Source organism: Mustela lutreola, chromosome 3, assembly GCF_030435805.1.
Source record: "Mustela lutreola isolate mMusLut2 chromosome 3, mMusLut2.pri, whole genome shotgun sequence".
In the NCBI taxonomy this organism is placed as follows: domain Eukaryota; kingdom Metazoa; phylum Chordata; class Mammalia; order Carnivora; family Mustelidae; genus Mustela; species Mustela lutreola.
Genome location: NC_081292.1, coordinates 70,721,456 through 71,874,888, shown reverse-complemented (window position 1 = coordinate 71,874,888; position 1,153,433 = coordinate 70,721,456). Strand labels below are relative to the sequence as shown.

Sequence of the window (1,153,433 nt, the reverse complement as noted above, 5' to 3'; positions counted from 1 at the left end):
TTAAAAGACAGTCTTTCCTTTGGATGTTAAGGAACTGGAGGGATCAGTTTCCAGTTTCTCCCCAGATGCTGATTTTCTTCCTTTTCTTTTCCTTTTTTAAAAGACTTTATTTTTATTATTTGACCGAGAGAAAGAGCGAGAACAAGCAGTGGGAGCAGCAGGGAGAAGGAGAGGGAGAAGCAGACTCCCCGCACGACAGGGAGCCCGGGGTGGGGCTTGATCCTAGGACCCCGGGATCATGACCTGAGTGGAAGGCAGACACTTAACCGTCTGAGCCTCCCAGGCGCCCTGACACTGATTTTCTATATCCTCCACAAGAGATCACCCCTGGAGCAATGATAGAAGGCAAACGATACAAATCCATTAAGAAACCACAGAGCGGGCAAGAACTGGCCCAGCATATGAGTGGGAGGAGCTGTGAAGCAGAGAAAGGCATGCTGTGGAGGCCGCAGCACTTCTGCTAGCTGATGCCTCGGGCCAGGCAGCATCTGCCTGGACACCCGCAGAAAGCTGGAGTTCCAGCTCCAGGGGCTCCTGAGGACAATCGGGGCAGCATAGATGACCCATAGCTTAAGAGGACCCGAGAAAAACAAGTGGGGACTGACATGGGGGCAGTGTTCTTCACAATTCTGTGTGTCCGAGGACCCCAGCTGGGGAATTATAATCCAGGGTCCCAGGCCTCACCCCTCGCTGCTTAGAGCAGGTGAGGTGGGTCTGGCCAGCAGGGGTGAAGAAGCCCTTCTGAGGCCTGAGGACTGGTTGGTTGACACGGGATAGTGGTTGGGGCTTCCCACCCATGGCTCATCTCCTGAGCTCTCAAGGCTCATGCTGTCTGGGTTCTCACCAGATGTGCTGGCCTGTAGCTTCCAGTCCAAGAGGAGTTCACCAAACAAAATCACAAGACATGTGAAGAGCATTTCAAAAGAAAATTCTTCAAACTCTTAAAACTCTTAAAACAGAGGGCCAAGATAGCCTGATAAACAAAACCAAAACAAAACCAAAACAAAACAGCTATAGGGGAAGGTATATAAATACATTCTAAATATTTAGAAATTTAGATATAAAAATAAATAAAATTTATTAAATTCTATAAATTTATTTTACTTGTATATTTATAAATAATTAATACATTTTACAGAATTAATAAAAAAATGGGGCTTAGTTGAAAAGATACACAGAGTACTAAACAGGACAAGTAAGGAAAAACATCCACACTTTGCAGTGAAATTTAATTACACCAAGAACGAAGAGGAAATCCTAAAAACTGCATATCTAGAGAGAATACAGAGGAATAAAAATCAGATTACCACAGAGAGTGAAATCATGTTTTAGAGGTACTAAAGAAAAAACTCAGAACACAGAATTTTGTATCCAGGCAAACTGTCATTTAAATATGAGGGCATGATAAAAAACCAAAAAACCAACCAACCAAACAAACAAAAAAAAACCAGGGGTGCCTGGATTACTCAGTGGGTTAAAGCCTCTGCTTTTGGCTCAGGTCATGATCCCAGGGTCCTGGGATTGAGCCCTGCATCAGGGCTCTCTGCTCAGCAAGGAGCCTGCTTCCCTTCCTCTCTCTCTCTCTCTCTCTCTGCCTGCTCTCTGCCTACTTGTGATCTCTGTCTGTCAAATAAATAAATAAAATCTTTAAAACAAAAGAAAACAAAATACCAAAAACAATATCTTGCCATTTGCAATGACATGGATGGAACTAGAGAGTATTATGCAAAATGAAATAAGTCAATCAGAGAAAGACAATTATCATATGATCTCACTGATATGAGGAATTAGAGAAACAAGACAGAGGATCATAGGGGAAAGGAGGGAAAAATGAAACAGAGAAGGAGTCAAGCCATAAGACTCTCAATCTCAGGAAACAAACAGAGGGTTGCTGGAGGGGAGGGGGCAGGGGAGGGATGGGGTAGCTGGGTTATGGACACTGGGGAAGGTATGTGCTATGGTGAGAGCTGAGAACTGTATAAGACTGATGAATCACAGACCTGTACCGCTGAAACAAATAATACATTATATGTTAATAAAAATTTAAAAAATAAATATGAGGGCATGAAAACAATATTCTCAGGAATGTAAGGCTTTGGACACCTTGCACCTCACAGAGAAGAATTTTCCGTAAAGTATTAAAAGAAAAATCGAGGAGATGTTGTAAGAGATAAGTCTGAAGGAAAGGTGATCAAATATGTTGATACCGTTTGCTGTCCTAACAGATTGCTATGACCTCCCAGAACAGGTTTGCACAGAATTAGCCTGATTGAGTACTGGGGGTCTAGTAGGCCCACGGATGTGGAACATGAAAAACTCATCTTTAGAGCTGACTAAAATGAAGCCAAAAAGGAGGGGGGGGGAGAAAGAAACAAAAAGAGTAAGGACAAATTGAAATAATGAATAACTATGGCAGAAGGAGAAATCAGTATCAAATCAAACAAGAAATCAAACAAATGAAATGTGCCAGTTGAAAGGCAAATATTGACAGATAAGTGCTGTTTGCAGAAGATATACCAAAACGTATTGGATCCAAAGGTTGAAAGTAAAAGTATTTTAAAAACATGTCAGAAAGATACTGACTAAAATAAGACTTGGTGTACTCATTTTCACAGAGCTTTTAAGACAAAGAGCGGAAGACTGTAATGGCAATGGAGAAAAGATTCAAGTCATTAAATACCAAGTAAGACCTTCAGAATATGTGAGCTCACAGCTGACCCAAAACAATAGGAAAACAATGAAGAATTCAGCATCAGAAGGAGAGGCTTCAACTCACCTCACTTCATAATGACTGAAGGCTAAGAACACAAAAATTAGCAAGTCAATAGAAGACCAAAATACCAAGAACCATAGGTTTGATCCAGTGGACGCTTAGTTAGGAGTTCTACTTCTAACAAGTCCAGAATATATGTATTTTCCCAGCAGACATAAAACATTTAAAAAAGCTGATCATATACTACATGTAAAATAAGTCTCTAATATCTCAATATAGACCTACTGTATTGGCTGTTTAACCACAGGGCAAATAAGGCAGAAATTAGTAACAAAAAAGATAAATTAAAAATTCCCAGATAGTTGAAAAAAAATAACACCATTGAATAGCACATGAGTTACAAATGGCACTAAAATGGAAAATTAAGAATACCTAGAGTCACCTGATAATGTCAATGTATTGTTATTATATTTTAAGAAGAGCATAATGGTTATTTTTATGTATCAACTTAGCAGGGCTCAAGGATATCTGCAAAGCTGATAAAATATTATTTCTGGGTATGTCTGAGAGAGTATGTTTCCAGAAGAGATTAGCATTTGCACCAGTAGACTGAATAAAGAGATCCACCCCCTCCCAATGTGAGCGGGCATCATCCAATCTTGTGAGGGGCTGAATAGAACCAAAACTGCAGAAAGGACAAATTTTCTCCCTCTTGTTGAACTGAGACATCCATTTTCTTTTGCCCTTGGACATCAGAGCTCCTGGTTTTCAGGCCTTTGGACTCTAAGACTTACACCAGTGTCCCCCCTGTTGCCACCTCATCCCCCGCACCCACCATAATATGAAGGGAAGATAATACAGAGAATTTCCATATACCCCACACCCATTCCACTTATTAACTTCTTACATTTGTATGGTATAATTGCCTCTACTAATAAACCAAATAATACATTGTTGTTATCTAAACCTATACTTTATTCATATTTTCTAGGTTTTTCCCTAATGTTGGAATACCACATTATATTTATTAGTCATGTCTCTTAAGCTCCTCTTGGCTGCAAACGTTTCACAGACCCTCCTTGATTTTGCTGAGGAGCACTGATCAGATATTTTGCAGGATGCCCCATTCTTAGAATTCGTCTGATGTTTTCTTATGATTAGCCTGGGGTTATGGTATTTGGGAGGAAGACCACACAGGCAAAGTACCATTTTCATCACATTGTTTCAGTGGTAATTACTATCAACATGATTTATCACTGTTGAGGTTGACCTTGCTTGCTTGACTAAGGTAGTTTTTGTCAAGTTTCTTCACTGTGAAGTTACATTTTTCCCCTCTCTGTAGTGTATTCTGTCAAAGAAGTCACAAAGAGGTCACCACTTACAGAGTAAGGAATGAAAATACTGTACAAAAATGATGGCTTGAAGGAAATTCACAGCTTTAAATACTTCTACTGGAGAAGACTTAATCATCAAAATTAATGATCCAAGTGTCCATCTGTAGAAGCTAAACAATGAACAACAGAATAAACCCAAAGAGTAGTGTGAAAGAGAAAACTTAGAGCAGAAATCGGTACAATGGAAAACAAAGATAGGGATGGCCATCGACAAGTTCAAGTTGGTTTTGTAAAAACGAACTAAACTAGGCCAATCTCTGGAAACACGGATCCAGAGAAGAGAGCAGACTTGACACAATAGTATGAAATAACTGGAGTCTTATAGTCTGTGTGGTGGCCCCCTGCTTCTAGCTCTTGAATCCATCTTTCTTTTCTTCCTGCATTTATTAGTTATTAGTTATTAGTGACAAAGCCATGTTTTATATTTCTGAGTTCATGGATTTTTTTTTTTTTTTTTTTTTTAACCACAGTGCTCATGATTTGCTTCCCATTACCCCAGCCAGCAAACTGACCCTTGGATCTCAGTTTCAGTTCTTCGCACTGAAGCCAGGAGAGCAGTGGGTGTCAGAGATAAGGTTTTGAATGCAATTTGGGGTCTCCAGAGGCAGATGAAGAGATGGACTTTGGGGAGTGACATGTTTTTAAGGATCAACATCTATGAAAGGATGGGCAGAGGGAGGTGTCCAACCAGCCTACAGTTTAGCCAAACCTCAGCTATCCTGGTAGGGAGCTCAGGGGTTAGTAGAGCCCATCAGTTCATCCTGCACTGGCTGAGATGGCCTCATCTTTCCGGATTTCCATGTCTCAGGCATGGGATGCAGGCTGTTTCAAGAAGGACAAAAGGGCTCTATAGTCGAGGGATACCCTAAAAGAACTGACAGCTGGGCACTCTCAAAACTTAATCTTGAAGAAAATGAACAAGATGAGAAGATTAACACCATTGATGTCAAGATTTATTTTCAAGCCAAGTAGCAAAGACAGTTAGATATTGGCCTAAGGATGGGCAAATATACCAAGAGATCCAGTGGATTCAATTGTTGCATGCAAAATGATATTAGAGTACATTGGAAGAAAGAATGGTCTTTTAAGACATGATGCTGGGTTATTGGATATTGTGTCAGTCAAGGTCCAGTGAGGAAACCAGAAATCACACCATTTATCTTAACAGAGAGAACTGAGGTGGGGACTGTGGTACTCAAGTGTTGGGGTACTGCAGTGGCAGAAAGGACACAGTTAGGTAACAGAGTATATGCAGGAGGCAGCTGCCATTGTTAGAGCTCAGCAGTCCAAGAGGAAGGGCTTGTGATTATTAGCATCCAGAAGCTTGGAGAAGAGGTCCATTAGAGTGGGGCCCCACATTTCAGGAGATGGGGTGCCAGCTTGCAGTCTGATTTCCCTGAAGGGGCACAATGAGGCTGCTTCTGGAGATATAGGAATAACTACAAACCAGAACAACTACTACTGAAAACAAGGCCATTGTGCTGAGGGTCATTGCTAGGGTGACACTAACAGAGATAACAGAAGGGAGCATGTTCCTGGCCCATCTCAAATTTCCCATCTCCCTCTATGGTTTCCTACTGGTGAGATGTGACAGGGAGCAGGGTAGCAAAGGAGACAGGGGTTTATGGAGTATCGCCCTCCCCCGCCCTCCCTCCCCGCCCCGCCCCCCCACCCCGCAATCCAGCATCACAGAGCAGATAGAAACAGGAAGGTTTATTGCCCAGAAAATAGCATTAAGCAAGAGGGCACTGATATCTACACTAAAAATTGGATTTTGAACCCTACCACATTATACACAAAAATCAATGTAAGGTAGGTTTTTAATTTAATTATAAAAGGAGAAATATAATCCTCTAGAAGAAAACAGACATTGCATGAGAATATTTTTGAGAGAGATAGGAAGAGCCAGTGAAAGCAATACGATGTTGACCAAGGAAGAATCTAGATAGAGGGCATATTAGTGTTTACTGAACTATTTTACAACTTTTGATGGTTGGAAATGTTTCAAAATAAAAATTTGAAACAAAAAGATTGTGATCAATGACAATAAAAAGATAGAGTAGTATCCTCATTTTCTAAATTACTTCCTAGCCCGATGCACTTCTATAGATATTTGGAAACATGTTTGTTCAATACCAGTATGATATTTGGAAACGTGTTTGTTCAATAGCAGTATTACTACACTTTGCCCAATAACTGGCTTTAAAATCTTCTTTGCCAAACAAAAACAAAAACAAAACAATCAAACCCAAACCAAACCAACCCCCTCAAAACCAAAAAAACCAACTTCTTTGCCAGCAGAATAAAACTTAAACTTCAAGAGCAATTTGAGGGCTCCTGGGTGTCTCAGTGGGTTAAGCCGCTGCCTTCAGCTCAGGTCATGATCTCAGGGTCCTGGGATCAAGTCCCGCATCCGGCTCTCTGTTCAGCAGGGGGCCTGCTTCCCTTCCTCTCTCTCTGCATACTTGAGATCTCTCTCTGTCAAATAAATAAATAAAATCTTAAAAAAAAAAAAAGGAGCAATTTGAGAGAGTAATCTCAACTGCAGTGGGAAAAAAGATATTCATTCAATGTTTATGGTAATAAGTAAAAGCTGATTTAATTTGACTACTACCAGGATCTATCCATTTTAAGTTAATACAAGTACAGTGGCCACAAATGATTTTAAAATATTTTAAATATTAAATTGTCAAAGAAAAGTCAAAAGGAAATGTAATCAAAACCGACGAATTCTTAAGTGCACCTCACCCAGTTCTCTGTCTCCTACACATTCTACAAATGTCAAGCTGCTTCTCTAACCCTGAAACATCTATTTCTCAGTTCCAATGCAGGCTCATTCTCTCCAGGCAGTTCCCTGCAGTTTAAAATCTACGTTCTTTTTCCTCTACTATGTGTTTTCATTTTCAGTGTGGTCATTCAGCCAACCAGGCTTCCTCCTGAGGCAATGTCATCATTGACATGATTGGCTAATCTGGATTCCAATAGACAGAAAGGAAGAATAGAATACTGAGGAGGCTTTTACCAGCAGATACGTAACTTCCACTTGTCAGAACTTACTTACATGACCACATTCAAATATAAGGGAGTCTGAGAAAAGTGATCTAGCAAAGGATCCAGGAAGAAAGGGTGAATAATGAATAGATTTGTTGGGCAATCATTGTAGTTTCTACATATACCTACTATTCTATAATTTAAAAAATCTTGAAGAACAGTAAGGGAGTAGTGTGTGTGTGTGTGTGTGTGTGTCTTGGGGGTGTCCAGGATTGCAGTTGTGAACAGGCCAATGATTGTGAGTAACCCATGCTTTTCTTGCTATCTGCAAGTGATTTTAATGAATATTTATCTGTTTGGTTTAAAAATATTACTTGATCATCTGCTATGTGCTAGGTACAAAGTTAGACACGAGCATTATGAATCAGAATATCATATAATTCTTCTTTGGAGAGTTTGCCACTAGGAAGAGACAAACATAAAAAGGTGATGTCAAAGTACTGTTGTATGTTAAAGGGACTTTTTGATGGAAGAAGATACATTCGATTTAAAATAGTAAGTTTTGGGGCACCTGGGTGGCTCAGTGAGTTAAAGCCTCTGCCTTTAGCTAAGGTCATGATCCCAGGGTCCTGGAATCGAGACTGGCATTGGGCTCTCTGCTCAGTAGGGAGCCTGCTTCACCCTCTCTGTCTCTCTGCCTGTTTGTGATCTGTCAAATAAATTTTAATTTTTTATTTTTTCAGCATAAGAGTATTCATTATTTTTGCACCACATTAAAAAAAACCCTTTAAAATAATGAGTTTTATTCTCAAATATGTTTCTGTTTACATTTTGTCATCTGTAACTTCTATTAACATTTACTTTTACTTATAACTCCTCCCCCTGCCCCCCACAAGCATTCCTTTAATACACTTAGGTCTATCAGTGGCCACCAGTCATGGAAGGACAGCCCCTAGTCCTGTACAGGAATTGGACCAGAGATTATCACATGACAAAGGGTGGGCCAATCAGAATTCTCACCTAGGGAGCTTTACACAGCTGATCTGGGGAGAGAGTACTTTCCTCCCCGGTTGCAAAACTATTGGGATGTGGACTGTCTGACTTTCAGAGGGTCTCTGCCACGTCTCCAGTCCTCTGAAGATACCTGCAGCTTCAGAGAACTAGAAGAGGGAAATCAGAAACAAGAGACAAGTAATTGTCAGAAAGATTTTACTTTAATTCTTGTCTTACCTAAGTTCATGGGGTGTAGGGATCTGAGCCAATAAAATCCCCCTTTTCTGCTCAAATTAATTTGAGCTTTGTTTCACTCAATACAATCAAAGGAGTCCCAGATAATTCATTAAAAGAATGTATAAATGGCATAATATTTTTAGGTTAGAATTTTTCTAGGAATAAAATTATTTCTAACTTTTGGAGAAAAGGCAAAATGAAAATAAGATGCTATTTTAAAAATGGAAATAAATGGCTATGAATGACACAAGTATCTCAAGGCAAAAATTCATTCAAAAAATGAATTCATCAGAATTCATTCAAAATCTGTTTAAACATCTGAAAGTTCTCCAAAAACCTATATAATAGATTAGAAAATATAAATTAATCTCTTGGATTTATTTATTTATTATTTTTTAAGATTTTATTTGTTTATTTGACAGACAGAGATCACAGGTAGGCAGAGAGGCAGGCAGAGAGAGAGAGAGGGAAGCAGGCTCCCTGCTGAGCAGAGAGCCTGATGCGGGGCTCGATCCCAGGACCCTGAGATCATGACCTGAGCCGAAGGCAGCAGCTCAACCCACTGAGCCACCCAGGCGCACAATCTCTTGGATTTAAAAGTGGAAATTTTATTTTAGGTCAAATTTGGGGTCTACAACTCTTTTCTCCAAGTACTAAGTTCTATTTTTGTAGTGTTAAGAAATGATTCAATTCCACATGTTGGTCCTTTTTAAAAATACTATTATTATGATAGTTGAAGCAAAACAGGTGTGAAAAAAGGACATTTTAAACTTGCAATCCCTCAGCCTAAATTAACTGTACCAGTCTTGAGTTAAATATTACCTTGTGCTAAAATGTAAAATGGAGCTGAAATTTTGGTATGTGTACTTTGTGGGCAGCAAATGAAAGGATAAACATCAACTTCTGAAACAGTGGCAGCTGCTGTAACTTTTTAAATGTAATTTGGGGGCGCCTGGTGGCTCAATTGGTTAAACATCTTACTCTTGATTTTGGCTCCCATCTTGATCTCAGGATGCAGGGATTATGTACCACGTAGGTTCCCATGCTCAGTGGGAGTCTGCTGGAGATTCTCTCGTTCTTCCTCTGTTCCCAACCTGCTCATGCTCACTCTCTCTAAAATGAATAAATCTGGGGCACGTGGGTGGCTCAGTGGGTTAAAGCCTCTGCCTTTGGCTCAGGTCATGATCCCAGGGTCCTGGAATGGAGCCCGGCATTGGGCTCTCTGCTTGGCGGGGAGCCTGCTTCCTCCTCTCTTTCTGCCTGCCTCTCTGCCTACTTGTGATCTCTCTTTGTCCAATAAATAAATAAAATCTTAAAAAAATAAATAAAATGAATAAATCTTAAAAAAATAAAATGGAATTTGTTTCTCTATCTTCTGCTTTCTGAACCTTTGAATTTAAATGTTCTGCTCGGTTCTTATTTCTAGAAGAACCAGCCTTCTGAAGGTGTCCTTCAATCCATCTTCAAAATTCTTCCAGTTCTGGCTCATCTGGAGGACTTCACCTTTTCAAATGCTTGCTGCTTACTTCTCTCCTCCTTCACCCTTTGTTGTGTAAAACTTTATCTGGTCTTTGTCCCTGATTTCCTGGTAGAGAGGTTCTTTTTTAAAAATTAATTTAAAAAAAAATTTTATAGACATATAATGTATTATTAGCCCCAGGGGTACAGGTCTGTGAATCACCAGGTTTACACACTTCACAGCACTCAACATAGCACATACCCTCCCCAATGTCCATAACCCCACCACCCTCTCTCTACCCCCCTACCCCCAGCAACCCTCAGTTTGTTTTGCGAAATTAAGAGTCTCTTATGGTTTGTCTCCCTCCTGATCCCATCTTTTTTCATTTATTCTTTTCCTACCCCCAAACCCCCAACGTTGCATCTCCACTTCCTCATATTAGGGAGATCATATGATAGTTGTCTTTCTCTGATTGACTTATTTCGCTAAGCATAATACCCTCTGGTAGAGAGCTTCTAAAACCTTTGGAATTTCTCAAGTAGAAGTGTCTTTGTTGGGGCACCTGGGTGTCTCAGTGGGTTAAAGCCTCTGTCTTTGGCTCAGGTCATAATCTCAGGGTCCTGGGATCAAGCCCCACATCGGGCTCTCTGCTCAGCGGGGAGCCTGCTTCCCTTCCTCTCTCTCTGCCTGCCTCTCTGCCTACTTGTGATCTCTGTCTGTCAAATGAGTAAATTAAAAAAAAAAAAAAAAAAAAAAGAAGTGTCTTTGTTATTCACCAGTCTCTTGGATCACTGAGTTGATGCTAAGGATTCACCCTTAGATCTGTAGACTGGGGGTCAGTCACCAGAAAGACCAAACACAGGGCTGGGATTTTTCAGCTGACTAACCTTTGGGGAAGGGAAGGTGGCTGGAGATAGAGCTCAGTTACTTGGGCAATGATTTAATCAATTATACCCATTTAATGAAACAATTCGGAACTTTGCAGCTTAGTAAAGTTACCAGTTGGTGAACCCATCGATGTGCTGGGAGGGTGATATACCCTAATTCTTTGAGGCAAGGACACAAGCCTTCACATTTGTAACCCCACAGTCTTAGCTCATTGTTTGACTATCTCTGAGTTGTGTCTTTTATAAAACTCTAATGATGAGTGATGTAGGAAAGACATTAGGACATAAGACATAAGAATTCAAGAAAGAGGGGTGCCTGGGTGGCTCAGTGGGTTAATCCTCTGCCTTCAGCTCATGTCATGATCTCACGGTCCTGGAATTGAGCTCCGAATTGGGCTTTCTGCTTATCGGGGAGCCTGCCTCCCTCCGCTCTCTTCCTGCCTCTCTGCCTACTTATTATCTCTCTCTCTGTCAAATAAATAAATAAAATCTTAAAAAAAAAAAAAAAAGAATTCAAGAAAGAATTCTTGAGATGTTTTTGGTGCAAAAGGTGATTTTATTAAAGCACAGGGACAGGACCTGTGGGCAGAAAGAGCTGCACCAGGGTCATGAGAAGTGGCCCATTATATACTTTCAAGTTGGAAGGGAGTTTGGGATAGCTTAAGTGTCTAAGGAATTTTGGAAGTAAGGTTTCTAGGACCTTGAGGAAGCTTGCTTTTGTTGGAAAAAGGTCATTTATTACCGTCTAATAAAACTTTAGTCATGAGACCCTTCAAATGTGTATCGGTGGACCATATGCTTGGGGGATGACTACCAACACATATCTTGGGAGGTTTAGAGATAAAGCAAGTTTCCAAAGGAATTTTTATATGTTAAAGTAGACTTACAGGATCCTGGGGTGGGGATGGACAGTGGAGGTTCAGGCTAGGATTGCCTTTTGCCCTTAGCAAAGTATTAACATCGAGACTTTTGAGTCCCTAGAGGAGTGTTATTCTGCCTCTTTCAAGGAGTTGTCAATGGGTTGTAGGTAATAAGGAAATTTAGTATTTTTTCTTCTGCCTTTATTTCTCCCATCAATAAGTATACTGATTTCTTAAATCCTATGAGTCATTCTGTTGAATTATTGAAACCAAGGGGGTTTGTGGGAACCTTCTCAATTGTAGACAGTTGACTAGAAGTGTTGGTGATGTGGGGACCCCTTGAAATTACGGCTGGTGTCTAAAGTGGGGGCAGTCATGCTCAGGACCAAATCCTTGACACAAACATTATCAAGGTCCACATAAACCCACTGAAAGCCATTTTATAAGTATATTTATTTAAATTTTATTGTTGTTGTCAATTTTATTTTATTGAGTTATAATTGATATATAACATTATGTTATTTCAGGGGTAATACAATGATTTAATATTTGGGTATGTTAAGAAATGATCGCCAAAATAAGTCTAGGTAACATCAGTCACCATACATAGATATAAACATTAATCTGGGGGTGATAAGGACTTTTAAAATTTACTCTCTGAGCTTTTAAAACTCTGCAACAGAGCATTATCAACTACAGACATCATTCTGTACATAACCTCCCCATGACTTATTTAATATAAAAAATTTTAATTTAAATTCAATTTAGTAAATATATGCTATATTATTAGTATCGGGTAGAATTTAGTTGCACATCAGTTGCACACAACACCTAGTGCACATTACATCACGTGCCCTCCTTAATGCCCATCACCCAGTTACCCCATCTCCCCACCTCACTCTCCTCCAGCAACCCTCAGTTTGTTTCCTAGAGTTAAGAGTCTCTTATGGTTTGCCTCCGTCTCTGTTTTCATCTTATTTCATAATCGGAAGTTTTTAACTTTTGAGCTCCTTCGCCAATTTCATTTACTCCTTTCTACTCCCCCCATCCCCCCTGGCAACTACCAATCTGCTCTCTGTACCTATGAACTTGTGTTTTTTTGTATCTTTGTTTTCTTTTGTTTAGATTCCACATGTAAGTGAGATTATATAGTATTTTTTGTCATTCTCTGTTTGACTTATCTCACTCAGCAAAATGCCCTCCAGATTCATCCATGTTGTCACAAATGACAAGATTCCATTCTTTATATATAAATATAAGAAATTTATATATATATATTTTTCATAGTTGTTATATATTTTTATATATTTTTACAATTTTTTATGCATTCATTCATTGATGGACATGTGGTTGTTTCTATATCTTGGCTATTGTAAATAATGCTACAATAAATATGGAGGTGAATGTATCTTTTCAAATTAGTCTTTTCATTTTCTTTGGATAAATGCTCAGAAGCAGAAATAAGGGATCATATTGTAGCTCGGTTTTAAATTTTTTGAGTAACCTCCAATTGCTTTCCACAGTGGCTGCACCAACTGACATGTCTACCAATAGCACACAAGTGTCCCCTTTTCTCCATATCCTTAACACTGGGCTGTGTCTTGCCTTTTTGATAATAACCACTCTATCAGGCGTGAGGTGATATCTCATTATGGTTTTAATTTGCATTTGCCTGATGATCAGTGATGATGAGCATCTTTTCATGTACCAGTTGGCTATCTGTATGTCTTCTTTGAAGAAATGACTATTTTCTGTCCATTTTTTAAAAAATTAATCCTCTGTCCATTTTTTTTTTTAAATTAGAGAGAGAGAGACAGAGAGAGATGGGGGAGGGACAGAGGGAAAGGGAGAGAGAAATTGAATTTAAATAAAAATTTCTAAAAACATAAGCAGGCTCCACACCCAGCAGGGAGGCTGCTGCAGGGCTCTGTCTCATAACCCTGAGATTATGAGCTGAGCTGAAATCAAGAGTCAGACACTTAACTGATTGAGTCACCCAGGCACCCTACCTTTGCCCATTTTTAGTTGAATTATTTGTTTTCTATCATTGAGTTGCATGAGTTCCATATATATTTTGGATATTAATTCCTTATTGAATAAAAGATTTGCAAATATTTTCTTCCATTCCATGTTTTGCCTTTTCATTTTATTGATGATTTCATTGCTGTGCAGAAGCTTTTTAGTTTGATGTAGTCTCATTTGTTTATTTTTGCTTTTGGAATCAAACTGAAAAAGCCATTGCCAAGACTAACAATATGTAGCTTACCATCAATGTTTTCTTTGAGTTTTATGGTTTCAATGCTTGTATTCAAGTTTTAAATCCATTTTTGAGTTAATTTATGTGTAGGGTATAAGATACTGGTCCTGTAAAAGGCATTTTAAATGGAATAAAATGCTGTCCCTTTTCTAGTTGGGCATTTGAGAGTGATAGCCAATTACATTTGTGCATTTTCCCATTTATTTCATGTTTCTTAGAATTTGGACTTGGTTTTCTGTGAGTTTTATTTCATAACTTTTCTTAATTTTTCTAATAGGTTATTGATATTTCCTTTAAATTCTCAACCACCTTACATTAATTATAGACATTAAGCTTTTAGTTGTTTCCTATATTAAAAGCAATTTCTCTGGTTTTATCTGGATATCTTTGTTCTGCAGAGTCAGTGTTCGGTATCTGTGCCTGCCTCATATACTCATTTTCAGCTATCAGCGAATTTGATACCAGCCCAGCCTAGCATAGTTTTATGTGATTGTCAACATTTTAATTCTGAATTTCTTTTTTTTTCCCACTAATTTAGTGGTACCATATAAATACAAGATGCCTGGTTAAAATTGAAATTCAGAATACATGAATTTTATGCCTTCATTTGCTAAGTCTGTTAGCTCTACTCTAATTATTCTTATAATAATGGAAAAGAATAACTGGCTTTTAGAAATTTTCAGGTAGGGTGCACAGCTTCTGCACACAAAAACATCAATCATACTTAATTCCACACTGAATTCAGTATTATTAAACTAGAAATGTGAGATTTAACATTGAATTTAACACCAAAGGTGTGAATTTTAAAGCAGATTATGAGACATTCAAGATTCACTTTATCTAATTGTCTTTTGTATCCTGAATTTTGAAAAAAATAAAACAAAAAACTTTTTAAGTTCCCAAAGAGTTTATATAAACATTATTAGATGAGAGCCGGTTCTATCCCCACTACTGGCTTTCTTATAAAATCTGTCCAAACTCACACAGCTGCCAAAAGGTTTATCAGAGATGAAATCTCAAGTTTCTCCTCCACCTCTTCGGTTCAGTAGCCACTTAAGATTGGAATAATTACATACATTTTAGGGGTCCAGTGGTCCCAACCAAATCCAAAATCATCGTCAGCTCCTCCCCTTCCTAAAAGTTGCATACTTCCTGCTGAATTGTGTGGTGGTGCTTTCTGTCAGCCTCTTCAGCCTCTTCATGTCAGGAACCATGTAGCTTTCCTTCTTCTTCTTTTCCTTTTTATCAAACAAACGAGTATAGTATGTTTTGAAAGGAACCTGGAAGTCGAACACATTTTAGTTGGCCGATCTTGGAGCCATCTCTCTCGAAACTAGATTCCTTGCGAGCCTGGGGGAATGATAGAGGTCAGGGAAAGGTCAGGCGGTGGGGTGTGCTCCTTGGAACTGTCATAGGATGAAGAAATGGCGGCTTATGGTCTGTCAGTTTGTATTAAGTTTCAGAAAGAAAAATAAAGGTTACTTTGATCTCTTCCTGGTCATGCATGATAATAGGGCTCAAAATCCTTGTCCCAGTTCAGGGACACACCAGCTCCCAGATCAAATGAGTCATACACACAAACAAGTTGAGTCTGTGGCTGTGAGTCACATGAAATAGTTTAGAACAAAATTACGCACATCTCATGAGTTGAAGAATTTTTAGAAAAACTTTGGTACTGCCCAAGGTTCAGATGTACATAAAAGTGACAATTCAAATTTAGAACTATTTGACTCAAAAATATTGGTTAGTATTTTATAAGGCCAGCCATTTTAAGGTAAATATCTCATTTAATCTTCACATAGGTACACAGTATTATTCTCATTTTATAATTAAGAAACTGAGGCTCAGCAAGCAAGCTTACTTGTGCTCAATGTCACTCAGCAAATTGTAGCAAGCAGGTTAGGGTTCCAAACCTGCCCTTTCAGCAGTTCTGTATTGCCTATGATATGTGTTTTCTATAGTTACGGACTTCTTACTTGCTACATCAGTGGTGGCATTGTTTTGTTTTTTTTTTAATGTTTAGAAATGCCACACTGACATTGATTTTGAGAACTAGTCAAACTTGGTGGTTTTGAATATCTCTGTAAATCATTTTAATCTTAAAATGAGATTGTCTTCTCAGCAATGCAATGAGCATGGGAACAGAAGCAAGCAGAAATTTTAGAGGAAGGATAAGGTTTTTGGCCTGTTGAAAGCTATTGGTCCAGCATGGGCAATACACAGTAAAAAGCTATTTCTGAGAAAAAAAAAATAGATTGTATCTGTTCATTTGTCAAAGAGAGAGAGCATAAGGAGGGGGAGACGCAGAGGGAGAAGCAGGCTCCCCACTGAGCAAGGAGCTCCACGTGCATGTGACCTGAGCTGGAGGCAGATGCTTAACTGACTAAGGCATCCAGGCATCCCAGTAAAAAGCCATTTAAGCTAAGTTTAATTTGTTTGAGTTTGGTAACAGTTGGGGAGTAAGGATGAGGAAAAGGTATGTTGACAGAGAGACATTAAAAGGATTATAACTCATAGAAGAGGCTAGGAACAAGAAACTATTATTTGTGCAATAAATTATATATACAATAAATAAAGCACAAATTAAAATACACACATACATGCATTCATACATACATGAGCTCCATATTATGACTAGTTGAGGCAAAGATGCACAGAGCCAGAGAGGCTGACAGAAAGAGAGTGTCAGGAGAGGCTAACTAGAAGCTAACCAGAAGCTCCTAAGACCTTACAGCTCAGACATCTCTGATTGGCTAATAAGAGCCATCATTACCAATAATATCTAACCTCAATGACTTCTTGTTACGTGCCAGGACCTCTTGTCTGTGTTAACTCATTTAATGCTGATAAAGGTAATTCATATTGGGGTCCACAAAATGGAGGCCTCCTCAGTGGCCCAGCCTACATCACAACTTAAGTTAGCCTGAGCTTACAAGGAACACCTGTCATAATCCCCCATATCGTAACAAACACCAGTCATAATCCCCCAAATCAGCTTTAGCTCACTCAGCCCGCCCTGGGAAATAGAACTTGCTAGCCTTTTAAGGAACCCCCCGAACTCCTAGTCAGTCATGTGTGTCTCCACGTAGTCACTTCTACCATTCTATAAAACTGGCTCTTGCCCTGCAATCCTCCGGATCAGTGCTCCACTGCTTGTGATGCGCTGTACTGCCCCAGCACATGGATTGTTTTTCCTTGCATAAAGGACATCTCACGGGTCACTAAATTGTTTCAGTTTTGTCATTGGGCAATACTAACAACAATTCCAAGCCTTAGAACTATTATGGTAAACGGGGTTTACCTTGTGGTGGACATTGAGTCTAAAGACACAATTAAGCCAAAGGGTAAGAAAAGGAATGGTTTACTTATTTTACTTATTTACAACAAGTAAGGGAGAACACCGGGGATCTTTCCCAAAGCAATGTCCCCCCCTGAACAACAAAACTGGGGAAGTTTTAAGCTAAGGGTGCATGCATATTCATGAATGGGCTTTCACAATGGGGAATAAACATGGAATTGGAGCAGAAGTCATCTAGAGGTGACTGAGTCCAGGTCAAGGTCATGCAGGTAGCCGGGGTCAGAATCATCAGTTCTCTGGCTCCTACTGATCCATGTCTGAGTGCTCAAAGGGGTTTAGATCATGCAAAGATAACTCAAGAAGGTGCCTTGGATCAGTCTTCACTTTTGAATCAGCACTGGGAGTTTTGCCACTGATTTGCTGTCCTTCGTGTGATTAGGCTATTTCCTGGCCTGATAGTGGCTATTTGTTGTTACATTCTTTCACAAGGTGGATGGGGACCTAAATTGACTTTTCTTATCTCAAGAGAGCTATGTCTGTCTTTTTCTAGGAACCCCTAACTCTTTCTGCTTACAAAACTATCATTATTCCCATTACAGACAAGGAAATTAAGGCAGAGAGATACTCTATTTGTCCAAGTCTTCACAACAATAAGGACATGTGTATCTGTTTGCAAGTCCCAAATTAACTTCTGCTGGAATTTTCTCACACTACTCAGAAAACAGGTGAAGTGTGTCAGGGAGGAAAAATAATTTTCCCTCTACTCTTTTAGGTTCTTGGCTGAGATACTGTTACTGAACCATCTATCCAAGCTGCTAACTCAAGAAATGAATGAAATTAATTAATAAGCTTTGGTACATTGCCACAGCCACCTGCTCCATCCTGGAGATCTTGAAGATGCTGGACAAATCAAAAGCATAGTTCCTGGGCTGGGTTTACCAACACTGTTGCTGAACACACTCAGATGACTCTTTGCAAGATAAACTAGTAACTCCAATAACTCAAGAGACAAGAGTTTGGAAAAGAGAAAGGGAGATATTTATTTTGGATGCTGGCAGCCAGGGGAGGTGGCAGGCTAGAGCCTTAAAAACTAACCTCTCTCCTGGCAAGACAGACTCCTAGAGCTTTATAAGGAGAGGTTCAGAGGGGCGAGTGACAGAGAGCCAGCAAAAGATCATGGGTGGGGGGGTCAGCCATGTGTTCAATCCATGATCATGGGCAGGGGAGGGGATTTGTGGGGTGTAGTCTTCTAGGCATTCCATTGCTATAGGGCTTTTCTGCTCTGGTGATTGGGATGTTCCAGGTCATTGCAAAACACCTTCCTCAATTCCTCAAGAAAGTGCAATTAGAAATAAACACAGTGGGTTTTAGTTAGAGTATGAGTTAAGCAGTTTTATCTATTTTTGGTTTTAATTGTTGGAATCTAGTTGAGCAAGAGGGCTGGCCAATAATACCACTGTAATAAAAAGACAGATTAATAGAAGAAAAACAAAGTTTACTAACACGTATACTTTCCATGTACATGGGAGATACCAAAAAACAAAACAAAACTAACTCTCAGAAATGCCCACGCTGCCACCTTAAATAACCAGTAGCTTAATACTAAAGAAAATATGGAGGGGAGTCTAGTTATGGGAGGTTACCAGGAAAAGCATCAACAAGGGTAAGGTTGTTAGGAGATTTAAGTTCTTGCCTTTTCCTTTGATAAGAGTTTCTAGAGATTTAAGAGTCCTTCTCTTCTTGGTGCAGAGAGGGAGACACCTTACAAATGGAGATTTCCCTTAAAAATGTAAATGTCTCCTACAAAAGGGTAATTTTAAAAGATTTTCAGAGCTTTCCCTGTGCCTGCAGTTTCATAAAAATAAGCAGCTCAAAATAATCAATATGTCAGAGGTAAATTTTGGTGAGGTGTATTTTGCTCCCCCACGAGTGGAAATGGGTTAGTCTTTTTAGCTTTGATTACTGTTTTTTTATATAGTTCCATAATGATATTCTTGGTGCTTTAAAACCCTTAAATAATAAGTTTCTTAAATTTTTAATGTACAGAGAGATCCCTTATATTCATTACCTCAGTCTCCCTAAAAAACCTTATATAAACTATTATTTCACCCATTTTATTATTTATTTATTTATTTATTTTTAAGAAAGATTTTACTTATTTACTTGACAAGAGAGAGACAAAGTGAGAGAAAGAACACTAGCAGGGGGAGTGGGAGAGGGAGAAGCAAGCCTCTTGCTGAGCAGGGAGCCCCATGCCAGGCTTGTGTGTCTAGATCCCAGGACGCTGGGATCAGGACTTGAGCCTAAGGCAGACCCCTAATGACTGAGCCACCCAGATGGCCCTATTTGGTAAATTCAGGTAACTCATATTTGGTCACTGGATATATTGGAAAACTGGTCCTCAGAACTTGGTCCTGTAGGGGATGAAATTTTTTTTCCTTCTACCATCGTAGGTTCTCTAGCAGGTTTCCTTGAGATGAGACTGGCCAGAGACAGATGAACAAGACAAAAACAAACAGAAGTTTATTAGCACGTGCATTGGCTTATACAAAGCAACATCCAGAGATGGGTAACTCTAAGGGGTTAGAATTTTGGATTATATGTCATTTTCAGCTAAAACCAAGGCATCAGGATTTTGGTCTTCCGGGCTGGGGCAGCAAGCTATGGAAGGCGACCTGGGAAAGTAGGGTAAGTAGACATTATTTAGGCATGTTTCTTATGCAGATTGAAGTCACTGCCTCTCCATTGATGAAAGTAGGAGTCTACTTCCTGGTAAGGGAGAGAGAGAGAGAGAGAGAGAGAGAGAGAGACATTTCTACAAATGGAAACTTCCTTTTAAATGCAGATTTCCTCCAGAAAAGGAACCCCTGGCCTGTTTTTAGAGCTTTTCTTTTATCTGCTGGTGCTCAGTGACCTTTGCTCAAATCCATATGTCAAAGAAACATATTTTGGGATGGCATACTCTGGTACCCTCAGCCCTATGGAGAAGTCCTTGGATGTGGTGATGACTTTTAAAATACAACATCAGGGGCGCCTGGGTGGTTCAGTGGGTTAAAGCCTCTGCCCTCAGCTAAGGTCATGGTTTCAGGGTCCTGGGATCGATCCCCACATTGGGCTCTCTGCTCAGCAGGGAGCCTCCTCCTCCTTTCTCTCTGGCTGCCTCTCTGCCTACTTGTGATCTCTGTCAAATAAATAAATAAAATCTTAAAAAAAAATACATCAAAGGCATGATCCCTGAGAAAAATTAATTGATAAACTGACCTTCATTAAAATCAAAACCTTCTGCCTGCAGAAGACACTGTCAAAAAAATGAAAAGACAAGCCACAGACTGTGAGGGAGAAAATGTTTTCAAATGCATATCTGGTAGAGGATTGTTACCTGAAATGTACATAGAACTCTTAAACCTCAACAGTAAGAAAAGAAGCAACCTGATTAAAAAAATGGACCAAGGACCTGAACGGATGCCTCACCACAGAATTTATTGTAGGGGCTAAAGGCAGGACTCCTCAAGATGGGCCACTTTGGTATGAGCATTATTTTGAGTTAAAAGAAACCCAAACCCAGCAGATTCAAGAAAAGCTCTTTGCCTCCTTCTCAACTTCCTGCTTATACCAGGAACAGGGCTATGATCAGAGACTCCCCTTTACTACCTAACAGAAATTTATCTACAGAAATTTATCTACCTAACAGAGCAACTTTTGTTTTCCAAACATCTCCTTTCACTTTGTGCTAACCGTCTTTCTCAGAAATTTATCTACCTAACAGAGCAACTTTTGTTTTCCAAACATCTCCTTTCACTTTGTGCTAACCGTCTTTCTCCCCTTTATAACCTCGGGCCTTACTCCTCTCCTTAGCTTGTATAAGCATCAAGTTGCCTGCCTGTCTTTGAAATGTCCATGTCTGTGTGGTCTCCCTGTATATATGCTATTAAATTTGATTTTCTCCTGTTACTCTGTCTCATGTCAATTTGATTCTTAGTCCAGTTAGAAGGTTCTTAAAGGGTAGAAGAAATTCTTCCTCCCCAACACTATGCAGATGACAAATAGGCACATGAAAAGATACTCAAGATCACATATCTTTAGGCATATGCTGATTAAAACAACAAGATACTACTACACACCTATTAGAATGGCCGAATTCTGGAAAACTGACAACTTCAAATGGTGGTGAGGATGTGGAACGATATGAAGTCTCATCCTTTGCTGGTAGGAATGGAAAATGGTACATCCACTTTGGGAAAACAGTCTGGCACTTTCTTGCAAAACTAAATATATTCTTAGTGTATTATCCAGTCATCATGCTCCTATCCACCCAAGTGAGCTAGAAAATTATGTCCACAAAGAAACCTGCACATGGACGTTTATAGAACCTTTATTCATAAGTGCCAAAACCTGGAAGCAATCAGGATGTCCTTCAGTAGGTGAATGGCTAAATAAACTGTGTATTCCCAGACAATGGAATATTAATTAGCACTAAAATGAAATGAGCAATCACACCATGAAAAGACATGAAGGAATCTTAAATGCAAGTTTTAGTTAAAAGAAACCAATCTAAAGGGGCTGTCTACTATAGGGTTTCAATGATATGGCATTCTGTAAAAGACAAAATTATAGAGGCATTAAAAAAATCAGTGGATGGGAGGGTATGGGCTATGGTGAGTGCTGTGAAATGTGTAAGCCTGATGATTCACAGACGGTACCCCTGGGGCAAATAATACTTTATATGTTAAAAAAAATTAATTAAAAAGAAAAAGATCAGTGGTTGCCAGGAATTAGGAGTGAAGGAGGGAGGGACAGGTAGCACACTGGGATTTTTAGGACAGTGGAGCTACTCTGTATGGTACTATTATGGTGGACACATGCCATTATACATTTGTCAAAACCCATAGAAAATCCAACATCAAGACTGAGCCCTAACGTACTGTATGGGCTTTGGGTGATAATGGTGTGTCAATCAATGTAGGTTTCATCAGTTGTGACAAATGTGCCCCTCTGGTAGGGGATTTCGAAAACAGGAAAGGCTGTACCTGTGTTGGAGCAAGGGATATATGGGAAGTCTCTGTATTTTCTGCTCAGTTTCATTTTGAGCCTAAAACCGCTCTCAAAAAGTAAAATCTATTCAATGACAGCAGCAAGTAGGTCCTATGGATATAAATCCATTTCTTTATTGGCCTAAACTCTTGCCTTAGACTTTATATTGGCCTGGGACTTAATAATGTCTTCTTGGTGTGATTTTCTTCTGGTCCCAGGGAGCTGGAAATCTCTGCTGGCCACTGTGTGTGGATGTGTGGCCCTTCTGACTCAGGTACCACTAGGGTTACCTGAGAAGCCTGCCCTTCTCACCCCTTCCTGGCTCTCAGACAGCGTCTCATCTTCTTGGCTCTGACTTCTCACTCTTAGCCTCCTACCCCAGCATTGTCTGGGAGTCATGATCAAGAGAGATATTGAGAACCAAGAGAAGCAAATTGTTTTTTAAATATACACCTGGTTGCCCACCTAAACAAAAGCCACTCGAGGACAGAGAATATGCTCACATTTTTTTTTTTTTTAATACCAGGATATCATGCAAGTTAAGAGCATAAACTAAGAAAGACCTGTATTTGATTTCTATACTATAAATAAAGCTGCTCCAAGCATTCTTGTACAGATCTTCTCGTGGACATATGTTTCCATTTCCCTTGGGAAAGATTTCTTGAGAGGAATTTCTGCACCATAATATTCATTTAGTTTTATGTAAAACTCTTAAAATGTTTCCAAAGTAGGTGCATCATTTTATCTTAATGCCATTTGATCTTGGAGGAGTAAATTTAACTTCTTAGAGTGTTAGTTTTCTCTTCTGAGGATAGTGGGGATAATAAAATCTACCCCAGGATTTTGAAAGAATTAAAGAATAAGGTATGATAGGGATAACAGAGAGCTTGGCACAAAATAATTTCTCAATAAAAGCAACTTTTCTCTTTTGGTTGCCATTCTTGATTTTCTGAACATTACTTTATGGAGAATTTCAAAGCCACTGAAAAGAGGACACAGTAAGCACCATATACCAAGTCCTAGATCTTACAAGTCACATTTTCCCACACTTACTAAAGTAAGTATTTGCATACATTAATCCATTTTTTAATGTACTTCATGGTAAGTTATGGACTTTAGTACATTTCCCACTAAATACCTCATTATATGTATCATTAATTAGAATTCAATACCTGTTTATGGTTTTTTCTTTTCCCTCCGAGGTAAAATTTACACAGAATGAAATACACATATCTGAAATATATCATCATCAGTTTTGACAGATGCATAAAATTGTGGAACCCAAAACTGGTCAAAATACAGAATTTTTCCTTCACACCCAGAAAGTTCTCTCTTACCCCTTTCCAATCATTATCCTCACCCCCCAACAAGACAATCATTCTTTTTCATTTCTCAATTACACAGATTAACTTTGTGTGTCCTAAAATTCATGTAGAATTTACTACATTCTCTTTTGAGAAGTCTCCTCTTGCTCAGCCTAGTATTTTCACGTCAATCCATGCTTACTACTTTATGGAAATACGCTGGCATCTATTTACCTGTTCTCTTACTTATGGCCACCTGGATGGCTTCTACATTTTGCCTATTCTGAATAAAGCCAGTAAGAACACTCTTGTGTAAATCTCCTGGTGGTCATATGTCTTCCATTGGGGAGGAACTGCTGAGCCATGAGTGTTGTTCAGCTTATATAAAACTGCTAATTCCTTTCAAAGGGGTTGTACCATTTATACTCCTACGAACTCCCATTACTCTTTTGAATTTTAGCCACTTGAGTGAGCATGTAGGGTCTTTCCCTTTCCCCCATGTGGATCCATTTCCCCCAGGACTAGTGATGTTGAGAACCCCTTCTGTGCTTACTGGCCACATGCATGTCTTTCTCTGGGAAGAGTTTATTCAAATCCTTTTGCCCGGTTTTTGTTTGTTTGTTTGTTTTTTAACTGGACTGTTTGTGCAGTTAGTATCATTGCTGGCAGGACACAGAGGAGAGGGGCAGCCAGACACTCTGATGGGGAGATAAGGAGAATGAAAGAAAGGGAGGCTCAGGCAACGGGACACATGCATCTTTGTGAGTCCCAGAGCTCCCCGGGTAGCCCTACTCCTTTGTGTGGGACTCGGCTTCCAGAGAGGCACTTTCTCCTGTGCTTTTTGTCAGGCTGAACTCAGGGCAGAGTTTCCTGCTGCGAAGGCTTTGCATTCGGCTCACACAAAAGCAGTGGAGACCGGTTCCGTTTGGGGTTTTCCCCAAAGCAAACCAAGACAAGACTTGAGTGGGGGGAGCCCACCTGGCAGGTGCTCTCGGGAAGCAGGCCCAGGGAGTAGGCGTGGGAGTGGCCGAGGGAAGGAAGGTCGGTGGGCTGTGCTTCCGGTTGGGGTCGCTGCTGCAGCCCCCAGGGCTTCTTCCTTCTGGAACGGCTTCTGGGAACCCCGCAGCCGGCCTCTGGAGCATTGTTCCCAGCAGGCCTGTCCCCTCCGGCAGCTGACCGGTGTTGTGAACTCCCCTGCACTTCCAGATCCCACGCTAGGGGAGTGGGGCTGTGACCCGAGGGCCCAGGCACGTGACTACACAGGCACAAGCCAGCTAGTGAGTATGCAGGGCAGTCCTTTCTGAGGACCTCAGCCTGGAGATGGAGATGGAGGATCGCCTAGCTCCCTGTGCAGGGACAATTCAACGACCCCCCGCCCCAGGCACTGAGGCCCTCCCCTGAATCAGTCACCTGCTGGCTCTGGCCTCCAGGGCTCCCTTTCTCTCTCCTCTCCAGTACCCCCTGCCTTCTCCCCACTGCCAAATTCCTCTGCTCTCCTGCCCCAAGCATGGGACGTCTGGTACTGAGGCCCTGGGGCTCAGCTTCTACCCCAGAGTAGGTGCATTCACTCAACCCCTCAATATAGACAGCCTCAAGTATTTATTCTCATTTTTACACTCCATTTCCACAAGCTCACCTGCCCAGATCCTGGCTGGCTTCTTCAGCCTACTTGGGTTTTCATTCTTGCCGGTCTCATTCCTGTCTATGTCTACTCTGTGCTCCACCCAACTGTGCCTATCACCCAGTTAGGAACAACAGATCTTGTTTTCTTCAGGGATACAATTAGGTCACTTGATGAAGAAATTTCCACTGAGAGCAACCGTTTAACGACGCTCACCATCAGCCCATTCGCTCCTGTCTGTCTTGCACCCTCTCTGAGCCAGCGCCAGGACTCCTTCCCTCTGGTTTATCTTTACTATTTCCTCCACAAAGTAAAAACTTTGCCTTTTAATTTTTCCCACGTCTCTTTCAATCTACCTGGCTCCCTGCTTCTGTTTTTTCTTCCCAGGCCCCAGCAAACTTCCCCTGTAGTTAACTAAATATATGCCCTTTCAAAAGTATCACCGAGCTTAATTATAACGATGCCTCTCCTTTCTCTGTTCTGCTACCCTGTGTTTCAGATCTGGGTCACGTCCAACTACAGACTTCTCTTTAGGAAGCTATGGCTTACCTATTCTGCAACGAACTGAAACCAGTCCCCTTGCTGTTTTGGCTGGTGGAGAACAAGGCTGGCAGGATCTCAGCTTCCTCAGAAGTAGAGCACAGAGCCTTAAGAGCCGGGAGGTAGCTGACCCACCAGGTTCCCACAGCAGCCCTGCAATCTTGTTGTGAGCACACCCTCAGGAACAGAGCTGCCTGCGTCCAAATGCTGGACCTGTGATTTACTTAGCTGTTGACTCAGAGCAAGGACTTAACTTTGCTATATACCTCAGTTTACTCATCTTGAAGATGGGTGCAATAATAGTACTTATCTTTTTTTTTTTTTTAATTTTATTTATTTAGTTGAGAGAGAGCACACAGGAGCTGGGGAGAAGCAGAGGAAGAGGGAGAAGCACACTCCTTGCTGAGCAAGGAGTCCAAAGCAGGGCTCCATCCGGGACTCCAGGATCATGACCTGAGCCGAAGGCAGATTCTTAACTGAATGAGCCATCTCACTGAGCGAACATTAACGGAAACAGAACACTTAGAGGGGGCTTTATACAGCAAGTACTGAACATGTATGTTCTTATTACCATCATGTTGCTCCATCAGGGAGACACACACCATCTGTAGGATTTTTTGGCTCTTTTGCTTCCTGAGACTTTTAGGTTTGGGAGCAGAGCTGCCTTGACAGGATAAGGCATTTGCTCATTCCTCTGGTCAGTGCAGTTTTCAGACTATGCAGGGGAGGTAGATTAGAACTAAATCTTAAAGATGGAGAGAAGAGACCGTCCCATCCCATGGCAATGTGCTAGCCTCTCTTCCAACTTGGGAGACTCTTTCCTGTGTCTCAGGTAGGCGTAGCGATTGGCGCATAATACAGAGTTTCTTCAAGTCTTGTAACTTCTGTTCGGTGCAGCGAGAGGGACTATAATGTCTGCTACCTGTTTTTATGGTATAGGGAATCTTTTCTTCTCTTTTACAAAACAGCTATGACTTTTCCACCTCTCACCTTCAGAAATCTCAACATCAGAGACAGAGCAACTTCTATATCCTATTTTCTAGCTCTGCACTTCTGCTGGATTTTCATTTAAACGGCTTACGTTTAGCAATTGCTTATCACATGGCAGGAATCTCACATGGATTATCGCATTCAATCCTCCCGGTGAGCCTGGGGTGGGCAGTCCATGACAGCAATCAACTGGGAGCTCTCTGAAGCCTACACAAGGTCACATCGTGGTTCCCCCATGTTCTTGGGACTTGGTGGAGAATTCTTAAACTTCTCTGTTTTCATTTCTTCACTTGACAATAGTGTTCAACTGTGCCCTCCCCATTGGGTGGTTGTAAAGAAGTAAATAAAATACTTAAAACAGCATCTGGAACACAGTAGACATAAGTCAGCAAATATAAGCTGTGATCATGCAGATGAGAAAACAGAGAGAGAGAAAGGTAGTTCAGTGGCCTCGATCACACAGCTCATCAGCTAAGCGGGTAGGATTTGAAAACAGGCACTCCAAGTCCAGAGCCCACACTTCTAACCTCTATGGTACCGTATATCATGAAAACACAAACTGACGGATTTTGTCCCGGTGCTAAACAATTCTAAGAGGAAGCAAAATATTGAGACCAGACAAAAGTAAGTTAGCTGCTTACTCCAAGAAATAATTGCTCCTCAAAGATAAGACTGTGAACCAACTGAAATTGTTTATCAGTATGAACATCATTGACGGGAGCCACTTTAAGACTTTCTCCTCACTAGGGAGAGTCCCACCCATTCGAAAATATGGCATCCCTTCTGCCCAATGCTGGCTATTTTCTTGCTTTGCGGAAAATCCCTCAGCCAAGCCCCTCAAATGCCATAAATATCCTTCCCCGCCTTGTCCTTCTGATTTCCTATTAAGACTCTGTCAAGGTGTCACCCCCTCATTGCAGTAAGCCTAATAAACTTGTCTTTGAGTGATAAGTTTTCCACATGGTATTTGGGGGAGCCATTAGCCAACCATCCTGGAAGTTCCACTGAGATGTACATAGGAGCCCTTGGCTGTTGAGGCCCAGGACGCTTGACTCGTGAGTGGGTGCTCCTGTGGGGCCCTTGAGCCTTCCACTCAAGACTTGCTTCCACTGTGAGAATTGGTGGGACCCAGGTTCTGTCTGAACTCCTGACTTCTTATTTGATATTGCTGAGTTTATTTCAAATAAGTTTATTTTGTCTCCTAGAATGAGAGACCGTTTTAAGAATCCTTTCATTATCTCATTAAATATGAACATTATTATCTGTGGTAAAAAAAAAACTGCCTCAGTATGAACACCTCCACTCCACTTGTTGCCATGTACCCTCCTCACCTTCTCCTGTGAGGTAGGGGCGGAAGTCTAAAGGGAAGGATGGGCACAGGCTCCAGAAACTCATCCTCCAGACAACTCTAATGGTTGATGATCAGTCATTAGACTGATGTTCTTTGGACAAACTTTGGTTTGGGTCACCTCTTCAAAAACGTATCAGAACTTCCCTCAGTCTTATCTTTGTATCCCTGAGAAATGTTTTATTTTGTTTCTTCTGCCCTTTGTTTAGGAAATTCTTTGGGCTTCCAATTAGTGATGACTGGTCTGTAGGCATACTCTAGAGACAAGAAGTTGTTCAAGAACCATTCCTACTGTCTGTTGCAGTTCTCGTGGGACCTTCTCAGTGTGTTTGGCCCTCTGGGACCAACACCTGCTCCCTTAAAGCTTCAACTTAAGTGTATGCCTCTCTAATTGGCATCATTATACTATGTTTGAACTGGAATTGCAATGACCACTTTGAGAAACTTTTGACACAATCATGATTTTCTATTTGAACTATACATTAGAACATAAAGGGGAAGAAACCCTCAGAAAGGATCATCTGCTTTTTTGATCTAAGAGATTATTTAAAACAGGATATTCCTTTTTACTTTATAGTGTTGGTGCCTAAGTGTTTTGTCTGAGTGTGTGCATGTGTGTGTGTAAATGAGAGAGAGACTGGTCTTCCTTGCGCACCTTTCTTCTCTGTGAGGAAAGAAGGTAATTAGCTTTTTACAGTGATGATTTCATATTTGAAGCCAGCGCCCTCTCTCCTATCTTCTTTTCCTTCCTCTCCATTTTCAACTTCTCTCAGAAAACTTTGGAGATTAATGGATCATACATAATTGAGTTTCATTTTTAAAAAGAAGACTTTTACCACATAAGGGTAATTTAATTTTAGCTTATAGAAACTCTACATACTTTTCTCTGTTCTTGTTACCTCATAAAAAATGTTAGCTTAATATTTTAGGTAAAGCAAGATATGGGTATAATTTCTCATGATTAAAATTTGAAAAAAATTCTGTATTAGCTCTATGAGCCCAATAAGTTATTACTGTAATCACAAATTATTTAATTTTTAAAAATACAAAATTGTACTTAGTCCAGTTAAATTTTAATTATGAATATGCTCTAATCTTATGAGCCTTGTGAAATTGTAAGGGCTTAATGCATCGGTAAATTTTGTAATATCTAGACCTTCAGTTAGCTTTAAGACCTTAAACTAATATTAGTTTAAGCTAATTAGTAAATAATATATGTATACTTCAACCATGTCTATGTAAGAATAAAAAGGTCAACAGCTTTTCAAGAAACATGCTCTTTCTAGTGTGTTCTTCTGCTTTGGAAGGAGGAAAAATTTATTCATATGATTACGATGATGAAACTCAAGTCTTAGTGAATATTTAAAATAATACTTTCAGAGAAAAAAAAGGATTTAAGTCAGGCTAATAAATGGTAGAGCTGGGCTTGTATCCAGGCTTTACCTCAAATCTGGCCCTTCGTGCATTTCATCAGAACCTGTGAGCTGCACCATGCCACACACCCCCATTTAATTCCGTATGACATTACATGTGGGTTATAGTTCAACAAGAAATGTTTATCCTGAATAAATAATCAGTTGTTCCAGAAGAAGCTGCTTCTCTTTCTGTACCAAGAAGTTTCTGGTGGCATTTTTATGTCTCTGGAGACACAAGGTAGAGTCCACTGGCTGAAGAAGATAGAGGATCCTGAAACTCACATCATCTGTGGCTACTAAAGAGCAGAAATTTCTCCATCACCTAAGATTCTGCCAACCACCCATATGTATGTGACTAAGCTATTGGCGTGTGATGGTTTGTCCAGCTGGACTGCACCGTTCATCCTCGGCATTAGATCCCAATGAATCATCCTCTACCTGTGGTCTGATCATCTCAGCCACCCCATCTCCCAGCTCAGAAACTTTCAGTGCTATACCTTTATCCCCTGAAGTTTTAACTTTTTTTTTTTTTTAAAGATTTTATTTATTTATTTGACAGAGAGAGATCATAGGAGGCAGAGAGGCAGGCAGAGAGAGAGAGGGGGAAGCAGGCTCCCTGCTGAGCACAGAGCCCAATGTAGGACTCGATCCCAGGATCCTGGGACCATGACCTGAGCCGAAGGCAGAGGCTTAACCAACTGAGCCACCCAGGTGCCCCAAGTTTTAACTTTCTGATCTGACTTTCAGGCTTCCCAGGATATGGCACTGGCTGTCCTTTTTTTTTTTTTTTTTTCTTATTCTTTTGCTTTCCTTTCTCCCTCCTTCCTTTCCCTACACAAATGATCATTAGACATTGTAAAAGCCTCTATACTAAGTGCTGGGAATATGCTGATGAACAAGACAAACTCCATCCATGCCTTTCTAGAATGTGCAGATAGATAAAAGAGATAGACTGATAAGCAATTCCTGTCAAGTGTGATAAATGCATTGATAGAAAAATGTGGGAATGAGGAGAGGATGCTCAGGGAACCCCAACCAACTGTGTAGTGTGATTCCCCTGAAGAAAAAACATCTGAGTTCATTTATTTATTTTTTTCAAGGATTTATTTGTTTATCTGAGAGAGAGAGAGAGAGTGTGCGTTCGTGTGTCATTGGGGGAGTGGCAGAGGGAAAGGGAGAGAGAATCTCAAGCGGACCCCGGCTGAGTGTGGAGCCCTGTGCCAGGTTTCATCTCACCACCCTGAGATCATGACCTGAACTGAAGTCAAGAGTGGGACACTTAACCAAGTGAGCCACCCAGAGGCCCCAACACCTGTGTTTAAATGTGTGAATATTAACCAGCAGAAGAAAGGGCTTAACTAAACTTACATCTTAGTGTCTCACATATATTTCATATTTAATTCTAGTTATTATGAGTAATTTCCTAATTTTCTATTTCCTATTTTCATAGACACTGGCTTTTTCCCAACAGATTTCATTTTCCTGAAGGCTAAACACGCTATGCTTTTCTGTGTTTCTCTGCTTATTCTGCTTCCTCTGTCTAGAACTTCTTTCTCTTTTTCCTACCTATCTCTGCACATCCCAGTCATACTTTTCAGGATTTAAATCAAATGCCTCTTCCTTGATTGCTCTCTGGACAGTGAACTCTTTCTTCTTAACTTCTACCACACTTCATTTTAGAACAAACCATTTTCAACCCTGTGTTTGCTTTCTTCTCTGTATGCCCACTGACAATATTGGGTCCTATCCTGTTTTAGAAATTTCATTTATACACTAATCCACTTCTTGAGTGAATTCTGAAGTTAGTTTTAAATATTGTAGGAGCTCCTGCTCTTAATTTTCACATACAGCTAGATTTGGAGCTGGGGATACCATCACGATTACTTTGTGTTTAATAAATCACACTTGCACCCACAGAAGTATGGGTTTGTTTGTGGTTTAGTAATTCTGTAGTAATTCATCATATCAACAAATTCTCTATTGCATTATTTTCTTCTCCTTGGGGAAAATGATTTAGTGATAAATGAGAATACTAGAAATCAATACTGCTTTCAGGTTTTAAAAGCAAATACACATTTTTTTTTTTTTAAACTGAGTAAGGATACTTCTCTTTCTCTACACACACACACACACACACACACAGTGGTCTCAGTAATTCTCAATACTCAGTTCTGTTTCGATTTTCTGTCTCAGTAGCATTTTCAACATGTTCCACACATGGAATATGCTGTTGTTAAAGAAGCTTGTTCCTGCCATCCCTGCTTCATTTCTACTAACTAATATGTTCCAGAATTTTTTTAAATTACAAAACAAATGGAATAAATCCAGAGCATTTACCAAGAAATACTCTTTGATCATCTTTTTTTCCCTGAGGAGAGTGTAAGTGGATTGCAGCACTAAAAACAGGAAATACTTTGGAAATTGCTGAAAATCAGTGTGGGAAACTAATAATGCAAAATATTATTCTCTTAAGGTTTTTTTTTCCCCTTCTGATGATCATGATGCAGGGAAGAAAATAATGCAAATATTTCTATTCTTGAATTTAATTATTATATTATTCCTTCAGAATGATAAACTCACTCTAATAAGTGCAAACTCCTCTCTTCTCTGGGGCAAAAGGAAAGGTCGGGTATAAAATGAGAAAACTTATGGTTAAAGAATTTTTTTTTCCTAATTAGACCTGTGCCACATTAGGTATTCAAAATAAAGGGAAGCCTGATATTGCTACTATACACACTCATGGTCTTTCCTTTCCTTTTACATCTGGGGAGCTCTAACCTGTGTTTGTCTGGGCCCGAAATATTTGTCTTGCTCCATTCACAGTTTTCCAAGCAACTGCTCTCTTGCCCAGATGCACCAGCAAATATGTTTCCTTCTTCCAAAGTCAGGCTTTGCATGTTTAAAAAAATTGCATTAACAAGACCTTGCAAAGTTTGAGAAAAGCCAGGGCCAATCTCCTGGGGAGTCATCACAAAAAGTGTTTTTCCATTTTCCGACATTTACCCATCATGAGTTCAGATATAAACAGCTAGTAGCTCTGGGACAAACCGAAGTCCATGCCACTGGTGCTCGGTGGGTAACAACAAAGCTTACAACTTCCTCCCTCTTGTTGGCAACAATACTGTGACACTTTGGGTCTGATGCTAGATGTAAAATGAAATGCATGGAAATGTTTGTACATCTGTTACAATGAAAACACATCCTCATTCAGTACTAGCTAAATCCCCTACGGTGTTCTGTTTGGCACATCTGGGGGAACTATCGATTATGCCAACAGAGAGCGTGGCCCCGTTCCTCCTGCCTCCTCCCCATTCTTAGTAAGGCTGCACTGAGTTCCTTCTTCTACTTAACCAGGGCACCCTCAGCTCAGACATGGCTTCCCTGTGGGTCAGCTACTTCCTCTTCCGAACCTTCCCTCCCCCACCATCCCTGATGCAGCTTTAAAGCTCTGCATATACAGCTGTGCTTTGTACTTTTTGACAATGTCTCCTTCCTTCCCCGTCTCCCCCCTTCCATGGCGGGGTCTCTGTGACTCTCATTCCTCACTCATTTCCCCCAAGGGGCTGCACACTCACTCTCTTTTTCCTGGGAAACAGGACATTTGGAACATTTGGACACTTGGTGCCTCCTTTATCCCATTCTTAACTTTGAGGGGTTTATTTGGTGATGCTTTTCCTCTTTCACTTATGAATCTATTTTGCACACATTGTTTTAACTGTTTGAGGAAACCTGTGGCCTTTATGGTATCTCGGATGGGTCAGAAAAGACCCTGGGTTTCCTTGCTCTATTGCATTTGGAGAAAATGGTTTCCCCACAGACTCCTTAGCATAGGCTTTGGTTTGCGAAAGAGTACTTGTGAGTACTCTGCGCTGTAGTGATGTGTGACTTTCTGTTGCACTATCCAGCAATAACTCCTCACAAACAGTTATGGGGCACCTGCTGTATGCAAGACATTGTGTTCCTACTGGATGCTGTGCAATGATGAATAAGAAATGATTCCTGTTCTCAGTAGTGATTGGAGGAGGCAGAAACATCTGCAACTAGCTGGGAATCAGATTGGACTCCACCTTCATTTTCTTTTCCACATTGCTTTTCATTGAGGCACTTGGTTTTTATCATAGTCATTACAAAAGACATAGCTTTGGGGCACCTGGATGGCTCAGTCAGTTAAGCATCTGCCTTCAGCTCAGGTCATGATATCAGGGTCCTGGGATCGAGCCCTGCATTGGTCTCTCTGCTCAGCGAGTCTGCCTCTCCCTCTGCTCCTCCTCCTGCTCCTGATCTCTCTCTCTCTCAAATAAATAAAATCTTTACTTATTTTTCATTAGTTAATTTGTTTATTTGACAGAGATGGAGTGTGTACAAGCAGGCAGAATCAGGTAGAAGGAGAGAGCAGCAGTCTCCACATTGAGCAGGGAGCCCCATGTGGGGCTCAATCCCAGGACCCTGGGGTCATTACCTGAGCTGAAGGTAGACACATAACTGAACCACCCAGGTGTCCCTAAATAAAATCTTAAAAAACAAAAAATAAAACAAAACAAAAAAACAAAAGACATAGCTTTGCAAAAGTACAAGTGTCTAAAGAAATGTAGCCCAATCTGTTGTTGAGCATGGGAACTAACTGGAGCTAGTAGTTTGTAGGGTGACTGGCAGATGCCCAGTAGCATCGTGTTTCCCTTGAACATTTAAAATAACCTGCTATATTCCTGTAAGTATGTTGTGGTACCCAGCGATGTCTTAAAGCACATTTTGAAAACTGTAGATATTTTAAATACAATCAAATGATCATCTCTCCACGATCTCACAAGTCTTTTGTTGGGGTTGCTGTTTGGTAGTCCCCAGCAATTTGCCACGCTGTTTAAGCATACCATTCTGAGCATGTTTACTCTACACGCTTTTATGTACTTACGATACTTCTTTCCGCATGTATGATCCTTGGAGGAAGCCAGTTGCTACTGTTGAGTGTAAGGTCAAAAAGCTGCACACTGCATTTTATGCACACAACTGTGAAAGAAGAAGGAGTTTTTGTTGGACATTCTTAGTAAAAATGGCCTTACAGATTTTTTTGTTTCTTACAGTGGACAAGTACTTTTAGATTTCAGTTAGACAACTGAAGAGGAATGAACATTCAATAACACTCCAGTGTGCTTGATGTCTCTCTCTCTCTCTCTCTCTCTCTCTCACACACACACACACACACACACACAGAGCTCTCCGCTCTTCTCCCTTTGCTGTCAGCCTCTGTCACCTTGATGGAGATACTGCTCTACCTAGTGTTGGGTCTTGATCTCACAGAGATGGGAAAACTTGAGCCATTGCTGCAGAAGAGGGTCAAAGGACATCTTGTTTTCTCCCTTAATCCCCTCAGCCATCCACTTCCCTCGAGTCACTGCAGGGCTCCCTTGGAGTAGGAGTTCCCCAAGGCCACTTGCCCCAAGCTGTTTTGCACAGAGCTCCTGGTCTGTAGACATGACTCCTAGCACATGCTTTCCAGCAGTAGCTCTCCTAATCTTTTTTTTTTTTTTACTTTTTTTTTTTTTTAAATTTTATTTATTTATCAGAGAGAGAGGGGGGGAGAGACCGAGCACAGGCAGACAGAGTGGCAGGCAGAGGCAGAGGGAGAAGCAGGCTCCCCGCTGAGCAAGGAGACCGATGTGGGACTCGATCCCAGGACGCTGGGATCATGACCTGAGCCGAAGGCAGCTGCTTAACCAACCGAGCCACCCAGGTGTCCCTCTCCTAATCTTTATCATACAACTCACAAGGGTCCTGTGAAGAATGGGCATTTGTTCCTTTTCTTGCTTTTATGGACACCTGCTCTCTCCAGTCGATGTATAATTAGTGGTAGGATTTAATGATGGTAATATAATTCTCATACTCACTATTAATGTGATTCACCTGCTTGCGATCATAACTGGCAGATGATAGCACATTATTTGGGCCTGAGTGAAGACGAGCTCCCACGTTCTGCATTACATTAGACCATATTATCTCCGACGAGCTAATTATTAAGGGCAAGATAAAAATAAATACCAATGTGTACATGAAATTCTAATGTGTTCTTTATAATACAACTTTCTATAGGTTACAAACTGTGTTACTTGTAATAAGAAGTCAGCCCTGCTGTTAGAAGCCAGACATTTGGACCTTCTCTGCTTTCCCTGTGCTACTTTCTCCTCAGTGAAATGGTGATAATCACGCTATAAATTAAATACTCAAGAGACCTGTTGTGCCAACTGGATTTACGCAAGCACAAAAAAGGCAAATTAACATAAAATGTAACATTATTTTCAGCTGTACATCTTACACAGAACCTGTTCTTATCCACTTTTTATAAAAGCATAATTGTCATTTTATAATCTATAAACTTTGCAAATAAAAGCTCAGTTTTCAAGGAGCAGCTTTTCACTGCACCCTGAAGGAAGCACCGGGCAAACATTATGTGTGCAACTTGCTGGACTTGGCAAATCCCCTCGAAGGTCAGCTCAGAATGGCCGTTTGGGTCTGAGAAAAGGGAGACTCTTTAAAGGGGATCTCTAGATACACAGTCTCTCTTAATTCCTCAAACATTACCGATTAGTCAGATATTGATTGACATTGCTGATAATTTGGGATGTTTCATTAGAATGTCCTTTAAACATGACTCACTGTAGAAAATAACCTGGGTGTTACTCCAGGAATCAGGCTTGACACCCTTCTCGTGTGAATTCTGGAAGCTGAACACAGTGCACTTTACTAGTTGTGGAGTAAAGTCTGCTTAAGTGTGGAGGAAAGAGTGGCTCAGAGTATGAAAATTTGTACATGTGCAAGAACATGAGATACAGGTACGAAGGTGTTTATCAAGAGAAACGTTGAAAGACACGAATTAAGAAACATTTCTATATAATTTTTATAAATTATAAATTTTGGTAAAAGACACAAAATGCATAATTTACCATTTTAGTGATTTACAAGAGTAAGAGAGAGAGAGAGCCCTGGGGCTTGTGCAAGTGAGGGGATGAGCAGAGGTGGAGGGAGGGGCAGAGGGAGAGAGAATCGCAAGTGGACTCCGCCCTGAGCAGGGAGCCCTCGGGCTCCATCCTATGACCCTGAGATCGTGACCAGAGCCAAACTGAGAATCAGAGTCTCAACCAACTGAGCCCCCCAGGTGCCCCCGCATTTTAGCAATTTTTAAATGTATAGTTCAGTGACATAAAATCAATTCATAATGTTGTGTAACCATCGCCACGATTGAGCTTCAGAATTTTTCTCACCGCCAATGGAAATCCCTTATCCATTAAGCAGTCACTTCCTATCCCACCTCCTTCAAGCCCTTGCAAGCCACTAAGCTGCTTTCTGTCTCCTTGGGTTTGTTTAATCTGGATATTTCAAATACAGGAAATTATATACAATATGTGGCCTTTCGGGAAGGACTTTTTTCACTTAGCACAGTGTTTTCAAGGTTCGTCTGTATTGTAGCATTATCAGTACTCCATTCCTTTGATGACTGAATAACATTCCACTGTGTGTATCTACACATTTGTTTACCCGTTCATCCACCGATGCTTGTGGGCGTTGCTTCCCCCTTTCACGTACCCTGACTTGTGCTGTTATGAACATCATACAAGTTTTTGTTTGGAAAATCTGTTTTTAATTCTTTTAGGTATATATCCAGGAGTAGAATTACTGGGGCCTAGGGTAATTTTATATTTAAGTTGTTGAGGAATCATCAAACTGTTTGGCATGGAGTTTGCACCACTGTATATTCCCATCAGCAAACTATAAGGATTCCAATTTTGCCATGTCCTTGTCAACCCTTATTATTTTCCATTTTTCAAAGCAGCCATCCTAGTCAGTATGAAATGGTGCCTCACTGTGGTTTTGATTTGCATTTTTCTACTGACTGATAACACTGAGCATCCTTTCCTATGCTTTTTGATCATTCACAATTCTTCTTTGGAGAAATGTCTACCTGAATCCTTTGCTCATTTTAAAGTTGTGTCGTTTGCTTTTTGTTAGGTCCCTTTTGTTTAGAAAAAAGAGATATAGTGCCAATTGTTTTTGGATACCACAGTAGGTGGACTGGTCTCCCAGAGATGTTGATTTCCTAGTCCCCCCAAGCCTGTGAGTATACTACCTTATATAAAGGGACTTTGCAGATAGGATTAAGGTATGGATCTTGAGATGGAATGACTGCTCTGGATTATCTGGATGGGCTCAGTGTAAAGGCATGGGTCCTGAGAAGAGCCAGATGAGAGTGTCAGGGTGAGGGGAAACATGGCAATGAAAACAGAGGTTGATGTGGTGGACTATGAACTTGGACCATATGCCCCGCAGGCCTCTAGTAATTGGAAAAGGCAAAAAACCAGATTCTCCCTTAGAGCTTGCACAATGGACTATGGCCAGCCAACATGTGGACTTTCGGCCTGTGCAACTCATTTCTGATCTTTGATCTCCGGAACTGTAAGATCATAAATTTGTCTTGTTTTGAGCCACAAAAGTTGTGGTCAAATTTGTTGCAATGGCAATAGGAAACTAATACAAATCCAGTCGTTTTGAGGACAGGAGATATATTTTTAAAATATAATAAAACAATTTAAAGCTCATTGGAAAAATGTGTGAGAACGATTTCAACAGACTCTACCCTAAGGCAAATCAGTTTTAAGTCCACTAAGACCCTCCAGTGAGCACAGGATGACCTGGACCCTGCAGATCCCTCTATGAGACTTTCGAACAGAAATGTATTACTTAGGTGCGATAGTTGAGATACACAGATGTATTTGCGGGGAAACAGTAACTAGTAGAAAGGATATTAAGATGAGGATTTATAATAAATTTTTCTGTAAAATCCACTTAGTGCTCAGTAGAGGTCAGTAATGGAGCATGGCAGAAAAAGATAAAGCCATGAAAACAATAAATATGAAGAATTTGGGGACATATGAAGAGTTTTATGTATGATTCTCAAAATGAAGTTAGAGATATATCTTGATTTTAATATGCATATGTATTTTTAAAATGTAATAAATATAACAAAACATAAAATATATGATATATAAATATTTTATTATATTTATTATGTATTAAATATATATTTGAAATATCCATATCTTTGTTTTGTTTTTTTGTCATCTTTATGGAAGCATAATTTACATTCAGTAAAAGTCACCTTTTTTAAGTGAGTGATTCAGCAGGTTTTGACAAATGTATGTATCCATGAAACTATCCCCACAATCAAAACATGGAATATTTTCATCACCACCAAAATTTCACTTGGGCACCCCCTCAATTATTCTCTACACCCATTCCCCAGCCCAGGCAACCACTGACCTGCTTGCCAGCACTATGAATTAGATTAGTTCCTTCTAGAACTCATGTAATTGTATCTTACCTTTAACTTCATGTCTTAAATAATATTTTAAATGTGATAGGAGGGGCATCTGGGCGGCTCACTCAGTTAAGTGGCTGCCTTGGCTCAGGTAATGATTCCAGAGTCCCTGGATAGAGCCCCCAGTGGAGCCCTGTTTTGGGCTCCCTGCTCAGCGGGGGTCTGCTTCTCCCTCTCCCTCTACTCTTACCCTCACCCCCACTCACGTTCTCTCTTTCTCCTGCTCACTCTCTCAAATAATTTTAAAAATCTTTATAAGTAAATAAATACATATGATAGGAGACCCATCCATTAAATTATGGCAAAAATCCTAAGTGAAAGGTAGAGTAAATTCTTTTTTTTTTTCTCAAAGATTTTATTTACTTATTTGACAGAGAGATCACGAGTAGGCAGAGAGGTAGGCGGGGGGGTCGGGTGGGGGAAGCAGGCTCCCTGCTGGGCAGAGAGCCCAATGTGGGGCTCGATCCCAGGACCCTGACATCATGACCTGAGCTGAAGGCAGAGGCTTAACCCACTGAGCCACCCAGGTGCCCCAAAATGTATAGTAAATTCTTGATAGGAATAATTTCCTCTGAATTCTTATTTAGGCTTCTATTAAATTCTGTTAAAAATACAAATATAGTTATCTTGTTAAAATAGTTCTCTGACTCTAAAGCAGTCTTTTCCCCTTCCCATAAGTAAAAGAATATTTTTAAAGTCCTATTCATATTTTAATAGGTTTGATATTTTCCTTTCTCTCTCTCTTTCTTTTCTTTCTTTCTTTTTTTTTTGATATTTTCCTTTTCATTTTATGTTTCCTGATGAAGCAATCACTTGGTTACTTTAGAATCCAAGTTGGTGCTTATTTTTCAAGCAAGCAGTCATGGTTGTTTACAGAGCAGATGTGGGTTATAGGTAAGCAGAGCAGAACGTCTTGGAAGGATTCCCAGCTAGGGCACATGAGAAAGATTTTCAAATGAGCCCTGATATTTCCCAGGAGATAATTGCTTAAAAGTTAAGAAAAATACTCTAGTAATGAGCTAGATATGTAGTCTCCCTTACAAGTGTACTATTCTGATAAAGAGTAGAATTTTAAAATTTAAACACCTTGTGTTTGCACATATTTCCTCTCTATGTCTTCCAGTTTTAGTAAATCTGAAATATTGGTGTTGCTGGTTTTAGCAGGTTTGGGCAACTGAATTTAGAGAAGAGGATTATAGTGTATGTATCACATGGGACATTACTGGGAAGTCATTCTAAATTTCTTTCTTTGCGAAAATTGTACATATTGTACAATTTTGTTTTGATTTGTTTTGATCATCTTAAAAAGGAATTCTAAAAGAAGAAAAAAATGTGCTTATGGATTATTAGGTCTTGCACCATTGAATCACTATTTGCCAAAGATTGTCACTCAGGGTATGGGTGGAGGGTTAGCAGCTTCCCTAAACAGAGTACTATGAATGCCAGCACAGTTCTAGAAAGTAATCAGCAAAACATATCTAATTAACAGACCATGGAGAAGGGCCTTTTCATGTGCTCATCAAATAAACAGAGCTGACTCCTCTGGGCCCTTGCTAGGAATCAAAGCCTCTTTCTATAAACGGATAGTTCTCACAGGTAATCTGAAAATTGCAGCTTCTGAGAAAATGACCATTTCCCACATTAAAAGTCAGTAATGCTGACACTGAGAAAGGCAATGCACATGGAGACCTTAGTTGAAGTGGGCTGAGACACACGGATGGCCGAAATGGCAAGGAAGAAGCTGGCCCGGTTCGAGTAGGTTGGCCTGAACAGGGGCGGTCGAGGGCTCGGGCTGCACCTGCCGGGCGGCAGTAATCCAGGGGATGGGCAGGACACGCAGCCTCATTCCTGGGTGGTGGTTCTGGGCCGGTCAACCTGTCCTGTGCGTAGGCAGCTGATGCTGAAACTTCTCTTTCAGAAGATTCCTGGCTCCTGGTAGTCTCTTTTCTGGTAGCCAACCCAGCTGGAGATTAGATGACCTACACTTTTTTCCTATTGGAGGTTGGGGAAGGGGCCTTCTGCTGTCACTACAATGGCTCAATGGAAGGCAAGAGAACATACTAACAGTGGGGAAACCATCCTGACTACTGGGCCTCCCAACATCCTAGCACTTCCATTTCTGTTCCTTTAGATTTTTCCCAAGAACTCTGTAGCGCTCAATTCTCCTCAAAGTACTCTCCCGCACACCACTTGGAGGCAGTTTAGTGAGTGAACGATTTCCACTTTGTTCCACTGACCTCAGGGCTCTGTGGGGGGATTTCTTAGCATCGACACGCTCATTAAACCGTACAAGCTGGGCTTGCCAATTTTATTTATTAGAGATCTGGGTGACACTTCGATAAAAGGCATTTGCTGCTGAAAAAAGGAGAAAAAGTTTGGAAAACACACATAAAATGGGTAAAAGGGCTAGATTTGAATCCTGGCTCTACCACTATCCAGGTCTCTGATCTCATCTAAGCTTTCAATTATCTGTCTGTAAAGTGGAGGTAATAATATCACATAGGGTATTCTGCGGGTAAGAGCTGACAAGGAACTCGAGACTTTTACTGCGATGCCTGATACACAGTCAGCATTTAGTATGCAGTGGTGCTTGTTATGCCATCACTATTAGTTCAGCTCTAGAAATTTAGGAAGGCTCTAGAATGGTCTTCGGCATTCTGGGATCATAGTGATCCTTGCGTTCGGTTTCAGCACAGAGCATTCTGGTCTGTAATGCATCTCTAGGTCCAATGGTGGACCCTACTTATAGTGACCTGGGGTCCTTGTGGTAGTCTTGCCGTGAAGAAGGTGTGACATTGGATAACTAGCAACTCAGGTTTGGAAACGAGGAGGGCTTTTTCATGGAATTGGGCTCTAGTGTGACATAATGGTGTAGTATGCTTTTAGTTACTTTTTTGTTTTTTTTTAAGAATTTATTTACTTACTTGAGAGAGAGAGTGTAAGTGAGAGAGAGAGAGAGCACGCGAGATTGAGCACAGGTGTCAGGGAGGGGCAGAGGAAGAGGGAGAACCAGACTCCCTTCTGAGAGGGGAGCCCCATGTGGGGCTCTATCCCAGGACCCCGGGATCATGACCTGAGCTGAAGGAAGACGCTTAATTGACTGAGCCACCTGGGTGCCCCTGCTTTAGTTAGTTCTTTTTTGATAAACTAAGCTGGTAAGCAGGTATGTCACAAAATATTCCAGCAGCCTGAAAACTAAAAACAACAACAATAACAACAACAACAAAAACCCACTATAGAGAAATCATTTAAGGGTATTTCTTAGTTTTGTGAATCATATTTGGGGCGCCTGGGTGGCTCAGTGGGTTAAAGCCTCTGTCTTCAGCTCAGGTCATGATCCCAGGATCCTGGGATCGAGCCCCACATTAGGCTCTTTTCTCAGCAGGGAGCCTGCTTCCCTTCCTCTCTTTCTGCCTGCCTCTCTGTCTACTTGGGATCTTTATCTGTCAAATAAATAAATAAAAAGTAAAAAACATATGAATTCATAATATCAGCTACAGATGCAATAACAGCTACCATATTTTATTCTTTACTTACATTGTTATCCTCATTCTTACACCACACGCATGGCAGGTAACATTGTAAATATGAAGACAGTGCTCAAAAATCTGGAGTGAGACTGTAGCAAAGTCTGGATTAGGACCCAAGTCTTTCAAAATCTAAAACTTGTGCAGTCCATACGCTACCACATCTTGGTTCCCCCAGAAAATGTCAAAATCCCTGAGGATGGGAGCTCTTGCTCTGGGGACAGGTGCTCTGTGTCTATCTGCTTATGTAGGACTTTTTGCTGCACTTTCTCTGGTTCATTGTTCTCAATGTTCCCTCCTTACACAAGGTTTGAACAAATGTGGGCGTCAGCCAGGTTACAGGTCATGGCATCTTCTTCTGGTTTAGTGTTGGCATGGTGAAGAAGAGTGAAGAAGAGAGAAACTGCTTTGCTTATTTCCTCCCATTTATTCCTCTTCTACGTGGCCCTCATTTAAAATGACAGGAAATAGGGACACTTGGGTGTCTCAGTCGGTTAAGTGTCTGACTCTACATTTCGACTCCCATCATGATCTCAGGGTCTGGTCAGTCTCGACGTTGGGCTCCACACTCAGTGAGGAGTCTGCTTGAGATCCTCTCTCCCTCTGCCCCTCCCCCTGCTTGCTTTCACTCTCTTTCTCTAAAACAAATAAATATTTTAAAATAAAATAAAATAAAATGATCAGAAATACTCTTAACAGAGAATATCAAAAATTCTAAGTCCCTGCGGCATATCTCTGCTAGTGTCTTCCTAAGGATGATTTCACCTTAACATTATGATAAAAAATGTTAAAGTTTGAATTAAAAAGGGAATATTCATTCTGAGAGATGCACTTAGATTTGGTGGACATTGAGTCATGCCCTCTCTTGCTGTTGACACAGGGGTATGATGTCACTATAGGAAGATAATTGTCAGAGTGACTCAGTTTTTTTTTTTTCTAGGAAAGCTTACTGCCTCTATAGCTTTTGGAGAGTGGCAGTCAATAGGTGAGACTAAATGGAAAGTTCAGTGCTCAGTTCTCAGCCTAAATTCTGATCTGGGTTTGCAAGTGAATATTCAGGAGAAAGCCCATGGCCTGGAGAGAAAGCTTGTGCACAGGGAAGAGCAGGAGAGTGACATGCATGCCACCTGCCATGACACACTGCCACTGGCCCAGCGGCTGGCTCTGCAGGTGCAGTGATTGTGGTGGGGAAACAGCCCTATGAGGCAGCAGCTGCCAGGGACAGATTCGTGGTCACACAAACTCTGGAACTTTGGAATTCGGGAAGGGTTTTGTTGTCATTTTTATCTGGGACCCCAACCAGATAATGAAAGTTCCCACTAAAGGAGAACTTGAAATGACTATTATTTCTAAAGTATATGGAAAGTTCATGAGAAAAGATTGTCCCCAGAGAAGAAGCCCGTAGACCCAGGTCAAAGGACATTCACTTTGTAAAGAGCACACAGAACCAAGTAAACAGAGAAGGCTACTCTTCAGGTAATAAATAACAATGAAATCAAGAGCTTCCTGGAAGTCACTGTTGAGACTTTGCAGATATAAAGTCTAATAACTTACTACAAGTAGTAGTAAAGACCCTAATGGAACACAGAGAGAGGGCACGGCTTTGTGTTCAAGATCATGTTTCAATTATTTTTCCATCATGTGAATGATCACTTTGCACCTTTTCTTTTCTTTAAAATATTCTAAGTTGAAGCACTGGTCTGAACCCCACCCCCTTTTTTAATTAAAGTTTTTATTTATTTGAGAGAAAGACAGCACAGAGGAAGAGTGAGAGAAAGAAGCAGACTCCCCGCTGAGTAGAGAGCCTGATGTGGGGCTCAACCCCAGAAACCTAGTATCAGGACCTGAGCCAAAGGCAGGCACTTAACCAACTGAGCCACCCAAGCACCCTACAGAACCCCTTTCTTGAAGAACCAGATTTCTGGGCATTGTGTGTCCTGGGATTCTGGTCAGATTCAATGAGAAGTGGGTGGATATGAAGAGAGGCAGTCCTCTGTGGGCTGTACTGCATAAACCCAGGATCAGGAAACCAAGTAGTAGGTTCATGGGGACAAATTTCAAATGAAATTCTAGTAGACCACTCAACCAACTGATTTGTGGGAGAGAACTAGAGAAGAGAAGATCCAGGTATGAGGCAAAGATATAGACTCTTAGGAACATAGATAAAAGCATATGGATTCTGAGCAGTGGCTGGCTGGGGGACCCCAAGAAATCCTCTGAACCTGAAAGAGTAGCTGTAGTGTTGTGATAGAGAACCAGCATGGGGTGTTTCAGTGATCTACTGTTGGGCAAATGACACCCAACAGGGCAATAGTGATTGAGTATTTCTCATGATTTTACTGGTGTGTGACTTGGGTGGTTCCTTTGCTGATTTTGAATGGTTTGACTAGGGCCTCACTTACAGGTCTGGTGGTGGATATTGGCTGTGGACTAGGCCAACTTGGTTCTCTTCCATGTGACCTCTCATCCCCTAATAGTTTAGACTCAGATTCTTCACAATGCATTGGCTTCTGTCTTCCAAGAGAGCAAGACTGGAATTGGCTTCTGTCTTCCAAGAGAGCAAGACTGGAATTTGCAAAATCTTTTGAGGACTCTGCTTTGTAATTGATAGAACATATCTTACCTTATGCTCAATTGGTCAAAAAAAAAAAAACCACCCTTACAAAGTCAGACTCAAGCAGGATAACATTTTCAGATTTTTACCCAAACTACCTATAAAGGAGGATTTCATCCTTCCAGAAATCAACTTAATTTTGCCCTTTTTTCAGGCATGATCTGACTTCAAATAAGGGAAAAGTCAGTGCTGGGAGTTCTTGGTTCTGGTGGGAAATAGCTTCATTGTTCTGGGACATCTCCTAGAGGAAGGAGATGTCGTGTGACTGCTCAGAACCATGGTAAGCCAAATGTGGGTCATCCTTGACATTTGCCAAACTCCAGAGTTAATGCCAAGTCCGTCCATCCTAGCCACTGTGCCCCAGGACTGCCTTTCTGGAACAATCTCATATGTATCTGGAGCCATGGCCGATCTCCTGGGTATGGCTGTGGGGAAGGAGCTTCCTGCACTGGCACATCTCATGGGCGCAAACATGCCATCTGTCGTTTGTCTGGCCCACAATTACCCCTTCAAGTATGCCAGCATGGATGGGATACAGAAAACAGAGCCTGGCTATGTTCACTCCTTTGTCAAGCAGAAATGGCTGGCAGGGTGCCACCCACTCCACTGCGAACCACCAGGGTTGCAAGCAAGCAAAAATCTCATAGTCCTCAAATCTCATGCTTTATGTTGCCTAAAGAATTCATAGAAAATGTCCTGTTCCTGGTACCATGGAGATCGAAGTGGATTTATGACTTTCTAATGTGAGATTACAACTCAGATGATAATAATTTACATAACCTTCTGTTTCCATAGCACTCAATTGTGGAAATATTGAAGATAACTGAACATCCTTTGTGAAGCTTTGCTGTGTTCTCTCAAGGCAGATGGAGAACAAACACCTTCATTACAGGCGCTCAGATGATCCACTGGGCTGGATTATACTGAGAAACACCTGGTACATTTCTTGATACACCCGTGGTCACTCACGTACCCTGCTCAGAGATCAGGATCGCCCTGAGTGGGTACCCATCTCCCGTGAAATAGCAATTACGTTTTCCACAGCATCTCAGAACATCCCATAGTGCTGCCTAAACAAATCCTGGAGTAATTAGGCAGTTCTAATGTAAATGTTTAATAGAGGCATAGGATTCTCATCTGATTACTTTGCTGCTGCAGAGAAAGAGGATCTAATTTAACATTAAGTCTGTAATTAGTGAACAGAGCTCTTTTGCTAGGGTAAACTAAATCCCTTGCATTTTGATAATGACTTGTATTCAGAATTGAAATTAAACTAACCTTAAAAAAATTATAACTTTACCTGAGGATTGCACATCAAGTCAATGTTGTATAGACTATTTGCAAAGTGAATCTAAATCACAATGTTCTGCAGACACCTGGGTGGCTCAGTCAGTTAAGCATCTGCCTTTGGCTCAGGCCATGATTTTAGGGTCCTGAGATCAAGTCCCACATTGGGTTCCCTGCTCAGCGGGGAGCCTGCTGCTCTCCCTGCTTGGCCTCTCTGTCTCTCTCTCTGACAAATAAATAAAGATCTTCTGCTCTTCCCACCTTATTTGTGTATTTATTTGCTTATTTCTGTTTGTTGACTTATTTAAATGACCTTGTGGAAAATGTGAGTAGATACTAGAGAGTCCATATATTTTATTAATTTAAGAAAACTGTGGCATAAATAATACAAATAGGCACAGATGTTTGTTTTCACGCACGTCCCTCCATATGGAACGAAAAGACCACCCATCTTTTATTTTTCAAGTAGAGGTTGGCTAGATTAGTGTCTGTAAGTTCCTGGACATTTATTCCCAGGGGTTGCTGTAAGCTTTTATGGATGACCAGAGCTGTTCTGCTCTCTTTTATCAGGGATCTAGAGCTATAGTCTCAGGCCTGAGCAGAGCCTGTTCTCCTTTTCTGTAGTGACTGGTAAAGACAGACTTAGGGAAACTTCTGGGGGAAGGCTGATATATTCCATACAACCAGACCTTTTCAGTCCTGATGATTTAGCCCTGATCATAGGGATAGAAGTCTTATGTAGGTAAGGCCTTCACCCAGTGCTCCAGCGCATTTAAGACTGGGTTATTATGCTCTACTGCCAGAATTGTCCAGAATTTCAGTTCTTTTTTAAATTTGCAGGGATGTAAAATATTTAATGGATGAAGAATCTAGGAAAATTTAAAGTTCATCTCTCAGTTTCGCAAGACAGAAAACAGAGGCTGAGAAGGATTGAGAGACTCAGCTGAGTTTTTTCTAATGATAATGAGGACTATATGGGGCACCTGGGTGGCTCAGTTAAGCATCTGACTCTTGATTTCAGCTAGGTCATGATCTCAGGGTTGTGAGATCAAGTCCTGTGTTGGGCTCCCTGCTGGGTGTGAAGCCTGCTTGGGATTCTCTCTCTCCCGCCCCCTGTGCCCACCCCTAACCCCCTCAAATGAGGATTGATGGTATGCCTGGGTTGCTCAGTCAGTTAAGTGTCTGCCTTCAGCTCAGGTCGTGGAATCAAGTCCTGTGTGGGGATCCTTGCTTAGAGGGGAGCCTGCTTCTCCCTCTGCCTGCCACTCCCCTTGTTTGTGGGTTCCATCTCTCTCTCTTTCTCTCTGACAAATAGATAAATAAAATCTTTTTAAAAAATTTAAAAATGAGGACTGTAACCCTAAAACTCTCTTTTCTACTCTATGACCTCTTAAGTACCAACCACACCACACTGTGCTGATGCTTAGATGTTCGTAGTTTTAATTAAAAAACAAAACAAAGCAGATCTTTTCCAGTCAGAATATTATTATTACAGACTATTACTCAAATTAAAGGCTTTTTTAAAAAAGATTTTATTTATTTATTTGACAGACAAAGATTACAAGCAGGCAGAGAGGCAGGCAGAGAGAGAGGAAGGGAAGCAGGCTCCCTGCTCAGCAGAAAGCCTGATGCGGGGCTAGATCCCACGATCCTGGGATCATGACCTGAGCTGAAGGCAGAGGCTTAACCTACTGAGCCACCCAGGCGCCCCAAGGCTTTTTTTTTTTTTTAAGTTGTGTCTTGAGAACAGGAAAAAAGAGTTGCTATATTTCAAGCATTTTTCACGAAATATGAAAAGCCATTCATTCCAAGGATGACATTAGCATATGTTTAAGAGAATATTCTTCCAGGGCGCAAAGGCTGAGAGCAGAGAGTGAAGGTGAGGTTTCTATGGAGACCCTACCTTAAGAAGGTCTTTTAAATTGCTCAAAAAAAGGAAAGCCTCTTTTTCAATATCCCTGGAGGTATAAAACGCATTGGGTGGTGAGGATTCCTGCATTTTACATCTGTCTTTTCACTCAACAGTTTTTGAACTCTCTTTTGAGGAGCTCCTTCTTGGGTGACCTGGAGCTTTAGACCACCTATTTAGAACAGCAGTGGATAGTCCTTGCCTGGCACACCTTTATACACCTGAGGCATCGGGATAGTTACGTTGTTAATGCTTTCATTTTAGAACGTTAGAATTGTTCTAAGAAAGAAAGAATGCTTTCTAAGAAAGAAAGAAAGCTTCAAAGAATGCTTTCTTTGAAGATACTGTAGCTTGAATTTATCTGCTCATTTGCAGGAGGGATTCAAACATATGGGATAACGAAGGATATAGGTTATACAAGAATATAAGGATTATAAAGAATCAGATGGAAAAATTTATGTGTGCTACCTTTGAAATAAAGTTTTGCTGACATAGTTCGCATACCATAAGATCCACCAGTTAAAGTGTAAAATCTGTGTATTAATTTATGTAACACTTAGTATGATATTGGCTATATATAATATATGGTATATTAAAGGCTTGTGTAATGAACCCCATGACCTAATATTACAACATTTTCATCAGTCCCAGTAGAAACCTCATATCCATTAATAGTCGTTCTCCATATACATTTCCTCCCAGCTTCTGGTGACCATGGAGCATTTACCTCTATAGATTTTCCTCTTCTTGACATTTCCTCCAAGTGCAGTTTTGTAATAGGTGACCTTCTGGGACCAGGTTCTTTCATTCAGCATGTTTTCAAGGTACATTCCTATTGTTACATGTATCAGTATTTCATTCCTTTTTGTAACTGAATAATATTCCATTACGTGGATCTACCACTCTGTTTATCCATTCATCTACTGATGGACAGTTAGATTGCTTTTCTTTTTCACTTTTGTAAACATACTGTTATAAACATTATTGTACCAATCTCTGTTTGAACACCTGTTTTTTTATCTTTTTGGTGCATGTAATTAGAAGCAATCTTGTCAGAGGATTAAAATGTTTATGGAACTAATCTGTCGCTAATTTGATGTACAGAATTTCTTCTGTTGCCTTTGCCAAGGACATGTATCACGCCTTCCGGTATAAATTTTTTGAAGTTTGCATGTTATGCCTTGCCATTTCTCAAATAGAAAATCCTTGTGTAGAAAACAAAAATATGCTCCAAAAAATATGCTTTTATTACAGTATATGGTGCATGTCTAATGATGCTCTTCCAGTGAACTAAATGTACTTTTCAGATTATCTTTTTTTAACCTGAAGGTTTACTTTCTTTCTAATTCAAGATTTGCATTTGTGCTATATTCATAATGGATATAAAAGAACTTACATATTAGCTTGTGCATTAGCCTCAGAAGTGTGATGTAGTTTCACATTTTTCTTTTACAAACTGATTGCTTTAACTTCAGGGGGATATCTAAATGGGAATTTGCACGAGAGGCATCTGTCATTATGGAAAACTGTGGAGACCTACTTTCTTTGATGCTGATATATCTGAATGATATATTTCTTAAAGATTTATTTATTTATTCTATGGAGCGAGAGAGGGCAAGCATGAATCAGGGGAGGGGCAGAAGGAGAGAGAGTGTGAATCTCGAGCAGACCCCTTGCTGAGCACAGAGCCAGGGGTGGGGCTCTATCTCTGGACCCAGAGATCCTGGACCGAGCCAAAATCAAGAGTCAGGTGCTTAACTGAGCAACCCAGGATCCCTTGAATGACATTTTTGAGTCTACTTTTTGAACTGATGGAAAATGAATACACACAAATATACAATGTTAAGAAGCTAAACTCACTTAGGTCATTGGTGAAGTAATCAGTCCTGTTTTAGTGGAATTAATCCTATTTGGTGAAAACATCATGAAAAAACTGAATTCTCTTAAAGTTCTCTTCTCCCTCAAAGTCCTCTAGACTCAAAATTCAAGTCACAGAATTTCTGTAATATGACCAGACTTCAGAATCATTTTTATATTAATTTGGTGAGATCTAAAGCAGATGCCCTATAATGTTTATTTAGAGGGTGTGTGTTGCTTGGATTCGGACAGATATAAAATAAGAGAAACAGTTCAGTCATTGAGCTGATACCATCTTCTATCAGAAGCAAAGCATAAATATCAGCAGTCTGGATCAGACTTTATGCCATTATCAAAGAAGACCATGACTTAATAACACTCGAAGTAAATAATTATTTAAGTAGGAAAAATAAATAGTTTTTTAACCCAATTAAAAAACCAGTTGGCTGGTGGTTTATTTGTTTCCCCAATTTTTCAGTTGATTGTTGTGGCATTGTATAATCCCAGCAAAAGCCACTGTGAAAATATCTCAGGAAAGAAGAAGACATTAATGCTCGATGCCTTAACTTATTAAATTATATAGCAAGTTTGTATGAAAATACCTCAGATAGAACACGAATTTACTTTTTAATTTTTTCCCCCCAGCTCCCTCATTTAATGGCTTCTGTGGTGAAGGTTATGCTTCTTAACAGCAAAGACAGCAAACACGGAGGTTTAATGCCACCTTACTTGGCTTTAAACTTCAGCCAGACTACTAATTACTTGTGTGATGCTGGGAAAGTCACTCAACCCCTTTATTCTTAGTTTTTTCTCACATAAAATGGTGATAATAGTGGTTACCTCAGACAGTTGATAATGAAGGTTAAATGAAATAATATATGTCAAATACTTTGAACAGTGCCTGGCATATAAAACATGCTATCTGCCTTTGCCTATATGATTGTTAGTAAATCATTTTATAGGGGACAACATATTTAGAGATTTTAAGAATAATTTATTAGTTATCATTGCTAAAGAATATCCTAATATATTGCTTTTACTTCAAAGATCTGGTCACCATTAATTTAAAAATAAATACTTTTTTTTGAACCTCTTCTGAGCCTTTTGCAGAATGGAAACCTCTGGGACATTTTCACTAAATCACTCATCAGAAGGTCCATTACCATTAGTTGAACTAATGGCTACTTACACCATTAGCTTAAATCAACTAATGGACAGCAGCAATTTCCTCAGCCTTTTTTTTTTAATGAGGGACTTTTTTTGTTTTCTGCTTGAACACTTGTTTTGGTTTAGGTCTAGGTGAGTTACTTAGGATTTCTTTCTCTATATATGTATTTTAAAACATCTTGAAAAATACTCATACATTTCCTGCACTAGATTCAGTGCTTCTCTTTTAAAAGCCGAAAAGCCACAATGCACAGAACAGAAAGCGGGCAACTATACTCTTGGAGGTGGGGGTTGAGACACAGTGCCTATGAACCGTGCTTCTCTGAAGGTCTGGGCAAGTACCAGCTTTTGATGTGTTTCCAAGTTTCCGTCCTTTTGTCCACCAATCCTTTTATTAAATCCAGTAAAATTAAAGTTCTAAGAAAAGTGACCATGGGGATGCCTGAGTGGCTCAGTCAGTTAAGCATCTTCCTTTGGTTCAGGTCAGGATCCCAGAGTCCTGGGATCAAGTCCCACACTGGGGTCCTTGCTTCTACCTCTGCCTGCCACTCCCCATGCTTGTGCTCTTTCTCTCTCTCCGTGAAAAATAAATAAAATCTAAAAAAAAAAAAAAAAAGCAAAAGAAAAAGAGAAAAATCATCATGCAGTGAGATGACATGATAATCTCAAACAGCTATAAAAGTTTCTAAGCCCCTGCTCATAAATCCTATATGTATCTTGAAATGGAATGGTAACAAACACTGTGTGGGCTGGTGCCTTGAGTAGTAGCCCTGATACAGAGGTATTCAAATAGGCACGTTTGTGAGGTTTATTTTAGGATATCAGAATTGGTTTCATAAACGAGTGGTAACACATTTCTACCATCCTTCACCGAGCTGACTTTATACAACTTATTTATTTCTCATTCAGAATATATGCTTTATTTTATTTTTTAAAGATTTTATTTGACAGAAAGAGAAAGAGAAAGAAAGAAAGAGAAGGAGAAAGCAGCTGTGAGTGGCAGAAGGAGAGGGAGAAGCGGGCTCCTGCTGGGCAGGGATCCTGATGTGGGGCTTGATCTCAGGACCTCAGGATCGTGGCTTGAGCCGAAGGCAAATGCTTAACTGACTGAGCCACCCAGGGACTCCTATTTTATTTTTTAGAAAGATTTTGTTTATTTCTTTTATAATAAACAGAGAGAAAGCACAAGTTGAGGGAGAGGCCAAGGGAGAGGGAGAGAGAAAAGCTCAAGCAGACTCCCTGCTGAGCACAGAGCCCAATGTGGGGCTCTATCCTACAACCCTGAGATCACGACCTGAGCCAAAACCAAGAGTCAGACATAACTGACGGAGTCACCCACGTATTCCTTTATTTACATTTTTTTTTTTTTTGAAATCTAATCCATGGTAATAGAAGACGGATCAGTCGGGTGGGAGGGTATTGACTGCAAAGGGACACAGAGAAATTTTGGAATGCTGGAAATGTTCATGTCTTGCTTGTGCTGATAGATAAACATAAATGCACTTTCTAAACTCTTTGTATGCTTATAACGAGTGCATTTTATTGAATTTAATAACTCAATAAAGTTGATTAAAAATACAGATTTTAGAAAGTATGCTTTTTACTTTGGGAAGAGTGAAGACAATTGAGTGGTATCTTTAATTCTCTCCTGACCTCTTTAAGATAAGGCACTGTGGGCACTCATCCCTTTCACTCTGTCCCTTCCCACCCAATCCCACCACCCACCCTGTACCAAGTGGCACTGCTGGTGCTAAGAACTTCAGGGTTCCAAAGCTCCTTCAGAACATAGGAGTAGATTTTGTGTTCATTGCCTCAACTTTCCTGGTTGGCTATGAAAGTCCTTCCATTTTCCCAGAAGTCATGTCTTTAAAACAAGAAGATCTTAAGTTATTTTATAAGAAACTTTGGAATTATTTTTGAACTTACATTCACCACAAATGTAGCTACCATTGGTCACCATACAACACTATTACAATACCACTGACTATATGCTGTACCTTTTATTCCTGTGACATATTCATTCCATAACTGGAAGCCAGTATCTCTTACTCCACTTCCCCCATTTTGCCCATCTCCTAACCCCACCCTCGGGTAATCACTTATTTGTTTTCTGTAGTTATGGGTCTGTTTCTGTTATGTTCTATATCTGAAACTAATGTAGCATTGAATGTCAATTCTATTTCAGTTTAAAAAATGTGTGTTAATTCTGTTTCAGTTAAAAAATTATGTAAACCTGAAATCAATCTACATTAGAAAATCACAGAACGAATACAAGGAGTCCCTCCATAGTGTTTATATTACAGACCCACTCATGATTTTGTTACTAGCAATAAAACTCTTCTAAATCCAAGTTGAGAATAAGGATTGATTCCTCAAGGAGGGCTAAGAATATTTTTTTCTGCCATAACTACAAAGCAGGTAATTCCACACTATGGATTAAATGAGCAGGAAATGTCTTTTTAAAGCAATGTACCATGGATTGCCTAGAGCCTCAGATTAGATGGGAAAGTCATTGTCCTCCAAATTCCTTAGTGAGGGCCCACAGGAAGTTGCCAACATTTCCGATGTTTCTGTCTCTCTCTGCCTGTCCGCCCATCTTTCTATCTTCCTGTCAGCTGTATAGGCAAGAGAGAATTATTTTCTTTATATCCTTGGGGCTGTTTCATTAGTTGCGACAATGACATTTCATATCCAAAACAGTATTTGCTTTTCCCTGATTACGTTTATTGCATGGTAAAGTGCAAGAAAAACTAATTTAACTCTTAATCCACAATAGAGATTACTAGTATTAATATTATGGTGTATATATTTTCACTTTTCCCATTGACCGCATACACATACGTAAAGCAGATATTTGACACTAGCATGTTTTTAGGCGTGTGATTGGCTTGAATATTCACCCAGATTCACAGTATTGTATTATTAATAATGAAATGTTTAATCTAGCCCATTATCTATTTTATTTGACTTGATTTTTAAAACACAATTAAACAAAAATAAAGTTTTATTTCCCTCACAAAGAACTTTGAAATGAAGCATGAAAGGAAAATAAAGATGAGATTATGGAATGATCAGCTATATACCAGTGTACCGTAATAGAGTCAAAAAGTAAAGGAAGGCGTGTTGGTACTCGGGACTAATCCACCCAGGATAATTCCCCTAAAAGCAGAAGAAATATGAAAAGCATCTATTGACAGCATTGTAAAAACTAATCTTATTGGGAGAAATTACTGGGGGAAATAAGAATCCAGAGACAAGTTCACTACTCAAAACTACTTTCTTTTGCCAATATCGAAGAAATTTACAGACCTGTGTTTTTCTCAGCAAGGTGGAAGGGAAGTCAATTGCAGGGTACTTAGGGTGGGGAGTTAGACAACCTCCTTTCTTTCCTCCCCACTCTTGGCACATACACTTTAAACTGGGTTTCTGAAGGACTATGCCTATCACATGAACTAGAACTAAAACAAAGCTCATCCTGACTTACAGTTCTTGTTTTCATTATGAGAACCTCAGTCTTTCAACTTAAGCTACTCCTTAGTAGGTTCCTAGAAAGAAAAAACAAAAAACAAAAAACCTTTCTGGGAGGAAGATATCTTAACCCAAGCCTCAGATATTTTCTAAAAGTAAAATCTAAAAATGCTACGTTATGACATAGCTAAAGGTATCCATCCAGCTGTAAAAAGAATCAAGACACTATGAAATAATCTGCATAAATGAAATAATAAGGCTCCCAACTTTCAAATATAGGAATTATTAGATATAGACCATGATATAGGATATGCTTATATAAAAATAATGCTTGAAAATATCTAAAATTGGTAGAAAAGTATAAACAGTGACAGAGCAGATTTGAAAAAGGAATTGAGAACTCATTGGACAGGTTAACAGCAAATTAGGCAGAGCAGAAAATAGAATTAATGAATTGGAAAGTAGATCACAAGAAGTTATCCAGACTGAAATATACAGAGATTAAAAAAAAGATTAAAATACAGAAAAGAAGGTAAGAGGCATACAGGATAGAATGAGGAAGTCTGAATATGGGTACTTGAAAGAGAGGAGAGAAAAGATAATAGCTGACAATACTTATGTATGTATTTATTTATTTAGAGAGTGCATGTGCATGTGAGTGGAGGCGGGCAGAGGGTGGGGGACAGAGAGACTCTCTAGCAGGCTCCACGCTCAGTGCAGAGCCTGGCACGGTGCTTGATCTCACATTTAGATCTCTCTCAACGTGATCAATCTTTAGTCTACATCGTTAATGAAGCAACAATAATTGTATGTTAGGATTCTTTGTTGAAAATAGGATACTTTGTTGGAAATCCAAGTTCTGGATATTTTAAACAAACAACAACAACAAAAAGAATTTATTAGCGGACATCAGGAACTCAGTTTGTATGAGAAATCTTGGACAAAGAAGAGGAATCCAAAGAGCTCTGGAAGACTTAACACTATGTTCTGTAACCTTATTCATACAGCAGGTGTCAACTTAATGACTCAGATGGCCAGCTGTCCTCTCTTCCTTCAGTCACTTCAATCTCACCCATAGAATAAAATTTGTCACAAACCCAGAAAGATGGGCAATCAGCAACTCTAGATTCCACAATGGTAAGTGGCTATCTCTCTCCTCAGACTCCTACAATGAAAAACTTCCCCAGAAGAGTTAGGGATGTGGCAGAACTGAATGCTTGGGTGCTAGATAGACCAAAATTGATCAATGCCAACTCTGGACTTCACATTTGCCTATCCAGCATCTGCACTCACCATATTTATGTATTTATGCTTCATAATAAAACTACTTCCACCAAATAGGGTGAGACTATTTCTCATACAGCAAAAGGAACAGAGGATGCAAAGTCCAGTCAGATCCTATAGGCAGGTCGGAGTGATCCCATGACTATCACCAATGATTATGAACAAAATTGAAAAACCGTGAAGTGAACTACCTGCGATACATCATCTATTGAAAGGCTGGGGAAAGAGGAGATGAATTTTCTTTGCTCGAGCTGCTAGAGCACAATACCATATAATACCATCTCAGAGTCATTAAATTCCACGGTGGAGAATTCCTGAGGAGGATAATCAGAGGAAGGTGTTAGAGAAGGAAGTATGATTAGAGTAAGTATTGGACAACATGCTAGATGTGTACATACAACAGATCTATTTCTGCCAAAAATACAAACTCAAATTTCAGGGATTTAATACCACAAGGTGTATTTTCCATACACATCCTAGTCTATTGTGTCTATTCATAGATGGTGAGCAGCTTTCCTGCATTTGGCAATTCGGGGGTCTAGACTCCTTCCAATCACACAGTCCATCACCCTACAAAGCTATGCACTTCTCTGCTTCCAGACAGTCTTAGGGAAACTGAAGAAGCCACATCTGCTTTTCAAAATTCCTTGGCTCAGAGGAGGCACGCATCTTTCTCATTCATATTCCACCTGTGGGTTATACCTTGGTGCAATTGGTTATACCCTGCCCTTGCCCCTGGGACAAGGTACACTACTCTCCTTCCCATCGGGACATGCATGCCACGAGAAGGGGGGAAGGCATTCTGGTAGATGTCTAGCTGTTTCTGTTATAGTTGATTGCTGTCTTCTGTATCTGCCTAGACATGGTTCTATATGCTACCCCCTTACCTGATGGTGTGCTGTGGAGCATGTCCAACTTTAGGGCAAAATAGATCAATTAATGTTCATGGGGAACATCTTGATTATGCATTATTTACAACCTACTGGATGGTCATTTGATATCCACCAGAGCAAATTGTCAAGCCATAAACTACTCTCAAAAGAATAATTATTTGCTGAAACCAGCAGCGCTATGCAACATGATCTTAGAGGACAAATATCATTGGGGCTTGTCACAGGCTCCGTATAACTCTGTGATTCCCTACAGAAAATTCAGGTGAATTCCTATGTTAGTGTGGAGGATTAAGATTAAAATGGAGTATCAACTTTCACTGCAATTTGGACCAGATACATTTCTTCTCTTGCTCTGGGCCCACTCTGATTTCTGATTTTAGTACATGTGCTGCTGAAGCGAGCACACACTCTGATTTTTGAGGCACACACTCGGGGGCTCAGAGCACCACACCAACATATGTCTTACGTCTTTAAAATCCAGAAATGTCACATTTTCCTTAATGTAGAGAAGCTGGAAGTACAGCATTTCCTTTCCTGTTTTCTTTTGAAACAACAACTTTTTTGAAGTGTAATTTATATGCCATAAGTTCCACTCACTTTAAGTGTCAACTCAATGGTTTTTAGTAAACTTGGAATTTTACAATCATCATCATGTTATTATTTTTTAGAAGATTTTATTTATCTACTTGAAAGAGAGAGTCAGCAAGAGAGAGAGAGAGAGAGAGCGCACAAGCAGTGGGGAGAGGGGCAGAGGGAGAAGAGAAGCAGACTCCCCGCTGAGCAATGGGGCTCAATCCCAGGACTCTGGGATCATGACTTGAGCTGAACGCAGATGGTTAAGGGACTGAGCCACCCAGGCACCCCACCACGATCTCATTTTAAAATATTTTTTTTATCCTAAAAAGAAACCTCATGTGCACTTTCCTTTACATTGAGGCCACAGGGTAGTCTTTTTAATCTTGACACCACTGGCGTTTAGGGTCAGATAATTCTCTGTTGTGGGGGTTATCTGGCACATTATGACGCTCAGCAGCATTTCTGGCTTCTATACAGGGGACGACAGTAGCATTGTCTCTCTCACTTGTTGACAACCAAAAACGTCTGTAGACATTTCCAAATGGGAGAGTCACCTCTAGTTGACAGCTACTACCCAAGATTAAATTTCAATTTCAGGGGCGCCTGGGTGGCTCAGTGGGTTAAGCCGCTGCCTTCGGCTCAGGTCATGATCTCGGGGTTCCGGGATCGAGTCCCACATCGGGCTCTCTGCTCAGCAGGGAGCCTGCTTCCTCCTCTCTCTCTTTCTCTCTCTGCCTGCCTCTCTGCCTACTTGTGATCTCTGTCTGTCAAATAAATAAATAAAATCTTTAAAAAAAATAAAAAAAATAAATTTCAATTTCAATGAGATGGCCACTTTCTGTATCATTAGATATATTCCATACCTCTATATACTATAAGGCTACTATTCCTGCTACTATACATACCCCAAGTCCCATCAGCTTGATGTTACCAATATAGCAGTCTAGTGTTATATTTTAAGGGACTGTGCAAGGATCCAAAGATCCTGTGGAATCAATTGTATCTTTGAAGCTGTCTATAATGGCTTACTGATGCCCATGTCAGGTGAAAGTAAACTGTTTTGAAATTTCTATATTCAGTGAAAAAGAAAAGAGAACATTTGCAAGATAAAAAGCTGTATACCACACTGTGGGTCTGTGTGGATTTGCTTTCCTGAGATAAAATCTGAAATGTCAGCTTTTATTTCTGTCATCACCTGACATTAAATTTATGATTATTCAAAGTCATTCTCAAAAAACCATTCATCTTTGGTGTTAATATACCAGAGGATTAAATGCAGGACTTGAGAGAAATCACTACCTCTGTATTTTTTATGCTGTTAATTGTATTTTTATCCTTAGGATTATCCAGGGAATGCACACTTACTAGGAACAAGGAATTCTGGAGACTTCCACTTGGCCCTTTCTTCCATAATACCATTTATCAAGGAGTCAATGTGGGAATTCTGACAATTTTTAAGAACATCTACTCAAAACATGTAACATTTAATGGATTTACTGTAGAATTCTTCTTGAAGAGTACCTAGTCTTCTCTTTATTCAAGGAACTCTTTGTTTATGAAATAATTGACATCTAAGGATTGAATCAAGTCTCCATTGTTGTTGCTGAAAAGAAGCTTCTGTTTCTGAGATCTGGACTTTGTTCCACCCTAACAAAGCAGGACTTGTTTCCTCGAGAGCCCGTTGTCTACAACTCATACTTTAGAAATAATGTCTGTATCATGTAGGGTTTTTTGGATGCAGTCACCCTTAAAAAAAAAAAAAAAAAAGATTTATTTACTTGAGAGAGAGAGCCTGAGCAGGGGAGGGGGAGAAGGAGAGGGAAAGAAAGAATCTCAAGCGGACTCTGCACTGGGCACAGAGCCTGACACGGGGCTTGACTCCATGACCTTGAGAACCGAAACCAAGAGTTGGACACTTAATCAACCGAGCCATCCAGGTGCCTCAGCAGAAATCACCTCTTTTCAAAAAAAGATTTTTCAGTATACTATTAGAGGAGTTCACAAAATTGATGGGGGCTGGACCATGGCCTGGAAAGCTGGCTGGGATTAGGAAATCCAGCCAGGCTGGAGAGGAGTGACAGTTTGCTGAGAGAGGGACAGTGATGTCAGAGTCCACTGCGCCTCATGGTTGCATACTTAAGTAGGTCTACTCTTAGAAATGATTACTCTTAGCATGTGTGCACTGCTTTTGACCCCAGCAGACCTTGAAACAGAGCATGCAAACTTAAATATACATATATCCTGTAAAATACTTGAAGAATTTTATTAAAAGCAGTTTTCATTATCTCTAAAAAGAGTTTTTATATTCTAAATATTCAGTCTAGGAGACAGAGGCACCTGAGAACAGAGATGAATAATTGCCCAATCTTCAAGCATGACCTTCTGTGAGCCATTTAGCAGTATTCCCAATGAAAGAAACGAGTGTAACTGGAACACTAGATACATTGACATCTGCTACACAACCAACCTGAAAGGTCATGTCTTGTCTAAAGTATCTGAAAACACCTGGGGGATAATTTCCTGGTTTAGAGTTAGAGAAATTAATTAGGACAAATGCTCTTATTAATTTGGAAACAAAGTTGAGTTATTTGAAGATGTAAAACTAGACAAATACTTTTGGGAAAACATCTATGAACTGCCTGAGTTCAGCATTCAGTAAAGAGGATAAAAATTTGAATAAAGAGTATTTTAAGAAGGCAGATTTGGGAATTAAAGGAAGGATGGTATGAAGTGCGAAGGGGCATGTGCCAAAGGTCATATGCAAGAAAATAATAAAGAACCACAAACCAACAAGCAGACAAAAGGAGAGCGATCTGTTCTCCTTTTTGGTTTTCGGAGCTCTACAGCGAAGCAGAACCGACTGGTTGATGAGGTCACGTGGTTTGACAGTCCATGCAAATCTTCAGGGGTCTTCCAATTACATGAGGGGATTATCCACAGGCAGAGAAAATGGCGAAGAAAACTTAATGGGTTGAATCCTAAGAAGCTCTGTGTCAAAAAGGAAAGCCATATCCATTGCGATTGTTGGGGAGCAATATTAAGCAATGACTTCAGTTTGCCATAAGGAAAGCAGAAAAGACAGCCTCCCTGTCTTTCACTCTGCTTGAGTAACATCTGTTTGTCTTCATAGCCACCGGGAGGAGAGAGAACCGGTTTCGTGGAAAGAGAGGGAGTTGTCCTGGATGACATTCCTTATCTTGGTGATGATGGTGATTCTGTTTAGGGTGGTAGGGTAGTGGTAGATGGGTCTGAAATCCAGAAGATTATTTTCCTGCACTGGTAGAATGGATTCAATACCAGTGGAATGAGGGAGAAGTAAGGGGACTCCACAAACCAATCCAAACTGCGCTCCATGGCCTTGAAATCAGTTTCTCAAATTTCCTTTCTATCAGATTCAGAGGCCGACTTTGAAAATGTCTGGGTTCTAGGTTTCTGTTTCTTTGCTAAGTGTATGGTTTAGTGAATTATTTTATCCAGAAACACATTTTTCTTGTTTTTTTTTTCTTAATTTAATTTGATTTTATTTCAATGTTCCAAGATTCATTGTTTATGCACCACCCCCAGTGCTCCATGCAATACATGCCCTCCGCAATACCCACCACCAGGCTCACCCCACCCCCTATCCCTCCCTCCAAAACCCTCAGTTTGTCTCTCAAAGTCCAGTCTCTCTTTTGAATGAAACAAAATACCACGGATTAAAACAAACTGCCAAGGTTTGCCTTTGCTGTTTCCTTTGCCACACTTACTCTCTGTGAACAGTAGGGGTCAGGCAAAGAATAGTTGTATTTTTCCTGTTGTGCTCGAACTTCCCCTCCAATTGTTTTACCTTCTGTGAAGATTTATAAATAAGCCATACTGAAGTAAAATAAAAGAAGTCATATTGTAAGTCCTGTGGATATTTAGATATGTGCTTTTTTTAATGAAGTCTTTTGGATTCTCATTTTCTATTACTTTAGCACACATTCACAATTTGTTCATACTGAAAGATCTTTCTTAAAAGTTTAAAAGTCAAAGTACTAAAATATATACTTTCAGTACTTATGCCAAAGATTTCCCTTATAATAGCACACAAAACGTAATAATTTGAATAATATATAGATAGAAATCTTGGAATCATATCAATAGGGGCACCTGGGTGACTCGGTTGAGCATCCATTCAGCTGTTGGTTTCTGCTCAGTTTATGATTTCATGGGTCCTGAGGTTGAGCCCTGACTCAGTGGGCTCCACTCAGAAGGGAGTCAGCTGGAGGATTCTCTCCCTCTGTCCCCACCCCAACTCACCTGCACAAGTGTGTGTGTGTGTGTGTGTTACTCTCTCTCTAAAGTAAGTAAATAAATCTTTAGAAAAAAAAGAATCATATGAATAATAGTAAGCAATCCACATTCTCTTATATCTTTTCTTATGCTAACTGCCCCAATTCCTTTTCCTCATCATATTACATAATGAAGTCACAAGTACAGTAAGAATGGCAACTGTATTTTCCTATATACTCAGAAACCCTTGAAAACCAAAAAAAATAAGTCACAGTGAGATATAATTTAAAAAACTCTTTTTAAACTTACTTCCTAACTGATTTTAATATCTAGGTTGTGTTGCACTTACATGGTCATTTTTTATTTATTTAACTTTAGTACTAAGTGACACTTGCTTATGTATTTTAGCGTACCACACACAGCCACACTCACACACTTGGACACACTGGAATAAATAAACATCACAAGAAGTTCTTCATGGTTCCATTGCTGTCAAGATGAATTAATTCATTGCTAGTTAGACTAGCTAATCCAAAGTAACAGCAAGACAAGTATATTAAAAGAGTAAAAGTGCATAGGAAAACAATTTTTTAAAAATGCAACCTGGATTGAGATGATTCAAAGAGCAAATGGGGAGGTTCCAATTCCTGATAATCCTCCAGAACAATGAGGCCAGACAGGATTAAATTTAGTTGGAAAAATTTCTCTGCCGATCAAATCTACCTCTTACCTTATATAAAAAGAACTGTTAAAGAAAAAAAAATTAACTTTTTTTTCTTTAAAAAAATACATATATTTTCCCCTAATTTAGAGTACAAGTTTCAAGAGAGCAGTCATAAGCCATTTTACATTTTGCCAACATAACACCAGGCAAATGTGCATCCTTAAGAAGACTGCAGTGCTCCATAAGAGAGGGGGAGTCACCCACAAAATATTTTTCAACTTCCAGAAACATTGGTTGACCACTATGATCAACCATCTCTCAATGAGAGGGTCTTTACCAGAAGAATCATTTGATAAAACAGTATCACGATGTGTCCAGAGGGAAGCTTTTCCTAAGAAGGCTCTTGGTACTGAGACAGTCTGAGTGAAGAGGAAGAACTTTCCTGGTCAGTCATCTGTCTTGTGCCGACCCAGTCCTTCATAGCCTTGCTTCCAGGTCACTGAGGCTGACTTGTTGGGCTCTGGCTGCCGGACAGTTTGGATCCATTGACCTTTAATGGTTTTATTGTTTACAGGGCCCTTCAAATTATCTATCTACCTTTTTTTTTAATTTGAGTCTAGGAAATCTTTCCAGACCTACACAGGTAGGATGCCTCCTCCTCTATGGACTCTTCGCAGAGCCCATAGGTGGAGTTGAAAAGCCTGGGGTAAGGACTAAGAACAGGGCAGACAGTCCCTCCTTCTTTCTGAGTCTGCTGATACAGAAGGGAAAATAAAACAAAAACAAAAACAAAAAAACACAACCCAACACTATAAGTTTTTGCTTTGGGGATGATCTCTTGTTTATGTTCACAGAAAGTTCATAACTTCAATAAAAAAAAAAAATATATATATATATATATATTTATATATATATATATATACATATAGGCAGGTGAGTTACTTTTTTTTTTTTTAGCACATATTTCCACTTGTTATCCTTCCTTCCCCAAGTATGATAAGGAGGTGAGACATTTTTATTGCTCTTGTTCCTGAGCAGTCCCTCCACCAAGGTATCTTGAGTCTCAGGGTGTCATGTCTCTCTTAATAACCAATGGCATCATGCATGTCTACCTGGGCCATTGCAGAACCTTCTCTTTTTCCAGACCTAACTCAAAACAAGCAATTTTCCAGCTCACTCACTCAGTAAATGGGCTGAAGCATCGCACCCAACTAAGGATTATCACACCTGAACAAGGAAATAAATTCCCTCCCAAACCCAAAGAGGCCCACTCGGTATTGTGACCCTTTTTTGAATGCAGGATGGGCCAGATACAGTAACTTCTCCTTCACCTTAGAAGAGTACCTTGACTTCATGCCGCTGGAGCTCTACGTTTCACTCGGGTAGAAGGCCTTCGGTATTTTGTAGGATTTATTGTGCTCTTTTCTGACAGGCAAATGTCTTATAAATATATAGAGAGTAGTGGCTACTTCCTGCTCACCAGCTCCAATCACCATAATGCCATCAGTGTAATGGGCCAGTGTGACGTCTTATGTCTAATGATGTCAACTTCCCTATGGACTAAATTATAACTGGGTTAATATCTAAATATAAGGATGGGAGTCAATACACCCCTGAGGTAGGATTGTGAAGGTATATATATTAGTGGCCTTGCCAGCTAAAAGGAAACTGCTTCTGGTGGTCATTACTATCAGATACCAAGAAGAAAAGCACGTGCCAGTTTAAGACCCTGAAGGTACCAGGGGATGGATTAATTTTCTCAACAATGAAACCACATCCCAAAACAGCAAGTGGGATTTGAGTTACTATCTGGCTCATCTTAGGAGAATCCACACTCTTCTTCTAAGACCTATTTGTTTCCTGCACTGTTAGAGCTGGCAGAGGACCCTTGACTTTTGATCCATTGGAACTGTGAGATAACAAAGGTGTGTTGTTTGAAGCCATTATGTTGTGGTCACTGGCTACACAGCAAGAGAAAATTAACAGTGGTATATGAATTCTGTTCTATCTGGTCCCAAGACTTTTTCTTTTTCTATAAAGCTGTACTGTACCAAATAATATAGAACACTGCTTTAGATGACGGTGCTCTGGGTCACATGTAAGTGGTCAAGGACACAATGCTTATATTAGTGCTGAATTAGGAATATTCCTCTGGGATGCCTGGGTAGCTCAGCAGGTTAAGCATCGCCTTGGGCTCAGGTCATGATCCCAAGGTGATGGAATCAAGTCCCACATCAGGCTCCTGGCTCAGTGGAGAGCCTGCTTCCCCCTCTCTCTCTGCTCCTCCCATCTGCTCATGTTTTCTTTCTCTTAAATAAATAAATAGAAACCTAAAAAAAAAAAAGGAATATTCCTCTACTGAAAATTTGTGCAGATGACTGAAGTTTGTAGAGAAGCCGACAGCTATAGTTAGAGAAGTTCTGCAGAAGCAGTTGGTGTTAACCATGTTAAGGATGACCAGAAGGCAGAGAAAGATCAAGACAAATGATCTTGCTTCACAGCATAGAGACCTTTGGAAAATGAGAAGAGGATTGTGTCTGTGGACTAGAGGGAGATAAGTTAGATTAAATCAGGGAGAGAATGATGAGGTGTTCGATGTAATGTTTATCAACATAAGAATGCAGACATTCCAAGTTTCAGGGAACTGACATTGGAGACTTCATGTGGCTTTTACCTGTAAATCCTACTTTTCTGTGAGATAATATATTAAAGAATGCAATAGGAACCGTGAGTCCATGAATTCTTTTCACTGAGCTTAAATCACTGGGAATATTACACAATTTTGAAAAAAGTTTTCAATTAGCAATAATCACACCTCGGATAAACCTCATTGGCTACAATAGTGCCACTGCACAAAGCTTATAATTTTGAAAATAGAAGGGGACCTGACCATTATAAGAAGTATCCAATAGACCAGAGCAAAAGTTAATCTTGCTCACTTGTAAACTGCCAGCATTTGATGGGAGAAGGAACAGCAGAAACGCTGGATTACAGAGCTGGGATCCCCTGACAGGTGGGCAGGAGTTCCTGCAGGGTCCTTTTTTGATCATCTCACACAAACCTGCTATGGTTGTTTCAGCAGCATTGTGTAAAGTGCTCTAACATGCAGCCTTCTGGGAGAAGGCATGTAGACTGCCATGCTCAAAACCAGTGCAAGCCACCACATGAATCACGGACACATACTCAGACACACCATTAGAATTTTTAAAAATATTATCTTGACACCAGTGGTAAAGCAGCGAGGATATTTACCTTTCAAACATTTCTGTTAGGGGGTGCCTGTGTGGCTCAGTGGGTTAAGTGTCCAACTCTTGATTTTGACTCAGGTCATGATCTCAGGGTTGTGATATTGAGCCCCTTGTAGGGACTCAGAGTAAGCAAGGAGCCTGTTTGAGATTCTCGCTAGCCCCCTCATGTTCTTTCTTTATAAGAATAAATAAATAAATAAACTCTTATTCTTTTTTTAAAAAAGATTTTATTTATTTGTTTGAGAAAGAGAAAGAGAGAGTTTGCACAAGCAGGGTGGGGAGGGACAGAGAGAGAGGGAGAAGCAGACTCCCCACTGATCAGGGAACCTGACATGGGCCTTATCTCAGGACCCTGGGATCATGACCTGAGCTGAAGGTAGATGCTTAGCCAACTGAGCCATCCAGGTGCCTCAATAAAGAAATTCTTCTAATAGCTAAATTCCACCTTCTTCTTGAAATGGGGTAAAACTTACTAAGTATTTCAACATCACTTAGCATCAGGGAAATACCAGTCAAAACCACAATGAGACACACCCCACACATACCAGTAAGAATGGCTAAAATTAACTACTCAGGAAACAACAGATGTTTGACAAGGAGGCAGAAAAAGGGAAACCCTTTTACACTGCTGGGTGGGAATGCAAACTGGTGCAGCCATTCTGGAAAACAGCATGGAGGTTTCTCAAAAATAGAACTACCCCCATGATGTACTATACACTGGCTAACTAAACATGAAAAAATAAGTAACTACCCTATGACCAGGCAGTTCTTTACCAGGCATTTACCAAAAGGGTACAAAAATAGTGATTCGAAGGGGCACACATGCACCCTTCTGTTTATAGCAGCAATGTCCACAATGGGCAAAATACGGAAAGAGCCCAAATGTCTACCGACAGATGAATGGATAAAGAAGATGTGGTATATGTCTACAATGGAATATTACTTGGCCATCAAAAAGAATGAAATCTTGCCATTTGTAATGACATGGATGGAATTAGAGCAGATTATGTTGAGTTAAATAGTCAATCAGGGAATGACAAATAACCATATGATTTCACTCATATGTGGAATTTAGGAAACAAAACAGATGAACAGAGGAAAGGGAAGGAAAAATAAAGTAAGATTAAAAACAAAGAGGGAGGCAAACCAGGAGAGACTCTTAATGACAGGGAACAAACTGAGGGTAGCTGGAGGAGAGGTGGGAAGGAGATGTGGTAATTGGATGGTAGCATTAAGGAGGGCACATGATGTAATGATCACTGGGTGTTACATGCAACGGAGGAGGAACCTCTGAATTCTACCCCTGCAACTAATAATGCACTATATGTTACATCAGTTGAATTTAAATTATTTTAAAAATTTTTTAAAAAATCAAGAAAAACCCTTAATGAGCATTTTATTAAAGCAAGATCCTACTTCATCACACTTTCAGAATGGACAGAGTTACATCATCAACAGACATTTTCTAAAAGATTTAAAAGACAATGGGTAAATATAAGGAAAGCTTCTTTTCTCAGGTCAAATATTGTCAATAATATTGAGGAAAGTAAATTGTAAATGAACCTTTAAATTTGGGGAGAATTTATGACTGTGTTTAGAAAGCAAACCAGCACCAAAAAACCTCGCTAGCTCATATAAGTCAGAGTCAGTCAACTTGATCCAAAATGCCAAGCAGGGATCATTTTGGGGACAGAGAACAAGAGCAGTGAGAGCACTTTCTAAGGAGTCTCTACTGGAGGTTTGGCACAGGAAAGGCTGTTCCACGTGAACATCTCAGGAGTATGCCTTTAGCACTTCACAGGTATATTCGCATATTACAATCAATGTCTAAAACTCACTTTATTTCACAGAAGGCATAATCTGTTATTGCCATTTTTATATAAAACACTGAGATGTGGGGGTTAGACCAAGCCCTGTAGATCTGGGAGTTACTTTTTATAATTTATAGGTCAACGTAGATAAGGTAAATTTACACTGGTATCAAAGGAAAACAGTGTTTCCTGTAATAAGAGAGAACTTTACCTTTCTATTAGGTCTTAGAACTACATAAAGCCATGAAGCATTTGACCAAAAACAGGGTCCATGAATATCTCTAAGTAGAAAATGTGACAACCATTTTTTTCAGTTTTATGAAACATGTTTCTTTTCATTAAAGAAGGTTTTTTTATTGCCAAAACCTTCAAATAAACACAAAAGCAGAGAGGATAGTCAAATGAAGCCCCATGGGTTCATCAGTCAACTCCAAAAATTATCAATTCATGGCCAATCTTGTTTTATTTATAATACCACCTACTTTCCTCTCCACCTAGATTATTTTGAAATAATTCCCAGACATATCTTTACATTGATGAATGTGAAGCATGCTTTAAAAATCGGTATATATATTTTAAATCTCTATCACTGAAATGTGAAAGTGAGCCAAGAATCCAAAAAATGCAGGGCCTGGGTCATATTGCATGGTGCAATCCTTCTCTTCCATAAACTTTTACACAAGTGAAATCATATTAAATATATTTCAAGGGAGGTCTAAAAGCAAAAGATGATAAGACCTTAAAAAACCCGGTGATTCACAGACCTGGGGATAAAAATATATGTATATAAAAAATATATGTTTATAAAAAATAAAAAATTAAAAAAAAATTTAAAAAAAAAAATACTGGAGAATATTTGCAAGGTATTTGCAATTAATTTTGTGTGTGTGTGTGTGTGTGTGTGTGTGCATATGTTTCTGTATTCATCCATTATCTATCATCTATCTATAATTTACTCAAAATTAGAATGATAGTTTTGTGCTAAGGAATAATACGTCTTCTTTTCCCACACTTACCACATTCCTAGATACCTTCTCTAGCTCAAGAGGTCGTATGTACCCGAGCACACCTCTGGATCAAGATAGAAATGCGAATGATGAGGAGAGATCTGAGACTGACTCAAGTCCAAGAGAATCAGATAGCTAGTTTCTAGATGTCTTGGTTATTTGCTGTTCTTTGTGGGTTAACTAATAATTCATGCAGTCATGTGGCGTCATGTCTCTATCCTCCCTACTCTCCATTCCCTGTAACGGGAAGCTCCATTTTGGTTCTTCCCCCAGGCGACCTACCTTCCTCTATTCAGCCTCAGCTCAGCACTTCGAATCACCCCAGACACCTCCTACTTCCTCATGAATGTTATCATCAAATGGATCCTCCTAGTATAGTTGAAATCCTAGTGCTGTTTTACCAAGCAGATCCTAAATACCTGTGGGCAGCCCACTGTTAAGAGCTTAGCCTTTGGAATCCAACAAAGTCTTGACCATTAAATTTGCCCTGTATTATCTGACAGAGGTCCCCAACCTTTGATGAGCCATGGTTTCCTTATCTGCAAAATGGGGATAATACCATATATTTTAGGATTTATATTTGAATTAAGTTGGATAATACAGGTTGGTATATAGGTTGTCTTTGAGTATCAGTCGGCTACATAATATGTTCCATTGACTCTAAGGCACATCTTTTTATACATCTCTGAAATGGGGTGTTGAAGTCACTGTTTGACAGGTGGCATAAAGTTGTCGTTGTCTTTGCATACATCAGAAGAGCTGAGCCCAAACTTGCAGAATGGATGAAAAGCCAGGAAGCAATACTGAAGCAAACAATCTTTAGCCTCTAGTAATCTCTGGTTATTAGTCTCTTTGTACTAATTGTGTTTTAGGAAAAATGCATTTTCCTAACAGCCAAGTTACGCAGAAACTTTTAGAACCCAACCCATGTATGAATGAAACAACTGCATGAACAGTTTAACTATGAATATAAAAAACTGAGAACATTTTTGTCATTTCAAAAATATGGCATATTTGCCAGTCAACTTATGTATTCATATCCTTTTATAGTATGAATTTAGTGCTATTCCTTTGAATGACTTTTAACTATAGATTGCTATTAAACAAGCACATGATTAGAATTACACTTGGAGTTTGATACATTTTCTTTTAAGGAAAGACTGCTCATCTTTGCCATTTTCATTGGTACACTAAATGCTCTGGGCACTTAAACTTTTCCCCAAGTGTGTTGGCGTCTCTCTAATCTTTGCAATCAAAGGAACTGGGTAAATCACTTTGCTAGGGAAGCAACACTTGCTTAGTGCACAATAAATGGTAATCTAGAAGATTTTAGATTTATTTTTTTCACAGACTGGTAAGATGTAATTTTCCTCAACTCAGTGTATTGATTTTATAGATCCTATCATAAAAATCCCAAGCTTGAGAAGCAAGTATTCAGCACCTCTGGTTCCATAGAGAACCAACAAACCTCACACGAAGACATCCTGCAATTTTCTCCGGAAGCACATTTTAGTGTTTAATAATCCGTACGATTCTCAGAAATTTTTTCTTATATCCATATTAAATTACTAATGGCATATAGGTTTTGAGTTTCAATCCTAAATCACTGGAATGAATTACCTTTTCTAGGGAAACAGACATCCACAGAGGCTCTTGAAGAAGTGCTGTCTGTGTAAAATAAACGGAAATTACTACCTTTCTGGCCTGGAGCAAGAAATTTTCAGTCAAGTGCTCAACTCCACAAACTGCTTGTGCTGCAGGAAGCTGGACCATTGTCATCAAATGATCTTAGTCATAACCCTCTTGAACTCTCACGAGTCATGTTAGCACTGGGACTGACACTGACAGCACAAAATGAACTATGACACAAAGCCAGACAAGTCGTAGTTGCGCCATCGGGGTGATGGGTTATGCGCACAGACACACATTTCCAGCCCATCTCAGGAGGCACTCTGAGTCTGAGCTGATGAGGACGGGCTGTGCCAAGCTTCCTGTTAATGTCTGTGGCCCCTGAGCCCAAGCGCCCTTACCCCGGTACTACTGGGAGTCATTTCCAGGGCAGGACCTCTTTGTTTGTTTGTTTGTTTGCTTGCTTTATGCTTGTTCTGGTTTGTCTGATGTTTGACATTGACATGTTTGATGATTTCTGCTTGTGGACAGTCACATGTTTATAGGGACAGGAAGAAACTCTAGTGACTGGATTGCACGATGTTTCCAGGAGGGATGCCATTCATCCTCCACTCCAGCAAAGCAGCAGGAGTGATGGACAAGACAAGGGACAGCAGCCGGGAGAACCTCCTGAACATAGGACACAGTCCTTGCGAGTGGTAAACAAACCTTTATTGTCTTAAACCACTATGATTTTTTTTTTAAGATTTTATTTATTTATTTGACAGAGAGAAATCACAAGCAGGCAGAGAGGCAGGCAGAGAGAGAGAGAGGAGGAAGCAGGCTCCTCGCTGAGCAGAGAGCCCGATGCGGGACTGGATCCCAGGACCCTGAGATCATGACCTGAGCCGAAGGCAGCGGCTTAACCCATTGAGCCACCCAGGCCACTATGATTTTTAAGATTTTGCTTTGTTTTGTGACCTAGCCTCTCCTGACCAATGCAATTTTGAATCACAATGTGAAAGTGTAGCATTCTGCTTTTCTAATCTCACATTATGTCATTAGCATTTCTCACAATGTGCAGTATTTTAAAATAATTATCCTTTCCAAAGTGAGGTAATAATCCTTCAAGGAGATGAACCATCATTTACTCCACAAATCCTTTATGATCAATTATGTAGACCCCTCCCACCCTTTTAAAAACAAATAATGTTGAAAACAGATGAGTAAAATTTTTTCAGATAATTATCCAGGAGTTGGCTACTGATTTCTTTATTAAATGATAAGTTAATGTATTTCTTCGTAGTCTCAAGCTAGGTAAAGGTTTGAACATTTACAGTGGGCCATGGGGAGTGGGCCAATACACTACCTAATAGTTGAATTTTACAATGGTTGTAAGTGTGTCATTTAAGATAACACGAGAGGTCTACACAAAGCACTGTGCTCCAGTCTACGGTGGACTCCGTCACTAGCCTTGCTTTCTGGCCCCAGAGATCCTGACGGTGGCTAGTGCTGCTGTCACGGGCTTGGCCTCGCTGTCCCCCCAGCAGCCATCAGCGCTGCAGACCAGGGCGAGGTTCCTTACTCCTGCGGTGGAACCCTGACAGCGCTCACGCTCTCAAGCTCCAGGAAGGGCGCTCAGCAGGGCTTCCACTTACCGCTTTCCAATCCCTGATGCTACAGAGGCTGGGGGCTACAAAGGATCTGATTGGTCAGGAGGTGGAGAGAGGTTACTGCCCCAGGGGAGCTGAACCAATGAGAGATGGAAGCAATGGACATGCTCCTCTACTGTCCTCTCTCAGGCAGAGTCTGGAAACGCCCGTAGTTTCCTATATAGCCTCTCTGAGGATGCTGGGCTAGACCAGACTCAACCTGGAATCACCAGGCCCTGTCCTCTAGCAGTGCACTCTCTTGTTCACCTTTCCTGCTTCCCTCCCGCCTGCATTTCCCCTTCATTCTTGCTTCCCTGGCTGAGAGATGCTCAAAACATGTTAGCACATGAACTTTTGCTTTCTAGGGACTTTGTTTTCTCGGGAACCTAGGCCATGGAGATTGTTATTACTCAAAGAGACACTGGGAAGAATGAGAGGAAAAAAGTTAAATGACTCTTTGTGTTAGCACTCTGATACTATTTCCACTCTTCTAACATGGCTAAACGTGTTGCAAAGGAGACCAAATGCTGAATTCACACTCATGTTAACTTGTGTATGTCACCAAAAGGCTTTGGGGTGGGTAAAGCTAGGTGAACGGGGGCTTTTCAATATTCCATAAGCACGAGGGATACGCTTCGTGCATATAAGAAGGAAAGGAAAGGAAAAGAAAGGAAAAAGGAAGGAAGGGAGGAAGAGAGGGAGGAAGGAAGGAAAACAAACAGATGGTGTCTAAGTGCTAAACCAACTATTCTGCTCCTAGGACTGTTTCTTTCTTTTAACTCTAGAGCTAACAAGATGTGTAATTATAAATACAAAGTGGAAGTAGTTATTAGTATATTTTATGTTAAACTATTAAAGAGAATATGCAAAATATAAAAATCCCAAATGTAATACATTTTGCTACAATGGCTTTTTTGGTTTCCTGACCAGGTAGTTGGTATATCTGGGGTTTACGGTTGAAAAGTAAAACTGTGAGAAAGAAAAATCTTTTATAGTGCTTGTCCAGCAAACTTAAACCTTTGAAATCATGTGTTCAACTAAAGCAGCAAGCAGAATGATTATGTCATGCCCTTGGATAGTTCTTGCTCACCAACCATGTAAACCGCGAGGCTTTCACCCAATCCTTGTCATGACAGATTAGGGGGAGGATGGGCAAGACACCCACCCAAGGGAGGTGGTGTAGAACATGCTTCACGTCGATGCTCTGAGAAGCTGAGTTATCCTCCAACTGGCCATCTGTCATTGACTGAATGCTGTTTCCAGAGTCATTAACGCTCTTATCTCACATGGGGGCACGGTGAGTTCCCACACCCAGCAACAAGCTGTGTAACAGATGCCCATATTCCTTAAGGCCTATTCTCCTGTCATTCGGCTGTGCTCTGTCTTTCTGTGTCTGGGAACTTTTTCAGGATTTCCTGAGGGCTGGGCCGCCTGAATATACATAGCAGACTGGACGTATCGGGGAATTGACACCATCAAATCCCTGGTCTCTCTTTAGAATCAGTCACCCTGGGGAGCTGCTCCATCTCTCTTTTGGTGAATAATTCTAAAATTCTGAGATGTTTGTTTTTACCAGTGCTACTCAAAACATGCTCTGTTGTCTGGTGCAAAAACGTTAGAGTCTGCTAGGGAAAGCATCAGTCCATTTGGCTAGGTGACACGTAATGCAAACCCATCAGGGGTCATCTCTGTTCTTTCTCTGTATCAGTCTGCTCAGGCCACTATCACAAATTACCAGAGGCTGGGTGCCTTCACAACAAGCTTTTCTACCTCCTAGGACTGGGAAGTCCAAGACCAAGGTGCTAGCAGTTTCTGTTCATAGCGAGGACTCTCTTCTGATTTGCAGATGACTGTTTTCCCACTGTGTTCTCACTTGCTGGAAAGAGAAAAGCTCTGGTGTTTCTTTTTGGAAGGACACTACTCCCATCACGGGGGCCTCTGGATTCTTGTGGCTTAGTTAGTTACCTCCCAAGCTTTCACCTCCTAAAGCCATTACCTTTAGGGTTAGGTGTCCTACATAGGAATTTTGGGGGGAAATAAACATTCAGTTCATAGGACAGTGCTGTCCTCTCTTCCATCTTCACGTATTTGCTTTCCATGGTGCCTCTCTCCTCACATTCACAAATATCCTCACCAGCATAAAGCCTGTTAACAAATTGCTAGCTCAAATCCAACTTTTAACTATACCTTTCAAGGGAATTATAGTCATCCAGTGCTGGGTTCCATGAAACGTCAAGATCATTTATAAGGTAATATCTATTTCGCGTGGTAACATTTCAAGCACAGTGCCAGGAACGCGTTAGGTACTCTGTAAATACTGTAGTCTTTCCCTTTATTCAAGTAACATACACATGAATATACCTATGGCAGTAAATTAAAGGGAGCATGTGTCTCAGTTAAGAGTTAGAACTATGATGCCAGAATGCCTAGGTCAGAATCCTAGCTCTATTACTTGTCAGGTTGGTAATTTCAAGTAACTGTGGTTTCCATAATTTCCTTATCTGTAAGTGGGGATATTAACCATATGTTAGTTGCAGGATTATGAGGATTAGATAAACTAATACATGTAGAGTGCTTAAAGGAGTACATCAGTCAGAGTAAGTGCTACTTATGTGTTATTTTGAATTATTGCTACGGACAACCTCCACCCTTGATGCTTTCTTTTGAGAATAACACAGTGCCTCCTTTTTTTTTTTTTTTTTTTTCCCTTTAATACTTTTGTTCCTCCATAGTTCCATCAGAATTTCCCTATTTGGTCTGGGATTTTTGTTCTTTCTCTCACTTTCCCTTTTATTTTACAAAGTTGGTAAATCTTCATAGATGATACTACAATGGGTAGTAAAAGCCATTGCTTTTTCTATTACTTTACTTAGAAAGATCATTGACTACCCCATTCAACTACCTGCCTTCCAGACCTGCATCAGCATCCCCTGGGGTGTCTTCAGGCACACAGATTCCTTTAGCCCCATCTCAGTCCAGCTAAAAGCAGAATATCTGGGCAGTGGGACACAGAGAACTGAATTTAATAAGGTGCTTGAAGAATTCTCACGGTTCTGTTTCTCCCCTGTCTGCAGATGGATATTTGCTTTGGTTCTTTGGGAATGGATCCCAATATCAGCCTCCTTCTGCTCACTTTACTAAATGCCCTCAGTCTTGCTACTGTAAATCATCTCTTGTCATTAAGAGTTTTAGGATGAGCATAAGAAAGGGAAGAGAAGGCAGAGACTGCTGTATCATTTATTTGCTCTTGGAACAGAGAACTCAGCCCCAGTCTTATTCTGATCACCATGGTCCCAACAGTTCACAAGTGAAATCACTAACGTGCATAGGGCTAGAGGAACCCAGCTTTCATGACATCTAAAAGTGGAATGTTTTGGCAGCGACATCTGTGACCAGACTCTGCCATTCCCCTTGTTCTTAAAGCTGTAGAGGCTGATTTTAGCCCTTCAAGTGCAAGAATATCATCCACCTCCTTCACACAGGATTCACTCTTTTTTTTTTTCTCCTGGTACACAATTTTAAAGTCCATAGAATGTATATGCCCTTCTTTGTTTTTAAGATCACTTTGATGCAAAAAATATATATGACTTAGTGCTTAAATAGTTCAAGTAAGAATTAAATAGTTTGGAAATCTCCTAGATTTATGGCTAGTATTGTTAATTTTAATGGAGGCCTACCACCTCTCTGGTACACTGAAAACACTTCATGTGATATGATGAGCTCTCGGTGTTACAGGCAACTGATGAATTATTGAACTCTACATCTGAAACTGATGATGTACTATATGTTGGCTTTTAATTTAAATAAAAACAAAAGGAAAAGACTGCAACAGGTACAACTGTGTTACACGATGGATATTACAGCAGTTATACCCATGAAGTACCGATGAGATAATACAGTTCACTCCCTCCTCCTGCTGGCTCATAAAGAGAACCAATAGTTCATAGAAGCACCAGTATTATGCACAATTTTCTTTAAAATCCTATACAGAAATGTTAAAATTCTATTTTAAATTGTAGCTAGGTAGGGGAGATTTTAAAGTTCCGATTTGAAAACATCTTTGAAGAGGTCTTCTCACTTGTCTATAGAACTTTGCAATGCCGTAAAACTGAACAATCTTGTGATAACAATAATATCAAATTGGGACAGCTAGAAATGTAGTGCATAACTGTAGTGCACATTGTGTACATAACTGTAGTGTACATCACTGTAGTGCACAATGTGTAGTGCACATTGTGCTGGTTATTTGCCTTTTTTTTTTAAATTTATTTTTTATTTATTTTCAGCATAACAGTATTCATTGTTTTTGCACCACACCCAGTGCTCCATGCAATCCATGACCTCTCTAATACCCACCACCCGGTTCCCCCAACCTCCCACCCCCCACCCCTTCAAAACCCTCAGAATGTTTTTCAGAGTCCATAGTCTCTCATGGTTCACCTCCCCTTCCAATTTACCCTAACTCCCTTCTCCTCTCTAACTCCCCATGTCCTCCATGCTATTTGTTATGCTTCACAAATAAGTGAAACCATATGATAATTGACTCTCTCTGTTATTTGCCTTTTATATCAATTCTTCTAAATATCTGCTATGGAGATTGGACTACTTGGCATTTAGTATTCCTTTCAGGTCACGTCTTATTTGTTTGACATTCAGATGAGTCCATCAAGACTTAGTTCAAGCACTGTGTTGCCCCAGAAGGCACTGTACAGCTTCCCCCACAGGCTCTCTACTGAACACAGGTGTGAGTACATTCTGCATAATCTGCCTCTTAAGAGTCCAAAGCAAACTCTGTGTCAAGAGGAAGTGCCCTTTCTAGTTTTCTTTTATATTCTACCTGCTGAAATAATTTCTCACTATTAATCACATCAAATTAAGAATGAAGTAACATTTGCTCCTAACTGGACGTTGATTACACCAACATTCATTTTTAAAGGATGTGGTTTCTTTACTCCCGTGATTTCTCATTCATTCACAAAATGCCACTTCATCAAAAACAGGATCTTAAATATTGGTTGAGTGGGAGAATGTTGAGTTTGACAACTGAACATTAAAAGCAGTTTTGTCATACATAACGACTAATGTTTTGTCAAGAGGCAGAGAATAATGTTTTGACAGGAAACTCACAGTTACCCTAGTAAAATAAGATGATTTCTGAGAAGATAACACCAGCTACTTACTAAAACCTGATTATGTGCCAGATACTCTTAAACATTTTACATAGGTTAACTGAAAGTAACCCTATAAAGTAGATGCTATTATTATACCCATTTCATTGATGAGGACATAAGGTAAGGTAAAGTTGAGTGATTTGCCTGCAGTGAGATAATTAGTATTAGTAGAGAGTCAGCATTTTCCCTCAGATAGACTCTAAAGTATGAATTCTTAACCAACACAGTATATGGCAGAGCAATTTTCTAAAAGATGTTTAACCAATATTTATTTATTGCCACTTAGTAATTAGGACAAAAATAATAATTAGGCATGTTGTCTGGGATGACTGGGAAAAATAAGTAACATTTTGTGCTTGCATTTTCAATTCTTTGGTTTATTCTCATCAGCTGTTTCTTGCATATTCAATATTAAGAGTTTCTTCCCAAATTTATGTTATTGAAATTATTAAAAGTTATGTTAAAGAATGCCTACCTTCTACTTTGTAACATCTACCAAAACTCCTTTCATATTATTTTCTTTTTTAATGTCTTTGTCCTATGTGTTTTTTTTAAAAAGCTTTATTGTGACATAATTCACATACAATAAAATTGATCCATATAAAGTATATAATTTAGTAGTCTTTAGTATATTTAGAGTTGTACAATCATCACCACAACCCAATTTCAGAACATTTCCATAGCCCTCAAAAGAGACTCCATATCTACTAGCAGTAACTCCCTATTTTCCCCCTCTCACCTAGCCTTGTAACCACTATTCTTGCCTTTCTGATCCACTCCTAAAAACAAAGGTGCTAACTATTTGAAGAAATAATACTAGACCCCTTCCAAAATAACAAAAGCATGAACCTACGATTCAAGAAGTTGAGTAAATATCAAACAAGAAAAACACAAGGAAAAAAAATCAAAAAGACACATAAACTCAGGAAAACGAAAGACAAAAAACAAAAAGCCAAACACTGAAATCAGCAAGAGAGAAGCATCATTTTACTGAGGCAAAGCAATTCAAAAGTCAGATTTTTTCTTTTTATCAGAAACTACAGAGGCTAGAAGGAAGTAACAAAAACATTTCTAAGTGTGAAAAAAAGAACTGCCAACATGAATCCTACATCAAGTGGAAATATACTTCAGGAACGAAGGGGAAATCAAGACATTCTCAAATGAGGGAAAAATGGGAAAATTTTTCATCAGGAGACTTATTCTAAAAGAATGGCTAAAGGAATTACTCTAAACATAATAAAAGAAAAAATATCCTAACATCAAGGAGGAAGAAAAATATGGCAGAAAAATATGGCTTAACTTAATAGACTTTGTCCTTCTCTTGAGTTTCCTAAATTATGTTTGATGGTTGAAGAACAATTACAGTATTGTCTGATATGGTTCTCAATATATGTAGAGGAAACATTTAAGATAATTGTAAGTGGGGAAAGGTAAATAGTATAAAGAGAGGCAAAATTTCTATACTTCACTCTTACATCAGTAGATGTTTGACACCAGCAGACTGATATGTTTTGTACATAAAATTTAATACCTAGTATAACCACTAAAAATTCTGTAAAATGAGACATACTTAAAAACACTGCATATAAATCAGAATGGAATTCTTAAAAAAAAAAAAAAAGTTCCACAGAGGGGCTGCTACCAAAGGGGCAGGTAAAATAAACCTACAGGAAGGCAGATTAAAAAAAAATAGGGAAATGAAAAACACAGGGAAGGACAGAAAAATATTTAAATGGCAGGCTTCATACCTAACACCAGTACTTTCACTAAATGTAAAATGATCAAAATACATCAATTAAAAGACACAAGATGGAGGAGTGGATTAAACATACCCAAACTTTGATGAAAGGAATCAAAAAACAAAATAAGTGGAGAGATATTCCATATCCATGGATAGGAAGACAACAGTGTCAAGATGTCAGTTCTTCCCAACTTTAGAGATTGAATGTAATCCTGATCAAAATCCCAGGAACTTACTTTTGTGGATATTGACAAACTAATTCTAAAGCTTATATGGAAAGCAAAAGACCCAAAAGAGTCAACACAGTATTAAAGTGGAAGAACACATTTGGCAGACTGACATCATCCAACTTCAAGACTTACTGTAAAGTTACAGTGATCGAGATGGCAAGATATTAGTGAAAGAACAGATAAATAGGTCAATGGAACAAACACTGTATGATTCCAAATGTATGATATTCCAGGAAAGGCAAAAATATAGAGAAAGTAAAAATATCAGTGATTGCCAAGAGTTGGAGTGAGAGAGGGATGAGTAGGTAGAGCACAAACAGTGTTGAGGGTAGTGAAAATTTATGTATGATAATATAATGGAGAAAATATTTGTCATAGTAATAGAATATACAACACCAAGAATAAGGCCTAATGTAAACTATGGACTTTGGGAGATGACGTGTGAACTTAAGTTCTTTGATTGCAATAAACGTACCACTCTGGTGCAGGATATAGATGGTGGGGAAGTTGTCTGTGTATGTGTGTGTATGTGAGGGAGTAGGTGCTACATAGTAACTCTCTGTACTTTCTGCTTAATTTTATTTATTTATTTTTGCTGAATTTTCTTATGAACCTAAATATCCTCTAAAAATAAATTTTTAAAAAATGACCCAATTACATGTCTTGTACAAAAAATTCATAATAGTGTAGGAATATAGGCAGTCTGAAAGTAAAAAGAAGGAAAATGATGTATTATGGAAACATTAATAAAAGATAATGAGGAGTAGCTATATTAGTATCATATAAAGTAGACTTCAGAGCAAAGAAAATTATCAGATAGATGGGGGCATCCTTTAATAAAAGGGTCAGTCCAAGAAGAAAACAGTAATTCTAAATATGCATGTAACAAACAACACAAATGAAGAATATAAATGAAAAAAAGGGATGATTCTTTGAAAACACCAATAAAATTGAATATACTCTAGCAAATTGAAGTAGAAAAAAAGAGAAGACACAATTTACCAATATCAGAAATGAAACATGAGATACCACTATACATCTTGTAGACATCAAAAGGGTAATAAGAGAATACTGCAAACAAGTGTACACACATAAATTTGATAACTTAGACAAAATGGACCCATTCACTGAAAAACAAAAGTTGTCAAAATTCACTTATTATGAAATAGATTTAGCTCAGAAATAATTGAGGAAATTGAATTTTTAATTTAAAAAGTTTCTGAGAAGAGATCTTCAGGCTCAGATGACTTCACTAGAGAATTCCTATAATGCTTAAGGAATTTAGTGCATTGTTATACAGTCTCTCCCAGTAAATAGAAGAGGGAACGCTTGACACTTCATTATATGAAGCTATTAATACCTTGACACTAAAACCAGACTGAGACAGTATTAAAAAAAAAAAAAGCCTACAGATTAATATCACCAGGTATAGATACAAAAATTATACACCACGAACAAGTGGGGATCATTCCAAAGATGTAATCCTTGTCTAATTTTCAAAACCATTTAATATAATCCACCATATTTATAGACTAAGAAGAAAAATAACATGACCTATTCATCAATACAGAAAAGATATCTGAAAAAAAATTCAACACCTATTCATGATTTTAAAAAGTACTGTCGGGGTGCCTGGGTAGCTCAGTGGGTTAAAGCCTCTGCCTTTGGCTCAGGTCATGATCCCAGGGTCCTGGGATCGAGCCCCACATCGGGCTCTCTGCTCGGCATGGAGCCTGCATCCTCGCTCTCTCTCTACCTGCCTTTCTGCCTACTTGTGATCTCTCTCTGTCAAATAAATAAATAAAATCTTTAAGAAAAAAAACGCCAGAAAAAGGGAATAAAGGAGAACATTCTTAGCTTGGTAGAGAGCAACTACAAAATACCTACAGCTAACATAATACATAACAGTGAAAACCTCTGTGGTTTCTTTAAACACTCTTATTTAACAAAGTTCTGGAAGATCCAGCCAGTACAAGATGAGAAAAGATCAGAGATGAAGAAATAAAACCATCCATATCTGCAGATGGTATGAAGGTCTATGTAAAAAAAAAAAAAAAAAATCACCAGGCAACTACATAAACATTCTCAGAATTCACAGGCAACTTTGGTCAGATTAAGGAGACAAAACAAAATACAAAAATTAATTATATTCTATATACTAGCAATAAACACATAGATATTGAAATTAAATATAGACTTCATTTATAACTACTCCCCAAAATTAAAGATTCAGGTGAAATCTAAGGACTCATGTAAAGGACTTTATAAAACACAGATGAAGAAAATCAGAGAAGACTTAAATATATAATGTTTCTCTCCAAATGGATACAGATGTTCATTGCAATTCCTATCACAATCTCAGCAAGAATTTTTTTTTTTTTAGATACAGGCAAAATCATTTTAAAATTTATATGGAAATATATGGGTCCTAAAACAATCTTGAGAAAGAATATAGTAGGAGGAATCATTCTATCCAATTTCAAGTTACATAGCTACAATAACCACGAGTGTGGTTTTGGCAGAAGGATAGACCCACAGATCAGTGGAACCAAGTAAGTCATATGGACACATAGATCAATAGAATAAAGTAAAGAATCCAGAAATGGACACATACTAATATGCCCAACAGATTTGTGACTAAGGTGCAAAAGCAATTACATTTAGACAGGATAGTTTTTCAACAAATTGTTCTGGAATATTTGGATATTCATGGGCAAAAACAAAAATAAGAAGAGCAATAAATTTCAAATTACATTTCAGATCAATGGAAAAATTAACTTAAATAAATCACAGATATTAATGCATAAATACATTGTTTAAAACTATAAAACTTTTAGACAAAAACTTTAAGAAAAAATTTTTAGGATCCAGGCAAAGAGTTCTTGGGCTTGACATGAGAAGCATAATCCATAAAATAAAAAATTAGTAAGGTAGAATTCATGAAAAGTAAGAAGTTTTGATCTAAAAAGACCCTTTCAGAGGATGGAAAGACAAGCTACATCCTGGGAGAAAACATTTGCAAACCATCTATCTCACAAAGGGTTAATATTTAGGCTATAGAGAGAACTCTAAAAATTCAAAAGTAAAATCAAAACAAACAATCCAACTAGAAAAGAGGCAGAATGACTTAAGAAACATTTCACAAAATAGATGTAAAAATGGCAGATATGCGTGGAAAGATATTCAATGTTATTAATCATTAAGGAAGTATAAACTAAAACCACAATGAGATGTTAATAAACATCTATCAGAATCATTAAAATGAGAGTGGCAATGCCATACGTTACTGAGGATGTGGAGAAACTGATTAGTTATGTAGTGTTGGCAACAAGGTAAAATAGTATGGTTACTCTAGTAAAGCTTTTGACTATTTCTTAAAAAACCAAACATGGAGCTACCACCATATGATTCAGCTATTTATCCCAGTGTTTATATATCCTGAGCCTTTATCCTAGAGAAGGAAAAACTTATGAATACAAAAAAGCCCATACACAAATGTTTTTAGAAGCTTTATTTGGAATATCCCAAATTGGACACAACCCAGGAGCCCCTCATCTGGTGAATGGTTCAACAAACTGATTTGTTTGGAATATTACTCAGCAATAAAAAGGAATGAACTACCAGTACCCACAAAACCTACACCTAGATGAATCTCCAGAGAATTATGCTGTGTGAAAAAGCATCCTGAGTGGTTCTATAATGTAGGTTCCATTTATATAACATTCCTTTTTATTAATATTTTTAATAACCATAAAGATTTACCTATTTAGACTGTACTATTCAATGGTTGTAGTATATTCACAGAGTTGTGCAAATATCACCAAAATCTGAGTTCAGAATATGTTCATGACTCCGAAAAGAAATCATGGACCCATTAAGCAGTTACTCTAATTCTCGTCCTAGAACCATGAAACTTCTTTCTGCCTTTATGGATTTACTTCTCCTAGACATGTCATATCAACTGAATCATGTAATAGATGGTCTTTTATGAATAGGTTCTGGTTTCAAGGTTCATCCATATTGTAACATGTATCAACACTCTATTTTTGTTGAATACTATTATATCATAGGAATATGCTCCCTTTTGTTTATCCCTGTATCAATTGATGGAAATTTGGGTTATTTCCACTTTTGGGCTACTATGAATATGTGCTATGAACATTTGTGTGTAAGTTTTTGTGTGGTTGTATGTTTTTGTTTCCCTTTGGTATCTGACAAGGACTGGAATTGCTTGTTCATATGGTAACTATGTATTTCACTTTTTGAGGAAGTGCCCAACTGTTTTTCAAAGTGGCTGCATAGTTTCATAGTATCACCAACGATGAGTTTATTTTCTAATGTCTTTATGCTCTCACTAAAACTTGTTATCTTTTTATTATAGCCACCCTAGTGGATGTGAAATGGTATCCCATTGTGACTTTAATATGGATTTAACTAATGGCTAATGATGTTGAGTATTGTTTCATGTGCTTAGTGGCCATTTGTAAATTTTACTTAGAGAAATGTTCATCAGAAATTGCCATTTTAATTGGGTTGTCTTTTTATTATTGAGTTTTTACATTATGGATACAAGCATCATATCAGATATATGATTTGTAAATATATTTTCCCTATTTTGTGGATTTTTTTTTTCACTTTCTTTATGGTACAATTTGGAGCGCAAAGTTTTTTAATTTTGATGAAACTCAACTCATTACTTTTTTCCTTTGTTGATTGTGCTTTTGATCTCATAGGCAACCAGTCAGGTCAGCTGAGTGTAAGAGAAGGGTTCAACTTTATCATTTATTTATTATTTATCCATTGTATGTGGATATCTAGTTTTTTAGGGTCTTTTGTTGAAAATGCTGTTCTTTCTCCATTAATTATCTCAGCACTCTTGTCAAAAATGATATATCATATGTGAAATAACAGAATTATTGAAATGGAGAAGAGATTAGTGGTTACTAGGGGTTTAGGAAATGGTGGAGACAGGGAGGAAATTTGAGATATTTTTATAAGATTATAAAGCATGTAACTAAATATGAACATAATGTAAGATACAGGCCAAAAGAGAAAAAATAATAAAGGAAGAATATGCTGAAGATAGGCTTATTAATTTTTTTTCTATTAGGAAGAGAAATGACAGAGGAAAAATTGTAATCTAAAGTACTCATTACCCAGTAATTACACTGTGCTTTCTAAAGATAAAATGGTCAATAAGTTTTAGGGAAGAGAAAAATATTGCATGATATGTCTAGGGAGATTGGCCTGGAATCAGTATCGGAGCAGGGGAATATCTGTTCTGCCCTAGAGTGACACAAACTTGACATAGTGAGCTAATGATGGGGAAGAAAGTTTATGGTCAGGAGGAAACAGCAAATGACCAGAAGAAAACAGCAAATGACCAGAAGGGAAAAGGGCGTGTTGGTGGCTGCTAGTCCATAGATGACAAAAGACATCAACAAATTCCATCCTATTCTTTCCACTTCCAACCTGAGGTCTTGGCATCAAGGAAATCCATATAACACAGTCACCATTCTGGAGAAGTTGATGGGGAAAGACCTTAATTTAAGATTAAGCTTTAAACAGCCCACAGAATGAGTTCTCTAAAATGCAAATTATGTTGCTGTAGAAATGTCAGAAAAAATGCTTTTGTAGTATACATGAGTTTGTAGACTGAGATTTTATCTGCATTAAAATTTTAATATAACACTAAGAATCAGAATTATAATTTAAGAACACATGGTTCTTTTAATTGAAAGGATATTCACAGGTGCCTGGAAAGCTCAATCAATTCAGCATCTGACTCTTGATTTTCACTCAGGTCATGACCCCAAGGTCATGAGATGGAGCCCTATATCAGGCTCTGTGCTGGGCACGGAGCCTGCTTGGGATTCTCTCCCCTCTCTCTGCCCCCCCTCCCTCCCTGCTCATGCTCTCTCTTTCTCTCTCCCTCTGTCTCTCTCTCTCAAAAAAAAAAAAAAAAATAAGACTATTCAAAATAAGACTATTCAAAAAATAAGACTTTTCAGATAAGAATATCTGAAAATCTCTCTCTAATGTATATTTGATCTTCAGACATCTTATTTTTTTAACCCCTACAGACAGATTGGCATGGTTATGATTAAAACACAAAGGAGTTATAAAACTTCTCTAAACTTTTCCAGACCTTCACATTCAGTTTGAGACAAAATCATTTCTAGTTGTTTTACTGGACCTCAAGTTTTGGTAAACATAGTTACTGTCACATTTTATATACTTAAAAAACACTTTAAGTGAAGAAAATTTATTTAGAATTTATAAGCATTTTTTCTTACTAAAATTTATTTCATCAAACTGATAATTACTCTCCTGTAAGCTTATAATATGAAAATATTATTATGTTTTTAGACACAGAGGCAATAAGAGATACAAATATAATCATTACATATATATATATAGTTTTTATATTTATATTATATATATAATTGGGTTTTTGGGGTTTTTTTTTTTTGTGGTATGGAAGCTTTGACTCACTGTATTATACACCAAAACCAATATTACACCATATGTTAATAAACTGGAATTTCAATAAAAACTAAAAAGAAATCATATTTTCATTCAAATTATCATTATGTTTAACTTCATCAACTTTCAGTATTGAGGAAATGGATACTCCTACCATAAAAGTTTACACTATGAGAGTATATTCACAATGGGAAGTCATTTTTGCCTCTCTCGTGGTTATGAATATGAGACATTTTTTTTAGAATCTTAAAACATTCCCTTGTTTTCCTAAAAAGAGGAAAGAAAAGAAGGGAAACAGCCAGCTCCCTCCACAAGTGACTTAGGTAAGGTCTTGACAGCTCTATGGAGTCGGTTTCTGTTCAGGGCAGGTACTTTCTTTGAAGTGTTGATCTTCTCCCTATCTTCTTACCTCTTGTCACTGCCAAATTTGCCCCTGACATTCACGGATGACTGAAAAACACTTCTCAGAAATGGCCTCATATTCAACATCTCTTCATCCTGGCCCCTCAATTCCACTCTTCTGGCTGCTTCACTGCATCCCTCCAGCTCTGGCAGATCTATCTGTTTTCAACTATCTGCTTGGACACTGCAGTATCTGGTATTTCTCCCTACCCAGTCCCAGGGGTCAGCGTGGCTTCTGAACCCATGGTCCTCATCCTGGGACTTCCCAGCGTGTCTTCCTATTCCTGTTTCCTCAAGCCACACTTTAGTTTCTCTGGTCCTAGCCCCAGTCTTGCCAGTACTGAGATGGAATTTTAACACTTTTATTAAATATAGTTTAAGCAATAATTCCTATCCTATGATGATATGATAATCTCAATTATTTTCTAAATTTCTCATCTCTGAATGAATAGAAGAAAAAAAAACAAAGCATATACCATTTGGGCCAACTATTTATAAGATACTCTTTGAATAAATAGTTAAATTACTTTGCAGTTGCACTAATAATTCCTGCTAACATGTCAGAAATGAGTGGACTATGATTTAATAAACAAACTGGATCACCAGTGTACTAATCTAACCAGCTATTTGGTGATCAGTTATTATGGGGTCAATGGATAGAGTTCAGGAGATACTGCTAAAAAATTTCTTAAAAGATGATGTCAAGTGTTACATGACTTTACTCAACTTATACTCTTCATCATGTATAAAACACTGCACTATAAGTGAGCAGACATGGATTCTACCTTCACTGGTTTATAGTCCATTTAGAGCTGGCAGGCCAGCTGCCAGTTTTTATCAATAAAACTTTACTGGAACACAGCTACTCCTATTAAATTACATTTAATAAAAATAAAAAATATAAATTATATATAAAAATATAAAAATATATAAAAATTTTAATAAAATATATAATTTTTTATAAAAATATAAAAATATAAATTATATTATAAAATATAAATTACATTTAATATTTTTCAAAAATATTTACAGAGATACCTCACCTTTAGTAAAAGTTTGCTGACTTCTGGTCTACAATAATGTCACAGATATAATAACAATATCACATGTAAATCATTAAAGGAATTGAGAAGAATGTAAGAGGCATTCAGGCATTAAGAAAGATGCCTATTCTAGGGGCGCCTGGGTGGCTCAATGGGTTAAGCCTCTGCCTTCAGCTCAGGTCATGATCTCAGGGTCCTGGGATTGGGTCCCGCATTGGGCTCTCTGCTCTCTCTCCGCCTGCCTCTCTGCCTAGTTGTGATCTCTCTGTCTGTCAAATAAACAAACAAAATCTTAAAAAAAAAAGATGCCGATTCTAGATGAGACACTTAGCAAATATATGTATATATTTATTTGTATACGTATTATTATTTACATATATGTTATTTACATATATGTTCAATATATAAAACATATTTAAGCTGTCATTTTATTTGAACCTTGAGATATTTGAATTGGGGAAAGAGAATTATGCTGGACATCCAGTCTAGTGGAACAATGCAAAATGTCTTCCTCTGTGGTCTCTCTACATCCTACTTACCTGTAGTTAGTTACTCCCTGTATTCCGTGCAGTAAGACTTCTTGCTCTTCTCCTTAACACTTCTACCCTGTTGCCTGGCTCACATGCATTGATTCTATCAAATGCCTCTTCCCATTCTCTTCTCATTGTTCACCCGTGGAATCCTACCCACCCTTCAAGACTCACATAATGTATTATCCTGTTCCTATAAAGCCTCCTTTCTTTGTCCTCATTTTTGGAAGCATGTCCTCTGACATTTATCTTCTCTAAACTTTACCCACACTTTTCTTGTGACATGCACACCCACATGCATACAATAGTCTGTGTCACTGTTAAATTTTTAGAGGGCAAAATTTATGGTTTACTTGTTTTAGTTCTTCTCAATAGTAACAGCTTATCAGTAAGAATGTAATAAATGGTAACTGCTACCTGGCCTCCTCCTTGTTTCAACCCTCTGCAGAACATTTATTGTTATCTAGTATTTTCTTATTGATTGTTTTGGTGAAGGGCTGTGTCTCACCATCAAAATGTGGACTTGATTTGAGTAGGGACATTGTCTTTTTCCTTGTCATGTTCCACTGGCTAGTACATTTTAAATGCTCGATCAAAATGTTAAGTGAATTGATGATTGAGTGACTAAATGAAATCCTAAGTAGATTCAGGAAGTATCGGTAGTGACTTCATACACTAAAAGAATTTTATTTGGAGTCTATTTATTTATTTTTGATGTTTAATGTTTAGTAATAACTTTAATAAATAAGATTCCCTCATTATCTGAGCTAGCATTCTTATAGTTACAGTTTCCCGAATAATTATATGGGAAATAATATGCAAATCTGAAACCATTAATTCTTAAAATATAAATGTCAATTTATCTGTAGAAAGGTATAGCATTCTTCAAGATTAATTATTATAAAATATGGGCATTTTTAAAGGTTTTGTACTGATGCTGAAGTTCAGGAGATTGGAAAACTCAGTAATTATCTACTAATGCTTCCTACTGCCTTATAAATTCTAACAGGGTAATTACTAATATGCTCTATTACTATTCTTCTCTGGTCTGGTTTGAAGGTACTAGGCAGATAAAGGGACCATTTAATCATTCTAGAAAAGCACCCATTTACTGAAAAGCCCTGATAGAATTTTATCATGACCCTGGAAATATAAAAAGGCACTCCGGGTGGGGAAAAGCAACTATTGCACACTATTGACATGGCTGCAGAGATGATAAAGGGAAGAGATTTCTGGTAAGTCATTTGTTATAAAAGCTCAGGAAAAACAGAAGTTTCTACTTAAAATATTCTCTTTATTGCTTGCTCATTTTCTTTGACTTGCTAAACTCACATTTAAATCATAACCATATGTTCTCAGTTTAAACTACAACCATATTTCTAATCTCACCCATTTCCCAGCTCGGAAAATAACTCCACATCACTTTCAGTGCCTCCTTTTATGTTCATGTGTGATAGAGAGTATGCACACTTAGTGTGTGTGTTGAGCAGAAAAAGCTTAAAATAGCAAGGCACATTTCATACTTTCCATTGGCAAGTGGAATGATGGAGCGCTCAGACTCTGATCTCAGACAGATTCGGGCTTGAATCCTGGCTCAGACAACACTAAATTGTTGAGCAATTTATTCCAATCCTAGTCATCTGTAATTGGGGGCAACAATAGTAGTTATTTCATTTTTTTTTAAAAAATTATTTATTTATTTATTTAATAGAGAGAGAGAGAGAGAGAGAGAGAGCGCAACCTGAGGGAGCAGCGGAGAGAGAGGGAGAAACGGGCCCTTGCTGAGCAGAGAGCCTGATGCAAGACTCCATCCAAGGACCCTGAGATCATGACCTGAGCTGAAGGCAGAGGCTTAGCTGACTGAGCCACCCAGGTGCCCCAACATCACCAATTTTAAAGGGCTGTGGGGGGATGGAATAAGGTAATGCATTGAGGTGCCAAAAGCAACTCGTGTACCTTGCCATATGCTGAGCATTTTTAATGTACTGTCTCACTTAATTCTCAGAACAGCCTTAGAAAATCAGTAGTATACCCCACTGTCAGATAAGGAAATGCAGGCACAGATTATTGACAGTGACGTAGTAAGATCTCAATAAATATCATTTTTGTTGGTATATATGAAGGACTTTTATGTATTACTTGATTAAAAATATGCTAACATGGAGTGAACCAATATCACATTAACTGTTGAACTAGGCTGAACATTGTACATTAATTTCTTCTTTTTTTAATATTTTATTTATTTATTTGACAGAGAGACATAGTGAGAGAAGGAACACAGCAAGGGGAGTGGGAGAGGGAGAAGCAGGGCTCCCACTGAGCAGTGAGCCCGATGTGGGGCTCAATCCCGGGACTCTGGAATCATGACCTGAGCCGAAGGTAGACACTTATCGACTGAGCCACCCGGGAGCCCCTGTACATGGATTTCTAAATGAATCCTCCCACCTTCTGTCTGCAATACTGCGTTACACCCATTCTACCAATGAGAAAATTAACGTTTAGAGAGGTTAAGTTATATGTCTGAGGTACTAGAGTTCGAAGGAAAAAAGGCTAAGATACAAACCCAGCAGCCTGATTTCAAGGACTGCAGAAGGAATCTGTGTTACTGGTGTTACTCCACCAGCTCCAGCCCTTCACCCACTATCCAGGTCATTAAAGAAGTCAAGTGCCATGGCTTTAACAAAGAGGTAGTTTGTGGAATAATAATAAGAAGAGCTTCTAGAGCGACTTTAATGCAATTTAGCATACATATTAATCTAATTACACTAGGCCAAGGTCTTGGGGAATACAAAGTGATACGATATTTAATTGACTCTAAGATGCCACCACTTGTCATACAGATCATTACTTTATTTTCAATTATGGAACAAGTGCCCAGGGTGGGGGATGAGTAAGAGGAGACCCTACCGTAAGTTGAGACAAAGGCTATACACTCGATATAAGAGTTAACAAGAAATAAACATACCTGAGTGGCTCAGTCAGTTAAGTGTCAGGCTCTTGATTTTGGCTCAGGTCACGATCTCAGGGTGGTGAGATCAAGCCCTCCATCAGACTCTGCACTCAGCGGGGAGTCGGCTTAACGATTCTCTCCCTCCTTTTCCCACTGCCCCTCCCTGCAACATGCCGCATGCACTCTCTCTCAAATAAATAAATCTTTTTTTTAAAAAAAGAAACTACCTTACCTTTAGAGAGAGTGTGTGTGAGTGGGGCGAGAGTCAGAGGGAGACAGAACAGGAGAGAATTTCTGCTGAGATGGAGCCCAGTGTGGGGCTTCATGACCTGGCCTGAAATGGAGAGTCGGAGGCTTAACCAATTGAGCCACCAAGTCTCCCCTAAATAAATAAATAGGGTTTTTTTTTTCTTTCTTTCTTTCTTTTTTTTTTTTTAAAGGCTTAAACAAGAAATAAACCTGACAGGCAGAAAAGCGCGAGGGAAGTTGCATGTTTCAATCTTGCCATTGTGTGAGGGAAGGAAAAAAATCTCCTCTGAAAAATGTGAAGCTGGTACTCACTCATCTTTGTGGTCTAAATATACAACCCAGATTTAATCTGAAGTGGTTTCAGATCTGTAGTTTCTGGCAGAAGCAAACTCAAATACTCTCCACGAGAACACGGACCATTCAAACCTATGATGATCCAAATTGCCACTGATTATAAAATGCATTCTGATTTCAGAGGTGCTAAAATGTGCAAAAATGCATCTTAGAATAGATGAAAGAGGAGGTGAACTGCATTCCTGCTTTAAAAGCGTTTAGAGACATCTGATCTCATTATGATTAACAAGATAAAACACAAGCAACAACACAAGTTAGTATATTAAAGGGCAAAATGAGTGTTGCAGATGTGTAGGAAAATGAGAACTCAAACTTGACAAACTTCTGGGAAGAACAGTAAGGTGGGAAGTCTTCATGGGAAGGTGGGACTCAATCTGGACCTTAATACCTGGGTTGGGTTTTGGTGGGGGGGAAGGAGGAGAGACATAAGAAATATGGTGTGGGGTCAGAGTAAATTAAACTATCCTTAGACTGTAGGAAATGAGGAGTGGAGTCCGATGGAATGGAGATCCGGCATTGAGCAGGGAAGTTTAGAAAGATATTATAGAAGACGTTACAGAAGACTATTAAGAGAAGGCCAAGACAAAGAATTAAGAATGGAAATGACATTGGTTTATTCTGTTAGCCACCTAATCAAACAGTGGCCCAACCAATAAGGATTAAGTGGCTGCTACATGCCAGGCGCTGTGCTGGGGAGTAAGTATAAAATGATAAATAATAGAGTGTTCCATCTTGTAAGTTATAATTATTTAGCAGAATAGTCAAATAGACAATTGGGATTATGCCACAGTATGTCCTATCATATTAGCTGCAATTTATTGAGCAAATATTATTTCCCCAAGTACCATCTAGGGAATGTATATGTCACATATCCTTAATTAAAAGGAAATATATACTTATTTTAGAGATAAGAAAACTGAGGCTCAAAGAGATTGAGATTTCTGTATACCCCTTCCTCATACCTAATTAAAAATGGATTCTATTACTTATGATATACTCTCAATTACACAAATTATGTAAAGCCACAATCACAAAATATGAAAACTCTGGAGAATAATTTTGCAATTTGTTTTATTATATCTCGGTATTAGGAAAAATACACTGAATGATGATGCTCTAATTCCATTAATATACCTCAACTCTATATAAACTCTGGGGTTTACACACATTGTTCCAATTCATCACAACTCTGAGGGGTCATCTTCTCTGTAGGATAAATGAATTTATTTCAGTTTCTCTTTGTAGGCAGAGTAATGCTTTCCTCCCTCACCCAAAAATATCCACAACCTAATCTCCTGAACCTGTGAATATGTTAGTTTCAATAGAAGAGAGGAATTAAGGTTGCACATAGAATTAAGGTTGCTAATCAGCTGACTTCAAGATAGGGTGATGACCCTGCAAGATCTGAGTAGAAGAGGGACACAGGAGACCAGAGTGATGCAGTGTGAGAAAGATTCTACAGGTTACACCTGGATTCAAAGATGGATGAAGGAGACAGGAACCAAGGAATGCAAGTGGTTTCCAAAAGCTTGGAAAAGGCAAGAAAATGGATTCTTCCCTAGAGCTTCCAGAGGAATGCTCAGCCTATCCTGGAAGCCCTTTTTATTTTAGCCCAGTGAGATGTGTCAGACTTCTATGGAACTGTAAGATAATAAATTTGTGTTGTTTAAAGCTACACAGTTTGTGGTTATTTGTTACATTCTCCTGATCAATTCTGCTCCCATTCCTCCCTCAGGGGTATTGATTCTGAAAGCATTTTCTAATCAACTTCTTGCAGCCAATCCTTTCTCTAAGTCTTATTCCCATGGGACCTCTGACACTAACAAGCAACATTTTTTCCCCATTTTTCCTACTTGAAGTATAGATTCATGTTCACCTAATCACTGTTGGCGTTGATGAGACTATTATCTCAACTCACAGGCATGAAATAGAACTGTTTTATTTTCAGTTTTGCAACTTGGATAGACTCGGTCAATCTAGGAGGGACCATGGTCAACAGTGTGGCCAAATTCTGTGAGTCTGGTGAACCAAAGACTTTTTCAGCGATGTCAGACAAGCTGCATAGGCTTGGGGTCACATATAGGAAAATCCCCTAAAGAAGATTCCAGGAACTCAGTGCTGAAGACTGGTAAGCAGAAGACTAAGAACCAAAGAGCCTGGTCAGTAAATTTCCTGTGTGAAAGGACTGAGGCAACTAATAAATGTTAGGTGCCTATTTCTATCCCCATGTGGATTTCTGAGAAATTCCTCTACTGCTTGGGAATTTTCTTTAGACTGTATTTTCCAGAGAGCAACAGGAGAAAGTATCTTTTGTTTGTGGGTACTTTAAAGCAAACAAAGCTATTATAGAAGGTGAAAGGAAAAAGTGTCAAATTGTCTCCTTTCTAACTTAAAAACAAAACTGAAATAACAAGACCCTAAAGGGAAAACAAAATGTGCTCGGCATTACCACCTGTCAGCGCAACGTATGGTGTACAGTGGAAGTGGGGATAAAAGCTACCATTAGTGTCATTGAGTCTGCACTGGGACCTGTGAGACATAGGAAATGCATTAGGCACATAATGTGCTCATCTGAGCGCTTTTCTGAAGATGTCATGAGGCTTTTCACATTAGTCTGCATTTGAGGCTCACAGCCTTCTGAAGAGAATTCACCAGATACCAAATGGACTATGGTGCAGACTAACTTCATCCATGTTGTGAATTCAACTCAAGGCTGGAATTATCCCATCCCCCGAAGGAGGGATAGTGGCTGCGACACTTGTGCAAAGAGATCCAGAAAAGGCGACTTCTTCGTTTCTTTCTTTAATGCTGTCATTTCTTTTGAGCATGCTTTACCTGCTTTTCACAAATTTTGATATGCTGTGTTTTCATTGTCACCCACTTAAAAATGTTTCCCAATGTGTCTTCTGATTTCTTCTTTGACCCATGGATTATTCAAAAGGATATTGTTTGATTTTCAAATGTTTGAGCTTTTTCTGAAATCCTTTTATTATTAATTCCTAGTTTATTTCTGTTTCCTTCAGAAAACCTACTTTGTATGCTTTCTTTCTTCTTAAACTTACTGAGACCACTTTGAGTGTCCAGAACGGTCTCTAAGTGAATATTCCCTATTGAAGAGAATGTGTGTGGGTGGAGTGTTTTTTCTATAAAGTCAATTAGCCTTAGGTTGGGTTTGTTAATCATATTATTCAGCTATTCTTTATCCTTCCTGATTTCCTCTTGGCTTGCTCTATTAATTGTAGAGAAAGTGATATTGAAACTTCCAAGTATAACTGTGTATAGGTCTATTTTAATATCTAGATGAGTTTTTATTTCACGTGTTTTAAAGCACTATTATCGGTGGCATACATATTTAAGAATGTTATGTGCTCCTGATGAGTTCATCTCTTTGATATTAGGAAATACACCATTTTTTAACCGAATAATATTCCTTGTTCTGTAATCAGCTTTGTGTTATATTAATTAATGGCACTCCAGCCATTAAACCATTATGGTTAGTGCAATTATTGTTATGGTTGGTTTTATACCACCTTGCTATTTTTTCTTTTTTGTTGTTGTTCGTTTTTCTTCTGTTCCTGCCATCCTGTGATTTCATTGAATATTTTTATGATTTTTTAAAATCTTTACAGTTGGCCTATTAGCAAGGCCCCTTTGTTTTGTTTCTAGTGATTGTTCTAAGATTAACAAAATACATTTTTAATTGTCATAGTCTACCTCCAAACAATAATAAACTACTTTATTATACTACTCTGCAGTCTACTTCCATTTACCCTTCTCAACCTTTGTACTATTGTTGTCAATTACCTTACTTCTACATTTCACTCATAAATCCTACAAAAAAACGCCATTTTTGCTTTAAACAGTTTTCTATCTTATAAAGAAATTCTGTAAGTAAGAAAGATAAAGTGGAATATGTCTTTTATATTTATCCAAATAATTTCCGTTTCTGTTGTGTCTCATGACTTTCTGTAGACACCTGTGTGACATTTTCTTTCTTCCTGCCACACATTTCTTAAAAGTCCAATGTGATGAATTTTCTAAACTTTTGCATATCTTAAAAGTCTTACTGGCTTTTATTATTTTTAAAGATATTTTCATTCTTTGTGTCTTTGTAGGTAATCTTTTTTTCCCCCCAATATTTTATAAAGATGTGCTATGTTATCTTTTGGCTTGCATAATTTCTGACTAGAAGCCTGTAGATAAGAAAAGAAAAAAAGAAACCTGTACTCATCCTTCTGTCTTTTTACATATCATGTTTTTCCTATGGCTGGTCTAGATATATTTTCTCTTTATCACTGATTTCAGCAATTTGATTATAACTTGGTTTGGTTTTTTAAAAAATTTTTATTCTACTTGTTTTTCTTTCATTGTTTTATTTTGGTTGTTATGCATTTCTTGGGTCAGTAGGTTTATAGTTTTCATCAAAATTGTTTACATTTTCAGCTATTATCACTTCAAATATTTTTCTGAACATACCCCTACCCTCAACTTTTTCTCTCCTTCTTGAACAATCTAATTATTTGATCAGATATTTGATAATATCTGATTATTTGATATTGTACCACAGGCCATTTTTTTTTTCAGTATTTACTCTCTATTTGCTTCATTTTAGATAATTCCTATTGCTCTATCTTTATGTTCACTAATCTTTTCTTCAGCTGTGTCTAATATGCTGAAAAAATATTATATTTCATCGGTAGAGGTTTTATTTTAGTCTTTTAATAAAAGTTTTAAAAAAGATTTCTTTCCTCATATTGTTCATGTTTCCCTCTCTTTTCTAAAACATATGTGGAACATATATTTAATAGCTATTTTAATGTCCTTGTTTAATTCCATCCCCTTGGTCACTCCTGGGTCTATTTTATTGATTGCTTTTACTGGTTATGGATCATATTTCTCTGCTTCTTTGTAGGTCAGGAAACTTTTAATTGAATTCTGTACATTGTGAACTTGCTATATTGTTGCAAGCTAGATTTTGCTGTGTTCCCTTAAAAAGTATTGGGTTTTGTTCTCGCAGGCAGTTATTTGTAATAGGTTTGGTCCTTTGAAGTCATGCTTTTAGGCTTTGCTAAGGCAGATCCAGAGTTGTCTTTAGTTTAGAGCTAATTTAGCCCCACAGCTAGTATACTTCTCATCTGAGGATGAGTTCATCTCTTTGATATTAGGAAATATACCAACTTTAGTTAGTAGGAAAACAACTATTTACAGTCGTGCATGAGCTCTGAGAATTGTTCACGCTATTGCTTTGTGTTGGTTCTTTGCTCAGGCTCATATGTGAACCAAAGCCTCTATGGGACCTCTCTCCACAGATCTCTGGATCTCTCTCTGTCTGTGTTTGTGTCTCTCTCTCTTTCTTTCCATAGCTCCCTCTTTTCTCATACACATCCCTGAAACTTTTATTTGCCTTAGCCTTTTTGATATATGATCTCTGTCTCTTAAGTCATTGAGAATGCTGACCTCTGCCTGGTTACATAGCTCTGCTCTGCAGCCTGGGAACTGTTTCTAGGAAATAAATTTGAGGGAAATCTTTAATGTTTATCTCATTTTTTCACTTATCTCAGGGATCACAGTCCTGCACTTCTACACCATAACCATTAATTAATATGCAGTTAAGTATAGATATTTGAACCATTTTTTAATTATCCTATTTTAAGATCATAGTGTATCTTGTTTTTTTTATTATATACTATGCAACACACAGACTTGCTCACTATAGGCATGGAAGAAATACTATAACAAATGCACACTTTTCCATAAAAATGATACAGTAAATTAAGAATTTTAATTTTCTCCAGCTATCAAGACTTTGACACATTAATAGTTTTAGAAACGGTAGGAGAACACAAAGCCCATCTTAATATGTCCTCCCAGGTAATACTCATTGAAAGGGCACTGATGTTAGAATCACAACACATAATCATGATAGGCTAGTTGAAGTCTATATCTATCAACTAATTAGATGTTGACCTTGAGCAAGTTGCACTGACTTCTTCGAGTTTAAGTGTCCTTTACTCTAAAATAAGAATCATGCTACTTGCTTTGTTTATGCTTAAAAATGATCACATAGGTCAAATGCCTAGCACTGAACCAACAGTGGACGCTTAACTAATTACATCTCCCTTAATGAATTAAAAAGAAAATGAAAATTACATGATACATAAAAGATAAAATAAGATTCTACTAGTTTGATTGACTTTGAAACATAATAGGCCAAGATATATAAACTTATTTCATATAGATGAGTTCGTCAGTGGAAAGGTTTGATTGAAGATAGTTGTCTAAAGAAAGAATGAGGCATTCAGAAAAAAGGATGTTGATCAGTCACAAAGTGGAGAGTTACTGGCATACATGAGTAGTGCCCACCAGAGCCTTGTTCTAAAGAGAAGGTGTTCTAGAAAGAAGGGCCACATGAAGGCCCCAAGTCTATGTTGAGGAGATGCAGGCATCTGACTTTAATAGTATGATGGTACTAAACATCTAAATTATAAAACTAATCACCTTGTTCTAGTTCCCCATATATGAGGTAATATTCAAATAATAATTTAGCTCTTCCATGTAGCTTACTTATAGGAGGAGACTGTATTGCTCAGAGTATGCAAGTGTTTGGCCCTTATGGTTAGTAATCTATTTTTTGCTTACATAAATTGTATTTTTCAGGAATACATTGATGTTGTATGAGCTCAATCAGCAAGGATCAGTGCATCAGTATCTATTGTTCCAATTGCTCTGAGGCACACACAAGGTCAAAATTCTGAAACTGTAAGAGAAAGTGGCTAGAACAAATTCAATGCCAGATAATCTTTCCAGATAGTGTCCAATTTTGAGAATTTAATTTGTTCTACTTAATATTTTATGTCTATGAGTAGAGAAAAATAGGTATTTACCTATTAATCAAGTTCCATAAAGTGAAGTAGAGTTGAGAGATAGTCTGGAAGTATTATGGTACTACTGAGGGAAGTAAAGAGAGGAGAGAATTTGCTAAAATACAATCTGTACTCTGAGGTAACTTTATCAGTTACCTTATCAGTCGATAAAACACTAAGTCCATTTGTTTTGCATTTCACACTGTACAAAGTAGGAAATTCACATTCCATGAAGAACATCCCTAAAAATGTTGCTTAGCAAGGATGACAAAAGGGAAGAGAAAGGTTTCAGTGGAGCAATTCATGGCTCTGAATTAAAATTAAAATGCCTGGGATATATTAAAAACAGATCTTTGTCATATTTAATCTCTGCAAATATTCTCTATATAAAGCACGCTCTTGTTGATTTACATCACAAGCTCTGGTGCAAAATGGTGAAGATATACATTACATGAAACATCCAGATGTCACTCATATTCCCTTACAATAGCAACATAATGGAGGATCACTGGACACTTGTTGGCCAGCTGCCTGTGAAGTTTCCTTTTCTTCCTGACCCTTTTCAACAGCTCCCAGTTTTCTTTTAGGGGGGATTCATGTGCTTCTGGAAGAGCTGTATCTACCCACCACCACTGCTATGGGGGTGGAACAAATGATGGAGAATTAATGAAGCAGTACATTTATCTCATTACTCCCACTACAGTAATTAATTCAGGGGTGGATGTGTGATTGAATTCAATTAAATTGAAGTGGATATACAAAGTTTTGTTTCGAACTGTGAGACACGGGCATATGACTGTCATCCAATTGATGTAAGGTATAGATGTGAGGCCTAGGAGTAAAGCAGCCAATTTTAACACCACCAACAAAGAGAAAGGAAGAACCAAGAGAATTAGGAAGACAGAGACAAAGTCCCTATGACATCATAGTCCTAAAGATGAATCTGTGTCTAATGATGGATTTATATTTGTACATCTCAGTTATATAAACTAATACATTCTCATTTATTGATTAGGTCAGGTGAACTGAATTTGTTTGCAGCATAAAGTTTCCATGTGAATACAGAAACATATTGTACTTTAAAAAAAAAAAGATTTTATTTATTTATTTGATAGACAGAGATCACAAGTAGTCAGAGAAGCAGGCAGAAAGAGAGAGGAGGAAGCAGGTTCCCTGCTGAGCAGAGAGCCCGATGTGGGGCTCGATCCCAGGACCCTGAGACCATGACCTGAGCCGAAGGCAGAGGCTTTAACCCACTGAGCCATCCAGGTACCCCATCATATTGTACTTAATAGGACATTATTATGACTGGATACTTATTTTCTCTAATTTTTAAATAAAAAACAGAGTTAAATAGAAATTTATAAACCCACATCAATTTTATCTTTTTAGGAAAGATTCTAACAGTGTGAACAATCTTCTAATAACCCAAGTGCTTACTTATCTGCGCCATCAAATCGATTTAATCTTGGCACTAAAATTTCAGTTTCACAGTTTAATCTTAAACCACTATGAAGAGCACCTGAAAGTAATAACAGAATGTTCTTGGGCACAAATAGATTTCTTAAACATACAAAGTTGAGAGATAAGCTCTCAAAAAAAAAAAAAAAAAATTGAAAGAGAGAAAGAAAGAAAGAAAGAAAAAAGGAAATAAAGAAAAAGAGAAACTCAAACACTCAATTCATCAAGGAAAACAGGATGAGAGAAAGCCTAACAGCATTTTGTCTCACAATCAAATTGGTTGTGCCCTCTCACTTCCCACATAGATCTAACATTTCAAATGTTCAAGAATGAAGGTAGCACACTGCAACATTTCATGTAAGGATGGAAGTGTTCATGAAAACATGATTGCATCCTAAGATGCTTCATGAACTTTTTTATTCTATCACACCACTCATGCCACACTTCCATTTTTCACAAATTTAATTATGAATGTTCAACTTTGGAGGACTGGGTCAAATACACACCCTTAGAATTTTGGTTATTTCCTGTTCTATAAGATTTAGAATCATGGTATCAGTATTAGGGATTTATTTATTATTTTTTGTCACAACAGAAACTCATTCTAACCTGAGCAAAAGGTATTTGTAAAAAAGGATATTACAGTTAGCGTATGTGTGTGTGTGTGTGTGTGTGTGTGTGTGTGTGCGTGTGCAATCCCAGGTATGAAATCTCACACAACTGATGCAAGGCTAAGGTAGCAAGCCTGGAAGCAGGAAACAGCAAAGAATAACAAAGGGACACATACATGCATACAACTGGAAACAGGCAGCACCGTAACCATCTCTAAACAGCTCTTAACACCTTGGGCAGGAATCCTGTCCCCCTACAAGAGGGATGAAATACTGTCAACCTTCCCTCTTTTTGGGTCAGGATGCAAGTTCCCAGGAGACATGGATCATATGGTCAAATGGAAGCAACATGCAAAGAAAAAGAGGTTCAGGTCTCTTTGGCTTGTGCTTCTGCAATGAGAAGTAAACCCCTGGAGTTCCTCTCCCCAGAAGAAATTGGGGTACTATTAAGAAGAGGCCTGGGCTCTATTCAGATAAACTGGTGCAACTGGCAAGTGCAGGATCTTCAGAACAGGAATCCAAAGGGATTCTTAGCTTCTCAGATAGCCAGGATACTAAAGGAGTAAACAGCATGATTGCTCGCATTTTGTTTTGTCATTTTAAGCTGGTCAGAAAATTGCCATGTTTCTAGAAATATACATCTTGAAGGTAAAATGCTACTCCTCTGGTAGGACAATTTTGAGGAGGGAATTACATAGAGATCATGCTGTGTGACTCTTTGAAATGTAGTATGAAGAAAAGCTTGAGATTGTAAGCCTGCAAGCTATGCTCTGCCTCCTAAGGCGACTGGCCCCTTTTAAGTCCCATGCCAGTCCTAAAGAGCACTCTACTGAAGAGAAAGGGCTGGTTTCTCAAATCCACCTTTAAGGAGAAAAGAGCAGATGAAGTCAGTTAATTCATGAAAATGTCTTTACAAGTATCCCTCTTTTCTGAAAGACCTGCACTAGGTGGTGTGACTTTGTAAAGGCAAAAATCCAATTATTTCTCTTGGTTAGAGAAAACAGGTACTAATGTAGGACTTTCAGAAAAGCAAAGTAGCCCAACATGAACCTTCACACTTTCAGAAAGTGGAGGACATGAGTCACTTTACAGAAGGTTTCATGGGAATGCCCTAACTTTCATAGGATGGCAAGGGTGGGCGGTGAGAAAGGGGGTCTGTCATGGAAATGGCACGCTGTGAAAGAAAATAAAGTGGTGTATTTATTCCAAGTCTTTGTCCTCTAAGTTTCTAGTAAGCAATGTGCTTTATTTTTCTTGTCTATAGAATCTGCCGTGAGGAACCTGATTTCCAAGTGCCTTGCCTTTGCTGTATTGGATTGTATAAAGCTAGCGGAAGGAGTGTTCATCCTTAGACTAAAGCCTGTGAACAAAAGCTTTGGAGTTTGCTTCAGTCGTAGCTAAGCAACACGGAAGAGGTGGTAGGATGAGGAAAGGGAAAAATGCATCATTGTTCTTTAACTCCCAGGCCCTGTCCTTAACGCTCAGAAGAATAGTCACAGAAGAGCAATCCCACTTTCCTATGACACAGCCCTTTGTAAATGTAATACACTAGTGCAATATCTAAATACTCAGTGTGTCCGACGGTTCCATCCACCACATCCCGTCACTGCCGCAGAGGAATGGATGCAAGATGACAGTCATTCAACCAGGCAAATAGAACGCACCAGAGAAAATATATAATGTGAAATCACTTAAGCCCTTTGATATAGCTTTGCAATATGTATCTCTTCCCCCATCCTTTTGTTGCCTGTGTGTAAAAGCCAGCATGATTACACACTTGGCACAAATTCATAAACAAAACTCATTTCCCTAAAATAGAAAAACATAAACTCAGAAAAGGCCGTAGCTACATTAAAATTGATTCCGATTCTGTTACTACCTACGCAAGATTAGTCAAAGATGAAGGTTAAAAAAAAAAGTGTCACCTCTTTACTTTGTCCTTTTTTTATATTGCTGTAGAGAAATACGGTCTAAAATTTGTAGTCAGGTAGAGTATAAAAGTAACAATTATAGCATTTACTCTAATTTTTTTCCTTTATGCAATAATTCCAGGAAAAATGGACTATGTTTTTATGTACATTTAAATGTTTATAGAGTCACTTCAAAATAAGTATAAACAATATGGATATATAGAGAGCTATATATCTATAATTAATAAATAAAATAAACGGAAAGAACCAGTTCTCTCCTTTTCTTTTCCTATGTTTGTTTTGAAATACATTGCCCTGCATATATCACTATTTAAGATTATCAGGTGTTGACTCAGCAATAAATCTAATTTTTCAACCAGATAGCTTAGTGCAGACTATTATACAAATATATGTCATCTCAAACCAATACATTTTTATTTAGCATACCATCGAGGAGAACAGCTTGAGTGGTATAATGGAAATCATACCAGGCATAAAGTGAGAAGACAGCTCTGGTCTCAAAGTCTTCTCTTACGGTTCATAAAACTAGTTAATATCTAAGTTTCAAAATAAAATTTATTCTGTTGCACATTTTGATATGCACTTTTATTTTAATAACATTAAAATGTACACTATCAAAAATCATTAAGGACACTATTTCATCTGAGGTACTGGGGATATTCCAGTGAACAAGACAAAGACCATGCCCTCTGGGAGCCTAAATTCTAATGGGGGAGTGAAAGTCAACAAGAAAACAAGTGATATTATTTGTGATAGATAAATGCAATGAAGAAAAATAAAGCAACAGAAGGGGAGAGAGAATGCCATTTTATTCATGGTCATTCGTGGTCAGAGGAGGCCTCCTCAGACAAGAGGGAGTTTGAATGAAAAAGACAGTAAGATGTGGGGGAAGAACATTTCAAGCCCAACCAGGGAAATACGAGAAGTTACTTCTGTCCTGGAACAACACAGTAATTTAACAAGACTCATATGTGTCTGTGAACTACACAAACAAAAGCCATTGAACTCGAACGATGTGCATCCCCAACTCAATTTCTCACAGACTAGCATTTCTTCTTACATTACCTGACACAGGAAAACTGACGGAGGTGGACAGACAGGATTGCAGAGCCTCAGTGGGTCTCATTTTGGCATAAGCTAAGTGACCCCGAATCTAAGGGCTGATGGATGGACCCCTCAAGATTCACAAATGACCCTGACAGGTGAACTTTACTGGTTGGAGCCAGAAAGAGGCCTGCTCAGCAGTGGGGTGCTGGGCTCCCCCGGAGCATGCCCTGACTGAGTGAATACACTGGGAGATACATCCACTAGGCTGAGGAGAGACACAGGCAGACTCTACAGTTAAGACTGGATCTATTTCGTCTCGACAGAGATCAGCCAGAAGATAGCCAGAACCAAAGAGCTGGTGCAGGGGGACCAGCCCAAGACCTCATGTAGGGCCAGGACCTCTTTCCTTATCCCGACATCAGGAGGACAGGAAGCTGTCACTCCCGGGAAGCCAACCACCTTGTGGGGAAGGCACAGGGGAGATGGGGAGGAGCAGGTATGTTCAAAGTGAACCACATCCACAGGCTTTTCACCCAACAGATGTGATCTAGACTGAAACTAAATGGGGACTCATCACCTACATCTCCCCGACCTTCTTGGCCCAGCCCTGAGAAGCAGAGGTTGTTAAGCAGGAGTAGGTCAGCCAGAGAAAATAAAAAGGTGCTATTTTGTTTTTATGAATTCAGTGTGTGAAACTGTGACCTGTCAACTTGGAGGTCCAGGGCTGTGAGAAGGGCAGTTTCATCCAGAAACCAAGGGGTGCCCTGTGGCTCAGACAGAAAAGGACACGGTCCTCAGCATTCATGGTCACACAAGGATAGTGGAGCCTAACTCGGAAGGGTGGGGAGACAGAAAACAGCAGAAAACAGCCAAAGGTCCAGACCGTAGCATGAACTTACTGACCCAGGGAATACAGCTGACTGGCCTGGAGGAGGGTTATCTGTGTTTTGAATCTGCTTTCAACACCCTGAATAAAGTAAGTGTGTTTGTGTTAGGATTCTACATTGTGGAGCACCAACTCTCCCAAACTGCCTGGGCTGAGTATTTTGAAATCCCTTAAAAGGCAGTGAGATTCAATTATGTACTTGACACCATGCCCTACGGCACTGTGGGTAGAGGTTATTCCATTGCAGGACCGGAAGGGGAAAAGGTAACAAAAGGAAAGTCTCTTGACGCCCAGAGGGTTACAACATAAAAGTTCCCAAGACAGCAATGATTAAATGGGCTCCTGGTTGTTGTTGGGAAGCCTTCCTTGTTCCCACAGCATTCCATTCTTGGCGGGATCTGAAGGATGTGAAGGAAGATGTAAGGAAAGGGGCTTTCCGTTGTTTGCCAAAGGCTCTACCGTTTAACCTTCCCTCATAAAATCCCCATAGCCAGAACTGGGTTAAGACTCCATCTTTTTCATCCTTTAATGCCCTCCATACTTTTCCTTTGTGAGCTACAGAGTTAAATGTTTAGTCTAGAAGATCTGATGGGTTATTCTCCATGATCAGCTTTGTTATCTCCCTGGAGAGTCCAAAACGAAGGCTGCGTTAAGGTCACAATCTTTGTGTTTTTCCAGTTCATCATCTCTCTGGATGCGATCAAGTAACTGTCTTCAGGAAGATTTTTTAAAATGTGAACTCTCATTTTTAAATGTATAATTCAGGTGTGGCTCTCTCCTCACTATTTATAGACTTAATTATGGATTGTAAAACTAATTATAATCTCTGTGGTGTTTCCCTGTGAAATTGCTCCAGATTTCCTACATTAATCTTCACTACATCTTTGTGAGGCGTGGTCATAAAAATCTATTAAAATTCCTCTAATAGAAAGAAGAGAAGGGAAGTGGTTTTCCCAAGGTCACTTGCCAAATCAGTGCTGGGACCCGGCATAAAGCCCAGGTCCCATGATTCCTGCCCTCATGTTGCATCCAGGAAAACTTGTTGCCCCCAAACCATGACACTGACTCAAGCCTGGCTCCAGTTCAGCTAAGACATTCCCCCAAGGTGTCTGGCTGGCCAGAGAGCGTGCAAGGCCGAATCTTTTTGGACCCTTACACCAGAAAGCAGCACAGACTAGAAGGATTACAGAATGACAAAGAAGCAGTTGGCCATCTCCATTCAATGCGACAGACTGTGCTGGGCCACGTCAGTCTCATAAACCCTTCATCGTCACAGTGACAGCAAACACAGAGATGCAGTGTTCCAGACAGTCACATTAATCTATTAAAAAATTGAGAGTTTAATACATGCATGACTCTGATGTATTTCTCATGTCGCATTCCGTTTAATCCTTCCAAAGCATCACAAGATACATGTAATTATCCTGACACCCGGCCCGTGTCCTCTGTTCAGGATCTGAACCCAAGTCTCAGGGCATCCTCCACTCTCAGAGCAGAAGGCGGGTCCTTACGGAGCGGGTCAATGCTGCTCCTAGGGATGGGAGAGACGAACCAGGGTAGGTCTTTCAGAAGCCGGCTTGCTAGGGACCAGGAGAGGGAGCGGAATGTGTGTCCCTCATGTTACCTCCGGCTGTGGTGCTAATTTAACTTTGTGACCCTAGAAATTTGGGGATGAGTGTGAAAGCGAGATTGCACAGAGATATAAATGATATTTAAACAAAATAGATGCTGGAGGAATGAAATAACGATAACTATCCTTATGGGGGAGGGATACATGGAGAAATGTCTCTACGATAGGTCTGGCCTCTGATATTTCAGGGTATCACCGCTCTTTTTCCAAGACAATGAACAATCCCTGCTTTGCAGACAGATTGCTGCCTATACATGCAGTATATTCTGACATTTAAAAATATGCCCATCCAAACTGGGACTGGTTGGAATGAAAGTGTGGCCAGTAGGGATAAGGAACAGAAATGAGTGGGGGATATGTCACTTTCTGAAGTCTAGAAGGAACGTTTCGCCTGCCAATGGTTGCACAGTGAGTGTATCAGCCATTTCTACGTAACAAGCTACCCCCAAGCAAATGATTTATTTAGCTTATAATCTGTGAGGCAGAAAATGGGTCTGGGATCAGCTGAGTGGGTCTTCTGCTGGTCGATGAGCCAGTATCTATCATACATGTGTCTTCGGTAGCTGTCAGCTAGGTGGTTCAGACTCCAAGTATTTATGGGATTATTTAGCTGGTACAAAGGTGGTGATTTGATCACATCTTTCAGATCACCCCCACCAGCCAGCCCGGACTTCTTCACAAGGTTCCAAAAGCAGCAAGCGAGGAATTCCTAATGCCCTTGCACTTTTAAATTTTCTGTTTATATCATGTTTACTTCTAATTAATTAGCCAAAGCAAGTCACAAGGCCAGTCTAGACTCATGGAGATGGAAGTAGATTTTACCTTTGGCGGGAGGAGCTACAAAGCAACAGGGGTGGTTCTGCAGTTACCTGTGGCTGCAGTAACTCGTGCTGTTCTCACTTGCAACATACGTTCTTCATCTCAGATCCCTAAGAAGTCTTATCTGGTTAGGGCATCAGATTTGATGTCCAAGGTCTCAGCATCTTTTCTAATGTGCGTCCCTTATATCCAGAGACAAAAGAAGATAAGATATATGCCCCTGCCACACACACTCCCTACATCCATGCCATACAGACAGACCATACCTTATCATACCGTGTCATGCCAGATAAATATGACATACCATAACAGATTCTACCAATAAAAAAAGTGACCATTTCATAAGAATTCTGAAATGCTGTAGGACAAACACACCAGAAGCAGAGGGCACTCCTTAATTAGAGCTTGGTTATGCTCCCTCTGAGTACTTGGCAGCCCATCTCCTTGACCGTGACCTGGCAATGGCTGCCTGATCCATTGTTCTTTTTTGGGCTTTTGGTTCCTTCTCTGAAAAGTCTTTTCCTTTTCATGAAAAAAGTGGCCCATTTTGCAGGTGAGCAGCAATTTCAACCTGCTTTCTGCTGATGCAGCTTTGGGAGTCTAGAAGCATTTTTGCAATTTGAACAATCTCAGTCTCTGTAAATTAAAGCTAGTGTTCTTTTGCTTGAATAAAACCCTTAAAACATGTTTTTCAGTTTTCTTAGAAGCTTTTTTATGTAGTTGAAAGGTGTTTCTAGGTATTATCCTAAATCTTTTATATAGGTCTTAACAATTTTTCTTAGAGCCACCTTCTTGATTTGATCTTTACCATTAAGATAGAATTTTTTACTGTATAGAAAAGCAGAATGTGAATTACTGTCTAACTCAACAGGTCCTGAGCCTTGTAAATTCCCTCTAAATTCTGTTTTAAAACTAAATAATTTTTAAAAGATTATATCTATTTATTTGGCACAGAGAGAAAGTACTCACACCCACAAGCGGGGGGAGCGCCAGAGGTAGAGGGAGAAGCAAGCTCTCTGCCCAGCAGGAGCCCGATGTTGGGCTTGATCCCAGGAGTCTGGGATCATGACCTGATCCAAAGGCAGATGTTTAACTGACTGAGCCACGTAGGTGCCCTGAAACTAAATAATTCTATTAGAGATCCTCTAAAAACTACATCTTTAACTTATCTCCCTCTTCCCACATTTGATCACAAAAGAAATTTCTGACACGTCTGAGATTCTTTCTGGTGATCTCCTTAGCAGATATAAAAAGTTCATTAGGTACCTCCTCTTTCCCAGGTCGTGACAGGTGTTAGTTTTGTCCGATGTACTCGTCTATATAATGCAGGTCACTGTCTTTCCAAATTTGCAAACAGCTGTTCATGCCTGCTGCCTCGTCTCAAAGCCAGGGTCACATCTTCTAACTTTTTCTTTCGGCAGCACCCCGCATCTAGCTCCCAATTTCATCATCAATTGTGTTGTACAGTAGGAAACCTGCCCCCACCCAAACTCAGTTGCTTAACACAATCACCATTTATTTGACTTATAGTCTTCTGAATCGGCACTGTGGATTCACTCTGGGTCTGAATGAAACTGAGCCAGGGACCTCTGTGTTACCTGGTTGGGCAGGAGAGATGGGAGTATGGAGGGGCCATGTGGTTTTCATCATACAGTGGGCAATGGTTTTCCTGCACAGTGGAGATGGTAGGGGTCCCCAGCATAGTCTTGAGAAAGCTCTAAGACAAAAAATGAAGGCTTTGCTTGTGTCACTTTTGCTACTGTTTTACTGTCTTAAGAAAGTGCCAGGCCAGTCTAGATTCAAGGGGTTATGGAGGAAGCTCTTCTCTATCACTTATCATCTCTTCCCTTTACCCATGAGTTGCTCTTTTTCTTTTCTCTTTCCACTTCACTCTTTTTTTTTTTTTTTTTCATATTCTCCTAAGAAACGGTGTTCTTTTTTGTTTTGTTTGAAAACTTTCTTATTTGAAAACATCCTTATTTTGCTCTGGCTTGATTCATAGTTTGGCTTGGTGTATAGTCTAAATAAGAAATATTTTTCCCACTAATGTTTGAAGTGTCCCTTCATTGTTCTCTGTCTTTCAGGGTGACTATTGAGAAATGTGATGAGCCTCTAAATTTTGATCCTTTGTATTTGACCTGACTCTCTTAAGTTGTGAAGCTGGGCCTCAGCTTCCTTCTGTATAAAAAGTATAAAAATCTGGTGCACCTGGGTAGCTCAGTGGGTTAAGCCTCTGCCATTGGCTCAGGCCATGTTCCCAGGGTCCCACACTGGGCCCTCAGCTCAGCGGGGAGCCTCCTTCCCTTCCTCTCTCTCTGCCTACTTGTGATCTCTCTCACACTGTCAAATAAGTAAATAAATTCTTTAAAAAATGTATAATAATCTCATCTTTTTCAATGTGTTATGTGGAACCACATAAGAAGGTGACATGAATAAAGTGGTTGGCAGAGGTCTGGCAGATAGGAACAGTGCAATACTCTAACTTCACCCTCGTTTACCGGCATAATTAAAAACAAGGAATAAGGACTTGGCATGTCTAAGGCCACTTCTCATTATGCCCCATAACTACCCTCTTCAAAATGTCCTCAGAAATATTTTGCAAATTAACTGACAGAGAAGGAAGAAAGATGGTTTCGGAGCTTTCTATTTGTTCTGTCATTTTTGGAAGGGGTTTTTTCCTTGCCCTTCTAAGAAGGCTTTATCAGTTATTAGCATTACACGGCTTTGGCATCTGTCTGGCAGTGCCGCAGACTAAGCTGCTCGATCAAAAGTGAGAGGAGAGCTTTTGGATCATATGCCAACCAAGCTATGCTGACTAATGGTAAGGAACAACTTAGATGATTATTGTTATCACTGAAAGCCCAAACTTCCATCCCAGAGGTGATCCCATTCGAAAAGAGGGGGTGTGGGGGAGCTGCCATTACTGAACTGCCATGAATCTGAACACAGTGATGAAATATTCATTCCAAACCTTCCAGGAGGAAGATGGTTGTCTGCCACTGCTAATTAGTGCTGAATTCTGGAGGATTAGGGAAGTTGATCCAATATGAGATTTTAAAAATCCTTACCCGTTTTCATCCCTTACTTCTTTTCCCTCGGTTACTCAGATGATAAAAAGGCGTTTAAAAGTGACATAGCATCTTTTTATCATGCAAATGTGAATATGAAATGCGAATAAAAATTAAATCATGAGTTATAAATTAAAGAAAAATAAAAACGTTAAAATGGTTCTGAAAACTCCACTTTTCCCTGAGGAAATGAAGCTTGCAAATGTGTTCCTTTTTCTTTTAAGAAAATATTTTTTCCCAATGCAGATGGGAAATCAGAAAATATATTCAAATGCATTTTGATTTTCAGCATATACATCTTATTGTTTACTGCAGGTAGTACAGAAATAGCTTACTGCAGGTAAGAGTCTGAAGAAGAATGTAAAGTCTCAGTTAAGATCTTGCAGAAATAAAAAGCAGAAGGAAATGGGGCAAAGAATGATTCATCTAAAGTTTTAGTCAGTCATCACTGTTACTTGTGCTCCACCAATTTTTCATGATCTAAACCATGATGACTCAATTTATTAAAACTGTAGGACCAAGACTGACACTGGATTCCCTCTTGACCTGGTCCATGTAGCAAAATGATAAGCACTCAGATTATACTTCCAAGAGCTAAATTAAAACTTGATATTGGGGTGCCTGGGTGGCTCAGTTGGCTAAGCGTTTGCCTTTGGCTCAGGTCATGATCCTGGGGTCCTGGGATCAAGTCCCGCATTGGGCTCCTTGCTCAGCAAGAAGCCTGTGTCTCACTCACCCTTCTCACTCACGCAATGGGGGAGAGAATGACGCTCCCCCATTATCTTTCTTGCTCTCTCTCTCAGGTAAATAAACAAATAAGATCTTTAAAAAAAAAAAAAAGGAAACTCAATATCTACTTGCCACATGAGTATTTAAGGACATTTCTTTCCATTTAATTGCCTTGTGGCCTTATTAATGAATTGAAGTCCACAGAATCATTCTCCAACTTCAAAAAATTTACAATGCTTTATGGAAGATCTGACAGATAAACTGAAACACACAAATGCCTACAGCTACTTTTGATAAAAGGTTGGCTACTACACATGCTATAACAGAAGTATAAATACACTGTAGTTATAGGGTTATCTAATACCTCTGCATACTAAGGCTCAGACATTTGGCGAAATTACGAAATTATTAAGCTGTATAAGGGCGCAGTAACGCAGGCAGTGGCTGGAGGCACAAAGACCAATTAGGACTCTGTTCCTTTATTCTAGGCCAGTGGTTACGAGCACCTGAATCTGGGAATGCAACTTGAATGAGAAAGGAGCAGATATGAGAATTATTATGACAGAAAACGGGGGTTCCAGTAACTGATTTGTTACATTTCTAAGAAAAAAAATGAAGGAAAGAATCATAAAATGGATCTAAACATTTCTACATCTAGTCTTGAGAGTGATCAGACTTTGGAAATTTCACCAAAATAGAATCTTTTCAGGCCTGAGGGGGACACCATATTCTGTGAAAACTGCAGACTGAGTGATCCTGTAGGCCAAGCATCTCAAGTGAACCCATATTCCACAGAAGTCCAGTCCTAATCCCACAATGGGATTAGGTACTTTGGAGAATACACCTTAAAATCAAACCTAGTCTTTATCATGGATTGCCTGCAATCTTTCAGAACTGAGGGGTCTGCTATGTTCTGGCAGCCCTCCTGACCCCAGAGGTCCAGAACCATAGGTTCGAGGATGCCAGACACGCTGCATTTGTCAATTTCACTTTATTTCAATTTGTCATTTTCACTTTATTTGTCAATTTATTATTTGTCAATTTCACTTTATTTCAATGTCCGTCTAGGATTGTCCTTCTTAGTCCTTTGGCAAGTAGTGAAACAGCTTTCTAAAGCTTGTGGAGAGAGGATGAAGAAGTGGTTAGAATCATCCTGACTTCTCCAGTGCTGCTGCACTGCAATCATCCTCACCAAGACCAGCGGTTTCTATCATGAAATCCAATGGACGCTTCTCCGTCTCTGTAGCAGTCAGGAGTGGCAGATAGGAGAGAAACAGAATTCTAACGGACCTCAGCAAAGAAAGGAAATTCACTGGTTCATAAAACTTGAAAGTCCCAGGCCTCCAGCTCTTTACCAGTTGTTCCAGTGAAATTCCTGGCATGGAGTCCCATTGGCCTGGTGGGCTCAGGAGGTCACCTGATTGGTTGGATCTGGGAACCAGTTGGGTGGGGCTCACTGGATCCAAACTATATGAACCAAGAGTGGGGGAGGCGTGGTTTCACAGGAAAACTAACGCGTATCACCAGGAGCAGAAGGAAGGCGTGCCTCTCCAGGTCAGTGATTATTGTGTATGACTAGACAGAAAGAAACCTTAGACACACTTCTTCCTTTGTTCTCTGATATTCCTTTTTCCACTCCAACTTCCCAGTCTTCCTCACAGGATGTATCAGACCCACTTTCACTTTGCCCTTTTAAAACTTTCTGTACTTCAGAAAGTTTTTCTTCCTCTCAGTGATTTGTCTGTATTCCTAGCTCTAGAGGCTCCACTGAGACTCACATCATTTCAACATTTGCAAAAGCCCAACCCCTGCCAACAGGGCCACAACACCTGACTATCATTTGTCTGGGACCCCCTGAGGGCTGGGCTTCAGCAAAGCCCCATTGTGCCCATTTGGAGAAGGAACTAGAAGTTCCAGCACTGAGACTTGAAAAAAACAGACCCGCAAAGACTTTTGTTTCCTCAATGGCTGCCTGGAAGGACTGGTTCTAGTATAACTAGGAAGTGCCAGGAAGTTAATTCACAGGGAGGGTAAGTGATTTGTAAGAGGCAAGAAATGAGAAGGAACGAGAAGTCTGCCTGACAGAATATTTCAAAGGCAACGTTTACACAGGGTCTCTCTCTTGAGACTGCATGACCAAATGCCAGGCTGTGTTTTCTTGTGAGGCTGTGACCACCTAGATAATGCACCCTTTGTATTTGCTTTTCTGTCTTTCCAACCTTATTCCTATTTTTGTCTTATTCTTACTGCCCTGTCACAGTGCCCCCACAGCCCTCCAGTGAAGTGTTAGTGCGTCCCTTGCTTTGGCTTTGCTTCTTAGGGATCCTGGGCTAAGACACAGGACTGTCTTTCCCCTCGGGTTTCTTCCTAGACCACTTGTTTTCTCACAACACATGTTCTTCTGGAGAGACACTGCCCACTTCTGAGGTTCCTGTGATCTATATTTTTAAATTACTTATTTAATTATTTATCAATTAAATAGTTTAATTAATCACTTAAATTAATTAATTATTTATTGAGATATTCATAAATTAAATTAAATATATAATATTTTCAAATATATTTATATTGTGTATATTTATGTATATTTATTTCTGTGATATATCTGGGTATATATCTGTGATATATATAATATATATCCTATATAATATTATACAGATACACATACACATATGTTATATATATCAAATCATACGCTATAATCTGCAATCTGATGACCCCCAGACCTCCACCTCTATCCTGGGCTCCTCTCCTGAGCTCCAGTCCCATGGACCCAGCTCCTACTGGAGGTCTCTCCTGGGAGGGCTCACAGGAATCTCCAACTAACATGCCTCAAACTTATCTATGGGCCAAATCCATGCTGCTCTTCCCTTGACATTTCCTCTTCTTGTTTTTGACATGTCCTTTCCTAGTAAATGGCACCACCATGTTTGCCTAAATCAGACACCTGGAGCCACCTTGACCCCTCGCTGTCTCTCATTCTTCCTGTCCACATCGTCTCTCACCAGGTCTTGATAATTCTATCTTCTTATCGACATTATCCCACCTTCCCTACTGTAACCTCTCTAAGCCATCATCCAGCCTCTACTGCGGTCCTCCAGCCCATTCTTTAGAGAACGATCCCTGTGAAACACAAATCTCAAAGGCTCTTTGTTGTCCTTTTGCAAATATTCTTTGATGTTATGAAGTCTGCTTTTTATGTCCTTCCTTCTACCTATATGTTCAGGTTCATTTCTTGCCTCTTAACAATCCAGGTGATCTCCAACCTTACTGAACTTTTATTTCTTTGGGGGCCCATGATTTTTCTCCCCTCTGAGTCTTCTTATAAGCTATTTTCTCTGCTTGAAACAATCTTGTCTCTCTTTACCTTGCTAATTTCTACTTATACTTTGGGTTCCAACCTAGTTATCCCTTCCTCCAGGGAGTCCTCCTGGAGGACTCTCTACTCCTTCTCCCAGCATAGCAGGGCTGGGTTTCCTGCTATGCTATCATTGCACCTGTACCTGTGTTCCCACTGTACTTACCCAGAGAGGGTTGTTTAGATATCTTTCTTTCTGTATAGAGGGAGGGCCTCTGTCTACCTTACCCATAACTGCTTTACCACAAACCTGGCACAGTGATAGGCTTAAAAATATGTCTGATGTTTAAGCACATTTGTGAATGTTTTTGTCTTCTGATTTTGTCAACTCTAGAATATCCAGTTTCCTTTCCCAAGAATTTCAGGAAACTAGCATGAATCATTGTGCTTTTGCAGATTCTTTTAACAGCTTTCATTACAGAATTATATGAGGTAGAATTATAATCACTTTTAAGATATCAAGCTTTTAGCTAGATTATAACATCAATTATTAAAAGATATCACCACATAGATGTGAATGAGATTGTTACTCCATGTTTCAAAGTTCGTTTGCTTTCTGTTTTACATTCTGGTTTTGTTGAAACATAGAACTTAAAATCTATAGTCTTTAAAAATTGATTTCAGTGCAAGTGACTCATTCGCCTTTATTGCCAGGACCTGTCACTTGTGCTCAAAGAGCCCAGGACACAAGTCACATTATTACACACTTATTTTATAGTGCAGACGTTTTACTCGTGGGTTTCCCCCCCCCCCCCTTGGACTTTTTATTTTGTGATTGGCTTAGCCTAATAGACCCTTAAAAGTTTCTTTTCTTCCCCTTGTAGTGCTTGTTTCTTTTAGCATGGTAATTATTTAATGCAGTGGTTTAGACCTGTTACTTAAAAGTGGCCAAAAGGCACATCAAAATGTTTCCAAAAAATACTTTTTCACTTAAAATAAGCAAGTTACCAGACTCTTTTTAAAATATTTATGACACTATTTATGATGCTGTTAACATAAGTGTTTTAAAAATTCCAATGCATAAATATTCTCTGTGCCATATAACACAATGTTTAGCATAATACTAATTTCTTTTTTTTTTAATTTTTTAAATTAACATCTAATGTATTATTAGCCCCAGGGGTACAGGTCTGTGAATCGCCAGGTTTATACACTTCACAGCACTCACCATAGAACATACCTTCCCCAATGTCCATAACCCAACCCCCCTCCCCCTACCCCCCCTCCCCTGGCAACCCTTAGTTTGTTTTGTGAGATTAAGAGTCTCTTATGGTTTGTCTCCCTCCCGATCCCATCTTGTTCCATTTATTCTTTTTCTACCCCACAGACCACCCACGTTGCCTCTCAACTTCCTCAAATCAGGGAGATCATATGATAATTGTCTTTCTCTGATTGACTTATTTCACTCAGCATAATACCCTCGAGTTCCATCCACATCATTGTAAAAGACAAGATTTCATTTCTTTTGATGGCTGCATAGTATTCCATTATATATATATATACCACATCTTCTTTATCCATTCATCTGTTGATGGCATCTAGGTTCTTTCCATAATTTGGCTATTGTGGACATTGCTGATATAAACATTCGGGTGCATGTGCCCCTTTGGATCACTACATTTGTATCTTTAGGGTAAATACTCAGTATTGCAATTGCTGGGTCATAGGGCAGTTCTATTTTCAACTTTTTGAGGAACCTCCATGCTGTTTTCCAGAGTGGCTGCACCAGCTTGCATTCCCACCAACAGTGTAGGAGGATTCCCCTTTCTTTGCATCTTCACCAGCATCTGTCATTTCCTGACTTGTTAATTTTAGCCATTCTGACTGGTGTGAGGTGGTATCTCATTGTGGTTTTGATTTGTATTTCCCTGATGCCGAGTGATGTGGAGCACTTTTTCATGTGTCTGTTGGCCATCTGGATGTGCAGAAATGTCTGTTCATGTCCTCTGCCCATTTCTTGATTGGATTAATTTGTTCTTTGGGTGTTGCGTTTGATAAGTTCTTTATAGATTTTGGATACTAGCCCTTTATCTGATATGTCGATCGCAAATATCTTCTCCCATTCTGTCAGCTGTCTTTTGGTTTTGATGACTGTTTCCTTTGCTGTGCAGAAGATTTTGATCTTGATGAAGTCCCAAGAGTTCATTTTTGCCTTTGCTTCTCTTGCCTTTGGCGATGTTCCTAAGAAAAAGTTGCTGTGGCTGAGGTCGAAGGGGTTGCTGCCTGTGTTCTCCTCAAGGATTTTGATGGATTCCTGTCTCACATTGAGGTCCTTCCTCCAGTTTGCGTCTATTTTCATGCATGGTGTAAGGAAAGTTTCATTCTTCTGCACGTGGCGGTCCAATTTTCCCAACACCATTTGTTAAAGAGACTGTCTTTTTTCCATTGGACACTCTTTCATGCTTTGTTGAAGATTTGTTGACCATAGAGTTGAGGGTCTATTTCTGGGCTCTCTATTCTGTTCCACTGATCTATGTGTCCGTTTTTGTGCCAGTCCCATACTGTCTTGATGATGACAGCTTTGTAATAGAGCTTGAAATTTGGAATTGTGCTGCCACCAACTTTGGCTTTCTTTTTCAATATTCCTCTGGCTATTTAAGGTCTTTTCTGGTTCCATATACATTTTGGGATTATTTGTTCCATTTCTTTGAAAAAAAAATTGATGGGATTTTGATAGGGATTTCATTAAACGTGTAGATTGCTTTAAGTAGCATAGAAATTTTCACAATATTTGTTCTTCCAATCCATGAGCATGGAACATTTTTCCATTTCTTTGTGTCTTCCTCTATTTTATGAGTACTTTATAGTTTTCTGAGTATGGATTCTTTGCCTTTTTGGTTAGATTTGTTCCTAGGTATCTTATGGTTTGGGGAGCAATTGTAAATGGGATCCACTGTTTAAAACTTCTCTTTCTTCTGTTTTGTTGTTGGTGTATAGAAATGCAACTGATTTCTGTGCATCGATTTTATATCCTGACACTTTACTGAATTCCTGTACAAGTTCCAGCAGATTTGGAGTGGAGTCTTCTGGGTTTTCCACATAAAGTAGCATATCATCTGCAAAGAGTGAGAGTTTGACTTCTTCTTTACAAATTTGGATGCATTTAGTTTCTTTTTGTTGTCTGATTGCTGAGGCTAGGACTTCTAGTACTATGTTGAATAGCAGTGGTGATAGTGGACATCCCTGCTGTGTTCCTGACCTTAGCGGAAAAGCTCTCAGTTTTTCTCCATTGAGAATGATATTTGTTGTGGGTTTTTCATAGATGGCTTTGATGATATAAGACTAATTTTTTAATAACATATTCAGTTCATATAAATTATTAATTTTCAGGGTCCTACAATGTTTTTTAAACTTATCTAACATAAAATGAAGTAGAGGTAGGGATAAGGGAGTCAAAACAGAGAACAATTCAGCTCTCTAACTGGTTTTGGATTGGAATTCCCTAAAGAGAAGTTGTAAAATTTCTTATACATCTGTGCTGAAGTTTCTATTTCAATTTTGTATGTAAACATGACTTATTTTTTTAAAGATTTTTATTTATTTATTTCAGAAATAGAAAGAGTATGTGCACAAGTGGGGAGGGGCACAGAGAGAGGGTGAAGCAGGCTTCTAGCCTTGTAGTAAGCTGGACACGGGGCTTGATTTCAGGACCCTGGAATCAGAGTCTGAGCCAAAGGCAGATGTTTAATCGACTGAGCCACCCCAGGCACCCCAGAACTCTATTTTTTTTTAAAATTAGTCTAAGCTACATTTGGCAAAAACTAAGCTGTAGCTTCCCCCCACCCCCAACAACACTAGGTTCCTTAAGTCTATCTCTAAAGGCCTACTCAAAAATAAAGTGGGGATGATTTATTAGATATTTTTTTCATGGCTAGCTTTTCTTCTCCATTTAAGTTTCTGGTTCATTAGACTATTTCCTTCTTTGACAATGACCCAGCAATTGCACTACTGGGTATTTACCCTAAAGATACAAACGTAGTGATCCAAAGGGGCACGTGCACCCAAATGTTTATAGCAGCAATGTCCACAATTGCCAAACTATGGAAAGAACCTAGATGTCCATCAACAGATGAATGGATAAAGAAGATGTGGTATATATATATACAATGGAGTACTATGCAGCCATCAAAAGAAATGAAATCTTGCCATTTGTGACAACATGGATGGAACTAGAGCGTATCATGCTTAGCGAAATAAGTCAAGCAGAGAAAGACAACTGTCATATGATCTCCCTGATATGAGGAAGTGGTGATGCAACATGGGGGCTTAAGTGGGTAGGAGAAGAATCAATGAAACAAGATGGGATTGGGAGGGAGACAAACCATAAGTGACTCTTAATCTCACAAAACAAACTGAGGGTTGCTGGAGGGAGGGGGGTTGGGAGAAGGGGGGTGGGGTTATGGACATTGGGGAGGGTATGTGCTTTGGTGAGTGCTGTGAAGTCTGTAAACCTGGTGATTCACAGACCTGTACCCCTGGGGATAAAAATATATGTTTATAAAAAATTAAAAAAAAAATAAAGTGGGGAAAAAGGCAGGGAGAAACAACCTAAATAGCTTTTAACTTCATTTTTTAATAAGTGTATGTGTCAAATTGATTTATAATGTTAGTTTTAGGGGTTAGCAGGAATTACTCTTAAGACATCTTCCCCATCTCCTTTCTATCTCCTGAGAAACCTACAGTTTGTCATTAAAAAGTTATAAGTGAGGGGCGCAAACTCTAATCTCACTAGCAACAGCACCCAGATTAACCTTGTGTATCACAGCCACATTAAGAGTAGTAAAAAATAGAAGTTAATTATGAAGGAAATAAAGGTCTGTGAACAAAGAAATTTAAATTGTCAAAGAAGGAAATAGTCTAATGAACCAGAAACTTAAATGAAGAAGAAAAGCTAGCCATGAAAAAAATATCTAATAAATCAAATTAGGGATTCTACCATTTATAATAGTGCCTACTCTTGGCACGAATAAAGTTTGGTAGGCTCAAGGAAAATAAAAAAATAATACTCAAATGATCATAAAATAACCACTTTGGAAAGTTAATGCTGAACTAATTACCATATTTAAAAAATATTAAATATTGGTTACTTATTTTTTAACATTATTGCAGCTACCAAATCTTTGGAATTTAGGGTACTTGATAGTAAATCATTTGAAGTCTGGGATGAAAACTACTTTTTTTTTAAAAAAAGATTTTATTTATTTATTTGACAGACAGATATCACAAGTAGGCAGACAGGCAGGCAGAGAGAGAGAGAGAGAGGGAGGCAGGTCCCTGCTGAGCAGAGACCCTGACGTGGGGCTTGATGCGGGGCTCAAACTCAGGACCCCAAGACCATGACCTGAGCCGAATGCAGAGGCTTTAACCCACTAAGCTACCCAGGCACCCCTGAAAACTACTTTTTTTTTTCTTTTCTTTTTTTTTTTTTAAATATTTTATTTATTTATTTGAGAGAGAGACAGTGAGAGAGAGCATGAGCGAGGAGAAGCTCAGAGAGAGAAGCAGACTCCCCATGGAGCTGGGAGCCTGATGCGGGACTCGATCCCAGGAATCCAGGATCATGACCTGAGCCGAAGGCAGTCGTCCAACCAACTGAGCCACCCAGGCGTCCCTGAAAACTACTTTTTAATCTGTGTTCTTCCCACTAGAACCTTCAAGCCTATCGTTATTAAGAACATAAGACAGCAAAAGCCTTTTTTGTTGAGACCACACTAAAATCATTTATCCTTATGAGAAAGATTTTCTGTTTCTAAAAGATGGTGAATAAAACATCATCACCAGGAAATCTGGTTTTATATGCTCCATTGGTCTTAGATATGTTTTTGCTTTATCAGTTTGTATATGAAGTAAACTGATTCTTAAAAGTAATGAAAGTTTCAACTGGTAATATGAATTAGCAGGAAAAAAAATTCTACATTTCTAAAACAGGATTTTGTTATTTTGGGGAAATAGAATTAAGAACAAAAACTTCTCCCAATCCAAAAACTGTTCTCCATTAAAGTATCAGAGACAGAAAACAGTTGTTATTGAATGAGCATTAAACCAGAATGTGATGATTAAAGGCAATTTACGAAAGGACTGCAGAGAAAGAAAGAAATCTCATCCTTTTGTAAAGCCAAGCAGATATAATCCCCATGTTCTCAAGAGAAACCATAAGTCGTCCTCAAGTTAGAGGAGTTGGCATCACCGCTTATTAGATATAGTTCCTCCTAAAATCACCTGATAATTCCAGTGACCATATCTCTCTATTGGTTGGTTTTAGACAAAGGAAAATAAACTTCTTCTATCTTTACTACAAGAAGTTGTTTTGTAACTGGGAGCCAGGAGCTCATCCAAATTAGACTCCTATCCTCACGAAAACTGGGAGAGAGGGGTATAAGCTTTCTTGATGATTACATTTCATAAGAGATGGCTCACAGGTCCTAGAGAAAGACACTCCTGGGTCACAGTGCTTGCAAGAAGCTTATTCAGCTTCTAAAAAGATTTATAAATATTTCAAAGGCACAAGTTTTTTAAGATAAGTGTTCTAATAAAAAAGAGGGGAGAGATATCTCTTCCATTATTTTCAACAGGGAAAATTAAGCACCTCCCTTTTTTGGACATTATAGCTACCTTAATTTAGTTTTTTGTTGTTGTTTACTAACTGTGGACATTTTTAAGTGAAAGTCATTTATATATTATTTCAATGAATGTGTACTTAGTACTTAAGGGGAAAAAACCCTTGTCCCAAATATAGAATTACCACTTATCAAAAAATATAGATTTTACTGAGGGCTCTAGTGCTAGTAACTCTGGTGTTAGTATCAACATACTGACTGACAGTGCGAGGAAAATTGAGAAGCTAAAGAATTTTGCTAAAATGAATGTTCTCTCTCTTTTTAAAGATTTTATTTATTCATTCATCAGAGAGAAAGAGAATGCACGTGAGAATAAACAGGGGGAGTGGCAGGCAGAAGGAGAAGCAGGCTCCTCGTCAAGCAAAGAACCCCATGCAGAACTGGATCACAGGACCCTGGGATCATGACCTGAGCCCAAGGGACCCACTTAACCAACTGAGCCACCCAAGAGTCCCATTTGATATAGTGTTATCTTGGACTACACTGACTTAAAAACATGAATTGTCTAAACCTTTGAAAAATACCTGATTTATTGGTCAGTAATTCTCAATGTGGTCCAAGGATTGTTTGTAGGAGAATTGCCTAGGGCAGTGGTTCTTAGATGTTAACATGAGTAAGCCCCACCTGAAGGGATTGCTAAAATCCCGGTTGGGATTGCTAAAGGGATTGCTAAATCCTACCAGTTTTCCTCTGGTAGGTCTGGCATGGAGCCCAAAGATTTCCATTTATAACAAGTGTCCAGGTGATGCTGCTGCTGCTGGTTGGAACCACACTTTGAGAACTGACGTAGGGTATGTGGTAAGTACACATGCTCCAGGGGCCCAAGCTAGCACCAGATTTTCTGGAATTGGGTTCTTGCTGTCTTCATTTGAACAAGCACCTTAGTAAGAGTTCACAAATCACAGTTTGAGAACCACTGTGACAATTTGTTAGGTTAATTTAACTATCATTAACCAACAGATCAGCCACATGTCATCTGTGAGGCTGGAAATGATACTAAATGACTAACCCCATGCCTGGCATGGTGAAAAGAACACACGAGACTTTGCATACGAACCCTAATCTGCTACCCACCACCTTTGTGACACAGAGAATGTTTCCCAAATTATTATAATAAATGTAAGAAATAGTGTCTTTAGTATTTGATTTGATCAAAGTAGGCTTTTTCATTCATTTGAATGACAGTCATACTCCAATGCAACAGAATAATAATTAAAACTTATATTTATTAGCCACCTATTCTGTGCTGGGTTGTGTTCTAGAAGCCTTACATATATTAGCTTGTTTACTCCTAATACATATCTTCTGAAGTGTGTGGCAGTGTCACCTCTGATTTATAGAGGAGGAAACAGGAGCACAGAGAGCCCAAGCAAGTTGCTCAAGGCTATTCATCATGTTAATTTTAAGGTTTGTGTGTAAATTTTAAGGTTTCTTATTTACCAGAAACTATGTATACCTACAGTATAAAAAAGTACAAATAAATTGATGTCCACATTAATATAAAGAGTTGTTCACAAAAATGGATCTGAATTCCTTCAAATTCTGGTCAATGCTACCATTGCAAAAATAAACTTAATGGGTAAATATTAGTGAATGTTTTGGGGATAGTACTCTGATTTATCACTAAAATGAAGATCCTTTCTCAATTCCAGCCAAAGTGGTCATGATTTTCATAAGTTTTTGCAAATAAATATAAATCACTCAGTTATTTAAGATTAGCAACAAGATTTTAAACATGTAAGAATTTGACATCTATAACTTTGAAGATAATCTTAGGAAGTCTAAATTATCCTGTTACAATGTATTTGGATACTATTGGTAAATTCAAAAAGGATTCAACGTTTAATTTTTTTTCCAGAAACTTTAAACAGAGGATCTCAAATTTATTGAAAGACCATTTTGAATGAGTATCTCCTTAGTTATTATCCACTCGCAAAAGTTATCATTCAGAAATAGTAAAAATCAGCAAACTTCAGTCTACTGTTCATAAATTATTTGGTCTTTTAATTTCTGACTTTTTTTTTTTTTTGAGAAAGAAAGTGCACAAGGAGGGTGTGAGGAAGAGGGAGAGGGAGAATCTTAAGCAGGTTCCCCACCTGGTGCAGGGCTCGATCTTATGACCCTGAAATCATGAGTTGGTCACTTAATTGACTAAGCCACTCAAACACCCCTAATTTCTGATTTTTAAAAGTTTCTTTAAGCACTAAAAATTTTCTAATATTTTTAATTACTTTTTAAATCAAAATTCTGCATTCAGACTATTTTGTCAGTATAACTGGTGGCCACAACAGATACTAAAAAGGAAGGATTTAAAACCACTTTATGTAAGTCCTGAAAGACATAAATAAGTTTTCAGCTGTCAACATGATAAGGATACAAACAACCACAACTATGTAGTTGGAAAGAATTCTGATTAATCATTTATGAAGGTGACTTAGGAATCTCTGAGAGTGGTACTAATATAAGTGACACCGATCTAAGAAAAGCATTGAAATGATACCCCTGTAAGAAATAGCATTACATCTACTATTTATCAGCTATTCAAAGCTAAAAATGGGTACATTTGGGACAAGAAATTTAAAAGGCATGCTTATAGAGTGCTGTTAATATTTGAGTAAATAAATATTAATAGTGGAGAATGAAACTCAAGAAGTGGTAAACCAATTTTTAAAAAAAATATATTTATATATTTATATATTTATATATTTATATATTTATTTATTTGAGAGAGAGAGAGAGGGAGATTATGGAGGGAGAGGGAGAAGCAGACCTACTGCTGAGCAGAAAGCCCAAGGCAGGACTTGATTCCTGAGATCATGACCTGAGCCAAAGGCAGATGCTTAACTGACTGAGCCACCCAGGCACCCTAAGAAGAGCCAAATATAAAACACAATCAAGACCCATAATTTCAAAATGTGATTTCTTTAGTGTATTTTAGAACAAGCAGAATTCTTATTCTATCTTTTTTTTTTTTCTGGAAGAAATACCACTAATTATAAATAGTCACAACAAAATTTCTATTAGAAATGATGTGGGTAGAGGTGAGTTCAGTTCATTTATATCATATTGCAATTCAAACACACATCTTGAGTTTAAAAACATGCTGACTGTTGGGGTCTGTTATCAAAGGAACGAGACTGAGACAAAGTGAAAGTTATGCAAAGCCTTATTCTATGCCAAGCATTAGAAGTCAGACTGACTGGCCAGGGCTGCCTGCAAAGAGATCTCATAGGCTGGTTTTATAGGGCATAACCCCAAACCCAAGGTATGTGGCTTCTATTGCTAAAGCGTTTACTCCCATAATCATACCCAGAACCGATTTTAGGAACTACGGGGGCGTTTATTCCCGGAATGAAGTCCGTGGATGTAAACAACAATATGGCTACCTAGGCAATATGGAGTCGCTCTGGCTAAGTAGGCCCTAATAATTAAACAGATTTTAACATTAAATCAGCCCTAACATTGACCATCAATGCTTCCTTCTAGAACTTTCATTAAGACAAATCTATTTATTATCGTGGATGTTTTACTTAACATGGTGAACTGTAGGTTTAGTAATTTAACTGCTTTCTCTCCCCCCCCTTTTTAAAAAAAGATTTTATTTATTTATCTGAGAGCACAAGCAAAGGGAGAGACAGAGGGAGAGGGAGAAGGAGGCTCCCTGTTGAGCAGGAAGCCCGACGCAGGGTTCGATCCCAAGACCCTAAGATCACAGCCTGAGCCGAAGGCAGATGCCCAACCAACTGAGCCAACCAGGCAACCCCTAGCTACTTTATTTTCTTAGTGCCACTAAACATCTGGTCAGAAACAGGAAACAATATCTCTCATCCTGACCACTGTTTTATTTTATTTTTTTAAATTTATTTTCAGCATAACAGTATTCATTATTTTTGCACCACACCCAGTGCTCCATGCAATCCATGCCCTCTATAATACCCACCACCTGGTTTCTCCAACCTCCCACCGTTTTAAAATACAACATGTAAGAGTACTGTACCAAAACATATTTTAAAATACTCTACCGCTCCTGCTAAAGCTTCAGTTTGCAGCCATTTTTATGGAAAATTCTAGTACCGTATACTCACTTAGAAAGAATCGCTCACTGGGACCCTAGTGTTGCCTTCAAAGATGCAGAGGTCTTTTTTCAGTGTTACATTACACACCTTTGTTCTTTTATGGGTTTCTTTCGAAGGTTTTCCTCAGTTTGCTTCTGCACCTTTATTTTTGTTTGTTTTACTCATTTCCTTTAGTAGATTCTCAGGTAAGGCAAGTTGATAGCCATATAAATAATCATATGGATGAAAATGATCAACTACGTATTTAACACAGGCATAGCTGTACCTTTCCATAGTGAGAAGAAATTGCAAAATCAGAACAGCAACTGGAATCCTCTATAGGAGGGATGTAGTAGTTACATTTCCAAAGAGGTCTGCCCAGAGAAGCTTACATTAGATGGTGCAGGTTTTTTTTGTTTTGTTTTGTTTTGTTTTTGTTTTTTATTTTTTTGCAAAAAGGGATAGAAAGCTTCTTTTCCAACAGGATTTCTGGAATTCCCTTGTTCTATGTTTAGTATTTCCATGCATCTCCTCAGGGCTATGACTTCAGAGGTGGAAATGGGTATAGATGTGGATTTAAACCACATGAACTAATCTCAAGGGGTCTTTGCTCAGCGCATTCCCGCCTCCATTCACAGTAGCCCTGCTTCACATCACACTTGCATCTTCTCCCATGTAGACAGTTCTTCAGGATCACAGGTTATAAGCAGCCATCTCAAGTCACCCAGTATGACATATATATCATCATCTGCTTTCATGAACCAGTCAGCATATTCTAGACAATGATCACAGACATACTGGAGGGCTTTAATTGTCTTCCAGTGCAATTGATCTCTGCCTACTTTGGTGCTTAATTCTGTAGTAGAAAAGTCTTTATTTTCTTCTGGGTTCATAAACCATGCTTTATTACAACAATGGGTCCTTGTAGCTCTGATATATTTGGACCCAGCAAAGAATTTTCACCTGATATAAGGTTCCAGGTCCAGTGAACAGTGTTTCCATGTTTATGATAACTAGTATCTGCTGTCAATGTCATCTGTCTTTCTAGATGAGTCTGGCTGGTATCATCTAGAAGTCTTACATGAGGGTAATTCTTCAGAATATTAGGCTGGACATTACCCTGTTCTTCCAGCAAAATACTAAATAACTGAGAACCTAAGAAAAATAGGATTGCTGATCCAGAGAGTAAAGTTAAACAATGCAGCCAAGAATTTGAGGCCATTTTCATTAGCATATATTTGACTTACTAGGGTGGTGAGACCAGTCCGGTTGGCAGAGACAGCCCAGTGTGCTCCCACGCATGTGCTCTACTCTCCAGCATTATTTTTAATAAGCCGTTTGTATGTGTACATGTATGTGGGATTCTGTGTTACTTTATGCGAACATATACATAGTTTCCATTAAATTTGTTGCTCTGTAACAACTGTGAAAGCTGTCAAATTTATCACTTTGAATCAAAGTTGCTCGTGGCAATTTTCAGGGTTATTAAATATATTATAGGCTCAGATCATAAATGAGAATTTTAGAAATCTCCAAAACTTCTCCCCAAAATCAACTTCAAAACAAAGATAAGTCTGTTAGGAATGGGCATTCTAATGACTTTTAACAAACTAAAATATGTAAATTGAGTTTCTTTTTCAGTTTTATGTTCAGAAAAAGGTATTATAGGCTTAATAAGGATATTTTATTTTGAAGCATACTCTCTTCTAAATTGATTTGTTTTGTATTATGTCTCTGAAAAATCATTTCTAGATCTTCAGTTATTTAAATGTTGGGGTTGAGTTGATTACAGGGGTGGAAGAAGGGTGATAAATTTAAGGACCTTTCTTGTAAGGAATATTAAACATAGAGTCCCTCTCTGGGTGTTAGTTTAATCCATCTAATGAGACAATGCAAAATAGGTCTCATTTTTCAGAGGTAATAAAAGTAAGCATGGTCTGCCTGCATACACAACCAGAGCCTGCAGACAACCGTATAAACAATTAATTATGCAAATAAGTCAATCTGCCTGCAGTTATTAATCAACTATTCTGCACCTAGCAGTGTGCTAGATGGCACATGATGCAGAGTGATGGCCTTCCAGATACATGCTAGTTTCTCGGGAATTATTTTGGGAAATAAAATAACAAAAGCTATTCAAGTTAAAGGCAATTGGTATTTAAAAATCAATGTGCAGTCATTATTTGGTTTTCAGTCATAACCCCAAATCACTGCTCTACACTTGTCCTTTCCACTGACTTGAGGAGGTCATTTAAATTTACAAAGGGCCCTAAATCACAAACATAACTGTCTAGTAACTTTGGGATGGGTGGATGAGACTCAGACAGAAAGACAAATTGAGTTATGTTCTTCTGGTTGTCTAAGAATATCACTTTGAAGGATTTGGCTGCTTTAAGTACTTCCTTAAAAACAAAACAAACTACACCCCAACACCAACAATAAACCAGCTCTCCTCCTTAAAGAGAATGTTGTGCTTTAGCTTCCTTTTTAAACATTAGGATATAAAAATCTGACATTTGGATCAGCTTCAGGATTCCAAGAGGAAAGAGATGGCATGCTCAAATTGGGTATTTCAAAGAGCCTTTTATTGACAAAGAAAAGAAAAGAATTACCATGGTAGAGTCAGGGTATATGGGACCACAGGGGACAGAGCAGGAACCCAGTAGCAGCTGACGTGCCACTAGTCCCGGACCTGAGAGGCGGAATCACAGATGCTAACAGAAAGGAAGCTATGCAAGCACGTCTTGTAGAGATGACAAGCAGGATCCATTTTTGGCTGTCATTTCTCCTTCCTCCTGCAGATGCTTTAAACATTTTAAAGTTGTCCTTCTTAGTTCTTTACCAGTAGATGAACTGGCATTTGAGGAGCTGAAAAGAGGATAACGAAACAATCACTTCTTCCAGGATTTCACCACTGCTACTGTTCTCTCCAAGACCCCTACTGATCTGACATGCAATCCAATGGACAACGATCTGCTCTTGGAGTTATCATGGAACTCTCAGTTATAAATGATAAAAATCCAGCTAAAATTGGCTTAGGAAAAAGGATCATTTGGATCATGTAATTGAAAAGTCTCAGTTCATAGCTTTTCCCCAATTGTTGTGAAATGACCTGGCTGGTTGGCAAGCCATTCCTATGAGCACAGAGATGACTGTCTGATGGTATGTGCCTGAGTCATGTTCTAACTCTGGGGCTATTAGGGGAATTTACTCCAAATAGAGCACAAGAGCCAAAAGTAGAGGAAGCATGGCTCCCCACAGCAAAGTTAGAATGTCGTTGCCTGAAGAAGGGACAATCCATTAAAATCCATTAGAGTTGTTACCTTGCTTGTCTTACTTGTGAGAAGTATTTGGCATAGATGGCCCCTCTATGAAATACTTCTTCCCTGCCTTCTTTGAGATTATTTAACTTTTTGACCACCTTGGGCCATTTCTATCAGTACTCTCCGTAGTTCATATACTCGTGCCAAGATTTGTTTAGACTAGTGGTGGCTCATATTCCAACATTTCTAAACTCCTGGCTTCCGCTGCCATTGATTGCTTTGTCAACTTTTCCACCTTCGGTCTTTGCTTCCAGTGGGGACAAGGGTCTGACCTCTGCAGATCCTGTATAGTGCTTACCATGGGGATGCTGTAGCAGCTCCAGCACCCAAGTTGAACTTTGCCCTTTCTTACCCTGAAACAAAATCCCTTTCATGGGCTTCGTATGACTTTTCTGAAGAAGTCTGGCATGAAAAGGCCTGTGATTATTTTGTCTTGTGAGTCTGTGGCTAGTTGGGCAATGCATCACCTTTTACTTGCTTTCCCTATTTCCTAGACTTACTTGTGTTTTTATCCATACTGTACTTATCCAGGCATGGTACCCTAAAAAAACTACCAGCACACAGCTTTGTCTCAGCATTTACCTCTCAGAGAAACTGGCATAAGATACAAGACTCTTTCTTTGCCTGTCATGCAAATTTGATATTTATCGGGGGTACTTCCCAGGTCCTCTCCATTCCTCACAACCCACATTCTGCCTGGGGAGGCCTCATCTGCTCTCATGATTGGAATCCCTGAGACTCCTAGGTCTCCGTCCAGGCTTTGCTCCTGAGTTCCAGAACCAGCTCCAAGCGAACATCACTACTCAGATGCTCTGCAGGTATTCAAACACAATATGCCCATATGTCCAAAAGTTAAGTAATAGAATCTTGCACTTATTACTCCAAATTGCTTGTGCTTTGACGTTTCATATCTTGTGAATGACTTCTTCAAGTAGTCAGGTGCCTACGTTAGAAATCAGAATCATTGCTGACTCCATTCATCCCACGCAGTACAGCCTGTCTCTCCCCAGGCTTTGGCACTTCCATCTCCTAAGGGCACCTTGGTCACATCCATCTTCACTTCATCTTCACTGTCACAGCATGTCCAAGCCATTCCCCCATTTCTCCTATAGCTCTCCAGCCCATTCTTTAGTGAGCGGCCCTTGTAAAACATATCTCAAAGGCTTTCTTTTGTTCTTAAATTTTCCTTAGTATTATGTCGTCTGGCTCTATTGTATTACTCCTGCATATCTTTCTGGCTACTTTTTCTGTCCTTATGAAATCTAGGCTTCAGCTCTACTGATTTTTTTTTTTCCCCACAGTCCCATGATCTTTCTCACTTCTAAGTCTTTCCATATTTATTTTCCTTGCTTGAAATGGCTTTCCCTCTCTTGAAATGGCTTTCCCTCTCCTCTTCACTTTGTTGACTTCTACTCATACTTCAGTTCTCAGTCTACATATTACTTTCTTCAGGAAGCCCTCCTGGATCTTCTTTTCCATTAGTTCATGAGGACTGTTCTTGCTGTAGATTCCATGGTCCCCTGTATGTCTGCTCTCATTGCACTAGAGCATTTAATCAGAAAGGTTCACTGTCCTTCTCCTTTGTATATAGGGATGAGGCCTATGTCTACCTTGTCCATAACTGCTTCCCTCAAAAAGTGTCATGGTGACCAACACACAGTAATTGATTAAATATATACTGGAAAAAATAAAAAAAAGAAAACCAACACAAAAACCTCACTTAAAATCATTTTTCTGATTGCAGGTTTCCAAAATTTCAGAAAACAAATGGGGATAGTCTTGCCTTTTTAGATTATTTTAGAAGTTCTCCTTAAAAAATGACAGGAGGTGGCATTTTAATGACTTTGAAGACACTGAACTCTAGGGTAAAATGGACTATCACTCATTCTAAGAAATAACACCACTGAGATGTGGATGCAATTCCTATTACATAATCCAAAGTTTCTCTGGTTTCTGTTTTGAATGCTGGATTTGACAAAATATAGAGTGTAATGCTTATCATTTAAAAAAAGTTTTTAAGAATGGGTTTCACAGGAAGTGACTGTTGAAGGACTTGGGGTGGATTGCCTGCCAGGACATGGACTGTCACCCATACAGATGTTCCCATGACACACACTGCATTCTTACACACTTAGTGTCTTTCACTTTTAACAATCCATTGCTTGTCCACAATAGCCCAACTATGGAAAGAACCTAGATGTCCATTAACAGATGAATGGATAAAGAAGATGTGGTGTATATATATACAATGGAATACTATGCAGCCATCAAATAAATGAAATCTTGTCTTTTACAACGATGTGGATGGAACTAGACGGTATTATGCTGAGCAAAATAAGTCAATCAGAGATAGGCAGTTATCATGCATTGTTTCCATCTTATGTATTCCTGTATTTACAGTTTATCATCACTTGAATAGAAATTAATGATAGTGATTTGTAGGGTTATGAAATGAACTTTGGGTTCATAAAGAATGAGAATTTAGAAAATGTGGTAAGTTTCCAAAGATATCAAAATTAATAAAATCTACAAGTGTTGAACATAATACAGTGCTGTATACATATAATAGTATAGCTTTAAACTATAAACACCGGAAATATATAAATGCACCTGCATGATAGGGGACGGGTTTGACACAGGGAGGGGTCTGCCCAGAGGGATTTCCACTTCTCAATTCTAGGTCTAGAGCAAGTTCTATAAACTCAGCAAGGGATTCTTAATATCTAAGCATATTATCTTCTAGAATTGCTTTCTCTTTAGTATTTAAATGCTTCAGTTGGCAATTTTGGAAGCGAATGGAAAAAACAGAGGGCAAGCACCATAAGACAGATACAAAACCTTGTCCTGTGCACTGTTTTGCAGTTTTAAATGTAAATAGGTGTCTCATATATTATGAAGAGAATTGGTTTAAGTCTCTGAAAATCATTTTCTAAGCTCTATTTTACTTGTACCTCTAAATTAAGCCAGGCTGCAGAAATTAAACTGTCTAGGAGATATATGACCAAAAAAGTCCTGTCAGCCAACAATTTCTACATTTACTTTCCCTACAGGATGAGAAAATAACTTTAAATTTTAGGCCATTTCATCCAGGCTCTGTACAAAGAATCATTCAAAGTAGTATCTTCTTCAGTCTCAAGATTAACTCTGTCTTCTAGGATGGCTCAAATGTGGCACTTTCCATGAAACTGCCCCATCTTTTCCTCCCCAGGCAGATCTAGCTCCATGGTCCTTGGAAATGCCTGAGACAGCTCTCTCTCCCATTTGGACTTGGAGTGATTCAAGTGTAGAGGATAGTATTTTGTCCCACATTGTAGCCCTGGGTCAAGCACAGTACCAGTCTTTTTATAGCTCATCAGTAAATATACGCTGAGTGGTAGATGACAACTAAAGAGGCCTCTTGGAGAGACTATTAGAAAACCAGAGGCTGTGATTGTTGGGATGCTCTATTAACACATATTTAAAAATATAACCTACTGTTAAGCCATGGTTCCATTATTTTATTCATTTTGTGGGTAGTTGATTATCTGAAATATGTCTAAGAGATATGATGATATATCCCAAAAGATCCTTCAATTCATTTCAAAGTAATAATTTTGAAGAGTAAATTATAAAACAAGGCAAAGTTTTGGAGAATAGTAACATCTTAGGGAAGTATATTTTTGGGGAAATAATGTCATTTTTTGTGTATATTTAAGTGGATTTTGGATTAGATGGGAAATGTGATTTTTGAAGTATTTTGATTCAAAACTGTCACATGTGAAATCTGAGTTAAAGATCATTCACATCACAAAATTAGTCCAAAGTCTCCAAAATGGAAATATAGCATGGGAATCCCAGCAGACCCCTAGTTGTCCAAACTAAAACAGACACTACATCAGTAATGCACTTCATTCACATAAACCCCAGAGTAGATCTACTTAAGAAGATCTTTGGGTTTCCACAGAATCAAGCTCTTACTATAACTTGCATATTTAGCAAATACTTAAAATAAGTATATTCTTTTATCTTCAATTTGGGAAGATATTTGAAAAATTGGGATCTAAAAGTATCTGTGCGTGTATGTGTGCACATTCATGTATATGTGTAGAAAATACTGTCACCTCTTTATTACTTTAAGCATAGTCATGCTCTTTCATATGTAAATAAGATCCCATTCAGAAAAATTAGTTTTCATTTTACTACCACCTTCTACTCAAAAATTAGTATGATTTTGTTATTTTATTAAATGTAGGTGAATAAACTGTATCATTTACATATCATTTAATTGATTTAGGCTTTATTTCCCGCTCCCTAAAAAATGTACAAAAAGTGAAGTAATAATTTTGAGAAAATGCAGGAACTTTGGTTGAGTTCTTGCTAAGTATGAAGTAAAAAATCATCCTCAAAAAATAGCTGCTTTTCTGTTGAATTATCCTTGATCTTATGATAACTAACTTTGAGATCAAAATGAAGAGGGGGTGAAGAGGTATTTGTAGTAGTTACCCAATCTCTATTTTTATACTGATAAGCTTCCCCTTGTCCAATTAGCATTGAGAATGGTCAAGATTCTGCTGTGATTTGACTTAGGAGGGTATATCATTATCGAAGTAATGTAGATCCCTTCTATCAGTAGTATTGGTCACACAATTTCTCTCTGGATGTTAATTTAATCTATTTAGGAAGAAATTCTTTAAAAATCATATTTTTAAGATAGTAAAGCTGTGAATAGCAAGCTGCACATATAACTACACAGCTGTATGCAGATGACTGCGTGTATAATTAGGGAAACAAATCATCTGCCTGATGTCTAACACTGTGCTAGGTGTTCTAAACAGTGCAGAACAAAGACCTTTAAAATTTATATTGATTTTTGGGAAACTACTGTAAATAAACATTATAAAATCATTCAGAAAAAAGGCAGGATCAATATTTAAAATCGATGCATAGCCATTACTTTGCTTTTAGTAGTTACTAACATGGCTACTTCATACTTGTTCTTTCTAGAGCCCTGACAATTAGGTAAATGTCTGATTGACTTAATCTTTCAAAGGCTCTCAGAGTCATAAACCCAAATGTCTAGTAACTGGGATAGTGTCAGATAGATAGACAGATGCCTGTCTGGGAATGTCATTTGGAAGGATTTCACTGTTGAATGGCCCACTTTCCAAACATAGAAACACAAATCATTTTTAAGTCCTACCTGAAGACTGGTACTGATCAGTGTTCCCTAATAAAGGTAAGGATATAAAACTTTGCCATTTGTATCAGTCAAGGTCACACGAGGAAATAGATAGCACACTGAAATTAGAGTATGTTGAAGAAGTGTCACTGACAAAGGAAATAATTAAAAAGATAGGGGGAAAGTGTAGGGAACCACATAGGTTAGTGCAGAGTATGGAATAGTAGTGCAAATGTTGCCTTTGCTTTGTCTAAAAGAATGAGGGATTATTGACATGAGGAAGGAGAAAGTTCTTTCATAAAGGTCAGACCGAGCATAGTAGTGACCTTTGGGGAATACTCAGTTAGCCTGACACGAACTCACAGGAGCTAGGCAGGAGAATAATCCCTGTCCTCTCTCTTTCTCCTCTTTTTCAACTACTGACTCCCCATTGGCCAAATAAGGCTGAGAACAAGTGAGTTCTTTGTGTCCTTTAAATTTGGGCTAGACATGAATGGATGGACAAGGCATGGATAAGGGGAGTGGAAGGGCAAATGGAGGATAGTCAGCACAATGTCAAAACTAATTGTTCTTTTATGTCACTAGGGTTAGTCCTTTAGAACAAAAACACACCTAGTGACTTCACAGCTTCTTTGACAGGAAGAGTTCTTTCTCAATAGAGGGGAGGCTATGTTACGAACGTTTGAAGCCCCGAATGGGAAAATTCCCTTAGGTGGGTGTTAAACTATAAAGGCAAGTGACCTAACAAGGAAGACAATGGGTCTTATCGGTGGAGCAGGTTAATAGGACCCCTTTCGTCCACTGTTCTCTGGACAGCCCATGGGAGGCTAATAAGGCCCAACATCAGACTCTACGAGGGAGACCCAGCCCTTGAGCAATGTGGCTCTTAAGCTCTATGACTGTGGCAGAACCAACGTGACCCCGGCACAGTTAGGAACTGGGTCTAAGCTTTGCTGCTGAGTTAGTATGATTTGGTCTTGTGGTGTAACATGCTGCCTCAGTATTCTACAAGGCTTAATTGCAGTGAGGGTTAGGATAGGACACAATTTCGTAGGAGACCAGCCACAGAGAATTGGCCTTACTTCTGTGGGTAAGGTTTTGTGTAGTAACTTCCCAGCTGATCAGGACATTCTTCCGTTTCTACCAGATTGAGGGCTCTTTAAGCAATGCTGGAGTTCTGTGGAGGCTTTAAGTACTAGGACTCAGACACGCTGAGTCACAGGTTCTGATCTCAGGACTGATTCTAATGAGATGAGCTTGGCCAAGTTCTTTCCTTTTTCTGGCTTTAACTTTTCTCAAAATAGTAGTTGGGGAATGATCAGGTGGGTGCTGGATCAGGTTACTGAGAATCATTCCTTCTGATCTAATATCCTGTGGTTGTACCCTCTGTAATTGTTATCAGTGTCTAGTCCTCATCAAAGTTCTTAAAATTATGACCTGAAAAAATTTTTTGAAGATAACCTGTGTCTGTTTAATACTTTGTAAATGCTAGATAGTGAGTACTGGGAGAATTTTGAACGTACCCATGACGTTATAGGAAATGTATGCCTCCTTTTGGGTTTACCAGCAAAGATTTGTGTTTAGGATTGGCTTCCCTATGAATTACTTTAAAAAACACCAGGACATTGAAAATCAGCCCCAAATGTCAGCTAAGGTAAATAGGAGGGATATACCTGAGAAAAGGCTCAATTCTAGTTGACCTGCACTTAACAGGTGATGAAGTGATTTGCATAACACCTCTGTGTTTAAAGAGAGTAAGACAGAAAGAAACCAAAAAACAAAATGAAATAAAAAAACTCCTTTAAATATTTTTGAAGTTTTAAATCACATAGTAAATATGTTTTGATTCTTCTAAATAATAATAACTAGTTTCTATATCAAGAGATTAAATATCCTTGTCCCTGAGGGATTGTCTTTCACTCTTTATAATTTTCTGAATTTCTGGAATTTTAATAATAAACTTGAATTATTTTTATTCTAAAAAGTTCCCATTTTCCTCACTGATGCATGGTTGCATGCTAGTGTGGCTTAAGGTCCCAACCTATCCTTACCCGTAAACACTGGACCTCTTCTGGCCACTAACTCTAAGGACCTGCTCTGTGGCTGCTGGCCATTTTCTCATACGGGTTTAAAAGCATAGAGGGGATTTATGTGTCATAAAATTAAGTGGAATTAAGTGGAGAATAACTCCTTCAAAAGAAGGCTCTGAAAAAAATTTGTGAGATTTGTGGCACAGGGGAAGGTTATACCTAAAGGTTTTTTTGTTTGTTTGTTTGTTTAAATTATTAGTCCTCCCAAGTACTTCCGTGAAGGTAATTCTGTGACTTTCTTATTTTGAAGTAATCTCTTCCTGGATTTACACTATATTCTATCCTGGAAACATTTCCCTGTGCTTGGGAACTTAGTGCCAAGATTAGCCTTTAATTGACACTGATGTAATTTTCCTGAATGCCAGCTGTCCTCGGACTGGCTTACCTATGACAAGCCTAAAAGAGCAAACATGGTATAAAGCATCTGCGGGCTTCTGAGAGCATTGTTGTTATTGCGACTAGGTATTTCATGGTTCATTTCTTAGCCTCAAAGACCCATCCATGGGAACAAGGCAGCTTCTTCTAAGCAAAGTTCCGCCAGCCTGACAATTACTTCGATCACCTTCCTGTTTTGTAGGTCAGTATTTACCCAGCAGAAATGTAGCAGTACTGCATAACTTTATGAACACTAGTCAAAAAAATCCATTAAGTATTTCAAGTATTCTCTAAAACCATTAGCATAATTGCATAATTGTATTTGGAGATTTCTTTCATCTAGAAAATAAAGCTGTTTTCAATTCCTATGGAAAAGTCTATGATTTTTCTACCATGTTCTTGGGAGATAGAAAAATTTGGAGGACTGTGATGTAACATTCAAAAGAAGTAAATGGTGTAGACCAAGACTGATGGACCGAAAACATAGCTAAGTTGGACCTGCCTCAGGGATCTTCAGAAGGGACCCACTGGATTCCTTTGTTGGCACAAGTCAGCATACAAAAGAATACAAAAGCAGCCAGAAGAAAATCACAGCATCTTGCCTTAACCAAATCTAATTCCCTACTTCCCTTGCATCCGTAGTTCCCTCCTTCTCTTTTTCAAATACGTCTCTGTGCCTGAGTCCAATCCCTCAACCTGTTCATTAGACTTCATCACCTCTAGTTCATTAGACTTCATCACCTCTAGTTCACTCAAGATCATCTCTGAAATTATTGCCTTCTAAAAATCATTTTTTTCTCCGAAATGGATCATTCTCATTGACACTCTTTCTATATTTCAATAAACAAAACCAAAAATCCAGCGCTCCCTTGAATGTTTCCCTTTCCTCAGTTACTACTTCATTTTTTTACTTACCTGGGTAACAAAACTGGGAATATGGTTTCCAAATCCTTCTCTTCCATTCCTCTTTCTGTACAGTGTTAGGGAGCACCACTCCTCACCTGACCATGACAGGGTTCCTGTCGAAGACAACAGAGATTTCTGTTCTGTCAAAACCAGCGGTCAATCCTCCCTCCTTATCTTATTACAGTTCTCAGCAGCATTTGGCCTGCTTCACTGCACCTCTCATTCTTAGAACATTCTTTTCTCTCCAAAACATCACTCTCCAGGCTTTTCTCAGGCTTCCCTGTCTCACACTCTTTCACATCTTTTGGTGACTTCCCTCTCTCTGATCAGCCTTTGCATGCAAGAATTCCGTTCCCAGGACCAGCCATGTTCTCTTTCTCTTTTCTCTCTATCCTGCTCATAGGTGAGCTCATCTAGTGCCCTGGCTTTCAATACTATCTTAATAGGAAGTGTGGAAGTCTGAGAGTTTTTCCTGCCTCTGGAGGTGACAGAACAGTGCTGAGGTTTTAGCTGACAGCACACGGATGCAAACAAAGTCGTTAACATCTCCAGGGCCAGTTCTAAGGATGGCTAGCTGTAGTATGGGACGCTTCCATGCTACAGGGACAAGAGGGTTAGAATCACCTAAGTGTGTGTCTCCTGGATGGCTCAGTTCATGACCTCAGGGTCACGAGTTTGAACCTGCTCGGAGGCCAGTGCCTAACCCTGTGTGGGCTCTGCACTCAGCTGGAAGTCTGCTTGAGATTCTTCCTCTCCCCTTTGCCCCTCCCCATGCTCACATTCTCTCTTCCTCTCTCTCAAATAAATAAATAAAATGTTTGTTTGTTTGTTTGTTTGTTTGTTTAAAAAAAAAAAAACCACTTAAGCATCAAGACATTTCCAAGGAGAAGGAAAAGTGAGGAAGAAAGAAGTGGTCTTTGAGAAGAATGTGGGGGATAAGAGGACATCCAAGATCCTTCATATAAATTTATGGGAATCTGAATCATTGGTGATTGATTGTCTCTGTTGGGAAAGTGGTTTTACTTTAGGTGAACTGGCCAGACAGCATTTGATTGTGGAGTGAAGTAGAATCAATAGCATGTGACAAGCAGCCTGCTATTGAACAATTAGAAGTGGGCTACCTCTTTTCTTTTTTCCCCAAAGATTGGTCGATCAATCGATTGACTATTTATTTATTTATTTGAGAGAGAGACAGAAAGAGCATGTGTGTGAGCATGAGCGAGGGGTGGGGCAGATGGGGAGGGTAGGGGAGAGGGAGAGAGAGAATCTCAAGCTGACTCCGTGCTGAGTGGAGAGCCTAATGCGGGGCTCAATGTCATGATCCTGAGATCATGAGCTGAAACAAAGAGTTGGTCACTCAACAGACTGGGCCACCTTTGGTAATAATTATTTACTTGGGGATTGGCTTGAGAAAAAAAAATAAAACATATCAGAAACATTAGTAAGTGTTGCTGCATTTGGCAATCAGAGCCTGGTCCTACACCAGTCTAGAGCCCTGCTTTATCTATTAAATCTGCGACCATGAGGGTTAGCTAGGTGCATTCACCTGTAGATCAGAAGATCCTCTCAGGCAACTTAGAGAATATGATATCCCTTTTACACCCAGGACACACATGGGAGATACATTTCACAGCCTATCTCATCTCTGTCTGACTCTGTGTCTCATTTCCACTTACCTTCCCCTTACCTCTGGCACCAGGAACGCAGGTGTGGAAGACCTATATAACCTTGGATTCACAGGGAGAATGAAGGGCAAAAGTGCTTTTCAAAATCACTTATTTTAAAAAGCACTTTTATGTTTACATATATTTTAAAATATGCTTATTTCACCCTGTAGAAAACTGACCCTTTCACTATGCATTCTGGCTCTTTACCTCTTCTTTTTGTTTCTTACTATCATGTTTGAGACATTAAGGCCTTGATCCCAGGCCCCAGGTGATTGCCCCAACCCCTGAATTCTGACCTTTGGAACATCTCTTTCTGTCCTATTATATGCACTGTCATGCACCTTGATCCTCTAGAATGCATTCACCATGGACTCTTAGGAATTACAGAATTCTCTCCTTTGTAGAAACAGAAAGACCGAGAAGTCCATCTAGGCTCAAACACAAGAATCCAAAGAACAAGAAGAGTGGACACAGAGGATTCCTTTTGATGGACCACTAAAGACAATTCTGAACAGCACTTTCTGTGAGGCCTGCTACTTCTCCATGTCTTTATTTCCTTTCTAGGCAGTGAACTCTGGCTTTCATCTCCATCGCTCATTCCACTGCGACCTTAACAGTATCTTCCTACTGGAGCTTTCCTGTGGGGTAGGATATAAGTAGAAGCCACCTCATCCGGCAGGGTTGGCTGAGATAAGAAGCTCATTGCATGCATATCCTACTGCAAGAGATGCCCAGCATCTCTCTCTAAAGCTTGCTTGTCGTATGTAGCAAAGAGGTGACAATTACAAGGAAACTTTGAGCAATCTCAGAGGTGCTCTTCAAAGACTCCTACTCATGAAAGAGGAAATATACTTGTTTTATGTCTGGTTTTGTCTTCATTAAAATAGTCTTCATTAGAATAAGAGACTTTAAACAATACTTTCCCAACAAAGTACTGAAATGCATTTAATTTAAAAGAAAAACTTGATTTCTGTTGGTGTGTATATGAAATAGAAAATTCTGCATTTTAAAATAAAAATATAAAGATACAATTCATTACAAATAATCAAATTTTCTTTAAACAGTGTAAAAGCATAGCTTTATGTTTCTCCAATGCAGCAACGAGATTTGGTAATAGTTGTGCCATTTACCAACAATAGATACCATCATCATCCTCAATGAATTTAAAATTTACATTCTTAGTTCTCTCTTGCCATCCTTTGCAGCAGAATTTATATGATGGCATAGTTTCCTCTCATTTAGGAAATCAATGCACTGAATGACGTACAAATAACTTACTTCTCTAGCACTTGATAGCCACACTTCTACAAGTGCCATCCAGTGTATGAGGACAGTCCTGGAGAAAGGAGATAAAGCATTCAATAAGTGTCAATGAAGTTACAGAAGGACACTGACCAAAATGTGGCCACATGGGCAGTTATGATTTACATAGACTCAAATTAGCCTTAAATTTACATATCCTCGTATTGAGTATTTATATATATTCAATTTACATATACTTAAATTTAGTCCTAGAGGGAGGGTTTTATATTCAAGCTAAGACTTTTCTTTGAACTGCTAAGGACATGACTTTTCAAGATTTCTGAGAGATTTATACTTTAAAAGTTGATGCTTACTAATGCATATTTCATCTTTTTTTTTAAAAAAAGATTTTATTTATTTATTTGAGAGAGAGGGAGAGGGAGAAGCAGAGGTAGAGGGAGAAGGAGATGCACTGCTGTGCAGACAGCCCAATGTAGGACATAGTCCCAGGTCCTCAAGATCATAACCTGAGCAGAAGACAGAGGCTTACCCAACTTGGCTGTGCAGGTGCCCCTACATATTTTATCTTTTAAGGGCAGAAAGGTATTTCATCTAGAACTACTTGGCAGGAAGGGGAGAATCATAGGATGAGTATGTGGTTGCATATGTGTCAGTGTATGTGCATGTGAATTCTTGTGTGGCTTTAGATGTTAAGTTATTTGACTCTGGAGTCCGTAATAGAAACACAGAACATACACACATACACACACATAAAACCCAAAAAGTAATTAATGACATGGAGAATCAGAAGAAGAGGAAAGTGTATCTTCAGAAATCATTTCATTTTTAATTTCTAAAATATTGTCTAATAAGAGCAATGTTCACTGTGTAATAAACTTCCTCCTTCAAATAATGCCCATGGCAACCGTGTGAGATTTGAGCTCATTTTTACAGAAGCAGAGACTGAAGCAGAGTGAGGTTAGGTGGCTGGCTTAGGCGGCCAGCTGTTCGGGCCCAGAGTGACGGTCTGCTGCATTGTAGCTCTGCACATATCATCTAAGAATCCTGTGGGAGCTGTCCGGCTCTGTCCCTGTAGCAGAGGGCCATTCAATCTCCAGTCCTTAGCCTCTCCCAGCAGAATGAGCTAGAGATGGAATACTTCCCCTCAGGTAGGAAAAACCTGACAGTGATGTGTTTTAATTAAGTTTCAGTAAAATTTCCATTCTAATAAAAGTGTGAATTTATTTTCTTTCATAATCCTTCAGGGCCACTTATATCCTATCTTCTAATTAAAGATATTGTACCAAAATTGTATTAGTGGATACTTTGCTCTTCAAACTCCATTTCAATCTAAGAATATATTTTCAAACCTACAGAACTTAAAAGAGTAAAGCACCTTAAAATTCATGTTGATATACTCAAAAGGAAGCTTGGTATTTTCACTTAAAACCTTGGCTCAGTGTTTCACAAGGTATTATGGAGGGAACACTAGTGTTTCTTGAGTCCATTTCTAATAGGAATTCCTAATTAGGAAAAAAAAAATAGGCTAACACTATATTATACTATACACACATACATGTGTACAAACATATGCATATATAAAATGCAAAAACTATAAAATTTTATATTTTAAATAATTTACATGAGGAGTTGTTTTTCAGAAAAAGGGTATTGTGTCTGTGAAAGGAGCATTACCTGAAAGATGCTCTGATAAAGAAAGATCAATTTCCTGGGCATGAACTATAAGCAGCCTTTCTAGCATGTTCTATGAGTGATGCCATGCTCATCTTTTCAGTGTTCTGTGCTTCCATATCCATGATTATGTAACCATGTTAGACATATGACACATAATTTAAGATGTGACTGAGACTTTATTTGATGTCTTCTCTGTGCCAGCCATTTGCTGTGTCCCAGGATTATAAACACAAATAGGACATTTAATCTGTCTGTAGAGGCTTGGCAACTGGTCAGAGACAGTGAGCCAATTTATGCTAGACCATAGCATCCCCCGAGCTGACATACAGGCACAGGAAAAGTGATGCTTGAATGGAATTTGGAAGGTTAAGACATTAAGCATGGAAGACGGAAGACGTGCAGGCTGGTGCCAGAGAAGCTAACATTCTCCTCTGAAAGGACTTTCAGACTTATATTTCAGGACTTCTATTATGCTTACTCCATATCTTTAAGGAAAAAACAAACAATGAAAAGTTATATGATTTCATTGATTAGTCTCAACTGTCAAATTTTTAAGAAGAATTTAACAATACTTTTCTGCTTGTAATAGTTTTTAATATATTTATATATTTATTATTTTTGTGGACCCAAATGGTCTAAATGGTTGCCAATTGCCATTCCAAAACCATGCTGGGCTTTTACCTAATACAACATAAGTATGCTAGCAATTCATAACCTGAAATCTGTAATGGAGAGCCCTGCGTGGCAGAATAAAAATGACAGCTGAGACATTTTAGAGCTGAATCTGTCATTCTTCAAAATAGTGTTTTGAGAGTAGACCAAAAGCTCCCAGCCAATTTATTTTCATGTTGTATTTCTGTTTCATCTGTCCCCTTATCTGGGTGCATAATCCATCTTGTACAGTACAATGTCAATTCTGATGATTTGTTTTAAAGAAACACTTGTGTCCTTTTGCAGTAGTGAAAAAAAAATCCTAAGCAGAATCAAGGTAATGGTCTAATATCAATTTTTACTCACAAGACACTTCACTGTTTGACTTCTATCATCAAATCTACCATTTTATATTTTACCTTTGAAAATTGTGATCAAAGATAAGACAGTAACTTATTAAACAGTCTTCATTCTTTTTCTTTTTGAGGAAAAAATAGTGGAAAAGAATTATTGAAACAAATCATCAGAGTTGACAGTAAACTCTAAGACAGAAGAAGCTATATGTGTCACTCTTCAGATTTTTTTTATTGCTAAATAAAAAGGATGTATTGCCTTGTTTTCATATGAAAAACAAAATTTCAGCTTTTATTTTAATGATAACTATTGGCACATGCAATTTCATTGTAAGAACTGCAATTAAGAACCTTGGCATACACGCTTTAAACTGCCTGCAAAACATCGAAGAATTTAATAAATTAATATGAACACTGAAAAAAAGTGTACATACACAGCAAATTTATTTTCTTCCCAATCACAGAGAAATGATCAAACATAACCTGTACCCACAAGTGCATTTGAATTATGGTATCTCTGCTCCTCCTTTGAGGAGCCACCATCCCTTAGGACAACTGAGGCTAATAATTTTTACTTTTTTTTAACTTTTTCAAAATTCAAGAAAAAATAATTTTTGTTCTAGCTCTAACACCAGTCAAAAAGAAATTAAGGGGCGACTTGGGTGGCTCAGTGGGTTAAAGCCTCTGCTTTCGGCTCAGGTCATGATCTCAGGGTTCTGGGATCGAGCCCCGCTTCGGGCTCTCTGCTTGGCGGGAAGCCTGCTTCCTCCTCTCTCTCTGCCTGCCTCCCTGCCTACTTGTGATCTTTGTCTGTCAAATAAATAAATAAAATCTTTAAAAAAAAAAAAAGAAATTAAAAGAGCACATACCAAAAAAAAAAAAAAAAAAAAAAAAAAAGCATGGAGAGAAACTTACTCTATTTCTCAATTGTACCAGTTTCCTAATGTAACAAAATGCTACAAACTGGGTGGTTTAAAACAGAGAACAGTCTCACAGTTCTGGAGGCTGGAAAGTCTCTACTCAAGATGTCTGCAGAATTACATTACACTCCCCTGAAACCCATAGGGGAAAAAACTTTTTTGCTTCTTTCTGGCTTCTGGGGGAGACCAAGGCTTGCTGGTCTCCTGCAAGTGCTCATACCTGCAGTGCTCCCAACTCTGCCTCTGTCTTTTCAGGGTTCTCTTCACTGTGTGTCAGTGTGTCTTCTCAAGAGGACACTAGTTATGGGCCAACTGTGTGGCTCAGTCAGTTAAGCATCTACCTTTGGTTCAGGTCGTGATCTCAGGATTCTGGGATGGAGCTCCTCATCAGGCTCTCTGCTCAGCGGGGAGTCGGCTTCTCCCTTTGTGCTCTTCCTGCCTGTCTTTCTCTCTTAAATAAATAGGTGAAATCTTAAGAAAAAAAAAAAAAAAGGACATCAGTCATATTAGATTAAGGGCCCACCTTACTTCAGTTTTACATCATCTTAACTAATTATGTCTGTAAGGATCCTATTTTCACATCAAGTCACATTTGGGTACTGGGGGTTAGGACTTCAATATATCTTTTGAGGAAGACGATGCAACCCATAACATCCACTGACCTTTTTCTTCTTTAAAATGTTTTTCTAAAATTTTTGTATCGAAACAGTTTTAGATAATCACAAACTTTCAACAATAGTACAGACGTTTCTCCCACCTAGCTCCTACTAATGTAAACAACTTTCATAGCCCTGATATAGCTGTCAAAACTAAAACTAAAAACTTAACGTTGATAAACTCTATTAACTAAGCTAGGGATATTTATTTGTACCTCACTGATTTTCCCACTGATACCTGATTTAAATATTTTTAAAAATATTTTTGTTGTTCCAGGATCCAGCCTAGGATATCAAATTTCATTTATTAAACTTAGTTGCAGCTCCAATCTATGAAAATGTTTTGGTCTTTACTTGGTTTTTATGAGCTTGGCATAGAGACTTTTGAGGAATACTGGCTATTTTTTAGAATGTCCTTCATTTGGGCTTTTCTTCATAATTACACTAGGATTATGAATTTTGAGGAAGGATATCAGAGTGGCAAAGTGTGCTGCTCATCACAGCGTATCAGGGGGGCATCTGATACCAACATGGGCGTATTCTTAGTGATACCATCTTGGATGATTTGGTTGAGGTGCTGTATGACCGATTTCTTCACAGTAATGCTGTCATTTCCCCCTTTCTGTGCTCTATTTTTGGGAAGCAAATCCTATGTCCAGTCCACACTGAAAGGGAGGAAAACAAAGGTTTATCTCCCAGAGGGAAGAGGAATGTCAAGAATTTGTGGACATAGGTTAAAGCCAACACAGTAATTAGAGAATAGTTAGGGGTAGATACTTTGAGGTTGTGCAGATAACTTACTTCTCCTCAAATTTTTGTCCATTAATTTTATCCATCCTCAGTGAAGCTTGCCCACAGCAATTATGACTGTGCCATCCAAAGGTGATTTTCTACTTTGTGCATACCATATTCTTTTGAAAAGCAACTAAAAAAATAATTCTGGCACAGGATTAAAGTAATTATAATTACTAGGATAGTTTAGGACTAAATAGGATATATTCATAGTGTTTTCTTTGAAATAGCGTCAGTTCTAAGAAATAACGTCCCATCACCGTGCTTTCTCCCGGACAAGCCAGTGCATTAGAGCACTGAGTCATGCAAAGGTGCTTAATGGCACTGAGAGAAGGTGCATCACCTCGCTGACAGGGCTCATTTGCATACACATGTTTAATCCCAGCAGGAGGTGTGCTTTCAGGGGTCTCCCAGAGCAGAAATATAGACATTCTCAGGTAAAAGCAGTTCCTCATAAACTTTATAACCTCATTCCAAACTCCAGTTGTCAGTTTACAGCTTTCAGAATGACATCTTAAATCAGGAAAATGTCATGTGTGTACAGTAACTGGCCTAATCTTTTCTGTAAATTGCTGCCTATGGTTTTCAAAAACATAGTAAATTGCTGGCAACTGACATTGTGTCTCCCTGCACGATTAACTTCACTTCTGCACAGCTAATAAATCAGTTTTAAATTATTCATCAGATCGCCTAGTGTCTAGGCTTTGATTGACAGCCATTGATTTGAGGGACCCATAATTCTAACTGTTATACTGAAGCAAAATTTGCCACCTTATTATTTCCATTCTCTTCAAATGCAAAATTAAAACTGTAAGCAGAAAGACGGCAATGTAGGAAGATCCTGAACTAACTTCCTCCCAAGGACACACCAAATCTACAGTGACATATGGACTATTTCTTCCTGAAAAGGATCTGAAATCTAGAGTGACTGTTCTGCACAACAAATAAAAGTACCACATCAAGCCTGGTGTAGTAACATACAATAGGGTGGAAGCTCACCAGATAGTTGTTTCTGCCAGAGGAGTGGAGAATGGTGCCCCACACTGGGCATCCTGGTTCCTGAAATCTGCACTAGAGAGGTGAACCCCCAGAACATCTGGCTTGGAAAACCAAGGGGGCTGAAATCAGGGGTTCCAAAGTGCTAGAGGAAACCAGAAGTCCCTTCTTGGAGGGCTTGTGTGCAATCACACTCACCACTAGACCCAGTGAAAAAAACCCAGCAGTTTGTTAAATGTCTAGACTATATGTGAGGGAAGACTCAATTGCTGATCTGGGGATATTGGCTGGAGGTGGGGGGCATTAAGGTGTTCCCCAGAGGTAGAAGGGTTGGCAGATGACATTGTTGCACACTCCACATAGCCTGCTAGCACAGGTCGGTAAGCTTGGTCATGGCACACCCCCTTGCTGGAATGAGTTGGGGGAAAGTGCTCAAGGCACTTGCTGAGGCAGGGGAATGTCAGTGGTTGTGGTGCTCCTCTGGCTGATGAGCCAAATAGCTGTGGCATTCTTCCAATCCCAGCCCAAAGGCAGTGCATGTGAACAGACAAAGCACACTCATACTGCACTGCTGAAACCATGGGTACATGTAGTCAAGACATTTTCCTACTGTCCTCCTGAGGACAGTGAGTAGCCTACCCACTATACTCTCCAGTAGTCTTGCTAAAGCCAGAAGGTAAATACACATAAAGAGTATCCCTTCATTGCCTGGCCGTGGTGGACAAGAGAGATGGTCTTCTAGAGTTTTGTGGGGCTTTAACAACTGGGAAGATAGTACCTGGCAGGCCACCACTGCCAGGGAAGTGCACAGATATAGATTTACTTAGCCTGGAGCTTCAGCCTAAGAAACTTGCTTCAGGTTTCCCACACATGTAGAGGCTCAGGAGGTGCTTCCAGGAAACATAAGCAGGGAGACCCCATCCCTGACTTCACTATAGCTCAATGAAACTTCCTATAAAGGACCTTGTGCATTTATCTGGAGCCCTGATTTTTGCAACTGTCACTTAGGGGACACCTTCAGGCCTCCTGGTCTGGAGGTCAGCAGGGTTTACAACTGGAGGCCCATGACACTGTATATATTGACACTGCTGCTTGAGAGTCTGGCTTCCAATCAGCCTGAAATCAGGCACTAAATGAGATTCCTCCCTTAGGACCACTGACAGGTCTTGGCGCATCCTCCACAAACCAACATATAAAAAAATAAATCCTGTAGTTTGGACAATCACAAAAGTTCATTAGAAAACCAAGAGCTGGGGCAAGGTTGAATTAATCACCTACACACAGATACTCTTTCAACACTAAGAGAGGAAGCTCTTTTGCCTCACACATAGAAACAACACAGAGTCAAGCCAAATGAAGAAAGAGAGAAATATGTTTGAAAGAAAGAACAAGACAAAACCTCAGAAAAATACCTTAATGATATGGACACAAGTAATTTACATGATAAAGAATTCAAAGTAATAGTCATAAAGATGCTAACTGAATGTGGTAGAATGGATTAACACAGAGAGATACCTAACAAGGAGATAGACCACATAAGAAAATACTAAACAGAAGCCACAGAACTAAAGAATACAATAACTAACCTAAAAAATAGGTAGAGGGTTTCAACAAAAGACCAGATGATAGCAGAGTGGATCAGGCACTGGGAGACAGGACACTGGAACTCATCCAGACAGAACAGTGAAAAGTGGCTGGGTGATGGACATTGGGGAGGGTATGTGCTATGGTGAGTGTTGTGAATTGTGGAAGACAAATGATTCACAGACCTGTACCCCTGAAGCAAGTAATACATTATATGTTAATTAAATGTTTTTAAATGAGAAAAAATGAAGATAACCAAGGTGCAAGGACCTCTAGAACAACACCAACTATAAGGATGTTGGCATGATAGAGGTCCCAGAAGGAGAAGAGAGAGAAAAGGGGGGGTGGGGAGAGCAATTATTTGAAGAAATAATTGCTGAAAACTTCCCTAATTTAGGGAAGGAAACAGACACCTAGGCCTGGGAAGCCCAGAGAGTTTAAAATAAGTTGAAACCAAGTAAGAGAGCTACATCAAGGCACATATAATGTCAGAAGTTAAAGAGAGAATCTTAAAAGCAGCAAGAGAAAAGCAAGTAATTACATACAAAGAAAATTCATATGGCTATCAGTAGATTTCTCAGCAGAAACTTTGCAAGCTAGATGGGAATGGCATGACATAATCAAAAAGCTGAAAGGAAAATAATCTTACTTTAAGAATATTCTTCCCAGCTTGTTTTGTGAGATTAAGAGTCACTTATGGTTTGTCTCCCTCCCAATCCCATCTTGTTTCATTGATTCTTCTCCTACCCACTTAAGCCCCCATGTTGCATCACCACTTCCTCATATCAGGGAGATCATATGATAGTTGTCTTTCTCTGCTTGACTTATTTCACTAAGCATGATACGCTCTAGTTCCATCCATGTTGTTGCAAATGGCAAGATTTCATTTCTTTTGATGGCTGCATGGGGGGAGGGGGTTTGGGAGAAGGGGGTGGGATTATGGACATTGGGGAGGGTATGTGCTTTGGTGAGTGCTGTGAAGTGTGTAAACCTGGTGATTCACAGACATGTACCCCTGGGGATAAAAATATATGTTTATAAAAAATAAAAAATTAAAAAAAAAAAAAAGAATATTCTTCCCAGCAAGTTTGTCATTCAGATTTGAAGAAGATAATCAAAAGAGTTACCCAGACAGGCAAAAGCTAACACTTTTGCATTTTGTTATTGTTACTGCTGATGTTGCTATTTTTTGTCTACATTTCCTATTATATAGAAAATTTCATGCAGATAGAAGCTGACCATCTAGACCATCTAGTATATTCTTATGTTCCTGTTGCCATGTTTATGATCTCTAAAGTAAAATTTGTGTGCATTTGTTTTGTTAGATTGGGTTGTATACTACAGAAAAGCTCTTAAAACAATAGCTTAAGAGATATTTTCTCATATAAAAGAAATCCAATATTAGAGATGATATAATAGCTTCACAAAGATATAAGGTCCCAGGCAGTCCTTCTATCTTTCCATTCTATTATCCTAATCAATAACTTATCTTCTCAAGGTTATCTTATGGTCCAAGCTGTTCAGGCTCCAGCCAATCTGTTTCCCCATCCTTCCCTATATAATTGGTTTGATTTCCTCATCATTCTGCGTGACCAGCATTCTCAGCCCTGCTCTTTTGGAGTGAAGGATCTGGGCATCCTGTGACTGCCATTCCAGAAAATCACACATCAAATGCACAGCTACTCTACTGCTTCTCTTGTTCAAGGCCACTCCAAAGCCTTTACTCAAAATTTCATGCATCAATAATAAACCTTCTCTGCATGAAGAGAAATTTTTTAGAACTGATTAAAAGAAAAATGTGATTTATGTCAAGTGAGTTGCAGAGGCAAATTTGTATATCTAATTCAATGGCTTTTTTTCCTTTATAATTTCCCAGAAGGTAGGGCTGCATAATCATACTGTAAGCTCTATGCCTGTTAAGCTCTTCGACTAAATGTTCATCAGTTATATAATCTGTGGTAGTACTCTTTGTTATTGTACAAAACTACTTGAAGGCATAAATTGCTATTCTGTTAAGGAAAACAAGAAGAGACATGCAAATAAACATGCTTATCAGGCTCTCTTCTATAATCTTTGGAACCACTGTGAATGTCATCCAAAGTTCTTTATTTGGATTTTCCTCTTAATTGGGGTTTCTCAACCATGAGATTGTATCCATTAAAAACACGAATTAACATCACAGCAAGAGAACCGACAATCTTAATGGCATTTACTAGTGTTCCGTTTGTTCTACACACTGTTACTGTAGAATGACCTTATTTCAATTTGCTCCATCATGACTTCCACCCATACTGCTTGAATTTCTTTTAAAAAAGCAGAGTAACATGTTGTACTAGACTGTTATTAAAGCTGCATTTTCTGGAGCACAATATTGCTTTCATTAACCCCGATCAGCCACCTCCACAGTCCATTCTCAGTGGTGTATTTTTGACAAACTGTAGCCTACTTCTCATATATTGAAACAACTAAAGATTTATTGAGAAAGAAATCTTGCTTTCACTGATGAAGTGACTGACTTGGATATATCTGGAGATCATCACAAGAGCAGAGCCCCAGTTATATCAGGAAAGCTGAAGGAAAGCAGGATCCCTTCCCCACCTACCTCCAGTTTTAGTCTGGCTAAGTAAGATGAGCACCACTGCTCTATTCTGTCCCCTGCCCAGGTGGCAAAGTCTGGGGAAGGAAGTGTGGGGAGGGGAGTAAACCCTCGAGCCACAAGCCATGCATGTGGTTTTTTTTGGTCAGGGGAGGAGACATGAGAGCATGTTTTAGCAATGAAAGTTTTAACAGGTAAAGTTGATGCAGACTCTATGCCTGGAGCATTAAGGAACTGGAAAGGGGGATTTGACACAGAATCATTAGGGAGGGAGTTAGTGAAGATAATATAACCATTTCATGCTTGTATAGTCCTGAACTGACACTATTAAACAATTATACAGATAAAACATTTACTTCTTTTTTAAGATTTGTTTTATTTATTTGAGAGAGAGAGAGTGCACACACTGGTATGAGAGGCAGAGGGAGAGAGAATCTCAAGCAGAATCCACAAAGAGTGTGAGTCCAATATGGGGCTTGATCTCACAACCCTAAGATCCTGACCTAAGCTGAAAACAAGTCAGCCACTCAACCAATTGTGGATTCAAGTGCCCCCAACCCTTTATTTCTATTTAAAATTTGTTCATTCTCATTTCTTAATTTGGAGAGAGACTAGTATAAATTAAACATGGCAGAGACAATATACTGTGGTGTATTCAATTATATTTGCACAGACCTGTTCAATACAGTGATGCTAACATAGAGCAATAAATGCTGCTACTATGTATAGAAAATTAACCCAACTGCTTGAAAAGGAAAAACAGCCACCTGCTTGCACTAAAGGGGGGCATATTATTCATATTATTCATAACAGCAATTCATGCAACCTAGGCTACAGTGATTACTTGCAAGTTTGGACTGATTCTACTTGCCATTAGACTGTATATCCTGGCAGTAATTTCTTGGTTGTCTCCTGAGAAAACATTTGTCAAGATCTTTGTATTTGCATTTAATATAATGCTAAGGTACCATACAGATTTCAACTTGCATATGTCTTTTCTTTATAGGTTACAAAGGAAAAAAAATAGATAACCACATCAGGGAATGTTAGAACTTTATTTTTCAGAAATTATATTCACTTAGAACAATAGGGTCTTTGGAATAAGGAGTTTAACTATGTACCTTTAAGCTGATTTCTCCTATTTTCTTTAATGTAATTGCATCCCTTGATTTTGCTTGCTTGTTACCCCTATCACCACCCTTCTGTCACTCCTCTCTCCCATCTACATTTGAGAATAAAAACAGAAAAGCAGGATATATACAATAGTTTCTCAGACTTACAAAAAAGTTCTGGTAACCAAGAAGTGTTTATGCATTAAAAAATGCCTACTTGATACTAATTAGAATATTAAGGGAGACATGATTCTTGTAGATCAAGAGAAGGCATAGATTTTGCTTCATTTACAGAATTTTTTGATAAATGCTTCTGGATCACTTTCTAGAGTAATTATTCTTGAATGCAGGTATTAGTAGTTTCTAGACTTTCACAAATATCATATTTCAAGATTTCTTTTCACAGTTCCTGGGTAGGAAGAAATCACTCAAAGGGAAAGCCAAGACTAAGTAGTAGTAAAGTATATCTATTTTATTAATTTAAAAATAAATTAATTGTAATAAATTGATTAAATAAATTTTACTTGAATAAAAATAAAATATGCCAAGCACAGTTGCCCAAGTTTAGTCAACTGAAAATAAAAAGGAATCAATGAGGCATAAACATATTTAGAAATTTTATTAAATATACTAGATGAATTAGAGGATGCCAAAATTTGGGTTCCCTATGTTTATAGAACTCTTACTTTGTTCTTCAAAAATATTTCCAGTTTAAAATATCATGCCCTCTGAATCAGCAAAGAAGAAGTCAAACTCTCACTTTTTGCAGATGATATGATACTTTATGTGGAAAACCCAAAAGACTCCACTCCCAAACTGCTAGAACTCATAGAGGAATTCAGTAAAGTGTCAGGATATAAAATCAATGCACAGAAATCAGTTGCATTTCTATACACCAACAACAAGACAGAAGAAAGAGAAGTTTTAAAGAGCGGATCCCATTTATAATTGCTCCCCAAACCATAAGATACTTAGGAACAAATCTAACCAAAAAGGCAAAGAATCTGTACTCAGAAAACTATAAAGTACTCATGAAAGAAATGAGGAAGATGCAAAATAATGGAAAACCCTTCCATGCTCATGAAATATTGTGAAAATGTATATGCTACCTAAAACAATCTACACATTTAATCCAATCTCTATCAAAATACCATCCATTTTTTTCAAAAAAATGGAACAAATAATCCTAAAATTTATATGGAACCAGAAAAGACCCTGAATAGCCAGAGGAACATTGAAAAAGAAAGCCAAAGTTGGTGGCATCACAATTCCAAATTTCAAGCTCTATTACAAAGCTGTTATCATCAAGACAGTATGGGACTGGCACAAAAAACAATACATAGATCAATGAAACAGAATAGAGAGCCCAGAAATAGACCCTCAACTCTATGGTCAACTAATCTTCAACAAAGCAAAAAAGAATGTCCAATGGAAAAAAGACAGTCTCTTCAACAAACACTGTTGGGAGAATTGGACAGCCACATGCAGAAAAATGAAACTGGACCATTTCCTTACACCACTGCACACAAACAGACTCCAAATGGATGAAATATCTCAGTGTGAGACAGGAATCCATCAAAATCCTTGAGGAGAACACAGGCAGCAACCCCTTTGACCTCAGTCACAGCAACTTCTTCCTAAGAACATCGCTAAAGGCAAGGGAAGCAAGGGAAAAAATGAACTACTGGGATTTCATCAAGATCAAAAGCTTTTGCACAGCAAAGGAAACAACAAAACCAAAAGACAACCGACAGAATGGGAGAAGATATTCACAAATGACTTATCAGATAAAGGGCTAGTGTCCAAAATCTATAAAGAATTTATCAAATTCAACACCCAAAGAACAAATTAATCTAAATCAAGAAATGGGCAGAGGACATGAGCAGACAAAAAAGACAAAGAAGACATACAGATGGCCAACAGACACATGAAAAAGTGCTCCACATCACTTGGCATCAGGGAAATACAAATCAAAACCACACTGAGATTCCACCTCACACCAGTCAGAATGGTTAAGATTAACAAGTCAGGAAATGACAGATGCTGGTGGTGGGAATGCAAGCTGGTGCAGCCACTCTGGAAGACAGCATGGAGGTTCCTCAAAAAGTTGAAAATAGAGCTACCCAATGACCCAGCAATGGCACTACTAGGTATTTACCCTAAAAATACAAATGTAGTGATCCAAAGGTGCATGTGCACCCGAATGTTTATAGCAGCAGTGTCCACAATCTCCAAACTATGGAAAGAACCTAGATGTCAATCAACAGATGAATGGATCAAGAAGATATGTATACATACACATATATACAACGGAATACTATGCAGCCATCAAAAGAAATTAAATCTTGCCATTTGCAATGACGTGGATGGAACTAGAGGGTATTATGCTAAGTGAAATGAGTCAATCAGAGAAAGACAATTATCTTATGATCTCTCTGATATGAGGAATTTGAGAGGCAGGGCAGGGGGTTTGGGGGGGGCAGGAAAAGGACAAAAAAACACAAGATGGGCTTGGGAGGGAGACAAACCATAAGAGACTCTTAATCTCACAAAACAAACTGAGGGTTACTTGGGGGTGGGGGGTGGTAGAGAGAGGGTGGTTGGGTTATGGACATTGGGGAGGGTATATGCTACAGTGAGTGCTATGAAATGTGTAAGCCTGATGATTCACAGACCTGTATTCCTGGGGCTAATAATACCTTATATGTTAATAAAAATATTTTTTAAAAAATAAAAATAAATATCATGCCCCACAGAAAAATGAACCAAACCCTGAAATTTAGAAAGAAATTGAATCTTAATTGGTATATCTAAACCAATTAAAGTAATTATTGATACAAATTGAATCTTAATTGGTATATCTAAACCATTTAAAGTAATTATTGATACAAATAGACTAATACTATCCTGTTTGTAACTGCTTTCTATTCATTGCATTTGTTTTTTGTTCCTTTTTCTCTCATTTCTGCCTTTCACGGTTTTTATATTTTTTTATTTTAAAAGATTTTATTTATTTATTTATTTGGGGTGGGGGAGAGAACAAGCAGGGGAAGGGGCAGAGGGAGAGGGAGAAACAGACTTCCTGCTGAGCAGGGAGCTGGATGTGGGGCTTGATCCTAGGACCCTGGAATCATGACCTGACACTGAAGGCAGATGCTTAACTGACTGGGCCTTCCAGGCACCCCTGCCTTTCATGGTTTTAATGGAGTATTTTTTATGATTCAATTTTATCTTCTCTAAGCATATCAATTAGACTTACCTTTAAATTGTTATTGGTTTCCCTAGTTTAAAAATACCCATTTTTTTTAAAATTGTATTTATTTATTTAAGAGAGAGATGGAGAAAGAGACAGAGTACAAGAGCAGGGAAGGGTTGGGGGAGAAGGAAAGAGAAGCAGACTTCGTCTGAGCAATGAGCCTGACACCGGCCTCCATTCCAGGACCCTGAGATTATGACCTGAGTTGAAATCAAGAGTCAGACGCTTAACTGACTGAGCCACCCAGGTGCTCCTAAAATATACATTTTTAACTAAGTCCATCTTCAAATACCACTATACCTTAACATATGGCACAGCTACTTTATAACAGAATATTCCCAATTTCTCTCTCCTATCCCTTGTGGAAATGTTGATATTTATTTTACTTTTCCATATACCAATTATGTTGTTATTGCTTTAAACAGTTATATATCAATTAGGAAGAAGAAAAATAAGAGGTTTTTTTTTAAAACCTTCATTTATTCTTTCTCTTTATGTAATTCTTTCTTTTCTTTATGTACATCCAAGTTTCTGATCTATATAATTTCCTCCCACCTGGAGAACTTTTAACATTTCTTGGAGGGTGGGTCTATTATCAATGATTTCTCTGATTTTTTCTTTATGAGAAAGTATTTGTCTTTTATTTTCCAAAGCAATTTTTCTGCAGACAGAATGCAAGGTTGAAAACGGGGTGGAAGGGGGGGCGGAAGAATTCACAGTTGGTGCTTTTTCCTTTAACACTTTATATATTTCACTCCATTCTCTTTTGCTTCATGCTTTCTGATGAGAAGTCCTTATTTTCTACAGATAACACTTTTTTTTCTCCTTTTTTTGGCTTTTATCTGCAGTCGAATGGTAGTAAGACTGAATGTGTGTCTTTTTGTTTTTTCTTTTAAAATTTATCCCATTGGTATCATCGGAGTTCCCTGGGTCTGTGGCTTGGGGTCGATCTTTAATTTGGGAAGTTTTTGGCCGTTACTACTTCAAATATTTTTTCTGTTCCATTTTCTCCTCCACTTCTGATCTCCCAATTACATGTATGTATGTATGTATGTATGTATGTATGCCTTGGATATTGTCTCACAGTTCTTGGATGTTCGATTTTTTAAAAAAATTTTATTTCCTTTTCTCTTTGCATTTCAGTGTAGGAAGTTTCTATTCCTGGATCCATTTCTCAGCTATTTCAATACTCATTGAATACTCATTCAAAACTCATTGAAGGCATTCTTCATTTCTGCTACAAAATTTCTTTAGCATTTCTTTTTCATTCTTTCTTTGAGTTTCTATCTTTCCATCATTTCTGCTACAAAATTTCTTTAGCATTTCTTTTTCATTCTTTCTTTGAGTTTCTATCTTTCCATCTACTTTACCCATCTGTTCTTGTTTGTGTTTACTATTATAGCCCTTAACATATTAACCATGGATTTTTTATTCTTTAAAAGATTTATTTATTTATTTATTTGAGAGAGAGAGAGAGAAACAGAGAGAGAGAGCGAGCGGAGGAGGGAAGGGGAAGTGGGAGAGAGAGAGGATCTCAAGCAGGATCCCTGCTGAGCTCAGGAACTGATTTGGAGTTGGATCCCAGGACCCCGAGATTATGACCTGAGCCGAAATCAAGAGTCAGCTGCCCAACTGACTGAGCTACACAGGCATCTCAGACCATGGTGATTTTAAATTCTCTGTTTGATGGTCCCCACATGTATGCTACACCTGAATCTGCTTCTGATGATTGCCATGTCTCTTCAGAGAGTAGTTTTTCTTGTCTATTGCATGCCTTGTATCTTTTTTTTTTTTTAAACTAGACACATCATTATCAGATAGTAGGAATTGAGGTAAACAGAACTTTCATTGGAGAATTCCTATCAGTCTGGTAGGATTAAGGCATGTTAAACATTTGTTGAAGTTATGGTATCCAGAGTCTTTGAATTCCTTTACTGTCTTGTCTCCTCTCTTGACTTTGACCCCCTCTTTGTAATCCATCTCTGAGAGTTTGTGTCTTGCAGTTTTTTTTTTTTTTTTAAAGATTTTATTTATTTATTTAAGAGAGAGAGAGAGAGACAGAGAGGTCATAGGTAGGCAGAGAGGCAGGGAGAGAGAGGGAGGAAGGAGGCTCCCCACTGAGCAGAGAGCCTGATGTGGGGCCTTGATCCTAGGACCCTGAGATCATGACCTGAGCTGACGGCAGAGGCTTAACCCACTGAGCCACCCAGGCACCCTGTGTCTTGAAGTTCTTTGAGCTGTAATCCTATTATTATACTAGAAAGCTACTGATTGGTGGCAAGGTGTTGGGGAGGGGAAGTATTTATATTTCAATTAAACCTAAGTCGCTCAGTGAGACTGTCCCAGGACTGTGACTTCACAATATCTCTGCTATTTTGTTGCTACACCCCCTCCCCCAAATGTCCTCCTATTGCCTCCTCCCTTCCCCGGTTCCCAATCTCTTGCCTCAAAGCCCTGACCTCTTCTGAGTGTTTTCTTCCTTCTTTGCTGAGACTAGAAGTCTGGAGGGGGTAGAGTCAGGAGGAATCCTCTTCTTCAAGCTGGAATAAGGCTCTGATGAAGTCCTTTCTTCCAGGGTGGACTTCCTTATTGAAAGCACTCTGGGGGGCGCCTGGGTGGCTCAGTGGGTTAAAGCCTCTGCCTTCCGCTCAGGTCATGATCCCAGAGTCCTGGGATCGAGCCCCGTGTCAGGCTCTCTGCTCAGCAGGGAATCTGCTTCCTCCTCCCTCTCTGCCTGTCTCTGCCTACTTGTGATCTCTGTCAAATAAATAAATACAATCTTAAAAAAAAAAAAAAAAAAAAAAAGAAAAAAGAAAGCGCTCTGGGCCCGTTCCACAGTGGCTCTTCTTCCTCACTTCTCACCCTCCAAGGAAGCCCTAGGAGGCAATTCTCAAATCTTCACATGAGAATCCGGTGGGTTTCCCAGATGAAAAGGCCTTGGAAGTGTGGGAGCCCCCTAAAACTATGGCTCCATCATTTAAGTGTTCCTATGAGTTTATGATGCCAGAAGTTCCTGCTGCAAGCAGGCAAATCTTAGTTCTGTCCCTGAATGTGCCTGAAACCTCTGTTTTCTGATAAGTCCAATAAAAATCTTGATTTACAGTTTGTCCAGCTTTTCTTGTACATTTGGAAGTGAACTGCAAGGACTTCCCAACCTATTCTTAACTATTTACATGACCCAATTTTTTCAAACCTCCAGAGTCAGGAGCCTGTGTCATTTTTTTTTTTTTAAAGATTTTATTTATTAATTTATTTGACAGAGAGAGAGAGAGATCACAAGTAGTCAGAGAGGCAGGCAGAGAGAGAGGGGGAAGCAAGCTCCCCACTGAGCAGAGAGCCCCATGTGGGGCTCGATCCCAGTACCCTGAGATCATGACCCGAGCCGAAGGCAGCGGCTTAACCCACTGAGCCACCCAGGCCCCAGCCTGTGTTATTTTTACAGCGTATGGTCTTCCGAAATAAGTTGAACTAGGCAAACCTTCACTTTCAAGGCAAAATGAGAGATACAATACCTGACTTAATCAAATTGGGAACTACACATTAAAAAAAAATAAGTGACAAAAAGCGCAGAGAATATAAATTAAATTTTGTGACTATGATGAGCCTCTGAGAATAATGACTGTAATTATGGACAGGCACTGCCTACAATTCACAATTCTAATAATGGGTAGAGTACAAAATAACTTAAAGAAATAAATATAATAAAACAAATATAATATTCTTTTTTATTTTTTAATTTTTAAACAAATATAATATTCTTTATAATTTTATATCACTTAAAATTCATTTGTCATCATGATGGCTAGGGAACAATTATAGAATCCATGTGCCTACATAATGAAATTAAAGAAAAGCAAGAATTCGTGATCTTTTATGATAAAGTAAAATAAATGAGAGAAAATTGTATTTAATGCAGTGATAGTTTTCCAAGGAAATTATCATTTTTAGTTATCCAAGCTATAATTAAGTTCTCAGGGGCACAGTTTCTTTATCTGAATCTAAAAGTGGCTGGTGAACCTCAAGATTTCTATCTATGGGTAACCGGTTAAGTTAAAGATAACCAATGCTCTCTAGTAATTAAGGTATTTTCTTACGCGAAGAGTCATCAATAAAAACTAATTTGTGATATCAACAGATTTGCAGCTTGCTGGGTTTGATTGGAAGCCTTTCTTTTATTACGGAAATTTGTGTTAATTTATTCATCCTAATCCTATTCATCAAAATTCCATGGCCTCTTTTAGTTAATATTTTTCACCATATAATCCACAGAAAGCATATTTTCCACTTTTATAAAATTGACCAAAAAAAAAAAAAACCCCAAAACCCAGCTTTACTTACTTAAGTCTAGATATCTGTTTTTATTTTATTTATTTTTAAAATATTTTATTTATTTGACAGAGACACAGCAAGAGAGGGAACACAAGCAGGGGGACTGGGAGAGGGAGAAGCAGGCTCCCCGCTGAGCAATCCCAGGACCCTGGATCATGACCTGAGCCGAAGGCAGACACTTAACAACTGAGCCACCCAGGTGCCCCCAAATATCTGTTTTTAGAACTTGCTTTCTATCTGGACTATGGTAATGCTGTCATTGACTATCTCCAGTCCTGACAGTTTATTAGTATAATGTATTTTGATATCATGGGTGGCTTCATAAAATTTGCATAATGGTATAACAGGAGAATCCTCAGAAAACAGTAATCAAGGGAGCATTCAGGATAAAGTCATAGTTTCAGGACAGCAAAGCACTTTAAAAATTAATGTAATTTTACTGGCAAGTACTGAAAAGAGAAACTTTGAATTTGAAAGGTCTTAGTGGACCTTATAAACAGCATACTTTGCTGAGGGCTCCCTGTTTCTTTCTTTCCAGAAGATTCAAACTTAGTGATATTTTGACTATTGATCTGTTTTGTATATATACCTTTCATCCCAACATTTTTCTTCTTTCTCTTTTTATTTTTAGTCTTGTGTACAGTGTGAACCTTTCTTTGAGGCACTTGGATTGTTTTTGGTTTTTTTATTATTTTTAAAAAAATATTTTATTTATTTGACGGAGACTGAGAATGAGAGAGAGAGAGAGAGAGAGTGCGTGAGGAGGGGAGGGTCAGAGAGAGAAGCAGAGTCCCTACTGAGCAGGGAGCCTGATGTGGGGCTCAATTCCAGGACTCCAGGTTCATGACCTGAGCAGAAGGCAGTTGCCTTAACTGAGCCACCCAGGCACCCAAAGAATGTTTTTATTACCTATTTTGATTTGGACGTAGGTAGTCTCTCTAAAGTAAATTTTTCATGCTGTTTATTGTAGTTTATCATCTATTAGCTTGAAAAAACACACTTAAAATTACAGCACACAATATTGTTAATGTAGCAATTGATATAATATGATAAAGAAATGCTGATTTAAACAATAAATAATGATATTGTAAATACGTAAATATAAAGAACTTCAAAACAGCAGTCCATGTTTTGGTTTTTTCATGCTGAAGTGGGAATTGCCTCCCAGATATCCTCATGCACCTTTTTTTTTTTTTAAAAGATCTTATTTATTCGAGAGAGAGACAGCACAAGCACAGGGGGCATGGGGGTGAGGAGGGGCAGAGGGAGAGGGAGAAGCAGACTCCCCACTGAGCAGAGAGCCCAACATGCGGCTCCATCCCAGAACCTGATATCATGACCTGAGCTGAAGGTGGAGGCTTCACCGACTGAGCCACTAGGGTGCCCCTGTTAACACACATTTTTCAGTGAATTCCTACCAGCTTGACCATGGCTCCAAATGGGTAAGTGATACATTGTTTTACACCTTCTTGTTATTAAAGCAGGAAAAGGAATTGAGTAAGAATGTCAATACCACAATATGCATGGCAAATTGCTGTCACAGTTTGTATAAATCATGAAAACTATGCATATTACATAGGATGACATCTTTGCATCTTTAGGTAGAACATTTACTTATGAACAACTGGATATTTCACTGTAGCGATTCATATTTCTAATTCGTGATCAGATAGCAGAGAGTAGCCCAGACACACCCCCTTATGTCAGTCTATCTAGCACAAACGTCAGTAGAGCACAGGATTTTCATGATGCCTGTAGAAGCAGTAATGGATTTCCATGCAAATATGAGAGCAGCTTGTGTTGAATTTTTATTTAAGTGATTTAAATATTTTCTTGTATACAACATAATTTGTCACTGTAAAGAAGAAACTAAATGGTATAATTAAATAAAACACCATATCTATTTTCAAATTCCCCATTTCCAATTATAGTTTTTAGATGTCTGCTTTTGTTCTAAGTCACTCCCAGAGCTTACTAGGTACCATGAAGTGCCTCTGCTGGCCCACATGGTTTACAGTTTAGCGAATCTGCCTCGACCAGCATAGATTCTTATAGAACTGTCTAACAAAGACTCCAGCGGGAACTTTTTCCAGTAAAGGGCATTTGATTCAGTAAAGCAGCAAGAAACCCCCAGAGGAGTTCCTCTAGAACCCCAGAGATAGTTGGTTTCTGTTAATCCTCCATTATAATCACTGTACAGTTAGAACCTGTCACTACTTCTCATGTCAATGAATGTGTTAGTGAACTATACAGTGATTTTCCACCCTAAGTTCAATATCTCTAAGCTACTATTTCCCTTTAATAATGTGTGATTATTTAGTAATTGCCGAGTTGTCTTCTATTGCATGCAGATTAGAAAATAATTTCAGAATTTATGAATAAAATGATTATATCCTTTAAGTTTTGTTTTGTATTTCAACACATTTTGCATCTTGTAATTTGAATTTACGTACTTCTATGCAACATAGATTTGGGATAGATCGTCAAATTAGACTAGAGAAGGTGTGTCCTACAGGAGTGGTAACATATAACCTGTTTCTCTACTTGCTAAATTCTTCAGTATCACCCCGTTTCCCGAGATGTTTCCCTTCTTCCACCCACTTCTGTTCTGTCAGAACTACACACACAGGACTGCTGTGCATAGCAGACACTTACTGGAGACTTGTGATAAAAAAGTAAATGAGGGGCGCCTGGATGGCTCAGTGGTTGAGTGTCTGCCTTCGGCTTAGGTCTTGGTCCTGGGGTCCTGGGATCGAGCCCTGCATTGGGCTCCCTGCTCTGCAGGAAGCCTGCTTCTCCCCCTTCCACTCCCAACGCTTCTGTTCCCTCTCTTCCTGTGTCTCTCTGTCAAATAAATAAATAAAATCTTAAAAAAATAAAAAAAGTAAATGGAAGGACACACTGTGAGTAAGAATTTGACTTAAGCAATAGATTCAGTGAACCTTGACCATCTCCTTCACAGGAAGTTTATCACTGGTCATTTTTTCCTTCAAGAGCTCCCACGTGTCACCATTGTATTTGCTCCCTCCCGCCCCCACCCCCACCACGCCATTTGGTTCTCTCCCTACCATCCTACAACTCCCCTCTGTTTTCTCAGGTACCGCCACACAGATTTCCAACATTTCAACAACCCAAATATCTGATCTTGCTCCATTCTGCAGGACCACGGGTGCACAGTGGGAAAGTGTCTCCAGTTGGAAAGCCAGGGTGATCTATCTTATGTATCACATGGTGTATTTTTCTTCTTTTGAGATTCAAATTCCTGAGCTGCCTGATGTTCAATGCCTGAAAACAGTTATTTTGTATTTTTTTCCCCAGTTGTGCTGTTATTTTTATCAAAAGGACAATTCCAGAACCGTTAACATCTCATAGCCAAAAGTGTCCCATTATATTTTAAGTCTTTCAATTATGGTGATCATATTGTAGGTAAAATTTATATACTTTCTTCTGTTTGACATAATGTGAACATTATTATAGACTTCAAATGTTATTAAACATTTTGTAATAACCAAGTAGATAAATAATTTTCTTAACTATTTCACTATTTTTCACCAGTTATGTTGCTTCCAAATTTACTACTAAAATGATTTCTTACCTCTGCTACTTTGGTAGTAAAAAACCAGGATTTTTTTAAAATTTCAATTCTTTGAAATTTATTCAAAAAAATTTTAGTACACTTATCTTGATAAAGATATCGGGTATACAATATAGTGTATACCTGAAACTAACTATATTAGAATTAAACTTTTAAGTAAAGAAAATATTTTTATGGGCCAGCATATAGTTTATCTTTGTATATATGCTACGCATACTTGCAAAAAATATGTATTCTTCAACTGTTGCATGCATTGCTCTATAAGTATCAATTAGGTCAGGATAGTTGGATAATATCACTCAGGTCATCTGTGTCTTTAGTGTTTTGTGTGTGTATGTGTGTGTGTGTCTAATTCTATTAATTGCTGAAAGACGTGTTATAATTTTTTTTAAAACATTTTATTTATTTATTTGACAGACAGAGATCACAAGTAGGCAGAGAGGCAGGCAGAGAGAGGGGGAAGCAGACTCCCCACAGAGCAGAGAGCCCAATGCGGGGCTCCATCCCAGGACGCTGGGATCATGACCAGAGCCGAACGCAGAGGCTTTAACCCACTGAACCACCCAGGCGCCCCTGAAAGATATGTGTTATAATTTTTAACAATATTTGTAGAATTGTCTCTCCTGTCAATCTTTGCTCCATGATTTTAAAGCTCTGTTATCAGGTGAAAATAGGTTCCTGAATGTTTTGTGTTCCTGACTCTTATCGGTATTCAGTTTCCATGTTGAAGCTGATAATTCTTTTGCCCTAAGTCTATGTTGTCTGATACTGACATAACTGATATCAACATAATTGATTTGCTTTCTAATACATACTGTTTGTAATGCAGGGCTGGGAGTTTCTTTGTTTATGCATATGGCTGAACATCTTCTATATACTAAACAAACAGTTCATTTTTTAATATCTGCTAATGTGTATTTTTAACATTTTACCTCTAGGTAATACAAGGTTTTGTTTGGTTTTGCTTAACTCCTCTGGAGTTTAATTTTGCAAACAATTGTATGAACAATATTTACTTAGCAGTCTTCCCATTGATTTGTCATACTTTTTCAATGATATAATAACTGTTTTAGGGCCTTTTCCTAAGATATATATTTGGTTTCATTGATTCGTTATATATTATGCCATCAGTACTATGTTAATTTGGTTTTGTAAGAACTTTAATATATTATAGGTTTTACCAGTGTTTCTCTTCTACCAAACTCTATGTTTTCTATTTTCTTACCCAAATAATCTATACAATAATGTTACCAATAATATTCTAAAAATACATAGAAATTTCTGTGCTCTAATAGGTCTCATTCCATTTATTCTTTTTGGGATGTGATGTTGACACTCCTTACAAGAGCTGAATTTGTGTTCCTTCCTCCTACGTGTGGAGATGCGAGGCCTACGTGGAAGTGACATTATATGACACCTGAGTCCAAGTTTAGAAGCCAATAAAACTTCTTCCTAGTTCTTGGTTTCTTTCTCTCAGCAGACACACCTTGGAATCTTTTTTTTTTTTTTTTTTTTTTTTTTTTTATCCTTGAACAATACCAATTTTAATTGTGTGGGTTTACTTATAGGTAGACTTTTTTATACTATAGTACTATAATTTTTTTTGTTCCTTATGATTTTCTTTTTTTTTTTTTTTTATACTTTTTTTATTTTTTATAAACATATATTTTTATCCCCAGGGGTACAGGTCTGTGAATCACCAGGTTTACACACTTCACAGCACTCACCAAATCACATGCCCTCCCCAATGTCCATAATCCCAACCCCTTCTCCCAAAACCCCTCCCCTCGGCAACGCTCAGTTTGTTTTGTGAGATTAAGAGTCACTTATAGTTTGTCTCCCTCCCAATCCCATCTTGTTTCATTTATTCTTCTTCTACCCACTTAAGCCTCCATGTTGCATCACCACTTCCTCATATCAGGGAGATCATATGATAGTTGTCTTTCTCTGCTTGACTTATTTCGCTAAGCATGATACGCTCTAGTTCCATCCATGTTGTCGCAAATGGCAAGATTTCATTTCTTTTGATGGCTGCATAGTATTCCATTGTGTATATATACCACATCTTCTTGATCCATTCATCTGTTGATGGACATCTAGGTTCTTTCCATAGTTTGGCTATTGTGGACATTGCTGCTATAAACATTCGGGTGCATGTGCTCCTTTGGATCACTACATTTGTATCTTTAGGGTAAATACCCAATAGTGCAATTGCTGGGTCATAGGGCAGTTCTATTTTCAACATTTTGAGGAACCTCCATGTTGTTTTCCAGAGTGGCTGCACCAGCTTGCATTCCCACCAACAGTGTAGGAGGGTTCCCCTTTCTCCGCATCCTCGCCAGCATCTGTCATTTCCTGACTTGTTGATTTTAGCCATTCTGACTGGTGTGAGGTGATATCTCATTGTGGTTTTGATTTGTATTTCCCTGATGCCGAGTGATATGGAGCACTTTTTCATGTGTCTGTTGGCCATCTGGATGTCTTCTTTGCAGAAATGTCTGTTCATGTCCTCTGCCCATTTCTTGATTGGATTATTTGTTCTTTGGGTGTTGAGTTTGCTAAGTTCTTTATAGATTCTGGACACTAGTCCTTTATCTGATATGTCGTTTGCAAATATCTTCTCCCATTCTGTCAGTTGTCTTTTGATTTTGTTAACTGTTTCCTTTGCTGTGCAAAAGCTTTTGATCTTGATGAAATCCCAGTAGTTCATTTTTTCCCTTGCTTCCCTTGCCTTTGGCGTTGTTCCTAGGAAGATGTTGCTGCGGCAGAGGTCGAAGAGGTTGCTGCCCGTGTTCTCCTCAAGGATTTTGATGGATTCCTTTCGTACATTGAGGTCCTTCATCCATTTTGAGTCTATTTTTGTGTGTGGTGTAAGGAAATGGTCCAATTTCATTTTTCTGCATGTGGCTGTCCAATTTTCCCAGCACCATTTATTGAAAAGGCTGTCTTTTTTCCATTGGACATTCTTTCCTGCTTTGTCGAAGATTAGTTGACCATAGATTTGAGGGTCTATTTCTGGGCTCTCTATTCTGTTCCATTGATCTATGTGTCTGTTTTTGTGCCAGTACCATGCTGTCTTGATGATGACAGCTTTGTAATAGAGCCTGAAGTCCGGAATTGTGATGCCACCAACGTTGGCTTTCTTTTTCAATATCCCTTTGGCTATTCGAGGTCTTTTCTGGTTCCATATAAATTTTAGCATTATTTGTTCCATTTCTTTGAAAAAGATGGATGGTACTTTGATAGGAATTGCATTAAATGTGTAAATTGCTTTAGGTAGCATAGACATTTTCACAATATTTATTCTTCCAATCCAGGAGCATGGCACATTTTTCCATTTCTTTGTGTCTTCCTCAATTTCTTTCATGAGTACTTTATAGTTTTCTGAGTATAGATTCTGTGTCTCTTTGGTTAGGTTTATTCCTAGGTATCTTATGGTTTTGGATGCAATTGTAAATGGGATTGACTCCTTAATATCTCTTTCTTCTGTCTTGCTGTTGGTGTAGAGAAATGCAACTGATTTCTGTGCATTGATTTTATATCCTGACACTTTACTGAATTCCTGTATAAGTTCTAGCAGTTTTGGAGTGGAGTCTTTTGGGTTTTTCACATATAGTATCATATCATCTGCGAAGAGTGATGATTTGACTTCTTCTTTGCCGATTTGGATGCCTTTAATTTCCTTTTGTTGTCTGATTGCTGAGGCTAGGACCTCTAGTACGATGTTGAATAGCAGTGGTGATAATGGACATCCCTGCCGTGTTCCTGACCTTAGTGGAAAAGCTTTCAGTTTTTCTCCATTGAGAATGATATTTGCGGTGGGTTTTTCATAGATGGCTTTGATGATATTGAGGTATGCGCCCTCTATCCCTACACTTTGAAGAGTTTTGATCAGGAAGGGATGTTGTACTTTGTCAAATGCTTTTTCAGCATCTATTGAGAGTATCATATGGTTCTTGTTCTTTCTTTTATTGATGTGTTGTATCACATTGACTGATTTGCGGATGTTGAACCAACCTTGCAGCCCTGGAATAAATCCCATTTGGTCGTGGTGAATAATCCTTTTAATGTACTGTTGAATCCTATTGGCTAGTATTTTGTTGAGTATTTTCGCATCTGTGTTCATCAAGGATATCGGTCTATAATAAGAGATGAGGAAGGACACTATATCATACTCAAAGGGTCTGTCCAACAAGAAGATTTAACAATTTTAAATATCTATGCCCCCAATGTGGGAGCAGCCAACTATATAAACCAATTAATAACAAAATCAAAGAAACACATCAACAATAATACAATAATAGTAGGGGACTTTAACACTCCCCTCACTGAAATGGACAGGTCATCCAAGCAAAAGATCAGCAAGGAAATAAAGGCCTTAAACGACACACTGGACCAGATGGACATCACAGATATATTCAGAACATTTCATCCCAAAGCAACAGAATACACATTCTTCTCTAGTGCACATGGAACATTCTCCAGAATAGATCACATCCTCGGTCCTAAATCAGGACTCAACCGGTATCAAAAGATTGGGATCATTCCCTGCATATTTTCAGACCACAATGCTCTAAAGCTAGAACTCAACCACAAAAGGAAGTTTGGAAAGAACCCAAATACATGGAGACTAAACAGTATCCTTCTAAAGAATGAATGGGTCAACCGGGAAATTAAAGAAGAATTGAAAAAAATCATGGAAACAAATGATAATGAAAATACAACGGTTCAAAATCTGTGGGACACAACAAAGGCAGTCCTGAGAGGAAAATATATAGCGGTACAAGCCTTTCTCAAGAAACAAGAAAGGTCTCAGGTACACAACCTAACCCTACACCTAAAGGAGCTGGAGAAAGAACAAGAAAGAAACCCTAAGCCCAGCAGGAGAAGAGAAATCATAAAGATCAGAACACCTTGGAATCTTTAAGCCCACAGTTTCAGAGATCGCCTGGTGAGACAATATAGAGAATGGAGGAGATGCCCAAGGCACCTCAGCTGCTGGTCTTCTCAGCCCATGTGCCACATGTAGAAGTCACAAGTGATCCTAGGCCCAGTGCTCCAAGTCCTGCTAGCCCCATAGAACAAAGACAAACTATTCCTACTGAGCCCTGTTAAAGATGCAGATTGAAAGGGAAATAAGTATTTTTATTTTAAGCAACTAAGCCTTGTTGTTTTTTTAATGTACCCATAATACCTCAAACAATATGTGGATATTTTATGTTCATTATATCTAACTTCTACAGTAATTAAGAAATGAATGACAGAAAGTTGTTTCATAGAACTCCAGGAAAGGATTTGAGCGACTTTGTCAAATACCCATGAGGGATCACATAACATGAGAACTAAGCCAAAGTCACAAACACTTGATGTCCACTCAATAGCCAACCCCTTTTCCTTTCTTACCAAGAGTACTATGATTTTTCAGATATCAGTCCTCTGCTATGTGCCCTTATCCAACATAAAATGCATCCCCTCGATAAACCTCTGCGGATTCAGGGCACGAGCCTGTTTTTTGTTTTGTTTTGTCTTTACATTAATCATGGCTGTTATATTCCTCATGTCTGGCTTAGAAATGTGCACATGATCCAAATCTAGCCAATGAAACATAATAAATTTGTATAGGGAGTACTTTAGGGAAGTCTCCTTAGCTCTTAAAGAGTGAAGGGTAATTGACCAAGAAGGCAACAGAGGAGACTCCTCAGCTCCCCTCTTTTCATGGACACACTGAACGCACAGCTACACATGGAGCAGTTCCCTAGAAGCAGCCTAATTGTCAGCTGATAGAGGAACGGATAAATAAAGTGTAACACACACACATACACACACACACAGGACTATTTTTCACCCCTAAAAACAAGGAAACTCGGCCACTTCTGACAGAAGATGATGAAAGAGATGAAACTGGAAGGCATTATGCTGAAGGAAGTAAACCAGACAAATACTGCATAGTATCACTTATATGTAGAATCTTTAAAAAGAAGTGGGGGAGAGAGAAAAGGAAGAAAAGAAGAGAAAGACGAGAAAAAAGAAAAGAGGATGGGAGGGAGGTAGGGCGGAAGAAACAAGTTGAAGTCATAGAAAACAGTGGGAGAGTGGTTGCCAGGCTAGGAGTGGGGGACATGGGGAGAGGTTGGCCTAGAAAGTACAAACTTTCAGTTACATGATGAATAAGGTCTGGGACACTTGGGTTGCTCAGTCCGTTGAGTGACTGACTCTTGGTTTCAGCTCTTATCTTGGTCTTCAGGCTGTGGGCCTGAGCCCCGTGACAGGCTCTGTGCTCAGTGGGGAATCTGCTTGAATGTCCCTCTCCCTCTCCTTCCTCCCACCTTCTCTTCCCCTCCCACATTCACACTCTCCAAAAAAAAACATAAAGTCTAAGGGTCTAAAGTATAACATAGTGACTATAGTCGATAACATATATTGTATAACTGAAATTTTCTAAGATAAATGTTCTCACCAAAAGGAATAAATAAAAGCAAGTGAGGTGATAGAATCCTTTCACAGTATTACCTCAGTGAAGCTGGGAAAACTAGAGAGAAAGGAAAGTTCATTATTGTTTTCTGCTACTGGACACCAATATGGGGGAAGATATGAGGGCTGGAGCTACTCGGCCACTTTGAGATAATGAGGAAAACTGCTAGTTAAGGATGGCAGAGCAGGAAGACAGAAAGAATCTGTGGCCTTAATAACATTTATTGTATGTCTGAATTGAACAGTCTTGAAACCATGGGCTTCCAGATCCTTATTAAACAAAATGATAAATTATACAGTTTGAGCAAATAAATTCATTTGGGATTTTCTGTTATTCACTGTTAAAAGCATCTTAACTGATAGTAGTAAGTTACATCATGTTTACCCCAACTCCATTGTATATCAAACCGTCTAGTCTTAGGATGAAGAACAAGTTCAAAGTACCCTTGAAGGGGGCACCTGGGTGGCTCAGTGGGTTAGTGCCTTTGGCTCAGGTCATAATCCCAGGGTCCAGGGATTGAGCCCCATATCAGGCTCTCTGCTCAGCAGGGGACCTGCTTCTTTCTTTCCCTCTGCCTTCCACTCTTCCTGCTTGTGCTCTCTCTCTTTTTCAAATAAATAAATAAAATCTCTAAAAAAAAAAACAAAAAACAAAAAACAAAAAAAACACAACAAAGTACCCTTGAATTTCTAGTGTCCATTCTAATGCGTAACACACAGTAGGTCAATAGTTTGCAGAATGATTACTTCACTCTACCTCCTTCTCCACTTCAAGGTGATCTCATAGCATCTCCTATTAATGTCTACAACACAGTATAGCATGCTGGTAAAAATATGGTCTTGAGTATCAGGCAGACATGCATTTGAATCTCATTATTTATCTTTTCTAGCAGGAAAACTTGATATGTGGATTACGTTTTGATATATATATATATGTATATATATATTTTTTTACTCTCAGTAAAGGTATACCCAGACTCAAACAATTCTGATTTCAAGGGAATGTACTGTTCACAAAACAGGAAGTCTAGCAGTAAGATAATTGGTTAGTTCAGCAGCTCAGTGATCCTGTTCTCTGTTGTTTGTACTCTTGTCTTCAGCAGAGCTTTCCTTGTGGCAGGCACTAGGTACTCAGGATACATTAGTGAAACAGACATAAAACCCTTGCTCTTGGGGGAACTGGTAGCTCAGATAATAAGTGTTTGCCTTCGGTCTGGGTCATGATTCCAGAGTCGAGCCCCACGTCAGGCTCCCTGCTCAGCATAGAGTCTGCTTCTCCTCTCCCTCTGCCTCTCCCTCTCTCTCTTTCAAATGAGTAAATAAAATCACAAAAAAGAAAAAGAAAAAAAAAAGACCACTGCTCTTGTGGAACTTGCACTGTTGCCAAGGGAGTGAAACTATAAATAGTGAATATAATAATAATATATTGCTAACATATAAAAACAAGGATTATAATAATATATAACATATATAAAACATTGAATATAATAACAAGAAATTATATAGTATGCTAAAAAATGAGGATGTCTATGGAAAAAAACAGAGCAGGTAAGAGGAACTGGCATTGAGGTACTGGGTAGGGGATGGCTTGAGGCTTTTGACTTTACATTCATTCATCCTGTAGTATCAAGATGCTGATAGATCTGAGTCTTACAACCTTCTAACACCCAAGTCCCAGAAATTAGAACATTTGTTTTCATTTGTTTGTTTGCGTTAAAGAATGAGAAAATTTACCCACAAGTGGTACAGCAAACGTAACCTTAATAGTTCTTTTGGAGATACGTGTTCAAGCTCACTTCTCAGTCAGTCCCAAGGGGGATGGAAGGAACGTGCTGGAATGAGACTGCTCAGTTTTTAGTCCCTGGAGACGGAGAAAAGACATCTTTAGGTGTTTTCATTCTTGAAACAAAACAAAACAAAACAAAACAAAAACTGATGTTCCTTGGCAAGGAATAAGCTTGTGGGAACAATGAAGAGTGTCGTTTGGGTATTTAACCAAACATGCCCTCCTCAGAAAATTACTCTTTACACTAAAGCCTTCATTTCCTTTTCTTCAAGATAGAGATAATGACAGCATCAATTTAACTGGGTTGCTAAAAGAATCAAAGGAGATGATGTATAGAAAGTGCTTAGTAAAGACCCAACACATTTTGATCATTTAATAAATGGTAATCATGCTCATCATTACTGCTCTTATTAACAGCCATCACACTCATGCAGTACTTTCAATGTACATTCATTACCATGCATTATTATGAAAGGGGAAACTGTGGAACAAAGTGGCATGTTAAGTACATATAATGGTCCTTTGTGATAGAATCTCAGATCTGCGCATTAACCTCACAGTTGTAACGCTATTAATTAATTCTGTCCCTTAACATGTAAATAGCTTTTTGAAATACATTCATAGCTAGATTCTCCTGGTGTCTCTATTGCTCCTTTTAGGAGTGCTTTGGGCATCTTTGGAAGTCTCCAAGGCCGTTTTTCATGCTACACTTTAAGATTAACAAGGGCACTATTAAGCTATTGCTGCTTCCTTGGAAATTACATGATGTGGATCATTTTCCTTCCAAGTAATAGCTACAGCATGTAAATATGAAGTCATGTTTCCTCTGGCACATTTAAGATACAAAGAAATATAGTGAACATTCTATATTCTCCAAGGAAACTAGCTTGACTTTGTAGTGACATCTTGATGATTACTAAAATTACCGGCTAATTTTCCTATTATTTGTTTTTCTTCAGAGGTGTGGAATTTTTACCTTAGTGATTCTAGACAGTCTTTAATGTGTCAGATTCTTAAAGCATTCAGCATGTGTACAATTATGCCTAAAAAAGATATACACAGAAATAGACCAATATGAAGACATTCTAAGATTTAGCTTATGTTAATCATGAACTTTGATCAAAAACCTTCTAATAAGCAATGATAAGAGGGATGGGGGGCATTTACTGATTGTCTACTCTGTACACATTATTTTACATTTATGTGTTTTATTTTAGTCTTACAGCAACCCTTCAAGGTAAATATTATACTCTTTATTCTATGAGGGACTTCAACCCAAAGAATCTAAGTAAGATGCCAATTTACATATAGTAAATTGGGCAGATGGGCTTTATCTCCAGGTCTCGACAACCAGATTTGGGCCCAATACCACACACCACCATCCACACAGATTTAGTCCAAATATGATACATTTTAGCAAATACAGGTTTCTGACTAGGTACTTGCTTTCTTTTTGTTATGTACAATGTTTGTGATCTTTTTATATAGTGGCTTGTTGGTCAGTATTTTGACTCTTTAAGAAAGAATCTTTCAAAGTGGCAACAATAGAACCTATCTTCGTTTTTTGACTTGACACCATTACCTGTAAGAGCTTACTTTTCCATGAAATGCTTCACCTGTACATTTCACCTACAAATCCAGTGAGGGTCAATGACATAATTTTTCTTTTTCAAGTCATTCCTATTACATAATTTACATGATTGCTCTGAACGTGGCTGAAAAAGCATTTTGTCAAGAACTGTTAAAAGCTAAACGGAGGCACATTAAAATTTTCAACAGTTTAGTCGAGCATACTTTGATTCGAGTCAGGCAGTGACAAACAGAAAGAAACATTTAGGAAGGATTCACTGACAAGAACTAGGGAAGAGGGGCACCTGGGTGGCTCAGTGGGTTAAAGCCTCTGCCTTTGGCTCAGGTCATGATACCAGGGTCCTGGGAACCTGCTTCTTCTGATCTCTCTGCCTGTCTCTCTGCCTGCTTGTGATCTCTGTCTGTCAAATAAATAAATAAAATCTTAAAAAAAAAAAAAAAACTAAGGAAGAGACTTTTATAGAACTGACAAGGGAGAAGAACAGAAAAATTATTTGATTGTCTATAGCTTAAGCAGTTGCTTTACTCGGGAAAGCCAGTTGGCTATTTATGATTGGTTGTTCTTAAGTTTTATTTTCTCAGATTCAAGTGCATTGACTCTGGCTTAGGTTCTGGTTTACTCAGGCCTTAGAGCCTGAGGCATTGCCAAGGCATTAGAGCCACCTCAGTCTATTGGCTTCCCTGTTGCATTACTTTAACCCAACACACTTCTAAATAACACACAGATCAAGCAATCTGAAGAAAAATTAAAAGATATTTTGAACAAAATTAAAAGTAAAACATGGACATTTGTGGGATATAGCATAAGCAGTAGTGCTTATGACATTTATAGCACTGAATGCATACATGGGAAAAGAGGAAAGATCTAAAACCACTAATCAAATCTTCTCCACCAGAGGAGGCCAGAGAAAGAAGAGGAAACAAAACTCAAAGCAAGTAGAAGAAAGGAAGTAAGAATTTTAAGAATACAACATGAATCAACGAAATTGAAAGTAAGGAAACAATAGAGAAAAATCAATGAAACCAAAAGCTGGTACATTGAAAAGATCCATACAATTGATCAATCTCTTGTCAGTTTTAAAAAGAAAACAGAGAGAGGACACAAATTATCTGCTATTATCTTGTCATCCTTGTTGGGCTTTCAGACTTCCTCATCTGTCACTACCACGTCCTCCAAGTGAGCCCACAATCCAGCTTCTGCCTCCCTAATTTGGATAATTAACTACTAAATAGAGAGTAGAGGCTCTGTATTTTGTATTGTTTTTTACTTCCCCAGCACTAGCACAGTGTAGTAGGTCCCTAATTGAATAAATGAAAACCACCAGTTATTGATTCCATGTGGCAGAAGAAAGCCTGTAAAATCTTCCTGCCCTGACCCCTTCTGCCTAGGAAAGGAGGAGGAAGGAGAGGGGGGAGAAGAAGGAACAGCGTAAGAATATTTGGTCGTGTAGGTGGGCAAGGAAAGAGGAAGGTGGGCTACATTTTACACTTTATCCCGCTGACAGATCTTACCAGCTATCTTCTCTGATGACAATATTGGGCAAATAAGAAATTACCGGCAAGGAACAATATAGTTTAGGAAATGATGTGAAAGATGGACGGTGCTGGAGGGGAGGTAAGAGCTGAAGTCAAACAGCAAATCATAGCCGATGAAAGAAATGACAGAAGGAAGAATCAAACCAGGAGTTGTGTAACAATTGTGAAGGGCTGGTGTTTAGAGGGCGAAAGCAAAAGGACTTGAAAACAATACTATCCTGTGCATTCTCTGTCTAATAGAAGCAACTGGCCATCTGGCATTTAGTGACTAAGCAGAGTACCTGTATCATAAAATAAAAAGCCACTAAAAAGTAAAGTACTCTATGTTCCTAGTAACAGAATACAAGAGTCATAATTCAATAATAGTTTCATATTCTGAAAGGCATCATCACACTGGCAACCCCAACACCAAGGGACACATCTTCAGGAGACTGTGCAGAAGACAGCAGAGGATAGCTTTGGCAGAATTAAAAATAATGCAGAACTTTCTCGCCCCAGGAAATAAAACAGCTGATATCAACGTCCCCAGTGTGTCCCATGGCAGGAATTTTATGCACAGAGACTATTCGGTAGTCCTAGTTATCTTCACCAATGTGATTTGATATAAAATAAGGTCTATTTTGAGTTTTAGAGCTGAAAACTGTTACTTTTGGAGAATGATTTGTGGCCTTATTTTTTAGAAAGAAAAGGATAAATTTAAATCAGAACTGAACACAGGCATGCTTTGGGGAGAAAAAATATTCTATAAAACTATGACCTTCAGAGTAAAATACTCAGTAATTCTGAGTATTATATGTTTAAATAATTACATTGAGAATTTTATTCACATTTACTTATAGCACTAGCTTTTTTGCCCATTTCCTTTTTTCTTGCACATGTAATCTTAAATATCATCTTTAGAGAAGGTGAAATTAAGTATAGTAATACTTGATTAGACTGTGGCTCATAGTATATTGTCTTCATCTTGCCCTAGGGTATGTATCATTCATGTCTGAAAGAATATGGAGTTTTTGTGTATTCTTTTTTTTCCTCAAAAATCAATGATTTGCAGAAATGTTCTATAATATGCAGGAAGCCATTTATCATTGATGTGTCAGAAATAAATTCACTATATGTACTTATAATTTACTAAATCAATTATAATTTGAATTACCTTACTGTTTTCAATCTTCAAACAAAAATGATATTAAATGAGTTTCAGGGTTTTTCCATTTATTATTTATATTCTGATCAACACTGTGTTCTTTTCCTTATTACAAGGCCAAAAATCCAACCCCTGATTCTGATCAGATTCCATTCTAGCCTTTGAGACTTCTAGCTCAACCGCAGACACCATGGAGCGAAGGCAAATTTTGACTTTACATATGTTGTTAGACAAAGTATCAATTTATGCTCGGTGATCTGTTCTGTTCTCACTGCGGAATATTCAACATGGGAAAGCCATTGCTAACCTCCTTGCAGACAATCTTTTCTTAACATAATTTAAAATTTGAGTTCTAGGTTAATAATTCTACAGTAACATGTCAAAGCAAATGAGCAATTACTTCATTCACCCTCTTGTAACAATTTGGTAGCTCTTTTCAATGAAAAGATATGATAAAAATAAGACATTTCCAACCATTAAGAATTATACTGACTGTTTCTAAGCTAACCCATACAGCAACCGATGTGGGAAACAAAGGCAGAAGAAAAGTTGTTAAATTTCCTTACTACCTACAGCCATCAATAAGTCCTTGAAACAGGCACAATGATATTCCTCTAGGAACGCAACTGCCTCAATGTTAGGTGTTAACACTTTGCTAAGGGCAAATGGTAATCCTAGTCTGACCTGCCCCTCTTCAGGATCCTGTAAGTCTACTTTAACATATAAAAATTCCTTTGGGGGCGCCTGGGTGGCTCAGTGGGTTAAAGCCTCTGCCTTCGTCTCGGGTCATGATCCCAGGGTCCTGGGATCGAGCCCCATGTCGGGTTCTCTGCTCTGCGGGGAGCCTGCTTCCTCCTCTCTCTCTCTCTCTCTCTCTCTGCCTCTCTGCCTACTTGTGATCTCTCTCTGTCGAATAAATAAAATCTTTAAAAAAAAAATTCCTTTGGAAAATTCCTTATCTTTAAACCCCCCAAGATACATGTTGGCAATCATCCCCCAAGCATATGGCCCACTGATAGACATCTGAAGGGTCTCATGACTAAGGTTTTATTAGACAGTAACAAATGACCTTTTTCCAATGATAGCTGGCCCTTTCAAGGACCTGGAAACCTTGCTTCCAAATTCCTTAGAGACTTACGCCATCCCTAACCCCCTCCCAACTTGAAAGTATATAATGGGGCACTCCTCATGACCCAGGTGCAGCTCTTCCTGCACACAGGTCCTGTCCTTGTGCTTTAATAAAACCACCTTTTTGCACCAAAGATGGCTCAAGAATTCTTTTTCAGCCAGTGGCTTCAAAACTTAATGTCTTTCCTACATCAGCAACTACTATATGTAGGAAATTACCAAAGACAGAAACCAGTGGGGAAAAAAAAGTCAGGAAAGCAAAAATATCCCAGGGTCTTCCAGAGACTTGCTATTCACCTGTCAACCTTCCTTCCCATCCCCACCCTTGAAAGTAGGCAGGCGACGGTTGCCTTGACAAGGAGAATGGGACAGATTTGGTGTTTTGGGAACTCTGCGCTAGTTCATCTGTTGCATGACTTTTACCGGGCTCCTCAATCTTTAAATGATGTTCTTCCTTAGACTAATCCACAGTGCTGTGAACAAGTCCAGGACACTTGGTGAAACTTCTTAAAGGGATTCTGATTGACAGCAACACCAGCTAAGGTCTCAGCCAGTAGCCTGAATTAACTGCCAGACTTGTGTGCGAGGGAGCCATCAGGTACCCTGTTTTCTAACCTTTGAGACTTCTAGCTGAGAGCCCAGACATCATGGAGCAGAGGCAAGCCATCCCCACAGGCCCTGACTGAATGTCTTACAGCCAAATGTGTGAGCATAATAAATGGTTGCTTAAGACACTAAATTCCACAATCATAATAAATCGAACAGCTAGTGAGATCTACCTATTAAATTTCATATAATAATAGATGTTTATTACTAATTTCATATACTATTTTATGCAACTTTCCTCAGAATATGCCAAGCATCATGTGAAAATTATGATTTCAAGTATACAATAGGTGTTGAAGCTATATGGAGAAACACATGCTTAGGTTTTTGTCCATATTAGCAAAATTGGGAAAGACTTATGGTTTAAATTTACTACTGTGCTTGATAAAACAGTTGGCTTATTATACCTTCTGAACAATATCTGCAGGCTTACAACAGCAGAAGTAATGCTATGCGGAGGAAATTATTTTACATTATTGTCTCCCTATGTGCAAATACACACTTTTTTTTTTCTCAAAAGAATGGTAATTTTGATGAGAACTAACCATTTATTAAAAACAAACCTTGCAGGTGCCTGCAAGGTGGCTCAGTGGATTAAGCCTCTGCCTTCGGCTCAGGTCATGACCTCAGGGTCCTGGGATCGAGTCTTGCATTGGGCTCTCTGCTTGGCAGGGAGAATGTTTCCTCCTCTCTCTGTCTACCTGTCTCTCTGCCTACTTGTGATCTCTGTCAAATAAATAAACAAAATCTTTAAAAAAAAAAAACCCTTGCTTATTACTTACTATATTCTGAAGCCCTAGAGCAAATTAGAGAAAAGCAGTCCCTTTGAAGCACATTTTGTTGAGACCTAACCTTTATAAGAAAATTTCTCTTGTGTGTGCCTGGGTGGCTCAGTGGGTTAAGCCTCTGCCTTCAGCTCAGGTCATGATCCCAGGGTCCTGGGATAGAGCCCCACATTGGGCTCTCTGCTTAGCAGGGAGCCTGCTTCCCCCTCTCTCTGCCTGCCTCTCTGCCTACTTGTGATCTCTCTCTGTTAAATAAATAAATAAAATCTTTAAAAAAAAGAAAATTTCTCTTAAATAAAACTCTTTAGAAATAATCAAATTAAAATTACACAACCATGAGAGTGTTCAGGTATGTATGAGTCTATTTTCATTACCTATGTAATATTGTTAAGCAGTTATGAAAAATGCTAAAAATGCACTCATCTAACTTATGATGATGTGACTGAATTTTATCAAGTTCAAAAATTATGAACAAGATCACTATTATGTATAAATGAGTTTTACATTCTATGTCTATAATTTTTATAATCCCATCTGCCATCTTAGGATACTATCTGACATATTTCAGTCCTTGTCCTCTGAGATTTACAGTGATGATATAATAATTCCAAAAAGTGAACCAATGATTAGCTATGCTAATGGCACTAGAAGCAACAGATTAGCAGGGAAAATGGAACGGGAAGTATATTGATAGGTATGCACAGCAGGTGTTTGAACTGAATAGCTTTAATCTCCTTTGACAAAAAGAAATGTCCTTCATCCAATAAGCTGAATTTATCCTGGTTAAGATTCACCTTCAGCAAGCTGTGGAGAAGATAAAAGAGCAAATACCTGAAGACAACCACACCAGAACCACATGCATTTCACGGGTATCTCCCGATTAGTAAGTGACTTGTCACCATCTCCTGTATCCACATATTGAAAAATGTACAAAAATGGCCAAAAAGCAAATGATCAGTGTAATGTAAATAAAAGGGTAGCCTTTTGATTTTCTGTTTGTCTCTACTTGTGACTCTAATTAGTTGCCAAGAACAGTTTCTGAAAAAGCAGCCAGTTGCTTCTCAATCCATTTGTGCAATAAAGGTACAAAAATGAGTGCTGTGCTCAGAGAGAGAGGGAGATAGAAAGAGAGAGAAAAAAAGATCCCCGAAGAGCAGCTGCAGGCAATACAGTCTGAAAAGCAACATTATTTTAAAGCTGTCATGTAGGACAAAATGTTCAAGGTAAAATTTTCAAACAGATAAAAACACAATTTCCTATTCTGTCAGAAAATGCATGGGTAACATTCCATTTTGTGATACCAGGCAATCAGTACATAATGAAAGAGACTAAATAATGACACCTATTTGGGGACCTATATTCTTTACTGAGGAAGACTATTATACATCATCTATCTATCTATTATCCATCGATCTATTCCATGAATACCTCAAAAATACACTTGAGGTGCCTTGAAATAAATGCACAAATGAAAGGTCACCTAAAATAATTCATGCAAAATGAGATAAAACAATAGGAAATGAAATGAGCAAATCATACCAAGAAGCAGACCAGTTGAAGAAAACTTATAATACATGCTATCAAACCTATTAAAAGTAGATTTGGGTGCCATACTAGTGGAAGAAAACTATTACTAACAAAAAGAAAGCAAGCAAACAACTTTTTAAATCATTTGGCCATTTAGTCATGTAATTTTCCAGCAAAGGTATGTTTACATTTCAAAACTTGTCTAAAGACATCATTTTATTACATTATATATAATGTAATATATATATAATAAATTACATTATATATAATGTAATAAAATGATATATATGTATATATGTAATAAAATGATATAGATTCATATACATATATATATATATATATCCATCCTACTGCTCTGTTAGCTCTGAAAAAGTTTCCAATATATATTGAAAATATTTTTGTTAGTTGGTTTTAATAAAAAATGGGGCTAATCCGTAACCTTACTATCAAAACTAACAATTTTTTCAATTAATTACATAGTATTAGTGAATAAGGATTTCTTGTTCTATAAATTTCATAGCAAGAAATATTTACAATAAACATATATTTCCAAACTGACACAGTACCACCAAAAAATATAGAGTATAATAAGATCATAGACTTAAATAAAATTTTGCAAATTTAAAATACTTACTTTATATATAATGTTTATACCTATTTATGTGTAAATCATAATCACCACTAAAAGGAAGAAGAATTTCTAAACCCTCCAAAGGGTCTGAATACAAACATTCTTCTAACTTTGAAATAGACTTATTTTCTGGATCTTGCATTTTCTTGTGCTAGAGACTAAGGTAAATAGTTGAAACTTGGGAAAAAAGCCAAAGTTTGAAAAAAAGAAGTTGAAGCTTAGATATAAATTTTGTGGTTATAAACGCTAGAAGAAAAATAAAACATTTATGTTATAGTAAACCCACTTTCCAAAATCATGAGTATATTTACTCCATGTGTAAATAGAAAAATCACTTTTCCTGAAATCCAACTTACTGAAACTTGGAAGCTAACACAGAAACACCAAGGCTTTTGTAATTGTATTGCTACTTGCTTAAGAAAAAAAATAATATCTAGATTACATCATATAAATTAAAACTACTAACTAGTAACTTCAGGTGTTTTATTTCTTGAATCCTTGATATGCAGTTCTATTTGGGTCCACAGAAGAGAAATAAAGGTCAGAGTTCAGCATTTGAAATATGCTGGTTCCGTCCCTTGGACTCTGCAGTATATATTTATGCTTGATTAGATTACAGAACCAGTTCAGAGTAAGTTTGATGGAGTTTTATAGTTCTGAAATGATCTTAAAATCATCTTGATGCATTTGGAGGACAAAACAGATTTCATGATTTATAGGTTATTAATAAGATACCATTATTTTAACCTTTATATTGGCTGATGATTTCAAAGATACCTCCTAATTTAGAAGGTGTGGGAAAGAGGTATTTTTTCTTTATACGCTGATTATGAGAAAATGAACAGTGAAGACCTTCCTCAATCTTAAAAATGCTAATCGGGGTTTCCAGGTCAAATGGAAAGTATTCGTACCTACCCTTACATGGCAGTTCCTAAAATTTAGAGAAGGACTGGAAACAATTTACTTGAAAGCAATGAAGAGAATGATAGGGGTGTTCATTTGCAGATGAGAAACTTCACCACATAACTGGAAAACAGAGAGCAGACAGAACTGGGCTCTCAGATGACAACTGACCAGAAGAAATGCAAAGAGTCCCAGACTCAAAACACTGAGCAATACAGAGAGTGGTCATGAAAACTGGAGAAACTCTCAGTTTGTGAATAAGAAGTTTCCCCACACTTCACCTTGCGTGCAGAATCTAGCAGCCAGTCTACCTTTATCTACTTCCACTATTTATCTATGTCTTTGTCTCTCTTTTAAATACACACACACACACACACACACACACACACACACACACACGGGGCGCCTGGGTGGCTCAGTGGGTTAAGCCTCTGCCTTTCGCTCAGGTCATGATCTCAGGGTCCTAGGACTGAGACCCACATCCGGCTCTCTCCTTGGCAGGAAACCTGTTTCCTCCTCTCTCTCTGCCTGCCTCTCGCTGACTTGTGATCTCTGTCTGCCAAATAAATAAATAAAGTAAATGTTTAAATACACACACACACACACACACACACACACACACTCACTCACGGATGCACATGGGCACACATGTACTGTTCTCTGAAGAAACTGAATGAACTGCATGGTGAGAACTATAGTGGATAGTGTGGGTGGTGAAAACTTGAGAACTCTCCATGTTCAAATGTTTCAGTTCCCCCCCACACTAGGTACCAAATTCTTGCACACTCAGCTCCAAGCCAAGTGTGCCAAGTGACACAGTTTGCCCATATGAACTATGTTCCCAGTCTGTTTCTTAGGTGCCACATTATGTAGTGATGAACAAATAATGAAGGCTCACTTGTAAATAGAGAAAAGCCTGGAGCTCAGCAGAATAAGACTAAGTGCGTGAGAGAAAGCTAGATCCGGAGAAAGCAAAGAAGTCATGGAAAGTCTTTTTTAAATAGGGTGTCTGTACCTTCAGAGAAAGCTAGAAAGCTTTCACGCTCATAAGAATAACAGAGTGGTAAGAAAAATAGAGAATTAGAGAAGATAAAGGACCTGGGCACTAGAAATATGATGAAATAAACATTTTAAACATTTGGGAGTTAATACTGTGGGAATTTTCCTGAACACAAATGGACAAGAATTAAAATTTTAAGATAACTGATGAAAAACATAAGACAAAAAAATCCATTTTCTGCTAATAAAATTATTGGTTTAGGACATTTAGAATCAAGCTACAGAAAAAGCATGAAAAACTTCATTAGAGTTGTGATTGGAGTGTAAGCATAAGCATATCCAATAATATCTAAGTGTATTACACAAAAGGCATGAGTTGTGGAAAGTTCTGTCATGTACCATGTGTGGCAAAAGGAGAATGTTTTTTTAACCCTTTTTACAATGCCAGACATTTTTTTCATTTGGCATGACAGCAAAAATCACGATCTTAACTGGACACCAGTTTATTTGCCATAACACCAATCATTAAACATATCTCTATCCATTTTCAATTTTTTGTTCTTAATAATAAGAGATTCAATTTAGTAAGAGCTTATTATGTTCCAGACACTGTACAAAAGGTTTTACACTGTTATATTAGTTTCAGGTATGCAATATAATAATTCACCAATTCAGTACATTACTCAGAACTTATAAGTGTGCTCTTAATCCCCTTCACCTATTTCACCCCTGCACCCCGCACCCCCCACTGATCTCCCCTCTGGTAACCACCAGTTTGTTCTCTATGTTTAAGAGTTGTTTGTTTTTCTCTTTTCTTTGTTTTGTTTCTTAAGTTCCGCATATGAGTGAAATCATATGTTATCTGTCTTTCTCTGACTCATTTCACTTAGCATTATACCTTCTAGATCCATTGTGTTGTTGCAAATGGCAAGATGTCATTCTCTTCTCCATTGAGTATAACGTTTGCTGTGGGTTTTTCATGTATGGCCTTTATTATATTAAGGTGTTCCTCTAAACCTAACTTGTTGAGTTTTTTTTTTTAATCATAAATGGAAGTTGTGCTTTGTCAAATGTTTTTTCTATATATACTGAAATGATCATATATGGCTTTTGTCCTTTCTTTCATTAACGTGATGTGTCACAGCAATTGACTTGTGAATATTGGACCACCCTTGTATCCCAGGTATAAATCTCACTTGATTGTGGTGAATAATTTTTTTAGTGCATTGTTGGATCTGGTATGTTAATATTCGTTGAGGATTTTTGCATCTATGCACAGCAGAGCTTTCGGCCTGTAGATCTGTATCTTTGTAGTGTGTTTATCTGGTTTTGGTACCAGGGTAATGCTGGCCTAAAAGAGTGAATTTGGAAGCTCTACTTCTTCTATTTTTTGTAACTGTTTGAGAAAAATAAGTATTAACTCTTTAAGTGTTTGGTAGGATTCACCTGTGAAGCAATCTGGCCCTGGACTTTTGTTTGTTGGGAGTTTTTAAAATTTTTGATCCACTTTTATTGCTGATAATCAGTCTGTTCAAATTTTTCTCTTCCTTCCTGAGTTAATTTTGGGAACTTACAGGTTTCTATTAATTGAACCATTTCTTCTAGGTTGTCTAATTTGTTTGCCTAACTTTTCATATTATTCTCTTATAATCCCTTATTTCTGTGGTATTGGATCTATTCTGGAGAATGTGTCATGTTTACTTGAAATGAAAATGTATTCTTCTGTTTTAGGATGGAATGTTCTGAACATATCTGTCCTATCCATTTGGTTCAATGTATCTTGCAAAGCCACTCTTGTTGATTTTCGGTTTGAATGATCTAGTCATTGATGTAAGCGGGGTTTTAAAATCCCCTATTATTGTTGTATTACTATCAGTTATCTTCTTTCTGTTTGTTATTAGATGCTTCATGTATTTGGCTATTCCCAGGTTGGGTGCATAAATATTTATAATTGTTTTATCTTCTTGTTGGATTGTTACCTTTATGATTATCTAGTATCCTTCTTTTCTCTTGTTGTACTCTTTGTTTTAAAGTCTATTTTGTTCAATGTAAGGATTACCATCTTGGCTTTCTTTTAATTTCCATTTTCATAAATGTTTTTCCATTCCTTCGATTTCAATGTGCGTGTATCATCTGAAATGAATCTCTTATAGGTAGCATATAGATGGGTCTTGATTTTTTTATCCATTCTATTACCTTATGTCCTTTGATTTGAGTGTTTAGTCCACTTACGTTCAAAGTAATTATTGATAGGTATATGGTTATTGCCATTTTGCTGTTTGTTTTATGGTTGTTTATGTAGTTCTTTTCTTTCCTTTCTCTTCTTGCTTTCCTCCCTCATGGTTTGCTGGCCCTCTTTAGTGATATACTTGGATTCCTTTCTCTTTATTTTTTGCATATCTATTACCAGTTTTTGATTTGTGATTACCATTAGGTTTATATACAACATCTTATGTGTTTAGCAGTCTACATTAGGTTAATGGTCACTTAAGTTTGAACTCATTCTAAAAGCACTAAATTTTTACTCCTCTCACACTCACATTTTAGGTATATGGCAACATAATTTACACCTTTTTATTTTGTGAATCCCTGGATTGATTTTTATAAATATACTTGATTTTACTCTTTTGTGCTTCCTACTTTTCCTACCCTCACTATGATCTTTCTTTTCCACTAAGTCCCCTTTACCAATTTTTGTGAGATTGATTTAGTGATGAATTCCTTTAACCTTTTTTTTTTCTTTTTTTGATACAGGAAACTCTTTATCTCTCCTTGTCTTCTGAATGATAGCTTTGCTAGATAGAGTATTCTTGATTGAACTTTTTTTTTTTTCCTTTCAGCACATAGACTACATCAAGCCACTCCCTTCTGCTCTGCAAAGTTTCTCTGGAAAAATCAGCTGACAGTGTCATTAAGTTTCCCTTTTATGGAACTGTTTTCTTTTCTCTTGCTGCTTTAAAAATTCTCTCTTTATCACTACTTTTTGCCATTTTAAGTATAGTATGTCTTGATATGAACCTCCTTCAACCTCCCTTGATTTTGTTGGGCACTCTCTTGCCTCCTGAATGGATCTTGATATCTGTTTCCTTTCCCAGATTCAGGAATTTTTCAGCTATTATTTCTTTAAATATATCTTCTGTCCCCTTTGCCTGCTCCTTCTGTGATCCCTATAATGCAAATGTTATTACATTTGTTGGTCACTGAGTTCCCTTAATCTATTCTCATTTCTTACTATTCTTTTACCTTTTTGTTGTTCAGCTTGGTTGCTTTCCATTACTCTGTCTTCCAGATTGCTTTGCTCCTTGATTCTACTATTTATTCCTTCTAGTGTATTTTTAGTTTCAGTTACTGAGTTATTTATCTCTGATTGCTTCTTTTTTTATGTTTTCTGTCCCATTGTTGAAGGTCTCCACTGACGTCCTCCACTTTTTCTCAAGTTCTGTGAATATCTTTATTACCACTACTTTAAATTCTCAATGGGGCATATTACTTACCTCTGTTTCATTAAGCTCTCTCACTGTGATTTTGTCTTATTCTTTCACTGGAATATCTTCCTCTGTTTCCACATTTTCTAACTCTCTGTTTCTATGTGTTAGGAAAGTCAACTATGTCCTCTTGCTTTTGAAAGTAGTTGCTTTGTGAAGAAGTGGTCCTGTAGTGGCCTGCAGTGCACTATCCCCTATTCATCAGATCCTGGTGCTTCAGCAGTGTCTCTTTTGCATGTTGCACATACCCTACTATTGTGACTGAGTCATGTTTGCCTTCAGTCCAGTCATCTGCCATGGTTTTCTTTGCCTATTGTGGGAAGTGTTCGGTCCTGGCATTAGTGGGCCTGTCTGGGCCTGCCTTGGTCAGTCTAGGCATTTGCCAGAGATGTAGTAGCACTGAATCGCAGGGGCACTCTCCCTGTTTTATTCCTTGAAAAGCTTTTGTTGGTAGGATGGGCCTGAAGTCAAGCCAGAAATCTACCCCAGCCTACTACTGGGGCCACAGTTGAACAGTGGTTTTCTTCCACTCTCCCTCAATCTGGATCCACTTTAAGGTAGTGCTGATCCCTGTTGTGGCTGCTTTCATACTACCATGCTTGCGGTGCCACTTTGGATGTACTCCTGCCAAGACTGGGATAGAGAGAATGTGTCCACAGAAGAATGTCATGGTAGAGTTCACAGTTAGCAAGCTAGGTGGAGTGTTCATGCTCTGCTGGTTTTCACAGGTGTCCATGTATCTAGGAAGTGGGGTAGAGCAGGGAAACACCACCTGCCAGCTCTTTAATTCTTGGAAAAGTCTCCCGAAGATCTCTGGCCCTCCAGTACAAGTTATCTGAGGTTAGTAAACAAATCTCCCTTCTATATACCCCAGGTGTTTTGTTTTGTTTTTTAAACTGCTGCTTCTGTGTTGTATCTCAACGGGGCTGTTTGTTGTGCTATCTCTTTAAGGGCAAGGACTCTGTTTCCTATCACCCTCCGGCTCTCCCAGAAGCTAGGGTCTGATTTTTAAAGTTCCAGAGGTTAAAAAAATAAGTTAAAAAAAAAGTTCCAGGTGTTAAGCCTCACTAGCTGTAAGAACTCAAGAATTTAAGTCCCTCTGTTTTTCAAAGCTCAGTGTTATAGAGATTTGTCTTCCTAATGTGGTGGGATGCCTAATGTGGGGTCTGCTCATCTTCTCTCCCCACACCTGTGACATCCTTCATGGACAGTTCCAGAGATCAGTTTGGCTCCCAACTAGGTCTCTGCCTTTGTACGCACTTTGATGTGTCCTCTCTCTCTACATTTAGCTGTGGAGAGTTTGTTTTGCCAGTCTTTGGGTCATCTTCTACATTATTTATTCTGATGTGGGTGTTATCTTGATGTATCCATGGAATGAGGTGAGCCTAGAATCCTTCTATTCTGCTATCTTCTCTGGAAGTCCCTACCTATCCATTTTCAATACCTCCAGAGATGGACCTACTTTGGTATGTAATGCCCAAGGTACACACACACCCACATGCACATGCAAACTCCTAAGAGTAGTCTTTTTATTGGCCTCTGTGTTGCCTAAAATACCTAATATACTTTGCACATCTATGCGTAACAAACATCTGTTAAATTCAGTTTTATTTAGATAGATACTGAAAAAAATTCCAGATAACAGAGCACGTTCCTGGACACTAACCTATGCTGAATCTATGGAATGCTTTTTGTCCAAAACAAAACTGGGTAAGAGTATTCTTTTTAAAGAACTGTGTATCTTACTTTTGGAAATTCAACTTTATTGTAAATAAAGTAAACAGTCTTTTATTCCTATCTTTCCTGTTGACTAGAGGCAGAAAGAACAAAATCACTGTAACATGAGGATCAATATAGGCCCACTCACAGCTGTACTACCAGTCATGAATCAAACAGAAATTTAAGCATATTGTGTAAACTGATGCTGTTTTCTCAATAACTCTACTTAATAGGTTAGGAAGTCAGGTACAAAATTATTTTATAATCACTGTACTATGAAGCATATATTCTTTCTTTAAAATGGAATTTAAAAGCTTTAATTGGGATTCACATTAGTTAAACTGATAATTTCCCAGAGAATTTCAAATGATAGTCCTGGGTTATTAATACAGCACATCTTTAGACCTGGTTCATCCTTATAGCCCACAAATCTACCACTGCCACCACTACTGCTTGCTGTTTCTTTATGTGCTCTAAAATTTCCCAATACTCCATCATTCCCCCAAAGATTTTTTTTTGTTTGGAGTTGATTCCTAACTTCTGTGCATAGTCAGGGTATAGACAATTTATGTTCTCTTATATTTCAAGTTATGCTTCTCTGAATATTGGTTATGATCCGAAAATTAATAGATACAGTGGCCCTTATATCACAGATTTCATAGAGCTTTGCTACCAGTAGTGCTAGTGACTTGGAGAATCTGAGGTGGCTCCAATTCTGGAGAACATTCTATGTCAAGGGTCTTTATGGATTTCTTTAGGTATAGAGATGTGATGGGTTCTTTTTCATGAAAAGAATTCTTTTCATATGCTAAAGTGGTAGTATTAAGTTTTTCACAGTTTTTATGACTTTATCTTTTTTTTTTTGCATTCTTTTAATTATAAAAGTTATATCTCTAAAATAGGAACCCAATATTGAGTGGAACTAAATGAAGTAGATAAAGGGCAAAATAATTTAAAATATTACTTATTTTTCCTATTCTTTTATTACAGCTCTAGTGGCCTAAATGACCTTTAATTAGCACCTATGTAATGCTTACGAATGAGAAGGGACTATGAATATATGGATAGGGCAATTTTTAAAAAATATTAAATATAATTGTACAAATTGTTCTTCAAAATAGCATTACTGGGTGAGTAATTATCTTGGAATATTTGAAAGAGTTTCCTGTAAATTTGCTTTCCAATTTAAGTCCATATACATTAAGGGAGTTTAATGAGCACAACCTGTTCTTGGAATTTAGTCAATGACTCATAATAGATGTGTGAATTACATGATCCTGACAATTTTGGAACCTGGAGAAAAGTTACATAAAGTGCTGCAATTTTTCTCTCTGGAAATAGAGAAAATTTTTCTCTATATGGAAATAGGGATTGGAAATAATATATTAAAGCACTTTTCATGTGATGTTATAAACTTCATTGTGAATGGACAAATTCATGGAAGCTGAAGTGCTGAAATGGTACCCCTGAATGGCATCTGTGCACTACAAACACCCTCAGAAAGGTTCTTCACGGTGATGCAGTGCACTGACTCAGCATTCAACTGGCAGAGTGACAATGAAATCATAGGAAACCAGTAACAACTACTCCACCAACTTCTCACTGTGTGTAGGAGGAAGATGAAGTATTCAAGAAATGCTCTAATACCTGAAATAATAGCAATACTATGGGTAAGAAATCATTTAACATGTAAATTTTTCTGCATCTGTTAATCTCAAATAATGATGCTAATAAACGTATGGTTATTTCTACTGAATATATGAGAACAGAAACAATTGCCAATTAGCAACAGAGCTAAGAATATTAATTTCATTTTAATATATTTTATTTCTATCATACCACCCTGAAATTAGGCAGCAAAAAGCTCTTTGTTTAATGAGAATGATTTCCAAAATAAGTTTTACTACCAGAGATGGAAATAACACAGGCAGCACGATGGAGCTTTTCCCATTCTATCCTCTCCTCTTCCTAGTTTGAACCTTTAGCACTTAGTTGGGGCAGTACAAATCTCCCTATCCTTTAGAAGAGTAATATGGCACTTAAAAAAAAAAAAAAAAAGAAAAAGAAAAGAAAGAAAACCAACTTATTATCTGTGTAAGGTTGCCCAACTAACAACTCTGAGTTTCAGTTTCATTGTCTAGAATATGTAATGTTAACTGTTTCCTTGCAGGTAGTTATTAGCACTTGAATGCTTGTAAAACTTAGATACTAGTCAGTAAGTGAAAGATGTTATTTGCTGCCTGCTCAACCTAGAGATCCCTCTTGGATGGCACTGGTGAGCCATCATATGACCATAATCATCATATGACCATAATTCAAGGGGAAAACTCAGAAAACATCTTTCCTCAGTAGGCACATAGCAGCCCTTGCAAAATTTATACCCCCCCTTTCCTCACTCAACCCCAAAAATCTATTTCTGAGTTAACATTATTATCTTTTCCAGCTGCAACTGCCATCAATCCTGTACTGAGCCGACCAGTACTTCTTTAGCAAACCTACCTGCACCGAAGTCACTTTTACTGACAGGAGACATTGTTTCATGAAAATTGCATTTGATATAGCACTATTCCGTAAAACTTATAATGTATCAATATTAGCATTTGACATAAATAAATATAGAACTGACTCTATAAAATATAAAATTCTAACAATAGGATTTAGATGAAAGGAAAGATAAGTCTTTTTAGCATGTCATGTCTCCTAGTATTACACTTTTTAAAATGTCAATATTGTAAGTCCTTACCCTTTGCCTAGAGAAAATTGCTTTCATGCCAGTAATGAAGAGAAGCACTTCTGATATGTCAAGTGATTTTTAATGCTCAATAACAATACTTAGCACTTATGTAGAAGTTTTCATCTTCAAACCACTTTACTGGCATTAAACAAATTCATGACGTTGTTATTTTACTCACAAGAAAATCCATGGAATAGATTTCAGATTCCAAAATAGGAATGGTACAGGCATATATTTCACACAAATCACATGATGATAGATCATTTTAGGAAGTTAGTGAATATTATGTCAGTTGTAAACTTCATTATTTGTAAAAGTAACATGTTTTTTTTACTGTCAAGTATGTGAGAATACAAAGAAGTGTCAGGAAGAAAATAAAATCACATGAATTATTCCCAATATCATGATACATAAATAGATATTCATGTTAACACAGTTTTTTTCTCATTTCTAAATGTAAATGTATGCATGTTTATGACATGTAGACTTATTTTCATAATGTGCATATTCTTTGTAAATGTGATCAGAATGAGTATCTAGTTTGTTGCCCTCTTTTTTCACTAATTTGTATGAATATTTTTTAAAAACTCAAAAATGATTCTTCATTCTCATATACATTAAAATTATGTGAAGGCACCAAAATTTACTTTGTTATTTTCTCTTAGACATCTAGGTAGCTTTCCTTTCATTTTTGCTTAATAGTAATGGATATCTTTTCACACATTTTTCTGCCTTATTTATTGATTATTTAGGAATATAAATATATCTGTTAAATATATCTTTAAGATGTCATCTCCCCCTTCCACCCCTCCCCACGCCATATTTAGGTTAAGTTTTAGGAACTGCTGGGTCATAGCTGCAGTACATTGGTACAGGCGCATAATTCTGAAAAGATGGTTTGGTGGCCAACATTAAAGAGTACTGTGGACTTAGTAGAGAGTTTGGGAGTTACAGATACAGGGAAAAAATGGCTAAGGTCTTTAAATAAGGCAGTGTCACGATCAGACTTGTGCTTTAGGAAAAAAAAAATCACTCTTCACAGCAGTTTTGAAGAGTTTTGTTTTTGTTTTGTTCTGATGGAAGGGATTTTGCACTGGAAATAGAAGATGCTGGCAACTACTGTAATCATCCATGAGAGAAAAGGGAATGGCTACTATACACAGTATCAAATAAAGAAGCCAATGATAAGACATCCTCTTCCTTTAAGGATGCTTGAAGCCACATGTGAATCATCAACTTTGATAATGCCTCAAAGCTAGTAGTTTTGAGCTTCTTCATCTTGCTCAGTAATCGTCCTGCTCTTCCCCTGCTTTCAATATGCATGTAGAGAAGGTAAATCCATTTCAGTCTTTTAGTAAGTCAAATATAGAGATTAAATATTTGCAAATGGACATGAAATATCATATCAAAAAATGTAATGTGTAGAGCTAGGATTTAGGATTTGGGATTATTCATAGTTCAAGATTTTTTAAACCAGTTCTTCTCCAGTGTTACAATTCCCTTAATTCAATGTACAGACATTTAAACTCAGGTGATTGAATTATAGGAAATCAGTTTCCCTAAGTCAGTAAACTCTTAAAATAATTTAGTTGAGACCATTCTTACTTTAAGTCACATTTTAAAAAGTCATGCATTGTACCAATAGCTACTTTGAAAAAGGAAGGGCTCAGTGTTAGTTTTCTTTTTTTTTTTTAATCTAATTTAATTTGATTTTTTTCAGTGTTCCAAGATTCATTGTTTATGCACCACACCCAGTGCTCCATGCAATATATGCCCTCCTTCATACCCACCACCAGACTCACTTAACCTCCAAACTCTCTCCCCTCCAAAATCCTCTGTTTCTCAGAGTCCACACTCTCTCATGGTTTATCTCCCTCTCTGACTTCCCTCAATTCACTTTTCCCTTCCTTCTCCTAATGTTCTCCATGTTATTTTTTATGCTCCACATGTGAATCTACATGATAATTAACTCTCTCTGATTGACTGATTTCACTCAGAATAATCTCCTCCAGTCCCGTCCATGTTGATACAAAAGTTGAGCATTCATCCTTTCTGATGGAGGCATAATATTCCATTGTAAATATGGAGTATAATCTCCTTTATCTATTCATTTGTTGAAGGGCTTCTTGGCTCTTTCCACAGTTTGGTAATTGTAGCCATTGTTGCTATGAACATTGGGGTACAGATGGCCCTTCTTTTCTCTACATCTGTATCTTTGGGGTAAATGCCCAGTAGTGCTATTGCAGGGTCATAGGGAAGCTCTATTTTTAATTTCTTAAGGAATCTCCACACTGTTTTCCAAAGTGGCTGTACCAAGCTTGCATTCCCACCAACAGTATAAGAGGGTTCCCTTTCTCCACATCCTCTCCAACACTTGTTGTATACTGTCTTGTTAATTTTGGCTATTCTAACTGGTGTAAGGTGATATCTCAATGTGGTTTTGATTTGAGTATCCTGGATGGCTAATGATAATGAACGTTTTTTCTTTTGTCTGTTAGCCATTTGTATATCTTCTTTGGAGAAGTATCTGTTCATGTCTTCTGCCCATTTTTTGACATGATTATCTGTTTTTTGAGTGTTGAATTTGAGGAGTTCTTTATAGATCTCGAATATCATCCCTTTGTCTGTAACATCATTTGCAAATATCATCTCCCACTCCATGGGTTGCCTCTTTGCAGAAGCTTTTGATCTTGATGAAATCCCAAAAGTTCATCTTCACTTTTGTTTCCTTTGCCTTTGGAGACATATCTTGAAAGAAGTTGCTCTGGCCAATGTCTAAAAGTTTACTGCCTATGTTCTCCTCTAGGATTTTGAGATTCCTGCCTCACGTCGAGGTCTTTTTCCATTTTTGAGTTTATTTTTGTGTATTGTTTAAGAGAATGGTCGAGTTTCATTCTTCTATACATAGCTGTCCAATTTTCCCAGCACCATTTATTGAATGGACTCTCATTTTTCCACTGTATATTGTCAAAGATTATTCGACCACAGATTTGAGGGTCCATATCTGGGCTCTTTACTCTGTTCCACAGGTCAACGTGTCTGTTTTTTGTCTGTACCATGCTGTCTTGGTGATCACAGCTTTGCAGTAAAGCTTGAAATCAGGCAACATCATGCCCCCAGTTTTGTTTTTCTTTTTCAACATTTCCTTAGCAATTCGGGGTCTCTTCTGGTTCCATACAAATTTTAGGATTGTTTGTCCCAGCACTTAGAAAATTGCCGGTGGGGGCACCTGGGTGGCTCAGTGGGTTAAGCCTCTGACTTCAGCTCAAGTCATGATCTCAGGATCCTGGGATCGAGTCCTGCATCAGGGTCTGCTCAGCAGGGAGCCTGCTTCTCCCTCTCTCTGCCTGCCTCTCTGGCTACTTGTGATCTCTCTCTCTGTGTCAAATAAATAAACAAAATTTTTTAAAAAAGAAAGAAAAAGGAAAGAAAATTGCCAGTGGAATTTTGACCAGGATGGCATTGAAAGTACTAGAAGTCCTAGCAATAATAATCAGACAACAAAAAGAAATAAAAGGTATTCAAATTGGCAAAGAAGAAGTCAAACTCTCTCTTTGCAGATGACATGATACTTTATGTGGAATACCCAAAAGACTCCACCCCCAAACTACTAGAATTCATACAGCAATTCAGTAATGTGGCCAGATATAAAATCAATGCACAGAAATCAGTTGCTTTTTTTTTCTAAAGATTTGTTTATTTATTTGACAGAGAGAGAGAGAGAGAGAGAGCTCTCACAAGGAAGCAGAGCAGCAGGCAGAGGGAGAGAGGGAACCAGGCTGTCCACTGAGCAGAGAGCCTAATGTGGGACTTGATCCCAGGACCCTGAGATCATGATCTGAGCCAAAGGCAGAGGCTTAACCCACTGAGCCACCCAGGCATCCCAATCAGTTGCTTTTTTATACACTAAAAATGAAATAACTATAGAAAGGGAAATGAGAGAATCAATTCCATTTACTATAGCACCAAGAACCATGAGATACCTGAGAATAAACCTAACTAAAGAGGTAAAGGATCTGTAATCCAGGAACTACTGAATGATCATGAAAGAAATTGAAGAAGACACAAAAAGATGGAAAAGCATTCCATGCTCATGGATTGGAAGAACAAACATTGTTGATGTTAGTTTCCTAAAGAATTTAAAGAATTAAAATTATTAATATAAATATGAAACACATTATGCCATATTTGAATAAGGCATATTGGCCTTAATTGGCAATAATTGTTGTCTCTTCATACCTAACAAGTTGTTAATATTCCAGGCAAGAATCTCACAAAACATGTTCCAAAGGAAATAAGTTACTTGCTGGGGGATGTCTTTAACACAATGATGACTGGTAAGATGCTTCTATTAGTTTGTTTCTGCAATTGTATGATTAATATAGTAACCTAAGCTTCATAAGTATGTATGATACTTTTCCATATATTCTAAAATTCTACATAACATTTATACTGAAAGACATCATTCATCCTTTGTCTTTACTCAATCATCACCATTGGTATTTTACAATCTGTCGCTCCAAAGTGATGCTCATTGACTTAGAAGCACAGTTGCAATTGTGTCAAATTTTATCTAACCCTACACCTGTCAACCAGGAATCTACTTTTCTTTCTGTTTTCAGAGTCCCTTTCAACAGCTGTGTTGCTGCATTTTAGAGCACTTGACAGAGGGCTGGGGTGGGATTATAAGGGAAAAATACTGTCATCCTGAAAGCAATTTTATGGCCAGAACTACTGCATCAGTTTTGCTCTTGTTTCGCTGTTGTTTTTGTTAAGAGTAAAGATCTAGCTAGCAACTGAAGTGCTCATGGTATAAACAGCAACAGCTGAGATCCAGCATAGTAGCAATATTTTGGAAAGGAAGGGGAGCTGGCATGAAGGTTAGCCTGGATATAATATAGTGAGAATGGACTCACCACTTAGTCATAGAATGGCAACCACTACAACAAAAATGGGTATAAGTTTCATATTGAACTTAGAACTTACTTTCAACTGTGTAGCTCAACTAAGAGGAATCCCAAAAAGATGAGTTTCAAAGTTTCGCATTATGGCAGATACCCAGGAAACAAAGTTTTAAGCTGTTAAGAAAGATATCATATCTGTGTTGTCAAAAGCTGAAAATATAATGACTAGTTCTTTGACAATGATGATCTAGGCACACATGTACTATAATAATTATTTTTATTTCAGATGAACTTCACATAACATAAAACCTCATCAGGTTCATCATTTTAAAGCATATAATACAGTGGTTTTTAGTACATTTTCAATGCCATGCAATCATTACACTATCTAGTTTTGAAACTTTTTCATCACCTGGAAAGGAAACCTCTTGCCCATTAAGTAGTTATTCTCTACGCCTCCCTTCCCCAGCCCCTGGAAACCACTAACTGGTTTGCCTCTAATAGAGACAAATCATGTAAACAAAATCATATAAAATGTAGCCTTTTGCACCTGGCCTCTTTCACTTAGCATGTTTTCAAGGTTCATCCATGTTATATAGCAGGTATCAGTACTTCATTCTTTTGTACAGCCAAAAGATATTCCATTGTATGGATACACTTTATTTTCTTTATTCATCTATTAGTTGATGAACAGTTTGGTTTGTCTCCACTTCTCCCCTATTACAAATAGCACTGCTTAGGAACATTCTTGCACAGGTTTTTGTGTGGACATATGATTTCATTTCTCTTGGATACATATATAGCAGTGGAATTGCTGGACCTGTGGCAACTCCATCTTTAACTGTCTGAGGAACAGCCATATTGCTTTTTACAGACACAACCATTTTACAAGCCAATTAACACCACATAAGGGTCTAATATTTCCAAATCCTTGTCAAAACTTGTATTTAACTCCCCCCCTTTATTAGAGCCATGCTAGTGGATATAAAGTGGGTTTTCTTTGTGGCTTTAATTTGCATTTCCCTAATGACTAATGATGTTTAGTCTTTCAAAGTGCTTTTCAGGCATTTGTTTATCTTCTTTTGAGAAATGTCTATACAAATCCTTTGCCCATTTTTATTGGAATTGTTTGTTTCTTCTTGAGATTTTTTTAAAATGTGGTAAAATATAACAATTTACTCTTTTGACCATTTTAAAGTGGTTAAAATTCAACTCAATGGCATTGAGTACATTCAGAATGTTGTGCCATCACTACAGTCTAGTTCCAGAACTTTTTCATGGCCCCAAACAGAAATCCATACTCACTGAGTAGTTATTCCTCATTCTACCCTTTCCCTACTTCTGGAATCACAAATCTACTTCTTGGTTTTTTGGATTTGCCTATTTTGGACATTACATATGAATGGAATAATAAAATATGTGATATTTAATGTGTAGCTTCTTTTACTTAGCATATGTTTTCAAGGTTCATCTGTGTCATAACATGTATCAGTATTTCATTCTTTATAATGACTGTATAGTATTTCATATTTAGATATACCATATTTGGCTTATCCATTCATCCCTTGATAAACATGTACATTATTTCTATGTTTTGACTGTTGTGAACAGTACTACCATGAACATTTGTGTACAGTTACTTGTTTGAATACCTGTTTTCAATTCTTTTGGGTATATACTTAGGAGCGGCATTAGTGGGTCATATGGTCATACTATCTTTAAATTGATGAGGAACTGTTTTCCACAGTAACTGCATCTTTTTGTTGAGTTTTAAGAGTTATTTATATGTTCTGAATACTAGAACCTTGTTAAACACATAATTTGCAAGTATTTTCTCCCATTCTGTGGGTTGTATCTTTACTACATTGCTGTGATGTGCAAAATAATTTTGATGAAGTCTAATACATCTATTTTGTTGTGGTGGTAACAGTGTTGTGGTTTTAGTTGTTTGTGCTTTCATTTCCTTTTCCAACATTATGAAGATTTCTATCTATATTTCCTTCTAAAATTTTCATATTTTTAGTTCTAACAATTGGTCATTGTTCAATATTTAATTAACATTTTTGCTTAGTGAGGTAGGTGTCCAAATTCTTTTTTTTTTTTTTGGGCAGATGGCTATCCATTAATCCCAGAATCCTTTGTTGAAAAGACTATTCTTTCCCCATTAATGGTCTTGGCATCTTTGTCAAATACTATTTGGCTATAGATGTCTGGCTTTCTCAATTCTCAATTACATTCTATTGGTTTATTTATATGTCTATCCTTATGACAGTACCTGTCTGGTTTTTGAAATAAGAAAGTACAATAAAAAAAATTGTTCTTTTTCAAGATTGTTTTTGCTATTTGGAATCCCTTCCAATTCAATATGAATTTGAGGATTGGCTTTTCAATTTCTTCCTCAAAACTGGCTGTTGGGTATTTATAGGGATTTCACTAAATTGTAAATTAGTTTGAGGAGTATTGCCCTTTAACAACATTAAATCTTCTGATTCATGACTATAAGATCTTTCTATTTATCTGACTCTTTAAATTTCTTTCAATAATGTTTTTTTTAGTTTTCAGTATATAAGTCATACACTTCTTACTAAGTATTTTCTTCTTTTTGACGTTATTGTAGATGGAACCAGTTTCTTCATTTTTTTTCAGATTTTTTGTTGCTTGTATACAACAATGGATCTAATTTTAATATATTAATTTATATCTTGCAATTTTGCTGAACATGCTCATTAGCATACTATTAGCTTTAAGAGTGTGTTTGTGAGTACTTCAGGGTTTTCTGTATATAAAATCAAGCCATCCATAAATAGAAAATATTTCACTTCTTCCTTCCCAATTTTGATGCTTTTTAACTATTTTTCATATCTAATTGCCCTAGTTACAACTTCTAGTTCAGCGTTGGATAGGTATGATGAAAGTTGACACTTATTTTTTTCCTGACTTCAGGGGGAAAACTTTCATTCAGTCTTTCATTATTGGTTTTTCATAGATATCATTTATTGGGTTGAAGAAGTCCCCTTCCATTCCTGGTTTGTTGGGTATATATATATTTTTTAATCATAAAAGGCTGCTGAATTTTGTCAAATGTTTTCTCTGTATGTGTTGAGACGATCTTTTTTTTTTTTTTTTTTTTCCCCTCTTTACTCTATTCACATTGAGTGATGTTGGAAAAAAACTTGTATTGCTGGGATTATTTCTCTTGATCATTATGTAACATTTTTTTCAATATACTGATAGACTCAGTTTGTAAGTATATGCTGAAGAATTTTACATCCATCTTTGTAGGGGATACTGTAATTTTCATTTCATCTGTAATTTTCATTTATTGTGCTATTTGGATTTGATTTGCAATCAGTGTAAGGCTGGCCTCAGAAAGAATGAAAAAGTGTTCTTTCTATTTTTTGGAAGTGTTTGAAAATGAATAACATTAATTAATCTTTAAATTTTTGCTAGGAGATTTCTGGAAAGATAGCAGAGTAGGAGTATGCTAAACTCACTTCATCCCATGGACACAGCTCGGTAACAGCCACTTGAGTGTAATTAACCCAGAAAACAGCCTGAAGACTAGAAGAGCAGACTTTCCACAGTTAACCCTAGAGAGGAGGCCACACTGAAATGGGTAGGAGGGTTAGAGATATGTGTCAGGAACCAAACTCCAGCTGAGACTAACCATAAATGGAAAGGGCAACATAAGCATAGAGAAGGGAGAGGAGCATACCTCACATTAGTCAACCCAGACACAGGGGACCTGCACTGGGAAGATGGGTCCCTGCAACATTTAGATTTGAAAACTAGTGGGCCTTGACTTCAAAGTGCTCAAAGGAAAAAAAATCTGCAATTAAGAATACTCTATCCAGGGGCGCCTGGGTGGCTCAGTAGATTAAGCCTCTGCCTTCACCTCAGATCATGATCTCAAGGTTCTGGAATAGGGCCGCACATTGGACTCTCTGCTCATCAGGGAACCTGCTTTCCCCTCTCTCTCTGCCTGCCTCTGTCTACTTGTGATCTCTCCCTCTCTCTTTCTGTGTCAAATAAATAAATAAAATCTTAAAAAAAAGAAGAATACTCTAACCAGCATACTAAGAGGGATGAAGAGCTTCCCAGACAAACAAAAGTCAAAGGAATGTATCTCCACTGAACCAAGCATACAAGAAATGCTAAAGGGGTTCTTTTTGAGTGAAAAAAAAGGGTCGTAACCAGGAATAAGAAAATTATGAATGGAAAAAATTTCATAAGTGAATACAAATAAAATAATAGATTAATTGCTTATAAATATAATAATTGATTAATCACTTATAAAATAATAGATTAAAGCACAAAAGCAGCAAAATCAGTTATATCTACACATTATCAATCAAGGGATTCACAAAATAAAAAGATGTAATGACATCATATACATAAAACATGGGGGGGCAGAGTAAAAATTTTGTACTTTTAGAATGGATTCAAAATTAAGGGACCATCAACTTAATACAAACTGCTATATGCATAATATGTTTTATATGAGCCTAATGGTCATCACAAATCAAAAACCTGTAATACAAAAAAAAAAAATAAAAAGAAAGGAATCCAAGCATATTAATAAAGAAGTCATCAAACCATAAGGAAAAAGAAAGAGAAGAAAAAACAGAAGAACCACAAAAACAACTGTAAAACAGTTAATAAAATGGCAGTAAGTAACTATCAATAATTACTTTGAGGGGCACCTGTGTGGTTCAGTCAGTTAAGTGCCTGCCTTTGGCTCAGTTCATGATTCCAGGGTCTTGGGATTAAGCCCTGCTTCAGGAAAGGATAAAAACCATAAGACAACTCAATAGATTCAAGAAAAGCATATGACAAAGAGCAACTTCTGTTCATGATAAAAACTCAACAAAGTAGGTATAGACAGAACATACCTCAACATAATAAAGGCCATATATGAAATACCCACAACTACCATCTTAATTCAAAGGTTAAACACTGAGAGCTTTTCTTCTACCATCAGGAACAAGACAAGGATGTCCACTCTTACCACTTTTATATAATATAGTACTGGAAGTCCTAGCCACAGCAATGAGACAAGGGAAAAAAAAGGCATCCTAATTGGTAAGGAAGACATAACACTCACCATTTGCAGTTACTGTATATAGAAAACCCTAAAGACTACACCAAAAAAGTACTAGAACTTATATATGAAATAAGAAAGTCATAGGATATAAAATTAATATACAGAAATCTTTTGCATTTCTAGACATTGATAATTAAGTAGCAGAAAAAGAAATTTAAAAAAAAAATTCCATTTACGATTGCACCAAAAAGAAAAAAAGCACTTAGGAAGAAACTTCTCCAAGGAGGTGAAAGATCTGTAGTCTCAAAACTATAAAACACTGATTAAATAAACTGAAGATGACACAAACAAATGGAAAGATATTCCATGCTTGTGGACTGGAAAAATACCAACATTGTTGAAGTGCCCATACTACCAAAAGCAGTCTATAGATTTAAAACAATCCCTGTGAAAACACCAACAACAGTTTTTACAGACCTAACTGAAATAATCCTAAAATTTGTATGGAACCACAAAATACTTTGAATAGCCAAACCAGTCTTAAAAGGAAAAGAACATAACTGGAGGTACCACACCCAAGATTTCAAGATATACTATAAAGCTGTAGTAATCAAAACATGGTACTGGCACAAAACAGAAACATAGATTTGTGGTACAGAATAGAGAGCTCAGGAATGAATCCACAATTATATGGTTACACTGTATGGTTAATTAATCTTCCACAAAGGAAGCAAGAATATTCAATGGGCAAAGGTGTCCTCAACAAATAGTGCCGGGAACACTGGACAGCTACATACAAAAGAATGAAAATGGACTGCTTTCTTACATCATACACAAAAATAAACTCAAAGTGGAAATCACAAATCCTCGAAGAAAAAAGTCGGTAGTTTCTTAACATAGGCCACCGAAAACATTTTAAAGGGGGACCTAGGTGGCTCAGATGGTTAAGCGTCCGACTTTCCATCTCAGTTCAGGTCTTCATCTCCAGGGTTGTGAGTTCAAGCCCCACAGAAAGAAAGAAACATTTTTCTAGGTATGGCTACTGAGGCAAGGAAAACAAAAGCAAAATTGAACTACTGTGACTAAAAAATTAAAATCCAAAATATGTACAGAATTTATAGAACTCAATATTTAAAAACTCCAAATAATGCAATTTAAAAATGGGCAGAGCACATGAATAGACATTTTTCCAGAGAAGGCATGGAGAGGGACAAGAGACAAATGAAAAGGTGCTCAACATCACTAATCATCAGGAAAATGCAAATTAAAACTATGAGACATCATCTTATACCTGAAAGAATGACTAAAATCAAAACCCCAAGAAATAACAAGTGTTGATGATGATGTGGAGGAAAAGAAACCCTCATGCCTTGCCGGTGGGAATGCAAATTGGTGCAACTACTGTGCAAAATAGTATGGACGTTCTTCAAAAAATTTAAAATAGGATTATCATAAGAATAATTAATTCTATTACTGGATATGTATGTAAAGAAAATGAAAAAACTGATTCAAAAGGATACATTCACCCCTATGTTTATTGCAGCAGTATTTATAATTGCCAAAATATGGAAACAATCCAAGTGTCCCTCCATAGATGAATGATTGAAAGTGTGACATATATACTCTGTAATGTTACTCCACTATAAAAGAGAATGAAGTCTTGCCATTCACAGCATCAGGCTCTAATGTAAAGTGAAATATATCAGACAGAGGAAGCCAAGTACCATATGATTTCACTTGTATGTGGAATTTAAGAAACAAAATGAACAAAGAGAAAAAGAGACAAACAAAAAATACAGACACTTCAATGCAGAGAATCAACTACTGGTTGCCAGGGAGGTGAATGGAGAGATTGGGAAAACAGATACAGGGGATTAAGAGTGTATTTATCTTGATAAGCAATGAGAAATAGATAGAACTGTTCAATCATTATATTGCATGCTGAAGCTAATGTAACACTGTAGGTTAATTTTACCTGAGTAAAAATGTAAGAAAAAAAGAAAAAGAAAAGCGCTAAAAATAAAACATAATGCTAGAAATACCATCTGGCCCTGGGATTTTCTTTGTACAAAGATTTTAAATTACTTGTTACAAGTGTATTCAGATTTATTAACTCTTTTTTGAGATTGCTTTGGTAGTTGGTGGTTTTTTTTAAGCTATTTGTCTATTTCAACTATGTTATCTAAGTTGTACAATTGTTTATAGCTTCTTTTATACTTCCTTTATACTCTTCATATGTTGTTATTACCACAAATTATATCTTTATACAAAGTATGGTCATGAACATAAGTTAACAAGTATTGCTTTCTGCAATTGTCATTTAAACTAGATAGGAAAATAAAACTGTTACAAACAAAAACACAATACTACCTTTTATATTTATCTGTGTAGTTATCTTTACAGGAGTTCATTACGACCTTTCATTTCAGCCTGACAGACTCCATTTATCATTTCTTGAAGAGTGAGTCTGCTTTCACTCTTCTCTCTATATTTTTATAAGGAAATATCTTAATTTCTCTCACTTTTGAAGGACATTTTAGCAACATACAGGATTGATGGTTTATAATTTTATAATTTTTTAATAATTTTTTTTCTAGCACTCTGAATATATCATCCCATTATCTTTTGGCTTCTACAATTGCTGATGAAAAACCAACTGTTAATCTTATTGAACATCCTTTGCATGTGATGAGTTGTTTCTCTTTTGCTGGTTTCTACATTCTTTGTTCTTGGCTTTTGATAGTTGATGATGTGTCATGGTCTCTACCTCTTTGAGTTTATCTTGCTTGGAGTTCATTGAAATTTTTTAGGTAAATATAAACTTTTTTCCATCAAAATTGGTAAGTTTTCAGTCATTATTTCCTCAAATAGTCCTTCAGTCCTTCCTCTGCCTTTTCTGGGACTTCTATTGTGCTTATGTTGGCATAGCTGGTGGTGTCTCACAGGTTTCTTAGGCTTGGTTAATTTTTCTTTTTTTTTTCCTTTATGCCCTTTAAGTTGAATAATTTCAATTAACTTATTTTCAAGTTCACTATTTTTTCTGCCAGTTCAAATCTGTTGTTGTGCAACCCAGTGAATTTCTCATTTCAGTTTCTGCATTTTTTAACTTCAGAATCTCTATGTGGTTAATTTTTATCATTTCAATTTCTGTTAATATTCTCTATTTGCTGAAACATTGTTTTCTTATTTTGCTTTAGTCCTTTCAATCTAAAATGATCTTTTGCTCTTCAAACATATATTTATTTTATTTATAAATTAATTTATTTATTTTCAGAAAAACTGTATTCATTATTTTTTCACCACACCCAGTCCTCCATGCAATCCGTGCCCTCCATAATACCCACGACCTGCTACCCCAACCTCCCACCCCCCCGCCACTTCAAACCCCTCAGATTGTTTTTTGGAGTCCATAGCCTCTCATGGTTCACCTCCCCTTCCAATTTCTCCCAACTCCATTCTCCTCTCTAACACCCCTTGTCCTCCATGATATTTGTTATGCTCCACAAATAAGTGAGACCATATGATAATTGACTCTGTCTGCTTGACTTATTTCACTCAGCATAATCTCTTCCAGTCCCATCCATGTTGCTACAAAAGTTGGGTATTCATCCTTTCTGATGGAGGCATAATACTCCATAGTGTATATGGACCACATCTTCCTTATCCATTCGTCCGTTGAAGGGCATCTTGGTTCTTTCCATAGTTTGGCGACCGTGGCCATTGCTGCTATAAACATTGGGGTACAGATGGCCCTTCTTTTCACAACATCTGTATCTTTGGGGTAAATACCCAAGAGTGCATTTGCAGGGTCATAGGGAAGTTCTATTTTTAATTTATTGAGGAATCTCCACACTGTTCTCCAAAGAGGCTGCACCAACTTGCATTCCCACCAACAGTGTAAGAGGGTTCCCCTTTCTCCACATCCTCTCCAACACATGTTGTTTCCTGTTTTTTAATTTTTGCCATTCTAACTGGTATAAGGTGATATCTCAATGTGGTTTTAATTTGAATCTCCCTGAGGACTAGTGATGATGAACATTTTTTCATGTGTCTGATAGCCATTTGTATGTCTTGATTGGAGAAATGTCTGTTCATATCTTCTGCCCATTTTTTGATATGTTTGCCTGTTTCATGTGTGTTGAGTTTGAGGAGTTCATTATAGATCCTGGATATCAACCTTTTGTCTGTACTGTCATTTGCAAATATCTTCTCCCATTCTGTGGGTTGCCTCTTTGTTTTCTTGACTGTTTCCTTTGCTGTGCAGAAGCTTTTGATTTTGATGAAGTCCCAAAACATATTTAAAAGCTCCATCTAGGGCCTTTGTTGAGTAAATCCAATATCTGTGCTTCCTCAGAAACAATTTCTACTCTTTGTGATTCTTCCAGTGCATGGACCATAATTTCTTATTTCTTCATGTGCTGGTGAGTTTATAGAAATATGGACATTTTTATATTGTAATATGGCAACTCTGCAAGTCAGAAATCTCCTCTGTCCTTGTTCCTCAGGGTTTGTTGTTGCTCATTGTAGTTACTATTTGTTTGGTGCCTTTTCTTAATTAATTCCATAAAATCTGCTGTTTTTATTGCATGTGACCACTGATATCTCTGTTCCATTACCTTAGTGGTAAGCTAATAATAGGATAGGGATTTTCTTAAATGCTTGGAACCAGGAAGAATTTCTAGTCTTTGCCAATGTGTTCTGTTTTTGTTGGAGTATGCCACTAACACTCAATCAAGAAGTTTACAACTCTCTTTTCCTTCACTTCCTGCTTGCCCAGTGTCCCAGGTTCAGCTAGAGGTGAAAGCTTAGGGACTTCTCAGGTCTTTCATGATCATATGCACAATGCTGGGTATGCATGTGGATTTTAGATTCTCTTAATATATAAGGGCTTTTCAAAGAACCAATTCCTCAAGCTATCTCATTTCTTAGCCTTCCCACTCAGGATTTTGGTTGGTCTATTGTTTGCACAACAATTATCCACTGTTTCAGAGAACAGTAAATATTTTTAAATGTTTTTAAGAAATGCCCCTGGACAGCAGTAGACCAAAGGACAGTTTCAGTCAGATAAGATAAAAACAAGCCTTCTCACTGTTTCTTATAGGGAGCCTCTAGGAAGATGAAGTAACAATAATTTGCAAACCAGATTTGTTCTTTTCTTTACGGTACTAGTAGAAGAAATTCAGGGTTTTTTGTTTTGTTTTGTTTTGGTCTTTTATTTATTTTCAGCATAACTGTATTCATTGTTTTTTACCACACCCAGTGCTCCATGCAATCCGTGCCCTCTATAATACCCACCACCTGATACCCTGACCTCCCACCCCCCGCCCCTTCAAAACCCTCAGATTGTTTTTCAGAGTCCATAGTCTCTCATGGTTCAGGTTTTTAATTTCAAGGCTTTAACTGAGCTGGGGAGTGAGAGATGGGTTTATAGTAACTTAAAGTACTCACTATTCTTACCAGGCTAACTGGGTTGTTGCAAGCTTCTCATTATTTTCCATAGTTATGAAAGTTGATTCTGATAGTTCTTGCCTGTTTTTTCATGGTTTTTATGGAGGGAAGGGTTTAGAAGTTTTTTACTCAACCATTTTTGCTGATGCTTTCTTGCATTATTATTTTTAACTGTGACTAAGATAATTAAAATAAACATTCATATAAATAAATGAGAAATGGGAAGTAGAAAACATGAAACATCACAATTGATCATAAATTGTAAATGTTGCCCAAGTTAACATCTGGGCAACATCTGATACTAACAAGGTTCTTGTTCTGTGTTTTCCAAGCTATATATGTATTGCAGTACAATATGTATGACATGTGCATAAGCTAAAGTTGCACCTTAAGTAAACATGTATCCTAATCAAAGAATAACAAATCTGGTGTAAAGTCCTCAACTATGTTTATATTACCAACGTACCTACTGGCACATATTAAGGATTCTCAGAATATGCAGCTTGAAAGAAATTTGACCTAAAAATTATTTTTTTTCTACCTAATTAAATCAAAGTGATAATTAAGTATTTCCAGAGAGGGCTCATCAAACTCAATAAGCAAAATAATAAAAATGTTCTTGGTGAGATATATCTCTGACAGCAAGATAATTTGTTAAACTTTAGGGGATAACTTTTTTTTTCCTGTCTGACTTCAGAACCCAAAATATTTTCTTAAAACTACAAGGTAGTTTTAAGGTGGTGTTCATTGTTTTTTTGGGGGGGATGATTAAATCCTGTTTCCTGTGAATCAAGTTATAAATACATTTCAAAAGCTTAAAAAACAACTCTTCAATGGAAAAAACAGCTTTTGGTCCTCTCTGACATATGTGGACAGGATCAAAATTTTACAAGAAATAGTTTACCATATTCTAACAATAAATTTTGAAACAAATTCTTTTATTGAATTTTTTAAAGATTTTTATTATTTATTTATTTGAGAGAGAGAGAGAGAGTGTGTGTGTGTGTATGCATGGAAAGAGGGGGCAGTATTGGAAGGAGAGGGACAAGCAGACTCCTTGCTGAGCACAAATCCCAAGGCACAAAACCTCCATCCTAAGACCTGAGTTCACAACCTGAGCCAAAACCAAGATCTGTTGCTCCACTGATTGAGCCACCCAGGTGCCCCCCTTTTACTGATTTTTAAAAATGTTTAAGACATCTTTATTTTTCATTTTAGTAGTAATTACCAAGGCACAGATTATCATAGGTGCAAAACTATTCAATTGTATTAATTACAAAGTAAATATTTTCAAACCTGCAGGGCGGTTACCAATAATTTTACCTTTTCATAAACCTTCTCACCTTACTTCAAATATATTGCCAGAGATCTAATTTGGTTTCTTAATCCCCTGTTGCTTAGCATCCTCAGACATTTGAGATATATATAAATGCACTCTTTATGACCTAGTAACTGAAATGTATCTCAGATTCAGTACATTCAGTTTTTTAAAAAAATGTAACCATAAAACTTTGGCATAAAGTAGATCTTAAACAAATGTGATGTAAATTTAACACTTATGAAGTGAACTAAAGCAGAGTTAGAAACCAAGCCTAGAGTATTCCACACTTGTTTCTTCCCCACACCAATGCCTTTTGCCCTTTGCCTTCTTCCTAGGAAGAAGTTGCTATGACTGAGATTGAAGAGGTTGCTGCCTGTGTTGTCCTCAAGGATTTTGATGGATTCCTTTCTCACACTGAGGTCCTTCATCCATTTTGAGTCTATTTTCGTGGGTGGTGTAAGGAAATGATCCAGTTTCATTTTTCTGCATGTGGCTATCCAATTTTCCCAACACCGTTTGTTGAAGAGACTGTCTTTTTTCCATTGGACATTCTTTTCTGCTTTGTCAAAGATTAGTTGACCATAGAGTTGAGGGTCTATTTCTGGGCTCTCTATTCTGTTCCATTGATCTATGTATTGGTTTTTGTGCCAGTCCCATACTGTCTTGATGATAACAGCTTTGTAATAGAGCTTGAAGTTTGGAATTGTGATGCCACCAACTTTTCAATATTCAATATTTTTCAATATTCCTCTGGCTATTTGAGGTCTTCTCTGGTTCCATAGACATTTTAGGATTATTTGTTCCATTTCTTTGAAAAAAATGGATGGGATTTTGACAGGGATTGCATTAAATGTGTAGATTGCTTTAGGTAGCATAGACATTTTCACAATATTTGTTCTTCCACTCCATGAGCATGGAACATTTTTCCATTTCTTTGTGTCTTCCTCAATTTCTTTCAAGAGTACATTATAGTTTTCTGATTACAGATTCTTTGCGTCTTTGGTTAGGCTTATTCCTAGGTATCTTATGGTTTTGGGTGCAATTGTAAATGGGATTGACTCCTTAATTTCTCTTTCTTCTGTTTTGTTGTTGGTGTATAGAAATGCAACTGATTTCTGTGCATTGATTTTATATCCTGACACTTTACTGAATTCCTGTATGAATTCCTGTATGAGTTCTAGCAGATTTGGAGTGGAGTCTTTTGGGTTTCCCACATAGAGTATCATATCATCTGCAAAGAGTGAGAGTTTGACTTTTTTTTTCCTGATTTGGATGCCTTTAATTTCTTTTTGTTGTCTGATTGTTGAGGCTAGGACTTCTACTACTATGATGAATAGAGTGGTGATAATGGATATCCCTGCCATGTTCCTGACCTTAGCAGAAAAGCTCTCAGTTTTTCTCCATTGATAATATTTGCTGTGGGTTTTTCATAGATGGCTTTGATGATATTGAGGTATATACCCTCTATCCCTACACTTTGCAGAGTTTTGATCAGAAAAGGATGTTATACTTTGTCAAATGCTTTTTCAGCATCTATTGAGAGTATCATATGGTTCTTGTTCTTTCTTTTATTAATGCATCATATCACATTAATTGATTTGTGGATGTTGAACCAATTTTGCAGCCCTGCAATAAATCCCACTTGGTCGTGGTGAATCATCCTTTTAATGTACTGTTGAATCCTATTGGCTAGTATTTTGGTGAGAATTTTCGCATCTCTGTTCATCAAGGATATTGGTCTGTAATTCTCTTTTTTGATGGGATCCTCGTCTGGTTTTGGGATCAAGGTGATGCTGGCCTCATAAAATGAGTTTGGAAGTTCTCCTTCCATTTCTATTTTCTGGAACAGTTTCAGGAGAATAGGAATTAATTCTTCTTTAAATGTTTGGTAGAATTCCCCTGGAAAGCCGTCTGGTCCTGGGCTTTTGTTTGTTAGGAGATTTTTGATGACTGCTTTAATTTCCTTGCTGGTTATGGGTCTGTTCAGGTTTTCTATTTCTTGCTGGTTCAATTTTGGTAGTTTATATGTCTTTAGGAATGCATCCATTTCTTCCAGATTGTCAAATTTGCTGGTGTATAGTTGCTCATAATATGTTCTTATAATTGTTTGTATTTCTTTGGTGTTGTTTGTGTGTGATCTCTCCTCTTTCATTCATGATTTTATTTACTTGGGTCTTTTCTCTTTTCTTTTGGTAAGTCTGGCCAGGGGTTTAGCAATCTTATTAATTCTTTCAAAGAATCAGCTCCTAGTTTCATTGATTTGTTCTATTGTTTTTTGTTTTTTTGTTTGTTTATTTCTATGTCATTGATCTCTGCTCTGATCTTTATTATTTCTCTTCTTCTGCTGGGTTTAGGCTTTCTTTGTTGTTATTTCTCCAGGTTGTGTTTTTGAGAACTTTCTTGTTTCTTGAGAAAGGCTTGTACCCCTATATATTTTCCTCGCAGGACTGTCTTTGCTGTGTCCCACAGATTTTGAATGTTGTGTTTTCATTATCATTTGTTTCCATGAATTTTTTTCAATTCTTCTTTAATTTCCTGGTTGACCCATTCATTCTTTAGTAGGATGCTCTTTAGTTTCCATGTATTTGGATTCTTTTCAGATTTCCTCTTGTGATTGAGTTCTAGCTTCAGAGCATTGTGGTCTGAAAATATGCAGGGAATGAACCCAATCTTTTGATACTGGTTGAGAACTGATATGTGACCCAGGATGTGATCTATTCTGAAGAATGTTCCATGTGCACTAAAGAAGAATGTGTATTCTATTGCTTTGGGATGGAATGTTCTGTATGTATCTGTGATGTTCATCTGGTCCAGTGTGTCATTTAAGGCCTTTATTTCCTTGTTGATAATTTGCTTGGATGATTTGTCCATTTCAGTGTGGGGAGTGTTAAAGTCCCTTACTATTATTGTATTATTGTCGATGTATTTCTTTGATTTTGTTATTTATTGGTTTATGTAGTTGGCTGCTCCCATGTTAGGGGCATAGATATTTAAAATTGTTAGATCTTTTGTTGGACAGACTCTTGGAGTATGATATAGTGTCCTTCTTCATCTCTTATTATAGTCTTTAGGTTAAAATCTAATGGATCTGATATAAGGTTTGCCACCCCTGCTTTCTTTTGATGTTCATTAGCATGGTAAATTGTTTTCTACCCCCTCACTTTAAATCTGGAGGTGTCTTTGGGTCTATAATGAGTTTCTTGTACACAGCATATTGAAGGGTTTTGTTTTTTTAACCATTCTGGTACCCTGTGTCTTTTGATTGGGGCATTTAGCCCATTTACCTTCAGGGTAACTATTGAGAGACATGAATTTAGTGCTATTGTATTGCCTGTAAGGTGACTGTTACTGTATGTTGTCTCTGTTCCTTTCCAATCTATTACTTTTAGGCTCTCTCTTTGCTTAGAGGACCCCTTTCAATACTTCCAGTAGAGCTGGTTTGGTGTTTACAAATTCTTTAAGTTTTGTCCTGGAAGCTTTTCATCTCTCCTTCTATTTTGAATGATAGCCTAGCTGGATATAGTATTCCTGGCTGCGTGTTTTTCTCATTTAGTGCTCTGAATATATCATGCCAGTTCTTTCTGGCCTTCCAGGTCTCTGTGGATAAGTCTGTTGCCAATCTAATATTTTTACCATTGTATGTTACAGACTTCTTGTCCCAGGCTGCTTTCAGGATTTTCTCTTTGTCGCTAGGACTTGTAAATTTTATTATTAGATTATGGGGTGTGGATCTATTCTTATTGATTTTAAGGGGAGTTCTCTGTGCCTCCTGGATTTTTATCCTTGTTTCCTTTGCCATATTAGGGAAATTCTCTACAATAATTTCTTCCAATATACCTTCTGCTCCCCTCTCTCTTTCTTCTTCTTCTGGAATCCCAATTATTCTAATGTGTTTCATCTTATGTTATCACTTATCTCTTGAATTCTCCCCTTGTGGTCCAGTAGTTGTTTGTCTCTTTGCTCAGCTTCTTTATTCTCTGTCATTTGGTCTTCTATATCACTAATTCTCTTTTTGCCTCATTTATCCTAGCAGTAAGAGTCTCCATTTTTGACTGTGCCTCATTAATAGCTTTTTGGATTTCAACTTGGTTAGATTTTAGTTCTTTTATTTCTCCAAAAAGGGCTTTTATTTCTCCAGACAGGGTTTCTATAATATCTTCCATGCCTTTTTTGAGCCCAGCTAGCACCTTAAGAGTCATTCTGAACTCTAGATCTGACATATTACCAATGTCCATATTGATTAGTTCCCTGGCCTTCAGTATTGCCTCTTGTTCTTTTTTCCATGGTGAGTTTTTCTGCGTTGTTATTTTAACCAGATAAGAATATATGAAGGAGCTAATAAAATACTAAAAGGGTGGCAAAGACCCCAGTAAAATGTGCTTTAACCAAATCATAGGAAACCCCAAATCATGGGGGGAAGAAAGGGGGTAAAAAGAAGTTCAGGAAAAAAAATAGAAAGAGAAAAAATTAAAGAAAAAATATAAAAGAGAAAAAATATATATATTAGACTGGTGAATAGAACAGGTTCACTTAATTTTGGGAGTATTTTGGTCTCTTAGAAGAAATTACCTCCCCAAATTTTAAAGAATGAGAAACACATATAAGGGTAAACACGATGAAGGAATGGAATATGACTATAAAGATGAAAATTTTTTTTTAAATTTCTAAAAAAAGAGTTGATAAGTTGGTTGGGAGAATAAAGAAAAAGAAAGTGGAGAGAATTTGCTCAGGCTGGAGACTAGAACAAAGCCCTGTGCTAGATTTAGGGTATATTTTGATCTATTAGAAGAAGTTGTATCCCAAATTTTTTTAGAAGAAAAAACTCTATGTGTATACAAAAAATAAAGTTAGATACAATGAAGGATAAAATGTGACTATTATAATGAAGTTTCAAAAAGATTTTTTTTTGGAAAGGTATTGTTAAGATAAACTAGTTAAAAAAACATTAAAAGAGGAAAGGGTAAAGGTTTAAAAAAATTAGCACAAGAAAAAAATAAAATTAAAAAAAATTAATTAACTTTGCAAGACTGAAGAATCATGGGGAGAAAGCCATGAATTCCATGCTTTGCTTCTCTTCCTCTGGAATTCCACTGTTCTCCTTGGTAAGCGAACTTGGTCTTGGCTGGATTTCTTGCTCATCTTCTTGGGGAGAGGCCTGTTGTAATAATTTTCAAATGTCTTTGCCCAAGGCGGAATGGCACCGCCCTTACCAGGGGCCAGGCTAAGTAATCTGCTTGGGTTTACTTTCAGGAGCTTTTGTTCCCTGAACGCTTTCTTTAGAGCTCTGGACGACAGGAATGAAAATGGCAGCCTCCCAATCTCTGGCCCAGAGGAGCCAAGAGCTTGGGGCCCCACTCCTCAGTGCGCCCTCAGAGAAAAGCGCTCAGTCACTTCTGTCTCCCTGGCCTCTGGCTGTGCTCCAAGCTCACCCAGCCTGTGACCAAGCATCTCTGTTTTTGGCACACAGCCCTGCCTGGAGTCTCTGAACTCTGCAGATCTCTGAGTTCTTCTAGGGGAGACTCCTCGAGTCTTGTGGGGTCCCTACACACAGAACAGTGACCTGTGCCATGGATCACAATAAGGTAACCCCAAGTTGAGAGCTCACTCCTCGACTCTGTCTCTGTAGCTGGCTTCCCTGCTCTAATACCTGTAAGCTCTGTGACACTCAAACACCCCTGATCCTTCCATGACCCGGTGGGACCTGAGACCATGCTGTCCCCACATGGGCTTCACCCATATTTAGCCTATGGATCGATGTCCCTCAGTGGAGCAGACTTTCAAAAGTTCTGATTTTGTGCTCTGTTGTTCCACCACTTGCTGGGAGCCGGTCCCTCCTCTCCGCTGTGGTCTATCTTCCCATGGCTTTGGATTCACTTCTCCCGCCGGTCCTACCTTTCAGAAAGTGGTCAATTTTCTGTTTCTAGAATTGCTGCTCTTCTTCTCTTCAATCTCCTGTTGGATCTGTCGGTGTTTGGAATGGTTTGAAAAGCTATCTAGCTGATCTCCTGCTACCTGATGTTCTCTCAGCCTGCTACTTCTCCACCATCTTGACTCCTTGCCAATATTTTCTATTTAATAACAGCAATTCTGTAGAAATGAATGTCTATTGAATTTACTTCACCTTTTTTATGAAAAAAATGTGAATGTGTAAGAAATAATTGTGCTCTTTCTTTCTTCCTTTCTTCTTTCCTTCTTTCTTTCTTTAAGGTTTTGTTTATCCATTTGCCAGAAAGAGAGAGAGAGGGAAAGGGAGTGAGTACAAGCAGGGGAAGAAGCAGGCAGAGGGAGGAGCAGGCTCCCCACTGAGCAAGAAGTCCCATGTGGGACTTGATTCCAGGACCCTGGAATCATGACCTGAGCTGACAGCAGACACTTAACTGACTGAGTCACCCAGGGATCCCTTACATTTAATTTTCATTCTTATTTTCTAGTCACCAATCCATCTTACTGAATGATTAATTATTCAATCCCCACCAAAAAATCTGTAGAAATTTTTATTTACTGGACTTCTTCATATTTAAAGTGTGTTCTAGTTTATTCACCAAGTTCTACTGATTCCATCTCTCAGGTTTATCCTGAGTCTACCCACTTCTTTCCATCACTATAGCCCCATCCTGAAAGAATTACTAGCATTTCACCTGTGGACTGCTGAAAATCCTTCAGACTGGTTTTCTCACACTCTACCCTCACTTTGCTTATATTCTCCACAAAGCAAGATGAGAACTAACGTTAAGATACTATCTCACTACATCACTTCTATACTTAACATTTTTAAATGTCCACTTACTTGTTTTAGTGTAAAGTTTAAAATCCTTAACATGAATTTTAGACCACATTGAACTCTCTCTAGTATTGTCTCCTGTTTCCTGGGTATTCACACATACTGTCCTCCTCCCAAATGCTTTTCTTTCCTCTGTCCCATTGTTACATTATTCTCTGTTCTCAAATCAAAAATAGTATTTATGACACACCTTACTGATTCTTTCTTGAAAGCTAAATTATTTTGTGCATCGTCTGTTTAGAGTGTGCAAAGCCATAACAGAACATCACTTCCATCCTAACAACCAGGAAAAAGCTGTAATTTACAAAATCATAAATTTTCTTGAGTCCATCAAAGAGCTGAGGTAGCAATGTTGTCAAGTGAAATGAATGCCAAATAGAAACAATCAATCCAAGGGGAGACTGAAAACAAACTCTTTCACCTTTGGCTGAATAGGAAACAGAAGTAGTTCCCCCCCCCCAAAAAAAAGGATAATAAGAAATTAGCTAAAATTTTAATGAATTCTTAATGACCAAGAATGGGCTAGCATAACAGTTTTTAATAACTAAAGCTATAAATACAAGGGAAATGTGTATTAACTTTAAAAAATCTTTTCCATAGGTCTCCACTGAGTGCTTATGTAAAAAATTGAGGGCTGGGCAAAAGACCAGTGGGTTAGGCATGCAAGCTGTGATTCGTTATCTGTGGAATGACATACTTCCTGCACAACTCTCTAATAAAAAGCAAAAGACTTGCCTTGAGGTAAGTTTTCTTCAGATTGGGAAGGAACCAAAGACCAGGCTGGGAGAACAGAAACAAAAGTTTTCCTCTTTGAGGAGGTAGACGAGGAATATTTTTGTATCCAGTTTCCTACACAGCTATAAAAGCAGAGGTCTGATGCCACTGAAGGAGGCGCAGGAAATGCTTAAGATCCATCATAAAGTTAGCTACTTTGGTGAAGGAGGTAAAGGGATGCTTAGAAAACCACACTCCAAAGTCCCATGTCCACAGGGCCTGCTTGAGTCTGAGATGAAGCCACAAGACCAAAGACCTACCGCACCTTACCCCTACTATGATCCTGGCACCAAATAATGAGCTGCAGCAGAGTACTTCCAGGGAAGGAACAAAAGCTCGGAGAAGCCCTCAGTATAGCACAGTTACTCAAGGCCAGCTGAAAACTGAGGTAAGAATAGGGACAATAAGAAATATGTTCAAGCACTCCGAGCCCTACACTAAGCCCAAGATGATAATAATCCATCACTGGAAGAACTTCAAGCTTGTGATGCACTGGAGATAAGCAACAACAAGGGAACTGAAACACCACTCAACTTTGAGTTAGATTATCTCAACTGTTCACACTAATGGCACAGAAGAGGAATGCCCAGTTTCCGGTGTAAACATTCTCTACCTAATTCTCTGGGTTTTTACTCATGATGTCTATATTTCAGTACACATTATAAGACATACAAAGAAGCAAAGAAAATAATCTATTGTTAGGAAATAAAGCAATCAAAAAACTCAGACTCAGAAATATATGAGGTATCATAATTATCTGACAGGGACTTAAGAATAAACATAGTTTATATGTTGAAAGACTCAGTGGATCTAATTTATGAACAGATTAGGAATTTTACAGAGAGGTGGAAATACTATAAACAGCCATGTTAGTTCCTCCAAGTATGTGTTACCATAGTGTTGTACTTCCCTGATATGATACTTAGCACAATGTGCTATTTTTACTAAACAGTTCAATTGCCTGTAATTGGCAAGAAAAGGAAATTTAACTATTTTACTAATCCTTGTATTCCCATGTACATCCTTGTAGTTCCTATTATGAAGCTTGGCCCATACAGTAAGTGATTTATAGATATTTGTAAGAATGAATGATTGACTATGAAAGTGATACACTTAATAACTTTCATACTGTATTTTGTCAATTTAGTTTAGATTCAAATATATCCTCCACAAAATCTGGCTGGCTTATCCCTATAATACATTTAACTTCAAAAATGTATGTGAAGGCAAAAGGAAACTGTTTCAATATTTTTAAAGAATTATTTGGGGTATAAATAAAGAAAAAATAAAACAAAACAGGATTATGAGATTAGAAAACAAAGTTATAGAATACATAAGACTTGATAGCTTTATCTAGACTATCACATTTCCATGCCCGCCCCCACCTCCATCCAGGCTTTATAGCATCTAAAAACTATAACGACCTCCGAGGGACAGTGGTGCAAATACTTATATGTCTGCAAGACCTGCTTCAGATAGACATATACACCAAAGACATAGATGTATACACAAAAGCTAGATGGCAGCCACACCAAAATGCCTAGGTTGACATATCTAGCCTGCTTTTCTGCTAAAAAGTTTGTCTTTAAAACCCAGAAGTGGGGACGCCTGGGTGGCTCAGTTGATTGGGCAGCTGCCTTCGGCTCAGGTCATGATCCCGGTGTCCTGGGATCGAGTCCCGCATCGGGCTCCTTGCTCAGCGGGGAGCCTGCTTCTCCCTCTGCCTCTGCCTGCCATTCTGTCTGCCTGTGCTCGCTCTCTCCCCTTCTCTCTCTCTGATAAATAAATAAAATCTTAAAAAAAAAATTTATAAAACCCAGAAGTGATTCTCAGGTTAATGAGTTCCAGGGGAGATCGCTCAGTAATTGACAAGGAAGCATTATGCCCCTGGATCACTGGTTCCAAATACTTTGCTCTTCTGGGTTGTAGCCCAGCAACAGAAGTGTCACCTGGAAGCTTGTTAGAATTGCAAAAGTATGGATGCCACCTCAGACCTACTGAATGGGAATCTCTGCATTTTAACCCTCAGTAACCCTCTGAGGGTTACAGAAGGGAAGGGGATGGCGGGATAGGGTAACCAGGTGATGGGTATTAAGGGAGGCACATGTGGTGATTGATGTGTGCTGCGTGTTATATGGAACTAATGAATCACTGAACACTACATCAAAAACTAATGATATACTATATGTTGACTAATTGAACATAGTAACAAAACATTAAAAAAAGAAAAAGAAAATAATCTTCCAGTTAGAAAATAGAGCAAATATTAGTGTGAGGGTGAGAGAAATTGATGGGGAGGGGAATATAGAAAAACCCCTTAGCAACTAGAAATATTTAACTTTTTTTTTTTAGTTCTGAACAACTAACCTAATCTTAGAGTAGAATAGGTCAAAAGTGAAAATAATACCTACAGGTTGTTCTCCTTTGAATTGATCGACTACAATTGGGCATGTTCAGTAAGCATTTAGGATAAGCAGGAAGAAAGACTGAAAGACCAAGGAAAGCACAGTCTTGACAAACTAAACTTATCATAACTGAACTACTTTAATTTAGGACATCAATTACATAAGCATTTCCATGTCTTTCAGATACTCTAGTTATAATGCTCAAAGCAATTCATAAGGATGTTTTTGATTATGTTTACTCTCCCCTGATTGTCCACTATAATAATAGTTTTGTAGAATATGATTATAGTTACAGTTCATATAAGACTGTACAGACCTTTTGTATTAATTTTATTTTCTGATAAGCCAGAATAATTGAAAAATAATGAAATGTAAAAAATATGAATTTAAACATCAAATAATAATTATTAACAAAATAAGAAAATAAGAAAATCTGTGTTTTAACAGGATGTCAGGTGATTTGTGTATATATATATATATATTAAAATTGAAAAAGCAACCCCTCATTTCCATTTCATGACACCCTGTGTGCCAATTAATGAAGCAATTCATGACTTACTCTGCAGCCTGAAGCCCAGGAGAGTTGATACCACATCAGGATTTTGTTCGCTGTTAATTGGAGTAGCAATTTATTCCATTTTAATCCATTTCATGGATGTGGGACACCTGGGTGGCTCAGTTGGTTAAGCGTCTACCTTCAGCTCAGGTTCATGATTCCAGGGTCCTGGGAACAAGTCCCAAGTCTGGCTCCTTCCTCAGCAGAAGCCTGCTTCTCCCTCTGCCTGCCGCTCTCCCTCCTTGAGCTATCTCTCTCTCTCAATCTCTCTCTCTGGTAATAAATAAATAAAATCTTTTTTAAAAAAAAGAATCACTCATGGGAATTCTTCAAATATTTTAAAACAAAGTCAAACATTAGAACATTTCTAGTCACTAATATTAAGAAATACAGATTTGTATGACTAGACACCAGTCTCTGAGTTCTTCTTGACCACATACAGTCTACATGCTTGACCAGGAATAAGTTAGGAGGTAAGAAAAGAAGGCACTAACAGTCCACTGAAGCTATCGCAAGTTGAAATGTCATTTTTACTAAATGTAAATGATACTTTTCTTTGAACAAATACTCTTAGTTTAATTGGAATTTTGCTTTTGGGAAACTCACGAAAGAGAAGTATGTGTGTGTAAATATTTACATATACACACATATATAAAACATTGTATAATATTATATGCTAGAAAGATGTGAATAGCTAAATCCTTTAATAACTAATCAAAAGGTAAAAATGAAGGTCTTAAAATGGAGACCTCTAGAGAGACAAGAATGAAAATACCATGGTACTTAATGTTTGAAAATCCAGGCATGTTGGCAGCTCAGATAAAGCGCAGATCACAAGGGACACCAGCAAGTCATTCAAAATGTATTTGATTGTAGCAACTGCCAGTGCCATTTTGGGGCACAGCTGTAACTCATGAACAACCTCCCCTTTGTCTGCCTCCCTCCAGGGAGTCCTTCAATCCATCATGAGATCTTATATACCAGTGATGAAAAAAGGGGAGTCTGTAACATAGGCTCAGCTGCCCCAGGCCTCTACAAACCCACTTTCTCCCTGGCATCACACACCAGATAATAGAATATTCATTGTTCACATAAAACCATATGCTGCACTGGCACAAATCCCATCGTTCAATATTTACAGCTGTGCCAGCCCCGTGGTACTCTTCTGTCAGAATCCTGGGGATAGAATGCAAGCTTACAGAAAGCTCTAAACATTTGAAATGCTATTTTCCTCTTCCTCTTTCCCAACATGCTTAAAATTTACACTCAAATGAAAGGAAAATGACAAATAGTTCAACTCACAACTCAGAGAATTCTGGTGTTCAGTGGTGACTGACTTGGAATTATGTAAGCAGATGAAAAACACAATGGGTGGCCACATGGGTTCGCTGATCAGAAACAAACCAAGCACAGAAGTAATTGACAGAGAACCCAGCCCAACACTGCTTCAGTTGCTGCTCCTGAGTTCAGATGTGAGTTCAACTGTAAAACTGACTTTGGTTTTTGGAGGCAGCCAGTGTTCTCTATGAGCCTTTTCTAGCCCACCTGCTCAGACAGTGATGGCCAGGAAAACCCGGGGTTGTTAGTAGACTTAAAACAAAACAAAACAAAACAAAAACAAAACAAAGAAACCCTGTTGAATTTTTATTTCTGAGTTATAAAGTCTCACAACGAAGGTATTAACAATGGAGGTTTGGCCAACAAATGTCCTTGAAGCAATGCATATGGGGGAATGGATTTTTCATACACTGTTGACATTCTTAGACAACTAGTGGATTTCTGTTAGGTGCTTAATAAAATATGGCTCTTGGGTTAAATCCAATTCACTGGCTATTTTTGCAAATATTGGTTTCGTTGAGCACAGGTACACCCATGCATTTATACATCATCATAGCTGCTTTGAGCTGTAATGCAGAGTTGAGTACTTGCAACATATTGATGTGTTAGCAAATTAAACTCTATGAAAGTTTTAAACTTTAGTTAAAGATAGCAATTGAAAGCAGGGATTTATCTGAATTCCTACTTGAAACCCCACTAAGCAGAAACCGATGTAACATGTGCAAGAAAACTGATCAAAGCGGGGAGTGGAAAAAACGCTTGTAACCTGATTTGCATTGCAGAACCTCAGGAAGTAGTGCTCTCTGCAATTTCTGGGTGGAGATAGGGTAGTGAAGCACCAAGGTAGATGTAGAAAATTTTGGAAACACTTCTGATAAGCACCGTCAAAGGATCTGAGGCAAAGGAGCAAAGGAACACTTGTACATTGCTAATGGGAGGGTACATCAATATAACTACTTTGCAAAACAATTAGTCAACAGCTAGTAGGGGTGAAGACATATATTTTATGATTCAGAAATTCCATTCCTAAGTATATAACTCCGAGGAACTGTAAAATAGGCACACCTAAAGACATGAACAGATGCTGTTTGTACAGAAAAATATGAATGCAACTGAACTGCCTATCAAGAGTGAAATGGATAAATACATGGGATATTATTCAGAATTCACTAGTTATACATATAGGTTATGAAAATAATGTTGATTAAAGAGTTCCATGTTGTTGCTGCATGTTTTAGAAGATTTTATTTATTTCTTTGAAAGAGAGCGAAAGTGAGAGAGATCACAGAGGGAGAGGCAGAAGCAGACTCCCAGCTGAGTAGAGATCCTGATGTGATGATCCATCCCAGGGCCCCCAGATCATGACCTGAGCCAAACGCAGACGCTTGACTGACCAGCCACCCAGGAGCCCTTAAAGAGTTCCATGTTTAAAGAACAAGCAGATATATAATGTGGCCTGGATATGTACGTAGTAAAAATATGATGTGGAACCATATGAAATTGCCAGTTGGTAGGTAAAAATGGTGAATTATCAGAAATTTCATAACTGTTTCTTCTAGAGAGGAACAATTAGGACTAAATGTGGGCAAAGGACTGCTATTTGTCATTAGCATTGTTAAAGTGGTTAATTTCTAAGATACAAAAGTGTCCTTTTTTGATAAAAATTCTAGGACTCAATTAACTACAATAAACTCTTGGAGTGTATTATTGCTCCTCACAGGGTCAACCTGATTCAATATTCACAAATTGAGTCAGGATAGTTCCAAACCCCTGTGAGAATGATTTGCCAAAGATTTGATGGCAAAGACAGTGGAATTAGTGTGTAGAGTATTTCAGATTTTAAAATAAGGAGAATTGGAACATCTATTAAATGCCTCCTCTGTCACTGGCACTGTTAGGGAAGGGGGGCAAAAATCCCCATTCTAATGGTAGCGACAGTGTGTAATATTTCAGATAGAATAAAGTATACTATGGGAGGAAGTGATGCTATCTTATATTTCATTGACCTCTTAAATGCATTTGAACATGTTCTTTTTCTTCCTCTCCTCCTTCTTTTCCTTTTTATTCTTGGAATAAATTCTAAAAACTGGAAAACTTAGAATTTCACCATATGATAAAGTTAGTATAGAAGAATATTAATGACATAGAATAGAGAAATCATCATTAACTTTATTTTTATTTTTTATTTTCTTTTTTTAAGATTTCATTTTTAAGTAATCATTCATTAGCTTTAAATAAATGCTCAGGGTTGAAATCACATTCAGTGCTATAAATTATTTGAAATCAGTTCGTAGCAGAGAAACCCGCTTATCACACCATAAGGCAGAAATCGAACAAGAATCACTTCTATGGGTGAAGTTAATGTGAATTTTATGACAATAACATTCATTCTGAAACTGCTTCTTTGTTGAACATCCATTCTCAATCTATTTTGGAGAAAAAAATAATAAGGGAAAGAGAAAAATATGCAACCTATCCCACAGCAAGGACAATTATTGCAAAGTATGTGTTTACAGGTTGGTCAGAACTATTGTTTCCTGAAGCTCCTCAAGGCTGATTTCATTCCCCAATTCCCAGTGCTCAGACATCTGCTTTCTGTCAGGGGTACCAGCTTCTGGGGACTTGGTCTGGGGAGACTGGTCTGTAATCAGAGCTGCAATTACTAAGGGCCGTGGCACAGAGATGACACAGATTTGCCCTTGAACTCAGACTCTCTGAGGTTGTGTCAAGAAGTGAGGAACATACACTATTCTGCATAACGTTCTGAAAAGTACATTGTTGACCAGAATCTGATCAATGTGGCTTAGAAAATCTAAGTCGATTTTAGAAGTCACTTGCTGCATTTTTGCATGTTTTGAAAGATTTTATTTTAAAGCTCTCGTATCTTCTGTTAGAACCTAACTTCTCAGATTCCTGAAGAATTCATAACAGCCTCTGTGGAACTGTGCATGAAGTTCAAAGGAATTTCTGACTAAGGGCTGTTATAGCAAAGATATAAATATAAAAAGGCACAAGGCAATTAGGGCATTACTAAACATAATGAGATCCAATTAGGTAGAAGTTGTGGGGAATAAGAAAGTAAAACTAAGAATCTTTCTGAGAAGCTTGGAGAATTTGTTTCTGATTAGATTCATTCTTTGATTTGTGGCACAGTACAAGTTCTGGACAAAATACTAAGCTAAGGCTCAATTTGTATTCTTTTACTCATAATAGTGACAGCAAAGAGGGGTTTGGAATATCTTTATACCCCTAATATTCTCCAAAAATAATCCCAGCTGCCTCACATATAGAGAAAAAATACAATAGCTATGTAGATATATAAATATAATTTATATTATTTCAAACAGTTCAATATTTATTTATATATATACATATTTGTATGTCATTAATATTCCATAAGGTATAACTAAATTATCTTTGGAAAACTTTGCTAGTATACCATAAGTAAAAACAGTACATTTATTTAAAAAGTCACTCAGCATATCCTTCCAAACATATTCTTCTTAAGCTTCACCCACACAGAAACTGTACAGGGGCCCCTTCTTAAATGACAACTAAGTTACAAAGGTACTTCTTCCTAAGCACTACGATGTATTAGTATTTTTCCATCATTGGAAATGTGCCTTCACCCAGAATCCATGCTAAAGAAAAGTCAGTGGTAGAAGCCTTTTTCTCTTCTGCATTACTATTGTATTTACCATAAAAATCCAACACTGCATAATGCAGTGCCATGTCTGTCAGTAATTTTATGTCTGACTTTTGGTTCTTTCCCTCTGAATGTAGCATAGGGGAAATAGAGATGTTTGGTGACGCCGAGTGTAATGAAGAGATCAGTTCATTTTGGTATGAGAGCATGGGTGGTATCAGAAGTTAGGCTGAGAGGATCTTGGTTTGCATTTTAGGTAATAAAGACTGCTGAACTGAGGCCCAGTGCCATTGTGGCTAACATCAATTTAAAGAGAACTCAAGCAAGTTGCTTGACTGAATGAAATTCAGCCATCTCCTTTGCCAAGTGAATACAATTCAGATGACAAAAAGAAGTGAGAAATGCCTCAAGAGAGGTTGATATGTTGTTCTGGAGTGAGCCATACAGTTACAGAAGCCTTTTCTGGATACATGTTTTTCCAGTCCTTCTTAGGACTGTGTCTGGAGCTCCTTAGAAGCCAGAACACTAGGGAGAAAATCCAGGGAAAATGTCTCACCAGGCATTGGTGGTTCAGTGGTAGAATTCTCGCCTGCCAGGGAAAATGTCTCTTACTACTCCTATATCCAAAAAATATAGCTAAAGTGAATAATGTAAGTTTTCTTTTACTAGGTTCTATATCATTGCAATATGGAGATAGCTATTTGAAAGAAGGGATTGTATATTATCTGTCAATTTTAAGTCAGTGCATAGCAGGTATCTTGCATACAGTATTTAATAAATGTTACTGGATGTTATACATACTTTTCCAAAATAAGGAGAGAAAGCAATGAGGGCTATACTTCCATACTTTTAGGCCAATGTTATATGTTACTTTTAGGCCAATCATTATAAGAGCCTATGAGACCTAACTTTTGAAAGTAATAAAACCAAATTTTAATGTAATTTTTTTCCAAATTTTAATTTTGAGTGAGTCTTGTCTTCAGAAATTACTACAAAATTACTTAAGGGCAGTGAGTTTTTTTCTTTAGTTATTGGAGTGTAGTTGATCTAATAATATTATATCAGTATTATATTAGGTATACAACATAGTGATTCAACACTTACATTATGAAGTGATCACCATAATAAACCTACCTACTATTTGGCCCCCTATACAGTTGTTACATATTATTAACTGTATTCCCTCTGCAGTACACAGCATCCCTGTGTCTTATTTATTTTATACGTGGAAGTTTGTACCTTTTAATTCCCTTCCCCTATGTCACCCAACCCTACCTCAACCCCCTTCTCTTGGGAAAACAACTGGTTGTTCTTTGTATCTATGTCTGTTTTGTTCATTTGTTTTGTTTTTTAGATTCCACATAGAAAAATCATATAGTACCTATCTTTCTCAATCTGACTTATCTCAATTAGCATGAAACCCTCTGACACAGATGGCCAGATTTCATTCTTTTTCATGGATGAATATTATTCCATTGTCTCTACACACACATCTTTATCCATTTATTCATCCATGGACACTTAGGTTGCTTCCCTATCTTGGCCATTACAAATACTGCAGTAATGATCAGAGGGGTACATACAACTTTTCAAATTAGTGTGTTCACTAAAACACTTGTTTTTTAAATTCTAGACAATAGTTCCCATTAACTTTAATCTTTACCTTAGAAAGTTTAAGTGTTAAGAAGAAAAAGGTAAATACACCACATGTACTTCAAAGTTTTTGTGGCTTTCACTCAGTGCTTACCTGTCAGCTCTATCAATTCTTGATGCAACAGAGAAATTACTGAGTAATTATTTAAATGTCAAGAATGACTCCATGAGGGGGTTCTCCTTCACTATTCTATGCATAATGCTACTTAAAAGCAAAGTGTTCAAGCAAAAGAATTTGAAATCCAATGAGCATGTACATATGCAGTGCATATGGCTGTTCTACCTAACTCTGTTTCACAAGTGACTGTTTACAAACACTTCCTTTGGAACTGTCTATGTTACTTTTAGATAATTAGAAAATGCACAAAGAGAGAAAAACAACTGGGGTGTTATTAAAAATTAATAGCTATTAAAGCTTATATTAAAAGAAAAGAAAGATGTCAAATAATAACTTAACTTTCCACCTTAGGAACTGGAAACAGAAGAGCATACTTATCCAAGAAGATGCAGATGAAGGAAATAATAAAGATTAGAGTATAAACAGACCTAAAAAGAATAGACAATTAATATCATTAACAAAACCAAAAGTAGTTCTTTGAAAAATAAGGGGCCACCAGAATGTGAGGAGTATTCCCTTTCTTGTTCCTGACTTTAAAATTTGAGTCTTTTCTCTTTTTTGTCAGTTTTGCCAATGGTTTGTCAATTTTGTTTTCACATTGAAACACAGATGTTTTTGATATTTTAGAAAATCAGTATATTCCCAAATAAGTGAGCCTGACCTAGGAGATCTAATGATGTTGCCTAGAACAATGATCTCAAACCATCCATGGTTTTTAAATTTTTTTCTCCAATTTGTTGTGGATCAGCATGTCTGTAAAATACAAAAAAATAAATTACAGTAAATCCAATGCTTAGACTTCTTCAAGGATGGTTTCTGCCAACTTGGTTTTCTTCTTGTGAATTGATCATACTTTCCTGTGTCTTATATGCCTTTGTAAGTTTTTGGTGAAAACCTGACATTTTGAATATATAATGTGGTAACTCTGTAAATAAGAGTCTCTCCACTCCCCAAGGTTTTTTGTTTGTTGAGAGCAAAAGTTAAGTTGTTTCTTTCTTTCTCAACTATTTTTTTGCAAAGACTGTATTCCTAGTCATATGTGTCACCTAAGTCTCAGTTCTGTTATCTCCATAGTCAGTCACCACCCAGAGAGCTGGCAGAGAGATTTCCTTAATGCCTGGAGCCAAGACAGTTTGGAGCTGGGACACTTCTTCAACACTAAACCAGGCTACTTACAACTCTACCTATGCTTTATACCTCTTGCTCACATAGAGCACACAGATTAGCAGAAGATGCAAGCCTATCATCCTCTCATGCATTTTCTGAGCATGCTTATGGTCCTGGGAATGCACACTGCACTCTGGCTTCATTGGTACACATAGGAACCCTTCAAAGCCCTTTTTCCTCCAAGAATCCTCCTTCCAAGACCCCTTCTCAGGCTTTGGAGTCTGTCTGCAGCTTGCCCCATCTGCTATTGCTTGCTCCAGGTAGAAGCAGACAGTATATGTCTTTAGATGCGTTTGACAAATGGCAGCACTGCCAGAAAGCTGCTCCAGCCCTGAAGGAGTCAAAAGAAAGTTGAGCCTCAGTGCCAATCCCTCAGGTAAATATCAGACATATCAAAATTCACAATTGCAGTTTTTTGAGAACAAGGTTTCTATTGCCACATTAGCACCACCAAGTCTCCCTAGTAATGTGGTTCACTGTCCAGACAGGCACTACTGAGCTGGAGAATGAAGGATGGTAGTTAAGCAAAAAACGACAATGTTTTCATATTGAAATTTATGGTATTTATTTTTCCCTCATCAAGCACTTGCTTCATTGCAGTAGCTTTTGTTTAGATTGCAGGGTTCCAAAAAAGTTGATTATTATCAGTTTTTGCCAGCTTAAGGGTTGGTCCAATTGAAGTACTAATTATTTTAGCTTCCAGCCTTTTCATTTTCCATGATATCACAGTTCAATTCAATGGATGGAGAATAGATATTTCAATAAATGATGTGAAAAAATGGGTTTTCTACATGAAAAAGAATGGAGCTGGACCCTTATCTCATACCATATAGCTCAAAATTAAACAAAGATCTAATGTAATGGCTAAAACTGCAAAACTGAGAGAAAATATAGGAATACATTTTTGTGACCTTGGATTTGGCAATGGATTCTTAGATATGACATGAAAAGCATAAGCAACAAGAGAAAGTAGATAAATGTGGTTTCATAAAAATGAAACACATTGTGTTTAAATGGATACTATCACAAAAGAGAAGGACAACTCACATAATGGGAGAAGATATTTGCAAATAATATATCTGATGAGGGAGTGCAGAATATGTAAAGAACTCTTACAACTTAGTAATAAAAAAGACAAATAATGTAATTAAAAAAGAAAACAAGGAATCTGAATAAACAGTTCTCCAAAGGAAAACCATAAATGGCCAACAAGCACATAAAAGATGCTCAACATTATTAGTCATTAGGAGAATGCAAATCAAAACTATAATGAGATACCATGTCACACCTACTAAGATGACTAAAGTCAAACAAAAAATTGCAAATGTTGGCAGGAATGTGGGGAAATTGGAACCTTCATAAACTGCTGGTGGAATGTACAATGACAGAGCCACTTTGGAAAACAGTCTGGAAGTTCCTCAAAAAGCTAAACATACAGTTACTATTTCACCCACCAATTCTACTCTTAGGTAGATACCCAAGAGAACCGAAAGCATATATCCACAAAGAAATGATTTTAGTGTCCTTTTACAACAGCAGCCAAAAAAAATGAAAGCATTCTAAATTTCTATCAATTATGAATGGATAAACAAAATGTGGTGTTTTACACAATAGAATGTTATTTGACAATAAAGAAGAATGATATACTGATACATACTGAAACACGAAGAACTTGAAAATATTGTGTTAAGTAAAATAAGCCAGTCATGAAAGACTACATATTACATTTTTCCATTTATATGAAATACCTAGAACAGGCAAAATCTATAGAGACAGAAAACAGATAAGCGGTTGCTAAGCCTGGGTGAGATGAGGAGTCTGGGGGATAAAAGAGAAAGTGTATAGGTCTTCACTTTGGGGTGAGAAAGGTATTCAAAAATTAATTGTGGTGATGGTTGCCCAATCCTCTGCATACAGTAAAAATCATTGAATTCTATACTTAAAAAGTGCAAATTATATACAATGTGAATTATATTTCAATAGTTACTACAACACATAGATTATAAACCCCTTAATAAATTAAGAAATCATGAGTCCTGGGGCGCTTGGGTGGCTCAGTGGGTTAAAGCCTCTGCCTTCAGCTAGGGTCATGATCCCAGGATCCTGGGATAGAGCCCCGCGTTGTGCTCTCTGCTCCGTGGGGAGCCTGCTTCCTCCTCTCTGTCTGCATCTCTGTCTACTTGTGATCTCTCTCTGTCAAATAAACAAAATCTTGAAAAACAAAAAAAAAGAAATCATGATTCCATATTGATGTAAATGAGAAATGGATAAACTGACATTTTGATGAAGAACAGGACATTTCATAATCTCAAAGTACCTCCAAAGCATCAATTCAGAAATCTCATCCTTAAGATTCTGTCCCTTTTAAACCACTCCCAAATACCAAAACCCCTATCAGTCAGATCAGTCAAGGTTTTTTAGAGAAATAAAACCAAAAGGATTAGATATATATGGACAAAATATATATTTCACTTAATAATTAAGCAGTGATTTTTACTATGTTATATTAAAAGATTTATTACAAAGAATTGGCCCATGTAATTTTGGGGGCTTGCAAGTCCAAATTATATAGGGCAGGCAAACAGGCTGGAAACTCAGGTAGAAGTCTATGGTTTTGAGGCAGATATTATTCCTCAGTTTCTGCTCTTAAGGCCTTTCTACTGACTTAATGAATCCCACTTCATTATCTTGGGCAATCTCCTTTAACTGAAGTCACTGATGACAGATGCTAACTATACCTTCACAGCAACACCTAAATTAGTATTTGATTAAATAACTGGGTATTATAGCCTAGCCAAATTGACACAGAAAACTCTCTCTACAAAAGGCTTGTTATTAAATACAGATAAAGAAAAAAATACATGTAGATAAAGGGAGTAACCTCACAGTGGATTCTGGCAGATATCACCACAACAAAGTAATCAAGATGAACATCATCAGTAGTGGTACACATAGAAAATGTGTGCCAACTGATGGAATACAAAGAGAAAAATGCTTCACATCAATTTTGTGATATCCCTGTTAAAGAAGAATAAACTGTAAGTAATCAGAAAAAAATCAGTAAAACTCCAATTGAGGGAGATTCCACAAACTCTATGTCCTTTATCTTCTTAAGCATCAACAGCATGAAAGTAAAGTAACGTGTCTGACTCTCCAGTGTGACTTGACAAGTCTATGTCTACATCTCTGGCAAATAGGGGAAACACTGGTAGACTAGGTAGACTGTAAGGAATCTTATTCTTTCAGGACAACAATCCAGATTTCTATGTGGAAGGAAACATAGGTGATTGGATCAGCAGTTATTTCTTTATTTGAGAGCTCCTGCAAGTGTTAGGGTGGGAGCAGGGGTAGAAGAAGATGGAGAAAGAGAATCTTAAGCAGGCTGCACATCCATGCAGGAGCCTCTGTGGGGCTGAGAGTGGGATGCTTAACTGACTGAGCCACCCAGGTGCCTGGCAGTTAGAATTTGACTCTTAAAAGGTGGGGAATTCCTTCAGTCAAAAGTCATTATGTAGTGACTTCTCTGGGCCATCAACAATACTCGTTGAAGTTAAGGTTTTCCATTCCCATGTAGCACAAATGCTACTCATTGGGGGTTCTATAATTTTTTATTTCATATCCTGTCCTGTTGATTGTGACATACTCATCAGCTATAATATGTACTTTATTTCTTTTTTAAAGCTTTAATCTTGAAAGAACTCTAGTAGACCAAGTCAAGATTATATCTATAATAGCATCATTATCATTTATGTTTCCATGTACTCTTTTCTCAAGTCTCAAAGGAAATGGTGTAGAATTACAGTTGACATGTCAGAGGTTGATTACTCTATGTATATCCCATAGTAGAAGTGTACTGCATATAAAAGTCATCTTCCATGTTTATTGCTATAGAGAAAACGTAGGGAACTGACTTTACAAAAGATCAATTTACCTAAAGGATCTTGAAACCTGCTATTCATTCAGGTTAAGTTGAATGATAAACAAGATTAAATTATTAATAGAAAAGATAGGGGCCGAACAAACATTAAAACAAAAGCTTTTGCAATGACTTATATGCCAAATGGCTACGGGAAAACTATCCCACTTTAAAAGCTTCTGATGTAAATAACTCAAACTAATGCCAGTGCCTTTTGCACTCTCAAGTAGACCAAGAAACTGGTATATAAAACAAGAGAAAGAGATGTTTGCCATGGAATGCCTTCACAAGTTTATCAGAAGGAGGGGCTCCTTCTGAGGATACCTTTTTTTCTAGTTATGAAACTGTCTCTCCCTTGAATCCTCTTCTACTTCCTCTTATTCAATTATTTTGTAATTTCAATTTCTGAAAGGTTGCAATTCACCATTAAGTATGCCTCTCTGAGTAAGCATTTGAAAAAACTGTAATCATCTCTAATTAGGAGGTTCTGTGTCAGGATTCTTGGTACACAACTCCCCGTTAAAGCTAATCTGAGGACAGTTGATGGCTTCAAGCAGGAATAATAAAATTGTTCGTGACTTTTAAAAAATGCATTTGGGTTTATTTACCCTTCATTGGTTGCTCTCCCTTCCAAACTCCTGAAAGGAGCCTTTACAAAGAATAAGGAGAGCAATAAATAACTGTGTGTGGGCTCTTTTTCATAGACCCTTCAGTCAGAGTTAATCCTGAAGTGCAATTAGTACCTCTTTAATATGATCATACATATCACTAAATAAGAGCAGGTGTGAAACCTGAATAAATTGCACTTTCTCGTGAGGCTGATACTTATTCTCAAATGTCAAGATGCATTCAGTTGTGAGCAGAGTAACTACACTTCAAATGAATTGGACAGAGAGCTCTTAAAAATAGTTTGAATATAAAAGAGTTTAAATATCACACTTGTTCTGATTAAAACCTTTGAAAAGAAAAGAAAACAAACTTGAAAAGTTCTGGATAGCTACATAAAGTATGGAAACATGATTAATTAAGGAATGCTATTAAAAATTGTTAATATCAGGGGCGCCTGGGTGGCTCAATGGGTTAAAGCCTCTGCCTTCAGCTCAGGTCATGATCCCAGGGTCCTGGGATCAGGTCCCATATCCAGCTCTCTACTCAGTGGGGACCCTGCTTCCTCCTCTCTCTCTCTCTCTCTCTCTCTCTCTCTGCCTGCCTCTCTGCCTACTTGTGATCTCTGTCTGTCAAATAAATAAATAAAATCTTTTTAAAAAATTGTTAATATCAGGGTGTCTGAATGGCTCATTCAGTCAAGTGTCTGCCTTCAGCTCAGGTCATGATTCTGGAGTCCTGGGATCAACTCCTGCACCGGGATCCTTGCTTGATGTGGAGTTGACTTCCCCCTTTCCCCCTGCCCCTCCCCCTGCTTGTGCTCTCTCTGTCTTTCTCCCTTTCAATTAAATAAATAAACTTTAAAAAGCTTTTATATCAGTGGGATAAAGTTAATGGTCAACTAAAGGCAAACAATATTTTTCTTATATTCTTGTTTTATGATCATCAGTATGGAGTCACTTATCACTGACAATTTCTCTTCATGAATGAATGTTCATTTGTCAATCTGATCTCAAAATGAATCTAATCAGTAATTCATAATTAGACCAGTGGCAGCATAAATCACAATAGAAAATCTTGGAGATGCCACTGGGAATATTTATAAATCAGGAAAATAGCATGTTGTCTTTTTAAAATAAATATATCCTTAATCTAATATCATCTTTTTTTTTTTAAACCATAAGATCAATTCTTAGTTACCCGAAATCATTCAGTGGTAAACCGACTAGAATTTTATTTGGATGGATGCACTCTCATAACTTCTAATTATTTTTCCTACTATTTCTATTTTGCATATATATGCAAAGGCACTGTTAAAGATTAGTGAGTTTTCAGTATTACTAATATAAAATGTCTTGTCTTTATCTGGGTATGTGATACAAAGCTTACCCCTGCCCCCAAAAAATCCATGAACTTAAAAGATTGAAATAGACCTTTAAGACTCTATCATCAATCTTGATTATCAAAGCTACATATGAAAAATTTGTTAAAGTTATTGTAATACTTCATGAACCATAAAAAGCCAGCCAGATTTCTACTTAACCTTCCAGTCTAAAGGGTTTGATGCAGTTCCAGCTTTTAACTTAGTACTATTGGTATCCAATTCAATATCTCTACATTGGTTTTGGGTCATTCCACCTATGTAAATACAGCTAAACATACACAAAGCGTCAAACAGACAGACTGCTTATTGGTACTTAATGCCTTCCCCTCTTCCAACATTTAGAGTCCCAATGTCCTTGAGACTATATAATGTTCTGGCAGAATTAGCATCTGTCACCCTCAAAATTTGTTTGGATGTCTCTCTCATGCACACACACGCGCACGCACACACACACACACACACACACGCACACACAACGGTATGAAAAGGTTTATTAGCTACATAAGGGGGAGAGCAAGGCAGGCTTCCCAAGCTGGTCCAAAAATGGCTTGAGAGAACAGGAGTTGTTATTTTGGTTAGTGAGGGGGGTGTGTGTGAAGATTTTTGTACGTGGGAAAGCAGGGACTTACATTGTATGATTGTCCCATATGTGCTTAAAGAGGGAATGTTTGAGCTTTCTTAACTTTCCCAGATGCGATGCACAAAAAAAAAAGCAGAGGGGTGAAGTTTAAAAGCAGTTATCAGTGGAAAAAAGTAGAGAGCCCAGATATGGACCCTCAACTCTATGGTCAAATAATCTTCGACAAAGCAGGAAAAAATATACAGTGGAAAAAAAGACAGTCTCTTCAGTAAATGGTGCTGGCAAAATTGGACAGCTATATGTAGAAGAATGAAACTCGACCATTCTCTTAAACCATACACAAAGATAAACTTGAAATGGATAAAAGACCTCAACGTGAGGCAGGAATCTATTAAAATCCTAGAGGAGAACATAGGTACTGTAACCTCTTCAACACTGGCCACAGCAACTTCTTTTAAGAAATGTCTCCAAAGGCAAAGGAAGCAAAAGTGAAGATGAACTTTTGGAATTTCATCAAGATTGAAAGCTTCTACACAGAAAGGAAACAGTCAACCAAACAAAGAGGCAACCCACAGAATGGGAGAAGATATTTGCAAATGACACCACCGACAAAGGGCTGATACTCCTCAAACTCACACACATGTCAAAAAGTGGGCAGAAGACATGAACAGACACTTCTCCAAAGAAGACATACAAATGGCTAACAGACACATGAAAAAATGTTCAACTTCATTAGCCATCGGGGAAATTCAAATCAAAACCTCATTGAGATGCCACCTTATACAAGTTAGAGTGGCCAAAATTAGCAAGACAGTAAACAACAAGTGTTGAAAAGGATGTGGAGGAATGTGAACCCTCTTACACAGTTGGTGGGAATGCAAGTTGGTGCAGCCACTTTGGAGAACAGTGTGGAGATTCCTTAAGAAATTAAAAATAGAGCTACCTTATGACCTTGCAATTGCACTACTGGGCATCTATCCCAAAGATACAGATGTAGTAAAAAGAAGGGCCATCTGTACCCCAACGTTTATAACAGCAATGGCCACAGTCACCAAACTGTGGAAAGAACCAAGATGCCCTTCAACAGATGAATGGATAAAGAAGATATGGTCCATATTTACAATGGAATATTATGCCTCCATCAGAAAGGCTGAATACCCAACTTTTGCATCAACATAGACGGGACTGGAAGAGATTATGCTGAGTGAAATAAATCAAACAGAGAGTCAATCATCCTGTGGTTTCACTTACTTGTGGAGCATAAGGAATAACACAGAGGACACTGGGAGATGGAGAGGAGAAATGAGTTGGGGAACTCAGAAGGGAAGACAAACTATGAGAGCCTATGGACTCTGAGAAACAAACTGAGGGTTTTGGAAGGGGTGGGGAGTTCTGTGAGCCTGGGAGGCTTGTGTCACATGGAGCACTGGGTGTGGTGCATAAAAAACAAATTTGGAACACTGAAAAAAAAATTAAATTAGATTGAAAAAAACCCACCAAGCTAATAAAATCAAAGTCCAAATTCTATTAATAAATAAATAAATAAATGAATGAATAAATAAATGCAGTTATCAATCAAACAAAAAACTTAGGAATTGGTCCCTTTATTACCTGTAGAAACCATAGCATTTCCTCTATGGTATCTTGTCAACTCTAGTGGGTCCCACTTTGGGCACTCCTATGGTGTGGTCATTTCTATTCTTTCTCTGCATGAACAAGTCTTTCCCCATGCAGATCCCTGCTGGATAACAAAGGGTAGTAGTTGTTAGTTATTTAACTATTCTGTATTAGGGAGTTAACTGTTCCTTTTCCTCTGAACCACTTTACTATGTTTTATGGATTGAGTTGAATTAATAAGAACTACTGTGAAAGACAAGATATTGAGACAGTGTGTCAGGTAAGCAAAAAACAAACAAACAAAAAAACAATTTGGGGAGACTCCTGGCTGATTCAGTCAATAGAGCATTCAACTCTTGATCTCAGGGTTATGAGTTCAAGCCCCACATTGGGCATGGTGCCTACTTAAAAATTTTTTTAAAAAGGAAGAAATTTGGTTCAAGCTGTAGCAGTTGCCCTATCTCTTACCAATATTTAAATAAATTCTTATTTCATATATGCATATGATGAGGCATCTTAGCTCCTTGGGACCATGATATGCCTTCTAAATTATTTCTCCTACTCAATTTCACCTCTATGCTGTCTTTCTGTAAATCTTGATTCCCTATGGGCAACACAACGACTCCTCTAATTTCTATATTAAGTTAATTAGTTTTGCCTGTTCTTGAATTTCACATAAATAGAATCACATAGTGTAAATTCTACGTCGGGATTTTTTCATACAACATATTATTTGGGAAATTTATCCTTGTTTCAGCATGTACTCCTGTTTGGGCTTCTAAAGGATTACTAATTTCTTGCCCCTTCAGGTTCCCAATGCAGGCTACTTGGAAGCCCAATCTTCAGGTAACAGCTGGAAATGACAGGACATTAAATACACAGTCTAGCCCTATCAGGGATAAATACAGAACTTGGTATTTTTATGTTCTTCCTCTGTGCTGAGCCAAAAGGTATAACCGCTGGGACTACTTTTTTACCCAAGTAAAATTGCCTCTTTGTTTTGTATGGTCCTGTGGGACATATGCACCCAGAGCTAGATGATTTAGGTGCCAGTTACTCAGATGGTTCCGGTGGTGGGAATGCTAAAAGTGTGCACAAATTCCTTCCAGGGAGAAACCAGCGACTTCGTCTTATTTTTAAAGGGAGCCAGAGGGAGAAGGTGTGGAAAGTGCCCACTGGCTCTTTTGGGCTCCAGGCAGGATCATAGGTAGATCTACAATGCAGGCCAGGTATGTGCTAGCTGTCCCCTCAGACTGGGGAAGGGTGCAGTCACCAGCTTTATTGAGATATAATTTACCTATCATACAATTCATCCATTTAAAACATATAGGTCAGAGGCTTTTAGTATATTCTCAGAGTTGTATAGCCATCATCACAATTTTACAACATTTTTAACACCTCAGAAAGAAACCCTGAATCTTTTAGCTCTTACCTCCACCCTCCCATCCTCCCCACTAATCTACCTTTTGTCTCTGTAGATTTGCCTCTGAACATTTCAGGTAAGTAAATCACAAAATGTGTATTGACTGGTTTCTTTTACCAGGCATAATGTTTTCAGGGTTCATCCACATAAGCAAATAATGCTCCACGGTACGAGTATACTACATTTTATCTGTTAATCAGTTGATAGACATTTGGATTGTTCTAACTTTTTGGCTATCCTGAGTGATGGTGCTATTAATATTCATGGGTAAGTTTTTATGTGGGTATATGTTTTCATTGCTCCTAAGTATATTCCTAGAAGCGGCATTGCTGGTTCCTATTTGAGTCTATTTTTGCAATCTGAAAAATGTCAGACTGTTTTTCAAAGTAGCTGCACCATTTTATATTCTGACCAACAGTTTATGACAGTTCTAATTTCTCCACATTCTCAACAAAATTTGTAAGTATTTTTAATAGATATTCGAATGGTTGTAATGTTGTATCTCATTGTAATTTTCATTTGCATTTGTAAGAGTTCTTTATATATTCAGGATACAAACCCCTCATCAGAGATGTGATTTGAGGTATTTTCTCCTATATTGTTCGTTGGCTTTCACTTTCTTGTTAGTATCCTTTGAAGCACAAATGTTTTAAATTTTGATGAAATCTAATTTATCTATTTTTTTCTTTTGTTGTTCTTTCTTTGATATTATATCTAAGGCTGTATTGCCAAATCTAAGGTCACACAGATTTAATCCTACCTTTTCTCCTCAGAGTTTTGTAGTTTTATCTATTATATTTAGGCATTTAACCCATTTTAAGTTAATTTTTTTGTATATGTTTTGAGATAAAGGTCAAACTTTATTATTTTGTGTGTATATATACACTTGTCTCAGCACCATTTGTTGAAAATTCATGAATTATTATCACATATAATGATAAAGAGAAATGATTCACTAACATTTTATGGAATTTTGCATCCATGTTCTTGAAAAATATAATAAATAGTTTTCTTGTCATGTCTCAATGCTTTGATATCAGAAATGCTGCCATCCTAAAACGAGGATGGGTTTTTCTATTTTTTTTTTTTTGAAAGGTTTTAATGTAATGGGTATTACTTCTTCTTTCTTGGGAATATTCACCAAGAAAAACTCCAGTTGGGGTTCCTGGGTGGTTCAGTCAGTTGAGCATCAAACTCTTGGTTTTAGCTCAGGTCATGATCTTGGGTTCATGAGAACGAGCCCCACATTGGGCTCAGCACTCAGTGCCGAGTCTGCTTGAGATTCTCTTGCTCTCCCTCTTCTAGTTGGCCCTCCCCAGCACTCACTCTCTCTCAAATAAATAAAATCTTAAAAAAAAAAAAAAGAAACCTCTCAAGTTTATAAATCTATGTGAGGATATTTATAATTATGAATTCATTATTTAATAGATACTTGACCATTCATGTGTTTCTATTTCCTAATCATTGAGTTTTAATATTTTATATCTTTCTAAAATATGTTTATTTCATTTAAGTCACTGAATTCAATGGAATAAAATTTGGTTCATAATATTTCTTATCTTTTTGATATCTAGGTTCTATAGTGAGGGCCTATCTTTTTTTCCCGGTGTTAATAATTTTTTTGAATGATTTTATTTATTTGACAGAGGGAGAGAGATCACAAGTAGGCAGAGAGGCAGGCAGGGGGGGGGGGAAGCAGGTTCCCTGCTGAGCAGAGAGCCTGATGTGGGGGCTCCATCCCAGGACCCTGGGATCATGACCTGAGCCGGAGGCAGAGGCTTTAACCCACTGAGCCACCCAGGCGCCCCTGGTGTTAATAATTTTTATCTTCTTTCTGGGTGACCTACAGGTAGGTGGATGGGGAGGATGGGTGAAATAGGTGAAGGGGATTAAAAGTACACTGATCTTGATAAGCAGTGAGTAATAAATGGACACTATATTGCCCACCTGAAGCTAATATAATACTGTATGTTAACTATACTGAAAAAAAAAACAAACTGTGAAATAATAAATTTAGGTTGATTTCAGATGCAAAAAAAAAAAAAAAAAAGACTTACTGAGAAGCAGTGACTTCATGGCCAATGCATGTTTAAAGGATTTTTGTTTTATTTCCTTTTCTATGCCACATGGAGGTTTTGGGACCAGATTAAGGTAAACAGCTAGGGTAGTCATTTACTTAAGCTCCTACTGAGGTCCAAAATTGAAATCTCTCTTTTCTGACAGAACTTTATTAAGAACACAATTGTAGCCATCTCATTTACATGGTTGGTTTTGTACATAGCACAGTCTCAGAGCTCTTTCAAGTACCTCCAACAGCACAATGCTTCCCACATCCAAACATTCATCTTTAAAATTGACATGCTACCATCTGTTAAATTACAAAAGTCTGGGGAGGGAAGATCTGTAATGAATTAGACCACTGGTTGCATATACCTGTACCAGGACTGAATGCAGACATCTTTCCTGAGAGCAGGTTTGTGCAGAAGGACAATGAAGCAAAAAGGGAGTGGATGGTGAAAGGCCTACCTGGGGCAAAAGCAAGTCTGGATAAAGGGAAGTAAAAGATCTTAGGTAAGAGTTGGTTTTGGGAGGGAGACAAACCATAAGTGACTCTTAATCTCACAAAACAAACTGAGGGTTGCTGGGGGGAGGGGGGTTGGGAGAAGAGGGGTGGGTTTATGGACATTGGGGAGAGTATGTGCTTTGGTGAGTGCTGTGACGTGTGTAAACCTGGCGATGCACAGACCTGTACCCCTGGGGATAAAAATATATTATATGTTTATAAACAATAAAAATATCAAAAAAAAAGAGTAGGTTTAGAAACCTCATCTACGGTACAGTTTGCCTAGACCAGTCTGCATTAGAAAAACTCAAGGTATTTCTGCTTAGAATAAAAGATGAATATATAATCTGTGGGGAGCAGAATAATGGCTGCCTGAAGATGTTCAAGTGTGAATCCCCACAACCTATGAATAGACTATGTTATATGACAAAGGGGACTTAAGGTTGGCAATTAGCCAACTTTAAGATGGGAGTACTATCTTCGATTACACAATTGGGCCCACACAAGGCTCCTCTGAAGCGGAAGACGAAAATGAAAAGAGAAGGTCAGAGTGATGTGATGTGATAAGGACTCAAACCTTATTGCTGGCTTTGAAAATGATAGAAAGCCATAAACCAAGGAATGTGGATGCCCTTTAGAAGATGGAAAAGGCAAAAGAAAAGATTATCCTTAGAGCCTCCAGAAGGAGCACACCCTACTGGTTTATCGGTTTTAGTGCAATGAGACACCTATTGGACTTCGGATGTCCAGATCTATTAGATAGTTAATCTGTGTGTTTCAGCTACTAATTTTGTGATAATGTGTTATCGCGGTAATAGAAAGTAAATACACTACCCAAAGTAGTTTAAAGTACAGTTCAACTGCTATTTCTCTACATTTAAATTATTATTGAAATGACTGTAAACTCATATTTGCTCTTATTTTAATAATGAACTCTTTAAAATACACAAAATGAAATAATTTTTTTGAAACTGTTTTAATCCAGTAACTTGTTGAACTTCACTATTGTCTCTAGGATCTGCTGTTGAATACCTGCATTGTATATGTGTGTAAAATTTAAAATATAATTCTATCTTTTAAAGTATTTAATGTTTTTATTTTACTTATCTTGTTCATTTTATCCTAATCATGTATTTCAATTCCAAGACATCTCTCATGTGGAAGCTGACCACAATGCATATTTAAGGGATGATTTTATTCAGGCTATTGAAGTAGGAAAAATATTCATTAATGCAGAATGTCTCAAAGAAGGAGAAAACTTGGGGTCTTGTGAAGACAACTAAAGATGGCCATCAGAAAGTGAGTCATATGGGAGTCACAATCTGGGGTGGAGGTGGGTTTTATCACTGAATAAGAAAAGGTGGTTCTTTGTGATTTAGTTATTTCCAGGAACATAAATGGATAGAGAGATTTCTTAACCATTTCTGTTTTCTGGGGATAGAGGGCTCAGAAATGTTCAGTATTTCACACTGAAAATAGAATATCTCAGAGAACAGGGTTTGGTAGCATTGTCAATAAATACAGTGAATAATACAATTAATTAATGTATTAGAGTAAGAGAAGCACAAATAATCATCACCACCAGACCTATTTAATTTTACCTTCATTTATTCAATAAAAATATTTGTGTACAAATAAAAAAATCACCCTTATTTTCACAATGAATTAAAGTTTTAATTGATACCAGTGTATCAATACTAAGCATTAATTTAATTAATTAATTAATTAAAAATTTGTTACATCTCTACTTAGTGCCTAGGCATGTAAGATACTCAGACATTTGCTTTCTAAGAGCTCATACATTAATGCACGTACAATGCAAAACAATTTAATCCGTGAATACAGGCCCGTCTATGAGACAAAATGGAATGTAAGTTATTTCCCTAATTGAATAAACCTGGCTCTACCCTTCCTCACTGCGCAAATAAATTGTTTGAGAAATCTGTGGAACAAAATATGTGCACCTTTAGCTATGTTCTAATAGAGAAAAGACAGTATCTTAAAAAACACAAAACAGAGAAATTCAGATGAATGTATACCATGTCTTCTGGCCACAAGTGCACTAAAGATAATTCACTTTAAATGTAAATGTTCTTGTTTCCTCTCTCTTTTTAAGTTTGATACTGTGTTAGCTGATATGATAGAATGTAATTTTGTAGAAGTGTGAAAGAAATCTATGTTACAATTGGTTGCAATAAATTAGTTTTTTTTCTCTTAGAGAGGTATGATGCATCTATTTATCATAATGCCTTATAAGTATTTATAGTAGGCTAAATAGCAGTGCTTTTGTCCATGTGTATCAATGCTTTGACAAGGAAGTTATTTTCCCCCATTAATTGCCTTGGAAAGGAGATATGCCATCCAAATCAGTTTCCTTTAAGAGTCTGTATTTTTCCATTAATGGTTTTCCTGATGTCAGTTGGAACCAATGCTGTGATGAAGTCATTTTCATAATGATATTTTACACACCTTGCTGCCACAACTTTTTAAACATTTACTTACGTCTGAAAAATTGTTGGTAATGTACTCTGTGTTCAGAGAAAGTGAAAATGAAAATGATAGTAAAGAGAAGTTTTTTCTGATAAGATAGGATAAAGATACAACGAAGAATTCACCTAAACTTAAATATGTTACAAAAACGGACTCCACACACAAGAGCCACATTTGAAATTGATGCAGCAGCTCAAATATAAAAATTATGATTGAACTAATATAATATATAATTAGAACAATAATTAAGACTGGCTGTTCAATGCAAAGTAAAGCAGATTTTCTTGTAGAAACTACCTTGGCATACTCGTGAAGTTTAGCATCTAGACCCACAGTATGGCTGAAAGCTCCTTCCAGACACAACATCTTAACAAGTATAATAGTGGAATTTCAGATTAATGGATGAGACTGAGAAGATTCAAAAGTACAATTTAATAATAAATAGTCTTTTTACAACTATTTTTTGTTTTTTAAATTCTAATTCCAAATATAGTTAACATACAGTGTTATATTAGTTTCAGGTGTACAACAGAGCTATTCAATAATTCTGTGTACTCATGATGACAAGTGCACTGTATAATGCTCATCATCTATTTCACCCCTCCCCAACTCCTCTCCCTCTGGTAACCATCAGTTTGTTCTCTATAGTTAAGAATCTGATTCTTGGTTTGTCGCTCTTTTTTTCCTTTGCTCATTTGTTTCATTTCTTAAATTCCACATGTGAATGAGATCATATGGCATTTGTTTTTCTCTGACTGATTTGTTTTACTTAGCATTCTACTCTATAGCCCCATCCATATTGTTGTAAATGGCAAAATTTCATTTTTCTTTATAGCTGAATAATGTTCCATTGTATAGGTATAGATATAGATACAGATACAGATATAGATATAGATATAGATACATATACACCACATCTTTTTTTCCATCCATCTACTGATGGACACTGGGCTGTTTCCATAATTTGGCCATTGTAAATAATGCAGCTATAAACACTGGAATGCATGTATCACTTAAAATCAGTGTTTTTATATTTTTTGGGTAAATACCCAGTAGTGGAATTGCTAGATAAACTGTTCTCTTTTTAACTTTTTGAGGAACTTCCACACTCTTTTCTAGAATCAGTGATTCCAGCATGGTTGCACCAGTTTGCATTCCTACCAGCAATGCAAGAGGGTTCCTTTCTCTCCACATCCTCACCAACACCTGCTTCTTGTATTTTTGATTTTAGCCATCCTGACAGCTGTGAGGTGGTATCTCATTGTAGTTTTGATTTGCATTTCCCCGATGTTGAGTGAGGTTGAGCATTCTTCATGTGTCTGTTGGCCCTCTGGATGTCTTCTTTGCAGAAATATCTGTTCATGTCTTCTATCCATTTTTAATTGAATCATATGTTTTGAGGGGTGTTGAGTTGTATAAGTTCCTTATATATTTTGGATACCAACCCTTTATCAGATACATCATTTGCAAATATTTTCTCCCATTCAGAAGGTTGCCTTTTAGTTTTGTTGATTATTTCCTTCACTGTGCAGAAGATTTTTATTTTGATGTAGTCCCGATAGTTGATTTTTGCTTCTATTTATCTTGCCTCATGAGACACATCTAGAAAAATGTTGCCATGGCCAATGTTAAAAATATTACTGTCTATACTATCTTTTAGGTCTTTATGTTTTTGCATCTCACATTTAGGTCTTCAATCCATTTTTATTTCATTTTTGTGTATGGTGTAAGAAAATGGTCTGGTTTCATTCTTTTGTATGTAGCTTACCAAAGTTCCCAACACCATTTGTTGAAGAGATTAATTGACCATATAACAGTAGGTTTATTTCTGGGTCTTCTATTCTGTTCTATTGATCTGTGTCTGTTTTTGTGCCAGTACCATAATGTTTTCATTACTACAGCTTTGTGATATAACTTGAAATCTGGAACTGTGATACCTCCACTTTGTTTTGCTTTTCCAAAATTGCTTTGCTGTTCGAGGTCTTTCAAGTTTCCATATAAATTTTAGGATTATTCTAGTTCTGTGAAAAATGCTGTTGGTACTTTGATAGGGATCCCATTCAATCTGTAGATTGCTTTGGATAGTATGGTCTTTTTTAGCAATATTCATTCTTCTAACCCCTGAGCATAGTATGTCTTTCTACTTCTTTCTGTCATCTCTAATCCCTTTCATTAACGTTTTCAGTGTATCGGTCTTTCATCTCTGGTTAGGTTTATTCCTAGGTATCTTATTATTTTTGGTGCAATTATAAATGGGATTGTTTTCCTAATCTCCCCTTCTCTCCTTCATTATTAGTGTATGGAAACAACAGATTTCTGCACATTGATTTTGTATCCTGTGACTTTTCTGAATTCATTTATCAGTTCTATTAGTTTTTTGGTGGGGTCTTTTGGGTTTTCTCTATATAGTATCATGTCATCTTCAAATAGTGAAAGTTTTATTTCTTCCTTACCAATCTGGATGCCTTTTATTTCTTTCTGTCGTCTGATTGCTGTGGCTAGGACCTCTAGTACTATCCTGAATAACAGTGGTTGAGAGTTGATATCCTTGTCTTACTCCTGACCTTAAGCAGAAAGCTCTCAGTTTTTCCCCACTGAGAAATATGTTCACTGTGAGTTTTTTCATATATGACTTTTACTATGTTGAGGTATGTTCCCTTGAAAACTACTTTGATGAGGGCTTTATTCATTAATGGATGTTGAACTTTGTCAAATGCTTTTTCTGTGTCTACTGAAATGACCATTTGGTTTTTATCCTTTTTCTTTATTGATGGGATATATCATGTTGATTGATTTGTGAATACTGAACTACCCTTGCATCCCAGGAACAAGTCCTACTTTGTTGTGGTGCATGATTTTTTTTTTTTTTAATGTATTGTTGAATTCAGTTTGCTAGTGTTTTGTTGAGGACTTTTGCATCTATTTTTATCAGAGATACTGGTCTGTAGTTTTTTTTTTCTCTCTTTCTTTCTTTCTTTCTTTCTTTCCTTTCTTTCTGTGATGCCTTTATCTGGTTTTGATATCAGGGTGATTCTGGCCTCATACAATGAATTTGGAAGTTATCCTTCTATTTTTTGGAACAATCTGAGAAGAATAGGTATAAATTCGTCTTTAAAGTTTTGGTAGTATTCATCTGTGAAGTCATCTGTTCCTGTACTTTTGTTTGTTGGGAGTTTTTTGATTATTGATTTGAACTCCTTGCTGATAATCAGTCTATTCCAATTTTCTATTTTTCCTTCCTTTGGTTTGGTAGGTTGTTTCTAGGAATTTACCCATTTTTTTCTAGGTTGTCTAATTATTGACATATAGTTTTTCATAATATTCTCTTACAATTGTTCATATTTCTGTGGTGTTGGTATTTTTCCTCTTTCAGCTGTGATTTTGTTTATTTGAGTCTTTTGTTTTAATGACTTTGGCTAGAAGTATATCAATTTTGTTGATCATTTGAATAAAAATCTCCTGATTTCATTGATCTGTTTTATCATTTTTTTTAAGTTTCTAGATCATTTATTTATGTTTTAATCTTTATTATTTCCTTACTTCTGCTGGCTTTAGGTTTTGGTTGCTGTTCTTTTTTAGCTTATTTAGGTGTAAGTTACATTGTTTGAGATTTTTCTTGCGTCTTAAGATAGGCCTATATTGCTATAAACTTCCCTCTTAGAACAGCTTTTGCTGCACCCAAATGGTTCTGGACCATTGTTTTAGGCCATTTGTGTGTGTGTGTGTATATATATAATCTCTCACATGATTTGTTGGTTGACCTATTCCTTGTTTAGTAGCATGTTATTCAACCTCCATATATTTGTGCTCTTTCTACATTGTTGTTCTTGTGGCTAATTTCTAGTTTCATAGCATTATGGTCAGAAACTATGCCTGGTATGAATTCTATCTTCTTGAATTTGCTGAGGCTTATTTTGTGGTCTAATATGTGATCTATTCTGGAGACTGTTCCATGTGCACTTAAAAAGAATGTGTGTTATATTGCTTTAGGATGGAATGTTCTGAATCCATCTGGTCCAGTGAGTCATTTAAAGTTACTGTTTGTTGATTTTCTGTTTGGATGATCTGTCAAAGGATGTAAGTGAGGTGTAAAAGTCCCCTACTATTATTGTATTACTATCAGTTAGTTCTTTATGTTTGTTAACTGTTTTATGTATTTGGTTGCTCCCATGTTGGGTGCATAAACATTTACAATTGTTTTATCTTCTTGTTGGATTGTCCCCTTTCTTATTGTCATATACTGTCTTTCTTTGTCTCTTTTCACAGTCTCTGTTTTAAGGATTTGTTTCTACTTTATTTGAGAAGGTGAGAGACAGAGTGGGGAGGGAGTGTAGAGGGAGAGGAAGAGAATCCTCAAGCATACTCCCCACTGAGCACAGAGACCAACTCGGGGCGCAATCCCAGGATCCCAAGATGATGACCTGAGCCGAAGTTAAGAGTCTGATGCTCCAATAATTAAACCACCAAGACACCCCTACAGTCTCTGTTTTAAAGTCTATTTTGTCTGAGTGTTGCTACTCCAGGTTTCCCTTGACATCAGTTTGCACCATAAATGTCTTCCATTTCCTTTCAGTCTAAGGAATCTTTAAGTCTGAAATGAGTCTTCTGTAGACAGCAAATAGATGGGTCTTGTTTTTGTTGTTGTTGTTGTTGTTTTAATTTTTTTATCCACTCTGTCACTCTATGTCTTTTAATTGGAACACTTAGCTCATTTACATTCAAAGTAATTATTTTTAGATATGTGTTTATTGTCATTTTGCTCTTTGTTTTGTGATTGTTTTTGTAGCTTTTCTCTAACCGTTTCTTATCTTTCTTTCCTGGTTTGCTGGTTTTCTTTAGTGATATACTTGGATTCCTTTTACTTTGTTATTTGCACATCTATTACTGATTTTTTATTTGTAGTGACCATTAAGCTTATATATAACATTTTCTGCATATAGCAGTCTATATTAAATTAATGGTCACTTAAGTTCAAATCCATCCTTTACCCCTATTCCCCCACATTTTAGGTATATGGTGTCATACTTAGTATCCTTTATTATGTAAATTCCTTTAATTTTTTACAGGAATAAACTTATTTTTACTGCTTTCGTGTTTCTTAATTTACATACTCTCTCTTATGGTTTTTACATTCAACTCAAAGAGTTCCCTTTAATATTCCTTGCAGGACTGCTTTAGTGGTCATGAACTCCTTTAGTTTTTATTTGTCTGAGCAACTCTTTATCTCTCCTATTCTGAATGAAAGCCTTGCTGGATAGAGTATTCTTGGTTGTAGATTCCTCCCTTTCAGCACTTTGAATATATCATGCCATTCACTTCTGGCTTGCAAGTTTTCTGCTGATAGCCTTATGGGGTTTCCCTTGTATGTAACTGTCTTCTTTTCTGTTGTTGCTCTTCATATTTTTTTCTTTATCACTACTTTTTCACATTCTGATTACTGTGTATCTTGGTGCAGACCCCCTTTGCTTACGTTTGGTGGGAGCTCTCTGTGTCTCCTGGATCTAGATATCTGTTTCCTTGTCCAGATTAGGAAAGTTTTCAGCTATTCTTCAAATACATTTTCTGCCCTTCTTTCTTAAAGGTGGTGATATTTAAATGTGGGGATGGTAAAGGAACCTAAGTGGAAGTTAGGTTCCCACATTCCACTCTAAGTGGCAAAATACTGATATTAGTAGAATCTAACAAGTCACATATATATATTATAATATCCAAAGCAACCAATAAAAATTATGCAAAGAGACACTCAAAATATAAACAAGCCAAGATGGAATTCTAAAAATATTTCAAACAATCTTTAGGACAAGAAGAAAAAATAAATAGAGCAATAAGAACCAAAGGAACATAATAGAACATATAATGAAATGGCAGACTAAGCTCAAACATATCAGTAATTCTTTTAAATAAGAATATAACCTATATATAAAAAAAGAATGATCTATATACACATCTATATACACAGACTTAGACTGACAGATGGATTTAAAAAAACACAACCTGACTGTTCATTGTTTACAAGAAACTCATTTCAAATTCTGCAGGCTAAGTAAGTTGAAAGGAAATGATAGAAAATGCCATGCCATGCAAATATTATGTACTAAAATATAATGCATGCTAATTATACATGGATTATATATTATATCTGACATTGATTATGATATATGTAATATATGATATCCATATATTATGGTACATATGGTATATATGTATATGTATATATAAGCTATTAAAAGACTGAATGAGAAGAGAGTGAAGGAGCCATATTAGTGTGCATCCCTGAATCAGGGTCAGAAGTTCACTTTTGTATAATGCTACAGAATTCAGCAAGCATATCCAAAAACACTCCCACTGGGTTCTCCAAATACATCTAACTGGGCCTCTTAGGTTAACAGCATGTCCTTTCCCAAACAAGGTACGTAGGGAATGTCACTGGCTGGTGTTTCAGGTGCCATAGACACTTTAGGAGTTTGGTCAGAGTTTGACATGTGCAGCAAAAGGAAACTCCACAGGGCTGGGGGTGAGATTGGGCAAGAAAGAAAATGGTACCCAAAGCAAGCTGGAAATATAGAAAGAAGCTAAAACGAGCAAATATGATTCTGAAAACTTGACCTGGAAAGACTGAGACCAAGGGTGGATTTCTTTTATGAGATGGTGGTAGAGAAACCCAAGGGCAGAAGAAAAGCTATTAAGAGTTCAGTTGGAAGGGCCAAGAGGATTCCCATTTTGTCAAAAAATGAAATGAAGTGTCTTGCCTAAAATCAAATCATAATTGGTGGAGTCAGAATTAGAATTTAGGGCTTCTGGTTCAAGTGCCTGTTCTTTAATGTCATATGACTTCTTTGAAGAGGGCTTCTTAGGGAATAGGACATTTGAGGAATTATTCCCTGGAAGTAATGACTTATGATTTTCCTTTAGTAAGCCTTATTAACAAAATTGTAATTTAGCTACGCTTCTCAACAGATCCTGTCTTGCACATGTGAAGATGTCTTTTTAGTACTTTTTGTGCCATGAAGGTGAACCTTGGCATTTTACAGGCAGTGATACATGAGCTGGAAGAATCCCTTCACTTTACTACCACTCCACCTCCCACCTCTTTCATGGATCCTCCTGCAAGTTATACCCTTTGTGATATTTGCAATGGGCAGTCTAATACAGGCATCATGACTGTTTAAAATTCCATTGAGCTTTTAATATGCAGACTAATTTGTTTTAACTGTGGCTGTAACATGTAAACAAGAGATAGTTGAAGAAAGAAAGAATAGTATTAATATTGAGTCCTTCATCTAATTAGTGGGTAATTCCCCTTCTACTAAAAAGCAAACAAAAAAGAAATCTATTGTTAAGCTTCCTGTTCCCACCTCGTGGAGTATAATTTTAATTACTATTAATCATTTTAATAACTTAATTTAATTATTTAAAACAGTAATAGTTATTATAAATATTATAATATTTATATTACTATTATTAGATCAGAAAAAGAGCTAGTATGCTGTATTCTTTAGAACAATAAAGGATGTCTTAGTATGGGCATTAGCTCCAAAGATGGCATGTATGACTATACTAGTGTTATCGGATCATCAGTGTTAATTATTTCTACCTGATTTCAGATTCCATGTGACTTCCATTGGCAAGAATATGAAGGTGACAAGGGAAAAAAAGAGTAGAAAATACTTCTTTTATTTATGTATTCAGCATTTATTGAATTCTTGCTATGTGCACAGAACTAAACAGTTGCTGATGCAGTGCCTGTGTGGGTTTTAAATAAGTCCCAGTGAGTAACTCATATCTAGAAGCAGCATGTTATGTTTTGTTCACATTCAAGACTCAAATCAAAAATCTTCACGCATCTGGATTTTTTATCTACAGTATCCAAGATTCTTAAAATTTTGTAAAATGAAGCAAGTAGACTCAAAAGCAGTATGTCTTCTAATCACTCAGATGCTTTGGCAAACAATGGAAAATCATTCACACAGTGCAAAATTATCATTATTCAGGAAATCACATAAGGAGCTTATTCACAACTAAATACATCTTACTGTAAGAATGAAAGTCAGTTGTTATAAGAGCTAACCACTGTTTGTAGATATTATTATTATTGTTTCACTTTGCTTCAATCAAAGAAATAAACTAGTTTCAATCCATAATCTATTACACATCAGGTGAGGAGATCTAGAAAACTAGAAAGACAGTGGGCGTAAGGTAATGAAGATAATCCCTAAGAAGGACATTCAGACATTCAGGGAAGACATTCATGGGAGAAACCTACCAGAACACACCAGCTTACTCTTTTCTGATTCCAAAGACCAACACTGAAAGTCAGAGAAAAATGCTCATGTTCTAAATTAAAGATACACATACAATTACAAATTTAAGGCAAACTAAGACATATTTGTTCCAAGAGGTGGGTGCAGACTTATTTTATCAAGTTTACATATTTAAATAGTTAATTAGTAGTCATAGTCACTATTACACACAATACTTTGAGAAAGGCCTATAATAAAAGCTATCAGTTAAGTATTACTTAGTGCTTAAACATAAGCTAAATGGATAGACACAATTTGACTAATGTGTCAAAGACACTTGTCAATAGTTTGGCTATACATTTAAGGAAAACAGTGATGAACTAAGATGATAATGCTTCTGAATATTACATAAAATATAGTGGTACAAATAGCTTTTTTAACAGTGATCTGGATCTTTGCTTCCATATTTTTGTGAAGAGAACTGCTGAGGCTTCTCTTCATTTTTTTTTTTCAATGACCCCGTTATAAGGTTCAGAATAATAAATCTCACTCAAACATTAGTATTGAGAGAAATTTTACTTCTTATGAAGAATAGTGGGTTTTTTTTCTCAGAAAATTTGGGGTATCTAAGTTGCTACTTTAAATCCTCCATGAACTATGCATTTGTATCCCCAGTATCTAGCATGGTGCAAGACTAAAGGAAGATATTCAAAATGTATTTATGAAATGAATAATTGCATTTTATTCAGCTAGAAGTTTAGAGCTTTTAATTTTGTTATAGTCTCAAAAGTTTATTTTTTATTTATTTAGTTTCCCTTGCCTGAAGAGACATATCTAGAAAAATTTGCAAAGACCCATGTCAAAGAGATTACTTTATGTTTTGTTATGTTTATGTTCGCTTTTAGGATTTTTATGGTTTCACATCTCACATTTAGGTCTTTAATCAATTCTGAGTTTATTTTTATATACGGTGTTAAGAAAGTCATCTAGTTTGATTCTTTTGCATATAGCTGTCTAGTTGCCCAGCAACACTTGTGAGGAGACTGCCTTTTGCCCATTGTATGTCCTTGCCTAATTTGTCATAGATTAATTGACCATACAAACATGCATTCATTTCTGGGCTCTCTAATCTGTTTCATTGACCAATGTGTTTATTTTCCTGCCAGTCCCATACTGTTTTAATTACTACAGCATTGTAGTTTATCTCGAAATCTAGAATTGTGATATCTCCAGCTTTGTTCTTCTTTCTCAAGATTGCTTTGGCTATTTGGGGTGTTTTGTGAGTCCATATAAATTTTAGAATTCTTGTTTCTTGAAGTAGTCTTGTATTGCTATATACTTCCCTCTTAGAACTGCTTTTGTTGCAGACAGAGAAAGACAAAAGACATGATTTTACTAGAGTGGAATCTAAAAATAAAACATAACAAACAGATTTTTAAATACAGAGATTATTAGATTATCATACTGGCCGTTGACAGAGAGGGGATGGGTGAAATAGATAAAGAGGGTTAAGAGGTACAAAATTCCAGTTATAAAATAAGTAAGTCATGAAGATGAAAAGTATAGCATAAGGAATATTGTCAATAATACTGTTATAATGTTATATGGTGACTATAGTTATCATGGTGAGCACTGGGTAATACACAGAATTGTTGAATCAATATGTTGTACACCTGAAATTAATATAGCATTGTATATTAATTATAGTTCAATTTAAAAAAAAGTTCAGAGCATGTTTGGCAATAATCACAGCAATTATATTGGGCCATAATGTTGGGGTTGTTCTTTTTCTTAGTCATGAGTTTCTACTTTTCTTTGTTTTGCGAGCTTTATTGCCTTGCCATTTTTGCTTCCAGTGGACTCAGATTGTAGTAAAGATACTCAAGCCTAACAACAATATAAGAGAAAAAGGAAAAAATAAAGCACTTAACAGAGATATAAGCAACATGTTACATGAATCTTGAGGAGGGAGCAATTGTGTCTAATTTATTACAGTTATGTCACAGTTATTACACAAGTGTTACAGTTATGACACAATTATTAGTTGTGTCTAATTCCACACAAGCAGTTGTGTGGAATTTATTAAGGGAAGAGAGACCTTGCAAGGGAGGAAATGCACTGAGCTTGCTTTACTGAGCTTTTTTGGAGGTCAGTTAGTTAACCTAGCTGGCTAGAGGGGAGAGTTTATGAAGACTAGCAGTAAGAAATGAAACAAGAAAGATAACTAAAAATCAGACCAAGAAGGACTATGAATGCTTATTTAAGATTTTTGGTCATTATACTTCAGGCAATTAGGAGCCACTGAAGCAATCTGAGGGAAAATGTAAAGCCCTTATTGCTGTTCCTTAGGAAAAAAAATGTCAATGACAGTATGAAGGATGCAAAATAATGTCAATGACAGTATGAAGGATGATTTGGAGCAATGAGATACTAAAAACAAAAGAAACAATTGGTAAGTTTTGCAATAGCGTGAGTTATGGATACTAAGAACCAAGGCAGAGAAAGACAAGTATACATATATAAGACAAAATGAAAAAAATACAGTCAACATAACTTGACTACCAATAGAATATGAAGATAGAATAAGAAGAAACTGCTATAGTGTTACAATGATGCTACTAAGGGATACAGAGTTCCAGTAAGAGAAAGAGACATTAAAGAGGGGATAGTAACAGAATACTCCTACATACTGAGTGCCACCTTATTTCAGGCAGTGAGTTACATATCCTCACAGTAATGCAGAGTAGAGTGCTTTCCCCCCAAATGATAGCTGTATTTACCATTTAAGTGTCTAATCCATAGGTGCACAGAAGATAAGTGGTCAGGGCAAAATTTTAAGCCAGATTTGTCTCAGTCTGAAGGCAATGTTCTTCATTGCCCAATTTCATTCTGAACATGTTGAGTGTAGGGATACGTTAACAAAAATCCCTGTGTAGAAAGGGGTTGCAAATATTAAGTGTTGTGTCTAAGAGAAGAAACAGGCTGGAAATACAGAGATAGAATCATTTGAAGGGAGGCGAAAATTGCAACTCTGGTGGCCCCAGTTTCAGCTGGGAGAGCATGTAAGAGATCAAGATATAACCTTGAGAAAGTTACATCGAAAAGATAGATGAAGGGACAGAGATCATAGAGAAGGCTGATAACTCACAGAACAAGAGTGAGGAGATTACAAAGAAGCCAAGAAGTAGCAATGTGCAGAAGGAAGGAAGGAGTGGTCAGCGATGTCAACTACTGCAGAAACTTACCTTAGTGTCAGACCTGGGAAGAGGCACTTGGACTTTGCAAGTAGGGATTTATTGGAGACTCCAAAAGAGCAGCATCATCCAGGTACCAGAGACTGTTAAGCTCAAAAACAAGTCTTCAAGAGTACCGGGTGATGAAGATGTAGTAAAGAACTACAAAATTTTGTGATTTTTGTCAGTGATCAAAGAACAGATGGAAAAGAAACGCATTATGGAATTTTTTCATTGTGGATTATCTGGGTTTTTGTTTTCCTTTTTTAGTCAGTATGATGAAGACTTATTGAAATGTCAGAAGGCAGTGGTGAGAAAGATATAAAAAACAAAAAGAGGAAGTGAGGGAAGATATATTACCCTGTGTACTGACTATATGACCCCGGACATGGCAGTCTTCGGGTAGACCTGCATGGTCACCAAACAATGAACTCTACAAATTGGAACATTAACTCTCTTCAACTTAGATGTCATATTTAATTAAGTTTTTCCAGCATGTAAAATGCATCCACTGTGAAAAATGGTGTATGTCAGATGTGACTCACCATTCAGCATATTTATACCATGAAGAAATATTAAAGATGTTTCCTGAAGCAGATGACTATATTATACACACATGTAACAGCACTTACTGTAGCCAACAAAGAGTTGAAACCAGCAGCTTCTGTTTGCCAGAGAAATCTCGGTATTTCACCTTCTAAATAAGCAATCATAAAATATATCTCCAGCAGTCAAAAAAGAATTAAGGACCATGACAATAAGACTATTTGTAAGGACCACAGGCTTTTGGTCTAGTTGATGGCACACAGTACACACAGTACCATTAACACACATTTTTGCATAACAGGCAGAGGTAAGAGAGAGTAGAATATAGTTTGACTCTAAAAGAAGAGCTACATCGATAACTTTGCAATCAGCAACTTTGAAATCATGAGAAATGAGAACAGAAAAATACATGAATAAACAAAGTTAGTAATTGGGGGAGGGATTGAAAAACAAATAAAAGATAGCAAAACAAACAAGGCATCTCTAAGGAGAAGCCCCAAAGGAACAAACCTTTTTTTTTTTTTTTTTTAATAATTCACTTATTTATGAGGAGCGCAGGGAGAAGGAGGAGAAGAGGGAGAGAAAGCAAATCTCCAAGCAGACTCCCTATTGAACACAGAGCCTGACATGGGGCTCTATCCCAGGACCCTGAGATGACCTGAGCTGAAACCAAAAGTCAGATGTTCAACCAACTAAGCCACCCAGGTGTCGCAGAACAAAACCACTTTTGCATCCTAGATAAAAGCAAATGATTCTTAGGAATGGCAATGCTATTTCTTATGGTATATATTTCACTTCACAAGAAAATGGAAACCATGTCCCAAAGTGACTGAACTATTTTGTGATCCCACTGGCAATAAAAGAGATCCCATCAGCAATATAATTCACTCTGAATACTCACTAGACCTAGTATATTCAGGATTTAAAAATGTAGTCATTCTAGTATGCATTAAGTGTATTCAATATTTTGTTCTGACATACATCACTGTATAAGTTTTAGGTATAGGTCATGATGGTTTGATTTACATTTATTGTGAAATTATTAGCACAAAATGTCTAGCTAACATCTATTTTCTGAAATAGATACAATAAAAAAGGAAGAAAAAAGTCCCCTTGTGACGAGAACTCTTAGCATTTACTCTCCTAACAACATTCTTATATATCAAATAGCACTGTTAGCTATATTGATCATGCTGTACATTACATCTCAAGTACTGTTTATCGTATAGCTGGGTGCTTGCACCTTTTGACGGACTTTGTTCAATTCTTCCTGCTTCTACCCTGCACCTCTGGTAACCATACATTTGATCTCTTTTTCTATGAATTCTTGTTTTTATATTCCACATATAAGTGAGATCATACAGTATTTGTCTTTCTGACTTATTTAATTTAGCATAATGCCTTCAAGTTCCATCCATGTTGTCACGAATAGGATTTTCTCATTTTTTATGGCTGAGTAATATTTCATTATATATACCAAAACACACACACACACACACACACACACACACACACACACACACCCCTACCTCACATCTTTATCCATTCATCCATCAGTGGGCACTTAGAATGTCTCCATGTTTTGACAATTGTAAATAATGCTGCTATGAACATGGGGGTGATGGGAGTGCAGATGTATTTTCTATTTGGTGTTTTTCTTTGGATATGCTTACAGAAATGGCATTGCTGTATCATTTGGTAGTACTAGTTTTAATTTTTTGAGGATCCTCCATACTGTTTTTCAGAATGGCTCTGTCAACTTACAAGCCACCAAAAGTGTACAAGGGTTCCCTTTTCTTCACATCCCAGCACTTATTATCTCTTGTCTTTTTCGTGACAGCCATTCTAATAGGCATGAATGATATTTCATTGTAGTTTCAATTTGCAATTCCCTAATATTAAAACTGACCTTTCATTTGGCCTGTTGGCCCTTTAAATATCGTCTTTGGAGAAATGTCTAATCAGGTCCTTTGCCCATTTTTTAGTTGGGTTATTTGGTGTTCTATAAAAAATAAAGAGTTGTAAGAGTTCTTTATATTAACTTGGATATTAACCCCATATTATATATAGTTTACAAATATTTTTTCTGTAGGATGTCTTTTAACCTAGTTGATGTTCTCTATTGCTCTTTAGATGCTTTTTAGTTTGATGTAGTTCCACTTGTTTATTTTTATTCCATTGCTTGCCCATTATATGTCATATACAACAGATCATTATCAAGACCCATGTCAAGAAGCTTTGTTCTTATTTTCTTCTAGGGGTTTTATGGTTTTAGATCTTACATATAAGTCTTTAGTCCATTCTTTGTTAATCTGTGTGAATGGTATATGATATGGTTCCAGTTTTATTCTTCTACATGCGAATATCCCATTATCACAGCACAATTTTCTTGAGGAAACTGTTTTTTCTCCATTTGGTGTTCTTGGATCCCTTGTTAAATTTATTTGACTGTATGTGTTTGGGTTTATTTCTGGGCTATCAATTCTGTTCCACTGTTGTTTTTATGCCAGTACGATGCCATTTTGATGATTATAGCTTTAGAGTATAGCTAGAAATCAAGAAGTGGGAAACCTCTTGCTTTATTCTTCTCTTTCTCAAGATTTCTTTGGGTATTCACGGTCTCATGAATGGGTATTCATGGTTTCATAAAAATGTCAGGAGTATTTTTTCTACTTCTGTAAAAATGCCATTGGAATTTTGATAGGAATTGCAATGAATCTATAGATGGTCTTTAGTAGTACTGACATATTAACAGTTTATGAAGATGAATGCATGAACACAGGATAGCTTTCCACTTATTTATGTCTTATATTATTTCTTTAATCAGTGTTTTGTAGTTTTCAGCAAAGAGATCTTTCACTTCCTTAAATTTATTATTAAGTATTTGTTTTTTTTTATTTGTTTTAATGCTATTCTAAATGGGATCAATTTTTTTTTCACAAATTTTGCTGTCAGTATATAGAAATGCTATTGATTTTTTTAATGTAAATTTTATATTGCAAAAACTGCAGCTTTACTGAATTCACTGATTAGATATAGAGATGATTTTACTTCTTCCCTTCCCATTTTGATCTTTTATTTCCTTTTCTTGCCTGATTGCTCTAGCCAGAACTTCCAGTACCATAATGAATAGGAGTGGTGAGAGTGGGCAGCTTTTCTTGTTTCTGATCTGAAAGCAAAAGCTTCTTTCACCATCGAGTACGATGTTAGCAGTGGGCTTGTCTTACGTGGACTTTATTACGTTAAGATACATTCCTTCTTTGCCTAACTTGTTAAGAGTTTTTATTATGGATATATGTTAAGTTTTGTCAAATGCTTTTTCTATATCTACTGAGATGATCATATGATTCTTGTTTCCATTTTCTTAATGAAATCACACTGATTGATTGATTTGTATATGTTGAAACATCCTTGCAGCCAGGTACAAATCCCATTTCATCATAGTGAATGATACTTTTGATATATTGCTGAATTTGGTTTGTTATTATTTCACTGAGAATTTTGCATTTATATTCATTGGGGATATTTGCCTGTAATTTTATTTTCTAACAGAGTTCTTTTCTGATTTTGGTATCAGGATATGCTAGTCTCATAAAACAAGGGCCCTCCTCTTCAATTTTTTGAAGCAGTTTGAAAAGAATTGGTATTAATTCTTTAAATGTTTGCTAAAACTCACTAGTGAGATCATCTACTTCTGAGCTGTTCTTTATTGGAGGATTTTTTTTTTTTTTATTACTGATTCAATCTCGCTACTAGTAATTGGTCTGTTCAGACTTCCTATTTCTCCTTTATCAGTCTTGCTAAGTTACGTTTCTAAGAATTTTCCCATTTTTCTAGGTTGTTTAATTTGTTGGCTATATGCCAGCAGTTGCTTACAGTTGTCTCTTAGGATCGTTTGAATTTTTATGTAATCAATTGTAATGTCTCTTTTTACATTTATAATTTTTTATATGGGTCCTTTCTCTTTTCTCCTTGGTTAGCCTAGCTAAGAGTTTGTCAATTTTTTCAAAGAACTAAGTCTTAGTTTGGTTAATCTTTTCAATTATTTCCCTGTTATTTATTTCATTTATTTCTGCTCTCATCTTTATTATTTCCTTTCTTCTGCTAACTTTAGATTCAGTTGACATTTTTTCTAGTTCCTAAATGTGTAGCATTACATTGCTTATTTGGGATCCTTCTTGATTCTTAATGTAGATGCTTATTGCTACGAATTTCTCCCTTAGAACTGCTTTTGCTGGGGCCCCTGGGTGGCTCAGTGGGTTAAAGCCTCCACCTTCGGCTCGGGTCATGATCCCAGGGTCCTGAGATCAAGCCCCACATCGGGCTCTCTGCTCAGCAGAGAGCCTGCTTCCTCCTCTCTCTCTGCCTGCCTCTCTGCCTACTTGTGATCTCTCTTTGTCAAATAAATAAATAAAATCTTAAAAAAAAAAAAAAGAACTGCTTTTACTGGATTGCATTATTTCTGGAAAGTTGTGTTTTCATTTCCATTTGTCTCAAGAAACCATCTGTATTTCTTTCTAAATTTCTTCTTTGATCCACTGTTTGTTCAGAAGGGTATTGCTTAATATTCAGGTGTTTATGAATTTTCCAGTTTTCCTCTTGTCATTCATTTCTAGTTTCTTACCATTGTGGTCAGAGAAGATTCTTGGTCTGATTTCAATCTTCTCGAATTTGCCAAGGTTGTTTCATAGTCCAACATTTCGTTTATCCTAGAAAATGTTCCAAGTGTGCTTGAGAAGAATGTATATTCTGCTGTTGATGGATAGAATGCTCTGTGTATGACTGATAGGTCCATTTTGTCTACAGTGTTGTTCAAACCCACTGTCTCTCTCTCTTTTTTTTTTTTAAGATTTTATTTATTTATTTATTTGAGAGAGAAACAGAGAGAGTATGAGTAGGCAGTCGGGGCAGAAGCAGACTTCCCACTGAGCAGGGAGCCCAATGCAGGGCTCCGTCTCAGGACCCCAGTATCATAACCTGAGTTGAAGGCTGGTGCTTCACCAACTGAGCCACCCAGGCATCCCTGCCCCCACACCTCACTATCTCTTTATTGATTCTCTATCTGGATGATCTATTTATTGTTGAAAGTGTGGTATTAAAGTTCCCAAATATTATTGTATTACTATTTATTTCTCTTTTTCAATCTGTTAGCTTTTGCTATATTTAGGTGTTCTAATGCTGGATGCATAAATATTTATAATTGTTATATCTTCTTGATGTATATACTCTTTTATCATTATATAATGACCTTCTTTGTCTCCTTTTTGCCATTTTTAGTTTTTTAAAAATATCTTACTTATTTATTTTGAGAGAGACAGCATGTGAGCGTGAGTGACAGGGAAGGGTAGAGGGAGAAAGAGAAGCAGGCTCTCCACTGCCCAGGGAGCCTGATGGATGTAGGCTGGATCCCAGGACCCCGGGAATATGACCTAAGCTGAAGACAGACACTTAACCAACCGAGCCACCAAGGCACCCCTGCCATTTTTCGCTTAAAGATTATAAGTAGTCTGATAAAAGGATAGCTATCCTTTTTTTGTTGTTATCATTTGTTTTGAAATGTCTTTTTCCATCTCTTCCCTCTCAGTCTACATGTGTCTTTAGGTCTAACATGAGTGTCTTATAGGAAGCATAGTGTTGGATTTTGTTTTGTTTGTTTGTTTTTAGAGGGGAGGGAGGAGAGAGAAACTTAAACAGGTTCCATGTCCAGTGCAGAGACTGATGTGGGGCTCAATCTCACAACCCTGAGATTATGACCTGAGCTGAAATCAAGAGTCATATGCTTAACTGACTGAGCCACCCAGGCACCACTATTTGTTTCAATCACTTAGCCATTCTATGTCTTATAATTGGAGAATTTAATCCACTCACATTTAAAGCAATTACTGATAGGTAAGGATTTACTCTTGCATTTTGTTATTGTTTTCTTGTTGTTTTGTAGATCTAGTGTTCCTTGTTTCTTATTCTGTTGCCTTTCTCATGTGTTTTAGTGTCTTTGGGTATTACTAAGCTTTGAAAGGGAACCTAACCAGGCAATGTACTGATTTCCAACTGTCACACAAGCAGAGGCTTGAAATGACCTGACACAATAGGGCTTATTTTCTGGTATTTTTGCCATTTTATGAGAAAAATATGCCAGCTAGCCTGATAATCCCAGGGTCAGCATGAGAGACATGTGAAAATGATCCATTGCAGTGATTGCAGCCTGAAGTTCAGTTCCTGCCGACTCACTAACTTAGGAGGTAAAAACCAATGCTTATTGTTCTAAGCCATGAAGTTTTGAGGTTATTTTTTATGTAGCAGTAACTGACAGATTTCACACTTGTACATGACGAAGAATAGATTGATTAAGATAACTAAACAAGGCATTTAGGGGAAGGAATATAAAGAAGTCAAAGAGTGTTGATGCCCTGTGTGTGTGTGTGTGTGTGTGTGTGTGTGGGTGTTGGAGAGTCTGTAATGAGGCAAGGGCAGAGCAACTGAATATACTAATTTAAAAAGTTTATATTTCGTTGGAGAAATTGTTGGGGTCGATTCCACATTAAAACCTGTTAAACCCCTAGGGCCTGCATGGGCCTACTTAGACAAAGTGACTCCATGTTGCCTAGGTAGACATTTTGTTGTTGAATAAATGCCTCAGTAGTTACTGATACCAGTTCCAGGTAACCGTTGTTAAAACACATACCTAAAACAAGGCCATTTTGTTGTTTAATAAATACCTCAGCAGTTATTAGTATCGGTTCCAGGTAACCGTTACTAAAACACACAGGTAGGAGACATCCAATCAGCCAAAGCCACATATATAGAGGTCTGCGGTTGTGCCCTATAAAACTAGCCTGTAAGACCAAAGCGGGGATCACTCTCTTTGGAGGCTGCCCTGGCCAGTCAATCTGACTTCTAATGCTTGACATAGAATAAGGCTTTGCATAACTTTCACTTTGTCTCAGTCTTGTTCCTTTGATAACAGACCCAACAGAATCTGTAGGGGAAAAGAATGAAATAATCGAAACATTGTTATGAAATAACTGAAACATTGTGTTTAAAGTGAAGTTAAGTAAGATGAGGACAGAAACTACAGGATGCATAAATTAAAAAAAAAATTTTAAGGAACATTACAATACACAAGAAGAAGGACTATAACTCACTATCTTTCTTTGGCAAAGCCCAGAGTTCCTACATTATGGCATGTATTTCATCCATTATTCTAAAAATGACCCTGTCTAAATGATACTCTCATTCCACACATACATTTTAATAGCACAGTAAATTTCTGGCACCATTCTAAAAACCAAATAAAAGTAGCCAAGCAACAATATATTAAAAAGTATTAGCCATTTATAATGTCAACCACACAACCAAATGCTTCAAGCAGTGTGTGCCAAAGTGTTACCAACGTTAATGCTAAGCCTTTTGTAGATAATAAGTCCAAGCTGGCTGAGAACCTGAAGAGAAGTCCAAAACAGTAAAGTTAAGTCCTGAGTCCACTGTGGAAGACAGCTAGACATTAGCTCAAATTTGAATATATCTCTTGGGTATTTTGATAGGAATGATATTTGTCCTGGATGAGGTATTTAGGATCCTCTACAAATTAGAATAAGCCTCTTATAACAGGAAGACAATTCTTGGGGACAGGACTTTCCACTGAAAGTTCCTACCTTCAAGATCCTGTTATCCCCCATGGCAAGAGTCTAGTATTCTAGTTAGGCTTCTTGAAGGACTGGAGACACATATTTGCAATCTCTGTGAGCTTCCTGAATAGAAAATTACCAGGGGTACACTCATGATAACTGCGTAAGTACCGTGCATTCCATTGGGCATAATTTAAAAAGGATTGTTTGAGTTATCTTTATTTCTCAAACAGAAAATAAATATAATTAGCCTTTTCATTATTACTAGTCTACACTGAAAACAGAATTCCTATGTGTGTTGATTCACTCTTTAAAAATAGTGACTTTTTCTTCTCAAATTATCATATTAATAATTAAAAATAATTATGTACATTAATATATATCTATTCTACTATCATATATATTATATATCATAATAGATGTACATATAAATGCTATATTATGTATATAGTATAGTAGATATATATACAATATCTTATGATTGACATAATTCAATATGTGAAATGTCTGTTAGACACCTATCACACAAACCATTATAAATGTATATATAGTATATCTATTTGGTTTGATACATATAGATACAGATACAGTTTAAGTACAGATACACTTTACTATATTTAGATACAGATATAGTTTATCTGTATCATATATGCTATACTAATTTAGTATTTTATAGAAATATATACACAACCACGAACACACACACAGGTATAGTTTCATGATTTTTCTCCCTTGCCATTTACGTTTACATTTGTAAACACTAAGCATATTATATAGTAGTTTTCTGTGATGGCAGTTAAACAGATTTTCATATTTTGAATCATTTCAAGGTCAGGAAGAAATAGGAGTACCCTCATGTCTTTGAACTGTAAATTAGAAGAAATGGACTACTTGGATTACTAACAACTTAGATGGCTACTTTATGATTAGGAAAATGTCTTTTTTTTTTTTTTTTGTAAGATCTTGAACCTCAATGCCTTCTTAATTGTGAATCTTGTAAAGTGTTCAGAAGTGACATTATTTTTTAAAGTTCATGTCCATTAAGCACAGTATAGCCATTCCATTGTAGTTAGGAAGATACTAGAAAATGCTGTCTTAGAAGAGAGGCTGGTAAATTAGAGGCCAATGAACAAAAATAAAACACTTCTGGCTAGGAAACTAATTACATAAAACAATGTGGAAAAATGAAGCTTTTATTTTTAGAAAGAGGAGGAACTAAAGTTAGTCTAATCTACTCTAATTATATTCCAACATATTCTGACTCTGTTTCTTTGAAAGGGCATGTCTGGTAGTCTTTCAGAACATTTGCCATATTTCTTTCACATAATTGCAACTTACCCATCGTATGAGCTCCATCATGGTAACAAATTGAATAAATACATGCACAAATGAATTAATGAATAGTCCTAGCTTTGACCATAGAATCCTGGAGAGGCTTTCTGCCGAACTTATTGCAGACATTTGATGTATTAACCAGAATCAGTGGATAAGACGACAGTGAATGGCACTCTTTCCCACACAGTTCCGGCTCTTTTTGTAGGAGCACTGTCAGTCTCTTGTGACCTCTTAGGTACACCGTGGCCATACCTTTATACTCTGTGCTCGCACCCGTATTTAGAGAGAGACAGAAAAGGACATCACTGTAGCTATTAATCCTGATATTCCTTACCCCCCACCAACCTGCTTATGCTACATTAGGCATGTCCGCTATTTTTCATCCTGATTAGAATGCTATTACTGGTCTAGCTTAAAATAACTTATTTCATTGGGTATAGTTTCATGGTTTTTCTCCCTTGCCATTTACGTTTACATTTGTAAACACTAAGCATATTATTAAAAGCTGTTAAATTAATAGGACATGATAATCTTAATAAAAGCATATAAGTATATGTTATAACCTACACATAGAGGCCACCCAAAACTTTCTACCCAATTCCTGGGCTCCAGATTCCCATGTAGGCTGTTTCCAAGGTCCAGGTACTGTTTTTCAGTGCTGTGGAGTGAGTACTAGGCTGGAAGTCAACAGAGCTAGACCCTATCGCTGATGAGAAGCATAGCAGTGACCTTGGACAAGTTTCCTAACCTTGCTGAATTTCAGTTACCTGATACATAAATTGAGACTCATGTCATAGAATTGCTGAGAGCATCAAACATGTGCGATTAATTTAAGACAATACAGTAGATGTGATCATTAGTAGATGTGATTAAAATAGTATGGGTGAGTTGAACCTTTCCCTACTTTCATCTTTTCATTTAAAATGGACAAATTAGACTGAAAGATAAATTTAGGTCCTTCTATTACTACAAGGCTACAAATTTAATATACTTCTTACTGGGCTGCACCAAGAGTAGAAACAGTTTCTACTTTTGTGTTCTTACCAAGGACAGTGTTGCCTGAATGAATTTCCTACCATACAAAAAAAAAAATACAACAAAAAATGTTGATTCTTCACTGTCAAGATATGTGCCTGCGTGATCCCCATAACCCTTGGAGCCAAATCTTATGAATCCCAAGACAGCAGTATTTTTAATATGCAGCTTATATCCTACTATCCCTCATTTTTCTTAATCTCAACCATACATTTCCTCTCCTTTTGCAGGAATCATGCCCACGTCAGTGTTGTTTAAAATAAGCACTCTCTACTGCTTATAACATAGCAATTGCCTTCTGTCATTTAATCTATTTTTAATTATTAATTCAACAAACATTTAATGAAGACCCCCTTATCTTAGGCAGAAGTGGGCACAAGAGAGTGAAAAAGCAAAATCCCAGTGCAGCATCAAGCAAACAATTTTAGCTACAGCTGTAATAGCTGGAGGGGATTCTGTATGAAGAGAAACATAAAGTAAGATACAATAAGGGATTTCTGAGTGATAGAAAAAAGATGTTTTTCTTTTCCCTCCAAAATTGCTACCAAAAAATTCACTAGAAGTACGCTTTGATACTAAAGTACCACTTCAAAAGGGATGACTACAAATTAGTAGAGGGTTGTATTGGGGATATTTTCCAAGATTTATGAAATACCAAATCAGAATATTCGCAAATCTACAGCAGTATAATTATAGTCGGCATGTGTTTATGTATTTGCCACATGACCAAGCTCAGCTGGTACCACTGCAGCAGAGGTGAGCTGTCTAGCTGAGCCTTGATCAAACTGCCAGTCTACAGAATGGTATTATGTTGCAAAACTGGGAGCTAAGCACCCATCCTGAGACCACAGGAGGAGGCCGCTGAACAAGATGAGTCTATACCCTATGAATATGGAAATAAAATAGAGACTTTGGTCCTTAGTGACATAACAAAGTAAGAGGAATTACCTAGTTGTCAGGATACTGACAGTTAGATAAATTGGCTTCCATTGTCCCCCCTACATTGGCATTATTTTATTCATCTTTCAAAATCACAGGAGATTGAATCCAATCGGTTTGCCTTAGGCCACATGTTCTTGCCTTGGCTCAGAGAAGGCAGGCCATCTCAACAGACACTACCACCACATTGCATTATTGTCTTTTTTGTCTTTCCTCAAGAAGAACATGGTAATGGGACTGATTTAATAGAAGATAGGAGAATAGATGCTTAAGAGTTACAAAACCAAGTGTTTACTACATGAAAAGTCTGTTTTTCCCCACAAACATATACCTTTATATAAACTAAGCATTCTTCATAACTTTATTAATTAAATTGGAATTAAATCAAAATAGCATTTTTTAAAGATTTATTTTTAGTGGGGGAGGGGCAAAGGGAGAGAAAATCCTCCCCTAGTGGGGAAGCCCAACATGGGACTCGATCCCAGGAGCCTGACATCATGACCTGAGCTGAAGTCAAGTCAACCGCTCAACAAAGTGAGCCACTCAGGCACTCTCAAAATTACATTTTTTTAATCTTTTTTTAAAGATATTGTTTATTTATCTGACAGAGAGAGAATGTCATTGAGAGAGGGAATACAAGCAAGGGGGAGTGGGAGAAGGAGAAACAGGCTTCCGCTGAGCAAGGAGCCTGATGCGGGGCTCAATCCCAGGGCCCTGGGATCATGACCTGAGCCTTAGGCAGATGCTTAATGACTGAGCCATCCAGGTGCCTCTCAAAATTACATTTTTATAGAAGGATTTTAGGTATGCCAAATAGTATACCCTGAAAATTATTTAGTTCCATCTAGATTTTTTTTTTTTTAAACATACATGATTATCCGTATATACATCTCATAAAATTCCACCATCCAAGTTAGAGGGTCTTGCTTTCTTAAGATTTTATTTGTTTGACAGAGAAAGATACAGCAAAAGAGGGAACAGAAGCAGTGGGAGTGGGAGAGGGAGAAGCAGGCTTCCCGCTAGGCAGAGAGCCTGATGCAGGGCTCTATCTCAGGACCCTGGGATCATGACCTGAGCCAAAGGCAGATACTTAACCACAGAGCCACCCAGGTGCTCCCAGGGGGTGTTTTTGAATGGCATTTGTAATACTGTCACAAAGGCATTCCATTTAAAGTAAGTCCACAATATATTTGTCAAAAACATATAAAAGCAAAACTTTCATTTTTAAAGTAGATTGTGTAAGAGAAAAAGGGAGGTGAGGTTTCCTTCCTTCCATTATTTCCAATACACTTTCCTAATAGTATATAGTAACTGAAAAGTAATGAGAGATGCAAGCAATGATGAAGTCAACATGGTCAGGGATTGGGTCAACAGATTTATAATAAGTTTTTCTACCAACTTGAAGAACTTAATCCAAAATACTATTCTTTGGACATTTAATGTATCTCCTTTCCTTGTAGCAAAATAGACAGGGAATGTTGACTGATGGTAATAGGAAATGATAAACTTTGCTACGGAAACTTGGTGATCCATTTCCAAGTTTCCTTGGAACCTTGCATCAAAGACAAATGATGTATTTTATGGTGACTAACATAACAATAAAAATTTAAGAAAAAAAAGACTAAGTACAATCCATGAGGAGAGGAACAGGGAACTGGGAACATCCAGTCCCAAGGGATTAACAATCAGCTGTATTTACAGACTGCTTATTGCAGGTTAAGCACTGTATGGGCATTATTCCTTTTGATTCTCACAGCCTCCCATAAGTTGAATGTTATGATCCCCAGTTTACTTAAAAAGATGTTGAGACCCAGCAAGCACAGACAGCTCCCAGTAATTCACCAAAGCAGGATTCCAATGCAGGCCCACCTTACCTTGAACCCTTCTTTCCACAACAACGTGCCACCCCTACCACTGTGACTTCATGGGAAGACTGAGCCTTCCATTAGCTTCTCAGATCTAATCATCAATACTTATGAACTTCTATTACTGGTTATTAAGCCCAGCATCATGTAACTAAACTGCTGATTGCTGCTTATTTGTATCCTTTTCCAATGCAGTCCCTCTCACGGCAGCTCCTCAAAGAGGTTTCCATCAGGTAATCTTAACCCTTTGTCTCACTCTGTTCCTATCACTGCTTTCTCTACAAAGAAGAAAGATGTGTACAATTTTATTATTATTACCATTATTATTATATTAAGTCTTAAAACAATTCTGAGGTAACCTGAAAAAGGTTGATTATTCCTAATTTACTGAAGATAAGACAATCTGATGGTGCAGATATCCAGCATCCTTGAGTTAGAAAACAATGTCGTTGCTACTTGACCCTGTGTCTGCTCTTGCTGCCGCCTCCTGATGGAGGTCACTGCATTAATCACTCAGTCAAGGCACTGGGCAATATTCACAAAGGGGCAATGCTAAAGCTTCAATTTGCAGTTTGCCTCAAACCAAACTCTGGCCAAGTTTACATTATGTGAATTATGTCCCTAAGTTTATCGATTGCTTTTTGCTATTTATTTTGTGAAAAGAACATAATTAAAATGTGATACCACCTGGGGCGCCTGGGTGGCTCAGAGGTTTAAGCCTCTGCCTTCCGCTCAGGTCACGATCTCAGTCAGGGTCCTGGAATCGAGCCTCTGCTCAGCAGGGAGCCTGCTTCCTCCTCTCTCTGTGCCTGCTTCTCTGCCTGCTTGTGATCTCTGTCTGTCAAATACACAAATAGAATCATAAAATAAAATATGATACCACCTTATAGCACTTCAAAGAAAACTAAGTGCTTCATTTTTATTTTTCCTTCTTGCTATTCCTTACAATCTATCTGTACTGAGGTTTCAATTTTTTGTCTCTATTTTCCAGACAGTAAAAACAGGGCAAAGTGTGCCTGCTAACAAAAACCATTATAGACGATGAGAGTTTTCTTCTAGCTCATTGCTCCTGCTCTTATCTCTCCCAATGCAATATATAAGAGATGATGTTGACATGTTGCCAAAATCTAAAGACTTTCAATATCCAAAATATTTTAAAATATATTTTTACCAAAAAAAAATATTTTTAAGTAAGTGGTTACCCATATTAACTCTAGCCTCAGATATGAAAACCCAAAAGAGCAGAAATAGGATGGAAGGTAAAATCATACAAAAAGAGAATAATAGCTACAATGTACCACTGAGCATGTGCCAGGCATTTTGATAAGTACTTCATATGATATTTATCTTATTAATCATCCCTTGCTATGGCCTGTATGTTTATGTCTCCTACCCCCCAAATATATGTGTTAAAAATCTAACACCCAATGTGAAAGTGTTAGAAAGTGGGGCCTTTGAGAAGTGGTTGGTCATGAGGGTAGAGTCCTCATGTATGGAGTGAATGCTCTTATAAAAGAGATCAGATGAAGTTCCCTAAGCCTTTCTACTACTTTAGTGTAGAAAGAGGAGTTTATAACTGGAAGAGGGCCCTCACTCAAGCATTCTGGCACTCTGATGGCAGACATCCAGTCTCCAGAACGGTGAGAAATAAATCTGTATATAAGCCACTCAAGCTGTGGTATTTTGTTATAGCAGTCCAAATGGACTAGACATTACCCAAACTTTAGAAGGTTGGTTTATAGAAGAAGAATCTGAGACTGTAAGAGGTTAAAATAGCTTTGCTGATAAGTGGCAAAGTCACAGTTTAAACAAAGGACTTAAATGGACTCTAGGGCCATCATTCTTGGTCTACTGGCCCTACCACCTCTTTGATAAATGCTGCCTTACACCTACTTCTATAAAAGCTCAAGTTCCAAGGACACCTGGGTGGCATAGTAAGTTAAGTGTCTGCTTTTGGTTCAGATCATGATCCCAGAGTCCTGGAACTGAATTCCTGCTGAGCAAGGAGCCTGCTTCTCCCACTGCCTACTACTCTCCCTACTTGTTTTTTCTCTCTCTCTGACAAATAAATAAAATCTTTAAAAAAAGCTCAAGTTCGACAAAGATTCTATATTGTTTGGTACCTACTGTTTTTTCATTGCTACTAATAATAGTTCTTCTAGATATTCTCATTCTTTTTTAATCTATTCAATTTTTTCCATGTCAAGATAGCTCTATATTTGAAGAACTTCTCCTAAAATCTCCCCATGAAATTTTGAAAAACAGAACTCCCAGCAGATAGCATTCTTAAATTATTAACACCCATATTCACTCACTCGTAACCAACTACTGACTTACTGTGCCACACTCAAATAAACACTAGGGATATAAAGATGAGCAAGAAGGAATCTCTACACTTAAATAACTTGATATCTGGTAAGAATGTGCTGCAGAGTAGAAAATTACATAAAATGAGAAACAAGTGTTATAATGTAAACATACAAACAAGCTTCCAGAGATTGGAGGTAAGTGTTAGGGGAAAATAACGCTTGAGGGAATCTAAAAAGGCTTCTTTGCTGGGTGTCATTTGAGCTTATCCTTGAAGGATGAAGAAAAATTAAGCGGAATAATGAAGGAATAACTCAAAGCATCTACAAAAGTGTGTTTTCTGAACTGTAGATGCTCTCTGTGTATTACTAAGAGGAAGAAAACATACATGATGAAGAAAAGACACATTTGGATTAGAGAGATCTTTGGACTCTGGACCAGATGGTGAACTTACACATGGATAGGTTATTTTCAAATAATGACATCATTTTATGACTTCTAGGTAAAATGTTTTACATTTTTTAAAGTTCCAATTTAAAGATGCAATGTTTATTTATTGAAATAAAAATAATCAAAAAACACTGCATACAATGAAATGGATCAATAAATCCTACAGTGATCCAGTTGTGTTCCTCAAAATGTTATGTTATAAAAGTGAATTTTTCACATTTATTAATATTACCAAGACCCCCTCTCAAGAGTTGTACTGTTATTGATGTTTTTTTAAATTGTCATTTTCTAGATTTACTCCCCAATTCTATTCTTATGGGTAGTCTGTAGCTGGTGATCAAGAACTATATATGAGGTAAGTGTAACTTTCACAGAGAGTGATGTGCTACATGTATCAGAGAGTGTGACTGGCTTACGAAACATATGGTAATAATAAGTTTGAGAAAGATACACACAGTAATGGCTTTAGAATATGCCGCATTTCCCAAGCTCTTTGTAAATTAGTGAGTTTTAAATGTATTTGTTTGTCATCACATCTGAAAATGCAGATATTCCATCTTCTTGAGAAAAAGTCAACTTTAATGAGGCTCTCAGCAAAACATTAAAGTAATAGTGTAGCCATTAAAGCCATGTGGAAATTTTTGCCATGATTTTTCATATCTGCACGTTATATTTATTTGCAACAGAAAATGTTGTAGCCTCTAAAAGTACGTACTTAAAAAAAAAAAGATTTTATTTATTTACTTGAGAGAGAGAGAGAGAGAGAGAAAGAGTGCACAAGTGAGGTGAGGGGCAGAGAGAGAAGCAGACTCCCTGCTGAGCAGGGAGCCTGGCACAGGACTCCAGCACCAGAACTCTGGGATCGTGACCTGAGCTGAAGGCAGACACTTAACTAGTTGAGCCAGCCAGGTGCTCCAAGTACATACCCTTTTTAAAAGATGAATTTACCTTACAGAAATGCTTCTTAAAGAAATTAACAGGACCACTGTACATCAGATGTTGCTTCAATGTGTGACTCTTCATGAGGCCTTTTTCCAACTTGCCTTCCCCAAGTGGCCCATTGCTGTCCCTTTATTCCCTGAACTGGCTACCATAGTTCTGAGTTTGTGCTGTTGAAAAAATGAAGCACAGATCCTTTCAATTCTTTAGCACATTCTGTGTCACCTTGGAAACTAAATGTGTGTATCAGAAATCCCACTCTCCAATCTCAAGCTCATCAAGTGCTATAACCCTGCCCTAATTACAGCATCCACTGCCAAGTGCTTGTCTGAAATGTAGGTGAGTCCTCAGTGTAATGAGGATAATTATTACCTTTTAAGATATTTTAAATGGTTAAGCTCTTACTGTAATTAATTACAAAGAATTTTCTTATCTGGCAGGGCCAGGGAATGGGGTATCCTAGTTAATGGATCAACTGAAAAAAAAAAAAGAGAAAATAAAAGATCTTAGTACTCCAGAGATTCAGTCTGGGCCTGTATGAGATGATTGGATTTTGCCAGAGTGCTCTCCCTCAGCCTGAAGACCATGACATTTCACCATCAGATATCTAAATAGCAGCAAAAGAATTTTGAGAATTGTTACCAACCCCAGGTTAAATGATCTCCCACATTCTTTCCCTCTTCTAATTTATAGGCTTTCCTCGGAGAAAAGATGTGGGATTGAATTTGTTGCCAGTCACCATTTACTGAGCTTAAGACAATGTGAAGCAGTAACAGGAACAGCAGCAGAACTACCATGGGGAGATTAACAACGTCTTTTTCACTTTTCCATTCATGTGGCATAGGAAGGTCTGTGTATTTGTCAAGCTGTACTAAAGTATATTGCTTTTTCTCATTGGTTTAGGTCAAGGATTCCATGTCAAAAATCAAACCAAAGTGATCAAAATGGCCCATTCTGGTTAGCAGTGCAAGAGGTCAGTCTTGTTTCTGAATTTCATTTGCACAATATTTCAAGTTTCCTTCCTACCCTGTTCCAAATATATAATATATTGTTTGAACACCATTGTTTTTAAAGTATTATGAAAGTTTTTAAAAAATGTAGTTGAGGGACGCCTGGGTGGCTCAGCTGGTTGGACGACTGCCTTCAGCTCAGGTCATGATCTCGGACTCCCGGGATCGAGTCCTGCATCGGGCTCCCAGCTCCATGGGGAGTCTGCTTCTCCCTCTGACCTTCTCCTCGCTCATGCTCTCTCTCACTGTCTCTCTCTCAAATAATAAAAAAAAAAATGTAGTTGAGGGACGCCTGAGTGGCTCAGTTGGGTAAGCAGCTGCCTTCGGCTCAGGTCATGATCCAAGCGTCCTGGGTTCGAGTCCCACTTCGGGCTCCTTGCTTGGCGGGGAGCCTGCTTCTCCCTCTGCCTCTGCCTGCCACTCTGTCTGCCTGTGCTCGCTCTCTCTCCCTCTCTCTCTGATAAAATAATCATAATCATAATCATAATCATAATCTTTAAAAAAATGTAGTTGAAAAAACACTGTGACCCTAGCTAAGATTACAATGAACTGCCCTCCTTACCTGACTGTGTCACTGAGCATAGTGCCCACTTAGAGGAGCCTGCTTTCTTCTGGAAGCTGTGGAGTATGCTCATTTCTTGAAACTTCTTCCATAACCTCCACTATAGCATTCACTCTCACCTACTTGTCTGCTGCCTGGCTTTTTCAATCTCCTTTGCTTGCTCATTTTCTTCATCTTGCCTCTTAAATATTGTTGTCCCTAGGATGTTGTCCTCAGCTCTTTTTTGTTTCTGTTCTGCTCTCTCCTTATGTGACACACTCCTTTCATATAGCTTAAATTATGCACCAAAACGTTTTCAAATCTAATTTGATCTCCATTTCTGGAATCTCCCCTTAGCACTGTCCCAAATGCCATCATACGCTTTAGCTAAATAGCATGGAACACGGAGTTCTTGCCACACTCCTCAACCCTGCCCCTCCACTTATATTCTGTAAAGCAATTAATGCATTGTAAATACCTGGTCATTTAAGTTGAAAACATCCCCATATACTTCAAAACTGATTTGTTACCATGTCTTCTCAGATATTGTCCAGAATGATTTTGAACCCATTCCCTCTCTAACTTTCCCATAATCATTAGGCTTTGGTTTCTCCACCCTGAGTTCATGCTAAAAGCTAAAAGCTAAAGCATAAACTAATCTCCCTGACTCCTATATGTTCTCTTTCCTATCCACCCTTAATACTGATACCAGGATAATTTTTATGATATAAGGTATTATTTTGTCTGTCCTCTGAGATATTGCTTCTCCACTTTCACTGAACAATGACCAATATGAAAAGTCCTCAAAAATCTGAGCCTAAAATACACTTCTAATCTTTAGTTCTCCTACAGTAAAAACAAATTATAAGAACCTAACCCGCTGATATAAATCTTTTCTGTAGAGTCAATGCAACTTCCCAAAGCCTTCTAAAAAATAAACTTTAAAATATTATGGTTTAGGGCAGCCTGGGTGGCTCAGTTGGATAAGCTTCTGCCTTTAGCTGAGATCATGATTCAGGGTCCTGGGATAGAGCTCTGCGTCGGGCTCTCTGCTCAGCAGAGAGCCTGCTTCTCCCTCTCCCTCTGCCTGCACCTCTGCCTACTTGTGCTCTCGCTCATTCTGTCAAATAAATAAATAAAATCTTAAAAAATATATATTATGGTTTGGAGTTAACTGTTGAGTCCTATCGCCATTACTAATACCTTTCTCTAGGATCTTTGTCAGCAAACTTTGTGATGACAAAACAAGCAATAAGGAGGTCTGGGCTGTATACACTCCATCAACAAAGGATCCAAGCCAGAAATGGTCATGACTTTGCTCACCTCCTCTTGGAATTTTATATCCAATGAAAATATTCTTCAGAGTTGGTGAAATAAAGACATTTTCAGATGAACAAAACCTGAGATAACTGAAAGCCCACACATCTGCCTGCAAAAAGTGCTTAAAGAACACCTTTAGGCTGAATAGAAATGTCTACATAGTTCTATATCTAAATGAAGGAATGAGGGCCAGCAAAAAGGGGGAAAAAAGTTTGCTAAATATGAAAGACCTATTTTTAAGGTCCTAATTTTCCTTTTTCTTTTTTTTTTAAATAATTTATTTAAAAGATTACTGGAAAGCGATATCAGCAAGATGGCAGAATAGGAGGTCCCAACCTTCATTCACTGTCCCTACCCCCCGACCATGGAATTGCCAATTTAACAACCATTCATGGATGAAAACAGCTTTATCAGGGATCTGGAAGCCAGGTGAGAGATTACAGCACCCCGGTGGAGAAGGGAGAAGAGCTGATTGGAAAGGGTGAAAACCTGGCACAGTGCAAGAGAGAGAGAGCCCCCCACACCCCGCCCCAGCCAGAGAATTCTCCCCTGCCTTACATGCAGGGACAACAGCTCCTTTTCACTACAGAGTAGAATTCCTTGGTTTCAATGTGTGATTGTTTAACTATTCACCCTTTGAAGGACATCAGGGCTTCTTCCTGTTTTGGCCTATTATCAATAAGCTGCTATGAACACTGACACATGGATTTTCGTGTGGACATTTTTTTGTTGTTGTTGTTTTCATTCCTATGAAATAAATGCCCAAGTGCATATTCTAAGTCATATAACAATTGCATGTTAATTTTATAAGAAAGAGCCAAGCATTTTCCAGGTGGCTATACTATTTTACATTCCTACCATCAATGTATGACTAATCGAGTTTCTCTGCATCCTTGTAAGCATTTGGTGTTGTCACTACTTTTTATTTTACTATTCTGAAAGGTATACAGAGATACTTCATTGTGGTTTTAACTTGCTTTTTCCTAATGGCTAACTATATTGAGCAACTTTTCATGTGCTTAGTCTCATTATAGGTATATGTTTCAGTGAAGAGTCTGTTCATGTCACTTGCCCATTTCATAACTGGATTGCTTGGGAATTTTTACCTTTAGGTTTGAGAAATTCTTATGTATTCTGGATATCAGTCCTTTATCAGATAGATAGCTTTCAAATATTTTTCCTGAGCTTGTCTTCTCATCCTTCTCAGAGGGTATTTTGCAAAGCAAAAGGTTTTAATTTGGATGCGGCCCAGGCTATTAATTTTTCCCATTAGAATCATACTTTTTGTGTCAAATCTCAGAGCTCCTTGCTTCATTATAGATTAGTAAGACTTTCTATGTTCTTCCTCCTAAAAATTGTTCAATTTTATGTTTTACATTTAAGTCCATTATCTATTTCAAGTTATTTTTGTTTAAGGTGTGACATTTAGATTGTTTTCTCCGCCCCCCGCCCCTAGATTTTACAATTGTTCTAGCTTTTGCACCCTTCTGACAAACCAGTTGTGTGGGACTGTTTCAGGGTTCTCTATCAAGCACTACCTTAGCACATTTATTGAGCAATTGCTCTTTTAAGCAATATGTGTACTTCACCAATATATACTGTCTTGATTACTGTAATATCTGTTAAAACTTAATGTAAGATAGAGTGATTCCTTCTTTTTTATTCCTCTTAGTCAAGACTGTGATTTTCCATAACAATTGTAGAATAAGCTTGTCTATGTCTTCAAAGACCGTACTATCTGATAGAAATTGCACTAAATCTATCCATCAGTTTAGAGAGGCCTGACATGCTTACTCTGTGAGTCTTCCAATACATGAACACAATATGCATCTCCATCTATTTCATCACCCTTTTGTAATTGTCCACATACAGATCCTGCACGTGTTTTATTAGATTTATACCCAAACATTTGATTTTGGGGATAGCAACTGTAAATGATATGTTTTGAACTTTAACATGTTTGTTTTAAATGTATAAAAATGTATTTAATTTGGTGTATTGCTATTATATACTGTGACCTGGTTAAAATTACTTGTTAATTCTATTATTGTTTTATTTCTTTAATCCCAGAGATGTTCCATACAGAAAACCATGTCTGAATCAAATCTGAAAAGAGAGGGAGTTTTATTTCTTCCTTTCTAATCTCTATGCCTTTTCTTTTTCTTGTCTTATTCACAATGGCCTGAATTTCCACTACTATATGGGATAAGAATGATGAGAGTGGGGTCCTTGCCTTGTTCCACTATGCACTGAATTGTTTCCTTCCCCCAGTTCATATGTTGAAGCCTTTACCCCCAATGGGATTGTATCTGGAGATAGGGTCTTCGGGAGTAATTAAGGTTAAAGGACATCATAAGGATGGGGCTCTGATCTGACAAGATTGTGGCCTTATAAGGAGAGAAAGGTCGCTGTTCACCTTCTGTCTCTCTCTGCCATGAAAAATGAGAAAGTGCCCAACTGCAAGCCATGAAGGAAGCTCTCACCAGAAGCCAAACATGCTGGAGTTCCAATCTCAGACTTACAAGCTCCAGAACAACAAGAAAACAAACTTCTGTTGTTTAAGCCACCCTGTTCACGGTATTTTGTTATGGCAACATGTGTTAAGACGTTATCAATCTTAGGAGGAAATATTCACTCTTCCACCATTGAGGATGAATTTAACTGTATGTTTTTGGTAGATGTTCTTTATCAGGGTGTGGAGATTCCAATCTATTTCTAGTTTGCAAGAGGTTTGTTTTGTTTTTCATCATGAATGCGTATTAGATTTTGTGAAATGCTTCTGTGTCAACTGATACAATTACAAGAGTTTTTTTTCTTCATTCTGTTCATATGATGGATTTTCAAATATCGCACTAGGCTGGTATACCTGGAGTAAGTTCCATTTGGTCATGCTGTATAATTCTTTCTATACACTGTCAGAATCAGCTTACTGATACTTTGGTGAAAATTTTTGTGCTTTATTTCATGAAATATATTGGTCTCTAGTTTCTGTTTTTTTATATCTTTTTCTTATTTGATATAAGGTTAATACTGGCCTTGTAAATGAATTGGAAGATATTCTCTCTCCCTTCTTTTTAAGATCATGAAAAATTGGTGTTCTATTTTAAATGTTTGGAAAAATTATCTACTGCAGTCATCCGGGCCTGGACATTTTTAGGTGTTACATTTTCCTTTCAATGTGTCTGTTCTGATAGATTATGCACAAATACCATCATGCAGATACCTACCCCTTTAATTATATTATTCATTGAAAAGAAATAGGAAAATATTAGCTTATTTTTTCCAAGTATCTTAATGTCCTCTCCTTATAATTTTTCTATTTATTCATTTACTTATTTACAGTTTGATTGAGGTATTATCACATACTATACAATTTACCCATTTAAAGTGTCCAAGTCAATGATTTTTAGTATTCTTAGAGCTTTGTAACCATTATGACCATCAATTTTAGAACATTTTCATCACCTCAGAGAAAGTCCCATACTCTTTAGTTAGCACTGTCCTAGACGCCACTTCCTCTCTTAGCTTTAAGTACGTGCCATTTTACACCTAAAATATTTTATTCTGGGGCGCCTGGGTGGCTCAGTGGGTTGAGGCCTCTGTCTTCGGCTCAGGTCATTGTCCCCGGGTCCTGGGATCGAGCTCCGCATCAGGCTCTCTGCTCAGTGGGGAGCCTACTTCCCCCTCTCTCTCTCTGCCTGCCTCTCTGCCTACTTTTGATCTCTGTCGAATAAATAAATAAAATCTTTTAAAAAATTTATTCTGCATGAAATCATGTAGTATATTTTTGAACTAGCTTTTTTTCACTTAGCATGTTTTTAGGGTTCATCTGTGTTGCAGTGTGTATCAGGTCTTCATTCTTTTTTATGGCCAAATAGGATACCATTGTATGGATATACTGTAATTTTTTATCCAATTGTCTATTGATGGACATTTGGATTGTTTCCATATTTTGACTAAAATGAGTAATGCAGCTAGAAATATTTCCATACAAGGTTTTGTGTGCACATGTTTTAATTTCTCTTCAGTATATACTTAGTGGAATCATTTGATCAAATGGTAACTCTATGTTTAATCTTTTGAGAAATAGTAAAAGTGTTTTCTTAAATGGCTGCACCGCTTTCTGTTTCCACCAGCAATGAATGAGGGTTCAAATTTCTCCACAGCCTTGTCGACATTTGTTATTATTTGAATATTTGAATATATGATTCTAAGTAGGTTCTACTTAGAATCATATATTCCAGATAAGTGTGAGAATTATCTCAATGTGGTTTATATTTCCCTGAAGACTAATGATGTTGACAGTCTTTTTGTTGCTTGTTGGCCATTTTTATATCTCTCTTGGAGAAAAGTCTATTCTGTGGTCTTCCCCGCCCCCCCCCATTAGTGTCATTTATTACCCTGGTTTTTTTTTTTTTTTTTTAAAGGGGTGAGGGGGCAGGGTTTATTTATTTATTTGACAGAGAGAGTGAGCACAGGCAGATAGAGAGGCAGGCAGAGGTAGAGAGAGAAGCAGGCTCCCTGCTGAGCAAGGAGCCCGATGTGGGACTTGATCCCAGGACCCTGAGATCATGACCTGAGCCGAAGGCAGCTGCTTAACCAACTGAGCCACCCAGGTGTCCCTATTACCCTGGTTTTAAATGGTCTTGATTTCACTTATTACCTCTAATATGATTTCATTTTTGCATAGCTTCCCCCCTTCCTCTGCCAAAACACATAAAATGTACACATATTTTGTGAGCTATTCCTTCCCTAATCTTGTTTCCTATGTGGAAATTTCTCTTGTAGGTCACAGGAGAATCTCAGATAAAATAAGATCTTTCTGCCCTCCCCTCAATGACAAATCTGATCATCTTCATGTACAAACTTATATAGGGAAAGTGTTAAGGAAGCTAATGGCTTGTAACTTTGTAAGTACTTAGGACATTATGTATCTTTATGGTCACATAATCATTGTTTCTGTAATCATTGTTTAATTAAGAAGTTTCCTTGGTGTGAAAATTTTTTTGATCCATTTAGGAGAAGTAAAGATAAAGGAAAATAAAACGAAAACACAAAGTAAGGTAGTAGAAATAAGCCTAATGTATTAGTAACCACAATAAAATTAGAGTGAACTAGTAAATATTATTTTAAAAATTAAAATTATAAAATTAAAAAAATAAGATCTTATGTCCACAAAATCCAGATTATTCTCCATCTTTTGTCATATTATATTATACATAAACCATAGTGAAACATAGACTCTCTCTCTCTCGCTCTTTTAAGATTTTATTTATTTATTTTCAGAGAGAAAGAGAGAGAACAAGCACAGGGAGCCGCAGGCAGAGGGAGAAGCAGGCTCCCCACTGAGTGACCCTGATCCAGGACTCAATCCCAGGACCCCAGGATCATGACCTGAGCTGAAGGCAGCTGCTTAACCAACTGAGCCACCCAGGCACCCCTGGAATCCCTTACCATTTCTTTTTGTCTGTGTTCATATTCTTTCAGTGTGGTGTAGTATATAATGCTGTTATTTTATAGTTTTTCTTTTTAGGCCTTTTTATTAAATTTTTTAAAAAATCATCTTATTCTTTTTAGCTCATGAATGCTAGTTCATTCCCCTAGAATGAATTCGTGTTAGGCAAACAAAACTTTGGTAGTTGTTGAATTTCTGATTTACTAGAGTAGTATTCTCCTTTCCCTGTTCCCATATGCCATTTCTCTTATTCTCCAATTTCTGGGCTACCTTCAATATGTTTTATAATGTCCCTCCTCTGTATACATTATATCAGTGTCACAACTATTCTCCATGCTTCCTGCAGTGCATTCATTTATTTTTAATTCCCCTATTTTTTTTTTTTTCTGCATCTCTATGGTGATTCCTGGAACCTGCAAGAAACAACTTCAAGCACCCTTCTGCAGGGCTGCATATGAAACCTACATCCTTGTCTATACATAATGCTGCTTCTAAAAACCAAAATACAAGAGTGCTGAGTGTGAAAATAAAAGGCTTAAATAATTGACAACGGAGAGAATAAAATGAAACAACCACTGCTAAGAGTTCTTTAACATGGAACCAGGAAGACATTAAGGATGTGGGGCTTGTGCATATCTGTCTCAAATTCTTAGAGATTTTTGCTGAGCTCAGCTAAAAACCAAGCCATCTACTTATGTTATAATGAACATAAATGAACTTTCTGCCTAACATTAGCGCTCGCAACCAATCACACTTAGATTGATGTAAATGTGGATAATGCAGCACCCATCACCCTTTCTTCAAAACAGCTTATGTAAATCACCCCCCATTTCTCTTTAAAAACTAACTTCTTTTGTCTCTCCAGAACCCATTTTTTATTTCAGTCAAGTCTGCATCCCCCAGATTGCAATCCCTAAGACCCCAAGTAAACACACATATATTATTTTGCAGCTTACAGTTTTGCCTTTAATTGTTTGATAGTACCATCCATGTGGAAATTGTTTCCTTGGCTCATGGGCTGGATGTGAGCAAGAAATCAGTCAAAGCACTAGTAGAAGGACCCGACCTGCAGTTCCTCACCTTCAGAAGCCATGAACAGAAAAGCAGTATATGATGGACTGGAGCAAAATGGAGAGCTCAGGGACTATCTATCAGGGCCTAACTTATGGGAATTGTGAACATCCCAGCCTGTGCCGCCTGTGCAGTGTTGCCTCTGCAGGGGCCCACGTAAAGAAAGCCCACAGCTCTCCACTCATACCATTCACCAGGTCACATTTCTCACTGCCAGGAGTGCATGGTTATGCTGTTGATGCTGTCCTAGTCAGAGGACCCTTGTTAGTCCCGAGTTTTCGCGTCCGAGAGACCACCAAGGAGCCAAGCACCGATGCAATCACATGAGGGTTTATTTGACAAGCTTAAGCTTGGGCCCAAGTATACCTGACACAGCGAAGTAGGAACTTGGGCCCAGAACCAGATTACAGTCAGAGTTTTAAAAGGCAGAGCAGGGGTGGACTCCGCAGTGGGTGAGGACCAAGGGGATTAGGGATGATGTAAATCTCCAAGGATTTTTGGAAGCAAGGTCTCCAGGACCTTGAGGGGCTAGCTATTGTTGGGAGAAAGGTTATTTATTACCAATAATACAAATCTTTTTGTGAGACCCTTTAGGTGTATATCAGTGGGCCATATACTTGGGAATGATTCTGGACACTATCTTGGAGGTTTGGAGATAAAGGAATTGTTAAAGTAGACTTACAGGATCCTGGTCAGACCTGTTGGGGTAAGGGGTTGGTCAGGCTAGGATTGTCCTTAGCAAAACCTCAAGGTGAGGGCAGTTGAGTCCCCAGGGGAGAGCCACTCTGTCTGTGTCAAGGGCTTGTCAGTAGGTAAGGAATTTTAATGATTTTCTTCTGCCTGTTTCCCACATCAGCTCAACTTGAGGTGGGATGGCCTTAGTTTTCTCAGCCTCCACACCCCAAAGATACATTTGTGATGGTGCGTGTATGTGAATGCGTGTGTACGGGGGGTGGGGGAGCAGGTACTTCTCCTCCCATGCTTGCCCTCACTCCAGGCCTGGCCAGGAGTTTATGCTCTTACCTGACTCAACTCCTGTGCACTTCCCCACATGATTGATACGCTAACTCTTTACCTTCCCCCTATGCAGGAACATTTCTGCCATTGAGTTTTCCCACTGCTCAGGAGATCTGTAACAGTTTCCTCTGGTCATTCCTGGACCTTTCCTAGGTTGTCCTCAATCCAGGCTGCCTCTGCATTTGCAGCCAAGCCACCTATCTTTCCATCCTAACGTTACATTATATTCCCTTGTCTCTCCTTTCCACCTTGATAGCTGTATCAATTTAGTTTAAAGTCCCCATGACCCCTTTAGAATGACAGAGAAGAGCTATATATTATTTATGAAAGAGGTGAAAGGAGACAGGGACAAAGGGGAAAGTAACACATAAATTACCAAAAAGAAAAAAATGGGTGATAGGAAGGATATACTTTTTTTTTTTTTTTTAGAGCTACTGGATACATACTCCTACTGTATAAATGTGCACACTCATACCAATGTTTAAGCAATAAAAATACAAGAGTCGTTCACTTCTACCACCCCATAAGTCTTCAAATGTGCAGACTTCTCTGTTTTAAGTCCTAGCTAAAAGAAAAAGTTACTTTCTTGATACGTCCCTATGTTTTTATAAATCTATTTCCGAGTGGTCCAATAGTCCCATAAAATAAGTATCATTGTACTGGTTCTAAAAATTTAAGCCTTTTCATTTGATCCTGGTAGAGAGTAGCAAAGTGCTTTAGACTGGTGCTAGTGCAAGTCTAACTAGCAATTTTATAACTAAACTATACCAATAATGATAACAAATGTTTATGGAGTGCTTATCACCTGCCAGGAACACTTCTGAGCACTTTACTCATTTTGTTTTATTTAAAGCTCATCTCAGCCTTGTAAGGATGTATTCTTGCAATTGAGTATATTAAGGCACAGAGAGTTTGAGCAATTTGTCCAAGCTTTTCCGTAGACACAGGCAGAACATGATTTGTCTACAGGGAATCAAACCATAGAGCTATTAGTCTCTATCACACCTTTATGCAACTGCTTAATAAGATGCACTACTCTGTAGCAAGCCATTTTGTATTCAAATTGACCTGAGTTTACCCAGACAAACATGTACAACATTAGGGGGCACCACACACATAAATACAATGTAAATTGTGTGCCTTGGAGAGAAGGACAGCAATAAGGCCTTCAGCAACATGAAATTTCCATGGGATTGTTCTCATCTTCATAATACTTCTGGACTTCTTTAAAAAAAAAAAAATTATTTATTTATTTGGCAGAGAGAGAGAGAGAGAGATTAAGCAACTTAATCCCAAGTAGGCAGAGAGGCAGGCAGAGGGAGAGGAGGAAGCAGGCTCCCTGCTAATCAGAAAGCTGGATGAGGGGCTCGATCCCAGGACCCTGAGATCATGACCTGAGCCAAAGGCAGAGGCTTAACCCACTGAGCCACCCAGGTGCCCCGACTTCTGAACTTCTAAAGTCGAGTCAACAGGTCAAAAGAAAACAAAGTTTGATTAGAAGAGAAGTACTGGGGTGTACCTGGGTGGCTCAGTGGGTTAAGCCTCTGCCTTTGGCTCTGTCATGATCCCAGGTTCCTGGGATCGAGCCCCGCAATCTGGCTTTCTTCTCATCAGGGTGTCTGCTTCTCCCCCTCCCTCTCTCCCTGCTCCTGCTTGCTCTCTCTCTCTCTAATAAATAAGTAAAATCTTAAAAATTCTTAAAAAAGAAAAAAAGAGGAGAAGTATTGGTGTAATGTTTCTCCAACTCCAGTCAAACATGCAGATTTCTGGGTCCACCTTCCAGTGTTTAGTGTCAGTGGGAAGGCTAAAAAGGATTTACAGTAGTACTGACACAGGCAATGCCCCGAAGGTACAGGAAATGCTATGGTTTGACAGGGGGGTGACAGGAGAGGAGTGCGGTAAGCAGAAATTGTATTGTCATCTCTGGCATTATTTCCCCCTTGCCTATTCCATCATTATAAAGCTTAAGCTTGTGTTCCCTTTTCAACCCTTGCTCTCCCATATTCACTTCATCCCTATCAACTTGGCTGTCCACCAGCCTTCATAATTTTATGCTTGGGTGGGTTCCATGGTATATTGTTACTGTGACCCTTATGGGTTGGCCCACATTACAGAACTGGGCAGTGGTATTAGTCCCTGCTCTTAGGCAGCATTCTTTCAGACTGTTCATTAACTACTACTTTGCGGCCATGAATTCCAGCCTGCATGGTAGACTGTCTAGTAGCTTACGTGGCTGTTTCCCACTCCCCTCCTTCCTTATCTAATGCAGGAGACCTCTTTGACCAAGACAGTTCCTGTTGATTCTCTTGCTTTTATGCTTTGCCCACAATATCAGGCTCACTATCCCTTCTGGACACCAACTTTCCCCCTGTGCCTTGACATCATTTTTCTAGAAGATGGCTGTCCTCTAGAGCTAGTAACTCAACCACCCAATGTGCCTAGAAAACACTCAACTATCATGGAGAAAGTAAAATGTGATTTTATTTTAGATCCCAATTTGTCTTATTTTTTTCTAAGGAAAACTGAGCCGAACTACCTTTGGATAGATGCAGAATCCAAGGAAGTATTATTAAAGGACTTGGGAGGAAGTAGGTTTTAAAGACACTGACTTTTAGAAAAGGTTTTTTGACTCTAGAGAGAAAGACAGCTTTTAGAACAATAGGATTGTTTTCTAACTTTTCTATGAAAAATAAAAGCATATTCCAAAGAGAAGATAAGATGACATGATTTCTATTCTTAATAAGCTGGTAAGGCTGACTGAGGATATAACACTGAACTTGTTCGAAAATAAGAGGTGACAAGTGACAAGTATAGATGCTACATATCACAGGATTTCAAAGGAGTTGGGGAAAAAAAACCCCACAACAATAGAGGCAAGTCCTGAAAGGGCTCAGAAAAGAAAGAAAAATTGAGTTAAGCTGTGAAGGATGAAAATAATTGGAAAAAAGCATCCCAAGATGTCCTATTTAAATGTCATATGACGTCCATATAGGAAACTCGGGAGGGAAATGATGAGAGAAATTTATTGCAAAGTTAAAAAACTGCTGAAATTCTTGAGTGCCAGTAAAAATATAAAAATAATAAACTTCATTTTACTGTCAAAGGGCAATAAGGAAGTTTTTTCAATACATTCTTCAAATCTGACCTCTTTGAAGATAGGCAGTAACAATAAGAATAAATGTTGTGCCACAGACCTTTCTTAGAGAAGTCCTCGTCAGGTTTTATAAAGCTCTTTCCTTCAGTGAAAAATCCAGTTTTTTGTGTTCCTTTTATTCAGCTAAAAGAATGATGATGATTCCACCATCAGGAATGTGGAACATACGGTTTTCCATTTTCTATCAGAAAACTCAAAATCTAAATGTTATAGAAATTGTAAATGCTGAGCAGAAGACATTGAAGCAACTTGCTGTACTTCAGTGTGTAATTACAAATCCTCCCTGTGGTCTTCTCAGATATTCAGACCTGCCAGGAACTAATTAGCTGCTGCGGCTATGGGAAGACATGGCAACACAATTCCGTATCTGAATCTGAATGGCTGCAAGGTACTTAATTTGAACAACAGAAGAATTAGAGGGCAGCTGTTAGCAAGTGTATCAGCAGATGGAGTATGCTGCCCAAATGGCTCTTATTCAATTTCAAAAATGAATTGCCTGAAGATTTATTTGGGGATTTTTTTCCCACCCTTTAGAAAGACTTACACTGTAAATACCAACAAGGGAAGCCATCACTCTGTGGTGTTGCCCTGGAGAAGCCAGTATGAGTTTCTAGTCAGCAGCAACATGTGAATGAGGATTAATGGTTGAGGACATCAGGGTCTCAACAGCCAGGCTTCCACGAAGCCTGTGTAACTGAGGCAAATGACAATACCAGCCCACCTGGAAACAACTATCTTTGAATATTTGGGAAATATATTCTCAGTCTATTACCTATGAAGTACCCACACCACTAGTTATTGGTTTTGAACACCACCCTGGCTGGTCCCCGAAGAAGCAATTCACTTTTTAAGTTTTTCTTGAATCCCTTTGCTATTATCCAGAGTTCTCCAGAGAAGCAGAATCAACAAAGAAGATTTATATCTACATCCCTATTCATATCAAGAGAGACAGACACAGGAGAGACAGACAGACACACATACACAGAAACAGACACATAGAAAGAGACAGAGAAAAAGATTTATTTTAAGGAACTGGATCATGCAATTGCAGGGCCTAATAAGTCCAAAATCTGTAAGACTAGCAGGCTGGAGACTCAGGGAAGAGTTGATGTTGCAGCTTGAGTCTGAAAGCCATCTGGAGGCAGAATTCCCTTTTCCAAGGGAGTCAGCCTTTTTCTATTCAGGCTGTCAACTGATTGGATGAGGTCCACTTACAATAAGAAGAGTATTATTATTATTATTATTTATAGCTAACTTTTTTCAAGTGAGGCAATTAGATGTGTACATGTAATACATCCCTTCATCTGACTCTAAAGCACTTTGGATACCTCTGGATTTTCTTTTTTAAAGAGTATCCTAAAACTATTCATTAGAATGTAAGATTATTTTCTAAATTAAGAAAATAATAAAACAAGGGAAACAATAAACCAATAAACAGATACCTGTATAATCATCACTAAGACTAGACAGATGTTTTCAATTTTCTGTTTGTTATTGGTTAGTTTTAAAGAAGACATGGTAAAGACACTGCTAGGCCTTACCTCTGCCCTTCTTAATCTCCTTCCATCCCCCAAAGTAACTACTATCCTGAAGCCAGAATAAATCATTTGCATGTACTTTTGTGCCTCTCTCCAATAAAACTTGTATCCATTAAGAGTGTAGTGTTATAAAAATTTATATCAATTTTATCCTACCATGCCCATTCTTTTGCAACTTTTTCTTTTCCTTTTTTTTCTTGGTGTCTGCTCTAGAGAAACTTGTGTACAGTTTATGCGTAAGAGTTTTAAAAATTAAGTGGAATACTATTGGGGTGCCTGGGTGGCTCCATTAGTTAAGCATCCAACTCTTGATTTCAGCTCAGGTCATGATCTTGGGATTATCAGATTGGGCCCCATGTCAGGCCTAGCATTGAGCACAAGTGTGCTTGTCCCTCTCTCCCCCAGCTCCTCCTCACACTGCCTCTCTCTCTAAAATAAATAAATAAATTTAAAAAAATATTTTAAAAATGGAACACTATCTACCAGCTAAAGTAATTGTATAAAAGATACAGAATTTAGAATTTTTTTTAGAAAAATTTAGAACAATAAAACAATGTAAACTGATTTCTTTAAAACTTCTAATTTTAAAAAGATGACTTCTTTGATAATATAAAATACAGAATAACTTCATTTAAAAAAAAACTTGGTGCTATCACTACTTTATCACACAATACTTCTCTATATATGTAAATCCTTTAGTTCATGTTTTGAATCCTGTATTAAAGTCAGCTGAAGGATGCAGGATTTCAATATTACATGTGATAAAACAACATGTAAGCAAAACCTCATCTAACAAAAACATGAGAATAACTTTTCAATTTCCAAAAACAGTCCCCCATAGGCTATAGTTGTGAACAACAGATCAGTGATGTCTCGGGGCACCTGGGTGGCTCAGTTGGTTAAGCGGCTGCCTTCAGCTCAGGTCAGAGTCCTGGGATCAAGCCCAGTATTGGGCTCTCTGCTCAGCAGGGAGCCTGTTTCTCCCTCCCTCTCTGCCTGCTTCTCTGCCTACTTGTGCTCTCTTTCCATCTCTCTAATAAATAAAAAAAGAAAAAAAAAAAAAAAAGAAACTCCATCTCTCTCAGCATCTTGATTGATATGCCAACTTAGTTCTGCGAAAGCTTTAGATAACTCACTGTGTACATTTCCAAATTGGCAGTTCCAACTGTTACAACATCTAAACTGCCGTAAGTAGACAACAGTACATTATTTTTACTATTACCTTCAGACTATTAAAGCTATAGTGGTATGAGAAAAATGTATGTGCACAAATTGCTGTTGTCAGAAGGTATGAAATCAATAAAATAGTATTGTACAGTATTTCAATAGAGCAGATGTCTGGTAAAGTAATGGTAGCTTGAAATCTGTTAGTAAATAAATGTTCTGTAAAACCATGCAAGAGAAAGCAAGTGTGTCAGAGTGTAAGTAGTACACCCTCCAGTTCAGGGGATGAGGCTTAGCAGACATTCTCAGACTTGCCAGCAGGGTCCAGGTAGGTCACACTGAGTATAATGCTCTTCCATAATAGAACTCCTCACAACAGCAATTACAGTGTTATTTGTGTAATTATACAATTAAGGCTTTTCCCGCCTATCAGACACAGGTGAATGAGGTCAGGAACTATGTTCAAACTTTCCAAGACATCATAAAAAGGAATCAAGGTGAAAAAATTTACCAAAATAATTAAAACCAATGATGTCAATGAATATGCATAACAGATCAGATTATTTTTCTTTGCGAATAGTCTATTGCTGCATAGTAAGAAATTCTGCAAAAATGGTGAGAAACTTAAAAGAGTTACTGACAACCATTATCTTGGCCAGAAATGACCCATGCATGGCACACCTCCTGTGACATCCCAGTACTGAAACTTTGGCAGACTTCACCCAGAAATCTGGGGATTCTGCCCAGGTGAGCCCATAAATGGCTTCAAGACATCTCATCCCAGTGCAGTGGCCTCTTCCAACCAGTCAGGTTTGGCACATGAGAGAGGACCTACTTGCCATCGAAATCAACCACTCTGTTTAAACAAGAAAAGCTAGGCCTTAAGCAAAACCTCTTTCCCCCTAAATCTGAGCCAGCTCTCTAACCTCTTCCAGTTAGTATATGATCTTTTTAAAAATGATCTTCATTTTGATTTCTATGTTTATTCTATTAATTTCATTCTAAGAAGCTATCTCAAATAGTAAGCAAAATGTCAGTGTATAATAACGTACAAATATAAGAATTTTTCTGAAGTCACATAACTAGGTCTAGGCCAATACTCTAGTCAAATAGTAGTTGTACTTGTGAAAAACACATCTCAATGGGAGAAACATAACATTTGAGGATCTTCACTGTCTTTTATTGATGCCAAATACAGATACTGAAAATGAACACCTAAGTATATGCTACTTTCTATAGAGATCTGGACATTTCCAAATCATTTTTGCCAAACTCTTGTTAATTTAAAGCAATAAAAATAGGTAATTAATATATAAAGGCTGATTTTACCCTCCTGGTTGAATTCAGATCAAATTTGTTACAGAAAAATTATATTTTTATTTCAGGTACTTAATTCATATACTGGTTCAATAGGAGTTGCAACTTTGAGGTATTCCAGCATTTTAAAAATGCCTAAGGCATTTATAGTGGATATATCTGTTTTGTCATAACATTTTTCACATGACTATGATTTGTTGTGAAATTCTTGGTTATAACTGCCTCAAATTATATTCCCATGAGAAAATATGATCTATTTGTGATATATATATATATGGGGGGGTGTATGTGTGTATGTGTGTGTGTGTGTGTGTGTTAGCATACAGGACTGCTGCTTCAATCTTTGACCTGGGTGGGGCTTGGTGATAGGGAAGTAAGAACAAGCCCTCTGGATACAGGGAAGAAAGCTAGGGCAAATGCCCCGGCAAAGGGGAGTTTGGCATCTTTGGGAATAAAACATTTTGCAGTGGCTTCAGTGGATATAGGAAAGGTGATACAGTCAGAGAACTATGGAAGATTGTCTAGGCCAAGTCTAGGTTATAAATTTAGATTTTAATGCAAATCAATTACAAAGCCATGATTGAGTTTTAAGTAGTGAACTGACATGACCAAACTTACCTTTTAAAATGATTTTATTCCTTTTAACTTTGAATTATTGTTATTTTTGTAAATGACTTCTTTGCAAACTGGCCAATAAGTATCTCAAGGTCAGGAACAGGTTTCAGGTAATCTCTTACTCTTCCACTCATAACTGCTTGTGGTGGTTGATTTTAGATATCAACTTGACTGGGCCAAGAGGGCCCAGATATTTGGCTGAACAGTATTTCTGGGTATGCCTCTAAGGGTGTTTCTGGATGAGATTTACATTGGGTTCTGTGAACTGAGTAAAACAGATTGCTCCCCAGTGTCATTGGACCTCATCCAATCCATGTGTAGCCTGAATAGACTAAAAGAATGAGTAAGGAAGAATTCTTTCTCTTTGTGTTTGACCTGCAACATTGGTTTGCTCTTGCTTTTGGACTTAAACTAGGACTGGAGCTCACACCATTCATTCTGCTGAGTATGGATTTCTCATTCTCCATAACTGCATGAGACAATTCTTTATAATGAACTTATTCTATATGCATAAAATATATAATCATGTAATTTATAATTACATACATATTTCATATATTTAAAATATATAACATCACATATAATATGTTATAAATTATAAAATAAGTATATATTAGTATTGATTTGTATTGATCTATTAATTATATTATCTATTTTACAACATATTACACATTATAACTAAGAACTCTATATATGAATTACTGTACATTATATATTATTGCATTATATAATAACATATTATAATATATTATGTATGATATTACTATATATTATAATATGTAATTATATAATGCAATAATATATAATATATAATAATTCACATATAGAGTTCTTAATTATAATATATTATAAATCCCCTATTGTTTCTGCTTCTCTGGAGAACCCTAAAACACTATTCAGAATTATGACCAAGAGTAAACAATCATAGAATGTATGAAAGAACAAAGAATGAATGGATTACTGAATAAATAACCGAATATAAGAACAAAATTTTAATATGAATAGGATTAAAAATGCATATTGGACCAATTCTGATCACCTCTAAAAACTGAATGGAAATGAATAGATGTTTACATTAGTGGGCACTTAAGATTTATTGTCGGAGATGTAATTAGTCCCTGAAATTATCTTTCTCCAGAGGTTTGTTTATTTTCTATTCCTTGCATTAATTTTCTTGTTTTACTTAAGTAATCTCTAGCTGATTAGCATGCATTTAAATAGCTAGGATAATTTGTTAAATTACATCTTTACAGAGTTTAAATTATTATAATTATATATTATAACAAACAATTATAAAATAAATATGATATTATAAGAGTAACAATAGGTAGGATAGCGTCAATTCAGTAAAATATTATAAACTTGGAATATTAATGTTATTGACTTGAACTCAAATATTATCAAAAATAAAAGCTTCAGAATAATAACTTCTTATTTTAGTCTGAATCTATTGTATTTTGTCTACCTAAATGCTTTCCAAATGGGTACAATGTAATTAAAAAGGTTTTTTAAAAGCCAAAATTCTCTTTAGATGATGAAATCAGTGTATTAAAATATTCTCATGCTTTTCTAAATATGAATGACAGCCTCAGATATTTTTCTGAAGTCTGATTTTCACTGTCTATAGTCTTAGAATAGATAACTCAAAATATATCTCTGTTACCAGGTGGCAAGAATTAATCTGTACATTTAGGCATGTAAACTGTTGTCAAATGTATTTTCCAATGGTTGCCACATCTCATGTGCTCTTCTGCATGTGGCCTGGCCACCCCCCACCAAGAGGGGGAATCTATTCCTCTCTCCTCTTGAAACTGGTTGGGTTTGTGACTGCTTGGACCAAAAGAAAATGAAGGAAGTTCTGCTGTGCATCAGACAAGCACTGACCTTTCCTTTCTTGGCAACTTCTGCCTTCTATCTTCTGGAATGTTCAACCTTAGAATTTATTCTCTTACTTAGAGGTATTCCCTCCATAGTATACTTACGACTGCCATACAGATGACATATTTAATCAAATACATATTTATTTAATGTTTGGCTGCCTCCAAAAGAATGCAAGCTGCTTTTCACTGTAAAATCTCTGGTACGTGACAAGTTCTCAATAAATATTTGTTGAATCAATAAAATAATGCCTGGCCTGAAATCATGCCTAGTCTGAAGGACCAGAATCAGTGGAAGCTTCAAGCCCAGACAGAATGCCTGATTTCCTGTAGTTGAGACCAATGAAGATAGATGAGAATAAGACTCTAAGAAACCAACGGCATTTTCAAGAATAGAGTTACGAGAACCCAATTTCTTTTCCTTTTACATTTAATAGTGAGAAGGAGTTAAGCCCAAGAAGGGATTTTTTTTTTTTTTTTTCTGTTCAGCCTGATAGGCATGAAGTCCTGACGGATATACGCAGTGGTATGTTAATTAGGGGAAGGAATTGATGAGTTTCTACAAAAATGCAAATTTAAATATGCTTCTAACTTAGTAAGTTCACCAACATTAATGTAATAAGCTCTACTTTTTAACAAGGATACAACATAAAAATATTTCGTATATACAAGAGAAAAACAAGCTTCCATTTTGGGTGACAGAGTAATCAGGATCAGACCTACCTTTCCTACCCTAAACAACTATCAAACTCTGCTAAATAGATGAAGCAGCTATTTTTAGCATTGGATAACAGGAAGAACAGGACTATGATTCATAAAGAAGAAAACATGAGATAAGCACTACATAGACTCTACTCTCTGCCTGGGAGTGCTGTGTAGATCCCAGTGTAAGAAGATGGAGAATGGAGAAAAATGACCCAACCAACATGGTAAGACAGAGATGTGAGTTTATGAAATGTAGGTGAGGAGGAAGGAGTTCTATCTTTTTGATGACCTATGCTGGGAGTCTCTGGTGTCATTTCTACCACAGTCAGAGGCCCACTCAGATTCTAGGGAAGGGAACCTAGGACCCATCTCTCTCTTTTTTTTGTTTTTTAATCATCTCCGATTTTTACTTTTTTTAAATTTTGTTTTGTTTTGTTTTTAAATTTTTTTATTTTTTCAGCATAACAGTATTCATTATTTTTGCACCACACCCAGTGCTCCATGCAATCCATGCCCTCTCCAATACCCACCACCTGGATCCCCCAACCTCCCAACCCCCGCCCGTTCAAAACCCTCAGATTGTTTTTCAGAGTCCATAGTCTCTCATGGTTCACCTCCCCTTCCAATTTCCCTCAACTCCCTTAAAGGAAATAGTCAAAAAAACAAAAAGGCAACCCACGGAATGGGAGAAGATATTTGCAAATGACAGTACAGACAAAAGGTTGATATCCAGGTTCTATAAAGAACTCCTGAAACTCAACACACACAAAACAGACAATCATATCAAAAAATGGGCAGAAGATATGAACAGACACTTGTCCAATGAAGACATACAAATGGCTATCAGACACATGAAAAAATGTTCATCATCACTAGCCATCAGGGAGATTCAAATTAAAACCACATTGAGATACCACCTTACACCAGTTAGAATGGCCAAAATTAGCAAGACAGGAAACAACATGTGTTGGAGAGGATGTGGAGAAAGGGGAACCCTCTTACATTGTAGGACCCATCTCTTGAGGGGAGAAATGTTAATGGCACGTTGGTGCAAGAGCTTGTAAAATGGAGGAGCTAATTGTAGCCATTCAATTTGCCCTAATAGTAGTAATTACCAAGAAATGGACTAAGTATTTTGTCTCAGATCTGATTCTCCAGGAAATTTTACATAAAAGTCAAGGAACACTTAGGAAGCATTTGCTGTATCTGGGACACCGATTTCCCCTTTAGAATTCATGGACTTCACTGACAGAGGCAAATAAATAAATAAATAAATAAAAATTTAAAAAAAAAAAAAAGAAAGGATAGAACTTCTCTTCCACAGTCCAGGGTGCCCTATGTGAGTAGGGCCAACAGTGCACACTCTACTGTGGAAGAGGCTGCAGGTCTTCATCTACATTGACAAGTGTTAGTCTACACTCTCCTCTCTTTCTAATAGCTACATAAATTAGACTCATATGTTTCAAGATGGAACTGAATGTAGCCAATATTGCTGTTAACCCCAGGAACCACTTTAGCTGGTCTTTCCTTATTTTATAATCACTCATTACTGTGATCTTCTTCTTCTTCCCCCTTCCCCAGTCATGAAGTTAGCTTTACTTTATTCAACAGGATTAAATTTCCTTCTGTGTATCTTTGCCTTTGGACACAATCATTACCTGAAAGGCAAGATTCTTTGCTTGCACTGGGATTATCATTTGTTCTCTTTAATCATTATACTTAACCTTCAATGGCAGTTTCCTTTAAAAATTACACATAAAAAAGTGCTTTACATCACTTGGCATCAAGGAAATACAAATCAAAACCACAATAAGATACCACTTCACACCAGTCAGAATGGCTAAAATTAACAAGTCAGGAAATTACAGACGCTGGCGAGGATGTGGAGAAAGGGGAACCTTCCTACACTGTTGGTGGGAATGCAAGCTGGTGCAACCACTCTGGAAAACAGTGTGGGGATTCCTCAAAAAGTTGAAAATAAAGTTACCGTATGACCCAGCAATTGCACTACTGGGTATTTACCCTAAAGATACAAACATAGTGAATCGAAGGGGCACCTGTACCTGAATGTTTATAGCGGCAATGTTCACAATAGCCAAACTATGGAAAGAACCTAGATGTCCATCAACAGATGAATGGATAAAGAAGAAGTGGTATATATACACAATGGAATACTATGCAGCCATCAAAAGAAATGAAATCTTGCCATTTGGAATGACGTGGATGGAACTAGAGGGTATTATGCTCAGTGAAATAAGTCAATTGGAGAAAGACAGCTATCATATGATCTCCCTGATATGAGGAAGTGGAGATGCAATGTGGGGGGGGCTTGGGGGGTAGGAAAAGAATAAGTGGAACAAGATGGGCTCGGGAGGGAGACAAACCATAAGAGACTCTTAATGTCACAAAACAAACTGAGGGACCAGAAAGGGGGGGGAGGGAGAGGATGGTGGCATTATGGACATTGGGGAGGGTATGTGCTATGGTGAGTGCTGTGAAGTGTGTAAATCTGGTGATTCACAGACCTGTACCCCTGGGCCTAATAATACATTATATGTTTATGAAATAAATGGGGCAAATGATGAAATAGAGAATGAAAAGAAATTAAACTACCAGCATATAGTTTTACATTCTAAAATTAAAATATATATATATATATTTAATCTTCAAAGAGTTGTATTTCTCATGTCCTTGGAGAAAAGATGTGTGAAAGGGAAAGTGCCAACATTACTTAAGTCACAAAAGGGCTTTATTAATTCATTTGTGCACACCTTCCCATATAATTTACCTTTTCCTAGATAAAGGCTAGAAATATTTACATGTAATATACATATGTCAGCCCATATCACTCCTAATGTGTGCATTTCTAATGCCAAACTTGAAAATACCTTAATTGTTTTAGTAATATCATCAGCCTGTCTGAATGTTATGTGTGTGTGTGTGTATATATATGTATATATTTTAGCAAATAGATTTTTTTCAGCAAACAGACTTCTTCAATTTGTATTATATTCCATGAGTTTCCAGAAAAATACAACTTTTGCTGTGATTGGCACAAATTTTGATTTAGCTGTACTTTATAAGGAATGTATTAATACTTGAAGTAGTGATCTATGGGCTAAATCAGCCCATTTCCTGTTTTTTGTCAATAAAGCTTTATTAGAGCAACTACAACCACTTGTTTATGTATTGTCTATGGTTGCTTTTGTGCTACAAATGGCAGAGATAACTGGTGGAGACAGAAACCATAGTGCTACAATGCTTAAAACATTTACTCTTTCTGGCCCTTTACCAAAAACATTTACAAGTCCTTACTTTAGGACAAAGGAAATCAAACTCAAAAATGAAAGTCAAAATATTCATAAATTCTCATCCTCAATAGCAATACCTCTGGTGGAATGTAAGTACTTCAAGAGGGTTCCCAAACCCTTAAGAAGTTCTCAAACAAAAAGTACTTTAAATTTAAGCCAGCACACATTTTTCAGGTATGTCGTAGTAACAGGAATGATTATGGTGTCTTGGAATGCAGAATAAGTTTGTCCTTAACTAAAACATCACTTTCTGGTGATTTAATGAGGTTATCCAGGCAATTTATCTTTATCATATCATTTTTCCTATGCCCCTGCTAATCTGTATATTAGTCTTTTATAAGTAGCAAAAGCAATCTAGGGCTTTCAATGCCCATCAATACCATCACTGGCTCAAATTAATCATAATCACAGTGATAAAAACAAAGAAACAAAAGAACTTTCTTCAAATTGAGGACACTGATACTTTATTACTTTGATTACTCTGATTCATTAAGAAAGTGACTTTATAGATTGAATGAAATTTTTAGAGTACAAATTACTACATTATCCTAGTTTCATTTCATAACTTCAGTTTTTTTTTTTTTTTTTTTTTTTTTTTTTTTTTGAGTCAAACTTATTTTTTATTTTTTATTTTTTATAAACATATATTTTTTATATACATATATTTTTATCCCCAGGTCTGTGAATCACCAGGTTTACACACTTCACAGCACTCACCAAATCACATACCCTCCCCAATGTCCATAATCCCACCCCCTTCTCCCCAACCCCCTCCCCCCGGCAACTTAAGTGGGTAGAAGAATAAATGAAACAAGATGGGATTGGGAGGGAGACAAACCATAAGTGACTCTTAATCTCACATAACTTCAGTTTTTGATTTGAAAGACCATGACATTCTATAAGAGCTACCAAATTATACTGGAGGGTCAAGAAGGGTGAGACAAACTTCACAAATGTGAAGTACCAAAAAATACAGATAACCAAAGAAGGTTATAATTGCTACATGAAAATCACATGGAGCCACAAAACTCACCAGAAATCCAAATGTAAGGAATATTGAAATTAATATTAGTTATTTTTGTGTCTTAGAGATCTTGTTTTAAGAGACTCTGATATTCATTCATTTCCTTTTTAAGATGCACTCAGCCAAATCATGTCAGTGCATTATTGACATGTGGCAGTCCCAGCATGGAAGGACTGCATAGACAGTGATAACTTTATTTGTGGTCCATGTGAAAAATGAATAACCATGGGGTGCCTGGGTGGCTCAGTGGGTTAAGCCTCTGCCTTCAGCTCAGGTCATGATCTCAGGGTCCTGGGATTGAGCCCCACATTAGGCTCTCCACTCAGCAGGGAGCCTGGTTCCCCATTTCTCTCTACCTGCATCTCTGCCTACTTGTGATGTCTCTCTCTGTTAAATAAAGAAATTAAAAAAAACTTTAAAAAAAAAAGAGAAAATGAGTAACTTTAATATGGCTCATTAGACATTTATATAAACACAAGTTTAGTTCTTTCTGACCACATAGTAAGACACAACAACGGCAAGAATTGAATGGGCTTGGGGGGGGGGGGTAACATGAAGGTAATTTTCTCCCTTAAACTATAAATGTATTTTCTAGGTATTTTTAATACTTAAAAATTACTCCTGCAGAGAACGTAATAGGCTACTGCAAATCATTTACACGTGACCTGAGGGATGCAAAATAAAAGGAACTTTAATATGTATCAAAGTTTATTGTTACTTTTACAATATAACTAAATGTACATAAGAAAGCAGCACTGTAAGCTATAGCCAACATAAATGGGCAATTCTGACCTAAAAGCCATAGCATAGGGCTGTATGAGCAAAATAGATCATTCTGACGGTCTTAAGTGCTCCATGGGCTTTAATATTTTATACCTTTCCTATTTGTTAATGTTCCCAGTCAAACACAGTTATAAATTGGAATACAGCAGGTTGACTGGGACAGTGGTTCAGGAAATCAGGCATGTATTTAATGGATGATGGATAAAGTTAAGTTTAGTTTCTAAACTCTGTTTTCATGCACCTATTTCTCAAACATTACTTCTTAAAAATTTAAATAATGATACTGTTATGCTGAAAATAAATAAATGAAAATAAAATAAAATAAAAAATTTTTAATGCTTTTATCATTTCATTCAAAAAGAACCTATCCTCATTATAGAAATTCAAACATGACAGAAAAATATGAAATATATAAAGTAGAAAATGCACCATCCCTGTGACTATCTACCTCCTCTTTCAGCCAGAAAACCAATTGTTAATTGTTTTTACATGCATATACTAATATAAACATAAATATATATGCATACTATGTGAGGAAATGCATACATACATAACTTTTTTTTTTTTTTAATAACAAACATTTTTTGGAGCAGCTTAGGTTCAGAGCAAAACTGAGCAGAAAGTAGAAAGACTTCCCATATATGAATAGCTTCTCCCATTATCAGTATCCCCCACCAGAGTGATAAATTTGTGGCAATTAATTAATATACACTGACACTTAAACTGGAAGTCCATATTTTACTTCATTTTTGGTGTTACATATTCTATGGATTTGGACAAACGTATAATGACATTTATCTACTAAAGTAGTGTCACGCAGAATAGTTTCACTGCCTAAAATACTCTCTCTGTTCTGCCTGTGCCTCCCTCCCTCCTAGCCCCTGGTAGCCTCAATTTTTTTTCACTATTGCCACAGTTTTGCCTTTCCTGAATGTCATAGAGTTGGTTAAACAGTATGTAGCTTTTCCAGATTGGCTTCTTTCCCTTTGTAATACACATTTAAGGTTCCTTCCTGTCTTTTCACCCAGCTTCTTCTGATGCTATCCACTTATATAACCATAGTTGAATTATCAGAACTAAGAAATTAACATTGATATGATACTATTAACTAAACTATAGGCATTATTCACATTTAATTCATTTTCCCCCAATGTTCTTTTTTTCTGCTCCTGAATGCAATCCAGGATCCTAGAATACATTAAACTGTTGTTTTTTTAGTCTCTCCCAATTGGCTAAGTTCCTCATTCTTTCCTTTTTTCATGACCCTGACACTTCTTATGGGAATAGTCACATGGTTTACAGAATTTATCTCAATTTAGATTTCTCTAATATTTTCTCATAATTAGACTGAAGGTTTTATATTTTGTCAAGAATACCATAGAAATAATGTTTGCCCTTCTTGGTACATGATGTTGCCATATTTACTACTAGTTGTCTTAACCTCAGTCGCTTGATTAAAGAGGTGTATGCTAAGTTTCTCCACTATAAAAATAACTATTTTCCCCTTTATAACCAACAAACATCTTGGGAATTTATTTTAAGGCAAGGTTAATATCCTATTTTTAAAATTCATTTTATTTCTTTTCAGTGTTCCAGAATTCATTGTTTATGCACCACACCCAGTGCTCCATGCAGTATGTGCCCTCCATAATACCCACCACCAGGCTCACCCAACCCCCTGCCCTCCAAAACCCTCAGTTCAGTTCTCAGAGTCCATAGTCTTTCATAATGCCCTCCTAATCCTCCCAATTCACTTCTCCTCTCCATCTTCCAATGTCCTCCATGTTATTTCTTATGCTCCACAAGTAAGTGAAACCATATGATAATTGACTCTCTGCTTGACTCATTTCACTCAGCATAATCTCTTCCAGTCCTATCCATGTTGACACAAAAAAAAAGTTGAATATTCATCCTTTCTGAGGGAGGCATGTTTCTCCATTGCATATATGGACCATATCTTCTTTATCCATTCATTCCCTGAAGGACATCTTGGTTCTTTCCACAGTTTGGTAACTGTGGCCATTGCTGCTATGAACATTGGGGTACAGATGGCCTGTCTGTTCACTACATCTATATCTCTGGGGTAAATATCCAGTAGTGCAATTGAAGGGTCATAGGAAAGCTCTGTTTTTATTTCTTAAGGAATCTCCACACTGTTTTTCCAAAGTGGCTGCACCAACTTGCATTCCCACCAACAGTGGAAGAGGGTTCCCCTTTATCCACATCCTCTCCAACACACGTTGTTTCCTGCCTTGTTAATCTTTGCCATTCTAACTGGTATAAGGTGGTATCTCAATGTGGTTTTGATTTGAATTTCCCTGATGACCAATGATGTTGAGCATTTTTTCATGTGTCTGTTAGCCATCTGTATGTCTTCTTTGGAGAAGTGTCTGTTCATGTCTTCTGCCCATTTTTTTGAGCTGATTATCTGTTTTGTGTGTGTTGAGTTTGAGGAGTTCTTTATAGATCCTGGATATCAGCCCTTTGTCTGTAATGTCATTTGTGAATATCTTCTCCCATTCCATGAGTTGCCTCTTTGTTTTGTTTAATGTTTCCTTTGCTGTGCAGAAGCATTTGATCTTGAAGTCCCAAAAGTTTCCTTCACCTTTGGAGATACATGTTGAAAGAAGTTGCTGTGGCTGATGTCAAAGAGATTATTGCCTATGTTCTCTAGGATTTTAATAGATTCCCACCTCACATTTAGATCTTTTACCTATTTCGAGTTTATCTTTGTGTATGGTGTAAGAGAATGGTTGAGTTTCATTCTTCTGTATATAGCTGTCCAATTATCCCAGCACCTTTTATTGAAGAGACTTTTTTTTCCCACTGTATATTTTTCCCTGCGGTGTTGAAAATTATTTGACCATAGAGTTGAGGGTGCATATCTGGGCTCTCTATTCTGTTCAACTGGTCTATGTGTCTGTTTTTGTCCCAGTACCATGTTGTCTTGATGATCACAGCTTTGTAGTAAAGCTTTAAATCAGGCAACATGATGTCACCAGTTTTGTTTTTCTTTTTCAACATTTCCTTAGCAATTCAGGGTCTCTTCTGGTTCCATACAAATTTTAGGATTGTTTGTTCCAGCTCTTTGAAAAAAGCTGGTGAAATTTTTATTGGGATGGTTGAGAAAGTATAGATGGCATTAAAAGTATAGATTGCTCTAGGCAGTATAGACATTTTAAGAATGTTTATTCTTCCTATCCATGAACATGGAATGGTCTTCCATCTTATTGTGTCTTCTTCAATTTCTTTCATGAGTGTTCTGTAGTTCTTCAAGTACAGATCCTTTACTTCTTTGGTTAGGTTTATTCTTAGGTATCTTATGGTTCTTGGTGCTATAGTAAATGGAATTGATTCTCTAATTTTCCTTTCTATTTTTTCACTGGTAGTGTATAATGTCATTATACACTGATTTCTGTACATTGATTTTGTATCCTGCCACATTACCGAATTGCTGTATGAGTTCTAGTAGTTTGGGGATGAAGTCTTTTGGGTTTTCCATATAAAGTATCAGGTCATCTGAGAAAAGAGAGTTTGACTTCTTCATTGCCAATTTGAATATCTTTTATTTCTTTCTGTTGTCTGATTACTATTGCTAGGACTTCTGGTACTATGTTGAACAAGAGTGGCAAGAGTGGGCATCCTTTCTTCCTGTAAAATTTTCACCCAAGAATTTCAGCATCCATTTGTGGAGCTTGCCTATAAACATTATTTCTGCAGTGTTTCCTTCATTTTTGTATTTTGTGTTTTGTAATTTTATATTTTGCTCATTTCTTCCAAAACTATTATTAATTAGAATTCTTAAGTCAAAACAAAACAAAACAAAAAAACCTGCCCCTTCTCTGCCATTCATCCACCCACCCGTCCATACACACACACACACACACACACACACACACACACACACACACATATGGACTCATGGATATTTATTTGATTCTATGGGTTATAATCCATTACTATGGTTACTTATTTTATTGATCAGTTTCTCCAGCTTTGGCCAAACCTGGGTTTTTCTAGTAGGCTTTTATGTACTTTTGACTTGTCTCTGTGCTATAAGTACTTTTTTATTCTTTGGCATCTTAAGATGTTCTAGGCCTGTCTTTTATTTTTCTCTGCCCCGGTCCTGGAATCAACCAGGTCTCCAAGGAGCCCAGGTTTCTTTGATTGGAAAACAGTATTTAGAAATCAAGATCTAGACAATAATATACTCATTCAACAGGCATTGCTTATAGGTCCTCTCAGTGAACAAAGCAAGGAAACATGTGCGGGTATAGTAATCTTTATGTGCATGTGCAAACACACAGGTATATATGCATGTATGTGTGCATGTACATATATATATACACTTATACACATATGCATACATATATATGTATGTGTATGTATTTGAATCAGAGGTATCTATATTACCTCACAATTATGTGTGTGTGTGTGTGTATAGCCATGAGTTAATATTGATACCTCTGATTTCAATCAAATACTGTGAAGTTCTTTCTAGATTCCTATTCTTTACCTTAATTCTAACTACTTTGTTAGTAAGAAATCTGGCTCTTCTTATCTGCTATATATATTCACTTATCTGTTTCATGCTAGTAAACACATAAAGTACTTACAGAGCTAACACATACACTTGCAAGAAACAAATATACTAATTAGAATACAGTATTTCTGTACAGATTTTGTTGCTATAGTTGTTGTTATTGTTGCTTTTTTTTTTTGCTTTAGCCTTACAGAGGTCCATTAAAATACTGTCTTCCAAAGTTCAGAAGGTTAGTTCTCTTCTTTTCCATACTGTTCAATGTGATTGTGATATTTGTTATATATGTGAATTAAATTGTTACCATTTGTTCCTCATTTTGGACTCCTTCATATGCTACTTGATTTAATTAATTAATCTATTTATTTAGTTACATATTGATGTTTGGAGGTATGTAAAACATTACTATGTTTAATGGTTAAATTATTTTAAAAAAACTCATTCTGAAAAGCATAACTCCCTTTTCATTTCTACCATTCTACCAAAAATACCATTTTTATTCTCCTTTTCTTTCCCGTCCAACCCCTTAGGCAACCAAATTCTCTTTAGTTTCTGCTTTATCCAGCATTTCCTTGAACAGATGACCAGATATATGAATATTTTCTTATATATCCCTTTCTCTTACATGAAGGGTAATATACCCTCTTTTAGTCAGCTACTTTCTCTCCACAACCCTGATTTTATACCCATAATTCTGCCTTTTCCACAATGTTATGTTCCATATAAATGGAAGCATATAACGTGTAGCCTTTTAGGGCTGACTTCTTTCACTTAGCAAAAACCATTTGAGACTAATCAATATTGGTGCATGAATCAACAGATTACCTTTTTTATTGCTGAAGTGTTCCAATGAATAAGTATACTACATTTATCCATTGATCTGTTGAAAAACATAGGGCTGTTTCCATTTTTTACTGACTACAAATAAAGATGCTATATAAATATTGGGGTACAGGATTTTGTGTGAACTGAAATTTTCACATCACTTGGGTAAATAACTAAGAATAGGTATGCTGGATTATATGGTAAATTGTATGTTGAATTTTTTTTTTCAAAAATTGCCAAAGGATCTTCCAAAATGGCTATACTCGTTCATATTTCTACCAGCGATGACTGAGAAAACTGACATCTTGCTGAGTCTTCCAATCCATGAAAGTGACTATCTTTCTATTTGTTTAGATATTTAAATGTTTTCATCAATGTTTTACAGTTTTGAGCATAGAGATCCTGCATTATTTTGTCATTATTTTAAACTAGTTCCAAGATATATGTAAGTAAGAAGTACGTACTTTACAAGTACGTACAGGTACGTACTTCTTACTTACATATATCTTGGTACTAGTTTTTAAAGTATTTAAAAGTATTTTTAATGTATTTAAAGTATTAAAATGTAGTTTAAAAAGTAAATTATATTAAGTAAAATTTATTAAGTAAAAATTTTTAAGTAAAATTCCATTTTTTATAGTTGAATATAGGAACAAGTTGACTTTTTTTTTTTCCTTGACAAACACTGAAGGTATTTAATGTATACAACTTGATGCATTTGGAGTTAAGTATACCCATTATACTATCACCATAATCAAAATCATAAATTTACCTATTAATTCTAAGTTTCCATCTGCTTCCCTTTATGGAATATTATTTAATTCAATTTATTTAAACAAAATAAAACAAAAACAGTTCTCCCATTTCCCCCACCCCCATTCCCTTACTTTGGCAACCACTACTGATCTGTTCTCTGTATGAATATGCATATATATATACCCATATAATGTATATTCATAATATATATCTATTAGATTCCACATGGAAGAGAGATCATACAGTAGTTGTATTTCTCTGATACCTCTATTTGACTTATTTCACCTAGGATAATGCCCTCAAGGTCCTATGGCTGAATATATATATGTCAACTTCCTTATTCATTCATCCATCAGTGGATACTTGGGTTATTTCCATACCTAAGCTGTTGTAAATAACACTGCAGTGAACTTAAGGGCACATATAACTTTTCAAATTAGTGTTTTTCTTTTTGTCTGATACATACCCAGAAGTGGATTTGCTGGATCATAGGGTAATTCTATTTAATTTTTTGAGAAACCTCCATACTGTGGTCCATTGTGGTTACACCAATTTACATTACCACCAAGAGCACACAAGGGTTCCCTTTTCTCTATATCCTCACCAACATTTGTTACTTCTAGTGTTTCTGATCATGGTCATTCTAACAGATATGCCGTGATTACCTCATTGTGGTTTGGATTTACAGCTCCCTGATGACTAATACTGTTGAGCATCTTTTCATGTACCTTATTTAGAAAAATGTCTATTCAGATATTCTGCCCATTTTTTAGTCAAAGTGTTTGAGGTTCTTATGCTATTAACAGTTGTTCTTTATTTTGGATTTAAGTTCCTAATGAAATATATGACTTGCAAAAATGTTCTCCCATTCAGTAGACTGCAATTTCATTTTATTGATGGTTTTCTTTTCTGTGCAAAAGCTTTTTAGTTTGATGTAGTCCAACTTACTTATTTTTCTCTTATTGCCTTTACTTTTGGTGTCAGATTTTAAAAAATCACCACCAAGACTTAGGTCAAAAAACTTACCACTTATGTTTTCTAGGAGTTTTATGGTTAAAGGTCTAATGTTCAAGTCTTTAATCCACTTTGAGTTAATTTTTGAGTATGGTATAAGACACTGTGCTTCTTGGATGTATATATTGTTTCTTCTTCAAATGAAGAAAATTTTCAGCTATTATTTCCTAGACAGTTTTCCTGTTCCTTTCTCTCTCTTCTCTCTTTGGGACACATATTTTGTGTCCCACTCACATGCTTAATGGTTTCCAATAAGTCTCCAAAGCTCTGTTTATTTTTTTTATATTTTATATTTTTACATTTTTTTTAACCTGTTTATTTTCATGAACATTTCCCTTTCTGTTCTTCAGACTGGATAGTCTCTATTCATCTGTCTTCAAGTTTAGTGTTTATGCTTGCTCATACCTGCTACTGAGCTACTCTACTATATTTTTTGTTTCAATCATTTTACAATTTTATAACTGCAATGTTGGGAGAGAATTTCCCAAGTCCCTCATTCTGGTATTTCAGAAATACTGCTTCGGTGAATTCTTTAAAAATTTCTCATTAGCACTGTCTTTCAACAGTTTGGTTTGTCAAGGCATGATTTTCTTTATATTCATTTTGCTTAGGTTTTCCTGAACTTTTTGAGTAGGCATGTTAATGTCCTTCATCAATTTTGTAAAATTCTTGGCCATTATATTTTTAGACAATTCTTCTGTCCTCTTTTCTAGATCCTCTTCTTCTGGGACTTAAATTTCAAGTGTGATAGATCACATGATATTGCATCATGTATCTCTATCATTCTGCTATTATTTTTTATATTTTTTGCAATCATTTGGTTTTATATTTCTTTGGTTTTTGCTTTTGTTTTTGTTTTTTTTCCAAAGATTTTATTTATTTGAGAGAGAGTGAGAGCATAAGTAGGGAGAAAGGGTCGAGAGAGAGGGAGATTCAGACTCCTCTCTGAGTCTGGATCCTGACACAGGGCTCTATCCCAGGATCCTGAGATAATTACCTAAGTCAAAGGCAGACGCTTAACCAACTGAGCCACCCAGGACCCTCCTGCTTTTGCTTTTATAACATCTTTCAATAATTTCCCTTCAAGTGTTCTTTTTTTTTTTTTTTTTTTTTTTTTGCTGTTCAATGTACTGGTCAATGTACTATTAAGTCACTGAATAAATTTTCTACCTCAAATACTGTCTTATTCTGTAAATTTTCTACTGAAAATCTCATTAATTTTATACTGTTAGTACAATATTTTTAAGTTTCTTAACATACTTTAAAGTGGTTATTTCACTTTTTTTTTCTGTTAAAACAAATCCTTGGTTCTGCTATGGTTCTATTCTTTATAACAATTTTTTCTTTCATTTTTGGTCATACTTTCCTGAATTTGTGTTTTTTGTTTGTTTGTTTGTTTTTGCACGTCATGATGTCTTATCGCATGTTGAAACTTCTGCATTAAAAAAAAAAAAACAGTCGGTAGGAAAACATTATATCTAATTTCAAAACAGAGGACATTAAAGTTCCTATGGAACTGGATCTGATATGGATTGTGGCTTTTTTCATTTAGTTCACTTTTGGTTTCAAATGCTTTGAGGGTAAGATCAAGATTCCACATTTCAGAAGGAATTGGGGTCTATGGACTATGAACTCTCAAGGTCTTTTTATGCTTTACATGCATCTTTTGGGGATGCTGGTGAGTTCAACAATACCCTCTCCAGCATCATACACTTCAGGAAACTGTTATCTGACTTTCTGTTTTGGCCTCAGCATGTAGCATATTTCCATATATTTGGAGCCTTTTGGGGAAAGAATTATGGACGGCTGAAGAAATATTTTGCTTCTGGGAATTTTTGAAATAGAATTCATCTTGTCATCCTTCATGCTCCTTTAGAAGTTTGGGTAGTTTCTTCTTATATATGGATTGCCCCTTGTCTATAGAATATTTTACCTCTTGTCCACTCTGCCCTAAGCATAAAAGTAAGCAGTTTCTCTTTTTCTAGGAAGTTTTTATTTTTCTCAAGTTTAGTTATTTTAAGATTCTTTGTATCTTCACATTAAAAAAAAAAAAAAAACCTGGGGAAATTGGAAGGGGAGGTGAACCATGAGAGACTATGGACTCTGAAAAACAATCTGAGGGTTTTGAAGGGGCGGGGGGTGGGAGGTCGGGGTACCAGGTGGTGGGTATTGTGGAGGCCACGGATTGCATGGAGCACTGGGTGTGGTGCAAAAATAATGAATACTGTTATGCTGAAAATAAATAAAAAATAAATTTAAAAAACCTGAAAATCTTTTAAAAAATGACTTTTTAAAAATCATCCAAATTCTTTGGTTGTTATAGTGAAAGCTATAGCTTCCTGGAGCCTTTGAATACTAACCAGAAGTAGAAGTTTAACTCCAGTGCCCTTGCTAGGAATAAACAAAGAAAAAAGGAAGTATGCCATTTAGAGGACAATGGGGGAGGGCAACAATGGGGGAATTTCTATGTTCTATTCAATCTGACAAACTGAAATCCATATACAGTTAGCCCCTGAACAATATAGTCAAAAATCTATGTACAACTTCTGACTGCCCCAAAACTTAACTACTAATAGCCTACTATTGATAGGAAACCCTACCAAAAACATACACAGTTGATTAACACATATTTTGTACATTACATATCATGTACTATATTCTTATAATAATGTAAGCTAAAGGAAAGTTATTAATAAAATCATAAGAAAAAGAAAATATATTTACAGTATTGTACCGTATTTACTGAAAAAATTCACTTTTAAGTGGACCTGCCCAGCTCAAACCCATGTTGCTTAAGTATCAATTATACATACATACACATATCAGATTATATTATATACCAGATCACATATATATGATATATATATATCAGTCAACTATATATATATACATATATATATCAGATTAAATACAAACTATATATATATGTATTTTTACATATATATATATATATATATATATATATGTTTCAGATTAAATACAAAGATATTGTTGGAACAGAAGTATTTTCAGTATAGTAAAGGAAAAATCTTTCCTCAATACAGGTAGGTATATTACCAAATACCAACAATAAACACAAATTGTTTTTTCATTGATTGCACCTCATTTTCAGTGGCAATGGCTGTTCTATGCAAATACACTGAGGAAGCTATGCCAAGAAAATATCTGATAACATCTGTCTGAAAATGTTCAGAGCACTCAACACTTGAATCTATGTGGGAAAGAACAAGTGTAAATGTTTTTAAATTATACTGAATGTGTATGGAGACTGCCAAGTCTGACTCAGCAGGTCTAACATAGGGAGATACAGTCTGAGTATGGAATAGTCTCTGAAGGGTGAATGCTTCATGCAAAGACCTTTGTGGGAAGTATATTGGTTTGCCCCTCACCGGTGCTTGTTTTTTGGTTTGGACTTTTATTTTGCACTCAAATGCTGCTAAGTTTGGTCTTTCTATGAACTGAAGAAATGGACTGAAAGCAGTCAGAATAATATTAAAAGAGAAGTTGGAGCTGCACAGTAATTATCCTAACAGGTCTCTAACATGTACCATCTCTGTTATTACTAGGTTTATGAATAGTATACTGCACATAAATGAGCCTTCCTTATGGAAAGAGAATATATTTTGGAAAACAGTGGAACCTGGATGTATATCCAAGTATATTCTTCAGCAACTGGGTGACTTTTGACCAGATGCACATTAAAAGAGATCACCCTTTTAAAACTTAAAACCTTTCCAGAGCTTCTTAATGAGATTACTTAACATATTCTACAAGACTGTACCATCCTCTAGTCTAAGTTAGGTTACACGACAGTTTAACTTTTATAGCATAATCACACTGGTCTTCTTTCACTTCCCCAAAGCTCAGCACTCCTCTGGCTTATAAGTTATATATTATATATGTTATATATATATATATATATATATATAAATTTAACTGTATGTTGTCTACAAGGACTTCACTTAACTATAAATATTCAATTAGTTTCAAAACAAAGGGATGGAAAAAGATATACTGGGATAACATGAATCTAAAGGAAGACTAAGTAGTTACATTAATTTCAGACAAGTAAAACTTTGAAAGCAAGAATTTTCAGAGATAAAGGGTGGTATTATATAATGTTAATATATCAGTTCTCCAGGAAGGTATAATCCTCTTAAATGTATATGCACCCAACAGCAGACTGTCAAAATACAAGAGGCAAAAATTGACAGAACTGCAGGCAGATAGACAATTCCACTATTCCACTTGGAGATTTCAGTACCACATTTTCAGCATTGATAGATAAGACAGACAGGAAAGACTTAAGGATATAATTGACTCGAACAACACTATCAATCAATGGTATCTAACTGACATTTATACACTACTGCTTCGAAGAGCAGAATAAACATTTTTCTTAAGCTTGCATGAAACATTTATCAACATAGACCTCATTCTAGACCATAAAAAATACTTTACATGTATTAAAAAATAGAAGTCATACGAAATGTGTTTCAGACCACAATGGAATTAAACCAGAAATCAGTAACAGAAAGATAGCTAGAATAGCTCCAAATATCTAGAAATTAAGCAACATAGCTAGACACGAGTCAAAGAAGTCTCAAGAGAAATTTAAAAGTACTTTGAGCTAATTAAAATACAACTTGTTTAAATTTGTGTGATACATTGAAAGCAGTGTTTTGAGGAAATTTTATAGTATTGAATGAATTTGTTAGAAAAAAAGGAAATGCTTAAATCAATAATTTATATTTCTGTCTTAGGAAACTGGAGAGATTAATTTATGTCTAAAGCAAACAGAAGAAAAGACATATTAAAAATTAGACCAGAAATCAATGAAAATGAAAATAGGAAAACAAGAGAAAAATCATAAACCTCAACGCTGGTTCTCTGAAAATAGACACACAAAATTATTAAGTCTCTATCTAGATTACCAAGAAAAAAAAAAGAATACACAAATAACCAATACCAAAAGTTTTATAAAAGGGTTTATCACTCTGAATCCCATGGACATTGAAAGAAAAAAGAAATACCATAAGGAATTCTATGTCCATAAACTTGATAACTTAGATAAAATGGACCAATTGCTTAGAAAACAGAAACTGCCAACACTTACACAAGGAGAAATGGATGATCTGAACAGATCTATCTGTGTTAAAGAAATGGAAGCATTAGTTTAACATCTTCAAAAAAAGAAAGCACCAAACCCACATAGTTTTAATAGTGAATTCTACTAAATATTTAAGGAAGAATTGATACCAATTCTTCACACTCTCAACCAGAAAACAGAAACAAAGTGAACACATCCTAATTCAAGTTCTCCAGCATTACTTTAATGTTAACCAAGACATTATGAGAAAGAAAAACTGCATCAAGAATACAGATGTGGGGCACCTGGGTGGCTCAGTGGGTTAAAGCCTCTGCCTTCGGCTCAGGTCATGATTCCAGGGTCCTAGGATCAACCCCCACATCAGGCCCTCTGCTCAAAGGAGCCTGCTTCCCCATCTCTCTCTCTCTGCCTGCCTCTTTGCCTCCTTGTGATCTCTGTCTGTCAAATAAATAAAATCTTAAAAAAAAAAAAAGAATACAGATGTATCAGATGTATCTTGATACAGAATACAAACTGTATCGAGAATACAGATGTAAAGACGTAAGAATCTTCAAAAAAATATTATCAAATTATATCCAACACTGTATGAAAAAACTATGTCTTATAACCAATTGGGATTTATTCCACTTATGTGAGAGTGATTCAATATTTAAAAATTAATCAATGGAATCTCCCTATCAATAGTCTCAAAATGAAAAATGATACGACTATATCATTTGACACAGAAAAAAAGATATGACAAAATTGAACACCCTTTCATGATAAAAGGTCTCAGAAGACTGGCATTAGAGGGGAACTTCCTTAGTTTGAGAAACAGTATCTCAAAAAGCTACAGATAACATCACACCTAGTGGTGAGGAATTGAACATTTTCCCCTGTGTTCATAGACAAAACAAGCATGTTCTCTCATCACTTCTGGTCAATGTTTTACTGGAATTCAAAACTACTGCAATAATTCAAGACAGGAAAAGAAGGGGCACCTGGGTGGCTCAGTGGGTTAAAGCCGCTGCCTTCAGCTCAGGTCATGATGTCAGGGTCCTGGGATAGAGTCCCGCATCGGGCTCTCTGCTCAACAGGGAGCCTGCTTCCCTCTCTCTCTCACTCTGCCTGTCTCTCCACCTACTTGTGATCTCTGTCTGTCAAATAAATAAATAAAATCTTTTTTTAAAAAAAAAGACAGGAAAAGAAGAAAGTATTCAGACTGGGAAAGAAGGAATGAAACTGTCTTTGCCCACTGATGACATGACCCTTCATGTATAAAATCCCAAATAATCAACAAAATAAAATTTCTAGCCCCAATAACAGGTATAACAATATTATTCCTTCAAACATTTTTGGCTTTTCTCCATTTTGGGAACTCAAATTAAACATGTTAGACTGCTTTACATTTTCCCACAAGTTATAGAGGTGTTACTTGATTTTTATAGTTGTTCTTCTCTCTGTGCTTACCTACCTATCATCTAATTTTTGCTATGTCTTAAAGTTTATTGAATAAAATTTTCAAAAATATCTGATAACATGTCAAACCTATAAAAAATTTTTTCATCTCCCACATTGTCTTCTTCTTGTCTAGAAATAATATTTGGTTCATTTTTATGATTTCTCTCTCTCTTGACTTTAGGTTTACATTTTCTTTAAATTCTTATTTATTTATTTTAGAGAGAGAAAATGGATGTGTGTTTGCATGAGTAGGGGCAGGGCAGAGGGAGAGAATCTTCAAGCTGACTCCCAGCTGAGCACAGAGCCCAATATGGTGCTTGATCCCATGACCCATGAGATTATAACCTGAGTCAAAAACAAGAGTCAGAACGTCAACCAACTGAACCACCTAGGTGCCCCTACATTTTCTTTAAATTCTTAATTATGTTTGTAATTGCTCCATCAGAGGCCCTTACTGATTCCATCATGTCTGTCATATTTGCTTCTTTCTATAGTCTAATTTTTCTTCTGGTTGTGGCTAAGACTGTCCTGATTTTTCATATTCTAGTAAATTTTAATTGGGTACCAGCCATTTTGTTCATTGTATTTTTGTCTAGAGTGTTTTAGTGTAGTGTCTGCTCTTAAGAGTTTAAAAAATGGTGAAGTTTGTCTTGATAAGTAAGTTATTTGTGGAGCAGCTTGATCCTTTTGAGGCTTATTTTTAAAACTTTTTAGGGTGGGTCCACACTAAATTTACTATAGGTGTAAATCTGCCTTATTTCTGAGAGGTGATTACCCAGATTTCTCTGCTGAATACCCTAATTGTTCAGTGAGGCATCTCCACTATGGCAAGTTGTAACTTGAACATTTTAAAGCACTGGGTGATCTCTGGGAATTGTTTATCTTATAACAAAGAGTATATCTTTGCTTGACTTCAGGGTACTTATCCTATACATGAACAAATTATGTTCAGCAGCAAACTCAAGTGGCACTCTCTGCAGATTTCTGGTGCTCTTTTTCTGCACACATCTCTTCGCTTCCTTACTCTGCTTTTAAACTTTTGGCTACTACAGCCTCATTAAATGCAATTTCTGTCTCCTAAATTCAGCAAATTCTACAAGGTCTGCTCTTATATTGTGATTCTGAAAGTACCTCCATGAAAAACCTCAGGATGACTTATAAGCTTCTTTGTTTAATTTTCTCAGGATCATAATCCTGTCGTAGTTGTTGTCCAATGTGTAAAATCACCTGTTTCATAGATTGTGTCCAATTGTTTTTCTAGTTGTTTATGCCAGGAGGCAAAATTTAACACTGGTTACTCCAACATGGTTTACTGTGATATTGGAGCTTTTCAGGCTTATTCTCCTTGTTACAATCAAAAAAGCCGTCTCCTGAGTCTTTTTGCCTTCTGGCTAGATGTTAAACTCGTGCAAATATAAAAAGGTTCCATGAAATTATAAACTGTTATTCCACTTGGGGTTGTACCATTCTGCTATGAGTTGTGAGTGGTCTCTTGCATATCTCTGAGGGAGGGAGATTTGATTTCCCAGTTCAATATGTACTAAGTCATCAGACAAGACTTAGGGCATAGAGTAATGCTTAGCACTGACCCTTGATCAAGTATAAAGACAATGTGGAGGTGAGTGCTGAGCAACTCTACAAATCATTGTAGTTTTCTAGATAGCAATATTAAGGAACACAAATACTCATTTCTTGGATTCATTGCTGCATGCTAATGTTGACACATAATTACTCTTTGGTGACATAAAATCCATATTCAAATCACGTGGTCCAGGACAAGTGGTAATTTTTAAAGTGCAATACCTTTCACTTAGGCTATTCCCCATGAAAAGATCAGAGACAACATTACAAAGTATAATGTATAATATTACAAGACATAGAAAAGCATGTTAATGTACCATGTTTTCTCAGGTAACTGAAGCATATACCCTTGATTTATACCAATGTCACAGAGACCCTTTCTTCTTACACAGTAGTTTACTAAAATAATTCTGTAACAACAAGTAATTAAAAAAATACTCCCAAATTTCTTGTTTAAGAACTCAAAATTATTGAAGAGGGCTAGGCTGAAATATTCCTCTACTAGGAAGGGAAGGCTGAGTGGAAATTCAATAGTATGTCCAGAGGGACAGTTATCCCTCTAGAATTTGTGATGATTACAGACTGGAAAAAAAAATTCACAATGACTCTGTTTCCCCTGAGAATCTTTGAAAGGTCAGAGACCTGTAGTGTGCATTCCCATGATTACTTTGATGATCTGGCCATTTCCCAGGAGAAAAATTAATAACTTAAGGGTTAAATAAAGAGAAATGACTAAACTAGAGACCATTATTTTTTTTATACATTCCATTTTCTTTTTCTTAAATTTTTTTTCAGTGTTCCAAGATTCATTGTTTATGCACCACACCCAATGCTCCAAGCAATACATGCCCTCCTTAACACCCACCATCAATTTCCCCCAACTCATTTCTCCTCTCCATCTCCCAATGTCCTCCATATTATTCCTTATGCTCCATAAGTGAAACCATATGATAATTGACTCTCTCTTCTTGACTTATTTCACTCAGCATAATCTCTTCCAGTCCTATCCACATTGATAACAAAAGTTGAGAATTCATCCTTTCTGATGGAGGCATAATACTCCATTGTGTATTTGGAACATACTTTCTTTATTCATTCATTTGTTGAAGGGCATCTTGGCTCTTTCCATAGTTTGGCGACTGTGGCCATTGCTGCTATGTGGCCATTGCTACCATCTGGGGTACAGATGGTCCTTCATCTGGATCTTTGGGGTACATACCCAGTAATACAATTGCAGGGTTATAGAGTAGCTCTATTTTAAATTTCTTAAGGAATCTCCACACTGTTTTCCAAAGTGGCAGCACCAACTTGCATTCCCACCAACAGTGGAAGAGGGTTCCGCTTTCTCCACATCCTCTCCAATACATGATTTTTTCTGTCTTGCTAATTTGGGCCATTCTAACTGGTGTAAGGTAGTATCTCAATGTGGTTTTGATTTGAATTTCCCTGATGGCTAATGACGTTGAACATTTTTTCATGTGTCTGTTAGCCATTTATAGGTCTTCTTTGGAGAAGTGTTTGTTCATGTCTCCTGCTCGTTTTTTGATGTGATTATCTGTGTTGTGTGTGTTGAGTTTGAGGAGTTCTTTATAGATCCTAGATAGCAGCCCTTTGTCTGTAGTATCATTTGTGAATATCTTCCCCCATTCCATGGGTTGCCTCTTTGTTTTGTTGACTGTTTCCTTTGCTGTGCAGAAGCATTTGATCTTGATGAAGTTCCAAAAGTTCATTTTTGCTTTTGTTTCCTTTGCCTTTGGAGACATGTCTTGAAAGAAGTTGCTGTGGCTGATGTCAAAGGTGGTACCGTCTAGGTTCTCCTCTAGGATTCTGATGGATTCCAGTCTCACGTTGAGGTATTTTATCCATTTTGAGTTTATCTTTGTGTATGGTTTAAGAGAATGGTTGAGTTTAATTCTTCTATACATAGCTGTAGATGACATATCTTTTAAGAGAACCAGGTTAACTAAAATAACAGTCTAGTTGTAAAATGTTTTGATACATGGAAACAAAAATGAAAACACAATGGTCCAAAACCTTTGGGATTCACAAAGTGAATTTTAAGTGATTTTAAGATGGAAGTTCATAGCAATATAGGCTTACTCAGGGAGCAAGAAAAATTACAAATAAACAACCTAATCTTACACCTTAAGGAGCTAGAAAGTGAAGGACAAACAAAAGCCAAAACCAGCAGAAGGAAGGAAATAATAGAGATTAAAGCAAAAATAAGTGACATAGAACCTTAAAAAAAAAAAAAAAAAAAAGAACAGGTTAACAAAACCAGTAACTGATTCTTTCAGAAGATCAACAAGATTTATAAATCTCTAGCCAGACTTATTAAAAAATAAAAAAAGGAAGAGAACAGACTTAAATAAACAAAATCACAAATGAAAGAGAAGTAACAACCAGTACCACAGAAATACAATGATATGAGATTACGATGAAAACACTATATACCAACAAATTGGACAACCTAGAAGAAATGGGTAAGTTTCTAGAAACATATAACTTACCAAAAGTGAACCAAAAGGAAGTAGAAAGTTTAAACAGATCAATTACCAGCTGGGAGAATGAACCAGTAATCATAAAATTCCCAACAAACAAAAGTCCAGGACTAGAAAGCTTCACAGATGAATTCTACCAATCATTTAAACACAAGTTAAGGGCACCTGGGTGGCTCAGTGGGTTAAAGCCTCTGCCGTCGGCTCAGATCATGATCCCAGGGTCCTGGGATTAAGTCCCGCATCTGGCTCCCTGCTCAACAGGGAACCTGCTTCCTCCTCCCTCTCTGCCTGCCTGCCTCTCTGCCTACTTCTATTTCTGTCTGTTAAATAAATAAATAAATAAAATCTTTAAACACACACACACACACACACACACACACACACACAAGTTAATACCTATTCTCCTCAAGCTCTTCCAAAAAATAAAAGAAGAAAGAAAACTTCCAAATTCATTGTATGATTCCAGTATCACCCTGATACCAAAAATAGATTAAGACACCATAAAAAAGAGAAAAATATCTCTGATGAACATAGATGCAAAAATCCTCAACAAATTACTAGCAAACAAAATACAGCAATACATTTAAAAAATCATTCACCATGATCAAGTGGGATTTATTACCAGGATGTGAAAGACCCCTCTCCCCTTGCTAAAGGCTTGTTTAAGTAACCTGATGTCCCCACAGCACCCCCTCTCCCCTTGCTGAAGGCTTGATTGTCCCCATAGCCGGATGGCAACACATACCAGGATGTCTATTGTCTGTGATCACCCGGTCTGTCAAAAGAAAAGACAAATGAGGAATAGAGTGTACCTGGGACTTTCCAGAGTGCTGAGCCAAGGCCCACCAGAACAAACCGTTGTGTCCTTGCCTTAAACCCAGTGCCTGACAATGCTTGATTTAAATTTACCAATCAGATTCCTGTAACCAAGCATCTGCTTCTGTAAGCTTGCTTCCCGCCACCCCAACCCTGCCCTATATAATCTGCTCCCCAACTTAGCCCGGCGCGCTCAGCCCACAAAGGCTGATGCGTCCGCAGGCGCCTGTGTAACCAATAAACCTCTTGCAATTTGCATCCAGTGGAGGCGTGCTGTTTGATTCTTGGGTGCGGCTCCAGGGTCTTTCATTTGGAGGTTCCACCGAGATCTCTTGAAGTCCCACCCAAGACTCCAGCCGGTCCCCACCGGGAGGTAAGCTGGCCAGTATCCGTGTCTCTGTCATCCGTGTCTCTGTCTCTCTGTTTGTCTGTTTTTCTGTTCCATACAACAACGTTGTTGCTCCGTATTTTGGGGCAGGCTGAGAAGGAGTTGATGAACTCAGACTTCTCCCCTGCTGCAACCGAGGGACGCCTCGGGGGTTTCAGTTTACTCCAGGGGACGCCTTGGGGTTTCCGAAGAGGGCCATTATCTTGGGCCACCTGTCGGTCAGAGAGGATCTCTCGTTCCTCCTGACCATAACCCGTAGTCTCGATTTCTGAACCGAAACCGCACAGCAATTTCTATTTTTGTCTCTTGTGTCCAGGCTATCCTGTCGACGTCCTAAGTGTCTATATGTTCTTTGTATCAGTTATGAAGGTAACATTCTGTTTAGGGGAAAATGTCTGATCCGCTTGAATCTGAGGAATGCCTGACTGTATGAATGTTTATGTGGCTCCACCGCCTTTGGCTACGGAGTCTGAGTGGGCTGCACCCTGAGTCTCGCGGAGCGTCATATGGCATAACGGTCATCTACTCCATGGAGTAGCCTGGTCCGGGGTTTATACGGATAGACCTTAGCTAAGACGCTCCTAAGTTCCCGCGAGGGACGCGAGCAGCACAGCACCTGAAAGGTCCCCCTCCCCTTGTCTGCAACATTGTACATATCGGAAGGAAATATAAAAGATAGGTATTAAGAGCTAAAACCAGATTCAATGAGTCAGCTAGTAAATTTCCTCCTGACATATTGGATAATAATTATGTAAATAAGCCTTCTTCTAGTAAACCCAGGTTGCTGGGCCATCCCTGGCAAAGGGGACTCTGGCTTTATTTCTCTCTGTTTCTCCTAATAGATGTGGGAGCTTCTCCCTCACTCACTTCCTGTGTTGATGGCTATAACTGGAGCCAACTGGGGTTGGTCTGACTCGGGACAGAGACTATAGGGAATATTCCCAAGCAGCTGCTGAAACTCTTTGTTTCGGGGAGGTTTCCATGTGTTCTCTGGCCTGACTTAGACTGCCTAACCCCTCCCTGGCTAATGGGAAAGCATGGCGTCTGCTCCTCTGTTGGGCCTTATGAGCTCTAAAACCGGGAATCTTTTCTCTGCCTCCTGGCAGCGCTTTGTTTCTTCTGTTTCCCCCTTACGTGTTTCTGTACCAACGTGTGTGCAGCCTGCATGACTGGCCTCTAGATCATGCACCACAGCTCCTTCTCTCTTCACTGTCAAGGAGCAAGAAGAGCACCCCCTGGAACTAACACCCCCTCACTCCAGATCTTCCCAACCATGTCTCAGGTAAACATTCAAAGTGGAGTGGGTCCAGATGGAACGTAAATCAGTGTTGGAACTAAGTTAAGTTTATTGGTTTAATTAAGATAAAACCTGTCTTTTAAGTTATCAGCAGTAAATGTAAAACTTCGAAGTTTACTGAAGGTCAAATAAACTCATGTTATTTATTAAAATTTGTTAGCAAAGAAATAACTAAACTGATGGTTGTCTGTCTCAAAGTTCTAATGGGTAATTGCTGAAGTAGCTTTCAATGTCTTGGGTAACCTGAAAGTTTTAAAGTTTTGCTTGGATGACAAATGGAATTAAATTGTGGACATCTAGGTCTTAACCAAACAGAATAAAATGCTAAGTCGTTAATTACTGGTTGTAGGTTTGTGCTTTTGACTTCTTACTGCAAAGAAACTAAGAGTATTTAAATTTGTTGGTAAACTTGTTTGCCACTTAACTGATTTATAAATTTGCCACCTGAAGAATTCTGTTGAAACAGTTCACAATTGGTTAATACTTAGTCTTCACTAGAGATTAAGGGGTTTCTAAGAGTATCAAATTCTGCTTAGTGTAACTAAGACTGATGGAAATAAGGGAAACTCTATAAAAAATAGATGATAAATAAAAAAAAAATTTAAGGAATGGGAATACATTTTGTTGAAGATAAAGGAAGGTAATTTTATCCTAAATGAGATGGTTGCTTGGAAAAAAATGGCTTAGGACAAAACCTGAATGCAAAGGAAAGTTATAGAAAATTTATAAAGGGAAATCTTCAGAAAAGGAATTTTAGCTATGGTCAGGACGGACTAAGATAGACTAAATGAATGGGTTTTAAAGGTACATTACATTAGTACAAGACTAAAATTCTCTGTTCAAAGGATAAAGTTTTCTTAGATTAATTGATCTCCTGTTACGAGAATGTAAATGATTTTCTCTTTGCCTGCCCAGAAAAACCAGTTTCTATGTTTTGTTTTATCAGGTGTTTAACATCCCTAATTATATTTAGGCATGTGCTTCAAAACTTTCTAAGATCTTAACAAATGTTGACAAGATTTAAATTGTAAAATTTCTTTAACTCAGGCTTTTCCTTGATATATGAAGTTGCTCATAAAATACTACTGAACCAATGATAAACCTTGGATTACATTTGGGAAAATACTATAATTACTCTAGAGATTCTATGCACTTCCTAAAGTTTTAATGTTTTGAGAGATCATCGCTTGATACTGTAATTATGGAAATGTTATATATCACAAAAATAACCTGATTTCCTTGCAGCTAAATTGTAAACTCCCGTGTCTCTTTAGCTGTAACCATATCCATACTGGGTTTTTGTCATTTATAATTATTTTAATTCTCTTGAAAAATGAGTTTTATCTTCAAGGAGATTCCTATAAAGGACTTTCAGGACAAATACAGATTTTTGATCTACTTAAAAATCCTAAAACTGAAATGGGTAAGAATTTCCAAAACAGACTAAAGCCGCATTCACTAGATTTAGTAACATGGGACTAAATGAACTAAAAAAAAAAAAAAAATTATAATGTTATATCTCTTAATGTTTTGTCTTACTTTAAACATTGCTGGTTCTCTCTGATGTTTGCTCTTCCAGACTAGGGATACTTCCTCCTAGTTATCTGTAACTTATAGAAATGTAAAAGTGCTCATTTATAAAAGAGCTCAAAGCATTCAAGCTTTTCTCTCTATCTGAACCCTCTGAAACCAAAAGGTCTCAGTAAGTAAGCATTCTTCCATGACAATCGGTCATTTGCATAAGTCCAATAAGAATCTGTTCTCCTTGTAACAGGAAAGAATTGGAAACACGGGTTATTTTACCAAGGCTTTGACTGGAATGTCATATTTAAAAAGACTCGGATATGACCAGACAGTTTAAAAGAACTAAGGTTGACTTTATGAAACCTGGAGCCATAAAGCCCCTTGGGACTGTTGGCCTGATACCTTGCTTACAGAGTTCCCAGCAGCCTCACCAGGTGAGTAAAGAATGTCACTCCTTGGTAGGTGCGGTCTCAGAAGAGGAATTCGCCCACTGAGGAATTCGCCCAAATCGACAGGTATTGCAGGCATGCCTGATGGCCAGTACAGGGCTTGGCTTCTGGCCCGGAGAGGCTACTAAAAGTTCAACCTAGAGATTCCTTATTAAAAGTTCCAGCAAAGCAGATGCTAAAAGATCTATTGATTACACTCATTGTTCTTGCTGAGCTTATGTAAACAATAGGCCAAGTTTGTCAAAACTAAACTTGTTTCACAAGTGAATTAGTCCTGATTTGGCTATCTCTGTAAATGAGGGTTATTTTAGAGAGAAAAATTCTGTTTTAATAACACACCTTTATGGATGTTAAATTCTAGATTTGATTGTCTTTAAATGTTTGTTTACCTAAGCTAAACAATTTGAGGTAAACTTCAGAGAAGTTGTACAATAGCTCCTTTAGTCAATCTTATTATTTTGTGGGGATATTAGCAGACCCCACGGCACATGATTAAACAACTGGAATAATGAAATTGCCTAAAAGCCAGCATACCACACTCTTCTCCCACTTGACAATGATCCTCTGTAATCAGGATATTGTTAAGGTTGGACCACTCAAAGATCTTCTTATTGGTTTCATCCCTTAATCATATTTATCTAGAGGCCACCTCCGTTGAGGTACAATTGCAAACAGATGCTTTAGCAAAACCTAAAACAGCCCTCATAAAAGAGCCTCAAAGCTCACTATGGGACAGTCCCTAACTGTAATAATGTCACATCAGGTCCAGATTTGTCTTAGTAGCCAAAGGTCACCAATGGATGATGGAGGCCGACTTATTAAATACTGGGCTACACTAACAGAGATGCCAGAAATAAAACTTAAAATTTGTCAAACTTTAAACCTAGTTACCTGTATGCCTGAACCTGACCACTGTACTTCTTTCTCTATAGAGCAAAAATGTTCAGAGATTATTAATCTAGCTTATTCTATATGACCAGGTTTAAGATGCTCCTGTTAAAATTACGAATGACAGTTGGTTTTCTGATGAAAATAGTTTTCATAGAAAGAAGAAGAAAAGTTAGGTGTGCCATAGTGCTCACTAGCACTTTGCCATTGCCAAAGCCTAAGAATTAACATTTATACTGACTCCAAATATGCCTTCCTGGTACCACATGCCCATGGAGATATTTAGAAGGAAAGGGGATTTTCCTGGAATCATGGGCGCATTACTAAAACCATTACAACTCCTGCTAATCTCCCCGACTTGAAACAAAGATGAACATGATCTGTTTTTAAATGGTATGATCACTTAGCATCCATTTTTGTTCCATCTGCGGGACTAGGGGATATCATGTGGCATGTAGAAGCCCTTAATAAATATACTACAAAGGCACTCAATGATTTACTAAATAGCATCTCCCAGCTTAATACCAAAGTGTCACAGATACGCAAGGCAGTCCTACAAAATAGGATGGCCTTAGATGTCCTGAGAGCAGCCCAGGGCAGCACATGTGCAATTATCAAGACAGAATGTTGTGTGTATATCCCAGACTATCACAAAAATGTCACAGGACTAATAAAAGATATGAATACCCAAATTAAGGCCTACAAGATCCTTCTCTCTCTCTCAGTAAATGGTTAAGTTCCTGGTTTGAAGGAGGACTATGACTGAATCTCTTTTTTGGGCTTCTCATTCTTATCGCCTTATTAACCTTAATATGTTGCTTTGTTCCATGTTTCTCTACTTGGTGCCAAGACTCCATTGCTACAATGACTACACCACGACAGACGATCCTTGTCGCGCGCAAGGACACCTCTTCACTGTCAGTGCTGGATTCAGCTGCCTCCACCTTTCAAAACTCCCTTATACATTCCTACCCTGATCAATATTGACCTCAGTAGGTAGAGACAGCTCTACGCCCCTATTCAGCACGAAGAAGTTATAGAAGATGAGACCTTCCACCTTCAACCACCTTAAAAATTTAAGCGTCAAAATTGTTCAGGGGGGAATGAAGGAGCAGGAGGCTGGCTAAGGACAAAGCAAGAGCTGGCGCCTTACATCCCCCCTTCACCCGTTCCTCTCCATATGTGTAGCATTCCTCAGGCACCCCTGACTGCCATAAAATGATAAATAGTTGACTTGCTGAGATCACAATCCTGCAGGACAGGAGCCTCCCTTGGTTTACAAATGTCCTTGAGATTACAACAAAGAAGTTACCTTATCAATAGCCCAATTTTCAATCGGCCCTTGTATCTTAAATAAACTCGTACAGTTTGTAAAAGGTCACTTGTCAGTAATCCAGACAATGGTACTGACACAGCAATATCAACTAATTAAACAGACCGGCTCTCAAACTGACTTACTTCATGAACAAAGCGAATGGATATAGGATTCTATCCATGATAAAGAAAAAGGGGGGAATGAAAGACCCCTCTCCCCTTGCTAAAGGCTTGTTTAAGTAACCTGATGTCCCCACAGCACCCCCTCTCCCCTTGCTGAAGGCTTGATTGTCCCCATAGCCGGATGGCAACACATACCAGGATGTCTATTGTCTGTGATCACCCGGTCTGTCAAAAGAAAAGACAAATGAGGAATAGAGTGTACCTGGGACTTTCCAGAGTGCTGAGCCAAGGCCCACCAGAACAAACCGTTGTGTCCTTGCCTTAAACCCAGTGCCTGACAATGCTTGATTTAAATTTACCAATCAGATTCCTGTAACCAAGCATCTGCTTCTGTAAGCTTGCTTCCCGCCACCCCAACCCTGCCCTATATAATCTGCTCCCCAACTTAGCCCGGCGCGCTCAGCCCACAAAGGCTGATGCGTCCGCAGGCGCCTGTGTAACCAATAAACCTCTTGCAATTTGCATCCAGTGGAGGCGTGCTGTTTGATTCTTGGGTGCGGCTCCAGGGTCTTTCAGATGTAAGGGTAGTTCAGTATTTACAAATCAATCAACATGATACATCATACCAATAAGAAGAAGAATAAAAACAATATGATCATTTCAATAGATGTAGTAAAGTATTTGATGAAGTACAATATCCATTCACGATAAAAGCCCTCAACAAAATAGGTTTAGAAGGAATGTACCTCAACGTAATACAGGTCATATATAAAAAACCCACAATGAACATCATACTCAAAGGGGAAGAATGGAGAGCTTTCCCCCAAAGGTCAGAAACAAGACAAGGATATGAACTCTCACCACTGTTATTCAATATAGTACTGGAAATCCTAGCCACAGCAATCAGAAAACAAAAAGATAAAAATGGATCCAAAATGGTAAGGAAGAAGTAAAACTTTCACTATTTGAAGATGACATAATACTATGCACAGAAAACCCAAAAGACTCCACCATAAACTACTAGATCTGATAAATGAATTCAATAAGTCACAGGTTACAAAACAAATGTGCAGAAATCTGTTATATCTCTATATACTAATAATAAAGCAGCAGAAAATTAGGAAAACAATCCCTTCAACAATTGTACCCCAAATAGTAAAATACCTAGGAATAAACCTAGCCAGAGGTAAAAGACCTATACCATTTGAAAACTATAAAACATTGATGAAATAAATCGAAGCTGACAGAAAGAAATAGAAAGATATTCTATACTCATGGATTAGCAGAACAAATATTGTTAAAAAGGCCATACTACGCAAAGCAATCTACAGATTTAACGCAATTCCTATCAAAATACCATAAGCATTTTTCACAGAACTAGAAAAAATTATCCTAAAATTTATATGGAACTATGAAAGTTCTCGAATAGCAAAGCAATTCTGGAAAAGCAAAGCAAAGGTGGGGGTTATCACAACTGCAGACTTCAAGTTATATTACAAAGCTGTAGTAATCAAAACAGTATGGTACTAGAAAAACAAAAACAAAACAAAACAAAAACACCAAAACCCAAAACCAAACAAACAAGCAAACAAACAAACAGACACAGATCAATGGAACAGAATAGAAATATTCTATGGAACAGAATAGAAATAAATCTACAATTATATCGTCAATCTTTGATGAAGCAGGAAAGAATATTCAATAGGAAAAAGTCTCAATAAATTATGCTTGGAACTCTGGTCAGCTACATACAAAAGAAAGAAACTGGACCACTTTCTTACACCATACACAAAAATAAACTCAAAATGGACTAAAGATTTAAATGTGAGACCTGAAACCATAAAAATTCTTAGAAAGGGGAGCATGGATGGCTCAGTGATTAAGCATCCAACTCAATTTTAGCTTAAGTCATGATCTCAGGGTTTTGAGATCAAGCCCTGCTTTAGATTCTGTGTTGGTTATGCAACATGCTTCAGATTTTTTCTCTCTCCCTCACCAACATGCTTTCTCTCTCTCTAAAAAACAAACAAATCAAAACCATTGAGAAGAGGCAGTAATATTTCTAACATCAGCCACAGCAACATTTTCCAGATACATCTCCTGAGACAAGGTAAACAAAAGTGAAAATAAACTATTGGGGGACACCTGGGTGGCTCAGTCACTAAGTGTCTGCCTTGGGCTCAGGTCATGATCCCAGGGATCCTGGGATCAAGTTCCACACTGGGCTCTCTCCTCAGCAGGAAGTCTGCTTCTCCCACTCCTTCTGCTTGTGTTTCCTATCTTGTTGTGCCTCTCTCTCTGTCAAATAGATAAATAAATCTTTTAAAAAAATGAAAAAAAATGAACTATTGGGACTACATTAAAAAAACAAAGAAACAAAAAAATTCTGTGCAGAGAAGGAAATAATCAATAAAACTAAAAGGCAAACTATTGAATGGGAGAAGACATTCACAAATGACATATCTGAAAAAGCGTTAGTATTCAAAATACATAAAGAACTTCTATAATTCAATACTCCAAAAACAAAAAATCCAATTAAAAATGGGCAGAAAACATGTACAAATATTTTTCCAGAAAAGACACAAGATGGCCAACGGACACATGAAAAAATGCTAAACATCACTCATCATCATAGGAATGTAAATCAAAACACAGTGAGATAGCACCTTAACACTTGTCAGAATGGCTAAGATCAAAAACATAAGAAACAAGTGTTGGTGAGAATGTGGAGAAAAGGGAACCCTCTTGCACTGCTGATGGGAATGCCAACTGGTACAGCCAGTCTGGAAAACAGGACAGAGGTTTCTCTAAAAATTAAAAATAGAACTACCCTTGTAATGCACTAATCACATTACTTGGTATTTACCTTAAAATACCAAAACACCAAAAACTTACCAAAACACTAATTCAAAAGTATATATCCAACCCTGCGGCACTTGGGTGGCTCAGTCAGTTAAGAGTCCATCTCCTGACTTCAGCTCAGGTCATGAAATCAGGTTCAAGAGATGGAATCCTGCATCAGGCTCCCTGATGAGCAGAGAGTCTTCTAGAGATTTTCTCTCTCCCACTCTGTCCTTGTCCCTCCATCAAATAAGTAAATAAATCCTTAAAAATAAATTTTTAAAAAACCCAAAGCAAAAACAAAAAACAAAAAACCCAAAACAATACACACAACCCTATGGGGTTTTTTTTGTTGTTGTTGTTTTGTTTTGTTTTGTTTTTTGTTTTTGTTTTTGTTTTTTAAATTTCCTTTCAGTATAACAGAATTCATTGTTTATGCACCACACCCACTGCTCCATGCAATATGAGCCCTCCATAATACCCACCACCAGGCTGGTCTAACTTCCCACCCCCAACCCCTTCAAAACCCTCAGATTGTTTTTCAGAGTCCAAGACTCTCATAGTTCATCTCCCCCACCAATTTCCCTCAACTCCCTTCTCCTCTCCATCTCCCCATGTCCTCCACGTTATTTCTTATGCTCCACAAGTAAGTGAAACCATAAGATAATTGACTCTCTCTGCTTGACTTATTTCACTCAGCATAATCTCTTCCAGTCCCATCCATGTTGATACAAAAGTTGGGTATTCATCCTTTCTGATGGAGGCATAATACTCTATAGTGTATATGGATCACATCTTCCTTATCCATTCATCCGTTGAAGGGCATTGTGGTTCTTTCCACAGTTTGGCCACCATGGCCATTGATGCTATGAACATTAGGGTACAGATGGCCCTTCTTTTCATTACATCTGTATCTTTGGGGTAAATACCTAGTAGTGCAATTGCAGGGTCATAGAGTAGCTCTATTTTAAATTTCTTAAGGAATCTCCACACTGTTCTCCAAAGTGGCTGCACCAACTTGCATTCCCACCAACAGTGGAAGGAGGTTCCCCTTTCTCCACATCCTCTCCAACACAAGTTGTTTCCTGTCTTGCTAATTTTGGCCCTTCTAACTGGTGTAAGGTGGTATCTCAATGTGGTTTCAATTTGAATCTCCCTGATGGCTAGTGATGTTGAACATTTTTTCATGTGTTTGATAGCCATTTTTATGTCTTCATTGGAGAAGTGTCTGTTTATGTCTTCTGCCCATTTTTTTTTGACCTGATTATCTGTTTTGTGTGTGTTGAGTTTCAGAAGTTCTTTATGGATCCTGGATATCAACCTTTTGTCTGTACTATCATTTGCAAATATCTTCTCCCATTCCGTGGATTGCCTCTTTGTTTTGTTGACTATTTCCTTTGCTGTGCAGAAGCTTTGATCTTGATGAAGTAACTAAGTTCATTTTTGCTTTTGTTTCTTTTGCCTTTGGAGACATGTCTTGAAAGAAGTTGCTGTAGCTGATATCGAAGAGGTTATTGCCTATGTTCTCTAGGATTCTGATGGATTCCTGTCTCACATTGAGGTCTTTTATCCATTTCGAGTTTATCTTTGTGTACAGTGTAAGAGAATGGTTGAGTTTCATTCTTCTACATATAGCTGTCCAATTTTCCCAGCACCATTTATTGAAGAGACTGTCTTTTTTCCACTGTATATTTTTTTCCTGCTTTGTCAAAGATTATTTGACCATAGAGTTGAGGGTCCAAATCTGGACTCTCTACTCTGTTCCACTGGTCTATGTATCTGTCTTTATGCCAGTACCATGCTGTGTTGGTGATCACAGCTTTGTAGCAAAACTCCAAATCAGACAACGTGATGCCACCAGTTTTGTTTTTCTTTTTCAACATTTCCTTAGCAATTCGGGGTCTCTTCTGCTTCCATACAAATTTTAGGATTATTTGATCCAGCTTTTTGAAAAATACCAGTGGAATTTTGATCAGAATGGCATTAAAAGTATAGATGGCTCTAGGCAGTATGGACATTTTAACAATGTTTATTCTTCTGATTCAAGAACATGGAATGGTCATCCATCTTTTTGTTTCTTCTTTGATTTCTTTCATGAGTGTTCTGTAGTTCCTCGAGTACAGATCCTTTACCTCTTTGGTTATATTTATTACCAGGTATCTTATAGTTCTTGGTGTTATAGTAAATGGAATCATTTCTCTAATTTTCCTTTCTGTGTTTTCATTGTTAGTGTATAAGAAAGCAACTGATTTCTGTACATTGACTTTGTATCCTGCCACATTACTGATTTGCTGTATGAGTTCTAGTAGTTTGGAGATAAAGTCTTTTGGATTTTCCATATAAAGTATCATGTCATCTGAGAGAGAGTTTGACTTATTTATTGCCAATTTGGATACCTTTTCTTTCTCTTTGTTGTCTGATTGCTGTTGCTAGGACTTCTAATACTATGTCAAACAAGAGTGGTGAGATTGGGCTTCCTTGTTATGTTCCTGATCTCAACTGGAAGGCTGTGAGCTTTTTCCCATTGAGGATAATATTTGCTCTGGGTTTTTCATAGATAGATTTTATGAAGTTCAGGAATGTTCCCTCTAGCCCTATATTTTGAAATGTTTTAATCAGGAATGGACGCTGGGTTTTGTCAAATGCTTTTTATGCATCAATTGAGAGGACCGTGTGGTTCTTTTGTGTTCTCTTATTGATTTGTTCTATCACATTGATTGATTTGTGAATGTTGAACCATCCTTGCAATCCAGGGATGAATCCCACCTGGTCATGGAGGATAATCTTTTTAATGTGCTGTTGGATCCTATTTGCTAGGATCTTGTTGAGAATCTTAGCATCCATATTCATCAGTGATATTGGTCTGAAATTCTCCTTTCTGGTGGGGTCGTTGCCTGGTTTGGGGAATCAGAGTAATGCTGGCTTCATAAAAAGAGTCTGGAAGTTTTCCTTCTGCTTCAATTTTTTGAAACAGCTTCAGGAGAATAGGTGATATTTCTTCTTTGAAAGTTTGATAGAATTCCCCAGGGAATCCATCAGGTCCTGGGCTCTTGCTTTTTGGGAAGTTTTTGATCACTGCTTCAATCTCATTACTAGATATTGGTTTATTCAGGCTGTCAATTTCTTCCTGGTTCAATTTTGGAAGTTTATAGTTTTCCAGGAATGCATCCATTTCATCTAGGTTGCTTAACTCATTGGCATATAACTGTTGATAAGAACTTCTGATGATTGTTTCTATTTCCTTGGTGTTAAGTTGTGATTTCTCCCTTTTAATTCATAATTTTATTATTTTGGGCCTCCTCTCTTTTCTTTTGGATTAGTTTGGACAATGGTTTATTGATCTTATTAGTTCTTTCAAAAAACCAGCTTCTAGTTTCATTGATGCATTCTACTGTATCTCTAGTTTCTATCTCATTGATCTCTGCTCTAATCTTGATTATTTCCCTTCTTGTGTATGGAGTTGGATTAATTTGTTTTTGATTCTCCAGTTCTTTAAGGTTTAGAGACAGCTGGTGTATTCTGGATTTTTCAGCTTTTTTTAGGGAGGCTTGGATGGCTATGTATTTCCCCCTTAGGACCGCCTTTGCTGTATCCCATAGGTTTTGGGCCAAAGTGTCTTCATTTTCATTGGTTTCCATGAATTGTTTAAGTTCTTCTTTGAGCTCCTGGTTGATCCAAGCATTCTTAAGCAAGGTGGTCTTTAGCTTCCAGATGTTTGAGTTACTTCCAAACTTCTCCTTGTGGTTGAGCTCCAGTATCAAAGCATTGTGATCTGAGAATGTGCAGGGAATAATCTCAATCTTTTGGTATTGGTTGAGCCTTTATTTGTGACCCAGTATGTGGTCTATTCTGGAGAAGGTTCCATGTGCACTCGAGAAGAATGAGTATTCTGTTGTTTTAGGGTGGAATATTCTGTATATATCTATAAGGTCCATCAGGTCCAATGTGTCAATCAATGCTCTTGTTTCCTTATTGGTTTTCTGCTTGGATGATCTGTCTATTACTGAGAGTGGCATGTTAAGATCTCCTACTATTAATGTATTCATATCAATATGACTATCTTGATTAACAGTTTTCTTACATAATTGGCTGCTCCCATATTGGGGGCATAAATATTTACAATTGTTAGATCTTCTTGGTGGATAGTCCCTTTAAGAATTATGTAGTGTCCTTCTGTATTTCTGACTACAGTCTTTAGTTTAAAATCTAATTTATATGATATGAGAATCTCTACCCAACCTTCTTTTGAGGTCCATTGGCATGAAAGATGCTTCTCCATCCCTTCACTTTCAGTCTGGGTGTATCCTTAGGTTTGAAATGGGTCTCTTTTTGACAACATAAGGATAGGTCCTATCGTTTTATCCAATCTGCAACCCTGTGTTGTTTTATGGGCACATTTAAGCCATTCAGATTGAGAGTGATTATTGAGAGATACGTTTTTATTGACATCATGTTACCATTAAGTATTTGTTTCTATAAATTGTCTCCATATATTTCTGTTCAATGATATTCTTAGTATTTTTCCTCTTTTATAGAACCCCCCCCCTTAATATTTCCTGCAGTGTTGGCTTGATGGTCATATACTCTTTTTTAAACCTTGCCAGTCTTAGAAACTCTTTATCTCTCCATCCATTTTGAATGTCAGTCTTGCTGGATAAAGTATTCTTGGCTGCAAGTTCTTTTTATTTAGTGCCTTGAATACATCTTCCCAGTCCTTTCTGGCTTGCCAGGTTTCTGTGGACAGGTCTGACGTTATTCTGATGGGCTTTCCTCTGTACATAAGGAATTTCTTTGTCCTAGCTGCTTTCAAGAGCTCCTGTCTGCAATTATGATTCATCATTTTCACTATCAGGTGTCTTCAGGTCTTTCTAGATTCTGTGATCTTGGGGGCAGACCTGTCTGCCTCTAGTACAAGAATGCTGGTTCTATTTGCCAGATTGGGAAAATTTTCATGGAGAATTTGTTCAACTATATCTTCTAGTCTTCTTTATTTCTCCTCCCTTTCAGGGATTCCAATAATTCTGCCGTTGGAATGTTTCATGGTGTCATTTATTTCCCTAATTCTGTTTTTGTGCCTTCTAAGCTGTTTGTTCCACGTTTCCTCCTGATCCTTTTACTCTGTTTGTCCTCCAGATCACTAATTCTACCTTCTGCCTCAGTTACCCTAGCTTTTAGAGAATTTAGATTAGATCAGAACTCATTGAGAATATTGTGAACATCATCCCTGGTGGCTTTCACTTCTGCCCTAATCAATTTCATTTTGTCATCCATGGCTTTCTCCAAACTACATATTGCCTGGATAATTGTTAGCCTGAATTCCCTTTCTGACATATTGTCTATGCCCATATCTAACAGCTCTGATGCAGAAGGCCCCATCTCTAAATTTTTCTTCTGTTGGGCATTCCTCCTCCAAGTCATTTTGGTGAGAGAGGGCTGAAAATGAGTAGCTGAATGTATCGACCATGGTGCAGGCAAGGTGTACCCTGGAACACTTCTGAGCAATCCAAAGCCCCACCCAAAAGAAAGAAAAAAGAAAAAAAAAAAAAAAACAAAAACAGAGAGAGAGATAGAGACAGGAAAAAAAAAAAAAGAAAGAAAGAAAGAAAGAAGAGAAGGCCCAGCCCAAATGGGCCCCAAGGTAAGATTTATGAAGTATACAAACAAAAAGACTGACAAAAGTAGATGATGAGAAAAATAAATAAATAAATAAATAAATAAATAAATAAAAATGAAAAGAGCCTGGTCAAAAAGAACCCCAAGTGTCAGATTTATATACTACCAGGACAAAAACAAATACACAGAAACACTGGAGGAAGAAAAAGATAGGAGAGTGGTTATAAATTCTCAGTGTGGGCCAGGAAGATTATTTTGATTCTTCCTGGATGTATCATAATATCTTTGTTAAAGGACTCAACTTTCCTAAGATAAAGGGGTATTAAAAACTAGTTTACCTATAGGGGTACCATTGATTGGGGAAAGGGGATTTCCTTGAAGCTTAATTCTATATGAATATTAAAAAAAGGATAAACTAAACTAAAATTAAATTTAAAAAGTTAAAAAATAAAAAAGCAAAAGAAAAACACAGGTATATGTATCAAAAAGTTCAGGTAAAAGGTTATTATGGAATTTGATGTACTGGACATCTGACTGTGATGGTAAACAGGTTAAAAAATTATATATATATAGGGGCACCTGGGTGGCTCAGTGCATTAAAGCCTCTGCCTTCTGCTCAGGTCATAATCCCAGAGTCCTGGAATAGAGCCCCGGGACCTCTGCTCAGCAGGGAGCCTGCTTCCTCCCTCTCTGGCTGCCTTCCTCTCTGCCTGCTTGTGATCTCTGTTAAATAAACAAAATCTTTAAAAAAAATTATATATATATATATATATATATATATATATATATATATATATATACAAAATGAACCAGAATAGTGGGAACAAATTAAAAATAAAAGTTGTATCTATGAAGTACTGGTGGTTGTCCTCTTGTCTTTGTTGTTGTTGTTGTTTTCATTGGTTTCCCAGGGGAGGGGCCTGCTGCATTTGTTTTCAGGCAATATTCCTAGAGTTAAGTCCTCCTGCCCCCATCAAGGGGGTGGGCTCTGAGGAAACCAGTTTTTCAGGCTTTTGTTCTCTGGAGGTTTTTTTTGTTTGTTTGTTCATTTGTTTTTCTCTCCCCTTGGCAGCTTTTGATGATTTTTGGAGGGTTAGAGGAAAGCAAACTGCACCCAGACTTCCCTCTCAGAGAAAAGCCTGTTCCCCTCTGGGTGCTCTAGAGCACATAAATTTCCCCTCAGCCACTGGCAAAGCACGTTCCCAGTCACAGTCTCTGGGGTCACAGGAACTCCCGCTTGTACCCCAAAACTACGATAGCCATGGCTGTCTGGGCAGCTCCAGACTGCCAGAGAGGTCCCAAGCAGGGATAGTGCCCTGAGATTTTCCCACTGGCCCAGGTTGGGAGTGCTCAGACTCTCTGGGTCTGAGAGAGTGCCAGGGGGTGTCTGCATGCACCTCTGGGGGTGTGGGGGGAGCGTGACTCAGACCCTGGTAGCGCAGTGCACACGTGGAGAGAGCAAAAGGCTGTAGTTCTACCAGCTGGTGAGGCTCCCTCATCCTCATGGGAGCTGCCACCCAGAAGGTCTCAGGTGCGCCGGTGACTCAGGGACAAAAACCTGGCTTCTTTGCCACATTCCCTCTGGCTCAGCACCAGCAGTGACTGTCCTGGTGATGAAGTCCCAGAACCTAAGTCAGGTTCGGTGGGGTGAGGAGGTTCGGAGCCGACGACTAAAGAAAGAATTCTTAAGACGTCGTTGGTGCAAAAGGTGATTTATTAGAGCACGGGGACAGGGCCCGTGGGCAGGCGGAGATGCGGCTGCCCCGGGTTGTTAGGAGTGGTTGGTTATATACACAGGAGTTGGGTAGGTGAGGACAAAGGGGTGTTCAGAAGGGCTATTGGGGCAAAGAATACTATCAGGATATTGAAGGCTTAGTTGCTATCAAGTAAAGACAATTGAGAGTCTCCTGGTGGAATGTTACATTCCTGCTATCAAGCATCCTTGTTAATGAGATTTAAGTTTAGAAGAAATTTGACTTTATTTACTTTTCCTTCTACTTCCACCTCCTTCGGTATTTTTATGGAGGGGAGGGTGACATTAGGCTTGAGGAACTGAGTTCTGTGTCTTTGGAAATTGGGCTATTGATAAGGTAACTTCTTTGTTGTAATCTCAAGGACATTTGCAAACCAAGGGAGACTCCTATCGTGCAGGATTGTGATCTCAGCAAGTTAACTATTTATCATTTTATGGCAGTCAGGGGTGCCTGAGCAATGCTACACCTATGGAGGGGAGCGGATGAAGGGGGGGTGCAAGTCGCCAGCTCTTGCTTTGTCCTCAGCCAGCCTCCTGCTCCCTCATCACTGGGTTGAGGGACTTAAGCCCCTGTCCCTAACTGCCCCGATTCCTACAATCCCCCCACACCATGATCCTTTGCTCTTTCTGAGTGCTTTCAACCAGACTCCAAGTTAATGCTGGTCCCCAGTCCCAGGGCACTCTTGTATTGGGGTATTACTTTCCAATTGGTCACTTTTGGTGGCTGCCTCTCTCTTTTGTTTACCTTCCGATTCAGTCAGATGTTCCCACTCCTCTGTACCTGCCCACTGGCATCTTCTGCCCCTGTAGAGATCCAGACGTGTATAATTCTAATCTCAAGCAGATTTCATGGGGGATCAGAGTTCTTGGGTAGGTAATCAGCTCACTTTAGGGTACAGGTTGAAACAGCGCCTCCTCCTACTTCCCCACCATCTTGTCTCCTCTCATCTACACAACCCTGTGTTTACAGCAGCATTATTTATAATAGGCAAACTATGGAAGCAGCCCAAGTATCCATCGAGAGGTGAATGGATAAAAATATGGTAGATACTTATATATACAATGGAATATTACTCAGCCATAAAAAATACTGAAATCTTGCCAATTGCAATGACATGGATGGGACTAGACAGTATAATGCTAAGCAAAATAAGTCAGTCAGAGGTAGACAAATAACCGTATGATTTCACTCATATGCTGAATTTAAGGAACAAAAAAAAGAGAGAGAGAAACAAACCAGGAAGAGAGAGAGAGAGAGAGAAACAAACCAGGAAACAGACTCTTAACTATAGAGAAGGAACTGATGGTTACCAGAAGGGATGTGGGTTGGTGGATGGATGAAATAGGTGAGGGCATTAAGGAGTGCACTTGTCAAGATGAACACTGGATAGTGAATGGAAGTGCTGACTCACTACATTGTATACCTGAAACTAGTATAACACTGTATGTTAACTATACTGGAATTAAAAATATTAAAAAATGTTTTTATTGCTTTTTTTCATCTTGCATAGATTATCATACATCAAATGACTATACAACATTTTATTTATATTTCATTAGATACGTATAGTTCTTAGCACAAGTTAATTAACTTTCCCTTTTTATAAACCTCTATCAATTGTTCTCAGAGGATTTCAAACGATAATTAAGCTTACTCTAAGGCATTTTCACAGTCTTTATTACCACCGATTGCTAATAAGACAGTAGAAAGTAATTCACTTTTTTCAGGTAATTAGAATATTTTTGAGAAGTCTTTGTTATTTTTGAGTATGATAAAATCAATTACTATAGCAACTGTGCATTTCAGACACAAGCTGGCATTTCTTAGAACAAACATAGGATGTCATTTGTTTCATTTTGTTATATTTAGATCTTTCAATAGGCTTATGTACATAGAATTAGGAGTTTCCCCATCGTCCACATTTCAGAATTCACAAATTCAAATTCAATAGTGGTTACTGTAAGTTTTATACCTCAATAAATTCAGCACAAATCAGTTAAGCCTGAGCTCCAGGCATGTAAAAGAATATAACTGCCAGAGAAAAAGAAGTGTTACTAATATTTTTATTCTGAATTACAAACAAGTTGCACTTAGCTGTAGTAGAGAACTTTGTAATACATTTATATTAATTCATGATCCTGTCTCTAATGAGCATTCTAAATGACTGAATAAAAATTCAGCACATTTAGAAGAAATTTTTATAATAAAGAACCACAAGAACATTTAAAGAAAGTAAAAATGCCCCTGTAGCTGTTTCCAAACCAAATAAAGAACAGACTTTATAATTCCCCATTTTTCTTTTTTTCTTTTTTTTTTAACCGGGCAGTCCCCATAGTTAATTGCAACCATTCATTCATTCATTTAGCAGACTAATAGACAGCAAAGTAGTCTACCTCACCCTGGTAATTTTTTTTCTTTTTTTAAAATATTTTATTTATTTGATAGAGATGTAGCAAGAGAGGGAATACAAGTAGGGGGAGTGGGAGAGGGAAAAGCAGACTTCCTGCTGAGCAGGGAGCCCAATGTGGGGCTCAATGCCAGGACCCTGGGATCATGACCTGAGTTGAAAGCAGACACTTAACCACTGAGCCAACCAGGAGCCCCCTTTTCTTCCTTTTTAAATTTTTAATTTTATTTTTCTTACTTATTTCAATTTAAATTCAATGAGCCAATATATAAAGTACATCATTAGTTTTTGATGTAGTGCTCAATAATTCATTAATTGCATACAATACCAAGTGCTCATCACATCATGTGTCCTTAATGTCCATCCACCCAACTCCCTTTCCATAACCCTCAGTTTGTTTCCTGAAGTCACGAGCCTCTCATGGTTTGTCTCCCTCTCCAATTTCTTCCCATTCAGTTTTCCCCCCTTTCCCCTATGATCCTCGCTTTATTTCTTATATTTCACATATGAATGAAACCATATGATAATTGTCTTTCTCTGATTGACTTACTTCACTTAGCATAATACCCTCCAGTTTCATTCATGTCAATGTAAATGGTAGGTATTCATCCTTTCTAATGTCTGAGTATATCCCATTGTATGTATGAACCACATTTTATCCATCCATTTGTTGAAGGACTTTCAGACTCCTTCCATAGTTTGGCTATTGTGGACATTGCTGCTATGAACACTGGGATGCAGGTTCCCCTTCTTTCCAGTACATCTGTATGTTTGGGGTAAATAACCAGTCATGCCATTGCTGGGTCTTAAGGTAGCTCTATTTTTAACTTCTTGAGGTACCTTCAAAACTGCTTCCAGAGTGGTTGTATTAGCTTGCATTCCCACCAACGTGAGAGGGTTCCCCTTTCTCCACATCCTTGCCAACATTTGTTGTTTCCTGTCTGGTTAATTTTAGCAATTCTAACAGGTGTAAGGTGGTATCTCATTATTATTTTGATTTGTATTTCTCTGATGGCAAGTGATGTGGAGCATTTTTTCATATGTCTATTAGCCACTTGTAGGTCTTCTTTGGAGAAGTATCTGTTCATGTCTTCTGCCCATTTTCTGACTGGATTATTTGTTTTTTGGGCATTGAGTTTGAGAAGTTCTTTACAGATCTTGGATACCAGTTCTCTATCTGTTATTCATTTGCAAATATCTTCTCCTATTACATAGGTTGCCTTTTAGTTTTGGTAACTGTTTCATTAGCCATGCAAAAGCTTTTTATTCTGATGAAGTCCCAATAGTCCATCTTGCTTTTATTTCCCTTGCCTTTAGAGACCTGTCCTGAAAGAAGTTGCTGTGGCTGAGGTCAAAGGGGTTACTGCCTCTGTTCTCTAGGATTTTGATGGATTCCTGTCTCACATTTCGGTCTTTCACCCATTTTGAGTTTATCTTTGTATATGGTGTAAGAGAATGGTCCAGTCTCATTCTTCTGGATGCAGCTGTCCAATTTTCCCAGGACCATTTATTGAAGAGACTCTCTTTTTGATTAAGAAAGTAACACATGTTGGAGGAAACCTCTACCCCAGACTTTAAAATCTAGGCATAGGAAGCAGAGGTGTGTTTTTCAATCTGAAGAAAAGTGTTGCAAACTGCTAGAGAACTACTCTTCACAAAGTCAATATCCTGGCATATACTGTTATAATGGGTACATCATGCTACTTCACACCTTCATGCTTTTTTGCCCAACTTCTCCTTCACTTGGCAGGTCTTTGTCAATCTCTGCATCACATCATATATGCCTGGTAAGCACACTCATTGCTGAAGATTGAGTTCAAGCTCACCTCATTTACTAAGTCCTCACTGAACATTCCCTAATTTCTGTCCAATTGACAGTTCTATTGTTTAAGAGAATTAGGGCATGGCGTATGTCTCTGATTAGTCAAATAAATTCATATATTTTTTATTTACATAAATACAAACATCAGAAATGTAAATTCCCATTCATCAGCACTCTTTTCTGTAGCTACTTTACATAATGGTGAAGAGTGGATGTTCTGGATTGGACCAGATTTGTTCAAATTTCAGCTTCATTATCTACTAGTTGCAGAACATACAAGTTAAAATTTATTTAACTTTGCTGTGCCTCAGTGTTCCCATTTAGAAGCTGGGGATAACAGCAGCTATGTTTAAGGTAACTTGAAATTAAACATTAAATTAAATATGTATAAAGCAATAAAGTATTTATGCATTAGGCTATCCAGTAAAGAAATTCTGCATATCCATATCCACAGGCAAATTCAGAAAGGAAAAGACACCAAGGAAGAATCCTTTGAATGAGAACTCTCCCAGTTTCTCCAGAAAATGAACTCAGCCTAAGAACAGGGGGCAATGTTACCCAAATAGGCTACTTTTCTAAAGAACAAAGCCACGGAGCATCAGATTCTTTCCTGGCACCAATGCAGCACAACACAATCATGTTTAATTAAGTAACTGGTGTTTGGGAGGTCACCAGGAAACAGACCCTTTCATACACACATTGGTGCATGAATTTAAATTAGTACAAAAAGTTTAAATGATGGTTTGTTTACAATATATGCAACATCCTTGAAGATTTGCATATACTTTAGCAAGTAATTGCGCTTTCAGAAATATATCCTGATAAAACCATCAGTCATGCATGCAAATACATATGAAAGAATACTAGAGCTTCATATGCATTAAAAAATAAATAAAACTATACAGTGTCCAATAATAAAGTTAATATTTAAATTTTCCAACAACAGGGTTATTTTCTTTCCATAAAATAAAATTTTATGCAATCAATAAAGTTACATTGTGGGATATGTACCATAAAGAATGTTTATAAAATATTATACTGTAGTCATAGTTTGTACTTCCCTTATACACATGAGGCAGAAAAGAATGAAAGATTTATCTATATGTCTAATCATAAATTTCTACACACCCACACAAACATATACACACACATGTGCAGCATGTGCACATACAACTCAAATGGGTCTGAACAGATCTGTACCAAAACTCACTGCTGACAATGATTATCAGTAGGTAGTGTCGTTATGCTTACCTGTATTTTCCAAATTTTCTACCATCAATTTTTATGATTTTTGTGAAGAAAACAATTAATGTTCAGAATTTGACCTGTGCTTCCTTTCTCTTTGGTAATGCTATTTAAGTCAGGATCCTAGTACTTTGTAAAAGGTTCTCACCATTTATTCCTCCATCTTTATTAGGGGTGTGATCCTGGCAGTGCCAAGGAAGGAACTGAAACTTCCAGAGGAACTTCCTTTGTAGAAGGAGCTTCCTTTGTGGAACAGGAGTAAGATTTCTGAGTTAATCTTATAAGAATAGTTACCTCTTCTCTTGAAAATATTAACCTAGCTAGCTGGGTGCCAGGTGAGTCTGCATAGGCACAAACAAATTAATAATGGCTTGCCTGGGACCAAGAGAGCTGGGAGAAAAGGTCCAGTTTGGAAGAAAGTTGATGTTGGCTGCCTGGTTGCTTTGGATTATGCCCTCGAACTCTGTAATAAGTTTGTTGGCCTATAAACAGTGAGGATGCCTAACCAAGCTAAATGTTTTAGCTTGTTTTAATGCTTTTGTTCACAGTCAAAAGTGAATCATTGAAAAAAATATTTAATGCCGAGTAAAAATTAAAGAGAATAACAGCATTTTTTCTAGTAGGAACAAGAGGGTAACCCTCGTCTTACATCTACAAAACTCTTCAGGTAAATAAGAGCCAACATAGTCATCTGAAGTGATAAAATTTGCCCTTTGATTTTTATGCAATAGTGTCTAATCTCTATAGGACAAAAAAGGTCACTGCACAAAATAATGCCACAGCAAATTTTTATTAAAGACTTACACAGTAAATCATAGAAATTATATAATACAAATGATGAATATAGTATTAACTATCATTTATTGCTTATCTACTTGTGTCAGATATTTTATATGATATCCATTCATCCATCCTACAGTATATATTGAACAGTTATTGAGGGGATGCCATTAACAATACAGAAATGACTTCTGCTCTCATAAACAGACTAATGAAGGGTAGAGGCATTAAACAATCATCACCATTAGTCAATTTCCATTGTGGTCAAAACCATAAAAGATAAGTCAAATGATAGGGGAAGACTTTGCTGAAGAAGTGATATGAAAACCGTGAGCTACAAGATGGGGACAGAGAGACATTCTAGGTAAAGAATGTAGTATGTGGTACACTGAAAGTCAGGTATTATCTCCATTTGACAGAGAATAACAGAGAAACTTGGGGATTTAAGTAACCACCATCATGTGATTTAATTTAAGTCCCAATGGGCAAACAAAAGAGCCAAAATTTGGACCCAGATCTACCTGACATCAAAATCCATCTTCTGAAATTTTTTATAATAATTGGCTTGATTTCATCTGAAAAAGGTTCCCAAAACTCTAATTCTGTTTGTTTACTCATTTTCTGCTCAAGTACTTTTTTTTTTTTTTTTAATGTATGGGGTTTTGCTTTTCTTTCTCTACTTTTGATTATGTGAAAATCAGGATAATTGTAATGCTTATTAATATTTAGTGGATTAATACAAAGATACACCTTGGAGTAGCAGTCTAGGGTAATCACATCATCAGATACAATGAGCATTTCAAAGGATTTAAAGAGACTCTAAAGTTTAGAGCCCATTTTCAATACCCAAGCACATATATCTCCTATATTATTAAGATATATAAGCCAGGGGTGCCTGGGTGGCTCAGCAGGTTAAGCCTCTGCCTTCAGCTCAGGTCATGGTCTCAGGGCCCTGGGATCGAGACCCGCATGGGGCTCTTTGCTCAGCAGGGAGCCTGCTTCCCCCTCTTTTTCTGCCTGCCTCTCTGCCTACTTGTGATCTCTCCATCAAATAAACAAATAAAATCTTAAAAACAATAAAGATATGTAAGGCAAATAGTCTTATGTGGACAATGTGAAAGTTTTATTCAGACACCATTTTTTAGTAAAAAAGTTTCATCATATTGGTTATTGATAAAACATTTTAAGTGTGACCAAAAATTCATTTCAATATATTTTGCATCAAAGAAAGACTCCATAAACGATAAACAAGACTTATTAATAAACATAGCATCAGATCACATGTTTTTGGTTGTAATTTCACTGTGCTCTATTCATCTTCAAAAGTATTACTACAACTATCTAATACTAATAAGATGGCATTATAACTCATCATCTGAAAATTTCTCTCAAAATACAAAAGAGGCACATTACTTTTTGGAAAACTGGCAGATCATGTATAAGATTTTCATGAGAATTCACTTTCATCACCCCAGTACTGACTCTTTTGTTTAGTACAATATTAGACTGAAGGCTGTCATTTGATACCTCTGGCCGCCTTCTGTTGTGTAGAGAATATATTAGAAAATATAAATTTTGACAAAAATAAAGCCCTGGGACTTGACTACTAACATTATACTTTTATAGAAAAATACTCATTAGGTAATAGAAGTTCTAGCTTTGGGCCCAATTCTACACTGGGAGTTGACATTTTTAGAATCATCCCCTGAGAATTGAATCTGCAAAGAAAAATATTAAACTCTACTTGTACACAAAGCCTGTTCTTTGATTACAGTGTTCAGTTTTTTAAGCACTTGGAGAAACAGCATTCTTGTTTCTACTATTCCTACTGTCCATTCCTTTGCATTCCTTCCTCTCCATTGTGCTAGCAAAGTCTTTACATCTCAACATTTTTAAAGGCAGACCATGTCTGAGTCCAGGATTTAGTCATACAATCATGTAAACTTTCAAATACACCCACTAATACTCACCAACTTACTAATTCCTCATAAGTGCACTCACATCAATCATTTTGGTCTGATCCTCTGTTATATTCTCTTTTGTCTAATACCCTGAAATCAACTCCAGGATATCTTTCTCTATGCTTTTGCAATGCTTCTGTTGTATTATCTGTTTTTTCCTGATTTAGACTTTGTACATATCTCCTGGCATGCTGACACAGATACAAACACTAGCCCAGTAGGACCTTCTCATTAGTCATCAGGTTCAGAATATAGGTTCACTCCTCCAAGAGCTTGAACTAGCCAAACAGAATCAACTCTCATCTCTGAGGTCTGAATTTTGGTTTAGTGGAGCTCATTTTCCATGATTCTAAATTTTAATAGTTCCCACTTCCCCCCAAATTACCTTTCCCTGTGAGAATATACACTTCCTATAGATAGGTATAAGTATATAATATACCTAACAGGAGATGTACTACCATAATATCTTAATGTATTCTTTTCATATTGTTATCTAGTTTACAGTTCTGTGAGCTAAGCTAACAACCCTCTATAGTAAAGTCTGTGTTAAAATAACTGCTGCAATCTCTGTCTTCTGAGCAGACAGACTGACAACAGAAATTTTTTTCAGGAGTGGCCCCAGGAAATGTCCCTCAAAATGGGATTTAAGAATTGGCTTGCTCATTTCTCAGAGCTTGAATACAATCCCATGTTCCTTGCTAATGTCATAGGATGCTGCATAAATATGACTAATCACATGTGGTTAATATTAATGAAGTGCCTTCTCAAGCAAGTATCTTGGGGACCATGAGGTTTCTGCCCTGAATCTTATCACAATAATGCTGACTAAAAAAAGGTGACATGGGATTAATGTCAGGCTGGTTAATGTTTAAACAACTGATTCTTAAAAAAAAAAAAAAAAAGCCAACCTCTTTGGTGAAAATATTCCTACCTGGCCAGTATCAAGTTGTAAATGTGATGCTACTGAACATGGAGTTGGGAAGAGATGCACACGTCATCTTCTGCTAGCTGGTATAAGGCAGCTCTGATCTGCGGCTGCATGAGATTGATTTTTATGACTGCACTGGAATTCTTAAAAAAAAAAACAATTACAAACTCAAGTCTGTAAATTCTTTTCTTAAAAGAATTTATTTATTTATTTGACAGAGAGAGATGACAAGCAGGCAGAGAGGCAGGCAGAGAGAGAGGAGGAAGCAGGCTCCCCGCTGAGCAGAGAGCCTGATGCAGGACTCCATCCCAGGACCCTGAGATCATGACCTGAGCCGAAGGCAGTGGCTTAACCCACTGAGCCACCCAGGCGCCCCACAAGTCTGTAAATTCTTGGGTCAAGTTACGATCAGAGAACTAAAGAACTTCTATAGCAGTCTTTAAAGAATCTTATGTATGAAGCCACAGGGAAAGTTTTTTCTGAAAAAGTAAGATTTTTGTTGTGAAGGTTGCAGACCTATAAGATAAGCTGGATTCACAGTTTTTTTTCAAAATTTTTACGTGAAAGTGAGGACTATCACTGGGAAAATGTGAGACACCCTGAGGCTTAAAACAGGGATATCTGTGTAGGCTAGTTGAAGCTGAGGCCTCCAGGTCACATTAACACTTCCTTGCAAGTAAGAACAACCTGTCCTCCTATTTCTGAGAAAATCAGTCTCCCCTTGTTAGAATATCTTGCCTTAAATAAAATAATCATGAATATTATCACCATGGGCCTTTTGCCTTCCTCTGTCATGGTTCTTGGAACATGGGTGGTGCTGTAACTGAAGTAGTTGATTTTTTTCTTTATGAGAAAGAACACTTTATACACCGATTCTTAAAGCATGTTTTTAGGGACAGTAGCATCTGCATCACCAGATAACTTAGAAGAAATGCAAATTATTGGATCCCACCCTGGGCCTACTGAATCCTACAGAAATTCCGGATGTGCTCAGCAATTTGTTTAAGAAGCTCTCTAGGAAATTCTGATTCACGCTTAAGTTTCAAAATCACTGTTTAAATTCTGCGCTGAGCAATTTACAACTTTATTTCCTAGATTAGGGGGAGAAAAACTTTAGCATCAATCAAATTATGTTTTTAAAAAGTTATACAAGCTCTTCTAAGATTTCACATACACATTTCACATATTATAGGCAAATGCAATCTTTAATGAAGGATATTATTCTCCCTTTTTATAAAAATATATGTATATGAAATTTATATATTTGCCATATTAAGTCAGTAAGTACTTACGGGATACCATATATGTACCCACTCAAGTGCTAGGCACTAAGGGACAGAAGAAGAATAAATATATCTTTCCTGAAAAAGACATCAAAATGACATTCTATTTATCATTTGTGGTGATTAAGATAAATATTCTTTAGTTTTACTCTAGCAAGCTCCATTGATTAAAGATCTCACAATCCTATTAAGGAAATGAGGCTTATAAAGTAGAAACAGTTAGTAATTAGTACAAAATAATTTCTAGTCAAGTGACATCTTGTATAGTATAAATCATGAATGCTTCATTTGTTAGAGTAGAGGAATTATTGTGAGTTAAAAGAGTAGGAAGTCTTCATTGGAAACACTTGAAATGCGGCTTAACTATAAGCAACATTTCTAGAAAGAATAGGATGGAGGGTTTAAGCTACAGAAGAGCACATTAAGTATAATGGCAAGAAGGGGGAAATGAGCAGACGCGCAAGGCAACAAGATGAATGTTTAGAGTAGTTGAAGATATAATTTAATTAAATGAGAGCTTAGTTATATTAGATATTAATACAATGTAGACATAGTTATATTAGTAATTTAACCTCTTTTTACACTACGTAACCCATGACTTACGGAGGGTTTGAAAATGTGACCAGAAATGAATGGATGTAAGCTAATTTGCCTGAGGCCGGTGACGGGCAATAAAGACTAGGCAGGAAAATGGAACAAGACAAGAGAAAATACTGGAGTCGTAGTGGAGAGATGTACCATTTGATCTTTGATTTGACCAACAAGAGATAAATCTAAAACAGGAGACTAGCATTAGGAAAGGAAACAGTATGACTGCTGAGACCACACAAAATGTATCAATGCATTATCATCTCATGCATTTTTGTCATTCCATCAATGAGTAGGCCAAACTTCTTTGCTCAGTTTTCCCCCTTACCTACCATATTCACCCTTCTGAATTTTATACTGCAGACTGAAATGAGGAGGGGGTCACAGAAGAAAAGACATGAGTAGAATTGAACTAGGAAAGACATTTTGGGGATGGTGGAAATAAGCCATAAGGCATAAGGGATTTAAATGAGAAAGGAAAGCAAGAAAACTAAGTACTGCCATGGCCTATGTTTACCATTCACTGCATGTGCAAAATCAAAGAATACTTGAGTTATTTTGCAGTTGTTTACACTTACTGTAAGTGTTCTGTGTGTTCTTTGCTCTGAGATTGGACCACATGATTCATGTCAGGGTATAGTGAGCATCAAGTTTATATACTATATCTGGTACAAAAAAATGGATCTCTTAAGTAGATCATGAGTTAAAAGACTAATCAGTGTTACCCTTCAGCTTGTTCATACCTCTAATGTCTGAAGGAGATCTACACTCTTCGTGACTTCCGAAGAAAGTCACCTACTGCTTCCCAATCACTGCCCGAGAACTGTCTCAACGCTGGGAAGGGAGAGGGAATGGAGACAGGCACAAATGTCCTGGAACCATTTGAAACAAGCCTAGAATAGCCTTTAGATAAACCCCCTATTGTGAGTCATGCCATCCTGACCGGGACCCTGAAATAATCACTGTAACTTCAATCATGACTTATATTACTATTATTTTTAGAAAGTATATTTGTGGTTCTCTGAGAAGAGAAAAATATTTTTCTTTTTGGAATCATCCACAAGTTACCAGTAGTTTTCTGAGTAGATAATTATAACAATAACAACACTAAAAATGTTTATTGAGTACTTACTATGTGGCAGGAGCTATTCTAAGTGCTTTACAGGTTTTACATGTAAACCAATCCTCATGAGAAGGGTTCTATTATTCTCACCACTAATCCCAGCTAGTGAATGGTATCAGTAGGATTTACCATCAAGGCCATCTACCATAGATTCTTTGTTCTAAATATTGAAATAAATTTTAATTTGTCAGTGATACATCTAAAAAGATTCCTCACAAAATAGCTGCAAATAAGCCATCCTGAAAAGATGTTCTTAATCTTTTCCTGGAAAGTTTTAAGAATAGAATATTATTACTTCCCATGATTAAATATAGCCTAATATTTGCACAATTATTATAAATGAAGTTTCATTTTATGTTTCAAATCCAGTGTTTCTCAACCAGGAAAGGTATCATTCCCTGGGGACATGAGGAAATGTCTGGAGACACTGTTCATTGTCAAAATCAAGGGTTGCTGCTAACATCTAGTGGGTTGAGACCAGGGACAATATCCACAAAAAAGAATTATCTAGATCAAAATGTCCATAGTGCTGAGGTTTAGAAATCATGATGTAATCTAAAACTGTTCTCTTTCCATTATTGTTAAAATAAGAGAATTCATTTCAGTAAGTACTTACTAATCTCTTTCACCTTCTACATTTAGATTATTACATGCTTTCAGGACTCCATTTGCCAAGTTACAACCAGAATCGTGACCTTTATCACTAAATTGTGGGTCAAGCCATCATTTCTGCTTCCATTCTTTTTGTTCCTACGTTTCATTTGCAGCAGTGTAACTTCTCTAAAGCCTATAAGACAATGACTCTCTGCTCCATATCTACCAGTAATTTCCTTTATGGTATAAAATCAAACCCAGCGTGCCTGGGTGACTCAGTTGGTTGAGTGTCTGCCTTCGGCTTAGGTCATGATCTCAGGGTCAAGGGACTGAACCCTGTATTAGGCTCCCTGCTAGGTGGAAAGTGTGCTTGTCCCTCTCCCTCTGCCCTTATCCTTGCTTGTGCTTACTCTTTCTCTCAAATAAATAAATAAAATCTTAAAAAAAAAAAGTCAAACCCAAACTGAAAACTATGACATGCAATATGCCACAGGATTTGGCTGTTACCTAAGCTCAGCTCTTATTACCTACCCAAGATGCTTAATTGTCACTATTTTCCAGGCCCTGGTCTTTTCACTGTCCCATGAATACACCAAGTTTAACCTCATTTCAGGGCTCTGTACTTGGATTTCCTCTGCTATTTATCATTTTCTGAAATAATCTTCTGTCTTTATGTCTCAGTGTTCCATGTTAATTATAAAAGTGTAAGCTTTATGATAAAGCACTTTGTCTTACAAAGTCCATTACATTCCTTATGTCTAGAACAATGTCTGAAATGTAATAGTCCATTAATAAATATTTGTTGAACAATGAATGGATTACTGAAAGAATGAATAAAATCTAAAGGCTAGATTGCTTAATACTATGGATTCAACAAGGTAAACAGTATCTATCCCCCAATCTTCAAAAATGGCCACTTTCTATTCAAGGATGTAAAATATAAAATGACACTCAAAGAACAAGAATGAATTATCCAGGTGGAGAGCAAGGAAAAGGGCTTTTGGTGTGAGTCTCAGGGTTAAGAGGTAGTTGAGCCTATGGTAGGGGCAGCATGGTTGTGCTGGACAGGTACAGAAGAACCATAACTGAGGCTAGATGTTAGAAAGGCACATCACAAAGACCTTATAGACATTAAGAATATGGACTTTATCCTGAGTGACTGGAAGGGTTTTAAATCAATAGGCAATGCTATCATTTTACATAGTGATCAAAGCTTGGAACCTGAATTAATCAAGCCTGCAACGAAACCTCATCTGCATAAAGGGTAGAGAGTTGATGATGAATGGAGGGTTCCTGCTAACGTTTATAACCCAACATTCAGGATTGAATTTAATTCTGTCATTCACCAAGTGAATGACAAAATAAATGGCTCAGTGCCAGTCAAATTCTGAATCAAATGACACTTTTCTACCATCTACCATATATTAAACATTTCACAAACTGCAGAAGACATATTTTTTAACTAGTGAAATCACTTCAGTTGTGAACCCTCCCAGAATTTTCCATTTTTAATAAATTGATTTAATTTTTCTCTTCTATTCATGTGCAAATCTGCTAAATTATGTTTTGCAAAAAGTAAAGTGGTCAGATTCAATCAGACCATTCATTCATACCAGCCAGGGCTCTCAGTAATTACTTTTTATCTGAGATAATTTTAATTTGCCTTCCATTTACATAATAAAATCATTTTGTATCACTCTACCTAGAGCTCAGGAAGAATATTTTAGAATATCAATACTGTGTTTTTTTCATTCTTTCATTTGTTTAACAATATTTATGTATATCCTACTATGTGCAGGGTGATCTTACTGTAGTCATATTAAGCACAAAGATTGTGATTATTTGTGAAGCTCAAATATAAACAGTAATTTGGATGTCTATGAAAAAATAATCCAGATAATTTAGGAACAGTTTGATTTTGGGGGGGTATATATAAATTAGATTGGATTACCTTCACAAAATATAAATAAATAATTTTATTTCAGTTTGTAATTTGTAAACCAAAATTAATGAAAAATAATTTATATGTGAGTATGTTTTAAAAAATGGCTTAGTGTGGTGCATAGACAATGAATTCTGTTACGATGAAAAGAAATTAAAAAAAAAAAAAGGCTTAGACCGAGTCCAGGAGATCCTGTAGCTGTAATTGTTTTAATTAGAAAACAAATCTTACTTACTATTGTATTCTCTTTATCTAGCAGTGTTTGACACAGTGTAAATGCAAAATATATCTTTGTTTAATGGAACAGAGTAGAAATAACTATCTTTTTTCCCCCCTACAAATCATTTGGTTGTTAAATTTGACTGATGGGCAATTTATTTAAATGTCTATGAAATCTCCTATTGGAAACTGACTCCACATAATTATGTTCTCACTCTAGTTAGCAACATTTGATACTTACAAAATCAAGGTTATTATCATTTTCCCCCTTTCATGTGTATGCTATTCAATCACTTTTATCACACGGACACCTGTGATTCCCTAAAGATGAGCTTTTGTTTGTACATAAATAATTTATATTCACATTTTTTCCAACTATCAATTTTAACTGATGTTGAAATATGGACAATTTAAGGCATATCATTATTAATATTGAAATAATGTGAAGCTAAGATAGGAGTTTGTTCTGCATTAATGAAGCCCTTATGCAAACTATTTTCTTATTGTCAATTAGCAGGGTAGAAATGTAAATACCAATCTCCAAGGATTCACGAACTTGAACACATGGCAACATCAGGCTTTTAATAGCTGATTTAAAAAAAAAAAAAAAACTTTGCTGAAACTATATGCTTAATAAAGTTTTAAACCCTGAAGTAAAATTTAAATTTTAGATTAAGCAGATGTGAGAAATGAATCAGTCAAAAGAAAAGAGAATGAAATAAATACATCCAGTCAATGCATTTCCATGGCTTCCTTATCTATTGTAGAATAAATCACAAATCTTAGACTTATACTATCTAACCCCTGCACCTCTCTGACTGCATCTCTTTGTTTTCCCTTTACTAACGGCACTTCAACCACAATGGCCTTCATCTTTTTTTTTTCAGTTGTATTAAGTTATAATTAACAAATAGTAAGCATATACACTTAGAACATTCAACTTGATATTTCAGTATATGTGTACATTGTGAAATAATCACCATATCAAACTAATGAACATATCCATCAATACACTTAGCATTTTTCCTTCCTTCCCTCCTTTCTCCCTACCTCCCTTTCATTCATTTGTTAGTTCCTTCCTTCCTTCCTTCCTGTGGCAAGAACACTTACCTCTTTCTGTTCTTCTAACACATGAAGCTCATTTAGCCATAAGCTTCTCTTGCTTGGTGAGTAACTCCTTCCGATCAGCCCATGATTTCCCACTGGTATTTAGAACAGTTAGATCAATACTATATTTTAATTTAAAAACCAAATCCAAACCAAATAATCTGATTTAAGAAAAAACATGGAATATCTGGATTTAGACAAATGAAGGTTTAAGTCTAGACAGACACTTCTTGGACTTAAACCATCCTTAAGCCTTCTTAGTTTCAACTTCCTCATTGTACAATCTAGGTAATAATAATCTTGGCTTCACAGGCATATTATATTACAGGCATATTATTGAAGTTTTAACATATAGTAAGCAATCAGTTAGTGGCAGCTAGTAATAAAGAGGAACAAAAAGACAAGTGTGGTTTTACCCACACACACTCTTTCAATATAAGCATTCCTTAGCTTCCTTTACATTATTCTCTGTCCACTTATAATTTTAGTCTGCCATTTTCTTATACTAGTCAAAATGGAGGCTGCCAGAAGTTTAGCTTGTTTCTACTAAGTTTGTACTTCTCATTTTTAATAAATCTGTACAACTGTTTGCTGCACATTATTTGTATAAATATATATGCTAATTAACATGACAGTCCATGTTTGACTAACAATGCTTGCATTCTAAACGCACGGGGTGCAGCCAAATTGGGCTCAGGGTAATTTTGTTCAGCTAAAACTGCCACCAGCATCTGGCTTCCTCAGGCTTTTCATTCAGGGGCCACAGTGAGAGGATTTTGGAGGCAAAATGAAGAGAATCTGCATATGAGCCTTTTGTTCAGGTAGGACAGGTCTGAGCATTTCAGTGATCTCACCCAGAGGGGGTATCATGACACCTCCAAGATAATTGTAATCAAAACTCCTAAATATAGCTCTTCAAATGATAAAGTAAATTCTAACAATGGCTCATGCAGGTATTTTTTTTTTCTTACAATGGGCATCAGTAACGTTTTCACCACCAGCACAAAGATAGCAAGTATGTCATCCATTAAGAAAATTAATCAAATATACTTAAGCTGGGTAACATTTTGAAATTTAACTAATTTTTACTGCTATTTTGAGTAATTCTTCTTCCCTTATGGACTTGCCACAATCAAAATTAAATCTTAAATTGAGACTTACTATATAAGAGGAGCAGAAAGTATAAAATAAAACATGAAAATTTGATTTTTGACCTATAAAATAGGCCTTAAAAGCCACATTAGATCCTATTTAAAACTCAACTTTAAAAGCTTAAAATTAGGCTTTTCTTTGGAGAAACATTTCTGAAACCCCAAAATGGTGACAGCATAAAGAAATAAGAACACACGTTTAAGAAGAATGCATCGTGATATAAGAACAAATGCTTCTGCAGCAGAGATGAAGCCTCAGGGAAGGATAAATTGGATTAATAAAAGCAAGAATTAGTGCTTCTTTCCCCCTTCTGTGGGTAAATCTCCAAGGGGATAGATGTGAGAAAGAAAGAGCCCTTAGATACGTTTCCATATATAGCCCTTAAATATATTTAGAGAGAGATATAGGCCTTCGATGTAGAAGGGCACTCTAAAAATAGGAAGTCTGAAGATTTAGTGGAAGGGTGAAGAAGCAGACAAACAAAAATGGTGGCCAGACAGAAGGAGCATATGCCACTCTCCTCAATCCTCTGGATCCACAGAACATCAAGGAAGAGCCTAGGAATGTCTTCCATGACTCTATAGAGATTTAGGTATGGCACTGACCTAGTAAAAAGATCAGCACACGTAAAGTGTTTGTGCAGTGGTTCTCAAAGTGGGGTCTCTAGATCAACAGAATCAGCATAGGCTCGTTCTATCCTCAGACATAATGAATCAGAAACTCTGCGAGCAACGGTGGAAGTCTGCATTCTAACAAGCCCTCCAAGAGATTAGCAATATTGGAAGTGTGTATTCTAACAAGCCCTCCAAGAGATTTTGGAGTGGTTTGACAACCACTGCTAGTGGATGCTTCCAGAGAATAGAGGATTGCCAGGAATTGTGCGACAGGAACCAAGTCAGGAGGCAGGATGGATGGGCAGAACTTTAGATTGGTTGAGTTTAAAAGTGAATTATCTGTGAAATTACTAAATTTGTAAAAGATCAATCTGTGATTGATTGGATTCAGTTTTCTGCATCAGAAAAATAGGGACTTAAATATATATAGAGAGAGATATATAGGTCTTCTTATTCTCTTAACAAAAAGACTTAAAATTTTGTATTTCTTGTGTACCTTACGGGTGACATTGGAAATCCATGCATGCTACATATACAATGTTTTTATCCCAAGATTTTAAATTATTCTGTATGAAAGGTATATATGTAAGATGTCCATATATATATAATAGATATTATATGAACTGTGTATAATATATACATAATATATACGAGTTCTATACATCACAAATATATTTGAATTTTTTACCATTGTCTATATAAATACATATATACAGGTAATATCTCTCTATATATGTTATATATGTGTGTAATATCTCTCTAGGTAGTATCTATTAATCTATTAATCTTTCCCTCTTTCCCTCCCTTCCTTTCTTCCTTTCCTTTCCCAAATCTCTAAACGCCTTTAAAAAGTTACATAAGCCTGTTATGGGAATAATAAATAGTAACTGACTTATCTAATTCATTGTCACGTGTGTGTGTGTGTGTGTGTGTGTGTGTGTGTGTGTCTGGTTATGTCTATGGGTATGTGAGTATATTCATGCATGTGCTTTCTTGAATACACAAAGTTTTTTTTTATCTAGCACTTTGTCTAATTACTGTGGCATACTTTAGTTCGGGAGAGCACAGCCACAGGTCATTAAAATGTTCTGTAATCATTAATTTTTGTACATACTTTTGAAGAGTAGCAGAATATACCACCCCAAATATGCCTTTGGGGCATAAAAAATATATTGAGGTGTTTGAAAGATAGCAAACAAAAACCAAACAAACAACAACAAAAAAGATAGCAAACAGAGTAGCAGTTCTGAAAACAAAGAAGTTACACTTCTGTAACATTAGAAAGGGGAGCCTGAACCAGGAAGAAATCTACTACCAGAGAAATTTTTTTTACTTGAGAAAATCATGTACATATCAGAGCAGCCCCTTACCCCAACTTCAGAAACCCCAAATTCCTATCCCTTTTCTTAGCTCAGGATGGTATATATCCTCAATAGTCTCAATTCTCTGGGTACCTTTTGAGTTTCATATCTTTGTGGGACTCCCATATAAACAAACGTGCCTAATTAATTTTTTTCCTCCTGTCAATTTGTCTTTTATAACAGGTGATGGGGGGGCACTGAGCCAAGAACCTAGAAATCTAGAGAGAAGGGTTTTTTCCTCCCCTACACTTTCTTTACAAAATTCCATGATGCACACAAGAACTGGAAAACATTAATTCCATGACTATTATTAAAATAGTAAAATGGCATTAGGAAGGAAATTTTTTCCGTAGCCAAAAATAATGCATACACACAGAGAGGGAAGGAGGGAGAGTGAGCGAGCTACTGATAAGAGAGGGAGGGAGGAAAGGAGCAAAAGTCAAATACCTCACACTGAGGTAAACAATTTTCTCTATATTTCATCTGTGGAATACTGAATTGTATTTCAGATATTTTGGTCCCTCAAAAAACAGTGACAGCACATTACTGGATTGTCCTTTATTTGCCAATACTGTTTATCCTACACTTTCCCTAAGCACAACCTCTGTGAAACGGCATATAGGATTGCGTTTCTATCCTGTCTGTTCAGTGAGTCTTTCGTGCTGATACATCAGTGCCTCTGCACTTGCTGTCAGGGCGAAGATGTGTGCAACATGTATCCTCTGGTGTTGCAGTTCAAGAAACCATCGTGCTGAATAGAAAATCAATTTTCATGTTTCAAGTCCTGTAATTTATTAGTGTTACTGTTGAAGAAGGTGGTTATAAAATTTTTATTTAATTCTAATCAGCATCTTTTAAAGAATACAACCACACATAAATTATAATGGTTGAAAAAGGAAAGACAATTAAAAAAAAAATGCTGTTTCTTCATTCACCCTGACCAACAGAGGTATAACTTGGTGGATAATCTCCTTAGGGTTTTTTATTTGTTTGTTTGTTTTCCACTCCTTTATGACCAACTAATTATTCTGTATGCTGGACTCTCATTTAATGGTTCAATAAATATAATATATTTGTGGTTTTTGTTGCATAATGTAGGTAAAATAACTTTTTGAAGTTAATATACTCACAGGCTCCCAGAACAACTCAAATATCTCACATTTCCACTAATACTATTAATAAAATTACATTGTAAACTCCCTCTGTAAACTTGTAGTCTAACCCCAAAATGAGCTTTAACCCACTGAATGAATCTCCTGATAACAGATTCAGTTTTATTTTTTTTCTTTACGAGAGTACAAACTTTCCATTATAAGATGAATAGGTCTGAGGATTAAAAGTATAAGATGATGATTATAATAGGTAACAATTATCATATAGCTGATAAGTAGAGATGCTATTGCTAAGAAAGTAGAACTTAAAATAGGCTCATGTTCAGTGTCACTTAACTCTGGATTAAAGAATATGTTGTATTTTATACCCTCCATTCTAAAGCAGGAAGTATATCTCAAAGTTGGTATTGTTCTCTTTTTAAGAAATTATTTTTCTACCTCTAGAAATACTATTTTCACATGTATTTTTATTTCTTGTCCATAGGATTTTATAATTTTTCCTATCATTCCATACTCAAACTTTTCTCCTTATATTCAAATAAATTTTCTTCACACTTAAAGTCCTTCTTCCTATGCTTATTTCTATGTTCTCATTTTCAACTATTCCCAATTCCAGGTATCTTTTTAATTTTACCTTGTCTCTGGAATTCCTATCTTATTTCACAGTCTGGATTATATCCTTAGTTCCATCATCAAGTTAGTGATTTCATTTAACTCCTTTTTTTAAGGATGGTAAAAATGAACCATCTCTTTGTCTACTCGTATCTTCAACATTCAGAAAGTACAGAACATCTAACTTGGTTCCCCCCAAAAAACCCAGGGAAGTCATCAAGATGCCATCAGTGGCATTCCGAGAGGCGGGAACTACTATTCTCCTCATCTACCTCCACAAAGTGAAAAGGTATATGAAACCAGGCAGATAACCGTTGCTCTCAGAATGTTTATCCTTACATGGGATAAAAAAGCAAATGTTCTTCTCAGACTAAACTGAATATCCAGTTTATTCATAGAAAAAGCATTTGAAAAAGATCAGTAGTGGTGGGTATAATGAGGGCACGTGTTGCATGGAGCACTGGGTGCGGTGCATAAACAATGAAGTCTGGAACACTGAAAAGAAATAAAATAAAATTTTTTTAGAAAAGAACACTAATTCTCTAAGATAGTGCATTACATTGTTTTAAATAATCCCCAAGGGGGTCTGAAGATTTGACTGGATTCCTTTCAGTTATGAAATTATATCAGGAAGCAACTTAATAAACAAGATATTTTGCTCTTTGCAAGAGCAAAGGCATTGAATAATTTTCCTTTGTAACTCACATGCCTACATCTATTTAAGGAATGCCAATACAGAACAGTATTTGTAATTTCCCTGTTTACAGAATTGTCTATTCATTAAATTTTAAGCAAAGGAATGGGTTAACTATTCAGTGAGATTGAGCCTTTCCTGAATCCTAAAATGAATAATGCCTTAAAGCACGATTTCTTCATTTCATATGGCAGATTATCCAAATTAAGATGTGTTTGAGAGTAACTTGGAAAGGTTATGGGAAACCATTGCCATGCTTATCTCATATTCTATTTCAACTTACAAAGTTAATTAGTCCCAGATAGAGGAAACTTTCATCTTTTCGAGAGAAACGTCTCTTTCCCTAGCTGGGACCCTCTCAGAGACCAGGTCAGCCATGCTGCAGCTTCTCCAGCCATACAGAGGGCGTAAATTCAATTCAGGAATGTCTTCGGAGTCCTACTGAAGCCTTTTTCCTGGCTTTATCAGAGAGCCCTGTACTTTGTGGTTTTGGGATATTACTATGGCCCATTAATAAAACTGGGAAGCTGACTTATCATTTGGCCATAAAATTCTTTGCTTGTAAGTGACTAGACCATGTAAAGGTCAGGGTCATATGGCAAATAAAAGCTCTTGTAATTTAGGTACAAAAAGAGCAGGGATGAATTCCCAGTTCAGAGACTACCTGTGAGAAACTGAGAAGTTTAAGTCCACTGAGGCCTCGTTTCTAAGTTAGGATAATTTTACCGTAATGCTCATTTGAAAATTACAGATAAATGTAAATTGCCTAGAATAATGCCTTATAAACAATATATACAGAATTTGATAAGAGCAGCAGATTAGGTGTGAATAAAAATTAGTTTTCTTAATGGCTTGTGATAATTTACCACATTCATGATTTTCCATATTCATTAGGACTTAAAAGGGAAGAGGCATTATAAGCAAAAATTTACTTGGAAAAAGAAAATAAAATTTCGAAATCATGAAATAAATCCTGGCTCCAAATGAAATCTCCAATTATTAAAGACGGAAATAGTCTAAATGTCTAAAAATCAGAATTACAGGTTTTGTACGTCAAAGCTAAAAAGATAAAAAAGTATTGTGAAAAGGCACTTGCAATGTTTCAAAGTAACTCAGAGGCAAAAGCTTTTGCATTCAATTTCGAAGAGTATAGCAAACAGACATGACATTTTTTTCTAGTACCAAACCACTACAAAAAGTCTATACAGCTCTGGGTAACCTGGGTGGCTCAGTTAAGTTGAATTCTTGATTTCCGCTCAGGTCATGAGCTCACGGTCCTGGAATGGAGCCAGGCCTTATGCTCTGGGCTCAGCTAGGAGTCTCCTCCAGATTCTACCTCCAACTTCCTCTGCCCCTCCCCCAGGCCCCTACCATCTCCCACCCCGCTTGTGCTCTTCCTGTCTCTCTCTAAAATAACTAAATAAATCTTTCTAAAAAGTCTATATAACTCGGGGCACCTGGGTCGCTCAGTGGTTTAAAGCCTCTGCCTTCCCCTCAGATCATGATTCCCTGGAATCAAGCCCCGCTTCCGGCTCTCTGCTCAGCGGGGAGCCTGCTTCTTCCTCTCTCTCTGCTTGCCTCTCTGCCTACTTGTGATCTCTGTCTGTCAAATAAATAAATAAAACCTTTTAAAAAATAAATAAAAATAAATAAATAAGTCTATATGACTTATAGAAGATACGCAGGAATAACGAATTAATTTTTCAGAATTCTGTGCTCACAGGTTATAATTTCTTCTATTAAATAATAGGGTACAAGAGTTAAATATACCAATGACGAACAGTGTAGCCTTTGAGAGGGTTTTTGAAAAGTGATTTTCGTTTCTATAAAGGAAATCATTAATTTCACCAGCTATTTACCTAGGCAACGGAAAGCTTTAGTTGCGCAATTATTTAACTCATGCAAACTATTAAAAGTACTCCCAACTGGCTCAGGCTCACCTGGAATTCCAGACGACCTCGGTAAGCCAGCAAGTGCACTTCCGGAGGACCCCGGGGCCTAGACAACCTGTGTGCCCCTCGGAAACCCTCTCAGCACGACAAGTGTATCCAACATGGACCCACGTGAGCCCTCCCCATCCCCCGCACAGCCCGCACTCCTTCCCGGGCTAAGTTCTTCGTGAGCTGTTGGAGACTGTCCGAGAAGATGTGACTGCCACGTGACCACTGGTTGCCAGGAGAGCAAGCACAGGCTCCTCCCCCTCATCCCTCTCCCTGAAACCACCCAACACCAGGACCCGCTCTGGGAGGCAACCTTGAGTGAGCAAAGTGTTGTTAAGACAGGCTGGTCTGTACGTGCTTGTTACATGATAAGCCTGTGGAAACCTCTAAAAACAAGACTTAGGCCAGCAGACAGGCATGGAGATCTGGACTTGTCGCCGTGCAAGACAAGTCTTGTAAATTCCTTTGCTTGTGAAACCTGGCACGTACAAATCTGGAGTGACCTGCCTCTTTCTTGAGGCTCTCCTTGCCCTCCGTGTACTGATTTTGAATGTCACCTTGGGAATGACGCAAGGCTGCAAATCAGCGTGTTTTGTTGTATTTGATATTGTATACACATTTGGATATTTGTTACATTGTTGTCCCTTTTCACACAGAGAGTCTTGGAGCTTGAAGAGGTTAACTCACCTGGCCAAAGTGAAGGATTGATGTAGCAGGGCTAGAATACAGATCCAGATCAGTCTGTCCCCTGAGCACCCACTCTTTGCCCCCTGAACAGGTACTCTTTCCATCCCTGAGGACCTTGGGTCCCTTCAACACTGCCTTCCACTCCAACAGAATGACTGGCCTCAACTTCTTGATGAAATATTGCACAGCAGGTTTGGATGAAGATATTTGAAGTGAAAGTTTACATTGCTGATTTGGTGAGTTTATTTTTTGGAAAATACCCTTTACTGTGATATTTTTCTCTGTAAGTGCTTGTTTAGTTGCATCCTACAAATTTAGAAATGTTGTATTTTTATTTTCAGTTAAAAATATTTTACAGTTTTCTCTTCTGAGCGCACATTCATTTGCTCAAGAAGTCTGTTCTGAAAATCCTTAACTCCATTAGATTGCCTTGTAGAAAATGGGTGAGCTGTGTAAGTGTGGCTCTGTTTCTGGAAACTATAATGTTTCATTGACCTATTCTTTATCTTTATGCTGGTGCCACATATTCTTGTTTATTTTATGTTTATAGTACACTTGAAATCTGATAATGTAGTCCTCTACCATTTTTGTTTCTAAAGAAAAAAGTTATTTAGAATATTCTAGGTTGTTTGCATCTCCTTATAAATTTTAAACTCAGTTAATCAACTCTTAGCAGAAGGAAGATGTGGAGGAGAAGAAAGTAAAAGAAAAGACTTCCTAGGATTTTATTGAATTTATATAGCAATTTGGAGAAAACTGACATAATAATGCTATCTTTTAATCCACAAATATGATCTCTTTCACTATATTTAGGTCTTCTTTAATTTCCCATGGCAGTATTTTGTACTTTTCGATATATAGACTTATATGATTTCTGTTAAATTTTTATTTTTGTGCTGTGCTAAAGTTTTTTTGAATCATTTTTCTTAAATTTCATTTTCTAAAATTTTGCTACTAACAAAGATTCTCTCATTGACCAATGCTACTCAGCCTACCCTGAACATTTCAACTAGGCCTTCACATTCAGACTTCTGTGTTCATGTCTACATTGTCCAGTTTTAGTAGAAATCCTGCTAAGATAGTTTAGCTACAATTCCCCATCTTTCCTTTCTGATCTCCCTTGATACCTACTCAAGTTCCTCATCCTCCACCATACCCCAGGTGACTTCTGGTCTCCTGGCTTGCCTTCTGCAACAAATTGTGAAGTCACTACAGCCCAAATACCCCTAACCCATGTGCTTCTTAGTAATTTTCCATCTGCTGACCCCCAACTCTCCTTGGCTATAAATTCCCACTGGCTTGTGCTGTACACAGAGTTAAGTCCATTCTCTGTTCCCCTGTAAGGCCCTATTGCAATGGTCCCTGCACCAGTCACATGGCCTCCCTTGAATAAAGTCTTTTACAGTGCTTTAACAAGTGTTGCTGAATAACTTTTTCTTTAACAGTTAGAATGAATATTTTTCCTTAATACTGCTACTTTTAAAAACATAGTTAATTTACATATATATATATATATATATATATACAGGGAATTTATTTCTGATATTCTGTTAAAGGTCCATGTGCCCATGTTCATGAGGGATATTTGTCTGTAATTTTCTTACTTTGAAATTTCTTTCTCAGGTTTGGTTATTAGGGATAAGCTAGCCTCATTAAATGATTAGAAGAGGGTTCCCTCCTTTTTTCCTTCTGAAGGAGTTTGTCTGCAGTTTGTGTCATTTCTTTTTTAAGTGTTTGATAGAAGTCACTGGCAAAAGCCTCTAAGCCTGGAGTTTTAATTGTGAGTATGGTTTGATCAAGATTTCATTTTATCAGGTAGGTGAATATATTCATATTATTTTTATCTCATCTTGTGTCTTATTTGGTTTTATTTTTAAATGAATTTGTCCATTTCATCAAAGTTATTGTATTTGCTGTGATAAAATTTATATAAAGCATATATACAGTCTAAAATTCATAGTCACTATTTTGTGTAGGATTAGCCTGATGGGAGCAAATACTGGAAACCATTATTGATTTGATTTGATTATGGTAATCATACATAAGTGCCTACATTTTAAGGAATTAAAAATGTAAATAATAACTGTCAAGAATGCTAAAAATATATCTTGTTTGATTAACTGAGAAGGAAATCTTTGTATTCATTCTCTTTGGAATTCTAAATCCTTTAAAAACTAGTTACCTGATGGGATATAGATTAACATGTAATGTTTTTGCTCTCATAATTAGTTATATAAAAGTTTAGATATCCTATTGTGTACTGCAAATAGATATTTTCAGAGTTCTATTCCTTTTTCATTTTCAAATGACAAAAACAGGTCTACACAGTAAATATTTAATTTTAGCTATAATACTTCTCTTTATATTTACTTTTTTTCCACAAATGTGTTTTATTATTATCTGCATTGTTTCTTTTTTTTTTTTTAAGATTTTATTTATTTATTTGACAGACAGAGATCACCAGTAGGCAGAGAGGCAGGCAGAGAGAGAGGAGGAAGCAGGCTCTCCGCAGAGCAGAGAGCCCAATGCAGGGCTCGATCCCAGGACCCTGGGATCATGACCTGAGCCGAAGGCAGAGGCTTTAACCCACTGAGCCACCCAGGCGCCCCTGCATTGTTTCTATCTTTGTTGCTTTGCTTATGCTGGTGCTTATGTTTACAATTTAATGTCCCCATTTTTATCCTTCTTTGCATGTGTGAATCTTGCTTGTCAGAAGTCCTAATCAAAGATATTTTCTCCATGCAGACTTGTCTGATAATCTTCAGTCATAGTGATTTCTCACTTCTCAACCTCTGCAGACTTATTTATTACCCACTCTGTGGCCAAATCACTTTCAATCTTGTCTCTAAATTTTACCTGTATATGCCTCAGTTCCTCACACTAGAAAGAATTGTATCTATGATATTGTAATTTATAATAAAAAAATACATATTTGGTGTTTGCCCTTGTTTCTGGCACAGAGCTCATAGGGATATCCTAAGTAATGAGAGAGTCTAAGTGATATGTCTTTTGCTATATTAATGAGAAGAGTTGGGCAAAACCCCAGGCAGCCTAAGGATGGGGGATGGTTGTCCATGAAGCCAATCCTGTCATTAAAGGGTTGGAACTTTCAGTCCCTTCCCATACCTCCAGGGTAGGGAGATGGTCTGGAGATTGAGTTAAATCATTAATGGCCAGTGATTTAATTAAGCATGCCTATTAGTGAAACTTGCACAAAAACCCCAAAAGAGAGTGTCCAGAAAGTTTCCATATTGGTAAACTCATTCAGAATTGGGGAAAGTGGGTTGCTCTAGAAAGGTCACAGAAGCTTCACATGCTTTCTCCATCTATAGCCCTATGCATCTCTTCCACTGACCCTTCCTGAGCTATATTCTTTCATAGTAAACTGGCAATCTAGCAAATAAAATATTTCTCTGAGTTCTGTGAGCCCCTCTAGCAAATTAATCAAATCCAAGGAGGTGGTTATTGAAACTTCCAATATCTGTAGCCCATTGGTGAGGAATACAGGTGACAGCCTGGACTTGTCACTGGTATCTGAAGAAGGAATGAGTTTAGAAGGACACTGTTGTGGGGTGGAACCCTTGAGCCTGTGGAGTCTGATATTGTCTCCAGGTCAATAGTGTCAGCATTGAGTTGAATTATAGGACACCAAGCTTGTGCCCAGAGCATCTCTTGATGGTGTGGGAAGACAACCTCCTCCCACCCACACAAAGATCAGATTTGGTGACCAGAACTTTTAGTATCCTGTTTAATTTCAACTGTATTCCAGCCCATTTGTGCAACTTCTGAAGTTAGTGTGTAAGAGTTGAAAGAAATGACTATTTTTACTTTTAGGCATATTTGGAATTGGGATTGGGATATTCTGATGGTTGCTTTGGGTTTATTTAATCACACTTGTGTTTTTAAAGGCCTGGGTTCATTTGTTGTTTATTAATTCAAAATTTATTATATAAACAAATATCATAGTATTCCATTGTCTTACATGAGGACAATGATTTATTGACAAATACCATATTTAAAATAATAATGCTTTGTACTTAGAAAAGATAATTCACATTTCTTGTATTGAGTAGTTGTATTTCCCCCTCAGCCTCTCTTTTACACACACACACACACACACACACACACACTCACACACAAATACAGTATGGTTTTTAATGTTCCAGGTTTCATAAGACTCTATTCTATTTTGATTCTTTGCTCCAGTAAAGGATTTCAGTGAATTCCATATGCAATAAATGCCCTCCTTTTGATCCTATTGTTCCGTCTTCATTATAACCACTCATGATGTCAGGGATGTTTTCTATTGCCCCCTCCTTCATAACCCCCTCCCAAAAACAAATCTAAAATAATTACAAATCATTTACCAGGATATATCTCCTGATCACTTTAGATTTTATTTCTAAAGTAATAAGTAAATTATAGTAGCAGAAAGAGGAAAGATATAGTAAATTGCTGAAGATCACTAGGAGAAAATTGTAAATATTACAAAATAATACTATTTTTATGTTATTTCTGAAGACATTGCCTAGGTGCTAAAATGAATTCTAAAATCCCCTGAATTTAATTTTTAATAATGTTCCATCACACTATTCCTGTGGGAAAATAGAAATATACTAATAAATGCAAATAACTCTTTTTTGTGTGATAAAGGGAAAAGAAAAGAAATACAAAATCATACAATTTTTTATTTTTTTATTTTTTCAAAATCATACAATTTTTAAAAAGATTTTATTTATTTATTTGAGAGTGAGAGAACAACAGAAAGAGCAGAAGCAGGGGAGGGACAGAAGGAGAGGGCGAATCAGACTCCCCATGAGCAGGGAGCCCAGTCAGGGGCTAGGTCCCAGGATTATGACCTGACCTGTAAGCAGACATTTAACCGACTGAAACATCCATGTACCCCCTAAAATTACACAGAATTTTTTGTTATAGAAATTCTTTTGTTTTTAAATTAGTGCCACCAAATATATTCAAAGTATCTATATAACTCAGGATGTTTTTTCCTTTCCTCTATGGGGAGGGAGTAGATGACTCTTTCAATTCACTTAATACTTTTTCAGTGCAACCTGTTATACACCAAGATACACTACCATTTTCTCAAAGTTAAGCATTCCATGGCAAAAAAAAAAAAAAAAAAAGTCAAAAAAAGAATGTTTAGAGTTTTAATAAAGCTAGAGTACTTCTTTGGACAACTGTCAGTTTAAGATATTGTTTCTCAAATTTCATTCCTTATATACTCTCTTCCTGAATTTATCCATACGCCCAACCACAGCGGGGGTATATGTGTGATTTACTCTGTCTCTGTTGGATGGATGAACACAGCACAGCTTCCTTTAGGCATCCTCTAATTAATAATAACAATAAAATTGGGTATTAGATACTAGATATAAATACATGAAGTATAAAATAAATAAGTTTTAAAAGTCTCTTTCTGATATGATTTAAAATTAGCTGAGGTCCCCCCAGTGGTAGAAGAAACATTGACCACAGTGACAATATGGCTAGCCCCTCCCTCCCCTCCCACATCCTGAATGCAACTGACCCTTTGTGCCAAGTCCCTTCTTTGGCTTCACAAGTCCAGGTTTAACACCGGACTCACATCTCTCTCTGGTCTTAACTATTTCTGCCTACGTACCTTACCCAGCCATTCCCTGAAATTGCTACCGAAGTCAGACACATATTATATTTTATTTATTTTTCAAACTTTTTTTTTTTGAATGCCATTTCCCTTCTTCTCTCTCCCTTCTATGGTGAAGTCCCTGATCGTTATTTCCTACACCTTTTCGGAGAGACCGCCCATTGTCTGAGACAGACACTTCTCTGACACTTGGAAACACTGTGCTTCCGTTATCCTATTCTAACCATTTAGTAGTTAATTTGTTACGACCCTTTTCCCTCCGATTACTAAACTTTATTCACACATTATGCCAACATGCTGAGAAAGCCTGCTGCTGATATAAAAGTTTAGATTGTTTGGAAAATACCAGGTGGCTATTAGTGCTTCTCACAGTCTGGAAAAATCTGATTTCCTCACCTACTATTTGAATAGATCCTGCCTTGCATAAATTTGATAGTTTTGTATAAATAATGCCAACATTTTGTTCTATCAAACATTGAATTACAGTCTCGACACTGTTACATTATTCAACTATTTCAGGGGTAAAAAATATAGTGTAAAAAATTGGTGTCAGAGCTCAGGATAAAAGCTCCATTATATTTGAAATAGCCAAGAAGGTCTTCTCAGAAGAATGGGAGTTGAGTTGAGATGACTGACAGACAAAGGCGGAGGAAAATGCAAGAGGTCAGGGAGGTCAAGATGCTTAAGAGGAGTAGTAAGGAATCCTTTGTGTTGCAAGCTTCAGATACTGGAGATAAATCTGCACATTAGACCAAAGATGTTTTATAGAGATTCTTTGACTCCATACTAGGAATCTGAAGGAGTGATCGTGCTGCAGGATATAACCATCTTAGTAGTAAATTATACAACTGTTGGGAAAGCTGGGCCATATTCAGATGAAAAAGAGTGCAAAGAGGAGATAAATTGAACTCCCAGCTTAAAAGTATTCTGTCATGAGCCATCATCTATTTATTGAGTATTTATACACAGAAAACATTGGCTGGTTTTAAGGGCAAACAGAAAACAAAGGTAACCCAGACACAGATTCAATCTTTTTCAGGTTTACTCCTTTTAAGTAATTAAGTCTTGTACACAAATAAATATAATTCATGATAGCAAGTATTAAATGCCATGAAAGAAATAGAGTAAAAATATTTTCAGAGTGCAAAGGATGACAGCATTCCTTCCTGATAAGGAAGGTAAGGATGGCATGAGAGAAAAGAATGACATTTCATCTAAAGACTTAAAGTTAGGAAAGCGTAACCACACTCAGTCAAGGAGAGTGAATTTCAGCTGTGGCAAAAGGAACATGAGTAAATGCAAAGATTTGGAAAGCTTGGTGTCTGTTTGGAGAAGAACAGATAATTCAGTTTGAAAACTATGTCAATTCCGCAAAGGATGCTCGCTTCAAGGGCACATTGACAGGTTGGACACTATTTATTCAAGTAATCGTTAATGAGTAAACAGTTCTTTTTTTAAAGCTCTAGTCATCCTTTTATTCATATTTCACTGAGGTCAATTTTACAAGTGAGGTAGAAAGTGGAGGTCAAAGGAATAAAGAGTCAAAGTCAGCTAGTATCATCGTTGAATTTAGTGTCTCTCTCTGTTTCACACACACAGTTTTTACAATCCCTTCCTTATATTTCCAGCCTCTGTCAGAGTTGACGGTCATGCTGAGATGGGAAAACTCGAGCTTTCGTTGCATGTTTAATTGAAAGGACGCTGCCTTCTGTCCCTTGCTGCCCTTGGCTTTCAATCCATCTAAGGCAACTCTGAATGGGAGTCCCCCTCAGCTACCTGCTCTTGCAGCTCTCTGTCCATAAGTATGACTACATGTGGTATCAGGCAGTGGTTCTCTATTGCTTTTACAGTATTTCTCAGGAAGATCCTATAAAGAAAGCATTTTCTCGGGATGCCTGGGTGGCTCACTTGGTTAAGTGGCTGCCTTTGGCTCAGGTCATGATCCCAGCGTCCTGGGATCAAGTCCCACATTGGGCTCTTTGCTCGGTGGGGAGCCTGCTTCTCCCTCTGCCTCTGCTGCCACTCTGTCTGCCTGTGCTCGCTCGATCTCTCTGATAAAATAAATAAATAAATAAATAAATGATAAAATTTTAAAAAGAAAGCATTTTTTCCTTCTATTGCTCTCTTCATAGGTATATAATTAGTGCTAAAATTTAATGAGGGTGATAAAATTCTTAGAATCAATGTTTATGTAATTCCTTGTTGCAAATCATACTTGTTAGCACATCACTTGGAAGTTGGGCTAAAATAAGTTCCTGAGTCCTAAACCCCTCCAGTCTATAATACTTTCTACTTAGCTATCAAGAAAAGAAAGGAAATACACACAAATACCTTGGGGATTAGCATTCTAAGGTGTGTATTAAGAGAGTGTGTTGTCAGCAAGATGGCCAAATAAGATGTCCATCACTCTTATTTCCCCCTCAACAGCAATACTTTGGTATCCATCCATGGACAAAAGTGCTTTGTAGGAGTTTTCGGATCCAAGTAGGGAATTGTGAAACCCTGGTGCAGTCCAAGACTTAGGAGAGCCATTTTGAAAAGGCATGCCCATACCCAGATAGCTGACTCACTAATCGTGGTCCAACAATAGGCACAGAAACAGTGCTATCCCCTTGAGGACTTGGCCACACCCCATCTGGCTTTATTTCTATCACAAGCACCATAGCCAGGGGACTCAGGAAGAGTTTCACCCATCTCTGCATGGGGTAATAGGCATACAGACCTTAATCCCAGCTGTGGCCCCTGAATGGCCTATCAATGGCCCCAGCCTCTCTTAGTCATGGTTGAGGAGCCCCTGAAGAACACAGATTTAGTCAGTCACACAAAGAGCCTTTAGGAAGTCCAGGAGACTGGCAGAGAAGTTCCAGCACAGCACTGGAGGAAAAATATCTGAGATTGGATGCTTCAGAGAGGGTAAGAGGAACAGTCTGACTTTCCTTGCAACACCTCTCCCTCAAGGCAGCACAGCTCCCATGCAGAGAGAGCCCTTCTCAGGTCATCTTTTGCCTTGCAAGGAAGTGTGAGCACGTGAGTGCTCACCTTCCCCGGCCATGTAGGGTGATGCCAAACAGGCCATTCGTGTCGGGGCACAGAATGGAATGTATCAAAGGGACTTGTCTTCCACTAATTAGTTATTGGCCTCCACTGGGAGGCCTACCCATGAACTTCCGGGGATGCCTCACGTGTGAATTCTCCCAGCTGGCCCAGGGGCATTCCCAGCCTTCTGTGTGCCTCACCCACACTGACACTTGTCACATGAGATACTCCCTGTGCATGTTCCCAGTGACAGCAAGAGCTTTTGCAGATGGTTAGTGATCATGTGCAAAATCCTGGCCTGAATCTGCAGGCCTGGGGGGAAAGAAAACAAAGCAAAACTTGAGCACACAACACTGCCCTACAGAAAGCAAAAAGAAGGTTGTCAGCACCTGGTCTGGCTTTACAGGGTAGAGAAAAGGCATGAATGTTTAAGAATTCTGCCACTAGAGGAAGTGAAAAGTATGGAGCAAGCATATGCACAGATCTGAGAAAGTCTCCGGATCTCTAGTAGGGCTGTTGGAATTTCTCTCCAAAAGTCAGACAGTAAAGACGAGAGAAGGTAACTTCTCTGTTTTCCATAGTGTGAAGATTTTAAGGAACACACAAAATCAAAGAAGTATGAAGGAACACAATAATTTACTAGTAATTGAATCCAAACATGTAGAGATGTGCAATTACAAAATGAAAAGGCATTCTGTGGAATGGGAGAAAATATTTGCAAACCTTCTATCTGATAAGGGGTTAATATCCAAAATATATGAGAAACTTATACAATTCAAAAGCAAAAAAGCAAATAATCTGATGTAAAAGATAGGCAGAGGGGCACCTGGGTGCCTCAGTGAGTTAAGTGTCTACCTTCGGCTCAGGTCATGATCTCAGGGTCCTAGAATCGAGCCTTGCATTGGGCTCCCTGCTCATCAGGGAGCCTGCTTCCCCCACCCCGCCTACTGCTCGCTCTGCATACTTGTGATCTCATTCCCTGTCAAATAAATAAGAAGAATCTAAAAAATAAATAAATAAATAAAAGATGGGCAGAAGACTGAAGAGACATTTTCTCCAAAGAAGACAAACGAATAACCAATAAATACATGAAAAGATGCCCAACATCACTAATAATCAAGGATGTGAATATCAAAACCATAATAAGATGTCATCTTACACCTTTTAGAATGGCTATCATCAAAAAGACAAGAGATTACAAGTGTTGGCATGGATGTGGAGAGAAGCAAACCCTTGCACACTGTTGGTGGGAATGTAAATTGGTGTAGTCACTATGGAAAACAGTATAGAGGCTTCTCCAAAAATTAAAGATAGAACTACCATATGGTCCAGCAGTTCCACTGCTGGATATTCATCCAAAGAATATGAAAACAGTCTCTCAAGGAGAGACCTACATCCCCATGTTCATTGCAGCATGATTTATAATAACCAAGAGTTGGAAACAAGCTAAAATGTCTGTTTATGGCTGAATGGATAAAGAAGATGTGTTATATACATGAAGTGAATCTGCACATGTCATTTGACCTGCTCTTTGCCAAATATTGACATTTGGGATGAAGGTGGTTCAGCAGTTTTGCTAAACTAAGGACTGTGAGTTCCAATACAACTCTAGAAGTAATTACCAAAACAGCTAAAATCATTCAGATAGTCAAGAAGGACCTCTTCATGTAATCACCAAAGAAACTGGAGATCCTCTTGGTCCTCATGGAGAACCAGAGCACTGAATGCATTGGGCATAGCTGCTGTCAGTAAGCTGACAGTTCTCAGAAAATAATCAGTAAATCCCAGCTTCTTAAAAAAAAAAAAGTCATTTCGTCATCAAATGTTAGCAATGTTGCAGTTGAATAAAAGCAGTAAAAATGAAAACAAAGGTGGAAACAGAGTCCTTAGAAACAATACAATGAGGAAAAGCTGTACAAAAGGTTGGAAGTGTCCAAACTGGTCATTCTGGGTAACATCAATCTATAGTCCTTGCTACACTGGGTACATTAGCACAGACTCCTAGAAATTTGTATTGAGTTGATACTGGATGGGGAGTTCCAAATGGGCAGTGGCAGTATTGCCCCCAAATTATGTGTGGAATTCTCAGTAGAAAGACAGTCTAACATTGTTTTATTAATGCTCTGAAAATTCTTCCTCTGAGTTCTGCTTTTTCCAGTTCTCCCAGTTGGAGAACGAGTGATCCATGTTCTCTTTCTTGATGGAAGACCAGTAGTTAGGGCTTCTGCTGCCACTCAAGTGGCACCATGAGCTTGTCTCAACTGAAGGAACCGAGGAGTGGCAAAAGCACGCAGGTGACCAGGCAACCAGATAGGGCAGCACTGCTCTCCCCATTACGTTAAATATCATATGACAGTGTATAGCCTGTTTATACTTCTCAAGTAGTTCCTGGGAAGCAGCTTCTACTGAAGTGAATGTTTTCATTTTGTTCTGCAGGCCCTGGAGTTCTGAGCTGGATTTGCACCAGCTGGATTTTTTTGTTTCATTTATTAAGGATCTGAAGAATATGATGAAAGATGGGATTGTGAAACATTTTGATAAAAGGAGCCTGGATGATATTTTGATGAAAAAGGATGTGCTGGCTAAAAATACATTTTAGAGGGGCGCCTGGGTGGCTCAGTGGGTTAAGCCGCTGCCTTCTGCTCAGGTCATGATCTCAGGGTCCTGGGATCGAGCCCCGCATTGGGCTCTCCGCTCAGCAGGGAGACTGCTTCCTCCTCTCTCTCTGCCTGCCTCTCTGCCTGCTTGTCATCTCTCTCTGTCAAATAAATAAATAAAATCTTTTTTAAAAAATAAAAAACAAATAAAAAATAATACATTTTAGAAAGACTAAGATAGTTGTTAAAAGGCTGATTTGGCATTAGAGCGAACTGGATTAGGGTCCCGGCTCTACCACTTGCTATGGGAGTGTGCTAGAGCAACCTTAAACAGGCTTCCAATTAACCAGCCCAAAAGAGGGTTAGTGATATTCCACAGGCTCGCTGTGAGAACTGAAAAGGGTGATGGACTTAAAATTCACTATAATTCCTGACTCACAGTCTGCACCCAGTGGCAGTTGTTATGCTTATTGTTCTTTTGTAGAATAAGGCTGGAAGGGCTCTCAGTTTTCTTAGGTTAATCATCACCCTTATATGTGATGTTAGCACAGAGTCCAACCTAGGGTAAATCCCTGGTCACAAAACCAGATCCCACCTTTAGAGAGTCCCAGGCAACTTGTAGATAATACTGTGAAATGGATTATCAGTAATAATGGAGGCTGGGAGGTATTTTAGAGAACGTTCTAGGCAAGCTGAGAAAATTGTTTCAACAAAGCAATCGATCGATGTTAATTGATGCATTTGGTTTTGTGACTTCTACATACTCTGAACTCTTGATTGTTTCTATGATAGCAATTATTGAATAATTTGTATCCACTTCTCCCCCAAATCTTATAACTATATTGTAAGGCAGATATTATTAACCACATTTCAAACATTAAGACACAGAAGACCAAAATGATTAGGGAACATACTCAAGATCAGAAGCCAAATTGGCAGAGCCCAGATCTAACTCCAACGTGCAGCTCATTTTGTTCTCTCTCAGCCTTGGATTCCTAGCAAATCCTAAATACCATACTTGGATGGGAGCTCCAGTGTTTGGCAGGCACTCTCATGGCTATTTGCTGCATTTGGTGGGGGGATGCACTGCCATTCAGTGCTGTTTCCCTGAGATCAGTTCCCAACGGCTGTATCAGTGATTACAGATTGCAACAGCACTTCCTTTGGCTTGCCTCTGGGAGTGGGGCGTAGGGACAAATGCCCCCAACATGGTCAGTATAAACAGAGGAAATTGTTTGCCTCACACTTCTGGAGGCTAGAAGGCTGTCATCTTTGTCAGTAGGACCATATTCCTTCTGAAACCTATTGGGGAACCCTTCCTTGCATCTTCTAGCTCCTAGTGGTTAGCCGGCAACTTTGGCTTTCCTTGGCTGTCAGGTACAGCATTCCAATCACTCACTGCCTTTATTGTCACAAAGTGCCCTCATGTGTATCTGTCTTCACATGTTCATCTTTTTATAAGAACATTAGTCATATTGGATTAGGACCTATGCTGCTCACGTATGACCTCATTTTAACTTACTTTAATTACATCTGCAATGATCCTGTTTCTAAATAAAGTCACATTCTGCAGTACAGAGGGTTAGGGATGTCAACCCTTTTTTAGGGGACACAATTCACTCAACAGAGAGACCTGCTTCTCTCATTTCTCTTTTCCATACTTCCTAAAGCATGGCCTAATCTACAGTCAGGACCACCCTGGTTTAGAACAGAAATGCTGTCTTCATAGAATAAAATAGAATTCCAAGAGTCAGGAAAATATGCTGTTGATCCTTATGGGATATCCCTGTTGGCTTCTTTCTAAGCATCATTACATGTATTAAAAATAGGATGGGAAATAAATAAAAATTAAGTGTGCCTGATACACTTAGGCAGAGTGGAAATTAAGCCATACCCCTTCTGTGTCCTAGCCTTTATGATTCCTCAGTAGAGCCAGTCTTTGAGACTGCATGGAAATGTTAGGAGTTGGGTTAGAACCTGCATCAAAATGTCACTTTATGATCAAACATTTAGGAGAGAGCCCATAGCCTAGAGGGAGTGCAGATGGGCAGAGAAGAGCAGATGGAATGAACGAGTGACTGCAGTGGCCACCTGCAAAGCCACGCTGTCACAGGCACAGCAGCCTAGTGCGCAGCCGTACACACTGTAATGGGGACATGCATCAAGCAGGAATTAACCTGGACCACAGCTGCTGTGAGAGCAGTTAACTGGGATGATTCTGGGACTCAGACCCCAAGCAGAAAACAATCATTCCCACTAGAAAGAACTTGAAACGATCAGTAATGCCACACTGTCTTGAAAATTAGTGGAAGTAGAAAGATACTATCCAGACTTTTTTTTAAAGGAGCTCTCTGATTGCATCTTTGAAAGATGGCAAACAGAATCAAGCCAACAGAGGAGGTCGATCATAGGATAATAAGTTAAGATAATAAAAATCAACATGCAGGATTTCCCTTAATGTCATTTCTGAGTACTCACAGATGGAAAGGAAAAAGAATGAATTCTGCACATTTTTGGAAAAGCCTTAATGGGGATTAGAGAAGAGGGTGAACTTTATGTTCAAAGTAATGCTGTACAATGTTAGTCCAATTATCATTAATAAATAACTACTTGCAAAAGTCTCACATTAACATATTCTCACATATAGGTATTATCTGAACCCCCTTTCTAAAAATGTGGGAATCCTGGACACTGTTTATTGCAGAAACTTAGTCCAGTTCAAGGAAAAGTGGGCACATGTGAAAAGGGGTTCAGTCGGGGCACCTTGGTGGCTCAGTGGTTTAAAGCCACTGCCTTCGGCTCAGGTCATGATCCCAGGGTCCTGGGATCGAGCCCCGCGTCAGGCTCTCTGCTCTGTGGGGAGTCTGCTTCCTCCTCTCTCTCTGCCTGCCTCTCTGCCTCCTTGTGATCTCTGTCAAATAAATAAATAAAATATTAAAAAAAAAAGAAGGGGTTCAGTCTTGCCCGGGCCACACTCTGTGGAACCCTGGGGTGTTGTTGATTCACAACCCTTAGAGCCTACCTGGTATAATCTGGAATTGGCCCCTATACTCAGAGGGCAGGGAGAGACCAAAGAAAGAGGTAGGCCACCCCAGGTTGGGAGGCGGCGATTTTAATAAGCAGAGAGAACTTAATAAGTGGGGCCTGTCTTGGGCAATAGCAAGATAAGTGGATCCCCACACCTGCCATTCAAATCTTTTAAAAGTTTATGAAGATGCTCTGAATTTAGCTACGTATATCATGTAGGTGTTTTCAACACCACACATCACCTTCTCAAGGCAGTGTTCTTGATGCACTCTGGGAGCAGGAGAGGCAAGCAGAACCACATGGGTCAGTTGGCAGTCATGCCTTTTTAATGACATCTTCCAACAGGTGTCAGGCTCTTGGGGAAGAATTTCAAATGAAAATCAGGCAGACCATCCAACCAGTTTATTTATCAAAGGGAGCAAGGTAGAGAGGGAGGTCCAAGTTTGAGACCAAAAGTACAGCATCAGGAACGTGGGTGAGAGCAAGTGTATTCTGAACCCAGGATGTTCAGAGACGCTGGAGGAATGTCCCAAACCAGGGAAAGGATCTTTTATAGAAGATTCTTGGGTGGATCTCAGGCAGAGGAGCAGGAGAAGACACAGAGTAAATCTGGACTGGGAGCTCATTTCTTTGTCATTTGTTATGTGACTTATGGTCCCAATTCTACCTCCTTTGGTTTGTCCGACCTACAATTAACCCTACAAGCATGGCATCATAAAGTGAAATAGAGGAAACAGAGCCAGCAGCACTCCTTTTTGAATGGCAGTGACTGGCTGGGTGTCATCTACTCTACTATGAACAACAAGGGCTTATCACAGTAAAATGTCATAGCATTACAAACATCATGTCTTTGTGCCGGTAGAAATAGCTTGAGGAAATATGTGGTCATTTGACACCAAAGTAACCTATGTGAATTTTATTTTCCAATGTTAGGGTTCTGTATACAGGAATTTTTTGTTTCCACAACACTGAATTTTAAAAAACTTAAAGACTTTTGGGCTTGTTTTGTGAATCCTTGCAATATTTTCCTGAGGCAGATGGAGAACAAACACCTTCAACACAGGTGTTTAGATGATCCATTGTACTAAATTATATAATTACAATTATAATTATATTGAGAAGCACCCAGTACGTCTTTTTTTTGGTGGTGTTGTTCCATGCATGCACTCCCATACCTTGCTCCCCTATCAGGATTGTCCTATGTGGGTGCCCATCTTCTATGAAACAGTGACTGCATTTTCCACAGCCTTTCAGGACATCTGCCAGTGCTACCCAAACAAATCCGCTATAATTAGTGAGTTCTAATGTAAATGTTTAATGGAGGCATGGGATTCTTGTCTGATTACTTTGCTGCTGCAGAGAAACAGGACCTAATTTAACATTAAGCCTGTAATTAGCAAATAGAGCTCTTTTGCTAAGGTAAACTAAATCCCTTGCATTTTGACAATAACTTGCACTCAAAATTTAAATTTAAATAACCTAGATAATCATAGCCCTAATTTGAACAAACTAACCTGGTCAATCTCATTTTAGTTGCTTTCAAAAGGTAAATCCAAATCCCTAATTTCTTGAGTGGATTTTACTAGGAGCTATTACTTTGTTTGCTTTTATATTTTTTTTAGTCCTATGGAAATCTTCTACTCCTTCCATAACTCCTCCTTTTCTTTTTCTTTTCTTTTTTTTTCCCCCCCAGTTCTACAGGTACATGTCTGTGTATTCAAAGCTTATGGATTTTACAGTTCATATTAAAACAGCTCAGATATAAATGGTATAAAAAGTCTTAATACACATCTTTGGTTCCCTTTATCAAGAGAAAAAGGTGTCCAGTGGCTCCATGTTTTATGTTCCAAAAGGAGCAGTAGTTTGAGCCATTCTGAATTCTCAGTGTCTCAGAGCACTTGGCCATGGCTGTTGTTGAACATCAGTGTCTGTTTATGACCAGGGCAGCTGATTTTCCTGTATATTTAGTGACATAGATTAGGATGTGAAGACAGGATGTCATTTTTTTCTGCAGTTATTGGTAATGGCAAGATCTTGGGTGTGGCTGTGAAAATGTCTGAGGAGAATGGATGGATGCGACCATGTTGGAGAAGTGATCTAGTGACTGAGAGGCTAGAGTATGAGGAAAATTAGCTACATGTATGCTGAAATTGTCAAGAATAAAAACAGTAGAAAGCCTCTTTCATAAAAGGAGCTAAGAACAAAAATCAATAGAAATGAATAGAAATAATAAAGAAAAAAGGTTATAAAGAGAATTATCTGATACATGAGACTGCAAGCCTGAGGGGTCTTTAGAAGGAAGTAAAAATAGTTTGAAAATAGTAAGGAAGAACAAGTTAGTCACCTGCTCTACCTTCTAGCACAATGCACAAGGTAAGAGAGGACAAAGAGGAAGTAAAGTCTTTGGGGGAGAGCCAGGTTTTATAACATCAAGAACATGGAAAGGAGGATTTAAAGAAGGGGCTAAGCATGTGGAGAGATTTGCTGATAATGGAAGGTGAGGTCTAGAGGGCATGGTGGAAAGGATTCAGAAGTTAGAAGTGGGAAAAGGGTTCAGATAAAGGGATCTGATAAGGGTGTAGAAGCTCTAGGGGCATCACCGTTTTTAGACCCAGCATGCTTGTGATGCCTGTTGAGGGATAAGGAAATGCTCTTGGCGCATGCGTGCTTTGATTGCCCCCTCAGTGATGAAACAGATTTTGGAGAAGACTGCTGTTACAGCAAATGAGTAGGCCAAATTTTTCTTCTGATGTTGAAGACAGAACTAGGTGTGACTCAGTAACAGTGCCCTGGTCTATTCCAGATACTCTCTATACAGCATTGCCTTCCTTCATTCTCCAAAATACGGGACTTCCTCGAATTCTGCAATGGTCCCTATCTCAAATACATTATTGGGAGTACAAGGGAGCTAAGAAATATTCAAGTTTAATCTTCATTTTACAAATGAGAAAATTGAGACCGAAAAGGATTAAGTACTTTGGAGAACATCTTGCTGAAAGTTAATAGGTCAGAATTATAATTCATATATCTGAATTCTTAAACTTTCAGTTAGGTTTTTTTTTATTGGTTTTTGGGTTTTTGTGTGTTTTTTTTTCCTTACTTTCAGTAAATTTTGAAGTGCCATCTGTTGGCTTCTAAATTATAATAGCTTTAATCACTTAAAAAAAACAGTTTGAGTCCGAAAATACACAGATTATTTAATTCACAAACTGAAGCTTTTAATGTGGTAGTGTTTTGATAATAACACGGAATGTATTCGTATTTCAAACATTTTTTTACAAAATACCTAATACTGTTGAATGAACAATATTAACTTGTGGCCAAGGTGATGTTTGGGGTGACCTAAAGACTGAATAAGGAGTGTAAAATTGGAGTTAATCTAGGAACTGCATGTGATGATAGTCTGAGTTCTCTCCTTCAGTCTCCCTGACAGTAAGGAACAAGTAAGAACCGGCATTCCTGCATTGGAGACTGTATCTCTTCAGTCAGTAGGTTTTGAGCTTCCTTTATGAAGGGTTTTTCTCAGGGTGACATTGGACACTAATCTATATTTTTTAAGTGACAAACATAAAGCCCTTGACTGGTATGTTATTACACACCTGAGACATCAAGGTGATTGTATGCTTAAATTCACCATTTGCTGTGGTTTCCTTGTTGCAAAAATTCCATCTTTTTTTTTTTTGATAGGATATAATGCCTGAAATATGATTTTATACTGGTCTTTTTGTTTTGTTTTGTTTTGTTTTGTTTTGTTTTGTTTTAAGCGGACAGAATTCTAGCATAGAAGGCAAAGAGTAGAATTTAGAAAAGGATAAAAGAAATGTAAAGAATTAGGTGGAATAATATGTATATTACATTGCTACTCTGTGATTTTCCTTTTTCTATAATGAAAGACAAAAGATTATTTAGGTTGAATTTTATCCCCCTATACACAACTTTCAAGATAGAGCAGTATACACATTCAGTCCAACTTAACTTATAGATGATTGAAGGTTTGAATATACTGGTTTCCAACATTACTACATCCCCTGGACCTCCTAGGTGATATTAAGCAATTAACGTCAAGACATCAGTTCAAAAATAAAAGATATCTAATTCGTCAGGTTATGGCACATTAAATCTTCAGCATTAAAATATAATTTTTCTGTAAGTGCTAATTTTCTGTAAAAGATTTCAGTTTCTAGAGAAGCGGCTTTCAAGCTGTCTTTGGTATTCTAAATCAGTTGCTTGATAACTTCATTTTGTAGCTGATAATTGCGGTATGATAGAGAATCTCCATTTCTGTGTTCTGCTTCTCCTGCCTTTATATTTCCTATTCTCTGTACATTTAGTGGGGAAAAAAGAAAAATTAAATGTAAACAACTTATGTATTAACTGCCAGCATTTGCTTTGCATTCTTTTTTTGTTTTTTAAGATTTTGTTTATTTATTTTTCAGAGAGACAGGCAGAGTGAGAGAGGGAACATGAGCAAGGGGAGTGGGAGAGGGAGAAGCAGGATTCCTGTGGAGCAAGCAGTCCGATGTGGGGCTCCATCCCAGGATACTGGGACCATGACCTGAGCTGAAGGTAGACGCCTAATGACTGAGCCACCCAGGTGCCCCTACCTTGCATTCTGATACAGTATTTTTTCACCCTATGGAGATATCCTTGTTACTATTAAAAAAAAAAAAAAAAACTGGCGAAAATAATGTTCCATTGGGAACAATCATCCAAACTCTTTTACCCTTGTTTCAAAAGAAGGTGTAATGTGACATATCAAACATTGTGTTTTTGACAGCTCAGGAGAGCACTACTTGCTCCATGGAAATTACTGTCAGTTAGAAACTGAATTTCTTGGCTCAAGCTGGCCATATTTTCAGAGGCATCAGAGTAATTCAAGAAAAGGAGGCAGGGGAAAGGCTCTGACTCTTAATCTAGCTTAAAAGACGTAAATAACAGGGTCATTAGACAGAAAGTTAAAAACTACATAAATTAATCAGAACTTCTGGAGGCATATTATGAATCCTAGATGAGAGAAAAATATTAGAGCTAAACCATTTCAAATTTTGGGGACATGAGATTCCAGTGTCACTTCATATTTTTCCTACATGTTCCTTACAGCAATATTTGCTATTTCATTCTCCTGCAGATGAATTGGTCATGTGTCTCCAAGGGACTGGGCAATCTGCTTATGTGGGATTTTCTTCACATGACCTGCATTAAAATTATTTAATTATAACACGAGCTGTATTTCCTTTCTGAATTGCAACCAGTTTGTATGTAGAAGTATAATTGATTGGGACAAAACAGAATTTTACGGGAAAGCTTAAACTTACTATACTTGCTTAAAAATTTAACATGAAATTAAGGATGAGAAACATTAAATTCAAGTTAAGAAAGGACTCTCCATATAACACTAATTTCCTTGAATATTTCTCTTTATAGTTTCCTTGCCTCATGTCTTTTAAGTTTTATAAACAAAATTGAGAAAAATAAATCACCCATCTCTCCCCTTTCTCAAAACTTTTTATATTTTTCATTACAACATAGAAGTTTTTTGTATTGAGGTAAGGCAAAATGCATCAGTCATTCAGACAATAATAGGCCTAAGAAGAAATAGAGAAGATGTACAAGATTTTTTTTTTTTAATAATCTTGGGTGATATCAAAGAGCTATCAAGTTTATGGAGAATTAAGGGACTAATATCTAGGGAAACAAAAAATATCCAAGAGGTGATCTGGCTATTAAGAGGGACCAACTTTCTCCTAGATCCTGGATGTCTTAAGAAGGTGAAGAAATCTTCAATCAATTCACAAACTCATGGAGCAAAAATTGGAGTTCAAGGTCTGTAAAGGTGCTTGTTAAGTGCCTAGGGCTCTGAAAATCACTCTAAAAGAAAAGCTAAAGTGAAAACAGATCAACCTCCTTAAAGATTTAAACTAGATGAATATTGGGCACCTGGGTGGCTCAGTGGGTTAAGCCGCTGCCTTCGGCTCAGGTCATGATCTCAGGGTCCTGGGATCGAGTCCCGCATCGGGCTCTCTTCTCAGCAGGGAGCCTGCTTCCTCCTCTCTCTCTCTCTACCTTCCTCTCTGCCTGCTTGTAATCTCTCTCTGTCAAATAAATAAATAAAATTAAAAAAATAAAATAAAATAAAAATAAATAAACTAGATGAATATCATCTTCCTCCCTGATTGGATTGAGATTATATGACATCTCTTTTGTTTTTAGGCTCCTGTCAAAAGTCAGTGCAAATTTTCTCTAGAGAGAGATAATGTCATTATAAGTGCCAGTGACCTTCACAACTATTCAGATTTAATATCCACTGATAAGAAAAAAAATACATAAGTAATAAGTATCATGGCAAAGAGGTGCCTGAGTGGCTCAGTTGGTTAAACATCTGCCTTCAGCTCCGGTAATGATCTAAGGGTCCTGAGTTTGAGCTTTGTGTTAGGCTTCCTGCTCAGTGGAGAATCTGTTTCTCCCTCTTCCTCTGCCTGCTGCTCCCCTACTCCCTCTGCATGTGCTCTCTCTCTCTCTCTCCAGTGTCAAGTAAATAAATAAAATTAAAAAAAAAAAAAAGAAAAGAAAACATGACCAAAAACTAAGAGAAATGATAAAAACTGAAGCTATCAATAAATTCCAATAATAAAGTTACTGAGTAAGTGTTATTTCTGTTTATGATGAAATACCTGTGATTGGCATGCACAGGGAAATGAAATGGAAGATTGAGAATTTAGCTGAATAACTATAAAAAGTACAAAACAAATTCTACAATGATAACATACAGTAACTGAAAATAGAAACTTAATCAATGAATGTAAAGCAAATTAGACATGGCCATAAAGAGAATTAGTAAACTGAATATTACATTAGAAAAACATCTGATAACATTGCCTGTAAATGCATGAAGCAAGAATTCATATTATAAGATAAACTAGGCTTGGGGTGCCTGGGGGGCTCAGTGGGTTAAGCCTCTACCTTCAGCTCAGGTCATGGTCTCAGGGTCCTGGGATGGAGCTCCACATCTGGCTCTCTGCTCAGCAGGGAGCCTGCTTCCCATCTCTCTCTGCCTTCCTCTCTGCTTACTTGTGATCTCACTCTCTGTCAAATAAATAAATAAATAAAATCTTTAAAAAAAAAAAAAAAGAAAAGAAAATTAAGAGGGAGATAGGTGGTATAAAAAACAATCACAGATTAGAAGGGACCAAAAAAGTCAAATGTTGTTGATACGAAAATAGAATGTTTCTGTAAAAGAATAAATAAAATAAAACTTTTTAAAAAGCTTACTAAGAACAAAAGAAGAATAGATACAAACAACCTATACTGGAGTGAAAAGGAGATCTTACTGTGTATCCTACAGACAACAAAAATATAATACAAGAACATTAGGAACAACTTCATGCCAATTAATAGCATAAGGAAAGTGCAACTTTCACAAGTGAAACCATATGATAATTGACTCTGCTTGACTTACCTGTGGAGCATAAGGAATAACATGGAGGACATTGAGAGATGGAGAGAAGTGAGTTTGGGGAAATTGGGAGGGGAGACAAATCATGAGAGACTGTGGAATCTGAGAAACAAACTGAGGGTTTGGGAGGGGAGGGGGATAGAGGGTTGGGTGAGCCTGGTGGTAGGTATTACAGAGGGCACATATTGCATGGAGCACTGGGTGTGGTGCATAAACAATGAATTCTGGAACACTGAAAAAAATAAAATAAAACGAAAACAAAAACAAAACAAAACAAAACAAAAGTGCAACTTTCCAGAATACTACTACTTACCAAAGCTCACTTAAGACAATGTAAAAAAATCTTAACAGTCCTATAGCTAGTCTTTCCACAAGGAAAATTCCACAGCCAAAATACAACAATGAAAAAATTCTACCAATTTTGAGGCAAGAAATAACACTTTTTTCACATAAACTCTTCTACATATAGAAAAAGGGGAACATGTTAAAACAAATTTTCTAAGTCCAAATTCTTTGAAACCAAAATTTGTCAAGAGCATTAGTAAATATTATAAGCCTATACATCTTGTGATTTAAATGTAAATATTCTAAGTAAAAATCTAGGAAACAGCATCTGGCAATATTTATGAAACTTAATGTATCTTAAATAAGTTGGATGTATTTCAGGAATTTAAAGTTAATTTAACATTAGAAATCCCATGCTGTGGAGGAGGAGTCAAGATGGCAGAGAAGTAGCAGGCTGAGAATACTTCAGCTAGCAGGAGATCAGCTAGATAACTTATCTAAAGATTGCAAACACCTGCAAATCCATCGGCAGATGGAAGAGAAGAAGTACAGCAATTCTGGAAACAGAAAAACAACCAGTTTCTGAAAGGTAGGACTGGCAGAGAAGTGAATCCAAAGCGACAGGAAGATAGACCCCGGGGGAGGGGCCGGCTCCCGGCAAGCGGCGGAGCAACAGAGCACAAAATCGGGACTTTTAAAAGTCTGTTCCGCTGAGGGACATCGCTCCAGAGGCTAAACCGGGGTGAAGCCCACGCAGGGTCAGCGTGGCCTCAGTCCCGCAGGGTCACAGAAGGATTGGGGGTGTCTGAGTGTCGCAGAGCTTGTGGGTATTGGAACAGGAAAGCCGGCTACAGAGACAGAGCCGATAGTAAGATCACAGCTCAGGGTTACCTTGAACCAGTCACACTCTCAGTGAACTCGGAGCGCGGCCCAAGGTCAGGCAGATGGGAGTAACTGGGTGCTGTTCTCTGAGGGCACAGTGAGGAGTGAAGCCCAGGTTCTCGGCTCCTCCGGGCCGGAGACCAGGAGGCCGCCATTTGTATTCCCATCCTCTGGAACTCTACGGAAAGCGCTCAGGGAACAAAAGCTCCTGAAAGCAAACCCGAGCTGACTACTCAGCCTGGCCCCTGGTAAGGGCAGTGCAATTCCGCCTGGGGCAAAGACACTTGAGAATCACTACAACAGGCCCCTCCCCCAGAAGATCAACAAGAAATCCAGCCAAGACCAAGTTCACCTACCAAGGAGTGCGGTTTCAATACCAAGAAGAGCAGCAGAATTCCAGAGGAGGAGAAAGCAAAGCACGGAACTCATGGCTTTCTCCCTGTGATTTTTTTAGTCTTGCAGTTAATTTAATTTTTTTCTTTTTCATTTTTTTTCTCTTCTTCTGCTAAAAATTTTAACTTTTACCCTTTTCTTTTTTAACGTTTTTTAACTAGTTATTGTAATATATATTTTTTCTTTTTTATATTTTTCTTTATTCATTTTCTTTTTTTAATTCTTTTCTTTTTTTCTTTCTTTCTTTATTTTTGAACCTCTTTTTATCCCCTTTCTCCACTCTCACGATTTGGGATCTCTTCTGATTTGGTAAAAGCATATTTTCCTGGGTTGTTGCCACCCTTTTAGTATTTTACTTCCTCCTTCATATACTCTTATCTGGACTAAATGACAAGGCGGAAAAATTCACCACAAAAAAAAATAACAAGAGGCAGTACCAAAGTCTAGGGACCTAATCAATACAGACATTGGTAATATGTCAGATCTAGAGTTCAGAATGATAATTCTCAAGGTTCTAGCCTGGATTGAAAAAGGCATGGAAGATATTAGAGAAACCCTCTTGGGAGATATAAAAGCCCTTTCTGGAGAAATAAAAGAACTAAAATCTAACCAAGTTGAAATCAAAAAAGGTATTAATGAGGTGCAATCAAAAATAGAGGCTCTCACTGCTAGGATAAATGAGGCAGAAGAAAGGATTAGTGAGATAGAAGACCAAATGACAGAGAATTTTGAAGCTGAGCAAAAGAGGGACAAACAGCTACTGGACCATGAGGAGAATCCGAGAGATAAGTGACACCATAAGACGAAACAACATTAGAATAATTGGGATTCCAGAAGAAGAAGAAAGAGAGAGGGGAGCAGAAGGTATACTGGAGAGAATTATTGGGGAGAATTTCCCCAATATGGCAAAGGGAACGAGCATCAAAATTCATGAGGTTCAGAGAACGCCCCTCAAAATCAATAAGAATAGGCCCACACCCCGTCACCTAATAGTAAAATATTCAAGTTTTAGTGACAAAGAGAAAATCCTGAAAGCAGCCTGGGAAAAGAAGTCTGTAACATACAATGGTAAAAATATTATGGATAAGCTGACTTATCCACAGAGACCTAGCAGGCCAGAAAGAGCTGGCATGATATTTTCAAAGCACTAAACAAGAAAAACATGCAGCCAAGAATACTATATCCAGCTAGGCTATCATTGAAAATAGAAGGAGAGATTAAAAGCTTCCAAGACAAACAAAAACTGAAAGAATTTGCAAACACCAAACCAGCTCTACAGGAAATATTGAAAGGGGTCCTCTAAGCAAAGAGAGAACCTACAAGTGGTACATCAGTAAGGAACAGAGACAATATACAGTAACAGTCACCTTATAGGCAATACAATGGCACTAAATTAATATCTCTCAATAGTTACCCTGAATGTTAATGGGTTAAATGCCCCAGTCAAAAGACACAGGGTATCAGAATGGATAAAAAACAAAACCCATCTATATATTGCATCCAAGAAACTCATTTGAAGCCCGAAGACACCTCCAGATTTAAAGTGAAGGGGTGGAAAAGAATTTACCATGCTAATGGACATCAGAAGAAAGCAGGAGTGGCAATCCTTATATCAGATCAATTAGATTTTAAGCCAAAGACTATAATAAGAGATGAGGAAGGACACTATATCATACTTAAAGGGTCTATCCAACAAGAAGATCTAACAATTTTAAATATCTATGCCCCCAACGTGGGAGCAGCCAACTATATAAACCAATTAATAACAAAATCAAAGAAACACATAAACAATAATACAATAATAGTAATGGACTTTAACACTCCCCTCTCGGAAATGGACAGATCATCCAAGCAAAAGATCAGCAAGGAAATAAAGGCCTTAAATGACACAATCTACCAGATGGACATACAGATATATTCAGAACATTTCATCCCAAAGTAACAGAATACACATTCTTCTCTAGTGCACATGGAACATTCTCCAGAATAGATCACATCCTCGGTCCTAAATCAGGACTCAACCAGTATCAAAAGATTGGGATCATTCCCTGCATATTTTCAGACCACAATGCTCTGAAGCTAGAACTCAACCACAGAGGAAGTTTGGAAAGAACCCAAATACATGGAGACTAAACAGCATCCTTCTAAAGAATGAATGGGTCAACCGGGAAATTAAAGAAGAATTGAAAAAAATCAAGGAAACAAATGATAATGAAAATACAACGGTTCAAAATCTGTGGGACACAACAAAGGCAGTCCTGAGAGGAAAATATATAGCTGTACAAGAAACAAGAAAGGTCTCAGGTACACAACCTAACCCTGCACCTAAAAGAACAGGAGAAAGACCAAGAAAGAAACCCTAAGCCCAGCAGGAGAAGAGAAATCGTAAAGATCAGAGCAGAAATCAATGAAATAGAAACCAAAAAAACAATAGAACAAATCAATGAAACTAGGAGCTGGTTCTTTGAAAGAATTAATAAAATTGATAAACCCCTGGCCCGACTTATCAAAAAGAAAAGAGAAAGGACCCAAATAAATAAAATCATGAATAAAAGAGGAGAGATCACAACTAACACCAAAGAAATACAAACTATTATAAGAACATACTATGAGAAACTCTACGGCAATAAATTTGACAATCTGGAAGAAATGGATGCATTCCTAGAAACATATAAACTACCACAACTGAACCAGGAAGAAATAGAAAGCCTGAACAGACCCATAACCAGTAAGGAGATTGAAACAGTCATTAAAAATCTCCAAACAAACAAAAGCCCAGGGCCAGACAGCTTCCCGGGGGAATTCTACCAAACATTTAAAGAACTAATTCCTATTCTCCTGAAACTGTTCCAAAAAATAGAAATGGAAGTAAAACTTCCAAACTCATTTTATGAGGCCAGCATCACCTTGAACCCAAAACCAGACAAGGATCCCATCAAAAAAGAGAGTATAGACCAATATCCTTGATGAACACAGATGCGAAAATTCTCACCAAAATACTAGCAAATAGGATTCAAAAGTACATTAAAAGGATTATTCACAACGACCAAGTAGGATTTATTCCAGGGCTGCAAGGTTGGTTCAGCATCCGCAAATCAGTCAATGTGATACAACACATCAATAAAAGAAAGAACAAGAACCATATGATACTCTCAATAGATGCTGAAAAAGCATTTGACAAAGTACAGCATCCCTTCCTGATCAAAACTCTTCAAAATGTAGGGATAGAGGGCACATACCTCAATATCATCAAAGCCATCTATGAAAAACCCACCGCAAATATCATTCTCAATGGAGAAAAACTGAAAGCTTTTCCGCTAAGGTCAGGAACATGGCAGGGATGTCCATTATCACCACTGCTATTCAACATAGTACTAGAAGTCTTAGCCTCAGCAATCAGACAACAAAAGGAAATTAAAGGCATCCAAATCGGCAAAGAAGAAGTCAAATTATCACTCTTCACAGATGATATGATACTATATGTGGAAAACCCAAAAGACTGCACTCCAAAACTGCTAGAACTTGTACAGGAATTCAGTAAAGTGTCAGGATATAAAATCAATGCACAGAAATCAGTTGCATTTCTCTACACCAACAACAAGACAGAAGAAAGAGAAATTAAGGAGTCAATCCCATTTACAATTGCACCCCAAACCATAAGATACCTAGGAATAAACCTAACCAAAGAGGCACAGAATCTATGCTCAGAAAACTATAAAGTACTCATGAAAGAAATTGAGGAAGACACAAAGAAATGGAAAAATGTTCCATGCTCCTGGATTGGAAGAATAAATATTGTGAAAATGTCTATGCTACCTAAAGCAATCTACACATTTAACGCAATTCCTATCAAAGTACCATCCATCTTTTTCAAAGAAATGTTACAAATAATTTTAAAATTTATATGGAACCAGAAAAGACCTTGAATAGCCAAAGGGATATTGAAAAAGAAAGCCAACGTTGGTGGCATCACAATTCCGGACTTCAAGCTCTATTACAAAGCTGTCATCATCAAGACAGCATGGTAGTGGCACAAAAACAGACCCATAGATCAATGGAACAGAATAAGAGCCCAGAAATAGACCCTCAACTCTATGGTCAACTAATCTTCGACAAAGCAGGAAAGAATGTCCAATGGAAAAAAGACAGCCTCTTCAATAAATGGTGCTGGGAAAATTGGACAGCCACATGCAGAAAAATGAAATTGGACCATTTCCTTACACCCTACACAAAAATAGACTCAAAATGGATGAAGGACCTCAATGTGCGAAAGGAATCCATCAAAATCCTTGAGGAGAACACAGGCAGCAACCTCTTCGACCTCAGCCGCAGCAACATCTTCCTAGGAACATCGCCAAAGGCAAGGGAAGCAAGGGCAAAAATGAACTATTGGGATTTCATCAAGATCAAAAGCTTTTGCACAGCAAAGGAAACAGTTAACAAAATCAAAAGACAACTGACAGAATGAGAGAAGATATTTGCAAATGACATATCAGATAAAGGACTAGTGTGCAAAATCTATAAAGAACTTAGCAAACTCCACACCCAAAGAACAAATAATCCAATCAAGAAATGGGCAGAGGACATGAACAGACATTTCTGCAAAGAAGACATCCAGATGGTCAACAGACACATGAACAAGTGCTCCATATCACTCGGCATCAGGGAAAAAAGAAATCAAAACCACAATGAGATATCACCTCATACCAGTTAGAATGGCTAAAATCAACAAGTCAGGAAATTACAGATGCTGTTGAGGATGCGGAGAAAGGGGAACCCTCCTACACTGTTGGTGGGAATGCAAGCTGGTGCAACCACTCTGGAAAACAGCATGGAAGTTCCTCAAAATGTGGAAAATAGAACTGCCCTATGACCCAGCACTTGCACTACTGGGTATTTACCCTAAAGATACAAACGTAGTGATCCAAAGGGGCACGTGCACCCAAATGTTTATAGCAGCAATATCCACAATAGCCAAACTATGGAAAGAACCTAAATGTCCATGAACAGAAGAATGGATCAAGAAGATGTGGTGTATATACACAATGGAATACTATGCAGCCATCAAAAGAAATGAAATCTTACCATTTGCGACAACATGGATGGAACTAGAGCGTATCATGCTTAGCGAAATAAGTCAAGCAGAGAAAGACAACTATCATATGATCTCCCTGATATGAGGAAGTGGTGATGCAACATGGGGGCTTAAGTGGGTAGGAGAAGAATCAATGAAACAAGATGGGATTGGGAGGGAGACAAACCATAAGTGACTCTTAATCTCACAAAACAAACTGAGGGTTGCTGGGGGGAGGGGGGTTGGGAGAAGGGGGGTGGGGTTATGGACATTGGGGAGGGTATGTGCTTCAGTGAGTGCTGTGAAGTGTGTAAACCTGGCGATTCACAGATCTGTACCCCTGGGGATAAAAATATATGTTTATAAAAAATCAAAAATTAAAAAAAATTTTAAAAAAAAGAAATCCCATGCCATGTTTTTATAGAATATAAAGAATATAACGATAATTATGAGCAATCCTGTACCTACAGAAAAACACTTTTTATGTTACAGATTTTATTTTGTTTTATTTTATTTTTATTATGTTATATTAGTCACCATACAGTGCATCATTAGTTTTTGATATAGTATTCCATGATTCATTTGTTGTGTATAATACCCAGTGCTCCATGCAATCCGTACCCTCCTTAATACCCATCACCAGGCTAATACATCCCCTCACCCACCCCCAGCTCCCCTTGAAACTCTCAGTTTGTTTCCCAGAGTCCATAGTCTCTCACGGTTCATCTCTCCCTCTGATTACCCGCCTTCATTTTTCACTTCCGTCTCCTAATGCCCTCCATTCTTTCCTTATGTTCCACAAATTAGTGAAACCATATGATAATTGTCTTTCTCTGCTTGACTTGTTTCACTTAGCATAACCTCCTCCAGTTCCATCCATATTGATGCAAATGGTAGGTATTTATCCTATTGGCTGAGTAATATTCCATTATATATATATATGGACATCTTCTTTATCCATTCATCTGTTGAAGGGCATCTTGGCTCCTTCCACAGTTTGGCTATTGTGGACATTGCTGCTATGAACATTGGGCGTGCATGTGGCTGTTCTTTTCACTACATCTGTATTTTTGTGGTAAATACCTAGTAGTGCAAGTCCTGGGTCATAGGGTAGAATTATTTTTAATTTTTTTCTTTTTTTATGATTTTATTTATTTATTTGACAGAAATGGAGAGAACAAGCAAGGGGAAGAGAGGGAGAAGCAGGCTCCCCACTGAGCAGGGAGCCCAATGTGGGGCTCAATCCCAGGACCCTGAGATCATGACTTGAGCTGAAGGCAAATGCTTAACCATATGAGTCACCCAGGCACCCCTATTTTTAACTTTTTGATGAGCCTCCACACAGTTTTCCAAAGTGGCTGTACCAACTTGCATTTCCACCAACAGCGTAAGAGGGTTCCACTTTCTCCACAACCTCTTCAATATTTGTTGTTTCTTGCCTTGTCAATTTTTTCCATTCTAACTGGTGTAAGATGTAAGTGTGGTTTTGATTTGAATTTCCCCAATGGCTAATGATATTGAATAATATATTATAATGTTATTGATTTTTCATGTGTCTATTAGCTGTTTGTATGTCTTCTTTGGAGAAGTGTCTGTTCATGCCTTCTGCCCATTTTTTGGCTTGATTATTTGTTTTTTGGGTGTTGAGTTTGAGAAGTTTTTTATAGATCTTGGATACCAGCCCTTTATCTGTAGTGTTATTTGTGAACATCTCACATTTTCTGGGTTGTTTTGTTGACTGTTTCCTTTGATGTGCAGAGGATTTTTTTCTTGATAAATTCCCAAAAGTTCATTTTTGCTTTTTTTCCCCTTGCCTTTGGAGACATGTCTTGAAAGAAGTTGCTGTAGCTGATGTCAGAGAGGTTACTGCCTATTTTCTTTTTGATGGATTCCTGTCTCACATTGAGGTCGTTTATCCATTTAGAGTTTATCTTTGTGTACAGTGGAAGTGAATGGTCGAGTTTCATTCTTCTGTATATAACTGTCCAATTTTCCCAGCACAATTTACTGAAGAGACTGTCTTTTTTCCATTGAATATTTTTCCCTGCTTTGTCAAAGATTAGTTGACCATAGAGTTGAGGTTCCATATCTAAACTCTTAATTCTGTTCCATTTATCCACGTGTCTGTTTTTTTGTCAGTACCATGCTATCTTGGTGATCACAGCTTTGTAATAGAGCTTGAAATCAGGCAACATGATGCCTCAAGCTTTGTTTTTCTTTTTCAACAGTTCCTTGGTGATTCAGGGTCTTTTCTGGTTCCATACAAATTTTAGGATTGTTTGTTCCAGCACTTTGAAAAATGCCATTGGTATTTTGATTGGGATGGTGTTGAAAGTATAAATTGTTTTGGGCAGCATAGACATTTTAACAATATTGATTCTTCTGATCCATGAGCAGGGACCATTTTTGTGCCTTCTTTTCCACCTTTTTGTGCCTTCTCCAATTTCCACCTTTTTGTGCCTTCTTCAATTTCATTCATAAGTGTTCTCTAGTGTCTAGAGTATGGACCCTTCCAGTAATTTGGGGGTAGAATCTTTTGGGTTTGCCACATGAAGTATTGTGCCATCTGCAAAGAGAGAGAGCTTGACTTCTTTGCCAATTTGAATATCTTTTATTTCATTTTGTTGTCTGATTGCCATCACTAGGACTTCTAGTAATATGTTGAACAATAATGGTGAGAGTGTGCATCCATGTCATGTTCCTGATCCTAAGGGAAAGGCTCTCAGCTTTCCCCATTGAGACTGATATTCGCTGTGGGTTTTTCATAGATGGATTTTATCAAATTGAGGAATGTTCCCTCTATCCTTATACTCTGAAGAGTTTCAATCAGGAAGGGATGCTGTATCTTGTCAAATGCTTTTTTTGCATTAATTGGGGAGACCATATGGTTCTTCTCTCTTCTCTTATTAGTGTGTTCTATCACAATGATTGATTTGCAAATGTTGAACCACTCTTGCATCCCAGGGGTAAACCTCACCTGGTCGTAGTGGATAATCCTTTTAACTTACTGTTAGATTATCTTAGCTAGGATCTTGTTGAGAATTTTGGCATCCATATTCATCAAGGATATTGGTCTGAAATTCTCCTTTTTGTTAGGGTCTTTGCCAGGTTTGGGGATCAAAGAAATGCTGTCCTCATAGAAAGAGTCTGGAAGTTTTCCTTTTGTTTCTGTTTTTTGAAGCAGTTTCAGGAGAATAGGTATTATTTCTTCTTTGAATGTTTAGTAGAATTTCCCAGAGAATCCATCAGTCCCTGGACTCTTGTTTATTGGGAGTTTTTTGATCAATGCTTCAATTTCGTTACTGGTTATTGATCTATTCAAGTTGTCAATTACTTCCTGTTTCAGTCTTGGTAGTTTATAGGTTTCCAGGAAGGCATCAATTTCTTCCAGTTTGCTTGGTAATAATTTCTAATAATTATTTCTATTTCCTTGGTGTTAGTCGTGATCTCTCCCCTTTTATTCATCATTTTATTAATTTGGGTCCTTTCTCTCTTTTTTAGGGTAAGTCTGGCTAGTGGCTTATCAATCTTATTAATTCTTTCAAAGAACAAGCTTCTTCCAGTTTTGTTGCTCTGCTCTACTGTATTTCTGGTTTCTAATTTATTGATCTCTCCTCTAATCTTAATTATTTCTCTTCTTGTGCTTGGCTTAGGCTTTATTTGTTCTCTGTCTATTTCTCTAGGGTGTAAAGTTAGTTTGTGTATTCAGGATTTTTTCATTTTTTTCAGTGAGGCTTGGATGGCTACGTATTTCCTCCAGGACTGCCCTTTAGTATCCCATAGGGTTTGGACATATGTGTTTTCATTCTCCTTGATTTACACAAATTGTTTAGGTTCTTCTTTGATTTGCTGGTTGACCCAGACATTCTTAAGCAGAGTGGTCTTTAGCTTCTAATTATTTGAATTTCTTCCAAATTTTTTCTTGTGATTGAGTTCCAGTTTCAAAAAATTATGGTATGAGAATATTCAGGGAATAATCTCAATCCTTTGATATCAGTGAGCCCTGATTTGTGACCCAGTATGTGGTCTATCTGGAGAAAGTTCCATGTGCATTTAAGAAGAATGAGTATTCTGTGGTTTTAGGGTGGAATGTTCTGTATATATCTATGGAATGTTCTGTATATATCTATAGATATATATATCTATATCTAGTCCAGTGTGTCATTCAAAAATCTTGTTTCTTTCTTGGTTTTCTGCTTAGATGATCTGCCTATTGCTGAGAGTGAAGTGTTGAGATCTCCTACTATTAACATATTATTACCAATATGTCTCTTTATTTTGGTTAACAGTTGGTTTATGTAATTGGCTGCTCCCATGGTAAGGGCATAGATATTTAAAATTTGTTAGATCCTCATGTTGGATAGACCCTTTAAGAATGAAACAATGTCCTTCTGTATCTCTAACTACAGTCTTTAGCTAAAAATCTAATTAGTCTGATATGAGAATTGCTACCCCAGTTTTCTTTTGAGGTCCATTCACATGTAAAATGGTTCTCCATCCCTTCACTTTCAGTCTGGATCTATCTTTGGTTTCAGTGAGACTTGTCGACAGCATAGAGATGGGTCATGTCTTTTTGTCTAATCTACCACTCTGTGCTGTTTCATGGGAGCATTTAGGCCATTAATGTTGAGAGTGATTATTGAAAGATATGATTTTGTCATCGTGTTGCCTGTGAAGGCCTTGTTTCTGGTGATTGTATCTATAAATTTCTGGTCTATATCATTCTTGGCATCTTTCTTCTTTTACATTTCTTGCAGGGCTGGCTTAGTGGTCATGTATTCCTTCAGTTTCTGCTGGTATTGGAAGCTCCTTGTCTCTCCATTCATTCTGAATGACAGCCTTGCTGGATAAATTATCCTTGGCTGCATGTTCTTCTCATTTACTACCCTGAATATGTCTTGCCAGCCTGTTCTGGACAGGTCTACATTGTTCTGATGTTCCTCCCTCTGTATGTAAAAAAAAAATCTCTTCCCCCTCGCCACTTTCAAGATTATTTCCTTGGATCTAAGATTTGCTAATTGTACAATTATATGTCATGATGTCAGTCTGCTCTCATGATCTTGGGAAGGGTCCTCTCTGCCTCTTAGACGTAAATGCCTGTTTCCTTCCCCAGATTAGGGAAGTTCTCAGCTACAATTTGTTCAAATATATCTTCTAGACCTCTCTTTCTCTCACCCCCTCAGGGATCCCAATAATTCCAATATTGGAATATTTCATTGAGTCACTAATCTCTCTCAGTTTGATCCCTTGGGTTTTAATTTGTTTTTCTTTTGCCATCTTGATGTCTTTCTTTTCTCTCATTTTATCCACTATCTCACTAATTCATTCTTTGCCTCATTTACCCTGGTAGTCAGTTTAGTATCCAGTTTAGACTGCATTTCATTCATAGCATTTTTAAGTTTGGCCTTATTAGATCTCATCTCTGCCCTTAGAGATTCTATATTGTTGCTAATATTTTTCTCAAGCCTAAATATCACCTTCATAATAATAATAATTGTTGCTCTGAAGTATGTCTTGGACATCTTGGTTATATCCATATCCATATCCATTAGTTCTGTGGCAGAGGCACAGCCTCTCAATCTTTCCTTTGTTAAAGGTTCCTCCTCTTAGTCATTCTGTTGAGGGGTAGTTGATGGAATGTACAGAGTCCAAAGTATTGACCACAACCAAACAAGATGCACCTGTTTTATAGGGACCTTAAGGTTGTCAGCCTCTTGTTCTTCCAGCCTGTCTTCTGGGAGAGGGGCCTGCTACACTGTTACTCAGGAAGCCCTGTTTGGGCAGAGTTGCCCTGCCCCCTGTTTGGGGTTGGTGATGGGCTCGGTAAAAACCAGTGTTTTGCAGCTTTTGATCTAGTCTCTTCCTAGAGTCAGAGTGGAAGTGACCATATCCAAACCTTTGTCTCAGAACAAAGGTTGTTTATGTCTCAGAGAGATCACAGTGCACTCTTCATTGAGCTCTCCAGGCCACAGTGTCTCTCTTTCTGTCTGTGCTACTAAGAACTGCAGCATTCTCAGTTGTGTGCCCCACAGCAGCATTCCCAGCCCTCGCTCCCAAGGTCAGACACATCTCTGCCCTTTGTGCCTCTAAAACTGCAAACCACTGCTGGTTTGCACGTGCACCCCCATAGCTCCAAGTTTCAGTCTGGGAGCTGCCCTAAAGTCCTTTCCCCACAGCTATCGGTCTGCAAGTCTGTGCCTGGTCCCCCATATGGGAGGCTTTGCCTTCCTGGTGCAAGGTCACAGAGGCTCCTTTCCCCTTCCATTATCTTCTGATATCTGCCCACAAAATCACAGCTCCCCACTTCATACCTTGAGACCAGCTGCTGAAGATATTCCGTCTGTAGAGATCCATTTATATCTTCTTACATCTCAGGATGATTTTGTGGGTGTTCAGAATGATCTGGTAGGTATCCAGCTCAATTCAGGGGACAGGCTGAAATAGGGTCCCCTAATCCTCTGCCATCGTTTTTCCTCCTCCTGGAAAAACACTTTTGATAAAATTCATCATTGATTTGTAATCATTTAAAAAAGGCTTTATCCCTGTAGGAATAGAAGGAAACTGCCTTAATCTAATAAGAACAAGTAACTAATCTGAGAATAATCTGTTGATTAGTTGCTGTGAGTATTGTAAATAATGATATGCATAATTATTTTAGATGCCAGCCAAGAACATATTTATTAATGAAATATTGATCACTCCACTAAGATTAGGAATGAGATAAGGATGTCTACTATTACCATTTCTGTTCCACAGAGTACAAATGGTCATAATCAATGCACTAATGCAAGAAAAACATATAAAATACATGAAAATTGGAAAAGTAGAAATATCACTCACAGTATTTAAAGATGGATTTAATTATATATTAAATTATTAACAATAAATTATAAATTATATTAAGATAATTTACACAATCACACCAAAAAGAATAAAATACTGAGGAATAAACTTGACAAAGGATATGAAAGACCTGTACTCTGAAAACTATAAAATATGATGAAAGAATCTGAAGATGACCCAAAAAAATGGAGAGACATTCCATGTTCATGGATTAAAAGAATTAATATTGTTAAAATGTCCATAATAATTACACAAATTGCATTACAGGTTCAATGCAATCTGTATCAAAATACAATAACATTTTTCACCAAACTAGAATACATAATCCTAAAATTTGTATGGAACCACAGGAGGCTCTGAATAACCAAACCAATCTTAAGAAAGAACAAAGCTGGAGGTTTTACAATTTCAGGTTTCAAGATATATTACAAAGCTATCATGATCAAAATGGTATGGTACTAGAAAAAAACATACATATAGATTGAAGGAAATTGATAGAAAGCCAAGAAATAAACCCACATCTATATGTTAAATTAGACAATGACAAAGGAGACAAGGATATACAACAGGAAAAAGATAGTCTCTTTAATAAATGGTTCTGGGAAAACTGGACAGGTGCATGCAAAAAAATGAAATTGGGCCACTGTCTTGTACCATACACAAAAATAAAACTCAAGGGGTGCTTGTGTTGTTCAGTTGGTTAAGGGTAATTTCAGCTCAAGGTCATGATCTCAGAGTGGTGAGATTGAGCCCTGTGTTGAGCTCCATGTTGGGCATGGATCCTGCTTAAGATTCTGTCTCTCTCTCCCTCTGCCTCTGCCCTCCACCGCTCACATTCTCTCTCTCTAAAAAACAAATCAAAACAAAACAAACCCTCAAAATGGACAAAAGACCTAAATGTGAGACCTGAAACCATAAAACTTCTAGAAGAAAACATATGCAGTAATCTCCTTGACATCAGCCTTGGCAACATACTTATGGACATGTCTCCTCAGGCAAGAGAAACAAAAGCAAAAATAATCTGTTAGACTACACCAAAATAAAAAGCTTTTGCACAGTGAAGGAAACTATCAACAAAATGAAAAGATAACCTACGAAATGGGAGAACATATTTACAAATGATCTATTTGATATGTGGTTAGTGACCAAAATATATAAAAACTTACACAGCCTGACACCAAAAATCCCAAATAATCCACTAAAATAGGCAGTGAACCCAAATAGAGATTCTCCAAAGAAGGCATCCCGGTGGCGAACAGATAAATGAAAAGATGCTCAACATCACTAGTTATTAGGAAAATGCAAATCAAAACTACCATGAAACATCACTGCACACCAATCAGAATGGCTGTACATCACATAGAAAAGAAAAATAACGAGTGTTGGCCAGGATGTAGAGGAAAGGGAATGCTCATGCACTTTTGTTGGGAATGTAAATTGGTGCAGCCACTGTGAAAAACAGTATGGAGTTTCTCAAAAATTAAAAATAGAAATATCATACGATCCAGTAATTCCACTGCTGGGTCTTTTATCCAAAGAAAATGAAAAGACAATTCAAAAAGATATATGCCTGCCTATGTTTATTGCAACATTATTTATAATAGTCAAGATGTTGAAACAACCAAGAATCCATTGATAGAAGAATAGATAAAGAAGATGTCTACATACATACAATAGCCTATTATTTCACCAATAAAAAAAATGAAACCTTGCTGCTTGCAGCAACATGGATGGACCTAGAGGGCATAATACACAGTGAAATAAGTCAGAGAAAGACAAATACCATATGGTTTCATTTAATTTGTGGAATCTAAAAAAAATAACCAACTGTACAAACAAATAAAAAAAGCAGGAACAGACCTGTAAATACAGAGAACAAACTAATGATTGCCAGAAGAGAGGAATATGATAGGGTGTGCAAAATGGGTGAAGGGGACTGTGTGGGAGGTACAAGCTTACAGTTCTGGATGAAAGGTATAGCATAGGGAATATAGGCTATGCTATTATAACAGAGTTACGTGCTTACAGATGGTAACTGTGTTGAGCATAGCCTAATATATCAAGTTGTAGAATCACTATGTTGTGCACCTAAAACTCATGCAATATTGTATGTTAACTATACCTCGATAAAAAAGAAAGATATAATTTATATATCTCTACAAATAACTTGTAAGAATTAATTTCTAAGTTATGTAATAATGCCAAATAAAATATCAATGTACAAAAATTATTTGCATTTCAACATGTTATCAATAAGGTGTTTAAAAATGAAATAAATTTATCACTTATAATTGCAAAAACATCAAATAGTCTATCTAAAAATTCATGTAAAAAAACATGGATCCATATACACTTCTGCATATAGAAATGAATTTGGGGTGGGTACTGCTGTGAAACATGAAGTAAACAAAAAGTTTTTCAAAGATAATAGCATGAAGAACAACAGAAATGCTCATTCATTACTAGTGGGACTACAAAGTGGTATGTTTACTTAGGAAGACAGTTTGACAGTCTTTTACAAAGTTAACACAGTCTTACCATATGATCCAGCAAACATGCTCCTTGGTATTTGCCCAATTGATTTGAAAAGCCAACCCCATACAAAAACCTTCCTATAAATGTTTATTGCAGCTTTATTGGTAATCTCCCAAAAATGGAAGCAACCAAGATGTCCTTTAAAAGCTGAATGGATAAAATGTGATTCATCACAATATTATTATTCAGAGATATAGAGAAATGAGCTAAAAGGTCACAAAAACAGATGGCAAAATATCAAAGGCATATTACTAAGTGAAAGAAACCAGTTATGTAACATTCTAGAGAAGATAAAACTATAAAGACGTAGATCAAACATAGTGGATTTTTAGGGGAATAACGTGATTCTTTGTGATAATATAATTGTGAATGCAGTATATTATGCATTTGTCAAAACTCTTAGAACTATGTATCACAAAAAAAATAACCTTAATGGATGCAAAATTTTAATTATCATTTAGGAGTTTGGGATATTCCAGAAAGAAATGCAGACTGTGACAAGGAGGTCTAACTGTATTACAAACAAAACAACCGAAAGAATCTCCCTGAAGGGGTTGGGGGGAAGGCGATAAGCTGAGTATTGTTAGAAATGAGCCACATCTATGAGACAAAAGATATAAGGAACTACACAGAAGCACTGTATTCTAATCGACAAAGTTGTTTCCCATGGGATTATGTGTTACCAATTCTGACAGTTCTATACATGTATACCAGAATGGAACAATTAAGTAAATGTGTGACAGATAGTGGGAGCCAGATTCCTCACTGTTGGAGTGGGAGATTACAATAAAGTGAAAAGAAGGGCCTAAAAATACCCATGGTGGCATCAAACGAATTCATGTTTAGCTTAATGTAGGTACAGATGGTTGTATATAGAAATATTTATAGATCTATTTAAATACACAGGTTATATATCATGTATATTTTCTGCTTTTTGGATAAAATGGCCTAAAAGAAATGACATCCCTATTGTAACTTGCATAGATAGCATCCACATTTTGGTTTCTAATGCTATTCTCTAAAAAAGGGACCAAGGCTCCTTGAAGAAATGGCTGATTCTAAGACTGGGACAGAAAATATACAAGATGAGCCTGGAGCATTTGTAGTGCCAGAAAATAAGAAGTAGCTTAAAAAACAAACCAAAAAACCCAAACCATATTGATAGGAATATCAAAAAAAAAAAAAAAGGGGAACACTGACAGAGCTCCCAGTGACCAAAGCTGAAACAGTATGAGCAACAAAATGAATAAATAATACTGGATTATTCAGAAATAAATATCACATTTATACATATATAAATAAGAGATTGAATAAATTAATAAATGCAGAAGAGATAAATCTCTCATGCAGAAGAATTCCAAATAATTTAAATAAATACTCTCCACTTCAGGAGGGGAAGCATAACTCTCACTCTGTAGGTATGTGTTGCACATAGTGATTTTCTCCCAAAATGTATGGTAACGGGGCTAAAACTTTACAGCGGAGAAACCTGGCAAACACTAACTTCAGCCAAGTGATTAAAGCCAGTGTCGACAAGTCATTAATCATACTGGTAGTATGTGTGCTTATTATGACGTAATGATAACAGCTCTTTACCTCTGTGATCTCCTCCAAGTACCTATAGTTCCAGCTTATCATGAGAGAAAACATCAGACAAATTCCAGTAAAAAGGTATTCTACAAAATACCTGGCCTATACTCAGCAAAACTGCCAAGGCCATTAAAAACAAGGAAAGTCAAGGGGTGCCTGGGTGGCTCTAGTTGGTTGAATGTCTGCCTTTGGTTCAGGTCATGATCCCAGGGTCCTGGGGAGCCTGCTTCTCCCTCTGCCTGCTACTTCATTTGCTTTGTGTGCTCTCTGTCTCTTTCTTTGTCAAATAAATAAAATCTTTAAAAACAAAAACAAAAGCAAAACCAAGGAAAATCAGGAAACTCTCACAGCCAAAGAGAGAGGACAGCTAAATTTAATGTGGAATCCTAGATGAGATCCTGGAACAGAAAAAGGACATTAGGGGAAAATCTAAGGAAATCTAAATAAACTATGATCTTTAAGTTAATAATAATGTATCAACACTAGTTAATTAATTATAACACATTTATTGGGGTGCCTGGGTGGCTCAGTGGGTTAAAGCCTCTGCTTTCAGCTCAGGTCATGATTCCAGGGTCCTGGGATCAAGCCTCACATGGGGCCCTCTGCTCAGCAGGGAGCTTGCTTCCTCCTCTCTCTCTGCCTGCTTCTCTGCCTACTTGTGATCTCCATCTGTCAAATAAATAAATAAAATCTTAAAATTGTAACACATTTATTATAATAATGTAAAATATTAATAATAGCAGAAACTGAAGGTGGGTATATGGAAACCGTACTAGCTTCTTCATTTTTCTGTAAATCTAAAACTTATAAAAATAAGTTCCCTTAATTAACTAAAGTTAAATTAAAAATGTGATGAACATTTAATAACAAATTAGATATAAATGAAGAGAAAATCAAAAGAGATCAGAAAATATCATCCAGAATAAAAGAAAGGAGACAAAAAATAGATAAAATAGAAAAGAGGTTAAGAAGCTAACAGAAGAGAGTGAGTGCCAGACATGAGTTCCTGAAGGAGAGAAAAGAAGGAATGGTGCAGGGCAATACTTCAAAAGGTAATAGCTTACCATGTTCCAGAACTGATGAAAGATCTCAGTCTTCACATTCAAAATCCCAATGAACCGAAGCAGGTTAAATAAGAAAAAACACATACCAAGAATCATCACAGTGAAACTGTAGAAAAATCAAAGAAAAAAAATCACAGTAGCAGCCTTTCGGTTGACAAGTGACTTCTCTAAAGCAAAAATGACAGCTAGATGAATGTCTCTGGTGTCCTAAAAGAGAATGACTAGTAACCTTGAATTAATGTCCAGAGAAGTTATCTTTCAAGAATCAAAGTAAAATGAGCATTTTTTTCAGATAATCAAAACCCCCAGATGCCTGCTACTTTAAGCCTGTTCATTTTTGCATCAAACTGTATAATTAAACGAGGCTGTGAAATTACCACTCTTAAATCTTTTAAGTTTGTGATGATTCCCCTAATCCCTGCTATTTTCCCTAACAAGGTAGAGTACTGAGATTTATGATGTGCTGCTCAATAGGAAGAGAGGTGTCCAGGGACTTGGCCCTATATAATCATTGGTTTTGGTCGATGGCATCAATGTTGGGATGTTGCCTGCTGTCTACTCAAGATATTACATTCAGGAACTGTTAAAAATAACCATGAAATGGGATTGGAGTTTAGTTTTTCCAGGAGGTTAATGTGAAAACTTCACTGCCCTTTTATAGCTCATAAGCCCCAAATAAGACTCGGGGTTTGAAACAGTGTTTTGGGTTCCCAGCAGTTAGCTCAGAGACAGTGCCTGAAAGCATGTGAAAGATTTGGTATTTTCATTACACTAAGGAAGTACCCTGGTAAGTGGCTTTCGGACCCTCTGATTATGGTTAGGGAAAATCGCACTAGGGCATACATAATGGATATATTTCAGGGTTCATTTTTGAAGTCCACCTTGCTTTCCTTTATTAAAGAAGCTCTTGCCTGTGAACGATTTCAGGATTGGGGAATGAGGGAAGATTGAACCCATTTGTTGCAATGGCACCTGACAGCCTTTTGTTCCCCAAACCCGAATTTTTATTTTCATTTTTGATTTTCTTCCAGGAAACTATGTTCAATTGACCATGACAATACTGTGAATCAAAATGTGTTTACTGTGCCTGTCCTACTGCTTCTTATGATAACCATGCTTGCCTCATACGGTGCTGTGGCTTGGCATTTTGTCACCCTGGGGTCTGGAACATCTCTTATTCTCCATAGCAGAACAGTGCGATCTCCCCAAGTCTTGCTATAAATAGGAATTTGATTTTGGATAAGCACAGGTGGTGATTTAATTAACTAATCTAGCCATTTTATTCCATGGAGTGTTACATTCCTTTCTGGGTTTATGGATAGGAATTGTCACCGCCACCTGCCTTATTTTGCCTGGAACCAATTCCAGCCTTTGCTTGTTACTTGTAATGTTGCTACCCTGGGTTAATTAGGGTTTTGGGATGCAAGCAACAGAAACCCATATTAAAAAACGAAGGAGGTTGATCAGGATATTAGTGGAGAAGCTCACGGAATGGTTAGGTTGCTGGGCGCCATATTGGGAAAGCAGAAAGGAATTAAGGATCTCTGAAGAGGGGGCACGGGTGGAGGTGAAAGGGATAGCAGTTAAGGGGGGGCGATGGGGATCTGAGTCACCATAGTTCATGATCTGTGAATTAGTAGTCCCTCAAAAATTATCATGTTTTTTGCTTCTTTAATCCTGGCAAACTTCTAAACACAGCAAAAATTCAAATGTATGTAGCATACTCCATTGTAATTGCTCTATCAAAAATTCACAAAAGTGTTATTGCAAGTCTATTTTGACATTTCTGAAATCACTTTTTTATTCATCTATTTCCATCAATACAGTAAGAGACAAGAGAACAAATAGTTAAGACAATGAGAATTGTGTTCTATCAAAACTAGTAACAACTATGCTACCTCTAAGCATGACCTTCTTTAATCAGCTTATAAATATCTACCCTCCCCCCCCAAATAATCTTAAGGTAAGAAACTGAGTAATTATTAGAACAGTAGGTACTCAGATTTCTGGTAAAAAATCAACTTGGTAAGTTTTATCAAAAGTATTCAAGAACATGCTGTGGCAATTTCCAGGTTTAAGAAGTAAATGTGCTTATTAGATTGGTAATAGGATGCAAAGTTGAATTATCCTACATCTAAAACCAGGTAATTACCATTAGGAAGGCTTTTATAAACTGAATTCAGGAACAAAAGAAGTAGAAAAGTTCACAAATAAGACCAAAAAAATGCAGATTTAGGATATTGGAACAAGTATAACAGGAGCGCTTGGGTGGCTCAGTCATTAAGCATCTGCCTTCTGCTCAGGTCCTGATCCCCGAGTCCTGGAATCAAGCTTTGTATTGTGCTCCCTGCTCAGTGGGAAAGCTGCTTCTCCTCTCCACTTCCCCTGCTTGTGTTCCTGCTCTCGCTATCTCTGTCAAATAAATAAATAAATGAAATTTAAAAAAAAAAAAAGTATAGCATATAAGAGCTAAGGAGACAAAAAGAACTGGATGTTTCAGATCTTCAGAAAAATAAGAAACAATTCACATTTCTTCTTTTCTTTATCTGCTGAGAATATATTGCCTGGATAAATTAAAGTTGATCCCTGGCTGCTAATGTCATTTGGGGAGACACCCCGTTCAAAGCTTCTGGGGGCTTTCTGCAGTAAGAAGAGAGTTCCCCCTACCAGGGAACAGAGAGAAACATTTGGATTGGTTGAACTATTTAGAGCTGTATCTAGAAATATCTTGTAAATGGATGGATAATTACCTAAACTGTCTCAGTTGTTTAGAGAAACATCAGACAATTCTAAACTCAGACTAGATTAATGAAGAATAAATTCTTTCTCCGGCCCTTTCTGCTGTGGCTTTTGAGTAACTTGAACTTGCTTGCCAACTTCAGGGCAGGCAAGGAATGAACGCATGTCTTAGCCATAGTTGTGCTCGGGGACTGGTGACCACAAGGATTAAAAGTCAGAGATTGTCTTCCCGAAGTTGTAAAATAGATTCATGGTCAGTGGAGTGGGTACAAAGACTGAAGTGCAGCTCCATGAACTAATTCAGACTAATTATTTCATCCCAAAACAATCAGACTCAGGTTTCCCTTTAATCAAATGGAGATGCTCATCTCTGAGCTCATTCTGGATTGATGTTCCCATGCTCTGTATTTACTCATTAAGGGAGAATTATTTTATAATGAAAAAAAATTACTGTCACGTATTTCTTTTAAACAATTTTGTCTTCGTCCAGTACTGTCAGACTGCATGCTTATTCGCTGTTAACACTAGGGGTCAGGCTAAGAATAGTCGTTTTCTATGCTATTATGATCTCTATCAGATAGTATAAGTACCTTGACATTTCAATTTTTTTAGTTATGTGTTCTGAATTTCTATTATATATTGCCAGATTACTCATGCATGATTTTAAGAAAAAAAAATAAAGATTTTCCCTAAAAACTAAAAAAGTAAGGAAATAAAAATACACTTTCAGAGTTTTTAATGCCAGTATTACAAATGAAAGTCTAACAGGCATTTTGAAAGTAAATCTTACAACCCTATGCAGAGTTAGCAATCTCCATTACCTCTACCGAAATACACTACTGTTATGTGCATTTTCCTAACCTTCCCTACTTCTTGCTCCTTCTCTTTTCTCTACCCTGTGGAATTATACAGACTATGACAAAAGCAAGAGTTTGCCACAAACTCAAAATAATCTTGAAAGTCAAATAAATGCAGTCATAAAGATGGGAAATTAATAGGATCCACTTTAAAGTTATTTTCCAGTGGATTTTTACCATCATTTTAACATCTTTACGGCTCTAGGTATTTATGTTTGTTAACTGATTAAGAGTATAGGGGCTCCATATACACAAGCGGTCTCTCACACAAATGCACACAGAAATACACACAGTTTGATTTTGCATAGAATTGGTAAGTTATTTCCCTTTCCATCAGTAATTCAAAGCAGAGCAGGGAAAAGTATAAAGGTGTGGGCACAGCTCAAAAGAGTTCAGAAAACATTTACAGCTTCATGGGCTATAAAAGTAGAACTGTTCTCAAAGACAATATAAACTGCATTCCTTGATCAAACCTGCAGGGAAATGAAAAAAACATCTTCTGTGTGCATCCCCATCATTCATTTGTCACTTATGTGCCAAGGTAGTGGCAACTGTGCTTCTTTTTAACCAGTATGAGTTAGTGCTAGTGGATCTTTAAGACATTTGTACCCACTGAAAGAAGAGATTCTTCAAGAAATTATTCTTTTTTCAAAGAACCAATGTAATCAGCCATCTCCATGTGACAGTTTTTGCCTGAAGAAGTTTGTTAAGAAGTTAAGACACTGTGCAGCAGACAGGAAAGATCTTCCTAAGCGAAGTTTTTGCGCTTGAGGCAAATACACGGAGCTCCAGGAAAAGGAGCCATTCCCCTGTCAGTCACTTCAAGCATGCCCTGACCCAGTGTGCTTCCTAACTGCTTTTCATGCTCTCAGAAAGCTGAGGGCCGGGCAAGCTCTGGCAGCCAGAATGTTTGGATCAATTGACCTTTATGTCTTTTATTGTTTCCGCTGCCCTTTAAATTCCCCATTAATGCTCTGTTTTCTCCAGAGCATCTTTTCAAACCTAGAGAGGTAGGGTATCTCTTTGTGGACAGAAAATGCTGACACCTCACAGATGAAGCTTGGCAGGTGAAGGGCTAAGAACAGAGCAGACATTCCCTCCCTCTTTCTAATGTTGCTGGTGGAATAGAGAACATCTCTTCATTCACCTGAAGTTTTGGGCAGAAGCCCTCTGCCTTCTCTTCCAGTGGTGAGGTTAGAATAGAATGGATTTTTTTTTTTTTTTTTTTTAAGTTGAGTACATTTCTTAGAACTGTTGCCACCTTTATTCACTGACCACACAGTAGCTGGGTGAGATGCTTTTCTGTTGTTCTGGTCCTCTTGACCCTGAGAAGCTACTCTCCTGGGCTTTCTACACCATCCATGCTTATGCTCTCTCTAAACCTGAACAGTGTGGACCATTGAACCCTGAGGATGGAGAACTTCTTTGTTCCCTGACACAGTCAGCCAGAGGGAAAAGCAGATACCAGACAAAACAGTGGATATTTTTCTGTATATTTCACACTTGAATAACAGCGTTAGTTTGGTGAAACATTGGAAAATACCAGGTCAGCCTGTTGACATTAACATTTTTTAGTTTACACAAATGCAAGGCAAAGAAATTTCAATTTAGTCTTTGTCTGTCCTCCAGCTGATTATGATCTAGAATGTCCCCACTGATACAGATAAGAAAATATTCAAATGCTTTAGCATTACTAAGGATGTCTGGAATTATGTGCTCGTGATGTGCATATTCTTCACGTGTATAGATCTTAATTGCTTGGTTCTCTTTATATATACATTTATGTGTTCATTAAACATCTTGGGAATTATTCATAATAAGTAAATATACTATAGTGACTTCTGATTTAAGAAGGTCTTGCTGTGGATCTGTTTGGTAAAGTAAATAATCCTTGCCTAATTATTTATCCCATGTATTTATATTAGTATTTGGGGTTTGATACATTTAAATAACATGAGTTACATAAATACATGGAGTATTTTGTGTTTATAAGAGATAAGTAAAAATGTAAAGGCACAATTGGTATCATGAAGATATATTATTTATGTACAGAATTGCAGCATGGCATTACTTTGTTAATAAAATTAAAAGCTTTCTTTTAATAGCTGAATTAAAGCCCACCTATGCTTACTGATATACTGATAAGACAACTCGTATTTTGTAATTTTTATACATTTTTACAATTATGTATTTAATTATACAATTGTTCTATGTGTCGTGTCATTTCTTGCTGCATTGATTGTGTTTACTTTCCATTTTATATTTCATTTACTATTTAGACTAGTTGATTTTTTTTTCTAGTAATAACCTTGTACTTAAGCCTTTCTAATGCTCTTAGTGCCCTGATTTCTTTTATAAACATAATTATTTGTTGATTTTTAGTAGTATCTTTTGGCTTTGCCTATTGCCTATACAAAAATCACTGAGCTTATTACATGTTCCTCTTTTGCTCTCCTTTCTTCCATTATTTTAGTTGCATTATTTTTACTTTGTGAGAACACAAATACTTATTTACCATTGTTTCACCTTCCTGCATACCTTAGCCTCAATTTTAGTTCTACATTTCAATAGAATAAATGCTTATCACAATTCCTTTTGCTGAAGAGTTTGCATTATCTCTTGGTTGGCTCATTCTCTAGAAGATTCTTCAAGAGCTTGAGATTAAAGTATAACCTGGGTTCCTGAACATGTAAAGCCATTTTTCTATATCCTTGATAGTTAAATGACGGGTTTTCTGAGTATAAAATCTTTGATTCACTTTCTTTTCATGGAAAAATGCTACCTTTTTTTTTTTTTTTTTTTTTTGCTTTTTATGTTGCTTTTAAGAAATCCATTGTCAGTCTAATTCTCTTGTCCTTTTAAATTATTGATCATTTTACCTGTAAGTCGAAAGGATTTGCTTGTAAGTCCTAAAGATTTTTTTAAATCATTAAAGTCTTATGGATTTATTAACATACATCTTGGAGTTAACCATTGTTAAGGTCCAATCTGGCCAGCTCTCTCGCCTTTAAAAGTATCGTATGTCAAAACATACCTTACCACAGCGAGTGAGTGCAAATAATTCAAAGGATGATAGCTCAGGCAAATGCAAAGTGAGGGGAGTCCCTCAGCCAGGACCTTTTGATGTCTAGGCCTAGAGAGAGACAAAAGGTCTTGGTTCTATGTATATATGACAGGAACCCACCAGGGAATTTTGAATAATGCACACAGAAATACACACAATATGCCAAGGGTGGACCGACTTCTAGCAGTAGCCCTAGTGTGGGGTAGGCAGATGAGGAGGTAGAGCAGCTGTGATTCCAGCTGAGGTATCTGCTGCTGTCATCCTAGAAGTGTTAACAGTTCAACCCCAGTGTCACTTTTCTGTGAGTGACTTACCACCTCCAGCTTTATTTCTCCAGAGGCATTTCCAGAAAGGCTCTCAGGTACCTACTGGGTGTTTTCTATAGTTAGAAAGAGTTTTCATTTTATTTCCAGGAATTTTTATATTAAGAAATTAAATATGTGTTCCGTTTTATTATTTTGTTTTTCAATGTCAGAGACTCCCTATTATATGATTTTTTCATATTTGTTTATTTTGCATTTTAACCATTTTGCTCCTCACCCTTTTGACTTCTTAGGTTTACTCATTTTTATTCCTCTGATTACTTTCCTACCTTTCTCCAAAGTCCCTTATTAAATATTTGTTAAAGTCTTTTCTCCCTGGGGCACCTCATATCATTTAGACATCGATGCTATTATACTTTCTTCTCCTCCCCCACTCCCTCCTCCCCTTTTTCACCTTCCCTTCTTCTCCTGTCCCTTTCCCTCCCCCACCTCTTCCTTCTTTTCCTCCACTTCTTCTCTGAGTCCGATCAGCTTATATTTTATTTCTTTCTTAACATATACTTTTCTTATTTGGGCTATAGGTTCACAAATGCTTGTCTGAGGTTATATAATGCAGTTTGCAATATTATGTAAGAGTTTTCTTCTGCTTTGTGATTGGTTTCCTGAGAGAGGACTTGCATCAGGTGAAACATTTGATTCCCTCTGTTTTCCTCCTGCAGGAGCAGTGCGTGGGTATGACAGTCCAAGTCCGTGCCCTTAGCGGACAGGGTGCCGGTGGAATGGGTTGCAAAGTTCCTGTTTCACGAATGGGAAATTCTTGGTTTGTTTGGTGTATTTGGTTCGTGTGAGAAGAGCTTGTATGCCCTTGATTTTATTGTTTTTATTCTTTTTTCTAGCAGGATCCCAATATTCCCCCTTTGCTTCTTTTTTTCTTCTTTCGCCTTTCAGCCCACAACGGAGGCCACTCCCTTTCTGGTACACTCATCCCTCAAAAACAGTGTTTCTCAGTCTCGTCACTTTGAGCCCCACACACTCTTATGTCCCTTCTCTGCTATCAGTGCTCTGATTTATCAGAAATACATTTCAGGGGGCGCCTCCGTGGCTCAGTCAGTTAAGCATCTGCCTTCAGCTCAAGTCATGATCCCAGGGTCCTGGATCAAGCCTAGTGTAGGGCTCCCCACCTAGCAGGGAGCCTGCTTCTTCCTCTCCCTCTGCTGCTCCCCCTGCTTCTGCTCACACTCTCTCTCCCTCTCTCAAATAAATAAATGATCTTAAAAAAAAGAAATATTTAAATATTTTTCAGTTATTTCACACTTACAGTGGACTTTATCTTTCTGAGGGGATCTTAGATCAATCACAGACATTTCTCCTCCAATCCTCTCCTCCTCAGCAGCCTTCACAGCCTTCCTCCTAGCGCCCTCCCCGTCTCCGCCTGCTGAAAATTGGCATTTACTTACAGGTCACTGGAAGTTTGTGGTGTTCTCTGAATTCTAGTTAGGCCATTTTCCTGGTTTTATTTGTAATATTGAGTGAGAAATAATACAAAGGAGTAGCCAGTGGGGAGAATGTAGTGTCACAAAGGCAAGGGATACAATTGTCTCAAGAACAGTGGAGTAGTCTATGTGGCTACAAGAAGGTTGATTAAGCTGAAGATTAAAAACGAAACGTTGGTTTAGCTTCATCAGTGGCCTTAAAAAGAGTCTCACTATTGAGCAGTGGGTACAAAAGACAGAGAAAACAACAGGAGAAAATGGATACAGTACATACAGCAACTACAGAACACTTAATTGAGAAGATTAATTATAAAAGGTGTTTATATTAATTATATTTATATTAATTAGGTGTGTATTTAATGTGTGGTAACTGAAGGCACTGGGGGGTCAAAGTTTTTGCTTGCTTGTTTCAACTTTTAATTTAAGCGTATACTTCCAAAAGCTACATGAATCTTAAATATACTTGATGAATTTTCAGTAACTCAGCAGCCTGTAGACCAAAGAATAGAATGTTACCACCTTCCTACAAGCCCCAGAATTCCATGCTGTCATTAATTACCCTCAGGAGATCAATCTCTATACTAATGTCTGACACTAGTGTTGACAACTCTTTCATGTCTTTCTTTGCAGTGCACTGTATTTGTGATAATTACTCACTTTGTTGTAAGTTTTTCATTCTCATTCATTGATGTTTAATGTCCTACTATTGAATATACCACAATTTATTTATTTATTAATATGTTGAAGGGAATCTGGGTATTTACACGTGTTGGACTATTATGAATAAAGTTGCTAGTACTAGTCATAATTTTCTAGGTTATAGCGGCGTATTTTCTAGTATATGACTTTTGGTGAACACATGATGAATTTATCTAGAAATGGAATTGCTGGGTCATAGAAGACATACATATGACTATAGCCAAACAATTCTACAAATTGTTTTTTCTTAAAGCACTGTATAAGAGTTCCAGATGTTGAATAATTTTGTCAACATGCAGTTGCCATTTTAAGATTTCATTTTATCAATTGCGCTATGGTTTTAATTTGCATTTCACTGAACACCAGCGAAATCATCTGTTTATTGGCCCACTGCACATTGTCTTTGAGAGGTGTCATTTCTAGCCTTTTGCTCATTTTTCTCTTTGATTAACTCTCTTTTCCTCACTGATTTGTAGATATCCTTTTTACATTCTGAGTATGAGTGATTCACTGATGTATACAAATCTATTTTAGGATATGTGAAATTTTAAGTATATTTGTGTATTGATGACAATAATTTAGCACCTCAAAATACAGAAGTAAAATTGCAGGAGAGAAAGTCTTGAGTAGGCAGTAGGTGATAGGAACGTCTAGTAGGAGGGGTTGGCCATTGTGCCTATCTTGTATTTAACTTACATCTTTGTTTAGAGTTAAATGTTTCTATTATACTATTGTAGATGTGATATTTTAATTCAATAAAATTGTATCCATGTATTGGAATACCTTTACCTTCTACATAAGGAGAATCTTGATTTAAAAAATAATAAAAGAAAGGCTTTTTGCATGTATATAGAAAGGTCACGTATTTTCTGCTGTGCTCACTGGCTTTCTCTTATGAGAACATATGCCACTGTGCCATGGTATTAAGTCTTAGAATATTATCATTGAATCATTTAACATTTTCTTTTTTGCTGTTCTTCTTTAAGCTAGTCCTTCAAAAAATATTCATTGTATCTGATTATATTCTTGTCTTCTTTTAAAATTTCAGTGGTTTTATGGAATATTCTGAAGTATATTTTCAATTACTCACTTGAAATTTTCTTTTTTTCTTACATTTTATTTTTGTCTTTATTTTAGCAAGCTTTTAATTCTTTGGAATTTTAAATATCTCTCTTTTACCTCATTTATTTATATTAGTCTCTATGATTTCTTTCATATTTTTATTTTTGCTAATTTTTAAGCTTTTTAAATTTAACTATATATAGAAATATTTTAAGAGCAGGCATTTAAGTAATTCATGCCCTAGTTTGAACAGTTTTGTTCCTTCATTTGGTTTTCAATGGATCTTTGGCCCTTTCCAACCCTTTCTGTAGCAAAATGTGTAATCTAAAATCCATAGTCTCGGCTTGCACAGTTATGGGTCATAAGACAATTTTTATAATAGGTGGCCATTGAAAAGAAGAAAGAAGTTGACTGATAATTAATTCTATTCAAAGAAGGTGCCTCCATTCTAGATTAATTTAATTAAATCATAAGCCTTTGTGAGGTTTAGGTGATTTCTTTTACACTTCTGTATACTAAGGAGAGGTTGACTAGGGCCAAGGTTCTTCATTATATCATCTCAGATGAAGACAGTTTCTTCTCTGTGGGATCACCTAACAAACAAAAAACAATCTCCAGAAAAAGCAGCATGACCTTGTTTGATATTTCAGAGCAAAAAGAATCCTGACTTCCTCTTTTACTTTAGCTCTCAGCTGTCCTGAGAGGAGGGTAAACTTCTTAGTACTTATGCTTATGATTTTAGAAAGCATCATTTTTTAACAAGACATCTGTCTCTGAAAAGTTAGCTGGAAAGCATTCAGGAGATAAGTCTCAGTGGCCTTTCATTGATAACCAAACTCATTATCATCTCATTCTGAGTCCTTCTCTGAGGGAAATAGCTTTCCCTCAGTCGGTTCTGCCCCACTTCCTCCCTCACTCTGGGATATTTTCCATCTGCCTTGTGCTATAATCGCCCCTCCAAATGTCCTCTGTCCGGTAGGATTATAGATCCTTAGTTATCTTCATTGTTCATTATCAGTTACCCAAATGTGAAAGTTTATATGGTAATTCTCCTCAGCTGACTTCTCAGTTTGCCATGCACCTCTGCATAAAATGTACTCTAGAAGCTGGAGGACTTTTCTACCAATAGAACTGGTGAAACTTGAGGTGTCTTAACCTGCATTAGGCTTGCCATATCCAGTAAGCAAATATGTCTTTTGAACCATGGTTGCATACTTTTTTTTTCTAAATTTCTGTAAAGCAAGTGATAGCCTATTTTTATATTGGAAAAACTCCCAGACAATACTTCCCAGTGGCTAACATTACAATTATAATAATACAGGTCTTTTATTTTTCCTCTTTGACTCCAATATTTTTCTTCTTCTTCTAGATGCCTAGATTTAAAAATATAAATTCTCTTTCTCCAAAACTTTTGGCTCTTTCCTCTCTGGCTATAAAGGGAAAAAAAAAAAAAAAAGTAGAGATAAGAGACCTGGCCATCTTAATTCTAATTAGTGAAGGTGGGAGGAAGGTGGCAGATTATCATTGACCTCACAAGCAAACATTTTATTTTTTTCCCATTTTGCTGTTGATACTTCATAGCGAAAGATAGCATGCCTTATCATTTATAGCTCTCCTACCAAAATTATCTAGGGTCTTGCTTTTACAAAGAATGCTTCTGTCGGTGGTATCATCTATATCCTGACAACTGGCATAATTATTTCCCATGATCAGAATACCATACTTGGTAATGACATTATTAAAGACTTATGATTGGTCGATCGAGACTTGGAAGGTTGATTTCCCGTGGGCTGCTGATTTCCTGATACCCTTCTGACTCCAAGGAAAATACACCTGACCAAATAGACCAATGAGTCAAAGAAAGAAGTCAGCACTCGAAATCTAAAACAGTAAGGTGAATTTGTTGCTTATTGGACAAAGAAGAACTGCACTTGCAGGATACAGTCTCTCTGAATAAAGCAAATGCTATTCTCATATATGTTTGGAGAAGCATGAGTTTCGGGATCAGTGATGTACAAAAGCAAGACCTGTTAGGGATTCACTGATCTTTAGCTGTGGACCGTTGTTTATTAGACTGTGGCCACTGCTGCTACTTTCAGAATATGGGGCTGTCACAAAATGTCTGGCATCCAGATGTATGATTACTGATTTATGGTTTTCATTGATCAATTGAGATTGTTTAATGCCAGATCTGGGAGTTACTTGTTACTATGACCAAAAAACAATCAATCTTTTCCTAGGGAAATTAAAATGTTTTATTTTTCATGAGATATTTTTACACACTGATTTGTACTAGAGTTATAGGTGCCATGTTTCATCTGCTTGACTATATTTTAGCTCCTTGAGGGACCTTGCCTTATAAAATGATATCCCCAAAGCACCCTGCATAGCACCTTATAAAAGCAAGTCCTCAGTGTGTTGAGAGATGCTACATGACCAGCCTCTGTAGGAACTTAGCCACAGTACTATCAGACAAGAAGCAGAGAATCCTTTTCATGGCTTCAAAGAAACATGAATGTGTAAATAAACAAAATATTCAGGCAGAGGTTGCTATAGTCACATCAGACATCAAATCCCCTAGGATACAGAAAAGAGAAAGAAAACTGGGATAGAAACCAAAGCAAAACTAGAAGGCACAGTTCTATAGGATCTTCTTAGTCTCTCTGGCTCCTCAAACCTGTATTCCTCTATGAACTCACCTGCAAGTCCAAGTCTGGCCTAGCTTCTCAGCGAATAAGATCCTCCGCATTTTTCTTTGCTCTACCTTTCCCCAGCTCAACAGCAACTCAACATAATTAAGCTAAGTTTTAATAATAGATCAAAAAGCTAATAGAGATGTGATCTATTGCAGAACATAGGGCTCTCTTTGTGTCTCCACAAGCCGTGCAGTGTTGAGCACTGTGTACTCATGCTGGTAGCCCTGAGTCTTACACACTTGGTCCACCCACTGATGCTAATTTAAAAGATTAGGCATCTTTCAGGGCTCCAGACCCACCTGTGAGTCCAGAGATTCATCTTAAAAGTTTCTGTACTCTCGTTTACTCTAGCTTACTTTGACTTGCAAAAACAAGGCTGGAATTGTTGAGGCTCCTTGAATATCTGAGAATGCCTAGTTTTGTGCTCTGAGACAAGCCTCTAAGACCAAATCAGCAACTGCCAGATCCTCAACTCAAGGAGGAGCGACCCTAGGTGTCCCGTGTCTTCTCTCATCGCGCTGTGTATTTTTCAGCATTCTTTTCATCCTGAACTCAAACACTCACAAGATGTAACCGACATTTAAATATTTAAAAGGTTGGCTGATGAGAAGCGGATACAAAAGCAGTTTTGAATATTAAGAGGCATTGCTCTAACAACACAGTTTATAGTGCTGTGCGACCATGTGAACACCTCTATTAGAAACATCTGTTATAAATTGAATAGTGAGTAAGATAAGAGGCAAAGTAACACAATCCATGCTTAGTATCAAATTGAAAACCAATAGAAAGGGGCGCCTGGGTGGCTCAGTGGGTTAAGCCGCTGCCTTCAGCTCAGGTCATGATCTCAGGGTCCTGGGATTGAGTCCCGCATCAGGCTCTCTGCTCAGCAGGGAGCCTGCTTCCCTCTCTCTCTCTCTCTCTCTGGCTGCCTCTCCGTCTACTTGTGATTTCTCTCTGTCAAATTAATAAATAAAAGCTTTTTAAAAAAATTTTAAAAAAATAAAAAAGAAAACCAATGGAAAAAAGTTTTGATAGATGTCAACTATTTATACTCAATATGAAATATATAAAGATGATGGTATTATTATGTGGTTTTAGAATATGGTATAAGATGGGGGTATAAACTGTCCCTGTGGCTCACTCACACTTTGTGGCAGGTAATGAGTAATGGAAAAAAAAAAGTGAATTGGAGCAATAAGACATCACCAGTTATATACTGTTGCCCCCTGGGATCCCTCAGGAATTCTAAGCAGTAGGAGCACACCAAAAAGGCAGGAGTCCAGCATCTTTCTTATCCTGATGAATATCTCTTGGATAAACAAAAGAATGAATGAATGGATGAGATCCCAAGACTTGCTTCTTTGGGGCCTGAAAGAAGACTATGGCAAACTGTGAGCATAATGGAGAAGAGTTTAGTATTAAGGAAATTGTGCAAGTGGAAAAGAAATTAATAAGGAAAGGTTACTTTGAGTAGATTAATAAAGCTAAGATCAATAAAAAGGAGAGAGAGATAGAGTCACTTCAGTTCCATAGTTCTGAGTTATAAATGAAGCACAGATGTTTGGGAAAGATGGATGTGGGTCTTTGGCCTAAAGGTGGGGAGGTCCACAGAGCAAAGGAAGAATGTGGTCAAACGATGATTTGTGCATATGAACACATTACTAAGACTCAGAATTTTCTGGTTTGCTCTGTAGTGGCTCTTTTTAACCCATGGGTTTATGCAGGGACAAAGCCCAAAGGAAAGCCATCATGCTTGAGATGGAAAACAAGCACAGAAATGATAAAGATTTGGCTGTAGAATTGAAGAGCAAGAAATGAGTGCGTGCAAAAAAAGCTACAGTGGTAGTCGTGAGAAGGCATGATGAGACAGGCTGTCTGATTCATTAATGGTGGGAGAAGAAATGTTTAATATTGTTCTGCAAAATTAATTTGTAGACTGAACCACATATTAATTTGACCTTGTAATTCCATTTCTCAGTATCAATTCTAAACACTTAGAAGAGAATTGAAGTAGAAGTAATAAGACATGCGGTGCAAAAATAATTATCCTAATTAATACTAAGTTTAAAAATAAAGGTAAATTAAAGATGTTAGATCTATTGAACAGATGTAGATAACTTCTACAGTGATGTTTTTGAAATAATTTTACTGATGTCGTTCAATGGCTATAAAATGAAACCAAGAGAAAATAAGAGTTTACTATATTGTTTATGTATATAATATATAAACATATTCACAAAAATGATTCACAGACCTGGGGATAAAAATATATGTTTATAAAAAATTAAAAAAAAAGAAAAAAAAATATATACATTTAAAAAATAAAACCAAGGAGGGAGACCTGCGTGGTTCAGTTGGTTAAGTGCCTGCCTTCAACTCAGGTCATGATCCCAGGTTCCTTGCTTGGCAAGGAGCCTGCTTCTCCCCTCTCCCTGCTGCTCCTTCTGTGTGTGCTCTCCCTCTCTGACGAATAAATAAATAAAATCTTAAAAAACTAGATAATATACAAAAATGTTAGTATTGCTTATTTCTGTAGGGATAAACTTTATATTCTTCCTTTTCCTTATTATTTCCTGAATTGTCTACAATAAGTTTAACCTATGTATTACAACTTAAGGAAATGAAGTAATAGGATTGAGTGACGGCCTGAAGGAAGAAGGGAATAAAGAGATATATCCTATGATTGGTCCTTCCAAAACTGGACTGACTAAATTTCTCTCTCTGATGATGAAACTGTTTCTAGGCTCTGACATGACTGTTCATTATTAGAGACCAAAATAAAAAGTTAAAAATTTCAGTGTATCCCCCAACTCCTAGGCAATTTTTTAGCAACCCTAGAAATTGCATAACTAACCCAGATGGAAGATGACTAACATAAGCTCATCACCTAAAATAATAGAATAACTAATTATACAAAAGCAATAGTTGATGATAGTACTTTTAAATATGATTTGAGTAGGACAGACAAGAGGAAAGGAGTAACATGCATGCAGTTTCTGATTCAGGCCAAGTACTTTACATGATTCATAAGCCCATTTCTTTGGTAAAAGACAAACGTCTCTTCCCCCAACCAGAATGTGGACTCTGAAAATTAGTAGAAACAGGGGTGCCTGTGTGGCTCAGTCATTAAGCGTCTGCTTTCAGCTCAGGTCATGATCCCATGGGATCGAACCCCACATGGGCTCCCTGATTAGCGGGAAGCCTGCTTCTCCCTCTCCCATTCCCCCTGTTTGTGTTCCCTCTCTCGCTATGTCTCTCTCTGTCAAATAAATAAAATCTTTTTTTTTAAAAAAATGAAAATTAGTAGAAACAGGCCATGGAGTCCCCCAGTTATCTTTACTCTGCATAGCTACAAGACACTTAATTTGATAACCATTTGTATCCCCTAATTTGCACAAGAAATAAAAACGAGTCTTACCTACAATTGAGGTTCAGATACACAGTGACAACGTACAACTATGTCTGGCAGACATCATGGTAAAGAGGCTGAGCTTTCAAGGTCATCTGGGTGAGAAAGCAGATGAGCAGTAAGAGGCAGGTTGTGCAGTAAACCTCCAAGGGCTTATAGAAACTTTCATTCATTGAAGATTGGCTGGACCACACTTCCATAAAGTGTGGAAATGTTTGTGTCACAGGTTAGTACACTTCGGAGAGGCCCCACTGCAGAGGAGGCATTAAACATTGGAATGAATAGGATGATTCATCTGGTACATGTCAGGCAGCCTATGTTATCAGCCATCCCAGTGCCTAAACAGTGAACTCCAGAATGGAGTAACCATTTCAGCAGAAGATGGAGAACATAAATGTGGCAAGATACAGTGTTTTTCTTACCAAGGCAGATCTAGCTGCTGCCATTACTGAAACATAAATCAGTAGGAGTATAATAGTCCAGTCTATGAATCTAACACCATTTTTTAAACTTACCTCTATTTTTAAATCAATTAAAATATTTTTGTACCATGTGTTTCTTATCTTTAGAATTGTAATCACTAAGTAAAATGGTATTAATATTTGGCTGATTCTGCAAGGTAATTTTGCTGAGAAGATTTTTTTTTAAAGATTTTATGTATTTATTTGACAGATTGAGATCACAAGTAGGCAGAGTCAGGCAGAGAGAGAAGAGGAAGCAGGCTCCCCACTGTGCAGAGAGCCCAGTGCAGGGCTCCATCCCAGGATCCTGAGATCATGACCTGAACCGAAGGCAGAGGCTTTAACACACTGAGTCATCCAGGCACCCCTGAAAATATTTTTTTAAAAGATTTTGTTTATATATTTACTTAGAGAGCACACGTGCGCATTAACAGGAGGAGGGGCAGAGGGAGAGGGAGAGAGAAAATCTCAAGCAGACTCCACAGTGAGCACAGAGCCGCATTGGGGGCCTGATCTCACAACCCCAAGATCACCAAGACCAGAATTGAAATCAAATGTCAGCTGCTTAACCTACAGAGCCAACCAGGTGTCCCAGTTTTGCTGAAAATTTTAAATAATTTTCTCTACCAACGTTAATGGTTGGGAGAGCCAACTGTACCTTCTCCTGACCTTTATCACTATAGTTTCCAATTAACACACATTCACTTTCCTGTTCCCCAACTCTTTAGCCAAATCCTTATAATTTCCATGCTTATTTTCCATTTTAAGCATTACAACTTCTCTTCTAGATACCAGTACCAGGTTAAAGTATACTCTGTAAAGAAAGAAAACCAGCAACTTGCTAGTAGGTTGATTATACCTGACATCCTCTACATTTTAACAGACATTTTTTCATTGTGATCAGATTGATCCCTATTCTAGGCCTGGTTTTGTCTTTCTTGCCTGCAGTATGTCAGTCAGGACCATTATCAGAAGGATTCCTAGAGTATCTGATTGCAAACACGGCACTTCATGTAACACTGCTGTAGCAAAGAAGATGCAGCAGTAGGCACGTGATTACGGTATCCTCTGGTTCCACATATACTGCACCATGAAGTGTTTGTTTGAGGTAGTGTAATGTTCCCTTGAATTTGCTAGCTTGGGAATGACATCCTGTGCTATGCTCTTTGCCAGTGTGTTGTAAACACTTTAAATCAGTGACCACTGCACATGGTGCATTATCCACATGTAAAATACATGGGTTCAAAAATCAAAGTGGAGGGGTACCTGGGTAGCTCAGTGGGTTAAGCTTCTGCCTTCGGCTCAGGTCATGATCTCAGGGTCCTGGGATTGAGCTCCTCATTGGGCTTTCTGCTTGGTGGGGAGCCTGCTTTCCCCTCTCTCTCTACCTACTTGTGATCTCTCTCTCTGTCAAATAAATAAATAAAATCTTTTTTAAAAATTATAAAAATCAAAAAAGAAAATTATAAAAATCAAAGCGGAGTGGTAGGAGTGGCTCAGTCACCATCAATTTCAGTGGCTGACTTGGTGAATTTTTGGTACAGTTCTAGGATCTGCAGCTCTGGAGATCTCAGGTAGCAGAGGACAGCACGATGAAGGTCCCAGTGAAGGTCCCGCTAAACATTAAAGCTATGGCAGTGGACAATCATTGTGTACTTCAGTAAGTCACTTCATCCAATATTTACCTCTGAGAAATCTGAGGTAAGAAAAGATGAATCTTTCATTCATGGAGTGGGTCTTCCAGGTAGTTGTTGGTGGAAAGTTAGTAGTTCTTACATAGTACTCAATCCTTGCACAAAATGTATGTGTTTCAGAAACACCAGCAAGTAAGAGCTTTCAGAATGAGTGACAGTGGCATGGAAGAAAATTCTAGGGACAATAGTTCCACACTCTCAACTCCTAGGAACTCAGTACTATGGAGATAGAGTCCTAGAAATTGTTAATCGTATATGTCCAAGGATAGCCTTGAAGTGGAAATCCAAAAATTGATTTGCTCTACATACATGCAAAGCAGGCTCAAGAGCCCAAACACTGGAATTCATTGTTTTATAAACTCGTTAAAGAAATATTGCATTATCCACACTGTTGATGACAAAGAATGATATTATATGGGGAAAAAAAACATGGAAATAGAAGACTATGAGTAACAAAATTACTTAGTACAACTGTACATTGAATGTGAAGATGTTTTAGGGCACTATAAGAAATTTGCTCCACTTATTTTCTGTAATGTATTCACAGATGGAATCAGTGATAAAAATTCATATGTTTTTAAAAAGAAAAGAGGTTTTTTCAGAAGTATAAAATACAAATTACAAGTGATAAGAAACATTTTATTTTGTGCATCTTGTGGCTTATTTTCTTGCTCAGTAGTATATCAAATAATGATACAATTAAATAATGATATAACTTACAATCAGTTGCATTATGTATTTAATGAAATAAAAAAATAACTGCCTTAGTTAGCATTTTATTCCTCTATAAGTATCAGAAAGCCTGTCCAACAGTGGAGTAAATAAGAATGTTTATTATGTCCTAACAAGAGATCTCACAGCTGGTTTGGAAACTCAACAATGTCATCAATGACCCAGATCTTTCTTTCCTTTTTCTGTCATCCTGAGTATGTTGGGTTTTCATTTTCATGCCGGACGCTTCATTGTTGCAAGATGTCTTCTGTGTTTTTAGACATCACATCTATTTTCAAGGTAGCAAGAAGGGAAAAGAGGCAATTTATGAAACCTCTTCTTAAAGGAAACAAATGATCTTACCTATCTAACTAGTGGAGATTTTCTTATGTCTCCCTGATGAAAACTGCTTGATAAACCAGTTTATCTAAACCACAGTGGTAAGAGAGTCTGGGAAAGTAAGTATGGAGAGGAACTATCATTTAAGAAAGCATGACTTTTTTTTTAAAAAAAGTGTGTATATTATTGAACAATGCAAATAGCCATACTTGGTTGGAAAGCAGGGCAAGGTTGGATTGCAAACACGGGGGAAGAGTCCTTTGGATTGAGTGATACAGGACACAAACAATTTGTAGAAAGAGGAGGATTGGGTGAAAACAAGAGAGCAGGAGTGAGAATGAGGAGAGTTCTGGCTCTGGGATTCAATCGGTAGCATTCATCATAAAGTCATGGACAAACTGTGTCCAACTTGTTCAGTATCTCACTCTTTCAACAGGAATTATATTGGAACTTCAGGCAGCAACATTTTCATGGAATTATTGATGTCTCATCTACTATTACTGGTTCTAAGCTCAAGTGGTCCTCTGATTTTCTTAGTTGGAGTGACTTGACACTTACTTGAAATTCCTCTAAGAGGTAGCCTCTAGTATGTTTCGGGTTCTAAAAGCTCCACGAAGAAGCTAGGGATCAGGATATAATCACTCTGTCTTCAAATTGCATGGAGATCTGGTTAAAATGTTTTCTAGCAACTGGCTTTTTGCTTTATTCTTTTGTCCTTGTATGGTACTTAAGTCTATTCAGGAACTAAGTTCTTACCTCTTAAACTTAGGAAGCTCCTTGACTAGGTTCCAAAATATAGTCAGTCGACCCTCTCCAAATGCTGGAAATCATTATTTTCTTTCCTGCATTAGAATTATTTCAGTTCCTTGTCTGATCCTTTCCACCGTGCAGTAAATCCATTGAATTCAAGAACAGCATCTCCTTTCTATCCTTAACAGAACTTCTCACTGAATGTACATAGGCAGGGGATAAATCTTGTTAAATGAATGGATATAATGAATTAAGTAAGAATTTTCATCAAGTGTCAGAAAACCTCTGAGAGAAGTCAAAGTCTCAGAAGAAAGGCCAATTGCTCTATAGGATCTGAACTCTCAAAGACCTACCTAATTCATTCTTCAAATTCATCTAGAACCATGGCCACTTCAAAGTTCTTACAATGATAGCCGCAATCATACATTATACACACCAACATTAATTACCCATATGGCCTTCCAGAGATCTATCAGTCATCAGCTATTTGCTTATGTGGATTATAAGCCTATAAATAATCCTCTTTGTCTTGCGGTCATTGTGCCCTCTCACTAAAGGTCTATCCTTCTTTTCAATCCTCAAAGCTTCTATCTTTCCTTTAATTAATGCTTCCACTGATACAAATGCAAGCTTCCCACAGTTAAGGCTTCCACTGATACAAATACAAGCTTTCCACTCAGATATCCTCAGTTCTTCCCAAGTCAGTTTTTTAAGGGGCTGCACCAGCTATCTCCTGCTGCAAAACTAACTTACTTCAGAATATAGTAGCTTGAAACAGAAAGCATTTCATTATGTTTCATGATTTTGTACATCAGAATTTGGGCAGTGTTAGCTGGTTGGTTCTTTTCTGTATAACTTTGACCGTAATCTTTCAATGGAATTCAGCTGGACTGTTCTAGAAAGTCCACTGGCTTTACTCACATGCCTGCCAATTGAAGGGTCATATCCAGAGAGGTGACCTCAGCTGGGCTCTTCACCTTCCCCATGTAGTCTTAGATCTTCCTGTGGTATCTCCAACTGGGAAATCAGATTTTATAATGATAGCTCAGAGATTTAAGATATCAAGACAGAAACTTACAGTTCCTAAAGTCTAGGCTTGCAACTGTTATAGTATCATTCCAACCCATCATGCTGGAATGCTCCAAGGATCTTGTCCAGTGTAGATTCAATGGAAGGGAAATAGATCCAAACTCTCAAAAGGGAAATTTTAAGTAACACAGACATGGTTTCTTTGCTATCATCTTTCCTACAGCCGCAAGTTATTTACATTTCTTCTCCTTGCAGAATTCATTCACCTCCAGCAAGATGCCCAAAGTTTCGTCCCATTTGATCCCATTATGGCATCATCTCAAAGTCCATAATCTAGTTATCTAAAATCAGGAGCAGGTTTGGATGAAGTTCCTTGAGAATGGTTCCTGGAATATGGTTCCTCTTGCTCTGAAGGCTCTGAGCTAAAGAGACAAGTAATCTGTTTCCTACACACTCAGTATACAACGTGAGACAGTTACGGCAACCACAACAGACATCTACCTTCAAAACGGGGAAAAATAAGAGGCACATAGCTGATTCATAGTGACTCTGAATCTGGCCAGGTGCACATTTCCAGTTCTGGATGCCTGGGAAATATCCTCAATGGTATTTGGATCCACCGTTTGTGAATTTGGGTCATCCTTCCTTTCCCATAAGATATGCACCAGGTGCACTCTATGTACTCTTCTCAGGGTACTTCCTTTCCATAGACTGTTAGGAGACCAATAACAGAATTTTTCTTTTTCATTTCATACTGTTTTAATTCAGTCTTTCAGCTAATACATTCTGCAGGTGTCTAATTTATCATATTATTTTTCCCTCTGTTAGGTAAAAGCATACTTACATTACTTCTCAAGATGGCCACTTACCTGTCTTGGGCAACTGGTGAGGGTCTTGGAAAAAACAACAACAACAACAAAAACACTTTAACATTCTTAAAAATACTATTGCCCAACAAAACAATCTGTGAAGCATACCCTTATATCTTTCTGAAGTATTAAACGAAGGGTTGTACAACCTCGTCCTGACTTCAACCTTGCCCAGATACTGAGTCTTACTGACTTTGGTTTGAATTTTGCTTTAAGACCAAATCCTACTTTGAGAGTCTTTTGCTAGCTAGAAAAACGTTCCTGGGAACTCTTTATCTTCTCCAAATTCTTCTCAAAAACAGAATAATGCCCACTTCTTTTTTCATGTTTTGTAATAGACTATTTTATCATAGCCGGCATAGTCAACGTTTCAGCATTCTGTCTAGAAATCCACTTAGCTAGATCAATTAGTTCAATAGGTACATTTTTTTAATTTCATTTCTGCAGGTCATAGGCGTTGCCAAACTTCCTGGCATTATATAACCAAAGTTTCCTTTTCTTCAGTTCCAATAATGTGCTCCTCAGTCTCTCTCAAGTATTCATGAACCTCCCAAGGCTCTTCCAGCTTTCACTTCTAGCCTCCTTGAGGCCATTCTAGGTTCTTTCTGCCAGGTCCCAAAGTCACCAGTTTTAGATTTCTGTATGGCAACACCTCACTCCTGGCAACAAATGTGATTCCAGTTACCTTTTTCTCTGGAACAAAGTACCCAAACTTAGTGGCTTGAAACAGCAATCATTGACTGATAACCCCCAACTTTCTGAATCAGCAGTTTAGGCAAGGCTAACCTGGGTGATTCTTTTGCTCTGGGGAGCATCAGTTGGGATCAACCAGTGGTATTCAGCTAGTAGGGAGGCTTATCTGAAGAGTTCAAGTCACCTCACTCACTGGCACCTTGGAGGGAATGTTGGGAACTTTGGGCTTCCTTGAGCTTCTCTTCCTCTTCATGTAGTCTCAGAGCCTCTCCACATGGTTTTTATAGCAGAGTAGTCAGATTTCTTAATGTGGTGGCTTAGGAATCTAAGGCAAAGACATAAATGGCCATTCTTCCTAAGGGAATGACTCCGAACTGGCATAGATTACTCTCACTGTTTTCTATTGGTCAAACAGTTACAGACAAGCCCAGATTCAAAAGAAGAGAAAATAGAGCCCACTTTTTGATGGGAGGAATGTTATTTACAGCCCTGGTCTTACTTTTCCCTCAGTGTTTATTTTCATAACCTAATGTCATGCTATGAGTCAGACATCTGAAAGCCTTTGGAAAACAGCCTGGTACCTCAAGGTTCCGGCAGCATCAGTACCAACTTCAGAGGTTTGCACATCCAGCAGACATGCATTTTTATTTATAAAAGCAGTTTCATACCGACTCACCTTCCTCTGTCCTCCTCCAGCATCACTCTCCTTCGTTTCTTATACGTAACATCCATTTCCTTCTTTGCCCCTTCCATTTTCTCCCAGGTAACTGAAGAAAGTCTATCCAACGGTTTCTCCCTCTTTCCTCTCTGGTGTATCCTTTCTCTTTTATCTATATGCTAAACAAAATATTTTGCTTAGTTCTCTTCAGTGTGTCCTCACTTCGTTTAGCCCGTCCTCCATCCTCATCCCATCTCTGGACCTTTCCCTTTGCTCTCTCAAATTCCCTCTGAGTTTGCACTTGGCCAGCCCTTCCTGCCTAAAACACATGGCACCTTTGAAACAGTGTTCTCTTACGATTCTCCTGTCGGCGTGTGTCTTCTAGTGTATTGTAAGGCGTACCAAGACAAGGGCCTCATCTTTTTGATCACTACTCTATGCCAGCAGCCAGAACCGTGCCTGGAACACATTTGGTGCTCAGAAATTGTTTGTTCAGTAAATAAATTAAAATGATACCATCAAAATCAAATGAAAATTATCAATAATGTTATACCCATTCACAGGAAAAAATAAGTAGAAAGTGTTAAAATGAAATGACAAAGGTACACACTGTCAAACCAAGGAACAAAGCCGATGAAAATGCTAGTATGTTCTTTGCAGCGTTTCTACATAAATGTCCTTCTACCTCTTGCAATTCCACTGTTCAAGATGAAAAAGCGCAACACAAAAAACCTACTTCCAATCCATTCATTCACTTATTGTTAAGGTTAAAGCAGTGTTATATTCATTCTTTAGGCTAAATAACTTTTTGGAGGCTCAGCAGGCAAGTAAATCAACATTGTTCAACAATAAAATTCATTATCATTTCCCAAAGCCTCAGATTTTGGAGTACAGCCATGCTACATGGAATACTGCCTAAACAATCTATGAGAATGAAAGAATAAAAAGGCTAGATGCCATTTAAAAATAGCATGGTACAACCTCATTTACATCTTCAGGTTCATGTATAATATGAATGGAGGGACATTTTGGAAGGTTCCTAACACTTCTCTTGTTTACTGAATATAGGCAGTAAATGAAGGTCGCATGTTTTGGAAGACTATCTCCATTCTCACTGCATGAGTTTTATTTTATTTTTTTATTTAAATTCAATTAGCCGACATATCGTACATCATTAGTTTCAGATGTAGAGTTCAATAATTCATCAGTTGGGTATAACACCCAGTGCTCATCCCATCACAACTGCATGAGTTTTAAATGCTACATTAAAAACTGGTATATTTCCCCCTCCAGAGTGTAGTATCAATGCCACATTTGCAATCAGTGAAACTTGGTAAATATCTTCCAAGGCAGCAGGATTGGTTTAGTACACCATAAATGCTCATCACTGCCTCTAGAATATTTTATGTTTGCTTTCTTCACATACTGATAAGATATAATTTTTTTCAACACAGATCATTGATTTTAAAGCAAATGAATCACAGAATGCCAGCCCTGTAAAGGACCTTGAGAAGTCATCTCTCCCATATCCTTGCCTTCATATGAGTTCACCCTAGCCCACTGTGGATAATGTTCATTGATTCCGGTTTTGAACACCTTTGTAGGAAGAGGGTCCTTCAATTTTCTTCTATAGCACATTTCAGTGTTTAATAACCCATAAGGCTCTCAGGAAATTTCTCCTTATATCCATCCTAAATTACCAACAGCACATGGATTTAGAGTTCAGTCTTAAGTAACTGGAATAAATTACCTATGCTATGGAAACAGACAACCACTCTGAATTTGAGAAAGTGTTGTCTGTGTGAAATAAACTGAAAATATTACTTCTCAGGGATGGAGTAAGTGATTTTCAATCAAGAGCCTTCAACTCCACAAGTGCTTGTGCTGCGGCAGCCTGGATGATTGTCATCAAATGGTCTTGGCGAAGCCCTTCAGGGCACTTGTGAGCAACCTGAGCACCAGGGCCAACACAGAAAACAAAATATGAGCCATGACAAGGAGTCAGACAAATTGTGGTCAAGCCGTACAGGTGATGAGTTATGCATACAGGCAGGCATTCCATGCTGATCTCAGCAAACACACTATGTCTGAGCAGACAAGGACAGGCTGAGCCAAGGCTCCGCAAGAGGGGACATCGCCAACAGAGACTCTCTTCTTAGGAATTTTTTTTCTCGTAAGGCTGCATTACTGTGATTACACAACTTAAGTATTCTCAGGTGAAGTTCTTCCTTTTTGCTTACCTTCTAAATTCTTTTTTTCTTCATGTTTGACCTTAGCGTTTTTGATAAATTCATTTTGATAAATTCTGATGGTGAAAAGTCAAGAGTTTACATGAACAGTATATGCTATGGATTGAAGAAGATGCTGGTTAAAAAAATAAGCTACTTGAGTTGGCTGGTCATGGAGCAGAGTCCTTATTAGTGGTGTAGCTTTGAGTAAATTATTTAACTTTTTTAAAGCTAAGTTTCTTCAACAGTAAAATAGAGATAACTATATCTAGATCATGAGTTTGCACAAGGATTCAGTGACATATTTCATGAGAAAAGCTTAGTCCTTTTAGCTGTTATCTCACTAGTTAATGTGTGCAAGCATGAACAGTTTACTGTTGAACACAGTTTAGTGTTGACTAAAGTAACTTCATTTATTTTTAATTCACTGAGCACTTGCCTATTATGTACATAAGTATAAAATTCTGGTTCAGACCCTTTGGTGGAATCAAGAATAAATTAGAGAAGGTTCTCAATCTCAATCATAAGAAGAGATATGAGGCTACCTAGCACAATGTGGGTACTCAGTAAATATCTGTCAATCAATATTTATCTCAAAAAATGAAAAACAATCACTATAATGCAATATAGAGAGAGATTGGTACCAAAAAATGTAGAGATAAATGTCATGTAGTTGGGGGGGAGGAGGGAGTAGAAAATTCCAGATGTGTACATCAGAAAAGTGTCATGAAGAGGAATATTTAAGGTTTATGTGGTCTTTTGGACTGAGGTATATTTGTCCCATTTGTCTTCTGAACATCACACATTATTAGCACTTCTCAATATCTTGTTTTTCTGCTTTAGCTGTCCCCTTAAAAAGAGATTGAAATGAAGTCTTCCTATGTTTAAACATCTACAGATCAGTAATGGAATCAGCAATCTCCAGTGAGGAATGTTTCACTCCTCAATTCAAGAATACTTTTTTCATCCATGCTCAAGACTGTGTTCCCCAATGTGTGGTTCTCCCTGTGGTCCCCCCTCTTCTCTGTCTGCAGCCTCTCCCATCTCTTGATTTATTCAGTGCAGCTCAAGTCTCAAGCACTGAATGAATAAAATCCCTTGACCTTCATCTTCATTACCTTCTTTCACACATCAGCTCTACTGCTTAAAAAACCTAGTTCGTGAGATTTCTGTTTTCAGTCTATTGTGCAAGGAACTTAGATGTTGCTGCTCCATTCTAAAAACAAGAAAAACCCTGAAGAACTCTTCTTAGAATAAGAAAAGATGTGAGGCCACAGGGCAAATACTAAACCAAATGGACAAGTTTTTTGAAAGATGCAATCTGCCAAAACTCACACAAGAAGAAACAATCTGGATGGACTATATCTAGTAGAGAAATTGAGTCAATAAACAGTAATCTTCCAAAACAGAAAGCGTCAGTTTCAGATGGATCCACTGATGAACTGTACCAAACATCTAAGATATAAATTATCCAGTTGCCATCCCAAAGGGAAGAAAATGGAAGGAATAAAGAAGTCACTATTCCCAAGCAATTTTGAGATTCAATTTTGAGATGAAAACCTCCATCAGTTTCTAGGCCTAAGAATAATCCTCTGCACCTCCTGGCTCCATCTTCTTAGCCCATGGCTCCATCCTCTAGGAATGAGGTTCTACTCTGTGGTCCTCCTTATGCCCTCTGAGTCACTCCTCCTTTTTTTTTTCCCCCTAAGATTTTATTTATTTGTCAGAGAGAGAGAGAGAGAGAGAGAACACAAGCAGAGAGAGCAGCAGGCAGAGGGAGAAGCAGGCTTACCACTGAGCAAGGAGTCTGTTGTAGGACTTGATCCCAGGACCCTGGGATCATGACCTGAGCCAAAGACAGATGCTTAAGTGACTGAGCCATGCAGGCATCCCTCATTCTTCCTTTTTAATGAAGAGGAGTGTATTTGTAGCTGAGTGAGTTATACCAGCCTGGTTCCTATTTATGGAATCCAAAAACATTTTTAAATTTCATCCTCTCTGTCCCTTTCAATCAAATCTGGCAATGTTTCTGCTGATATAACAGTTGCAAAAGCCTTGTGGGTTTCCCACATATGTCACAGGAATTCACTCCATTAGACAAAGGCTCATTCAAAGGTCTTTTCTGGATAATTTCATCTCTATTCCTGGCTTCTGCTGATAAGACTGAGAGGATCAATGATTCATATGCATTATCTCTTAAAATAGTTTTTCATGTGACTGAATGCTTTGACCTTTTGATTCTTCCCAGGTACTGGCAAAAGGTTGTCTAGCACACCCCAGGCTTTCTCTCCAGAGCTTTGTTTTCTGACAGGGAATCTCCTACTGTTAGCATCTTTAACAATCCGGTTAAGTGAGAATTTCCCAAATTATCAAATCCAGACTCCTTTTTGCTTACTAGTTCTTCGCTCAGTTTACCTCTTTCCTCCCTAACTTGACTACAATCAACATGAATAAACGAGGCCCTATCTTCAAAACTTTGCTCGGATAAATATCCACATTTATCACCTAGAAGTTCTGCTTTGCACATAAGTGTATGAAACAATTAAGCCAAGATTTCTGCTACTGTATTAGAAGGATCTCCTTTCCTCCAGTTTCCAGTAACATGTTCCTCATGTCCTCTGAGTCCTCACCATCAGCCATATTTCTACCAAAATTTTGTTTCTGATGATTTAGATATTATAGCAGCACCCCCACTGTTGGTACCAAAATAAGTACTAGTTCCTTTTTGCTGTTGTAACAAATTACTATGAACAAAGTGTCTTAAAACAAATCACATTTGTCTTATATTTTTGAAGGTCAGAGGAATAAAATTAGTTATACTGGGCTAACGTGTTATCTGTCAGAGCTAATTCCTTCTGGAGGCTTTGGGGAAAATCAGTTCCTTGCTTTCTCCAGTTTCTAGAGGCTGGGGTATTCCTAGACTCTCGGTGACTTACTCCACTTTCTGGTTCCTTCATCACATTGCCTTATGATTGCTAAATCAGTCAATATTAGCACATATGCTTTTTTCTTGATTTCTCTTTGCTGGGGGACCTGATCAAAAGCAACCATTGTTACTGAAAAAGCCAGTGAAGAAATCAAAAGAGAAGAAAAAGGATTGAATTACTCTTTCTTGTATGCCTCATGGTTATTCTTTTCTGAAAGTTCAGGTGGTTAAAGAAGTGATGTTAAGAAGACCCATACTCCTAACAAAGTCGAGTTAACAAAGATAATAAATTTTGCTACTGACTTTGCCTGTTATCCTGAAATGCATTTGGTTATCTGAGATTTTGGCTTAGAGTGTAGATATGGAAAAACCTCTGTAAGGAATGTTCCATGACCTTAATCCTTTTTAACGTTAAAAAAAAAAAAAAAAATACCGCATCAGAATCTTTATTCCATGAACTTGGATCATTCTTGCTTGTCGTTTAAATACCATGACCTTGACAATATTTCTTTCAAATGGTATATTAGGAATAAGCATTGGAGAGAAAATTGAAGACTGTTTGTCAGCAAACTGTGACATAAGCTAATAAACACTGCTAAACTTGTGGCTGGTGGAAAAGCAAGGGGAAGGGCAACATACTGATTTGGTGGAGTGTACACCATTTGGGGTTCTGATAAAGATTATAATAGTTTGTATAATGGTCACAGTGTTGGATGTGTGAAGGAATAAGACTAGAAAAAATGTCCAATGAGGAGAAGTCAAAATCTGAAGAAGTGATAATAATAAATGGAGCTTTTTCTTTTTGTGCATGAGATGAACTATTTCAGTATTTTCAAGATGTGGTGGGAGAATTTAGGCATGGGATGTTTAGAGATGGAAGAGCAAAAACTAATGACAGGTTACACACATTTCTGTACTGTCAGGGAGCAAGAATTCTTGTCCTCTTCAAGGATCCTTCTAGCTAGATGAAGAATCAAATTAACATGAGACAGATTAACAGGAGAAAAACTTATTAGAGTATATATGGGGCATCTGAGCAGGCATGGAAATTGCAAAGACAGGCAAAATGAGGTACATATGTCATACGGAAATAAGGAGAAGGAATTAGGGGTCTGGGACTTCAGATGAAAGGAATGCAATTCACGGGGCAGTAAGAAGTAGAGCAGATGTTTGGTAATTAGATGTTCGCCCTGCCATATAGATAGGTCACTCAGATAAAATTTATCTCTGCTAATAATCCTTCTTCTGGGAAGGTCCTCAATTTGCATTCTTCTGTGTAGTTATGGAAGGGGCAAAAGTTTCTCTTGAGCTGGTAGGGTCTCAATGACCTTTAGCTCAGAATCATCTTTATGCAGCAGCAGCCCATCTTGGGGTTGTCGGCCTTTGGCCCCTACAGTTCTAAGAGATATGCATTATAGATGAATTTTAGAAGGAAGAAGTGGAGAAGGAGCATAGGACAATGAGGAGGAGGAGAAAGGAAAGGTGAAGAAGGAAGAGAAGGACACCAGCAGTAATAGCAATGACAATAGGAAAGGTCTACTAGCCCGTTGAGTTGCTTTGATCGCATGGCTCTGGAGAAACTGAACCGGGAGCAGTCTCTTGAAGCTGCACCGGGGCTTGCACAAGGAACAACTCCACAAAACCTGTGACAAGGGCTCCTCCTGGAAGCGGGTGTCCTTCCGGTCATGGTCAGCACTCAAAGTTTAATCTCTGCTCAGCACTGTACTAGGCGGTTTATATCTATTAAATCATTTAATAGTTACAGCAATATTATGAGATAGGAAGAATTATTATCCTTATTTAACCAATGAGGAAAATGAAGAACCAAGAGATTAAGAAATTTGCTTAAGCTAGTCAGTGTCGGAGCTGGGATTTGAACTAAGGCCGTCATGTTCCAGTCATATTCGCATGCTCTTAGCTACTCTGTTACACTGCCTCTCACACTAAATTAGAAGAGGGAGCATATTGTAATGGAAGTTTTAATTAGTATCCACTCAACCCCTTGACCTCTGGCCACCTGGGCAGGGTGAGGACAGATCAATGCATCTCATTTAGAAGCATGGCTAGCAGCGCTGATCAAATTCAGGGAGAACAACAACAGGAATCTAAAAGAGTCACAGTCTGATAAAAAAAAAATGGTAATGGCTTGTGTTTGTTTAGCAATATGTATCATCTCATTTAATTTCCACAAACATGCTGGCATCAGATGGGAACTATACTTATTTTACAGATGAAAAATAAAAATAAGATTCAGTGAGAGTGGAATTTGCTCAGGGACATTATTTCCAAAAAAGCAAAGAACAATAGGTTTTTTTTTTTTAATCAAATCATGTTTTCTTTCAATTGTGTCATGCTGAAAAATTATTATCTGTTGAAAAAAATTATCAGTGAGCATATATGGAATTTTCTATATCAGAGGTAAGTATAAAGAATAGAATTGTGAAAGCCACTGATGAGAGGTCATAGAAGACATTCTTTCCCAGGGTCACCTCTTCCAACATGCCCTCTCGGGGACTGGCTGTCCTTGTTAAAACAGTAAAAACAGGATTGCAAGTGATTTCATTGGCTTTCTGCTCTCCTAAACCAATAAAAGTTAAAAGTAGAAAATGTCTATGCTATCTAAAGCAATCTACACATTTAATGCAATCCCTACCAAAATCCTATCCATTTTTTTTCAAAGAAATGGAACAAGTAATCCTAAAATTTATATGGAACCAGAAAAGACCTTGAATAGCCAAAGGAATATTGAAAAAAAAGCCAAAATTGGTGGCATGACAATTGTGGACTTCAAGCTCTATTACAAAGCTGTCATCATCAAGACAGCATGGTACTGGCACAAAAACAGACACATAGATCAATGGAACAGAATAGAGAGCCCAGAAATAGACCCTCAACTCTATGGTCAATTCAGGGAGAACAACAGAGGATGTTGCAGGAAAAGAATGTCCAATGGAAAAAAGACAGCCTCATCAACAAATGGTGTTGGGAAAATTGGACAGCCACATGCAGAAAAATGAAACTGGATCATTTCCTTACACCACACATGAAAATAGACTCAAAATGGATGAAGGACCTCAATGAGAGACAGGAATCCATCAAAATCCTTGAGGAGAACACAGGCAGCAACCTCTTCGACCTCAGCCACAGCAACTTCTTCCTAGGAACATTGCCAAAGGCAAGGGAAGCAAGGGCAAAAGTGAACTATCGGTATTTCGTCAAGATCAAAAGTTTTTGCACAGCAAAGGAAACAGATAACAAAACCAAAAGACAAATGACAGAATGGGAGAAGAAATAAAAATAAGATTCAGTGAGGGTGGAATTTGCTCAGGGACATTATTTTTAGAGTATATATGCAATCAACATATCAGATAAAAGGCTAGTATCCAAAATCTATAAAGAGCTTAGCAAACTCAACACGCAAAGAACAAATAATCCAATCAAGAAATGGGCAGAGGACATGAACAGAAATTTCTGCAAAGAAGACATCCAGATGGCCAACAGACACATGGAAAAATGCTCCACATTACTCAGCATCAGGGAAATACAAATCAAAACCACATTGAGATACCACCTCACACCAGTCAGAATGGCTAAAATTAACAAGTCAGGAAATGACAGATGCTGGCGAGGATGCGGAGAAAGGGGAACCCTCCTACACTGTTGGTGGGAATGCAAGCTGGTGCAACCACTCTGGAAAACAGCATGGAGGTTCCTCAAAATGTTGAAAATAGAACTGCCCTATGACCCAGCAATTGCACTACTGGGTATTTACCCTAAAGATACAAATGTAGGGATCTGAAGGGGCACGTGCACCCGAATGTTTATAGCAGCAATGTCCACAATAGCCAAACTATGGAAAGAACCTAGATGTCCATCAACAGTTGAATGGATAAAGAAGATGTGGTGTGTGTGTGTGTGTGTGTGTGTGTGTGTGTGTAGTGGAATACTATGCAGCCATCAAAAGAAATGAAATCTTGCTATTTGCAACAACATGGATGGAAACAGAGGGTATTATGCTTAGCAAAATAAGTCAATCGGAGAAAGACAACTATCATATGATCTCCCTGATATGAGGAAGTGGAGATGCAATGCGGGGCATTTGGGGGTAGGAAAAGAATAAATGGAACAAGATGGGTTTGGGAGGGAAACAAACCAGAAGAAACTCTTAATCTCACAAAACAAACTGAGGGTTGCTGGGGGGAGGGGGGTCAGGAAAAGGGGGTGGGGTAATGGGCATTGGGGAGGGTATGTGCTTTGGTGAGTGCTGTGAAGTGTGTAAACCTGATGATTCACAGACCTGTACCCCTGGGGCTAAAAATACATTATATGTTTATAAAAAAATGTTTTAAAAAGTAAAAAGTAGAGGGAAGTGGGACTCAGTTCTCTAGATCTCTCCTCATTCTGTAAAATCCTCTGGCTCTACTGAAAGAAATTCACTATCACTATCCATTTTAGGACTGATATTCAAAATTTTGTAACAGTTGGTATGGTTCAGGCCCCCACCAACCATGCAGAGGTTGACTGTGGGGGTCAAAGTTACTCCTCCAGGTGGGCCACAGTAGGTGCAGAGAAAGCTCCAAGAATCCAAAAGATGGGTATGTCCTTGAATGGCTTAGGATAATGGTCGCTTACTCACTAGAAAAAAAAATATTTTAATATTTTAACACCAGCATTGGCCTACCAGTATGAACTAGCTAAATATTAACACTTGTTGCGTTCCTTGAGAGCAGAAACTATGTTCTGTTTTTCATTAAACACCACAGGTCCAAAAGCCTTGATCTACAATTGTGGGGGCGGGGGGGGGAGTAAAATTGTCCCTATTCCTCATTTGGCTGCAAAACCTTTTCTATCTTGTAAGAGACCATTTATAAACTTCATGATTCCCAAGTGAATAGTCATGATTTCCACTGCTGACACATTCATGTGTGTGATTACAGGATATAGCTCAGGGTTACCCTATGAATATATATATATTTTTTAATGGAAGATGCATGCACTGTTTCACTTTCCTAAAATATACAAAATTCTACATTCAGAAGCACATCTGGTCCCAAGGGTTTAGTTTGAATCAAGGGCTATGTGCAAATACCATCTAACATAGTATATGTTCTGGGATACAGTGGCTTTGAACACCAAATTCTACACTGTTGAATGTACATGGCTTTTAAAATTTTGCTTTTATGAGAAAAAAAGTGGTAAAGAGAGTGAGAAAAACCAGTTCCTGCTCAGATGTAGTTTACCTAAAGTCAGAGTCAATATTAATGGGATTGGCATCACTTCATTGTTTTCTCCATGAAGGACAGGATTAATCATTCACATATGGACCATTTTCAAACAGAGATCCTAGATAAGAGGTCCAATGACTAATTCTGCACATAGATAATTTCTTGTGGTCATATGTAGAACCCCACATACAGAGAATATTCATGACCCTTTAAATTAGTTATAATGTTAAAAAGCAAGATCAATGTCAATTCAGGGAACAGGGCACTTCACTTTGCCCAGAAATGTTTCCAGTGTTCAAAGATACTCTTACAATACATTGTGAATCGTCAAATTAACTTTTATATGCTTAAAGTGATTTAAGATATATAAGGTCTTAGCCTTTAAAGCTACCAGAAATTGTCTCACTGGAATAATGTGAAAGAAGTATCATTGAAGATTAAAAAGAGAAAGGTAAGAAATCCTAGTGTTTTAAAACAGAGTCATGTGAAATTTCTGCAAGATGATTTATCCTGAACCCACTGGAAATCAAGTTTTATCAATGAAGCATTCTTATGGAATCACATTCACTATAATTTGGACAGGAAATGAAAGGAATCCCAGAATAATATGATGATGGGAAGGTGATGGAGGTTTTGAAATCTAAAGAGATTGATGGCAGAGTGTGGGGGAGGGGATATTCCCTATGGTCAGAAAGGGAAAGTGGGAGTGGGATAGAGAGAGTCAACAACCTAAAAGGCTTGGAAATTCTGGGCAGTGAGAGTAGAGCTGACGTGCTGTCTTGAAACATGTGAAGAATGAATTCACAGGCAAGACACAGGAAGCAAGCAAATCCACTGCAAGACCATTGCAATACAACAGGGCTAGAGAAACTGAACCAGAGGAGTGATAGTGAGGGTTCCAAAGCAGAGGAAATATAGAATATATTCCATTTCTCATGTTGCCCTTCTATTTCAGATCTCAGAATCACGCTAATGGGATGGTGACTTGGGGCTGATGGGCTGGAGGCTGATCTACTTTGCCTCTTTTACATATTTCTACATATATATAGAGAGAGGGGAAACCCTGAAGATTAATAAGTATCTACAAGGCAGTGGTTAGAAATGTGCATGCTTCATGAGCAACTGAAGACACACAGCAGTCCTTGCACAATTGCCATAATCTGATGTATTTCTCCATTGTTCTCTGTCATGGTTGTAGGGAAAAGAGCGAAGAATGATGTGCAGGCCTGCCCTTGGTGAGGTCCAACTACAGCAGCACTGATGTTCCTTTTTTAATCAAAGCATCATTATTCTTCTTGATAAACTCTGAGAGTAATGGAAACTACATTGAAGAAAGGAGACTACAATTATATGAGATCCCTTTTTGCTGGGCTGAAAACAAGTGGAAGATAACATTTCATAGAAATCACTTGCATTATACCATAATCCATCAGGTTATTAAACATTTCTTTGAGGATAAAATTCTAAGGTTATTAATCTATATAAAACCAAGTTCTTTAGCCTTGAGGAAAGCTGAGAAAATTTCCCATGGGAACTTCTACTCTTCTCTAAGCCTGAAGAAAAGAACCAATTCAGGTTTTTATTAATAAACGTTTAAATAATATAATGCATATTGTTTTTTAAATGAAACGCCTCTTCAATTAAGTTTCTTTATGTATTTGATCTGCTGGGAAGCATTTGTTAGAGCTTTTGAGATATGAATAATTTAATGAAATATCAAGAACTGGATAAATACGTGTTTACCTGTCTCTTATAATTCCCTTACTGTCTGTTACAATATATTGATATTGGGAGATGTTGCTCCATTGCATTTTGTAACAAATCTTATAGATACTTTAATATAGCTAAGTTGTTTACTATTATTGATGATGTAAAAATAAAAACTATTTCCTGATATATAACTTATGAAAAATGAGGTTGCGTATTTGAGTGTTGAGCAAGTTTATTGCTCCAAGTAGTATGGGAATTAGCTTGTTCTGTCACTTTGGGCACCTCACAGCTAGGCCTCAATTTTTCTATCAGTAAAATTAAGAACAAATAAGAGTGATTCTGCCCTCAAGGTATACAGTATATATTCTGGGCACATTTTTTCATCATAATTAAAATATCAGTAATAACACCTATTGTGAGGAATACTTAGAAACCCATTTGTGATATATTATAGGTAATTAATATATATGTTTTAATGAATATTCTTTCATTCATTTTTTTTTCTGGGGCTTATTCCCAGTAAAACTGCTTGTGTACTATTTTTTCAATCCTCCTGGGCAGAGACAATTAAGAAAACCTAAAGACAGAGATATCTTTTCCAATTGAAAAATTCAGCATCACGATATGGATACTTTCTAATACACTAACAAGTGATTCTGGAAATGCCAGTAGATTTTTTTTGGTTAGGTTCCTTTCAGAGTCTCCATTAGCAGTTCCTTAGAGCATTCTGATTCAATGATAAAAACATAAACTTGGAGGGCCTGGCTGGCTCAGTCAGTTAACATTTGCTTTAGGCTCAGGTCATGATCTCAGGGTCCTGGGACCCAGCCTCACTGCATCAGGCTGCCTGTTCGCAGGGAGTCTGCTTCTCTCTCTCCCTCTGCCCCCACCTCCCTCTCATGATCTTTCCCTCTCCCTCTCTCTAAAATAAATAAACAAAAATATAAACTCAAGATTTTACTCTCAACATTGAATCATGAAGTTCTGACCACTGGGAAACACGGTCAGAGAAGCTTATCCAGGGAAGAAATAATTCAGCGATATACTTCAGAAGATGATCTTTACAAGTACTTTTTATTACAGTGCCTTTACTCATTTGGAAGTGATGGCACGTAAATCAGTTATTGAAATGTCTCTTTAATAGCTATTCTTAATCTTTTGAGATGAAAGAAATTCACCAGGTAGGTATTTGTGAACAGATCTGCACTATCCTTGTTTCAGTTTCAAGTTAGAGGAATCACTGATTTGTTGAACCTTTCCTCATATGCCTTCTTAACTCAAATCTTTATCCCCACTGGGATTTCTTTGAAAAATAGAGCAGTAACTTCAGCCTGCCTATCCATTCTTATTCCTTCAGTGTTTGTTGAGCTATATCTGTTGTCTTATATCAGCTGTCCGTATCTAAAAGACATTTATTTGCCCTTATGTATTTGAGAATTCCACTCCATGATTCTAGAAGCAAATTGGATTTTTCAGAACTTAAACATCTTTGTTGGGTCCCTGAATCTGATAGATCTTTGGCTTTTTCAAGCAATGCTATATACTACTTTGTATATTAGACCGCCTTTAGTTTGGGTGAGTACTAATTCCACTCAACATGTATATAACAAGCATCTTCTATAAATTCAGTATTGTATTAGACTCTGTAGAAGACTGCAAAAAGAAGAGAAAATCATCTCCTCACAACTCCGAGTCCGGGGTGTATTCCCTCTGCAGTTTTCTTTCACTGTACCTGAGTTCGGAGATGTCCTGCATCTGCATCTTCCTCTGTGCTCCAGTTCTCAAGCCAAATTTCATATTTTGCAGCTAGAGTATCAACAACTATGTGACAAACCTAAGCATACCAGTAAACTGTGTTCCTCACATGTCCAATTCAGTAATCTGATCCGCATGGCTGGGTGCCCACACGGTGCACCAAATATAGATGACTACAAATCAGAGCAAGAACTGGGGCAGAGTGGGTGGCTCAGTGGGTTAAGCGTCTGCCCTGGGCTCAAGTCATGATCCCAGGGTCCTGGGATTGAGTCCCGCTATTCGCTCCCTGCTCAGCGGAATGCCTCCTTCGCTCTCTCCCTCTGCTGCTCCCCCTGCTTGTGTGCTCACTTGATCTGTCAAATAATTAAATAAAATCTTAAAAAAAAAAAAAAAAAAAAAAAAAAAAAAGAACTGGAGCTGAAGTGACTTCTTTCCGGGCTAACTAATTTTAGTTGGGTAATTAGCCTTGGTCTGCCTGGTAAATTACTAAGTAAATAAATTATCTAGTATCATGATTTCCCTCACTTTTACCCTTGTACACACCCTTGTATCTCCTTGATAAGCTCTCATTCTCCATCTTCCTTTTAGTTTGGACTGGGTTTTTTTTTTTTTCCCATTGTCCCAATCGAATGCAAGTAACTTTTGCCTGAGTGCAACCATCGGTCTGTCTGACCTGTTTCGTTGAGTTGAGACACAGAAATTATTATTTTATCTTGTTCCTGGGATTGGAGCTTCTCTTCCCAATGGTCCCTGGAATCAGTTCCAATGAATACTGCACATTGAGCCATGTGCTGGGTCTCAGTGGCTTTGGAGTTTCCTTTAACATGGGGAGGAAAAAAATTCAAAGCTGAAATCAGATCTACCAACCAGAGCCAACTCCTGCAATGGCAGTGTGAGGGTGTGAGTTTTTTACCTTTCAAGCACCTTCCTTTACAAATCAGTCTGCACTCCCAACAAATGTCACCTTTTAATAACATCATTATTCTTCCAGTCACCCAGACTTCAAACTGCAAAGTCATCTTTGGCTCCTCTTATTCTTTCTTGTCCTGTATTCACTTATTTTCCCAAGATCTAATTTGCTATGCTTGTCATTTCCACTGCATAATGACTGTGTCGCTTCCTTCACCTTACATGTCATATATCATTCTCTTCATTGTTCATCTAAACTCCACGTTTTCTGCTCCAACCCGTCGTGCATACAGCCAATCTTTATTAGTATTATGTTAATAATATTAATTTGCTGCTCAAAAGTTTCCAGTGATTTCTTTTTTCCGCACAGAAGAGTGACCTGGTTTTAGAAATTGTGACCTTGCTGAGTATGTCCTCACTCGACCTTATTTCTCACTTACTCACATTATAGCTTCTTATCCCAGTCAAGCTGGCCTGCTTACTGTCCCCAGAACATACATCCTCATGAGTCTTCACTCACTGTTTTATTAGGATCTCTGCATGAAAGGGATGGAAGATTTAACTTGGATGATTTGAAAGATTTTAATTGAAGAGTACTTTAAAAAAAAGTATGGACAGAGGTAAGGAACTCTCTTACCTCTGTAAGGTAATTCCCTCGGGCTAGTATCAGTGGGAATTGTGACCAGGACTAGATCAAAAAGGATCAGAGGCAGAAGTAAATGCTGTAAATTGCAAAGGAAGATTCACATTGCTAGGATGACCAGAAGAGTTTTTGTGATGGGTGGAAGATCACAGGCAGCCTGAGGCAGTCCCACAGGGAATGAGCCAGGAGAATCAGTACCCTAACATTGCCTTCCGCCCTCCTTTGGTCTCCTGATGGGAGCTTCCTGTGGCTATGCCCACCAAAAGACTGATGGAAAAGGAACATGGTAATGTCTCCTAAAAAGGTCAGCCTGCTGGCACACAGAGGGGAGTGAAGGCATAAGAAGAATTTTGTAGCAAAAAACAGGAGATATCCAGCATATTTATTTTATTTTCCTTGAATGTGTTTTTACCTTTACTCTATACCCTCCTGCTTCCTCTCCACTTATTATTTTTTTTTAATTTCTATACAATGATACACTCTTACTGGTGCACAGTTTTATGAGTCTTTACTAGTGCATAGAGTTGTGCGGTACTATGGCAGTCAGGATACAGAACATTCTGTTATCCCCTTGACCTGCTCATGGAGTCACCCCTTCTCCCAATCCCCCAGGCTGGTCACCAATGACATACTCTCTTCCCCTGTAATTGAATCTATCCCAGACCATAAATACATATATAGATTTTTAAGTCTGGCTTCTTTTACCTATCAGATCATATTGGAGATTCATCCCTATGATGTATGTCAATTGTTCATTTGTTTTGAATCACTGGAAAGTATTTCATTGTATTATATTATAATTCATTATATTATTTCATTATATTAATGTGCCACAGTTGAAGTAATCCATCCACCAGTTGAAGGACATGAGAGGTGTTTCCACTTTGGTATTATCATAAATAAGTGTTTATAAACTTTCATACAGCTGAGAATCTTACCTGGGGGTGCTATTGCTGGGTCATATGTAAGTGACGTTTTACTTACAAAGCCTTTTGTGGTTGCACCGAGTAATGTTTGGTTTTCACTTGCTTCACTCTCACTATAGTGCTTGCTGTTGGCATTTTGTTTGTTTTGTTTTGTTTTTTTTGGTCATTCTAGCATCTGTAGAGTAGTATCTCATCATTTAGATTTCCAATTTGTGATGACTAATAATATCGAGACTCTTTTAAGTGCTTAGTTGATAGTCACATTTATCTTTTTTGGCTCTGTCCAAAATTTTTGCTCATTTTATTTTATTGGACTGCTTGTTTTCTCTTTATATTGATAGTCATTCATATCTTATTATTTGGAAAGTGATTTATATATCATATATATTATTTTTATAGTCATATTTCTTATTATTTTGATAGTCATTTATATATTTCTTTTAAAAATAATTAAAACTATACAAAAGAGAATCTGTAAACTAAAACAATATTCAGAGACAAATTCATGACTCTTAGTACAAATAATAAAAATGTGAAGTATTGAGGCATACATCACATATAGTGCTTTCAAATGTTTCTTCTAGTCTGAAGCTTATCTTTTTGTTGTCTTAAAAGTGGCTTGGAAGGAGCAGGAGAGCAAAAGTTTATAATACTGAAATTATAAAGGGAATTAACCATAAAATAGAGGATTTTTTAAATAATAAGATACATGTTTTATAATACTATTTGTATATGTTTGAAAAACAAAATGAAACACTTGGTCTTATTGAAAAAATGCAATTCACCAAATTTGACTTCAGAACAGTCACCAAAGAAGTAGAAGAGGTAGCCAATAATTACAGAAAAAACACTGGACCCAGATGAGGGAGCTCTGACAAACTTTTAAAGATGAGATAATAAAATGCATTATAAGATGCTACTTAAGCTATTTGAAAGCATAGAAAAAAGAAGAAAATATTCCAGTTTTATATTATGATTTCCTTCAACATAATGCAGGGGAAACAGGTGGAGGGCTGGTGGGAGGATACAGATGGAACAATACTTATCTTGAGTGGACAACCATGCAGGTTAGGTGGTGAGCACATGAGGGGCAGTTGTGCTCTTCTCTGTAAATTTGAATTGCCTGAAATGCTGCGTAAGTGTGGTCTTTCGTAAACGCATAATTTTGCAGTGACTATATAAAACATTTCTGAATTAAAAGTAAAAAAAAACCACAGTGATTAATAATAATAATAATAATAATAATAAATAACAGAGCAAAAAATCAGAATCCTATCAATAATAAGAGATTTGAGCAAATAATTGGCAATCTGAGACAAGTAAGTAATTGAAATAAAACTTAATAAAAAAAGGATACGTAAGTTCTAATATATAAAGATAGGCCAAATCTAAATGTTTCTTTGAAAAAGAATAATGCAGGGGCACTTGGATGGCTCAGCTGGTTAAGCATCTGCCTTCAGCTTAGGTCATGGTCCCAGAATCCTAGGATCCAGCCTCACATTGGGCTCCCTGATCAGCAGGGAGTCTGCTTGTCCTTCTGCCTCTCCCCTCCTAGCTTATGGTGTCTCTTCCTTTCTCTCTCTCACTGTCTCTGTCTCAAATAAATAAATAAAATCTTTTAAAAAAAGTAATGCAAATAATATTCTCTGACCATGATACATTAAACTAGAAGTTAATTTTTAAAGAGGGTGGAAATTCTTTATAGCCATAATTTTAAAACTTCCTTATAAATATCTATTGAGTCAAAAGGAAAAACAAATTAAAATGGAAGAATTTCTTTTAGAAATAATTAAAACTGTACAAAAGAGAACCTGTAAAATCAACTAAAACAGTGTTCAGAGACAAATTCATGGTTCTTAGTATGAATAATAAAAATCTGAAAGGTTGGGGCATCTGGGTGGCTCAGTTGGTTAAATTTCCAACTCTTGATTTCAGCTCAGGTCATGATCTCAGGTAGTGGAACTGAGCCCCACATTGGGCTCCCCACTCAACACAGTGTCTTGTTCAGATTCTCTTTCTCCCTTTCCCTTGGCCCCTCCCCCTGGTAATGTGGACTTGCTCTCTCTCTCAAATAAATAAGATAAATCTTTTTTTAAAAAGTGTAGAAGAGGGGCCTGGTTGCTCAGTCAATTAGGCATCTGCCTTTGGCTCAGGTCATGATCCCAGAGTCCTGGAATTGAGGCCCACATCTGGCTCCCTGCTCAGCAGGGGGTTCTGCTTGTGTCCCTCCCTCAGCCCCTCCTCCCATTCCTTCTCTCTTTCCTTCAATCTCTCTCTCTAAAATAAATAAAATCTTTAAAAAAATGAAGGGGAATTCACTTCATAAAGCAAGAAAGAACAAAATAAATACAAAGAAAGCAGCAAGAATATAGTAAGAAAGATAAAGGGGAAATTAATAAACTGGAAAAAAAGAACATGTAATATACATAAATACACAAGCTGGTGTTTTGAACTAATCACCCTAATAGACAAATCATTAGCTAAGGTAATCAAGAAAAAATGAAAGAAACATGAAAACACAAAATAAAAATGTCAAGAAAGGTACCTTTTAAAATTATAGGCATGTTAAATTTGTAAGAAAAGACTACACAATTCATTGTAAATCTGTTTGAAAACATAGATTAAAAAGCTAAATTTCTGGGAAAACAAAATTGACAAAACCAACCCCAGGAAGGAGGGAAATTTTGAATTTCAGTGTCCTTAGAAGAAGTGAAGAACTATATCAAAGTGTTGCACCCCCAAAAGGACCTCACTCACGTTTTCACAGAGACTTTTTGCAAACCTTCAAAAATCAAATAATGCTATTGCTATAAAGCTATTCCAGGGTTTATGAAATAAAGAAAACTTACAAATTGATTTCATGAAGGGAATGCATAATGATCCGCAAATCTGACAATGATTGCAACAACAATTGCACAAACAACCAAATCACAGATCAATCACATAGATATTGATGAAATTTATAAAAAATCATTAGCAAATAGAATCCAACAGTGCAATAAAAAAGATGCATCATGACTAAGTGGGGTTTATTCCAGGAAAATGAAGACAAATCAACATCAGCATCTTTTTTGTAAACAAGATTTTATTTATTTAGTGAGAGAGAGCAAGAGCTTGTAAGTGGGGAAGAGGGGCAGAGGGAGAGGGAGAGAATCTCTAGCAGATTCCATGCTGAACATAGAGCCAGGTGTGGGACTAGTCTCACCACCCTGAGGTCATGATCTGAGCCAAAATCAAGAGTCAGTCAGTAATATCCACTACTGTTAATTATTATTTTGGAAGAATAAGCCAATCCTTCAGACAAGATAAAAAATTTTAGGCATAACAATTAAAAGAGAGGAAAAAAATTATTTTGATATGTAGATTTTATCATAATATAGCTTGGAAATCAAAGGCAATCAATGAAAAAATTAGTACAAACGACAGGAGAATCAGTAATTCTCAGGTTGTAAACTTAAAATACTAAAAAAAAAAAAAAATGGCCCTTTTATAGATCAAACTAAAACAGGAAGTATGTTAGGAAAGAAAACCACCAGTTACTGTATTCAAAATTGTAGAAGGTCTGCCCATTTGATTGAACCCATTTTTTCTGATTTTTAGTGGTATTTTAGATTTTTCCTCCTTTAGGCTTTGCATGTATATTGTTAAAGATATTTTTGAATATTTGGTGTTGCTGTTACAATAATACTTCAATCAAAAGATGTCCGTATTTCCCAAGTTAATGTGTAAATTTCATGTGATAACACATTCCAACAAGTTTAATTTTATTTTCTTGGTCTGGATCCATACAAACTAATCCTAAATTAGTAATATTTTAAAATATTAAATAATAAATAAAGGAGAACCTTCTGGAAAACCCTGAAAAATTAGAATAATTGAGCTGCAAGAGACCAACCATTTAAAAACATGAAACCTCTATAATTAAAAGAGTATACCTCTTAAACAGATTGATACAACAATTAAACAGAATGGAATCTAAAAACAACTAAAACGTGGAAAATATGTGCAATCTCAGGTATTGAAATGATGGAATTTTTAATGATTAGTTTGGAACACCTTAATAGCCATTTACAACAAGGTAATTTAGAAAGCATACCTTACATGACTCACTTCAATGAACTAAAAATGACTGAAATCTAAATGTATAAATTAAATCACAAAAGTATAAGGGGTGAGTGAGTGAATTATTTTATAATATGGGAATGAAGAATGCCTTTCCAACTAAGATTCAAAATCCAATAAGGGGAAATGATTAAATAAGATGTGTGCAATTTCATTTTAAACTTTCATTCTAGAATGATACACCACAACTTTATAAGAAGACACATGAGAAAATACTTGCAACTAATACTATAGATAGAGATGCAAATTCTGTAATGTGTTCACAGGTCTAAAGAGTCAGGAAAAGAGATGACTTCTAAAATGGCAGGGTGAGTACCTCCACGGATGCTTGCCCTGCAATACAACCTAATGTTGTGAATATTAGTTTAAACCACCCTCCTAAAACACATATAAAGTCCCTGGAAACTGTGTTAAAGGTGTATAAAAAATGAAGAAATATATTTTTAAAAAATCTAATAAATCTGGTTTAGAACAGTCTTTGTCACTTGACAATGACCTACTTCCTTCCTTCCTACCCAGCTCTGCAAGAAGGACACTCCACTCCTCAGGCAAACGTGGTTAAATGTGATTAAGAAACAGTCAACAAACCAAAAGACAACCAACAGAATGGGAGAAGATGTTTGCAAATGACATATAAGATAAAGGGCTAGTATCCACAATCAATTAAGAACTTACCAAAGTCAACACCTAAAGAACAAATAATTCAATCAAGAAATGGGCAGAAGGGGTGCCTGGGTGGCTCAGTGTGTTGAACCTCTGCCTTCGGCTCAGGTCATGTTCTCAGGGTCCTGGGATCGAGCCCCGAGTCGGGCTCTCTGTTCAGCAGGAAGCCTGCTTCCCTTCCTCTCTCTCTCTGCCTACTTGTGATCTCTGTCTGTCAAATAAATAAATAAAATCTTAAAAAAAAAAGAAATGGGCAGAAGACATGAACAGGCATGTCTGCAAAGAAGACATCCAAAAGGCCAACAGATACATGAGAAAGTGTTCCACATCACTCAGGGAAACAAAAATCAAAAGCACAGAGAGACACCACCTCACATCAGTCAGAATGGCTAAAATTAACAAGTCAGGGAACGACAGATGTTGGCAAGGATGCAGAGAAAGGGGAACCCTCCTACACTGTTGGTGGGAATGCAAGCTGGTGCAGCCATTCTGGAAAACAGCATGGAGGTTCCTCAAAAAGTTGAAAATAGAGCTACCCTATGACCCAGCAATTGCACTACTGGGTATTTACCCTAAAGATACTAATGTAATGATCCGAATGGGCACATGCACCCAAATGTTTATAGCAGCAATGTCCACAATAGCCAAACTATGGAAAGAACTTAGATGTCCATCAACAGATGAATGGATAAAGAAGATGTGGTATAGACACACACACACACACACGCACACACACGCACACACAGGAATACTATGCAGATATCCAAAAAAGAAATCTTGCCATTTGCAAAGATGTAGATGGAACTAGAGGGTATTATGCTAAGTGGAAATAAGCCAATCAGAGAAAGACAATTATATAATCTCTCTGATATGAGGGATTTGAGAGGCAGGGCGCAGGGTCGTGGGGAGAAGGGAGGGAAAAAATGAAACAAGATGGGACCAAGGAGGGAGACAAAGCATAAGAGACTCTTAATCTCAGGAAACGAACTGAGGATTGCTGGGGTGGGGCCGGCGGCGGGTGGGTAGGTGAGAGGGATGGGGTAGCTGGATTATGGACATTGGGGAGGGTATGTGCTATGGTGAGTGCTGTGAATTGAGTAAGACTGATGATTCACAGGTCTGTACTCCTGAAGCAAATAATACATTATATGTTCATAAAATTTTTAAAAAAAGAGAGAGGAAGAAAAGAAAACAGGGCTCCCTTTCCTCCCAGTTCCTAGTCAAGGGCAGTGGTATCTTCTGGGGGAGGAACTGGCTGCTAGGATTTCTTACTATCTTCTCAGCTCCATGTTGCCTAGGCTAAATTCCAAGTATGCTTCGGGGGTTGGAGCTTTCCTTGTCCTGGACCCACTGAGAGAGCAAAGTCTCTGCTCTAGGCCTGGCAGGTCCTAATCCTCTTCCCCCTAGACCTCTCATATATGGAGGTTCAAAGCTGAAAGAGGCCAGCTGAGATGACCTAAGTCTGCTACCTCTAACCGACATCCTGCTCATGAATCAGGAGTGTCCCAGCTCAAGAGGGGCTCAGAGAGAGAGAGTCATGTCAGGGCTCCATGGCTTTCCCAAAAGAAACAGATTTTATTTGGAGCTGAGTGTTGGGGTGTTTGAGTCTATTTGGGGCTGAGTGTGGGGTGTTAGAGCCCAAGGTTCTTTCAAAAACAATGCAGCCATTTCTGGAAAGCTAGTAAGAAGACACTGGTAGCTGCACTATAACAGCAAGCTAAATCGAAGGCCAACTACCTCATCTGAGAGAACCAGAGAAAGAGACAGAGGGGAAAAAAAATGTCCTCTGGGGATGAGAAGAGAATTCAAATACTGGCCTAAAAAAAAAAAAAAAAAGGAAAAGAAAGGATAAAAGAAAGAAAGAAAGAGAAAAAAGAGAGAGAGAGAGAAGAAAAGGAAAAAAAAATCCCTCACAGAGGCTAGCCTATCTTAGAGAAATGTATGTATGCCCCAAGGCATTACTGAAAACAATAGAGCAATTGATCAGCTATTAGTGCATCCAACAGCCACAGGCACAATCAGAGGTGCATGGAAAGATCAGAGAAAGAGACCAAGAGAACCCTGCTCAGATGGCAGCCCTGGAGGGACTGCCCCTGTCCTTGGGCTGCACCCTCTGAGAGGGGATGGCAGATGCTTTCCTTGTCCGCTGGCCAGTATTCCTCAGGTGACAATCCTGAGGAAGAGACCAAGAGGTCCTGCCTTCACTGGCCCTGACGTCACAGCACTGTAGGAGCAGAGCCAATAAGCACCTACTGATGGGTCTGTGATCAAAGGAGCGAGACTGCTACAAAGCTAAGGCCAAGCAAAGCTTTATTTCCAAGCATCGAGAATCAAACCAATCGGTCAGGGCTGCCTCTCATAGAGAGAGCGACCACTCCCTGCCTCACAGACTAACTTTTATAGAGCAAAGTTTATGTGGTTGAGCATGGCCATAGACAGGGGCCAATGAGATTGCAACACACAGAGAAAGCTGCACAGTCATGCTAGGTCACACACGGGTGGCCAATTGAATTACAGTTCACCCTATAGTAGCTATTTGAACTAACCTATCACCTTGGTCAGAATTGGTGCCCAAAAGTCAGGGCCCACATTCTTTTTATTTTTTTTTCTTTTTAAAAGATTTATTTATTTATTTATTTGACAGACAGAGACTACAAATAGGTAGAGAGGCAGGCAGGCTCCCCGCTGAGCAGAGAGCCCGATGGGCTCTCTTATCTTCACCTGACCTGACCCACCCTTGCATTTGGGCTCTGTTATCAGGAACTGGTCGACCATATTTTACTGGTTTCCCGGACTTGCTTCTAAGCAAGTTCCTCGGGGTAGGGGGCAGGGCAGGGTCAGTTTAAGTTTTACTGCATAAACAACAAAATCGCTGTTTAACTGGGATGGAATCGCACTGGCTAAATAGGCCCTTACACTACTGGCAGCCTTTTTGATATGGGAGAGAATAAATCCCAACTGGACTGTAAACCAGACCTCATGCCTGCAACTTGCTGCTGTCCATACAATGGGGAGGAAGGATACAAGGCTCAGAGTTTTGTTTCTCCAAACCTCCTAGGACTCTGTTGGTAAGTCGTATGTGGGTAGAGGGGAGGGGTAGGAGTGTAGTTTGCTTAAGAGTCTGGGTACCTGGGGGTGCCTGGGTGGCTCAGTTGGTTCAACATCTGCCTTAGGCTCAGGTCATGATCCTGGAGTCCTGAAATAGACGTTGGAGCCCCACATCAGGCTCTCTGCTAGACAGTGCGCCTGCTTCTCCTCTCCTTCTGCCTGCTGCTTGCCAGCACACTCTCTGTCAAGTGAGTGACTACAAATCTTTAAACAATAATAAAAAGAAGCTAAAAAAAAGAGTACAGGTACTAGGACATTCTGATTCAATGGTCCTTGGTGAGGTCCCGAAACCTGTGTTTTTAATAAGCATCCCAGGGACTTTAAAGACAATGACATTTAGGGGCTCCTGGGTGGCTCAGTGGGTTAAAGCCTCTGTCTTGGGCTCGGGTCATGATATCCGGGTCCTGGGATCAAACCCCGCATGGGGCTCTCTGCTTGGAGGGGAGCCTGCTTCCTCCTCTCTCTCTGCCTGCCTCTCTGCCTGCTTGTGGTCTGTCAAATAATAAATAAAATCTAAAAAAATATAATAATAAAATGAAGACAAGGACATTTAGATCTCAGTGCTTTACTTTAAACTTACTTTATATTCGTGTATTTTACTTTATGTTAGTGTAATTCTCTTCTATACTTTTTAATTTTCCTTAGATTTATATATGTTGAGAAAACTGTTAGTCTTTTGGGGATGTAACTATGACCAGAATTTCAGGAATTACGTCTATGTGAAAAGATAACTTAAAATCATTTAATTAATGGATTCATTTTATCCACATTTCAAAGGAAACTTGGTAATATATAAAAAAAGAAAGTTCTTGTACACACCTTCTGCATTAAGCACTCTAAATGAGAAGTTATTCAACTCAGTTGCTTCATAAAGGAATACCTTAATTTCAGATTACTTGTGGCACACAACAAGATGTCAGTTCTCCTCCTGCTCCTGTCAGTCTACTCCTAGTCTGTACCTCTTCTATTGTCTATTCAAAATTAGTAAGGAATAGTAAATATACTTTTCTTGTCTTCAGCAATGATTTTCGAGTTCTCCATGACCTCCGTTGGCCTGTGGAGTGCAACAAAAACATTCCTCACTCTCAAAAGCTTGAAGCCAGAGCCTCCCATTCAAAGAACTCATTGATGGCATGTGCTTCTAGAAAATTGCAAGAAATAGCATACGGGGGAATTAAAAAAAAAAAAAAAAAAAAAAAAGAACTTCTTGGATGACACATCAGTCCAGCTTGAATTCTAAACAGCTGCAAGAAAAAATGTCCCTGAACTCAGGACCTATTAAACTCCAATGTAAAAAATTTTTGTCCACCCTAACAATGAAATGTCACTTTTCATCCCTTTTCCTCTATTTAGAAAAATAAGAGCCATATCCCATATCTCAAAGGCATGGCTGTGGAATATACAAGATTTCAGTAAATAATTTGGGACTGGAAACTGCTAAGTGCTAAGTGTTATTTTAACTGCGGCGCCTGAGAGCATCTGTCAGCATTCCTCCGTGTTGCGTTTGGGTCTGGGAGTTCGGTGAAGGCTAGTCATCCCATTTAGCTTCTTCATGACTCATTGATCTAAGCTTTTAGACACTGCTTGAACTTCATGTTTCTTAGAAAGTTGTTAGAGCTAGTCGCAGACGGCTCACTGGGGACACCTTGGAGTGCCCCAAAGCAATATTAATGATAGCTTGAACTGGATATGTAAGGGAATCTGAAAGGTAAAAAATTATAGGCCTATAGGGTATATTTCCTTCCAGTGCTTCCAATTTTGCTCTCGGGTAGACTTTTTCTAAAAATATGTTATCTGAGTGACTTAAAAATTCCAGTAGCAATAACTCGTCTGGCTGTGACTGTGGGTTTTCAGCATCTCCACCAAGTTTTATGGTGAAGATTCTGCAGAGCAGTAGAAATCTGAAATCTGGCACCGACCCCAGACTCATACTGCTCCTGGGCTCTAAATAATAAATATTCCTTATCCAGTATTCCATCCAGCTACCCTTCCAGCAGGCACGGGCACATTTGTTATCAGTAGAAAACCTGAAGATTCTGGAGCCATTTTGTGTGTTTTAGTTTGGTTTCCTCTGAAAGCAGAGCTTGAGAAGGGGTTATAGGCCAGGTAGTTTGTCTGAGAGGTGATCTCAGGAAGCATGAGTGAAGAAGGGAGAGAAACAGAAAGACACAGAAGGAGGAAAAGGATATAAGTATGCATTATTGTTTCCACCGCCAAACCTGGCAGTTTGTTCAGAACCTCTGTGAAATGAGCAGACTTTCTAGAAATGTCCTCCTGAAAGTCAAGAGGCTAAAGCCGTTATTCACTGGCACTCATCTCCCATTGGTTGAAGGTCACTTCCAAGGGTATTTGCTTCAGGCTATGCCTACAAACAGACCAAGCAAGTTCCACTGGCATCTCAGAAAGCCCTGGAGGGTTGATGCAGGCCATGCTCCTAAGAGGTACAGCAAGGTGAGTCAGAGTCCTCACACCTCTGTCCACTGCAGGTGCAGCGGGAGATGAAATGCACCAGTGGCATCTGCTACAGTCCAACCTCCTGCACTGTTCACACAGCAGCATGTCCCTTACTACATCCACTCAGCCAGTACATTTTCAAGGTGGAGACTGGTTGCAGTTTCTAATAGAAAGCTTGATGTGGGCAGGTATACTAGAAGAAGCTACTGTCCTCCCTACTGTAGCTGGTGTCAAGTCCAAGGTCGGAACTTACCATCTCTCTCTGCAGCTGCGCCTTCTGGATTTCCCGCCCCCTCAGCCAACACTGCTGCAGAGCTCAGTTGCTCACCTGGTAGGGAGATACAGACCTTCATCCTAGAGGGATCCACATTCTTGATTGCTTTGCCCCCCCCCCACCTTTTTTTTTTTTTTTTGGCAATGGTTGTTAGGATTATCCAATAATCATCAGACATAGGAAGGCCCCCGGGGATCCCCAAGTTGCAGCCATACTCCTCTCTTGAGCTTCTGATAGTAACCAGAAACAATTACACTAAAAACAGAATACCTTTTTTTCCTGCTGAAAAGGAGGAGTCTAAAATTTTAGGAGTCTAAAATTATGAATCAGAGCTCCAGTTTCAGGGGAAATCAGCCCTCACTGTTCGTTGGTAGAATATTTGTTGTTGCTTCTCCTCACCTCCCTCCGCTCCGGACCTCTAATCCAGTGGGTCCTTAGATCTGGAGAGCACCTGTCCTGCAGCTGTGTTGCTGCACATGATGGAGAGTGAGGACATCCACTTGTACCTTTGTTTGATGCGGATGTCTGAGAGTCCCCACCGCAGGCTTCAGGGTGCCATTATTTCCTATGAGGGCCCCATGAAGCTACCTCTTGAGATTATACATTCAGCCTCCACTGAGCTCTGAGCCCTAGAAATGAATTCTGGGATGCATTTATGGTACATTTTGCTCTATGGTTGCAGGAGATAGTTCAAAATGTTGCCATGAGCCCTAGGCATCACTGCCCCAGGCTGAAAGCTGACCAACCTGCTTCTAGATTCTCTCTTCTGTTCAAGCCTTCTAACCTAAGGCAATCAGCAAAAGTGAGGCAAATCCATAGTCTTCCTATTTCCCATTGGCTCATATGGCTCAGGTGCTGGGGCCACGGTGTCACGTGACGCTTGCCTGCGTCCACCCCTCATCCCTATCATATCACCTCACATATGCTTTAATAATCATGATGCGGGCACTCCAGGGATGACGGTCCTCATCTAATCAGAAATGGGGTGATGCTCTGTCGTTGACAAGATCCTGTCCTTGATCCCGTTGTTCAAGAATCACTTCCTGTTCCTGTCTTAGCTTCAGTTACTTTACCCTAAGAAGAGAGCCTGTGACAAGGATTATAACCCAACTGTATGGGGGTTTTTTATTGTTGTTGTTTTGTTTCTTTTTTCAGAGGTGATCGCAAGGGAATGAGGAAGCAGGGAAACGGAGACAAGAATGAAAAGATGAAAAGCCAATACAAGAGCGCATTTTGAGGAAGGCTACTGTAATCAGCAGTAGCTCAGGGTTGCCGGGACTGCTAGAAATGGAGAGAATGCCTCCAGAACTGTCTAGGGCCACCCTTCACCTGACAGAGCCACTATGTTTTCTGCCCTTCGACGCTGCATGTATGCATAGACTGAAACGAGATCCTACTAAGCTGGATGAGAACGAAGGAGAGAATGGCAAAAGATGCAGGGTGCTCGGTCTGTTGAGCTGGCGGCACAGAAGCAGGCTGAGCTTCCCGGGAACTGGCCACCACAGTCAAAACCTAACGAAGCTGCTGTGAAGGGAGCCTGTGTCACTTCGCTCCCTGAGGTGTTCCGGGGAGGAGTAATCCCATCACCCAACCTAACACCCTCCCCACAGTGAACCTCATCCAGGGGGCTGCTCTGCCCATACCACACCAGCACGGTGGGTGGCTGTGTTATTCATGTGTGGAGAGCAGCCCAAGATTCCCAGCGTGTTCTGCACTCCCGCGGACTGCCCTGCAGAGGACACAGGCTGCATGTACAAAGGGCTCACAGGTCTTCTTGCAAATTGTGCAAAAAGCATCCTAGGGAGCAGAGCCTCATTTCCCACCACTCCTCACATCACACGTCGGGGTCTGACCACACTGACCTTGAAATCCCTCCCCAAAGACAGGAGGCTGGGGGTGGTGGTTAGCACAGGGCTTGAGGGTGATAGACCGACCGGTTTTAGATCCTGCCCCTAAGCCATGGTACATTCTTGGTCAAGTTAAATGAACTGCCTGTGCTTTTGCTTCCTCAACCTGAACCTGAGGAAATTACCTCTTCCAGAGACTTATCTGAAGGATTACATTTTGGTTTTATGTGTTTATGTACATACGGTACGCAGTGTGTTTTGTACATGGCCTGGTGCATAGTAAATGGCCTGAAAACATTCCCTGTGGGGAGCAGCTTTGGCCTGCTGGGTCTGCCCAGTCTTCCCCATCTTCCCCCTATGCACTTCTCCCATGCATCCTTCACAGCCTTCCCTCTGATCTGTCCTGTGATGGCCTTAGTCAGGGTTAGTCACCACACGGCGCTAACAACATTCACAGACACACACATGGCACTAACAACATTCACAGACACCTGTCATCATACAGGAGACATTGCCAGGTGCCTTGTGAAACACAAATGTCTTCTGCATTCCCCCCCCCCACCTGTATCATGCTAGTAACCCTCTTATAAAAGAAAATCACTTAACTCTTATTGACAACACGTTACCATTGGAAGACCCAGGCTATACTTGTCCATCTCTCAACAAACATTCTGGTAAACCAGTCTGGTCTCTTCCATAGGTAGAATCTGCAGTTTGTACAATCAAAGTCTGATGGCCCCCTTGGGTTTGTAGATGGCAGGCTTATGCTACCTCGGGTCCTCAAAGAACCAGTTTCCCAGGCAGGATTAGACATGCGTGTGACTTACCCGGGAAATGTCAGGAAGGACGGGTGTGGGAGGGAATAGGTACAGGAGAAAAGAGCCTTTAGGGGTGGTGCCTTGTGAAAAGAGAAGGGACTGTAAGGGCTGGTTGGGTGGGAAGGGCCTCAGACCATCACGCAGTTCTGAGGTATCTCACCCCATTGATAGGAGGTCCCCAAGCAAATATGGCCTGTCAGAGGACTCCCACATGAGGCAAGGTGGCCTGCTGTCATGGCCCTGCCCTTCTCCAGCACTGATGGGGGCAGGAGGGGGAAACAGGGCCTCAGCATCCGGACTGAGCCTCAGCAGTGTAGCAGCTGGAGGTTCTCAGGAGGCTCTCTAGAAGGGACCCTCTCCACGGTTGTCACAAGCCTCTCTCTTTCCAAAGCAGTACTCTCCCATTTTGCATCTTCGAGCACACATTATTCCTGGCTCGAAGTCTCTCAACAGCTTAGAGTAACATTTGTCGAGCCCAGAAGACTGGGACTCATTCCGAGCAAAGTGTTGTAGGCCTACACATCTAGACCCCATGCGAAGTCCCAGATGATCTGAGCAGAGCGTAATCTGCAAGGACGCTTTGAGTCAGGCAGGCAGAGATGATCGCTCTGATACTCAGCACTCATTATTTCTCCCATGAATGACATTTGGCCCAGCTCATCATTCAGGCTTCCCCGGCCCCAGATGTGTAGAATTTTAAATGAATAGTTAGCTAAGTTTGGGGTGTACTGAATGTTGATCTCTTCTGAGCAGTTGATTGCAGATGTTTTTGCTGCATCATTGGGCTTTGGCTTCTAACCAAGTCCAGGCATCTCAAGCAATGCCTTTGACGGATCTGGAGCTTTCTGTCTCATTCAGTGAATCGTTCCTTCATTTTTCCATCCCCTACACATTTCTTGTTAAGAGATGTTCATGTGAGCCGCGGTTGGCAGGTTGAGTGGAGAGCCTCAGACGCTCTTTTAACGGAGAGCTTTGTCTCTGTCCTGTGCTTTATCAAACAGCTTCACTGGCACTATAATGAGTTTGCCAAGTTCATCTTTTGTCTCTATTGATGAGCATTTTACTGCTTTTTTTTTTTTTTCCAGGAGGGAATCTTTCTCTATCTATGGATCAATTTGGACTTGACGTTGAAAGCTAAGACTTCCTTCTATTTCTGGGCAGTTTTGCGGATAACCACCTTCTACAGTCTGTCAGTTCCAATGCTATTTAGTATCTTTCCTAATTTAGTGTTAAGAGCATTGCGGAAAATATAAACAACCTGGCACTTCTGAGACTTGACACTCCAGTATTAGTCAGTCGCAATTCATCTGTTTGCTTGTTTGTTTCTTTTTGATAACCAGGGACACAGAGAGGCTTTATCTTGTCAACACCCTCTACCATGGCAAATCGAATGCCATGAGTTTTCTCTTTTAGGTGGAGTGACATAGTTAACTAATTTTCTGTTTGGGGGTTGAGGATGCACGAGAGACTCTTGATTTTATCTCCCCAAAGAGAGCTGTGAGTGGCAGCTTCGATCTGTTGAGGAGATCATGCTCTCGGGGTCTGAGAATCTCTGTGGGTAACTCTACTGCTTCCTAAGCGATGAGGTCCAGGTAGAAGAGTGTCCTCCGGAGGAGGCAGCTGGAGACTCTGAGATGAAGTCACTGGTTAAAACCCATTCAACGCTGAAAAGAATACTTCCTCCTTTGACCACCATCTCCCTTCTTACTACAATCATTATTTAAGGATGTAAGTGCTTCACAAACAGCAGCTCATTGTTTTTCAAATCAATTTGTGAGGTAGAAAAGGAAATGGAAGCTTAAAGGCATCATCTTTATCAAGTCTGAGATGGTGATTTAAAGCGATGCCCTTCTACTGCATGAAAGTAGTTTGATCATTCTACATAATGTTTGGTGTCACCTTTCTTTTTCTACATCGTCTTATTTTTAATTAGGTTCCAACTGTGGCGTCCCAAATCAAGGAGTAGTGTATCACTGACAAAAATACATGGATAATAAGTCATGCGTTACAGACGGTCTTGCATTGTGCGTACACTTTTCTTCTGCTGGCTCTTTCATTCTCTTTATTTACGGCAAGAGAAAAGAGCTTTTTGTCTTTTTCCTTTGGATACATTTTATACGCCTTGTATTGCATGTTCTGCCTTGTTCTCCTGGGGACAATGCCTGCTGCTTTGGCTCTTTGTTTCTTGCCTTCCATCAGTGTGGCCACTTAGCACACTTTTTCAGGACGGGAAACACAAAGGCAGTGTTCTCCTCTCCTTGACCTTGAGGTCTGATATTTAAGGGGTCTTCTTGCACTGTGTCCCCCACATGACAATGAGAACACTATGACTGCCTGGGACCCACTGGCTGTCCAATTCCATTAAGTGAAAATTTATGGAGAGTAGTTCCATGGAGTTATAGGGACACATGCTTTATGATGATTATTATTATTGATTGTATAGGTTTCAGTCCCTTTCTAAACCTGGTATCCAGGGTGCACGGTGAGGATGGAGAAGGTACCTGTGACCTTGGACGCAGCTGTTTGCTTTCCTATCATTTGTCCCTGAAGTCTAAGTGGTAGGAAGTCTTTTCTCACTCTTTTATAGACACTGAAGTGGATTTTAATTTTTCATGGTGGTTTTACTTCCTTAAAAGTTACAGTTTTTAGGACTAATCCTCTTTAGATTATGATCTCCAGGCCCTAGAGTTTAAAGTGGAGTCAAGTTCCAATGGTATACACCAAATTCAGGTATGGGCCCAGGCAGACTGCTTCAGGGAAAGCACTTTCAGGCTGGAGGCTTTTATAAAAACATTCCAGAAGAAGAGAAGAAATTATCAGAATTTATTTCTGGCCCTTTATTGTTTTACTCTCCTCTCCAGTTTCATATAGAGTGACTTTTTTTTTTTCCTTTTGATCAAAAACAAAGATTGCAGTACTTTGGGGAAGACAATCATTCTATGATATAATCCCTTTCAATAGATGAACACACTGAATTGTAACAATCCAGAAATAATAACTGATGCCCCACAGTATCCCCAAAGAGGAAACTTAGCGTGATTGGGTTCCCCTATCTGACACATTTCATGTCAGGTAAGGAGAATATCTGTGTGCCAGAGGCCACGTCTGGTCTGTCAGCAGGGGTTTCAGGGAGGGCTGGAAGTGCCTGCCTATGGAATGGTCATCCTGGTCAGTGACTGCTTTGGAAGCCATTGACCTAGTTAACGGTTGTGGGGAGGAGGAGGTCCCAGCGCTGGGTGACCTGTGTTAGAGGAAAAAAAAGTCCTGGGGGATAAAAAAGAGCCTCAGGGATGGAATGGTGAAAAGCTCACAGAGAACCATCCAAATGGTGAAAGCCTCTATAGGCTCCATTGTCTTTGCTGCAGGCGGTCTGGGACCTGACACCCCACTGCGATTTTAGGATGAAGTCAGCCCAATGCACAGGGTTCCGTATGTTAGCGCTTTTGCCAGTGGTCCTAGGGTGAGAAAAAAAGGAGCTGTGAATTCCACAAGATGAAGAGAGAGCCTCACCTCTCTAATGCCCCATCTCTCTACTGTATAATGCACCGGAATCTCAGCACAGTGATAAATCATCTTCCCTACCTCACGACCTTATACTCCTCTGTCCCTGCTATTCTCATTACATGGAGATGGAGAATAAGTTAAAGAACACCAGGAGGTTTTAACCTGGGCAAGAAAGGAAGGGTGGGCAGTAGTGCAGAGAAATGGCTGTGACCTTGAAAGTAATGAGAGTCCATGACTTTTCCTGCTTCCAGCCTTACAGAAGCCTTTCCAGCAGGATGTGTGTACTGGTTATTTTATTTTGGGTGCTTCTGGATATTCTGTATATTTCTGTATATTTTAAGATGTTCCGGCATCTTAAAAACCTTTTTTGGCTGGGAAGAAACCACACCTCCTAAAGCCAGGAGCATCTAGACCAAGCCTGCCTTTTATATGCAAACTCACCAACCCAGAGCCCCACCTCCTCTCTCTGGTTGGTGCACCCGGAGAAGCAACTTGCCTCTGCCCAGATTACAACAGGGCCAGGTCGTGGGAAATTAGTGACCACGCCTTAAACCTAAGGAACCTACCGGAAATCATTCAAACAGCCAATCCTAGCAGTCAGTCCTAACCCGTTTACGTCCTCCTTGCCTTGCCTTTCCCTGGGAACTCCCAATAAAGGGTCTAACCTTCGCTTCCCCTGGTCCTGCTCTCAGCGCCCTCACCACCCTGCATCTTCTCCACATGGTCCCGCATGCCATGTCTGCACCTGTGAGTGTAAAATCTTAGTTTTCCCAAATCTTTCCTGTGTCTCCCATGTCCAGCCACACCTGGATGAGTGATCATTACATGCTTTAAGTGTGCTCTGAACAGTTGGGAAATATCTGTAGACGTCTATGACAAGGGTTACAAAAGTGGCTTTTCTTTTAATAAGAGAATTTTTCAACTATCCTTTTCACTTTATTGGACTCAGAAACCAGGCACTGTGCTTGGCCCTGGGGGGATACAAGGATAGGATGTTATGGATGGATCTCTGGAAGATCAGAGAGTCTATGGGAAAAGATGCATAGAAACAAATAATTGGATATTTAGTGCTGAATGAGAGGTAGACAGCTTGGGGGGGCGAGGCCAGAAGGGAGGGGTTGCCTCCCTTTACGTATAGGAGAAGATAGTCTGGGAAGAAGGATCCTTGTTTAGATCCTTGTTTATATACAAAGTCAAGTCACTAAATATATATATATATACACACACACACACACACACTTGACTTTTTAAAAAACATTTTATTTATTTGTCAGAGAGAGAAAGGAGCAGAAGAAGAGAAAGCTGCTGGCAGAACAAGCAGAGCAGGCAGAGGGAGAAGCAGGCGCCCCATGGAGCAGGGAGCCGGATGTGGGATTGGATCCCAGGACCCTGGGATCCTGACCTAACCGAAGGCAGACGCTTAATCCACTGAGCCACCCAGCTGTCCCTGTACTCGACTTTTTAAAGCAGTTGTATTGACAGATGTCCAAGTTAAGAGGCTGTATGTATGAATTTCCAGGAAAAGTCAAGCATTGTGAGGAAGTTCCTTGAAGAAACAAGTTCTCAGGCTAAAGGTTTCAGGACTGATGGTGCTTGGCTAGTAAAATAGATGCAGAATAAAGCACTTTTAAAATGCTCTATTCTCACTAGACATAAAGCTTATGAAATGTCTGATTTTTCATTACAGATAATTTCTTTAGATTTTACTCTACTCCTGTAGAAAATACTCAACTTAAAAGAAAAAAAATTATTATCCTCGTCTCTACACAATAATTTTTTCCACTTTGTATTATATATTCTGACTAATGTTCGTATAGTTAAAAAGAGAGAAGAAGAAGAAGAAGAAGAAGAAGAAAGGAAGGAACTGCCAGTCCTATTACACTGAAAACTGTGAGCAAATACCCCCTCGACCATTGAGTCCCTAGTAGTGTCAAAGGCATCTATCCTTAATCTTGCAATTTTTAGAACATATAATACATATAGAGTAGGAGACTGTTTTCTTATTACGTAACTCATGAAAATGACTCTTATTGCTTTATGGTCCCCTTACACACATAAAGAGTAAGGAAATAAGGCTTTTCTCATGCCGTCTCCTAAGAAAGTGCTTTGTGAGCTGCGAAGGCTGGGGTGGGGAGCCCACTGCTGCTTTAGCCAAACTCATGTTGCAAAGAATACAGGATGTGTGTGCCATCTGGATGGGGAGATGGTGCACAGCCTGGCTAAACAACTCCTTCATTTAATTCTTTCCTTTTCATCTGTCGGTAACACAATAAAGGAAATTAAAATCAGTGATCGATTGTGTTGGAGTACATTATCATCAGGACTGAATCCGCAAACAGTGCACCCAAATGAGAAGCTGTTAATCACATTCTTTTTTTCCATGTATCTAACTCGGTGTATCAGTTATTTATTTAACAGTTATTTTATTCAAAAGAGGAAAAGAAATTTATTTATTCCATTTGAGTGCTTCTCCTGTGTTAATATGTTCTATTTTCCTTGATGAATTTATTCTTAGGAAAATATACAAAAAATTTTATTTATTGAGGGGAAATCATTAGCATTTAACCCCTTTGATACTACTATTTCAGTTTTCCCCTTTAACTATTTGTTATTACTTTATTTATTTTAGTTCATAGAGGTTGTGGGTATGAATTCTGACATTTCAATAGGAACATTAATTTTCTTCATTAGAAATGGCAAAGGGGTGCTAGTCCTTTTACTAATTCAGACTATCTTAGTACCTTAGCTTTCAATGGGGAATTAGTTTGATACCCCAAAAATAGAGGGGAGAAAACAATCCAAAACCCTTTAATGATCAGATTTTTTTCCAAGATAATGTCCTAGAAAAATGGCTGATCTGTTGCCTGATATTTGGTTAATTACTCATGTGCTCACAAAGACATTTCATATTTCTAAACGGGTTATGGTACCGAGAGTGACTAAAAGAAGCTGGTGTTATACGGTGGTTCACTTAAAAAATGCAAGATGAATCTGGACAAAAGTTTGAGATTGTTTTAAAAGAATGTTCTTCTCTCCCCCCTTTTAGAGTATTCTACTTGATAATTGGAACAGTATTCATGTACTTAATTAACAAGTATATATAGAGATCAATTTCGGAGAAGGGAGCACCCCAACTTCAGTGTTTCTAGTCTCTTTAAAGTGGATTACAGTTGTCCATAGTAGGTAGTTTCGATGATGATGATGCAGCATTTCCCAGAATTCACACAACTGTCACATTTCCAACCATCTGCCTAACCCCTTTGTTCAAAAAGAAGGTCCTAGGATAAGAAGGAGCATTGTGGCTTTGGGTTAGGACTCAAGTATGTTACACTATCCCGGGTCATAGAAGAGACTTATAAATGTTACATTTATAAAATAATGTTTTCTAATTGGGTACTGTTGTTTTATAACAACTTCATTGATTTTTTTTTTTTTACTTCAATTTTATGCATAAAAAATCTGTTGAGGGACGCCTAGGTGCCTCTGTCAGCTGGGCATCTGTCTTCTGATCAGGTCATGCTCTTGGGTTCCTGGGATGGAATCCCACATAGGGTTCCCTGCTTAGTGGGGAGCCTCCTTCTCCCTATGCCTACTGTTCCCCCTGCTTGTGCTCTCTATAAAATACTGATTATGTTTCAACCTTCAACATGATAGCATTGATTGTTTTGTTATAGATAAACGTATCAGGTTAAAAAAGTTTTCTTCTATTCCTACTTTCAAACGGAGCTTTTACTATACATGGATATTGGATTTCTCATGTATTTTTTCTTGCATCTTCTGAGATGATCCTATGGCTTCTCTCCTTCAATCTGTTAATGTGGTAAGTAACATTAAAAGACTTTCTGTTGTTAAAGTATTCCTGCATCACTGGATATAAGCAATGCCATTATTCTGTCTTAACTGAGGTAGATAGATATCCATCCATCCATTCATTCATCCATACATGTGCCCGAGCATACACACCAGTCAACTTAGTTTTGTCACAGCGTCAAGAGAATTTTGCATCTGTATTCTTAAGGAAGTTGGCATAGCATTTCTGTGTCATCTGCCTAGGGGAAAACAGACTGAAAGCCACACGCTAGAGGGACGTGCCTCTCTTTCTGTTCCCAGTATCTGAAGCTATCTCCACTGGTGGCTCCAGGCATAATAAGGCTGCAGTGGCAACCATTCCGGAAGTACTAACAGCATTGCTTTCAGCAGCAGCACTGCGGGGTCCCCCATGGAGCAGGCTACAGGGGCAGCAATGGGAATAATTTAGGAAGTAATAACAGTATTCGCTGCAGCTGGAGCCCCTGATGTGCGAGTCCTCATGGTGGCAGCGCCGACGACAGCAGTAATGGCCACTCCCAGAAGTGTAACTTTCCTAGGCTTTTGCTTAAGGAGCTGGATTTGGACTTCCGAAGCCTTGGGGCACCTGCTACTGACCTCGGGACGACATGATCACTCTTCCAAATGAGAAGAATCAGATTTCTTGTCGTTACAAATTTTTGAACAACCTGACCTTTTCATCCGTTGCCCCAGATAGCCCTGTATCTGGATTTCTCTATGAAATATGATAAATAGGACTCATTTGTGAGCCTGCACAGTGTTTAAATTCTTATTTAATTGCCACTGTCGAAAAATTGGGAGAGATCACATAAAAATACAGTTTTCTGCCTTCTCTTGACAGTTTTCAAGAGAGGGCAGTGCTGATCCAGCTCCCTGCAATGCAGCAGTTGGGTGATGCTGAGCAATGGCTGCCCTCCCCAGTTCACCAGTTTCCCCAGCCAGACTGCTTCCACCTCATACCTCCCGCCAGTCCTGTGCACCTTTTTATTTGCCACACCACTGTAAATGGTGAACAGGCATAGCAGAACTCCAGGAATATTATTTATTTTCTTCGCTTACAAGGCAAGATGTATTTTATACATGACATAAATTGACTTAAACTTGAGTTGTAACGTTGAGAGCCACCTGTAGCTGTTAAATAACAAGTAATTAGATTAATCACATCAATGTCATTTTAAAATTAATCCATAAAGCAGGGTTTTTGTAGTAGTCATTGGTGTTTTCTGTTTTGTTTTGTTTGCTCTTTGTCTTAAGCCTAAGTTTAAAAAAAAAAAAATGACATTATTTGTGCCAGATTCCTAACTCTTTTTGGCTTTGGATTTTTTTTTTCTTCCATGTGTATGAATCCTTTGAAGTCAACCAGGGCTGACTGCGAGAGGACTCTTTGTGCAATCCAATCAGGCTAATTTCAATTTTAAGTGCAGGAGACAGGCATGCTTTTCATCGTCTCCTTTGTGTAGCTATGATGGATTGGCTACTGTTGAGTTAGTAAGATTTCCAGGAAAGGACAGTACAAATGCTGTCCTAAGCAGCCTGTTAATAAATAGACCTCAAGTCTTAAAATCTCCCACTTGCTATTTTATTTTAACAGTAGAATAAAGGTTCACTAAAGCACAGACTACATTTCACTTTGCAGTTTCATCTCAAAAGCTACCAGTATTTACATTCCCACATGATTCTAATAAGAAGTGCAAGTAAGGAATCCCTGTCTAAAAAAATTTACAGATTTGTAAGAGTAAGAGAAAGGAGAGTTTCAAGTTAATTTAAATATACTCTCTAAACATATTCCTGTTTTTCCTTAATTATTTAAAAATACTTTCTAGAAATCTCTTTTCTAGGGATTGTTGGTAGAATACAATGAGATAAGCTCTTTGATACCTAATTAAAATTATATTTAAATTATTATCGTGCGTGTGTTTGTTTTTTGTTGTTATGTGTAAAAAAAATCAAATCATAATATGACAAGAAGCATGAGCTATATGAAACTTAGGGAATAATTAAAGTGTTTCCTGATGAGTTTCTTTACTTTTTATTGCTGGAATTATTCCAAAAGAAAGAGAAAAACAGAAGTATAAAATAATGATCAACAAAAAAAGAAAACCAAAATCAATTATGTAAATGAATTCAATATCAATTTTCAATTAAAATCAAGAGAATTAGAAAAAAAAACTGTACTAATCAAAATAATACCAACCTCTTACTGCACATTCACCATAGGTGTGGGGCATTTCTAATGGCTTTATGTTAATTTACTCCTATAATCTTCATAATACTTCTGTGTTAAATACCTTTATCATGATTCTTACTTTACAGAAAAGGAAACAGAAGTAATCTGTTTCTCAACTTCATGGAGCTAATCCCTGATAGTGGAATTTGAGCCTAGGCAATAGGAGTTTGGAGGTTTTACCACAACACATTGCTGGCTCTCTTTTGCCATGCATACATGTTTACATGATTATTCACAATCACACTTTGCTAATGCTTTTTCCATTAGAAATGCACATTAAAAACACCTTTAGGGATCTCAGGGTACATTAATTCTATCTAAATCTGTCCCATACCCTCTTCCCCAGGTCAATTTCAGTTCGATTGAAGTACTTCAAGATCTTTGAGGTCAGAAGTAGGAGTCTGGTGAAGCTTGGAGAAGGGAGGAACAGTTAGATAAGACTTACAGAGCAGTGGACATCTAGTAAATTCATGGGATATAAAATCAATGTACAGAAATCTTTTGTATTCTATACATTCATATTGACACAACACAAAAAGGAATTAAGAAAACACAGGGCACCTGGGTGGCTCAACACAGGGTTAAGCCTCTGCCTTCAGCTCGGGTCATCATCTCAGGGTCCTGGGATCAGCCCCTGCATCAGGCTCTCTGCTCATCAGCGAGCCTGCTCCCCCGACCCTGCCTGCCTCTCTGCCTATCTGTGATCTCTGTCTGTCAAATAAATAAATAAAATCTTAAAAAAAAAAAAAGAAAGAAAGAAAAAGAAAACAATCCCATTTACTGCACAAAAAATAATAAAATACCTAGGAATAAATTTATCCAAAGAAGTAAAAGACCTGTACTCTAAAAACTGTAAAACACTGATGGAAGAAATTGAAGGCAACACAAAGAAATGGAAAGACATTCCATGCTCACGGGTTGGAAGAACAAATATGGTTAAAATGTCCATACTATCCAAAGGAATCTGTAGATTTAACACAATCCCTATGAAAACACCAACAGCATTTTTCACAGAACTAGAACAAACAATCCTAACATTTGTATGGAATCACAAAACATCCCAATAGCCAAAGCAATCTTGAAAAAGAAGAAACAAAATGGGGTATCATAATTCAGACAGAGTTATATTACAAAGCTGTAGTCATCAAGGCAGTCTGGTACTGGTACAAAACAGACATATAGGTCAATGAAACAGAATAGAGAACCCAGACATAATTGTATGGTCAATTAATTTTCAACAAAGGAGGAAAGAATATACAGGGGGAAAAAGTCAGTCTCTAACAAATGGTGTTGGGAAAACTGGACAGCTGCATGCAAAAGAATGAAACAAGTCCACTTTCTTATACCATACACAAAAATAAACCCAAAATGAATTAAAGATCCAGATGTGAAGCCTAAAACCATGAAAATCCTAGAAGGAAGCATAGGCAATAATGTCTATGACATTAGCCATAGTGCCATTTTTCTAAGTATATCTACTGAGGCAAGGGAAATAAAAGCAAAAATAAAGGATTGAGACTACTTCAAAATAAAATACTCCTGCACAGAGAAGGAAACGATCAACATAACTTAAAGACAACTTACTGAATGGGAGAAGAAATGTGCAACTGACATCATTGATAAAGGGTTGGTATCCAAAATATATAAAAAGCTGATATAACACCCCAAAACAATTGAATTAAAATTGGGCAAAACACATGAACTGACATTTTTCCAAAGAAGACATCCAGATGGCCAACAGACACATGAGAAGATGCTCAGCATCACTCATTATCAGGAATGCAAATCAAAACGACAATGAGATCTCACCTCACATCAATCAGAAAGGCAAGATCAAAAACACAAGAAATGACAAATGTTGGTGAGGATGTGGAGAAAAGGAACCTTTTTGAACTGTTGGTGGGAATGCAACTGCTGCAGCCACTGAGGAAAACAGTATGGAGTTTCTTTTTCTTTTCTCTCTCCTTTTTCAAAGATTTTGTTTATTTCTTTGATAGACAGAGATCACAAGTAGGCAGAGAGGCAGGCAGGGGTTGGGGGGAGCAGGCTCCCTGCTGAGTGGAGAGCCTGATGCTAGGCTCGATCCCAGAACCTTGAGATCATGACCTGCACCGAAGGCAGAGGCTTAACCCATTGAGCCATCCAGGTGCTCCAGTATGGAGATCCTTAAAAAGTTAAAAATAGAACTACCCTGCAGTCCAAGAATTGCACTACTGGGTATTCACCCAAAATACAAGAACACTAATTCAAGGAGATGCATGTACCCCTGTATTTATTGCAGCAGTATTTACAATAGCCAAATTATGGTAGCAGCCCAAGTGTCCCTTGAAAGATGAATGGATAAAGATCTCATACACACACACACACACAAGAACATTATTCAGCTATAAAAAGGAATGAAACTTGGTATTTGCATCAGTATGGATGAATATAGGTAGTATAGTGCTGACTGAAGCTTTTCAGTCAAATTTTTCTGTCAGTCAGAGAAAGACAAATACCACATGATTTCACTCATATGTGGAATTTAAGAATCAAATGAACAAAGGAAAAAAAGAGCGAGAGAGACAAATCAAGAAACAGACTGATAGCTATCGAGAATGACTGATGGTTACCAGATGTGAGAGGTTGGGAGGACACACTAAATAGGCAGTGGGGATGAAGGAGTGGGTGTGTCCTCAGGAGCACCGAGGGATGTATGGAAGTGTTGAATCACGCTATTGTACATCTGAAACTAATAGAACACTGTATTTTAAGAATAGAGGAATTAAAATTTAAAAACTTAATAAAAAAATCAATAGGTTAGGAAAAAAAAAAAAAAAAAGATTTCCTGGAAGGTGGGAGCTGTTCCTGGCCCCACATTACTCCCAATTTCTCAACCTAGAGCAATCTACCCGAAGTCCATTCAAACAATTACTGTTCTATTCTAAAAAAAAAAAAAAAAAAAAAAAAGGAATTGAATTCCATGGGACCAGGATGTAATAGCACCTTTCCTTCCATCTCTCTATGATCTTTGGTCTCTGGGTCACACTTTTACATTTAGGAAGAAGTGTAGTGCCTGGTTCATGGATTTTGTTGTTGTTGCTGTTCCAATTCTTGTCATTTTCAGGGAGGCAGAGTTCCTTGACCGCTTGATATCTAACTATTTCCATTTCTAATCAATGTTTTTCTCCCTCCCTACTGTGATTGTGATTTGGACCTTTATATCAGCCAGCATTCCTTTATCTTTGGAATGACCTAAACCACTTTCTGCATCTAACACTCAATAGAAATCGATCCTGCCAAGGATGCTCTCTAGTCTTCTTCCGACTGAAATACTGGCCTTCCTTTCTCACTTTATGCTGCCATGTCCCTCCTTCTGGAAGTCTCCTCCTGGGTCTCTCTGCCTTCTATTTGTTGAGGATAGTGGAGTCCTCTTTCCTATATAGACTCCAGCAGACAGTGCCAGGGTTTCATAATGTAGTCACTAATGGAAATTGCACAACAGAGGATAAATACCTAATAAAATTGCCTATAGGAAATGGCTTAGGATGGTGACTTTTTAAAGCATGTATTATTAATGGAAATAACAACTGGTGAAATTTCAGGGTCCTGCTGCGGTTAGACTACACCAAAAAATTTTATTCGAAGACATGTTTATTTTGGCTTAATAGTCAACTGAACATGAAAAAATAATTGAATTATCTACATCAAGTCATTAAAATCTGTCCTTATGCACCCACATGTAACAATTCTACAAACAAAACAAGTTTTTATGTGTGCTTCTCTTAGAAGACACTTTATGCAATATAAATTGTTGAATCATTAACTTTCAATTCAGCCAACAGCACTATAACTTACACCCGAACCGAGCTTGTCTAACACGTGCATTTTCTCCATAGGTCGGGTAACAGCCTTCTAGTGCTTAGGGGTACTAGACAGCACTTCTGTACTATGCTTGGAGGTCATTTCAAAAACAGCAGAAGTCCCAGCAAGAAGGACAAATGAGCAACCGACACGGCTTTAAAATAAGCTGTGAAAGGACACTTGTTTACAGCACAAGAACTGACACGAGAAGGCGAAGTATCACGTTGCTTGCTTTCAGATGGGTCCCTGTGCCGCAGGCATTGAAATTTTCCCCTGCTCCGCACATGTCCCAGAAGGACTGCAATAGTGCTGGGTGTTGACTTGGGGATTACAAATAGATTTTAGCTAGCTGGTGAATTTGCAAATATCAATTGTGTGAATAATGAAGACTACGTATGTTGTACGTGTGTAGTCATTAGTGTATTCTCAGGGTTTTTGTTTTTTTAAGATTTTAGTTATTTATTTGAGAGACAGAGAGAGAGAGAGAGCTCATGAGCCGGGGCGGGGGTGTAGGAGGAGAAGCAGACTTCCCACCATGCAGAGAGTCCAATGCTGGACTCTATCCCAGGACCCTGGGATCATGTCCTGAGCCAAAGGCAGATGCTTAACTGACGGAGCCACCCAGGTGCACATGTTCTCAGGTGTCTTTTACTGATAATGGTACATGATAAAGCATGTTTAAGAACTGACCTGTAGACTCAGGCTCACGTTACTCATTCAGGCATTCCAGAAGCTTAATAATCCAGTCACTAATTATCTCTTCCCACTAGTCTTTTGCTACTACTGCTACTGCTGCTACTATTACTACTACCACTTAAATGTTCCGAGGTTTGCAGTCATTTCTTTGTAATCTTCCTTCTTTCAGACCGTGAGCTCTTAAAAGGCAAGGGCAAAGGCAAGTTTGTGTACCCCAACACTTGTTACAGTGCTTGATTCATTGCACAGTCTCAGGAACTATTAGACCTAGCACTGTTGTCATGACATTATTTTGGGGAACACTGTACTGGATCATACGAGAAAAGAATGCTCTTCCATGTAGAAGAAACCAGTAAAAGAAACCAGTTAGAAGTGTCCAGTGTCAAAGAGAGATTCTGAGGAAACAGAAACTCAGGGCAAACATGCAATTTGGAGATGGCTCTCATTGAAAGGGCACCTCTGACAGCCAGGAAGTGGAACAAAGGAGATAAATTCAGATGTGTCCATTTTCAAAGCTCCTGTTCTTTCTCTCAGGTCATGGTGTCTCTGTTTCAGATAGAGGCATGGAAGGAGAGGAAACCAGATTTGTAGTTTGCAGTAGCTTTTGGTGTTCTATATTAGGAAGGGGTGATAGTTAGGTTTGGCTAAGTGCCCCGGATTTAGCCTATTCAAGTCTTTGGATTCCCAAAGGAAATCCCAAAGACAATGGAGTTTCTAATTTCCTGTTGGGAAAGCACAGTTCAGACTGGTCTTCCTTGGTGAAACTTGCATCCCTGAACTGAGAACTTTGTGACAACTTTTGACTAGGGAGAAGAATGTCTTAGAAATAGACTGTCTTCTGGGCAGAGCTGCCGGGCATCACGAGCTAGGCTTTTGCTCCAGGCATTAAAAGATACGCATTAAGATTGAAGCCAAACTTGTAGTTAGAATCTGGATAGGAGTGCCCAAAGTTTTCCTTTCTCATTCAGTATCACAAATTAGTATTGTCATGTACTTTGTAATATGAAGACAAAGCCATCTACCTCCCCACCCTTTTTTTTTTTTGATTGTCTAATGATGTCTATGCTTAAAATGATGGTGATGCACTCAGAATATTTGTTGTATTTACCTTCACCTGTATCCTATGACTTAGATTCAGTAGTGGTGAGAGGAAGTTTTGCCTGAATTCTTATGCCTTTGTTCAAGTAATCACATGAGAAAAAACTGCCTGTCATCTTTATGTTAAGTTCAGAGGACCCACTCCTCTCTTACGCAGAATAAGTTAAATGTACACAGGCGACTCCTTATGTTGGTTATGATAAGAAGATTGCTTTTTTCCTCCACTATCCCTTTGCAAAGCATTTTGATAAAACTTCCTCTCCGTTTGCTTACAAATACTTAGTAACTTCATCATTTTACATAAACTGTTAATTTCCACGAAAAATGTTCTTTCCCAGCATAAGATAGAAGCATGTGTGAATTTAAAATTAAATCATCTTTATGTCTGTCTTTGAGAGGCTCTACTGAAAATAGGGTTTGCCAGAAACACCAATGATACCATAAAATATTTAGCGCTGTCCATACCAAAGATAACAGCAGACAAAAATCTTCCAAAGCACTTATATCCGGCATGGGGCCAGCCAGTGTTTGAGGGAGTGACAGGGTGGTCTAGAAGACTTACCTGCTGGGGCATCTCAAGTACTCCAGACAGTGGGTATGAACATGACCCCTTCCTTGCACAGGGACAAAGGGCAAAGCACCTGGCAGCAAATGTTGGTTTAACCACTGACTTAGCTTTTTGGATTTGCATCCTCACTGATTCCCATTTTTGCTCCGCGGAAATCTCCCTTCCCCCCCACTGTCCATTTGCCCATGCACTCATTTAAGGAATGTTTATAGAATGGGGAACTATAAGGAGGAAGGCAGCACAAAGAATGAGCCAGGATGCTGCCTTCGACACTCCGAAAAAGTTCTGGAGGACTTGGGCATGATAGGCCTGTCCTTTGGGATTATAGCTCTCTGTTCATAACATTTTCGTTACTGTCAACTATTTTTAAAGAAGTATTTTAATCTCCCGACCTAATGGGATTCATGGATGTGACAAAGTTCTCAGTGTTTTTATGACTGCCTCCTTTACCTTGTCTACCATGATATAAGGAAATAAGACATAGTATTTATAGAGTTAAATATGTTTCTTCCCTGCATACCTTCTCTACTCTGTCAAGGAAATAGCAAAAATCAAATTCTTATCACTTATTGAATCACAGTACATAAGAACAGCTATCGTGGATTCAGGGTCTTTTGTACCTAATGCAAATCCTCAATTCATGAACAGAGAACATAAAACTGGAGAATTGGAATGTGGTGAATTAAGTGGGGGAAAAAAACAAAAAGAAAGAAAAAGCATAAAAAATCATCTAAGCATCTTTTAAAAAATTTTTTTAAAGATTTTTTTTTTTTAAATTTGACAGGCAGAGATCACAAGTAGGTGGAGAGGCAGGCAGAGAGAGAGGAGGAAGCAGGCTCCCTGCTGAGCAGAGATCCCAATGGAATCCCGGGGCTCGATTTCAGGACCCCAGGATCATGACCTGAGCCTAAGGCAGAGGCTTTAACCTACTGAGCCACCCAGGCACCCCTAAGCATCTTTTTAAAAAATGGCCAATGGTAGCATCCCACATGCCAGACTTAAAAGGGGGAAAAAAAAAATTAAACACAACAACAAAAAACTTGTAGACATGAAATAGTAATGATGTTAGTCATAGATAACTGTATCTCTTATTGCAAGACTATATGTGGGACAAAATTATTTTGCCTCTAAATTATATTACCTAATGATTAGAGAGAATAAACTGATCATATAAGATTTCATAATCTGGCCTACATTACTACTGTGACAGAACAGTGAATTTAGCCTGACGGAACAACACAATAGCCTACATCCTACCCAGGCTTATACAGCACCATTGCCCACACTAGGATACAGGTGTATACACTTCCTGTTCCTTCCGTCTCCTCAGCCCCCCACTGCAGCAGGCTTCAGGTTCAGCTGCCACTCGAGAACAACTGGAATTCCATCTGGAGTCATGTTCTCTAGCATAGGATTGGGGAAATGGGTGACAGTAAAGTATGTAAGGATGGGCTTAACTCACATGGGCTTAAATATTGGGTGTTTCTCCTGTTGAGGAGGAGACTAGTGTGCACAGTAGTTTCTGCATGTAGCTGGCTGAGCATCTAAAAAAAAATGCAGATTTCTAGATCCCACCCTGACTCATTATAAAAGAATTGGGTTGGGATTGTTTATTATCTTTTGCTTGAATAACACTGTAACAAACACTGCTAAAAGGCTAGGTGGCATACAAACACTATCTTCTTGCTCAAAAGGTGTGCAGGGTAGTTGGGTCCAAGCTGGGCTGGGTTGGCCTTGGGTTCAGCCTTGCCCCACATGTCTCTCATTCTAGAACACACCCTAAGAGACAGTAGCCATATGGGGCTGTCATTTTCATGGCAGAAGGCAGAAGCAAGGGGAATGAAAACATGTGATGGTCCTGAAAGCCCAATTTTGGACTGACCCATCCTCACTTCTGCCTGCATTCCATTGGTCAAAGCAAGTCACATGATGAAACCCAAGGCCAAGACTTGGAAGGTATACTCTGCCCCAAAGGGGAGAGGGAGGAGCAATAATCACTTGGGGTGGGGTGGGGAGTGGGGAGGTCTGAGGGACTAGATGTATCAGTTCTACAGGTTACTTTCATGAAGTCAATCCTATTACCTGTTAGAGGATTGCCATTTGGGGTCACTAGAGAATGTGTCATAGCAAGAGAAATGATGGGCTCCATTCCTTCAGGAGCTCAGCAAATACTTATCATCACTAACATGCACTATCCAAAGATAGAAAAATGTTAATAGGCCAAATATAAGTCCATAACAGAGGACAATTAAGAGTAGAAAGGTTAACAAGAAAATAGACACCTTATACACATTGAGGATGGAAATACGTGTATCAAGGAAGGCTTCTCAGAGGAGGCAACACCTAGCCTCAGCTACATGATGGATGAATGTTGTATAGAGAAGGAAAGCATGCAAATCCCCATTTTCTCAGGCTTTCCCCCTCCATCAGCTAAATGGGAGGTGAGTGGCGCCTGTGATGGAAGGACCTGAGTCATGTGCTTGCTGGTGGTAGGCGAGGACTAGGAGGGACTATAAGAGCCCTCATTGACTGGCTGTGTCTGTCCCTTATTCTGGGTACTTCTGGTTATTTTAGAACCAAGTGAATTAAAAGATATAATAGCACCTTAGAATTATAAACCTGGGCAAAACATTAACATGGGATCATGCCCAGCTTAAGAGGCGGTTCACATTGCAGAGACTGTCAGTCAAGCAAAATCATTGATTGTATGCATTTATGGCAGCAGAACCATGACAACATTGTTCTTCTGGCAGCCTTTTTATTTTTAATGTGCATTGACGTGTGTCCCCAAAGGTTCAAGTTTAACTGCAGCTGAGCTGGGCCTCTCTCTCTCCATCTTTCTACCTGGGGAGTGTCTGTTATCCATGAGACGTAAGGAATAAAACCCAGCTCATTAATCAGTATGTCATCACATGACTGGAATTAACTAGTAAAGCAGTAAAGCCTCTGAGTTGATATGATAGCAAGTATCACAGGTGTATGTTTCTGCTTCCGTTTCAAAGGAAGACACCATCTGGAAGTTATCCTTCCTGCCAAAAGGAGTAGAAACATAAAGGCTCCTGTCCTTTTCCCAATTAGAACTCACAGACAGAATGAACTCTGCTAAATAGAGCAGCTCTCGTTGGAGATCTCAAGGACTGACGAGAGGCAAGCACGAGAAAACTCTTCTCAGAAGCAACTTTTTCTGCATACAAATGATAATAACTTTGTATTGGAAATGGAATTTGAGGGGCACCTGGTTGGCTCAGTAGGTTAAAGCCTCTACCTTCAGCTCTGGTCATGATCCCAGGGTCCTGGGATCGAGCCCCACATCAGGCTCTCTGCTCAGCAGGGAGCCTGTTTTCCCCTCTCTCTCTCTGCCTGCCTCTCTGCCTACTTGTGATCTCTCTCTCTGTCAAACAAATAAATAAGATCTTAAAAAAGAAAGAAAGAAAGAAAATGGAATCTGAACTTCACACAAACAGAGACTGAGATTGTTTGGCATGAGGGCAAGATTACTCACTGGAGATCATTGTGATACAGAGTCTTAGAAGTAGGCTTGGCATAACCTATCAATGCTGGAAGAGAAATACAGACACAACCGATACAGAGCTTTTTGTTTTTTGTTTTTTGTTTTTAAGATTTTTATTTATTTATTTGACAGAGAGAGAACACAAGTAGGCAGAGAGGCAGGCAGAGAGAGAGGAAGGGAAGCAGGCTCCCTGCTAAGCAGAAAGCCCGAGGCCGGGCTCGATCCCAGGACCACGGGATCATGACCTGAGCCGAAGGCAGGGAGTTAACCCACTGAGCCACCCAGGCACCCCGCAATACAGAGTTTTTATAGCCACCTCTCACTAAAAGTGTTCCTAATCCTTAGTGAGGAGGAAATAAGAAATTCATGTCAGCATTCCCACTGTAAAATCTCTCTATGTGGTATATTGTGATGCTTGGTTTAATGAGCATAAATTAGATGCAGTTCTGAGTCTGTGTTGTGGGTGAAATCATTATCTGCCTGCCTTAGTTTGGGCTTTTACAGAAGCAGACCCTTGGATGAGACTTCAAGTGGGAGTGCGAGCAGGTTGTTTGCGAGAGAATTCCTGGAAACCACAGCAGGGGAGTTTGGGTGTGAAACCAAGGGGAAGGGAGAGTGAAAGGTGGGCGATGAAACCCATTACTCCCATGGGCTGGGAAGCTGGGCAACTCTGGAAATGGTACAGAATATGCACTTCAGAGTCATCTCTGAGGGCCCAGGCAGCTAAGGTATTTGCATATCAACTCCTACCAGTCGGGGCTCAGAGTTGCTCTTGGGAGGTGATTTCCAGAACTGCAGCCTGCTTCATATGCAAAGTATTGGAGCTGCCAGAAGGAAGTGGAGCCATGTTTCCTGAATGGGATGGGCAACAGGATGGGAGTGAGACAGCCAAGGGCAGTTTGTATCCCCTGTTGGATGCCATCTTAACAAGGCTTTCTCTACGCAGCATGTACTGCTTGGGAAAATTACTTTTGCTCATTTCCCACTCTGTCCCAGAAGCAGAGATGTGGCCACTAACCTGAGGACCTCCTCAGGGTTGTTGATAACCCCAAACTTGATTTCTACTTTTTACTTTAATCAATTTATTTTTATATATATGACTTACATTAAAAACTGAACTGTACCATATTTACACTGTACTCAAAATTTGTCAGTTCCATGGCTCAGTATACACGCACTGTGGAAAACGTACTAGGTGAACCTAAGGGGAAAAGACACTGTCTAATAAAATGTACTCTTCTGTGGTCACATGTATATATGATTGTTTTCTTCTTTTTCTTCTGTGGTGATGTGCATCTCTTTCAGGTGAGACCATGGCCTTACTGAAGGCACATTTGGGATCTAGTGAACACAAAGGGAATCTATGCTAACTGGCCTTGAATGCCATTCCTAATTTTTAAGACTGCCTCAGAAGATCACAGTGATCTTACTAATGACTATTCATTTTTGCTCATTACCAATCATAGTCTCTTATTTTGCCATTCAAAAAATAAAGGGAAATTATATGATTGTACTATCTTTATGGTTTAAAAATGTCTAGATTTCTTAAATAAAAATACAAGGGAAAGGGGCACCTGCATGGCTCAGTTGGCTGAACATCTGCCCTCGGCTCAGGTCATTATCTCAGGGTCCTGGGATTGGGCTCTGCATCAGGCTCCCTGCTTGGTGGGGAGCCTGCTTCTCCCTCTGCCTGCCACTCCCCTTGCTTGTGTGCTTGCTATCTCTCTCTTTCTATCAAATACATAGTCTTTAAAAAAAATGCATGGGAGGGGTGCCTGGGTGGCTCAGTGGGTTAGGCCGCTGCCTTTGGCTCGGGTCATGATCTCAGGGTCCTGGAATTGAGGCCCACATCGGGCTCTCTGCTCAGCAGGGAGCCTGCTTCCCTCTCTCTCTCTCTCTGCCTGCCTCTCCATCTACTTGTGATTTCTCTCTGTCAAATAAATAAATAAAATCTTTAAAAAAAAATGCATGGGAGAAAGCAAAAGCTGGTTCAGTATAAATTGTAAGCTTATATCACTGATTTTTAAAATAACACAAATGTATTTATGTGCACTGGTATAATTTTGAGGGATTTTAGATGCATATTAAATTACCATGGACAAATAAAAATTCATCATTCATATATTACTAAAAAAGAATTTGCCCCACATTAGCATGAGCTAATGTACTTTACGTTAGGCTTTACATATCTGATGGACAGCCTCTTCAGGACTGTATATGCCTACTCCACATGTGTAACACATTTTATGTGATTGTTTCTTATTTTTAATGATTTATTTTGGAATAAAATCTTAGACTTACAAAAAAGGTGCCAAAGTAAACCAGAGAGATCTCATATGTTTTCCTTAATGTTACCATCATGCGTAAGCATTCTGCAATAATATGGGACTGATCCTTAAAACAGACAGATGTGAGGAAACTGTAAGGGTTCATTATCTTTAGAGACAAATTCTCTCCATAGATGGTACTGCAGTGGAGAAAAGTGTCTTTTTGTTGTTGTTGACTTCCTTTGTTGGCCCATGGAAATGATCTATTTCATAGTCTGCCTTTTACTGGCCCTCCTAAACATGGGAGAAAAAAGGGAAAAAAAAGCCTTCTCTTTACGTTGGAATACTTAATGCAATCCAGTACATATATAGGCAGATAGAAGAACGCATACATACATACCAAAATGGGTTGGTGGCATTGGGATTTGCTAAGACTTTGTATTAATGTTTTCTTTTTACTTTGAGTTATGCTATCTTTTCTCTTCCTTTGTTTCTGCCAATTATTAGGGGTCTAGCTAAGCCACCATGCAGAGAAATCGGATCTGATCTTCTGGAAACTTGAGAATAACAGAGGGCAGGAGAGCAAATGTTAATGGTAGGAAGGAAGTGTTTGTCTCCAGTTTGAGGACTCTGACATAACAGGCGTGCAGTAATGTTTGTTGCATAGAAATCAAGAGTAGTTGCCAATACTCGGCAGTAAATTAAATGGTGAGAAAAGCTTGAACTTGTCGGTGTCAGTCAGGGCTGCTCAGTGCATGACATTTAAAAAACTCTAAATGCATATCACTGCAATACTAATTATGATAATAGCAACAACATGATCAGTGTTGTTAGACCGCTGAAGAGTTATGATAGAGAAATATTAATGGAGGCTTATTTTTTAACCCAAACAGAAATAACAAATGGTGTTTGGTTGTCCCTTTCACATTTCAAAACTAATTATTACCAACATTTCTTGAAGCAAGATATACCAAAGGAATTTCCTCACTCTTTCTCTTTCATAATTCTTGCCTCCTCCAGGCTTTCCAGCGACCTTCAAAACTCCCATACCACTTATCCACACCCCCTTCTTCCTCACTTCACCTCCCAATAAAACAGCCCCTGGGGAATCACTTTTAAGTGGTGTGATATAGAGTGCATTCGATAGCAAGATGTATCTCTCTCCTCAGGGAGAAAAGGAATATTGAAATGATAACTGCCCCCTCTACCCTTACCCTCAACCTTCCGGAACATTCACTGCTATGCATTCCTCGAATCACACCTAACTCTACATGCGTTTGGCCACACAAGTGTACTGAAACCTTCACAACCAGGCTTCAAACCCTGCACACGTGTGTCTCCAAATTTTGCTCCAGTGTAAACTTGATCTTTGCTCAAACTGAGCAGTCACACCATTAGTACAGTGTCTGTCAATTAGGACATTGTCTATTCTAATCATGAACTGAAGCCAGTTGTAGGAAGAGGTGTAGACGATTATAATTTGCTGACTCCAAGAAGATGCCAAAGAAGGGGCCCACCATCAAACAGGTGCTAAAGAAAAAGCACGTATTTCATGCACGTTTAGCAACTTTTCTCAGTGAAGATAGAAAAATGCTTGAGCAGACTGTACATTATCTTCGTCGAACAAAAATGCAGAACTAGAAGACTTAAAAAAAAAAAAGTGAAATAATTAAGGTGGCACTTTAATTCCTTCAAGCTCATGAATCCAATCCTTGTACAGCTGACCCTTGAACAACACAAGTTTCAACTCTGGGGATCTGCATATACATGGATTCTTTACAGAACAGTACTGTTGATATACTTTCTCCTCCTATGCTTTTCTTTTCTTTTTTTTTTTTTTTAAGATTTTATTTATTTACTTGACAGAGAGAAATCACAAGTAGATGGAGAGGCAGGCAGAGAGAGAGAGAGGGAAGCAGGCTCCCTGCTGAGCAGAGAGCCCGATGTGGGCCTCAATTCCAGGACCCTGAGATCATGACCTGAGCCGAAGGCAGTGGCTTAACCCACTGAGCCACCCAGGCGCCCTCCTATGCTTTTCTTAATGACATTTTCTTTTCTCAAGCTTACTTAATTGTAAGAATACAGTAAAGAATACAGTATATAACACATATTACATACAAAATATGTGTTAACCAACGATGTAATCACTAAGGCTTCTTAGTGGGCTATTAAGAGTCAAAAGTTGGGGGCGCCTGGGTGACTCAGTTGCTTAAACATCCAACTCTTGGTTTTGGCTCAGGTCATGAACTCAGGGTCATGAGATCAAGCCCTGAGGGGCTCTGAGCTCAGCGTGGAATCTGTTCAAAGATTTTCTCCCTCTGCTCCTCCCCCACTCATGCACTTGATTTCTCTCTCTCTCTAGCAAATAAATAAATAAATCTTTTAAAAAGTTATACTTGGATTTTTGACAGTGGGGGAGTCAGTGCCCCAACCCTTGAGTTGTTCAAGGGTTGACTGTGTTTGAAAGTCCTATGAAATTTAGAAATTTGCATTTTATATGTGGTCTCTAGATGAGCTCCCTCCCACCCAGTCCTCTTACTATTGATATAGACAATTTGATTCACTCTGGACTTTAACGGAGATAGGAGTAGAGTCTCTCAAAAGAAATTTTATTAGGCGTACCTGCTGGACAGGCTCAGTCAGAATAGCATGCAACTCCTGATCTTGGGTTGTGAATTTGAGCCCCACATTGGGTGTAGAGTACTTATTCACTTAAGTTAAAAAAAATAAATAAATAAATAAAAATCAAAACCCTAAAAAAAGGATTTTACTAAGAAATTGAGAAAGAGGAGAAAGAAAAAGACAGACTAGAATGTCCTGTATGCATATATATACACATATGTTTAGTACTTACTATCAACTACATTTATGTGTGCATAAATATATCTGTATACATGATGTGGGAGCTCTGATACTAAAAGTGTCCATTATTATAAATTAACATTATTTCTGAGTGGAGGAGACAGGAAATTACAAAGTAAACAAAAACCTGTTTTGAATGAAAATGCAGCAGAATGGGGTGCCTGGGTGGCTCAGAGGGTGAAGACTTTGCCTTGGGCTTGGGTCATGATCTCAGTGTCCTGGGATCGAGCCCCGCACTGGGCTCTCTGCTCAGCAGGGAGCCTGCTTCCTCCTCTCTCTCTCTGTCTGCCTCTCTGCCTACTCATAATCTGTCTGTCAAATAAATAAATAAAATCTTTTAAAAAAGAATAGAAAAGAAAATGCAGCGGAGTGACTGGAGTGTGATTTCGGACAGTGTGGTCAGTGAGGCCTCGCCGGGACATGACATATGGCTGAGACCTATGTGACGTGAAGGGACAAGGCACATGTGGCTGGAAGATAAAGAACAATGCAAGCCTTAGTCCTCTGGGGCAAGGCATACCGTTTATGCCCACTTTACAGAGGCAAGCTAGACTGAGGGAAACAAGGTGACTTCTCCGAGATTGATAGCGAGGAGGTGGCATAACCACTCACACATCAGATCAGCTGTTCTACTTAGATTATCATTTCTTCCTCATCTTACCCAAGTCCTCTCCAGACCTCACCCTTTCCATTGTTCTGTCATTTGCTACTGTCTTCTCCACCCCTGTCCCCGAGAGACAGGTCATTCTTCTTTTAAATCTTCCCTACCCTCACAGAAAGAAAACTCCGTGATAGCACTCAGCGCTAACTTTCCTCACACCAGGCTCTACTCCATTCACTCCGCGGCTCTCCCTTCCCACCACCAAGCGCTTGACGGGAAGGGAGGGAATATATCATTTTCCCTCCTTTGCAAACCTGGCAACCAGCATGGCCCTTGACCTAATAAGCAATGTAGAAATGAAGCAAGTAAGACATGTTTGAGGGTGGGAATGAGGAAGGAAGGAAATGAAGGGAGGGAGGAAGATTTTTAGTTCGCAAAGCAGTTCAATTTAGCAAATGAGAGTAAGAGACTGCAGTGAAAAATAAAGGTAACTTCACACAATTTTTAGACTTTTATAGCATCCTCTTATCTTTGCTTCTTCCCTCTTTGAAAGCCAAATGCATTTTCAACTGTCTTCAATGATTCCAGGAAGAAACTCCAGTCCTGGTCTATCAGTAGAGGGGGCAGTGGGAAAGGGAAAGATACTGAAGACTGAATTGGTCCCCTGAAAGGACACTGCCTGGGTGTACTGACTGGGGGTGGAGTCAATGCAAATTCTTATACCTACTTCCTGGAGAGCGGTTGGCTCCAGTGCAGGTGTTTCTTGGGTCCTAAGCTTGAGAGGCAATGGTGAATGGGGTAAATGCGTAAATCATGGAGCTCTTGAGTCAGATTACCTGGCTTTGCCTTTCTTTTCATCTGTTCAGTAGCCATGAGACTCCCTGTTCCCATTTCCATATCCTTTTACTGGGGATGCTCAAGGTGGTGCACGGATCTCCTAGCTCTTGTGAGGATTAAGTGAATATACATAAAGCATTTACACTGGTGCCTGGTGCCTGGCAAGGACCCAGGGTGTGCTAGCTACAAGTTTCATACTTTCTAAATAAGTAAATAAATGATGATAAAAAAATTTATTTTGAGGAGAGCATATGTAATGTGGAGAGAAAGCAGGGACACTATGTTTATTATCATCATCCATCACAATCGTTGGACACAAAGAGACTATGATAATTTCTGGAAGTTGTAGATAAATTTGTTCATTTCCTCTGCTTCTTCAGCTGCCTCCTACAGCTTTCAGAGGGGCTGATGCCTGAAACTTTCTGTCCTGCCCTTTAAGATACGCTAAATCATTTATTTGTCAGGGTCCATTTTTCCTTATTGTTTTCATTCATCATAAATCGTGATGGTTACATTTATTGTTGATAAAAGAAACGTTGATCCTTCATCCCTTGATGCCTTAAAGATTGGGTCAACAACAGTAACAACAACAAAGGGTTCTGACTCCATTTTCTTCTTCTCTATGATAATTGCCAGAAGTGGAACCTAAACAAGGAATGTTTTTGGCCTTTTTATGGTCCCAAATCCTGAGGTTAAACCTATTTGATAGGTTTGTCCCTATCAAAATTTCAAAGTTACCATGCAAAGATTTTTCTGGGAGCTATAACTGTTTTCAGTTACAAATGTAGGTCCTGAAGGTACAGTTCAGAAAAAGGCAGTAAATCGCAAAACAAAACAAAACAAAACAGCCCATAACTCCCTTTCATGCCTGCAGGAATGACCTTCCATGTGTAGAATGAATGTTTTAAAAATGCAAAGATCTCTCCTTTTCCTGCTAACCTACCACGAAGGAGGGCAGCAGTAGGTTAGAAACCGGGTTTCTGTGCCAAGTCCTGAAGAAAGCCTCTTGTGACAAATGGCCCGGAGGCTTGCTCCCTGCTCTTCCAGCATGCTGGAGCGACTAGCGTAGTTCCACCAGGTATGGCAAAAGTGCCCATGAAATTTGACTTTGGGCCCCAAAACATTTGATCCGCTGCAGACCTCCTCTGCTCTCTTCTATTACGTGAGCCAGAACCAGAGAGTCTCCTTGGGATTCATGGAGAGTTAGTCTGGGATTTTAACTCTTTCTGGGACGAGGTCTTATTTCCAAACCCTTTCTCAATTTTTTTCGGAGGAGAAATCACATCCTTATCGCGGAAATATTCTCCATTCCTCGAATACAGACACGCATCCACTTCTCTCTCGCCTTGTCTCCTCTCCTGCCTGGCGACAATTTCAAAGAGCCCTTAGTTGGGAAACCCAAAACAGAGCTCCTCGTGGCGTCCCGGCTCACCCCGCGCTCCAGCCGGCGCTGCTCTTCGCTGTCTCCTGCTCGCCTCTAGCCACGCCAACTCGCTCCAACTTTGGCTCCCAGGCTCCAGCAGGGGCGCCCTCTGAGCAACCGCCTGCTGCGGGCCGAAGCGTCCCCGGCCCCGGGAACCCCGAGCCGCGCTCCCAGAGTCGGGCGGAGTAGACGCGCCAGCGCAGCGCCCGCCCGCCCGCTCCTCTCCGGCCGCCGGAGCTCGCAGCCTTGGGTCCCGGAGCTCCGCCCGGCGCTGTGCGACGCTCGCCCCACCGTCCCTGGCTGCTCGCCTCTGGGACCCGCTTCTCCGGACACCAAGCCCTCTCGACTCCCACCCTCTCCACCTCTCGGGCAGCTCAGCAAAATCCAGTCCCCTCCACTACACACGCCTCCGAGGGCTCTCCCCAGCCCCAGCGCAAGCCCCAGAGAGAAAGCCCAGGCCGGGTCTCCCCAGCTAGACCGGCCGCCGAAGGTCTCCACCACCGCCGCCAGCCGCCCCAATTCACGCTCATTCATATTCATCATTCTCATTCTCTCTCTCCCTCTGCCTCTCGCTCTCCAAAGACTCCTAACAAGACTGGCTGAGCCTCCTCAGCGGCACTCCCTTTCATTCATCGCCTCCCAACACACACACACACACACACACACACACACACACACACACCCCAACCCAGACAGCCCACTCCACTTTTCAGACGCCCACCTCCTCATACTCCCCTCCCCTAAACAGACTTCCACCCACTCACCATCTGTAGCCTCCCTTCCGCCCCCCGCCCCGCCCGCCCGGCTCCCCCTCCCCAAGAAGCAGACCTGCACAGTGGGAGGCAGGGACCCCGCCAGACGCTCGGGTCGAGCGCGCCGGACCGACCTCTGCCCGCCCGGGAAACTAACAAAGGCGGTGCGCCAGCCCAGACCCAAAGAGCCGCGAGCGGCGGCCGCGGGCCGGGCGAGCGCCGGGCGGGGGCTGCTCCGGAGTCGGGAGCCGCGGCGCCGGAGGACGCAGATCTCTCCCCGCGCGCGCCGCTCGGACGCCGCCGGCACCATGGGCTGCTGCACCGGGCGCTGCTCGCTCATCTGCCTCTGCGCGCTGCAGCTGGTGAGTGCCCCGCGCGTCCCCGTCCCGGGACCGGCGCCTGCCCTGGGACCGGCCTCCCCGGCCCCTCTCAGCGGACCCTCGGACCCGCACCTCCTGGCGCCGGGTGGCGTGTGAGCTCGGAGCTCCCGGGGGCTCCCGCCTCCCCGCCGCCTGGACTCGCACTGCCCTCCCGCCCCCGGCGCTCAGCCGGTTGCCCTTGCCTGGCGGGAGGGCGCGGTCTCTCCCTCTTGGCCCCGCGCTCGGGGGGTCACCGCGCACCCTGCGGGCGTCGCCTTGGAGGTCCGGGGGCCGCTGCGGCGGTGCGGGAGAGTGAGCGATTTCCCCGCACCGCCCCCCCCCCCGCACCCCACCCCCGGTTGGACCGTTGGCTTTAGCAGCCTCCGCATTCCTGCCGAAGTTTCCCCGGGGCTTGTGGGCTTTCTTCTCGGGATGATTTCCAGTAACGTTGTTTAATTAGAAGGTGCTTGCGAGTGCTCAGGCTCTGAGCAGACAGAAACCGCTTTAACTCTTAGAGTTAAGACTAGGGTGAGTCTTACCTTCAGCAGTTTGAAAGGTGGTGCTTGAGGAGCCTTGGATCTCCAGGGAGGAGGTCTGGCTGTGTGGTTTTTAAACAGAGTATTTCAGCCCCTGCGCTATCAATTTCCTTTTAGATTTTGTTGAAATGTTGCTGGTTCAGACAGCGACAGACTGACAGTTGTCATCAGGGAGAGAACAGAGTGGAAGGCTCCATTGGCAGGGTGGCTTGCCGAGGGAGAGCCTGTACTGGGAGGTGAGAGATCCAGAGTGAAGGGGAAAAAGGCTTTCATTTTAGTGTGTGTGTGGGGGATTGCGTTTCTAACATATGTCCTATAGGGACCTGGATCTGTGGTCTGTTCCATTGTCACTTGAGGTCAAGACTACAGACCCATCGTGTCAGACTTGTGTGTGTGAAAGATTCATAGACATCTCCTTTTACACTTAAATTCTGTACATGCTTGGCTAAGCATTCTTCAAAGTGTTGTTTTTTAAAGTCACAAACATTAACTAGTGTATTTTGACTAGCAAGGGGAAAAGCTTTTCAGTGAACTTTACTGAGTAATGTCAACCCTTGCAGGATTCATTAACTGAGAGATGAAATAATGCTCTTTCTTCGGTAGTTAGCCCTTGTTCCCATGAATGTATTAAAAGGTTTTACTTTTCTTTTGCCTCAGTATTCCACTCTCCCATTAAAACCTCACTTTAGACCTGTTCTTCATTGTTTACATAATAGGTGCATGATTTATGTATTTATAGACTTGCAATCAGGGGCAAGTTTTCTTTATGTCTATAGGCTAGTCCCTTCTATCCTGTTGAGGACATATTATACAAGAGGAGTTTCCTGAAAAATAACTTAAAAAATCACCTGTACATGAATGTTTTCTTTCACTAAGGAAAGAAGGTCTTTGGATAATTTATACTTCGGTTCTTAGAAATGAACATGGCTTATAAATTGGAAAAAACTGAATAAATATTTAGTCAACTCTTGACTATGCAAGATTATCATTAGGCACCCTGGACTGCATAATGTATAATGGCATAATTCTTTCTGTTGTACATGCAAATAACACGTAAGGGTTTTTGATGCAGTGGATTTATCAATACAATTATGATTTCCTTAGTTGGTGGTATAATACATGTGATGATGGTATGTTTGGGTTTCAACTATCAGCCTGGAATGCCTCCCCTTTTCACATACACCATCTCAACTGGTACAAACGCAAATGACTCTTTAAAACTTACCTCATAATTCTATCTTCTCAGTGAAGTGCTCTCTGGTGCTCCAGGTAAAAACATTCACTTCTTTTCCTCGAGTTGCATAGCACTTTGCTTTTTTCTCTGTTGGATCACATTTCATCTTCTTCTATCATTTTATTTGCCTCTCTCATCTCTAGACTGTAAGCAACCTGAGGAGAAGGATTAAACATTATTCATCGTTGCAAAACTTGAGAATTCTTAAGAGAGCTCATATTAGGAGCTGAAATGTATTTTTTGAATGTTTGATAATAATTAACATTTGTAATCCACACAGGGTTTTAGCATAAGCTGTTTTATTTTACTCCTAAAATTATCCTTTGAGGAAGACACTCATATCACTAGTTGGCAGATAAGGAAGATGATACTCAGAGTTAAACAACTTTTCCAAATCAATAGTTTTCTCATGGTAGACAGGTGTGATGGTAAACCTTTAATAATTGGGTCTCAAACAAAACAAGTATGTGTTATATTACATACATTATTACATTATGATATTGTATAATACATTATGTAGAGTGTATTTAAAGAATGTGTAGCATTCACTTGACTAATATTACTATGTCTACTAATATATGTAATGTTCTTTATCATAAATTTTATATAGCCAGTTTAATGCTGCAGATCTTTTTGTTGAATTTGGTTAACACTTGGTTCTGTAGTTCTGATATGAATGATGGATGATGTCTTTATTTACTTTGAGGAGTAATAGGAAAGTGAAACAAGGAAGCCAGTATTGGAATTTCACTCCATCAGTGATGTGATGTTGGTTCACAACCTCAGAAACCTCTGGGGTGAAATTCAGAACTGGCCCTATCTAGAGAAAGGAGGAGAGACTGAAGGAAGAGGCAGGCCACTCCAGATTGGTAGGTGGTAGATTTCATAAGCAAGGTAACTTACACATGAAGTTGCTACAAGATGAGTAGGTCATTGCCCCACCTTCTAGAACTTAACAGAGTCCTTCACTGGGATCACTCAGGTATATCATCTGGATGGTCTGAATAGCACACTGCTTTCTCAAGGCTGTGTCCTTGAAACGACACCAACAGTGGGAAGATGTATATTCCAACGATAGCAGAATATAGTAAGGAGGCTTGTATAGTCCTGGTCCAGCTCAAGGGTCAACTGGCAGTCACGTCCTCTCAATGACCTCCTTCTTCATCAGATTTCTTTGCTGAGTTGGGTAATCATTTTCACATGCTGGAAAATTTCCTCAGTTTTTTTTGTGTGCTATTGACAGGATAATGACATGGCACGTTTTAGGTTTAATGTATGTTACTAGAAAACATTCTCCATGGCCTTCTGAAGCCTAGATCATCAACAGAACAGAGTTACACCCTGATTTTTAGCATTTGCCAATTTCTTTGGTGTAAATATTCCCACCTTGGCCAGTTTTAGGTACACCATTACATAGTATTTCTAGCATACAGATAAAATAGGCATAAATAACCTCAAAAGCATGGTGAAACTAAGACAGTAAAATTGGAAGGGATATGTTTTAAATATTTAGTACCTTTGTTTTAATATTATTTACTTAAATTTAAGTTTATATAATTTAATTTTAATAATTGCTCTAATTTAATAACTGGCTCACAAAATCGTAAAAATGTAACTGACTCTGAGCAGGTATAAGCCAACTCCAACATGCCACTGGGTAAAACCGGTAAAAACTGGGTAAGAAGATCTAGTGTTCTTTCCACTGAAACCAGCTGTTATTTTTTTCCCTTTCATGTTTTTTTTTTTTTTTTCCTGCTCCCACCAACTGTTGGAAGTTGGAGGTTATGAAGCAGTAAATAAGAGTAGGTGTTGAGAGGGGAATGGCATGTGGTGAACACATTTGCTGAAAAGAATCTGCATGCTAATGACTAAGGGTAACTATGCAGGTCATTAAAAGATGGCACATTAACTCTTTCTAAAAGTTAAAGAAACAAGGGAAGGTTTTTATTATCTCATTCGCATTTCCTCCACACCCTGCTCTGGAGTGAAACATTAGGCTGGGAATAGGAATTGGAGAGAACTCATTTTTAGGCTTGTGTATTTGTGAGCTTTGCTTTGCAAAAATCTCGGTCTTTCTACTTTCTTTCTCTTGGTCATTTCCCATCCTTACTTTTTCCCCATGCTTCTACCCCTAAGCAAATTTGTGTATTTGCCCCAGATTTTACATTCCTGTTCTTAATTCTACTAAATGAATTTACAGAGGAATTGAGAAGCCTGAATGCGCATCCATAGAAAACTGTGCCAAGCAATCCTTTCTGAAAAAGCCATTCACCACTGTGTAATGGATTCATCGGGTCACCTAAGGACTTTTAAATATATATTTTTGTAAGGATACTTTTAATTTTCCTTGTTTTCAAATAATGTGTATTCTATGGTCATGTATGTGTAATCTAGAAATAAAAAGGAACACCTGATCATTGGCTTTTAGTAAATCATTTTTAGTCGCCACATTTAAAGAAGTCTTAATTGCATTTTTTTAAAGTCTAAAATTGACTCCACACGCCACAGAGCCATCTTCTTATAGGGGCCCCACTGACCTGTTGAACTTACTAGGTTGGCAGAGATTGTTTCCACAGAGCTTAAGACATTTTCTTCATATCACAGAGGAGACTTGAAGACACATTCGACAGAACTTTTGTCCCTGGTTGTTGTATGATTAGAGTAGATTTATTGCGTCACTTTATGGAAAGGTGACAGCCATATGCCTTTTAGACCTAATAATCAGCAGAACAAAATTGGAAACTTTTGCTTTACAGACCTATAGTAACAGAAACCTTTAGAAAATTTATAGAAAACACACAGCTTTGATCACATTCATAGTCTGTATGTTTTTATTTTAGAGACCATCCTTTCACATTAAAGAAAACTAGTGTTTTTTTCCCTCACAGGGAAAACCAAGTTAACTTTCTCTCCATACCACATTCAAGCTATCTTGTCACCACCTGTGACCCAGTCATGCTGAGGTAAAATGTGTTGAGAGGTGTCTGAATGATGATGGTGTCCTTCTGGTAACATGTTTTAAACTTAGTTTTATGAAATGTAGCACTCATCTGGACGACATATTTGGCAGTGGATGCAGAGATACATTTATTTTGCTATGTAGATATACTGATACTTTTGCTTTAATATGTTTTTCATTTTATCAGCTCTTTCTTTTCTCCTGTGAAATATAATCCTTAATCATTTAGTTTCCATTCCTCCTCTTTATGGAAAAACTCTGGTTCATTTTATGAAACTGAGGAACAGTTAAGGAAATGAAATTATGCTTAGTAACGAGACTGGTGTTATAACATGGTTGCCATTGAAATCCTTAAAATATTCTGCATTAGCAATTTTTTTTTAACAAATCCAGATCCATTTATAGCTTTCTTATTATCTTGTTATTTAAGTATGCATTCGAAGTATTGGATTTGCTTGGGAAATAGTCTATTCTTATGGTGTTGATTTGTGTGTCCTACCTCCCCACCCCCTGCTTCCCAATTTTTATTTTGAAGTCTTCATCTCTGGTAATTTAGAATCTGATCTTATTTGTAAAAAGGATGATATTGGTCATATTGGAATAGGGTGGGCTCCTAATCCGAATGACTGGTGTCCTTATATAAAGAGGAAACTTGGACACGGGTATGCACGGAGGACGAATGCCATATGATGAGGAATGCAGAGGTTAAGGTAATATTTCTACAAGCCAAAGTTTGCCAGAGAAGCACCAGGAGCTAGGACAGAAGCATGGAACCGATTCTCTCTCCTGACCCTCAGAAGAAAACAATCCTGCCAAAACCCTGTTAGTCTAGCCTGCAGATATCCAGCCTCCAGAACTGTGAAACCACATAATTTCTGGGGTTTAAGCCACTCAGTGCTATTGTATTATGATAGCCTTAGCCAACGAATACTAATCTTTTATTTTTATTCTTTTATTTTCTTAGGACACTAATCTTATATTTCTTTGCGTTTATCTCTTTGTGTATGTGCTTATTCTTTTAATGGACTTTAAGTGCACAAAGGGCAAAGACTTTGATTTACTCACGGGATCTTTCAATCTACCCTACAAAGGGTAAGCACTCAGTATATATTTGGAGAATAAATGAATACATAGATGAATACTAAACTTTATTGAATTTTTTAATGTGCCAGACATTATTCTAGGTACTTTATGTCTCTGAAATCATATCGCTCTTACCACCACTCATTTTAGAGATTGAGAAATTAAGGCAAAGAGAGTTTGAGTAACATGCCCAGAACCATACAGCTGGAACCAGTGTTCAGATTCGAGTCTGCACTCTCTTTACTTTGTTCTATGCTTCTTGGACCTGAAATAATCAACAACATTGAACAAATATTCAGAGTCCCTAAGCAGGGGGCATACTGGTGTGAATTATATCTGAGGGCTGAAGGGCTGTCAATAAATATGTAAGCAAAGATTAAGTACTCACAGATGTTGTCCCGTGTCATTAAGGAGATGAAAAGTGTTCTTAGATGGGGTGGTCAGGACGACTTCCCAGAATCTGGAAGCTGAGTCTGAACGAATGACCAGGAGTTGGTCATGCCTCTCTTCACATGACGACTCTTGGTCATTCTCAGCAGAGGAAACCAAATGGTCAGAGTTGCCAGTTTTAAAAGAGCATAGTGTGTTCCTAGGTGCACAGGAGTCCAGTGTGGCTAGGGTGCAGTGGGAGAGACTGTGTGCTGTGAGCTGGTGTTGGCCACGTGCTTTAACACCTGACTTTGTTTAAGGAACAATATGGAGCCATTGGAGCACTGTATTTTTTTTTTTTTTAAGGAATTTTTATTTATTTGTTTGTCAGAGAGAGAGAGTTCGTTCAAGCAGGGGCAGCAGCAGGCAGGGGCTCCCCGCCAAGCAGAGATCCCTACACCGGACTCGATCCAAGGACTCCAGGATCATGACTCGAGCTGAAAGCAGCCACTTAACCCACTGAGCCACGCAGGCGCCCCCATTGGAGCATTTTAAACAAAGTCGTGCCATCATCTGACTTATATTTCAAAATACCCTCACTGCTCAGTAGAGAACAGATTAGAGGGAAACCAGAGGAAACGGGAGACAGGATGCTCTTCGTTATTCTGAGCAAGAGATAATGCAAGTCAGGCACATGTCATAACAGCACAGATGGGGAGAGGATGGACTTGAGACATGACTTAGGAGGCGGGACACCTAGGACTTGCTGATCTACACATCTTGTATAACAGAATATAACTGGTGCTTTTCACTGAGAGTGCGAGAATTGGGTGTTGTGGGGGTGAAGGTGGAGCAGGAGTGTTTGCCTGGAAGCATGAAGGTTCTGTTGGAGACACTTTGGGATTCTGATACCTAAGGCCGAGTACCTGTAAGGTTTATGAGCTTGGAACTCAGAGGGTAAGACTGGACTAAATATTCAGAATTGAGGCTTATGAGCAACACTGGTCTTTAAAGCCCTGGATGAAATCACTCAGAGAGAGAGAGAGCGGAAGTGCTCCAACATGGAAATATTTGTCTATACTTGTCTTACTTTATTCTTCATAAAATGTCAAGTGCTATTGATTTTTTTTTGGAATTTTCCCCAATTTTAATCAAATCATTTTCGTTTTGGTCACTTCCATGTTGGTTTTTCTTTTGCCTAGTTTGTTTGTTTTGTTTTGTTTTCCCCTAAAAGGGTAATCCATATCATAAGATTTTGAGAAATAAATTACTTTCTTTCCCCAGAACTTCATTAGTACTTTCTACTTAAAAACAAAAATTACTTTCGGGGCGCCTGGGTGGCTCAGTGGGTTAAGCCGCTGCCTTCGGCTCAGGTCATGATCTCAGGGTCCTGGGATCGAGTCCCGCATCGGGCTCTCTGCTCAGCAGGGAGCCTGCTTCCCTCTCTCTCTCTCTGCCTGCCTCTCCATCTACTTGTGATTTCTCTCTGTCAAATAAATAAATAAAATCTTTAAAAAAAAAATTACTTTCTTCATCTTTTCCACCATTCTGTTAAAAATTTTACAATGTATATTTTGGGATTCTAGGAAAAATTTGGACAATTATCTTGATTACATAAGGAAGACTTTCAAATACTTTCAATATAAGCAATTCTGACAATATTACTTGAACTTTGGGTATTAGAGACAAAATGCACATTAATATAAACTTTGCAGAGTTTCTTTGCAAGAGTTTGCACGCATGAGCAGAAGAAAGAACAGATCTATATATGTATATTTGGACTGTTTTCTTAAGCATTTTTTTTTTTATCAGGTGAAGTATGTTTTGCCTAAAATAGCAGGATTCAATTGTTACTTAGTAACAATGACTTATTAAAGATAAAAACAAAAGCCAGAACAGAAAACACAGAATTTGAGGGCTTTTAAAGCAAGATGATAAACAAGTAGAAGAATGTCCCCCTTCCTTTCTCCCAAGGTCCCAGTGTCCAAATGAAACAATAATAGTGCTAGGAAGAAAAAAAAAAATGGAGCCAACAGATGACCAGCACAATGGAAGAGTCCAGGAAGAAAGGAAGCAGAATGTATTTGAGAGAGCCGAGCCTTAATCTAAGGTTGTGTGCTTTGTGCGCTGTGTTGAGCTGTGTTCTGCTTGCTTCAAGGGGAGCCCTGACATGGGGCTGCAGAATTGGCTGCCTTTTAGTTTAGTATTTTTTACAGTTAGCTGCCTAATGTCATTGTGGAGGTGATATGGAATAGGAGAATAAATATATTAATTGTTTCGAAAGGAAAGCTCATTAATGGGTAGCTTTTTAGGACTGTTTGGTAGTTCAGACAACAAGAAGACGAAAAAGACAATGGAAATGATTATTTTTAATTGCTCATTTTGATTTTCTTGTAATACTTCTCATGTCACACTTGGAGGTGATTTTAATATTAAAAAGTGAGATTTTTCCAACATCATTTTGGAGGTGTTCTAAATGTCAGTTTTAGGGAGACTATTTAGCAAAAACTTGATAACGTTCGAGTGGACCTTCTTTCTTAGGTGCCTCAAAAATTCATGCTTGCTAAGTCCCCATTAACACTAATTGATATTAAGTGTGTGAATCTTCATACATTTACAACAGAATATAACATTAGACTAAAAGATAACACTTTATCAATGATTAGTATTCACAATGCCAGTTAAAATGTAGTACAAGCAAATGACACATCACACAAACTCATTTACATTTTTAATTTGGTACATTTTACAAACATACTCGAATAAAATAGGACACAGGCCCTAAATCCCTTTGATAGAACATTTTTATTGTACGGTCTAGGTAGAGAATTGGAGAAGAGATATTTTAAGATGGGCCTAAATAATTCTTGTGAAAGCGTTGCATCTTACTTGATGCCATAGGAAAGGTGAAACTTTTGAACAAGTGGATTGTTGTGTTTGCTGCCAGTGAAAGAATCCCCAGTTCCTTGATTTGGAGGAAAAGCGTCTGTCTATTGAGAAAGAGATACAAGAGTGAAGGCCAGTGGGCAACAGGGGTTGGGAAGCAGGGCAAGATCATGGCAGTGTTAATGATCTTGTTCTTTTTTTTCTGGTGGTTTTTTTTTTCCTTTTCTGCATAGAGGAGTATTCTTTGGAATGGTTTTCCTGATTAATTGTATTTCAGAATTATAAAGTAGAATTAAGTGTTAGAGTTTCTTCTCTCCACTCTCTTCATGGGTGGAGAGAACGCTTTTCTACAGATGCTTTCCTACAGATGCCCAGTTCCTTTATTAACAAGAGGTATTGGAATAGGATTTTCTATCAGATTCTCGTAAGAGATATGAGGTCAATGGATGTGATGATAAGTCGTAAATCTGTTTCTGACGGTTTCTTTCGATTCCAGTAATTAGAGACTTGGCTCTACTTTGCTATTGATTAATATGTAGTATAATAAGTGCTTGCATGTGGGAAGCCCTGGGCGATAGAGGTTGATTGGTTAAATCGGTTAATTAAGGTACAAAGAAGAATGCTCTACACTCATATGTTTCCTGTACTGATAACTAGCTGTAAGTGAGCATAATTAAGATAACGGGAAATAGAAAATCCTCGTTAATGGCAACTCTTTATCAATTTGTATTTAAAATATAAATTCTTGATGAGGGAGCTCTTGTAAGTGATAGTTTAAGAAAGGTAGTGCATCTTAGATTTGTGGGGTGCTTAAGAAATTAATCTAGAGCTGTCTTTAGCACCATGGCAGGACTATGCATGATTCTTCAACACTGAAGACTCTCTTGTTGGTTCTAAAATATCTCTGAGAATGGAAATTTTTACTATTAGCAAAGTCATCCTTATGTTTTTTCTTTTGTTTTCCTCAAATATTTTATTTATTTATTTGACAGGGAGTGAGCAGGAGAAGAGGGAAGGGGCAGAGAGGGAGAAGCAGGCTCCCCGCTGAGCAGGGAGTCCCAAGTGGACTTGATCCCAGGACCCTGAGATCACATTCTGGGAGCCTCAGGTCACAACCGGAGCCGAAGGCAGATGCTTAACTGACTGAGCCACCCAGGCACTCCTGTGTTTAAATTGAATTTCTCGGGCTTTGATTTCTAATTTCTCTTCTATACACATCCCTTTTATATGGATGAGGAAGAGCGGGTGGAGGGAGTGAGGCCCTGGAGCTGGCTTGTACCAGCTGGGGAGAGTTCGCGGTTACATTTCTAGAAATTCTGTGAGTCGGTTGTTAAACCCAGCCTTCATTAAAAATTAATTGTATACATTTTAAATTAAATTAAAAACTCAACCCTTCCTGGTTATTTTACTGCATCGTACCATGAACTGTGCTATCTATTGTGTCCATAAGATAGAACATTCTATAGAGCAGGGTGCTGTTGACCTTCTCTTTCCAACTCCGCATCTAGTGAGATCATATTGGTAACTAAAAATCTATTATGGTGGAAGTATTTACATCAAGAAAATACACAAACAAAACAACTCAGGCCCTCCCGCCACCCCTCAGAGGCAGATATTAAACATTTACCAGCATGCTACGGGGCCGGGGCTTTCCTCAGAAGAAAGCCAGTTTTCTTGTCCAAGGAGGGTCTGATTTATACGCCCTTAATGTAACTAATTAATGCATGAATACAAAGTATATTTCCTAGCCTAAATGTTTTATTTATTGCTTTGAGTGCATCTGTAAAATTGTTTAAACATAATGGAGGAGTTTTTATTTTCAGAAGTTCCAATATTAACTGCTTTCATATAATAGCTCTCAGACCTCCCTGTACATTGTAGTTGGTAACTGATTTGTGACTACAGGATCCAGAATTGATAATAATTCCTGAATTTCATTTCTGGGTGACCGACTGTGCTCTAGAATCCTTCACTACAAGGGAAAGCTGTTTCTCCCTTGTGCGTATTAATCGATTCCCATGAGTGCTGGAGGACTTACTCCAGTGCCTGGCTTGGCCACCTGGTTGTGTTAGTGGTTCTAATTAGCTCCTTCCACAGGGATGCCAACTAATCAATGGCAAAAAGATCAGAATACCTCCTTGCATCACATCTGGTTCTTCTAGGCTTCAGATGGGCTTCAGTTTTCTGTTCTCACACTGAAAATCCTCAATGTCATTCCTGAAGGAGGCTCTCAGAAAGAGATTCATTTGAAAACACACTGAAAGATACTTATTTTATTTACTTACTAAAAGTTATTTTTTGAAAAGTAAGCATTGTCACAAATTGGAATAAAATCTTATGGCACCTCAGTTGCCTTGTTTTATTCTTTGAACATCTCCGTAGGCAGATAATTAATATAGTCCCATTTCCAGATGAGCAAACTGAAATACAGAGAAATGAAGGAGTATATGAAATTGTTAAGATATGGCTTAAGCCATCAGAAATGTAGGAATGTGGGTAGCAAAATTCTATGTGTGTTACTTTATGACTGGATTAAAAGAGTCATTTTTTTCTGGGCTCAGGCCAAACCTGCTGGAAAGACTAATTATTTAAGCAAGCAATTTCTTTACATGAAAGATAATTTTAAAAATGTGATCCAGGTGATTTAAGTAATAAGAAGAGACACTGTAACTCTTTGAAACAGCAAACAGCTTTTATATCCCTTCTGCTTCTGTTAGTAGAAGGTAGCTTCCTCATGATTGATAACTATATTTGGAGTCCCTCGGGAGGCCCCCATTTTATCCTAAAACAAAAGAATGAAATGCAAGTGTTCTGCCAACCAGATACTCCACAATTTTTGCATGCTCTATTTTCTTCAACAGATAAACTGCTTCTGAAATGCTTTCACTGTCCAGATATAACTTTCTTATACCATCGAGACTTCTACTCCCAAATATCCTTTCTCTCCGTGAGAGTTTAAGACATATATATATATATATATATATATATATATATATTTTTTTTTTTTTTTTTTTTTTTCCTCTTGATGGGAAACAACTTCTTGGCCTTGGAGTGTATGACTGTCAAAGATGGGAATGTTACAGTCACACCACTGTCTGAGAGTCCTAAATACAGAGCCAATTAGAGAAAAATTAGGTGAAGCCTCTGAACAATTAGGAAGCCTGCAAAGATCCTCTCACCGTCTTTTCAGCTGAACAGAGAGCTGTGGTTGGAAATACAGATGGAGTCGTCCCCGGGGATCTGTCCTTCACACACATGGTTCTGTTGACGCATTTCACAAGTAGGAGACTTAACGTTTTGTAACATTTCATGGACTACATCACACAGAGGAACATTGCTCATCTATTTTTAATATGTTTGTTTGACTAGTCCTGAAGTATCTGTATACATACTTTTTAATTCCTTCTCCACTGATTATATTTTTATTGGAGGGCAGAGGTTTGGGGGAGTTTTTTAAAGATAAAAGTGGTAGTTTGATTTTCTTTTAACACAATACAAAGTACAGAATGCCAATTTCCTTCATATACTTTTCGATGACAAACCCACTTGATAGTTGAAAAAAATATGAATGGGGTCAAATTTAAGATGCTTTGTTTTTGTCCTATTATATTGAGGAAATAATATGATTCTCCTATTTTAGAGGAACATATCAAAACTGATGAGATAATTATTTTTAAACATTTTCAGACATCTGAACTTTATATTTAATATTTATTTATTTATTTATTTAAAGATTTAAAAAATTTATTTGACAGAGAGAAAGAGGGAGAGAGAGACCGTGAGAGAGAGCACACAAGCACAGGGAGTGGGAGAGGGAGAAGAAGGCTTTCTGCTGAGCAGGGAGCCCCATGTGGGGCTCGATTCTAGGACCCTGGGATCATGACCTGAACCGAAGGCAGACGCTTAACGATGGAGCCACACAGGCACCTCTGTATTTATTATATTTTTAGTCATTATAAAATTTGATTCAATTAAAAAATTTGAAATGTTGATTAATGGCCATTCTACCAAGGAAAGTTTGAAATGCCCATAGGGAAGGGTAGTTAAAGCTCTTTTCTAAAAAGAAATACACTTCTTTGGTCACTCTGTATTTTGCATTATATTTAATTACGAGGTAATCTGAAATTCAGATTTGAGTCAAGCAACACCTGCCATGCCTATGTGCTTTCTGTGACTCAAAGCGAAAGGAAAAGCAGTGGAGAACACTTATCCCGCAGGCATCAGATTTGTGGTAATGGATGGTTAGCTGCTGCGTAGCCATGATTTTCTTCAGGGTGGTCTGGAGCCCTGGAGGTTGACCTCATAGGGGCAATCACAACTAGGTGGTAGGATTAACGCTGTAAGAACAACATTTAATGTGATATAATTTACCCCAAGATAGCAGCAGAGTCAGATGACATTAGAAGGATGTTGTCCAGATTGAACTAAATGTGAGTTAAATGATAGTGCAGTAAGTCATGGCAAATTTTATCAGCTTTATCTATGTAAGCCTAAGGACTAAAATCATTGAACATTTCTGGGAGTGTCTGATAATCAGACTTATTTTCTTCTATTACGTTCATGCACAGGGGAAGTGGTGCTTTTGGTGGGACTAAATAAACTACATATTCATGTATAAAGTCCGTTCTATGCAACAAGCACAATCTGCAAGAAGGTTCTGGAGATAACGATCTTAACAGTAATAAGCTACGAACAAAAGAGGAATGACCATCGAATATTGGAATGCACAAATACAGACATGATATGTAGCCATCCACTCTTGTTGGCATTTATCAGATATGTTTAAAGAAAAGAATGTGATAGTTTCATGTTTTCGTAGTGAAGTACTTTGAGAAATGTACAATCAATTTTAAAGGGAATGCTAATTCGAAAACAGTTCAGAAGGAAAAATGAAGGAATTCGGATTACTTAGCTTAATGGTAGATTGTTGGAATAACAAGATGCTATTTCAAAACGTTGAAAGGAAAATAACCCCACCCCCCACCCCCACGGCCGTTTTCTGCATCCCTGGAATCCTGGTCCTACTGTGCATATTCTGACTCACTCTAGTTACTGAGCCAGTGTTCACAGAGTCAGTTCACAGTACATATGTCATCTTCAGCTTCTCATTGGTTGCCAGTAAGACTTTAACTCATAGACTTCAATATCTTTTTTTTCTTAGAAACAGAAAGAATGGAAGACAATAGTATAGCAAGATTGCGTATTAAAGATGACCTTTCCAAAGGTGCCCCATGTTGCTCCTTACCCATGTGGTTCCTGAGCTTTCTTGGTGGTTCCTAAGTCGGACAACTGATCCCACACATATTATTGGCTTGGGCCTATTCGTGTAATAAGATGCAATAACTTAGCACTGTATTTAGTTACATCCTTGGCCTGTGCTTTTTGCATCAGTCTTTGACCACCATGAGAAATGCAGACACGGAAGTTTATACACCAAGTGTCATCACAGACCCACCTCACTCTGCAAATCCCAGCTGCAGCTTGATCTGTTCAGCTATACATTGTGATGATAAAATTGCAACATGACAGTGCCTATGCTACTGCTCCTGTGACCACCGTCTGCTGCTGTCACCCCATGAATTCTCTCCTCTGTTGTATTTTTGTGGATGTGACACTCTTATGGAGACTTTCAGAGGCCACCTGGAACAGTGTTTTATGATCTGGCCTTTTCCATCCATATGGCTGAGAGAGGAGCCATGTGACATTATCCAGCGTGGTCACTTCCTTGACAGAAGAGAAAAGTGACATCAGAAACTCGTACCTTACGGCAGCACATGACAGATACAAACAGGTGCATAAATGGTACCATTACAGAAAACAAGTTTGATGTTAATTTAGGTGTGTAAGTGATCAATTAACTGTCTACTTCTCGAATCATTGTTTAAAATTATCACCCGGACTTTGAGAGTAAATGCACATTTCTTTCTACTACTCCATTTGCTATAGATATGTGTGTGTGTGTGTGTGTGTGTGTGTGTATAAAGCCGCAGCAGTGACTGCTCTATAATTACTCTCAGGCAAAATGGCAGGCATGATCAAATTCTATAAACATTTTTGTCTGAACAATGTGTGTTGTGAAGCTGTGGAAGGAGGTTTTGGAAAATATCTCTATGAAGATTTGAAGAATAGAGTAGATCGGGGCTACTTATTTCTAAAAAGATAGATGCAGCTTATATTTGTCATTTCCCTTAATTGTGATAGATAGGTGTATATATTAAGTACACACACACGATTTATTATAGAAATTGGTTTATGTGGTATTGGAGGCTGAGAAGTCCCACCATCTGCCATCTGCAAGCTGGAAGACCAGGAAACCTGGTGATATAATTCAATCTGAGTCTGAAGTCTTCAAAACCACAAGGGCTGATATCCAAAGGCAGGAGAAGATGGATGTCCCAATGCTAAGAGAGCAAGTTCTCCCTTCTGCCCATTTGCTTTACTTGGCCCTCTACAGACTTGCTCAATGCCCACCAGCATTCATTCCTGAGGGTGATTTACTTTTTTTTTTTTTTAATTTAATTTCTTTTCAGTGTAAGAGAATTCATTGTTTATGCACCACACCCAGTGCTCCATGCAATACGTGCCCTCCATTATACCCACCACCAGGCTTCCCCAACTTCCCACCCCCTGCCCCTTCAATACCCTCAGATTGTTTTTCAGAGTTCATAGTCTCTCATGGTTCATCTCCCACTCCAATTTCCCTCAACTCCCTTCTCCTCTCCATCTCCCCATGTCCTCTGTGTTATTTCTTAGGCTCCACAAATAAGCTAAATCATATGATAACTGACTCTCTCTGTTTGACTTATTTCACTCAGCATAATCTCTTCCAGTCCCATCCATGTTGACACAAAAGTTGAATATTCATCCTTTCTGATGGAGGCATAATACTCCATAGTGTCTATAGACCACATCTTCCTTATCCATTCGTCCGTTGAAGGGCATCTTGGTTCTTTCCACAGTTTGGTGACCGTGGCCATTGCTGCTATGAACATTTGGGTACAGATAGCTTTTCTTTTCACTACATCTGTATCTTTGGGGTAGTGCAATGGCAGGGTCATAGGGAAGCTCTATTTTTAATTTCTTGAGGAATCTCCACACTGTTTTCCAAAGTGGCTGCACCAACTTGCATTCCCACCAACAGTGTAAGAGGGTTCCCCTTTCTCCACATCCTCTCCAACACATGTTGTTTCCTATCTTGCTAATTTTGGCTAATTTTGGTGTAAGGTGATATCTCAATGTGGTTTTAATTTGAATCTCCCTGATGGCTAGTGATGATGAACATTTTTTCATGTGTCTGATAGCCATTTGTATGTCTTCATTGGGGAAGTGTCTGTTCATGTCTTCTGCCCATTTTTTGACATGATTATCTCTTTTGTGTGTGTTGAATTTGAGAAGTTCTTTCTAGATCCTGGATATCAGCCTTTTGTCTGTACTGTCATTTGCAAATATCTTCTCCCATTCCATGGGTTGCCTCTTTGTTTTGTTGACTGTTTCCTTTGCTGTGCAGAAGGTTTTGATCTTGATGAAGTCCCAAAAGTTCATTTTGGCTTTTGTTTCTTTTGCCTTTGGAGACATACCTTGAAAGAAGTTGTTGTGGCTGATATCGAAGAGGTTACTGCCTATGTTCTCCTCTAGGATTCTGATGGATTCCTGTCTCACATTGAGGTCTTTTATCCATTTCGAGTTTATCTTTGTGTACTGTGTAAGAGAATGGTCGAGTTTCATTCTTCTAAATATAGCTGTCCAATTTTCCCAGCCACTTCCATCCAAAATCTATGGGATACAGCAAAGGTGGTCTTAAGGAGGAAATACATAGCCATCCAAGCCTCCCTCAAAAAAATTGAAAAATCCAGAATATACCACCTGTCTCTACACCTTAAAGAACCGGAGAATCAACAACAAATTAAGCCAATTCCACACACAAGAAGGGAAATAATCAAGATTAGAGCAGAGATCAATGGGATAGAAACTAGAGATAGAGCAGAACCTATCAATGAAACTAGAAGCTGGTTTTTTGAAAGAATCAATAAGATTGATAAACCATTGGCCAAACTAATCCAAAAGAAAAGAGAGGAGGCCCAAAATAACAAAATTATGAATGAAAAAGGAGAGATCACAACTAAAACCAAGGAAATAGAAACAATCATCAGAAGTTCTTATGAACAGTTATATGCCAATAAGTTAAGCAACCTAGATGAAATGGATGCTTTCCTGGAAAACTATAAACTTCCAAAATTGAACCAGGAAGAAATTGACAACCTGAATAGACTGATATCCAGTAATGAGATTGAAGCAGTGATCAAAAACCTCCCAAAAAACAAGAGCCCAGGATCTGATGGATTCCCTGGGGAATTCTACCAAACTTTCAAGAAGAAATAACACCTATTCTCCTGAAGCTGTGTCAAAAAATTGAAGCAGAAGGAAAACTTCCAGACTCTTTTTATGAAGCCAGCATTACCCTGACCCTCAAACCAGGCAAAGATCCCACCCAAAAGGAGAATTTCTGTTCAATATGGATGCTAAGATTCTCAACAAGATCCTAGCAAATAAGATCAAACAGCACATTAAAAAGATTTACCATGACCAGGTGGGTTTCCCTGAGTTGCAAGGATGTTTCAGCATTGACAAATCAATCAATGTGATAGAACAAATCAATAAGAGAAGAGAGAAGAACCACATGGTCCTCTCAATTGATGCAGAAAAAGAATTGACAAAATCCAGCATCCGTTCCTGATTAAAACGTTTCAAAGTATAGGGCTAGAGGGAACATTCCTAAACTTCATAAAATCTATCTATGAAAAACCCAGAGCAAATATCATCCTCAATGGGAAAAAGCTCACAGACTTCCCATTGAGATCAGGAACACGACAAGGATGCCCACTCTCACCACTCTTGTTCAACATAGTATTAGAAGTCCTAGCAACAGCAATAACACAACAAAGGGAAATAAAAGGTGTACAAATTGGCCATGCAGAAGTCAAACTCTCTCTCTTCACAGATGACATGATACTTTATATGGAAAACCCCAAAGACTCCACCCCCAAACTACTAGAACTCATACAGTAATTCAGTAATGTGGCAGGATACAAAGTCAATGTACAGAAATCGGTTGCTTTCTTATACACTAACAATGAAAACACACAAAGGGAAATTAGAGAAATGATTCCGTTTACTATAGCACCAAGAACCGTAAGATACCTGGGAATAAACCTAACCAAAGAGGTAAAGGATCTGTACTTGAGGAACTACAGAACACTCATGAAAGAAATAGAAGAAGACACAAAAAATGGAAGATCATTCCATGCTCTTGGTTTGGAAGAATAAACATTGTTAAAATGTCTATACTGCCTAGAGCAATATATACTTTTAATACCATTCCGATCAAAATTCTGCCGGTATTTTCAAAGAGCTGGAGCAAATAATCCTAAAATTTGTATGGAAGCAGAAGAGACCCCAAATTAAAAGGAAATGTTGAAAAAGAAAAACAAAACTGGCAGCATCACGTTACCTGATTTCAAGCTTTACTATAAAGCTGTGATCATCAAGATAGCATGGTACTGGCATAAAAATAGACACATAGATCAGTGGGACAGAGTAGAGAGCCCAGACATGGACCCTCAACTCTATGGTCAAATAATTTTTGACAAAGCGGGAAAAAATATAGAGTGGAAAAAAGACAGTCTCTTCAATAAACGGTCAGGGTGATTTACTTTACTGATTCCAATGCTAATCTTTTCCCAAAGACACCCCCACAGGCACTTCTAGGAATAATGTGGATGTTCCCCCTACTTTTGTTGAGAAATAATTGAAACACATCGCTTGTATAAGTTTCAGGTATACAACACGATGGGTTTGATTCACATATGTGGGAAATGGTTATTAAGTAGGTTCAACTAACATCCATCATGTCATATAGATACAATGAAAAAAGAAAAAAGAAAAGAGAAAAAAGAAAAAAAACATTCCTTGTGATTAGAACTCTTAGGATATACTCTCATAAGAACTTTCTTAGATATCAGATAGCAGACCCCAAATTAAAAGGATGAAGTCATCATGTTGTACCTCGAATCTCTAGTACTTACGTATAACTGGAAGTCTGTACCGTTTTTGCCCACTTCCTCCAGTCCCTACTCTGGCCACCATGCCTGACCCCTACCTCCAGTAACTGATTTCTTTTTCCAGGAGAGTTTTTTTTTGTTGTTTTTTTTTTTTAAAGATTCCACACAGAAGTGATATCATATGATATTTTATGTCTGACTTATCTTACTTAGCATAATGCCTTCAAGGTCTATCCATGTTGTTATAATATGTAGAATTTCCTTATTTTTTATAGAATAATATTCATATATTTATCACAACTTCTTTATCCATTCATCCACCAGTGAACATTTAGGTTGTTTCCATGCCTTAGTTGTTGTGAATTTGCTGCTATGAGCATGGGGGTTACAGATATCTTTTCCAGTTAGTGTTTTCATTTCCTTTGCCTATATTCCCAGAAGTGGAATTGCTGACTCACATGATAGTCTTTTTTTTTTTTTTTTTTTTTTTTTAACTTTCTGAGGATCCTCCATATTGTTTTCTATAGTGGCTGTACCAATTTACAATCCCTCCAACAGTGCACAGGTGTTCCCTCTTCTCCACATCGATGCCAGCATTTGTTATCTCTTATATTTTTGCTGATGGGCATTCTAACAGGTGTGAGATGAAATTTCATTGTGATTTTAATTTGTATTTCCCAAATGACTAAGGATGTTGAGCATCTTTTCATGTACTTTGGCCTCTTTCTTACATTATCTTTGGAGAAATATGTATTCAAGTCCTTTGTCCATTTTTAGTCGGATTATTTGAGGTTTTGTTTTTATTGTTTTTCTGTTTTTTTTTGCTGTTGAGTTGTATGTATACAATCTTATATATTTTGGATATTAATCCCTTATCAGCTATATGATTTGTAAATATTTTTTTCACATTCTATTGATTGTCTTTTCACTTTGCTAATGACTTTTTTGGAGGGGGGTATATGGAAGCTTTTTAGTTTGATCACTCCCATTTATTTATTTTTTATTTTGTTGCATGTGCTTTCGGTGTCCTATTTCCAAAATCATTACCAAAACTCATATCAAGGAACTTTATTTCTGTGTTTTCTTCTAGGAGTTTCATGGTTTCGGGTCTTATATTTAGGTCTTTAATCCATTTCTAGTTAATTTTTGTGAATGGCATAAGATGGGGTCTAGTTTAATTTTTTTTTAAGTGAATATCCATTTATTGAAGAAGCTCTCTTCTCTCCATTTAGTATTTTCCTCCCTTGTCAAACCTAGTTGACCATATATACTTGGGTTTATTTCTGTGCTCTTGATTCTGTTCCGTTGATCTGGTTGTTTTCATGCCAGTACCATACTGTTTTGATAACTGTACCTTTATAGTATAGCACGAAATCAGAAAGTTATGACTCCAACTTTGTTTCTCTTTCTTAGGATTTCTTTGGGTATTCAGGGTCTTTGTGGTTACACATAAATTTTAGTAGTGTTTTTTTTCTACTTCTGTAAAAAATGCTCTTGGAATCTTGATAGGGATTGCATTGAAACTATAGATGACTTTTGGTAGTATTAATATTGTAACAATATCAATTCTTTCAGTCCATGAATACAGGATGCCTTTCCATTTTTATCATGTCTTTTTCAATTTCTTTCATCAATTTTTTTCAGAATACAGGTTTTTAACCCCCTTATTGCATTTATTCTCAAGTATTTTATTGTATTTGATGCTACTGTAAATGAGATTGATTTCTTTATTTGTTTTTCAGAGAATTTATTATTAGTGTATAAAAATACTACTGATTTTTATACATTAATTTGTATCTTGCAACTTTACTGAATTCCTTGATTAGATCTAATAGTTTTTTCATTGACTCTTTGGGATTTTCTCGATATAAAATTATATCAATTGCAAATAGAGTTAAATTTACTTCTCTCTTTTTAATTCTGATATCTTATTTCTTCTTCTTGCCTGAATGTTCTAGCTAGGACTTCCAGTATTATGTTGAATAGGATTGGTGAGAATGGGCAGCCTTTTTTTGTTCCTGGTCCAAAATGGAAAGCTTTCAACTTTTTACCATTAAGAATGATGTTAGTTGTGGGCTTGTCATGTATCGGCTTTATGATGTTAAGATATATTCCTTCTTTGACTAATTTGTTAAGAGTTTTTATCATAAATGAATATTGAATTTTGTCAAATGCTTTTTCTGGATCTATTGAAATGATCACTGGATTCTTTTCCTTCATTCTACTAATGTGGTTTTTCACGTTGATTGATTTGCATGTTTTGAAACATCCTTGCATCTCAGGGATAAATCCTATTTGATCATGGTGAATGATCCTTTTAATGTGCTGCTGAATTTGTTTGCTAGTATTTTATTGAGAACTTTTGTATCCGTGTTCATCAGGGATTTTAGCCTGTAGAGAAATAATGTTTTATCAACTATCCAGGGATCTCTTAGCCCTGTCAAATTGACACATAAAAATTACCATCATGCAGCCATTATTGAGGAAGAAAGATAAAACAAGAATCTTTCAGTAAGTGTTTATATGCATTTATTAGGTACATTCCACTTGCAAAAGCAAACATTTTTGACATTTGTTTATTTTTAAAATTATAAATTTTAATTATGTGATTTCACTTAAATGTGATATAAAGCATATTTTATATTTTAATGATGTCATTGAGTCAGTTCCCTTCTTTTTTTATTGACACTTAAATTTTACATTCTTCTGGGAAGCTCTGCATTGCTGAAACTTCTTTGGTTGCATTTTCAGGACACACTTCAGTATGTGGCATCAAAACTGTAATTAGGTGGCTTTAAATTTGAAGGTACAAGGAAATTTGAAACAATTCCAAACTTTTAATATTGCTTACTACCTTCCCAATCAGTTTGGCTTAAGATTTCAAGTATCTGGAAGTCTGTGGATTCAGATATGCAGTGTAATTCCTGCATTATCATATATAACCATAGTGAAAATTAACAGCACCCTGGGGACATATTTCTCAGGATATTCCATGCCCCACAAAACTGATCTAAATTGAGCTCTCCTTTACTTCAAAAGGAGCTCATTTTTTCTTTCCCTCTCTCCTCCTTCTCTTCTTTCTTCAACTGTTCTGTTTTCTCTTTGTCCTTTTTTCTGCCTTTCCTATCTTACATTTGTTTTCCACCTTCTATTAACTTCATGTAGAAAAAAGGGAGTTTGAAAGGTTCATAATATATTTTATAATGTTATGTATTATTCCAAAGTGCCAGTTTACTTTTGTACATTATTATTCCCATTTGATATACTTGTAGCATTTAAAATTAACTCATTCCTAACAAAAAGACTATCTGTGAGGCTTTTTAGAGCTTCATCTATGAAAACACAACAGCAAGTGCGATTTGGTAGATATAAACCAAATTTCAGAAGCCATTCCATTCATTCATTCTCCCAATCATCTATTGATTTATTCATGACTTTATTCAGGTAAAATTACTGAGGGCTACCCATGCGCTCTGCACCGTGTCAGACAGCTGAATAGGGCAGACATAACTTCCCCCTCAAGGACTGGGGTTGTGTAATGATAAAACATAGTTTAATTAAAACATAGACCAGTGGAACAGAGCAGAGAGCCCAGATATGGACCCTCAACTCTATGGTCAAATAATCTTTGACAAAGTGGGAAAAAATATACAGTGGAAAAAAGACAGTCTCTTCAATAAATGGTTGCTGGGAAAATTGGGAAGCTGTGTGTAGAAGAATGAAATTCGACCATTATCTTACACCATACACAAAGATAAACTCAAAATGGATAAAGGACCTCAACGTGAGGCAGGAATCTATCAAAATCCTATAGGAGAACATAGGCAGTAACCTCTTCGACTTCAGTCACAACAGCTTCTTTCAAGACATGTCCCCAGAAGCAAAGGAAACAAAAGCAAAAATGAACTTTTGGGACTTCTTCAAGATCAAAAGCTTCTGCACAGCAAAGGATACAGTCAAGAAAACAAAGAGACAACCCATGGAATGGGAGAAGGTATTCACAAATGACACTACAGACAAAGGGCTGATATTCAAGATCTATAAAGAACTCCTCAAACTCAACACACACAAAATGGATAATCATGTCAAAAAATGGGCAGAAGACATGAACAGACACTTCCTCAAACAAGACATACAAATTGCTAACAGACACATGAAAAAATGTTCATCATTGTTAGCCATCCGGGAGATTCAAATCAAAAACACGTTGAGATACCACCTTACACCAGTTAGAATGGCCAAAATCAACAAGACAGTAAACAACAGGTGTTGGAGAGGATGTGGAGAAGGGGAACTCTCTTACACTGTTGGTGGGAATGCAAGTTGGTGCAGCCACTTTGGAAAACAGTGTGGAGATTCCTCAAGAAATTAAAAATAGAGCTTCCCTATGACCCTGCCATTGCAATACTGGGTATTTACCCCAAAGATACAGATGCAGTGAAAAGAACGGCCATCTGTACCCTAATGTTCATAGCAGCAATGGCCACGGTCACCAAACTGTGGGAAGAACCAAGATGCCTTTCAATGGATGAATAGATAAAGAAGATATGGTCCATATATACAATGGAGTATTATGCCTCCATCAGAAAGGATGAATACCCAACTTTTGTATCAACATGGATGGGATTATGTTGAGTGAAATAAGTCAAGCAGAGAGAGTCAATTATCATGTGGTTTCACTTATGGAGCATAAGGAATAGCATGGAGGACATTGGAATGTGGGGAGGAGAAGTGAGTTGGGGGAAATTGGAGGGGGAGAGGAACCATGAGAGACTGTGGACTCTGAGAAACAAACTGAGGGTTTTGGAAGGGAGTGGTGGGGGTTTTGGGGAGCCTGGTGGTGGGTATTAAGGAGGGCATGTATTGCATGGAGCACTGGGTTAGGTGCATAAACAATGAATTTTGGAGCACTGAAAATTTTTTAAAAAATTAAATTAAAAAAAAAAGCATAGTTAGTTACAGTAAATGTCTGAAGCACAGAGGATTATAACATGAGTAATTGTTTTATGTCAGGGTGTTTTTGGCTGGGTTTATAGTAAGATTGTGGTTACTATTAACATGACCTAAGAAAATATTTGGAATAATTTTTGTTTACTATTTTCCATTAATGTATGACTGTCTATGAGAAGAATTAAAAATCAGAGCCTAGCTGGCTCAGTTAGAAGAGTATGCAACTCTTGATCTCAGCTTTGTGAGTTTGAGCCCCATGTTGGGTGCAGAGATAACTTAAATAAATAAAACTTTATATAAAATAAATCATCCTGGGGTGCCTGGGTGGCTCAGTGGGTTAAAGCCTCTGCCTTTGGCTCAGGCCATGATCCCAGGGTCCTGGGATCGAGCCCCCCATCAGTCTCTCTGCTCAGCGGGGAGCCTGCTTCTCCTCCTTCTCTCTCTGCCTGACTCTGCCTGCTTGTGATCTCTGTCAAATAAATAAATAAAAATCTTTAAAAAAATTCATCCTTATCCCAAGGAGTTTATATTCTTGTGACTGGAGACAATTAAGTAAATAGATAATGTCAATGCAATGTTCTCTAATACAGAACTTAACTCTGTGGCTGTGAATAGGCATCCAGCACAGGTTAAGAGCAAGGCACGAAGGGAGGCTTCCAGAAGAAAGTTGTACTGGTACAAGGTGTGCAGGATGGTGGCTCAGTGTCAACCAATTTGGATAAGATGACTGATTAATATGGTCATGCATAAATAATTCATGCACAATATTATTGTGAACAAAGTAGCAGGTCAAGCCACATGGAATGCAATGATAACTGAAAGAAAGAATTATCAATAAGCAATGGAGTTTTCTAGTACAAAAACAATCTACCATACCTCCTCCACTAGAGGGAATAATAGGTGTGAGCATTAAAAAAAAATGCTATTGCACCAATATGTTCCTTCACAAATATGCTAAAATTTCTTGATGGGAGTCTTAGTGCCTCTTGGCCCCTCAGAGGGACGTGATAAGGGAATCCCAATCAAGGAGCCCTGGACTCCACTCTTGATTTTATTCTGTAAGACATAGAGGCTATGAACATTTTCAGCAGAGCAGTTAAGATTCTATGTTTTATAAAATACTGACATCTAACTAAGACTTTATTTGGGAAAGTGGTTTTACCGCTGAGAAGACTCTTAAACCCACTAGTTTAGAAAGTGTTAAGTGGTTGACTTATTGAAATCTAGATTATTTATTTTTATTTACTAAAATTAAAAAAAATCTTTATTAAAATTCTTACTAGGAAGTTTCCAGATTTAAACAATCAAGATTTTTCTCTTCACATGCATACCTTCTCAATAAATGATGACAAGTTCATTTAGAAATATGCACACATATGAAATAAAAATGATTATTTTAAATACATATTATCCAAACTTCAGACATGTTCAAAGGGGAACATAGCACAAAACAGTTAATCTACACAGTATGGCTTTTAGGGAACTCTTGAGAATTGTGACACATATTCCATTGAAGAAGTGAAGTAGCCTGCATCCATCACTGCCATTATACAATAATTGTATTTAAAGCAGAATTTTTTTAAAAAATTTATTTTTATTTATTTGACAGACAGAGATCACAAGTAGGCAGATGGGCAGGCAGAGAGAGAGAGGAGGAAGCAGGCTCCCTGCTGGGCAGAGAGCCGGATATGGGGCTTAATCCCAGGACCCTGGGATCATGACCTGAGCCGAAGGCAAAGGCTTTAACCCACCGAGCCACCCAGGTGCCCCCTACAACATACTTTTTTTTTTTTTTTTAAAGATTTTATTTATTTATCAGAGAGAGAGAGAGGGAGAGAGAGTGAGCACAAGCAGACAGAATGGCAGGCAGAGGGAGAAGCAGGCTCCCTGCCGAGCAAGGAGCCCGATGTGGGACTCGATTCCAGGATGCCAGGATCATGACCTGAGCCGAAGGCAGCTGCTTAACCAACTAAGCCACCCAGGCGTCCCTACAACATACTTTTTACTACACTGTATTATTTTCAAAAGTGTAGTAACTCTGTTTTCTGAGTTATAACAGATAACAAATAGAACTTTCTTTTTGTGTTCCACAGTTGAAATTTTGGCTTGTGTAGATTATTCAGGATTTTAGCAATAGAACAAATGAATCAATTCGATTTTCTTTCTTTCTTTTAATCATGAAAAAACTGTATTTAGATTTAGCCAGCTAGACTCAGTTTAGATGATCCCAATTTTGTTGGCAACATCCAAAGCATCATAGTCAGGGGCCAGTCAAACGTATGCCTTCTTCTCTCCATCAGGCCTGATTAAGGTGTTGACCTTGGCTACATCAATGTCATAGAGCTTCTTCACAGCCTGTTTGATCTGGTGCTTGTTGGCCTTGACATTCACAATGAACACAAGTGTGTTGTTGTCTTCTATTTTCTTCATGGCTGATTCAGTAGTCGGGGGAACTTGATGGTGGCATGGTGATCAAGCTTGTTTCTCCTGGGGGCGCTCTTCCGAGGGTATTTGGGCTGCCTTCGGAGACGCAGAGTCTTGGGTCGTCGGAACGTAGGTGATGTGTGGATCTTCTTTTTTTTGTGACTGTGGATGCCTTTCAGCACCACTTTCTTGGCCTTCAAAGCCTTTGCTTTGGCTTCAGCTTTGGGAGGAGCATGGGCTTCCTTCTTAGCTTTTGGCACCATCTTTGTGAAAGGGCTCAATTCGATTTTCTTGCATATATTGTTTCCTTACAAGGAGCCCATTTGTTTACTTTTTAATAGATTACTTAATCAGTGAGCTCTGGTGAAATTTCATTGGGATTTCAATGTTTTGGGGTCAATTATTGGCAGATTCTTCTGTTTTCCCCATTTGTCACATTGCTATTGGCAGATAATATGCTACCTGAACATGAGTCTATTTTATATTTGAAAATGGTTATCTTCTCTAAATTATTAGTCTGTGCCGACATTCCAGATGATCACTTTTTAGTTTATTTTTTAATTATTTGTATGTATTTCCCCCTATTGTAAGGATGGAAGTTTTCTGTTCCACTTGGTTTTGTATTCCTCACAATGCACCCTGATTTACACGTAGGAGCTGCTCAATCGATATCTGTTGAATTTTGGATAAATGAGTTATTGTTTCCTGTAACATCAGGATGCTTTCGGTTATACAAAGCAAAACACATAGATAAAAGTTACTTAAAACAGTGCTATGCAAAATGTGATCCACAGATGGGTATCAGCACACAAACTTCATTTCTGATCTGTAAGGAGCTAAGTAATTAAGTGTTTAGAAACATTCATAGCAATTTGAATTTATTGTGTCATTCAAGTGTCTGACAATTAACCTAAGAATTTGTTTTTATTTTACAACAGTTTTTGTTTTCAACGGATCAAAAAAAAAAAAAAAAAAGCACACAGTTTATTACAGAGTGTTTGAGAAGCCCACATTTTGACACTGTTTCTTATTAGATCTCACATAACAAGAAATCAAGAGGGAAATAGGTGCTGGGGTTGGTTTCCCCGTTCAGCAATGTTAGGACTGAAGGTTGGTGTTTCTGGGAATCCTTTTCTTCTACCCTGGTAACGATATGCCTTCAGTGGTTTCAAGTCTCATGTTTTCTCACCAAAATACTCATCTCAGATAAGAAAGAGGTAGATGAAAAAGAGCCTGCCTTTCTTGTAGTGATCTTTTCATCTAGAAAGGGAATCTTTTCCAGATTTCTCCCTGTGCTTATTTGACTAGATTTGGGTCACCCGCCCTCCCTCAGTCAATCCCTACAGAACTCTCAAGGGCCAGTCGAGCATGACCCATCCTCTAAGAGGGCTACCTCCCTGCACGAACAGAGCCGGGGTTCCAACAACAAGGACTAGGGAATGGCTGTTCTGCACATTTCTCTACAGACCTAACATTATCAGAAATTGACACAACCACTGAGGATATTTTAGTAAGTGGGGAGGTATAATAATAGCTCCAGTTGATAGAATGCCTGTCGTCCTAGGTATTTTATGTGATTCTTCGTATTTTGTACAACTATCCTGTACATAGCCAGTGTTACCCTATTTCACAGATAGGGAAAGGGAAAGAGAGAGTTTAACCATCTTGCCCAAGGTCACATCCCTGGGAGGTAAAGCAGAGCTTAGGAATTGAGCCCTGCATCACGAATGTGTCCACCCAAGTTCTTTCTACTGTGCCATGAAGGCCAGTTTTGTTTAATGCCATTGGGTGATCAGGCAGTGCATGTGGTATCAGAAACCTGGGAAGGGCTGACCCAAGGAAGTGACTTGGGTAGATGCCCTTATTTATTTATTAGAAGATTTTATTTAGTTATTTGAGAGACTGAACAAGAGAGAGCAGGCACAAGTAGGGGTAGGGGCAGAGGGAGAGGGAGAAACAGACTCCCCCCTGAGCAGGTAGCTCAATGCATGATTTGATCCCAGGACCCTGGGACCATGACCTGAGCCACAGGCTGACGCTTAACCGACTGAGCCACCCAGATGCCCCAAGCGATGTTGTCTTTTAAATAGGTAGTCTGAACTAACTTAACCTTTCCAAGTGCTCTCTTGTACATGGGTCTATACTTTCTTACCTTCAGGGAGAAGTCACTCTGCTGCTGTCTGAAGATCACCCTGCCCCATACAATGGCTGTCACTATCAGTTGCTGACCCAAGTGTCAAAGACTCCCTCTCTTGTCACAGAGTTGGACCTAATATGCAGATAGATGTATTCTCTGTAATTTTGCAATCTGAAAGACCATTGCTCAATAAAACTCTTATACATGGTGGATAAGTAGAGCTTGAAACTTGACTAATATGTCAGTACTGTGTATCAGCCACACTGAAGTTTACCTAGGCTTTCATGGACTTTCAGAAACCATTTTGCACCCAAAAGCATGCCAAACACCCAACTTTGAAACACTTCTTTACAACAAAGCTCTTTGGTAAGCTGAAAATTGCTCAGTTTATGGGGTTTTGTCTCAGTCCTATAGTTTTTCATATTCCAATTCCCTAGAAAATTGCTTTTGAGATAAGTTAGATGATATATCTCTGGAGCAGTCCTTTTTTTCTTTCTTTTTTTTTCATTCTACTGCAGATCTGGGCGTATGATCCTAATTATCTTTGACCATGTTCCTTTCTGCAGGTGAGACTCTGTTCTGGTTAATGCATGCCACATAGCAAAGTTTATAGGTCTGTGAAAATAAGATTTGGAACAGTTATGTTTAATGCCCAAATATGTGGATTTTATTACCACTGAAGATTTTAGCATTTATCAAGCTATGTGTGTCCACCTTTAGGTATGTTTTTCCTATCACAGCCATTTATTATCAATTATACTCAGTTGTGAGATAGTTCAAGTCAAAATTTTAACATACATGACATTTGATGATTCTCATTAATGTTGCCGACTCTGCCTTTGGATGGAAAACTCTAGCATGTACGTAATGTATAATTAAATATCTTCCTCAGATTCACCATTTCATCAGAAGTTATAAAAATAACAGTTGGGGTAAAATAAGTCCATCCATTGTCTAAAAATTTCCATGCAGTTTAGGTTACATAAAATAAAAGTAATAATTTATATTGAAGCACAACTAATGAAAAAAAGTTTAATGAATTAATTTCCTTTTAGCTCATCTGGAGGTCTTCATGCTTTTTCCATTGTTTGGTAACTCAAATATCAAATGTTTATCTTGAAAACATGTTGTAATATTGGTATTGCAGTAATGAGGATGGCTATGTTGAAATTTGGGATGTCTTGTGAAATAATTTATTATTCTTCTGAAAAGATTAAAAATTGGTATTAAAAATACAACTGATATTTTTAGATGTTATAGCATATATATTTCTCATATATTCCTAGTGTTGAACATGAAGCATATTTATTCTGTCTCCAAAAAAAATCTCAAAGTACTTATAAGGCTGCTTTAATTTTACTTAAAAATAATACAGAGAGTTGAAGATTGAAATTATAAATCAGAGTGGATCTATTTCTACCTGGATTGGAATAAATAAGATTTACTATGACCTAAAGTTGCAACAGAGTAGTTCATGACAGCAAGATAGAGCCACAAATGAGAATTTTTTTTTTATTGCAATAAGCTCTATGACTTGTCTGTTCTTACTATTGTCTTTACGCCTGAGATTTGTGGCAAGCCCAGAAATTGGGAATTTTAGAAAGAAGGCTCTATGTGGGACTGACTCAGGGAGAGAAGTGAGGATAGCTTGGTTTTGTTGTCTGTGATGAAATGTCAGGGTGTGCCTAAGTATAAATAAACCCCAGCTCTCGACTTGTAGTTTTAGGAGGTTTGCAGGGTAATATGAGCTAAGAATTTCAGTTACCATTTATCAAGCCAATAACATAATGCTTTCTTAGTGTTATATTTTCCATGTAGTGCAGAGTATCAAGAACTGTATTTTAATTCTTTTAGGATACCAAGGGTTCCCTTGGTGTGATAGCGTAGGAAACGATTTAGAATCTTTTACCTTTTCTTTTTTTTTTAATTATGCTTTAGAAGTCGTCTACTACAATCCCTTTCTTCTGAGAATATGGAACTAATTTCTGCCGTCATGTTTCTTCAGTGGGCTGAAATCCTGTGGTTCTTCAGCTTTATTCTTCCATAACACTTAGCAAAAGTCCACAAGGATCTGTGGTGAGCCAGGGGCAATTTGCCTCCCTGCTGCGGTTCGAGGCAGGATTTGAGGGGTGCAAGTGTTGCTCTACTTGCATAGCTCAGCCAAGCAATTCATAAGAAGATGTGGCTAACGATGGAGGCAGTAATGGGTGGTTAAGCAGTGGGAAAAGTCTGCCCTCCAGCCAGCCTCAGGTGAAGTGGTGGGATCATAGTGTCTTGCGTGTAAGGGGCGCTCAGTAAGTATTTGTTGTATAAGTGAGTGAAAGAGGGAATAGATCGATTGACTTTGGGAGTGGAAGTGGATCCTAGATTCAGATCAGTCAATATTTTTTCTTTGGAATTCCAGAAACATTATTATCACAGCTGGGTTCTTAACCTAGGACAGTGGTGCACCCTTCTGCATAGCTAGGGCATTTAGACTTGTGTGAGGACATTTTGGTTATCATGGTTTTTGGAGTGGTGGGGTGTAGGGGGGCTACTGGCACTTAGGGGCTATCAAAGGGCTGAGATGTGAATGCCCTTCCATGAACTGGGAATCCGGCACAGTGAGGAATTCGTGCATCAAATATTAAACAGCATCCCACTGAGAGCTGAGTCTCCATCTGAGTTCTCAGAGAGGAAGCTTAGAAACAACAGAAGTCATCTCTTTATTAAGTATCCAAATACCCTGTTGGACAGATAGCTTTCAGAAGATGGTCCCTTCAGTCTTGGTAGGCCATTTAGTCTCTGTTGGGACAGCTCAAAGCCATTGTAGCTTAAAAGCAGCCATAGGCAATACATAAATGAATTGACGTGGTTTTGTCTCAATTAGATTTTATTTACAAAAACAGGTGCGGGGATAGATTTGGCTCTTGGGGATAGTTTGCCAACCCTTTTTCCATACTTAAAGAATTACTTGGTTAAAATCCAAGTGTAGTATTTTCCTATATCCGTATTATTGTATTGGTTTCAGCCAGTCATTCAAACCAGCTGAGAACCTCTTGAATTTTAATTATCCCAGTTCTGGTTATCCAATAAAAAATTAAGCTCTTTTTCACTTTGTGTCACCTAATACATACATCTATACTTCTGTCGAGTTATTCTCCAAACCAAAACACAGACACCTTAAACAGAATAAAGCCTACAAGTGACTCTGTACCATGTAACTAGTTTTTTAGTTTAAAATGATTAGCGGCAGGGGTAATAACTATGTCTGACTAGCATCGTTTAACCATCAGTTAATTCATGAAACTACACTACAGTTATATTACATGGTATACTTGCTGCTTTTTCTCCCATGAATCAAAAGGGGATGGTCTGTACTGTATTTTCTCCCTGAAATCAAGATGTGTGCCTTTGACATGTTCTTGCTTGCCACTCTATTAATGCCAACAAAATTAATCTTGCTCATATAAGACCAACTTTTGGTAATTCATCTCTTCACTCGTATATCTTACAGTTTGCCAAGAAAAGATGTAAATCTGATCAGTCTGGTTCCTGTACCTGCTCCTTTTAAGATATTTACCCAAATGTGTAACATGACGACACAAATGTCTGACTGTGGTCCTGAGCTCATACTTATGGATCCAGTAGGGCCCTGGGTGGGGAGGAAGGAGCTAACATAGTCCCAGCTCCTTCCTGCCCTTCTCAAGGACATTAGGGCCAAGGGCTGACCTCAACTACACATCCTGTGAACATTTCAAGGAGATGTAGTCACAGATTATCTAAGAAGTTTATGGCTAAGAATGTTTTTTATAGGGTTTTCTAATTGAGCTGCCTATTATAAATAAACCAGGAATTTACATGATATAGAAACCTGAAGAGTGCTAGTCATAGGCGTTCTTTATCTCCATGAGGAATAAAATATAAAAACTAAGAAACCCTAAACTTTTTTTCCTGAGACAATTTGCGCAGGTGCGCGTGCACGCACACACACACACACACACACACACACACACACACACGTGTGCGCAGCACTCATCTGTTACTCTGAGACCAAATTGTGTCCCGTTTCAGAAAAGGAATTTTTTGGAAAATGTGATAGATCAGGGCTCTTGAGATTACAAGTGTGCCTGTAGTTACTTTTACTGTCAAAGAGGAACAATGCCTGACATTAAAGTGATGAGAACAGATCTTAATTGGTACTAACTGTTGTTACTAGTTACTAATGGAACTCAAATTCAATTTATACAGAGGCTATGGGCATTTTATGATTATTATTTTTTAAAGATCTTGTTTATTTACTTGAGAGAGAGAGAGAGAGTGCGCATAGGGAGCCCAATGTGGGGCTCCATCCCAGGACCTTGAGATCAGGACCTGAGCTGAAGGCAGAGGCTTAACCAAACTAAGTCACCCTGGCATCCTGAGATGGGACATTTTAAAGGGAGAAGGAGGGAGTGGGAGTGAGCAGAGGTTTTGTAAAGTCAAGGAAGTGAAAAATTATAAAAAAGCAGGAACTGGGGGTTGGTCCCTGTGAATCCCTTCTGGGTTTGCCAACTGGCACGTATGGAAGTCCATCTCCTCCCACAGAGACTGCGAGACACATATGTTCGGGTGTTGCCTGGAATGAACAGTAAATTTTTTTGTCAACCTTGAGTTTTCTCAGGCAGGCACTTTGAGGAGGATGAGGGTCATTCTAGGGATGTGACCTAGACCTGTTAGAAACTATGTTAGTTTAGGTCCTTTTAGGTCAAACAAACTATGTTTGTTTAGGTCCTTTTAGGTCACAGTGGATGGGCCTATTCAAGAAGCAGGCTCAAAGGAACCTGACTAGAGTTTTCCGACAGACCCTTTGTCACTACACTTCACTCATCCTTTGTGAGATTGATGCTGTCTAGGATCTATGATTCCCTGAAGTCAGCTATGATGATGTCATTCTGGGACTCAGCACTGGGAAAATTCAGTTGGGCCTGAGACTTCTTTGAGTTTTTTCTGCCATTTTCCCTAAGCTGTAAGCCTACTACTTCAGTTGTCACATAATTACTTCAGTTTTTTTTTTTTTTTTTTCTTTTTAAAACCATATACTCTTGTCTTTTCCAGTTTAAAGGCCAGTTTCATGAAGAACTAGTAGAGTAAATCTAGGTGCTATGAAACATGGTCAAATATTATTTATGTTAAAGGAGTAGAGTGTTTTGTAACTTGTATTTAAAGTATTATTTAGTATAATTTAGTGAATCACAGTATACATTTTTTGTCTTTTATAACTTCTCTAATACTAATATTAGTATAAAATGATTTCTGTGACTATTACCATAATGTGAGCCTTATAATTATTTTAATGTTGAAATCAAGAAAATATATTGAACAATATTCACTCTTCTGAATTTTGAATCTTACCATTTATTTTGTTGGAATTTTCTATGACTTTTTAGATGCTGAAGAAGAATAACTATTCAAGGCCATAGCTGTGTAGGCCTTAGCTGTGTAGAGACTCAGGGTGTCTTTTCCCTGGGTTTAAATAGGACCCAATCAGTTGGAAATGTAGGAAAAAAAATTCAGATTGAAGAGCATGGAAGGTTACTAGTGTAGGTCTATTATGTCGGTTCTGATTTTTATTTCGTAAGTTAGTAATTGAGGAGAAGTATTTTAGAATGGTGACAAAGCTCTACATTGCTAAGCAACATCACTGGGCTTAACGAGAGAAAACTAGAAATAAAGCAATTATTGTACTTCATATGACCTTAAGCTTTATCCTAATGACCATTTATAAAAATTAGAGATGATGTGCTGTGCACTATGCATATGCTTCATATTAATTTTGCATTTACCTAGATATTCAGCTTTGTCTATTAAAATTATGTTTTTTGGTGTGTGTATTAGGTTGACATATTTCCCATTTTATTAGTTCATCTATTCATTTCAGGCACTATTCCATAGAGTGCTAAGAAAAGTTAAAATTAAAAGGCTAGGAATTTATAATTACTAGCAGTCGTGCTTAAACTAATGGGAATGGCAATTTTCAAAGCTTTCTTCAGTAGGAATAGGTTTGAGTTATTTAAGTCAATCATCACAATAAAATAATTATTTTGACTGTGTTTATTTTATTTTTTTTAAACATGTTCTTTATTTGAGAGAGAGAGAGGGAGAGAGAGAGCACAAGCTTGAGTGAGGGTAGGAAGACATAGAGGGAGAAGGGAAGCAGACTCCCCGCTGAGTTCAGAGCCCAAGGTGGGGCTCAATCCCATGATCCTGAGATCATGACCTGAGCCAAAGTCAGACAGTTCACCAAGTGAGCCACCCAGGTGTCTCTTGATTCTTTTAGAATTCAGCTAGTATTTCTACAGTTTATTTTCAGTGGTTAATAAATGCATATTTTCTATTTTTCTGAATTTTATCTTTCCTAGTATTCCATACTTTTACCACACAGGATACTGTTCTTTTGATCTTTGATATGCATATTTTTCTTTTGATTTGCATAATTTAATGAATTGTTAATGGTAGTTAAATTTTATTGATCACTGAATTTCAATTTTAATAATTATGTATAGAATATACTTTTCAAGAGAAAATGCCCCCAAACTACTTTTGAAAATCAAGGATAAATACTATTGAGTTTGTCATTAAAGAATAAGTGTATTTCAGCTAAGTTTTTAACGAACCTGCAAACAGTATTGGGTAGAATATTCTATACATAAGATAGCTCTTTCTTAGGGTATTTTCTGAACTGTGTAATTAATTACTAGTTTGTAATTCAATAGGAAGAGATTCGTATTTTTGAGCATCTGGTTTTCTCCATTATTAAATTTAGACCTGCGCAGGTTTGTGGAGATGTATAGAAGTGTAAGTGAATGAGTGTTATTGATGATGGCTATATCAGCCACGCAGACTTCTGACCCTTCTGGGCAGTCGAGTGTTGCAAACTCTCCCTCTGTGGGCTGTGGGTTGTGGGTGACGACTGACCTCTTAAACTGGAAAGGAAGATAAGTCATTATCCTTCATGTGACATAGCTTGTGTGGTATTAAAATTTATCACCTTCTCTGAAACCATCTACTATATGGCCATCTTTAAAGTTGAGATGAAATTTATTTGTATAAAGCTATTTCCCCAATTAGAAATCCAAAACAAGGGGATTTAAATCTTCTTTTGATTTACGGAAAGGATTAAGATAAGTTAACATGGGCTTAGGATATGGCCTTGAATAAAATTTACTTTATTTATTTTTTAAATCCTGCTTTAATTACCTGTAGATTTCTGCTTCTGGAAGATGAAGTGACCAATATTGAATTACTCTTTTGACATAAACAAGTATAACGCTGGGCAAAATAGATGAGGCAGTGGTTTTCAGGTGTCAGACATCACTTAGTCCGGGACTGTGACCTTGAGAGAAGAGACACTGTAGGGTGCTTCCTGAAGGTGAAACAGGGGCCTCCCCGGATAGCAGTGGTGACAGGTACTGGGGACTCAGGACTGAAATTTGTGGAGCAGAATGTAGAGAGAGTCTGTGGAACTAAGGAATTGGTGTGATTATGTCTCAAGACACTGGCTGTGGACTGGGCCACACACACTCGTAGTAAGGCTCGGTGTAGCCCAGCACAGAGGCTGCTGCAGGACCAAGAGATGAACATAGAGATGATGTCCTACCGTCCTAGGAGACACTGGATTTCTTGTGGAGCATGATTCAGGCAATTGGTACCACCAAAAGCCATGTTCAGGAGAAAGGGTCATTACTCTAACTAAAATAAAACAAATAGTGAATAAAACAAAACAGACCTGCTATATAAAGCATAAAACCATTTGTGTCAGGATACAGAGATGCCGCCACTAGTGTAACAAATACCAATATCCTTTAAAGGAGGACAGTGTAATTCAGACCCCACATGACTTGACTCCATGATTGCCAGAATAAAAAAAAAATATATTAGATATTCAAAGAACCAGCACAATAAATAAAAACATGATCCAGAATTTAGAGGAAGAATAGACAACAGAAATAGACTTCTGGTTGGTTAAAGTATTGGAATGAAGAGACGAAGACTTTAAAAACTTTATATTATAACTCTGTTCAAGAATATTTAAAGGAGGGGCGCATGGGTGGCTCAGTGGGTTAAGCCGCTGCCTTCGGCTCAGGTCGTGATCTCAGGGTCCTGGGATCGAGTCCCGCGTCGGGCTCTGTGCTCAGCAGGGAGCCTGCCTCTCTGCCTACTTGTGATCTCTCTCTGTCAAATAAATAAATAAAATATTAAAAAAAAGAATATTTAAAGGAAAACATGTCAATGATGCATGAATAGAATTCAGCAGAGAAATTGAAAGTAAAAAAAGAACCAAACAAATTCTGAAACTTAAAAGTAATACATCAGAAATGAAAAATTCCTGTAATGGGCTTATCAACAAATTACTCATTAAGAGAAAAGAACTTAAAGAAAAACCAATAAAAAGTGTAAAACCTTAAGGAAAGAGATGAAGTATTATAATAAAAAATGAATAGAACCTCAGTGACATGTAGAGCAATATAAAATAGAGAGAAGAGGATGAATAAAGAAATAATATTTGAAGAAGCAATGACAGAAGTTTCCCGAAGTTATAAAGAAAAATCAACTTACAGATTCAGGAAATTAGTAAAGCCCAAGAAAAATAAATACAAAGAGAACCAAATGTTATAATCAAACTGTTGATTACCTAAGATAAAGTCTTCAAAGATGCCAGAAAAAAAAAAAAACAACAAAAAGACTCATGATATATAGGGAGTATATATACACACATACATACATACATACATACAAATTATGGGTAATATTTCATCAGCAACAGTGAAGGCCAGAATGACAATGGATGTCACCTTTAAAGTTTTGGAAGAAGAGGGTGCCTGGGTGGCTCAGTGGGTTAAGCCACTGCCTTCGGCTCAGGTCATGATCTCAGGGTCCTGGGATCGAGTCCCGCATCGGGCTCTCTGCTCAGCAGGGAGCCTGTTTCCTCCTCTCTCTCTCTGCCTGCCTCTCTGCCTACTTGTAATCTCTCTCTGTCAAATAAATAAATAAATCTTTAAAAAAAAAAAAGTTTTGGAAGAAGAAAAGGTCACGTGATAACTTAGTGTACTACACCAAGTTAAAAATGTCCTTCAAAAGTCATGATAAAATAAAGAAATTTTCAGATAAACTAAATCTAAAGCAGTTTATTGCCATCGGAACTGTACTGTAAGAAATGCTAAAGGAAACTCTTGAAGCTTGAGAGAAATGATAACAGAGAAAATGAGATTCACAAATAGCAAAGAATAGCATCGGAAATTACAAATATCTAGATAAATATTTTTAATTTATTTCCTTAAAAGACAAAAATAAAATAATGGCATGGCATTATGAGTATTATATTACATAGAGATGTAAAAGATATGAAATAGGAATGGTATGAATAAATGGAATTATATTGCAATAAGATTCTTATATTTTACATGAAGTAGAATATTAATTTTTAAGTAGACTGTGATAAGTAAAAGATGCATTTATAATCCCTACAAAAAATATGAAAGATAGTTCAAAGAGGTATAGCTTTGAACCAACAAAAAACATTAAAAAAATGACTATGAAGAAAGCCTAAAGAGGACTTGACAAATTAGCAAATAAGTTATGATGCTATAGAAAATTTCAACACAAAATAATTGCATCAAATAAATTGATTAAACACTCCAATTAAAAGCTGTATATTGTCAGACTGGATACAAACTCAGAACCTTGATATATGCAATTAAAAATCAGAGGTGGGAGTAGTGCCTAACTGGCTCAGTTCATAAAGCATACAACTCTTGATCGCGACTGGTGAGTTCAAGTCCCATGTTGGTGTAGAGCTTACTTAAAAAAAAAAAAATCAAAGATGGGAAATAGATGAATGAATAAAGACACACACACACACACACACACACACACACACGGAACATTGTGCAGTCATTTAAAAAGATGAGATCTTGTTCTTCGTGACAACATGGATAGATCGAGAGAGTATATGCTAAGCGAAATAAGTTAGACCGAGAACAATAAGACAAATACCATAGGATTTCACTCTTATATGGAATCTAAAAAACAAAACAAATGATGAAACAAACAATCAAGAAGCAGAATCAGACATAAATACAGAGAACAAATTGATGTTTGCCAGAGGGAAGAGGGAGAAAGGGATGGGCGAAATAGATAAAGAGGGCTGGGAGGTATAGGCTTCCAGTTATGGAATGAGAAAGTCATAGGAGTAAAAGACACAGCATAAAGAATATAGTCAATGATATTGTAATAATGTTGTATGGTGACAGATGGTAGCTACACGTTTGGTGAGCATAACAACATGTAAAGATGTTGTGCACTTGAAACTAATGTAACATTGTGTGCCATCTATATTCAAATAAAAAAAATTTAAGTGTGTGGATAGACACATCATACTGCTTTGTTATATTTGAAAGCCAGCCACTAAGAGAGTAAATATCAAAAGTTCTCATCACAAGAAAAAGAAACATTTGTGCATGTGTGTTTATCTATATGAGAGGATGGATGTCAACTAAATTTATTGTGATAATCATTTCACAATGTATCACTGTATACATTATTATGCTGTATACCTTAAACATTTACAGTGTGGTATGTCAACTGTATCACAGTACAATGAAAAAATTAAAAATTAAAAAAATCAAAGATAAAGATAGATATACTATGCCAATAATGAACATCAAGAAGCGAATGTGCTGGGGCACCTGGGTGGCTCAGTGGGTTAAAGCCTCTGTCTTCGGCTCAGGTCATGATCCCAGGGTCCTGGGATCAAGCCCCGCATCAGGCTCTCAGCTCGGCGGGGAGCCTCCTTCCTCCTCTCTCTCTGCCGGCCTCTCTGCCTACTTGTGATCTCTGTCTGTCAAATAAATAAATAAATAAAATCTTAAAAAAAAAAAAAAAAGAAGCTAGTGTGCTTTATGAACATTAGACGCAATGGAAATCAGAAAAAAAAAGTATTGCCAGTTACAAAGGGGTATTTATAATGATGAAAGGGTCAATTCAAAAGAATCTTAAAGTGCATTCAAATTTTGTTTACTTATTTATTTGACAGAGAGGAGAGAGAGCACAAGTAGTCAAAGTGGTAGGCAGAGGGAGAGGGAGAAGCAGACTCCCTGCCAAGCAGAGAGCCCCATATGGGTCTCAGGACCCTAGAATCATGACCTGAGCTGAAGGCAGATGCTTAACAGACTGACCAACCATCTGACCCCTTAGTGTGCATTCAGTTATTAACATAGTTTTAAGACATATTAAGCAAAACCACCAGCACCAGAGGGAAAATTAGATAAAGTCACAATCAACAATTTTAACAACTCCTAGTAAACAATAAGAAAATCAGACAAAAAGTTAGTCAATAAGGATGAAAAAGAGTTAAACTACACTTTAAGCCAGATCAACATGACTATTATTTATAAAATAATATACTCAAAAACTGCAAAATATATATTCAACATAATCCCAATAAAATAATCTTAATTTTTTAAACAAATTGATAAGCTGATTCTAAAACATATATGGTAAGTAAAGGACCCATATATACAAAGTAATCATGATAAAGAACAAAGTTAGAGGACTCATACTACCTGGATTTAAGATTTGCTATAAGCCTACAATAATCAAGGCAGTATGGCTTGGCAGAAAAACACACACACAGATTAAAGGAACATAAAAGTATACAATAGATTCACATAGCTGGTCTATTCATTTTTGACAAAGGCCCTGAGGCAACTGAACGGAGTAAGAAAAATCTTTCCCACAGACAGTGCTGGAACACTGGATAGACATATGGGAAAATATAAGTTTTAGCCCCTATTTAATTTCATTCGTGAAAATTAATTTGAAATGGATCATAGACATAAACATAAAAGTTGAACTTGTAATTTTTAGAAGAAGACATGGGAGAATAGCATTGTGACCTTGGAACAGGCAAAGGCAATATACAAAAGCATTAACCTTAAGAGAAAAAAAATTGATAAATGGTAGCTCATCATTTTTTCTTCTTTTCAGAAGAAAAGATGTTCATCAAAAGACAAATTTTGCAAATGAAAAGACAAGCCTCTCACTGCAGAAAATATTTGCATTATACCTTCCTGACAAGGGACTTGTATTTCGAATATTTTAAGAACTATTGAAACTGATAATTAAAAGACAAATAGCCCAATTTAAAGATGAGCAAAAGGCTTGAAGAGATACACAAGAATATCTGCAAATGACAAATAAGTATATGAAAAATACTCTCAGTTATTGTTCATCAGGAAAATGGGAGTTAAAATCGCAACAAAATCCTATTTTCTATCCTCTAGAATTGCTAATGCTAGGGCCCCTGGGTGGCTCAGTCGTTTAAGTGTCTTCCCTAGGCTCAGCTCATGATTCTGGCATTCTGGGATTAAGCCCCACATGGAGCCTCCCTGCTCAGTAGGGAGTCTGCTTCTCTCTCTGCCTCTTTCCCTTCCTCTCCCGTTCCTGTGTTCTCCCTTGTTCTGTCTCTCAAATAAATAAAGAAAATGGGGGGGGGGAAAAAAGAATAGCTAATGCTAAAAGACAGAGAAATGGTGGTGAGGATGTGGAAAAACTGAAACCCTCACATATCAGGATATAAAATGGTACAGATGCTTTGAAAAACTGGCAGTTTCTTGGAAATGTAAGCATACACTTCACCCCAGAGTTCCACACCTTAATATTTACACAAGAAAAACGAGAACATATATCTCAAAACAAAAACTTGTTCACGGTTTTTATAGTTATTTTATTCGTATTATTCCCAAACTGAAACAACCCAATGTCCTTCGATGGAAGAATGAATAAATAAGTTTTTGTATTACACACCAAAGAGAGACTATGGATACACACAATAATGTGAGTTTCAGAAATATTATATTGAGAGAAAGAAGCCAGACAGAAACTTCTAGAAGGAAACATGGAAGTTCTTACTTTATAATATGTGTATTTGAAGTTCAAGAACTTTTATTGTGATAGAAATCAGAATGGCAGTTCCTTATGGCTCCGGGAGGAGGAAGAGAAGTTGAGTGGAAGGTGGCAAGTGAGAACTTTCTGGAATGGTGAAGTTTCTGGATCTTCACTGGGTGGTTAGCTAAAGCAGTGTATACATTTGTCAAAGCTCATTGAATTGTATAAGTAAGATTTTTGCATTTCACTGTGTGTAAATATTTCTTCAATCAAAGAGATGTTTAAGTATTCAGTTGTAGATTCCCTTTTATGCACTACAAGTCCGAATGTTTTTGATGTTCCCAATTGTAGAAAAATTGTTTTTTGTGTGTTGCACGGTTACCTGCTAATTAGCTTTCCTAGTGCCTCATTTTCATGGCTACAGACATTATACTGTCAGCACTCTTTAACTCAGTTCTGCATTTGTCCTTTCATTAAAAGTCGTGTTAGTGCAGAGACCGTTTCTTCCATCTTGTTAACCATTATATCCATTCTCTGTAATGGCCAATTGATTGTTAATAAATTTCCCATGGACTCCTGAAAACAGGTAATTAGACTATTTTACTTTCAAGGTCTGACTTTCCGTGTCTTTTGATCTGAGGCTCCTATTCTGGATATAGGGAACATACTCCTGCTAGAGTTGTGGATACTTTGTTTACTAGGCAGATGGTTTGACAGAGTGGGCATGACCTGTGTGAGGAGGTTACCTGGGCTGACTTAGTGGCTCTGAGGGTGTCAGGAATGGGAGAAGAGCCCATGACATGACCAAGCACTCACCAGACCTGCTGAAACCGCCCCAAACAGAAGCTGCACTCATTATATAACTTCCGAAAACCAGTCATCTGGAATGCTTTTGCTTACTGAGTTTCCAAATAAACTGACAATATTTATGCTTAAAGCTTGCAAGTATGGCAGGGTTGCTGCGCTGCTCAGTCGGTTAAGCATCTATCTTCAGCTCAGGTCATGATCTCAGGGTTCTGGATTGAGCCCCCTGTCCGGCTCCAGCCCCCTGTCTGGCTCCCTTCTCAGCAGGGAGTCTGCTTCTCCCTCTTCCCCCGCTGCTCCCCCAGCTTGTGCTCTCTCTTTACTCTCTTTCTTGTCTCTCTCTCTCAAATAAGTAAATTAAATCTTAAAAACAAAAAACTTGCCAATGCAGTTATAGATTGGAAAGTTCTTAATTTCAAGCCATGACTTCTAATAGTCTACATTTTAGGTGATCCGTGGGCAAACACTTTATTTAAAACATTCTATGTTTTACATATTTTAGAAATAAATGTAACAGGCCTGTGAAACTCTATGATTCATCTAGGGATACATTTCCATATTTTTTACAATGAATTGATTTAAAGGAAAATCATACAACAGGCAGCACAAAAGTGGCAGGGATTATGAAGGTGATACGTGAAAATGAACGTCTGAAAATACATTCATATGGTTTCACTTATGCATGGAACATAAGGAATAGCATGGAGGACATTAGGAGAAGGAAGGGAAAAATGAGTGGTGGAAAATCAGAGCCAGGACAAACCATTAGAGACTATGGACTCCACAAAACAAACTGAGGGTTTTAGAGGGGAGGGGCAGTGGGGAGAGGGGTTAGCCCAGTCCTGGGTGTCAAGGAGGGCACGTATTGCGTGGAGACTGGGTGTTATTATGCTAACAATGAATCATGGAACACTACATCAAAAACTAATGATGTATTACATGGTGACTAACATAACATACACACACACACAAACACACACATAAATTAAAAAAGAGAGATTACTGTACCAATGTTCATTGTACCAGCGTTCACAGCAGCCAAGATGTGGAAACAACTTACATGTCCATTGGCAGAGGAATAAATAAGGAAAATGTGGTATATACATACAATGGAATACTATACAGCCTCAGAAAAGAATAAAATTTCGCTATATGCCACAACATAGATAAATCTTGAGAATGTTATACCAAGTGAAATAAGCCAGTCAAAGAAAGACAAATACTGCATCATTCCACTTATGTGAGCCGTTAAAATAGTTAAATTAAAAAAGAAAGAAGGAAAGAGAGAGAGAGAGAGAGAGAGAAAGAATGAAAGAAAGAAAGAAAGAAAGAAAAAAAGAAAGAAAGGAAGGAAGGAAGGAAGGAAGGAAGGAAGGAAGGAAGAAAGAAAGAAAGAAAGAAAGAAAGAAAGAAAGAAAGAAAGAAAATACTATTCTTGTCCATGGAAAAGCTGAAATGCCTTCCTGGCCTGCCTTGCTAAGAATTATGAACTCCTTCTTCAACTTTTTCTCTCTTACACCTGAGATGTCTCATCCCAGAATGCCACCTGCCTCCTGTATGTCTGAATATGTTCCCCAGAGGAGAGGCAGCCCTGAATGCATTTGAGAAGTGGGATCGCTACTGGGTGGGGTTGGTCACTTGACACTGGTGCTGGCTGGTTTGGGAAACTGTGGAACTCTGGGATATTGTCTGTTTTTTGGTCATCATCACCCCTGTGACTAGGATTTAGGGGGACACAGTGGTGGCCCTTTCTCTTTTTCTGCTTCCCGTGGAGCACCACTGTTCTGGTTAAAATGGCGGACCCTTGTGGTACTTCGTTTCCAAGAGCATGGCTCATTCAAGATCCAGCAGTAATGAAGCACAGTGCAGAGAATTTCAATAGGAAGAAGGGGGGTAAAACATGGTGTAAGTGAGAATGCAAAAACTAGAAAATCTTGCGTGTAATTAGCTAAAGAGAAGCCACTCAGAATTCTTAGACAAGTGTAGTAGAGATGGCCTCAGTGACATCCCAGTTCAGTCGTATGGATGTACATGCATCTGTGAGCAAGCTCTTGGGGGAACATTGACCTTTTAGTCTTCAGATTCTTTTAGTGAAAAATGGCAAAACAGTATTTTAAAGCACTGGTCCAGGAATACTCTGGAATGACTGTGTCATTTCAAGTAGATAGATGTCTATTTCTGGAAGATAAAAAGACGCTCTTCTAGGATCCTTCAATACTCATTATAAAACCTCTTCTTTAATCTTTCCCCTGGTATATCCCACGCTTCACCAATTTGAAGGCCCCCAAATACAGGTATTCACAAGAGAAGAAAAAGCCACTGTAAAATTGAGAATGTATGCCTTCTAAGCCATTGATCTGAAGTTGCCAGCTATAAAATCTTGACAAAATATTGCTTCTGCTACGTTATATATTTTATGACAGAGAAGAGACGAGAGAATACACAAATACATATTGTGCACCTCACCTACAAAGATCCTGTCAGCTCCTTTTTGGAAATTCTGGTTTTTGTGTATCTCATTATCAGGAGCTCTGATGTCATTTTAAGGTGTCCTTGGAATGAAAATTACAGTTTAAGAGGCTGAACCTATGACCAACAAAGGCCAAGAGCAGATTGTTACATGGAATAGAGTCGTCAGAGGTCCCTGAGCCCCATCCTGGGCTCTGTCCTGTGCTCTGGTCTAGCCTCTCCTGTCCCTCGCTGGGCTCTGCGTTAGGATTTTAGGTTCCCCTCCATGTGGTTTTCAGAGCACTCTGTGGCAACACAACAGTTATTGCTCTCACTGCCCCTTCTTGAGCCATTTTCTGAATTTTGGAAGAAACTCAACCCCCAAGGCCTTTCGGTTCCATCCCTGACCAGTCCTTTCTCTGGAGTCGATAGATCAGCTTAACACACATCCCTGCAGACCTACCTGAGCCAGGAAGCCTGAAAGTAGTAAACTTTTTTTCTTTATTTAGAGCTTTACATGATTTATCAACTCAATTTTCTATACTTGTATGTTGGTGGGGGGAAGGGAAAAGAAAGGCTAAATTAGATACAACTTTTCTCCTAGAAAATGGAATGTGTATTATGCATGTGGGCATATTTATTTATGATGTACAGTCTTCCATTTACTGGACTTGCAGTAGCTTACATATCTTTTTAAAGTGCAAGATAAGATACTTATTTATGTCTGCATCCCAAATGTCTAGCCTAGTGCTTGGTATATTATAGATACTCAGTAAATGTTTGTTAAATCAAATTGAATTTTAAAATAGAGCAGAGATGGTTTATAGGAAGGAAGTGATCATACCAGATGTCTGAATGCAACAGAATCTTATCACTGGGCCATTAATTTGACTCTGAGCTTCCTAAATTCAGCACAGTATTCCCTTTGTAATAAATTGTTCAGGATTTAGTTTCTGACAGAACAGCATATAAGCCTTATTTTGAAAGTATAAGAATATAAAATTTATCTTAGCAGGCCAAATATAAAAAAAAAGGTAAAACACAGTGGTCAGTATCTTTGACTATGGCTTTTTGGGGTCCTATTTATATAAAAGAAGAAATAATTTTAAAGTGCATAGTTCTTATTTCTGTACTCTGAAAGTAGAAGGCACAATACTATACCGTATTTCAGTGCGGAGATCCTCTGTGGGCCAGAGATAATGCTGTCTAGGAATCTTCTACTTATATTCCACTTAAATATAATAGGACTTGTATAATTTAAATGAATGGATTCCTGTTAAACTATCACTTTCAAATATTAATATTCTTGGCAGGTTCCCAGTGCCAATCAGTTTGTGATTCCCTAGCAAGAACCAGCAGCCCAGCTAGTCTCGGTTTCTAATTTACAGAAACAATCCCAACATGAGGAGGCCCTGTTGACATTCAGTGGTGGGCAGATTAGGAGCTTGATTTGTGTTCTTACTGGAGAGAAGCCAGTTCATTTCAGTATAAGATTGAGATGCAAGGGAGTTTTTACGGGGGAGCTAATGGAAAACAAGTCAGTGGACTTTGTACTTAGAATATAGATACTTGGACAAATGTTTTCTACTATTCTTTGTTTGTTTTTAGAAAATTTATTATGATATATTTCTAAATTTCTTGCAGATCTCTTTCCAGAAAACATAAGAAAGAATGAAAGGACAGTCTCAATGTATTTCAAGTGTGACAGAGAAATTCCTGGATTATTCCCTCACAATCTATTTAAAAATTCGTGGTGGGTCTCCATAGCCTAAAGAGAAGTACAGATTCTTGGCATACTCCTTTCACAATCCAATTCTATTCTTGCTTTCTCTGTCCCCTTTTCTCCACCCTCCCCATGCTATCTCCCTGCCCACCTCCCCTGTGAAGCACACACATCTCATCCCAGCAGTTCATGCTCTAACCATGTTGGCTTGCTCAGCCTTGGCATAACCTGTACTTTCTAGTCTCTGTGAGTTTTCTCATCTAATGACTTCCCATCCTCACCTGTCAAGAGCCTATCAAAGACTTCCATTCCCACAACTCTATATACATATGTATGTTTATTATATACATAGGTATATTTATTTACAATAGTCAAAATATGGAAGCAGCCCAAACATCCATCTATAGATGAATGGATAAAGAAGATATAGTGTGACAATGGAATATTATTTAACCATCAAAAAGAATGAAATCTTTTGCAATGACGTGGATGGAGCTAGATAGAGTATAATGCCAATAAAATAAATCAGTCAGAAAAAGAGGGGCACCATATGATTTCACTCATATATGGAATTTAAGAAAAACAAGTGAGCAAAGGCAAAAAAAGAGGGTGAGAGTGGGGTCAGCCAAGAAACAGGCTCTTTACCATTGAGAACCAATAGAGGGGAGTGGGGTGGGGGGGATGGGTTAAATAGTTGATGGGGATTAAGGAGTGCACTTGTCATGGGGGAGCACTGTGTGATGTATGGAATTGTTGAGTTAGTATACTGTATACCTGAAACCAATATAACACTAAATGCTAACTCTAATGGGATTAAAACAAATCAAATATATATATATTTTTAAAAAGGAAGACTTCCAATCCCAGTTTATATAGTTCTTCCTTGAATCCTCTTAGTAAAATAAATCTTTTCACATGATTTTGCTTCCATTGTGTCTTTTGGTACCACCCCATTATTTCCTGAGGTGTATATTCTTCATCTACACATGAGATTGTCAATTCCCTGAGAACAGTATTTTAATCAGCTTTTATTACACATAGTCCAGTTCTTCCCTCATAATGGATACTCAGACAGTATTTATTGAGTTTATTTGAAGAGCTTTGACAAAAAGTATCTTTCCTCATTCAACATTTCTAATTGAACTGCACAAAATAATCATAATAAAAATTGTAACATTCAGCACTTTGCTCAGTAGGGGTTCATTAACAGATATGTCTTTCTAGTCTGAAGCTTTCCTATAGAATTGAGTCAAAGTAACCGATTAATTGCATAGTTCAGATTCTTGAGAGGACCCAAGGCTTCTACCCTTCCCCAAACACACAATCATATACCTTTTCCCATTTGGGGTCATGTTCTGATATTTGTATCAGTTTTTAGGAGTGAGATTTTAAATGGATCCTTCGATAACTTTTCTCTCCTGGAAATCCACGTGCCCTCTGTGTCCTCCTCAGACTTTAGGAGGTCTAGCAATACCAGGGTTGGTTTGCAGGGAAAAGATGCAAAGTCTTCAATAGAATGGTTTCTTTCCTTGAATTTCTTTTTGTTCATCTCAGTATCACAGTAGTCGGCCCTTGCAGACCCAATTAGGACATGGATATAGAGGAATATGTCCTCGCCTACGACAGGGGAAGTAGAGTAGATGCCTGGCTTATATGAGTAAATAAACTTTATTTATTGTAATTTATTATATATAATTACATAGTAAATAATAAAACTGATTTAGTAGTAAATAATTAGTAAATTAAATGAGTAAATTTTAGAAAGGGTAAGATTGTTTCGGACTCTTATTTTTATATCCAACAAAATTGTTTAATAAAATGGTTTAATATTCAACAAAAATGCATTGGTGCAGCTGATAGGTGTGTCAGACAGTCATCCTAATAATTATAGACTCAGTGTGACTCCATGACAATAATCTGTGCTTTGGAGTTAGGCTGATTTGAATTTGAGTCTTGGTTCACTGACTAGCAATGTAACCCTGGACAGTGTAATAACTTCTGAGCTTCTGTATTGTTATCTCCCAAAATAAGAATATTAACATATTTCTTTGGGGATTATTCATATGCGTCTATTTCATAGCTTTTAAAAAGACATTATTGAATGCTTTCATATAAAATTTAAGATCACTTTTGTAAAAAATCCTGGCTGCTGGATTTTAATAAAAGCTAGATTATATTTGTGTATTAGAGGACTTGGTGTGGGTGTGAGTGTGTGCATGTGGTATTAAGTCTTTTCCTCCAAGAAAAAAATTGTATCTTTCCACTGGTTCCCATCAATAAGATTTTCACTTTTTTTTCATAGATTTCCTGTCTTTCTTGCTATAAATGTATTCCTTAATATTTTATAGTGGTTTTCTGGTTTTTTGTTTGTTTGTTTGTTTTTGTTTTTTTAACCAGCTGAGGATGAAATACATTCTGATTTACATTTCCAAGTGCATCTTGTGAATAGAGAAAACCTACTGATTTGGGTATATTCATCTTGTATCTGAGCACCTTCCCCAAATTATATATTAATTCTACCAGTTAGTTTATAGTAGAATATCTTATACTTTCTGATCCTATCAGAAAAAGATGCATTTTAGATTTTCTTTTTTCTAAAGGTTTGTATAGATTATTTAATTTTCATGATTTACTGCATTCAGTAGAACCTCCGAGACTATGAAGTAAAAATGGAATAGCAACCATTGCTTTCAGCTTTCTGATATCACATGGGTTGATTTCAAAAAGTTGAGGATAATGTATACTCTTGGTTTTTGTAAAATCTTCTCTTCTGGTTTTACACAGTGGTTTCCTTGGGATCAAATGCTAATTTGAGTTTTGGTTTTTTTTTTTTTTTTTTTTTCAAGTGCTTCCTTGGCATTTGAAAAATGTGAAGTGACACATGAATTTCCTTCCTTGAATTTGTAAATATGGTGGATTTTGGTAGCAGACTTTTTGGTTGCTTACTTCATTGCCATTCCTCCTTCTCCCTTTTTATCTTGCTAATAGAACTCCAATTTATACCTTCATCTGGAAAAGGGTGGCCTCTAAGAGCCCATTCCTAGGGATGGTTAGTGTTACCCCTAAGGTAATTGGTGTAATTGACATCCCATTTCCTTTTATCAGAGCTCAGTCTAAAACCAGGCCTGTGGCATAGTCTAATCAATGAGACCTAAGACGAATCCTTCTCTGGTTAACAAAAGAAGAAGAAGACCCCACAGATCGTCAGGAGAGAAAGGTTTTATATTTCTGCCTTCATTCCTGTGTGACCTCTAGTGTGAGGACATGATTCCAGGAGCTGCAGCAGCCCTATCTGCTGGGAGGTAAGGGAGAATGAAGGCAATGAAGAGTCCGTGTTCTAAGGATGGAGCAAGAGAAAGGTTAGAAAACAGCTTGGCAGAGATTCTGGGCAACTGAAGCAATGTAGCAATGTAGCTGCATGATTTCTTTTTTTTTTTCTTTTTTTCTTTTTATAAAAATTTTTAATTTTTAATTTTTTTATAAATATATAATATATTTTTATCCCCCGGGGTACAGGTCTGTGAATCGCCAGGTTTACACACTTCACAGCACTCACCATAACACATACCCTCCCCAATGTCCATAACCCCACCCCCTTCTCCCAGCCCCCCTCCCCCCAGCAGCCCTCAGTTTGTTTTGTGAGATTAAGAGTCACTTATGGTTTGTCTCCCTCCCAACAAAATCCAAAATCCTGCATGACCTGGTCCCTGGCTTCCCTCTTGTCTTGTTGCCTTTCCCCATTGTCACGGTGCTCCAACCTCACTAGGCTTCTTGCTGTTATAAAACACAGCAAGAGGGGTGCCTGGGTGGCTCAGTGGATGAAGTGTCTGCCTTTGGCTCAAGTCATGATCCCAAGGTCCTAGGATCGAGTCCCACATCGGGCTCCCTGCTCAGCAGGGAGTCTGCCTCTCTCTGCTCCTCTCCAGGCTCATGTTCTCTCTTGCTCTCACTTTCTCAAATAAGTAAATAATATATTAAAAAATAAACCGCAGGAATAGTCTTAATTCAGGAATGTTTCAGGGACTCCCCCTTTTCCTTCTGCCTTGCTAAACTCCCCCAGGTATGTGTGCTGCTTCCTGACTCTCTTCAGGTCTCCGCTGGATTGTCGCTTCGACAGAGTATTTACAAGAGCATCTCCCATCAGGTTCTGCTTCCTTATCCGCTTTTATTTTTCTTCAGACATCTTTACCATATGAAAACGCATTATGTATATATCTTATTTACTGTCTTTCCTTAATTTAATAAAAACTCCATGAGGGCAAAAACTGTATGGCTTCATTTATTGTTGGATCTGGAGTACTTGGAAAAATAACTTGTATCCAGTAAGTCAATCAATACATAGTTGTTGAATAAATGAAAATACATTTGTTATAAAGTTATCCTTTCCCTCTGCCTGCCCTCCTCATGAGATTATTTTCATTGCTTTTACTTTTCCATTTTTCTCTACCTAGAGGTACACCAGTCTTCACTGCGATTCTAGGGTTTACTGAAATAATTTGGCGCTCTTAATTCTACCCTGTATTAGTCTTTTTCTTGCAGTGTATATCTTCAATTTCAAGGTTCTTTATTAAGTTTTTTTTTTTTTTAACAAATCCCCAGTCAGCTTATCTTTACTCATTTTTGTAAAAGGGAGCATTCCTTGCTCACCACTGTTTCTTCTTCTTTTTATCCTCTTTTTCCTCTTCTCTCTATCCTCTTCACCACTTTATCTTCTATCTCTTTGTCCTCTTTTTGCAGTGTCAATGTCCTTTAGCGGAAGACCACCAGGAACACACCTGAAGTCGAGCAAGTTGAATCTGTTTGTGACAGTGAGTCGGCTGATACCATAAGAAACCCATGGGGAGCCTGAGAGGATGATAGAAAGGATTTACAGAATTGAGGTTTATGTTTAGGGATTGGGGGAATGGTTTAAGGAATTAGGTTGGATACTGCAAGGAGCAGATGTAGTTGTATGATTATGCATCTTAATAGCTCTTATCTTCAAGGAGGGTAGGTATGAGTGAAGCTACAGTTAAAATTGCTAGAGTAGCAGACACCATTGGTATTAGCTGGGAAAGGAAGATGTCTGCTATTTTCTGGTTTGGACAGTGTTCAGATTTTGGTCCGAGTCTGGACATGATTATAGAGTAGTCTTGTTTTTGACATGACCGTCGAGGACAGAAGGGTTTTGTCTGATGCTCATGTGCTATGAAATTGTTTATGTTCAATGGGAGAATGCCAAGACCTGGCTCTGAGCTACTGGAAATCAGGGGCTGCTTTCCTCTGTTACCCTATCTTTACATCTCTATTCTCTTTCAATTATTATCTCCTTAAGTTGATTTAAGTATTTTTTCTCTTGTAAAGAACGTGGATGATGTACTATCTGAATTTTGCTATTCCCCAATATCTTCCTTTCACTCTGATATATAGATGGTATAAGATTTTGAGTTTCGTTCTCTCATTTCAGTAGATAGTAAAGGGCATTCCAGTGGCTTGAGACTGTACAGTTGAAAACATAGTCAGATGACACTCCTATATTATATCCTTCGTAGGTGGCTTATTCTTTTTGTCTGGAACATTGGAAGATATTCCCTATTTTTGAAGCTTAAGAACTTTCACCAGAATTTGCCTGATCTCTTTTTTTTCTTATTTTCATTCTTAGATTGTGTTTCCATTATTTGTTTAATTACTGTGACTCTCCCAACTATTTCTTTTTCTCCTTCTGAAACTTTTTATTATTATTATTTTTTTTAAGTTAAATCTTCTGTATCTATCCTCTAGCGTGTGTGTGTGTGTGTGTGTGTGTGTGTGTGCTCATATCCTTTGGTGATTGTTCAGAAATCTCAAGTATTGGTTTTCTGTAAATGAAGGAAAAGAAATGTTGAAGGACTTTGGGCATTCTCCTTCCTGGAAGCATTCTTCCTGTCCCCTGCTTCCCTAGTCCCCTTGAAATCTCACTGCTTCAGGAGTTGGGGGCACTCAGCCCACTGTTTCAGCTACTTGTTGCTCTTCAGAAGGACAGGATGATGTGGTCCTTTGGTGGGGAGCTGATGTCACTCTTCCCCTAGGGGTCTATAGGTCTCTGTGATCCAAACTCATGCTTCTTAATGCTGATCTCTGTCTGAGAATGGGGATAAAATTTTCTACTAACCATTTTCATAGACCTTACAATAGACTGAGTCCTCCCTCACTGCCCATAAACCTAGAAACCATAGACTCTGGAAAAGCTGCCATACTGGAAGGGAGGATAAGGGAGCTGCACTTTAATTTCCGTGTTCCCATAATTCTCTGTGTAAGATTTTTAGAGCACAATTCTGTCTTTCTTGCTACCCTCTTTGGTTGGCAAGTCTATTAGACATGACTTTTCCTTAAATTTTATTTACTTATGTATTTCACAATGTTTATTGAGTAGTTACGTTGGCCATCAAACCTCTATGTACTGAAGCTACAGCAGTGAACAAGACAGGCAAATCTGTGCTTCCATGAAGTTAGACTCCTAGTAACCTCACACCTGACGTAAATGTTCTGCCTTAGCCAATACCAACTTGCACATTGGGGAATTAAGCTAGTACATGTTTTTGTTTGATCTGCAAGATTACGTCAAGTCATTTTCAGAAAGCACCCCAGTTTTGACTAGAGCAACATTGCCTTGTCTTAATGTTTGCTGTGATTTATAAAATTCCATTTGGGACTAAAGATATTTTTATGTTTGGAGAAGAGAATCCATATGAGGATTCCTTCAGGGAGAAATGGAAGAAATGGAGGCTGAGAAACTTGCTGTTATTTCCTGCTGGGATACAATTAAAGGAGGAAAAAGGAGAAATAGGGAGAGTCTGAATAACTTCCAGGAGGCAGCCATGTGAACACAACTGCTGGAAAAGCGTTTGACTAACTAAATTAAACGTATCAGTGTGAACTATCTACAACCTATTTCATCACGAACCATCACTAATTTGTAAGGGGATTGAGCATGATGGGAACTTTGAATGTGCTATCCCGAATAAGCATTTAAAAGAAATTCCATGTGGTTGTGTTTGGAAATCTTTGAATTCATCATCTCATATTCAGGGATGGATATAGCTTATTTACTGGAGTAAAAAATTAGAGATAGTCTACAGTTATTACGATTAACATCTTCAAAAAAAAAAATCAAGAAAGGACAAGAGTTCTTTCAAGTGATTGAAAACTTGGATTTTCACAGTTAAATGTTAGAGAAACTGTGTTAGACTTGTAAATCTGCAAATCCGCATCCAGAGGATAGAAAATAAATACGTTCCTTTGGTGTCCAGTTGCTGTAGAAAGGCCATCTGTCCACAGATGTTCATCAATTAGGGAAACTAGAAATATCTAAATATTTGTGAGTTGTTACAATAAGATCATATGTTGAAAAATAAAATCCCTTTCGTCTACCTTTTTAAAAGTCTTTCTAGATTGAATTTGTATTTCAATCACATCAAGTTTCCTTTTGAAGTAAAGCGACTATAATGAATTTACTCCTATTTGGTCACAAGACTTCTCCCACCAGATTCCATTACAATAAGATGGTTAATCTCCCCATCCACTAATCTGTTTCTTATCTCAAACAGTATTTGATGTAACAAAATTAAACATTATTTATCACTGTAAAACAGTGGAACAAAATAATTACAAAATCCTTTGGAGTTTACTAAAATAGCTTTGTAAAGATATTTTTGAATTTAAAAAGCAAGCTAATAATCTTCAACTTGCATTTTCAGCCTGTCTATTTAATTTTCATGAGAATAACCCCAACCAGAGTGTATTATAAGTTTAAATAGGATTGTTGGGAAAAAATATTTTTTCAGCATTAATAAGTGTCCCTTATAGTGATAAATATTTAATTTCTTATCTCTTTTGTTGAAAATTAGAAAGTGTTTAAAATGTAACATGGCAAATGATATTTTTTTCCTTATTTTGGCTCTCTAAATATTTAGAAATATTAATCTTTATAGACTTTCCTCAAAATGAAAAATAAATCCTAAAAACCATGTATGTCGTAAGAGCATTTTCTGCTAAAAGACATCTGATGTTGCCTGTCAGCCCTCAGTACTGTTATAGAGATATATTTTCCAGAATCAAATACTGCAGCTGGAAAAGTTATTATTTTATTAGAGCCAGGCAATTTTATTTTTAAAAGTGTTTGGTTTGTATTTGTTTTTTTGAGGGAGTGGGAATAAACCCAAATTGGAAGATAAGAAATAGTTTTACGTTTTTAAGATTTGTTTATATTGTTATTAGTGTAGTCAGAATTTCACGAATAGTTATTCTTTATTTTATAGGGGAGTAAACTGATATTGGGGAAAGAAATTTATTAGGAAAATTGAAGACACTTTTGAAGGTCGAAAACCTTTTTCCGAATTTTCTTTTAATTAAATCTAGCTCTATGTAAAGTAGAATAGAACATTATGAAATTAACCCAGAGAGCTAGTATGTTTAGGCCAAGAAAACGGAAATTGGTTCAGTTATTGAGCACAAGATAACCCAGCTGGCTAGCTGAGATCATGCATCACATATGAAATAGATCTCAGGAGTATGTCGAGTGAGGTTTCTAAATAGTTTCTCTATGATTTTTTAAATAAAGATTTAATTTATTTATTTGACAGAGAGAGATCACAAGTGGGCAGAGAGGCAGGCAGAGAGAGAAGGGGAAATAGGCTCCCCGCTGAGCAGAGAGCCCGCTGCGGGGCTTGTTCCCAAGACCCTGAGATCATGACCTCCAGCCGAAGGCATTGGCTCAACCCACTAAGCCACCCAGGCGCCCCTCTCTGTGATTATTAATTTATGTATCCCTAATGGATATAGGAAAAATATGAACTAACAGGTGTTTGGTACGATGTACTTTGCAGTCTTTTTCTCACTCAATTTTTAAACTAGTTTCAAGAGGAAGGTACAGATACTTACCACCTGTCAACAGAAGGCTTCTGGTTAATATGTAACTTAGCAAGACAAGGAGTGGCCATTTGGTTTCCAGAGCCTAAGCCCTTAACCCAGGCACCGTACTGGCTTCTGTGCTTTTAACCACAGCATCACACTGTTCTTTTCCTTATTGGTTAAGTGGATACTGAGGGCCCAATCACTCATATTTCAGTACAAGGCCTGGGGAGGGAAACCATGTCTGTTCAGATGTGCAGAAATGCAGATTACAAATTTCTTGAGTTTAGGACATGGAATTTTTTGTCTTTGCATTTGCAAGGCCTACCACCCGGTGAAGCTCATCATCATAAGCATTCAGAAAGCCAGAATACTGCCCCACATAAGTCGTGCTTATATTTTCTTTTGTCTACCTAAGCCTCACTGTTTTGTTTGTATGGTTTTAACTGAAGTAGAGTTGACAAGCTATGTTGTTTCAGTGATTTGACAACTTTATATATTATGCTATGCTCACAAGCATGCTACCATCTGTCACAATGCAGTGCTATTACAATACTACTGACTGCATTTCCTATACTGCGCCTTTCATCCTCATGACTTAATCATTCGATAACCAGCAGCCGCTACCCCCTTTTCCTGTTCACTCATTTTGCCCATCTCCTCACCCCCTTCTTTCCCTCTAGCAACCATCAGTTTGTTCTCTGCATTTATGGCTTTGTTTCTGCTTTTTGTTTATTTATTTATTTATCTTTTTATTTATTTATTTATTGTTTCTTATTTTTGTTTTGTTAATTCTTTTTTTTTTTTTTTTTTTTTACTCCACATATAAGTGAAATCATATCGTATTAGTCTTTCTCTAGCATAATACCCTCCAGGTCCATCCATGTTGTTGCAAATGGCAAGATCTCGTTCTTATTTAATGGTGGGTAATACTCCATTGTGTATCTCTACCACATCTTCTTTATCCATTCACCCAGCAATGGATACTTAGTTCCTTCCATATTGTGGCTACTGTAAATAATGCTGCAGTAAACAAAAGGGTGTCTATGTGTTTAAGAATAAGTGTTTTTGTTTTCTTTGGGCAAATAATTAGTAGTAGAATTACTGGATCGTAGGGTAGTTCTATTTTTAATTTTTAAAGAAACTCCATAGTGTTTTCCACAGTGTCTGCACAAATTTGCATCCCCACCAACAATGCAAGAGGGTCCCTTTTCCTTCATATCCTCACCAACATTTGTTATTTCTTGTCTTTTTTGACTCCAGTCTTTCTGACAGGTGTAAAGTGATATGTCATTGTTATTTTTAAAAATTTATTGTTATTCTTTTTTCATAATTTTGGTTTACGTTTCTTTGATGATGAGTAATATTGGGTATGTTTTCATGTATCTTTGGTCATCTGTATGTCTTCTTTGAAAAATGTCTATTCAGGTCCTCTGCCCATTTTTAGTCACATTATTTATTTTTGGTGTTGAGTTGTCTAAGTTCTTTATATAATTTGGATTTAACCCCTTATCAGATATATCATTTAAAATATCTTCTCCCATTGGGTATGTTTCCTTTTGTTTTGTTGATGGTTTCCTTCACTGTGAAAAAGCTTTTTATTTTTGTGTGGTCCCAGTAGTTAATTTTTGCTTTTGTTTCCCCTGCTGGAGGAGCTATATCTAGAAAAGGCTGATATCAAAGTGATTACTGTGTATATTTTTTATAGGAGCTTTATGGTTTCAGATCTCACATTTAAGTTGAATCTATTTTGAGATTATTTTTGTGTATGGTAGAAGATAGAGGTCCAGTTTCATTCTTTTGCATGCAGCTGTCAGTTTTCCCAGCACCATTTACTGAAGAGTCTGTCTTTTCTCTGTTGAACATTTCTACCTCCCTTGTCATACATTAACTGACCACATACGTTTGGGGTTAGTTCTGGTTGAGCCTCATTTTTTTGAAACTCCTTGTTTAATTATAAATTCATAACTTAATATTCATTTAAAATTCTTCTTGTTCTTTTTCAAAGGGGACTCCTAGAGCTCCTAACAGATACTGAATTTATAAATAAAGAGCATCACCTGGGTGTTCTGAAATTCACTCATATCTTCCTCTTCTTGTTTTTCTCCTCTTCCTCCTCCTTTTCCTCCTCCTCCTCCTTCTTTCTCTTTGCTAGCAGGAGAGCTTATCAAATGGGTTGAGACTTGAGCATATGTATGGATTCTAGAATTTTAAAAGTATGGGTGAGAAGCTGTCTAATGCAATCTTCTCATTTAGAGATTGGGAAAGTCAAGATCAAAAATATTATCTAAGATCAGACAGCCAGTTTGTATCACATATCACATCTAGGGCTCTGTGTATCATAATATTGGCTTACCAAATGAGGGATTATATCTAAATGCATTTAGCTCTCATTAAGTTCTGTATTTATGCATCAGTGATTCCTTGAACATGCTATCCTTCAGGCACTTGGCTTGTAGGGCTGTCTTCGTGCCTCTGTGACTTGTGTGGCTGTCCAGACCCTGTGCTTACTTTAATTGCCATTCTGATATTCTTAATAATCTTGTAACAAGGGGCCCTCATTTTCATTTTGCACTGGGTGCTACAAATTTCATAGCTGGTCCTGTATACTGGACATTGGTGACACAGAGGTGAACATTCGATCTTTCTTTGAGGAATACATAGTCTGATGAGGAGCTGGACACATCGAAGAACAGGACTGGAAATGAGGGAGTAAATTAACTTTGCCCAGAAAGAGGAGGGGAATTCCAGGAGAAAAGGATAACAAAGAGTTATAGAAATCAGCCAGTGTTGAAATGAACTGTTCCAGTGGCTGTGGTGAAAAAAGCAGTGGGGTTGGGTAAGATGTCAAGGGAGAAGAGAGCCTGGAGGATGGGAAGCTGAAAGTTATTGCCCTTGTCTCTGCTGGCGATATTGAGGGACTGAACAAGTTCAACAGCTATGGGACTGGGAGGTTTGGGGTTTGAATGCATAGGGTTGATGAGAAGTTCACGTGGAGAGTGGGCCAAGATGACTTCAAGACTTCATGTCCAATGCCTGGGTGGGTGATAAATGCTATTAATTTAGACAGCAAATAGGGGCGGGGGGCGGCAGCAAACAGAGCATATTGGTGCTGGTATGAATTTCGTCTCACCCATTTCACCAGTGAATCTTTCTGTGAATTCTCAAACTGCAATGACTTCCACGCATTGACCACCTTCTGCAAACCTTCTTGACTTTTCTGTCTCATCCTTCTGCCCCACCTTTCTTTCACCTTCACATATTTTATACATTTACCGAGTGAAAATGGAAGCCACTATATTCCCCCTCTCCCTACCATCTATCATCATATTTCCCTTCTTTTTACCATTGAACCCACCTTTCCAAGGGTGGCTTAATCTACTCCTGATCCCTTAGCTTCTGGTTTCTCAGGTGGATGTGTTTTCTCTCCATTTTCTTCTTTTTCTACTTTTTCATTCCTGTTAATGTATAAAGATGCCTTTTATCTCCCATTTAAAAAAAAAAAACACAATTTCCTCTGTTCTACATCATAAGAATATTTCTAGGATATTCTCCTAAAAATCTCTCTCTACTTATTTTGACACTTATCTTCACCCTTTTCCAGTTTACTCATCAACCCACATAATATGGTTTCCAATCCTGGTAATCTATTGAAATGGCTCTTGCATGTGGCTTTCTTTCTTTTTTTTTTTTTTTTTTTAAGATTTTATTTATTTATTTATTTATTTATTTATGAGAGAGAGAGAGAGAGAGAGCGCATAGGCAGGCAGAGTGGCAGCAGAGGCAGAGGGAGAAGCAGGCTCCCTGCCGAGCAAGGATCCCGATAGGGGACTCGATCCCAGGACGCTGGGATCATGACCTGAGCCGAACGCAGCGACTTAACTAACTGAGCCACCCAGGCGTCCTGCATGTGACTTTCTTATTGCAAAGTCTGATATTCACCTTCCATTCTTCATTTTGCTGCTCCTGACCATTTTCCTTGAACTCTCTTTTTGATGAACTTCTGTAGTGCTTTTTTACTTTCTCTCCTTGCAAGATCTCTGCATATGGTGTCTGCATGTTATTACAAGGCAAGAATCAGCCCTGAAGGTGACCTTCTTTCTTACTTCATCTCTTGTCACCTGCTGTCCTCTCTTCAGTAACCTCTACCTCCTAAATTTACCTCCCTGAACCAGCCCTTCCTTCCTGATCCTTGCAGTCTGTTAGCTGTGTACTTCCTCACTGGTCTCTCTAGTGTAAGACTTCCAAAGTGCAGCCCTTGATCCCCTCTCTGTCACCCATGTCAACGTCTTTGGCCAACTCATCCATCTCTGACACCTGTTCCAGCCAGTTCTTCTTGACAGAAACCTGAGAGTCTCATGCTCCCCCTCATTTCTTATACCTGGTTCATCAGCAAATCTTTTAGGGTTCATCTCCCAACAGCTCTTGAATGTATTTGCTTTATTCCATTGCCATGACCGTTAGCCTGTGATAAGCCACCACCCCTTGCTGGACGACTACTAGCATCGGCTAGATAGACCGCTCTACCTCCTCTTATTCTCCATATGGCAGCCAGGATGCCCTTTCAAAGAATAGCCCAGATCGGATTCTACCAACAACATCCTACCCCAATTACAATCCTAAACCCCAGTCTATAACTGAGATTGTATAATCCATGCCTTTCCCTATAGCCTGACCTCCTGCTGGCCTGACCTCCCTGTGTCTGCTTGGCCACAGCCACACTGGCCTTTTTTTCTGTCCTGCAAAATCCCATGTTCTTTCTACCCAGAGCCTTCCCATAAGCCACACCTCAAAGAGTCGCTTCCCCTACTCTTTGTTTTTAAGGGTCAGTGTAAGGTCACTTTTTCTAGAGAAGCCTTCTGTTACTTTCTAACCTCATTTTTGTCTTTCATGGCATTTTCCCAAGTTTAGCTGCATATTCATTTGGTGGACTGCATGGATCCCCAAGACCATGTGCGGTCCATGTGCGCCACTAGATCCTGATCACTCACGGAGTCCCAGCGACAGAGTGGGTCCTCAGGAAGTCCTTGTCAGATGGTTGAATGAATCTGGAGAAGTTTAAGGATGAGAAGAGAATGTTTTCCCTGTACTTCTAAGACATAGCTTCTCTGAGTTGAGGAATACCCATCTCTTACAGCTAAGCAGTTGGTGTTTTGTGTACTAACATTAAATTGCTACCAAAGTCAAGTAAATGTTTGATTTGGTGATTTCTCTCTTGTTCATAAAATGTATGGGGATCTGTGGTAAGAATTGTACGATTCTATCATTTTTTGCTGTTTTTTTTTTTGTTGTTGTTGTTTGTTTTGTTTTGTATTCTTTTAATTTGGTTCAGTTTGGTTTGGTTTTTGGAATCAATTCTGAAAACTTGGTGAAGAGAAGAACCTCCTTTCTCATCCGTAGCTACTTGCATTGCCTCTGTACTCTGTGGGGCAGGGTGTCGGGGTGACAGGTGCCGGATAAAGCCCTGTCATGGGTCTGTGTTACAGGAAATGGAGCCACATGCAGTGGTTCTGTGGCCCACCACAAGGACAACTACTGACCACAGGTTATGAAGTGCTCTACCCCGTTTATGCAGGTCTGTCTTCCAGGGCAACTGAGTGTCTGGTTATCTTGCTGGAGTCAAGGCTCCTCAGATGGATAACTTGGGGTTAAAGTGCAGAAGGGTTTTTTCTGCCTTCACAGAAAGGTTTGGCTTCAATCACTTTGTTGATTGTTCCTGCATAGATAAGATCTATATTAAAGATCATTTTAGGGACACATTTTTATGAATTTAAGAGTTAATCGTAATTCAAAACAAAATCTATGAAATAACTCTAGGTTGTGGTGTGTCCTTTATGTAACAGACCTGTATGAAGATGTTCACAGATGGTATATTCAAGGGTTTTTTTAGTTCCTCTTAGAAATGGGACACTAGGGCGCCTGGGTGGCTCAGTGAGTTGGGCTGCTGCCTTCGGCTCAGGTCATGGTCTCAAGGTCCTGGGATCGTAGCTCCTTTAATATAGGTCCTGGGATTGTAGCTCCTTTAATATATGAATCATTACGGGAGGAGTCAAGATGGCGGAGAAGTAGCAAGCTGAGACTGCTTCAGCTAGCCGGAGATCAGCTAGATAGCTTATCTAAAGATTGCAAACACCTGAAAATCCATCGGCAGATCGAAGAGAAGAAGAACAGCAATTCTGGAAACAGAAAAACAACCACTTTCTGAAAGGTAGGACCGGCGGAGAAGTGAATCCAAAGCGACGGGAAGATAGACCCCGGGGGGAGGGGCCGGCTCCCGGCAAGCGGCGGAGCAACCGCGCACAAAATCAGGACTTTTAAAAGTCTGTTCCGCGGAGGGACATCGCTCCAGAGGCTAAACCGGAGCGAAGCCCACGCGGGGTCAGCGTGGCCTCAGGTCCCGCAGGGTCACAGAAGGATCGGGGGTGTCTGAGTGTCGCAGAGCTTGCGGGTATTGGAACGGGAAAGCCGGCTACAGAGACAGAGCCGACAGTAAGCTCGCAGCTCCGTGTTACCTTGAACCGGTCGCAGGCTCGGTGAGCTCGGAGCGCGGCCGGAGGTCAGGCAGACGGGAGTAACTGGGCGCTGTTCTCTGAGGGCGCACTGAGGAGTGGGGCCCTGGGCTCTCGGCTCCTCCGGGCCGGAGACCAGGAGGCCGCCATTTGTATTCCCGTCCTCTGGAACTCTACGGAAAGCGCTCAGGGAACAAAAGCTCCTGAAAGCAAACCCGAGCGGATTACTCACCCCGGCCCCGGGTAAGGGCGGTGTAATTCCGCCTGGGGCAAAGACACTTGAAAATCACTACAACAGGCCCCTCCCCCAGAAGATCAACAAGAAATCCAGCCGAGACCAAGCTCACCTACCAAGGAGTGCGGTTTCAATACCAAGGAGAGCAGCAGAATTCCAGAGGAGGAGAAAGCCAAGCACGGAACTCATGGCTTTTTTCCTGTGATTTTTTTTAGTCTTGCAGTTAATTTAATTTTTTCTTTTTCATTTTTTTTTTTTTTTCTCGCCTTCGGGTAAAATTTTTTTTTTTTTAACTGTTACCTTTTTCTTTTTTAACGATTTTTTACTAGTTTATCTAATATATATATATATTTTTTTACATTTTTCTTAGGTGTTTTCTTTTTTAAAAAAAAAATTCTTTTCTTTTTTTTTTTTTTTTTTTTTTTTTTCTTTTTTCTTTCTTCCTTTTTGAACCTCTTTTTATCCCCTTTCTCCCCACTCACGATTTTGGATCTCTTCTAATTTGGCTAAAGCATATTTTCCTGGGGTTGTTGCCACCCTTTTAGTATTTTACTTGCCCCTTCATTTACTCTTATCTGGACAAAATGACAAGACGTAAAAATTCACCACAAAAAAAAGAACAAGAGGCAGTACCGAAGGCTAGGGACCTAATCAATACAGACATCGGTAATATGTCAGATCTAGAGTTCAGAATGACAATTCTCAAGGTTCTAGCCGGGCTCGAAAAAGGCATGGAAGATATTAGAGAAACCCTCTCGAGAGATATAAAAGCCCTTTCTGGAGAAATAAAAGAACTAAAATCTAACCAAGTTGAAATCAAAAAAGCTATTAATGAGGTGCAATCAAAAATGGAGGCTCTCACTGCTAGGATAAATGAGGCAGAAGAAAGAATTAGTGATATAGAAGACCAAATGACAGAGAATAAAGAAGCTGATCAAAAGAGGGACAAACAGCTACTGGACCACGAGGGGAGAATTCGAGAAATAAGTGACACCATAAGACGAAACAACATTAGAATAATTGGGATTCCAGAAGAAGAAGAAAGTGAGAGGGGAGCAGAAGGTATACTGGAGAGAATTATTGGGGAGAATTTCCCCAATATGGCAAAGGGAACAAGCATCAAAATTCAGGAGGTTCAGAGAATGCCCCTCAAAATAAATAAGAATAGGCCCACACCCCGTCACATAATAGTAAAATTTACAAGTCTCAATGACAAAGAGAAAATCCTGAAAGCAGCCCGGGAAAAGAAGTCTGTAACATACAATGGTAAAAATATTAGATTGGCAGCTGACTTATCCACAGAGACCTGGCAGGCCAGAAAGAGCTGGCATGATATTTTCAGAGCACTAAACGAGAAAAACATGCAGCCAAGAATACTATATCCAGCTAGGCTATCATTGAAAATAGAAGGAGAGATTAAAAGCTTCCAGGACAAACAACAACTGAAAGAATTTGCAAATACCAAACCAGCTCTACAGGAAATATTGAAAGGGGTCCTCTAAGCAAAGAGAGAGCCTACAAGTGGTAGATCAGAAAGGAACAGAGACCATATACAGTAACAGTCACCTTACAGGCAATACAATGGCACTAAATTCATATCTCTCAATAGTTACCCTGAATGTGAATGGGCTAAATGCCCCTGTCAAAAGACACAGGGTATCAGAATGGATAAAAAAACAAAACCCATCTATATGTTGCCTCCAAGAAACACATTTTAAGCCCGAAGACACCTCCAGATTTAAAGTGAGGGGGTGGAAAAGAATTTACCATGCTAATGGACATCAGAAGAAAGCAGGAGTGGCAATCCTTATATCAGATCAATTAGATTTTAAGCCAAAGACTGTAATAAGAGATGAGGAAGGACACTATATCATACTCAAAGGGTCTGTCCAACAAGAAGATTTAACAATTTTAAATATCTATGCCCCCAACGTGGGAGCAGCCAACTATATAAACCAATTAATAACAAAATCAAAGAAACACATAAACAACAATACAATAATAGTAGGGGACTTTAATATTCCCCTCACTGAAATGGACAGGTCATCCAAGCAAAAGATCAGCAAGGAAATAAAGGCCTTAAATGACACACTGGACCAGATGGACATCACAGATATATTCAGAATATTTCATCCCAAAGCAACAGAATACACATTCTTCTCTAGTGCACATGGTACATTCTCCAGAATAGATCACATCCTCGGTCCTAAATCAGGACTCAACCGGTATCAAAAGATTGGGATCATTCCCTGCATATTTTCAGACCACAATGCTCTAAAGCTAGAACTCAACCACAAAAGGAAGTTTGGAAAGAACCCAAATACATGGAGACTAAACAGTATCCTTCTAAAGAATGAATGGGTCAACCGGGAAATTAAAGAAGAATTGAAAAAAATCATGGAAACAAATGATAATGAAAATACAACGGTTCAAAATCTGTGGGACACAACAAAGGCAGTCCTGAGAGGAAAATATATAGCGGTACAAGCCTTTCTCAAGAAACAAGAAAGGTCTCAGGTACACAACCTAACCCTACACCTAAAGGAGCTGGAGAAGGAACAAGAAAGAAACCCTAAGCCCAGCAGGAGAAGAGAAATCATAAAGATCAGAGCAGAAATCAATGAAATAGAAACCAAAAAAACAATAGAACAAATCAACGAAACTAGGAGCTGGTTCTTTGAAAGAATTAATAAAATTGATAAACCCCTGGCCCGACTTATCAAAAAGAAAAGAGAAAGGACCCAAATAAATAAAATAATGAATGAAAGAGGAGAGATCACAACTAACACCAAGGAAATACAAACTATTATAAGAACATACTATGAGCAACTCTACGGCAATAAATTTGACAATCTGGAAGAAATGGATGCATTCCTAGAAACATATAAACTACCACAACTGAACCATGAAGAAATAGAAAGCCTGAACAGACCCATAACCAGTAAGGAGATTGAAACAGTCATTAAAAATCTCCAAACAAACAAAAGCCCAGGGCCAGACGGCTTCCCGGGGGAATTCTACCAAACATTTAAAGAAGAACTAATTCCTATTCTCCTGAAACTGTTCCAAAAAATAGAAATGGAAGGAAAACTTCCAAACTCATTTTATGAGGCCAGCATCACCTTGATCCCAAAACCAGACAAGGATCCCACCAAAAAAGAGAGCTATAGACCGATATCCTTGATGAACACAGATGCGAAAATACTCAACAAAATACTAGCCAATAGGATTCAACAGTACATTAAAAAGATTATTCACCACGACCAAGTGGGATTTATTCCAGGGCTGCAAGGTTGGTTCAACATCCGCAAATCAGTCAATGTGATACAACACATCAATAAAAGTAAGAACAAGAACCATATGATACTCTCAATAGATGCTGAAAAAGCATTTGACAAAGTACAACATCCCTTCCTGATCAAAACTCTTCAAAGTGTAGGGATAGAGGGCACATACCTCAATATCATCAAAGCCATCTATGAAAAACCCACCGCAAATATCATTCTCAATGGAGAAAAACTGAAAGCTTTTCCGCTAAGGTCAGGAACACGGCAGGGATGTCCATTATCACCACTGCTATTCAACATCGTACTAGAGGTCCTAGCCTCAGCAATCAGACAACAAAAGGAAATTAAAGGCATCCAAATCGGCAAAGAAGAAGTCAAATTATCACTCTTCGCAGATGATATGATACTATATGTGGAAAACCCAAAAGACTCCACTCCCAAACTGCTAGAACTTATACAGGAATTCAGTAAAGTGTCAGGATATAAAATCAATGCACAGAAATCAGTTGCATTTCTCTACACCAACAGCAAGACAGAAGAAAGAGATATTAAGGAGTCAATCCCATTTACAATTGCATCCAAAACCATAAGATACCTAGGAATAAACCTAACCAAAGAGACACAGAATCTATACTCAGAAAACTATAAAGTACTCATGAAAGAAATTGAGGAAGACACAAAGAAATGGAAAAATGTTCCATGCTCCTGGATTGGAAGAATAAATATTGTGAAAATGTCTATGCTACCTAAAGCAATCTACACATTTAATGCAATTCCTATCAAAGTACCATCCATCTTTTTCAAAGAAATGGAACAAATAATTCTAAAATTTATATGGAACCAGAAAAGACCTCGAATAGCCAAAGGGATATTGAAAAAGAAAGCCAACGTTGGTGGCATCACAATTCCGGACTTCAAGCTCTATTACAAAGCTGTCATCATCAAGACAGCATGGTACTGGCACAAAAACAGACACATAGATCAATGGAACAGAATAGAGAGCCCAGAAATAGACCCTCAACTCTATGGTCAACTAATCTTCGACAAAGCAGGAAAGAATGTCCAATGGAAAAAAGACAGGCTTTTCAATAAATGGTGCTGGGAAAATTGGACAGCCACATGCAGAAAAATGAAATTGGACCATTTCCTTACACCACACACAAAAATAGACTCAAAATGGATGAAGGACCTCAATGTACGAAAGGAATCCATCAAAATCCTTGAGGAGAACACGGGCAGCAACCTCTTCGACCTCTGCCGCAGCAACATCTTCCTAGGAACAACGCAAAAGGCAAGGGAAGCAAGGGAAAAAATGAACTACTGGGATTTCATCAAGATCAAAAGCTTTTGCACAGCAAAGGAAACAGTTAACAAAATCAAAAGACAACTGACAGAATGGGAGAAGATATTTGCAAACGACATATCAGATAAAGGACTAGTGTCCAGAATCTATAAAGAACTTAGCAAACTCAACACCCAAAGAACAAATAATCCAATCAAGAAATGGGCAGAAGACATGAACAGACATTTCTGCAAAGAAGACATCCAGATGGCCAACAGACACATGAAAAAGTGCTCCATATCACTTGGCATCAGGGAAATACAAATCAAAACCACAATGAGATATCACCTCACACCAGTCAGAATGGCTAAAATCAACAAGTCAGGAAATGACAGATGCTGGCGAGGATGCGGAGAAAGGGGAACCCTCCTACACTGTTGGTGGGAATGCAAGCTGGTGCAGCCACTCTGGAAAACAGCATGGAGGTTCCTCAAAATGTTGAAAATAGAACTGCCCTATGACCCAGCAATTGCACTATTGGGTATTTACCCTAAAGATACAAATGTAGTGATCCAAAGGGACACATGCACCCGAATGTTTATAGCAGCAATGTCCACAATAGCCAAACTATGGAAAGAACCTAGATGTCCATCAACAGATGAATGGATCAAGAAGATGTGGTATATATACACAATGGAATACTATGCAGCCATCAAAAGAAATGAAATCTTGCCATTTGCAACAACATGGATGGAACTAGAGCGTATCATGCTTAGCGAAATAAGTCAAGCAGAGAAAGACAACTATCATATGATCTCCCTGATATGAGGAAGTGGTGATGCAACATGGAGGCTTAAGTGGGTAGAAGAATAAATGAAACAAGATGGGATTGGGAGGGAGACAAACCATAAGTGACTCTTAATCTCACAAAACAAACTGAGGGTTGCCGGGGGGAGGGGGTTGGGGAGAAGGGGGTGGGATTATGGACATTGGGGAGGGTATGTGATTTGGTGAGTGCTGTGAAGTGTGTAAACCTGGTGATTCACAGACCTGGGGATAAAAATATATGTATATAAAAAATATATGTTTATAAAAAATAAAAAATAAAAAAAACCTGCCAAGTGAAAAAAAAAAAAAAAAAAACAAAAAAACAAACAAACAAAAAAATATATGAATCATTACGAAATATAAATTACAGTGGAAAAGAGAGTGTATAGAAGAAAATAAAGTGTATATTATAATAGTAGTAAACTTCATAGAAATGGTAAAGGTCTACAAATAGAAGACTACCAAACTTTATAAAGAATAAAGATTTTAGTACACAAGGTCATTGCTCTATTTTGCAAATATTAAATATATAAAAAGTATGAATTCTCTGTAATCTACTTCATATATTTAAGGAAATTAAATCACAATTTAATTTTAATTTGCATCAGGCTCTCTGCTCAGCAGGGAGCCTGCTTCCCTCTCTCTCTCTCTCTGCCTGCCTCTGTCTATTTGTGATCTCTGTCTGTCAAATAAATAAATAAAATCTTAAAAAAAAAAAAGAAAAGAAACGGGACACTAATGGAACAATACGTGGATGTAGAAAGGCTGTATTTTATTACTTTTGCCAAATTTTTCTTCATTAAAAAAAAACAACAACACTACTTTGTTATCAATCTGGGAGTATATTGTAAACTGAAAAATGTGCTACTTTGACCGTGAGTGTGGGTTAGGAAATCGTAAAGTAGAGATTTGAGGAATGATGGTGCTGTCAGTGTTGAAACCCATAATCAGAAAAAGAGTCACTTCTCTTTCACTGGGAGGAGCTGAGTGCCTAAATTATGTTCACCTCCTGTAGTACTTTTAACAGGTTGCTGTTGTTGACTGGAAGCAACATTCGCATCATCTGTTTGGACCCTAGTTTGTATGTGTGGTTGTGGCTGTAATGTCCATGTGTATGTGGGTGGGGAGGGATGGGGGGAAGCCCTCCTGAGAAGTGGCTATGCAATAAAGATGAAAAAAAAAAAGCTATAATAACCTGAAACATAATTATATTATTTTAATTCAAAATAGACAAGAAGAACCCTTTTGGAACAGATGTATAAACAAAATTAAATTAAAGGAGAAGCAACAAATGAAATTATAATCCTACTGATATATCTCTTATCTCTATCTGGGGAGCATAATTAAATAAAGTTAGGTATGGATCGTAATGAGGTTATCCACTCAAATGGAAAAGCAAAGACAGACTTCAGTAAAAAGTTTTATTTCTAATTATAAAAAAATAAAAATCATGGTTGATTTTAACCTATTATTACCAGCTTTGAAATATATAGTTCTAGTAATTAAAATTAAATGAAGTAAAAATGTAGTTGGGATAAATAAAAGTTAAGAAAATCCTATTTAATTAAAATATATCTTTGTATTATAATTTCTAGAATTTATCCTAATTTTAGTGCTTGATATCAGATGGGAAAAGTCACAAAATACCTTTTTCATATAAATAATTTAAAACGTTTAGAGAATTCAGCTAGCAAGGAACACTTGTGGTGGGGCAGAGAGTGTAAGATAGTGTCAGAAGGTGCTCTGAGCATTTTTGGTCGATTGAATCCTTAATATGATCCTTAAAATGTTTACTTTCTTTTCTTCTCAGTCAGATTTTGTAGCTCCTTTAATATAGGAATCATTATGAAATATAAATTACAGTGGAAAAGAGAGTGTATAGAAGAAAATAAAGTGTATATTGTAATAGTAGTAAACTTCATAGAAATGGTAAAGGTCTACAAATAGAAGACTACCAAACTTTATAAAGAATAAAGATTTTAGTACACAAGGTCATTGCTCTATTTTGCAAATATTAAAATATAAAAAGTATGAATTCTCTGTAATCTACTTCATATATTTAAGGAAATTAAATCACAATCTCAAAGAGAAATTAATTTTTTAAAAAGATTTCATTTATTTATTTGACAGAGAGATAGAGAGAGAAAGACCAAGCCCAAGCAGGGGGAGTGGCAGAGGAGGAGACAGAGAGAGAAGGAGAAGGCTTCCGCTGAGCAGAGACCCCCCAATGCAGGACTCCATCCCAGGACCCTGGTATCATGACCTGAACAATTGAGCCATGCAGGCACCCCACAGAGAAATTATTCTGAAATTCACTTGAAGTAAACAGTAGTAAAATAAAAATTAAAAAAAATTTAAGCTAGTGTAGGTATATTAAAAAAATTAATTTAAACACAGACTTTTCTTGTTTGGATGAAAAAATAGAGCTCTAAAACAGGACAGGTTTCCTACAACTATTTCTTTCTATTTTGGAATTTAGTAAATACTGAAAGAAGCATTACAAAACAATGAAGATGGAGGAGGAATACTTACTTAGTGGAATTGTGAGACTGATTAGAAATTTAGGGAAAGATCCCTATAAAACTTACCCTAAGCAGTCAGTTTCTGCAGAAAGATAGTTCTCTCTTTTTTTAAGATTGGGAAATCACAAAAGAAAGTATCTATGATTACCAGAAGAGTAAAAATTGTGTGGTGAAAATTAAAAAGTCAAGCAAAAGATTAATATTTGCAACAGTATAATGAAGATTTTTTATACTGAGTTCAAAAAATAACGAGAATTATTAAAACTTAATAAATGAATGCCAAATGACATTTCTTAAAAAATGAAGATAAGACAATTTTCCAAGAATAAAAGGGATACTCAAATAAATTATAGAATATCTTCTTCATGGAAAAATAGGCAGCATCTTAAAATAATGGTAAAAAACACAGGTAACAACAACAACAACAAAAAACAAAATAAAACAAAAAATATAGGTAGCTACAAACAAAAATTCTTGGTGCAAAGCAATAAAGAAGAATGCAAGACACAAATTTGGTGCAATCTTATTATGAGGTATAAAAATGTCTTAAAACACAAGAAGGGAATACACACATTATGAAATTTGCATAAAAAAGTTGTATAAAGGCTACAGGGTGTTTTATTTTTCCTCTATTAGAAAAGCTTTCATTGTCATCATTTTATAGTTTCTAAATTAAGGATAAGCTTAGAAAGTTTACTAATAAGAATCTGAACAAGTTCATGTACTTGAAAAATAAAAAGCAGAAAAAAATTATAAATTTTTTATAATTACTTTTATTCTCAAAAGTTATACTGTACCCATAAATATAACATTTCCCATTTGATTATCATGATAAATATCAATTTGAAATAGATATTTTATTACACAAGAGAATACAAGTGATATTTTTAGGAGTGGATGATATAAACTGTGAAGTATATTTTTAGCGCTAATAGGGTACTGATTTTATTTTTCATTTGAACTACTGTTTCTTGTAGAGTGCCACTGGTGGGAAATATGATAATTGTGGGTGTCCTTATTTGTCCTTCTTTTTACATATCTAGCATGCTTCTCTCAGCCAGCTTCCAGTATAGACCCATTTAATCACCTGTGTGAGAACCATCCCCACAATCTTCCTTTAGCTTTATTGTCCACTGTCTTATATACTCAGTGTCATTTAGCTCTATACCTCTTTCCTCTTCATGTCTCTTTTGTGTTACAGGATCCCTCTGGGTGCTTGGCGAGAGGCACTGGGTGTTGTCTGTAGGGCCAAGGAGTTGGGTTGAACTTTATGGGAATACATATTAATCTGGAAACTACGGAAGGGAGGCCTAGTTCTAAATTCCAGAGTGGCGAGTCAGGGAGAAGCTAAGTCCAGGAGGGAGTCTGGTGGGTAGAGAGGATGAATGAATTCAGAGTAGGAAGCCAGGAGATAAGATTTTACAAAAACCAAATTCTAATTAAATGGAAGGAGGACCGTGCTAGAAGGCTCCAGAAGCAAAATAAAGAATAAAGAAAATGAATAAAGAAAAATATTTTGTGAATAAGGAAAATATTTATTAATAAATAAATATAAATAAAAAATATTTAAATGAATAAAGAAAAATATTTTCATTCATGTCACAAGTATTTCCTGACGGCCTGTGCTGGGCACACCCTGGACAGGACTGTGACAGTGTGATCATTCAAGAGTGATGGAGTGTGAGAGCCTGAAAAGGATTTGTGTAGTGAGAGGACAAGCAGTGAAATGATCTACTGGAGGTACGACATGAGTGTGTTCAGTGAGCCTAGTCCGGTCTTACATGTTGTGATTGGCTCTCCCTTTCAGGAAAAGTTCAGACAGCACTAAGAATACATATCATGCCTTCAGGAACAGGGAAAATTTTTCTTTACATAAACAACTATCTGAATCTTGTAGTGCTTCAAGCAGTACATATTGGGAATCTATATATGTTAATGCTATAGTTGCCATTGTTTTCTGATAATGTTCGATGTACTGGAGTGGGCACATTTGTGTACACATTACTGCAAATAGACCTTTTCTATTGCTAACCTTCCCAGAATTGGGTTTCCATCTTTCTCAATAGACATTTCCTAGCAAAGAAGGGGTGTGTGTCAAAAGTATACTCCTTTAGCATATTTTGTGATGAAGCATGCCAGTCAAATAGGGAGAAGAGTGGTGACTCATGATTCTTGCCCTTGATTACATCTATGTCCAGTGACAGATTGTACAAAACTTTACAGATTGAAAGGGAAAACGTGAAAACACAAGCTCACGCTGAAATACTAGTTTAAAGAGATGAACTAGATATTGAGAGGGATAAAAGCTATGATGTTTCATTCGTTAAGCTTTAGCGTCCCAAGGATATGAAATTAGGCTACTACTTCTCAATTTGTTGACTCAGCCATTTAAAATACTCATTGGTGCACTTGGGGAATTGTTAAGAATTATAGCTTCTTAAAGTGCTGGCCACTGCGGTCCTGTTCTCCTTGTCCCACTTCAGGTCCCAGGGAGTTAGTCTGAGCACTTTTTTCCTATCTGACTATGGTCAAGATTTATGGTTTTTCTTTTAAATGTGTTAGCTATAACTCTAGGCTCTAACAGTGATGACGATGATGGTGACCATAGCTACGGCCACATTTCTGGAGGACTTATTTCTCCAATAGGAGCATTTCAACTTGAGCCCTCCTGTCTCTTTCCCACTGGGAGTTGGGGAAGATGACTGGCCTGAGGCTTGCAGTTTGGGAATGGTGTGCAAATTGCAGGAAAAATGAATTTTTATCTGTTGATATGTGCTAGGTAAAATTAGAGCTTAAATTACCATGTCTTCCAGGAAGTGAAAGTCAAGATCACAATTTAAAGTAAAGATTATACTTTATGAAAATATTTTAGTGAGATGTAATATAAATTAGGAGTAACATAGTATCTATATGGTAATAAAAGCTTCTGTACTTTTGAACTCGTGAAGTTGATTCTTGCAAGTCCTGTGAAGTAGACTTGAAAGGCACAATTCTGTCATCATATTTTAAAGTGAGGGAACCAAGGTGTACAGACCCTAACTGACTTGCTTGGAGCAGCAAACTAGACAGGGAAAAATCTTCATGTAGGGAAACTGCAAACTGCATGCATAAATCATTCAAAAACAAAACAAAACAAAACAACAAAAGGAAAAAGAATATCTTGTTTCCATGTTACTCTGTCAATTTCCCTTTGTCTCACTGAGTCTTTCATAAAGTCTTAATATTTTACAACTGGTCCAGCAGAGCCAAATATGATTAAATTAAGCAATTTCACTTGGCCCAGAGTTGTGGCGAGGAGAAGCTTGGATCAAGGCCTGTAGCAGCAGGGGTCTTTGAGAAATCCCTATGGAGAACAAGTATCAGAGCCATCGGGGCTAGCTGTCCCAGTTCTCACCACACTTCTCCCTGGAATCCCGGGGAGGCTCAAATTCTTGTTCTATGGAAGGAAGCCAAAGATACCCTTCTCCAGGGAGTACATCCACTCTTGATGGTCATCCTGGCTCTCAACCACATCGTGAGTGTCACTGGGAACTGCCCGACCTCTACTGTCTTAAACTCTGTTCTCTGGATCCCAGCTCCCACCACCTGCTTCTCAACCACACTGAGTTATCAATGTCACATTCCCTGTCAATTCCTCCCTTCCAGTTTTCTCGTTCATCTCGGGAGGTTTACCTCTTCCACCTTAACCATGAATCTCCAGTTCAGCTGTGCTTCTGTCAGTCATTTCAATGCCATTTACCGATCTGCTGTAGCTACCCTACAGATTATCAGCCCTGTGTCAGTCTAACCGTCCACCTGCACTCGGGTTTTTGAACGATGTGGAGAAAGTGAGTCACTGTTGTATAGTTTGTTGCCGATACACATTTAGAGTCTATAATTAAGCTAGACCTGTAGAACTTTTATGGGAATTATGCTCTTTTCCAAAGATCATGTGTTCACATTCCTCAGAATGATTATTCCAGATCTTAATGCATCACTTTAAGCACTTATGTCACTAACAGCCTTTCTCATACTGAATAAAAGACAGGCTGAGCTGGCTTAAATGCTTATTTTCAGACCTCTAGATACATCTATATTCATAGTCCTCCTCCCTGTCTTCTGGTAGGATTGTAGTGGTGTCTCATTATTTTAACATGCCTTTCCCTGATGTCAGCTTGGTTAAGCACCCTTTTCATATACCTGTTGGCCATTTGAATCCCCTCCTGTATGATGCCTGTTCAAGCCCTTTGCCAATTTTTCAGTTTTTTAAATTAATTGATATGATGGCTGTTTATGGATCCTGGATATAAATCTATTAGTATTTACCTATGTCACAAATATTTCTTCCCTTGTGTGGCTTTCATTTTTACTTCTTTTTTTTTTTTTTACTTTAAGGATTTATTTATTGATTGATTTGACAGAGACAGAGATCACAAGTAGGCAGAGAGGCAGGCAGAGAGAGAGAGAGGAGAAGCAGGCTCCCTGCTGAGCAGAGAGCCTGATATGGGACCCTGGGATTAAGACCTGAGCTGAAGCTGCCTCCTTCATGAACCTGATTCCTTCTAGTTGTTAATATATGTGTTCTTAAAATCCGCCTCCTTTACCCGTTCTTAAAATGTCTCCACATGCCCTCTCTTTTTCCTCCACTTTTATTTACTTCTCAAGTAAACGCAGTCTTCTTTTACCTGTCGTTCTTTGAAAGCTGGCTGTAACAAATGCTTCCTTACCAACAAAGGCCATAGATACTTTTGGTTTTCTTTTTCCTTCTGGTCTGATTTGAACTCCCTGGAGTAGTTTACTGACTTCTCCTTCCTACTCGACTCTCCTCTGCATCCCTTGACTTTCTTGTCCTGACTGTCATCTCCTGTTTACTCAACATTTATTGAGCAGCTGTTGTAGTCCAGGTGCATGGAACTGAACCTCATGGAATCTCCAGTCAAGTGGCAAAGATTGAGTCTGGAGAAGCAGATCATGGTTCAGGATGCAAAAGAGAAATATCAAGGTTTTGTGGGAATAAGAAGGATCCAGACTCGTTTGACGGATTGTAGGGAATGAGGAAGGCTTCCTGGAAGAAGTGGTGTTTCTACTAAGACTTGAAGGAAAAACAGCACAGCTGCCATCAATCCACCACATTTTATAAGACTACAGAGTTTGAAATTATAAGCCTGTTTGTTTGTTTGTTTGTTTTTCTCATTGAAGATAGATGTCTTATTCTTTCTTGTACTGCTCACACCACGTGCTATGGCCCACCAGTAGTAATAACTCATTGAGTAGTCAAATCATATGTTATGGTGATTTTGAATCGTACCAGATATATATATAATGCTTGGATCTTTAACCAGGAGTTATATGAAGTTTGGGATGACCTTAGTGATTGCAAAATACATTTGAAGGACCACAAATGTATTTGAGAAGGCTGCAAATACAGACGCTCCCCTTTAATTCTTGTAGTGAGGCCCACTGCAGTTTTTTCTACACAGCACTTGGCTTTAATCTTCCCCATATAAAAGTGATTTAGTGGGTTACTCCAGAGCCTGGCCATTTGGTCTAGGTCAGTAATGGTCCCGAACGAATAACCTTGTGCCACTGGACTCAGACTCAGACACAAAACACATTTCCTCTGATGTATTTCTCCTCCATTGTCCTTAAGTATCTTGTAAATAATAGCCTTTACATGTTATGAGCCTTCTATGGACCAGATTTTGTACAAGGTGTTTGGTTAATATTATCTAAGACCTCAACTAGTTCTGTGAGATAGGTATTTTATAGATTAGGAAAATGAGGCACAGAGACACGATGTACCTAGTACTGGATCCCACTGCTAGTGGTGGTGGGCGATTTGAGCTCATGCGTCTCTGACTCTACATCCTTATCACTTAACACATCTCTTTTCAAACTTGGCACTGATCTTTTCCTCTGGTTCTTTAAGGTGTCATTTACTCTTTGGAGACTGAAGTGTTCAAGAGGAGGGAAATCTGATTGAAACTTCAATCATCCATTCATTCCACAAAAGGTTTTGTGCCTCATGCATGGCTGTGTGTGCCACTCGTCATGCCGTGTACTGAGGTTGTATGAAGAGGAATAGCACGCAGACCCCATCTTCAGTGAACGCACAGGTGGTAGGGAAGAGAAGCCAGTAAACGAGTTGTTCCATACAGGGAGATAAGGGCTACCAGAGAGACCCATACAAGGGTTGGAGTACAGCACAAGCAATGAGCGGGGATCTTTCTTAGCATGGCCGGCATTAGGTAGGCTCCTTGAACTTAGTATCACCGGTCCAGGGACCTCTAATTATCACCCCAACATGCTGAAGTATATGGCTAGACTTGTTCAACTAAAAGACAACTGGCTTAAGTGCCAAGGTGATGTAGCCTGGCCCGCAGGGGTTGTAACTCTTTGAGCTTCTCGGTACAGGTCTATATTCCAGCTTCCCACACTGGTGGGATGAGCAGAGAGGCCAACCTTTGGCTCAAAAGGATTCCTCTGGCCTACTGTGAAGGTGTTTTGTTGCTCTCTCTGTCACCCTGGTCCTCCTATCACTGTTGTGTTCTAGTGTTTGTGCACATGCCACCAACCAGCGCCAAGCTGCAAGGGGCCTGAAGGCTGCTGTGGTGAGGAGTGCACACCCCCGTCGCCTGATAGCTCTCTGATTACCTTTCCCAGGAGATCCTCGGGCTTCTTGCAACTTACAGCCTCTCGGTCCTGGGGAAAGAGCAGAATCAGGATTTAGTCACCTTAGGGCTCCTGAGTGGCTCAGTCGGTTCAGCGGCTGCCTTTGGCTCAGGTTGTGATCCTGGGGTCCTGGGACCAAGCCTCACATTGGGCTCCCTGCTCAGCGGATAGCCTGCTTCTCCCTCTCCTTCTGTGCAACCCCCCCGCCCCCAGCTTGTGTGCGCGTGCGCTCTCTCTCTCTCAAATAAATAAATAAAATCTTAAAAATTAAAAAAAAAAGAAAAAGGATTTAGTTACCTCATTAGACCTTCCCGTGCCTCAAGCTACACAGGAAATAAACAAAAGCTACTCAGCCTGGGGAGGTAAATGGGAGCATCCTCAGATTTTTCTGTTTTGGACTCTGCCTTTCTGTCTGACCCCTCCCTCTCTCCTGCTGTGTCTCATCAGGATACACACACACACACACACACACACACACTCTCTCTCTCTCTCTCACACACATTCTGTGGTTCCTGTGGGTCTTAATATGGCAAAAACAACACAACAACACTCCAAAGTCAGTCCTTCCTTCCTTTATATTTTATTTTATTTTATTTTATTTTATATTTATTTGACAGAGAGACAGAGAGAGAGAGAGATTGAGAGCATAAGAAGGCAGAGGGAGAGGGAGAAGCAGGCTCTCCACCAAGCAGGAAGCCCGATATGGGGCTCGACCCCAGGATCCTGGGATCATGACCTGAGCCAAAGACAACCACCTCACTGACCGAGCCACCCAGGTACCCCCAAAGTCAGTCCTTCCAATTTGAGCCAGTCCTTTAAAAGAACAATGGCATATAAAGGAGTGGCATATAATGGAAGTAAATATGAGGGTTACCTGGCGCAAAACCAAAGTCAAAATTAAACCAGGGATATTAACAGGGCCTTTAGCTCTGGATTTCATCTACAAAAGCCCTACTGAGTGTTACCCTATCCCTGTACCCTTTAGAAAATTCTAGGTTTTCAGCAGCTGCCACCACAGGCTGTCCCAAAAATAGCCTGAATGCCACTCCTTACTCAATCTGAGTGTTCCCACTTCCCTAATTACCCTATAAGGCTTCCAAGATGAATAAAAACATGCCCATCTAGCACTGCCCCCTTGACATGTTCAGAATTCTCAAATGCAGCTATTCATTGAGGCATGACTTGGCAGTGTTTTCTGTTTCAGGTTCGCCAAATGGGTAAACCAAGGGCATTCATGTGGGTTACCTATTCATTAGAAAGAAAGCACTTCTCTCTTCTTGCTCATTAGACTCTTCTCCTTCCCTAAACCACATGAATAAAAGGCACCCTTTCTTCTTTTACCTCAGCTGGGTTCCCAACTTCTTTTGCAGCCTTCTTTTATCAAAGGGAAATTTACAGGTCAGGATTTCAAAGAGGAGGCATTATTTCTTGGTGCTATACAGAAAAAATAATTAAAGTTCATTATACAAAAGCTGTTTCTCTTTAGCTTTTTTGAAAGAAGTTGTATCAATAACAAGGAAACTGTAAACATTAATTTCAAAAATATCATTTTTTAAAAATTTATTTTTTAAAAAGATTTTATTTATTTATTTGCCAGACAGAGATCACAAGGAGGCAGAGAGGCAGGCAGAGAGAGAGAGGAGGAAGCAGACTCCCCGCTGAGCAGAGAGCCTGATGCGGGGCTTGATCCCAGGACCCTGAAATCATGACCTGAGCCGAAGGCAGAGGCTTAACGCACTGAGCCAGCCAGGTGCCCCTTACAATGTCATTTTAACTAACCTTGTGCTTTGTTATAGTCACAGACTAGCCCAGGTTAGTTGATCATCAGGCATGTGAATATGTCCATTGGAGGCTTGGGAGTGATTTCCAGCTTTTGTCCATAGAAGCTACTTGATGAATATTTGCTGCATCACGATGTAACCCTTATCCTCTCCATTGTCGCAGAGGTGAGAAAAACTAACAGCAGGTCACCAAAGAACGTGCTGCAGAGGCTCATTTCCTTCTCAGTAACCAAAGCATGTTCTTCTTAGTAAACAAATGCATAAGGGAGAAACAATGATGACAGGACTTAATGTGGTGCTAAGATACTATTATTTGAGGCGTCTTTGTCGAAAGATGCGTGTCCTGGGGTTTCTCTTAACAACAGTGACCTACAAAGGTTTGGGCTGTTAACTCCTCCCACTCGTGCCTCCAGAGAACACTGTGGCGTCCTGACGAGTTCACGCAGCAAGTCTCTTGAGCTGCACCCTGAACTCCAATGGGTGGAGTGGGTGTACAGTGTCACAGTTTTGTTCCCTGGTCCTGATTCTGGACTCCTGCAGACGTTTAAAAACAAGGCCTAGAATTCAAATAGAGCAGGGACGAGTGGGAAAACGTGTTCTTCAGTGGCTGATTTACTGTTTCTTTTGAAAAGAGCTGAGCTCTTGGGTCACTAATTCTGTAACAATTAAAATGAAATGTGTGAAGCTGTTGAATGATGCCTGGGTGAGCCTAGTAACCCAGGGAGGGCTCCAGTGTGTGAGCTCCAGTGTGTTCTCATTTACTGAAGTCATCACAGGACTCTTAAAATATAGCCAATGACTGAGGATCTAATTTTTAGCCTACTCATTTCCTACCTCAGACATTTTTGAAAAAATTTTCCTCCCCAAGACGTGTTTGCTAACACCTAACTGTTCTTCAGGGTGCCCACGTGAGCTTTGTCCAGACCAGCTAATGCTAATTTTGCAGAAGAGATTGCCTTACAATGAGGACCATTTGGAAATGGTAGCTTCATGGGGTGAAAGGATTTGCATACATAATTCAGAAACCATGAGAAAATATGGTTGACTTATCAAACAATAGTATTGACAGGCACTCTGTTACTTTTCTCTTAAATTGGAGATAATACATCGAACGTAGGAATCAACTTATTTTTCAAAAACTTCAGTGTGAAAAATAAGATCATTTCAAAAGTCAAGTTGCTAAGATTGCAGAATCTTTCAAAGTAGATATTGAAAATATTGCCTGGTCCATAAAAGAAATGCAGCACCTAAAACTCAAGGCCTAATGTCTTTTTCTTTTTTTTAAAGATTTTATTTATTTATTTGACAGACAGAGATCACAAGTAGTAGAGGGGTAGGCAGAGAGAGAGAGAGGAGGAAGCAGGCTCCCCATGGAGGAGAGAGCCTGATGTGGGGCTTGATCCCAGGACCCTGGGATCATGACCTGAGCAGAAGTCAAAGGCTTTAACCCACTGAGCCACCCAGGTGCCCCAAGGCCTAATGTCTTAATTTTAATGTTATAGGATTCTAGGTGTATAGAATAAAAATAACCCACGTAAGCTGCAAAAGTTGTTACAATTTCAGGACACATAGACACTTAACACATATTTGATGAACTGTAAGGATGCAAATAGGATAAAGAAAGAACAAAGAAATTGAGAGCCAACAGGTATGAGAGACTGGTCTCACCGTTGCCGTGTCCTGGGTCGATGACTTCAACACTCCAGGACTAATATTCTGATTTAGTTGTTTCACCTATCAGGAGTTTAAGCACCGTGGAATGCCACAGAAAATATCTGCCTCTGTTCAACTTGACGAGAGGGACAGACAGCATCCTGCTGTGATCTGTGATCATGTCCTTGACATACGGATGTTCAGGGTGAAGTTCCTACGTTGGCAGAAGCTACTCCAAAGTCACAGGAAAATTTATTTTTGGGTGGACCAAACCTTGCTTTGGAAAGTCTGGAAAGATGAAACGTAGGGAATAGCACATTGCCTGGCACCGAATAGCTTCTCCATGAGCAGTGACTATTATTAGCATTATATTTACTGTAACACGTCTTACCCTTGATTATACAAATCATAAAGAAGTATTTTCTTACCTTTTAACCCTCAGAGTTGCACATCCATTTTATTGCTGCTTTAATTATTGGTAACTGTTTTGAGAAGTGATATTTCTATTAAGTATGACTTGAAAGCTTTGATGGTTATAGATCATTCAGCAGAAATTGGATTTTAGGAGAAAATAGAATTTGAGCTAAGATATTTCATAATTTATACAGATAGTAACGTTGACAAGAGGATATTGCAAAAACTGCAACAGCCTTAAAAACTCACGTTAATGCGGAATATGGTTGTTTATTCATTAGGATGGACATGTACCGGTAAATTTCACAAAGTGTCCACTGGCTTTGTTGTTTTTCACTGACAAATGTGCTCCCAGAGTTTTTATGTACTTCCACTAGTTTTTATTTATTTATGCATCTATCTTTATTTTTATTCTATTTGTTTTCTTTTTTTAGTTTAAATTTTGTTAACATCCAGTGAGGCCACTTTTTTTTTTTTTTAAGGTAAATAACTCGTGATTTCCTTTCCAAAGACAATGGACGCCGTACTTCTTCCTCTGCATGTTTCTTTAAAATACCTGTCCAGTGTCCTGTAAATCTCCCCAAGGTCTAAGCATGACAGTGTCTCCAGGCCCACCTTCTTTGTTCTTGGGCGCTAATGTGTGGTAATGGATGGAAAATGGTAATGGTGGAAAAAGAATGAAAGGCCATTCCCTCCTTAGAACCCCTTCTGGGTTCTAAGAACTTGTGGTTCTTGGGTATATTGTTAGGTTTGAGGACCTTGATTCATTGTCATGTGTCACTTTGACAAATGGGCAGCTTGGCCTGAGCCTTGAACCCTCTCTACTCTGCTCTCTAATGATTCAGCCATTGCCCTGAGTTCTGGTCAATCAGTATGGCCACAACATAAGAAGTAGGGGATGGTGACTCATCCTGGCCTAGCACTTCAATCTAGTCAGCTTTCTTGAACTATTCACATCGCTCTTGGAATTTTGTTCTGTAATCAAATACTGTGATTGAGCTTCCTTTCCATTCATAAGTTTTAAACTGTTTCAGCATTGAAAGATGCAGTGTATACCTGTCATTAATTTGCCTCTACTTGTACTTTTTCCTTGTATTTGTTACATTTCTTACTGTTCTAAGTGCTTGATGATTTTTTCTTACTCTTTACATTACTGAATTTTAGTATAGTGAGAATTAAATTTTATAATTTTTTGCTAAGGAGTTATTTTTATTGAGATATAATCAACATATGATTTGATGTTCAGGTGCCTGATAAAACAATTTGCTATTTGTATGTACTGCAAAATGATCACCACAATAAGTCTGGTTACCGTCCATCGCCACACACAGTGACACACTTCTTCCCTCATGACGAGAACTTGTAAGATCTACTCTCTTAACAACTTTCCAAAATACAAAATAATAATGTTAACTACAGTCGCCATGCTGTGCATTACTTCCCCAGGCCTTATTTCTGGTATAACTGGAAGTATGTACTTTTTGGCCACCTAGAAAGTTCTTGAAGGAGCTCTTGAAAGGACTTGTTTGCCTTGTACCGTACATGGCAGGTGGGTAATGTTGAGGCATTGCCCATGAATTCAGAATTAAGAACAATAAAACAGCCAAGAAAGGTAAACTGTTAAAGCAGAATACAGGAGGTAAGAACTGAGCTGTGAAAACCTTAATGAGAGTTTTCCCCAGTCAGAGAAACATCTGACTGAATATATTCATTACCTCAAGAAAGGATGTGTCAATCACGAGAAGGAGGAGGGGCAGAGGCAGGTATGGCTTGGCAATAGAACACAGAAGACGGAATCAGAGTGTCACATTTGGACACTGATCATTCAATAACTGATAGTTTTGGTGAAGTGATAGCCTTGGCCAAAGAGCCAGGTAATAGAATTTCATGTTCAGGATGAGTGACTCACCACTGAGCAGATAGACACCTCAAACCATCCTAGCCCCAAGGCTATTACCCTTTGAAATCATAGAACTTGCCTGGTTCTGATCCCTGGACTCACCAAGAACTATGAACAGGGAGAGCGGATGTGGGTCATGACCTCATCAGTTCTGCTACAGTCTTATTCCTCCCTGTACTTTAGAAGAGTCAAGCTGCATTCTAATCTACCACTTTGGTTTTTGTGAGCTTGGTAATTTGAATACCCTCCCGAGAAATGATTCACCGCTGTAGCGTGCTCACATTTCTGAGTCTCTGGAGCCGAGGGGCCTGTCCTTGTCTTTCTGCTACCACTCCAGAGACGTTGGGTAGCTAAGCAGCTGGCTTCGGGGGACGAACTTACCACCCCGCAGGTGATTCCATTTTTAATGCCCTCTTACCTAATCGCTTTAAAAGAAACAAACAGCTCTTTTTCTCCTTATGGTCTAACCCTCACTCCTTTCTATTAAAAATGTTGCACAAAGAGTTTTATTGTTCTGAAATTCAGTGGAGATCAACAAGTCAAAATTTTACTTATGAACATATTCTCTCTGCTTTTTCTCTCCATTTTTTTCTCTTGTCTTTTTCTTCCTCCCTCCCTCTTTGTTTCTTTCTCTCTTTTTCTTTCCTTTCTTTTTTATTTTTCTTTTTGACTTCATTTCATATGCATTTTTTTGAGCACGACTGTGTGCCAACTGCTAAGTTTTGTATTCTAGATATACAAAAACCATATAATCTTGTAAGAAGAAAGAGACACATGATCAAATATGCAGTAAAAGGTTAAACATATTTTTCATTGTGGCATGAATTCAATTTAACTCCACAAGTGTGGATTACACTTCTCTTGTGTGCAAGCACTCTTTTGGGTTTTGTGGGAGATGCAAGAAACCAGAAGGCTTGGTTTTAGGTTGTTATGATATTAAACATGCAGGAAATATAAAAAAAAAAAAACAACTCTAGGCAGAATGTGAGAAATCTTATGTGAATTGTACAAAATATTTTTGTAAGCAAAAAGAGATAGTGCTTCTAGCTGAGGTATTCTGGGATAAGGTGACTGGTGTCAGGTTGTGCAGCAAGACTGTTAACTGAATTTAAATGGAATGGCGTGAAGTCAGGGCAGAGGGATTAAGGTAGGGGGGCAGGATAGGGTAAGGTAAATAGAGCAGGTCAGAAGTGACTGAGGTGCTTAGGCTTAGAGATGACATTCCCTCAGCATAGGACCGTCCACATGTAGCTGGTCAGGAAAGCAGAGCACTTAGTTGGGAGCTGTGGTCCAGGGTAAACAGATAGGGCAGGCTTGGCTGGATGGCTAGGTTGAAGCCAGAGCCAAAAGCGGTTTCCTCAAATAGCTGTGGGAGAAGCCAGTTATTCTGAAAATTGTTTAAAGAAAATTATACATCTTTCACTGCGTATAGGCTGGAGTAGTCTAGTCAGCTGCAGCCCTGACAGACTCCTCAGACAGCCAGCTTTCCTCACACTCCGTGTCTGAGGATGATGTGGTAGCTTGAGGACTTGGTGTTTGTGGGGAATGATGCGTATTTCCTTCAAGCTTGTGCAAGCGTGGATGTTGAGACAGCTGAGTCAGGGACTCGGGAGAGCCTTAACTCAAGGTAAGGAACTGGAAGTCAATTTGTATGGCGATGTTTGTCAGAGAGGTTTTGTCAGAGAAGGCAATGATGAAGAGCTATAGTTGAGGAAGATTATTGTTCCAAAAGCAAGTCTGGATACAGGAGGACTTTTATGGGTATATTGCCACCTCTTTGGAAGAGGTATGAGCGTGGTCAACTAGAATAATTGTATTCTATATGAAAGGTTATCCTCACGGGACATGATGGAAATGGAATCAATAGAACTTGGCGATCAGTTGACTATGGGCAACAAATGAAAAACAAGAGTCATGTCATGCAGAGAACTTGAGTCCAGGTGATAAGCCAACTTCTGTAAAAAGGAAGGTACCATTAGCGGAAGTGGGGAAGCCAGCAAGTGCATAAATAGATTTGGAAACAGAACTTTCAGATCTGCTGAGAAATCTTGTGTTTCACAGCTGAAAGGCTACCTGTACAGCCCACTGACAAATGGGGTGGAGGTACTTTGCTTACCATCAAAATAAAATACATATCCTCTTTTGCATCACTCTTGGAAAAGTGAAGCATCTATGTAAGTTTATATTGCAGTTTGAAAAGGCATTGTTATTAGCCTCAAGTTACCTCGAAAATTAGTGAGATCTAGACCATTTAGAAAATACCCTTTTTTATCCAAATAAAGAAGATTGAATAATTCTGTAACTCAAAATATCCACCCATTATGAAACTGTGCTCAAGTTATATACCAAAAGTTGCTTTGCTTTATCAAAGTGGTATTTATTTTACTTTGGATTTTGAATTTAAAAAATAGTAGTGTTCACACATACCTTGTATGTGAAAATTGAAACAAATTTGTTTAATCATGATTTAAGAAGTTGCAAGTGTAACATTAAAAATGTTATGAACTGCTGAAAAAATTTCATTTGAATTGCTAAATTATATGTGCTTATAAGAAGCATCTTATGTTTATTGTAACAGAAAGCTGCTCTGTCTAAATATTTCCTATTTTGAAAATGTGCATTCAAGTCACATTTAGGTCTTGAAAAGCAAGGAGCTGCACATCTTCTAAATTACTACCTATAACCTCCCAAAGTCTTGAGTTTGTTACCTCCAGAGAACCAACCATGAGACTTCAGAACTTTCTAGTTTATTTGTATGATTTTTGGTTGAATGTAGATAAGTATTGATCATTGACGTTTTCGGTACTGTTGAAAATAGAGATATGTTCTATATCATGACTTAGCAGGAGGCAAGGATTTTTAGGTTTTTTTGAAGCCATCTTGGTTGTTTATATTAAATTTTTGACATATCGGTAGATCTCTAAAAATACCATGCAAAGTTTAAGCTATGCACCATAAATTAGAAAAAATGGAAAAAATTCCTGAAATTTTTCTGTTTTCCACAATTCTGCTTGGAAATATGTGTCTTGTGTTATTCCTCAATTATACATTAATTTCATAAAGCCTGATAAACAAAGAAAATTATTTTTTAAAAAAGATTTATTTATGCATTTTAGAGGGAGGGGAGGAGCAGAGAGAGAAAATTTCAAGCCGACTCTCTGCTTAGCTCAGAGCCCAACGCCAGGGCTCAGTCTCAGGACCCTGAGATCTTGACCTGAGCCAAAACCAAGAGTTAGACGCTTAATCAACTGAACCACCCAGGGGCTCTGTGAAGAAAATATTCTAAAAGTAATTTTTATAAAACAGAAAATTATTATTGATACAATGTCAGGCTGCTGATCTAGTAGTATAACTTGTTCATTGTATTCATAAAATAGCTTTTGTTTTTTTCAGATTGCCTTCTTTATACTGAATCCTGTAAAATACCTTAGTGTGAGAGATAATTATAGGCTAAAAGAAAAGGGAAGATTTAAGTTAAACTAAAAAAAGGAAAGGTACTTAAGGACTTACAGAGGAGAGTAGATGAGGCTGGTGAAAGCAAGCATTTGGTTCCTCTTTTAAGTATTAAAACTTGGTCATTTAAAACCATTGATTAGGAGAAGAGCTAAAGGACAGGGAAGATCTCTATGTTTAAAACATTACAAAGCAGGCTGTAGATATGAATCCTTAAATTGTGGAGAAGAACAATTTTATATTAGAAAGTATTTAGAAAATAGTCTCATTATATAAATATTACCACACTATGGTAGATGCAAGAGTACATGGGACTTCCTCTTTTTATTTATTTATTTTTTGAATATTTATTTTTTTATTTTAGAGACAAATTGTGGAGAAGAACAATTTTATATTAGAAAGTATTTAGAAAATAGTCTCATTATATAAATATTACCACACTATGGTAGATGCAAGAGTACATGGGACTTCCTCTTTTTATTTATTTATTTTTTGAATATTTATTTTTTTATTTTAGAGACAGGTGGGTGGGAGGGGTGGAAGTAGAGGGAGAATGCCAAGCAGAATCTCCACTGGGTGAGGAGCCCAACCCCGGGCTTAGTCTCAGGGTCGTGAGATCATGATCTGAGCAGAAATCGAGTCAGATGCTTAATTGACTGAGCCACCCAGGTGCCTTGGGTCTTCTTCCTTTCAGATAAAATAAATAAATAAATAAATAAATAAATAAAAAATAAAATCATTAGCTTGTTAGCTGGTTAGTCTGTAAGATTCTCAGGGTCAAATAAAATAAAAGTGGGTATTGCCTTCCCTTGGGTATCTGGATGAGCCACTGATTAAGCAAAGAAGCTGGTTCTGTTGGCCTATCCTTACGAGTTGTGTAATAAGATCTGCATAGACCCAGAGTCTGCTGTCATCTGAAATGCAACAAAGATGTATGCATGAGACCCACCACCAACCAGGGAGTGACCCCCCTGCCGCAGAGTTCGCCATGAAGTTGGGAGTGCGTGGGGCCATGGTAGTGACTCCAGGATCACTCTGAAGGTGAGACGGTTTCTCTCCAGGCCTGGAGAATTTCAGCAGCCAATCTAGAGTAAGAATCAAGACCACCCAATACCCACAGTCAGAAAAAAAACAGCACAGCACAACTTCTGGTCAAAAGGGAGGCTCCTTTGTTTCTCAGATTCATCTCATGACTGAGTCATACCTGAAATCTCAGCCCTTGAAGAATCACTGCTTAGATGCAGGCTTGGATAACTTATTTGAAAAACCTGTTCAAACCAAATCAAACCAGCGAACCAACCCACAAAAAAATTCAACCAACACAAACTGTCAACATGTGGAAAATGTAACATTTAAGTTGTTTCCTGCCATTTTACATCTTAACTTTATGGCAGAACTGACCAAAATTTGTGTGTTTTGGTGAGGAGATTAGCAGAGAGGGATGCTGGGTAAATGGTGGAGGAGGATAGAAAGGGGAATAAATGGGCTGTGTGTTCTGTGCCAGGTACTGTCTCATTTATTCCTCAGGAGAGTCAGTATTATGAGCTTTATTTTTAGGATGAGGAAACTGGACCCTGGAGATGTGAGTAGTTCGAAGTTCATTCTGATCATAGGTGGCAGATCTACCCTTCCAAATCATGTCTGTCTGACTCCCAACTCCATGATCATTTCGGTGCCTGAGACTGCTTTACCATGGGAAGCCAGGAATTAGGAGAGGAGCCCACAACTCTGTGAGGCCATCTTGATGACTTCTACGCTGATGGCGCAAGAAGGCATACATGTGAGGGCTGCACCTTAGAAGCTATACTTGTCCCAGGTCACCCTTTATCCATTTTCCAGACTGGCTCAAGTCCCATCTGCGATCCTTGGTACCAGTGAGCATTTATCTTAGTGGTTTTCACGTGGGGATGTGCATGCTACCCAGGACACATGAAGACTACTGGAGGTGTGCTTTCTCATGGAGACTTTTAGGAGGGGCAGTTTCCAAATTCTCACCTTCCATATTGTCTTTCATAAAATTGTTCTACCTGAAATATGCCTGTGGCTGAAATGGGCTACGTCTCCCACATTCCCATCATCAAGTTTCATTCTCCCATTCTGCAAATTAAAGGCTCAACTCTTTCCCATCCTTTTTTTTTTTTTTTTAATTTTTATTTATTTAAGAGAGAGAGAGTGTGTGTGCACAGAGGGAGCTTGAGAGGGAGAAGCAGACTCCTCGCTGAGCAGGAAGACCAATGTGGGACTGGATCCCAGGACCCTGAGATCATGACCTGAGCTGAAGGCAAATGCTTAACCCACTGAGTCACCCAGGCACCCCATCTATCCCGAATTTTATTGTAGTGTATGGTTCTAAAGGGTAAAAATCACTGGAGGGCCAAAGAAAGGAACATTCAAAATAGTGATGTTAGTATTGAGAGAAAAGATAATATACAGTGACAGAAAATGAAAATCTTAATTATAGACAGATTTTTGGAGAAAAGTAGAATAGATTGAACAAATGTTTTCAGAAAAAAAATACACATGGAAATCAAATTTTTAGGGCATGTGAAATGTCACTATGAGTTCAAGTAGAGAAGGGAGCTATATAAAATTTCTGATCCTTAAAGATCATTCATGTCTTTTGAAATAGATGATGTTAGGTTCACTATAACATTTAGATTCAATGGAACTTCAAAGAACTCATTAGAGTTCACTGATACATCAGTTGCATATAATACCCAATCTTCATTACATCATGTGCCCTCCTTAATGTCCATCACCTTGTTACCCCATCCACCCCCACCTCCCTTCCAGCAACCCTCAGTTTTTTTCTTATAGTTAAGAGTCTCAGCAATTTTATTTTAAAGTACTTTAAAGTATTTAATTATAGTATAATAACAATTATATCTTTTGCAACTTTTTAATCTTTTTAGATGTCCAATCCATAGAAATAAGTTAGTTTGGGGGAAAAAAGATTGAGGTTATGTAAACAAGCAATGTCGGTGCTCAGTTGGTTGAGCGTCGGACTCTTGATATTGGCTCAGGTCATAATCGCAGGGTCATGAGACTGAGCCCTGCATTGAGCTCTGTACTCAGCATGGAGTCTGCTTGAGATTCTCTCTCCCTTTCCTTCTGCCCCCACATTACCTTTGCATGTGCACTTTAAAAGTCTTGCTAGGTTATGGGAGATGTTCTGAGTTTATAATCACAAAGACTGCCATTCCCAAGAAACTACTGGTAGAAATCTGAAGATTTGAAGCTGAATATTCAAGTCTTCTTCCTAATGAATTACCATACGTGTTTCTGTCTCCAGTTTTCAGTAGACAGAAAACTGATAAGAAGGGCTGTATGAAAATAAATGTCAGATGAGCAGTGAGCTGACATGGGAACAAAGCAAGTTTAAATTAGCTACTTCTAGCCACCACCACCCCCATCCTGTTATTAACTACTGTTTCCAGCAAAGAAACAAATGCTTTTTCTCTTTGTCTCTTACAGGCTAATTATGCATGGTTTTAGATCCTTAAAATTGTTGCAAAATGCAAATTTGTGTAAACTCTCTTCAAGCCCTTCCTACTATTAATTTAATAGATAATCGAGACTTTTCCTTCAGGAAATCAGTTCTACAGGTTGAGCAAAGTTTTCTCATTGTTAAAGGTCATTTAAACAATGAAAGTTGTGTCTTTGAAAAAAAAATTTTTTTGCAGAATTTTATTTAGTATCTCAATTTTCTTTCCCTTTATTCTGAAAGCTGGAAAAATGATAGCACAGGTATTGATACACAACTGGCATATAAACTTCCCCATGATGTAAGTCAGAATATTTCTTTGGAAGAGCAAGTGCTCAAGGCATAAATGTCAGCAATTTTTTAAAAAGCTTGTATTAATTTTAAGGAGCTGAAGGGGAAGGAGTAGATATTACTGATGGGAATAATAGACACAAAGGGCTGAATGTATAAGGAGAATTTTTTTTGTTGTTGGGGGGGATTTCTACATATTTCACTGCAGGCTCCGTAAAGCATGAAAGTCTGTCCTTTCAGAAACGGGATGGATAAGAATTCCAGCACCTTTTGTAAAAGGAAGCAGACATTAGCATACCTGTTCACAGTGTACGAAAGCCCACATGCAGACCAACTGCCAAGCTGCTTATGGTTGAGTTTCTGTGCTGTGGAGTTTATTTATTTATTCATTCACAACGTATTTCAGGGGGCTACTGTGTATCTAGCACTGGAGATCTTGCTGTCAATAAGAGAAACCCTATCTGTGGCATGAGAGAGAGACACAGCAATGTTTTCAGTTAAAGAGAACTGCAATAAAATGTGTGTGTGCACTGTTATCAGAATTGTTTACGTTACTTGTCTCTCTCTGTTAGACTGATTATGAGCATCCTTTAGTGGGTGAATCCATCTGAGAAATTACCTCTCTCAAGTTCCCATGAAGGCACTTAGAATAAGTTTATAAATTAAGGAAGGATTTAAAATACTCTGAGTTTAATACAATTTTGAAGAAAGTGTAGAAAGCATAACTGGATAAAAAATTTAATTTCCTAAATTACTGGGCACATTTTAGCTCTTTCAGTTTTTCATAGCACACCAGAAAATTCTCCTGCTGTATTAAACTGTCATTCTGCTGACATGTTCCCGACTTGCAGTCTAGCTGTAATGGTGGCCAGCGTCACTTGGGTGTGCCATTATCCAAGCCTTCAGTCAGGCCTTATGGTTCCCACTGCAGTGAGCAAGTGAAAAGGCCCCGTCTTGCTCTAATGACAGCCCCAAGATATATGAAGAAACCAGACCCCTGTCCTTGACTTTAGATTATTGTTCCCTGTTAGGCAGCATCAACCAGATAGGAAGCTGATCTTTCCTTGTGAAAGTGATTCTCCCTTCTGTAATCATTACCTGGCTTCCATTGGGATGTTAGCCTGTATGACATAAATCTTCCTCCTCAGCAGGAGTAGAATCTAATGATCAGCTCCCCCGACCCTCAGTTATGTTACATTAGGTTTCAGAATTTTCTTTGATAGGTAGTCTTATTCTTAAGTTGAAGAGAATTCTGTCCATTTGAGGTACCCCTATGATGACTGTATCTTGCCAAATAATATCTTTGCCAATAATCAAAACATTGCATCCTTTACACCAGATATTTTAATATGTAATTTACACTGTATTTCTTGGTAGCAAACACTTATGTGACAAGGCTCTGTAATCATGAACACTAAACCCAAAATTCTCCAGTGAAGGGAAGTTCTTTGTTACAGGAGATTAAATCTTGAGAACTCAACCTCGTGAAATTTGAGGATGAGATGATTTGCCCGGCTTGCTTGCCTTCACTAACTGTGCTCATCTTGGAGGACTTTCCTGGGGATAGAATGGCCTGGTGTTTGGTGTCACTTGATCTTAAAGGAAGACTTAATAGATTTTTTAAGACACAATCATCATCATACAGGACACATTTCCTTTTTCCGACAAGGATAGCAAATCTGTTTTGGCCCTTGTTACGGAAGTAACAACACACAGCTTAGCTGACTTACAGTAGTTTAAAAAACAAACTAGAAAGGGAAATATTGATGAAAATGGAGTTCAGAGAAAGCTCTTGTGTAGTCCATTTCCAGAGTTCTACAAATACAAATTGTAATGTGAACATAATATCACGCATATTATTATTTTACAGATTTCTGTTACATATATTCAGAGCACTTTCAGCCCAGGACCCACCCATCTATTGAATGTCTTGACCTCAATTTCCAGGGGAGCCTTAGGGAGCCTTTAGGATTTGTTGCAAATGCTAAGGATGGATGATTTTTAATGCTGTTGGAGTCACCCAATTGTCCATAATACTTCCCGGCAGCTGATTTAGCAAGGGAGCTAGTTTTTGAAGGTTGTTTGTCTTGGGCAATTAGAATAAGAGGGTATCCCTGCTTCCAATATCTAAAATATAAAATGTATCTGAAAGTAAAATATAAATATATCTGAAAGAAGCATATTAACTTGGGGCAATGACAGAGGTCAAAGATGTGGCCACCTTGGTCTAGTGCAGCAATGTAATAGTGTAAATCACTGCACTGGCAGTGAGTTTTCTTAACTGAAGTGCCAGTAACACTGTGAAATAAATGAGTGAAATAAATAAGAGCAGATTGATGTATTTTCATCAAGCTTCCCTCTGTTACAAGCAAACTCAAATTTTGTTTTTGAAGAGTGGATGCAAATATATTAGTATTTGTTCTCCCTGGTTACTGCAGAATATTTGAATATTTCAAAACAAGTTTTTTTTTTTTTCCTGCTAAGCCATATTATAAAGGAAAGCACTATTTAATAGGCATCTGCAAATACTTGCTGAATAAATACTGTATGATGAACCTACTGTAAGTTTTGAAGATCTTATAAAGGTGAATGAGAAAATTAGTTAAGGTAATAAAATTGGGTCAGTGTGCCTGGGTGGCTCAGTCAGTTGAGTGTCTGACTCTTGATTTCTGCTCGAGTCATGATCTCAGGGCTGTGGGATTGAGCCCTGTGGTGGACTCCGCTCTCGGAGGGGAGTCTGCTGGAGAGTTTCTCTCTTCCCTCTTCCTTCACCCCTCCTCCACGCTATCAATAACTCTCTCTCAAATAAATAAAATACATCTTAAAAAAAAGATCATGTCATAGATGGGAAGAAAATATTTATAAAATATATATATTATGAAAGATTGTTATCTGAAATATACAGAGAACTCTTAAAACTCAACAATAAGAAAATAAATGATCCAATTAAAACAAGGGAAAAAGATCTGAACAGACACTTCACCAAATATGGGATCAGCATCATATGTCACCAAGAAATTTCACATTAAAACTACATGCTTATATAAATTTACCCAAAGAGGAGATGGACCCTTGGGTTGCTTCCATATCTAATCTTTTCTAATCTAAAAAATAAACTTATTTGTAAAAAATTACATTAAAAATCTGATTGCATACTCTCTTTCTCTCCCAAATTCAAACTGACCTTTCTACCAGTAATTAAAGACTAAGATTGATTTGATAACAATGTGTTGAATTAATAACATGCATGTTGGAGATGAGGTTTTTTTTATATTAATTTATTTATTTTCAGCATAACAGTATTCATTATTTTTTCACCACACCCAGTGCTCCATGCAATCAATCCATGCCTTCTCTAATACCCACTACCTGGTTTCCCCAACCTCCAACCCCCCTCCCGCCCCTTCAAACCCCTCAGATTGTTTTTCAGAGTCCACAGTCTCTCATGATTCACCTCCCCTTCCAATTTCCCCAAACTCCCTTCTCCTAACTCCCCATGTCTTCCATGCTATTTGTTATGCTCCACAAATAAGTGAAACCATATGATAATTGACTCTCTCTGCTTGACAATGCATTAATTTTTTCGAGTATAAGTTGACACACAGTGTTGCATTCTAATGCCTTTTTTTTTTTTTTTTTTTGGGAAACATTACACAAGAGAACTAAAACTTTAAGTGCCAGTCTCTTTTAAATGGCCTATGTTAAGCTGAAAAGAAAAAAAAAAAAAGCCAGAAAAAGCAGAAAGAAAGCACTAAATTCCCAACCAGTCAACAGAACAACAAGGCACATTTAAACCATTTTGATTGCTCCCTGGTAAAGGAATGGGATCTTTGAAGATTAACAGTTTGATAAGTCACAGCATCCAACCCGTGAAAATGAAATGTAGCTTTCTATTTTGCTGATAGTCCAAAGTAGCAAATTGGTTATTCTCTTTCTTGGCTGCAAGCTTGGGCATCTTGGACATTTATGTCCTTTACTGGTCTAGGAGAAAAGATAGTATATAAAAAGAAATGTCATCTTGCAGTGTTTTTCTGTCCCCTAATCCCCTAGTTATTAAAGTATACAGATATAATGAATATTTCAACTTTCCCATGAAAATGAATTCAGATGGAATTAGTTCAAAAAGAGTAAATGTATGTACTTTTAATCTTGGAAAAGATTGCTGACACTTTATTCATTCTATATAGTACAGCCTTTTAATAATTTATCCTCTATTACATAACCCATTTTCTGAACACAAAATGTCATTTATTAAATATAGTATCACTGTGTTATCTGTGCCCTTACTTGTAGGGAAGTCGGGGGAATTCAACTTATGATAACTATAATTGGTTTAAATAATAACGTAAGATCCATAGGATCAGCACATTTTAGGTGCTGAATAAATACTTGTTGAATGAAAGAGTGAAAATTAAATCAGATTTGTGTATATTAACACCCAATAACATTAACTACTAATTTTAAGGATTCTCTTTGTGTATTAACTAAAATTTTTTATCTGGAGATCATTGTAGATTCATGTACAATTGTAAGAAGTAATACATTGAGTCCCATCCATACTTTACCCAGTTTCCTCCAACGGTAACATCCTGCAAAACTATAGTACAATATCACAATCAGGTAACTGACATTGACGAAATCAAGATACAGACATTTCTGTCACTACACAGATCCCACCTGTTGCCTTTTTTTCTTTCTTTCTGAGTGTTTTTGTCCAATTCTTTTTAAGGTGGCAAAATACACATAACAAAATTTACCATTGTAATAATTTTTCAATGTGTAGTTCAGTGGTGTTAAATACATTTTTTTATTGTGCAACTGTAACCATCATCCATCTTCAGAACTCCTTCCATCTTCCAAAACTGAAACTCTACTTATTACACAATAACTCTCCACCCCTCCATTCCCTTGGCAACCACCATCTCACTTTTTGTCCCTATGATTTTGACTATTCTAGGTATCTCTTATAGGTGGAATGATACAGCATTTGTCTTTTTGTGACTGGCTTACTACATTTAGAATAATGTCTTCAAGATCTACCCATGTAGTAGCATATGTTACAACTTCCTTACTTTTTAAAGGAATGTGTTCATTCCTTATTCATTCACTCAGTTACTCATTCATCTGTCAATTGACACTTGGGTTGCTTCTTTATTTTACCTATTGTGAATAATGCTGCAATGAATTCGTGTACAAATACTTCTTGGAGACCCGGCTTTCAGTTGTTTTCGATATATACCTATAAGTGGAGTTGCTGGGTCATGTGGCAAATTTATTTTTAATTTATTGAGGAATTATCAGCTTGTTTTCCAAGTAGTCACACCATTTTACATTCCTACCAACTGTCCATAGTGGTTCCGGTTCCTTGACATTTTGGCCAACACTTGTTCTCTCTCCTCTCCTTATCTCTACCCTTCCTCTCCTCTCCCTTCTCCTCCCCTCCACTCCTCTCCCCTCCCCTTCCTTTTCCTTCCCTCCCCTTCCCTCTACTTCCTTTCTTTCGTTCTCTTTTTTTCTTTCTTTTATAGCAGCCATCCTAATAGATGTGAGGTGATATTGTGGTATTGATTTGCATTTCCCTGATGATGAGTGATGTTGAGCATCTTTCCAAGTGCTCATTGGCCTTTCTATACCTTCTTTGGAGAAATGTCTATTCAAATTCTTTGCTCATTTTTGTGTTGGGTTTTTTCTTTTTTTGTTGTTGAGTTTTAGGTGTTCTGTATATATTCTGGGTATCAACCCATTATCAGATATTTGATTTGCAAATATTATCTCCCATTCTGTGGTTTGCCTTTTCACTCTGTTGATTGATCATGTCCTTTGATGCACAAAAGTTTTAAGTTTTCATGAAACCAACTTACCTTTTTTTTTTCTTTCAGTTACCTTTGCCTTTTGTGTCATATCTAAGCAATCATTGCTAAATCCAATATCATAAAGCCTTTTGCCCCATGTTTTCTTCTAAGGGTTTTGTATTTCTAACTCTTACATTTAGGTCTTTGATACTTTTTTTTTTTTTAAACGTAATCTCTATATGCACCACAGGGCTCTAACTTACAACCCCGAGATAGAGAGTCACATGTTCTACTGACTGAGTCAGGCAGGAGACCCAGTCTTTGATCTGTTTGAGTTAGTTTTTGTATATGTTGTTATGTGAGGGTTCAACTTCATTCATTTGCATGTGGATATCCAGTTTACCCAGCACCATTGCTGAAAAGACTGTTTCTCTCCCCCATTATATGCACTTGGCACTTTATTGAAAATCATTTGACTATAAATGTGAGGGTTTACTTCTGGACTCTATTTTATTCTATTGGTCTCTATGGCTGTCTTTATGCCAGTGCCAAACTATTTTGATTACTGTAGGTTTCTGGTAAGATTTAAAATCTGGAAGTGTGAGTTTTCCGATTTTGCTCTTTTTTAAGGTTGTTTTGGCTATTCAAGGTCTCCTCAGATTCCAAATGAATTTTAGTATGGATTTTTCTATTTCTGCAGAAAAAGTTATGGGGATTTTGATAAAGATTATATTGAATCTATAGTTCACTTTGGGAAATAGTGACATTTTAACAATATTATGTCTTCCAATTCATGGACATGGGATCTCTTCCCATTTATTTATGTCTCTTTTTGTTTCAGCAATTTTTTTTAGGGTTTTCCTTGCATAATTTTTTTTGAATGTTTGTTATTTTAAAGCAATTACCTTAATAATGATTTTTTTTTTCTTATTGGCTCAGTTCTTAGTACATTACCATCATATCACAGTGTCGCATTGTATATTGATCGATCCGGCTTATTTTATTTATAGGCAGATAGAGAAGAGCTCATCAATTGTGCCTGTGAGCTAAAAATGTGATAGAACAGTTAAATGACATTTAATGCAGAATAGATAAAAAATAGTGTCAATAAAGGGGCACGTGGGTGGCCCAGTTGGTTAAGCATTTGCCTTTGGCTCGGGTTATGATCTCAGGTTCCTGGGATCGAGTTCTGCATTGGGGGTCCCTGCTCAGCAGAAAGTCTGCTTCTCCCTCTCCCTCTGCCACTCCGCCTGCTTGTGCTCTCTCTCCCTCTCTCTATCACAAATAAATAAATAAATAAAAATTTTTTAAAAGCAGAAAATAGTGTCAGTAGACAAACCTATGATTATAATAATTCAGCTTTTGAATTGTATCTCGCTAAGCTCAGCATTACCTTCTATAGAACTCACAAGTCCAATGAAAGGTAAAATAGTTTAATATCCTTTGCATTGTTTATGGTTCTCATTTTCTTGCTTAATGGACCTGCTATTTCAGACATTGTTTTCCTTTGCTTTTTAAACAGCTTAAATGTATCAAAATACCCATAATGAGACAAGGCCTGTTACAAGTAAAGCATGAGAATCTATGGGTAGCAATATATATATTTTTTTCTTTTCAAAATGTAAAGAGATGATGTAGATATTATCTCACGGAGCTTTCCTGCCTGCTCAGCCTTCTGGGAATAAATCACCATATGCTGTTAAGCCAGTCCTCATTGCTCCAGATAGTTTATGCAAAAGAAGACCTTAACAATCCAGAGTTTGTTGTATCTATTTTTTTCTAGTAGAAAAATATATCTAAAAGATAATAAATCAATCTTTTACATATTTAAATTCTCCAGAGTAATTAACCCCAAACTTTGCATAAACATGTTTACTTTTTATTCATTTGCTGATTTATTAATTAATTCTCAAATATCCATTAGGACTTCTAGGGCTAATTGCAGCGCTGTGCACTGGAGACTGTGAGCTCCCCAGTGATTCCCGCCTCCTGCTGCTCTTGCCCTTGAGTCGGTCCCCTCCCACACTGCACCACATTTTGCCTGTGTGACTAACAGAATATTGCAGAAATCATGACGTGGCACTTCTGAGCTGTAGCTTCCATCTTGGGCTTTATTATCTCTTGGATCACTCTGCCTGGCAAACGATGATGGGAAATGACATCATCCGCAGCTCTGAGGAGTGGCCCATGTGGTGAGAGACCCAAGTGTCCACCACCTGTCATGTGAGTGACCTGCCAGGTGGAGACTCAGAACCAGTCAAATTGCACATTGGCTGCAGCCTCACAAGGAGCCATGTGCCAGCACCATCTGGAAAAATCTGCTCTCGAATTCCTGGCTTGCAGAGCCTATGAGATAAATAAATGTTTGTTCTTTTACTCTGCTACGGAGGGGATCATTTTTCACACAGCGCTAACTAAATGAATACAGAGGTCCGTAGACGAGCAGGACAGTGTCCCTGCCTTCAGGAAGCTTCTACTTCAACAAAACTAGGGTTGTGCTGATTTACTGCTCAACTAAATGTAGGTGCAGTGAGGGCACACAGAAGCAGCTCCTCTCAGTCTTGGAGGCCAGGAGCAGCTAAAGAAACGGTGCCTAATCTGAGGCTGGAAAGATGAAGACAAGGAAGAAACCAGAGGGAAGCTTGGAGAAGAAGAAGCACAGTGATCCAGAAGGGAGAGGATGAGTGAAGGCCTGGGAAAGAGAGAAGCAAGGAAAGTATTTCCCAGGGATGGGGTTCACAGAGGGGTAAGGCAATGGAGAGTGTTGAAAACTGAGGATGGAGAGGTGAGGAGGTAGCCATTGAGGAGAAGTATGGAAGCTATAGGAAGGAGTTTGACTTCTGTCCTAAAGTTCTAGGACAGCCACTGAAGATCTTTCGGCAGGTACTTGGCTATGGCTAAGGGGCAAGGCAGGGTAAGTCCAGAGACAAGGACATGCTGGCACAGTAATAGGAAGTAGTGGTGGGAGGCTTTGCTCGATGGAGGTTAGTGCCTGTGGACAAGGTGGTTTTGAGACATATTATTGGGTTACAACTGGCAGAATTTGGCACTGACATATATAATTAGGCATATTTGTCTTTCGCTTTCTAAACTAAGAACCCAGGAAACCTAAGTCACACCTGCCCCTCCCCTAGACCAGCTCTCTCAGTGATACACATCACTGAAGACCCAGTTGCCCAGACGGAGACCTGGGAATCATGGGAAACATCTCCCTTTTCCTGGCACCTGTATCCAGTTAGCACCCAGATTTTATTTCTTTCTAATGTCTGAAATACTCCTTTTTCTTTCTTTGCCTATTAAGTAGTGTTCAGTAAACACTTACATCTTTTCCCTCAGTTATTGTGATACCTTCCTCACAGTCTTGCCCCTAGCTATACCTTCTTTAATTCTCTGTGCTCTTGCTAGAGCCATTAAAACACACACATGCATGTACGTACAATCACACACACACACACACACACACACTCACACTCACACACACACATGCATGTTAATGTGAGCACCCTTCTCCCTGCTCAGACTTGTTTCAGATATAGGTTCCCTATATCACTGAAGTCACAGTCCAGGCTCTGGTTGTTCACTTCTCTAGCCTCCTCTTGTCCCACTCTTTCTCCCCCTTCCAAAGCCCTATGCACAGCCCTATAAACTACCGGGGTCCTATCTGTCCCTTCCAACCTGTGCTCACCTCCCGACTGGACCCCCTCCTCTTCTTTCCCTAGCTAACTTCACATATCTGTGAAGACTCAGCTCACATGTTATCTCTCCTTGGATTCCTAAGTTGAATATCTGATTCCCATCTACACTGGCTCTCATCCTGGTATATGTAATTTGTGGTTCACAGCTGTCTCCCCTACTGATTGGCGAACTCCTTGAAGGCAGGAACTATCGCTCATGCTCTCGGTACTGTGATTACAATGTCTGGCATAAAATAGACAATAAATATCTATGAAATGGGTGAGTGGGCAGAAGGAACATTGTGTTCCAACATCCCGCTTGTTTTTTCTGAAGGCTAGAATCCAAAGAACCCAGTCCTAAGCATCAGGGGTCTTTGTTCATCTTTAAGAGTTGGGAGAACTTGACTAAGTCTTTCTTAGCAGTGGGAGGAAGGAATTTGATTTTTATCCTGAGTGAACAGGAAAGTGAATTAATACACTGTAGGGGCAAACATCTCCCAACTCAACTAATTTATGTGGTTCCTGAACTGATGGGTTATTGTGTATTTTGGTCTTTGTGAAAGACCAAAATAAGCAGTGTTTTAGAGGAGTACTTTTAGAATGATCATGTGTGACTTTATTTCAGGTATGATTCAGCCGTTGTCTTTCCGGAGTGTTCTCTGAAGTCAGGGAGATCTCCCCAGCTGGATGACCTGGGCAGAAACATGCTCTGACTGATCATGATATGAATTTGAAGGGAACAATTAAGGAGTTATTTCCATTTTGGTACTAATAGCAAGCCTTTTTACTTCTACGCCCTTCAACCTGTGTGCATTTCAGCTGCAACTTCAATGGAGGCTTCTGTCAGGGCTGTTAAAAAGACTTTGAAAAGGGAACATGTGAAATCATAAGTGCTTCAGAAATAAGAACTTGCCTTTCAGTCCATTACATTCTTAACCCCTTGTTTCTGCTCAAAAGACTTTGTTAAAGGTCAATAAGAATGTTTAAACAGCTTATGATTTAGGGACGCCTGGGTGGCTCAGTGGGTTAAAGCCTCTGCTTTCGGCTCGGGTCATGGTCTCAGGGTCCTGGGATCGAGCCCCACATTGGGCTCTCTGCTCAGCAGGGAGCCTGCTTCTCCTACTCTCTCTCTGCCTGCCTCTTTGCCTACTTGTGATCTGTCTGTCAAATAAATAAATAAAATCTTTAAAAAAAATAAAAAAATAAACAGCTTATGATTTAGAATTCCAGGAAAGCATATTGTTCTTATTCTAAATATCCATTGTTCATAAGTAACTTGGTTTGGTGTATTCTGAGTTTATATTGTGAGTACAAACAGTAACTCAGCATCACAAAGAATTAAGCATAAACCAGACTGAAACCTAAATTTCAAAGCCTCAAGCTAAAGAGAATATACATGAGCATTTGTAATTTGGAGTGACTTTCCCAATTAGACAAATGAATAACATAACATCTGCATAGTGCTTTGAAGTTTACAAGAAAAATTTTCATACGCTTTTAAAAAATTTTGTTATAATGATTCAGTGATATTGGTAATAGTATCATTTCATTCTACATATAAAGAGACTGAAGTCTGAGAAGGTTATGTGGTGGGCAGTTCTACTAACCTAAGAATGAGTTGCCATGGGAACCTAGGTCTCCTATCTCTCCTTCTACTTGGTATGACATCCGCTTTCTGTTTCTGTTTTTGTTTATTAGTTTCTTTACAAATTTTTTTTTTTCTAGCACGATTTACAAGATGGTGTATGAAAATGCATAAGCTAATACTTGAAAAATATTTTTGGGTTTCCCATTACACTAGCATAGAAATACATCATTTTACCATCAACTTTTCCTGTAAGAAATAAATTTTTTTATTACATCAAAAAGCTAGAGCTACTGGTCTTTAAAGGATATTTCCTTCAAGTACTCATTGGCATTTTTGAACTTGTGGTTCATTTCACCTTTTTATGACTCCAGAAATTAAATGATTCTTGGCTGTACATCAAAAGATTATCATGTAGTTATTATTTATTTTTATAGCTCAGGTGAATCTGGTACTAGCTTATTATAGTGTGTGTCCCATTGGCCAAATGAAAGCAATCTGGAAATATGACATGCATTTTTAATAATAAAAAGGCAATAATTCTGCATTCTGCAGAGGTGTACCAGCAGCTACTTAAGTGAGGTTTAATGTCAAATAAGAAATACTGTGATGCCCTTACTGAAATCTTGTGATAGTCACATTTATCTGGTCTTTTCCTGAAGTCAGGTGTAAACAACCACTTTGAAAGAGGATTTACTAAGCATCAACTTCATGTATCATTTTTCTTAACTTGTATACCTGTTATGATAAAGTAAAAATAAGCAGTAAAAACTTCCCTTCTGTTTTTAGAGTGGTAGGTATTCTGAAACATTGATAGAGACACAAATGTATATCATTAAATGCTTTACCTATGGCTTCGGGCCCAAGTATCATTATCTGAAAGTATTAAGAAAGAGTAACTAAAAGCCATAGAAAACTTATAAATCTCATTTTAGAGAATAATTACAGTTATCCATCACCAAACTGCTGGCTAGTAATGGCATTGCCTCATTGGATTTTTTTTTTTTTTTATCCTTTTTTATGGCTCTGGCCTTTCTTCAGGTGTTAAGTCTATAAGCCATTTAGTGGATTTGAAAGGCTAGGAGGAACAGAAGCCTGGAACGCTTTAGTCCTGTGACTTTAAGAATCTGCATTAAAAAAAGAGCCTTGACACACTATGGAGAATTATCCTAAATATTTGGAATTTAGAAGTGCAAGGCCGTGTAGAGATTACCCAGTATTGGTAATATTCCAAAGATATGTTGTATGTTATCAGCAGTGTTTATAATAGACATAGAAGTTCTACTCTTATGCTACCTCCTGTAGGAGACTGTTACTCACTCAGTGATGTAGACACCAATCAAGTGTCTTAAAATAACAGAAATTTATTCTTTCACAAATCTGGAGGCTAAAGTCCCAAATCAAGATGTTGGCAGGGCTTATTCACTCTGAAGGCTGTAGGGGAGGATTCATTCTTTACTTCTGGGGCCTTACAGATGCATTCCAGTCATCGTCTCTGTCTTCTTCTTCTAAGGATGCCAATCATTGGATTAAGGTACACCCAACTCTGTTGTGATGTAACCAAAATCTGATTGCATCTGGAAAGACCTTGTTTCTAAATAAGGCCACATTCACAAGTTCGGGGAGTTTGGACTTCAAGATCTCTTTTTGGGAGACCTTAATTCAATCCGTAAGAGATCATACTTTTCCCAACTCAATGATTTAGGAGATTGGATATATTGACAATGTGTATTTTTAGTACCAGTGTGAAATGTGTGTTTATTACCCATTGCTGTATAACGGATTACCTCAAAACTTTAGTGCCTTAAAACTACAACCAATGTATTATATCTCAAGATTTTGTGGGTTGAAACATAGGCAGAATTTGGTAGGTAATTCTTCTCTGTGTGGTATTAATGGTGGTATTCAGCTAGTGGCCCTCCCAGAGGGCTGAAGATGGCTTTTATTCACAGCTAGGAGGCTGTGGATTCAGGACTTTTCCACATACTCTCTGAGAAGGTTTTATGTGGCAGTTTAGGGCGCCAAGAGTACGTAACCCAAGAAAGAGAAACTAGAAACTAGAAACTTTCAGTCTTTTAGTCTTTTAAGGGCCAGGTCCAAAAATTGGGTGAGTAAAGCTTCCACCCTATTCTTTCAGTCAGAGCACCCCCAGGTTTAAGGGGGAGAAGGATGACTTTTTGCAGAAGGGGTGTTGTCTACCTTCTGGTCACAGATTACTTATATTCCTCCCACATTAAAAAAATTCACTTCATTTCAACCTTGCCTTGAATTTAAAGAAGCTGATAGTTAAATCAAAGCCATGTGTGGGTGAAGGTCTCTTGAGTATGGTTCCTCTCAGGATAAAGACATGTGAACTAATGGGAGAATTGGTCTCCCTCCTTCCAATATATAATGCTCAGATAGGGATAGGATAACCCTAGGTTCTCCTCAAAAAAGGAGAAAGTGGGAGGCACATAGCAGTTACTGTTTTACACTGATTTAGAAATCCAACCAGATGCAGGTCACTGGTTTCCTGATTAGGGTCTAGACTTTTTCCCCTAGAAGTGCTTGCTGTGGCTCTTCGTTCTGACCTCTGCGTCAACCCTCCTTTTCTGCAAAAAGTTTATAGGGCTCTTGTGTATCAGATAATCCAGTTCACCAACCAAAACACACATGCACATCATTTTGAATATAGAGCTTGAAAATGTAGCAAATTATACAAAGAAGCCATTTTGTCTAGTTGAAAGGGTTTTACCAAGCATATGTTAAGATTCACAAAGGCCTTCTTTTCTGGCAGAGAGTGTCTAAGATGTATAATTCTTAAAGACCTGAGAAGCCCTCTGGAGCATTTACCCCACGGCCAGGTGGTAGTCCAGGTTTAGCCTTTGTCTTGAGGTCGTTTCTGACTTTGCACATCCATTGCTGTGGAGCCTGAGATGAGAGATGGTTTCCTTTTTCACATACAGCCTGCCCCGGCTCCTTGGTATTTACTTTTAATCTGCTCCCAAACTCAGTCGATCCTCTGTTCGCTCATCGCTCTTCCCGTATTTCGCGTTTGGCGCTTCCTCCAGTCTGCCAGTTAGTCTTCTCTGCTGAGTCCACACATTCATTAGGTCCCTTTTTCCATTTTCTTCATGATCACATGCAACACTCGTGCCAAATTTTCAGCCAATTCTGAGAAAGTATCCCATATTCTCCAGCTTCCAATGACATATTCTCACTGACCCTCAGTGCATCACCAACATTCTTTTCAAGGCCCTTGCAGAGTTTACTAACAATTTCTTTAAAGTCCTTCCACTAACAGTCTCCTTGAGCCCCTTCCTGCTTCTCTTTGCTGCCTGATTCCAAAACGATTGACACATGTCACAGGGTTTATGCAACACGACACTACCAGGTAATGAATTCTGTTCCAGTTTTCTACTGTTGCATAAAAATCTACCCTAAAACAAGTGGCTTAAAACAATAACCATTTTATTAGACGTTGTGATTTTTGTGGATTAGAACTACAGGCAGAGCTTGGGTGAGAGGTTGTTCTGCTCTAGCTGGAATCATCTGCAGTCCTTTGGAGGGGCCTAGAACCCAGATCAGCAGACTTTGTGTGAAGGGCCGTGTAGAAAACAGCGGGAGGTACTGCCTATGAGGTTGTAATGTGCAAGTCACTACAGGCAATATGTAAATAAGTGACTATGGCCGTGTTCTAATAAAACTTTATTTACAAAATTAAGCAGCTGCCCTACAGATCACAGTTTGCCAGTGCTTGATCTGTAAGACCCAAGAAGGCTTCGCACATGCGCCTATTACTTTCATGAAGATGGCTAGAAGGATAGACTTCTTTCCCTCTTAGGTAGACACAAGACTTCTCTCCATGGTTTCTCTAGGGTGGTAGTCTAAATTCTCACACGGAAGCTGAGGCTCCGCAAGTGAGAACTCTCAAGAGACAGGAAGTGGAAGGTGCCAGGTTTATGAGGTTTAAGCTTAGAAACGTGCACTGTGCCATCATTTATGCCGTTTTCATTGGTCAGTGCAATCACAGACTACCCCTCCCAGATTGAAAAGGAAAAGACATGACCCTTAATGGACTCTCTTAACGGAAATAGTGTCAGATAACCTGTGACCATATTTAATCCAACATAATGGGTGACTTTAATTTAACTCACTTATATATGAGACATCTTCCTACCCTCACCTTCTTACCCCTACCCTTCCTACCCTGTTGTAACTGGGCACAGATATGAAAACAATAATCTAAGATGCAAAGCAGAATGAAACATATCAAGGACAGGAACAAAGTCTGTGAATAAGGAAAGGGTTTTCCTCGACTCTCTCAGAAACCCTGTCTGCAAGTTAAACTGCCAAGGGAAGATAACAGGAAAAATACGTGCAGATTTATTCAATATAAGCTTTATGTGACATGGGAGCGAAGAAATGAAGACCTAAAGGAACAGACCTGAGTGTTTTATTCTATGTTTAATGAAGGGCAGGTGGTCATGTAGAAATGAAGTTACTATAGTAAACTGGGAGAAATTCAGCAAGGCTTCTTTTTAGGAAAGGATCTTCCTTTCCTGGACTAGAAGGAGAGTACCTTTAATATAAGAATTTTAGAATCTGACTCAGGGGACAAAGGTTGGGGGAAGGTCACACTGACCTGCTCTTCTGGTTTTGCAAACTCCTTCAGCTTGATATGCTAAGATGCCATATTTTAGGGTAGAATGTCCCAAACCACATTAGTTCCCTAATATAATAAATCTCAATATAGGCATGTGTTTTATAAGTAGTCAGTAACTCTTGTTTTATCTCTCTTACTGACCAGTGTAGTGGTTTTCAATTTGTTTTTAATTGGAACCTATGATTTACATTGTGACCCAGAATAAAGATGCACAACATATACACACACACTCATATACAAAACAAGTGTCTTCAAGTGACAGTCATTCTAATCCTGTACAGTGTACTTTGATATTTTCCATTTTCTATTTTTTCTATTGTATTTAATTTTTAGAACTTCTCACCATTGTCCCCTGAATTGATTTTGCAACTGCAGATTTAAAAAAAAATTTTTTTTTTGTTTAAAGATTTTATTTATTTACTTGACAGAGAAAGAGAGAGAACGTGCGTGGGATTGGGGTACAGAGAGAGAGAGGGACAAGCAGACTCCCTGCCGAGTGGGGAGCCCAAGGCCAGGCTTGATTCCAGGATCCAGAGATCACAACTTGTGCCGAACTCAGATTCTTAACTAACTGAGCCAGCCAGATGCCCCCACAACTGCAGTTTGATTTCATAATCTGTAGTTTGAAAAATAACTGTCCAGAAGAGGCAGAGGACAAAGAGGCTTATGGTCATAGTTGCACAATAATTTATTGTTAAAATTTATTCCTACAAGAAGATCTGGGAATTGATCTAGTAGGGGAATATGAAAGAACTTTTCACTCCAATTCTTTGTACAGTGGTTTCTCTGAAAAAACATATGCTGAGTATCTTTTGATGTGTGTTATTTGATTCTCTGCCAATGATGTGTCTGTTAATTCTGAGCTGCTCTGATAAGATAGTAGTTTGAAGGAACCATAAAACCTTAACTTTGGTGGGTTGCCAAAATAACATTATGCCCTTGAGAAGTCCACATTTTGTGAAAAAAAGTTTGAAATTTTTCTGGTTTGTGTTGAAACTGTATATTTGTATCATGTTAAGGCATTGAACTAGAAAAAAATAGGGGGAAAATGACCTATTGAAAATAATTATTTGATTATAAATAATCAAATTATGAAAATAATTTGATTATAGGATTCTTTATGACAAGTGTACAATGTGGCCATTCTTTAGTTTTACACTAAACAAGAGTGTACTCAGTGCTTGGAATGCAGCACTAAACAGGACCTCACAAATTTGCCGTCATGGAACTTCCATTCTGCAAGGACAGATAGAAGAAAACAAGTAAACAGACAAAATATCTGTGAAATGGGACGGATTATATGAAAGGAGCAAACATGAGCAGAAACTGAGAATGTTGGAATCAGCTCTTGACAAAGAGTGGTCAGGGAGGGTCTCTCTGAGCAGGTGACAATTAAGGGAAGAAGCATGAGAAAGGAGCTGCCTGTGATTAGATCATGGGGAAGAGCCTTGCGGGGACTAGGTAGAGTCCAGGATCAGGATGTGGTTTCTGTGTGTGGGAACTGAAACCCCAGAGTGAGTGAAGCCTAGTGAGTCAGGCTAGGGAGTTGTAGGAGATGGGAGTGTGAGGGAGGTAGCCAGGAACCCATCCAGCAGGGCCTCAGAGACCACAGTAAGGACTATGGAATTTTTTCCCCCCTTTAGCCCAAGAGGAAGTTACTCATGTGCTTCTGTAGGAGAGGATGAATTCTGGTTTATGTTTTAAGAAGCTAAAGTTTTACTGCTGTGTAGAGATTGAACCAGAGAGAACCTTTTTCTCTTAGACTGTAGGGGAGGAGAAATAGGTTTTCCTCTGCCGTTCTTGGTTCTTGGCTGTAACATCCCTGTAATAAAAGACAGACCAACAGGAGAAAAGCCAACAGAAGTTTAAAACCAGTATACCTCCTGTGTGCAACGTAGGTACTTAGGAAAATTGAGTTAACTCTCCAAAATGGCCCCAAACTTCTCCACCTAAAGATAAAACAAATGAAGGGTGGGGAGTCGTGGTAGGTTATCAGAAAAAACTCTGTAAAAAAGGGTAAAGTTGTTATGCAGATTTAAATCCAAGCCTTATCCACTGATAAGAGTTTCTAGAGATTTAGAGTCATTCTTTTCTTTCTGATACAGAGAACCAGACATCCTGGGCTGCCTGGGTGGCTTTGGTGGGTTAAAGCCTCTTCCTTTGGCTCAGGTCATGGTCTCAGGATTCTGGGATCCAGCCCCACATCGGGCTCTCCGCTCAGCAGGGATCCTGCTTCCTCCTCTCTCTCTCTGCCTACTTCTCTGCCTACTTGTGATCTCTGTCTGTCAAATAAATAAATCTTAAAAAACAAAAAAAAAAAAAGAAAGAGAGGGAAACATCCTTACAAATGAAGATTTCTCTTATAAACATAAATGCTTCTTACAAAAGGATAACTTGAATTTCATTTTAGGTGCTTTTCCTGTTTGCCAGTTTTAAAAAAGTAACCAGCTCAAAATAATCAATGTGTCAAAGAGGTGTATTTTGAGGGTGGCATATTCTGCTCCCCTTCACTACCTATTAAAATAATGACATTTTTATGTATCTAGAAATTGCTGCATGTACTTTGGTGCTATTAGATTACTCTTTGAACTGTTGGCTACAGCATGATTTCTGTGATGCTTATTTTAGAATTCACAGGACATACAGACAACTCATTTGTTCGCCATTAACAAATCTGAGACCTTTAAAGGTGTAAGGGCTTATTTAGCCAGAGCAACCTCACCTCGGTTGAACAGTCATTTTGTTGTTTATTCAGTAAAACTTAAATTGACCGTGCCCCACCTTTAAATAAGGGGAACTTATTTTAAAGCAAGTCCGGGAAACCAGTCCCAGGTAACAAAGCCCAAATACAAGGGTGGATCAGCTCAGGTAGCGATAACAGCCTGAATGCAGGGATGGGTAGGGTCAGGTGGGACTTCCAATCAGTAAAGTGGGCATACTGTCTCCCTAGCTATGAAGGAGTGTGGGCCCCGCCTTTTGGGCGCCAGTTCTCACCAAGGCGATAGGCTAGTTCAAATGTCTATTATAGAGTAAATTGTAATTCAATTGGCCACCCCTGTGAGACCTAGCGTGATTGTGCAGCTATCTCTGTGTATTGTAATCTCATTGGCCACCTGTGTGTGGCCAGGCTCAACCACATGGCCTTTGCTCTATAAAAGTTAGTCTGGGAGTCACGGAGGGGTCACCTCTTTGCAAGAGAAGTCCCTGGCCTGTCAGTTTGATTCTAGATGCTTGGCGGGAAATAAAGCTTTGCTTGATCTTTGCTTTGTATCAGTCTCACTCCTTTGACCATGAACCCATTATTGCGGGACCCAAAATGGGGGACCCAACAAAGGCAAGGTAAAAAAGCAACAGTGGGAATTTAGAAATATTTGTATTTACTTATAAATTCAACAGGGATTGTTTTTCAGGTAACTGTAGTATACCCTGTCTCTTACTTTACAGTGCATAATTTGGTTCCAAATATATTTATAAAGTTTTTTAGGACAAAAAGAAGGGGATGGAAATCCTTACATTTTGGGCATCTGGGCTGAATAGCATGTTAACAATAATAGGAAGTCTAACTGAAATTAATCCTAGAAATTACTGAACTTGTGAGTTAGAAGAAACCTTAGAGTTCATCTAATCAAAATCCCTATTTTACTAAGAGGCAGAAGAGGTCACAGAGTTAGTTGGTGATTCCTTCAGTCAAGGTAGAGTATCAAAAGCAACTGACTTAAACTATCTGCATTAACTCTCTAAAGAAACTACTTCACAATAATGTAATTCAATAAAATACCTTCAGTTTCTCTATAGTTTTTGCGTTTTCCAAAGAAGAGTCCAAATTGATGCCCTTTTGTATAATCCAACAGAAAAAATTATTTCTAAAATTTAGATCCAGGAGGCAAAGCAAAAGCAGAAATTACTTATTTTGTCAATAATGGTATCCGTGAGGTTCATCATGTTTCCCTTTTTCACTTTGTGTCCAGGAGCCTCAGAGTTAGATTAACCAGATTATAGAAATTTTCTCCCTTTTCATTCTGTTGTTTCTGATTTCCTGTTCAATTCTCTTATTTTTTTTGTAGGCACATTTTTGTTGTAAGTCACTCCAAAATGCCTTTTGAATGCTATTGAACTATAAATTATTCAGAAAAAACAATTGTTAGGGACAAAGTCAAGACTGTAATTTAGGTCCTCCAGCTCTCAATCCAAATTTCAACCCATTGCGTCATTGTTGAGAAACATTCATATCTCTATTTTTTCCCATTAGAGAAAAATAAAAATTAGCTGTTTCTAGTACTTTTGTAAAAAAAGGATATGGGGGCGCCTGGGTGGCTCAGTGGGTTAAAGCCTCTGCCTTCGGCTCAGGTCATGATCCCAGGGTCCTGGGATCGAGCCCCGCATTGGGCTCTCTGGTCAGCGGGGAGCCTGTTTCCCCTCTCTCTGCCTGTCTCTCTGCCTACTTGTGATCTCTGTCTGTCAAATAAATAAATAAAATCTTTAAAAAAAAAAAAGGATATGAAGCAAAAGAGAAGTCTGTCTACATCTGTCTCTATAACTTTGGCTATAATTTCAAAAAATTCATCACACCCTTAACTCTCAAGCAAAAAAAAAAAAAAAAAAAAAAAGAGAGAGAGAGAGAGAGAAAGAAAGAACAATGAAAAATTGTTTTGTTTTATTTGTTTAGAAATATGGAAGTATTTTATTGACCCTCAAAATTTTCCAGTCTTGTATATATTCACAATCAAAATCTGGGACAAATTTGTGTTTTCTTTTGCACACAGACTGTATCCACAAAGACCAGTGCAATAGAAACCTTTTACATGAAGCTTTTCCTCTCTCACAAAAGTGTTTGGGTTCTTGCTTTCTGAATCCATTAATGTATTTGAATATCACCCAGTCACAAACTGTGGGACATCAGGTTGTCGGGCCCCCACCATAGCCCCCCACCCCTGCCCAGTGGAGAAGGCTGAGACTTCCGCACAAAGGCATACTCAGAGTTCTTGATGTTTTTCATCTGGTGACACCGTGTTACACAGGGCTGCTCTATCCCTGGTGCACTGAAGGAACTAAGGGTTACTACTGTCACTGCAGCCTCAGCCAGCATGGCACAGCTGCCTAATGTTCTCTGAAAAGAATATATTAATAATGTCAAAAGTTGGGTGAAGCCATCAGTCATGACAAGAGCTGCCCTTGAGAGGTTAAGATTCTGTCTCAGAATCTATTGGAAGCCATGGTAGATGTTAGAAAGGTGGAGTGGGGCATACTTTCATATAACTGCCAATATTCCAATAATAGCCTTTGGGAGGAGAAACTGAGAATATACTTGTAGAGGGGGCACATCTGATGAGAAGAGCTCAGTGTGGAAAATACAAGCAGAGGATGTTATTTCCAGCTGGTACACATCATATTTCCTTTATTATCATTATTATTGCAGAGGACTAAGAAATGACATTGATTATTACTAATCCTTTAGAAAATCACTTTGGGGCCCATGTTATGGTATGTAGCCCATAGTCCCAACTGATTACATTGCATTCAAATCCTGATTTTGGGACATGACACCTGGACTACTCTGGGAAACAGACTTAATTTCACTTTACCTCCCCTCTTCATCTGCAAAAGAGGGATAATAGTAGTACCTACCGTGTAGGATTGTACTAAGGATTAATGAAGTAATATTTATAAATTGCATTGAACACTGCCTGACATAAAGTCAGCAGTATTTGAATAGTTATTATTTTCATATAAATTTTCCTATTTACTCAGTTGGAAAGTTATTTTCCTAATAAAACATGATTCTCTCATTCATATATAAATCATAAAACTCCTTACTTTTTCTCTTGGGACTAAAGTCCTTCCAGCTCCATTTTCCAGGCATCCCTGAGGACCACTCAGGAATGGACTGCAACAGTAATGGGTGGTCTTAAGTCCGACTCCTGGGCCCCAGCATCTCCAAGAGGATCCTTTCACTTTTTTCCTTGATCAAAACCTCTTCTCCTAGGCTCAGAGGGTAAGAGTTACTCCAGTTTTCTGTCCCTCCTACACCATGTAACCCAGAGTTCATTACCTTTTTTTGGTAAAGCAGCCAAGGACTGCTTTGGCTACCTTTTGAAGCCAATGAATTGCTTCTCAGAGTAGTATTTTTAAATGTATAAAATAAAACACAATGGATGACAAAGGAAATCAAAGATATTGAAATAATACTTATCAAAGTGTTTTTAAAATGTTGCAAGAATGTATGTGGTTGCTTATTTCTACGTTAAACAGCAAGCTTTATCAAAGGACCTAATAACTTCCATCATTCCAAAGTGGTGAGGAGCATAACCATTGTTTGAAAAGAAGTATAATAAGTATCATCTGAAATAAAATTAAAATACTGTCATTTTTATTGGCAACAAAGTCACAGGTAGTGCTAATACTACTATAGTTTGTTGCCTACATTCAGTAATTGAAGATGGTGATAAATTCCAATTCGATATTAGTGAAAATAAAAATATATTATTTTCTCATTTAAGTTGACAGAATCCCAGAATTCTAGCCAAGGTCCCTTAGTGGATACCATGTCAAGGATCCCTGTTCTAATCCCAGATTGAATGAATACTCATTCCTTTCTGGTCTTGGAGAAGGAAGGAAAGAAGAACATTAGAATGGGTCAGCATCCCTGACCCAGACTGCTGTGCACCTCTCTCAACAGCATTCTTGGACCTCATCTTCCCAGTAACCTACCCCCACTGTCACTCAAGGCTATTTTCTAGACCCTTGGCTTCCTACTACCATTAGCTAGTTTCTTTCTTTCTTTTGATATAATTGACATATAATTTTTGTAAGTTTAAGGTATACAATGTGTTGTTTTGATACCTTGTATATTTTAATAACATTACCACCAGCATTACCTAACACCTCCAAGAGATCACAAAATTTACATTTCTTTTTTGGAGAGAGAACATTCAAGATCAAATCTTTCAAGAACTTTCAAGTCTACAATACAGAATAGTTAACTATAATCACATTGTTGTGCATTAGATCCCCAGAACTTACTCATCTTCTTGCAAGTTTGTACCCTTTGACCAATGTCTCCCCAGATCCCCACCCCCACCCCCCAACCTCCAGCCCCTGGTAACCACCATTCTACTCTGTTTTTGAGATTTCAGGGATTTTTTTTAATCTCACATATAGATAATATCATAGAAAATTGGTTTCTTTGTCTGATTTATCTGATTTAGCATAACGCCCTCAAGGTCCATCCATGTTTTTGCAAACGACAGGATTTTCTTTTTTCTCATGATTGAATAATAATCCACTTAAGGCTATTTCTATGTCTTGGCTATATGGAAATACAGCAACAAACATGGGAGGGCAGATATCTTTTCAATATGCTGTTTTCATTCCTTTAGATATATATACCCAGAAGCTGGATTGTTGGATGATATGGTGGTTTTATTTTTTATTTTTTTGAGTACCACCATATGGGTTTTTTTTTAATAGTGGCTGCACCAATTTACATTCCCACCAACAATACCATTTCTCCGCATCTTTCCCAATACTTATCTTTTATGTTTTTTTTAAAAAGATTTTGTTTATTTGAAAGAGAGAGAGAAAGAGTAAGCAAGAGAGAGTGAGCACAAGCAAGGGGATCATCCAGCAGAGGGAGAGGGAGAAGCTGACTCCCGGTTGAGCAGGAGCCTGATGCAGGGCTGGGATCATGACCTGAGCAGAAAGCAGGCTCCTAAATGCTGAGCCACCCAGGGGCTCCTATCTTTTGTGTTCTTGATCAGAGCCATTCTAATAGATGAAGTGCTATCTCACTGTGGTTTTGGTTTGCATTTCCCTGGTGATTAGTGATGTTGAACATCTTTTCATGTACTTATTGTCATTTGGATGTCTTCTTTGCAAAAAAGGTTATTCAGCTTCTCTGCCCATTTTTAATTGGATTGCTTTTTTTGTTATTGAGTTGTGTGAGCTCTTTATATATTTTGGATATTTGCCTTCTATCAGATATATGGTTTGCAAGTATATCATTTCCAAAAATTTTCTTTCATTCTGTAGTTTTTTTTTTTATTTTGTTGATTGTTTCTTTTGCTGTGAGAAAGGTTTTTAGTTTGTTGTAGTCTCACACGTTGATTTTTGCTTTTGTTGTGTGTGCTTTTGGTATCATATCCAAAAAAAAATACTGCCAAGACCAATGTCAAGTAGAAATTTACCCCTTATGTTTACCTCTAGGAGTTTTATGGTTTCAGGTTTCATGCTTAAGTCTTTAATCTCTTTTGTGTTAATTTTTGTAATTGGTATAAGGTTAGGGTCTAATTTCATTCCTTTGCATAAAATTATCCTGTTTTCCCAACACCATTTATTGAAGAGACTAGCCTTCCCCTACTGAGTATTCTTGGTTTCCCTGTCAAATATTACTTAACTATGTGTGTGAGAGTTTATTTCTGAGCTCTTGATTCTGTTCCACTGATCTCTGCCTGATCTTATGTTAAGACCACACTGGTTGTGATTACTGTAGCTTTGTAATACAGTTTGAAATCTAGAAGTGTAGTGTTTGCTTTGGCAGCACATATACTAAAATTGGGACAATACAGAAGTTAGCATGACTCATGCAGAAAGATGATCTGCAAATCCATGTAGCTTTCCATATTATTTTTTAAAAAGAAAATCAGGTATCACAATGAGTCCAGCTTTGTCCAATGTTTTCTTGCTTTTCTGTCAGCGTGATTATATCTAATGCTGAAAGTCAGGTATTGAAATTCCCTACTATTATCGTGTTGTTGTCTGTTTCTCCCATTTTTTTTCAAGATTTATTATTATTATTATTATTATTATTTTGAGAGAGAGAGAGAAAAGAGAGAGAGAGAGTACCCGAATGCACATGAGTTGGGGAAAGGGAAGAGGAAGAGAATCCTCAAGGAAACTCCCCACTGAGCGCAGAGCATGATTCAGGGCTCAGTCTCATGATCCATTAGATCACAACCTCAGCCAAAATGAAGAGTGGGATGCTCAATCAACTGAGCCACCCAGGTGCCCCTCTCCTATATCTCTTAGTATTTGCATAACATATTTAGGTGCTCCATCATTGGGTGTGTATATGTACAGTTATTATATCGTCTGGACGGACTTGACCTAAGTCACTTTATCATTACATAATGACCTTCTTTTTTGTAGGTTACCATTGTTAGTTTAGTTCATTTTGTCTGATATATGTATAGGTGCCCCTGTTTTCTTTTGGTTTCCACTTGCATGGGATATCTTTTTCCATTCATCAGTTTGGGCCTAGATGTGTCCTTAAAGTCAGTCTCTTTTAGGCAACATATAGTTGGGTCTTGTTTTTGTTGTTGTTGTTGTTGTTATTTGCTTGTTTTGAAATCTATCCATCCACTCTGTCTTTTTGATTGGGTAATTCATTCTATTTACATTTAGAGTAATTACTGATATTTAAGGACTTACTAATGCCATTTTCTTAACTGCTTTCTGGCTGTTTCATAGTTGTTGTTTTTTTTTAATTTATAGATTTTATTTATTTATTTGACAGAGAGAAAGATCACAAGTAGGCAGAGAGGCAGGCAGAGGAAGAGGGGGCAGCAGGCTACCTGCTGAGCAGAGAGGCTAATGTGGGGTCAGTTCCAGAGCCCTGAGACCATGACCTAAGCCAAAGACAGAGGCTTAACCCACTGAGCCACCCAGGTGCCCCCTGTTTCATAGTTTTATTGTTACTTTTCCCTCTCTCTTATTATGTACCTTTGTGGGTTGGCGATTTTCCATGGGGTCTCTTTTTTAAAATCTTTTCACTAAACTTCTGTTATTATTCTGTTGTCACATTAAAAATTCCCTTGTTTAGTAAAAGTACTAAAAACTGTACTTAGTATGCTGTTTATAGGAACTAGCCTTTTGAAATGAATGCAAAATTGCTGTGGTATGGAGACCACATTTTGATTTCTCATAAAAGAAATGGGAGCCATTATGGGCAATGTATAATGACTACTCAAGTGTTGCTTATTATTTTTGAAGTTAATACTGCTAATATAAGGGAATATGTCAACAAGTTTAGGATAAAAAAAAAGCAACTTGAAAAGGCCTTTCATTTTGACATGGAAGTGTGGATTGATTGTTGAGATTCAGAAATACATTTGACAACCAAGCGGGTAGGTAGGGGTTGTTATAATGGCTTTTGGGTCATCATAGCCCTTGAGCTGGATCTTGATGGACTTCTCTGAAAACCGAATAAATAAAGCACTTTTTGAGGTCAGTGTGAAGTGAGGAATAGTAAACATCAAATAGTCCATTCTCTGTGACTCCCATTTAGAACAGTTGATGTCAATGGCAAATATACTGTATATAAGCACATGATGTACTAATGTTCATCGTGTATATGTATTATACATAAGCATGTAAATACATACTGTGTTTCTAGATATCTATATTTTGAATTACTGTTATCACAATAATACTCATGCTTGTGGTATTTCAAAGTTCTATACGGTAGGGGGAAGAACCTTTAAATGGCATTTTAAAATGAGAACGTTTGATTGCCTTCTTTTTTGAGATTTTTTTTCCCCCCCATCTAGGGAGTTCAATATTTATACATAGGCTTTTAGTAGAGAGTAGTGCATTGTGTTTTCTCCACTCTATATTTTGCTTTTCTTTATGAAATGGCAATGCAAAAGGGTGAACTGCATGATCTACTAGCTACTTTATAGTTTCTAATTGCTATATTTTTAATCCTGCAACTCAGTTGCCTGTATGTGTTGACTGAAGTCAGTTTTCCAGCATGCTAAATAGGGAGTGTTAAAATTAAGAAATTTGAAATTGTGTCATGTACCATATAGGCTATTAAATATGAAATTTCAATAATGTTTAAAACTTTTTTTACCTATTAATGAGCTTCATTTTCTTGCACTAAAATGGTCTTGGAAATAATCACATATACATTTCAAAGGCTTTAAAATCATCCACATACACAATAAGTGTGTATGAAGGGGATGATTAGATCTCCAATTTTGCTTTAGAAGGTATGTAAATGGTAAGACTTGGCTATTGCTGGGTCTGCCAGATGCTTCTGCTTTGATGTTATGGAGGTTGGGCTCCACATACCACCAGAAAGATGGATCTGAGTCCTGTTATCCTATATTAGCAATTCACTCAGGAATCATCAAGGCCACTGCAGACCATAATACTTAAGCCGGGTTCTCCATGATTCAGAGAAACCACAAGGTACTATAATTCAGTGACCATCACACAAGAATTCAGATTGTGATTCAAAATGGGCACAGTAACTTCTCAGCAGTTTTATTATACAAGTAAATGAATGCTGAAACATCCCAGTTTATCTTTCATTTATTATGGTCAAACTAAAATTCTAGTAATGAATGATAGCATACAATAAGGGAACTGTGGACATTTAGAGAAGTAACAATGGCATACATTCTTGAAGAACCAGTTCAAACTCCTGCTTTGGATAGATACAGTTACAAGTGATGCTTTCCATTATAAACTGTAAATTGGTTCTGGATGATAGAGTAGTAATTGAAGGCTTTAATGTGAAGACATCTACTATAAGTTCAGTTCACTAAAATAAGAGTGCTTGGATTGTCTATGTTCTCTATAACTTAAAATGACATTTATATGAAGGAAAATAGGAGCTTTTGTTGAATTAATTTTATCCAAAGAGGAGAATATATTGGTGCTTTAGACTGTGGGAACCTCAGGAGCCCATGAAACTATTAATGTAGAAGTCACAGTGGAGATAAAAGAAAATGTTGGGTATTTCCAGATATGAATCTTGCCTTTTCTAAAGAAGATATCAGAAAAATTTAGAAGAAAGATTCATCTCCATGTTCAAAGATTCTGAAAAGAGAGATCATCTAAGAATGGATAAGAGACATTCAAAAAGCAAATCCTGACTATACAATTACAAATGATCCTAATGCAGATGAAAAAGTAAACATTTCTATGAAAATATAAGTAGACATATAATAAATCAATCTTTGAAAGGAGATGCACATAAAAAGAGCACAGAAAAGGTGCATAACTAAGTAAGGATTCTGAAAAAAGAGGAAGAAACTTTTAAAAAAATGCCCGAAAGTCTAAGACCTAAAATGGGATGTTGTTTTGAAAAATGTTAATAGTTTTAAGAAATAATTTTGCAAAAATAATTGGTGCAAGGATAACAAGAAGGATGTGATAGGCTCACTCCTGGGATTAATAAGCACAAGTTACAAAATTATAATGAGAAAGCAAGAACTAACTATTCCTCATTGCTTCCATTTTGTCTAAGTACAAGAGTGAACTTCAAATCAAAAGGAAGAGACTCTTCATCATTCACATAAGAGATCAGACAATGAGAAAGTACTTAGTTATTTAAATAAGTCAACTCTCAGAAAAATGGTTAGGTCTTAAAAATATATACACTGTCAGTGTATATATATTTTTTTCTCACAGTCATTTTTTTTCTATGAATATACTAGGTTGTCAAAGGTAAGCAATCTTGATCTTTATTTCAAAAATTGAGGAGAAGATAAACTCAAGCAACTACAGATTATTATACTATTTATCTCTAGTGAGGGCTAATAAACAGAGCACAAGGTGAGTATTTTGAAAAGAATGTAGTGATCACTAGGACATCTCCTGGGTTCACTAAAAACAAGTCATCTGACTTAAATGACATTCTCTCTTTTTGTAGGGTCACTAATCCCAGAAAGTCTGCTTGTCGGGTTTGTGGATAACGTGGTTTTTTTAGGCATTGCAGTTAAATTTAGTGACATTACCAAAACTGAAAATGTTTCTGTTGGTTTGCATGAAAGGAAGAAACAGACAAGATGATTTCTATCATCTGTCTATCGATCAGTCTGACACCAGAGGGGGCAATATATATTTAACAACATTAATGTACAAATGGTCAGTGGTTTCAGTTTCTCATGGTTGCTCACAATTTTTATGGGAGCCCCTTGCATCTCTGCCTCCTAAAAATAGCGAACACAATCTTAGCTTGCTTGACAGCCATGCAATGCTGAAATTAACAGAACTCTTAACTGAGCAGTCCTCATCTGGAGCATCCAGTCTTGCTTTTGAGCTGTGAGCTTTAAGACAGACCCTAATAAATATGAATTTCCTCACCTGAGGAGATTGAAAACCATGTCATATGAGAAACTGTTGAAATGGCTGGGGGATATTAGTGTGGAAATGATTAAGCATGATGATTATATTCCAGTATGGAAAAATCATCTGCTCTACTTGTTGCTCACCCAAGAAGTAGAACTGACTAATGAATATGAGCCAAAGCCTATCTGTCCCATTCAAAAGGGACCAAGAGTGTCCCTGTTTTCAGATCCCGGGTTTCAGATAAGTCCCCTCCATTTTCAGATTTTCAGTTTAAGTTTAGCAGAAGTGTTAACTGGCTGCTTAATCCTTGAACTTGACCAGGTTATTATTCAAACACACCTGACCTAGAGTATCTAATTCTAGTAGTAATCATTTGATAAATAACCCCGTATGGACAAAGAGTCTAAGTATTTCCTGAGCCTTAAGCTATTTCTCAGTATTTCTCATTTTTATTTCTCAAAATACATCATTGTATTTTTTTTGTCATAGTTAATTGTGCAATCAAGCTGTGTGTACAAGGTGGTAGTTAGTTTCCCCAGATACCTGGAAGGCCATGTGTCTTCATGTGGAAGTATAGCAATGGGATTTAGAAAAAGATTTATTTATTTACTTGAGAGAAAGAGAGAAGGCAAGAGTAGGGGGAGGGGAAGAGGGAGAGAGAGAGAGAGAAAATACTCGAGCAGACTCCCCACTGAGCATAGAGCCTGACGTGGGGCTTAATCCCAGGACCCTGAGATCATGACCTGAGCTGAAACCAGTAGTTGACACTTAACCAACTTAGCCACCCAGGTGCCCCACAATGGGATTTTAAAAATACTTTATTTCAGTAGAGAGTGTTGCAGTAAGCTCCTCTCCTCTAGAAAGATGGGAAGATGAGATAGCTGAAGTTGGAGAAGGGAATGGATTTCAGGAAAGCTAAAACCTAGGTTAGGGCAAAAACCTAACCAGACAGATAAAGATTGGGACTGCCCATGGGTGGTAGAGAAGACAGACTGCAGTTTGTCCAGTTGGTAGATACCTGCATACATTAGTGGATAAAGGTGGTTCTAAACATAAAATCTCGGTAAAGTTGAGGGAAAGAGAAAGCTTTAAGAAAGATGTGATTGGAGAAGCAGAGGTTGAAATTTGCTGTCTGCACAAACACAAAAGCTAAATACGTGATTGGCATAGCCCTGGGTCCCACCAGAATCAAACACACAGAACTATTTGGGGTCTTTCTAGGAAGAGGAAGCAGGTCAGGCTTATGACCAGGCTGTTGAAGTCCCTGCAGTTCATGGGAGCCTGAAAGGAATGTGGTCTCTCAGGCCATTTCCATCTAGAAGATAACTAACTGTTCAACCTGTTGCCCTGTATCAGAGCGTGAACCGAGATGTATCAGGACCCTCTCCAGGTGAATCTCTGTCCCACACCTACCTCCCATTTCTCCCAGAGTCTGAAGACACACTTGCTGTCAACCTCCTTACAACTTTGAGGGTTGAAGTTGTGTTCTAGCAAGAGATCTATTCTCTTGACAAATTAGTATTTACATTTAGCTCAGTGTGGTCCAAAATATGTTGGAGCTCTTTTTGGAGTTTGGAACTCTCATGGGGATATAAAATGAGGCAGCTGCTTTGGAAAACAATATGACAGTTCCTCAAAAAACAAAAAACAAAAAAACATAAACTTAGAATTGTCATCTAGCAGTTGCACTTCTGGGAGTATACCAGAAGAAGTGGAGAGTGAGACCTTGAGGTTTGTATGTTCGTAGCCGCATTCTTCACAAGCCCAAAGCTGGGAACAATCCAAATGTCCACTGACAGACGAACAGCTAATGACAAATCTGTACAATGGAATACAGATTGTAATGAAGTCTTGACCCATGATACAACAAGGTTGAACCTTGAAAACATTGTGTTAAATGAAACAACCCAGACACAAAAGCACAAGTACTTTAGGACTTGACTGACGTGAGGCACCTAGAGTAGTCCGATTCATAGAGACAAAAGTAGAATGGGGGTGACCACAGGCTGCTAAGAGAGAAGAGGATGTGAAGTTATTATTTGATGGGTCCAGAGTTTCTGTTTGGGAAGATGAAAAAGTTCTGGAGATAGACAGTGATGATATTTGCACAGCAATGTGAAACACTTAATGCCATTGAACTGTATGCTTAAAAATGGTTCAAGTGATATATTTTATGTATTTGATTTTTAAAAATATTTTAATTTTCTTAGTGTTTGAATCAGTTTTAGATTTACAACAAAATTGAGAGGAAAGTATATAGAGAGATTTTCTTTTCTTTTCTTTCTTTCTTTTTTTTTTTTTTTTTTAAAGATTTTATTTATTTGAGAGAGAGAGAAAGAGAGAGAGAATGAGCATGAAAGGGGCGGGGGACAGAGGGAGAAGCCGGCTCCCTGATGAGCAGAGGGCCTGATATGGGACTTGATTCTGGGACTCCAGGATCATGACCTGAGCCGAAGGCAGTTGCTTAACCAACTGAGCCACCCAGGTGCCCGAAAGTATAGAGATTTTCCATATAACCCCTGCCCCTGCCCCCGCCCCCAGTATAATATTATTTTCGTACATTTTTTCTTTCTTTCTTTTTTCTTTTTTTTTTACTAAGGATAAATCTACATTGACACATCATAATCCCCCAAAGTCAGTAGGTTATCCTAGGGTTCACTCTTGGTGTAACACATTCTATGGGTTTGGATAAATGTACAATGACACCCATTCATTTTTATAAGGTCATATAGAGTATTTATACTCAGAGTCCTCTGTGCTCTGCCTTTTCATCTCTTCCTCCCTACCACAGGAACCACTGATCTTTTTGTTGTCTCCATAGTTTTGCCTTTTTCAAACAGTCATAGAGTTGGAATCATACAGTAGGTCGCCTTACCAGATTGCATTCTTTCATTTTGCAATATGCATTTAAGGTTCCTTCATGTCTTTTCATGGCTTGATAGCTCATTTCTTTTTATCAATGAATATGGAATATGTCATGTATATTTTAATCATCATAAAAATAACAAAATATGTTGCCTTAGAGAATAATGAGCTCTTTGTCACTAACAGTGATCAAGCAGAGGCTGGATCTATAGAGACAGAGACAGATTTAGATACAGAGATAAAGTTGGGTTTTTGTTGTTGTTGTTGTTTGTTTTGTTTTGATTTTGTTTTTGTTTTGAAAAGTGTCTTACAGCTACAGAGACTGGAGGTACAATCCTGGCCCAGTCACTTACTAGCTGGGTGACTTTGGACAAATTACAATTTCTCCCTCCTCAGGCATCTGATTTATAAAATATATAGTTCCTAAATTGAAGAGATGTTAGATCAACCAAGTAATATGATAAATACGAAATTGCCCCAAACAATCCATTTTGTGGTTTACCAAATGCCCATTAAATGTTAATTTCTGCTAGGCTAATGTACTGAAACGTTCCTTATAACGCTTCAGAATTTATGATTCTAGGAGGAAGTAGCTTTAACAAAAAGTGATGATATTTTTATTTTGAGATACTGTGTGGGTAATCTGAATCCGTGGAAGACAGGGTTGCAGAAGTCATGTTCCAAGATGGAGACCAAGATTTTCCTCCTGGGCAGGGTCAGTAAAAGCTATGGTTGAAAAGAGGGATGAAGCTAGTGGTTTGCTCAAAGACCAGGGAGATGTCAGCCAAGAATTGGAGGGAGGACATATCAGAAGAGAGAATTATGCTCCTGGAACAAGTCAGACTACTTTTTGGAGCAAGGACGTTTAGGGAAGTGAGGTAAGGGTGGGTCTGGATGGCGAGTTGCTTCTGCTGTGAGCGACCTTGCTGTTGAACTTCAGCCTGTTTCTTATCTCCTTGCCTGTGTCCTGAGCACCCACTCCTTTCAGTGCTCTGATCAAAGCCTTTCCAACAACCCCTGAGAGAAATGACAATTCCCTTCTGCATCCTACACACATTTCTTTCATAACACATATATCATTTTATTCACTTATGTTGATTCCAACCTATTTATTAAACTTTAAGTGCTTTGTAGGGAGAGGCAATGTCTTCTCTGTCTCCCCAGAAGTTACGGAGTAAGTGAATTAAATAACAAAGTCATGCAGACAAGGAGGCTAAAAAATGGAGGAGCCAGGCAGACACTCTGAAGGATTCTTTGAGGGAGAAGAAGTAAGCTAAACATCATCTTCTTAAATGGCCTTACCTCTCTCAGCTTGGAAGGTAACTGATCTAGATCTTGAAGAATTAGATAGAAAGCGGTTGCTTTGCTCACTTGACAGGACTTTATCTCACATAGTCTGAATGTTATCTGAACTCCCAGTCACCACGAGGACATTGCATGTTACATTCCAGTTCCTGGTGGGCCCAAGTTCTCCCCACTGCTCTGCAGATTCTGCAGGACCACCAAGGTGCACCTTGGGGCACTACCACTGTTTTCTCTCCTAGCCAATGGCTCCCATTGCATAGGCAACACACTCATGATTGTGGGGTGAATGAGTTAATGATAATAATCTAAAAAAAAAAAAATCTCAAGGATTTAACCCCTTACATGGGCCCACTGCCTCATAATTATTCCAGCTTCAGGGGCCCCGATTTCCCATTCTCAGTCCAGTCAGATAGACTTATGACTTGGAAGTCTCTACCAGTCAGAACAAGAGCCGATCAGCAATTAAATCAAATCGACAGCCCAATCCCAGAATGTAGTGCAGCTTGTGACTTTAAGATCAAAACCTACAAAGCCTCAGGTTGCAGCCCAGGACCAGACAGACCTGTGGCATCAGTATAAATGAGACCCGTGACAAGGGTTAGATGCTCCTTGATGTATAGATCCTTAGGTGAATGTCTGCTTCCTTTACACAAGGGGAAAAAAAAGTCAACCCTGGGACAGGGTTAGTTTAAGTATAGTCTAATAGTTTCTATGTGCATTCTTAGTAAGAAGTATTAGTCTAGGGATTTTAACGCAATTAGAATTTAAATTCTAGTTGCTTGCAAGAAATTACTTTTCATTAGTACTGTGATCTGAAATGGTTTCAGAAATCCCGTGGCTGCCAAGGCACATATTTGATGCATAGCCTGGATCCCCCTTGGTTAGCATACTTGTATTCATTCATTCAGTGATTATCCAAAAAAATTTTGAAGTATGAATGGGATATTATCTGTTTTATAAGGAAATTAAGGCTATCAGACGTATATCTAGATAACAGACTCCTCTATTTTGTTAGACACTTTATGAAGGCGGTAATTATGGTTTATTAATTTTTATATCACAATACCTTTTATAGTTCCTGGCACATAGTAGGCATTCAATAAATACATTTTTATGACTGAGTGAATTTCCTACTCTTATAGAGAAGTTTTATCCAACATGAATGAATACTTTTTCTTACCAAACGTGAAGAGTGACACTTTCTTATGGTTAATATCACTGGAATTGAAATAACCACAAAGGCAAAATTTAAATATAAAATAGACCAACTGGTTTAAGATTTCAAAGGCATGGTGTTAATAGACATTTTCAGGTTCTGGGAGAACCTTCAATGCTAAAGCTCTAATTGAATGGCTTCTTAAGGAAGTGAGTGTGCATGAGGGATTTGAGAGGACATTGATTACAGCTCAGGAAGAGATGTTTAAGAGCTGAGGTTTTAACTGAATAGAGCATGTTTTGTTTTGAAAAGTAAATGCAAAACATTCAGGTCATTGTTTTGTTTGTTTGTTTGTTAGGAAAGAGGAAACATGTATAACTCAAAGCATTAGACACATGGAATTTCTTGGAAAAGCACTTTTAAGAATTATTAAACAATAAAAACACAAAACCCAAGAACCATTTTGCCAAGGATATTTCTCTTCTTAACATCAATTATATGTACTCATCGATCTGCAAAGAGAACCCAAAGATCATCTAGCCTAGGTTGGTTTCTTCTGAGACAAGTCAAGGAGGGAATGTAGAGAATTGTATGAAATGTGAAGGATCTGAGATTTTGGAGTATTTTAAAATTAGCAAATTCACTGGTCCACAGTTCCATGGATGTCGGTAGAAGACCCAAGACTCCTGGGTCAGAGGTGGAAGTTTATGGCACACAGGAATGACACCCAGTGTCCCAGTCCCTGACCCCCAGGACCCACAGGGGAGCATGGAGAAGGCCTTCTGACACATGCACACATGGGTTGCATTACAGAAGAGCCCTGAGCTTGAGAGCTCGGAATCTTTTCCTGAGGGTAGAAAGCAAGTCTTCCCTTCCCTCCACAATAGTATTTATCTTTATTACCCTGCGGTGTAAATAAGCCTGCCCTTTTCTCTGGAAAGAGACACTGGTCTTTATCTTCCAAGGCTATTTTCTATCCAAACATCCTTGAAGACAGTCCAGAATAAAGGGCAGTTGATGCCTCACTCCCAAGAATTGCACAAATGTGAGCAATCCATGAAGAACTGTCTCTCGACAGAGGTGAACCGCTTACAAAAGGCTGCGCAGCTGTCTTCAAGCATAGGCCTCTTTTCACGCCACCATACTATTTCCGCATAAACACCCAAGTCACAACAGCATTTTTAGAACACACAGCTTTTCATTTTCTGGAAGGCTTGCTGCTTCCAATTTCAGAGGCAGACTTTGAAATCTTCATGACAAGATTTAGAGCGTCGGTCCTGGATATTGTCAATTCCTGAGTCCACATTGTTTAGTGCCCCCGTGCTTGAAGGTCAATATTGGCTTCCCAGTTTCAGTTTTGATAGGATTTGATCAGGTGTCTCTTGAGTCGATAGAAACAGTGGTGGTAGTAAAGAATGGAACAGCACCCAAATGTCAAATAAGCCTGAATAGGAGGCAGCTCATCGTAGACGATGATGCTCCTACTTTCTGTGTAGGAACTCATATTTTTGTCCAGTCTGAATGTATAACTCTTGGAGATGCAGGTGAAAATCTACGGCTTATTTACAACTTAAACTTAAATTAAAATTTTAATTACTTGTACACACTTCAAATCACATACGCAATTATATGGTATATTAGTTAAAGGCTTTTTCTCATGTATCCTGAAACAATGTCATTCACATTCTTGGCACACATCTTCAACATTTAGAGCTGCTTTGGGATTACCTACTGTAATTTTTTAGGACTGTCATTTCCACATTCATTGAAGCCCTTTAAAATTCAGTAGGTTTTTTTTTTTTTTAATGATGTTGTCACTATAAGATTTATCTTAAACCATGAATTCTTTAGGTAAGTTGTAGGTATGTCATGATCTCTAACATGGAAGAAAGCAATCTACCCCTTCTCAAGGCAATATTTTGAAACTTTTGAGTACAGCATTGGCAAATATGAGGACATAACCCTGAGCATTAATCCTAAATCCAGGTTCTATTTCTTGCTTCCCCCAACTTCTGTCAGTTCATCCACCTGAGCTCCAGAAACAACTCAAATAGAATTGGCTGAGAACATTTTAGACTAATGCAATTTCTTCAAAAGACAGTTATAAAGTGCCCTGAACCAGCAGAGATTTTGAATATAAGAACTTGAATATAGGAAAACTCCACTTTACTGAGAGTTGATTTGAGGGATGGAGGGTTATATTATACATGTGGTAAATTAGGTTATTTTCCCTGAGTAATTTACATTTCTGAACCTATGTTTCTTATCATTAAAATAAGAAAAACTGTGTATACTGCTATGCCTTAGCATTGTAGGGAGTGTTGGGGAAAATAATGTGAACGAACCTTACAAACCATAATTTCCATGTGTTTGTGTCTTGGTTTGTGACGTCACATCTCTGCCATTCTCGTCTTGATTGTTGGCATCCATGGTCACCTAGCCACTTCAAATTTGGGAGTCACTTTGGATCTGCTCCCTTATCAAACTAATTGCCAACTCCTGCTAAAATTTTTCTCGTGGATATATGCTAGTCTTTCTACTTCTCTCTTCATAACCATTCCTAGCTTTGTTCTGACCTTGCTCATTTTGTTTGACCGGCCCCGTGATCACTTGGCGTTCTTTTCCTCCCAGCCATCAGAGTCACCTGGCTTAAATGTGAATCAAACCATGTCAGTCCTAAGACTAAAATCTCTAAATGTCTCCCATTTGCCTAAACATACCTATAGTTCTATAAAAAAATATTCTCTTAAAAAAAACATTTTAGGGGCGCCTGGGTGGCTCAGTCAGTTAAAGGTCTGCTTTCCGCTTGGGTCATGATCTCAGGGTCCTGGGACTGAGCTCCGCTTTGGGCTTCTTGCTCAGAGGGGAGTCTGCTTCTCCCTCTATCTGGCCCCCTCCCTGCTTGTGTGCTTCCACTCGCTCTCTTTCAAATAAATAAATAAATAAATAAATAAATAAATAAAATCTTCCTGAAGAAACCATTTTATAGTGATAAAGAAAATTAGAGGGGCGCCTGGGTGGCTCAGTGGGTTAAAGCCTCTGCCTTCGGCTCAGATCATGATCCCGGGGTCCTGGGATCGAGCCCCGCATTGGGCTCTCTGCTCAGCAGGAAGCCTGCTTCCTCCCTCTCTCTGTCTCTCCCTGCCTCTCTGCCTACTTGTAATCTCTGTCAAATAAATAAATAAAATCTTTAAAAAAAAGAAAATTAGAAATTCTGTAGAGTATATTCCAAACTCTTATTGTTGACAAATGTTCATTTGCATATTAAAGTCTCTTCAAAGTGTTGGAATAAAGATATTTCTTTCTTTTCCCAAATAATGTTATATTCTCAAATTATTCAATGATCAGATTCTTTTGTTTGACAACCAACGTCAGTTATTGCTCTAAGAAAGACACATAGGACCATGCAAGCCTACAACTAAAGCTGACAGAACTACTGAACTTGGTGCAGGGCCTCTTCTGCTCTCTCCATCCTCCCTTCTCAACTGACCTGTCCTGTTTCCCTTGACCTGAAAACTCTAGTCACTGTCAGCAGAGTTTACGAGAAAAAGGGGGTTTGATTTTCTCAGAGACTGAGATATAATCTATTATCTTCAAGTGCAAGTAAGTTATACTATTTTAGCTCTATATATTTATAATTGTTCTTAGGCGATAATATATCACCTAGTTTTTTTCTTTGAAACAGACATCATCAGGCTGTCCGTTCTTTGTAGACAGCACATATATTTCAAAGGACTCATTGAACACTAGATTTCTTTCGATTGACATTTTAAAAGCAAACCTATTGCAATACATTACTGATTCACACTGTGGAAATAATGGATGGAAAACCAGCATACAGGATATCAACTTCTCAAGCCTCTGTGTTGTTAGTATCTCGGGTGCGGATATGGAGGAAAGGCTGGGGTTAGGTAACTGATGCTTTCACCATGAAGTACATAAGTTTTTAAGATTGAAAGTTGAAGCTAATTAATGTTCTTTGACTTTTTTTTTTTTTAAACACTCAAAGGACCTGAAGTTAGTAGTTTGATAATTAGGCTGTTCTTCATTTTCAGACAGAAATTAGACATTATTAGGAATGCTGAAGTACTGGGCAGGTCAATGGCGCATCATTATTAGAGCCATTTAATGCATTTTAATGGTGGTTGATAAGGTACAAAATGCTACGTAAGCTAAAAGAAGAAGTTTTATTCCATTATATGTGAACTGTAGATATAAATGAGCTCACATTTGCATTTTGTATGCATCAGTTCAAAAAATTAAACATTTCCTCTTAGATGTGAGTCATGGAATATGTAATTTGTAAGAGATGACCACAGCTGAAGCCAGCACCCGTCATCCACCCAGGTGCACCTCCAGACCTGCTCATACAAATTGTCCCTCACAGGGAGTTAAGGAAGAGATGTCCTCAGCACTTGGGTTGCTGAAGAGCCATGCTTTAAGTTGTAAGGTCGATCGGTTGAGTAAATAGTTCATTCCATTTATATTCTCATATTATTAGTAAATATAAAACAGCAACTTACATGTTAATTGTCTTATTTACATCAAGCTTACAGATTTCACTGATTTATATAGGGAAGAAAACAAACAAAGACAAGCAAAACTATAGTGCAAATACATCTTGTGCTAAGAATGATTCCCGTTTTCGGGCACTTCGGTTAAGCGTCTGCCTTCAGCTCAGGTCATGATCCCAGGGTCCTGGGTTCGAGCCCTGTGCAGGGCACCCGGCCCAGCGAGGAGTCTGCGTCTCCCTCTCCCTTTGCCTCTCCCCCCTGCTTATACTCTCGGTCTCTTGCTCTCTTTCAAACAAATAAATAAAATATCTTAAAAAAAAAATTCCAGTTTGTTAGCCATGTTTTTAAAGCTTTTTACTGATTCCCATAAGATAATATGGGAATAATAATATTATCCCATTAGATAATATTCTTATATTTAAGAATTAATTTTCTTAAAGAACTAAGTATTGGAATTTGAAGTAATCAATAAATAATATCTTTTCTGTTGGTCTAATTTGGAAATGAGACCAAGGCACAAGCAGCTGGAGATAAAAATATCACTTTCTGTTTTTAACCGATAAAGAGCTACTGGAGCTTATAGCTTATATCTGTTGGTAAGTTAAGTGGATGTACTAACATTTCATGATCGCCAAGCTAGACCATGGACCACTGCATCAGAGGGGAGATTCAAATCTGCAGAGCAGGGACACTTATCCAAGATGGCTGCCTCTCTTTGGTCCAAGGGAGGAGGACAGAGACCAAATTCCCTGTGCTCTACCCCCTGAGAGGACCAGTTGCTGTCACCTACCAAATGACTGTTCCACAACCCCACAACTGAGGGAAATAATAAAGATGAGACGAGAGCCATAACAAGTCTTCTCTCAAAAACCAGAAGAGTGACAGCCAGCATCTTTCCCACTTAGAAACTCTCACTAATACTCCAGATGTGGGTAACATGCTGTGATTTTTGGTAGGTGCACACGTACTTTTACTCTTTTTTCTCAAGAGGCCACTACCCTATTGTCTTGCGGGAAGCCATGGGGAATCCAAGTGTGCCTTCATTCTGCTTCCGTGTGTGAAACATCAGTGAAGCTTGTTGATAAAATTCCTGCTTGACAGGACAGAGCTGGAGTCCAGAGCTATCACAATATAAAAGGCACAGTCCTGCTGTCAAGCTCTGTAAGGCCCAGCAGCCTCAGCTGTGACATCTCTCTGTGACCCATGTCGCTACTTGGCCTGCCACATCAGAAAACTCACCTGAGCATAATACAGCCTCATCGTGCTTGGCCTGGAGTTCTTTCCAGGTTCCACACTGTGCAGCGCCCTCGGGGGAGGGCTTCCCGGGAGAGGTAGAGGTGTCTGTCTGGATTATGGAGCTGCGGGGTAGCTATCACACTGGTAGCTGTGGCTCATCGTGGGAACGTCTGCGCGTCCACATGGGGATCTCCACACGGATGGACCGCTTACTGATGGAGCTTCCCAAGCAGCTTGTGCTTAACCCCCTGATTATTTAAGATCAAAGAACATTTCAATCAGGACATAATCAGGCGGGGTTGCTTGAAAGAGAACCAGTTTTTTATCCTTTGGGAACAGCGAATCATTCTTTCACAATAGCTATTGAGGGCATAGGAAGGCAGAAATACGTATTTCCTAAACCTCATGGTGGTTCTGGACAGCGAGAGTCTTTACTCTTCTCCTAATGAATTATAATGCAGGTCGCTAACATGTTTAGAATGGACTAGGCACTGTTCTAAGGGCTTAACATTAATTAACTCATCTAATGTGAATTAACTCATGAAGCCTCAAAACAACCCAACAAGTTTATACTAACTTTATTTTAATTTACACTTTTTCTTTTTAGAGATTTGGTTTAGGGGCACCTGGGTGGCTCAGTGGGTTAAAGCCTCTGCCTTCAGCTTAGGTCATGATCCCAGGGTCCTGGGATCGAGTCCCGCATCGGGCTCTCTGCTCAGCAGGGAACCTGCTTCCTTCTCTTTCTCTGCCTGCCTCTCTGCCTACTTGTGATCTCGGTCTGTCCAAGAAATAAATAAAATCTTTAAATAAGATAAAAGATTTTGTTTATTTATTTGACACACACACACAGAGACAGTGAGAGAGGGAATACAAGCAAGGAGAGTGGGACAGGGAGAAGCGGGCTTCCTGAGCAAGAAGCCCTATGTGGGGTTTGATCCCAGGACCCTGGGATCCTGACCTGAACGAAAGGCAGATGCTTAACGACTTGAGCCACCTAGGCACCCCTATAATTTATATTTTCATATCATAAAAAAGTATGGGGTTCTTAGGTTAAATAACCTGTTGAAATTCATCCACTTAGAAAATTTCAGAACAAGGGCTGGAGTTGGTCTCTTAGCCAGAGCACATAACCCTTATGAGAAGCCTCTTCTCAGCCATATAATGTAATTGTTTGTTATCCCTAATAAACTAAGTGCAATTTTAGAAAGTGAAGTCTGTGACTTGTGGTTATTTTGTAAGTTGTAAAGGAAATTATAACTAATGCTATTTATTAGAAAGGATTTTTAGTTTGGGGTTTGATTTCAATGGCATTTTTAGTAAATGAATTTCTTTTTATGGGATTTGGTCTTAAGCCTGTGGGTCATTGCTCTTCTCTGCCTTTCATGTTCATATCTGAAGTAGTACATGATTTATTTGGTTGTTTACTTTTTTACCACTGGTCTTTTCTTCCCTCCACTAGCATCATAAGCATCATGGATTAAGTACTTGGCAATAGTAAGAACTCCTTAAATATTTGTGCAATGACTGAATGAATGAATGAATGAAGTTAAGAAGTTATTTATCTAGCTTCCAGTGGCCCCATTTTCTTTCTTGTTGTAGCTTCAAACAGAGGATAACTGCTAATAACTCAAATTTTTTAGGGAGTTGAGACAAGTGAATTAGTGAAAAATCCTTGCAGGTCCATGATTTTGTTAAATGTTGTACTTAATGACTCATATTTTTAATACAAGTATGTGCTTAGTGATTCATATTCTTAATATAAGTAGGTACTTACTTATTTTTAATTGATGTAAAGTGAAGTGAGCAGAAGAGTTAAGTGTTTAAAAATAAAATGTCCTCTGCCATTCACAGCAGTTGCAATAATGAACAATCTTGTGCCAGTTTCTGCCTCTAGACTTTGTACATGTGATTTCCTCTTCCCATGGAGCTCACTTCCTTCCCATTCTCCATGTTAAGTCCCATTCTTTCTTTAGATCTTAGCTTCCATGTCTCTTCCTCTAAGAGGCATTGCTAGGCCCTCCAAGATGGACTGTACTACCTGCTTTGGTCACCTTTATAATGCACTGTTACTTATTCTTTTGGTCTGTTTCCCCCAACTAGACTCTATACAGTTGACCCTTGGCAGCACAAGGATTAGGGGCACCAATTCCTCTTCCTGCCACAGTCTAAAATCCACATATAAATTTTGACTCCCCCCAAACCTAACTACTAATAGACTACTGTTTACAGAAGCCTTACCAAAACATAAATAGTTGACTAACGTGTATTTTATGTTATAGGTATTTTGTACTGTATTCTTATAAAAAGTAAGCTAGAGAGAAGAAATGTTATTAAGAAAATCATAAGAGAAATACATTTACAGTAGTGTACTGTAAAAAAATCCACATGTAAGTGGACCCATGTGTCTCAGACCTGTGTTGTTCAAGGATCACCTAGAGTTCTTGATGGTTGAGATTCTCTCTAGCACTGAGGTTAGCATCTGATACAGCAAAGAATTTCAATCAATATTGAGTGAGTGAGTGAATGAATGACCACCAATAGCTAAGCAAGTAGAAGTACTATTAGAATTACTTTCAGATAAGGGCGCCTGGGTGGCTCCGTCGGTTAAGCATCTTCCTTTGGCTCAGGTCATGATCCCATGGTCCTGGGATCGAGCCCCGGGTCAAGCTCCCTGTTCAGCGGGGAGTCTCCTTCTCCCTCTCCTTCTGCAGCCTCCTACTTGTGCGCTCTCTCTCTCTCAAATAAATAAATAAAATCTTAAAAAAAAAAAAGAATTACTCTTAGGAAATAAATTTGGAAAACAGAATAGAAGCAGGGTGCTAGAATCAGAAGAACAAGCTTAGACTGTACATCAGAATGCAAGTGATCACAGTGGTTTCTGGCTTTTAAAGAGCTGGATATGGATTTATCAGCTCACGCCAAGTAATTTCTAGTCTTCTGTGTCAATTCCAGAAGCAAGGAGAATGGACTGTAGCACCAAGAAAAAGAAGCACAGATAACACTTGGTGAGGAAACAGCAGCTGCTGTCCCTGTGAGTCACACGCAGGACCATTTTCCCAGTTGGGTACACCAACCCATGGAACAGGAGAAACTGCAGAACAGAAATCATAAAGTCCAAAAAAATAAATTGAAGACATCATAAGGAGGAGGGACATCAAGGAATAGTGTGGGAGGACAGGAAAGAAAGAGTGTAAGTGAAAATATGTAGAGAAGGCGGGAAATCTCGGAAAGAAACAGTCATAACTGAGCTCTGTTCTACAGGCAGAAGTGCCCTGTAGCTCATGCTTACTGATCCTGTTCCCGTTCTTCACGTGTGACTCCCTCTGTGCACACAGAAGGCATCTTCTGGGGCTTCAGATTCTCTCGGCAGTGAATCAGCATGATGATGGCCAGGGTCTTATCACTGGAGATCCTTTTCTGGAATATCCTTTAGCTTTGTATCCACAGCTCAGATTTTACCTTGCCCGAACCCTTCAACTGGGGACAGTGAGTGGCTACCTAGCTGTCTGTCGCCCTGAGCAGTCTTTCTGGACCTTGATGTTGTCCTTGTAGCTGTTCTTCTCCTGGAAGAGTTGAATAAAGCCACAGTACTGTCCCATGGAATGAACATGCCATCAGCCATGTGACCGTATCTTCTAAAACGCTACTCAAATCTTAATGGTTATTATTGGCATAAATAAAATATATTATTCAAAAGAATACAATACAAAGCTGTAAATTTCAAGTGTCTTAAATAACCAGAGGAAAGAGATATTTCTACCTGGAATGATCACACCAAAATGCCAGGGATTAGAGGAAAATAATGCTGTGTCTCTCCCACAAGCTAACCCCTGAGCAGGCCAACATTTATCATAAATTCTACGGGTGAGTCTACTCTCTCAATAAGATCGTTTCTTTTTCTAGCAGAAGAAATGAATTGCTAGTCTGAAATGGGGAAAGTGTTTAATCAGTTCTTAATGTCTTTCTATTTTTCAATACAGATTAGGAATAGTGAAAAAACCTATGTAGAATGATGCAGTGTAACATAATAATGGGGAATGGTTACCCAGAGGATAGTTCTCATTTGATTTTCCTTCTCTGTCTAGAGGTTTATGTGACTTAAAAATTTTTCACGTAGCCTTTTCTTTAAAACCCATTGGGGTATAAGGAAAAGGGAATGTTTATTAGGCATGTTAATGAGTGAATGAATAGTTTTCTATATGTGCTCTGTGCTCCGTTGTAGTTCCATTAAAAGAAAGCACTAAAACAAATTAGGGCATTACTTCACATGTATATTAATAGATTCAAACCTATTAACATACCAAAAGTCAATTAACAAATTGAGACTTATAGCAATGCCTTAAAGGTGATTGTAAAACCTTTTTAATTTTTTTCCTCCCAAATCCTTCAACTTCTCTAACTTGGAAAGTTTATGAAACTATAGAATGTGATTGTGAAGAATTTAGCCAAGCTAGTGCTCTTACTAAAATTGTTGGCCTACATCTAGCTCCTACATCTAGTAATTTTTGACATTGACTGGAATCCGGAGTTTAGATTTTATTTTTAGGGTAGCAGCTTATATGATAGACTTTACCATTTTCATACAGTCATTTCTCTCCTGCATGGAATTTCAAAATCATTACAGGTAATTTTACTCTTCTATTCTTCCCATTTTAATTGATTTTATTACCAACGGGATATTTCAATTCAATAGTTCACTTAAGCTTTTCTTGCTTCGATCAATTAAAATATACATGTGTTAAACATCTTTATTTGCAGAGACATTGACCAAGCTGTTCTTTAGGACTAATCAGTAGAGTTTAAAGAGGGCTTGTTAAAAGATCAGCTCCAATAGGGACAGATTTATAATTTTTATAATTTTTAAAAGATACCAGAGGATAAAGAATCAAAAGAGACAGAATCTAAAAATTGGAATCTAGTTACCTTGGTTTTCAAACCACTTTGCTTTTTTTATAATTGAGAGGGTTGTTTAAATTAAGAAGATTTGATATTTTATAGGGTATTATTATTATTATTTTGATCTATTTCAAGCATGCAGAAAAAATATATATATATAAAAACCCGAACACCTGTGTATCTCTTTCCAATCCGGTTCTCTCTTGTCCTCCGCATTGCAACATTTGGTGTTTATTTTTCCCCATAATCTTTTTATACTTTATATTTATGGACCTATAAACAGTATGGTATTGTTTTGCATATTTAAGCTTTCTTTAAATATTAGTACATAAAATTTAAATATGTATGGTATCACACTATTATTGCTTTTTCTGCTGAACCTAATGTTTTTGAGGCTTATCTGTATTGACACATGAAGCTTTAGTTCACTTACTTTCTTTTCTTTACAGTATGTTATGCAGAAGAATGGACATTTATGTTATTTCTAGTTTTTATTATTACAGGCTCTGGCACAATGAGCCTATCTATCTGTCTATATCTATATATTGATATATAAATATATATATATATATAGAGAGAGAGAAAGTCTGTCTGTATATTTTTATGTACAGAGATACATAAATATATATGTGTGTATATATATATATATATATATATATATATATATATATAATGAGCCTGTATATGTATCTCCTATACACATGCTACAAGAGTTTCTCAAAACTTATAAGAGTGAAATGGATAAAGCATGGCCTAAACACAAATCTTCAGCTTAATCACGTCCTAACGTGGCAATTTTCATTCCTCCCTGCAGGATACCAGAGTGTCTATTGCTCTGCTATCTCATTGCTTTCTTACCCTAAGTTTTTGCTTATCTTTTGAGTGAGAAGTGATATCTCATTGATTTGGTTTGCATTTATCTCAGTAGTGTGAGCTTGGACATTTGCAAATTTGCTTTAGATTTTTTTCAAAAATATTCAATGAAAGTGCACTCATTAAGAAATCGGAAAAAGAAAATTCAGGAAGAAAAAGATTGCCTAACGTTCCATTATTTACTGAGAAGTACTACTTGCATTTTCTATTTCAATACATTTCCTCAATGTCTCATTTCTTTTTGAATATTGTTTTTCGTAGTTATGACTGTATATCATAAGTTGATTTTAAATAGAATGAATTCATGTTCTAGTTGGAAGATAAGTTGGAAATACCTGTTTCTGGATGAATTATTAGTCTGCACCATAAAATATATTTTTCTTTTTCATAAAAGAAAAATGACATATGCCATTCAATAGGTTTCAGATGTGCCAAAAAAAAAAAAATGTTCCTCAAGAACCGTGACAGTGTTGATTACTGTAACAACGTGGCTTTTATGATAGGAAGAAAAGAATGCTTTGATTAATAATTCTAGCTCCATGTTTGGTATTGTTATTTAAGGAATATTACCAAGAATGGAATAATGAACACCATCTATTGTATGAAATAATCATTAAAATTGCAAAACATTCTGTTTGAACTCTGGGCATGAATGTAGCTTCAGAAACTCATTTCCTGTGAGTGGGAGCGGGACAGATCCAGAAGAAAAGCTGTAGGAATGGTGCAAAGTCCAGCAGCCCCCTGCACAAAACAGGATGGAATATTTTGCTTTGAGATTGAAACCCTGTAAAGGTGGATTCACCAGTCCAGTCTTCTCTGAGCCCTGAGTTGTAAATGCGTTTCTGTTCAAGACTGACTGTAGTAGATCTGAAAGAACATTTATAAACATGAGTACATAAGTGTGATATGTCCTGAGCCTTAATATACTGTGGTTTTAGGGGCACCTGGGTAGCTCAGTTGGTTAAGCCTCTGCCTTCGGCTCGGGTCATGATCTCAGGGTTCTGGGATCGAGCCCCACATCGGGCTCTCTGCTCAGCAGGGAGCCTGCTTCCTCCTCTCTCTCTCTGCCTGCCTCTCTGCCTACTTGTGATCTCTATCTGTCAAGTAAAAAAATAAAATCTTAAATATATATATATATATACACACACACACCGTGGTTTTAGCCCTTCTGTTGCTTTAATACATCAATAATAACAAGGGGGTTGACAACTCACTAAATTATTCACAAAGTTCTGTCAACATTAAGCTTCTGTCCTTTTGAATTTAATGTCCTAGGAAAGCTAAACCCAGGCAACATATTTCATTGTTGTTGTGATTTGGGGGATAGCCTATTTTCTTACTTCTCTCTCTTTTTTTATCTGTCTCTCTCTTGTTCTCCCACCCCTCCTCTTCTCTTTGCTTTTATTAATATTATTACTATTATTTTCTTTGTCCTTTCAAGATGCATATATATCACTACATATATGTCACTTTCTGTTTTTTCTGGCTGGAATGAAATTTGTGATTATATGCATAGTGAGAACTTCAAGGAGATTTCTTGAATTAAAAACTTAGTTCCATTTTCTTTTATTATGACTTCTGTTTCAGTTATTGCTTCTTCCTCAGGGACAACTACAACCTGTGGGTTAGAGAACTATTTTCTGCTCTCCATATTTCTGGTGGTTTTCTTGTTTTAATACCTTTAGTTTTTCTTCTGAATTCTGGGAGAACTTTCCATGTGCTCCAGTTTTTCTAGTGTGTTTTCTGAAATGTAAATTTCTGCCCTCCAATGTGGATTTTAATTCTGTTTTTGCATTTTGTAGTAATTTTAATACGCTTGAATTCATTCCTCATTACATATGTCTCCCTTTTATTGCATGCTGTTGTTTTTAATTTCAGCCTATTCTGCTTTCTGTGCATTCGTGGAAATGTTATAGAAGTTTCTAGAATTTATTCCTGATAACTATGGTAAATTATTTTCAGTGATTTACCTCTCTTTCATTTCTTGTAAACTAGGCTATCTTTCCCTTCTTTGACAAGGACTTATCAAAATGTCATTGCTTTTCTGCTTTGCCTTTTTTCCCTATTTCTAACATTTAATGATAGAAACATGTGTCAGAATATAACTTAGTCCTGCTTTAATCAGTCAACATAAAATGTCTTTCACTCTGATTAGATTTTCTGGGATTGAGAAAAACAGTATTACTTAACTGAAGATTATAACAAGGAATTTATAAATATGTAGATATGCTTGTGAGTCTTTTGCCTCTCTGTGTATGAGTGTTTGCTTTTAAAAAGGGGAAAAAGTATATTTTAGGTTATATGCAGTTATATACTTTAAATAGTATTTAGTCATATATAGAAGACATTAGCTTATACTATCATTTCTCTAAAAAGATACAAAATGCCATAAATAGATGCATCTTGATTTCTCTTAGTGATGTTCTTCTTTTTAAGAGGGTGAGTTCATTATTTTCTCTGAACTCTGTACTAATATATTTCCCATTTATGTTTCTAACAAATACCTGATTTTCTGCTTGAAGGAGAAAGCTGTCAGCTGAACGAATTCCTTTAGACATTTTTGTGCTTGCGAATATTCACATCACATGTTTTGTGTTAAAATTAAGGAGCTGGAGCAATAGATGCTATTTAACTAGGGGTATGCTTTCTTATAGTTTTGATATAATTTGAGTTTTATATACTTGTTTCTATTCTGGCTTCATCCTGAGATAGTGTTTTTGATTTTTTTTTTTTAAATGTTTCCAGGTTGTTTTGCAAAGATGGCAACCAATTACAATCTAATAAAACCACAACTTTATGAAGTATTTACAAAAGAGCAGAACACACATTAAGGCAGATAGATCACCTTGGGTAACACTCCGTTAAGTAAGAGCTATAGTTAATATTTTATTAAAACCAATTTGCACGAAGACATTGATTTTTAAAACAATAGCTAGCTTTTACATTCATTATGGCACAATGGAAAACTTCCAATAATAAGGGAAGGCTGAAGGAATTCTTGTCCTATCTCCTTTTTGTCAAAGAAATAAGTCTCAGATGTTTGCCTAGATATAAAGGTAAAATCAAAAATCTTTCCATTTACCAATGTCTGATTTTTAAAGGATGCAGTTATAAGTTCAAACAGGCTCTGTTATTAGGAACTCAAATGTACTCTGTTATGAGTGTGCCTTTATTTGAAGAAAAATAGGCTTTAAATGTGAATGTGAGGTAACCATTAAAGGAAGAGATGCTACCTTCAAGTTCACAGTAAGAGAATGAAATCTGGGCTATATCAGAAGAATAAAAATAATTCAGAGGAGAAGCATAATCTCAAAACCAGAGGCTCTAAATGGGAGCATAGTTTAAGAGCAATTCAAAGATCTAAAAATGGAAAACTTGACCATACAGCCTTAAATCTTCTTAATGACAAAAAGGAGATCTATAAATTAAAAAATACCCTTCGGTTTTGGAATGGATAAATGGTGGTACGTCCACAAAATGAAATACTCTTCAGCAATATAAAAGAATGAACTACTGATATGCACAAAATGGGTGAATCTGAAATATACCAAGCTAAGTAAAATAAACTGGACTACATATTGTATCATTTGATTTATAAAATATTCTGGAGAAAGCAAAGCTAAGGAAAAGTGATTGCCAGGGGCAAGAGTGACTTTATTACAAAGGAGCAAAAGGGCATTTTGTGGAGGTAATGGAAATATTCTATTACTGGATTATAGCAGAAATGAGCTCATTCTCTGCATTGAACACTATTTGCGGAACTGTCCATTAAAATGGTTGCATTTTACTGTTATGGTAATTATGCCTTAAATTTAAAAATGGAAAATATGTGCCTTCAAAAGGTATTCAGATTAACAAAATGACCAATAAAGATGAAAGAATTTATCAATTTTTATTTGTAGTTTGGGTATAAAAATAAATATTGAGTTAAAAGCATGCACACTTGTGTGTACATGTGTAATCATTTCAAAGTCATTCAAAGTTGTTCAAAAGTCATTCCTAATAACACTGAGTGTGTTCTAAGACTTAAATTTCCTTTTACTTTAGTCTGTCGAAACCCTGGAAGGACAGATCTACAGAATCTACTCAGGGATTTTAAGAAAGAGATGACCTCGTATTAGAAACTAAAGTAGACTTTACTGGCATGAGGCTTCCAAGAGCAGTTGAGTGGGCATTGATAGAATTTAGTTTTGACGTGACCCAGTTGGGAAATTCTGGTAGAAGTTGGGCATACACGAAAAGAAAGACTGTAAATCTGAGAAAGCATGAATGCTGCATTTCCCGCTCTGCTGTATTGCCTGTGACTTGTGGCTCCAAAGCTTCTTGCCTTTCCATAGTGGTTTAGTCGTAGTTTGATTTGAGTATAAATAAGGCTTTTCGGATGATCCAAACAATTTTGACTAATGTGGAAAAATATAGGAAAGTCATGGTCCTATGCTATATGATGTTGCCATTTATTTACTCCTAGTGGACTGTTGGTACCTTTGAGACCTAAGAAATCACTGCTGCTGTCCTAACTATCTGAAAACAGCAGTGCTGCTTCTAAACATGCTGAAAGTAAGCAAAGGAAGAATTTTTTTTTATTAACATATAATGTATTATTAGCCCCAGGGGTACAGGTCTGTGAATCGCCACGTTTACACACTTCACAGCACTCACCACAGAGGAAGAATTTAATAATATATATTATATTCTCTTCTCCCCCCTGCCATATTAGTGCATATAATATTTTGTCCTCACAAATCTTTCAATAAGCAGGCATAATTCATCTATTGCTTGAAAAGGTGTCTTTCATGTAAATTTCAGCTGACCTTTGGGTTTCTGAGTAAGTACTTAAATATTTTTGTTAGTGATGTCTGACCTGAAAGTCCTATTGGACTTTCCAGTGAGACTACTGAGTAATCCTGAAGACTAGCTAAAATGGGGTAGAGTATTTCATTGCATTTTTATCTTTTTTTTTTTTTTAAGATTTTATTTATTTATTTGACAGAGATCACAAGTAGACAGAGAGGCAGGCAGAGAGAGAGAGGGAAGCAGGCTCCCTGCTGAGCAGAGAGCCCGATGCGGGACTCGATCCCAGGACCCTGAGATCATGACCTGAGCCGAAGGCTGCTGCTTAACCCACTGAGCCACCCAGGCGCCCCTCATTGCATTTTTATCTTTATTTGGATGACTTCCCTATGCTTTCCTCACAATTAAAAGTCAAAATAGCCAAAATTCTGATGCAGAAGGATAAAGTGATAACTAAGACCTCTTGTTCTTTCTTTGCCTTTTATTGTCCATCACCTTTTGATCTTAAAGTATACCTTTTAGCAATTCCCTTACCTATTTTTTTTTTAAGATTTTATTTATTTATTTGACAGAGAGAGATCACAAGTAGGCAGAGAGGCAGGCAGAGAGAGAGGAGGAAGCAGGCTCCCTGCTGAGCAGAGAGCCCGATGCGGGGCTCGATCCCAGGACCCTGAGATCATGACCTGAGCCGAAGGCAGCAGCTTAACCCACTGAGCCACCCAGGCGCCCCTCCCTTACCTATTTTTGAAGGGATTTTTAAAAATTAGAGTTTCTATTATTGATTTTGGTTAGGAAAATAAGCATTCTTATACATGCTGTTAGGGCAAGTGAATTCTGGAAAACGATTTAGCAATTTTTTTTTTTTTTAATTGTAGAATTCATACATTTCCTTTGACTCAAAAATTCTGCTTCTGGAAAATTAGCTTAAGAAAGTAATCCTGGGTTATTCTAAAATAGCATAAGAAAGGGCGCCTGGGTGGCTCAGTGGGTTAAGCCGCTGCCTTCGGCTCAGGTCATGATCTCAGGGTCCTGGGATCGAGCCCCGCATCGGGCTCTCTGCTCAGCAGGGAGCCTGCTTCCTCCTCTCTCTCTCTGTCTGCCTCTCTGCCTACTTGTGATCTCTCTCTGTCAAATAAATAAATAAAATCTTTAAAAAAAAGTAGCATAAGAAAGAAAGTCAGTATGGAGCTATTTGTAATAATTAAATGTCAATTGTGTGAGGTACTATGTTTTATCTCAAATATTATCCTTTTTTGCTCCAGATAAATAGAGGTTACTCCAAAAACCTATAGAATTGTAGATGAATTTTGAAAAACAAGAAAGTCTTCTGTTGAATGTTCTGTCTTTAGATAGGTAAAATATGATTAGAAAATTCTTCTGGCCAGATTTAGTTTTATGGACTCTGGGGAAAAAAACCTGAGGGTTTTAGAGGGGAGGGGGTGGGGGGATGGGTGAGCCCAGTGATGGGTATCAAGGGGGACACGTATTGCATGGAGCACTGGGCGTTATATGCAAACGATGAATCATGGAACACTACGTCAAAAACTAATGAAGTACTATATGGTGACTAACATAATAAAATAAATGAATACATAAATACATGAAGAAGATTTCTATGTTGAAATTCTTCATTTTAAAAATCAATATAACTTCATAAGAGTTAACTAGAGTTCTTAGAGTAATTATCAGAAATCTCATTTACTTAGCAATATTTTTTGGACCCTTTATTCTTACGAGAGGGCGGAGATTATACCAATCTCTTTTGCTCCCATGTCTTATTGCATTCTGCCAGTTTGGAAATTTAGAACCCTTCTAAACCAAGACTTTTGGATAAGTTATTTCAGACATTCAGTTTAGTTCCCAGGAAGAACCTTTCCAGTGGAAATAATGGATCATTTGATGTAAAATTGCAAGGCAAGCAAAGCAAACCAAAAACTTACTTAAATGAAGATATAGGTTACACTTTATTGCATCGAGGAAAAGAGTGGTCATTATTTGCAGCAGTCCATCGACAAAGACACTTTCTTACCACAAAGAGGTTCATTGTCACTTCAATAAGTTGTAGACTTGACTCCCCATGTCCTCTGTAGAAATTATACTTTTTGACCTCAGAAAGCTACCCAGCTTACGATACAATACATACATACAATGAGAATGGTATCAGTGGCCTGCTTTGGAAGAAAACCACTTTGGCTAATGCAATTCACTAAAAATTCCATGGAATATTTTCAGTTCTGGGCCACAGATTTCTACAGAGTCTGAGTCTTAATTCATTAGTATTGACAATCGCAGTCTAACTCTGGTAGGCCTAAATTGTTAAAATTATGCCATGGTTTCCCCAGGAGTGAAGCAATCCCTCAGGTGCCTGAGAATTCAGGAGTCCAGGCCAAGAAGGATTATTTGGAAGCTTTAGCAAAATGAGTGTTTTCCCCCTGGCAGTTTGCTGCTAGTTTTCAGCTATGAGTTCGATCCATGAAATGAGGGTTTCTTAGTGGCAAACTACGCATCGATGCAATGGTGTGACTTTATAGCTTCCCGGATTCTGCTAGCAAAGGAAGCCCTGGCAAATGACGCAGTCCTAGAAGCAGGGGTAGGGAGTGGATTTGGATCTTTGAAAGGCATCTGGCAAAGTCCCAGTCAGTGGAACCTCAAGCAAATGTGTTGTTAAAATTCGAAGTTTTTAACCTAACTCTAGTCAGCAATGTTACAGTGTGTTACGTGCGACAGCCCGTGTGTCATGGCATGGATGGCAGTGCTACAGCTTCTCCCTGTCCCATTTGAGTAAAGGGGATCATTTGCATATCGAACTTCTGGCAAAAATAATCACAGCTAAAATCCACGTGCACAAAGAGAGGGCTATCCAGTCTTAGGACAACATTTACACAGTGGGCTTGTTAATTTGTTTTGTTTTGTTTTTTAGATTTTATTTATTTATTTGTCAGAGTCAGAGAAACTGAGAGAAAGAGAGAGAGGGAGAACACACAAGCAGGGGGAGAAGCAGGAGGAGACACAGACTCCCCGCTGAGCAAGGAGCCCGATGCAGGACTCTACCCCAGGACCTTAGGATCATGACCCGAGCCAGAGGGAGATGTTTAATGGACTGAGCCACCCAGGCATCCATACACAATGTTTGTTTCCTTTATTTGCAGATTTGTTAATCCTTTGATTATTTCCTATGTGTAAATGCTCTGTTCCCCCCTGCCCCAAATTAAATAATCCCTGCTCCTTTAACTGAGATGTATCATTTGAAACAGTGATGATTCTCAACATTGAAATAAAAATCAGTCTTGTGCATTTTGAATAAACCAGACAGGCTTTTTCACCCACCGGCTGCTTGATCTTCAGCCAGTATTTTTCAGCTCAGACATTTGAATCTGTTACCTGTAAAATGGGAGCAATATGATCTAGCCTCTGTTCCTCACGCAATGTGAAGATCAGTTAAGTCAGTTCTACGAGCACGGCGAAGGATAGTGCAAAGGCTATGTTTCCGTTGAACAAGCACTGCAGACTTTTCCTTGGAAAACACGTTTGAGACCCATAGCTAGCATGCCCTGTCAAGGAGCTAAGTAAACCCCACACCACAACGTGATTCCAGGGGTGTGTCATGGCAAGAGCTCTGATCGGAGAGTGGAAGCTGGTTGTCCGAGCTACTCAGTAGGTGTGAGCCCACGAGTCATTTATTCAGGCAATGAATTTCAGCTGGTTATTGATTCATAAGAACACGATCGTGATATATTTAGGACTGTCAAGTGTCAATCCCACCTACCCAATTTACTGATTAAAGAGACTGGGATTTCATAAACAGAGTATATTCAGAACATATCCTTCCACCCAGAGAGGCTGTTTGGGATAAAGGCCAACCAGTTCCAGAAAGAGTCTCTGACAGTGTTAATTAAGATGGGTAACTCACGTGCACTCTTAAAACTCCAATTAGGAAAAAAATCTATTGGACAACAGTAACTTCTCAGGTTTTGTTTTGGACAGATCTTCCGTCCATGTGTGTGGTTGCTGTTGTTGTGTGGCATTCTTGTCTGTAGCAACTTTGGCTGATTCTTTCTGCGACCTCATGTTTGCTTAAGTCCATGTGCAAAGTTCTTACTTGATATTGGGCCCAACGTTAGGTGCTGGGAACACAGCCAAGGAGAGGGCAGACATGATCCCTGGTGCTAATGAAAACCATCCAGATAAAATAAAAAATGCAGGGGGCGCCTGGGTGGCTCAGTGGGCGCCTGGGTGGCTCAGTGGGTTAAGCCTCTGCTTTCGGCTCAGGTCATTATCTCAGGGTCCTGGGATCGAGCCCTGCATCAGGCTCTCTGCTCAGCAGGGAGCCTGCTTCCTCCCCTCTCTCTCTCTGCCTGCCTCTCTGACTACTTATGATCTCTGTCTGTAAAATAAATAAATAAAATCTTAAAAAAAAAAAAAAAACTTACTAAAAAAAAAATGCAGAATCGCCACTGTTGAGAGCTAGGAAGGCACAGCGTATCAGGCCATGAGGACTTCCCCATGGAAGAGAAAGTCACTACAAGAGCGCGCAACTTCTCTCACTTTACTCTGGGAACTAAGTGTTCTATATTCATGGACACTCCGCACGTGACATACTATGAGGTATTAAACTAACAGACTCTGACTTGGAATTCAGAATATGTGCATGGCTGGAGAAAGGCCTTCTCTCAGGTCCTAAGCTCTTTATCTTCTTTTATTAACTTTGCCCTGAATATATCCTCTTCCTGGTGACTCTGGAAGGTCTAGGCCCAAATTGCATCTCCATCTGCTCTCACCTTGTTCCCATCTCTAGTCCACTAGCACCCCCGGGAAACTGAAATCCCCGCCATTTGAAAATCAGGTTTTCTAAATAGAGACTCCCGAGTGATACATTGCTCTCCTCAGGGGCCTGCCATTGTCTGAGTCCCCCTGTAGCTTGTGCCTTCCGTTAGGCTCCAATGACATTTTCCCTGTGGACAATCTAGGTTCTGACTCATGTTTTCACACGTAAAGCTGTGATGACTGCCTCTAAGTCTTGCTTCTGGACTCCAGCTTCCAGATGTATTGGAAAGGTCCTGCCTTCCCCTACACTGCCATGTGGTGCTACGACTCCAGACCTGGTTGTGACAGTTACTTCCTGAAGGAAGCGTGAGTGCAGCCAGTGGGGAGTCAGAAGCAGTTCGGATGGCCACCTTCAAGAGGGAGGTGATACTCGCGTTCGTCCTGCACAGCAGATTGAACTGACATGGGCAGAGAGAAAGGAAAAAGAATGAAGGCCTTTCCTGGTTGAAAAAAAATCACGGGAGCATAAATGTCAATGGGAAAATGCCCAAGTTGTACTGGAAAGCAGTGGATGAACTTGTGGGACGTGTTTGGTTCTCAGCACATGTCCTGTGTGCCAACCACGTGCTAAGTTCCCCCGAGATGTTGCAGATTAGAAGGTGACTAAGATTCTGTTCCTCAGATTCTGACGGGGAAGTCAGGCGTTGATCTGAAAGGAGAAAGGGGACCATGTTATGGTGCTTTCAAAGGTTGAAATATGTTCAGACCCCATTTTTTCTGTAAAAATACATTTTGGATGTGGCTCTGGATGATTTAAATAAATGATATAAAACATTTTTCCCTCTAGATGGTGGCGGATATATATCTAATCTTACTGTCTTATCTAGAATGGGGTCTGTGGAAGATACTTGCTGGAGTCACAATAGCTACTTTTATGCTTAACTACTTTAATGCATATATTTATGCATATATATTAATTACTTTATGCATATATATTTTTTCTCTATAGAGCATGAAATAACCCAGTAGGAAGACCTACGTTTTATGCAGATGAAGCATTCTATACTTTTTTCATGAAGTTCTGTCATTAGAAAACTTTAGTATATAAGCATAAGTTTTGATGAGGAGGTTAATGTAATGGAAAATTAACAATAGAATAAAAACACATTTTACTATCTAATTAGCATTTAATTAGGACTGAATTTTCATTTCTTCTATTAAAAAATGTTGTTTGCTGGGAACCTGTGTGTTCTTCTTTCTAAAAATTTCTCCTCTTTTTCTCTCTGCTCTCATACCCCCCCATACCAATACATAATTTTATGTATATGAGCACATTTTTCTCTTTATTCTTCCTTCGGAATAAACCTCCCAAATTCCCTTATTGGGGCATGTAAAAAATTATTGCAGACTTTATTTTTCTTATAAATGCTTCATTTCTTAGAACCATTTTTGGTATAAGAGCAGTCTCTTTTAAACATTTTGCTTGATTGTTAAGCACAATTTTTGACAGACTCTGTACATTTAAGGGATCAGAAAAGAGAAGACTGAAAATGGTGCTTATTTTCAAGTCCATGAAGGGTGTTAATGTGCTTCCCCTATTATTGCCTTTACAGATTAGAAAAGATCAAGTGCTAGATTCTGTCACATCGGTAGATATGACCTGTATTTCCTTTGGCACAGATTCTCCGCTAAGAGCTCTTAACACAGGTAATCTCTTCAAGCTGGCGTTTTCACTGTACAGGTGAGGATAATGAGACTCCGGCAGCTTATCAGCATAGAGCTGGAACTTGAATCTGAGTAGACCTCCCTGCCATTCTGTCTTACTGTCTGAAGGAATTAACTGTATTTAGGAAAAATTTTCCTGGAAACTAAGGTTGTTAAGTCGTAACATGGATCTGTAAAGGAGTTTGGCAACTAGTATATTAACACGTTTAAAGACATGATAAAATGGTTTTGTTTGAAATGGCTTACAGAGGCTTCTGCCTGAAGAATGAGAAAGAGACAACAGCCTTTGATAGGACCTAGGATGTCACAAGAGGATTTTTTTTTTTTAAGATTTTATTTATTTATTTGACAGAGAAAGACAGTGATAGCGGGAACAGAAGCAGGGGTTTGGGGGCGGGGGGTTGGGAGGAAGAAGCAGGCTTTCCGCTGAGCAGAGAGCCCTATTCGGGACTCGATCCCAAGACCCTGAGATCATGACCTGGACCTGAGCTGAAGGCAGACGCTTAACGACTGAGCCATCCAGGTGCCACAGGGGAGGATTTTTAAGTGAATACATATTTTGCACTTTCAGAGGTTAAAGAACTCACTCATGCCTCCATGGGATAACCTCACTATCAATGGTCTCCAGGCTTTCTCTTTTGCCCTAAGTCTAGTTCTTTCTATTTCTCCCAGATACCACTTTCATATAATGAGCTTTCCATCTCTCTATCCTATGAGATAAGGACCCGAGTAGAGGCTAGAGCATTCCAGGGATATCTTCAGGCTTATCAAGACAATTAAAATAAAAGAGAGAGAGCGCAAAAGACAATTCAGTGGGTGGATGCCCCAGTTGCCAGCACGGGTCATCAGCACCCAAGGAAGGCCCTTTGCTGAGCATGTGTCTGTCCGGGCCCTGAGGGAGGGGACAGCTAGCAGGGCTAAGAGCCCCGTGCTGGTATCAGAGAAGCCTTGTCACAAGAAACCGATAGGAGAGGCGGTCTAAAATCTGTGAGATAAGCAAGCTTCCATTTTCCACCCTGGAGTTTCCAAACTTGAGTAATTTCTGTTTAACATTCAAGTGAGATAAAATGAGAGCAAAACAAAGGAAAAGCTCCCTCAATTATTTTAAAACATTATAAAAGCCTAGGTTTTCACAATCTACGGCTGCTACTAAAAATGTGGGCACTTAAAGCAGATCACAATAGGTGAGCTCAATCAAACGTTCATGTGTGAAATATAAGCTCTGTTGTAAGCCATTTTGAAGAACTATAATGCCAATAAAGAGCAAATGGTAATGGATTTTTTTTCCCCCTGTGAGGCACAGATGGGGACTTTATAATTTACTTCTGATGGGGCCTATTGAAAAAATCCCATTGTGTTCTACTTTTGAGTATCCCTGTTTTTAAAAATATCAATTACTTGGTTTTGCAATTAAAAACATAAATTAACTACGCTTTATTCCATATTATTTTTTCTAGAATCATAAAGGTGAATAAAGTACTATTTCCATACTTATCCACGACCCTTTATTACTTCTCAATGTTTGAAACTTTAATTAGTTTGCTTTTTCTTCCCCTTGGCATTGATAATTTTTCCTATGGTCAAAATTTTTACCTACTTCTTTATGGGAGGACCTTTAAGAATACAGAGAATCAGTTTTCTTCCCCATTCACCAAGAAATGTTTATGTCGCCCATCAAGTTGAAGCTAAAAGTTTACTCTTTGCCTAAAGCTTCAAGCAAGCATGAAACCACTTTGATACGAGGGTGCCTTTTAAGTGTTTCCTTCAGTACCCACAGGAGTCATCTGATCCTTTGCTTAAAAAGTGCTGTTTCATTAGGATGGTGCTTTCTTTAAATTAAGGGGGACGAATTTTACTAATTAGATTAACCATGGAAATGAAGTTTTGTTTAGCAATGTGAAGGTTTGCTGGACCCAAAGTAGGCAAAATGGCCAGTTATGGAAAATAGTTGGATTAAACAGATTTACTCTGGTCTGGGACTCTGGTAGATGGGATGGGGAGATTTTGGTCCGCAGCCAGCTCTAGAGCCCAGTTCTTCTGACTGCTAACTTAGTGCTCTTTCCAGTAGATGATAGCTGGTTTAATATTAATATCAATATATACATATTTATGAGTTCTTTCCTAGATGTGAACATAGAATTTTTACCCAGCCGCATGTGCAGGTTGACTTTTCTCTCTTCTTCCCTCTGGTTCATTCCATCAGTCCTAAGCTAAGAAGTTGTTTGTTAGGAAGGACGAGGGAGCCCATGACCCCTTTTTGCCCCCAACAGTGAAGAATTGCTCTCTATCTTTCGGGACTGCACTGTATTCAGATATGAGCTAGCACCATGTCTAATATTTTGAGTATGAATCATCCAAAGATTCAGTGATTTTATTTTTTTACTTTTTAAAAAAATTTTATTTATTTATTTGACAGAAAGAGAGAGATTGTAAGTAGGCAGAGAGGCAGGCAGAGAGAGGGGGAAGCAGGCTCCCCGCTGAGCAGAGAGCCCGATGTGGGTTCGATCCCAGGACCCTGAGATCAGGACCTGAGCTGAAGGCAGAGGCTTAACCCATTGAGCCACCCAGGAGCCCAGATTCAGTGATTTTAGATGATTTCTTTGATTCTAAGGATTTGATATAGACAAGGAAACCAAAATAATATAAATAGCTTTCATTAAAAAAGTCATAGTCAAAAATACAGAGACTCCAGATACCACGAGGTTTTAAGGCTTAGAACCTACAGATTCCCAAGGACAACCAAGTCAGAGGTAACAAGTAGGATTACAGTGGGATATCCTAAATTAAAGAAATAAAGAAATAAATTAAGAAATTAAGAAATAAATCAAAGATCTATAACATATCATTGTAGTTTGTTGTAAGAGATCTTTTCGGTATTATAAAGTGCAAGTATTACATGGAACATCTGTTTGGCAGTGTTTTGTATAAAGGAGGTGCCCTATACATATATATGCTGAATTCATTCATCTTGGAAGCCTCCATTTGTTGAAACTCTCATTACCCATGGGGTGCAAGGATCTTTCAGGAAGTATTACATGACACAACATAAATTTAGGATCAGAACCCAGAGAATCTTATCTGTTTCTTAGAGGCATAAATTTTCCCCGAAATAGTGCTCCCCAATGTAGATTATAATTTTCATTATCATCATCATTTTCATGAGCATCTAGAACATCATCTTCTTTTATTGAGCACTTTATACCAAACTTTCTACAGACCTTATCCCATTTAAATTTCAGCCATGATCCTCGGGAGTATTATTTGCCTCATTTCACAGATGAGGACATCGAAGTGTCAGGTGGGTATTCTTTTTTTTTTTTTTTTTTAAAGATTTTATTTATTTATCAGAGAGAGAGGGAGAGAGAGCGAGCACAGGCAGACAGAATGGCAGGCAGAGGCAGAGGGAGAAGCAGGCTCCCCGCCGAGCAAGGAGCCCAATGTGGGACTCGATCCCAGGATGCTGGGATCATGACCTGAGTTGAAGGCAGCTGCTTAACCAACTGAGCCACCCAGGCGTCCCATGTCAGGTGGGTATTCTTATTTCCATTCACATATTATAAACTGAGGCTCAGAGACATTACGGTATTTACTTAAGTCACTCAGGTAGGAAAGAACAGAGCCACAATCCAAATAACCCAGGTCCTACTTCAGTTCAACTCCTGTCAATTCTGCATGATTTCACAGTTAACATGGAGAAAGAGAATTGTTCAATTTTTATTTTGGTTTGCATGCATAAAATTCATTTGTTTTTGGTATAGGTCTATGAATTTTGACAGATGCATAGTGTCATAAATCTACGACCACAATTAATACACAGAATAGTTCCATTATCCCTCCAGATTCCCTGTGCTATTCCTTTGTAGTCAAACCCTCTCCTACTCCTAACCTCTGGAAACTACCAATATGTTCTCTGTCTTTATTCCTTTCCCTTTTTCAGAATGACACATAAATGGACTCTCCAGTATATGGCCTTTTTGCCTTGTCTTCTTTCACTTAAAGTAATGGATTTGAGATTCACACAGCTTGCTGCGTATATCAACGTGGATAAAACGGATGCTTACAACTACCATCATTTATTTATCCATTCAGCAGTTTGGGATGGCTTCATCCCAGGACTGGTGGTTACCAGCCTATTGGCCAGTGAGCCTCAATTCTCATCGGCATGATCTCTGCTGCATTAGCTTGGGTTCATTCATATGGAGGCCTCTGTGTTCCAGATCTGTGGATGGAGTAGAGCCTGTGCTCCGGCCCTTCCTTTCTCTTGATTGTCTAAGCATTTTCCCATCCTCTGCTGACATCTAATTGGCTACTATTCTGTGGGCCAAAGAAAGTCACTTGGCTAAGCCCCAGGGTTGTGGTGTGGAGAAAATGACTCCACTTTTTGAAAGATTACGTGACAGTCACATTTCAAGTTGCATAAAATCAGGAAACTTACTTATTACTCACTTCAAATTTCAGTTTACTCATCTTTAAAATAGTTATAATAATATCCATTTATAGGATTGTTTAAAAAATTAAAATTTTTTACTTTAAATGGAAAGCTCCTAATAAAGCCTCACCATTAATGATCAGTAGATGTGATTATCCCTGGGTTATCTGGCAAGGTTGCTATTAAGCAAAAAACACTGGGATATAAAGGACATGACTGATCTCTCCCAGCAAGGAATGCTAGTCTCTGATTGTTCTGTCGCCTCAGTATTATTTTACATTAGTTATTTAAATTAGGTCTAATTTTTAAAATAAGTGGTAAATATGAATAATAAAAATAATAAATGAATCAATTTATAATATGATAACTCTTCCTTTCTGACTTAATGTGGCTACTGGGGAACAAGTTAAAAGCAAAGCTTATCTTGTGTATTAAGGTATACAGTATAATTCCAACAGCTGATACCATAAGGCAACACGATATAGTTGAAAGCCTGTTGGGTGGTGTTGGAAGACCAGAGTTCGAACACAAACTCTACCATTTACTGAGTTGCCTCATGAGAGTTACTTAAACTTGGTTTCATTTCTCTCATCTGTAAAATGAGACTTTAAAAACTCATTTCGTTCACTCCGCGTGCCACTGTGAGCATCAAGTGAAATAGTGCACTTGGAAACTCCAAATCGATACATGAGAGAGAGGAACAGAGGTAGTAAGCCATGCATCCCATGCACATGATAACAGATTACACTTGTCAGGATTTGGGATGCACATGAAAGGTCATAGTGCTTTTAGTAAAATTTTCTGTTAATTCATATGATCATCTTTACAGATGGTCGTGAATTCCCTCCTAGGCCAGTCCAGGCAGGTAGCATAATTGAACTGAGTAGAAAACAACAGAAGTGGTAGATCCTGTAGTAAACAGAGGAGCTCTCGTCCCATGGAACAGGCAATCAGTGACCACTATTTACTTCTACATGAATGTTGCCGCCTGGAACCCTGGGCCGTATGGTAGAGGGGCCCATGTGATTTTTCAATAAAGCTGGTATACGACATTTATTTAATTGTTTGCTGAGGTAAATATACCAAACACACAGCTGATCAAGTTAAAGTATGCTTATGGTGGAGTCACCGTGCGGGCTGCCATTCATAACCTCTGATGGAGCATGTCACTGTCAGCTTAGTTCTGCCGTCTTTATGAAACCTGCCATGCAAAGCGATTCATCTTACCTTCAAAAACTTGTGCTTACATTCAGAAAGAACCCTTTTATTTTATGGAGGGCACATGTGAATAAATAGATTCTCACCTTTGTTTCTCTTAAGGACAATCTTACTCCAGTTAGGAGGACGAAAAAGCAAAAGCCTGACTGTTGTGGCAATACTCCCCCCTGTTCGGCACATGTCTTGGTGCCGTGGTAACACTTCGGGAAAGTCGCTTAACCACCATCTTTATTTATATAATGAAGGCATTGAGGTAGATTAAATCTGCAGTAATTCTCACCTCTAATATCCTATGTGTCTACAGTGAGACTGGTAGTAATTATAATTTTAAACATACTGTTCAATGTGGTTTTCTGTCTTATCTTGGGAAAGGAGAAACAGTTTAACTCTGCTAATGGCATCTTGTTGCATACAAAAAGATTTCTCTTTTATATAAATAAAGCAAATATTTTTCCAAAAGTCCTCCCATAGTCCATGGTGTTTTTAGCCTGGGTAAATTTAACTCATATGCCTTGTTATTTAATGGTATTGTGGGGTATCAGAGTAAATTATTATCTATTACCATAGAAAACTGGCTTTTAAAAATATTTAATACTTTCTCCAAATATTTGTTCAATAGTAGACTTTAATTGACTAATTTGGCACCATAACAATATATGATACTAGCTTCCTGTGAATCAATATTTATATTACAAATGTTCTTGTGAAGGATGAAATGTCTCGGTTTTTATAAATGTGTATTTTAAGACCCCAAAAGTGTTTTCTTTTTCAGATTAATAATTTATATTGATTATCTCTAACATACAAACCCTGTTAGATAGCCTTGTCTTTGTTCATTTATAAATATAGCCACTTTCAATTTAATGTTAAGCATTATATGTGGGGCATGAATTTATATCATGATTTTGGAAAAAAAATCTAAGAAAAAATTTGTCATACTTGGCCATTGCTTTTTCAGATCCAACAAAATCATATATGGTTGCAGATGAACTTAGACTTAGGGTAGTTGGAGAAAAATCTTCAAGCATTAAGTGGACTAAATGCAGTTCATATCTAATTAGCTACTTTTATCAAAGCTTGGCCATTAGATTGCACACCAAGTCCTACCTTAGGCACTTTACGGTCATTACCTGAATTAATTTTTAAAATAACCATCAAGGTTGCATTATCTTAATTTTTTAAAAAAAGACACCAGAACTTAGTGAGATTGTCCAACTTTCTCAATTACTTTGTCTCCAAATTGGGATTTAAGCCAGCTCTGCCTGCTGGTAGATCTCTGAGCTGTCAGAGACAGCCACTGAGTGCTCTTGAGCATAAAGTGTGTGCCATCCATTTCCAGACAGTAGTCCTTTCAGTTGTAACAGAAGCTGTAGCTCACCAAACACTGTGATCAAGCAAGAAAGTGCGCAATCAGCTTTCTTTCTTATTTTTTTATTATGTTATATTAGTCACCATACAGTACATTATTACTTTTTCATGTAGAGTTCCATGATTTATTGTTTATGTGTGATACCCAGTCTTCCATGCAATCCTTGCCCTCCTTGATACCCATCACCAAGCTAATCCATCCCTCTTCCTGTCTTCCCTCTAAAACCCTCAGTTTGTTTCCTCGAATCCATAGTCTATCAAGGTTTGTCTCCCACTCTGATTCCCTCCCCCTTCATTTTTCCTTTCCTTTTCCTAATATCCTCCATGCTATTGCTTATGCCCCACAGATAAGTGAAACCATATGATAATTGACTTTCTCTGCTTGACTTATTTCACTCAGCATCATCTCCTCCAGTCCCATCTATGTTGATGCAAAAGTTGGGTATTCATCCTTTCTGATGGCTGAGTAATATCCCTTTGTATATATGGACCACATGTTCTTTATCCATTCATCTGTTGAAAGGCATCTTGGCTCTTTTCCATAGTTTGGCTCTCAGTTTTCTTAATGGGCCAGACTCCTCACACCCAAAATACAGACCTCTCTGGTGAAACTGCACAGAAAACAAGAGCAGGCCTCCAAGTATCAGCTTATATTGGCCTCATCTGCTTACTCACAGGTAGAGACCTTGGGAAGGACAGGCATCCTAACTGAAAGTATTTCAGGCAGGGGGTGGGTTGGGGGTGGGGCAGGAGGCAGGGAGCATTGCTCCCTAGAAACTGGAAACAGCCCCTCTTCTTCCCACTGGCATGCATTTCAACCACAGAAGAATGAGATCCAGATTATCACCACATACAAGATTCCTGTCCTTTAAAACCTTGATTCCCCCACATAGAGAAACATGGCCCAAAGATTCTAGCTCCCAACCTACATGGGTTCCTTTTCCTGTGGACAAGAGAAAGAGAGAGAAATACAGGTAGAAATGGCCTCCCCCAGCACTTCCATATTAAGACCAAGGTGGAAATGAGAAGGCTGTGTAATAATGTCCCTCTCCGGCCATCCCAGGGCAGGCCTCAGGCACGTGTGCAGAGGAATTCTCTTGGCTGCTCTCTCTTTAGGGTACAGAAAGTGTTTGCTGTCACCAAATAATTCTCTCTTTCCTCTTCCCAATAACTTATATTAAATAAATTTGCAGAAAATGAAGACTCGGAGTATTTTTGTGTAGCATAACTGGATGTAGAAATAGGTACAGGTGGGTATTCAGGAGAGCTGATGCAAAGCAGAGTAACTCTCTATTGGGTAGCTTCCTGATGCAGTTTCATAGTTGAGGGTAAGGCAATTAAGTCTGTGCCATTTTAGTATCATTTATTGTACAGTAATAATAATGATTTATCTTAGATAATGTTACTTTTTAAAAGATTTTATTTACTTATTTGACACAGAGAGAGCCCGCACATGAGAGAGAGCATAAACAGGGGGAGCAGCAGACAGAGACTGAGGGAGAAGCAGGTTCCCCGCTGAGCAGGGAGCGCAAAGCGGGATTTGATCCCAGGACCCTGAGAGCAGACGCTTAACAAACTGAGCTACCCAGGTGCCCCTGGCAAAAATTAGGCAAATTATTTTGCCTAATTTTTGTTACTGTTGTTGTTTGCTTGTTTGAGAATAATGAAATTCAGTTCAGTCCAAAGAGAGTCTGATTTGTCTTTCCTGCCTCTGCGGGGATCAACTTCCTGTCAGTACTGGAAGCAACAGTTGCCTGCGCAGATGTGTATGCCTTTTTTGCTTGGCACCCTGGGAACTTCCCTGGGTGGCTCTGTGGAGTCCACATCTCTGTCACAATCTCACTGGTCAGAGGGATGGCTTTTATTCACACAGTCCTTTAGAGTGGTCTTAAATGAAATGGCAGTAATTGGGTTGATGGAAATAAAGATCAAATTCCGGGTATAAAATAAGGCCCAAACCATGAGATAACATTACATAAAAAAAAGCATGTGTTGAGATTATACCTGGTGTTAGGTAAGAGATGGGAGAATGAAGTCAAGGACAAACAATAGTTAATATGTAGAAAAGTAATTTGGATAGTGAGGGAAGAAGAGAAAAGATAACCTTGAAATGGAATAAAACAACGTTAGGAAATCCTGTGGATAAGAAGTGAAATGCATAGAAGTATGACTTCAAAATAGATTTTAATGAAAATGAAGCAATAGGAAAATAGTGCCAATCTTTGAAATATACTCTGCAGATTACAATAGGAAATATTAAATACTACGTTAAATTTTTAAAACTTATATTATTCAATGTAATATGAAGACGAGTGTGTGTGTGTGTGTGTGAGAGAGAGAGAGAGAGAGAGAGAGAATATTAGATTCATTTGGGAAGAGCATATAGTATCAAAAACATCACAAACATTTTCTCATGTTTTATAGAGTGAAATTGTTATATGGCTTATTCTGTCCCAATGGAGATAATTTTGATTTGGCTCATTAATCTCTGACCCTTTCCTAGTAACAACAACCACAACAAAACATCCACTAGACAACTTGATAAAGTTCTACTTAAAGCCCTACATATTTATTTAGTAGAAAAAAAATTAAGATTGCTAAAATACCAGAGCTGCCAAGTATTTGAACATTCTAATAAAATAAGCTTATGAGAAAATTTTCAGAACAGGTCCATACTTTTGAAAATTGTTATTACTGAATATTTCCACTCTGTGCAGTAGATAAGTTTATTGGCAATTACATGATTCCAGAGCAATTCAGAACTCAATAAACATGTAACATGGAGAAATGTTTATTGCAGACTTTTAAAGAGCATTTTGCTAAGTATAACTTTTTGAAAATATGTAAAATTGGTTGGACATTTTTGTAGCGGAGTGAAGCTCACTTTTAGAGTTATTTTGCAAGTCTAAGGATAGAAGTTAGATAAGCTTTACTATTAATTATAATGGGAAGTTGAAACATTTGAATTGTTTGGGGAAATTCTAGCTACATAAACTTCAAAAGTTATCTTGGTTTCTTGGCCTCTTCATTATGCAAAGAAAAGCACAAATGTATTATATCTATTGAACCATTAAATGGCAGTCCAGCGAGCCATTAAAATTAATAGGTCATCCAGGAACAGGATAGATATAGCAGGAGGGGGAAAAAGCAAAAACCAACAACAACCATGTTGATTAGCTGTCAAAATATTGCATCTGTTTGGTAAGATTAACAGAGAAGCAACTATTTTTGGTAATTGTCTTTCCATTTCCATCACCATATTTTGTAGGTGTTATTGTCTTTAAAAGCAGCAGATTAGATTTAAATAAAAATATTCTAACTCCTCTCTTCAGAAATACTAGAAATGAAATGTATGCGTTGGAGATAAGAAAACTTGATTTCATATTCTGCACATTCAATCTCCTGAACTAAATAGCAGCACAATCTTCACATTGACAATGTGAGGAGAAGTGTTGGTTTATTGACATAAAACGTTAAGCAGAAGGTTAAGAAAGGTAATTGCAGTGCAGGCCCCTATATTCTGTTTAAGTAGAATCTGTGTTCATGGTTCGTAGAAAATGTAAATGAAGCATTATTAGCTAGGAAGTGATGCCAGGTGAAACAATTTTCTTGAAGAAACCAACGTGTTTGTATTTGCAGTATCACTTGATATTAATCAATTTATATGCTATAAATTGATATCACTTTATATTAAAGTAACATCACTTGATATTTCATCAGTGTTTGAGGAAATTCTTTGCTTCATCAGAAATTCTTCCTTTATGGCATCATTTGGTCTTATAAATAATTTTTGGATAAGAAAAGCATCTTATAAATTTGATGTTACCATTTTTGGTAAGTGTCTTTCCATTAAAAAAAATGATTATGAATTTAAGGACTCAAACTTTACAAGTTACCATAGAGGCTTATAAAAAATGTTATGAAACTTGCTCATTATGGAAGGTGATAAAAACATTAACACTTATCTAAATGATGCATATATGCCACTGTCACAACTAGACAGGCAAAATAAGGCTTCAGTTTGTAGGAAAGCACAAACGTGCAAACACATACACACAAATGCACACGGTAACTCATCCAAACAATAGAATGGACCACAACAGTCTTTAATTTCCTATATTTTTGTAATATAATGTAAAAACCATTAAAGTATATAGGAGTTAAGGACTATCATGCCAGAAGGCTGAACATTACCAATCAAATACATTGGTAATATTCTACTGCCAAAATTTACTTCTTGTTTACTATGGATAAAAAGATGTTATGTTTCAGATCTTATGAAAATTATAGACCAATCCATAACCTAGGAGCCGTGCTAAAAAATTCATAAAATAATGATGAAGACAATATATATGTTGTAGTCACAGATTCAAGTGGCCAAGAATGCAACAGTATTTTTTTGCAAATGTTAAACTTCAAAATCCAGGTCCCTATTCCCTCTGATGTGGACAGTTTGAACTACTTGGATAACACTGGAAAATTCAGTATTTTTTGGTGAATTCAAAGTTTAAACTCAACCAGATTTGAGTTCTCAGCCCCCCCCCCCCCCAGTCCTCCATCTGATGGCATCTATATTCCAGTGTGGGGGCTTGGGACTGTGGCTCGTGGTCCTCAGGGAGAAGGACATCTGTTCTATGGTCATCCACCATCCTCTGTTGACATTCATAATGGTATCTTGGAGCTGCTAGTCTTTGCTAACTGACCCTGTCTTTACTGCATCCACTGCTGGAGACAGCTCACATTGTTTCTATGAGTATGATGTTTCTGTAGTCTTTCCTAAGAACACTTACTGTTTTAGTCTTCACCCAGAAATCAGAGGTCTCATCCCCAATCAGATACCTCTTCTCCAAAAGGAATATCTACACAGGACTTCTTTAATTCTCCTTCCCACTCCACACTTGGACTTTTCCTGGAGGACTGGTAAGATACAAGAGCCCTTCTCAGAAACCTGCATTAACTGAACTTCTTGCCTGCCTATGCTCACTGCCTGCTTGTATCAGTTACCTACTGCTGTGTAAAAGCCACTCTAAATTAGTGGCTTAAGACCATCCATTTTTTTTTTGCCCATGAATAAGCAAGCTGGGTTTGTTTTCTGTTCATCTTCTGTGAGGTCATTTAAGTGGCTGAGGTCATATGGAGTCTCAAGTCAGCTGATGGACCCAAGGTAAATCTACCCCCATATCTGGTGCCTCAGTTAGGATGGCTAGAACAGCTGAGAGGACCAGCTGGACCTCTCTTTACACAGATTCCTCAGCCATTAGCTCAACTGCTTTCCATAGCCAGAGTCCAAATGCGTAAAAGCTGCTGCTGCCAGGCTATTTACACACAACTTGTAGCCATCTTGGTCAAAGCAAACCTAAAACTAGCTCAGATTCAGAAGAAGGGGAAAATAGTATCCTAGCATTTCATGTGAGGATAAGAAAAATTAATACAGACTCTCCACGCCACTGCTGACAGAACTTTCTCTGTCTGAGCGGGAAAGGAGGTTCTTTGGTCAACATGAATTCTCACCTCCTCTTAAGTCCTTTCTGTTCTTGATATTTTGGAGATTTGGACATGAACATTTATTTGCTAAAGGTTTTGAGGTTTATTTTAGGTCACAAATTAAAATTTGGTTGCATTTGCATTCTCTCTTTCTATGAGGAAATACAATTCAGTTTCAGGGTCTCATTTGAGTAGTGAGTGGGCCATGGGAATGGGAGGGGACAGTTTTAATAAACAAATGTACATAACTTATTGGTTAATATATCACCTTCTTCACATACATATTTTTGGTTCATTTGTTTAAGATGGGGCATATCTTTCATCTCCCTGTTCTTAGGAAAATGCTTACTTAAAAAAAGATGCATTATAGAAAAATTTTGAAAATTTCACTCATTGCCGCAAGAATCACTTTCGAAACCTCACATTCTAAGAGAAGTTGAAATGTATGCAAGTGTCCCCTTTGGAGAAGGTTATTCTGTTATTCTAAGGGTGGATCTCTGGTCCGAGAAGGCCCACTCAGGATTTGCTCACGCCCTCTATCATTGTGGTACTCACTGAGGGCTTCATTGGAGTGAAGGGCCACTTCAAAGCCTCTTCAAGGCCAGAGCCAAGAGGTGATGTAGCCCAATAAGATCACAGGGACCCCTCATTTCATTCCTCTCCATATTGAGAGTACAAGCATTTTGAACTGAGCAGCTAACACATAAACACTGAAACACATCATCTGAACGATCACTACAGATTAAGCTAATTTATCTGCTGTCTCCTTTCTGACTCGTGGGGGAGAATGAATGGAACTAACCGTGTAGTATGGAGTAGAGACCTAACAGTGTGTAGTGTGTTAAGCAGAGAAAATACACTTCTATTGAAAAAGATAAGACTCTGTAGAGTAAGACTCTACTCTCCAAAATAGTAGTCACTAGCTTTGTGTGGCTATTGAATACTTAAAATTTGACTAGTGAGACTAAGGGAGTTAATTTTAATTTTAGTAGTAGATACCATATTCTTCCATCAGTCATAACTTTACTGTTTTTAGTAGTTATATTCTCTAAGGACTGAAAATTTACTATCCAAATTGAGATAAAACACATACCAGATTCCAGAGACTTAATATGAAAAAAGAATGGAAACCTCATTAATAATTTCTATATTGATTACATGTTGAAATGATAATATATTGAATTAAGTAAAATATATTATCAAAATTAATTTTACCTCTTTCTTTTTATTTTTTTAATGTCCTGCAAGGAAATTTAAAATTACTATGTGGCTCACATTGTATTTCTGTTGAACTCCCCTGGAGCAGACTCTTCAAGTTAAAACTCCCAACATCATTTAAGTGTCCTGAATATCAACTATTATTTAAAAATAGAAATTTTACTTTTTGTTTTATTGTCCTAAGAATATGAATTATAATTTCATTTATGGCATTAACAACAATTTACTGACAACCTACTTTGTATTAAGTCCTTTGTGAAGCATCTGGAATGTGTTGTACCTATGACATAAGATTTATGATCCCAATTTTACATATGAGGAAGCTGAAAGTCGTAAACATCAAGAAAGATTGCATTGCAATCAGAGGTAGAATACAGATTTGGGGTCTAACTCCAGAATTTGCCAAATAGGATTTTTTTGGTTAAAATTCTTCTATTAGCCCATAGTTTATGTATTTAATTCGGTATTCATTAGATATTCCAGAGGAGACAGATTACTACAAAGGTGCGGAGGCTACAATGGCTGTACTGAGTTGGAAAAAGAGAAAGAATGCTAGTGACTGAAGAGTTTTGTGCAAAGAGAAATGAGGTTGGCAGGGGCTCAACTGCATAAGGACAAGGTTGTATTTGATTCTAAATGACCCAAGTCCTTGAGAGTCATTGACCAGAGGAGTGACATAATCTAATACCCATTTTAAAGGACTACCCTGACCTGTTTGTAAAGAATTCATGTAAAGGGTCAATATAGGAGTCAGGCCACCAAAGAGGTGTTTTTGCCATTGTGAGGCATGAACTGAGGACTTGAGGACTACTACCGAATAGTTGAGGGGTATGTTCTCGAAGTAAAATGAACAGAATTTGTTAATGAGAGGTATTAAATGAATTTATATTGTTTCTTTGTAAGTGTCTTGCTGAAAATTTAACTCCTGGATTTAGTGGAGTGAGCATTTCAACATCTATTTTTAAAGGCTAGATGGTATATAGTACCTGGAATGAATGAGAAATACCGGAATGTGTCAGGTGCTTTGGTAATGAATCTCAACAAAATGGAAAAACTAATAGGAATCTGGGCTGGATTTGAGATAAAGACATGGAGTCCAAGGTTGTACCTTCAGTCATTCACCCATCATTATTATTATTGTTGTTGTTGTTATTTAGCACTGTGCTAAGAATGAAAATGCAACAAACAAGAAAATGAAAAGAGTTCTTTACTCTTGTGGCACACTTAGTATGCATCTTGGAGTTACATTAGTGAATTCCTTATGTGGTGCACATACGACTATGATGAGGCTTTGTTGGATTTTGTATTTTCTTATCTACTTATTAAGATGAGGCAGTGAGAGATGGTGCGTAGGAATCCTCTTGTGTCCTCATGCAGGTCAGTATTGTCTTCTGGTTTAAGAGTTCTTCTGTTAGTTCTCTGCTTGCTGAGAGCAATGAAAATGATTCTGGACGAATGTAACATTACCTGTCCACCCAATGAATTCTCTCACTTAATCAATAAATGAATTAACATTTTTTAATAAAGGGTGTTATTCCATTATCTGGCTATACCATTTTGTTTCTCAGCTCACCACTTGATGGACATTTGCATTGTTTCCTATTTGAAGCTCTTTGAGATATTCTTTGAAGTGTTCTAGAAGAATCGTCTTAAAACTCCCAGCTCATGAATAGCATTTCTACTGTGAGTGGCATTCTTTACCATGTTCAGGATTTTAGAATTTCATGGGGATGCCATTGGCCTTGCTGCTGTGAAGATACTGATTCTTACTACCATCTTGACATGTAATTAGAGTAGAAAATAAATTTTATCATCCCATCTGTGCTTTTAATTACCTATTTCCTCAAAAAAAAAAAAAGAAAAGAAAAAAACCAGAGATTCTAAATTCACACTTTGTTGTTTTGTAGAGTGAGGATTTGATGGTATCAGACTTATTTTGTTTAAATTAAAGCATTTCTATCATGAAGTATGTAGTTCTTTTTCCTTAGGAGCACAAACTACTCTATGGGCAATAACTCATTCAGTTCTTCACATTCTGTGGAGGGTTATAGGTGATAAGTAGTATATCCAATTTATAGGGAGGACAATTGAAATAGAGTGATGTGGAAAATTGCTCTGAGTCACTGAGCACAGCTCTAATGGAACTCAGAATGGAATCGGGGTCTCTCGACTCCCAATTAGTTCTCCATACACTAGATCACACTACCTGCGCCCTCAGTCCTTGGCAAATAGATGATAAATTTTAAATAAAGCTAACTCTCAGTTACCTACAATTATCTGCAGATTCTGTTTTACAGTCATATCATTGATCTCTAGCTGGTTATGAGGTTTCTGCTGGCATCCTTCTGGTTAGCTGTTTCATTGTTACTGTGCAGAGGCAGGAAGAAAGGCAAATAGAAAGGCACTGATGGAAGCAGAAGGGTCTTGCGTGTGGGAAACCCGTAACCTAGAAAGTTTGGGGAAACAGAATAACGGAGAGCTGGATGGTGAAGATTATACTGCCCTCAATTTCATGCAGATAGATGCAAATTGAAATGACATCTTAACCTTATATATCATTTCCCACATATAAAGAAAACATAAAGACAAATCTAACCCACCACATGAATGAGGACCCTTTGAAGCTAGAGATTGCAGGGTTCCTCATGGTTCCTGCCCTTCCATTCCAATGCACTATCTAGTTTCTGATATCAAGGAAATGACGAATCTGTAGGTATATGGTAGTCATGTAAAGATTTCCAGACAGGGGTGGGGGCAATTAAAACAAATATGTCACAAAATTCAAAAGGAAATTATTTCAAATTCTTAAATTTCACCTAAGTAGTAATTTAGTCATGGTGCCTTGAAGAAGTAAACTGAACTATGGTCAAGATTAGCCTAAAGAATGATTACTATGCTGTTTTATTTATTATTATGTTTATTTTGATTCCCCCATGATTTCTAATGTGTCTTCTTGAAGATCAGAGTTGGCTGTGCAGGTTAATATTAGAAATCATAGCCATAGTTTATATGCGATAAAGCCATTCAACTTTATTTTTTTTTCTTTGGATTACCTGGAGATATTTAATTGTTTTTCTTTCTTTCTTTTTTTTTTTTTTAGAAGATGAACTTAGGAAACATATATTCATTTTTGAAATTTATTTAAACAAGTGATGATCATATAAAAAGGGAAAATGGAAAATATGGTAAGTCTTCAAGATAATATAAATGGCGTATGTGATCTCTGAAAGGGGCTTCCTCTAAGATTCTGCTTGACTGGGAAGACGTGTGTCTCGTGAATTGTATTCCAGCACCTAGGACAGTGCTTTGTCTATAGGCAGCTGTCAATCAGCATGTTAATGATCTAAATGAACAATGTAGAAAATCCAATTTCAGGGACTTGTAGAATGCAAAGGACATGAAGAACTGGAGAAAGTAAGCATCAGTTTATCATTTAAGGTATTTCAGCTACAGAGGAAATAAGAAATGTCTTACAGATATAAGAGTTTTTTTTAGCATTGTCAGAAGCTGAGAAAAAGGTTCTAATGTAGCAGAGCCAGTGGATGGTATAGGAGAGAGAGGAGTGTTATATAGGATAAGATTCCTGGACACACAGGAGGGGATGGGACCCCAAGCAGAAGTAGCAGGTTAGTCTCAGATGAGAGAAGAGAGATTCCTTCTGTTCATTCAGAAGTGAGGAGGAAAGGGAGCTCATAATTAAGGCTGGGCAGTTGGGAGAGGTCCTCTATGGTGGATGCTCTCTGTTCTACAAATTAGCCATTGCATGGAGAATGACTAGAAGTATTAACCGTGGAGATGTGGAGAAAGCATGGATAAGAAGAGCATGAGTTCCTGGTGGCACAGTCACTAAGATGTGGGACTCTCTTGTGGCCATTGCCCCCGCAGGAGGGCCCAGGGATGGAAAAGGAGATCATGGTCCACAGAACCACCTCGTCAAGTGGGTCCTTCCACAGTCCCTGAAATCACCTAGATAGTGGCAGGACTTGGGTGGAGATGAAGTCTAAGCACCAGTAGTAGAGTCTTCAGTAAATGTGGAAAATGACAGGGAAGTAGACAACAAAGACAAGGAGAGTGGCCTTAGCCATGTGGCCTAAACTGAGTGCATACTCAAGCAAGTTAAATATTCAGACTAGATCAGATAATGAGCCAACAAACTCTACCAACTGTGAATAAATCTGGCTTTCTGTTTTCTTGATAATACATACTTATCTTTTTATTCAGTTTTTCCTTATATAAGGACAACTACATGAGAAAAAAAAATCCCACAGGAATATTTCTAATTGTGCAATAGTTTGTTCTCAAATTAGAAAGGGAATCTAAGCTAGAGTTATTTGCACAATTCTAAAATAAGGATTTTCAAAAGTGTAGACTGATTAATGTAAGCACCAACTGCATTCCTGTTTATGTGCCTTTGATAGTAAAATAAATTATTATACATACACACCCTGAATGTTGTATCAGAATCCACTTTTCATTATTTATCTAAAGCTTTTTGGGAAATGCAATTGCAAATATTAATGTTAAAAGCTATTTTGGTTACTCTCTCTATAATAGCCCCATGATATTATCTTTATAAATACAGCTTTAAGTTGGCTCTTTCTTTTTCAATTATTTTAGGAGGTAAATGAAGAAAAAAATTATAGATAATATGTGTATTTTCAAGTGTGATTTAATTAATCTTCACAGTTGCTAAACCAGAAATAGAGTGATCACTTCCAAGTTTACAAATGTGCTAGGTCAGTACATTCAACAAAACTCTTACAGGAGTCCCAGAAATACCTGCATTCCAGTGAACTCAAGTTCTTCAATCCTTGGAGAACCATATTTGCATTTTTGCATTGCTAATTTTGGTAATGCGAAAATATTTTGCATTGATAAGGACTTTTATTAATGCAAAACAGACTTCTGCCCTAGTTTTACATGGTTTTAATATTAATAACAATATGCCTGAGATTATGCCACATTTCAATGTCAGTAAATCGGTGGGTGGAACAAAATGTGAATAAATTATTCACATACAAACACGAGCAGTCTTGTTTTTCAAAAGCTGGGCATTGGGGAACAACAGTATAGGTGAGAGAAAAACAAACTGAATAGGATGCCGCTGCAAATGGAAAAGGGCACACAAATACATTTTGGAAGAAGTGCGCATTGCTAACTTGTATGTGGGCATCATTAATACGGAGTCAGTTTCCATGTTAAATCTCACAGATGTTTAAATAAACAAATACAGGGGCACCTAGGTGGCTCAGTTGGTTAAACGTCTGCCTTTGGCTCAGGTCATGATCCCAGGGTCCTGGGATTGAGCCCCACATTGGGCTCTATGCTCAGCAGGGAGCCTGCTTTTCCCTCTCTCTCTGCATGACACTCTGCCAACTTGTGCTCTCTCTCTCTCTCTGTCAAATAAATAAATAAAATCTTTAAAAAATAAATAAGTAAATTACAAAGTGTAAAGTCTAACAGCCAAAGATCAATTTTATCCCACTTTATTCTAGTCAATAAATATTCAGTGACAACTATGTGCCAGAAACTGTGCAAAGTGCAGATAGACAACATGATTATAAAAACTTTCTCCCAAAATGTGAGTTATCTGGATTTATTTTACAGATTCTCACATCTTAGCTTTGACTTTATTTTGAAATAATTATGATCTCCATACTTGATAGGCCTATGCTCACAGAACTTATACATAGTAGGAGTTGCGTAAGTATTTTTATAAGGAACAGGAAAATCAAGGGAAGAATGGATAAACATTATATACTTATATTCTGAAAATATTCATTTCAGAGAAATAATGTGTTGTGTGCAAAGAGAATTCAAAGTAAAAATACCTAAAAGTAAAAATACTCAAGAATAAGTGTAACTCCTGAAAATTTTGAAGAAATGAATGGTCTGACAGAACCACGCCAATATTCTCTTCTGAAATGTGGTTTAGCATGTCTGAATTATATTCCCCCTGAACAGAAGAGGAAAAATACCACTGAGCCCTTTCTATAAAGACGAAATATAAAAACTGGGACTAATTTATAACTGAAATAGTCTGACCAGCCAAACTAATAAAATAAAATTTGCTTCTGGGCTTTGTGAGAAGACTTTAAAGAAAAAAAAAATGTGTGTAAAGAAAGATTTACATTTGGCTCTCCACTTCTGTCTCCAATAAGCATTGCATGATTGTATCATTCATTCAGGGAGTGACATACTGTGAGTTTGACCCCGTACAATTCTGCACATTCGTAGGCACTCCCATTCAGCACTAAGCCTCCCTACCTTAACCCGTGACATTACATTTTTTATTTCTATTAATGCAGTTAAAAATGTAGTTTAGGTGCAACTGGCTGAATTCAGTTTCCAAGGTTTTGTCCCTAATATGATAACAGTTCTCAAATTAAAACCCATCTGGACCTCTACATTTCCTCATGATAAAGTCCATGCTCTTAACAAGACTAATGCAGCCCTAAGTGATCGACCCTCTAGCCTCAAATCTGGTTTCTCTGTCCCCAAGATGGGCGTGTTGCTGCTCTTCTGACAGTGTTTCCAGCAGCTCACCTTCCTCTTAACTCTGGGCCTTGGTAGTTTTTTTGCCTATGTTCCTGGAAAACTTTTTCCTACACTGTCCCCTTGGCTGTGTCCTCCCTTCTCCTCACATTTCACTTTACTCTTTACTTCGTTAGGGAGAAAATAAGTAGATCCTGAGATTTGGGCCAGATATTATGTCTTTTTACTTACTTCTGAATTCCCAACTGCTAACACTCTTACAGGCCTGTATTGGTTATTCATTCATTCATTTACTTACCATTCAACAGTTATACACTGAGCATCTTCTCTAAGCTAGTCATTGCTGTAGGCATAGGGAATACAGTAGTAAATTAAAATTCCTTCCTTTTGGATCTAGTAATGAATAGCCAAGACAAAATAATTTCAGAGAGTGGTAAAGGCTATCAAGAAATAAATCAAGAAGAAGGTAAGATGCTCACAGGCTTTAATTTGAGCTGCTACATAAATAATGTAAAAGAGATAGCCATGTGATGCACTGAAGATAGGGCATTCTAGTAAGCAGTAGTAGCATGTGCAAAGGCCCTGTGGTACATGAGCTAAGCAAAGTCAAAGGACAAAAGCCAGCCAGAGTCACTGGAGCAGAGTGACAAAACTGTGGAATGACAGATCACGAGGTCAGAGAGCGGGCAGGAGGTACTTCAAGTGGGAGGTTACAAATTATGGTACAGTGTTTTGATCTCATGTGAATTGCTTTTGGAAATCCTTAGAGAATTTTGGGCATGATGTGATTTTTGCTTTAGTAAAATCACTCATTGTTACTTAGAGAATAAAACAGGGAGTTGAAAGCAGAGAAAGAGAAGCTGGGAAAAGGGCTGTTACAGCAGTCTAGGCAAGATGGATGATGTGGCTTTGACTAGGGTCAGCAATGAGAAATGACTGGATTCAGGATCTCTGGGGAGATTAGAGTTGGCAAGATTTTCCAACAGATTGAAGGTGAAAGGTGATAGAAAGGTGATAGAAATTTGGTTCAATTTTGTTGTTTAAATTAAAAAATCATAAGGAAAAACTTGGATTTTAGAAGCCTGCAAAGATGTTTCACTTGTCATAATTATGTTTGCAGTCATTATAAGGGAAAGGTTAATACCTGAAACTTCTAAATGCACATCATATAAGTTTCTTCTAAAACTTACTAGTGTAAGGCTCTGCCTGTGGGACTGTTTCCACAATTATCATTGGCCAATCAGTATTTATTAGTGTTTGTTAAGAACAAAGACTCAAATTTACTGCCTAAGTTTTAACCTGTTAGTGGTTTTGTAAGCTGATGCTTATAGCATCTCTTTGCCTCCTTCTTGATCTATAAAATGGAGGTAATAGAGGTAATAGTAGAAACTGTCTTCATATATTAAGGTGAGAAACACAGGAGTTCATATATGTAAATCACTTAGAAACCTGGCATAATAATTCATACTCAGCAGTGTTTGTTATTATTCTCTACCTTGGACAGAACTCTGATATCCTGTAGTGATAACACTATTTTTTTATACTTGAGGATTAATATCTGTACTGCTTATAAAATGTTGGTACCATAAGAGCCAATTGCATTACCATTCTTTTCTATCAAAGGCTGGTCTCCTATTTCTTTGGGAACTTTCCTGCATAGCTTCATTCCTTCCCCTCCTTAACAAGGAAACATGTTAAAAAATGGAAGGTGGAGTGGGTTGAATGGAGTCCTTGAATGGAGTGGGTTGAAAAAGTAGCATCAGGGTGAATCACATACATGCCTTTGGGAAGACAGAAGCTCTGTGGGACCCCTTGAGGATTAGGGCCATGAAGGAACCAAACAGTGACATGGACCAGACTTCACTTCACTTGCAGTAAATACCACAGTGAAAAGTAGAGGATGGATTCTTTTACCCGTTGATGTCACAAGCCATGCGGTCCAGCGTCCAAGTGCCCATGATGAAAATTACACAGCCCACAGCCAAGACAGAATGATAAATAACAAGTATTTCTTTTATGTTTTCCTTTTTTTTTTTTTCTCTCATCTGAGTTCCTCTTAGCTGAAAACTCACATCTCTCCTCTTAACCCCTTACTCCCCCAAATACCTACTTCCCTTACTCAGTTCTCCTTTTTTTTTTTTTTTTCTTGTTCTTTATTCCCTCACTCTTTCTTCTTGCTTCTGAACACAGCTTCAAAAGGATAATTCCATCAGTGGTTGGACTTTTCTCAGAAGTTGGGAAAGGAGAAGAAACTAAAACCACATTTGTCTTTAGTGGACTAGAAGAGGGAATGGGAAGGAAAAAAATATATACACTTATTCGTTATTTACTGTTTCCATAACCTGTATCCCTCTCAAACACACCACATTTATTATCTCGGAACGTGGATCAGCAGTATTTCACAAGATGCCGCACTGGGTTAAGGTCCTATCTGAAGGCTTACAGAGGACCTGTTTCCATGCTTGTGAGGTTGTTGGCAGAGTTTCAGTTTCTCGGAGGCTGTTGGGAGCAGACCCTCAGTTCCTGTTTGGCCTTTGCCTTGAGGCTACCCTCAGATTCTCACCGTGTGAGCCTCCCATACATGACACTTGCTTCATCAAGGCAAGCAAGGAAAACAGTCTACTAAGAAGAAGGAGTCAAAATCTTATGCACGGGAATCACAGAAGTAATTTCCCATCTCTTTTGTGACCCTGTTGGTTAGGAGCAAGTCACTAGGCTAGAAGGTAGTCGAGGGCAAGGGCTTACACAAAGGTGTGACTATCGGAGGCTGGGATTTGGGGAGCCATTTGAGAGTTGGCCTGCCACAATTAATAATTTTTTTTTTAATTTTTTATTTTTGATAAACATATATTTTTATCCCCAGGGGTACAGGTCTGTGAATCACCAGGTTTACACACTTCACAGCACTCACCAAATCACATACCCTCCCCAATGTCCATAATCCCACCCCCTTCTCCCAAACCCCCTCCCCCCGGCAACCCTCAGTTTGTTTTGTGAGATTAAGAGTCACTTATGGTTTGTCTCCCTCCCAATCCCATCTTGTTTCATTTATTCTTCTTCTACCCACTTAAGCCTCCATGTTGTATCACCACTTCCTCATATCAGGGAGATCATATGATAGTTGTCTTTCTCTGCTTGACTTATTTCGCTAAGCATGATACGCTCTAGTTCCATCCACGTTGTTGCAAATGGCAAGATTTCATTTGGTCACAAAAGTATAAGAATTTTATAGCCTTTTTTTTTCTTTCCTAAAATTACTCTCTAACGTTAGCTTTGGCTTTTTTGTTTGTTTGTTTAGTGTATGTGGTATATGTGTCTGTTGTGACCTCAGTTCCGTTTCTCTGACCCAATTGTCTACTGATTTTTCCCACCCTTAGGTTAATACTAATTAGCTCATGGCTGCTTCCGGTCCACATCTGAATATTCCCTCCTGGTTGAGGTAATCACGTAGATCAGATTATACATGTGTGTCTGGGTGTATGTACATATATATTTAGACATACATATATATATGTCAAAAACATGCAAATACAATAATATATTTCACTCCTATTACAGCTCTTTTGCTCTTTCACCTGTTCCTCTAAATTATGGAGCTCTTAACTTTACCTTCCATGTATTCTGGAATACACCCCATTTCTATGCCATTTCTCTTGTTTTTGTTCCCCACCCCCACCCCCAGCTATGACCTCCTCCCTTTTCTCTTTGCCTTAATCTTGCTCATGTTTTAAGTCTAAATTCATGTGTTCTTGATGGGTCTTTGTCTCCTTATAAGCTCACTAATTTCTCCCTTATCTTAACTAACAAAGTATTAATAATTTATAACATATAAAGTTATCACTTGACTGTAAATTATTTTGAACCAGTATCCACTTGTTTGAAATTTATGAGTCTCCTTTCTCTAATAAGTTCTTTGATCAATATTGCTCACTGCACTATAACCAAGGATGATTTATATTAGTCACCACTAAAGTTTAATGAAATATTGTTCCAGTGTCTTTCTTAGGGAAGTCATGCCTTATACTTAATCTCTAACCTCAATGCCTAACATTTGGCTGAACACACACAAGGTATTTAGTAAATGCTTATTGACCTGGTATGGGGAATTATTAAATATTTAAGGCATGTAGATAATTTCATTGAATATGTTTTCAACATCATAAAATGTAGAAGGTTATACCTTTCTAGAATTAGTATCTCCTTCAATGTATAAACCGTATGCAAACCCTTAAGAGGGACCCTGCATAAATTTAGCAAACACATAGAATTTATATGACGCCCAAGAGTTTTTCTTCAAATACAGGAAAATAAAATTGTAAGTTGTTCATGATTAAAGCTAAATATTTCTTTAAAACAAAAGGAAAAATAGGATACTTTATTCATTCTCACTTTAAAATAATATTAATTTATATTCTAAGACTATTGTTCCCCAGTTTCTGGGGTCTAAACTTTGCTCAAACACTGGCCCTGCGATAGAATTTTGTACTTATAATGTTAAAATATTATATTTGTGTACATTTTTTTTAGATTTAAAAGCATTTTTTAATGAATTTCCACTGATTTAGACAAAGATCTTTAAGTACAATAAATATTTGAGAATTTTCTTCTTCTAGTATGTATCCTTTAACTCTACATCTGAAAAGGGGAATTGTATTTTTCTTAAATTTGTATGTGATTATGCAAATAAAATAGACCACTTCATTGTTCCATGCATATTTTTCTGGGAAAAGGTCAATGAAAAACATTCATTTAGAATAAGCCTCAAGTGGTGTTGCAATTATTTTTAGTTGTCAGTAAAATACAAACAGTTTCCTTTATCATAATTTAGTTAACCACATTGCTGATGCTGTAATCACGGACTGTCTTAGTACATCCAGGCTATTATAGCAAAAGTAACATGAGCTAAGAAGCTTATTAAAAAACAGAAAGTTGTTTCTCTAGTTCTGGTGACTGGAAGTCCAAGACCAAGGTGCTGGCAGATTGGTGTCTGGTGAGAGCTGATTTCTTGTTTCACAGATAAACCTTTTCTTTGTGTCTAGATGCTGGGAAGGGTTAGGGAACTCTGTGGGGTCTCTTTCATAAACGCACTAATCCCAATCATGAGGACTCCGCCCTCAATACTGAAGCACCTCCTAAGTCCCACCTTCTAACACTATCATTTTGGGGGTTGGACTTCAACATCTGAATTTTGGGAGACATAAATATTCAGACCATACCATCGACCATGTTCAAGTGTTTGTAATAAGCTAGATATATAAAGGCAAGACATTTACATAGAGTTTTTCTATGCAGAATTCAATTGGAATGATTTTTAAATACTGCTTTTTACTGATTTTCAAAATAGTGCATTGTTATTATAGAAAAAAGGAAATCATAGGAGATGTTAATAGAGAAGAAAAAAAAGGCACAGGTAATATCACCACTCAGAGATAACTAATTAATATATTTATGTAGTCCTCCCTTTTTCTATGAGTGTATATATATGTGTGACTTTTTCTTACTTCCAGAAAACATGTGATCATAGAAGTAGGTTCTTTTTTTTAACTTAACATTGTATTGAACTTATTGCCTGACAACAGACAGTTTTCAAAAATATTATGTGTAGTGGCTATATTATAGTCTATCATATATTTATCTACCATAAATTTTTTATGTATCACAGTTTATGTACCATGTTTTATGGTACATAGTTTATGTACCATATTTACCATACTATTTATGATGCCATATATGTATCATATGTACCATAGTTTATTATCTTTTTTAGATATTTTGATTCCCCCCCCCCTTTTTTAAGATAATGAAACTTTGAACATAGCTCTAGGTATTCATTACATTATTCATCACAATAGATTTCCCCAGTGGAACCACAATCTCCTAAGACTCTTGATAAACACTTTCAAAAAATCTTTTTAAAGACTGTATGAGTGTATATGTGTGTCTAGGGCCAATAAGTATATTTGTGCATTTATGTTAATAGCAGCTCCTGGAGTTGTGACGTGCAGAACTCCCACAATTAAACTTTGATTACTCCTACCTCCAAAGTACGAGTGTACACATCTCACTTAATGTCACTAATATAAATATAATCACTTTTAAAAACAATGACATTACAAAAGATGCAAAAGCCCTGAGCATCAGTTAAGGTTCAGTCTTGATTTAGCAGAGACTTAAAAAAAATGTGGTGTAAAGAAGGTAGAAGTTGGTTTTTCCTCTTACTCAGGGGTCTAGAGGTAGGCAGAGGGGGGACCATATCTGGGAGTTGGGTTCTTTGTTACAATGTTTTCCAAAGACGCTTGCTGTTGTAATTATGTTTCCCCACCACAGCATTTTGCTGCCATCCACTTGGTCTAAGTTAATACATCCCCACAACCACCATGTTCCAAAAAGGTGATGGAGGAGGGGTATAGCTCAGTAGTAGAGCATTTGACTGCAAAAAAGTGATGGAAGAAAGTGAAAAGAAGTAAGGGGAGCCAGAGCTTTCCTTCCTTTCAAGGATACAATGCAATTTGCTTATAAAACTTCTGTTCACAGCCTATTAATCAGCACTGAGTCACCTGGCCGAAGCTGCTAGAGAAATTGGAAAACAAATTGTTTATATTGGCCTGTTCTAGACCCAGCTAGAAACAAGGATTAATTGAGAGAAAAAAGAAGAGCAGTTTTGAAGGATGGTCTTACCTTGCCATACAGAGATTCTTAAATTTACCCTGTGTTTGATTACTATAGAGGGTGACTTTTTTTAATACATTTACACAGTTTTGTGAATTACAGAATAGTTCCCTCTGCTAATTTTTTTAATTATAATTTTTTATTTTTTTAATTTCTTCTCAGTGTTCCAGAATTCATTGTTTACGCACCACACCCACTGCTCCATGCAATACGTGCCCTCCATAGTACCCACCACCAGGCTCACCCAGCTTCCCACCCCCTGCCCCTTCAAAACCCTCAGATGCTTTTTCAGAGTCCATAGTCTCTCATGGTTCATCTCCCCTCCCAATTTCCCCCAACTCCCTTCTCCTGTCCATCTCCCCATGTCCTCCATGTTATTTCTTATGCTCCACAAATAAGTGAAACCATATGATAATTGACTATTTCTGCTTGACTTATTTCACTCAGCATAATCTCTTCCAGTCCTGTCTATGTTGATACAAAAGTTGGGTATTCATCCTTTCTGATGGAGGCATAATACTCCAATAGTGTAATGGACCATATCTTACTAATCCATTCGTCCGTTGAAGGGCATCTTGGTTCTTTCCACCATTTGGTGACTGGCCATTGCTGCTATGAACATTGGGGTACAGATGGCCCTTCTTTTCACTACATCTGTATCTTTGGGGTAAATACCCAGTAGTGCAATTGCAGGGTCTTAGGAAAGCTCTATTTTTAATTTCTTGAGGAATCTCCACACTGTTCTCCAAAGTGGTTGCACCAACTTGCATTCCCACCAATAGTGTAAGAGGGTTCCCCTTTCTCCAAATTCTCTCCAACACATGTTGTTTACTGTCTTGTCAATTCTGGCTATTCTAACTGGTATAAGGTGGTATCTCAATGTGGTTTTGATTTGAATCTCCCTGATGGCTAGCGATGATGAACATTTTTTCATGTGTCTGATAGCCATTTGTATGTCTTCATTGGAGAAGTGTCTGTTCATATCTTGTGCCCATTTTGACATGATTATCTGTTTTGTGTGTGTTGAGTTTGAGGAGTTCTTTATAGATCCTGGATATCAGCCTTTTGTCTGTACTGTCATTTGCAAATACCTTCTCCCATTCCATGGGTTGCCTCTTTGTTTTGTTGACCATTTCCTTTGCTGTGCAGAAGCTTTTGATCTTGATGAAGTTCCAAAAGTTCATTTTCACTTTTGTTTTCTTTGCCTTTGGAGACATATCTTGAAAGAAGTTGCTGTGGCTGATATCGAAGAGGTTACTGCCTATGTTCTGCTCTAGTATTCTGATGGATTCCTGTCTCACGTTGAGGTCTTTTATCCATTTTGAGTTTATCTTTGTGTATGGTGTAGGAGAATCTTCAAGTTTCATTCTTCTACACATAGCTGTCCAATTTTCCCAGCACCAATTTTTGAAGAGACTGTTTTTTATCCATCTTTTCCTGCTTTGTCGAAGATTATTTGACCAGAGTTGAGGGGCCATATCTGGGCTCTCTACTCTGTTCCACTGGTCTATGTGTCTGTTTTTATGCCAGTGTTATTTTTCCATTTGATTTGGTTTTTGGCAAGATTTTTGTTAAATTATTATTATTTATCACATTCATTTCTTCAAGTATTTTTATAATGTTTTTGGTTTCTTGGAGTCTTACGGGTGATGTGGTCAAAATCTACAATGACAATTTTGTTTCTTTTATACTTAGGAAGTTTTCCCATTCCTCAGGATTATATTCATCAATATTTTACTCTAGAATTTCAAAAATCAGCTTTCACTTGTAATTCTCTTTTTATCTGCAGAAGTTTTTGTTTGTTGGCTTTTTGGTTTGGGTTTTTAAAAATGCTAAGAAAAGAAATATCCAACCTGATGCTTGTTTTTTTTTTGTTTTTTTTTTTTTAATATTTTATTTATTTATTTGACAGACAGAGATCACAAGCAGGCAGAGACACAGGCAGAGAGGAGGCAGAGAGGAGGAAGCAGGCCCCCTGCCAAGCAGAGAGTCTGATGTGGGGCTCAATCCCAGGACCCTGAGACCATGACCCGAGCCGAAGGCAGAGGACTAACCCACTGAGCCACCCAGGCGCCCCTGATGCTTGTTTTTTAATAAATAATTAATGGGTTTTCTTTACTAACTTAAAAAATAATTTATTTGACATTATATTGAAAATTTCATAAAATGTGTTGTGTTCTTCAGTCTAGCATCTTTTTAAGGATTGTCAGTTCTATTTTGTTGCCCTCTCCCAGACCGATTTTGAGCTAGGATGTGTGAGTATGGAGTATTCTAGCATGATCCATTCAGGATGTTTGGTGTGACTATACATCACTATCAAATACTTTGCCTATCACTCTTGTTCTTTAGTTTTTGCTTGAGTCTCACACTCTAGTTTTTCTACCTTAATGGAATAATAAATAATTATTTGGTAATTGACACTTCAAACATTTTCTTAGCTTTTCTTACTTATTTGTTCTCTCAGATTTGTTTGGTCAAATTTTTAAACAGCTAATTTGCTTTTGTTTGGGACTGTATTAAAATGTTAAACGGGAGGGGTTAGTTGATTTTGTAACACTCTACCCTTTTATTTATAAGCAGGGGTGTATATTCAAATATACTTTGATGTCTTATTGAACTCTTGTAGTTTTTTAAATGTACATAAAGCAAATTTCTTTTATAGTAATTTTTAATATTTTACATTTTGTATTGCTATGGGGAATCAAATATTTTTCTAATATAACTCTAGCAAGAAATGTTACTGGTTATTAGGCATCCATCTTTTACATGACACTTTACTGAATCATCATATTAATTTAAATAGTTTCTTTACTTCTTTTTTTTTTAAATTTATTATTTAACAGGGAGAGAGAGATCACTAGTAGGCAGAGAGGCAGGCAGAGAGAGAGGGGGAAGCAGGATCCCTGCTGAGCAGAGAGCCCAATGCGGAGCTCAATCCCCAGACCCTGAGACCATGACCTGAGCCAAAGGCAGAGACTTAACCCACTGAGCCACCCAGGCACCCCTCTCAGTTTCTTGATTACACATTCATCTTTTCTTTTAATGAAACTTGATCTGTTATTTCTGTTATATGCCTTCAAACATTGGCCAGAACTTCCAAAATAAGTGACTAATATCTATCTTCCAAACTTTTTCTAATTTGAATTGTAATCCCTCTAATATTTCACAGATTTCAGGGTATAGAGGGGAATATATTCTCAAAGATATGATTCAGTAGATCTGGTATGTATACAAAGGTGCTGAAAAGGAAGTAGATTATGTAGACATAAAAAAATCCATTGGATGGATCATAACCAAAATTAATAAACCTTGAAAGTTTTCAAGAGAATTACATTTTGACAATACAGAGGCAAGAAAAATGAGAAGTTCTGATAAGCTGTATTATGGATTAAGGATGTATTTAACACTTGGAATTAAAGTTTATTAGGTACCTATGTTCCAGTAATATATAGATATGTGTTTGTGTGTGTGTGTGTATATAACTTTGACTTTTATATATACTTTTGCTTTTATACACACACACACACACACACATATATATACTTCAAAACTAGGAAAAATGGTATAGAAAAAGCTTTTTATGTTTAAATTAGTATACCTTACAATAAAGTGTATTTGAAGGATCATTTTGTTATTACTTTTAAAAATTATTCATGCAAAGATTTAAAGTACAAAATAAAAATAAAAATGCCTAGGAGTATCTTTCCTGGCTATACTGAGCATTAAATGAGCTCTGGAATATTTCCATCATTTGCCATTTAAACTGAGTAAATGGGGAGGGTGGGAGAGAATGGGAAGAAAAATTATTCAGTGATACTCTTCTTATGATGCTTTATTCCAAGGTGTAATCACTTCTTAACGAAGTGCATGGTGTGCTATTCGCAACGACTCCACTGCCCGTGGCAGGAACCCTGAAGACTTCATAAGAGCAGTCAAGGAAACGCGAACAGTGGTTCTACTCTTCTAGTGATTTTCAGCAAATGGGATTCAATTAAGCACAATAGATAGCTCTTCAACTGGTCTTAAAAAGCCTTCAGAGGATGTGAACATGCCTAAAAAGAACAGTATTTCATGAAACCGCTGATTGTTCCTTTTGGCAGAGGACCTTAGCCAGCAGTCCATATTTAGCTACAAGGTATGACATGTTACTTGCTTTCAGTTAAAGATAACATGAAATACCAGAGAATTTTAGGAAACAACTTACATACAGTTATTATTTTAGCATTAATGACTCCTGTTAAGTGCTATCAGAGTGGAAATTCTGACACCGAGAAGGGCATTTACCCAGAATACTTCCAGGTCAATGATGCACCCTATAGTGTTTCTATGTAGTGTTGTTAGCATCCAGTGTTCGGAACCTCACAGATTTGGGGTTGGATCTTAGGCAAATACCCCACCTGTCTAAATTCCAGTTACTCATCTGTGAATTAATAATTATTTAGAAATATTATCTATTTCTGCTTCTTTGGCTTATGAAACTTGAGATGATAGGTTGTGTGTGTGTGAGAGAGAGAGAGAGACAGAGAGAGAGAGAGAGGCAGAGAGATATCAGAATAGTCTGGATCATAATAACACTAAATACATGATGTTTCTTCATCATTATCATCAATATCATCATGATCAACTTTGTACAGTCATGAAGTTGCTGAATATCTTAGCCAGGCATATTTGTGTGTGTGTGTGTGTGTGTGTGTGTGTGTGTGTGTGTGTGTGATGTAGTGATTAATGATACATAAAAAGCTAATATGACATTCTAATATTAGTTCTACCTAGAATCTACTCTTCCAAAACATTTCAGTTTTTATTGTAAGCTATAGCACAGATGATTTCAGAGCCTCAGTTTTGCAGTGAGGCATTTGTGGGTGTTTATGTATATTCCTCAAGGACATTTTGATGATAGTCTATAAATTATGGAAATTCCCTTCATCCTTTCACTGCTACAAATGGCTCAGGATAATAATGTCATTAAGAATTCATACCCAAGAGGAGGTGAGACTCCTTCCCTCCATCCCCTCACTGCCACCCCTCAGGCCTCGATCTTGGGACAGGGCTTTAGCTTTTCTAGGAGCATTCTAGGGCCCACAAGGACTCATGCTTGTTCCTCACCCTCCAGAAAGCTGCAGTTCTGCCCATCAAGGATTCATTAGTAATACTGAGCCTCTCGTTTCCTCTATTATCCAAAGTCAAGGATTGCTTTTCTCTAGTTTTACGACTGTGAGGGATCCTTCAGTGCTTTCTCTTGTGTCACTATCTGCTTCCGTTGCCTTTCTCCTCAAAGGGTATTTTACTCATTATCTATAGATGGTCCTCCATTAGGCCTCCCTTTGGACATATTCCTTTTATAAGAATTGCAATTTTGTCTTTCTAGAAAGCAGAGCCTGACAAAGAGGGCTGATGGCAGGTATTGTATGGGGCAATACGATCCACAAAGAATGAATGAAAAAGAGGGAGAATTAAGGAAGGAAGGAAGAAAAGGAGTAGGGCATCTGTCTTTATTTAAAATTCTTATATTTGGCTCATCATTGATTTTTCAACTTAACTTTGAGTTTCTTTTAAAACTTACTTAAAAATATTCGGTATATTCGGTACTGAGATGTTGAGGTCCTCTTAATTTTTCATCCAAAGCAAGTGCTTACCCACCGTGCCCCAGTTCCAACCCTGTCTGTGTCATGAGTTATCAAGCTGGCTGCCAACAAGTGAAACTGACTGTCTGATCCAGGACCTTTGTTCCTCAAGGTGTACTGGCAGAATTTGGGGGCCATCCAGCAGTGGGGAGGAAGTGGGAAGAATGTATGAGTCATCTTCCATTTCTGTTGCTTTAGATTTTATTCAATGGGTATTGTCTCCTTTGCACTCCAAGGGTATGCATGTGAGAGCACGGGGAGTGAGAGGCACATACATGGGCAGAAGATGAGGCACTGTGTGGTTGTGGTTATACCTGCATGAAGGTGGTCAGAGGTCATCCAAGTTGAAAGACGGAGCAGATGAGGTAGAGAAGATGTGAAAAGGTGACTAAGAGGAGTCTAACAGAATCTATCCCTGGCACTATTCAGCCACTTCAGTGCCCTCCATTGGGTATGGCTGCCATAATAAAATGAGAAAAAGCAAATGGCCCTCACTTCTTCCCAGAGAGAGAAAGAATGTGTTCAGTCAGTTCACAGGATGTGCTTTAAGATGGTAGCCAGTAGCACTCTCTGAAAAGCTTAATGCAAGCAGGTTAGTGGAATCAGCTAGAGTCTCTGTTTCTGTAGCTGGGCTCAAACGTGTGATTGGTATTTATTGCCTCCTTCCTCCACTACACATTCCAGATTTCCCTCACTTTTGCACAATTCTTGGGCTGACCCATGTGACTTGCCTGGTAGGGTGACTTAAATCTTCCTTTCAGGGCTGTCTAAATCTCCTTTTTTTTTTTTTTTTTGCTGTTACTTTTTCTTTGGTATTTTGGGGTAATGGTCATTGAATTTTCTAATTTACTCTCAAAACTGGTCACAGAAGTACCAAGAGATGTCCTATGGGATTGCTTGGGTCTCAGACTTACTCCTCCCTGGCCCCACTTTTCATGATAATCACAAACCTTTACCTCCACCAGTACAGCAGCTCCTTTATTTGCTTGTGGATCTGCTGGGATGAGGAGCTCAGCATGAATCCGGATGGCTGTGACTCCAAGTCCCGTGGTACCTTAATATGTCCTTTAGCAGAAGCATTCCCCTTTGGGATTTAGGATCTCTAACCCTGCATAGCCTAAAGCTGCAGGGCTGGGCACATGTGTTCTACCAGTGGGTCTCTGCCAGTGATTGTAAAGAAGGGCCAATTCTATTCTATCCCATGGCTTCAGGACCCAAGCAGTCCAGCTCATGGGGACACGGGAGTATATATTGGCAATCAATTCAGTGAATGGCTTGTGTCCTGGACATCAGCACTGCAGTCCCACAAGGTTTTGGTTTTAAGCTTGTACTTTAATTGAGGTTTCATCGGGCCATCTCGGTAGTCATGTTTATAAACTGACTACTTCTGAGTGACTGTGTACATGAAGCCAATGTACATGTCATGATTGGTCCACTTCTTTTATTCTTAAAATAAGTTCCTTTAAGTGAGGAAATGCTATGTGCAATACCGTTCAGGTACCTATTTGGAAAGTCATGCTTCCAAAGGCTCTGCAGCCAGGGAAAAAATATGGAAGAGTTGTTACCTTGGAGGAGGATAAATCGTTATTCTCCAGGGTGGAAGACATCTGATGTAACTAACTTGCTGATAAAGGCCAGATCATATTCCCAAGTCATGGTGTCACAAAGAGGGCTCAGGGTAAGTTTTTGCTGCTCTTAGGCTTGGGTGTTCAGCAGTGGCAGTCTAGGTCAGTCTTCCAGAAAGGGAATCTGTGCGATTATATCTATTCATGCCCTTTATCTCTGTCATCAGTACCTTCTGCTCATGGTATCATTATACCTTGTATAACCCTGACATAATCAAGAAGTTCTGGCTGCCATTTATAGGATGAGTCCTCCTGCTTGTTTAGAGCTTTCACATTGGTAGATGCTTTCCAAAGGGCATTAACACGTGACGCTCTCTGGACCTGCTGAGGCCCCGTCCCAGATATGTGCCTTCCATCAAGCGATGGGCTACTGCTACGTCCACCTGAACCCATGCCTCAGCGGATATGATTACATCCAGCTTCACGGGGTAGTTCCAATTGCATAGGTGATTTGTATTCTAAAGCCAGACATTTATTTAAAAAATGTAATTGGCATTTCCATGTTACACATTTTAATGTTTAGGTATTAGAGTACTAAAGCCTAGGTTTGAAAATAATTTTTTTGTTAAAATTTCCTATTTCCTTTTGAAGCTATTGGCCTTAAGCATATCAATAATAAAGGAGATAGAAGTTGTATAAAATTTGAAGATTATTTAGCCTTTAAAAAATAAGTGTGTAGAGTACTACACATTTTGGGCTTCATGAAGTTTGGGCACCATTCAAATAGGTATCTTCTGGATTAGTAAGTTTGAAGATTTACATTAATGGAGATTACATTAACAGTAAACCAAATTTTAAGAAGAAAAATATTCTCTGCACAGTTCATAAAAACAGGCTCAAATAGGAATTAGGTCCCCTTTCAGATGTCTTTAAATACTTAACCATAAATTAGTTTTTAAAAACATTGCAGTGGATTTTATTACACTGTGATCCTTAAAGTTTTACTAAGATAGGATTTTGTTAATGTCTGCTTTTTATTCAACCGAAGTTCAGAGATTAAACAGCCATGCTACTTAGGAATAACATCAACATTGAAAGACTTTCGTTAACACTTCATCAGGCAACTATGTCGGATCTTAAACACAGCCAACAGCCCTTTCAACATGGTCAGGCATCCATCTTAGCCTTCGTGGCTGAAAAAGCACAGCACAGGGGTTTAGAGATTGCAAACCCAAACAGCTGAGTGCCTAGGACAGTCCCCACCAGGAGACGGATCTTTCTCCTGTCCTCAGCTCCACTCCTCCAGCTGTCTGCTCCTATGCAGAAAGTGTCAACTTTCTTGTGCCTTTGGGTACCAAACTCTGGCTGTAGCCCAGCCAGGCAGGTGTTGCAAGGTGAAGAGAGGTACAACACGGCTGTGAGATCCATCCTCCATGATCTCCTCAGCTCCCCTTCCGTTGGGGAGTTAGGGAGCAACAGGTCTTTTAGAAAGTTTATACCAAGTTCAACTCCTGTTGACAGTTCCTGAGCACAGCTGTTTCCCCTGGCTTTCAGTGACTTAGCATTCCTGAACTGAAGTCTAATTGTGTATGCCCTGGGTGGTGCAGAAGACTTGGTCCCCCATGGCTTTGCTCTTTGGGGAAGTAGCGTTTTTGGAGAACACCACATGTTATTTGCCTGGGGTGGAGTTTATTTTTCTATCTCCACTGAAAACGCTGCAGGAGAATTTGGCTTTCAGTGGGAGTCCATCTCTCTCTCTCTCTCTCTCTCTCTCTCTCTGCACCTGCCTAACAATGAGAATCTGCTCTCCATAGCAAACCAGTCTGCAGTTCCTCACCATTTGGGACCAAAAGTGTATTGAATGCTTACAATATGCTTTATGTTTATATAATGTAATCCTTATAAGAACCCTCAGGCAGAGGTCCTACTGTCCCATTTTTAAATATGGGAAAAACTGAGATACAGATTAATTGAATAAAGTGTAGCTATGAAGTCTTCCAGGTAGACTATGGGGAAGCTGGAAGACAAACTAAAACCTGTAGAACTCTTTACAGAGTAGTGTAAACAGGGCCTGAATTTAGGTCTGTGGTTGATGAGCTCTTTATCTCAGTGTTACAGATAACACTCAGATAACAAACCTACCGAAGAACTAGAGAAAACGAAGATACATGGTGTTATTTTGTTTGGGGGTAAAATGTCAGGCAGTAAATTACAGATTGTGTTTACAATGATTGTTGAATGAAATACATCATTAAATATCTAAAGCAGCAAGATTTCTTAAACGCTCTGTCATGATAAGGATTGTTTCTCATCTGTATTGTCTTTCTGTGCAAAATTACGTGGTTTGAATGAACAATACTTTAATTGATTTTTAATATTACAAGTTTTTCCCTTTGTAATGACCACTGCATACTGCAGCAAAATTGGAATGCGGAAAGTATTCTGAATGCCTGGTCAACCAAATGAGATCCCTAGTGACTGTGAGAAGAATTCAAGAACAAAATTTCAGCTTTCCAGGTTTGCTTAACGCTTTGCTGAAGGCTTACCTTTTTAAACCAACACTGGGGTGACTTAGAAAATCACAAATAGCAAACACATGCACATGTCCCATCACTCCTATCTTGCATTCATGGAAGACTTGACTAATCAATTACTAATCACATGCTCTTTCCCATTGAAACTGAATGTTGTCTCAGACATTTTTCAACATGGGGGCTTGAGGCAGCACTGAACATTTGCCTTGAGTTAGTACAGGTCTTAATTTTATTTTCCATCTCTGACGTAGACATCTCTACCTACACATAAGGCTAAAAAGGAAATATTAATTTCTTGTTATGCTTTTTATGTATTGTCCTAGACAATGGAAATAGAACAGTTAAAAATTAAGATCATTTTTTCTTCAGAGTAGGCAAACTTGTCGTAAGAGACCGATGACTACATTTATCTGTTGATGGATAAAGAAGATGTGGCATATACATATATAAGTGTACACACACAACACACAATGGAATATTATGGAATATATATGGAATACATATGTGTATGTTCCATAATACATGTATATGGATATATGAATATACATGTATATATTCCATTATATATAATAGAATATATATAAAATGGAATACACACACACACACACACTGGAATATTATGCAGCCATCAAAAAATGAAATCGTGGGGTGCCTGGGTGGCTCAGTAGGTTAAAGCATCTGCCTTTGGCTCAGGTCACGATCTCAGGGTCCTGGGATCGAGCCCTGCATTGGGCCCTCTGCTCAGTGGCGAACCTGCTCCCCACTCTTTCTCTGCCTACCTCTCTGCCTCTTGTGATCTCTATCTGATGAATAAATAACATCTTTTAAAAAAAATGAAATCTTGCCATTTACAATGGCGTGGATGGAACAAGAGGGTATTTAGCTAAGCGAAATAATTCAGTCAGAAAAAGACAATTATTATATGATCTCACTGACGTGTGGAATTTAAGAAACAAAACAGAGGATCATAGGGGAAGAGGGGAAAAAGTAAAATAAGGCGATACCAGAGAGAGAGACAAACCTAAAGAGACTCTTAATCAGGGGAGGAGTCAAGATGGCGGAGAAGTAGCAGGCTGAGACTACTTCAGCGAGCAGGAAATCAGCTAGATAGCTTATCTAAAGATTGGAAACACCTACAAATCCATCGGCAGATCGAAGAGAAAAACAGTAATTCTAGAAACAGAAAAACAACCACTTTCTGAAAGGTAGGACCAGCGGAGAAGTGAATCCAAAGCAAGGGGAAGATAGACCCCGGGGGGAGGGGCCAGCTCTCGGCAAGCGGCAGAACAACGGAGCACAAAATCAGCACTTTTAAAAAAGTCTGTTCCGCTGAGGGACATGGCTCCAGAGGCTAAACCGGGGCGAAGCCCACACGGGGTCAGCGTGGCCTCAGGTCCCGCAGGGTCACAGAAGGATTGGGGGTGTCTGAGTGTCACAGAGCTTGCAGGTATTGGAACGGGAAAAACGGCTACAGAGACAGAGCCGACAGTAAGCTCACAGCTCGGTGTTACCTTGAACCGGTCACAGGCTTGGTGAGCTCGGAGCGTGGCCAGAGGTCAGGCAGACAAGAGTTACTGGGCGCTGTTCTCTGAGGGCGCACTGAGGAGTGGGCCCCCGGGCTCTCGGCTCCTCCAGGCGGCCGCCATTTGTATTCCCGTCCTCCAGAACTCCACGGAAAGCGCTCAGGAACAAAAGCTCCTGAAAGTATACCGGAGCGGATTACTCAGCCCGGCCCCTGGTAAGGGCAGTGCAATTCCGCCTGGGGCAAAGACACTTGAAAATCACTACAACAGGCCCCTCCCCCAGAAGATCAACAAGAAATCCAGCCAAGACCAAGTTCACCTACCATGGAGAGCGGTTTCAATACCAAGGAGAACAGCAAAATTCCAGAGGAGGAGAAAGCAAAGCACGGAACTCATGGCTTTCTCCCTATGATTCTTTAATCTTGCAGTTAATTTAATTTTTTTTTCTTTTTCATTTTTTTTCACTTCTTCTGCTAAAATTTTTTTTAACGTTTACCCTTTTCTTTTTTAACGTTTTTTAACTAGTTTATCAAATATATATATTTATTCTTTTTTATACTTTTCTTTATTCGTTTTCTTTTTTTAATTCTTTCCTTTTTTTTTTCTTTTTCTTTCTTTCTTTCTGAACCACTTTTTATCCCCTTTCTCCCCCCTCATGATTTGGGATCTCTTCTGATTTGGTTAAAGCATATTTTCCTAGGGTTGTTGCCACCCTTTTAGTATTTTACTTGCTCCTTCATATACTCTTATCTGGACAAAATGACAAGGTGGAAAAATAAACCACAGAAAAAAGAACAAGAGTCAGTACCAAAGGCTAGGGACCTAATCAATACAGACATTGGTAATATGTCAGATCTAGAGTTCAGAATGACAATTCTCAAGATTCTAGCCGGGCTGGAAAAAGGCATGGAAGATATTAGAGAAACCCTCTCGGGAGATATAAAAGCCCTTTCTGGAGAAATAAAAGAACTAAAATCTAACCAAGTTGAAATCAAAAGAGCTATTAATGAGGTGCAATCAAAAATGGAGGCTCTCACTGCTAGGATAAATGAGGCAGAAGAAAGAATTAGCGATATAAAAGGCCAAATGACAGAGAATTTTGAAGCTGAGCAAAAGAGGGACAAACAACTACTGGACCACGAGGGGAGAATTCGAGAGATAAGTGACACCATAAGACGAAATAACATTATAATAATTGGGATTCCAGAAGAAGAAAGAGAGAGGGGAGCAGAAGGTATACTGGAGAGAATTATTGGGGAGAATTTACACAATATGGCAAAGTGAACGAGCATCAAAATTCAGGAGGTTCAGAGAACGCCCCTCAAAATCAATAATAGGCCCACACCCCGTCACCTAATAGTAAAATTTACAAGCCTGGGGTGACAAAGAGAAAATCCTGAAAGCAGCCTGGGAAAAGAAGTCTGTAACATACAATGGTAAAAATATTAGATTGGCAGAAGACTTAACCACAGAGACCTGGCAGGCCAGAAAGAGCAGGCGTGATATATTCAGAGCACTAAATGAGAAAAACATGCAGCCAAGAATACTATATCCAGCTAGGCTATCATTTAAAATAGAAGGAGAGATTAAAAACTTCCAGGAAAAACAAAAACTGAAAGAATTTGCAAACACCTAACCAGCTCTACAGGAAATCTTGAAAGGGGTCCTCTAAGCAAAGAGAGAGCCTACAAGTGGTAGATCAGAAAGGAACAGAGACAATATACAGTAACAGTCACCTTACAGGCAATACAATGGCACTAAATTCATATCTCTCAATAGTTACCCTGAATGTTAATGGGCTAAATGCCCCTGTCAAAAGACACAGAATGGATAAAAACAGTATCAGAATGGATAAAAAACATAACCCATCTATATGTTGCCTACAAGAAGACACCTCCAGATTTAACGTGAGGTGGTGGAAAAGAATTTACCATGCTAATGGACATCAGACGAAAGCAGGAGTGGCAATCCTTATATCAGATCAATTAGATTTTAAGCCAAAGACTATAATTAGAGATGAGGAAGGACACTATATCATACTCAAAGGGTCTGTCCAATAAGAAGATCTAACAATTTTAAATGTCTATGCCCCCAACGTGGGAGGAGCCAACTATATAAACCAATTAATCACAAAATCAAAGAAATACAGCAAAATAATACAATAATAGTAGGGGACTTTAATACTCCCTTCACTGAAATAGATCATCCAAGCAAAAGATCAACAAGGAAATAAAGGCCTTAAATGACACACGGGACCAGATGGACATCACAGATATATTCAGAACATTTCATCCCAAAGCAACAGAATACACATTCTTCTCTAGTACACATGGAACATTCTCCAGAATAGATTACATCCTCAGTCCTAAATCGGGACTCAACCGGTATCAAAAGATTGGGATCATTCCCTGCATATTTTCAGACCACAATGCTCTGAAGCTGGAACGCAACCACAAGAGGAAGTTTGGAAAGAACCCAAATACATGGAGACTAAACAGCATTCTTCTAAAGAATAAATGGGTCAACCAGGAAATTAAAGAAGAATTGAAAAAAATCATGGAAACAAATGAGAATGAAAACACAACGCTTCAAAATCTGTGGGACACAAAAAAGGCAGTCTTGAGAGGAAAATATATAGCGGTACAAGCCTTTCTCAAGAAACAAGAAAGGTCTCAGGTACACAACCTAACCCTACACCTAAAGGAGCTGGAGAAAGAACAAGAAAGAAACCCTAAGCCCAGCAGGAGAAGAGAAATCATAAAGATCAGAGCAGAAATCAATGAAATAGAAACCAAAAAAATAATGCAACAAATCAACGCAACTAGGAGCTGGTTCTTTGAAAGAATTAATAAAATTGATAAACCCCTGGCCAGACTTATCAAAAAGAAAAGAGAAAGGACCCAAATAAATAAAATCATGAATGAAAGAGGAGAGATCACAACTAACACCAAAGAAATACAAACTATTATAAGAACATACTATGAGCAACTCTATGCCAACAAATTTGACAATCTGGAAGAAATGGATGCATTCCTAGAAACATATAAACTACCACAACAAAACCAGGAAGAAATAGAAAGCCTGAACAGACCCATAACCAGTAAGGAGATTGAAACAGTCATTAAAAATCTCCAAACAAACAAAAGCCCAGGGCCAGACGGCTTCCCGGGTAATTCTACCAAACATTTAAAGAAGAACTAATTCCTATTCTCCTGAAACTGGTCCAAAAAATAGAAATCGAAGGAAAACTTCCAAACTCATTTTATGAGGCCAGCATCACCTTGATCCCAAAACCAGACAAGGATCCCATCAAAAAAGAGAGCTATAGACCAATATCCTTGATGAACACAGATGCGAAAATTCTCACCAAAATACTAGCCAATAGGATTCAACAGTACATTAAAAGGATTATTCACCACAACCAAGTGAAATTTATTCCAGGGCGGCAAGGTTGGTTCATCATCTGCAAATCAATCAATGTGATACAACACATCAAAAAAAGAAAGAATAATAACCATATGATACTCTCAATAGTGCTGAAAAAGCATTTGACAAAGTACAGCATCCCTTCCTGATCAAAACTCTTCAAAGTGTAGGGATAGAGGGTACATACCTCAATATTATCAAAGCCATCTATGAAAAACCCACCGCAAATATCATTCTCAATGGAGAAAAACTGAAAGCTTTTCCACTAAGGTCAGGAACACGGCAGGGATGTCCATGATCACCACTGCTATTCAACATAGTACTGGAAGTCCTAGCCTCAGCAATCAGACAACAAAAGGAAATTAAAGGCATCCAAATCGGTAAAGAAGTCAAGCTATCACTATTCGCAGATGATATGATACTGTATGTGGAAAACCCAAAAGACTGCACTCCAAAACTGCTAGAACTTGTATCGGAATTCAGTAAAAGTGTCAGGATATAAAATCAATGCACAGAAATCAGTTGCATTTCTCTACACCAACAACAAGACAGAAGAAAGAGAAATTAAGGAGTCAATCCCATTTACAATTGCACCCAAAACCATAAGATACCTAGGAATAAGCCTAACCAAAGAGGCAAAGAATCTGTAATCAGAAAACTATAATGTACTCTTGAAAGAAATTGAGGAAGACACAAAGAAATGGAAAAATGTTCCATGCTCCTGGATTGGAAGAATAAATATTGTGAAAATGTCTATGCTAAAACAATCTACACATTTAATGCAATTTCTATCAAAGTACCATCCATCTTTTTCAAAGAAATGGAACAAATAATCCTAAAATTTATATGGAACCAGAAAAGACCTCGAATAGCCAAAGGAATATTGAAGAAGAAAGCCAAAGTTGGTGGCATCACAATTCCGGACTTCAAGCTCTATTACAAAGCTGTCATCATCAAGACAGCATGGTACTGGCACAAAAACAGACACATAGATTGATGGAACAGAATAGAAGCCCAGAAATAGACCCTCAACTCTGTGGTCAACTAATCTTCAACAAAACAGGAAAGAATGTCCAATGGAAAAAAGATGGCCTCTTCAATAAATGTTGTTGGGAAAATTGGACAGCCCCATGCAGAAAAATGAAATTGGACCGTTTCCTTACACCACACAGGAAAATAGACTCAAAATGGATGAAGGATCTCAATGTGAGAAAGGACTCCATCAAAATCCTTGAGGAGAACACAGGCAGCAACCTCTTCGACCTCAACTGCAACAACATCTTCCTAGGAACATCGCCAAAGGCAAGGGAAGCAAGGGCAAAAATGAACTATTGGGATTTTATCAAGATCAAAAGCTTTTGCACAGCAAAGGGAACAGTTAACAAAACCAAAAGACAACTGACAGAATGGGAGAAGATATTTGCAAACGACATATCAGATAAAGGACTCGTGTCCAAAATCTATAAAGAACTTAGCAAACTCAACACCCAAAGAACAAATAATCCAATCAAGACATGGGCAGAGGACATGAACAGACATTTCTGCAAAGAAGACATCCAGATGTCCAACAGACACATGAAAAAGTGCTCCATATCACTCGGCATCATGGAAATACAAATCAAAACCACAGTGAGATATCACCTCATACCAGTCTGAATGGCTAAAATTAACAAGTCAGGAAACGACAGATGCTGGCGAGGATGCGGAGAAAGGGGAACCCTCCTACACTGTTGGTGGGAATGCAAGCTGGTGCAACCTCTCTGGAAAACAACATGGAGATTCCTCAAAATGTTGAAAATAGAGCTACCCTATGACCCAGCAATTGCACTACTGGGTATTTACCCTAAAGATACAAACGTAGTGATCCGAAGGGGCACGTACAATGTCCACAATAGCAGCAATGTCCACAATAGCCAAACTATGGAAAGAACCTAGGTGAGCATCAACAGATGAATGGATCAAGAAGATGTGGTATATATACACGATGGAATACTATGCAGCCATCAAAAGAAATGAAATCTTGCCATTTGTGACAATGTAGATGGAACTAGAGCGTATCTTGCTTAGCGAAATAAGTCAAGAGGAGAAAGACAACTATCATATGATCTCCCTGATATGAGGAAGTTGTGATGCAACATGGGGGCTTAATGGGGTAGGAGAAGAATAAATGAAACAAGATGGGATTGGGAGGGAAACAAACCATAAGTGACTCTTAATCTCACAAAACAAACTGAGGGTTGCTGGGGGGAGGGGGGTTTGGAGAAGGGTGATGGGTAGGATTATGGACATTGAGGAGGGTATGTGCTTTGGTGAGTGCTATGAAGTGCATAAACTGGGAGATTCACAGACCTGTACCCTAGGGGATAAAAATATATTATATGTTTATAAAATATTAAAAATTAAAAAATAATAAAATAAAATAAATACAAAATGGCTGGGATAAATTAATAAAAAAAAGAGACTCTTAATCATAGGATACAAACTGAGGGTTGTTGGAGGGGAGGTGGGTGCTGAGGGGGGTGGGCGGATGGGTTACTGGTGGTGGATTTTAAGGAGGGCACATGATGTAAAGAGCACTCTGTATTATTAAGATTGATGAATGACAGGCTTGTGCCTCTGAAACCAATAATACATTATCTGGTAATTAATTGAATTTAAATAAAAATGTTTAAAAAAAAGAAACCAATTATTAAATCTCAATTACTTCATCAAATAAAAATTTGTCACTTGTACAAAGCCCATTGCAGATATTACTGATTAGGTGGCTCCATGGTGGAGCTGTCACCCAAGGAGTGTTGCCAGACACCCTGCTCCTTCTAACCTGTGGCTCTGCCATCTCCTAGCTTACTGAGAAGAGAACCCGAGAACATGTGAGCTATTTAACCCCAGCAGCCTGGAAGCGACACCAATTATGTATATTCATATCCATTAGCCAGGGAAGGTCACATGGCCTCAACTAAATGCAAAGAGACTAGAAAATTTATTACTGACTCGACTTCTTCTTCCTAAGAGAAATTGTGGAAGGACAACCTGAATGTTTTAGTGGTCAGCTAGTTAACTTGGGGAGAAATAGGCATGGTACTTTACTCATGGAATTTTCTAGTTAATATAAGCTTTAGTCCCCATCTGTTTGTTCAAGTTCTTCATTTCTTTTTTTTTTTTTTTTAAGGATTTTATTTATTTATTTGAGATAGAGATCGAGTAAGAGAGAGTATGAGAGGGTAGAAAGTCAGAGGGAGAAGCAGACTCCTCGCGCAGCTGGGACCCTGATAAAGTACTCCATCCCAGGACCCTGGGATCATGACCCCAGCCGAAGGCAGTCGCCTAACCCACTGAGCCACCCAAGCACCCCAAATTCTTCATTTCTAGCAGCATATATGTCCTTTTAAAAATCTAAGATCATATAGATGTATAGTGTCTAAATTTCAAGCTATCCATTTTTCTTGAATTAACATGAACTTGTGTGCCTCTCTATTATCGGTATTCTTTTTTTAAAATATTTTATTTATGTATTTGACAGACAGAGATCTCAAGTAGGCAGAGAGGCAGGCAGAGAGAGAGGAGGAAGCAGGCTCCCTGTCGAGCAGAGAGCCCCATGCGGGGCTCCATTCCAGGACCCTGAGATCATGACCTGAGCTGAAGGTAGAGGCTTTAAAACCGAGCCACCCAGGCACCCCTGTCACTGGTATTCTTATTCTTCATAGCTTTACCATCACAGAGCTGTCTTTGGCACTTTCTACTCTCCCTTACTTAACCAGATCTATCCAGTTTAGAAATAATGTTAAAATTATTTTTCAGCGGGGTTTTTTTTTAATACTTTTCCTCCATTCTCCCAATCCTATATCAACTTGAAATTAGCATTGCCTTTCTCAAGAGGTATTCCTATTTCCATCCAAATCACATACTTTTCACAGCTGGCAAATTTATCTCCCCATGACTTTTTCTAACATGTGATTTTTATCCTTTTTTTCTAACATGTGATTTTTTCTAACATGTGAAATTTCTATATTTATACTAAAGTTTCCTTTTTCAGTACATACTGACACCTCATTTTGTTAGGATATGCCCGGGCATGAAGCATTCCCTATCATTGTATCTAGGTGAACACTGACTTTGTGGGAGTAGTTCTCTAGCTGTTGTTTCTTATCTTCTCTGGTTTTGAAAGGAAACCACACCCTCTGCTGCTTCCTCCTTGTGAATTGTGGATACTAAAGCGGAGGGTTTCTCTATGTATTCTTTAACTTATTTTCCCAGGAAGGGAAGAATTATTCTAGACTGCACTGTTTAATATGATAAGTATGAGTCACATGTGTCTATTGAACACTTTAAGTGTGGCTGGTCTGAATTAAGAGGAGCTCTAAGTTTCAAATTCAGTTGAGATTTCAAAGGCTGAGAACAAAAAGGTAACGAAATATTTCCTTTAAAATTTGTGTCTATTTTTGGTATTGAATTAATATTTTGGATACATTGGATTAAGTATATGATTAAAATTAATTCCATCTAGGGGCACCTGAGATGCTCAGTGGGTTAAAGCCTCTGCCTTTGGCTCAGATCATGATTCCAGGGTCCTGGGATTGAGCCCTGCATCAGGCTCTCTGCTCAGCAGGGAGCCTGCTTTCTACCCTGTCTCTGCCTGCCTCTCTGCCTACTTGTGATCTCTGCCTGTCAAATAAATAAATGAAATCTTTAAAAAAAAATAATTCCATCAATTTTTTAAAAATTTTTAGTATATCTCAAAGGAAAATTAAAATTTCACATGCAACTTACACATGTTCTTTGGACAACCCCATGCTAGATAGGCTGTTTTGAAAATACAAGTGAATGAGTTTGGTTACATAGCCTTTGTGGTTAAGTAATGGTCATGCTATATGCTGTTTAAAAAGACTGATGCTGTGAATCTGCTGTTGATTTGGTTTGGAGTCCATGCATAAGATACATTCTATTTTTTCTACTTTATATTGTTTTTCCTGGTAAGTTTAATCATGAAAACAAACCTTTAAATATTCTGAGAGTGTAATTTGACTTGAAAAGTCATTTGAAAAAGAATGATTAATGAATGCACCAGTTGGTCTTAGAAAGTGTGCTGGCTTTCTTCAAAATACAAGTCTTGGCATTCACTGTGACCCTGAATGTCAAAGACATGCTTCCTTGATTAGATTGTTTTGTTCTAGTGTCACAGCCTCAACAATACATTCCTGTTTTGCCTACACCATATTATTTGAAAATCTACTATTATATTATATGGTGACATAGACTGTAGGTACTTAAATGTTTTACTTTTATGAAAAATTAGGATATCTGTCAGAATAGAAAATAGCATTTAACATTTCTTCTGCTTTCATTGATTGATTGATTGATTGATTGATTCTTACAGTCACAAGTCTTTCACATTTTTCCCAAATTTACTTCATCAAGTAATCATCAAGACCATTCAGTCATTAGGTTGAGAATGTCAGGTCAATATCTGTTTAAGTCTCTCAGGTCTAAAATGAAAGTCTTGTCCATTTTGAGAGGATAATGATGAGAACAGTGAATCTGCAGTGACTTCATTACCTAATTTCCATTTTCATGAGGATAAAAGGCATTTATGAAAAATTTGATCATGGATATTTGTTAAGAAGTCCTTGTTAACTTCTTAAAGTAAACCTTCCTAAAGAGGAACTCCACCAATCAGTGAGCTGAGTTGTAATTTTTAAAAAGCTAATTATTTCAGAATATGAATTTAGGGTGAGAATCCACTTCTTTGATGGTCAGACAATGCAATCTTAAAGTGAAGGGATGTGTATAAAAAATCAGTAGTGGCTAGTAGTCATTGCCATGGTGACAGACACCTTGAACTGTAGGTGGCCTTTTGCGTATGACAATATTACCTTGTAAAAACACATTTCTTTGGCAATCCAGCACTTATCATTGGGTAGTTCCTCTTAAGAGAGTTTGTATACTGTGGTACTTTTCCCAGGTTTGCTCTATCTTCTTGATTCTTTGTTTTTGGTTGATGAATTAAGAGCTTTAGTAAAATAACCTCGAGTGAATATTTCATAGAGACGTTTCATAGAAGAAATACTGAAGAAATTTCTGGTTTTCGTTTTCCACTGTTTGCTTTCCAGTTTGTTTGTTTGCTGTTTTTTTTTTTTTTTTTTTTCCTGTTCTTTATTAAATGTATCCTTGTTGAGATGTTATTTCACAAACTGGTGATTTTGGTAAGAAAAAACTGTAATCTGCTTATGTCAGTTAGCTTGACCACCATGTAGATAAGGTGGCAACATGGGTAATAAAGACCATATGGGAATCTCAGAAAGCACTTGTAGGTGATAAAGATGCTCCCGGGCTTGAGACCTTTGTATAAGGTAGTGCGTGATTTATATAAGGTAGAGGTGATTTGCTCTTGGTCTTGATGGAACCTACTGGTAGTGTTGCTATCAATCAACAAAGGGAGGTCAAGATGGTCATTTAGCCCAGTTATTTATTAATCCAGAGAAGCTGTAAATATACACCCTTGATATTATCAGCAAACGAGCTTATTTTTATGACAAAATTATTAATATGATAAATGTAAGTTCATACATTTTATAATATTTGGAAATGTAGTGCGTTGGTGTTTTGCTTTGTTTTCTTTTGGCATTGAAATAAAATATTCCCAATTCCTCAAAAACTGGAAATATCCTAGATCTCTCCAGATTTCTACAAGGTTCTGCTATCATCTACTGAAAAAGTAGCTAAAAGACACCGTGATGGATTGGAAAAAGCCTCCGAGGCTATAATGTGCTCTCAGATCTTTGCTGTAGTAGCTGCTGGCTGAGACAGCTTCAGTTTCCTTACTAAGGTATAGATAATACCTTAAAGGATTTTTTTTTTTAAGATTTTATTTATTTATTTGACAGACAGAGATCGCAAGTAGGCAGAGAGGCAGGCAGAGAGAGAGAGAGAGAAGCAGGCTCCCTGCTGAGCTGAGAGCCCAATGCGGGGCTTGATCCCTGGACCCTGGGATCATGACCTGAGCCGAAGGCAGAGGCTTTAACCCATTGAGCCACCCAGGTGCCCCCTTAAAGGATTTTTTGAAGAAGAATTGAGGTAATGTGTATTGTGATACTGATAATTGCCAGTTACAAAATAATCATTAGCCAAGAATGTCATTAATAAAAGAGATGACTGATTAGTATTTTTTTTTCTATACACAGAGAATGTCCCTTTGTGCAAAAGCTCGACCTCTTTCATTCTGACTAATGGAATCAGGTTTTCTAGGTCTTCTCTCAGAAGAACCTATTTATTGCTAACAGTGGACCCATTGATAGGTACACTGAAAGTGTATCTTCTGCCATCTTTGTTTATGAACACACTGCTGTAGAGTAGAAGTCTTTGATGCTCCATGGGAGCATGGCTATCAGTTCTAGTAGACTCCGTTCTTTATGCTACAGCTGCACTGGTAAATGCATCTACTAAATGCATCTACTCTTTTTTTTTTTTTTTAATTTGAAAAAAAAATTACTTATTTGAGAAAGAAAGAAAGAGAGAGCGAGAGCAGGGAGTGGGGTAGAGGGGGAGGGAGAAGGACAAGAGCCTGACATGGGGCTCCATCTCAGCACCTGAGATCATGACCTGAGCCAAACAAAATGAAGGCTCAGAAGCTTCGCTGAATGATCCATCCCAGTGCCCTGCATCTCTTCTTAGCATGTCCTTAAAAGAAGCCAATATAGAGACTTTGCATTTCAGAGTTAGTATTTTTCTGCAGTAAGAGGGTAGTTTAAAAAACTGTCTTAAATTAGAAATACGATAGGGCTGTAAATGAATTATGAAAATCAACCCCTGGCAGTGAAAGCATATACTTCTGTGAAAGCATATTCTTCTGTGGTACAACCAGTCAGAATGCAGGAAGATAGAGGGCTCGGCATAGTGGGTGACTTCTTCTAGGAAAGGAGCAGCCAGGAAAGAACCGTGGAAGGAATGGAAGTCCATGGAGCTACTGAGTAATCGGTAGGGTGTCTGTAGAGTCTGAAGAGGGAAGCAAGCACCATAAACATGGCACAAAATGAGTTCCAGTGGAAAGAATCTGGCTTCCTGAGGAATGGCATAGCAGTATGATACAGGATAAAATTCGTATGAGAAAGATAGGGAGATAATGTATTCTTCACATTCTACAAATAGGAATGACTTTGCATTTTATATAATTGTTACTTGGAAATCATTCTTCCTTTCTTTAGGCGAGTTTTCTTAGGTCACATCTGAAGACAGTTGGAATCAGAGAGAGAATCCTGTGGTTCTTGGTTGGGTTACTTTAATTCTGACCATTAATCAGGCTGAAAGTGGGTGTTCTGAAAACTTGAAAACTAATTCTTTAAATATATTTGACAAAGATCATAAAGAACTAACATGTATCTGATGGGTTTTTCACTTGTAAGTCCACTTTTTAAGTTAACTATAGCTTGTGTTCAAAATAAACATATTAATAGCATTTAATTTATCAACCTTATTCTTTTATTTGCCCGGAGCTCTGGTTGAGCTGATTTATGTGAAGCTGACTAAGATAGATGACCCACAATAAACCAATATTGTATTTGTAATTGTGAATTCGGAGAGGTGAGTGTGGGAAACAATAATAATTTCAGGTGTCTTTTAACAACTAGATTAAACTATCACAAAATGAAACAAAATAGTATCTTTGTCTTTGTTCTTACCCAAGGCTTATATCTGAAAAGCGTTATTGCTGCAGTAATTGATTTTCTTGTATTCTAAAATAACAAAGAATTTTTAAAATGCTTTCAGGTAACCTTAAAAAAAAAAAAGGTGATTTATTTTCTGCTAAGTCTTGTTAGCAATCGACGGTAACAAGGACTGTAAAAGTGCCTTAGAGAATGCTTAATTATCTGCTTGAGATGCTCTAAGAACAACCAAAAGAAAGGCATAGAAAAAAGTTAATTAACTTTCTCTAAGAACTATATCCACCCAATTAAACCATAACTGACATACAGTTATCTCCGTCATAACCTTTTCGATGTTGAAGTATAAGAGAGAAAATCATTTTTAGCAAAAGAAATAAAATAAATAACAGGAATTGAGAACCAAACAGTTGACTACGTGGGTTAACCTCCAAAAGCTTTTCATTTGATCATTTCACTTTTATAGTCTCCTCAATTTACTTGTCCTTAAAAGATGGCCAAAACACTCCAAATAATCCATAGAAATGCACAAAGAAGGTCTCTGATGTTGTAAAAATACTAAGGGAAATGGGCTCATTATGATGGCTCTTCACAAGTCTGAAATCATCAGAGATGAGAAATCCCTGCAGAAGTGCTTTTATTTAATTTCCTAGATGAATACTGCCTTTCCAGTCAAGGAAAAACGTAGCCTAAGCGCTCTTTTATCACTTGGAGGAACTTCAAGAGATAGGAAAATTATTTCCTTACAAAAATAGACAATCATTTTAATGAGCTACTTCTATGTTAGGAGACAGGACTGTAGAATGGTCTAAATTTGTGACCCAGAAAAACCCTCTATCATATTGATGTGACTTAAGGGCTTATGCATCAAATTAATCTGTGACAGAATTAGCAAGATATTTGACATCTGTCACAGTATTGCACATTATCTTTTTCCATGCCGTCTTTGATCTTCCTTGAGAGCCCTGTCAAGGGAAATTGCCTATCTAACAGAGAATGCATCCCAGTTTAAGCCCTTTAGCCTGTACCATGTGTATTGAATTTTGAATATAGATTTAATATTTGCTCCAAACATTTGCTTATCTCTCAACCTGAGCATGCAATAATGAGTTTAAGAACCAGAAATTGTTTTGTCCCTTGGAATCTGACTTGTCATTTAGGAGATGGCCGTGAATTTTACACTACCTCGGTCCTCTTGACCCCAAAGCAATTCTTAATATTTGATTAGCACTCAGCATTGTCCATTACACCTGAGCACTTGGTCCATTTCAGCGACGTGGTCCATTCAGAACCAGGGAACTGAATCTGTCTTATTCTGAGCATATGACAGCTCACTAATCACTCAGAGTAGTTTGTTGCCCTCTCAGTGCCAAATGGAATCCTCTTTAATTAATTACTCTGACAAAGCATTTTATGTTTGTGAAAGTTTAATAAATGTTGTGGCCCTTTAAAGGTAATTTAACGATCTTGGCATTTCTTTATTTTTTTTTAATTTCCCCGTTGCCTTCCTCTCTCCCTCCTTTCTTCACTTCACTCCTTCCTTCCTTTTTAAGTAAGCTGTAGTCCCAGTGTGGGGCTTGAACTCACAACCCTAAGATCAAGAGTTGCATGCTCTACCAACTGAGCCAGCCAAGCACCCCTAGACATTTGTTTAGTCAAATAAAATATTAATGATTTCAGTTCAATACAGCTGAAAATGTAGTGTCATTAAAGGGCATTTCCTGCTAACTTTCAAAACACAAATGTGTGGGCCATCTCTAAGCAGAAGCATCAGTGTCTTCTAAAACATTCAGTTTATTAGTTCAGGTTATCAATAGTCTCTTGGTAGGAAGTGCGGAACCAAAATGATCAACTCATAGAATTTGGTTAAGAAAAAGGAAAAAACCAAAAAACAAAAACAAGGGGCCTGGTGGCTCTGTCAGTTAAGTGACTGCCCTTGGCTCAGGTCATGATTTCCAGGTCCTTGGATCAAGCCCTACATCATGCTTCCTGCTCATCAGGAAGTCTGCTTCCTGCTCTCTCTCTCTCTCTCTCTCTCCCCCCCCCCTGCCCCCATTCTGTCCCTCCCCACTGCTCATTCCTTCCCTCTCTCTCTGTCTCAAATAAATAAATAAAATCTTTAAAAATATAGGAAGAAAAAGACAATAGGTTCACCAATTATAAAAAAGGTACTACTTTGGGGGTGCCTGGGTGGCTCAGAGGGTTAAAGCCTCTGCCTTCGGCTCGGGTCATGATCCCAGGGTCCTGGGATTGAGCCCTGCATCGGACTCTCTGCTCAGCAGGGAGCCTGCTTCCTCCTCTTTCTGCCTGCCTCTCTGCCAACTTGTGATCTCTGTTTGTCAAATAAATAAAATCTTAAAAAAAAAAATGTACTACTCTTGTAGGGTATGTTGCTAATGGGGGAGGTTATGCCTGTGTGGGGACAAAGAGTATATGAAAGATATCTGTACCTTCCTCTCAATTTTGCTGCTTTAAAAATAATGGCTTAAAATGCAAAAGATAGAGTATTTACAGATATTAGTAAAATAAAAATATAGTCTTTCATATTTATCTCTTAGATTACTAGAAAAAATATAGGCAAAGTTAGAGCAAATACTGTCTTCACAGATTTGGTAATATTATTTACATTTTATAGTGATTTCTTAAGCCCTATGTTCAATGAATCCATTTTTAAAAGCTCTTTCAGAGATGGGAATTTAGGTATCTTTTTTCTTTATAAGATGATGGGGATTTTTCTTTAACCAAGTCCCAAATTTGGGGGTTATTACTTTAGATTTCATTGACATTCAGTTTAATTAATTGAAGTGGACTAAAAGGAGTTGGACATTTCCTTGGCTGAAATATCTATAGCTTCTCCCTTGTGTGGTTTTGAAACTAAGTCTTTAATGACTATGAAAGTCAGACAAAAGCATAGAATCAGACCTTTCAAATCTTGTCAGCCTTTTGTGTGTTTGATTTCCAGCCTACAGTCCATTTGTCCGGCATATTTTTATTGAGCACTGACCAAGGGGGAGAGTCTTTGCTGAGTCCCAGTGATGCAGGTACAAGCAAGACAGGCTCACTCTCTGTCCTTGTGGAGCGTATAGTCAGTGCGCGCTTCCTGCTGAGCACACCAAGGCAAATAGGACAAGAGCTGCTGAAGGAAATAAACATGAAATACACAATCACAGCCCGAGATAAGGGCTCCGATAGAGATCTGTGTTGACATTCTGGAAGAAGAGCTCTACTCTTTTTAAGAAAGTCAGAGACATTGTTCTTCATCCGGGGACATTTGTTCTGTGATGTGAAAGACATTTTGCAGGATGGGAATGCTACTAAGGTGGGTCCCGGAAGGACTCTGCTCTCAAATTTCACAAGGTGGGAGAGTGGGAGGGGGAGAAAGAGAGGGCGCACAGTGAAACAAGGAAGAGAGTGATGGGCAAAATGTGGGATGAGACTTCAAATGATGGGGGCTTTACTCCCATTGGGACCAATCAGGGAACAATTCCTGGGCACAGTGACACGCGAGGTAGCTAGGACTATCGCCACATGCTTTTCAGTCCTGAGTAGGTCCTGCTGGGTGCTGGGGTGTTCTGCTTTTCCACAGCCTGGACTATGTTTGATAAAGACCCAGCGATGTCTAATTTGAGGAGAATTCTGAGGAACGGTCACTTCTTTTCCCCCAACTCTCTACTCCTACACCTGATACAAGTAACGAAAGAAATTACATCATAATCAAGCCATTTCTTTCTATAAAGACTTTAAACTATATCTGAAAGGACATGCCACTGGATTTAAGTAAAGATTTTTTAAAAAACGTCTTTTGAAAAGCGTGAGTCCTGGATATGTTTTGTGATGAAAAGGGTTTCATGATGATTCAAGCTGGAAAGCATTCATTCTGTAGACCTCTCTTGAAAACCAACTATACCCATGTGTGTTAAGGAGCTTAGAAATCCTGTGGTTAAAAAATAAACAAGCTGACCTTGAACACCTCTCTCTTCCGTGATTTTTCACAGAATCTCTGTTCACTGAAAGAGCTCTGAGATACATCCATCATTCTTTCGTATCATGATATGCTCCCTTTCCCAAGAGCAGACATTAGCCAGGAGAGTGCTTGAGACTCTGAGCTCCGAGTAAGGGATGGAAAGATGAAGGGTGGGGACAGGGAGGAAGAGGGAAGGAGAGAAAAAGAGGATGAAAATAAAATGAGGGTTTTTGATAAACGGACAAATTTGTAGTCATCGCTAATCCCTCTAGCTGCTGAGGTAAGACCGTTCAGGCTCTGCAATTCTACCCTAGGGTTTGCTGATGGGTTTTTTGTGCCCTACCTTTGGCTACTGGAAGTGTGAAAACTTTATTGGACCTCAGGGCTAGGCTTTTTGATGGTTAAAGGCAATTCCTCCTGGGGGCCTAATAACCAGCTCGTGATTCACAGCGACATCAGATTCCGACAACTGAAGGTTGTAGACTCAATAAAATCTCTCCCAACACAGCTCCTTTACGTGTACCCTTACCAAATCGATGTGCTGACAGAGTTACAATGTGAGGGGTATGCAGATTGGATTGCTGGGCAAATGGATCATAGGTAGAGTAAAAATAGCCAACTTAAGGAGATATATGAAGTAAACGAAATAATTTTAATCCTTACAAACTCGCATTGATAAGGAGTTGTGGCTAAAAGTAATTATGCTAATTTTTAATTAGCTGTGCCCCTATATATAAGTATATATAAGTGGCCCAAAGATAATATTCACCTCTTTTCACCCCCTTAAACTGATGAGAAATTAACAGGTATTGTTATTAAAGATTACAAAGTAACATATATTCATTAGAAATGTGGAAAATACTAAAAATATATTTAAAATATAAAAATCACCTCTCTGGTGATAAATAATGATATTTGGATGTATGTCATTTTAGGAATTTTTTTCCTAAAATGTACATCTAAGCAAGAATAAGATTTTAAAACTTCGTATCATACTACAAAAACTGTTTTGTAGTCCTTTTTCATCAAACCGTGATGACAAAGGGTGCCTGGGTAGCTCAGTCAGTTAAGTGTCCAACTCTTGATTTCCGCTCAGGTCATGATCTCAGGGTTGTGAGATCCAGCCTCGAGCCTGGCTCTGCACTGGGTGGGAGCCTGCTCGAGATTCTTTCTTCCTCTCCCCTTCCCCACTTGCACTCACGTTCTTGCTATATAAGTAAGTAAGTAAATAAATAAATAAAATAGTTTAAAAAAATATAGTGACAGTACTTTCCCTACTCATTAAATATTGTACACAGTATGCCTTTATATGAACATACTGTAATTTTTAAACATATATAATCTTCTCTTTTATTCTCGGTGTTTTAATCTCATAAAAATATGCTGAAATAAATTCTTAGCTGTAAATCTTTTTGCTTGCCTTCGATTTTTTGTTTTCCTTTGACTTTTTGTTTTCCTTCAAAATAAATTCCCAAAGGGGAGTTGTTGGGCTTATGTATATGAACGTATAAAAACTATAGCATAACAGATTGTCAAATTGCCCTTCGGATATTACATATCCACAGTCCACCAGAGGGTTTGTGGAAGGGTCAGTCTTCTCCCCATCCTCACTAATGAATGAAGGTTTTAAAGTGTCAAGAAGTTTTGTTGAAGTCTCTTATCACTCATATTTTACTCGAGTTTTAGGAGCTGAATTCTAATTAAGGCAGTCAGGTGAAGGTTTTCTGGTTCCTGAGTGAACCTGAATTCAGAGCTAAGAATTGTACATTAAAGGTATTTCCTGAGAAGAGTCTAAACTGGGCAGACATCTTTTACTTATTTAATTAGTATTTAATATGGATATTTTGAATGAGGCAGAATAAAGCCATTACATTCTTTCTTGTCAGATTAAGTGGTTATAAAGCAGCTGTGAACACCAGCTTAATGAATGTAGAAATTCTACTTTACTATTGATAGATTCCAATTCTCATCGTTTTTGTTATTAGTTGTTAAATACACAATAAGGCAATTATATTAACACATGGAAATTGAAGACAGCCTCCTTTTTCAGATATCTGTTTTGTTCACTTAATTAGAAGTTATCACATGTTGATCGATATCCTAAAGTAACAATGATACAAATGTCCAGTGGCTTTCCACAGAAATGCTACAGAATCAGAAATCTACCTTGCAGAGTGAATGGTGATGGCTTAGGCGACGGAACAGATGCCATTTGCTCAGCAGTTTGCATTTAATCATGCTTCTCAAATGTGGCAGGCTTTGCACAGACAGAATTAAGGAATTAAGATCCCTGCAAAGTGAAAAAAAAAAAAAAGTGATTTTGATGTGTGAGATACACCCAAGGGGGGGTGCATATTAATATGAATTAGTGAGATACACCCAAGGGGGGGTGCGTATTAATATGAATTAGTAATTACATTTCAATCTGAATAGCATGTGCCAAAGTAAATGAAAGATTGTTTTAGATTTTTCCATATATTGTTTTCCTAATCATTTTAATTTTCATTTCATGAGGTTAAAATAGAGGTAAATGAGTTAGAAAGGAGAGATGTATGATTGCAAATTGCTATTATGAGATGTGAAATTTGCAAGATTGTTAGCTTGGGCAGAAGTAGAAGAGCTTTCTTTTGGCATCGAGAGGCTGAAAAGCATATGAAAAACTGTGAGGCCATTAATGACCTACAATATCAGTCAGAATAACTGAGACAAGAAAATAAGTACAGTTCCCCTTAAAGAATCATTATAAAACATCTCCTGAGTAGAAACAAAACTCTAACCCTCTTAGTTAAAGAAAGAAAAATTAAATTCGCTTTGCAAAATAAACTCTCCCAGGCTTAAAGATCTACACAGATAGCAAAATATTGAGATGTTTTATTTATACACAGTCTCCATTTTACGTGTGGATGTGGGCATCCTGAAGCATTGATTGATGACTGGGCAGTGTTTTTCTGTCACTTCTAGCAATGACTTAAAATGACTTATATCTGCCTTCGGCTCAGGTCATGATCTCAGGGTCCTGGGATCGAGCCCCGCCTGGGGCTCTCTGCGCAACAGAGAAACTGCTCCCCCCCACCTCTCTGTCAACTTGTGATCTCTCTCTGTCAAATAAAAAAAAATCTTAAAAAAACAAAACAAAGCAAAACTATGAACTTAGAAATGTCTCATGGCAAAAGTAATCGCCACCGTGAATATTTATATATGAGCAAAACTGGAAGGGTCTTTGATATCCAAGTAGGAAGCTTAGATAAAATTATGATGGTCCATCTTCTTGATGGCATCAATAAAGGTATTTAAATTTAGGGTTAGGAAGAATTTATGATGGCTTTGGGAAAGTGCGGCAAAAGGGGTAAGTTATCAACTATGTAAAAACCTAAACATAACTGGAAAAACTACAGATGTCAACAAAGACTGGAAGAAAACACAACAGAGGTTAAACATTATTTGGTCTTCTGTGCATGGGTCTTGGGTGATACTTTTTTATCTTCCTATGTTCCCAATTTTCCAACTTTTCTGTAATGAACATATTGTTTTTATAATTTCATAATGCTCCCTCCTTTGCAGGGCCCTGTGGCTCCCGTGAGCAGGGATGAGGTGGAGGGAGCATAGGATCACTGCTTGCTGCCCCCCACCCTTTCTTCCAGCCCCTTGTTTTGCCCTTCTTTTGACAAGTTTCACATTTTTCTTGTATTTCTTTCCATGGGTCATGGTCCCTTCCTTATGTGGAGGGAGAGAATAAAATTAATTTTTGTTCCTTCCTTCTTTAGCGGTCCTTTGTAGGGGAATCGTGTGCTCAAATCAAACGCCGTGTTTCCAAATAGAGTGACATTTACACTGACGTCCAGTTGCAGTGGCCGGAAGCCCCGCCTCCCCCTTTCTGTGGCTTCTGGGTACACCAGTGATTCTATTAGCTCACAGACCAGTCCATCGCCCAGAATCACCTTGGGCCACCCACCATATTGTCTTTCCTCAAGTTCCACTTCTCAAAGATACCCTTGAGGCCAGTGGCAGGAAAAGCCACCAGTAAGATGCCATTCTCTGTGCCAATATCCCCAAAGTTGCTGTTCCTCAGGTGGCAGAGCAGTGCTGGTGCTGGGGAGTGGAAAAGGCCAGTGTATCCGAAGTGTGGAAGCAACCAGGAGGTGTGGCACACAAGTAGGGGAAGGAGGTAGGCAGACCAGTCATGCAGGACCTTTCCAGACAAATTAATTAAGGATGTTAGGCTTTATTCAAGGGTCGCTAGGTAGCTCTTGCAAGATTTTAAGCAGGGCAGAATGATCTATCTGTTGTGAAAGGTAAATGTTGACTCCGGCTATGGTCCACATTTGGGCAGCGGTGGTGCGGAGGGGATGCACCAGGATTAGCATCCACGTCCTCTGGGTCATGCCATGTGGTCGCTTCCCACCACTTCCAAGAAGGCTCTGAAGAAGGACAACTTGCAAATCACAAATTGAAAAGGAGGCATCACATTTTAGGAAGCTGGTCGGACAATTACCATGCAGCTCCAGCTTTTCCGTTAGTATAATTTTGATCCGGGCTAGCCCAGGCTTTCACTTCTTAAAAAGATCAAACTTAGCAGGTATTTGAGCCTGGAAGCAAGAAAGCAAATTAAAAATACCAGCATCATTTTGGCTAACGAATAGATTTCCTTCAAGTGTCTCCGCGCTTCAGCATTCATCCTGAATTAAAAAAAAAAAAAAAAAAAAGTATCCAGCACACAGATTGTTCCCCCTCGAGTTACTCTGGGTGTCAGACTTGGCAGTCTTCGTACTCCATCCAATCTAATGTGGACTCATTAACATTTGTACTTAGCCACATGGACTCAAATGCTGAGTGTTCGGAACATTTGCAGGCAGATGTTATCAAAGATGTTCTCTTTTCACAGTTTCCTCTGTTCATTTGCATTGAACAGCCATTGCCACCAAAATGAGGTGCAGGCTAGGGACGTTTTTCTTTGTTTGCTACTAAGTTACGAGCATGTGCTTGTGTTGGGGAAGCATTTTACTTTACTGCTTTGAATTAACTATTGTTCCAATCCTGGTTTAGTGTTGCTTTTGTTGTTTGGCTTACTCTGTTGGGCGGGAGACACTATTAATGTTGGGGGGGGATCTTTTTTGCATGCATTTGGATGACGATTTTAATGGGAAGATGTTCTGGACCCACTTTTTCAGCAAATTCTCCTTTCTTCTTTGTAACTGGGATTGGATGCCCTGCTTTTCCGAAAACGTGCATTTTGTTTACTCCCTTCTGCCATTCCAAGGTCAGGGCAGTTCTTGAATTAGCAAAACATCATTATCTGTAATATTGATTTGTCAGTCTTCTTAGTTACCTTCCCTGCTGGACACCGAAAAGACCGGGAAGATAAATACCAAGGACAGAATCCAACCCAAACTAAAGGTGCCCTTCAGGTGTGAATTTTATGACTTCTTTGGTCTTGTTCAGAAATTAATGTCAATCAAAGCTCAACCTCCACTGGGGATGAAAAGCTGATCCAGACTCCGAGAAAATTTGCAGCTGACAAGGCAGCATTTGTCAGCGGACGCGGTAGGAATCCGTTTAGCCAATATATCGACTAGTGTGTCACTTTCGCCAAGTCTTAGAAATTAAGGTTCCCTCCTGTTTTCCTAAGCCACAGTCTAACTCTGCCTTTCCTTCAGGCCTCTCCCATCTCCTTTCATTGCCCTTAGGTCTCCTTCATCTTCCTACTGGCTGGTTTCATTTTTCTGCCAGCTGGTTACCCACCTGCAAACGCGTTCATGCTGGCTCCTTGGTCTTCGGTCAATTTCTCATGGCTGTACCTTCTCTCCTTTCTTTTTCTCATCAATAGAGCGCTAAGGACTGTGCAATAAAGTTGGCAATGACATAGCTTCACCGTCAGACATTTTTTACTCTCTTGACACCCAGTGTTCCAGAAAGATTAATCTGGCCGTGGGGTGCCACAGGCAGGTGGATCAGTTTTGTGGCTATTGCAAGAGTGTATTAAGTGTGAGGCAATAACGGTTTGCACAAAACTTTGGTTTCGAATACCCTGAATTATTTCAGAGCTTCCATGACTTGCGCACGTTCTGCTCCCAGCGTCATCCTTGGAGCTGATGAATGTCCTTTCGAACGACCATATGTCCTCTTCCATTCTGAAGGCTTCATCTGGGGGTAATTAGTTAATGCCCTAACTTGGATTATCTGTTTTCTGTTCTGTTTCTATTTTGTTTTTACCTTTTGTCACTACGTCTGTAGTTTTAAATACAGGTAATCTATAGGTCTCATTGGTTGAAGCAAAGGGCTATGCTTTTTCTTCTTTTTCTTTTTCTTTCTTTTTTTTTTTAAGTAGCACACGATCTAACGGATAATACGAAAGAATTAAGCTTCCTACTATTTTTACTCACTATAGCTGTAGTTTTTTGTTTTGTGTTTATTTTGCTTCTTCTTGGTATGTGTTTCTATCTGATTAGATAAGTCACTCCCCCCGCCTCCCTGTCCACCAAGTCCTCATTATAAATGTGTTTAGTAAGAGTTAATATAATTACGGAGCACCTGGGTGGTTTAGTCGGTTAAGCGTCTGCTTTCCGCTTGGGTCATCGTCCCTCAGTCCCAGGATCCGGCCCCACATCGGGCTCCTGCTCAGCAGTGGGGAGTCAGCTTCTCTGTCTCCCTGTGCCTACTCTTCCCCCTGCTTGCACTTCCTCTCTCTCTCAAGTAGATAAAATCTTTAAAAAAAAAAAAAGAGTTTAGGTTTACAGTGTTGTCTCTTAGTGAACAGAGATAACTCTCATTTATTTGGGTCTTTGATATCTGTTAGTAGGGTTAATAAGTAAAGTTTTAAAATAAAAAATTTTATAATGTTTTCTTCATTTATTATAATTGCAGGAATTCCTAGATATTTTGTCTTTTTGCTAGTTGGAGTATTATCTTACTTTCTATTTTATTTTCTATACAGTTGTTCCTGATGTAGAAGAATTCTTTTAAGTTGATCTTGTATCTGACAATTTTCCAGAACTGTTTCATTATTTTGAATTTATCTGTTAATTCTATTAGATTTTCCATGTAGATGAATATATATTTGTCAATAATGACTTCTTATCCCTTTTCCAGTCCTTATACCTGTTTATTTTATCTTATTTCACTTTTTAGGAACTTCAGTACTATGTAGAAACAAATAACATAACATAACATAAGGTAAAAAAATAAAATTCATAAGTAACCTCTTTGCTTCATTTCCTCTTTTAAAAAAATATGCGCCACTGCTGTATATTTATGAAAATTGTTAGGAGAGTGAATCTGGAGAGTTTCTATCATAAGAAAACAATTTTCTTTCTTTCTTTTTGTTTTTTTGTATATGAGATGATGGATCAATGTTATGTCAATAAAACTGGGGAAAAAATGTACCAAAGTTAGTCCATTAGTATATTGCCTTTATCGGGTTAAGGAATTCTCCTATAATTTTACTTTTCTCAGAATTTTTATTTTGATACTGAATTTCATCAAATACCTTTTAAATAAGAAAATCCTATATTTTTCCCATTAATTCATTAGTTTGATCAGTTGAATTGGTATACCTACCAATTGATAGTAAAACATGCTTATATACCCAAATCAAATCTTACTTGTATGTAACGTATTCTATTTGCTAAACTGATGTAGAGGAACTAATTTATTTAATTTGGACTTTCTTTCACACTTGAGAAATGTCCATACAAATTTCTTTTTTCTTCATTATCCAGTTTGTATTATTCGTCACTTGAAAGTTTAGTTGAATTCTTTGTAAAATTTTCTAAGCCTTGGATTTCTTTTGGTGGAAAGAAAATGTTTAGTTCACATTTTAATTTTTCAATAGTAATTGTCAGATTCATTAGACCAATATTACCAGTTTTGGCATTTTGTATTTTCTTAGAAATGTATCTTTTTAAAAAAAAAATTAGAGTTATTAGCATATGGATGAAGGTCATATTATTTTAAGCTCTTATATCTGGAAGTATTTCTTTTCTTAATTTGTTTACTTAGATCTTTTCACCTCCCATCTATATTTGAGAAAAAGTCATAACAGAAATTTGTCTAACTTTTAGTATTTTCAAAAAACCAGTTTTGTTTGTTCATCTCTTTGAATTGTTAGTATTTCTTGGTTATGTTACTGATTGCTGACTTTTAATTTTATTTTCTTTTTATTTCTTTGGCTTTCTTGTCTTTTCCTCTTCTTGTTTCTTATCTCCTGTGTTTTCATTTCCTTTTGTTTTCCAATAAATCCATTTAAAGCTGCAGTTTTTCTGTGCCCTTTATTAGCTGTTGTGCCCTTTGTTAGCTGTGTCCCACATCGGTTGATGTGTAATTTTTTTTGGTCATTTAACTTTAAACTGTTTCTCATTTCCCATACTATTACCATTTTACTTCATTTACTTAGTCATAATTCTTAGTAACAGATATATAAAGTTTTTAGTTATTTTTTATTGATTTCTAATTCCTCTAATTAGTGAATATAGTAAGTATGATATCAGTTCTTTGAAGTTTACTGAGGTTTCCTTTGAGAGTAATTTTCACCATTGACTTTTGTGTGTGTTCCATACATACTTGAAATGGTTATTCTGGTTAGTACGAAATTATGTATGTATCTGTTAATTTAAGCTATGGGTCATCTTATTCAGGAGTTCTAGACATTTCTTTATTCTCTTATCTTTACCTATCAGTTTCTGAAAGAGTTGTCTTCAGATTCTGTCACCGTTGTTCATAATTTTTACTATAGATGTGATAATTGACTCAGTTTTATGTCAATATAGACAAATACATACATAGATATGATATTGGGGCCTTTTCACTTATGATTATTTTTGGTAGTGTATATTGTCCTTCAGTGTGGCTTTTTCTATTTTTTTTTTAAGATTTTATTTATTTATTTGACACAGAGAGAGAGATCATAAGTAGGCAGAGAGTCAGGCAGAGAGAGAGGGGGAAGCAGGCTCCCTGCTGAGCAGAGGTTCTCAATCCCAGGACACTGAGATCATGACCTGAGCCGAAGGCAAAGGCTTAATCTACTGAGCCACCCAGGCGCCCCTTCAGTGTTGCTTTTAATTTACTTTTGTCTTAAATTCCACTTCATCAGCTACTTTAATTACCACTACTAATTGTCAATTAGTTTATATTATTTTCTTATTTTATCATTTTCCTTCTCTCCTCACTTTATTTTTAATTTTTCTGCATCTTTTTGTCATTAATGTATAGCATTACAGGTAATATAATATTGTTAAATCAATTTTTTGATAATTAATTAATATGTTTAAATATATCATCTCCCCTCCATTATTTTTTTCTTATTTTCTGACTACTTTTTATAGTGTAGACCTATGTATTTTCTCCTTCATAGTCTTTCTTTCCTTTCCATCTTTTTGACTTTCCAGTGCTTTCTACTGTAATTCCATCACCTGACCACTTTTGGCTGTGTTCCTTTGCCATCCAACTTATCAAATTAGGTCATTTTTTTATTATGTTTCCACAACTGTTATCTCCAGTTAGTTCCTCCTTTAAACTGTTTATTTTTACCTCTTATTTTTATTATCCTCCCTTATATCTTTGAGGATGCTTATTAAAATTATTTCACCTCTCCTTTATTATTTCTGTTTCCTTTTATGAAGGTTTTCTTACTTAGTCATGTTTGGAGTTTACAGAGATATTTTTCTTCATCAGGCACTATTTGATAGGTATTGGGATAATTGTTTTTTGTTGTTGTTGTTTTTTTAAAGATTTTATTTATTTATTTGACAGACAGAGATCACAAGTAGGCAGAGAGGCAGGCAAAGAGTGAGAGAGGAGGAAGCAGGCGACCCGCTGAGCAGAGAGCCCGATATGGGGCTCGATCCCAGAACCCTGAGATCATGACCTGAGCCGAAGGCAGAGGCTTAACCCACTGAGCCACCCAGACGCCCCTGGGATAATTTTTAATGCACACAACAAACCTACAAAATAAATATATTTTTAAAAGATTTTATTTATTTATTTGACAGATATAGACCATAAGTAGGCAGAGAGAGAGATGAAGGGAAGCAGGCTCCCTGCTGATCAGAGAGCCTGATGCGGGGCTTGATCCCAGGACCCTGAGATCATGACCCAAGCTGAAGGCAGAGGCTTAACCCACTGAGCCACCTAGTCTCCCCCCTACAAGATAAATATTAAAAGTATTCCCATTCCACCCATTAGGAAACTCTGCATCAAAAGATTAAGTAGCTTGTTCACATTCATGCAATGAAATGAGTAATGGAACAAGATTAGAAGACTTGCATTCTGACTCTACCAACACCCCTTATACTATACTATTAATCACTGTAATATATTCAGAGGGTTAAAATAGATATATTCTTCTCAATAACCATAAAAAATACAATGAAGGGAATAAGAAAGAGTGGTTATTCCGGGCTTATACCGAATGATTGAGTTATTTGGAGGATTTGGAACTTGAGTTGTTATTTTTCATGAAGATGGGGTATGGGATTATCAAGGGGTAAAGGAAATAGAGTTAGTAATTTTTGATTTCTAACAATATGCCAAGCATTACTTTAAGCATTTTACATATACCCTCAGAAGTAAGTGATGTTATTATATCCGCTTTTTTATAAACAAAAACATCTCTGAGCCCCAGAGATATTAAAGAAGTTGTCCAAGGTTACATAGTAAATGCTAGCACTGAGATTTGAATCTGGAGCGGCTCGTTCCTGAGTGCATTCTCCTATTTTTGGCTTTACTTGTCTTATTATACAATTACACAGAGCAGAGAAGAGGCAGAAGTTGGGACTAGGGAATCAAGGAGGCAGATTAAGAATGGTGGCTAGGGATAGTGGCAGCCCCATTTTATACGGCCCCCCCATGTCCTCTGCAGTCCTTTCTCTTGTCTTCCATATGGTTTCCCCTCCCCCAATAAAAATCTACCCTCAAAATGGAAACTGCAGTAACCATATTTCTTCTGAGTCTAATGGTAAGAGACTACAATAGAGGAAAACTAGAGACTCCAGAGCATTTCAGACCTATAGCTATTTGTGCTTGATAAGCAAGAAACTGAAAACCATAGAGTACAACGCACCTTTAAAAAGATGAGTGAGGGGCACCTGGGTGGTTCAGTGGATTAAGCCTCTGCCTTCAGTCATGAAGAGCAGAGGTCAAGTCTCTGCTCAGGTCATGATCTCAGGGTCCTGGGATCCAGCCCCGCATTGGACTCTCTGCTCAGCGAGGAGACTACTTCTCCCTCTCTCTCTGCCTGCCTTACTCCCTACTTGTGATCTCTCTCTCTCTCTGTTGAGTACATAAATGAAATCTTTAAAAAAAAAGAAATAAAGAGATGAATGAAGGAGATGTGGTGACAACAATTCAGAGTAGTAAGAAAGTGATGAAGTGTTACAATAGCAATTGGTAACGTACAGACAGTGACAACTAAATATCCTGAAAAGTTTTTCTGTTCTGGTCTGAGTTAAAATGCTCATATGGGTTCATTATGATTGCTGATTTTAAGATTTGACCGTAAGTCAACGAAGTTTAGGTGAAACTATCAAAATGCTTTTGATAGTTGCTGAGTTAGCTGACAGAAGTTTATGTAAAGTGGTCGTAGGGTCTTTCTTAGTAATAGCCTAAAGAGGAGATCTTAGGCATATGAGTATAGCACTTGAGATACAGTTAGTATTGTCAAAATTCCTTGTGTGTGGCATCAAGATCTTGACCCATGGCTAGCTTTTACTGGTTTTCAATAAAAACCATAAATTATTAAAACATATGGGGAAATTGGAGGGGGAGATGAACCATGAGAGACTGTGGACTCTGAGAAACAAACTGAGGGTTTTGGAAAGGAGGGGGTTGGGGGGTTGGGTGACCCTGGTGGTGGATATTAAGGAGGGCACGTATTGCATGGAGCACTGGGCTTGGTGCATAAACAATGAATGCTGGAACACTGAAAAGAAAAGAAAAGAAAAGAAAATGAAAAAAATAAAAAACAAAAAAAATGGGTATTAAGGAGGGCACGTATTGTAGCAATAATGAATCTTGGAACACTGAAAAGAATTAAATAAAAAAATGTCAAAATTAATAGTACATGTTGTTTTCTTTTTTTTTTCTTAAATTGAAGTATAATCGGCATATAGTATTCTGTTGGTATCAGGTGTACATGATAGTAATTTGATATTTTTAGACACTACAAATGATCCCTATGATAAATCTAGTTACTGTCTGTCACCATAAAAAACTATTACTGTATTACCAACTGTATTCCCCATGCTGTACATTAGGTCCCCATGTCTTAGTTATTTTATAACTGGAAGTTTGGACCTTTTAATCCCTTTCACCTACATTTAATACATGACTATTTTTTAAATTGCGGTAAAATGTACCCAATATAAAATTGACCATTTAAGGCATTTTTTAAATGTACACTTCAGTGGCATTAAATACATTCACGTTATTATTTAACTACTACCAACTTCCAGAAATTTTTTGTCGTCCCAAATTGAAGCTCTGTACCCTGTAAACAGTAACTCTGTATTCCCCTCTTTCCCTAGCCCCTGGTAACCTCTGCTCTACTTTGCACATTTGTGAATTTGATTATTTTAAGTAATCTGGATTGTTCACTTTGCTTAATGTCTTTAAGGTTCATCCCTGTTGTCACATGTGTCAGAATTTTCTTCCTCTGTAAGGCCAAATAATATTCTAGTGTGTGTGTGTGTGTGTGTGTATGTATATGTGCATGCATATACATACATACACACATATACATACTGCATTTTGTTTATCCATTCATTTGTTGATGAACATTTGGGTTGTTTCTACCTTTTCGCTATTGTTAATAATGCCAATATAAATATTAGTATGAAAGACTTTCCTTTTACACATATTATTTAGGTATCTAAAAAAAATGTATCTTTTGGAATTAGTGCAGTTTGACAAGACATGAGAGATCTTACACTTTGTGTTACCAAGGTGCCATTCCTGGTGAGATTTTTGAAGCATTTTGTGAGTATTAATTGTAGTTAAGAAGACCATATAATTTATCATACAAACCAGGGTGAAAACAGAAAATAGAATGATTAATATTCACCAGAGAAAATAAGCATTAATCAGGACTGTCTCAAGCAAACCAGGCCTTGTAGTCCTCTCATCTTTTAAGAGGTAATCGAATAGAATCTTTAGTTTCTATTACCAGTGACTGGTAAACGTGAAGTGGAATTATTTTACTTAATCTCATTGGAAAGTGAGGTCTAATAGGAAGTATGGTTAGTAATGTTAAACCATGAAGATTCTATATAGTGAAATAAAGTCAAATCTATTTGTTTCCTTTGAGTTAACCACTTATAAATTCTTTGTTATTTGAGGAAGTGCAGTTATTAATAGAGTTAACATCAAATAGATATCTAGGTGCCTGTTGTTTTCCATTGCTAACACTTCTGTCAATAGTCAACCCAAATACTCCATGAGAAAAGAATAATTGGACACAATATGGAAGAATCTTGTACTTTTTTTTAATTCTCTGACATGGACATAGCCAAATGATCCACATAATAAAGGTCTAATAATTATTTCTAAAAGTAATGGATAATGTCTGGCTCTCATGACTTCTTCTTCATTTACCAGAAGCAAAAATTCAAATACTCCAGTGATCCATTCATCCTCGTAGCCAATTTGGTTCCCCACTTTAAATGTCCAGATATAGGGAAGGAATCCTGAATATATCCATATGATGAGTCTTCCAAGTCAGAGCGAAATAAGATAATCAAACCCAGACATCTTTAATTCTTTTGTAGAATTACTGGAGGTAATTAGTGTTTGTTGAAGGAATGGAAAGTATTAGGTGTTATTATTCCTAATGAAAGGAAATAATCTTGATAAGTTAACATAAGGGAAAAAGACAACCTAGATTTCTCAAAATTTTGAATTTCAGAATCTAATTAAGACATGGAGTTTTATGAATTTTATTTCAAATATCCATTATTGGATAAAGATGGGAAAAAGTTGTGAATTGTTTTTTTTAATCTGTTAATAAATAGCTAAACTTATAATTGATAAATTGACATGATAGTTATTATATATGAGATAACATAATTATCTTTTCTCTCTGGCATGCCACATTTACATCTTTGTGAGTTTTTTTAATAAAATATTTTTCACAAAAACAAAAGACACCGTATAGTTAAGTTCTGCTAAGTCTCTCATATTAGAAGATGATCTTTAAATAACATTATTTTTAGCAGACAACTTTAAGAAGCTTTCCAAGTATTAGTCAAGTAAATATCTGTATATTGTGGTCACTTTATATTGGATATACACAATAATATTATCTTTCTTAGAAATTTTTATTTCATAAATATTTCCAATTATTGTTTGACCAACTGTCCAAATTATTCCTTTTTTATGAAAATTAATTGATGTTTAATAGACAATGCAAACCATAATTTTATCTCAATATAAAACAAATAGCAACAAGGACCTTAGAGCTATGTTAGAAAACTGTATAGCTGGAATTCAGCTCTGCAGTCTCACTTGCTTTCAAGAGAACATCATCCATTCCAAATCAGTGTCACAAACTCCAAAAGACCAGGGGAGTAGGAGAGAGGGGTGTGCAGAGTGGTGAATACAGGGGCCAGTACACAGGTGATGGACAGAAATACAGCTCTCAAGGAAAGCCAAATCAGATGCTTTTTTTTGTTTTGTTTTGTTTTGTTTTAAACAGCTAAGGACAAAGAAAAGCCCATGGCTTTCACAAAATGACTTTTCTGCCAGCCCCAAACAAGTCTTACAAAGAGATTTATAATAAGTCTATTGACTTTAAAGGACATTTTCAGGACATCTACATTTTCAGATCATTTGCACTACCAAATGGTAACCCTTTCCTTCGAGGTTCAGCCGCAGAGTTAGCGTAGTCCAGAAGCTCAGTGTTGGATTTGCAAATACAGTTCATTTTACAGAATTGCCACCTTATAAACAGCAAGCGTCTCCCATTCCACCCACCCTTCTCCCTTCTCCTCCCGCTTCCCCATCCCAGTCAGGCTGGGTGCAGACCATGCTCTGCAGAGAGGGAGCAGTGATGAGGCTGCTCTGCTGCTTTGGAGGGAGATTCTAGAACCCACCAAGGAGGCGGAAGAGGACGAGGGTGACATGAAGGAATTGGAGAACGGGGCTAAATCCACGGAATTGGTCCAGGGCAGGCTGGGACCGGCCAGACGCCAGTGGCCTGGGCAGCGGGCAATGGGGTGCACATGCGGGGCTGGCAGGATGTGGTGCAGGCAGGTGGGATTATAGAGGGAACATTTGGGGAAAGGACTGTTTCACTAATTTCGCCCGCTAATTCTCAGCACATTCTTGTCTAGTTCCTCCTGTTCTAGTGCTAATTCTGCCAGGAGCTCATCTTCGTCCAGCTCTTCTCCAGATCTTCCAGGTTTTGAAATCACTGCTGAAATCTCCTCTGCAGGTTCCTACAAGTCAGCAATGCCCTGCATTAACTCCCCAACGTTATCCATGATTGTGGTGTTGTAGGCAGCCTTCATGGCCTTGGCCGAATAGTCCATGTTCTTGAGCCTGTTGGTGTCACTACTGATGATCTCCAGGGCCTCTCACTGAAATTTCGATGGTCTTAGTGTGCGCTTGACAGGCACCAGTGGCTTTTTATGCCTCTTCTTGGGCTTTAGTGACCAAAGAGTTGTGTACTTGTTTTTGGTGCTGTGGTTTTTAGTGGCAATCGTCTCCTCCTAGTCTTGTCTCCAGGAGTTCCTGCTTACTTAAGTCAAATAAGTCAAATTATCCCTTTTTAAATAAGTTGTCCTATGTATCCATAAGTCTTTATTGATAAAGGAAAAATATACATGTAAATGCTTTCCTTACTTGTTTATACACTCAAAGCATTTAAGGAAATTATGTATGAACTCACTCTGTGTGTGTGTCTCTCTCTGTTTCTATTTCTCCATATTTTATATATACATATGTATATTTCATATTGCCCACTATTAATACAGTATATAATACTATGTATTATATATAATTCCACATGTACATACATAAAAGTTTCTCAATTTCTAAATCAAACTTAAGGCTACAAAAATCCATTTATGTAACACAGATAGGATGACAATTTGACTATTGAGAAAGGCAGCTGAGAAAGTTTTTAGAACTCAACCTGAGATAAGTGACTGAGTTGTGCAATGATCCAGCCATTCGTACAAACGCTAAAATGAGATTATTTTTCTCAAAACTGGTGATAGTCTTTGAAGTTCAATTTAATAAATATAAAATTATCAAAGATGAATCAGCCCTAAAATTTGATGCGTAAAAACAAACAAACAAGACCAGATTGTCATCTAAAATAAAATATCATTAAGCTTTCTTTGCCTGAGTTACCAGATACTAATTTGGAAAATCAAAGCTAGTGGCGATCATGTATTCACTGACAGCCAAATATTAGAATTTTGTAAAGTTTACCTATAATGATTTCCATTTTGGAGGTGAGAAGCTGGTTCAGAGAGGTTCAGTAACTTATTCAAGGTCAGGGTCTCCTAAGTGGGGAAGGCAAAACTCGGTCATTTTTGGTTTGATCTCAGCAGTCAAGGTGTTTTCTCTACCCCAAAATGTCTACTTAGAAGGTTGGGAAAATTTCTTTAAGAAACCCAAACTTGGGATGCCTGGGTGGCTCAGTGGGTTAAGCCACTGCCTTCGCCTCAGGTCATGATCTCAGGGTCCTGGGATCGAGCCCCACATCGGGCTCTCTGCTCAGCGGGGAGCGTGTTTCCCTCTCTCTCTCTCTCTGCCTGCCTCTCTGTCTACTTGTGATCTCTGTCTGTCAAATAAACAAATAAAATCTTAAAAAAAAAAAAAAACCCAAACTTAAAAAAAAAAAAATTTCTGGGGCACCTGGGTCGCTCAGTGGGTTAAGCCTCTGCCTTCGGCTCAGGTCATGATCTCAGGGTCCTGGGATCGAGCCCCGCATCGGGCTCTCTACTCAGCGGGGAGCCTGCTTCCTCCTCTCTCTCTCTCTCTGCCTGCCTCTCTGCCTACTTGTGATCTCTCTCTCTATCAAATAAATAAATAAAATCTTTTAAAAAAATTTTTAAAAACTATTTGCCCAAGATTTTTTTTAATTTAATTAAATTTTATTTTTTTTCAGTGTTCCAAAATTCATTGTTTATGCACCACACCCAGTGCTCTATGAAATACGTGCCCTCCATCATACCTACCACCAGGCTCACCCTCTGTCCAAGATTTTAAGGCAGCATGGTATGCTGGGGAAAAAAATAATAAAACACATGATCATAGGAATCAGAAGGGGCTAACAAGTTTTGCTGATTATTAGTGGGATCGATGACTTTACTTTTCTGAACACTAGCACTTAAGAATGGTACTGTTTGCTCAGCCTCCCCACGTGAATCTCGTATAAGAAAGCAGCAGATAAGAAAATGACCAATTATAGCATTTTCAAAATCATGAGGACTTTCAAAGGTAAGAAGCTAGTGGAACTTATGGCAAATAGAACTTATTGCAGCGCTCTACAAAATGAATGGTTATCAGTATCTTCTTTACTATGATCTAGTTCATCTAGGAACAAATTATCTTGTAGGTTATATCTGAATTCTCAGTGGCATTGGATCACGACCATCTCAATACATAGTATTTAGGCTTCATGAAAGCTCTTATTATCTTTATTTATTTATTTATTTATTTTACTTTATTAAAGGTCCACAGCTCCTCATCTGAAATGCTTAGGGTGCGATGTGTTTCGGAATTCAGAACTTTTCCGGTTTTAGAAATGTGACACATAGACTATAAATTTTGTAAATACCCAGTGGAGTCTGAGACAGAAGTCAATAATCAAACACATTAGTATTTCTGCAGAGTAATACACTAGAATTCTCGCAAGGGGTATAAAGCCTATAAATAGTTTCTTGCTAGATTCAGGTTGGGTTGCTGCCAAAGGAAGAGTGCTAAAACCATGAAAAACTACATTTCCAGATTTCAGATATGTGGATGATGGGTTAAAGCCTATTCGAATGTTTAGTTTCAGAATTATAAAAACAATACCAATATATTTTAAAAGTTTTAGAAAGTGGAAAAGAATGCAGAGGGCGCCTGGCTGGCTCAATCTGTAGAGCATGTGGCTCTTGACCTCAGAGTTGCGAGTTTGAGCCCGACGTTGGGTGTAGAGATCACTTAAAAAATTTTTTAAGAAATCTTAAAAAAAAGAAAATGCAGAAAAATTAAAGAAAAAGCCATTCATAATTGAGAAGAGTATTCTATCTGCCGGTGTCTCTCCTTTTATATGACTAAGATATTCTTCAATATCATGAATATTTTTAAGATGTTTCTAAAATGAACATAAAAAACAAAGGAAAAGGACAGCAGAGATAGAAGAGGTGTCTCTGCAAGTCAGTGACAGAAGATGTAGAGGGCGATTGTTTTAAAAATCTCAGAACTTTTGTAATTTTTGTGAAGAACAGCCATTGAACTGGAGTCTAGGTTTTTTTTTAATTAATTAATTTATTTGACAGAGAGAGATCACAAGTAGGCAGAGAGGCGGGCAGAGAGAGAGGGGGAAGCAGGCTCCCTGCTGAGCAGAGAGCCCGATGAGGGGCTCGATCCCAGGACCTTGAGATCATTACCTTAGCTGAAGGCAGAGGCTTAACCCACTGAGCCACCCAGGTGCCCCTAGATCTTTAATATTATAAGGGATATGATACAGTATGGATTTTAAAAATGCTCAAACTCCATATAAGGCATCTTTCCAGCTTGCTTTCTCTCTTTGGCCCTGGCGTCCAGGAGAACACAGTTCCTACTTGGAGTATTCATCTTATCAATGTCTGTTGAAGAAGCAAATGTTATCTTAGGATTTTCAAACTATGTGGCCTTTTTTTTTTCTTTTTTAGGGTTTATATTTGCTAACTCGAATGTTTACCATGAGAAAATGTCTACAATGTGATCTTTGGAAGGAACTCTGAATACTTAAAGCACCCCAGAAATCTCAAATGTTTTTCTTATCTGAGGTTGGACAGCTTCATTTAAGTGAAAAAACAAATGGCCTTTAGAAGCTGGACTCAGAAAGTCCTGGGATCCACTAGTCTGCATACTTTTCCAGGATTGCACAGTATTGTATTTACAAACACTTTATTTTTGAGATTCTAAGTGAATGAAACAAGCCTAAGTTGAGAAACCAGGCTTAGTCTATCTATAGTCTATTAAATGTGTTTGACTTCTAGAACGTCAGCCTGCTGTATTTCTCTATCTGTATTTGACTGGAAGCATTAACAAATGGAGAAGGCATCAAATATTTAGAACCCATGAAGCACTCAGGACTGTCAAAGTGATCTATTTCACATACATGGCTTTATGCTAGGGCTTTGTCCTAGCACAAGATTTGTCCATTTATGTCAAATATAGCTACAGTTGCCATTTTCTTTGATTTCATTCAGTTCTAACAATAAACTTTGAAATACCCTTAAGTTCTGTATCTTTTTTTTCTTTTCTTTTCTAGCCTTTGGGTCATGTGTACATGATTAAGAGGAGTAGAATTCTGTCTTCAGCATGAGTGAGTTTTAAGTACTAAAACACTGAGAGGTAGATTTATGGTCTAGAAAGAGAACAATCCCCAAGCGCCCCGCATCTACTCCCTTTACTTCTTGACGAGTTTATGCCTTATTGACTTGTCAGAAAAAACTTGTCTTTATTGAAATTTAATAAGCTATATTAAAACAGTACATGACATAGACCACAAGGAAAGCTACCACATGTGGTCCTTCCTTACTGGATTTGTGATCTGTCAGTAGTGGATACAAATGGCTTTGACCCAAGTGAGTCTTAGCAAGAAGATAAATGTGTATCCACATTATCTCAAACCAGAGCCTCGGGGAAGAGCAAAATATACATTTTTAATTTCAGCATTCTTTGTACTGAGGTTCCTAGTGAGTTTTAATGGCTATTTATTGTTCTCTGTACCTTGGAGGGGGTGGTAATTATAATGTGCTTTTGGTGGCTGATTTACTATTCTCAATCTTTATTTCAGTCATTTCTTGCCCTCCACCTTGCTGTCTTTTGTGAATTCATGCAGAATATTATAACCTTATAAATCAAAATCTGAGGCTAAAAACTTACTCTAATGTATCAATTTTTATTTTAAGAATTCCAGTAAATCTGCAAAGTCACTGTCTTTATCAATCAGATATCAAGTTTTAGTGTTATTATCGAACCTCAGTACAAAGAATACTGAAATTAAAAATGTATCATTTTGCTTTTCCCTGAGGCTCTGGTTTGAGATACTGTGGATACACATTTATCTTCTTGCTAAGACTCACTTGGGTCAAAGCCATTTGTATCCACTGCTGACAGATCACAAATCCAGTAAGGAAGGACCACATGTGGTGGCTTTCCTTGTGGTCTATGTCATGTACTGTTTTAATATAGCTTATTAAATTTCAATAAAGACAAGTTTTTTTGTTTGTTTGTTGCAATTTTTAGTTTGAACAAAGATATTTTTGCTGTGCTTATGGTTGAGTGAGCTAATAAAGGTTCTAGTGTGCCTTTACTATTTGCTAGAATCTTATTTAAGGACTGGTAAGAACACACACAAAAAAGTCATCTAGATTTGTTAAAATCATCTGAATGAAGTTCGAAGGGAATGGTATTTGAATTAACCTGAATCTTAATCTCCAACATTCAAAACAAATAAATGGCTACTGATTTTTAATATGGTCTTAACATCTGTATTATTTTAGAAGTATTCATGAATGTGAACCATGGATGATACTTGGTGTCAGAGAACAGATAAGGTGGGAAAGTAGGACAAGGACAAAAAATATGGCTTTCCCAGACCCAGAAGAATTACAGGAACAAGTGTTGGGATCCTGCCCCAATTACATCTCAAGCATCTTAAATACTCTGTTAACAAGCCAATAGTTACCTTAGGTCTGCACCCCCAAAGCGCATGCTGATTAATCAATGTAATGATAGTAATTATAACACACCCACAGACACACATACGTGTGTGTGTACATGCTTACTATGCATGGGCATTGCATTACACACTTTAAATAATGATTAATTTCACCTTTAAAACAAGCCAGTGAGGGGCTGGTGTTATTATCCCACTTTACCAGTGAAGAACTGAGGCTCAGAAAGGTTGAGTTGGCCTGTCTAGGTCACACAGCAAGTGAACCGCAGAGCTAGAAGATGGAACCCAGGCAGTTTGGCAGAGTCTTGGCTATTAATCATTGCCATGTTCTCTTTCATATGTCTGCCACAAAGCTCAGGATCAGAAACTAGAACCTTGAATCCTGCAGAAGAAATTTTGATCCAATTATTAAATAATTAAGTTATTTGGAAGAATGTCATATTATTTTGGTGTGATATACTTTGAAAGCATTACACTACAACCTCGTATAAGAGTAAGGTGGAGATGATTAATTAATTTATTGATTTAATTTCTTTCAATTAGTTTGAATTACATTTGTTTGGAGAAGAGGCAGCTGTCATCTATAGCTCTGGTTATTGTAATTTTAAAGCAGCATATACCTATCATAAAATACAATTAACTAAAAATCAAGTGCTCTCCATTGGATATGCGCACTCTCACTTCTCCTTTGAAACAATCCCAGATGCTGAAAAAATCCAATGGCCATTCCAACATGAATATCAAAGAGAGCAGTGTGATGAGCCTCAAAGGATTCCCCAAATCAATCTGTAACTATTTAGATGGTCATCCAAATCATGCATAATATATGATTATAGATTTATAGATTAGATAGACGATTTATGTAGAAATTAGGCTCCAGTTCTCAGAAGTACATGCTTTCTTATGAGATTTTTTAGAAGACAAGCAAACTGAAATTTGTCATATATTTTCTTTTTTTTTTTTTTAAAGATTTTATTTATTTATTTGACACACACACAGAGAGAGAGATCACAAGCAGGCAGAAAGGCAGTCAGAGAGAGAGGGGGAAGCAGGCTCCCTGCTGAGCAGAGAGCCCGATGTGGGGCTCGATCCCAGGACCTCGAGATCATGATCTGAGCCAAAAGCAGAGGCCTTAATCCACTGAGTCACCCAGGTGCCCCTCATATATTTTCTAAGTAACATGTACATTGCTACTATCTAAAGGAAATAAATATTTCTACAAAGTATTTGAAAAAGACGTTGAGTTCTGCATATTTTCCTCACCAGTCTCATCCTGAGCACGTTATTTAAACACACACACACACACACACACACACACACACTCTCACATTCCCATACACATTTCAAGACCGAGAATAATATTAGCAATTCCCTTCTCCAAAGGGATAGGTGTTAGATATTGAACTGAACTTTGGCCAGCGAGGTCAACACCTGTATCTGATAATTCACAAAGAAAGGTTAAAAACACTTTACGGTAGACAAGTTACGTGGAAGGTATTGAGTTCACAAAACGAAAATTGGGTTCAAACAAATGTCAAAGCGATGTGTGATAAAATCCCAGTGTCCGGGAGCCTGGGTGGCTCAGTGGGTTAAAGCCTCTGCCTTCGGCTTAGGTCATGATCCCAGGGTTCTAGGATCGAGCCCCGCATCGGGCTCTCTGCTCAGCAGGAAGCCTGCTGCCTCCTCTCTCTCTGCTGGCTTCTCTGCCTACTTGTGATCTCTGTCTGTCAAATAAATAAATAAAATTTAAAAAAAAATCCCAGCGTCCTTGTCATCTGCCATTTTTCTGCATTGATTATTACTCTCAGAATATTCCAAATAGCAGTTGACTTACTTAGCTAGACAGGTCACCTGGAATATGTGGAGCGGTAATAAATACCATGTGAGTCATCTGTTTCTAGACTCACGCTGTTTTTAGATATTTGGAAGATCTAGGCTAAAATATGCCATAAAAACTTTTTTGTAGAGTTGCAAGAACTGATTGTTTCAAACTGTGGATATAGATTACTTAGCATCATTTGTAGTCAGGTTTCTTGAGACTTTAAATAATTTGTTATTTTTTAATCCTTTTGTTAGTCTCCTAATTACCAAAGGGTTTCTTTTCTATATATTATAGAGATGGTGATAGGGAATTAATCTAAGCTTAATTAAGCAGTATTCAGAGTCATCAGACATTAAAACTGGAAGCAACCTACAAACTTCAGAATCGGGGGCGCCTTGGGTGGCTCAGTGGGTTAAATAAAGCCTCTGCCTTCGGCTCAGGTTGTGATCTCAGGGTCTTGGAATAGAGCCCGGCGTCCAGCTCTCTGCTCAGCAGGGAGCCTGCTTCCCCCTCTCTTTCTGCCTACCTCTCTTCCTGCCTCTCTGTGTACTTGTGATCTCTCTCTTTCTCTCTCTGTCAAATAAATAAATTAAAAAAAAAAAAAAAAAAGCTTCAGAATTGACATCTCACTTGCTAGGCAAACTATCTGAGACCAGAAGAGCTAACGCGGCTTAAAGATTACATACTTAGTTTAGCAGAACACTACCCATTCATCAGCAAACTACTTTTTGCTTACCTATTTATTTTCTAGGATACCTTGATTAGCAGTTAAGAAATCTGAAGACCACAACATGTTCCACTCATTATAGTAATGAAACTCACTCACCATACTCAGGAAAGAACAGCACACACAGGGGTGCCTGGGTGGCTCAGTGGGTTAAGACCTTGGCTTTTGGCTTGGGTCACGATCTCAGGGTCCTGAGTTCGAGCCCTGCATCAGGCTCTCTGCTCTGCAGGGAGTCTGCTTCCTCTTCTCTCTGTCTCTGCCTGCCTCTCTGCCTACTTGTGGTCTCTGTCAAATAAATAAATTAAAAAAAAAAAAACCGGGGCACGTGGGTGACTCACTTGGTTAAGTGGTTGCCTTCAGCTCAGGTCATGATTCCAGGGTCCTGGGATCCAGCCCTAACATCGGGGCTCTCTGCTTAGCGGAGAACCTGCTTCTCTCTCCCTTTGCCTGCTACTCTGCTTACTTGTGCTGTCTCTCTGTCAAATAAATAAATAAAATCTTTAAAAATAAAAAAGAACACAACAAAAAACAGCACACACACACACACACAAAAGGGGACATCTTGGGAAGATGGAGTTGGAGGAAATTATAGGTGATGTCCACAGGGAATATGATTACACATTCAGTAATCTTTACACGGATTTGAAATTGCTAGCTTGTTAACAGAAAATAGTTTAACTTGAGGACTTCCTTTTCACTGTTCTTCATTGTTTTTAACGTAGGGAGAATCTTAAGAAATGGAAGGGGAGACGACTTTTCCACCTATGTGAGAACCCTATTCCTACTGTACACACTGGTCATGTGGATAGGGCACCTAACTAGCTGAATCAGGTGGCTTGCTTTGGAAGGTTTCCTCGGGATAGTTTATACTTTTACCTGGAGAAGCATGGTATAATTACGGAAGTCAGCACTTGCTTTGAACTGTATGCCAAAATTTTGATTTACCTCAGCTTTAGTATGACTGTTTTCCATTCAGCTGTGTGATTTCTGAGTTACTTCAATTCTTGGCCAAATTAAAAGAATCGTAAATTGGATCAAGGTAATAAATCATCCTAATGTACCTTGCCTTCATTAAAGCAATTCTTGGAGTTCTACATACAGATCAAGGCACTCCCTTTTTAAAAAGATTTTATTTATTTGAGAGAGAGAGAGAGAGAATGAAAGGGGGAGGGGCCGAGGGAGAGGGAGAAAGAGACTCCCCACTGAGTGGGACACTGATGCAGTGGGGCTTGGTCTCAGGACTCCAAGATCATGACCTGAGCTGAAGGCAGATGCTCAACCCACTGAGCCCCACAAGCCACTATTTTTAAAGAATTGAATAGTATCCATGACCTTCTATTTTGTTATACATATCACATTTTTAATTAACTGGTTTAAAGCATTTGCCTTTCTTAGTAGACTTTAAGTTCCATGAGTGCAGGTACTATGTTATTCTATCCATCAGCATATCCTCAATACCTGGCATGTGGTGGGTACTCAATTCATATATATTAAATGAATTAAAATCGCAACCCAGATCCTGAAAGTTGAGGAAACCACGCACATGGGAAGTGTTTAAATTGGGATTGTTCTTTTTGTTTATTTAAATTCATTTGATGAACACATAGTACGTTATTAGTTTCAGAGGTAGGTTATGTGATTCATCAGTTGCATATAACACCCAGTGCTCAGCACATCTCGTGCCTTCCTTAAGGCCCATCACCCAGTCACTCCCTCCCCCCACCCATCTCCCCTCTAGCAACGCTCAGTTTGTTTTATCGCCCTCTCTAATTTTATCTTATTTTATTTTCCCTCCCTTCCCCTATGACCCTTTGTTTCATTTCTTAAATTTCGCATATAAGTGAAACCATATGATACTTGCCTTTCTCTGATTAACTTATTTTGCTTAGCACGATACTTCCTAGTTCCATCCATGTCAGTGCAAATGGTAAGATTTCATTTTTTTATGGCTGAGTAATATTCATACACACACACACAAACATACATACATACCACATCTTCTTGATCCACTCATCTGTTGATGGACATCTAGGCTCTTTCCATAGTTTGGCTGTTGTTGAACATTGTTGCTATAAATATTGGGGTACAGGTGCCCCTTCGAATCATTCTATTTGTATCCTTTGGGTAAATATCTACTAGTGCAATTGCTTGGTAATAGGGTAGCTCTATTTTTAACTTTTTTTCTTTAAAGATTTTATTTATTTGACAGAGAGATCACAAGCAGGCAGAGAGGCAGGTAGAGGGAGAGGGGGAAGGAGGCTCCCTGCTGAGCAGAGAGCCAGTGCTGAGCAGGGAACCCAAAACCAGCCTCGATCCCAGGACCCTGAGATCATGACCTGAGCCAAATGCAGAGGCTTAACCCACTGAGCCACCCAGGTGCCCCTATTATTAACTTTCTGAGGGACCCGCATACTTTTTTCCAGAATGGCTATACTAGAGTGCATTCCTACAAAACAAGAGGGTTCCCCTTTCTCTGCATCCTTGCCAATACTTGCTGTTTCTTGTCTTGTTAATTTTTACCATTCTGAATGGTGTGAGATGGTATCTTGCTGTGGTTTTGATTTATATTTCCCTAATGTCAGGCGATGTTGAATATTTTTCCATGTGTCTATTGGCCATTTGTATGTCTTCTTTGGAGAAATATCTATTCATGTCTTCTGACCATTTCTTGATGGATTTTTTATTTTCTGAGTGTTGAGTTTGATAAGTTCTTCATACATCTTGGATACTAGCCCTTTGTCTGATAAGACATTTGCAAATATTGTCTCCCATTCTGGGGGTTGTCTTTTGACTTTGCCAACTGTTTTCTTTACTGTGCAAAAGACTTTTATCTTGATGAAATCCCAGTAGTTCATTTTTGCTTTTTTTTCCTGGTCTTTGGAGACATGTCTACTAAGAAGTTGCTGTGGCCAAGGTCAAAGAGTTTGCTGCCTGTGGTCTCCTTTAGGATTTTGATGGATTCTCATCTCACATTTGGGTCTTTCATCAATTTTGAGTTTATTTTGTGTATGGTGTAGGAAAATCATCCAGTTTCACTTTTCTACATGCGGCTCTCCAATTTTCCCAACACCATTTGGTTTGACAGTGTAAGAAACGGTCTTTTTTCCATTGGATATTCTTTCCTGCTTTGTTGAAGATCAGAATTGTTTATGGAGACAGGACCATGTTAGAGAGAGATAAGAAAGTCATCTTCAGATATTTGGAGAGTCAAACAGAACAGATTTTTTAAAAATTTTGTTTACTCAGGGATAACATGGAGTTCTGGCGCTAATACTACATGTTTTGGTTCAGGAGGACTTAAAATTAAAGTAGAATCTTCACACATGAACAGAGAGGGCTATCTTGCAAAATGTCAGGTTCTCTGCCACAAGTTTTTTTTCCGAGATGAGATAATTTACTTTGAGTGATGGGTGATAGAGCAGATTCTTTCAATCTGGTCAGGGGATAAACATGCTGACGTTTAAATCCTCTCCATCCATGATCCTTTGGATTTTTGGGGGGGATAGGATGGTTTGTATGATTATTTTTTGTTTGATTTCTGCTTTATTGAGATCCGTGATTGTATGACATTAATGTGACTGAGCACACAATGATTTCCACTTGTGATTTGTAATTTTTATTTTTCCTTTTCTAAGATACTTCCTAATTTCATTTGAAAATCTATCTTCCCGTTTTTCTAGCTGTGAGTTCTTTTTTCCAGGTTGATAATGACTGATAAAAAATATTGAGTAAGTCATGATTTATGGACAGTTTACCCATTGATTCAAATTTACACCAATAGTTCTTACCATATTAAATTAGGCATATGTGGATATAATCAGAAAGCATTTGAGTCTGTCATATATCATAAATTACTTTTTCCTATCATGGCCATTAGCACCTGCTTATACTACTCAATTTTTTTTTTCCAGGGAGGATTTAGTCAAGTCTTTTTCAAGTGGATAAAATAGGCATGTAGCCAAATTAGCTAAGCCACTACACTGTAATAGGCTCACTATTGATCACCGACAGATTTTCTGTCTCTTTTGTTTGGATTGTGTCTATAGGTAGGTCCCAGAGGGGAATGGTTGGTGTATTAGTCTAGCTTTATCTGGTCTTCAAATGCTCTAGTTTTACACGAAACAAAAATAACAGCACTACAATAGACAACTCAAAGCATATCATCATCTTCCTGTCTGAGTATCTGCAAGTCTGACTCTGTCAAGATTAATCTCTCTGTGTTATTCAGCTGCTTAGTTGAGGCTGCTGTTTCTGAAAGAGCCTGTGTCTTAAATTCAGCCATCTACTGGATTGTTTACTCCTCATGCTATCTCTACAAAGACTTATCTGCCAAACCTAGAGAGTAAGAAGAATTACAGAGAGGGCGTGTGTGTGTAAATGTTGGTGTTAAATGGATTAATGTTTATAAAAAAGGAGTGAGGTGTTTTAAAAATACAAACATGTCAAAACATACCTGGCCATGGAGAGGAGACTGAAGAGTGAGGTGTGGTTGGGTTTGGAAGTTTTCGACCCAACCCTTTGATGATGTGAATAATGACTGTTGATAATTTAGCTCTAGATTCTGAATCAGCTGTCACTCTGAAGGACAGGCAGAGACCATGTCCTTCTGGTCATCTTGGTTTGGAAAAGCAGCTGAGACAGATGGTTTTCCAAGTCTTTCCCTTGTAGAACAATATGCCTTTGTCAGATGGAAGATCTTCTAATGCACTGACCATCCGTTTGACAATTAGCTTCTTCCCAGAGCATATGTACTCCGTATACCAGCTTTGCAAACCTCGGTTTATGACATTTTCTTTTCATAGAATGACCTTTTTTTCATATTACAGGGTACTCAAAACATTCTGTCATCCCCACATTCTAAAGGCTGCTTCTTCCTGCTACCTGTGTTCTCAAAGTTCCCACTGCATTCTGTAGGGTTAACTCGTGCAGCATTTCTCATAGTTGGTCTTTTATGAAATCTTATTTGTTCTTTCTTTCTGTCTCCTTTTACCTTTCAAGCTCCTTAAAGGGAGGATTGACATTTCTATTCAGTTTGTTATTTGTACTCAGAGCTATGTTTCTTTCTCTTTTTTTAAATTATTATTTTTATTAACATATAATGTATTATTTGCCCCAGGGGTACAGGTTTGTGAATTGTCAGGCTTACACACTTCACAGCACTCACCATAGCACATACCCCCCACCCAGTGTCCATAACCCAACCACCCTCTCCCTACCCTCTCGCCGCCCCCAGCAAACCTCAGTTTGTTTTGTGAGATTAAGAGTCTCTTATGGTTTGTCTCCCTCCCGATCTCATCTTATTTCATATTTTTCCTTCCCTACCCACCAAACCCCCAACTCTGCCTCTCAAATTCCTCATATCAGGGAGATCATATGATAATTGTCTTTCTCTAATTGACTTATTTCACTCAACGTAATACCCTCTAGTTCCCTCCACGTCGTTGCAAATGCCAAGATTTCATTTCTTTTGATGGCTGCATAGTATTTCATTGTATATATATATACCACATCTTCTTTATCCATTCATCTGTTGATAGACATCTAGGTTCTTTCCATAGTTTGGCTATTGTGGACATTGCTGCTATAAACATTTGCATGCACGTGCCCCTTCGTATCACTACATTTGTATCTTTAGGGTAAATACCCAGTAGTGTGATTGCTGGGTTGTAGGGTAGCTCTGTTTTCAACTTTTTGAGGATCCTCCATGCTGTTTTCCTGAGTGGCTGCACCAGTTTGTATTCCCACCAACAAGATAGGAGGGTTCCTCTTTCTCCACAACCTCTCCAACATCTGTCGTTTCCTGACTTGTTTTAGCCCTAATGAATGTTTCTATGTAGGAAGAAACAACAAAATATGCAATGAAAGTAAGTTTGGTCCATTAAACCCGAGTTTAATAGAACCCAGCAAATTCTGGATCTCTTTTAGGCACAGTACAAGGCTTATTAGCAACTAGCATTCATTTTACCTTGGTAAATGTTAAAAAACAATGTAATTCATTTTGCAACACAACACTACTTAGCAGAAATACAAAAATCCCTAGTGTGTTCTACATTATAATATTGTATATCTTCTGCCATAGAAGCTAGCAGACATATCCTAAAATGCACCAAGGGTCTGGTGAATGCAGGTTTGATATTAAAACTCAATCCCTTGGACTGAATTTTGTGGTATTTAAAAACTATGTCACAACATGGAAAACTATACTAACTCTTGGCAGTTTGCTCATTTTCATTGCCCCCAAAGCTGAATCTTTTTCACTAACTGCTTTCATTTTGTATATAACCTTTCCTTTGGCTTGTGTGTATTTGTAGATATAGATCTCCATATTCTGGGACTAAAAGTAAAATGTTAATTATGGGAAACTAAGTGAGGGATTTACAGGAACTCTCTATACTATCTTCACAACCTTCCTGTACATATTCAGTTATTCCAAAATTAAGTTTATTAAAAAATAAATAAGTGAAATGTGCAGAGTTTAGAAAGCATTCTCGGATTAAAACTCAGAAAACTGGTGCATCCCTCAATTTCTTTTAGATCATGAAGTCAGTAGACTAACTCTTGAAAATCAAACAATTATTAACCTATCATCTCTCTAAGTATAAATATACATTTATATGTTTGTGTTTGGATTCACATAGAAGCAAGTTAAAAAGAGAACAATTAATATTATTTGATTCATAAAATAACATTTAATATGTCAATTAATATGTGGGCCTTTGTTTTATTTTTGTTCAACAACATTTTAATGCTTGTTAGAAGTTAGAAGCTAAAGATTATATCTTAAATGCTAGTTAGAGTATTCCATTTGAAGATGTTCACCTATATATCTGAACAATATTATTCTAAATCTTCTAATATAAGAAAAGTTCCCCATGAGGGGTCAGGAGGACCTTCAGGTATAACTATTTTTGGAAAGCAAAATTGTTATTATCAGCTAAACTTTCCAGTTATTCCTGGAAAGCATCAGAGGAGGAATCTTTCTTCATATCAATGACATTTCACATTCCTAAATATATGATTTAGTTATTTATACCTTGAAACAGAGATATACTGTAAATGATCTGTCAATAACTATTTTATAGTGCAACTTAAAATTTGTTTGCAAAAATATCTGGCACTATAATTCATATGTGAACATGGAATGGATATTTCAACATACAGGAGAAATTTCTGTTTTCTAATGCAGTTTCCTAAATGGCTTTCTGCCTATTTGGAAAACATTTTAAAGACTGATACAATATAGTGTTTTCAACTATAAAATGGGAAAGTATCTATTTACAGCTTGCTTTCTTTAGAATATTCAACTCAAACATTTTTATAGACTAAATGGATTCCCTAAGTCAATAATATCCAGAATTCTAAGTTTATGTTTTTCTTAAACTGCCATTATCATATGCATTGCAAGTAATATACCATCATCAGATTTATACTCTAATTGTAAGTTGCAAATGTATAATTACTAGAATTTAACCTCTCCAAATTGATGTAATTCAACCTAATTATCCTGGTTACATAAATGCCTGCTAATCAGCAAGAAAATACTTAAATAAAACAAGAATGCTAACACAACAACAACTACAGAATAAACAAACTTTAAAAGAAGGAAAAAAATCAGGAACTAATTACATCTCCAACAATAAATCATAAATGCATACTATTTTAAAGTATTTTCCTTAAAATAAAATGAAGTCTTTTTCCTGTTCACTTAGATGTGGCCAGAATTGTTTCAGGTATGTGTTTTGAAAAGCAAAATTGTTATTATCAATCAACTCTGTCCACATTGACAGTTATTCCTGTATTTTGTCTCCATTTCAGTAAGCCATCTGATTTTATTAATTTAGTAAACATTTATTCTCAGCTTGTTATGAACTGGACAAAGTGGAGTGTCAAAGAAACAGAAACAGTCCCTGTCCTGAATCTAGTTAAGTTGCTTGCTTAAATAACACTAACTCAAAGGAAAAAAGACACCATCATTTTAAAGTTTAATAAAATCCCGTATTTGTTTGTTTTACTCCCTAAATGACTCCCCATGGGGCTTAAATTCAAATCCAACTTTTTTTTAATAATTTTTTATTTTTTATAAAGATATATTTTTATCCCCAGGGGTACAGGTCTGTGAATCACCAGGTTTACACACTTCACAGCACTCACCAAAGCACATGGGATTATGGACAAATCCAACTTTTAACCCTAGCCTTTAAAACCCTATGTGACCTAGCTCTGACCTCTCCCTTCTGTTATCTCCTTGCTCTCCAGCTCTCCTGTGCAGCAGCCACAGGAGATGCATTTTGACTTCTGAAAGGAACCTCACACATTCCTGCCTCAGGGCCTTTGCACTTGACTTGCTCTTGTTACTTCTGTCTGGAATGCCAGCTCTTGCTTCTTCACCTTCCTAGACCCCATAAGACAGAAATTCTAGGAATTGCTTTATTCACATCACTTTCAGGGTTTCTTAGAAACTGTATCAAAACAAACAGATCATATATGTCCCTAGAAAAGAAAAGAAAATATTCCTAACCAAGAATTTTATAGCAAAGAAATCACAGACATGATCAGCAACCTTGTGAGAACAAAGATAACACACACTCTTAACTCATGTAACCAGTTTGATAATCTTGAAACACCTTGTCAATGAGTGCTTCTTTTCGATCAGTGTATATAATTAGTGCTTATAAGTACACGACACAAAAATACAATCATTTCTGTCATAAATTTACCTGAAGTTAATATGGAAGCACATAAATCAATAAAGTATGAGTCATTTCATTAAGTGGTATTTTTACTGTTGAGAATTTACAAGACTGAGGGAAGCTGAACTGCATGGTCCAGATCTCTCTTAAAAACTACTAAAGTAGGGGGCACCTGGGTGGCTCAATGGGTTAAGCCGCTGCCTTCAGCTCAGGTCATGATCTCAGGGTCCTGGGGTCGAGTCCCGCATCAGGCTCTCTGCTCAGCAGGGAGCCTGCTTCCCTCTCTCTCTGCCTGCCTCTCCATCTACTTGTGATTTCTCTCTGTCAAATAAATAAATAAAATCTTTTAAAAAAAAAACTACTAAAGTAGGTTGTGGTCATGTCTTCTTTGTCTCTCTGTGACTTTCTTTACACACAGGAGAGTCACTGTGATGCTCATATATTATGTCTCTTCCACTGAAAAAAGTTTTTTATTTCTGAGCTTACTCAACATTTCCCCCTCTTTTTTTAAACATGGCCTGTGGATTTGCCACAAATACATAGTATTTGTCCAGAGTCTTAGGTCTCTGAGCAACTAGTCATGTGACTTTAAGAAAGACCATTTGAAAAATGAGTATATTTTGTATTTGATATTTTGTGTAAATGTATTTTATGTAACAATGTCATTGAATAGAAATGAGAATCATGAAAAGAGTAGGGGAGTACATTAACCAGAAGAGGTACCAGAGCTGGCTTGAAGATTTTAAAAGAAAGGAGGTTTGGCCTCCTTTGGGCCTGTTTTCTTGTTTAAATACCAAAGGATTATTCTAGATTGGGGGAAGCAAGTAGGTCCTCTTTTTGTGCCAATTGATATTGATTAGAAGAGGATGTTGTACTGTATAAAAAAGTGTCTTGAGGCCATATATGGGCTTACTGAGGAAGAATACAGATTACTCCTTCAGGTTGGCCAGGGACACAGAATTCAGAAATGGTGCAGCTGTGCCATGTATTGGCAATTCCTGTCTAGGAGGAGAGTTTCCAGTGTTTCTTTTTAAGTTTCTTCACTGTGTTTGCACAGTTTTTCACTATGTGGAAAACCATTTGCCAAAAGTCAAAAATAATCTAAATCCACTATTTATCCCCATCGATTTCTATTTTGTTCTGCTTCGATTTGAAGAAATTTATAACAAATATATGGCCACTACTCCCCTTTTCTTATGTCCTTAAAAGTCCTTAGTTCTGCTTAATGTCTTTTCTGTGCCTCTGGGTAGACCTTCCCATAATAATTTCCACCACCAGAATGAATTGTCAACTCCTGACTTGTTTCCTCTGTCTTTGCCAGATTCTCAAGATCGGATCAACTAGTTTTAAGTTAGGCAGCCCCAATTCTAACATTTAGTGGAGATCTGTTAGATTTCTACCTTCCTCATAACAATCAAACTTACACTCATCCAACCCAGCATTCTGTTACTTTTCCTCAAGTCCTGAAGGCCTAGAACTTCATTCCTTCCTTAACCTCTGTGTTGACCTGGATCATAAATCTAGGTTGTTTTCTAAAATATGCTAGTCCTCCCACCTGAGCTTCTTGTCCCTGACACTGGAATCCCATTCTCAACTAGTACCAATGGCTGGAGCTTGCATCATGCCCTCTTATTTTCTTTTATCAACCCACGTTTCTCAGGGATGGATTCTAATGTCAAATAATAATAGTCATAATAGAAACATGCTTTTAGCGAGTCATATAGAAGCAAAGCCTGGATTGTCTCATCCTTAAAACAATGTATTTATTTTACAAATGGGAAGTCAGGGGCCTAGGGAAGTTAAGTAACTTGCTGTAAGTCAAAAAGGAGGTGAATCATGGAGTTGAATAGAAGTCCAATGGCCTGGATCCAGACCTATGCTCTGAGTGAGCTCCTGCTTTTTGTTCCTCTGGTAATTCCAGATGGGGTCTGGAATTCTGGAATTCCAGATGGTCACAGATGGGGTGGGTACATTGAGAAGACTTGCCTTCTCAGGACTGGTGCCCAATAAGACCTCTCCATTGGGATGCTTCCCCTCATAGCCCCTTAACTATTTTTATGACTCTATTATTAAATAAATGTGTTCACGGGGTTTTGCTTGGTACTGGGGTTATGTAACAAACAAATCAGGCACTGTCTCTTCCATCCATCTAAGCATCTGGCAGAGGAAAGAAACCTTAATTACATAATTTTACGAAGAATGGCTTCCTTGGGGTTGTGGTAAGCTTGCTAAGGAAGACTGGGGTGCACCAAAAAAAAAAAAAAAAGAAGAAGAAGAAGAAAAGAAAGAAAGAAAAAAATGCCTACAGCAGGACCCCCAGACTTATTCTGGAGGGTTAGAGAATCGCTTCTTGGCATCACCAGCTCAGGTGGACAGCTCACTGCTTACTGTTTGACTCACGCTTGACTTCCGTTCCTGGCTCAACCACAGCAAAGTTCCTTTAGCCGAATTCCAGCTGTGAGCCCGGTCCCGGCATGCTTTGTGGCTCTCTCCATTCACAGCAGCCTCATCTCCACTAATAGAGGTTTTACTAAATATATTAACATATTTCAAGCTACCATTACCTTATCAGACCTCTGCTCTGCTGAAATACTGAGCAATATTGTTTTATTGATTGGGTACCTACTGACGGTAGCAATATGCACACGTGCATTATTCTCATAGCACTATAGCTTTAATAGTCTGGAGGTAATAGTGAAAGTAATTTACTGTCATCTATATATGGCGGTTCGAATGCTGTGGGAGTTAGAGCTGCCAATTTGGAAATTCTGGCCTGCATACAAATGAGTTATCTAAAGTCTTTTCAGAACTAACTTGATAAAATCAAAGAGCAGGAAAGACCAAGTCTCTGAAAAGCCTCGCTGATCTCATTGCCATACACAAACAGAATGGATGAGAACAGGGTTTTTGTTTTGTTTTGTTTTGTTTTAAGAATGAAACACAGATGAATCTGCCTGTATCCTGAGTTTTCAGTGGAGTCAATGACAGGGACTAAATGGGAGTTTGCTAACATGACGGCTTAATTTAGTGCTCTGCATCTTTCCACTACCCGCATTGCAGGGTTTGGCGCATGACCTGAAGACAGACCAGAGGTTTAAGAGAAGAAAACACTGAAACATTTGTTTTTGTTTTTTTTTTTCTGCGCCAGTGATAACACTAAGACTCTTTATGTACTCAATCATTCAATATTTTATATTATCAAGGGTTAAATCTTAAAAAGAAGCAAACAGAAACCTGCTATTGTAAAAAAAAAACTCACTTTATAGTCATTGCTTTCTTTGGCCTAAATGCTTTTTTTTTAGGAAAAGGAACTTCAGTTCTATAAATATGTGTAGATCTTATTGATTCATTTTAACTGCTGGATAACATTTTTTGGATTCCGTTACACAAATCACATTTCTGTAAACATTGCACAAGAACGGAACAATTAGGTTGTTTCCATTTTTTGTTTTACTGGCATCCAATGATTCAGTGAAAATTCTTAGACATAGCTCCTTGAGCAATCTCATCTAGTTTCTTTAGGATAGACACTCATAAAAAGTGGGAGAAAAACAAATTGTAAAAAGTTATGTGCAGCTGGATTCCAATTATATAAATCTTTAAAACTCACAAACATATTGCTTATGGGTGAATTTATTCATATTACAGAAGTTCAAAAACATGCATGGAAATGATCCACACCAACTTCAGGAGAGAAGGCTTCTAGGGAGGAAGGGGTAAGGGACAGAAGCAACATTTTAGCAATATCTGTAACATATTTCCTTAAGAAAATGATCTGGAAGAAATTGCAATAGGTTAACATCTGTTCAATCTTGGTGAGATAATTACGGAAATATTGTATTTTTCTTATGCTTTTAAATATGCTTGCAACGTTTTGTAAGTTCTACGAAACATTTCAGGCTATTATTTAGAAGAGGAAAATCGTGTATGTACCATAAAAACATTAGAGCTATTGGTAAAAAATCCTATATGCACACACTCCCCTGCCTCCTGTGGGAGGAGGTACATAGGAGTTGGAAAACTGGTTATGAAAGATGATCAAATCCCTCATAGCAGAAGGATTCATGTGGCTATTAACCTAAATGGCACTTTGTACTTTAACTCACCGGGAGAAGCGCTTAGAAATCTTGGGTGTTCAGGGAGCTGACTCACACGTGACCTGATAAGGACCATTCAGCCTCCCTCCTGGGATGAGGTGGACTCAGTTATAGGCAGGACTCAGCCTCTGAGTGGGAAGGAAGTTACAAGGCCTTTCAATTGCGCATGACATCAGAACTGGGTCAGGGATTCGTTATAAAGAACACTGGAGTTGAATCCACAAGACAGGTGCGTCTGTGTGGTTCAGACTGTGTGGCAAGGTGGGAAGCCAGTGTGGCTGGAGTCAGCCCACCCGACTTTGAATGATGGACAAGATATGAAGCATTCTGAGACTCAGTTTCTTTACCTCGAAAGTAGGAGTTAACCTTGCCCTGAATGATATTCTTGTCAGAGCCAAATGAGATAACATGTGAAAGTTCTTGGCACCTTAAAAAAAGGTCTTTTCCTCTCTGCAAATAGAAGGGAAAGTCACTGGGGGTAAAAGAGGAAGGAGACAAAGAGAAGCTTCCACAAGACTTCCGCCCACCCCGTCTGAGGTGCCCATGCAGAAGGATCTGAGAAAAAAATCTCATCTCTGCTGCCCCTTTCTTAGACCAGAGAATAGGGCTGGGGTGAAGTGCTAGATTGTACATTGACTGGAAACAGTTGGAAATGAGCGACAAGGGTATTTATTAGATTATGTGTGTATTCCTCAAATGGGTTGGGACACAGCAATCCCTTGATTATGTTACATGTTAGGGGAAGCTTGCCTGTTCTGACCATGGTGCTTAGCACTGAGCATCCTTATTCGCATTCTGACCGCTGGTCAGAGGAAAGGAAAGGTATTCCAGGAGGACCGTCCGTCTCTTCTAGGAGAGCTGCAGCAACCCAGACTCACAGTCACTGCTTGTGTCCCTGATCTCTGCTCTGTAAGGCAGTCTGACACTTTAAAACATGCATCCCAATGTCAGTTTCCAGTAGATGATTTCGAAATCAAGTAAGAATCTTTAATACAAGCATTCTCTGTCTGCTACCACTCCTGCTCACTGCTGCTTTTTAATTCTCCCTTTATTCAAATTAAATACCTTACAGTCATTCAGAAACTCTGCCTTATGTTGTCACATCTTCCCACTGTCAGAGCAGTTAATTAGCTCTTGGCAGGTCTGAGATTCTGAAGAGCTCAAAAGATGATTTGTAATTGTGCACTGAAGTACAGCAAGTTGCTGCAAATAAACATGGTTAAAAGTCTATTGTTTGGCATTTGTCAATTTCTGCATAATCTAGATTTCCATTTATTTGTCAGAAATAGAAAGTCTTATTTGTTTCACATTCCTGGAGGTAGAGCCATCATCATTTCTTATACCCGAACAAAGGAAGACTGTAAAACCGAAGGAAAAAACATAAAAAGGAAAATGGGATCTTATTGAAGCAAAAAGCCCTATAAAATCTGAAAAGGGCTTTGCTATGGAAGACCTATACCATAAAATTGATTCTTATTGCTACTGTTACCTTTAAAGAGGTCAAAAATGAGAGACTTACAGCTAGTCTTTCTTATTCCTCTTTGCCAGCAAAATAGAGTCCATTCTTCTTAGATTGGCATTCAGAATCCTCAGGGGTTTTGAACTTGACATATTTCTCTGATCATTAATCCCATAACTTATCTGCATACACATTATGTGATCATTTTGAACATCTCAGTCCTGCTTTAAGAGCCTGACTTAATTTTCATCTGCTTCTAGAAACTTCTTTCCCTACTAGTGGCCCTTCCCTCTTCGTGAAAAATTTAGGAAAAATATAGGATGTCCAGTGAAATTTGAATTTCAGATAAATAAGGACTATTTTTCCAAGATAACTGCATGCAAGTAATATTTGGAATATACTTTACCTAAAACTGTATCCCTTGCATATCTGAAATTGAAATTGAGCTGGATGTGGTATTTTGTATCTGGCAACCCTAATTCTTACTCTGGACTCTCGGGAAATTAAGTATCTTTATCATTCACTTATTAGCGACATTTCCAACTAGTTTTGTTGTGTGCCTTCAGTCAGGTCTTAAGCCCCTTAGAAACAGACAGGAGGGATGCCTGAGTGGCTCAGTCAGTTAAGCAACTGCCTTCAGCCTAGGTCATGATCTTAGGGTCCTAGGAAGAGTCTGCTTCTTCCTCTGCTCTATCTCTCTCTCTCAAATAAACAAAATTAAAAAAAAAAAAAAAGGGTAACGGAGAGGAATTCCACTTCCAGTTTGGATACAGAAGGATGTGCAAGATCTCAATTCATGTGATAAAAATCAGAAATTTCGGGGTACCCGAGTGGCTCAGTTGGTTAGGCAACTACCTTCGGCTCAGGTTATGGTCCTGAAGTTCCCGAATCAAGTCCCGCATCAGGCTCCCTGCTCGGCAGGAAGTCTGCTTCTCCCCCTGACTTCCCCTTCTTGTGCTCTCTCTCTTTCTCTCTCTCTCATTTTCTCCCTGTCAAATAAATAAATTTAAAAAAAAATTCAGAAATTTCCAGGCAACATACAAATAAAAACAATCCTAGTTTTTCTTAAATATCTTGAAGAGTGGAGGGTACAAATAAATTTTAAAGAAAACACTAGAGGGGGAAGTGGATGGAGGTGAGGCCAGTTTCTAGGCTGTGGTAACAGAGCCTGGAGCAGACCACAGGCTAAGGAAGGACTGTCTTTGCTCTGACCAGCAGAAACCAGCACATGTTGGGCAGATCTGTATTTGAATCTCACGCTGCCCCAAAAACAAAGGTAATCCTCTTTGTCTAGTGATTCCCTCTTTGGGAATTGTACTGAGTAAGCAGAAGCTGGAAGCCCAGATAGAAAATGGAAAAGACCTCATGGTCTTGCAGCCAGAAAAAAAGACCAATACCTACAGAGGCATAATAATAAATATGACAGGATAAGAAACAATGGAGACAAAAAGAAAATAGAACAAAGGATGAGAGAAATGGTTGCCCACAGATTCACACTACCAAAAATGCTAAAGAGAGTTTTTCAGGCTGAAGGGAGATGGTGCCAGGTAGAAATTCAGATCTACAGTAACAAAGAACTTTGATAAAGGTTTTTTATAAAGGGGTGACTATGAAAGATCATTTTCCATCTTAAATTTCGTAAAGGTCAATTAAAATGTCTTACACTGTATGTGAAAACATCTACTATTAATTCAGGGTTGATCATGGTAAATTAAGAACGCATATTAAAATTCCTAGAGCAACTATTGTGAAAACAATAAAAAAGAGGAATAACTAAAAAGCCATTGTAGAAGATATGAAAACATACATGTTTATATCACTCCTCTTCAGGAAAACAAAACAACAACAACAACAAAAAAGTAGAGAGAGGGAACAAAGAATAAGAAAGGGCCAAAAAGAGAAGAGAGACCTTGTGTCCCTCTGGAGATCTGTCTTGAAGTACTTTAATTATTCAGAGCGAATAACAAAGCTATGACATTTTCAGCTCAGAAAAAAGGATCCATTTCAACCCTGTTCTTTGTGAACCCTGTGTGAGTCTGCAGTCATCTGTGCTCATGACTTTTTTTCAACAGTTACTTGAAATCCAACTTATATGCCCTAAAGTTCACCCATTTAAAGAATACAAGTCAATATTTTTAGTATATTTACAGAGCTGTGCAACTGTTGCCATAACCTAATTTTAAAATAATTCATCATCCTCAAAGTAAGCTTGTCTGCATCAGCCCTTTTCTTCTATCTCTTCTATTTGTTAAATTTGGAATGGTGGGATACTCTGCGTTCACTGAAACGGAATGTCTACTGGTCGCCTCGACGGTCTGCAGTCACCCACGGGTGGTTTTAGACACCAGAGTTTGACAGCCACCTCCATGATGCTGCTCTTTTCTCCCCAGATCCATGGCATTTTGCCTCTTTGTGAAATCTAGGGAGTTCACAAAGATCTCGATCCTCCATGGTGAGAATGGTCTCATTGAAATGAATGGTCCATCCGGGGTTCTGGCAAAACCCAGCTCCCAAAGCACAGCCCACATTGCCTTGTTTGTGATGTGCTCCCCAGGGTGGTGCAGTCTAAGGGCCCCTGACAACTCACATGGATTTAAAATTTAAGATTGTCATTAAAGGATACGGATATTTAAACTAATTAGTGTAAAACATAGGTAGTTAACAAGAGGGTGGGGTTCGATGTGGTCAAGCGTGGCTCACTGTCTTTCTGAACTTGAATTAGTTTCTCAAACTCAGGAACCTCAAGTCCTTTCTCTAGAACAACACGTTTTTCATGAGGCTGTGATGAGAATGAAATGAAACAAAAGAAGTCGATGACTTGGGGGAAAACACCTGGCATGTGCTGAATACTCACTAGATGTTAATTATTATCATCATTAGAGTTTATGGCTCACAGTTCACCTTAGGATTATACTGGGACCAGTTTGAAGCGTTTCACTGCTCTCTTCCACCAACAAGTAAGAGGCTTAGATTTTACAGTCGTGGCACTTATTTTATAAGATTCCTGTCACCAAGGAATACATATTTGAAACAGAGAGCCAAATGCAATGTAATAAATGGTTCATCTTATTCAGATGGAATTTAGAAAAGTGGAGCGTACGCATTTTTAAAACTATTATTGTAGAAGCATAGACTACAATCATGTTTTGTTTGCTATTAAAGGGCTGTTAGAAGCCTGTGTATGTTGTATAGTTAGTATCTGTTTGTTTCTATGGTAATTCAAAAGACTTTGTACCCTCCTTCACCTACACCTTTTTGGGATTATTTATTGACTTCTATCTGTCTGTCCCCTTTCGTTTCATAAATAAGATCCTGCTTTTCTCTGACGTTCTGAAGTGGTCACAGGAATTTTAAAATTAATTGCTATGTCAAGACAAGGGGGAACAGGAAGAGAGGGAGTACGCTGTGCCTTTAGTATGGAAAGAAGTGCAGTTTGCTGCAAACATAGAGGCAGCTTTGATTGGGGAAAACATAGAAAAAGGACAAGAGCAATCAGGAAACGATTACAGATCTCCCAGGCGGAGGGGAAAGTCAGTGGGGAAATGTTCATGCAGGGAGGAAACAGCTGGTTAAAACTGTACAGAGTATCAATCATGTGGGGAAATATACATGGACCTGAGCAGCATGAGAGTCAGGCTCCTTGCCAAGACTGGAATGAGGGCAGAGATGGGCTCAGATTCACACACACACACACACACACACAGGCACGTACACACACACGCATGTACACACACACACACACACACGGAGGCATCTTTTGGAGTCCTTTGCCAGAGACAGTGACAACAGCTCATTCTGTTTCCAGGGGCAGTAAGAAACGTTCCCGTGGTGCTGGGATGAATGGAGAACTGTGGGCTGTCTCTGGGCAGGCCACTGCAGAGGCACCTGGGGAAAAGAGCTGTACAGGCTGTGATTTTCATTGATTTCATGGCTCTCAAAGGGCACTGCTGCTCTCTTATCCTGGCCACAGAGCCCAGGAAACAATTCTCCCAATGGGATGGTTTCTTACAGCTTTCTCTTTTATACTTGCATATATTGAGCTTCCTTGGGTGAGACAAATAGTTTTTCCAGGAGACAAGGGTACTTGCTTTATTGTGAGAAGGGGACTTTTAGGAGATGTATATCTTAGGATGGAGAAAATCCCACAGAGAAAGAAAATGGAAAAGAGGGATGCAGCAGTAAAACAAAGACAATTGTTGTGACTCCCGTTGAAATATAATCAACAAGAAAAGGACTCATGCAGGTGCAGGCCAGAAGTGGAGAAAAAGAGGAATGACATTCTGAGAACTAGGGCAGAGAGAAACAAACCCACCTATAAAATAGAGGAGATTAAAGAAGTAATAGAAAAAATATATTAAGTAGTTTTCAGAACCTACTTTGTATCTAGGAAACAAGCTAACTTCTATAAGTTCAAATGAAAAAAATATGTATATGTAAGATTATTTTTATAATAGAAGCATTTAGATTAGTTTTATAACAGAAGCATCTAAAATGGAGAGTTCTTTAAGTTTGATTTTTTTTTAAGATTTTATTTATTTATTTGACAGAGAGAGAGAGGGAACACAAGCAGAGGGAGTCTGAGAGGGAGAAGCAGGCTTCCTGGTGAGCAGGGAGCCTGACGGGGGGCTCAACCCCAGAACCCCAGGATCATGACCTGAGCCAAAGGCAGATGATTAATGACTGAGCCAACCAGGTGCCCCTGAAATGGAAAGCTCTTTAAAAAACCCTCAACATCGGGGCGCCTGGGTGGCTCAGTGGATTAAGCCGCTGCCTTCGGCTCAGGTCATGATCTCAGTGTCCTGGGATCGAGCCCCGCATCGGGCTCTTTGCTCAGCGGGGAGCCTGCTTCTCTCTCTCTCTCTGCCTGACTCTCCGCCTACTTGTGATTTCTCTCTCTGTCAAATAAATAATAAATAAAATCTTTAAAAAAAAAACCCTCAACATCATACTTTTTATTTTTATTGGACTGACATAACCTGGAAATTGATAAGCAGAGAAAGTAAATGGAGAAATGTTCTGTTTTATTATACTTTGTAGGTAATATAGTAAGGTAAAGGTTTGGAAATAACCAGGTTTTCATGATCATTCTGTCTTACACCTAAGATGCTTCTGAGACCTGAAATAAAAATTGTTCTGTAGAAAAAAGATTGGCAAAAAAAAAAAAAAAAGAAGAAGAAGAAGAAGAAAAGAAAAGATAGTTTATAAAATGAATCCATATACTGTGTGCTTTGGGGAAAGCAAAAAATGGCCACATAAAAAGTCAAGCACAAGAGGGACAGTAGGTGAAATTGTAGTAAACATTAGAATAGTTAAGTTACTTCCAGGGGAAGAAAATGCTCTTCAAATAAAACAAAGAAAAATCCTGAGATGTTCAAAAAGAGAGTTCTAGGTTTCATTACAAAAGTAATTCGATTAAAGGTACAAACATGTCAAAACTGGTAAAATTTTACAGGAAAATATAACCACTGAAGAAAACAATGCAAATGAAAGACATCAAAATTATAGAAATGTGGGAATTTAGCTGGACTTTTATGTTATCTTTAGCACTATATAATAGTATATAATATTGAGTTAAAAAGGATGAAATCTATGCAGAATGTTTTATATTCGCCCTGAGAGAGGGTGATAAACAGCCAGTATATAGCCTATAAATAACAATTTAGAAATGAAAGCAGGCTATAACTAGGAAAATGTTTAAATTGTGCAAGATTCACAGGATGGACTCTCTCTTAATCAAATAATGTCTTCTCTAAAGAAAAGTCGAATTTGAAATTGAGAAATAAAGTACTTACAAATGTATCCACCTAACCTAAATTAACTGTCATTACTATGTAAATTATGAAATCAAGAAGGATCACCTAATTCTCTAAAGAGTCACAAGCTCTAAAAGCTCTCATATATGCAAAGATAAAGGAAAAGTGCATTCAATAATTAAAAGGACAAGTCAAAATGTCAAAATACAAAATTCGAACCTAAAACTTCAGGAAACAACTTTTTTTTTTTTTTTAAAGGAGGAGGCTGTTATCTTCATTCTTGTGTTCTTTGCCTATGAGTGCCTATTTTTAACACAAGTTTCATCCTCACCACTGTGGTTAGAAAGTCATTATATGCTTATCAATTTTTCATATTACGGATGTTCTACAATGTTTAGACTCTTAAAAGAAAAAAAATCATACATAGTCCTATTACTCTAACACTTGCTTGTAATAGTAACACTTATTTTTACTTTTTCTTGTCTATGCTTTGTTCATAAGCTTACCAATTCTGACACAGTAATTATAACATAACTTTTTAAGGAATGTATCCTACCTACAGCCTGGATCTCTGAATTTCCAGACTAACCATTGTTGTGTTGCAGTCTTTATTATACTCTTGCCCTGAAGCACCCCTCCTGACTAGCAAAACTAGATTTCCATGGGCTGTCACTTCCGCTCTCCAAATATTCTACCTTTCATTTCCTTTCCAAAGTTAAGGGAATATTAAAATTGTTCATGTGTCTCTGACTTTCTGATTAAAGTCTTGTGTATGCACATCGGTCTGGGCTGTATATTGCCTCCTAAATGTTCATCAAGGGGACGTTACTGCATTTTGAAGTGGACTAGTTCTCCGTTGAAGGGAACATGAACCACCTTGGTTTTCACCCACTATGTAGGAGTAAGGCTCCACCTTTCCTTGTGACAAATAAAAATGCTTCCACATGTGGTACGCCTGGGTGGTACAGTCAGTGAGGATCTGACTCTTGGTTTTGGCTCAGGTCATGGTCTCGGGATGATGAGATCAGGCCTGCATTGGGACCCTGTGCTCAATGTAGACTCTGGTTGAGTTTCTTTCTCCTCCCTCTGCCCCCCCCCCATGCTCTTTCTCTCTCTCTCTTTCAAATAAATAAATAAACCTTAAAAAATGGTCCCACACATTCTAAAATTCTGTTTCAAAAGTAGTACTACTCCCACTGAGAATCACTAATGTGTGTGCTAATGTGTGCTAATGTGCTAATGTGTGAGAATCACTGTGTGTGCTAAAGATTCAGAACTGAATAGCCACAAATGTAACATGATCCTAGAAACATGACAAAGAGTTAAGCATGCCAAAGTGTCTCCTTGGACAGGCTTCCTGAAATTCTCACCACTGGTCATTGCCTCAATTATGTATACAATGATAAAAACTAAACCAATAAAACGTATGTCACTTTTACCATATGTCAGACTATATTAAAAGCACTATGTATGTATAGTAATTTAATCCTCTACAGTGAACTCTCTGTAAGGTCCCGTTATTATTTTAATTACTATTCCCATTTTACTGATGAGAAAACTGAGAGAGAGGTAAAGGAAATGTAACTAACAGAGCCAAGTGTTCAGCTGACTAGTAGAAGGGTCAGTATTTGAACCAACACTATCCAGGTCCAGAGTCTATGCATGCTGTTAATTACCACGTTTGGATGCCTTCATAAAAGTTAAGACAGGCTCCGGCTGCCACTGCTAACATAGACTGCACATTCCCTTGGAAGAACAGAAAGTCATGCAGTATGCTGATATTTAGCTATACTATATAGATGGCTCATCAAATATAAGATTAATATAAGACATATATATGGTACCAGGGAAAATACAGTCATTCAGACCCAGCTTCCTGTCATGAATCTACCACCAAGTTGTATAACCATGCACTTGGCAAACATTCATTGCATATCAATATTAGTATTATCATCACTATTAGTAATGATATTTATTTATTTATTTATTTGACAGACAGATCACAAGTAGGCAGAGAGGCGGGCAGAGAGAGAGGAGGAAGCAGGCTCCCCACTGAGCAGAGAGCCTGATGCGGGGCTCAATCCCAGGACCCTGGGATCATGACCTGGGATGAAGGCAGAGGCTTAACCCACTGAGCCACCCAGGCGCCCCTATTATTAATGATCTTCATTATGAATATAAGTAAAGTAGCCCTTTGTCACAGTGCTTTTCAACCACATAGTTCTTTAAAATCAACTGGAAAGGTTTTTTAAAAATCCTTCTTTCCTGGGCCATATAGCATACCAAATGAGCCAGAATATTAGGGGTGGAAGGGTGAGAATGGGGCCCGTTTATTCTATTATTGTAAAGCTCCCTCAAATAATTCTGAAATGCAGTCAGGATTAAAAATGACATTGATCAGGGGTGCCTGGGTGGCTCAGTTGATTGAATGACTGCCTTCAGCTCAGGTCATGATCCTGGAGTCCCGGAATCGAGCCCCACATTGGGTTCCCTGGTAGTCAGGGGGTCTTGCTTTTCTTCTGACCTTCCCCCTCTCACGCTTGCTCTCTCTCACTCTCTTCCATCTCTCAAATAAATACATAAAATCTTAAAAAAAAAAAAATGAATGACATTAGTCAATTAAAATTCATATGCCCTGCGGGGCAGCATTGTGGATGTCCTAGTTTTCTGGGCACTGCGCTAGGCATGGAGGAGGTTCTCATGCAACTCAGCACTCTGACATAGAGATCACACAATGGGGAGATTTACTACACAGACCCTAGGATCAGGCAGATCTGGCCTCAGACAGGGTCTCCACCACTTCATCTGTTAATTTGCTGGGTCTGTTTCCTTACTGTGTACCCAATGTGATCTGTAGGATCTAGCCTATGGGGGCTTGAGAGACCAGGACATGCAGTATTGGACTTGATGTGTTACTTAAGTGAGCTGATTGCTCACTGAGTATGAGGTGTCTCAGAATTCCAGGATGTAAGCGTTTTAGTGGGAAGTGACGTAAATCTTGATTAATTATGTTGTTATTATCACCATTTTTAGAACTGTAATTTATTAAGCATCTGTTCTATCCCAGGTTCTACATAGCTTGTCTCATTTAATCCTCAGAACAATCTTGAGAGAAGATGCTATCCTCCAGATTCTTCAGCTAAGGCAAGTGATACAGAGAGAAATCGTGTTGCCCAGACTCACATAGCTTCCAAGTGGTAGAATTCAAATTCACATCCTTGCTCAAAAGCCCCTGCTCTCTCCACGATATTCATATTGTCTTGGGTAAGATGGCTTGAGTTACCATTGGACTGCCAGCAGCAACTTGTCAGGTCTGAACTCACTCCAAATTGTCCTTAATCTTGAGAATAAGCGATCTGTCTTGGTTTCTGAGGGGAGGGGTGTGCCTACAGAGACTAAGATCCTTCTAGAAACAGTGAATGCTCTCAAAAAGAGAAGGTGAGGGAGAAGACAAAATATGTGTATTATTTCTCTGATCCTGACCGCTATTGCTCTTAGAAGAAGAGATAAGAGATAAACTTACAGGCCCAGAATTCACCTCCAGAAGTAAATCAACCTTATTAACAATAACAAAGTTCATTCCGTGCAAGTACGGTCAGCATATTTGTGTCTCCCTCCCTGGCAGAGGTATTCTAAATAACAACAAAGCAACGGACCAAGGTGAAGGGATGGGAATGAAGAAAGACAATGAGAACGATCCTAGCTGCTTCCCAGAATATTCTAGAATTTAATTTAATTTTTTTTGAACCAAAGATTTTTTTTTTTTTAAAGCAACATTTGGCTTTTATATAACCTCTCTCTTCACAGGAACTTAAATGGGAATAAAATCACTGATAGTGTGCCACGTTATAGTGTTCTCAGGATACAGTTGGAGAAGCAGGAATTAAATTATCATTCCTGTTTGGATATAAACACTAGAGGACAGAGAATTGGGATTTCCTAAAGTCCCCCAAAGAGAAAAAAAGTCAGCTCAAGGCACTTTTAAAATGTTCCTGGAGGAGGAATGCCTCAGGGCTAGTTGAGAAAAGCCCTGTGTTTCTATTGAAGTAAAGGGCAGTTCTGAACTGTACTCAGGGGGGAAAAAAAAATTCTTGAATAACTTTTGAAGAAGCTTTCTTTGAAGCTAGACCCCAAAGTCATGAACTTGTGGAGCCCACTGAGGAGTGGTGAGTAGTAGGCTCTGAGGAGATGGGGGAAGGAATCAGAGATGGGGTGTTTTTTCTCAGTGTCTATACAGTGCAGAATTTCTGAAGGCAAAATTGAGAAGTGTTCAGAATAGAATCATTCCCCAGCGATCTGCCAAGAGGCGTGAGAAAGGATACTGACGGGGAACTCACTCATCCCAGGAAAACTTGAACAGCCCCACCAGTCCTGGACCAACAGTGACTATAATACCTGAATGGCTGGCTGGAGACATTTAAAAACCCAATATCTCTCATGCTTTTCATATTTATAATCATGATATCTTTGTCCTTGCATGTATTTGATTGATTTTATGACAGGTAATGCTAAATTGTCCCTTGATTTAGGTATTCACGATGATGTTAATAATTTTTCGAATTATCCTTTAGTACCATTCTTCCTCTTATACTTCCTGCTCCAGCAACACTTAATTGCCATAATTCCTTGCATATAGCACACCACTTCTGACATTCATGCCCTCTCCCTTTTATTCCTCCCACCGTTTAGCCAACTCTTACTCATCTTTTAAGACACCTGCCAGGTGACACTTTCTCTAAGAAGACTCCAGGTTGGGTGATGTATCCATCCCTTGTAGACATAAAAATGTCTGTGCATGACTCTGTCATTGGACTTAACCCATTATATATTAACTATTTATTTCTTTTACCTCAACTAGAACCATGAGCTGCTTCAGAGCCATGACTAACTTCTTGGCCATCTTTAAATCCCCACTAACTAGCAGAGAGCAGTTATGTTAATATCTAATGGAATGAAAATGTCTAGGTCATCTAGAAATCTGCAGAAATAACTAAAGCTGAAAACTCACTTTACTGCCTCCTTATGACTTGTCAGAATACATGACAATAAGTCTACTAACCAAAGAAATCATCCTGTGTTTTGAGATACAAGTAAATATTGAATGTGATACAATCCTGTGTTACGCAGAGCATTCCTCACTTGAAAATAGGTTAGATTCCACTCAATTGAATATCTCATTTCTCCGAATCTCAGAGTGTATTGCTGAATGAGTCTGTGCTGTGAGTGGTGGTCGGGTGCCCATACTCAGCCCACTAGTCCATAAAATCCTAGGTAATCCACACTGTAGCTGACTTTTCTCCCCTGAGAATACTTGCATTGTTTCTCTTCACTCAAATGCGTTATGGACTCTGGAGACCTTCAGTATTCTCCTATCGCCCCATTATCACTTTCAGAATGATAATTCCCATTCCTACCCCAAATCCTTCTTCCTCCCTTGCAGTTTCCTGTCCTCTTCTTTTGCACTCCCTTTCACTCATTTTTATCTTAGTGTCTTAGACAGCCCAGGCCCCTGTACCAAAATACCGTAGACTGAGCCGCATAATTCTGTATTTCTCATAATTCTGGAGGCTGGGAAGTCCAAGATCAAGGTGCTGGCAGGTTCTACGTCTGGTGAGGGCCCTCTTCCTGATTTGCACACTGCTGTCTTCTCATTATGGTTTTTCTTTGGTATGTGCATGTGGAGAGACCTCAAATCTTTACCTCTTTTTATAAAAGTGTTAGTACCATTAGGAGGGCCCCACTCTCATGATCGAATCTAACCTTAATTACCTCTAACCTTAATTACCTCTAAGAGGCCCCACCTCTAAATGCCATCACATTGGGGATTTGGGGTTTCAACAAATGAATTTGGAGGGGACACAAAAATTCAGTTCATACCACTTAGATTCTGACTTTCCAAGACTTACAAGTGTCCCCTCTTCTCCATCACTATACCTACTACCTACGTCAGGAGCAAGCATTCTTATGGCAGTGTACTAATTGGTCCCTCCATTTCAATTCAGCCTCTCCTCAAATCTATCTTCCGCCTTGCAGACACAGTTACTGGCAAACAAACCTGTTAATAGACACATGAAGTAAAGGGTTGATATAGAAACTTAGCGACTTATCTCTAGCAGATGATCAAATCGGCAAGTACTGCCCTCTTACGGAAGACCCTTTGCTGGCTTCCCGTGCACTGGGCTAAAGTCTACCATTTCTCATGGCACTCTCTGATGGACTCCTGTTTTCCTCACTGGTCTGATATCTTATCACATCTCATCTCCCACAGCATGCTCTTGTCAGACTCTCAGCTTTTCCATGTCTCCATGAGTCTCCCTCTTCCCAGGATACCTCATGCCCAGTCTTCTTCCTACTCTAGCTCTCAACCCCCACAATTTGTCCACTTAAAGAACGTCTACTCATTTTTCACAATTACTCAGCTTAAAGGTCTTTTCAATAAAGTCTTCCTGACCCATTGCTCATTCCCCAGTAGTTGAACTGATCCTATTTTCTGCTGTGTGGGGCCACTGTCTCATGCAGATCTCTGTCATAGCTAGCTCTTTGTTATGATTTTTAATGGGGAGACAGCACAGCATTTACTCTGAGCTGGATCTGATTTCAAATCTCACATTTCCACTCACAGGCTTGCAATGCAGGACGATTTGCTTCACCAAAACTAAGTGCTTTTTTAATAGAGAGAGAGGAAAAACAAAACAAAAACAAAAACAAACAAATCAGGGGTGGAGTGGGGAGAATGGAAAAATGTCCTCCAGTTTATCCTCCAAGATAAATAAGAATCTATTTCCTTCCTTCTCACTTTGTGAGGTATTTCCTGTCCTCTCAGATGTAGATAAGGGACCCAGAGTGAGGGAACCTTAGTCTTCAGCCTCACTTCCTCTTGCAGCTGTGAGTACAGCACAGAAGAACTCAATGTGGAAACTCCAGTCATCACCAGCCAGGCACAGATTTTTGCTAGGGCTGCATCGGCAATGAGGTTCGCAGGGATTCCCATTCAGGTGTGGACAGTATTCACTAGGCTGTGGATTCAGCCCTTCATCCAGCCATAACAAAGAAATCCTGTGTAAAAACCTATCATTGAACTTACAACATTATATATTAATTATCTACTTGCTTTGGTTCACCCAACAGGAACTGAATAGTCCTGGTTGGGCAGTGCCCTGAGCCAGAAGGACACATGATTGTCCATGATTGTCCCAAGGTCGAGGCCTTTTTCATAGCTTATGCATAGCAGGGGCAACTCATACTTGGTTCCTTCTGTCCTTACAGCATCAGAACGGGGACAAAAGTCCTAGACAGAGGATTGGTAATGGTGGTCCTGAGAAACCATGTGTTATTAACTCAAATGTATTTTCTTAAGAGCCATTCCTAAGGAGTTTGGAAAACTACATGGGATCTGCATGTATAACCTCAAGTCAGATGTGTTACATGATTTTTATTTGTTTCCACTACATTGAAAGGAAACTAACATTTTTATAGCACAAATATGCTATATCCTGTTTAAACAAATCATTCGTTCATGTAGTCATTCAGTAGATGTTCACTGTGTACTATGTTCATCGTCTAAGCTGTATGTCTTCTATTGGGATCCGTTTTTTGAGGACCTTTTTATTCCACGCCTAAGGAGTCTGGGCTTTATTCTCTAAGTGTGTAGACCAAGAGGGCAGTGGACTGATGGGAACATAACCCTGTGTCATGCAGAGCAGTTTTGAGGATAAGATGAAGCAGTGAAAGCAGGGAGATCCATTAAGAAATGATAGCATTTATTAGGGGGAAGAGAATAAACTCTAAATAGGGTGATGACCCTGGCAAAAGAGAAGAGAAAATGGGTTTGAGAATGATTCTGTAGGTCGACTGGTAAAATTTAATGACAGATCAGATCAGAAGCCTGAAGAGAAGTGTTTTAGCCTGAGTAAGCAAGGGATTGATGATTCATTAGCTGATTGGGAACTATGGGTTCGGGGCAGGGCTGAGGGGTGACAGTAAGTCCAGGTTCATTAGCAAATAGTTGCAAATGAGAGTGTCTGCTTAAGAGTAAGATCAGGCTTGGAGGTGAAAGAAAATGGGGGAACTAAAGCTGTAAGAGAGGATTAAATCACACAAGGCATGCAAAGCAGAAACCAACACTGCTGAGGACAGAGTCCTGGGGGGTGAGGGGAGTGGGGGCACCAACACTGGAGACACGAGTTAAATGAGCCGTCAAGGAGACTGAGAAAGAGGAGAGGAGAATCAGAGAAATGGATGGAATGGTGATGTAAGACAGTTTCAAGAGGGAGAGGTAGACATTGAAGTCAAGAAAAAGAGGGTTCCAAAAAGTGGGTAATTATTTATCTCAAAGACGGAAAGTCGTATAAGGAGTTCGCTCACTGTCTGCTTCGCTTAGGGTCAGAGGGTTTCTTTCCTTGTCTTCTCCTCCTCTTCTTCCCCCTCCTCCCACCCTGCTTCCTCCTTCTTCTCCTTCTTACTCTTCTTTTAAATATTCTTTGTGTAAATTCTCTCATCTGAATATTTGATGCTCCAATAGCTAACTTTTTAGATATTTGGAACATCTCCTCGTGGTAATCTGAAATATGGCTCAAATTAAGCTTGAAAGCAAGTTTCATCTCTGGGACAGCTAACCACAAGCGAAGTAGGCTGACTTTCTCACTTGCATTTGATTTTTGACGTGGTATCTTTGACCTAAGGCTATCTGAGAAAGTAATATCCTTTATTACAGTTTCACAAACACACACAGAGGAAACTTCTGACACACACCATGGAGTGGAAAAATAAGAAAGACATTATTAATCTTCCCAGGGCAGTTTTCCTGTTATTCTTATTACTGCATGGGATTTTCTTAAGGCTCTATAAATGGTGAGTGGCAACAACTTCATGTCACATCCTTTTTCTCGGGAAAAGCTGCAAAGGGGAAGAAGAAAGGAATGGGGAGGAGGGTCATTTAAAATAGGGGAGATGACAGTTCGGGGAGTTCCCTTGCTACTGTGAGGGTATCTGACGGGGTAACAGCATGGAGGTAAGCAGGCTAATGGAATCAGTCATCTCACACAGAACCAGCCTGAGTCCACAAGCACTAACACCCTTCACACCTTTACTGTCTCTTTCTTTCCGTTAGACTCTCAACCAGAATTCCCGAGGTCCACACCATGCCAGGTCAGAGAGTTCACATAATCAAGATAAAGGCCTAAACATTGAAAATATCATAAAATGAATGAATTAGCCTCCCTGCACTTGCTGCACAGCTCAGGCAGTCACTGGCCATGGTGCACTGACCAACTTGAGAAGGCGGAGCACGTGCTCTGGTTTGGTTTCCAAAATGGCACAGGTAGCGCAAAGGAGCTGAAAGAATCTGTACTTCCTTTGTTTTCATAAAAAAAACTCTAAATTATCGGGTTTGCTCAATGGGAAAAGGACAGCATGGATGACAGAGTTTGAAAAAGTTTTGAGGAAATATGACAGGGAACAAGAGATGAGTGGGCTTTGGACATGGACAAATTGAGAGGCCTGCTTTGTAACATGTAAATTCATTCCTCCTTTTTTTAGATAGGAATCTGAAAGAAATGGTACATGTTATATTTTTGGAGGTGAAGACATACCATGTTTTAATTCAAATAGTAATGTTATGCTATAAAAATAATTAAATTTCCATGTTCGCTTTGTTGGCGACTTTACTGTCTTATTGTTTCAGTGATATTCTCCTTTGAAATTTTATTTTTTTTCAAGAGTTTTGAATATCTACATTGTCAAATAGGATCACAAAATACAAGTGGCAATGCAACGAATGATGATTTGGTAGAAGGGTATTATTCTTAAGCTATTAATAGTGGTGTCATTCAATTCCAATATGACCACGTATCTTGTAAACCTATCACACTCTCTTGAAATGTGCCCATTGTTATTCTTTATAACAGCTGCATTTAGGCCAGTTCTATTGCCTGCTACAAATTACATGTGGGAATAGCATTTGGGGAATGTACCAGAAAAATGAAAAATACCTGTCCATCCTGGAGGAATCTTGATGTGATCAATAAATGTGAGAACTTCACTTTGTAACTGTTAGATTTCTAGGAAGGCAACTAGACCACTGGGGAGATTTATTGGTCAATTTCACTGTTGGCATTGTTTTATTTTAAAACCTAATTTGTATTTTTATAAGCTCAAGCATTGCATCTTTAAACTGAAATTTATAAAGTTAGATCACTTTGGCTGAATGGAATCCAGTGCTGCAATAAATTTAGCAATAACCTAACCAAGTTTTAGCTCAACCTCCCCAGAGCCCAAAGACACTACCTCATTACCTGCTTTTGCTTGCTTACCCACAGAGAACATCTCAGTGTTCTGGATGCGTTTCAGACTCTACCTTAACTTGGTGCCACTAAACAAAATGTTCTATGTGCTTTAAAGTCTTTCCTTCTTTCCTCTTCCTAATTCTGACCTATCTCTCAGGGATGAGCTAAGTGTCAACTTCCTTGGGATTTCATAGCGCCCGTATGCCCCTTTATCATAACACTTCCCACTTTATATAATTGTTCCATTCCCCCATCCCAATAGATGAGTTCTTTGAAAGCAGAAATTCTTTCTTATTTGTCTACACTATTACCCACCTGAATGGGTAGCACATCATCTTGATAAATACTTACTATGGATGAGTGAATAAGTGAGGTCATGTCTAATACATTATTTTCTGGGAGCCCTGTTCTCCTTTTATTTCATGCAAGGCTTATGGTAAACATGAGTGTGTAGGCTCCTTATCATCCTGGGATAATGGGGTTAGTAGAGGCAGCTAAGGATATCTGATGGAGCTGCTGCTAATGGAAGATAAAGAATAATCAACCGCTATGAGCAATACAAAATCTTTATTAAACTTAAGATGCTGAGGAATATGTGTAGGGCTGCATTCCTCTGAGAGGTAGTTAGCTAGTGGGGCCTGGAGTTAGTTAGACTTTGATCCATACTGTGACTCCTCCACTTAGCAGCTGTGTATCCATGACTTCCCTTGTAACTGAAGGGGCCACCTAACTTTGCTGGCTAGAGTAAATGACATTGCATATGCAAGTATCCTGGCAGGTTATGCTACGAAACAGCAGACATGCTAAGAGCTCAATTAATGCAAGTTATGACTGTTACTATTAAACATATGACTTAATTTTCAATTTATTTATTTTACAAGTTAAACATACATTTGTTTTGGTCTTAAATTGAATGATACATTAATAGCATTACATTAAAAACTATATCCTGAAATATTTAAAATTAGGTAAGCCTTAAATTATAAAAACATATTAACCTCATCAAGGAACTGTAACATGTTTTCTAGGAAGGTATCTGAGTATATGAAAACTTGAACGTTCTTGAAGGTCTTTGTAGGCTTCCCTATGCCTTGCTTTTAATATCTGAATACTGGAGAAATTTTAAAAACCAAACTCCACTGTAGGTAGATTCTAAGAAATAGCAAGTTCAGAAAATGAAGACAGAACACTTAGCATATTCAAAAGAGCTGTGAGTTTGCATTTTGTTTTAATTATGTTGTTTGCTCATAAGAAATATCAATAAGGCAATCAATAAACCAAGTACATGATACACTGAATTTAAAATAACTTGTAAGTGCTATCTGAGACTGAATTTCCTATCTTGCAAAATGAAATTCTAACATCATCCCTTCCTTAATGTTGCCTGCTGCGTTCCATGAATAGTCAGAGCATGACTTGTATCGGGGTACTGCCAAGAGTAGCCCATGGTACCAGAGATCTGGCTTCAGGTCCATCTCCATTGTTTTGTGATACCTGATCCTAGGTAAATTTGTCAACTGAACCTAGGTTTTCTGTTTTATAAATTGGGCACAGTCAGCCCTAATCCAATTTTCTCAAGAGTTGTTTTGGGAGTCAGATGTTAAATAATTTGGAGACATGTAAAGTAATATAATCAAACTAGTAAGTAATAGGAGCTGTGGTCGTCTTTCTGATAGGTCAGTTTGGCTAGGTATAGTCCCTAGTTATTCAAACACTAATCTTGGTGTTACTCTGATGGTGTTTTATGGGTGTGTTTAAAGTCCATAATAATTGACCTTAAGTAAGAGAAGTTATTCTAGATAATCTGGGTGCCCTGATTCAGTCAGCTGAAAAGGTTAAAAGCAGAGCAAGTCCTCCCCGAGAGAAGAAATTCCACATGTGCCCTTGCCTGTGGGTTCTAACCTGCCCTTTGGGAAGGTCTGTGATGAATTGCAGACTTGCTTAGCTGGGCCTCACAATTGTAAAAGCCAAGTTTAGGAATGTGGGAATATATTAACTCACTGAAAAACAGAAATCCATGAATGTTTACATGTGATTAATAAAGTATAAAGTTAGGGACATCTGGGTGGCTCAGTCAGTTAAGCGTCTGCCTTCAGCTCAGGTCATGATCCCAGGGTCCTGAGATCAAGCCCCACATCGGGCTCCCTGCTCAGCAGGGAGTCTGCTTCTTCCTCTCTCTCTCCCTCTGCCCCTCCCCCCACTTGTGTGCTCTTAATCAAATCACAATGCTGATATCACGTGGGAAAAGCAGGGTATCAAGTCATAGTGGAAAGAGCAAGGGCTTTGGAGTCAAAGAGACTTGCACTATGATCATATCTTGGTGAACCATATCTAATTGCCTGACCTTGGATAAGTTATTTTTAACTTCTCTGAAGCTCTTTGATATTACTTCTTAATGTAAATGGGGAAAAATAATACCTTTCCCTCAAGGGATGTAGTAAGAATCAAGAGATAATACATATGTAGGGCCAGTAAAAATACTATACTCTTGCATTCTCTGAACTTCTTACTGAGAATCAACAAGCATCTCTTGTGGGTAATTGTTTACTATTTTTAAAAAATATTTTATATATTTATTTGACAGAGAGACACAGCAAGAGAGGGAATACAAGCAGGGGGAGGAGGAGAGGGAGAAGCAGGCTTCCTGCTGAGCAGGGAGCCTTGTGGGGGATTCAATCCCAGGGCCCTGGGATCATGACCTGAGCCAAAGGCAGATGCTTAGTGACTGAGCCACCCAGGCATCCCAATTGTTTACTATTTAAGAGCACTTAAATATCCCCTACTTACTGTGCCACCAGGAAGAAGAAATAATAAATGTCCAACGAAAGTCATCAGATCATGCTTCTCAAATTGTATAGAAAGATTTATTAGTAATCTCACCATACTTTCTTCTAAGAGAGGGACCCCCTTACCATGTCCACTAACAGTGTATATGTTTCCTTTATATCATACCAGACAATTGAAATTCAGGCAGACCACAGATAGATCCCACAGGCCAATAGTCAACTGTTGTTCTAACTTCTGTCTGTGTGTTCTCCTTTGTTGTAATGCCTAGATCCCTTTAGTATTCCTACCTATTTATACATTAAATGTTTCAGAAGTAACTGAGTGTAGGGGCTTCCCTTGGCTCTCCCAAACTAACTACTATGTCTGAATTATCTTTTGAAAGACTTACTCTAGACTTTTCTCCTTTTGCTTGGCAGAAGCAAACACAAATAATGCCCTCTAGGAATTTAATGACACAGACAGATACTAGCAGTTTACTGCAGCCTCTATAAAATTTTAAAAGCATTGAAAATCATATAAATGGAAGAGAAAGAGGAGGTGTCATATGTGGGAGGGCAAGGACGGTGGAGATAATTCTGTCTTGGACATTGAGCTCTATTTGAGTAACTGTAGGAAATAACAAGGTTATTGAGAATTATCTGAGTATTATCACCATATTCCTGATTAGTTGGGGAAGCATCTAGAATGGGGAGCGAGGGGGACTGAGAATAGAATGCTGGAGAATACAAATGTTAAGTTGCAGGAAGAGAAAGAGAACCCCATGGAGGAGGCCAAAAGAAGAGATGAAATAATGTGACTATTTTAAAAAGGGTATATTCTGTAATGTCAGTTCCTTCTGAGGGAAGAATCCAAGAAAATTGGGACAAAAAGCACTTATTAGATGTTTCATTCAGGAGGTCACTAATGGCCCTAATGAGAACAGTTTAATTGGAGCTGTGAATATAGCCAATGGGTTATAATAGTTTGAATCAAGAAGGGCAAGCGAAGGGATACATACAGGGTTGTAGAAAGTTTCCCAAGAAATTCAGCTAAGAAGGAAAGAATGAAAAGAGGGCCATGCCAGGTATTTTAGTAGATCTAATGGTCCATGAGGGTGTTCAACAAAAAATGTGACGCAGTTGCTTCTCTCTAGAAGTGAGGAGTACAGTGTTTATCCAGTGAGTGTAATGATGGGATTTGATACCATTTGGTCTTGAGTTCTCTCTGGATTACCTGTGAAACTTTGTAAATAATAGATGCCCAAGGCCTATCTCAAATCCAAGAAACCAGTATCTCAGGAATGGAGACAGTCTTCTTTGGTCCTGGGTTTCTTCTTATCTCACCAGATATATATGTATATGTATATGCATTTGTATGTATGGCCCATGAACCACCATATTGGGTTGTTTTCTTCTTTGTATCTGAGCCAACATACTAATTTCAAGATGTTACCCGACTCTGTTTGCAATCGCTCAAATTTTACTCCAAGCACTTACCTTCCAACTGTTGTTCTGTTGTCATAGCTAGTTCAAATGCTCTGACTTGTTACTTCACAAATCTGTGAAAATGTCAGAAGTATAAATTTCCACCAGTTTTGCAAGTATGCTTTTTGCAGCTGCATGTGAATAACAGAAAATGCTATCAGTAATTTAATTAGGAGCAATTTTGGAGGGTAAGAGCAACGTCTGTTCTAAGGGCTGGTTGGAAATCTGTCCCTCCATTATCAGAAACTCTTTATTTTATGGTTACCTCTTATCTCTCACTATCCATTATCATATTTTGCTACAGCAGCTGTAGTTAAAATTGTTTGCTTGCTGCACTGCACTTTTGTTGTAACTGTTTTCATGCCCAATTACGTGTAAGTTATGTAAATTCTTATTAAATATTTTGGAATCAAAAAGGAAGAAAAGGTTTCAGGGTGCCTGGGTAGCTCAGTCAGTTAAGCCTCTGTCTGCCTTTGGCTCAGATCTTGGTCCCAGGGTCCTGGGTTGGAGACCCACAGTGGGATCCCTGCTCAGTGAGGTGTTTGCTTCTCCTTCTCCCTCTGCCCCCCCAACTCATGCTGTCTCTCTTGCTCTCTCTCTGTCAAATAAATAAAATCTTTTCTAAAAAAAGTAAGAATAGATTTAAATCAGAGATTGAAGTAAATAGAATAAGAGCATGATTATATAGTCAAAAAAAAATTCACAATCCCACCAAAAAGAAAACAAATCTATATCTGAGAATTAGAAATATATAAATGTGTGCAGAATATAATGAAATGTTAAAAATCAGCACTATATTTGAGAATTACATGGCCTCCTGGTTTTTGTGCTATTTTTTTTTTTCAGCAGATTCATTTGATCAATGGGTCCAGTGTTAAGGGGGACACAAAAGTAGAACTGCTGTCTATTCTTGGGAAGTAATTAATCAAAAATATGCAAAAATATATTAAAATATACTTTTATGGGATAAGAAGTGTCTTTTTTTTTTAAATAGGTAAAAAACAAAAGAAAGAAAACTGACTACAGGGAGTTGATTGGAGCCACCCAAAGTATAGATATCTTTATCATTTATTGACTCATACATTCTGTGCTAAGCCATTTATCCACATTACCTAATTTAGCTTCTCAATATTTCAATGAGCTCCGAATCCTGCTTTATGAATAAGAGAAGTGAGATTCATAAGGGCAAGATAACTTGCCCAAGGTCACACAGCTAATAAGTGAGCCCAAGGGCTGACTTCTAAGCCTGCCCCTTCCCACGAGAAAGCCCCTTGGCGAGGAGCCCCACCCGTGCTGACACCAGCCCAGAGTCCACAGTCCAATAAAGTCAAAGTTTGAATTGGTCTAAGCAGGGAGTTTTGAGTCTAGTAACCAGATATGGAGTGTGGATACCTTTTATGTGTAAGGATAATCTGTGGCATAATGCTTTTATTAAAATCATCATGTTTTATTAACAGCTTTTAATGACATGCTTCCTGCTTATAATGTGTAAACATAAAAGGAAAGGCAGAAGACTGTAAATACATACAAGAAGAAATAAGCTATTCTAAACTAGACTACTAATGATATCTTCTTTTATTGCCTTCTACTAGGCCTCAAAAGTTGACAGAGCCAGTGTTTCATCAGAGATTTACAATCTGGGGAAAAGTCACATGTTTCAATCACTCTAGTGAGTTTCTAGTCTTTACCTTGGTCCTATCTGAATAGTGTTGAAAGTACTGGCTATCAAGGCTTGTGCAGACTGGCCTTGCTCTGTGATCAGATTTGGACAGATCCCCCACCTCCCACCCCGTCAAAGAAACAGCACTATAGAGAAAGGAATTCTGCAGACCACCATCTTGCCACCTGACCTGCTCAACACATACAACTACTGGAAGTGTGGTAGGAGATCATGCTAGTATGGCTTGTTCGAAGCCCGTACTCATCCATTCATTGATTTGGATTTGCACATGCATTTATGCTACAGACCTCAAAACACAGATAAAGTGAAGGGTAGATTGCAGTGATATTGGGGAATATGGGAAGAGTTCTGAAAGACTCCTGCAGATCCTCTTTCAAAGAAGCAGAGCTAAAAATGGGTTGTGTGATGTGATTAGAGTAGATTGGACTGTCTTTAGCTCCTCTTTTGGGGAGCAGAAGTTTCATTTGCTCTGTATTGCTTATGCAATTAGTTTCTTAGTGGGAATGTTTTAATTATGGTCTGTGGCCTCCTATTTTCTTGCCTCCTTGCCGATGTAGTGGTTCCCTAGTATCTTAATAACTACAATGGGTGTGCTGTGCTTAATGGGTATGAGCTTTAGAGAATAATGCCATGTCTGAACATTTAATGAGTTTCACAATTAAGAAGGCATTGGAGTTCAAAGTCTTCAAAAAAAGAAGACATTTCCCTAATGATACAGCTGCTAACTGAATGAAGAGTTGATAATTTGGGAAAGAATTTTAAGGCTAAAATAAATTCTTTATTTCTTACCTTGACCAAACTTAAAGTATTTGAAATGCTTTCTGCCTGCTATTTCAAAAAGGAAAAAAAAAATCAAGATATATAACTCAATAGTTTTTAGTTATAAAAATACAGAATTTGAAGGAAAGAGCATGACAAATTATAGAAAAATGAACTACTAAACATAGACTATCTGTCTCAGTTGTAGACTTGAAACTAAATAGTAGTAGAAGATAGGGTATATATTCTGTTTCAGCAATAAAAACAAATAATGATAATTGAAGCAATGTTCTCTGAAATACAAGATATGTGGGCAGTGACTTTGAGATACACCCTGAAATTTCTTATCAAGCTCCTGGCTATAGTTGTAAAGGTGTCTACTGCCTTGCAGGCAGTTTAATTTAGAATAAATTCTTGCTGTAGGAGTAGAAAATCCTCTGCTAATCCTACAGTTCACTTCCATCTTATAAGTCTCTGCTTGGTTCCAGACATTTTCAATGGAGATATACCAGAGACTTTCATTCTGTTTTAAAGAAGGCAGTTCCAACTGGGACTGTCAGGAAGCCAATTCTAAGTATCTAGTAGAAGCCTACAACATCCCTGATAACATACACTGGCAGCCAAATTTAAATTTGATCTAGAAGTCCAGGAGTCCTGGATTATGCTGTTGGGGTTTTGATTCCAGTACCCTTGGCCATTGATGGCTCTGTGGGTTCCCAGTCTTAGAGAATTTAGTTTATTAATTTCTGCAGGCTGAGTTTCTGGTGTTGTCCCCTTGGGCTTATTAGCTATAACATACAAAAATCTCACGGTTAACATCGGTAAGCCTGTTGGCGTCTACCATTGAAGTGGCTGAGTAGTTAAGGAGAAAGGGACTAAGTCACTTGACATTCATGAATTCAAATCCTCTTTGCTTGCTTAATTTTTTGTGGAGGAGGTGGGCTTTTAGGACATTGATGGTATGTGTGTATAATGGGTGTATGTGGATTATGAGTGTAGTCTATCATCATAAGTAAGGAGGGTTAGTAATCATCAAACCTTTGGGTTGGAAGGAGGATGATATTTAACCAGGCCTGTTCTAGAACACATTGTAAAACAAGATCCGTGTTTGCTTTGTCAAAAAAGTGACATAAAGATAACAGACTGCAACCCTTGTCATTGAGCAGAGCAGACAGAATTCATCTGAAGAAGGCTTTATTTTCATAGTCTATAGTTTCTTTCTCTCACCCAATGCCATTGTAAACATTCTATAATGGAATGGCTTTTCTCCTCAGACTCCCTATTGAAATGTAAATTTTTTATCTGATGATGAAGACTATCCCTTAACTGCTTTCCCCTCACCTCATTCCTACCTACAACTCCACTTTCTAACACATGGAGTGTCGTACTGCTTCAACTTTGGTTTATTAGCCCAAATGCCTCCTCACCTCTCACGCTGTACCATTGTACACTGTCTGTGGCATGTTCCTTGCAGTGTTGGCAGAAGCACAAGGGATAGGGCAAGTGATTTTCAAGTCTCTGCTTGGATCACAGAAGATAATCTTGTTGGCCACTGCAAATCGCATGGCCAAGTCCAAAGTCATGGTCAGCTTGGACTGCCATAGCAAAATATCATTGACTGGGTGGCTTCATTAACAGGCATCCATTTCTTATTTCTGGAGGCTGGGAAGTCCAAAATCAAGGGATAAGCAGATTCAGTTCCTGGCCAGAGCCCTCTTTCTGGCTTGTAGATGGCTTCCTTCTTACTATGTGCTCACATGGCCTTTCTTCCATGCCTGTGTCTGGAGAGAGATCTCACTCCTTATAAGGTCACTAATCTCACCCAGGAGGGTCCCACCCTCATTACCTAATCTAAATCTAATTATCTCCCAAATACTCCATCTCTAGTTATCACCACATTGGGGCTTAGGATGTTAACATATGAGTTTTGGGTGGACACAAGCATTCAGTCCATCACGGGGTGGTAAAATTCATTCTACTATTTTAGGGAGGAACTAAGAAGTTACACTCACACACCTAGACACCTGAAGAATAGAAAATTGAATTAAATCTACTAAGCAATACATGTATTTTCCTTCATTCAACTCATATCGCTATATCGTAGGACTTGGGGATTGTAACTACAGTAAAGACCAAGAGTGCCAGATTTGATGGATCTTACAGTGCAATGGTGATGACTGACATGGAACAAAGGACAGGTGTTATAATTATTATGATAGGACTTGCCTCGCCACACACTATTTTTTTCTGCAGCGTCCTTTTCCCTTAATACCATTTATTTATATCTAATAACAATTTGAAGACTGACTCAAATGTCACCTTCTGGAGTGAGTTGATTTTCAACTGCAATCCTTTTTATTCTATGTTCTCCCACTTTTATCAATTCAGATTCCCTAGAGGCACAAAGTGATTCCTTTTTGATACACAGCTCTGTAGTACTGGTCAGACTGTGCTTTGTGATTATCCTAAATATAACTAAGGTGCAGATAATAGCAGCATCCACATGAAGGACTACTGTAAGTGTGGATAGGTATTCTCTGTCCCATGGCAAGACCTTGGAATAGTCATCAAGTATCATGCTTTTGAAGACAGAAACTAATTTCTAATCTTTTTGCCACTTGTCTAGGACAGAATGCCACTGAATGATTCCCAAATCCAACCTTAAAATCCTCATGGTCTCTCAAATGAATTTAAGAGGTGTTTCATTGGATTAAAATCTCCAGAAAAAATTAAATTTTATTTATGGTAATTTAGGGGGCAAAATGATGCTTTTGGAGGGGAAATAAAACAGCAAGGCATACAGCATCGTATCTCCTAAGCGAATAAAAGTCACTAAATAGGTGCTTTAATCAAGGTTAGCTAATAACAAGATTAGGACTATTTCCCCTTATTAATAATTTAGGCAGTGTACCTTTAAGGATGTAAGCTGGTCATCCTACAAATAAAACCTTGAAACCTAAAATAAACAAGGATGGCCAAAAAAAAAAAAAAAAAAAAAAAAAAAGCTGTAGCTCGGTTCCACCCCCGTTTCTTTTCTTTTTGTGTCCTTGTCACTGCAAGGATTTTTCAGCTCACCAATTAATCTTCCCTTTTATTATGTCTTGTCATGGTTGAAGCATCTTTTAAGAACTGATAACAGGAGGGGAGAATTGTTGATTTATTTCAAGAGGAAGATCAGACCTAACACTTTCAGGTTGACACCAACTTCAGTGAGCCCTTGGTGTAAGTGTGTTTGGATGGGTCTGAGCGTGTGAACTGATGGACACTGACTAAGCAAGGTCACAGGGCTTTGGCATTGCAGAGTGACAGAGAACTCTATAAACCTCAGACCTGGTATTTTGCATCTGAGCAACCCAAGGCCCAGTGAAATTAATGTGCTGTGTTAAAGTATACAGTGAGTTGGTGTCAGAGTCTGGATTTGAATCCAATATTCTATCTCTGATCTTCTGCTTTTTGAATCTTGTCAGCTCTTCTTGGAGATTTATGTTGGCAGTTGAAAGCTTTAGATAATGACATTTATCATGTCTTTCTTAACCAGGGACAAATGCTACAAGGATTTAAATCCCAGGAGAACAATGTCAGACTTTATTCTAAAAGATAAAAAATGATCAGAAAACAATTAGATGTTATTTTTGTGGCATCGCATACCAGTAGAAAGAACTAAACGGAGGGGAGCGGCCACTGAGGAGGTCTTGGTCAAGGAAATGACACTGAAGTTGGACCTTGAAGAACAGGCCGTATTTAATGTCAGTGTGGAGGGAGATGGGGTTTGACAGGGAAGGAGTAGAATATTGTTGGGAAGGAGATGGAGGTCATCAAGAGAGAACCAGAGAAGGCAGAAGACCGAAAGGCACCAGGAAGGGAATGTGATCAGATCCGGGTCTATCCTGGCAGCGGCGAGCCATGGCTCACGGGACCGACTGGGGTTTGCTATGCTGAATGTGATTGCCACCCAAAGCAAAGCATTTCATTGTTTCAAAAAATTTGAGAATATTTAGCAATTATCCTTTTGCTATACTAATATACACATATGCACATATCCTTACACGTGTTTCTTGTTTTCTAGTGATTCCATTTATGTTATTTCTTTACTTTTTCTGACTAGATTGAGCTGAGAATTTCAAGAAGACAAAGAGCATTTATTCTATTTTATTTTTTAGTATTCTATTTGTTTATTTGAGAGAGGACTAAAGTAAGAGAGATCACAGAGGGAGAGGGAGAAGCAGACTATCTGCTGAGCCAGGAGCCCAATGACTCGGGGCTTAATCCCAGGACTCGGAGATCATGACCTGAGTCTAAGGCAGATTCTTAACTGACTGAGCCACCCGGGTGCCCCAGCAAAGAACCATCATATTCTTTCTAAATCCCTTGGTATTGTTTTATGCAAACAGTATGAAAAATATTAGATGAATGGAAAAGTAGGGTGAGTGGCTTCAGAAGTCGCATCTCCATAACCCTACCAAATCCTCCTCAACCTGCCTCTTCGTTCTCTTTTTTAAAATCTCTCTTCCAGGACAGAGTAACCTAGGATACTCCATTGACTATGTCTCTTTCGGGCTTTCTCCTTAGGGCTGGCATGAGTCTTTTGCTATCTTTCATTTGCTTTCTCCATTCCCTCTGAGTTATAGAGCTTCTCTTTACTCATGTCTTTTCAGGTCTCTTCATTTCTCATGTTTATTGGTGGTTCCAAAGCTTTTGTTGCTCTTGAAGTCGAGCTCTAGTCTACTCTCACCACCCTTTATGTCTAGCCATTATGCAAAATGGACATTATTACTCTTGTGTATTCTGTACAGCATGGGTCTAGCCCTTTCCAGAGATTCTCCCTATGGTACTCTGAATATTTGTCTTGTGGTTGCCCACTTCAAAGCCAAACTCGATTTCTGTAACAAACATAAGGCGCTGTACTTCATGTACTGTGTGTAAGTAGTCAAATCATTGCTACTATATGTATGCAAAAAAAAAAAAAAATCATGAACTTGAGAGACTCTCCTTGGTATTTACTAACAATGTAACTATGCTAAATAATGAGTCATGTCTGGAATACAGCATTTTTCCTCAGTGAATGCATTTTAAATACCGATATAACATAGTTGGATATTATGCTTAAGTTACAGCGAGTGTAAAGTGGTCCCAGTTTTCTCGATGTGCCATAGAGCTTCCCAGAGCTCTGTCTGCTGTCTATCCTGCAACAGCCCATGTGGTCACAGCAGATGGCCATCAATGGGAGGTGGCCCAGCGATAATGCATCCCCCACACAGCCTCTAGATAATCTACCAAGGCAGTGAGGAAAATCTCTCTTTCTCATTTATTTATATTCGTCCCTCTCCACTCTGGTATTATACCCAATAAGCCTTCCTATAGATATTTAAATATACAGAAAAAAAAAAATACTTCGTCTTTTCTTCTCCTTATTCCTTCATTCTCTGTCCCATCTCTAGTCTTCCTGTCATTGGTAAATGCCATGAAGAACAGGCTCCATTTCTTCACTGCTCCTTAACACTCAGCCCACCTACAGTCCTGCTTCTGGGGTCTGTCAATACCTGATGACTGAACTCATGATGCCCTTTCAGAGTCTATAATAAATTTACTTTTGCAAAATTCATCATTTCTCACCATCCTGTGATTTTTTCTAGTTTATTTCAGCCAACCACCCATTCCTTCTTGACATCCCCCCTCTTAACTTATTTAACACTGTACTCTTACATTTCTTGTCTCCCTTCTCATTCTACTTCTTCTCAGTTTCCCTTTAAGACTTCTCCTTCTCTACCTGCCCTTTAAGTGTAAAATTCTTGGTCTTCTCTGCCCACCTGTGTCCTCCCCAAATTACCTCAGACACTTTCCAGCCATCACCTACCCTCAAATGACTTAAATCTGTGTGCATCAATTATTCTTCTAGCCACCACATGCACATTTGCATCAGCTTGCTGGGCATGGAGGTTCTTCTGGCTTTCCAAATTCAATAGGTCCATAGTAGGCATTGAACTGTGAAGAACAGCATAGAGAGAATGACCTGTGTACTCACCTCATGGCCATTTTCTCTTCCCCTCTGTCCCTGTCCTTGCATTCAGTCACTGGTCATGTCATGTTGTTCCCACTTCTTTAGGTTCCCTTGAACCCATCCCCAACTACCTATGTCTTGGTTCTTATTATTTGTTACCTGGAGTCCTGCAGGAACTTCAAATTGATTTCTCTGCTTTCAGTTTCTCATTTCACCAAAGCATCCTTCATCCTGCCATCTTGTTTTGTGTTGTGTTGTTTTCCTGAAACACAGCAAAGAACAAGTTAATCTTCTCAAAATCCTTCCATAGCTCCTGTTGCCTTAGCTTACCTATCATTGTCCTTTATAGTGTTATTCCTACCATCTTTTCCAGATTCTTCTCCCACTAGTTTATGCTCTAGTAACACTAGATGATTCAATATCCCCCGAAGAATTATCTAGGTTAATAGCATTCTTTTGCTTTGGAATGCCCTTCTTCCTCAAACAAAATGCTAGTTACTTTTAGCCACTTCTTCCTTTTGGTTCCCTAATACTTGAATATCTATTTAGTGCTTTTTCATACTATTGTAATTAGTATGCAAGTGTTCTTTTTCCCCACAAGTGAATTCCTTGGAGAGCAAACAAGACAAATGTAATAAAGCTAGAAAAAAGAAATAAAAATGGTAAAAGAAGAACCAAGAAAAGTAATCATGCCAATAATAATGTTAGTACAGCAGTAAAGGCATTTACTACAGCAGTGCACAAAACCTCTCTGTGAACCACTTATTAGTCAAGATTTAGTCATTAATTCATTCACTTTACAAATAATTTTGGGGTGAATCCCTTGTGCATAGAACTAGGTATTGGAAGACAACTAAAAGCAGGACAGCTCTGGCTCCTACACTCCAGAATTTACAGGAATAGGTCATATACTTGAACTAGTCACAGAGGAATATATACAGCAGTTCATCTCGAAGGGCACAATTTCTCCTGGTTCTAAACTTTGAGAGAAATTTCCCATTTGTGCTGTTCCATTGGGCTTATTGAGTGAGACAAAAACATAAGGACTTCAACAATGCTTCCATCATAAAAATAGGAACATACCTTTATATGTTTGTTAATTAAGTCATAATTTTGAAAAGCAATGAGTATGCCCCACTGTATTGTAGGGACCTGTTAAATGGTTGTTGAAATCAAGCTCCATTGTCTGAGTTTGTCAGTCTTTTTACCAAATATAGTCAGACCCACATCCAATAGTATCATTGACATCACATTCAAAATGATTTTGTGCATTTGTTTGAGATATTGGTTCTAAGAAACCTGCATCTGCCAGTCCAGAGTATAGTTTCCTATTGCTACAATAACAAATTACCACAAAACAGTGGCTTTTAAAAACCACATTTATTTTTTATAGTTCTGTAGGTTAGAAGTCTCATAGAGTTCTCACTGGGCTAACAGTTGCCCTTTCCAACTTAAGAGGTCACCCACACTCCTTGGCTTGTGTTCCACATCTTTAAGCCATCATTAAAGCCAGTGACATTGCAACTGTCTGGCCATTATTGCAAAGTGAGTATGCCAGAACAGATACTCTGCTTTTAAGGACCCATGTGACTACATGGGACACAACTAAGATAATCAAGGATAATCTTCTCATTTTAACCCCCTTAATTTAATCACATTTGTGAGGTCCCTTTTGTCATACAAGATAATATATTCAATAATTTGAGGATTAGTGTGAGGACATTTTGGGAACCGTGATTCTTGGGGCCACCCTATTTTATTGGCATGTTCTAATTTACAGTGGAGATTGTGACTTCCCAACTATCTGCTCAGGGGAGAAAGCCCATGATGTAATTCTGGACCCTTTCCTTAAAACAACAACAAAAGTTATATTTCCTTATAATCTGTGGCTAATTATGTAGGCATACGTGTGCGTGTGTGACTAGTCACATACATTTTTTTCCCTGTTTTGCAAGGTTAGAAATCAGAAGAGAATGTCTGGGGTGATCATGTCTAAATCAGCTTCTTTACAGGGAACATTAGAGGTCCCTCCTCTCTTCCCCCATCTCTTTGTAATGCTTTGCACTTCCTTACTCTACACCTGATATAGGATGGATAATGGGTTAAAAGCAACCACTCTACTTCTTTGACAGAAGCAAGATGAAGCAATAAAAATACCTACCGACACCAGGAAACTCTTGCAGAAATGACTGGTTTTCATTGCTAATGTAAAATGTTTTTGATTGTAAGCATGCAGCTTACGGGACCTTCTGAATAAAGATAATTTTGCACTGGGTGAATAATGTCCCATTGTTTTTCAAAATGTATGAGCGGTTAGAAAAACATATTTCTTTTATGTGTTTGTCAGTTTCACTTTATAAAATTGAAACCGTCTTGGATACTGTGGAAACAACCAGATGGATGAAGATTTTCGATTTGAGTCTGGAATGTGAACAAAGCATGCAGTGCTCCTTGTGCATTATGAGTTCCTTGCTGGGATTCATCTAAAACCAGTGTAATTAGCACCTCAGCATCCATCTAGTTCTGCACACAGCAGAGATTCCATATTCTTATTTGAACAAGAGAATAGTGTTTCAGTTTTTCTCTCTAGTCCACAGTTGTTTGATGGTACTCTTTCCGGTCAACCCAATTTGAATCAGGTAGAAATGATTGGTATGCCTGTCAGATCAGTGTCTCCTACTACAGCTGTCCGTGGCATAGCTCAGGTTGATGTCCTCTCCCAGCTTCTTACAAGGCTTTCTGCTGAATACTATAATCTTCTTCCACATTTAAAAATTATACAACACTGGTTGGAGCCACAAAGCTGTCATCTGTCTCTTTTTCTTTTTCTTTCTTTCTTTCTTTCTTTTTTTTAGTATTCCAGGATGGATATAAGAGACATCATTAATATGGCCATCTCTTCCTTTCTGGTATAAACCTGCTTCTACATCCCACAGTTGGAACCAATTATTCAGCAGATTTAAAGCTTTTCCATGTGGGATCTGTAAAAAGGAACCATCTGGATCCTTTTACCAGGCTGCCCATGGCAAGGGCCAGTGATAGAGTAAGGGCTTGCAGAAAGGACATATAAAGAGATGGACTGAGGTGGCATCAGGTTACCTTCAGAGAGATCCTTTGAACTCATGCTTTGGTGCCTGAAGGTGCTGTGTTGTAGTTCCACAGTATAAAAAGTGATGAAAAACATCTTGGCGTGTTGCTTCTCAAGCTCAGCTAAAACAGACATCTGTCAGAACTCAGTGATTGGGCTTCCATAGGAAAGGGGATACATTATTATTTCTAGGAAATCATTTCTTGTATGCCTCCTCCTTAGACAGTCTTTGAAAGCTGTGTGTTGGGCTGGGAAGGAAGTAGGTCTGTGAAAACCTGGAGACTTTGGTTAAAGGGCGGTGAGGTCTCTTGACAAATACAGAGGAGGCTCAACCAAGAGGAAGGCAGTGCTTTCAGATAGGAAACCTGAATTGTTCCACGTCAAGCCTTCACAACTGAAGAACGGTGTTGGGTTAGTTATAGGGCATTCCCTGTTTTCAACACTTTGCTTTAGACCCTTTTCATTCCTCCATCCTCTACCTTAGACATCACTTTTTGGATCCTCTTTTACTTTCTAGCTCACTCAAGCCAGGACTCAACCAGCGATCTCCCTTTCTGTACTTCACCAATGTCCACTGTCAATTCAGGCTTTGGCTCTTGCAACCATGGTTGGACCATACCAAACCCCTCATGTGCTGGGGACCTTTTAGACGTGCCTATTCCATGGGTTTGTTGAGAAAACCCTCTCCCCCCATAATGCGATTTTAAATGCTTGGCTGGCTCGAGGACGTTCTTCCACAATGATAGAGTCAATATTCTACAATGGTGTATGATTTAGTGCCTCACTGTTTTTACTTCTCAGCCAGACCTTCATCATCCTGTGGGTTTTTGTATGGGTTTTCTTTCAGAATAGAGATTTCTGAGCACGGCTTTTTAGTAAGTTATTTTTCTTAAAGTTAAAATTTTGTTGGGGTGCCTGGGTGGCTCAGTGGGTTAAAGCCTCTGTCTTCGGCTCCGGTCATGATCCCGGGGTCCTCGGATCGATCCCCGCATCGGGCTCTCTGCTCAGCAGGGATCCTGCTTCCTCTTGTCTCTCTGCCTGTCTCTCTGCCTACTTGTGATCTCCATCTGTCAAATTTAAAAAAAAAAAATTGTTGAAATATAACGTACATACAAAAATCTACACCAATTGGAAGTATATAATAGAATGGCTTTCCACAAAATAATTTACCGATATTAAAAACACCTAGAAAAAGAGAAAATATTGGGCGCCTGGGTGGCTCAGTGGGTTAAGCCGCTGCCTTCGGCTCAGGTCATGATCTCAGGGTCCTGGGATCGAGTCCCGCATCGGGCTCTCTGCTCAGCGGGGAGCCTGCTTCCTTCTCTCTCTCTCTGCCTGCCTCTCAATGTACTTGTAATTTCTCTCTGTCAAATAAATAAATAAAATCTTTAAAAAAAAAAAAAAAAAAAAAAAGAGAAAATATTGTCATTACCAGTACCCTAATGTCCCCTCTTGCCCCTTGGTAATGTAATAGACTTTTTAAGAAGGGATTGATCTTTTTGGAATCCCTTCTTTTCTCCTCTTCATACTCCTGTGTGCACAGTAAAGGACGATCTGGAGTGAGGAGGCGCCTTTCCTAGTGAGTGCAGCTTGAAGCCCTGTTAGGAGAGCAGAACACCCAGAGGAAAGACAGCTAAAGGACTCCGCGGAAGTCCTTTCCGCAGACTTTGCAAGATCAGTGTGAACTGGATCCGTGACACTAAGACACCGATCAAAGGCAGTAGAAGGGAGTGCGGTGGCTCATTGCCAAGGAGAGCTTTGTCAAAGGCTGAGAATGATATTTATAGACACATTTCTTTGCATCTCTCACCTCACATCATAGTTCGTACCACAGACCTTGCTTTCCTGTCTCAGAATCAGGTTGGCCGTCTGCTGTGCCAGCTGTCCAGGTGAAGGGTCCCACCCAGTGATTTTTAGGGTCCTTGTTCTTCACATCCTTTATCTGTCACTCCCACCTATGTCCGTGCTCCATAGGCTAAACCTTCCTTTATTGCTAATGTTGCATGTCCCTGGCTTAACCGAAACAGCCGTGGGTGTGGGATACCTGATCTATGGGCCATTAATGAAATCAGCAGTGGTTGCATTCTTATCTCGAAACACCATGAGCATGCAAGTACCAGAAATGTACTGTGATCACTAAATTGCCCTAAGATACAGGTCCACATTTCCAGTAATATGCCATTTGCCAAGACACTCAGTCTGAAATTGCTATTAACTCTTTCATCTGACTTTGATTATTCTACTAAGAGCTGTTTTTCTTATCATAACTCTCCTAAGAGTTACATTTTCCATATATCTCTACTACTAACTTCAAGTATATCAAAACTTCTAGACATTTTATTAAATAGCTCAATTTATTAAGAGCCTCCTATGAACAAAACATTATGTTAAGTAGTGGGAAATTAAAATGATTTGGACATGGATCTCGCCCTTGGAGCAAAGTAAGTTCCAGCAAGGGCTGTAGGACATGGACTTAAATACTTATGTTTAAGTCGTCAAAGAGATTTAGAAGGGGAAATAGATGACTGGGAGATCAGAAAAGGAAGAAGTGGGGAAAAAGCACATAATGAAAGTGATACTTGAAAGTTGGGTTGATTTGGGACATATGAAGGTTTGATAGGGGAACTCCTGGCAGAGGAATGGGAATGAATAAAGGGAAAAGTAAACACACAGTGGAGTTTGTATAAGGGAGAGTGAGTAGTTAAGTAATGTATCTGTTAGGGGCGCCGGGGTGGCTCAGTGGGTTAAGCCGCTGCCTTCGGCTCAGGTCATGATCTCGGGGTCCTGGGATCGAGTCCCGCATCAGGCTCTCTGCTCAGCAGGGAGCCTGCTTCCTCCTCTCTCTCTCTGCCTGCCTCTCTGCCTACTTGTGATCTCTCTCTGTCAAATAAATAAATAAAATCTTAAAAAAAAAAAAAAAAGTAATGTATCTGTTAGAAAGGTTTCTGATGGAACAATAACAAACAGGGCTAAACTAGCTTAACCTGAAAGGACCTTCAGGGTTTATTCCCCAGGAGCCTGCAGGCAGTCGGTCCTGGGATCTGCTGTGTCATCAACCTTCTCCTGTTTCACTCCATCATCCTGAGCATGTTGGCTCTTTGCCAGTTTTCCCTGACAACTGGTGTCAGGACTGAGTCTCCAGTCCATCTCCAGGCTAAGCACAGAGAAAGCAATGGATTTGCTGTGATTGTGTTAGACCAACTTTAATCGAGTCCCCTACAAGAACAAGGTTTGTTAATAAGAAGGAGGAGGAAGAAGAGCGGGGAGGATGAAAAAGGGGAAGACAGGAAGAATAAGAAGAAAAAGTAAAAGAAGAATGAGGAAGAGGAGGAGAGAAGAAAAGGGCTTAACAGTTGACCTTTTCATAGCACAGTGAAGGTTGCTATGGGTAACATTTGGGAGCCATATTATGGATAAACACCATGTTGCTAAAATCCAGTTTTTTGTCTTACTTGCCCTTTTCTTGGTGTTTGACTCTGGACACACCTTCCTTCTCTGTATTAGCCCTTCTCCTGTGTTCTCCTCCTGCAGAACCAGCTGCTCCTTCTCAGTGCAGTTTTCCTGGGGCCCACTCTCTGACTTCCACCTAAATGGTGGTGCTCCAAAGTTGCTGGCCAGTTTCTGTCTTTGACTCACTCCTTCTAAAAGCACCAACACCAGTTCACCAGGTGTACACTTAACACTCACAAGCTTACAGCACAGACTGCGACTGTGCTTTCCTCCCTGGTCCAGCTCTACATCCTACTCACCCCCTACCCTCCTCCCGTGCTTCCCACACGTGGTGGAATACCACCTTCTTTTTTTTGGTTTCACTCAACAAATAATTCCTTATTCAAGACTTCAATTAAGAGGCATTTATTTCTGGATACTTTCTTGCAGTTTGATTTCTGTGACTTCCCTTGAAGTCCCTGTTCCTTCAACCCACTTTTGTAGTTATTTATCTCACTATATTGGGTCACTGACTCAGTCATCAGTGACTCTCTGTGTCTTTCCAAGGCCACTGTAACCTGCCTACCCCAGGCCACTATGAGCTTTCATCCATATCACTGGAGAAATCTTCTTATTTATTTCTTGCATTCTTTTGGCTGTTCTCCAAACTTGGCTTTAGGCTGCAGCAAAAAAGATCTTTTCCAAACACAAATAGTATGATGACTGTTCTCTGCTTAAAACCTTTCAAAGGTTCTTATTGTTTTCAGGAGACAAAGATCCTTACCTTTCACACAAAGCCTGACAAGGGGTCTCTCTCTTCTACCTTAACGTACATTTATCTCCCTCTTGCTCTCTCCACCAAAACCCCTCTGACCTGTCATTTACTCAAAAAATGCCGTGCCATCCCCTTCCTTCACAGAATCTTTACACATATTCTTTCCTTTGCTTGGAATATTATCTTCCCCACCTCCACCAAACTAAGTCCTCCTCTTCTATCAGATCGCAGCTCAAGAACTATTTCCCTGAGGAAGCCTTTCTTAGCATTTTGGTCCACATCTTCAGGGACCTGTGTCACCCTCATTCCTTATGTTTATCTTTATTTGTGACCATGGAATTATTTTTATGATTATTTGAATCATAAGTCTAAAAAGTAATCTCTGTGAAAGTATCAGTTGGGCCTATTTTACTTGGGTTTATAGTCCCAGTGTCTTGCATGGGGCCTAGCATGGAGTAGATGTTCAATAAATATACTGTTTCTTTTTCTTAGCAAAAATGAATGAGTGAATTGACTATTTTTTTACAATGAAATTCTAGAGAACAGAGATAATCTTTATTTAACATGACATCCTCAGGACAATGGAGAGTTCTTTTCCTTGAAAATTACTAAAGTTATCAATGGATGATTTAGTAAATGAATGATTATGAATATCAAGGTGAGGAGTTTAAGACTATTAATGGGAGATTGAGGCTTTGTAAGGAGTTTATTACCCTGGTCAGCTAATCCCTGATACAGTCACCCAGTATAGTATATCTCTTATCTTCCTAACCTGTTTCTTTCACCTCAGTCTTCTCTTTTCAATAATTATTGGAGACCTGGAAACATGTTCTCATTTCTGCCTCCTGTGATGAGACCAAGGAAATAGGACTTCTCCGATATGTGACCACAATTTCCCTGGTTTTAAAGGATCTGGTGTTTTAGATCCCTCTTACTTCTTTTTCAACTTTATAGTCAGCTCTATTTGAGGTTGATACTTATTTTGGGTTTTAGTCCTCTGCAATACCTCCTTTGATCTCAATTTCCACTTTTATGCTTGCTCATCCTTTCATCTAGAAGCTGCACTGGGGAAACAGGCACTTCACAGGATTCCCACAAACCTAAGTCCTAAAGGGCAGTGTCCACACCACCGTTACTGCTCCCGGGAAGTCTTCATTTGTAATGAACAAACGGTATGTTGGGCTGTTGGTATCCAAGCTGCTGCTGCAAATGAGACCATGCCTCTCATGTGGAGAGTCTGTGTATGTAACCACGGGAGTAAGCTCAGGTAAATCCTCAGTTTCAGCCTCACTTTGGCTCTCCTTTCTGATCAGGAAAACTTTTATGTATCGTGTTTTCATTTCCCTGAACAGATAGCACATTAACAGCATGTGACTATCTTCCTAAGAAGTATTTGGACAAAAATAAAAGTAACCACAGAAAGAAATATGACAGCAGGGTGTATGGGAAACTCACTAAGTAAATGAGTTTATCACACTATTTGCTTTCCTACTGGAATGGCAAGATCCATTTCTGAAGAAAAGAAATGTATATACAGAATGTCAAAAGAAACTGAATTGGACAGCTCAGTAAGCATCATGTGCATTTCCTTTGGAACACAATTATTGGCGAAAAGTAAATCTCTTGTCAGGGTACCCGGGAGACACTGTCAGCTGAGCGTCTGACCCTTGGTTTTGGCTCAGGTCATGAGATCAAGCCCTGTGTCCAGCTCAGCATAGAGTCTGCTTAGGATTCTCTCTCTCTCTCCCTTTCCCCTGTCCTACCCACTTGTGTGCTCTTGCTGTCTCTAAAATAAATAAATAAATCTTTTATAAATCAATCAATCAATCGCTTGGCAAAGCATTTGCATTCTTAGAAGACAGAGTTCCTGTTTATCCTCATCTGTATGAATAGTACTGATGCATCATAATAACTAGATGCCTCGCATTTTGCTAGGAAAAGAATACATGAAGGCCATTTACTGCAATGGAACTTAGAGCAGGATTCAGGCTACACATCTGCAAAGTTGCATTGGTTACTTCAGCTCATGCTTACCAACAGACTCTTTACTCAGCTTTTTCTAGAGGTAAGGCATGAGAATAGTTGCAGCCAGAATACAGCAGTGCATGTCCATTTGTATTTTCTGTATTCTAAACTTTTAAGTACTGCTTTTCTAAACCAAGTATCCCTATTAGAATGTAGTTAACCTTACATGTAGGTTTCTCTTGCGTGTCATCAGAAATTGCTGAAGATTATTCTCTATTGGGTTGAGTATACCTTAAATTATAAGCCATAGATTGACTAATAACAGCAGCTCAGTTTCTTTTTATATGTGATATCCTTGAATTGTACCATTGAATAGGGATATAGCACTGCAATATTGTTCTTGTGCATATTTTCAAGAAAGCAAAATTCTGCTAAATCTAAAGAAAACAAAATTATGCCAAAGGGTCATTTTGACTTAAACATTTGTTTATATTCATCACTTTAAGAATCTATTTGAGTTGTTATATGTACCTGTAACATATTTCTGAGTTCCATAGCATTAACCCTCCATGTTTTTCTTCCTCTCTCCTAAACCATCTCTACCTCTTCCGTGGCATAAACAACACTCTAGTATTTTTATGCATATTCTCTTTTGTCATGAGGGCAGTGTGTGTGTGTGTGTGTGTGTGTGTGTGTGCTCATATCCTTCTGGGCTGTTCTAAGAAAAAATCAATTTCACTAAGTCCTGCCAGATTGTTTTCCAGAAAGGTTTTATTAATTTCTACTTTCACCATAACTCTGCATGGCTTTTGTTTCCACACGTCTTCACCAGCACTTGATATTATTTGGGTTTTCTCATTTTTGTCACTCTGATGGAAGTGAAGACATATCTTGTTTTAATTTATGTTTATTAAATTGCTAGTGAGGGTGACCAGTTCTTCATGTATGTGTTAGCCATTTGGATTTCACTATGAATTACCTGTTTATATTCCTTGCTTACTTTTCTGTGGAGTTTCCTATCTTCTTGATTTGTAGGAGTTCTCTTACGTTTTGAAGATATCACCCCTTGCTTATTTTTGATGTTGTAATTCTTTTCCAGTCTATGATCTGTCAACTCTGCCTGCTGAACAAAAAGCCAAAATTTAGGGGTGCCTGGGTGGCTCAGTAGGTTAAGTATATGTCTTTGGCTCAGGTCTTGATTTTGGCGTTCTGGGATGAGCCCCATGTCAGGCTCCCCGCTCAGTGGGGGGACTGCTTCTCTTTCTCCCTCTGCCCCAACCTGCCACTGGTTCTCTCTCTCTTTCTCTCAAATAAATAAATAAATAAATAAAATCTTTTTTTAAAAAGTCAAAGTTTAGATATACTCAAGTCCTTCAGTTTTGTGGGGGACAAAATTTTGTATATTTAGGAGTTTCAAAATGTTCTTCTATTATTCTTGTATTAACCTTATAGTCCCACCACTCATAATCTATTTCTAGCCATGATTACCTTTCTTACATCTTGACTGTTCCCTGCCCTCATGTGGTTTAAAGTTAGGATTCAGAGGGTTTTTTTATTTTATTTTTTTTTAATTGGTAAGCAAGTTTTCTCCCAGTACTATCCACTAAACAATCTACCATTTCCTGGTTGATCAATGGTGCCAGCATGATCATATATCAAGTTAATAGTTATGCAATATTTTTGCATATATGCAGATACAGTTATCTTACACCAACACAACCACACCTCTGCTTATTACTACAACTTTGAAATGTGTCCTCATATATCATAAATGAAGATCCTTGTATTTGCTCTTCTGTGGGTCAAAGTAACCTAGGATTCACATTACTTTGAAGTTAATTGTCCAGTATCTTCAAAAAAGCTTTCTCTGCAAATTTATTTTGGCAATGCTTAAATTTACAGATAAACTTGAGAAAAAAAATGAAGATCTTTAAAGTATGAAACCATCTATCCATTAACAAAGTATATCTCTTTTTTTAAAAGATTTTATTTATTTATTTGACAGAGATCACAAGTAGGCTGAGAGGCAGGCAGAGAGAGAGAGGGGGAAGCAGGCTCCCTGCTGAGCTGAGATCCCGATGCAGGGCTCGATCCCAAGACCCTGGGATCATGACCTGAGTCGAAGGCAGAGGCTTTAACCCATTGAGCCACCCAGGTGCCCCAACAAAGTATATTTCTCCTTTTTGTGTAAATTTACTTGACATTGGGGAAAATCGGAGAGGGAGACAAACCATAGGAGACTGTGGACTCTGAGAGACAAACTGAGGGTTTTGGGGGGGATTAAGGGGAGGGGTGACCCTGGTGATGGGTATTATGGAGGGCACATATCGCATGGTGCATAAACAATGAATTTTGGGGGGCGCCTGGGTGGCTCAGTGGGTTAAGCCGCTGCCTTCAGCTCAGGTCATGATCTCAGAGTCCTGGGATTGAGCCCTGCATCGGGCTCTCTGTTCAGCAGAGCACCTGCTTCCTCCTCTCTCTCTGCCTGCCTCTCTGCCTGCTTGTGATCTCTCTCTGTCAAATAAATAAATAAAATCCTTAAAAAAAAATAATGATTTTTGGAACACTGAAAAAATTAAATTAAAAAATTAAATTAAATTAAAAACTATATATATACACATATATAGATGTGTATATATATACTCTATGCAAAGCTTATGGGTTCTTGATTCAGTTAATTTGTAGATACTTAACTAATTTTACAGTTATTAAGTAATACTAAGTTTACAGTTATTATTAATATGACATAGGTCAAGCCTTTCTTTTGAGAATCAGCCATGTATATGTACCCAACTTCCACACTGACTCTTCCACTCTGGAAATCTCATTTCAAACTTCTCAGGTACCCAACTGAGAATTTGATCTTTACCTCACACTCAAAATGCCTCCCCCTTCAGTCCTCTACATTTTAATAGCTGGTACCACGTTTAGCTCCTTTCAGACATGTGGCCATAAATCCTTTACTGATTTTTCAACCTATCCTCTTCTTTACCATCCTATTGAATCCATCATTAAGTTCTGTTTTATTGCCAAGATTAATTATATAAGAGTATTTTTTTAAAACAAAATTGGCACATAAATATTGATTGAACAAATGAGTGATTTGTTGTAGTCATTTCTTTCCTCTGATTACACAGGTTGGTTATGACTTTTAGATGGTGGCAATAATATTGTTCTTGCTTAAGCATAAAATAGGTTAATGCTTTGTCACAAGGACAGTGATTTCTACTAAGCTTACTCTCAAAACTTCTGTGGATATTAAGAAGAGTCTATATTTGTCACTGTAGTAATAAATATCTCTGACTTCTGAAGATTTATTTCTTATTAAGCAAAGTCTGCTACAGGTTTAGGTAATTCTCCAAGACTGTTGCTCTCCATACAGGTTTGTGGTGAACCAGGTGAATGAAATCTTCACTGTCCTGGAGCCACATAATCTGGAGACTCAAAGCGTTTCATTAACATCAAAGAGAAAAAGAATATTATGTGGCCTTTTGTTGGTAATTAGAAGCTTTGGAGGAAAGTGACACATTTAATTCCTACTCATTGACCACTGTTCAGAACTGGCAGCTCACTACAAAGAAGCAGGGAAGTTTAATCTCCCATGAAGAATGGGATGTGGGCGAACACTAATAGTTTCTACCACACAGTGTGCATGACCAGGAAAGTAAAAGCAAATAAATATCCTCATCCATAACCAGATGCCCTTCGTGTTTCCTTTCAGTACTAGCATCTTATGATGCAGACTCTTTCTGTCAGAATCATGGATTTAAGTTCTCCAGAGATACTGTGGTGAATAGTTTGTTTAAAATGGACCTGTTATTTTTTTTAAGTATAATTGCCTACAGAGCTATATTAGTTTCAGGTGTACAATATAATGATTCAACAATTCAGTACATTTCTCAGTGCCCATCATGATAAGTGTAGTACCCTTAATCCCTTTGATCTGTTTTACCCATCCCGCACCTACATCTCCTCTGGCAACTACCAGTTTGTTCTTTGCATTTAAGAATCCGTTTTTCTGGGACGCCTGGGTGGCTCAGTTGGTTAAGCAGCTGCCTTCGGCTCAGGTCATGATCCCAGCGTCCTGGGATCGAGTCCCACATCGGGCTCCTTGCTCTGCAGGGAGCCTGCTTCTCCCTATGACTCTGCCTTCCACTCTGTCTGCCTGTGCTCGCTCTCTCTCTCTCTCTGACAAATAAATAAATTTAATAAAAAAAAAAAAGAATCCGTTTTTCTGGGGTGCCTCGGTAGCTCAGTCGTTAAGTGCCTGCTTTTGGCTCAAGGTCCTGGGATGGAGCTCTGCATCTGGCTTCCTGCTCGATGGGAAGCTTCTTCCTCTCCTACTCCCCCTGCTTGTGTTCCCTCTCTTGCTGTGTCTCTGTCATAAAAATAAATAAAACCTTTTTTTTTTTAAGAATCTGTTTTTCTATTTTTGTCTTTTTTCTTTGTCTATTTGGTTTTGTTTCTTAACTTTCACAGATGAGTAAAATCCTATGATATTTATCTTTCTCTGTCTAGTTTCATTTCACATTATACCCTCTAGATCCACCCATGTTATTGCAAATGGCAAGATTTCATTTTTTAATGGCTGAGTAATATTCCATATTATATGTACATACCACATCTTCTTTATCTGTTTATCTGCTTTGGCTGCTTCCGTGTCTTGACTATTGTAAACACTGTTGCAATAAACATAGAGATGCATATATCTTTTCAAATTATTGTCTTCATTTTCTTTAGGTAGACATTCAGTGATAGAATTACTGAATCATATGGTAATTCTGTTTTTAATTTTTTGAGATACCTCCACACTGTTTTCCACAGTGGGGACACCAGTTTGCATTCCCACCAATAGTGCATGAGGGTTCTTTTTCTCTACACCTTTACCAACATTTGTTATATCTTTTCTTTTTGTTTCTAGCCATTCAGACAGGTGTGAGGTGACAGCTCATTGTCGTTTTGATTTGCTTTTCCCTGATGATGAGTGATGTTGAACATCTTTTTGTGTGTCCACTGGTAATTTGTATGTCTTCTTTGGAAAAACATCTGTTCAAGTATTCTACCCATTTTTAATCAGATTATTTGTTGGGTGTGTGTGTGTGTGTGTTGAGCTTTAGAAGTTCTTTATATATTTTAGATATTAATCCCTTATCAGATACATCATCTGCAAATAACTTCTCTCATTCGGTAGTTTGTCTTGTCATTTTGTGAATGGTTTTCTTTTGTTGTGCAAAGGCTTTTTATTTTGTTGTAGTCCCAATACTTTAATTTTGCTTTTGTTTTCCTTGCCTAAGGAGACATAAATAGAAAATTTTTCTATGGCTGATGTCTAAGAAATCACTGCCTGTCTTTTCTTCTAGAATTTTATGGTTTCAGGTCTCAAACTTAAGTCTTTAATCCCTTTTGAGTTTATCTTTGTGTGTGGTGTAAGAAAGTAGTCCAGTTTCACTCTTTTGCATGTAACTGTCTGGTTTTCCCAGCACCATTTGTTGAAGAAACTGTCTTTTCCTCATTGTATATTCTTGCCTCCTTTGTTATAGGTTAATTGACCATACAGATATGGGTTTATTTCTGGTCCTCTATTCTGCTCCATTGATCTATATGTCTGGTTTTGTGCCAGTATCATACTGTTTTGCTAACTACAGCTTTGTGGTATCCCTTGAAATCTGGGATTGTGATACCTCTAGCTTTGTTCTTCTTTCTCAAGATTGCTTTGGCTATTTGGGACCATTTGTGGCTCCATACAAGTTTTAGGATTATTTGCTCTAATTCTGTAAAAAAATGTTGGTGTTTTAATAAGGACTGCATTAAATCTGTGATTGCTTTGGGTAGTGTGAACATTTACAATATTTGTCCCTCCAATCCATGAGCATGGACTCTTTCCATTTGTTTGTGTTGTGTTCAGTTTCTTTTATCAGTGTTTTATAGTTTTTGGAATACAGGTCTTTCACCTTCTTGGTTAACCTTGTTCCTCAGTATTTTATTCTTTTTGATGCAATTGTAAGTAAGACTTTTGTTAATTTCTCTTTCTGTTACTTCATTATTAGCGTACAGAAAGATTTCTGTATATTATTTTTTGTATTCTGTGATGTTGCTGAATTCATTTATTAGTTCTAGTAGTTTTTGGTGGAGTCTTTAGAGTTTTCTATGTATTTATCATGTCATCTGCAAATAGTAAATTTTACTTCTTCCTTATCAATTTGGATGTCTTTAGTTTTTTGCTTGTCTGTTGTGGCCAGGACTTCTAGTACCATGTTGAAAAAAGTGGTGAGAAGGGATATCCTTGTCTTGTTTCTGATCTTAGAGGAAAGGCTCTTGGTTTTTCACCACTAAGTATGATGTTGGCTGTGAATTTTTCATATATGGTTCCAATTATGTTGCAGTATGTTCCCTTGAAACCTACTTTGTTGACAATTTTTATCCTCGATTGGTGTGCTTTGCCAAATGCTTTTTCTGTATCTGTTGAGATGATCATATGGTTTTTATCTTTTCTCTTGTTAATGTGATATATCACATTGATTGTTTTGTGAATATTGAATCACCCTTGTATCCCTGGAATAAATCCCACTTGATTGTGGTGACTAAAGATGAAGGAAGGCTTCCAAGTTCATTCTACAAGCCAGAATTACCCTCAAAACATATTTGGAGAAAGACACTACAAAAAAGAAAACTAGGCCAATATCTCTGGTAAAGATAGTTGCAAAAATCATCAGCAAAATATTGGCAAACCAAATCCAACAATACATTAAAACAAAGGGTCTGTCTTTAATGTATTTTTTTTTTAATTAAAGACTTTATTTATTTATTTGAGAGAGAGAGAGCATGAATGGTGGGGGGAGGGCTGCAGAAGCGAACTCCTGCTGAACTAGGAGCCCATTGTGGGGCTGGATCCCAGGACCCAGAGATCCTGACCTGAGCTGAAGGCAGATGCTTAACCGACTGAACCACCCAGGCGCCCTGGGTCTGTCTTTAATGTTCGCTTTTCAGAATTTCAGCAGAAATGAAAACTATCCAGGTGAATATATCTTTGTCTATGTGTATGTGTGTAGCTATATCTATATTCACATCCATCTATCCCTATTTATCCCACTTCAGATGGCATGGGAATGACAGCATGAGCACACCTGCCTGGTCACCTGCCTGGTCATTTTCAAACAAATATGAGTTGATTGTGAGAGCAGATATTGAAGGGTCAAGTGTATTTCAGCACCTACAGATGCCCAATTGATTCCATCATTGAAATAGATTGATGTTTGACTTTGGGCTATTACATAATCATTCTGCATATCAGTTCGTTCATTGCAAAGTACTAGTAGTACTAGAGCCTAACTCCTTGGGATTTTGGAAGATCAAATGAGATAATGGATATGAAGAGCTTGGCACAGTTTCTGGCACACAGTAAATGCTCCTTAAATGATGCTGGATATTAAGGATATATGATTTCATCATGTTATACATATTTTGTTTTAACTTTTGGCATTGAGAACTGTAGGCATCAGAAGATTAAAAATTGTCTTCTAAGAACACAGTAAAAATTACTTTCCCATGACTCTTTTTTAAAAAATATTTTATTTGGGGCGCCTGGGTGGCTCAGTGGGTTAAAGCCTCTGCCTTTGGCTCAGGTCATGATCCCAGAGTCCTGGGATCGAGCCCCGAATCAGGCTCTCTGCTCAGCAGGGAGCCTGCTTCCTCCTCTCTCTCTGTCTGCCTCTCTGTCTTCTTGTGATCTCTGTCTGTCAAATAAATAAATAAAAATTTTTTTAATATTTTATTTATTTATTTGACAGAGAGAGAGATTACAAATAAGCAGAGTAGAGATTACAAATAGGCAGAGAGAGAGGGAGAAGCAGGTGCCCCACTGAGCAGAGAACCTGATGCAGGACTTGACCCCAGGGCCCTGGGATTATGACCCGAGCCAAAGGCAGATTCTTAACTGACTGAACCACCCAGGCACGTGTACCATGACTCTTTTAAAGTTAAAATGAGGGAACAAAAGATAGGCTCTGAAATATGTTGTCTGTGAATTAGAGTTGTTCATAAATGTCCACCTAAATAATCTCAGCTATTGCTAAGACATCGGAAAGAAGCAAATCTTTCCATGACCTGGATTGTAGCTGCAGTTTTCTGCTAACTAGCTACAGGATTTAGAAGTGACATTAATGCCTGGGTCCCAGCTTTGTGAGTTCTCCCATGAAGGGATTTACTAGGCAATCTCTCAGAGTCATTTTAGCATTCAAATTCTCATCTCCGGGGCACCTGGGTGGTTCAGTCTGTTAAGTGGCTGCCTTTAGCTTAGGTCATGATCCCATGGTCCTGGGATCAAGCTCCTCTTTGGGCTTTCAGCTCAGTGGAGAGCCTGCGTCTCCCTCTCCCTCTGCCTGCTGCTCTCCCTACTTGTGCTCTCCTTCTATCTCTCTAAATAAAATCTTTAAAAAAAAAATTCTAATATTTAATAGCTTTAACAATGCACAAGGTGGATATACTTTTCATATGCATAAGGACTAAAAAATACATTCCACAATATTCAATGTAGACTTTTGTACCAGGTCATGTACACAGCAGGACTTAGGACACCCAGAAATTGGAGACACAGTCCATGCCCTCAGAGAGCTTCTGATAGCAGGCTGGCTACATTCCTGTTGGTGTTTGCATATTAAAAAAATGAAATAACAAGATGCTGGTATTTCAAAATGTCGAGGAAAAGTTGAAAGGGAAAGTTAACTTGCTAAAATTCTCATGATGATTCATTAAAAGATCTGGAAACAAGGCAGCTCACATCTTCTGTGTTCATCCTCCTAGGTGCTCCTCTCTCAGAACAGGCCAGGTTCACTTTTCTGACCCTTTACAATGGTGCTGTCGTGAATACAGCTCACATCAAAGAAAGGCTGCTGGTCATTACATGTCAGAAGATCAGAATGCATGAGAATATATAATATATTAATGCTTATGATCACAGGGAGTACACACATAAAATGTTCTTTTAGTATAGTTAAAAGACACCTGAAGAGAGTTCCAAAGGAAAATAAAAACCAGCTTTTAACTTAAGGCAACAAAGTGAACACCGATCCGCAACCCCCCAAAAATCAACTTTCTGTGGGCATCGCTGCACGATCGTCTCTCCTCCTGGACAGAGTTGGTTCTGACAATGGCCCTTTTTTAGCTCTAATCTATGAGGTAACATTTTAATAAATTATTTCCACCTTATAATGATGCTAATATTTTTATACCTAGTTGCCACAAAATAGCTTCCTAAATTTTCAAATTGCCAAGACCTCTTATCTCGTTGAATTTGGCCTTGGAATACTAGTCTCGAGCCACAAACTTCCACACACACATCACCCCATATGTAGCCTAGCATAACCCTGTGCAGATGGGCACACCAGTCAGACATCCTGAGGACTTGTAAAATTCCTTTTGCAGCATTTTTCCCTTTGTTTGCAGACTCCCATTTCCCATCAATCATATGCATAATCATATGCAAGATCTGAAACAAACAATACAAAACAAAAGAAGAAAAAAAAACCCTTTAAGTTAACATGCTTGTATACATTAGACACTTAATTTTGTAACAAGCTGGGATGATAAAACCACGTAGAAGACCTTAAATTCTTTCCCCGGGGTTGCTTCTAATCATGACCTTGTGGTGCAACATTTAAAATCCTGCTGTCCCAGCTTCCTTCCTCTCCTCTCTCAGCCTTTTAGTCCTAGGTCAGATTTATGTTGCTTATGAGGGCTGGTATGAATACCCATTAAGATATTCTTTTCAGGACTGTGGTAGTTATATGAATAGTTTTTTTGGAAAAGGGAAGATTAGCTTTGATAACATATTTTATTTAACCCAGTGCTTTAGTTCACGCTGCCCTATCAAAATACTATAAACTGTGTGGTTTCAACAACAAATATCCCTCACATTTTTGGAGGCTGGGAAGTCCAAGGTCAGGGTGTCAGCGTGATTGGGTCCTGGTGAGGGCTCCACCCTCATGACCTAATTACCTCTTAACAGTTCTACCTTCAAATACCATCATCATATGGGGGATTAGGGTTTCAACATAAATTTTTCTGAGGAAAGAACAGAAACATTCGGTCTAGAGCACCCCAGTATATCCAAAATATTATAATTTCAACATGTAATCCATATGAAAATATTAATGAGATACTCAAATTTTTCTTTTTATATTAAGTCTTCAAAATCTTCTGTGCATTATACACTAAAAGACATCTCAAAGTGGGTGCTAAGTTTTCATCAGCAATACTTGAACATTATTTATGTCATAAAATTTACATTTGAAAAAGTAAATGTGCCAACCCATGATTTCCCAAACATACTTAATATCTTCCAAACACTGTAAAAAATACCAACCTTTAGACCTAAACTTAAATTTTGTACAATCAAATAAAGTTTAAATTTCAGTTTCTCAATCACACTAGCCATATTTCAAGCACACATATGACTGGTGGCTACCACAGTGGACAGCATGGTTGGAGACTTTTTTATTTTACTCAGATCTGGTTAGACTTTGCTGGAAACTAATATTTAACTCTAGAGTTAAGAGCTAAGGAGAAATAGAGATGATTTTGAGAAACAAATAAATGTCACACACACACACACACAAAACCCACTAATATTTTAAAAGTTTTGTGAGAGCATGGTCCACAAGGCAGGAAGCAGCTTCCTTTCCTGTGGAGAATGTGTGGTATAGGAATTGTTAGACAAGACATTCTCCATTTCAAACCACAGCCAGATGTAATGAATAGACTTCCGCTCTAAAGGGAGAGATTATTTAGCTGTGAGAAAAGATTTTTTCCTACTCCGAATAGCAAGTCATGAGAGCGCTTATCCCCAGAGCTCATTAAAATTCGGGCAAATGTACCTCTGTCTGGGATGATTTAGTTGCAGGCTTCCAGAAGGACCAAGGGATTGCATCAATGTTCTCTCAAGGTCTCTCTTCCTGCTCTGATTCTCTGATTCTGGGATAACCCGTGGGTAGAGAGGCCACATGCCAGCTGTTTTTAAATGTTACTATTGGAAGAACAATTAATCTGTATGATTACGTGACTGGCTTGATAGAGTTTTCTAACTTCTTTTTTTCTTGTGTGGAAATGTGTTAATAATGGAGCAAGTACTCAGCTATGAAATTGGGAAATTTCTGGAGTAGTGGAGGAGTCTTTTCCAGGGCCAGAAGTGTTCTCCTGGTCCAATGACAGTAAATCCCATGTTGTGTCTCTGAGAGGCACATGCACACATCTCATTTAAATGGTCTTCAGAAGACTGTTGAGCCAAGGACACATCCATGTTGAATTAAATGCAGAGTTGACGCATTGATCCCACCTGGAAATGATCTTGGGTAGCTTTAATTTTTGGAAGTGTAGTTGAATCATGGACAAAAAGAGCATCTTGGATCTGGACCTAGACTGAAGTTCCATTTCTCCACATCAGTTCTAGTTTACCTCAGAGGATTCATTAATCCAGAGCACTTAGGACTTGCCAGTTTAAAAAAAAAAAAAAAAAAGAATGATTCTAGAAACTGAAAAACATCTTTGGCTGATGTCATCAAAATCTTTATTCCTGGATAAGATTTAGTTAAGGTTTTCCCTAAGTTGTTTTACTTCTTAGTGCAGGGAAATCTGAATTCTTAGATGTTATAATTGCTTTAAAATATTTTGCATATGAAACTGAAAGCTCTCAATATTTTGGCTGAGATTAGGCATGAGTTTTCTGGATGAGACAGTTGTTAGGAAGCAGTGGAGGCAAGGACATTCAAGTTGCCTGATGACTCTAGTCCTCTCCTGGAGCTGAGAGTAGATTAAAAAGTAAAGAGTCCAAAAAGACAACAGTCTAGGATTTGCTCTGAGGTTAGACCGATCATATTCATACATGAAACATGTATTCATTTAAATACTGTGTTTGATGAAAGAGGGCTGGGGAATGATGTAAGAAAGACATTAGTGTTCGAAGCAGATAAACAAGAAGAATACTTGAGACATCTTTGGTGCTAAAAGGTGATTATATTAAAGCAGGGGGACAGGGCCTGTGGTCAGAAAGAGCTGCAGTGGGGTCGTGAGGGGTGGTGGTCATATACCTACAAATTGGGAGGGGGCTTTAGAGATAGCCTAAATCTCTAAGGAATTTTGGAAAACAAGGTCTTCAGAACCTTGAGGGGACTTAGCTATTGTTGGGAAAAGGTCATTTATTACCATCTAATAAAACCTTAGTCATGAGACCCTTCAGATGTGTACCAGTGGGCCATATGCTTGGGGAATGATTGCCAACACTTATCTATGGGGGGGGGTGTTTAGAGATAAAGGAAATTTCTAAAGGAATTTTTATGTGCTAGAGTAGACTTACAGGATCCTGGGGCAGGGGGGCTCAGGCTAGGATTGCCTTTTGCCCTTAGTAAAGTATTAACATCGAAGTATTTGAGTCCCTGGAGGAATGTCACTCTGCCTATTTCAAGGACTTGTCAGTGGGCCCTATGTAGTAAGGAAATTTAATATTTTTTTCCTTCTGCCTTTGTTTCTTACATCAGGGAATGCTGGCCCTTGGACTGTAACACAATGAGCAAATTTCCCAATATCGAACATGTTCCCCAATAGTTGACTATCTAAGCAGATGCAAAATGTTAAGGCAGTTTGGTGAGAAGAGAACAGCTAGGCAAACTTGAAGGAGAGAGTAATTAAATAGCCCACTGGTATTTGCTGCTGCATACCAGAAATCAAGACGTTTACAACTGGGAAGTATTTCCCTGGGGTAGGGAAAGGAAAAAGCGAAGGTCCACACTGTAGGCATGCTCAGCCAAAGGATTTCTGGGTTTTTGTTTTTGTTTTTGTTTTCATTTTTTTTTCAAAGATTTTATTTATTTATTTGACAGAGAGAGATCACAAGCAGGCAGAGAGGCAGGCAGAGAGAGAGAGGGAAACAGGCTCCCCACTGAGCTGAGAGCCCAACGCGGGACCCGATCCCAGGACCCTGAGATCATGACCTGAGCCGAAGGCAGCGGCTTAATCCACTGAGCCACCCAGGCGCCCGGATTTCTGGGTTTTATCATGACTTCAATGATACCAGGGCTCTGAATGTTGGAAGAGGGTAGGGAGGGAATGCATCAAGAGCAAGTATGGTTCACGCTTCAACGTACATCCCGCTGTACTTAGGAGCACGGAGCAGAGCAACGTTAAGAACACAGTGAGTTCTGGCTATGAGACCAACAGCACTCCATGCAGCCACACTCTCCCAAGCCTGGCAGAGAGAAGGATGAATTAGAAAATCCAGCTGGCTTATCCAGCCTTATTATTTTATAGCCCATTGTTTTCTAGAGTATTAGCAGAGCCTCAAGGGATTCCTCCTGTGTGACTCTTTGATCCTCAAGGATGATGAGCTTGCCTTAAAGTAGCAATAGTTACTTTAATGACATATTCCCCATACCAGTGAGCTGATGACAAGACCTCTTATACCAGTCGCATTCATACATCTAATGCTCTAGAATAGTGGCTGTGTATGTGTATGAAAAACAAAACAAAACAAAAAAAAGATGAACAAAAAAAGTATTAAGTTCATCACACTAAACCCAGCCACAAAAAAATTCTAACTAATATGTCTTGACCTAGATTTTCAGTCAAGGCTTCAGTGGTTTTAAGAATAACAAACATGCTGTATCTCTGAATTATCTAAAGATTCACATTGTCATCTCCAAAGTTTTCCACTGCAGAGATTTATGCTGTCATTAGACCTAATTATGAATTAGTGATTGATTCATTTAGGGAATAACTCAACCAAATGGCAGTGAATTGAAAAATGAGCAGGCCCTGAAGGGACACATTGGCAGAGATAACTAATTCTATCTGCTGATGGGAATCAGCATAGGTCATTCAGAAAATAGCCCTGGATGGAACAAATTATTCACCTTCAGTCCACAGTGAGTGGTTTCCTTAGCCTTGCACTACTGACATCAATTAACCCTCATGGCATTCTTCAATTATTTGAAATCTCCAGGCATACCCCATCCTTCTAAGGTAGCGATCCAGAATTTTCAAATTTGTTGTGTTTTCTTTGCAAAGGCTTTAAACTGAACAGTTGTACTATTCTCACTCTTTAGTCTTTTTTTTTTTTTTTCTTTTTTAAAGATTTATTTATTTATTTAAGAGGGGAGGGTAAGAGAGAGATGGGGAAGGAGAGGAGAAAGGAAAGAATCCCAAGCAGACTCCCCATTGAGCCTGGAGCCTAACATGGGGCTTGATTCCATGACCCATGAGATCATGACCGGAGCTGAAACCAAGTTTCAGACGCTTAACTGACTATGCCACCCGGGCTTCCCTCACTCTATTCTTAAGAGCACTCTGTCCATCCCATGTTAGGGACTTGTTTGCTCTCACTACTGAGTATAACTTGAGATCTTGTAAAATGAATACAGACCTTCAAAGAATTCTTGAGATACTCTGGTTTAATAGCTGTGTTAGTTTGGTAATATATATGGTTGTATTAAAGAGGTATTCGTTGCATTTAAAGATTGATTTTGCTCAAGTGTCCATAGCAAAGAGCTCACACAGAACCATCTATTGCTCTGTCACCTCACCCTTTGCAGAGGCTACTGTGGTTGGGGGTGGTGTGGAGAGACCCTAAAAAAGTAAATGATTCCATATAAATTTCTTCAATTACTAACAGCTTTATAATTCCTGCTGTGAGCCATCAACTACACTCAGATTAGCTTTAATGCGGAGCTGTGTACCAAGAATTCTGCCACAGAACCCCCTAAGGAGAGCTGATTACATTTTTTTCCAAATGCTTACTATGGGATGCACACTTAAGAGTGAATTGTAACCTTTTCAAAATTGACATTTCAAAAGAAAAAAACAAATACGAAGTAGTGGGAGGAGGAGGAGGCAGTCGCGTAAGTCAGGAAAAGGATCACATCAGAAGGACTCCTTGTTCGTGGTAAACCTGACAGAGCATTCCACGGAGTGAGTAATTACCTTTTTCTCTTCTTTTTTCCATACCAGCTTCTTGCTCTTCTTTGGAATGGGATAGGATTTGGTGCTGATTAGAGGGGTTTATATCAAAACTTTCACTGGAAGAGTTCCTGCTGTCTTTTTACCATATACATAATTGAAAATTATATTTATTTTTCCAGCCCGTATTTCCTCCATTAAAAATTTAATTACATTATTTTACTATTAGACTTTACCCAAGTGAGTGGTTTCAAGACACATTAAGTAAATCTCTGTATTTAAATTAGGTCAATTCTTGATGTTTTCTCCATAAATTACACATGGAAGATGGTTTTCTGTGGTAAACATGCCCCTTCCATGGATGTAACCACACTGTAATTACCAAGCTTCGCTATTTCTTTCTCATATAGGAATCTAGCACTGTTGTTTCTTCTATTTGTTAGGACTGCAAACATAGACTTTGCCAAAAAGCATATTATCTATACTGACTTAGGAGTCAACAGGAATAAATAAGCACAATTTCCTCAGAGTTGAGAGGAAGGAAATGAAAGAAGGGTGAATGAAAGAAGTGGACACGTTACACATGGTGGAGTGTGAGGGTGGGAGGGAATCACAGGAACTTCAAACTTCAGTCTCTCTGAAGCAGGAGCGGTCCCCTGCCTTAGAATGGGAACAATGGGACATGGGCGAATTACTGTAGAAACAGGAGAGGTAGAAGGTGAAATGGTGCTTGTGGGACGTTGCCAGATAGGCGTAGGGATAAAAAGGGAAAGTACGGCTACCTGAGGCAGGAAGGAGATGGTCCAGAGATATTTGGAGAATATTCATCTGACAGAAGAGGACAGCAAGAAAGATCGCAGGACTGGGGGCCTAGGATTGGAGAAATTAATGAGGAAGAGAATATAGTGGTCTAAGAATGAGGTGAAAGAACCACAAACAATAGGGGTTTACATGAATAGAACAGAGATCCCACAAAAATAAGACAAAAGAAGAATCCGTTACATTTGGTGACTAAATATGTCAGGTGAAGAATAGTCAGAGATGATGCTGAGATAGCCTTCTTTAGGGACAGGGACTGTGTCCACCTCACTTTGTATTCCTGGTGTTGAGCATAGGGTGCCCATCACCCCTAAACGTAGAACACATGCTAAACAAGCTATTATTCACACTTGAAATGAGACCAGGGAAATTCCAAATTTCTATATTAAGTAATAATATTTTATAGGTGAGGTTGTGGAAGGACTAACAAATTATGGAGGTGGAATCCTCCTTTTCCACTATCCTACCATTAATAATAATATGCATAATTAAACTTTTATTATGAAAAGTCATCAATAGAACATTTTTGATGAGATATCAGAAAGAGGAGACTATTTTGTGAGGAAGAGGATGGATTTTATTTTAGAGTTTGTGTCAGTTGTGGACCATTTAACTGGAAATGTTCAGAAGATAATTTAAAAAGCAAGACTGGAAATTCAGATTGAGATTGTAGTCAAAACTGATGATGGAGATCTGTTTTTCTCATTCACTTTTTCTTCTCTTTATTTATTAATTTATTCTTATCTACCTCACTTCACTCCGAAAGGGATTTGAGGCAGCTTATAAACACACTAACATTATCACTACATGAAATTAATTCATTGGAAAATTTGGTTAGAGAGAGGGTATAAGTAGAAGTAAACTGTGCCAAGCACAAGTTGATTCTGTCACCCTATTTCACACTGTTTCCAATGGCGGTCACGCACTTGGTTGTGTGGTGAAAGCTTCCAGTGGTCTAAGCAAAGAGGAAAATAACAACACATAAAATTTACAGGGTATAGAGGATCAAATAAAGCCAGGTGTTAAGAAGTACAATATTTTTTACAGTCCCCACAAAGACATGTTTTTTTTTTTTTAAGATTTTATTTATTTATCTGAGAGAGAGACAGAGAGAGCAGAGGTAGGAGGAACAGCAGAGGCAGAAGAACAAGCAGACTCTCCACTGAGCAGGGAGCCCAGTGTGGGGCTCAATCCCAGTAATGAAGTTTTAGTATATAAGTGAGGTTCAGTGAGGTGAGTCAATGACCAAGAAAGAATTCTTGAGACATCTTGAAATGGTGGTTTATTAAAGCACAGGGACGGGACCCATGGGCAGAAAGAGCTGCTGCCCTGGGGCTGTGAGGGGTGGTAGGGTATGTAGGATGGGGTTGGGGGAGGTAAGGAAAAGGGGGGTTTCAATAGAACTTTCATATGCTAAAGAGGACCTATAAGATACTGGATGCCTTGAGGCCTTGCCATTGTCAAGGTTTTTCCCTCTAGCAAGGTATTAACATTAAGATAGCTGGGAAATTCCCAAAGACAGTCATATATGTCCCCCCCAGGAGTGGGGGTGGGGGAAGGTTGGAGGGTGTCAGCTTTCCCTTTGTCCTCAGTCAGCCTTCTGTTGAGATCATGACCTGAGCTGAAGGCAGACACTTAACTGATTGAGCCACCCAGGCACCCAAAAGACATCTTTCCCATTGTATTTACAAAGGAGCCATTATATAATACAATGGACAAGAGTTAGAAGAGCATTTTTCCTGTATTAACTATAGTGGAGAATTTCATAAAACCTTTTCTTATGATGTTCCTTGGTACATACATTTGACCACATTATGCTGATGAGGGAGCAGAAGGCAAGCTGAGAACAAAGCACAAACTGACACCCCCTACTTTCCCCACCCCACTCCCGGGTGGAATATGGGTGACATTCCTCAGGCATTCTTGACTGCCCTAAAGATAAGGGAAGAAAAAAACAAATGGTTAACTTAGAGAGATTATAGTCCTGCAAGACATGACTCTTACTCTGTTTGTAAATGTGTTAGTAGTTTACAGGAAAAAAGCATTCTTATCAATAACCTAACTTCCAAAAGGAAATGTAGATAAAAATAAATGACCTTATAATCGGCAGCCCTTTGACAAATACTTGAGGCAAATGGAATATAAACTTCTTCCTGGAACCTCCCCTCTTAATGTTAGTTCCTTACTAGAGGGAAAAACAACCTTAACTTGACAATGCGAAAGTCTCCAGTATCTTATAGGTCCTCTTTAGCATATGAAAATTCTTTTGAAAACCTTCCTTTTTCTTACCTCCCCCAAATCCCAAGTATATAATCATCCACCCCTCATAACCCGGGTTCACCAGCTCTTTCTGCCCATGGGTCTTATCCCTGTGCTTTAATAAAACCACCATTTGCACCAAAGATATCTCAAGATTCTTTCTTGGTCATCGGCTCTGGACCTCACCCCACCAAACTTCAGCTACATTCCAAAAAGTGCATCAGTGTCATAGATTTGAACTTACCTTTTAAAATTATTGTTGTCTCCTTAAACTAGGCTTTAGGTTTATTGAACATTGTAGGAGTTGAGGGGGAAAAATTTTCCTCTTACCCCTCAGGATTCTTCTGGCTGGTTTAAGAATTAAATTGACAGGAGACAAATTAACAGAAGAAAGTCAAAGGCTAATTACTTACATAGGAATCCATATAAACATAAGAGATTCCAAATGAGGTCAGGTAAAATGAGGCTTGATGACATCCTGAGCTACGGAGAGGGATAGGAGTCTGGGGGCATGAAGTGACGGAAGGCATTTAACAGACTAGTGAGAGGAAATGGTTAGAAGACAATGACCGCCCTATTCCAAAGGTAAGTTTCTTAGCTAAAAAGGAATCTTTGTTAATAGTTCCCTACCCTCCCAGTATAACCCCTCCCTTTCCAATGTAAATTTAGACAATTAAAGGAGAAGTATAGAGCTTGCCATAAATCTGCTGGGTAAGATTGCATTTAACTCAAAATAAACCTTATGCCAAAGTGGTATATTTCCAGGAGATTGGTCCAGAACCCCTTCACAAACATGTTACTCTCTGTTGAACAAAGTGAAAATTTTGTCTTATCTTCATATAGAACAATATCTTTTCTTTTTGAACATGAATATAACCATTTGAAGAGAAATTTGGAAATAACCTAGAGAGTTGAATACATGTACATGGTCTCACTTTATAATTCCAACTTTGAAGGAAAGACCTTATGAAAATTCTTACACATATACCAAAGAGTGTATTGGCTATAATGGGGAAAAATTGTATGCAATCAGTTGACCTTCCCATGAGAGGTTTGCTAATTAAAGTGGCTAATTATTTAGAGATTTACTGTAGATATGTCAAAAAGAATGATCTAGAAATACATATATCAACATGAATAAAGCTGGAAATGTAATATTTAAAAAAGGAAAGTTGCAAAAAGATATATATACCATGACACCACTCATATAATTGTTTAAAAAATTTTATATATGGTTTACATTTATACATGAATATATAGTAAATATATAAAATATACATAGGAATGAAAGACACCAACTTCATGTAGTATTTACCTCTAGAAAAGACAAATAGGCAAGGGTTGTGAATGGGACATTAACTGCAATGCTTTCTGCCTCTAAAAAAGAAAAGGAATTCAGCTATGAATATAGTGATGAGTACATTGTATGTATTTGAAATAATTCATAGGTAAAGTAAAAATAGAGAAAATGAGATCATTTAGATATTAATAACTTTCTCCAAATATTCCTATTAAGTTATTATCAGATAGTCTCATGAGGGTAAAATCAACCATATAAAGCTTATAAAGCAATGAAAATCTATGTTAAAACTTCCTTAGATGTTTATAAGATTATTGCTATTGGTATTCTTATTGAAATTCCAAAAATCTGAATTAATTGTTGAGAGAAACACAATTATATTTTCTTATCTATGAATTCAAAGATATTCAGGGAATGTAACTCTGCTCTGACATGGGGTGAATGTGTGACAATCTTGTGTAATTAGTGAAGTGAATGTGTTTCATATTAAACTTTTGGATGGGAACAAACAGCAATTCACATTAAATAACTGGTAATTTTAACAGGCACAAGTTATAGTGTGGCTTTTACAACACCCTTCTTTTGTACTCGGTTTATAGGTCCTACTCAAGTGTGCACAGCCATACCCCATCTGAAGATTGTGTCTTGCACATTGTATGAGGGGCGTTGATTCTAAGAGTGGGTCAGAGGGGGCAACCTGCAGGATAGATGCGCTGGGACATATGGAATGAGAGAAGGCTGAAAGAATGAGAACTTGGGTGAATACGCACAGGAAGGGGGAGAGGGGCATAAATAATAACCATATTCATTGTGCAAGACAAATATAAGAAGGATGGCTACAGAAGGCAGGATGAGAGCGGAAAATATCTTTATAGAGAACCAGAGTTCAGCGCAAATACATAAGCACTTTCTAACTTACAGCATTCCAGAAGTGGAATAGGCCCCTCCAATAAATTTTCCATCTTACCAGGAAGCTGACTATTGCTTAATCAGGAGCATTTTGGAGTAGAATTCTGCTCTGGAGTAGAAGTTGAACTGGATTACCTCTGATTATTATATATCTGTTCATGTGCAAGGCAACATTTGAAGTAATGGATTGTTTGATTTCTATGTTATACTTGACACAAGCTTCCCAGAAACCAGATCCATTTCTAAGATATTCACAAAGGAGTATTTAGTGTTATTTAGCATTATTGATCTCCAGACGTTACTTGATGAGGAAAACAAAAATGCCATGATCTTGGGTAAAATATAGAACCATGGAATATTAGGTCTAAAATGGACTTCATGTTAGAAGTGAGAAGTAAAAGCCCAAAGTCTTCAGCCTTTCCCAAGGCTTTAAAGATCGTAATGGGCAGATCACCGTCCCTTTATTCTCTTGATAAAAGCTCCACAGTTCTTTCTACCCACTTGGTTAAGGCTTTCCCCATGGTAATCTGCAGTTCAACAACAGCAGCAATACAGGTCCCTGAAGCCACCATCCTGCATCCCCCAGCCACACACTTCTTGACATGTGCTCTACCGGATGAAACAATGTTGGCGCTCTTTCTTCCGTATCAACCATTAACCTTATTGCTCCCTCCCCCCACATCACAGCATCTGGCAGTTCCATGTATGATCACATCAGTGTCTCTAAGAGGTAAACCTCAGTCTTTCTGATCCCCAGACTGGAATCCCTTTATGGACTTTCCCAACCACGGATAGAGGAGCTCATGACTTGGATACGTCACAGTCCCACCCAATCAACCTCCCTGCCTGGGCTGAGGTGAAGACCAGAATCTCCCATCTCAGTTTCAACCAAATGATTCCTCAGTCAAAGGACCGTAACTTTCATTAAAGCTAAGCAAATGGAGTGGTCAGATCCACATTGTTGAACATCACCATGAGGTTTACCGTTTCTTCATTTTCTTGTTTTTTGAGGGTTGTTTTTTTTTTTTTCTTTGCATTCTGGTCTTATGGTCTTCAAAAAACAAAATACAACATAGTATGGTAATATATGTGACTGTATCTTTATTTCTCTCTCAAGATTTCAACATATGAAGTTTGCTATTTTCATAAGTCCGTAACACGTTGTTATTTTGAGAGTAAACATAAAATTTCATGAAAAATTTTGTACATCTTAGTCCATCGTGCTGTGTGTGCCTAACCACTGGAAGTACATTCATCTCTTACTCCTTTGCCATTCCCCAATACCAAGGAAACTGGGGGCAGGATAATGTTTAGTGTATCAAACAGAAAAATACATCAAGGGACGCCTGGGTGGCTCAGTTAAGCATCTGCCTTCAGCTCAGGTCATGATCCCAGAGTTCTGGGATCGAGCCCTGCTTTGAAATCCCTGCTCAGTGGGGAGCCTGTTTCTCCCTCTCTCTCTGCCACTCCCCCTCTTCTTGTGCTCTCTCTCTTCCTCTCAAATAAATAAATAAATAAAATCTTAAAAAAATAAAAATGCATCAATTATTCAAAGTGCTCTACTTTAAGTATTGCACTTTATCAAATGGAATATCTACACAGTATGAATAGAGTACGATGTATTCTGAAAGTCTATCAAATCTAACAAATGCTCTTGATTTTCTAATGCTGATATTTCCCCTCTTGCATTCAGATCCTTGGGCTTTTCTATAGGAGATCAACATACATTAGGCTTTTAATATTTTCAAAAGCAGGAAACAATGGTAGACACTCCTAATTAACCTGAAATTTGGGCATATTTACATAGCAATTGGAGAAGAAATAGTAACTCTAACAACTTGAGTTAGCACATTTTGTTAAGGAGGTGACTGCTATTGAGAATGATATAAAAGGAGAAAATGTCCATATTACACTTCTGTTTCTACAGAGAGGTTATACCACATATTTCAGGTCTATCTTCTATCCCTCCCTGAAGATTAGAACTTAAAACCTTTAAAATTGAAAAAAGTCAACATGCACAGAAATAAAAATGAATGAGTCTCATGTCATATAAACAGAAAATGTGTATTGGGAGATTAGACCCTTAAATTCACATGCCTTAAATATTGGGGATTTACTATTAAATTTAAATCATTTTATAATTGAATTTTTTTCTTAATTTGGGAAATATATCTGCCATGTTCTTGATAAGCATGTTCTTCAGAATGCTAGACCCAAGAGATGCTGCTGCTTTTTCAAGTGTGTTAGAATTCTGTGTCTTCCAAAATCAGATACAAGACAGTCAGAAGAATGAAAACAAAGGGAAAAGGAAAGTTATCTTATTTTGTTTTGTTCAGTATATCTCTATCCCAGTGAATCTTTCTAGATGAACTTAGTTTTAAGACATTACCTTTAAACAGTATGTAGACAGCGTTGTAACTTTTGCACATTATTATATTTATTTTTTAAAATGTATTGATTAGGAAACTGCATACTCTATTTTATTCTCAGAGCATTTTGAACTTTTATTTTTCTGTGGCAGTGAAGCACTCATAAAATGTAATGGCCATTATGACAGGAACAGTCTGTAGTGTCTTCCACAAGGCCTGGCATATAAATAAGGAATTGTAACCTAAAGCTTTTTTTAAAAACATAACCCCTTCTGCTCCACAAAAGCAACCACCTTCAACTTTTTTTTTAAGATTTTATTTATTTGACAGACAGAGATCACAAATAGGCAGAGAGGCAGGCAGAGAGAGAGGAAGGGAAGCAGACTCCCTGCTGAGCAGAGAGCCCGATGAAGAGCTTGATGCCAGGACCCCGAGATCATGGCCTGAGCCCAAGGCAGAGGCTTTAACCCGCTGAGCCACCTTCAACTTTTCAAGCTGATTTTTAAAAAATGTACTAGGTAACTCTAAACAGTATATTTATACTGCTATTTGAATTCTCAACAGTTTAACCAGTCCCTATTTTATTCTCTTATTTTAATTTTTTAAAAAATTTGCACCTCTTTCACCCATTTCTCCCATTCTCCCATCCTCTGCCTTTGATAACCACGAATCTGTTCTCCATATTTATGAGATTTATTTTGGATTCCACATCATAAGAGAGATGATATAGCATTTGTCTTTCTCTGACTTCTTTCACTTAGCATAATGCATTTGAGATCCATCCACGTTATCACAAAGAGAAAGATTTCATTATATTTTATGGCTGAATTTTATCCCATCATATATATTCCATGATTTCTTTATTCATTCATCCATTGATAAACACTTAAGCTGTTTCCATATCTTAGTCATTGTAAATAGTGTCACAATGAACAAGGGAGTACAGATAATCTCTTTCGGACAGTGATTTTGTTTCCTTTAGATAAATACTCAACAGTAGAATTGTTGGATCAAATGGTAGTTCCATTTGTAATTTTTGGAGCAACTTCCATGCTGTTTTCCATAGCAGGTGCAGTAATTTACATTCTCACCAGTGGTGTACAAGGGTCCTCTTCTCTACCTCCTCATCAACACTGGTTATTTCTAGTCTTTTTGATAATAGGCATTCTAACAACTGTGAGGTGATATGTCATTATGGTTTTGATTTTCATTTTCCTGATGATTAATGATGTTAGCATCTTTCCATGAAGTTATTTGCCATCTGTATGCTTTCTCTGGAAAAATGTCTATTCAGATATTCTGCCCATTTTTTAATCAGATTGTGGTTTTGGGGGGTTTTGTTGTTGTTGTTGTTTTTGCTGTGGAGTTGTTCGAGTTCTTTATATATTTAGGGTATTAGCCCTTAGCCGGTATGTTATTTGTAAATATTTTCTCTATTTGGTAAGTTGCCTTTTCATTTTGTTAATGATTTTCTTCACTATGTAGATGCTTTATGGTATAATGTTGTACATTTATTCATTTTTTTTCTTTTATTGCTTTTGTTTTTGGTGTCAGATTTTAAAAAAAATCATCACCAATATCTATTTCAAAGAGATACTGCTTGTATTTTTCTTCTAAGAGTTTTCTGAATCCAGGTCTTACATTCAAGTCTTTAATCTATTTTGAGTTAATTTTTGTGTATGATGTAAGATAGTGGTCAAGTTTCATTATTTTGCATGTAGCTGTACAGTTTCCCAACACCATTATTTAAGAGACTGTCCTTTTTCCATTATATATTATTGGCACCTGTGTTGTAATTAATTGATCAAATGTGTATGAGTTCATTTTGGGGCTCTCTATTCTGTTCCACTGCTTAGTCTATGTGTTTTTATGCCCCACCATACTGTTCTGATTACTATAGCTTTGTGATATTGTTTGAAATCAGGGAGAGTGATGTCTCCGGCTTTGTTCTTCTTTCTCTAGGTTGCTTTGGCTATTTAGAGGGTTTTAGTTTTTTGTTTTCTATGGTTTTTTTTTTTTTTTGTCTTTTTTTTTTTTTTTTTTGTCATTGCATGCACATTTTAGAATCATTTGTTATATTTCTTTGAAAAAAATGCCATTGAAATTTTTATAGAAATTGCAATTGCTTGAATCTGTAGATTGCTTTGGATAGTATGGACATTTTAACAATATTGGTTCTTCCTATTCATGAACATAGAATATCTTTCCATTTATTTGTGTCTTCTTCAGTTTGTTTCATTAATTGCAGTTTTCAGTCTTTCGTTTTCAATATAGAGGTCTTTCATTTCCTTGGTTAAATTTATTTCTAGGTATTTTATTTTATTTTTTAAAAGATTTTATTTATTTATTTGACAGAGAGGGAGACAATGAGAGAGAGAACATAAGCAGGGGGAGTGGGAGAGGGAGAAGCCGACCTTCCACTGAGCAGGGAGCTGGATGCAGGACTTGATCCCAGGACCCTGGGATCATGCCCTGAGCCGAAGGCAGATGCTTAATGACTGAGCCACCCAGGTGCCCCAACTAGGTATTTTATTTTTGATGTAAATCTAAGTGTGATTATTTCTTGTTCTAATAGTTTATTATTAGTGTATAGAAATACGACAGATTTTGGGGTATTGATATGTATCCTACAATTATACTGAATTTGTTTATTAATTCTAACAGTTTTTTGATGGAGTTTTAAGGTTTTCTGTTTACAATATCTGTCATCTGTAATTAGTGATAGTTCTACTTCTTTTTTTCCAATTCGAATGTCTTGTATTTCTTTTCTTGCCTAATCACTCTGGCTAGGTTTTCCAATTCTATGTGGAATAGAAGTGACAAGAGCATTATCCTTGTCTTGTTCCTGATCTGAGAGGGAAGTCTTTAAAGCTTTTCACCATTGGGTATGATATTAGCTCTAGGATCATCTTATGGCTTTTATTATGTTGAGGTACATACTGTCTATCCCCACTTTGTTGAAAGTTTTTATCATAAAAGGATGTTGAATTTTGCCAAATTTTTTTGAATCTAATTTTACTTGTGTATCCCTTAATTATTATAGTTATTTTTACTGCATTTGTTCCTGAACTTCCTTAAGTTTGTAGTTTTATAAGGGATGAACCCATACCTTTTTTACATATTTACCTTCCTGTGAGATTTATTTTTTCATGTTTTCTTGTTACCAATCATTTTTCTTTCCAACTTAAAGAAGTCCCTCTAACATTTCACGTATAGTCAGGTTAGTGGTGACTTGCTTCTGCTTTTTCATAAAACTCTTCAATTCTGAATGATAACTTTGTGGAGTAGAGTATTTGCGATTAGGAGTTTTTTCTTTCAGCATTTTTAATATATCATGCCCCTGACTTCTGGCAAAGATTCTGCTGAAAAGTCTGCTGAATATTTATGGGGTTCCATTGTATACAACAAGTTATTTTTTCTCTTGCTGCTTTTAGTATTCTCTCCTGTTTTTAATTTTTAACACTTTAATTAAAGTATGTCTTGCTGTAGGTCACTTTGGATTCATCTTCTTTGGAACTCTCAGGGCTTCCTGGGTCTGGTTTGTCTTGTTTCTTTCCCCAGGTTAGGAAAGTTTTCATTCATTATTTCCCAAACAAGATTTTTTACGCCTTTCTTTCTTCTCCTTCTGGGACTCCTACAATGTGAATATTAGTCTGCTTGGCGTTATCCAAGAAGTCCCTTACATCACCTTTGCTTTTTTTTTTCCCCCTATTTGCTTCTCTTATAACATAAGTTCCACTGCCTTGCCTTGAATCCTTTCTTCTGCTTCATCCAATCTGCTGTTGAACCGTACTAGTGTATTTTTCAGTTTAGCTATTGTATTCTTCAGCTCTTTGACTTCTGCTTGGTTCTTTCTTGTATTTCCCATCTTTTTATTGAAGCTTTCACTGTGTGCATCCATTCTTCTCTCCAGTTTGATCAGCATCTTTATAACCGTTATTTTGAGTTCTTTATCAGGTAAATTAGTTTCCTCCATTACATTAAAGTTTTTTTCTGAGGTTTCATCTTGTTCTTTCATTTGAACATATTCGTTTATTTCCTCATTTTGCTCATACTCCCATTTTCTCTGTATTGGTTCTATACAGTAGATAAAACAGCCATCTCTCCCAGCCTTGGAGGGATGGTTTTATACAGGAGCCTTGTCATTCAATGCTGCCCCAGCTATTTGCTGTCTCTCAAACTTTTGTGCTTACCCAAGCAGCCTTTTATATTGTAATAGCTCCCAGAAGTTGCGGGTGTGCCAAGACTTGTCAGTGTCCCTAAAGGAAGGATCTTGGTCAGCACCTAGATTTGGGCTGTTTGGAAGACAGACCCTTAGATAGCAGCTTTTAAAAGCATACGAATATACACAGTTCTGGGAGATCACAAGCGTAAGCCCTGCTGGCCAGGTCATCTGATGGTGTTCCTTGGATGGCAGTCACAAAACTTAAGGTTCCTGTTAGTGGATAAGCTCTTTCCTGGGAGATAATGGTAAGCTGGAGCAGGCAGAAAAGGAGTACCAAGATGATGTTCACAGTCTACATTCCTTGAGAGCACTTCCGTAGTTCATTAGATATGCACCAAACCTGGCCTTCTTCACAGAAAGACTGAAGGGTGTGCCTCTGTCTGCTGTCCGCACAGGGCCCTGCTGGTGGCAGCCTACCAAGAACCATCTCTCCAATCACCACAGTCCTGTGGGACTTGGGAATGTGAGCCTTGCTGCCACCAGAGCTATTTGAGCAAGTGGTGTCCCCTGGGTAGAACTGCAAAAACTGGAGTGCCAGACGTAAAGACTAGGGCACAGCCATGTGTAACACTCCCCTCCAGGAGAAACTGGTGTTCTGGAATGTGGCAGAGAGAGAGTATGAAGGTCCAAGCTCTCTGGAAAGGATTACAACCAACTCCTAGGTATGTGTTTAATTAGAGGCCTGCAACCATGATACTTAACTAAAATTCTTCCTTCATAGAAAAACTGAGGGGCTGGATCTTTACTTCTTGCTGTGCCCTGGGTGGGGTAGGCTTTAAGAGCTTTTTCCCACAACATAAACATATTGCTGCCAGGACTAGATAATGGAGAGGCATCCTCTAGCTACTGCTGCAAATATCAGGGAACTGTACCAGGGTATGATCTCCTTTCTAGGTGACACCAATTACTCTGGCCCCATGAGTACACACCTGGTGTACACAAGCTTTTCTGGCCTGCAGAGTCAGACAGTCAAGAGGCATCGCTGGGGGGGCAGCCCTCCATATCAGGGACCAGATGTGTAAAAGCTTCCATCTGGGAGATACGGATACTCCAGACCACAACAAAGGGAGAGCGGAAAAATGACATCCACCATTCTCTCTCCCCAGAGAATGTTCCAGCAAGCTCCTAGACATGTGTGTTAAATTAGATGCTGCACTTTGGGAATCCTGGTCTTCATCCTATCCCTAAGTTCCATCTCTCTGCCACATCAGCCTTCCTCACTGATGATGTAGTTGTGAGGATCAGACTCAGGGGGCCAGAGACCAAAAGTTCTGGAGCCTATACATGTGTGTGTCTCTGTGGGACATGATAGCAAAATTCCCTGGCCACATCCCCAGCTGACCAGAATCCTGAAACATATCTTTTTAGTAAGTCATAAAGGTTAAATGATGATGAGCAGTAGGTACCTTTGGTTCTTTCTGTCCCCTTCTGGTGTTCAGCACACCACACTCTGCTACGTATACCTAACATGTCTCATGTGTTGGTCCTAACATACTGATACCTTTAGAACAACATAGGAAGTCTGCCTGTCCTTCCTAAGTTATTTCCTGCTATGCTTAGATTGGATTAGTTGCTCCTTCCGTGTACTCCCAGCCCACTGGGACTTTTTGTTTTTTAATCACAGTGACACTATGCTCACTTTTGAAGTTTTCCCAAGACTGGGTACTTGAAGGACAGGGATCATGATCTCTTTTCTCTTTCTTCTGTATCCCCAGCCCACTGTTGAAGCAGAGTGGGTGGCTGATATATACACATACACACACACACACACACAAACATATATATATATATATATATGTATATATATATAAATATGTATTTATAAATACATATTTATAGGTATATATCATGACTTATATGTGTTTATTAATGACTTATATGTATTTATATATGCATATATAAAATATATATTTATATATAAATATACATTTATATAATATAATATATAATATATTTACATAAATATATATTTATATATAAATATAATATAAAATAATATATATCATATATTATATATGATATAAAATATATAAATATAATATATCATATATTATATATTATATAGATTACATATATATATTTCTGGGTAAAGGAATGAAGGAATAAATCAATGCACAAAATAGTTTAAGATGCATTGACATAGAGATGATCTGAAGTAAAAAAAGTAAAAAAAAAAAACCAGCTGGTGGGGTTTTTCTCCCTACACCTTGTTCAGGTGGTGTCTTGTTTGATTGGGGATGAGCAGGCAGAATGAAGGGAAATAACCTGACTCTACTGCTGAGCAACAACATTACAGCCTGACCTCCTGGTGTGAATGTAGCTGTCAGCTGTACAAAAGCATGTTCCCTCTTAGGGAAGAGGAAGTCTGGATCATCCCCATGTGTCCAGCTGCCTGCCAAGTGTTATCATGACTGCCCTGTTCCCTCAGATGACAGGAATGAAGTGGGGACTCAATAGACCCACCTTAGAACCTCCGCGTGTCTGGGAAAACACCTTGTTACTTAGAATTGCCTTGTGAGCCCCAACGGACATGTTCTTTTGACTAACCTTGGCATCTGTTCTCAGTTTGATGCTTTTTTTTCTTGAGCACAGCTCAGTCTGGCCAGGGCTCTATTAAACTATGGTTTGTCAGTAACATCCGTGAGAAATGAGATGATCATCTAGCATGTACCATGTCATCACATTGGTTGTGACTATTAACTGAAGGTTAAGGTAGCCTCATGGTGCCAGGAGACACCATCAAGGTCTGGCAAAGAGACAAAGACTTACTGATGCCAAGGCTGTGATCTGGTTCCACCAAGCATACCCTACTGAATTCCCCCTACTGAGGCTTCGTGCCTTCCTGAGCCAGTCCAAAATATAACATCTATATTTGTAGCACAGTCCCAGCAGGGAGAGGAAAACTGCATTATAATGAACGTGTGCATTGCTAGCTACAGCATAATAAACATGATACTATAATTATCCGTGTATTCATAGAGCTGGAAAGCTAATCTCTTTAAGAATTAGTGTCTCCCTGGAAGACAGGTTCAGCATTTTGCATTTGTTTTGTGATGATGCGTGGCTTTGTCCTGTGTTTGTTTGTGTCAGCATTTCAGCAGTCTCTGGAAGAACACCATATTGGAAATATTTTTGAGGTAAGTCTGATTAGAAGTCAGTATCATTTCAGTTGCTTTGTGATTTGGCTCTGCTTTTCAGTCCCCCCCACCTTTATTAATGTAGCCTAAGACTACATTAATGGTAGCTCTTCCCAGAACCTTCTGGAGACCTCTCCTCATTCTACATAGAGTTTACAAATTGATTGAGGTAGTGCAATTTGAGGGTATGTGTGAAAAATTCTGTTCCACATCCCGTATCAGTGTTGGCTTTGATGCTTGCATTCCAGCATTGGTGAGTCAATGTTTTGGATCTGGAAGATGTTATCTCCTGGAATATTCATGAATTCATTATTCAGCAGATCCTTCAGTATCTTCCTTATGTCACTCACTTTTCTAGACACTTGAATTCACATTTAGCCAAGCAAAAATCCCCAACATTCTAGTGGGGACAAACAGAAAATAAATCAAATAAACACAAAAAAAATAAATTTTGGAGTGATGATATGTGCCATAGAGGAAAAGAAAACAGGAAAATGGAAAAAAAAATAAGGAAGAGATTTAGGAAGGGAGTTGTAATTTTTAGTTTGATTAGGCGAGGCGTCACTGAAAATATGACTTAAGGAAGTACTTCATTAAATTGTTATTGTCTCAAGGGAAAAAATGCAAAAGAATGGAATTTTAGCTTGTAGTGACAAAAGCTATTATATAGCTTTTATTATATTTATATTTTATTTATTTATTTATTTTTATATATTTATATTTATATTATATTTATTATATAGCTTGATACTTTCCAAGAGATTATTTTGTAGTATAACCCAATTACAATGGAAAAATGTGGAGAAATTAGATTGAAAATCTACATGGTGACATCAAAAAGAATTCTCCTATACTAAATGTGGCTTGGAATCACCTAGTTCCATGGCTGGAGGGTCCTTATGTGGTCATCATCCAATGCTACCTCAGAAATCAGCATTTCAGGATGCCTGGACTGGGAGAAACATTCTTTGAAGAACATGAATTACATTTGGGAGATAGTTCTCTTCACTATGAAACCCCAGTAAAGGTCTCTCCCTCACTTCTGATGCTTCTTTCCTTTGTAGATGGTTTTCAGAAGCTTCTTAAACTTTTCAAATTGTTCTCCCTTTTCCTTGAGAGCTTGACCATTAGTTCGATAGAGAGGAAAAGTCAGTATGTATAAATTGGTAGTTCATATATTCATAGGAATGGTAACTACGCCTGGATTTTTGAAGCCTTTTCTCTCCAGACTCTGAGAAATAGAAGTCCTCCACCATGGGTTTATGGAAAATGAAGTTGCAATAATCGTTATTTTGTAGTATCATCCAAACTTGCAACCTGGCAGATGTGAAAGAGAGGCGGCAGGCTGAAATTGAGAACTGGAGGCCACTGGAGAATGTGGGGTCCACAGAGGGCCTCGAGAGTCACAGGTAGTGATTGTCCCAGGCTTCGGGTGCATCATCATCACCATGGCAACTTCATGGAAATGGGAAGGATGAGCTAAGCTTTTGCTCAGCCACTGAGTTTTCTGAGGCACTCTGTACTCTCTGATGATTTTCTTGCCTTAGATCTTTATTAAGTGCTGTGATCATGAAATGAAAGCTCTTTGCCTCAGTAGGTTGGTTCCAATGCATGTGTCCTCACCAGTGTTCACAAGAAGGCTAGCTCTGAGTTAGATGGCAGCCATGTTTTTGGGAAGAGTTGAGTTGCTTCCTTTGAAGATTTCTGAGAAGCAGGTGGGGTGACATAGAATATCTAAACCTCCCTAAAGGAAATACATACCAGCCAAAAGAGATGCTAATAAGTAGAACAGCTACCCCTCTGTGGGTTCTGTCATATAATTTCTCTTTGGCTGAATTATGAAATCACACCCACCCACACTTCATTGTAGTGGGAAATTATGTAACTTTGATCATAATTATATATATCTCACCCCCCCCCCAAAAAAAAACCCCAACATGGGATAAGTCTCATAAGTGAACTTTAAAAGTCTTTGGCTCTCTCTTATCATTGATAACCTAACAGTGTTTTTTTTTTTACTGTAACATGTGTCAGAATTACACTCCAGGGCTTCCCAAAACAGAGTGCGGGGCCCCACCCCAGGATTCTCTTCTGTAGATCTGGGGTGGGGCCCAGGCATTTTCATTTATAACAATTTAGAGCAATTTCTAGTTGTTGATGCTGCTGCTTCTGGACCACACTTTGAGAACCACTGTCTAACAGCTGTCTCCACCTTTCCACATGGCTGCCACTTCCTGCCAGAGAAAAACTTCTTTCTGCAAGGCGAAAATAGGATAACGTTCCATTTATTGTTTTTTTTTTTCCTTTGTGTATTTTCTGATTTTCTGAGAGTACCACACAATGGTCCCAAAGGCAGCTTCTTGTGAACCAGGGCTAGACAAATAACACTCTGCCCACTGCAGATGGATATTGGAATTCAAACTGATTTGTGTGCATGCTTTGTTTATGAGTAGCATTATTTATAAAACTTGGAATTGGACTGTCTTTATGGAGTCATTACCACTATTCGGTTCAACACAAAGTGATTCCTTTTCGTATCCAGAATTGATAGAGCTAACAGATGAGCCCTGAGTTGCACCCGTATATTTTCATCTTATACTGTTCATCTTACTAACAACATATGCCACAGTACGTGCCTTGTCTCGGTCATATGCAAATACATGTCATATGATCTATGTCCTATAATATGTGTATACATGTGTAAATAGACACACACATACACATGAGTCATATGTGTATATATGTATATATGTGCATACATATATATATATATATACACACACACACACACACAAAATCTTTAATTTCTTTTGGATGTGCATTAAAATGTTTTAAATTTCAATGAAATGACCCTAAGTAATTTTTGAACATTTGAACATTAGTATAAGCGGAGCCATTTGGGACATGGATAAAGAAGGTTTATAATATTTTCAAGAGCAAAATTCACTTAAAAATCCATTTATTAAGGGGGGCATGTATTGCATGGAGCACTGGGTGTGGTGCATAAAGAATCCTGGAACACTGAAAAAGTAAAATTAAGTTAAAATAAATAAATAAATTTATATATCCTGCTGATGCCTTCAGAAAGCAAGGCTACAAACTCCCACAATGTCAGGCCTCTAGCTGAAGAAGAGAGGGTGGCATGAACTCCTTGCCTTCTCTATTACATCTGGAAAAAATATATATGTTTAAGGAGTAAGCATATAGAACAGTTAATAAACACCTATTATGTGCATGTCGGGCATTAATTTAAAAATGATATTTATATACGTCCTTTCGCGCCATGTAAGATAGCACTTAACCGATTTGGTTGCTGCTGAATTGCATTTGCTCTTAGTATATTCTCTGCAGAAAGTGGATAAGGGGATCAGTAAAACAGCAGTGCACGTTTCCCAGATGTTTCACGTGGTAGATACATGGACACGTTTAAGAAGGCCTGAAAATGCAGGACAGGAATAGACTTTATGGCCTTGAATTTCTCTCTGGAAGAACCTATAAAACCTTCTCAAAACAGCAGCTGTTTCTTTCTTGTTGTCTGAATTAAATTCTTTCAACAACTGAAAGAGAGTTTAAAGAGGTTGCTTGCTTCAATTCTGTTAAATTATAGTGGAACACTGGCACTGAACCTCCATTCATTTTTTCCCAAACTTAAATGCATTTTATATATGGTACAAACCCTCCTCAGCGTACATTCCCATGATATGCCTGACCCCTGTGGAGAGAGCATTGTGATTTGTAAGCTCGGTATTATTCAGAGAGAGAGAAGACGCGGAAGACAGTGGTAGTCAGCAGAACCGAGGCCCATGTCCTTAGGGAGCAAGGACATGCTAACATGGACATACACTCAAAGGGTGGTTTCTGTGAAAGGCACTGTGGAGCATTGCAGGAAAGAGAAAGAAAAGACAAAGAGTCACCTCTTGCCTTTCCTTGGGAATAAGTTCTGGTGTCACAAGTGATAAAATAGCTTTCATTAGAAATAAACTCTTCTCTGGCCTCGGTTCCCAGGAAGATTCTCCTTTTCTTCATTTGCCTTCATTACCGGTAATTGCATCTTGTTGTATCTAGCAATACCCTCTTCTGTCTTCATGTTTCTCACCCATAAGTTCTCAATCAGCAATTCCTTTGAGAATTAATGTGTAGTTTTATAGAGACTAGTTGTGATTTTTTATTTTTAAAGGAATCTCAGAAAATAAACCTTGTTCAAAAACATGCAAGAGCCTAGTCACGTACAAAGCAGAGCTGGTGACTTGGAAAGTTGATTTCTGCCTTCTTGGCCACTTCGATCGGGTTGCCTTTGAAAGGTACTCTTGCTCAACACGGCATTTGCAGAAACTTGGGCAGGATAATTTTTACTTTTTGACACAATCTCAGAGAAGCCGAGTTCAAGGGCGAGCTTTGTCATCTTTGTGCTGTTCCTCCGTAGTGATGGCAACTGTGATTACAGCCCAGTCTACCCAAGTCCTATCTCTGCTAGGAGCTGCTTCTCCTGACAGAAAGTCCAAGCACGGGAAAAAGGGAAAGAAAACAGGGCCCTGGGGAGCTGTGAAAAATCATAGGTCTGGCTTATTCTCCAAACATGCCATTTGGAAAGGTAGTTCTTATTATGAAGTAGCTTTAGAGTTGTCCTCTCTCTCTCTCTCTCTCTCTCTCTCTCTCTTTTTTTTTTTTTTTTATCACAAAATACATCTTAGAACATGGTTCCAAAAGAAAATGGTTTCAGAGTTCTGACCACCATAAAATTCACAATAGTTAATTTCAGCCACGAAACTGGTTCTCTTTGGAATTATAAAGATTTTTCTGCTCATGACACATTTCAGTATCCCATAGCAGTAAATCTGATTTCAGCCTTGACGGTCTAAGTTGAATTTACTGTTGACTGTTGTAGTCTTGTGCCATCAGTATGTTCTTCTGCATTACGCAGTACTTGTTCTAGTTTTTCCTATTACCTTGAACTCCAGTGGATCTCTCTATTTATACTAATTTTGAGAAAGGAAATGGATGCAATTTCATTTAAGTGGGTGATGAAATGAACAATAGCATCTCCCTTAGCTCTTTATCCCCTTACCCTCTTTCATTTTCCTTTATATCTTGTACATTTTACGTGTTTGTTTGTTTGTTTACCTACTACCAAGAACAGGGAGGGGCTCACATGAGACATTCCCTGAATGTTTGGCAAATGAATAAACGATGTTAGTAGGGTCCCACGTCCCCTAGGTTCAAGCTTGATCCTCTCTACCCGTGATTCCTGTGTCCGTGCCCTGAAATGTATATGTCATTCTTACATTGCCTCTGGAACTCCCTCAATCAATCATGAATTCCTTTTGAACTTGAGCACAAAACAAGCAACATCACTCTACAGACATGGCGCCATGAAGAATTAATTCCTGGAACGATAACTCAGTGGGGTATAGAGGTCCAAAACACTGAAGGGAAGTGAAAGGCTTTTCCTGGAACATCTGAAAAGTCAGCTGTGAAAGTGGCAGAAAACAAGTGTAGGAACTTATTTCAACTTTACTGCAGTAGGAAATTGGCCAATTGCCACAGACTATCCCTGCAAATCACCAAAATTAGAGATACTTTCTATACAGGCCTTAAAAAGATTCAAAGGGCTTCTTTCCCTCAGTCACACAAAGACATCAAACAACTTGGGTGCGTTTTTTCTACTTCTCTTTAGAGTAAACATTTTAATATGTGTGGTATATTTCAGCCAAACATATGCACAACAAAAGGCAACAAATAGCCTGTGTGTTGCTTTGTTTTATGTCACTAAAAGTGTCAGCTTTCAGTCAAGAATGTAACATTCTTGACCAATATGATGATATTTTATTATTCTAAATTTTTATTGAATTTATATTCATACAATTTAATAATCAACTACTTCAACTATCCTGGAAAGTATCCACCTCTTGCCTGCTCCACCCTTCCTAATTCCTGCTCCCAAAAGGAAACATTTTAAACTTTTCTAGTTATTTATTTGGTAATTACCTCGAAATCACTCAATAACACGCTTAAGCTGCTACTTCTTGACTTTTTAGCTTTCTGCAATTAGCAATTAAGTGTTCATGGTGAAAGAAGAGGATTTCACATTTTTCTTTTATTCCCCCACCACTCTCAACCCCCTCCCATCCCCATAATTTTCTCCTCCCACTTAGTCATTATAAATAAATCATTATTTTTGGATAGATCAATATTCAATATCAACATGATTGTATAAGCATTATTTATAACCGATTCATGCCGTTTACAATTAGATGTCTATTCTTTTTTTTTCTAGATTTATATTCTTAAAATCTTATTTTTTTGTTACTAATTTTCTATATTTCTGTTTCTTACTGGCTTCCCAACTCTCATCCATAGTGTAAGTCTGTCAATATGTTCAAACACATTGGTTATTCCGTCAATTTCATCTTCTCAAAGACATCTCTCTCATAACCCTCTAGCTGGGGTCCTTTCTGGTCCTGCTCCTCAGCTGTCATCTGAAAAGCCCCCTCAACCATCATTTTGGATGTTTGGGATCTTTTTTTCTTTCTTCTACATAGAATCTCCTATTGTGCAAACATGTGTTACGTTTTTTGTTACTCCTTATTATGTTAGAGCACTCTCTCTGGTAGATACCTGAGAAACAGAGTGAAAGAAGTAATTTTTTAAAGACTTTATAAAGATATTTTATTCCATGCCAACATTCAGTTAAGAGTTTCAACAGGGGCCATCTGGCTGGCTCAGTCAGTAGAGAATACAACTTTTGACCTCCAGGTCATGAGTTTAAGCCCCACTTTGGGTGTGGAAGCCTGCTTAAAAGTTAAAAAGCCAAAGAACTCCTGCCTAAGAAAGAGTTTCAAAAGGTATAGAATTCTGGGTTCAAAATTATTTTCCCTCCAAATTTTGAAGGCATTAGTCCACTGTTCTCTAACTTCCTGTGTTAAATCAGGAAGGGCAATGCTGTTCTTTTTTTTTTTTTTCTTTAACTTAATTGAAGTATAATTGACATAAAAATTGTATGCATTTAAGGCATACAACTTATATATATATTTGCATATAATATATTGTATATATTGTGTAATAATCACAACTAAGCTAATCAACACATTCATCTCCATAGTTACCGTGTGTGGGGGGGGCGGGTAAGAACACTTAAGGTCTACCCGTTTACCTGCTTAGCAAATTTCAAGTGTACAGTACAGAAATTGGTACAGCCATTATAGAGTTTCTTCAAAAAATTTCAATACACAACTACCTTATGATCTGACAATCCCAGTTCTGTGTATATATCCAATAAAAATGAAAATCAGAAGCAGAGCAATACTACACTCCCATTTATATAACAGCATTATTCACAATATCAAAGGTTGGAAACTACCAAAAGATCTGTCAATGGATGAATAGATGAAGAGAAAGTGAATTATGTATGATGTAGCACTATCCAGCCTTTAAAAAGAAGGAATCTTGCCATCTGCACCAACAGGAATGAAGCCGAGCCAATGCCATTGTGATTCTAAATCCTTTGTATGTGTTTATAATCTGCCCCCCCCCCGCAAAAAAAAGGAAAAAAAAAGAAAATGAAAAATAAAACCTTTTTTTTTTTTTGTAGCCAATGTTGTGAAATGTCATGATGACGTAGCTTGTTAGGGTGTTTCCTATCCATTTTGCTGGGCCCTTGGTTGAGGAGGAAGATAGTTTATCTGGAGAGTCTTATTTTTGAGCTCTGAGAAATTGCATTAAATTACTTTGTTTTCTCTATTGTTTCTTTGGGAACTCTTATTATTTAGATATTGTACCTCTGATTCTTTTTCTTCTATTTTCCTATATTTAATTCTATTTTCTGAGATATTTTTCAAATTCATCTTCCTTAACAAGTTTTCTATTACTGCTCTATTTTTAAATTTCCAAAAGCTCTTTGTTGTGTTAAGAGTGTTTCTTCCTTATAGCATCCTATTCTTCCTTTATAAATGTGAGCTTTTGTATGTCTAAGAATATAAATGATAGGTTTGGGGTTATTTCAAATTGTGGTTGTAGAAATTTGTCCCCTCTGCCTAGTCTTTGATCAGTTGCTTTTTGAATTTTTTTGATGTCTTTTGTGTTAAAGATGTGTTTTATTGTGTGTTACGTGTTATGTTGTGCATACTCACACACCCACTACCAGATTTTAGAAGAAACCCTCAATGCACAGTTCAATGTTCCTTGTGTGTCCTTCTCTCTCCTTAGCTTTTGCTTTTATTTTCACTACCTGTATACACATCAACATTTTATATACTATTTCGTGTGTTGTTAAACATTCAAGTTATTTTTCTCAACATTCACAGTCTGTCCGGAAGCTGACATGTATTTGAAGGGGTGATCTTTTCAGCAAAGACACCCATTAGAGAATAAACTGTTTCTGAGTGGCTGTCAACTTCCTTCCTTCTGTAGGCAAACCACCCTGTGGCTTGAGACTGCTGGCGACACTGCCAGTTCCACTCATCTCATTTTTCTGAACCAGTTTGTCCCCTGGTGGCTTTTCCCAGAATTCCAGGCTCCTAGCCTTCCTTTGGGTCATCCTGCTCTTAGATGCTCCAGTTAGTGTCTGGAGAGAATTTAGAGATCATTCATTTTCCTTCTATGCCCCTTTGCAGAAGGCACATGTAAACAACTTCATAAAAACTTTGCTCTACAGGCTCATGCCTTCAGTTTCTAAGTAAATAGTGGTTCAGTGATGGCCCTATGTGGCTTACTAGCTTTGATGTGACCCCTGTGAGGACCCCATAGGAGACACTGTCCATCACATGGTAGAACTCCATTGGAATTAGTGGAATCTCAAAAGGGATTTGAGCATGGATGCCTGCAAATGCCTCAGAATGTCTACCACATTGGTCTAGAAGGTGGTAGTTCATGGACACCATACTTTTAGCACCCAGAGAAAATTTAACCCTTATCTGCTTTCTTTAAGCTTATCAATTGGATAGTTTGACTAAATCTTCGCCACTATGTAACATATTTGGTGCCTAGAAAACTGGAAACCTCAAACTGGTTTCCTGAATAATTCCTTTCCCGTTTTGACATACCTTCTTTTAAGTGTTTTGCAGTATCTAACTGTTTTGGCCTGTAATTCCCAAGATTTGGAAGTTTGTCATTCATTTTTTTGTTTTTATTTTTTTATTGGTGTATAGGTATTACATATAGACAATTTTTAAAGTGCAATGAAATTTAAAAATACATGTGTATCTGGAATGTCACTAACCAAAGGAAATTATTGTAAATGTTTTTGGCTTTTTCTCAAGTATTTTTTTCTTTTTTACTATGATGATAGAAATAACATTGACTTATTAAATTTAAAAGATACAATCTGGGATGCCTGGGTGGCTCAGTTGGTTAAGCATCTGCCTTCAGCTCAGGTCATGATCCCAGGGTCCTGGGATCAAGCCCCGCATCTGGCTCTCTCCTTAGCAGGGAGCCTTCTTCCCCCTCTCTCTCTCTGCCTGCCTCTCTACCTACTTGTGATCTCTGTCTGTCAACTAAATAAATAAAATCTTTAAAAAAAAAAAGACTTTATTCTTCAAGGCCTCCTTAAGAAAATAAATGTAATCACAAAAGTAATAAATGCTCGTTTAAAAATATGGATGAGAGGGGGTGACTGAGTGGCTCAATGTTGAAAATAGTTTAAAGCATAGAAAGATTTGAGAAAATACACAACAAACTTTAAAGAAGGAAAACTTTGAAGAATTTAAGAGAAAAATAGGGCTAGAAAGGGAATTCTAAATATTTGTTCCATAACTCTCTGTTATTTATGTTTTTTTTAAAGATTTATTTATTTATTTTGGAGAGAACAGGAGTGCAAACAAGCGGGGTAGGGCAGAGGTAGAGAGAGAATCCTGAAGCTGACTCCCCTGTGAAACCTGCCTTGGGGCTCTATCCCAGGACCCCGAGCTAAAATCAAGAGTCAGAGGCTAAGCGATTGAGCCACCCAGGTGCCCCAATAGTTTCTAACTATTCTATACAACTCTGTTGTATGTATCTGCACACAAACCACTTTTCCTATGTATGCATAGTCAGGTAGAGTCCTAAAAGTAGGATTATTTTACCAGAAGACATATAAATATTTAATATTCATAGAAGGTCCAATTGCTTTCCAAAAAGACAGTATGAGTTACTCCAAAAATCTGTAAATACGCCTAACCATTCACCCCACCACCAATACTGCATATCATTGATCTCTAAAGGTTCTGACAATTTGAGCAATAGAAAACATGACTTTTTACTTGACTATGTGTTTCTTGGAGTTGCAGCATCCATGCAGACTGAATTCTTTGCAGGCAGACAGGCTATTTCCTACTGACTGTCGGCGATCTATGTAGAAAAGCTGCGTTCCCCAGCATGCACTGCTTCCAGGGCTTGTCCTTCTGTCAACAGTGTTCTCCTTCTGTCTGTACCAAATTAATGCATTTCATGTGTGCACATAACCCATCTCAGAATCGGAGCAAAAGACCTTCATCAGACCACTCATACTGCAATCCCGTTCATTTTCTGGGTGTCACAGTGGGAATGGATGTAGGAAAACTTACTTATGAGAGCAAAGCTGATGTGATACGTTGATGCCTAAAAGAGCAGACTTGCTATGAATCTTGCATTCTTGGTCACAGCAGCACATAATGAGATACTGAAATGATGGGGAGAGGTGGCATCTAGGTACCTGTGAACAGAATTGCAGCTTTGCTTGATTTCCAAATGGCAAAGCACAAATGGATACTTATTGTACCTTTTGTTATATCAGATATGATTTCTTCCAGATCCTGCAATCAAATCAGCCCTTTGCTTATGTTGCATTTCTCTGAATTTTCTTTCTTTCTTTCTTCTTTCCTTCCTTTCTTTCTTTCTTTCCTTCTTTTTAAGATTTTTATTTATTTATTTGACACAGAGAGAGTGACAGCAAGAGAGGGAACACCAACAGGGGGAGCAGGAGAGGGAGAAGCAGGCTTCCAGCTGAGCAGGGAACCGGATGTGGGGCTCCGTCCCAGGACACCAGGGATCATGACCCACGCCAAAGGCAGATGCTTAATGACTGAGCCACCCAGGTGCCCCTCTCCTCTGAATTTTCACTTTCTTAGTGTCTTCATCATTATCACTGTATGAATTTCGAAAGGTCGTGTCGTAAGTATGAACCAGACACGGTTTTAAATCAGAAGTCTCTCTGGATTGCCTCTGTGCGAAATATTTTATATAATTTCACTTCTATGGAAACACAAGACTTAAAAAATATTGGAAAGAGTAGTAAAAGAAATAGTAGATGTTTCAGTCTTGCCATTTACACTTAGCATGCCATCCCCAGGGTTCTGAGAGAGGGTGTCACGGGACCCACGGCAGCTTTAAATATTGAATGATGGGATTTGTGACAATGTAGCATATGGTTTTGTGTGAACAATAAATATCTTATTAGATGATGTGTGCTGCCAGGGAGGAAGTGGGTTTTTGAAGCCCAGGCAGCCGAGCCTTCATCAGAGAATGCTTTCCATGACTGCTGTCCAAGGTCTAAAAGCTGGATTGAGGGACTCGCCTGAAGAAATCAGATGAGGATGAGGCCATTAATGAGTTACAACTGTGCCCAAGAAAGACACCAGCAGTGGCTACACCACATAAATTTTGAATGACTTGATGGTGTCCCTAGTGATCTGTGCTTGATCCAAGCTGCCTTCATTTTCTGACATTAGAGACATGGTGATTTCATCCCTGTCCTTAGAGAGATCTCCACTGGTGCATCTCCCTCTTGCAATTCCTGACCAGTTAACACTATCCCATATACCATATCTCCTTCTCTCCAGCCCCCCAGATTCAATTTTCTCCTGTATGGGTTTGTTAAAAGTGAAGGTAGCTAGGGGAGCCTGGGTGGCTCAGTTGGTTAAGTGCCTGCCTTCGGCTCAGGTCATGATCCCAGGGTCCTGGGATCGAGTACCACAGGATTGAGTACCGCATTGGGCTCCCTGCTTGGCAGGGAGGCCTGCTTCTCCCTCTCCCTTTGCCTGCTGCTCCCCCTGCTTTGTGTTCTCTCTCTGTCAAATAAATAAATGAAATCTTACAAAAAAAAAAAAAAAGTGAAGAAAGCCAAAGGAACATTGTGTAAGGAGGAATAACACTAACAATTAGCCACTATAAAGTCCTGGCTTATAGGCAGCTTCAGTTGACTATCAGGGGCTTCTCCCTGCTTCTTCATTTCTGACCAAATGGGAAAACTCAGAGGCCAGTAGGCTAGTGGTAAGGAGAAATAGTAATCTTTTCTCCAGGATGTTAGAGATTACGTTTCCATCATTTGAATTTGCTTGAAAATGCTGGTAAAATGGCCATTACTTAAAATGGCGCCTGGCCACAAGCTCAGTGACGGTACACAGTTTATGAAATTGCCCTTCCTGTGGGGAGCAAGCAAATAACAGTGTGAGAGATGGGCCATTCCTGACCTGCAGGCTGCGAGGAGAATCCTGGGTGGTTCCTTGGTTTCATGGATTGGCAGGCACCATGGCATGCAATGCACGTAAAGTTAAAAACTGGATGTGCACACAAGTTCCTCCGGGCACCAGGTACAAATGGTTCAGATTCTGCCAGGCTTGGTGAGGCCCGGGATTCTACAGAACTCACAGCTCCCAGGTGCGGCCGATGCTGCTGATCCCCATAAGGTAAGCTTATGAAGCCTTACCTTCTGAATCTTTTCATTATAGCTGAAGATACAAACACAACCTCTGTTCGTTTGTGATCCCTTGGGTTGTTCATCTTGCAGGTCTTTCTACTTCCATGCCCTCATGGGGACATAAGTGAACAGAAATCCCATTGTTTTGCTCAATGCTAAAAATGACAAACATAGTTTTTCTGACAATTCCTTCATTCCTTATGATGTAAATCATAGAAAACTAGCTAGAGTTAGTGTTGAGCTTTAATGAACTGAATATAGTCAATATTTTACTGCTTGAAACATTTCACAGTTTGCTGAACTATAAATACACTAGGTGGGAATGTTTGTTAAAAATGCTGTGGCACCTGGGTGGCTCAGCCGTTAAGCGTCTGGCTTCCACTCTGGCTGTGATCCCTGCATTCTGGGATCGAGCCCCGCGTCGGGGTCCCTTTTTGGTGGGAAGCCTGCTTCTCCGTCTCCCACTCCCCTTACTTGTATTCCCTTTCTCGCTGTGTCTCTCTGTCATAAATAAATAAAGTCTTTAAAAAAAAAAAAAAGAATGGTAAAGCTAGGGCACATGGGTGGCTCAATCAGTTAAGCATCTGCCTTTGTCTCAGGTCATGATCCCAGGGTCCTGGGATTGAGCCCCGTGTCCCAGTCCCTGCTCATCCCCTTCCCCTTCCTCATTCTCTCTCTCTCACTCTCTTTCTGAAATAAATGAATGGATAAATAAAACCTTTAAAAGGAAAAGAATGGTAGTGTTGAAGAAATAATGTTTTACAGCTTTAAATCTGTGACTCACCTGTCAGGACTCAGGGAAGCCCGGGGTTCCTGCCTTCATAGCATAAGGCTTCCCCTCTGTGTGTCGTTTTCACATTGCTCCAAAGCCAAGGAACAACTCTGCACCCCTTCATCCCTGTGTCCACCTGCCATACACAGGACCAGGACCTGCAAGGGTTCAATGAATGCTAGTGAAAACAAATCCTTCTTGGAATAAATACCTAAAGTAAATGATGGCATATCAATCCAGGGCAATAAAGTGTATCTCAGGAAACAATAATTGCAACAACCTTAACATAATATTATGTTAAGTGAAAAAAAATGGATGCAACAACGCATTTCTTTGTATATTTACAATGTTTAAAATATAAATATTGAATACGTAACAAAAAAGAACTTGGGACAATGGAAGCAGTAGGCTAATTATGGATGAGTTAATTTCCTCATTAAAGTATTCCTTTTTTAATATTACAGTTTTCAATAAATTATATATAATAAGAAACCACAATGAGTTCTATTTTACTATCATTAGACATCATTCTTGCTTCCCTCCACGTACTTAATTGTAAAATACCACTCTACCTAAGACTCCCTTTAGTGAAATTAAAGACAGATTTTGAAAACATTTAACTGTAAGAGTGAATAAATTTTTATAGATTATGTTAATGCTTTCATTTTACTTGTAAACTCTATAACATTCCCTAAAATTTGATGAAACTCACAGGGCCCTTAAGGAAGATGTCTTGTCCTATCCATTTTATTCTTTTCTCACCCAGATACTCAGCAAAATGACTAATAGGCTGTCAGGAATTCCCCTAATCAAATAGAGTGTAGCCAAACTGTCGCATGCTTAAGTCAATTGACTAGTGTTTTCCCCACTGCACTTCTTTCAGCCTCTGTACTACATAAGTTATTTTTTCTAATTTAATATCATGCCTCTAAGACGCCTGGGTGGCTCAGTCAGTTAAGTGCCTGCCTTCAACTCAGGTCATGATCCCAGGGTCCTGGGATGGAGTCCTGCATCAAGCTCCTTGCTCAGCGGGGAGCCTGCTTCTCCCTCTGCCTCTGCCACTCCCCCTGCTTGTGCATGCTCTCTGTGTCTCTCCTTTTCTCTCTCTCTGACAAATAAATAAATAAATCATTAAAAAGAAGATAAAATCATGCCTTTGTTTTCATCTTACGTAAAGTCTAGCCTTAGTAACAGGTATGTGCCTTCATCTTTCTGCTGACAACTGTTATATTTGAAAGTGATGTTATGGGGTAAAACCAGCTAGCAGCTGAGGAGGTCATGTTAGCTTTTTGCATTTTTACAAAGAAGTAAAATTTTTGCTTAGAAATTGATGGCATGAGTCCTTATTGAAATAGTTTGACTAATGGCAGAGGACGAATCCTTTTTCTTAGACTACCCTACGAGAAAGATTCCTTTCTCTTCTGCAGGTGGACACACTTCTTGCCTCTCTCCCAGCCTTCTCCCTCTACCAATTTCTCTCTCTTTATTCATCCCTCTTTTTCCTCTCTTAAATGATCTACACTTCTGGATAAATGTCTTCAAATTAATTTTTATTCAGATATTTGAGTTCATATTTACACATCCAAATGCACACATACACTCACATCTGTGCACATATATTATGGCACCCTCGTGTTTTCTTTTTTTGTTTGTTTGGTTTTTTTTTAATTTATTTGACAGACAGAGATCACAAGTAGCAGAGAGAAAGGAAGGAAAGCAGGCTCCCTGCTGAGCAGAGAGCCCAATGCGGGGCTCGAACCCAGGACCTGAGCTGAAGGCAGAGGCTTTAACCCACTAAGCCACCCAGGTGCCCCAGAGGTAAACAAGTTTTAAAGGCCACGGTTTGGAGGCAAATAGTGAAGCAAAGGAGGAAGAGAAATATTTCGGCTCAGGTCATGATCCTGGGATCCTGGGATCGAGCCCCACTCGTGCTCCTTGCTCAGCAAGGAGTCTGCTTCTCCCTCTCTCTCTGTGCTCGCCCTGCTTATGCTCTCTGTCAAATAAATAAGTAAAAAAAAAAGAGTAATATGCTCAAGGAAAAGTCATATTTATTAAACTTCTCTGAGACCGAATGAGTCTTGAATTTTATGCAGATAAAAAGACTTTGGTGTTCCTAGAAAATTAGGTGTGCCATACATTGTAAAAGATTGTACATATTCTTAGAACAGGATTGCCATTCGATCAGAAGTGGGGAGGGAAGAGAATATACAAGATCAAATGAAACATGTCTTTGGTTGGGGCAGGGAGAACAATTTGATATATAAACAAATTATGTTTATATATCTTGACGTTGTAGTCTCAGAAGCACTTTGGAGATCTATCTGCTGGGGTCCTGATTTCATCTTGCTGCTCTCTTTTTCCTCCCCTCCACTGTTGGACTGTATTTGTATCGGTGATTTATTTGCGCATTTCCTCAATTTAACTGTAAGCCTTGAATGGACTCTGCCACATACTTAGTCCTACACAGAGAGTAGAGAAGAAAACATTTTTATATTGAATTGTTGATGCAGAGTATCATTGTGAATAATGATTTGAAGATGAGAAAACTTGTATTGGCTACTCTGGAATGTATGAATAAAATTTTATCATCTACTTTAGTATGTTCAAGTGCTGCTCTTCCTTGGTGGGTAGGAAGTAATAGGATGAATTGGCAAAGGCAAGGGCAAAAGTTAGGCTCCCCAACTTCACTTGAGTTCAATATTTTTTTTTGTTAGGAAAAAAAAAATTCTTCTGTAATTTGAACAGAAAGTTTTACGACCAGAGAGTTTTCGATATTTGTTGTTCCTGTTGCTTAGCCACAAACTAGCTTAGTTTGAAATATCAGTACAACTGATGAAGAGCTGTGAAAATAGGGCTTATCTGTGCCTTAGCAATTATTATAAAAGAGAAAAAATAAGGAAGGCTCTTTAAAATGAGAGAAAATAGTATCATATTATTTGAGTGTGTGGTGATGGAAAAGGGTTGGCTTCTGACTTGCAGACTTTTCACTCAGCCTCCAAAGGTCAGAGAGGACAAAAAGCTATTATGTTCTAACAGGTGTTTTGAGACCTTTGGAAATGAGTTTGTAATTTGAGTTGCATTCAGAGACAACAGGGCTATATCACTGTAAAAACCAACCAGTTACTGTTGCAGGACTTTCTGCGAGAAGACTTTTGCATGCAGAAGTCAGATGGGAAACATGTCAAACATGCTTACTCTTGAAAAATTGGTAGCTAAACCTTACATCAGAGATCCTGCTGGCCATGTATATTTTATTTGATCCTACGTCTTTGGCTTAAGTGACCACTGTCTTGGAAACATTCGCTCTACCTTTACTCCGTTTGGGTGGAAAAAAGAAGTTTTGATCACATTTCTTTGCCAATGTGTTTAATCAAATCTTACCACGTTCAAAATACCAAAGCAGCTCAGGATGTGGGTCTTTCCTCTATATTTCTTATGCCTTGACCCGGGACATAATTCACATACTCAACATGTAACTATTGAATTCAACATGTTCTAAATATTGTGGTGCAACACATATACAATCATTGAGGAAATAAAGAGACTTTGTTGAAAATAAAGGACTTTGTTGAACACTAAGCTACATTCACATACCATCATCAGTTCTAATATGCGCTTTCCAAGGATGCCTTTCTTTTCTCATTCATTTAAAGAACACTTATTTTGATTAAGTTAGTAGCTATTAGAATAAAATAGTATGCTGACTCCAGAGAGTTTAATGATTTCTTTGCATTGGTGATCTGTCGTTATGCAACACCTGCATTCTCTTCTTAGTTGAACCATAAAGATGAACGAGAGTCCAGTCTTGATAACAGGTTCATTTGCATTTTCCGTTATTATGAATGTTAATATTCAGTGATTAAAGAAGCATCCAGTTCTCATTCAACTGTATCCTGAATGGCACTATGTGGAACAAAGGAAAAGGAAACATGCTATTTCTGAACTTGATGCCAGCCACCCTGTTCTCTTTTGTCTGGCTTGATTATGTTAAAATCTCAGTTAATGCTGTTGACAAGTATGTACACTTACAGTTGCCAGTCAGGCTTCAACTTTCACAAAAGAACTGCTGGAGAAGTTCTGGCCCCGAGATGGCTGCTGGGATAAAAGGCACCTTTGACTAAAAAACACCACCTCTCCCCTTTGTGTGGTGTGACCTAAAATGCAGTCACGCAGCCACCAGAAGGTGACTCTGAATGCAAAGATAGAAGGAGAAAATTGCAGGGTTCATGGTTGCCAGGACAAGGTTACATAAAGTTGGCCATACAATTGCGATCATGCTGGTAAATCAATATGTGTTACCATGGAGAGATGGCTAGAAGAGGAAAAACAGATGGTGGTGGTTGTGGTGGAGACAAAGACATAAGATCCCCAAATCTCCTCCCATGTAAAGGTTATACAAAATTTGGCAATTCAGGGAAGAATGTCATGTGTATAGCTTGAAGACTTCCCTTACCATTTTATCACATTAATGCAGAATTATGCCATTAAAGTCATCATATTATTTGTCTCTTTATTTCCTGTGCAGCCCTAGCCAAAAAAATAAACTCCACCACTTGACCTGTCAAACCATTGCCTTTATTTCATTCAACTCATGTAAATACCCATTTTATTTACTACATCTATCATGATTTAAAGCAAGATTGCCCACTGAATATTTTCATTGCAAAAAAAGTTTTCTTTCTTTCTCTGAAGAGAATATTATTTGACAAATATTTATCATAAGCCACTAGCGCAAACACTGCTATATTCTTTGTATGTATGTTACCTGATAAAAACACAAGCTGACCCAGGCCCTGGATTATTAAAGCCTTATATCTCATGCCACAATTTTGCTTTTGAATGTTTACATAATGAGAATGAATCTGCAATATATTTTTTTCTGCTTAACACACAGTTTGATCCATGAGTTTCTAAAAACCCATAACTTAATAATGAAAAATCAGATCTTAATCACTATTAGAAAAGAAGAATTCTACTTTTATTTGTTCTAATGTATAGTATGAAACAGTAACATCTCTTGCTGGAGAACTAGATGAGTGCAATTTTCCTCTTTGTCTCAAAACATAAATATGACCTATGTCAGTAATGTCCTAATAAAATATATCAGTGGAATTTTGTTCCCTTGAAATAAGACATTTTCTTTATCATTCCATAAGAGGAACATGTAATAGAGGCAGTATAATACTTGAGATCAGAAACATCTTTGAAACATCTTTGAAGACATATTTCTGGCAATAGGGTAGAATAATTTTCCTGAATACCACTGATATTAGAAACAACTGTAAATGTCAGATTTTTTTAAGAGTTTATTTATTTATTTGTCAGAGAGAGAGAAAGAGAGTGCACAAGCAGGCAGAGTGGTAGGCAGAGGCAGAGAGAGAAGCAGGTTCCCTGCCAAGCAAGGAGCCTGATGAGGGACTCGATCCCAGGACTCCGAGATCATGACCTGAGCCAAAGGCAGTGGCTTAACCGACTGAGCCACCCAGGTGTCCCTAAATGTCAGACTTTAAAATTTTTAATTCCATCAACGAACTAACAAGAAACTAAGTTTTTCTAAACCCGATCTTCAGTTTCCAAGACTCAAAGAAAGAACAGTGAAAAAGAGATAACTCTCAAAGGACCACTGAGGCTAGGAATTTAATAGAAGAACCATTTCATAGACCTGAACCCCAAACAGCCAAAGCTTCAAAGTGAAGGTGAGTACAAGACTCAAGCCCCCTAACCCACCTACCAAAAAATAAATAAAATTGTCTGCCTCCAATCCTGGTACAACATGGAAAAAAATAAAATTTTCTACTGAATGTTCATAAAATAGATTAGTCTCCACATGGATTTGTAAGCAAAATTCACACCACTTGGGTGATCCAGAAAATCTATAAGCAAAGAATTTAAATTCAAGTAGTAGTAGGCTATTAGTGTCTCAAGTCACCTGGCAAATACAAGTGAAAATCCAAAAGCAAATAAAAATCCTTTTGGAGGTTATCTACTTTCAGAACAAATAACAAAATTTCCCCCAGGTGAAGTTCCAAGGAAGTAGACTCAAAATCAACAATTCAGAATATACAGAGAACCAAGGCACCATACCTGTAAAGCAACAGAAAAAGCAAACTGAATTAAATAAGCTGAATTAAGCCCACAAAGATATCAGAGGTAGAATATGAAATAAGTACAAATAAATATACTCAAAGTAATAAAAGAGGTTTGATGTAAGGAAAGAGCAAAAAGAATCATATACAATTTTTTTTTTTTTTTAAGATTTTTACTTATTTATTTGACAGAGATCACAAGTAGGCAGAGAAGCACGCAGAGAGAGAGAGGAGGAAGCAGGCTCGCTGCCAAGCAGAGAGCCCGATATGGGGCTCGATCCCAGGACCCTGAGATCATGACCCGAGCCGAAGGCAGAGGCTCAACCCACTGAGCCACCCAGGCGCCCCAGAATCATATACAATTAACAGAAATTTAAAAATGTAATATTAATTTTTAAAAACTCAATAAGTTTAGAAAATTCAAAATAATGGGGGAAATGATGAATGGGAAAATATTTTTGAGGATATTATACAGAATGCATAGAAAAAAAAAAAAAACAAGAGTTAGGAAATGTAGAAGATGAAGAAAGAGTAAGATGTAATGAGTTCTATGTGCCTGTATGGAGTTCTGGTAGGAAAAAAAGAGAAGCAGAAAAAGACAAATGTTAAGTATTTGAAGAAAACTTTATGAGAAGTTTTCAGAACTGATGAAAAACACCATTCTTCAGATGCTGGAAAACCAAAAATTACCAAGAAAGAAAAATTAAAAGACATCAAAACAAAGATACATTATAATCAATCACCAAACTTCAAGAACATAGATTTTGAAATTTGTTGGTGGATCAGGAAGGAGATATTGTGTTCAGAGAAAAAATAATTAGCTCACTTCTTACTACCACAACTATGATCAGCACATTTTTTTTAATGGACAGAAAGTGAAATATACTTAATTGGCATTGTTTTTAAATATTTGAATGAAATAAATACACTTTCAAGTAAAAAAGAATAGAAGGAGTTTACCACCAAGATATCCTCATTTAACAAATATGAAAATATATTTTGCAGAAAAAAATATTTTCCCAGAGAGAAAGTCTTAGAGACAAGAATAATTGATGAAGAGGAAGATGTTATATATGTGTAAAATCAGATACAAACACTGACTGAATAAAATAAAAATAATAATGTCAAAAGAGAAAACTATATATAAAAGTTGTTATTTGGAGAATTATATTGTTCTAAGGTCATTCTATTGTTTAGAAAGAAAAGAAAGATAATGGTTAACTATAGACATTGATAACTACGTATGTATATGCTAAGAAGTCTGGTGTAATTGTTTAAAGAAATAAAGTCCATGCACTTGAAACTAATAAGAGGAGAAAATAGAAAGGGGGAAAATGATCATTCCAAAATAAAGGTAGAAAAAGAAGCCTAGAAATGGAAAGAAAAATAAATACAAAACCAGGATAATAAAAGGGATACAAACATAGCATTAATCACACTAAATATAACTGGACAAAATGCTTGACTTAAAAGACAAGGATTCTTAGGTTGAATTGAAATTAAAAGTCCAGTTTTATACTTATGTCATTTATTTGATGTGAGTTCTTTATTGATAACATACAGATGAGTCATATTTCTTAATCCACGTTGTCAATTTCTGTCTTCTGATTGATATATTTAGACCATTTAAATTTAATGTGATTCTTGATATATTAGGATTGAAATTCTAACATTTTATTTTGTATTTTGTTTCTCACTTTTTTTTTCATTTCTCTATTTTCTTTTCCTGACTTCATGTGCATTTGTTGTACATTTTTCAGAATTCAATTTTGATTTTTCTATAGCATCACTTAACATATCTCTATGTAGAGCTTTTTTTAGTTGATTCTCATGGAGTGATGTAATTTACCTCAGTCTATTGGTGTCATCATTTTACCAGTTCAGGTAAAATATAAAACCCTGGGACTTTGTTTTTCTTTTCTCTTTACCTTACCCCTTTAATAATATAATTATTTTAGATATTTCTTCCATGTATATTTGGAACCATAACCATATTATAAATTTTGCTTCAGTCATCAAATATACTTCAGAAAGTTCAAGAGAAGAAGGAAAGCCTACTGTATTTGCTGGTATTTTTGCTTATTGTGTTCTTTCTTCTTTCTTCTCTTTGTGTTCTTTCTTCTTTCCTGACATTTCATGATTATTTCTTTGATCATTTTCTTTCTGTTTAGAGAGATTCTTTTAGCCAATTTTTTAGGGTAAGTCTGCTGATGACAGATTTTCTTGATTCTTCTTTATCTGAGAATGTTTTGATTTCCATAAAATCCTGAAGGATATTGCTGGGTATGAAATTTTCAGTTTACAGTTTCTTTCAGTATTTGAAAAATATTGTGCTCCTTTGTTCTGGTTTCCATAGTTTCTGGTGTTCGGTGAGTTAAAATTATTTTCCTCTGTAATTTAAGTGTTGTTTTACTCTGGGTGCTGTCAGGATAGTTTACCTACCTGTCTTTAGTTTTCAGAAGTTTAATCATGATGCATCTTGTCATGTATTTCTTTGGATTTATTCTGATAGAGGTTCACTCAATTTGTTCAATCTCTAGGTTTATTTCTCTTGCTAGTTTTGGGAAGTTTTCATCCATTACTTCATCAGATGTTTTTTCAGTCTCACCCTTTTTGTCTTCTCCATTTGGAAGTCCAGTGAGAGAAATGTTAAATATTTTGTTATAGTTTCATAGGCCCTTGCCTCTCTAGTCATTTCTTTTTTCAATTTGTTTTCTCTATGGTTTTCAAATTGAGTAATTTTTATTGTTCTAGCTTCCATTCTATTGCTTCTTTCCTCTGTCCCTTCCTTTCTGTTGTTGACCCATCCACTGAGCTTTTTATTTTACTTATTATATTTTGAGTCCTGAAATTTCCATTTTGTTCTTTAGATATCCTTGGTTGAGGATTTCTATGTTTTGCTGAGGCTTTCTAATTTTTTATTTGTTTCAAGTATGCTTATAATTCCTTATTGAATCATTTTTGTCATGGCTGCTTTAAAATCTTTGTCAGATAATTTTCACATCTGTCTGTTCTTGGTGTTGACATCTATTATCTGTCTTTTTCTAGTAAGGTTGGGATCCTCTTAATTCCTGGTACAGTGACTTTAAAACCTGGACAACTTTATGTTATGTTATGAGACTCTGGGTCTTATTTAAATCTTCCATTTTAACTGTGTTTTTTTTTTTGTTTTTTTGTTTTGTTTTGTTTTGTTTTTGGTGACACTGCTCTAACAAAAGAAGAGGGTGCAGTAGGCTTCAAGTAGAGTGGAAATAGATATTTCATTTTCAGACTCCTCTGATACCTCTTTACTGCTAGGTGTGAATGGGAATTTCATCTCCACCGGCACCCTGGTGAGAAGAGCCTCATTACCTCTGGGCATGGGTGAAAACATGAACTCTCCACTAGTTTTCAAGGGAGAGATGCCTATTCACTTTCAGGTAGGAGTGGAAGTTCTAGCTCCCCATATGGTCACCATAGTCACTCCAGGGTGGAGAGCACCCATTATTGGCTGGCAGGGATGAAAATCTCAAGTCTCTATTTGGACTTCTCTGACACCATCCTTACCTTATTATATTTTCACTAGGGCAGAATTATAGACTCCTCACTCAGCCTTCTTGGCTGTGTGAGTGGCTCACTGTGGGAGTGGCTGAACTTTTTTTGGTGGTGTTTGACTGCAGTGGAGTGGTTATTGCCTTAAAGTTTTCTCTCTTGCTGAGCTAGCACGGCCCTTTTCCTAATCCCTGGACTAGAGAGAACAAGTTTTGAAGGACGTTTTTATCTGCACCCACTGACATTTCTGAGTTACCAGTTTTATAATACCAAGTCTGGAGTATAGGGAGCAAAAAGAAAACCGAGGGAAATCACCATCTACCTCATCATTCCTCAGGCTGCTAACTGCTCTACCTTCTTCTGTCTTTCAGAGTCCTAAATTTGTTTAAAATGTGATGTGTGAGTTTTGTAGATGTACTTACCAGAATGATGCAGAAAAGTAAGCCTCCTCCATCTTCCTGCAGGAGAAAATCTTACCTGTTTTTTAAAATTACTTCCTAGAAATTATTGAATTTATTCTTACAACCTTGTTACCACAAATCAGAAAATAAATTTATGAAGCAGGCATGAATGAGAAGATGTCTGTAAACTTTATAAACTGTATACATATTTTTAATATATATATTTGGCTTATATTTAAGCCATAAATGAATTAATGTAAATCTTCAGGGAAAGGCAATACTCTGGTGTAAAAATTCTGAACTCTGGTGCCTGACTGAGCTAGGTTCTCATGTTGATTCTTGAGTGTATTATTTGCCCTTTAAATCTGTGTAAAATGAAAGCAAAAATGCCCTCTTCATAGGCTATACTATAGGTGTATGACACAAAATGTAATATCTTATCACACAATAGGTGATAGGCAAATATTAGCTCCCTCTTCTTCCCCTAACTTTATCAGAAATAGTAGATTTTTAAAAAACAATAGTTCTTCTTTTATATTAAAATGTAAAGCTCTTTGAGACATAGGTCAAAGGATCACAAGTATGTTCTGTACTATTAACATGTGAAGGCTAAGTGTGGAACACTCATATTAACTGTATATAAATTGTGGGGAAAAGCATTATCCCCACACAGAACTTTACAAATATAGATCCTCAGTAGAAGCAAGGAAATGAGTGGGGCTGAGATAAAAGCTCAAGATGTTGAAAGTCTATCTCTGTATGATCAGCATAACTGCACCAGAGCTCATAAGATTAACACTAACTCAACCTCTGTCACTAACAGGGGGCCCAGAAGACAGATCATAGGATAGGTTCTGTTGTATTTCATCTGTTTGTACACTCACAGTCTAAAACACTGGGTGCTAAGAGACTGATCAAGTTTCACTGATCCTTTGAGAAACACCTTAATCTCCAAAAAATATGAGTGTGGTTAAATCAGTTTGTCCCCTGAAACCTTGAAGATGAAAGACACCTGTATCAAGTTAATGAAGACCATCTCAGCAAATTAGGTCACAGCTATTGGGCAGTGATAGCTGTGAAGAAGAAAATACAGTGCCAGTTTACATCAGAAATACTTCAAACATTGTCTGAGGTTTCCACTAGTTCTACCAGCAAGACCATGTTCCACCATCAGTGGTTTGCAGCCCCTACCAGCCCCCTCCCCAGAATATGGACAGCAACAAGATACTCAAGGAGCTGCTACCTAGTGCATTCAGGACAGCAAGAGAAAGACTTAGAGAACCATAGTAAGAAAAAGAAGTGGTTGATGACATTAACCTACTTTAACACCATCAACACTTTATTGCTTAAATGTTAATTGTTCACTCTAATCAAATAAGAATAGCTTCTCTATAACATTGATGCTTTGATATGTTCAGGATTTTTTTGTTTGTTTGTTTGTTTGTTTTTACTGTATCATTTTCTAAAGAAGAAACATTTAATTTCACTCCTAAATGAAAAAATCTACTTCTTGCTGAAAATGTATACTTTAAAGGAATTCTTTAAAGGCCTTCTTGCAGGTGGTCTCTGCTACAAATAAAAATGTGAAAAAGCCCTTAAAGAAACTTTTGGCCCATGACCCTCTCTTCTGTCTTCTCATGCTGGGTTGCCATTTAAGTAAAACCTCCATGGGAGTCTTAAATACCACGGCAGGCATGTTCCCGCCAGCTGTTTGTGGGATTGTATAGGTCACCCAGCCTAGGGGGTTCAACTTTACTCTTGGATCCATTATGGCTCCACTGGAGGGTTGAAATTCAATCTTCAATCACTGTTCTGTAACAAATTGACACTTTGGGCTTTTGCTAAAATAGTTGCCTTATTCCTGGCTTGAGCTATTCATGGACCGGAACTGCATTTCTTAAGGTCGGCTTCTGCCTGGCTAAGGAGGAGTTAGGCTGTGGAATAATTTCTGGAGGGGGAAGGATACTTAGAAGCTGAATCAAATGATGAAATCACACTGTCTGGAGGTCAAGGGACATCCTTGAAGAAACACTAACAGATTATTCCCTTCTGCCTAATTTTTGTGGAATTCTTACACAGAGTATTATTGATTTCCTGTGAAAGGAGAGAGAGTATCCTCCCCCTAGTTTCTTCCCGGCGTGGGTTTGTCTTGCATCTGTATCGGTGTCTGCAGTGCTAGAAAACAAGTGTGAAAACCACTGTCTGGATAAAGACTTATTGGTAAAGGGGCATCTGGGTGGCCAGTTAAGCATCTGCCTTTGGCTCAGGTCATAATCTCGGAGTCCTAGGATCGAGCCCCGCATCAGGCTTCCTGCTAAGTGGAGAGTCTGCTTCTTCCTCTCCCTCTGTGATCTCTCTTGCTCTCACTCTCCCTCAGATAAATAAATAAAAATCTTTTTTAAAAAAGAGAATCTATTGGGGCGCTTAGGTGGCTCAGTGGGTTAAAGCCTCTGCCTTCTGCTTGGGTCATGATTCCAGGGTCCTGGGATCGAGCCCCGCATTGGGCTCTCTGCTCAGCGGGAAGCCTGCTTCCTCCTCTCCCTCAGCCTGCTTCTTTGCCTGTGAAAGATCTCTGTCAAATAAATAAATTCTTAAAAAAAAAAAAAAAAAAAAAGAAGAAGAAGAAGAACCTATTGGTAAATGTATGAATTCTTTTAAAATGTTTGCTGCCAAAGCATTTTAAAAGTTTACTTAATTATAAGAAGCTCGTTTCTTATATTTAAACCTTGGAGCTTGAAATTTTATATATTTAGTAAAGCTAACTGAGTTGATGTAAGACAAGTGGTGTTTAAAATAGTCTCTAAGAGTAGGTAACCCAGAAGCTATTTTTAGTAGGCTTTAGGTTTCCTTAGAGCATGTTTTTTGCCCAGTTCTTACTATTGTTTCAGGTATTCAAATTATATTTGACTTAACCTAAATTGACTTATTATGCACATATTGACAGAGAGGAGGGGTCTCCATACCTGTATTAAGTTCAGTGGCAAAGTTCCTTGCCTTGACATAGTATCAAGGTGAGCCATCTACCAATGGACCGCCCACACTAGTCTATAATCCATCTTTGAAAAAAAAAAAAAAGAAAAGAAAAGAAAAGAAAGGATAAGGAAAGCCCACAGATGAAATATGTAACTGACGCTGTAGGATTTGTAAGGAATTCAAACACATCACCTTCAAAACTAATTTTCCTCCTTATTTTCAATGATTTTAACAGTATGCACCCAGCAAGTCATCTTTGGTCAGTACAAAGATGTAAGCCAAGTTGACCTGGGTTATCCTTCCCCCTCACATATGAATGGCCTTTAAATTCTCATTCTTGAATATTTACACACTGTCTCTGTTCTGATTTCCCTTGTGTTACTCAGTTCAGGGTTCAGTTCAGGGTTCCATTGTCTCTCATGTGAAAACTGTTATACCTTCCATCATGTGCCCTACCTTCAATGCAAGTCTTTCCCCATTACTTCCTTATTCCCATTACAAAATGAGATTAAGGGGCACCTGGGTGGCTCAGTGGGTTAAAGCCTCTGCCTTCAGCTCAGGTCATGATCCCAGGATCCTTGGCTCGAGTCCCACATCGGGCTCTCAGCTCAGCAGGGAGCCTGCTTCCTCCTCTCTCTCTGCCTGACCCTGCCTACTTGTGATCTCTGTCAAATAAATAAATAAAATCTTTTTAAAAAATAAAAAAATAAAAAATAAATAAACAAAATGAGGTTAAATGAGATTAAAACACTTCTAAACCTCTGACAGAGGGGTTTTCTACGGTATAATACTATTTATGAAACTCTTATGCATGAGATAAAACCTTTAATGGCTTCTGAACAAGGTAAATCACAAACTCTGTAGCTAGGCACACCTTGCTTGTCATTTTCCCTAATGAGGCATGTGTGCTATACCAGTGTTTAGCAGACTACAGCTCTGGACCGACTGGTAGGTTGGAAATCAATTTAGTTGGTCTAGACTTGCACTGCTAATGAGATACAATAGAATAGAACACACTATGGCATGCATAAGATTAAACATTGCTTCTTGATTGTTTGGTTTCAGTATGTATGCTGTCTATGTAAAATGTATTTCATTGTGTGGATTAAGGTGAAAGGCACACACACACAGTATGAGAGGGGAAGAGAGAGTTGGAGAGAGAGAGGGAGATGGTGGGAGAAATCTTTCTCTCAAGTAATCCATGTTTGTTGAATAAAATTTTTAGAAAAACTTGAATAGCAATAATGTTTAAACCACGAAGATCCTACCATTCAGTTACAGTTTAGACAGGTAGATTTAATGTTGTATGTTTCTATACATAGATTTACCTGGATAGCAACACAAGGATTTAATACACTTAGTAAGGTCTCAAAATATGTTATTGAATGTCTAGATATGTTTCTCGTTATCAAGTAGAATGTCACATGATTTTGTCCTACATAATATATTATGATTAGTTTTTAAAAAAAATCAATACCTGATCTACATTATTTTGTATGGATATGTAGTGGTTCACTTTATCTATATACACTTTTAATATCTCATAATATTGGACACTTAGTTTTCTAACCCCTTCATTATGAACACCACTTTTGTGAATATCCTTACATGAGCAAATATGTATGTGTGTATATATACATATATATATACACACATATATATTATATACACATATGTGTGTATACATCTTCACCAGGCACAGATTTAAGTATCTCATATATATATGTATATATGTATAAATGTATAAACATATATATGTATATGTTATATACATATACATATAACATATATATTATATATGTTCTATATATATAAACTCATTCTCATAAATTCATAAACTCAAATATATGTTATATATATATATATATATATATATATATATATAAGCTCATTCAGTCTACAAAAGCACATGATGAGATAGATTCTATCATTTTACAGATGAGGCGCCATGACACAGAGAATTTAAGTGTATTTCCCAAGATCACATGTTAATAAGTGACAGTCAGGATTTAAAACTAGCCAGTCTGTTTCAAGAGTCCATGTATCTAACACTGTGCAGTGATCCTTCGACTTGTCTAATTAAGATAAATTCCTGAAAGTAGACTTAAATTTAGTGAAACTAAAATTGACATTTTATGGCACTTTGTAATGTTCTTCTGTACCTTTTGCTTTACTTGTTCTGTAATTAATTTAACAAATTGTTTAATTATTTAATTGATGGCTTTAATTAATTGCTCTTTAATTGTGCTTTTATTGTATTTCATTGTTATTTGTTGATTTAATTGCCCCCACTCTTCTTCGCATGAAAAATTTTGATCATTCTTTGGGAACCATGCTCAATAGCCACCTTTTCTGTAAGGGTGTCTTAAACATGCTGGTCATGCCAGGCAGAGGTTAAAACACTTTTCTCTGTGCTCCTATAGCTCTTTGAACACTGCTGTACCACAGTGTATATATTTTATTATAATTATTTGATCTATGTCTTTCTTTGCCACCAGAGTATGAACTAGCTTCTCCAGTCCCAGAATTCTGCCATTCATCTTTATACCCTGCCTATGTCCTAGCTATTGTGAAGTGGTACACGCTGAACAAATGAATGAATTTACACAAAAGAAAAAATAATTGGTTAGGATCAAAAAACTGAATCTCAAAAGAAATCACTGATGACATTCTAATGATTGGATGAAAAGTACATTTGAAACTATTTTATGCTTGTCTCTGCAATCTTTCCTTATTACCTGGATTAATCATTTCATATATGATCTGGTATCATGGGGTTTTTGTAATGCCTGCCATTCAAAGCGTACTCTGGACTCTAGAGAAAACAACTACTACAAGGGCTCTCTCAATTAATTCTTCTTGAAAAAGTCAGAGTATCTTGAATTTGGTTAGTAGAGTGACTTAAAAATACAAACTGCTACATAAGTGCTGAGTGTTGTTATTGATCATTAAGTATCCCATAGCCCAAGTAATTTTCCTTATTGACATGAAAGTGTTTTTATCTAGGCAAAGATTAAGGGCTTATTCATAATATTTTTATTTCAAATGGGATAGTACTGAGATATTATATGATATGTATCCTAGTATATGTACTGGAAATATTTATGCCTTCCTTTCCATTATCTCTTGTTGGTAGAGCTTCATAGCTACTCCTGTGGACTTAAAACTCTATTTAGTTACATCAAAATCCTAATACCTACATCGCAAGTCTTGAATTTTAATACTACTTCAAGGAGTTTTTCTGAAAAGAAGCCTTCCTCTGGGTGCAAGAAGGTTTGCGAGAAGTCTAGTAAAGTAAGTTTGAGGAACAACTTAGACAGTGACACCTGGCATTAAGGAACATACATCCCCTAGCATTCATGGTTCCACCACATTGAGCTACATAAATGCTAATGGCTATTTCAAAATCAAGCAGCAGGAAAAGGAGGTGATACATTAAACATGATTTGACTTTATTCATTTCCCTAAATGATTGGTTTCTGGATTCAATGGAATAATCTTTACCATCTACCTCTACCAAAGATAATACAAAACCATGCAGAAATTGTGAAGCCTGTAACATTATGTCTGTCTTTACTGGATAAACCAAATCACAAGCAGGCCAGACCGTATCTAGAATTCTTGGATCACCGAAATTCGGGTACCTCCTAAGGCTTGGTTAGTCTACAAACACATCAAAACTTCTCTGGAATAGCACCTGCTTTAGCGTATTGGTAAATCTCCAAGTTGTTAGAACTCTTTGTGACATGGGTCTGTGAAACCAACTCATGCTATAAATTCTATGGATCCTTTTTTTAGAGCCATGAAGAAATATTCACAAAGTGTAGCTTGAAAGATAAGACCATAATTTGGCTTTGGACAGGTCTGTGAGCATACGAGTTGGGCACTATCACCTCCCAGCTTGAAAAGTCCTCTGGGAGTTGAGTAGCCATGAGATTTTTAAGCAAAGGAAACCAGGATGATGGTGGTGGAGCAAAGGGCTACATCGATTTCCTGGACAAAAAGGAACCTACTCTAGTAACTCAAAACTTACTTGAAATGGCCTGATACCAATTTAGCTAATAGGAAAGTTAATTAGAGCTTTTAAATTCCCTCTTTAAGGAAAGATTTGATCCTTCATGACTATAAAATACTGACTGCATGAATCCCTAGGCAAGAGGTTAAACAGACGAGTATATCAGTCATACAATATGCTTTAATTTCACAGTCTTTTATGAAACTATGGTTTGATCAAATGCTTTCTTATGATTCTGCCCACATGAAAAACCCTGTTTTGATCTTTTTTATTGAGTCTGCCTCCAGTGAGCAGGGTAAAAGGCCAAGGGGTATGGGAGCAAACGCCAGCTCACGTTTCTTACTGGGAAGTAGACTCTCCAAGGGTACTCGCTCCTTAAGAATGAGCATTCTAACCCAGCTTTTGTTTGGGCAGAAGCTTATTGTGTAGAGCCAGCCTAGGTAAATGCCCAGGGAAATGTTTGGTCACCTAAAATTTTTATAGCTCTTTAATTAAGTATAAATTAATTTTCACAATTATTCATAATTATGAGCAATTAAGCAAAATACCATGTGAATCATTAAACATAATATATGGATCAATAAGAAAGTTCCTGTGGAACACTTGGGTGGCTCAGTCGGTTAAACCACTGCCTTTGGCTCAGGTCACAATCCCAGGGTCCTGGGATCAAGTCCCATATCAGGCTCCTCGCTCAGCAGGGAGCCTGCTTCTCTCTCTGTCTCTGTCTGCCACTCTGCCTGCTTGTGTGCGTGCTCTCTCTGTCTCTCTCTGACAATTAAATCAATAAATAAAATGTTTAAAAAAATAAGAAAGTTACTGTATTTTAAAGGTGCCCCTATTTGTGTGGGCATAAAATAAGGAAGCAGAAATATTTCTTGATATTGGTATGTGTGGTTAACGTAGGTTGCAGTTAATGATTCATAGATTTAAAAGGAATATTCCTACCTTGAAGCCTGGTGAAAGGAAATGCCTAAACCTACAAAAAAAATTTTAGAGCACAACTCCATTCCCATTGCCATACATACAGAATAGTAAGCCTTTCCCAACTTTTGTTGAACATACTTTATATAGTCAAATCACACATTCATTTTGTTTCATAACCATAATGAAAACTTCCAAACTTCTTAGAATTTGATTCTGAAAGCTGTAATCCACTAAGCGACATTTACATTTTAATGAGTATGGACTACTTTTCATGTAATCCCGAGTATGAGCTAGGGTTACATTTCTCTCCTATAGTTCCAATGGTCCTATCCCTCCACCACTCAAGGAGAATGTCTGAATGGCTTCTTCATATTTACATTCAAAATAACTGCCCATTCTAATTTGCTGTCTGTCTTTAACCGTGCTTTCCTTACCTCACTGATCTGGTCCTCTTTCTTCCCTCCCTCCCTTCCTTTTTTCCCTCCATCCTGCTTCTCCTTCCTTTGATTAAGATTCTAATTGTATTTGCTTTTTATCTTATTAGGAAAAGAAACATATCCTATTACATCATATTCTTATAGCTTCTGGAGTTTTACTTTCTTTACAGTTCACTTAGAACGGATTTCATTGTTCTTTAGCTCACTGCTTCATGTTTTACACTGGTGACTGGTTGTTTTTTTGCTTTCTCTGGAGTGTCCTTTAAATTTTCCTGATTTCTCTACTTTGTTGATATCTCAAAATCGTCAAATGTCTCAGTCATTCTCTTCTTTGCTGTGGCATCTCTGCTGGTACTGTCTTTGAACCCATCCATGCTTCTGTGCTCATCAGGGCTGGATGACTTCTATTCATGCTGCGTTGTATATTTGATCATTTCCTTTCATTACCTTTCTGGATCAGAACTACTGCTTTCTAGGTGCTATATTCAGTGGTGTACAGGTAACGTTTAACATTCTTATAAGAAACAAAACCCTGCTTTTTAGCATTTCCCAATGTCCATACTGTACATATTCCCATAATGGTTGATGTCAAGTTCCCAAATTGAGGTCACTGACCATGGATTTGAGAAGAGATGCACCCAGTGTGCACTTCCAGGCGTGCTCCGTTGATGAGAACCATTTTGACAGAGATATTTCTAAAATAAATTCATCCTCTCTGAGTTAACAAAGCAACCTGGATCTCATTTAACTTCATTTAGTGGCTCTGGGTCATTATTATTAATGTCAAGCTCTAAGGCAATAAGTGGTGTCTCTAGAGATTATGACATTTAGAGAGAAGATCTTTGCCTATAAGCTAAATGACAAAATAACTTAACATGGAAATTAGATCAAATAATCAAGTAAAAAAAAATGCAATGGTGGTTTGTTTACTTTGGATGGACTTTTTGTTGTTAGTTGACTTTTTTAAATACCGCAGAGTTGACCCTTGAACAACAGGAGGGTTAGCAACACCAACCCCTCTCGCAGTTGAAAATCCAAATATAACTCTCGACTCCCCCACAACTTAACTGCCAATAGCCTACTGTTGACTGGAAGGCTTACAATAATGAAAACAGTCAATTAACACATATTTTGTATATTTTGCATATTATATATTGTATTCTTATATGTAAGCTAGAGAAAAGAAAATGTTACTAAGAAAATCATAAAAGAAAATACACTTACAGTGCCATCCTGTACTTATAAAAAAAATTCTCATCTAAGAACCCGTGCAGTTCAAACCCGTGTTGTTCAGGGTCAACTACTGAAACCTACTCTTCTTGGCTCTAATAGTCGTTAAAGCTGCCTTTCTTTTAATTCTCGATATGATCCCCGCCCTGTTTAGACTTTTTCTGACCTTTCAGTTGTGCTCTTATTTCAAGCCACCTGAATCCATTTTTAAGTAAGTTATCAGAGAACAAACTTAATAGATATACTGTCTTCAAGAAAGAAAGCAGATTTTCTAATAAGTGGTGTTAATTCAGCTTCTCTTTCATTATGTGTGTTTTCTTTAATATCATAAAAGAGAATGCTGTCCATGCATCTTCTGACAGAAAAGAAAATGGATTTTTCTCTGTTTGAAAAGTTCACTTTAAAGGTTTTTGTGATGCGCGACAGCTTTAAAATAGGGTTGCTTTTCAGAATAAATTGCCTGCAGCTGCTCTTCAGGCTTTCTTTTTTATCTGAGCACATCCATCCTGTTTGGACATAAAAAACTGCATATTTACATCGCTGATGGGCCAATAAATAAAATGCTACATTTTTAGGGGAAGGTTCCAGGGAACTAATTAGAGTCACGAACAGACAAACTGGATTGAAAACATGGTGCTGCTTCATACCTTCCTTAGATTATTTCGCGTTTTAGCCATTTCTGTGCATCCTCTCATTTGTGTGAGCAGGGGATGGTGACAGATCACTTGATGATCAGGAAATGCCCATGAAATGAATGTGGTTCTGGTGTGGTTGTCTTTAGGCATTTGCTCATTTCTCTTCTCCTCCACAGCTTGCTGAAGGTGAATTTTAACCAAGGTAAATTCAGCTTTCTGGATGGAGGACATTTCTTTATGTCCATGGAAATTAAAGCTATTCAGGCATACACCTGCCACCTAACTAGAAAAATACCTAGGGTACCATTTTCATTTCAAACCTGCAGTTTCTAGTGCCATCAACATAGCTATTTGTTGGACCATTTTATTAGAATTACTATTTTATCAAAGTAAATTTAGAAAAATGCCTGAAAGGTATAAAATTAGTGTCCAAATACAGCAGGTGGAACTATAAAATTTTTAGATATCCAATACAATAAATATTATTTTAATAGGATAATGATATTTTTGACATTCACTGAACTATATGAAATTCTTCTGTTTCATCAATCATACACAAATTATTTAAGTGTAAGTTTTAATACAGTGTATAATTGATTAAAATGTAATTGTATATAATGCAAATGTAATAAACTGTGGCATGTCTACAATTGTAATGGTCCCGTAATTTTTAATTCTCTATTCAAAATGGATTTTGCCTAATCTAGGATGAATTCTCATATATGATCTCAATAAAATATGATCCAAAAGAATTATTTAACTTAGTTTTACATGGGAGCTATGAGTCCAGAACTAAATAAATCACTAAGCTTCATTATGAAAAAGTGGTTAGTCATTATCATCCATGATGGACTAATGAAAGCAAAGAAACCAAATACATTTGGTAATCTATATTTCTTACAAGAAGGCAGGGATGAGTGGGAGATTTGGGTTTTATTTTGTTTGTTTGTTTGCTTGTTTTCCAAAATCATACCACTTCTAGCATTCAAGCCTGTAGTTATTGTTCCAAGTGTGCTATATTAAGCCAATCATTTTATTTAAAAAAAAAAAAATGATGAACTAGGTGGGCGCCTGTGTGGCTCAGTCAATTAACATTTGCCTTCATCAGGACCCTGGGATCAAGTCACATCAGGCTCCTTGCTCAGTATGAAGTCTGTTGTCCCTCCCCCGCTGCCCTCCCCCCTTCTTCTGGGTGCCCACACTCTCTCTCTCTCTCTCAAATAAATAAATAAATAAAATCTTTTGAAAAATTATGAACTCAGGGTGTCTTGGTGTTTCAGTTAGTTAAGTGGCTGCCTTTGGCTCAAGTCATGATCTAAGAGCCTGGGATTGAGTCCCACGTCTGGATCCCTCAAGATCCCTCTTGAGTGAGAGAAGCAGAAGAAGAAGAGTCTGCTTCTCCCTCTGCTCTCCCCTTCCCGCACGAGCACACCTGAACTCTCTCTCTCTCTCTCAAATTAAAAAATATATATATATTTTTTTAAATGGATGAACTTATATCATAGAATATGATACTCTAAAATATCTTCCTGAATTTTCTACTGAGAAAATGATTTAAGGAGCATATGTCAAGTTCTCTGGATAGGTTTAAAATCTCTTTGTACTTTATAACCTCAAAGTTATCTTAGCATATTTTCTGAGAGAAGTTGCATAAAATAGTACATGAAATGGGTGTCACAACTCTAGTGATGATGATGTCCATGAGTGTGATTGAAATTGACTAGGCAGCTTTCTCTAGGCATGAAATAAATATTAAAATGGTGTGACAATGCTTGGATTAGATGCTAATGGACTTCCTTTGCTTTATTTCAGCTCTCAGCCTTGGAGAGGCAAATTTTTGACTTCCTTGGCTTCCAGTGGGCACCAATTCTTGGAAATTTTCTACATATAATAGTCGTCATATTGGGTTTGTTTGGAACTATTCAGTACAGACCTCGATATATTGTGGTGGTAAGTTTTATTTTTATCCTGTATCTTGCAATAAGTGCTACAAAACTACTAAATGGAGGTTAATGAAATATCGTTAAGTTATTCCCTTGGATATGATGTGGCATTGTTGTTCAAGCCTTTAGGTATTGAATTCTGTTTGGAGATGCTAATCTGTGGGAAAATGACTCAGTGAATGCTTACAGTGAGATCAAAGCAACATGAGTGTGAACACGAGACACATAGATCAAGACAGCATGTAACAGTGAATTCAAGTTTCATAAGGAAAATCAAAAAAAAGGTTTGGATAGAGTAGGAGGTCTGGCTGTGGTCCAGATGTCACGATGAGACATAAATGTACGTTAACTACCATTTCCATGATGTATGTCACTAAAAAGCAAACCTTCATAACCATAACTATTTACGGATAACAGTAATATAACTTAATTTTAAATGATTTAGGGCATTACAAATGCTTGTACTGAAAGTTATTTAGTACTCATCCCTAATGTATTTCATACTTTATATCATTGAACTTGTCTCCATTTTGTTAAGATAAATTTGAAATGTTAATTCCATACTCTAACTACACCAAACATGGTCAGCACACTCTCCATTGCAGGACAGTTTAATGACATGTATACTGTGTTCCACAATTAAATGGGAGTTATTCACAGTAATTTGTTTTCTAAAAAGAAGGCAGTGTTTTAGGCTACATGTGTAAAGTTCTGAGAATTAAGCCTATATAAGTGATTGTAACGAAGAATAACATACCTAAAATACTTATTAAGCCTAAATATATATATACCATGTTCAGAAGAATTAGTATTTTCTTGCAATGCGGTGACATTGCCTCACTAGAAAAAAACCCTAGACTTAAACATATGCCCTCTTTCAATTTCGATTTAATCCAGGCACAACTATGGAAAGAATAAAGCTATGCATTTTTCTGTGAATACGTTAATTCTCTATTTCGAATCTCCAACTGGTTTTTTGTATCTTTCCCCACATCACTGAAGTGACCCACAGCGACTCTGAACTCAAATTGGCTGCCCGGGTGTTAAGAGAGTTTGGTATCACCCAGCCAGCTGCGGGGACTGAACAATTTCTGCCTTACTCTTCTTCTCAGAGGGAAGGCATGTATAATCTGCTAGATTCTCTGCTAAGGCATGTATAATCTGCTAGAACGGTTTCTCATGCACTTGGATTTGTAGCATAAAACACTTCAAAATGCGTAATAGCAAACTATCATACTGGATTCTGTTTTCTAGTTTGTTACTGTAAACACAGCACTTTTACTCACCGCAGACTTTATATTTTATGATTTTGGTGTTCCGCGGAAGCCCCAAATGCCAGGGAGCTGGAAAGCCAGTTACCTCTCTGTAATGAAGCTGTTGGCGCACATTAGGGCCATTACCTGGTCCTGTTGGTAGTACTCTCCACATACTAGCTCCGCGCACTCTCACACAGCTACTGTTGAGGCTTCTGCCTTTTCTTTCCGGGAACTGGACTTCTTGCCTGCTTTCAGCCTTCCTACCTTCCAGTATGTCCTTTGCATTTTCCCTAAATCATGGGCTTAAAACACTTCACTAGCTCTTAGCAAGATAAATCTAAGAATATCCTTGGCTGACCTGACCGAGCATGGATCTCACAGGTAGTCCGTCCTCTCTCCCTCCTTTCCTTCCTCGCCCCTTCCTACCCTCCCTTTAAAAAAAAAAAAAAAAATTTATTTACTTAAGTAAACTTTACATCCTATACGGGGCTCAAACTCATGACCCTGGGATCAAGTTGCATGCTCTTCCGACTAAGCCAGCCAGGTGCATCTACCTCCCTTCTTTATTAACTTTCTTCCTCCTTTTCTTCATTAACGTATTCATTCAAATACTATTTATCAAGTTTCTGCCATGTGTTTGGCATTGTGTTAAGTGTGGGCTATGCTGGTGATCAAATACAGACCCGGGGTCTCAGGAGGTGATGAAAAGATTGTAAAAGGGCCATGAGAAGGGTGACAGGGCTGAGAGTTTGTACACTTCCACGTCCTGCATCCTGCTTCTACCCGCTTCTCCAGCCTCTCGCCCTTATAGCCCTGCGGTCCTCCAGGGACTGGAGCACACTTCCTTCGTTCTACGCAAGGATTGTTTGGGTTGATCAGTAGTTAATCACTCTTGTTCTATGTCTTGAGCATGTTTTATAATTGGTTCACACTTATGTCCTCCCACAAGGCAGTGTTCTTTGAGAACATGGAACGTACTGGATGCTCAGTAAATACTCATTTATTGTTTTCCCCATGTAGTTGTTTATCCATTCAGAGTTCATTCATGATAGAACTGGTGTCACTCTTTCTCTGGTGTCTTTTCTTTTCTTCCCCCTCTCCCTTTTCCCTCTTGGGCATAAGAGGAGGAGGATTTAGATCTTTAAGTGTCTTCAGTAAAAATCTATTAGAAAAACTATCCATGGTTTTACTCATGTTGAATTTCTCTTTTAATGTGGATGCCAATCAGATTTCTACCGTTTGTTTGTTTGTTTGTTTGCTATCTTACTTAAGAACGTATCCCAGGACAGAACATATCCCAGAAAGCAATGAGTTGGTGGGAAAGCCCTCCACACCAAAGATGCTGTTGGATTTAATTCTCACAAATACCTATGGGTATGTGTCAGCATTCCTAATTTTACAGACAAGGAAATGTTAAGTGACCAACCTCAGGAGGCCAGGTAGTTAAGTGGCAGAACTGGATGTGTACTGTCAGGTTCTTGAAGTTGATTTATCATGATTATTATATTACATTTAGCCACCAGATTCCAGATGATATGGTAGCATCATGGTATAAATTTTGATATTGAAAAGGATCCTGCCCTGCCACCTCAGCTGATCACAGAATATTGTCACCTGTATGGGATTCCAGATTGCCTCTTGTTCTAACATGGGTATAAATTGTCCATTTGGGAGAAATGGTTGAAGAATCCTTAATCCACAAGCATGGGCAATCTGTTCACAAAGTGTCCCTTTTATGGGAAGATCAAGTTGTTATTGGGAGGATGGCTAGGCCATGTTACCTTCTTCACACCACGGGCAGCTCATCCCTGAGTTGTTTCCATGAATGCTTTGGTTTGAATCTACCACTGGTGGCCAGGGATTAACTCTAGTATGAAAAAGTCAGAAAACAAATATGGCATATTATGCCATGTTAATCAAGAGGTGCCTCGGGAGGCACCAGCTTTTCAGTGGCAATGAGAGGAGTCTTGGATCAGAAGAAATTCATACTGAAGTTTCACTGAGCAGGGAGAGAGCTTTTTGATTGAAGGAGATTTTCTCTCCAATTCACCTGCAGTATTCTTAGTATCAGCGTCCTTTGTTGGCTGAAACCATCATCCGTAATGCCAGTTAAACGTAATCCATTTCCAAGTTAAGAGTCGTTTTGGAGCACTGAAATTCATATGGTAAGTTACTGCCATTTCTGACAACAAACAGGGTTTACCACAGCTGAATTTAAAGAATTAATCACCTTTATGAAAATGGTTATGGTAAAGGACCACTCAGAACAACCTCTACAGTGTCTATTGGCAAACTTCTGACTTCCTAGCATGGAAAATCAAAGCTCATAAAAACTGCTCCTTTGCTTACCTCTTCTGCCCTCCCCACTTCCCTACCTCATAGCAGCTATTGTGTTTTCTAAAGACCACATGCTGTTTCCTTGCCTCCTCTGTTTGCATACACTGTACTTTCTGCCTGGAATGCCCTACTCTCCTTGCCCTCTTGGAAAACTCTTATTGCTTCCACTGAATGGTCACCTCTTAGGAGCCTTGCCGAGCACCCACTCCAGGGTAACATCCACTCCCGTGGATCCTGGTGACACCTTCCACACTAGCTCTCTGCACAGCAACAACCCTCGCTTCTCTCCTGTCTCGCTCCATTCACCCGTGTCCTGCTGGCAGGCTCACTGCTCCTACCTGTTGCTGTATTCTAGGTCTCTCTTGGTATGCATGGGGCTTTAAAAATACTTATACTTGAATAAACAAGGAATAAATGAATTAAAGTCTATTGGATGAGATTACTTTATAGAATGGACTGGACAGTGATTTCTTATCTCAGAACATACCTACAAGAGTTCAATTAGAGAAACTGGCCTTACTGTCTTTTTTATCTCAATTTGAGATCAACTGAGGATTTACATGATATGTGATATGTGCTGCTCTGCCTTCACCTACCATTAGTTGACTTACTACTCTTTTTTTTTTTTTTAAAGCAATAGAGTGTTGTGGACTCCTGCCACTGTATTTGAGGAGGTCCTATAGCAAAGACTATTAGAAAAATGCAGCCAATCACAAAACAAAAGAATAGTAATTCCACTCTGGATAGTATCACTATCCAGTTAGCACTGGATATCTGTATCACTACAGATAAGATGCAGTTTGTTATTGTTATATTTACTTTTAGAACACCAAAACAACTTTGTCATATGGTACTTTTTACTGATTGAAATTTATTTTAGCATAGGTACAAGGTATGAGATATCTATCTATCCATCTATCTATCTACATAGATGTCGATTTAGTGAATACCAAGGTCAGTTGTAGGGTTTGAATACATCTTTTGTGTTTCTTTCACTATAGACAAAATGAAGCAGAAAACATAAAGTACTGTTCTAGAATCAACTGTTTCTTCCTGTCTGTTTATTCCGATATCAAATATTTTAAAATCTTACATAGACATCCCAAAATGAGATTCTACCTTAGGATTATTTAAATCTGTTATTTCATGGGCAGTAATTGAATTAGGCAGTTTTAAATTAATTTAAATGCAAAAGCATTAGCTAATTAAATTTTTTTTTGTATAAATACCAACTTTGGAAATTAATTCAAAACTGCTTTTAAAAAATTAGAAAGAAAGCCAAATTAATTTGCTAGGTCCACAGTTTAGTTATTGGCACTTTTATGCAGAAAGCTCAGGTGCAAACAAGAACTTGTGTAATTTGAATTGTTATGGGGAAAATTCCCTGCTATGTCATCATAAACCTCCTTCCTGAGCTACTGCTCAGCATGACAGTTAAGGAGAGACGAATCCCGAGAGACTGTGGACTCTGAGAAACAAACCGAGGGTTTTACAGGGTTGGAGGTAGGGGGTTGGGTGAGCCTGGTGGTGGGTATTAAGGAGGGCACGGATTGCATGGAGCACTGGGTGTGGTGCATGAACAATGAATCTTGGAACACTGAAAAAATAAAATTTAAAAAGTGTCCATTTTCCATTTATTGGTCCTATATTATATCCCCTCCACCAAATATTGGGTATGAAGTCTTGGGACATTAATTTACTTTATTTGTCCCATAATTAACCTCATATGTAAAAACCTGATTCAGATTGTCTTTAAGAATTATATTATGTAAAGTATGTGACTTGCTTAACATAACCGAACACAAAGTGCTTGGTAAATGACTGAACTGTTCAATATATCTTTTTTTGCTTTCACTCTGCTTTTGGAGCAATTAAAATGAAGGGGACAGCACATTATTCTCAAGTTCTTCTGGAAATGAATACTAAAATCCAGAAACTGTTAGAACAATGAGTGAGCAAGAAACCTACTTTTTAAAATCCCAAGTCTAACATATTGTGCATAATACTGTATCTGATTGATGCACATGTGAATAAATGAAAAAATGTTCTTTCTGGTAATTGGAAAACAAGCTCAGGAAGTAAAAATAATTCATGTTATAGACTAATTGCTCAATGAGGAAGAAATAGACTGCAAGACTTCCAAAATTCATTTCCCTTAAAAAAAACACTGAACTATCTTTGTAAGACCATGAAATATTCAGGAAGCTACTTAAAACACACGGACATTTTTTGTTTCATCTTCTAGGCTTTATTTATGTAAATTAGGATTTAAAATATGTGTACTGAACATAGGCAAAGTACAACAAATAAATAGGTAGCTAGATAATTATACAGAGTAATTTTTTATATATATTGGGAAGTTGTTTTCTATACTGCAAGTATATGTATCTGGATATATGAGCATATAAGCATGCTCTATGATAACCAGAAGGTATTTCTTAAAAATGGAGTCATTTCCTTTTTAATTCTTATTTCAGTTGAATTATAAATAAAATAACCCATGTCAAAAAGAATACATATATTGGGGTGCCTGCATGGCTCAGTGGGTTGAATGTCCGACTCTTGGATGCAGCTCAGGTCATGACCTCATGGGTCATTGGATAGAGCCCCATGTCTGGCTCTGCACTCAGCGAGGAGTCTACTTGAAGATTCTTTCCATCTGCCCCTCCCCCTACTTGCTCACGCTCTCTCTCTCTCATAAATAAATAAATCTTTAAGAAAAAGAATACATATGTTGTCTTAATACTTCCTGTATAGGTAAATGCCTATGGATGTGTTTGTATCGCTTTCCCTATATCTCTATGTAGAGGCTTGTGTCTCCAGTGCAGGCTGACATATATCGTTTTCATGTCATAACTGTCCAAAACTCATTCATACAAATACTTTTTGTTGTGAACAAACCAATATCAGAAGAAAGAAGCTTACAGTATGGCTTTTAAAAAAACATAATGTTTATATCATGCAAAACACATTAGTTGCCAAGTGCAAAATAAATTGTTATTCAAGTACATCGCCAGCTGCAGAATTATATAAATGAAACTAATTTTTTAAAAACTGACAATTTGGTGAATTGGTCACTTGATGAGTTGCAAAATTTGGTGAAGTAGTACTTCTAAATTGTTCCATGGTCCTGTGCCTAAGATCTTTTAAAATGAAACCTATCACGTCATACTTAAGGATCTCAGCTCTGAAGTCAGAACGTTAGAGCTCCTCTTCCAGCTATGACACTAAGTAGGTGATCAAATGATTTCTCTCTTGCTTGATTTAGAGTGATGGCTGAATAACCTGATCAATATCAAGTACTTAGCACAGTTCCAGGAACATAGAAAGTGCTTAACACAGTACCAAGAACATAGAAAGCAGCAGAATAATAGCTCATGTTATTGTTAGGAATTAGCAGCTGACATTTGGAATCTACTCAGCCTGATAATTTTATCTTTGAAGGTTCACAAGTGGCATGAATCACTTCAGTCACTGAGTCAGTGCAGTGATTTTTAAACAGATTTATTTTATCATGTATTTGTTAAAACCATGAGTGGATTATCTTTTTTAAAAGAATACTTAAACGTCTAAGTTCTCTGTCCTAATAATTAATAATCATATAGCTTTGCAATTACTTTTATTTATTTCCTTATGTTAGTCTTACCTTTTTTTATGTCTTTACTTAACCTTTATCATTGGCTTTTTTTCTCATGACTTAGCAGTCTTCACTGTTCTCTCATTCTGATGGACTCATAATGAGATTAATTTAGAAGGAAAAATGTCAGATACCGATTAGCAACAGCTTTAAAATTTGTTGTGGTTATTGTGACTTGATCAGTTTGCAAAAAGTTGAGGATGAAGATTAGCTATTTTCACTATTCATAGGAACATTTTGTGACTTATAAAAGTGTATTTCAAGGCACTTGGCACATTTTAAAAACTGTCTAACCCCATTCACATCAGAAGACTTTACTAACAGAAAATACTGGCAGCATCAACAATATCTACAAATACCAAAAACCTCACTGTATATTTTAATTTGTGTTAATGATTTAACTTACTTGCCATTCTTTAAATTTCCAGTGATTTTGGAACCTTAACTCATAATAATAATAATAATAATAATTAATATTATTATTATTATTATTATTCATAACATAACAAAAGTAAAACCCCCTTCACAAAAGATGATGCGACATCAAAGGTAACCACTTATAAAACTTTGCACCTACATGAGATTATTTTGAAAGCCTTTTAAAAATCATAAATGACAGAAAGATACAAAACATAAATTAAATTTTATGAATAGTTAAAAGCTTTTGATAAGGTTTCCGATAGGAACGTGGCATTTTACACAATGTTTAAAATTCATAATTTTATATTTGAGACAGCACAGAATAAGCTAACGAAATGATTTCAATAATTATTTTAATTTGACAATAGCATGTGATGATTAAAATCACCGCTAAAAGCAGCAATTTAATTAGTATGTCTGTTTAAGGAATTAAGGATTTATAGATTTTTGTGGTACAGTAAAATGAATAAGAAAACCATTGTATTACATTTCCAGAGTGAATTCCATCCTCAGTCATCCAAGCTAGCCCGTATGTCAGTTGTACATCTCAGTTTCTTCAACCGTGATTGGGTGTATTGTGCCCTAAGACCTTCTCCACAGATGAGTTTTGATCCAAGGCTACCTTAATTCAGACTGACCAATATTCTCAGGAAAGTCATTTCCTAAGACATATTATGCTAATAAAACCAATTAATCAGTAAGGCAATCATGTTTAGAGTCTGTTGGATGTGACTGGAAGGTATAAACCCATTATGGAAATTTCTCATTTGTTTGGTCATCCTTCATCCCATTTCTTAATTTTTGTATATTTTGAAAAAATATTTTACATGATCGCTTTGGAGACATACCCACTCCACTCATACTAAAATTGTTCAATAGGGAAGTTTGTTAATTTTACTCCAAACATCTATTTTCAAACATGGTCTTTGTTCAGAGATATGGAAGTGCCGGGTTTTGACTAACATTCCTAAAAACTTGATAGGTTAATATTATAACTAAAAGATAGACAGATAACTCACAAAAATTTGCATAATTGTATTCCCTGGAAAAGCTAATACTCAGAAAACAGAAATCAAGTCAGCACTTGGATTTAACTTTATCTGCAAGCCAGCAAAGCACTTTAAAAATAAATCTAGCTTTATTGGCATCTACTGAAAGCCGAAGAAACTATTGGATTTTTAATTTCTAGATCTTAGGATCTAGGAGCACTCTTTTCTGAATGCACCCTGCTTCTTCCCAGAAGACTTAGACTTATTGATATTTTTATTATTGATTTATTTAGTATACATGACTTCCATCTCTACATTTTTTTCAACTCTTTCTCCCCCTTGCCCCCTTTCTTTCTAGTACACAGTATGGACTGCCCTCTGGGTCACCTGGAATGTGTTCATTATCTGCTTTTATTTGGAAGTAGGTGGACTCTCTAAGGTAAGTTTATCATGCTTTTAAAGTACACTTTAAAAAGAGTACACTAATAAGTAATTATTATGACTATATGTATGTGTGTGTATAGAGTGTGTGTGTGTGTGTCCGTGTGTGTGTGTGTGTGTGTGTGTGTGTGTGTGTGTGTGTGTGGAGAGAGAGAGAGAAAGAGAGAGTAATCTAAGTAACTCTAGAAATGTAATACTAATCGAAAATAAGTTTGGATACTGATCAGAAAAGAATGATCTTGGGAGAGTGTTAATTTAATGGGATTTCAAAATTTCAAAACTGGCATTATGGTGGTTTATTAAGCTGTACTGAAACTCAGCTTTTAGTGTATCCTCGTGTCCCGCTTAAAGAGGCTTCATGTTACAATGACAACAGTCCCAAATATTAAGTGATAAATGGTTTCGAGCATTCCTATAATTTAAAGTGGAAATGGGGATTAATGAAAATGTTAATATAATCAATATGAATAACAAGTCGCTATCTTTGCTTCAATACGAATTCTGAAAAAAAAAAGTGTGACAAAGGATGAAAGCCTTATACGTGTAGTTGGAGGGTCACTTGACTAACAACTAAGTGCATCTTGAAATTCTGCTCAGACGAAGAGAGCTGTCTTGATGCAACATGTTACCAGCCTCATTTCTGTCTGTCTATGACTAGTGTCAGCAGAGCACACAATTTTCACGGTGACTCCTGCAAAACCAGCTTTTGATGGCCATCCCAATGTAAAAGCATCTTGAGTAAAGTTTCTAGCTGGGTGTCTCATACATTTTCCTCTTAAACCAGCACAATTTTTATTTGCAGAAATCATAGAGAAGAAATGGAACAGTATAATTACAAGAAGAATAAGAAAGCTGTAGTTTTTTTGTTGTGTTTTGTTTTGTTTCTTTTTTTAGATTTCTCGTTATCGACTCTGTGTCTGCTCACTTAACTCTATTGTATGATCGTCTGAAAATGTCTGCGTAACATAATGGTCTCCTACAAGCATTTGCAGCTTTAGATCTTAGAAATTTGCATAGGCCAGCTCAGACTCAGAATTGTAAGGCTCCACTGAAGTCCACTAGAGTAACAAAGAGTTTTTGATTCCTCTAAGCAGCAAAACTCCCTGAAAGATTTTCTCCAGAACCTCCCGAGTTGGTTACTCTTGATTCTACACTATAATAACTTTATAATTAGAACTTGTCATCATTTTCTCACATTGGCAAATGTTTCTGGGAGCCAAAAATGACATTGCTAATACTGACTTTTTTACGAATGCACAAGTACCTACCTTTAATATTTGTGCTATTAATCACATTCTATCTCTAATTTTTAAGACAGAAAAAAGTACTTAAATCAGTGCCTTGCTATCTTCTGTAACGTGCAGATTATAAAGTAATTTTAAAATGCAAATTTTGTGAATATAATAAATGTGAATAATAAGTTAAGCATAGCATTTTTCAAACCATGGCATTTTATATCTTGTAATTTGAATGGTCATTTTAAATCATTACTGTACGGGGTAGTAATTCTCTTCTATTTTCTTCCATATAAACCAAATTTTCTGGTAAAATATTAGACCAGAAGAAACTGATCCTGTGGAATTGGTAACATGGTACGCTCAGAGGAAACTGAACTTCAAATCCTAAGTCTCTCTCAAATCTTGTCTTTAGGACTTATTAACCACAGGCCCTTAGGCAAATCATTTAACCTCGTTAAGTCTTGGTGAGAGAGAAAAACAGGACCAGTTTGCCGATACATGGTAGTGGTAATCAACTCTTGTGGGGTATGAAGGATTGTTCTAAGCCCATCATTTATGGTGACTCAGATGATCTTCAAAACAACCCTCGCAAGTGGTAAGAAGGTAATAGCAGTCTTTGTTCCATACCAGTCTGTTTTCCCTCCGCTGTGCAAGGTAACTTCAGCAAATTGCTTTTTGTAACTGCCTTTCTAATATCAATATGCCTGTTAAGGGTTTTTCTCTTTCTCATTTCTTTGGGGGCGAGGTTAAACACGACGGATATACTAGGCCCAGTCTCTCATGTCATCATGCACTCAAATACCATTAGGCAATTAACCAACTATTCTAGGTCATTAAAAGGATAGATGACTCCAAAGATTTTCTGTTGTTCTCCTTCTAGTAACTGCCTCAAAGGCTGGGAACACTTCCCTGGTTAGCCACAGTTGAGCCTCAGTTTCAGTTTAGGAAATCTATTCTGAAAACTTGAACCGAGTTAAGGACATTTGACAAACCCAAGCCCCTCTGCAACCTTTCCAGACTGGACTGCAGTTTTTATAAGAAATTCCTTCTCCATATATGCTGGGATGTACTTTTTTAGAGCTATTTCTTGCTAGTTTGTGAAGGCATTTCTTGGCATTACCCACTTGAATAGACGAAAAGAAGTCTCCTTTGGCCTGGTTGTTTGCCTAAAATATCCATTCTAAAATAACAGATCTTTTCCCCAAAACTGGATTCCGATTGATTTCCACCCTATCTCTTCTCAGTGTTATTCCGGTGATAGGAACTGCGTAACCATTCTTATTAACTGTTAGTGCCCACTGTTGTGGGCATGGACAATTGTACATTTGGGCTCTTATAGGGATTCTTTTTTCTCTTTTTAAGACTTTATTTTTTATTCAACAGAGAGAGAGAGGCAGTGAGAGAGGGAACACAAGCAGGGGAATGGGAGAAGGAGAAGCAGGTTTCCCACTGAGCTGGGAGCCCAATGCGGGGCTCGAGCCCAGAATCCCAGGATCATTTCCTGAGCTTAAGGCAGATGCTTAATGACTGAGCCACCCAGGCGCCCCCCCACCTCCATGGGGATTCTTGATCCCAACATCCAGATATTTTTCTCCTTTTTAGCTCGTCTGCCAATCAGCTGTGCATCATGTGTTTGTCACTGGTTTTGAGGGTCCTGATTCTCCTCAGATCTTCCAGAACTTGAAGGAAATTGCTGGATTGTTTTTGAGGAAGGTGTACATGTGTGGTGGGATCAGCGATAATTATGGGTCTGCATTTACATAATCTCCTGGAGTCTCTGTTTCCTTTGAGGAAAACCGCAGAAATAATTTTACTGAAGTGTTGAAAGTATTAAATAAGATAATGCATATAAAGGACTTAGAAAGGATCTTGGTTGGCAAAGAGTGAGGTTTCGGTAAATAGCGTTTCTCATAATTGCCATCAACATCATCATCTTTATTATTATTGAAGAAATTAACAGACATCATGATTCTCATCCCGAAGCCTTCGGGACGTATATTTATTACTATGCAAATGCTGTAACAGGAAAAAATGTAGGACTGAGTGACTTGTTTAAAAAATATGTAACAGTCCCTTGTGATAGGACCTCCGATCTGCATATTAACTTCACAGCTGTAACACTATTAATTAAATCCTTTCCTTCAACATGTAAATGGCTTTTTTTGAAATACTTCTGCAGCTAGATTCTCCCGGTGTCCCAACTGTTCCCCCTAGGAGAACTTTATGCATCTTTGGAAGTCTCTAAGGCTGTTTTTCTGCCACAGTTTAAGATCACCCAGGGCACAATTAATAAGTTATTGCTACTTCTTCGGAGGTTGCAAGACTTGAAATCATTTTTTCCTCCCTAGGAATACATTCAGAATGTAAATATGAAAACTCAACTCATTTGCTACATTTAAAGAGACTGCGAAATAAGTTATATTAAGAACCAGGTTGTACTTTCTTTTTAATTCCAAAGAAATTGAAGCTAATGTCTTATGCCATGCTCCTGCTTACTCTGACGTGTACCAACTTTCAGCTAATATTTCTTCTAACCTCTTTTTCTCAAAAGGTGAGCAGAGCTTACATGTTGCTATCCTAGAGAATTTTGAGTGTGTCCCATTTTCTAGAATTCAGAATGTGCACGAGCGTAATTTAGACAGAAAAATGAATGTCAACAGGTTCCATGAAGATCTTACTAATCATCTGCTTTGGTCAGGGGCCTTTCAAAACTTATAAACAAGGGTGGGGAAGAGACATAGGTGCTTTGCATTGTCTTCACTCAAAAGGAAACCTACCTTCATTTTTTCCCCTCTATATCATGTTTTAACAACTGGACTTTTTCCATTGGGACCTGATTTGTAGGTATTTTGATTCTTAAGGAACTTTTAAGCCATTTCCCTAGTGGCAATAATAGCACTCTCTGGTTTTGGGGGGTTTCTGTTGTTGTTGTTATTTTGGTTTTTTGGACTTAAATTATCACCATTTCATACAGAAGCGTCCTCTTCTCTTGTGAGATTCTTCAGTTGAATATTTTCCCTGAGCAGCCAGGCAAGATCAATGAGATAATTTTTCTTTTCAAGGCTCATTCTTATTACCTACTGTGAATTGTTTCTCTGTACTTACTGAAAAAATTCTCTCTTACTCAAGATTCATTTTCCTTCAGGGTTGGCTTCTTCCACTAACTGTGGCTTTGGACTGGCACTTTCAAGTAGAAAACTTTTAGAGTCAATTCAGTTTTGTACAGGAGCAATTGCTTAGGAAATAGAACTTCAGTTTCCTTCCACTGTCTACAGTCTATCAATTATTTCTTACAAACGGACTAAATATTTTTGTCTCAAAGAATTCTTTTTCAGATGACAGTTTCAAACTAAATCAATGATGTATAGTATATTTCTATTTTATTTAAATAAATGCAACTTACTGAATCTAGCAATGAATGTTAAACTTGGGTTTATCTTTTCCTTTTCGTGATTTCTTCCTACGTGGCCATTTTTCAAAAGGAATCTTGAAATATGATGTTTACAGAGGGGTGAAGCTAAGGGCACAAAATATCTTTATTTGAGAATCATGTAGCAGCAAATGATACAGGAGCATCCTAGAAACCCAGCAAAACTATGCCTAAATTTGGAACCTCAAGAATGGTATCCTATTAACTCTATCGTGAAGTAAATGTCATATCTGTATCAATGAGACACTGGGAAAATGCATAAATTCTTTCAGCTCCCTAGAATAACAATTTCAGGAACTGAGTTAATATATTGTTATATACTTATCCTGCTATCCAGACAGAATGTTTTTGTCTGTGCTATTGACTGGGGAAGATGGAAGTGGTGGCGGATATCTACCCAGTTATTAAGGATTCATAAAGGAAGAGCCATCACAATCTGCTTCCAGGCATTAAATTGACAGAAGACCCAAAGACTTGCAAATGTTTATCTTTATGTTTGGTTCCTTGTGTACCATTCGCCTTTTATATCTAAACCCTTTTTTCTCCCCAAAATAATACAATTATTTTTTTTTAAAAGGAAAGCAGCATAAACAGTTATGCATTTCTTATACTAAAAGACTTAAACTATACTTTTTCTTTTGGCGTGGATCTAAGTGAACACAACTTCTTAAAACAGAATCTTCAGGGTCCCTCTTTGTGTAGGAAGATCATTGTTTTCCCCTGTATCTTCTTTTCTATATAAAGAAAATCATAACCTAGTTTAAACTTAGTACTTTATTTTTCATAAATTTCATCAAATGCAAAGTTTTTGAAAACATTTGCTCTACAAATATCATTTGCCCCTACGTTATAGTCCAATGACCTATAGAAACTGAAGCGTGCTTCTTAATAGAGGTTGCGGGGTGGGTGGTGTCAGGAGTTTTTAATCAGAATTTTGTGTGATAATCTTATGCCCTTCTCTAGCGGTTCAAAGAGGTTGTGTTTTTTTCCCCCATAAAAGCAGATGGATGTGAGATTAACAGTAGTTTTGTTGGCTATATGACTAGAATAACTGTATTGAATAAGGATACAGGAAAAAAGAATTGGAAAACTACACAGAAGTGCTTTTTAAAAAAAATTTTGTAGTTTATTCATATTCTTATAATGAACATATGCCTGAAGTCAACTTTGAAAGAAAGGTAAACGTGGTACCTGTATAGCGTTTATTGTCTCAACTCATTGGATTATAATTATAAAATAGTTTTATTTCTTTTAGAGTGAAGGGAATCTCAACTATTTTGGCTCAAACCCTATTTCCAATCCTTATTACCTGGTATATAGATTCTGTGGTAGATTTGGTCATTAAACACTAGTCTCCTGTCTGATTCAAATCTGTGGTGGCCTCACTAGAGCTGTCCATCCTTAAGGCCTTCACATACCCCTCTCTTCTCCCTTCTTGTGTCTCCACTCCTCTGGGAGAGGAGACAGGAAGTAGTCAACTGCTTACTTCACCATCTTATAGCTGCTGTGGATTCTGGTGGATTCTGACATCATGCTGGCCTTAGTCTTTCCAGCTGTTACTAGTGGCTTCTGCCGATGTTAACAGTCTTCGAATATGTCGAATTCTCCTTAAAATTAAATAAATAAAATTCTCCTTGAATGACATTCATTTTTAAATTATTTTATTTATTCATTTGAGAGATAGGGAGAGAGAGCATGATGGGGGTGTGCAGAGAGAAGTAGATTCCCAGCTGAGCAGAGAGCCTAAAGGAGGCTCTAGCCCAGGACCCCAGGATCATGACCTGAGCCACCCAGGCGCCCCTAAATGATCTTTATTTTTATTTTTTTAAGATTTTATTTATTTATTTGACAGACGGAGATCACAAGTAGGCAGAGAGGCAGGCGGGGGTTGAGGGGGAGGCAGGCTCCCTGCTGACCAGAGAGCCTGATACGGGGCTGGATCCCAGGACCCTGGGATCATGCCCTGAGCCGAAGGCAGAGGCTTTAACCCACTCAGCCACCCAGGTGCCCCAATGATCTTTATTTTTAATAAACCTTTAATTATTCTAATATCTGTAATTTGTTAAGCCACGGGTTATATAAATTAAGGCATTCTGAGTTGACCATGCCTGCTGAATTTCCATGTAAGCATGATCTTTAAGAAAACTTTGTTGCTACAGAGACCACATTTTTATAGCTTATATTCAAATGCTTTGCTATGTTTTTAAAAACAATTTAAAGTAGCTACTGCAGAATTTTTGATGCAGTCAGTTGAACATAAGACCATTTTAGAACAATGTGTAGAGTGAATAGAACATGAGTAAATGCCATTACGGTTTTGGGATTTCTTGCTGTGATGTTAATTAGTTTGTTTTGAAGACACAATCTTCTTTTATGAAACGTCAATTCAGAGTACAAGCCTGGTGATGAAGAATTTCAGGTGACATTTCCAGTGTTCACAAGATTAAAAAGAGAGCTTGATTGGTTGCATTTATTTACTTTTTATTTATTTATTTATTTTTATTTATTTACTTTTTAAAACCAGAATAGCAGCCTATATCATGAAGTAGTTTTATAAAATAAAACACCACAGGGCCAGATTACGACTAACGAACCTTAAGCTCAAGGACCCCGTACAAACAAAGGAGCCTGTGATAACAATTACTCAACACTACTCTCAGATGAAGGCAATCACAAATCATTTACATGCTTTGTATCAAATTCTCCTATGTAACCTGGGGCGGGGGACCGTCACAGGTAGCAGTGGTAATATCTAAGAAGTTCTCTTTGCACAGAGAGTTTCTCTTGTGCTGTGAATGGTATGAGGAAGTGTGGGCCTGATGCCTCAGACTGATTGGGAGCTTGAGCTCAAATGGCCCTAAAAGTATTTGTACATAGATCTGTCATGGCAGCCACCGGGAAGCCCAGTGTGGTCCCACCAGCTGCTGTGGCACACAAGTTCTGGATCCCTGGCTCAGAAAGGATGAGCTTGAGAATGCAGGATGATGAGAACAATAAGAAAATCAAACCAGATATATAGGAGAAGATGTGAAAAAAATGATTGGTCAGGAGATTACTGGCAAAGATGACAGGTAGGAAAGGAGGTCTGTTTTGCTTTCTCTTGGTGCAGGGAGCGCTAACAGAATCATTCAGAAGTCTTTGTAATGACCTGCCCTTTAGTACGAAGGTCCTTGTAAGTCATGTCTGCCCACCAGCAGAGCTGGCTGGGATCCAGGCTGCAGTGCGCACCCACCGGGGGACAAGAGTTGGGAGGCAGGAGCTATTTCAGCCCTCCATGTCCTCTCTGAGAACGGACAGTGAGGACAACAGAGAAAAAGTGCCCAGAGCAGGGAACAGAGGCACAGGAAGACAGGATGAAAGGGGAACAAGAAACAAGCCCAATGTGTCTGGTAATCAGGGATCAGGCTGTATCTCTTCCACCGTTTGGAAGTTCTCGGCTTTAGTCTCCTTCCACCTGATTCTTGATTCAGGAATAACAGAAGTCAAGCAGCAATAGCTATCCAGCTGGGTTGACAGGAATCATTTGTGCTACAATAAGCACGTTCAAGCATCTGGCACTCTGGGCTCCCTCGGAGGGTGGGCTTTTGGGGGGATCTTCCAGTTTACTACAAAAACCAGACGGAATATTTCACATTCAGATGAAAGGTGAAGTTGAAGAAAAAAATTAGGGTATTAAACAAGTAATTCTAGTCTGTTCTTGTGGAAGCTGGTTTGACTCAAGCTCTCTTAGTTGTGGAATCTGAGTAACAGTAGTTCTTAATTTACTAAAAGTATAGAAATTTTAAAAGCACAAGTTTCTCAGATTAAAATTAAATGGAAGAGGCAAAAATTGAATGAAATTTAGAGAACTGAAAATTTAAAGGAAGGATATCCATTTGTTGAATTAATTTCCAAATGGGAGGTCAACTTCTATGTAGATTATGTCATTTTCCTAGTTTTCTACTATATTCATCTAATTATGTTTTTGTTAAACAAACGGTGGCTGAAATTTCCAGTTACTTTCTATTATCTCTATTCCCCCTTCTTTTGATGAAGAGTCCGGGAAAACCCTGCTTTCCTGTGAGACAGAAGTCGTAAAAAACATGAATCTCTTTCCCCCTGTAAGAGTCTAAGTTCTGGCCACTGAGATAGAAGCAGAAGAATTATGAAGAACTTCTGGAAAGGCCACTAAGGAACCCATACAGTTTAGAAACAGGCCCAGCTTTAGTAACTTAAAGCATACAAATCTTACACTTAATATAAATCTTACAGTTCTTCTGTGGGTCAGAAATCCTACGAGTCTCAATGGGCTAAAGTCAAGATGTCAAATAACTTCTATGCAAAACAGTATGGGAGTTCCTCAAAAAATTCAAAATAGATCTACCATAGGATCTGGCAACTTCACGTCTGGGAATTATCCGAATGAAATGAAATCACTGTCCCACAGAAATATCTGCACCCCCATGTTCATTGCAGTATTATTTATATGAGTCAAGACATGGAAACAGCCTACATATCTATGTGTCCATTGACAGATGAACGGATCAAGAAAATGTGATCAATGTCTGTATGTATTTGATATGTATACACACACACACACACACACACAGGAATATTATTCAGTCATAAAAAGGAAGGAAATCTTGCCATTTGTGACAACACGGATGGACCTTAATGACATAAATGATGCTAAGGGAAATAAGTCAGGCAGAGAAAGATACTGTATGATCTCACTTGTATGTGGGGTCTAAGAAAACGGAGTTCATAGGTACAGAGATGGTGCTTGCCAAAAGTGGAGCTTAACGAGTTGGAGAAATAGGTGAAGGTGGTCAATAGTTACAAGCTTTCAGTTAGAAAGTTAATCAGTTCTGGGATGCTAAGTACAATATGATGATTGTGATTGACAGTACTGTATACTTTATAGTTGAATTTGCTAAGAGAACAGATCTTAAACATTCTCATCGCAAGAAAAAAAAAATGGAAGGGATAAATGTCAACTACATTTATTGTGGCAATCATTTTGGAATATATACTTCTATCAAATTATCATGTTGCACACTGTAAATGCAGACAGTGTTATGTGTCAATTATATCTCACTAAAATGAAGGAAAATAAAATAAAATCAAGGTGTCAGCAGGGTTGTATTCCTTTCTGGAAAATCTAGGGAAGAATCTTTTCCTTCTCTTTTCTAAAGAGGCCCTCCACCATCGTCAGTGCCAGCAATGGCAGCTTGAATCCTTCTCATTCTGGCATCTCTCTGATTTCTGACTGCCGGGAAAACTTCTCAAATTTTAAGCACTCAGGTGATTAGATTGGGCTCACCTGGATAACACAGGTTAATCTCAGCATATCAAGGCCCTTCACTTCAATCACTTCTGCAAAGCCCTTTAGTCATGGAAGGTACCATATTCATAGGCAGTGAGGATTAGGACATGGACATATTTGGGGGCCATTATTCTATGACCACAGTGGTGAGAGCCTTCTTGGACTAGGAAGTGACCCTGAGTACATTAACCATGAATGAGAAAAAAAATGCAAGACAAAGTAAAAAGGAGTCTTGGGAACCTTGTAACTCTATGGATTTTCATACTACCCTGAGCTGCCTATGACCAGAATTCTTTTATAATAGAAAATGTGTTTGGGGGCTTGATAGGTACAGCCAAAAACAATGTCTAACTAATCACATATAATTCTATAGATATTTTTACTTTGTATTTACTTAACTTGAAGCACTGTGCCAGGCACTGGAACTATATTCATTTCTTTTCCTCATAAAACGTCTGTATCCTAGGAACGACACACATTAAATGAGCAATAACAAGAAAATAACAATAACAGTGTTATAATAATGAAGGGAGAAGAGCACGGAATCACGGAGCAGGAAATAAATAAATAAATAAGTGAAGTCTTCACCAGGATCCGAAGAGGTGTCCTCAGGAAGAAGGGATGGGGATTGGACACACTCAGTGAAAAACAGCATTACAAGTACTACTGAGCTGACCTTTCACAAACACAGACGCTGTTACTGACATACCATAGGTGAGAAACATGCTTTGAGTCTTAAAAATCTCCTGAAATGAATTTGCATCTATCCACCCACCCCCATCCTACACTCTTTTCTCAGACTCTCTTCTGGCCAGCAGATACTGGTGACACAATTCCATGGAATTATATGCATCAGAGCCAAGGTCACTCCCTTTGGGAGGTGTTCTTATAGGGACATGCTCTAAACAAGGCAGTTATCAAGTTACAGATCATGACTACTAGTGTCCTGGACAGCCACAGTCAGGGCAGGCACAGTCAGGAGAAAATGCCAGGATGTTGGGAATCCTTTGGGGATGATCTAAAGTTAATTTCCCTGTGCATAAGTGAACAAATGTGTTCCTCAAATGCAAGAACTTTGTACCGTACAAATGCACTATTTAGCTTGGAGCCAGTACTGATTCAGAAAGTATTTCAAGGGGACGCCTGGCTGGCTCAGAGCCTCTGCCTTTGATCTGGTCACGATCCCAGGGTCCTGGGATCAAGCCCTGCATCATCGGGCCCTCTGCTTAGTAGGGAGCCTGCTTCCCCCTCTCTCTCTGCCTGCCTCTCTGCCTACTTGTGATCTCCTTCTATCCAATAAATAAATAAAATCTAAAAAAAAAAAAAAAGTATTTCAAGGAAGGGTAAATATTCTTTTTGAAAAATCCCATGTCTGCTCCTAAAAGAAAAATGGTATTAGGACACCCTTTCAGAACAAGTATTCTCCCCCCACATTTATTTTAGCAACAAAAATTCAATTTGGTTGAGCTGTCTGGGGAGTTGATTTGACCCTGTTTCCAGAACAATGAACAATGGTTTGATGGCATCATTTCTAAACCGTCCATCTGATGCTTTAGTTTGTACATATAACTTATCATTTTTTCCCTGCCTTGTAATTATGGAATTAATAGAGAAAACACTTCCTCAGTATACTGGAAGTATAAAGGGGTATTGAGGCTATTTTAAGTATTAATGTGAGAAAATATTCTGTCCTGCTTCAGGACAGCATAGGAAGCAAAAATGCCAGTTGTGCAGTGAGTTGTGCTCACCATTAACTGAGATACTGAACAAAGAGCATTATCATTTCCTGTGTACAATTAATCTTAGATGTTGGGAGTGTGAATTTCTCTGCAGTATAAAAGGCAGGCAGGCTACGGTCCCTAATCAATGACAGAAGAGCCTAGACATTGGGTGATCTGATGAATAATTTAAGCCTGATTTGTTAACTGTGCAAAAGTGAAGTTAGCCGTGCAGGGGAGACACATTGTCAATTGCCAGCAATTTACTATGTTTTTGAAAACCACAGGCAGCAATTTACAGAAAAGATTAGGCCAGTTACTGTACACGTGTGACATTTTCTTGATTTAAGATGTCATCCTGAAAGCTGTTAACTGACAACTGGAATTTGGAATGAGGTTATAAAGTTTAGTAAAGAACTGCTTTTATCTAAGAATCTCTAGGTTTCTGCTCTGGGAGACCCCTGAATCCACACCTCCTGCTGGGATTAACGGGGGGGGGGGGGGTGTATATGCAAATGATTCCTGTCAGCGAGGTGTGATGCACCTTCTCTCAGAGCCATTAAGCACCTTTGCATGACTCAGTGCGCTAATGCACTGGCTCGTCCAGGAGAAAGCATGGTAATGGGCCGTTATTTCTTGGAGAAGGAATCTTCGTCCCTATATTTCTCTGGTCCTGTGCCATCGAGGAGGTGTGATCACCTTCATCCTGTACCGGGAGCTCGCTTTACAGTTCTTTATAAGAAGCTGATTAAAGGAAAATCTCCTTTTTATTACTGTAATTTCTTTCTCCATTCTTTTCCCTTTGGGGATTAAGTCAGTAACAATAATTTCTTCATATTTGAATTTGTAAAAAAGTGAAATAAAGGTAGTCTTCACTTCCAGAGGAATTTGAAACTCTCAAGTGTACTGAGGGATGACTTCTATAGGAAGAATGCCACGAACTAGTGTCTCATGGTTTAAAAGTGATTAAACATAACCCGTGACTGGTCATTTGAGGAGCTGAACAACAACAACAAGATGGACTTTGGATGTATTTTGAAATTTATTCCCAGTGTTTACATTAATTTGTTAAATTCTCTAAGGGTTTCTAGCAAGCTTAAGCCTTGCAAATCAGAATTGTAATTGGAATTCCTATTGTAGAATCACATAGGTCAACAGTAACTTCCTTTTTTTTTTTTTTTTAAGAATTTAGCTTTCCATATGAGAAGTAAGTCAAGACTTCCTATGTGTGTGATTATCAGCAATAACATCAATCTGAAAACTGAGACAAATTCTTTTTTTCTTCTTTCCATGTTCTCTATTTGCCCATCTTGCTGGGTCTATAAACTCCTTTACAACCTGATTGCAGCTCCTGTGTGTTGCTTTAATAATGTTTTTTCCACATTATCTTTTTCCCAAAAGGAGTGAAAAAGTGATGTTTCTTTCTCTTTTCCATGTCCAATAGCAAAGGCAAAATATGAAATGCCAGAACATTACCATAACAGCCAAACATTCAACTACGTAACAGAGAAACAGCCAAACATTCAACTACGTAACAGAGATTCATATTAAACTATAACTCTGACTTTCCCTGGAATTTTTTTTTTTAATATTAGAAAAAATTAGTACAATGAAAGTCCACATGAATGGATTACTTTTAAAACATTACGTCAAAGACTGACAACTCTAAAGTGGCTCAGGAAATTTATTGTTTTGCCATCAAAGGCAGTAGTAGGAAAGCACGTTAGGCAAACACGTGTTCTCTCTGTGATAGTTTTAGAAACATAGATTTGGAACAGGATGAGAGAGTCACATTCCACTTTTCCAAAATATTCTCCTTTATGTATTATGAGCATCTATAATTAAGTCATATAAACGTGGACTCTAATTTCCTTAAACTTATCATAAAAGTAAAATCATATTCAAAAATATTATGGAAAGAAAATTTTAAATGACTTCTATAATCTTGGCTTTGAGTGGGTCTAACCAATTAAATCATAGGTTTTATTATTCATTCTTTGTCTATAGTGTTTTTAATGTAAGAAAAGATGTGCTCCAGAAGGGAAAAAATGTTGACTTATTTAGAGGTAGCTGTGTTGTAGACAACAAAATCAGAATTGTATCTGTTTGACTGAAAGATTAGTGGCATTCTAACAGAATGCCTTGAAGGTGGGAAGCTTTCACCTTTGTTCAAATCATCAGGAAGTGAGTTTCCTAGGTCTAATTCGTGGTGAGTTTACATGCTAAGGTCCCTTGCTGCTTGGATGGGCCTATGATGATTTTGACTTGGCCTATTTCTTTACATTTAGAAACTCTCTACTTTATTTTTCAGTAAATCATCAAAAGCTTTGTGTACTTTATTATGAGTACCAGAGAGGTGGTTTATTATTAGTTTGCATTTATATTGTATTTGCCTTCCAGTAGCTCAAGGGGCTTTACAAAACACGACAACAGTCATCAAAACACTGTCACATATGTAAAGCAAGAAGTAATGCCGGGGTACATGTGCCAAAGGCATAGAGCTCACTGGCAGCTGCTCATTTTCCACATATTTTTCAGAAATAATCTTTTTAGGAATTTTCTTTAAAATGAGGTCCAACTCTCTTAAACATTTTCTTTTCTCAGCCTTGGAATCTGACATTTTTGGTCAACAAATTCATTGAGCATCTGCTCTGTGCCAGATATTATTGTAGTTGCTGAGGATGTGCCTGGAAGATGAGAGAAACTTGCTCTCGCATAGTTTATATCCTAGTTTCAGAGCCAGGCTATATAAGCAAACAAATACATGACATAATAGCTTGTTGTGCTAAGTGCTATTAAGGGGGTTGGGGGGGACAGGTAGGATAAGAGGATAGAGAGTAACTTCCTGGAAATGGACGGTGGGAGAAGCTGTAGAAACATATGGGGCAATGCCAGGTCCCCAAGATAGAAGCATGCTTGGCATGTACGTTCTGTGTTGTGTGGCCAGCGTGCCATGAACAAGGTGAGGAGGTCAGGTCATGTGTCTGGAGAGCAGGGCAGTGACAAGATCCTGTGGGAATCTCATCTGCCATGATAAGGACTTATTTTTAGTCCACAGGTAATGGGAACCCAGTGGAAGGTTGAGCACCCTAGAATCAGAGTCAAAAATCACTGCGACTACTGTGCAGGGAATAAGAGGGGAAGCAAGAGGACCCATGGAGAGATAATTGTGGTGGACCAGGTCAGACATGACGGGGCTTGGCCTAGGGTCATAACAGTGGCCACAGGGAGAGTAATCAGATGTGAAGTGCAATGAGAAAGCAGAGCTCACAGAATTTGCTAATGTGATCAGAGGCCAGGGTTATAAGAGACCCTTAATTCTGTCTCTGCTCCATGTGAAGTCTGGGAGTCGTAGTTTCTCAGCTGTAAGTTGGCAACACTGAGTAAATCAGAGTGTAGCTGAGGACTCTTATAACACAGAGCTCACCTTCGAGCAAAGACTCCATCTCTCAGTGCAAAGGCCTTGAAGCTGGTCAGAAGAAACAAAGAGGCTAGCGTGAGAAGGTCTACTGCATACTAGGCAAGTTCACAGAGGTGGCTCTTTTTCCCCTGACATCAGTCTTCCAAATAAAGTGGCCTTTCCCCTGACATAGATAAGAAAGTGAAAGGATTATAGGCAACAAATAATTTACCCCTGGTCAGACAACTGAAATCTGGAAAATGTATTTTTTAATACTAGGATGCTGTCTCCGAGACTAAGATCATATCCATTATTGACAGTGACCTCTGTTAGGTAAGAGAAACACAACATGGAAGGGAAAAACAAACAAACAAAAACAGAGCAAATTTATTACTGTTCTCATACTTTCTTTTCCTTCTCCACCACTAAGGAGTGGTCCGTCTTCTCAAAGCAGCCTGAGAGGCAGAGACAAGTGAGGTTTGTGAATAAACAAAACCCTGTCCCCATGGCTGTCAGCAAGGCTACCCAACACAAAATGATGAGAAGCCTTCGTGTTGTCATCTTGTGAATTCAGGCATCAAAGACTATAAATCAACATTCGTGTTTTCAGATTTCAAAAAGGCTTTGGCTCTGAATTATCTGAAATTTCTATTTTCACAACCCTGTAATCAGGCTTCGAAACGTCCACTGCCCCACTTGCTGTCTTCCTTGGCTATCCTCCTTGTAACATCTGCATGGAACTTCGTGATCTATGGCAGTTCCCCCCATGTGGCCCCAAGAGTCCTGCCCCATGCCTCGCATTCCACTGGGCAAATGAGGAAACTGTATCTCTGAGAAGTTAAAATCGCTAGTGAGCACTGCAAAACGAGTGGCTAGAGAGAGAGTCAAACTCAATGTATCAGGCACCAGTTCATGGATGCTTTCAGGGAAGTGACGTAGACTTGGGGTTGGTGCCATCTAATTGACTTATCAGAATCTAGGAGCAGCCTTGGCCGTCAGCCCAGCCATAGCAAGGACAGGAGGGGTATTTTAATGCGGAGCCAGTTCAAAACTACTGTCCCATCCACATCCATCTAGCTGTGTCTGAGAGCGGGTGTAGTCTTAACGATTACCTCCCTTGCAATGAACAATTCATTGTGGTGGCTTTTCGTTTTTCTTTTTCCCATTATTTATTTAATTCGCATTGCTTTCCCCTTCATTAAAAAAAAAAAAGATAAAAAATAAAATAAATATCCTTACACCTTTTTCTACCATGTTGCTGTTGAGCTAATAAGCATTCTGATATAGTGCTAGTGTTTTTGTTAGACCTCAGGTCCAAAATGGAGAAATCCTATACTGATTTAAGCCATAAACTGTAAGACATAAGATGTGAAGACGATGCTGTCGTGGACAGATAATTCAGACTCATCCTCACCTCTTCGTTGTAGTGCAGTCATGGGACGCAAGTACTTATTGATCTTAGCTGAATTCAACTTGGCAGTTCCCATCCTGGGCCACTTACATTATCCAGGGAATGGAAGCATTCAAGCCTGAAACAACCAATGGGTATTATAAGATTAAAGAAAGAACATGCCAGTGGTTTTGGGTCTCCCTAACTATTGGCAAGCTAGCAAAATTCTTGTTAAGATATGCATAAGAACACAGTCAACAACATTCTTGAGAAAGAGAAGTGAATTAATTGAAGGCTAACTATGAAAAGAAGTGGCTAGCTTCATAGCTAGAAGGCTAGCTATGAAGTATGAAAAGTTATACATTAAGTATGTATTAGAAAGTTCCATTCTGGACAATTTAGGGATGCCAGGAATAATATGCAAGACATTAGACTTGATTTTCACCTCTATGCTGCCTCTATAACCAGATCTCTCCAAAAGAGGCAACTGTATCCGCTTACAAGTGTCCATTTTAGAACCCGCTAGGCACATTCATGTGAGAAAAAAGATTATGAGGAAAGAACTCCTCTTTCCTCCTAGGGGAAAAAAAAAAGTTTTATTCATCGCCGTCCACCTCAAACCTCCTACCATTTTCTTTATGTATCAGGTCCTTTTCTCAGCAAAAGATGTAAATGATCTTATTAACATATTAAACAATGGCATAGAAAAGGCTGACATTTCCCAAAGCTTTTGGTCCATGATTAAAGTCATGAAAGTTGCCAGTTATTCAGGCCAAGCCTATAAAGGCCTTAAATTCACTCACTGCCTGAAAGGTCAGGTAAATTAAAGGGAAATATAGGGTTGGCCTTGAACAGTCCGCATGTGGTGATCCTGAGTGCTCTTAAAAGTGGCTGAAACGAGGAAGCCACGCATTAATTCCAGCCAGATTCCTGGTATTGATTAAGAAGTAATTGCAAGTGCTCATTTGTGGGCAAATTAAGAGATAAGTCCTTTTCAGAAGGTCATTTACATGTCTCCTTTTTAATTAATATTACTAACTGGAAGATTTGCAGTTAAATTAGCCCATTAATTATAAAAGTCATCAGTTTGGAGAGTAGGAAGGATAATTTATTTAATATCAGATCCAGGTTTGCAATCATTTACCATTTCTTCTGGTACCCTACTAGGAAAGGTCTGAAGTTGTGAAATATGCGTGGGCTGGGTGGCCGTGACCTAAACTGTTTTGTTGTGTTGTTGTTGATTATAAAGGTAACGTAGGAATGTTTTTTAAAAACTGAAAAGTACGTTGAAGGGAAAAAATCTATCTTCTATTCTTCCCCCGTCACTCATAGTATTTTAGTATTTCCATTTGTTGAGCTCAGCAATGTATATAGATTCCGTGTGTGCGGTATGTATCTGTATATATAGTATACACATGGGTCAGCATATAGGTAAATATATATACCCTTTAAATTTGTCATTACTTAAAATATAGGTTCATATTTTGCTTTTTCACAGGTTATAAATGGGAGCATTTCCCTACATAATCAATCTCCTTTGAAAACCAAGTCTGAACTCGGCTTTTTATTTGCGGATTTTTATCTGCGGATTCCCACAGGGTTGTAAGAAACAATGCAGAGAGTCAGTACACCTTTGGCCCAACTGCCACAGTGGGCAATTTTGGCAAATTTGCATATGCAAAACCATATAATACAATATCACAACCAGAATATTTACATCGGTACACTTCTACATTTCATCACGACAGGATCCCTTGTGTTACCTTTCTATAGACACATACTCGCCTCTAGTCCTTAACCTCTGGAAACCACTAATCTATTCTCTATGTCTATAATTTTGTCACTTCAGAATGTTCTATAAATGGAATCATACCATCCATAACCTTTAGGGATGAGCTTTTTTCACTCAGGATAACTCTCTAGAGATTCATCAGAGTTATTACATGTATCAATAGTTCATTCCTTTTTATTGCTGAGTATTTATTCTGCAGTATGGACATACCACAGTTTGTTTAACTGGCCACCCTTTGAAGAACATCTGGGTTTTTTCCAACACTTGGCTATTATGAAGCTGCTGTGAACATTTGTGTACAGATTTTGTATAAATAGATGTTTTCATTTTTCTGAGATAAATGACCAAGTATGTAATTGCTGGATCATTTGGTTGCTGTGTGCTCAGTTTCACAGAAAAGTGCCAAACTGATTTCTACAGAGACTGTACCACCACCAACGTATGAATGATCCAGTTTCTCTGCATCCTTGTCAGCATTTGGTATTATCAGTTATTGACTTTAGCCATTCTGATAAGTACATAGTGATATCTCATTGTGATTTTAATTTGTATTTCCTTAATGGCGGAATGATGTTGAATATCTTTTCCTGTGATTATTTGACATTGGTAAAATATTTCTTCACATCTTTTGCCCATGTTCTAATGAGATTTATTGATTTTTTTAATGTTAAGTTTTTTTTATGTAAGTTTTTTATATAAGTTTTATATATACTTCTTTGTATAGTCTTGATACGAGTCCTTTGTCAGATGTGGTTTGGGGCATTTTCTCCCCATCTGCAGCTTGCCTTTCCTTCCCTCTTAGCAGACTCTGTAGCAGAGCAAACATTTTTAATTTGGTAATATCCAATTTGTCAGTAAATACTTTTGGAGTCAAACCATTTTTAATTTGGTAATATCCAATTTGTCAGTAATACTTTTGGAGTCAAGTCTAAGAACTCTTTGCCTAGCCCTAGATTCTGAAATTTTTCTTACTTTTTTAATCAGTTTTAAGTTTTATATTTAAGTCTGCAATCCATTTTGAATTAATTAATTTAGCTGTAATTTTAGTCTTAATTTTTTTTATTCTGTAATTTTATTCCTTATGTAGGATTGAATTAGTATATTCATAGTAGAACTTTTTTCATTTTCTTTTTCTTTTTTACTGTTAAACCAAGAAATTCATGGGTGATGTGAGGCTATAAAACATATATATATAATATAAAAATAATAATATTTTATATAAAATATGAAGACAAATATTATTATCTAATAATTAAATATTAACTAAGGGTAAACAATGTCCATTGGAACCGGCTTGAGACAAGGGAACTCAAACTGACCTCCCTTCCTGGCAGGCTGCTTTTTCCTGTTCTCCAAAGGTCTAGTCCAGAGTGACATGCATCTCTTCACTCCTCACCCCATAAATTCTTTGATCCACTAAACCCTTTCATCCTCTTTTTTCTTTACACTAATTATTCTTTCTTGTTGCAAAGGGTATCAATCTATTGCTACTGTTGGCGAGTGCATTCAACTACTATCAAACAACCTAAAATTAGGAAACTCTTTCCTGGAAATGAAATTTGTATATATAACCACTATATGACATTTTCCTCCTTAATTAAATATATAATAGCCTTGAATAAAACAGTATTCATATAACTGTTTATAATCCAGATACATCTAATGTAGATGTCTAGTTTAGGAGGCAGATCATAATCCCTAAAAAGGCCATTTAGATTAGCAAACTATGAGGCATAATTAAAAGACTCAAGAGGACAGAAGGATATCAAACAGAGCACAGCCTGGTGAAGAAAAGGGGGGAAAGTTCATGGATCTGGGAATTTATAAATACACTTTCTTTTTTTTAACCTGTCTCCCCTTATTGACCTCATAATTGTAATGATCAATATGTTTGGGAGCCAATGGAAATGTCTCAGGGTCAATATTTATTTTTTAAGTAGAGCATATATGACAGAATGATGACATCGAGGGAACATATTATTGGCTACAAGCTCTTCAAGGGGCCTAAGGGCCCCAGAGGAGAGGGAGGAAAATCCCTAAAAAGATGTCTCTCTGAAGACACAGATATAGATAGGAAAAGAAAGTCTATTACAAAGCCTATTACATACAAAGTCTATTACATAGCTTTAGGGAAAGAAAAATCGCCATATTTCTGTTTGGGTAATAGCAATAGAATGTTTCTCAAAACCGCCAGCAATGAGGGAAACTTCTGGACAGGAGCCAGGTCATAAAGTGCCCCTTTTGTCACAGGCCTGGAAGATGATTTCAGATGTTCTTTTTCCCCTCTAAGATGAGTAATACCAGAAAAAAATTTCTCACCACTTTAAATTTATGTGAACCAATCAACATATGCCAAGTAACAAGTAACAGAATACTTATTTAAGAAACAGTAGCCATAATAAAAATGTTATGGAGTATCAATGGTTGATGGTGAGATTTTTCAGTAACATAATAAATAGGTGTTTCTAGGCAATGTAATATTAGTACAAATGGGATATTCTGATTAGAAAAAAAATCATGCATTTGTACACTGTTTAAGTATATAGAAATGTTAATCGATATAGCCATTTATAAAAATTATGACTATGTCTAACTTTTATATTTGTATGATTTCTCCTACTTTCATTACTTTATGCATAAAATGTCCAATAAGGAATATATTTGCATTAAATAACATTATTTGTATTAAAATAACTGATGTATAATACTGCTTTGATGTGGTATTAAGAGCATAATTTTCTCAGTTCAACTTAATCCTTCATGTTTCATCCATCCATCCATCCATCCATCCACCCATACATCCATCCATGCATCTATCCATACCTGTGACATGTTGAACACTGTGCTGGCAATATAAAGCTGGGAATAAGGTCTGGTCGTGGTAGATAATTCTAGTAAAAGCTTCAGCTAATTAAGTCCCTTCTCATTCTCCATAAATGCCATCTCACTTAATCCTCCCTTGCCCCAAGAAGTAAACACCAATATTCACATTGAACAGGTCGAGAAACTAGAGTTGCCCAAGGTCATATAGATAATAAATGCTGAAACCTGGACTCCCACTCAGATTTTTCTGACTCAAAAGCCAATTAAGCACTGAGTTATCTAAATCCAATGATTATATTTTGGCTCCATTTGAGTCTTGTCTCCACGGCTTAGCAGCTCTGTGAGAGAAACAGATTGCTGAACATCAGACCTCAGGTTCCTCATCTGAAAATGGGGACAGTATTAGTTCCTGCCTCGTCAGAGTGTGATGAATGTGAGAATTAATCTGATAGAGCAATAAATAAAGCATTGGGACCTACAGGTGGAGGACCGGTCTGCCTGAGGAATTGAGAGGAGCTCCAAAGAAGAGGTAGCATGCGAAAAAGGAGTGGAGGAGCAAGAAGGAACTGGAAATTGTCATATCCTCCCTCATTCTCCTTTTATGGGTCTCTTTTGAGATAAAAATCACTGTTATCTCCCTTTTCCTATTATCTACTCAGAAGAGTCAGCAGCAAAGAGAAGTCACAGTTAAGGAACACTCACTAAACAAAAGTCCAACACCATTACAAACATTTTACACAAGTTAACACAGCATCACCCAAACAGTACCCTATGATGAGGAGTTAGAGGTGCTGAGAGTTTAAATAATTTGTAGGACGACAGTTCATGAGTCTTATACTTTGTGTTGCTTAATTTTTGAGAAGGCCAACTTTCCAGCTCACTAAGCCCTTGAGATATCTCTGTGTTTATTAGCCCTCAGCCCTACCCTGTCTACTGGGATATAGGCACCACCTGAAGGCTCATTCCTTCCACAATAAGTAGGAGGGGGCCCACAGTGATTCTGCTATTAGCACATCTCAGGAAAGCTCTTTAGAGCCGCTCAACTTCCATTGATTTCCATGGAGAAAAGCCTCATTCGGATGGGAATGCAGAGATGGATCTATTTGCTCCTGACACGAACTCATGTTTTATGCTGGGTTCAATAATTCCCAAGAGTAGGGAGGTTGGGTTCAGATCAATGAAGATTCCAGAGATTGTTCTTACTGAGCAAACACATCAAGTTGCCTTTTGGGCACAGATGTTGGGATAGCATCAGAAATACGACATCATGGCTGTCTTGAGGCTATGTGAACATAGCTGTCCATGCCCTCACCAACATCAACCTCTGCAGCATTCCGCAGGAGGAAAGAGATCCGTGGGAGCAGTGGGGCATCAGGGCTAAGGCAGGGACTCTGGGAACACACTCTTGGTATTTGCACCCCAGCTTCATCTGCTAGCTCTCACCTAGCTGTGCTAGCCTCCGTCTTCCCATCTATAACATGCCCATAGTAATAGCACTGTTTGTCCTGGGATGCCCATACATATCAAATGAGACAATGTATGCAAGGTGCCAAAGTAGTACTCACCAAGCATGAAATGAAACAAGGAAAAAATAATGCACTTTTGTTGAAAACACAAGTTTCAGACAGTACGTCATCCTCTCTTGCCTCTCTGTTGCCAAATTTGGCAATGAATTTTGTTCAACAGGTCAGTGAAGGACAAGAGGATATTTAACAAGTTTTTTAATGCATTTGCCAAATCACTAACTGCATGACTTGGACATGCCATGGCTCAAAGGAAGGGTGTGGTTGGTGGGCTGGTGGCCAGGACAAGGAAAGAGGCAAGGAAAAAGTTAATCCTCTGCCTCCTCCAGAAAAAAAATTTAAAAAGCTGGTGCCCATGAATAGCTGTAAGAGATGATAGACAGAAGGTGAAATCATGATTGAGAAATTCTGCATCTAAACTATGGCTCCGCTGCTTAACAGCGGAATGACTCTTGAGCTAATGATTCTCTCTCAAACTTGGGTTTCTTATTTGAAAAACATGGATAACAACACCTCACCAAATTAAATATGCTTATATAGCTTTGCAATCAATAGTGCTCCATGCAATGCGAGCTATTAATTCTCCATTGTATATGTCCTTGGAGAGTCGGATTGCTCTAAGAGTCATCTGTGGGCTACTGTGAATTCCTTCAAGAGGCAGTGAGGCTGCTTTCCTCTTAGACATGGCTGGGACCAGGGAGGCTGGACAGTGGGAGCACATCTTGGGTTGTGGATAGGATGATGGGGCAAGAAGTATTTCTTAGGGGTGCCTGGATGACTCAGTTGGTTAAGCGTCTGCCTTTGGCTCAGGCCCTGATCCAAAGGTCCTGGGATGGAGCCCTGCCTCGGGCTCCCTGCTCAGCAGGGAGCGTGCTTCTCCCTCTCCCACTCCTGCTTATGTTCCCTCTCTTGCTATCTCTATCTCTATCAAATAGATGACTAAAAAAAAAAATCTTTGAAAAAAAAAAAAAAGAAGAAGAAGGATTTCTTAGAGCATAGAATACTCAGAAGCTGGATGGGAAGGAGTCGGGAGAGAGATGGTAGGATCGGCTTGCCTCACATGCTGTTGATGCCAGCCCTGGTATAACCACTCAACAATTGCAAGACATGGTACTGATTGCAGCAATTCTAGAAACTTCCTTTTTCACAACTTTTCTGAAGTTTAAAAAAACACTTTTCATGTGAAATATGAACTATTTTTGAGGTAAAACAGAGCACTGGGGAGGGTGCCTCTTTGGTGGTCTTCAGGTTGCTCATTTTGTGGAGGTTTGAAGTTAGATTTTATAGGCGGGAACAGGGTTCAGAGGACAGAAATTGGCTGCTGGTGTCAGAAAGGTTCTGCCCCTGACTAACAACACACATATACACGGGCTCCTAGATCCCATAAGATGGAGTCTACTATTACCAGAGCAGCCTGTATCTATAAGAGCATCTTGCTCTCAGAAATACTGCGGGATCTCTATAAATGCTAGTTACTGTTCTCTTCACTGTGAGTTAAATCATTACCCTGCTTCATGGCTGAGGTCACTGAAGCCCACAGAGGACAAAGGGCATGATCAAGACTATCAAGCTATCGGGGCGCCTGGGTGGCTCAGTGGGTTAAGCCTCTGCCTTCAGCTCAGGTCATGGTCTCAGGATCCTGGGATCGAGCCCTCCATCAGGCTCTCTGCCCAGCAGGGAGCCTGCATCCTCCTCTCTCTCTGCCTGCCTCTCTGCCTACTTGTGATCTCTGTCTGTCAAATAAATAAATCTTTAAAAAAAAAAAAAAAAAAAGGTTATCAAGCTATCTTACGCATCAGCTTTGGGAAATGTCTCACGAATCCCAGGGCCCGGAGATGTGACTGGGCCTCTATCCAGGCTTATGTCAGTGAGATGCTGAAGTGTCATTATCTCAATACAGAATTAAGTGCTTGTATATGTTGCTGCACAACAAAATACATTATTGATGTGCTAATGTTTCCCCCGCTGGGTTTATACGTGGTTTGCAAATTTTATACGTTTTGTCATCACCTGTATTTGAAAATAGGATGCTTCTTGACAAATTATCCCATTATCTAATCAATTTTATCATTACCAGTTTTTTTTCCCATTTCCAATCTAAATGTTTCATTTTTAGATTGTATAATGTTGTTTCTTATTATGCAACGCTCAATCACTTTAATTCTTCTAGCCGGTTCTGTTTTTTTTGTTCCAGATATTACTAAATAGTTACCCTTTTCCTCTCAGTATTATATATCTCCAATCTATACATTTGCTCTGTTCTTAATGTTTTTGCATAGGTCATGCCTTTATTCACTGTTACCACTTTAGTTTATGTTCTAGTTTATCAAGAAGTTTTTATAGATTTCACATGCATAAGTCATCGTTTGGAGCATTTCCTATTCAAGACTAGAAAAAAAGAAAGCATATATTGGTATCTCTCCCCCTCCCAAGACTGCAACTTCCGTGAGGGCCGGGTCTGTCATTTCTGTTTTTTGTCAACATTTTATTCCTTTTTTCTTTTTCTTTAAGATTTTATTCATTCATCTGAGAGAGAGAGAGCATGAGCAGGGGTGGGGGGTAGAGGAAGAGGGAGAAGCAGACTCCCTGCTGAGCAGGAAGGCCTATGTGAGACTCAATCCCAGGACCCTGGGATCATGACCTGAGCCAAAGGCAGATGCTTGACCAACTGAACCACCCAGGTGCCCCTAACATTTTATTCCTAACACCCCGCAGAATACCTGGAATATGGTAATCCCTCATACATATTTGTTGAATGAATATTGAAGAGAAGACTTAAATTCATTTTACTTTTATTAAAACAATTGATTAAGCTCTCAGAAATATCTATTTGAAAACATTTTTTCACATATTTGTGAACTACCTAATGTATATTACACACTGGCCCCAGGGGTAGAAAAACAAAGAAGGCTTTTCCCCGATCATGAGAGAAAGACGCAGAAGTAAATAGATACGTCTGGTATTGCTGGCAGATTCCCCGGCCGGTGTTTGGTATGCTCCAGGCCCTATTCTGTCAACACAAATATGAATGTATTTCATCCTCACCACTTCCCTATTTGAAGTACTTATCTTATAGTTGCTCATTTAATTTGCACTATAAAACCTTAGGGGGAAAAATAAACCTTAAGGAGGAAGACCAGTTATTTAGTATCTCTGTGGCTCAGTTTTCTCATCTGTCAAATGGAGTTTTATTTATTGATTAAGTATGTTTTACATGCTTATTCTTCACCAGATTCTGTTGTAGATAGCAAACACAATGGAAAATTATCCTCATCCTCATGATCTTACATTAATAATAATACCTACTTTGTAAAATTGCTAGGAACATTAAAATAGTAAAGTCACCTAAAACAATGCTGGCACATAGCACAATAAATGTTAGGCATTATTATTACACAACAATGTATTTAGACTCAGTAGCTTAATGAATGTTTCTCATTGATTAAAAAGGAATTGACAGAATAAATTGTTCAATAGTGATAAATTCATTATCACTCAGTAAAAAAAAAAATCTAAAAGTTGGACTGTGATGGATCCAGAAATTTGGGGCAACATATGCTCCTTTTGACTAGAAAAAACTAATCAAAGCCTTTTAAATTCACTCCTATTCATTAGATACATGATTTTGAGTTTATGAAAATTATGTATGGATCTATATCCAAGAATTTGGTTCATTTTGGAGCCCTTTTCTTTTTAAGGTTTTTTATTTATTTATTTGAAAGAGAGAGCTAGGGAGAAAACATGAGCAGGGGGAGGAGCAAACTCCCAATTGAGTAGGGAGCTCGGTGCCCCTCATTTTGGAATCTTAGGAAGGTACACACTAGGGACACCAGGGTGGCTCCCATTGGTTAAGTGTCTGCCATGGGCTTAGGACCCTGGGAGCATAGGGCTTCTTGCTTGGTAGGAAGCCTGCTTCTCCCTCTGCCTGCTGCTCCCCATGCTTGTGCGTTCTCTCTCTCTCTCTGACAAATAAATAAACAAAATCTTAAAAAAAAAAGGTACGCATACTAGTAATCTAATGTAATTATATCAAGTAATTGTTTAAGCAAGAGGTAGAGTCTCACAGTAAAAACATACTATCGGTTGGAACCTTTCTTCCAGTTGAATATAAATGATGTTCTGCGGTGAAATGAGTTGTAACTGTACAGCAGACAATTATAATGGGATTTAACCTAATTAGTGTTGGAGAGCTGAAACTCTTCATTAAAAGTAGCACTTCATAATCATGTAATAATGAAGCTTCAGTTCTTAAAGGCTGATGGACGATCTGACCCCAAAATAAAATAAAATAAAAATAAAAGGATTTCTCAGTTTTCCAAGTCACCAAAACTGTGACAAGGGGTATCTAGAACACCGTACATACACCCCATCACAGCTCCATCTCCCTTACTCCGTGCCAGTCGCTGACCTGACCCTCCCGGTTTCCCAGCTGACACGGCTTATTATTTTGGAATTGTTCCCTGTTTGGAAATAGGAGCAAGCCGTTGTGACTTGCCTCAGCTTGCCTTCCCTCTGACTCAGAGGAAGAGATGCACAGCCGCCTAACACCTTCTATTGCCTCTAGAGATTGTTTCTTGCTTTCCTGTGTTTTTATTCTCCGCCCCCACCCCCCATGACACACTGCTGGGTGTTTCTTTTTATCACATAACAAGCCTCAAATCTCCTCTCCAATATTAAGAGCAAGGCACCTTGCCTCTAGAGCCTACTCTGTATCTCTCTTTTGTCAGCCAAGTTTCTAGAAGGACAAATCTATTGTTAGTCTCCACTTCCAAACCCCCTTCAGTCCCCAGAAGGCGGGGTCCTTACCATTCTGAAGGAACGACTCTCTGAAGAGCCACAAATGACCTCTCTCTCTGCCAGTTCAAACCAGTACCTGTCAGTCCATCTCTACTAGATTTTTCTGTAGCATTGGAAACTTCTGACCATACTCTTTTCCACTTCCTTTAGAACCCATGACCATCATTCCCGACCTCTACACAGATGTCTCAGCTGTGACTGGACATTTCCCCCTCCATGGCTGCTCCATGATGCCTCCCATGTCAGATGCTGACCGGTACCCTGCTCCTTCTCTGATATTCTGTACCTTAGTGGGGGATGCCATCCTTGACCCAAGACTTCACACAGAAATATGGAAAATTGCTTGATACTCTCCCCTTAATCAATTGAGAACTTAATCAATTGTTTTAATAAAAGTAAAATGAATTTAAGTCATCTATTCAATATTCATTCAACAAACATGTATGAGGGATTACCATATTCCAGGTGTTCTGCTGGGTGTTAGGAATAAAATGTTGGGGGTGACTGGGTGGCTCAGTTGGTTAAGCATCTGCATTTGGCTCAGGTCATGATCCCAGGGTCCTGGGATTGAGTCTCACATAGGCCTTCCTGCTCAGCAGGGAGTCTGCTTCTCCCTCTTTCTCTACCCCTTCCCCCTGCTCATGCTCTCTCTCTCTCTCTCTCTCACTCAAATGAATGAATAAAATCTTAAAGAAAAAGAAAAAAGAAATAAAATGTTGACAAAAAAACAGAGAAGATGCCTACATCATCCATGCCTACAACATCCTGATGCTAGAATAATTTTCCAGAAGTAAAAATCTAATTATGTCACTCCTGTATTTGTAACCTTTCAGTGGGTTTTTCACAGCTTTTAGAAGAAAGCCAAAACAATAAACAAGATACTCCAAATCCCTCACAAACTGATCTTGGCTATGTTTTCTACTTTCTTCTCTTGACCTTCCCTCACAGGTATTTTTCACTCCATCTGTTCCAAACTAATTTTAGTTTCCAGAGATTTCTCCGTACTCTCACCTGTCTGGAACACTCCTCCTCCCTCTGATGCCTAGCTAACCCCTTAGCTTCACAATCTGGGTCCAGCACCAGCTCCTCTGCCATCCTTTTTGCTGAAGATTAGTCTCTCGTGAGCTCCCCGGGCCCCTCTCCTTTCTGCTATCTTCACATCAGTGCAGCAAGTGTGCACACACTGTTGGTTTGAGAGTCTGTCTGCCTGGGTTTTAAGCCGCAGAAAGGTGGGTACAATGTCTTATTGGCATCTTAACCATGGCGCCTATCTCAATGTCTGGCACAGATTCAACATCAGAAACTATCGAATGTTATTACATTATGTTGACATAACACAACATCAGTGGCTGAGTGAACCTGAAAAGATAAACCCAGTGCCACTTGTAGATGCTGAAATGTTGCTGATGTTACACTCACGGGGACTCTCATGCTTGCCTTCATGGTACGTTCTCTTGGTGGCTACCTTCTTTTTTCAGCTATGACATTCCTTTTCTTTCTTTTTTTCTTTCTTTCTTTATTTCTTTCTCTCTCTCTTTCTTTCTCTTTAAAGATTTGCTTATTTATTTTGAGAGGGAGAGAGAGAGAGCATGCACAAGCAGGAGGGGCAGAGAGAGAAGGAGAGAGACTCTCATCTCATAACCAACTTCTCACTGAGTGTGGAGCCTGATGTGGGGCTCAATCTTGCAACCCCGAGATCAGGCCCTGAGCCAAAACCAAAAGTTGGACACTTAACCGACTGTGCCACCCAGGCGCCCCTGACATTCCTTTACTTACACGTGCCTTATCGCTGAAGTAAGAGCCATGATTTGTAAGTTTAGTAGTTTCATACATCTCTCTATTTTTCAATATAACATTTCTATATTTCTTTTTTTAAGACTTTTAAAGGTATTAATTATTTATTTGTGAGAGAGTGAGAGTGCACAAAGGGAGAGAGGGAGAGAGAAGCAGGCTCTCCCTGAGCCAGATGCCCAATGCGGGGCTTAATCCCAGGATCCCAAGATCGTGACCTGAGCCTGAAGGCAGATGTTTAACTGACTGAGCCACCCAGGCACCCCATAACATTTCTCTATATTTTTTTAAGATTTTATTTATTTATTTGACAGACAGAGATCACAAGTAAGCAGTGAGGCAAGTAGAGAGAGTGGGGGAAGCAGGCCTCCCGTCAAGAAGAGATCCTGATGCGGGGCTCCATCCCAGGACCCTGGGATCATGACCTGAGCTGAAGGCAGAGGCTTTAACCCACTGAGCCTCCCAGGTGCCCCAACATTTCTATGTTTCTAATATATTCTTTTAACTTTTTTTTTTTTTTTTTTTTTTACATTTGAGACCCCTATTAACCCCTCAAGGACCACAGCCGAAAACTGCTGGGCCAGGGTATAAAATGAAAAAACCAAGGAAACATTTACAATGTTAACATAAACTTTATATTGTTTTCTCCTCTCAGTTCTGGGCAGGAAACTGAAGGATTCTGTGGGGTTGAAGTAGAAAAGGGTTCTGTGGGGTTGAGTAAGCCTTTAAAACAGTTGATTTATAAATATGTTTAATGAGGAATTAGGTTTTAATGGTCCTGAAGGATTGTGCATTTCACAAAATGAGAGACTAGATTCATACCCAGATTCCAAGGAAAATTAATAAAAATATGCCAGATTTTCCTGCCATGGGGGCAATGTTCCACCCATACCCGATTCTGCAGTGTGTGCTCTCGGAACGGAGCCAGAATGGTCCTTGGCTGCAGGAGCGAGCAAGGCGACTCTGTGGTTCTTTGGGCTGTGTGGGAGCTTCCAAAGGTAGGGTAAGAGCAAAGACCTGCAAACCTAATACTCCAGACTCCAAATCGGTTCTCAGCCTCCTAATACCTGCATGACTGAGCCAGCTCCCTAATCTCTCCTGAGCCTCAGTTTCTGCATCTTATAAAATGGGAAAAAGGCAGTTCAAACCTCACAGGTTCTTAAGGGCATTATAATTTCAGAATATTTTGAAAGCATGAAAGTAAAAGTATTTCTCTTCCTCTGATTTTTCGTATGACCGTTTCCTCTGTGTGGCCTACTGCCCACTCCATCTCCTACCACGGCAGAGGCCTCAACTTCCAAATCCATGCAACCACTTCCTGTGTCCTGTGAGCACGGATGAGGGTTTCATGTGTGCATCTGCCAAGACACCTAGGCGTCCCTAAATAACACATTTTAAAATACAAATTTCCAAAAAAAAAAAAAAATAAAAAAAAATAAAATAAAATAAAATACAAATTTCCAGGGCACCTGGGTGGCTCAGGTGGTGAATTATCTGACTCTTGATTTCATGTCAGGTTATGATCTCAGGGTTGTGGGATGGAGCCTTGTGTCAGGCTCCTTTCTGAGCATGGAGCCTCCTTAAGATTCTCTCCCTTCCTCTCCCTATGGCCCTCATCCCACAATTTTTTTCTTTTCTTTTTTTTACATTTTAAATACAAATTCCCAAACACCGTGGAACTTGAAAATTCATGTCCATTGCAAGTCACAACAACAACAAAAAGATCTCAATTTGAAGTTGAAGTTCTCTACTTTGAGACTAATCATTAGTTTGTGAAATGCAGGGGGCATACTTTCATTGGTGAAACTTTTATCTCTATTTAGGACTTTCCTCATAATTAGGGAGCCAAACTAATTATACTGATATCCTAAACAAAAGGAAATCATGTCACTGGTATAAATTTTGCTACAAAGGACCTCATTAGGGAACTCAGAAATCCCCATTAATCTTATGTTCATACTCTGTAATGATAGTAATTAGTGATGATAAATTGATAGTTGAAAATACACAATAGTTAGCAATTCTCATTTCATCATGATAAACTCTATTCTCCCCAGCTTATAATTGTTTAAAAATTGAATTTTTTATTCTTTATATTAAATGAAGTTCTCCATTTTACATAAAAATAGAGATTTTTAAATTTTGTATGCATATCAACAGCTATCAGTATTCTCTAAGACATATGAAGTTAGTATATTGAGGGAAAGTATGGTTTTAAGATTATGACTACAGTACAAAAACATTTTAAATAACAAAAGTTATTGACATAAGACATAACCAGGCATGAAACAAATGCTTTCCTCTAATTAATGAAGTTCAGTAGTTAACCAAAAGACCCTTTCTTCCTTTCCATTGCCTGGAGTCTTTGAAGAGCACCCCTGAGGCTGCTCAGAATTCATAGCTATATTCCTTTGTTATATGGACCAAGCAATCTGTGGAAGAAACACAGCACCTGTGTGCATGCAAATGAGCTTCCCATCTTGGCAAATCCTGACGGACCAGGTGATTTCTGCTCTTTTCCTGCCCCACAGGAAAACTTCAGGAGGAAGACACTAATCACATTACTGCTGAGAAATGAGACGCTCTCTCAGCTTAGAGTTTCCTGTGCAGAAACAAAATTATGGAACCAAGCAATTAGCGGGCTTCTTAAGGGAATGTTCTTATCTGCATTTAGTGTTTCATCACAACGAATGTTCAGTCTTGTAGAGCCAATATTAGAAGACCCTAAATGAACTTCTAAGTTAACTTTGTCCTGCAAGGGGCAAATACTATAATTCCTGGGCATTTAGCATTAATTTGTTGGGTAGAATCAAGATGCCTAATGATGGTGTAAATAGTACAGCAGAAAGAGGCCTCTCACCCGTTGTCTGAACACCTCCAGTGCCAGGGATCTGAGGGCAGGGACCTCTGTCTTGCATAAGAGAGTGAGGCCAACAAGGGAAGAACACACAAGAAGATGTAAGGACCAGTTTTCCATGAAATATGCCATCCGTTTTAGGTTGATCCCTTCTGTCTATCACACGTTATAAACACCATCCTGGCAAAGCATAAAAAAATAATGATGGCAGTTCTTTACCCAGTCCAAAAGGAATAGCTAGTAGATTCACTAATTTGGGGAGGGGGAGGGCTTCAGTTGTTATCCTCAATCCAGGAGTATTCTAATAACGCATTCTACTTTATTGAACTCCGTTAAAATCTTGGAAATAAGGCTTTGTCAAAATATGTATGCTTTTAGAGTGTTTGATTCCTAGTCAAAAACCTTACCAAAAAAAAAAAATATATATATATATATATATGTATATATATATATATATACACCCATCCTAATAAGGCTGTAACCCCCTAATAAAATTTTTATAAAACCATAATAGTATAAGGAAGATTGATTTTGAGTAAAAACCCAGCTCCAGTATTTTTCTCACTATTATTACTAAAGAAAACAAAAACAAAATAAAACCTGCTTTTCTCCATTCTTCCTACTAATCCTTGATCATAGACCAGGTTTTCCAAATATGAAAGTGATATACTATAAATCAGGGGCTGGTGGTAGGAAGCAGTAATGGGAAATGAGAGACACAGAGAGTTAAACAAAGCTAGATATAAAATAGGACATATGTCATCAACTTACATCCACTTTTCAAAATCTTCTATAACCATATTGCCCATCGTCCACGTTGTCAAGATGGCCTTATCACCTGTAGGTCTATGTACTCCTTGGAGATTTAATGAGCAAACTAACTATTATACAGTTACAGAAGTATAAAGTTCATTTGGGTTCTCCCACTCAAATACACCCAAATGCCAAAAATGGCAGCACAGTAATATTGCCAATCTTGCTTCTTTTTCTCAAGGCTTAATTGATAGTCTTGCCTCAGTTTAGTTCTCAGAACAAAAGTCCATCCATTCCTAATGCTCTTGACTCAAACCTGATCTCACAGCCATATATCATCTTTTCCTTCCCTAAACCTGAAGAACTACCAGCATGGATAGTTCATGGAGTTCCAAAAGAGTATGAAGGAGGTTGTGTGGTCCACAAACTTTGAGCTGCTCCCAAAGGAAACTTTTGCCTCATTCTTTGCTCTTACCAGTTAGCTCTTAATGCTAAAGGCTAAGAAACCAGCTGAGGCTACCTTACCTCTGGGCTTCCCTGGAAAATGGCCCCAAAGAAGTGTGCAAGTTTGTTCTCTATATTGTACTATTTTGTCACATCTCAGAGTTACAGAAAAACATGTCAAAGCCTGACACTATGCCCTTTAAGTTGGCTTAAAATCATAGAACGCAGTGAGACTTAGTGCAGATAGAGAAAAGGAAAGACGGTTTGGGCCTGAGAAATCTCTAAAAATCTGAAGGTTGCATCAGAAAGAAGCTTCCAGTAAGACAGGGGAAACCAAGAAAATGTTGATATGGAGGTCAAGAGAAGAAGATGCTTCTAGAAGAGAGATGATCAACCATGTCAGATGCTACCAGGAAGTCCAATGAGATAAGGACAGAAATTCAGTTACCAGATCTGGCAAAAGAAAACCCATGTGGATGGACAGAGAAGAAACAAAGCTCACTTAGAAGGCTTGAAAGAAGGAATCCCAATCATAGGATAAAGTGTAAAGGTGAGGAGAAAGTGAAGAAGGAAAAACTCTCTTTGAAGAATAGTACTGAAAATGAGCTGAAAAATAAGGCAGTGACCAGAAGAAGATACAGAATCAATGGACCTTTTTTTTTCTCTTAAGTCTAGGCAATATTAAGGCATATTTGCAAGTGAATGGTAATGGTTCTAGCTGAAAATTCACTTGCAAAAGAAAGAGGGGAAATTGCAAAAGCAAGATTGTTGAGTGGACTAGAGGCAATAAAAGTAGAGAGACTGGGCATCGGCAGGAGCATTGCAAAAAGAGGAAAGAAGAACATGGGCAGAGAGTGTAAGTTTCCACTAATTTGGTGATGGGAATGTAAATTGGTTCCTTTCAAATTAATTATCTTTTTTATCAATAAAGAATGGGGAAGGTCATAGCTGAGAATAAGGAAAGGGGCTTTGGACATGGAGAGAAAACAAAGTCAATGATCATCTTAGAAAACAAGAACATGGATGTACTAGGAAACCATGGTAGGCATCACCTACTTTTCATTTGAAATTTGTAGTCCATAACTTTAGTCCTTATCTCTAATTTGGCATTTAGGCTATAAAGCATCGAGTTATTGATAACCAAGAAACTGTTTTGTATGTGCAAATCATGTTTTCCCAAATCATGTGCAAGTTTCTCAGAAGTAGAATCCCAATGTTATATTACTTGCTATCTCCTCCAGGGAATATGTTAGAGTCCTGGCAAATAGGTATCTCATAAGCATTTGTAGAATTTAAGACTGACTAATCAGAATGAAACACTTCAATAAATATTTCTAATACTTCTTTCCTTTGCCCTGTGCCTAATTAACATAGATATTTATATAAATGATTGTGCACACTTATCCTGGCAAACACGGGGTCTGGCTTAGCCCACATATCACTAAGGAGTTCCGGTGGCACTCCTGTGAGCACCCCAGGGTGAGTCTTAAGTTTCAAAGCCCATTAAATATGCCCTCTGTTCTTCCGTCTGGTCTGGAGCCAGAAGGAGCACCAGCGTGAGATGTCTGTTTCTAGTTTCTTTCTTTGCAGCTGGAGACGAGGGTCATTCCTTCTCAATCACATTTTGGTGCTCAAATTCTTTAATCTCAGTAATTTCTGGTGCTCACCATTATGGTAATAAAAGTCACAGACTGTGCCCTAGAAATAGAAAAGAGATACTTCATTCACTTTATTTTTTTTTCTTAGATCTTTGCTTTTCAACGAGTGGTCCTTGTGCCAGCTCGCAGCATTACCAGAGAGCCTATTAGAAATGCAGATCTTGGGCCCACCTATGGAAGACCTGTTGAAACAGAATCTGCACTTTCAAGGTGTTCAGATGATTCTTAATTGCAAAAGCAAGACTGTTGAGAGGACTAGAGGCAATAAAGTTTGCCAAGTGCTGGTCTATGTGTTAAGAGATGCTTTCAAATAACGTTATGTAGTTGTGATGGAAACATAAAAATTTCAATTAATTGCTTTGATTTTAATAAAAGCACTCTCTACTACTATATTTCTGGGGGAGGGGGGCTAAATACAGACCTACATAGCAGAAAGGTTTTGTAATAATCGTCAGCAAACCTGAACTCTGTTTTTTATAGGCTGACTTCCATGTAAATTGCACTTAAGAAATTAAACAGGAAATCCCTACTCACAATAACAAAAATGCTCTCAGTAATGCAGTAATACTTTGTAGCACATTCAGTATTTGTAGATTTTTGGTAAGTTGGTGTGCAGGCCCCCTGGCTTTCAGGAAAGCTGCAACAGTGTTTTGCAAGAGCCTTGCAATTTTATTTCAAGTTGGATCAATGTGGGTAATGAACTCAGAGTTCCAGGTTCTCTAAGGACAAACTCATCTTCATGATTTGATTTCCTCTTTCTTGGTCTATTGCTACAATGCTAAACAATATAATGCACGATATAAACAAAGTAAATAGTGAATTTACACACACACACACACACACACACACTCTCTCTCTCTCTCTCTCTCCCCCCCCCAAGCAAATATATCTTACTGAATTCACACCTAGTAATTATCTAAAAAAAAAAAAAAAAAGTTAATCTCTTTCCTTTAGTGCCTTTACCCTAATCCCTTTTCCTGCAGAGAAAGTAGGCAGTTTACTTTATTGAAAGTCATCTTAAATGTAAATCAAATAGTGATGAGCTTCTTGTAAGCCCATCCCTCCTTCCTTTTTTCTATTATCCCTACCTGACGCTGACTTAGAATGTCTCCATCACCCGTTTTCCTCAATTAATGCATAAGCTCATATATTGTGAACACAAAGATCTGTTAGTGAATACAAAAAGAGGCTGATGGTCTATAATAAAAAGAATAAAATAAAAATACCCTGGTAGTATCTGAAATGTATACATTAGTAAGCAAAGAAGGGTCACCTTCAGGTTTTAAGAGTATTCTTCTAGGTTCCAGAGGTCAATGGAGATGACAGAAGAATGCTAGTCTTTCTTTTATTATTTGAATTATTTTTTATTTGAATCATTTATATATTTATATAAAAATAATTTTTATATTTATATATATAATTTAAATATAAATTATTTTATTATTTGAATTATTTGAAATCATCTTATTCAGCCCTTCTTCTTGATTTAAGGCAACCTAACACCAGGAAAATGAAATAACCAAGTTTATCCAATTAAAGTCAATAATGTGATTTAAATGCACCTTAAGATTTTTAAATCCTGGTATATCCAATATAGTTCTAAAAAGCTAAAATACTACTTTAAAACTTTGATATGGGGCTGCCTGGGTGGCTCAGTCTGTTAAGTGTCTGCCTTCGTTCCTTAGGCTCAGGTCATGATCCCAGGGTTCTGGGATCAAGCCCCGCATCAGGCTCCCTGCTCAGCGGGAGGCCTGCTTCTCCCTCTCCCACTCCCACTGCTTGTATTCCCTCTCTCTGCTGTCTCTCTCTCTCTCTCTCTGTCAAATAAATAAAATCTTAGAAAAAAAAAAAAAGGATTAAAAGATCTAACAATGTATGTATAAAGGATACCTAAGGGATGAGCTCTTGCTTTCTCAGCAGACTGGAAGGCATGCTTAGCAATATTTGGAATGGTGACAAAAAATTCCCGTGGGTGGATGTTGAGCAACAAGTCAAATAATAACCCAACAGCACATGCAAGGGGCTTTCAGAAGCAGCATTTGGGGCCGGGTTGAGGGTGGGGGGCGCGGCAAGGGGGCATTCCGCAGATCTTGTTTGTTCACTGGATATGCCATCAGATTTGGGGAGGAGACCCTAGCCTTTGGTTTGGGTTTGGTTATGAAAAAGCACAACTGAGAAGTGTTTGGTGCCAGTTTCAGGCTATCTATAGCAATGCTGTTGACTAGATATGCCTGGTGGGGGGGGCACATATACCCCCTCAAGCTTCCCACGAATATAGCCCTTTCCAAACCAGTGTTTGGACTGGACAGACCCTTGTGGTCTTACTGTGGTTGCAGGACGCCTTTCAGCAACAGCCATCAGGACACTTTGAAAAAAATAAAGGTTTACTACTTACAGGACCTGGAAATTACACAGCATGCATGCCTGGGTTCTCTAGAAGACATCATGCCTGGACTGGGGCTTCTCCTTTTATTGGGGCCCAGACTGGGGGCCTATGGCTTCATGGGCCACTCTTTATTGGTGAATTTAAAAACACGGGAGAGAGAACTGAGAGTACAGGAGAAATGACTCATTGTCCAAAGGGTCTGGAGATCACTGAGATCTCCAAAACAATGGTACCCCAGTGAGGGAGGTGGCTGGGCTCTTTACCTGGTTTGTGGCTGGCAAGGAGTTCGTCTTTGAACTGGATGCCTCACAATCAAAGCTTAAGGCAGGCACTCACATTACAAAAAAAGGAAAAGAAAACCCAACTCTTTGGGCTTTATGCTACAGAAGTCAACTGCTGCTTTCCTAGCCTGGTCAGGCAAGACTCTTGCAGCTCACGTGATAAGGGGGTCCTTGGTCCAATTCCCCAAGTCACCATCCCACCAGGACTGCAGACACTTAATGACTGAGCCACCCAGGTGCCCCCTCTTATTCCTTTAATGAATGAGTCACGGAGGTACAAAATTTCCTCCCATGTCACACCTGATATCTTCCCAGTTCCACGTTTTACTCTTCCCCTTCATGTAAGTGCCAAGACTACATTTCATACGGACTCTGAGGGTTCTGATTGTTTTTGGCAAATGAGGTCCTGTAGACAATGGGAGGGAGGGATTTTCATCTCTTGGGCTCCTCCCTGGGAGGCCATCTCAGGCTGGGGGCATCACTTTGCTTCACACAGGGCCCTTTCCCTCTGGCTGACGTCTGGCTCCTATAGCATCTTCTGGGTTTGAGGGGGCAACACCTAGTCTTTTCTGGGCAGGGGCCCTGCTGCAGGTTCTTGCACTACTGCCTTTTGCAGTTCTCCTAGACCTCGTCACTGTCTCTGCAATTATTCCCTTGCAAATAGAGACCTTCTCAAAATACCCTGATGTGAGTGTGCCAACTCTTTCCTTTTGGGACCCTCATTGATACAAATGTCAGACATTTCTATGCTTATCTCTAATAAGGAATCTTACTGCACATGAGGCACAATTTTCTGCTTAAGGAGCTTAGCTACATTTCTTTTTTTTTTTTTTTAGTATAGCCACATTACATTTTTCCTTTTCTAGCAAACTAAAAAAATCCTTCAAAGTGACATTTTTATAACACCAGAAGAATAAATCCCCAGCGAATATGTCTGTTTATCCTTTTATCTTTATTATACCTAGATCCCAAATTTCCTAGAAATTCAGAATTAGGACTTTTAGGAAGCTTTTTAAATTCAGTGAATCAGATGTCCATATCATGAAGTCTATGGAAAGGACAACTACACCACAGTTATTTTGGGTTATGCCTGAAAGCTAAGTAGTGGTTGCGTATTGATCATCAGTATTGATTTTGGCATTTTATTTCTGAATGTTTTGGCTTTTTAAATGGTTCCTCAGCAATTAACATGCATTTGGAAGGTCTTCCTTCTTTGTTGTCCACAGCGCCAAACACAAAATGGATGAGTAATAACTGATCGCTGATTAATTTGTTTGCATAAGTAATTGTTCATGAAATTACCCACAGCCAACCCTGGAGTTTTGTATAGAGACAGATCATCCTGGCCGTATGGCTTATAAAAATGTGGATTTTGTTGCATTTTCTCCTTAGGTAGGTTAAAGGAACACCCAGAAGGGAAACATAACAAATGTAACTTGCAGGGAAAAGGTCTTCAACTTTGGTTAAGTTATCATTCCCCTAAGCCAAATCACAGTAGACTCTTTATGGCTGATTTCAATGCTAATTAGGAGCCTTGGGAAAGAGAAGCCAAGGGGTGTGAGAATAAAGGTTGGGTGACAGCTGAACAGTGAGACACTCCTCAGTGGTTTCAGGTGACAGAAAATCTTCAGAGTATAAAAATAGGGACAATTCTGGGGTGAAAGGGAATCTGTGATTTTTTGAAGATATTGCATGTTCCCACTTTTGACAGATTTCAACCCAAATTTTCTACTTGCCACCAATTTTTGCTCAAAATTTCTTTGTTTGTTTGTTTGTTTTTAAGGAAAATCCTGCCAGCAAATATATGAATGAATGACAGTGTTTATTCATCCTTTTGTGATAAATGTAATGAAGTCGTGCTGCTTTGGGAAAGGGGTAAGAGTAGGGAGATACTTGGTTTTTCTGAGATTTTATTGAAATGTGAATGAGGCTAAGTATCCTTCAAATAATCATGAAGTAAAGTGATTGCACAAGGGCAGAGGCCGGGTACTTTTAAAACCCACCCTCCTTAAATGAAACAAGATGGGATTGGGAGGGAGACAAACCAAAAGTGACTCTTAATCTCACAAAACAAACTGAGGGTTGCTGGGGGGAGGGGGGTTGGGAGAAGGGGGTGGGGTTATGGACATTGGGGAGGGTATGTGCTTTGGTGAGTGCTGTGAAGTGTGTAAACCTGGCAATTCACAGACCTGTACCCCTGGGGATAAAAATATACGTTTATAAAAAATAATTAATTCATTAATTAAAAAATAAAATAAAATAAATAAAACCACCCTCCTTGGGGTGCCTGGGTGGCTCAGTGGGTTAAGCCTCTGCCTTTGGCTCAGGTCCTGATCCCAGGGTCCTGAGACTGAGCCCGGCATCAGGCTCTCTGCTCGGCAGGGAGCCTGCTTCCCTCTCTCTCTCCTCCTGCCTCTCTGCCTACTTGTGATCTCTCTCTGTCAAATAAATAAATAAAATCTTAAAAAAAAGAAAAGAAAAGAAAAACCCACCCCCACTTTTCAATAAAAAGATTACATTGGATTGAAGATAAAAGAATTAACTGAATTTATACGAAGGGATGGCTTTCTGACAGCCCAAAGCCTGGCCTTGCTAAAGTGGAATTTTTCTGGGGTATTAGATGCAAAGGGCATTATTACTGCTGAGCACTAGCTTTGGTTTAGACAATTAAGGGCTTTCTGGGGTTTACAGTCTCAACCTTGGCTCTGGTCATTAGGGCTGTTTTGTGATGCAAATCACCTGAGGCTCTGTTTCTCAATTGTTTAGCCCCAAAACAAATTTCAAAATCAACTTCCATAAGTAATTCCTGGTTAATCTGAAGACTCATTTACATGAAATTAATATTCTACTTTCCAAAAATAGTTCTGTCCTTAATAGCTGTTTTCCATCTTACAATGAAATCTTGAAACTTACTACTTTGAAATACATACCAAATACATCTGGGCTGGAGCATCTGAAGCGAAACACATAAACGGCAGTTGCCGTGGCGGAAATTTCAAAGGTATGTTTCCCTCATCTCATTAGGAAAGTGACACAGAGGTATTGACTGATGGACTAGACCTTGTTAGTCACACACCTACTAAACAGCTTTATCCTCACTAACCCCGTACTGCACTCAGTTCATGGTTTAAATAAAATAAGTCTTAGAAGGTGATTTTTTTAGAGACCTAATCCACTCCTAGTAATAACGTTCGATTATTGTAAACACTTAAACCGCGTAGCTGTGTACAGGGTTAGATCTTGAATCTGGACTTGTGGAACGTTTTATTCATCCGCCCAACTCAAAACAAGTCATTTAAGACACTAAAAAAACTAGTATACAAGATAGTATGCTTAGACATAAATGTCTTTATTGAGCCAGTAATAGCTTGTTCCGAACATAAAGCCGAAATGTGGAGGTTAATTTATATGTTCCTAATGTTTATAATAAGCCATTGTATTTATCCATTTTCAACAGGCATAGCTTTTACATAAAGTTGATTTCTTTGGAAATCTATTCCATTTTAAAAGTCCCATTTATGATATGAGCCCATATTACATTTTATAACCTTAAAAATTGCCATCAGCAACTTCTATTCAACAGACAATAAGCCGTAAGCAGAGCAAAAATATATAATGGAAGTAGTGCACGTGATCATGTAAAGTAGCAGAGAAGAAAATAAAAATACACACGAGCAAAAATTATGATAATCAAAAAAATATTTCCAAGGGTACAATAGGTTAAGACAATCACTAAAGAAAAACTCCCACATAGCCACTTGGGAAAAACAGCAAAGCGAAAGCATAAATGAATAAAAAGAGGCTGAGCTCAAAAAGACAGAGATGAAGAAGAAGGTGACTCGGAGCCCCAGCTCCCTGTACTTGGTCCCTGGCAAGTGATGCTGGTGCGTGTGTAATTTACTCACTTGCCATGAAATCAGTTCTTAAAGACTGGGTTGTGTTTGTTGTTGTTGTTTTAACTCTGTAAGCCAGAGAGGAGACAAACTTGGAAAAACATAGTAACAATTGCATTCACATCTATGTGAAGTTTTATTCTTAGAACTAGTCAGTGGTTAAGTTCTACCTTAGAACGTATGTGCTGGAATCTAGTCTTTCTGTCCCATCACTTGCGATTCTGCAAGGAAGGCTGTTCAAAGAGTCTGCCAAGGCAGGACTGCACACAACAGTGGTCTAAAACTCTGAGCAGAAAACTCTGGGTGTGCTGGCCCTTGACACAAAACAAAAAGCTAGGTGGCAAAGCTACTTACAAAGGTGTTTAGACATTAGGAGAATTTTTAAACCAGTCACCGTGCCAGCTTCCGAGGAGAGCAGTTATGAGTAGAGCAGACAGAAGACCTGACCCCGTACAGAAAGCAGAACTAAGTGGTTAAGTGCCATGAGCGCGAATGGGCAGGTGCAGGGGGAGCTTAGGCAGGAAGCGCCCAACTGGACTGTGGCAAAGGGTGGCGACAAAGAAGGGCTTCCTGGAAAAAGTGCTAGGTAGGCTGAGATCTGAAGAATGAGGAGAGGTTAGCCGGATGAACAGGGGAGGGAAGGCAGTTTTGAAGCAGTCTTTCCGTGAAGACTCAGAGGTGAGATAGAACCTGGAGCCATGAGAAAATAAAAATTCAAAAGGGCTAAAGCCTAAGTCCCCTAGGTTGCTGAGAGGCAAGAAATGGGCCTGGAGGAAAAGCCAGAGCATAGGGCATCAAGGTCACAGGAAACCTCATTAAAGAAGTTTTACCCGAAATAACAGAAAGCCTTTGAGATCGTTTTGTTCTTTTTTTTAAGATTTTATTTATTTATTTGACAGAGACACCACGAGAGAGGGAACACAAGCAGTGGGAGTGGGAGAGGGAGAAGCAGGCTTCCCACTGAGCAGGGAGCCTGATGCAGGTCTTGATGCTGGGCTCAAAGCAGATCTCGATCTCAGGACCCTGGGATCATGACCTGAGCCAAAGGCAGAGGCTTAACAACTGAGCCACCCAGGTGCCCCTGAGATTGACGTTTTAAAGGATCTCAACGACTGCTCTTACTCACAACTGGATTGTTTGTACTCTTGGATAACACCTCCCCACTCTCCCACACCACCCCCCAACTCCTGGTAACCATTTGGCAATACATAAATATATAGGATCAACATATTGTACACCTTAAACTCACACAGTGTGACATGCCAATTATATCTCAAGAAGCCTGGAACAGATAAAAACAAATACAAAGGGACTGCTTTATAGACGATGGACTGGAGGAATGTAGGCCAGTAGGAAGATGACTTGGAGAAGTTGTGGAGAGAAGATGGAATGAAGCTGATGTGGCTGAAATGATTTAGAAGATAGAATCGTCAGAGTGCTTGGGTAGCTCAGTCGGTTGTGTCTGAATCTTGATATCAACTCAGGTCTTAATCTCAGGGTCGTGAGTTTGGACCCCACATTGGGCTCTACGCTGGGCATGGAGCCCACTTTTAAAAAGCATTAGAAAAAAAAGAAGAAGATAGAATTGTCAAAGCCTGGTGAGAGACTGGATGTGACTCCTGAGGCAGAAAGGAGAGTGCGAGATCCAGGATGCCAGGTGTCTGATGTAGACAACTGGGTGCCTGATGGTGCCATTCACCGAGTGAGGAAGCATCAAGGGAAGAGCTGGTTGGGTTTGGCACATACATAAGTTTGGGGCGTGTTGAGCTGGGATTCCTGTGAGCCTTCCAGGGAGAGATATCCAGGAAAAAACTGTTTGTGGAGCTGGAGCTCAGAAGAGAAGCCCTGGATATAGTTGGAGGTCTGGGAGTCAGATTGCAATTGGTGATTGAAATCATGGGAGTGGGTGATGTCCCCCCAGAAAAATGTGTGCTTTGAGAAGTGACCTAGGAAGAAACCTAAGGAGGACCATAAATATGTGTTGATCAGAGAAGGATAGCCCTGTGTCTTAGCCAGGGTTTTTCCTAAGAACCAAAGCCTAAAGTAAAGCCACAGGCTACCATTTATTGGGTGAGAGTGTGCCCTAGTGGGGCAGTTAGACTAAGAGAAGAAAGATAGCGAGGTAGGAAAGGCAGGAAAGCAAACAGGTGGTGGCACATTACCTACTTGGCTTCACATGAAAACAGTCTGATGCTTAGTCAGGGGAGACATCCCCAGGGAGACCCTATAGACTAGTCCCCTTGCTACCAGTCTGTAAGGCTGCAAAACAACATGCAATTTATTTTCCAGTTCCTTCCATTTCTTGCTTCTCATTGATCAAAATGTGCCTTTTAAGATGTTAACTCCCTCAACCCTTCTAGACAGTCCCTGGGGAAGTTACAGCCTCCACAGTTTCAGTCCATTCAAGCCGTAGTGCTGGAGCTTCTGGTAGCCTTAGTAACGGGCAGGATGGAGGTTTGGAGACAGCTGAGTCAGTACCTCTACGAAACACTGAGACAGGAAGTGGTACCGAGAGACAAAGCCGTGTCATTAGTAGGTGGGATTTTGTAAATGATAGAATGGTGTGCGTCTCAATGGATTTTCTTCAGCGAGGAATCAGAAAAAGCAACTGATGGTCTGAAATAATTTGGGATACCACATAAACTGCGCCAGGGGTATCCTGTGGAGAAACCTGAGAAGGAGTTATAGGAGAAATGAGAGAAAAACAAATAATCCCAAAGATGGCAAGAAAATGCCATATTTAAAGAATGAGTCATCAGTGTCAAGCTTCTGTCAAGTCGAATAAAATAAATGCGGAAGTGGAAATACATGGATTCCCTGGGCTTCTGATAACATGCTTCAGTGTTCCTGTGGGAACCATGTCTTTGCCACCTCTGATTTACTTGGTGTGGCTGAGTGAACCCCACGCCACGGGTCTCAGATATAAACAATCAGTGTATGAACTCCCTGAACACAGAGATGACTTGGGAGGAAAAAGGCCAGTGGGACTCCATGTCAGGAATTTCCCTGGAATTACTGAGAAAGAGCTGGAAGCCTGGACTTTGAAATGTTGTAAAAAAGAAAATCTTTTTTCCCCCCCTTAATTCAGTTTGAGTTACTTTTCTGCCATTCATAATCAAAATATTTCCAATTACTACAGAAACAGGAAAATATTCATTAGATTTAATGACTAAGGTCGTGGATACCTTCAGTGAACACGGTTTCAGTGTAGAGGCCTGGGTAGAATTCAGGGACATTCTTATTGCGTCTTCATTCATTCTCTTTATGCTTAAGACACAGTTTCAGGGACGCCTGGGCGGCAAGCAATTAAGAGTCCGACTCCTGATTTCAGCTCAGGTCATGATCTCATGGTCATGAGATCAAGCCCCACCTTGGGCTTTGTACCCAGTGTGGGGTCTGCTTGAGATTTTCTCTCCCTCTCCCTCTGCCCCTCCACCTATGCTAGCTCACTCTCTCTCTAAAATAAATAAATAAAATCTTTAAAAAAAAAAAAAAAAAGGTTTCATTTCCTTGTGAAAGGATGGAGAATGTCAAACTGAATGTTTATAAAACCCATGGCAGAAAGCAGAAATGACGTCTACAACCAATCTTGGCATCTCAGCACTATGTTTTTCTGGATATCATCTAGGAAACAGGTGTGCTGCATCATCTAGGGGTGGGGGTGGGGGACTCCTCGGTGTGGCTACAGACCCATCTGTTTTAAACAATTATAAAGTCTCCATGATAATACATAGATTTGACTTTAGTTTTTTTATTTTCCCCGAGTACTTAACATTGTTGCCAAGTACATAGCGGGTTTTTATTAAACAAGGTGCCTTCAAGATGCCCAATCTACCTGAGCAAGGAGCAGCCCACAGAAGTCACTCAGTCTAGAGTCTGACAGAAAACAGTGTCCCTCTTGCCTTCTGATGGCCCAGTAAAATTACATTTTGATTCCAACTTCTGGAAATGTTTATATAAATTCCATGCATCACAGCTCTCATATTTCTGTGGACGCATCACAGATCTATCTCTGCAGCCTCAATTTTCCTTCACAGCATTTCTCTCATCCACTCTTTTTTTCCTATTCAAAATAAATTACAAAATTTAGATGCTCACTACCTCTGGCTTGGAATAGAGTAACACCCCTGTAATTGATCACTGGGCCTCCAGACACGGTTTACTCCATCCATCATCTTATATCCTGCTACCAGGTGAATAATCCCCAAATTACTTAAATACCCCAGCATCAGTTTAATCCTGCAGTGTTAGATCAGATTCCTAAATATCTGTCAGAGAGTTTCACTTATATGTCTGTTTGGTTTTGTTGTTGTTGTTGGTGGTGGTGGTGGTTTTTCTTGTTTGTTTGTTTGTTTGCCTTTTTTACTGTTAGTTGAATATATTTCTGTCTCTTTATTTCTTATCTTTGTGACGTGGTTATGATCCATTTGAGGTTGGGATATGTTTCAGTGGGTCTCATCTCATGGGTAAGGCAAATTAAATGAAGAGATATTTTCCATAACTAATTTCACATCCATGTATGCATGTTGGTATTGAATTTCATGCTTCTCATTATCACTCATAAAGGCCCAAGTGTGGTGTGGGCATTGATCATAGGCTATGTTCAGGTGACTGCCACTGCTTTGTTTATTCTCCTTATTCCATGAACGCCAGGGTTTGTCCCATTGCAACATGTTTTTAATACATTTTTAGACATATAGTAAATATTAGATTGGTATAAGCACCACTGAGGATGTTATAGGAACATAATGCATCGTGATTTTATACTGGCCGAAGCAACATTTTTTTTTGTATGAAAAACCTTCATTGCCTTTCAAATGCAACAAGATTTTCCAAGAGGAATGCTTTTTTTTATTCCTTTTAACATCTTTGATATAGGTTCTCTTTTTTAGTTGAGGTTTAACTGGCATATAATGTTATATTAGTTTCAGATGTACAGCATAATGATTTAATATTTGTATACACTGCAAACTGATTACTACAATGTAAGTCTAGTTACCGTCGGTCACCGTACATAGTCACAATTTTTTCTTAGAATAAGAACTTTTAGGAGTTAGTCTCTTAGCAACTTTCAAATATGCAATACAGTATTATCAACTGTAGTCACCGTGCTGTACATGACACGCCCATGACTTCCTTATTTTATAGCTGAAGTTTGTAGTTTCTGGTCACCTTCACCCATTTCACCCACCCATCACCCCTTTCCTCTGGCAACCGCTAATCCATCCTCTATATCTACAGGCTTGGATTTTTATTTGATTTTGTTTTAGTGTTGGGGGTTTCAGTTCTTGGTATGTGGTTTTTTGTTTTGTTTTTTTTTTTTTAGATTTTGCATACAAGTGAAATCATACAGTATTTATATGTCACTTATAATGCTCTCAGGGTCCATCCACGTTGTCACAAATGGCAAGATTCCACTCTTTTTTTTTATGGTTGAGTGATTATTCCATTATATATCTGCTTTATCCATTCATACATCAATGGGCACTTCAGTTGTTTCCATATCTTGGCCATTGTAAATAATGCTGCAGTGAACATGGAGGTTCATGTATCTGTTTGAATTACTGTTTTCATTTTCTTCAGATAGATGCCCTGAAGTGGAATTGCTGGATCATATGGTTGTTCTGTTTTAATTTTTTGTGAATCTCTGTACTGTTTTCCACAGAAAACATGCCAATTCATGTTCTTATCAACAATATTCAAAGTTTCCCTTTTTTCCACATTCTCACCAACACTTGTCATTTCTTGTGATTTTTGATGATACCCATTCTAATAGATGTGAGGTGATATCTCATGGGGGTTTTGATTTGCATTTCCTTGATTACTATCAGTGATGTTGAGCATCTTTTCATGTATTTGTTGGCCATCTGTATGTCTCCTTTGGAAAAATGTTTATTCAGGTCCTCTGCTCATTTTTTAAATTGGCTTGGGTGTTTTGTTTTTGTTTTTGTTTTTTAGGGTCTCATTTTGTTTTGTTCTCATTTTTGGTTTTGTTTGTTTTGCTCTTGAATTGTATAAGTTCTTTATATATTTTGGATATTAACCCCTTATTGGATATATTATTTACAAATATTTTTTTCCCATTGAGTAGTTTGCCATTTCATTTTTGTTGCTGGTTTCCCTTGTTGTGTGTTTGAAGTTATTCCATTGTTGATTTTTGCTTTTGTTGCCTTTGTTTTTGGAGTCAGATCTAACAAAAATTATTAATGATGTCAAGGAGCTAACACTTTACATTATCTTCTAGGAGTTTTATAGGCTCTTATCTTATATTCAAAGCTTTAATCTACTTTGAGTTAATTTTTGTCTATGGTATAAAAGTAACAATATAGATATATTCTTTTGCATGTGGCTGTCTAGTTTTACCAGTACCATTTATTAATGAGCCTGGTCTTTCCCCAATATAAATTCTTGTTTCTTTTGTCAGATTAATTACCCATATATGTGTGGGTTTATCTCTGGGCTCTCTGTTATGTTCCATTGATCTGTGGGTCTGTTTTTATCCCAACACCATATTGTTTTGATTACTGTAGCTTTCTGTCATAATTTGAAATCAGGGAGAATGATGCCTCAGCTTTGTTCTTCTTTCTCAAGATTGCTTTGGCTTTGTGGAGTCTTTTGTGATTCCATACAAGTTTTAGAATTGTTTGTTCTATTTCTTTGAAAAATGCCATGGGAATTTTGGTAGAGATCACATTGAATCTGTAGATTGCTTTGAGTAGTATATACATTTTAACAATATTAATTATTTCAACCCATTAGCATGGAATATCTTCATTTATTTTTGTCTTCTTCAATTTATTTCAACAATGTCTTATAGTTTTCAGTGTACAAGTTTTTCACCTCCTTTGTTAAATGTATTCCTGGGTATTTCATACATTTTGATGCAATTGTAAATGGGATTGTTTTGTTAATTTCTCTTTCTGATAGCTTGTTGTATGTAGAAACACAATAGGTTTTTGTATTGATTTTGTATCCTGCAACTTTACTGAATTCCTTTATTACCTCTGACAATTTTTTGGTGAAGTCTTCAGGGTTTTCTATATATAAAATCATGTTGCCCTCAAAGTAATGAGAGTTTCACTTCTTCCTTTTCAATCTGAATGACTTACTTCTTTTTCTTGCTTTAATGCTCTGGCTAGGTCTTCCAATACTATAAAGAAAAGTAGTGAAAATAGGCATCCTTGTCCTGTTCCTGACCTTAAAGGAAAAGTTTATAGCTTTTCATTATTGAGTATGATAATAGCTGTGAGCTTGTCATATATGGCCTCTATCACATTGAGTTACATTCCAACTATACCAACTTTCTTGAGAGTTTTTATCATAAACGGATCTTAAATTTTATCAAATACTTTCTGCATCTACTGAGATGACCGTATGGTTTTGACCCTTCGTTTTGTTAATGTGACGTATCACATTGATTGATTTGCAGATGTTGAACCCTCTCTGGGCTAGATCCCACCTGTTCCCAGTGTATGATTCTTTTAAGGTGTTGTTGAATTTGGTTTGCTAAGATTTTTAAAGGATTTTTTGCATCCATATTGATTAGGAATATTGACCTGTAATTTTCTTTTCCTGTGTCTCTGTCTGGTTTTGGCATTTGGTAATGCTGGCTTTGTAAAATGAGTTTGGGAGCATTCCCTCCTAATTTTTTTGGAAGAGTTTCAGAAGGATAGGTATTAATTATTTTTTGAATGTTTGTAGAATTTACCAGTGAAGCCATCTGGTCCTAACAGGAATGCTTTGTTTTACTCTTTCATAGGCTCTTAATTAAACCTTTCAAACTGTTTTAAGGATTTAGAGAATGCCTAAAGGATGTGTATTTTTAAATGAACTTTCATTTGAATATAATTCTCATTTCCTACCAGTACCTGCAAGAAGCAAAACATCTTTTTTGAAAGGGGAAGAGAATGCATTGCAAGATTCTTCCCAATTGGGAAAAGTGGATTTTTTTTTTTTAAAGAATTACACTGATATATCTCTTTGTCTCCAACCTAAAATTTATAATTTAATTTTTACACATTTTGTATTTATATTTGCATGATAAAAAGGTGCCACATCTTTTTCAAAACCACCTCTTTATGGCTGAATTGCTAGAGAGAGATACCCAAGGAATCAAAGAGGAATAACAATTTTCAAGTCTCATATTGGAGCAATTTGCATAACTCTCTAATATTCACCTCATTAAGTCTCATTAGCAAATGATTGTCTCCCTTGTGGAAGCTTTAGGAGAAATCTTAGTTGGCAGTTTTCATGGAAGCTCAGTAATGTCACTCAATACTTTACATGGAATTATCTCCATCTAGAACTTGGGCCTTCAATATTAAATAAATGATCCAAACTATCTTTTAAGTGAACTTAGAATTTAGACCAGTTAATTTAGTACCCAAAGGCTGTCCTTATCCTAGTGAGCCATCCTGCAGCTTGGCGGAAGCAGCGCCAGACCGGTGGAACCAATCATTTGTTCTCAAAAGAAACATACCATGTTCTAGAAGGGCAAGAAAAGTTTCACATTCTCAAAACATTAGAACAAAAAGCATGAGAAATACCTATTGTCCTTTTCACAGAAACACTTAACAAAAATGTTTCCGAGGAGGTCTTAAGGAGGCAGATTCACTAATTTCACTACTTGGAAACCCCGTAGCATAATGGCGTTGGTGGTTGAGAATCACAACTGGCGTTTTTTTTAGAAAATACTTTCTGCCAGAGCCCTTCTAAGCACTGTATGTTTAATCATTGAAACAACTCTTTTAAGTAGACAAGCTTATTTTTTTCCCCCTTTCACAGAGAAGGAAACAGTCATAAATAACTAATGAGTCTGCTCAATGTCCTACACTAGTAAGTATCAGAGGCAGGTCAAAACTTGGGGCTGATACTGAAACCATGCTCTGAACTCCTATGCATTTATAAAGAGATGCTAAAAGGAACAGAACCCATGAAAGCGGGAATGTGATATTCTTTTTGGCACATTAAACTACATTCCCTGTTGCCATTATGAATTTGTATCCAGGGCAATAGTCCCATTTTGGCGTATTCGGGATTGTTATGGGATTCTTTTATATGTTAGGGGCTGTATTAGTTAGCTCAGGCTGCCATAACTAAATCCCATATACTGGGTATGTTAAAGAACAGAAATGGATTTTCTCACAGTTCTGGAGGCTAGAAGCCCAAGATCAGGGTGCCAGGATGGTTGGGTTCTGAAGGGAGCCCTCTTCATGGCTCCCTCATGGACAGCCTCCGTGCTGTGTCCTCACATGACAAAGAGACAGCCTATTCTTGTAAGAACACTAATCCCATCATGAGACCTCAATCTCATGACCTCTTCTAATTCTCTAATTCTCTCCCAAATTCCTAAATTCTCTCCCAAAGGCCCCATCTCAGAACACTCTCACATGGAGAGTTAGGGCTTTAGCATTTGAATTTGGGGAAGGGCAACAGTTCACTTCATAGTAAGTATTAATCCAGGTTTGGGGGATTAAAAGTTGAAAAAGACGTGGTTATTTACTGCAAAGAAATAAAAATTAAGGGGATATATAAGCAAGTTATGGCAACATAATACATTCTAAAATAAAGAAATAGGCAAGGTATCCTGAAAGCACCACGGAGTATGCAATTAATTTTGTCTGGGACTTAGGGACAGGGTAGCTGGAAGCAGGTTTTACCAAAGAAGAAACTGAACTAAATCTGGAAGTGTGCATGGTTGGCTAGTAACTACAGAGGGCTCCACCAGTCCTACTCTTCCAGTAGAGTACAATAGAGTTTGATCTGTTGCCTATATGATCAAGATACAAAGTTCAGTCTTCTTTTATGAGAATTGTTACAATGCCCAGGTTGGGAACACATACAAACCAAATCAGCCTTCAGAGAAGCTTGAAACTGACAAGTCTTCCCTATGGCTTCAACGGTTTTAATCACTGTTTTGATCTCTCACTCTTAATCATGATCAGACATCCAAGGGATTACAGATACCTAAAGAAAGTCTTTAAAATGAAAGATAGCTCTATTTTTTAAAAAAAAAGATTTTACTTTTCTATTTGAGAAAGAGAGTGAGTAAGAGCACAGGGAGAAAGAGAAGCAGGCTCCCTGCTGAGCAGGGAGCAGGATGCAGAACTCCATCCCAGGACCCCTGGGATTCTGACCTGAGCCAAAGGCAGACACTAAACTGACTAAGTCACCCAGGCGCCCTGAGTAACACCCTACTGTTAAAATTCTAAGAGAAATAAGAAAAGATTTTGCAACACCAAAATAAAAACAGAATGTTTAAAATATTGCAAAAAGCAAAACTGAGCTCTTAGAAATTAAAAAGTTCATAGTAGAAATAGAGAACCCAATAAGAATGGACAAAATTTCTTCCCTAGAAGGAAGAAGGGAGAGCAAAGAAAAGAATATAGAAAAGATACAATTAGAAGAAAAGTTAAAGCCCAACTCCAACATCCAAATAATGGGGGCTTGGGAAAAGGGAAGGAGGGAAATGAATGAAACAATTCAAGAAAAAATCGTAGGGCAGTAGCACATTAGTCATCAGAATAGAAATCTACATGGCCAAAATGAATCCACAGGAAGGCACAGCACTCAGAGCAGCTGGGTACAATTTGTAGATGCCATAAGCTTCGAAAGAGGGGAAAAAAAGCACACACCAAATATAAAAGATCAAAAATCTGGATGACCAAATATCTGATGATATTTTTGTAGGCACAGTGAAAGCTAGAACACAAGGGAGAAAAAGCTCCTGAAATGGTAGATTAGAGGGAAAATTCTTTCCTATTTAAAATACAGATCAAGCCAAATTACCAATCAAGCAAGAGTATAATGAAGACACTTTCAGACAAAAACTGATCACAGACACACACACACACACACACACACACACACACACTTTCCTCATAAAACACTGGAGGCTTTGTTCCACCCAACAAGAAAACAACAAAGGACAACCCAAACCAAAAATGCGAAAGAGTAACTTATAAGAAATAAGAAAATAGGATCTTTCCAACTAGAGAGAGGTAATGGGGATGCCCTGAGTTGTTAAGAGAAATGCCAGGATGATTGCTGCCTTCAGGCTTAGCTCACACCAAAGACAGGATGAGAGCACATGGCCACAGACAGCTACGTTCTATCCTATATTCACAGTCACTCTTTTTTTCGAAGTTCAGATGTGGCACAAATAAACTTGGAGATGCAGGTGCTGGTAGTAGGGAGAGATGGCAAGAATCAGTATGAGGAGGTGAAATGAGGGACGGAAGCCTATGATGACAAGTCAGCGGTGATTGGAGAGGGAGGGGTAGGCGTCCAAGCCATAAAGGGCCTGGGGACTCACTTCCTTTGCTTTGACCAGAATAAGTCCACTTCCACCTCTTGGATATGCTTTAAATATGGAAGAAGGAACTTTTTTTTCCTGTCAAAATATTGACAATCACTACTCCACGTCGTAGGTTGTCCTTGAAGTATTTTAGGCAGGAGGGTGAGTTTGAATTTTAGAAATAAAGTTTTGGCTTCAGGGTACAGAATACATTAGAGGGAAGAAACCCCATTAGGAGACCATTTAGGAGGTGACAGTGTACAAGCAAGATATTTAAAAGAGTTACAATAGGGGCTCCTGTGTGGCTCAGTCGTTAAGCGTCTGCCTTCGGCTCAGGTCATGATCCCAAGGTCCTGGGATCGAGCCCCACATTGGGTCTGCTTCTCCTTCTTCTTCTCCCACTCTCCCTGCCTGTGCATTCTCTGTCTCTGTCAAATAAATGAATAAAATTAAATAAAATAAAATAGTTACAATAAGGATGTACAAAAGAGGAAAGGACAGAATATGTCCTCATTAAAAACAACAACAACGGGCAGAATCAATATAGAACTTGGTGAGACAAGTTGTGAGAGAATGATACTCAGATTCCTAGTTTGGATGACTGTGTTGATGATGGTAATCTGTCTGCCAAAATATGAAAACAAAACAAAACAAAAAGGAGCAAAAGTAGCTCATAGAGGAAGAGACGATGTCCATTTTGGATGGGAAATATCCAGAGATACCTAGTAGGCAACAAGATTTAGAGTTTAAGACAGAAATAGGCATGTAGTGGCACCTGGGTGGCTCAGTGGTTTAAGCCTCTGCCTTTGGCTCAGGTCATAATCTCAGGGTCCTGGGATCGAGCCCCGCATCAGGCTCTCTGCTCAGTGGGGAGCCTGCTTCCCTCCCCCCACCTGCCTCTCTGCCTACTTGTGATCTCTGTCTCTCTGTCAAATAAATAAAAATTTTTTAAAAACCGGCATGTATATCTTGGCATCCTAAACAATGGGATTATAACATGGGGTATGAAAGTGATCCCCTGTGAAGAGTATATAGAGTGAGAAAAATGGAGAGACATAAACTCACGGCAGATCATGAGTAAATACTGGGCACAGGAAGTTAGGAACACTGAAATTGTTGCTCTCTTGGAAAAAATTGTGTCGGACGTAAAATCAGCCCCGTTTCCTTCGAACTTGCAAATAAAATGAAACAAGAATCATCTGCTCCGGTCAGCTCTCATGGACCCATCTCCCAGAGGGATGCTCTGGAGCCCAGAGGGATGGCTCCAGGAGGCAGCCCTCAGAGAGCACGTGGCACCTGAGAGAAGAGGTGACAGGCTGCCTTCCCAGCACAGTGGCCTCGCTGTCTGGAAAAGCAGCAGCTTCTGTCTGGAGCTGAGTTTGCTACCATTCTGAACCACGGCTACCATTGATTCCCCACTAGGCTCCCCATTTTCCAATTTAGAAAATCTGATTCAGCAACTTGTTTAGATCTCAGACTTCTTTTTTTTTTTTTTTTTTTTTTTGACAGAGAGAGTGAGGAAGCACAAGCAGGGGAACAATAGAAGGAGATGGAGAAGCAGGCTCCCTGCTGAGCCAGGAGCCTGATGTGGGGTTCCATCCCAGAACCCTGGGATCATAACCTGAGCGGAAGGCAGCCGCTTAACCGTCTGAGCCACCAGGCACCCCTAGATTGCAGACTTTCCAAACTGGCACAGATTTTTAAGCTTGAGAATATTTTTGTGGCTTGCAGATTTTCAGCAGCTATTATTTTATGCATCAGGAAACATTTAGCAAGCTAATAAAACGAAGTAAGTGAGGTGAGTAGAATTATAGAATCCTACGTTGGGGGTTCTTGTGTGGCTTAGGGCAACCAGCCTCATAACTCAGAACTCATAAATTAGATTACAAAACACTTTGTAACGTGTATTCATATTTAAAAATCGTGCTTCCCCAGGACATAAGTTATTTTAGGCTTTGAATTTGTGAATTGGGATAACTGATCTTTAATTTTCATGGTTACCCTAAAATGTCTAATTCCAACCATGCCCCTTGATTCTCCAGCTAAATAAAGTTCTCATTATTCCTATCAACTCTTTTGTAACCCTGGCCCTTACCAATGTTTTCCTTATTTTAAGGAGAAGCTTGTCACAGTGTCTGTTTTTCTGAGGTTGCTTCTGGCTGAGAGTCTTAAGGGCAGATAAAGAAACGTACAAATAAGGAAAGACAAGGAAAGTGACTAGTAAATGAACACGTGACAATTACCAAAAGCTGAAGGTTTTATTAAAAATCCATTTGTGTAAATGAATCCTTTTTAAATAAGAGGGTATTTGTGTTTTCTAAACTCAAGCATTAGAAAAGTCCATTTTCAGTATGAAGCTATGGCTTTCATTGTTTTGGCTATCTTGTTCAGGCTAGAAACTGAATCTATGACATTTTAGCTTTCATACTGCTTAAAAGCACTGCTTATCTATGGAATGCTATCTTTCGAAATAGCCATCTAAGCATGTCTGAAGTTGACGTTATTTATCAGCTGCTCAGAACAGTTTTGTAAATATTTCATAGGTGTACTATGAAACCTCTTAAGATGTCAGAATCCATTTTAGAAACTGAAATAATATAGTATTACCTGTACTGAATGACACTCACTTTAACAGACTGGTTGGTCAATATCCTACATTTAATTATATTCATTTGGGTCCATTTTACATATGCATTATCCAAGAAGCAAAGCATATCCCACGGTGTGCCCATGCCCACAGCCAATTCGCAATAACGGGAAAACAGGGCTCTTCCACCTAAGCAAGTAATCCTTTCTTTCTCGTCGTTTGTGTTCCAAGCCCATCCCCTAATTGTTCATGGCTCCTCTTAGAAAGCTGAGAGAAGAAAAAGAACAAGCCTTCGTGGTTTCCATGTTGCAGGGATCTTTCTGTTGCTGATCACTCTGTCCACAGTGCCTAAAATAGTACCCGCCACCCCGGCACGATGAGCTCCGAGCGTGTCCTTGCGGAATGAATGAACGGTGCCAGCGGCAGGTGTCTTCTATACCATAGTCCACGGAGGTGCTACAGTAGGAAGAGGTCTGCATGAACATACACGAGCACCAAGATCAATTCTGTTTTCTGCCCATTCCAGGGTGACTTTGGCCAAGTCTGTATCTCAGACTTTGGGATTCCTCATATTAGGAATGGGGCTAAAGCAATCTTACCCTCTCCCTCAGTGGGCATTCAGTGGAACAAATGGAGAAGGCTCTGTAAACATCCAAAAATCCAAAAGGACAAAAGAGATCAAAATGACTGACGCTAATGCAGATCTCTTGGTTTATCTCACCAGCCCATGCGCCTCTGTGTTTACAGTCCTCTTTTAATTATTTGCATTAATGAAGGGCAGCCAAAGCATGAATAATCCCAAGCACTTCTGTTTGGCTTTGGAATTATATTTGAATGTGCTCTGTGTACCTTTCGAGTGTGTCTTCTTATGAAATCATGAAATCACACTGTAAAGATCTTGTACTGTGGCATTGGCTCGGGGGTGAACTTGTGACAATCTCTCTGTGTCCTGGTGTGAAAGGATGCTTTGCAGATCCCCAGCCCTGTGACAGTCATGAGATGAGCATCATAAATATAACGCACCATGCTTTGGGAAAACTGAACTTGGTTGTGGGGACGTTGTGCAAGCTTCTTCAGTAAACTTTGGAAACAGTTGTTTTGTTTATTTGTTTGTTTACCTGGGAAGAAATTAGTTGAGTTTCTCATTGGGGACTGAGGCAATAGATGTTCAGCGTTCTAATTTATCACTGCTTGGCACATTATATGTAAACGAGGCTTACCCATTCAGATAATTTGATGGTGCACTTTTGAATAAATGAATATATCACACCATAAAGATACTGAGTCTTTAAAATAAGTACAGTATTCATAACTTCCCTTCCACTCAGTGATTTATCATCGATAAAACATGGGTTTTTGAAAGAGCATTGAAATAATTTATTTGTTTTCTGGTCTATGCATTTGTTGATCTGGATAGTAATTTTATCCTCCCTTTGCAGCAATTGGCCGGTAAACTATTCCTTCCAACTTCAGGAAGTGAAGTATTACCTACTCATTTCTCTCCCTTATGCCTACAGGCTACACTGTAATTCTAACCTGTCCTACTTTGCGATGGACATATTTTTAAGTGTCAGAATGTTCGCATATTTATACTGGAGTGTATATCTGGAATGCAAGGGTTATTCAAGGCTCTTAAAATGGAACAGTGATAAGAAGAAAACAGTGATTAAAAACTGAGGTGCCCAACCCACTTGGAAGCCCCTTCTCCACATGGAATTCTTCATTTACCCTCCAAGTGTCCATCCAGACAGAAATCATGTATATCTCCATGGAATCACTTTGACACTGGGCTTGACTATACCAAGGTCACAAAGTTAAATTAGCACCACAGCCAAGAGGTAACATGAGGGACACACATTCCAGTCCCTCTCCTGGTCCCTAGTGAGCCAGCTTCTGAGAGATCTACCCCGGTTTGTCTCTCCTGTCCCCAGGAGCAGCACCGACCCACTCTGTAAGGACCGGCCTTCATGCTGTGTCTGCTCTAACAGTGGAAGATGCCCTGAGACTTGGGTTCAGATCCTGAACAGAGGACACAGGCCGGGTGTCAGGATAATTACATGTATCTTGTGATGCTTTGGAAGGATTAAATGGGCTGCAACATGAGAAATACCTCAGAGTCCTGCATGTATTAAACTCTCAATTTTTCAGTAGATTAATGTGTCTGTCTGGAACACTGCACCTCTGTTTTTGCTGTCACTGTGACGATGAAGGGTTTATGAGACTGATGTGGCCCAGCACAGTCTGTTGCACTGAATGGAGATGGCCGACTGCTTCTTTGTCATTCCATAATCCCTCTAGTCTGTGCTGCTTTCTGATGTAAGAATTGGAAGAGATATAGCCTGGCACCCTCTCTGGCCAACCAGACACCTCAGGGGAACATCTTAGCTGAACTGGAGCCAAGCCTGAGTCAGTGTCGTGGTTTGGGGGCAACAAGGTTTCCTGGGTGGAACACGAGGCCAGGAATCATGGGACCTGGGCTTTATGCTGGGTCCCAGCACTGATTTGGCAAGTGACCTTGGGCAAACCACTTCCCTTGTCTTCTTTCTATTAAAGGAAGATAATTGATCTATGGCCACACCTCGCAAAGATGTAGTGAAGATGAATGTAGGATATTGGGATCTGATTCGGAAGAAAACACCACAGAACACATAATTCGTTTTATAATCTATAATTAAGTATATGGAGAGTGAGGAAGTAGCCACATGTGAATTATACATTCTAAAATTAAACCTTGTGGGGTTTTGGTTTTTTGTTGTTGTTGTTGTTTTCCCCCTTTCTATGAAAACTGAAGACCCCAGTTAGCTTGGTCTGACATTAGTAGAGATACTGACCTGGAAGACTCCACTGGATGACATAATAGCTGTTTTAATGCATCAGGCAAATATGATACGAAAGCTGCTAGTGAAATGATCAAAGGTAGACCATATAGTCCAGAACAAAGGGCAAAATGAGATCGGCTGTCTTTGATTCACAAAGAAAAGAAATGTGTCACAGATAGTTAGAAACTAAAGGGTCAGTGTCTTAAAACAATGCTGGGTAGGGGCGTACCATAGACAGTAGTAAATAGTCATTCCAACACTATGCAGAACCATCTCCTGAAGTCCTTCTCCATATCCTCTGTGTCCATGTCGCTTGCCAAAGGAAGAAGAAGGATGACTGACAGAGTGAGGCTCAGCCAGCTTGAGTGGACAGCTATCCACTGGGTCCCTGTGGGCATCAGGATACTGTCCTCTCCCTGGTGTCTGATGTCCGCTAAAGGGACATCCTCACTGAGCACGTCAGAACAGCATAGTTGCCATGCATGAAGTATTTCCAACACCCTCCTAGCCCATCTCCAGTTACTCAGCCTAGGCAGTTTGGGAGAGTTGGTGCTCCACAATATAGAATCCTAACACAAACACACTTGCATTATTCAGTGTGTTGAAAGCAGATTCAAAGCACAGATACCCTCCTCCAGGCCCATCAGCTGTATTCTCTGGGTTAACAAGCTCATGCTAATGGTCTGGACCTTTGGATGTTTTCTGTCTCCCCAGCCCTTCCCAGTCAGGCTCCCCTCTCCTTGGGCAACCACGAATGCTGAGGACCGGGATGCTCTTTTCTGTCTGAGCCACAGGGCACCCCTTGGTTTCTGGATGAAGCTGCCCTTCTCATAGCCCCTGGACCTCCAAGTTGACAGGTCATAGTTTAACACACTAGATTTATAAAAACAAACAAAAGAGCACCTTTTTATTTTTTCTGGCTGACCTACTCCTGCTTATCAACCTCTGCTTCCCAGGGCCGGGCCAAGAAAGATCGGGGAGATGTAGATGATCAGTCCCCAGTTAATTTTGGTCTAGATCACATCTGTTGGGTAAAAAGCCTGTGGATGTGGTTCACTCCAAACAAACCTGCTTCGCCCCACTCTGCCCTGTGCCTTTGCTACATGGTGGCTGACATACCGGAAGTAACAGTTTCCTGTCCTCCTGATATCGGGATGCGAAAAGAGGTCCTGGCCCCACATGAGGTCTTGGCCTGGTCCCCCTGCACCGGCTCTTTGGTTCTGGCTATCTTCTGGCTGATCTCTGTGGAGAAGAAATAGATCCAGTCTTAACTGTAGAGTCTGCCTATGTCTCTCCTCAGCCTACTTGATGTATCTCAGTGCATTCATTCAGTCAGTCAGGGCATGCTCCTAGGGAGCCCAGCACCCTGCTGGAGAACTCTAGCCAAGGTCATTTCTCTATCCTGTATCCTGAGAGGCCTCTCCATCAGCACTGGGATTCAGGGTCACTTAGCAGTGCTAAAATGAATCCCTCTAAGTCTCCCAGGTCTCATGGCCATCCCTTAGCCCACAGGAAACAGTCATTTCTGGTCTCTTGTCTTCTACACAAGAGCCCAGGCTGGCTGAGGAGAACTAACCCAGCCCCCTTCCTGCCCAGGTGCACTGAGCTATCACACTTACTTCCTGTGGTTACTACAAATCATAACCTTGCCCAGCAGTCTCTCCAGACAGTCTGAAACTAGGAACAAAAACATCACAACTCAGATTTGCTGTCAACATTCTCATTGTGCCTGTAACCCCCTCCTGGCCAGGAATGATGGCCACAGGATCTTCCTCAGCTTTTTATGAAAGCGTATTTCTCTTGCACATCCCAATCATTGCTGATCCAGCTGTGACTGACTCCACAGTTCTACTGTTTTCCCCCTTTTGTTTAGAAGTTATTCTTGTTTTAATACGTCCCCCATGGGAGTCATCCTTTACCCTTGACCATCAGATGGGCTTGCTATACAGTGATCCTTAGAATCTTTTGAATTGTCCATATGACCAATTTTCATTGAGTTGAGTTTTGTTCTTTGTGCTGGGAATAAAAAATATAATAAAAGTCTCTGCTCTTGTAGCACTTACAATCTGGTGAATGACCCAAAGTTTTGTTTTTGTTTTTGTTTTGTTTTTAATTTCACTTTTTATGAGATACTTAATAGATTAATTGGTTGATATATTCATGCACAATTCTTTGAACACCTACTATGTGCATAGCATTTTGAGAGATGTGCGAATGTGGTTGGGAGGCGGTTCAGTGATGAGTGAATCCGGTCTCTCTCTGTAAGGAACTGATCATCCAGTATGGGAAAGATGAGAAAGAAACATGAAAAAGCATGTATCTCCCACACAAGACATGAGTAAGTACTGCAGTGGCCGTACAAGCCAGCTTACAGGGAGATGTAGAATAAAGAGGAATGCATTATGACTTGAAATATTTTAGAAGGCTTTGCCATGAATGTAGAATTAGTGATGAGTCCTTGCAATAATTTGAAGACCAAGATAAGTGTTCTATTTCAGATTCAGAAACCAGAATAAAAGATGTGAAGAGGGCATGAGAAAGGACATAAGGCCAAGCAGCCCTGTGTGGTTCAAGCAGAGGGTGATTTGATAAATGGAAGAAGGAATGAAGTTGAACATGGCAGATCCAGAGGCTCCAAATGTCCCATTCCGTTTAGGCTTTAGGTTTTCTTTTAAATGGCAGTCTCTGAGAAGGGTAGGTGGGCCAATGATTTAGAAGACGGAGGGAGGAGTTGTTTGAAGCAGCAGGGAGAGGACCAATTAGCTGGCTATCACAGGAGTTCAGGCAGTAAATTCTCAGGGGTCCAGATGCAGAAGTCCGCATAGACGTGAAAATGAGGGTTCCAATAGGAGAGACATTGGTAAACCTCAGCTGACAGCACGGAGGAGGAGATCATTTAGTAAGCAGCTGAAGGAGGAGTCAAGAGGCCCATGACTCCCCCCCCTTTTTTTAAACATTTTATTTAATTATGAGAGAGAGAGAGAAAGCAGAGGGAGGGGCTGAAGGAGAGGAAGAAGCAAGATCCCCACCGAGCAGAAAGAGAGATGTGGGGCTCAGTCCCAAGATCCTGGGATCGTGACCTGAGCAAAAGGCAGACGCTCAACCTACTGAACCAACCCCAGGTGCCTCATCCAAGACTTTCCCAACCAGAGTGTCCAGAAGTTAGAAGGTGCTGGGGCAGGGGGAGATTATGACTTATATAATTTACTTCCAAATATCCCAATTACGAAGTGTCATACAGTCCTGACAATTCTAGGCTGATCCACGTACGCAGGGAAGGGTTCACCACATGATACCAGAACATGGGCTCCTGCATCTTAAGCATCTTGTGTTTTCTTATTTATTTTTTTAATTAACATATAATGTATTATTAGCCCTACGGTTACTGGCGCATCTTGTGTTTTCTAGGTAATATTATCTACCTACTCTTTTCCAAAGAGCTCACAAAATGGGCTCAGTGAGTGTGGTGAGACATTAATAGAGGAGAGGGGAAACAAGACTCTGCAGAAAAATCCCACCAACCATAGGAAACAACAGTGACATGCAGATAGTCCTCCATGGGCATTTGCTGAATGAATCAATTGGAACAGTGCCATCTTTGTGATGGTCTGGAGCTGTGTACGTGATCCTACTGAGTAGTGCCGAGTGGAACATTTAGGTCTTGGTGAAGATATCCGTCCTCTGCTGGTAATTTTCCTTATATCTCTTCAGATATTTGGGCCCTTAACTTGAGCCCGTATGTTCTACCTCCCATCCTGTTCCATGTTCTGTGCTCTTCTGTAAGGCCAATTCCTCCTTCTCCTGGTAGATTCTATTTCCTTTATCCTAGCAGAAGCTTTTACCACTAAAATGGCCACTTTTCACTTCAGAATCCTCATTTTTTTTTCCTGTGCAGAGAACATTTTGATAGCGTACCAAAAAAGGCAATAATAGCGCCCGTCTCTTAACAAAAACAACAAAATCTACCCAACTCCTTCCGGTTTGAAGTCCAGCGAGCGCCCATTTCTCCACACTATAAAGAACACTGCTTGTATCCACCATTTAACTTTCCTTCCATTCTGTTCTTTCCCAAACCCACTGAAATCACACCTTCTATCTCCCTCTCTCTGAAACTGTTCTTGCCAAAGTCGACACAACCTGTCCTGTGGGAGGAGAGGACGACACTCTATAATCGATCCTCATTTTATTTGACCTTTTAGTAACTCTCCATATTGTGACTCGCTTTCTCATTTTCCGTACAGTTTTCTTACTGATGGGATGAAGCCCTAAGCTCCTGCTAGTCTGCAACTTCCTTGACCCTCTCAGTCTACCATGATGAATCATTTCTTCTTTTCCTTTATTTTAATTCAGCCTTTCTCAGCCAGGGTTCCCAGAGACCAAATGAAACTCAAGTTCCAGGGCCCCTCACTGCACAAACCCCTTCCAAGGCGCTGCAGGGGATCCTGGCATTGTGCTCACATAAAATTTTAACAAAAGTTGTCAAAGTAATTTGTTCAAACTGTTTAAGACAACTCTCTCTTGAGGCGCCTGGGTGCTCAAGTGGGTTAAAGCCTCTGCCTTTGGCTCAGGTCATGATCCCAGTGACCTGGAATCGAGCCCCGCATCGGGCTCTCTGTTCAGCAGGGAGTCTGCTTCCTCTTCTCTCTCTGTCTGCCTCTCTGCCTACTTGTGATCTCAAATAAATAAATAAATAAATTCTTTTAAACTAACTAACTAACTAAATAATTTAAAAATAAATAAATAAATTCTTAAAAAAAAATAAAAGACTCTCTCATGGGATGCCTAGGTGGCTCAGTTGAATAAGCATCTGCCTTCAGCTCTGGTTTTGATCTCAGGGTCCTGGGATCAAGCTCTACTTCCTGCTGCTCCCTGCTCAGCGGGGAACCTGCTTTTCCCTCTTCCTCTGCCCCTCCTCCTGCTCTAGAGCTCTCTCTTTCTCTCTGTTAAATAAATAAATATCTTTTTTAAGAAAGGCAATTCTCTCTTTTCCAATTTTGTCACGTTGCTGGTGACAGGATGGCATTGGAGTGGACATGGGCATTTTGGTCATTTGGTTACACAGAAGTTTAATTGAGAATATATTCAGTTTTAATTTAATAGAGTACATTTATAAGTTTCATAGATAATTCTCAGTGTAGTGTGGGAATGGCTTCCAGGAAAACTGACAGCCCACTGAGCCTTGTTCCCCAGCATCCTAACGCAAAGAGGGCAGTGGTAGGTCTGTGCCGTGATGCAGAGTTATCTATGCCTGACATCGAATGTCCTTGGGGAGAAGAGAAGAATCACGTTTGAACTACACAGAGTCCAAAGCTGGTCTTTCAAAATGGTTTCAATCATGAAAACGTAGGATATATTAAATAAAAATGATACACAATAGAATTAATCAGAATTCTGTCTTTGTAAGAAGTACTTCTCCAATCAGTGAATACATCTGTGTGAGAAGACATATTTTTATGGCATTTCCAACCATAAAATTTTTTTTTAAGTTTCATCAACCGTGCCAGAGTGAAACAGAATTTCTTTTCTCTGTCTTTAAAAATGATATAATTTTTGTTTTGTGCTAATGCAGTTTAAATACATGCAACCAAAAGTAGGGAAAATTATCAGAGTGGTGCAGGCAATAATTTATTAAAAATATTGTGTTATTTGTGTATATAATGTGATGTCTATGATTTTATCAGCTTTAAATAGTTCTCTTTTTGAGATCCTTTCCTCGTAAAAATAATTTTTTATTCCTATCTTCATATCTATAATTATTTGTTTCTTACCTTAAAGATCTAAGTTCTTCAAGTTTCAGGCCAGAAAAAAAACTGATTGTCTCCCTGTCTAGGTTATGGTTCTGAAGGAAGTCCTGCTACCATTTCTGTCTGTCTTTACATTATATCAAATAGACGTGATAATGCTCCCAAATTCCCTACGAGAAAACCCTTATCTAAAAATTGTGCCAGCTTTTGCTTTCTTATTATACCAAAAAGCAGGAAAGGATTTACTTCATTAAACCCACACAATGAAGTGTTGGATTTGATTTGGTATCATCACTGCCAATCATTTCTAACGTAAACAGGGTTGCAGGGAGGATTAGAAAGCCCCTCCTCAGATACAGATGCCCAATTATGGTCTAAATTCCCCCCTCCTTTTCACTTCCCCAAAAGAGGACCAATCAAGATATACAAAAATATCACTTCTTGTAAGAGTCAGCTCTTGTGTTGGAAGTGAGTAGAGAATAAAGTAGTGAGTGAAAAATGAAGGACAGCATGACCTTTTCCACGACCTGAAATCCCCGCTCACCACTTATGTTAACGGAACCAACAATTAGGCTGGGCCCGTAGAAGGCAATCCCTCCTGATTTTTACCAAATGGTTAATAACAGATTTGAGCTCCAATTTAGGCAGTGGAAGTCATTCTTGATCCCTCTCTTGCCCTCATACCGTACATTCAATCCATCCACAATTCCAGACAATGCTACCTTCAAAACACATTGGGAAGCAAACCCATGGCCACCTTTACTGTCTAAATCACCTTCATTGCTCACCCAGATTAATACCTGGCTTCTGGCTTTCCTTCCTGCCACCCTGCCGGTGTTTGCCACACAGCAATCAGTCATCTTTCTAAATGATAGTTCCTATCAAATCATCCTGACTAAAAACCCCAGGGACTTCCCTTCAGACCTCGAATGAACCTCAGACTCTTGGCCTGGACTTGACTTCTTGCAAGATCTGCCCTTTCTTATCCACCTCGCTTCTGCAACCAGCCTCTTTTACAGTAACCCATCCACAAATACCTTTATAGGGTTCCTCCAAAAAGCTCAGCTCTTCCTTACTCTAGAGTTTTACTTGATGTTCTGTCTGGCTTTCCCTTACATGTAACCTAGATTTCTGTCCCAGTGTCTTTTCTATGAGAGCATGACCTGGACCACTGCTGTCCAAGCATCCATCCTCACACACACATACACCATCATATGGGCATTCTCTTTCTATTGGTGTGCCTTATCTCTCTTCATAGCACGTACATCTATGACAAATTGTAGTTGCATTTTTCTTTTTTCTCCCTCTAGAGCACAAAATCCAAGAGAACATGGATTTCACTCTGCATCTTGGATGCCTGGGACTGTGCCTTGCCTGGGTTCTGCACTCAGTGAATACTTATTGAATGAATGGAAGGATATCTCTAAAGACTTTTGAAAGCTTTTGGTGTTGTCTTCTATAATACTGATAAGATAAAATCCACAGTGGAATCATCAGTAGGAAAAAGTGATTTTTTTGAAATATAGAGCATAGATATCAAATGTCAGAAGAGAATTCAAGACCAGAACTGGTCTTCTCACTTCCTCCGAGTGTTATTTCCATTGCACTATGCATGGTGTCTTTCTAGATGATATGTTAGGTAATAATATGTTTATCCAAGATTCCCCCCCACTAGTCTACTAACTTTTAATAACACATCTGGAACAGAAATGACTAAGTCCATACTAGACAATGCTGACTGTAGATATACTTAAGCAATTTACTTAAAAATAGACCAGTGAAAGGAGCGGGGAGGAAAGGAGAGATTGTGAGTTGACAGCTTTAAATTTTTCTGTTTATCTGTAATTTCTTGATTTTCAAGATATTTTTGTTGTGGGCTAAATGTGTTGTCCCCACAATTCATATGCTGAAGCCTAAATCCCCAGTGTAATGGTATTTCGAGATGAGGCCTTTGGGAGGTGAGTAGGTCATGATGAGTGGAGCAATCTTGATGGGAATAGTGTCCTTATAAGAAGAGACTGGAGATAGAGAGATGATCCCTTTCTGCCCTTGCCCATGGGAGGATATAACAAGAAGTCGACCAACTACAAACCAGGGAGAGTGCCCTCACCATACATAGGATCTCCTGGCATCTTGATCTTGTATTTCCCAGTGCCTAAAATCTTGAGAAATAGATGTTTGTTGCTTAAGGCCCCCAGTCTCTAATATTCTATAGTATAGAAGCCTAAACAAAGACAATGTTTTTGTAATTTTTAATTGGTTTAGATAAATCATAAATGCTTTCCTTTAGTACAATGGTGGTTATAATTAATGGCTTACATTTTCACTCCCTCTGCCTACAAAGTTCGGATTGTGCTCCTCGATACTGATCATGAAGATAACAAAGTCAGCATGTGACACTTACTCTGGAACTAAACTAGTATCTAATTCTAAAGGAAGCATTTCCTGCTCTATGACAATTCGGAAGGCCTGCCATTCCAAATTCCCTTCAAGAAAGCACTTGTTATTTATTTATAATGAATGCTCTAAGTTGGCAGTGTTCTGAAGGTTGGCTTATCTGTAGAGTGAAGGTCTCACTCACCCAGCAACCCCCTTAATGACTGAGAATGATTGGGATACAACTTTGGTCATTTCTGCATCACGTGGAACTGTGGGCAATTCTTGCTTTAGATCTCCCTTGTTCAATTGGCTCAAATTTTATGAGGTCTGCATTTCAGTCTGAAGACTTATCCTGCTCAGTCCTGCTTCCTCCCTCTCTTCTATTTAGACATTAACCTTCAACAAACTTCTTCCATTTTGCACTTTGTTTGAGGATCCGATTCCAAGAGGACCAAAATGATCCATTTTCCAAATTCCTTTTTTCTTCCATTTTAGGGAAGTGCAACTCATCAGATGAAGTTGTACATAGTAGATAATCATGCTACCATGTACAATCATGACTACACAACAAAAGAAAATAGAGATCAAAAGGCATACATTGCAACGTTATAGACCAGCAACACAAGTAGCTTAACAATCTATTCACCTTTCCTTTCCTTTGGCTCATGAGAATGGCGGTACTTTGGTGACCTGGTGCGAGTTGTATTGTGATGAATGGGACTGTCAGAAACTCACTTGAGTATTTAGATATTACATTAGTACATTACATTTACAAGTAGGTGCACTCAAGGAAAATGTGATTGCCTCTCCTTCTGTGATGTTTTCCTGCATGTTAAAGAAATCAGCTACTGGGGAGTCACTTGCTAAAAAACAATGATATTCTTTCCTCTCCTCTTCTTACCGCTAGTTTTGTGCTACTCAACTCTAATGGAAGCAAACTCTTAGTGCTTTTTGTCCAGGCTATGAGTGAAATCTGTGGGGGTTTTGGCTAGCCTTAAAGAATGTAAGCCTGCAAAGCAACACACTATATACTAAAAAGTAAGCTATCTTTGCTGAAGGGAAACACAGAGAGTGAAAACTTGCAAAATTAATTCTACCCTATTTCTTGCTCAAGGATTAAAGAAGTCAGCCCTTTCCTTTCAGGAGAGCCATTCTGTATTACGTGTGTGTGATTTTAGGGGTTCAATCTCTTTAAATGGCAGAACAACAGGTATTTTCCTCCATCTGCAGTAGAAAGAACATCTAACCAATAGACATTTCCACTAAAGAATTGCTTCTGTTCAATTTTTGTGCCTTGAAGAATGTTGGCATTTTATCCTTGAGATATATATTACTAGACGCAGTACCATAGACTTCTGACACAAAGCACAAAGTAGTTACCATGCTGTTAACTCCTTTGGCACTGTGTCTATCTGAAGAGGCAGGAATTTGCCTCAGGATTCCTGAATCTATAGATACGATGATGAAAATGTGTGCTGCTTTGACTGGCCACGACTTAGTCCTCGATTTTTTTTGGAAATGGACCTTCTGCCCTTAGGTATGGTCCTGCTAAGAAGGCGATTCACTACCCACTAGACAAGCTAAATAAACCAGATCCTCTCTTTTCTGAGCAAGCACATGACCAAAGGAATTCTCTTCTGGAACTTTAAAACAAACAAGTGAAACCCTCACAGAAGGAATGATTGCAGATATTTTCATCCCGGGGTGGGGGCCTGGACAGGTTAAAATTGGAGAACTATGGTTCCTACTCTCTGGGTTTTGTCCTTCTGTAACTTCCTTAATTTCCACCTGTTTCTAAGAATAGTCTCTGTTCTCCCACCGTTTCTGTGAAGTCCCACATCTGCTTAAGCACATACACTAATGCTCTTCCAAATAAATCTGCTTTACTCAAGAAGCTAGAATTGCTTTCTCTTGCTTATAACAAGAAAGTTTAATGACATCGATGCCGTGATTCTGACTACATTTTTTAAAAGCAGATAAACAAAACCCTAGTGGGGTATGTATTTATCGCAATCCTCAAACACTAAGCGTTAGCAATTATTTGTGTGAAGAAAGAGAGGAGTGATAGATGCTGTCATGTACAGAGGGAGATGTATCTAGTGACTTTCGATCAATTCCTGCTGTTTTCTTCTACATCCTCCTCTTTTTTAGAATGTTTGAGTGTGCGGCCTTCATTCTCATATACTTGAAACTTCTCAGTTTCTGTGGTAGAAGGGCCACCCAGGATGAGAACGGATGTGAATACATGCTACATATATTGATGAGCTGAGCTTTTTGAGAATCTGCCTGACAAAAAATTCTTTAAAAAAAAAAATATACTCATATCGAAGAACACTCTGTTTTATCTTTCAAGTACTCTTGACAGCAACTTAATATTTAGCTGCTTAATACTGAAGATTTAGTGGCTAGAATTTTATTGACTTGAGAATAAAGGTAAGGAAGCACCATAACCATCTTTTCCTAATGACATCAGAAAGGTGGTTAAGTGTGGGAGAATCATTTTGAAAGAATGAAAGTATGAATTTATCTGTAAAATATTCATACCATGTTCTCTCCTTACCCGGAATTCCCTCCCTGACCTAGTGAACACAGAGGCAAGAACCCGCTGAGCAGTCCCTCCTTTGGGAAGCCATTGGTTGTTTCATCAGAAGCAGAGGTTCTTGCTACCTTGTTTACAGTGTCACTACTTTCTTATAGACATCTACCTCGCTCTTAATTTTGTCCATGTGTCGTCTCCCTCTATTAGGGAAACTCCTTGTGCCTAGCACTGCCTCAATTTAAATTCATGTTATGAATGTCTCCAAGTAATTGTCATTGGGTTAGAGGAAACAACAGTGGTGTCACTGCCATCAAAAACAGAAAAGGTAGGGGCGTCTGGATGGCTCAGTCTGTTGAGCACATGACTCTTGGTTGGGCTCTGCGCTCAGTATAGAATCTGCTTCAGATTCTTTCTCCTTCTCCCTCTGTCCCTCCCCACTCATGCCTGTTCTCTCACTCTGTCACAGTCAAATTAAAAAAAAAAAAAAAAAAAAAAGGAAACACAAAAGGTAACAGATGAAAAAGAAGCAACGAATTAATTATTTTAATTGCAATTAGTCTCGTGCCTTGCTATTAATTTGTTTAACATGTAGAAGGGTAGAGTTTTGGTTTTGGATTTTGTTTTTTAATTTCTTTATTTGACATACAGAGATCAGTAGGCAGAGAGGCAGGCAGAGAGAGAGGGAGAAGCAGGCTCCCTGCTGAGCAGAGAGCCTGATGTGAGGCTTGATCCCAGGACACTGGGATCATGACCCGAGCCGAAGGCAGAGCCTTTAACCCACTGAGCCACCCAGGCGCCCTAGAAGGGTAGAGTTTGATGAGGATGATAACAAATTCCATTTGGACGTGACCATCTTTAAGCACCAGTCAGACATGCAGATGGAGGTGCCCAGCGGGCAGGGCAGCTGGAAGTGGGAAGTGAGTACAGCTGTGGAAGATAACCCAATGAGAGAAGACGTGAGGGGAAGAGACTGGGATTGTTAGCGTCCTTTAGCACTGTTACTTCAGAGAGGAGAACAAAGGTTCTTGCTGTACCTTACATGAGAGTGTGACCAATTACAAAATGGGGGTGACGGGGCAGGGGGTTTGGCATCCAGTTGTCTGCTCCATACCCTCCTCCCCAAATCTTACTTCAGAATATGCAGGCTTGCACACACAGCTTCTATCCAGGCTTCCTGGAAGTGCCAAGCAGTAATGTGGTCTTTGCCCAGCTTTTGTTTAGGAGTGAGGAAGTTAATCTTTATTTCATGTTAATGTTTCTGAGTTTCAATTTGTTCATCTATGCAATGAGGTTAAGAATACATAGCCTACCTGTCTTAAACAATTATCATGAACATTAATATATGCAAAAATCTTTGTAATCTGTGTGGCATTGTAAAAATGAGAAGTGATTCTTTTTCTATGTGTACCAAGATCTTTTTCTTGTGTCGATTCTATTCAATTTTCGGATGCCCTTGTGCACTGCCAGATATCATTAAATTAGGCTCTCTTTTTCATGATCAATATACCCATATTTCCAAATCACTTTGATACCTATTTACAAAAATATTTGAATTAGTTATTACAAATCAAATTTAATATTTTTTTCTCACAACCTTTCTATGTAGCGTATATGCATTTTTCTTTTCACTAAGCCCTGAGAATTGCATCCAAAATTCATGACGGGCCAGTTTATGCAGGCAATAGGAGAGATCGAGAGTGGGGCAGACTTTCCTTCCTGGGAGAGCAGCCAGTTTAAACCACCCTCCCCAGCGGTGTGCTAGGCACCTGTGGAAGGACTGTGTGGACCTGAAGGTCAGGGATTCTTCAATTCCAACATAGGCTAGAAAGGAAGTGAACTTAGGCCATTGGCTATTGTCCCCTCTGTCACTCATCAAAAGTTGCTGAGTGTACCTCAGGACCACCAGGCAAAGGTATGCCAGGAATGAAGGTAGGAAACCCTGGTGGGACATTCCCATGGAAGCGGAGGGTCATGTCATCTCGGCCTCATCAGATCCCACTGGTATCGTACATAGACCACAGTGAGGCCGACCACGCCTTCTAGTAATAGTATATGGATACTGTGATTCTGAGTTTGTTTTTAAATTAGGAAAGGGAGGATTCATTTGGCATTGTTTTCCTATTACTCTGGATATTAGCTTTATTTATGTAAAGTATCCACCCACAAAGATGGGTATCCTGCTATTTTATTGCAATTATTCTCTCGAGAAGACTATAAGCATGAGAGGTTTTCAGATACCCTCACGGGAGCTGGAAGAGAAACTAACATTCATAAATTGCCTCTTCCATGCCAGGTAGAGTGCTGGTGTTATGCAGGGAGGATAGGAAACTTAACGTTCACGACAGTCTTCTGAAGTAGCCAGGTGACATTGATCCCCACTTTACAGAACCTCAGAGAGACCAAGTCACTTGTGCAAGGATGTATAGTTAGTAAGTGGAAGGATAGGAATTTGTAGCCATATCTCCAAAGAACGTGTTTGTTAGATTAGAACGGAATAGATATTTAAAAGTGCAAACTCTTTTGGATCCAGCTAAATTTAAATTAAGTTAATTTAAGTAATTAATAAATTAATTTAAATAAAATTTAAATAAATTTAAAACCAAAATGCTTTAAAAACTAGAAGTAACTTTAACTTTGCAGCTGATTTGGCCATGGTTTATGTATCTGTAACCCAATTTTGGGGTAGTTCCTTGTAAAACAGTCCTTAAATAGGGTGCACATCTGGACAAATCCTGGATTTTTTTATTTTTACTTGTTTGTTTGTTTGTTTGTTTTTCAAATATCTGGTAAGTAGGATTCTGCAGGGAACAGACCCTGAGGTGGACATTACCTGCTGCAGGACCACTGAGGTGTGCTGTTGAGACCCGTAAGAAAGGGAGGGAAGTAGGATTAGCAGATACACTTCTGGTAGAGACCTTGCACCGTTCTGGGGTGAGCTCTGAAGCTGGGGTAAACCCTCCCAGGAGCCCATCCAGGCAAGAAGGCTTGGCCTTTGTACTCCTGCATGGAGCACTGGATATGAAAAGGACCATAACCCTGGCCTATGCTACTTCTTTCTAGAGAAGGTAATTCCTGGAAATGGCCTGAACTGAGAACCATCTGGTCTAGGGGAGACAACAAGGGTACCCTGGTCATTAGGGGCAGAATTGCTACATGAATTACAGTCCCCTTCTGTGTCTTTTTTTTTTTTTGTAAGATTTATTTATTTATTTTAGAGAGGGAAAGAGAGAGAGCATGTGTGAGTGGGAGGAAGGGCAGAGGGAAAGGAGAGAGAGAATCCTCAAACAGACCACCTGACCCAGTGCTTGACACAGGGCTCCATCCCCGGACCCTGAGATCACGACCTGAGCTGAGTCAAATGTTGGCTGCTCAGCTGACTGAGCCTCCCAGGCGCTCCTCCCCTCCTTTGTCTTTAGGGCACTTTGATTCTTATAAGTTCACCTGAGGCCAAGTCTTCCAGGATTCTGAATGTTCTCTTTTCCTGGGATGAGCTACCCACCCCCCAACCATGGCTCTGGTCTTAAGGGCAGAAGAGATGCTAATTACTTTCCATTATAAATTACTCACACTTCTCTAGGGCTTATCTGTTAGAGTGCCAGACGTGGCCAAGCTTGAGGCAAGCAGGATGCCCTTCTCTTTCTGTGTGGTGGATTTTTTCTGAATTGTATCTACGCTGAGGATATAGTCCTCGTCTGCATTTTATGTTTGAGGTTCTCCTAGTGGACTGCATATGTTGGGTATTTTGCCCACTCTCGGTACATAGAATAATAGAGTGTAACAACCAATGGATTAATGTATTCGGTCAATAGTCCCCACATTAGAGGGTGGCCCCACAGATGCTGGGGTAATCCCTGGAATTTTTTTTTTAAGATTTTTATTTATTTATTTGACAGAGAGAGAGAGAGAGAGAGAGAGGAAGAGAATCAATAGGGGGAACAGCAGGCACGGAGAGAGGGAGATGCAGACTCCCTGGTGAACAGGGAGCCTGATGCTTGATCCTAGGACCTGGGATCATGACCTGAGTCAAAGGAAGGTGCTTTACCAACTGAACCACCCAGGAGCCCCAATCCCTGGAATTTTTGAGTGTTACCTTGTATGGTAAGGTCTTTGCCAGTGTGATTAAGGGTTTGGAGTTGAGTCATTGTCCTGGATTACCCAAGCCCTAACTGCCATCACACATGTCTTTAAGAGAGACAGAAGGAGATTAGACACACACAGAGAAGAAGGTAGGGTAAAGACAGAACAGAAAGAAATTTGAAGACATTGGTCCTGAAGATTGTAGTGAAGCAGCCACAAGCCTTGGAATGTCAACAGCCACCAGAAACCATGACTGGCAAGGAATGGATTATCATCCTAGCCTCTGGGGTGAACACAAACTTGCCAACACCTTGATCTCAGACATCTGCCTCCTGGAACTGTGAAGGAAGTAATTCCAGTTGTTTCAAGCCACCTACGCCCTGGTGATTTGTTACAGCCGTAGGAAACTAACATACCCACACTACTCTTCTCAAGACCCTGTTCTCTCCTTTCATGTTTTTATATGAAACTTCCAGAGATGTGAGGAGCTAGGCTGGAGGCTATGTCATCAGGGCAGGCTTCTCACACCAGCTCTGGAATCGGAGAAGCCTGGGTTTATAAATTGACTCTACTGATTTCCAGCTTTGTGACCTCGGACATATGGCTTAACCTTCTTAAGCCTCAGTTTCTCTACCTGCAAAGCGGGGAGGAGTAATAAATTAGTTGGCCACTAAAGTATATACAAAGCATCGGGTACAATGCAATGCTCATTAAGCATTTGTTATTACATGTCCCGTAAATTTTAATCAAATGATATGTACCAAAAATAGATCATTTGATTAAAATAGTTTGATTAAATATATACTGATAGTATGTATCAATCAATGCAAATAAACATATTAGCTATATATTTATGAAGGATTTACTATGTTATTATTTACTACTCTTCATGCCTCAGTTTATTGATCCGGAAAATAAGGATAATAGCAGTACTGACTCTAACAGGCTAGTGTGAGGATTGAGTGCAAGCAATTTACATTGAGGACTTAGCACACTTCAGGGCATGTAAGAAATGCACATTCCCATTTAGGACCTCTACGTAGCACTTAATCCCCACCACAGCCCTCTAAAATTGGTACCATTGTTAACCCATTGTATAGACAAGAGTTGGAATAAATTGTTCAAGTTCACACGGCTAGTATTGTCTGAACCAGAAATCAAGCCCAAGTCTGTCTGAGATTAGAGTCTAAGAACTGTACTACACCTACCAATGGAAAGTAACTTTTGCCACTTTTTAGAATTTATCATTTTAGGAAGGATTTTAAGTGTACTCTATAGCATGTAGGAGGGCTCTGAGTAATCTCTCTACCATAGAGAAATTTTTTTTGTTGAGAATAATAAAGAGGCCTATTAGCAATTAAGCTCTTAGGATTTTTCAGGCAGTAGGAAACATTAGCAGATAATTACTGAATTCTCCTGGCTCCCAAATTTCAGCATCACTGAGAAACCTTTAAAATGTTGGTGTTCCATATCGCTGTAAAGAATTCTATACTTCCTACATGTCAATGTTAAGTATGACAAGATTCCTGGAAATATAAGAATACTAGGCCCACAAATACTTTGAAAGTGTCTTTCTGATATATTAAAGTGATTATGAGTCACTAAATAAAGCTGTTTTGTGTATGAAGACACCAACACTCTTTCTTAAGTTTTTAGTTTTATTCATTCATTTATTTATTCAACACTTATTGGATGAGTGTCTAAGACATGCTGGACATTATCCTAGGCAATAAGGTTTCAGTGATGAAAAAGATTTAAGGTTTCTCAAATAAAACCTACTTTTTAAAATAATTTTTTATTTCGGGGTGCCTGGGTGGCTCAGTGGGTTAAAGCCTCTGCCTTCCGCTCAGGTCATGATCCCAGGGTCCTCGGATAGAGCTCCACATCAGACTCTCTGCTCAGCGGGGAGCCTGCTTCCTCCTCTCTCTCTTCCTGCCTCTCTGCCTGCTTGTGATCTCTGTCTGTCAAATAAATAAATAAAAATCTAAAAAAAAGAATAATTTTTTGTTTTTATTAACACATAATGTATTATTAGCCCCAGGGGTACAGATCTGTGAATCGTCAGGTTTATACACTTCACAGCACTCACCATAGCACATATGCTCCCCAATGTCCATAACCCAACCACCCTATCCATACCCCCTTCCCCCAGCAACCCTCAGTTTGTTTTGTGAGATTAAGAGTCTCTTATGGTTTGCCTCCCTCCCAATCCCATCTTGTTTCATTTTTTTCCTTCTTTACCTCCCAAACCCTCCACATTGCCTCTCAAATTCCTTATATCAGGGAGATCATATGGCAATTGTCTTTCTCTGATTGACTTATTGCACTCAGCATAATACCCTCTAGTTCCATCCACATCTAAAACCTACCTTTTGATGTCCAGAAATTCATCTAATGAACCATCCCACTAGGAAATATCAAACTACAAGTAAATGTTCTGCAGAGAGGTAAAGCAGCAAGGGACCCCGTGACAACAATCCATTCATTAGACCATTACCAATCTTTTGTTAAGAAACCATTGTGAGGATATAAAAGGGAAAAATTACATGTTCTTCCCCCAAGGAGTTGGAAAGCCAGTTTTAACTACTGTGAGATGGTATGAACTGGGACATAGGAAAAGTACAGAAGAAGTTAGGATGGATCCAAACCAGTGGACAAAAATTATTTCCAGAGAGGAGAACAAGGTAAGGAACTTTATAGTGGCTAGAAGGATGAGTCTTTAAGGTTGTGTGAGGTTCCTCATATAGGAATGTGGTCATGTCAGTGAGAAAAGGCATCCTCAAAATAGGGGGGCATATGAGCAGGACAAGAAGGCAATGAACAGCAAGTAGTCTAGGAAGGCTGGAGGAGAAGGAGTGCATGGACAGCTGGGGTGGAAGACAAGAGGACCACGGATTTAATCAGGTCAGAGAACCCTTGATAGCCAGAGTAAGGATCAGACAATATTCAGGGAATAAGAGTTTTGATGCAGCAAAGGACCATGTTCAGATTTGTACTGTGAGGAGTTCAAATGGAAGTGAGGAGTCTGGAAGGGACAAAACACTAACAAGATGCACACCATTTGGGAGGTTACTACAATAGACCAGGTGTAAGGAATGGGTGCTTTTGTGGATGACGATGATGGAAATGGAAAGAAGAGAGTGGCCCACGATTTATTTTCTGCTGTGGAATAGATAAGATTTTACTGGTGCACATGTGCTGGTCAGGGAGGGTGAGAAGGCTGGTGAAACTGGGTAATGGAAATCCGGAGAGAAGAATGTGGAGGAGAATGGCCCAGTTGACAGAGAACTAAATGAGGGGTAAATGCAGTAACGTGAGAATTTCCACTCTTTCTGCTCTTTGGCTTGCATTTCCTCATTGGATAGACTTTCTGAGTCTAAATATATCAAGATTCAAATCAAATGGGAGGCTCGAGACATTCAATATTTACTAAATGTCTAACCTGGATTAGGTACTAGATATGTTTCCTCTCTTCTTGGTTTCTTTTCTTTTTTTTTTAATTATTATTATTATGTTCAGTTAGCCGCTGTTTAGTATATCATTAGTTTTTGATATAGTGTTCACGATTCATTAGTTGCATATAACACCCAGCACTCATCACAACACGTGACTTTCTTAATACCCATCACCCTGTCACCCCCTCCCCAACCCTTCCCCCCTGAAACTTTGTTTGTTTCCCAGGGTCCATAGTCTCTCATGTTCATCTCCCTCTCTGATTTCTCCCCCTTCAGATTTCCCTCCCTTCCCCTGTGGTCCTCCATGCTATTGCGTATGTTCTCTTATATGCCTTTGGTAAGACACTCATTACTTTTTACCTTGTCCAGATATTGAGTACCTGCTAACCTCCTCTAATGGGCTGTGAGTGTCTTACGGGAAGAATCCATGTCTGTCTCATTTGCACTGCAGTACATTGCATGCAATAGACAGAAAATAAATATCTGTAATTTGAGCTTATGCAGTCACATAATATTTGAAATAGCCCACTCAGAATTTTGATAATAACTGCTCAATTCCACTCAATACCCACGGTTAGCTTCTGGTTGCCTAATAACCAATTACCAAGTAGCTTATTAGTTTACTACAATATTAATACAGTTCATTTATTAAAATGACTCAGATTACCAAGATGAATATTTTACAGCTCATTCATTTCAGGCACTAACAATAGTATGTGTGTATTATATCATAATTCAATAATTTATCATAAATTCCAGCAAATAGTTGATCCAGGCAGTAAAAATGTTTTTTTCTATTAACCTAGTCATATAGGTTTTGAAAGATAACTTTGAGTTTTTGAAAGATAATTTTGATTTATCATATAACACATAGATACTATCTTAAGCCAGAGCTAATAAACATATTTCTAGTGAATAAATGCTGGAACACAGAGAGGACATTTTAGTAACATCAGACCTAGTGATAGCTTTTAATACATACTAAAAATAAGAGCAACAATTCCTCATGGCCCTGAGGGGCCAGAACCAGAGAAACCATGGAAAGACTTGAGATCTTCCAAAAAGACATGGAGATCCCAGGTTGGGATTGACAAGTTTAAAAACAATGCTGATAAACCAGGATAGGACAAAAGACAGAGAAAATCAGATATTCCAACATCCAGGCAGGTGATAGGGAAAAGCTCATCTGTTAGAATTGAAGGGGCAGCATAAAACTGACAGAGGAATTGAATCGAACATTCACCAAGAATAGAGACCTTGGAAACATGCTTTTTATGGAAAGAGTCACTTGTAGGCTTCCCAGACAGAAACAAGCAAAAGCTAGGAGACACATCCAGAGTGTGCAGGTGGAGGTTAGAGGACACATCTGGTTGGGGTAAGACCTAATAGGACAGAAATATGACCAACTCTGAACAGCATAGGAAGCAGAATAGTCCCAAAGGTAGACATGGCCTGATCCCCAGAACCTGTATATATCACCTTCCATGGCAAAAGGGACTTTGCAGATGTGATGAAGGTTAGGGACTTTCAAATAGGCATATTATGATGGTGGGCCCTGGTTAATGACATGAGCCTTTAAAAACAGGGAACTGGAATGCCTGGGTGGCTCAGCTGGTTAAGTGTCTGCCTTTGGCTCAGGTCATGATCCCAGGGTCCTGGCATTGAGCCCTGCTTTGGCCTCCAACAACCAACAAGGGAATCTATCTGGACCTTAGTCCTACAGCAGTGTGGAACTGAATTCTGCCACCAAGCTGAATGAGTTTGGAGTGGATTTTTTTTCCGAGCCTCCCATAAGGAGCACAATCCTGCTGATAACTTGATTTTGAGCCTTGTGAGTCTCTTAGCAGTTTGCTGCCCAGCCCCTCTGGTGTTTTTGGACTACAGAACTGTATGATGATAAATTTCTATTGTTTTAAGGCACTCGAATTGTGGTCATATGTTATGTCAGGCATAGCAAACCGATATAGATATTAAAAGATACCCTGTAATTGTCAAGAGGCATGGATGGCTTAGAAAGGATTTTGGCTATTGCCTGTTCTTTCACTTTTCTTTCCTTCCCTACTTAGCCACCCCCCCACCACCAAAAAATAAAAAAGAAAGAAAAAAATTGCTGGTGGAAATTCAGCACACTGATACCAGATGTAGGACTAAAGTGAATTCATTATTTCGTTGGGCAAATTCTGAAGAACTCTGATGTTTTGTGGTAAGACATTTAAATCTCTTAAACCCAGAATTCAGTAAAGTAACACATAATGTGTGATTAGAACTAAATCTTTTGATGGTTGACTTTTTTATATGTCTTATTGTCCCTTTATAAAAATGCTTCACCATATTTCTATATTCAGTTATTCCAGGCAGATAATTAGCCATTTATTTATATAAATTTTCCTTGCTGATTTTATTCAATTATAACCAATCTTGTCTCAGATTATAGTAATTGGGACTTTTTAAAAAGACTTTACTTATTTATTTGACAGAGAAAGACACAGCGAGAGAGGGAAAATAAGCAGGGGGAGTGAGAGAGGGAGAAGCAGGCTCCCCACTGAAGTGGCAGGGAGCCTGATGTAGGACTCAATCGCAGGATCCTGGGGACCATGACCTGACCTGAGCCAAAGGTGCCCTAGTAATTGGGACTTTATTTTTTATTTTTTTTAAAGATTTTATTTATTTATTTGACAGACAGAGATCACAGTAGGCAGAGAGAGAGAGGAGGAGCAGGCTCCCCGCTGAGTGGAGAGCCTGATGAGGGGCTCGATCTCAGGACCTTGAAATCATGACCTGAGCCGAAGGCAGAGGCTTTAACCCACTGAGCCCCCAGGTGCCCCATAATTGGGACTTTAAAGTAAAGTTAGAAATACAAGTAAATATTTTTAATAAGTTAAGTAACATCATATATATTTAGAGAAGTCCCAAACTATTTTTGAGACAGTAGCAACTGAATACAGACTTATCAAATATGAGGTTAGAATTAGAATGATTTCAGCAAAGGAGAAAAGCTTTTTTTGGTGACTATTTAGTCTCTTGATCTTGAAACATGACATATCATATCTAAATCATCATACTTGGTAAGAACAACTAGTTAAGACACTCAGTGTGGACCCTTTCCCAATAAACCATACTCTGCCCACTTTAGAAGTGATAAAATGCTGCTACTTTCAAAATTGCATATGTAATTGCAGGATTACTACATGATGCCTCAATTAGATCAGCTCTGTTTTAGGAAGAACTTTGAGATTATCTGAATGAGATTTCGGCCCATAAAACTTACACATTCCCCTTCCCTTCCTAAGGAAAAGGTCTCAATGTCATGACATTGATCTTCCATCAGGGTTTACAGTCTCCTCTAGAACATTTTAGGTGCAGAGTTGATATCAGTTAATTTATCTGTTATTGTCATAACCATAGACTTTCTATTTTAATTTCTTTTACCTTTCCCATTGTAGCTTGTCATTAAAACTATTTTGTAATACAGTAAGAAAATCACATCATATGGACATTTTTTTTTCTTTTCCACTAGAAGTGATAAGGGGATTTGAAGTTGGGGGAATGGGCTCTCAAATAATATGAGAACGTGTATCTTTATTTATTTGTTCTACAAGTAAGTTTACTCATATAAACTACTTAAAGAAAAGTTGAAGATTCTTCTGTATCATTGGACTATGACTTTAAACCACCTCCCAGATGACATGCTTAAATTATAAATTTAAGCTATCCAGTTTAATAACTGGGTGATCTTGAAAGGTTACTTAAACCTATCTTCATCTTCATATGGGGATTATCACACCAGCTTTGTTGTGAGGATTTAAATGAAATGAGATGATGCTGGTAAAGTGTTTAAGGAGAATATCTGGAATGTAGCCAGCTCCCCAAATATTAGCAATTCTTATTAAAAATGGCAATTAACAGGGAGGGGAAAAAAATAAAATAAAGACTAGGCAGCCACATAAGAAGATGTGGATGTGTAGAGAGGAGGTTGGGGAGAAGAAGGGAGAATTCCTGCCCCGTTGGGAATGATGGTGGACGAGGACGCAGTCATTTGATTCTTCAAGGATACTCTAAAGACATAGATAGTGGTGCTTGCGGACATTCTCCTAGTCATTTTTTCACGGCTGCCATTTTTTCCCAAGTACTTTTATACATAAGTAACATCCGTGGAGAGTCTTCTTGGGCTCAACTAAATACTGAGACTCCAGACCATTACAGACCGCACTGGGCACCAGCACTCAGAAGGATACAGGCAGGAACCACAGATTGCCATTGGGGAATGTCAGATATTCCTGTCCCTTGAGTCTCCTTGAAACATCAAACACATCTAGGACCCACACTAGTTTTCCAAGTCTCATCCATCAGGAGACCCCACATCTTTTGTAGCACCCCCATACTTACAGCTCCTAGAGTCTCCATTAGGGCCATGGCCCTGATTTGGGAAGGCCAAAAATTATGGCTTTCACCAGCATTCCTAATTGATAATCCCAGTCCAGATGTAATTTGTCGATCATGGGTCAATTTTTATCACACGTTTTACGGCTTCCTAACGTAGGTGGCATGTACCATTTTTACCAAGAAAAGAGTAGAGACTTGCCAAAGGTCAAATTCTCACACGGCAAGAGAATAGGTATTATTAACCCCATAAAGGGTAAATAACAATCATGAGCAACTGGTTTACTGAGAAATGATATGTTAGGGTATAAAAATGAAACTCTGCTCTCTGTCAATAATTCACTCCACCAGGGTGCTCCTTGTCAGCCTCTGTCAGAGCCTGTGTCTGCAGTCCAAAGACCTTCTCCTCCAAGCCTCCTCTTTTTTCCTCTCTCCCTTCCAAGGTGTCACACTGGCATTGTGGACTGAAATTCCCCTGCTGATTTCTCTCTGCGCCTTATCCTTCACAGGCATTTCCCCTCATTAAATCTCTCAAAACTTCTTGTGTCTATTTCACAAAGGACCCTGACCGACAAACCCTGACAGACAAACTCTGCACAACCTGCAGGAAAAGCATGTTATTGGAGAAAGGAAGAGAAAGATGGATATCGACCACTTCTCCCACTTCACCAAACCATTTCCTCTGGGGGAAACAGAAGCGTATAATGTTATATAAGGCTCTAAACTCAAGGAAGTTTTTTTTTTTTTTTTCTTTCTTGCTGTCTTTCTTTTTTAAGACTAGGAAAATTGATGCAAAATGGATAAAGACAGGCTCTCAAAAGACACAAGTCAACCCCATTAAAGTGTGAATTTCATCACAAGATCACATTTGGATGATTCAGAATACACACATTAAACTATCCTCTTTGGAGGAGTATGTGTGTTTTCAACTCTCTAAAAGCAGCAGGAAAACAAAGGAATGATAAGTAAGGGATTAAAAATACATCTTCAATCTTTGGTTCATTAGTCTTCAGAACAAATCCTCAAGGCCCCTGTTCTACTGCCTTTGTTCCTTACCCTCCCCAGACTGGTGTCTGAGTTTAGAGAGGGTTCCTGAATGCCCAGGCTCTGGGTCAGAGTGTGTTCATTTAATCGTGGGGTCACCTGGTACTCTCTTCTGCTCTGTATGCCTAGATTCTCCTTCCAGACAACATTTCGCTGGATCCACAGGGTTTACGTGAAAATAGGCATGGTCCCTTGTATTCTCAAGCCCCTCCAACCCTTTCTGGGTTAATTCTACAACCACATGGCTCTACCCAGGAAGGACGCTAAAGAGCAGCTCTTTTGGGGCTCCTGGTTGCTCAGTTGGTTAAGTGTCTGCCTTCGGCTAGGGTCATGATACCAGAGTCCTGGGATCAAGCCCCACATCGGGTTCCCTGCTCAGGAGGGAGCCTACTTCTCCCTTTCTCCCTCTGCCTGTTGCTCCCCCTACTTGTGCTCTCTCTCTCTGTGTGTCAAATAAATTTTAAAAATCTTAAAAAAAAAAAAAAAAAGAGAGCAATCTCTTCCTATGAAGCATCTCACTCACCATTAACTCCTCTGTCCTTCATTCACCAATTCCTATTCACAGGTCCAGATTATCTTTTTCAAACTGGTGGGGAAGCCCTGCTTTCTGTTTTGATCTTTCTCTTTAAAATTTTGTCTGTGCCTCTGACCCTCCAGCTTCCCCTGAAGGCATAGACTTCTAAAACAGAAGCCAAAAGACAGCAGACCTTCTGACTGTTGTTCTGTATATGCTCCTCCTGGGGCAAGAAGCACAATAGCAACCATCTGCTTTAAAAGGAAGAGCAAAAGGGGGAAATACCGAGAGAGGGGAAGAACCATATTATTCTGCCACTTCAGCATATGGCCACACAGTAAATTAAAGTTTGAGCACTGAGAGGAACACTAAAGGTTTCTAATTCTATCTCCTTTTGCATCTTGTCTATTATGTGCTCCTGACAGATGGTCACACAGACCCCATAATTCCACTGACGGATAATTCAGCTCCTCATAAGAGAGCATTCCAGAATTGTCAGACTTCTTAGCGAGTCCATCCTTATATTGAGTTGGCATCTGTTTCCATTATGTCCATCATGGTCCAAAGAACATTGGTCTTGGACCTAAACAGAGAGAGAGAGAGAGAGAAAGTTCAGATAGTCTCTGTAAGCTTCCGTTTCTTCATCTGCAAAATAGAGTTGATAATACCTAACTTTGGAATCCTGGGGAAGATTAAATGATATAAATATATACCTGGTATAGCGTTTGTTTTGTCATTGTAAGTGTTTGCTAAATATTATTCCTGTCCAGTAATTGTCCAGAATCACTCATTCATTCACTCATAAAATACTGACTTAGCATTTTCCTTGTTGCTGACCCTAGAATAGATCCTGATAATAGAGCAGAGAATAAAACACATATATACTTTGTCTAAAGGAAATATAGTGTATCCAAAGTAATTACAAATTTCAAATGTTTAGAAGTGCTTTGAAAGGGGGGCCTGGGTGGCTCAGTCCATTAAGTATCTGCCTTCAACTCAGGTCATGATCCCAGGGTCCTGAGATCGAGCCCCACGGTGGGCTCCCTGCTTGGCAGAGTGCCTGCTTCTCCCTCTCCCACTGCCCACTCCCCTGCTTGTGATCTCTCTCTCTCTCTCTCAAATAAATAAATAAAATCTTAACAAAAATAGAAGTGCTATGAAGGAAAATACCCGGGTACTAAGAAGGCACATACAAAGGAAACATAAAGAATAGGTTCCCCTTCTGTTACACACCCGTTTGTATACATGTGCACGCACGCACACACGACACCACACACACACACATAAATAAGCATAATGTATCATCTCTCCCTACAAGATCTTTTTACCTCAAGAATAAACATTCCAATGTTTTCACCCCCTCCAGATAGTGTGGTTACAGACTGGCTTATATTTTCCATCAAAATATGGAACATTGAATGATCGTCTCTTAAATTACAATCTTGGGCCGAATAATAAAGTTTTTAAGTCTCTTTTGACATGGAAAACAATGATGGAAAACATAGGCATTCCTTTTATAGCCTGCACATTTTAAGACCAATTTTCATTTGTTCTTATATTTGCTTCTATAATGTTGAGGGAGAGACAAGTTTTAACAGAAACTATGAACTGTTTCCTTTGGGTAACTTATTTTAAAGTTATAAGTTATCTAGCTCGAGTTCCTAAATTTCTCATCACCGAACCCACTGCTGTTAACTAAACATGTGGCTCAACATGTTTGTGTATCATACCTTCTAAGTAGATGCCTGAAATCTATGTCTCTAGTCTCATGCATTTTTTGTTCGTCTGCCTAGATACATGCTTTCATCGATCACAGCACCCACAGACCATGTCTCTTCCCTGCCTCCTCCTGCACATTCCAGCATGGAAGTCATCAATTGGACTCCATCTCACATGGTTCATTTCCTTTTGGTTTTAAGAGCTTATGCTTGCCTACTGCCTGTATATTTTGCCTTTTAGGCAGGCATGGATTTAACCCCATCAGAATTTCCCAAACAATTCATCTAGACCCTTTAGCCCATTAACATACCTTTCACAATCACCATCATTCTGGCAAACCTGCTTTTAAATCCTTTTGTGTTTTATTATGTGTTATTCTTATAACATTATGTGTTATTCTTAAAGGATTCTCTTCTTTATAAAACAGACCTCGTTGGAGCTCCCTACACTTTTCCGTCAGAATACATTTTAAAGAGTGTTCAGATATTCTTACTAATCCTACCCAGGTCCCCAGAATTCCTAGGCCCTCATCAGAATTTCCTCTTCCATACCTTTATCTCTCAGACCCTGAAATCATGTAAGTTTGCGTATGAATATGAGGCTTCATCTTGGAGTAGGATGATCATTCCGGTGAAGAGGTTTACGAAGTACCAGTTTGGACCTGTGGGCTCGCTAAGGAAAACTATGAAACTCTGAACCTCTGTTTCCTCAGGTGTTATCAAAAGAGGCTCATTGGCCTCTGGCCACATGACTAGCATGGTGCAAAACAAGCAAACAAACAGAAACAGAAAGAAAAAAACAGGTAACTACAAGTTGGTGAGAAGGATCAGAGCACCAAAGGATCTCAGGCCTTGTTGCATGGACACTTCCATGGTGCGCCCCACTCACCCTAAGTGGCTTCCTTCGCATGAGCCGGCTGGGCTGGGCACCAATCACAGGGCTCATCCCAGTGGGGCCGGTGTGCCAAGTGGGCACTTCCTGACTACACACATTCACCAGCAGCTACAACAAACGGGGGCAGAGCGTAACAAGGCAGGCACTTGTCCCTGAAAGAAGGAAGGAATGTCTCCCTCCCCCTGTGAATGGATGTGGTTGTTCTCACTGTCTCCCTTGAAAGCCTCATTCTCTGAAGTACAAGATATTATGCCAAGGCAGATGTACAATCTGGGAAGTTTTCCAAATTCATCACTGAAAAGCCCAAGGTATTCAGCATCGACGTCTCCGTGGAGGTTTCTGTCTCTGTGTCAGTCTGCCTGGCTGGCAGGGCCAACAAGTAGACAGTCGTCCAGAAGCTGGGTAGGTAGCAACCCAAGCACTGTGACAAAGATACTTCCAGCCAGTGTCTCAGTTCACAGAGCCTGTCAGGTTTTCCCTGACAGATGCACACATTTCACACAAGCGAAATGTTCCACGGATGAGGCAGCAGCTTGAGCTGGTCTGAATAATTTACACTGTGGGAAAGGGCAAAGTCACGAGCTTCACTGCACAGGGTCTCCCAGGGGAGGTGGAGGGCGACACTATGGTTGTTAACCACTTTCCCAGTTTCTGTGGCGTCCCCTAATACTCAGGATCCTAACTAGAAGCTGGACTAAATTACGTAGGTAACGGTTTGTCCCCTCGCTGTAATGCATGAGGCTATCAGACTCACAGTCCTTGCCACCTAGAATACAGGCTCAAGTTGTCCAACTTTCGGAGACCTTTAAAAGCCTTCACAGGTCTTAGAGATCCACAGTTTCAAGTACGTAGTCCAATGTTTTTATAAGTGCTTGAAGCTAAGTAGCAACCTGTGCTGCTTTATCAGGCGTTACCCATTATCTCCTCCGTGGAAATGCTTTCAGCACTGAAGCAGGTGTTCTGGGAGAGAGGCTGACTCAAATGAACCTTGGAGGATCTTAAGTGCCTCCGCTCTGGAATATAACGTGAGAAAGGGGGTGAGATGTGCTTATTCCATTGTCTCTGATTCTAAGTGCTGTTGCAGATGTATGGCTTAGGCAGTAAGCAGGGGGCAGCGGGAGGAGGTGCTCAGTCGAGGCTCAGCCTCCATGGTGGGGGCTCTCACTGCACGTTGACCCAAGTTCAAGGAAACGTAGGGCTCTTGCATGTTTTCACATAGATTTCCCATCGTCCCCAGATTTCCAAAATTTTTAACTTTAAACATAATTTAAGATTTTTGTTGCTGATGGTGGCTTTTCAGTTTTTAATCCAAGGGAGAAGGAAAAAAATTTTGTATATTTGATAGCATTAAATTCTGAAATTCTTAACAAGGCCCATCGAGCGCTGTATGTTCTGGGTTCTGTCTTCCTCTGTTGCCTTGTCTCAGGTCACTTGCCTCTGTGAAAGGAAAGAGGCTGCTCTGCTTTTGTTTTTTATCTTGCTTTACTGACATGCTTTATCAAGGCATGGTTCATGGAGTTGACGAGATACAAACCAGACCGTTCTGTCAGTTACCTAGTGCTGCATAACAAACCATATTAAAACACAGTGGCTTACAATAATAAAAATTTGTTACTGTTCATGAGGCTTAAGGTCAGATCTTCTGGCACAGTTAGAACTATCCACGTACCCGGGCGTCTGGGTGGCTCAGTCGGTTAAATAAATGACTCTTGATTTCAGCTCAGGTCATGATCTGAGGATGAACCCCTCCATCAGGCTCTGTACTCATCACAGAGTCTGCTTATTCCTCTCCTTCTGCTCCCCCCTGACCTGCATGTGCATTTTCTCACACATACATCATTGAAAAAGAGAGAGGGAAGAAAAAGAAATGCTCACGCAACTGTAATCAGCTCTGAGTCAGGCAGGCAGCTCCGCTCATCTTAGCTGAGTCCCTTCTACGTTCCAGCACTGTACTGCTGATGGCTGGCCTGTCATAAATTTGACTCTTCTCCACATGATCTGACATTGTGAGGAGGACCATCCTGGGCTACTTCTCAAGTCCATAGCAGGGCTTTAAGAGAGAGAGAATGAAGGTTCTCAAGACCACTTAAAACCTAGGTTCAGCACTGACATGCTTTATGTGCTAATCGATTGGCCAGAGCAAGTCTAGAAGCTAGCCCAGATTGACAGTTGCAGAAATAAACTCCACCTCCTTTTTAAAAAATGATATACATTTTTTATTTTTGAGAGAGAAGGGTGGGAGCAGGAAGAGAGGGAGAGAGAGAATCTCAAGCAGACTCTGTACTGAATATACACCTAGACATGGGGCTTAATCTCACAACTCTGAACTCTTGACCTGAGATCTCACAACCCTGAGATCTTAAAACCAAGAGTTAGGAGCTCAACCTAGGGAGCCACCCAGGTACCCCACCTCCACCTCTTGAAAGAAGGATCTGCAAAGTTATATTACAAGGAGCATAGAGACAGCGGCCATTTTTGGAATCAAGTCACCTCAAACTTCAAGGATAAGTTGGATAAGTGGCACAGGTAACAGGTGAGAATGCTTCCAAGTGTAAGGAGCAGTAGGAAAGAAGCACAAAGCATATTACAGAAAGTGCAAAGAGAACTGCCATTAGAACAAAGATTTTGTGTTTGCAAGCACTGAAAACCCGTGGGGTTTTGTGGGAAAGAAGACTAGAAATGAGGTTTGGGAGGGATTTCCATTCCACACCAAGAAGTACAACTTTGAATTATGATCAGTTGAAGGTGCAAAGAATTAATTATGGCAGAGTATTGCTTGTTTGCAGTTGAACACTGATCACCATTCCCTTATTCTTAAAACTCTCTCCCTCTGTAAATTTAATGAGAGCCACTCTTTCCTGGCTTACTGACTCATCTAATGTGCATTCCTCCATTTTATTTATTAGCTCTCTTTCCCTGTCATCCCCTAATTTTGGGCCACCTAAAATTCCATCCTTGGCCTTGTCTTCTCTTTCAAAAATTACCCCTCAGAAGGTTCATCCATCCCTTCATTAAGCTTCAGAAATGCCGTATTGATGATTCTCAGATCTATACCCCTTCCAGCTCTCTCTTGAGCCCTGGAGTCATTTATCCAGCTATCTCCTGGGTACTCCTCATGCATTTCCAGTTCATCTTGTTTCCGTGAATCTTACTGTCTCCCCTTTTATGCTTCATATTCTCTTGTGTATTCTTTTACTAAGGGCCACTATTATCCATTCATACGTATGAGCCGGAAGCTCAGGAAAGACCTAAATATCCTCTCTGTCTCTCTCTCTCTCTTTCTCTCTCTCTCTCTCTGTCTCTCTCTTTTCACATTGAGTCTTAGGACCTGGCAGTTACATTTCATACTATGTTGTTAGTACTAAAACACTCCACTTATTAGCAGTGGCTGTGGGTCCTTGGGTTCTCCAAGTTATGTAAAAAAGAATAGATAATTCAGCTCACCTCGTTTTAGTGGGAAGATGATTTCAGTGATGTCGTCACGTATCTTGATCAAGTGATATTTAAGTTAAACATCTTATCTCCCTGAAGCATTCCATAATTTTCTCCCTACAATGTGAGAATTTGCTCCATTACAAGAAGCAAGTATGTTATCTAGAAATTTTGAAAAGAACAAGCTTTCCAGTGTGACTTTTGACCTTCATGTACACTTGGCCCCGGAAATGTCATCTTCGTGTGACTTACAGTCCTGTGGTATATAGCACTTCTCCATAGTTTTAGCAAAAGTTCAGGACAAGCTTTGTGTATATTGCGGCACAAAATGGACTAGGCTATTCCTCCAGGTCTTATTTCATTACTAAGTGAATACTAAAATCACTACCTTGAGGTAAAGTTGTTTAAACAGCTTTCTTCAAACAAAATCTTAGGGGGAAACTCACACATAAAATAAATACAAGAAGATCTGGCTTTGTTGAAGTGAGAAGTAGAAGCATGAGAACTATGGCTCTAAGTCTCCTACCCAGCCCTTCTAAGCACCCCTGCAGGACTTGGGGAGCAACTCTAACTCAGCCTACGGCCCTGAAGAATCCAATTTAAAAATCATGGGCCTCGGGGAAATAGGAGATCAGTATACTCTAGGAAGCACAATGACTTGTGCAATATCTGACCAACGCTAGGAAACAAAAAGAAAAAAGTTGCATTAATTGGAAGAGATTGAATTAGGAATCTTGACTAGACAAATTAAGAGACAGAATGGCTCCATTGAAAACCTTCCCTTTTACAGACTCTAGAATGGGGCCTTTTCTTTTCAAACCTCTGCCATGGCTTCCTTTACCTGAACCCTAAACCTCTTTTCCCTGGACTCATGCAAAAAAATGAATGGATCTTCTTGCTGCCAGTTCCTGATCCTCCCAGTAAGTTAGCAGAATACTTTCCAGAGCCATCTTTCTAAAACCAAATATTACCTCCTTACTTCCATTATCTATAAACCATGAAATAAAGTCTAAATGGCATACCTACCACGTAAAACCCGCCCCAGAGAGGTTTCCATCCCAATTCTGCTGTCAATTATCCTGCCTTTCTTAACACACATACTATGCTCTCGCAAGACTGAAAAACAGAGATTTTCAAACTTGCCGTATTTCCTATCATCCCTGTCCCTGCAAATATTGTTCTCTCTGCCTCCAATTAGCTTTTCCCTAGAGTTTGCCTCATGTAAGCCCACCTACCCCTCAGCACATAGATTTCATATCACCATCTCCTATCTGAAGACTTTCCTAATCCCTCTCCCTTCAGGCAGCCTTGCTCCCTTTCTCTTATTTCCATAGCACTTTGTACATGCTCACAATGTTTCATTCATCATACTGTATTCCGATTACTTAATTGCACGTCTCTCTGCCAAACATAATTGCAGTTTCCACAAGTGAAAGGACCGGGTCTTACCTTCACATCACTAGCACTTAATACAATAAATGGCTCTGGCAATAGTTCAGTGATACTGGATGAACAGGTAATAAGAGAAAAGCTTTAGGAAAGTAAGTACAGGTGGGAACAGCATGGAGAATGAATTAGAGAGGAAGCCATGTGCAGGGGACCAGTCAGGAGATATTGAGATAATCCAGGCTGGTGATAACAATAATTAGGTGAAACCAGAAATCACCAATGGACATAGAGCAAAGAAGAATATCAGACATCTCTGAAAATGGAATCCACAGTGATCAATGAGGCTTGAAGGGGAAGAAGGAATAATTGGCTATAAATACAAGATTGAGCCTGGAGCTAAGAAGGAATATTTTAATAAGAAGCCTTGGAAGAAGGAGGGAAGCTGAAGAACTCCATTCCAGGTGTGGTCTTCCTGGACTCTATGCTTTGCAGAATAATGGCTCATGCTTCAGTATTCTTGTCTTAGACTTGAAAGCAGAATTCAGAGGACAGTGGGGGCTCAGAATTGCTGACTGCATGACCCTGTCCAAAAGTCACAAAGGAATCACAGTCAATGCTGCAGTTTTTGCCATTGCTCTTCTCCAATGGAGACCACATGGAGACCACATGACACTCAAGTTTTTAAAAATCAAGTGTTTAGTTTCTTAACACCTTAAAAGAATGGTTCCAAGTAAAAGGAATACTAAATATTATATACGTAAATATATATATAGAGAGAGAGAGGTACATATTTGTATGAAATATGTGTGTATACAAATATATACAAACACATATGCACATATAAAGGGTTTAAATGGAAAACCTGAGCTATTGATTTTTAGTGTTTATCTAGTTTATTTTTTAATTTTTTTTTTGTTTTGACACTGTTGTTTTTAATTATTTTGTTTGAGTCTAGTTAACAGACAATGTCACATTAGTTTCAGGTATTGTACAACATGACTCTTAATTTTTGATAGTCTTCTGGTGAATTTTCACTCAGTCACATATCTAATCCAGTGCTTTAACACCTATGTTTTTCATGCAAATCTATGTTCGTTATTTTGAACTGTTCTATTACACTTTTTAAATTACTGTCAGAATTTTTTTTTAAAGGCCACTCATCGTAACAGAGTAGGAATGGATCTAAATCTGGATTAAAAGCTTTTGGTGAATCCAGAGCACCCCCTCCCCCAACTCAGGATTAATGACTTAAGGCTCCCTGAAGATTTCATATCTATAGTCAACATACACCATCTTGCCGAGTTAAAATCCTAGTAAGGGACTGGATTAATTCTCCATTTCTGATGAGAAGAGAATAATACCAACAATGATTCTAATTATATCTTGGATTTATAAAGCTCATTTCTTCCTAGGAGCTAAAGGAAGGTCTACATCTGTTAATTTAAATATAGCAAGACAAAGTGATCTGACAAAGGTTATACTGCATACCAGTGTGATTAGAATCCTGTGTGATTAGAAATCTGGATTTTTTTATTTGACATTTAGTGCTCTTTGTTCAAAGTTCCATTTAGGAAGGAAGGAAGGAAGGAAGAGGGGAGGGAGGAAATTGTAATTTATAAAACAATTCTATTTGACATAGGGAAGGAATTTTCAAAAGAGACATCTGTGAAGCTTTGGAGTGTGGATTATATGGAGCTGTGAAATTTCTTTCACTAGAGGTGTTTTAACATAAAGCAGATTCATATATGTCTGAAGTCATTTATAGGACTACTATCTGATTGAGGCAAGGTCTAACCGATTATTCTTCAAGGTTTCTTCCAGTCATATAATTCAATAATTTTTCTGTGAAATGCTCTATTACATTTTTCCTAGTAAAACTAAAAAAAAAGTATATAATAAATGCAAAATGACATTTCTAAATTGCTTCCTTTTTTACTCTACTAGGAAATAAATGGAAGAGACTTGGCCTGAATCTCTTCATGCTGACCCCTCTACAGTCTATTTTCAAAACTATAGGCAGAGGGATCGTTTTAAAACATAGGTCAGATCATGGCAACCCATTGCTCAGTACTCTGCATGGCTCCTTATTCTACTTAGAATAAGAGCCAAGACCTTACCGAAGCCTGTACATCCTGGGTGATCTATAGAAACACCCCCGCCCCCAGCTCCAGCCTCCCCATGTCTCTATATCCCATCCTCTGGCCTACTTCTTGCCCAGTCTCCTCCAGCTACACTTACCACCTTGTAATCCTGCTGGAAAGATGCCTGCCTCAGGGCCTTTGCCCCTGCTATTTCCTCTACCTGGCATCTTTTTCATTAATTGTTCTCATGGCTCTCTACCTCCCCTTAAATTTTTTCTCAGGTGTCACTTTCTCAATGAGATACCCTCATCACTCCTTATTTAAAATTGCAAACATCCTCCACCCCCAATGAACTATCTTTTCACCACTTTCCAACATACTTAGTGCTTTTCTTACATATTTTATTTTTTTGTTGCTGTTTGTCTTTCTCTTCCTCCTATCCTCTAGCATCTACCCCATGCTAGAATATGCAGTCCTGAAGGGCAGGGCTCTTTGTCTATTCTGTTCCCTGATTTACCTCAAACACCAAAAATAATGTAATAATATAGTTAGATCTAAAATTACACATTAAATCAATGTAAACTGGGAAATGGAAAGATAGTAGAAAGGATGAATTAAAACTGAAAAAAAAAAAGTTTCCACTTTTCACAAATGGAGTCCATAGAATATGTATTGTGTGATCACGTCCATTAGAGGGAAAAAAGTTTAAGCACTTCTCTTAAACTTTGCTTCTAAGTAACAGGCCTTCAAATATTTGAAGAGAATTTTCATGTTCCACCAAGTGCTTAGTCTATTCTGAAGCAGGGTAATTACTGAACTATTCCACAACTGACTGAAGTTCAAGTTTGTCCAATATCTGAATCCGTTCTTCCATTTCCCCTTGAAGACAGACGCCCAGAATTAAGTGCTCCCAGCACACAGGGCAGAGAACAATATCCTCTTGCTCTTCGATGTTTCTGCTGTTATTAATTCAGCCTCCAAACATGTTTGCTTTTTCTGAGGCTATGTTAATGACTCCTATGGAGTGCCTATTAAATTTAATCCCTAAAACTCTTAGGCTGCATATTTCCCACTGTGTACAACCAAGTACAGAATCTTCTACTTTTCCAATTAAATCACAATTTGGTAGATTTCAGCCCATGGCTATATCATGTCAAGACAATTTTGGCTCAGTATATTTACTAACCATAAAGTGAACTTCAACTACTAGTTAGGGATCTTATGCCCTCTATTTCTTTACTTAAGAAACGTAAGTAATTGGAAAAATACTGAAGGGAACAGAGGAAGAATTGGAACCCTGCAGCGGTCCCCTGGAAACCTCCCTTGTGATTGACATCAAGTTATTAACAAGTACTGTTGAGGTACTATGATGTAAGTGGTTTGAAAGCCACTTCACTGCTGTTCAAATTTCTCTCTACCTTAAGAAACAATATGGGTGCTTAACAACAAGCACCCATATTAAACTTAAGAACAAGTTTTACACAACTGCTTCTTTGCCCGTGCCCTCTACTACCCCTATCAAAGAAAGAAATCCTGATGTTATTGTCTTTACACGCGTGCTGGATTCCTGTGGCCTGCCTCATGATATTTGCCCAGCATTTCTTAATAATGTATCCTAAAATATTTTTCAAGATAGACATCAGTAATTTGCATAATTTCACTTCCGGCTTTTTGAAAATTGGAAAATTAATTTGATATAGCCCCACAAAACCTGTTCAGAAAAGGTCAAACAAGTTCAAGAAAATTAGTATGATATGCTGCATTATTATAAAGCGCTTTGCCAGATTTCTCTATAATTATACTTTTCATCCAAATCAATTACATTGAGAATCTATATTAAACCATGAATGATGATCAATTAAAAACATCTTTAATTGGCAGTGCCCTTCAAAATGGAATTAATGCTAATGAAATAAACTGCTTTTGATACTATAGAAACTCTGATTAAATGATCATTGCTGTAACTAATTGGAAAACCCTGCATATCAAATGATTCTAAATATCTGCTTCTCTTCCACTTACTTTTCTACCTTTTGTGGGGGGGGTGTCTCTTTTTTGAACTTAAGATCTTCAAAAACCTTAACCTTTTTCATCCATCGCTTATTCATCCTGTCCCGTCATTTTGTATTGTTAAAGGAAGATCTTAACTGTTGTTTGGCTGTTACTAACATTCCTGAAATTGTGAGTACTTAGTGAGAAACTGTGGTTTTTGTGGTAGAATACCACAAAAAGGTAAATTCACAGTATGTTAATGCTACTCGAAGCTATCCACTATGCAAAGTGGAAAAACAGGTAGCCTATGAATTATGACTTCGAATCCTGAAATTTTTAGAGAATATATATATTTTTTAACTTGGTTATTTAATTGCTTCGTGGTGACTTTGAAATTCAGAACACTAAATAGTTTAGGCTGCTTCTCCTCTGTGCTAATGCAGTCAGCTGGTGGGAGTGCTTGTTGAGGGAGAGAGGGGAAGAAATCTCCCGGGGCAGTTTTTTTGGTTGGAATTTGCTTGATAATTCAGAGAAACCACACAGGGTAAAAGGAAGCCAAAGACCAAGCTGATCCCAGGTCTGCGGTGCTTTGGGGCTGGTTGTTACAACTCTGCATCGTCGTTTCCTTAGCTAAAAAATGGAGAAACAGTATTTTCCAGAACTGCCTCAGGATAATTTCACTCAAATGTGGAAGTGTTTTATGAACTATGAAATACTGTGCAGACTCCCAGAAATATAATCTCTTTTGCCATTCATCCCCTAATTCAATCAGAATGGTCAATTTGGTAGACATGTATTATTTAAACCTTGAATTGCGTATTAATCATCACCTTTGGTGAAGAAAAGGGAGATGCAAAAATAACAGGTCTGTGTGAAAAAGCTCCAGCACAGGGGCACCTGGGGAGCTCAGTCAGTTAAGCATCTGACTCTTAATTTCAGCTCAGGTCATGATGTCAGTATTGTAGGATGGAGCCCCACTTGGGCTCCAGACTGGGTGTGAAGCCTGCTTGGGATTCTCTTTCGCTTCTCAAAAAGGAAGAAAGGAAAGAAGGGAGGGAAGGAAAGAAAGAAGGAAGAAAAGAAAAGAAGCTCCAATCCAGGATCTGAATTACATGTTGTGTCTACCCAGTTTTTTTTTTTTAAAGAGTTTTATCTTAGCACCTTTTTTTAAGAATAATCAATTAACTGTTTCGTTGTTTTCTGTGGTATTGATCGAGTCTGCCACAGACATAGTTTGAAGACGCTAGATTTTCTGTTCCAGGCAAAATAAAATAAATCATCATCCGACCATATTTTCCAAACTGAATAATATTATATTTTTATACAATTGTCTTCCATCTGTTTACTTTATGGACCCTAACTACTCCACGGTGCTCTTGGCCAGAAACAAATTATTTCTAAATATTATGTTTGCATTTTGATCCTTTATCTTTGCTGTAAAATTATACATAGCTAGTCTTTTCTCCTATAAACCCATCTGTGGTTGCTAAAAAGTAAATTATTTTGTTGAAGGTCAGCATTAAATTACCAGCCAGATTTACCTTTTATTAATCCCTGTGTGTTTCTTAGGTTGTAAGCTTTTTATCACTGTGCTATAACCACTTTTTGGCCCCAGAATCTTCTCTCTCATTTTGATTCATAATCCTGCTCTAATGCAATAGATGTTAGGATTTGGCCATCTGGGCATTTCAAAACATGGCATCAGACCAATGGCGTCTATGTTGGATGCATTGTATGATGTTCACCTCTTTACTACACATAACTAACCATTTGCCAAAAACGCACAGCCTGTATCCAACAGTTTACTGCCGCTACATATCCTTTAGTCATGCTTTCTAACTCTCAATTAGAAAAACCTCAAATTTAGCCATTACATGTTTTATAGGTTGTGGAAACACAGGGGGTCCCTCAAACGGACAGACAGCTGAAAAATTTGGCAGCCAGCTAAATGCGAATCAAGTGAGACTCCCCTCAGATCAGATCCGTGATTTACTAACACTCCTATGCTCGAACTACGTCGAAATAAAAATCCAATCCTGTTTTGAGCATTGAGCAAACCAGGGCCACTACACTTGCAGGGGAATATGCAGCAGGGTCCTAAGTGGGAAACTCATGTGAAGGGTATAATCATCTCAGCTATTCAAATTAGCTTTCTTCAAAATGAGTCTCTGGTACCCTGTTGGCATCATTTGGAGACGGGCCAGAGTGAGAAACAGACTGTGCTTTCTAGGCTTCTCTGCTAATTGAGATGGGGCTCATCTTTCCAAATCCAAATGCCGCCTCTTCCTGGAAGTCTCTCCATGTGTGTCCATTTGGAATTGATGTTTCTGTTGCTGTTCCAAAGCACTGGCTTACCTAGCGGTGAATGCAACGGTCTCTGCATGCCCCCATGTGCACGGGAGGCCCAGAGCTGCCTCCGTCCACAGGTGCATGTTTTCCTTCAAATTCCACTCATGCGCCCAATGGGCTGACAGCTGCCACTTAACGCCTACTTGACCTACGGAGCTTTTTCTGTTCTTCTTGGAGGATTTAATTCTCTGCCTGCTTGTCTTCATGTCTAGATTACAAACATCTTTAGGTCAATGGCCATAACTTGTTCCTCTGCATAATCCACACAAGTCTTTGCACTTGAAGGCCAAAGAAGGGTAGAGCTTGAGTCAATGTAGAATATCAAATAAAATTATGCAGTTTTCAGTTCTGCCTTGGCTGTGTATGCTCATTTTCGAATTTGAATGTGTCAGCTGTCTGTTATATTTGCCATAAAATTACAGTTTCTAAACCAATATTATTAGCATCATTCCACTCAGAAATCATGCAGTTTAAGACAGGAGAGCATACAGCTACAATGTTTATAAAAGGGTGGGTGTCAAATGCGTTAGGAAAATATTTTAAATTGGAAATTGGAGACATTTTAGAAGCAATTGTTTGGTTATTGTGACCTTGAAAGCTAGATTCTTAGGGAGATAGTATGGATACAAAGACAAAATCCCTGTGGAAAAATCATTTTCTGATCAAAATGATAATTATTTTATTTGTAATATCAAGGATGAACACTGATGACTGAGCTAAACACAGTTTTTAGAGTTTTCTAGACGGTTTACATTTTGCAGTTTAGAGGTTAGGGACCAGCACTTTATTTTAAAGGCTCTTGTACCTGGTCACCCATGTTCTGTCATTACTCACAGATCCATTTTTAAAAATTTTAGATGGTTTGATTTTCTATTTGTCTTGTAAATAGTTCTGTCATTGTAGAACCCACTTAACAATATTTAAAGTTTTGTGTCCGGAATTTTGTTCTGGGAAATTTGGGCTGATTGTTTCATTTTTTTATTTCTGAGTCAAGTTTAACAGCTATTAAGACACCACAACATATCAATGTAAACTTCAATAAAGCCACATAATAACAGAAGAATTAAAAATAAAACCACAGGGAATTACGCTGCACTGAATCAAATTGTCAGCATTGATTGCCTCCATTTGCACCAATATTTCATTCCTTTCATTCTGTAACATCATGAGAATGAGTACCATTAGGATAATATATTCCAAAGGAGCTCATTATTTTGGGAGCTTGGGGGACAGGGGTATTGTTCCATGACAGAGCTACTAAATTTAATTGCTTCTACCTTGCAAGTGGTACGTTCATTCATTACTTTAATTTATTAAAAATATATTACCTAAAACCACAGTTAACTAAGTCCTACAGTTGCTTAATTTCCCAATATCCACCATTTTGGTCATCTTGTGCACATGTTATGCTCTGAAGCAAATTCCCACTTTTGTTTTAACAATATCATTCTCTAATTTGGATTTTTAAGATCCACAGACCATTTCAACAAGATAGTCACTAATTAAATACAGGTTTCCACATCTACTCTTAATAAATTCACAAAGTGAATTTTGTTACATCTTGTTTTATCTTATTTTATTGTTTCTATTATTCAATGTTTATTTTATTATGACTCTAAAAACGGTATTCAGAGAAGAGACATGTGGTAAAGTACAGATACTTTTAATTTTTTTTTTTTCAGATACTTTTAATTTAAACTTCCCAGTTTCTGAAGAACTTCTTTGACTTTATTTTTGAGCATTTCTAAATGAACTTTTTGTTTACACCGTAGTATTTTATTATATTTTTTATTTTTTATTTTTTTACACCATAGTTTCTTAAGTACCCAAAAGATCATTTCCCCCAAAATTCTACCTTTCCTACAAAATCTTAATTTTATTTCATAGTTTTACTATTTCCTCTCTGCTTTCTGTGGATATAAATGATAGTCTTTTCTGGAGAAAGAGAGCCGTCTTTGCCGTTGGGTGTTTGTTTCTTCCAACTACTTCATTTTCCCCTTGTTTACTATAGTCTCTCTCCCCTATCTTAGGGGCTTTATTCAACTGTCTAATAATCCTTATTTTTAAAAGTTGGCAGAGGGAGTGCTTCAAAACTTTCAACACATGCTGTGAGTCTTCTTGGCTGTCTCCTTCATTTAGCACAATAGATTTCATCTGACTCTCCAGCTGATCAGCTATCCCAGAAGAGTCTTCTAGGCTACCTGGAAGGTAGAGCCTAACTTCATCCTTGTATGCCTATCCACTTTTCTTAAAACAATTACTGAAATTTTAATGAAGTTTGAAGAGGGAACTAAAGAATATATATGGGTTCAAACCACCGTCTTGACCAAGAATTGTCATTGATTTCTGTATCGTGTTAGCACCTAGAGCATAACTTGCAAACGTAGGGATGAAGTAAGTAGTTGTTGAGTGAATCGATGTTGAGTAGAAGAAATCTAAGAAGTTGTACAGTGATTATCCTTGCTACTCTTGATTTAGTGCTTTGTTTAGGAAAAGTTTCATTTTGAACTCAAACTGAAAAGGTCTGAAAGTTTTAGAGAACATAGGTTTTATTTGTTGCTGAGAACAACGATCTGGTCAGCTGGAATGAAAGACTGTTAAGAATCATCCATTTTTCATTGACACCAATTGGCACAATACCGAGCAATGAAATACCTTTTTTATGGAAGTTAATAGTCCAGAAGTTACATCACAGTTTTACATGGATAATAAATGTGCTAAAAAGTTGTGTAAATATGATATTATGGAGAAATGCCTCCCCCCATTTATTTTTAACTTGCTTATTTAACATATGATACTGTCCAGGGATTTTTCCTATAGTGCTTTATTATTTTTTAATAATTCAGGGTTCCAGCATTTAGTGTTTTGTAATTCAGGGCACTGAGAGATTTAAATCATGGTCTGGCTTGTGGGATTCTGAAAGCCCTTTACGGCTTCACCAGAACTAGTCATGGTTGAATTCTGGGAAAGGAGAAGCTCTTCACAAATGAGGCATCTCATGCTGAACACTTAGCAGATCCTCTCTTTCTGGAAATGACCTACATTTTATGGAAATATTCTCAAATCATTTGTTGATAATTTTCTCCCCCCCATGTTCTGTGTCCTAATTTCTCATGGGCGTTTGCGTCACTCAGACGTTGGCTATTCTGGGCTCGTCTGCCAACTTTCTTGATTTTCTCTATTTTCCATCTCTTCATCCTTTCACACTACTTTGAGGGAGAATCCTTAAAATGTTATCTTCTAGTCCTTCCATCGAATTTTCATGGCACTGTTATGTTTCTTGCTTCAAATACTCTTCTTAAATTTGCATGTTCTGCCTTAACAGCATCTTAATTTTGGCTTGTACATGTTCCTAATAGTTTGTTTGGGGTTTTTTGTTTGTTTGTTTGTTTGTTTTAAGTATTTTTTTTTTTCTACCACATAATCTGTTTCTTCAACATTTTTAAAAATTTTCTCAGGTTGGTTCCCCCATCCCTCACCCCCACCCCGTTTGTTAGTTTGAGTCTTTATCTTTGAAAGTTTTTCCTCAGGTTTTTCTTATCCTTGGCTTTCTGGGCATGATTGAAGGAGGGCTTTAATGCCTAACTGGCCACACGAAACCTATCATGGGGGTCCTCAATTCTGAGCCACTCTGTAAATTGACCTGTGTGGGCTATTGGTTGGGGGATTCCAAGTATCGGTGTTTTTGTAGTTCTGCTTTGGAATAGATAAATTCGTCAGGGAGAAATTTTCCAGTTTGTATCTATAGGGGAGGGAGCTGGGAGCCAGAATCTTGATAGCCAATCAGGACAGGGGCCAGGGGTCTTTGCATTCATTTTGTAGGCCTCTGGTCCTTAATCTCACATGGTCCACATGGCATGACGTGGTGCAAATGCCCTCAACTGTGTGTAGCATTTGCTTGCTCCATGTTCCCTCTCTAGGGAATACATCTCCCAACTTTGGGGGAAGGAGGACACATAGCAGTGGGGAACAGAAGACATAAGAGGTCTAACTAGTTCTCAGACAGATTGGCGCCCAGCTTGCCTGACTTCAGAATCATCCCCGTTGGCCGCCTTTCCTGGAATAATGGGTGCTTGTTATGGTTCTGCGAGTGTAAATTTGAGTCTGTCCCTATCTTTCCTACAGCTTTGGGTTCCCACTCATCCACTGACTTCCTTCCACCTTTCAAAACTATGCGCCCTTGCCTCCTCTCATGTTTCCCCATCCTTGTGGAGGGTGTCTTTAAAATATAGCTCCTTACTATTTTTTTCAAGATTTTATTTTAAATATTTGAGGTCGTGAAGGGGAAGAGGAAAGAGAATCCTCAAGCAGACTCCCTGCTGAGTGTGGAGCCCAACAAAGGATTCGATCCCAGGACACTGAGATCATGACCTAAACTGAAGTTAGCCACTTAACCGACTGAGCCACCCAGGCACCCTTTTACTATTGTTTTTGTAGGTGTGATTTTAGTCCCCTATCTTAAAAAGAGACGACGATAGTATCACTTTTATTTTCATTTTCTCTTGCATGTACCAATGTCTTACAAACAGTAGACACTAAACTGGTATTTGTATACTTCGAACATATCCAAAACATAATACTACAGCACTTTCACATACTAGAGATTGATATATTTGACAAATTAATAAAACTAAGTATCTGTGTTCCCCTATAGTAATGCAACATATAGATAGCTCATAAGTTTTTTAAAAATCTGTGTTGGAAAAAGTTAACAACATTGTAAATGGCACTTTATCTACTCCTGTGTTCTTATCTGTTCAACAAATATTTATTGATAAAGCACAATGTCACTAATAATCACTGAGATTAATGTTTGCATTTTGTTACACAGCGTGTCTATTATAAATTGGATATCATTCAATTACTAGGAGTGTCCCCCAAATGAATTTTATAGGTTAAGATTTGTTAGCTCCCAAATCAAGAACAGATTGAAGTGAACAGTTCTATGATTTGTATGTGTCACTAAATATGACTTTGATGTATAGAATTCCTCATTCTGCTACTAAATTTAATAATGCAAATGGAGTTTTAGTTTATTGCCTCTGTGTAAAGGTTCATCAGTTTCTGAGAGGGCTAGAAAGTTAATTGTAATGTATTTGGAATCTTTTTAGAATCAGGTTGCTATTATTAATATGTCTTGCAACCCGAATTAAGCCACTAGATTTTGATAGATCGAGGTTTCAGTTTATCCAGATAGTATAATATTTCCTTAGGGATACAGTGTTAGATATTTAATTTCTGTACTTGGTTATTTGATCTATACAACTTTATGGATCAGCAAGCAATATAATTTTCCAGACATGTCTCCATTTTTCATTTTTAGAAAGAGACCAATTGCTTATATAATAGCATGGCATTTCTTATGTAACAGCTTGCACAGGTTGTAATTGGTTTTCATTTATAAAATAAAAAGTCTGAAGTTTGTATATTCAGACTGGTTTATTGAAGGAGTAAATCTTTACACAAAAGATGACAGTATTATTTTTTAATGTACATGATTTTGTTAGGAAAAATAACATGTTTTGATAGATTTAACTCCTAAAATATAAAGGATGATTTTTTTCCATTATAAGACATTAGCATTTAATGTTTTATCTTTTACATCATATGTACACTATGTTGATTAAAATTAAAAAATTAGTTGGAGAGAAAAATTCCGAAAATCTGTTGGACATCTTCCAGATGTCAGATATTCTGCTGAACACTGTATATGAATTTTTCATTGTATCTCCTAACAGGCCTATAAATTTATTGTTATTCGTGTTTTATAGATTAGAAAAATGTCAAGGCTTAATAATAAAATGTAATAAAATAATAATAATACAATAACATTTAAAATCACTAATATTCACTACATGTTAGTGAATACAAACTCCAGTTTGGGGCACTGTTAAAAGTGCTTTATGTATATTATATCTCTTGAGCCTTCCCACACAGATGAAATAATGCTGTTATTATTTCCCCCCCTTTTTAAAAGATTTTATTTATTTGAGAGAGAGAATGAGAGGGAGCACCAAAGTGGGGTGAGGGCCAGAGGGAGAAGCAGACTCCCCTCTGAGCAGGAAGCCCTACACCAGACTGGATCCCAGGATCCCGGGATCATGGCTTGAGCCAAAGGCAGACACGTAACTGACCCAACCACCCAGGCATCCCTATCATTTCCTATTTACAAATGAAAAAAGGAAAGGATGCTTTCCCTCCGAGGAAAAAAAAATAACTGACCCCAAATCCCAAGGTCAAAACTCAGACACAAGTAACGGCATCTGTAATTGATGCTAAGGTAGGACTCTTGGATCACTCGGGAAAGTTTATGCCAGAAGTGACAGAAACTCTGACTCAAGCACTAGAGACGTGAAAGGCACATCTAGCATCTCACACGCCGGCACCTAGAAGTAGAAGACGCTTCAAAGCTGGTTGACTCAGTGACATCATCAAGCACTCAGGTTATTACCATATCTTGGTATTGCCACGTCAGTCCACCTTCCAAAATCCCAGGTCTGCCCCTTAATGGTTATCAATTAAAGCAAGTTATTTGCTCATCTAAAATATACACAAGTATATTCAAATGTATCTGAGAATGACAAGGTTGCAGTGTTGGTTGAAGACTGGAAGCCGTCCAGGCTTCATAACCCTGTGCCTGTTTGCTCATCTACAAGGTCAGCAGCGTGACAGTGTCTACTCCCAGGTTATTGCAAGGATTAAGGCGGTTACAATATGTAAAATGCTGAGAACCGAGGCTGGCACCTTGTTAAGCGCTACCTATGTGTTGTTCGCTGTTATTGCCGTTGCTGGGTTTTGTTCTTGTTATTGTTGTTATGCTTTATGACAATGTCCAGAGAAAGAAATGGTGTGCTCTCTTACATATGCAGAAAATTCTCAGTCCTCCTGATTTTCTCCCACATCTTGCCAGTGGAAGTTGGGTTTCAAACCCTTTCCTGAAAGAGTCACCAGAAATGGTAAAATATTCACCCTTCGCTCAACAGCCAGGGCACCTCAGAGTGGAGGGTAGAGTCAAAAACCCCGAGGCACGGAGCCCTGCAGTGACAGGTACGAGGGAAGAGCTCTCAGCGACCTTTCTTATCTCCTGTGAATATGATACGGAAGCTGTTAGCCTTGGTGCACTGAACGACTTGACCTAAGGTGTAAGAGAATGAACAAGGAGTAGGTCAGCACCTGAGTATGCCTTTCTCCTCTGTCGTGTGCCTGCTGTTTGGTTGGAACACTGACTCCTAATTCAACAATCAGGAGTAGGTCACTGAGGGTCGACTGGCCTCCGACGTCCTCGTCCTCCCTTGCTGTGACCCTCCGGAAGCTGCAGGCAGCCAGCCAGTGACCTTACGAGTAAGGGACTCCTCCCACAGTCCTCTCTTGGTCAAAGGCACTCAGGAGGCCGAGCTTCCCTGCCAGGTTCCTCAAACAAATGAGAGGAATAATGCACTAACCTCCTGACTTCAGAGAACGGTTTTAAGAACCAAATGCGATAGGATGTGAAAATGCTCCGTAAATCTGTCAGACACAGTGGTAAAGGATGGGGGTTAATTTACCCCTACAGGACTTCTGATCCATCTGCTAGGGCGCTAGATCAGTCCTTTTCTGATAATGGATTAATGGCAGATGTACAACATTAGAAGCTTTGTGGCTCATTAGCCCATGACTCTAGAATCTTAGTTATAAAAGTGAGCAACTTTATAGAACACGTATTAGTGAGGACATTAACAAAATGATCACGATTTAATGTTTCCTAATGGGCCATTATATCCTTTTCGTTCTTGAAGCAGATTAAAAAATACATGAATCTGTGGCGTAGAGATTAATATCATTCTAAAGACCTAGCATCAGAACACTGATAGACACATGCGGAGCTGCTCCTTTTGGCCTGGAGACTGGAATTCTCTGGGAAGAAAACAAAAAACAAAACCCAGAGAATAGGAACTATTAGGAATCATTTCTAGAAGCCCATCCAAACTTACCTAGAAATTAACCTGTGCTGATGGTGTATCTGATACCCAAAATTAGTAAGGAGACTATGGCCACATTTAAATGACCAGAGCTTCAATTCTACTTGAGAAATTGGTGGAGCAAAAGAACATTTCAGGAGGTAGTACTGAATTTTACTACAAATGGTGGTTTGACTTTGACTAAAAATAATTCCACACCCAGAATATGAAAGGTGAAGAGACCACAATTCAGTAGGTTATAGGATTATGACCATTGCCAAGTAGTCTAACTTATCTATAGAAAGAATATTCAGTTCCTATCTAAAGTACTTTATTATATTTTTAACCTACCTCACTGAATAATTTTCCTGGAAACACTGGAATATTCCCTTTAACACATTAACTTCTCAAACTTGAGAAGTGATTATTTTTGGCATGCCTACAGTTTACTCTTTGCTTAATCAATTAGTGATTTCTGCCTAATAGGATTGATATCAAATACAAGTCTTTAAGAAAAGTTGTGTGCTTTATTGTATGTTAAATGCTTTATTGTAATTAAAGTTGTATCTTTATGATACCAAATAATGATAATTGTTATCTAGCTGATTTGATCAAGTGTTAATTTTGAATTCTAAATTAGTCAAGTAAACTTTGAAAATGTCCAATATTTATATTCACAGATTAAAAGCCTTATTAAATATTTTGTTTTGTAATGTTCTCATAAACGTGTTTCTGTATGAATATGGAAATAGGCTTTGTAAATAAAAGTTCAGAACTTTTGATTTTACTAGACAAACAATAATTTACCCCCCAAAATCGTTGTGATGGTGAATCAGGTGGCAAAAAACTAAAGGTATAATAACGAAGTTTATAACTTATTCAGAGCATGACTTTTTCTCAATTATTGCTTAGGATCCTTAACATATAATTGTGGATTTTCTTGGTTAGTATCGTGCACCACTTGTAAAACAGTCTGAGCAAAAAAGGCCATGGTAAATAGATCATTTCTTGTTACATCCTTGTGGACCTGTAAAACTGTACATATCTTCTAATTAAGTAATTCCCTAGTACTTTAATCCTGGGGCCACACCTAAGGGACCCCAGGTTAATGGACTAAACTCTGAAAAAATACAGTCAAACCAATTATTTGTTGGTAAGTTTTTAAAAGATGTTTTAATGCATCTTGTTTAATTCATGTAGCACTTTTCCTTAATGCATTAAGCCAATTTATCTGTGTAAACATAGTGTTGTTTACAGGAATATTGTTCCTTTTAAACAATGCGGTTGAAAAGACTCAATTGTGGCAAAACCATTTTTCAAAGAAGCTTAGCAAAACACAGGTGGAAGTAGTCAGCTCTCAATTCCGGGCCCAATTCTTCTCATGAGCTGGCATCGAAGGCAAATTTTTCCTATCTCTGCTTCATCATTTTCTTTCTTTGCTATTTTTGTTTGTATAGTCATTCCTCACCCTAAAAATAAATATTAATGTTTGTTTTCTCTAAGGCCTTTATAGTTTATATTTTATGTTTAACTCTTTAATACATAAGAAATTGACCACTTGATTTTAAAGCATGTCTCTTTTTTATTTTAAGAACCAATAATTCATCAATGAACATTTATTATATACCCACTGTATGTTTGGCCCTGTGTTAGGTACTGTGTATAAAAGTGAATCCATGCCAGTTATTGAGAAACATAAAATCAGTGGGCAAGACAAGCATAAAAAGATAAACAGACTACAGTGTGCAGGGGACCAAAGGGCAAGATGGAGGCACGTAGATACGCCACTTGGGGCAGTTTTTCCACTGACAAGGGACCTGCTTCTTAGTGCAGCTAGGATGCTGAGTTCAAAGGGTACTCTCATTACAAAGCCAGACTCACTCTAGCAGAAAAGAGTAAGTGTACTCTTGGCTGTAGACTGGCTATGTCCAAAACTGGACAAAAACAATAGAAAACATCTTTGGGTAGTCACTGCTGTGCTACTCCCAATCTCAGAAGACCAGAAAGACCACAACAGTATGTTTGCTTTTCAAGTGAATTGTCCTCAGAATTTCTGCAATGCTGTGGTTAACCTGTGTATGCTATGGAAACAGATTACAGAAGACCTATTTGGAATTTCTCTTTCCTCCTTCTCTCCTGTTTAACTTGAGCTCCCTAGAGTCTTCTCCATGCCGTTCTGCTTTTCCTACTTGTGAGGGAAGAGGCGTGTGTAGAAGGGTGGGGAGCTGGGAGCAGGGGTGAAGAAGAAAGCCAGGGAGCATCTGCCATCACTTCATTAAAAATCAGAGAACTATCAGAAGCAACTAGCCTACAGAAATGTTCTCTGATTCTGTTCACCAGCAACTCCGTGTTGATTAGGAGCCATGGTAGATTTTCTTTGGAATAAGCCGTTGAGACTCTAGTCTACAGCAAGAAACCTTGTAGAGTTCTGGGATGAGCTAGTCTTAGGAATCAATCAATGTCCTAGTCAGCTGCGATCTTGTTTGTTTGTTCTTTTGTTTTTTACTCTGAGCATCTGACTTTGTTCTCATCTTAGCAAAATATTCACAGATAATCCATTTATCTTATGCTTTGCCTGACAGATAAGTTTTGACCCTCACCAAGCAGTAATGCTGTGCATTGTCGACATCTTTAATCCCCTGCGTACATTTTTATTAAATGCCACAACTGACCCAGAAAAGACTTACTATAATTCACACACAAACACTAAGCCAAAGCCTTCATGTTATATGTAGTTATGACCAAATTAAGTATTTATCAAACTAAGAAACTGTAATTTATATATCCTCAAAGTAGAACCTTCTTTATTCAATACTGAGAATCATTATATAAATGGCCCAGAATGTTTTCAATAACACTTCCTGGTATTTTATGATGAGATGATGGCTCTAATACTTTTATACATTCACATTAAATGACAGGAACGTCGTTATTTCTAAATGTTAATAAATAAATATGCATTGTAGTGTATTCTATTATAAGCTATCTGAATTTGAGAGTAGTATTCGTGGCCATGAGTAAAACAAATAACCAAAGAATACTATGAATCATTAAATAGCTACACGGATTCTCAATGGAATTGTTTATTATCTTGTAATTTAAATTCTGTCTTTCACTAATTTTATCTAATGCCTGGCTCTGACCTGTTGATTCCAGATTTATGGAAGATCCCCATAAAATTCTCTTTTCTCCTGGGCCCAACCAGTTGGTCTTTTTCTGACAATAACGGCATTTCTTCTCTCTCCCCTTTTCGTTCTAGTTGTTTTTCCACACACTGTTCCCCAAAGCCAACATTGCCAACACCATCAACATACGTGGCTTCCAATAGCAAATCGGTCCCATCTGGTGATTGGCTAGAAGAGAAGCTACTGTTTAGATTCTGGATAAAATGGAGAAGAGGAAAGAAGTTGTTCTTTCCCGTGTTACCATGCCCACCAGGAAATGTGGCTGCTGGGGTGCCTGGGTGGTTCAGTTGGTTAAGCATCCGGCTCTTGATTTCAGCTCAGGTCATGACTTCAGGGTCATGAGAGCAAGCCCTGCATCAGGCTCTAAGGGGTAAAGTCTTCTTCAGGATTCTCTTTCTCTCCCTCTGCGCCTCCCACCCTTCTGTCTTAAATAAATAATTTTAAAAAAAAGAAAAGAAAAAGAAAAAGAAAGAAAGAAAGAAAAGAAAAGATGGCTGCTATCTTTTCAGCAAACTTATTTGACTGCACTTCCTCTCAGTTATGTGATATCGGTCCATCCTTACCTAAGATGCCTCTGCATCTGCCCTTTCCCTTCGTGGATCTTTACCGAGGGCCACCCGATAGCTCGGACTGCTCTCTGCTATGACGTGGCTTCATGGAGAGAGAACTGTTGGGAAGATTTTTGTCCTTTCAGCCCTTAAGTCACACTTGCTCCCCAATTCCAGTGCCCTTCTTCAGGGGCCGTTCTGCACTGGGATGATAGATACCTTAACAAAGTCACATCTGGAAGCCAGAAATTTAAGTGTAAACATTCCCCAAACAGAGGCAGATGGAGCAGCTAGCATAATTCTTTGCTGAAGTCCGCCTCGATTTTAAAACAAACGGGAACTACCCGGGCTTTTAAGTTGAAATTAAAGTTCTATATAACTTGCCTGAAGTGTTACAGGCTACTCAGCACATGGCCTGAAATTAGAGAACGTCAACCATATCAATGAAAATTAAACTCCGGAGGGATAGAGAGAGAAGGCAAGTCATCCTTTCTATTTCAATTCTCTGATTAAAGGTTTAAAAAAAAAAAAATAGCTGATTGCCTGCTACCCAAACAGAGATTTTGTTTTCTTTTTCTTATGGCCGAGGCTGATGAGAACGCCAGGAGAACTGTGCTATACCAGTATCCCTGACCAGGTCCACGGTGCAAATGCTGCTTCCAACAGTGCGGATTCTCCTTCCTCCCCCAAACACGGGCCTTAGAAACAGTGCCCTTCACCAAGGAAACAGACTTTTAAAGGAATGACGGCTATGACAGTAGAAAGATCTGTTTGATCTGTTTCTAGAAAGCCTCCAAACTAACTTTTAAAGGGCTAGACTCCCTCAAAAAACTGTATTTTTTTTTTAAGATTTTATTTATTTATTTGACAGACAGAGATCACAAGTAGGCAGAGAGTCAGGCAGAGAGAGAGGAGGAAGCAGGCTCCTGGATGAGCAGGGAGCCTGATGCGGGGCTCAATCCCGGGACCTGGGATCATAACCTGAGCCTGAGGCAGAGGCTTAACCCACTGAGCCACCAGGTGCCCCAAAACCGTATATCTTATTCCCAGACTCTGATAAAGAGTTGGACCCTTGGTCAATGATTGTTTTTTGTTTTTTGTTTTTCCCCCAGCCTCAGGGATAGTGCAGGCAGGTTCCAATTACTGACTGAATCAGCCTTCACTTCTCCAAACCTTGGCCTTTCTGTGCACATAGAGCTCCTGATACACAGTCCTTATCCTTAAATAACAAAGAAGATGCCATCAGGCCTTACCATTGGCTGACAAGATACTCGAGGCATTGTTCTTACAGGAAAAATATAGCAGACTGTGTGAGTCACCTAATGGCTGCATAAAGGACTCTGAATTAAAATAGTTCTAAATAACTTTGTGGTGCAATATAATACAATTAATATAGACAAGAGATTTTAGATTATAAAGTGTTAATTAAGAAAGTATGAAATTTTTTGCCATATGATGGGTAGAGAACAATGATTGTAAACAGACTTTCTGTTAAAGAGCTGAGCAAGAAAAAATGTATGCATTCATTCTCAGAGAAAATCTCATGACCTAATAAGATTTTTAAATTTTAATGTTCCCTAAGTATATTGAAATTACTGTGTTTGTAGGAGAAAACCTATGCTGTTTGACAGCTCTTTGTGTTTAGACAGAAAGAAAATAGGGCAAGCATAGACAGGCACTTGTGGCCTCATACTGTTCCACCCTCAGTCGCTGCAAAGGATGGAACAAGGGACCTACCGGCATTCCTGAAGATGCCGGCTGCCAAGGCTCCGCCGCCCCCAACCCGACCTCCAGAAGTAATCCCAGCTCATAGGAGGAGGATTGTTTGGTGGGAGTAGGCGGAATTGTGAAGGACAGGAGGTTTCCTACTTTGGAAAATAGTACATATATTCATCTAGGTACACAGAGAAAAGGGAGCTAAGTATGCTTTCGGAGAAATTAGATGTTTTGATTTAAAAGTAGCGGCTATCTGTAAAGAAAAACAAAAACGTATATTAAAAAACGTATATAAAACGCTGATTAACAGTATAAACAGTTTAAAACGTATACAAAACGTATATAAAACGTATACAAAAACGCTGATTAACAAATTGAAAACAATGAAATTTTCCTTGGAAAACTTCAAATTCAACTTTAAGGAGAGCTAAAAGTGCTTTTTACTTCATTTAGGGTAATTAAAATTATTGGGCTTAATCACTGTTAGTAAGAATTCACTTTCTAATATGAATTAATTAATGTTTTAGAAGCACCCTGAGCTCCTTAGAGCCTCAGGAATAGAGACTTCCATGACTCAGCCATGGGGTTTAAAAAAAAAAAAAAAAAAAATTAAGTAATGATCTTAAGTAGCATTCTTCCCAAAAGAATTAAACAGTGATAAGATGCAACAATGTCCATTATTTAGGTAACGTCTTTGTGGTCACTGGACTTTATACCCTGTGGAATGAATATCTGGCTGGTGATGACTTCATTTTATTTAGATGAAGGGCATAGAACTGTTGTTGACATGAGGCATGTCCGCACTTGGTACGACGTGTAGTCATATCAAAGGATCTAGGGAGACATGAAGGGAAACAATATTTCAAAACGAAACAGCAGCAAGTGGGCAGAGGTGGGCTTTTGTTCTCAGTTCAGGCCCTCCCCACAGTATGGTGCCTAACACTCCCCCACACACATAGACACACCAGAATCTGTATAGAACTCCGAAGACCCTAATGAGAAGTCAAGCAATAAGAATGGGTTAACAAACATCCCTCTGCGGCAGTGAATATCCACCCAGAGTCTGATTTAAGTCACTGTCTCCGAAACTTCCATATCCCGAGAGGCAGCCTCTTACAAGCTATCCTAGATGGTTACTGAGCAACTTGAGATTGATGGTGATAGATAAGAACCTGCCAGCGAGGTTTTTACCACATCCAACTTTGCCAATTAATCAGACCTCTTTCCAGCCTTCACGATTATTTCAGCAAAGGAAGCAATTAAGGAAAATTGTCTTCTTTTGTAAAGGGGTTTAAACCACACCAGCAGCCACATTCATGGGTCAGAAATACCAATATTGTTCTCTTTATCCAGATACCTTTCGGAAAGGGAACAACTAAAAGGACTATATGACTTTTCCTTCTATTTTTTTTCAAAAAGAATTCTATCACATTAAAACAAGTATCTATTTTTTTCTCAAATGAGGAACTTTTCCTACCACAGTTGAAAAATGAATGAGTATTCTTTTCAGGTGGTAAACTTTGCTGGAAAAAAAGAACGAAAGAGAGAGACAAAGAAAGAAAAAACAGATTGAAAAGAAAATTTTCTATTACACAAATGAAGTAAAATGTGTACATACACGCATACGAGTGCATGAATTATGAATACACTACACTATAAATAAAACACATTAGTGCCAGCATGAAGCACAAAGGTAGCACATTTTTATGGTCTCAAAATCCTGATTAGCATAAAAGGCATAACATTGTGATCAAATAATTATTGATTAACACAAAGACAGAGAAGCCAGATGTGTTGAATGAGCTTAGTAATTAACTAAGTAAACTACAGGTGTTTAAAATTCATGGATTACAAATGCAAGGTATACTGATTTTTTAAAATCATCTGTTAGCAAATCTTAGTGTGCAGTCAGGTGCAGCAATTACATACCAGAAATGTCAGTATCTGTGAATGTACATTATACCTTCACAAATGATTAATGTTTGAAATGTTTTCAGTGCTGAAGTCCTTTGAAACTTTTGGGGGGTTGTTTTACAGGGACATCCCTGGTTCTACCCAATGGACCTGATGTACATCGAAAGCAGACAAACCAATATACAGGAATATACAGCTAATAAACAGACAATAAAAGTCAAATACAAATAATGTTAGGGGAGCTTGACATTCAAAAGAAAAATAAAAGTTCTCTTGCAAATTGCAGAATTTTTTGTCAACTTCTCACCATATTTCCCCTACTCCCATTCAGGGTAGCCCTGTGGTAAAAAGTGGCTTCATTTACATAATCTCTTCTAATGGGACTAATGATTTCTTCAGTCATTATTAGGAAACTGCAAGTTTTTGTTTGATTCCTTCTAATAGCATCAAAGGGCACCCACAGACTAATTTCAGGAAGGAAATTTAAGTCTTTGGCTTTTTTTTTTTTTTAAGATTTTTATTTATTTTAGGGAGAGAGCCAGAGAGAGAGAGCGAGAGAGAGCAGAGAGCACAACTGAGGAGGGGGGAGGAGGGGCAGAAGGAGAGAAAGAAGCAGATTCCCCTCTGAGCAGGGAGCCCAATGCCAGTCTCGATCCAAGGACCCCGAGATCATGACCTGAGCAGAAGACAGATGCTTAATTGACAGAGCCACCCAGGAGCCCTGGGCCATGGTTCTTTTCCTCCTACTTTTGCAGAGTGTCTCAATTATTTTAATTACACATGAGAAAGACTGCTATTCCTTTGCACACGTACCTTTCTTCAGAAATGCATCTGGGGGGTGCCTGGATGTTCGCCTCTTGATTTCGGCTCACGACATAATCACAGGGTCTTGCGATCAAACCCCACACTGTGCTCTGTGCTCAGCAGGGAGTCTGCTTGACATTCTTTCCCTCTGCCTCTCCCTCCACTTTGTGGGCACAATCTAGCTCTTTCTCTCTCTCTCTTTCAAGTAAATACGTCTTTAAAAAAGAAAGAAATGCATTTGCTAAGATGTCAACTCCAAAATGAATGAAACAGGGAACTATCAATTTGAAAACCCCTGCAACTTCAATGTTCTTATATAGAAAACAAAAGGTGGTGACGCTTTTGAAGAAATTGTAGGGTTTTCGAACACCACGTAATCGCCAGCTTTAGAGACAGCCCTCCTTCCTGTCAACGTACCCATGCTCACTATTCCAACCTCCATCACTACAGTTTGGTCCCACCTTTCTTAGGATCTCATAGAAATGGAATCGTGTGGTATATACCCTATCGAGCCTGATCTCCTTCAGTCAACGTCATGTCCGTGGGATTTAACCATGTTCCTTCTTTTTTCTTGTGTAGCTTCCAGCATATGACCATACCACATTTATTTATCGGTTCTACTGTTGATGGACATTTGGGGCACTTTCAGACTTTGGCTATAAAAAGATGCTAAGTTTCTTAGCAGGGAGCCCAATGCCAGTCTCGATCCAAGGACCCCGAGATCATGACCTGAGCGGAAGACAGATGCTTAACTGACAGAGCCACCTAGGAGCCCTGGGCCATGGTTCTTTTCCTCCTACTTTTGCAGAGTGTCTCAATTATTTTAATTACACATGAGAAAGACTGTTACAGGTCTCTGGTGGGTATATCCATTCATCTCTCCTGGCTACATACTAGGGAGGGGGAACACTGGATCATAAGGCACACACATACCTGGTTTCAGTGGGAATACGAAACTATCCACAGTGGCTGCACAAATTCACACTCCCACAAGCAACATAAGAGGAACTTCGATGGATGGGTAGTTGCTTTCTGGGTGTTTTTTTGTTTTTGTTTTTGTTTTTTATTCTCAACTGAAATTGTGACTCAAAAACCTAGTAACTAAGTTTGTTCATTCTTTTGATATATATGTGTGTGTGTATAGCCATTATTGGAAGCTTGGCATGGGAAGACAGTGCTGATTATAGATGGTTTATAATCTTGTAGGTGAGTCAGAAAACTGATTATAAAAAAAGGAATGAGTCTTCGCTACCCAAAGATATAAAAGTAGGTGGCAGAACTGGGCACTTGGGAGCACAGAGAAGAGTTCTATCGCCAGACTTTTCAGGGCTCAGGGATGACTTTCCAGAGGATGTGAGGTTGCCGCTAAAACATAAAAATAAATGGGAGTTGGTCAGGTACCCACGTTGGGGAATGGCTGATTATAAGGACAAGAAAGCAGATGGAAGTTGATAGTGAAAAATGATATTCTATGAAAAAGGAACAGGGTGTGTGAAGACCAACATTTTAGACAGAACGGTTCAGCTGGGGAATGGGAAGGAGGTCAACGTGGCTGGAGCACAATGGTGAAGGGAAGGACAAGAGTCTGCAGAAGTGACAAGAGGCGGGGGAGGTAGGACCTCTCGAGCTGTCCCACGGAGCTAATCTTTTATCTTTGGGCAGTGGGAAAGCCTTGAGGTGTTTTAAAGCAATTAGTGACGTCTATGTGTTTGGGTTCAAAAAAATATCATTCTGGCTGTAATAAAGAAAACATATCTGAGGAAAACAAGAGATGCCAGGAGTTGTATTTAAAAGTCATTGCAGGGGCGCCTGGGTGCCTAGTGGGTTAAGCCTCTGCCTTCGGCTCAGCGTCCTGGCTATCTTCTCAGCAGGGAGCCCAGCATCAGGCTATCTTCTCAGCAGGGAGCCTGCTTCCTCCTCCCTCTCTCTGCCTGCCTCTCTGCCTACTTGTGATCTCTCTCCGTCAAATAAATAAAATCTAAAAAAAAAAAGTCATTGCAGTTGTCCTGGAGAAACAGTGGCTGACCAGTCTAGGATAGTGGCAACTTGGAATGGAAGGACATTTTTAAAATTTTTATCTGCAAGCAGTATGTAATACTTAATAAAGAGTAATGAAATAATCAACAAATAGTCATGTTATCACCAATGAAATAAAGACAAATCTTTCCCAACACAGCTAAACCCTTCTTGTTTACTGCTTCGTGATCCCCTTTTTCACTCTATATTCTGCATTTATTTGTTATATTTGCATATTTATTTCAAGTGTTACTATATATATGTGCATTCCTAAAAAATTAGTATTAGTACGACTTTTTAAACTTTATATTACTCAGGTCATACAATATTCTGTTCACAACTTGATTCTTTTTGTCAACATTATGTTCAAGAGATCCATCATCTTTAATATACATAAGCTTACTTAATTTATTTCCACTTCACATAGCCTGTGATTGCATGAATACCAATTTATTAATTTCTGACAGACTAGGTGGTTCTCAACTATTAGCTGTTGCAAACAACGCTGCTAAGAACAGCCATATAGAGAGGTAGATACATGAGCTACGTTAAAGGAAGAAGGTAAATTGCAGAATTGAGAGGCATTACCTTGTTAAACTTCTCAGTGTTGCCACATAATTCCGTTAAAGACTGGTGGTTATCCTGCTCGTGTGTGGCCACCAAGCCACGTCTGAACAAGGGGGAGTCATACCAAGCCTGATCACTCTTCCCAGGATGCTTTAATTTTACTACAGATTTTTAAAGAATCTAATTTGTGCTTTGTTGCTCCTTTCTATTGGATCTTTGACTTCTTTTTAATTACCTTCTACTATTAGATAGTTCTGTGTGCTTATTCTACTCTTTTTAAATATCGGTCATCTTCAAACATGAGATGTACTTTATTTTTTGTTACATTTATGGTCTGTCTTCCCATACATGAATGTTAGTTAGCTCCAATGGAGCAGGAATTTTTGTCTATTTTATTCATGGATTAATCCAGATCCCAGAATAGCATAGGCACATAACAAATGTTTGTTAATTAAATCTATATTTGTTCATCTTTTCTTCTAACATTTTAACTTGCTATTCTTTTAAAACTATTAATCTGAATGCTTAGCTTATGTATTTTCAACCTCTCTTCTCTTCTATCATAAACATTTAATGCTATAAATTTTTCCCTAAATATCACTTTATGTACATTTCATAAGTTCTGAAATGTGATGTATTTATTGTTATTATTGTTCTCTAAGTGTTGCTTGACACTAAAAAGAAACCTGTATTATCTTCTTTGGCACTACATGGATTAACTATGTACTTAATTTTTAAAATAACCCTTTGCTAATCCTTATAAGAATCACTTTCATTAAAATTGGCAAAAAGTCTTTAAATTACTTTATTTCTCCTATATTTATTGCCTCACAGACATCAGTAATGTAAAGCTTTATTTCATCAACTTGGCTAACTTGATATAGAATTCCTACTGGAAAAAGGCAAAATAAATGCTTAATTCTTTCTCTGTAATTACTCATTTCTTAAGTACGATTTTTTTTATAATTAACAAAACATTTTTTCACAGCAGTTAACAGCAAAAGTGAGCAGAAAGCACAAGAGGTCTTGTTTAAGTAGCCACTTTAAATATTAACAATGAGTTTTTCTGCCTTTCCTTTTTGATCATTATGGTGTCATAGATTTTCATTGATTCGTTGTGTTTGGTGGGCCTCCGTCTGGGTTCTTTCTAGTGCTCAAATCATTACAACTTCAGCCAGACAGACTCATTATATTGGTTCCTACATCCTTTTAACATGATTTATCAATTTTTGGAAAACTGTCTTGTTTCTTAGCGCAAAATACATTTCACACTCTCCTTGTTCCTTCCGTGTACCAACACTGGATTTAGCATTTCTCCAGAGGACAAGCTTAGTTCTTATTACAGGGGAGTGTGAACCAGAGGTGTTTGTTGCTACTGGAGTGACACTGTGTCTAGGCCATTTCCGTGGACAGAGATCACTCTCTCTCTTTCTCTCTCTGTCACACACACACACACACACACACACACACACACACACACACTACAATACCACTTTTATCCTCAGCTCAGCTTCCCTCTAGCTGTAGGATCCTTCAGTCAGCACCTGGAGTTCTGAAACTATTTTGCCATCACGTGATCTTTGCAAGACTCATCTAATATGTCTGAGCCCAAATATCCACTATCAAAGAAGCTTTCTCTGACCGTCTTGTTTTTGTTTTTATTGTGTTATGTCAGTCACCATACATCATTAGTTTTTGATAGTGTTCCAGGATTCGTTGTTTATGTATAATATCGAGTGCTCCATGCAGTATGTGCCCTCCTTAATAGCCACCACCAGGCTCACCCATCCCCCTACTTCGATCCCCTCCAAAACCCTGTTTCTCAGAGTCCATCGTCTCTCATAATTCATATCCCCCTCCAATTTCCCCCCTTCACTTTTCTTTTCCTTCTCCTAATGTCCTCCATGTTATTCCTTATGCTTCATAAGTAAGTGAAACCATATGATAATTGACTTTCTCTGCTTGACCTATTTCGCTCAGCATAATCTCCTCCAGTCCTGTCCATGTTGACACAAAAGTTGAATATTCATCCTTTCTGATGGAGGCATAATACTCCATAGTGTATATGGACCACATCCTCCTTATCCATTCGTCTGTTGAAGGGCATCTTGGTTCTTTCCACAGTTTGGCAACTGTGGCCATTGCTGTTATGAACATTGGGGTACAGATGGCCCTTCTTTTTGCTGCATCTGTATCTTTGGGGTAAATACCCAATAGTGCAATTGCAGGGTCAGAGGGTAGCTCTATTTTTAATTTTTTGAAGCATCTGTTTTCCAAAGTGGCTGCACCAGCTTGCATTCCTACAAAGAGTGCAAAAGGGTTCCCTTTTCTCCACATCCTCTCCAACATTTGTTGTTTCCTGTGCTGTTAATTTTGGCCATTCTAACTGGTGTAAGGTGGTATCTCAGTGTGGTTTTGATTTGAATTTCCCTGATGGCTAACCGATGATGAACATTTTTCCATGAGTCTGTTAGCCATTTGTATGTCTTCACTGGAAAAGTGTCTGTTCATGCCTTCTGTCTCTGGCCATCTGGTAGTAAGTAACTCCATTCCACACCCCAGTCACTCTCCAGCACATCATCTCCTTCATACCAGTTTTTAAAATGTATACTTATTTTTGCCTACTGATTTGTTTACTTTATTATCTCGCTTCTCCACTAGCATGTATGTTCCATGAGGGCAGGATAAGATCGCCTTTCTTCAGTCTTACATCCTAATGCGTAACTCATTGTAGCTACTCCGGAAATATCTGTTGGCTGGATCGAGGAGACGTCATTGCTTCCTGTAATAGTTCAATCCAGAGAATTAAGCCCCAGAATGAGTACAAAAGGCTTAATTACTTTTTGTTCAGCTTTTGGCCTGTGACCAAAGATACAGAATTGAAAAATCCTAGCAATACCTTCTTATAGAGATGGGAAACAGGAAGGCAAAGTGATCAATGGCCACTTACTTGGAAGACTGCTTTTTTCTTTTAGCTTTTAAAATTTGAGTGTAGTTGCTACATTGTTACCTTATTTCAGGTGCACAACAGAGTGATTAGACAAATTTATACATTATGCTGTGCTCACCGCACGTGTAGCTACTAGTTGACACCATACAATACTATTACAATATCACTGACTGTATTTCTTATATTATGTCTTTTAATCCTGTGGCTTAATTCATTTCATAACTGGAAGCCTGTACCTCCCACCTCCCTTCACCCATTTTTCCCACCCCTCCACCCCCACCGTCTGGCAACCACCACTTTGTTCTCTGCATTTATAGGTGCAGACTGCTCTTTATCTCCAGAACCAGTGGCATAAACCTAAGTGATTATGACTTGTTCATGGATTGCACAAGGATTCTCTAAGAAAGCAGCAGCAAATGATGAATGCTTCCCAATGGAAGCTTGAATACCTTTTAAACCTTTCTCTAAAGAAAATAACATAATTGTTGATATGTTTGAACTGGTTCCAAATCTTTGTATGATGCGCTCTAAACACTTATACCTCGCTACCAAGCACTGTGTTTATTCTGTGGATGTACAGTACCCTCTGAAATGTTTAGTGTTTAGTGAAAAAAAAAATTAAAAGTGTGAGAAAGTTGTTTTAACTTGTCTAATTCATATTCTAAGATGAACAAGTATTTCAAAAGTAGTTTCAACTGACATGAATTCTGTTATATAAATATAAACCCATGCTAACTCTTTAAAATTGAGCAAGATCTATTTCATTAAATGTGTGTTCACTTTCAGAGGGGCTGGCTCAGGATAAGAGAGAATAAAAAGACAAAGAAAATAGAATACTGCATAAACGTGGATTCGATGACTCTTTGAGCCACAACTAAGGAAACAGGGGGGAAAAAAGGAATATTAGCAGTCAAGAATCCATTTCTAGAAGTAGAAAGGATTAGCTAAAGTTGAATTAGACACATACCCTCCGCAAAGCAGATGATTGAAAGTACATAGAAGAAAAGACAAAGACTAGCTCCTTGATTAGTAAGAAATTATATAGCGGTATACTATAAAAGAAATGACTATTGAGCTGAGTGTGGTACACTTCTTGTGAATGGGATGCAAGCAAGTATGTCCACCTACACAGTTCATGAACAACATTTCAAAGAATTCTAGAAATTCCTTCTTGTTTAATTCAAGAAGAAAATGGAAACAAGTTCGGAATTCACACTAGAGAAAGGAAAGAACTTTTAAACATTTAATTTTGCTTAAATAGATATTAGGGGAAAGCAGCTATTCTGGAATCATTTTCTTCTAAGTCACAGCTTTGTGAGTGTGAGCAGATAGAGCTAACCAGTGGTTCTCCGTGCATTGACTCACGTTCTCCTTGCTCACCCTTGAAGCTACCGTCCTGTGTTCTCACTACCTTTACTTGCACACTTCAGGAAAAAATACACCAAATTCTCTCTTCTCAGTCCCCTCTATTCCTTGTAATCCAGTTTTTCACTCCTAATACTCTTGCGGTATTGCACTTTATGAAAAACTACCCTTCCACCCCCGCCCAACCAGTCATCAAATTCATTAGTCCTTTTTTACCAGGCTTTGAGTTTCTGGCCTTACCTCCTTCCCTGATTCTGCCTTCTGTTTGGCTTGACATGCTGTCTCTCTCCAGGCTGTCCTCATGCCTTGCAAGCCCTTCTGCTTTGGTTTCATGTTTTTCTTCCCCCTCCTTGCTTTCTTCTTTCTTCTTTGTTCCCCAAAACAGTCCTGTGGTAATCACTTACACTTGCATAAAAACAGATATCATTGTTTATATCTTTTAAATTATAAAGAAAATGACAAAGTACCAGTGGCCAATTTTCTTAACCACAATGGATTTATATCATCACATAATATTCTAACTCCAAGAACTGAAAGAGAAATGATATTTGAGCTACTTAAAATTATTTTAAAGGTTCCTTTGTTGATCAGCCATTTAGCATTAACCCATGTATTTCAAAACTACAGGTTTTGGTGTGGTAACAAAAAGCTTCAACAAACCAAGTGATCTTCTGTATTTATTTATTTTTCTTTATAAAGAACACTATTATAGTTTTCTGTGCTGCATTTCCTCTGATGTGCCTCATATAGGAAATTGACTAATCTTGTGTTAAGGGTTTTTTTCAAATGTTTGAAATCTAGCCACTGAAGGGGCTTGAAATCAGACACAAACTTGCAATACAATTTTATACCAAACAAAGTTAGAAGTTTGAACTTTCAGTATACTTTGATACTACTGATGTTCTCATTCTAATTTTAATACAGCCATTGCAAAAAACAGTACAGTTTATAAATATTTATAGTGCCAACAAATTAAGTGAGAACTACACAGAGAGATTTTATGAGTGTAACAAATATGTATCATGAGTTCATAAATTCACTTTTGTTTTATTTGTGTAATATAAATTTTAGTCCAAGTCATATTGAAAGGAATTTAGAGTCCAGCAATAGAAAAGGCCACTGGTTAAGAATACTTAAAGAGTAGAAATTGCTATGACTTTTGAGATCACGCCAGTTCATCCTGAACCTAATGAATTCTATTAAAACGGAAATAATAGTTTTTCGGTTGTGATCAGGACTAACTGTAAGAGATTAAATCTGATGGTCAGGAAAGGGAGCAGTCAGTGTGCAGTTTTGCTGCAGGTAAATTGCCTTGTATTAAACCGAATTCACTAGCTAAAGCAATTATTTTTCTATAATATTTTCCCTTCAGAGGGCACTGCAAATGATACATGTAGCAAACCGAGAACCAAGGGGGGAAAAAAAAGATGTAAAATGTTTTATTATCAATAAAGTGCTGTAACTGTGAAGGTAACTGAATGATAGGTGTAACAAACCAACAACCCAAAAAAGAAAAAAAAAAAGATGTAAAATGTTTTAATAGCGATCTAATCGGAGGCATACTTACAATAGTAGTTTTTTTTTTAAACCCACCAGGATCCTAGGGCTCTCCAAGCAATAGAGATTGACTGAAGCCATGCAGAAGTTCCAGAAAAGGCTTTTTATTGGGCCTTATGCCCCAGCACAAGGGAGGTAGCAGAAAGGAAAGGGTCTTTCAGACTGGATTTCAGAACAAAGGCCCGCAAACGTTGTAAAGGAGCTGAGGCAGGAAAGGACTGATGTTCACGCATGGAGAGATGGGAATTTCTTGGCACCTGCGCCCCTGCATGTCATGCTTCTTCATGTATCATGTGTCTAATTAGCATGTTTATAACATTATAAAGGGGGAAGGAGGGGAAAGTAGGTGAAAGGTCAGCTCTGGGGTCTGCCTTGGCACAGACTGGTTGGTTTGGTCTTCACAGTGGAGTCCCTCTTCCGGTGAGCACCCTGCTTCCTCATTCCTGCAAGATATGCTACTCAGGAGGTATTGAAGGGCCCTGGTGGCTCAGTCCTTAAGGATCTGCCTTCGGCTCAGGTCATGATCCCAGCGTCCTGGGATTCAGCCCCACACTGGGCTCCCTGCTCAGCGGGAAGCCTGCTTCTCCCTCTCTCACTCCCCTTGCTTGTCTGTCCCTCCGTCTAATAAATAAATTAAAGAAAAAAAAAGAAGAGGTATAGAGTTTCCGCTACCAAGGAATGTTGGGTTTTGTGGTCAGCGTTCAGGGGACCTGTGTTGGGTCCCCTGCCTTGTTTCCATTTAAATTGAGGGAAATCTAAAACTGCAGAGTAACTTTTCCTACTCGCATGAACGGAACATATTTCTTACCTCATGATTCACGTTCACATACAGCGGGGCATAACAGGGAGTCCTTGCTCCGGGAGGTCTCACACTGTTTGCTTCCAGCCCCCACCACATATAAGTTTAAGAGCTTTCCATTTCACACTAGTTCCAAAATCAATTTCTGGCCCTTAGAATCGTCCTATGCCATTGAGGTCGGGACTGTCCTTCTCCCACTGAGGTGGGGATGAGCATCGTTTGTCTTGTGCAGTCATGGGGCAGCCCCTGGGCTTCTGAGCAAAGACCATCATGTCCCCGCGGCACTAGTGACTTCCAGAGCTTCCTCGTGGTGGTGGCTGGGAGATCAACAAACGCGGACACCCTCCCGCTCCTGGGGCTTCCCTGCAGGTGCCGTGTCCTGGTCCTGGGTGTTGGGGGAGGCGGGTTGCTCCCCATCCTCATGCTTGCTCCTTCTGGCTCCACCATCCAGCTGTAACTTTTAGGTTATTTGATCCTGGCTCCTCCTGTATTTTTTCTAATCTATTGTTATGGCAAAAACTGTATGCTCTTAGTTGTTCAAGGCTGACATTCCCCCAAAATACTAAAAAGCCTCCTTTGAGGATTAAACACCTGGGCTGTTGTCTCTGCTAAAAGCTTAGACAGCTTATTTTGATATGTAAATGTCAAAGATTGCCTTCTTTGTTCTTTCACTCTGGCTGTCAGAGGTATTTTCTGGAAAAAATGGAAGATGAAGCACCCAGCTCTCTTTTTAGGGTTTGAGGAATTATAGGGATTTGAGGGAGAACAGAGTAGGTAAAGGGATAGCACAGACTTCATAGCTGGAAGTACAGACTGCATAGGATCAGGTCTGGGGGTCTCTCATTAAAGAAGCAATTTATTTAATTTATTCATTAGATTGGGCAATCTCTTGCCCAATCTGTCTTAGTTTCTCATGGCTGGTCTATAACAAGATACTACAAACAGAAACTTACTCGCACGGTTCTGGAGGCCAGAATTCTGAAATCAGTTTCGCGGGTCTGAATTCAAGGTGCTGACAGGGCCGTGTTCCTTCTGGAGCTCTAGGAGAGAATCCTTCCTTATCTCTTCCACCTTTCCTGGGCTTGTGCCCGTGTTACTCCTCCTTCTGCCTGCATGCGCACACTGCCTTCTCCTGTTCTTCCTTGTGTCTGATCTCCCTCGGACTCCCTCTTACAAGGATACAAGTGATTACATTTAGGGCCCACTCAGATCATCCAAAAGAAGGGAAAATTCACAGGTTCCAGGGAGTAGGATATGAATGTCTTTTGGGAGGACTGTTATTCAGCTTATTATAAACTGGGTTGGTAATAGTACCTGCACGAATATTAAAGGAGATACAAGTATGAAAAATGCTTAGAACAATGTCTAGCATGCAAAAAAGCACTCATTAAATGTTAGCCCACGATGGTGATACTGATGATGAAGAACAAGAAAATGCAGAAAGGTTTCAAACTGAACAAAATAATTTTTAAAATGAATGAATGTATGGGTCTTGTCTCTGGATTTTTGTGTGGGCTAACCTTAAAATGTTACTTTTCAAAGGACTGTATCTCTATATTAAATAATTGTAATCCAATAGTTTGGGCATATGGCATACAGAGTCATTTGTGGTTCTGTCTTTTGTTATTTTTCACTTGAAATTTAAACAATTTTGTTCATCTGGAATTCTTCCTCTTCTTTTTTTTTTAACTTTTTTTTTTTTTACTTTTTTTTAATTTAAATTCAATTAGCTGGCATACAGAACATCATTAGTTTCAGATGTCACGTTCAATAATTCATCAGTTGCATACAACACCCAGTGCTCATGTGCCCTCCTTCATGCCCGTCACCCAGTTATCCCTGATTTCTTCCTAAGGTTGAAAATCAAAGATGTGATATAATGGCATTGTCTCCTTTTGCTCTTCTGTCTTTTGCCCACCCAGGATACAGATCTGATGACATTCAACATTTCTGTACACCGGTCATGGTGGCGGGAACATGGGCCCGGCTGTGTCCGAAGAGTGCTGCCTCCATCGGCCCACAGCATGATGGACGACTACACGTACGTCTCCGTCACAGGCTGCATTGTTGATTTCCAGTACCTAGAGGTCATCCACAGTGCTGTCCAGATACTCCTCTCGGTAAGTAACATATTTGTATCATCTGATCTAGACTCTCTTTCGTTGGCATTTTGTAAGTAAACCTCTGCTCACAACCATCTGGTAGATAAAGCCTTAAATAAGCACATGGAGAGCATCCTTTAAACAATGGAAGTAACAGCGAGTATGCTAACATCAGCTCTACTTAATGAGGCTACATCTTTTCCTCCGGGTATCCACTATGTTTTAGAACTAGTTAGTTGCTGTAGTTCTAACCATACATACCATTGAAGGAAATAGCATCGCTGTCCCCCAGAAGTAGACTTGTACATTCTCTACTTACACTTCTGCTACTACTTCTACGTCGAAAGCATTCTTTAACTAATAGTTCCGGAGGAAGAAGGATGCAAACACACTCAATGGCTTGCTCACTCTGGTAAGCCTCATATTTCACATAATAAATCCTTAAGAAAACAAATCCCTCCAAAGAGTTTTCTACATTGTAGTGCCTAACATTTGGTGTCTTGATATAATTCCATAGAAAGGAGCAGAGAGAAGAAATGGCTTGAATGGACCACACAAGGTGTATGTGCCGGGAATCTGTTTGTTTCTTCTACCAGATTCTCCCACCTATAGTTTGATTCCATGTGGACTGACATTAACTTAAGATATATACCATCATCAAGAATGATGTTCTTTTGAGATCCAGCAAGGACTTGGCATGTTAAGTCAATGTGTAATAAAGCCATTCTCAATCACACTTTTTATACAAACCAACTATCCATCTCAGTCCTTCTGTCCAACTGGTTAGAGGTAGAGTCAGAAAAAAAAAGATACAGGCTCAATAGTGAATAAATAGACAACAGAAATAGAAGAGGTGTGTGTCAGTGAAGAACGTACCTTGGAATTATTTCTAGAAAGAAAGTTGAAAAATCCTTACTCTCCCTTATCTACTGCTGCATAACAGACCACTTCAGAATGGAATGACTTTGAGCACTATAAATGTATGGCTTAGAGTTCTGTGGGTCAGGAGCTTGGGCAGGGTTTAGCTGAGGAGTTCTTCTGGTCCACATCATATGCTACAGGTTCATTCCTATGATCCTTTCAACCAGGAGCTCTGCTGGGCTTAGAATATCCAAGAAAAACTCATGCATATGTCTGGTGCTGGCTGTTGGACCACAGTCTCCTCCACAGCCTCTTCCTCCTCTTCCATCTTGTCTTTTTGCAGAAACTGCACAGGCTTTCTTATAGCAAGGCACCGAGGTTCCAAGAGAAACCCAACATGTAGGCATTTATCAGGTATCGACTTGAGTAATGCTGACTATAGCAAGTCATATGACCAAGCCCAAGCTGAGTGAAGGGGGGCGGCTATAAAAAAGTGACAATACCAGGAGCCATGGCTCATTTGGGGCCACCAATGTAGCGGTCTCACCTCACTTGTACAATGTATGAATTATTGTTCTTTGATCTGCATATGTAAGTCCTAAAAAAGTGTTTTAGAGCACATTTAAAATACAACTTTCTAGAAAGATGAAACACTAGAATAAAAAAATCAAAGCTTGTTTAGGGTTCTAGTTCAATTAAAGGCGAATTCTGTCCTTGATAAAAAATAGAAAAAGGTTGGGCCTCGATATTTAGGAATTTTTTTTTTTTTGGCAGATATAGCAGGGAATCTGATTATTCTTGGTTTCTATATATTGCCAAATGTCAATAGATGCTTATCAGTCTTTTCCTATTTTCTGGTCATTCTTTAATCTCCTAGAGGTTACATATGAAACTGTGGCAGATATATATGTTTAAATGATTGTTTTTAAAAAAATATAGAGGTAAATTATCTTAAAAATTTTCAATCTATTTTAAGGTACACAACTACTTTATTATTATACACTAGATTCTAAACTATTATACACTAGACGCCTGTTCTTTTTTTGTTTTAATTCTGAAGCATTTTTCTACAATTTTTCATATCTGGACAGATCTCCCCCCTTTTAAAAATTATTTATAGTAAATTGCTAAACCATTTTCTGGAATGATAGCATAATATTCAAACATTTTATAATCCAGAATACCGTGGAATCAAAAAGTCGTTTCTCCATATCAAATGAATGACAAGGTTACAGTATTTATTCAATAAGGGCCTGAATTGGCACCCAAAAACATACAGTAAGGAGAAATATAAATAAAATAGATGTTGCCACCTAAAAGTACTCATCAGTTATAAATTAATTCATTGACATATTCAAAACTGTCCACCAGCATGTATGGTCCTAATTATAGAAGTCAGCCTTCCAGCAATAAAAGGATTAGTTGCTCATCTCTGACTTTTCCTGGGTAATACACCTGTGAGATAAGATTTCCAATATTTTATCTTTTTTATATTAAAATGGAATATACCCTGAAATTGTTTCACAGCTGTGAAATTATTTATTATTGTGTGGTTATATGGGCTTTCTATATTTTCCACTTATTTCATATAAATGTGTTTACAATTATTAGAATTGCAATTTTTAATGTGGTGACATGGGAGCAACTGCTGTAGCAGTCGCCTAGCATGTGCTGAGACGTCGGTCTTATTCCTGAAAAGGAGGGTGATGGTTGCAGTATTTAACAGCCTGTGTTGTATGGCCAACAACTTGGCAAAGGGATAAAGCGGTTTGAGATGGGGCAATACCCTGGAGGCCTGTTGAACCAGGGGTTGCAGGGGGAAGGGGGAAGACCCCTTGTCATCGTGCTGGCGGTGCAGAAAGATCTAGAAGGATGCAGGAGAGGACAATGGAAGTGGGCAGGATTATGGAGGGAAGTCCTGGGATTCGAAGGCAGCAGCTCTCTGGCAAAGGGAGAGGAAAGTATTTGAATGATTAACCCATGGATACAGCTCTGCTTTGCTGATGAATCCTAACTGTATTGTCTCACCTGAGAGTAGAGCTTGGAACTGGAAAACATGAAATCCCAGTCGTAAACAACTACAAGGACTACATACAACCCTGACAGAAAGAAACCAACAACAACAACAACAAAAATAGCAGAATTTGGCAAGAAGACAACCACCTGGGATTCCCTGTGGGACCACGTGCCACAACTGTCCCCAGTACCAGAGCTCCAGCTTCCACCCTGGGTCAGTGCTGCTGTCTCTGCACAGCAGCTTCTTGTCTTGGACTTCCCTCACTGGCCCCCTGGATGAGCAGGAAAGGGAGTGTGGAAGGCAAAGAGGGGGTTCCTGTGGCCCTGATCTCTCCAAAGCCCCTAGTGGGGCTCTTGCAAATTGTCAGAACATCAACTTAAACTTCAGGGTAGAATCCAAAGAGAAACTGTGGACAGTATGGGGAGAGGAACAAAATCGAATCCGTGGAGGAGATGACGTGTCAAGAGCAGTAGCCAAGATCAAGCCATGGGATGATGTTAGTCCCTCCTCTCTGTGAGCACTGCCCCTGCCCTTGGTTCTTTTGCTCATCATTTCTACCGGAAGGACGGCCAGTGACTTCCCAGAGAGTTGATAGTCTTTCTGCCCCCAGTTCTGTCTCACCCACCATCACATGTGTACTTGCTCCCCTGGGAGGGAAGATTACCAAGTGCCAGTCTGATCACTCACTTGCTTTCTGATCACCAGCCAAAGATTCCCATAGGAATATATTGCTATTACTGATGTTCCTACTATAATTGCTCTGTGCCTCTCCCTGTCCTATCCCAGTTGGTCCTTCAGAGGCCAAGGTCTCTATCCTGGTGGGCTGTTGAACTCTTAGGTCTTTAATCCCATACCTGACATCCATTTCCTGAATGAAAAATGTCTTTTCCACCATCTTCATAAGACACTCAATCATGAATTTTTATTCTGAGGACTAAATGTTTACTTAATATGTATTTATTTTCCTCATTCTGGTTCCCTAGAATTCGTTCCTACTCATGCCTCTTGAGAGCATTTGGCTGACTGAATAAATTTCATATTTTCATGAAAAATTTCAGAATTATCAGAGTGAAACAATGATTGAAGGAGCAAGTGAAAGGCCAGTAGCATGCTCCTGAACGCTGTGGCTTGGACTCCTTAATTACCTCATATCCCTAATGCCTATGGCTCTACCTAACACAGAGAAGCTATTCATTCAGAGTTGTTGAGTAAACTGTATATATTTTCTCGACTTTAGTTTTACAAAACACAAAGTGCAAATTTTTAAACCTTGAATGTAATTTACTGAGGCTATGTCTTAATTTTGTTTCATACCATTTGGTAAAGAAAACCTATCCAAACAACATGTTTCCAAGTTATTTCTGATGCAGATGTTATTTGTTTGGAGTTGGGGAGAGTACCAAGGTGCAGGGAAAGGGAAAGTCAATCCACTCCAAGACCGTAAGTCTCCCTGTGAATTCATTCTTCTGCATGTATGTGTTATTTGAGAGGGCCTTTACTAGCTTAGTTACTTTACTCCCATTAAGGAGAACAGCAAGTTTCTGGTGAAAATATAAAATTATGCCCAATTAAATTCCAAACCCTACCCTGTACATATTTTTAAATCAGATTTCCATTCTGGAAACGTAACACCACAGATTTAAAGAAGAAACATATATATGAAATTAAATGCTACAACCTAAAATACAGCACTTCCTTTTTCCACTGGAGAATATAAATAAAATATTTCTGATTGAAAGAATCTCTATAACCAGTTAATCTCATTCTACAGTATTATATTTTATTTATTTAATTACCAAACATCTGAACATGAAATCTTACAAAAGTTGAAATGAAACAAGTAACTAAAATCATATTCATATCGCATATGATAAGCAAAGGCTCATTATCAATAACATATGGGGAAGTCATTTAAATAAATAATAAAAACAATGAAATTGAATCATTAAGTTAATGAAGAATATAAACAAATGTAATCACAAAGGAGAAAATCCAAATGGTACACAAAGGTGTAAAATGTGATTATTTTCAATAGTAACTTGATATGTGCAAATTAAACTTACACTACTTTAACAACTTTAAAAAAAAATTAACACATAACATTGAAGTAAATTTTTACCAACTTACTGGTAAAGACATTCTTTATTGCAAAGCCCATTAAAATGTCTGTACCTTTGGCCCTGTAAGTTCACTCAGTGGAATATCTCCTGAGAAAATAATTCAATAGAAACAAAGAACTGTCTGCATGATACTCTTTTCGCTGTTATATATGATAGCAAAACTAGGTATGTCTATGCAAATCCTGTTCAAGATAGTATAACAATTTATAGTACATCAACATGATCAGTAGATAGATAGCAATAACTATGATAATTTTATATAAAGTTTTATATTAAAACATGGAAAATAATTTGTGATTTAAATAAGCAGTCAAGGATAAGATATAAGAGGCAAAAAACAGATGTGGAATTATGTGTTTTCTCCCAGAATGTTTTTAGGTATTGTGTCACGTTTTTAGCATACTGTTAAATCGTCACGTGATTTGCATAGAAGACTGGATGGGATGTTATAGATGTTTTTCTTGGATCATTAAACATTCCTCAATCTCATAATATTTACATGACCATTTGGAGGCACTCTTAAATCTATAGTTACTACAAGTTATTTTGTTTTAGTGGATTCCTCAGTTCTGAGGTTAATAATAATGAATATGCAACTTAAGGTTCTTTTTCAATTTTTGGCATTAGTTATTTGCTGGCAAATAGATTCATATGCTCATGATAACTATTAAATAATAGGTAGATAGATAGATATATACATACATTATACATACATGCATAGAGATAGATAGATTTTTTTTAAGAGCTTCTTTTTTAAAACTGGTAGACAAATTCTAATCTCTAAACCTGAAGAGATCTTTAAAACTCACATTACCTATCTCTCTTTGGAGATATTTTTACACATATGCTGTCTTTTTTTTTTTAAGATTTATTTGTTTTTGACAGAGAGAGAGAACAAGAAGGGGGAGTGGCAGGCAGAGGGAGACGGAGAAGCAGGTTCCCGCTGAGCAAGGAGCCCAATGTGGGGCTCCATCTCAGGACCCTGGAATCACGACCAGGGCCAAAGGCAGCCGCTTAACCGAATGAGCCACCCAGGCGCCACACACGTATTGTCTTGAATCCTCATTGTCAACATATTCTCCGTCATATGTGATAGGTGACAAGTCTCTCTCTTTAACGTCTTTGGAGGCTGTCCCCATGGTCAGACCTGGGGCCCAGAACACTTCGAGAATGGCTTTTCCATCATCCCCATTTTGTTTGCACATCAATCTATCTGGTCATGTCAGTGTTCATCACTGTTTTCTGCCTTCATATCAAATACATTCAGCTTAAAGATAAATTAAAACTCAATAGGGTGAAAAGTAACATGAGACCACAAGGTATCCTGCAGAATCTTTATCCTCAAAAGGCTGTGTAGATATCCGTTCCATCCGCTTAGATTTGTAAATGCCTCAGTGACAGGAGCAGATAATACTATTGCTAAGTCAGTAACATATGCTCACACAGTTTAAGAATGCAAGTCGAAAGACAAGCTTTGAAATAAGTTCCAATTGCTATCAATTATACGCCTCCAAACATGTAAATAGAGTGAAATGTGGCTTTTTTGTTGTTGTTTTATTTCTGTGTTAACATTTACATTTATTTAACAAGCTCCCAATATGTTTGGAGCTCCTCTGAGTGCTTTGCAAATATGAACTCATTTAATCTTTAAAACGACCCAAGAAGAAAGTATTATTTTATTCATTTTTCAAGTTTGAAAGCCCAGATATACAGAGAAATTAATTTTCCCAAGGTCACACAGCTTATAATGAGTGAAGCTGACCTCACACCCAGGCAGATGGAATCCAGAGTGCATGGTCTTAACTACTTTGTCGTGCTTCCTTAGGATATTGGAAAGAGCACTTCCCATTTCCTTATAGCTCTTTGCTGAGGTCAGTGATAATATCTTTCAGAGCTGTTAAGGCCCTGAATCTCTTCTGTGTTGGTGAGTTTACTGACAGCTCCAGTATTTTTAAAGTAAAAGAGAGCAATGAATAATTATCCAATAGTTATATGACTTATAAGAGGAATAGTTCAAAATGTTTCCTTTACCCTTGAAAAAATCTTTTTTAAAGATTTAATTTGTTTATTTATTTGAGAGAGAGAGAGAGAGTGAGTGCACACGTGAGGGGAGGAGGAGAGGGAGAGGGAGAGACTCTCAAGCAGACTCTGGAAGCACAGAGCCCAACCAGAGGCTCCATCTCAGGATCCTGAGATCATGACCTAAGCTGAAACCAAAAGTAGGATGCCTAACCAACTGAGCCACCCAGGTACTTCCCAAATATCTTTTAACCACATTTTTGTTGTTTAAAAAAAAAGGAAGATTTCAGCACTTACTGAATGCTAAGTATACCAAATTCCTTTTTTTGTTGATGCTTGCGGTGGCTTTCTAGGTGCTACTAACAGGAATAAAATCATAGTCAATCTTTCCTGCCCTAAACTCTTCTGAGAATCACTCTTTCCCAGGAAATCTATTTTTAGCAGTCAAGGATAAGATCTAAGTGCTACCTGAAATTATTAGTATTTAGATTAGTTATTTCCTGTCCAGCATATTGGGTCTCTATGTATTCATTTCTAGCCTCAGAAAACTGAGTCAACAGTCCATGCAGAGTTCCATAAAGGAATCAGTTATTGTACCATCAAAATATTGGGAAGGGTTTACGGTTGTGGGGATAGAATTGCCATGTTAACAACACCAAAAGGGTTTTGGCTGAGACATTTGTGTTCAGGAACCAGGAGTATGCCTGGTCAGTAAAACTGCTTGTGTTTGAAAGTGTTTGTCTGAACTCTAATTTTAAGTAACATCTTTCTTGTTATTCATGTCTTAGCAGTGTACTCACTCTTTCTTTGAAAGGGGCATACATTTTTTTAAAGGGTTTACTGAAATATAATTCATATATCATACAAACCACCCATTTAAAGCATACAGTTCAGTTGTTTTCAGTTTATTCACAGATAGGGCAACCAACACCATTGTCAATTTCAGAACATATTCATCACCTTCAAAAGAAACCTTGACCCGTTAGCTATTACCACCTATCCTTTCTTCCTCCCCAATCCTAGGCAACAGCTACTCTACCTTCTGTCTTTATGGATTTGCCTATTCTGATCTTTCCATATAAATGAAATCATTTATTATGTGGTTTTGTGTGTCTGGCTTCTTTCATTCTGAATGTTTTCAAGGTTCACTCATGTTGTATGCAGAGGAACTATATTCCTTTTAATGGCTAAATAATACTCTATCATATATTTACTTCTAATATTTTTGTCTGTTATAATACAAGTACAATATTAAGTAAAATTTTCAGAAATGCACTTAAATGCATAAATCCCTTACCTGCTCACTGATGGAATTTGGCCCAATCTATCATATATTTTGTCTACATATATATCCATGTTTTGGAAACCTCCAGATTACAGATTGCAATTCTCAGCTCTTATAGACATTTGGTCTTACATAAATCTAATACTAATATCACAGCATCTGGGGTTTTAACCACCTAAAACATGTATGCATTTAAAGTTCATATTCTTCTTATGCCATGGCATTCTCCTTAATGGTGTATGTATGATTGGATTTTATTCAGTATGTTAATCAGTTATCACAGACATTTATGTCTCAAACAACAAATTCCATACCATTTCCAAACAACCAAATTAGTCTCACAAAGGACCAGATACTCATGATTATCCCAGACATGTTTGCAGGTTTCTATAAATTATTACTGCCCTACTTGTTTCAAATAATCTGCTAAACATTGATTATTAAATGCAAAAGTGAGTTATGACATTTGGTAGACTTAAATACAATTTCATCAGAGAAATGCAAAGCTTAATTAGAAATCATATCTAGCACAAAAACCATTATATAGAAAATCTGAGATATGTTTAATAATTAATCAAAGCAAACATTGTGACTTGGGCTTATGAAGATATTAAAAGCAAGAAAGCTCATTTTATTGATGCTTTGCTTAAGGTAATTTAATGTCATTCAGCTGTTGGCAGACATTTCATCTTTAGCCCTAGGTAGGATTAATTATTAGGTAAAAAGAAAAATAGCTTTCATAATAATAAGGATTATTTCAAAAAGGTTTACATTCTCCTTTTAGAAAGATCAAATTTTGTACAAATTCCATAAAGAACATCTTTTGTCATTTCTCATGTTCTTTCTAAATGAAAACAAGCAGTATATCATTCATTCAGCAATACATACTCAGTAAGTCCCTTCTTCTACACAAAGCACTGTGCTAGGCGGCTTGGGGAGGAAAGGATGGAGATAAACCAAACAAGCAGAATCTGACATGATCCTCCCCATGGTATGATTCAGTCTACTAGGGAATATTGGTACACAAGCGAAATGTCAGCGTTCAGATGCCCAAAGGGATAGAGAGCCAGGACTTTGAACTTGCAGGACAAGTTTTGTAACTGGCTTTGTGTTATTCGCTAAGAAATATTGTCACAACATTTATACTGAAACTCGCTTGCTCAGCAAGGTTGTGGAGAGAAAAACTCTGGCCCTTGACTTCCTCTAAGTATCTATCCAAAAAGGACTTAATGATTATAAATGGTCAAATTGGTTTAGTCAATACTTATCAGAGTAGCCAGAGATGTCTTTTAGGAAGCGGCATTTGAGCTGAGCTACAAATGAAGTCAATTGGCATGGGGCTAGGAATAGTCCAGAGGATATTCTACCAAATAGGTACACAGAATAGGTACACAGCAGAAAGGTACACATGGCCAGAGCCTAGAGAGCAAGCAAGTGAGTGGTGAGAGATGAAATGAGAGAAGGTAGGCGTTAGAGAAGGCATGGTACAGAATTCGAGTTAGATTGTAAGACACTGGCAAGGTACTATTGTGTTTCAACCAGGACAGTGGTATGATCTATGTTTAGGAAAGCAGCTTTGGAGCTGTTTGAGGAATGGATTGGAGAATAAGAATGGAAGAAAACAAGTCAGTTTGTCGGCTATTCCAATAGACCACCTAGAGCGGATGGTGACTTGAACTTGAGTAGAAATGCTTAGACAAGAGTCCTTGTAGGACAAGCGCAAGTGACATGTGAGGAAAAGGAAGAAGTAAGGATGGAACTTAGGGTTTGTATTTGAACAATAGGGTAGATAATGCTGCTAGTTCCTGAGCTGAGTCTGGGAATCTTCCTCTTATCTCTGCTTGACATGTAAAATAATAGCAATCAAACACAGATCATTTTTTGAAATAGTTTTAATAATTAAAGGAATATTTCCAGATCTACTGCGAAACTTAAACACAGTCTGCCTAAAAGAAGCACCATCTAGAGGTAGAAGGTATACCTTTCAGGCTGAAAAATCATGCCATTCTAATTGTTAAAAATTATCATTTCATAATGGCTTAAAGCAATTAGTGCAGTATTGCCCTTTCACATTTAACTAAAAGTAAAACTGATAGCAAAAAAATCTGTGAGGAAGGTGATGCTCTTTATTTAATCTGATCAGTGTAAATAGCTTTTTCATTTAAAATTGATTCATATAAAATTTGAGCAAATATTTGTAATGCATAATTATTACTTGATAGCAAAGATAATCAGGAAGCCCTGTAGACAATGAAACATGAACAATTAAAATCTTTAGAATACACAAAGTTTTCAGTAATAAGCTAAACTAACCCAAATAAATAGAAAAGTGTGTTTTAATGCTTGGCTATAAAGGATTCTAAAGCCAGTGTTAGTAATAAAAAAAATCACAAGTATCATGGCTGGGTGTGCAACATGTGTCTTAGTGTCTACTTCTGTAGTGTTATCTTGCATAATTTTCTCAAGAATAATGAAAAATAGGCTTTCTTATCTCTCATTATATATGAAGAAACTGGCATAAAATAAATATTTTGTCCAAGGTCCTGTGGTCAGTGACTGGGGAGGGGACATCAAACCTGGTTCTTATAGATCCCAAAACTAATATTCTTATTGAAGATACTTCCTTAATACATAAAACAAAAGGTAACGTAGATCTAAATATGTCTTTTCATGTATGCTTTGGAAAGATACTAAAGTTCTGAAGTATCAACTTGCAAATCTTGTTCATGTATTTCACAATTTTGTGTAAGTCCAAATCTTCAAACTGTGAGGTTTTTTTGTCTTACACAAAATGTGCTGGACAGAGGAAACATACTGGACAGAGGAAGCAATTTCTATCCAATTATTATTAATATCCAATTATTCTTGTTAAAGGAGTAAATCATCAGATCAAAACCAAAACTACCAGGTAATTCTTTCAGATGGAGCTTTGGAAGATCTTTCTATACCTATGTGTGAATAGGAAACCATTCTGAGTTCTGAGACTGCGTGAAAAACAAAGAGGAAAATCAGTGGAGATTCAATTTATAAACGGATTTCAGTTTCTTAACCTAGAACACCTTTTCAACCTGTCAACACTTTCTTCACTTTCAGACTGATGGAATGACTATGCTTAAGCAAAATTCACCTGCTTCTAATCCAGAAGTGCATTCTCCTTTAACTCCTTCTTTTCTGGAGCAGATACAGTATATTCAACCTTGATTTTCTTTCCTGATCATTTAGTCAATTTATATTTGTATAGGAGCTACACTGTAAGAAAGGAGTTAATAAAAATGTATATGACCAGAGGTTAATCAAATTGTTAATATGCAACTATATATATTTAATTCTAATTAAGTGAAACTTTGTCATCTCTTATATTAAAGTCAGTATTTTATATTTCATTTCAGCACATGATTTATTTCTATAAGATTAGTGCTTATATTCAACTAATAATGTGTCTTACTTTTAGAATACATTTGGGGGCACCTGGGTGGCTCAGTGGGTTAAGCCTCTGCCTTTGGCTCAGGCCATGATCTCAGGGTCCTGGGACTGAGCCCCGCATCAGGCGCTCAGCTTGGCGGAAAGCCCACATCCCCCCTCTCTCTGCCTGCCTCTCTGCCTCCTTGTGATCTCTCTCTCTCTCCCTCTCTCTCTCTGTCAAATAAATAAATAAAATCTTTAAAAAAAAAAAAAAGAATATGTTTGGAAATGCAGTTAAAATTCCACTAATGCTATGGTCTGAATGTTTGTGTGCTCCCCCCCGCCAACCACTAATTTTTATGTTGAAATTCTAACCTGCAAAGATGATGGTATCAGGAGGTGAGGCATTTGGAAATCCTTAAAGCCATATGAATGGAGCCCACATAAATAGGATTAGTGTGTTATAAAAGAGGCTCCAGAAAGATCTTTAGCCCCTTCTACTGTGTGAGGACATAGTGAAGTGTTGGGAATGAACCAGGAAGAGGGCTCTCACTCAACAACACTGGCACCTTGATCTTGAACTTTCCAATCTCTAGAAATGTAAGAAATCAAACCTTTGTTGTTGGCTACCCCATCTGTGGTATTTTATTATAGCAGCTTAATTGGACTAAGACAACGGGGTCAGGCCAAAAGATATATTTCTAAACTGTTCAGTTCTACTTTGGAAGTCACTTGAATCTTCATTGTTTGTTTTATTGCTGTAATAATTATGAGCAGCAAATATTAATTGATGATATACTTTTGGCCTTACACTTAACTCGGTAGATTCTCTATCTCAGTATAACAGGTATAAGACATGTTGACACAGTCTTACACTGATGATTGTCGATGATTAGAAAGAATAACAGAAAAAAAGGAATGGATAATTATGTGATAACTATTATGTATAAGCTTTGTTCTACACACTTTATAAATATATAATCTTCTTAGCAATTTTATTATTATCCCCATTTTTCAAATAAGGAAAGTAAGGGGAAAAATGCTATATGCCATTGCCCAGAGTCACCGAGATAACACTCGGTAGAACTGAGATTTGAAACAAGGTACTCTGGCTCCAAAAGATACATGGCTGACAGCCTCTGGTCTTTATTTTGTAACAGAGATTGCCTTTAGAAATGGCTTCCAGTTAGATGTAACAGACATTTCAAATCCTCTTTGAAATTCAGACGTGGGAGATGATCTAAGTTCCCTGAAGTGAAACAAGACCTTCACTGCAGATAGTTGATTTAGGAGGTGATCCCAAGGAAGCACAAGGAGAAGGAAATGCAAAAGGCCAGTGAAGAATGGGTTGTTGAACAAGCTATTACTATGAGCTCAGGGCTCAGGTTCCTGGGGATCCACCTTCTTTGTTCTGTGTGTGTATCTCCATCCTCCCAAGTTGAGTGCCACTCTAAGAATGTTAAATCCCTGGTATTCTGGGATGCCCAACCCAGGATGTGAGCAAGCTGTCTTGGGGTCAGAGAACCCTCTCAAGCCAAGAATCATGGAAGTCAGTACACAGGGGAACTGCCCACTGAAGTTTCAGGGTAACTCAAGGTGGGCCGAGGGACTAGGGAGGAGGGGATAACAGCACACACTATAGTAAGGAAGAGCAGGTATATATGGTCTTGTCTGCCAACTTCCAGGTCCCTAACTTTGGATGACAGCTCCTCAGTTGCCTTGTAGTTAGACAGCCGCACATGTAGTTAGGCAGCTGCACTCTTTCCTTCTGCATGATGACGGTGCACTCTGGAGAGGGCAGGGCTGGCTCCACTGCCCTCCAGCTCAAGGGTAAAATAGGAATCCCAAGAATTTTCAATCAGCATAGTCCTTGCCCTGGACCCAGTGACTGGTTCACAGATAGTCATGTAAGCTTATTTCTGATACTCAGCTATGTAATTCTCAACTTTTAGGAAACATAAATTTTTCCTTTCTGAGGCTACTGAATTGGGAGGGCTTGGATGCAAGTCACCATTGTGTGGGTAGGGCCTATCTGAGAGAAAAAGAGATCTGTAAGAAAGGAAAGAAATACAGACACAGAGGAGCACAGACAGGCATCTAGTTCTGATTGAGCCCTAATCCAAACCAGCCCTACCAATGGACTTTTCAGTTACATGAATCAATAAAGTCTCTTTTTTGCTTAAATTATTTTCGGAAGAATTTCTCCCACCTATACCACTTTCTTATAACATTTTTGAATGTCTGAACAGTATCTTAACATCTGTGGGTTTACTGCCTCATTATTTAAAACCTCAGAATTTTTCATTGAAAGGGGTCTTTGAAGCCATGTAAGCCAGTCTTCCTCATGGTCTACAGCTGTGCTATGCCATGTGGTAGGCAGTTATCACAAGGCAGAGGAAAGGTGGCAGGTCTGAACTGAGATATACTCTAAGTGTAATTAATATACACACTGGATTTTGAAGAATTTGTACATAAAAAAATATAAAATATCCCATTGTTAATTTTTCTGTATTGATTATGCATTGAAATAAAAGTATTTGGGATATATTGGGCTAAATAGAATATATAATTAAGATGAACTTGATTCTTATCTTTTTATGTGGCCACTAGACAATTTTAAATCATACATGCAACTCACATTATATTTCTATTGGGCAGTACTGGTCTGTGGCTTCTCTGACAAATGGTGTTGCAGCCTTCTCTTGAACATGCAGCTCATTACCCCTCTAGGCGGCCCCATCCATTATTGGGCTGTGCTAAGTGTTAAAAATGATTGCCTGTAGATCCAAGATCCATCACCGTGAAACTTCCATCTATCGGCACTAGTTCTGCCTCCTGAGTATGACAGAGTATCTACCCCTCCATTCGCATCCAGCTCTTCTGGTTTGTTACTGGAAGATTACCACCCAGTGTATCTTTCACCGTCTGATCTCATAGGACATCACATTTTGACTGGTGCTTTGCTGACAGGATCCTGTATTTGCATTAGCAACTGTTGCAGATTTATTAGCTATGATCTTTTTATATCTCATGCAAAACCCGGCTCTGTGCCCTTCTGTGAAACTACAGGCAAGGGATAGATTTCTGTTTGGGACCCAGAAAGCTCTCTCTACCCTACATAAGTGTGACCTGGAGAGAAGAAGTTGAGGTCATCTAGCAAGGATGTTTTCTCTTGCCCTGAGTTCAGTCTTGGGAACATGGACATGGACTTCAGGCTGAGAAGAGGACAGTTGTCAAAAAGGAATGGCTGTTCTAGTCCACTTTTGGCAATCAACAGAGTCTATTCCAATATTACCTGCTTCACCCAGGCTTTATGAAGGCAGACTGGTTGTTTAATAGTAGGGGAAATAGCTTCTTTGTCATTAGTATCCTTAAAAAAGTACCAAGAAATTTCATGTCCCCTTTAAATTCAAAAATAAAATAAGTAGAATGCTGCAAATTGCTACAAAAATATGTCCTGAAGATGTTTCAAGTGCTTGATGCTTGCTTTTATGATCAAATAGAATTCATATCTTTCCAGATAGAGTCGTAGTTTAAAACACTATTACTGTCTGTGGTTCTAATGTATTCATTGCAAAGTTGTGAGCATGCATAGTAAGTTAAGTTTTTTTAATTGGGATTCCTTACATTTCAGGATATGGACATTCTTGAAAACAAAAACACCTGTGTCTGCCCCAAACTGACTCTTTTTTCATTTCATGTTATTTTAGCGTAGATTTCATCACTGACCCCTCAAATCCACATTTTAGTCTAGTGATCAGATAGATTATTTTTCTTTTTATTGCAAATATGTTTCCTAAAGAAGTTGTTAAATAAGATAAGTTCATGCCAGGCACTAATTAAACAACCAAGTCTTGTAGACATAATAATATGCCCTGATTATCCAAACAAATATCTTAAGAACTAATAAACTGTGGGGTAATGAATCTAATTCAAAGCATTAGGGCTAAAGCATTTCAGTGCCTTTTCAACATCCATATTTGCACAGTTTCAGTATATATCAACATCTGATAAAAATGCTGTCTCTATAATGTCCAAAACATTCAGTTAGTTCAATTCATTCATTTCAGTTAATTCAATATGAAAAAAAAAAAAAAACATATCCACCAACAAATTGGCAAGCTGATTTTTCTAAAAGAGGTGAGCAAAACAGTCTCAGCCTAAGGTTTTAGAGAGACAATCTTAAAAAGCCAGAGCTTTGATCTTATCTCATTTTCTTCCTTCAATAAGTCATTGAACTGCTTCCTCCCACTTAAAAGATAATCACCTTCAACATTCTCTAGTTTCTCTTTTCCCCTAGTTCAGTGAGCATTCTCTATGCCAGCAAATCCAAAATTTCTAAAATCTCATTGTCAATAGCCTACGGTATTGGAACAGTTAAAGTGATTTTTTTTTAAAACAGATTAGAGATTTGGTCATCCTCTGAAAATCCTAATTTGTACCTTTCCAGCATCTCACCACAGAATAGGTAATCTCTGAGGTCCCCAGTGACTTTCCTCTATGTGATAGGTGGATCCTCAGGTGACTCTCAATAACTTTTTCCTTTTAGGGTTAATGCTCTTGAATGATTGCCTCTCCTTGAGTACTGGCAGAGCCTGGGACTCGTTTCTAACCAACAGAATATGGCAAGATGATGTCCATCCCATGATACATTACATGATATGGCAAAAGTGATGAGATGTCACCCCCTTGATTATTTTATTCTATAAAACTAGGAGGCCATACATGTGGAGGATAGAAGCAAGCAAGCAAGCACAAAGCTCTCCAAGCATAACTGGCTGACTGGGTGATGGAACACAAATGAAAGAAAGACCAGAAGAGTATGAAAGTAAATAAAAGCCAGGGAAGATTTGAAAGTTGCCTAAATTTTGAGTGTACTCTCTAACCTACACATAGATGCATCAGCAGAGGGTAGAAGATTTACTAGTATAAGGCACTGAATCAAACCTCTCATCAATCATTGATCAACTAGTAGGCTATTGCAGACATAGTAGTGACCTCTAGGATCCCACAATAAAAAATGTAACAGGACTTTTTTTTTTTTTTTTTTAACTAAGCGGAGAAAAACTTAGCAGTTATATACCAAGTCATATACAAACAAGATTAAACCCAGACAAGCTATTTTAAAATAAAACAAAATAAACTAACAACCCACAGGGGATAAAAAGCAGTATCCAGAGTTGCTATAATTTATTATATAAAATGTTCAGCTTTCAACAACAACAACAACAACAAAAAATGAGATGTGCAGAGAAACATCTTTTTCCCTCATGGGGAAAAAAATAGTCAATAGATATTGTCTGTAAATGGACTCAGATATTATATTAGGTGACAACTATTTCAAAGCACCAATTATAAAAATATTTAAAATTAAAGGGAATCATGTTTAAATTATTGAATGAAAATATGATGGCAATGAATCAACTAAGGAGTCCCAATAAGGAAATAGAAATTATGAAAAGAAACAAGTGTGTATTCAATAATTGTAAGTTACAGTAGCTGAAATGAGAAATTCACTAAATGAATTCAATCACAAATTTGCATGTGGAAGAGTCATTAAACTTGAAGAAATAGAGATTATCCCATCTGATGAACAGAGGAGAAAATTGAAGAAAAGAGTGGACTTCTGAGATCTGGAGACAACAAAACAACATAAATGTAATTTGGATCCTAGAAGGATATGACAGAAATAGTGGCAAACATTTTTTTGAAGAAATAATAACACAATAGCTTTTCAAATTTAATGAAAAAATAAATCTAGAAATCCAAGAAGTTGAGTGAATCCCAAATTAGGACAAACAATAAATATAAAGAATTCCATGCCTAGATGCATCATAACCAGACTGTTGAAAATCCAAGTCTGGAAAGCAATAAAAGAAAAATAACTAATTACATACAGAGAAACCATGATAAAAATCAACAGCTGACTTCTCATCAGAGAAACAATGAAGACCAGAAGACCATGAAATGATGCATTTAAATTGCTAAAAGTAAAAAACGGTCAACCAAAAATTCTATTTCCATCAAAATGAAAGTGGCAAGTGAAAATAAAATGTACTCCCAGATAAACAAAAACGCACAAAATTTATGGCTGAGACTTGTCTTACAAGACATACTAAAGAAAATGTTTCAGGCTGAAAGGAAAAAACCACCAGAGTATAAATTGAATTAAAAGGAAGAAATGAAGAACAGCAGAAATGGTAAATATGTTGATACGTATAAAAAGTGGCCAAAATATAGTTCCTCTCTTTTCTTTCCACAGTATATTTAAAAGACAAAAGGTTCTGCAAAACAATAATAGCACTGTATTGTTAGATCTCTAATATATACATACATGTAATAGCAGAAAACAAGAAAAGGGAATAAAAGTATATCAGAGCAAAGTTTCTATAGTTTACCAGATTTCAGCCAATATTATCCTGAAGATTAATTACACTATGATAAACAAAGATGCATCCTGTAATGCTTTATGAAAAGAAAAATTACTTTTAAAGTGTAGTAAAGAGTCAATAGAGAAATTTAGATGATATGATAAGAAGACATTCAAATAAAATATATCTTTAATACAAAAGAAGGTCTTGAGGAAAAAAGAAAAAACAAAAAACCTATGAAATGTATTGAAATGCAATGGAAAAAATCCAGATGTAAATCCAAGTATGTGGATAATTATAATAAATGTGAATGTCAGAGAAAAGGCAGAGATTGTCAGATAGATTTTTTTTTTTTTAAGAGCAACATCCAGCTGTATGCTGTCTACAAAGGACACACTTCAGATTAAGACAAAAATTAGTTGAAAGTAATAAAATAGAAAAAGATATTCCATCCAAATAAGAATAGTAATGGGACATAATAAATATCTGAAAAAAATAGACTTTGAGTAAAGAGATATAATTATAGATGAGTGCATTCATAGTGATAAAAATATCATACAACAAGATAATGTGTACACACCTAACAACAGAACCCAAAAGATATATGTGAAAACCAAAAGAATTGAAAGGATACATAAGAAATTTACAAATATAGTTGGATATATCAATACCCTACTCAGAAATTATTACATAAATAGAGAATCAGCAAGAATCTGGAAGACCTGCACAACACTAGCAACTAATTTGACCTACCTGATATTTATAGAACACTTTGCCTAACAACAGAATACACATTCTTTTTAAGAGCACATGGAACATTCTTCAAGGTAGACCATATGCTAAGCCATAAAACAAGCCTCAATAAATTTAAAAGAATTGAAGTTATTCAAAGTATTTTCTCTGATGATAAGAAAATTGAACTGAATGGAAACAAAAGCAACATAATAAAATTTATGGAAATGGAACGCAGCCAACGGTAATTAGAGGGAAATTTATACCTATAACTGAGCACATCAGAAATGACGAATATTTTCAAGTAAATAATCTTAGTGATCAACTTGGGCTTGAAAAAGAAGAACAAAGTACACTAAAACAAATAAAAATAAGGCAATAACAAAGAGCAAAGCATAAATAATAAAATAAAACTAGAAAAATAATAGAGCAAATCAAAATAACCAAAGATTGGCACTTCCAAAAGATCTACAAAACTGATGAACATTTAGCTAGATTGACCAGGAAAAAAATGAAAGAAAACATCAATGACCAAAATGAGAAATGAAAGAAGGGACTCTCCTATTGACCCTATAGAAAGTGGAAGGATTATAAGAGCATACCATGAACAACTTTATGGAAACAATTTAGATAACTTACATAAAATAGACCAAGTACCAAAACTGACTCAAGAAGAGTTTATAAAACTGAATAGGCCAACCACAAGAAAATAAAGAAAATGAATTAGTAATTAAAAATTGCCCAGGAGCATCTGGGTGACTCAGTCGGTTAGGCATTCAACTCTTGATTTCAGCTCAGGTCATGATCTCAGGGTTGTGTGATTGAGCCCCGGATCAGGCTCCACAGTGGGCATGGAGCTTGCTTAAGATTCTCTCTCTCCCTCTCCCTCTGCCCATATGCCCCCTCTCTCCCTCCCTCTTAAAAGGAAAAAGAAAAAGAAAGAAAGAAAGAAAGAAAGAAAGAAAGAAAAAGAAAATTTTGCCCAAAAAAGAAAGGTTGAAGCCTGAATAGTTGCATTGGTAAATTCTGTAAAAATACTTCAAAAATATATAATGTAAATCTTTCACAAAATTTTCAGAAAATAGAACACGAAGGGACACTTCTCAACTCCTTCTCTTAGTCTACTCTTTAGACACCAAAACCGCAGAAAAACCTCACCATAAAACTACAAACCAATATCTTATATAGACACACAAATCCTTCATCAGAGACTGGCATGCGGAATCTAGTAAAATATAAAAAGTATTATTTTTAAATGGAAACCACAATGAGATCATCATTTGTGCCTACTGATATGGCAATAATAAAAGATGGACAGTAATGAACACTGGTGAAGATTTAGAGAAATTGGAACTTTTATACAGTGCTGGGAGGGCTACAAAATGTCCAGCTGCTTTGGAAAATAGTCTAATAGCTCCTTATAAGATTAAATAGAGAGTTTTCATACAGACCAACAATTTCCATCCTAGGTACAGACCCAAGAAAAATGAAAACATTCATCCACGCAAAAACTTGTACACAAAGGTTCATAGCAGTCTTACTTAATAATGATTAAAAAAAAAAAAAAAAAGCAACCATAATATCCATCCGGGATATGAAGTACTGATACATGCTACAACATGGATTAACCTCAAAAACATTATGCTAAGTGAAAGAAGCCGGTCACAAAAGACCACCTTATTATATGATTCCATTTACAAGAAATGTACATAACAGGCAAATCTATAGAGACATAAAGTTGATTAGTGGTGACCTAAGGCTGGCAGAGTGGGAGGAAGGGGAGGAATGGGAGGTGACTGCTAATGGGTATGAGTTTCTTTTTGGAATAATGTGAGTGTTCTAAAATTAGATCATGGTGATAGTTGCACAGCTATATAAATATGATAAAATTCACTGGATTGTACATTTTAAATGGGTGAATTCTATGCTATGTGAATTCTATCTCAATAAAGGCATTTCTTCTTTTTTTACAAAAGTATCAGTACTCCAAGGGGGCATTATCCCAGAAATGCAAAATTAGTTAACCTCTAAATTCCACTCTTTTCTTACTCTTTTTCTGCTAGAAATAATAATGCAGTGAATAGAGACGTCTGGGTGGCTCAGTTGGTTAAGTGTCTGCCTTCGGCTCAGGTCATGATCTCAGGGTGCTATGATCAAGCCCCTGTGTTGAGCTCGCTGCTCAGTGGGGAGTCTGCTTCTCCTTTTCCCTCTGCCCTTCCACCCTCTTGTGCTCTCTCTCTCTCTCTCTCATTCTCTCTTAAATAAATAAATAAAATCTTTATTTAAAAATAATGCAGTGAACAGAGGTATTATGATCTTTTTAGAGAACTTTTAAGAGACAATACATCACTCCTCTCTTTTTGAATTTAAAATCAAGCAGGAAAAAAAACAACAAACATAAACAAAAAATAAAATTAAGTAGGAAAAGGTTTAGGAAACAGATAAATTAAAATCAGGATATGAGCTTTATTGTTCATAAATCCAATTTAAGAGCATGGCTTTTTTAGATAGGCAACCAATGGGTTTTCTAATCCCTGTTCCCCAAATTAGGTACCCTCACGCTGGACAACCAGGGGCCAGTATTGAAATAAGTGTCAGAGAGGACACAATGTATTCTTTCTGCAGACAGGCTGTCTCTCTCAACCCCACCCCTAAACCGCCCCCACCAAAAAACAAAATGGCTGAATTCAAATGCTTCAAACTCACTAGAGAAACTTTAGTCTCTCCAAATGTATACACAGGGAATAGAGATAGATGCTATAAAGTCAAGTACTTTTGCACAGCTGCTTACACTAGACATGAAAATCATAATCAAAACTTCCTGTTATTATAAATAAATGTTTTTGGAATAAATAAATGAAGAACAATCACATTTAATAGTGTAGTACTGAATTGTTTTTATCCCGCCAGCATAATTATTTTAAATACCGTCCAGTTGTGTATCTGTGGGGAGCGGTACCTAGGATGTGATTAGAATTTTGCAGTAAAACCCTGGCTCGTCCTGATACTCCCAGGAGGTTGCCACCTACTTCCCAGGACAGGTGGTGTCAAATACAATTACAGAGAACAGCTGAGTCCTGCTTTACTACTCACATTCTCATATAGAAGAATGCATATGGAGTTACTTATTTCAAAGTACATAGTCTTGGCTTCTGGATCCTATGAGAACTAATTCAATCCTCATTACATCAGTTTTTCATCTGTGGTAGAGAGACACCTACTTGGATTGAAATTCTAGTACTACCATAGTCTGGGTAAACGTAGAAGTTCTACTCCTCTATCTGTAAAGTAAAGATAGTAATGGTGTCTTTTTCTTTATTATTGGGTTATTGCAAGGCTTGGAGGTTATACCTGTGAGGAGCTAAGCACAGTGTTCAGCACATAATATGCATTCAATAAGTTTTAGCTGGTAATGATGTCACAAGAACAGCATGCTCATAAAAATAAATTCGCTCAAGATTCACAAGGTGTATAGAACTCCTATGAGCAACATGTCATCAATGGTAAGTATTACATGAAATATCATTGTACATAGATCATCGAAGGCACTGGAAACGAAGCCATAATTAGCTGTAGATGATTTTAAGTGAGATTTTCTGTTAGCAAAAGAAAAAAAAAATCATTTCTATATCAGGACATTAGCAGAATGTTTATCCCAGTACTTAGAGGGATAGCTGACATATCTAGCCTTGTTAACAGAGAATGCTTGGAAAAGTTACAAAAAATAGCTACCGAGGGTCTACCATTGGTGATCCAGGGAGCAGTAACAGAAGGGCACAAAAAAGAGAATTGGTTGTGTAATTGCATTCTGTCAAACAGCTAGATAAGCAGCCAGGAGCTTTGCATTAGAATGCATTTGGTTATCCCATTTACAATGGGCTGGTAATCTTATAAATATTTATTGCTGAACTAAAGAAAGCAGCATAAGCTTTTACCCTTTGAAAAGGGTTCGCAACCTGCCCAGTGCCAGTGAAGTATGAAACCCTGATGATTTGGTTACTCCTTAATATGTTGGAGGCTAGGCTGAGCATGGCACATGGGAACACAGCGGTTGCAGTTGTTGGAGGCGTGCTCCTGGGGGGCACTTGTGAGCATCTGCTTCAGTGGGGGAGCGATCAAACCCACAGCTGCTCTCTTCTCTGACCTGAAGCAGGACAATAACAGAACTCATGGATTAACAGACTTAACCTTGAATGGTTGGGAATAAGGCTTAATTCTTTCTGAATAGACTAACCACAAGAACAAAAGAAGAAAGAACAGGGAAGAAAACACGCTTTCCTTGAGATGATTCTGTATATGTACTGTTATTCTTCCAATGTGGCTTGGAAGAAAGAAACTGATTCTTTCTTCAAAAGGTGTGGCATTGCTCAAGTAATAAATCTATTCTGTTTCCAGTTCTGTATGCCGTGTGTGTCCAATAACCAAAAATAAAAATATACCGCTTATCATTTTATAGATCTTTTCATATCCTGTCTACTCCCTGAAAGATTTAGGCAGTAAATAATAAAAGCCCCAAAATAAAAAGACCAAAACAGCTATTGATAAAACAAAGAAAATAATCAAAAATAAAAGAGGAAAGAAGAGAAAGAGCTCAAAATCTGCTGGCTGAGAAAATCTACAATAAGTAAGTAGGATGCTTAATTGCGAACTTTCTTTGTGACTAAAACAAAAAGGAAACCTCAATGCATAAATACTACCATCCTCTTCTTTTTTAAAAAAAGGTATAAAACTGTAATGAGTAAATATGATAATTAATTATGAATTTTGCAGCCAGAAAAAAGAGGAAAACGATGAATAAATACTACCATCTTCTTTTTCGAAAAAGTTATGATGCCTTCTCAAAACTGCACATCAATACAACACCTGCTTCTCTTGCTGTGTTGGTGTTATAATGAGCACCAGAAGGAGTGTCTGGATGGTTCAGTTGGTTAATCTTAAGCATCTGACTTTGGCTCAGATCATGATCTCAGGGTCTTGGGATTAAGCCCCACCTTGAGCCCTGCACTGGGCTATACGCTCAACAGGGAGTTTGCTTCTCCTTCTGGTCCTCCCCCTGCTCATGCTTGCTCTCTATCTCTCTCTGTCTCTCAAATAAATAAATAAATAAAATCTTAAAAAAAAAAAATGACTGCTAGTAGGCACTGAGGGATGGGTTCATTGTCTCTGAGGTGTGTATGGGGGTAGTACATTACATTTTTATTGACAGTTGAAGGGGAAGCTCAAGCTCTACTTACGAATTTGAAGATTCAGAATTCTAATGAAGGAATTCTAGAAGGGAAATAATATTTTCCCCTCTTAAACACCTGTTGTTTCTGATATCTTTCTGGAGATAGAGAGCAAGACAGACATGGTCCTGCTCTCATTATGCTTACAAACTAATAAGAAAGAAATACTTTTGAACAAGTAATTGCAAGTCTGACAATGTTACCTAAAATGATGGGTGCATACTCCTCTTGTCACCAATAGCAAGAAGATTCTACCTGTCCCTGGTTAACCAGACCAGTTATCTCTGCCTATGTGTGTGGTGGCTAAGAGCCTAAGTTCTAGAGTCAGAATGCCTGGGTTTGAATCCTACACAATGATGAGCTTATATTACCAATAATTAATTCTACAATCTCAGCCAAATTACTTAGCCTCTGTATGCTCCCCGTTCCTCAACTTTACAGTGGGGATACACTACTGGGATACACCTACTATTACATAATTATAATTATATTATTATGTTACTTTGAGGGTTAAATGGGATGTCTTTTCCAGGAATCACATGGCTCCAAGACCATGCTAGCAAAAGCTGAATGGTATCTTGAGTCCCAGTTCTGGAGTTCCTCAAACTTCACTTCTGCAGGATTCTGTTGGTCAAAGTGAGTCACAAAACCCATTTAGATCCAAGGGATGGTGAAATAGACTTCCACCTCTTAATGAAAGGAGCTGTGAAGTGTGGTAGCTATTTTTATATTCTTCCACACTGCAGTGGGGATGGAAAGACCACATAGAGTGTAAGATGAATAGATCTTAATGTTGGTTTGGATGTAGGGAAGAAAAAAGAAAGGAATCAATCATGATAGCAAATTTTCTATGCTGAGCAAGTAGGTGGGTAATTTTGCAAATCACTTGGTACTGAATTGAGAATCAGTCCACAATTTGAACAAAAATTTAAAATTGTGTCATTATAAGGGTTTCTCAAACATACTAACCAACAACTTAGGATGTTTTGAGAATCATAATCCTCCATGTTACTTAAATATTGTTGAATTTGCTTTGACTCTCTACCTCAAGGGCTAGAAGAAAAAATTCCTCAGTGTGTGGACATGTCCTGGGTCCCTTAGAATGAACTCTACATATACCCTGATTTATTCTAGTTATGTTGTTTATGAGCCAAACATGAATGTCTAACTTTCTACAAAATAGAGAAAACTTTATCCAAAGGATTAATTCTTTGTACACTCTGTATATCCCCAGTTCCCTAGAAATTGCAGTGGAAATTATGACATCTTCCTTAATGGAGTACTCCCAACAGTGTAAATGGCCATTCCTCATGTGTGAGAATTAGCTCATTCTACTTAGATATTTCACCTTTCATTCATACAATCATGGTCATGAGAAAACTGTTGTCCGTATTTGGAACGCGGATCCCAGAAAAATTCATAGCATAATCTTACCAAAAGGCTTTGCAAGTAAGTATCATTGGCTATATTGACGTATGTATATGAAAATTTAGTGGCTTTACTATGAATACTCCTAAATATCTCTCCCTCTTTTTCCTTCTTCATCTCTACAGCCACTAACTTAATTTTGACTCTGAATCATTCCTCAACTGGTCTTCCTGCATATAGTTTCTTCCTCTTTAGGCTATTCTCCATGTTTCTAAATGCAAGTCTGATTATTAACTTCTCTACTTAAAAAAAAATTATGTCTCTGCTTTACCCAAACAATTCATCCAAACCAATATTTTCAATAGATTTCAGCATAAATTAACAGGTTAATTTAAATTATTTTCAAACTCTTGATGAAAGAAGGTTACATTACAAGGAAACTGAGTTATTATTCCAAAAGCCAGATAATTTATTTTCTTCCTTATAATTGAAGTAGCATGTTTAATAATTATTTGGGTAGAAATATTGGATAAATATATCTAGAGCCTAAAATATTGGTATTTGGTTCTTTTTTCCAAGCTTATTTCATTCTGCATATAAGTGGTAGAGTATGATACATGTGAGGTTAGACATGATGAGTTCCTTTTGATTTTTAGATTTTTTAGTTGTTTAGAATCATCTTTCAAAATTCCAATTTTCTTAGAGTAAAAAATTAAAATGACACATTTACCAAGTATTGGATTGTGTCAGAGATGGAAAGAAAAAAAGGTGGTCCTTGCTTTAAAGGACCTCATGGTCTTTGAGGTAGCCTTTTAGACAGACTTTTAGCAGGTAAGAGGAGTGTAGTGTGGGACTTGCTATTATAAAGTACCAGGTATGAAGGAAGAGTGGGATGGAGAAGGGATCTATTGAATCTGGTGAAATCAAGGAAAGTTTCACAGATGAACTAGCATTTAAAATGTCTAAAAGATGAACAGATGTCTGCACCCCTATGTTTACTGCAGCATTCTTTATAATAGCTAAGCTATGGAAGCAATCCAACTGCCCATCAAAAGATGAACGGATAAAGAAGATGTGGTGTGTACACACACACACACACACACACACACACACAATGGAATATTACTCAGCCATAAAAAGAATGAAATCTCGCCATTTGCAACAGCATGAATGGAACTAGAGGGTATAATGCTAAGTGAGATAAGTCAGAGAAACACAAATACCATATGAGATCATTCATATGTGGAGTCTAAGTAACAAAACAAACAAACAAAGAAAAAGAGACAAACAAAAAACCAGACTCTTTAAAGAGAACAAAATGTTGGTTGCCACCAGAAAGGAGGTGGGTGGAGGGGTAGATGAAAGAGGTGAAGGGAATGAAAAGTACTTACCTTGATGAGCTCTGAGTAATGTATAGAATTGTTGAATCACTATATTGTACACCTGAAACTAATAGCTCATCTTCTGGTGTTAGGCTGTAGGTCACAGGTGTTATTAGCCAGCTGTCACTTTGTGAATCCATAACCCTCTCCAAGTCAATTATCTGTGACTACAGGAAGTACATGGCTGCTCAGTGGAAGGAGGTGTGGGTGGGGATACTTCCCCAGAGGAGGGTACTGACCTCATCCAGGGGGGTTGGGGTGAGAACCCCTGACTCGGCTTCTGAGATCCAAGAAGACCAACTCTCTGTCACATTTTGCCTTCAACTTCAAGAATATCTAAGAGTGTACCCTAAGATTACCCAGAATATCCATCATCCTCATCATTCTTGAAATTTGGGTGTTAAATAATTACCTGGCATTACTAGAGTTTAGGCCCAAGGGAGGGGAAAAAAGTCACTAATTAAGAAGCAGCAGCACGATGCCCTGTTATATTAACTAAATCCTTTTGAGTGTATAAGCGATGGCTGACAGCCATCCCTTTTCTACTTCCCCATATTAGACATAGTTGAATATCCGCTTTCTGGTTTTTTAGAATAAAATGCCTTTCCGACAATGCCAGAAGCTACTAGGGAAACAAGTGGACTGCAGTGCTGGCAACACTTTAGTCCCTTCTCATCATCCCTTATGTCTTTTTCTTTTTTTTTTTTTTTTTTTTTTTTGCCGCCATTAGTAGCCTTCATGCACATAGCACAGTATTTCTCCACAGGAAGTAAGGTGGCTTGACTGGCAATAAATGGCCTCATAATGAGGTGATTATTTTTAACATGTGTAGATTCTAGTCTGGCTCCAATAAATATCAAATAGAGCATGAGACAAATGTCATAGAAAATTCCTTTTTCACTTCCTATGTGGTATATAAGTACAAGAAAAATCCATTCAACTGTCACTAATAAATGCTCTTAATAAATAAAATGCCATCAGGCAAAAATGGAGCTCAGGAATGGTACTTAGAACAGAGTCCTCAAGCTACTCTCCGGGAAAATCCATAGCCCTCCTCCCTCACCAAATCTACCTAAAATGCTGTTCTCTCTGTTAAGGTGTTTGTTGAGGTGAGGCATTGGGAAGGGAAATTGAAAGGTGGTGAGCAGGACAACTGGAGGGCTGTTTTGTTTTTTTGTTTTTTAATATTAGGCTTGGCTTCTTTCCCCTTCATGTCTTACTTTTTTTTTTTTTTTTTTTTTTTTTTTGAGGAGGGTGACCAGTGATGGGAGACTTCTTGATAGTTGCCTACATCTCTAAGGTACTATATATAATTTGTCTCCCAGAACTAAAAAGCAGTCCAGCTGGGTGGAAACACCCTATGTTGGGCAGGTCCCCAAAGTAGGAACTGCAGAGGGAGAGATGGAGAAAGCCAGTGTGACCTTGAGGACACGTAGCTGGGGCCAGTAGGATCACTGTCTCTTGGTCCTGCTGCTCCTTTCGCTGTTTTTCCTTCTCGTGCATTAATTATGCAGACATCCATCCATCCATTCATCCACACTCTTTGGAGCACTGCTTGTGCACTTTCTGTGTGTATGTCACAGTGCAGACGACCAGAACTTACCTCAAGACCAGCGATGTCAAAATTCTTGGAGAGCAAGTTTGAGGAATTTGTATATTTTGAAATTTTATTTATTTTTTATTTTTGTTTTTTTTAAGAACACACACACACAAGTTGAGGGGGGGTAGTTGTTGGGTTAAGGGAAAGAGAAAGAGAGAATCCTAAGCAGGCTCCATGTCCAGTGTGGAGCCCCACATGGGGCTCAATCCCAAAATCTTGAGATCCTACCTGAGTGTTCTGAAATCAGAATGCAGAAGCTTGATTACACTTGAGGGTCAGAGTAAAGGGAATTTGTGTATTTGAGACTTAAGTTAATTAGATTCTAGAATTCTGATTCTCAGAACTGGGTGAGCCCCACTTATTTAGAGTCTACACATATGTATAACCTGGATTCCTGTCACCCCCGGAGGTCACCCTCTTGCTGTTCCCTGTCTGATATTCAAAACTTATTCCCATTCTTTCCCTGCCTCATAAGAGTACAACCAAACAAAAACAAGACTTCTAAAGTTTGTTGCTAATATTTGTAATTGAAGTAAATTCTAAAATTCAGTTCGAGTTTGGTAAAAAAGAAGATGAAATGTTTCCCTCCCGGTTCACGGGCCCCTGAACTCCATCCACACACCTTTTGGGTATTTGTGAACCTTGTGTTGAAAAGTCTTATAAATAGAGGTTTTATTTCATTTTTAAAAAGATTTTATTTATTTACTTAAGAAAGAGAGAGAGCACAAGCAGAGGGAGAGGGAGAAGCAGGCTCCCAATGAGCAGGGACTCCGACTAAGGGCTTGACCTGGGGCTGGATCCCAGGAGCCCAGGACCATAACCCCAGTCAAAGGCAGATGGTCAACCAACTGAGCCACCCAAGCACCCCTAAGCAGAGATTTTAAAGCAGTGTTATGTAGTAGAAAAGGCAACTACCCATTTTAGAATTAGGTGGCCTTAAGTTTGGATCTGTGTGCCAGAATTCACTAGCTATAGAACTTTAACTTCTCTAAGATTTAAGTTTTTTTCAACTCTAAAGTGCAATTAAAAGGAAACTAATAACTTATCAATGCTTCTTTTTCAAAAAATTTAATTAGATAATGTAGGTAGTAGCTTGAAACATTGTAAATGTTCAAAAAGATAGATTCAGCGTATATTAGTCATTCCACCCCATGTAAATATTAGTCACCGAAAATATCTTTAGACCCAGAAAATCAATATTGTATGAATTCACTTTAACTACATCAGTAAATGCTGCTTCTGGTTGAAATATCTTTTATTAATTGCATTTTTAAATCTATATATGTATAAATTTATATACATATATATTTATGTAAACATATATAATAAAAAATATACACCTGCATGCGTGCATGTGTATGTTTAAAAATGAGCTAACCCTGACCCTCATGATTCCTTGTAAGTCCACCAAATACCCAGATCAGAGACAATTTCAAAATGTATATCAGTTTGGGCAATAGCATGACCATCTTTAATTCTCCACCTTTAGTTTGGGGCTCAGCACATTAGATGTGACTGGTGATGTTCAAGTTCACGGTGGATGACAGATACTGCCTTTCATCTCTGCAAAGTGGACACAGCTGCTGTGTTTGACTAGATGATTATGCTGTGCAAATACACACGTGGTACTCAGCACTAACCTAAGTGCAGGCAGCAACCTGAATTCCACACACATAGGCCACTGATGTCTAAATGTGTCCAGAGGTCTGGGCTGACAGAGTATTTTCTCTTACTACTTAAATCTCAAGGGATTAGCCCAGCCAGAGACCCCAGGCCCAGCCTATCTTATACCAGGCAGAGGAACAAGTATATTCAAGTTCCTGAGCACTGTGCCATTGCATTTAGTAGAAAGGAAGTATAATTTTTACGATAAGAGAAAATTAGTTTTTATTTCAAACACACACAGACACGCGCGTGCGCGCACACACACACACACACACACACACACACTGAACCTAACAAGAATTGAAAACCATTGATAACAAATGGTGAAGAGGCTGTCATTCTGGAAGCACGCCATTAACACTTCTGTGGGATTTTACTGTCACACACTAGTCTCCCAGCAAAGGAAGAGTTTCTAAGGTCACTTGGGGTTGTTCAAGGAGAGCATGGGGTGCTCTCCAGAGCAATTTTTAGAGACTGAAAGTGCCTCTGTGATGTAGAAGAACTTGGAGGAAAATATCCTCTGCCTGTTGTTTCTTCTGTGTTTTCATTGACTCGCTCTTTAATTGATTGTCTGGAAAAGGCAGAATGTTTTGTTTCAGACAAAGATCCCTCTTCAGGAAGCTGAATGTTCTTTTCTCATGATTTCTCTCCTTCTTTCTTTCTTTCTTTCTTTCTTTCTTTCTTTCTTTCTTTCTTTCTTTCTTTCCTTCTTCCTTTCTTTCCTTCTTCCTTTCTTTCCTTCTTTCTTTCTTTCTAGATTTTATTTATTCACTTAAGAGAGACAAATGATGAGAGAGGGAACACAAGCCCTGTAGGGGCTGAGGGAGAGGGAGAAGCAGGCTTCCTGCTGAGCAGGGAGTTGATGCAGGCCTCCATCGCAGAACCCTGGGATCAGGACCGGATCAGACCGAAGGCAGACACTTAACGACTAAGCCACCCAGGCACCCCACACGTTTTGGGTTTGTTTTTGTTTTTGTTTCCTGTATCAAAAATCACTTTCATAGCTAAGTAATAGCACAGTCATGTGATTTTCTAGACCCTGTACCTTAAATACAGAATCCTCTTGTCTACCCAAAGTTCAGGAAAATGCAGTTTACAAATAACAAATGTTGAGAATCAAGTAATAGACATCTTGGTCATAGGTAAATTTGATAACAGGCACTTTGAAGAAATTTGGATACATGTTAATTAGACCAAGGATTTTATCAAAATCTGGCAGATGATGACTAGTTTAATAAGAAAAAAACAGTCGTGGGGAAAATGGGTCATCCTTTTTAAACTTTTAATGAAGGATCTCTTCCATTGTACACGGGTGTCTCCTGACTGTGATCTCATTCCTTGTTTCTTCTAATGCCTGACAGAATGTCTGTCTCACGTTTGTTGAGCTTTCAACAAATATCAGTTAAATGAAAAAATGAACAAAGGAATGAACAAAAAAATTTCAAAATGACCAACAGTGTCTCCTTAAGCTCTAAAAACCATAGTGTTATGGGTTGAATTGTGTCCTCCAAAACTTCATGCTTTGAAGTCTTAACCAGCGGTACCTCAGAATATGGCCTTATTTGGGAAACAGGGTCATGCAATATAATTAGATAAGGAGATCAAACTGGAATGGTGTGGGCCTCTAGTCCATGTCACTGCTGCTATTATAAAAGGTGAGAACTTGGAGACAGAGCTGTACACAGGAAAACATCATGTGAAAAATGGAGTTAAAAGGCCTCAAGGCAAAGAAACACAGAAGACAGGAGGAGAAAGGCCTGGAACAGAACCCTCCCTAGTGACTTCAAAGGGAATATGGTCCTAAAGATGCCTTTTCTTTTTTTCCAAGATTTTATTTATTTACTTATGTGATTTGCCAGACCCTGTAACTTAAATACAGAATCCTCTTGTCTACCCAAAGTTCAGGAACATGCAGTTTACAGATAACAAATGGTGAGAATCAATGTAAATAGACATCTTGGTCATAGGTAAATTTAGTAACAGGCACTTTGAAGAAATTTGGAGACATGTTAATTAGACCAAGGGTTCCATCAAAATCTATTTATTTGTATGGAGGATGGAGGGAATGGTGCAGAATGGAGGATAGTTGACAAGCGAATGGCACACTGATTACCTTATCTAAAACCATCACTAGAACTTTCCCCAAATCACATATTATGCTTTCACTGTATTATAAACTGGTATTTTGTTTATTAAACTTTTTTTAATAACAAAGGATAGATTTTCTTTGATTGACCTGTCCACGTATGCCCATGTGAACAAATATAATTTATAGATTTTTTATTGCCCTATATTTCAAATTAATGGAAAATAATATAATAGATATTCTTGTACCCAAATTGAACAAATATTATTAACATTTGCCATTTTATTTCACACATTTTTTATCAGAGAATAATAGACATACAATATTGTATTCATTTCAGGTACACAACATAGTGATTCAGTATCTGTATACAGTATGAAGTCATCATACTGTAGTTATGTAGTCAGGAAGTTAGATAACACTTTACGGCTATCACTAAAACAACAGCCTTCTCCATCCTTCCTCAGAGGTAGCCATTACCCTAACACTGATGAATATCTTACCTCTCATATTCTTATCTAACTATTGGATATGAAATTACTTAATGTATAGATTATAGATTTTTTTATATTTCTTATTTTGTTTCTTCTGTTTACCATGCTTCGTCCTTGCTTCTTATCTTCTTTCCTTTTTCCGTGAGATTCATCAATATCCTCTATTCTCTTCATTTCTCTTCTGTCAGTTAGAGTTGTACATCAATTTCTGGTCTTTCCATGGTTACCCTTAATGTATCACACATCCACTTCATAGAGAAGTGGGTGTGTGATACATTATATTATAACTTATATTATCATCTTCCTTTTGAAGACACTAAGGACATAAAGTCCTGTACATTTTGATTTCCATCATCCCTCTCTCATTTGGTCTCGTGTTTTGGGTCTGCCTTATTTCTAAGGAGCACAACTAGTATTACTCTTACATTCTTATAGCAGCCGTTTGATGTTTCCACAGGCTTATCTATTTCTTTGGTCACTGTTGCCCCTCACATATCACTCCCTTTGCTGGCTTCATTCACCCTATTCGGGAAGTGTGGTGAACAGTAAATCTGGATTTGTTGGTTTGTATGTCTTTATCAGAGCTTCATTCTTCTTCTTCTTCTTCTTCTTTTTCCCCAATATTATTTTATTTGTTCTGCTTATCTTCTTTTTTTAAAATTTAATTTTATTTTTTCAGTGTTCCAAGATTCATTGTTTATGCACCACACCCAGTGATCCATGCAGTATATGCCCTTCTTAATACCTACCACCAGGCTCACCCCCGCCCCGCACCACTCCAAAACTTTGTTTGTTTCTCAGAGTCCTCAGTCTTATATGGTTCATCTCCCCTTCTGATTTCCCCCAATTCACTTTTCCTTTCTTTCTCCTAATTCTCCATTTTATTCCTTATGCTCCACAAGTAAGTGAAACCATATGATAATTGACTTTCTCTGCTTGACTTATTTCACTCAGCATAATCTCCTCCAGACCTGTCCATGTTGATACAAAAGTTGAGTATTCATCCTTTCTGATGGAGAGGCATAATATTTCATTGTAAATATGGACCACATCTTCTTTATCCATTCATCTGTTGAAGGGCATCTTGGTTCTTTCCACCGTTTGGCAATTGTGGACTTGCTGCTATGAACATTGGGGTATATATGGCCCTTCTTTTCACTACATCAGTATATTCGGGGTAAATACCCAATAGTGCAATTGCAGGGTCATAAGGTAGCTCTATTTTTAATTTTTTGAGGAATCTCCACACTGTTTTCCAAAGTGGCTGCACCAGCTTGCATTCCCACCAACAGTGTAAGAGGGTTCCTCTTTCTCCACATCCTCTCCAACACTTGTTGTTTCCTGTCCTATTAATTTTGGCCATTCTAACTGGTATAAGGTGGTATCTCAATGTGGTTTTGATTTGAATCTCCCTCATGGCTAATGATGATGAACATTTTTTCATGTGTCTGCTAGCCATTGGTAGGTCTTCTTTGGAGACCTGTCAGCTTCATTCTGTTTAGTGGTTTGGCTGAACACTTACTCTGACTTGGCAGCTATTATCTCAATACTTTGTCTTCTGGCCTCTACTGTAACTGTCTGATGTTAGTAATCACACTAGTTGGGGAAGCATTCCGAGAAACATGGATGTGTGAAGAAAATACTTGAGATTTTCAGGGAAAAACAATTTTAGAGTAATTAAATAGTTCCAGCCCTGCTACAATTAAGTCTTTTCAAAATAATTCAAATTCTTTTAAATTCAAATTTAAATCACCTTTGAAGGCCAGAGGCTTTCTCATCTCACTGAGGCTCATAATCAGGAAATTTTAATAGCTCCACATTTTATAGATGAAGAAACCAAAGTCTACGTGGCCAAATAATTTACTCTGGATTTACACAACTAAGAGATGGCATTGGTGAATGCAAACATCTTCTCATTCAAAACTGGTATAGTTGCCTCTGGAATTAATAATATTACTTTGTATCCTTGCACTTATTTTTATGATGGTGAAAAGAAATGGAATAATATGAATTAAGATACAGAGCCCTTGGTCACTCTCATTTAACGATCACATAATTTATGATTTTGTCTTCCTCATGGGGCCCAAGGTGGAAGTCAGCCACCTAAACTCAAAGATCAAAAACCCCCAACCTGGCCCTAAGGGAGGGGGAAGCAAATCTGTTTTCGAGAGCTAAAAGGCAGGAACTCAGCTGCTTGCTTGAGTAATCATGCTCACGAGTTTTAGATTCAGGGTAGGTTCCCTGAGCCACATGTTGAGAAATTGAAAAATGGCAAAATTGAAAAATAAATGACCTTTGAAATACAGAAGAGTCTTCACTCTGGAGAAAAATGTAATTCAGTTTTCAGGCACATTTCACTTCTTTTATGATTTGAGGATATCGCAAGGCACACCAGCAAGTCTAATGGGATATATTTGGTGGAGTAGGTCATTTCTGGGGTAAAATTTTTTTTATTTATAGCATGCAAGCATGGGAATTAGGGGGACAGGGTTTCACTCTGGCTCTGGTATCCAATTTGCTCTGAGAACATCCACAAGTCATTTAGGCTCCATGGGCTTCAGATAACATGTTAAACCTGAAGGATATGTCTGTCTTTTAACATGTGAGTTCAATACGTTCTTATTTATTAGACAAACTTTGATCTTTTTATTTTATGTTTTTATTCACCACAGTATGTGTGTATGTACATAGGCATATATGTATGTATGTAGATAGGTTGATACTTATTTTTGCTTTCTTTTTTCTCCTTTCTTAACTTCTGTTCAATTGATCATTTCAAATATTCTTGGTCTTATGTATGTGTGCACATACCTATGTATGTATGTAGGTATGTATTTGCTGCTCACTTGGAAATAACACAAATATTTTCTTCCATTAACGATTACCCTTGGGGTTTTTGTTGTTGCTGTTGTTTTTACTTTTTTAAAAATTAGACTTTGGGGTCTCAGAGGGTTAAGCCTCTGCCTTCAGCTTAGGTCATGGTCTCAGGGTCCTGGGATCTAGCCCCACATCAGGCTCTCTGCTCAGCGGGGAGCCTGCTTTCCCCTCTCTCTCTGTCTGCCTCTCTACCTACTTGTGCTCTCTCTCTCTCTGTGTCAAATAAATTTTTTTTAAAAATTAGACCTTTTATTTTAAATATTTTATTTATTATATAACATATGTAGTTAATACAGATATTTATTAAATATTTTAAATATAGATGATGCACAGTTGTAAGAATTTTCTCTCTTTGTGAGGAAGCCTGTATAACCTTACCTAATTTCCCCCAACGGTAACCATATCTTGAAAACCTATAATACAATATATCACAACCTGGCTATTGACGTTGTTAAAGTCAAGGTACAGAACAATTTCAGCACAAGGATTCTTTCTGGTACAACTCACACTCCTTCCCTCTTCTCCTGCCTTTCTCCTTCACCTCATCCCTGATCTCTGGTTGTCACTACTCTATTCTCTATTGTTATTCTAAAAATGTTATGTAAATGAGTACGTAGAAGTTTGTTATTGGCTCTTTTTCACAGGGGATAATTTCCTCTAAATTCATCCAAGTGGTTGGTTATAACAATCATTCTGATAGTGTTCTTTGATAAGGGTATACCACAGTCTATTTAACCATTTGCCTGTGGGAAGATGTGTGAACTGTTTGTGGTTTGGGACTATTAAAAATAAAGTGGTTATGAACATTTGTGTACAGGTTTTTTTTTTAATATTTCATTAATGTGTTTGACAGAGAGAGTGAGATCACAAGCAGGCAGAGAGGCAGGCAGAGAGAGAGGAAAAAGCAGGCTCCGTGCAGAGCAGAGAGCCTGATGCAGGGCTCGATCCCAGGACCCTGAGATCATGACCTGAGCCGAAGGCAGAGGCTTAACCCACTGAGCCACCCAGGCACCCCTGTACAGGTTTTTATACAAACATGTTTTCATTTCTCTGAGATAAATGCTCAAGGGTATAATTGGTAGTTTGCATACATCATTTTAAATGGAACTACCAAACTTTTCCAGAGTGGCTGTATCATTGTACACTCCCATCAACAATGTCTATGGGATCTAGTTTCTCTATATCCTCACCAGCATTTAGAGTTGTCACTTTTTTTATGCTAGCCATTCTTACAGATACGTAATGAGATCTCACCTGTAATTTTATTTCATTATATATACATATATAATAACTAATGATGTTGACTAATCTTGCATGTGCATATTTGCCATCCATATATCTTGAGTAAATTGTCTGTTCATGTCTTTTGCTCCTTTTTAATCAGATTGTTTGCTTTTTTACTGTTGAAGTTTGACAGTTCTTTATATATTATAATACTGCTTCTTTGTTGAATATATGGCTTGCAAATATTTTCTGCCAGTCTGGAACATTATCATTTCACAGAACAGAGCTTTTAATGTTCATGAGGTCCAATTTATCAATTTTCCTTTCATGGATTGTACATTTAGTGTCAAGTCTAAGAAGTTCTTGCCTAGCCACAGACTCCAAAGGCTTTTTCCCTGCTTTTTTTCTAAAAGTTATAGTTGTATATTATATTAGAGTCTATAATCCATGTTGAGTTAATTTTTGGATAAAGTAGATTCTCTTCCTATGTCCAATAGCTCCAGCACCATCTGAACAAAGGCTGTCTTCCTCTATTGAACCGCTTTAGCATCTTTGTGAAAAAATCAGTTGGGCATAGTTGTGTGACTCTTTTTCTGGATTTTCTACCCTGTTCCACTAACTTCTGTATCAATCTCTCCATCAGTACTACACTGTCTTAACTATTATAGCTACACAGAAGAATTTAATATAAGGTAGAGTGATTTTTCCCACCTTATTCTTTTCCAGCATTATTTTACCTATTCTGGGGCCTGTGCATTTCTGTATAATTTTTAGAGTAGGTTTGTCTATGTCTGCAGAATCATTGGTAGGATCTTGGTAAGAATAGCCTTAAATCTATAGATCAATTTGCAGAGAAATTATATCTTTCTTTGCTGGGTCTTCCAGTGGCATGTCTGTATGAACATAGTTTGTCTCATCACTTATTTAGAGCTGCTTTGATTTCTTTTCTCAGTATTGTATAATTTGCAGCATACAGATCCCTATGCATGTTTTAAGTTTATATTTAAGTGTTAATTTTCTTTTGGAGTAAAGGCATTATATCTTCAAATTTTGATTTCTATGTGTTCATTATTAGTACATGCAATTATGTAATATGCAAAAAAGAACAGTCTTAATTTTTTTCCTTTCCAACCTACATGCCTTTTGTTACTGTCAATTTTTAACATATATATTGAATATGTATTTTTTAACAGTCTAAATTTATTCATTATGTATATTCTCCTCCTTGAATAAGACCATACCACAGCTTTAACCACACAATGAGTGTCCTCCAACTTGTTATTTCCAAGCGTTTTTGTTTTACCTGTTTCAGTTATACACACGAGTTTTGGTTGGCCTTTTTTTTTTTTTTTTTCAAGAGAGAGCAAGCAAGCAAGTGAGCACTGTGCATGTGTGCACAGTGTAGGGAAAGGGGCAGAGGGAGAGGGTGAGAGAGAATTTTAAGCAGTCTCCATGTGCAATATGGAGTGAGATTCAGGACCCTGAGATCCTGACCTGAGCTGAAGTCAAGAGCCTGACACTTAACTGACTGAACCACCCAGGTGCCCCTTGGTTGGTCTCTTTTACATTATTAATAGTTGCTTAAAATTATTGACATATCCTTTCTGTGTTCATAACCTTTCCTTGAAAGTTACCTCTTCTCTCCAAGTTCATTTCTTTTCTTGCTGAAGCACTGCCTTTAATAGTTGTTTTGTATATGAGGTGAGGGTCTTGGGTGGTGAATTTCCTTGGTCCTTCAATGTTCAAAAATATTTTTCTTCATGCTCATTTTTATATGCCTGTTTAGCTGAATACACAATTTTAGATTGATTCTACTTTGGATATGCTCAAAATATTTAAATATAAAGTTTTAAAGATCTGGTCTGCAAATTTTTTTTTTAATTTTAAGCTATTTTTCACTGGCTCTGCTATCAATATTTGGTAATAAGAGATCTCCTGTAAGTGTAATTACTTTGTAGGTAATTTTTCACTTTCCTTCTGATAGCTGTTAAGATTCTTTATCTTCAGTCTGTGGGAGCCTTTATTTATTTTTATTTACTTTGGTCAATACTTACAGTAGAATTTTGATGTGACAGCTCATTTTTCTTCAGTTCTGTAAGTATTCCTTGTATCTCTTAAAAATTACTTATTTCTTACTCACTCTAATCTCTTTTTCTAGAACCACAACCAGATGTTTTTTAGAGCCTTTGTTCTATCCTATATGTGTCTAAATTTTCTTTCACTCTCTCTTCCTTTCTCTTTTCTTCCTTCCCTTTTTGCCTTCTTCCAACATAGAAATGATCTCATTTATTGATAGTTATTTCAATGGCTAGTTTCTTTTAAATTTTTAAAATCTTTTTTTAAATCCCTAATCTAGCTATTCTTCCTTTTATCTCTGAATGACTATTTTTTATAAATTTTTCTTCTTTTTCAATTGATCTTTTTTCTTTTTATATATATCCGTTTGTTTGCAAGAGAGAGCACAGGGGCGGGAGGTGGTGGTGAGGGGCAAAGGGAAAGGGAAAAGCAGGTTCTTAGCTGAGTAGGGAGCCCAACACGGGGCTTGATTCCAGGACTCCAGGATCATGATCTGAGCCAAAGGCAGATGCTTAACCAACTGAGCCACCCAGGTGAGCCTCAATGGATGTTTTTTCAATTACCTTTTTGAGTATCTTTAAAGTACATGGTTTGAAGCTTTTGTTAGGCTCATAGTTTTTTTAAGAATCTGAAATAAATCATATTCTTATTTATTGTTGTCCATCTTTCTTAGATAAAGTTATCCACATATTCTAGAATTTTCACTGGTGAATTCATTTTGAGTGGGAAGTTTTTGTTTTTCTGTCTTTCTTCTCCTAGATTCTCCCTCTCCATGTCCAGCCTTTGGTCAGCAGTCTTTGTCCCTACCTCCATCACTTATCCTAGGCTTTCAGTTGAAAATCAGGTCTTAGAATGAATGTCAGCTCTCTCCCTCTCTGAGGGTGAGGATCCCACAGATCAAGCATCTTGGTTAGTTCCTATTATGAAGATGAGTGTTTTTTTCTCTCACCTCCTGAGAGCATCTGGGAGCTTCCTGTGAAGCTACATGTTCAGGCAACAAGCCCTCAGCCACACATGTAAAAAGGGGAAACTTCAGTGAGCTTGTCTTTGGTAGTTTGTGGCAAGCTCTTATCCACATTTATCTCCAGTCAGCCACTGCTGGCTCCCACACCAGAGACTAGCAGGCCTGAGGTTTCATCTTCATCCATCATTGTTGTTTCTTTCTTATTGCTGATTTTATACATACTTAACTCATTTTTGGAACCCGTAACTTTTTTTATTCTCTCTTTTTATATTTTATTGTTAAATATTTGAAACAGAGGAGATATACCAGAAGTTGAACTGCACCAATTGCAGCAAAATCTGAACTAGAACTAATACTATTTTTTCTGTGTGACTTTATGACTCAAATAATTTTAAACTTGGAGGTGAATCTTTCATCAAAACTAGGGTTCTACCAAATTATATAGATTTATACACACACACATACACCAATATGATAAGTTCATTAAAAATTGGAGAAAACTGAATATGGTCTATAATAATTAACAGTGTTTCTTATTTTGATATTTACAGCAGTTCCATATGATGTCACAGGGAAGGAACTGGATTAGAGCTCGCTGGACTCAGTGTGCTATTTTTGCATTTCCTGTATGAATATGATTATTTCAAAATAAAAAGTAAAAAAAAAAAACAAAAAAAAAAAACCTCCCAGGATTATAAAGTCATACAAATGGTAGATTTTTTAAATCATTTTTATGTAAGAATTAGGCAGTCTGGTGTAAAAACAAATGATACGTCCTAACAAGGAATGGACAGGATTAACTGAATTTTACCTTTATCTCCTTTTCTTCTGTTCATATTTCCATGCCAACTTCTTTCTCCAAGTATGACCTGTCTTCTTTCTTCTTTATTCATTTCCTCATTCACTTAGAAAAAAGTTATGAAGCACCATTTGTGTGTCATGTTTGATTTTAAGCTGTGGAAATACAAAGATGAATAAAATAATACTTCTGTGCTAGGGCTTTATAGTCTATTGGGAAAGAAAGATATGTAAACACCAGTACAACAACCTGATGATTCCATGCACTTAGTACTACAGGAGCTCAGAGGTTGAAAAATCTGTCTTTCAGAGTCAGTGACAGCATCCCAGAGCAAACATATGAGTTCAGTTTTAAAGAATAAGTAAAGAGTTTTCAGAATATGACAAATTTTATGGGCTAAATGGCCTATCACTTCAAGAAATAGGTGATATAAACAAAAAGGGGATTGGGTGAATTGTTATAGATTAAAAGATGCTGAAGAAACATACTAACAGGAGAACAGAGGGCACCTGGGTGGCTCAGTCAGTTAAGCGGCTGACTTCTGATCTCAGCTCAGGTCTTGATTTCAGGATTATGAGTTCAAGCTTCACATTGGACTCCACACTGGGTGTAGAGCCTACTTAAAAAAAAAAAAAGAAGAAACATGCCAACTAAATAAAATATGAAATATGAAAAGAGATAAGATGGGATAGTTGGGAATTATTAAATGTTTAATAGTAAATTGATATGGATAAAATATAATGTCTTAATAATGATAGTAGTTAAGGAATTATTACTCATTTTGTTAGATAATCTAATGAATTATTATTGAGTTTATAATAGTCTTTTATTTCAGAGTTACAAACTGAAACATTCACAAATAAAAGGTAATAATGACTGCAATTTACCTTAAAATACTACAGAAAATAAAATTGTAGATGATAAATGACATAAAACTGACAAAGTTGTCAACTGTTGAAGCTGGTTGATCGTGAATGGAAATTCATTTATACTATTCTTCTTATGCTAATTCTATGTGTAGGAATTTCCATAATAAAAATTAAAATATATTCTTTAATCATCAACATTTTTCAAAACAGCTTCAGGACATTTAACACCTGATCTTCCCTTTAATTTATTCTGAATCATAGACAGCATTGATTAGTATTTCAGTCACGGTGGTAATATTTTTTTCTGGTTCATGGTCTTTTGTATTCCAAATAAGTATTGGCCATGGCATCAGGCAAAATAACAATTTATTGGACCTATTTGTGTTTCCTCTGTGGATTGGATGAAGATGACATATTTTTTTCAGAGAGAAATACTTGGGGGAAGATCTCTTTGTCTTCATTGCTACTGGACTTATGAATGATTTTTTTTTTATCAGCTCTGAAACTGTAAGCCCATACTTTTGACTCTGAGGATAAGCTGGTAGGATTTTTAAAACTTTCTACCCCAAAGGTTTGCAAAAAAATGAAAAACAATTTTAAGAATTGACTTCAAATAGTCTCAGGTAAACAAATTTTATTTTTTAAAAATCTGCTAGATGATGGAACACCTGGGTACTTCAGTCATTTATATCTGACTCTTGATTTCATCTCAGTTTATGATTTCAGGGTTGTGGGTTCACCCCTATGTTGGGCTCACTTTAAATTCTCTCTCTCCATTTCCCTGTATCCCTCTTTGCCCGCACTAAAAAAAAAAAAAAAAACTGGGGCACCTGGGTGGCTCAGTGGGTTAAAGCCTCTGCCTTTGGCTCAGGTCATGATCTCAGGGTCCTGGGGTCGATCCCCGCATCAGGCTCTAAGCTCAGTGGGAAGCCTGCTTCCCTCTCTCTTTCTGCCTGCCTCTCTGCCTACTTGTGATCTCTGTCTGTCAAATAAATTAAAAAAAAACTCTTTAAAAAAAAACAAAACCAGCTAGATGAAGGAAAAAAGAAAGGGAAGGTCATTCCAGGTTAAAAAAAAATAATATTGGGCATTTGCTAACTAATAAATTTTTCTGAACTTACAAATTTGTATTTAATGTATAAACAAAAGAGAATGAATGCAGGTTTGAAATAGGGGAATAACAGAGTTGTGTTCGTTTTTTAAGTATCTCAGATAATGTGGAGTGTGCAATAATGGGAGAATAATCTGGCAACAGATACATCAAAAAGAGGAAGCTTCTGAAATGAAATAGTCCCGACAAAAGTTAATGAGAGCCAGAACTATACCATGGCATTAGGAATGGAAGCAAACGCTTTGTCTGAGACAGATTTGATTAAGATTTGGATGCTCAGTGGAAGAAGAGACAGGAGGAAGAGTAGACCAGTAATAACATCACTAGCCAAAACTGGAATATGGATCTTAGAGCAGGTTTGGGGAAGGGAGACATGAATACTATGTTAGATATGTTCACCCGAAATGTCTACAGGACATCCAGGCAAAGCTGAGGATGACAGCTTAGGACTAGATGTTAGTTTTCTTTTATTGTGGTAAAAGATATGCCCAGGGAAATAAAGGTAGAACAAGACAAGATCAAAGGCAGAACCCTGGTGAACCCACAAGGAAAATGTGGGAATGAAGGAGTTGCAGGTTAAAAAAGGATTGGGCAGAGATGAAGAGAACAGTAGGAAAATGTTACCAATCTCAGTAAAGCTTCTTGGGATTGGTGAGATTTGAGGAAAGGCTTGATTATGGAAGAATACCATGTTAGGAAGCTGTAATAATCCATGAAGAAGAAATGCTGAGTAAACAAACGTGAACATGAATGTGCGTATTTAGCTCAATGAATTGAAGCAATTCAAGTCTACAGAGCCTTTATTTTTAGTTATTTTTGCAGTATTTGTTTTATGGTAGTCTTTGTTCTCCTGAACCTAACAGAGGCATAATTATAAGCAAGAGTATTTTAATTAATGCTGATTGCATTTTACCCTGAAACACCTGCAAAATTCAAAGCCTAAATTATCTTTTGTAATAATGAGCTACAGAATTTGAGCTTTTGGCTTCTATAAAATGACAGTTGAGCTCAGAATTATACCAATTATTGCCCAGTAGAATGTCTTTCCTCTCTTTATTGATAGTAAATGTTTCCTTTTATTTTTTACCTCCAGAGTCCATTCTCAAATATCTAACTGCCAAACAGGTGATAAGCTGTGGCAAATTTTTACACTTCACACAAGAAAGACAGGGAAGTAGTGGATTTCATTTTCTCTTTTGTTTATTCTTTTTATTTCCTCTTTCACTAGATTGAAGTCTTGTCCCCCTACCCAAGTTCAGCTTTACTGCTCAAACTCTTAACGTCTTTCTCATCACTAGAAAAAGTTTCTGTCCAAAAAAAAACTGCAATCTTAGAAGGAAGAAAAGGAGTTGATGACTGGTTGATGTTTTCCGTCATTGTAAGAATAGAGAGGACTTTTTGAGCCAGAAACAGAATTGGAGGAGATAAGACTGCTTCCTTTGACATTTTGAAACATGTCATTATTTTTGAAGTTGTTGTGAATTTCTAAATCATATATTAAAGGATATATACCTGTATGTTCTAATCCACATCTTCATCATGTAAATTTAAGTATTAGTTGAGATTATAAAAAATATATACACATACTAAAAATATCCTTCCTGAGGTTCTATATTCATCTCATTTGGAGGACACAGTGGGTGGGAGATTCCAGAGTAATCAGTGATGCCAGGTCTTTGTGTTCATGTCATTCAAAAGGGAAAGTTAGGATAATAATAAATTTCTTATTTACTGCACACTAGAAAAGGAATCCCACCAAGGCTGTACCTTTGGACGCATCTATAGCCTGGGTATCGAAAAGCCAGTATACAGCTTCAGATTAGTGCTGGGAAAAAATTCCCTCCAGGATACAACTGTGAAAAGCCAGTTTCTCATTACTAGTGGACGACCTTGTGTGAAGTTTAAATTGGGTTGAGCAAGGTGGCCAAATCCTTCTGTTATCAAAATGAAGCATATTGTCAAAAGAAAAAGGTACCAGCTGATCCGTCGGGGTTGTTCTATTACTGATTTTATCTTCTTGATGGTAGGGCATAATTTATTTCCTTTCATGGGAATGGGATGGACTATTTGAAGGATTCTGAGTAAAAGGCATTAAAAGGAAAATTCTATTGCTAAAAATACAAAAAATAGACAGCAGTTGGAAGATTTTTTAGTATGACAAGAGCGTTTCAATGAAGTGCTTTCAATGAAAGCATTAATATGAGGTGAATTCTATGCTAATGGATCTTTAAAGCATCTGACTTTAACAATTTGATTTGTCCATAACATACATGCTAGCTCTGTGAGGCTTAGCACAATAAGGAAGCTATTGTAGAATACACTTATGCCTAAATTAACGAAACTAGGTGAATTTAAAGAAGACTTACATTGGAACCAAGTTTGGGAAATGTTTCTCAGCTCTCGTTTTCTTTTTTTTTAATATTTTATTTATGTATTTGACAGACAGAGATCACAACTAGGCAGAGAGGCAGGGAGAGAGAGAGGAAGGGAAGCAGGCTCTCCACTGAGCAGAGAGCCCGATACGGGGCTCAATCCCAGGACCCTGGGATCATGACCTGAGCCGAAGGCAGAGGCTTTAACCCACTGAGCCACCCAGGTGCCCCATCTCAGCTCTTATTTTCTGCACAGACATGGAAGGGAGGGTGCGTTCAGTGCTGGTATTGTATTATACTTGCCACTTGTAGGTCAAGTGTTCAACTGTGTCATATTTAGCCTGAGAAGTCTCAGGGATCACATTTGGGAGACCTTCACTTCTGTTGAAGATGTTCCCCAGTGAACAACTATATGAATACACAAGAAACCATAGATCATTTCCCTCTTGACACTGCAATGCTAAATTGCCCATTATACTGAACAGGGAAACTCACCAGGTTCTATTTCAAGGATGTTATGGAGTTAGAGGCTGAGAGCAAATTCACACATAGCACCTATGAAAAGAATCATTGCTTAAATTTGGTTTAAAAGCTAGGAAGGTCCTGGAATGTCGGCAAAATGAGAAGGTAGTATTGAGAAGATAAAATCCACAGATTAAGAAAGCCATTCATAATTTGATACAAACCTATCCTTCCATTTCAAGGCTGCCAATTTCCATTGTGTGGCTCAATTGTAAAGTATTGATTAACTGTGGGAGTGCCTTCCACCTTTACAATCACTATAGGGTTATATATTTAGGACAACAATTTCTGACAGATGAGTAAGGGCAGCTCCTAATTCTCATAAATGTGTCATTTGGGGTCAAAGAAGGGTTGTTCCAAACTTATCCTCTACAGTATCCAAAATTAAACTCCCACACCAGCTGTCTTAGATTGAATTCTGTGAGAAACAGACTCTGAGATGGAAATTTGCATGCCAGAAATTTAAGAGAGTGCGTCCTTAGGATGAACACCAGGAGGAGGTGAAGGAAGCAAGGCTGAACAGATAGGAGAATTGAACTGTGGTGCAGACTCAACAAAGACATCAAGCAATCCCACAGGGAGCTCCTGGGCTGTGACAGCCCTTCAAAATTGTTCGCTTTGAGGGAAGGAGACTTGGGTTTTACGGTCCTGCATAGACCAGCCATTGGATATGGACCCTTTGTGGAGAGGGAACCTGACCTAGGGTGAGACAGACCTAGAACCTGACCTTCAGTTGAGACCAACTTCCAGAAAGTGATTGAGTGGACAGCCATCAACACTCCTAACAGTTGAGGGATGAGTACATGGTCCCTCATGGGGAGCCTGAGGAATGTGCCAAGACATTCACCACACCAGCCTTATCTCCCAGTGTTCTTATTGTTTCCCCTGTCCACTAATGTAACAGATCTGTGCCAGATACTCAATCAATTGACCATAAGATGTCTGCTCGGTTTTGGTATTTAAAGGTGAATGGAAAATGATCCTGTATTCTAAGGGGGAAAAACACAGCAAAAAATAGTTATAAAAAGACAAAAATAGACTAGACTATAAATAGACTATAATCATGGTCATTGCAATGAGCTTTGGGAAGGCAGAAGAGGGAGTTTTACTTCATGGGGAGGTTCAGTCTGTCTTTCATGGAAGATGGAAAGCTTGAGCTCAGCACATTTATATTCCAATTTCCATGCTTCCCATGTGACCTGGAATGCCCTCTCCACTTTTTTTTGCCTATTTAAATCCTCTTTCTGGCCCTGAGCCAGTTCTAACTACTACAACAAGCCTTCCTTAATCAACCCACCATTTGCTCTTGAAGAGTGCTGTTCAACACAATCACAGTTACTTTTTATACTACATGTCGCTTATCATTTCATACAGGTGTCATGTCACACTGCCTAAATGGTAAACACCAAGACAATAGTGGTTGAAACCACACTAGCAATGACTTAATAAATGATTCTCACCACAGAATATAGAGCCCAAAAAGACACTAGAGATTATCCCAAATTGGGGAGGATTGGGATTCAAGAAAGGAAATCATGACTTTCTAAGGTCTCCCAGGTGACAAAATAAAGATTTAAGTTTAGGACCAAGTTCACTGATACCCACCCCCTGCCTTACACTCTGTCTTCCAATGAATGAAACAATGCATAAGTCTCAGTGTTAGCAAATTTAAGGAAACATTGGAGAACACATTAGGAATTAGATCCTCCCCAATAATGGATAATTTTTTATCAACCCATCAAATGACTTTGCTTATAACTGCCATACATTGCTCAGTGTTAGGTGTTAGGCTAGATATATGTTAGGTGTATGTTTAGGTTTAGATATTTGTTTTTGGTTTTGTTTTTGTTTTTTTAAACGATTTTATTTATTTATCAGAGAGAGAACGGGGGAGAGAGCAAGCACAGGCAGACAGAGTGGCAGGCAGAGGCAGAGGGAGAAGGCTCCCTGCCGAGCAAGGAGCCCAATGTGGGACTCAATCCCATAACGCTGGGATCATGACCTGAGCCGAAGGCAGCTGCCCAACCAACTGAGCCACCCAGGCGTCCCTAGATATTTGTTTAGGTAAAGATCACAAGTGTCTCTTATTACAGATTCAACAGAGGTTGGGGAAATCCATAATATAATGTGTGTTTCCAATTGAGCTATTACGGAGAAACTGGAATATTTTTGTTATCTCTGTAATCTCCACAGTCTGCCTCCAAAAGTGCCCAGGTACTACCATGAGATATAATGAAGGAGTAGTTTAATTAGTCATGACAACCTGTATTTTTCTGTGTGTCTGTGCTTGCACACACACACTTGTTCCCTTGATATATATGTCTATTTGAACCAGTTGCAGTTGAACAAACTGAGTGAAACCAGGGTCCCTCCACAGACGGACAATCAGATTTACCCAGAGATGTTTTAAAAGAGTCCCGTGTCCCACTACGTGGAGATCTTCATTGACTGAGTATGAAGTGAGGTCCAGCAGGCTACTATGATGAGTTCCCCAGGTAATCTTCATAGGTAGCCCGGTTGAGAAGTCATATTGCTATAAAGGGTAAGGTAACAGAGCTTGGTCGCTTCTTAGTATTACCCCAGAGGGTGATGTGGCCGCACCACCAATTTACGGCCCCTGTCTGCCAGTCAGTTTCGGGCAGCGCCATCAGTCACAGAGAGGTGTGGAGGGAGAGATGAAGGACATGGCCGCAGCCATGCCATGAAAAACAATGCAAACTATCTACCTTATGTGCCATATCAAGAACATCCTTGAGGGTGGTTTATAACAAATGCTTCTCTTAGTATTGAAAGGCATGCTCCTGGTTCAGGCCTCTCCCTCACGGGTCCTCACTGTGCTACCAATTTTAACCCCCTGTGTGTTTATCTCTAATCATCATGCTGGAATTCCCAAAGAGATACTGCATTCAATGATCTGTGGTACTTGAGTCGCACTTCCTAATGTAAGAGGACAACAGATGATTGGAAAGAACTTGAGAGCTCTTCGGGGCCTTAAGGGCATAAATAAAATAGGTCTTTGCAATAAGAGTTTATTTAATCTCCAACAAGTGGGTGCATGTGGGTGTGGGAACTTAAAAATGTAGTCCAAAAAATAAAGTGAAGAAACTTAGATTCATTTAAATTTGCTTAACAACACTAAGTATTTATAATGATAGCAGACAGAACCATACTCAAAAATATGATCAGAGGGGTGCCTGGATGGCTCAGTGGGTTAAACCTCTGCCTTCGGCTCAGGTCATGATCTCAGGGTCCTGGGATCGAGCCCCACATTGGGCTCTCTGCTCAGCAGGGAGCCTGCTTCCCGTCTCCCCTGCCTGCCTCTCTGCCTACTTGTGATCTCTCTCTCTCTGTCAAGTAAATAAACAAAATCTTTTAAAAAATATGATCAGAAGGCTTTACTGACTTCTCTGTTCTTTTTAGTTCAGAAGAATTATTTTTAAGTGCTGTAGGCTATTAGTCTGCTCATTTGACTAAATTCTTAAGAAAAATCTTTTTTGCTAAAGTATGACTGATATACATTTGAATAGTCTCAGGGCTGTGATATGATTCAACATTTGTATATGCTGCAAATGATCACCACTGTAAGTCTAGATACCATCCACTACCATACAGAGTTACCAAAAAACTCTCTTGTGATGAGAACTTTAAGATATGCTTTCTTGGGATCTTTCCAATTTGTAATAGAATATTATTGACAACAGTCACTATGCTGTACATTACATCCCCATGACTTATTTTGTAACTCAAAGATTGTACCTCTTGACCCCTTCTTCAACCATTTTGCCTACCTCCCAATCCCCCCCCCTCCTTTCTAGCAACTACCAATCTGCCTTTATGAGTTTCATTTTTCATTTGTTTGTTTTGTCTTTGGATTTCACATATAAGTGAAATCATACAATATTTGTCTTTCTGTCTGCCTTATTTCACTTACCCTCAAGGTCCATCCACGTTGTTACAAATGGCAAGATTTTGTTCTTTTTTGTGGCCAAGTAATATTCCACAGTATATATACCAAAACTTCTTTATCCATTCAGCCAAGAAGTGACCACACTCTGTCACCTCACCCTTTACAACCATACGATTTCCAAACCTGGTTACCTGTGAGAATTAGCTGGGGAGCTCTTCATATGATGCTTCTGGACTCAGTTTTTCTGGGCTCATCCATTCAAAATCAACCTTGTTACAATGGAAAGGATAGAATTCTTCTAGATGGGAAGTCTTATTTAGCAAAGTTAGAGAAAAAGGACACTTACCCCAAGGGAATTTTCATATGTACCACTTCAAAGAATGTAATAATTCTGAATTCTTTTAAACCCTGTCCCTGAAGAGAGTCCTAACAGGCCCCTGCCTTCTTGTAGATGCTTTAGGGTTAACAAATGAATCTTCACATATGGTCAAGGCTCTATTCAAATTGCTGCTTTTGTGCTGAGTCCCAGACAAGTGAGTCTGTGTGGGAGTACTTGAAGAGTAGCATTTCCATTCCCTAGCCCTATGGTTCTCCTAGGCCAACATCCCATTGGCTTTAAAGCCAGACATTTTGGAGGCTTGTTGCTATGGCTCAGTTCCCAAGGGTTGAGGTGCCTGATGTGAGGCACAAAACCCTCACTTCTCAGAGAGAAACTCTGGATTTGTGAGATTCTTCCCAATTGTAGGTCATTGCACCAGGGGACGGGGGAAGGTTGTGAGACCATGTCTCTGCCTCTTCTCCGCTTGATGTGGTTCTTTTCTGCTTTATTGTAAGGAGCTGTTCAGCTCTTTTTCGGGTTCCTTTCAGAGAGAGCTATTTCATATGTAGCTGTGGATTTTTGTGTTATGGGAGGAAGTGAGTTCAAGATCTTCCTATTCCAGCATCTTGAGCAGCCTCTCTAATTCAGAATTATTAAGTTCTCTAAGGTGGTATGTATGAAAATTTCCTTAGTGCACGTGTCCTTTTTTCTCTAACTTTGTTAAATAAGATTTCCCATCTAGAAGAATTCTATCCTTTTCATTGTAACAAAGTTGATTTTAAATGGATAAACCCAGAAAAATTGAGTTCCATCCCCTAAGCGCTCCATAATTGCCAAATAACAGGAACTGATTGCTCCAAGACAAAAACCTGATCTCATTAGTACCTGCTGTTTTGGTAGAGGGAAGACAATTATATGTGAGGGGTACTATGCTTTTGAAAATGCTAATTAATTATACCTTATTTATTGGAAATGCAATGCTCTCCATATACTGCAGTTAGGAAAACAGAGGAAGTGAGGACTTAAATAGCTGAGACATTCTGAATTGTAACAAATCATAGTCACTTGTTTCAAATCTGGGTTTCTAAGCTGGTTTGAAATCAACTTTATATCCCTGGTGTTTCTTTCCCCTTTACATCTGATGGCCCGTCAAGGTCTAGTAGTATGGGATAGAAAGAACTCTATCATCTGTCAGGTTTTAGCCAAGCTAAGCCAGACTGGGTAATTTAATTTTCTTTTTACAGAGGAAAATAATTGATGCATGCATAACAATGATAGTAAATTAAAATTCTTCCAGCCCAAACTAAAGGGCCAATGACAATTAAGAGGTAGCAGCAAGGCCCATGCTGGTTTCTGACAAATTAAATCTCTTTGTGTCAGTGTTGCAAAATTGTACAACCATGCTAAAGTTTTTATACATTGTTTTTCTACTGCTGGCTGACATTAGTAACAAATGGCTGAGAAGAAATGGGATATCTTTACACACCAGGCAGAGAGAGGGTGAGGACTTTCAGTTCTCACAGCCTAGTAATTTGCTTTCTCTGCAATACACATGTCTAGGGTTCCAGGGGAAAATAAAAGAACAAAGATGAAACAACAACAGCATTGCTGACCTTGATTTGTTCTCATAATGTGTTCTTTAAATGTATCCATCTATTGTTTCAAATATGTGGTTACCAAATGCTAGAATATGGGAATATGCATAGTTCACTTAAAATCTTTATGTAATTTGCCATTTCACCTAAATCAGCTTCAGGACACATTGGAAAGAGGCAGAAAAGCTGGGTGTGTCTCTGACATTTGCTCCTAAGTCCAGTAACACCCTCAAGACTCAGCTCTACTCCTGTTACCTTAGTGGGGGGAAGGGCTCAGATAGAAGTTTATAGACCCTTTAAAATTTTATATTATGCAAATTTTAAAACAGATTAAAGTAGAAGCACAGTATAATAAAGCTTATGTATTTATCACACAGCTTCAATCATCAGTAACAGTTTCCAAACTTTTTGATCACATACTCTTATCACTGAGTTAACAAGAACTCATACACAATTTCTGTATAAGTTATGAACATGCATTACTGTATCACCGTATCATTCACAACTTAAAACACACTTCACAGGTATCTGTTTTTAAAGTATGAGTTTAAACATATTGAAGTTTTGTATGAGAATGTTTATAGCAGCTTTATTTGTGAGAGCTAAAAACTGGAACCAATCCAAATGTCCTTCAGCGGGTGAATAGGTAAGCCAACCTGTCTAGTCACAATGCAATGCTACTTGGTAATAAAAAAGAACAAAGTAGTGATAGATGCAACAACATAAATGAATCGCAAAAACATTCTGAGAAGCCAGTCTCAAAAGGTAACATACTCTGTTGTTTCATTTATTTGACATTCTTGAAAGGACAAAACTGTTGTCATCGAAAATTAATCAGTGTTTGCCACCAGTTATAGGCAGGGTAAGTATGTGATTATACAGAGATAACATAAGAGAGTTTTTTTGAAGTGATGAAACTGTTCTACATCCTGGTTACACTGGTGACTATCCAAATCTATACAGGTATTAAAATTCATAAAACTATACACCAAAAGCAAAAAAAAAAAAAAAAAGTCCATTTTATTATAAGATAAATACCAAAATAAGTAAAGAGAAAAATAAAATAAAATTCTAATATTTTCTCTTTGTACTCCATTGCCTCATCTTCCATCTTTGACTTGGAAGCCAGTAAACTAAATTACCTCTAAATTCCCTTTTAGTGATCATAATCTGAAATTATGACATTACTATAACACATTTTAAAACCAGTCAAAAATCCTTTCACACTTATCCCATTGAGAGGTAGGGTCTATGTCCCCTCCCTTCAAATCTGAGAGTGCTGTCTCACTGCTTTGACAAGTGCAATACAGAGGAAATTATTGTGTCCATTTCTGGCACCAGATATGAAGAGAATGAAAGCTTCTACTTACTTCCTCTTGGAACAATCAATCTCAGAAACAAATCACCACGCTAGGAGGAAGGAGAAGCAGCACAACAGACAATTCCATGTAGAAAGAAACCAAGGCTCTCAACTAACAGCCTTCTGGCTGACCTCCCAGCCAACAACCAGCCACAACTGGCCAAACCTATGAGTGAGCCATGTTGGAAGTGGATACCCAGTCCAAGTAAACCACGTCAGCTGACATCATGTAGACAGATAAAGGTATTACCACCAATCCCTGCCCAACTGGCAGATTCAGGAGCAAAATTAATTACTATGGTTGTTTTAAGCTGCTAAATATTGGGTTGTTTCTTATATAATAATAGGTAACTGAAAGACTTCCTCAGAAAAAGTAGCCCTCAGAGTCAGGAGTATTAGTGTGTCAACCTCAACAACCTGCATTAAAATTGTCTGAAGTTTTGTGAGAAAACCACCCCCCTGCATCTCTCATCAACCCTACTGAAAAGAAATTTCTTGAAATAGGGATTCAGAAACCCACATTTTTAACAAGCTGCCCATGTGATTCTAATGCATACTAATGTTTGACCCCCAGCATTTCAGACACCCTGAAAAGATTAATTGGAAATAGCTGAACCTAGGAGGTGATGTCACATGTCACTACCAGAAAAGATAAAGAAATTCAATAAAGAAAGTAAAATTACTACAAGCAAATCAGGTAGAGAGGTCCTTGAGGTAAATTCCTACTATCAGACAAAACAGAACTCAGCAGAGCCTAGAGTCTACATGGATATGAAAGTAACAAATAGTAAGACCAGGAGTATTGCAAAGAAGGGGTAGGAACACTGATGTTCATTAAGTAGCCACATTATATTCATAGGATGTGTAAGTCCCATGATTTTTATGAATTTTGACAAATTAAGTAAGAATGATTTACTATGGAGGCTAACGGGCTAATTTTTTACACCTTTCCTCTGTAGCTTAATGTAGTGCCTTTCATAAATAAATAAATTATTTATTTATTTATTTATGAATGAGAAGCATGATTATAGTTTGTAAAATGGTTTTTATATCTATAATATATATATTATACAGAGATAACATAAGAGAGTTTTATCTATAAGAGAGTTATATCTATAATATATATATTATATATATAATATATATATTTTATATTTTATATCTATATTATAGATATAAAAACCATTTTACAAACTATATAATCATTTTCGATAACTCATATATATAATACATATATTATATATATAAATATATGTATAAAATGGTTTTATATATATATATATATAAAAAACCATTTTACAAACTATAATCATCTATTTTTTTAGCTACAAATTTTTTGTTTATTAAAACTATTTGTACCTAAAGTAGACACCTGGAAAATATGTTTCCCACCTTCCAACACAAAATAAAAGATATTTTTTTTATTGCCACATCCCCTTCAAGTTTACTTTGAAATGAAGTAGAAAATGAGTAAACTGCAAGAAATCATCATTGTGTTGTAATCAGTAAAAACAAATGCGATCAAAAGAAGAGTCAGGACTTCAAGGTGTTCAGAGAGGCTCCAAAAGACAGAAATGGAAAAGGCCTAAGATTTACAAGAGAACATAGAAGATTTCTAGATATACCTTCACAAGCCAGTATTTTTCTTGTTTTTGTTTTTGTTGCTTTTGTTTTGCCATGGCTATAAGTCATCTAGAACATAGTTAGATGTTCTTTGAGTAATCTTTTGCTGATTACTTATCAAGTAGTGTCTAAGATTTATATTTAATTATTACTGATTTCTCCCTCTAAGAAATAAATCCAAAAATTTTTCCTCTGTACTCAAGAAAGTAAAGCAAATGAACTAGATTTAAATCTGAGTTTTAGTATTAAAACCCAAGGGTTGATGTAAACAGTAAATAGCATTAACTTGGGAATTAAATAATCAAATAATAAATGAGAACACACCACATACAGGTCCCCACAGGTAACAAGGACTTGGTTAAGTTTATTTACCTTAAATCCTTCTAAAGTTAAATTAATTCCTTTGCTTCTTAGGGTCTCTGTTACAACTTTTTTTTCTGATTTTTTTGAACATATGCTCACTTTCATAGTTTGATACAACTATAAAATTAGCTGTACATATGAGTATAAGAGTAGTTGTATTACTAAAAACATTGTGCTAGGAAATAAAATACAAAATTTCCACTCAATTCCCATGTCTGGAATAAATGTTTTAATATAAAATACCTTTTTGTTTTAGATCTAATATAATACATAATGCCCTGTAACAGTAAATTATAAGTAATTCAGCAGATTTATTAAGTATAATCTTGTCTTTTATCCACAAGTTTTAAGACTTTGACTTGCATAATGCTAGACTGGTCTTCTCTGACCATCTTCAAGATTCCCTTTTAGATGGAGGGAAGAGGAATTGGAGGAGGGAGGTCAAGAGGTACCAACTTCCAGTGATCAGATAAATGAGAAGTAGGGATGTAATGTACAACATGAGGACTATAACTAACACTGCTGTGTAACATATATGGAAGTTGTTAAGAGACTAAAACCTAAGAGTTACCACAAGGAGAAAATTTTTTTTCTTGGGCGCCTGGGTGGCTCAGTGGGTTAAGCCACTGCCTTCGGCTCAGGTCATGATCTCAGGGTCCTGGGATCGAGTCCCGCATCGGGCTCTCTGCTCAGCAGGGAGCCTGCTTCCTCCTCTCTCTCTGCCTGCCTCTCTGCCTACTTGTGATCTCTCTCTGTCAAATAAATAAATAAATAAAATCTTAAAAAAAAAAATTAAAAAAAAATTTTTTTTCTTTATATTTTTATCTATATAGATGATGGACATCAACTGAATGTATTAAGGTAATCATTGCACAATATGTGTAAATCACACCATCATGCTGTCCACCTTAAACTTCTATGGTGATATATGTCATTTGTTTCTTAATAAAACTAGAAAATAGAATTTCTTAAGAAAGAAACAAGATCCAGGGCACCTGGGTGGCTCAGTCGTTTGAGCCTCCAACTGTTGGTTTGATCTCACAGTCATGATCTCACAGTCTTGTGGGACTGAGCCCCACGTCACGTTCTGTGCTCAGTGCAGAGTCTGCTTCAGATTCTCTCTCCCTCCAACTGCTCTCTCTCTCAAGTAAATAAATAGATAAAATTCTTAAAAATAATTTTAAAAATTAAAAAAATTAAAAATTCCCTTTTGGTAAAACCATAAGACAAAGTAGTAGCTACTCTATTTAATATTGTAAGGAATTGGGGCACCTGAGTGGCTCAGTGGGTTAAAGCGTATGCCTTTGGCTCAGGTCATGATCTCAGGGTCATGGGATTGAACCCTACATTGGGCTCCCTCGTCAATGGGGAGCCTGCCTCTCCCTCTCTCTCTGCCTCGCTCCCTGGCTTATGCTCTCCATCCCTCTCTTTCTGTCAAATAAATAAGTAAATCTTAAAAAAAAAAAAAAAATTACAAGGAATTCTCTGACGGCAGTGAAACTGGAAAAGGAACAAAGTCGCCAGTGTGGAGCACGGGCTGGGTAATGGGCAGATGCAGCTCACCAGTGAGCTTGGGTGAAGGCTCCTCTCTGGGTCTACCTCATACGCTTTGGCTCCAGGGGCTTCCACATTTCTGTCAGAAGGTCCGTGGTGAGAAGACTCTTGCATGAGGCAGTGTCTAGAGATAAGTAAGAAATAAGACTCAGGAGCCGACATGATCACTTATACAGCATTTAGTCAGTTCAGGCAGCTGAAGACACAAATATCTGAAGAGTCAAGCAGGGAGTGAAACCTAAACCTTTTAATAAACAAAAAACAAGCTTGCCTGGAAAGTTGAAGTGTGATAGGTACATTTATTACTAAAGGGAGTAAATGCAATTTCTGCTAAATTCACTCACAGAAAAGACTCGACTCCTAGTCTTGCCTCTGTTTGACATTCCTGTGAGATTCCATTATTTGTTTTCTCAGAAAATATTAGCAAGGAGTAGCCGCTTCCCAGTGTTAGGACCTTGTAAATGACATTGTGTATAATGAACTGGCATTTATTTTTAATGAATGTTATCTTCTTTTTATCTTCACAAACTTGCAATTTATTTAAGATGTGTGAAGTGGACTGACTCTGTGATGCACATGAAATAGGGCAGGTGATGCCATCTCCATTTCAGGTTAAAACGTTACTCTATGATATTTTAAAATCAGTGACTAATGACTTAGTAATGATCACAACCCTTGAACTGAGCTGTGTGTATTTGGTAATACAGCTACGTAGGAGAGACTCCCACAATCAGTGTCAGGCAACTGAAAGATTTCCCTCCCCATGTCTGAAAACCACAGCAAAATTTTAAAGTTACCTTGAAGAGATTTTTAATTATTGAGTGGAAAATTTTTTATTCTGAATATGAAGACAATGTGAAGCATTGCATTATAGTACTCAAACATATGGCATTTTTGTTGACAAGAGAATGGTCTTTCTATTTGAACTCTGTAGCTCAGGATTTACCTTTTCCCTCTGTCTACTGCTTTAGAATAACTTTCACAGTAGCTAGATTTGATGAACTATGATGTACTATCAAATAATACTCGTATTATTTTTTTTTAAGATTTCATTTATTTATTTGAGAAAGAGAGTGAGTGAGAGAGAGACCATGAGTGGGAAGATCAGCAGAGGGAGAGGGAGAAGCAGACTCTCCACAGAGCAGGGAACCCAACGCGGGGCTCAATCCCGGGACTCCGGAATCTTGACCTGAGCCAAAGGCAGATGCCTAACCAATGGAGCCACCCAGGCGCCCCTCACATTACTTTTCTAAACTCAACATGCTTTGGAGTTAATGAGAAACAAAAGACACTGAGCTAATTTACTTTGTCTCTTGTGCCGAAAACAATTTGAGTTACAAAAGCAATTTACCTTTAATATGACCCAATATGTCCCCCCATCCGAAGGGAATCCTTGAACCTAATCTTTAAAGTTCTTTGGCTGTGTAGTTTGTAAGTGTTTATCAAAGGTCTATTATACACAGAGTACATCTGAAGAGCTAATGAGAGCAATAAAAGTAAAGATAAGCCCTCTTCACTCTTGAAAACTTGTTAGGAAAATAAAATGGAGATGGAGGAAGTAGTTGAATCCTAGGACTTAGAAGTGTGTGATGGGTATAGAAATGTGTGGGGAAGGCATCGTTTGGAGTGCTTTTCTGAACCCCATTGGAGACAGCCGAGATATTTAGAAAGAGATTTGTGGATCTGGAGGAAACTTAAGAAATGGAAGATACAAACAAGTAAAATCACATAGCTAGGAGAATTCAAATTATTTCATCATTGTCATCGTCTTAGATGTGTAAATGTCATTCTGCTCTCAGGTATGGGCTCCATAAGTTTTTTAGACAGAAAAGGTCCCTTTTTTAGGACTAGTGGAAGCGGGTAGTGATTGTTGGGGGAGCTATTGACTATACATAGGGAAGATTTTGCATGTATATGATGCAATGCTTAGGTATAAGAATAGAAAAACTGTCACATGTTTCAGTTTGCACAAATGATAAAAATATTACACTGTAATTATATCCAAGGAAATAAACTCCTTAGCATTTGAGACACTAATTTCCAGTCATTCCAGGAAAATATAAATATGTGTCAAAGTCCTTCAGCTTGAACCAGACAATGATTTATATTCCTGGGGTCACCAGGATAACTTGGACTCTTCTTAGGGAAAGAACATGAGTGATTTTTATTAACATTCTTAGCTTTGGAAAACTAAGGGAGACATTTCAGTGTGCACTGGGGGCTTTTCCTTGCTCCTGAGGGCAAAGGTTGTAAAGATTTGGTTCCAACACCTAAACACCACTGAGTGTAGGTATTTCTGATATAATCTCATCTGCCTTCTGAAACATATCTGCTCTCATCGCCCTAACAGGCAGAAATACAACAAAGAAGCAAGCTATATATCATACTGTTTTTGTCTCTACTTCTTTCCTTCTTCCAAAGGCTTAATAACAAGAATTATTTGTCTTTCATTAATTTTAGCTCCCTTATTCATGCACACTCTCAATTTCTTAATTTCCTTTTCTTTTTTTTTTTTTTTTTTTTTAGCCAACCTAAAATATGCTAAGCCTGACAGACTATCCTATTTAAAGGTTTTAGAGTTCTTTGCCTATGTTAACAAAATAGACTTGACACCACCACAGAACATTCTTGATCTTGTGGCTCTATCATATGGTTTTGAGTTTCTTAAAAAGGCTCTTTCAAATGAGTGGGAAAAACAAAAGATTTTCGTATCTGAAGTAGTGATGTTTTAGGCCTTTAAAATTATAAATAAAAGGATCTAAATTTTTTTTTTTTTTTTTGTAGAGACCTCTTTTGGATGACTTGGTATGAATTAGATAAATGAAATCAGATGTGGGTTTCAAATTGTAGAAAATTTAAAACATTTATAAAATGTCTCCACTGCACCCAGGAATCACACACAAGTTACAGTATTTTCTCTTTAGATTATAAACTATACAGGGTGGGGCGTCTGGGTGGCTCAATGGGTTAAAGCCTCTGCCTTCAACTCAGGTCTTGACCCCAGGGTCCTGGGATCAAGCCCCGCATCGGGTTCTCTGCTCACTGGGGAGCCTGCTTCCTCCTCTCTCTCTCTGCCTGCCTCTCTGCCTACTTGTGATCTTTGCCTGTCAAATAAACTAATAAAATATTTAAAAATAAATAAATAAATAAACTATATAGGGACTGGGGCTGGATTTTACTTTCATGCTTATATAGTCACTTCCACATATATATTTCTCCCTCCATAGCATTGCTCTTAGTAAGCATTCAAGAAGTATGAATGAATGAGTGGCTTTTGTAAATAAAAACCAAGCTTACTGTTAACCACTAGGGGGAACATGTTTCTGCCTTACATCTTCCCCAACCCACATTATCCTTCAGTTGCTGATTTCACATGGAAAAAAAACAAAAAACTCAAAGGGATGTTGACTTATTTAGTGAACTAGTTATATACTGAGAGTCTATAATGCATATACCATTGTTTAACATAATTTGCTTAGTTCTGCCATAGACAGGTCCACCAGGCTTTCTAACAAATTAATTTTTCACTGTAAAAAATGGTTTTTACCTCTTCTCTAGGGTGTACTTTATTTAAATCTGGACGGTCCGAAAACACAGTGAAAGGGAAAGTAAGACTTTCTTTCTTCTGGCTCCTGTCCTTTTACCCCACTTTCTCCATTTTTTACTGTTAAAAAATGTTTCTGTGAGGAGACCTCCAGAGGGCCAGATTGCCTAAGAGAGTCAGATTGATGATAGCTGTGCTGTCCCGATGCTGATTGACCTTCCAGGATGAAAGAAGTTCCACAAATAAATTTTATAATTCCAAGCAAGGAAAATACGACGGGGATGATTTCTCCAACCCTTTTAACAGTAGTACACACCATTTTCAGTCCCAGTTCCTATGTTAAAAAGTTGGCAACTCAACCCACATAAAAGAAAAAGATACAACGATGACAAAGAAAGGAAAGCCTGTGTTGAATATATGACTTAGTGAAAGCAATCACCTGAGCAGGTGTGAATAGCATCTCATCATTATAGCACCTCAGGGACTGCTGTGCATTTCTTCCTTGTGTTACTCTCTCACATGTCCAGGGGTGACTTTCCAACTGAAGAGGTAACTAGAGAGTTCTCACGTCTACTACAGCCAGGCGGTCACAGTCAGCAGCCTAATAGCCCCCCAAAGATAGGCACGTCCGAATCTCCGGAACTTGTTAGAATGTTACCTGATGTGCCAGGAGGGACTTTGCAGATGTGAATAAGATAAAAGACCTTGAGATGCGGACATTGTCCTAGATTCTGCAAAAGAGCCCGGTATAATCACGGAGGTGTTTAAAAATGGAAGAGGGGAGCCGAAAGTGAGTCAGAGACAGGAGACAGGAGAATTGAGCTGCCCTTACTGGCCTTGAAGATGGAAGGGGGCCCGAGGCGAGGAACACAGGTTGCATCTAGAAGCTGGAACAAGCAGGAATGGGATTCTTCTGTAGGGACGTGGGCACTTTTGACTTCCAGGACTGTAAGATAACACATTTGTGTGGCTTTAGGTGCCTATATTTCCGATGATTTTCTAAAGCAGCAAAAGGAAATGAATAGAGTGTTTTCTCAGGATTTGTTTCTGACCTATGTCTCCTGCAAGGACCTTGCCTGTAAGAGGGGGCATTCAGCGCCCAGCCTCCCCCTCTCCGCTCTGCAGCCATTTACACTAACGCTGGACCTCTCGTCTCCAAGCCAACGAGAGGCCATTCGAGAAGTGAGAGAGCTCCAGGATGATCTCTTTGGTCATCAGGGGTCCAAAACTTGATGGGAAAGGTCCTAAAACCTGTAACTACTAAGCGGTTCGAGGCACTTTGCAACTTCACGATAAAAAGCTATTTGTATGCTATGACAAAGAAAGGAAAGCCTACGTACAGTTGAGTGTAGTAACAGTGTGTCAGACTGTAGTAACAGTAACTGCAGGGCAGGAACCGAAATACGATTTTAAGTGCCCCAAACATGCAGATCATTGGCCTGGCTGATATGACTGGGCATTTGGGGCCTGGAAGACTTTTTTCTGCAGCTCAACTTATTTGCATCTCTGTCTTGAGCTTTTAAAAGAAAGGATTCCATTATTTATAGAAGGCATAATGGGGGAGCTCTCCAGGGTTACTGTATGTAAATCTGTGTAGAAAGGAACTGCATCCCCAGAATAAACTAACTTTGTAGCAACAGTCTGTTTTTATGTCCAAGGATGATTTATGTCTGGGGACAGTAGGGATTCCAGATCTCTTTCAGAAAACTTCAGATTAACTTCATGGATTCAGGAGACTTACTTAAGCTTTAGGTCAGCATTTACAACAAAATGTGGCATCAGGCTAAAAGAAAATGTTTATTTTTAATCCAAGAAGGGGATGGAGGATGTTTTTGTTTCATAAGAAGATCCTCACTTCATTGTCCTTGCTAGATCCTATTGTAATTTCCTCTGGCCTCAGTCTGAGCCAGTGTCCCCAACCTGGCCTGAATGCAAACACGAACTCGTCGTTATTTTGTTCTGCATTCATTTCATCACTACTAAACGTTGATGCAGTAGAACTGAATGGGATCTTCTTGAAGGGGGTTGGGGGAGTGTTGGGGCAAAAGATAAGAATGACAGATAATTGGGGCGCCTGGGTGGCTCAGTAGGTTAAGCCTCTGCCTTCAGCTCAGGTCATGATCCCAAGGTCCTGGGATCAAGTCCCGCATCGGGCTCTCTGCTTGGCAGGGAGCCTGCTTCCTCCTCTCTTTCTGCCTGCCTCTCTGCCTATTTGTGTTCTCTGTCTGTCAAATAAATAAAATCTTAAAAAAAAAAAAAAAAAAAAAAAAGAATGACAGAGAATTACTGGTGAAAGGAGCAAGTTCCTCGTTGGTGACTGGCCCCATTTGGCCTTCCCGTAGACATGGGTCACTGCATGTGTGTCAGGGGACAGGAGTATTGGGCCTGGGCAATTGAGGAATCATGGTGGCCCCAAAAGTCCATGAATTACCCTGTCATTGCCCAGCAAGAAAACACTATCTCTGCCGTTTTTACAGTCGTCTAAGGCCTCCAGTGCCACTTAACCTTCATGTCCCACGTATGAAAGGAAATTTATATGAAATAAGGCCTGTTTCACCCACCAAGTACATTGTACACAGTCATAAGTCATTGAGGAATAGCTGCCCAGACACAGAACATATTTGGATATGATTCGAAATGAAAGGGAGTATTTTGTCATGTGCTTGGTTTTTGTTTTTTGGGTTTTTTGTTTGTTTGTTTTTGTTTTGTTTTGTTTTTAGTTAATATAAAGGCAGATGTCCAGCGTTAGGGATGCCTTTAGAAATGACATATTCTCAATTCTGTCTTTCCCACACTGGTTCCATGTTTCATAAATCTTCTTCATAATATAAATTTTTTACAAACCTGCTGCTTAAATAATAAAAAAAAATTCCTCTACCTAACAGAGTGGACTCCTTGACCTGTGTCTGTTCCCCCTGCCCCAGCCCCCTGCACACCTTGCCCAAACAAGACATTCCACAAAAGAGATGAGGGGCTTTTGCAGGCAAAATTCTCAGGGACCTGAGTCTGAGTCCTGTACAGAAGAAATATTGGATAGGGACAGAATGAATGATAAAAGAGCATCGGGGCAGGATTGAACACTTCCTAAGTAAATAAGGAAACATTTGTATTTATTACCTTTGCTTATCATGGTTATCCCAGAAGATGCTACATAAAACTAGAGAAAGGAAAGTTTTAAGCAGACAGTCACATAATAGGCTACAAAGACACTAAAACATGTGTTTTCAGGCACAATATTCTAGCAAGCAGTCCTGTGAATAAGAGTAAATGGGCATTATTTAAGCAGGGATTGTACAGTATTTTTTTTTTTAAGATAAAAAAGAGTCACCTAGGGAAAAGTTTTGATTCACCATGCACCACAATATGCTACTATATATTTGATTTAATTTTCTAATTGTAACATTCACCCTGTTTTCTGTACTCTGTTATTTTATTTAAGTAAAATACGTCTGCTTTATGATTCTTATCAACACACAAAGAACCAGAGTCTCCCATCTTTTTAGCAGATACAGGGTGAATTCAGGATGTCAGATTTCCAAGACTTGATTGTAACCCAGAAGACGGGAAAATCTCACTCAGTACTTGAGTTTTTAAAAATCCATACCTGATCACACAGCTATCAAAGAGGAAGAAAGATCAAAAACACTAAAGTGATGTATAAAGGGCAAGGAGAGAAAGCCTGTGTGCTTTCAGTCCAGGAAATGATGAATGCGTAACAGGGAGGCTTGACCTAAAAGAGGTTTGACAAATGAATTTTCTTGGAAATCAATGACTAGATAACCAGGATAAGATTTATCCAGAGCATAAGAAATGTGACAAGTGGTTCAGCTTTTCCATTTTTAAAGATGAAGAGTTGGTTTGAGTCACATATTTAAATTCAAAAATTTTAAAAATTGTATCAGTCTTTTGCTATGTTTTAAACATAAATTAAATTGTTAATCATTGGCAGGATTTAAGTTTCCATATGATCGTTTATGAAACAACGCTGCCAATGATGACATGTCAAATTTCCACAAGAAAGCATAATTTTCTTGCTGTCTTTTATCCAAGTTAAAGGGAAGTTTAGTTCCTTTTAAAGAGCAAGACTTTCTTACTCCAGGTAAGAAAGTACAATAATACTTAATGGGAGGACTCTTGATATATAAGCAAAATCAAATAAGTGTACATATAAGTTTAAATTCCTTTAAAGATAATGAGCTCTTTTTTTTTTTCCTGTTTCTTCAGCCTTTATAAGTAATAATGCAGGATTTACTAGATCTTTCTTACCACTTACCACTCCCAAACGAGCTATTTGTGGGTCTTATTCCACTTAGAGTCACATTTGCAGAAACAACGCTATGTCCCAGGCAGTAGTGCTGGCCATTCCTTCCAAGGGTGCTGATTTTAGTAACATAGAGAATGCAGCCCAGTAAACAGAAGGGCAGAGAGAATGAAATTTTTAATAGCTTTGCTCTCTTGGTGCTTTGTCTGAAAGAATCACTGTTACACTTGACATTTGTTGCCATTTTGCTTTTTCATTTTGAATCGTGGAGCCAGACCAGTCTGTGTGTTGAGGGGAGAAAGAGAGATGACCTCCAAAATGTCAAGAGTAATACGAACGGCCGACTGTAAGTTTGGAGAGGAGGACGATGGTGTTTCATCCATCTGTTTAAATGCTGGCTGTGGTGTAGGCACCTGAAACAATAGTAAGAAGCTTTTTAATTTTGCAAGAAGCACAATAATAGGATATGAGAGATGTGGCTTCTTTCCTGGCATAGGTCAGTGGTGTGTTTGAAGCAGGTGCCACAAGGAGCAAAGGGGAGCTCTGGGCAGATCTAAAGGTTGTCTCACTCCTGCTGCTTCCTACTTGTGACTTCAGGAGGGTACACAGCCCCCGAGCTTCACTTTCCTTATTGGTAAAATGCAATAAAACTACCTACTTTGTGAGGCTATTGAGATTAATAAGATAGTGTCTGCGAAGTCCCAGACCCCATCAGTGCCATTTTGCCTTTCCTCCCTTGTTTCTGTCTTATTGTTGCAGATAATTTATACTCCCAGGTGATCAAGAACTTGGCCTACATTCCTTGTAAGAACCTGGCCCAGCTACACAGGGCAAAGAGATCTAGCAGAGGAAGTTCCTAACTCACTGTGGTGGGTTCACTCCTGCTTCTTCCTGCTGGCCGAGTTCCTAGTCGGATCCTAGGGGTGTTTGAGCAAGCACTGGGGACAGTCAGTGCTGTTTGCCCACATTTACTTGCCTGTGGATTTCAGGTCAAGAGTCTACCAGTTGACAACTCAGAACTGTCAGGTGAATTTCTTTGTCTGATACAGAGTGATCTGAGGCCAAATGCTTGACTTTGAGTTGCAGGTGGTGATTAGGAGTGGTTAAATGTCCACGACAGATGATTTTTCCTTTGTGCAGACATTGGAGCTGTCCTAGAACTGGGCCACTAGTCTGGCTTCATTTTAGGACCAGCAGTAAGCATTAGGCCAAATGCCTAATCAAGGCCTAATATAGGCAAGGCAAATAGGTTTCACCTTGCACAGCAACACATTTCTTGGTAGTGAATGCCTAGGGAGCTGTGTGTAGAAGAATTTCAAGACCTCTTCTGGGCTCAGAACAAATGTGTGCCTTGGCCAGTGATGATGTCTGCTGTGGGTACTGGAGAGGATAATTGGGGCAGACACGACAGGTTGGAAACCTCATTCCCTGGGTATCCACAAAGTGCTGCTTTACTTCAATAGGGGCATAGGCCATTATTCAACAGATGTCCATATTCACACACATAGAGCACTGTGTAATCACTGAGTTATTCCTTTGTTGAGGGGTGGTGCTGACAACACCACAGACCCAACATCCAAAGATAATCTCAGACTCTGGTAAGTGCTACAAGAGGTTCTGGGTCCCCTAATAATTTTGAATGTCATCAAAGATATTCATTCCTGGATATTGCCTAGTTTTCATGACCTCATAATTCCAGGGGTGCAGGGGCTTGTCCAGAATGACTTGAAGTCATCTAAAGCCAAGGTCAAGGCTAGCTTCTGCTGCTTTCATTATCTCTTCCAGCAGTGAGCATACATACTAGGGTATAAAATAACACAAAATGTGCCACTTCTAACACAGAAATCCTAGAACTCTAAAATATATTTAGACTCTTTAAACCAAAACCCTGTCTGCTTCCTACCCCTCTGCCTGAGCTATTGATCTTCTGCCAGGAACATGTATTCATGATCAGTCAAAGATGGCATCCCATGGAGAATTTAATGAAAGAAATCTACAGTAGGGCCCCATCTGCCCATCAGCTGTCTCTCCTCGTCAAGAAGAGAAGCAAAGATGCACATCTGTGCAATGAGTACCAGGTGTTAAATAAAATCGTTATCCCAAATCAATACCTTCCCACTGACTCCTGGCTTGCTGTATTAGCACAGGTGAATGACAGTTTATACCAAACAGGGATTCCTGAGAACACATAACTAGTCATAGTCATGAAAAAAAGACCAAAAAAAACCCTATTTTGAACTTCTTATGATCATTGTGAATGTTTGTTAAGGCCTCCTCTTAACAAACATGATCTTAACATGATCAGCCTCCTCTGATATGATTATATTAGGCTGTTGCATAACCTGTTTGAGATATTTTTATTTTTCTTCTCCTGACATTTCCAAACTATACAATACAAGTCCCATTATGAAAACACCAATTAAATACCCAAGTCAGGAAGTATGCCTTTAATGCCTTTCTTCAGTGGAATTTTGGCACTCAGATCTCCTGTCCTTTGAATGGTATGACTGTATTGGAAGTGTCCACAGTTCTCTACTTGGCCCATTTTCTAACTCAGTCTAACTCAGTCATTTTCAAATGATTTTAACGTGAGAACTCTTTGTGTTTTGTTTTTGTTTTTGTTTGTTTATTTATTTCACAAATAAAGTTTCACCAAGAATCCTGTATTAGTTTCCTAAGGCTCCTGTAACATAGTACCATAAAACGGGTAGCTTCTACAAACAAAATTTATTATCTCACAGTTCAGGAGGCTAAGTTTTCAAAATGAAGATGTCAGCAGGGTTGTTTCCCGCTGAAGGCTGTGAGGGGTAATCTATTATGTGCCTCTCTGCCGGCTTCTGGTATTAGCTATCTTTGGCATACCTTGACTTGGAGAAGTACCCTCCTCTACCAGGAAGGATGAGATCCTCCCTGTGTGCATCTCTCTTGTATCCAAATTTCTCCTTTTTATAAAACACCAGTCAGGGGCACCTGGGTAGCTCAGTCGGTTAAGCGTCAGCCTTCAGTTCAGGTTATGATCCCAGGGTCCTGGGATCGAGCCCCACATTGGGCTCTCTGCTCAAGGGGAGCCTGCTTCTCCCCCTCACTCTCTTTCTGTGCTCTCTCTCTTTGGGAAAAAAAAAAATCACCAGTCACATTGGATTAGGCATAATTCTAAGGATTAACTTTAATCATCTGCAAAGACCCTATTTCCAAATAAGATCACATTTATAGACATTAAGGCTTAAGACTTTCGCATCTCTTGGGGGAACACAATTCAACCAGTAACAAATCTCAGTGGTAAAACAGAAAGTGTGAATCTGCTTACCTTGGATGGGGGGAGGGGCATAAAGTGCCTGACACCTTCTTCTTCCTTGCATTCCTCCTTCTTCTCTCCTGACGTACCTCCAAACCACCCTGAGCTATGCAAAACACAGTTTGAGAAACCACTGTTCCAACACAATGGGTGTACAACAACCAGATATTTCAGTATTTCAGTAGCTGTCAGAAGACTAGCAAGAGTTAACCTTTGCCATCATCACAGTGTACACCTTAAACCTACACAATATTATATGTTGATTATATCTCCATAAAGCTAGAAAAAGCTAGAAAAAAATCCAAGATAAAAGATACTAGTGTAACATTAAGTCAGTCCTAACTCAGACCTATGACTTGTTTTTGCTATGAAGAATAACTCCTGGGAGGGAGCACAGGAAGGCTATGAAGTCCATAGGGAAGATTGTAATGGAACGGTCTCCTGTCTGAATATCATTTCTGGGAGTCTCACCGCATCACTTTGGAGAGCAAGGTATTTTCCATCAAACCCTCACTACCAATTCACAAAATGATTGTGTCACTTCCTTATGGGAGCCAAACCTCCCATTAGCCATTAGCACAAACCAGCAGAACCTCAATGACATGCACGAGTCAGCCAAGAACAGATTTATTTACTGGCCCTCTTCTTTCCTCTCACTGCCAGATCTGGGACCTTCCCAAATCACAGAGCCAGGAAGCCAATTCTAAGCCCTCTGCATTTTAATTTCCAAAGGCCTCCTGCTATCCAATTGCCTGCTATACAGGCAGAATTTGTCCATCTTGCAGCCCTGGCCAGAGCGTCTCTCGTTCACCTTGGAACAGCAAAAGTAGATAGGAGCACCTGCTAGCTCTTCAATGGGGGCCCCACACCTCAGATCACCACCTTTCATCCCCTCCATCTTGTGTCTGCATTTGTTTTTCAGGCACATTGGTTTCTATCAAGTTCCTTGGGATAGAGCTAGGAAAATACTCTCATTCCATGGCTCCTGAGAAATCGGTATTTACGCCATCAAGAAGAATGATGGCCTGGAAGGAATATTCTACCAGAATCCCAGGATGCAATCACAAATATCTCTTCCAGACCTTCATAATCCATCTCCATCATACTAGTGGATAAACCAAACGTCCCATCAGCTCTGCTCTAAACGGACATATAAGTCCCTTAAAAGTCATGCGAGAAAACCCACAAGGTTTATGGAGAAAATGGGGTCAGGGAACAACTCAGAAACTTTATCAGTGACTAAAAAAACAGGAAGCTAGTAAAAGGGGTAGCACAGTTTTGCATATACGAAATGGTTAAGAAATGTATACATACTCTAGTAATATGTTGTTTTTCCTTGAAAAAGACGTGCAGTTTACTTGCTGAAGTGGATGCCAGAAAGGCTGCCGCTTCTGAGTTCTTGTGGAGAGGTGGAAGAAAAGTTGTCTGAAATTCGGTGGGAAATTGTAACTCTACTAGGGGATAATGCACGTGGGAAACCAAGGTACCGGTAGATTTTGAGGCACATTCATGTGTGCAATTCGTGTATTCCTGCACAACTCAGTCCAACAGGATGCAGTTTTCGGCATTCACCTGTCATTTCTCATGGACAAAGTCATACATAGACAAAAGCCAGACCTGCCCTCATGTTCAAATTTTTCCCTCATGTAGCAATCACACTGGGACAAATCCACATTTTCAAAACAAGCATTAGAGATTTCAGAATGCATTGTGCTTGGGGCCACACCTTCCATTTTTACCCTCCGTCAGAGAAAATCAGACGAGCCTCTTCCAATGCACCCATCTTCTGCCCCAGAATATCCCTTGACACATTAATCACCGATTTTATCATTACTTTTCAGCACCCACTGCCCTCTGCCCCAGGCCATTCTAAGGCAAGGGAGCAAACATGTCTGGATGAGGCATTTTGACTAACAAAAATTCCAGGAAAGTCGTAGAGACAGGAAACCAGGTGTCCATTGTATGCCTACATTGGACTGCCTGGCTGCAAAGCTGGTAGGAAGCCAACTTCACCAGACTTTTGTCGGAGGTGGGGGGGGATCCAAAAATTGTCCTGAGAATACAAAATTCAGCTTGCAGTAACAGCTTATGATAACATCGTTATTCATCTTAGGTTTCCTTTCTTTTTTTCTTCTTTTGGTTGAAAAATTTATTTATTTGTCAGGGAGAACAGCAGGCAGAGGCAGAAACAGGCTCCCTGCTGAGCAAGGAGCCCGATGTGGGACTCAATCCCAGGACCCTGGGATCATGACCTAAGCCAAAGGCAGATGCTTAATGACTGAGCCACCCAGGCACCCTTCCCTTCTCTTCTTGTATGGCACTGAATCACATATAGAGCCTCCCACTCAGTACTTTAATCCACAGAAATAGCCCAGAGAAAGCAGGTTATTTGGGGTCCCTGAGGAATGGCAGAGATAGTTATACTATCCAGGATGACACCCCACCCCCACTGTGGGAGGCCTAAATTTAGTCAGACACAACCTGGCCACACATGTAGACACAGAGGTCTCCTGAGCAGATGATAGCATATTCCTGATATGGGGGAACAAGAGCAACTTTGACATATGCTAGGGTAGGTTTGATTGGGTCAATCTTTGAGCTGCCTCCAAAGAGAAGAAACTTGCTTCAGACCTTGTTCTGAGCTTTTCTTTCTCTGAAAGCTATCTGGGATGCTTACCTTGGGCTTCAGCCTTCTTGCAACCTGATCCCCCCCCACCCATCATTCTTGCTTGGACCAAAGTTGAAGTCTCAGTTTCTTCCTTGCTGGACTTTTGTACTCTGCAATGACTCCTGACAGTGTAGATGGTTCCTTTGCCTCTTGCCTTGCCAGGAACTGTGATGTGCACTCCCCACTCCTCACTATTTTCTGTTGGCCATCAGAGCTCCATTTTCACAATTAATCTGTTGGGACTGCAGTTCCCCTTACCTCCCAAATCAAATCTCTTGCCCTTCTTTTTTACCTTTTTTGAAGATTTATGTATTTATGTAAGAGAGAGAGAGTGCAAGTGGGGAGAATGGCAGAGGGAGAGGGAGAGAGAAATCCTTCAAGCAGACTCCCTGCTGAGCCCAAGGCGGGGCTTGACCCCAGGACCCTGAGATCATGACCTGAGTTGAAATCAAGAGTTTGCCACTTAACCCACTGAGCCACTCAGGTGCCACAAAAATCCCTTTTCCTTCTAACTCTGTCTCAAACTGCATCTTCCTAGATGAGCCAACATTAAGGGACATTTCCCCAGGTTATGACCCCACAAGGATCTCATGGGTGTCTATTGCACCATATGAGAACAACCTCATACATGTTTTCACTTTGCATCATTTTCAAAGTACCGAGAGAACTCATTGTATTATTTAAGGGAATCAATTTAGTGACTACCTTGCAAAAGAAATGCCACATTCATTCTTTCCATATAGTATAACTTCAAGGCTCTTTTGTAATTTGTGATTATACTAGGATATTTGCATATTTGTTACTAATAAACTGCATTGCTGTTTTGATTAACAGTTTGTCAGTTAATCAATGTTTGATATTGTGAATCATTTTAGGATAAATCTGTGGGCAAGTTTGAAATAGCAGCCTTATGTCCATTTTACATGAATGAAAGACTCAAGAAGGTAGATTGATCTCAATGTGAAACGAAGGTGCTGACATGGAAGCTTCCTTCACTTACTCTCTGGTGCCACACATGAAGCAAATGAACTCTCTTGATGTCCACCTGATGTGTTTAGGGCCCCCCTTGTTTCCATGCATTATAAAGTTGTGCTTGTCCTAACTAAATTTCTACAGGCCATACTATATTTACTACAATCCGTTTGATCTGCGGTTCAGTTTGGTTATCAACACGGATAACCAGAAACTGAATTTACAAACAGGAATCCAAATACAGAAGCAATATTAATAAAACTAAACAACTGTCCCTTCTGTATTTTCATTGCCCCTTCTGCAATTTAAAAAAATGCTTTGACTTTCTGTTTGTATAAGAAATCCAATGCATCATATAAAATATAGTCAAAAAGAAGAAAGAATGTTCATGAAAGTAACCGAGGGCAGAAACCCTTGGGTGGCTCCGTCCTTTGAGAGACCAGCTCTTAATTTCAGTTCAGGTCATGCTCTCAGGGTCCTGGGATCAGGCCCTGCATTGAGCCTTACACTCAGCATGGAGTCTGCGTTAGACACTCTCTCTCCCTTTGCCCCTCTCCCTACTCACGCAAGCGTGCTCTCTCTAAATAAGTAAATAAATAAATCTTTTTAATAAGAAAGTAATAAAGTGCAAAGTAGTTTAGTTTTAAAAATAAGGTGGCAAATAATTTAAATGTATATACATACACAAACACTTTGGAAACCAATGGATGAGAACATAACAAAGTCACATAGGAAATAACAATTAAGACAAAGTAAAAATTAAAATACTTCAAAATTGAAAACCAAAGAGATTCAAGAAAGCTGACTTATTGAAAACATGAACAAATAATTAAAACTTGACATACAGGGTACAATTTAAAAATAATTTAAGATGTTTTCAGAGAAGAAAAAAGAATGGAGATATTTAGCATTTATTATAATATCTGGGTTTCCTCTTCAGCTAAAAATTATGAAAAATTCCTAACTGTAAATAAAATACACTCAAGATTCTCTGAAATCATCTGAAAATCATTTTGGAATCCCTGAAAATCATTTTGGAATTGGAAGATATATTGAGTGACGTATGATTTTTGCAAGAGATAGGATACAAGTCAGAGACCTGAAGAAATGGAAAGAATAAAGACACAAGAAATAACACAGACACCGAAAAAAAATAAGAATATTTCGCAGAGAAGGTAGATAATACAAGCAGAGTGTGGGGTCTTAGATGAGGAAGAAGAGCAGTAGGACTGATTCTTTTCATAAGCTAAAAAGAGCTTAAAAGTGGTTTACTGTTCATCCCACAATGCAGGAGTGGTAGGTCCTAGATTTAAGTGTCTGTGCTTGTGCATATGTATGTGTGTATATGTGTGTGCATGTGTTTTGCATCTGTGCATGTTTGTATGTGTATCCACAGGTCTGCATGCCAGTGTACGCATGTGTATGTGTGTGAAGACCGTGGAGAATCTAGATAATTTAGTCCTTCATCTCACACATCCCTAAAACTGTATTGCTCTTTTGATTAGTAGTTTGACATTTAATCAATATTTGATACTGTGAATCATTTTAGGATGAATCCATGGACAGGTTTGAATCAGCAGGCTTATCTCCAAATTCCAAAATAAATTTAAGTGAATGAAAGCATAAGAAGGTAGAGTCATCTCAATGTGAAATGAAGGAAGGTATAAAGTGAAGAAAAGAGTATTTTACAGGACTTCTTCTTCTTCTTCATTTTTCTTTTTAATTGGGGGAAGGAAGCAGAATAGTCTAATGGTTAACTCATGGTTTTTACTCAGACATCTCTGAGTTCAAACTCTGATATGTCACTTCTGCGCCATGTCCCATTGGCCAATTTAATTAGTCTCCCCATAGTTCGGTTTCTTAGTTACATAATGAAGATGGCAGTAGTTTCTTTACAAAGCAATTTTAAGAACTGAGTTAAAGGGGTGCCTGGGCGGCTCAGTCATTAAGCGTCTGCCTTCAGCTCAGGTCATGATCCCAGGGTCCTGAGATCGAGTCCCACATCAGGCTCCCTGCTCAATGGGAAGCCTGCTTCTCCCACACCCACTCCCCCTACTTGGGTTTCCTCTGTCCAATAAGCAAATAAATAAACAAACAAACTGAGTGAGATAACGTATAAAGACCTCAACATAATGTTTGGCACAAAGTGTGTAATCCATATATGATAGTCATTGTGATCATTATTTACTGATAAACACATCAAGTCCTTAAACAAAATAAGACACACACACCAGAAAGTCCAACAAGAAAAGCAGGAGATAAGAGAGGAGTGAGAATGGGCCTCCCTAGAACCAGTCCTAGCTCCAAGCCTTGCTCACAGGGGAACCTGCAGCCTCAGCTACGATAGACCCCACATTCCTCCCCGTTCTCCTCTGACTGACCACACAATCACCCTAGAAGGAAACCTTTACAGACCAGGGATAGTGAGCTGCTGCAATAAATTTCATAGTAAAGTACTCTGCCTCGTAGTAAAAAATATTATTTAATGATGACAAATCTAATGCCCTGTTGTTTAATTTAGATATTTAAAGAAACATATTTCCTATTCTTAATCGCTATCCTTCACTAATGGTCTAAGAACATAGAATGAAAAGCTTTCCTGCAAGCCATTTCCCAGAAAGCAATAGGTCACCTGGTTGTACACGTATATTTATGCTGAAAATATGTACTTACCTTCACAAACACATGCACAGAGAAATGTAGCACATCCAGCTGTGTAAGTAGGAAATGGCTTGAAGACATATCAGCAAATCAGCAACCGACTCATTAAACTGACAGGAAACCTTGTCTCACATTATTCGAAAAGAATATACTGGGTCTGACTAAAATGCATTCAGAGACCAGTTTGAAAAACATCTTTAAAGGAAACAGTAAGGAAGTGTGGCTGGTAGAAAAAGGAAACAGATGCTCTCACTAGAATAAAAAGCCAAATTACAAATGCTTGAGCTTTACAACAGTTTTGAATAACCCTGTATGGTGCAGCGTAAGAACTTTCAGCTTTTATGAATGCAAAAGTCATTTTATCCTACCAGTGTTAGAGCATTTTTTTTTCCTTTTCATGTTTCCTTTTCATTCATTCTTGGTTCATTTCATTTTTTTTCCTCATGACCTGGCACTTTCTTCCATTACAATCTAGGACTATACTAGCAAAGGGAAATGGACCAAAGAGACATTTATCTCAATAATTCAGGCAGAAATAACTGATACCTGAAGCAGCAAGATGTTTTAGACAAAAGAGAATTTTTGCTTGGATTAACCCCAGACCTGGTTTGGTTTCAGACATAAACGAAGGTTTTGAGATCCCACAGTGCTGGGATTCTGATCCCTCTAGTGCACTACCCGAGCTTTGGGACCCTTTGGTGAAAATGGCACTGTTATCATGTACGTGAATATTTACTTCTGGACACCACTACTCACCTCTCATATTCTGAAAAACCACAGTGATGGAAAACTGCATGCATCCAGCATTTATAAAGCCCCACAGGCTCAGCTTCTGAATACTCGAGTGCTCAGTAGGAGGGCTGTCCTCGGGCGCCCTGCCTTATGAGGGCATCTCACCTAGCATTTCCAGAACCTGCCAATAGACGTCAAGGGGCGGAGCTACGGCTGGAGAAGACATCTCCCCAATCGGTATTCAGACTGTTCCCACCACTGCTCTCAGTGGAGACTGGGGAGGAAAGTACACGGATTGAAGCAAAAAGTAAAACGATCTAAAAGGTGCTCTCTGAACACGGCTCTGTTGATGGGGATGGAGGGCAAGAGAAATACAAGCCCAATCATGGAAATGATAGGCTGGGAAAGTGGTCTAGATGTCCTCTGAAATGGCCTTGGCCAAGAACGTTTGGAAAAGAGATGCCTGTTCTAAAGAGAAGATATTTTTAATGTTTCTGAAAAATATTTTTAAGAAAGGAAATTTAAGTTACTGTGTGTTGGTGGTGTTTTTTCAATGGGCAAATTATTTTAGGAGAAAAATGAGTGATATCTAATGAGGAATAAACTAAATAGAATTCACCCAGGAAACTGAAATCAAGCAGAATTCATCAAATTTAAAAGGGATAAAAGGAAGGATAGAGACTTATTTTAAGAAAGCAAGGTAAAAAAAATGATCAGAATTTAAAGAGGATCTTTAAAAGAATAGACATTCATTTGAGATTAGAAAGAATGGAAATCACTGAACAAAACCATCTGCTATTCCCGTTCAGCTTTGGGAAAGTGGTTGCAGGGAGAGGTTTCTTTTTCAGTTGGTCTTCTTTAGCCCCACGAAAATTCGTATTGAGAATAGTGGATCAAAGACTGGCTTTTGTTTTTTTTTTTTTTTTAAAGATTTTATTTATTTATTTGACAGACAGAGATCACAAGTAGGCAGAGAGGCAGGCAGAGACAGAGAGAGAGGAGGAGGAAGCAGGCTCCCCGCAGAGCAGAGAGCCCAATGTGGGGCTCGATCCCAGGACCCTGGGATCATGACCTGAGCCGAAGGCAGAGGCCTTAACCCACTGAGCCACCCAGGCGCCCCTGGCTTTTGTTTTTAACACATTTCCTCAGAGGGCATTTTTCCGGTATGGAAAAACGGTTCTGCTATGGAATGATTCTAGATGTTAAAGGCAACAGAAGACTCGCTTTACCCTAATGCTTAATATTTACACTTTTTTTTTCTTTCAAGCAGTGGCCAGATAGAGCTCAGCAAATAAGCATAATGAGATGAAGACAATGTTATTTCCCAGACTTCATGGTGGAGGGAAAGCCCACGTCTGGGGCGGCTGCAGCTCTGGGCGGTCCTTCCTAGAACCAAGCCCTAGAGAGGACCCCCAGGGAAGAGAAGAGCAGGGGGCTGTAAGTGGGTGGGTACAGGAGGGGCTGGAAGGCACAGGACGGGAGTCCCTCCCGTAACCTTCCATGTCCTTAGTAAAATGACCATTCTCACCAGTTTTCTGGTGGAAAATCATGAGAAACCAAGGCTCTGTACCACATCTAGAGTACCTCAGTTGTGCTTTCTCCAGGGGGCAAATGAATTGAGAAGGGAAATTAATAATATCCAAGCTTGCAAACAGAAACAGATCCACTTAGGATCTTGACATACAGCAAAATTGGTGCCTGCAAACCCACAACAGAGAGCTCTGGCAGTGGGATGGCTGGGGTGGCGGGAGGACTTGGGGTTCACCTCAGTTTGGACCCAGGCATCTTCCACATCTGAGAGGCCCGGAGACTCCAGTGGCATCTACAGAATAGAAGGTCCATGCGCAGCGCATGGGTCTCCTCACGATGGCGCAGCTACAAAAGCAAACACAGGAACATCCACGTTGACAGCGGTGTCCATGTCCCCTTCCTCCCAAGCATGAGGGAGCAGAACAGACTGCTGTGTTGGGACATGGTTGTACAATTGTGGACATTTGTTTTTTAAATGAGTAAGAAAGGGATCCCTTGCCAAATGGCATGGTGGACAGAAGGGATATTTCTCAGAGGGGGAGGAGTGAAAACCATGAGGTCCTGTGTACTCCCAGTCAAGAGTGCTGAACTGGGCTGATACCCCTTCAAATGGTCAGTTAGAAAGTAACAGTCAGGCTTTCGTTCACTTACTGTGATGGTCCAAGCGAGAGGCAGGAAAGAGGGTACTGGCTCCCCCAAGGTTTCATTTTTCCCCACGGAATGGGACCAGCATGAAGGTCAGTTGTATTTATTGGAAGTGGGATGTGAGGAATCATCTCACTGCCAAGGGAACCCCGGATTAAAGATTCCTGCCCTTTTATGGACCTGGGAGCCAGGCGGGAGGAATCAGTAGGGAGTAAAATGAAAAGTACTGATTTTTTTTTTTTTTAAGTACTGAATATTGAATGAGAGGAGAGAAAAATATCTTCAAACCTCCTCTTCCCCATAATGTGGTATCAACAGAAGCTGCTGAGAAAGGCCTCCACTGAGAGCTGCCTAATCATAAGGTCTCCAAAGATACAGATACAGATATGCTAGACACTGTGTGTGTGTGTGTGAGAGAGAGAGAGAGAGAGAGAGAGAGAGAGAGATCTCAAGACTGGGTCCTTGACTACAGCCCCCTTCAGAGACAAGCAAGCACTGGTGTGCACAAAGTCTGGTGTGGGAGGGCCACTTTCCCATGAGACCTGCCAAGTAAGGACTCTGCAGTTGCCTGTGGTCAGGCTTGAAGTAGCACACATTGGATTCGGACCTAGAACCAGCATCCTCACTCTCTAGTTAAAATTTCTAATCTGAAAATAATAAGTTATTTGTTCCTACCAAAATCTGATTCTTTTATACACACAATACAATATCCTTCATTTTCTCAATAAATAATTAGAAGGAGGCTTCTTTTTCTGATAAATGGCAGTATCAACGTAGAGAGATACAAAGAAATCTAATAGAATACTTTGCATTTCAGCCAAGGATCAGATATGTGCAATAACTTACTTTGTATTCAGCTTCCCCCTCCCCTTTTTTTTTTCTGATTTTTCCCATGTTCTAGAATGTTCGGAGGATTTTTTAGTAAGGCAGTAAACATACCAGACGTTTGAAGAGAAGAATATGCTGCTTTGTTAGTTTTACATCTCTTTCTGTGAAATAAGTCATCCCACAAAATTCCAACTGAGATAACTGCTTCATTAATCAAATCATCCTTTTCTTATCAGTTATTTTATCCTCTCAGAAAAAGCAAAACCTCCATGTGTAGTTTGGCTGCTCTGACATGAGAGTTTTGTGGGTATCCATTAGCATATGCATTAACCACTGAAGAAACTCAAGTTACCAGATCCTCAATGAATACTTCTCCGTAAGGGAACTTTATCTGTGCCGTTGCAGTTGTCCTTGAACAGAAGGCATCAAGGAAAGAATCGTCTCCAGAGGACAGATAAGAGAGTTCAGTGCTTGGCAAGCCCCCATGAACTGTTCCACCTTGCCTACTTAGGTTATGGTTCCACCGAAGAGAGAGAATGGTTTCCTGCAGAGGTCTGGCTTCAGGTTCAATCCAGCCCCCAGAGAATCTTACCCACAAGTAGAGGTCACAAAATTTCCTTCCACTCTGGAGACTTCTCATGGGCCTGGACCCCCAGTCCCTACCTTAGCACACATATGTAAGGCTTACAGCCTGCCCAACACTACCTAATCACTTTGCTAATGAAAATCCATTTAATCCAAACAGAAATTCCATTCATGGACTAGATGTCATTTACTCTCATTTTGTAGAAGAGCATCCAGATACAGAGAGAGGGAGACATGGGCTAAAGATAACACATCTAATCAGTGCCAAAGCTGGGTTAGGGCGCCCAATGGTCTGGCCCTTTTACCACCATGCTAATCCTCTCTGCATGAAACAGAGGGACCACATGGTTCCCACAGTTCCTTGTGATCTTGCAGTGCCTCCAACCAGATTGTCTAAGACCTCAGTAGATGGAGGTCCTTTCTCAAAAGCCCCACAATCAGCTCCACAACAAAAATAGCATTTATTTAAAATCCCGCATCCCATCCTCCAGCCATCTGAGCCCAGAAGTTAGCATGGAGAAGGGACTAGTTATTTTATAACAGAGTTTTGGGGTAAAAGGAGGTAAAGGAACACGATTAAAGATAGAGTCCTTCAGTAAGCACACTTGGATTTAAATACACTGATCTATTTTCCTTCAACTCAGGAATTTTTAAAGATGTAATTATGGTCTAATCCACCTACGCCCCATTCCCTAGATTCCTCTGTTTTATGATGAAGACAAAGCAAGTAACTGGTGTAGAGATCCTTTCTATAGGGCCTTCTGATTGGAGACTCCTGCTTCTAGCTGCCTTGTCCTACTTGTCACCTGACCTAGCCCCAGGTCTACTGAATACTGGAAAGAAGGGGCATGACTATGTGTACAGGTCCTGGGACTGTTCATTTAAATTCAATAGAAGCTTCACATTGAAAGTCATTACTATATTTGGTTTAATCTGTATGTTTAATTTATGTAACATACTGACCTTTTTAAAAATAGACTATTTTTTCTCTTTCGGTTTTATTGAGATATAATTAATTGACTGACACACAGCACTTTGTAGTTTTAACGTATGTGACAAAATAACTTGATTTTTATATAGTGTGAAATGATGGCCACAATAAATAAGAATTAACATCCATTATCTCATAGAAATGAAAAAATTGCTTCTTTCCTTGTGATGAGAACTTTTAGGATCTACTCTTTTAGCAACTTTCAGCTCTATCGTACAGCAGTGTTAACTCTAATCACCATGCTGCACATTACATGCCCAGTATGTACTTACCTTATAAGCCAAAGTTTGTACCTTTTGACCACCTTCCTCCAATATTCTCCCCACCCCACCCACATTGTCTCTAGTAATCACAAATCTCATCTCTTTTTCCATGAGGTTTTTTTTTTTTTTTTTTTTTTAATAGACCTTTAGAGCTTGTTTATGTTCACAGGAAAATTGAATGGAAGGTACAGATATTTTCGGTATAATCCCTGCCCCTCATAGGCAACGCCTCGTTATCAAAATCCCACTGGTGGGGTACCTGGGGGGCTCAGTCATTAAGTGCCTTCCTTCGGCTCAGGTCATGATCCCAGGGTCCTGGGATTGAGCCCCACATTGGGCTCCCTGCTCAGCAGGAAACCTGTTTCTCCTTCTCCCTCTCTCTCTGCTCCTGTTCTTGCTCTTGCTGTCTCTGCCAAATAAATAAGTAAAATCTTTTAAAAAAGAAGTTCCACAATGGCAGTATATGAGAACTCTCTGTCCTGTTTTCTCAATGTTGCTGTGAACCTTACAATGCTCTAAAAATTAATTTATTAATTAAAAAAAGAAAACACCAGAGTGGTACATTTGTATCAATCAGTGAGGCTCATTATGGCTCATCATGATCACAGACGTTCATCACGTGCATTAAAGCTCATTTCTGGTGCCCGTACATTCTGTGAATTTTAACAAATGTATAATGACATGCGTCCATCTTTAGAGTATCATGCTGTATAGTTTCACTGCCCTAAAACCCTTCTGTGTTCCATCTATTCGTCCTTCCTTCCCCGACTAATCCCCAGCAACTACTGATGCTTTTATGTTTCAAAATGTTTTGTATTTTCCAGAATGTCATATTGTTGGAATTATATGGTGTATAGCTTTTTAGATTGGTTTCCTTCATCCAATAATACACATTTAAGTTTCCTTCATATCTTTTTGTGGCTTTTGTAACATTTATTTTTAGCATTGAATACTCTTCCATTGTCTGGATGTTCTACAGTTTATTTATCCTTTCATCTACTGAAGGACCTTTTGGTTGCTTCCAGGTTTTGACAAGTATTGATAAAGCTACTATAAACATCCATGTATAGGTTTTTATGTGGACATACGTTATCAGCTCCTTTGAGTAAATGCCAATGAGTATGACTACTGAGTCAAATATTGAGAGTAACTTTAGGTTTGTCAAAAATTGCCAGACTGTTTCCAAAGTGTATCATTTTGCATTTTCCCTGTCAATGAATGAGAATTCCTATTGCTCCATATCCGTCCAAGTATCTGGTGTTGTCAATGTTCAGGACTTTGGCCATTCTAGTAGGTGTGTAGCGCTATCTCATTGTTACTTTAACTTAAAATTCCCTTATGACAGGCTGTCAACCATCTTTGCATATGCTTATTTGCCATCTGAGTATCTTCTCTTGTGAGACGTCTCTTCAGGTCTTTGGCCCACTTGTTCATTTTCTTTTTATTGTTATTATTATTTTTTAAGATTTTACTTATTTATTTGACAGAGAAAGAAAGAGCACAAAAAATGGGAGTGGCAGGCAGAGGGAGACAGAGAAACAGGCTCCTCGCAGAGCAGGGAGCCCAGTTTGGCCTCCATCCCAGGACCCTGGGATCATGACCTGAGCCGAAGGCAGACACTTAACCGACTGAGCTGCCCAGGTGCCCCATCACTGTGCATTTTCTTATTGCTAAGTTTTAAGAGGTTTTTTTTTATACTTTGGATAACAGTCCTTTATCGGACATGTCTTTTGCAAACATCTTCTCCACTGGTCTGAGGAAATCTGAAGAAATATTTTCTTCACAAGTCAGTGGCTTGTTTACTCACTCTCTTTACAGTGTCTTTGCAGAGCAGAAGTTTTTAATTTTAATGTTCATCTTATCAATTATTTCTCTAATGGACTGTGCCTTTGTATTGTATCGAAAAAGACATCACCATATCCAAGGTTACTGAGACTTTCTCCTCTATTATCTTCTGGGAATTTTATAGCTTTATGTCTTACACTTAGGTCTATGATCTATCTTGAGTCAATTTTGGGGAATGGTTTTTCAGTGTTTTTGCATGTGGATATCCAGTTGTTCCCACACCATTTGTTAAAAACACTATATTTACTCTCCACTATCCTAAGCCCATAAGTCCAATGGGCAGCAAGCAGGATGCTCCCAATTGTAAAAGATACTGAAAAGCTGTCCAGTGGTTTCCCAGAGGGGTAGATCTCCTGAGGCTGAGAATTTACTATATTCCATTGTCCTATGTTAGGTCAGCTAATCATACTCACATGGGTCTGCTTCTGGCCTCTCTATCTGTACCACTGAAGTGTTTGTTTTCTTTTATTCCTTCCCCAACAGGCAAGTTTTGAATGGGTCCCTTTTACCTTTGCTACCCTTATTTGGGAGGTTCCGAAAACTATATTTACTATTTAAGCATGAGTTTATTAGACAAACGCTGTGTTCCAGGAATGGACTAGGCCTGAAGAACGATAATATAAAGTGAATGCAAGATAAAAATTTAAAATTCTGTTGAAGACCAGAAGAGGTCCTTCTAAACACCGCCAATAAAGCCCTATGTGACTGTATCAACTAGAGATGCCAATAGTAGATCCTGTGGCTCTGTCTAGGAGAGAGCCATCACTTCCCACTGGTAACATCGAACCATTATGGAGTTCCGATACTCACCTTTATTTAAATCTCATTTTTATTAAACTATAATTGATATATAATGTTAGTTTCACATGTACAGTACATTGGTTCAACAATTCTATATATTGTTCAGTGCTCACCACAGTACGTGTAGTCACCATACAACATTATTACGAGATTATTTACTGTATTCCCTATGCTGTACTTTTCATCTTTGTGACTTACATATTTTATAATTCCAAGTTGGTACCCCTTAATCTCATTCATCTATTTTGCCCATCTCATCCACTTCCCCTCCAGGAACTATCAGTTTGTCCTCTGTATAAATATCTTTTTTAACTATTAAAATACACCCAAGGAGAAGGGGAATTTGTTCTGGTTCTTGAAAAGCAAGAAAAAATATGTACAGTGGTATATTATTTAGAGATTGCGATACTGTGATTTATAATAAGAAAAATAGATTAAGTATATTTAGGCTTTATCCTGTTTCTGGCATAGAGATCCTAAACACTCTTGAAATTTCCTAGGTGAGAAGAGACATAAAAGTGTCTTTTATTGTATTAATAAGGTGTCTTCAGGACCACACTAGTGGTAAGTTCTGGTTGCCAGGACAACCAATCATGTGATTAGAGGGTGGGAACTTTCAGTCCCCTCTCCCTGGCCTCTGGCTGGGAAGAGGGGCTGGAGGTTGAATCAATGTCAATGATCGGTGATTTCGTCAATTATGCCTATGTAGTAAAGCCTCCATAAATCCCCAAAAGGATAAGGTTCACAAAACTCCCAGGTTTTCGCACACATGGAGCTGAGGAGAGAATTGCTCACTCAAAGAGGGCCTGGAAGTTCCACAGCCCCTCCCCACCTACCTTGCCCTCGCATGTCTTCCAACTGACAGTTCCTGAGTTACACCTTTTATAACAAATCAGTGATCGAGTACATAAAATGTTACACTGGGTTCTGTGACCCACTCTAGCGAATTCATCAAACCTTCCCAATTTAAGCGTGGTATATTGCAGTGGCTGTAAGCCCAATTTATTTCATCCATGCTCCTCAGTTGAACAGGTCTTCAGCTCCATGGACAGTTCTGACTATTGGAATCCACAGTCCCTTCATGAATCAGTTGATTTGAAGCAGCATTAAAATGTTTTAATAGGCCCCTTGAAAAGGTAGCAGGCCAACATTTACTAAACTTTGAAAAACACTGTCCTTCCAAGGGGATTATTGAAACATTTTTATGTGCTAACAGCAAATAAGGATACTGACCACCAAAGAGATCTTTGGCAAATGGGCATTGATAGTTCTGTCTTGGTTTCTGATTTTCCTTTTGTTAGGTCACTTGAACAATGATGAAAGGGTATGTCATGTAGGTAATTTCCTCATTCAAGCCCACCTCCTACACGCAGGATGCAGGTAAACACTTGAGCTATTCAGGCTAGTTTTTCCTTTCAACTGGTTTATGTTCCAGGAGCTGTTTTCTGATTTATTGGAAGGTAATTTGTCTGCCCCCAATTAAAGTGCTTAATTTCCCCTGTGTCCTTTAGGCAGTAGTGTAGAAGAAGCAACCAAGTATGACATGTGTTCAAACATAAAGAATTATCACTCCAAACTTGTGAGTTGAGTTTTCTTCTGCTGCTGTCACCAGAGCACACCCTGAGTGTCTGTGCTCTTGACACGTGCAAGCTTGCACACTCACCTGGGGCCCCCTCGGCCACAAGGGAGACCAGATTTTGGGGCCCCTTCCCACAGGGCTGGCCTGTTCACCCAGAAGGGAAGTGGGTGCCCCCTTCTCTGGGTGCCATGTCTGCCACACACACGGCCTCTCTCACCATTAGAGAAAGCCCTTCTCCACCCACTGGCTAAGGTGCCATTTCACAGCTTTAAGATGGTTCAATGGGTCCATCCCTTTAATATTTTATCCTTTGGAAGACTACAAGATGGCTGTGGTTTTCCTTTCAGGTCAGTGCAACGTCTGAGGATATCTGAAAGGGAGCAAGGTGAAGGGTGACACAGGACCCCTCCAGAGGCCAGAGAGTAGAGAAGGGGGTGGAATTCAGAGGCAGAGAGAGCCAGCAGGACTTCACTATTAATTACTGAAATACTATTCTTATTTAACCTTTCAAGCAGCAGCAAAATGCTTTCCTTAATTTAGCGATTTACATGGAGATTTCACTATTTCTAAAATGTAAATAAATTCTTGCTAAGAATGAAGACTGGGACTTCCTCTCTCTCTCCTTCCCTCTCTCTTTCTCTGCATCTCATTCATGCTCCTTGTCCTCCTCGTGCTCCTCGTCCTTCCTCTTCCTTCTCTCCCCGTTCTCCCTCCCACCTTCACAGAACAAATATGATAGTTGGATGAGAGGAGCAGAGAAGGGATGCCGAGAAACCCCTGCTGAAAATTATTTGGGAATCCCTCATAAGTGGAATAAAGCTTAAATTCCTTATATTCACAGGATTAAAACTGCTAGTAAAAGCAGAAATAGCAAGAGTGGGACTGATGAATATGTGTGAGGTAGAGAGTACAATAGATTCCTGTGTTGCTTTTGTCCATTTTAGCGAGGATTAAACATATTTTAATAGTTCTTTGCTGCACAATTGTTTAATTACTTTTCTGAGCAGCGACATCTGTAAGTATCACATAAAGCAAAATCCCTCAGAATTTAAAAACAAAACAAAAACAAAGGAAAGGATGCAGCATGATAGCCAAAATAACATTATCTTCTAGTCATAGGCTAACATAGAAAGGTTAGCATTTCACATGACATCTGGAAAATCCTTTCTAAATCTGCTCTCATACTAGTCTTCACTAAACATTAGCACCATGGGGGTAAGAAGGCAGACATTTTAAAAACTATCGTCCTATTAACTGATGTGAGATAATGTTTCCTGATCTAATGAAGTGTGAATAAGATTTATCTTTATACTTTCCAGGCTGTGGTTATTAGCCCCCTAGTGAAATGCTCAAATCATATACTTGAAATTATAGATACAAATATACTGCCAAAGGAAATAAATAAACAAAGCTGGGTTTGTCACTATTTCAAGTGAAATAAAATGTAAAGAAAAGAAAACCTCAAATAGGAAGATTGAGAAGAAAGGTGCTCTTGTGTCAAAACTGCCGCGGTTTGATTAGGTAAAATGTTAATTAGGTACTCACTTATACATTCTTCTGTTTACTTCCAGAAAAAAAAAAAATGATACTCTCTCCTCCAGGAGCTTGTCAATAATTTGGAAAAGTCAGACATAGAGGCAAAAAATACTAAAGAAATGGTAATGAGATGTGTCAGGTGGTGATAACTAACTCTTTGGGCCGTTCTCCTGATCTACAAAATAAAGTCGAGGAGAACCCTAATACTCAGTAGACTCCATTCCATCTTAAAAGTGTACATGAGTGGGACTCATGTGGCTCAGTCAGTTAAGCTTCTGACTCTTGACTTTGGCTCAAGTCATGACCACAGGGTCCTGGGATAGAGCCCTGCGACGGGAGTCAGCTTGAGATTCTCTCCGTCTCCCTCTGCTCCTTCCCTAACTCGCACACTTTCTCTCTCTCAAATAAATAAATAAATAAATCTTTTTTTTTTTTAAGTTTATATTAGTTTAAATAGTTGACTGAATAAGAGGACAAAAAATTGTGGGATTATTTCACACAACTATAGACAGTCAGTGTGGGATTCTGGATATAAGCAATTCATTGTTCTCAACATGCTTGAGGCAATGAGCTCTTTCTCCAGACAAATGCAGAGACTCACAAATGTTTGCATAGAATTTGGTGCTCAGGTCAACTTCTTCACCTCACCTCCCCACTCGAGCTTCCATACCCCACCTTATGTATCCCTGTGCCCATACAATAAGAGGAAAGACTCAAATGGCCAAGAGGCAGGCATTAGGATATGAAGATGCCAGAAACCTTGAGACTTCTCTTTTTTTTAAAGAGCAGCAACTGTTCAGTTTGGGCTGACTATTGATATGCAGGACTTCACATCTAGTTTTTTTTTTTTTTTCCAGTTTTTTTAAGGGAAACTTAATTTGACATTTTTTGTTACATCTTCTAATGTGATCTCCCAAAATGATGTTTTATTTTAGCAACGATCTTAACATTTTAAGGAAATGGTATATGAACCAAATGGAGTCTATTTGTGGCCTGGGTGTAGACAAAGGACACCAGTTTGTGATATTCACTCTAGTGACTCAGTGTATATTGAAGAAGCCTGTGGCATTTAGTGGCATGATCTGAATTACTTCCTTCATGTGGCTGTATGCACTCATGTATACACACAAATAAACATACAGCTGGAAAGGTAAAAAGGGAAGGGGTCTTGCAGACACTGAAATGATCCATGATCAAAGAGTAGGAATGATGAGGAAGTATGGGATGTTTGGGTGAAAGAAGAAATATTTTTCCTAGCTAAAGGAAAAAGAAGATTGACTTCACAGTAAAACAAGTCTTGAAAAGCAAATGGAGATGTTTGTGTGAGCAGGAGATTCTTGAATGATCTTGACTAAATGGATTCTGATCACACAGAAAGATGTGTGTCTCCTGTGATATTTGCCATAAAATGACACTACCAACGAACATTTACCACGCCATTAAATAGATTAACTCAGTTATATGACGACCCAACAAAGACACAAACTCCTAAAACACATTTTCCCCAGCTGTTGATTCGCTTGTTATCAATCATAAATATGAATTCAAAATCTTGGAGATCTTATTTCAGTGGCAAAAATGCTGGAGCTTTCATGATTTGCATAGTGACCCTGACGTAAAATTCTGCAGAAAGCAAAAAAGAAAATCTGAGTTGAGCTGAATGTCAACTTGCATGCCTATTTCCATTCATGTACAAATATCTGATTAAATTCATATAATACAGCTGGGTCCACTTTCATCTTTAATGAAAAGAAAATTTCACCCAAAGGATGTGAAAACAGGCATTGGAAATTCAAACTGTGTTTTTCTTGAACATGCACAAGAACTCAAGGTTCTCATATTACTCGTTTCACTCTTTTGCTTTCTTGTTTGTGTTTTGTTGTTGTTATTTATTGTTTGTGTTTATTATCTGTGACTGTCTCTTATGGCTATGTTCTTGGAATAAAAACTCCAAAAAGGATATAAAATTTAAATTTCCCTCCCAGCCCCTAACCCAGGGTATTGTCAATTTCCCTCCCAAGAGGCAATAGTGGATATCCATTCTCAGGTAACCTTCTGAGAAATACTATGTGCACACAGTACCAGTGAGTAATTGAATTAAGCTACATATTTTTTAAAAGCCTAAATAACAGTTATTTAGAAGTAGGGATTTGTTTTTCTCTCATTCAAGAGGAATCTGGAGGCAGGCACAGCAGGCCAATAATGCTAGCTCCATGGACATCAGAGACTCAGGCTCTTTATCTTTCTTCCTCATTATTCTTGGGACACAATTTTCACCCTGAAAGGCAGTTCATGATCACAATATGGTGGCTACAGTGAAATCAATCACAACAACATTCCAGCCAAAAAGAAGGAAGAACAAAAGGGCATGCCTCCTGGCAGCTAGGTCCTTTTAAAGAGATTTTAAAGTCCCATACCACATCTAATTGACTAGCCCTCCGAGGGGATAGATTTTAAGCTGGGCATTTTGCCACTCCCAAACATTGGAGTTCTGTTGGTAAAGAATAAAGGGAGAATAAACATGGAAGAGGCAACGAGCAATCTACTACAACATACAAACCAATAAGAATATATATTCTCTTCTTCCACATTTTTTAAACAAATGGTGGCATATTATAAATATCCACATTGTTTTTTATTCTAGCTACTGCATTTATTAAATTTTAGTAGGACCAAAGCCAAAGGATCGAACCTGGAGCTGATTCCTCCGAGAGACAGGTTCTGCCTGACCCCAGCTGCTCATAATAACAGTTGCTTTTTTCACTCCTTATTGCTCAAACAGCAGTCTGCAAACCACCAGGATCTTGCTAGAAATGCAATATCTAAGGCTCCACCTTAAATCTACCTGATTCAGAATTTGCAGTTTAACAAAATCCCATAAAATGTATATGTGCATTTAAGTTAGAGAAGTAGTGAGTACCTTACCCCCTTCTACCACCCCAGTTTAGAGAGAACCAAGATTGGTAGTATGTTAAGAGCCCTCTCCCAAATAGCTCTTAGGGTCTGGAAGCAATTCCATGTTCTAAGATGGATAGCTGATAAGAGCCCTGTACAAATGACGGCCAGTGTGTCAACTGTATATACTTACTAATCTATTCCTAACTATGCTGTCAGTCTCAGTTCTGGTTCCTTCCTCTAATCCCTACCCCTTCTCTCCTAAACTAGAAGGAAGGTGGCTTCCAATCCCAGTTGCCTCTCTCCCTCGTTTCTAGGCTCCCTTTTCTCATGGAGCTGTTCTTGCTTCTAGTCTCCTTAACTCTTCTTAAATCTGTCCCACTGGTTTTTAATCCCTTGAGTCAAGAGCTCTGAGATGGCATCACCACCCCAAAGTCTGAATGCTGGCTTTCATTGCTTTCTTGAATGAGGACAACCTCAGCTAGTAACAATAGTCAGGATCAGAGATGACTTTGATCCTCTCCTGAAGTTTGTTTTGGTTCTTCCTCCCCAGATCCCAGGCAGATTTTTCTCTTACTAAGTTTGTGCCAAGCCTGGACTGTCCCTGCTTGCTCTCTTTTACCCAAGGAGATATCAACATAACACCAATAAGGACCACGCTGCTAATGTCAAAGAGTGACTTGTTGCTGAGTCCTACCATTGACCTAGAGTCTTTTGGTCTCTGCTGCCACAGTAAGAACTGCTTGTGGATGCTGTGGCCAGGCTGAGAAACAGTGGTGGATTAACTGGGCCCAGCAGGGATGACGATGTGGGAGCCTGGCGGAACCTAACACTTACAGTCAACTTGGAACGTAGTGCCAATACTATGTGAATTTGGACGGATAAAAAGGCCATTAGATTTGACAAAATGTAGGCTGCTAACCTTTAAAAGAGCAGTCTCAGCAGAAAAGTAGGGCCAGAAGCCAAATTGCAGTGAATTAAGGAAGAAATGCAAAGCAAAGGAAAGGCAGCAGCTGATAAAAACATTCATTTCAGAAATTTGTGGGTGGAAGGAAGAAGCTGTAAGACATAACAGAATCAAGTGACATTTTTGTAAGATAAGGGGAAACTAAACGTTTTTGAAGGCATAAGGGAGAGTCTGTGAAAAGAAGATATCGCAGACAAACTCCAAAGAGCAAAAGAAAGATCTTTGAAAATCAAGATAAGAAAACAACATCAGTGAAGGGGGTTGGTTATCATAAAGAGAAAAGATTCCTTACCCTCAGACACATCAAAAAGGCATAATGGAAAAATATAGGAAGAAAATACAATGAATTGTGTCTTTGGATAGATTATTTGGTTTACTTTAACTGTCCTACACTCAACAAAGTAATAGGAAATATTAAGGAATGTGTTGAGTTAAATGTGGAACTTTCATAAAACCAAAGATTTTTATTGTAGGAAAAGCTTATGGAACAATCTATTAATGTACTCTCTTCATCTGAAGAGATGGGAACCCGTGAATGAGTAAGATAAACCTATTTGCCAAAATGGGTTTAAAGGAGTCTAGTGGCTGTCAGGATTTGATGCTGTCTAGAAGAATCCCTAAAGATCGTGTGCTAGAGATGAAGACAGAATTTGCCAAGTAAATGAAGCCAAAGCTAAGGCTGAAGCCAAGGGTAACTTGAGAATGGAGATGAAAGCCAAAGTTGCAGCTGAAGCAGTTCAATGTAATTTATTTGTAGGACCTGAGCATTATAGTTCTACTTTACTTTGTGACCCAAGAGCGGGGACAAGAAAATGAGAAGCAAAAGTGATAGCGGGTTGGGGCTTAGTGTGGTCTGTTGCTGAACAAGAAGGAAGGAGACCCTATGGCTGTAGGAGCACAGTATGAATGACTTGCTCAGTCAGTGGGGAACCTCTAATAAAACGAGCATCTTCATTTCAGATCTTGCCTGGTGAGTGCAGATCTTGCCCAGTTTGAACCGTGTCAAAAGCATAGACCTTTGCAGACTGAAGGTCTGTGTTTGATTCCAGACTCTACTAGTAGCTCGATATGTAACCAGAAGCAAGTTATTCAGATTTTTGGGCTCCTCATTCATAGAAGAGTGATAATAATACTCACCTCACGAATATGTTGTGAAAATTAAGTTACCAAGAAATTAGCACTAAGTACTAGCCCTGGTAAATACTCAAAATGTGGCTACAAATTGTTCCATTGGTCTCTTCTTCTAATGAGATGTAAATATGCATGATATGTAAGTGGATATAATCTGTCTTGAAGTATTAGATTATTACTATAAAAATACAGTATAATATATGCCATCTAGATATTCTCTAGAATTCTCTGTAATGAATGAAATCATTCTCTCAGCTCACCCTCACACCATGTAAAAAAGTAGAGAGCTATTCAAACTTAGTAGGGAACATATACTTTCTGTAATGACTCTGAAGGAGATAGCCTTGGGGGACCTTGAATGCCATCTTAAGATGCCATATATTTTTTTAAGTTTTACTTGTTTATTTGACAGAGAGATATCAGAAGTAGGCAGAGAGGCAGGCAGGCAGGGGCGGGGGAGCAGACTCCCTGCTGAGCAGAAAGCCAGATCAAGGGCTCAATCCCAGGACCCTGGGATCATGACCTGAGCCTAAGGCAGAAGCTTAACCCACTGAGCCACCCAGGCACCACAAGATGCCATATTTTTAAAGCTTATTGAACACCATTCGCTCCCACTGAGTGTATATGGCACCAGAGCTTCCTCCCACACACTTGCTACCTTTCAGGGCAGAGTAGGGAGACCCAGCTCGAACTACCATTGAACCAATGCCTTCCTCCTGGGTTGTCCACACAGCAGAACAGTTTCAGTCTGATTACTGATGAAGTAGAACTAAAACAGGAATCAGTAGTCCAACATAATGCCAACTATTCTCATCCTTAAATACCTGAAATAGAAGCAGAAGTGCCATTTCATTTCACTCACAACTACATAAATAGTATAACCTATTTTTAAGGATATTTATGAGTATAGTATATCTACAGAGATTTTTTAAAAGTGTAAATTAGATCTTTAAGCATCTAGAAATCTCACTGGCTCCTAAAGTAAAATATTTTAAACCAAACAACAACAACAACAACAAAGATTGAAAAAATTGTTTTTAAACTACCTTCTTTCAGTCTTACCCTCCTTATCCAGCCAAAATGTCTCTCAAGAGACACTGAAGGTACATGAAAGGGGTACAAAAAGACTCAATATGCTCTAGTAAGCTAGACAGAAGATTCAAAACAAGTCCTAAGGAAAGAGGTTTGAGTTGTCAGAGAGTGAATTCAGTAGCTCAAGATGAGAAAAGGGAACTGAAGGTCAAACAGGAAGTCTGAGGTCAGTCTGGGTAGATGCAGGAGGAGGGGAAGGCTCCTGCCCAAGCCCAGCTTTTACTCCAATTTCCTGAACCTGATTCCCATTTGAAAGGTCAGGTGAAAGGAAGAGGCAGAGCTCCGTGCACCCTGGCTTATTTAGGACTCCGCAGAGCCAGGAAGACATGTAGGCTCACCCGAGACTTCACCCGTCACATTCTGACCCTGTCACAAAAACAACTCTTTATCACCAAACTCCACTTAGAAGAATCTTTACATACTCAAAAATTCTGAGTTTACATTTAGGATTGTAAAGCAGCTAAAAGCCAGATGAAGTTTTCCTTAATAGAAACATTTTTCTTCAGATTACCTCATGACACTTGGGTACTGTAACCTTACCCAACTATTCACACGATATCATTGAAGAATTACTGAAATTGATAGTGAACATTTGGAAAAGTCCTAGGTAAAATGATCTACCTGAAAAGGTACATTTGTTTATTTGTTTGCTGTTTAAATAATGCTCTTATTCTTCAAACAACTTGCCACCAGAAATGCACAGTCTGACAACTACGCTCTGCGAATCAGAGTAACATTTGTGTCCTCTACGATATTGCTGAGCTGGCTTGTGCAAAGGGTCTGCATCACAAAAGCATGTCATTAAAAGGCTTATCTTCCTTGGTAGAAGCCAGCAACCCATTTGTTTTCCATTTTGACTGTCTATACAAGTGCTTCCTATACACGTAAGGGCAATAAATCCCCAAAGCCCGAATAAATGCGGTGCTGTTGCTGTTGTGCATTTTTATGGTCATCGTGGAGAAAACAACTTATTTCCATATTCATTGATTCATTTGGAGCCCAGCGTGCCAGTGGGACTCTTAGGAGATTGAACCAAATGTCTTCAAATAATTTCAGGCTTCAGTTGGCATAGGGCACTTCCATAAACAGACATAACTCTAATTCTGGATTCCTGAAGGAAACGTAGGGACAGCTTGACTAAAAACAAAAAGAAGTTAGGACTCACTAGGATTCACAGCCTCCCCAGAGTGATCCACATAAATAAAAAACCAGTTCCTCCTCTGACTTCTTCCCCTGAAGATCCCAAGATCCTAGACTTCTATTCTGCTGGGCACGCAAGAGAAAGCAGATGGGCGTGGGTGACAGTTGCACAAAAAGGCCCTCCCGGGAGTCATAGAGAAAGAAATGTGTCCACACAGCACTGTGAGATGAGACTGTCCACCAGCTGCCTGTTCTTCAGTCCCAGGGATTCTTTGATCACTCCCTAGGAAGGAAGGATATGCCTGCTGTCCAGTCCAAAACTCAGGGTGAGCCATGGCACAAAGCTGAACCCCTACCCCCTTCTAGAAGAGAAAGTCAGAAGATTCTCTACTACACTAGACTAGGAAACAACCATGTGTTGTGTGTCTGGACTCTGACATACCTCCAGGGCATGCTGAAGTCAGGCTTGCTGTGAGAGTTGAAGCATTACCATCCATCATGACAACCATTGTATCACTTCAATCAGGTGGCTAAAAAATTCTTACTCCATTGTATTATTTCTCCTTCCTTCATTGAAGGAAGTAGTGTGCATTTGGGAACACATTAGCTACCTTCAATATACTTGAACTGTTTGGTTTCATATAAACCCAACCAAGAGTTAAGTCATCAGTGAAAAGAGCTTAATATCCCATTTCTTTCTACATGTTTATGTCCTATCCATCTTCCCAAGATGGTACAATCACTGGCTTGTACTTGTGTTTATTACATGACCCAGACATTATCACAGCAAAGCAGAAAAATCTATGGAACCTATCAAATCAGGATAACAGGTGCTGATGCACACAGGCAGAGCTGGTTTTACGTCAGCTGAGTAACAGGGTAACTGGTGTGGAAATTTCAGGGCTGCTAATGTGCTGGAATTCTGAAATTCATCTCCTTCATTCTAGCCATACTGGTTTCCTTCCCACACTTTGCTTTGACATCCATGCTTCCCATCATTGCCTTGTTCAAAACCATTTAAAAAGTACCTTCTTTGTACGAGGCAAAATACTAAGTTTCAGAACTTAGTCAAGCAAAGTCAAGTTGAGAAAAAGTTTTCACGTTGAAAGAGCCTGGCAGTTGAGACAAACATGCAAATTGATAAAACGGGCCTCCATGAAAGAATCCGAGGATGTGCCAAAGAAGTAGAAGGAGTAGATCTTCTCCCTGAAGGAACCAGGGCAGGACTCTGGGGATGTGGACTTGGCATCAGCTCCCAGAGGAGTCCTGCCTTCAAAAACCTACTGGGAAGAGAACAAATGGATGCATAGCTCTGACACAAAGTGATATTGGGAACTGCCATTAGAGATACAAAAACAAAGTACTGAGAAGGTTCAGACTAGAGGTGTTTTCATGGGAGAGATCAAAGAAAGTGATGTTTACAACAGGGCTTAAAGGATGAGAGTGTCTGTGCAAACAGAGATGTGAGACTGGGTTAGGGGGTTGTGAGCAAGCGAAGAATGGGATATGCCTGGGAGCTGGAGCACAGCTCATGCCAGAGAATTGTGGGGAATAAGCCTTGAAAGCCAAGTTGAGGCAGGATTATAGAGGACTTGGAAGCAGATAAAAGTGATGTGTGCTTGGACAGACAAATAATCTTTGTTTTCCGTTACCCCCAAATTGTGAATCATGATTTAAAAAAAAAAAAACGTATTCCTCTTGGAAAACAAACGTGCTGTATTAATGTCTCTCTTTAAAAACAAACAAAAACAAAACCAAACAAACAAATTAAAAACACTAAACTAAAGCTGAGACAAAAGAACAAAAAAACTACATTGACCTCACATCTTTTTCCAGCTACTATTCCTTTCTCTATTCTCCTTTTCCAAAACTCCTTGAAAGAATTGTTGACATCCTATTTTCTCTTGAACCCACTCTGGTCAAACTTTTGCCCCATTTTCCACCTGAACAACTCCCATCAAGGTCATCCATGTGCTCCACACTACCCAGTCTAGCGGTCAAGGCTCATGTTCATTGTCCTTAACTTACCAGAGACCTTTGGCATGGTTGATTGCCCTTGGTTTTGGGGGCCGGGGGCAGAGGGAGATGGAAAGAGACAGAATCTCAAGCAGACTTCACATCCAGTGTGGAGCCCAATGCAGGGCTCAATCTCCTGACCATGAGATCATGACCTGAGCCAAAATCAAGAATTGGACGCTTAACTGAGTCACCCAGGCACCCCACCCTTGCTTTCTTATGTCATTGTACTGAATTCTTAAGTCACTGAAAAGGTCAAGACTGTTCAGTCTCTTTACGGATTCTTGGTTTCTCCCCAAACCCTAAATGTCAAAATGTTCCAGAACTTCATCTTTTAACCCGTTTCTCTAACTTCACTCATTTCCTTATTGTGATATAGCTTTAAATACCATCTATAGATACATTGATAACTCCCACATTTATAATCAGTCTACCTGATCAGTTTCTCAGGATCGTGTTTTCAGCAAACAACCTTTAGGGATGAGGTCACTGCTCCCCCATCCTACCCCAACAAGGAGTAGGCTTGCTTCCCTTTGCTGTAAAAGTAGCTAAACGCTCCTCTCCTGTAACGGAACCCATTATATGTGCAGGGGTCCATCATGGCCCAAGGAGAACGCCTCAGAGATATAAAGTTGATGCTGGCTGCTGAGCTCTAAGTAATAAAGTCCTTTGTCTCTGACCCAGCATCCATGAAACAGTAACAGGCTAACTTGCTAGCTTATAGAGTCAATCCCAAATGCTGCACAGTTCTTAATATTAAGTACTTATGCTTCCTTTTATAAGCAACTTAACACTTTAACCCAAATAAATTATATATAGAAGGGTTTACTCCCAAATGTTCAAGTTTATGACTTTCATAAGGATAAAGCTCTACACAGAATGAAGTGTTTGACAGAAATGTTTTCTCCCTCCTCCTATGGATGGCTTTGGCCAAGACCTTTACAGAATTATTTTGGATTTGAGGAAAAATTGACTAACAAAGAACATTTTAGAACCTGGTACTGTGTAGAGAAACTTCTGGCATTCCTTAAGGAATCTCTTAAACTTTAATGCTTAAATGTTGATGCGAATGCTGAGAAATTTAGGAAGGTAGTTGGGAAGTTATTTTTGATCAAGGATCCTTTTAGCTTCCCTCAAATCCACCGATTCGTTCACCCTAAGCCAGGGCCCGTACAAGCTCTTCTGAGTTCCTTAGATGAGATTTTTCATCCATCTGCTGCATCTGAAAGTGATCCCTTAAGATAGTCATACTTCTAGAGACGACTCATTTCTCTGATTCATTCTTAACGAAGATCCACAACTAGCAGGACACATAGCCAGTGGCTCTCATCCTAATTTCTACATGTGTGAAACCAAATCCTGCCAACCCTTATGTAAGGCCTGCAGGCCAAAACAAATCAATCTCATAGACAAATCCTACTTGCAAAAACGACTCAATCTTTTACACAAGAAGTGGTGTTGGAATCTAGTCTTAATGTCATTTGCATTCATTTACTATGTCAAAAAAGATGGGATCTATGCAGTCAGAATTCGCAGTACTTGGAGAAAATCATTTAAGTGTTCTAACTATAGAGAATGGATGGCTTTAGTGGGAGAGAAGTGTCTTTAAAATTACTGACTCCTTCAAAACTGTATTAAAAGCAGACATAATCGGGACTATCCTGGTATTATTTACTTTATGTGTCTTTGCTGTTGGCAAGAATGCACGTTATTCCATTTCTTGGAGATAAGCAGAACCACAGGGACTATTTCAACTCATATTCTTGGAAACCAAGAACTATACAACAGTCAGCCGTCAACAAATTGGTGATTAACATGATGTCTAGACAGGTTCTCATGAGAATAACATTATTAATTAAGCAGCAGTTTGGTTAATCATGATAGCAAGAGTAATTTTTGGAATAAATATTTTATTAGTGTGCCCATCAATAAAGCAAAAGTAAAAGAATATATGTTAATTAATTCATTTGTTGTAACATTGAGATTAAGGCTGGCAATTTCTGTTTGAAGGCCCAGAGAATGAGCTAATATTTTTAGTGTGGCATGTCTTTATCTTACTGCTTCAGCTAATGGTACTGTATATTTCAATTACCTAGCCAAAATTCCTTTCTTGTCATCTATCAAGATATTATTAAGCTCCATTAGTGAATAACTGAACTTGACAAATTTTCTGTTGCTATACATTTATCTGTTCTTTTAAAACCGGGTGTCTCCCGTTTCATCAGTAACAAAAACTTCACTGAATGAGGAAAGATAGTGAGCTGTAACTATAATTAAGACCCCTATCTTACTTTCCATCAGTCAAAAGACTCATTTGGAAAAGAAGTAAATATACTGGCCACTTCTCTTCAGTACACAGACAATAAATCTTTCCAGAAAATACAGTTTACCTGGTATTTTTGGTATAACTCATAGCACTAAAATTACAAGGAAGAAATATAAGGCAATAAAATTAAGTAAAAAAAAATTTTTCTTAAAAAATTATTCAGGTGAATAATTTAGGTGCTCTCTTTTATCTCTATAAAAGAACATCTGAGAAAGCTTCCAGGTTGGTGAACACTTAGGGATTTGTGGTGCACTCAAGAGAGCATGGGAGCTCTGCACTTTTCCCCCACACCTTGCCTCATACATTGCTTTCATCTAGCTATTCCTGAATTATATCCTTTTCTAATAAACCAGTAATTAACAGGAGACCACAAGTTATATAAGGACCTGAAGAACATCCTGAGTGCAGTGAAAGTGGTGCATGAAATTTCAAAGGGAACTTCAGAAAGCCTACAGGAGATCAACAGCAGTGAGTGGGACAGTCATGAGAACCCCATGACCACTGCAGGGAATAATGACCTCCTTTAGGAAGACTACGAAGAGAAATGAACTGACCAGGCTTTGAGAATCATGGAAAACTATGTAGTTTCATTCAGCGAGATGAAGAAAAGAATTGCTAAGTGGATTGGAAACTCATGGATGGAGACCATGCCCAGCACCACCTGGAAGTGATGCATTATGCAAGAAGAAAGAGGAGGGCAGTGTGGCCAGGCTGAAGAAGAGTTCATCAAAGTCCAGACTATGTTTAAAGCTAACTGCAGGGGCACCTGGATGGCTCAGTGGGTTAAGCCTCTGCCTTCAGCTCAGGTCGTGATCTCAGGGTCCTAGGATCGAGTCCCATACTGGGCTCTCTGCTCAGCAGGGAGCCTGCTTCCCTTTCTCTCTCTTTGCCTGCCTCTCTGCCTACCTGTGATCTCTCTCTGTCAAATAAATAAATAAAATCTTAAAAAAAAAAAAAAAAGCTAACTGCAGTTGTTGCAGTCTGAACCAGGAACCACTAAAGGAGCTGCCTATTCTTTATAATAATGTTATAGCCTGTGACCATCTTCCAAAACATTTCTAAGTTGAGGGACATCTTCTACGGGGAAATGAACAAATTCAACCACAATTTCTGTGAGGTAATGAACAAGCTGGAGAAGCAGAATTCCAAGAGTCTCGCTGGTGAAGGGACCATCAACCAGCAACAGATGCTCTTTGGTGGTCTCTTCCTTGGTTCCAACACCTACAGTTCTAGCCCTCTTAGCTCACCAGTCCCTCTGCATTTTCCTGAAAGAGTGGGATGAAATCCACTCCAGCAAGTGAAGAAGAACTAGCATCTGAGCCTGCCCCGTGTAGACAGTCTGGAGGTGAATTCCAGATTCAGGTTCTTCATCTGCAGGCTAGTCACAAACCCTAGATAGATTGTTCTCTGTATTGAGCTTCACTCTTTGACACAGGGACTATCAAAAACATTTCCTTTCCGAATGTTATTTTATAAGGGGGAGGTGGGGATAGACTTCAACAAGAGAGAGAAGTAAGACACAGACTGTATGGCCACTAATTAGGTATGTATTTGTTATCAAAGTACTCAAGAGTAATTTTGGACTCGATGGGATGGATTCATAATTCTGTCCTCCAGGAACTGCTGTGTCTCCAGCTCCACAAAGTAAGAACTGCCTTCTCAGTATGATAAGTACAGAAAACAACATGAAAAGGTAGAAAGCCTACACTTTGGCACCTGCATTTATTTAACCACTAGTAGCCAAAGTACAAATTATCTCTTCAATGTCATTGTATGATTAATGACCTCAAAGTTAATGCATTTTCTTATGGTATAATTAACAAAACAATTTAGTATTTAAATAGAATTTATAGTCTCAGAGCATTTCAAATAATTAAGTAGATGATTGGTATTTAATTTACAATTAACATATTTTGATTCCTTTTATAGCCATAAAATTGGCTATTAAATAGTAAATAAATAAATAAATAAATGGCGACTAGATATTAAAATAGTTGTAGTAATAATGAGTGCTACTACAAATTGTTCTTTAAATAGTCCAAACTTAAAAATATATGTTCTGAATAATTTGAGGTCATTTTAAAAGTATGAGAACTGGAAATCCCAAGTCAAAAGCTAAGTCAAATATCTAGAAAATATTTCCCATTCCTGTGTACTGTTTTATAAAGTTATAGCAGCTAAGCAGTAATAGAAAAGCTCTTTAAAATCACAGCTATTTTGGGGGCACCTGGGTGTCTCAGTGGGTTAAGCCTCTGCCTTCAGCTCAGATCATGATCTCAGAGTCCTGGGATGGAACCCCGAATCAGACTCTCTGCTCAGTGGGGAGCCTGCTTTTCCCCTTTCTCTTCCTGCCTCTCTGCCTGCTTGTTCTCTCTCTCTGTCAAATAAATAAATAAAATCTTTTAAAAATAAAATAAAATCACAGCTGTTTTTTAAAAACAAGATTTTTTTCCTATTAAGATTCACAGACATCATTACTATATACTCTTAATCTTTATTTTATTGGATTATATAGGCTCTTCAGTTCTGGATATTTGACATTGATTCTTAAAGTATTTTTTTTTCTCTTTTGCAGTTGGTTGGTTTTGTGTATGCCTGTTATGTGATCAGTATTTTCATGGAAGAAGAGGACACCTGTAAGTACTATTATAGCTACTTGTGGCTTTATTTTGGGTAAGCTATAGCTTCCAAAGTGAATCATTGGAGGACTATGAAAGCTTTCATAGCTGGAATTTAAAATGACTGAATGAAGCCCAGTAAAGTCACAATCAAACGTTTGCAAACAGAACTGCTCACAAAGAACATGACACTAAGGTTTGAAACTCTCAATCCCTACTGTATGTGTGGCTGCCCAGAGTCGTGGAGATCTACAGATTGTTGTCATACCATGTCGTAGTAACTTTTCTCCAAAGATCTAAACATAACGTGGAATAGAAAATTGGGGATTATTTTATCCATGATCCATCTTAAGTATGCTACTGAAGAATTTTGACATCTGACTGATAACAATAACATCAATACAGTACATCATAGCAAGAATTCTAGCAATGCAAATTGTATAAAATGCTCCACAAAACTAAAAATAACAACCTTCAAGGTGAGATGTAAAAAAAAAAATTTTTAAAGAAATGCCATAAAATAAAAAAAAAAAAAAGAAATGCCATAAAATAACTAATAGGATGCTAAAAAGCTAAGTATTCATGTTTCAGCAGAATACTACCAATGAAATAAAAGACAGAGAGGACCTGACATTACCTGGGCAGAGGTTTAGCAACATATGCCAAAAGCCCACTGATGCATAAGGCACATTTCGGTGCAACTGTTATGAGCTCATGTGATACCAAGGAAAATTTTACTTTATTTTTAAAAAATAAGTCATTATTAGATAAACAAATCACATCCACCTATCTCAAAGTTTCAGTTATATCATTACAGTTACTGTCTGGGTTATAAAGTTGACCTTTTAAAAAAAAACAAGGATGAGTGTCCTGTTAGCCATGGTGACCTCTTTCTAGAGCATAACTCCAAAGGGGTCTGATGAATGCTTCCCACAGTACATGAGCTGGAATCCATGTGAGGATTTATTTAACCAACTGGAAGAAATATGGGACCCTGAGATTAAATTCTCAGGTAGTGAAAATGTGTGAACATACTGCATTCTATCTTTTACACTGGCTTAGGGGTATTTTTTTTTTTTAAATACTAGATGAACCAGAAAGTTTTTTGACATTTCAGAAGTGCAGTTGTAATGACAGCACTTCCCACTCTGAGGTTAACGTCAGAACGTATATTTTCAGGAGTTCCATTAGTAGCTTTCCAATCTGACATAGTTAACCCACAGAAAATTAGCAGCAGGTTTCCAACCTACAGCTGAGATAGGCTGTATCTCCAAAAACATGAGACCTAAAGGAAATTATTAGAATAAACACTTCAAAAAAACAAAAACTAAAACAAAAACACTGCCTGATAAATCCCAACTGAATCCCTTATAAAGTAAGTTTGAATCAGTACCAAAAGTGCCTGTTTCTTGTTCTCCTCACTGAACTCAGAGGCTTTCATTCTCCAGATTACTGTATTGTGCGAGAAGAGGCAGATTCATCAATAATGTTTTCTCAAATAAAATTAAGAACAAAAAAAAATAATGTTTTCTCCATTAGAATAAATATATACAGGACTTTTCCTTGAGGCTTGTGATTTTAAGCAAACCTTGGAAATCCAAAATGACATGCAAAAGAAAAGGCTCATCTACGCTGGGTAAAGGATTTATTTTGACCTTCTGTCAGTCTTCTTTCAAAGTAATAATGTCGGTGGCTATGGATTGTATTGCTACTGGCAGATATTATAGTGCCGTTGACTTTGATGTCTTTAATTAGCTTACATTTTTCTGTAGAAATCTCTGAATCAGTTATTAGAATGCTCCTCAAACTGGCATTCACGCAGCTGCTGGAAGCCCATGCTATTAATGGTTTAATTCCAGTGTTTGTTAGGAGGGCCACGCATTAAGTTACCAGGAGACATCTAGATATAGTAGTCGTGTTACCATCAATTCAAACAAAACATAGAGCCAGAAAAAGTGTGGTGGGTGCGCAAGACAAAATAAATATGCCCTACACTGACTTGACATGATGATCTACTGGAAGAAAGACGACAGGGAGAAAGCAATCACAAACCTTTTAGTCTAATAGTTCTCAAGTGAGTGTAACTTTACATTTTTTATTGAAAGAAGTCGAAATCAAAGTGCAGTTGTAATTAAATTGTCCCAGAGTCTTCAGGAGGCAGATGTGAGCAAAAGAAATGTCTGGAAACCAATTGCAATGATCTCATAGACCAGTCCAATCTGTGCCAACACTTAGCTTTCAGGTGCAATAATGAACCACCCTTTGGATGTGACATTACCGACCCAGAGTCAAAAAGAGGTGTCTTTTGATTGTTTTTTTCAAAATGTAAACCTACAGTGAGAAAGCAGTACTGGTAGCTTTCCAATTTGTCTAAGTATACTTCTGGAAAGCCAATTCTGAAAGGTAACTGCAAATATATAATGTAATGTCACAGTATTTTGGCAGACAATGTATCATTTATCATTTCAATTCCTATTCTAACTAATGAAAATCTCTGCATTATTCAGAATGCAAAGTTAAGCCTTGTTCTTGGACTGAAAGCTGTCTGCCAGCCTTAAAAATTAATAACAGCTACCCACTCTCTCCTCTGCACCGCCTAAGTGGTTCTATGGGACTAACATTTCAGCTGATGGACATGTCTGAAGGGTAATAAATGCTTGAGGAAACATTTATTTCCAGCCACCCATCTTCTTAGTTACCTTTTGGCCTCTTCTGCTAACTATATCTCTTCTAAAGACTCGGATTGCAGGTCAAAGACAATGAAATAAAAAGCTCAAACAGGGAAGAATGCTGTTCGATGGGGTCAGAACTTCCCATCACTCATTCCAACAAAGAAACCTATTTATAGCTCTTGTTTCATTTTTATTTCTTTTTTTAATATCTATCAATCTCTACGAACACTTTTGTGAGACCAGGGTATTTGGAATCTGTAATCACAAAAACCTGTCGACGTCTTATTTGTGAATCATCTGCTGCTGAAAATGAACTTGTAGGCTTGTTACTATCTTGTCACACTTACGAAAAAGAATGTTTTTAATTCAGGGAAGTGTGTAGGCAAGGCAAAAGATGCTGAAAAATAGCATTAACGTATATAAATACTACTTCTTCTACCGAGGATCTGTTGTGAGCATGACTGCTTCTGATACCAGTTTGTAAATTGCACCTGGGACATCGTTTTGGTCTCACAAAAGCCAGTCTGGGTTGCATACGTTGAATAGTCACAGAAAAGTATATTGACAATCCTAAGATTTAGTTTTTGAGAAGGAAATAAATCCCCCCCAGATGCAGGTTTGATAATTTACATTGAAATTCTCAAAATGACTCTTTATGCCACCATTTGACCCTTGCTAATGTACTTTTGGGGAACTTCTCATTGGAAGGAAGCATGACTCTTGGAAAAATATTCCATATTCTACTGTCCTTGAGGCTTCCTGCAGGCTGGTGTTCATGTATTTTCCTCTCTGCCCATAAATTCCTTTTAAGAGTATAAGATGATATTACCATAGCAGTGATGTGACTTGGAAATAAATAACCCTGTCTACCTTAAAAATAAAATAGTCATCAGCAAAATTCATTTCTTTGGTAACAGCAGAGGAATCGTAATTTGGGACAAGCAAATGATGGGGAACCACAGGCAAGTCCCAAGAGACAAAGGGAAAGTCGGCTGTTACTGGGTTGTAGGAGGAAATTAGGCAGGGTTATTTTAAACAAAAGTTGGCTGGAGAAGAACAAGAAAGAGTACAAAGTTGCGGCATTCCTCATTAGTTTAAGCGTGGTTAGTGCGTTGCTGGAACAGGGAGGAATCTTCCTTCTTTTTCTTAAAAATGGAAGATGAAATTCCTATGTGAATAATGTCTTCCCTTGTCAAGATAATTCTTACCTTCCTTCTTCCTGCTGATACCACAGCCTGGTGCACGCGTGAGAAGTGCCCCTTCAGCGCTTCCCTGTTCCATTTTAAAGATCTATTGATTTCTTCATTTTGAGAGAGGGGTTGGTGGGGCAGCACGGAGGGAGAGAAAGTCTGAAGCAGACTCCCTGCTGAGCATGGAGCCTGATTCCATTTTAATGGAGATTTCCTTCATTTATTTTCACAACCCTTATCTCCTCCTAAGAATTTCCCAAGGCAGGTAATGGGAGGACAATTGGGTGGTTTGGATGTTAACTTCCCAGTATCCCTTCCTGGCTCTGAAATGTTTGGAGAAGCCTTAGGGAAGGAGAGTGACCTAAAAGTGGGGCACCAAGGGAAGGAGAGAAATCAGCAGGGGATGGAGGATCCTCAGAATAGAAAACGTCCATTGTGTGAGCTTTGCAACACACAGGCATTTGAAGTGGAGGGACAGGAGAATTTGCTGAATCAGAAACAAAAATGCAGGTATGATCCTTCAGTCACAGCCAACGTTTCAAAGGAGTCAGAACATTTGTTCAATAAGCCATCGAGAATCTACTGATTCGCAGAGGATAAATTTCTTTGGGTAACTACACAGTGGGGTTGCACCCAACTAACCTCACCACAGTGTAGACTTAGAGCCTGAAGCGTCTCCCCTAATTTGATGAGAAGACTTTATCAAATAGCTACAGAATTACTAGCTAATCTTCCAACCAGAATAGATGATTGGTGAGGTCAGGATCTTTTTTTTTTGTTCCTGATTTAATCCTAGAGCCTAGAAAATGCCTTGCACATAGTGATAAAGAAATGATTGCTGAATTTATAGCGCTAAATTCTCTTGGCCTAGCAACTCATTTTTAAAAATGGATTTCAAAACCCCAAGATTCTCAAATTTAATGAAATGATAGTGCCTTACATTTAAGAACTGAGTGAGATGCCTGATGCATGAACAAATATTTATGTTTGGCAAATGGCATTCCTGCATCTCTTTAATAAAATTAGATGAGTATTAGTAATTTTGAAGGTCAAGATTCAGGGAAATGGATTAAATTTCTACTATGCCACATCAGAGCAAGAGCTTGGGTTTGTCAGTTCATGGACAAGATATCACAGAGGGAACAGGGACCTGGAAGATAGATGCACTCACAGAATGAATTCAGTTACAAAATCTGGCCGAGGGAAGAGATTCACTATCCAGAAGTTAGACCCAGCACGGTGGTGACCTCACCCAGCACCACACAGGGAAAGGTAAGGCAGGACAGAATAGGATCCCAGCTACAGTGCTGTGGTTCAGAGACAGACTTCCAGTCCTCGGGTAGGTTATCAAGACAGTCTCTCTCCATAATGGATGTGTTAATTAACTCAACAGTGAGAATCCTTTCCTAGTGTATGTATACATCAAATCACCATTTATTAAACTTTAAATATATCACAATTTTATTAGTCAATTATACCTCAATAAAGCAAAAGGAAGGAAGAAAGAAAGAAACAAAGAAAGAAAATTTTCCTCTCAAGAAGAATATCATAAATGCCCAAATACCCAAACCAGTCAATCAAGTAGGAACTCTCCACAGGGACCAGAGAGAGAAGCCCTTTTACTAGAACCAGCTCCAAAGTCAGTGCTAAAATCACCATGAAGTAGAATCTAGACAGTTGCCCATTTTACTGAACCGGACTCTTCTAAGTCAGCCTAACTGGGGACAGTCCACAGCCATCTTCTCTAATCTCCTCATCTCCAGCCACATCTGTTTTCCTCAATCCACCAAACTCTTTCAGAGAGGCCTCTTCCCTCTGTTGACTCACTAACCTGCATACATCCTGCCCATCTCCGCTTAATTGTCTCTCCCAAAATTTAGCCACTTTCTCTCACTCTTCCTAGGCTGACTGAGGGCACCCATGATCTATTGTGAGATGCTTACATTGCACCTCTTCCTTGGAAACATTTAACATAACTGGATTTTTCCATCATCATGCCCCCAGGACCAGCCCGTTTCCTGACATAACGGACACCCTATACAATAGATAATGAGTGTTGAATGAGAAAGTATGAATAAATGGACTCAGAGGATGTTTGGGGTTTCCACTGGCAGAGACGAGGGAAAAAGTGTTTCCTTCCCTAATCTCTGTTTCCACGTGTGTGAATGACACTCCTGACACAAGCTAGAAACTCCCGCATGCAGTCAGTCACCAAATGATACATTGTCCCCTCTTTTCAAGTAACCAACAGCCCCACATGTTTGTTTGTTTTTAAAGATATATTTGAGCCAGAGAGAGAGTAATGGGGAGGGGCAGAGGGAGAGAGAAACTCAAGCAGACTGCGCACTCAACTCAGAGCCCAATGTGGGGCTCCATCTCACAACCCTGAGACCACGACCTGAGCCGAAACTGAGAGTCAGATGTTCAACCAGTTGCACCACTCAGGCGCCCCCCTCCACACACACACACACACACACACACACACACACACACACACACACGTTTTTTAACATTCTTCCCAGGGATACCTTCTTCCCCATGCCTCAGTACACCCTAAGCCTATCTCTGAATCTGTGCTCAAGTTACATTTTAATTAACTGCATCTCCTACTTGTAGCCGGGGATTGTGTCTTACTTACTGTAGGATCCCAGGACCTGATTCAATATCTGGAACATCATAGGAAACGAGCGTGTGTTTGTCATACATTTATTTTGTTGTACACACCCCCAGGTCTTTATGTTATCTTTCGTATCTCTTTCCTCCCACCTTACAAGAATTTAAATTACCCATTCCCTGCATGACAGGAAAAAAAAAATCTCATTAATTCACAATAAGGTATAAATTGGTTTGAGTACTTATATTCCCTGGAGATTTTCATCGGCTACTTGTCCGAAAGTTGATACCAGTAAGCAAAGAACACCTACTACCCCAGCGTAGGTTTTCATGTGCTGTGTTTCTACCTGAAATGGGATGGTGGAAATTAAATGAAGGCGGTCCTAACTCTGCTCTTTTCACATCAACTACTCGAATCACCTCCGAGGAGATCCCAAAGGCCCTCTGGGCTCTAACACTGCATGGCTCTGTGGAAGATGTCCGAGCTGGGTGTTATCTCAAGGCACAATCAAATGCATCACATTTTTTACATTCGTTTACAAATGGTAAATACCAGCAGCTGTTGAAAACATCCTGATCTTTCTGCCTCAGACTGATAGTCGATGGAGTGTGACGCCCCTTAAAGCAAGCCCTCTACACAAATGCCTGTCACGCTCAGGGAGGCACAATCACAACTCTCTACAGGCCTGCTCCGGACAGGCTGGAGCTTCCTGGTGCTCACTGTTAGCCAGTGGCCTACCGTGTGTGGCCTGCCCTTAGGTCGAGAAGGAAGAATGTGGGATCTGCCATCCAGATGGCCTGGGATGGAAGATGAGGGATTTGGGAACCAGATGTGATTATGGAGGAGCAGAGTCAAAAGTAAAAAAAAAAAAAAAAAAAAAAAAAAAAATCCACACCCTCCTGGCACCCTAAGTGCACAGTGAGGGGGAAAAAAAATGGGCTATAAGAATTATATATGGATCCTATGCATTGGTTTTATTCTGGATTATTAGTTGGAAACTTTAGGAGCCTGGGAGAAGAGCAACGGAGAGCTTTCTGACAGGACTTCCAGTCTCCATTTTAATGCTAAATCCAGTATCCTTACCCCAGCGCTTCTCAGGGAATACACTGATCTCTCCTTGTTCCATCTGTTCCTAAGCGAGCCTGATGCTGCACAGAACAACATGGCCACACCCACTGTCCCTGGTGCATCTTCACCATGTCCCCCGTGGGCTCGCCTCTCACTCATTCTGAGTCAGCGCCTTCTCAACTTTCCTTAAAACTACAGTCTTTGAGTTCTCTATCCTCACTTCAGGGAGGAGGAAGTGGACCCCAGAGAGGTGAGGTGACTCCCACCACCCTTGTCCTCCTCCGCCCCACACTCTCGGCACAGAGACTCGACCACTAAGGCTCTGTCACAAAGGAAATGGAAGCCAAGTAGGCAGGAGTCCCTAGAAATTCCTGGAGTCTCTCTTGCATCAGGACTGTCTATATATACCCACGATTATTTTCTTCGTGACAGAAGAAGAGGGCTTCATTCCCTCCCACCTAGTCAGGCACTCTTTCCATTAATTATTCCTTCTCTCTCTCTCTCTCTCTCTCTTTCTTCCTCTCTCACTCTCTCATTCTCCCCACCCCCCTCATCTATAACTCTCTCTTTTTCCTCCCCCTTCCCTGCTCAGTTTCTTCCTCTTGATGCATCTTTTTCCTTAGCTTATGAATAAGGTCACAAAATTAAAAAACAACAACAACAAAAAAAAACAGTGATTACCCTGACACCTCCATCCCCCACACCTGGACAGCGAGCTTTCCCATCCCTCGTGCTTCTTCCCTCCCTGTTCAGAGTTTTCCACAAAGTAGTCCAGACTCACGGTGCTCACTCTCTCACCTCCCACTCACTGTCGGGCTGCTGCTGCCAGGCCTTCTGTTCTATATTATTACTGAAAATGCTCACTCAGAGGCTGGCAATGACCTCTTAATTGTCAAATTCACTTAGAGCTCATCCAGCTTCATTATAATTGATGACTTTGGTCACTGCTGACTGCTCCCTCCTTGAAAATTTTCTGTTCTGGCTCTCCCATCTCTGGAGTTTTGCCAGGCAATTCCATCTCTTGAACAGCACTTATCCTACCAATTAAAAATTACTTCTAGGGGCACCTGGGTGGCTCAGTAGGTTGAGTGTCTGTCTTCTGCTCAGATCATGATCCCAGGGGTTTGGGATGGAGCCCTGCATCGGGCTCCGTGCTCAGTGGGGATCCTGCTTCTCCCTCTCCCTCTGCTGCTCCCCCTGCTTGTGCTTTCTCTCACTCTCTGTCCTGCTCTCTGTCAAATAAATAAATAAAATCTTTTTAATAATATCCATATGCACATTAAGCAGATTTCTGATGCAGGCACAGGTAACAAATTTTGTTTGTTATGCCAGTAAGAAATTTTGAGTTAGTACTTACCCTGCCTCGTTTGGGAGGGATGACTTATCACTAAGTCCTTAAAACGTTAACTTGCCATTTTTAGTAAATAGCTTATATTCCCACTGTTACGCTGAAGCATTTTAAGTAAGATCAGACAATACAAAGAAGCATTTTAATGTAAGACCAAACAATAAAACAGATGTTTATCCCTTTTAGATAACAAAATGGCACATAATATTCTCAAGAGCTACATTCTTGGACCAAATATTTAATGGAAATCTGATTTTATAATTCCTTTAAAGAAATGTCATACAAGGAACCAACAATAAAGGGCGTGTAAGGAACACTCATCTTCATGTGCTTTTACTAAGTACTTTATTGACTAAGAAAAAAGGAATTTAGTGTTCCTTCTGGGAACAATATTTGGGACTGGAAACTAAGTGAGGTATTTGGGAGTATTCCTATAACTTGGATGCCAGCATGAAAATAAAGTAGGAGAGCAGTAAGAGAATTTGTTTCTTCTCCTGAGTTGTATGCAGTGCAAAGTAAATTAATTCTAAATTGTACCTAACCAGGCTTTTAGTTATGTCCACATTTTTTTTTCCATAGAAGGAAACAGGAGCACTCTCTCTCTCTCTTTCTCTCTCTTTTTCTCAAACTCTCTATCTTTCTCCTTCTCTGTCTCTCTCTCATTTGCACTTGCTCTTTCTCTCTCTCTCTTAGATTGTAAGAACAGAAACTCTAGATTGGACTTAATAGTCAAGAGAACCACTTTCTTTGCCGCATGTAGTTCAACCAACTGAAAAGCTTGTAATATTTCCCAGCCCTTATTGATTGAATACCACCTTCACAAATTTTGTTATACCTACGTACACACTTGTGCCAAAGACTGGCCAGCTACTCATTAGACCCATTTGTTTCTTTTCCTGGCACATAGCTGGACTACTTTTTCCACGTTCCTGTAGTCAGGGGTCCCATGAGGTTGAATTCTAGATCATGGAAAGTGAGCAGAAGGGATATGCCCCCTTCTAGGCCTGGCCCCTAGACAACTTCTACGTGTGGTTCTCCATACTCCTCCCCTTTCTACCTGTTAGATACAGGCAAGCACAGACGCTTTGGAGGCCACGTGTTTAAAATGGTGCAGCTACAGTATTGAAGGGACCTGGGTCAGGGTCATGGCTTGGAGGAAGAGAGTTGACCACACAAATTGAGAAGAGGGTGATGAATTCCTTTGAGGCATGAGGCTCTGAGAAGCAGCCCAGAGGGGATGGTCAGGGAAAGGGTCTCCCAGGCTTGGAGACCCTGAAGTAGTAGGCAGGAGTTCTACCACCGACGGGGAGTTGGAACATTCCAAGTATTCCACAAAATGTCAGTGCCTCCTGTGTGCCCAGAAAGGTCTCATGGAGGACATGGTTCCAAAGCTGAGACCTAAAGTATAAAAAGGAAGGGGCAGACGGAGTAGCAAGTGCAGAGGGACTCCCTTCTGGGAAGAGTCTTCCAACCAAACCAAAGGCTTGACTTCGGGACTAGTTTCATATCGGCTGCTTTCAAAGGTCAAAAGGCTATCTGGACTCCTCTGGCCGGCCCACTCTGAAAAGACTAGTGAATTAAAAGGCAGATTGCATCAGTTTTAAACCCTTGTTGAGTGGGAAGATTACAGGAAAAATGATGAAAAGCATACCATTTTTTTTACATGTAGGGAGACAAAAGAACACACGGCTTGGATTTCAGTTTTGTTTTCTTTTCCTTTGTTCTATATATGCCCCATTTTCTGTTTATTCAGCTACATGTTTATTTGGAAAAGTAAATTAAGTCTGTTTTTATTTTTTCTTATTTAAGGAAAACAAAGACTTTTAGTTATTGGTCCTGAAGTTAAAGCCAAGGCTCATATTTTTACATTTTATATTATATTTTCCTTCTGAGATAGCAAAGATGCAAAAAAACAGGTGAAGTCCAAAGTGTTTGTAGGACTTCGTCACTGTGCATTTTCTGATGGCCACGAGGGAAGATTTTCTGTACAGGAAATTCTATCTATTTCGATTCAGGGTTTAAAATTACTATGCAATTTATTAAAGTGACAACATTTTGAGGATGCCTGGGTGGCTCAGTCAGGTAAGCATCTGTCTTTGGTTCAGGTCATGATCCTGGGGTGCTGGGATTGAGTACTACATGGGCCTCCTTCCTGCTCAGCAGGGTGTCTGCTTTGGGGAGTCTACTTCTCCCTCTGCCTGCTGCTCCCCCTGCTTGTGTGCTGTCTCCCTCTCTCTCTCTGACAAATAAATAAATAAAATCCTTAAAGCAACAACATTTCTAAAAACCTGTTTTTTTTTTTTAAACTGTAGATGCTACATAGAATGTTTACTATTCCATTTATAAAATCTAGTAAATTTTAATGATGACTTTGGGGGGAATTTTTTTTCTCTCTATAGTCGTAGAATATACATAATACAAAATTAACCATTTGAACATATTTATGCGTATAATTAAGTGGCAGTAAATACATTCATAATGTTCTATGGTATCCCCAATATCCATTTCCAGAACTTTTTCATCATATCAAAAGAAGCTCTGTCCCTATAAATAATGACTCCTTATCTCCCTCTCCCCCAGCCTCTGGTAACCTCTATTCTGTCTCTCTGTGTTTATCTATTTACTTTCTGTCTCTGTGTATTTACCTATTCTAGGTACCTCATATAGATGGAATCTTATAGTATTTGTCTTTTTGTGTCTGATTTATTTCATTTGCCATAATGTTTTCAAGGTTTATCCATATTGTAGGATGTATCAGAATTCCATTCATGTGTAAGGTTAAATAATCTTCCATTGAACTTTCAACCACTATTTGATCTACTTAAATTCAGTAGTCTAAATTCCTTTAAATAATCTGTTCCATTTACAGTTTAAACTAAAGCCCTTTAAACATTTAACCTGCATTCATGAATTCATTATAATTATCCTTCTTCTGAAGCCCTTCAAAAATTCACCCTGATAAACAAAACACTCACTAGTTTTTAAACTACCCGAACAAATCTAATAAATCTAATAAAATAAGCCTATACGTCTATTGAATCTCAAATTTTCTTAATTATTACACAAATCTAATGAAGTTTTCCCATGTCTTTCAACTTAAAATCACAGGTGTAAGATTAATTACCCAATTCAAAATTTGAATTGATTTTCTAGGGTGAATCTGCCAGAGCTAACATAATCTGTCTGACTCTGTTGAGAATCACAAAGACTGTACCTACCAAGTAAACACAGATTGTCCCAGTGATTACAAAATCCTAATCTGTACTTCATAAAAGAGTTTTAAAACTGCGGAATTAGCTTCCTTTCTCCCTCTGTAGTCAATTCCTAGTGTTAGAAATGCATTTCTCCCATAAATAAGCATCGCAAACATTTGAGCTTGCTAACTGCTGAGGGATTTTCAGCTGGCAAGCAGAACCTAAATTCCACTAATGGATTTATGGGTTGTTGTTGTTTTTTCTAATAGTTGGTAGAACAAGAGGAGATCTCATTCCATACCCTTCAAATATGATTAGTTTAGCAGCCCACAATCCCAGGACTCGGATGACATTAGATTTCAGTATGCAGAAGACTTTGCTCGTATGAAGAGGTTTTTTTTGGTTGGTTTTATACATGCTAATTCTTTAAAACATTTTAACGTCTTTCCGTGCGACTTCATAGACATTCGTGTACCTCTCCATGTACTGACATCCACGTACTTCTTCCAACCTATAAGGTGATAACCTGATAGAATTCTGTGTTCATTCTATATTCTAGGTAAGTTATCAATTCTTGTAGATATTTAAATACCTTTAATTGGATTCTGCAATTCTCTCATATCTCTTCTTGCTCCATGCTCACTGACCTGTTAAGATCCAGAAGTATTTATAGTCCAGACTCAGCACATTATTGTTTAATTTTAAAGCTTAATCAAGGTTAAATAGCTAACTCTTTATTGATTCATCCCTTCAAGAAACAGTTATTGAAAGACTTCTGTGTGTTAGGCCACAAGAGTACATAGATGAATAAGACTTGGTCCCTTTCCCAAGAGATTTTGTGTTCTAATAAGTGAGCCAAGTATGTAAATAATTACAGAACAGCCAAATGCAGATAATGATCTCTTTAAAGTAAATCACATGTACAGAAAAAGTAAGCAGAAGCTAACTGGGTCTCAAAACACCAAGCATGGCTACTCAGAGCACGTGAACATGGTCTTAAATGAAGAATATTGCATCACGAGGAAGGAAACAAAGAAAATACATCTTAAATACTGGGCAAGATATGTCAAAAAGGCTTGGGGAAACCATAAAATAGTCAAGAAGGCCTAAGGAAAACCTGCATTACACAAAATGTGATGAGTAATTGCATATGTTCAGTTCACCAGGTGAATGGTGGGGGTCAGCTTTGAGGGACCTTGAATTCTGTCTTACACCAGTGATTCTGAACCTATTTCATATTTCAGCACTCATAGAGAAAGCTAACACTTCTAGGCCACTCTGTGGTAAATAAATCACTTTTCTCCCAGCAAGAAATGACTGGTCCAGAGGGCTTGCTACCCCAGGCTAAATACACACACACACACACACACACACACACACGTATGCACACCAGGGAATGAGGGAATTGATATTTTATCACATCCATACATACTCAGGTCACACTAGTTGGGATGTTCTGCTAGATGATGTAGGGTCAATAAATGGGTTTAATCTTGAGAAGAATAAGATCTGATTCAATTTTCTTTGAACAGAAAGAGGAAAGGACTTGCGAAAAAAGATCTCAGAGGAAATGGCACTTTTTTTTTTTTTTTTTTTTTGATAGAGATTGCCCTAGGACAAGGAGAACTAAAAGTAATAATAGAGGCCACTAAAAAAATAATAGTATTCAAGGGGAAATGTCCAGAATTATAGAAGCAGATAATAAAAGGACTTATAGACAGACTTCAAAGTCAACAAGTATTTGTGACTTGATTGGCTGGATTCAAATGAAAATGATAAAAATATATTGGGGGAAAACTGGATAACTAAGAAAAATTAATTAGGGAAAAATTATAACTGTTTAGACAAATTTTTTAAAGATTTTATTCATTCATTTGACAGACAGAGATCACAAGTTGGCACAGAGGCAGGCAGAGAGAGAGGGGAAAGCAGGCTCCCTGCTGAGCAGAGAGCCAATGTGGGACCCAATCCTGGACCCAATCCCAGGACCCAATCCCAGGACCCTGAGATCATGATCTGAGCTAAAGGCAGAGGCTTAATCCACTGAGCCAACCAGAACCCCTGTTTAGACAAATTCTTAGGACTGTTTTTAACCCTTACCTTTTTGAGCATTAGTTGCCCTGTTAGCCATTCCATGCTACTTTATTGACCTCAGAGTGATTTTAGAAATTCATTATTCCATTATTTAGAAACTATATTAAAGTGGGACACAACTGTCAGCACTGATTTGGGGAACATCTGATTCCAGAAATCTAGACCCAGGAGGGCAACAGAAGCGAGAAATGTAGCCAAATAGAAATGATTTGGATTTTCTTTTTTTATCTTGTTTTCTCTAGAGTAAAACATTCCTCCAAATGAGCCCCCAGTAGGGACATGGAGGCCTTCAACCACCAATGATTCTGTACAGATAGTGGCTGAAAATTACAAAACTTTGGAAGGGCTTTCGATAGAGCTAAATAGTGGTTGAGAACAGTGAGCAGCCATTCCATCCAACTAAGATTAACTGAAGGGTTAAGAGTGTATCTACTCAGATGCCTGGGTGGGTCCGACCGTGAAGAGTCTGCCTTCACCTCAGGTCATGATCCCAGTGAACCGGGATCAAGTCCCACATAGGCTCCTTGCTTAGAGGGGAGGCTGCCGCTCCCCTTGTTTGTGCCCTCTCTCCCTCTCACCTATTCAAATGAATAAATAAGATCTTTTTTATTTTTTTATTCTTTTTTAATTTTTTTATTAACAGATAATGTGTTATTAGCCCCAAGGGTACAGGTCTGTGAATCACCAGGTTTACACACGTCACAGCACTCACCATATAACATACCTTCCGCAATGTCCATAACCCCACCACCCTCTCCCTAGTCCCCCTGCGCCCCCCAACCCTCAGTATGTTTTGTGAGATTAAGAGTCTCTTATGGTTTGTCTCCCTCCTGATCCTATGTTGTTTCATTTATTCCTTTCCTACCTCCCCAAACCCCACAGGTTGCCTCTCAACTTCCTCATATCAGGGAGATCTTTAAAAAAAAAATTTTTTTTTAAAAGAGTGTATCTACTCTAGCACAACAGAGCTCAGTTTTTGTGGCTTTTGAAAGAGGTGAGTCACTTTAAAGAGAATAGAAAATGTACTCTTAAAGATGAAGCCAAAAGGAAGAAAAAAAAATTATCTACTGTCTGTCAAAATATGAGAGAAACAAAACTCAAGCGTGTGTGCGGCGTGTTGAGGTGGTAGGAGAGCGGACGCAGATGTGTCACTGGCATCTTTACAAAGTTGGCACAACTCTTGCAACTAAGAGCGAGGCAAGAAGCCGCAGTAACAGATGATTATTATCAGAGCATCCTGCACGGACACTACCACTAAGTTCCCCTGCAGAAGAATCAAAGATAAAATACTAAAGTCGGGCCAAGGGATCGTTACAGAATGACTAGAATAAGCCTATCACTGGATCTAAAGGAGTAACGCTGAGCACGTTATGAAGAAGTCGCTTTGAGGACTTCGCACCAAGGGAATATATTATCTACAAAGAATCCCACGGAGCGATTTGAAATACCGAGAAAAAAGATCTCCCCTCGGGCTTTGTGCTACGCCCAAAGGTGGGGTGGTGGAGGGTAGGAGGGCAAGGGAGTAGAGAATAAAAGCAATGCCAGTCAAACGCTCAACAAACGGTGATGGAGATGGTCACGTGTGCCCTGAACGGGCCCGGGGCCCTTGGTCCAGACTCGGAGACTACTTAGCACCAGTCTTGGTGAGAGGGAGGGCTATACTCCCAGATGACACTCAGCTCCACGAATTCTACTTCTACTGAGCTTTATTTCCTTTCTTGAACCAGGTCTTTATATAGGGAAGCATACCTTTCCAGGATAAACCTCAGGCTACAAAGTGTGGCAGGCTAACTGTGTTGCCCTTTTCCAAACTAGCTGCTCTTTCTAAACAAGAGAAAATCAAACTAGACACAAATTCAGTGTAAGTTCCTCAAGGTCAGGCACTCTTTGGGAGACCAGGGGGAAGAGAATGTTGGAATTCTAATGAATCATGGTTATGCTAACCTAAAGGAAGCTTCTGGAATTTCAGAAATCAGTGCTTGATGGGAATGTGCCATTAGAATAAGATAAATGGGCCAATAATACCAATAACAACCTGTCATTTGCTGTATGCTTTCTGAGTGTAGCCCTCCATGGCCACTGCCCCATCTAGGACAACCACACCGGTAGGTGGTCACTGTTCTTATTTTATAGATGAGTACAATGAGGCTTTCCCAACTCACATAACCTGTAGGAAGTGGAACTAATACCTGACCTAGATACTTCAAGTACCAAAGTCCATATGCTATCCAACACCCAATTATGCTTTTCTTTCCAACAAGGATAACAACCAAATTCTTCCTGAACAGGAAGAATAGACATTAGTCTATTAGACAATGTCTAATGTCTATTAGACAATGTCTAAATAGACATTGGTCACTCACTAGATTAAAACCAGGACATTCATGTTTAAATATTGAGTAAGAATATAAATTAGTTGCACACTGTGGAGAAAAATAATGGGCTAGCCTATTAAAATTTAAGTGGAAACAGGGAGTCATATATAATGTAATACATCCAATGATCTTGCTCCAAATCCATTGTCTTGTTTTATTTAGCTCCGAACACTAAATATGCAAAACTTATCATTAGAATAACGGAATCTGAAGATCCGATTCAAATACTACAAAACTGTGAAAACAACCTTCTTCCCTAATGCACTCTCCCCCCCTCGAACAATGTGACAAAAATGTAACTTTCCTTATTTTCACAAAAACAGATTTTTCTTTCCCATGGTAGGCACATCCCAGAAAACTTAGCCATTTCAGTAATTTTCAGCCACCTCAGAGAGGAGCTCAAGGAGGGCTGTCCTCTCAGCCCTGATTCTGAGGTGAAGGTTGACATGGTGGCATCAGATGTGAGGGGGCAGGGCTGAGCATCCACTGAATTGTGTGCAGTGATCCCACCGTGACCTCAGCTGTCAACCAGGTCTCACTCTTGGCTGTTAGCACTCTGCATATAAACCATAGTGGAATCTGGGACCCTAGATCAACTTCCTGAGTTGACCCTAGATCAACTGCTTCTTCTCTTACACCCTCCATATCTCACAGGGCTCTTGTAGTCAACCCTAACTCTTGTAGTCAACCCTAACTCAGAACCATAAAGAGAGGGGAGTTCAGGAAAGTCCATCTTAGATAAATTGACACATTACAAATCACAACATTTAATGATAAAAATGAGGCATTACCTGGGTAGCGCAGTTGGTTAAGAACCTGACTCTGAATTTTGGCCCAGCTCATGATCTCAGGGTAGTGAGATCACCCCACATTGGGGCTCCATGGAGCCTATGGAGCCTGCTCAAGGTTCTCTTTCTCCCTCTCCCTCTGCCCCTCCCTCTCTAAAAATATTTTTTAGAGTTAAAAAAATTAAATTAAATTAGGGGCACCTGGGTGGCTCAGTGGGTTTAAAGCTTCCACCTTCAGCTCAGGTCATGATCCCAGGGTCCTGGGATTGAGCCCCGCATTGGGCTCTCTGCTTAGCAGGAAACCTGCTTCCTCCTCCTCTCTCTCTGTCTGCCTCTCTGCCTGCTTGTGATCTCTGTCTGTCAAATAAATAAATAAGTAATCTTTAAAAATGTTTAAATTAAATTTAAAATACCTCAATAAGCTTTAATTAAGTTGAAATTTTAAATTGTTCCAGTTCCTTTTGGAACTTGTACCTCCATTCCACTTGATCTATAGAATTGTGTCCTAATATAATGTTTAACCTTAAATTTTTTCTTATCCCATCATACATCTCTGCAATGAAAAATTGTTCATAAATTGAAATCGTATTTTCAAGAAATGTTATTTTTCATGAATAAAAATTCTTAGTTTGTATAGCCCCATTATCAGTTTTAATTCTTAAATTAGGAAATTTCATGGTTTGTTCTTATTTCAGATTGTTTTATCTTTCTTATCTGTCTTATTTCAGATTGTTCTTATTTCAGATTGTCTTAACTAATCTTGAGTTGAGTCTTTCCTTTTTCATATATCTTTTAGGATCAGCATTTTGGTTAAACTACTGAAAGTTTTACTGGGATTGCTTTGAATCCATTGATTAACTGAGCCACAAATCAAATTATATCTTTATAGCATTGAGTTTCACAATCCACGAATGTTTTCTATTCTTCCAATTGTTTAAGACCCTTTTAATTTCTTTCAGTATGTTTTGTGTAAAGGACTTGCAGATTTTTTGGATTTATTCCTATAAATAAAAATTTAAGGGGTGCCTGGGTGGCTCAGATGGTTAAAGCCTTTGTCTTCGGCTCAGGTCATGATCCCAAGGTTCTGGGATCGAGCCCCAAGCATCAGAGAGCCTGCTTCCCTTCCCCTCTCTCTGCCTGCCTCTCTGCCTACTTGTGATCTCTTTCAGTCAAATAAATAAATAAAATCTTTTTAAAAAGTTTTTTTTAAAAAAAACTTTTTAAAAAAATTTTATTTATTTATTTGACAGAAAGAGAGAAAAAACGTTTTTAAAAAATTTTATTTATTTATTTGACAGAAAGAGAGAGAGATCACAAGTAGGCAGAGAGGCAGGCAGGCAGAGAGAGGGGGAAGCAGGCTCACTGCTGAGCAGAGAGCTCGATGTGGGGCTCGATCCCAGGACCCTGAGATCATGACCGGAGCCAAAGACAGAGGCCTAACCCACTGAGTCACCCAGACGCCCCTTTAAAAAATTTTTTAAGTTTTTCCTGTGACCAGGTTTTAAGTGTTAGTTTGTGTTTGGATGGGGTTATACTTACAGTTATTGGCTACCAACATGATTGAGCAACATAAAACAATTCATCAATATGTGTAATACGTTTCCATTTCCTCAGTCAAGTCGATAAACAATAATTGCAATTATAACTGTATCCAAAGAAAATTTAAACATAAAATGAAACATTTAGTGGAAGAGTACTTCTTAATGAAAGGGAGTGTTTCTTTTTTTCGACTGGTCCATGTACTCATGGGTGAATATTAGTTATTGCTAGGATGAAAGAGCCTACCTCAAACAATTTCAGTATGTGGTACTAGTGTTGTATATATAGAAATTTTGCACACAGAAAAAATATAGGAATGGAAAGACTTTGGTTATAGTGAAGTCCTTCAATTATTTTAGTTCCTTGCTTTTGAGGAATTTTGCCGATAGTTTTGAGGTCCTAGCTTTTACCAGGCACTGTTCTAGGTACTGAGTATATAGCAAGGAACAAAATCAGAAAAGATCAGACAAAAATACTTATTTCATAAAGCTTAAATTGTATTCAGGGTGTCAGAAAATGCGTAAGATTTTTTAAAGGAAAATAAATAATACAGCATGGCAAATAGCGATAAGCACACAAGAGAAAAGAAAGCAGGGGAGAAGGAAGGACGGGGGGGAGGAGTGAAATTATAGGGAGAGTGGCTGAAGATATATGTGAAAAAGTACACAGTGATCTAGTACCAAAACATATTTTCAAGGTACTAAAATTTATTACAAAATTGGTTTTGAAAGCAAAAACAAAAACAAAAACAAAAAAAGGAGCCACCTACCTGGTCATGAGTAGCTATTATTTTATCATCATGTGAAATTGAAACAGCTGTGTTGTTTAGTGACCTGGAGGATGATAGTAGGGCACCAACATAAGATTCCAGATGGCTGAGATTAATACCTTTCATGGTAAAGTGGAAAGAAGACAGTTGTGGAGGAGGCTGGAGAAACCAAGAACCAGAACGGCATCAGGTACTTTCTCAGGACACATACATTGGAATTCGGGCTCTTTGAACAAGCACCTGAAACTGCACCCCATTTGCAAAGTCTGTCCATCTGGGCATGCATTCCCCAGCTGAAGACTACTGGTCTCTTAATGCTTCCCCTCCCCTCTCCCTAGGACAAGGAGAGGCTGGATATTCTGGACAGACCTGGGGTTCCTCCCAGACTCTCCAGAATCTCCCAGTGACCGCTCCCAGTGTTTTCCAGACCAAACTGCCGGTAATGGCAATGACAGTGATATCGGGTCTCCATGTCTGAGACAGAGGGGGACAAGACAGAAATGAGAAGAGCCCATTTCGCATGGCTGTTACCAGGAAAGAAGAGGTAAAAATGTTGAAACACTCTGATCTGGACAGCCCAACCTCTAGGACTGAGGACTCTGCTCTCCTGGCCCGGAGCTAACTTATCCTTGAACATCACAATGGGTGGAGGTGCTTCCCTTTTTGAGTTACACGCACTTTCTGAAAGGTGGGAGCCATTTTAAACTCCCTGCACCATGAAGAGAACAACAAGCAATAGCCATTAAGGTTGCATTTAGGTGTCTTGTGTCTGCCTGAAGGGCTCTTCGGGTTCCTAACGCCATTTGGAACAGGCAGCACAAGAGCCCCGGCCACCCTCTCTGGGCACCCACAGTGCTTCAGGGCACTGGCCAGTCACTGTGCCCACCACACACCCATCATGGCGCCAGGCACAGCCAGACCACAGCCTGCAATTTGGCCCAGCACAGCATGCCCTCTGAAGACTCCGGTTCTGCAGACAGCAGATGACAGCAGATCAGTGATGCTGCAAAGTAGCTCATTCCCTAGTAGCGCAGGCAGAGTTTAGTTGCCAGCTACCTCCGAAATCACTGGTCTTTCCTAAAAGCCCTCATTATCTGCAGGGTGCTGCAGAATCCTATCTGTGTGAACTCAGTTGGTGGCAAAGCCTCTACCTCGGCTTTTCTCTTATGAATTCATATCACAGAACAAGTAAATCACAAGGCAACAGTCCCAATATTTGAGTTCTTGATGCCCTGAGCAATGCCTCCTTCAGACTTCCTGGCAACTAGTACAATCAGTGTGTATTAGAACTGTCTCCTATCCAAATAGCAGGAACAATGATAGGCCAGGAAGCAATTCGGAATAGATATGTTGATTGGGTCTCATCTTCCTGAGTCTTTACACTGCTCTGAGTTAAAGGTAATGTTCCAGGGCCTCGGTGTTTCTTAATTCAGTGACATGCAACACGCAGCTTAAGTTGGATCAGAAGCAAAACACTTATATTCCAGTAATTATTTGGTGACTATAGTTAAACCTGGGGCATACATGATAGCTTGTGCTCTCACTGGAAATGGCACTGCTTCAGGTCCATGTTTAAACAGACGTGTTTGCTGCTTCGGGTGTACACAATCAATCGGGTTTGCAATGTCTGAGTGAGGAACCGAGTCAGTAGCCCTGAGTTGCATATTGGAGACTTCATTTATGACAGAAAGTTTCCTGTAGTCAAACAGAAAAGTTGCAATTGGTTGTGTATCTTTCACAAGGGGAAAACAACCCCCAAACTGTACAGTGAGCTGTTGCTTTAAATCTAGAGGAGATTTGTAATTCCTTCAGGTCAGGGAGAATCCTCATCAGGGATATGGAATGCCTAAAGTAACCACAAAGATATTTGGTTACAAGTAATATGATTTCTTCCAAGAAGTTGCTTGGCTGTGCTGTTGGAAGTTGGCACAGGAAATACATTCGAAAGGACGGCAAACAATGAGGTTTCCTGGCTGCCGGCTGTCCCTGTGGGATCTTTTATAGTAACACCTCAGTTTCCGAGAATGGGTAAAGAGAACAAGGCTTTGCTTTTCTGAACAGCTGAGGCCAATTATTCGAGACTTTAATACAAAGTATACAGAGTGTACAGAATTCAACTTCATTGTCCTTCAGGTCTCCCAGCAAACTATTCCCCCCACACCCACTCCCGCGTCCTTCTGCCTTTCCCACCTCTTCCGTGGCCTGTCACCCTTCTGCCCGAGATCCCCATAAGCTGTTCTCACTGTAATAATTAGATTTCGTGGGAGTTTCCTTTGCATTCCTCTTCTTCCAGTACCTCTGAAAACTTGTCTCTGCCTTTTTTGTTCCTTCTCATGTTTTGTTGAAATGTATCTTAGTTCTACTGGAAAAATTCCTTAATTCAGTATCTTCTTACATCTTTCTCATGAAAATGAATTTTAGAATGCATAGTAGCTTTACTTTCTTAATCATATAATATAATTCCCTTATGGAAAACTTAAAGGCAAAAAAGTCTTGCCTATTGACTTGTTTTCAAGTCTTTTGTTAAGTTATCTTTTAAAAAAAATTCATTTTTTAAAAGCATTTGACATCATTAGGGAAAAAAGAAAGCTTTCAGAATCAGCACACTCACCCTCCATTTAGACTCCAATTTACTGCTTTACTTGAACAATCTTCCCATTCTGGTAAATAGCAAGTGTTGGTATACATATAAAAAAATAATTTTTATACAGGAGCATCATCATCTCATGGCTTGTAGGTTTCTGTTGCCAAAAAAACCACGTTGCCTTCCATCCATAAAGAATTCTTGATATTTTCACTTTCTTAAGTATCTACCTTTTTTTTTTAATTACCTACTTTTCAGGGACGCGTGGGTGGCTCAGTGGGTTAAGCCTCTGCCTCGGCTCAGGTCTCAGGGTCCTAGGACTGAGCCCCGCATCAGGCTCTCTGCTCAGCAGGGACCCTGCTTTCCCTTCTCTCTCTCTCCCCGCCTGCCCATCTGCCTACTTGTGATCTCTATCAAATAAATAAATAAATAAATAAATAAATAAATAAATAAATAAAATTACCTACTTTTCAATAATTTTTCCTTAATAGTTACCGTTTTGGAGATTTTGTCTAGTTCTAGAAGCTTGATGTTTTAAATTTTACCAATATGCGCTATTTAATTTTAAAGATTTGAAAATTTTACCTCACACTAGAATTCTGATATGTGGAGAAAGTGTAGCTCATTTATCGTGCCACCCACTGGGATGACCATGTGTCCTTGTTGGGGTAAGATGGTCCCTGTTTACACAGGTTGTCCTGGCATCCTGTCTAGTTTAGGTTTTGTCCTAGATTTTTTGGTTTTCAAATGAAATATTACCATTAATAATTGTATTAGGGTAATTTAGGTTGGGTAAGCTGATAGCACACCAAGCTCAAATTCTCCTCAAGATGTATGAGAAGCAAGTGCAATGAGTAGAATTCTCCTTTTAGCACATGGTTAAATATGTAAGAAAACCAACGCCACCACCCCATCCCGTCTTCTCCCCAAATCTTTAAGGATAAAGTGGAACTAGGACCTTTCTTTCAAGGAGAGCAAGTAGGTCAATCAATGATTAAAAGTAGGTGTTTGGACAGGAGTAGCAGAGACAGCTAACTCCTTTCAGTGCCAGGCAGAGGTGCACCAGCTCATAGCTGCAAAGTGGGGTTAGTAGAGGGCTCTCAGAACTGTAACTGCCTCCCAATGAAGCTGCAATGTTTTATTGACAAAAATAGAAACTCTCGTTTTCAAAATGTATATGTATATATAAATGTATATATAATACCTATAATATATAGTATATACCTAATTTTATATCATACATTACATATAAGTGTTTACATACACACAGTAGCATAAATAAACTATAGTATTTTTTTCTTCATTCAGATTTTATGAATAATGCTGTTATAAACATCTATGTACAAATTTTTGCGAGGACATAATGTTTCCATTTCTCTTGGGTCTGTACCTAGGAGTGGAACTACTGGGTCATATGGTAACTCTGTTTAACCATTTTAGGAACGATTTCCAAAGTGCCTGCACCATTTTACATTCCCTCCAGCTATGTTTGAGGGTGCTAATTTCTCTACATCCTCACTAACATTTGTTATTATCTGATTTTGATTTGCATTTACCTGAAAACATTTTGGTAATGAGCTTGATGTTGAAAACAAACAAAGAACTTGAGCATAGTGGAATACATTATCTGTCTTTGCTTCTTTTCATCCATCAGAGTTAGGAACATTTGAGCCTTTAAAGAAATATTTTGAAAATCAGTCTAATTTTCCTCCAATAGTTGTGAGCATTTTTAGAAATGAAACTTCTACATTTTAGTTGCATTGCATTCGAGGTCAGTTGAAAATTTAAATTGAATCATTCAACAGATGAAGCACCCCAAAATCATCCTTTGCACCTTTTAGTAAATGGCAGTAATTGAGAATTTATAAAAAGGAGAATATTGAAATTAATGCAGACTGAAGAGAACCAGGCAAATTAAATAATGAGAACTCAGATGTTAAGCAAGATTTAATTTTTCAATTTTATAATTTCCTCTTGAAATATCTCGACTTGAGAAAAGACTTTTTTGATAGAGCTCCTGTTTTTAATTGGACGAATTTATATTCTGCACCAAAATGAAAACAAGCTGATTTATGAGAAGGCCTAAAAATGTTGCAGCATTTATATTTGATTTTTAAAAATCATAAAGAGATAACAATTTATTTTGTTGTCTTATACAAATCTTGGCAAAGATACACTAAATGAAGGTTAAAAATAACAGTACCTGGGAGAGTATTTGGACTAAATAACATTACACATATCCACTCTTAGCAAATTTGCTTGGAGATTACCAGCGCCTTAATTGAGAGTATTTCCATAGTTAAAAATATTATTATTTACATAGTTCATTAAGATATCAACAATTTCGAGGCACCTGGGTAGCTCAGTGGGTTAAGCCTCCACCTTCAGCTCAGGTCATGATCCCAGAGTCCTGGGATCGAGCCCCGCATCAGGCTCTCTACTCAGCAGGGAGCCTGCCTCCCTCCCCTCTCTGCCTATTTGTGATCTCTGTCTATCAAATAAATAAATAAAATCTTTAAAAGATATCAACAATTTCATCTTTACTAACCATAAAAATTTTTTTGAATAAGATTATAAATTAATCTATAAAAATAATAAAACCATGTTGAAAAATATGTATTGCAGGAATATTCTGCTGATCTGGTATATTAGAGATAGAGATGGCAAAGGAGCAGATTCATATAGTCCATGAATTTATACCAAAAATGATTCTGTTAATGTTACATTTTAATGTTCAAATGATCAATATAAAAAAGTTTTCTTTTTGTTTGGCTTTAAAGCATACAGATATCAGGGCGCCTGGGTGGTTCAGTCAGTTAAGCATCCGATTCTTGGCTTCTGCTCAGGTCATGATCTCGGGGTCCTGGTCTCAAGCCCTGCACTGGGCTCTGTGCTCAAAAGGGAATCTGGTTGAGATTCTCTCCCTCTTCTTCTGCTCCTCCCCCTCTCTCTCAAAAATAAATAAATAAGTCTTTGAAAAAACTGTAAAGTATACAGATATATGCTATCTTTATTATTATAAAAGATTTTACTTTGAATATGATTTTTCAATTGAATGATTTTATTCACAAATGTATATATTTATAATTTTGTTTACTTACAAAACCCTCTTTAACTTTGGAAAGTGCCTTGTAATCACATGCTCATTCAACTTTTTTTTTAATTTTTTATTTTTTATAAATATATATTTTTATCCCCAGGGGTACAGGTCTGTGAATCGCCAGGTTTACACACTTCACAGCACTCACCAAAGCACATACCCTCCCCAGTGTCCATAACCCCACCCCCTTTTCCCAACTCCCCTCCCCCCAGCAACCCTCAGTTTGTTTTGTGAGATTAAGAGTCACTTATGGTTTGTCTCCCTCCCAATCCCATCTTGTTTCATTAATTGGTGTGATTTTCCTTCTAATTTCCCACCCATTGGTCAGCAAGATGGAGTCGATGTTTGATTAGATATCTGATCTGATAAAAATTTTATCCAATCCAACCACTTAAATGGTCCCTAAGCACTGCTTATTCTCTCTGGGAAGATCTTTTCAGTGTCACAGACTGACTCCTCTTCCACTGTTTCTTTCCCTAACATAGTGTCCGGGTAACTTATGTGACCTGGTAGGAAAAGGATGGGCTTCAGGTTCCTCTAGTCTCCAAGGGGATTGCCTGGAAATGGTTCTTGCCACTTGGTTGTTGTGTACCCTACGGGACTCCAAAGTTCATGTCTACACAGTGATCTGGTGAAGCTTTGATTGACCCATCTTATCTCAGCTTCTTCAATTGAGGTAAAAGGATACAGCAGGCCAGGTATTGATCAACTACACCCAGATTAAGTCAAGGCTTCAGTAGAACTTCTGGTAACCTCAGACAGGAGCTCCTCAAGGCCAACACAGTCATCCCTCTCTAAATCACAGGTCACTGACATGCCTGTCTTGAGCTAAGGATATGACACAATATTACATACCTAAACACATGCTCCCTCATGGAGAGTTCAGTGTCCCTCTATGCCTACATATATGTTCATGTTATAGTGCCATAATATAACCAAAGTTTGATGTAAAGTAACCAATACTTTTAATGGATTACCCTCCCCCAAAAGAACAAAAGATGTAAACTAAGATTAGCCATGGATATTGTGATTGGAAAAGAAAGACAGAAGCTGTGATCAAAACGGAAAGAAATTAGAATGAATGTCATCAGCATAGTGGTTCTATACAGACTGTGAGACCAGTACCGTGCAACCAGAGAAGAGATGAAAACTTCTTTGCAAAAGATGCCTATTTGTCAAGGATGGCTTGAGGACAAAAGGCATGGACATAGATTGTGTGACTTCTCAAAGGTCTTTCTAATGATGTCATAAATATTCTTAAGTACAAAAAGTGGATTCTGGCAACAAGACGAGAAGGTATATCTTCTGATATATAGGGGGAAAGGGCATATCCGTATGCCCAAACACATTATTTAAAATCTAATGTTATTTAATGTTACTTCATTTTTCACTAAAGTCAATAACAACTTTGATTTTGTAGTCCATAAGAGCCCAAGTTCTTAATGTGTTTCTTAAAAGTTCCCTGGTTTTTGACCATTGCTAATATTTTTAGCAGTCTTTTATATTGAGTACACGTTTTTCCATTTGTGGTAGACAGATTTTTTTGTTGATATTATTTTCCCGTGTTCTATTTTAAACACCTAGTATTATCTGTGTTTTTATATACACATTTATTCACATGGGGCTATGTTATATTTTCAGTTGATTTCATAGGCGGACTTGATGCACACTCCTACTACCAGGATCATGTTGAGTTAAAGCCTGTTAACCTGTAAGTAAAGGTGTGATGAGATGGAAAATATTAATCCTTCTAACTTGGTCAAAACTAACCAAACCTGAAATAATTTGGACCTGCTACTACTAATCATTGGTTTAATTTTCCACTCATATTTAAACCACACCTTTTACATGTAACCCAACATCATCATTATTATTATTCATTACAAGAATAATTTGAAATAGGTAACATGGTTTATGTTTCTAAAATGGTATTTTTGTTGACTTTTTTTCTTGTCAGAGGTTGATTGCCAAATTGGAAAAAAAAAAATGATAATGTAGTCTGTGAGAAGAGAAACTAAATATGTAAGTTGGGGGCTACATTACAGAGGGAAAAGAGGGAGAAAGATTAGGTTAGACTCCATGTGTGTCATGTCAGGGCCATCCTGGACAGCCCTGAGACTTGGTTCTCCCACCTGTAAGATGGTTTCATAGGCAGAAGAGGGAGGATGGATTCAATGGGATGACATAAGTACAGCGTAGGTAAAATTGCCTATGGCTGTGCCTCATTCTCAAATATTTGACTAACTCTTCCCAGAGGACATGAAAGCAAGTCAACAGCTGCAACAAAAACACCTTAACCTGAACAGATGTCAGTTGAGTTTAAGGAAAGAGCTGTGGTCACCTGATTGGTAAAATACCAGAAAGCAAGAAAATAGATACAGTGACTCCATTCCTAGAAAACTTTAAGTAACAAATAGCTGCTGAAAATAACATCTATCCTGTGCTAAGCATTCAGCATGGATTGTCTCTCTTAACCCTCATGGAAATACTGTATTAATGAATACATTAAAAACAAAACAGAGGTGCGTAGAGATTAGACAAATTTCCCAAAGCCCCACTAGTAGTCAGGGGTAGAGCTGGGATCTCTTCTGATTGATAAGCTAAGACCACCCCTGATGCTGTGGACTTGTTCAGATGACCTTCCTGTTCTTTTCAGCCCAATGGTCTACAATTCCGTGGTGATAAAGAAAATGATGTAAAACAGGTTCTTCTGTGAGAAACACACAAGGAAGTCTTCATCTGCCACCTCTTTGCCATCATGATTCCCGCCCACCTCTGCAGCCCCACCTCCACCCCCCACCCCCAGCCTGGAGAAGCCTGCGCTGGCTCCTCTAGCCTCTCCAGCTTGAATTAGTTTTATTCTGGCAGAATGATCTAAGGAAACATAGCTCACAAGCTACACAAATCAGCACTGTGCCTGTCACATGATAGATGTTTAAATAAATGTTGGTTTCTTAAAGCAAATCCAATTTGGAAAATCATTCACCTAATATAACACTCTGGGACTAAGCAGTCACCACCTCATTACTCATGCTACTGAGTGCTCGTAAATGATGTGCTCCAAAAGTTGATATTTGTGGATCTGGGGAACTTGGCAGAGATTGTGACAATAATAACGATGATGAGTGCGTTGGAAGTGAGGAAAGAAGGGAAACAACGCCTAGTAGTGGCTAGGAGAATCTAATGTGCATTTGTTATTTAATAAAGAAGGTGATGAATGAGTCCTTTCATCTCCACTGTGAAAAAAAAAAAAATAACCCAGCAGAGGAAATTGCAATATGAAAAATGCAGGTCAGATGTAAGAAACATCTTTCTATTAAGGAAGGTTATTAAAATTGCAATTGATTAATGTTGTTAATAGAATCTCCTTTTTTGAATAGCATGTGTATCCATGTAGCTGACAGTGTTTTCTGGCATGGCCCAGGGGCAAGTGACTGCCGTCTGTACTCCCTCCACTCTGTCCTTTCTCTGTGAACCAAGAGTACATGAACTGTACCCATGAGACTACCTGAAAGGCTTTGATCAACTCTACTGCCTCCTCAAAGGGTTTTCTCAACTACCCTGTTCTCTGACGAACTCTCAGACCTTTTTAGCTGAATGCAGCATCAACTACAGGCTGCAGAAAGCGATAGAACAAGTTCCTGCTTTGACAGATTATGCGTATTACTGTCAGATGAATATGGAAAGCCTTTCAACCATGAAGAGAGTAGGAATCTGAAAGATCAAACTAAACCTAAATTAAAATCCTTGCGCATGAAACAATTGAAGAGGTCAGTACTGTGCTCCCCGCTGGTATGCAAATAGTGCTGTTTATCCAGTTGGCATCAGTCAGCCTGCTTGCTTTCTTCTAATAAGGCCATTATCGGATTCTGTAGTGCCCAGCTCAGTGATGTCATATCACCACCCAGCAACAGGTTGGAGAAAAAACCAGGCTTCTGTATGACTTGTCAGACAGGGAAGGGAATGTTGGTGTTTTACTTTCATTAAGTCCCTTTAATCTCCATAGAGTGCAAAGCCAGGTTTTATGAGGAAGCCACTTTAGTAATGGAATCGTGAAAATCCTGAGCACACTCCCAAGTCCACGTATGTGGAAGGCTAGCTTTTGAATCTCAAGGGTAGTTACAAGCAGACAGTCCATTGCCGATTTATATAGGAAGCGTTCGTTCTCATGTTTGATTGTGTCATTGCTCCTAATCATAAATTCCCCATTTGTGTTCCCACAGTCACATCGTGGGTGAATGTGTGTGTTGGGGGTGATGAGATAGGAGAAGGCATTTTACATATGGAGTTACACTTGCAGGGGCGGGAGATGGACTAGGGGTTGATACCTGAGCTAACTTAGGAAAGATGATAAGGAGTTAATCGAAAGCAGAAATAATGGGTGTCCCCTGCATGGAGGCGAATTTGCTTGGCCATTCTACAGAGGGTGAAGCTGAAATTCATGATTATCCAATCTAGAGTTTGTCCTAGGGGTCACAGAACCTGAGCAAGCCTAGCAGGAAGCAGATGTTTAAGCAGAGCAGGAACCTTGATGGCTCCTGCCTGGGATGGCGCCGGAGCCTCAGCAGCCATGGCTCCACCATTTAACAACATCACTCTTCATACCTAAAGCTGTGGAGATGCCAGCCATAAAAAAGAGTGAGATTTTCCCATTTGCAACCACATGGATGGACCTAGAGGGTGTAATGCTAAGTGAAATAAGTGAGACAGAGAAAGACAAATACCATATGCTCTGATTCATATGTGGAATTTAAGGAAAAGCAAATGAACAAAGAAAAAAAAGACCAAAAAGAAAAAAAAAAAAGACTCAAATACAGAGAACAAACTGATGGTTATCAGAGGGGAGGTGGGGGGAGGGATGGTGAAATCGACAAAGGGAAGATGAACACTTGTGATAAGCACTGAGAAATGTATGGAATTGTTGAATCACTATAGTGTAAACCTGAAACCAATGTAACATTAGACGTTAATTGTACTTGAATTTTTTAAAAAAAAATGTGTATAGGTAAACAAGATTCCCACTATCCCTACCTCTCCCCAGTGAAACCACAGCCAAGGGACCAGGCTTGGCAGAATCAGTGGGGAAAGAAGATCCTATGAGTTTGACTCTAGTCTGGCATGGGGAAGAGACACGAGAGGTGTAGAATAAGAGGAAGGCCTTGAGTGTCCCCCACACCATCCCCAAACACACACTATGAGGGGATAGGGCAGGGCCCATCAGCCTTACACTGGTGAAATACCACACACACACACACACACACACACACACACACACACACAAAATAAAGGGGCATCTGGCTGGCTCCATCAAGTTTCTGCTTTCTGCTCAGGTCATGATCCCAGGATCCTGGGTTCCAGCCCTACATCACTGTCCCCGTTAGTAGCGAGCTTGCTTCTCCCTCTCCCTCTGCACCCCCGACGTGTGCTCTCTGTCAAATACATAAATAGAATCTAAATATATATATATATATATATATATATATATATATTGAAAGTGCAAAGATGCTATAGAAATGATTTCAGTGGATGTTGTCTGGGTCTGGCTTTGGGATATGCGACCCACCAGTCAGGGACAACCTGTGTTGGAGTCCATCTCCTGGCACAGCCATCTGTGAGGGCGTTGTAACTCTCAAATAAGATCCTGGGTCTCTGCCAGGGCCTCCTCCATCCCTGCCACCACACGCCGACACCACCTTTCATGAGGGGAAACAGCAAGCGTGGCTCTTGTCATTGGAGCCGTGAAACACGTGGTCAGGGGTGGCTTTGAACAGAACACCTACCAAGCCGCTGATTATGGAGGCTATAGTAATACCAAGGGGATTAATAAAAGCAGATTTACTTTTCAGAAAGAAAAATCACTTTGGCAAAAAAAAAAAAAACAAAAACAAAAACAAAAACCATGCAACTATGAAAGAGACATGGAACGTCCTAGTGAGCAGCTAAATTAAAGTGTGTCAAAATCAAGATGGTTAGCAACTGGGTAGTGGGAAAATCACACTCTATGTGGCAGTAATTCTTCAGATAGAAATAATTAGACCAAGGTACTTCATCAAAAAAAAAAAGCAGTAGTGGAATTCCAGAGCTGGTTCTTTTTTTTTTTTTTTAATATATTTATTTATTTGACAGAGAGAGGGATCACAAGTAGGCAAAGAGGCAGGCAGAGAGAGGGAGAAAGCAGGCTCCCCGCTGGGCAGTCCCTGAGATCATGACCTGAGCTGAAGGCAGAGGCTTAACCCATTGAGGCACCCAGGTGCCCTCAAAAACTGTGTTCTACAATAGAGATAGAGAGATTGGATGACGTTAGACATTTCTATGAAGAAGATGCCCCACGACTGCCGTTGAGAGAGAATTTATAGAAAAGCTTATTCCCCCACGTTCAGCCAATCTGTTTCTAAGGTTTCCAAATGAGAACTTGACTTTTCTCTCGCATCTACACTTGTCTGATTGCCTTGGCTGGAGACTCATTTTTCTTCACAAAAATTGTCACCTGCTAGGTGGCTGCTGCTGATTGAGTGTCGGCTCTTGCAACGCAATACAAGGACAGATGAGGCTAATTCCCATTTTAGGCGGGTTCTACCATCAGCGCTCACTTGCACCTTCCTTCACTGCCTGGTCTCTCTCTGCCTCTAATGGTCCAAGGCCAGAGGAAATTGGCCTCTAATGACTGGCTGCTGGACAGAGTGGAGACGGTCACACCCACTTGCTCTTCCCTGAGAAAAACTCCTTCATATCAGTGTCCCTGTAAGTTGGTGCCAGACCACTTTGCACTCACAGCACCTCGATTAAGAACCGTGGAAGAGAACCAAACAGAGGTGCACGTGTGCAGGTGCATAGGAAATGGGGAGGTCAGAACAATGTGCTTTCAAACATTCATTTAAAAACCAGCAACCGTCAGGGAAAGCTGGGTGGCTCAGGGGGCTAAGCCTCCAGCCCTGATTTCATCTCAGGTCATGATCTCAGGGTCATGAGATCTAGCTCCGAGTGGAGCCCCACAGAGCCTACTTAAGATTCTCTCTCTCTCTCTCCCTCTGCTCCTCTCCCACCCTCCCCAAACCCCCACTCCCCACCCCCACTGCAAGCAAGATCTCGCTAAATAAATAAATAAATAAATAAGCCAGTAACCATAGAGGAACCTGGAGTCTACGACCTGCATTCTCTCCGTCACCCCTCTTTCTCGATCAAGCCCCTAAAGATTAATAAAATGATAACTCTCTGTCCTTATCCTGTTTTCATTTGCCCTTAATTGTCTTTCACACTTCCACATTTCTCTATCTATTCTTTCTGTCCCCTGTGGCACACAGCGCAAGGTGTCTGTAATCTGCTGGAACCGAGGGCTGCCCACCCTTCCCATTGCTGAGTGTAGTGTCGGCGTTGGAGGATAGCTGCCTTCCACTGCTGAGTGTAGCGGAGTTCTGCTGCCTAAGGACTTCCATCAGTCCCTGGAAACGGGGGGCACTGACAACAGGCATTAACTTCCCCCCCACAGCCTCAGGAATGGAGAGCGCAACAACCTGTAATACACCCAGCCCCTTCTTGGTTGTCCCAGAGAAAAGCCAGGCTTCCCTGCGCGCCTGCCTTACTTAACTCCAAGGGCTGTGCTTTGGGCTTCGTGCTCCTCCTCTCTTCTGAGCACTTTCCCTCTGTCACTGATCTTAATAACTCTGTGATCCATCCTAGGAAATGACTAATTCATTTTAGAAGCTACGTAAGAACATATTCTAATGGGTGGCCATCCGACAATGTAGTGGTGAAACGGCCATGTCTATATGGCTCAGACTCGTCACTAGGCTAGTCCGTTCGCGCACCACTGTTCTCGCCAGGAAGGACTGATGCCACCAACAGCGCAGCCAGCAACACGCAAATAGGGTCTGCCATGACCGTGACCGATGGTCAGTCATCTGCCCCGTGCCTCACTGGGGTCACTGAGAACTTCTTATTTGACATGTGGCCTGACTCACTGCCCCCAGACCCTTGTGGAACCTGGTTCTCACATTGCCTTGTAAAGCATGTGAAGCCTTTTCCAAAATGAGAAAACTCGCATCTGCGTGGCGCCCTCCAGGGAAACTGTCAATTCCCATCTTTCCGAGAACTCTCGGGAACCTTCTCAGAACTTGTCATAGATATTAACAGCAAGAAAATAGATTTACCCAGTGATAAGGAGACATGGAGCACTCTCCCCCTCCCCCATTAATCGACCTAAGAAAAATAACTTCATTTTGCCTGTTTCCAAAAGAAAATATCCTCTGACTTTAAAATTAAATGCAATGAACATAAACCAGATTTTATGTTGGAAACATATTTTGTTTGATTTTATATTCACAGCAAGAAATACTTATAATCCCACATTATGACAGGTTCTGGGAAGAAACAAGACATAGGAAAGAAAATAGAGTACACAGATATCTTACACACACACACACACACACACACACACCCCAGAAGTAATATAGAGATACTTAGAAAAGCAATAGAAAAAAGACAATGACAGGCCTCTCAGAAGACACACTTTGAAATAACATCACTATGTTATTATTCAGTTTTATTCTGACTTAAGGGTAGGTACCCTCAGGTAACTACTAACATACCTATGAACTTCTGAAGAAAAAAAATAGAGATATGATCTTATGGTTCCCAAAACTCAAACTATTCTACCCAGATTCATTAATCAATCATAGACCCATTAAAAGAGTGACGACTAGGTATTATATGTCTCCAGATGTGACACAATGAGAAGACACAACACCACATATGAAGTATCTTGCCACAAGGTCAAGCTTGATCTTGGACTGAACGTGTAGAAAAAAGAAGAATAGAACAAGTTCAATCTCACCACAAAAGATCAACGTGATGGGTAAACCTAGAAGTTCCCCCAGACTCCCATTAGTACTACCACTAATGAAAGAACCTCCCCTTATGTTCTTATCCTCATTCTAGAAGAGATTCACTTGTAAGATGGATGGATGAGCTTTAAGACCATGAATCTCCTTCCTAACTAAGACACTGTATAAAACAATAAAAATTCTGCCATTATAATCTCATCTCTTTATCTTTCTGTTTCAATCCCTGTTAAATTACAATGGGGTAGGGGCACCTAGGTGGCTTAGTCAGTTAAGCATCTGCCTTTGGCTCAGGTCATGATCTCAGGGTCCTGGGATCAAGACCCAAATCAGACTCCTTGCTCAGTAGGGAGTCTGTTTCTCCCTTTCCCTCTCCCTCTGTCATCCCCCTCCTTGTGCTCTTTGACTCTCTCTCTCTATCACATAAATAAATAAAATAAAATAAATTACAATGAGGGAAAATGGTAGACATGTGAGCTATAAGTCTTCCAGAACATAGGAAATAGAGGAGCAGAGACAATGTGATAGGGAGAAGGGGACAGAACTCAAGAACTCCAACTCTTTTTTTTTTTTTTTTAAGATTTTGTTTATTGGACAGAGATCACAAGTAGGCAGAGAGGCAGGCAGAGAGAGAGGGGGAAGCAGGCTCCCCAATGAGCAGAGAGCCTGATGTGGGGTCAATCCCAGGACCCTGGGATCACGACCTGAGCCGAAGGCAAAGGCTTTAACCCATTGAGCCACCCAGGTGCCCCAAGGACTCTAACTCTTGAGGCCTGCAGGAGGGAACAAAACTTACATGGAGGAGAGTGGTTACCAAAAAGTAAAACTGGAAAGTTGGAGGGTTTTTTTCAGCTATTTCAAATGATGACCCAAAAGGTCTACTCTGGGCTATAGGAAGAGTCATTGAACTGAGTTAACAGAAGAGACTTACTAGATGGGGCTATAAAATAAATGCGAAACACGGCCTCTACCGGCAGGATACTTATAATGTTGTCCCAGAGAGGAAACTTACATAACTGAGTGAAACAATCAGAGCCAAATTAAATGTGAAATTGAACACCATTAGCTCCACAGGGGGTACAGCAGACAAGGTAGGAGTTGCGACCAGCAGGGGGAGAAAGCAGTATGGCTGACAAGGGAGTACAAGTCTGCTGGGGACAAGAAACATCAACCGAACCCTATGGATGAATAGGATTTGGAGCCCCTAAGACTTTTTTCACGAGAGAAACAGAGAGAGCAAAAGTATTCAACAAATACTAAGTGCCAGCGATGCGGTGGACAGTGCACTGGGGTTGATATTGTGGGAAGATGTGTAAGCCCGAACCACCACTTCCAAAGGCTCGCTCCCTAGTCAGAATCGATAGACAAGACTAACTAGATGGGAGTGTGTATTCCAGAGAAACAGAACCAATAGTGTGTGCGTGTGTGTGTGTGTGTGTGTGTGTGTGTGTAGAGAGAGATTTTAGAGATTTTAAGAATTTGGCTCATGGGATAATGGGGCCAGGCAAATCCAACAAGTGTAGGGGCAGACTGGACACCCAGGGAATGGTTGATGTTACAGTCTTGAGTCCAAAGGCAGTCCAGAGGCAGAATTCCTTCTTCCTGAGGTCACCTCAGTCTTTGTTTTTCTGTCCTTTTAAGGAACTGAAGAAGACCTACCCACGACAAGGAGGATAATCTGCTTTATTTAAAGTCTGCTGATTTAAATGTGAATTTCATCTTTAAAAAAAAATACCTTCACAGCCACCTTAGGTTGGTGTTTGACCAAGTATCTGGGTGCCCTGGCTTACCCAAGCTGATACATAAAATTAACCATCACAGGATGGGATGTACGTAGGGACATAGATCAGCGTATGAAAGCCAGATAAAGATGATTCTTGAGCTGTCAACCAAGAGGATGCTGTAGGCTAAGGATGTACCTAGCAGTTTGGAGACATGCTACTACTCTGTCATCTTTACCCCAAGGCAACCAAAGGCCATACTTTTGCATCGGTCCTCCATCCCCTCTCTCCCAGGAAGGCAATCCTATATTACAATTTTTATAGCTGATTGCACACCTAATCTGAAGACTGGGGTTTTTTGGCTTTCTTATTGCTACAATTATATACACAGACCGCATGGGCAACACCCAGAAGCTACTTTGCCTTTTGAGAAGCCTGGATGACTAGAAAGGAAATTCAGCTTTCAATTTTGAAGTTCCTTAAAGCGATCCATATTTTCTGTTTTAGGTCGAAATAAGTAACGACACTGACTCTGAAACACGGCTGCTGAACTTTGAGGAATTCAGGCACCACTGAGAGCACCTCTCCGCATTGACACGTCTCACCTCCTCCCAGAGGATGGACTGCGCCTCCCTCCTTCCCCGCGAGTCACCGAGTTCTTTGGTCACAGCCTATGTGTTATTAGCATTGTGCACTAGAGGTGTAGGTGATCGGGTGGGTATTTTTTAAGTCATTTTCTTCTTACATGAATACTTGTAAATTATTTAAAAATTGTTTTTTCATTTTTTTAACAATATTTAATGTGAGGCATGCAAAATGAAAAAAAAAATTTCATGAAAGCCTTCTACAGTCTATTCTAAAAGAAATACTGGTTCTTGTATTGAGGTGTCCAGTCAATGTTGCTGAGAACCGCAGTTACCCTATGCCCGATGGACTCTGCATTAACAGATATTACGGGGGGCTATTCACCATGATCTTAGAGCTGTGACAGCTGGTGAATGGGTGCAAACAGGGGATCTGGGTTTCAGACTGACCATGGGGCATTTTCTTGACACCACACGACAAAACATGAAGTCCTCCTTCGTTCTCAACTTTCCAGAATGCAGAATAACATCACACCGTCTAAATTTTCAGATTCGTGCACGTTATCTTGTTCTTCCTGTGTTCTGGAAATTACATTATGGGTGTATAGAAGAGTAACATGATTAGCAGACATCTTTCTACTTTTGGAGGGTACATGGGTATCTCTGGCGTTCATATTTTCTATTCTTTATCCCAGTTCTGACACTGGTGTCCAGCCAAAACATACAGCTTCTAGGCTTGGGAGACAGAAATCACAACCATAAATCTGCAATCAGGAATGTTGCTGTTAAGATAACCAAAAGGAGCTTTAAAATGGTGTGGAATCTCTATAAAGGCTTCTTAAAAAGATACTTACATTTGTTCAACATAATTTTCGATCATAATTTTCCATAGAAAAAAAGAACTGCTTTGAAAGCACATCACAGTTTTTCCTTTTGTACTTTCAATTATTATTTCCCATATCAAAATAAATTTTGCTCACTTTTTACAGCAACCAACATAAGGTCACCCATAGATCATAAAATTGTGTACGTGTGCACTCCTTCCATCCAAAAGTTGTTAACTTAGCCCATACATCTCTAAGAAGGCAATCTATAAAACATCTAAAATCACATGAAAATTTTTGTATGTGTATAGAGGTTCTTGTTTTCTTTTGGGAGTCTATATATTTTATGAGACTCTGTTAAGAATCAGAACCAATACAAAAGTCTACCCTGGTTCCTCCCAGTTCACGACTACCACTGTGGCATTCTAAAGGCTCCTTTTAGTCACTAGAGTTTGGATTATGCCCCTTCAGTCAGGAGAATCACTCTGAATCCCATCATTTTTCATTCTACTGAATAAACCCAACTCCAAAATGAAGAGGAATTCATCTGAAGGGACCTCAGAAATGATCAAATCCAAGCCGCTATTGCATGGTTGAGGGATCTGAAGCCTAGGGGATTTGGTGGCCTGGTCCAGAGTCCTGCCTGTTTACAGAGGGGCAAGAGCTATGGCCAAAGGAAGGGGAACTGGAAGGCAAACAGTAAGTTTGGGTCCAGGCCCCCCACTCTGGCCTTGGACAGTGCTGGACGTCTTGGCCTTGGAATTTTCCTCATCTGTAAGATTGAACTATAATTGCTACCTCCCGAGGATGAAGTGAGAATCAGATGAAATGTAAAAAGTGTCCTGGAAACTCTGACACCTCATATTTGAAAGAGACAGTTAGTATTGTAATATCAAAACAAGTGGGGCCTGAGTTCTTGCCATACAACCACGTGCAATGAAAGGCCCATGAAAACACCAAACTCTTCGATGTTTTCTGAGAAGTAGCTTGAAAATATTGCCAAATTTGAACAACTGGAAACACCGAAGACTAAAAATTGCATTTCCTAATTAAAAATAACTTCTATATTTTGAGATTAATCCATATGATTTTTATGGGTAAAGCTAATAGGATATCAAGAATGTAGAAAGTAAGACAGGAGAATAAAAGTAATATGTCAGTATTTTAAACTGTCATTTCATTGTCCCCCCCCCCACACATGCACAAATAAAACATAATTAACATTTCACAAATTAGCACCATACTAACTTTTGTTGCTGTTCTAACTTCGTGTAAGTGTGTACATACTGGTAAGGTGCCCTGGAGAGTCCTACACCCTGTGTCACTGCAGGTGACAGATTGGAGGAGGAAATCCTTACACTAGTGATTTTTTTTCTATGGATTTTCAATATCGGTGACTACTTAATATGGTATCCCAGCAATTTGTAATGACAGTTCTAAAGTTCCAGAGAATTCACCTCTCATCAGAGACAAGTTAGATCGATCCCCTCTCCTCCCTCTTTTGCTTCTCCCTACCTCTCCTCTCCTGGCTGCTCCTTCGAGGTTCTGCTTCCCTACGACAAAGGAATGAAAAGAAGTGCTGAGCTTTGCATTAATGCTCAGCGGTCATCCTTGATCTGGGTCTTTCCATTGCAGGGCTGTCACAGTCGCTGCTCCTTGGGAGGGAATGCCTCCAGTTCTTGCAATTCTTGCCTTTTGTTTTAGGGAATCCATCCAGCACTGAGCATTCTGTGGAGCTTTCAATAGACATGTTCACTATGTCTCTATTTGTGCCAGATCTTGGCTTCTCCATATGCAGTGTGTGTGTGAGCAGAGTAAGGGAAAATGGATGTTCTCTGAGCCTGCAGTCATTTGCCTGAATCTCAGTATCCTGAGAGATGGTGCAGCTCTGGGTTCAAGAGTCCTCCTCAGAGGCGGTCCTGGTAAAGCTGAGGCTACAATGTCCACTGCCCCATGAGCCCCCTGTGCTAACTGGAATGCAGAAGGGGAAAGTTAAAACCAATGTATTTTTTTTCATCTTTGCATCACTTTGGTATCATGTCTTATAAAACCTTGGTGAATCCTGCCCCATCTTCTATCTTGTGTCAACAACGGCTTATCCTTTCTTAAGTGTCTTCTGCTGGCATTGTGTGGAGCCACAGGCAATTGGGAGTCTACCTTCTATTTCCTTCCTCTTCCACTCATACTTCATGACTGCCAGAGTTGAGCAGGGTAGTCACAAGGCGTGGAAGGCTATTCCAGAATTCTCAGGAGACAGAACACATCTTTGGGTGTAGAACAGTCTACATCAGAGAAATCTCAAACATCTCTTTGGAAAAGCTCTAACACCACCACCTCCCCACCCCCACCTATCTTAAGAGTTTCTCATGCCATATAACATAAGGGTATGTGTCCCTGAGCAAAACATGTTCACACCATCCAAAAACTGAAAGGCTTTTGACTTACTTGTTTTGAAGATAACTTGACATGTTGCCCCAGCAATATATTGACTTCTTTCTTTTTTTCCTTCAGAAAAATAAGCACCACTCTTTCCTATAGACCTAACTAAGGAAGGTAGCCAGCTTTAAGAGGCCAAGATCTAATAAAATATAGCAAGGCTGCCATTTGTCTCGTTTGATGAATGAGGCACTCATGATTGGGAGGAATTTGTGTTCACTAGAACCAGCTAAAATGTTTGTTGCAAAGCTGAGGAAAACTACCATGATGCTGCTAAATCGAAAAGCAAATAAAAACCAAAATTGCTCTTTTCAGTCCTTGCAAATTAGGAAGGAATCTTGCCAAAAATAAACATCTTCATTTCAGACCTAATTTAAAAATATATGCTATCCCAAAATGTGGGCTCACTATGGAGTGAATATTCTGGCTTATCATTTCTAAGTAACTTGAGTATGTAACTAGGAAAACTTCTACAGTTCATGAGAATCCAAACCTTCTAACTTGACATTTTAGCTCAAGGTAGTAACTGCTTTCAAGGAATAACTGAATTAAGTAGGAAAAAATACAAATAATTGATCTTTGTAAACTTAAAACCTTGAATGTCTGTATTTGTTGCGTCCTTCCCATTTAAGAGTAATCTGTAACCTTTTCTGGATAGGTTTGTGAAAGTGTCTGTGAGCCCCATTCAAATATTCGTGAAAAACGGGCCCACAACCCAAGGATGTTATGTCCAAAAGCAGAACTGAAAAAAGAAATCATTGCTCATACAACTGCATAGTATGCAATGAAGAAAGGGGCAGAGATATTTTAATTGTGGGAAGATGTATTTACTAATAAAGAATTCTCCAAAAAACAAAATTCTCAAAAAATTTAAAATTTGTAGATAGTTTCCCTCTTTTCATCCTAAAGAAGCTTAGTTTCTTTATTGAGGGCTAAAGGGGAAAAAAACATTTGTAGAAAATGGATAAACTTTCTTTCTTTCTTTTTTTTTTTGTTGTTTGTTTAAATTTATTTGACACAGAGAGATCATAAGTAGGAAGAGAGGCAGGCGGGGGTGGAGGGCGGGGGGAGTGGAAGCAGGCTCCCTGCTGAGCAGACAGCCCAATGCCTGGCTTGATCCCAGGACCCCAAGACCATGACCTGAGCCTAAGGCAGAGGCTTAAACCACTGAGCCACCCAGGCACGCCAAGTATAAACTTTCTTAAATATCAATATTTCTAGGATGGGACGCCTGGGTGGCTCAGTTGGTTAAGCAGCTGCCTTCGGCTCAGGTCATGATCCCAGCGTCCTGGGATCAAGTCCCACATCGGGCTCCTTGCTCGGCAGGGAGCCTGCTTCTCCCTCTGTCTCTGCCTGCCATTCTGTCTGCCTGTGCTTGCTCTCCCTCCCTCTCTCTCTCTCTGACAAATAAATAAAATCTTTTCTAAAAATAAATAAATAAATAAATAAATAAATAAATAAAATATCAATATTTCTAGGGGAAAAAAATGGTGTCAGATGAAAAATGAATCATCTGCCTTGGACCTGCAGATATATAAAAGGCAAGAATCATGTTAAATGCTAAACATTTTAAAATATGAAATATTCAAAGAATCTAAAAATAGGCTTTGGTTTGAATTTGAGAGTTAAATTAAGTAAAAAGAAGATAACAAAATGGGGTGGGGAAAAGAAAATGGAAGGAAGAGAGGGGAAAAGAGAAAGAAAGGGAGGGAGAAAGGAAAGAAGGAAGAATCCAAAACTGAAACTCTACCTAATTTGGATTGGGACGTATCAGTCCTTCACACAGAGTTGTTGTGCTTGTTTCTTTGAGTGACTAAAAACAGTGAACTATTTCCATTGAGGGTATGCTTTTTATTTCCTCTTCAGAGTTAGGTTTTTTAAAACACACACACACACACACACACACACACACCCCACACAGAAAACAGTTTGATGAAACCAATGATCTACCTAGTTATTCTCATAGAACTTGCTTTGGCAGATGATCTGGTCAGTTTATAATAGTTAAGATTATATTTACCTACAAGTGAGAAGAAGAAAGAAAGAAAGAGAGGGAGGGAGGGAGGGAGGACAAGGAGAGAGAGGTAGTGAATGAGAGAGAGGGAGGGAAAGAGGACGGAAGGAATGAAAGAAGGAAGGATCTACAGATGAAAAGAAAAGAAAGAATGAACAGTGGCTTAAACAAGATAGAGCCTATGTCTCTTCATATTTCAAAATTCTGGAAATAGTCAGCAAAGAGCTGCCCTTGGATTCCCAACAAACAAGGACCCAGGTTCATTACTGCAGCTTCATTATGTGTCCTGCCATTCTCAAGCTCTAACATAACTCAAGATGGCTGCTAAAGTGCCAGCCATTGCTTCTGTATTCCAGCCAAAAAGGAGGAAAAGGGGGCAAAGAAAGGTGCTTCCTCATTTAAAGACCTGTCTCTGAAGTTGCACATACTACTTCTGCTTACATCCCATTAACCAAAACTTGGTCCAGCCTAAGTTAACTGCAAGGAAAACTGGGAATTATAGTCTTTTTTCTCTGTAGCCTTGTGCCCAACTAAAAATTAGGGGCTTCTCTCTTAGCAAGGAAGAGAAACATATTGAAGACTGCTTAGCAGTCTCTGCCACACAATTCAAACTAGTTCTTTCTCTTGATTTTTTGAAATAATGTTTTCATTTACTTTAATTATAATACATATATACTTCAATACTGTGAGAAAGTAATCACTGACTCTGTGAAATGAGAATTTCTACCTCATCTTTCTGCCTTTCTTCCTAGAAAAAAAAAAATCCATGACTCAAGATCCTTTTATGCTTCCATAATTCTGCAGAGTATATGTTAGCTTTCCTTTTCTGGAAATTAAATTTAAAATTCAAGAGCCAATCCAATGTTTTGCTTGGTCCTTGCTATTGTACTGCAAAAATAAATTTTTCTTCTATGGCCATAACTTTTCAACTTTTTTATGTTAGCAACATCTTTTCGTCTGAATTGATTAATAGCATCATTATTTTCTTTTTATTCAATTCAACAACTATATATGGACTTTGATACATAAGAAGTGGGCAGGATATATAGGTGAAAAGTATATAGTCCTTCCTTGTTATTTTTTCTCCATAGAAGTTGGGCCTGTGTTTCCCTTCATTGGTTTTCCAATAGCATATTGGCTAGAGTGGCAGAAGTATTTTAAACTACTTGATAGTCTTTTTCCCTAAGAAAAAAATACAATTGAAGGGAATCATAAAAATTTCATAATTACATTTTATCATACATCCCTCGGCTAGGTTGTTGGAGGGGGCAGAAAAAGACAGAGAGAAAAACAGAGACAGAGGAATCTTCCAGATACTACTTACTCAACCACGTCCTATGAAGTGATTTCCGTCACTGGAAAGTGTTATAATTGCCTATTACCCAGTGCCTACAAATTTGGCAGCCATTACTAACAACTGAAAGGTTAGTTGACTTACTCATTTTGTACACATGTATCTACCCGCAAACTTCAACACTTAAGTATACCCTTTTCTAAACAATCACATCGCTAAAATGTGAAGAGCATAAGGTTATTTTAAGGAATGGACGTTAAAAGAAATATAAGATGCCTAAAGCCAGAAACAAGATGTCTGGTACAGTATCGAGTTGTAGAGTAGAAATGACCTCAGTGATTCAGTTTACAGAAGAAGAGATGGGCTGGTAGCTGCAGCAACTTGTCCCATGTCCCATTGGGTCTGCTCTACAAGTTCTCAGTCCAGTCTTCTTTACTCATTCATTGGTGGCCACCTGCTGTCCCAAGTCCTGATGGAACTAGGGTTTGACTATTGATTGCAGTCTGGTGATTTTTTTTTTCACCTTGTCTTCAAAGCTCAGAATAGCTGAGGAAGACACCTGCTGTCGGCTCCTCCCACATCACCTTCCCTCTGCTTGGATCTGAGCATCAGAAACGCCCCCGAGGGGCTTTCATCTCACCATTTTGCCTTCTCAGGACAAATAAAAATTCCCAGACCTCAGATCCCTGCTTATTGCTTCCCAAAAGACAGAATAGCTCAGTCCAGCCTGCCTTCTTCTTTCTTTACTTATGGTTTAAACATAGTTCCATCTGATCTTATCAAGACTTCTCACGCTTTATTGTCAACCAATGAAACGACTGGCATCAGTGTCTTCCAAAGACTTTTTTATTCACGAGGAAGTGATTTCACAAATCATTTCTTGACGTTGCTTTTTAACTGCCTCGTGTAGTTTCACTTCTGTTAAGCCTCTTTCTTAAAAGGGAAGTACTCTCTGCCCCTTCTGGCTTCTTCAATTTATTTCAAACCTAAAGTAGCAGTCATTGAAGGCAGTTTTACAAAATAGTTGGTTTGGGTCACCCATGTAATATGAAACCAACAGCTGAATCATTGTGTTGATTCCTATTGCATCCCGATAACAATAATCCAAATGGAATATTATAACTGTGAATGCTAATCAGCGTTCCCATTTCTTCATCAGAACTTGCCTTATGCTTTGCAGCCTTCTCTTTGCACTCACATTTTTATTTATAAACTGTCACATTTAACCCATTTATTCAACCAGCACCTAGAAATATTTATTTAGGTTCTTCTATGGCTTTTCACTTTTGCCATCGCTCTAGGTAACAAAAAGAGTTTTCTCGGCAAGACACTTTTAGGCAAAATATAATGTATGGAGCACCACGTTCAATAACTTGAGAGGATGAAATTTGGGACAATTCGTGTGGCATACTTACTTTGTTTTTATAGGCCAGGCAAAGCTTATTAATTCCATTCTGTTTATTATTTTTAAACCCTTTGGTTAGTGTGGTGAATTTTTTAAAAAATCAATTGATTGATTTTGGAATTCTTAAGATCACATAGGGTTTTCGTTATATAACTCAGATTCTGAAGTTCGCCCAGAAATCAAAATCTCATGGCCCTTTGTGAAGTATTTTTGTGCTCCTAGGCTTGCAAAGACTTTGCTCTAAAATCTCTGAGTTTGAGTCACATTGGTCCCATTAATCTTTGTCAAGAAGGAAGTTGCCGGGGACGGTCAAAAAGGCCAAGTCCAGATTCTGTTTTATTCTTTTCTCATTTGTTTCAGGGCCCATGGCCATCAACCCTCTTTGATTTTAGTCTGCCTCGACTTCACATTTCCACAGGGATAAATATGGGGCTGCATGATAATTACTACCCCTTTAAAAAAGAAAAAAATGGAGAGTTTTCATTAAAGCGTCCCGGCCCATCCATGAGGCCGTGTGATAAATGCGAGCAGCTCAGAGTATCATCAGCACCAGTATCTGCTGGAGGAAGACTATGTCATGTTTTCTTTTAAAGACATAGCTATTTCAATTTCATCCTGTCAGACTCAAAGGGAATTTGGGTATTAACACTTCACAACACTTCTAAGTCCTTTGGGAGAAAATCCAAAGTGAAATTTCCAATTCTGTTCCTTAAGGAAAATGCCCTGCCTCAGAATAACAAAGTTATTTCTGATCCTGTGACAGAAATGTATAGGTGAGAATTCCCACTGAGACCTTCTGAAACACACTAAGGAATTTTCTGCCACTGTAGGTAAAAAGACAGAAAATTTTAAAAAACAACAACAAAAAAACAAAAACAAAACACAAAACACAAAACACGAAAAACCTGTATTCTCACTTGTGCTTACCTTTCAAATTTTTCTGAGACTCCCTTTGTGTGACAAGAACTCTGCCACTTGGCAACCTCATCTGTCCTCAACAGAACAGAGAACCAAGAGACAAATAAAAAGGCTTTCTGACTATCCCGGTAAATTTTATAAAATCCACACTCTGTAACTCCTGCCTTTCTTCCATAGAAAAGCTCTTCAACCATTTATTTAAATCCTAGTTACTCTTAATTTGTACTATACTTAATGTATACGATTCTAATTACCTTAATGGCTTACTTTTCAATCATATGTCCTATCAGAAAATCAGAAAGGGAGCTTGGTATAAAATAAGCAGAAATACCAAGAGTCAAGTAACATACTCTCTCTGAAAGAACAGACACAGAATACTAATATAAAAATTTGTATAGCACAGTTGTCTGGGGATATCTAAGGTGAGAATGAATATACTTGACAGAGTCTGTGGGCAACATTGCCGTGATTCAGGGAGCCCCTTTTATATTCATATGATGATCCACATGATATTTTTATTTTTTTAGTTTTTTTGATATTTTTATTTTACCAATAAAAATATTTACTGAGAATTCAGAACAGGAACCCCTTACTCAAGATACTTTCTTTCATCTGTCCAAAAATTATTTTATACACTTTAATTTAAGTATGATATTTTACTCTCATCTCCTGAAAAAATTTTCAGATAATTATATGGGTCTTCAGTGTCTATAGTTTGAATAGAAGCCCTTTAAGGTGGCACTGCTCTGCCTAACCTTACATTACATGTTGACCTTCTGGTCAACACAGTCTTTCCTGAAAATTAGGTATGTAAATTTCACTTTGGAAAACCACGATTCAAATGGTTAAAGTGAAGATGCTTGGGTCTTTGAAAGGTTAAGGTATCTGTAATACCAAAGACATTCCCTGAATGTCCTACGTAGGAGCCACATGCTAGTGAGAAGACGTCTCTGGAAACAAATGAATAAAGATTTTCAATATGGCAGCCCTTGGTATTACTTCTCTGAAATCTTCCCCTTTGATAAATGTCCTCCACCTCACAGTCACCAAATTGTCTCTTCTGGTAGAATGCCTTGATTTTTTTCAGTGGCAAAGACATCAAAGTCCTGGGATATTTCACAGAAAAGGGAAGCCTTAGAGGAGAGCATGAACACTGAGCCCTTCTTCCTTTCTCCTGCCCACATTCACCAAAATAAACGTATTTCCTGATGCATTCTTGGCCTATCAGCATTCTAATATGGGAAATCTCTGCCTTGAGAGTGGCAGCACATATTAAACTGGGGCGTGCACATTCTTTTTCCCTTACGGATCATTCCGATTTGCTCCTTGGTGTGTAAAACCGACTGTACTCAGAGGATACTATTGGTCTTGAAGTTTCTCTGCAGGTAGTTGCCGTACTGGCATTGGGCACAGCAGCCGCATGGGTGAGACAGGGTTAGGTGAGCCCGTTCAGACTATATCCCGTGCCAGTATCCACTGACGGCATCATAAGGTTGCTGGTCTTTTTTTTCAACACCTCCCGCCCCTCCCCCACAGCAGAACACCTTCAAGGTGTGATGTGTGCAGGCACCAAGAAAATCTTAACAGAGTTTTCTGGCAAGAAGCTTACAGTCCAGTTGTCAAGAGGAGTATTAACCTCACACTCCTTTTTAGATTTTATTTATTTATTTGTTTGTTTGTTTTTGTGAGAGAGAGCGAGCCTGTGCATATGAGCAGGGGGAGGGGCAGAGGGAGACGTGGACTCCTCGTTGAGCAACCCAAGCCAAGACTTGATCCCAGGACCCTGGGACCGTGACCTGAGCTGAAGGCAGATGCTTAAAAGACGATGCCACCCAAGCCCCTCTAACTTCGCATTCCTACGAAAGCAATGCCTGCTAGGATGCTGCACAGCCAGGTCCTCCTGGGAGATGCTGGGGCTTTCCTTCTTCTGAATGGAGAGTCCCCGCAATCTCAGGAGGAAGGAGAGCCTGTTTGCAACCTTCCTCTCTCTCTTTGTGACTCAACAATCACTTAGCTAGCATCTACTTTGCGCAAGAAGCTGGGAGTGACCAAAACAAATCAAATACACAACTTTGCCTTGAGAAGTTTACAAAAGAAATCCGAACCGCTTTCAGGTGATCAGACTTCTTTGAATTCAAGTTCTGGAAAGGACACCTGTTCACTCTGTGATCTTGAGGTCTCATGAGGCCACACACGGCCCCATTCGTTTGGGCCAGCATGTGCCGCACTTTTTCTTGTGATTTTATGAAAGAGCACATTGGCAAAATGAGCCCCTGATTGCTCAGGGCGTGAACAGCACATGCCAGAACTGCAGTCACTCATTTCGGACAAACCAAAACAAGTCTGAGGGACCTCGGAATTTGTAGGAAAGGCAACAAGTCGACAGGTCCTAGCAATCAAAAGCAATCATGGCCACCACTTGCCTGAGTGATAGCAAGAGACATTTTCCTGCTACATCTGGGGTGATCTGAGAGTGGTGGCCTGGGGCCTTTTTAGATGGGTCAGTGCTCAAATAAAAACCAGACCAAACAGGTACGGGGACTCACTAAAGGAGCAAAAACAATGCTAAATGCAGTCTCCGTGCAACTATGGCATAATTACAGAGATTATGCAACACATGATTGTTTCTTTAATATCGTTTCTAACAAACTGGATGTTTTTATTATTTTACAACAACAACTGCTGGTACTACTACTACTACTACTGCTACTACTGAAAGCACGATAGCAGGATTTAATGGGTGAGAATGCCTCTAAGTCTCTTGGTTGCTGTGTAAGAAAGTCTGCTCTCACATCTGTAATGGCAGCTCTGCCATCTTGTGGAAAATATTGGAAGTACCGAAAGCATTTCCTTACATTTCAAGGGCAAGGATCTGCTGGTTAAGGAAACAGGAAGACAAGGACATCGCACCTCCTGTCTATTTCTACATATTTTTAACCTTTAACATTTTTACCAGCAGAAGTCATTTAAGAAAAAAAAAAAGTTTCAGTCTCGAACAATTCTTAGATCTCTTGCCAACAATTCTTAGATCTCAAGTGTCACAATCTTGACACTTGCAACTTAATGTAAAAATCTTGAATGATATTTTGTACCAATATGAATTTCTACTGCTCCCAACACTGTGTAGTGACTTCACTGTAAATTAACATCTTTTCTACAGATTTTTGAGCCACCAGGTGAATTAACTGAACAAGTCGAATCCTGTTAGGAATCATCATAGATGATGTTGGTAGCCCATGAAAAAATGAATGTCGTTTTTCTTATATAAACTGGTAATGAGACTTGTTTTCACAATTCCTTTTTACATTTTTGTGCATATAATACCTGTATATTACACTCATATTCTAAAGTGACCAGAAAGTGTTATTTAATAGAAACTACATACATTTTTTATGTCTCTATAGACCTTTTGATTCTGGGTACATTTACAATAAGTTAGTAGTAAAATAGACTATTCTTTTCAAGTATGAATAAAAACGTACATTGAAGTAAAAGGTGACTACTGTTTTTAATCGCTTTTTCCCCATTACAGTGTGTATTTATTCTAGTAAAATCGAGAAAGGAATGCATCTTGAGTGTCCCTTCATTCTGATTTCATGGAAAAGTTGTCATGAGCCGCGTGACCATAGGAAACCCAGTCTTTGACCCCAAGAATTTCCAGGCAACCCTTCAAGGGTTCAGATGCTCTGCAAATCCAGCAGCATGTAGGCTCATCGCAGACAGCTGCCCTGGGCTCCTCTGCCGATGATTCAAATTTCCTGCAGCCTACTCCTGGCAACCTCCTTCCACACAGGAACATGGGTTCTCTTTTTATTTCCCAAGGAAAGCTAACACAAACCTTTACATTTCATTAAACCGAATATATTTTATTAAGGTTGATGATCTATAAAAGGGTCAGATCCCAGGAAAGAAAAAGCTGAAAAGTGCATCTCAGATACCAGTGAGCCTCGAGTCATTCTTAGATCACCCTCACAGGGCTCTCTTCTTAACTTCTTGCCTTTTAGCTCCTCCCTCCCAGGGACACCTGAGCACTGTTGATTTCGGCACTGCTTCCAGGTCAGGTTGCCGGAAATACCCTCCATCAGGTGCCAACCAGGGAGTGAAATCTCCTTAACATCAGTGTCGCCTCCATGGAGTTTAAGAGAATACTGCGATTTCTATTAGTTAGCAGAATAGTTAACGTTGGACCCAACAAGCGCACACTGGATCACAACAGTGAAAGATTTTGTCTTGAACCCAGTGAGTAGCACCCCACAGTGGGTTCATCCCAGAAGAGGGAGAGGGATGGTTGCATTATGTAACAACTCTACTTGCACAATTAATTTTTTTCATAATTCTAAAACAGAGCATATTTCCTTTTTAAAAAGGCAACTGGGGGAGATGCTGGTTTAGTAGTAAAGTCTAGATTCTACCCTTAGTGATGCAAGCACAACAACACAAAAACCTATAAATGTATCAAAAAGACTGAAACATCATCTCAGAGCATCCGTGTACTTATAAGCTAAATAAAGAAAAATGGAAATTATGACTCTTACTGCCTTTTCCTTCAAATGGGCTTTTGAATGCCTATGTCCAGCTGGGAAAATGGAAATTGTATTAGATATTTCTAATACGTTCCATAAATTAATCATGGCTATGAATTTAAATACCAGACTAGCATATATTCTTTCCTTAGTCTAAGTATATATCAAATTTTTTTTTCCATTTTTTTACTTGTGTCAGAATACCTGAGTATTATCTCTTAGCTCCTCCTCTCCAGTCCCAGTGCCCCTGCCTTAGTCCTGGCCCTCATCATTTCTTAATTAAATAGGATCCTACTGAGGTTGAGAACCTCCATATTTCCCTAAAAACTCTGCTTTCAATAGATTTCTAAAATGACAACGCTGAGCTTTGTTTTATCAGCCTGCTTAAAATCTTGAAACAAGATCAGGCATCAGATTCAAAATCCTTAGCTTGGTATGTAAGATCTTCCATTATCTGACCCCATGTATATTGCCAGCCTTGCCGCTTTACTACTGCTCTCTTTTTCACACCCTGTATGTTAAGTCTTTCTCATGCTTTCATCCAAACATTCCTCCTGCTTTTCCATGCCCTATTATTTGGGAGCCCTTTTTTTTCTGTGTGTAGAATTATCATCTTTAATCTTAGATATATTTATTCAATCTTTAAGATGTAAGTCAAACATTGTCCCATTAAAACCCAATCAACATATAATTATGGGGCCCTTACTAGGTGGAAGATTCTGAATCCATTAAGCAGGGCTGACCTCTCTATACACTAAGAACTTTGGTCCCGCTTCCATAATTATACATCGAACCCTAACTACAGTTACCGTGTTGTGAGTTTTCTAATTGTTCTATAAATATGAATCACACTAGCTTTTTGGCAGTCATATTGCCTGTTCATTTCCATTCATTCTTCCATCACCTCGAACCATAAGATTGGTGTGCTACATAAGAACAGTGTGCTACTACTGTTAAGTGAAAACTCCCCACCCAGCATCTGTGCAATGGGTTTATTAGACACAATTTTAGGTACATACAGTGAATTCTTTCAAAGTTAATTTTGTTAGATTCAGCCAATCATTTCAGTATAATGATATGATTTTGAATTCTGATTTTTTAAACCAAACTATTGGTTGTTATTCTCAGATTCATGTGACCTATGTATATTCAAACATCTTTTTATTCAGGAACCACAAATTATTAAGTAAGATGAGTTAGAAAGTGATTATAGCCAAATCGCCGCATTATTCTCCTCAGTCAGCCCTCAGGTGCCTCCTTAGACTCTGGGATGAAGCTCTACTTTAGGCAGAGCACCATTCTGAAATCCAGAGTCATCATTTCCCTAATCTATGTAGTGTAGTCTAATATATTAATTTTATGAAAAGGAAATAGTATGTCTGACCTGAGGTGTTCTTTGAGAATTAGTTCCTAAAGACGACAGGCAGTTTTTGTCAGATATTATAAGTCAAGTCTTATTTGGGATTTCCACTAAATTCATCACTTTACGACTTTTGAAATCTAGCTTCTCCCACTTTTTGAAAATTCTCACATTCATTGCCCATTTTCAGCATTCTGGCACTTCTCTCATCCTCTTAGATCCTCTAAGTTTACGAAGAAGAGTGATCATACCTGCAGTTTTATTTATTCAATTTTTCAACAAGTAGTTATTAAATGTCTGTCATGCCCCAGACACTGTGCTGGACTCTGGGGTTCCATTCAAAGCTTTCACATTTTGATTGTTTGTGTCTTGAAAGGTTACAGTTTGGAGAACCAGACAGACCATTATTTTATATAGGACTTCAGTTAATTATTACCAGTGTTTTGTCTAGTAAGTTATACTTCTTAGCAGAGATGGTAAAGAAATGCTAACCATTAGCATCTGCAATTATAAAATTTCCCAAGGACTAAAGAAAACTCCCAGGAACGTGGCCTCTAAGAGCTGTCATGGAGCTAACCTCATCTCAGTGAGCAAAGACAAGTCCAATAATCACATGATGTGTATACTTGAGTAAACCAAAAAACAGATTAAAAATAAATTCATATTGTGCTTACATACCACGAAAACATAATGTTGTGATAGAAAGTAAATCAATGTGGAATGAGGTCCTACCTTCAATAGAGTGAACAGGTAACACTTCAGATTTCAATGCAAGTGCAAAGGTCATGAGATGGGAAAGCGGTGGACACAATGAAACCTCCATGGTTGGAATACAGCAAGTGTGGATGGGAGGTACAAGAAACGTTTGGGAAGTGGGAGGTAAGAAGTAGTAACCAGACAGAGCCTGTATATCAATGAATGTTGAAATTTTATTCCATGGGAAACCACTAGGGGGCCTTAGGCCCTGATTGACCATGGATAAATCAAACTACCTCCAATGGTACCTCTTTGGGTAACAAATACCAGCAAACTAGGAAGAGCACACACCTTTGGAAACCAAAATTGTTGGCAAAGAATGTGGATATTGCACTATTCCTCTTACTTACGCAGAAGCTTAATTTAATTTCATCCCTCCCTGTCCTTGCCATTTTAATCCTTAGAGAATACACCTATGCCAACTCAGAGCGAAGTATATGCCTGTTCAGCTCACTGTGACATGTAATAATCCCGACATTAGTCAATATGTTGGAAGTAAAAATTCGATCATAAAAGACATTTCTGTTTCCAGATTATGTAGAAATTACTTCATTAAGGTTGCTTTCAAAAAGTATTTTCTCCCCAAAGCTGATGTCTTCTTAAATGGTGATGTTTAAGGTCTCTAATGAACACCTGGGTGGACTGAAACATCAGAACTAATGGAACCTGGTTCTGTCGTCATTTTGGTGATGAGAAATAAAAAAGACTGGGTAACTTCAGTGAATACAGTCTTTTCAAAGCTCTTTGATTGAACATGTTCCTTAAGGGCCAAAGTGTCCTGGAGAATAAAAACGGCTAAAACAGCCTTGCCGGCCTTGTTCTCAAGCAAACATTTTCAGGGAAGTGGGGTGGGTGCGCAGAGGGGAGGTGTTCCTTCTCTGACTTTCCTGCCTCCCGCCTCTAGTCTTTCTGCATTTCTGATACTTGGGACCCTCCCTGCATGTGCTCTTTGGGTCTCCACTTCCACCGATCAATAATTTCATGTCATCTGGTCAGTGAAGTTTCTCAGAGTCTGAGCTTCCTATAAAAGGAGGCTACCCCATTTGGTTGTTAAGGGAGAAAATACATTTAATGCAGATAACACAGGTGGAGGTATATTAACAAGTGCCCTACAAATGTTGGCCTTCCCTAACTCTCCCCTCTCCTCTCTTCCCCTGTCCATGCCAAAGGCCAACAAGTTGTTCTTATAGCCAGGACTCACTTTGGCTATATCCCTTAGGGTCCCAGGGCTGAAGGCTAAATGGCATAGAGTTTAGTACCCCCAGAAGTACATTCTAGCACGTGGAATAAATTTCTATTTTTTTTTTTTTTATTTCAAGAGGTTTCACAAAGAATTATCTGACCTCTTCTGCTAATTAAGAGAAGGTTTTTATTTAAAATTGGGGGAAATTATAGAATGAAGTCAAATCCTACACCTGCTCCTGTGCCTTCTTACTTGGAAGCTTATGAAGACCTAGAAGTGTCTGGACAGGACAGCAACTTTGCCAGCAGAGACCAATCCAAGGAGAGAACTAATATCTAGTTATCGAGGGCACAAAATTTAGGGTCTCCTGACTTGATCTCATAAGCAGAATTCAGGACCCCAAGTTCATCCTGTGTTCTAGCTTTACTAAAGGCTGACATGGTCTAAGGCTTTGGAGACTTTCATTTCCAGTTGTACAAGAAGGAGGAAAGGTGGGGTGCCTGGGTAGTGCAGTTGGTTAAATGTCTGAGTCTTGGTTTGGACTCAGGTCCTGATCTCAGGGTCATGATCTCAGAGTCATGAAATGAAGCCCCACTCTGGGCTCTGTGCTGAGTCTGTGAGGAGTCTGCTTGAGATTCTCTCTCCCTCTCCCTCTGCCTCTCCTCCCTGCATTCTCATTCTCTTTCTCTCTCTAAGATATAAATAAGTAAATCTCTTTTTAAAAAGGGGAGGGTGACAAAAAGTGTAGAAGTGATTTCATGGGGTTAGAGGGGAAGGGTGTCAGGCGCCATGCCTAGAAATGGTGCTTATCACTTCTGCCCATGTTCCTCAGACCAGAACATAGTCATAAGACCCCACTAAATAGTAAGGAAAGCAGAAAAATGGAATCTAGCTCTGGCCCAGAAAGAAAATGAAATAGAATATGGCGAGGATACAGCAAACTCTGCCACACCAATCTTTTATTACAAATAGTTTTGTTTAGTATTTTTTTTCATTGTAATGGGAATTTCTGGTAGAACTTTAGCAATATTTAAGGAAATTAGAAGATTGAGAGCAAAACAAATTGTCCTTGGCCTTTAAGCTCCCATAGAATAATATCATCTGTCCTAATCTGAATCTTTCCATACTTCCTACAAAAACCATAGAGAGCAAAGGCTGCTACCCTAGAGAAGAAGTACCATAAAACCTCCACTCCTGGGAGAAGTCTCTCTCCGTTGTCCCTTCTCCCTTTTCTGCCTTCTTGACCCCTTGGTTTCTCAATCTTTCTGCTACCCACCTGCTCGTCATGCTTAGTCTCCAGCTCAGTTCTAGTTGATTTCCAGTTGAGCCAGATGTTGGTACTGGGGAGATGGAGCTTGCTGTTTACAACCCTGTCAGGAGCTTCCCAGCACCCATACCAGAGGGCAGGGAGCAACTGAAAGAAAGAGGCAGACCACTCCAGGTTGGTGGTGGCAAGTTTAATAAACGAAGGGAACTTACATATGAGGCTTGTCATAGATGCCGGCAAGATGAATGGATCCCCGCACCCGCTTGCCAAATCATAAGTTTCCAAAGAGACCCTAAGTGGGCTCAGTCATGAACACCACGAAGATGTTTTCAACACCCCATCACCATCTCAAGGCCATGTCCTTGGAGCAGACTCTCAGAATGGGAAAGGCAAGTGAACCCACATTCCAAGGACAGGAAAGGGGGTGAGGTGGGTGGACCTCAGGTGGTGGGTCCAGCCCAGGAGTCCATTGGCAGTCATGTCCTTTCAATGACTTTGCTCAGTAGAGATGAGAAAAATACCATGTGCTCTATTCCCTGAGTTGCAATACCTAAAGCTTCTGTGTTCCTTTCTGGCTCAGTGAGATGAGAGGATGCGAGGCAGGAGAAGGAGGAGAAGACAAGTCCCCCATCTCACTGAGAGTTTCTTCTCTGTCCAGCAGGTTGAGAGCTAGGAAGCAAAGCATTCCTTCAATGGATCACAATCTAAAGATGAAAAAGCCGTATCTCATAAACCCTATTATCTAACTTCAGGCCACTAGGTTTATTTCCTTTACATTATTCCCAAGCCTTTTGTAAACTCTTGTTAACTGTATACATTACTTGTGTGTATGTGTGTGTGTGGGGGCATACATTGGAATACTATCAGTGTAAATTTGACATTACATATTACCATTAAGGCTGGACCTGCTCTTTGACCCAAGAGTTTCTAAAAAGTTATCCTACAGATTTCACCTATGTGCAAAGAAGTTATTCATTTTTTTTTTTTTTATTGAAGCATTTCGGGAGTAAAATAAAGACAAGAAGCAACCCAAATGGCTACCAGTAGGAAAGTGGCTAAATAAATTAAGGTGTAACCATACAGTGGGTCATTATGGAGCCATCAGAAAAGAATAGGGAATTCTGTGCTGGAGAATTTCCAAGAGAGCAAGGGAAATGGCCACGTGTAGAAGCCTATGCAGTGTGTTACCGTGTCTAGAGGGGGAAAGGGGGAGTCATGTCAGTATTTGTCTAAGAATATCTCTGAGAGGTTATGAAGAAATCAGTTACCCTGGTCCTCTCAGGGTACCTGAGATGGGCTGGTAGGTCCCTGGGGACATAGACCAAGGAAAATATCTTTTTAGACTTCCCTTCTAGAATCTCTTCAGGAAAATTCGAGTTGAAAGTAAAGAAACAAAAAAAGAAAGAAAGAAAGAAAGAAAGAAAGAAAGAAAGAAAGAAAGAAGAGAAACAACATGTTTTGATCTTACACCATAAGTGTCACAACTCCTCATCAACTAGAACAGTCAAAGGCAGAAGCATGTCCTTGGATCCAGTGTGAGGAAGGCATGGTGAGGGGAGTGCAGAAGCGTAGAAGCTTCCCCCACCCCCATGTGCAGAGTCCCTTTCAGGTACCAGTGAACGTATATCCAGGTTTCCTTTCTTTTTTTTTTTTTTTTTAAGATTTTATTTATTTATTTGACAGAGAGATTACAAGTAGGCAGAGAGAGAGAGGAGGAAGCAGGCTCGCTGCTGAGCAGAGAGCCCGATGAGGGACTCGATCCCAAGACCCTGAGATTATGACCTGAGCCAAGGCAGCAGCTTAACCCACTGAGCCACCCAGGCGCCCTCCAGGTTTCCTTTCTACTAAGGAAGGTGGCGTTTTCTTTCATGGGCAACGAGATTCTGTTTTCACACAGTTTCTTCGGCTTGGCTGAAGCTCAGGAAAGTAAACAGCAAGAACAGGTGAACCGTAAAATTAAGCCTACATCATTGGAGTGTTAACGAAGGCCATTAAATCTGTCATTTGGGATCCAAATATTGGAGTAGGACTCTGACGATCCTGTAAAGTGGTACCTAAAGGAGAATAATCTGGAATCATAATACAGCAAACAGCATGATGGAAACATTGGAAAAATGACTCAAGCTTTCCGATTGGTATTTACATTAGCACATCCCCATCCTTTAATGACATAAAGGGAAATAGCACTACAGATGCTTCATGGACCAGGGCGCAGGGTATCTGGAGGAAAAGCAGATGGCCTATGTGGATCGAGAGCATTTTAATATTCAGCAAATAAACCACGATTAGGTGGGCATGGCGGAGGCATCACCTGTGGTATGTGTAATCGTGGAAAGTAGACATTTCCGATGCTTGTCCTCTATGCCCCTCAGGAGTTCATGCAAGTGGGGCGGACTGCAGGCAGGAGCGGGGGGGGGGGGGGGGGGGCGGTGGGACACAGCGAAGAGGCCAGACAGCACAGGAGCGGGAGCTCACAGGGTGATGCAGACAGTATCAGCGCGGACCGGGGCTGCCCAACCCGCGCCGTGTCCCAGCAGGTAGGGAAGACCCTCGCGCACACTCCCCCGTCATTCGTGGGGCTGGGTGTGGAAGGAGGCTGGGTGCTGGGAAAAAAGAAAGCAGAGATGAAAGCTACACTGATCTATGTTAGAAACATCATGGAGACACGTGGGGAAGAGAAGACTGGGGACAAGGCAGAGAGAAGGAGGGGAGGCAAGGTGGGTGAGAGCCTAGTGAGGCAGGAGCAGATGAGGACCACTCTGTTCCTTTCAGAACCAATGATGTCCACAGGCGTCGGCAGGAAATCTTGGCGAATTTGTGGCGCCAGGCCCTTGCCCCCCTCCTCTGCAGCCTCATTAAAAAAATAAAATGAAAACTCCGACTGAAGACGTGTATGACTCTGCAGTGCTTTACAGAATGAGATTTACAGTTTTTTCTCTGTGTGGTGCCACGCTGACTAGTATTTTGAGTTGGAAGCAAGAAAGCTTGGTGTTTGGGGGGTTTGGATTATTAAAATTGGGACCATGAGCCCAGCACATCTCTTTGGTATATATTTGATGCTTGAGGACAAAAACCCCAGTGCCTGCTTACTAATTGTGGTCAGAGGCCTTTGAGACCTTTGGGTTGCTGGGTTTTGTTACCTATTTTATGAAGGAGGCCACATGGACATCACCTTCCATAGTGGAGTCAAGTCCTACTCGGGGAGTGATGTCAAGTTCTACTCGGGGAATGATGTTGGAAAGTGAGTGCAGAAAGCAAAAGCGAAGAATAGCCAAAATTTCCATAAAAATGCCATTTAAAAAATATACTGTGATTCGGCGCTCAGCAACAGTCCTCCTCCGCTGCCCACTCAGGACCCGCTGGGTTAGGGGTTTTTCAGTCCTGAGTGCACAGGTCCTTGTCAGCCACCAAATGGCACCAACCACCCCCGGGCCGTGGCGTAGGACAAAATACAGTCTCCACCTTCAGGAGAATTGTGTTCTAGCTGTGGAGGCAGAGAATACTTCCATGAGCAAATACTTCCAAATCAAATTGCATCCGGTAGTTTTATATGCGGTGGAGACAAAGCAGGCAAAGGGTAGAGGCAGCACCAAGACAAGAGTTATAATTTTCTGGAGGGGGATCAGGGAAGGCCTCACTGAGAAGGAGGTTGAAAGAAAGACTGGGTAGAAGGCAGGGCCAGGAGATGGCAGCTCTCTGGGAAAAGGTATTTGAGACAAAGCAGCTGTGCGTGCAAAGGCCAGGTCAGGGAGCATGCTTAGCAGGCTCAAGACACAGGGAGGAGGCCAGCAGCGCTGGTTGCTGGCAGGGGGCAAGGAAGGCAGGGCTGGTGGATAAGAGCTGGGACCCAGATCCCTGAGACCCAGGATGTCAGTGCAAAAGATTGGCTCTTACTCTGAGTGAGTTAGGAAGAGGCTGGAAAGTTCAGAACAAAAGAGTAACATGAGGGAGATTTCTAAAGATTCACTTCTAAAGATCATTTCTAAAGATTCTAGAATTCAAGAATCATTTCTAAAGATTCACCAGATTTCTAAAGATTCACTCCAGCTCCTTCATGGAATAAGGAGCAGTGGCAGGGGAGGAAGGTGTTGCAATACTCCAGGTGAGAGATGGAGGTGGATTGGACCACAGCAGTGTTGGCCACACTGGCGGCAAGTGGCTGGACTCTGTGGTCACAAGTCAGAGGAGCTAGCTGACAGAGGACTTCACAGTGGAGGGATCAGGTTGTCACCCCTGGACCTACTGATTGGTCTTCCGCCATGAGAAGTGGGAAAACCATCACAGGACATTGTGTCCTTCCTGGAGTGATTCAGGAGGCTGTACTTACCAAGTACTAGTACACGTATTTCTGTCAAGAACTTGATCTTGCTTCCGATCAAATGTGCACAGCTAACATCTGGTTTACAGGAAATGTAGGTGGCAAAAAGACAAAATCAGAAAGGAGGGACAGTCTGGGGGACAACTGACACAACTTCTCCAATGAGGTGGTGGAATTTTTTTAATTAAAAATTAAAGGATGGGGACTGGTTCGTGAAGGTTTTCTGCGTCCAGCCCTGTGTTTGCACTCGGCACTGACCCCACCTTCTGGAATCCGCTTCCCCTAAGTCCCCTCCCCTCCCTTAGCCTTCCTTACTCCTTGCCCCAGGTTCCTACTCTTTCAATTCATTTTCTATTTTTAGTTATTTTCCTTCAATATCATGCTATGAGTTTATAGAAGAGATTTTTCACTAGACATTTCTAAGAATCTCAATTCTAATTTTCTACCACTCCTGCTATATAACTGTCTATTGCTGGTAGGGGTTTAGACACTAGGTCTGAATTCTGAATTCTATGTCTGAATATATCTAAATTCTATTTAAACATGTCCTTCCTCTGAGAGAAGATTTGTGGAGATTTTCTGTCCTCTAGTTTTCTCAAAGGTGGTTTCCATGGGTATTTTTTCCATTCACTACGCAGATTGGTCCGTGACTAGTTGGCTTGATCTGCTATAACAAAAATGCCAGAGATTGGACTATTTAAACAGCTGAACTGAAATCTATTTTCTCACAGTTCTGGAGGTTGGAAGTCTGAGATCAGGGTCAGATTCTAGCATGGTCAGATTCTAGCAAGAGCTCTCTTCCTGGCTTACAGACCCTGCTTCTCACTATGTGCTCACAGGGCAGAGAGAAAGAGAGCAAGCTTTCTGATATCAATTCCATCATGAAGGCCTTATCCTCATGACCCTATTTAAATCTAATTACTTCCCAAAGCTCCATCTTCCAAATGCCACTACACTGGGGGCTAGGGCTTCAGCAAATGAATTTTGAGTAGACACAATTCAGGATGGGCACTCTTTTTGATTTTCAGTAAAAATTCAAAAGGTGCTTAAGAAACTATCACTGCATCATGATCCCAGCACCTGAAATCTGAGAGCATTTTCTGCTGGGTTGTGTGTGGGTATAAGAGAAAAAAAAAAGTCAAAGATGAATCTACAAGGTTCAGTCTGAGCAAAGAAAGATGGGATTTTCCATTTACTGAGGTGGAAGGAAAACCAGGACTCCGATTTTTACTTTTGAGTTTGAGATGCTTATAAGGCATCCATGAACAGATGTAGAATAAGCAGGTAGACAATGAGTCTGAAGGTCAGGAAAGATCCAGGCCAGGATACAAATTTTAAGGTAGCCATGCTGTGTTTAGAGCCCTGAGACTAGAGAATACCAAGTAGGTTAATGCAGAGAGAGGAGAGAAGAGGTCCCAGGATTGGACTCAAGCCAATCCAGTGCTTAACAGTCAGAGTGGTGAGGATTAATCAACTAAGATTACGAAGCCACAGCTAGTAAGGTCCAGAGGGGATCAAAAGAACACGTCTTCCTGGTGCCAAGGCAAGTCAACCTTTCCTAACGAGAGAAGAAGAATCCAGCTCCAGGGCTCAGGCAGTGATCACAGTCCTGAATATGGAAAACTTAAGTTGAGTCCACAAGATGCCTTTCTTATTTGTCTTAGATTTTATATGCTCCAATGTCTTCATTTAAGAACTGTTGACATTCTAAGCTTTGAGTTAGGCACAGGACTACAAAGTAAATAACTACAGTCTTTCCCCCTCAGGAGCTGGCTCACATTCCAATGGAGGAAAAGGTAATACAGTAATAATCTCCATGGAAGGCTAGAAGACCCTGCAGAAGTCACGGTCTATATAGAACCAAGTGTGGATGAAGGTCAAGATAGATTAAGTGCCCTCACAGAAAGTGTGTGATGAGATGGAGGATTTGGGCTGCAAAATGTCCTATTCCAACTGTGTGGCTTTGGGCAGGTTACAATCTCTGAGCATCTGCTTCCTCATTTGCAAAATGTGCATAATAGCAATAATAATAATTTATACTACAGGATGGATGTGCTAATGAAATGAGATGTTTATCAACTGCCCAGTCCAGGGACTTTGCAGGCTCTCAGCAAATGTCAATTTCCTCCGCGTGCTTTTGCCCTTGTACGTTTGAGCTCTTTAATCACAGGTAGGAGGTAAATGTCTTCAGGTTAGATAGGAAAATGAAGATAACAGAGGCTCAATTGCAAGCTAAAGGTCATACCTTTGTAAATTGTTGAAGATTTAGGATTAGGAAAAAGCTTCCACAAAATAACTCGCCTATAGTCTTCACAAATTCAAGGTCATGAAAGACAGAGACTGAGGAATATGTTGAAGGACACTAAGAAGACATTAACCATTAAATATATTATGTGATTCTGGGCAAGACATATGGAAACATTTTAGTAAGTTGTGTTGATGCTGATCATTATACAATATTATATAAGAGAACATCCTTGTTACTAGGAAATATACATTGAAGAATTTAGGGGTAAAAGACAGCACCTGTAATTTAATCTCTTGTAGCTCAAAAAAAGAATGTGTGCATGTGTGTATAGAGCAGAGAAAGAGAATGATAACACAAGTGTGGAAAATATTAACAATTGGGCAATCTCAGTGAAGGATATATGGGGATTCTTTGTATAATAACTGCAATTCTTCTATAAGACTGAAATTATTTCAAAACAAAAAAGGTTTTAAAAAGAAAGCTTCCGTTATGAAAGGCAAAGTCAATGACTTCTATGTCATAATGATTTGGGAAATCCTATAGAGGAAAAATAATCAAAATTAGCAGCCAGACTTTGGAGTGGAAATATTAAAATGGCCCCAGCCAGAGACCTGGCAAGGTTCAAAGAATTCTGGAAGCCCTAATTAGAAGTGATGGGAACTGAACTAGTAGTATCTTGACACAGGTTCATTAGTGCAGCAATGGTCCTTTCTTTAACATACAATTCAACACAAGGGCACTGTTGTGTGGTTTCCAAGAGGCCCTGGAGGCACCACAGCTTTTGTCAGAACTTTCTGTTTGAAAGCAAAGAAAAGGTAAAAGCTTAATTGTAGTACCAGAGCAGCCAATCCACACACATCTGATTCTACCTGCAAATGGCTGGTTGGGGATAATGCCTTCCAGAAAATTATATACTGTGATTACTCTGCCACTTCTTGGAAGCCTTTTATTCACATAAAGGAGAAGTCTTTAAACCCTACCCATGCTATTTTAATTGCAACATTTCAAAATCTAAATGATTTAGCCCGCCTTAATTTAACATGTGCATTCAATTCTCTATTTCTGGGAAAGAATCATCACATAGAACATGGAAAATGTACATATGTACAAAAAGAAAAAGAGGAAGTAATAATCCTAATATATTATATAAAAATATAATTATATATATTTATGTATAAATATATTGTATAAAATGAGTGAACTATAATAAGGCCTTGGGAATCAATTAGTTACCAGAATTTATAAGAGCAGGTGCAAATTCGCCCACAAAAACCAGTGGAATATAGTACTCCAGACCCCACATCCCCACCAAAAAAAAAAAAAAACCTGTTAAAAATTTTTAAAAGACATGCTATTCTGTTAAGTCCAAGGGATGTGTGTTGAAAACTTTCCATTTAAGAAAGTAAATGAATAAATCCCATTGAGAAGTAGTAATAGAAAACAGATTAACTAAGAAAAATCTTCATGAGAAATGTATATGGAACTACTTAACTGAATTAAGAGATATAAAAGATACAATGTATATTTCTATATGGGAAAAGCTAAACCTAAAGATGCCCATTTTTCCCAAATTAATTTATAAGCTTATTGTATTCCAACTAAAACCCATGTCGGATGTGGGAGGGTTTTGAGGACCCAACAAAATATTCCTCTATTTAATCTTAATATATAAATAGGAAAAGATATCATGCACACCGTAAACTAATATTATGCTGTATTTTAAATGGAATTTAAATTAAAACTTAAAAAAAAAAAGAGGTCAAAACAAATTCTTTAAAAGCCAGTAACAGAAAATTGGCCTTACATTGAACTCTATTACAAAGACCTTATAATATAACTAGTATGACTGGCATAAGCAGAAATTAAAGAAACAAAATAATACAAAATGGATACCAGTGTTTATAAAAATGTGGTATATTTTATTATAGACAGCATCGTCAACAAGGGGGAAGAAATGCTTATTTGATAATGCTGCCAGAAAAACCATTTGTAAATATGGAATAAAAAATACCTGGTAAACTCGGGCCACACTCCAAAATGAACTTCCATAGGTTTACAGAGTCAAAAAAAAAAAAAAAAAAAAAATCGTACCACAGAAAAATCAGGAAAAAAATAGAAAATAGAAATAAGAAGATGGAAGCGCTTTCTAGGCTTAAAGAAAAAAATTAACGAACATCTAAAGAAAAAAAAAAAAAATCTCGAGCGCCTGGGTGGCTCAGGTCATGATCTCAGGGTCCTGGGATCGAGTCCTGCATCAGGCTCTCTGCTCAGCAGGGAGCCTGTTTCCTCCTCTCTCTCTCTGTCTGCCTCTCTGCCTACTTGTGATCTCTCTCTGTCAAATAAATAAATAAAATCTTTAAAAAAAAAAAAATCTAGGTCTGGACCAAGGTGGCAGTGTAAGAGTCTCCTGAATTTCCCTCCTCCCAGGGACCCTTTGAATATCACAACTGTACACAGAGCTGTTCTCTCTGAGGGAAATCCTGAGACTTGCAGAGGGATTCGGATACATCAGGGAACTGAGAATATATCAGCATCAAGGTGAGTAGGAAAGCCCAAGGCAGGCTCTTGCCACAGACCCCCGACACAGTGCTCTGCAGTTGGGAGGGAATAACCCTTCTCCCAGCATCTCTCTGAGGAGGCAGAGGTTTAGATAACACATCTGGTACCCCAACTTTTCAGGATGGCTCCCAAGATGGGCCCCAAATCACCTATCTCAGAAAACCAGCGGGGCTTATACCAGAGAGTCCCACAAGACTACAGCATACAAAGAAGCCCATGTTAACGGGCAGATGTACACTCCCTCAGCTCAGCTGACCCCCAGGGCTCTTGGTGCAGAGGGAGCCGATGAAAATGCAAATTATCCAGTGTTTGCCTGGAAGGAATTTAACTGCCTACTTTATACAAGCTGCTGCCTGAGGCTCCTGCTTCTAATGAACAACCAAGTGGGTGCTGAAAGCAGTCTGTCCCAGACCCAGAAGAGCCAGGAGGCATGTCCTCCACCTCCCTCTGGCTCACTCCAACAATAAAACCAGGTTGACAATATCTCCTAGATGGAGTTTGTCCACACATCTAGTGCCCCAACATTGACAGCCGTCCACTGAGGGATGGGCCCCTAAGTCAACTACCTCTCATAGTCTACAAGGCTTGAATTCACCAGTCCCAAAGGGCTAAACAAAACAAAGAAGCAGTTTTCAAACAGGGGCAGGCATGTCCCATGGCTCTACACTTGGCCTCAGGACAGAGGGAGGGAGGGAAAATGCCCATCTCCCTGGTTCTGCCTGGAAAGGACTTAGCCACCTATGTTCCCAGTGCAGTCTGACGGTCACGTCGCTAATCAGCCTGCATCTAGTTGATAACAGCCGTTCTCCTCTTTGGTATGCTGACAGTCTTGGCACACCCTCGACTTCTGGGAGCCACTAAGAAAAAGGGACAGAGGCCCGCATGATCATACAGGCTTGAGAGTAGACCAGGAGCTTAAACCATGTCTACTGACTTCCAGAATCCATCTCAGAAGCCAGGGAGGAGTGTCACTGAACACTGGCAACATTGTATGTCAGACACCACAGTACCTTGGGAAGATGTGGATTTTAAAAATAGAGCCAGGGTCCACTCCCTGAGGTGTCGGGGGCATCCAGGACGTCCCTCTGAGTGACCTTGGCTGTGCCAGGCACTGACCAGCAGCCAGAGTCTCTGTTTTATCAGAGGAAGTGAGGAAGTTGTCAGCATAAAAACTGTAGTCTTTGTGAAAGAGGCACGCCCTTCCATTCCTACCTCCTAGCAATGGTGTTAGGCAAGCCCGTCATACAGTTGGTCCAACGGAGATTGCTCTCTGTCCCTATCTGATAAATTCTGTTGGGCCTTGGGTCTCTGAATGAGGAGTAGTAAACAGACAGATCTGACTCTCCAACAAGGGTTCCAATATCCAAGCACCAAATGCGGGCTGAGATCAGATGTTGGGAGACTTGGTGGTCTATGGATACTTCAGCTTTTGTGGATAAGCAAGGGGGCAGGAGTGGGGGATCATGCGCTCTGGGGATAGCATCTACCATTTCTCTGAAGATGCCATCTGAATCCCACAACCGTAAGGGAAGGGAAATAGGAAAAGAAATCTAAGTAAGAACTTCCTAGGGGCATGTGGAGACTGAATGAGGCACAGAGTCCTCTGGCTGAGGCACAGAAGGCACAGGTAGCTTATGAACCACATTTTCTAGCTTCTGTATTGACGCTTTGACATTGGGGCTTTCCTGACGGGGAAAGGGCTGCCCCTATCAGGGCTAGCTAATTCCTAGAGCTCCCAACCTCTCCTCACTTCCCACCTACTTTATCAGGCTCTTACTCATCAGGACACTGCTGTCCATCCTAATCACCAGGGACAACCGTTATAGAACTATGGGTGGCCCCTACACCCTGAGTGTGCTGAAATTATGCAAACCAGCCAGTGCTAGACTGGCTTAGCCTTTTTACCCTGATTTGCACAGTGTTCCTTCCCACAAAGGCTGCAATAAATGTTCCTTCCCCTAGTTCCCTTGCTCTCTCTCCCTGACCAAGGTGTGTGACCCTGCATGGCATGACATCCCCCTTCCTCTTAAAAACTACAATAAATAAACCATCTTTTCAATGACAGTTGTCTTCTATTATCCTTGCCATACCAGAACAAAAAATTAAATTTACATTTTAAGACAGTAGCTGATGGGCTGATTGTCAGCCTTGAGGCTAACAAATTTTTAAGTTCTATTTCAATGCTTTGAAAAGGCCACTGTGTCTAACTGGCCTGACACTAGGACAAAGATAAGTTCACAAATGCAGAATTGAATGGATCCCTTCCCAGTGCTTCCAGTGTCTTGTGGGTTGGCTCTGGAAGGATCTGTGTCTTGTATAGGGCACGTGGGTACAAACCCATTACCTGGCCAGACCAAAGGACTACCAACCACACACAGAATCATAAGTTAAATGCGATGGTTATTTTAAGTCACTGCAATGGGAAGGGGGAGTCATTGTACAATAAAAGCTAACTGAGGTATTGCCCAGCACCCCTGAGGTTAGCATTCCCTCAACCTGGAGATGGTGGGTTCCACCCAGACCTGCAACCCCTTTCCTGCCCTAGAGACCTGGGTGAACACCATGGAGATCACAGATTTGTGCAAACAGGGCCACTGACGGCTGGGGGTGCATATGAAGGTATACTTGGGTAGGCTCAGGGAAGCAGCCACGTCCAACCCTAGGAGGCTCCTGCCTCACCAGGCCACCACTCTGAACCTCAGACTAGGAAGACTAGTCCTTCAACTTTCCTTCTCAGGCACACAGGGAAGGACTAAATACTGTCATTGTGGCACTGCTATTTAAAGCTTCATGGGGGTGCCTGGGTGGCTTCATCGGTTGGGTATCCGACTCTTGATTTCTGTTCAGATCGTGATCTCGGGCTTCTGGATGGAGCCCTGCAGGAAGTCTTTTCAGATTCTCTCTCTCCCTCTCCCTCTGTCCCTCCCCTGGCTTATGCCTTCCCCCACCCTCCCCCCAAGTAAATAAATAAAATCTAAAACGAAAAATGAAATAAAGCTTCATTGGAGATCATAGCCTATACACAAGACCAAAATGAGGCCTCTTATCATTTCCCCCTCAATTTAACTTACCCAGTGGATGCTGGGGCCTTCACCACGCATGGGGACATTCTGCTCGGGTTCATTGACCACAGGCAGCTGACACGCACACGGCTTGAGGCCAAGGCTGGGGCTGGAGCCCGAGCTTCTACATCACGCAGTGAACCACAAAATGAGGTAGCCCACCCCAACGACCCAGAAACCTAAGGGGACGGGGACAGGAAAGAAAACACCTGAATATCAAACCCTCTCTGGGGGAGAGACCAGAGGCAGAAGAGACGGAGTAGGAAATTCTGAGTGGCTGGTGGCCCAGAGTAACTGCTACACAGGAGGCCTCTAAGGTGGTCTGCAACCTGGGCATTGAGAAAAAAGTGGTGTAAGTATCATCCAGGGTGGCTTGATAGTAAAGATCCTCCGTGCCCCAGTCGGGCAAATGCCGCTTCTACAGATGGGGTATCTCAGTCAGTTAAGTCTTGGCACCGGATCTCACGAATGAGGCATGCCCCCACCAAAACACAGTCCCGTAAATGACAATCTCCCCTTGGACTTGGGACGCTTGTCTGGGCCGCTCCTGACTGGGGAGTTGGCTCACACTTCAGGCTCTCTTCACTGCAGTGCCTCACTCCACGTTCCATCTTCCAATTACCGCGTTGCTCTCACCCTTTTGGCTTAGTGCTCTCTGACTCCCTCTGTGTACTCTGGCTTGCATTTGCCTCACTGCCCCACTTTGGCACATTAAACAGGATTCCTGCCCTGTCTGAACCCTTGACCCACCTCCTACATTGGCCAATCCTAGCCGCCAAGACTAGGTCCCGACTGGGTCATCCAGTCCTCCCAAAGGGCAAGGACCCAGCCAACTAGGATGGCCACACACCCAGCAATACAAAAACATGTTTTTGACCCAGTTAACAAAAGCAAGATACAACCTATATTTGCAAATAGGTGACACCACACTAAGGGGAAGTGACCGTTTTTAATTCAATGTAATTCTATTATCATGGTTATATTATTATTGTTCTAAAATCTATTCTTAGTTCAAACTTTGCTGTATGTGACTTTTACCCTAACATTGGGGCCAATCATAGTTGTTAATTATACCAAAATATTTGCATATATTATTTATTAGCTACTTTGTTTCTGGATCAAGACTCATTTAGATTCTTCTGACTAGAGAAGAAAAAATGTAATGATCATTTTCACATCAATTTATTTTATAAAATTGAAAGAGAAAGGGCAGTAATTGCCATTCTAACTGCGCAGATTGAAAACTTTTATTGTCTTATTCAACTTTATAAAAATGGATGAAATTAAATTTTTTTTAGAGTACCGAAGAATGTAAAAGAAAAAGGAAAGTATCTACTCTGGGCTGAAAAACCTGAAGCACAATTTTACAGGATATGAAGTGCTCAGAGAATGAGCAGAAATTTTCATGACTGTATGAAAAGTGTACGATTTGCCCAAGATAACAGGACTGAGCCCTTGGCCTCTGACGCCAGGACTCTTGCCACCCTCATCCCACTGGGAACTGGTTGGAAGATATGATAGATAAGCCAGAGAAGAAGAAATTGTGACTTTTAATTTGCCAACAGTTCAAGGTAGTCTGGGAATAATGTTGCTGAACTAAAAGAAATCCTGTTTAAATCTCATTAATGGAAATATGGCATCTACCCAATGCCCACCAGGATAATGGAAGTACTCTTCCATTCTGAGAGTGTCTAATTCTCTCAAACTTTGAGCTTCTCCCTGAAAAGTTTCCAAGATGAATTAACTTAAATGCTGAACTACAGCAAAAGATATTAGGTGTTATTTTAAGTTTCTACAGACTAACTCTAAATTAGGTTTATGAGAAATTATGATAAGAGAGAACTGGGAGCCTAAAATATGCTAAATTTACGCAATAACGAACAATTTCAATAGAAAAACTAATGATCAGGGATTTTTCCTTAAATCCAAAAGAGAAATTAAGACAAGATTTAGAGTACATCATGTTGAGAAACTTTCATCTATGGGGGGAAAAATCCAACATCAATGTCTGTTTAAAGTGCTTCTCCTACATGGACCTTGCTCATCGTACATGTTCAAGGACTACCTCTTGATTGATTTGGTGTCTTCAGCATAGGTCTTCCCAGAAGCATCTCTATTATGCGAAGCAGAAAAACAAAACAAACAAACTCCTCTAGTCTTAACATTGCTCAGTTTAGGTAGAAGGGGAAGAGGGCTTGGGAATTGTGTCTATAGACCACAGATTTATGTACATGAAATGAAATTACCTGGCCCTTAAAAGATACTTAAAATTGTTCCCTTTCTTTTTATTAGGTCTTTTCAGGACCTTTTCATAGATCAGAAAATAAAATACCTAGTATTAGGTATAAGCTTATGTTTACACAACCGTTAGTTTTTTTTAACTGACATATAATTGACATACACAACATAACGATACAATAAACCATTAGTATTTAAATAAATACAATGACTGTGCTATGAAACATTCTTTCAGTTCCTGGCAACCTCCTAAAATCTACTCTTGTAAATGGCTGAATGTAAACCCAGGTGGTTAAACCTCAGGTTAGCTTGTTCTCTTCTGACATCTAGTGTTTCTGATTCATTACTGCAAAAATACCTCTGTTCATTTTTAACTACTACTAAAATGAAAATGCTACATGGAATGAAAACTTTATTCATTTTAGAAGGAAATTTGTTAAGTGGGGTAAAATTACAAGATAAACAATGACAAAGCTTTTGTTTCTAAGGAGCAAAAGACTCTTCTCTTAGTTCTTCCCATGTGAGAGAAGTGCTGTGTTTTCTCGCTAGTCTGACAGGTTAAGACAGAGAAACCCAGCCTGGTCCCAGGGCTGTCCATGACTGCAGAGAAGGCAGGGGAAATGAGAAAGGGGCACCGTTTGCCATGTACTGGGTTCAAATACTTTAGTGGGAGTTATCATTGTGCTCTGAGAAGCCACAGGACCATGCTAACCTCAGAAACGCAACCTGATGAAGAACAAGCACTTGTGTTCTCTGCAGTATGGAGATGAAGACAGCCCAGATCCCTTCAGAGAATGTCTTGTGTCAGGCCACGAGTTACAGAAAGTTGTGAGCACTCAAAAAATATCTGGCTGAATAGAAATGAGTGATGGCCTGTTCTTTTGAGGCCAGCATTCCCATTCCATTTGAAATGTTTCACATGGGTAAGAGGATGGGAAATGCCGGAGGTAAAGACTTTGGGAGTTGTTCCCCCAAAACCCTTAGACACTGACGTCAGCTGTAGTCAGGAGAAGAATCCTCATTAGCCATCTCTAATGCACAGAAAGAAAGCCACATTTACCCAATCCTTCCTCCTTTAGTTCTTTCTTCCTCTTTGTTCTCCCCATCCACATGTTCCCTCGCTCACCCTCTGTCTTTCCGCCTCTGCTCCTCTTCTGCCAACAGAGAAGGCTTGATCCTCAGTGTGGCCCACAGAGCAGTGGCGTCAGCATCACCTGGGAGCTGGTCAGAAGAGCAGATCCTCAGGCCCAACTGACCTGCTGACTCAGAATCTGCATTCTAACAAGGTCCCCAGGCGATCCCCCATGCACATAGGCTAGAAAAGCACTGCTCTAAACTAGAAGCAGTAGCAAAGAAGGTCGGGCCAACACACCAGCTCTCACAACAGGGATAGATGACTGTGGCCATGATCTGGCTCAATGCAAGGGTCTTGGGTCCATGAGAGGAGTCTTCCATGAACCTGGTATGAAGTGTAGCATCTATACTTCAGATCCTACTGCTTCTTTAATGTCTCTTTGTGCAGTACCGTCACTGCGCCCCTTGGGAGCTAGGGCAGTATCACCCTTAGACACAGGCAAGCCAAGCCCCTGCTCCAGACTGCCTGGTATGGCTCCCACTTTGGAGTACCTTCCTCAAAGTTATCCAAGTCCCTTTCCAGCGCCTGGGACTGACAGGTCAGGGCAAGGTGCTGTCTGGGCTATGGACCCCACACCTGGACCTGGTCTTGTGTGGGTCCTGGTCTTGGGAAGCACATGTCCCAACTTCTCCTAAGTGCTTCCACAGTGGTGATGAGCCAGGCATGGCCAAGTTATGGGGTTAGGGCCCTCTGAGGCTAGGCAGACCTGCTTAGGCCCTTACTCCCATTTCTCTCCTTCAAAGTCCTGTCCAACACTATTGCATTTGTGGGTCAGCAAGATGTCCTGCCTCTACAGCCTATGCAATTGCACCAGGTCCTGTGGCCAGACTCCAGTTCTAGGAGGGTATTTCTGTAAGCACAGTATTTCTTCCACAGGATTGCAGGAGATTGGGTGGCCAGAATGGTGTTGACATACCGATTTTAAGGGACTCTCATGATGGGCATAGGACAAGTTCAGGGATGTAGGTTACTGGAGATTCAAGGCCAACCCTTGGGCTAGAGCTGCATGTGTGAGCCTGTGTATTGGCCGTTATGCATCCAACTTCCAACTACAGTGTCACTTCCGGACTATAGAATGCAAAAGTAGTGAGGTGGCAACACCCATCTTTTAGCCTTCAGGCCTCCAGTCACCAGCACCTGAGGTGGTCACTCCACTCTTACCAGTGGCTGCACATGATGGTCAGGCAGCCCTCCAGGGGCAGCTGGCTATCTCCTCCTATGGCTTCCCTGTTGCTTAGTAACATCAACAGGCATCTTTAATCCGTCCTCTCTTGCCTCCATTGACAGAGCAACAGCAAGCTGCCCTGGGTCAGCCTGAAGTCAAGACAGACAAGAAAGGGACACTTGTCACCAGGATGGGACTGTTGGTGCCATAGGAAAAGTAGGAGTACTGTCAACTTTAAAAGCAATTCCATTCTTGGACTAACGTGTCTAGCGTAAGGACATAAAAAAAAATTATATACGTGGTTGGAAAAATGGAAAACTTCATTTAAGTATGAAAGAAACCACAGCTTATATTTTCTCTGATGTGGTCATCATGATAGAAGCACAAGTGAGAAACTTTGGGAGCAATTAGAGGCTGGTCTTCATGGCAGAAGGTTGGATGCTACGGCATCGTGAGTCATGATGAAGTCAGGATTAAGGGTTAACAGGGAACTTCTGCAATCAGGAAATTTATATTTCAACACAAGTGGGTTGGGAAGAGCCCTGGCAGTGTATCAATGGCTACCTTTTTCTAGAGGTGAGAGCCATGAACTTAGCTAGCAATAACACATTGGACAAGTCTTCACAGCATCTTTTTGCTCATGGATAGAAACTAAATCTGCCACACTTCTCTTCAAGTTCTGTGAGCTGATTAAACATGTAAATACCTTTCAATTTCTATGTTCTGTTTGGATTTATTTGCCCAAAGTTTATGGTTTGCTTTGGTATCTTCAGGTTATTGTTCCCATCTTTATATACATAAAATCCTTCCTCATCTCCTACACCACCTTGCCCACTCTGTTTCCCGTGTTTCCACTTCTCCAGCAGCAGCTCTGAAGGACTCATGAGAACAGAGGCATACACACTGTCAACAACTCAAACTATCCTCTTTTCTGCTTTTTTTGTCCTCAAGGAATTCCTAAATTTTGAAGTTGGTGAGGGTACATGGGATGGTGAGGGAAGCGCAGATTGAGAAATGGTTAAAATGTATGCAAATAAATGTATGGCAGCTTTCAAACTACTCTCCAAGGAAAGAAAGTTTACTCCCCAGTGGTCACAAGTACTTACTGAGAGCTCATTGTGTTAAACATTGTAAGAGATAAAAAGTTCAAGACCCATGCTCTGCATTCAGTAGGTGTGCAGTTTAACCGTGGCGCTGAAAAGGCAGAAAAAGAAATATGTGTGTATACACACACTCTCTCTCTCATGTATGCATACTCACACACCTTCTCATACACACACACACCCCAATACTCCTAAGACTCAAACGAAGTAGGATTTAAAAAGCATTTAAAAAGCATCTTCGGCAAGGACGGGGTGGTGGATGGCTAGGGGAAGGTATTTATTTCCACAGTCAATCAATGTGAAAAAAATAACTGGTATTTTCAATACATTTGTTTTGTTCTAATCTTCAGGTTTGAGCTTTTCCATGAAATACACAATTATTTAATTATCAAATTGATTCATTATCAAATGTGATATAAATAGTCCAAGACACTGAATGAAGAATCAGAGCCAGCAACATCCTAGAAAAGGAATCTCTGTGGCTTTCCATTGTGCCATGAGTAGCAAGTCATTGCAACAGTTTAATCATGGAATGATTCAAAATTTCTGTTAACACATTGCAGGCTTTCAATCAAATATATAACTTTGCTGAAATGAAGAAATATTTCCAGTATAAACTGGACGGAACTGATAAATCAGTGCTTCATTCTCTTCAACCTCAGATTCAAATTGATGACTGTTTTTCCGAGCTGCAAGAAAAAGACAGTTTAATTTTTTAAAAGATAGGATAAAATTTTCCAAAGTCTACTTTATAACATTTCTTCGTATAATCAGCAGTATTAAGCAGGGGAAATACCACCAGAAAAGGAACAATGCCTTATAGGATTTCCCCCAAATAAAGCAGCACTTGATTGATCACCAGATCCAGTGAGGGGCTCACCCTCCCGCTGACCTAAACACTCACTGGGGCCTACTGTGTGCAGGACTTGCCACAGGGCCCGGGGATGGAAACTAACCAGGGCAAGGACCTAGCACTCAAGAAGCCTCGCCTAGTAACCATACAGAATCTTCCACCGTGTGGTGCTTTCACAGTCTGTCCTCACTGAGCTGCTCCCAGAAAAAGAGAACAGAGACTGCCAAAGGTGAGGCCGATGTGGAAGTGAGAGGTAAGGCAGGAAATTTGACAAGCACGGAGGCACAGAGAAGTCAGCTGAAGTGGGAGTGGGAAGCAGGGAAGGCTCGGACTTTATCCTTGAGTGGAAATAAATACAGGCTTGCTGTACTGTTTTAGAAAGCCGGATGTTGGGAAATAGAGATAAACAGCCCCGCCAAGTGCTAATACTGCAACACACTCCACCTACCACCGTTCTCCTTTAGTCCCCTACACAGGACACGGGAATGTTCCTTGGGATTCATAGTGCACGCAGGAGAATCTTGTTTTCAGTTTGGGGTTTTTGTCATGAAACGACCCATTCAACTGCCCGTAAGCAGAGTGAATTCAGGAGGAAGTACTTTCCTAAGTACTGTGTAAGGAGGAGGGTTGATAAAACTTCAGGCAAGCAGGGAGAGGGGGGCAAACACAGCGTGCGGGAGCTCACAACCCGCCACAGTGATGCCCTGTCCCTTGCAGCAGTGTCTGTAGCTCTCAGACCTGTATCACTCAACGAAAACTTAAGCACTGAGGGGTGCCTGGGTGGCTCAGTCAGTTGAGCCACCGACTCTTGATCTTGGCTCAGATACATGGTCTCAGGGTCCTGGGATCGAGCCCCGCATTGGGCTCGCTCAGTGGGGAGTCTGCTTGAGGATTCTCTCTCTTTGCCTCTGCTTCTCCCCCCTACTTTCTCTTCCACACTCAAATAAATAATCTTTAAAAACAAAAAACAAAAAAACTTAAGCATCTAAAACCAAATTCTCAATTTTGCCCACAAACAGCACAAAAATGTCTCTACGAAAGAGCAGGAAAAGCTTATTAACTGTGTCCATTGTGCCAATGCCTGCACACAGGCAGCCTTAAAATCACAGTCTGATGAGCATATATTCAATTTAAATCTTCTTGGAAAAATAACATCTACTTTTCAGAGAATGTTAAAATTAAAGCATTATTCCTAAAAAGAAGAGTAATGAAGCAAATTTTTAAAAATGTATTCAAGAAAGAAAGAAAAAAAAGAACTCAATCTTTACATTGTTGTTCAGGAATTCAGTGCACTTCAGAATGTCCAATACTGTTAACTGAAATAATTGTCCTGGTTTTATCTGAATGCTTAGTATCTCAATTTCAGGGCTTTCACATGATTTAACTTTTTGTTAAAGTTAAACTTACTGAACATCTATAGAGCAGAAGTGTAAAGAAACTTTAGACAAGGGCAATTTCCTCCAAAACTACACTAGACAATACAATTATATACCCACATATTACCTTCAGCAACAAAGAACTCAGCTAAATAAAACGCAGCCTTCACAGCATGAGGTGCATGGGAAATGCCTTCTAAATTCCCCCACTCATAAGGTGCTTTCTCTGGATGCCACTGGACACCGTACACTGGATACTTATACCCTGCATGAAGAACACAAACAAGTAAGTATTAAGAATGGTCGAAGGGGCACCTGGGTGGCTCAGTCGGTTAAGTGTCTGATTCTTGATTTTGGCTCAGGTTGTGATCTCAGGATCCTGGGATCGAGCCCTGTGTCAGGTCTGCTTGTCCCTCTCCCTCTCTCTACTCCTCCCCCCATCACGCATGCTCTCTCTGTAATAATTAAATAAAGTCTTTAAAAAAAAAAGCGGTCTAAGGTATTATTACAATGGAGTTATGTTCTATATCCTACGTAAAACATTATTTTATAACTCACGATGTCAGAGTAAAATTATGCTCATTCTTCCAGAGACAAAATAAAGAATTTCAATTCACAGTGTGAACATTCACAGTACATTTCACTGATTTTCAACCTTGTACAGTCTGTAATATGATTTGCTTTTGTGGGTAATCAGAGGGAAGTAAAATACTTGAGCCTCTGAATACCCCAGTTCAACAGTCAGCTGCCCGTGTGATCAGTGATACAAGTTTCTTCCACGATAGTTCTCTTTCCCTCCCACCATCCTGCCTCTTCATCCTTTCCCATAATGATGTATTCACAGGACAATGAACTATGCCACCATTTTTTGTGTCCTTTTATGTAAGCCAGTTCTTCTCAGCCTAAATGATGTCCCTCTGTCTGTGGAATGGTTCCCACCCTCATAGCCGGTGTTCCACAGGGGTCATCACAGGCTACCTGGAAAGTGGCTTGGTGGAGAGTTAGGAGGCTACCGAGGAGTCCAGGTGGAAGGTAGTTAACGTAGAACAACAAGGCTAAGCTGGAGGGAGGGGAGGTATCATTTGCAAGCATCTGGGGAGCAGAAAGTGGCACACATTTTTCAGAGGTCCAGAGGTCGAGAACGAGGGCAGGAAGTCAAGGACAACATCTAAGTTTCTAACTTAGAATGATTTGGTGAATGGCAATGCTATTGTTGAAGCAAAACACAGAGGAAGGAAACCTTTAAAGAGAAGATAGTCTGTTCACTTCCCACTGGGCTCAGCAACCTTTCCCAGAATTCCCCCAGGGAATTATTGTATTTCTCGTAAACCATTCAAACTTTGACCTCCCCGCCCCCAAGCCAGTGACAAGGCCAGTTTTGAGTAACACAAACTACACCCACCAGTACCCTGGCCTCTCACTGACTCGAAGACTGTATTGTTTCTGTAAGTTTTCATTCATAGTACTTCACTTCCTTGCACAGTAGTGATTGTTTGGCCAGGAATTGCTCATTTTCCTTAAAACTTCATAATGTGGAATTCCCTTAAAATCTGGGATAAATGTAGTTTTCTCCACAGAGAATTATTTATATTCACTTCTGCCATAAACGCTGGGACACTCTCAGGCTGAGATGACTTGAAATGACTTGAGATTTACTGACCTTCCCAGTGAGTTTCATGCAGGCCATGGGTGACCAGCATGTCATATGAATGCTCAAGCCTTATTCACCACCATCCCCATTCCCTTAGGGTCAAGGTTCAAGGTGGCAATTGTTATAGGTCAGCAGCCAGGATTTGTTGAGGATCCCGCTGCATGGAGGACTTTCACAGTAGGGGGTTCCTGAGCTTCCTCCTAAGTTCTCCTGATTCAACAGTAATGCTGGCTTAAATACTTCACTTAATAATATAATACCATACAATCCATTAATTCTACTACTGGGCATTTTACACAAAGAAAACAGAAGACTAATTTAAAAAGATATATGCACCCCTATGCTTATTGTATAATTAATAAGAGTCAAGATATGGAAGCAACCTAAGTGTCCAGTAATACATGGATAGATAAAGAAGATGTGGCATATACATATAAGGGAATATCACACAGCCATAAAACAGAATGAAATCTTACCCTTTGAGAAAACATGTAGCAAGAGGGCATTATGCTAAGTGAAATAAGCCAGACAAAGAGAAATACTATGTAATCTCACTTATAAGTAGAATCTCAAAAACAATACAAACAAAAGACAGAAACAGATTCATAAATACAGAGAACAAATTGGTGGTTGCCAGTGGGAAAGGGGATGGGCAAAATAAGTGAAGGGGGTTACAAGTTACAACTTCTAGTTATAAAATAAGTCAGTCACAGGGATGAAAAAACAGCACGGGGAATATAGTCTATAATACTGTAGAAACTTTGTATGGTGATTGGTAAGTACACTTCCCGTGGTGAGCACTGCATAATATATAGAATTGTCAGATCCCATGTTGTACACCTAAAACTACTATAATATTGTATGTCAACTACACTTCAATTTAAAAAAAAAGTACTCCGGGGTGCCTGGGTGGCTCAGTGGGTTAAAGCCTCTGCCTTCGGCTCAGGCCCTGATCCCAGGGTCCTGGGATCAAGCCCCGCATCGGGCTCTCTGCTCCGCGGGGAGCCTGCTTCCTCCTCTGCCTGCCTCTCTGCTTACTTGTGATTTCTCTCTGTCAAATAAATAAATAAAATTTAAAAAAAAAAATAAAAATAAAAATAAAAAATAAATTAAAAAAAGTACTCCACTTCACTCCCAGAGGTTCTGGCCTGAGTATCCTGTCACTTCATGAATGTATAGGTATCCCTCCACTTTCCAAAAGGCAACATTTTGCTACTTCACTGTTATGAAAACTTACATTAGCACAGTATCGGCTTTTCTTCATAAAAGCAAAAATACTCTTCTACTTTCTTTCAGGGAGCAGAAACAGGGACTCATGCAGGTCTTTCATAAAAACAAAGTGACTTAATGCAAACTTCTGGAAAGTAGAAGAATACTCTTTGCTTTGTGCCTTTGTGGCTTAGGAGTTTCATAGGAAGGCTCCACTTTTGGACAGTGGGGTAAACTTTTAGGAAGTTTTTTGGACATGAGTCATGTTTTTTGTTGTTGTTGGAGGAGACTCTGTCATGGTACTCACTCTATAGCACTGCTAGAAACAGAAGTCATTTTCTCCATTTACTCTACTCTCCCTTTATGCTTTACTCTCCTTCATCATTCCATCCATCAGATGACGGAGGTAAATCACAACTGACTTGGAACATGGAAAAAAATACATCTCCTATCCCCAAAAATTGCCTTAGCTTCTCTTTACACCCCAGAGTAACACAATTTTATTCATAAGAGAAGTATAAAATTAATATATATATACATAAGTGAAATAAAGTATATATGTGCCACGAGATATACCTTCCATGGTTGAAATAAACTCAGTCTTGCCATCTGTATTTGTAGTTAATACATTGAAAAAGTTCTTTAACTCTTCATTCATCGTAAAATTCTAGAGTATAAAAACAAAACAAAATAATTACTTCTGTAGTTAATCTAAATGCATTAATTTTACAGTTAATTAATGTAATACCGTCACGGAGAGGCTCCACTTGTGGAAATTTGCTGTCAGGGGTTCCGTTGATAATGACTTCAACAAGTCAACAGGAAAATTCTGGAACATTCTGCTCTGTGATGCACCTGAAATAATTTAAGCACAAGAGAAATAATTTAAACACAGCAAAAATAAAATCCACTGATCTATGGCCAAAAAGGCCCATTATTAAGACATAATCAAGATGAATAAATGATAAGCAAAACATATCATTTCCACACATGTATCCTAGTCAAACACAAAGTAAGTTTAACATACAAATTCAAGTATGTTCCATATTCAAGTACTATTCTTCTAGAATTTGAACAAGAATTACTAAAATCCTTCTGATATGATAATTATCAGGCCACCATCGAGTAAGCAGAAAATTTTAACTTGAGTTCTCTTGAAAATAGGGACAACTTACAACGTGAATATGTCTTTGTTTTCTCAGGAAACAATCCAGAACATTAAACATATTTTCAAAGGTATTTGGAATTTAAATATCTAAAAATACCAACAGTGTAGGAAAGAACATTACACAAGCCAAGAAATCTCTACTCAAGATCAAAAAGAGCAATTTATCTTGACACTAGCACTTGCTAAGTGAAGCCTCTCATTCAGCATGCTAATAATGGCTTCCAAGAGAATTCCTGCTCCTCCGATATAAAAATCTTCTTTATATAAACTTGGTTTTTCACCACATACATCCAAAATTGTCTGACCTAATACATGTACTTCCCACAGAGTTCTTGCAATGATTAAGTAAGATAATGCAAGAAAGAGCTTTGAAAACTATAGAGCATTCTATGGGTTCCATGTGTAACAACTACTGCTTTCCATCCACAATCCTTACGAGAACAGGAATAGTTGACAGCACTCAACTGTGAGGATTCAGAGATCAGGTAACCTACAAGAATCATTCCTATTTACACAGAGTGCTATAACAATTTTCCTGGTCTTTGCCCTGAGTTCCTGACAAGGAGCTTCTAACGCTCTCAGAAATTCCTGCAAAATAGTAATTTTTCGGGGGCGCCTGGGTGGCTCAGTGGGTTAAAGCTTCTGCCTTCGGCTCGGGTCATGATCCCAGGGTCCTGGGGTCAAGCCCTGCATCGAGCTGTCTGCTCCGCGGAGAGCCTGCTTCCTCCTCTCTCTCTCTGCCTGCCTCTCTGCCTACTTGTGATCTCTGTCTGTCAAATAAATAAATAAAATCTTTAAGAAAAAATAATAGTAATTTTTCGTAATGCTAACAAGGGGTCTCACAGGGGGCCCCTAGGTAGCTTCAGGAGGAGGCTGATCATCAGAAACATCGACCACATGATTAGAGTAGGTTAGGACTTGAGCCAGCCTGATTTCCAGGGATGAAAAGGGGACTGGAGACTTCAGTCACAGAGCCAATGATTTATCAATCTTGCCTTTGCAATGAAACCCAGTAAAAAATTCTAGACAAAAGAGCTCATAGGAGTTTTCCAGTTGGGGAACACACTGACAAGCCAGTAGGGTGATGTGCTCTGACTCAACATGGAGAGGACGTGGAAGCTCTCCAGTCCCTCTGGGATCTCAACCTTTACAACAAAATTGTTAGTGCAAACACAGCACCTTCCTGAGTTCTGTGAGTCATTCTGGTGAATTACTGAACTTCACGAAGGGTCATGGGAATCCTCACAATTGTGGCTGATTGGTTAGAAGTGTGGGTGGCCTGGGGATGTGACTTGTGGCTGTATCTGAAAGAAGGGACTCATTGGGAAGATAACTTATAACTATGGAGTCTGCGCTGACTCCTAGTGGCTAGTGCCAGAATCAAAGCACGGTACACCACAGCTAGGGTTCAGAGTACACAGCCGAGGGAAGATGCTGTACTATCATAATTCCTAGCCCGCATGTGTAAGAGTTGTCTTCCAAGCACTTAGCACAGTAGCTGGAAAGCAGTATCTTACTTAATAGTCACAAACAATCCTCCGAGGAAAACCTTTTAAAATCAGGAAATTCAAGTCAAGGGAGGTTAAACCATTCCCCTAGGCAACAGGGATGAAGCTAGGACTCAAACTCAGGTCTGATTTTTAGAGGTCTTAATCATGCATGATTCTGATATTACTACACGTAATGAATTATCAAAACTCAAAACTCCTAAGCCATCTTCATAGTTCAATACGTTGTCGACATCGTCAGCTTGTGTGAGTCATCTAAAAATCAGTAAACATTATGAGCGTTTCTGACACGGATCTTTGCCACTTACTCATCCTGCCCAGGTTATATTTTTAAAAGGGTCAAAAAGAGAATTCTCACCTTTAGTGAAGTTCAGCGGCATTGTAATTCCATCAGTATGAGTGAGAGTTAATAAGGACTTTCCACCACTAACCAGATATGAAAGCTCTTCGAATCCAAGGCAAGTACCCCATACAGGAAAATAGTCTCCATCGTCAAAACTCTTCGCAGAATGAAAGAGAAAACTAAGCTTATTTTAACGTTTCAAAACAAAAAATTGTACCTTTGATTTGTCATTACAAGACAGGCACCTGAGTCATGCATGTGTTTCTAAAGAATTTTCCAGGATCCATAAGGAGCCTATCACTTAATCTTTCCTCAGACCAAGCTCATACATAATCATTCCATCTTAGTTAATCAAATTATTCAATCTCAGCTGTGCTGGGAACGAGACTGACATCTGCCAGGCAACTACCAAGCAACACAAGTAGCAATTAGGGACTGCAAATATCAAAGATAATGCTAGACAGAAGTCTATTGATACATCTGCTACAGATCTTGCTGCTTTGGATGATTGTCTGCTTTGAACACACTCTGAAGTCCTTCCTTCATTATCTTGGAATTTACAGTAATAGTTGCATCACCGCACCTTCAGCCAATTAAATTTAAATCATGGGAAACCCATGATCTGGAAGGAGAGGAACAGTCAGTAAGGAAAAGGCTAAGCAAAAGTAAAAAAAAAAAAATTTGTATAGAGTAAAAGTTGTCAACTCTTTGTACAAAAAAAGTACAAATGTATTGAGCTTTTTCAAAGGGAGTCACAACAACTAGCACGAATGGGGAAAAAGTCTTCTAGAGAATGAATTTTTGGGTTAAGTAAAGATTAAATCCATATGTACTGTAGTTACAAAACTGAGTTGTGCAACTTTTCTAAAAGCAGTGATTTTCCTGCATAGATTGTAAAATATAGCCTAACAATCACCAAATGAGGAAATGGTTAGTGTTTTCTTTTTCTTTCTGTTACTTACTGAAAAAAATACAGAATTACATTAATTCCTATACTTTCTAACATAAGGTAGGATTTTTAACACTTTCTATGCAGGTCTGGGAAATTTTACTTTTAAAAGTTAGAACTGCATATGTGAAGTCAAAAGGCCTACAGCATTTACTTATAATAAACACAAAGGAAGGTTTAACTACTGTTTTTATATGTACCAAATTTCATTTTGCGACTAAAATGTTAAGTCCTCGCTTGCTGGCACCACATCTTTCACTTACTGTGGCTCCTCCATGGAGCCTAGCAGAGCAAAGGACACAGAGTAGGACTGACCAGATCTAAGACTTCACTTCTCAAAGCTCCTTCAGTGAGAGCTGTGTGGACCCCAGTGGCTGTAGCTAAATAAGTTCAAGGTTGCAGAGCTTTTTTCCTTTGCTTTGAAATCTTCAAGTAGCTAATTACATTTCAAAAAAGTAGACTTTGGGGTCTTGAGGGTGAGGTGGCTCCTTTTTTTTTTTAATTGAGCAAGTTGGTTACATGTATTCAAAAGAAAAAATGACCACTTTATAATGTTCGTATCTATTTCCAAAATGCATTTTAAATCACTCACATTATAAAATTTCCACTTTCTTCACTTTTTCAAAAATAAAACCCTTTGAGCATATACTCAGTACATGGTACCATACTGTATGAAATGAGGAATACCTCAAAGGGTATTAAAACCATGAAATCTGCTGAGATGTGAATAACTAACCTCAAGATATTCTGTCTTCTGATACAGAAGCTCCTGAAGGTCGTGGACCCTGTCATCTTACCAAGTGGGAGCTAAATAAATGTTTGAACTATTCTACAACAAAATACTCTAAAAGTTAAGAGGGAATGGGATACCATTCCTGTTGGAGTTGGGAAAAAAAACTCTACAGAAGTGGAACAGCATGAGGGCCTGAAAAGATGGACCAAGTTGAGAATTACGGATGGAACAGAAGGAAGCATACTGAGCTGATTTAAAAGTAGAAGGACATACAATATATGCTAGAAATACCAAACTGGCTTCAATAATGTGCAGAAGGAAAAACTAGGAAATGGGGCTGTGGACACACAATCTATGTCTAGATTCAAAAACTATGAAAGGCTACAGATGATTTAATCTAAACTTTAAAAGTTTTTAAACAAGTATCTCATATGCTAAAATTTCTTTAGGGAAATACTTAAGGGCGGGGCGAGATACAAGGGCCAGCAAGATTATAGTTCAGGAGCAAAACAGTAAGGATCTGAGGTGGAGTGCGAAGGCAGGCACAGTGTGACACACTGCAAAGGACTCAAGAGGCTCGGCCTGGTGACTGAATATGGAGTCTAGGATAACTGTGAAGAAAGGTCAAAGTCCATCCTATTTGACCTTCCCAACCTATTTGACCTGACCTTACTCCAAAAGTCAGGACGAAGAGCAGCTTTCAAGAGGAGATGAGAATTAGTAACATAGGAACAACGCCTGATACATTAAAAAACAAAAAACAAAAAACAGCTCATTAAGCCAGCATGAAGACCTGGTTCTTATTAATGAACACTAATACAGAGGGCCAGTGTGCGGGGCTCTGGTTCCCTTGAAAGCCCACAGGAAACAGGGTGAGCGCCCCTATAGGCTGCTACAGAGCAGGAAACTCAAAAGATAAAGGGTAATTAAGGGAAGTATTAACCACATGAGTCAGACAGAATTATCCTCATGGAAAATTACAAAAACCCACCTGGAGTAATAGGTAATAACTGATATCTACCTGTTTGGCAAAGTCGTAAAATTTTTTGGCTGTGAGGGCATAACCTGACTTCTCGAGATTAACGCTTCCTCCAGGGAAAAGGATCCTGAAGAAAATCAAATAGGGTGCATTTCAATCCCACGGCCCACAGGAAATAAACACATTTTTTGTTTTAAAACAATTTTTTTCCTTATCACGCAAGCAACAGATCATTAAAGAAAACTGTGGCAAAAAATATATAAAATATTCATACTCCTACACATTTACACTCCTACACATTTGTAAACTGCCACAGTTAACAATACTTCTAGAAGCCCATGTTCTTCCAAAACTTCTTCAATAAACATGTTTATTTTTGAGATAGAGTGTGCAAAAGTTAAGGATAAATAGGTGGGGGGAAGGAAGGAGAGTACACAAAGCTAGAAATAAGTCAAGATAAAATTCCAGGTACACCTAGGTCTAAATCAAGCAATCAGTGATGCCAAAATCAACTGGAGGCCCTTAATCAGGAGTCAGTTTTGGCTCATGGAGAATTATTTTCAACCATAAAGAACAAGCTGTTCATAATAACATATGTAGGCTAGAATTAAATATCCATGAGAATTTAATTTTTTATTATCACCCTGAAATTTCTTCCAAAATATTCACACTATTAAAAAAAACTTTGAAAAAGAACAAAATTACAATTCTGGAAAAAGTTTGGGAAAAAAGAGGGGAAGTTATGTTTGATTTTATTTTACTCTACCCATAAAGGAGAGATACAGAAAAATATTTACTGTGTTTTTGTATCGACTTTTTAAATTGACTTCAGTTTTAAAATTTATAACAAGTCTTGAAATAACTAAAGATATTCAAAAAAGATTACAAAAGCTGGATTAAATGTATTAAAATTTTGAAAATACTTAAATATGAATTTGAGATATGTGAACACTCACTTCTTTTTAAGAGAGAGCATACACGCAATTACGGGTGGAGGGGCAGAGGGAAAGGGAGATACAGAATCCCAACCAGGCTCCATGCTCAGTGCACAGCCTGATGCAGGGCTTGATCCCACGACCCTGAGATCATGAACTGGGCCAAAACCAAGAGCTGGATGCTTAACCAATTAAGCCACCCAGGCTCCCCGAAAGTTCACTTTTGAGACTATTGTTCATTCAACAAATATATTCTGCTTCTTGGTATTAACTTGGAGAGACAAGGATGAGGAACTTTTCATAGTCTGGTAGAAAACTTATAAACTATAAGGTAGATCCATGCAGAAAACCCTACAATTAGAAGTGGTTTAATGAAGACTCAGTAGCAGTTCTCCCTTTTCATTCACTCAGGGTCTAAAAAGATGCCACTGATCAAATCTAGTGTGTTTAATGCCAAAGTCCTTTCATAAAATAAAATTTGACTATCTTGCCCAGATTAGGAAATCCCTTTAGAAACAAGCCTTTTCATCTCTGTATTCCTCCACAAAGCAGTATGAAGTCTACTGCGCAATAGGGGCTCAATGAAGGAGATTCTGAAGTTGCATGAGAGTGTAGTTCATTTTCTGGTATATATTTTTATGTGTATTTCTGAGTTTCTACCATATATTCTGACCTTGACTTACTTTCCTATGCCAAAGTACACATGCATAATGGGCACTATAAATGTTTTACTCACACCTTTTTTCCTTTTTTAAAGTAGTAACAAACACAGTTTTTAAAAGTGGAAAAAATAAAAACTCTTTATAAAAGCTTTATCATAAAATAGACTCGCTGCACCCAAAATCCAATAAAAAAACAAACCACCATTAGGGGCGCCTGGGTGGCTCAGCTGTTGAGTGTTTGATACTTGATTTTGGCTCAGGTCATGATGTCAGGGTTATAGGATCAAGCCCCATGCAGGGCTCCATGCTCAGTTGGTTGTCTGTTTCTCCCTCTCCCCACCCCCCCACTCCTGTCTTGCCCCTGAGGGCATGTGCTCTCTCTCTCTGTTCCAAATAAATAAATAAAAATTTTTAAAAACCACAACCTTTAAAATCTGTGTGTTTACCTTATAGATTATACTGTGCTAATCTCCTAATCCTTACCTTAAAAAAAAAAAAAGCAAATGGGAGTATATTATAAATACCATTATGTGCCTTGCTTTTTTTTACGTAACAATATCACATCGATCACATGACCATAGTGATCCAAGCCAGTATCTACAGATACCTTCATTTTTTAAATCTGTAATAATACTCTATTATATGCATGCTGTCTTTTTTTTTTTTTTTTTTTTAACCCAGTTCCCAACTGATAGACTACCCGGCAGTTTCTAAACTGTAGGTATTTCAGACAATTCTGCAACGTGTATGTTTGGGCCTAAGTTTCCACATAACAGGGAATATATTTATAAAATAAAATTCCTTCTGACCGATTTCCTGGGTCAAAAGGTATGTGCATTATTTCTGAAATGAAATTTCAACAGATATTGCAAAACTACACCACAGAAAACTGTATAACTTATACACTCGTAAAGTATGAGAATACTTGTTACCTCACAGCCTCACTATAGAATATTTACAAATTTTCTGATCTTTGTCAGCTTGTTAGTTTAAAAAGTTTATAATTGCTATAATTAGGTAACCTTTAGTTATGAGTAATGGTGAACATTTTTCATGTGATTAAAAGCTTTATTCTTTTGAGCTAGTCAATCACATATTTTGTGGTGAAGCCAGAGGACAGAAAACTTTTTTCCAAGTTCTATTCAAAATGTCTTCTGAAAGATAACCAATTATTATACTCAGGTTTAGGACTTCTAAATCCCCTCTAAGCAAACAGTATGTCATGCCATTCAAAGTGACCTCAGAACATTTGAGACAAGCATTAAAAGAACAACGATAATGTCACACGTTAAAAAAAACCTAAACATATCTACTATGCAACATTTACTTCTTAAGCTGCCTTCCCTCTGCAAGCTCTGTCATCTCTCAACAAAACAATTCCTATAAAAGAACCCAGAACACTAACATTATACCACAATAAGATAGTTACACAGAAACATGTAAGTTTCTAAGTATGTTTTTGCAAATGCAGACTATATCCATCTCATTCCCCGGATTAAATCAACGCTGCCAACTTACCCATTAATAGATTGGAAAAGCTTTTCATACTTTTCAGCTGTAAGATCAGGCCTGAAAACGATAAAACAGTTATAAAACAACCATTTCCATACCTAAGGAAAAAAGTAAGGCTATAAGTGAAGTCCCCACATTAATTGAAAAAAAAAAAAAAAGAAAGAAAGAAAGAAAAAATTCTTAAATACCAGACAGTATTTCTCTCCCTTCCCTTCCTAGAGGTATTTTTTCAAACTACATACACATCACATACTATAATTATATCCTTGTTTTGGTAATCAGACAAGTAAACATGTTTTGCTGTGTTCTCATTTAATACTGTGAAGTACGTGCTAATATGGAAAACATAAAAGACCATGAGATCGGGCAATAGTAATTTCTCTGCTCGCTGAGAACTATCAAAAACATGTAAGGTAGGCGCCTGGGTGACTCAGTGGGTTAAAACCTCTGTCTTCGGCTCAGGTCATGATCTCAAGGTCCTGGGATCGAGCCCCACATTGGGCTCTCTGCTCCGTGGGGAGCCTGCTTCCTCCTCCCTCTCTGCCTGCCTCTCTGCCTACTTGTGATCTCTGTCAAATAAATAAATAAATAAAATATTTTTAAAAATGTAAGGATATTCAGTAGTTTTGTATAAAGATGAAATAAAGAGATTTATTAGTAAGTTTCCCTTAACTGCAGGCAGTTTGGGCAGATAAAAACAATACATACAAATGCCAAATCTCGGGTTCATCCCACTCCCATCACTAACTGCAAAGATCTGGAGACCACTGTGTATCCAAAAGTCAGAAGAGTTCAGATCTAGGGACAGGCTACATGCACATCACGGTAGACGGAGCAATTATGCTGAAGCTAACTTGCCTGGGTATTCTGTAGCTCCTTTCATCGAACACCACTTAAGAGCTCCTAACATCACCATGCTATTGATGATTTTATCCCCTTCTCCAGAAAAAAAGTAATGGGACTCATCTGTGATAATTTCGTTAAATCACAGTAAAATGAGTTTGCTCTTCCAAAAGTTCAAGAAAATGCAGGAACGAGAGAAGAGAGCATCATGGTTATGAAATTCCTGTAAGAATTTTCCTATATTAAACACTCTTCTGGTTCTATAAGAGAATAACAAGGAATGATGCCCTCTCAATCAGCCATAAAAGAAGTAGGTTTATGATCAAATGTCAACCACCGTCCACTTCTGCCCCAGGGAATGTTTTAGGGGGAGTCAGAACACATCTCCCATTACTAATACACTTATGATGCCCAGAACTTCACTGTACTTTATTGTGCTAGGTTCTTTTCTAAGTCCAAATGGGGTTTACAAGTCCGGGTCTATTTAGAAGTTCATATGGGTACCTGGATGGCTCAGTCGGTTAAGCATCGGACTCTCAATTCTGGCTCAGGTCATGATCTCCCTTCCTGTTAGGCTTCACATTCAGCGGGGAGTCTGCTGGAGATTCTCTCCCTCTTCCTCTCCCTGTCCTCATTCTTGCTCTCTCTCTCTCTCAAATAAATACATAAATCTTTAAAAACAAACAAACAAGCAAACAAAAAAACAAAAGAGGGGCTTCTAGATGGCTCAGTCAGTTAAGCGTCTGCCTTAGCTCAGGTCATAATCCCAGGGTCCTGGAATGGAGCCCCGAATCAGTCTCCTTGCTTCTCCCTCTCCCATTCCCCCCGCTTGTTCTCTCTCTTGCTCTCTCTCTCTCAGATAAATAAAATCTTTAAAATAATTAATTTAATTTTTTTAAAAAAGTTCACAATACTCCTCTTCCCAGCAGCAAACTATAAAGCAATGGGTGATATTGCAGTGGTGCTTACCTTTATCTTAGATGGGAGAATAAATGGGCAAGTGGTCCTGACTCAAGAAGTGACAGGGAGATTCAAATGTGAGTCCATGTTCCCAGTGTTCTGCCAGTCTCATGTCCCCAGACTGGGTCAATAAAAAGGGAACCAAACAGTCAGGATCCAGAATCTTCCCCATGGACATTTAAACCAGGACAGTCATCACTGGAATGGATTTAGATCACTCAGCTACATTCCAGGGACTTCCCCAGCAAGCCCTGCAGGCTGGTTTTAGTCATTTCATCAATTCTACATAAACAGCTCCCATACTGTCCATGACTGGACTTTTAGACCCTGCCGATCATTCTTAAGGGGCTTAATTGCTGAGGGGAGGAGGGGATGAAGTGTCATGAACTCCCGTGCCCCAGAGACTGGACAGGAAAGACAGGCCAGATCCTTTTCTTTGAATACAGATATTATTTGCATGTTGTCAGACTGTTGAGAAACTGAAGACCTTCTCAGTAGGGTATGAAAGAGTTTATTTTCTCTTTAACTAAAAGAAAACTGCTTAAGCCCGGTGATGACGGCAGATGAAACAGTTTCAGCAGTGTGAAAAGGAGTTAACAGGCATTGCTGGGCACTTGCTTTATTTAAAGTCAGCCCCAGATGACTGTCTTGGAAAACAAACAAGCAAACAAAAAAAGGTCAGAAATTCAGACTTTTATAAAGTCTTCTTATTTGTAAATGTTTAGAACTTTTTTTTTTTTAAAAGATTTTATTTATTCATTTGATAGAGAGAGGCCGCGAGAGAGGGAACACAAGCAGGAGGAGTGGGAGAGGGTGAAGCAGGCTCCCTGAAGAGTAGGGAGCCCAACATGGGGCTCAATCCCAGGAGAGGAAGAAGCTGGCTCCCCACTGAGCAGGGAGCCTGAGGTCGGGCTCAATTTCAGGACCCTGGAATCATGACCTGAGCCGAAGGTAGATGCTTACTGACTGAACCACGCACGTGCCCCTAAAACTGTTTTTAAAACAGTGTGTGAACAAAACACATTTTACAACCAGAAGCAGCCCGTGGGCTGTCCCATGCTACCCCCCAAGAGGATGCTCCATTGGTCCCACTAGTCCCACAGTGGGGATTTATGATAACCTCAGGGTACCAGGCACCTGAGAAGGTAGAAGACCAAAACAAACTTCTTTATCTATTCCAGAATTCTGCCTAAGTCTCCCATCCTCCTCCTGTTCCCTTCTAAACTATGGAAGTTGGCTCCCAGCATCCAAAATCCAGAAATAAAGTCAACATTGTCAGTGTGAACATTTCATTCCCATTCTATGTGGGATCATCCCTTAGAGGTTACTCTGGGAATTTAGCTGCCATGTATTACATTGTTTCTGTAGGATTAAATGATTCTAATTCCAAGCAATGTACCTTAAAATGAACTTTGGAAACCTGAGCTGGAAATTTACTTTCATGCTGACAGTCATGTTTTCAGTGACTCTGTCATAAATATCAGCATTCTGCTGCTAGTCATTAGGTTTCAAAACTTTCTCAGTTTCAAAACATCCCCAGTTTCAAAACTTCCCAAGTTTCAAAACTTGTTCAGTTTCAAAACTTGTAATTCTCAGCTATTCCTCCCTATGTCCTTTCATTCTATTAGTCATCAAATCTTGCTAATACTTTTAGAGAACACTTCTCCATTGATTCTACAAGTAAGCCACGCCCTTGTCACTTCACGCCGAGCCTACCTCTGGTCTGCACCTGCAGACCAGTCTCTGAACTGGTCTACCTGCCTGTGTCTCTCCCACTTCCCACCCAGGTTATCAGCACTAATGTCCTAAAAAAACACTAGCAGAAAAAGTTCCCATGATCAAAACTTTGAAATGCTGTTCTGAAGACTGTACGTTACTTCCTCAGGTCTAAAATTCCAGTGTTATCTGAGTTCCAAATAAAGTTTCATTTGAAAAATTAGATTTGGTATAAAAAAAACAAAAACGAAAAATGAATGTCAAAAGTAAATGGGTAGAGATAGTTAAATGTAAAGATCAAGCAAGAAGATGATCTAAATAAGCTAAACATAAAACCATTTTGTGGTATAATTCTTTCAGTTGTAATGTTTGCATTTTGACTATTATTGTTTTATTTGAACAGTTTCTTTCCTTTGTTATAGCTTTTTAACATGGAATTAATTACATAAACAGGTTGCCCAAAGCAACCAGCTGGGCTTTGTATGTGAAATCACTTATAATGAAATAGACAGGAGAGCTGGAAGATTCTAAAATATGTTAGTTTTGGGTGAATAGATATTATAAATACTTTCAAAGTTTTGTCTGTTAAAAAATTCAATTCTTTCCAAATCAAAATATGACATGTCATTTTAGTCTTACTAGGGCATTATATCACAAAAAAATAATGTAGCTCCTTTAAGATTGGAATTCTTGTAATTTATACTGAAGCAACACTGCGGTGTTAGTCATTTACAAACCTTTTAAGTAGAGTATAAAGGTATTTTAAAAGTCATCTTCTTTAAAAATCTCTTTTATTGCATAAGTGTTTCCTCTCCCTAATATTATAGAATAAAGCTGGTTAAGTTATCCATTCTTTTACTCCATTATTTTCCAAATGTCTGATGACTTCTACTTTCCCTGGGGTATAGGAAACTATCATTTCATTCTTTACCTAACATGTTTGACAGACCTCTAATAGCACTATAAGTACAAATACCTTCCTACTTTAAACAATTTAATGGTTCTAAGCATTAGATTTGGCAAGAATCAGGAGCAATGTTACCACATTTAAATGATGCAATCATAGCAAAGGAAACATTAATTTTTGAGCTAAAAATTATTTGAGATAACACAGGAGTTTTTATGTATACAGTGTAAAAAATACTGGCTCATACCTTATTGGTACAACTCTTGCACCTGCAGACTCCAGATACTTTACATAGGATGCAGCAATATAGTATTTTCCCAGGCTTCTCATGTCCTTATTACGGGACGTTTGCATTAATACTCCTAAATTACGAAGGAAGGAAGGAAGGAAGAAAATGAAAGAGTGAAAGAAAAAAATTAAGAGGGGGTGGAGGGAGGGAAGGGAAGTGAAGAGGGAAGGGAGGGAGAAAAGGAAAAAAAAAGAAAAAAGAAAAGGGAAAAGAAAGAAGAAAAGGAAAAATAGTTTTAATTTCAAGCAATTTCCTTTTTTTCTTACTCAGAAACTGAAACACATCACAGTAAAAATACCACTATTTTGGGGCGCCTGAGTAGCTCAGTCCGTTATGCATCTGCTTTCAGCTCCGGTCATGATCCCAGAGTCCTGGGATTGAGACTGGCATTGGGCTCCTTGCTCAGAAAACAGCCTGCTTCTCCCTCTGCCTGCAGCTCCCCCTGCTTGTGTGCTCACTCTCGCGCGCTCGTGCGCTCTCTCTCTCTGACAAATAAAATCTTTAAAAAAAGATATCAATATTTAATTTGCTTAATTCACAGAATTAAATACAAAACTTCTTCTGTAAGTACAGCAATAGACTTTGGGAAAAGACAGTGGAGGCTGATCTAAGTTTTAAGTAATTGCCTTTCTCTCTCACCGCATCAAGGAGACCAAGTAAGCTCCAAAGCAGGTTTACAATAGCACCAGCCTCCTTTATACAACCTAGAATCAATCTCACATCCTTAAGTCTAGAAGAAGGACTCTCCTCTCCCACACACTCAAAGGCACACTCTTTCCTTGACAATAAAGCAGAAGAGTGGAAATATCTTGTCTACATCTCTCCAACATCAGCAACATAATCTAAGCAACCAACATATTGCCTCCTCCCCTTCAGACTATTACAATAGCTTCTGAAAAGGTCTCTCTGTATCTTTTCTTAAACAATCCTCAACAACTGCCACCAGTGCTCCACCTGGAAATAAATCTGATCATATCACCATTCATTCATTAACTTCTTCATTCAGTATATTACTGAATCATAATATATACAAGGTACTGAACGTGCTGGAGACACATGAATGAACAAAACAAAAATCCTTCCCCTGTGGGCTTTGATCCTAGTATGTGGGAGGGAGAGAAGAGTGGACAAATAGTTAACAAGATAAAAAGTTAAAATATAAAGTCTGGTGACTGGAGGTAAATGCTAAGGAAAAAAAAGTAAAGCAGAGTAAGAAGGTGTGTTTTGGAGAAGGGGAAGAGTTGGTCCCATTCATTCAGGGCAAAAAAGTCTTACATATGATGCTAGGCCAGGCAATACCTCCCTGAGCAGGTACAACATGACATTTGAGCCAGAACTTCAGAGAGATGAGGAAGTAAGCCATATAACTGGAAGAAGAGGGATCCAGGGTGGGGGAAAAGCAAGTGCAAAGGCCCTAAGTCGGGTGTGTGCCTGTCACATCTCAAGGAGTCTATTAATAGAGCTCCAGGAGCAAGGGGAGAAAACAATAAGAAACGAGATCAGGGATAACAAATCAATGGGACCATCTCCTTGTTTAAGTATCCCAGTGGGTTCCTAGACGTTCATAAACTCTACACGGCCCACCTACCTCTCAGGCTGCCTCTTACCACTGAAACCTCAGCCCCAGCACAGTACTGGCATCCAATATACATCAAAACATGTCTGTCTGGAGATACACCTGTGCCAGTATCATTCACTGCTTCACCATCTGGAACACTTCACAGTCTCTGTAGGCCACCTGACATGAAGAGATGTCTATACCAATCACTTCTCGATTTCCAGCTTGTCACAAAAATTGGAATTTGTCAGGCACTCAGTTAACACATGCCAAATGCCAAAATTTGTTAAGACTGTTTTATTGTTGTGGATAAGTAAGATGGTCTTCACTGAGGAAAATGAAACGTGTCAGGGAAAGAATGAAGACGTGTCACAGGAAATGAGGAAAGCAGTGGTACAAGGCAGGCAAGGTGAAGTGCCACAAAAAAAAGGTTAGGGTTTGGGGCATGTGAACCTAAGTACCAGAAAGGAGAAAAAGTACATTAGAATAGGGAAGTTCCACCAACTTCTTCCCAACCCAGCTCCTTTACCCAGCTACTCACTTTTCCCACCTGTGGGGGTTAAAAACTCAAGATGTAAGTCCCTCAAAATGTGACCAAAATTCCACCCATAGTTTAAGGCCACCTCACAACTCCGTGGTTTCCTTCGCACTTCTAATTCAATGCCTTGAACACAGTAGGTGCTTAGTTAACTATTTTGTCTTAAGTGATGTGACTAAAAGCACACTCCCTTTTTCTATAATTGACCCTGGACTACCACTGTTTCTAGGAAAGGAAAAAGAATCCCCCCACCCTTTTTTCCTTTTTCCCTCCTCTCTATACTCACAATTTCCAACACACTACATAGAATTTTATTTTGAGTTAATTCTCCTTGGAGACTCTAACCACCATTTTAAACAGCTATGAAATAAGGCATTCCAAGTTCCAAATATTGATACAGAACCCATTTGAAAATCAGGCCTTAGCAATACTTATGGGGAAAAAAAAAAAAAAAAAAAACAAACTCATTTACTTACCATTTATTTACAGAATATGATGCTCCTCTTCCCAGAAGGGAAAAGAGTTTGAATGGCATAATACTACCTCTAAAATAAAGCCAGTCTTAATTGTCTAACATAAATTGCTTTTGGCAAATTTTAATTCCAGGCTGATGGATTTCTCCCGGGTAGCCTTCCCCTTCCCTGTCTCGAATGTCTGCTCGGATAACGCAAACTGATTTTACTCTTTAAAAACATAAATTTGTTGGACACGAAAAATTACATGCTTCACTTTAACACCACGTAGACCTGACATTAGGATTATACTAGACACTTCTGCCCTCCAGTGCTGAAGATGACAACAGCCAAAGTATACCATAATTTCTTGATTTTGGTCAATTCGGTTTTTATAGGGATAATACAATGTGTCTTAAAGTACGCCCTCGCTCCATGAAATTTTAATAAACGTAACATATGTCCAGAGTTTGGTGAGTTCGTGGAAATTCCTAGCTCCGAAGAAAATTCCCAGCTAAGAAGAAAACAATCCGCAGGCTTCTTCTCCCCAGCGCACCCTGCTCCCTGCCAACTTCAAGAGCCAAATGAATCTGAGGAAACCACCAGGCATTAGCTCTATTTCGGCACAATCGAAATGGTGCTCGGCTCTTGCTCGTGCTACAAATGAAGGCACAGACGGCAACCCCGGACTCGGGTATTTCCAAGGCCGGACGGAGCAGCTGGAGCCCAGCAACCGGCAGTGCCCAGGACGGACACCCGGCCTCAGGCCCGCGGCTCCCACCCAGCCTCCTTACCGATGATGGGATTCTTGGAGGCGAGAGAAGCGCACAGTCCGGGGCTCGGCGCCCCGCACAGAACCAGGCCCAGCACACACAGGAGGCGCTCCAGTCTCGCCATCGTGCTCGCCGCCTCCCGCCGCCTTTCAAAGGCACAGCTGGCAGGGCACCCTGGCCTGCTGCAGCGGCGGCGGAGGCGGCGGCGGCGCCGTACGCGGTCTCCGGCCCGCGCGGGGGCGGCCGGCTGGGGCGGCGCTCCGCCGCGGGGGCCTATGGGAAATGCAGTTCCGGCGCGCGCGGCTGTCTCGGGGCGGGAGCCGGCTGTTCTGGGGACGCAGACGCCCCTCCTGCCCCATCGCTTGGCCCTCAGTCGGCCGCCCGTGACCCCATGGCCGCTGCCTCTGCCCGGCGGCCCGTGCGGAGAAAACCGCAAACTTCTGGGTGGGCGGAAGCTTCCCTTTCCACAGTTCTATGGAGGTGACCTCAGTCACTCCTAACGGAGCCCAGGTTCTGGAAGGGGAACCCCTGGGTCCCGGCCTGACCGGATCTTGTAACCAGGCAGCAAGCGCGGCTCGTGAGAGATTCCAGAAGTCGCCTGAGAACTTGGCGCCAACTGTAGCTCCCGCCTGAAAGGCCAGACCGTGTTATTAGGAATGCTGAGAGCCGAGTTGGGCACTCCAGCGTTCCACGGAAGGATAGACAGTGACTTCAGAGGTAATTCCACCTCCCGCTGTTTGTTGTCAGGGTCGAGGCAGCCGGAGGAAACGAAGGGAAGAGGAAACATTCGCGGATGTGAACACGTTCTCGGGCGCGCGGCCTCACTTCCAAAGTGCGTCGAGGAGGTGAACTCCCGGGGCATCCCCTACAGAGAGGACGTCCCCTTTACTGTTGGCCTCAACCACAGACTTAACCTGCCCTACACTTGGGAGCAGAAAGGAAAATTTTGGTGCCTGGGCGTTAGAAGTATTTTGAGGGCTCTGTTTTAAAACTGTAAAAAAAGCTTTGGAATAACTAGGCATATTTGGGTGGGGAGGTAGATAAAAGAAACCTTTTTCTTTCTGTGTGAAAATCTAGAGATACATAGATGATGGCTTATACTAGGTGGAAGTGCCCACCTACAAAGGCCAAATTAAATTAAGAATAAAAATCCTGGACGAGTATTGGAAGTCCGTTCAATCAGTGCCGAATTATTGAGGATGCAGAGGGGAATTGGACAACGTCTTTTGGGAAAAAGTTTATAATTTAGTAAGAAAAGACAGGAAGAGAACTTGACTTGTGGAGAGAGCAATAATAGAGTTTTGTTATTCAAGAAGAGTGAATGCATTAAGTAGTCTGGTTTGACAAGAAAATAATGCTACTGTAGAAGGGTGTGGTGAGAGATAAGCCCGAAGGAGGTGGTTAAAGATATTATGAAAGGCCTTAAGTGCTCAGCTGGTTCTGAGCATAATTGAACAGAGGAAGGGCCTCGGTAAATATGAATTTGTGGCGTTGGAGCAGATATCTATCTGCAGAGGAAAAAATCATTACCTGGCATTTTACACAAAAATAAACTCCATTTAAATAAAGATGTAATAACAAAATATATTCCAATAAGAAAATATAGTAGTACGTGTTCATGACATTGGTGGTTAGAAGGATTTTATAAAGCATTGTGTAAAAAGATATAGATGTTATTGGAGAAATATAATAGATTTGACAGTGCTATAGTTTTGAAACTTCTGTATAACTTTTAAGAAAGTTAAAGATACGGCACAAACTTGGAAAATATATTTACAAAATACAGAATTTTAAAAGTTTATTTCTAGAATATACAAAGGACTTACTAAGAAAGGACAACATCCCAAAATAAAACTAGGCAAAGACTATGAAAAGAAAAATCAGACCTTCAATAGTCATCACATCCATCAGACTGACAAAAATGTAAACCTTGAAAATAATAATTGAAGTATGTAGAAAATGGGAATTCCTTAACACTGCTAGTAGAATTGTAACTTATTACAACTATTATTGAAAGCAGTTAGAGAATACCTGGTAAAAGTGAAGATGCATGTATTCTTGAGGTACCTGGGTGGCTCCGTTGTAAAACATCTGCCTTTAGCTCGGATCATGATATCGGGGTCCTGGAATTGAGCCCTCTGCCCTGTGCCTGGTTCCTTGCTCAGGTGGGGGCCTGCTTCTCCCTCTTCCTCTGCTGCCTCCTTTCCACACCCCGCTCTCTCTTTCTTGCTTTCAAATAAATAAATAAAATCTTCTTAAAAATGCACATATTTTCTAAGACAGCACTCTTCAGACATACACGTATACCCTAGGGAAATGCTTGGATGTGTGAACAAAGAAATAGACATAAGTATGTTCTTTGTAGCATTTTTTGGGTAATAGTGAAATCTTAAATGCAATCTAAATGACTTATAAGAATTGGTAATAAATTGAAGAATTGATAGACTATTAGAAAGCATGAAAATGAATGAATTCGAGTTGCTTATGAACAAATATAAATCTGTATTGTTAAGAGAGAACAGAGATAAGTTATACTTGGGTCTAGAGGATAATGTCAACCACCTGAACTAGAAACTCTCCACACATTTTCAAAAAAATATTATGTACAACCAGTGCAAATATAATTATATGTGATTCAAGCCTTTAGCAATATCAGGAGACAGAGGGTACCACAAACATCCAATTATTAGAAAATTGAATTTTAAAAAGCATCCTCCAGGGCGCCTGGGTAGCTCAGTGGGTTAAAGCCTCTGCCTTTCGCTCAGGTCATGATCCCAGGGTCCTGGGATCGAGCCCCACATCGGGCTCTCTGCTCGGTGGGAGCCAGCTTCCCTCCATCTCTCTCTACCTGCTTCTCTGCCTACTTGTGATCTCTGTCTGTCAAATAAATAAATAAAAGATCTTAAAAAAATAAAATAAAAAGCATCCTCCACTCCTGCAAGACATCTAGATGCTGAGAGTGGAAGAGGCAGGGCTTCAGAGAATATTTGGAAAATAAAAAAGGGAATGGATGATTAAGCAAATTATAGGCAAAATCAAACCTTGAAAGAAGATATCAAACATTAAGTACCAACATACTGAACACAGCCTGGGTCTTGGTAAGTTATAGCACTGGCTGTCAAGATGGAACTTAAAAATAAGAGACCAGAAGTGGAAGCTTCAGAAAGCATTACTTTTGAGGAAGAATCAGCTACGCTGACAAGTGGGTAGTGTCCCTTAAAGACATGGCAATGAAAGGAAAGAAAGAAGGGGGGAAATTAAGGATTCTACAGAAACAGGAGAAATAAGTCATGCCAGTCACCCCACCTCACCCCTACCTACATAAAACTGTCACCACAAAAACATTATTTGTTAAAGGAATTGTACTTCACTATACTGATGGAATAAAATACTTTTCACATAGGAAATCATCCACAAAAGACTTATTTTTAAAAATCAGACCAACACAATGCAAAACTATTCTAAAATGAAACAAAAAAGGTAAAATGAAATTAAAATTATCCCTCAAAACACACAAAACTGTAAGACCAAGCTCCAAACTAAAATATTCTCAAACAAGCATTAGATATATGCATATATGTGTATGTAGAAAGTCTAGTTCACAGCCTAAGAACAGCAGTGGGCAGAAACAGGAAGGAAAGCCACAAGAGTTGATCTAATCAGGAAAAATTTGAAGGAAAAGACAAAAGTGTCTCACAAATGAGGAACAAATTACCACTAAGGCAGGAAAAATTCAAGCAGAATTTTAATAGATATCAGTGAAGAAAAGAAGGAAACAACTAAAGGAATGAAAATGACATGAACAGGTCTGAGAAAAAAATGCTTAAAATGGAAGGCAAAGAAGATTCAACATATGTATTATTGGAGCCCTGGAAGAAGAAGAAAGCAAAGCAATGGAACAAAAGCAGTATTCATCACTACAATCCAAGAGACTTTCTGTAAATAAGAGAAAAATGGTAAAATTGAAATGAACAACTCTGGGACTTATCCTAGTAAAACTATTGGATGTCAAGGAAAAAGAAGAAATCATGAAGGCCCCTGGGCAAAATAACCAGTTTACTAATGTGGATAAGAATATTGGCATGACCTCACACTTTTCAAGAGCAACATAAAAATCAGTGCAATAAATAATGGAGCATTATTTTAAGAAAAATTCACATAAATTCTTAGATTTCTGTATGCAGCTGAAGTATGAGGGCTATAGAAACACATAACTGTTCTCAAACACCTTTCTTGGAAAACCATTTAGAAGATGAATTGCATCTAAACAAAAAATGACTTGGAAAATATATCAAAATAACTGATGGTGAGCATTTAATATACTTAATTGTAGTGCTAATACTAAAATAAGAGTAGGGGCATGGGTCAAAGAGTAGAATATAAACATATATTCTGCCCAACAGGAAGAATGCAAGTCAAAAAATTAGGGGAAGGGGAGAGAGGAAAGGAAAACTAAAATAAAATCACCATGTATAGTATTGGTGGGAGTCAAAAGGTGCCATTTAAATCTCACCAACCAGATAGAAAAAGTTAAGAAAAGAACAAAGGGCATGATAAAAGTTGTATAATTAATTATACCTATGCACATAGATACAAGGTAGATAAATCCTAGCTGGAAAAGAGAAAGTAGTGGATTTTTTTTTTTTTTTGGTAGTTATATAGACTGAAGAAAAAAAATTGGAAAATATAAAATACATGGTTGGATGTCCCCGTGGGACATGTGCTGAATTCTGGGATGGTAGCAGAAACTGAGGAAGATTGAGTGGGAAAGGCAGAGTGAAATATTCACTTGTCTTGTAGAGCTTTGGAAACAAACTTCCATCAGAGGGAAGGAGCCTTCAGCAAACCCACAATAGATGCTTCAGGGCATTTACCACATTTTTAACCTGTGAAAGATGGGCACTAAGTTTAAAATCTGCCAAATGTAGACCTTTCAGGGCTGAGAAAGAAAGAGAATATGCAGGGTATCAATCAAAAGCCCAAGAGAACCAGGGCACCTGGGTGGCTCATTTGGTTGAGGACTGAATTAATTTTGGCTCAGATCCTGTTCTCAAGGTCCTGAGATAGAGCCCTGCATTGGGCTCCATGCTGAACATGGAGCCTGCTTGGGATTATCTCTCTCCCTCTACCTCTACCTCTTCCTCTGCTTTCATGCCCCAGCCCCTCTCAAAAATTACTTACTTACTTACTTAATAAGCCCAAGAGGAACAATCATGAAGAATGGGGATGAACCAGAGATGGACTAAATGTTATTAAATTAGCAATCCAGCATAAGATCTGATTGGATTGACTAGTTTTTCATTCTATCTGACAAAGAAAAGAGAAAATAATTGCTAATGGAAAATATCATCTGTAGCCTCTACAGTTAAATGCAATGTCCCACATACAATAAAATTTTTTAAAAAATATGAAGAAGCAGAAATACATAATAGTAATACAAAAAGAAAAGTAAAATCAAAGGCCCATAGATGATCCTGATACTGCAATTAGAAGACAAAGCTTTTATTTTATATAAAATATGATTAACTTTAAATAAAATGGGGGAAAAATATAGGCAAAAATGGGTGAAAAGTTTTTAGCAGAAAATTAGAATCTATAGAAAAGAATTTTTAATTATTTTGTCTAAAGAATAATGTCTCTTTGTTTCGTTTTGTTTTAAAGATTTTATTTATTTATTTGACAGAGAAAGAGCACAAGCAGGGGGAGTGGGAGAAGGAAAAGCAAGCTCCCCACTGAGCAGGGAGCCCTACACAGGTCTTAATCCCAGGACCCCAGGATCATGACCTGAGCCGAAGGCAGACACCCAACAGACCGAGCCACCCAGGTGCCCCTACTTGTTTTGTATAACAATTTTAACTGCAAGACAGACATAACATCAACAATGGATCTTGTTTTATTAGTATGTGTGTTCCTAAGACTGTAAGCACTGTAAGTAATCTAACAAAAACAGCTAAACAAAAGCCTTAGTAAGTTTAATACATATAATATAAAGCAAAAATCAAAAGTAGGCACCTAGAGTAAAATTGAATTTTTCTTCAAAATCAGGAAGACAGCACAACAGAAATCACCACTGGATTGTCAAAGAATAAAACAGACCACTGGAGCTAACACACAAAACAGAAGTAAAACTGATACCTTGTCTTCCCACTGTGCTGGTATGTATGTATTTACTTTTTCCCCCACTGTATTTGTATTTAGATGTGATAAGTAAAATCTCCAAAATTACCTTTTTCCCTCAGATCTGCTTAGGGATGGTTTGAAATGATAATGTTTATTATTAGTAACATGTTTTTCTTAAACATTTATAATAACATTATCCCATCTAACTGGCCCAAGGATATATTTTTGTCCACCTCTGAAAGGGACAACCCTTTGTTCACTTCTAAGCTTAGATGTATTAGGTAACTTGATATTCCACCCTAATTTTACATCATTTACTTACAAAACAAAATTCATGTCTAAGTTTCTCAAACCAGTTTTTTCTTAAGAGTCAGAGCAGGTTTTGCTACTAGCCACTTTTACATTCTTTATTGCCTCTAGAGAAAATCACCAACAATATTTGACTACACATACCTGTGGATCACTTGTTGTTACAAGTACCACTGACTGTCACTAAAACAGATTCCTAGGTGCTGCTTATCTAAAAGCTATGACATAGGTCTCCAGTCATCAACTACCTGCAGATCATGTGTGAATTATCTATCAGTAGTAGTGTGTCTGGCTGCACCCTAGAATTTGCCTAGCCTCTTCTGAAATACCTTGTTTTAACACTCCCCCTCTTCTTTTTTTTTTTCTTTTTTTTTCTTTTTTTAAATTTTTTATTTATTTATTTGACAGACAGAGATCACAAGTAGGCAGAGAGGCAGGCAGAGAGAGAGGAGGAAGCAGGCTCCCCGCTGAGCAGAGAGCCCGATGCGGGACTCGATCCCAGGACCCTGGGATCACGACCCGAGCCGAAGGCAGCGGCTTAACCCACTGAGCCACCCAGGCGCCCCAACACTCCCCCTCTTCTACTGTTCTTCATACACCTTGACATCCGAAAGAGTAGTGGTGGTATAGAAAGAAATACTCCAGCACTAGTCTTCGGTAGGACTGGGAAGTGGCTAACAGGTCTCATCATAACTGCACTGGTCTCACTCTTTAGTCCAAAGAGTGTTTGAGGAGATCTCAGATGGCTTATCTCTTCAAAGGGGAGAGCAACCCACTTAGTGAGGCCCCACTAAGGAACTCAACAAGCCACTAGAAGAAGAAGGGGAGGGGAAGAAAGACGAGGAGGGAATAACAGGATAAAGTTAGGAGTATTATCAGTGTGACGTACATCCAGAAGTTGAATCCAGTCACTCCTTAGGCATCTGTTTACTTTTAGTGAAACCAGTAAGTTCAGTAGAACAGGATATACATCTCTGGGGGCAGGCAATGGTTTATTATTCACAAAAGAAAGGACTCTTCTCTAGTATCTTCCTAAGTAGGACTCCACTGGAAACAGGATCCAAAGACTTAGAACCACCAACCAGAGGAACAACTATGGCCTTTAGCTAAACCCTGTACTAGATAGTTTTTGGTTTAGAGGAGGGTAGAGGGAAGCTGACAGGAGGAAACCTCAAGAGTTTTCTTTTATGACCCTGCTGGGAAGGAGAAATAAACCATCCTAGAGCTTAGTAAGATGACAGAATCAGAGTGAACAGAATTTAGCTCTATCTCTCTATCTCTCTTATGAAAGTGTATAGGAATGTTTGAAACCAAGTGTTTGTTCACTAAAGTAAAGAAGAGGAATTTCTTTGCAAGTCTTTCGAGTCATTGTGATATCCTCTAGATGGCAGGAAATTAATGTAGCTTGCCAAGAACTCAGTGGGAACACTTGTATGAGAACAAAAAGTTTAAAAGTGGTTGAAAAGGGAAAAACTGAATTAATTTTAACTTGAAAATGTATGTTTGGGCACCTGGGTGGCTTAGTCAGTTAAGCCACTGCCTTCAGCTCAGATCATGATCCCGGGGTCCTGGGATAGAGTCCTGTATTGGGCTCCTTGCTCAGCAGGGAGCCTGCTTCTCTCTCTGCCTCTGCCTGCATTTGCTCTCTCTCTCTCTCTCTCTCTCTCTGACAAATTAAAAAAAAATGTATGTCTACTATAAAAATTTTTAAAAGATTTTAAATGAGCTAGCCTTCCCACATGGATTTTTTTGTATTTTTTAATTTTTTTTGAAGCATGAGACTAAGGGTGTGTGGTTGGCTCAGTTGGTGGAGCATGCAACTCTCGATTTTGGGCTTGTGAGTTTAAGCCACATTTTGGTGTAGCGATTACTTAAAGTCTTTTTTTTTTTTTTTTTTAAGAAAAAAAAAAAAAAAGCATAAGACTAGAATTAAAACTTCAAAAATAAGGTAAAGCGTTGTCCCCAATCCATCCCACCCTATTTCCATGCTTTCTAAGTAAAACAGATTCTGGAAGAGATCTTTTGTTTTGCTAAGGGAGAGGGGTCGTTATGGATTTAGAGAAGCCCCAAAGGAGGCCAGAAATGGGACATAATGAGGGATGAGGGAGAAAAAGAGGAAGGGAAGAGAGGTAAAGAGAAAGGGGGAGAGGAAAGGGGGGGGGGGGATTGGAGAGAGGAGAAAGACAACAAACAAAAGAGAAAGACTCTTCAAAGGTGCATTGTGGTTTTGCTGTGTGATCTGCAATTTTTGTCCTTTTTACCACTTCTAAGTGGAATCTTTACTAGAAGTCTACATTATTTATTAATGTTTTATTGTCTGTTTTGTGTGTCTGTGCCAGATGAGAAGTTTATCTTAACACAGCAACTGAATGAGAGCTGAGTTAGCTAAAGGAGGCCCAGTTACATCTCTGAATCTGTATAAAGCATTCATGTAGCAAAGGGCTTAGTAAAGCAGAGGTAAAAATTGTAATTCACGGTATGTACTATGGTGCACAGACCTGTATCCCTGAAACAAAAAATACATTATACATTACTTTAAAAAGGGCGGGATATAAGACTCAACCTAAAAGAGCTCCCAATGGCCAAGTCTAGAACAATTTGAAAAACAAAATAAATAAGGTAGCATTGATTTAAAATCCAAAACGTAAAATAAATATCCATGAGACCATGAAAAAAAAATTGTAGCTCACAATCTTCCCCGGAAATCCTCCATTAATTCTAAACAGACCTCTTCTTGACTATTGGAGAATGTTTCCATGGCTTACATCAGAGACAAAAACTGGACAAGCAAAGAGGTTTATTTTGTTCTGACTATTGCAATTTGGAGTGTAACCCAAATCTGAATATCCGTGTCTCAGTGGTGGCTTTGCCTTAGATTTTTGTGGAAAGAAATGAACACATGGCATTTAGGAGGTTTACAGTGGGTGTTGTTTGCAAGCAGAAACCTCAGATACCTGAACAGGAAATATTTTTCTCTGTAGTTAGCAAGTTTCAGAAAGACCAAGAGTTTTGATCTTAGCAAATCAATCATGACAAATACTTCTAATCTTAATTAATCAATAATGAGACAAAGAATGGGAAACTGGAGGGTCTGTGCCTGGCTTTGTCAGCAGGTTTGGGCAAAAGAGAAAGGTCTGTGTTTGTTGGGTTTGTAAAATATAGTTTGTCTCAAAACAACCTTAGAGATTAATTCGTGTAGAATTTTGGTCAAAGTTTGGTAAATGGACCACAAAGTCAGCATTTTGTGTTGGCACTGTTCTTGGAGAAAGAGCCAAACCACCTGTGGTGCTCTGACAGTAGTCTAGAACTGAGAAGGATTCTGGACAAAAGCACATGATTGGGGTGCTGGGGGTGGAATACATATAAGATTAGAAAAAAATATTAGAGACTGTGTTAAGGAACAAAAGCAAGACAGAGACCATTCAAGTGGATTCCAGAAAATTAGTGTTGGAAAGTCCTTTGACAGTGGGGTCAGGACTGTGGTGGCAATGGGGTACATTTCTTCATTAGCAACTTGAATGTTCTTGTTTATGTCCTAAATGTCAGAGAAATTTGGGGGAACACATATGCAGCAGTCACTTCAAAAAGCACATGTCTCCCCTCTGGGTGCAAAGATCAGACTGAGTGCCAGTCAGTTGTGGAGCACTGTGTGTTGAGTCTTTTGAAGTTCTTGGCCAAGAAGTTCAATGTTCTTTATCACATCATTTGCAGTGATGGCTATCTCCTGTAGCAGGACATGGAAGATGTGAGAGTTTTTCTTTTTAAGATTTTATTTATTTATTTGAGAGAGAGGATGAGCAGGGGAATGGGCAGAGAGAGAGGGAGAAGCATACTCCCTCCTGAACAGGGAGACCGATGCAGGGATGGATCCCAGGGCCCTGGGATCATGACCTGAGCCCAAGGCAGATGTTTGACCAAATGACACACCCAGGCACCCCAAGATGTGAGTGTTTTGACTCAATTCTTGAGTAGCCCACAGTGGAGATGCTCCAGACAAAAAGGTGGCTCAAATGTGGTCAGGCACAGCATCCAAGTCCTCAAGATCTCCTGCCAAGCTCTTCGCTTCCATTTCAAGGGTGTCGTCAGGTCCAGGAGAGAGAGGAAGAATATAGTAATATTTTGGGTCAGCCTTTGCATTTTAAGGAAACATAATTACTGGTAGACTGTCCAGATCAATGATAGTCATTGAAGAGGACAAAGAGGAATTTAAATACTTTAAGGAAGTGGTTGGGCTACATATCTGTAAGGACTCACAAGACTGACTAGGTAATAATGAGCCTGCCCAGTGCTAGGAGATATCAATAGGTCTGCTCCCATAAACGAAATAGGTGTCTTTTGAAATAACCAAAGAAAATGGGGCAATTTTATTTTTGTGATATAGAAGCTGAGAAAAGGTATGGCTATAAGGAGACTATCCTGATTGGGACTTTTCCATACATAAAACTTCAGTGCCTCCAGATGGCAGCACCCATGCTGGAGTTGTTTGATTTAAAGTTGCATTTTCTTGGAGTGTCTGGGTGGCTCAGTTGTTAAGCGTCTGTTCTCAGCCCAGGTGGTAATCTCAGGATCCTGGGATCAAGCCCCTCATCAGGCTCCCTCCTTGGTGGGGGGACCCACTTCTCCTCTCCCACTCCCCTTGCTTGTGTTCCCTCTCTCACTGTGTCTATCACTGTCAAATAACTAAATAAAATCTTTAAAAAATAAAATTGCATTTTCTTCAGGAAAATAAAGAATAGCTACAAGTACTATCAGTATTCAGAGTAAGAGATGTATAGTTGGCCCGTGAGCAGCACAGGGGTATGAGGCATCAACCCTCTGCATAGCTGAAAATCCTCATGTAATTTAGACTCCCCAAAACCTTAGTTACTAAAGCCTACCGTTGACAAGAACAATAACATGAACAGTTGGTTAATACATAGTTTGTGTGTTATATGTATTATAGACTGTGTATTTGTCACAAATGAAGCCAGAGAAAAGGAAATGTTATTACAAAAATCATATGGTTAGAAAAAATACATTTATAGTATTATACTATAAAAAATCTGCATATAGGTGGACCCATGCAGTTCAAGCCCTGTTGTTCAAGGCCAACTGTCCAGACATAAACTGGAACCTAGAAAATTATTGTTTGTGGAATTGCCAGAGAAATAAACATGACTTTTCTAAAAGTGGTCCAGATTGGATTTGGTTATTTGTTTAACTGGTACAAAATATAGGAAAAATGCCCTAGCATTGTGTGGGGAACAGCTAAGCTGTAGTTTTAAGGGTGGGAAGAAGAATTTGAAGAAAAATGAAGGAAAGGGTGGACAAAGGCAACAATTTAAAGAAAGATGTTAAGGTTGAGTAATCTCAGTTTTGCAACAGCCATCCAAAGGTTTTAGGGGTCCTGAATATAGGTAAAGTAAGGAATAGAGAAGAAGGTATAGCAGGGCAAAAAAGAAAGACATGGTTTAAGGAAGTTTTGATGCAAGTCAGTAATAGAAAAATTGAAGGAGGATAACAAGAACTATAAAGGAGAAAATATGTATATATTTTTTATAACACCTGTGGATGATCTTATTCTGGTGTGTTAGCTAGAAGCTGACCACTTTATGGTATCACACAGTTCTTGAGAAAGCAGTCTACTCCATGTCATTATAGGGGAGGAAAATTTCCTTTTTTTCCTTCTACTCTGTCTGTTCCCTGACAAAAGATAGATTAACAAAAGGAAAACAATTTATACAATGTACATTGTGTGAGAGAAATCTCAATGAAGAGTAACTCAAAGGGTTGGTTAGAACTTGGGCTTAAATTACATTGGAAAAGGAAGAGGGATTCAAGTTTCTAGGAGTGGTAAATTGTGGGAACACAAATAAAATATATGGAAAATTAGTGGAAGGTAAGGGCTAATAAAGTTTACTATATAGATTCCTTGGGACTGATAAGGATCTGCAGTTGTCTCCAATGATTAACTTTTGTTGTTCCTGGTAGAAGAAAGGGGACA

General features: G+C 38.5%; 2 protein-coding genes, 2 long non-coding RNA genes, 2 other non-coding genes and 1 pseudogene across 7 annotated transcripts; 3 read left to right on the top strand and 4 right to left on the bottom strand.

Annotated features, from left to right (window-relative positions):
* Nucleotides 1-64,918: 64,918 nt before the first annotated feature.
* LOC131828259 (U4 spliceosomal RNA) lies at nucleotides 64,919-65,062 on the bottom strand. Its single transcript, XR_009352308.1, has one exon. It is a non-coding gene; the product is annotated as a U4 spliceosomal RNA (small nuclear RNA).
* Nucleotides 65,063-104,932: 39,870 nt separating this feature from the next.
* On the bottom strand, nucleotides 104,933-124,981 carry LOC131827852 (glycoprotein-N-acetylgalactosamine 3-beta-galactosyltransferase 1-like; annotated as a pseudogene).
* A 185,670-nt stretch (nucleotides 124,982-310,651) lies between these two features.
* On the top strand, nucleotides 310,652-314,897 carry LOC131826784 (uncharacterized). Of its 2 annotated transcripts, none has more exons than XR_009351744.1 (3): nucleotides 310,652-311,205; nucleotides 312,381-312,502; nucleotides 314,292-314,897. It is a non-coding gene; the product is annotated as an uncharacterized LOC131826784 (long non-coding RNA). The 2 variants fall into 2 exon arrangements; XR_009351745.1 differs by having other exon boundaries at nucleotides 312,327-312,502.
* Nucleotides 314,898-471,565: 156,668 nt separating this feature from the next.
* Nucleotides 471,566-1,095,684, top strand: NKAIN3 (sodium/potassium transporting ATPase interacting 3). The gene is made up of 8 exons (XM_059168851.1): nucleotides 471,566-471,615; nucleotides 472,064-473,087; nucleotides 814,900-815,037; nucleotides 824,028-824,108; nucleotides 947,560-947,757; nucleotides 1,046,780-1,046,840; nucleotides 1,073,799-1,073,868; nucleotides 1,083,223-1,095,684. The coding sequence occupies exons 1-8, from the start codon at nucleotides 471,566-471,568 to the stop codon at nucleotides 1,083,230-1,083,232; spliced, it is 1,632 nt and encodes a 543-aa protein (XP_059024834.1). The 3' UTR covers nucleotides 1,083,233-1,095,684.
* Nucleotides 586,976-587,079, top strand: LOC131828416 (U6 spliceosomal RNA). The gene has a single exon (XR_009352426.1). It is a non-coding gene; the product is annotated as a U6 spliceosomal RNA (small nuclear RNA).
* On the bottom strand, nucleotides 1,003,829-1,021,449 carry LOC131826783 (uncharacterized). Its single transcript, XR_009351743.1, has 4 exons — nucleotides 1,021,315-1,021,449; nucleotides 1,015,014-1,015,107; nucleotides 1,011,719-1,012,119; nucleotides 1,003,829-1,004,025 (listed from the first exon to the last, which is right to left on the bottom strand). It is a non-coding gene; the product is annotated as an uncharacterized LOC131826783 (long non-coding RNA).
* Nucleotides 1,095,685-1,119,360: 23,676 nt separating the features above from the next.
* On the bottom strand, nucleotides 1,119,361-1,141,262 carry GGH (gamma-glutamyl hydrolase). Its single transcript, XM_059166357.1, has 9 exons — nucleotides 1,141,043-1,141,262; nucleotides 1,137,659-1,137,773; nucleotides 1,132,992-1,133,042; nucleotides 1,129,919-1,130,003; nucleotides 1,127,231-1,127,372; nucleotides 1,124,945-1,125,051; nucleotides 1,124,773-1,124,863; nucleotides 1,121,464-1,121,601; nucleotides 1,119,361-1,119,796 (listed from the first exon to the last, which is right to left on the bottom strand). The coding sequence occupies exons 1-9, from the start codon at nucleotides 1,141,143-1,141,145 to the stop codon at nucleotides 1,119,675-1,119,677; spliced, it is 954 nt and encodes a 317-aa protein (XP_059022340.1). The 5' UTR covers nucleotides 1,141,146-1,141,262; the 3' UTR covers nucleotides 1,119,361-1,119,674.
* Nucleotides 1,141,263-1,153,433: the final 12,171 nt, after the last annotated feature.

Coding starts and splice junctions, on each gene's coding strand:
- NKAIN3 (XM_059168851.1), top strand. CDS start 471,566: ATGGCCCGGAGGCTTGCTCCCTGCTCTTCCAGCATGCTGGAGCGACTA. Junction 471,616..472,063: donor AGCATGCTGGAGCGACTAGC/GTAGTTCCACCA, acceptor TTTGGCTCCCAG/GCTCCAGCAGGGGCGCCCTC. Junction 815,038..824,027: donor GACCTCGATATATTGTGGTG/GTAAGTTTTATT, acceptor CTTTCTTTCTAG/TACACAGTATGGACTGCCCT.
- GGH (XM_059166357.1), bottom strand. CDS start 1,141,145: ATGGCGAGACTGGAGCGCCTCCTGTGTGTGCTGGGCCTGGTTCTGTGC. Junction 1,121,602..1,124,772: donor GTTTATTTCAACCATGGAAG/GTATATCTCGTG, acceptor TTCTTCATGCAG/GGTATAAGTATCCAGTGTAC. Junction 1,119,797..1,121,463: donor TGAGTTCTTTGTTGCTGAAG/GTAATATGTGGG, acceptor TTTTTCTTGCAG/CTCGGAAAAACAGTCATCAA.